Source organism: Ambystoma mexicanum, chromosome 7q, assembly GCF_040938575.1.
Source record: "Ambystoma mexicanum isolate Mex_15411 chromosome 7q, UKY_AmexF1_1, whole genome shotgun sequence".
In the NCBI taxonomy this organism is placed as follows: Eukaryota; Metazoa; Chordata; class Amphibia; order Caudata; family Ambystomatidae; genus Ambystoma; species Ambystoma mexicanum.
Genome location: NC_090941.1, coordinates 1,103,866,542 through 1,104,990,966, shown reverse-complemented (window position 1 = coordinate 1,104,990,966; position 1,124,425 = coordinate 1,103,866,542). Strand labels below are relative to the sequence as shown.

At 48.2% G+C, this 1,124,425-nt stretch overlaps 1 protein-coding gene and 1 pseudogene across 2 annotated transcripts; one reads left to right on the top strand and one right to left on the bottom strand.

Annotated features, from left to right (window-relative positions):
- Positions 1-203,258: 203,258 nt before the first annotated feature.
- LOC138528653 (F-box/WD repeat-containing protein 7-like) lies at positions 203,259-1,068,471 on the bottom strand. Of its 2 annotated transcripts, XM_069640473.1 has the most exons (13): positions 1,068,183-1,068,471; positions 988,809-989,012; positions 879,827-880,072; positions 660,551-660,633; positions 609,102-609,243; positions 513,955-514,089; positions 472,015-472,138; positions 369,457-369,593; positions 334,323-334,436; positions 311,039-311,220; positions 247,094-247,319; positions 205,337-205,547; positions 203,259-204,679 (listed from the first exon to the last, which is right to left on the bottom strand). In XM_069640473.1, exons 1-13 carry the CDS (start codon positions 1,068,306-1,068,308, stop codon positions 204,411-204,413), a joined length of 2,199 nt encoding a protein of 732 aa, XP_069496574.1. In that variant the 5' UTR covers positions 1,068,309-1,068,471; the 3' UTR covers positions 203,259-204,410. The 2 variants fall into 2 exon arrangements, with proteins under 2 accessions (XP_069496574.1, XP_069496575.1); XM_069640474.1 differs by lacking the exons at positions 879,827-880,072; positions 988,809-989,012; positions 1,068,183-1,068,471 and adding an exon at positions 769,836-770,142.
- Positions 1,030,489-1,031,947, top strand: LOC138528253 (rRNA methyltransferase 3, mitochondrial pseudogene; annotated as a pseudogene).
- Positions 1,068,472-1,124,425: the final 55,954 nt, after the last annotated feature.

Genomic DNA, 1,124,425 nt, shown 5'->3' with positions numbered 1-1,124,425 from the left:
GCAGAGGGGGCTTGTCTGCCTCGACCTCGCAGATGAGGATGTGGCAGACTGTCCTGGTGGTGGTGGTGGTGGGAATTGGCGGTCCAATGCGTCCGCTATCCGTGTGAGGAACTCCCTGACTCGGATGATCTCCCCACACAGTCTGTCTGTACATGCCTCCATCCCCTCCCTGGAGTGCCTTGCTGCCTCCGTGATGTCTGCCCTGAGACGGGCAGCCTCCTCAACATGCTGCCCAACCAGCACAGTTATTTCTTGTTGCCGCTGGCTGATGCTGGCCAGGTCGAGGGCAGTGTTGGGTCCTGGTGGTGTGGCTGCTGTGGCCTGTGATGGGACCAGGTCAACAGATGAAGCCACCGGGGAGCTACTAAAAGCTCCCATGTTCTCATCGCCAGTGACATTGGACCCAGGTGTGTGCTGAGGTGATGGCTCGGGGGTTCCAGGGGGGTTGGGGTGTGCATCTCCATGTGGAAGTCGGTGGGGTCCTCCACATCTGATAGTGGGGCAGTGGCTGCCGCCTCTCCTGCTGAACTAGCTGGAGCTGAGGGTGGGCCCTCTGTGGCCGGGATCGGTGGTGGTGGGTTAACCACCGGAGGTGGGGCAGTTGGTGGTGGTGTGGCAACTTGTGGCTTGGAAGTGGCGCTCCAACGATGTTTCGCACTCTGCTTCTGGACCCTTCTGCCTTTGCCACTTGAGGTTGTGGGGTTGTCCTCTGTGTCCAAAGCCCTTTGTTCCTTATGCGCAGGGGGTGCTAGTGATGCATTACCAGCATCCTCACTGTCTGTATGTGAGCCTGTCGGGGACAAGAAGGGGGATGTTATTGGTTACGGTTCAATGTACTTAATGCAGTATACATCAATGATGGAGTTGTGGGCATTTGGACTACATTGTAAAGGATGCAGGTGATGTGTCAGTGCAGTGGCTCATCCATGCATGGTTGTGTGTGGCACTTGTCTCTGGTGATGTGTGCATGTGTGGGTCTGACACTGACATGGGCAGGGTGTGATGCATGTGTGGATGTTTGCCCATCCATGAGGTGATTCTGGGCTCACATTTGAGGGGACCAGTAGATTCACATTGCATGCTTTCATGTGTACACTCACCTCCATCTGAAGTGGTTGCCACGCCATGCTCCATCGTGCCGACTCCCTCTTTGCATTCCACGCCAATGAGGTTGGCGCATGTCTCCTCCCATTCTTTAAGTTTTATGGGCGACCCAGATCCACCTGCTGTGGCAATTTGGTGGTTTTCAGCAAGGATGCTTCTCACCCGGAGTCTCAGGTCATCCCACCTCTTTCGGCACTCACGCACATTGCGGGTGGTGGTGCCCACAGCACTGACTTTTAATGCAACCTCAGCCCAGATTGCCTTTTTTTTCATGAGAGTCTCCCGCCGCATGTCGCAGGCAAAAACCACGGCGGCATTGTCAGCTAGGGTCTGGGTCAGCATGATTAGCTCCTCTGAGGAGAATTCTTCTTTCCGCTGCTGGTCGGTGGTTTATTTCAATGCCTTGGGCATGTTGAGGGTGTCCCTGATGATTTCCAACTGCAAGCTACTCCAAACAGGTCCAGGGGGCAGAGGATGGCAATGGATTGTGTTTTCAAAGATGGCCGCCGTGCTCTTTCCCATTCCTGTGCGATGGCGCTATTTCCGGTTCCGCAATTTAACGGTCACCGCTAATAGCGGTGACCGCTATTAGCATGCAGCGTGAGGGCGGAGGTGCTATCTGCACTTTCGTCGAAGGCGGTAAGAGACTTCTTGGGGTCTTTAGCGGCATGGCGGTAGGGTCATTACCGGCATGGCGCTATGCTCGTGTCCGCAAGCTCTTGCGAGGGCGGACACGTTAAGAGCGCCATGCCGGTAATTTGAGATTTTTAGCGCACAACGTGTATTGAGGCCCAAAGTCTGCAGAGAAAAGGGTGATGATGACCCGGCCTGGGAACTGGATATTCATCATGCTACTCATAGTGGGCGTATCAGGAGTTAAAGTCACAGGAGCACAGGTCGTCATAGAACCCGGACCGGCATCTGGAATTGCAGTGGAAGAGGCACCTGGATTCATACTGGGAAATAGAAGACTAGTATATCAAAATATCTATAGTAACTTAAATCCTGATCTTATAGTTGAGAAGTTTATAAATGAGACCATAATTGCATCAGATCAAGTAAGAGAGTGGATAGAGCTGCGAAAAGAGGATGCTCGGAAATCAACCAGAGATATTGCTATGCAGTTGGAAAAAACATGTGGCAGGTTTGCTCGTGGCCTCTGTGGTGATGACCATTATTGGGGCTGTGGTGGGCACAACAATGTCTACAGCCAATGCTATTTCTGTGGGAACATTAAGTGCCAAGGCACAGCAGTTGACTTATGATTTGGACATGATACAGTGAACCTTAGATGGAATTAGCGCCGGACTGAATACACAAGTAAAATATGTTAATGAAACAGTTATCATATTAAATGAGCAGGCTGAGATATTACAGCACAGCACAAATGTTGTGGTTAAACATGATAAAGCATTAAGTGACATTATAAATGTGATCAATCCCATTGATAGTTTACTGGGGAAATACCTGGTAGGAGTTTAAAATGCAATATCGCAATTCATTTAGGGGCATATACCGTTGTACTCTGTGTCATCTGATATCTTCCATCAAATGAAAGCAATTATCACACAAAGAGAAGTGGAAATGGTACAAGTTAAAATTGCATTTGAAATGGGGAGTGCTATGCCTTTATACATAAACATAGAAAGGATGGATATTGGTTCTTTGTTATACATCCCATATATTGCTCCCGAGTTGATATATGAGACCAAATTGGTACACAATGTGGGATTTTGGTAAAATGATAAGTATGTCAAGATTAAAACCCCAGAGGTGGTGGCGTTTCAATCCTGGGAACCTGATGTTTATTTGATCCCAAATTTGGATACATTTGTAAAATCTAAGGAGCAGAACTATATGTGCCCGGGCAAGCCATTTGTTCCTGATGTGGCAGATGCTATTTGTGGGTTGAAACCTGATCCACGGGTGTCTGGGGGATGTGAAGTGGTCATTAGTAATCCTGGGATTGAGGAACTATCCCAGGCCAGGTTGATTAAAAATAGGGGGTTGGTGAGCACTTCTTTGAAAAACTATATAATCACTCATCTGAATCATGGGTCTTTCATTGTGAAACAGTTAAAACATAGTGGGGGTAATTCATGGAATCAAGCGCAGAAGTGGCGCACGCGGCTGGCGCACAGAGGGGGCATGCACAGACTATTCATGGATACTTACATCCATAACCAGCCGTGGCGCAGCGACCCTATAGCAGCAGCAGTTGTTACGCCCCCAACCCCGCCCGTGTACCAAAAACATCAGCTAAAATCCCCTACATGGCTGGCGCAAAGACCAGTGCCCTCACGCAAGAACGCAATCGCGTGTAAAAACCCCCACGCACCCCTCAGAATAGGCATACCCCGCTCGCGCCAGGCCAATAGCATGGAAAAAGTCCCCTCTCTGGTGTGTGCTGGCTGCGGGGCATGTGCAGGGGAGATGGGCTGCCTGCTGGGCATGTGCAGGGGTGATGGGCTGCCTGCGGGGCATGTGGAGGGGTGTAGGGTGGACCCCTGCGGTGTGGTCTGGCTCCAGGGGGTGCATGTGGCTCCTCACCACACTGCTGAGTGAATCTGGGGGTAAGGGAGTGAGAATTACACGCGATTTCGCTTGCTGGAGTGGGGTACATGTATTCCGGGGTACGCAAGTGAGAATAACACGCGATTTCGCTGGCACGAGCGGGGTACGTGTATTCCGGGGCACTCGAGTGAGAATAACACACAATTTCCTTGCGCAAGCAGGGTACGTGTATTCCGGGGTACGCAAGTGAGAATTACACGCGATTTGGCAGTGTGTGCCCACCTGGGTGTGCTCTCCCCCATCCCCATGCCCTGCAGGCAGCCCATCACCACTGCACATGCCCCGCAGGTAGCCCACATGGCACCATGCACTTGTGAGCCCCAATACAAGTCCCCCCCACCAGTGACGGGCACCTGCCAGCAGGCCCCGACTCATGGCCCCCTGCACCAGTGATGGGCACCTGCCAGCAGGCCCCGACATATGTCCCTCCACCCCACCCCCATGGATGGCAACCTGCCAGCAGGCCCCAACTCATGTCCCCCCCACCAGTGACGGGCAATTGCCAGCAGGCCCCAACACATGTCCCCCCACCAGTGATGGGCACCTGCCAGCAGGCCCCGACACATGTCCCTCCACCCCACCCCCATTGATACTAACCTGCCAGCAGGCCCCGACTCATGTCCCTCCACCAGTGACGGGCACCTGCCAGCAGGCCCAGACACATGTCCCTCCACCCAACCCCCACTGATGGCAACCTGCCAGCAGGCCCCGACTCATGTCCCCCCCACCAGTGACGGGCACCTGCCAGCAGGCCCTGACTCATGTCCCCCCAAACACCACATCATAACTATACAGACCCATGGCCCTAATTCCAACCCAAATCCCACCCCACCCACCCCCAATACAAACACCCAACGATCCACTGCACCCACTCCCTAGTAAATGACCCATGCCATGAGAGTCTGAAAAGAACCAGCATGCCCATCAACAAATGTCCTACAGAGCCACACAGTGGCAACACATGACCTAGCCAATGCTCATGGAGACATGCCCAAATTAATCATAGTAGACCACACCAATAATGAAGAATAATTAAATGTATTAAAAAGAAAACCAAATCACAAAATGAAAACCACACATCCAAATGAAGAAATAATGACTGCAATATGAAAAAGAAAGTGAAATCCAAGGAAAAATAAAAATCCAAAAAATGAAAAAAGAAAAGTGGTCCATCCCCAAAGTCCATACAAAGAAATCCTAAGTTGAAAAGCATAAAAAGACATTACTCATACATACTTGTGAACATCAAAAAAAGAAAGTATGTACATGTCCAGAAATATTGAAACGAAAGTCTGAAGGGTCCATTATCCCAAAACAAAAGCAAAGCTACCAAAAACCCTATCTAAAATACAACTATATACAAAAAGTGGTGCAAAGTCCAAACCAAATGAAACCTAAACCTAAATAACTATAAACAAAGGCGGCGGGCTAGTCCGACAGCTCACTTATTGATGTCCCGGGCCAGAACATCATTGAACTCCATGTCGATGTTGCGGAGGAGGGCCTGTTCCCTGGCCTCGAGGTCTCGCAGGGATGCAACCATGGCCTCTTCCAACTCCCTGCGAGTTGCCTTGAGGCACTCAGCCTGCCTCAAAGCCCGGTGCATGGAGTTCTCCACCCTGACCATTGTGAGCCGTGCCCTCTCCCCCCACCGCCGCTCTGCATCTATTCGCTGGCCCAAACGCTGCCACACGGAAGACACTCCCAATCCTGGGTCCTCCTGCCCACCGGCCGATGCTTGCCCCCGGGAAGTTGATTGCCCGAGCCATGATGGCTCCCACGCTGAGCCTGCTGCTGCCACCAATGCAACTGCCTCTGGCACCACAACGGCTTCCAGGCTGATGGAATCCTCTGGTGCTGCCGTGCACATGCATTGCTTGATGATGCCTGCACGTCCTCCATCTGCTGGGGTCCAGTTGGTGGGGTGGCCACCCCTGCTGGACCTCCAACTCTCGACTGTGGCAGGGATGTGTCCTCCACCAGCCTGGCCACTGGCTAAGGGGCAGCTCCACAGAGGGCCAGGTGACACTTGGGCGGGAAGATGGCAAGAGGATGACTGGCACATAGGGGGTTCAGTTGAGGAGGGGGGCTCAAGAAGATCCAGCACACGGAGGAACCCAGTGCGGACGACCTGTCCTAGTAGTGCGACGCGGCCAAACAGGTATTCTAAATGACGTGCATTGTCCTCACGAGAACCCTGCACGTCATCCTGAATACCACGTTGGTGCAACGCCACACCAGCTAGGACAGGCTCAATCCGGTCACGGATTGCCACGTCTGCAGGGAGAGGAAGGCCAGTTGTTGTATGCACATCCCCTCCCTGAAAACGGGTCTGGACGGCGGCATCCCTGCTGGTGCCGGATGATGCAGTCACAGGATCGGGGACAGGATTACACACAGGCACCTCCGCTGCGGCCTATGCTGCCTCCTGTCCCTGCCCCTGGACTGCACCACTAACACCAGTGGAATTCCCCCTTCCAGGCCCTGTGCGTGGGACCTCCACACCCTCCTCCTCAACCAAACCCCTCACCAACCTGGATGACTCTGTGCCATCTTGCTCCGTAGGCCCCTGTGGGGGCTCAGCTGCCCCTTCTGCTGCAGAGAAGTCCACCTCCAACCTCCGACTCTTGGACTTTCTGTCGGCAGCTGCAGTCATGGACACAGCACTAGACTCCTCACTCCCGGAAGATATCAGTACCTCGGAGGGGAGCTGGCCCTTGCGTCTCCGGCTGGTGGGATCCCTGTCACTGTGCTCCACAGCACCTTCTCCGCCCTCTTCATCAGTCGACGCTGCAGAGAGGGAGAGATAGAACACAGGCATCATGGCACTGTACAATGGTCTGATACACACATGACAGTTGCACGTGAGTGGCAGTGTCAAACTTCACAGATGGCATCACACTCCCCAACACTCATATCATTTGAACCCACACACATGCACAAATAAACTGGTATCATGCAACAGGCATCAGCATCCATACACATGTAACTGCATGAACAACCAAAGGTTGGCATAACAGCACAAGCAGCATGGGGAGTGCCGATCACATGCACACACGCCACCAGACAGACATGCATCTGTACATCTGCAACACCTGTCACAGTACAATCATCGGCAACTAAGTCACATCTTGCAATCAGGTACCCACATGTCCGGGTCACAAGCATCCATGGCGTATCACAGTCGCACACATGTCTAACACACACGCACATGTACGCCATGCACGTACATGAAGGTGGAACCAGCATCCATGTGTCACACCTCAACCATGGCATAACACATACACAGAAATGCAAACATGTGTGCATCTCCACATGCAGTTGGGCATCATGCATTGGAACACATACATCATTGATGTGCATCACACATGACTGCACTCACATGCAGCAAAGGCATTTCCCTGAACACACACACATCCATACATGACCCATGTCAGAGATATGTCCAAGCTGCACACTCCTGCCACACCTGAACATGCACTGTGTGTAATGGGATAGCCCACACACTCACTGCTCGACTCCAGACAGGTCTGCCTCTCCAGGTCCTGGTGGTGAAGCACTGGGTCGATGCGTTCCAGGACCCTCCTCTCGTCTTCGGAAAGTTGGACCCAGCGCCCCTCTCCATCCGCTGCACGCAAGAGGCGCCAGGCCTTCCTGTGGGTCCCGGATCTGTAGTCCTGCCAGCGCTTCTGGACGTGTTTCAAGTCGCGGGTTGCCACCCCCTCCGCGTTGATGGCGACCACGATGTCCGACTAGGTCCTCTTCCGTCTATCCTTGTCGGCGCACGGACGTCTGAAGAGGACATCATAATGCCCCAGGACTTGCTCCACCAGGATGCCAACTTCTCTGGCTGAGAAGCTAACAGCCCTCTGCTTCTCTGGCTGGGGGTTGCCAGTGGTCTCCGATGGGATTTGCCCCGACATGACAACCCCCGAGGCAGATGTGGGTGGGCAACTGGGTCCTGGGGCTGGGCTGTGGAGCGATGGAACAACAGTCGGGAGTCTTCTGTTCCAGCAGGGGTGGTCACAGCAACTGGACCCCTGCAGATGGCTGATGTGCAGGCACCAAATAGCAGGGCACGTGGCCAGCAGGTAGCAGCAGATGGCTCGTGGGAGGCGGCTCGGGCTCTTGGGGGCAGGAGAATGGCCTTCTGGGCAGGAGCATGGTCTTCTGTGTGTTGTCGTGTGGCCAGCTTGATGCAGAGTGGATCCGCACGTGAAAAAACAGCACGTCAGCGTGTAATTTGAGGAAAGGCCCTTAGCGCGTAAGCATGTAAGTGACATAACGGCACGGGCGTTTCCCTCGGCACGGGTGCATAGTGAATCTGCATGTGCAAAAACAGCACATCTGCGTATAATCACAGGAAAGGCCTTTAGCGCATAAGTGCTCCAGTGACGTTACGCACACGTGCGTTGCCTTCAGCACGGGTTAAAGGTGAGCGCAGGCCAGCAGTTCGTTGTACGTGCTTTTCGTGGAGACCGTCGCGTCGGTTTACTCTTCTGCATTCACACGCGATTACTTCACAGCGTTTGAAGTTCGTACCTCTGCCTATGCGCACTAGCGCATGTGTTTTTCTTTTTCATTTCCACGCAAGGCAGACGGTGAGTCGCGCATGCTATTTTTCCCACTGTGGTTCCCCCTGTGCATTGCGTACTGTTTTCAAGGTCATAGTAGCCTGCATGTTCCACGCGTACGTGTTTTTTGTGTCCTTGGGTGCCACAACAACTTACTGCTGGAGGTTCATTCCACGCACGTGGGTTACCGGTGTCGCGTGCACATTTTTCTTTAATATTTAATTCTTTTTTTTATTCATTTCTTTTTTTAGGGGTGCCTGAGTGTTGTGTGACCTGTCATTTTTACCCAGGGGTCACAGACAGCCTTGCAGGAGCACAGGGGTACCTATTCCATCCAGTACCCTGCCCCCTTCAACCTAATTGCCCAGGACAATTGTTGAGTGCACCTCCCATCGGCTATTTACCATCTGTGCCATGGTTGGGAGGCCACCAAAGGCTAGGGGCGGCAAAGTTGTGCATCCTCCCAGGAGTGTGCATGGTCGGGCACGTGGGCGCGGAGACCAGGGTGGACAGGGAATCCAGGGTGGCCACAGAGGGGGAAGAGGCAGGGGTGCCCCAGTGGGGCAGGATTCCCAGCCACATGCTGGTGCAGATATGCTACCAACCCCTGTGGCTCCTGGAGATGCAGCTGTTGCATCACAACCTGGCACCCATATGACCCAACAGCAACTTACATCTGCTGTCACGGGCCCACCAGTGGTGGTAGCTGCAGGTGCAGCTGTGGGGACCACCACCTGGGCTCGGGGTCGGGCAGCATATGTTGCGTTGCATGATGAGGACTCCCTGGACGATTTCCATCTTGTCAGGAGGTGCGGGTCACATGTGTCCAGTGTAGCTGTGACCGGGGCACACGTATCAGGGGATTTTATGACATCTGCTGCCCCAAGCAGCCGTGTGGTGGTAACTGCATGGGCAGACCTTATGTCCTCATTGCAACACCCACTCCCTTGGTCCAGTCCACCAGCACCACTACCCCCACTGATCAGGGCCACATTGGCCACTCAGGGTCAGTACCGCCGCCCAAAAGGAGGAAGCGTGCTCCTGCGCAAGAGGCAGAGACCCCAGACGCGGCTCCGGCCTCAGGCACGTCGAGGAAGAAGCCTTTCGGCAAACAGGAACTGGACTTCCTTGTGGACTACGTGTCGGCACACAAACGCGATATGCTTGTGGGCCCACAGTGCCATACAATGCCTCCCCAGCGTTGGGTCCACTGGCAGCATATTTCGGATGGTGTGACAGCCATGGGATTCCAGGTGCACAGGGCACAGGACTGCTACAAGCATTTGAATGACATCAGACGCTGTGCAAAACAAAAGCGTGCCTCCAATTATTCCATGTCTCAGGTGACTGGTGGTGGGCCAGCACCAGAGGAGGATGAACTCACACAGCACGAGGAGATCACTGCAGAGTTCATCCAGGAAGAACAAATCCGTGGGGTGGGAGAGAGGATGGATTATGATGCATCGTCCGGTGAGTGTTACTCAATGACATGTGTGTTTGGTGTGTGTGACTCTCCCAGCTACAACTTGGGTCCTTCCTTTCATAAAACTCCCTCTCTACCTGTGGTGTTCCCCAGGGGTCTGACCTCTCGGCCTGGCTTTTCAAACAGCACCTGGCAGCTCTCGCCTACTGCATTTAAATTTTCTGCTCAAACTTCCAGTGCTATGCTGATGACACTCAACTCATTTTCAGGCTGCCCTCGGCCACCTCTTCTTCCTCCCTCATTTCTGATTGCCTCATTGACATTTTAAATTGGTGTACTGCCAACGATCTCTGTTTAAATGCCAGCAAGACTGACATCCTCCTCATCGGTACACCTTCACCATCCTTTCCCCTCACTCTCTGGCCAGCCTCCCTTGGCCCTCCTCCTACCCCCACCTGCAAGGCCAACAAACTCGGGGTCACCTTTGACTCCACACATTCCTTCTCCGCACACATTTCTGACGTCTCTTGAGATTGTAACTTCTTGCTTAACCTCCTCAGGGGTTCTCTTGCTTTCCTTTTGTTCACCTACAAGCTCACTGTCTCTCAAGCTCTGGTTGTCTCAAGGTTGGACTACTGTGACAGCCTCTTTCATAATTCTACCTGCCTCCACTCTACACCCTCTTTCACTAATCCAATACAGGACTGCAAGACTTGTCCTTGGCCTCAAGCCCTGGCATCCTATCTCTCCAGCTCTGAAATTCCTTCATTGTCTACCAGTGGATACAAGGATTGAATTATAGACACTCTGCTTTGTGCACAAGGATTTCTGGGGCCTGGGTCCAAAATACCTTCAACTATCCCTCTGCCAATACCTCCCCTCTCGAGTCCTTTGCTCCTCTACCTCAAACTCCCTCCGGGTCAGTCATTTATCGGAGAAAGAAGCCGGGGGAAGGTCTGTGTCTATGGCTGGGACCTCCCTTTGGAACAGCCTACCTGTCACATTGAAACTTGAGGTTAAACATCTCTGCTTGCGGAAGCACCTCAAGACCTTCCTATTTGATCCTGCATTAGCCCCTCTTCTCCCCAGCTTAACTGTTTTCTCTCTTGGCACTGTGCACTTGGACACCCTCTGTCCTTCGGGCCCAGGTACCTGCTCACCCTGCCTCCCATTGCAATGGGTCCTGTACGTGTACACATAGAGTCCCCCACTCTTCTTCTGAACTTATCAGATTTACCCTATCCAAATGATCTTGCACTTGCCACTTGCTGGCTGCACTAGCACCTTTTCAATGCCTATTCTATCATTAGACTTCATTTTCATTATTTAGTCTCCTCTGTTTGGCACTTTCCACTTCTCCCCCTTCCAGGGACTTTACCCCTTTTTCCCTTCTCCATGCACTTGCGTGTTCTCAATGTCACTGTGCCCAGTAAGATAGCTGTTTTCATTTTCTTTTCACCCTTGTTCCCCTCCCTTTGCTTGGTTGCGCTCTGAGCTACTTGTGTACGAGGACGATCTTGATGCGATGTCATATCATGTCATGTACATCCTTTGTCCTTGGTGCAGTGTGCCTCACTCTGATTGTGCTGATGGCAGTGGCTCCCCGTGCACATGTGTGCACAATCATGCTCCTTGTACATTCCATGTATGCCCCTAGGTGTCCTTGGCCGCCTGCTCATTGTAGTACATCTCCAGGATGATCCAAGTGTCATGTTATTTGGACAGCCATTTCATGCTCACTGTGGGTCTGTGTGTCATCACGCAGAACTTTACGGTGTCCACATCTGTGTCGTGCACATGGCTCCCCCTGTTACAGGCCCCCTGCCTCTGTTCAACTGGTGTAGTGTCTTCTGCATGCATGGGTGTACTACTGATGGTCCCTCATCTGTCCTGCATCATGTCCACTTTTCATCGGCTGTAGTGACATTTGACTGATGAGATGTATGCCAACACTGTCTGCCAATGCACAGTTCTGTGGTGAACCTTCCATTGCCATGCAGTGCTTCCCTGCTATTCTTTCACGCTAGCCATGCTACATTTGCACATGATTGCTACAATTGCCCATACACTGCCATCATGTTTTGAGATTGGCATCACTACGTACGTGTTGATGTTTGAATTTGAGGGGGTATACTTGCACTGCACCGCACACACCCACTCCTGTGCCAAGTTCAGCCCTTCAACATGCCAACAAAATGCTGCTGTGTGATAGTGACCTGCCATGTATGTACCCATGTCCCTCCTTTCACTGTATAGAAACGCACTAGCGTAGGTGCCTCCTGTGACACATGTACTCTGCATAGCCAATGGTTGTTGAGTGCTGCACGTGAACATACATGTTACATGTTTCATGGTGTGTTTTGTTTGAATGCCAGCTGTGGCTATTTGTGTGTTCCCCCATGCTTATGCTATGTGCCATCTCTTTGTTGCCATCTCTCATTTTGCCTTGGATATGTGCCTGCTAGAGGTTGTGTGTGATGCAGGTGATGTGCAACATGCAATACATGTCTTGGCTTCACATTTTGCACACGTCCTTTTCTGCTTTCGTGATACCCTTGCATTGCAATGCCACTGGATGCATGTTGGGGTTTGAGTTGTGTGTGACATGTCTGCTTCATGTGTTGGCTGTCAATGTTGTGCTCGGTATGTGCTACTGACATGCTTGTTTATATTTCTTTTGTTTATGTTGCAGGTGATGACGCACTGGGGGCAGAGGATGAAGATGTCATCCCAGACACGGTGGTCAGTTCACATGACCAACCAGGCACCAGTGGTGCTCGTGGGGTGGCAGCCCACGAGAACCCACTGGTGCTCCAGGCCATCGTGTCCAGAGCTGACTCTGAGTCAGGCTCTGGACCCTCTGACCACTATGTGGATCCTCTGACCACTATGTTGAGCCGGATCTGCATCATGACGTGTCGTCGCCGGTAAGTGATCCTGCGTTGGATGATCTGTCCGTGACACTTGCAGTAGGGGGCCAGGCGGGGTTGTAATGTCCGCCTGTGGTGGTTACGGGTCCAGGGTCACACTACACACCAGTTGGCCATGTTCCTGCGGCATCAGGTCGACGGAGGGATGCAGTCCTGCAGCCGCGGGCCGCACCAACCCAGCAAGGACCAAGGCTCCTTGGGCCCAGCAGGTGTTGTGTCCGGCAACAGGGGGGAGCAATTGAGATGATGGCTCAAGGTACGGAATGTGTGGCCCGTTCCATCCTCCCCCCTGAAAGGCAGATGGAGCTCCATCAGCAGGCTACGCGGTCCACGTGCCACTCACTCAGGCTGGGCATGGTGGCCTCTGACAGGGCACACCAGGCTGAAATGGTAGCTCTGTGTCAAGCACTTGCTGCTCAGGCAGAGGCACACTGTGAGGCCCTGAGGGAGGAACACTGATCCCTCCGATCTACTCTGGGTGTGCTCATGATGGGCGAGAGTAGGCGGGCAGAAGACAGGATGGAGCAGCTTGAAAGAACCATCTCAGCTGAACTCCATGCAAGCCGGGAGGTGCTCCGTTTGTCATGTGAGGCCATGCAGGCAGAACTCCGTCTTACATGTGAGTCCTTACAGGAGGAAGCACGTGAGATAATGCATGCAGACCTACGTGTCATTGCCATGCAGGAACTGGCTTACCAGACCCGCATGCTTGCTGCCGATGAGGGGCAAGCCGTTGATAGGCGTGTTCAGGCAACTGTGCCGCATCCACCTTCTGATTTCCATCCAGAGGGCGACGACGACAACATAGGTCGGGCCGTGCAGGCACTGAGCCCATTGAGTTTTTTTTTATCTCAACATCTACACATGTGGTTGTTGAGTTGCACCCTGTACCTCCACCCTCCTGGGTGCCCCCTCACTCCCTGGGTCATATGTGGCCATTTTTGATTATTTCTTATTTTATTTCCTGCAAATAATTGTTTTTCTTTTTTTTTCTATTGTGCATTCATGTGACAGTGTGCTGTTTGTGGCATTTGAAGGCATCCACTGTGTGTTCCAGCACGGCCTATTCAGGCTTGTCTCGTGTATGTGTTTTGCTTGGGGTTCTGACACATATGCTACTCCTGATTCCCCTTTCCAATGGCTCGCAAGGATGGCTCGGTGTGTGACACCATCTTACACAGGGGCATTGGGCTTCCGTCATATCTGTGGCCAGCATGCAGTCCTATTTGTGTGTACACCCCTAGTGGGTATTCCGGATGGCTTCTCCAATGCATGTCTGCACTTCATTTTGTTGAGTATTCTGTTGACTGTGCATTTCATCATGTTGCTTATGAATTTTTTTATGTCTTGACTGTCTATGTTCATGCACTTCCTGCTGTAGGAGGTACCATGCACCCTTTGGCTGTGTAACACACACTGATGTTGGGAGGGGTCCGTGTGCTGACAATGTTGCATTGGGACAATTGGCCCACAGTGATTTTAATATGCCACATGAACGCTTCACACTGAGTTATCCTTGTGACCATGTGTTTCATCGACCCCAAATTCCTTGCTTCCCCTGCTTTGGCCATCTTGCAGCCCTGCCTGGTGTTTTGTTGTGCCATTTGAAATATGTCCGCATTGCTTTTGACTTGACTGTCCTGTTTGTGGCCTGGCCCTGCTCCCCCTTCACCTTGGTTGCACTTGGCCCCTGTGACAATCCGGGGAGGCTGGAGCCAGCCACCACTACCAAAAGCCCACAATGGAGGCCCTGTCTACCCCTGTCCACTACCCTTCAGGGTCCCTTGATTGTCCCCCTGTCTCCACCTGCCCCTGCCAGTCCCCGCCTGTCTCCACCTGCCCCCACCTGTCTCCCTTGCCCCTGCCAGTCTCCACCTACCCCCGCCAGTCCCCACCTGTCTCTCTTGCCCCCGGCCATTCTCCACCTGCCCCCTGCCATTCCCCATCTGTCTCCCTTGCCCCCCGCCAGTCTCCCTCTGTCTCCCCCTTCACTGTCACACCCCCTCCTGCACCCTTTTGATTCCCTCTGCCCCCTGTGTGTGCTTTCTTTCCCCCTCTCCCCTTCCTGCCTTTACACATTGGCTCCCTCCTCCCTTCTCTCCTCCCTCGCCACTACCCTTTCCCCTCCTTCTTGTCCTCTGTCTTTTTCCATCAATACCCCAATTGCCGTAAGGCATGGTGATATGTAGCCGCTTGTTCTTTGCAGACACTTCCCCCTCTGCCTCCATACATCCACCCCCCACCTTCACCTTTTTGAGTTTTATTTTGGTACTTACTTTTGTCGTCAGTCCCTCCACCACTGATTATAGCTTGTCTGTTCCCCCTTTCCCTTCTGTGTTTCTTCCCCCCCCCAGCACTATCTTGATAATTCATCAACCTTTCATTGTCTGTCACTTGTTTTGTTACTCTCCTCACCTCTTCCCTCACCCACCCCCTCCTTACTCTTGCACTGCAACTATTGCAATGTTGCTGCTACTTTTGTTTTCCCACATTCGCTCCCTAGACTCTCCCTTATTGTTACAACCACTTGTACTATGTACTTTAATTTGGTTGTTATTTGAAGGACTTGTAGGTATGTGCTGTTATTCTCCCTTGTTCCCTCCCTCCTTGAGGCGCTTTGATGCACTTTGTGTGTAGGCTGTATACAGATTTACAATCAATCAGTGAGTTGCTGCTCACTGTCTGACATTGTCGATGTGGGGTACTCTGTACATGATATGTTCTGCTGGTCAATGGCTGATCCTATGTTGGGTTTGATTTTGAGGTGTCAGGGGAATGGTGTGGTTTAACACACAGGGGGGCCCTTAGGTGGAATGTTCACATGTGCTGTTTACGGGACACTGAGGCTCACTTAATTTCACATGCATGTATTCAATGTAGTATGTCCCTACTGACACAAACACTTAGCCAACGCACCCCCCCATACCAACTACGGCGACACCATGCACACACGTGCGCCCAGATTGCCTTCTCAGGCATGCTGTGTCCCTACAATCCATGTTCACTTCCAATTCATTGATCGTGTACATGCATCACAGGGTACTTTTGGTTCATTGTACTTATTTTTCATGATGCTCAAGGGGTTTCCCCAACGCAATGCACACTCACTGTGCTGTCCGGTGAGCGGTCTGTTGCAGGGGACACACACGCAGCACACACAGTGTTTGTTATGCCAATTTGCTGTTGTCCAATGTGCATGGCAACAGGTATTCTGACTTTTGTTACTTGTACCACTGGCGGCATGCATTTGTGCCACAGTTTTCAGGGTGTGAGGGTTTGGTCAGTCATTTCTTCAGATTCCATGTCAGGTGTGAGATTGTCTGGTGTCTATTTACATTTCTCACGTGGCAGCTCATGACGATTGTGTCATGTGTTGTGCATTTGGTTTGCTGTGTTGCCGTTGCATACCATACCATGGTGTGGCAGACAGGGGTCATGGGGGTTGGGAGGGTTTGGGTGGCATACCAGTACTTTCATGGCCTGTTTTGCAGGGGGATGGGTGGGATATGCACCTTGTATGTGTTCCTTTTGGTCACACAGGATTGGTTGTGTTTATGTAGCTAGGGATGCACACAATGTGGCACTTCCATGGACACATCCTCAGGGTGATAAGGTTGTGACAGTTAACTGTCCCTTTCTCCTCATCGAGTGTCACCTGGTATGTGCCAGGCCTGTATGCACTCTGCAGGGGTTTTAGTTTAGGTGAAAAATGTGGCCACAAGCTGGGTACGGCTACCTCACCACATGCTCTTTCCCCTCCCATGCGCAATGCCTGTGCATGTGGTTGGGGATGTGGGGGCACCACCATGTCCACCGATATGCCCCGCTGTGTTGCAACGTTGTGCACGACACATGCTGCCACAATGGTCTTGCACACTACTGGGGGTGCATATAGTAGCTGTCTGCCAGAGCAGTCAAGGGAGCGGAACCATGACTTGAGCACTCCAAATGTGCACTCCACTATGACCCTGGTTGCAATATGGGCTGCGTTGTATCTTACCTGGGGTGGTGTGGTGGGGTTCTGTATTGGCATCATCATGTAGGTGCTCAGAGGGTAGGCACTGTCCCCTAGTAAGGTGATAATAGTTGTTATTAGTTGGGCTTGTGCATTTGTCTGTGTGTGACATGCATGCATGTGCACAGGCATTTGTACTCGCCTATGAGCCCTGTGTTGCCATGCTTCCCAGCTTCCAGGGCCCGGCTGGGGGCGGACATTCTGTATATGAGACGGTCATGGGTGGACCATGACCAGTTTGCAAAGACAGAGGGGATGAATCTCTTGACATCGCATACAACCTGCACGTTCATGGAATGCCAGTTCTTGCGGTTGAGGTAGATGTTTTCAGTGGCCCTAGATGGACGAAGGGCTACATGGGTGCAATCTATGGCAACGAGCCCTTTGGGGAAGTGTGCCACCCTGTAGAAGTCCTGGACCACGGACTGCCTTTCTGTAGGTGTTCTGGGCATGTATATGTGCCTGCGGACTGAGGGGCGCGCAGTGATGATTGCCAACACCTGGTATAGGCAACGTGACTGCGTGGGCTGTGAGACGCCACCCACTATGGCAGTTGTCCGCTGAAATGACCCAGTGGCCAAAAAAATGCAGTACATTGAGCACCTTCTCCAATGCTGGGGAGCACAGGGTGGGTGATGTCAGTTCATCCTCCCACTCAGTGACCAGGTCTAGGATGATATGAGGTGGAAATCTATACCTGCCATAGACCTCGTCATCAGGCATCCCAAAAAGGCTGGTTCTGGGCAAAACAAATGCAGGGCCTGGCTATTCTCCTCCTCCTGCGGTATCCCACGATCACTGATGCAAGGAGTGGGACATTCATCATAGCTGTATATGCTTGTTTGTTGTTTGCACGCACTTTTATGCTGTGCAGGGGCATTTCCACCTGCTTTCGTGTGGCGGATGTATTTGTGCGTGTATTTTGACGTGCGCGGGTTTTCCCTATTCGATTCCATGAATACATGTTGTTCATTTGCGTGTGGGCATTGTGTGTGTTTCTCAGCGGTACTTCCCACGCTACACCTTCATTTTCACACATTGTTCCCCATTCCCTGTGTTCTGCCCCCTTTTTAGGCGTGTGCACAAGTAGTTGTGCGCTTTCCCCGTTCCTGTCGCGCACACGTTTGGAAAGTCGCAGTGACGTGTAAGGTAAGCGCAGATTTGGCACACATCCCGGGAAAAACACACCCAGGGCCTTCCATGAATCGCACGCATGCGATTTGCACTCGTGTGATAGCTTTTTCACGCTTGTGCCACTAATTTCGGCGCACATTTATTCCATGAATTACCCCCAGTGTGTTTTATATATCTGTTCCAAAGGATACAATTGTGTCAATAGTGGGGATTGACTCTGTTACATGCTGATGATTTGTGGTAGGGGAAAGTGGAAAATATTGCATTTTTCTGTAGAAATTAATTGCCTATTGATCCGAATATAGAATTCTTATTGAGCCACAAAAAGATACGTACTGTCAGAATGAAATTAAAAAAGGCACTATTACTGTGAGTAGCCTGGGCGTCGTAGAAGGAAACGCATTCAACTGCGGGACCTGGGTAGAAAGAGGGATGGTGATTTTGGCAGTTACAATTGTTTTAATGGTGGGATGGCTACTGGTTCTTAGCATTAAAATAAGGATGTTGATCATACTTCTGGGGACAATGGGAAAGGAGGGGTGCCCTGTGGTGCACGCAGTCTAGTAAGATTGTTTTTTGGTTTACTGGACTGGACTTTCAATGGAGGCAGTGGAATGAATGCAAATATGGCAAGTATTGCACGTGTAAAAATGTTCCATGTTTTAGTGAATTCACCAGCTGTCATTTTACGCTGAATAAAAGAATCCCTAATATAATTAACTAACGATTTCCCATTAAATAACCTTTCCCCAGTAATTAATTAATGCACCCTTTAACATTGCAGTGCAAAATGGTGCAGACAGCAGATTCTGTTTGTTTTTCAGTGGAAATTTAAACATGCAAGAAAATGCATGGGCTGTCTTTTCCATTCAGAAAGGCATTGTGTGCTGCAGGAAGTGAAGTCGATACAAGTAGGCTCAAAAGCTGGGTGTTGGGAGAGAGAAATGCCATGATTCTAGAAGGGAGATGGGTTGACAGGAGATGTCAGGAAAAAAGGCAGGATAAGTAAAGATTGACAGCCCCATGGTATAAATCTAGCTAGAAGACGGGGTTGAGATTGTCATCATTTTGAGGACAGAAGAGATTAAGTGCAGGAGGGCATAGTTAAACTGTACAGAGAGAGAGAGGAAGACACCAAGCAGCAGTCTGAAGGTTCGAAGCAAGGTCGCTGGCTTTTCAATGTACTGCCAAAAGCTGTGACATTTGCAACATTACGCTTACAGATAAGACGATCCAGAGAGGGGCTCCTTCAGCAGAGAAATTCTACACATTAGGAGTAAGTATGATGAAACTTTGAGGAGCGTGCAGAGTATTTACCTTTCCCGTCAGTTAGGTAGTCAGGTTAAATGTTTTTTTTTTAACAAAGTTGTTGTCTTTCTTTCGCATGTGTAATGGGGAATCTCTGAAGTGTGATGAAGGGAAAAGTTTACATGTTTTGTGCTGGGTGCATCATATCTTTTCTCTTATACAAGTACACTAAGAGCTGCTAAGAGTGAGACTCTTTTTCCCCACTCAGACATGTTGCTGATATGTGTTTTAGGCTATTTTGTGTGCTTATGGTCTATGTTTTTTTTTTCACCCTCATAGGTATCATCTTTTTACATGTGTGTTAAATAGCACCCTCAGTGCGGTAACACAGGGGGGTCATAGTGACCCCCAAACAGACTCCATATCCTGGGACTGACTACTGTCTCCCAGGGTCTGTAAAGTCCCCATTGACTTTACTAGTCATAAATTATGAACAAAACCAGGACAACCCATCTTACTATGGAAGTACTGGAAAGGGTTAATAGTTTTTCCCTGATGTTAATTTTCGAGAGGGTACCGTCCAGTCACTCTCTCCAAAGTGTTTGGCCGGTGGCAGTGGTTACTACCGTAAATATTCGACCGCAAATATTTCCGGGTGGGATTTTCCCATTGTTCGAGGCTACCACTTTTACTGAAAGCCTCTAACATACCGCCGGTTTATTTTAATATTAACTTTACTCCGGTAGGTTTTTATTGCCAGATCTTTGATAATATTTCTTTCTCGTGTCTTTCTCTGAAATCCTAAACCAGGTCGGGGATCCTTTGTTCGTCCTTTTGGCGGGCTTCTGCACAGAAGCCCTCCTTTCGGCGCCACTGAGTATAGGGTAGACAGGATGTGTGGGAGGGCGAATAGGCCCCCTGGACAGGATTACCTAGGCAACCCAAGTCACACTCGGTCCTGATAGGCTGGGGGGTTATCCCACCAGGATAGCCACCCCACTGTGTGAGTGACACCTAGGCTGTATGAATGGGGATTTTTCTGCATAAAAGTAGGGCTCTGAGGACTGGAGGACAAGACGTCGCCACTGGAACTAAGTAACCCGAAGAGGAGAGAAGCTGAAGACATCTGCAACGACTGAACCACCGGTGAAGCCCTGCTGCAGATCCTCACCACATTTCTCCAACGACTCGAGAAGATCTTCACCTGCAAGAGTCTTCTTCCCATGAGCTGGTGGGGCCAACCAGTTCGCCAATCGCCTTCCAGGACCTGCCTTGGTTGAATCGCCAGTGCCCAGCACTAGGAGACCGGATAGCCAGGCACCCGTCCACCACGACCGTGATTTAAAGGAGCATACCTTTTATTTTCGTTTTGGCATCACCGCGGCTGGCTTCATCCCTGGGCAGTGCAGTAACTCGAACCTTCCTCCACAACGAGAGCCTCTCTTCCTCTGCTGGATCTCCCGAACTGCAGGAACTGCCAGGAACTACCGCCACCGCAGGAGCCTCTTCCACTTTCAAGGTACATTGTCCCGCCAGGCCTCCCGTTTCGTTGGGTACTGCTAAAGGTGTTTTAAATCCTTTACTTACCTTCTGGGCTGGCCGCCCCTTTTGTCTAACATTATCGTTTCACCTTCTGAAACCGCCTTTTCAAATCGTTAAACAAAGACTTGACTGCAGCTACTAGAACTGGTTGATCCTGGGCACTTTGCCTTGTACCACTAACTCTGGTACAGGCCTATTGACTCTGGCTAAATCTGTTACAACTGCCTTCTCTAAATTGCTTTTCACTAAGAAATGTGTTGGTGCACCTAAACTCTTATAATCACCTTTCTATATTGTTGAAGCGCCATTTTGCTCGGTTTTCACCTAAGTATTGCTAATGCTAAAGTACTACCTTGCCTAACTTGTTCACAATCCAATTGGGAAGTTTTGCTGGTGTGTTTAAGAGTCTAAACCTGTATGACTTGTCCTTTCCCTACCTCTGAAGAAATTGTTAGAGTGCCATTTCTGCTTGGTTTATACTGTGCAGTTTTGCTCAGTTTTCACTCTTGCTCAAACTTGTCTACAATTTAAATAGGGAGTTGTGTATACTTTTCTTGACTGTTTTAACTCACTTTAATGATAGTGATTTGTGTGTGAATTTAAGAGTGTGTAAAATTAATTTATATATTCTTTTTGATACAAAGCTTTGGTCCGTGTTTCCTTGTTCCATAGTATTGTAGTCCTATTGTGTAAACCCTGAATACTGCTCATCTCCCTCTTGAGATAAGTCTAACTGCTTAGCCACAGCTACCAACTAAATCTTTGTGGTACAGACTGATACCAAAGGGGATTTATTGCATATGCCTGTAGTCTTAATCTTCTGTAGTGCTCCCTAAGGGAACAGCATAGGATTCTGCCTAACACTGGTTTTAACATGTGCATTGCAAAATCTATTTTTACATTACAACACGTACATAAAAATTGCAAAAACTGAATTAGTGGGATTGCATTCTTGTGTCTATGTGAATTATTTTAAAAGATGTCATAGTGCACCCAAAAGCGGTAACATATGTACCTCATGTGGTAAAGTGGGAGGTAAAGGTTGGAGAACCAGCCAGCAAGCTAGAAAACATGTAATGCATGTGTGTGTGTGTGTGTGTGTGTGTGTCTCAGCTGTGCATGCTGGTAGCTGAGCAGACCTGTCCGAGACGGTAGTCCGATTTCGTAAATATGTCATGGAAAAAACAGCTGGTGCTGTTCTGTCCCTATAAGTGCGAGGTCAAATAGTCAGTACTTACAGTCAACCCTAAACAGAATATAAATATGAGGGAGGGGAGACATGTCTCATTATATAGGGCATTACCATAAATAAGCTCACCACTATTTTTATCATGATACTAAAATACCACCCAAATTATGTAATAGCCCTTAGAGGACACTTCAATGGATCTTGCAGCACCAGTCGAGTTGAGGAATGTCCAGCAAAGGGTCTTTGTGGATCTGTGATTTGGGTGCCCTTTCCAAAGAATCAGTGAAGAACAGTTACTGCCTGGTCAATTTGCCGCACTCTCTCTGTGCAGCACCCTGGTGAGGGAACTTCCTGACCTCCAGTAGCCTCTGGAGGTCAGGAAGGAGTCCACCAAAGTTTCTTTCAGGAGAATTCGATCTTCCGAAAATGATGCATCACAAAATGGTGGCAGGTCCCAGGGTATTGGCAAATTGCAGCCGGAGAAGGTGACAGCTCATCATGGAATGGCTCAAAATGCAGCGTGCCTTGAGACTGATTGATCCCACCAATCCAAGTGAAGGAGCCGTCCTCTTCGGAGCTCCTCTATCGCATGAAAGACAGTGTCAGGACAGCAGCAGTCACTTAGGCTCTGGTGGTCGTGCGAAGTTGCTGCAGGCATCTTGGGCCATCTTCTTCCTCAGGATTCTTCGTTCCAGTGGTAGTCTCTAATCCACAGGATCCATGCCTCTTATGCAGGAACCCAGCCAATTAGCACCCATACATCATTCCTACTATGGGTGGTGGCTGTCCTTTCAGGACAGCCAGCCTCCCAGTTGGAAATTGTTCCAGTCAGACACTGCAGAAGACAAAGAACAGCAGAGTTTCAGAGTCCTACTCTGTTTACTGTCCTCACAGACACACTGGTGCCTTGGCAAACGTTCCCTTGGAAACCTGACAAAGACAAAATTCAAACAAATGCCGCCCCCACCCTGCACGGCAGGAGGAGGAACAAGAAAAGACAAGCCATCTTGAATTGGCAAAAAAAGAACCCCGTCATTACTTTGGGTTAATGGAGACCCTTCTGTGTATAAGTACGGCTGTGAGCACAGCCTGTGAGTAAAAATGACACACGTCAGTAGGATGTAACCACTGCCACCAGCCACTCAGATTAGCTGGTCACTGTAACCAATATGTTACAGGAGCAGTGAGAAAGGGGATACAGTGTAACTCCTCAGCACTCCACATAAGGTCGAGTATGCTGATCTCACAATAGAAAAGATGGGAAGGAAATATCCACCTGCCCTTGGGAACATGTGTTCTCACAAGGAAAATAAAAAGGGAACCCCAATGGCATCCATCATTGACTTTTGCAATAGTTAATGACAGATGCCACAAAACATGGAGGAAAGTATGACTCCAAGAAAAATGTATAAAAAGAAATAAACGGTTCCCATAGAGTAAAAGAATGAGTGAGTGTGGAAAACGTTTCCCACTCAATTAGAAGAATTGACAAAAATCCAGTAGTCCATTTAAAAGTGCTGGTGAACTCAGCTGTGAAGGGGATTTCACATAAAAAAGAAAATCTACCCAACAGCTTGTAGTGCTTTGAACACTGCTAGCAACTCTAGGATGTTGAAATGTTTCTCGGTCAGTGTCCACATGGAGTGTGCTGTTTGATGGAGGTAATGAGTTCCTGAGCCTGAGAGCAATGCATCCGTTACTGTGGATTGCGTTGGAGGGGTGACAAAAGGTTTACCCTTTTGTAGGTTGTCTTTTGTCCACCACTGAAGTGTTGACACCAAAGTTTGTGAAACTACCACTACATCGTCCCACTCTCATTGCGATTGAGACCATGGTTTTGCTATCCATTCCTGTATTGGTCACATTTGCAAACTTGCATGTGGCACAATGAAGATGCATGTAGCCATCATACCAAGCACGCATCACCTTCCTGACAGTTACGTGTCTGCTGGCTGTATAAGGGATCTGATTCAGCATATTTTGTACACTCTTGTTAGAGGGGAAGACTATGGTGTCTTCTGTCAGAATAATTGCCACTAGAAATTGTGTGATTTGGCAGGGGATAGGCTTGATTTCTTCTTGTTGATGGACAACCTTAGTTGAAACTAACAAATTACTTAACCCTGGTAACGTTATTTTGACTGATGTTCCTCCAACGTATTCCTCATCTTTGACATGTAGAGTCCAGCTTCGGTTGCTTCCGAGGTTTTTCCGCAGAGGGCGCCCTGCGTCGATGGCATCGAGTCGATGTCCCTCGAAGGCCTCAGTCGAGAGTGAGGTCATCAGATGTTATAAGTAGCACGCACGGCGCCCGTTGCCTAAGTTCTGTTTTTCCCTCCTCGTGTTTCAGATATGCCCATAAAGTGGGCCTGACCGTACTCAGCCTTGTTGGAACGAACGCTGTAATAGCATGGGAAATTCTACAGAGGGGTAGGTTGGGAGGGCGATGAGGAATATGTTGGAGGAACATCCAGTCGAAAGAACGTTACCAGTGTTAAGTAACTTGTGCTTCGAATGGATTGTGTCCTCCAACGTATTCCTCATCTTTGACAGACTCCCAAAGCAGTATCCATGAGTGGAGGAGGGTGAAGAAGACATTTGTTTAAGGGGCAGAGTAAAGTACTGCCTTACCTGAGCATGGGAAGTAGCCAGGGAATAATGCTTAGTAAACGTGTATATTGATAGCCACGTTGCAGCATCATAGATGTTTTTAATAGGGATACCCCTTTGCAGGGCAGTCGATGTGGCCATGCCTCTGGTGGAATGAGCATGCAAGCCCTCATGAGGGTCCTTTCCGGCCAATCTATAGCATTCAGAAATAGTGAGGATGATCCACCTAGACAAGGTCTGTTTAGAAGCAGCCTGGCCCAGTTTGTATCCTGTATACCCCACAAAGAGCTGGTCGTACACTTTTATTTTGACATTCTGGAAATATAAAAGCTTAATGCCCTCTTAGGGTCCAACCTATGGAGCCTTTCCTCTTCCTTACGAGGATGCGAAGGAGGATAGAAGGCTGGTAGAACAATTTTCTGACTTAAGTGAAAGTCTGCAGCTACCTTAGGTAGAGGAAGGAGGGTCTTACCCTCAACACAACCCTGTCCTTGTGGAATATAGTAAAGGGTGGCTTGGAAGAAAGTGCCTGCAACTCGCTCACTCTACGTGCAGATGTTACAGCAACTAATGGTAGTCTTAAGGATCAAAAACCTCAGTGGACACATGTGCAAGGGTTCAAATGGAGAACAAATCAGAAACTTTTAGACCAAGTTAAGGTCCCAAACAGGAATCTCAAATGAGTAACCAGTGGTATATTGAAATAGGAGCATTCCTTTGAGGAGAGCTTAAAAATGGAGAGTGCTGCAAGGTACCCTTTAATGGTTCCAACCTGAAAACCCTTAGGTGCTAATGAAAGCAAAAAGGATAGAACATCCAGAGTCAAACACTGAAAAGGATTAACATTATTTTCTCTGCACCAGTAGCAAAACGTATTCCAACAGCAACGGTACAGAGACTTTGTTGCTGGCCGTCTGGCCTAAAGCAACACCTCCATCACGTCATCCCGGAGGTCCCAATCCTTATATCTCAACATTTCAAAACCATGTGTGAAGGTTGAGAGTTTTGACCTCTGGATGGAGACCCTGACCTTCCTCTCGCGAGAGAAGAGCCTCTGTTTGTGGAAGATGTATCGGAGGACAGATGGACATGTCCAGAAGGTCCGGGTACCACAGTCTCCTGCCCCAATCCGGTGCAATGAGGATCATGTGGGTCCCGAATCGTCTTAACCTCCTGAGAACTGGAGGAAAGGCATACAGTAGTGGAAATTCCCAATCCACCATGAACGCGTCTCCTAGTGCTCCTCCTTGAGCAGTACCGCTCACACTTCCAGTTGGTACCGGTCACGAAAAGATCCATTTGATGGGTTCCCCAAAGGGCAAAGATCTCTTGAAGGACTTCCTGAGCTAATTCACACTTGTGGAAGGCTGCACTCTGCCTGCTCAGAGCGTCCGCCACTGTGTTCTCCTCTCCAGCCAGGTGAACAGTCGCTAAGGAGATTCCTTCTTGAATTGCCTAGTACCAGAGCCACATTGCCTCTCCGCACAGTGGTAGTGACCCTACTCCTCCTCCCTTATTGAGGTAATGCATGGCCACCATGTTGTCCGTCATTATCAGGAAACATTCTCCCCATACAGATGGCAGTAAAGCCTTCAGTGCTAGCCCGATTGCTCTCAGCTCCAAAGGATTGATGTGTAGTTTGGACTCCGATGGAGACCAGCGACTGCTGATAGTCAGATCGTTGGCGTGAGCTCTCCACACTGTGAGGGAGGCATCCGTCACTAGTTATCTCCAGCCATGGTTCCCAAAAGTGTTGTCCCTTCATAAGATTTTCCTCACAGACCCACCACAGAAGATCCTGTGAGAATGACCAGAATCCGAAGGTGATCCAACATCCTCCCTGAGAATTGTGATCATTGAATTCTGAGAACTCATTGAAGGGATCTCATTCTCAGGCGTGTGTCTAGCACAAGAAAAATGCAGGATGCCATGAGGCCGAACAACCTCAAGAATTTGAAGGCCGGAAGACTCTGGGCACTCTGGAATGTGGTTACCACCTGGAGAATGTCTTGAGCCCTCATCGTGGGTGGCAAGCACTTTCCCAAGGATGTGTCTAATACAGTCCCAAAGTACTGGAGCTGTTGTGAAGGTGTCATATGGGACTTCTTGAAATTGAGGGAAAAGCCCAGTCTGTGAAGGGTGTGGCAGGTAACGTTGAGATGATCCACGGCTTGTTCAGGAGAACTCGCCCTGATCAGTCAATCGTCCAGATAAGGGTAGACATGAATCCCCCCTCTCCTGAGATGCGCTGCCACCACCACCAGTATGGTGAATACCCTCGGGCGAAGGTCAACCCAACGGCAGGACTCGAAACTGATAATGCGAGCTGCCAACGGTGAACCTCAGGTGTTTCCTGTGCTTTAGATGGATTGGCACATGAAAATTTGCATCCTGAAGGTCCAATGACACCAACCAATCCTGAAGTTGGAGGGCCTGGAGGATCTGAGAAAGAGTGACCATCTTTCGTTTGTCCCTCGTAAGGAACTTGTTCAAGTATCTCAAGTCCAAGATGGGTCTCAATCCCCTGTCCTTTTAGGGAATCAAAAAATATGGGGAATACCAACCCTTGTTCCTCTCCGCTACAGGCATTGGTTCTATAACGCCTTTCTCTAGCAGGGTCAATATTTCCAGCACAAGGAGCGGATTCAGAATCCTCAAAGAGTGATTCCCCAGTGGATTGTTCTGAGGCTTCTGTATAAAAGGAAGGCAGTAACCGTGGGCTATTGTTTCCAGGGCCCAAGCATCTGAAGTAATGTCTTGCCACTCTTCTAGATGCTGAGACAGTCTGCCCCCCCCCCCCACTGGTGAGCTGTGTGACAAGGCCTCAGAGAAGTTTTGAAGCAGCTGCTGCAGAGGGCGATGGTAAAGAGGCTACTGCTTGAGCTAGCTTAGCATCTCTTCCTTGTCCACCACGAGGAGACTTTTGTTGGCCTCTTTGACTGGCCATTCCTCTTGCCCTTCGAATTGAGGAGTAGTAGCGAAAAGATCTACCCCTTCAAGTTTGTCCGATAGGACGAGAAGGATGAGGTTGCCGAATAGCGGCACCTAAAGACTTGCTAGCTGTTTTGGAGGTCTGCAACTTCTCAAGGCTCTCGTCAGCCTCAAAGCCAAAAAGATGAGACCCGTTAAATGGCATGTTCAGAAGCCTAACCTGCACATCAGGTGCAAACACAGAGTTCCGCAACCATGCAAACCTGCGAATCACGGTGCTCGTAGCCATGGACCTGCTTATGCTATCTGCAGAATCCAACCCAAACTGAAGGGACTCGCACATGGCTTCCTTGCTGTCCTTAACAATAGCCAGGAAGCCATCCCTTTTTCCCCTTCAGAAATATGCTCTGCTGCCATAGATATGCACTCCCACAGAGAGTGCGAAAATTTAGCCAAAGCACAAGTGTAGTTGGGCGACTTCTACGCCATACTCCCCGCCGAAAACACCTTACGCGCCCCTCCATCCACGCGCTTATCATCCCTATCAGGAGAGATGGTAGGTACGCTGCCTGTTTTGAGGTAGCCGTGGCTGCCTGGACTACCAGACTTTCAGGAGTGGGTTAGTTGACAGGTAGCCCAGGTCGCTACTGGAGGGGCAGTATTTTCTTGTAAGAGACTTGTTCACAGCCGGATTAGTCTCTGGCGTTTCCCAATTCCTGGCCACCCTTTTTTGCAGAGGAATCTCCTTACACGTCCTCCTTGGAATTCGGTGAATCCATTTGAAGGAGTGTAGGGGCCATAGAATGTAGTTAACACTTTTATAAGGTAATCATCCTTTGGGACTTCCCATTACTTTGGTAGACCGGTTTGAACCAGGTTGGCTCTGTGTGAAAACGTGGGATCACGATTTTGCAACCTCTTTATTCTTCAATTTTCTGCATGTATAGCCATGGAGTGAGGTTCGCCGTTGCATAAGCCTATTCTTTAGATTGAGCCGTGGATGGTTATAGCACACATGTTGAGGAGATTACATCTGCAACCTTAGAATTGTCTTAGAGGAAGACACTTATTGCAATATGTCTCAGTAGATAAGTATTGAAAGACTGTAGTTTGCATCAATGTGCGATTGCCAGCAATAAACATAGGAGTACAGGATGCACGTTGACTAGATGGTAGTTTAGACAACTTAGCTGATTGAGAATGTGGTTGCCTATTGAAAAATGATTCTACTCACGAATACTGGAGCACTGTAGTCCAATCTTATGAGCTGTTACCAACATTAAGAAATCTTGTGTAGGTAGCAAAATGCAATATACGCAGAGATTATGATGTTTGTTTGAATTTCCATTTGTCAGTATGAATCTTGATGCTATTTTTCTGTATAACGTTTACTTTGTATATTAACTTTTTTGTCTGTATATCAAACAATGTACATTTTTTTACAAATAGAACTGGATTGTCATGAAATTCTTTTGCTTAACGGCCTCAGTGAAATATTCATAATTTCCTAAAATACATTAGCTCTTCTTATCAGCATGTGACAGTGTGCAGGGGACGGGAGGATTCAAATTTTGAATCGTCTTTTCGTTTTTGTATTGTTTGGTGTTTTTGTGCCAAGATCACAGTTCCTCCCCCGCACCTTTAACCTTTATTTGAAGAATTTTCGAGAATTTAAAGTGCATTGTTTAAAGTTTGGTGTGCACCATTACTCCTTTCTCCTATTAGCTGCCTGCTTGCCCTCAGACAAAGTTTTAAGAATCTTTGAGTGCAAAGACTCTGGTGCCTCATTATCCTGCACTTCCATCTGAACCCATTGTGCCCTGTTGAAGCCTGCCATAAGGGTTTTGTTATTTGCTATCCGTATCTGGTGTGCTGTGGAAGTAGCAACTTATTCCCCCAGCGCATGGACCCTATTGCTCTCTATCAGGTGGCGCTTCAGAGGTAGCCAGGGGAGTGCCTGCTCTTTTGCGTGTAGTTGTTGCTACAAGAGAATCAGGTGTAAGGTGGCCCTTGATGAAGACAGGGTCTGTAGGGGCAGGTTTAAAGCGCCTCTCAGTGAACGGGTCGACAGCTTTAGTAAGAGTAGGAGTAGACAAAGAGCAAAGAAGCCGCCTCGTAACAGATTATAACAGGGGGATGTTTCTATCTCATTTAGGATATTGTCTACAAAGTCAGAGTCCTCCTTTCACTCTTGTGTATCTATTTTGAAGTGATAAACCGTTCTCTTTAAAAGATCGTTATAAAGTCGTCAATGCGAGAGTTAGAAACAGGCTCATGCGTGACGTCTGGGGACTGTACAAGACGTCATCCCCATCGTCTTCATCCAGCTCAACTACAGACTCCTCATAGGGGCCAGTTTTGACTCCTCATAGGGGCCAGTTGATGAAATCTACGAATTTTATATGGCGGTTCCCCCTCCGCTGGAAGATGGGTTTGTTCGATAGGGTGTTTTATTTAAGAAGTCTATGAAAGATGCCATTTACCCATGGTACTTTCAAACCTATCCCTAGTCCAAGGGCCACTAGACGGGGTATCTTGTGGGGAAAAGATTGTTCCTCCTGTTGCGTTAAAGTAGGATTCACCCGAGGTAGCTCTTGTGTACCCTGAGCCCTGTGTGCCTGTAATCGTTTAAACAATCTGTTTCGGTGGCTGTTTTTACAGCTGTGTAGGCAGCTGTGCCTGAATGGGTGTATGTGTAGGAAAAGCATGCACGGAACCACTGGTCTAAGTAGATTTGTCCTTTGGAACGTGCAAAGGGTATTTGGGAATGCAAGCCGCCTGAAGGGCTAGGCTCTGCTGCCAATTCCCCACTTTATGATGCATGCGATGAAAAGTGAGCAGAGAGTATATGGCGTTTATGTTTATACTTGTGTGTTGGTGCCTTGTGGAGCGCGATCCCCTCTGTGTGTTTAATGTAGGTGCCCTTGTCGCCAGAAGAACACTCCATAGCAGTGCGGGACTGCCTGCCTTCCGGAGCTGGGGACGAGCATTTACAAGTCTTCAGTCTCCCATTCAGATGTCTCTTTGGTGTCAGTTATGCACCAGGGGTTTCTTGGTCAGCGTCGGATTCCTCTGCACCGGCGTGGTATTCCAAAGATGCTTCAACCTGCATCGCATAGGCTGCCCAGCACTTCGACCGTCGGTCCCTTAAGCATTTTTGGATGAAACATTTGACAAGCCTTTCACTGAACCGCCTGATGATCTTGATGGATATAATGTTTACACATATTGTGTGCGTCCTTCCAGGGAAACTTTCAGTTGCAAGGAGAAGAAAATTGAAAAGGAGTCTTCTCCATTATGTGTGTGTCACGACCCTCAGCCCTGATCCCCACTGGCAAGCCCATTGGCCAGGTGGAATCAGGGCACGGATCACTAATAAGGACTGGCATCCACTTCTCAGGCCCTCTTGGCGCCAGGCTCATCAGTAGGGAAAGACATCTGCTTGAGGAACTACTTTATTTAGGCTTTCAGCCAACATGGATGCATCCACATAGCTTGATTCCTAGAACCAAGCTATGTGGTCTAGAGTTTTGGGTGTGGTGGCCTAGGGACTACTTTACCTGGACTATTTTACAGTGGCTATTGAAACCACACCCGAACAAGAACACACGCTTCGCGCTACTTTGCTTCTAGCAACGGGACGCTCACCGTGTCCAGCTTTCTGACAAGCCTGGTGAATTCCGGACCTGCAGAAAAACCAAGAACATCGTTAGCAGCAGAATCTTACCTGCATTCATCATCCTTCAATGCTCGCAGCTCCTGGGCAGCACTGTTGGTGGAGTTCACCGCCCGGATCGAAGGACCTGAGAAAAGGAGAAAGACATCATTAAAGGAGGTAGTGGAGACATTACAACCACAAAGCGCTTAAAGACTTACCTGGTTGGTTGCTTTTCGGCCGGCATAGCTCCGGAACTCCATCTGCGCTGGGAACTCACTGCGACCTACGAAAAGAGAAAAGCACAGGTCAGCGAGGACAAGACATTGCTGCGCTATGCAAAGCGCCTCCTTACCGCATCATAGCGCTATAGCGCGCCATCCTCCACCGGTGAGAACCAGCAGATCCAGTTATCCAAGCGGACACTCCGCGCTCCTAGGGAGATAAAAAAAGAGACATTTAGAACAGAGAAAAGGCATGCAAGAATTACGACGCCATCAATCGCAATAAGACCTACCTGAAAGACACTACAAGGGCAGCAGTCAGTGAAGTAACTGGACGGCCCCACAAAAGACAACGCGCCCCTGCCCAGGGAGCAGGATGGAGAGCCCACCGATTCCCACAACCAGGTGAGAAGAGAACCTGGGGGGGCTGGAAACACAAGGGAGGTGGGGGAAAACTTATCTTGGTCGCCCAGCCTTAATATAGTCTTCATTTCCAGGCGGAATCCCATCGACACCGAGACCACACCAGGGAATCATGGGGAAGGGCACCAACGACCAACTGGCTGGGTGGCGTCCCCGTGGATACCAGGTGAGCGTAACAGAACGCGAAGCCACACATAAATAATCCACCTGGGTGCCATGGAAACATCAGAAATCGACCAATTGGCCCAATTGTTGGGGAACCTTCGTGCTGAGGTTCATTCAGCCCGACAAGAGACTAATGCACTCCGGAGAGACCTGATAGTGACCAAGGAGCGCTCCGACGAAATCAGCAGACCATTCTTGCAATCACAGGCAGGGCAGACTCCTCTGCCTGGAGGAAATCCACCGATGCAAAATCCTATCCCACCATTTTATACCCCCACACCAGTACAAATCACGCTGCCTGGAACAGTTCCCCTGGCACCACCAGAAAGGTTTTCGGGTGACCCACGGAAGTATGCAGCATTCATAAATCAGTGTCGCCTTCACTTCCTTTGTCGCCCTGGGGCATTTCCAAATGACCAAGCTCGGGTAGCTTTCATCCTATCATACTTGAGTGGAAGTGCAGCGGATTGGTCGGTGCCGTTGGTGACCCATAATGATCCGTTGTTACAGGACTATGGGGGGTTCCAGAGAGAAATGGAAAAACTGTTTGCACGCCATACCCAGGAACAAGCAGTGGATAACAAACTTTTATCCCTTCGGCAGGGGAACCAAGACTTGTTAACATACATTGCGACTTTCAATAGACTGGTTGTTGAAGCCAGGTGGCCAGAAAACAAAAGAACCACGTTATTCCATCGAGGCTTACGAGGCGAATTAAAGGGCGTCTTGGCCCAGGTAGTTGATCCCCCCAGAGACTGTACCGAATCCATAAATCTGGTCGTGCAGCTAGACCATCGGTTGCAGGACCAAAAAGCAGACAGCTCCAAAGCAGACTCTCGAGTAGTATATGTTCGGCCTAAAGACAATGCGCCACGGGGGCCAGACAACGCCGTAGAACCCATGCAGATCGGAGGGATACTACCTCCATTAACAAAACAAGAGCGGGATAAAAGAAGACAACAGCACCTTTGTTTGTATTGTGGAAAACCAGGACATTTTCTGAAAGACTGCCCAATAAAACCCCCAAGGAGGACAGTTGGGGCTACAGAAAAAGATGAAGTTAAGGAATCGGAAAACTACCAAGCTCGGCAACCGTAGAGGTCAGTTTGTCGAGTGATGAGAAAGAGCCACTGACCTCACACTTTGCGATACCCGTGATCTTAATAAATCACCAACAATGGTCAAAGATGCATGCCGTAGAAGCGTACATCGACAGCGGAGCAGTTGGGAACTATATAGATCAAGAGTTGGCAGGCAGAGATGGGGCTCCCTTTGTGTTCTAAGTCTACCAGGGACAAGGTGACTACCATGGATGGGACAGAAATCTCCTCTGGACCAGTAACCCAGTGAACAGCAGTAGTAACCTTGCTGTGCCAGGATGGACATCGGGAGTGTATTTCATTCGATCTTATGAAGGCACCTCAGTTCCGGTTGATACTATGGATGCCATGGTTGGTTGGGTTGCTCACAACCCTTTAATAGACTGGTGGGCACGGAAATTAACCTTCTCCAGCAACTGCTCCCTAACTTGCTACTCTCTTGACCCGGAACCCGACTCCTGTGTCTCCAAGACTTTCAATACTAGAGCCTCTACTCTGGGAGTAACTAATTCTTTGCCAGATGAATATCGTGACTTTCAGGAGGTATTCCAAAAAGACCAGGCTAACACATTGCCGCTGCATAGGCCTTATGATTGTCAAATTGACTTTATTCCTGGGGCACAAATCCCTTGAGGCAGGATCTACGCTCTTACCGAACCAGAAAACCTTCACCTGAAATCCTATTTGGACCAGTACCTTGCAAACGGATTTATCCGCCCATCTAAGTCCCCAGCAGCCAGTCCTTTGTTATTCGTACCGAAAAAGGAAGGGGACTTGAGGACCTGTATTGATTACTGTGCAATAAACCAGATAACCATGAAGAACCGCTACCCTTGCCTCTTATCCCGGAAATGCTAGACCAAGTCAAAGATGCCCAGATCTATACCAAATAAGACCTTCGGGGAGCATACCACCTGGTCCGGGTCAGAAGCGGAGATGAGTGGAAAACCGCTTTCCGTACCAAATATGGCTTGTTTGAATATCAAGTCATGCCTTTTGGCTTATGTAACGCTCCTGCAGCGTTTCAATATTTCATGAACAATGTCTTGAGAGAACTGACTGATGTTTGCTCCTTAGTGTACATTGATGACATCTTGGTCTACTCAGCCTCAAAACAAGATCATATCAGGCATGTTCTCTCAGTCCTCACCTAGCTCCGCCAACATCGTTTTTATGCAAAACTGGAGAAATATTTTTTTCACGTCACCAAAGTAGAATTCCTTGGTTTCATCCTTTCACCGAAAGGCATCAGAATGGACGTACATAAGGTTGACGCTATTCTGAAATGGCCATCACAAACATCTCTGAAGGGGATACAGAGCATGCTAGGCTTTGCGAAATTTTACCGCTGGTTTATCCCAGACTTCTCTCAGGTTGTGCACCCGATCACAGTACTGCTACGAAAAAGCAATAAAAAGTTTGCTTGGACTGAGGAAGCAGAAAGAGCCTTTCAGGAACTGAAACAAAGGTTCACCTCCGCTCCAATCCTGCGGCACCCGCGTCCAGAACTCCCTTATGTCGTAGAAACTGATGCTTCCAGTATGGCAATGGGAGCTGTCCTTTCACAGAGGGACCCAGAAACTGGCCAGCTGCATCCTATGGCCTTCTGGTCAAAAAAATTCTCACCCCTGGAAATTAATTAAGCTATCACGGATAAAGAACTCCTAGCCATCAAGTCCGCTTTCAAGGCGTGGCAACACTATCTTCTGGAAGCTAGATACACCATTACAGTGATCATAGACCACCGGAACCTGCAATATCTCAAAACAGCCCAAGCCAAGTCTTTTCGCCAGTTACGGTGGGCCCTCTTCTTTGCCAAATATGACTACGGATCACCTTTCGACCAGGGGTAAAGAATGGGAAAGCTGACGCCTTATCTCGAATGGGCATCGATGAAACGGTGTATACAGCTCCAGACCCGGTACCCATCATACCTGAAGACAAACTCTTGGGTATCACAACAGCGTTATCACAAGCCAAATTACGAAACAAAATTTGACAGTCAATGAACTCGGATGCTTTCCTCGCATGGCAAACTCAAGGAGAACAATATTGCATCAAGGATCAGTTACCTTATTTTAGGGACCGGCTATATGTACCCGAGAAGAAGTTACAACAGCATATCATTTCAGGTTATCATGATTCTCTGATAGGACACCCTGGAATTGCTAAAACTTTAGCCAAGGTAAAAAAGAACTTTTGGTGGCCTACCTGGCGTAAGGACATTGTCCAGTATGTTCAGTCCTGCGGTGTCTGTGCACAAAATAAATCACAGAAACAGAAACCATCGGGTCTCCTACAATCACTGGACATCCCTCCCGCTCCATGGCACACTCTTTCCCTCCTCTTTATCACTGATCTGCCACCGAGTCAAGGCTTTAACACCATTCTTGTAATTGTGGATTTGTTCTCAAAGATGGGACATTTTATTCCTCTCAAGGGCCTCCCGGACGCATCCACCCTAGCAGAAGTATTCCTGGAAAACATTGTTGAGCTGCATGGCTTTCCATCAGTTCTGTTCTCCGATCGAGGCAGCCAATTTGTATCCAATGTTTGGAGAAAATGGTGCGCAATGGCACAGATTGACATCCGGCTATCCACCAGTCACCACCCCCAGACAGACGGCCAAACCGAGAGGACCAACCAGACCCTCAAGCAGTATTTACGGTGCATGCTGCACCATGAATTGAGAGATTGGAAGGACTTACTGTGGATATCCGAGTATGCATATAACAACTCTGTACATTCTAGCACGGGCCAAACACCTTTTTACACCTTGTATGGCAGACATCCACGTACATCAGAACTTGACCTTCCTGCCAGCTTGGAAATGCCTGCAGTAAAGACTCTTCATACAACCATCACTCAGGTGTTGAGAAAGGCGAAGGAACATCTTATTCATGCTAAAGAAAAACAAAAGCACTTCACCGATCAGCTTCAGAAAAATGCCCCAGACTATCAAGTAGGAGACCAGGTTTGGTTAGCCGCCAAATACGTACCCATCAAAGGGACCTGGACCTTCCATCCTTGATATTTGGGACCCTATACCATCAAGGCAATTATCAACCCAGCAGCCGTCAAATTGGATTTACCACCTAATCTACAAATCCATCCGCTATTCCATGTGTCCCTCTTAAAACCAATGCAACCCGGTACATGAATCAAGGCACCACCTCAACCTATACTAATAGATGGAGAACCAGAATTCGAAGTCAAGGGCATCCTGGACTCTAAGTACTCTAGAGCCAAGTTGTACTATCTCGTCGACTGGAAGGGGTTTGGGCCTCAAGATAGATCCTGGGAACCCAGTGAGAACATCCATGCACCACGTCTGATCAAGAAGTTTCATCAGAACTTCCCAACTAAACCTGGACCAGGCAGGAGACACACCTTGGGAGGGACCTTGGGGGGGGGGGGGGGGGGGGGAGTCACGACCCTCAGCCTTGATCCGCACTGGCAAGCCCATTGGCCAGGTGGAATCAGGGCTCGGATCACTAATAAGGCCTGGCATCCACTTCTCAGGCCCTCTTGGGGCCAGTCCTGGTGCCTTTGGTGCCAGGCTCATCAGTAAGGAAAGACATCTGCTTGAGGAACTACTTTATTTAGGCTTTCAGCCAACATGGAGGCATCCACATAGCTTGATTCCTAGAACCAAGCTATGCAGGCTAGTGTTTTGGGTGTGGTGGCCTAGGGACTACTTTACCTGGACTACTTTACAGTGGCTATTTAAACCACACCCGAACAAGAAAACACGCTTCGCGTTACTTTGCTTCTAGCAACGTGACGCTCACCGTTTCCAGCTTTCTCACGAGCCTGGTGAATTCCGGACCTGCAGAAAAACCAAGAACATCGTTAGCAGCAGAATCTTACCTGCATTCATCCTTCACTGCTCGCAGCTCCTGGGCAGCTCTGTTGGTGGAGTTCACCGCCCGGATCGAAGGACCTGAGAAAAGGAGAAAGACATCATTAAAGGAGGTAGTGGAGACATTACAACCACAAAGCGCTTAAAGACTTACCCGGTTGGTAGCTTTTCGGCCGGCATAGCTCTGGAACTCCATCTGCGCTGGGAACTCACTGCGACCTACGAAAAGAGAAAAGCACAGGTCAGTGAGGACAAGACATTGCTGCGCTACGCAAAGCGCCTCCTTACCGCATCATAGCGCTATAGCGTGCCATCATCTCCCGGTGGGAACCAGCATATCCAGTTCTCCAAGCGGACACTCCGCGCTCCTAGGGAGATAAAAAAAGAGACATTTAGAACAGAGAAAAGGCATGCAAGAATTACGACGCCATCAATCGCAATAAGACCTACATGAAAGACACTACAAGGGCAGCAGTCAGTGAAGTAACTGGACCGTCCACGCCCATAAAAGACAACAGGCCCCTGCCCAGAGAGCAGGACAGAGAGGCCACCGATTCGACAACCAGGTGAGAAGAGAACCTGGAGGGGCTGGAAACACAAGGGATGCGGAGGAAAACTTACCTTGGTCGCCCAATATAGTCTTCATTTCCAGGCGGAATCCCATCGACACCGAGACCACACCAGGGAATCATTGGGAAGGGCACCAACGACCAACTGGCTGGGTGGCGTCCCCGTGCATACCAGGTGAGCATAACAGTGTGCCAGAAGACAGCGAGACAGAAAGGTTAAAGGGAAATGTGAATGGAGGCATTCTCTGAATAGAAATGTGAGATGTTATTCGCCCACTCTCCCCAAGCCTAAAAGAAGGCCGCAGAGAAATTAGTGGGAGTCTGCATGGCTGGAAAACTTGGTCGAGTCCCGCTGGACCTGTCAGGTTCACCTTAAGAGAAAGATGTGAGCTGTAGGTAAGTACACTGAACCTAGTTAGCACTGTAACTTCAAAGAAACACTTACACATACATGTTTATTAAACTATATGGGATATATTACTTACAGTAATCATATTTCCGATTTTTGTATCTGCTTAGATTCACATGCTATGCATAGGCCGGCATCTAGTGAAAGCTGCAGAATATACAGTTGTTGGTTTCAAAACTCGAAAGGGATGTTAACAGGGCGTTCCAGTAATACTATCCCTAGTGTGACGTCTACTGTAGCCATGGTGCTTCACGTGTCGAGGTCCCTCAGATTGTTTGATTCCGACAGGAGGTTGCATAAAGGGTAGCATGAGTACAGGTATAGTAAAGCAGATTATGTATCAGATAAAGCCCAGAAAACATCTATGCACCTTCTACTCTAATGGGAGGAAGGGTGTGCGCATGTGAATCTAAGCAGATACAAGCGGTAAGTAATGTATCCCTTCTGAGGCTTGTGGAATCTGCTTAGACCACATGCTATGCATAGATTAGCGGGCAGTGTTTGGAGAAGGTGGTGGGTTGTGTGAAGGTTCAGCGGCAAATAGATGTTTTAAAGATGTGGAGAGTGCTCCATGGAGCTGCTTAGCAAATGGCGTCCAGCGGGACATTTGGGATAAAAGCCAAGGTAGCTCCTGTACCTTTTACGCTCACCTGATATCCCCGGGGGCATCTGGAAGGCTCTGAGATCTGGAACCTGGATGCGTAATTGCCCAGTGCTGAATAATGAATCTTAGTTATTTGTAGGGTAAGCTATCCGTCCTGCGTTTCTTGTGCAGGGGCACTTGCCGTTTGTTGGCAAGCTGCCCGAGTTGCTTCACTGGTGCAGTACACCTTCCTTGGGCCCAGGCCTGCTGTGACCCCGAATCTGCTGGTAGGCAGGTAGGTTTATTAATTGTAAGTCTTTGTTTTGTTTATGGTGGGAATTCCTTTTCAGGTGCGAAGGTCTTGATGCTGGCGTGCCGGATGGAAAGGCACATTTTCTAGGTAAGAGTAAGCGCGAAGCGCAGCGCTTTTATTGTCTTCTAAAGCTAACCTGTGTTTTCTTCTTCTTCTCCTCCTCAGAGGCCGCTGTGGTGCTGTGAGTGGATGAGAGCGCGATGAAAAACAGGCCCCCGGAATCTGTTAAGGTAAGTACAGCGCTGTGCGGTTGTTTAATATTGAAAGCGAACCTGAATATGTCTTTTCCTTTGCAGATATTGCTGTGGTGCTCCGGATGGAAGCGTGGCGCAGCACGATGGAATTCAGGTAAGACTGATGGAATTCGATGTTTATAGTTCGTCAACGTCCAACTCTTCAATAGCGTGTCTGGGACGTGTTTCTTAAGAGCTCACTCATTTTCGAGCTCTATGTTGTAATCGCAGGTGCCTTCACCAGTCATTTTTTGGTATGCGTGGGGGACGTCAATGCATCTTTTTCGATTCTCAGTCGTCGGTGTGCGAGGACTACGTGATTTTTGACACTGCGTCACAAACTGACTTGCATGTCAGTTTCGAGGACCTGTCATAAGGCGTCCGCCAGCGCGAAGGCCCAGATAACAGGGAACTGTCGGACCCACCTTTTGACGACATATGTGGCTTTCTGGTCGGCGTTGAGTTTGACTTTCGGCCATGGGAGGTGTGTTTTGTGTGGTGTGCTTTGGTTGTGCTAGAGCCGCTGGGTGTCGTGCCTGTAGCAGAACCACCGCCCTGCCTGTTGGGGTCAGGCGCTTGCAGGTGGGCATTCAACAGATCCCGTTTGGCCTTAACGTCACTGTAGATGTCGATGCTGCCATCACTGGATGCTCCATTAACGTCCATGGCAGCCTTGGCCTGTATGGTGTGGTGGGCTTAGCGCTTTGTTTTGTGGTCCTTCAGTGTTTTGGGCTTTAACAGCTTCCACAAATTGCACTGTCCCTCGTTATGATCTCTTGGGAGACAAAGATTTCACACCTGGTGCAAGTCTTTCCAAGGGAATTTACAGTTACAGGATGGGCAAAACTTAAAAGGTGTGTTCTCCATTGTGTATGGGGAAGGCAGCCTGCTGAAATACGTGGGTAAAGAAGGGAATATGCATTCTCTTAGGAAGACTAAAGAATGAACCACCCCACACTCTCCCTACTGTGAGGGTCAAGGCCCGTTGAGGCCTTCCGAGGCCATATGAAAGGTTTGTTGCGACAAGTTGGTGTAGTCGATGAAGTAGTTTGTCCTTGATGCCGTTGCCAAAGATCTTGCGGGAGAAAGGGTAACAAATTACAGAAAGAATATACTAGATTTAATTTTTATAATCAAAGGTGATAACCAGAAGGAACTACTCGATATGCGACCAACAATGATGGTGGAAAAAAACAATCTGAGGGACCTCAACGCGTGAAGCACCATGGGTACAGTAGATGTCACACTAGGGATAGTATTACAGGCACCCCTGGCAACGCCCCTTTTCGAGTTTCAAAAACAACAATTGTAATACTCTGCAGCTTCCACTAGATGTCAGCGTATGCACAGCATGTGATCTAAGTACAGTAGATGTCACACTAGGGATAGTGTTACTGGCACCCCTGTCAATGCCCCTTTTCGAGTTTCGAAAACAACAACTGTAATACTCTGCAGCTTCCACTAGATGTCAGCGTATGCACAGCATGTGATCTTAGCAGATTCCACAAGCCTCAGAAATTATATTTACACAAGAATCCCTTAAGTACACAGAACCAAAACACTTATGAATACTTTAGGATACTTTTCAAAGATCACTACTTAATTTGTAATTGCTCGCAGTTACATTTATATCAGGTTTGATAGTAAAGATAGTTTTATCGTATTATCCGTAATAACGCGCACTCGTGAAGTTTCTTTTTCAATCACATTTTATTGGCATTTAGGTTATAACAACACAGAATAGTCGTTATGCAGTCTTCATTAATACCAACAATAGAACACCCTCTCCCCTCTCCCCCTTCCCCCAGCCATGGCTCTCTCAAATTAGGCTGCACTCAAAGTTGGACACACATTAATATTCTTCCTCTAAATCATGGTACTCTTTTTGGGTACACTAGAAGACTGGATGTTCTAATCCCCCCTCGCCTGGTTCCTTAATTTGGCAACATGTCCGTCAGACACACCCTCTTGTATTGAAGCTTTACCGGTCCATTCCCCCTCCAACTATTTCTCAGCCCCCTTACGCCAATCGTCCATATTTTTCAAAAAGAAACGGGAGCCACATTCCCTCGATGGTAAATCTGGACTCATTTAAGAGGTGGGTCAGATATTCCATGTCCTATATCTCACAGACTTTAGTGGTCCACTCCTCTTCCTGTGGCATCCATGGGCTTTTCCACCATTGGGCCAAACAACACCTCACTGCCACCAACCTAATGTGAAACATGTGACTGTGTACTGCCTCGGGCTCCCCCTCTGCATTCACAAGAGGACCAGCCATGGGGAGAGGTCTCTCTGGATCCCATCCACCCCTTTTATCCAAGATAGAACCTCCTCTAATATGCCTGTACCCTGGGGCAGTTCCACCACATGTGTATATAATCCACCTTCTCACAGTGACACTTCCAGCAATGGGGGTCCTCAGCACTATCCTTACTGGGGGGGTTGGGGGGGGGGTAATGCCATCTGTACAAAAGTTTCAAGGCTTGGTATCTGTATTGAATACATGTATTGAAGCGAAGTAGTGGAGCTATTAGCCTGCCTACACATGTGGGTCCACATTGTAGCCTCGATATCCCTATCCAGATCTTGTCCCCATCTCACTATCGCAAGTGGGGGGGGTTCTCTTAGGGCCGCCAAGAGGAGCAATCTGTACAATATAGCTATTGATCCCTTCTGTGTGGGAATTGAAACGCTGACAGCTTATCCAGACCCAGGGCTTCCTCCAGTCGCCTCAGAGATATGAAGGGTTCCCCTTCCGATAGCTGTCCTGCCCTATTAAGCCCAGCTTCATACCAAGATTGGAATGCCAATGGCTCCTCAATCCCGACCCTAAGTGGGGGAGGGAGGGGGACCAGCTAAAGCTCAATGGGGATTGTCGCATCGTGAGCCACCTGTTTTCACTTCCCTCCTTCCAGATGGACCACAGAATCTCCAGCACTGGGTGCACCAGGACTCTCCTCGAGATTCTGGCTTTGGGAACCCACAACCACTCATCTAACCCGGGGCCAATACCTCATTGCCCATAGCCACCCATTGCTTCTCCGATCCTGGAGAGAAATGATCCACCAGGATTCTCAGCTGGTATGCCCTATAATACGTTGTTAAATCCGGGAAACCCACTACCCCCTCTTCCTTTGGACTTATTAGTATTTCATAAGAAATCCTATGATTCTTCCCCGCCCAGAGAAACCGCAGCATAGCACGCGTCACTTCCATCAAGAATGTCCTAGGAACTGTTATCGGTAGCATCTGAAACACGAGTAAGAACTTGGGGAGAACCACCATCTTTATGGAATTCAGACATGCATTTCACGAGAACCCCGACCCTGCCCACCTCTCCGTGTCATGCTTCACTGATGACCAGAGGGGGAGAGATCCCTTGGGCTTTGTGTCACCTGAATCCCCAGTTAGCGGAACATACCCCATTGCACCTTGAAGGGGAGCCCCTCCAAAAATGTCCCCTCTCTATCCGATAGCCCCCCTGCTATAAACGCCAAAGATTTCCCTAGGTGGACGCTGAAGCCCAACAGTTTCCCATAACGCTCCAAACTACGTAATACATGGAGGACTGATTGGGATGGCCTGGCGATATAAAGCAGTGCATCATCTGCAAATAGACTTATCTTACATTGTGTCTCACCCACCATGACACCACTAATTTCCTCCTCTGCCCAGATCGATGCCACCCATGGTTCCATCACCAGGGCGTATATGAGCGGTGATAGGGGACATCCCTGACGTGCACCTCTCTCTAGTGGAAAAGGCACTGATTAATTCCCGTTGACTACAACTCTGGCCATGGCTCCTGAGTACAAAGCCGATATCCACCCCATCCACCTCTGTCCCACACCGAGGGACGAGAAGACCTCCTCCATGAAGGCCCAACTCACCCGGTCAAACGCCTTCTCAGCGTCTAGGGATAGCAGAAGCGCCCCCTCCTCCCGGTCTGCCCCTGTGCTCAGCAAGTGGAGGGTTTTCCGCATGCTGTCCGCCCCTTGCCTGTTTAACACAAATCCCACCTGGTCTGGGTGAATCAGTCGAGGAAGGTATTTCTCTAATCGCGTTGCCAGGATCCTGGCAAAGACCTTTGCATCCACATTTCGAAAGTGAACGTCGGAGGTATTGTTTCCTGCCCAACTATTAGATTAAACAGCTTGGCCAGAAGCTTCACCAGCAAGGTTTGGTATTGCTTATAGAAGTCGGCTGTGAAGCCGTCTCCTCCCAGGGCCTTTCCTGATTTCAACCTTTTAATGGCTTCTACGACTTCCTCACCCATTATTTCCCCCTCCAAGGCCTCTCTTTCTCCATCTGTGAGTTTGGTGAGATTTTGCCCAGCCAAGTAATGCTGCATGTCCTCCACCGATTCCTCCTTCTGCCTAGCATAGAACTCTGTGTAGAAACTAGCAAAATGTTCCGTTAGGTCCACCCCGCCTTTCCACAATCGCGCCCCTTTGTCTCGGATACCTTCTATTCTCCTACTACCCTACAACCTCTTGTCCTGTTTGCAAGGAGCGTCCCACCGTATCTCCCCTCTCATAGTATCTCTGCCGGGTGTATCGCATCTTCTTGATAACCTCTCCAATTAGGACTGTGTGAAGTGCTTGTCTCTTGTCCCTCATCTCGCCCAGAAGAGCCTCCCTGTTTACGTCATCCTGATTCAACTGTACCCGCATAGCTTTCAGTTCCTCTCGAAGCTTGCCCTCAATCAGTGCCCTTTCACGCTTCCTGCGGGGGAGGAGCGGGAGAAGAAAAAAAAAGTGTAACCCTTTGGTCCCGGTCATGATCTACGCCACACACCCACCCAATAATGCTCCTGTAAAAGATCTCCCTCGTCTCCCTGCCCCTTTCGTTGACCAGCAGCCCAACTTAGGGTCCACTATCAAGTTGAAGACCCCACCCAACATCATGGCTCTCTCCGCCCATGCATCCATCCATCACTCCAAACACTGGATGTAGAAACCCCACCTGCCCCACGTTGGGCGCATAAAGGGTGGCCAGTGTGATCCGCATTCCATCGCACGTGCCCTTTATCCCCAAGAACCTGCCCCCAAAGCCCCTCTTAGTCTCAATCTCTGTCAGATGGAACGATTTGCCCAGGAGTATTCCCACCCCTTCCTTTTTTGAGGATTTATGGGAAGCCCAGAAGTTCCTTCCTATCACTTTGCCCTTTATCGGTGACTCCGCACCTTGACGGTAGTGTGTCTCTTGCAGGAAGAGGACCACTAATTTCTGTTTGCAGAACATATTACTGGTTAGGGATCGTTTATTTTGAGAGTTCAGACCCTTGACTTTCAGCGTACCAACCAGTCTTTCAACCATACTCCCTCTTCACCCTTCACCCAGAGCACATCTTGTGTCCCACCAGGCCTGAGGCCTTCCCTATATTGAGAGTCCATAGCACCCCTTTCTTTCTCCACCCTTCCCTTTCCCCCGAACCTTCCCACCATCCACCTCCCGTCTCCCCCATCCATCCCTCCTCCTTTCCCTAGATTGAGGCATCTGTCTACATCCCCCAGTATTGTTTGGCACGGTCAGCGAACCACCAGGGACTTGTCCCCTGCCCCGGGCAGCCTGTCCCATGGGTCTGCTACTCCTGTGTCTTCAAGCCGATTTTAAGGGCCAATTGGACCGCAATAATACGGAGCTGAGGCTCCAGCCCCCTTCCCCTAACATCCCATTTCCCTCTGTTCAACCTCACATGAACAACCCTCCGAACATTATGCAAACTTAAACATGTGGAACCACACAAACGATGTATCACTGGTCCCCTCAGCACTAGCGGAACAAAAAACAACCAAACAGTGGCCACTTCATGGTCAACGTCTTCCCACCGGGCCTCCAAGCTCCCCAAAAGCGGCCCTCAGGATGTATGGGCAAGCAGCATGATGCCAGCACCTCCCCACTTTATTTCAGATGTCCCCCCCATCTTCGGGGGTGGGTGGGGGTTAGGGGGGTGAAGTATTCAGCTTCTGAAACTTTCGGGATCCTCTTGCCCTTTGGTTTCCTCTGGCTGAGTCCAGGCCTAAGGGGCCCGTGCAGGGCCTAGCCCCCTCCTGCCATGCTCTGCTGGGGGGCCCTCCCGGCTGCCAACCAGGTCCTCTGTGATCCTCTGTATGTCTTCCTCGGTCACCAGATGGTGCCTCTCTGTATCCCAACTATACTGGACCCCCTTCTCCTGCAGCCACTTTGTGAGGGCCCCACACTTTTTCCTTCTCAGCGATGTGTGGGCCGAGAGCTGGAAAATGGCCACTTTGGCATCCACATATTGAATTTCCCTTAACCTTTTTGCTTTCTCCAGGATCCTCGCCTTGTCCCCAAAATAATGCATGCATGCTAGGACAGTTGGAGGGCCCCACGCTCCTCTGCCTGTCCGATGGAGACTATCAATCATGACCCCCTCTCTGGCTTCCACTCCCAGGACTATCTTTATTATGTCCTGCATCTTATGTTCCAGGCTGAAGGGGGTCTTACCCTCCACCTCCACCAGGCCAAAGAAGCAAAGGTTATTTCTCCGCTCACGATTCTCAATATCGTCTACCTTAAGGTGTAACTCCTCTTCTCGGCGTTCCATTTCCATGAAGCGAGCCTCTGTGTCTCCAGGAGCTCAGTGGACGTCTGGTTGGCCTCGACCCCGTCCATTCTGTCTTCCAACGTGGTCACCTTAGCCCCCATGTCTGTTCTCAACCCCTGCATTTCCTCGAGGATGGTCTAGATGAATGTCTTTATCGAGCCGAGCTCCGCCGGGGCACTCCCGGGTTCCATCATGGTGTCTTCAACTTGGTATTGAAAACTCACCAAAGCCCTCATCCAGCTCACGGTTCGTCTGCTCTCCGCCCCTCTCTAACTCCCCAACAGTCCTCAGTGTGGTTCCACCAGTCCAGTAATGCTTCCCCTCATCGTTAGGTTCTCTGTCCGTGGGTGGTGCAACTCCCCTTACAAGGGGGCAAAGGGATACCAGTGCAGCCAGGGATGTCTCCCAGTGTGAAAGGCTTCTCACCTGTGCCTCTAGCACCACAGGGGCATCCCCCACTTATGCCCCCCGCTCAGGGTTACACTACTGCGCCTCCCTTGTTGGTCAGTGGGGAGGTTGGTGTCTTCTCCACAGTACGTGCGTTTCGGGGGCTTTGTCCAAACCCCTTCTGATCAGTTCCACTAGGTAGGCGTCATCTCCTGGGTTTGGGGGGTAACCCCCTCTGTGGTTACTGGCCCCCTACTGCAGCAGGGCCTGATCCTGCCTTCAGTACGCTCCTCAGATTGTCTGTTCAGCGTTGCTGGGTGCTGTGTTACAATGCCCCCACAAGTCAGTCACTGCTCTTGGCTCAGAGGCGGTGTCTCAGGGATCCAGTTCAGCTCTGCAGGGTCACCCCGTGCCTCTCTCCCCCAGCCAGGCTTCCAGAGGGAGTCAGGGAGCAGCGGGGAGCATGGCTCCTCCCTCGTCCCCCGGGCACCGACGGCCCACAACTGCCTGTGCCAGCTACCCCTCAAATGTCACTTGGGGCCACGGATCCACTCTATGGCCGCGCGTGGGGGGCCAAGGTCTTCTCAGCTCTCTCACCTGCTTGTCGCAGAGTCCTGTGTCCAGTTTCCTGACCAGCAGCAGGGAGGGCACACTCCTGCGATGGCCAGTGTAGAGGAGCTCACAATGAAGGTGGGGTTACCTCGCCTCTCCCACAGGTAGTATGGAGCTCCCTCAGGGCAAACGGAGCGTGGTCCCCCCCGCATCCAGAGGGCCAACCGCTCCACTGCACGGGTCTCTGCTATTTCGTCCCTCGGGGTCACGGGCAGGATGTTATTGCCCTCTCTGCACGGATCTCTGCTTCCTTGTCTCTCAGGGCCGGTGTCCGGGCGGTTACAGGGATGGGCGCTAGCAGATGACAGCCTAGTCACGGGGAACCCGGGTCGTCTCCTCACTTCGTTTTATGGCCCTTCAGTCGCCTCCAGGTTCCAACAGAATATTTTTCAATTTAGACGCAGGCATGAGCACGTTCAGCACAGTAACACCGCAAAGATCCAAGGGCAGTTGACAGCTCAAAGCTCAGGCAGCCATCTTGCCTGTGCCCCCTGGTGGCCTCCACTCATGAAGTTTAACAGAAATACAGTCTAGACATTTACTCTGCATACACAGGTAGGATAGTGACTTTTAGGAAGGAAAATAGTTGGTTAGTGTTATAGTAGCAAGGCTTACGGTTCTAGAGACGATTTCTTCGCACGGCAAGACTTTTAAGTCCAAAAACTCAACCCTAGTTAAAGGCTGTTCGGAGAGGGCTCAAAGTCTTGACAAGCAGCAGAATACATAAAGTTCCTCTGGATACCTTGAAGTCTCGAGTCTTTACGATGTAGCAAGATTCAACCAATGTTGGAGATCCTGTTAAAGACTCAATGAAAGGGACCAACGCAGCAGCTTGAGTCTGAGGTAAGAGGGGGGAACCCAGGACACCTATGGGTTCACTCCAACACTCTGGAGCAACTTCACAGATCAATGTTAGCAATACCTTTTCCCCACAGTACCTTAGGTTTGAAGAAGACGTCATGGCTGGATCCTTCTCGAAGTGGCAGCACTGGACCCGACCTCCAGATTCCTTTGGTCTGATGACGAAAGGCAGGACAATGGACAGGATCTCTCAGCAGCAGTCTTGAGGAAGGACCTCTGACATGGCTTTCATCAACTTCTTGGGTCACTGTGGATGCTGCTTCTTTTCTGCAGCACCAATAAAGGACACTAAGTGCCCGGTCAATTGTCTTCGCTTATCACAGTCCAAAACTCTGCTGAGGGGGACTGGGTAAGTTGGATCGGATCTCTGGAGTGTCCTTGAGGACTCAGCAAAGATTTGGACGAGTTCAGCCTTTGCACGATGATGCACTTTGAATGGGCAGCAGTTCTGCTGGCATTGGTGTATCTCAGCTCTGGAAACTCACAGGATCTTGGGAGATGGCTCAAAACAAAGTTTGTCTTGGGCTGGTTGTTCCCACCAGTCAAAGGGAAGCATCCACCCTCTGTCACACAGAAAATGGGTTCAGGACAATAGTGGTCACTTCACAGTGTTGCAAAGGGTCTCTCTGGTTTCTTCAGCTTTCAGTGGTCGACTGAAGCCTCACGTTTTATACAATTCCAGCACTCACTCCTCTGCAATTTACAGAGAGGAGTCTAGGAGTCAGTGTCTGTCAGTCTCTCTCTCTCTCTCTCTCTCTCTCTCGACCCCCCCCCCTCCGGCACTCTGTGGGGCCGACCGCCACCCCGTCCCTCAGAGACCATCAAGTGCTGAGAGGTTTAAATGTTAAGGCAGGGAATCGTTGGTCGTACTCCAGCACTATGGCCCACAGGTTCTGGAAGCGATGTAAAACACCCGCCCTTGCAGCAGTCACTTTCTCTGCGATCAGGATGTCCCAAAGTTTACCCCACCAGTGTATGGGCCGTTCGGGGACTTCCAGAAGCAGGCTAGCACGATTTTGCCAGTCAACAGGCATTGTTTCACTAGTTTCGCTCTGTTCCTGGAGCGGGGGTAGACCCCAGGGGTCAGCACCCCCAGCAGGACCGTTTCAGGCTCAAGGGGGAGTGACATCCCCGTAATTTGTTCGATCGTCACCAGGCACCGTTCCCAGAATTGTTGGATCTTTGGGCAAGCCCACCACATGTGGAAAAAGGAGCCAGGCTGGGAGCACCCCCTCCAGCAAGAAGGGTCTACCTGAGGGTTCATGTGATGTAATCTGAGGGGGGGGGGGGTAGTACCATTGTAGCATTAGTTTATATGCGCATTATTGGTTACACAAGTAGATGAGGAGTGGGTGCGAGTCCAGATGTCTACCCAGGATTGATCATTGATCGGGTGACCCAGGTCGGCCTCCCATTGGGCCATGCATCGCGTTCTTGCGCTTAGGAAGTCCCCCAAGAAGCGTCTATACAGGGTTGAGATCCTACTCCGGGATGGCAGGTCCTTCAGCGTTAGTTCCAGGGAGGTGAGGGGCCTGAAGGCCGCCCGGGGGGTCTGGGGGTGTGAGCACCAGTGGCGGAGTTGACAGTGCGTAAATCTGTCCGTCTCCTGTAGCTGAAACATCGCCTTACATTGTTCAAAGGTGCGTGGCATGTTTCCGGCGTATAGCTGCTCCAGGGTCTCGAGGCCGCCGTCGATCCAGTTCTGGAAGTTTCGGGGGTTCAATCCCAGTGAAAAGTTCGGGTTGTGAAAAACAGGGGAGAGTGGGCTTTGTCCCCTTGGGATTCCTTTTTGTTTTAGGGCCCAGTCCCATGAGCTGACCGTATGTTTGGTAGTTAGCAGCAACGTCTTCTAATGTTCTCTCGGGGGGGCTGGATGTGTGGGAAGAATCGTAGGGGGAGCGGCAGCTGGGCTTGTTCTAGTTCCACCCATCTAGGGCAGTCCGTAGTGATCTGCCAGGCATGGATGTGTGCCAGCTGTGCTGCTACCCTATAGGCTCGAAGGTCAGGGACCCCCAGACCCCCAAGTCTAGCGTTGCCAAGCAGGGTTTTGTGGGGAATCCTGGCTTTTTTGCCTCTCCAAATGAACTTCAGCATTTTCTCCTGCAGATCCTGGAGCGCCAGCCTTGGGATAGCCACCGCCAGGGAGGAGCAGGCATAGAGAATTCGCGGGAGCAGGTTCATTTTTGCGGCAGTGATCCGCCCCATCAAGGAGATTTCCTGGGTGGACTAGCGTTTCAAGTCTCCCTCCAATTCACTGAATAATCTGGGGAAATTCGCCAGATATGTGTCCTTTGGGTCTGCTGGAATGTGGACTCCCAAGTAGGGGATAGCTTGTTTCTTCCATCTGATCGGGCATAGCCTGGTTAATGCCTCTTGTTCCTCCCAGTGGAGGCCAATGCCCAGGCCCACTGATTTAGAGAGATTAACCACAAAGCCGGTGACCCTTCCGAATTTTGCTATTTCCGCCAGGGCGTGGTTGGCTGAGGAGTTGGGATCTGAGAGCATCAGAAGAACATCGTCGGCGTACAGTGCAATTTTGTGTTGGGATGAACCTACTTGAAGACCCTTGATGAGTTCATTCCGTCTAATTCTTGACCAAATACTTATTATTTTTGCTCCGGTCAGGTTTAGTCGCCATTTATTTTTGTTAAAGTCCTTCTTGTGTTTTACTTTTCACGCCAAACCAGGTTTGCCTTCTTTGTTCGCTGACCTTTGGCGCGCTTCTGTCCAGAAGCCCTCCTTTGGCGTCTGGGTGTCTAGGTGGGCTGAATGTGAGGGAGGGGTTTAATCACCCCCTGCACAGGGTCTCCTTGGAGACCCAAGTCGCACTTTGTGTCGACTCGCTGAGGTGGTTGCCCGGGCCGGACAACACCCCCTGCTGAGTTATTGACAGCTAGGCTGTGTGAATGGGGGATTTTGGTATAAAAGGCAGGACTCTTGGGCTGGAAGTCAGAGTCGCCACTGGAACTGCAAGAACTGAAGAGAAGCAGAGAAGGGGACGGCTGCTGCAACTCCTGAGTCCCGGTGAAGCCCTGCTGCAGTCCTGAGCTATCTACCCTTCAACGGCAGAGAAGATCCAGTCCGGAGTCTTCTTCCCTTGAGCCTTTGAGCCTGATCGGATCAACCAGCTCACCTTCCACAGCCAGAGGACCCTCTTCTTGGTCGAAATCGCTGCACACAGCTGTAGTGGTCCAGATAGCCATCTGAAGAGCCTCTCCTGTTTTAAAGGAGCGCACTTTTTATTCTCTGTTGCTTCGCTGCTGCTGGCCTCATCCCTGGGTAGTGCAGATCGCTCCAGACGTCGTCCTCCCACGACTGAAGCTACAGGCACCGTGAGTCTGCAGGAACTACCAGGAACAAATGCCGTGGCACCAGCTTTCTTCAAACGAATAAGGTACTGTGTCCGACTTCGAGGAATTAGGGTGAACCCTTCTTCCTCATCAAAGGCTTGTCCTTTTCTTCCTTCCCTCTAATAACTTTTGCTTCCCTTTTGACAATATCTAAGTACTCCTGGCAATCTCGAATCGTGAACTGTTCTAACCTTGTGATCCTCGAAAACAGGACTCCTGTTTCATTTGACACTAGCGCAGGCCTATTGAGACTTATCTACTTTTTAGAAAGTGTCCTCTGATTCTATCTGCCTTGACAAAAGTATTGCCTATGATTTTTATCCCCTATTCTCTTGTGCTAATTCATGTGCTAAGTGTGTTTGACTTCGGTTGCATTTCTTCCCGCGGGTACGCTTTTCTTTCGTAAGACCGAACTGTCATTACAATCAAAAAGTGATTGCGTATTAACCCACGGTAACGTCTTTTGTTTCACAACACCGGTCTGTCAAAACCCAATGTATTTACCTTGAATTGATCTGCACAAGGGGAATCGGTTGTGTGTAGTATATATAGAGTGTGGTTTTATTTTAATAGAAGTGAAGTGTTTTGTGAACAGATGGTTTAAAAATAAATGTACTTATATTTTTTAACCAGAAACCTTGAGTCAGTGTTTGCTTGAGTCACAGTAATTGGAGTCCATTGTGTAATCTCTACTACTGCTCATTTGCTCTTGATATAAGGCTGGCTGCTCAGCCATTGCTATGACTCTTTCTGTGTAGTACAGGCTTGTACCAAAGGAGAAATTGTACTACCACTTGTAGTCTTAATTGTGTGCAGTGGTCCCTAAGGGCACTTCATAGGATTCTGCCTAACAGTAGGACACGAACATCTGTAACCTCTGCAACACTCTAGGAATGAAGGGGACTGGAGGAAACGCATACAGCAGTGGGAATGACCAATCCACCACGAACGCGTCTCCTAAGGCTCCTCTTGGAAGAGATCGACTTGCAGGGTTCCCCAAAGGGCGAAGATCTCCTGCAGGACTTCCTGAGCCAACTCCCACTCGTGAGAGATCGAGCTCTGCCTGCTCAGAGCGTCCGCCGCCACATTTTCATCTCTGGCCAGATGAACTGCCGAGATCAAAATTTCTCACTGGATGGCGCAGAACCAGAGCTGCATTGCCTCTCTGTACAACGGAACTGACCTTATCCCCCCACCCCTGTTTTGTTGAGGTAATGCATGGCCACTGTGTTGTTCGTCATGATCATGGCACTCTTCCCCCGTACAGAGGGCAGAACGCGTTCAGGGCTAGCCTGATGGCCCTCAGCTCTAACAGATTGATGTGGAGTCTGGAGTGCGACGGAGACCAACGACCGCTGGCGGTTAAGTCGTTGGCATGAGCGCCCCATCCTGTGAGGGAAGCATCCGTCACCACAGTCACCTCCGGCCATGGTTGCCAAAACGCTTCCCCCTTCATCAGGTTCCCTTCGTTGGCCCACCACAGAAGATCCTGGGAGACCGAGAGTGGAATCTGAAAGGGATCCGACATCTTGCCGGAGAAATGTGACCACTGCATCTTGAGGACCCATTGAAGGGGTATCATCCTCAGCCTGGCCTCTGGTACCAGATAAATGCAGGATGCCATGAAGCCGAGCAACCTTAAGAATTCAAAAGCTGGGAGACTCTGGGCATGTTGAAACTTGTCCACCATCTGCACAATGTGATGAACCCTTACCTTGGGAGGCGAACAATTCCCGAAGGACGTGTCTAACACAGCCCCGATCTACTGGAGCTGTTGGGAAGGTGTCAGATGCGACTTCTCGAAATTCAGGGAGAAGCCCAGCCTGTGGAGGGTGCGGCAAATGAGACCGAGATGATCCAGCGCTTGCTCGGGAGAGCGTGCACGGATCAACCAATCGTCCAGGTAGGGTAGACTTGAATTCCCCCCTCACCTGAGGTATGCTGCCGTTGCCGCTACCACCACCATTAGCTTGGTGAAGACTCTCGGGGCGGAGGTCACTCCAAATGGCAGGACCTGAAACTAGAAGTGCGAGTCGCCAGCCGCAAACCTCAGGTATTTTCTGTGCACGGGATGAATCGGCACATGAAAGTAAGCATATTTGAGGTCCAGAGACACCATCCAATCCTGAAGTTGAAGGGCCTGGAGGACTTGAGAAAGAGTAACCATCTTGAACTTGTCCTTCCTGAGAAGTTTGTTCAACCAACGCAAGTCCATGATGGGTCTCCATCCCCCGTCTTTCTTTGGGATCATAAAATAAGGGGAATACCATCCCTTGTTCCTCTCCGCTACAGGGACCAGTTCTATAGCACCTTTCACCAGCAGGCTCAAGAATTCCTGCACAAGGAGCGGATCCGGAAGCTTCAAAGAGTTTCCCCAAAGAATTGTTGTGAGGCCGCGGAAGGAAGGGAAGGCAGTAGCTGTGGGCTATGATATCCAGAACCAACTCATCTGAAGTTATGGCACACCATTCTCCGAGATGCTGAGACAGTCTGCCCCTAACCGCCGAACCATGGGACATGGCCTCATGACTGTTTGGAAGCGGCTGCGGCAGTGCCTGAAGGCAAAGAGGCAGCTGCCTGAGCGGCTTTGGCACCACGATTTCCCCCACCACCACGGGTACTTTTTCGCTGGCCCCTTTCACTGGCGGCCCCTCTTTTTGTACCAAAGGAGGAGTAGAAATGAAGAGCGACTCCCCTCCACTGCTGTGCACTAGGACGAAAAGGCGGAGGTTGATGCACTGCAGCACTTAAAGATGTTGTTGCAGCTTTTGAGGTCTGCAACCTCTCAAGGATCTCATCAGCCTTTCTGCCAAACAAATGTACGCCATCAAAGGGCATGTTCAGAAGACGGGCCTGCACATCCAGAGCAAACCCCTACTTCAGCAACCACACAAATCTGCGTATAACTGTGCTCGCAGCCATGGACCGGCTAACACTGTCGGCCGTATCCAAACCCGACTGAAGGATTCACACATGGCATCCTTGCCGTCCTGCACGAGAGCAAGGAGCCCATCCCTTTTTCCCCCTTGGGTATATACTCAGCCGCTAAAGAAACAATTCCACAGTGTGTGAGAAAACCTTGCCAAGGCACACGTGGAGTAGGACGATTTCAAGGTCATGCTCCCAGCAGAAAATACCTTCCTGGCCCAACTGTCGAAGCGCTTGTCGTCCCTATCCGGAGGGATGGTAGGGTATGCTGCCTGCCTTGAGGTGGTCGTAGCCGCCTGTACCACCAAACTCTAGGGAGTGGGGCGAGTAGATAAATAGCTGGGGTCGCTAACGGAAGGGAAGTATTTCTTGGTCAAAGACTTATTCCGGGGACTGCCAAGCAGCTGCAACCCTTTTCTGTAAGATAAGATGAAATGGCAAAACCGAGTCAGAGGACAGACCTCGATCTAAGATGTCAGTTAGATCATCCTGCACAAAGTCTTCAGGAGGACTGGACCAGCCCAGATACTCTGAGTGTCAGGAGTGGCACTCTATTAAGAGTGGCACAGGACACCCAGAAAGGGTTTGGGTGGTTGTGCCAAATAAGTGGACAGATAAGAACACACACAGCGGAAAGGAAAGAGAACGAAGAGTAAGCAAGAGTAGCAAGGGAAAAGATACAGAATGAATACCCTCTTGGGGTGTATGCAGATATAGGAAAAGAGTATTCCATGAACCTTGGAAATACTCTAGCCTTCTGCACAGTTTGCTATAACAGAGGCCCACGCTGATTGCTCATGACTTGGAACAGCAGCTCTGGGTGTCTGTAATGTAGAAACAGGACAAGGGAAGGGGCAGAGGTTGACTGATGGGAACCAACAGACAAGCTCTGTACAAAAGGGTCTACAAACAGTACAAGAGAAGATACTACAGACAAATCCAGTAAATGAGGTGATAGCAAACTAGCAGAAGGAAATGAAAGGAAAGTCGTGTAACAGGATAGGATAGCAGAGGACAGTAAGGAACAAGGTTGAGAGCTCAGAGGAGCAGGAAAGCAATGAGTAAGCCCACAGGGGTAGGACTGTAAGGTAGAACGCCCAGAGGAAAAGGGCTTAGGGCAGCAGAGTAAAGCAGACTGCACGGCAAGCATCCCGTAAGGGCCGGGCAGTAAGAAGTGAACCCTGAGGGACAGGGCCGATGAACGTAGAAGGTAGCAGAGGACTGTAGAGAGCTGCTAGGCCGAGAACCCAGCGGAAAAGGTAGGTAGTAGGCAGCGAAGCGGGATAAGCTGCAAAGTAGGAAGGCCCAGAGGACAAGGGCTGTAGGTAGCCAGAGAGAGGTAGGCTGCAGAGCAGGGAGCCCCAGAGGACAAGGGCTGAAGGCAGCCGGAGTGAGGCAGGCTGCAGGGCAGGGAGCCCAGAGGACAAGGGCTCAGGCAGGAAAGCAGCAGGGCGTGATCAGCTGCAATGTAGAGGGTACGCAGGGCAAGGGCGGAGGCTGGAAGGCAGCAGAGCGTGATCGGCTGCAATGTGGAGAGCCCGGTTGGACAAGGGCGGAGGCTGGAAGGCAGCAGAGCGTGATCGGCTGCAATGTGGAAAGCCCGGCAGGGCAAGGGCGAAGGCTGGAAGGCAGCAGAGCGTGATCGGCTGCAATGTGGAGAGCCCGGCAGGGCAAGGGCGAAGGCTGGAAGGCAGCAGAGCGTGATCGGCTGCAATGTGGAGAGCCCAGTAGGACAAGGGCGAAGGCTGGAAGGCAGCAGAGCGTGATCGGCTGCAGTGTGGAGAGGCCGGCAGGGCAAGGGCGAAGGCTGGAAGGCAGCAGGGCGTGATCCGCTGCAATGTGGAGAGCCCGGCAGGGCAAGGGCGAAGGCTGGAAGGCAGCAGAGCGTGATCGGCTGCAATGTGGAGAGCCCAGTAGGACAAGGGCGAAGGCTGGAAGGCAGCAGAGCGTGATCAGCTGCAGTGTGGAGAGCCCAGAGGAGCAAGGCTGTGAGGCAGGGAGACTGGAAGGCTATGGCTGGAGGCAGCAGGGTGGAGCAAGCAACAAGGCAGGGTCCAAGCAGGAGTGAAGGTAGGCAGCATACAAGATCCGTAGGAAGATGCAAAAGGTGGAGGAAGGACTCTCAGATGCAAGAGGCTGAGCCACTGCAGGCAGCAGCCTTCATACTGCCTAGCCCAGCACAGAGGCAGGCTAATTGGTTGCACCTGGATAAACACACCTGCAGGCAATTGGCCACCTCCCTTTCTGTTCCTGGGCTGGTGGAAGCAGGGCAAGTCTCTAGGGCTTCTGGGGGGTGTAGTTCCATTGATAACCAATAGGAACAGCCAGGAATCAATGCTTGTAGCCAGGTGCATTATGGTATGCGTAGTTTGTTGGAAATAATAATTAAGCAGCAAAGTCTCGCAAAAGGGAAATAAAGTTTCCAAAGTAAATATAGATAGATCCAAGAGTCTGTTGTAAATAAATGATAAACATATAGTCCAAATTGAGCGTAAATGGATGCGCCCATGGCGCAGGCATGACAGTATGCCCCTCTCCAGGCCCCTCTCCAGGCCCCTCTCCAGGTTCCCAGAAGACCGACCTATAGGAAGAATGTCTGTCACACCGTACAAGAGTCTTACTCCAAAAAGGCAAAACATGAAGCACCAGAAACGGGTTGCAAAGTGAGAGTCTTGAATGGCTGTAGAGAGTATCAAGGCGGTAGCAACTTGGTGTGTGGGTGTCATGAGAGAGCCAGCGGGCTGGAACGCACCTGAGACTGGTAGAGTAGAGTCTGGCAGTCTTAGTGCTATAGATACACCAGCAGAAACAACTGGAGCAGTAGTCTTAACAGGAAAACCCTTCGCTGACCCTGCAACAGTTAGCATGGCGGATGTAGGATCAGGAAGAGAAGGTGCTGAGGGATCAGGTTGTGTAGCAGAGGATTCTGCTGCAGCGAGCACAGCTGCGAAGGAAGTAGAAATCTGGGCATCGGGAGCATCAGAATTAGCAGTAGCTTCAGGAATCACAGTAGCTATAGCAACCTCAACATTTGCAGCAGAGACTTGAGGAGCCTCAAATGTGGCAGGGAGTTTAGGAACCACAGCAGCAGGAAGATCATGGATTGCAGTTGGAAGTTCGGGTGCTGTAGCAGCTACAGATAGTTCAGGTGTTGCAACTACTGGTAGATCGGGTACCACAACCACTGGCGATTCAGGGGGTATCGAAGAAACTGAAGATGTTGATTGCTCAAGAGTGTTGTCTGATAGCACAGCCACACTTTGGCAAGCCCCGCTTGCCAACTCAGCATGCTCGGTGTGAACTGCGCCAGTCTCTTCAGCTGCCATTGTCATTTCAGAAGAGGTTGTGTGAGTACTGGACAATAGGCAAGGGTGAGGGCGGAACCATCCTTTGACTCAGAGGGATTTCCAATCAGAAGACCACCCTTGTTTTGTGGTGTAATGGCTGTGTGCGTGATTTGACCCACCGGAGGAGTTAATTCTTTTCTGTCAGTACAACAACCTGAGTTTCTGTGGCTGGAAGGTGAAAGAGCTGTGTCAGTCTTTAGAAGGGATACATATGCTATATTTAGGTCTTCCATCTGCTTGGTATAAGTCTGTATACTTTTCTGTATGGCAATTCCAGGCCTTATCATGTCGATCTCTAAAGATAAGATGTCAGGTGTTGGACATAGTGTCAGATGGTCTGGTGACTTGTGTCCCTTCATAAGATTCTTATAATTCAAATAAACAAAGTCATCATAGAGGTCTTCGGTCTTTCTTTTAAGGCGTAGGAGTTGTTCGTGTAGCAGGTAAGTATCATTAGTTTGATCTAAAGCTTCAGAAGCTGGTGTGGCAGAAAATTCGGTTGTAGCAATGGGAAGACTGACCTTAGGGTTATTGTGGTTAGTAGATACTGTGGAAGCATTAAGACAACCGATGGTTAGTATAGGTCTTTTGTACCCAGGACCAGATGCACAAACCTCAGGATAATGACTGCCTTGTCCTGTCAAATAAGGGTTTCCAGCATTCTGGGGAGCTTGCCAAGCTGATCTTGCGCATATCACTCTGGCAACAGCGTATTCTGGTTTAGAGTCTCCCACAATGAGTGCTATATCCTTGGCTGTTGCGGTGTTAGAAGGCTTGTCAGAAGACGCAGGAGTGTTTTTCACTGTTTGGTTTAACAAGATCTGTAAGAATTCATTATCTTGCTGTAGCTCTGCAACAGATAAGGACTGTGGGTCATAGTCGCAGATGTCATAATAATTGTACATGGAAGAAGGGTCAGCTAGCCAGTAAGTATAGTACCGTGTTTGTAAATCTTTGTTTACTGAGGCGAGACTGTCCTTTAGACTAAGGTTCTTGTTTGCTGTCTTTAGGGAAACCATAGGTTTATGCAAAGGTTTCTTTACCCGAAAGGAAAGCATCTTTGTTCTGTGTGTGCCTTTCCGGCCTATGGAACAAGAAATCTTTGGCTCTTGCATTCTGTCAGGAGTGGCACTCTATTAAGAGTGGCACAGGACACCCAGAAAGGGTTTGGGTGGTTGTGCCAAATAAGTGGACAGATAAGAACACACACAGCGGAAAGGAAAGAGAACGAAGAGTAAGCAAGAGTAGCAAGGGAAAAGATACAGAATGAATACCCTCTTGGGGTGTATGCAGATATAGGAAAAGAGTATTCCACGAACCTTGGAAATACTCTAGCCTTCTGCACAGTTTGCTATAACAGAGGCCCACGCTGATTGCTCATGACTTGGAACAGCAGCTCTGGGTGTCTGTAATGTAGAAACAGGACAAGGGAAGGGGCAGAGGTTGACTGATGGGAACCAACAGACAAGCTCTGTACAAAAGGGTCTACAAACAGTACAAGAGAAGATACTACAGACAAATCCAGTAAATGAGGTGATAGCAAACTAGCAGAAGGAAATGAAAGGAAAGTCGTGTAACAGGATAGGATAGCAGAGGACAGTAAGGAACAAGGTTGAGAGCTCAGAGGAGCAGGAAAGCAATGAGTAAGCCCACAGGGGTAGGACTGTAAGGTAGAACGCCCAGAGGAAAAGGGCTTAGGGCAGCAGAGTAAAGCAGACTGCACGGCAAGGATCCCGTAAGGGCCGGGCAGTAAGGAGTGAACCCTGAGGGACAGGGTCGATTAACGTAGAAGGTAGCAGAGGACTGTAGAGAGCTGCTAGGCCGAGAACCCAGCGGAAAAGGTAGGTAGTAGGCAGTGAAGCGGGATAAGCTGCAAAGTAGGAAGGCCCAGAGGACAAGGGCTGTAGGTAGCCAGAGAGAGGTAGGCTGCAGGGCAGGGAGCCCCAGAGGACAAGGGCTGAAGGCAGCCGGAGTGAGGCAGGCTGCAGGGCAGGGAGCCCAGAGGACAAGGGCTGAGGCAGGAAAGCAGCAGAGCGTGATCAACTGCAATGTAGAGGGTACGCAGGGCAAGGGCGGAGGCTGGAAGGCAGCAGAGCGTGATCGGCTGCAATGTGGAGAGCCCGGCAGGGCAAGGGCGGAGGCTGGAAGACAGCAGAGCGTGATCCGCTGCAATGTGGAGAGCGCGGCAGGGCAAGGGCGAAGGCTGGAAGGCAGCAGAGCGTGATCGGCTGCAATGTAGAGAGCCCGGCAGGGCAAGGGCGAAGGCTGGAAGGCAGCAGAGCGTGATCCGCTGTAATGTGGAGAGCCCGGCAGGGCAAGGGCGAAGGCTGGAAGGCAGCAGAGCGTGATCAGCTGCAATGTGGAGAGCCTGGTAGGACAAGGGCGAAGGCTGGAAGGCAGCAGAGCGTGATCAGCTGCAGTGTGGAGAGCCCAGAGGAGCAAGGCTGTGAGGCAGGGAGACTGGAAGGCTATGGCTGGAGGCAGCAGGGTGGAGCAAGCAACAAGGCAGGGTCCAAGCAGGAGTGAAGGTAAGCAGCATACAAGATCCGTAGGAAGATGCAAAAGGTGGAGGAAGGACTCTCAGATGCAAGAGGCTGAGCCACTGCAGGCAGCAGCCTTTATACTGCCTAGCCCAGCACAGAGGCAGGCTAATTGGTTGCACCTGGCTAAACACACCTGCAGGCAATCGGCCACCTCCCTTTCTGTTCCTGGGCTGGTGGAAGCAGGGCAAGTCTCTAGGGCTTCTGGGGGGTGTAGTTCCATTGATAACCAATAGGAACAGCCAGGAATCAATGCTTGTAGCCAGGTGCATTATGGTATGCGTAGTTTGTTGGAAATAATAATTAAGCAGCAAAGTCTCGCAAAAGGGAAATAAAGTTTCCAAAGTAAATATAGATAGATCCAAGAGTCTGTTGTAAATAAATGATAAACATATAGTCCAAATTGAGCGTAAATGGAAGCGCCCATGGCGCAGGCATGACACTGAGACCCACGCCATGAGCCTCCTGTATGAAGACTCTGCATGAGCCCCAGGCTCAGGTCTACCAAATTCCACTTCCGGGGAAGTGTCCAACCCACTGGCATCATGGAGGGTCTGCCTCAACTCGTCCAACTGACTGTCTCCAGAAAAATTAGGCGCTTCATTAATTTCACAAGGGTCCTCAAACTCAGACCTTTCCTCCCCTTCATAAATGTCAGCCAGAGGGAGTTGAAACCCAGGTCTGGCGACAGAAGAGGGCCCGGAGTCCAAAACTGGCCTCACAGACTTCGCTGTTGTCTTTCTCGGAGGATCCACGATATCCAGGTACTCCAAAGGCAAATTTCGCAGAAAAACGCCAAAGGCTTTGACGCCGAGAGCATAGACAACCTCGACGTCATGATCGCCGAATGCGTCGACATTCAGACAAGTGCCGACGGCACCATGGGCTGATACGATGGTAAAGCGTTGATGTCTGAGTCTGACGGACACAGCACTGACCGAGTCAACGCTGGCATCGAGCCCTCAGTAGGTACCTGCGGTCTCGCTGGGGACAAGGACCGAGACCTAGAGACCTAGAGACGGGTCTCTTGCGACTCTTTGAATCCTTGTCCGTACGGGACCTGAAAGCCGCGTCGTGGTCCCGAGCCGTAAGGCATGCGAGCCAAGGTACGAGACCGATCCTGGCCGGCTTTGTGAGAAGGCGCGACCGGCTGATGCCCTGCAATTGGAAAATCGTCAACATAGATTCTTTAAATGCCACCCATTCCTCCGGAGTCGAGGACATCGTCGGGCACGAAACCTTCCTCGAGGCACCATCCTCAGAGGACGGCGACCAGTGACAGCGCTTCCTAGAGTGCCGGGACGAGGAAGGCGAACGGCGGTAACCACTCTGGGACCAAGATCCCCGGGACTCCTTTGGACGCTGAGAGTCGCCCCTCGAGTCGTCGGTGGAAACCCCCTTAGACTTAGATTTGGATTTTTGGGACCTAACAGGCTTAGAGCCCCTACCTACCTGGAGCTTCCCCTTCCACTCCCGCAAGGCCTTGGCAGTCAGCGACTGGCATTTCGAACAGTCGTCTGTGTCATGCGACTCGCCCAGGCACCACAAACAAACCCGGTGGGGGTCAGTCACCGACATTTTTGACTTGCAGTCCCGGCAGGTCTTGAAGCCAGACCGCCGAGTCAGAGGGGTTGAAGAGAAAGACATTGTAATCGATGAACACACGAGGCGCGCCAAGTTCTACCAAGTAACACGTTCATGTAAAAAAAAGGAACTGAGGCTACGGGCACTGTGCGTCCTGTTTATAACATCCGGTGACGTCACCCTCGACGGAGGCCTTCGAGGGACATCGACCCAACGTCATCGACGCAGGACGCCCTCTGCCAAAAAAGTTTCCAAAGTGCACAGCTGTGGACATTACATGTCAAAGATGTGGAATAAATTGAAGGACAAAAACCATTCGAACTGTAGTGACTCTAGGACATAGAAAAGAATCTCAAATGAGGATCCCAAGCGTCCCCAGCAACACTGCCGTTAGGGAGCTGTGTGCTGCAATAGTAAAATACAGATGCCTTCAACAGTTATGGAGTAAAAGTACCAAAAGACAAAGCCCATAATAATGAATGAGTGGAAAAAGGCTCCACTCATTCTGTATTAAAGAAAAACGCCCAGAGGCACCTCAAAAAGGACTGGGGGTCTCACTAGGTGAAGGGATAAAACATAAAAATGATAAATCACCCTAACAATAACTAAGTTTCGGTGACTATAATAACCATAGTGAGGAACTCTGCGAAATGCGGCCAACAACGAAGGCAGAAAAAAACAATTGGAGGCCCTTGATGCATGAAGGACGAAGGGTACAGTGTACGTCACATTAGGGATAGTATTACAAACACGCCCTGTTGACGTCCCTTTTTGATTTAAAGAAATAGTCATGCAAACATCTCAGATGAATCAAAACAAATCTATATATTTCAAAAGAAAACACCTAATCACAAACCAACATATCAAAAAATGTAACACAAAACAGTAAAAAAAAAATAAAAAAAAACAAAGACATCACATAGACTACACAAAACAAAAACAGAACAGGGGAATCCTCAACTAATGCACACATAAATCATCAGATAATCGGATCCAGTACGAGCATCTAATCCTCAGATACACAGTCACCATATAAATCAACAAACGGTTTCCAAAGTGATTGATATTTAACTTCCCTTCCTTGTCTCACAAACATCACCCGCTCAAAGTTAGACAATACCAATGTAACGCTTACCTGACTCCCACGGAGACGCTGACCAGGTCTGGACTGCTGCGGCCTCTTCTAAGGTGATGCGCAGAACTCGGAAGACCGACTGGAAGGACCCCCAAATCTTGCTTGTCTGACTCGCAGGAGAATCCTTCTGCAGATGGAGAAAGGGGATTAACTACCTGCGGAGTAGCGCGTCGGCCTCCCACTTCCCTCTTTCACTCTCCTCAGACCACCTCCGAAATTCCCCGTTAACTCTCACCTTAAGGTTTGAAAGGACGAGCTCTCCATCCTGCTTCTGGTGCAGGGGTGCGATTATATCCAGTTACGTGACTGGTGTTCGGATTGGTGAGGATCCAAGCTTACTTGACTTTCCTGGCAAGGTGCCATAAGTATACTGTTGTAAAAGTTCAAGAGTTGGCCTCCTTTTCTATTTGCCTTTATATTCAGTAGTCTGTCTCTTATCCCTTTTATCACAGGTGCTGAGTGAAGATTTCGCGTAGAGGAAACAATTCGCCGAAGGTAAACTCAGGTGAGTTTATGATGGGTGGTTCCTTTAATGTCCTTAAATTCACCCACTAATGTGTGTGTCTTTTTTTCCCCATAGGGGCCGGGGTACGGTACTGCCGAAGAAGCGGCGCCGACCCGAGATGAGGAAAAATTCTCCCAACAATAATCAGGTAAGTCTTATGGCGAAAATCTGGCTTTCCTCAATATGTTCCTTTTGCTCACCTTTTGTTCTTCTCTTCCCCCTTAGGCGCAGGTATGCGGCGGATCGTGCAGATGGTCGCTAAGGAGCACGGAGATGTCTCGTGAACAGGTGAGTGGAACGCAGCGCTGCAGCGAGCAACGCGATGCGTCTTTAAAATAAATGTCTTCCCTTAGGATCGCCGGCGTGATGACTCCGGACTCCGGGTAGAAGCAGGTAATGTTCTTCCGTTTACCTTTTCCCTTCTCTTCTTTCCTTTCAGGTGTTCCAGGATGGAGGCGGGCGTGGCTGGAGTCAGGATGCAGGAGCAGACACGGTGAGCGTCCAGCTGCTAGGTGCAGAACAACGCGACGCGTGAGCTGCTGTTTGGGCGTGGCTTAAATAGCCCCCGAAGTAGTTCCAGGTACGTATTCTTCCCCGGCCACGCCCGAGTGGCAAAATAGTCCCACAGGTAAAATAGTCCCTTTCAGGCCTCAAAGAGGTCTGGATCTGGCAGCACGGTCTGCATCAGGTATGTTCACATAAACACTCCCTTTATGAGCCTGGCGCCTATGGCGCCAGGACTGAGGTCCAAAATGAGCCTGGCGCCGACAGTGTCCAAAGGGCCCCTACTAGGGGTTGCTGGCCTTTTCCCCGGGAACATGTCTGCTTCCGGGGACGCTGGTCCTGGACTGGTTCTCCGGGAGTAGGCATCATGACAACCAACAAATCATCAATCCAATTTTCCACTCTGGGCTTTTTCCTCGTCTTCCACACCATCAGTATTTGCTTCACTGCAACCACAAGTGCTTTATCTATCCATTGTCCATATCGACGAGCAACCGCACAACGCCCCTCACCCGACAAAAGCCACACCTGCATAGGCTTCCTGGGAAAACGTATACACAGGATCGCCTCCAGCCTATTCAACATTCCTACCCAAAATTCTAATACCAGAGAACAAAACCAGAACATATGAAGCAACGTTCCCTTCTCTTTCCCACACCCCCAACACAAGTCATCATCAGACAATCCCAACTTATACATACGCAACGGAGTCCGATGTAGACATCCCAACACTTTCAAATGAATCAATCTCAACCTGAGAGCCAACCTACTTCTATATCCTCCACCCCACATAGATTCCCACTCCTTATCCGTAATATCACAACCCAACTCCTGTTTCCACCTCTCCAATGTTCTCCTGTCAGCATCAACATCCTTAGAACAGACCGGCATCAACCTAGTATAAGTGCATACCATTTGCGGTGATGACATAGGAATCTGACCACCCGTCGATACCACCTCCAACGGTCCTGCCAACATTGCCAATCACTCACACAATAGAGCTTTCAACTGCACAAGCCTATTCAACTCCCTCCCTGAATTTTCTGTTCTGTGCTAATTCACTTTAACCTTAGAGACTGCCAGCTCTTTTGCTGGACTCTGGACTTTAGGAATGTTCAACTCCTGAGTGAGTGGGACATTTTACCACTCACTCAATGTATTTTCTTTGACTAGGATTTTTCTGATTCTACTGTTTTATGGAGTCTGTTCAACTCCATGGGCATCTGCTTTTTGCTTAGCGACACACAACACCCTCTGTGCAGTGCCACTGAGGAGCCCTTTCTGAGGACTTTCTTACGGTTTAAATACATTTTCTTGTGAGAACTAGAGTTCCCAAGAAGAGTAGGATGACTTTTGTCTTACTTAGCTTTTCTTTTTGTGGGTCCAGCACACACCACCCTATATAGGGCGGCTGGGGGGTTACATAGTAACTCCTTATCCCACTTCTCCTGTAACTTTGTGTTACACTTATTGACATAAATGACTGGTGGCAGTGGTAATTTTTACTACCTTTTGTGCAGGGTACTAGCAGGTTAATTTCTCAGCTGCAGTACAGCACCCATGAGTGACCCTTTTTCCAAAAATGGCCCCAGTCTTCTTTTGCCATTTTTTTGTTTGTCAGTTCCTTCTGGGATTTTACTTTATAGTTTAGACTATGGGCTCATCACGAGTTGGCCAGTAACGCCGGCGCTATTAGCACTGGCGCTAATAGCCCTACCGCCAAACCCCCCGGCGCTCTTAGCGCCGGATCACGTGTTTGGCGGAAGGGTTATTGCCCATTCCCCATTGGGCCCATTCGGGAATTCCTCATTCTCGAATTCCAGCTCAGAGCTGGGGGGAAATCCGCCAAAGCCATGATCTGGTGGACCCTTAAATGCAGCGGTAATAGCGTTACCGCCACATTTAAGGGTTACCGCCACACTCGTGATGAGGCCCTATGTTTGAGTCCTCTGTGTGTTTTGCCTTTGGCGGGCATCAGCCCTGAAACCTGCCCAGGCTCCAGCATGTCTGGGAAAGCAGCAATTGAGGGAGGAGCCCGAAACTTCACTGCCCTTTGTCTGTAGGAATGTCTGGCTGAAAGCAGTTCTAACTGGGCAGCTGGCTGTCCTGAAGGACACCCACCCCCTACGTGGTTCACAGCTGTACGACTGAAATTCCACAAAAAAGATGAGGATTTTGGGACTACAGTCAAACAGTGGAACAAGACATCTGACGAAGAGGACGAGCAGAGACGCCAGTAGCACCTTCCAGGAACGCAAAAGCACTGTTGAAGCCTTGCAGTTGTGCGGACCCCATTTTCACGTCGACAAGAACGATCCACCAAGGATGACTTTCTCCCTTAGGCTGGTGGGACCAACTAGCCTCGAGAACTGCTTCATTTTGGCTCAAACCTGAACTTGCTGCGACTTTCCTGGGCAGCAATATCCCAATACCCGGGGGTACCTGGACCATCATTGAGTGCATCGTCTCCCGAAGAACGAATCTGGTTGAAACTTCGCAGGCATCCATGGGGGTCCAAATGAAACAGGAATTCCTCATCAAAAGTCCCCTCACCAGAGTTCAGGATCGAGTGACTGAGGAAAATTCAACCGGGGATATTTGTTTCTCCTTGGTGCCGATAAAAAGGCACCAAAACCACAGAGGACTGCTGAAGTGAGTGGAATCCATTGCTGCCGAGCCCCTCTCCAGAGTGGTGCCGCAGAAGCCTACCAAAGGTCCCCCCTCTCGTCACCACAGCCAAGTAGCAGGAATCAGGGTCTGCGTCACTGCATCAGGAAAGAAGCCAGCTGGAAAATCTTCATCTTTAAGGTACTGTGGGGCTTAGGGTGTAACTACCTTGTGCCATTTCCAGTGCTTCCTGGCTTGGGAAGTGCTGTTTCCACAGCTCCAGTAAGGGCACCCATGGGTGCTCATTTTACCAAAATTGCCCCAGTTTTCTCGTTTCGCCATTTCAGTGTTCCTTTTCCTTTCTTGTTCCTTCCACTGACATCCAAGACGGGAAAATCCTTTGTGTTAACTTTAACTTAGTCAGGAATCCTGTCGATTGTTAGGTAAGAATTTGTGCAGTTCAACTGCTGAGGGACTACACAAGACTTTACTTCTTGCTATAAGGTAACCTACCTTTTAATATAGGCCTGTACTACACAAGTTGGTAGAGTGACTGAGTAGCCAGGCTTATCTTAAGAGGGGTAACGTGAACTGTACAATGAAATTAATAAATACAGGTATCCAAGTAAAGACTTGCACACTTATGGTTATATTTTATATATATGTATATACACACACACACAAGGATATTTAGACAATCTTTAAAAAGCAGCAATAGTAACATTAATCCCAAAGTTAGGATTCAATTCCACAAGAGCAATAAAGCAGGTGAGTAAACTTTTCATATGCTATACATATTCCAGCACATTGAGTGAAGTCATTTGATATCGTTAATAACACTTATTTGTGATCACCATTGCAATATTGAGTTATAAGGAGGGAAAGTTCTAGTCCGATAAGAACATATATATTTTTTTAAACATTTATTAATTTTATTCAAACCAGACAACAATACAAACCAAATATGCAGTGCAATTTACAACAGTTCCATTGTTCATCAATTAGTCTTGACCACTGCTTCCCCAATCCCACCCCCCTTTATGAGCCTACTCGTTCATCACATTCCGTATCTGCTGCATGTGGCAGAGTCTCGCTTCCCTCAGATTTAGTTGGATCCGATATTGCTCCAAACAATTCTGCTATTAATGATTGCCACTCCATCAGGGTACCCACTTCTTCTTCCCCTCTCCTGCCGCTAGCCTCTTGCCATACCATCGTTTCGGCCTCCGCCCCTTTCTGCAACTCCCTCCACCATACCTCTACCCGTGGCTTGTGACACTTCTTCCATCCCATGACAATCCTTCGTTTTGGGAGTACATATGTGTAACGCTCACCTGATTCCCGTAGAGGCGCCGGTCTTGACTGGGCGTATACCGTATCTTCAAAGGTGATGTGTAACACACGGCTGGCTCTTTGGGCTGGACCTCTGTGCACTGTATGTCTAACTTGAAGGGTAAGATGTCTGCAGATAGAAAATATGGGATTAAGGAACTGGGTTATTGAATGTCTCTCTCTTCTTCCCTTTCTCTTCTCCTGTAGAACCCCAAAGGTTAACGCTCTCACCTTAGGTAAGTGAACGCCGTGCTCTCCATCTGCCTCGGGGCAGGGTGCTGTAACCAGCTTCTTCACTGGATAAGGGGAGCAGGCCTCTTGACTTCAGAGGACTGCTGTCCGTCGTTTACTGCACGAACGGTAAGTTTCGAGTAATTCTAATGTCTTTAAAGTCTTTAATAATGATGTTTCTTGTTTTGCAGGGTTCCGGCGATGGCGGATGACGGGCTGAAGTGAGTTGAAGATGGAGCCCATGTGATGAATAGAAGCGCCTGGAAGCACGTAAGTAAGCGCTTGTTGCCTGCTTCAAGATGCGCTCTAACTGTCTCTTTATTTTGCAGGTACAAGTTCGGAGCGGCTGCAGGGTGCCGGAATACCCACTGGGTTAGATGTGGAAAGGAGTAATGGCACGTGAGTATTAAAGTTCCCCAATGTCTTTAAACGCACCTTGTTTTGTCTTTCAGATGCGGGATGCAGCGCCGAAGGCCTCCGGAGCGTGCGAAGAGTTGGTAAGCTTTTGTCTTTCAGATGCTGGAATGCAGTGTGAAGACCTCCGGAGCGCACGAAGAGTAGGTAAGCCTTTGTCTTTCAGATGCCGGAATGCAGCGCGAGGCGTTGGTGACAGCCGATGGACCAGGTAAGTGAAGAGCTGTCACTGAAGACCGTAATGCTAACCTGTTCTTACTTGTCTTTATAGGTGTTGCTGAAGACTGGATTCAGGATGGTAAGCCTTTTTCCTTAGGCCCAGGATCAGATGCAGAAGACACGATGAGCGTTCTGCTGCAGAGGATGCAGAATAACGCAAAGCAAGATTCATCCATCGGGTGTGGTTTAAATAGCCTCCTGTAGTGCTTAGGTGTCTCCTTCCACAGCCACGCCTAGGTAAGAAAAGAGTTCCTGCTTTCCAGAAGAGTTCCAGTGTTCTGAATCTAGGGAGTGGCTCCTGCCCCACCCAACAGGAAAAGTAGTTCCAAACAGAAGAGGATCAGAGGCTCAACTGGCAGGCAAGTAAGCAGCATGGTCTGCTGCAGGTAAGTCCACCCAAGCATTATGAGCCCGGCGCTTCCAGCGCTGGGACTGGGCATATTTATGAGCCTGGTGCCACTGGCGCCAGGACTGGGTCCAAAAGGTCCCAATTGGGACTGGTTGGCACTCGGAACCTGAGTTATGGGTCTGCTTCCAAGGGAGTTGGGTGAGTCCTGACCTTTTGGAAGCAGAGATCATGACAGTACCCCCCCTCAAGGCCCCTCCCAAACCGGGCTCCTCCGGGGGTTTTGGCTTGTCAGGAAATGTTCGGTGAAATCTTTTGATTAGGCGAGGAGCGTGGACATATTCAGCAGGTTCCCAGGATCTCTCTTGGGGGCCGCAGCCTTTCCAGTCAATTAGGTAAAATAGTTTAGATTTGGAGATCTTGGAGTCCAGAATGCTTTTGACTTCAAACTCGAGTTCTCCATCAACTAGGATAGGTTTTGGAGATTTAGTTAGTCGGGTTTGAGGTTGCACGGGTTTTAATAGAGAGACGTGGAAGACCGGATGTATCTTAATGTGCGGGGGCAAGTCCAACTTGACCGCTACTGGGTTTACTATGGTAGTGATGGAATAGGGACCAAGGTATCTTGGGTTGAATGTGCGTGGCCCTTTTAGAGGTAGATATTTGGTGGATAACCAGACTTGATCCCCTACTTGATATTGAGGGGCTTCCTTCCGATGTTGATCTGCTCCTTTCTTGTATTGTTCTTTAGCCCTTTGAAGGTGAGAAACAGCTTCCTTAAAGGCTTGGGTGATTGTAGAATGCAGGTAGTCTACTGCTGGTGTTTCAAGATCTTGGAGGGGATCCAACTCCGAGGTTCGAGGGTGACTGCCGTACAAAAGAAAAAACGGGGTTTTCCCAGTTCCCGAATGGACAGAGTTATTGTAGGCATATTCGGCTATCCAAAGGATGTCTTTCCAAGTTTTTTCAGTTTGTTGCAGCATGCAGCGTAAATACTGTTCGAGAGTTTGCTTGGTCCTCTCGGTTTGTCCGTCGGTCTGAGGGTGGTGACTGGTCGATAGTCTCACATCAATTTGAGCCGACCGACAGCAACTTCGCCAAAAATGAGAAATAAATTGACTACCTCGATCCGAAATTAGAACCGAAGGAAAACCGTGCAGTCGGACGATGTTTTCGAGAAATTCTCGGGCCAGAGTTGCTGCTGTTGGCAAGCCTTTGAGCGGAATGAAATGCGCCATCTTGGAGAATAAGTCCACGATTACTAGAATCATATTGTATCCGGAGCATGGAGGTAGATCGGTGATGAAGTCCATAGAAAGCGTATGCCAAGGGCGAGGTGGGATGTCAATAGGGCGTAAGAGGCCTGCTGGTCTTTCCTTTTGACTCTTGTTTTGGGCGCATACTCCACAGGACATTATAAAGTCTCTGATATCTTTTTTCCAAGACGGCCACCAGTAGTAGCGCTTGATCTTTTCTGAGGTCTTGGCCATACCGGGATGTCCTTCCATTAAAGAATCGTGATAACAAGAGATTACTTTTTTCTGTAAATCTGTGCTGGGTAGGTATAATCGTTCTTGGAAATACAATAAGTTGTCCTTTACTGCAAAGTCCTTTCCCTGCAGATGCCAATTCTGTATGTCTGCTGGAGTTACAAGTTGCCTGGCTTTATCCTTAACTTCCTCTATGGATTCTGTGGCGATTACACCCAGAATTCTTTGTTCGGGAATGATTGGTACAGGTTTAGGGTTGATCAAGTGTTCTTCCACTCCCATCCGAGAAAGGGCATCAGCTTTACCGTTCTTTGTACCAGGTCGATAGGTAATTATGAAGTCAAACTCGGCAAAGAATAATGCCCTACGGAGTTGTTTAGAGGATTGGGCTTTTGCGGTTTTCAAATATTGCAGGTTTCGGTGATCCGTAATCACAGTAACGGTGTGTCGGGCCCCCAGCAGATAATGCCGCCAAGCCTTAAAGGCAGACTTGATAGCCAGAAGTTCCTTGTCAGTAATCGGGTAATTGATTTCAGGAGGCGAGAATTTGCGGGACCAAAATGCCACGGGATGCAACTGATTGGTTACCGGGTCCTTTTGTGATAGAACTGCCCCCATGGCAAGGCTTGAAGCATCAGTTTCCACGATGTAGGGGAGTTCCGGGCGAGGGTGTTTTAAGATTGGTGCAGAGATAAATTTAGTCTTCAAATCCTGGAAAGCTTGTTCCGCCTCGGTAGACCATTCAAAACGTTTGTTTTTCTTTAACAAGGCAGTGATGGGCTGGACTATTCGAGAGTATTCGGGGATAAACCTGCGGTAAAAGTTAGCGAAGCCTAACATGCTTTGCACACCTTTTACGGAGGATGGTGATGGCCATTTGAGAACTGCATCGACCTTCTTTGAATCCATACGCACTCCGCCAGGTGATAATATGAATCCCAAGAATTCAACTTCAGTCACGTTGAAAACACATTTTTCCAACTTAGCGAAAAGTTTGTGTTGACGCAATCTTTCGAGGACCATTTTCACGTGTTTCCGATGTTCAGATTCCGATGAAGAATAAACGAGGATGTCGTCAATGTAAACAACAACACACACATCTATGAGCTCTCTGAGGACATCGTTCATAAAAAATTGAAAGGCGGCCGGGGCATTGCAAAGTCCGAAGGGCATGACCTGATATTCAAATAGCCCATACTTGGTGCGGAAGGCCGTCTTCCATTCATCGCCCTCTTTTACTCGTACCAAGTGGTAAGCTCCTCTAAGATCCAGCTTTGTATATATGCATGCTTTTCTGACTTGGTCCAGGAGTTCAGGGATCAAAGGTAACGGATATCTATTCTTAACGGTGATCTGGTTCAGGGAGCGATAATCTATACAAGTTCTAAGGTCTCCTTCCTTTTTTGGAACGAAGAACAAAGCTGAAGAAGCAGGGGACTTGGAAGGACGAATAAACCCATTTGCCAGGTATTGATCCAGGTATTGTCGAAGGTGAAGGTTCTCAGGCTCGGTGAGGGCATAAATTCTACTACAAGGAGGGGTAGATCCAGGTATCAGGTCTATCTGGCAGTCATAAGACCTATGAGGAGGTAGAGAGTTAGCCTGATCCTTCCGGAAAACATCTTGGTATTCTAGGTATTCGGGAGGTAACTGGGGAGTCTCTGAAGAAATTGCTGCCAGTGCAACACCAGGTGGAGGGTGACAGAGACACATTCTGGAAACTGGACCGTTCTTGCTCGCCAATCGATCAGAGGATTGTGTTTCTCTAACCAAGGTATTCCTAGAATAATCTGAAACTGAGGGGCCTTGATCACATCGAACACGATCTTCTCATGGTGTCCATCTTGACTTACTAGCGTCACTTCTTGAGTGGTATGCGTTACTGGCCCGGAGGCTATCTCCGTACCATCCACCGTAGTAATGACGTCCTTTACAGCCTTGGGACAAAGAGTTAGATTCATCCTCAAAACCATTTCATGATCCACATAATTGCCGATGGCACCGCTGTCGACGTAAGCTTCAACTGCATGTAATCGATCCGGATTATCAGGGCTAATGAGGACCATAGGTATCACGAAATGCGAGGTCACGGAACTGGTTTTCACGCTCGGCAAGAGGACCTCTATTCTTGTCGGGCGAGGTCGTTTCCCTGCTCAGAGTTTGTAACTTTGGTAACTGCAGCTCCTACTGCCTTCTTGGCAGGTTTCACCGGACAGTCTCGAAGAAAGTGCCCTGGGTTTCCGCAATAGAGGCATAATTGCAACTGTTTTCTCCTTTCCTGCTCCTTTTGTGTTAGAGGACCTTTCAGGCCCCCTATTTGCATGGGTTCCCCGGAGTCTACTCCTTTGGAAGGAGTTGGCGGTTTGGAAAATACTCGAGCATCAAACTTGGAACGATCGGCCTTCCTGTTCTGCAGTCTGTGATCTATTTGAACGACTAAGTCTATATAGTCCGAACAATCTTGTGGGGGATTCACTACTTGGGCTAACACATCTTTGAGCTCTCCACGTAGACCTCTATAAAACAGCGTAATCCTTTTGTCCTCAGGCCATTGAGTTTCCACTATCAGTCTGTTGAAAGACGCAATATAAGCCAAAAGGTCTTGATTACCTTGTCGCAACGAAAGAAGCTCATTGTCCAAGGCCTGCCCCTGTGAATGTCTTGCGAACAGTTTTTCCATACTGAGCTGAAAAGCTTGAAAATCATGGAGGACCGGATCATCTTGATTTACTAGAGGGATCGACCAGTCTGCCGCATTGCCACTAAGGTACGAAAGCACGAAAGCTACTTTAGCTTGATCAGTTGGAAAGGCTGCTGGCCGGCATAAGAAATGCAACCGGCACTGATTGATAAATACTGCAAACCTCTTTGGGTCACCATAAAATCGTTCGGGCGGAGCCAGAGGTACATTCCCAGGTAGGTTGATCTGCACTGGATTCATAGAGGATGTAGAAGGAAGATTTCCCCCAGATGCGGGTAACGGGGTCTGTCCGGCTTGTGACTGTAGCAATTGTCTAGCGAGATCATCTGTTCGCTCCTTGGAAATAATCAGTTCCCTTCTTAGAGCATTCGTTTCCTGACGGGCTGCATGCACTTCTGCCCTTAGTTCCCCAAATAAATGGGCTAGCTGGTCGGTATCCAAGGTTTCCATAGCGCCTGGACGGGAGTTTTGTGGTAGGCTTTGCGTTCTGTAACGCTCACCTGATTCCCGTAGAGGCACCGGTCTTGACTGGGCGTATACCCTATCTTCAAAGGTGATGTGTAACACACGTCTGGCTCTTTGGGCTGGACCTCTGTGCACTGTATGTCTGACTTGAAGGGTAAGATGTCTGCAGATAGAAAATATGGGGTTAAGGAACTGGGTTATTGAATGTCTCTCTCTTCTTCCCTTTCTCTTCTCCTGTAGAACCCCAAAGGTTAACGCTCTCACCTTAGGTAAGTGAATGCCGAGAACTCCATCTGCCTCGGGGCAGGGTGCTGTAACCAGTTTCTTCACTGGATAAGGGGAGCAGGCCTCTTGACTTCAGAGGGCTGCTGTCCGTCGTTTACTGCACGAACGGTAAGTTTCGAGTAATTCTAATGTCTTTAAAGTCTTTAATAATGATGTTTCTTGTTTTGCAGGGTTCCGGCGATGGCGGATGACGGGCTGAAGTGAGTTGAAGATGGAGCCCGTGTGATGAATAGAAGCGCCTGGAAGCACGTAAGTAAGCGCTTGTTGCCTGCTTCAAGATGCGCTCTAACTGTCTCTTTATTTTGCAGGTACAAGTTCGGAGCGGCTGCAGGGTGCCGGAATACCCACTGGGTTAGATGCGGAAAGGAGTAATGGCACGTGAGTATTAAAGTTCCCCAATGTCTTTAAACGCACCTTGTTTTGTCTTTCAGATGCGGGATGCAGCGCCGAAGGCCTCCGGAGCGTGCGAAGAGTTGGTAAGCTTTTGTCTTTCAGATGCCGGAATGCAGTGTGAAGACCTCCGGAGCGCACGAAGAGTAGGTAAGCCTTTGTCTTTCAGATGCCGGAATGCAGCGCGAGGCGTTGGTGACAGCCGATGGACCAGGTAAGTGAAGAGCTGTCACTGAAGACCGTAATGCTAACCTGTTCTTACTTGTCTTTATAGGTGTTGCTGAAGACTGGATTCAGGATGGTAAGCCTTTTTCCTTAGGCCCAGGATCAGATGCAGAAGACACGATGAGCGTTCTGCTGCAGAGGATGCAGAATAACGCAAAGCAAGATTCATCCATCGGGTGTGGTTTAAATAGCCTCCTGTAGTGCTTAGGTGTCTCCTTCCACAGCCACGCCTAGGTAAGAAAAGAGTTCCTGCTTTCCAGAAGAGTTCCAGTGTTCTGAATCTAGGGAGTGGCTCCTGCCCCACCCAACAGGAAAAGTAGTTCCAAACAGAAGAGGATCAGAGGCTCAACTGGCAGGCAAGTAAGCAGCATGGTCTGCTGCAGGTAAATCCACCCAAGCATTATGAGCCCGGCGCTTCCAGCGCTGGGACTGGGCATATTTATGAGCCTGGTGCCACTGGCGCCAGGACTGGGTCCAAAAGGTCCCAATTGGGACTGGTTGGCACTCGGAACCTGGGTTATGGATCTGCTTCCAAGGGAGTTGGGAAAACCCTGACCTTTTGGAAGCAGAGATCATGACAATATGCCAAATCTTTAAGTTTCCCAACATGTTTAAGTTCCCGTGATCTGGGGAACCCTCCCAGCAAGCAGGCCCAAGCCGTGTTTATAATAAGCGTGACCCCCTTCTCCGCTAACTTTTGTGCCACTTCTCCCCAGAACATGTGAGTCATGTCTGCATTTTCCTTATCACATTTGGAACACGCCTGTCGCCCAGCATTTTCGAACTTAGATATCCTCAGAGGAGTCATATATGCTCTATGCATTATATACAACTGTATTTGTTTTAATCTAGCATTTCTTGACACCTTCTTATGGTATCCCAGGGCACGTTCCCACATCCCATCCTCTATCGGGGCTCCTACGTCCAATTCCCAGTCTAGTCTCAATTGTGTCAACTCTTTTCCGACCTCAGTCATCACCATCTCATACAATCTAGAAATATCATGTCCCCCTTCCGCTATGTCATATATTGCCCCCATGATAGCATCTGGTTCTTCTGCCAATACTGTTTCAGGCCATGTTTTCCAAATCTTCTGCACCACCCTATGATACGTAACATAATGACCCGTATGTAACCCCGCCTCTTCTCCTAGTCCTTCAAATTCCTTAATGGTCCCCTCTTGCCAAATGTCTCCTAGCGTTACCAGCCCCACCGATTCCCAGTAGGTCCTGATAATCATCCTCAGCTGTTTATCATTCCCTGCCAATGCAACCAGTGGTACCTGCGGGGAGCACGGGAATGGGTCCTCCATCATTCGGCATGCTCGACGCCACATTTTCCACCCAAGCCTCATCATTCCAGGGCGTTCACTTATTTGTGACTCAGGCAGCCAGATCATTTCTCTTAAGTAAAACGGGGCACTATCCTGTCCGAAAAACCTTAGTTCAGGGGTCGTTTCATCGGAGAGCCACTTAGCCACATATTGTAGCTGACTCGCTACATAATATACCTCAAAATTAGGCAGTTTGATCCCCCCTTTCTCATAGCAGTTCTGCAACTTCCATAGTGCCACTCTGTTTCGAGTACCGTGCCAGAGGAGGTCCCTACACATACTATTCAGTTTAGCAAAAAATGTCTTGGGTATCATATGTGGAATATTACTAAAATAATGTAGAAGCCTAGGTAAGACCACCATCTTAAGCATTGCTCCTCATCCCATCATTGCTAGGGGCAACTTCTCCCAGAACTTCATGCATTTTCCGATTTTCTTAATGGCTATCTCGGTGTTGTGCCAAGTTCCTCTTCTGCCGTGTGGTACACATCTATACCAAGGTAACGGAAGGAGCTAGCCGCCCATGGTATCTGCAGCACAGCTAACTTTTCCACAGGGGTTCGTTTATAGCTACCTAGAGGGAATATGCTGGATTTCTGAGGATTTACCGCTATTCCGGACAGTCCTGCATACCTCTCCATCACTTTCAGGATATACTGGAGATTTTCCTCTGGGTATTTCAGGTATAATAAAAAAATCGTCCGCATACAAGGATATTAGGTGTCGTTCTCCTCCTACCTCTATACCTATTGTGTCATATTGTTGCCTGAGGTATATTGCTAGGGGCTCCAGGGCCAGAATGTAAAGCATCGGGGACCAGGGGCACCCCTGCCTGGTGCCTCTGCTGAGTTCCCATCTCTCAGATATCACTGATCCTGTTCGCACTCTGGCTAGCGGCTCACTGTATAGCATCGTTGCCCACCTGATGTAACCGGGCCCCACTCTGTATCCTCCCAAGGCCGCCAGCAACCATGGCCACCTGACCGAGTCGAAAGCTTTTACTGCGTCTAACTGCGTCTAACGGTGGAGTCGCCTGTGGTTGTGAGTTATGTTCCTATTCGGGACATAGCCCGTTTGGTCTGGGTGTATTAACTTGCTAATTACTCTTCGCAATCTGTTTGCCAGGACAGCCGTCAATATCTTGCTGTCCTGGTTCAGCATCGATAAAGGTCTGTACGAGCCGCATCTATGTCCCGGTTTGTTGGGCTTAGGGAGCGGCATTATGATCGCTTCTCTGAGTGACTCCGGCAACCGCCCCACCTCAAATGCTTCATTAAGCATTTCCAGCATCGGGGGGAGCACTTCCTCTCTGTATACTTTATAAAATTCATTAGGGAACCCATCTGCCCCTGGGCTCTTGCTTGTAGGCAACTGCCTCACCACTTCTTCTAGCTCCTCCAAAGTAATTGGTTACCTTGGGCAGTCCTATATCTTCTAGTGTTTCAGATATATCCTCTTGGCTGCCTCCCCCCTCGTCCCTGTATAGAGGACCCTGTAGTAATCTGCAAACTCCTTATTAACTCCTTCTTGGGTGTCCGCTACCCCCCCCCCCCATCTTCTCTAGTTATCGCTCTAATCGGGGGCCTAGGGGTTTCGCTCTTATATAGCCATGCTAAAAGCCGTCCCGTTTTATCCCCTCCCGCATGCTGTCTCTCTATATACTTCCTATAATTAAGGTTGCAGAGCCTTTCCCAGTGTTCCGCACACTGCTGCTGTAGCTTAAGTATTAGCTCCATGTCCACGCTTCCACTTTTTAATGCTCTCTCTAGTTCTTCCTCTACTCTTTTTGAGTCAGCCAGGACCCCGCCCTGTAGGCCCTTTGACTTAGCTATGGCTACCCCCTGTATCACTACCTTAAAGGCTTCCCACAATGTACCTGCTGAATCAACGCTACCAGTATTCGCCTCGAAGTAATTAGTAATCTCGTCTCTTATATCTTCTTGAAAGACTGGATCTTTGAGCGCTTCCGCTCGGACGCGCCATGTAGGAATTCTCGCCCTCGGGGGGCAGTATTGCCATCTGAGGACCAGGGGCGAGTGATCCGAGAGGACCCTCGCTTTGTATTCTATCTGAATAGTCTCTGTCATTACATCTGGCGTGGCAAAGATATAATCAAGTTTTGTATGCAGCTGCTGCGGGGCTGAGTAGTGCGAATATTGTTTCCCCTTCGTTCTCCACACATCTACTAAGCCAAAATCATCTAGCAGCTTCTCCAATGCTTTAGCCGCTGGGGCGGGCCTATCAATCCTACCATCAGATTTATCTTGGGGTTAATTACGCAATTAAAATCCCCGCCCCAGATCACCGTACTACCCCCACATACCAAGGTTGGTGCACAGAGTTCTGAAATATACCGCCGTGTTTTGGTTGGGGGTATACTTATTTACAATGCATATTTCTTTATTTTCCACCAGCCCCTTCAATATGACCATTCTCCCATCCACCATTACCACTTCTTGCAATAGCTGGAACAGAACGTGCGGCGCCACCCACACAAGCACTCCTCTAGCATACGCAGAGTATGACGAGCCCACTACAATCCCTTTCCTTCCTATCAACTCCATCTTCTCCCGCGTTAGATGCGTCTCCTGCAACAATGCAATATCTATCTTTTGCCTTCTCAGATATAGCATGACCTTATTAATTTTCAAATAACTTAAGTCCCCTGACATTCCACGTAATTATCTTAAGGTCTCCCATGACTCGTTAGTGCTCCTCTCCTTTGCCTCCAGTCGATCCCTCCCACCCGCGCAATACAGATACAACCATCTAGCTCTTCTATGTAGGCCCGCATTTAAACTTAAACTCCCCTTAACTATATAAACGCCCCGCTTCCCGCCTCCCTCCACTCCCTCCTCCCAACCCTTCCCCAACAACACCCTCCCCTCTCCAACTTCAAACCACTGCACACCCCTTTCGCCCTCCCCCTCCTACGGCCCCAACCCCAACAAGTACCCAGCTCCCTCCCTGGGTCTCAGGCCCACCCGCATTTGGTTCTGCCCAACAGATTATAACAGCTGTCTATGAGCATCTGCAGTGCCCTTTTCTATCTCTCTTGCACCTCGTTAAAGGAGACGGATCTGCTTGGTGCACAGCGCGCCGGGCAGCTGCCCGCGTCTACATACACGCACGAATTGGCGTCATTTTGAGTGCGCTGTCCATGCCCCGCGCTGCAGCCCACCCGAAGAATTGCTTGGGAACGTGACAGTTTGTTTAAAGTAGGTCAAAAATGCTCAAGCCGTCACCGGATCCTTCTGATTACTGGTTGGACATTTCAACCTGGCAATAGTTTCATGTTGCAGGGTGGGCGCCGTGCATAGCCTCGCCCTGTGCTGCAATCACTACATCTGCTCTCCTTATACACGTTATAAAGGTAATATGATTCAACTGTCTTCCTTTCAGCACGGTGCAGCTATCATTTCCAATCAGGGTCCCCCTGTGTGCCTCCGTTAGATCCCAAGCAGCCCCTAGGCTATGCTCGGTTTTTAATTAATAACGCTTTGCATCCTTTTCAGGGTCTTCCCATGTGGCACCCCGTATGTCAAGCCGTCTCTGTGCCCCAATATTCATATGCTACGCAAGATCTGGATGATCGTAGCATGGAGCGTGCAGCTGGGGCTACCCTGCACAACCCGCAGGGCCGCCTCACAGCATGCCGGTATGATAGCCGGGTTCACACTGCAGCCGTGAGCGAACCTCCTCGTAATGCTTGGCCAGTTCTTACGCCGTCATTCAGCACAACTACTTGCGGGCACGCCGGTACCTCATGTGCATTACGCTTACACTACCCAACCACCTAAGGATTTGGCAGTAATGTCCCACCCTGGTAGGCAAACAGCTCCGTGGTTTAATGCGGACACCAAGCGGCCCGCTCTGGGCCTCAGTCCTTATCCTACGCACACCGAATATGGGCTCGTCAGTGACGGCACCGTTCGTCCGACGGCGGGCCTCTCACTCGGGCCCTTCGCTATGGCCACAGGGAGTCCTGACGGCACCGCTCCACCCCCGGCTCCTTCTGATTGTCCCAATCCGAGCACAGCTCGCTCATCCGCACAGGGCTGCTCACGAGTCAGCCCTCCTCCTCATCTCTTATTGTTGGCCGATCGCCATTTTGGTTTTCCCTCGAACTCTCCACCACAAAGTTCTTCCAGCTATTTTCGCCAGTTTCACTGCGCCGATCCTCACCACCTTCCGCTCCGATTGGGCAGCAATAGTTCATAAACCCGGGCAAGTGAGGTATTCAGAACAGGATGATTACAATGTGTCACTTTCTCCGGATCATTTCAGGATCAGCAGGAGCTTCCTAGGAAATACATCCTCCTACATGGCTCTGTAGCCACGCCCCCGATAAGAACATACTTTGTACTTAGAAAAACAGTTAGATTCTCCCAGAGAGATGTAGGCAGTCTTTTATCCCAGCAATAATAATGTTCAACAATTAAAGCATGTAAGGGAACAAGCACTGCCAAAGCCAATAGGCTCAGAAAGGGGCCTTTAGGGACACAGAACAGCCAAAGTCAATGGACTAGTTCAGAGTTCTGATGCTCTCTTCTTAGAAAATACTTTAGAAATAGTAGTTCAGTAGAAAATAACAGAAGCTCAAGAGGTGCCACTTTGAAGAAGCACAAGCTGGAAGGCCAGTGTAAGTGAGTTGAGGTCAACTCAAAAGGGGTTAAAATAGTACTCCCCAAGCTAGGAAGCACCACAATTGGCAAATGATTGATGTACGCCAAGCCCCGCAGTTCCCCTGAACTGAAGAATTTGTTCCAGCTGCATGCCTTCCTGTTGCAGTGTAGCAGACCCTTGTTCCTGGTCCTTGGTCGTGGTGACAAAATGGAGGACGTCTGGCGGCAGCACTCGAGAGAGAGGGGGGTTCTGCAGCAATAAATTCTCCTTCATTCAGCTGCCTTTTGTGATTTTGGTGCCTTTTTTTGAGCACCAAAGAAGAATGAACAGCTCTGGTTAGAAGTTATTTGATCCCTCGCTCCTGGACTCTTGATGAAGATTTCCTGCTTCTGTAGGTTCTTCTGGATGCCTACAATGTTTTGGCCAGATTTGCACTTCCGAAGACAATGCAATCGATGAAGGTCCGGTGTCCCTGGGCATTGGAATTCTGTAGCCTTGGAAAGCCGCAGCAAGTCAGGGGTTGCACCAAATTGAAGCTTGTCTCAAGGCCAGTTGGTCCCACCAGCACAAAGGAGGAAGTCGTCCCATACGTGTCTTCCCAGTCGAAATGAAAACTGGGTCAGTACAGCTGCAGGACTTCACCGGGCACTTTGTGGTCCAGGAGGGTGCTGCTGGCATCTCTTCACATCTTCGTTGGATGTTTGTCCTACAGTGGTCGACTCTACCTCTAGTCCCAAAAATCTCACCTTTTAAACAAGTTCCCATTCATTCACAGCCATAGGCTGGCTGTCACTGGTTTCACTCAGGCACACCTAGAGACAAAGGACCCTCCCTCACTTCATGCCTTTCAAGACACACTGGGAGCTGGGTGGGCTTCAGGGTTGAAGCCGCCAAAGGCAGAACACACAAAGGACTCAAACCTGATGCAAACAACAGAGTAAAAACCCAGAAGTAACTTACAAGAAATGGCAAAGAAGGAAGACCGAGGCCATTTTGGGAAAATGGTCACTCTTGGGTGCTGTACTGCAGCAGAGAAATCAGCCTGCACATACATGGCAGAAGGTAGTAAAAATGAAACCACTGCCACCAGCCCTTCAAGCTATTTAGGGTAACAGAATGATACATGAGAAGTGAGAAAAAGGAGTTACTATGTAACCCACCAGCACTCCACATAGGGTGGTGTGTACTGGACACACACATGAAAAAGACAAGTCATCTTACTGTTCTTGGGAACAGTAGTTCATACAAGAAAATGTATTTAAACATTAAGAAAGGTCCAAGTGACTACTCAGTAGCACTGCATAAAAGGTGCTGTGTGTGACAATGCAAAAAAAAAAATGCCTATAGAGTTTACTAGTATAAACACAAAAATCCTAGTCAGAAACACACGAGAGAGTGAGACAAAAGATCCACTCATTCAGGATTTACAATTACAATGCCCCAAGTCTAGCAAAAGAGTGTAGGGTCCCCAAGGTTAAAGGGAATTGGCACAGAAATGAACCTGTCCTTAACATGGCTCCCCCACCCAGGCTCCAGAGTGTCTGAAGGCAGGAAGCGAGGGAGGAGTCCAAAACTCTGCAGCCCTTTGTTTTCCAGCCAGACTGCGAGAATCCAGTTCAAACTGGGATTCTGGCTGCCCTGAAAGGACTGACAAACCCCATAAGCCCCCAAACTTGAATGTTGCATTGCTGTTTGATTGGCTGGGTTCCTGCATAAAAGTCTGATCATGGAAGCTGAAGAAGTAGTCTACCACTGCAACCAAAACCGAAGAGGATGAAGACAACGTGGCCGAAACTATATCTAGCGACCAGAGAACCTGCTGTATAAGAGGAGCCTGCTGTTGCCCTTCCTTCCAATCGAAAACAACTAGACTTAAGAACACCTGCATTTTGAGCCATCCCAATTTGTACTGCAACCTTGCAGGGCTGCAATACCCTGTTGAAACTTTGTGGGCAACCTGCTGGACCTACAAGGATGTGATTCGAGTCTGTAAAGTCCCCTCACCAGAGTGCTGGACCTCGCAAACGACGAGAATCCGTCCAGCAATTTTCAGTCTTCTTCTGGCTCCTGAAAAGGGTTTCAAAACCACAGAACCACATCCAGCCACAAAGAAACTCTTGCCTGGAGTCTTCCCAGGTGATACTAGCTTCAAAAGTCCTCTAGGGTCCTGTCTTCATAACAAGGAATCCAGTGACTGGGTTTTGGCTGCAGATCCTGAAGTCCTCCTGCTGCAAACTCTTCTTCTGTGCTGAGGTACTGTGTTGGCTCGGGTATTACTTACCTTAAGTCTCTTATGGTTCCTGTGTAGTGTTGGGGTGTTTTCTGTGATTGGGAGCACTCTCGTCCAGTTCACCTAGGTCCCTGCTGGAATCCTCCTAGGGTGTCTTCTCTGAGGTCCCTGGACTATCAACTAGCTTTGAAAGTAGAATACTTACTTGTTTGAACAGTGTTCCTCAGGAACTTCGACTTTGCCTGCAACTGGACCCAGTGAAGTAACTTTGCTGAAAATGTTGGGGGGGGGGGACAGGGGTGGGGTGGGCAGGTGGTAGCTCTTAGGGATCGTTTCGGCCAAATTGTTCCATAATATTTGCTGGAATGGTAGATTTGACTGAATTTGGTCACCACCATTAGTTTGAAGACAAAGATACCGAACATGAAGAGCTGGGGTTGCGGGAGCATCCCCTACTTCCTCAGCATTGGTGGCAGGGGACCCAACAAAAAAAAGAAGAAAAGGTGACCCTGCAGCATCAGATCCGACCCGCGTAAGATGGATGGATCTGACACTGCAAGGTACAGGAGAGGCGGCGGATGGAGAAAAGGTAAGCGGAGGGGGGTTATGGGTGTACTAACGGTTTGGGGGGACATGGGTTTGGTTTTTTGTACCGAGGTAAAAACATATTTGCAGCAAAAATGTTGCTGTGTTTTTGTACCAAGGTCAGTAAAACCTAAATCCATGAGGGATAACACTTGACTACTACACCACAAGAGTCCATTGCTGATGCTCTGTTATAACTCTCATAAGACTGGTGGCCTATCTTTAAAATTCAATTGGGCCCCCACACATCTCTAGCCGGCCTGCCATGCACCCAGTGACAAAACATAACGTTCACAAACTTAATTCCAATAGAACATACAAACAATGCATTATTTATCATTCATTCAGACACAAAAGTCAACACACGTATGCTTTCATACACTCTTACAAATGCACCCAGCACCTCCATTGAAATACACTGTGTGCACACAACATTTATATGTACATATACAAAAACAAATGGGAACAGTGGCACAATGTCCATTGAGCAGACCAGACTTCATCACCCCCGATCCCTATAATTTTGGGCTAAATTGACTTGATCTAGCTGAACTGTAAAGCCATGGCCCAAAGGAACAGATTCACCGGAATGTCAGCAATTCCATTAATTTTTCCTTTCATTCAAAGGCAGAAGCTGTCGGTCAATACAGTGCAGTGGGTGACCAAGTATACTTGGTATCAATTTTTAAATGCCATATATCTCCAAACCTGGGTTGTGCACAGCACCTTATATGTGTACATGCTGATAGATATTTTCTACAAGATTCTGGCTGATTAAAATTAAGGTATGTTTTCCTGTGTTCAAATGGCTCCAAGCAGTGGTGTACCAAGCAGGAGAGACAGTGGGGTGGGGGGGCAAGCTGCCCCCCGTGGCTCTTTTAAGAGCCAGACCGGGACATTTGTCATTGGGACACCTCTCCCGTTCAGCACATCAAAGAGGGCGCCCAACGGCAAAGGTGTCCCGCTGGCAGGACAATGTGTGCTGAGCAATTCCTGATCAGCATGCTCATTGTCCTGGCAGCAGGACACCTTACCTGTTCCAAATGGTAGAGATGTCCCGCTGCCAGGACAATGTACAAGGAGCTCCGGGCAGCAGAGGGTCCTCATGTTGCTCTGTATCAACAGAGCATTACAGTGTGAGTGATTAGGCACTGACGGGTGGGAGGGGGGGTACTATTAGCAGGAACTTTTGTCCCTTTAGAAATGTGAATGGGAGGGAGTGAGAAGGCTGCATAATGTTGCATGCTTTATGAAATAATGACTATGGCTTTAAAACCCAAGGGGGATTTGTTAGGCTCACATTAATCTACATGATGCTATTGTGACTTTGCATGCAGAATGGGGAGAATAAAACTAAAGCCATACTCCCATTGCTCAACATATTTCTATGACAATGTATATAGTGTATGGTTAGTTTACTATGAAAGGCTAGTTTATTATGTAATGTGGTTTGCTTCCAAGGCATTGCTATAAATAATTTAAGCACATGAAATTTAAAGCAAAACCTTAATATCTATATCAACTAAACCTGTAAAGATGGGCGCGGTCGCCTAAGTTGTCCACATCCCAGTTTCACCATTTAACCAAGTGTGTGTGATCCTGAGCAAATCATTTAATCACGTGCCTTATCTGCAGCTCTGCAAGTGCCTCGGATTCACTTCAAAGCTTATGTTAATGTATCATGGTATTATAATGCAAGAGCCTAATGACTATAGAGTTGCTCCACATATAATAAAAGTGCAATTTAGGCATTTTGCACCAAAAAGTTATTTGTCACTTGGCTTATTTATGGCAACTTATTCAAAAGTCACTTCCATGGTGCCTCCAAGTATCAAGGACTGATGATGCGCCTGGCAATGTCCTTTTCTGTGAAGTCACTTCTGTTGGTGCAGTCCATATAATAATTAGGAAGTTTGCATGTATTTTACCTAAGAGGGCTTGGTCAGAGCTCGAATAGATGAGTTGCCTGCACCTGGAATGATCCTGCAGTTTTATTTTTGTTGTTGTGTGTTAAAATGCCATCTTGCACTAATGTTACTAAAAAAGTAGATTGGATCAAGGGTTGGTGGTTTGGGGGCACTAATGAGACCATGTGGAACTCCACACACTGCATTTCGTTGCTCACTCCTCCCCATCCCCCCATTCTTACAATGCTGGATACTCCCCTGCTTAGTTTGGTAAGTGAAGCAGTTTTTTTGTGGCATGTAACCTGAACCATAACACCCATTTACTGATTTGCACCAAACCGTCCTGAAAAAGTGTCTGCAAAACTGGAAATACTTGTTTGCCAGTTTGGTGAAGATGATTTAGGCAGCAGGGGGAAAAGTTAAACAGGGCTCCTAAAAGTGTGCTTTTAACACAAAATCCCATACGGTTCCTTCTGCGCACCTGGAGCAAAAACTGCTCAACAAAAGTTCACCATGTTTGGAAGGCGTATAGCACTCAAATTAATTTCACAGAATTTGTAGAGTACGACTGTTGTGTCACACGTTTTCTCAGCTTGACATTTTCCACTTTACTTGGGGAGGGCGCACCTTCCGCCAACTTCATTTTGAAATTAGGATGGTGCTGCTTTAGTAGCATCTGAAAAGTGGCAAGACTAATTTTAGAGGCATGGCAGAGGTGTGCCTTGCCACAGCGAAAGCATAATTTTTTATTCTTAGTGGGTCTTCATACTTGGGGTCTTAATGTGTACTGTGAGCTCTGCTCACATTGTCCAAATGTGACACACACCCTCACTAGCGTCAGCCCGCATCCCAGCCCCCCAACAAACAAACACAATTAAAAATGATATAAAAGTACCTCTGCTCTGCTTTCAAACGCCGGTCTCATGTTACATCGACCTAACCTCTTTGCACTCACGCACCTCCAGACAGAAACCAGCAAGCTGAAAGAGCTTCCTAGTTCCTGTCTGTGTGTCGCATGAACACAAAGCCGGAAAGCCATTCTCTGCGCCGCAGTCCCTGGAAGTGCTGCAGCTAGTGTGGAAGCACAGGTGCCAGGCCCTGCAACACCCAGTACAGCACTCTGGCTGCTGACTGAGTCAGACCAGCCAGGGTGAGCGACTGAGCCATGCAGAGCATCCCGGCCCTAAATGTGTTGCAGTGCGGCTGCCAGGCTCTCAGCATTATGTAATGAGACAGCGCAAGCCTTGCTGGGCACCCCAGCCGGGCTTGCACTGTCCAATTACATAATTGATGATTGTGGCCCCTCTGCCCTCCCTCCAAAAGTCGGGGGGGGGGACAAAAAGGCATGCCACAGAAGTTGGGGGGGGGGGACAAAACCCTCTGTCCCCCCTATAATTACGCCCATGACTGAGCCCCAACTCACTGCAGCTACAGCTGGCTCCTAGACCACTAGGGTCACTCTTCTGCCTCAGAGAACTCACGTCATGGAAAAGGGAAGGGCTGTATGAGAAAAAGGGTCTGCCTTGAAAAGTAAAACAAGTGTTGAAATGTTTACTTACTTGTAACAGAGTTAGTGGATAACTGCCCTCAGAGTGAGCAGTTACAGAAGTTCTTACCTTGAAAGTGTTCTGTCACTTGTAAAGTATATGTAAGGTTATTTTACTTACCTTGGAAAGGTTTTGCCATTCTGAAAAGTATAAAGTCTCACTTTCCTTAGAAACTGTCTTGCCATTCTAACAGTTAATTTACTCACATGTGAATTGGGTCCCACGATTCCCAAAAGTAATGCCTGTGGTTCCACTGTACTATTCCTGTTAGGCTATAAATGTATGAGTGTCCCCAATTTGGTCTTGCTTCCCCCGACTTGATGTTAGCATATCCAGAAAATGTCTGCCATAGGTTATATTGATCCTTATGTTGCTGATAGCTCCTTTTAAAAGTATATAGGTTTTACCTGCTTAGAATAACTGTGTGCCATTCTTCTAAAGTGTTCTTTAGGTGCAGCTGACCTTGGCATACATGGTGCAATCCTCAATTGGTGTAAAAAGATCTTATTGAGCTTAAACTGTGCTCCACTGTGGGGTTTCTATGTCGGGTGATGGATGGATGGGCAGTGGGAGCCATGATGCTGGGTGGGGACTTCAACTTGATAGCGGACCCCAAGTTGGACTGCTGGTCAGCAAAAAGGACAGGGACGAGGGAGGCGACAAAGTACAACCTAGCCCTGAGCGATCTTTTACAACAAAATTACTGGGTGGATGTATGGCGTAGATCATGGCCTGGACCGGGGGTGTTAAACCGTTTTTTCTCCCCCCTGCCATTTGTATACAAGACTTGACCTCCTGCTGACGCTGGGGAAGGGGAGATTGGGGTGCCAAGGGTAGAGGCCATTACGTGGTCAGACCACAAGCTTGTGGTAGTAGACTGGCTGTTACTGCAAGCTCAGCAGATCTATAGCTGGCAGTGCAACGACACCCTGCTGAGAGACCAAGTGTTTAGGGAGTTCCTGTGAAAGGAGATACGGGCCTAATTTGAAATTAATGACAAAGGGGCGAATGGCATGGCAACTGTATGGGAGGCAGCCAAAGCCACCTTTTGGGGTCTGCTCATTGCGGAGGATTCCCGGAGGAAACGTGAAAGGGCACTGTTTGAGGGTAAGCTTCTAGATGAACTGAAAGGTATGCGGGTACAGTTGAATCAGAATGGCGTAGACAGGGAGGCTGTTCTGGGTGAGATGACGGACAAGAGACAAGCACTCCACACAGTCCTAATTGGAGAGGTTGTCAAGAAGATGAGATACAACCGGTAGAGATACTATGAGAGGGGAGACACGGTTGGGACCCTACTTGCAAACAGGAGCAAACAGGATGAGAGGTTGTAGGGTAGATAGGAGAGTAGAAGGTATCTGAGACATGGGGGGATGATTGTGGAAAACCATCCACGTGCTGAGCACATGGACAGTCCGGGAAGAGGGGATGCTTCTGCCATCCCTAAACGTTGAGAAGGAATTTGACCGGGTAAGTTGGGCCTTCATGGGGGAGGTCTTCTCGTCCCTGGGAATGGGACCGGTTGGATATCGGCTTTGTACTCAGGACCCATGGCCAGAGTTGTAGTCAACGGAATGAATCAGGGCCTTTTCCACTAGAGAGGGTACGAGCCAGGGATGCCCACTATCCCCGCTCATATAGGCCCTAGTGATGGAACCATGGGAGGCATCGATCCGGGCAGAGGAGGAGATTAGCAGTGTCACAGTGGGTGGGACACAGTGTAACATAAGCCTATTTGCAGATGATGCACTACTTTATATCACCAGGCCATTCCCAATCAGTCCCCCATGTGTTACGTAGTTTGGACCGTTATGGGAATCTGTCCGGCTTCAAGGTCAACCTGGGCGTATCTGTGGCGTTTATAGCAGGGGGGCTATCGGATAGAGAGGGGCAATTTGAGGAAGGGCTCCCTTTTAAGGTGCAAAGGGATATGTTCCGCTACTTGGGGATTCAGATGACAATGCCCAAGGGATCTCTTCGCTAGCAACTTTCACCCCCTCTGGTCGGCAGTGAAGCTTGACATGGAGAGGTGGGCAAGGTTGGGGTTCTCACGGATGGCAAGTCTGAATTCCATTAAGATGGTGGTTCTACCCAAGTTCTTATTCCTGTTTCAGATGCTACCGATAACAGTGTCTAGGGCATTCTTGATGGAGGTGAAGCGTGCTATGCTGCAGTTTCTCTGGGCGGGGAAGAAACCTACGATTTCTTATGAAATACTAAATAATAATAATAGTAAGAACTATTGGTTTTTACTCCCAAAGAATAGGCGTGACCTATACTGAATGGGTATGAAAAGGTTTGATTTACCTAGACTGCTGTTCGTTTTCTAAATAAGGTCTATGCTTTGGTTTGTGTACTTTAAAGCATAGTGTTGTGTTTTTATAATGTGTTTATATGATCTGTGATTGTACTTATTTCCCGCGGTATTTATCTGGGCTTACTTGTATTTAAATAAACCATTTAATTTTTACAATGCATAGCGTTTCAGTGTTTCTTTGGACCATATCTGTATTACAGTTTATTTGCAGTGATTCTACAGCCCTCTCCCCCTTCTAAGGTAAGCCTGACTGCACTGTCTATGCTACCATGAACTCAGGTGGTACAGACTTATAGAGTGGAGTCTTGTACTGCCTCAGTTGAATGGTTTTACTAAGCCCTTAGTTGAACTTCATAAAAACTGTCCTAACAAAATCCAACTTCCATTGAAGGTTAATGATAATTACTTGCATTTTTAGTTTGATTGAATTGCCTTGCGTATATAAAAATACATTTTTATTTTATTTGTTTTACTTGGATCCGAGTGTTTACTGATTTCAGTGTACTGCTCTACAGCTCAAAGTACCCCTCCTAAGATAAGCCTGGCTGCTCAGCCACTCTACCAACTTGTGTTGTACAGGCCTGTTAGGACAGTTTTTATGAAGGCCAACTAAGGGCTTAGTAAAACCATTCAACTGAGGCAGTACAAGACTCAACTCTTAGGATAAAGCTGTACCACCTGAGTTTATGGTAGCATAGATAGAGCAGCCAGGCTTATCTAAGGAGGGAGACAGTGCTGCTGAATCAGTACAAATGAAATTGTAATACAAACTGTCCAAAGAAACACTGAAACACTATGTATTATACAAATAAAATGGTTTATTTAAATACAAGTAGGCCCAGATAAATCTTGGGGGAAATAAATACTATCACATTATATATAACCACAATTATAAAAACACAACACTATGCTTTAAAGTTCACAAACCAACGCATAGACCTTAGAGAACGAACAGTAGTCTAGGTAAATTGAACCTTTTCATACACATTCAGCAAGAAATCACATAGCAAGTCAACTGGACAATATACTTTTCTGATCTAGTGAAACATAGATTCTAGGAACAGCATAAACCTGTAACCTGTCTTTCTTCAAGGATACCCAACATTCTATGTGCCCGCCACAAAAGGGCCAATGGGTAGACTTAGTGGCCGCATTATAATCTGGGTGGAGGTTAACCTGGGTTGGTGGGTGGAGAATCAGAAATTGAATTCATTGGACCCACAATGGCTTTCCATCACTATATAGGAGAAGGACCCATTATATCTGTTCAATGCCTATAATAGACCAACTTCTAAAATAGGAATAGAGATGCTGTATCGATTGAACGATATATTGAGCTTGATTCAAGTGGGCGAAAGGGCAAGCAGTATGATACTAGTAGCGGGTGACTTTAACCTCCAATTGGAACCAGTGGGATTATTGGAAGGCCTTTGGGAGGACCAAGATACAGCATGGGATATCCCTAATGTAATACTTCCACCCCAGTGAGATTACATTGATTGGCAACCGAATCAGCTTGTGTGCTATATAATTCGAATTTAAGAGTGTGTAACAGGCAATTTCCTAAAGATCAGCCCGCTACAGCAACCTTTAAGGGCCAAAGCGGATCCTCCCTCATTGATTATATATGTTTGTCAGGTGCTGCCTGATCACGGGTATTGTATGATATTTTATTTATATCGCACTCGTACACAAGTGTTTCAGAGCGCGACCAAGCAAAGGGAGGGGAACAAGGGAGAACGAAAAATAAAAACAACGATCATACTAGGCCCAGTGACATTAAGAACGTGCAAGTGTATGGAGAAGGGACAAAGGGGGAAAGTGCATGGAAGGGGGAGAAGTGGAAAGTGCAGAACAGAGGAGAGAAGAAAAATAAAGAATAAGTTTAATAAATAAATAAATATAGGCAATGAAAAGGTGGTAGTGCAGCCAGCAAGTGCATGATTAGTCAGATAGGATATATCTGATAAGTGCAGAAGAAGAGTGGGGGACTGTATGGGTACAGATACAGAACCCAGTGCAATGGGAGGCCCAGAGGCAGTGCAGGAGGGAGGCAGGGTGGACAGGTACCTGGGCCCGAAGGACAGAGGGTGTCCAGGTGCACAGTGCCAAGAGAGAAAACAGGTCAGCAGGGGAGAAGAGGGGCAAAGGTGGAAGCGAAGAGGAAGGCCTTGAGGTGCTTCCGGAACCAGAGATGGTTCTCCTCAAGTTTTAAGGTGGCCGGTAGGCTGTTCCAAAGGGAGGCCCCAGCCGAAGACAGATCTGCCCCCTGCTCGTTTCTTTGAAAAACAAATGACCCTGAGTGAGTTAGAGGAGTGAAGGGCTCAAAAGGGGAGGTATTTGCAGAGGTATAGTTGAAGGAATTGTGGACCCAAGCCCCAGAAAGCCTCGTGGACAATGCAGAGGGTTTTAAATTTAATCCTTGCATCCACTGGGAGCCATTGAAGGGATTTCAGAGCTGGAGAGATACGATCCCAGGGCTTGAGGCCAAGGACAAGTCTTGCAGTCCTGTTCTGGATTAGTTGTAGAGGGCGGAGAGTGGAGGCAGGTAGATTTAGAAAGAGGCTGTTACAGTAGTCCAACCTGGAGAGAACCAGAGCTTGAGAAACAGTGAGCTTCTAAGGGAAGGAGAGGAAAGGCAGAGCACCTCTGAGGAGGTGAAGTAAGAAGTTTGACTTTTTAGAGATGTCAGAAATGTGTGCGGAGAAGGAAAGCGTGAAGTCAAAGATGACCCTGAGGTTCTTGGCTTCACAGGTGGGGGTACGAGGAGGGCCAAGGGAGGCCCGCCAGAGAGTGAGGGGAAAGGATGGTGAAGGTGTACCAATGAGGAGGATCCCAGTCTTGTTGGCATTTAGACAAAGATCGTTGGCAGTACACCAATTTTGAATGGCAATTAGGCAATCAGAAATGAGGGAGGGAGAGGAGGTGGCTGAGGGCAGCCTGAAAATTAGTTGAGTGTCATCAGCATAGCACTGGAGGTTTGAGCAGAAAATGGAAATGCAGTAGGTAAGAGCTGCCAGTTATTGGTTGAAAAGCCAGGGTGAGAGTTTAGACCTCTGGGGAACAGGTTGAGAGGGAGATTGATGAAAGGAAGGAACCAATTTGAACCTGGGAGGGTCGATCAGAGAGGAAAGAGGTCAGCCTGATCAGTGATATCAAGGTTGTCACAGAGACGGTTGAGCAGGGTGGTATGGTTGACTGTCGAAGGCAGAGGAGAGATCAAGTAGGATGAGGACAGAGGGAATGTTAGAGTAAAGGTTGGAGAGCAGATCTTCACGGATGTTCAGGAGAGCAGTTTCCGTGCTTCTGGCAGCTCTGAAGCCAGATTGATGGTCTGTAACGCTCACCTGATTCCCGTAGAGGCGCCGGTCTTGACTGGGCGTATACCGTATCTTCAAAGGTGATGTGCAACACACGGCTGGCTCTTTGGGCTGGACCTCTGCGCACTGTATGTCTGACTTGAAGGGTGAGATGTCTTAGGTAAGTGAACGCCGTGCTCTCCATCTGCCTCGGGGCAGGGTGCTGTAACCAGTTTCTTCACTGGATAAGGGGAGCAGGCCTCTTGACTTCAGAGGACTGCTGTCCGTCGTTTACTGCACGAACGGTAAGTTTCGAGTAACTCTAATGTCTTTAAAGTCTTTAGTAATGATGTTTCTTGTTTTGCAGGGTTCCGGCGATGGCGGATGACGGGCTGAAGTGAGTTGAAGATGGAGCCCGTGTGATGAATAGAAGCGCCTGGAAGCACGTAAGTAAGCGCTTGTTGCCTGCTTCACGATGCGCTCCAACTGTCTTTTTATTTTGCAGGTACAAGTTCGGAGCGGCTGCCGGGTGCCGGAAAACCCACTGGGTTAGATGTGGAAAGGAGTAATGGCACGTGAGTATTAAAGTTCCCCAATGTCTTTAAACGCACCTTGTTTTGTCTTTCAGATGCGGGATGCAGCGCCGAAGGCCTCCGGAGCGTGCGAAGAGTTGGTAAGCTTTTGTCTTTCAGATGCCGGAATGCAGTGTGAAGACCTCCGGAGCGCACGAAGAGTAGGTAAGCCTTTGTCCTTCAGATGCCGGAATGCACCGCGAGGCGTTGGTGACAGCCGATGGACCAGGTAAGTGAAGAGCTGTCACTGAAGACGGTAATGCTAACCTGTTCTTTCTTGTCTTTATAGGTATTGCTGAAGACTGGATTCAGGATGGTAAGCCTTTTTCCTTAGGCCCAGGATCAGATGCAGAAGACACGATGAGCGCTCCGCCGCAGATGATGCAGAACAACGCAAAGCAAGATTCATCCATCGGGTGTGGTTTAAATAGCCTCCTGTAGTGCTTAGGTGTCTCCTTCCACAGCCACGCCTAGTAAGAAAAGAGTTCCTGCTTTCCAGAAGAGTTTCAGTGTTCTGAATCTAGGGAGTGGCTCCTGCCCCACCCAACAGGAAAAGTAATTCCAAACAGAAGAGGATCAGAGGCTCAACTGGCAGGCAAGTAAGCAGCATGGTCTGCTGCAGGTAAGTCCACCCAAGCATTATGAGCCCGGCGCTTCCAGCGCTGGGACTGGGCATATTTATGAGCCTGGTGCCACTGGCGCCAGGACTGGGTCCAAAAGGTCCCAATTGGAACTGGTTGGCACTCGGAACCTGGGTTATGGATCTGCTTCCAAGGGAGTTGGGAAAACCCTGACCTTTTGGAAGCAGAGATCATGACAGTACCCCCCCTCAAGGCCCCTCCCAAACCGGGCTCCTCCGGGGGTTTTGGCTTGTCAGGAAATGTTCGGTGAAATCTTTTGATTAGGCGAGGAGCGTGGACATATTCAGCAGGTTCCCAGGATCTCTCTTGGGGGCCGTAGCCTTTCCAGTCAATTAGGTAAAATAGTTTAGATTTGGAGATCTTGGAGTCCAGAATGCTTTTGACTTCAAACTCGAGTTCTCCATCAACTAGGATAGGTTTTGGAGATTTAGTTAGTCGGGTTTGAGGTTGCACGGGTTTTAATAGAGAGACGTGGAAGACCGGATGTATCTTCATGTGCGGGGGCAAGTCCAACTTGACCGCTACTGGGTTTACTATGGTAGTGATGGAATAGGGACCAAGGTATCTTGGGTTGAATGTGCGTGGCCCTTTTAGAGGTAGATGTTTGGTGGATAACCAGACTTGATCCCCTACTTGATATTGAGGGGCTTCCTTCCGATGTTGATCTGCTCCTTTCTTGTATTGTTCTTTAGCCCTTTGAAGGTGAGAAACAGCTTCCTTAAAGGCTTGGGTGATTGTAGAATGCAGGTAGTCTACTGCTGGTGTTTCAAGATCTTGGAGGGGATCCAACTCCGAGGTTCGAGGGTGACTGCCGTACAAAAGAAAAAACGGGGTTTTTACCAGTTCCCGAATGGACAGAGTTATTGTAGGCATATTCGGCTATCCAAAGGATGTCTTTCCAAGTTTTTTCAGTTTGTTGCAGCATGCAGCGTAAATACTGTTCCAGAGTTTGATTGGTCCTCTCGGTTTGTCCGTCGGTCTGAGGGTGGTGACTGGTCGATAGTCTCACATCAATTTGAGCCGACCGACAGCAACTTCGCCAAAAATGAGAAATAAATTGACTACCTCGATCCGAAATTAGAACCGAAGGAAAACCGTGCAGTCGGACGATGTTTTCGAGAAATTCTCGGGCCATAGTTGCTGCTGTTGGCAAGCCTTTGAGCGGAATGAAATGCGCCATCTTGGAGAATAAGTCCACGATTACTAGAATCGTATTGTATCCGGAGCATGGAGGTAGATCGGTGATGAAGTCCATAGAAAGCGTATGCCAAGGGCGAGGTGGGATGTCAATAGGGCGTAAGAGGCCTGCTGGTCTTTCCTTTTGACTCTTGTTTTGGGCGCATACTCCACAGGACATTATAAAGTCTCTGATATCTTTTTTCCAAGACGGCCACCAGAAGTAGCGCTTGATCTTTTTCTGAGGTCTTGGCCATACCGGGATGTCCTTCCATTAAAGAATCGTGATAACAAGCGATTACTTTTTTCTGTAAATCTGTGTTGGGTAGGTATAATGGTTCTTGGAAATACAATAAGTTGTCCTTTACTGCAAAGTCCTTTCCCTGCAGATGCCAATTCTGTATGTCTGCTGGAGTTACAAGTTGCCTGGCTTTATCCTTAACTTCCTCTATGGATTCTGTGGCGATTACACCCAGAATTCTTTGTTCGGGAATGATTGGTACAGGTTTAGGGTTGATCAAGTGTTCTTCCACTCCCATCCGAGAAAGGGCATCAGCTTTACCGTTCTTTGTACCAGGTCGATAGGTAATTATGAAGTCAAACTCGGCAAAGAATAATGCCCAACGGAGTTGTCTAGAGGATTGGGCTTTTGCGGTTTTCAAATATTGCAGGTTTCGGTGATCCGTAATCACAGTAACAGTGTGTCGGGCCCCCAGCAGATAATGCCGCCAAGCCTTAAAGGCAGACTTGATAGCCAGAAGTTCCTTGTCAGTAATCGTGTAATTGATTTCAGGAGGCGAGAATTTGCGGGACCAAAATGCCACGGGATGCAACTGATTGGTTACCGGGTCCTTTTGTGATAGAACTGCCCCCATGGCAAGGCTTGAAGCATCAGTTTCCACGATGTAGGGGAGTTCGGGGCGAGGGTGTTTTAAGATTGGTGCAGAGATAAATTTAGTCTTCAAATCCTGGAAAGCTTGTTCCGCCTCGGTAGACCATTCAAAACGTTTGTTTTTCTTTAACAAGGCAGTGATGGGCTGGACTATTCGAGAGAATTCGGGGATAAACCTGCGGTAAAAGTTAGCGAAGCCTAACATGCTTTGCACACCTTTTACGGAGGATGGTGATGGCCATTTGAGAACTGCATCGACCTTCTTTGAATCCATACGCACTCCGCCAGGTGATAATATGAATCCCAAGAATTCAACTTCAGTCACGTTGAAAACACATTTTTCCAACTTAGCGAAAAGTTTGTGTTGACGCAATCTTTCGAGGACCATTTTCACGTGTTTCCGATGTTCAGATTCCGATGAAGAATAAACGAGGATGTCGTCAATGTAAACAACAACACACACATCTATGAGCTCTCTGAGGACATCGTTCATAAAATATTGAAAGGCGGCCGGGGCATTGCAAAGTCCGAAGGGCATGACCTGATATTCAAATAGCCCATACTTGGTGCGGAAGGCCGTCTTCCATTCATCGCCCTCTTTTACTCGTACCAAGTGGTAAGCTCCTCTAAGATCCAGCTTTGTATATATGCATGCTTTTCTGACTTGGTCCAGGAGTTCAGGGATCAAAGGTAACGGATATCTATTCTTAACGGTGATCTGGTTCAGGGAGCGATAATCTATACAAGTTCTAAGGTCTCCTTCCTTTTTTGGAACGAAGAACAAAGCTGAAGAAGCAGGGGACTTGGAAGGACGAATAAACCCATTTGCCAGGTATTGATCCAGGTATTGTCGAAGGTGAAGGTTCTCAGGCTCGGTGAGGGCATAAATTCTACTACAAGGAGGAGTAGATCCAGGTATCAGGTCTATCTGGCAGTCATAAGACCTATGAGGAGGTAGAGAGTTAGCCTGATCCTTCCGGAAAACATCTTGGTATTCTAGGTATTCGGGAGGTAACTGGGGAGTCTCTGAAGAAATTGCTGCCAGTGCCACACCAGGTGGAGGGTGACAAGTAGAGACACATTCTGGAAACTGGACCGTTCTTGCTCGCCAATCGATCAGAGGATTGTGTTTCTCTAACCAAGGTATTCCTAGAATAATCTGAAACTGAGGGGCCTTGATCACATCGAACACGATCTTCTCATGGTGTCCATCTTGACTTACTAGCGTCACCTCTTGAGTGGTATGCGTTACTGGCCCAGAGGCTATCTCCGTACCATCCACCGTAGTAATGACGTCCTTTACAGCCTTGGGACAAAGAGTTAGATTCATCCTCAAAACTATTTCGTGATCCACATAATTGCCGATGGCACCGCTGTCGACGTAAGCTTCAATTGCATGTAATTGATCCGGATTATCAGGGCTAATGAGGACCATAGGTATCACGAAATGCGAGGTCACGGAACTGGTTTTCACGCTCGGCAAGAGGACCTCTATTCTTGTCGGGCGAGGTCGTTTCCCTGCTCAGAGTTTGTAACTTTGGTAACTGCAGCTCCTACTGCCTTCTTGGCAGGTTTCACCGGACAGTCTCGAAGAAAGTGCCCTGAGTTTCCGCAATAGAGGCATAATTGCAACTGTTTTCTCCTTTCCCGCTCCTTTTGTGTTAGAGGACCTTTCAGACCCCCTATTTGCATGGGTTCCCCGGAGTCTACTCCTTTGGAAGGAGTTGGCGGTTTGGAAAATACTCGAGCATCAAACTTGGAACGATCGGCCTTCCTGTTCTGCAGTCTGTGATCTATTTGAACGACTAAGTCTATATAGTCCGAACAATCTTGTGGGGGATTCACTACTTGGGCTAACACATCTTTGAGCTCTCCACGTAGACCTCTATAAAACAGCGTAATCCTTTTGTCCTTAGGCCATTGAGTTTCCACTATCAGTCTGTTGAAAGACGCAATATAAGCCAAAAGGTCTTGATTACCTTGTCGCAACGAAAGAAGCTCATTGTCCAAGGCCTGCCCCTGTGAATGTCTTGCGAACAGTTTTTCCATACTGAGCTGAAAAGCTTGAAAATCATGGAGGACCGGATCATCTTGATTTACTAGAGGGATCGACCAGTCTGCCGCATTGCCACTAAGGTACGAAAGCACGAAAGCTACTTTAGCTTGATCAGTTGGAAAGGCTGCTGGCCGGCATAAGAAATGCAACCGGCACTGATTGATAAATACTGCAAACCTCTTAGGGTCACCAGAAAATCGTTCGGGCGGAGCCAGAGGTACATTCCCAGGTAGGTTGATCTGCACTGAATTCATAGAGGATGTAGAAGGAAGATTTCCCCCAGAGCGGGTAACGGGGTCTGTCCGGCTTGTGACTGTAGCAATTGTCTAGCGAGATCATCTGTTAGCTCCTTGGAAATAATCAGTTCCCTTCTTAGAGCGTTCGTTTCCTGACGGGCTGCATGCACTTCTGCCCTTAGTTCCCCAAGTAACTGGGCTAGCTGGTCGGTATCCGAGGTTTCCATAGCGCCTGGACGGGAGTTTTGTGGTAGGCTTTGCGTTCTGTAACGCTCACCTGATTCCCGTAGAGGCGCCGGTCTTGACTGGGCGTATACCGTATCTTCAAAGGTGATGTGCAACACACGGCTGGCTCTTTGGGCTGGACCTCTGTGAACTGTATGTCTGACTTGAAGGGTGAGATGTCTTAGGTAAGTGAACGCTGTGCTCTCCATCTGCCTCGGGGCAGGGTTCTGTAACCAGTTTCTTCACTGGATAAGGGGAGCAGGCCTCTTGACTTCAGAGGACTGCTGTCCGTCGTTTACTGCACGAACGGTAAGTTTCGAGTAACTCTAATGTCTTTAAAGTCTTTAGTAATGATGTTTCTTGTTTTGCAGGGTTCCGGCGATGGCGGATGACGGGCTGAAGTGAGTTGAAGATGGAGCCCGTGTGATGAATAGAAGCGCCTGGAAGCACGTAAGTAAGCGCTTGTTGCCTGCTTCACGATGCGCTCTAACTGTCTTTTTATTTTGCAGGTACAAGTTCGGAGCGGCTGCCGGGTGCCGGAAAACCCACTGGGTTAGATGTGGAAAGGAGTAATGGCACGTGAGTATTAAAGTTCCCCAATGTCTTTAAACGCACCTTGTTTTGTCTTTCAGATGCGGGATGCAGCGCCGAAGGCCTCCGGAGCGTGCGAAGAGTTGGTAAGCTTTTGTCTTTCAGATGCCGGAATGCAGTGTGAAGACCTCCGGAGCGCACAAAGAGTAGGTAAGCCTTTGTCCTTCAGATGCCGGAATGCACCGCGAGGCGTTGGTGACAGCCGATGGACCAGGTAAGTGAAGAGCTGTCACTGAAGACGGTAATGCTAACCTGTTCTTTCTTGTCTTTATAGGTGTTGCTGAAGACTGGATTCAGGATGGTAAGCCTTTTTCCTTAGGCCCAGGATCAGATGCAGAAGACACGATGAGCGCTCCGCCGCAGAGGATGCAGAACAACGCAAAGCAAGATTCATCCATCGGGTGTGGTTTAAATAGCCTCCTGTAGTGCTTAGGTGTCTCCTTCCACAGCCACGCCTAGTAAGAAAAGAGTTCCTGCTTTCCAGAAGAGTTTGTGTTCTGAATCTAGGGAGTGGCTCCTGCCCCACCCAACAGGAAAAGTAATTCCAAACAGAAGAGGATCAGAGGCTCAACTGGCAGGCAAGTAAGCAGCATGGTCTGCTGCAGGTAAGTCCACCCAAGCATTATGAGCCTGGCGCTTCCAGCGCTGGGACTGGGCATATTTATGAGCCTGGTGCCACTGGCGCCAGGACTGGGTCCAAAGGGTCCCAATTGGGACTGGTTGGCACTCGGAACCTGGGTTATGGATCTGCTTCCAATGGAGTTGGGAAAACCCTGACCTTTTGGAAGCAGAGATCATGACATGGTCATGGAGAGAGCCAACAGAATTGGAATGAAGGTTTAGCTGCGAGATGGCCAGCTTTTCCAGGAGTTTACCCCAAAGGGAGTAATGGAAATTGGGCGATAGTTAGCCGGACAAGAAGGATCGGCTGTGGGTTTCTTGAGCAGAGGATGCACAATGGAGTGCTTCAGGCGGGAGGGGAAAGATCCAGAGGCAAAGGAGAGGTTGCAGAAATTGGCAAGGGCCGGATCAAGGGTATCAATGTGGTCCTTAATGGTTTTAGAGGAGCAGGAATGGACTTTTTGATGAGGCTTTCATAGATCAGACATGTCTAGCGACCTCATTAGGGGAGAAAAGAGGAAAGGAGGAGAAAGAGGGTGGAGGGGTAGCTGGAGGAGGGACAGCAAGCAGAGAGGGGAGAGGAGGGCGAGATGAGAGGGTGGACAAGACGTCCTGGGTTTTAGACAAAGTGAGAGGCAAGGGCATTGCAAAGAGCCTGGGAGGTGAGGGGGGGTGGGGGGTGCAGACTGCAGCAGGGTTGGCCAGCTCCTTGCAGATTGTAAAGAGGTCGGCCGAGTTGTTTGATGCTGCAGAGACACAGGCTTGAATGTGGACTCTCTTCTTGGTGCAGACAGAGTCTGTATTGCCTTTGGAGTTGGAGCAGGCAGCAGGCAAGTTTGTCAGAGGATGAACAAAAAGCCCTCCATTTCCTCTCAGCTGCGCTACACTTACATTTAAGTGTAGCTAGGTCAGAGTCATACCAGGAATTGCACTTGGCTTTGGACTTCAAACAGATCCTCATGACAGGGGCAGGAGCATCAAGAGTAGCAGTGTTGGGGTAGGCTTGGCTTGGGGGGGAAGAGAATGAGAGATGAGAAGAGAGGCGGCAGTGGTCACTCCAGGAGAGAGGAGTGGTCAGAGGGATGGAAGGGGGGGTAACGAGGAGACCAAGACTTCAAGTGTGTGACCAGCAGAGTGAGTGGGGCCGGAGGGGAGGAGGGAGAGGGAGAGTGAATTGCAGAGGTTGCGGAAGAGCACAGATGAAGAGCAGGGAGAATCCAGATGGATACTGAGGTTACCAATGAGGAGGAGTTGAGTGGTTGAGGCCAGGAGGGAGGAGGGAGGAGGAAGAGAGGTCTGCCCACTCAGAGAAAAGAGGTAATTTGACCAGGGGGTCGGTAGAGAGTAGCAACAGTGAGAGTGGCTAGGAGAGAGAGCCTGCAGGCAAGGCTTTCGAAAAAATAGTAAGTCTGAGTAGGGATGAAAGAGGCTGAAATCCACTCAGGGTAGATCAGGGCTATGACCCCTCCAGGCCGGTTGGATCTGGGAGTGGAGAGGATTTTGTAGCCGTCAGGGAGGAGAGTGTCAAAACTCGTGACAATGCTGGCCGTGAACCAGATCTCAGTAAAACTGAGGACATCAAGGTCATGCGTATTTGACAGCCGAGCGAGAGTTGAGAGTGGCAATATGAAGAAGGTTGCCAGCCTTAAAAACCTTCCAGGGAGGGGTATAACTCAGGGGTAAGCCCTGCAGAGGTATGGAAGGAGCTAGAGATGGGGCAGAGCCTGACAGAAAGGAGGGCAGGGTAGTCAAGGGAGGAGAGTAGGGGACAGCAGGAGATGAGAGGAAGTTGATGAGGCAAGGGAACCGTCTATCAAAGAGGAGGAGATTAGCCTGAGGGCCTTGCACCATGACAGTACCCCTTAGGTAGACATTAATGATGACTCTGGAGGAGTCAAAGAAAGCCATGAGGACTTCCCAGCGGCTGCCACCATTAATGGGAGAGGAGGAGACAGGACAAAGCACAGAGATCATCCAAGGGGTCCATAGATCAGGTGAAGGAACGAAAAAGAGAATGTCAGTGAGGGTTTGTCTGGCAGAGGCACTAGAATAGGTATCGGCGATGGGGAGACCTGGGTTTGAAGCCAAGATATCCTTTTTGGAATTTCTTCTTACCATACTTAGTGAGAAGTGAAGGATAGTTGATGGAGAATCAGTTGGAGCAGATAGGAGAGATAGATAACGCCATGAGTGAGTAGAGCGAGGAGGCAGTAGGAGAAATAAGCAAGAGAAGCAGTAAGGAACAGTCACCGGGCTAGCCGGTTACAATTTAGGACCAAAAGTGATGTGGAAAACGCACCCAAATTTGTCTTTCAGAACAACCCAAATTGTAATGTTAGGCTACATTGGTGAAAGAAATGAGGTAAGAGTTAGAGGCAGGCGCTGAGCCTAGAGCATTTGATAGCATACAGGGAGACCAGTTGAAGCTAGTAGAGGGAAGAGTGAAAGTCAATGAGGGGAATAGAAAGGGTAAGCAGAAGGATGGAAACTAACCCATGGGGCGGGAGGTAGAAGAGTTTTAGTAGTCCAGAATCATGTCTGTGAACTGACAGCACCTGGGAGGGTCAATGTGTGGTATTGGCTTCATTTAGCAACCTGGCAGCGGACAGGGGCCTTAGAAGTGGTCCTTAGAACAACAGGCCGGCTAAAGCCTGCCGGTCCCCAGTTGGCCATTAAGGCTGGCCAAGTGGCCAATCACAGGACAGTTGAGGGTGGAAGGGCCCAGAGAGGAAGCCACTGTTAGTGGGAAAATGCGGCTGCTATTTTGAAAAGACGCCGCGAAAAACGGCAAACAAATTCAGATTGCACTAACAGGGATTTAAAAGACAGCAAAGTGCACAGTCCAAGGAAGGTAATGAGTCACCAGATGATTCACACAATCAATAAAAGCCATTGTTTTTCTTTTATATTTTTAATCTATTGGCAATATCGGGTTGGAAAGCAAGTGTTTGCTTTATTTAATTTATTTTTTTTATTGGTTTATACAAACCTTTAAAAAACAGACATCAATGAATCAGAAGAATAAATTTCCCTATTTCCATCTCTTCATCATATAGTCACTCTTTCTCTAAAATACAGCAGAAAACATTTCAGATTTGTCGTGCAAAAGAAGGGGTATGAGCCCACTCTTTAACTGGGCTTTAGGTGTGCTTTCTCAACGTCCAAGCCCTCCTTTAGGACACGGAGGAAGGCAACCAAAGCATATAGCACAGGTCTGTTAGATCCATCAAACAGGGCTCTCCACCAATCATCAAAAGACAGTGTTTGATGTTTGCTAGTTACTGTGCCAAAAATGTTTGCTCTTTTGTTCAAACCCAGCACACGACATTGTCAAGTGTTTTAGAGTCTCGTTATTTGTTCTACAAAAGCGACACATCAGGTCTGAATCTGCATACTGGGACTAAAAACTTAGTGGCCAGTGCATTAAGCCTATAATGCAGGTATAGTGCTCTCGTATGTTGGTCTGGAAAGCAAGTTAAATAGTCTTGTAGCTGACCATATGCTCTGGCTTCTCCAGGGGCCTCTCATCGTTTTTGATTCAGATCTTAAATTACATGTGTTGATCCAGTCTGTTCTCCACATCTTTTTCTTGGCCAAGTCTGGGTTTTCAATTAAGGTCTGTACTGTGATATCATATGTTTCTAGTACCTCGAGACATAGCGCATTCCATTGAGAAAGAATGGTGTGTGCTTTTTCTGTGTCAGGTTTGTGTAGTATACGGATTTGAGGCGGCGGATCCGTTTGCATCGTTTTTCTAAACAGGCTTAGTAGATTCCAGGAGATTTGAGCTTGGATTGCGATGTAGCCGAGTTTGAACCTTATGCAGGCTGTTGGGGTCCCCTTTGGTAAGTGTAAGACTCTTGACCAAAAGGTGTTTGCAAGTGAATTCCACAGATGGTGTCCACATCCAAAGGCATTTTCACCACCATATATCAGGGCAGGCACCACTTTTTGTTGAAATAAGATAACGGTTGGTTTTAAAGAAAATTTGCCAAATTTTTTGTTGATCAAGGAAGCCTGGCAAGCCATCTGGCGGCATTTGCTTTTTGTCACCTCGACCCAGGATGCATCGTTTCTACTTGCACTAATTATCATGCCTAAGTAGGTGGTGTTTTTCACTATCTTCATCGGTTCCTTGTCGAGGTACCAAATGAACTTCTTGTTCCCACTGTTTCCAGCAGTTTTTCAAGGACCGAAATTTCGCATTTTTGCTTATTTATGTAGAGTCCATTCGCTGTTAGGTACTTTTCAAGAGTGGTAAGTTTACGTTGAAGACCTATGGGTGTCAAATCCATAAGGATAAGGGGTGTTATGAATTTTCTGTGGAAAGGCGGCTAGTTCATTAAAGATCTCCTTAATGTCCGATATGAACAAATTGAAGATAATGGCTGCTAAAGGGCAGCCTTGTTTAACACCCCTATGTGTGCCAATAGGGGCTGATAGTGTGCCTTTGAGATCAAGTTGAATCTTGATAGAAGGGTTTGTGTGTAACTCCCGGATGGTAGCCAGCAAGCTGGGCGAACAATTCCACACACTCAGTTTTTTCCATAGCAGGTCCCTGTTTATGCTATCAAAAGCATATGATAGGTCTATTAAGGCCAGGAACACCTTAGAATTGGACCGATGGGCTTCCATCTTCAATAGGTTTCACAGCAGAAGGTTCACATCGCACCCCACTCCCTTGACAAATCCTGCTTGTCTTGGGTCTACCCGGTTTGATTCAGTAGCCCACTTTAGGAGTTTCTGTTGCAGGAGGGTGACGTACATTTTCCCCAGCACGTCAAGCAACGCAATTGGTCTATAGTTTTTTGGGTTCCTCTGTCGCCTTTTTTAAAGATTGGTACAATCACAGCAGACTTCCACGATTTTGGGGTGCTACAACACTTAACAATTCTGTTGAACAAAGTTGTGCAGAAGTCTGTCCATTGGTCCGCATGACGTTTGATGGAATAATTAGTTAAACCATCCGGGCCAGGGGCTCTGGAAGCGTGCACATTCTTAATTGTTTGTAGGATGTCCTCTCTGCCGAAAACAATCTCCCAATGGGTCAAGGCGGGGTCTTCCCACTCCTTGGTTGTAACATCTTTGCAGAAGAGATCGGTGTAAAAGGACGTCCACTCTGCCTCCAAGACCAAGTTTGCTTGGAGGGCATGTTGTGGGGCTTGATTGGTGTTTATCAGTCTCCAGTAGTCGGCAGAATTTTTACTAGCTATTTTAGACAGCATTAGCTCCGCGTCGTTTTGTGCCATGATGACCTTAGGTGACGTGAGCCAGTTCTTGTATGTTTGCTTGAGCGATCTTATCTGGTCGTAGACGTTAGCGTTGGAGGCTCTTTGCAAGTTTCTTAGGTCACATCGCAATGTTCTTTTCCGTTGGAGAATTTCTAAGTCAAATTTAGGTTTTGGTGTGAAATCAGCATGTTTAGTTTGTATTTACGTTCCTCGATTTGTGACAACAGATGTTGGTATTCCAGTGAATCTGAGTGCAATTGAAATTCAGATGTATTCGTAAGTTAATTCCTCAGCTTCGAGGTGTAAGCGAATTCTACAAGGTCTTGTTCTCACCGCATGAAACCACAGCTCTTGGTCGCGCTGAGTGCTGTTATTGAAACTTAGTGACACACCATGTTGTGGTCACTATGAGTCATTTTAGTGATCTCTAAACGAGTGGTCCTCATGTGGATGTTTTCAGACACGAATATATAGTCGAGGGTCGAGCTTTGATCGCATCTTCTCCAAGTCGGTTGAGCTGGAATATCACCAGCTGTTTGACCATTTAGCATCATTAGCCCACGGAGCTCCATTTCCAAACACCGTTGACTTATTAACCGCTCCTGGGAATTGTTGGTTTTCTTATTACCACTAGGTAAATTTTGGTATGTAATACAATCACTGTTTCGATCTCCGCAGATAATTAGGTTGATCGAATTTCCCTTTTCTGTTAGGTCATCAATGACAGTTGTAACTTGATCAACAAAGGACTCCGAGCCAGCTGCCAAGTGGTTCCAGTATAGATTAATGATGTACAACCTAGGTGTTTGAGACCTTTCTTTCCCCGAAGAACTGACAACGACCACCTGAATAAATGGAGATGGGTTAAAGTATTTTTCAATCCTAAAGCCAGAGTCTTTCTTTACCGCCACTAATAGACCAGCCATTGGTCTACTCTTAGACTGCTTGATGGGTGGATAAAGTGCTATTTCAAATCCTTCAAGGATGGGAATTTCATTTAACCAAGTTTACTGTAAGCAAATGAGATCGAGGCCAGTAGCCCAGATGGCTTTCGCGGGCTTCTACATGTCGTTTGTGTGCCTCCAGGGTGTGGGCTGGGATGTCTGGTCCCAATACACATCCTGGGTGCCAGAGAGTCTGGGGTGGTGTGAATGCCTGGGACCACCGTGGTCCGTGATTGGTCCACGTATGGTATGTGTGTTGATGAGCGGATCTCCCATTGGCTCCCCTCCGTTTTGGCGCGAAGGGAACCGTGGATAAGAGGGAGCTGGAAACACCACTGCCATGTCGATCTCCTGAGTTCTCACGAACGAAGGAATACAGGAGCCAAGTATCCTGCAACCAAGAGGCTGGACCGAGGAATCGCTGGTGACCCGCTGAAGGAATCCTCCTTTGCACTGCTGTCGTCCTGTGAAGCCCTTTCCTCCTTTGATCGAACCAGAAGGCCTGTACTGGTGCTTCGACCTTTGGAATAGCAGGAACAGCTATTCCCGGCGACTTCATCATCTCCTGCCAAGTAAGCCTTCGGAAGTGTCTCTGGGCCATCCAGTTGACTGACCAGCTTACAAGGGAGTCCTGCTCTGTAACTGCCGCCAGGTTGTGCTGTATTACGAGTCCTTGTCACTCTCCCACGCTTCGTACGCTTGGCGTCCCCAGGTCTGAAGGGAGGAGTGTACATTTGGCTTGAATACACACAGCCGCTCCGTTGTCCTGCTGCGGCAACAAAACTGTGCTGGTTTCGTCGATTGGGACGTCTTTTTGCTCTACACGACTACGAGGCGTTCCCTGCTCTTCTGAACCTGCCAGCTGCTGAAACTAACGTGGAGAAGCCTGGGTCTGCTTGCTTCGGGGACCGGTGAGTAGTTTAGCTAGGATCTGGTCGCCCTCCTGCAGTATCCCATTGCTTTTCCCTGCTGTGTAAAAACAGCACCCTTTTTGCCGTACTCGCGCTCTGCTTCTGCTCGCTGTGGAGGCTGCGCTTGAGTTGCGGAACCTGTTCTCCTTCTGCTGTGCACTAACCCGAACTGCCTGACTTCCTCCGAAGAGCTTCCCCTTTTGCCCGTTGGCACCGGCGTGGCAGGTACTTTGAGCACAAGGCTCCACTCTTCGCAGGGCTCGGACTTCCATCTAGTTAGGTGCTTCTGAAGGCGAACTGAGTCTAAAGCGTTATCGCACTGCCTGTTTTCCTTTCCTTTCAGGTGGACTACATATTTCGTGCTTTAAACGCTTGCGACTGTGTATTTGTATATATATTGTGTTGATATGGTATGTATTGGTTTAATATTGTGATATTGTGATTTTCTCGCTACGGTCATTATTTTAAAGGCCTTAAAATAAATGTGTATCTATTTTTGATATAACAACTGTTTGGAGTAGTTTGTAAGCGCTCTTGCTTTGTGTGCTCATTGCGGGCTTTCAGTCACCCTCACCCCTCTTGAGACCTAGTCTTGACCGCCGCGATCGCTACCTTGATTGGTCTGGCTTGTCCAGAGGTTACCCTGTTCCAAGTAATTGGGTTGGCCTTCTGAACTTCTGCGCCACCAGGACAGAGTTCAGAAGTCCGTCTTAACAAATTGGTGTACAGCGGTGGGATACGACTGAAGGTATCCGGTGTTGCGCTCGAACTAGGGCATTTCAGGTTATTCCAAACAGTACACGTAGTGAATTGTTGTAATATAACTTTAAAAAGGCCATAGTCCTATCAAACAGTATGGAAACAAATACCTTGTTAACTTTAAATGCTTCCAAATCAGAAACATTGAAGAAGATGTGTGCGGAGAGAGGTGTTTCCTCTCAAGGCACTAAATTGGAAATGATCCAAAGAATCGTGGCGTGGCAAGAAGCGCAGCTTGACGCTATAACTTCTGAGGACAGTGCGGAAGGTGGTGGGGCTGCTCTCACTGGTAGAACCGACGGTTCTGCCGCCGCACTGATCCATCGCGACCACGAGGACAGGGAGGACGAGATGTCTAATGTTTCCTCTGCCAGTGCTGATGGGGAGGCTATGCTTGAGTTCAAGAAGCAAGAGCTGCGGTTTAGGCAGCAGGAGCTTGAATTCAGCATAGCCAAACTAAAAATCGAACAGGCAGAAAAACAGAAAGACAGGGATCACCAGTTGGAACTGGCCAAGCTTCAGGTTGCAAATGGGTCCAAGGGTCCTGGACATGGGTCTGGGGCTTCCTCTCATCCACGGTTTCCGAAAGATCTGCTCAGTGTGTATGAAGAAAGGAATGACATTATGGACTGGCTGAATGCGTTTGAGTATGCATGCGAAGTTCAAGAAGTTGACAATGCTGATAAGATTGCGTGGTTGCTCAGTAGACTGCCCCATTCTGGATGTAGTGCCATTATGGAAATGTCGAAGGCTGAGCGAGCTGATTTCGCAATGTTAAAGCAAACTCTCATTTTAAAGTTTGGGAAGACTCCGGCCCAATATTTAAAGCGTTTTCGAGAGTATAAGAAAAAGGAAGGTGGTACTTGGGTATCTTATGTCGCTGAATCTTTGAAAAACTTAACTGGCTGGGTTGAAGGTTATAAGGTTTCTACCTTCGAAGGCATGATAAATCTTGTCATGCTGGAACATATTTTTGCTTCTTCTTCCCCGGAGCTTAAGTAGCATTTGGCCGATTCAAAGGAGATAGATCCTAAGAAGCTGGCCATTGCAGCAGACTTATGGGTGTCACATCGAGTGTCCCATAAGGACAAAACTCATCCTGGTAAGCAGGAGGAAGGGAAAAAGTCCAAAGATATGGAGGGTGGGGAATCTGCTAAATCTTCTTCCCATAAGGGCCACAAAAAGAAAAACAAGGGTAAGACACAAGAGAACTCACAGGGTAGTGGAGGTTCGCCTCCGAAACAGAACTCTGGTTACAATAAGCCTCCCTACGTAAACAGACCCACTGGGGCTTGTTTTTCTTGTGGAGCAACTGACCATGTGAAGGGGGATCCCCGTTGTAAGGTTAGACCTTTGGGGGTCCACTCCGCTAATCTGGCCTTCTCCTCCTACGAGGAAGAAGAGATTACAGGAGCATCCTTCTCCTCAGACTCATTTCCCAGCGGAATAGAGGCTGAGGTAGTTTTAGTGTCCCTGGGTTCCTGGGAGCCTAAAGTCGCAGAGGCTTATGCTAGGATTCCGGATAATACCAAGCACTACTTTAAAGACAGTGTGCTGATCAATGGAGTGGATACTCCAGCTCTTAGGGATAGTGGGTGCAGTCGCACTGTAGTGGATTCTACCTTGGTAGACTCAGAGGAAGTTGCCAGAGCTACTCTGATGCCCACTAAGTTGGCTGACGGCCCCTCCGTATGTTTCCCGTGATCCCTGTAAATCTTACTTTAAATGGTACAGCAGTCAGGATTCCAGTGAGCATTCAGAGAAACGTCCCGGGAAAGGTCTTGTTGGGTAATGATCTCAGAGCTTTAGGGCTCGTAGGAGACACTGCCGACAGACCCTACACACGGTCTCAAGCACGGGCAGCATTGGCCAAGTCCAATACGCCGCCCCAGCCGAAGGGGAAACCCAAGGCGAAAGGAGTCTACAAGTCAAAACGAGGGAAAGAGAATATTCCCCCGAGCTCGCCTACCACTGCGGTGGAGGAAGTTGGTCAATCGCCCGGGCCTGACGAGGAGGTGGCGATGCCTGAAGTATTCGACCCCAACGATCATCCTGAACTAAACGACTTGTTAGTTGAAGGAGGTCCTGATAGGGACGAATTCAGTAAAGGCCAACGTGAGTGCCCATCTCTGGAAGGCCTAAGGAGACAGGCCTGCTCCCAGCTTGAGGGTGAACCTCCTGGGATGCATAGGATTTACCAGGAAGGTGGACTCCTGTATAGTGAGCCCACAGAGTCTACAGAAGGAGACCATAGGAGGTTGGTGGTTCCCCTTGCTGTTAGGCCCCTCCTCCTGCAGTTGGCGCATGAAGTTCCCCTTGCTGGTCACCTCGGTATGAGGAAGACCAAGCAAAGGTTATCCATGCACTTTTACTGGCCCAAGATGGGGGAGCAAGTAGAAAGTCACTGCAGGAGTTGTGCCGCCTGCCAGTTGTCTGGTAAGGTTGACGCGACAATCCAAGCTCCGTTGGTACCGCTCCCAGTTGTGGGGGTACCATTTGAAAGGGTAGGGATCGACATGGTTGGTCCCCTTGACCCGCAAACATCCTCAGGCAATAGGTTTATCCTGGTGCTGGTCGACCATGCAACCAGGTATCCTGAGGCCATCCCATTGAAAACTGTAACTGCCAAGTCAGTTGCAGAAGCTTTACTCGGCAGATTTCCTAGGGTTGGCTTCCCTAAAGAAGTTGTGTCGGATCATGGCAGCAACTTTATGTCGAAGTATAGGCAGGCTATGTGGAAAGAATGTGGGGTCACCTACAGGTTCTCCTCTGCATACCGCCCCCAGACCGATGGTCTGGGGGGGCGTTTCAACAGGACGTTAACGAGCATGATTGGGGCTCTGGAGGAGCCTCAGAGAAGAGAATGGGATCTTCTTGTTTCATGCTTACTGGTTGCCTACCGAGAGGTACCACAGGAGGGTGTTGGCTTCAGCCCCTTCGAACTTCTGTTCGGTCATCCCGTACGGGGACCCTTAGCCATCGTCAAAGAGGGATGGGAGATGCCCACTCCCCCTGTTACTACCAATGTAGTTGATTATGTGCTAGGGCTCAGAAAACGGATGGTACTTCTGATGGGCTTGACTAGTGATAAATTGAAGGCCGGGCAAGCGCTGGTGAAACATTGGTACGACCAGAAAGCTTCCCTCATCAACTTTACACTTGGTCAGCAAGTCCTGATCATGAATCTCATAAGGCCTCGAGCTTTACAGGATAAATGGTCAGGTCCTTGCCCAGTGGTGGAGCCCCTGGGTGAGGTTAACTATTCAGTGGACCTTGGAAGGCCTGGACAGGCTCCAAAAGTGTTTCACGTGAATAGGCTGAAGGCTTTCGGCCCAAGCGTCGAAATCGCAGCACTGCTACTGGCTTCAGACGTTGCGGGAGAGGAGTCTGAACCTCTCCCCGACCTGTTCCCAAGCAGTCCTTCAGATAGCTCTTTTGAGGGTGTCCGAGTGGCCCCTCACCAAAATGGACAAGGCTCAGTGGTTTACCTTGGACATGAAGTAGGTGGAGGGAGGAGACAGCCTCTACTCAGTCAGGTACAAGCAGTACAAGACTGGCCTACCCACACTACGCAAACCCAAGTGAGAGCCTTTTTAGGACTCACGGGGTATTACCGCAATTTTGTGGCAGACTATGGTACCATAGCTGCTCCTCTGACTGCCCTCACAACTCCGAAGAAACCCAAGAAGGTAACTTGGACCGACGAGTGTGAGAAGGCCTTCAATGGCTTAAAAGACTCCTTGTGCCAGGCCCTGTGCTCAGGGCCCCTGATTATCAAAGACCTTTTATCGTGCAGACGGATGCCTCTGACACTGGGATAGGAGCTGTACTATCACAAGTAGATGAGAAGGGTAAGGAACACCCTATCGGTTTTATTAGTCGCCGGCTTAAGGACAGAGAGCTCAGATGGTCCACGGTAGAGAAAGAATGTTTCTCTGTTGTGTGGGCCCTAAGGAAGCTGAGGCCCTACCTCTATGGGACCCACTTCACTGTGCAGACTGACCATAAGCCGTTAAAGTGGCTAATGAACATGAAGGGGGAGAATCCAAAGTTGCTTAGGTGGTCCATAAGTCTACAAGGCTTCGACTTCACTATTGAGCATAGGCCAGGTGTCCAACATAGCAATGCTGATGGGTTGTCCAGAATGTTTAACTGACCTGAACAAGAGACTCATCCAGGGGTGGATTATTTCCCCCTGTCCATAGTCTGGGAGGGGCGAGTGTTAGGAAAGATTTCGTAATTGTAGGTAATTTTCCTTCCATGTGGCAACCCCTAAACTTTTTGCTATTGTTTTTAACCTTGTTCTTGACTTTGCCAGAGAAGTACAGCCTTCTGCCGCACTTCTCTGGGCTTTCGCTCCTTTCTTACGGGGAAACTGACATGCCCTTAAGACAGTCAGTACCGGGGAACGCTGTTTCCCGTAGTTTCTTTTATCGTGTTGCGGCTTTAGTGCAACATGACACAAGAGGGCACTGTAAGCTAAGTTACAGCTCTCTTGGGTCTCTAGCCTTCTACAGGCCCTAGATACTCTTTTAGGATGGTATTTGATCGGTGCAAGTCATTCAGGGACTCGAATGGTGGCAGCGATCGTTTTGTTTATTTTGAGCTCCTTTTAGCGTTCTGAGCATGTTTTTCGCACTGAACCCAAAATGGTGGCCTGGCTCCCAAAATGGCCAGACCACGAGGCTCCTTTGTCTTGTCCACTGACCGTCTTGCTCCCTTCACCTTCCCCAGGTCGAGAGACCCGGGGCCTTCCTTATTTGGGCATGTACTTTCCCGCGAAACGTGGTTGCTTTCGCGGGCTTCTACATGTCGTTTGTGTGCCTCCAGGGTGTGGGCTGGGATGTCTGGTCCCAATACACATCCTGGGTGCCAGAGAGTCTGGGGTGGTGTGAATGCCTGGGACCACCGTGGTCCGTGATTGGTCCACGTATGGTATGTGTGTTGATGAGCGGATCTCCCATTGGCTCCCCTCCGTTTTGGCGCGAAGGGAACCGTGGATAAGAGGGAGCTGGAAACACCACTGCCATGTCGATCTCCTGAGTTCTCACGAACGAAGGAATACAGGAGCCAAGTATCCTGCAACCAAGAGGCTGGACCGAGGAATCGCTGGTGACCCGCTGAAGGAATCCTCCTTTGCACTGCTGTCGTCCTGTGAAGCCCTTTCCTCCTTTGATCGAACCAGAAGGCCTGTACTGGTGCTTCGACCTTTGGAATAGCAGGAACAGCTATTCCCGGCGACTTCATCATCTCCTGCCAAGTAAGCCTTCGCAAGTGTCTCTGGGCCATCCAGTTGACTGACCAGCTTACAAGGGAGTCCTGCTCTGTAACTGCCGCCAGGTTGTGCTGTATTTCGAGTCCTTGTCACTCTCCCACGCTTCGTACGCTTGGCGTCCCCAGGTCTGAAGGGAGGAGTGTACATTTGGCTTGAATACACACAGCCGCTCCGTTGTCCTGCTGCGGCAACAAAACTGTGCTGGTTTCGTCGATTGGGACGTCTTTTTGCTCTACACGACTACGAGGCGTTCCCTGCTCTTCTGAACCTGCCAGCTGCTGAAACTAACGTGGAGAAGCCTGGGTCTGCTTGCTTCGGGGACCGGTGAGTAGTTTAGCTAGAATCTGGTCGCCCTCCTGCAGTATCCCATTGCTTTTCCCTGCTGTGTAAAAACAGCACCCTTTTTGCCGTACTCGCGCTCTGCTTCTGCTCGCTGTGGAGGCTGCGCTTGAGTTGCGGAACCTGTTCTCCTTCTGCTGTGCACTAACCCGAACTGCCTGACTTCCTCCGAAGAGCTTCCCCTTTTGCCCGTTGGCACCGGCGTGGCAGGTACTTTGAGCACAAGGCTCCACTCTTCGCAGGGCTCGGACTTCCATCTAGTTAGGTGCTTCTGAAGGCGAACTGAGTCTAAAGCGTTATCGCACTGCCTGTTTTCCTTTCCTTTCAGGTGGACTACATATTTCGTGCTTTAAACGCTTGCGACTGTGTATTTGTATATATATTGTGTTGATATGGTATGTATTGGTTTAATATTGTGATATTGTGATTTTCTCGCTACGGTCATTATTTTAAAGGCCTTAAAATAAATGTGTATCTATTTTTGATATAACAACTGTTTGGAGTAGTTTGTAAGCGCTCTTGCTTTGTGTGCTCATTGCGGGCTTTCAGTCACCCTCACCCCTCTTGAGACCTAGTCTTGACCGCCGCGATCGCTACCTTGATTGGTCTGGCTTGTCCAGAGGTTACCCTGTTCCAAGTAATTGGGTTGGCCTTCTGAACTTCTGCGCCACCAGGACAGAGTTCAGAAGTCCGTCTTAACACAGGGTTCCGGCGATGGCGGATGACGGGCTGAAGTGAGTTGAAGATGGAGCCCGTGTGATGAATAGAAGCGCCTGGAAGCACGTAAGTAAGCGCTTGTTGCCTGCTTCACGATGCGCTCTAACTGTCTTTTTATTTTGCAGGTACAAGTTCGGAGCGGCTGCAGGGTGCCGGAATACCCACTGGGTTAGATGTGGAAAGGAGTAATGGCACGTGAGTATTAAAGTTCCCCAATGTCTTTAAACACACCTTGTTTTGTCTTTCAGATGCGGGATGCAGCGCCAAAGGCCTCCGGAGCGTGCGAAGAGTTGGTAAGCTTTTGTCTTTCAGATGCCGGAATGCAGTGTGAAGACCTCCGGAGCGCACGAAGAGTAGGTAAGCCTTTGTCTTTCAGATGCCGGAATGCAGCGCGAGGCGTTGGTGACAGCCGATGGACCAGGTAAGTGAAGAGCTGTCACTGAAGACCGTAATGCTAACCTGTTCTTTCTTGTCTTTATAGGTGTTGCTGAAGACTGGATTCAGGATGGTAAGCCTTTTTCCTTAGGCCCAGGATCAGATGCAGAAGACACGATGAGCGTTCTGCTGCAGAGGATGCAGAATAACGCAAAGCAAGATTCATCCATCGGGTGTGGTTTAAATAGCCTCCTGTAGTGCTTAGGTGTCTCCTTCCACAGCCACGCCTAGGTAAGAAAAGAGTTCCTGCTTTCCAGAAGAGTTCCAGTGTTCTGAATCTAGGGAGTGGCTCCTGCCCCACCCAACAGGAAAAGTAGTTCCAAACAGAAGAGGATCAGAGGCTCAACTGGCAGGCAAGTAAGCAGCATGGTCTGCTGCAGGTAAGTCCACCCAAGCATTATGAGCCCGGCGCTTCCAGCGCTGGGACTGGGCATATTTATGAGCCTGGTGCCACTGGCGCCAGGACTGGGTCCAAAAGGTCCCAATTGGGACTGGTTGGCACTCGGAACCTGGGTTATGGATCTGCTTCCAAGGGAGTTGGGAAAACCCTGACCTTTTGGAAGCAGAGATCATGACAGGCTTGTGGAAGGCTTTTACTGTTTTCTGGCGTAACTCGCTTGTGTTTTGTTGTAGCACCGGTGGTGAAAAGCGGCTGCAAGTCAGATTTACGCTCGGTTTGTGTGTCCTTCTGGACGTAAGATGTAGAAGGGCGAACTGGTTGCAGCCCATTGCAGCTGAAAGCTTTCGATAAAGAGTGTCATTCTTGGATAGACATCTGGTATGTGAGACATTGCAGCCAGTTTGGTGCTTTTTTCATCCAGTGTCATAAAAGTAAGCTTGGGTTTGAAAAGACCATCTTGGAGGAGGGGGGGGGGGGGGGTTGCTGAAACACTTGACAAAGTCTTGGTACTTTGTTTAGTTGGAATGGAATTGTTCCTTCACACAGAACATCTCTACTGGACGTTTCAGGGACCATGGTTGCTTTTACCTCAGACTCTGTTGAAACTGGCGGTTGAGGTAAATGAGACGGTTTTAAGACTGTTTGAGTTGGGTGCCTCTTACGCTTGACCTGCGGTGTCGCGATTGGGCGTAGTGTGTAAGGTTTTGCACACTGCTTGCACAGTTGCATTGTGCTCACTCTGTTCCTTGTCGTCGTCGTTCTCCTAAGTTGACATATTCATCAGGTCTGCCGATACATCACTGATGCATGTAACAGGCGCTAAATCCTCATCCATCAGAGTTGTTACTTCTTTTAGGCCAACTTTTGGATCACAGCTTTTCTCTTTGACAATGGTTCTGTTTACCGTCACATTGACTGTTTTGATGTTACGTAGAAACTTGCGTCAATCATTTCCTCGTTTCATTTTCTTAGGTTGATTTTTGGACTTTTTCACATTGGCACCTCTCAGTTTCTTTTCCACAGGACCTGATCTTTGATTGTTTGTAGGATTCTTGAATATTTCAAAAAGGTCTGGAGCGTTAGTGTGAGCTGCGGATTTTGCCGGTGTGGCATCCACACTTGCCGGTGGACACTGAGGGGCCAGGTTGGAAGTAGATGCCAGTTGGGGGTCTAAGATTTCTTGTGGATTGACTTTCTGTGAGGATGTCGGCGAACTGCGTGGACGACACCTTGTCTTTGGGGTGCATGCTTTCTGCTTGTGGAGGCCCGCTGGCTCTTTCTTCACTTTCGTCACATGCAACAGCAGGAACCGCGGCCAACCATATGCCCCCAACAGGAGGCAGCTTACTTGGAACAACTGTGACCTCGTTCCCTGGCGCAACCTCTGATCGTGTGGCCTTTTTTGTTATTTCTACATTAGGCACAATATTTTCGATTGTGGTACCCAGCACACTCAAGTCAGGTTCAGTTGTCATTGGACCCCTAGGGCTACTGGAGAAAGTCGCGCAATTGTTTGGGGCCCAGTGGTGCACCTTTCACAGTTTTGTTTCAATACCGGATATGTGCCTTTTTTTGCTGGAAAAGATTTAGTGCTTCTTTCGCCACTTCTGCCAAAAGTTTCTTGTCTAAATTGGCATTTTTAGTGTAGTCCATTAAGGTGTCCAACGCCCACTCCGTCCTCTTTTGTGTACCAATCAGTGTCTCTTTATATGAGCTGTGTACATTTTCAATGTTCGAAAGCTTAATGTTAATAGAAGAGACCAGACAGGAAAGGTCTTTCATATTATCATTCAGGTGTTCGTACATTTTAAGAAAAGGGGAAATTGTTAGTGCCATGGACGACATAATTGTTGCTTGAAGATCTTTCATTGTTTGTTCGTGTCTCACTACAGTGTCGTCACCAACCTCTTGCCGTACGCGGCAACTTTGACGATATGGGAGCCGTCTGATGTTCGGAAATGGACGTTCCATTAAAGAGGAATTGGAGGAAGAAAAGTCCGATGAGGATTCAATTGACGAACAGCGAGCATTTAACACCTCCACCCCCTAAGGGCAATGCGTCACTTAAAGAATTCGACTGGATTTTTGTTGTGGTATTTGTCATTTTGGGTTTCTTCATATGTGAGCATCTGATACTCGGTGAAGTGCTCGAGTCAACTCTCTTTCGTTTGGAGAGACTCGTTGTACGAGCAACTTGGGCCATTTGTTTTTTTGTAAAAGAGGGGCTTGGAGTAACAAGTGGCTCAGTAGTTAACCCCAACCCCTCTGGCATCGCATTGGTTGTAGGTTTATGAGTTCTTTCTTTATTTAGACGGGTGAGGTCTGTTAAGAGTTTGTTGATGACGTCCAATGCATTTCGTCGATTGTCATACCGATATGACTCCTTCGGATCAACTAATGTGCAGAGAGACTGATTTCGCGGCACATCTTGCGTTTGCGCCCTACGCGACTCTTTGTTACCATGTGAGGGATAAAATACATTATCTTCTTCGCCAGTGACTGGCGCCGCTTCTAGGCTGTGCAGTGGTGAGGGATCCAACTTTTCAAGGGTGCTGTAAAATCGGAGACAGGGGGACCCTGGACTTCTGCCGCGGCTTCCACTCGTACACCCATTGGTGCGGCTTAGCTTTTTTCACAGTCGCGTTCCTCTTCCACACATTCCGAGGACACACTCAAACAGTCACTGTTTGCAGCAGTGGGCATACACTCGCTCAGCAAGCGCCAGACCAGTTTGCACAGGGGGACAACCATTCCGGGCGTGGAGCCAATGACTACAGAGTGGGTCTCCGAGTCATCAACTCGAGCCCTGTTGCTCGTCACGGGAGCCACGGTCACACACACTCCACCGGTCGTATCCAGTGGAAGCATCTGTTTTGCTGGGGCGTGTATTTCAACAAATTGGATTCTCAGAAAGCTCAGTGTCAATGCAGTTGAAGTGTTACTTGAAGCCGTGGCGACTGTGGAGGCGCAGGCACAGTCCAAGCAGGCGATGCAAGCGATGCCGGCAAGGTCACTGGAGGCATGGGGAACACTTCCAGAGAGCTGGACGTTGCTGATTCCAGCTTCCGTTGGGCACATGTTTGGATTTCGTTGTGTCGTGCATGGCGCCACAGCAAACAGCAACAGTACTCTGGGGAGGCGAGCAGAGGTTGGTCCAGGATTCCACAGACTTCCTCCGACTCCTCAGACTCTGCCAGACGCCGCGCCCGCTCCACGGGGGGAAACAGTTTTTAAAGGTAGACACTCCCAGTAGTGTAGACACGGTAGAGCTACTCACAGAAGCAGCAGGGAAAGCAAACTCCAATCCTTCACTCCTCAGACTGCCAGACTCTGGTGGTTGCTTTTTGCAGACATCAATTTGTATTTTCCCCCAAAGTACCTTCAGTTGGTGAGGCTCTGGCAAGTGAAGAAAGCAGCCAGACTCAGGTGGAATGGAGCAGCTGCAGAGGTTTGAGGTCCGAGTTGAGGTCCAGATAAGACCTGAGAGCGACCATTACCCCCTGAGTGTACGATTCAGAGGTCTTGGGCCAAGGATTGTTAAACCCAACGGTGTATTAATGGTCCAAATTGTAGCTATTGGTGGACGTGCGCACAAAACGGTTAAGCAGGGAAAAGTGTTGTATCAGAAGGGTAAGCCATTTCTATAATGCTCAATAATCCAAAACGTACAATCTATTTGCAACATAGAGTCCCATGACGTGTGTATTGGAAGCGTTTGAGGGTTTAAAAGAACATTTGCTTCCCCATATCTCAGTTCCCGAACAGCAGAATTAAAAAGAAAACCCTTTGTAAGAACGAGTGGTATGATGAGTATGGGAGGCGAAAAAGAAAATACTAGCATATATTGAGTCAAACAGGAATATAGATAAAAGCAGGTTACAGAGGACCAGTCGATAATACCAAAAAATGGTAACCTCTAAGAAAAATGATTTTCTTAAGGCCAAATGGGAAAGTATGGCTGAGGCTTTACAAAATAAGAACAATGTACTCTTCTGGCAATTAGTAACTGAATAGGAACTAAAAGTTGACCACATATTAGACTGTTGTATAGGCCTCGAAGAGTGATGGATGCATTTTGAAAGTTTGTACTCGAAAGAGGAAGAAGGTGCGCCTACAGGTCCAGACTTCTATGAGACTTCCCTGGAGACCAGTGCTAGGCTGTGTATAACTATAGGAGAAGTGGTAAAAGCAATTGCTTCTCAAAAAGACGGTAAGGCGGCAGGGCCCGACCTCATCAAGGCAGATTTGTTTAAAGACGAGGTGGCTATTTGATCCCAGGTTTCGTGCAGGATATTTAATGCTGTGATAAGAGTTGGCAAAATCCACGCATCCTGGCGCAAAGCCACAATAATACTTTTGTACAGGGGGAAGGGATAACCCGGCTAATTGCCGCCTAATATCCCTTTCGGATAGCACAGGTAAACTTTTTGGAAAGACCATCCTGAGATACTTACCAGAGTGGGTTGACAGTAATAATAGAAGTGCGCTACTAGGTTGCTTTAGAAGGAGTAGAGAAACCATAGATCATTGTTTTTACTTTTTATGTTGATCCAGAAATGTACAGTACTGAACCAACTTAAATTGTGTGCTGCTTTCCTCGATCTGAGGACAGCATTTGATTCGGTATCCAGGGAAATGTTATGGAATGTATTATCCACACGCGAAGTACCAGTACAATTGATCAGGATCATCAGGCTCCTCTATACCGGATATAGTGCCTCAGTTCGCTATCGTTTAGGAGGCGAGAACACCACAGCCTTTGAAGTATTAAAGGTTGTGAGGCAAGGTTGTTCACTGACCCCCCCCCCCCTTCTGTTCAATCTTTACATTCAAGAAATAAACTAGTAAAAGATTGCCAGGGTTGCCCTAAACCGGCCACGGACAAGTATCCTGCTTTATTCTACGCAGATGACGCAGTTTTATTGCCAACAACCCAGCAAGGTCTGGAAACATCCCTTGCCATTTTTATGAATAAAAGTAAAGATTTTGATTAGAAGTGACATATCTGGAAATCAAAAGCAATGGTGTTCAAGCCTTGATTTTCAAAATCTATTCCCCTGGTGCTGAAAGTGAATGTAAAGGGAATGGAAAGCAAATTGAGCAAGTAAAAAACGTTGACTACCTTGGGGTAAGATACCAAGAATCAGAATGGTGGGTAACCCAGGTAAAACGGTCTGTCTCTACACAAGAAAAATATGGGGTTCCATCGAGGTGTTTCATGCTAGTCTTGGCCAAGGGGCAATTCTGCCAGCATTAGACCTATACGCAAAGAAGGCAGGACCGGCAGCATTATATGGGACAGAACTGTGGGGCTATGCCAACCTGGGAAAACTCTCCTCTGCTGAACTACAATTCATTAAAAAAAAATGGTTTCACTGCCTAAGAGCACTCCATCTGCATTGTTACTTCTGGAGTTAGAAGTAACACCAGTGTTAACCAAAGTGTTAATTAGCGCCTGCCCTTTTCTGGCTAAAACTATGGATTCAGGCTGGGTTAGAGAAACAGACAATTTAAAGCACTTAATGGCATTAAATGGAGGGAAATCAATAGAATGGGTCTGCATGTAAAAAAGACACTTTTGGAAATAAGGGGCAGTAACCTTTGGGAAAACCTTCAAAACCAGCTGTTGGGAACCAGGAAAGCCCAAAGGGTCTCAGGGGCACAAAGAGCAAGGGGCTGTTTGGTTGTGGATGCTCTTAAGCTCAAACTGGGCCCTGCCTACCTTGATGTTATGATTCAAGGCAGAAGACCATTCAAAGATTGTATGTCCTCTCAATATGAAAAATCGCTATACATGAGAGTGTGATTGGGCACTTTACTAGTGGCTGCTTTCACAAGCTCCTGCAAAGAGACGAATACTGATAAATGCTAGTTGTGCACGGAGTCTGTTGAATCAATTACGCATTTTATGCGGCTATGTGAAAAACCAAACAACTGAGGTACCTATACATAAGGCCGATCCTCTGGGAATAGGGGTAAGAGATCCAAGACAAGCAATGTTGTTTCTGCTGCAACGTTCCATACCACATGTAGTCTTTGTGGTTGCTAAATACGGCCACAGATCATGGCTGCTAAAAATGAAGCTGTTAAACCATAGTGTTATGGAAATTGAGTAGCTAAAAACAGGGTCAGAGGCTGCAAGCTGAGCTCGCCTCTGAGCTATGATCCTAAACGTGGCTTGATCATTGGAGATTAATTTTATATTGCCAAATGGGCCACTTTTATGAGATGAGAAACGCCTAATGATCAAGATCTGATAATTTTAGTATTTCTTAATCGTTACATTTTTTATCCCCTTATTTTTATTGTTTATTATTATATGTTGACTTGAAGATTTTATGTCAAATAAAATGTTATTGACTAACTGATTGAGGATCAAAGTTATTCTAGGAGAGTTGGAGCTTGGGGTGTAATATTCAATTACAGTTTCTTTTCAGTTCACAGACTAAGGGAAGCAATAACTAACTTATTTTAGGATAACAGTTATACTCAAGGTAAGTAAAACCTATGCACTTTTTACAGGAGCTATCAACAACTTAAAGGCAGGTATAAACCTAACACGGTTTTTGTGTCTGTCTAAAACAGACCATGGAAAGCAAAACCCAGTGTAACACTTTATGAATGACTCAAAGCTAATCTAGGTAGGTAAAACTTAATGCAGACTTATTCTGAAGAGGCTAACAGCAAGTCAGGGGAAGCAAGACCCAGTTGGGAAACCTACACACTAATTTTCTAAAATAAATAGTTAAGTGAAGCCAACAGCATTACTTTTGGAGAAGAGGCACAGCCAATTCACAGGTGAGTAAAATAACCTTATATCTACTTTTCAGAATGGCAGAACATTTCTAAGGCAAGTAAAACAACCAGATATACTTTTCCGAATGGCAGGACATTTCTAAGGTAAGTAATAACGTTTGTAACTGTTCAATCTCACGTATTCTCTTTTCTAGGCAAAAGGCCCAACCCTTTAAAAGTCTCTCTCTTATTCTTGGACCACGAGTGTGCTCAGTGGCAGACGGGGAGGGGGTCGCTAGGGTCTAGTGTCAACAGGCAGTGTCGGGATAGATTCTTAAGTAGTAAAAAAAGTCAGAGTTCTTAAAGGGATAGTGCGCTCAAAAATGTTATTGACCCGATCATTCGGGCATGTGTTTTTCAGCATACTGTTATCGATCATAAAAAACGTTCCTATGCATCTTACCTTAGTTTTCCACACTTTTACACATGCGAAAATAAGGGGTTGGGCATGGCCATCTTGTGCTAATTTTATCAGTTGATCCATCGCCCTAAATTAGAGTGCCCTTGTGGCAGTAAATCGCATCACCCGCCCCTGAAGTTGACATCACTAGACGCTTACGCCCCTTTTCACAAAGCCAATACACGTCTCGTGTCAAGGCTCTCTGTGCACAAGCTATTGACGTGTCTCCATGGAAATGGCTGGACGCATCTTTCCTCAATAAGTATAAACAGACCCCTTATCAGACAACATCAGAGTTGCTTTTTCAATCATTTCACTGTCTTTTTTGATCGCCTGTGACTCGTTACTGCTATGTTCAGCTACTTTCTTAACACAAAGCTCATGCAAACCGATACTTACACTAGCATTACTATTGATTTAAATCGTTACTTGCGTTTGATTTAGAAATGTCGTATAATGGTCGCAATACAACCGTACTAGTACTAGCCTGAGTATTCCGAGGAGGAAGTAATTGAAAGAGAAAGATGCAGAAACAATGGGGAATCGAACGATAGTTGGGAAGATGAATCACCGGAGCATGAGCCTGAGCCTAGTCGCATGGAAGACGTTTCCACCTGTTGTACCTGCAATTGCTGCGAGGTCATGCCAACCGAGGTAGAGAACTGCTGCTGCAAAGAAAACTCTGGATGCTTGGCCTACATATCAGAAGAAGACACGCCTCCGCTATACGTTACCAAGCTGCATGACTTCTGGTCTGCCTGCCTCACAAGGTCCGTGTTGAGGATTATGATGGCAATCCAAGTAACAAGTAAGTTTACTCTAGATGTGATGTCATTTTTACCACTGAGGCAAATATTTTGTGTTTGTCTCCTACATTGTCGTAACTTTGATTGATCGCTGACAAATCAATTTAATCTTCAAATTGGATATATTTCTATCGTTTTTTGCAAACCGGGGTGTTCATCACATGCGTGTGTTTCACTATCAACTAATAAACAATATTTCTCTGTGGCCCAAACCATTATGGATTGAATGGGTGTTCACTTTTGTAATTTGTCTAGACTCCAAAGCCCAAGTTCATTTATCAATGAAGTAACGTTTCTAAGGGCAACTGACATAGAATTCAGGATGCATTTTAAAGTAAGGGTGGAACACTTATATGGTTAATTCAATTACAGTATTATGTTTCTCTTCCACATGTGGAACAGGCTGGTGGCCTACCGTTCATTTATACAGTGGCTTTATGGGAAGCTTGGATTCCGCATTCAACGAGTAATACCCGCCTGTGTCGTTGGAGCCATTTGTGCCAAATTCCCCAGTGACAGCGGACAGTACAGGGAATTTTCACACACTGTGCTGCAACCTCAAGTATACAATGTGTAGTTTGAGCAATCAACATCACCAAACTAAATAAAAATTCAAATGAGCATATACGAATAGTAGTTTCAATTTTTCAGTGAATCATGAACACGCTCACTCGTTTATGAGGGACATGTAAGAATGGTTGGTGCCCTTTTGCGCTCACCTCGTCTGCAACAATCCACCCCCCACCCCTCCATTATACCAAACTCCAGTACTGAGTGGGTGGGAACGCTCAAGGTGCCAAACACCATGTACACTTCAAGGGATCTTCTGCACCGAGACCATTGTTCTCATGGCCTCCCCAGAACCAGCATCTCCAGACTCTCCTCTGCAATACCCCACCACGGCAATCCACATAAGTGTCTCCCTTCAGCAGTGTTCCGGGCCTTTTGAGCTTGCCTCATGCCCATCCATCCCCCCCTCCAATATCAATGTACCAGCATCACTGATGACATCATGAACAGGGTGCACATTCTAGCATTGCATTGGTGAGGGGCCTACAGAACAGTTGATAGTTGATACTATATGGGAAACAAGATAATTGGCCTCCGTCTCTATTCGCACACATGGGTCACCTGGGCTCATCTCCACAGAGTGAAGGTCAGGCTAAGGGAGCACACATCTTTCGAACTAAACTAAACAGGATCTGATAATGCAGAAATAATGGTGTACATCAAATCTTGCTTGAATAGGGGTAATCAAGTCGCATTAGCTAATATATTGGCGTTCTAACCTTTACCCTTTTGGATGCTCTTTGATACTGAAAACTCTGCACCCAGGTGCCAACCCCAAAAGTTTGATCTGCCATCTGGCCCGCTTGGGTCCTCATAAAATAGGTAGACGTTTGTTGTTTTTTGGGAAAATATATTGCCACACAGGATTAGGGCTGTGGTAGGGGTCCTGGACTGATTGGGTGCTGGAGGGTCAGAGGGGTATCACCAGGAAAGGAACTAGGGGGGATGGGGCAGAGCTGGTGGGCTCTGGAATGGCGGGTGGTGGTTGAGAGGGCACAGGCAGTTCAGTGGAAGTGAATAGGCACTTCGCTTATGACTTCTCACTGTCTCACACTCTTTGCAGAGCACATTCATTCAGAAATCATACTACAGGATTGTAACAAGTCATGGCTGGCTTTCGTGAGAATAGGGCTCGTGCAGAGCTGGTAAGGGGGAGGCGATGGTGTGGGCTGGCTTTGCGAGGCAATGGGGATAATAATAATTGGATGATGGATGAGAGCTGCATTTCTACATATGGCTGGATTTTCGGGCCTGGTAGAAACAATGGCGTTGGGACTAGTTCAAAATGGTTTCTTACGGCTGAGCTGGGGGCTATAAAGTACGGGTTATTTTCTATGGGCTGTGGTGTAACTGAATTTTGCAGGGGTGGCTACGCCTCCACCTTTGGTTATTACATATGGTATGTTTCTAGAGTGACTCAAGGGTGGGGGGGCAAGGATCATCTCCTTACAGACAACAGTGACCATTGTTCTCATGGCCTTCCCAGACCCAGTGTCTCCAGACTCCCCTCTTCAAGACCCCGCCCCGGCAATCTAGATAAGTGTGTCTCCCTTCTGCGGGGTTGTGGGCCTTTTGCACTTGCCTTATGCCCATCCATCCCCCCTCCAGTATCAATGGCATTTCGCGCCTGTGGCCATGCGCTTGCAAGGGGGCTGGGTGGGTGTGAACGGCCAAGGTGCCAAACAGCATATACACTTCAAAAGGGTTCTTCTGCACGGTGACCATTGTTCTCATGGCCTCCCCAGACCCAGTGTCTCCAGGCTCCCCTCTGCCGGACCCCGCAATAAACACGTCACACATTCACATACACACCCACTTTTCTAATCCTTTATAAACACCTTGACATTTTCCAGGAGAACATCTCTGTGCTCTGTAAGGCATCTGTTTATGGTGCAACTTGTTCCCCGGATACTTGCTCACCTGCTTGCTCAATTGGCTTGTTTATTCGTCCAGGTAAGGGTGGTAGGTCACTGATTTAATTCTCTATATTGATTGACAGCTGATCTCAATTTTCTTTTCTATTTCCACCTATTGTACCGAGCATTGTAATGTTCATTTCGCACAATGATTTCACCATTGACTAATGTTTCAAGTATTTTGATCTCGAAAAATAGCACATTGCATCAATGTTCATTGTAATAGAATGGCATCTTTCATGGTTCATGTTTGTAAGCATGCTCCCTTTTGAAGCCCGAAAGTACATTCAACGCACGAGAAACATGTTACGATTTACGGTATAACTATCATTTCTGTAAAATGGTTTTCGCAGTGTTCATTTGACAAGGTTACACACGTTTTACTTCTTTGACTAAAACAAATATTGCACAGAGAGCTGTAATATAATTACATCAATCACATGCATAGAGTATTATTTTTAATTATTTATATATTTGTATACAGATCTTACAGACTTGTCAAGAATGCCTGCTTGTATGGTTCCCGGTTGACCTTCTATGAGCCATGCAAAAAGTCTGGGCATGGTCCTACATACATTCCCTAAGGATATAGATTTAATAAGAAAATGGGTTAACCATTGTGGTTTTCCGGTAGACAAGATTGAAAGTAGAGACAAGGATGTCTTGAAGGATGTGAGGGCCAATCGATTTCGCATCTGCAGCCTGCACTTTAGCAACGATATGTAAGAACAATCCAAGTACACAAAAAAACATTGAATTCCAAATGAAATTCCAACCAAATCTATGCACATGCTGCCTCCGGTGAGTCCTGCATGATGAATTAGCGGTGTTTGTTCTTATGCAGGACAATGGACTGCATAAATAAGTACTATCTATAAGCTCTCGATCTAAATCTGGTAGGGTGCTGAAATGGTAACTTTATGAACGGATTTGAGCTTTCGGTGTATATTTACTTCAAAAGTGTGTTACTAAAGTTTCCATAGATATCAGATTGTATTGAATATTTGCTATACTAGATTTCTCTATACTACATCAGTCCCCGCTTTCATGAGCCTCTAATAAATCAAGAAATTATGACCATTATAAAAATTCCACAGTGCCCTTTAACCCCTTAAGTGCCAAGGGAGAGGTATCTCGTACTTGGAATTGCATACGCAGTGCCAAGGACGAGATAGCTCGTCCTTTTTGGCACCTTGTTTTGTGTGATCCCTGCAAAGCAGGGATCACACAAAACTGTAATCCAACCCCCGCGCTATGTGAGGGGGAGGTCCCCCCTCACTGCCAGGGGGCTGGATTACCTTCAGTTTCACGTCGGCATGCGTAATGTACGTCGGCGTGAAACTGAAAGTAATTTTCACCGCAGCAGCCATTTTGGGCTGCTGCGGTAAAAATGCAAGGTGAGTGTTCACATTTCTCCCCCTCGATCTCCGGCTGTATTTCAAGCCGGAGATCGAGGGAGGTGTCGTTGGAAAGGGGAGATTCTTCCCTTTCCAAGGACACCCTGTGTGACAGCATTGCTGCCCGCAGATCGGGCGCAGGGTGCTCGATGCGTGGGCAGCAATGCCCACTGGACCACCAGGGAAACGTTTGTGACACGGGGGGGGCTGCTTACAGTAAGCAGCCCTCTCCCCTCCCCAGCCACCAAAGCATGGGGGCCCATACATAAAGACCCCTGGGGGCAGACAGGAGACCATCTGCCCCCAGGGGTGGGGGTATAAAAAAAACAAAAAAAAAAAGGGGAAAAAAATGATGGGGAGGGAGTTTGGGGGCTCTGGCCACCAGGGATTTTTTTCAGAAAGGGTGTCGTTGGAAAGGGGAGTTTCTCCCCTTTCCAAGGACACCCTGTGTGACAGCATTGCTGCCCGCGGATTGGGCGCAGGGGGCTCGATGCGCGGGCAGCAATGGCTACTAGACACCAGGGATGTCTTTGAATGCAGGGGGGAGGTGGGGGCTGCTTACAGTAAGCAGCCCACACCCCCCCCGGAACCCAAAGCATGGGGGCACATGTGTGTACAACCCTGGGGGCCAATGGCTGATCATCTGCCCCCATGGAAGGGGGTAAAAAAATAAAAAAAATAAACAGAAAGCCACGGGGATGGGGGTGGGTGTGGGGGGGGTCTGGGATTTTTTTGCCCCCTAAAATGGGGGTGGCCCTCCCCCTCCCACACCAAGTGGGCAGATTTATGTCTCCAGGCAGGCGTACATGAGGTGGCCCCCCCATCCATTTGGGGGTTGGGGGGGAGGGCCACCAGGACGAAGTGTGCAGGCCCTCCAAAGGATGGGGGGCCTGCAGGTTAAGGCCCCCCTGGTGGCAGATGACTGATCAGGGGGCAAAATAAAAAAATAAACAAAATAAATTAAAAAAAAGGAATTTTGGGTGGGAGTGGTTGGGGCACTAGCCACCAGGGATATATTTTACAGAAAAGGGGGGTGGCCCACTCCCCCTCACCCCAAGGGGAAATGGGGGCACCCCTTGTAGCCCTCCCTGGGGGTAGATATCTGCTCCTAGGAAGGGGCATCAGACCCCAGGGAAGGCTGAATGAGATGCCCCCCTGCATTTGGTTTGTGGGGGGCAGAGGGTCACCCCCCATTACATTAGAAAATTACGTGGTGGTTTAGGGTGCCACTCAGTCCGCCCTAAAGTGTAGTGTACCATTTTCCATTTTCTTCTTTGTTCACAAAACTTGCCTTGGTGCAGAGGGGCACATTGGTGTGCCAATCTGGCCCCAGGGTCCCCAAACCTTACTGCCCCACCCACAGAGGGGGCTGTCTCAAACATTTTTGGTGGCCCTCTCCCCCACACCCCAAATGGAGGGGGGGGTGTACCTCACACAGCCGTTTGTAGGAGGCCCAGGGAGGCCTGCATGTGGTGCTCCCGCCACCCATTTGGGGTGAGGGGGGAGAGGGCCATCAAAAATTGTGGGACAGGCCCCCCCCAGTGGGGGGGGGGCAGTAAGGGTTGGGCACCCTGGGGCCAGATTGGCACACCAATGTGCCCCTCTGCGCCAAGGCAAGTTTAGTAAACAAAGAAAAAAATGGAAAATTGTGTAACGCATTTTAGGGGGGGCGGGTCTGTGGGGCACCCCAAAGGGACGGGGAATTTTCTAATCGGATGGGGTAGTGACCCCGTCTCCCCCAACCGCAACGGAGTGGATGCCATGTCATGCAGCCCTCCCTGGGACCAGAAATCTGCTCCTAGGAAGGGACGCCTGATCCCAGGGAGGAGTGCAGGGCAGCCCCCCTTATCTGCCCCTGTGGAGGGCTACATGTGATGCGCCGCCCCTCCAATTGGGGTGAGGGTGGAGAGGTGCACCCCCCCTTCACATTAAAAAATTCCACAGCGGTGTAGGGGGCCACTCAGCCCCCGCTAAAGGGCAGTCTGCCATTTTGAATTATTTTCTTTGTTTACTATACCTGCCTTGGCGGAGAGGGGCACATTGGTCTGCCAATCTGGCGCAAGGGTGCCCAAACCTTACTGCCCCACCCACTGGGGGGCCTGTCCCACCATTTTTGGGGGCCCTCTGCCCCCCCACCCCAAATGGAGGGGGGTGTACCTCACACAGCCGTTTGTAGGAGGCCCAGGGAGGCCTGCATGAGGTGCCCCCACCACCCATTTGGGCTGCGGGGGGGAGAGGGCCCCCATAAATGGTGGGAGGGGCCCCTCAGTGGGCAGGGCAGTAAGGTCTGGGCACCCCGGGGCCAGATTGGCACACCAATGTGCCCATCTGTGCCAAGAGGAGTTGGGTTACCAAAGGAAAAAAAGGGAAATGGTAGAACACATTTTAGGGGGGGCTGTGGGGCACCCCAAAGGGACAGAATTTTCTAATGGGATGGGGCGTTGACCCCCCACCCGGAATGGAGTGGGTGCCATGTCATGCAGCCCTCCCTGGGACCAGATATCTGCTCCTAGGAAGGGACGCCTGAGGCCAGGGAGGCGGGCAGGACAGCCCCTTCCCCCAGGGAGGGCTACATTTTGCTGGTGTGACCGTAGGCAACACATGTTTTTTGTTTTGTTTACAGCTTTTTCTACGCGAGCAGCTGCAACATTATGTGGGTACTGTTTTTTATTATTCTATGGTTAGGGCCCACTGTCAGTGGGGTGGGTGAGACTGGGGCTGGATTGTTGGCGGTGTGGGTGGGAATCGCCCGGCTGGGCAGTTATGTTGGTGTATGTTGGTGGGTTGGGACACAATTGCAGGGGCAGGCCACAAATTTCCCCCAGATCATTGGTGTTTCCCTGGGAGCGTATCCCTCCCTCCCATGTGGGTTGTCCGTCTGAAAGCCCAGGCTCCACCTCTGGTTGTGCTACGTTACAGATGTCACCTCCGGGGAGGAATTGGGATCCTGCTGGGGCTTCCTGGAGCTGCTGCTGTGCTTAGGGGACGGTACACCCACATGGTACATGGATGTCCAAGGCCAGGGACATCACCTCCAACTGTCCTGGAGTTGCGGCTGGGCTGCATTACAGCTTTTCCCTTCGGGGAGGTATTGGCACACTGCCGAGACTCCTTGGTGGCGAGAAGCTGTAACGCAGGGCAGCCAGAGCTCCAGCAAAGTCGGCGGTAATATCCCTGGCCTTGGGCACCCTTCTCCCATGTGGGTCTTTGCCAGGAGTTCTGGGTAATAAATTCTGGGCCATTTTGCGTAAGTCAGACCTCTGTGGATTCCCACGGGTGTCCTCTTTTGGGAAATACATGGGGTTCCCTGTTTTCCTTGCTGGCTTCGACACCCTAGGCCCAAATCTGTAGGTTGCCCACATGAACAAAATGTGCTGTGGCGAAAGGCTTGGGGTTACCAGCGGGTTACCCTTTTGCACCCCCGGTAGGTGCACCCACACTTGTGAGGTACCGTTTTCGTCGAGACACCAGTGGGAACACGAGAAGGTATGACATCTGTTGTTGGCGACGTGTTTCGGTGAGTGGACATAGGGAAATGTCTCTGAGATTGGCTGGAAATGAAGACAATCCTCAGACATTTCGCTCTGGCCACCCACCGAAACACACCGCCAACAACAAATGGCCTATCTTCCCGCGTCCCAACACATGTCCCGATAAAAATGGTACCTCACTAGTGTGGGTGCACCTACCGGGGGCGCAAAAGGAAAAGGGTATCCAGCAGGCACGGGACCCACGTCTGGGCATACCAGTCCCACTCAGGGTGACAAAGCAAAAACAAAGAGGTGATGGCTGGCGAAGAACGATGGTCTGGAAGTTTGCCTAGAGCAATGCCAGTGGTTAAGATTCAGTCTAAACCTTCCAAGCCATCACCTCTGTTTTTGCTTTGTCACCCCGAGTGGGAAGGGTATGCCCAGACGTGGGTCCCGTGCCTGCTGGGCCTAGAGACCCAAGCTACTCCTCACTGATGAGGCCCAACAAGGCAGAAACATGTTTGGGGATGCTTGTTTTCTCGTGCAGAAGGGATGTGACCTAGCAGTTCGGGCTGGGCTGCCCCGTTTCGGGTGGGACCAAGCCTGATTTGCATATGGTCTTTCCCCTTCTGTAATGGCTTGGCAGGTGAAGAACGATGGTCTGGAAGTTTGCCCAGAGCAATGCCAGTGGTTAAGATTCATTCTAAACCTTCCAGCCATCACCTCTTTGTTTTTCCATTGTTCCAACGTACACTCATGGACAGAAAACCAACATTTTCACGAATGCATACATGGACCTGCAAAAACGCAAAAAGCGGTTGGTGCCATGTTCACCTCCACACAAAGCTCTTGAGAAGATAGTGTACGATAAAATGCTTTCAAGAGACATGTAGGGACTCACAGAATTCTGTCATACCGGAGATTTGGAGGTGTTCCACAATATGTGCCTAAAGTACAGACCCAAAAGGTTGCATTTTCGGCATAAAAGGTATGGAGGCCAGAACAAGACTAGCTGTACTTCCGCACAACGAGAAAGTTGGGAGGGAACAAGCGAAAACTGCAGGACATTTCAGGATGCTTTGTTACCTCAAGGCCTTCACAAAACGAAGGAAACAAAGGATGGCTATGCCAATATACTAGGAAATGGAATTCAAATTTGTGAAAGATTCGACACTGAATGTGTTGGCCATGCATACTCATGAAATCGATCCAGATTTTGTTCCTAGGACACATACAGTGCCACAAAACATTGCAAACAAGCCATGTCCACCTAACGAGGTACTTGTGGAACAGTTGACTTCCCAATATAATAATTAGTAGCTGTCTTCACAATCTGCTCACAATAACTTTTTCGATATATTCCCCAATGTTTGTACATTGTGCATCAACAATTGAATGCGATTACACTCAATTTCAATGCTACAAAAAGTATGAAAAAGTATTCAATCAAGTAGATTAAATTTAGTGTATGATTCATTAATGTATTTCTTTCACCTTTCCTTCATTGATATTCATTTTCCTTGAACGACAAGACCCATGTCTGCGATTGCTATTTGTGATATATTTAAAAATGGAATTGCCCTAGCACATCGTTGTTGCACTGCCCATTTCGGTTGCTGAACCAACAATGATGGGCAAATGGATATTTGCCATCAGTCAACGGGACACTGAGACTTGGTGTATGTCAAACCCTAATTCTAGACCCAAACCACATACACATAGGCAGTGCTTGGCACTGGCAATGAAAGCCTATGGTGGGTAAGATTTACATAGCAATGATCAATCGACTGACCTGCGTCAATCCCATAACTTCCAAAATGCTCTGCCTTAGCATTTTTTTAAAAACATGTTCATTTTAAACCAGCACACAGTTGATAGTGATAAAAATAAATGATAAACCTATCATAATCCCTGTGTCCAGGTGGAGTGAACGAGAACAAGAAGTAGGTATGTTACCCCTCCCCTTACCCTCCCGCCCTTTCGCTCGCGGCTTATTCCTCTCCCTGGTCCTGCCCCGTGGGAGGCGCCGCATGCTGTTCGTCCCCCTGGTGAAGGATCCATGTGACTTGGCGGGATTTGTTTGTTAGCGCCGGGAAGTTTTGGTTATAGTCTAGAAGAACAAGTTACTTACCAACTGGTAACGTTCTTTCGATTGGATGTTCCTCCAACGTATTCCTCATCTTAGATGTATTCCATCCAGCTTTAGCTGCTTCGGAAATTTTTTCGGCAGAGGCTGACATGCATCAGTGTCGAGTCGATAGTCCCTCGAAAGCCTCCGTCGAGGGCGACGTCTTCCGGTATATAAGTAGCACGCGTGGCGCCCGTTGGCCTCAGTTCTGTTTTTCCCCCTTCACCTTTGATATACTGTGTAGATTGTGCCGGTAGTCAGGTATCAGCCTTGCGAGAGTTGAAGTGGCAATTACCCGGAAAAATCTACAGAGGGGTAGGCCGGGAGGGAGATGAGGAATACGTTGAAGGAACATCCAATCGAAAGAACGTTACCAGTTGGTAAGTAACTTGTTCTTCGAGTGGATTGTGTCCTCTAATGTATTCCTCATTTTAGATAGACTCCCACAGTAGAATGGACAATTTCCTTGGAGGAGGGAGTCGATTTTTTGATACCCTTAAATGGCTGAATATAGTACTGCTTTACCAAAATTTAACTCCTTAGACTGGGAAGCATCCTATAGAATTTTGAGAAAGTATGCAGCAAAGACCAAGTTGCTGCTTCACAAATGGATCTTATGGTAACACCTCTTTGGAGGGCTGTCGAAGAGGCGATGCCTCGGGTGGAATGAGCCCTTAAACCTTCTGGTGGGTCTTTCTCTGCTAATCTGTAGAATTCTGAAATGCAAAGCACAATCCAACGTGGTATGGTTTGTTTTGACACTGATTGACCAAATTGCCTTCCGGTGCAGCCAATGAACAGTTGATCATCCACTCTAAGCTTGGAAAGCCTAGAGATGTAAAAGCTTAGAGCTCTTCTCGGGTCCAACCTGTGCAATCTTTCCTCCTCCTTACTAGGATGAGGTGGAGGGTAGAATGAGGGTAGAACAAGATTCTGATTTAAATGAAAATCAGACAACTTTAGGTAAACATGAGGGTTCGACCCTGAATACAACTCTGCACCTATGGAACACAGTATAGGGTGGCCCTGAAGACAGTGCCTGCAATTCGCTCACTCTTCTTGCAGATGCTAAAGCCACTAGGAAAGCAGTTTTCCATGTCAGTAATCTGAATGGACAAGTGTGCAAGGGTTCAAAAGGGGCCTGTAACCGCTTACCTAAGCACCCTCTTACATCCGGGTCTGGAGCGCTATATAAATAAAATAAACTAACAATCACACACGTTAAGAATTTTAGAACCAGATGAAGATCCCAAATTGGCACTTGGAATGGGTAAGGAGGAAACACATTACTGAGTCCTTTTAAGAATTGTACTACTAATGGGATTTTGAAATAGGAGCATTCTTCCGACGAGCGCTTGAAGATGGAAAGTGCTGCAAGATAACCCTTAATGGTCCCAACATTTAGACCTCCATGTGGTAGGGACAAGAGGAAGGACAGTATTTCTGGAATAGAACATAAAAAAGGATCAACATTTGCAAAATATTGCAAAACATTTTCCCTACCGCAACGGTATAGAGATTTTGTTGCTGGTCTTCTTGCCGAAAGCAGCACCTGCATGATGTCATCTGGAAGGTCCCAATCCTTGTATCTCAGCCTTTCAGATACCAAGCGTGAAGGTTGAGAATTTTGACCTCTGGATGGAGAACCTGACCCTCCATTTGAGAGAGAAGGTCCTCTCTCTGAGGAAGACGTACCGGGGACAGATGGACATGTCTAGAAGGTCCGGATACCACGTTCTCTTGGCCCAATCCGGGGCAATTAGGATCATGTGGTTTCCGAACCGCCTCAGTCTCCTGATGACCTGAGGAATGATGGGAATCTGAGGGAACGCGTATAATAGTGGGAAATTCCACTCCACCACAAATGCGTCCCCTAGGGCTCCACTCGGTGGAAATTCCCTTGAGCAATACCTTTCGCACTTCTGGTTGATTCCAGTCGCAAACCTGTCCACTTCAGGGGTTCCCCAAAGGGCGAAGATCTCCTGAATGACTTCCTGAGCCAGTTCCCATTCGTAGGACAACGTGCTCTGCCTGCTCAGAGCATCTGCCGTCATATTCTCCTCCCCGGCTAGATGAACTGCCGTTAAGGAGATTCCTTCTTGAATTGCCCAATACCAGAGCTGCATCGCCTCTCTGCACAGAGGTAGTGACCCTACACCTCCTCTTTTGTTTAGATAATGCATGGCCACTGTGTTGTCTGTCATTATCAAGACATTTTTTCCTCTGACAGATGGTAGAAAAGCCTTCAGCGCTAGTCTGATTGCTCTCAGCTCTAACAGGTTCATGTGTAGTTTGGACTGATGGAGACCAGCGACCGTTGATTGTCAGATCGTTGGCATGTGCTCCCCACCCCATTAGTGAGGCATCCATCACTACTGTAATCTCCGACCATGGTTGCCAAAATTGTTCTCCTTTTAGGATATTCTCTGTGCAAATCCACCACAGAAGATCCAGCCGAACCTTGTTCGGAATCTGAAGAAAATCCGTCATTTGAACTGAGAACTGGTACCATTGAGTCTTTAGAGCCCATTGAAGGGATCTCATCATCAGGCGTGCCTCTGGCACTAGGAAGATGCAGGATGCCATGAGGCCGAGTAACCTTAAGAAGTCGTAGGCCTGGAGATTTTGGGCATTTTGGAATTTGGAAACCATCTGAAGAATGTCTTGAGCCCATCGACTTGGGAGGCAAGCTCTTTCCTACGGATGTGTCTAATACAGCCCCTATGTACTGGAGCTGTTGGGAAAGTGTAATTTGTGACTTCTTGAAATTGAGGGAGAAGCCCAGTTTGTAGAGGAAGTGGCAGGTGACTTTCAGATGATCCAGTGCTCGTTTGGCAGAACGTGCCCTGATCAACCGAAAGTCCAGGTAGGGGTAGACGTGAATCCCCCCTCTCCTGAGGTGCGCTGCCACCACTACCATTAACTTGGTGAAGACCCTTGGGACGCAGGTCAATCCGAATGGCAGGACTCAAAACTGATAGTGTGAGTCGCCAACTACGAACCTCAGGTATTTTGTGTGCTTGAGATGAATTGGCACATGAAAAGAAGCATCCTGGAGGTCCAATGACAACAACCAATCCTGGAGTTGAAGGGCCTGAAGGATCTGGGAAAGAGTGACCATCTTGAACTTGCCCTTCCTGAGGAACTTGTTCAAGTTTCTTAAATCCAAGATAGGTCTCAGTCCTCTGCAATTTTTGGGAATAAAAAAATACGGGGAGTAGCATCCCTTGTTTCTCTCAGCTACAGGTACTGGCTCTATAGCACCTTTCTCCATCAGGGTTAGAACTTTCTGCTGTAGCAGCGGGTCTGAAAACTCAAAAGGGTGTCTCCCTGGTGGATTGTTTTGAGGTTGCGTTAGAAAAGGAAGGCAGTAACCTTGTGCTATTATTTCTAGAGCCCAAACATCTGAAGTAATGGCTCGCCATTCTTGCAGATGCTGCGACAGCCTGCCTCCCACAGGTGTCTTGTGATGCAAGTCCTCAAAGCGGTTTTGTGGCGGTTGTTGTGGCCGCTGATGGCAAAGAGGCTGCAGCTGGAGTTGGCTTTGCACGTTTTCCTCGTCCACCATGAGTGGCCTTTCTATGACCCCTTTGACTGGCCAATCCTCTCGCCTTTCCATATGAGGAGAAGTAACGATAGGATCGTCCCCTCCAAGATTGTCCTGACGCACCAAAAGCTGAGGAACCTCTCAAGGCTATCGTCAGCCTTGCTGTCAAAAAGGTGAGACCCGTCAAAGGGCATGTTCAGAAGGCGGTTCTGTACATCTGGTGCGAAAATCGACTTCCCTAACCACACAAATCTGTGCAAAACCGTGCTGGTGCCCATGGACCTGCTCACACTATCTGCAGTGTCCAGTCCAGATTTAAGGGATTCCTGAATGGCCTCCTTTCCATCTCTAATGATGGCTAGGAATCCTTCCCTTTCATCCCCTTCTGGTATGTGCTCTGCCGCCATTGCAATGCCCTCCCACAGAGTGTTCGAAAACTTTGCCAAGGCACATGTGGAGTTGGCTGATTTTAATGCCATACTCCCAGCTGAAAATACCTTTCGTGCCCAGCCATCCACACGCTTATCGTCCCTGTCCGGAGGGATAGAAGGGTACGCCATTTTGTTTTAAGCTGTGGCTGCCTGTATCACCAGACTCTCGGGAGAGGGATGTTTAGACAGATAGCCGGGGTCGCTACTGGCAGGGCGGTATTTTGAGGTGAAGGATTTATTCACTGGAGGAATAGAATCCGGAGTCTCCAATTCTTGGCCACCCTATTTTGCAAGGCTACGTGAAAGGGAAGTATTGGGTCTTCGGTGGGACCATGGTCCAATATATCTGTCAAATCATCCTAGATGAATTGCGTTGGTGCTCTAGTCCATCCTAAATAATCTACCACCTTTGTCATTAATTGATGGTATGATGGACTGGCATGCTCTCCTGGTTCTGGCCTGCCAAAGTCAGTTTCAGGGGATGTGTCAATGCCATTTTCATTGTGTAAGGATTCCACCAGGTCCCTCATCCTGCTTTCTTCTGAAATCAGGCCTTCTGGGACATTTGGGGTGCCATATTCCAGCCCAAAGGGTACACTCTCCTCATCAGATCTCTCCTGTTCCTCAAAAATTGAGGTCAGAGACTTGAAAAATTCCTTCCTAGGAAGAGGTTTTTCTAGAGGAGGTGTGTTAATGGGCCCTGAAGGTATTACAGGCTTTGTAGCCTTCTCTTTCCCTTTCCCTGGCTGACTTGGCTGAACTGGAGCCTTTGGCGCTGAGGGTTTCGGGGTCGACAAAGGCATTGATGGCGTCGACATTGACAAAGGCGTCGATGTAATAGTTGTCATCGACAGAGCCGGCGTTCGAGGGCGTTGAGGTGCTCTTCGAAGATTTGCCCTTTGAGGTGTGTTGGGTTTCGGACAGTGTCGGTGACCTTGAGCAGTCGACTCGACTGGTCTTTCTTGCTCGGCGTCATGGAAGGTTCTCTATTTTCCTTTTTCGATCACCCGGGCTCGAGGGCGCGCGAGTGTCGGAGCGATGACGCTCCCGGCCAGCTTCCGAAGAAGGTGCGGACCGAGGCTTCGCTTTTTCAAACACCTCCATCATTTTGACTCTGAATGCTTCCCACTCTTCGGTGGACAAATGTGTTGTGGGGCATTTCATCCTTTTTGGTGATTCGTCCGAGGACGAGGTGGAGGGGGACTTGTGGCGTCTTTTCTTCAATTTTATTGTCGAAGACGCCGAGCGATGTGAATCACTTCGGGAACTGGACCGATGCCTTTCGCGGCGAGGAGACTTCTCCTCACGGGACCTGGACTCGACGGTAGAGGCTTTGCGGTCGGATTTATGACCTACCTGTAGTTTCCCCTCCTCTCTCGCAAGGCCTTCCCTGTCATCGCCGGACACTTCGTACAGGCCTCCATGTCGTGGCCTTCCCCGAGACACCACAAAAATTCTCAGTGCAGGTCTGTGATAGACATTTTCGAACCGCACGATTTTCACTTTTTGAAACCAGATTTCGGGGTTGTAGACGGCGTCGATGATGAGGACATAGTGTATATTGTAGTAATATTCTCACTGCATCACAGAACTCGAGGTGTGCCACATCTCCGAAGCAACATATACCGCGGAAAAACGGAACTGAGGCCGACGGGTGCCGCACGTGCTACTTATATACCCGATGATGTCACCCTCGACAGTGGCCTTCGAGGGACCATCGACTCAACGACATCGACGCACGGCGCCCTCTGACGAAAATTATTCCGAAGCAGCTAAAGCTGGATGGAATACATCTAAGATGAGGAATACGTTGGAGGACACAATCCACTCGAAATGGTGCCCAAATATTCATAAAGAGATGTAGGATGCCTGCTTTAGCTGCTGTCACTTCTTCCGCAATCAATATGTCCCACATTTTTGACCACCAAAGGGTCATAGAGGTGCCCTCCACCGTTTTCCAAGTGGGGGCAATCGTAATTTTCCCGGCCAAGCAGAATTGGGTCAGTAGTTTAGCCATTTTTAGAGGCCACGTAGGCAGCCAATTAACCAACCCACTAACAACTTCACCCTCTCCATACACCTCTCAAATTCTAACCAAACACAACCACAAACTTACAACACAACAATCTGCACAAACTTCACTACACTGCAGCAACAAAACAAAGCACACAGACCCGCACAACAGCACACAACGTCTTCCGACAGTATAACACCCCAAGCCCAGCAAACGTAGTTCCGGGCTGAGGCCGCCAACAGCATATCACTGCTCTCTTGCACTTCTCAAGTTCATCCCCACTAACACTGCCCCCACCCTTCCCTTTTTTTTTCCAGAACCGGCAGAGTGCCAGGGGACCACTCCGGTGGTGATAGTGCGTGGTACAAATATCCTTTAACATTAACATTTTTCCACATCTTGGGTAGACCCCTGGTATTGGGGCCATAGTAGGATGGGTTCTGGTTCCATGGGAATCGTCACCTGGGTGATGTCTTTTATTGTGGCGATACATTGTACCCAGAAGGCTTTTGCAATTGGGCAGGGCCACCACATGAGGAAGTACGATCCCACCTGTCCGCATTGGCGTCAGCAATTAGGATTTAGTGCCTGGTTGTGGTACAGTCAGAGCGGAGGGTAGTACCAGCAAAGGAGTCATTTGTTGGCACACTCCTGGTTAGTGATGCAAACGGATGAGGTGTGTGTCCTCGACCAAACGTCCACCCAAGTTCGGTCCTCCAGGTCTGCCTCCCACTGTGCCATGTAAGTGGCCCTTGTGGTAAAGGTGTCTTCCTGTAATAGTTTATAGAGGGTCGAGATTTTCCTATGCGGTGCGAGATCTTTTAAAGTAAGTTCCAGAGGGCTGAGGGTGCGCAACGCCATCTGACGGGTTTGAGGGTGAGCGCACCAATGTTGCAATTGTAGGTAGGGGAAATTGTCCACTTCTGTCAACTGAAATGCGGATTTGCATTGTTCAAAGCAGCGGGGCTGGTTCCCTTGAAAGAGTTATCCCAGAGATTCAAGACCCCCCCCCCCCCTCCCCCGCCAACCAAGTTTTTAAAGTTCAGTGGGCAGGACCCTGGAGAGAAGGATGGATTATGAAATATCAGGGAGGATGGCTCAGCCCCCTCAGGATACCCTTATGTTTCAAGGCCTAGTCCTGCATCTTAAGGGTGTGTCTAGCAGAAGACAGCATTCCCTTCCAAGTCTGGCGCAGCAGAGTTGGGATGTGCGGGAGGAAGCGCAGGGGAAGAGGCACGCGAGACTGTTCCACCTCCACCCATCTCAGACGCTAAGAGGACACAGTCCATGCCTGTGCGTGTGCCAGCTGTGCTGCCACCTGATATTTTGGGGGGGGGGGGAAATCAGGGACGCCCAACCTGCCCAATTTGGCACTGCCCATCATCAACCTTTGGGAAATCCTCGCCTTTATACATTTTCAGATAAACTGGAACATTTTGTTCTGCAAGCGGCGGGAGGGGGGGTAAAGGGATCGTAGTGTGTAGGGAGGAGCAGGCGAATAAGAATCTCAAGAGGAGATTCATTTTACAAGCAGTGATCCGCCCAATGAGTGAGATTTCTTTTGCCCGCCATCGGTCGAGGTAATTCTCCAGTTCTTTAAAAAGCGAGGGGAAATTCGACCGGAATACATCCCCCGGTCGAGCGGGGAGCTGAACCCACAGGTAAGGAATTATTTTTCGCTCCATTGGACTGGGCATATCGCTTCAAAGGTCTCCCGTTCCCCCAGCTCCAGGCCGATCCCCAGGGCCGTGGATTTCCCAAAGTTAATGGTGAAACCCGCCACCCTCCCAAATCTGTGGATCTCGGTAAGCGCAGGTCCCAGCAAGGAGCTAATGTCAGTGATGGCTAGCATCACGTCATCTGCGTAAAGTGCGATCTTGTGCTGTGAGGCGCCAACCTGTAAGCCCTTGATCTCTGGGTTTAGCCGGATCCTGGTTTACTGTTTTTAAAAAAGTTTTTTCAAACACCTCCGTGAGTGGGCCCCTTTCTACTCTCTTATATAATATTTCAGTCTTTTGATGTGTGTGTTTTTTGGGTTTCTCCATAGCAAACCATTGCGTCCAAAATGACATTTTCCAATGTATCCTCTTTATCAACATTTTTGCAATAAGTACCTGTTGTTGATAGGTTTCCATACAGCGTGACTGTGTTTTGCTTTGCATGCGCCCCTCCTTGTCTACTTCTCTTGTGTTTTTCCCAGCCCACTCCAAGACCATTCCTCTTCTTCCCTCTGCCTGCCAACTCCATGGTGCTCTCTGTCTCTCCTATCTTTTTTAACGGTTTCTCTATAGACTACCCTGCTCTCCTCACTAAATCTGGTAGGAAGAAGTTTGCGAAGGACATCCTGGTCTCCAACCCAGGCCTCCCTATCGCTGACACCTATACATGTGCTACTTCCAGACAAACTCTCACTGACATCCTCTTTGATGTTACCTCACCAAACCTATGGACTCTACATATGGTCTCTGATCTCGCCTTTCTCTTCTTCTCCCACTAATGGTGGCACCCGGTGGGATGCCCTCTTGGCCTCCTTCCACTCTGTCCAAGGTCCTCATTGATGTTTACTTAATGCCTCTTAATTAACAAGTCGCTTTGTTAAAGTCTCCTTCTTGGAGACTTAAACATCTAACTGGATGCTTTGTGTACTTTCTCAGGACTCACAGAAAACGGCTCTCCTGAACATCCCTGAGGACGTGCTCTCCAACCTTCATTCCTTCACCTCCAGTGTCGTCCTCTTACAAGATTGCTACTCTGCCTTTGACAATGGTGAACCCTACCACCCTTTTCAACCGTCTCTGTGATAACCGGGGTATCACCCATCATGCCCTGGCTTGCCTGACTTCTTTGCTCTCCGATCGACCCTCCCTGTTCCAACTTGGGTCCTTCCGCTACTCTTACCTCTATCTGCTTTTTCTCCTCCTATACCCTGCTGATCTGCTGACTGAAACTGTGCTGGTTGCCAGCATACAGCCTAACCTGCGTACCCTTTGATCTCAGGCCCAGGTCCCCTCGCCCCAGTGCCTACCTGCACTGCGCTCCTGGCAACATTCGCACTCGGGAACCGTTTCTGTATCCCTACAGCCCCCTACCAGCAATTGACACCCGCTGTCTGCAGTTACTCTTGCACTTTCTGGCTGCTGGCCGCGCTTTTTATTTATTGTCTTCCTTTATTTCAACTGTTTATCTTATGCACTCCACTGCCCCACCCCCTTTCCCACAACACTTTTACCCTCCCCCAGATTAATGATGTTTTCTTTAAAATTATTGGTAGCAAATTCTATTTGGGACGCGCTGTGAGAGGATGTGTGTTGATCTTCCGGGTTCTGCGTTAGCTGACGTTATTACGTGGGTGATGACTGGATGTGTTTGGCTACGCTGCCCTCTAACCTCATGAAAATGGTGGAGCCTATCGTTTGGAATAGTGATGTCAGCTTCAGGGGTGGGGGATACGATTTAGTTCCGCTGGGGGACTCGATCGTAGAGCGATGCAGCAACGGATAAAATTAGCACTAGATGGCCGCGCCCAACCCCTTGTTTTTGTCTGTGTAAAAGTGAGGAAAACTAAGGTAAGATGCATAGGAAAGTGTTTTACGATCGATCACAGTATGCTGAAAAACAGATGCCTGAATGGAGCACACTATCCCTTTAACACATCCTCCGAGGGCAGCCCAACTGCCCGCGCAGGCCTTCGGCTAAGGGCCCAAGGCAAAGGGCAGCTCCTACAGTGGTGGCCCCAAACCGTGTCACCAGGGGGAGGTCCACCCACTAACATAAACCAAGCCCAATCTACCATCTAACCCTCAATCGCTCATTGACACATACAACCAAACAGGCGCTGCCCTGTGCCCAACAACCTAGCTTCACTCAATGCACTGAGATCAAGAGAAAGGCCAAGCAGTGCCCCCACCAGAGTCCTGCGGGCAGACTCTCACACTCCGACCACCCCCAAACAGCCAACAACAAGGTGGTTGCAAAGGCATAATCCCACCTGCAAACCAGCAGTAGCAGCTGGCTGCAGTGCCCAGACGTGCCAAAATGGGAACAGGCTGCAGTCAACCAGCATCACTGGATAAGGAAGGAACATTTTCACAGATATTAATAACCACCCAACATTTCAATCCACCACACAGCAGCACCACCAGTAAAGAAATACACCACCAAGTCACATCCATCATACTCACTAGGAAATCCATCAACACAAAATGTTTTAAAAATCTAGAAGCATCACCCATATCTGCCTATTATATTGTGAAACCTGTTATTGTGAAACCTAGGCCATATTTGCCTATTATATTGTGAAACCTACTGTATTGCGAAACCTAGGCCTCTCTCCCACTATACATGAATCTCAAATCTAGGTGCGTTTCCCTGTACCCATATTGTATTGTGAAACCTAGACCTCTCTCCCAATATACAGGACTCTCAAATCTAGGTTTATCTCCCATCTCTGCCTATTATATTGTGAAACCTACTGTATTGTGAAACCAAAGCCTCTCTCCCACTATACAAGGCTATGAAATCCAGGTCTACCCCCCCCCTCCACCCATATCTGTCTATTAGATTGTGTAGCCTACTGCACTGTGAAACCTAGGCCATACCTGCCTACTATATTGTGAAACATACTGTATTGTGAAACCTAGGCCTCTCTCCCACTATACAGGACTCTCAAAGCTAGATGTGTTCTCCCGTACCCACTCCTTACTGCGAAACCTAGGCCCTCTCCCACTATACAGGACTCTAAAAATTAGGTGTGTTCTCCCATACCCAAATTGTATTGTGAAACCTAGGCCTCTCTGCCACTTTACAGGGTCCTCAAATTTAAGCATATACCCTGTATCCCCCTTGCCTATTATACTGTGAAACCTACTTTATTTGAAACCTATGCCTCTCTCTCACTGTACAGGACTCAAAATCGAGGTCCATTCTCCCATTCCCAAATTGTACCGCTCTGTCAAACTTAGCTGTTCCTGCAAAACTCGCCTGACTGCTCGACCAAGTGCCATAGACCAGACAGACACCACGCCACACACTGGTCAAAGAAGAGCAGCACGCTGGTGCACCCGTAGGCCAGAGGAGACCCACCGCAGCCAAACTCTACCACCACCAACTCACAACCCACTACCCCACCACTGCACACACTCAACTGGCAATCCTCACACTTTACCTATCCTTCTCCCTCGCCAGTCTAACTCACCTCACCCCGACCCGCTTCCCCCACCCACGTAGATCCCGCTCCACGCAATTAAGAACGGCAAGATGGTGAGAGGGAGTAGACAACATTGTTCCACGGAACATACAGGATGGCACACCGAGCCATATAAAACACCCATCACACACAACCCCCACCACCAACCACTCACCCACACCATTTGCTCACACAATCTCCAAACATAGCACCTCCCACTTCGCCAGCCTTAGCGCAGCAAGAGCACCTCTGGCCAAACCCCAAAGCTCCACAGATCCTTCCACTCTCCCACACCCCTTGGACTGTCCAAATGTCAAGGAAAGGCTGAGACCAAAGGCACCTTATGCCACACCTAGCATCACCAATCATCGAACCCAGCTCGCAAATGCTGCCACCACATTATAGGACCCAATCCTCCCAACACGCACCGAACCCAGTCTTATTCCCCGCTTCTCCCTTCCCCCCCTTCGCACACTCCCGTTGTTCCATTGTCTCCACACTGCACCACCACACCTCACCGTGCCCCACCTCCCTCGTTGCCTGCCCGCCCTCACTCCGGCCCCTGCTATCCCCGACAACCCTATCCACCAACTATCCTGCATCCTCATCAACGCCAGGTCAGTTTAATTTCCATATCTCTGACCTCATCACAGAAGAAAACCCAGACATCCTCTTCATTTCTGAGACCTGGTTCTCTGACTACTACGTGCCCATCGCGCACAAGACCTTCCCATCTGGCTACAACCTTACCATCTGGAACAGATCACGGGGGGGTGAGGGGCCTTGCGGTCCTACACATTACCAATTCCTGCTAATAATTAAGGACACCAACACCACAGACTACGAATCCCTCTTGGTAAAGCTGCAACTCTCACCCTCCACCTCCCACAGTATCCTACTCACCTACAGACCCCTCCGGCTACAACATAAACTTTGCGGACACTTGGTGAAGCACTGGCCACCAACCTCATCCTACATCCAACACTTACCATCTTGGGGGATTTCAACATATGGTTTGACTCATCCTCAAACCGTATGACCTGATCACTCATAATCTAGAATTGGTCTCTACACACCCACAGGATTCATGAACTGGTTCAGAACTAGAAAAAGTTAACTCTGAGGCAAAAGGATTGAAAATACCTCCTTACCAGATAATAGACTGGATCTCTGTGGGTGGTTAATTCACTTTCTTCCATTTGATATACATAGTCTAGACAAAATTATGCTGTCCCGTTGATCATGTTCACGGAACAAAAAATGTTGCTTTATAACTGTTAATGCACACCTGAAAAAGTGTTCATAAATATACTCTTTACTCATGTTTGGGGCATTTATTATTTGCATATGTCTTCTTATTTGTTTTGCTCTCATTAATGACTGCATGAATTTGTATGTATGTATGTCATGCACTGTATAACTTGACATCCAAATGTTCTTTCTAAATTAAATAGTGGCCACTAAATGAAAAACAGTGGCTTGCTAAAGATGTAGTTGCTCTTTTTTCATTGGTTCCTTTGTCTCCAATCGGGTCAGCCAAGGGTATAGATTTCTTTGTGTATCCAGAGCTCTCTTAGGGTTCTACATTTACTGCTCTCTTTCAGTTAAAAATAATCACACCAGAATTAGGAGTGTTTTTAAATAACACACTTGGGTAAGTCAGTCTTCATTGTGTTTATCTGTTACTGATGCCCTTTTTTGACCTTCCCAATATATAGGGATGTCCATTGTGTGCACCACTCACAATCTAGAATCACTCAACCTGATACAATACATCTCCACACCCACCAACCCACATGGGAGGTCACACCCTATGATTTTCAAAACCACAAACATAACTACCAAGCCCCCTCTGGCCCCCCCTATCACGGTCTGATCCCTCAGCAATATACTTCTCATACCACTGAGCACAGCAGTGGGCGTTCAAGGCCATACACCACCACTAACCCCCCCCCACCATGCCACTATGGAGCAAAGTAATCACCCCAGACCTAGCACAATCACTCCTCAACTCTATCTATACACTGACTCCAAGAAGGACCTCCAGTGGTCAAATCCTTCAACCTGTGGCTTACAAATGGCCTCACAACCCTCACCCCAACAGAACAGACCTCTCAGAGTTCAGGACAAACACCCAGGTGGTTCACCGCCAATCTCAAATCACTAAAAACTCTAACGCCATTAGTGTTTTTTTGAATTGGAGTACTTTCCTTCTGTTGAATTACTTGCTGCTTAGCCAACAACGGGAAAGTAAATTTTAGTAAAGTGGAGTCCAGTGCCTTATTTGGTATTTCTAACGCCAGAAGTTCATTGTCTGTTACGTCAAAGGGAGATTGAAATGCTTATGCATTTATTTCGATCACCTCTGGTTCCAAATCGCCCCTTTTTGAACTGACAGACCATTGATTTGCCTCATTGGCCACGCTTGCTTTTGATTCAGCATTATTTTTTACAATATTCGCTGTCATTTTGCACAACCTCATGGTGTTAGAATAGATCGTAGATGCATCTTTTTCCTTACTGTCTATTTCTCTCTTTTCATCCTCATTCCTTTCACCAATCACACATATATTTCCAGTTTCTGCCTCGGCATGCCGATGTGTTCGCGGCAGAATATGCTGTGGTCTAACATCAGTGATTTCTGTGGACATTTCAGCACTGCCTTCGTCTGGCGCGTGGACTTGAACTTGAACTTTAGTTTGTACGAGTAATCGCTCATCCACGCTCTGCTCTTGTACCGGCTCCTCCTCTATCGGCTTAACGACATCCTTGTGTCTTGATTCCGTGTCTTCAGTAGATCTACTGAACACCTCTTCTCGCGTGTCCAGATTTTTGTCATACAAACAGTTACCATAGGGGACTGCAGACATATTAATCTTTGTCCCTTCTCGCGCACCACTTTCACCCGATGTTTGTACTGCGTCCACAGAAACACAATGGTTTATGTCGTTCTCGATTTCATAAGTACTTTTACTGGCGCTCTCTAAAATCGGATCATTAATCATCGTATCAGTATGCATCAAGGTCGATGACTTCTGTACTTGTTTTAACTTAAAGCGCGTTAGAGGCCCAATATCTCCCATGTGAATTCCTTACCTTGAGATTTTCTTCTTCACGGGACCTCTTCGTAAGCTAATTCAGACCCCACCGAACAAGGGTCAACTTTAAACTGCTCTCACAGTAGCAGCAGATTTCTTGTGTAATGAGTCTTAAACACCTTGAATACGTGTGGTCCTCTCGGCTCCTCACAGCTCCCAACAGTCTCCAAACAGTCAGCACGGTGCCCTTTTCACCACGCCGGGCTTCTCGCCACAAGGGTGGAGATACGCTGGTTTTGTAGCACTTCCTCCACACGTGATGCGTCACGTGACACGCCTTCGGCAGGCAGCCTCAGGGGAGGAGGAAGTGAGTTGCACACGCCCCTTGTCTCCTTGTGTCTTTCGCTTCACACGATCGCCGGGAAAGTCTGGACATAAACTCTGGTGGTTTTTTGTAAAAACAACAGAGTACACACAGCTCCAACAGTCTCCAAACAGTCAGCACGGCGCCCTTTTCTCCACGCTTTATTGTTCACTTTTTGAATTGAATCATAACTTGGGATTAATGTTACAGGTAATTACTGCTTTTTAAATAATGCTTTAAATATCAGTGTATAAATAAATAAATGATATAACTAAGTGTGTTGTTAAGGAGAATTCTCAGAAATGTGCTAATTCCCGTCTACCTTAAAGACCCCCAGCTGGACCTTAGGACTTAATTTCTAACCTGGAGAGAGTGAGACACTTTCCCCACTCTCTCATGTATTTGTCTGTGATTTGGACTCTGTTTTTCTTTTGATTTTGCGGTCTGACCAACTCCATAGGCATCATCCTTACATTGTGACACACAGCACCTTCAGTGCAGTGGCACAGGGAAATCTCTTAGAGATTACCTTCTCTTGGTGAAACAACTGTTTCCAAGAGCAGTGAAGTGAAATTGACTTTACTTATATTTTGTCATTTTCTATACCCAGCACACACTATCTTACAATAGTGTTCTGGAGGGATTTGTCTAGTTTCTCATTTAACATTTTTATGTTACCCTTCCTACAATTAATGGCTGGTGGCAGTGGTTTACTTTTTCTTACCATTGTGTGTTTATACTGCAGGCTGCAAATTCGTCAAAATGGCACTGGTCTTTTTTTCGCCATTTCTTGTTGGAAAGGACGTTCTTGAGATTTACTCTGCGCGACAAACCCGGTTTGGTCCCTTTCTTAGTTTTGTCTTTTGGCAGGAATTACTAGTGAAGCCCACCTCTGGCTCCAGCGTGTCTAGCAGGGCAGGAAGCGAGGAAAGTGCCCAAAACTCCCTGTGCTTAGAGGAATGCACCCAATGGTGAAGATGAGTGTCCGAGGAGGTCAGCCACCCTGCTGTGTGATTGACAGCAATGTCAATCTGGAAAAGTGAATACCCTTCATTTGAATGACAGACGTAACTTGATGGCCGAAGGCCAACCGTCTTATGCACCGAATTATAGATATACAGACTGCTATGCTTGACCAACAAGCAGCCATTTTAAACGTAGCAAGAATCGCCTTTTTGCTTGTTAACCATTCCTCATTGCTTTCTGTCTAAACTGCTTTGCAGCTTGCAATTCTTGCGAATTCTGCTTACTCTGCTCAACTGTTAACATTGTTGTCTGAATATGAAAGGGCAAGGTCGAGGGACTGAGGAGTTCGTTGAAACTCCTCATGAGTAGCCCAGAAAGGATGCCCACGCACCCTCTCTGTAGCCTTGAGGGAGAGCTGCAGGGCATTTAATCAGTTCACAGCTGCCAGCCAGTCTCGTACTGTGGTAGAATATGTTAGAATAAAGCAGCTAAAGGCTTGAATCTCTTCTTACGGCCCCCCTTCGCGAAACCCTTTAGAGGGTGTCGGCTCCCAGGACACGAATAGCACCTCATAGATAGCAAAGCTTGGAATGTGACTCTACCCCCGTGTGCAGCTTGCTTCCAAGAACAGCAGCACTGTGTTCTGTTCAACAACTAGAAGATGCCGCTGCACTTTCTAAATTGCACATCGTTACTAGAATAGACATTGAAAGTGTCATAATTGTCATACTCGTCGGAAATGTCCATCATCATCCCGAGTTCAAAGAAACTTAATAAAAGGGGGGTGTTAAACATGACATAGCTGATTGTATGATATGCATTTTGTATATATGTAACTGATGTACGTAATTCGCTCTCTTGCGTCCCTCGAGGTCTAGAAAACTCACGTCGCGGGGCGCGAGACCACAGTTGGCCAATTGGGACTATTTTTGCTTGCAATAAACCCTAGCATTGGGAATTTGAACCTCGTGTCTGGCGCATCCTTTCGTGTATGGTTATTGCCTTGTTTCCATATCGCGAGGGACCCCTAGGTGCCCCTTTCAGCAAGGCTGCAAATGAATGGGAGAAACCTGCATAAAAGGTGCAGCTTTTTGCTTGGAAGGCCGAGTCGACCACTGGATGAAGGAATCCGAAGAACTTTTAAGAGACGCATGCTGCAACTCCTGGACCGTTGCTCCAGGAAGATCCTCCGGACTCCCAGGAAGCAGGACTGACCAAGCCTGAACCACCTCAACAGACTGCTGGACCCCAGATGCGAGGAAAGTCCATAGTGCTAACTGAGAATGAGTGGTGCCATTTGTGAAAGCCGTGAGGAGCTGAAACCGCAAAGTGCCGCTGATATGAAGTTTGCCCATTGCTGGCGCCGACCTTCAATTCGTAGTGCAGGAGTCCCCAGACATCCTCCCTCTTGTCCCCAGGACTGAGGCCCAGGAACACCAGGATCTGCAGACCTGCAAAGGAACAGAAGCCAACTGGAACTAATTTCTTCTAACCAAAGCTACTGTACAACTAAGGGGACTTACCTCTTGTTGTGTAGCATTGCTATTTCTCCCTTGATACTTCTCTTGGTTGCTATTGCAGAGTTGCTTGCAGCTTTGCCCCTCACAAGCCTGTGGCCATATAGTGATTTCATTTTATACAAAAACATCAAAAACATGCAATACTTTTTACCTTCCTGCAAGACGTGTTTCAGCTCACCTGAACTTTTGCTCAACTAATCTTGGCAGTCCTGGCTCCCTGAAAGACTGTTCTTACCTCTGACTTTGTGCTTTGCAGGAAAGGGTTCATTTACGTAGCATTGGAAGGTTAAAAAAGTACTTACCTGCTTAAGAATATTTGTTAACCATTGTTTTATTCCCAAGTGACCTCAGGGTGTAGGAAGAATCGGTGTGCCATCCCAAATGGGTATTTGCTGATTTAAAGAAAATGATTGGGTGTATTTTGAGGTATATTGAATACTTGTCACTGTGAATCTCGGTAAAAACCCTACTGCTCACACTGACCCCCTCTTGAGATAAGCCTGGCTGCTCAGCCACACTACCAACCAGTGTAGTACAGACTTATACCAAAGGTTGGGTTACCTATTACTAGGAGGACTAGGTTGGTGTAGTCTCCCACAGGGTAATGCATACAATCTTGCCTAAAATGCGCGTTTACTTGCATACCTGTAATCACTGATTTCATTGTACAGCTCTACGTCTCACATTACCCCTCTTAAGACAAGCCTGGCTGCTCAGTCACAATACATACCAACTTGTGTAGTACATACCTATATTAAAAGGTGGGTTGCCTAATACCAAGAGATAAGTCTTGTGAAGTCCCACACCAGTTGGACTGCACTAATTCTTTATTTTGCAAAGTTACGAAACCGGCACGATTGGGCAAGAAAGCTAGACAAATTCCAATGCAAAATGGCCAGGAACATGATGACGCCATCACATGTACGTACGCGTCATCACACAAGTATAAATCCCAGCCATTTTAGTTGTCCCGCGGCAATCGTACCGCGAGGACAAATAGGATCTGAGTGAGCATGCCAAAGAAAGCATTCAGGTAAGAGAGAAAGAAATAATGGCAATACAACTTGCAACTGGCATAAACAATTATCAAGATTTACAGTTTAGATTAACTTTGACATGCAAAAGAAAAACAGTAATTGACTTAACAGTTAAACCATTTATATTGTAGGTAACTGGGAAAAAATGTAGGAAGTGTAAACAAAGTGACTTTTTTTAGAAGACAATCTATAAATACAGCACCTTTACTATATGCTCTAAGAGGGTACACATAATCAGAATATTAACCTTTAAGACATATATGTCTAAATAATAGTAGAGCCTTTCTATTTGCAAAATGGTAGAACACCAAAGAATGTGACATACAATTTTTTTCTAATTCAGGCAATCCTGATAAACCTGATCTAATGATTGACATATAGAATTGAAAATAAGTAATACATGCCGTTACCTACAAGCAAGGCAAACAGACAACAGATCAGTGAGAAACTACTTAGCTAATAATTACATGCAATTCAAACTATTGGCTATAACAATTATTGATACAAACCATTTTCTTGTAGGTTACTTGCACCAATTCGTTTGCAAACACAATGCATAAGTGAAAAACTACAAACAATATATCAGATACCTGTAATGCACTATAACTGAAGTACTAAAAACCTCCTGTTGAACCGCCTAACTTGGAGACAGGGAAACACGTGTTGAGGTTAAAAGTAAGGACAGAAACCTAAACAAATCAGTATATTTCAAATGAATAAAATTTGACGTATCGAAAAGAAAACAAACGCAGGATCAAGAAAATCATTCTACACAGTACTAGAAAAACTTGGAAGGAAAAATGTGCGTTACCAAACGCAGAAACAAACCAACTTTCAATGAATGCAGGTCACTAACTTGAAAACAAGGTATATATTGAATGAATGTAATTCAATATAACTATAAAATAAGATATTTGCAAGCAAAAGAATGTCGATATAAATAAAATGTACTTTGATTAAGAAGCACAACTATGTCATTATCATTGAAGAATTTAGGATTTTTGGCGCAACACAGGGACGTCATTTAGGGGTTCGTAGTGTACTTGGGAATGCCACGTGATGCCACGTCTTGTTTTGTCAAGGAGTGAAAGGTCGTGTTCCATCGCTTCCCCCGATATCACTTCAGTGTGGGGTCAAATGATATCACTTCCTGTGGTGTCAAGGGTCGTGTGATGCCACTTCTGCTACCACTGGCATTTTGGTGAAATGACGTCCCTGGCGCAACAAAGATCCATTTGAGCATTGTTGTATTGTAATTAGGGTTCTGGACAGCTTCAGGACAAATTGGATCAAAGTTTGCAGCCAAAAGCATTAACAGCACCAACACAACAAACATTAGGGACTTGCCAGTTGCTGTCTAAGGCTGTAACAATCCACAATCTCTGCACTAATTCTTACCTAACAGCAGTCCTTTCAGGACAGCCAGCCTCTCAGTTTTAACTGGATTCTCGGGCAAGCTGGAAGACAAAGGGCTGCAGAGGTTTGGACTCCTCCCTTGCTTACGGCCTTCACAGACACTCTGGAGCCTGGGCGGGGACGCAATTGACACAAAGGACTTTCCTGCCCTGGAGGTCAGGGGAAGGAACAAGAAAGGACAATGAACACAAATGGCAAAAGAAGAAGACAGGAGCTATTTTAAAATGGTAAAATGAGCACCAATCCGTGCCTTTACCGCGGTCAAGGTGCACCAAATTAGTTAAAAGGTTCACTGCCACCAGCCATTAAAGGTAAGCTTGTCCCTATAACAGAAATGCTGCAGTTAAAATGATAAAGGGGATACATTTTACCTCTCCAGCACTCCACATAAGGTGCTGGTTTCACCTACCAAAATGTAGAAGGGATATAAATATCCTTTCTACCCTTGGGAACTGTAGTTCTAAGAAGGTTAGCCAGAGAAAGTTAAAAGGGGAGCCCCAAGGACAACCCTGCAACAATAGGCAGTATGTGCCAAAAGTTGTGTCAGAGGATAAAATTAAAAAGACACTATGGAGTCTTGAAAATGACACCCATAAAAAGAGTTTCCCCTTCACTGAGGTATAGGGAAAATTAATCCAGTCCAGCAAAAAGTTCTGGGGTTGACACAGGTCAGGAAGATTTATTATTGATATGAAGTGACCACAACTTGCTGGAAATGAGATGCGAGGGGGACCTGGCGAGGAACACCCACTTTGCCCCCACCCAAGTATAACTTTCAAACAAGGGACAGACTGAAGATGACCAAGAAAGATGTGGAGACACTGAGCTCTACACTTGCCGTTGTTGGCACCACAACTGTTCCAGACATCCCACAGTGCCACATTAAGAACTGGGCATTATCACGAGTGAGGAGGTACAGAAACTAAAGAGATCATAATAGCTGGATTAGGGGCCACAAGAAGGAAATGACCCCAGACAGATGCTCAAAGGACACAGAGCATTCGAACAAAAAAAACATATTGGAATCTCAGGCTATCATCAACTCAACAGGAACAACCAGACACTTAACCTTGATAAACGGAGCTGCATAAAATGTCTGGATTTTTTTCTTCTCATCCCTGTTTGCAGAAAGGCTCAAAGTAACAGAGATAATCTATGACCAACCTACCTGGACTATAACCAGAACGGCTTGGTTGACTTAAAAGGTTCCAGATCTTCTAGAGCTTGCGGCCCAGATGGTCTTTCCAACATGACCCATAAAGAAAACCCGGAAACAGTGGGCCTACGTACTGGAACAAATTCAGAAAAAAATTCTGGATTCCAGACTGCTACCAAATTTATGGAAGGAGGTGAACGTAATCCCGATTTTAAGAGCGGTGACCGGGCAAATCGAACAACTATCGCCCAATTGCGTTACTGGACGTTATGGGGAAACGTTACACCACATTGCTCTTACGAAGATTGACCAAATGGTCACAAGACAGGGAACGTCAAGATCCGTTGATCTGTTCCAGTCTGGCTTTACAAAGGGACTGGGGACTTCTCTGTCAATATTTCTACTCTCGCTATTAACGCCCAGAGCCCAACAAACAGGCCGGAAGGTCTATATAGCCTTTGTCGATCTGTCTAAAGCTTTTGACGGAATTTGTAGGAAAAGACTTTGGAACATGCTGCTATCATGGAACTGTCCTACAGATCTAGTCGACCAATTAAAAGCTCTGCACATAGACACCTCCTGCATAATCAGACTGAACGCCTCGAGAATTAAGATCCCGATAGGCTGTGGCGTAAAACAAGGAAGCCCTCTAGCATCGACTCTTTTTAATCTTTATATCTCTGACCTGGCAGACACGATGGCTAACGTTCGGTGCTTCCCTCCAAAATCGAAGATGTCACAGTCAGTCAACATCTTTACGCAGATGACTTGGTTCTTTTAGACACCACCCCCAAAGGCTTAGAGAGACAATTGAACCAACTGGAAGAATATACAGCTGCAAAAAATCTACAGGTAAACATAGGTAAAACAAATAATCTAGTCCTACAAAAGAGCCAAGGGAAACAGAAGGAACAATTTACCTCAGGACTGGTGTCTGAGAAAATAGAGGTGATTTATGCCTTTAAATACATAGGTGTCCAGATCTGCAAAAACTCGGCATAAACGGCCCCAACTTAAAACTATTATCACTATTGAGCCAGGCTCGGATTTTGACACGTAGATTGTGTTTTTTCGCTCCAACCTCTAATTGACTTCTACAAAGCCAAAGTAACTCCCGCAGTGACCTATGGTGCCGACGCTCTGATCTCCATTTAAAGAAACAGTGGCTCCCTACTTAGTGTAACGCTCACCTGATTCTCGCAGAGGCGCCGGTCTTGACTGGGCGACTACCGTATCTTCAAAGGTGATGTGTAGCACCCGGTTGGCTCTTTGGGCTGGACCTCTGTGCACTGTATGCCTGACGTGCAGAGTAAGATGTCTTAGGTAAGTGAATGCCGAGCTCTCCATCTGCCTCGGGGCAGGGTGCTGTAACCAGTTTCTTCACTGGATAGGTAGCGCAGGCCTCTTGACTTCAGGGGACTGCTGTCCGTCGTTTACTGCACGAACGGTAAGTTTCGAGTCATTCAAATGTCTTTAAAGTCTTTAGTAATGATGTCTCTTGTTTTGCAGGGTTCCGGCGATGGCGAATGACGGGCTGAAGTGAGTTGAAGATGGAGCCCGTGTGATGAATAGAAGCGCCTGGAAGCACGTAAGTAAGCGCTTGTTGCCTGCTTCACTATGCGCTCTAACTGTCTTTTTATTTTGCAGGTACGAGTTCGGAGCGGCTGCAGGGTGCCGGAATACCCACTGGATTAGATGTGGAAAGGAGTAATGGCACGTGAGTATTAAAGTTCCCCAATGTCTTTAAACGCACCTTGTTTTGTCTTTCAGATGCGGGATGCAGCGCCGAAGGCCTCCGGAGCGTGCGAAGAGTTGGTAAACTTTTGTCTTTCAGATGCCGGAATGCAGTGTGAAGACCTCCGGAGCACACGAAGAGTAGGTAAGCCTTTGCCTTTCAGATGCCGGAATGCTAACCTGTTCTTTCTTGTCTTTATAGGTGTTGCTGAAGACTGGATTCAGGATGGTAAGCCTTTTTCCTTAGGCCCAGGACCGGATGCAGAAGACACGATGAGCGTTCTGCTGCAGAGGTTGCAGAATAACGCAAAGCAAGATTCATCCACCGGGTGTGGTTTAAATAGCCTCCTGTAGTGCTTAGGTGTCTCCTTCCACAGCCACGCCTAAGTAAGAAAAGAGTTCCTGGTAAGAAAAGAGTTCCTGCCTTCCAGAAGAGTTCCAGTGTTCTGAATCTAGGGAGTGGCTCCAGCCCCACCCAACAGGAAAAGTAGTTCCAAACAGAAGAGGATCAGAGGCTCAACTGGCAGGCAAGTAAGCAGCATGGTCTGCTGAAGGTAAGTCCACCCAAGCATTATGAGCCCGGCGCTTCCAGCGCTGGGACTGGGCATATTTATGAGCCTGGTGCCACTGGCGCCAGGACTGGGTCCAAAAGGTCCCAATTGGGACTGGTTGGCACTCGGAACCTGGGTTATGGATCTGCTTCCAAGGGAGTTGGGAAAACCCTGACCTTTTGGAAGCAGAGATCATGACAGTACCCCCCCTCAAGGCCCCTCCCAAACCGGGCTTCTCCGGGGGTTTTGGCTTGTCAGGAAATGTTCGGTGAAATCTTTTGATTAGGCGAGGAGCGTGGACATATTCAGCAGGTTCCCAGGATCTCTCTTGGGGGCCGTAGCCTTTCCAGTCAATTAGGTAGAATAGTTTAGATTTGGAGATCTTGGAGTCCAGAATGCTTTTGACTTCAAACTCGAGTTCTCCATCCACTAGGATAGGTTTTGGAGATTTGGTTAGTCGGGTTTGAGGTTGCACGGGTTTTAATAGAGAGACGTGGAAGACCGGATGTATCTTCATGCGCGGGGGCAAGTCCAACTTGACCGCTACTGGGTTTACTATGGTAGTGATGGAATAGGGACCAAGGTATCTTGGGTTGAATGTGCGTGGCCCTTTTAGAGATAGATATTTGGTGGATAACCAGACTTGATCCCCTACTTGATAGTGAGGGGCTTCCTTCCGATGTTGATCTGCTCCTTTCTTGTATTGTTCTTTAGCCCTTTGAAGGTGAGAAACAGCTTCCTTAAAGGCTTGGGTGATTGTAGAATGCAGGTAGTCTACTGCTGGTGTTTCAAGATCTTGGAGGGGATCCAACTCCGAGGTTCGAGGGTGACTGCCGTACAAAAGAAAAAACGGGGTTTTCCCAGTTCCCGAATGGACAGAGTTATTGTAGGCATACTCGGCTATCCAAAGGATATCTTTCCAAGTTTTTTCAGTTTGTTGCAGCATGCAGCGTAAATACTGTTCCAGAGTTTGATTGGTCCTCTCGGTTTGTCCGTCGGTCTGAGGGTGGTGACTGGTCGATAGTCTCACATCAATTTGAGCCGACCGACAGCAACTTCGCCAAAAATGAGAAATAAATTGACTACCTCGATCCGAAATTAGAACCGAAGGAAAACCGTGCAGTCGGACGATGTTTTCGAGAAAATCTCGGGCCAGAGTTGCTGCTGTTGGCAAGCCTTTGAGCGGAATGAAATGCGCCATCTTGGAGAATAAGTCCACGATTACTAGAATCGTATTGTATCCGGAGCATGGAGGTAGATCGGTGATGAAGTCCATAGAAAGCGTATGCCAAGGGCGAGGTGGGATGTCAATAGGGCGTAAGAGGCCTGCTGGTCTTTCCTTTTGACTCTTGTTTTGGGCGCATACTCCACAGGACATTATAAAGTCTCTGATATCTTTTTTCCAAGACGGCCACCAGAAGTAGCGCTTGATCTTTTCTGAGGTCTTGGCTATACCGGGATGACCTTCCATTAAAGAGTCGTGATAACAAGAGATTACTTTTTTCTGTAAATCTGTGCTGGGTAGGTATAATCGTTCTTGGAAATACAATAAGTTGTCCTTTACTGCAAAGTCCTTTCCCTGCAGATGCCAATTCTGTATGTCTGCTGGAGTTACAAGTTGCCTGGCTTTATCCTTAACTTCCTCTATGGATTCTGTGGCGATTACACCCAGAATTCTTTGTTCGGGAATGATTGGTACAGGTTTAGGGTTGACCAAGTATTCTTCCACTCCCATCCGAGAAAGGGCATCGGCTTTACCGTTCTTTGTACCAGGTCGATAGGTAATTATGAAGTCAAACTCGGCAAAGAATAATGCCCAACGGAGTTGTCTAGAGGATTGGGCTTTTGTGGTCTTCAAATATTGCAGGTTTCGGTGATCCGTAATCACAGTAACGGTGTGTCGGGCCCCCAGCAGATAATGCCGCCAAGCCTTAAAGGCAGACTTGATAGCCAGAAGTTCCTTGTCAGTAATCGTGTAATTGATTTCAGGAGGCGAGAATTTGCGGGACCAAAATGCCACGGGATGCAACTGATTGGTTACCGGGTCCTTTTGTGATAGAACTGCCCCCATGGCAAGGCTTGAAGCATCAGTTTCCACGATGTAGGGGAGTTCGGGGCGAGGGTGTTTTAAGATTGGTGCAGAGATAAATTTAGTCTTCAAATCCTGGAAAGCTTGTTCCGCCTCGGTAGACCATTCAAAACGTTTGTTTTTCTTTAACAAGGCAGTGATGGGCTGGACTATTTGAGAGAATTCGGGGATAAACCTGCGGTAAAAGTTAGCGAAGCCTAACATGCTTTGCACACCTTTTACGGAGGATGGTGATGGCCATTTGAGAACTGCATCGACCTTCTTTGAATCCATACGCACTCCGCCAGGTGATAATATGAATCCCAAGAATTCAACTTCAGTCACGTTGAAAACACATTTTTCCAACTTAGCGAAAAGTTTGTGTTGACGCAATCTTTCGAGGACCATTTTCACGTGTTTCCGATGTTCAGATTCCGATGAAGAATAAACGAGGATGTCGTCAATGTAAACAACAACACATACATCTATGAGCTCTCTGAGGACATCGTTCATAAAATATTGAAAGGCGGCCGGGGCATTGCAAAGTCCGAAGGGCATGACCTGATATTCAAATAGCCCATACTTGGTGCGGAAGGCCGTCTTCCATTCATCGCCCTCTTTTACTCGTACCAAGTGGTAAGCTCCTCTAAGATCCAGCTTTGTATATATGCATGCTTTTCTGACTTGGTCCAGGAGTTCAGGGATCAAAGGTAACGGATATCTATTCTTAACGGTGATCTGGTTCAGGGAGCGATAATCGATACAAGTTCTAAGGTCTCCTTCCTTTTTTGGAACGAAGAACAAAGCTGAAGAAGCAGGGGACTTGGAAGGACGAATAAACCCATTTGCCAGGTATTGATCCAGGTATTGTCGAAGGTGAAGGTTTTCAGGCTCGGTGAGGACATAAATTCTACTACAAGGAGGAGTAGATCCAGGTATCAGGTCTATCTGGCAGTCATAAGACCTATGAGGAGGTAGAGAGTTAGCCTGATCCTTCCGGAAAACATCTTGGTATTCTAGGTATTCGGGAGGTAACTGGGGAGTCTCTGAAGAAATTGCAGCCAGTGCAACACCAGGTGGAGGGTGACAAGTAGAGACACATTCTGGAAACTGGACCGTTCTTGCTCGCCAATCGATCAGAGGATTGTGTTTCTCTAACCAAGGTATTCCTAGAATAATCTGAAACTGAGGGGCCTTGATCACATCGAACACGATCTTCTCATGGTGTCCATCTTGACTTACTAGCGTCACCTCTTGAGTGGTATGCGTTACTGGCCCGGAGGCTATCTCCGTACCATCCACCGTAGTAATGACGTCCTTTACAGCCTTGGGACAAAGAGTTAGATTCATCCTCAAAACCATTTCATGATCCACATAATTGCCGATGGCACCGCTGTCGACGTAAGCTTCAATTGCATGTAATCGATCCGGATTATCAGGGCTAATGAGGACCATAGGTATCACGAAATGTGAGGTCACGGAACTGGTTTTCACGCTCGGCAAGAGGACCTCTATTCTTGTCGGGCGAGGTCGTTTCCCTGCTCAGAGTTTGTAACTTTGGTAACTGCAGCTCCTACTGCCTTCTTGGCAGGTTTCACCGGACAGTCTCGAAGAAAGTGCCCTGAGTTTCCGCAATATAGGCATAATTGCAACTGTTTCCTCCTTTCCCGCTCCCTTTGTGTTAGAGGACCTTTCAGACCCCCTATTTGCATGGGTTCCCCGGAGTCTACTCCTTTGGAAGGAGTTGGCGGTTTGGAAAATACTCGAGCATCAAACTTGGAACGATCGGCCTTCCTGTTCTGCAGCCTGTGATCTATTTGAACGACCAAGTCTATATAATCCGAACAGTCTTGTGGGGGATTCACTACTTGGGCTAAAACGTCTTTGAGCTCTCCACGTAGACCTCTATAAAACAGCGTAATCCTTTTGTCCTCAGGCCATTGAGTTTCCACTATTAGTCTATTGAAAGATGCAATATAAGCCAAAAGGTCTTGATTACCCTGTCGCAACGAAAGAAGCTCATTGTCCAAGGCCTGCCCCTGTGAATGTCTTGCGAACAGTTTTTCCATACTAAGCTGAAAGGCTTGAAAATCATGGAGAACCGGATCATCTTGATTAACTAGAGGGATCGACCAGTCTGCCGCATTGCCACTAAGGTACGAAAGTACAAAAGCTACTTTTGCTTGATCAGTTGGAAAGGCTGCTGGCCGGCATAAGAAGTGCAACCGGCACTGATTGATAAATACTGCAAACCTCTTTGGGTCACCAGAAAATCGTTCGGGCGGAGCCAGAGGTACATTCCCAGGTAGGTTGATCTGCACTGGATTCATAGAGGATGTTGAAGGAAGATTTGCCCCTGATGCGGGTAACGGGGTCTGTCCGGCTTGTGACTGTAGCACTTGTCTAGCAAGATTGTCTGTTCTCTCCTTGGAAATAATTAGTTCCCTTCTTAGAGCATTCGTTTCCTGACGAGCTGCATGCACTTCTGCCCTTAGTTCCCCAAGTAACCGGGCTAGGGGGTCAGTATCCGAGGTTTCCATAGCGCCTGGGCGAGAGTTTTGCGGTAGGCTTTGCGTTCTGTAACGCTCACCTGATTCTCGCAGAGGCGCCGGTCTTGACTGGGCGACTACCGTATCTTCAAAGGTGATGTGTAGCACCCGGTTGGCTCTTTGGGCTGGACCTCTGTGCACTGTATGCCTGACGTGCAGAGTAAGATGTCTTAGGTAAGTGAATGCCGAGCTCTCCATCTGCCTCGGGGCAGGGTGCTGTAACCAGTTTCTTCACTGGATAGGTAGCGCAGGCCTCTTGACTTCAGGGGACTGCTGTCCGTCGTTTACTGCACGAACGGTAAGTTTCGAGTCATTCAAATGTCTTTAAAGTCTTTAGTAATGATGTCTCTTGTTTTGCAGGGTTCCGGCGATGGCGAATGACGGGCTGAAGTGAGTTGAAGATGGAGCCCGTGTGATGAATAGAAGCGCCTGGAAGCACGTAAGTAAGCGCTTGTTGCCTGCTTCACTATGCGCTCTAACTGTCTTTTTATTTTGCAGGTACGAGTTCGGAGCGGCTGCAGGGTGCCGGAATACCCACTGGATTAGATGTGGAAAGGAGTAATGGCACGTGAGTATTAAAGTTCCCCAATGTCTTTAAACGCACCTTGTTTTGTCTTTCAGATGCGGGATGCAGCGCCGAAGGCCTCCGGAGCGTGCGAAGAGTTGGTAAACTTTTGTCTTTCAGATGCCGGAATGCAGTGTGAAGACCTCCGGAGCACACGAAGAGTAGGTAAGCCTTTGCCTTTCAGATGCCGGAATGCTAACCTGTTCTTTCTTGTCTTTATAGGTGTTGCTGAAGACTGGATTCAGGATGGTAAGCCTTTTTCCTTAGGCCCAGGACCGGATGCAGAAGACACGATGAGCGTTCTGCTGCAGAGGTTGCAGAATAACGCAAAGCAAGATTCATCCACCGGGTGTGGTTTAAATAGCCTCCTGTAGTGCTTAGGTGTCTCCTTCCACAGCCACGCCTAAGTAAGAAAAGAGTTCCTGGTAAGAAAAGAGTTCCTGCCTTCCAGAAGAGTTCCAGTGTTCTGAATCTAGGGAGTGGCTCCAGCCCCACCCAACAGGAAAAGTAGTTCCAAACAGAAGAGGATCAGAGGCTCAACTGGCAGGCAAGTAAGCAGCATGGTCTGCTGAAGGTAAGTCCACCCAAGCATTATGAGCCCGGCGCTTCCAGCGCTGGGACTGGGCATATTTATGAGCCTGGTGCCACTGGCGCCAGGACTGGGTCCAAAAGGTCCCAATTGGGACTGGTTGGCACTCGGAACCTGGGTTATGGATCTGCTTCCAAGGGAGTTGGGAAAACCCTGACCTTTTGGAAGCAGAGATCATGACACTTAGGGCCTGTTTTGGACAAGTGTGCTCTGTCTCCCTAAATCTACTCCAATACTTCAAATCTTCAGAAGGGAGCTGGGGCTAATCTCCTTGAAGGGAGCTGTGGAATGGAAATCCCTGGCATCTTTTGGTAAATACTCATAGGTCTCTACTCCAACAATGTTTGCATTTATAAAAGCGGATGTGGATTCTGGGAACAGCAGGTCAGAGAGCCTGTGGGACCAGATTTGTAGACTACTTATGTAGGAACTGGGGTCAGCTCTGCAGGAACGGTCGACCAACCCGGCCAAAGTTACACAAAGGTTATGGGAAAGGGATTGGATTGTGACCTGTGAGGCAGCAAATACATTTAAATAGTTTAATCATCTGGCAAAAGAAGTAAGACCATTTGGAGAGACGCCAGGTTACATCAACACATTTCCAGATGGCTACCTTAGGTCCCAATTCATGCTCATCAGATTTAATTTGCATTCTACAATGGAGATTGTCACGGCAACGGGGGTAAGACCTCAGGAACGGCTTTGGAGGAAGGTAAGAGTTTTGGAAAACCTATTCCACCTCTGCACTCGATGCCCAGCCTTAACCAAACTCTGATCAAACTACTTGGCAAGATGTGTCGAAAATGTTCCTTCCCTCTCAGAGAGAGACTGGTGGGAAATATTGCTGAGAGGGAAAGAAAAAGTATGTTTTAAAAAAAAAATTTAAAACAAAAAAAATTTAAAACAAAAAAGAAAATTGCACTGACCATTGCAGTAGTTCCATTCCTGGAAAATTGTCTAGGGAAGACGTTGGTCGAAGTTAACTAATTTTTAAGGCCTAGAGGGCAACAACTGACATTTTGTTTTATCATGGATGTGTGTCTCTGAGATGGAGTTCCTTTTGCTAAAAGTGTTTGCATTAAACTAACAACAAAAAAAAGATAAAAATGAAAATCTTATCCAACATGTATGACAAATCAAGGCAATTATTGCAAAGGAGAAGAATGCAATCACAATCTTAGTTATTGCTGCAAACAGCATAATTACGTGCAGAGTTGTTCATCAACCCACCTAAACGTTTAGCTTAAATTAGACCCTCTTCTACGGGCCAAACTACAAGCTAGATAATGGCTTCAGTAACAGCTGATGGACTGAGCGTTTCATTCATTGGACTGCCATTGGGTTGTAAATGTGATTAACTCTGGTGGAGGGCGGGGTGAGGTTGATGTTGGGGAGAATTCTCATTTCTGTGCTAATTCCCTTCACCCTTAGAGACCCCAGCTCTTTTGCTGGATATAGGACTTTTTAATTTTAACCCTGGAGTGAGCCAGACCTTGTTCTCACTCATGTGTTCTTACCGGATTTGGATGTTTGTGTTGTCACTGTTTTTGGAGTCTGACAAACTCCATAGGCATCTACTTTTTGTATGGTGACACACAGCACCTTCAGTACAGTGTCACAGAGAAATCCCTTTAGATTTCTCATAAGGTTAAAATATCTTTTCTTGAGTGAACTATAGTTCCCAAGAATAGTAAAGTGAAATTGACTTTACTTACCTTTTCCCTTTGTAGGTCCAGCACACACCATTTTATGTGGATTGCTGGGGGGTTACCTAGTAGCCCCTTATCCTACATTCTCATGTAACATGTTTATGATACCCTCACTACTTTAAATGGACTGTGGCAGTGGTTTCATTTTTCCTACCATTGTGTTTTTTTACCGCAGGCTGAATCCTCAGATGCAGTACAGCACCCATGGGTGACCATTTTGTCAAAATGGCCCCCCGTCTTCTTTTTTTGCCATTTTCTGTTTGTGAGGTCATTCTTGGTTTTTGCGCGCTGAGACAGATTTGAGACCTTTGTCTTTCTTTGGCAGGCTTCAGCTCTGAAACCCACATCTGGCTCCAGTGTGTCTGGAAGGACAAGATGTAAGCGAGAGTCCCAAAGCCCCCCTTGTCCTTTGTCTCTAGGAATACCTGAATGCAACTAGTCCTGATTGGCTGGCTGTCCTTTCAGGACAGCCACCCCTGCTGTGTGGTTGACAGCCTAGGCTGTGCATGAATGGAAGAAACCTGCTTAGAAGGAGAGGGTTTTGGGACTACAGGCAGAGTCGACAACTGGGAGGAACACCAGACGAAGAAACCACGAACGAAGCTTGCTGCAACCTCCTGGACCTTTGAATTGCCCGGTGAAGCCCTGCTGCTGTGCTGTACTCCTTTATCACCTCAACAGAGAAACTCCTACGGAACAACTTCTCCCAGTTAGTGGGACCAACTAACCCTGAGACGAAATCCAATGGACCACCATCCCCAGACTGGCTGTGCTTCTTCATTGCTGTAAGAACCCAATACCAGGGGTCGAGTGTCCGTAGTCCAGTGCAACGTCTGCTGCAGAACAAAGCCGACTGGAAGCTCCAGGAGACTCCTAAGGGCCATCCAAAAGCAGGACCTTCAGATCCAGCGTCCCCTCACCAGAGTGCAAGGCCAAGGGAGCGAAGAGAGTCCAACCGCTGTCCAAGATCCACAACGGTGCTGTTTGCTAAGTGCTGAAACCGCGAAGTGCAGCTGAACTGAAAAGAGCCCATAGCTGCCGACGTCCTCCCAAGTACCGCCACAGGAGCCCTCCAGACGTCCTCCCTCTAGTCCCCATGACAGGCTCAGGAACAAGGGTCTGCACCGTTGTAGCTGCATCACTTTTCTTCAAACCAGACGTACTGTTTAGGCTTGGGGTACTTACCTTATTGTCTTTACGCTATGCTCTTCTCAGTTGGGGATTGCATTGGCTTACCTTTTAGAGTTGGTTCCAACTCTCTTTTCACAGGCTTAACAGCTTGTGACCCTACAAGTAATTCTTCTAACAAACCCTAACTTTGTGCAAGACTTTGATCTAAGATCCAATATCTTGGCAAAGGCCGGCTCCATAACGTGTTTGCAGGTGTCAGCAGGGGAAGCAGCCGCCCACTAACATTAAACAAGCCTAAACTTCCAACTAACCCTCAATCCTTCAGTGACACATAGAATGAAAATGACTCACTGTGCCCCATCACAAAACTTATTTTCCACACTGAGCTCAAGGGAAAGGACCAGCGGTTCTCCCACCTGAGTCCCAGGGTGCAGTGTCAAACTCCTACCGTTCCCTGTAACAGCTAACACATCCCTACTGCAACTGCATTCAAAAAGGTGGTTGCAAATGTTTAATTCCACCTTCGAACAAGCAGCAGCAACCGGCTGCAGTACCCAGAGGCGTCAAATGAAGAACAGACTGCCGTCAACCAGCACCAACGGATAAGGTAGGTGCTATTTCTCGCACAACCACACTAGTACCAATAACCACTTTAGAATTTACCACACAACATTACCACGGAAAGAAGTACACCCACCACTCACACCCATCGCACTAGGTAATCAACTGTGAAGACAAACTATTTAAAAACCGATCGTATCGTGACACTTGGACCTCTCTTCCACTTTACAGGATCCTCTAATCTAGGTGCTGCTTACTGCCTATTCTGTGAACCCTAAACATTCCTCCCATAATGAAGGTGTCTCAAATTATTGTGTAATTATCCTGTTATCTTGGTGTCTCTAATCTAGGAATATTTAATTTAGTACCTGCCATTCTGTGAAACCTAGGCCTTTCTCCCGTTAACCAGGTGTCTCTAATGTAGGTATATTTAATTTACTGCCTGCCATTCTGTGAAATTTGGGCCTTTACCCAGTCATCCAGCTGTCCCATATCTAGGTTCTGCAATTACTGCCTACCATTCTGTGAAGCCTACGCCTTTCTCCCGTTATCTAGGTGTCTTGTATATTTTATTTACTTCCTGCCATTCTGTGAAATCTAGGCCTTTCTCCCATCATCTTGGTGTCTCTAATCTAGGTATATTTAATTTACTGCCTGCCATTCTGTGAAATTTGGGCCTTTACCCAGTCATCCAGCTGTCCCATATCTAGATGCTGCAATTACTGCCTACCATTCTGTGAAACCTACGCCTTTCTCCCATCATCTAGGTGTATCTAATCTAGGTATATTTCATTTACTGCCTGTCTTTCCTCCAGTTATCTAGGTGCTGCTATTACTGCCTACCATTCTGTGAAACCCAGGCCAGGCCTCTAAGCTAGGTATATATAATTCACTAGAATTATTCAAATATGTGGGATCAAACCGATTCGTGTGCGCTAATGACCACTCTCACATTAGTGATTATCGGATAGCTAAAAACAGAAAGGTGGCAGCGAGCAAACTATTCCCTCAAACCTCCCACAAGGTTTGCAATAAGTGAACAACAAATTATGAATTTGGGAAAGTAACTTGCGCTTAAACTCCAACGATTGTAGATATACACACTGATATTGCAATATATAACTAACAAATCAGATGGTAAAGAGTTCAAAGTTTAATTTTCAAGAATGAACAGCCGCATTAGACATACTCTTAATCTCTTTTCACTAAATGAATCTGTGAAATTACCCTCTTGTGTCCGCGAGTAGCACGTGAAATGAGTAGTTCTAACATGGTTTTAGAGCTCTGATTAAGATTACTTTCTCACTTCTCTGCCAGATCAGCATCCTCTTCATTCTCAAAGTTAAGAAAAGGAACAAGTTACTTACCTGTAACTGTTCTCCAGCATGGGTCTGGCATGGATTCACATGCTCATGAATATTCCCCGTCGTCAGGCTGGGAATCCTCGGTAAAGAAAAAATCAGTATCAGTTTCGTTTCTGATCTGTCTTTCTTAGTAGTAACCAATCACTGATCTCTGGGTCGTACCATACTGCCCCCAGCCAATGACTGCCCTCTCCCTAAGCCCCGCCTCTGGCAGCCATCCTCAGATTTGGTAGCATGCAAAGTAGCAGTATGACCAAGTGAAGAGCCGCAGAGGGGTAGGTGGGAGGGTTCGCATGTGAATCCATGCCAGACCCATGCTGGAGAACAACAGTTACAGGTAAGTAACTTGTTCCTTCTCCAGCATGGGGTCTGGCATGGATTCACATGCTCATGAATAAAATAATACATAGCAGTATACACATGCTCAACCACGGGAGGTGGCAAAGGCTCAACATTAAGCATTACATCCAAAACTCAACATTAAGCAATTCTTACCTCCTCACCAGGCTCACCTTAGGCGAACAGGTTGCGCAGCACTGCTTGGCCGACCCTGGACTCCTCCCTGGAGTCCCGATCGACGCAGTAGAATCTTGTGAAAGTGTGCGTCGACCTCCACTTAACAGCCCTTCAGATGTCCAGCAGGGGCACACCAGACAGGAACGCCGTGGTAGCAGCGATCGCTCTGGTCGAATGGGCTCTCGGACGGCCGGGCAGCCGTCGGTTTGCCAACCGGTGACAGTGCATGATGCAGCCGGAGAGCCATCTGGAAATGGAAGTCTTCGAGAGAGCCTTCCCTTGATTCACAGACCCAAAGTTCACAAACAGTTGTGACGTCTTCCGAAAACTCTTCGTGCGGTCCACATAGAACTTCAGCGCTCTAGCTACATCCAGCGAGTGCAAAGTCCTCTTGGCCGGCATCGAAGAAGACGGGAAGAAAACTGGTAACACCAAGGGCCCGTTGAGGTGGAAGTCCGACGGCACCTTGGGCATGAAGGAGGGGTGCGTCCTCAGCACCACCCTCATGTCATGAAAAGTCAAGTATGCAGGCTTGCAAGATAGGGCCTGGATCTCTCCCACTCATCGTGTGAAGGTGATGGCCACGAGGAACGCTGTCTTCCATGACAGGAACTTCAAAGGCGCCGAATGCATAGGCTCGAATGGGGCCCCCATGAGCCTGGTCAGCACCACATTAAGTTCCCACGCCGGGGCAGGAGCCTTCACCGGCGGGGATGATCGGAATAGTCCCTTCATAAATTACTTCACCAGGCAATGAGACCACAAGGACGCCCGTCCCATAGTCCTGGTATATCGGGAGATGGCAGCCAGATGTATTTTGATGGAGGCGTGAGCCAGTCCAGCTTTGGCCAGCAACAGTAGGTACGGCTGTACTTGAGGGGCCGTAATCCGCAGAGAGTTAATCTTCTGTGCACGGCACCAGACAGAGAACCTCTTCCATTTATCACCGTAACACTTGAGAGTTGAGGACGCCCTGGCTTTTGCAAGAACCTCTCTGCAATCAGCCGGTATTTCGTACCCTCCAAACTCTAGCGCTGCAGGAGCCAGGCTTGCAAGTTCAGCGACTGCAGGTCGTGATGAAGAATGGCGCCTCCTTCTCTGGAGAGAAGATCCGCGTCCGCCGGCAGCTTGACTGGCGGGGACGTTGACAAGTCCAGAAGGTCCAGGAACCAGATCTGCCTCGGCCACGCCGGTGCGACGAGGATCATTCTGCACCTGGACTTCTTGAGCTGGTTGATGAGGCGGAGCAGCAACGGCAACGGAGGGCATGCGTATATAAACAGGCCGTCCCAGGGGAAAGCATCGCCCATGCTCCTCGGCTCTGGGAACCTGCTGGCGAACCTCTGGCACTTGGAGTTAGTCGCCGTCGCGAACAGGTCGATCTGGGGTTTGCCCCATCGTTGGAAGAGCCGATCCACCTGGTCCTGGCGTAGTTCCCACTCGTGGCACTAGCGCAGCTCCCTGCTGAGTGAGTCGGCGATGGTGTTTTTTATTCCTGCCAAGTGGAAGGGAACCAGAAACATTCCCTGGGCGACGGCCCAGTGCCACAGATCGTGGGCCTCCTTGGATAGAGCTGGGGATCTGGTGCCCCCTTGCTTCCGTATGTAGAACATTGTGGTGGTGTTGTTGGTGAAGATCCTCACCACTTTGTCCTTGAGGGACGGAAGGAACGACTTGAGCGCCCAGAACACTGCTCGGAGCTCCAGAATGTTGATGTGGAGGGACCTCTCCTCCGGGAGCCAAAGGCCTCTTGTGTGGAGATCTCCGGTGTGGGCCCCCCAACCCTCCAGAGAGGCGTCCGTCGTCACCGTCTCCTGAAACGCTGGGATTTGAAAGTCCGTGCCTGTAGTGAGGTGAGCACGGGTGCCCCACCATAGGATTGCCCGACGGAACTTCTCGTCGAGTGGGATCCTGTCCTCGAAGCAGCCCGTCGCCTGAAACCAGCGGGCGTCGAGGAACTTCTGTAGCGGACGCATCCAAAGTCTGCAAAGGGGTACAAGATAGATGCATGAGCACATCATCCCGAGAAGGGACTTGATGGACCTCACCCTGGCCACGTCCGTGGCTAACAGGCGCCGCACCTTGCCCAGGATGGTCCTTGGTCCTCTCCTCTGACGGGGATGCCAGTTGCCCCACTGTATCGAGCTTGGCTCCCAGAAACAGTGCTACATGCGATGGAACCAGGTGGGATTTGGGGTAGTTGATGGCGAACCCCAGTTCTGTGAGCAACCGGACGGTCCTCGCCGTGTGTTCGACAGCAAGTTCCCTTGTCCTTGCCCGGATTAGCCAGTCCAGGTAGGGGTAGAAGTGGATCCCCTGCAGGCACAGCCGCGCCGCCACTGGTGCCAGGCACTTGGTGAATACCCTGGGTGCCGACTTTAATCCGAACGGTAGGGCTCTGAATTGGTAGTGGCGTCCCTGAACCACAAACCTGAGAAACTTCCTGTGTCCTTTTAGAATGGGGATGTGGAAGCAAGCATCCTCCAGGTCCAACGACGATAGGAAGTTTCCTTCTTCCAGCTGTCCCAGCATGTGCTGGAGGGTGACCATCCTGAATTTCTGCACCTTGATGTATTTGTTTAACCGACGCAGGTCCAGGACGGGGCGCCAACCGCCTGTCTTCTTTTTGATGAGGAAGTACCTGGAGTACACTCCGGAGCCCCGGAGCCTCCTGGGGACGAGCTCGATGGCACCTTTCTTGAGCATCGCCCTTACCTCCAACAGCAGTTGAGGGACGTGATTCTCCTTCCTGGCCACGGGAGGAATGCGAGGGCACTTCTTTTGGAATTCCAGCGAGTGCCCGTTGGCCAGGGTGTCCAACACCCAACGGTCGGTGGAGATGGACTCCCACACGCTGACGAACTTCGTCAGCCGGCCTCCCACCGGGGTGCCTCGGTGGGGGCCCGACAACACGGCCGGGTCAGTCTTGCTTGGAGGCGGCCTTGCCGCCTTGGCCTCCTTGGCGACGACGGAGGGATCCCCCTTGCTTGCCGCAACCTATGTAGGCCTCCTGGGAAGAGGAGCGGGCCACCTGGCGGTAAGTGGAGGAGCCACCGCTGGATCCTTTGGAGACACCCTGTCGCCCCCGGAGCTCCGAAAGGGCCGTCGCTGTTGAAGCACCCCTAGGGCCCGGGCTGTCTCCGAGTCGGTCTTGATGGCCTGTAGAGACTCGTCCACCGCCTTACCAAAAAGGTTGTTGCCGCCGAACGGCATATCCAACACTCTGGTCTGGACGTCCTGGCGAAAGTCCGTCGGCTTGAGCCATCCTCGTCGTCAGAGGCAAACTCTGTTGCCCAGTTGGCGAAATCCGGTATCGGCAATGTCCGTTGCCACCGTTATGGCGTGATCTGACGCCACCTCGCCTTCCTGCAGAATTTCTAGGGCCTCCGCCCTCTTGTCGTCAGGCACGAAGTCTAGCACGGGAGCTATCTTGAACCAGAGCTCCCTGTCGTAGCGGGCCATGATCGCTAAGGCATTGGCCGCCTTAATCGTCGTTGCCGCCGACGAGATGACTCGTCGTCCCATGGAGTCCAACTTCTTGCCCTCGCTGTCCGGCGTGGAAGTGGAAGTTGAAGCCGCCGCACCCGCCGCTTTCTTCTTAGCCGCTGCCGAGACAGAGTCCGGCGTGGGCTGGGCCCTGAGGCACAAGGGGGCGGCATCGGGGACACTGTACTTCTTCTCGTACCTGTCCCTCTTGGCGGGCGTCGTGGAAGGGTTCTTGAGGACAGCAAGCCCCTCGTCCCAGATGTAGTCGCGCAAAGGCACCGCGAGGACCGTCTTCCTCTTGGCCTCTCGTTGCTGGTAAAGAAACCCTTCCTTTTTTTGTTCTTCAGGGCAGAGCTGGAAGAGCTCGGATGCCCTGGTTATCATGGCATGGAAGGAGCCAATTTCATCGGCAGGAGCAGCCCGCGTGGGGGGGGGGGGATGACGGGATGTCCGCTGTGTCATCGCCGCCGTCGTCCGTCCCCGTCTCTGTATCCGTCGCCGTATCCTCTTTAGGGTCCGGCGAGGGGGATGAGGGGTCCACATGCCTCGCGGCACGAAGGGCGGGGAGGGGTGGACTCTCCTCCGCTGGTTCTGGATCCTCCGTCGGGGTCTGTGGTAATCTCGTTCTTATCTCGGTACATAAGGATTGGATCGCCAACAAAATGGCAGCCAAGCTATCCTGGGGCTCGGGTAATGGCTGCGACGGACGGGATGGCCGCTCCACTGGGCCCTCTTCATCGCCATAGTCGCTATCTTTGATCACGTCAGCGGGGCCCGCCCCCTGGGATCGAACCTTCTCGAACCTCTCGTTGAGGCCTATGAACCTCTCGTTGAGGCCCTTCTCGGTTTCCACCAGCTCCTCCTCAGAGGCTGATTCCGAGTCTGTAATGGCCACCGCCCCCCCCTCTTTTTCTGCCGGGGACTTCACCGGGGTCTTAATGATGGTCTGCAAAGAGGATTCCCTCTGCGGTGGCAGGGATACTCTGGGCCCAGAGACCGTTTACACTGGCGTAGTCTCAGCCGGCTTCGCCAGGGTCGCAGCGACCACTTCGATAGAGGCCTTTGCCGGCTGGATCAAAGCCATCACCACCTTAGGTGCGTCCTGGGCCTTCGCCTTGGGGGGAGGGTCAGCGCCTCGCTCCCCCTTCGAGATCGACCGGGGCCGCTCCAGCAGTTTACCTGGGTTCTCTGACTTTCTCTTCCCCGAACCAGAGCGCTGGCTCGTGGTTGAACGTGCCAGGGAAGTCGCGCCCTGCCTGGCAGCCAAAGAGCCCGACCTTTTGGCGCTCCCGGTGCCCACGGACTCGCGGTGCTTGACCTTCTGTTGGGCCCCCGTCGCTGGGGTGCCCTCACAGGACTTAGAAGCCCTCTCAGACGTTCTTCGCCTTCTCACCTGCTGTGCTCTTCTCCAGCCAGGCGGCGAGGCGGGAACGACAATCTTGTTTGGTCCGTTCCAAAAGGTTCTTGCAGAACGCACAGTCCTTCTCCACGTGCGTCTTGTCCTCATGAAGGCAGTAGAGACATTGCGAATGCTCGTCCTCCTTGAAAACGTTTTGTAATCCGCATCCAGGGCAGCACCTGAACAGCTTGGATCCGTGCGTCGAGCTTCCCTTGTCCTGGGCCATGTCCGTTGAGGTAGGCCGCAGATCTTCCGGAATCCTCCAAGAAGCGTAAACTCGACGAAAACTTCACCCTTGAGGGGCGTAGAAGAATTCCGAAATGGGTCCCCGATATCGGAAGTAGAAACGGTGGAGATTGAGGCTCGATTAAACCAAAAAATTGAGAAAATCTCCTGAAAAAGCGCAAAAACGCAGCAAAAACTCGAGACCTAAAGCACGAGGACTCCCAACACTTGAGCGTGCGGTAAAGATCTGAGGATGGCTGCCAGAGGTGGGGCTTAGGGAGAGGGCAGTCATTGGCTGGGGGCAGTATGACCCAGAGATCAGTGATTGGTTACTACTAAGAAAGAGAGATCAGAAACGAAACTGATACTGATTTTTTCTTTACCGAGGATTCCCAGCCTGACGACGGGGAATATTCATGAGCTTGTGAATCCATGCCAGACCCCATGCTGGAGAAATAAACACGCATAAACCTCTGGGAATAATGTTATTCTCTAAATAGTTAGCGAGGGAAGCATGTTGCCAAAACTTATTGATTTCCCGTTTCGATAATCGTTCTAACTTAATACGTTTCTGTTTTAGAATTTCCACTGTATTGTAACTGATTCTGAAGGGTTTGGCGGTACTGCCCATCAAATACCTATACACTGTGACCCCCCCCTCATACTTCCCCAAATCACCACACCCCCTCTAACTCTATCAGAGGAGCGCTCTGGCGTGCCAAATACCCTACCCACCTCCCCCCCACCCCTCTCTCGTCCCCCGGGCATCCACTGAGAATAACCCTCTACCCCCTATTCCTACACCCCATCCAATTTCCAACTCACAAGACATAGGAGCTGTTGGGCGCTCCAAACAGGTGCCCCCCGCCAACACCCCCCCACTACCACTACCACCCCATTGGTGGGGTTACGCAAGAACTAACTCCCAAGACTTGCCCCCAACCTCAGTCCTTCCCAACCATGCCAAAACCCCCTTTACCCCTGCACTACCATTCACCCACTCGTCCAGAGCTCCACGTCGCACCATCATCTCCAACACGCATCCCATCCATCCCCCCACCTCAATCCCACACCTCACCACCACCATTCCTTCACAAAACCACTGTCTCCTTGACAGCACAGACCCACTAAGACCTCTGCACCCCCAACTATGCACAGCTCAGCGACTACCCCCGCTTCACCTGCAAAACCCTCTCGCCCTACCCCTCACCCCCTCCCCTTCGTCCCAGCTCCTCCTCGAACCCCACCCACAGACCTCCCCCTTCAAACCATTTCCCTTCTCTCAAAGTCGCACGTCTTGTCCTTTCTAAAACTGTTGATTCATCACTTTCACCCTCCAACACTCTCAGACTCCTCTTGCAGCCATGCGCACAAAAATGTGGAAAGGGTGACCAGCCCCCTTCCCTAGAGTCTCCATACCTCACCATTTCTTCACGAGTCCAACCGTCCATGCTTCTACTTTTTGTATGGTGACACAGCACCTTTAGTGCAGTGTCACAGAGAAATTCTTTAGATTTCTCATAAGGTTTAAATACCTTTTCTTGTGTAAACTACAGTTCCTAAGAATAGTAAAGTGAAATTGACTTTAATAACCTTTTCTCTTTGTGGTTCCAGCACACACCATCTTATGTGGAGGGCTAGGGGGTTACCTAGTAGCCCCTTATCCTAAATGGCTGGTGGCAGTGGTTTAATTTTCCAACCATTGTGCTTTTCGACTACAGGCTGAATACACAGCTGCAGTATAGCAACCATGGATGACCATTTTGTCAAAATGCCCCTGGTCGTCTTTTTCACCATTTTCTGTTTCTCAGGTCTTTCTTGGATTTTACTCAGCGTGCTGAGCCTGGTATGAGCCCTTTGTGTTCATTTTGTCTTTGGCAGCTTCGTCCCAGAAGCTCGCCTCTGGCTCCAGTGTCTGTAAAGGCAGGATGTGAGGGAGGCTCCATAAACTCCCCTGTCCTTTGTCTCTAGGAGTGCCTGAATGCAATCAGTCCAGATTGGCTGGCTGGCTGTGTGATTGACAGTCTAGGCTGTTCATGAATGGGAGAAACCTGCTTAAAAAGGCAAGAGTTTCGGGACTAGAGGCAGAGTCGACCATTGGGAGAAACACCCGACGAAGAAATCGTGAACAAAGCTTGCTGCATCCTCCCGGACCTTTGAATTGCCTTGTGAAGCCCTGCTATTGTGCTCAAACTCTTTTCTAATAAACAAGAGAAGCTCTGGAAGGGACAACCTCTTCCCTTGGGTTAGTGGGACCAAATAACATTGGACCATCTTCCCCGATTGTTCTTGCAGCAGCGAAAAAGTACAGCCAGAGTTCCACGGGTCGAGAAATCCATAGTCGAGTGTGTCTGCAATCCAGCCAGAAGCTCCAGGAGTCTCCCAAGGACCTTCCAGAAGCAGGACAACCAGAGCTAGAGTCCCCCTCACCAGAGTGCAGTACTCAAGGAGTGAAGGAAGCCCAACAGAGATCCGCAGTGGGGCCGAGAACCTGTTTAACCGTTTTCCTTCCTTTAACCTTTCCTTTCTGCAACCTCAGAATCTGCAAAGTGTACTAGTGATATATAAATGCCATTACTCTCCTGAATGAAGTCACCTCTGGGTGTAGGAAGTGTGTAAAAAGCATCTTAAAGGAATATCTACTAACCTATGCTGATTCTGGAAAAGTATTTTAAAGTATATTTGATTGTTACACATATTGCCCTTTTTAAAGAATGCTCATTTAAAAAACGGAGGTTAAATAAATAACTATAACTAATACCTTGAGTCTAAGTGTTACCTGGCTACATGTATTTGTGAATTTCATTTCTACAGCTCACATTTACCCCTCTTGAGATAGGTCTGGCTGCTCAGCAACACTACCAACTTGTGAAGTAATAATAAAGTTACTCACTGTAGTGACTACCTTACTCCTAGTCCATAGTCCCCTTTCCTCCATACTTGTGGGACATTCCGTCCTGTGGGACGGGACCGGAGCACTTTTGTAAAAAAGCATCAAATTGAAAACGTGTCCTATTTCTACGCGGGGTACCACACGCGGTCATAACCCCGCCCTCATCTCCTCCCAGCGCACCGCCCGTCTGAGACCATTTAAGCAATAATAGAGGATTATTAGAGGGGATGGCAGGCGGGCGTATGGAGGAAAGGGGACTATGGAATAGGAGTAAGGTAGTCACTAACATGATTAACTTTATTATACTGCTACGTCCCGTCCCCTTTCCTCCATACTTGTGTGGGATATTACCAAGCACTCCTTACAGAATAACAGGTGGATTGAACTCCTTTATTGAATGAGGTTTTTAAGAACAGCTTGCTCAAACTGAGCATCAGCCCTGGAGCTCAGATTTAAGCAGTAATGTTTCGCAAAAGCTGATGGGGAAGCCCATGTAGCTGCTTTGGCAATGGTTTCCCAGGGAACATATTTTTGGAAGGCACTGGCGGCTGCCTTGCCCCGCACAAGATGGGCATGAATTCCCTTCGGAGACTGAAGGCCCTGAACGGCATAAGCTTCAGAGATAAAGCAATCCATCGGGAGATAGTTGCTTTCAAAGCCGGCCTTCCTTTCGGGTCTCCGAAGGTCACTAAGAGTTGGGAAGAGCTTTGAAGATTAGATGTTCTGTCCAAATAAAACCTAAGAGCTCACCTTACATCCAGATTATACAGAACCCTCTCGGCATCTGAAGCCGGTTCTGGAAAGAAGGCTGGTAAGGAAATAGACTGTTTCAGATGAAAATCAGATACCACCTTTGGAAGGAACGAAGGATTGGTCCGGAGGACAACCTTATCCTTGTGAAAGGTGAGAAATGGATGCTCTACCGACAAGGCCTGAAGCTCGCTTACATGCCTTGCTGAAGTTACCACAATCAGAAGAACAAGTTACTCTCTTACCTGGTAACGTTCTTTCGATGGGATGGTCCGACGACGTATTCCATATCTACGACAGTAATCACCACAGCTGTTCTGCTTCGGAAAATCGTCTGCGTCGATGACGTCGATACGCCGCCCTCGAGGACCTCCTCCGACGGCACTGGATGTTATAAGTTGGACGCATAAGCCTGTAGACTCAGTTGTAGTTTTTTCCCCCAGAACGTGTGGCACTAGTCTTCTGCCAGTCTGACACACAAAGCCTTGCGGAAACGTAAGCTGCAATCGCATAAGAAATTCTGTAGCAGGGAAGGTAGGGAGGGAGCGTTATGGAATACGTCGGACCATCCCATCGAAAGAACGTTACCAGGTAAGAGTAACCTGTTCTTCGAGGGGATTGGGTCCTCCGACGAATACCATATCTATGACAGACTCCCAAAACAGCACCAATGCAAGGAGGTGGGAAACGAACTTAGAAAACAGAAATTTAGAATGCCCTATCAAATTGCGGAGTAAAGGACCGCCTTGCCAAAGGCCAAATCCTGCCCACGGATGGAATTGAGGGAGTAGTGACGTACAAAAGTATGTACTGAAGCCCAGGTGGCTGCATCACAGATGTTACGAATAGGAACCCCCCTGTGTAGGGCAATAGAGGCAGCCATACCCCTGGTAGAATGGACCCGTAAGCCGACCGCTGGGTCCTTACCCGCCAAGCGGTAACACTCAGATAGCCAAAATAATCCAGCGAGACAAAGTCTGTTTCATCACAGCTTGTCCCAAACGCTTTCCAGCGTAACCAATGAAGAGTTGATCGTCCACTCTGACCCGGGACATGCGTGAAATATAAAAGCTTAACGTTCTCCTAGGATCAAGCATTTGGAGCCTCTCCTCTTCCTTATCAGGATGTGGAGAAGGATAAAACGCCGGAAGAACAACCTTCTGGCTTAAATGAATTTCCGGCACCACCTTCGGAAGAAAGGAAGGACGAACTCTAAGGACAACCCTGTCCTTATGAAACACAGTGAAGGGTGGCTTAACTGAAAGTGCCTGTAACTTACTCACTCTGCGAGCGGAAGTGACCACAACCAAAATTACAGTTTTAAGAGTTAACAGTCTCAAAGGGCATGAATGCAAAGGCTCAAAAGGAGCACCCATCAAAAACTCGAGAACACTCCACCACGAACGCATCTCCTAAGGCTCCTTTTGGAGGAAATTCCCACGAACAGAACCTCTCGCACTTCCGGTTGACACTGGAGGCGAAGAGATCCACTTGAGGGGTCCCCCAAATGGCAAAGATCTCCGGGAGAATCTCCTGAGCCAACTCCCACTCGTGAGAGATCGCGCTCTGCTTCTCAGAGCGTCCGCCGTCTCGTTTTCGTCTCCGGCCAGATGAACTGCCGAGATCGAAACTTCCTGCTGGATTGCCCAGAACAAGAGCTGCATCGCCTCCCTGCACAGAGGAAGTGACCCTGCCCCCCACCCCCCCCTTTTTGTTGAGGTAGTGCATGGCCACCGTGTTGTCTGTCAGGATATTCTTCCCTCGCACAGTCGGCAGAAAAGCCTTCAACAGCTTGATATGGAGTCTGGACTCCGACGGAGACCAACGACCGCTGACTGTCAACTCGTTGGCATGAGCTCCCCACCCCGTGAGGGATGCGTCCGTCACGATCGTCCTCTCCGGCCAGGGTAGCCAAAAAGGAGCCCCCTTCATCGGATTGTCTTTGACGGCCCACCACAGAAGGTCTTGGGCGACCGAGGACGGCACCTGAACAGGATCCGACATCCTGCTGGAGGGCTGAGACCACTGGAGCTTGAGTGCCCATTGCAAAGGTCACATCCGCTACCTGGCCTCTGGCACCAGAAGAATGCAGGATGCCATGAGGCCGAGCAATCTCAAGAACTCGAACGCTGGGAGACTCTGGGCAAGCTGAAACTTGTGCACCATCTGCTAAATGTGATGAGCCCTCACCTGGGGAGGAAAACACTGCCCCAGGGACGTGTCAAGCACTGGTCCGATATACTGAAGCCTCTGAGTTGGCGTCAGATGGGACTTCTTTAAGTTGAGGGAGAAGCCCAGCTTGTGGAGGGAGTGGCAGGTGACTGACAGATGATCCAGGACTTGCTCGGGAGAGCGCGCCCTGATCAATCGTCCAGGTAAGGGTAGACGTGAATCCCCCTTTCCTGAGGTGCGCTGCCACCACTACCATGAGCTTGTTGAAGACCCTCGGGCAGAGGTCAATCCGAACGGCAGGACCCGAAACTGAAAGTGCGAGTCGCCAACCGCGAACCTCAGGTACTTCTTGTGCTTTGGATGTATCGGCACATGAAAATAAGCGTCCTTGAGGTCGAGAGACACCAACCAGTCCTGAAGTTGAAGGGCCTGGAGGACTTGAGAGAGAGTAACCATCTTGAACTTGTCCATCCTGAGGAGTTTGTTCAAACCACGCAAGTCCATGATGGGTCTCAATCCCCCATCTTTCTTGGAAATCAAAAAATAAGGGGAATACCATCCCTTGTTCCTCTCCGCTACAGGCACCAGTTCTATGGTGCCTTTCTAAAGCAGAGATTGAATTTCCTGCGCAAGGCGCGGATCCGGACTCTTCAAAGAGAGATTCCCTGGTGGATTGTCTTGAGGCCTCTGCCGGAAAGGAAGACAGTAGTCGTGGGTTATGATCTCCAGAACCCACACATCTGAAGTAATGGCTCGCCACTCTGCAAGATGCTGCACCAGCCTTCCCCCAACCGGCGAACCATGGGACATGGCCTCATGACTGAGCTGAAGAGGCTACGGCGTTGCCTGAGGGCAAAAAGGCACCAGCCCAAGCGGCCTTGGCACCTCGAGTACCTTGTTTTCCACCTCTGGCACTCCTATGGTGGCCCCTTTGACTGGCAGCTCCTCTCGCTTTACCAAAGGATGAGTAGTAATAACGAAAGGAACCTCTCCTCCATTGCTGTCCCCTAGGACGAAAAGGCAGAGGTTGGCGAACTGCAGCGCCCAACAACTTTGTTGCAGCTTTGGAGGTCTGCAACCTCTCAAGGCTCTCGTCAGCCTTGCTGCCAAAAAGATGTTCCCCGTCAAAGGGCATGTTGAGGAGCCGGGCCTGCACATCAGGAGCAAACCCCGACTTCCGCAACCACGCAAACCTGCGTATCACGATGCTCGCCGCCCGCAATCTGCCATGTCCAAACCCGACATACCCCCTGAAGAAAACACTTTCTTCACCCAGCTGTCAAACGCTTGTTGTCCCTATCAGGAGGGATGGTAGGATACGACGCCTGCTTTGCCGGGGCCATAGCCGCCTGCACCACCAAACTCTCCGGAGTGGGGTGCTTAGTCAAGTAGCAGGGGTCGCTACTGGTTGGGCGGTATTTTCGCGGCAAAGACTTGCCCACTGCCGGGAGACTCTCCGGAGCAGTCCAGGCCGCCACCATCCTCCTCTGTAGAGCCATATGGAACGGCAGTACCGGATCAGTTGGTGGACCTTGGTCGAGGATATCCGTAAGGTCACCCTGAAGCAAATCCCCTGGGGGAGCAGACCATCCCAAGTACTCGGTGACCCTGGACATAAGGCGCCAGTACGAGGAGTCGGCATTAGAGCCAGGTTCAGGCCTACAAAACTCCACCTCCGGAGAGGTGTCCAGCTCACTGGCATCGTGCAGGGATTGCCACAGGTCTTCAATTTGGCTATGGCCCGAGAAAATCTCGTCCAGTACCGTATCCGGAACCATGGCATCATCAGAGCCCTCATCCACCTCTGAAATAAACTCAAGCTGGCAGTCGACGTCTTCCTTGAAGACACCACATGTTCACACGGTCTCGAGCGCATCGAGGACCGGGACCTGGAACGGGCATGCCGAGAACCATTCCCCTTGTCTGAGTGGGATCTCTCCCGCTAATCGTGATGACCACCAGAGCCCGAAGGCGTGCGAGCGGTGTCTATCGACCGATCACGACCGACCCCACTCGGAGGCGCGGACTGACCAGTGCCCTGCGATGGAAAATCGCCAACATTTTCTTCCCGAAGGAAGCCCATTCCTCCGGCGTCGCATGCTTGGTGGGGTAAGCGACCCGCCGACAGGCAAAGTCCTCGGAAGAGGACCGGGAAGGCGACCGATGACGGCACTTCCGGGAGTGCCTCGAAGAGGCAGAGGAGTGGCGGGACCGACTCTGGGACTGAGACCCACTGGACTTCAGACGACGACGCGGACAGTCGCCTCTCGAATCGTCTGTCGAAAGCCCCGCAGACCTTGACTTCTGTGGCTTAGACACCATACCTACTGATAACTTCATCTTGCGCTCCCGCAAGGCTTTTGACGTGAGCGACTGGCAGTCGACACAGTCATCCGTGTCATGGGCCTCCTCGAGGCACCAGAGGCAGGCGTTGTGCGAGTCCGTAACCGACATCTTGGACCCACAGTCCCCCCACTTCTTAAAGCCTGGACGCGGTGTGGAAGACGAGGCAGACATCTACACGAAGAAAGACTTCACAATAAGAAACAGGCTCGAAGAACCAAGAAAGAACAGGAACTCCAAAGAGTCAAGGCGCGCAGAGATCTCCGAAGTGAACACGTTAGCGGAAAAAATGGAACTGAGGCTACGGGCGTCGTGCGTCCTACTTATAACATCCAGTGATATCAGCCGTCGGAGCAGGTCCTCGAGGGCGGCGTATCAACGTCATCGACGCAGGACGCCGAAGATTTTCCGAAGCAGCACAGCTGTGGTGATTACTGTCAGATATGGAATACGTCAGAGGACCCAATCACCTCGAAAGGCCATTTTAGATTAAATTAATTTTAAGTCTGCCGTAGCTATGGGCTCGAAGGGTTTATGCCATAAAGCAGTAAGGACCACATTAAGATCCAACTAGGGATGTGGGTTGAGTACAGGTGGATATAGATGCAACAGACCTGCAAAGTGCCTTTTAATGACAGGGTTTGTCAAAGAAAAAGAGCAAGAGTCCGTAGACAGGTAAGCGGCAATAGCCGAAAAATAAGTCCTACAAGACAGGACATGCATGCTCGAAGCTGCCAGATGAGAAATGAAAGCCAGGACCGTATGGATGACAGCTTCTCTGGGGTCCAGCTTTTTCGCTAAACACCAGTGACAGAACCGGAGCAATCTGCTCGTATACTGAGACCTCGTCGAAGGCTTTCTTGCCACCTGGATGATACGCATATTATCCACGGACAAACTGAAGCTTTCTAAAGATTTGAACTCAGGCACCAGACCGCCAAGCTGAACGATTGTGGTGAGGGGTGCCACATCTGCTGATAGCTCTGGTGAAGCAGGTCGGGAATCAGCAGAAGCTTGATCGGTGAGCATACTGACAGATGCTGAAGCTCCAAAAACCCGAATATGGCTGGCCACCACGGGGCTATGAACAGGAGAGTGCAATTCGATGTGTCCCTGAGTTTGCATAACGCCTAGTGAATCAGAGGAAGAGGAGGGAAGGCATATGCCCTCATGTTATGCCACAGAATCTCAAGAGCATCCCCCAGGGAAGAATCTTTGAGCGTGTTCCTTGAAGAATAAAAAGGAAGTTTCCTGTTTTTCTTTTTTCAACTTTGTTTTTATTATTAAAAAACTTTACATACATAAGCGCCAGGAGGGAACTGGCAACAATTATAAAGAACAAGACTAAGAAAAACATGATGAACAATTTTTACCAAACCCAACTTCCCTCCCTCACCACCCCACCCACCTGCTCAAAACTGTATCGGACCCAGACAACAGTCAGATAGAACTAGCTTGGAGAGAAGAAAAAAAACGAATAAAAACAACTCATGAGGCAGGCCTGTCAATAACAGCTGAGACAGTGAGGGTACAAACCAAGATTGAGAACAAGGCAAAAAACATTAGACAAGCATTACAAGTCCGGCTGCCATGGCTCAGACAACTCCTGCTTTCTACAGCTTCAAGGCACCACATTCATCACTGAGGAGAACAGACCAGTTTAGGAGGAAAGAGTCCATTTTGTTGTTAGTTATTGCAGAAACTTTATCATATGTGAAAATGGCACCTAACTTACCAAGCCACTCTGCTTTGGAAGGGGTGGTGGGGCTTTTCCACTTCTGGGCAAGGGCAAGTCTTCCAGCTCTCAGCATAGCTTCAATCACCTTCGGGAAAGCGCCAATACCAGAGTCCGGGCTTGGAGTCCCTAGGAGCAGCTCCAGGGGGTGTAAGGAAGTTGCAGACCCCACGATACCCTTAATCCAACTGAGTAACCTGGCCCAGTAGATCCGGACTTCTGGACACTTCCACCACATATGGAACCAAGTTCCCTGTTGCATACACTTCCTAGGGCACACAGGTGAAGTATCCTTTAACATTTGGGAGAGGGTAGCTGGAGGACGGTGCCAAGAGTGCAGAATTTTAAAGCCATGCTCCATAGCTGACGTGTAAAGGGACCCCGTGAATATAGACCTGAAAATAGCACTCCACATTTGCTCCTCAAGAGGCATCTCCAGCCTCTCCTCCCAAAGCCGCTTAAAAGGTTGCCTACCATCCAGATTCGCCGTAATTAATGTTTTGTATATCTTAGAGAGGGAGCCCTTCCTAGTCGTAAATTCCATTATAATCCTCTCAAAAGGTGTAAGCGGGCGTACCAAGTCTGGGGCGGGTGAGGATCCCTTTGAGCCACAAGTATTCAAACACAGTGAGCGGATCGTCCCCCATTGCAGCGGCAAGCTGACCATATTCAATAAAGGCACCCTGGTGGAAGAGCTGGGCAGCCCTCTCCAGACCCGGGTCCGACCACCACTGAGATTTACAGAACCCTTTTGCTCCCAGATTAAAGGGAGGACCCCACAGGGAGGTCAGGGGGGAAGGCCAAGAGGACAGTAACTGATCTCTCCCACCCCTCTAGGTCGGCCACAACACATCCAGGGTCGGATGCGTTCTGAGATGAAAAGGGAGGGGTCTGGGGAGGGTCCACAGGAGGTCCCTAACTTCTTAGGGTGAGACTGACTGTCCTCAATATAGGTCCAGTAGGTACCCATGTCGTCCCTCATGTTCTCCAACAACCCTCGAAGCTGAGCAGCCTTGTGATACAACCTAAAGTCAAGAAGCCCAAACCACCCGCAGGATTTCGGAAAGGTCAAGATAGCATGTCTAACCCTTGCCCTTTTACCACCCCAAATATATCGGAGAACCCGAGCGTGAAGGGTTGAGAAGGATGTTGGAATAGAAATAGGAAGGGCAGAGAAAAGATAGAGAAGGCGGGGGAGGACGTTCATTTTGACCGTGACCATACGACTAAACCACAAGAGAGTTAACGGCACCCACCATAAAAGATCTTTACTAATCTTAGACAAGATTGGGGTGAAGTTGACCTCAAATAGCTTCCCCAGGTCTCTAGGGATAGATACACCCAGGAAGGAAATTGCTTTGTCTTCGATCCTCATTCCCAAGAGCTCACGCTTCCCTCTGGTTTCATGGTCATTGTCCCCCATAGGAATACCTGACTTGGCTAAATTGATCTTAAGACCCGAGAAGACCCCAAAGGAACTAATTAGATCGAGTAACCTTGGGAGGGAGATGCCGATGTTGGTAAGGTACGCTAAAATGTCATCGGCTAAGAGCAACAATTTAAAGTCATGTTCTCCACATTGAACTCCAGAGATTTGAGCGTTGGACCTAATCGCAGTGGCCACGGGCTCCATCACCAAGGCATACAAGAGGCGACATGGGGCACCCCTGCCGGGTACCTCGGGAGAGGTGGAGGGAAGCCGAAATTGTGTTAACAACAGACCCTTGCCGAGGGACCATTTTACAAGCCTGCAATCCAACCGCAAAATCTGTCTCTCAGGCCCATTCTCTGAAGGACTTTACACATGTAACGCCATTCGACCCGGTCGAAGGCCTTTTCCGAGTCTAACGTGAGGAGATAGGCCTCAAGATTACAGGACACAACCTCATGCATAAGGTCTAGGGTTTTTCTTATATTATCTGCACCTTGCCTCCCAGAGACAAAACCAACCTGGTCTCCATGCACCAAAGATGCAAGGTTCTTAGCCATCCAGTGTTAGCAAGAAGCTTGGCTAGGATCTTAACATCCGTGTTAAGGAGAGAAATGGGGCGGTAAGAATGACACTGGGTGGGATCCTTTCCTTCTTTGGGGATCACTACATTGAGGGCCGATATCACTGACTGGGGGAGGGATCCTATTTCGAGGGCTGCATTGATTAGTTTAGACATGAACGGGGCCAGGGCAGAGCGGAAACCTTTATAAAAACGGACTGTAAAGCCATCACCCGGAGTGGTACCACCCTTCAAGATAGAAATATCTATCACTTCTGGAGGCGTAATGTGGAGTTCGAGAGAATCAGCTATTTCGCCAGAGAGACAGGGGAGCGAAAGAGAACCCCACAAAACGGTGAATATCGGTACCATCCCCAGAGTATTCTGACGTATCCAAATCCTCATAATATAGACAAAACTTTTCCACTCTGGCAGGATCACTTGTAAGCTTCTCCCCCTCCGCAGAGCGGACAGAATCTACCCTTCTGCTATTCTGGAGTTCCCTCAACATCCAGGCCAGAATCAAATCCGCCTTTTCCCCGTTTCCCATATATTTCTGCTTCAGGAAGGCCAGTTTCCTTTCCATCCGACCCACAAGGAGGGCTGACAGCTTTGCCCTAAGCTGTTGAAGTTCCGGCCACTTCCCTGGGAACATTTGAGATCTCAATCTCCCCCTGGCTGAATTGCTCTTTTTTCCCCTTAACTTTCTCTCCTCATTGTCCCTCTCTTTTTCCTCAAGCCCATTTCTATGAGAGCCCCTGATTGTAGCTTTGAACGCGTCCCAGACAACCATGACTCCTACTTCCCCATTATCATTGATAGTGAAGAACTCCTTTATAGCTCAGAGGAGGGATTGGGCCAGTTCCTTATCTTGCAACAAGAGGTTGCTGCATGTCCAATGTGATTCACTGGGCAAATGGGGGGGGGGGGGGGGGGGGAGGGGCACCCAAACGAATCTTGACCAAGTCATGATCTGACCACGGGACTACCTCAATCGTGAAATCAGACACATGCTCCCGGAGTGAGGAGTCAATTAAGATATGGTCTATCCTAGAAAAGGTGGCATGAGGACTCGATAAGAAGGTGAAGTAAGGTTCCCGGCCCTGGGCAGGTGTGTAAGAGTCTGACAATCCCAACTCCTCATTAACCCTTTGGAATGCGGCTGCTAGCTCCCGGATTAGCTGAATTTCTATCTCTCTTCGGGTCAAGAACCATATTAAAGTCCCCACCCACCAGTAAGGTACCCTCTGTGAATGCTATAATTTTCACCTTCATTTCCTCCCAGAAAAGGTCTTGGGCCTCATTCGTGGCATATATGCATACTACCGTAAACAGTCTCCCTCTCACCTCACCCTTAACAATAATGTATCGCCCCTGCGGATCTGAGCGCTGGGCCTTTGGTGAAAAATGAGCTTTTGGAGATACCAGGAGTGACACCCCCCCGTTTCGTTGGCACATATGAAGAGTGAAATGTGTGTTGTATGCTCCGAGCTTGAGTTGCGGCTCTTTCCCCTTAACCCAATGAGTTTCCTGTAAGAAGAGAAAATGGAGCTGCAGTCTGTTGAACTCTTTCACTACCATCGACCTTTTGGCAGGAGAATTTAACCCACGCACATTTAGAGACCCCACTGTCAGCACATGAACTGAATCATCCATCGAAGGGATGAACGCCTCCAAATACTCCAACCAGGAGGCGTGAAATAACCATCTCCCGTCCTGCCTCCCTGTACAATAGTAGCGTCCAAGCAGCCCTAGATTCGCATAACACCCTTTACAGCTTGGCAGGTGGAAGACCCTAAAAAACGGAATAAACCAGAACGGAACACAATACCTCAACCCCTCCCCACCCTGAGCGCCTGAGCTACAAGCGACGCAACCATTGTCGCTAGGCCAGGCCACCTGTCTCTCCCCCACCCCTTAGGCTCCGATCACAACATTACCACACTCAAGAGTCTCCCCAGAACCAAACATCCCCGAGATCTTCAGACCCCGCCCTAAACTCACACCGGCCCAAGCCCATACCAGAGGTGAATAATGAAAGATTACAAGCCATTGTTGCCACAACCACCAGAACTTGCATAAACAAAAGGACATAGGATCCACAGAGCGTATCGTGTTGGACAAAAAAATATCACTATTCTGGACTGAATCGGAATGGATCCATTCAGCAAAGTAGGTCGAGGCACAGCCGGGGCCACATCAGTCGTTAGAAGGTCTCGGAGATGCCGGAGCAACCTTTCTGAATTTTCTGTGACCACACACCTTGCATCTCTCCATGGAAACGCCAGACTTACGAAGGCCTGATACTGCTCTCTCCGTCACAGCCTCGGTAGGCACCGATCCTGGATCAGCCAAGAGTTCCCGAGAGACACTGCGTATATCGCCCTCTGTAACCCAAGCATATTTATATCCCTCCAGCTCAAAAGAAAGTGAAAAAGGGTACCCCCATCTGTACAGCACCCCCTTGGATTGGAGCAACTTCGTCAGGGGAGAGCAGAGCCGGCGCCTTGCCAGGGTGAGGGCACAGGTCCTGATGGATCGTGATTTGCGTGTTCTCCCAGCTGATCGGACCTCTTTTCCGGGCCAAGTCCAAAATCTTACTCTTCTCAGAGAAATAGTGGAATCTCACCAAGACCGACCTGGGACCCCTTGTGGAGACACCCGCTCTGTGAGCCATGTCAATAGTGGGCTTGTTGGTATTGGCCCCATCAAAAAGTTAATGGCAGCATTGACAGCTTTAATTATGCCGGACTGAGTCTCGCCTTCCCGTTCTGGAAAGCCAAGGTAACGCAAATTACACTGGCGTTCCCTATTTTCTAAGCCATCAAGTTTTAAGGAGCATTTCTCCTACCTTCTCTCCAACTCCGCAATCGCACATCAAATTGGGTCTCCAAAAGATCGATGGATGTTGAATTAGCTTCCAGCGCTTGGACCCGGTCTTCGATTGTATCAACTCTCTTATCTAGGGTATCTAACCTGACTGCAATATCCGCTCTAAAACCTTGGATTTCCTCGAACAGGGCGGCCATGCCTTTGGCAAGAGAATTGGCGTCTGTTGGTTCTGGCTGCGATGGCTCCTCCATGACAAGGGGTGGAGGGGGAGCCTGATTGCGACGGAACCCCTGGAGAGAGTCAGCCCAGCTCATGGGTGTACCAGCAGCACCGGGACTAGAAGTGGAGACCTTAAAGACTAACAGGAACGTAATGGATTAGAAGCTCTGACTCAAGTAGCGGAGGCAAAGCAAGGACAGAAAAGCAAGACCAAACCAGAGGCGGGCACAGAGCCAAAGACACCACTAGAAGTCCCCAATGTGAGGAAAACGGAGTTCCCGGCACACTCCCTCCTTCCGGGCCCACTGACTAGAAAAAACTCTACCGGGGATAAGGCTGTTATGGGGTGGAACAAGCTTGCGGTGGACAGCCTGGGGAGGCAGATAGTCAGAGCAGTGGGAAGAATAACAAAGACTCAGGCTCTGTGTGCAGCAGCCAAATGGTCAAGATATGTCAGGTCTGGACTCCAAGACGATGTAAGGTGCTGCATGGACTCTGGGTGAGCAGCGTGGAGCACCTGCGGTGGCCAACCGATGAAATCCTAGGCCCCAGGACCCACTCGCCCCACCAGCCAGAGGAGGAAAAAGAATGGGATGCGGGGGGGGTGTTCGGGGTAGGGCGTCTCAGCATCTGGCAGTCAGTCTACTGCCCTTTATCGAGGTAAGCCAGTGGGCTGTCCATCTCAGACAGCATCACCTGCCTGAAGCTATTTTTAACGCGACCCGCGTTCGAATCATTTGTGCTCCATGACGCTTTGAACAAGTGTTTTATTGCCCATTATTCTTCCCGTGTGCCCACCTCCACCACTGCACACCACGACAAACCTTCCCTTCTAAAATGGCCGCTTCGTGAATCGTCGTTGCCGCATCTGCAGCCCAGCATTAGTATACTTGCTGAGGATTGGATGGAGCAGTGTACTACTGCACCAATCCACAGCCGGTAGGCGTGAGCCGGCCCACTTCCAGGAAGGCCCACGTTTGCAAGGCCCTTGCCTGTCTAGAGCATGTCACAAGCCAAACAGAGCCAGACCCTATGCCGAAGACAGACCATCTGGGAACTATACCGTGCTATTCCTATCACCCTGCCAGGGACCTGGTAAGCCTGTAATTCTGAACTGCAGTCTCTCTTTGCCAACATACTTCGTGATTGAACTTAACTACCACACAAGCTGTACTGACTCCCATACTTACCGTGCCCACAAACCAATCACAAGTATCACCTGGTGCACCCTACGGTACAGTCTAATCACTACTAAATGTACTAGATTCCCTAAAATATATGAAATTCTACTGTCTATAGAATGTTGTTGTCTGATGCATATACTGTGCTGTTGTAAATTATGCCTACTGTGCCTATTTGGAATTTAGCCACTGCAATCCATTGTGCCCATGCTGATTTCTGCCCACTAGGCCTATCAATAGTGAACTGAACTAGCCTATTGCCTGTATTGCCTACGCTGCCTATCAATAGTGAACTGAACTAGCCTATTGCCTATATTGCCTACTCTTCCTATCAATAGTGATTTGAACTAGCCTGGTGCCCAGGTGCCCACACTACCCATCGTCGTGCTATCCTACATGAATCGCTAGCGTCCATTGTTAGGATAGTGAAACAGTTCTATTCATTACGGAAAGTATTTAACCTCATTTCTAAAACCTGAGACAATCAGACAAGATAACTGGCTCACAGTGAGCACCAAGCCATCTGGATTTTATAAATGTGGCTCATGTAATTTTTGCCAGTGTGCCTCATCACCCACTTAGGAGTTTATCTGCCACGGAGGACTTAAAGTTACAATACGGGACTTTATTAATTGCCGATCCAAATATGTTATTTACAGCATTCAATGTGTGTGTAAGAAAATGTACATTGGTAGAACAATCCGAAAAGTACGTTTTCGGATACGTGAACATTTGAACAATCTCAGCAGCCAAGATATCAGACTACCGTTAGCCTCCGATTGGCAAAAATATCATCAGCTGGACAACGCCAAAGACATCAAATTCATTGGCCTCCAACAGATCCAACCACATTTGAGAGGCGGTGACAGTTGATGCTACGATAAGAAGCTAGACTAATATGCGCTCAATGTTTTCTTATAAGCACCAAGAATGTTTCTCTGCATGTTGGAATACAAAAGCAAGTTACCTGATGCATAAGATTTTGTTTACTTTGGAATGCACTGAGTGCTTATGGTATACACCTTAACCTTTAATAGCCCAGGAACTCCAAACATAGCATTTTGGATAGATCTTTTCCTCTCAATAACTATTGTATTTTCTCTTCAAATATTTTACAATGATAAGAAAGGAGGAGGATTTTGTCTGATATATATATGCACATCAGTATTTAAATTCAAATACATAAAAAATAGTAGTGTTCGTGATTTAACGATAATGAACAACAGTTTTGAGTAACATGGTTATTACACGAATAAGCATGGTTATAGTAGCGCTCTGGTTATAGTAGGAAAGGCTCTGCCATTTTTTGGCACTTCATTTACTGTATCTACACTGTATGAAGTTAACTAACAACTCTCAGAAACAAACATGTCCAAACTTGTTCCTTTACACAAGATCAGAAACCTATCCGTATGGATCACGCACAGTCATCCATGTAAACAGAACTGGTTTTAAAAGTACTTAGCAATGGGGGCCACGTGCCAAGTCACCTGGCCGGACACTTTTTGCTTAGTTCCGTATCTTGCCTGCCGATGCAGATCCACTGCCCGACGGCGTTCGCCATTGTGTGCGCTACCATTAGACACTTGCCGGTGAGTGCACAGTATTTTCTCACGTGGATAATGTGATTTTAAGGAAATAAATATGCTTGTCCTTTGAAACACTAGACCTGGGCATTGATTAGGACTTTATCTGTCCTTTCACCTAACCTTTACAGATCACGGCCATATATAAAATTGTAAGAGGGAAACCGGCTCTCAATTACTGCATAAGCAAAGCGGTCGACTATTAAAGATAGCGAAACACTGCTCAGGTAAATGCTCATTCGCTTACTAACCAATGAAATATAACTATTGGAATAGCCAATACAAACTTAGTTGCAACTCATGTGCCAAATATGTTTTTTTCTAATTTCAGTTGCTTAAAACAAACCGTTACGCCGATCTGATATTTAAGAGTTATCCAATTGCTCATGCTCTAAATGAACAGCTACAGGATAGAATTTTTACAGCCCCACGCATAGGTAATTATAATCAGTTTTTACCGTCCTACTTGTACCAAAACCTGCTGTGCTCCTAGGGATAAACCGACATACTGAAATTGAATCTGTGGAATAATGTTTTAACAACCATATGTTGTTTAAATAATGTTACTTTTGGAAATTTTAATGCTGTAAATTCACAAGTTTGAGGAATTAGTGGTCTAAAAAGGTCACTCATTTAATGATTCTCTCTTTTGTGTTTGTTTTCCCACCCGCCTCTCCGGTTTTTGTCTCCTCATCCATTACCTTAAGAAAAAGAATTGATAAAATGTTTGAACAATAATTGTCAGATTAACAATTGAGATATAATTTGACTTATCACTAATTAGATATACGCCCTGAGGACGACCTGTTTTTTGGGTTGAAACATGTGTTGGCGTGTCGTGTTCTTCATATCTTCTAACTTGGCGTGTCGTTGTGTTCTTCATATCTTTTAACTTGAGATGTGTTGTGCTCTTTACAGTCTTTAAATTTGAATGTAAATCAATTTTTGGAAGCTAATACCACTCTGTATGAACAATACTACAGAAAGTAGTACACGTTAATCTGTATGCATAATAATACAGAGGCACTGATACCTATCCTGACTCAAGTGTTCATTTAATTTTTTCATTATCATTTTGAGTTATGATTCCATGAATCACATGAATGACTAAAAGCATATGACAGGAAAGTGCGCAGTCTGTGAGGTCAGTATTTTCCCTTACCTGTAATTGTCATAGGCGGTAGTGGAAAATCGCCTAACTCACCACATGGCTGCAGCCAGTTTACAACTCACATGTACACAATACTTTGCTGTAGTACAGATGTGCGCATGCCCTCTAAGGGGATCCACAGTTTCCACAGACTAATACTAAACATTACAGAAAGTAGCTGCCACCGCCAGCCTTATAGCGGCCATTGCTACTCACATACTACTGCTAGCCTTGTAGCTTCTATAGCACTGCCTACTGAATGCTCTGAATGCAATACGAACACATTTGCTCAACTAGATTCTGCTCAAATTACTCTACAAAATGTGTACCTCACAAATGCATTCCCTAGGAACACAGTCAAAAGGGTTTACACCGCATCTCTCCCCCTACTCCATCATTGCTAATCTCCACAGATTACAGGTCACGCAAAACGATGCCCTCAGAGCGGTGCTAAGCATCCCCAAAGGAGAACCTCTTTCTCACAGAATAGAAGGGATGCTCATTGGCTGCATGTGAAAGATCAAATTCTATTCCAAACCATGGCCTTCCCACACAAGTGCCTCTCCCCATCAGATCAGCCTCCCGTTAACCATCAGAATAAAATCTACCTGCCACCTCATCTAGACCCACACATACGCAACACACTAACCTTATCTCTGTCCCCCGCCTTCAAAAGATCCAAGGAGGGGGTGCTAGTTTCCAATACCTAGTGCCTAAAAACTGGAATGCTCTTCCCACTGCTCTCAGGAATGAAACCTCATACGCAGTCTTTTGCAAAGCGCTTAAGACTCAACTCTTCAACTAGATTAGAATGCTTTCCGTCCACCCTTGCCCTTCTGCTCCATCACTCAGCGAAAGAATCGTAATTGTACAAATAAATGTCCTAGCCTACAATACCCAGTTCCCCTGAAACAGTGGAGCCCTTAAACCATACATCCCTTACTTTCATTGTAATTATAAAGGTACTGTTTCACTGTGCTCCAAGCTGTCCATGTTGTGTCCCTACAGCTAAGTCACATGACCCGTAACCACTGAACCAACATGCTTAGGTCACCATGCATCTGTTTTCATGTAATATATGGTAAATGTGTTTAACTTTTCCTGTTCTGCTTTACTCATGTAACTAAGTAAACCAAATGTAACAGCGCCACAAGGCAGTTTGTACGCTTTATAAATACAAATAAATAATGGCATTTATATATCACTAGTAAGTTTTGCAGAAAGGAAAGGCTAAAGGAAGGAAAAGGGTTAAACAGGTTCTCGGGGTATGTGAGTGTACTTAGATCTTCCAACTAAGTCTAGACAAAACCTTTCCCAGCAGTATCACCTCAGAGGGACAGAAAATATCAGTCAATGGACTAGAAGACTCTGCAGAGAGCCAGGACAGCAAAGGTCAATTGGAGCACAGTCTATGGAGCTAAGGCTCTTCGTAGTTAATAAGTATTTCACAAATTTAGAGTTTTTGTAAAACACTTTATGTTCACAAGCTGTTACACTTGTGGGGGGTAGAGCTGAAATCAACTATAATAAAAGTAGCCACTGCAAGTCTCAACTGAGACAAGCACAGCTAAAGGCACCAAGGTAAGTACCCCAAGTCTAAACCGTACCTCTGGTTTGAAGAAGTGGTCGTGCTGGTTTCTGTCCAGTTGCAGCGATGCAGATCCTGGGTTACCGAGCCTCAGTCACGGGGACAGGAGGGAGGATGTTTAGAGGACTCCTGCAGTAGCAATTTGGCGGTCGCCGTCCGCTACGGGCACTTTCCCGGGAACTTCAGAAGTCGCCACAGGACCTGAGAATCCAAAAAGGGAGAAGCTGAGCTGACCTACCACCACCACGACACCACCGGTGGAGGCCTTTGGAACCGACTCACCACTTCCCGACGACAGAGAAGATCTCCCGGCTGGAGAGGCTTATTCCCCCTGACTGGTGGGCACAACCAGTTTACCTTCTTTTCTTCGCATCCCAGACCGGTTTGTGGTCGAACAGCCCGTGCCAAGCACCCCGGCAGCTGGATAGCCACTTACAACTGAACCGCGAATCAACGGACCGCTCCTTGTACCTGAGAAACTCTGCAGCTGGTTTCTTCCTTGGCAGTGCAACGGACTCCTGTCTTCCTCCCCGACGAGATCGTCTCTTCCCCCGGACAAAGCACCGACTTGCATGCGCTGCCAGGAACAACTGCCCCCGCTGGAGTGTTCTCACCACTTTAAGGTACCGTTTCCGCCAGGCCTCCCTTTCTAAAGATTGCTACAAGGTAATAATAACCCCTTAACCTTCTGGACTGGGCTGGCTGCCTTGACCCTCTAACTGGTCCCTTTCTTTTTTCCAACTCCTTTTTGAACCGTTACAAGACTTTTGTGCACTGCAATCGTGTGACCTTAGACACCTCGGATCCGGCCTACTGACTCTGAATTCACGGCGTTACTTTGCCTTCCTCTCTTGTTGTGTTCGTGAAAAAGTGTTGGGATCCGTTTCAATTTATTCTCTGCTTTTCTCTCCCTTTTTAAAAGAATTATTAGAGTGCCATCTACGTTAAGCGCTCACCGCTGTCTGAAAATAAGTGGGGCTTTACTTAAGACTTGTCTAATATTCTTTTAAGGGAGTGTATATCTTTTAGTGACCGTGTTTTTGAATTGCTTACTATTCGTGCCTGTGTGTTTTTCAAGATGTGGTTTTAAATAAATAATTATCTCTTTTACACCAAGCCCTGGTCAGTGTTTACTTGTTCTATTGTGTTCTCTTGACCTATTGTGAATACTCTGTATACTGCCTAACTCTTCTTGAGGGAAGTCTGACTGCTCAGCCACAGCTACCAAGTGAATCTGTGTGGTACAGACTGCTACCAAGTGGGTTTACTGCCAAACACCTGTAGTTGTAAATCTTTTGCAGTGGTCCCAGAGGGAACTGCACAGGTTTCTGCCTAACAGATGGGTCAATAGTTATTGGGGGAGGAGGTCTCGAGGGAGGGTTTTTTTCAAAACGGGCAAACCCATGCTTCTTTAAGACATTGTGGTACGAATCCAGATGAGAATGAGGCATTGATAAATGCTGATGATGGGGGTGAGTGATTCAGCGAATTCTTTGATAATGGTAGGTGGGCAGATATCCCCTTTGCAGGTGGAAGGTTTGATGTTTTTAAGAATGTCGAAGATTTCCAGCTCTGTGACTTCTCTGAAGGCGAAAAGGGGTGTTTGTGGGTGAGGGTTGTGAGTGGAGGGTGTGGGAGGAGTGTTTTGGGTATGGAGAGCTTTACGCTGTGATACTATTTTGTTTTGGAGTGTTTCAACTTTGTTGAGGAGGGCAGTCTGGATGCCTGTGCACCAAGCTTCATCCTTGATGATTTCACCAGGGCTGGAAGCGGGAGTTGTAAGTTCTTTGAATATAGAGAATATTTCTGTCCTTGCAATTATGGGAATACATCTAGGTGCGGCACATGCTGACCTTCACATTTCTATCTAGATGCAGTGCAAGCTAAACTTCAGAATCCTGAGTGTGGCACATGCTAATCACATTTCCATCTAGATGTGGCGCAAGCTAAAGTTCAGAATTCGAAGTTTGGTGTATGTTGACAATCGCATTTCTATCTAGATGCGGCGCAAGCCAAGGTTCAGAATTCTAAGTTTGGTGTATGTTGGCATTCACATTTCTATCTAGATGCGACGCAAGCTAAGGTTCAGAATTCCAAGTTTGGTGTATGTTGGCATTCACATTTCTATCTAGATGCGGCGTAAGCTAAAGTTCAGAATTCTAAGTGTGGCACATGCCAACAACCGCACTTCCATCTAGATGCGACGCAAGCGAAGGTTAAGAATCCTGAGTGTGGCACATGCTAATCACATTTCTATCTAGATGCGGCGCAAGCTAAGGTTAAGAATACTGAGGGCGGATTCCGTTCCGTGGCCCGGGCGGAAACCAGACTGCCTCTCCCCCAGTATGCTGTTTGCTTCTACGAACTGCTGGATTTGTGCATAGGCATCGTTATCCAGAATTTTTAGGAGGAATGGGACCGAAGTAATGGGTCTATAGTTGTTGGGGATTTAGGGATAGTTTTTTTTTTTTTTTTTTTTAGAAGTTGGCAGACTCAAGCTTCCTTCAGGCAGTCGGGGACCCTATTTGACCTGAAGTAAGCATTAATGAATGCTGTCAGGAGTGGGGCTAACGAGTCAGCACACTCTTTAATGAGGTTGGCTGGGCAGGAATCACCCTTGTAGTTGGAGGGTTTAATTTTCCAAATGATGTCCAGCACTTCTCGCTCTGATATTTCTCTGAAAGAGAAGAGTATTTCCTTTTTGCTTTCTAAACTGGTTGCTAGTGGCGCAGGTGCCCTCGCTATGGTCAATGCCTTGTGGTGGGCATTGATCTTGTCCTGCAAGAGCTCGATTTTATGAATCATGGCGGGTTGGACCTTTTTGCACAGGATTTGTGTGATTTTTCCGTCATGGAAGTCAGCGACGGAAAAGTTCACATGAGAAATGTGCGAACCACAAAAGGTTTGCACATTTCCCATGCAAACACACAGTCAAAACCCCTACATACCAACACCCCCACCCACACCATAAGGTGTCGCACGCAACCCCAGCTCACTATACCACACAGTATACTGAGCTCGGTGTTGAGGAGGACATCCCCGCAGCCCCCGTTTTCTTTTCAGGTGTTTTGCGGGGGTGTCCCTTGCAACACCCCGCAGCCCTTTTTTTTTTCTGGTGTGCTGCGGTGGTGTCCCCCGCAACGCCCCACTCACTATTCCACTGAGTATAGTGGGCGGGGTGTTGCGGGGGACACCCCTGCAGTCTTTTTTTTCTACTTACCTTCAATGCTACCACCAAAGGTTCAAACTTTTGGTGTTCGAACCTTTGGTGGTAGCATTTTTCAGTCTTTTTGTATGGTCGGACCCTTTTTCCCTGTCCGATCATACAATTCCCTTTGCACTACATTTCATCTTTCATAAAACGTGTACTTGTGACTGGTTCTTTAAAGATGGCAAAGAGTTCTTTAGATTCAGAAGTTGCATTGGAAATCCTGGTGTTGTAGACTGTTGGATTTGCTAGAATTAATTCTTTATATTGTGCGGCAAGTGCTTTGTAGGCATTTAGGGTGGTGCAGCTTGCCATTTGCTGAGCGCGTTGTGCGCAAGTGTGCGTAGTTCCTTGAGCTTATCTGAGAACCATGAGTTAGCATGTTTCCTCTTTTTTTCTTTCTTATTCTCAAGAGGGGTAATGGATTCCCACAACAGTTTTCATTGTAGAGTTGTATATCTCAGCCAATACATCGGGGTCTGGTGAAAACGGAGGCTTGAGAGCGGGGGAATCCAGGAAAGGGAGGATCTTCTCAGTGAGGTTACGAGAGCATCTGACTGGAGCCGAGGGTGTGGGGGCATTGAAGCCCAGGTTGAAGTCCCCAAGGGGAACGGATTTCAAGGTTTTCTTTAGGTTTTCCCCTAGCAGGTGGATTCAATTATCATGGAAGTCTAATAGTGGGCCCGTAGGTCGGTATGCAATGTGAATGGCAATCGTAGTATTCAGTGAGATTGCCAGTTTGATAGCAAGGGAGTCTACATTGCCACCTAGACCAGAAGCGGTTTGTCTAATGGCTAATGTTTCTTCGACTTTGAGGGCAACAACCCCACCTTTCGCCATAGGCCAGTCTTGACGAAGGATTGTGTACCATGAAGGGAGGGCTAGTGAAATGGCTGCACCGGATGCCTCATAAAGCCATGTTTCAGTAACGGCTAACGCATCCAGGTCCAGGTTAGAGAAAAGATCATGGATTTCTACTGCATGTGCTGAAATAGATCTAGCATTAATTAGGGCAAATTGCAGAGGACTGTTTTCTGGCTTAGTTTTGGTAATTTTCGCTGGCAGATGGCGGGTGTTAGAGAGAATGCTAATGCCACCTTAGAGACCCCCAGCAGTTTTTCTGGATTTTGAGGACTTTATTTTTTTTACCTGGAGAGAGCGAGACCCTTTTTCCCCCACTCTCTCATGTAATTTAATGTGATTTTATACACTTTTTGGTTATGAAGTCTAACCAACTCCACAGGCATCATCTTTTACAATTGTATCACAAAGCACCTTCAGGGCAGTGCCACAGGGAAGTCTTCCAGATTTCCGAAGGTTTAAATACCTTCTCTGGGATCAACTACAGTTTCCCAGAGCAGTAAAGTGAATTTGAGGTTACTTAGCATTGTACTTGCTAGACCCAACACACCCTATCTTACAATAGACTGCTGGAGGTGTTACTTAGTATCCCCGTGTCTAAATGCTCATGTAACATTTTTTATGTTACCCTTTCCTCAACTGACTGGCTAGTGGCAGTGGTTTCGTTTTGAACTACCTTGGTTTGCATTTACCGCAAACGTTTGCAGCTCCGGTAAAGTAACCGCGGGAGCCGCCATCTTCAAAGACCTTCTAGAGTGTTTCTCTGCGCACCAAACCAGGTTTGGTCTCTTTGTTCATTTCGCTTTGGTGGGGTTTCTGAGAGAAACCCGCCTCTGGCTCCAGAGTGTCTGGGGTAGGCAGGAAGTGAGGGAGGTGCCCGAAACACCCTGTGCTTAGTCTCCTAGGAGACCCAAAAGCATTCTGTGGTGATTGGCTGGCTGACTGTCCGGCAAGGACAGCCACCCTGCTTGGTGAGTGACAGCTAGGCTGGAATGAATGGGAGAGAACTGAATAAAAGGAGTCTTTTGGCTTGGAAGGCAGAGTCATCCACTGGACAAAGAAAACGAAGAAGAGCTTGAAGAGGACGCCTGGTGCAACTCTGGACCGTTCGTTTGCCCGGTGAAGCCCTGCTGCAGTGACTACTTGCCAAGTTTGCGTCGACAGAGAAGCCCTTGCAAGGACGACTTCTCCCTTTGAGTTGGTGGGACCAATCAACTCCAAAGTAAGCTACATGGACACCCATCTCGTAGCTGGTTGAATTTCCTCAGAGTTGCTGCAGGAATCCTATAGCGAGGGAGAGGGACACCAGATTGTGTGCATTACTTTTAAGCTGGTCTAAAAGCATTTGGAAGATCCTCCGGACTCCTATGAAGCAGGACTGACCAAGCCTGAGCCCCCACAGCAGAGTGCGGGACTCCAGAAGTAAGGACAGTCCACCTTGACAGCCAGGAACCACACTTATTGCTGAAACGCGAAACAGCCACTGAAAGTAAAGTTTGCTGGTTGCCAGTTTTGACAGTGCCAGTGCAGTGCACGAGTCGCCCCCCCCCCCCCCCCCCCTGACGTCCTCCCTCTTGTCCCCAACACTGAGGCCCAGGAACAGTGAGATCTGCAGAGCTGCACAGGAACAGAAGTCACCAGCTGCATATTTTCTTCTTTACCAAGGTACTGTAAAACAAGTCCAAGAGAACTTACCATTTACTGTGGAAGTGCTTGTAACTTCTGAAATCCACAAGTCTAATCAGCTTGTGGCCCTACATTTGATTCTTCTTTTTATCAAAGACTCCTAAGAACTTGTGCATAGACTTTTCAATTTACTTACCTGAAGTGCTGCATCCTATACAAATGCTTTTGCCCATTGACTTTGGCTTAGCCTATTTGAATTGAATGACTCTTCTAAGTGCTATCTGAAAGTATTTGCCCTGAATCTTTGTTGTTTGTATCCTAATAACCTTTGCCTTTTACCAACTTTTTAAGAGTGTTCTGAATGCCAACAGTAAGATACTAATGTCCCCAGCACCCTTGTTACTGAAGTCAGCTATGGGTGTAGGTTGTGTCTGGGGGCCATCGCAAAATGGTCTTGTCGGATTGAGAAACTCTTGAGTGTACAGTACTGAAGTGTATTTGTATGTTACTAGTATATTGCTCCCTTCTAAATAAGGCTTTATAACTGACTGATAAATAAAATAAGTATTTATGCAAGAAACCGTGAGTGTAGGAGTTTTTGAATACCTGTTATTGTGAATCTTTGTGTAACTCCACTACAGCTCTCATTTCCCCTCTTGAGATAAGCCTGGCTGCTCAACACGCTACCAAAACTGTGTAGTACAAGCTTATACCAAAGGTTGGGTTGCCTATACCTGTAGGCATAGTTGTTTGTAGTGTTCCCAGAGGGTACTGCATTCAAACTATGCCTAACAGCGGGCGATCTTAGAGTTCATCCTAGGGCTGGGAGTCACATGTAGTGAGGGCACCCAGTGGAGCGCGTGACCTATTGTTCGCTTAGAGTTGAAAGCTGCTGAGATAGGGTGAGTGTGCGATAGATGCAGTAGGTGCGGCTCCTTAACCAGTTCAGTCTGCTCACCAATGTGTTGGAAGCGAGAGGGAGGGTGCAAGGAGAGGGATGAAGTGGAACAGGCGCTTTGCAGAAGAAAGAGGGCAGGAAGTGAGTGGGGGCAATGTCCTCAGAGTTCGGTGGATTACTAGCCATTATGGGTGATTGCTGGCGATGAGATGGCAGTATTGCTTCTAGTCTCAGGTGATGTGACTAGCACTAGTGACTCATGGGGATACTATGATGCCAACACTGAAGTGCCTGTGGGAGGGCTGCTAGACAAAGCGGGGGCACTTGCAGAGTTAGATGGACAGTGAAGAAAGGATGTAGGGGCGCAGACACCCACATCGGACCAAACGTTGCCAGAGAACATAAGCCTGGGGCTGCTCAGTTCGGGTGAGCTAATGTAGCCATGTAATGTTGCATAACTACAGCAGGTGCTCTCCAATACTAATACTGAGAGTAAGGCCAGTTAGTGGTACAGATAAAAAATGCGTATGACATCAGGTAAAATACGAGAGCTAATTTTGCTTCTATTAAGGCGAAGATGCTAGCGGTATATACCGCGTGAAAGGCTGGGCTTTACGTCAGGTATCATCGTGACAGAGATTTACATGCGCATTGTGAGACTAGATGTCTAAGTGCTGGCCGCAGCAACAAGCTAGAGCAGTGCTAGAAAACGTTAACACTGCATCGGAGTACAGAGATCATGGGAACGTGTAGGAAACATGCGGGCAAGTATGGCAAGGTGTGATAGGCGGCATGCAAATCAAAATATACCACATATGCAAGGCTGTGATGGAGTACTATATTTTGTTACGGCCTGCGCACTAGTAAGACCCAAGTGGGTCAAAGCAGCAACAGTCAAAACAGTCATGTACTCACTTACGGCAGATGCAAAGTAGGCTATTTTTCCAGATCTGATGGCGAACAGACTGGGCAGAGAAGGTGGCCCAAGGCACATAAGGCCCAGACAGGCACCGACAGGCACTTAAGAGCGGCCCTTTAGAGGCATGTCCCGGCTTCTGCCTGCCGGTTAGCCTCATAAGCTAATAAAGCAGAGCTTGGCCAATCAGAATAGGCCCAATGAATGCTGGTTTCAGCTTCAGGCAAGACAAGTAGTCGTGTTAGCCATCTTGCAAATGGCCTGCGAAATTCAAAAAACTAAAGAGCTCAGTGCTCCGTGAAGGCAACTCAGTCCGCTGAACGCCAGAAACTCGTTCGGAGCTGTTCTCTTCTTTCAGATGGAAGGCTGGAAGATCCCAGGTGCTTCCTCAGCGGGGCACAAAGTAAGTAGGCTTTGCTGTTGATGTCCTCCTGTGGTATCCTAAGCTCAATAGCACAGCTGATCCTGGTGATGACTGCGTAAGAGGGTTCCAGCCCTCATGTGTTCGCTGAGCACGTGAAGGTGTCCTTGTGAATGAAGTCACCTCTGGGTGTAGGAGGTGTGCAAAAAGCATCTCAAAAGAACCGTGAGTATAAGTGTTACTTGGCTACTTGTATTTGTGAATTTCATTGCTACAGCTCACATTTATCCCTCTTGAGATAGGCCTGGCCACTCAGTCACACTACCAATGAGTGTAGTACAGGCCTATACCAAAAGGTGGGCTACCTAATACCAAGAAGACAAGTGTTGTGTAGTCTCACACAGTGTTACTACATCAATTCTTGCCTAACAAGCACGGCCCTCTTACTATTGATTCCAGCCTCCAATTGAACCAGGATTGGAGGGTCTGCCTACTCATCCCTGGCTCCAACTCTATGGAACTCAGACCCTCCTCACATTCAAAACACCCAAGACAAGACTACATGGCGTTCCGTCAAGCTCTAAAAGCCTGCCCTTTTCCGTAAACCATGGCCAAGGCCGCCAAAATTCACCGTTATTATAGAGTCATGAGTTCAATGACATTAGATTGGAAAGTAATCACAGTTGGACAACAAGTGTTCCTAGGGATACCGAGGGAAGGGACCACAGAAACAGAGCAATAAGACATCAAGGATGATTTAGGAACTGTGAAACCACAGTTCGCACCCTTACTGTCCTGTAGACTCTAAAATATGCATCTACCAAACTCTACGCTTGCCCATAGTACTAGACAATCCGAGCAGCCTCTCGTGCCATCAGGTTTATCATACCCATTCACGCACTACCTTGCCCGGCTGCATACCAAAGATGGGACCCCCCCAAGGCATCAAATAACCGGGCTCTACAATGTCTTTGTCCTGCCTGTCATTTCGCACCACTGCCTTGGTAGGACTACATTGCAGCAAGATATATCCTGACCTATAACCAGTATCCTGCCAAGACCTACCCTGTAACCCACCATAAACCACATCCAGCCACCCGGAAAATGGGCTCTCTGACACATAGCGCTGAGCCTAAGAATAATGACCCGCTGATCGTGCAAATCATAACTTACTCCGGTCCAACCTGTGAATCTACCTCAGAGTCCCAATACCGCGAAACATGAGGACGATCACTGCCAGCTCATCCAGACCCAGAAGGTAATCAGGAAAAGTAAGCTCCTAAGAGTACACCATACACTCCAGACAGTCACCTCTCCTACAACTATGCTGACTCTTCACTTTACACCAATGAACAATAGAGCGCAGCTATTCCCCACTATCGATTTCGGCCTAGCTGCACACGTACCAACACTTCTCCATGAACACCTCAACAACCCGTTCGAACAGAGTTCTACACCACAAACAAAATCGCCTAGCTGCACACACAATTCCCACACAGGCCTAATGCAGCCACAGTGCTGTCTCGGAGACCAGCTACTTGACTGCATGTTAGGAAGAATTCTCATAAATGTGATAATTCCCTTCACCTTAAAGACCCCAAGCAACTTTGCTGGATTTTGAGGACTTTTTATCCTGGAGAGTGTGTGAACCTTTTCCCCCACTCATGTATTTTGATGTGTGTTTTACCTTTGTGTTCTTCGATTATGGAGTTTTAGATAACTCCTTATGCATCACCTTTTCATTTGTGTCACAAAGCACCCTCAGTGCAGTGACACAGGGGAAGCCGTTTCAGGTTCTCCCAAGGTTTAAATACCTTCTCTGGGATAAACTACTGTTTCCCAGCGAAAGTAAAGAGAAATTGACTGTATTAGTCTTTTCATAATTCCTAGACCCAGCACACACTATCTTACAATAGAGTGCTGGAGGGGTTACCTAGTATCCCATATGACTAGAAACTCATGTAGCAGTCAATTGCTACCCTTTCCTCTCGAAATGGCTGGTGGCAGTGGTTTTACAACAAACTACCATGATTTTTCCCGACCGCGAACACCGGTAGCGTTAAGTTGCGGGAGCCATGTTTTTCAAGATGGCATCTGAGCCTCCTTTGTTTAAACGGGTACCGGTCGTCTTTTTTTCACCATTTCTTTTTGGAAAGGTCCTTCTAGAGTTTGTCTCTGCGTGCCAAACCAGGTTTGGTCCCTTTGTTCCTACGCCTTTGGTGGGCTTCAGGACTGAAGACCGCCTCTGCCGCCCGATTGTCTGGGGTGGGCGTGAAGTGCCTGAAACTCCCTGTGCTTGGTCTCCTAGGATACCCAAAGGCACTCTGGCGTGATTGGCTGGCTGATTGTACAGCAAGGACAGCCACCCTGCTGGGTGAGTGACAGCTAGGCTGGAATGAATGGGAGGAAACTGTTTAAAAGGAGAGTCTCTTGGCTTGGAAGGCAGAGTCGACCACTGGAATGAAAGAAACAAAGACTAGCTGAAGAGGACGGCTGCTGCAACTCCTCGTTGGTTTGCCTGGTGAAGCCCTGCTGCAGGACCGAATCACCAAGTTCATTGACAGAGAAACCCTTCAAGGATGACTTCTCCCTTTGAGTTGGTGGGACCAATCAACTCATAAGCCCCACCTTGATACCATTCTCGGAGCTGGTTGTATTTTCCTCAGAGTGCTGCAGGAAACCGAATAGCCAGGGAGAAGGACACCAGTTTGTGTGCTTAACTACAGCTACCAGAATCGAAGATTTGCCTTTGCCAGCTTTTTGACCAGTCCCAGTGCAGGAGTCCCCCAACGTCCTCTCTCTTGTCCCCACGACTGAGGCTCAGGAACAGCGAGATCTGCAGGAACTGCCAGGAACAGACGTCTTCAGCTGCATCTTTTTCTTCATTTTAAGGTACTGTGAAAACCCGACCGAGAGAACTTACCTCTCACTGCGAAAGTGTGTGAAACTTAGGCAACTTGCAGGCCTAGTCAGCTTGTGACTCGACATATGAATCAATCTTTTACGAACTACTCCTGAGAACTTTGGCAAAGACTTTTCCGCTTAACTCCCAGAACTGCTTTATCCTATACAAGACATTAGCCCATTGACTTTGGCCTAAACTATTGCATTGAATCAACACCTCTGGAGAACACACTATTTGCACTGTTTTAGAGTAACTAATATTTGTTTTATTAACTTATGCCTTTTTGCTCCTAGTCAAATGCTCTGAATGCCATTTTGCTCCTCCAAAGAAGTTTAAATGTTTCAGAACCTGATCTTGTGAAGAACTGAAGTATATTTTTGTGTGATCTCGATTGCCTCCTTCTAGCGAAAGTTTTATAAATGACCGTGGAATAAATAAAAATGTGTTTTACCAAGAAACCTTGAGTATAAGAGTCTATTTGAATACTTGTAATTATAGACCTCTGTGTAACACCCTTCCAGCTCACATTCCCCCTTGAGATAAGCCTGACTGCTCAACCGCGCTACCACAAAACTGTGTAGTACAGTCTTATACCAAAGGTTGGTTTTGCTTACACCTGTACTCCTAGTTGTGTGTAGTGGTCCCAAAGGGTACTGCATAAAAACATTGCCCAACACTGCACACATTTGACTGATCTCTCGCTACCACTGCACCTAGTGTCAGGATGCAACCACCATCACGCAAATCACACTGGCTGCACACATATTGAGTGCACCCAAGCACTGTATTCTACCAGACTCTCTCAACTGACCTCTACTACTGTCCAAGAGTAGTTCAACCTACAAGGGTTTATAGGTCATACCAATGATATATGGGGCGCTATATGAATACCAAACAACACTAAGAAGTGCAACAGATCCGTCAACTGCGTTTCAATTGACTTTGGCGTTCTTGGCTCCCTGAAGACTCTTCTAGTCCATTGATTTGATACGGTTTGTCCCTCATCAGGTGGTAGCGTGGTGTATACGGTTACTGCTGGGAAAGGATTATCTAGATTTCACTGGAAGATTTAGTTGTCCTCACATCTTCTGGAAGATTTAGTTGTCCTCACATTTTCCTTCCCTAACCTTTCCTTTCTGCAACCTCAGAATCTGCAAACTATAAAAAGTGTGATACATAAATGCCATTACTGTCCTTGCGATTGAAGTCACCTCAGGGTGTAGGAATGAAAAGTCATTTTAAAGTGTATTTGCACTGTTACAATGAATTGCTTTTTTAAAGAATGCCCATTAAAAAAGCTGATAAATAAAAAATGATTTATAACTGAAACCTTAAGTGTAGGTGTTACTTGTATTTACGGATTTCATTTGTACAGCTCACATTTAACCCTCTTGAGATAGGCCTGGCAGTTCAGTCACACTACCAACCTGTGTATTACAGACGTATAACGAAAGGTGGGTTACCTAATACCAAGCAGATAGGTGTTGTGTAGTCTCACACAGTGTGACTGCAGCAATTCTTACTTAACAGTTGCACATCAAAAACTCATTAAGTCGCCAAGGCTGGCGAGGCTGACCCTTCCAGCTTTCAGTGCTAAGGTGGGGTACACAGTTGCCAAGTCACATCTAGTCTGCATCTGTACTTGTGATCTTTCACAAGCCTAATAAAAGAAGGCTTCAAATCAAGGCACTTATAGCACTGCTCATCATCACTCATGCGCAACGACTACGGTATCGGGTGGCGTACAGAAATATATTATTTTATTTCATATTATATATATATATATATATATATACATACACATATTTATGTATAAAACATGCTTTACATTATTTTACACATATCTCCCTCAAAGTGCAGGGAGACATCCAGCTATGGCTCTCACATATACAATCTGTTTAAAAGAGGTGTTAAATTAACACAATAGTGTCTCCAGCTGAATACTTCATGACAATGGCGGGTAGTCGTCTCTTCCGTCCAATAAGACCCAAGTTTATTGTGGGGAAGGGACAGATGCCATAACTGCACACAGACTTTCTGACTTGAAGCATTGGTTAAATGTCTAGATCAGGAAATCCAACTGGGGCTGTATCAGGTGTGTCAATGTAGTCTCCATGCAGCCACGTTTGGTGTTAGATCTAAGGTCAATGGCTCCAAACACAATGTCCCCCGGAACCTACGCCCACTTGCCCACTCCCTTTGCCACCAACCCGGCTCTGCCAGCAAAGCCCATGTACAATTAGAAGTTGTGGCAAAAACAGGATAAAGCTTCGTACTTCAGAGACATGACTGGTAAGCTACTGTCTGGAAACAACAGCTAAACACTGTCTGCTTGGGAGGTTTCTGAACACGATTTCCAATGACCGGCTCCAAGAGTGCCATCTGGGGCACAGATCTAAGGGCTCTGCTGAGCAGTGGTGGTGCCTTGTGTGGGCTGCTTTATTTAGAGCAGCACCATCTCCAACACAACTTATGTGTTTCCTCAGTAAGATCGATCGGTATCCTAAAGGAAGTAACCTAAGACACCTTAGTTCAGAGCAGGAATTTTGTTATTCCTCCTAGACCATAGAAGAAAGATGGGAGACAGTTGAAGAAATCATCATCTTGTGCAGTATCGCTCTTTCTTTTAGGGAGGGTTAGGTGCGTGCTGACTTGATGTTTTGATGGGAGGACTGGATACCTCTTGTTTCCGCAGTCAGTACCACTGCTGGGAAAAGCTCTCCATGCGTTGACCATGTGGGTTAACACATCTCTGTGAATGAGGACTGCTTTCCTTACGCAGGAGGACCCTCTACTAAAGACCCTGACACTCCGATCCCCCAGGGCTCAGCCACTCATCACAATGTGAGCACTCGGGTAAATACATTCCCAAAGGTTGCATATTGTCATTTCATGTCCACATCAAAGTCCAGCACTAGCAGTTTGGTTTCTTCTGTGCCATTTCGACTCCCGACAGCACACACTAGCTTAGTATTGGAAGCCCGAATTCGCCAAACCACTCCTCCACTGCCGCCGCTTTCCAGAGCAACCAGGTTACGTATGAAATCACCAGTCTTCAGGTCCCAGAGTTTAACCGTGCCATCATCTGAACTTGTCACAACAAACTTGGAGCTGAACTGTAGGCAAGTGACGGCACTCTGGTGCTTTTGGGGGCCTGAAATAAAGAAAATGTGATCAGACTATCATAGTATTGCAATGTACATAAATATCTACTTTCAACATGTTTTACCAACACAAAGTCATGCCACCTCATGTTCCAGATGTGTGCTTTCTTGTGCAAATGCATTTAAATTCAAACAAGATAAATTCAGGGACATTTAGGAAGAGCAATGTAACACCAAGAAAATGCTAGGAACTGGCACCTTCAAGACACTTACTCCATTAACTACATACACCATTTCAGTGCTCTCATTCAGATGGTTTTAAAAAATATGCCAGATCTATAGTGTGGCAAAATATCAATACAGCCCGCCCCCCACACCCGATACTCTCCCCACACTTTCCCAGACATCTCCAGTGCTTTATAATGCAGTTCATAAGCAAACACAAAGTGTAATTCGAACACAACTAGAACAGAGCTGGAGAGTCTAATTTTGATTGCAGTGAGTGTAGGACTGAAGTTTGTCTTAAAGATCTCACAGATGAGATGTCAAAACAGTACTCCCTGCATATATTAAATAAAAATATCCGTCAATAAAATAATATTGACAAGCCTGATCACTGACTGCGGCCCATGAACCTCCTTGCTCCCAAATCTATGCAGTCAACTGCCAGTTTCACAAGTACCCTTCAACGTCCAAAGGTTACTGACCCTGCAATGTCTGCAAGCACTGCCCCGTCTTGATGTCCCAGATCTTCACAGTGGAGTCGGCATTTCCTGACACCAGGGTGTTGTCCCGCAACTCCATTCCACTAGTCAATGACTGGTGTCCCATAAGGGTGTGCAGACAGTTCCCGCTCTCAACATCCCAAACACGAATCGATGTGTCCAAGGAACCACTCACAATGTGCTCCCCGTCAAACTGCAAAAAGAGAAGGAGAGTACAGTTGACCATGAGCAGGAATACTGACATTGGAAAAATGCAAAAGAGACAGAAGTAAAACCTAGAGATAAAGGATGCATTAACCCCAGGGAGAAGGGCGGGATAACAGCCAAGAAAGTGAAATGGGAGCAAAATAGGGCACTGGTTAAATAATACATTATGATATATGATATGATAGGTTATTTATAACGCGCTTAATACCCAGAGGTTTCTAAGCGCGGACCCGGGGATCGAACCCATGTTGCTCCGTGTCATCTTGCTTCCAAGGCAAGCACGTTGCCGTTGAGCTATCCTCCCGAGTGCACATTGATCCAATCTGATGTTATCAGTAACAAAGAGGGTGGAACTTCCATAAAGGCTATTCCTGTTAGACTGTTTTCTTCTTTAAACCATATCCCAACATTACTGAATGCACGTAGTGGATTAGATTGTCCAGCACGGTGTGCCTATTGTTCAGCTGTGTCTCCATTTACGACTTCAACTACTTGCACGTGTAATTATCCCATGCCAGCTGTATCCAGGAGTGTTACATCAGCTGGCTGTGCAGTTTCTTATTTTTTACTTTCTATGTTTACTGCTGCCCTTTGCCTACGGGATCAACTTGAATACTGCACCTAGCCGCACACAGTCCGTCGCATATATTGATTCCACACTTTGCTGACCATTGTATTCTGCATGAATTGACCTTTACATCTAGTGGCACCACCCAATGCCACATACTTCGATTACTTTGTCTGACCTTGTATTGTGCAGCATCACAACTCTCCCTCGAGTCACGCCAAGAAAACTACTCACATCCACCAATGTCCCGCTCACCCAGGGTCCCATCTGAACAAGTTAACACAGCAATGCTATATCACCTTCTTTTGCCTTGCTTACTATATCCCATATCATTACACTCGAGTTGTCATATCATCCCCACCCTGCAGTCCCAGATGATCATGTCCCATACACAAGACAGCAGTCCAACCCACATTATACCTTGTTCCAAAGGAGCCTACATTTTTTATGTTGTATGTATGACACGGCTAATGAAATGTCAGAGAAAATCCTGATTGAGCTTTCGACTCTGGAAGAAGAGATTAAAAAAACAATCCCTCTCGATCTGTATAAAAAACAAGCAGAGTCCCTTCTAGCAGAAATGAATGCTTTCAAGGAGGATACACTTAGAGATCGAGTAAGGAGATTGAATAAAGACATTCAGAATTTCACACATGAAAAAGCGTTTTATTACACAGCTGATGACTACAAACCAAACGACCCTTCCAATCCACCAGGAATGGGTAACAAAAAACGGGTTACCTTTCGAAATACCTCGTTTAGCTCTAGCGATGGAAGTAATTATGGTGACCTTAGCACTAATCGAGGTGGCCAGAAACGAGGACAGAGCAACAGGCGAAATAACTATCGTGGGAGAAATACTGGAAATCGCGGGACTCGCGGTAACAGAGGCAGTAACATCCCGCGAGGTCCTGGCTCTGCCTCTTCGTCGTCTTCTTTTTTAGATCTGGACCAAATGGGCTGGGAACCAGAGGCACGAGTGACAAGAAGTATGCAGGCCTTGTGGTGAACCGCTCCTCCCATCAACTCACAAATGATGAAACGTCAGTGTTAGAGAAAGGTATGGGGTTCGTGTTTACGAACCTGCACAACGAGTTTCTTTTTCGACAAGAATTCTTTTCATTTATGCGGAAAGTTCATTTAAAACAGTACTTTCAAGACAAGCAATTTGAAAGTGATAGTGGAACCACAGGACTTCACATGAAATCTCATTTTTGTGTACCCACTAGCGAGAGAACAGCAGAGGCATTGGTCTTCGAGAGAAGAGTAATGCGTGATTTGAAGAATCTTGAGTCACAAGCAAAGAAGAGATCCACTTTTCACAACATTAGTAATCGTGAAAAGAAAGCTACGAGGGATCTATTTGAGAATAAAGCCATCATTATCCGCAAAGCAGATAAGGGGGGCGCAATAGTACTCCAGAATCGTGAGTCTTATCTAACAGAATGCTATAGACAACTTCTCGACCTGCAGTGCTATACACCGTTACCAGGTGACCCCACGCTAGAACTACAACAACGGATCCGTCTGAAAGTTATGAAGGCCAAAGAACGTGGGTGGATTACAACGAATGAGTCTGATTTCTTGTGTGCTGTGAAACCGCAGACTCCGCAATTTTACACACTGCCGAAGATCCACAAAAATGTATCACCCCCACCAGGAAGACCGATTGTGTCGGGGGTGAATTCAGTTTTAGAACCTCTTTCTAGGTTCACTGATTTTTTCCTTCAACCCCTTGTACGTAAAATGCAATCTTACGTACAGGACACGATACAAATGATTAACGAGGTGGAAAATCTAGCTTTCGATCCAAGTTGTGAACTATTAGTGGGTCTAGATGTTGAGGCACTGTATACGAGTATACCTCAACAAGCCTCATTAGAAATGCTGGAAGAACGCCTTCTGTCTGAATACCCTGAATCTGCAGTACCTATGTCATTTGTATTATGGTGCGCTGAAATGGCCCTCACTGAGAGCTATTTCCATTTCAATGGTGAGTACTTCAGGCAGATACAAGGCACGGCAATGGGGGCCACCCTAGCACCGAGTGTGGCAAACCTCTATATGGAGCAGTTTGAAACCCATAAAATCTTATCATCAGCCAACACCTTTAGACATAAGATCAGAACTTGGAAAAGGTATATAGACGACATTTTCGTCATATGGCATGGGACTAGAGAAGAACTAGATGAGTTTTACAAGTGGCTTAATGTACAAGACCGGTTTTTGAAGTTTACTATGAGTCAAAGTAATGAGGAACTCAACTTTTTAGACATTACGATAATATCTAATGCTAATACCAAGTTGCTTAGTGTTAAACCGTTCCATAAGCAAACTGATAAAAACTCCCTTTTACACTATGAGAGTTTTCATCCTAAACATGTCAAAGATAACCTACCGCTAGGCCAGTTTCTGCGTTTGAAAAGGAATAGTTCCTCAACATCTAACTTTAAAAAAGAAGCAGAGGGCCTAAGCAAAAGACTAATTGCAAGAGGGTATCCAGCCAAATTGACACATTTGGCAAAAAAGCGAGCCTTTAACAACAATAGGCAAGCGCTCTTGGAATACCAAAACAAAGCTAAGACTAAAGATGATGAAAAACTGGTATTCGTCAATACCTTTAGCCATCTCTCCAACCAGATTAAAAAGATCCTGTTGAAAAATTGGAATATTTTGGAGTCTGGGGAAAAACCACTTGAAAAACCTATAGTTGCGTTTAAAAGAAGTCGAAACCTAAAGGAACTAATCACACGTAATGATGTGAGTTTGAGGACTATAAAACAAAGTACACTCCCTGAAAAATGGGGTTTTCCTAAACTAGCCGGCCATTCAGCTTGCGGTCACTGTGCTTGTTGTAGCTCTACCTTTAGAAGTACAGAAGTGAATCTGGGACTCAAAACTCCGTGGCGGCAAACACATTTCAGTAATTGTAATTCCATGATGCTCATTTATGCAATTTGGTGTCCGTGTAACCGATTGTATATTGGAAAAACAGAACGGAAAATCAAAACAAGAATAGGGGAACATAAGAGCTGCATCAGGAATAGGACTCAAAATGCCCCTTTGGTAGACCATTGGGTAGAGTTTATCCATAAAATAGAGGACTTACGGTGGAGTGTTCTTTGGAAAATCAATCCGTCTGGCGATACCAATCGCGATAAATTAAGATTACTACAAAAGGAACAACGCATGATTTTCCTCACAAATAGTTCCCTTACAGGCCTAAACGATAGACTTGATTGGTTAAGTTAGGTTGGTTGATAGCACCTGTCTTAATGCAACGATTCAGTGCTTGATGTGTCCACATATGTCCGCTTTATTCCGTTACAGGATACGTTTAAAGGCCCATATTTACAACATTGGGTAAAGGGTTCAAACCCGTCATTTCCTTGGGACTATCCTGATGAGTTACCTTGCGCCCTTTTGTCAGTATACTTACATTTTGAATCTTTTCAGTTTAAAAGAACAGTGCAATATCATGTAATTCTTGTGCCTCTTCTTTTAGGGGCTTTTGTGCCTTGCTCGTGGCCGCGTGCCAGTTGTTGTTTGGTGGTTTAAGTTTCTTCAGTAAAGTTTTTTTCAGTAGAGCTTAGTGTCGGTGAAGGCAATCATGCGTAGTTGTCATTAAATATTTATAATTCAAGGTAGGACGGCGTTTGGGTTAATACCTGTTTAAACTAATCACAATTTTCAACAGACGATTGATTATGTGAACATTACTGTTTCCATTCGTTTAAGCTGATACAGGGAAGGTTTGATTTTGAACGTAATTTAACCTCCAGCGCGAAATTGGGACCACAAGTCCCATCATCCCTCGGAATGAAGATGTCCTTGGGAGCGATAGCCATCACAGCTGCCCATAATTAAGTGAGACCTTTTGACACGCCTATTTAAACGACAGAGTGGAGCACAGATCCTTCGCCTGCCTGAACTTTATAAACGCGACGAGACCCACAAGAAACTGGGCTGCATTTCACCTGATGACACGCCAGTAATTTATTGGCCGCGCTGAAGAGATGTCGACCTTACAACGGTAATTACTAGAGCAGCTTGTGCTTTGAACCTGACAACTACATCAGTCCCATGGCCGGTTTGCTGATACGTTAGCCAGCCATAACGGGAGAGAGCTTTATATTACATGCCCCCCTCTACTTAGAGGGTGTTTATGTTAGTTACTTGACAATTTGCTTAATAGGCTGCTTATGCCTGTGTGAAAGACCCTGCCGATGATTACACCTTAAGCTGTTTACCACGAGCACGAGTGCTCATTCTCGGTGCTAAAGACTGAAGCAATTTAGACTCTGTGACTGCTACCGTGATTCAGTTTTAAGCTCGGTACTGATGGTGCCTCTAAAGTCAGGTCGTAGGTGTCACGACATGCTATATACTACTAATGCTCAATTAATAAGCATGTTTAGGTTCACTGAATTTGATTCGGATCACACATATTTATTTATTTTTATTTTCTTTACCCATGTAGATATATGTGACTAAGTGATGAAACATGGCAACTTTTTCGCTATGTGCAGTAGCGTATTAGAGCTACACATAACGCCATCAACTTAAGGTAAGGCAGAGTGATTTTTCGAATCCATTACTCTTTAGAGTAGAAACGGATTTCGATAGTTTGTTAACAGCACTTTTCATTTTTTTCATTTTTTCTTTTGTCTTCTTTCTTCCTCTCCCTCAATACACGGTCTAATAGATGACTGGAAGCGCTTTTCAGTGGAACCTGTGTAGAGATTTGATAGAGGGCACTTGAACTCGTTCAGCCATCCACCATATACCTTCTCGTGTTGAAGTACTGTGTTAACTATTATATGGTGAGCTTTGCGATGATCCGACTGTACCCAACTTGGGAAGAACTGTTTTTCTGGCTATTTCTCTCTTCTTTGGTTTCTGTATTCCCGTCTTTGCACTATCTATTGCATTTTCCAACATCAAATAATGATGTGTTGGTTTATGATTAATTTGGCCCTTTAGAGAGGGTGTCACTCTTTGAGGTTTCTTATAATGAAGTTTTTGATATTTCTTAACACAAGGAGTCCGGTCCCAGTTTGATCAGCCCTATAATTTGACAAGGTTGGAGCACTTGCTAGCTCCTGAGACTGCGTAATTTAACAGCCTCAAGAATGAGGGATTATAGTGATTGGTTTTCTCTCTCCTTGTCTCTTCACAGGTGTCATGTGTCCGTTCCTCGTGAGAGGGCAGCCCGAACTCTACCACAACCACAAGAATCTCACTGTTTTTGTATCGGACGCTACAACAGTTAACCTTTGAAATAATTGCAAACTGTTTAGGTCTAGGTGCCTGTGCGAAAGCCAGTGTTCGCGTGGTTCTTAAACACGGTAGTTAGCAGAATAGCAGTGGAACATTAAAAGTTCACTTTGAACTATTCAAGGTTGAGAGGCGGTAACTCTAGTTCCGCCGTGCTAAACGACCTATTGAGACATATCGTGCTTTTAAGTATACCCCCCTGATGAATTTCCCTTGACTGTGTGTGTATGAAATGAGTGAGGAATGAAACATGTCGGGTTAAATGGGAGTGAAGTAGTGTGGAAGTTAGTAGTTATTTGAGTTGTATTATTTGTTTTTTCTTTAACCCCATTATTGTGGTTAGACTTAGGAGTAATAAGTTGATTTAATTAAAATTTTTGTATGTTTATGTCGTAATCCCTGATTTTGGAGTTCCCTAGGATTAGATGTGCACTATTTTTCTTCCGGTGTACTCAAATTGTCACTGATGCGATTTGGTCGTCTTTGTGTGTTTTTTTGCTTTCTCTTTATTGACTTTTTTACCTTTTTTTATGTACTAAAGTTTTTAAGGATTGTGTTATGATGAATTATGCCCTGTTGGCATTTATATGATGTATATTTACCATTGAAGGTTAAATAAAATGTATATTTACCATTGAAGGTTAAATAAAATTGATAATTGTATAACTGGTCCAATTCCTACTGTGTAAAGCTTAAAATATCAAAGCACTAATGTTTTTAGAGATATGTATACTGTGTTTTCTCTACCCCTATTTCTGCCTTCTAATCAGTGAGGTTGGACATATGACACCGTGATACAACACTGTGGACCATTCTTTAGTTTATATTTTTTAGGGTGTTCCTAAAGATAGGGGGTGCTTTGGTCCACAGTCTAATCCCCCCACCTCTTTTGTGTACTTTGTGGTATGTATATATGCTGTCATTTTAAAGGTTTGAAAAAACCAATTAAAAAAAAAAGAAAGCCTATCTAAATTCAGGTTTGGCTCGTATCCACTGCCCAAGACATCACCACCCCCACTCCCGACACATGCCATTTCTGCCTAAAACAGCAGCTTTCTCCCCCTTACTAATCATATCCACCATCACAGTAAACAAAACAACTGTATCCCCAGATTCCCTTACAGGCGCAGCGGGTATAGAAACCCTCTGCGCCTGAAGCCTAGGAATCACTGCCTACCACTCTCACCACCGCCAACTGCTCTACCCCATGTCTAGGTTCAACACGTCATACTCGCTTAAGATCTAGAACCTATGTTCACACCCCGGTATGCACAAGGCCTAAACGGGGAGCCAACAGGAGACTGACTCTCCTCTCGTGCTAACCAGCGCCCCACCACCTCCAGCGCCCCACCACCAAATCACCCTCAGACCTCTTGCATCAACCCACACTGGATAATATTATCCCCAACCCAGATGTCAACCACCCTGGCCACCTTAGGTCAACCAAAACACCAGCATTCCCATTCCTATGTCCAACCTACTAACTCAGTACATGTGGTTTCACCCCCCATACTCTGCAAACACAACTCCACAACCACTCCACCTCTAAAAGGAACATTGATGAATGTCCGATCCATAAGGGCACATGCTACTGATATTCACTACCTTATTTCGGAACACCAACTAGACTTGCTAGTTATGACTGAAACCTGGCTCCATACAGCCTCCGGACCACTTCTGACACTAGTCATCCCACCGAACTACACCATTTTCAGGTCTGACCGCCAAGATGGCACCCCGCGGAGGAGTAGCCATTATTGCTAAAACCTCATAACAGTTTAGAGCCAACACAGAGAAATAAGACGGCAACAAGCTTCTAGCCCTCAAACTAATGACCGACCCCAAGACAACCCTCAATTTCCTCTTAGTTTACAGAGCTCCCAGTTCTTCTAATCCGCCAGATATAGACACCCCCCTATTTGTGACTCCTCTCCTGAAACCGTAGACCACATTTTTACTACTAGGGGACTTTAACCTGGTTTTCAAAGACACCCGAGATCATAAAGCTAGAGCCTTCCTCACTGCTTTACATGAAATGCAGTTCTCCCAAATCGTTAATGCCTCCAACGTACAGTAAAGGTAGAACGTTAGACACTATAGTATCCCTTGAAGACATCCTAAAAATCACCTGGTCAGACCACTCAATTCGTTTGGTCTCAACAACAACGCTCCAAGATTCACCACCACCACTGCCTATCCTAATACAAGTGAGAAATGTACAAAAACTCACCCCAGAAATTTTTAAGCCTATCCTCAAACTACTTGAGTCACAGCCCATTACTAACTCCAACCCTGACAGTATATCACAATTCTACCATTCCAGTTTAATAACTGTCATCGATGAAGCAGCCCCACTTAAGTCCAAAACTCCCAGACCCAAATGGAGCAATTCCTGGTTCAATCAAGAGCTTATTAACTCAGAAGAACAAAAAGAGCCTTAGAACACTTAACTAGGAAAAAATACCTCCAATGAGTCCAAAAATGAGCTCTAGTTACTCTCTCAAAAATACAAACTTGCAGATATTACACAGAAAGCTAGTACCCGGAACCTACGCATCACCAACGCTGCATCTAATAGCAAAGAATTGTTTGCAATTATTAGAGAATTGCACCCATCCCACCTCCAAATCCAGCCTTAGCTAGTAAAGCATGGTGCACCACTATACAGAATGCCCTAGCTTCCAAAATGAAATCCCTTCAAGACAAAATCATTTTGAAAAGAAACACTGGTCCTCAGTGCCGACACTGGCCCAAGCATTTTGACTAATACAACACTCACTACCCAGTTCAACCTCACCCCAGTTACCCAAGACCAAGTTTAAACTATCGCCTAGCTCAAACCTTCTTACTGCAAAGGAGACAGCTTTCCAGCCAAACTAGTTAAGGACTGCATGCCAACACTAGCCCCCCATCATGACTAACTTTATTAATGCATCGTTTAGCACCAATTCTATCCCGTCTGACATCAAAGACGCTTGGGTCACGCCCTTACTGAAAAAACCCATCCTAGATCCCATGATTCCCACCAATTACATACCCATTACTACAGTTCCCTGCCTCCTTAAAATTGACAAAATCGCATATACCCAAGTACAAAGACACCTAGAAAACAACCACCTACTAGGCGATGGCCAATCTGGCTTTTGCCCCAAACAGTACGGAGACTGCATTACTGGACATAAAAAACTAGATGGAGGATATCAGAGACTCAGGCAACCTTTGCATCCTCTTACTACTTGACTTGACCACTGCGTTTGACTTAGTGGACCACGACAAACTATGCGTAACTATCTCACAACTTTCAATTCTCACATAACGCAACCATTTGGATCAAATAATTTTTATCCAAACGCACCTCCAGAGTAGTCATAGGGGAGGAGGCGGCGGATCCCTTAACAGTCCCCATAGGCGTACCACAAGGATCATGCCTCTCCCCCACCCTCTACAATGCGTACACAAAACCTCTCTTCTCAGCATTAGATGCTATGGGAGTAATCTATACCAACTTTGTGGATGATACACAGATTCTCACTCCAATCTCTGGTAATAAGGAACAGGACGATACTAAAACAATATCTACTTCCTCATCCAGAACTGGGTGGCAACCAATAGTCTGTCTTAATGGAGAAAAGACAGATTCTTATCGTAGGCTCTCCAACCCTATTGAAAAAATTACCTTCAGACTACACCTCTATTGTTATAGATGGTACTTTCATTCCCAACCCCAACCCAGTCAAAACCTTAGGGGTTTACCTAGACTCTAGCCTTACCATGAGTAAACAATTCAACTCACTCGCCTCTTCCAAAGCCTACACAACCAAACGCATTTCCCTCAGTCGACAATTTCTTTCCATACACAACTTCATCACCCTAGCAAGTTAGACTAGTGTAAAATAGTCTTGCTCGGCACCACCAAGAAAAACCTAGCCAAATTACAATTATCACAAAATAAAGCGCTTAGAGCAGCACTGGCCATCAAAAAAAGGGACCACATATCGCACTCCAGAAGAGAGGCACATTGGCTTCCCATCCAAGCAAAATTAATTCACAAAAGTCTCATCATCACACATAATTGCATCACCCAAAATGCCCCAACCTATCTGAACGATTGTCTCCACCGGAAAACCTCAACCAGAGTCCTTAGATCGAACACGAGCACTCACTCATTCATTAATTCATTCCCCGCTTCAAGAAATCTAGAACAGGACAGTCCAGCTTCCCTGTAGCAGCCCCTAGAATATGGAATTAATTTCCCAATAACAAAAGTAATGAGCCATCCTACACCCATTTTAAGACACTCCTAAAAACCTGGCTATTTAACAAATTCTAAACGACTTTGCGCACCATCATATAGACAATGAAACTGACTAACTGCTACTGTTAATGTACCACGTTGTCAACCTAGCTGTTATAACCACAATGTCATTGTTTGTGCCCAATTCACTTGATTTTATTGCCCTGTAACCAGTAAGCTTTACTACAACACTAACTTACGCCGTGATACCTACGGGTTGGGCGTATAATGAAATGTAATAAATAAATAAACTTGTTGACAGAATGCATGCGTTAGGGAGGTTTTTCTAAAGTTCAACCAAGGGACTTTATAAGACTACTTGGCAATACAGAGCTCCAGCTTCTAGTATAAAACTGTACTGCTCAATGTAGAGGTAGCTATGGCACAACAGCATGGCTTTTCTTTGGAGAGAGTGCAGAAGGAAGGTACAAAGAACTTGAAGCATACCAATGGTTCAAAGGAACACTTACACCCTTAGTTATGTAAAAAAATAATGGTTTATTAAATATACAAAATATTATTTAGAATGTTAAGTACTATCATAAGCAAAACACAATATAAAACCAATTCAATACTTCTGGTAAGTAAATCAGTGTACATGAATCAATGGCAGTATCCCAGGCAAGGTAAGTAAAAACAACTTTGTAGTAAACTGGTTACACTTTCTATAATGGCAGTAGGCAATTCAAAGGTGAGTAAGAACTTTGTAATACTTTCTAGAATAGTAAACACAATCCTAAGGTAAATAACCTGGCAATTACTTTTCAGAGCGGCAGTATGCAACTCGGGCTAAGTAAAACACACGCTGTAGTAAACTATGCCCCTTAGGGGAGGAATAATACACGTATACACTTATACTACTAACATTTGCAAGTAAATACTTGGCCAGTTATGCATCTTCTTCTGTTTCAGGAATCATTCAGTTATACTACCAACCTTAATAAGTACTTTGCAACACGTTAATTTGGGTATACCTATTAAAAGGACAGTATGTCATTCGTGGCTAAGAACGGACCTGGTTTCAGATCCTTCTGATAGAAACCATATTGAAGCAAAGTAAGTTACTTAGCAATCATTTCACAGAGCCTAGGCTTTTACAGTTCTTCCCTATCTAGTTTTGAGTCTTTTTCAGGGTCAGATTTGAGGTAAAGAAGGCAGGCGTGGAAATCTTCTGTAGCAGTTCAACAATTATTGATAATAGAAGGGTCCATGCATGCGTTCCAGCGTTAGGCCTGGGCTGAAAACATTGATGAGCGAAATTCTAACTACACTAATTTCCCCTCCCTCCCCTCCCCCCAGCCACGCAGGAGCAACAGCATGACCCTAGGTAAGTATTACCTGGAGTCCCATTGTACCAAGGGAGGAATTAAGAAGATGAAGCTGGATGCCTTCACACGGTAGCCACTGTAGACGGGTCATCTGACCCTTGGTCATGGTGACGAAAGGAGGGCATCTGGATGGGATTTCACAGCAGCAGTCGACAGAGTGGACTCCCAAACTATTCTTCATGCTCCAACACGGACCTGCGGTTTTGGCACCTTTTCCGAGAAACCAGTGAAGAATGGTTCTCTTCCGATCGATTTGCCTTTCTTGCTCGGCCCTGCACTCTGGTGAGGGGACTTTGAGGAGTGAAGGAACAAGTTACTTACCTGTAACTGTGCTCCAGCATGGGTCTGGCATGGATTCACATGCTCATGAATATTCCCCGTCGTCAGGCCGGGAATCCTCGGTATAGAAAAAAAAAATCAGTATCAGTTTCGTTTCTGATCTGTCTTTCTTAGTAGTACCCAATCACTGGTCTCTGGGTCATACTGCCCCCAGCCAATGACTGCCCTCTCCCTAAGCCCCGCCTCTGGCAGCCATCCTCAGATTTGGTAGCACGTAAAGTGGCAGTATGACCAAGTGAAGAGCCGCAGAGGGGTAGGGGGGAGGGTTTGCATGTGAATCCATGCCAGACCTATGCTGGAGAACAACAGTTACAGGTAAGTAACTTGTTCCTTCTACAGCATGGGGTCTGGCATGGATTCACATGCTCATGAATAAGAGAATACATAGCAGTACACACATGCACAACCACGGGAGGTGGCAACAGGCTTAACATTAAGCAATACAACAACTCAACATTAAGCATCTCTTACCTCCTCACCAGGCTCACCTTAGGCGGACAGGTTGCGCAGCACTGCTTGGCTGACCCTGGACTCCTCCCTGGAGTCCCGATCGACGCAGTAGAATCTTGTGAAGGTGTGTGTCGCCATCCACGTCGCAGCCCTGCAGATGTCCAGCAGGGGCACACCAGACAGGAAGGCTGTGGTAGCAGCGATCACTCTGGTCGAATGGGCTCTGACGGCCGGGCAGCGGTCGGTTCGCCAACCGGTGACAGTGCATGATGCAGCCGGAGAGCCATCTGGAAATGGAAGTCTTCGAGAGAGCCTTCCCTTGATTCACAGTCCCAAAGTTCACAAACAGCTGTGACGTCTTCCGGAAACTCTTCGTGCGGTTCACGTAGAACTTCATCGCTCTAGCTACATCCAGCGAGTGCAAAGTCCTCTCGGCAGCGAACGAAGGAGATGGGAAGAAAACTGGCAACACCAAGGGCTCGTTGAGGTGGAAGTCCGACGGCAAGTTGGGCATAAAGGAGGGGTGCGTCCTCAGCACCACCCTTGTGTCATGAAAAGTCAAGTATGGAGGCTTGCAAGATAGGGCCTGGATCACTCCCACTCATCGTGCAGAGGTGATGGCCACGAGGAAAGCTGTCTTCCATGACAGGAACTTCAGAGGCGCCGAATGCATAGGCTCGAATGGGGCCCCCATGAGCCTGGTCAGTACCACATTAAGCTCCCACGCCGGGGCAGAAGCCTTCACCGGCGGAAATGATCGGAATAGTCCCTTCATTAATTCTTTCACCAGGCGATGAGACCACAAGGACGTCCGTCCCGCAGTCCTGGTATATCGGGAGATTGCAGCCAGATGTATTTTGATGGAGGCGTGAGCCAGTCCAGCTTTGGCCAGCGACAGTAGGTACGGCAGTACTTGAGGGGCCGTAATCCGCAGAGGGTTAATCTTCTGTGCACGGCACCAGACAGAGAACCTCTTCCATTTATGTCCGTAGCACTTGAGAGTTGAGGACGCCCTGGCCTTTGTAAGAACCTCTCTGCAGTCGGCCGGGATGTCGTACCCTCCAAACTCTAGTGCTGCAGGAGCCAGGCCTGCAAGTTCCCGTGTGCGTCTTGTCCTCATGGAGACAGTAGAGGCATAACGAATGCTCGTCGTCCTTGAAAACATTCTGAAGCTGGCATCCAGGGCAGGTCCTGAACAGCTTCCCGAGCGTCGAGCTTCCTTTCTCCTGGGCCATGTCCGGGGTAGGCCTCGGAACTTCTGAAATCCTCCAAAAGCGTAACTCGACGTAAACTTCACCCTTGAGGGGCGTAGAAAACTCCGAAACGGATCCCCGTTGATCGGATGTAGAAACGGTGGAGCTTGAGGCTCTATTTAACCGGAAAATGAGAAAAAACTCCTGAAAAAGCGCGAAAACGCAGCAAAAGCTCGAGAGCTATAGCACGAGGACTCCCAACACTTGAACGTGCGGTAAAAATCTTTAGGATGGCTGCCAGAGGCGGGGCGCAGGGGTAGGGCAGTCATTGGCTGGGGGCAGTATGACCCAGAGACCAGTGATTGGTTACTACTAAGAAAGACAGATCAGAAACGAAACTGATACTGATTGTTTTCTATACCAAGGATTCCCGGCCTGACGGGGAATATTCATGAGCATGTGAATCCATGCCAGACCCCATGCTGGAGAAATCTTGCTTCTGGAGATCTAGCAGAAGTCCACCAATGTTTCAGGAGAGTTTGTTCACAGGAAGACTATGCACTGCAGGATGGTCGCAGATCCCAGGGTGTTGGCGGTTTGCAGCCCAGGCTAGTCGCAGGATGTCGTGGGATCGCTCAAACTGCAGGTTGTTTTGGGACTGGTTATGCCCACCAGTCCATGGGAGGAAGTGGTCTTCGGAGCATCACATTCAATTCGAAAATGGGGTCAGGACAGCAGCAGGCTTCACCGGTTTCTGGAAGAGGCTGAAGATGTCTCTGGTCATCTTCAGTTCTTCTGTTCCAGTGGTCGACTTGTCTTCAGCTTCAGGATCCAGGCCATTTAGCCAGGAACCCAACTAATCAGCACTCATGCTACATTCAAACTTTGGTGGGTGGCCGTCCTTTGAGGACATCCAGCCTCCCAGTTGGAAAAGGGTTCCAGGCAGGCATGCCAGAAGTCAAAGGACTGCATAGTTTCAGACTTATCCTTCATTTCGGTCTTCACAGACACTCTGGAGCCTTGGCGGGCTTCCCGAGGGATTCCCACAGAAGACAAATGTCAAACCAGGCCTTCCGCCACCCAGGACGGCAGGAGGACCACCAAGAAAGGACAAGCACAAGAAATGGCGAAAAAAGAAAGTAACGCTTAAACAGGGACTAGAGTAATTTTAGAACACACTCTGGGTATAGACTCCATTAGATCTCTGACATTTTATAAACGCACAAAAAAGGTATGGAGCATACATAAGTGCATGTGTAATTTGCATAAAATCAATACATAATCCACTAACTCTGTCCCTAAAGAGACGCGCACCCTAGCCCTGTCAGGGGCTGCTATCCCTGGGTCAACGGTGGTGTGCCGCCTGTCTAACAGAATACAGGGTGAAAACTGTCCCCATCTATACAATCTAATTCTACAAAATACATTTTAAAGTAATCTACCGTAGCCGACCAAAAGCCGAGAAAGAATGGCCCAGTCTCGTCTCATGGCACCAAAAACCATTTTTATTCACCCACAAAGAGTTATGTGCAATCAATGCGTGGTCAGGGCCAACGGGTAACTGAAAGTGCTGTTTCAAGTTATAGCTTCAGCATTCTATTTTAGTTCCTTTTTTTTTAATATACATTTTAAACTAATTAGTCCAGCCCACAGGCTGGTGTTGGATGCCAATTAAAGCAAATCTGATCTGTGTCACTCTATGGATATCGACACTGGAAAAAGGGTTGACCGGTTTCGATAACTCAATTTGTTGGGGTCATCTTCAGGACCAGTTATTTTTCTAGCGTAAACAATCAATGTCGTCCATCGGTAATGGCCAAAATTGTCACCCTCACAATTACGACGGCCAAAAATGCCAACTTTTATTTTAGACCCCCCCCCCCCTTACACCACATATGTGGGGGGGTATAGGATATAATAATATGGGGGTGGTGGGTTGCGGGGGTCTCCCCCCTATTATACATGTGGTGTAAAGGTTTTTTTTTAAAAAAAAAAAGTATTTTCGGCCGTCGCAATCGTCAGGGTCACAGTGATCACAGATCCTCGTCCATCATACGGGATCGTTCAGCCATTCCTTGACCTTGTTGCCCAAGTCTTGTGTCCAAGGGCACAAAAATAACAGGCTGGCACGATCTGTTTCTCCCTTTAAGCACGTCTAGCTTGGCGTAGCTAATCTCCTTGTTCCGGATGGGTTTCTCGCTTACGCGTTCCACTGGTGTGGCCTTTGAGTGTTGTTGCAGCGAGAAAACTATTGGGAGCAAGGATATTCACTGGTGAAGCCTGCCTCTGGGCTCCAGCGTATCTTTCAGGGCAGGAAGCGAGGCAGGTGCCCGAAACTCCCTGTGCTTAGTCTCCTTGGTTACAGGAATGCAACCAATGGTGATTGGCTGGAGGGCTGTCCTGGGAGATTGCACCAGCCTTGACCTCTTGGCAATAGTTAACCCAACCATTGGTATAAGCATGTGTTAGGCTGATTTGCATGCAGTACCCTCTGGGACCACCACATACAATTAGGACTACAGGTGTAAGCAAAACCAACCTTTGGTATAAGTCTGTACTACACAGTTTGTGGTAGCGAGCTGAGCAGCCAGGCTTATCTCAAGAAGGAATGTGAGCAGTACAAGGATGTTACATAGAGGTCTTACAATCACAGTGGTTCAAGTAGATACTTATACTCAAGGTTTCTTGGTAAAAAACGTATTAATTTATTAGAGTCATTTAGAAAACATTCACTAGAATGAGGAAACTTATTATACACAAATATACTTCAATACAAAATCAATACGTTTCTGAGTAAATTAGGCTCCCATGAAATAGGAGGAAAATGGCAGTTAATTTAAACGGGAGTAAAAAGGCACAAATTAATAGAATAGATCACAAATACTTTCTTAGGCAGTGCAAATAGTTTCACTTCACTAGAGGACTCGATTCAATTCAATTCAATAGACATAGGCCAAAGTCAATGGGCTAGTGTCTTGGATAGGAAACAGCAGTTATTGTAGTAAATGTTAAAGTCTTTGCCAATGTTCTCAGAAGTAGTTTGTACGAATAAGAATCATATGTTGGGTCACAAGCTGATTAGGCCAGCAATTTGGGAAAGTTCCATGAACTTTCACTGCGAGGGGCGTTCTCAATCGGGTCGGCACAGTACCTTAGTATGAAGCAAAAGATGCAGCTGAAGACGTTGGTTCCTGGCAGTTCCTGCAGATCTCACTGTTCCTGAGCCTCAGTCGTGGGGTCAAGAGGGAGGACGTCGGGGGACTTCTGCACTGCACAGGATCGCCAGATAATGCTGACAAAATGAAGTCACTTCAGTTCAAGTAGCTGTAGTCAAGCACACAAGCTGGTGTCCTTCTCCCTGGTTAAACCTAACCAGCTCAGAGAATGGTATCCAGGTGGCTTACGAGTTGATTGGTCCCACCAACACAAAGGAAGAAGTCGTCTTTGAAGGGCTTCACTGTTGAGGTGAGCTTGGCAATTCGGACCTGCAGCAGGCCTTCATCGGGCATCCAACGGTCCAGGAGTCCAGGAGTTGCAGCAGCTGTCCTCTTCCAGCTCGTCTTCGGTTCTTCCGTTGCAGTGCCGACTCCGCTTTCCAGTCCCGGAGACTCTCCTTTTAAACATCATTCCAGCCTAGCTGTCACTCACACAATAGCGTGGCTGTCCTTGCCGGACAGCCAGCCAATTACATCAGAGTGCACTTGGGTCTCCTAAGAGACTAAGCACAGGGAGTTTCGGGCAACTCCCTCACTTCCTGCCCAGCCAGACACTCAGACACCAGAGGCATAGAAACAAAGGGAGCAAACCTGGTTTGGCGCGCAGAGACAAACTCTAAAAGGACCTTTCCAAAAAGAAACGGCGAAAAAAGAAGACCGGGACCTGTTTAAATGAAGGGGCTTAAGCCGCCATCTTGAAAAACATGACTCCCGCGATTTTTAGCTACCAGTGTTCGTGGTCGGGAAAAATCATGTTAGTTCGTTGTAAAACCGCTGCCACCAGCCATTTCGATAGGAAAGGATAGCATTTGAATGCTACATGAGTAACTTTTTTTTTAACTTCTTTTTACTAATTTCATCGAAATAAAAAAAGAAAAAAAATGTTCAAAACAGCAAACTGAAACCCCCCCCCCACCCTCCAACCATTGCCACAGCGCCAATGGTCCTTCCCACCCAATCGTTTCCCTTCCAACCTTTTAACCATTGTTCCTTAAATACCCCTTTCAGATAATACCCCTTTCAGATCGGCCAGTGTCTCTCTCCAGTCCGCAGAGAAGTTCTCCAACTTATTGTTGGCTGCATACGTTGCCCATTCCATCAAAACTATATCCCACATTTTCCTTAACCAGTCTTGCTCTGTCGGAATCGTAGGACTCTTCCACCTCCGTGCAATAAGGGCCATTGGAGCCAAAGTGAAAATCACTTTTGCCTTAGTACTTCCTCGCCTCTCCTCTTCGCACCCCCCTCTCCCCCCTTCCCTCTCTTCCCAAGTAGAATCTCCCGAGAATCCTGGCTGGCTCCCTCCCCCAGTGCCTGAGAAAGGGCCTGTGCGATATCGCACCAAAAAGGCCGGATAATGGGGCAGTCCCACCATATATGAGTTGCTGTACCTTCTCCCCCCCACAGCCCCTCCAGCACTTCCCCCGAGGTTTCATACATCGCATGTAGGCGGGCCGGAGTGTAATGCCAGCCGTACATATACTTACACCAAGCCTCCTGCAACTGGATCGCTTTTGCCACCTCAACCTCTCCCAGTCCTCTTGTTCCATTCTGACCCCCGGTTGCTGTTCCCAACTCCTCATGTACGCCCAGGTGATTTTCGGGCCGGCGTACTCCAACTGCCTATATAGGTCCGAGATTAACCCTCTGGACCCCTCGTGCGTTAGTAGAAACCGTTCAAATTGCGTTAGGTCATGAGTCGTGGCCTTCCTTACCTCCACAGAAATTACCCAGTGCTTAATCTGGAAGTATCGGTGCCTCTCCCGTTCTCCCACCCCGAACTCCTGCTTGTATTCCTCAAACGTTTTCCACGCAGAACATGTCCCTCAGAGTTCTGCAGCCCCCACTCTTCCACTTCAGAAACGCCCCCCTATCCAACCCCGGTGTGAAGTCCCGATTATTGAAGATGGGGGTGAACGGCGATGGGAAGGTCGTAATCCCCCGCTTCTCCACCGCCCTGTCCCAGCTGTCCACCACTCCCTTCGTAATAGCACTTAAGTAAAGGTGGGGCGGTCTCAGCCTTCATGGGAGCCACAGTACTTCCCCCAAATGGTGCCGAGCTACAGCTCTATCCATTTTTGCCCAATGCTTAAGATAGTCCTCCGATAACAATTCCCTGATTACCATAAGCTGTGCTGCTTCATGGTAGCAGCGAAAAACGGGGAAAGCCTGGCCCCCTTCTCCCCCCTAGATGCCATTAGTAGTCGCCTGGACAAGCACGGCCTCTTGCCCTCGCAGACAAATTCCTTGACCGCCTGATCTAATTTCTTAAAAAAGCTTTCCAGGACAGGCAAGGGAATGGCCTGAAATAGATAAGAGTACACGGGGGAGAACCATCATTTTGAAAACAGCTCCTCTTCTCAACCAGGATATCCTTAGAGCGCCCCATTTCCTTAGGTCTTTTTTGATTGCCAATAGCATGGGATCATAGTTCGCCCCATACCAGCCCGCCAGCGAGGGGGTTATGCTGACCCCCAAATATTGCAGCCCAGTCGGACTCCATTTAAACAGGGAAATTGCCCTTGTCTCCCTTGCTTCATGCTCCCCCAAGGATAGATTCATTAACTCTAATTTCTGGAAGTTAACCCGCAAACCCGAGAGCTCCCCAAATTTGGTTAGTAATTTTATGCTCGACTTGATGGACTCCTTTGGGTTCTTCAACGTGAGCAACAGGTCATCGGCAAAAGCTGCTACCTTATGTTGGCCCCTCCAGCACCCCGGAATGGTGTACCCTGAATATCTTCCGCCTCTCGTATTGCCAGGAGAAGTGGCTCCATGTATATTGCATAAAGCAACAGGGAGAGGGGGGGTACCCCCTGCTTCGTCCCCCGCTTCAATCTGAATGGTTGAGACATTTTCCCATTCACTAAAATACACGACTTGGGATTCTTATAATTAGCAGTGGCCATATTTATATACCCCGTCCCCAGGCCCATTCTTTCCCTCACCTGGAATAAGAACGACCACTCCACCCGATCGAACGCCTTTTCAGCATCAAGCACTAAAAGGATCGCCGGAGTGGTCGTCTTATGGGACTTCTCCACCAAATGAGTCACCCTCCTGATATTATCGGTGGTTTTCCTTCCCAGCACAAAACCTGCCTGGTCTTGGTGGATCAGTGAGGGTAGGTGCTTTTCCAGGTGCTTCACCAATATTTTGGTAAAAATGTTTGCCTCTGTGTTTATAAGGGCAATAGGATAAGGATAACCACACTTTATGGATAAGGGTAATTTTGGCCTCCTCCATCGTAGGGGTCTTTCCACCCCAAGCGCTGAACGTGTTGAATAATTGTGTTAAATGCGGGACCAATAGATGGTAGTATGTTTTATAGAAGGAGGCTGGGTAGCCATCGGGTCCAGGAGCTTTGTTATGGGGGAGCGACACTATGGTGGCTCTCACCTCATCCTCCGTGATAGGTCGGCCATGATCTTCGCCTTCCTCCCGAGATAGTCGCGGGAGAGGCAAGGTCCCCAAGACCTCTCTCTGCGGCTGAAGGTGTGGGCACTGTGAAGAGTACAGCGCTTCATAGAATTCAGCTAATCTCCCCTTTATCTCTTCGGCCCGGGTGAGTCTCTTACACCCCCCTCATCCTTGATGGCTGTTATAACCTTCTGCTCCCTTTGTCCCCTCAGAAGGCGAGCCAGGAGTGAGTCTGCCTTATTGGCCTTTGCGTAGAATTTTTGCCTCCGCCTTTTTGGTCCTCAAAATACCCAGCTGGCCTTCCGCCAACCTATATTCCCTGTATGCCTTTCTTGTAGGGGTCTCCCGTACCCTGACGGCCTCGACCTCTTTTCCAGCTGAGTTTCTAGACCTCTCAGTAGCCTATTTCTCTCCGCCTTCATAGCAATGAGTTCCCCCCTCAAAGTTGCCTTGAAGGCGTCCCACCTTGTGCTCTGACTCATGTCCGAGCTATTGTTCCTCTCAAAGAAGTCTCGGATCTTGACTCCTATCTCCTCCCGTATCACTTGATCCCTCAGGAGTTCCCCTGGGTATTTCCAGCTCCACACCCCCGGCCTTCTCCTCCCCAGCCGCATTTTCATCTGCACTACCTTGTGGTCGGCTATCCCCAGAGGGCCCACCTCAACAGACTCAACCTCCCCCATCAGGCTGGTGGATATCCAGATGTAATCAATTTGGGACTGGGTTCTGTGGACATCAGAGAGAACGGTGAACCCCTCTTCTTAGTGCACTCCATACATCTCGTAGCCCGGCCTCCTCCCATCTCTCCCTCAGCTGGGGAGAAGCCAACACACCGCCCTCTCCTCTCTCATGCCGGGACCGGTCCCGCCTCCTATCCAAGGCAAGATTGAAATCTCCCATTAGTATCACTTGTCCCCTCGCAAAGTTCTCTAAAATGCCCAGGGTTTCATGCAAGAACTGGTCTTGACCCACATTAGGGCCATACACTGATGTGATGGTATAGCACGAGCCCATTATCTCCCCCCTCACCATAATATATCTCCCATTACTGTCTCTAAGAATATCTTGGGGTCTAAAGTTAACCCCCCCGCCGAAGGCCAGGGCTACCCCCCCCCTTTCTTCGTAGGACCCGATGCGAATAATATCTGTCGGAAGCCCTTCGGGCGCAATTGGCCCTGGTCCTGACGTAGTGAGTCTCTTACAACGCCAGCACATCCGGCTTATGAGAACTGGTAAATTGCCCCCTCACATTATGTGTTAACCGGCTGCACAAAAGCACGGTGCACTTTCCCTAGCCGACTCGCCAACCCTACCTCGGGTTTGCCCTCGACATAACCCCCCCCTCCTGAGGGGAGCGCAGAGCTCCTCCCCCCTCCTGCCCCTCCTATCCCCATCCTCCCATCCCCCCCAGAGTCCATCTTACTCCATTGACAGCTATGGCTCCCCCTAAGCCCTCCTTCCTCCCTCCTCCTCCTCCCCCCCCCGAAACTCCAACTTAGGGTGAGACCGCCCACTCCCCCCACCCCCTTGCCCATCTCCCCACCCCCTCAGACTCTCCTGCCCTTTCACGTTCCAGGATGTTTTCAACTCTATCCTCCCAGGCCCACATAGAAAGCCCCTGTTCCCATCACCCCAACACAAGCTGCCAACCGAGAGTCTGTGCCCCGTCTAACCAGCGCAATCTCCCCCATTCCCCTCGTTGACTCCGCCAGAGTCCCCCACAGCTGGCCCCCGCAACGCCATCTTCCTCCTGCCTCGAGACCCCTCCTCCACCATGGACCATTCCCATGGTCTGCCTCTCCCCCTTTGTTTGCCCCGGCTGAAGGGACCCCCCCCGGCCACCATCCCCGTTTTCTAGATCTAGTCGGATTATACCAGCTGCCTCCTGAAGGGAAGTAGCTCGCCTCTGGCTCCCTTCCCACTCGAACACCAACCCGAATGGGAAGGACCATTTGGACTTTATCCCCTTCTTGACCAACTCCCTTACAACCGCGCCCATTTACCTTCTCTTCACCAGCGTATTGGCGGGCAGGTCCTGGAACAAAGATTTGTCCTTTATAAAGCACCGGTTCACTCTGCCTCGCCGCTCTCAATACCGCCTTCTTTTGGCTATACCGGGCAAAAGCCGCCAAAACATCCCGTGGCCTGGTGTTTAGTCCTCCCGGGGTCCGGCCCACCATGTGGGCCCTAATTCAATCGCCCCCGGGGATTCCTCCCCCAGGAGCCTCGCAAAGACCCTCTGGACCTCCCCCCTTCAGTTGTTGATCAGTGACGCCCTCTGGCAGCGATTTGATATTGATGTTGACCCTTCGGGATCTGTTCTCCAAGTCTTTGATCGTTACCTCCAAGTTCCTTATTGCAATGTTCAACCGATCAATGGCCTCACCGTTTGCTTTTGTGTCCCTTTCGCACTCTTGGAGGCCCCTTTCCAATAGGTCTGTCCTCTGCCCCAGCTGAGCCGTCTCCTGTCGCAGTTCTCCCAAAGCTGGGTTTAGGTCGCTCCTCGTCAATTGAAATTGCTCTCGAAAGGTTTTGGCCAGGGAGTCCCTCAAGTTCTGCATTTCCCCTCTGAGGTCTTGTCTCGTCATCTGCATCGATGCCTCAGGTCCTTCCTTATCCCATGCCTCCCTCGACTGTTCGCCCCCTTCTTTGCTCCGACCTCTGCTCTCCATTGCTGGCCAGAGCGCAGTCTAAGTACCCTTGGGTTCACTCACAGGATGACCAGCTTTCCCTGCCCTCCCTTTGGACCTGGAAGGCATTTATGGTAGGTCGCCTCCGCGACTTAGCAGCGTTGTACACCGGCAGTCGAGCTCCCCAGTGTCACCTCTATTGCTTGGAGGGCCTTTCTTCCCTCTGCCACCGTGGGGACCAGGGTGGACCAACACCACTATAGCCCCTCGAGCCCGGGGCCCGTTCCCCCCCTATAATCTTGTGTGCTGTCACCCTCTCCCTCGTTGGGGGGGGGGGGGGGTCTCACTGTCCTCCAGGTCCTTGGTCAATCCGGCTGCATGGGGGTCTTCTGCCCAGCGAGGACTTCGCCCTTGCCAATGCCCCCTCTTCACCTCAGTGGTGGCTGATGCACCCTCCTTCCCAGCCGCTCCTCTGGGCAACCCCTGCACCCCACACTCCTTCCCTGTATAGGGGCGTGCTCGCTTCACTTGGTGGGTGTACTCAGTCCTCCACTCTACCCTGCTTTCCCACTGCCCAACTCCTCACCTCTGCCCCGGCGTTGGCTTGACGGAGGTAGGGGGGCGCCAGGCGGCCAAGAGTCTGTTCTTCTATCACCTTGTCCCTGCCTGAGACTCAGTCTGTTGGTAGACCATGTCCGCCCCTCCTCCTGGGCCTACTTGCTGCCCGCCTCTCAATGGGGTCCCTGGCAGGATCTAGCGGCTACTTGTATAGGTGCCTTTCCAGAGGGGAGGTGCCAGACGTCCCAGCGCCCGCTCTTCGGCTGCCTAGTCCCTGCCAGCAGCTCCGTCGGCTATTTGACTCCGTCCGCCCCTCCTCTGGGGCCGCCTCAGGCCACCCGCCTCTCAAAGGGGTCCCCGGCGGGCCGCCGCGGCCACTTATCTGGGAGCATCTCTGAGGGGGGGGGGGGGGGGCAGTAGTCAGAGCAGTCATCCTGCTCACTCTCTGCAGGGTGGGGGCAGGGATCACCCGCTCCCCCCCCCTCTACACGACTCCAGTGCGATGCCAGGGTCCCGGCTCCTCCTCGCGGGTCCACACACCAGCCTGCAGCACCTGTCCTGCCTTCTGGAGGGGAGGGTGGGAGGGGCGGACGAGGGGCGTTTGGGGGGGGAAACCCGCCCCTCTGAGCAGTGTCTCCCCGACGGCTCTTCGGGTGCTGCCGAGCGCCGCAGCGGCTGCACCACTGTGATCCCGGTGCTTTCTGACCTCCAAATACTGTGCCGGGGGAGGAAGGGGGGGGCGCGGGGGCTGCCCGAACCAGGCCTTAGGTTCGGGAGCTGCTGTTGGTACGTCTACACAGTGCCGGTGGCCATGTTGGAATCCGCTACATGAGTTTCTAAACACAGGATACTAGGTAACCCCTCCAGCACTCTATAGGAAGATAGTGTGTGCTGGGTCTAGGAATTTAAAAAGACTAGTATAGTTAATTTAACCTTACATTCTCTGGGAAACAGTAGTTTATCCCAGAGAAGATATTTTAACCTTGGGATAGCCTAAAAGGCTTCCCTGTGTCACTGCACTGAGGGTACTCTGACACAAATAAAAAAAGATGATGCCTATGGAGTTGTTTAAAACTCCATAACCAAAGAAAATAAACATAGAAAGGAAGAGGTAGAGAGGAATTAGCACATTTTGAGAATTCTCCCTAACATGTACTACACAAGTTGGTAGCCTGACTGAGCAGGCAGGCTTATCTCAAGAGGGGTCAATGTGAGCTGTAAATTATCACACAGAGATTGACAGTGACAAGTATCCAAATAAAAACGTATACTCAAGGTTTCTTGATTAAACAAATATTAATGTATTCAAGTCGGTAGAACAAGCATTCTTTAGAAGGGAGCAATATACATGTAACAAAATAATATGGAAGGACGGTCACCCTGCTATGTGATTGACAGCTAGGCTGCAAATGAATAGGAGAAACCTGCATAAAAGGCGAGGCTTTCTCATTGGAAGGCAGAGTCGACCACTGGACGAAGGAAGCCGAAGAAGAACTTGGAAGAGATGCCTGCTACAACTCCTGGACCATTGGTTTGCCTGGTGAAGCCTTGCTGCAGTGCTAAAGCTCCGAATTCGCCTCAACCAATCGACCCCAAGGCAAGCTCATCTGGAAATCTTCTCGGAGCTGGCTGAACTTCCACTGCTGCTGCAGGAACGGACTGCCAGGGAGAGGAACACCAGAATCGAGTAAGTGTCATTTAGTTGGACCCGAGCTCCAGAACGACCAGGAAGCAGGACTGACCAAGCCTGAGCCACCTCAGAGTGCTGGACCCCAGATGCGAGGAAAGTCCATAGTGGTACCCGGGAAACACGGTGGTGCTATTTGCGAGAGTCGCGAGGAGCAGGAACCGTGAAGTGCTGCTGATCTGAAGTTTGCCCCTTACTGCCGCCGACCTTCAATTCGTAGTGCAGGAGTCCCCAGACGTCCTCCCTCTTGTCCCCACAACTGTGGCCCAGGAACATCAGGACCTGCAGACCTACACAAGAACAGAAGCCAGCTGGAACCAATTTCTACTAACCAAAGGTACTGTCAAACTAAGGGGACTTACCTCTTGTCGTGCAGCCTCGCTATTTCTCAGTTTAAGACTTATATTGGTTGGTTTTGCAGAGTTGCTTGCAGCTTTGCCCCTCAGAGGCCTTCCAGCTTGTGGCCCTACAGTGATTTATTTTTATACAAAAACTTCTAAAACATTATGCAAGACTTTTTTACCTACATACAAGAAGTGCTTTGCTCACCTAGACTTTTGCTCAACTAACATTGGCTGTCTTGACTCCCTGAAAGACTTCTTAACTCTGACTTTGTGCTTTGCCTTTCCATTGGAGGGTTTAATACCGGCTTAAGAATATTTGTTAACCATTATTTTATTCCCTCCACTACTTCTTTTGACACAATCTTCAGTATTGCTCTAAATGTACCAGTGATATATGTCCACAGTGTCTTAAGTATTTAAAGTCACCTCAGGGTGTTGGAAGAATCGGTGTAACATCCCAAATGGGTATTTGCTGATTTAGAGAAAATGAGTGCATGTATTATGAAGTATATTATTTTGTGTTACATATATATTGCTCCCTTTTAAAGAAGGCTCATTTTACTGACTTAAATAAATTAATTGTGGTTTAATCAAGAAACCTTGAGTAAGTTTTTATCTGGATGTCAATCTCTGTGTGATAACCGGTTAGGCAAGATTGTATGCAGAACCCTTTGGGTGCACTGCAACAACCCTGACCTTCTGGCAATAGGAATAGACTTATACCAAAGGCAAAGGATACCTAGCCTTTGGTATAAGTCTGTACTACACAGGTTGTAGCGTGATTGAGCAGCCAGGCTCATCAAGCGGGGTCAATGTGAGCTGAAGGTTTCTTGAATAAACAATTATTCATTTATCAGTCAGTTAGAATAAGCCTTCTGCAGAAGGGAGCAAAATCACAGTAGCACTCAACTATACTTCACAAAATACACAGTTTTAATATTTCTAGATCAGTAAGTACCCTATTGGGATGGCCCACAGACACAACCTATACCCTCAGGTGACTTCAATACCTAGGGTGCTGGGGACATTAATATATCACTGTTGTATTTAGAATCATTTAGAAGTATGTCCAAGGAAATGTTTATTAAAACGTACAAGAGACAACAAATATTCTTAAGCAGGCAAATACTTTCACATCCCCCAATAAGTGTCATTCAGTGGAACAGGCTACGCCAAAGTCAATGGGCAAAATTCTATATGAGCTGAAGCACTTCTTTGCAGGTAAGTAAGAAAGGTCTTTGCACAATGTTTTTTTTAAGTATTTGACGAAAAAGAAGAATCAATGTAGGCCCGCAAGCTTGTTAGATTTGTGAGTAGTAGAAGATGCGAGTAACTAACGCTACAATAAAATCTCAGACTTTTACAGTACCTTTGTATTGAAGAAAAAGTGCAGCAGATGATTCTGTTCCTGAGCAGCTCTGCAGATCTCACTGTTCCGGGCTTCAGTCAGGACAAGAGGGGAGACTTCTGGGGACTCCTGCAATGTGACAGTCGCCGCTCGCAACTGACCATCTTCAAACAAGTGGCTGTTCAGTGTTTCAGCTCCTCGCATCTACCGCAAATCGTAACACTGCGGTTCCTGGCTGTTGAGATGGGCTTTCCTTGCTTCTGTGGTCCCGCACTCTGAGGGGGCTCAGGCTCCGTCAGTCCTGGTTCCTGCCAGTCCAGAGGGTCTTCATGGAGCTCTTGGCCAGCTTAAAAGCAACGCAGACAATCTGGTGTTCCTCTCCCTGGCGTTTCGGTTTCCAGCAGCAACTTTGTGGAGATTCAACCAGCTGCGAGAGAACGTCCAGGTGGCTTACTTTGGAGTTGATTGGTCCCACCAACTCAAGGGGAGAAGCTGTCCTTGCAGGGGCTTCTCTGTCGATACACATTTGGAGTTTCAGCACAGCAGCAGGGCTTCACTAGGCAAACCAACAGTCCAGGAGTTGCAGCAGGCGTCCTCTTCTAGTTCTTCTTCGGTTCCTTCGTCCAGTGGTCGACTGCCTTCCAAGCCAAAAGCCTTGCCTTTTATTCAGTTCTCTCCTATTCATTCCAGCATAGCGGTCACTCACCCAGCAGGGTGGCTGTCCTTGCCCGACAGTCAGCCTGCCAATCACTACAGAGTGCATTTGGGTCTCCTAGGAGACTAAGCACAGGGAGTTTTGGGCACCTCCCTCACTTCCTGCCCACCCCAGACCCCCTGGAGCAAGAGGCGGGCTTCACTCGTGAATCCCACCAAAGGCAAATTGGACAAAGAGACAACAACTGGTTTGGTGCACATAGTAAATCTCAAGAAGGACCTTTTCACAAAGAAATGACGAAAAAAAAGACTGGGGCCATTTTGACAAATATTGCACCCTTGGGTGCTTTACTGCAGCTGTGAACGCAGCACGCGGTAAATGCACACAGTAGTAAAAAGTAAACCACGGCCACCAGCCATTCAGTGAGGGAAGGGCAACATTAAAATGTTACATGGGAAGCTAGATAAAGGGGATACCAAGTAGCCCTCCAGCACCCGATTGTAAGATAGTGTTGGCTGGGTCTATAAAGTTACAAATATAAGTAAAGTCAATTTCACTTTACTGCTCTAGGAAACTGTAGTTTATCACAGAGAAGGTATTTAAACCTTTGGGAAATCTGGAAGACTTCCTTGTGCCACTGCACTGAAGGTGCAGTGTGACACAATGTAAAAGATGATACCTATGGAGTTTGCCAGGCTCCATAACCAAAAGTAACAGTGTACAAAATCACATTCAAAATGAGAGAGTGGGAAGAAGGGTCTCACTCTCTCCAGGTTAAAAAAAAAAACAAGTCCTCAAAATCCAGCAAAGTTACTGGGGCTCTCTAAGGTAGAGGAAATTAGCATATTTCTGAGAATTCTCCCCAACATAACCCTCCAGCTCACATTGACCCCCCTTGAGATAAGCCTGGCTGCTCAGTCACTCTACCAACTTGTGTAGTACATGCTTATACCAAAGGTCGGGTTAACTAATGCCAAGAGGTCAAGGCTGGTGCAGTCTCCCACAGGGTACTGCATTCAATCTTGCCTGACATTTAGACTAGGTTTTCTTTGTTTTTAGAGTCTGACAAACTCCATAGGCATCTACCTTTTGTATTGTGGCACACATCTTCAGTGCAGTGTCAGAAATCCTCTGGATTTCTCATATGGTTTAAGTACCTTTTCTTGGGTGAACTACTGTTCAAGGGCAGTAAAGTGAAATTGACTTTACTTACCTGTTTTTCTAGGTCCAGCACAACCCATCTTATGTGGAGTGCTAGGGGGCTACTTAGTAGCCCCTGTTCCTAGCCTCAAGTAAAAAATGGTATGCTACCCTCACTACTTTAAACGGATGGTGGCAGTGGTTTAATTTTCCTACCATTGTTCTTTTGTACTGCAGGCTGAATCCTAAACTGTAGTAAAGCACCCATGGGTGACCATTGTGTCAAAATGGCCCTGGTGGTCTTTTTTTCGCCATTTCTTGTTTGCGAGGTCTTTCTTGGGTTTTATTCTGTGCGCCAAACCAGGTTTAAGTATTTTGTTCACTTTGCCTTTGACAGGCTTCAGTACTGAAACCCCGCCTCTGGCTCCAGTTTGTCTGGCAGAGCAGGAAGTGAGGGAGGTGCCTGAAACTCCCTGTCCTTAGTCTCCTTGGTTACCTGAATGCACCCAGTCCTAATTGGCTGGCTGACTGTCCTTGCAGGACAGCCACCCTGCTGTGTGAGTGAAAGCTAAGCTGTGCATGAATGGGAGAAACCTGCATAAAATTCGACGCTTCTTGAACTAAAGACCGAGTCGACCACTGGACGAAACATCTGATGAAGTAACCGTGAAGAGAAGCTTGCTGCATCCTCCTGGACCGTTGCTGCCCGGTGAAGCCCTGCTGCTGTGCTGAAACTGCTTTTCCGAATCGACTAGATAAGTTCCAGAGAGGACGACTTCTTCCCATAGACTTTGTTTCAAATTGACTTTGGCTGTCCTGGCTCCCTGCAGTTTCTTCTAACCCATTGACTTTGACGGCAACTGTCCCTCATAGGTGGTACATTGGTTTTTAACTAGTATTGCTGGGAAAGGTTTTATCTAGACTTCATTGGGGGATTATAAAAGTGCTCACATGCTCTGAAAACCTGTTAACCTTTTTCCTTCCTTTAACCTTTCCTCTTTTACCAATCTCAGAAAGTTACAAAGTATGTAAGTGACATAAATGCCAATACTGGCCTAGTCATTGAAGTCACCCCGGGGTGTAGGGAGTGTATGAAGCATCTCTAAAGAGTACTTGCTTTGCCTTGCTTCTGAGAAAGTATCTGGAAGTGTATTTTTATTGTTGCACATACCCCTTTTTAAAGAATGCTTATTTAAAACTGACAGTTAAATAATTAGTTTACTAGGAAACCTCGAATATAAGTGTTATTTGTATACTTGGATGTGTGGATTGCAATGGTACAGCTCTCCAGCTCACAGTTACGCCTCTTGAGACAAGTTGGGCTGCTCAGTCACTCTAACAACTTATGTAGTGCAGACCTATACCAATAGGTGGGTTACCTAATACCAAGAGGAGAGGACTGGTGTAGTCTCCCACAGGGTTACTGCATCAAATCTTGCCGAACATCAAGACTTTATCGAAGAAGTGCATCAGAACTATTGACATTATCCATTGGCTTTGGCTGTGCTGGCTCCCTAAAGGCACCCTTATAACCCTACTGGCTTTGGCAGTACTTGTTCCCTCATAGGTTATAATTGTGGATACTATTATTGCTGGGATAAAAGTTTAACTGCCTCCCTTTGGGAGATTGTAATTGTTTTACAAACTCTGTTCCAAATCTTATTCCAAACTTTCCTTCCAAAACTCAATAACTGAATTGGTAACTGGAATAAGTGCAAAACTGACCTTTACTGAAGTCACTCTATGTGCTGGAATATGTGTTAGCATAAGAAAAGGACTTACCAACTTTTATTGCGTTTTAAAAACTAAATACAAACTTTGACTGTTACTAGTAGATGCAGTAGATGCAACTATTTAACCCCTTAAGTGCCAAGTGCGAGGTATCTCAAAGCAGGGATCGCACAAAACTGTAATCCAACCCCCAGGTTATGTGAGGGGGAGGTCCCTCCTCACTGCCTGTGAGCTGGATTACCTTTAGTTTCACATCGGCGCGCGTAACGCACGCCGACATGAAAAAGTATTTCCATTGCGGCAGCCATTTTCGGCTTCCGCAGTGAAAACACAAGGCGAGTGTTCACCTTGCTCTGCCTTGATTGGCTGTATTTCAAGCCGGAGAGCGAGGCAGGTGTTCGAAAGGGAAGATTCTCCCCTTTCCATCAACACCTTGTGTGACAGCATTGCTGGTCACGGATCGGGTGCAGAGCACTCGATCCGTGGCTAGCAATACACAAGACCACCAAGGATTTGTTTTCAAAGCGGGGGGGTGGGGGGTGTTTACTAAGTAAGAAAGGGTGGTAGCCTTTCGTAGGAACCCCAGGGAGGCCTGGTGCCCCCTCCATCCGTTTGGGGCGGGGGGTGAGAGGACCACCACAAAATGTCAGACAGGCCCCCCAATGGGTGGGGCAGTAGGTTTTGGGCACCCTGGGGGCAGAAGGGCACACTGTTGTGCCCATCGGTGCCAAAGGGAGTTGAGTAAACAAAGCAAAAACGTGAAAATGGTAGACAGCATTTTAGGGGGGGCTGTGGGGCACCCCAAACCGCCGGGGAATTTTCTAATGGGAAGGGGTGGTGGCCCTACAATGAGTGGGGCCATGTCATGCAGCCCTCGCTGGGGGCAGATATGTGTTCCTAGGAAGGGACACCTGACCCCAGGGAGAAGTGTATGACAGCCCCCTCCCTTATCTGCCCCCAGGGAGGGCTACATGAGATGCCCTGCCCCTCCATTTGGGGGGGGTGGAGAGGTGCACCCCCCCTCACATTACAAAATTGCCCGGCAGTTTAGGGTGCCCCTCATCCCCCCCCTCAAGTGCAGCCTGCCATTTTCAATTTTGTCTTTGTTTACAAAACTTGCCTTGGCGCAGATGGGCACATTGGTGTGTCAATCTGCCCCCAGGGTGCCCAAACCTTACTTCCCCACCCACTGGGTGGCCTGTCTGATGTTTTGGGGTGGGCCTTTCCCCCACCCCAAATGGTGTGGAGGGGCACCCCATGCAGCCCTCCCTGGGGGCAGATTTCTGGGGTCCGGGATTAAGAAAATGGTAAAAAAAAAAAAAAATAAAAAAAGGGGGGTTGGGGGAACCCCCCCATTTCGAATAAAAAACGTCAAAAAAAATATTTTCGGTATTATGACCATAAACCGCTTTTTCTACGTGAGCAGCTGCAATGTTATGCGAGTACTGTTTATTATTCTATGGTTAGGGCCCATTGTCAGTGGGGTGGGTGAGACTAGGGCTGGATTGTTGGTGGTGTGGGTGGGAATGGGCCGTTTGGGCAGATATGTTGGTGGGCTGGGACACAATTGCAGGGGCAGGCCACAAATTGCCCCCATGCCAGCAGAATATTGGCGCTTCCCTGGGAGCGGAGGTCTCCCATGTGGGTTGCCCATCTGCAAGGCCAGGCTGCACCTCTGGTTGTGCTACGTTACAGAGGCCACCTCCGGGGAGGAATGGGTATCCTGCCAGGGCTCCCTGGAGCTGCCGCTGTGCTTAGGGGATGGTACAACCACATGGTACATGGATGTCCAAGGCCGGGGACATCACCTCCAACCGTCCGGGAGTTGTGGCTGGGCTGCATTACAGCTTTTCCCTTCGGGGAGGTATTGGCACCCTACCGGGACTCCCTGGTGGGGAAAAGCTGTAACGCAGGCCAGCCAGAGCTCCAGCAAAGTCGGCGGTAATGTCCCTGGCCTTGGGCACTCTTCTCCCATGTGGGTCTTTGGCGGGGCTTGTGGGTAATACATTCTGGGGAGATTTGCGCAAATCTTCTTTTCAGAAATGCATGGGGTTCCTAGTTTTCCTTGGTGGCTTGGACACCCTAGTCCCAAATATGTATGGTGTGCACAGGAGTCAAAATCCTGCAATTCTGCTGTGTGAAAGGACCTGGGGTTACCTGTGTTTTCGGCTTCTGCCTTTGTGCCCAGGTAGGTGCACCCAAACATGTGAGGTACCGTATTCGTCGGGACACTTGTGGGAATGCAGGACGGGACGCCATGTTGTGTTGGTGGCGTGTTTCGGTGTGTGATCTGAGTGAAATGTGCAGAAATTGTGTTTTTCCCCCCAAATTTGGACTTTTCTGGGGGTTCTGGGTAATAAATTTGTGGCCGATTTGCACAAGTCAGACCTCTGCGGATTCCCACGGGTTTTTTTTTTTGTTTCCGGAAATGCACGGGGATCTCTTTTCCTTGGTGGCTTGGACACCCTAGGCCCATATCTGTATGGTGCGCGCTTGAGCAGAATTTCACAAATTCTGCTGTCCGAAAAGACTTGGGGTTAGCCGCGTTTTCGGCTTTCCCATGGCACCCAGGGAGCTGAACCCACAAATGTGAGGTACCGTTTTGGTCGGGAAACGTGTGGGAACGTGGAAAGGTATGACATTTGTTGTGTTTGCCTGGTTTTCATAACGGTTCGACCCATTTGCTGGTACCCTTTGTCACACAACCCTTTCATTTCCCAAATGTGCCCTACATTTAGTCGCTGCTTTAGGCACCATACACTTTTGTAACCTGCACAAGTCACCTACCCTTGAAAAGGTCTGCCTGTGCTCTTTCAAAAAATGTATGCTTGCCATTCCTTACCACATTGGTTTTCCTGATTTACACATGCTAAATCTGTTCAAACCGTAAGCATAAAACTCCTGTGTACCTGTTACGCTCACCCGATTCCCACGGGGACGTCGATCTGGACTGGCCTGGTGCCACGTAGAGCCGAGATGACTGACTGGACAGACCCACTTAACTTCGTTTGTCGGCTCGTATGAATATCTTTCTGCAAAGGAGAAAGGGAATTAACCTCCCGTAATTTGAGCGTTAACCCACCTTCCACTCCCGTTGTCTGCCCACTGACCACTCCTGATGTTCCCTCTTAATCTCACCTGATGGTTTGGAAAGATGAGCTCTCCATCCTGCATCGAGCGCAGGGGCGCATAGACGACCAGTTACTTCACTGGCGTGGAGGAATTGGTGAGTTCCAGTATTGACTCTAGAATCCAATAGTTTGTAAGAGTTCAAATGTCTGATCTTCACTCTTTCCGATTCCTTGTAGGTTGCCGGTTTAACCACCACGAAGAGTCCAAATGGCAGTTGGTGAGAGTCAGGTACGTCTACAGTGGTTTTCCCCTTAGGGGCCGGGGTGCGGCGGTGATGCAGAGTTAACTGCGCCAACCCGAGATTAGGTGAGTACCCCCCTGTGGTAATCCAGTAAATCTTTGGGGGTAGCTTGTATTGCCCTTTTGTATTCCCTTGCTCACCTGGCTTTTCTTGTCCCCTTAGATTTCGGAGAGCGGTCTGGAAATGCAGAGTTCGCGATGGAGTGAGGAAAAGCTGCACTGGATGGTGAGTTCAGCGCTGCGCTGCGAGGTGCGTGGCGGCGCGCGTGGGATGACTCCTTCAAGATCGCCGGCGCGATGGATCAAGAATTCAGGTAAGGTTTCAAGTTTAAACCTCTTCTTCTTTCACTTCGTTTCCAGGTGGTCCAGGACTGAAGCGGGCGTGGCTGAAGACTGGAAGCTGCTGAAGGCACGGTGAGCGTTACGCTGCTGAATGCAGAATAACGCGAAGCACGTGCGGCTGTCTGGGCGTGGTTTAAATGCCCTTGGAAGAAGTCCCAGGTAAGTATTCTTCCACAGCCCCCACCCGAGTAGAAAGTAGTCCCTTAGGTAAAATAGTCCCTCCTAAGCCCCATTTGGCTTGTGGCTTCGTGCAGCATGGTCTGCATTAGGTAGGTTGTCTGTAATGAGCCTGGCACCATAGACGCCAGGACTGCACCCAAACAGCCCCTAACTGGGGTTTTTGGGCATGCTCCAAATGGCATGATGCCTGCTTCCGGGGTTGCTGGGCCTGGTCTGGCTTCCCGGGGACAGGCATCATGACAGTACCATGGCTCCGTTTTTGGCTTGTGGTAATGCTGGTTTGTGAAACACTACAAAAAAAATGTGTGATTTCCTAACTGCAAGAGTTGGGGGAATGTAGCGGAGCATTGTTTTTCTCAAAATTCATAGAAGCCATTGCCGTACCAGGCCAACCATGTCCACCAAATACCTTTTTTTCCAGTCATTTTCGCGCAAAACCCTCCCCCACGCCCAAACTATGGATTTTTTCCCTACCTAGTTGTTGCCTGACCTGCACAAATCACCTCTTCCTAAACTTGGAATTTTGCCTACTTTTCGGAAATGTATGCCTTGCTGTCCTCCAATTCGACTTTCCTACCCCTTTCTTCCATTCCGTCCACGCATGTCCAATTGACAAGAATGGGCAAAATCGCCTACCTCTCAAAACGGTTGATAGCCACATCAAATTATTTTGTTTTCGTTTCCACTCATCCTGTTCTTGAAATGCAGGGAATTGGGGAATTCAGCACAGCAAACCATTTGTTCTTAGCTCTAACAAGGAAAAAACCACAGGCTTCTTTGTACATCATTTTATTGGAATTTATTTTAAAAACCCAAACTTTTGCCCTTTTTGGTTATTTTCTCTCACCCCCCTAGGGCAACCTAGGATTGCTGGTTGGCGTTATGACCTCCTACATGTTGGAGAAAAAAGGGGCCAAATTTGGCCGAGATACCTCATATATAAAAAAATGTACAAGGCATTGAATGGCGAAATACCGAAATCACCAAAAAAGTCCTTGGCACGGCGGGGGGATGGGTTCTGGGGGAACCCATGGCAGTTAAAGGGTTAAAGAATGCTTGTTTAAACATTGTGTATATTATAAATAAATATTTATATATAACTCAGTGTGTAAGTGTTACTAGGCTACTTTTACTTACTGATTTCAATTGTACAACTCGACAGCTCACATTACCCCTCTTAAGGTAAGCCAGGCTGCTCAGTCACACAACCCCCCTGTAGTACAGGCCTATATTAAAAGGTGGGTTACCTAATACCAGGCAGAAAAGTCTTGTGTAGTCCCCACCAGTTGCACTGCACCAATTCTTACCTAACAAATGAGTGGTGGAAAAAGGTTCCCACTTACTCAGGAGAACCGACCAAAAAGAGCCATGAGCCCAGAAAAAAGTGCTGCGAGTCTCACAGGTGAAGGGGATCTGGCATAGCTAGGTAAGATCTACTTTACAGGATGCATAAGGTACAGAAATAGCAACATAGGATACATGCAAGGAGTATTTCTATGACAAGACTGGAGGCGAGCATTATGCTTCATCTTCATTTATTACTACTCTTCAGCAGTTCAACAAAACACTATAAAAAATCGTGAAAAGCGTAAACTTTGCTTTCCTCTTTTCCTTTCCTTCTTTCTTTTTTTTTTTTTTTTTAACTACAATGTCCATGAGTCTCTGTAGTCCATGCCCTTTCCACCAGTCATAACCCACTTCCTGTGCTCGGGCTCCTCCTCTTCTTTTACTGCTCTCCAAGCAGATAAGTACAATTTCTTCCCTCTCCGCATGAATGTATTGACGGGGGTTGAGTGGGAGATTAATCTTTATGAATTCTTTAGATATGAGTGTGTAAGAGAGGAACGCCGAGAGAGCGTGTTAAAAAAAAAAAAAAAAAAGAATATCTTGGTATTTTAGTCACTATAATGGTTTCATAGTGTATTCTGCGTAAAAGCGCGTTGACATAGATTTTCGAGCGCTCGCGTCGGCGCGAGTTTGCGTGGGAGTAGCCCAAGGGGTATCTCAGGCAGGGGCTTATTCGCGAGGCGGGCGGCCCCGTGTCGCAATTTCGGCACACTTGGGGTTAGTCAGCCTCGCGAACGACGCAGCATAGGCCGCGCCGACATCCGAGAGCAGGCCCCATCTCCGCGGAGGCGGGCCGGCTCCCGCGAAGTTCGGTGCGCGGCCAAATGCTCCGCAAGCAGCCCCCACCCTTGTGTGGGAGGAGTTAGGCGCATAAGCGCACGTGCCGACAGGTCGCTCCATGGCGCCACTGTCTTCAGAGTTCACCGACTACAGTACACTCGTGTACAATCATTTCTGATGATTTTCAGTCGTGCGACTTGTTTCTCTGATTTAGCGGTTATAGCGACCGCAAGCGCCGTGTTTCCTATGAAGCACATTGAGTGACGATAAAGTCACGGATTGGGAGCTGCAGAAGGTAGAAACCGACGGAGCTCTTACACTGCCAAGAGCAGAGGATTGGCGCAGCAGAAGTGAAGGCTTCTCGGAGCCACGAGTGATCGCGTCTAGGTGCAGCCACTGAAAAAAAAAAAAAAAAAGAAAAGGGGGAGCGCAAGAGTAAAGACGACTTTACGAACCCCAAATCATCAAGAGGAGCTGTGGGCGTGCTAAGACACCTGACTCAGGTATTTTAGGCACAAGCACGAGAATGTCAGAATTTGAGTGGAGCGAGGAGGAGCAGTCCCAGGACCTCGCGGCCAGCTTCAAAAAAGTGCTAGGAAGCTCCCTCATTGATGCAGTGGCAGAGGGCGTCAGACCCCTACAGGAGAGGCTGGAGACGTTGGAGGCCATGCTTTCACAGCCTAGCAGCAGCACCGAAGACTGGAGACGCACGCCCACGGATCCCGCGATAGAGGGACGTAAGGGGAGTAAGCTAGCCCTCAAGAGGAAAGCCTCTGACGACCCCCGGGGCTCTTTGGAAGGGGCAGATGATAAGGCCCCGGAGGTGCCTGACGCGTTCGCGAAGCTGAAAGAAGCTTATCTGCAACGCCAGACAGTGCCACACCTCATGACCCCCACTCCAGGGGAGGACAATACAGGGGAAGACCCTGACTCGGAAGACGAGAAGGATGGATTCCAAGCCTCACTAGAGGACGAGGAGATAGAGCAGGAGGACTGGGCCAAACCCAGCGGGGGCAAAAGACTTCGTAAAGAGAAGCACCTCCTCGAGCCACAAGAGGATATGTTTGACCCCGATAGCATACGGAACCCGAAATCCTCGGAGTGGCAACCATCCCCCCGGGTAGCACAATACATGGCAGCTAGGTTGCGCAAGCCTCTCGACAAGGAGGTGAGGCAGCGCCTGCGAGCGGAATGCCCGCGCCCAGATCTCCCTGGAAAAGTAGCGGAGGCCCCTGAGCTCGACCCGAAGATGCTGACATTCGTATCAAAAACAAATAAAGACCCGCGCAAGGGTATCGATAGGTCCTGGAAAAGCTGCCAGGAGAAAGTTCTGGACTTAGCAGGCCCTCTCGCTAAAATCATGGACCTGGCGGAGAGAGCAAGGGACACGGGAGAGGAAGTTGACCCCGAAGCTCTCGCAGGATGGGCGCAGAGAGCAGTCTGCCTTCTGGGGAACGCGAACTGCGCCATCGCTTCGGAGAGAAGGAAAGGCCTCCTGCTCAAGATTGATTCTAAGCTCAGCGACCTCTCATCGTATGAGGCAGGAGAAGGGGCCCAGGGCCTCCTGTTCGGTGAGACCTTCGGTAAGGAGATGGGCCGATTCGTAGGGACATACGCTTCGCTCGAGAAAGCCCAAGCATCGATTCGCAAGATATTCCCGAATAGAGTTTTTGGAGGGACCGGACGCTACAGAGGCCGGGCGGCCGGTCGGACCCAAGGCGGAAGAAGGCCTCAAAACCCCAGAGCTCAATACTGGGAGAACAAGAGTCAGGATACTTTCTTCCCATCCAGAGGGAGATTCCCAAGAGGCCGCAGGTCCAGAGGATCAGGACGAGGTCAAGGGTTTACACCAGGTGAGAGCGATTCAGTATCCTCCGGTAGGGGGGAGGACGCGCATGTTTTTAGAGAATTGGCGCAAGCTTTCCAGCGATTCCTGGATACTGCAAACCGTCAGAGGTATGAGGTTAGATTTCATAGAGAGGCCAGTGCAAAAGGACAGGCCGCGGAGCCAGAGGCTAGCGCTAGCGGAACAGGCGCTTTTAGACAGCGAGATAGAGCAGCTACTGCGCAAGCGAGCGATAGAGAGATGCGAAACGCCACCCAAGTTTGTCAGCAATATGTTCCTAGTACACAGGAAGGAGAAGGTACGCCCAGTTATCAATCTCAAAGAGCTGAACGGTTGGATCATATATCGCCACTTCAAGATGGAGGGCATACATCAGCTCAGGGACTCCCTAAGGGAGGCAGACTGGCTGACGCGCCTAGATCTAAAGGACGCGTACCTCACAGTACCCGTGCTCGAAGAGTACAGACCATTTCTAGCGTTCCGATGGCACGGACAGTTTTGGCACTTCAAGACGATGCCGTTCGGGCTGGCCTCGGCGCCCTGGGCGTTTACGAAGCTGATGAAACCAGTAGCGGCAGCGATCAGGGAGAAAGGCGTCAGACTGATAATTTATCTGGACGACCTTTTGCTCCTAGCAGAAGACCGAGAAGTGCTAGTATATCAAACAGGATGGGTACAAGACCTCCTACTATCTCTAGGATTCCTAGTGAATACAGAGAAGTCAGATACCGTACCAGCTCAGAGGCTAGATTTCTTAGGGTTCGTACTAGACACGAAGAAAGCGACCCTGGAGCTGCCAGCTCGGAAAATGAAGGACATAAAGAGGGAGATCAGATTATGTCTGGAGAAGAAGCAGATATCTATCAGGACGCTAGCGAGAGTAGTGGGGCTACTAGCAGCATCCATTCAGGCCATATTTCCAGGGCCTCTGCACTACCGAGCGCTACAGAGATTAAAGATAAGACACCTACAACAGGGTCTGAAGTATCACCAGAAAGTACCCCTAGATCAGGACTCCATTACCGAACTAGAGTGGTGGTTGAAGAATATGGACGCCTGGAATGGGCGAGCCATATTCGGGGACAAACCAGATCTGGTAATAGAATCGGACGCCAGCCGGAAGGGCTGGGGGGCCAGATGTGGGACCCTACAGACCGGGGGCAAATGGAGCGAAGAGGAGCTCCGGCTACATATAAACTGCCTGGAGCTACTGGCAGGATCGTTCGCGATCAAGGCATTCACAAGAGGAAGAGTGAAATCTTGTGTGCTGCTGAAGATGGACAACATCTCCGCAGTACGTTACATAAATCACCTAGGCGGTACGAGGTCCAAGATGCTAGCGGAACTAGCAAAGGACTTCTGGCATTTCTGTCTACAGTCAGAGACGTCAGTGATAGCGGAATACCTGCCAGGCGAGCAGAACATAGTAGCGGACTGGAACTCGCGTTACCTGATAGACTCCAGCGATTGGAAGCTGGACCCAGTCGTGTTTCAGAGACTGGACAGGAGATGGGGTCCACTGAAGGTAGATCTGTTCGCATCCCGGCTCAATGCACAGACGAGCCTATATTACAGCTGGAGGCTAGATCCGGAAGCGCAGGGAACGGATGCGTTCCTGCAAGAGTGGACAGGAGGACCGCATTACGCTTTTCCCCCCTTCGCAATGTTGAACAGAGTTCTAGCGAAGTGTCGGAGGGAGAGAGCGGAACTGGTGTTGGTCGCACCGTTGTGGAAGTCACAAGTGTGGTTTCCAACGCTAATGGAGCTACTAGCAGACTTACCCAGAGTGCTTCCCGAAGGAGAGCGATTGATCACGGACCCAGCTGGGTTGTGTCATCCTCTGAGAGTGAGAGGGACACTCCCCTTAGTCGCGTGCAGGATATCAGGAGACGTTGGGCCCTGCCAGGAATTTCGGAGCAAGCAGCTCAGCTTATCGCAGAATCCTGGGCTCCCTCCACTAGGAGGAGCTATGACGCAGCTTGGGCAAAATGGACAAGCTGGTGCAAGGACAGAGGTGTTCATCCCGTTTCAGCACCTGTAGTGGTAATTCTAAATTTCTTAGCGAACTTACTGCAGGACGGGAAAGCTTTTCGTACGATAGGGGTGTACAGATCAGCTATATCAGCGGGACACATTCCAATAGAAGGAGGGCCAGCAGGAGAACACCCCGCGGTAGTCAGGCTCGTTAGAGGAGCAAAGTTCAGAGTGCCACCAGTGCCCAGATATAATTCGACATGGGATGTGGCGACAGTATTAAGACTATTATCGGATTGGCCGACGGATAAATGTCTTACCCGTAAACAACTATCCGGTAAGCTAGCTATGTTATTATGTCTAATCTCATGCAAACGAGTGTCAGACGTTAAAGCTCTGGAGATTAACAGACGAGCTTTCGGACCGGAAGGAGTCACGTTCTCTATTGCTAGGAGAACCAAGACAGGTACCTCCACAGTGCATTATCCGTATTTTCCGGGCAATTCGAAGTGGTGCGTTGCACGGTGTATTAAAGAATACGAGAGTAGAACAGCAGAGAACAGAGCAGCGCAGGTTACCCAGTTGCTAATAGCGCGCAGGAAACCCTATCACGCCGTAACATCAGCTACTATAGCTAGATGGGTAAAGGAGATCATGCATGCAGCGGGTGTGAATGTGGACATGTATGGAGCGCATTCAGTGAGGGGTGCGATGGCATCGTCAGCAGCGAGAGCGGGAGTGCCCTTGAATGTAATAATGCTAACAGCGGACTGGTCAAACGACCGTACCTTTAAAGAATTTTACTTTAAGCCAACAGAGGGTCTGGCTAGTACAGTGTTGGGCAGCTTTGAACAAGCATAATGCTCGCCTCCAGTCTTGTCATAGAATATAGATTACCCCTGCTATCTGCGCAGGGAGTATTAATTCTATTAAAGACTAGGAGGCGAGCATTAAATTCCCTCCCGAAGTAATGTACTGTACTAAATGTCGTTGCATTATATGAGTGAAGTACACTACAGACGCACCACCCTAAGACTTTCTATTTCTGTTTCATAGGGGAAGATCAGAAGAATAACTGATGGCCGTGCCGTAGCTGAGAGTAGCAGACCGGGAGGACACCGGCGGTGGAGTTTTAAAGTTCAGAAGAACCTTCGCTCTGTTGGCGAGGATCAGTTAATGGACTTGTGCAGTTTCAGAGCGAGTAAAAGCAGAGGAGGAGCCCGAGCACAGGAAGTGGGTTATGACTGGTGGAAAGGGCATGGACTACAGAGACTCATGGACATTGTAGTTAAAAAAAAAAAAAAAAAGAAAGAAGGAAAGGAAAAGAGGAAAGCAAAGTTTACGCTTTTCACGATTTTTTATAGTGTTTTGTTGAACTGCTGAAGAGTAGTAATAAATGAAGATGAAGCATAATGCTCGCCTCCTAGTCTTTAATAGAATTAATACTCCCTGCGCAGATAGCAGGGGTAATCTATATTCACAATCGAGTCCTGAGGGCTACAGGGTAGAGCTACCTGTAAGGAGTAGACTCTGTTGGTGTGTCCTTGCAGTGTGTGGATGCAGGTTTCTGTCTCTGGGTCCCAGACCTTCACAGTGTAGTCGTATGCTCCACTAACCACCTTCTTGCCATCATACTGCACACATCGAACTGCAGCCACATGCCCCATCAGCACATGCAGACATTGCCCTGTTTCAATGTCCCAGAGCCGCAAGGTAGCATCACGTGAGCCGCTCACAACCCTACAGGAAAACAGAACACAATTCAGCTTAGAAATCAGTAGACAGAAATTAGTATTTATTTATATACAGGAGGAACCCTGCTCTTTTGATCACAAAAGAACGTACAATAGATAAGAAATCAGATTTGACGAGAAGCAATGAGCTTCTTACAATGGCATGAGTTTGATTGACATTCTGGCCAGGTTGTGGAGTTGTGGAAAAGTCTCGGGGGACAATACATATGTGGACATACATAGATTGTGGTGTTAGGGGAGTTTACCTAAAGTCCACTATGAGGTAAGACCAATAAAACCATCCCAACTGTTTTTAGATCCCCCCCCCCCCAACTCTTAGTATCAGTCTGTACTACTCATGGAACCTTTGTAGAGTGGCAGAGCAGTGAGGCTGATTATAAGCGACAGATGTGAGCTGTAGGTACGTACACCCAACCTAGTTAGTAAAGCAATTTAAAGAAACACTTAATAAATGTATAGTTAAATATAGATGTATTATCTATACACAAATTACTTTTTAAATACTCAGCACATTGAACCAAATCACTTTAGAATACTTTTAAAAGGCCAATGCTTAGTTTGTAGTTGCTTGCGGTTACAATTGTTACAGCGTTTGACACTGACAGTTCCACCGTATAATCCGTTCTACTGCGCACTCCCATAAGACAAGAGAAAAACGGTAGTCACATTTAGTTAGCAAAACCCTATAATATATTGTCTGTTTGGAAGGAAAACAGTTGGTTAGAGAAATACTAGCAGAGCTTAAAGTTAGAGGCAGTATCTTTGCACAGCGTTAGCACAGGCTTAGTAAAACCATTCAACTGAGGCATTACAAGACTCCACTCTTAGTACAAGGCTGTACCACCTGGGTTCAGGGTAGCGTGGACAGAGCACTCAGGCGTATCGTAAGAGGGCGAGAGGGCTGTAGAATCAGAACAAGTGAAATTGTAATACAAATGGTCCAAAGAAACACAAACACTATGTATTGTAAAAAATAAAGGATTTATTTAAATACAGGTAGGCCTAGATAAATTGAGGAATAACATTATATGAAATCACAATTACAAAAACACAACACTATACTTGAAGGTACACAGACCACCAAAGTATAAACCTTTTTGGAATACCCAATAGTAGTTCTAGGGAAGTCGAAACCTTTTCATACACATTCAGTATAGGTCACACCTATTCTTGGGGAGTAAAAAAAAAAAAAAAAAATGGTTACTTTCACAATTCCATTCAGTAATGGAAGGGCAGTAGACCCTACCAGTTGTACAGTGACAATCTACTTTTTGTGAATAATGAAACATTTATTCCAGGTACAGTGAAAACCTATAACTACTTTTGTAATAACACACTAAGGATGTTACATTCAATTACAGGTGCTTTTGAGATCAGTGAAACACAAGTAGAGATGAGCAGTAACTCTGGTAACTTATTTTTGGGTGCCACACAGCTAACTCAAGGTAAGTAAAACCCATATACTTTTTAAATCTAACACAGAGTCAAGGTTAGATCTTTCTCAGCTCTACAAGTAACTGATGTATGACTTATAAGGGACAGTTAGAATTACAGACTATGAGTTTTGGGTTAGATAGCAGTGGGAAAGTAAAACCCAATGTTACACTTAACTGAATGACTCCAATTTATTCTAGGTAAGGAACAGCTGTTGGGCAGAATCCTGTGCAGTTCCCTTGGGGAACACTGCAAGAAGATTAAGACTACAGGCGTAAGCAGTAAACCCAATTGGTAGCAGTCTGCACCACCCAGATTTACCTGGTAGCTGTGGCCGAGCAGTCAGACCTCCCTCAAGAAGAGTTAGGCAGTATCCAGAGGATACACAATAGGACCACAATCACAGTAGAGCAAGCAAACACTGACCAGAGCTTTGTATCAAAAGTATATATTTATTTATTAAAAACACACTTTAGAAAATACACTAGCACTATTAATCAAAGCAAGTTCCAAACAATCAGAAAAGTATACACACCTCCCTTTATTATTAGACAAGTCTAAGTCAAAACACCACTTTTTGTCAAAACAGAGGTGAGCGCGTAACTTAGATGGCACTCCAATAATTAAGTAAAAGGGAGAGAAAAAGGCAGGTCTCAAAAATAAAACCGTTCCCAACACTTTTAAAAGACCAAAACAAGTTAAAGAAGGCCGAGTCTACTGTAGAGCCAAAGTTCATAGGCCAGGCCCACTTTAAATGGAGCAAGGTGAAATGTGCCCAAGATCACACAGTTGAAAAATGCATTCAAGTCTTTGTAAAAATGTTCAAAAGAGGTTGGGGTGGTTCAAAAGGTAAAGGTAGAAGGTCTGGGGACCAACCCAGTTGGAAAGCAAAGGATTTAAGGGTCACCTTTAGCAAACCGTAGAAAGGGAGGCCAGGTGTACCTTTAAAGTTGAGGAAGCTCCAGCGGTGGTAGTTGTTCCTGGCAGCGGGTGCAGTTCGTGGTTTCGACCAGGGGAAGAGGATATCGTCGAGGAGGAAACTTGGAGACGTTGCACTGCCCAGGGAAGAAACCAGCCACGGAGTTCGTCGGTTAAAAGGTGCATTCCTGGTATTCGCGGTCACAGTGGTGAAGCTTGGCTATCCGGCCGCCGGGGTGCTTGGCACGGCTGATTCGACCAAGAGATGTCCTGGAAGGCGAAATGGCGAACTGGTTGATCCCACCAGCTCAGAGGAAGAAGACTTTCAGCAGAAGATCTTCTCTTGTCGTCGGGAAAGTGGTGAGGTCGTTACAGCAGTGTTCCACCGGTGGCGTCGTCGTTGCAGATGGCTCAGCTTCTCCCCTCTTCGGATTTCTTAGGTCCTGTGGCGAGTTCTGAAGTTCCAGTCCCAAAAGCCCTGCTTTTATGCAGACAAATAAATCCCCATTCAACAGCCTAGCTGTCACTCATACATGCTAAGTGGTGAGCCGGGCAGCTCACCACTGGGCCAATCAGAACAGAGTGGATTTGAGTTGCTAAGGCAACGCAGTTCAGGGTGCCAATTCCCCCACCCACCCATCCTGTGGAACCCAGAGTGGCACCAGTTGGAGGGCTTCTGTGGAGAAGCCCGCCAGAAAGTGGAACAAAGGGCCCGACCTTGGTTGGAGTTAGAGAAGGACACAAACACCATTTTAGAAAAGAGTTCTGGCAAAAAGACCCAACCGGTGATTAATATTAAATAAACCGGCAGTATCTTTAACATTGCACCAAAAAAGTGGTGCGTTTAAAATCAATGCGAAAATCCCATAGGAAATATTCCGGTGGAATATTTGGCGTGGTAACCACTGCCACCAGCCAGAAACACCACAAGGGGGACTGGACAGTGCCCCCTTGGAAACAGACCCAGGGGCAATCGAATTAACCCCGTCCAGTACTTCCACAATATGATGGTTTGTACTGGTTCTGTTCACAATTTTGGACTACGAAAGTCAATGCTGGCTTTACATGCCCTGGGAGACAGTCAGTCCCAGGGTATGGAGTCTATGTTTGGGGGTCACTATGACACCCCTGTGTTAATGCACTGAGGGTGCAGTGTAACATACACAAAAACAGATGATACCCTATGGAGTAAAAGACCCCATAGCCCATAAGCACACAAAACGTCAAAGACATACCTCAAATCATGCCTAAGAGTGGGAGGAAGAGAGTCTCACTCCTAGCACGAGAAGAAAACAAACCCCAAAAATCCAGCAAAGCTGCTGGGGGACTCACTAGGTTTGGGAAATTAGCCTTATAAGAGAATTCTCCCTAACAACAGCCTCATACAGACTTATTCTGGACAGGATATCAGCAAGTCAGGGGAAGCAAGACCCAGTTTGGAGACAAACAATTATCCTAACAGCACTAATCTGGTGATACCAACAGTTGGAGGACACTCATACAATTATCCTGCAGGAATAATCTGGTGAAACCAACACGTTACTTTTGGGAAGAGGCCCAACTTAATCACAGGAGAGTAATATACCTTCACATCTACTTTCTGTTAGAATGGGAAAACAGTTTCTAAGGAAAGAAAAGATGTTAACCATACTTCTAAGAACAGTGCATCACACATCCAAGTTAAGAACTTTTGTAACTGTTCACTCAGAGTTACAGTTACCAACAAACTATTTACAAGCAAGTAACTTTTAAACACTTATTTTCTTTTCTAGGCAAAAGGCCAAATCCCTTAAAAGTCTTTCCCTGGTTCTTGGAGCATGAGTGTTCTCAGTGGCAGGAGGGTGGGGGAGGTCACTAGGATCTAGTGTCCAACAGGTAGTGTCAGGATAGGTTCTTAAGTAGTAAAAGTCAGAGTTCCTTAGGAAGACTGGGCAAACGGGTGAGTATTTTACTTTAGAGTTAGAAGAGGGTCCAGGGCTTCACCCTAGCAGGATTCTAGCAGTGGGACTGGGTGCACTGGATGAGAGGCCTCCCCATCACAGAAAACACCCCACAGCTACACAGAAACCCTAAGAGACTTAAGGTAAGTACATACCCAAGCCAACACAGTACCTCAGCATTGAAGATCATGTAGCAAGAGCACTTCAGGATCTGCAGCCAAATACCCTGTCAGTGGATTCCTTGTTGTGGTGACTGAAAACAAGACCGCAGATGGACCTTTGCAGCAGGGATCGATGAAGGCTCTGAGCAAGGATTTCCTCACGGCTGAATGTGATTCTGCCGAGTTGGTGCCTTTTCAAGGAGCACAGAAAAAGTTGCGGTTGAATTCTCGTTGTTACAAAGATTCAGGACTCTGATGAGGGGACTTTTCAAGCTCGATTTGTGTCTCTGGAGATCCACCACGATGCCCACGAAGTTTCAGCGAGATTCGGAAGACAATGCACCGCACTGTGGCTCGAGGTCCCAGGGTATTGGGGTAGGAACAAGTTACATGCTCATGCTCATGAATATTCCCCGTCATCAGGCTGGGAATCCTCGGTAAAGAAAAATCAGTATCAGTTTCGTTTCTGATCTGTCTTTCGTAGTAGTAACCAATCACTGATCTCTGCGTCATACTGACCACAGCCAATGACTGCCCTCTACCTTTTTTTTAAAACGTATTTTATTGGTTTTGATAGAAAAAAGAAAAAGAAAACGTGCAATACAACAAGAAATCAACATTGGTTTGAACTGGGGAGGAGACGGTGAGGGGGAAACAAGGGGGGGGGAACAAACAAATCAACAACAGTCTTCATGTTGTAGCAAACTTACAGTGGACGGGTGGGTTAGGGGCAATGACCCAAAGTTTCAGGAAGCAAGAGGGGTCAAACACAGGGGTGGTTCCACCAATGCCGGCATCCGAGCAGTGTCAATGCAGTGGTGTGGGACTTCAGGGGGGTTTGTAGTCAGCGCTGAAGCGTATGTCTCTGAGGAGGGCCTTCCATGATTCCAAAGTGCCACCTTCGGTTTCGCCACTGTTCGTGATTCCTTCCTGCCAGGCCCTGGTTTCAGCTGTTGTCCATCTCTCGAGTTCTTTGAGCCATCTCTCTTGCCTGGGGCCCGACGGCGTCTTCCAGGCCATCGCTATTGTTCTTTTAGCCAGGATACATGAGATGTCCATTAATTTAACAGCGTGCTTGGATTTGCTAGGTCTGGGGTAGGTCCCCAGGAGGCACTCGCCAGGAGTCCATTCGTATCTTGTCATTCCGGCGTCCATGCAGGTCTGTTTGGCCTTGGACCACAGTGCCATCGCCTTGGTGCAGGTCCAGAACATGTGAATCACATCTGCTTTATCATTCCCGCACCAGGGGCATGCAGGGGAGGATGTCTTATTGAAGGAGGCAACCCTATGTGGGGTCATGTATGTCCTGTAAAGAACGTTCAATTGGATCTGGCCAAACCTGGTGTTCCTGGATACTTTTTTGGGAAATATCAGCGCTCTTTCCCATTCTTTATCTGAAATCGGGGTCTCAAGGTCCGCCTCCCATTTTGTCCTCAGATCTTCGCATTTAGGGTTGGTTTTATCACATAGTCTGCTGTAAAGCCTGGAGACAGGTCTCCAGCCGTCCGAGAGGTCATGCATCTCTTGTAGCAGAGGGTCAGGGGAGGGCTCCTCCGGCCATCCGGTCCATTGTTTCTTAGCAGTTTGTTTGAGGCGATGGTACCAGAGGAACTGGCCCGGGGGAATTCCATCGGCAGCCTTAAGAGATTCGAAATCCCTGAATTCTCCCTCCTCATACATGTCGCTCCATGTGTAAATGCCGGCCTCTTCCCACCTCCTTGCCGTAGAGATGTCTGCAGCCGTTCGACAGGTGTCTGCTAGGATGGGATTGTCCGGAGAGTATGGGTGTCGTATTCGCCTGATGCAGCAGGACCTGGCCCATATCTTTCTTCCCAGGTCAATCACCATGGAGGGGACCGGGGGTTGCCATGTAGGGTGCCATAGGATCTCCTTGGGGATCACATTGTCCGAGGGTTGCCTCAGCAGTTCGGTCTCTGCTGAAGGCTCATCCGAGAGCCATCTCGTTATGTGACTCAGCTGGGCAGCCAGGTAGTACAACTGGAGATCCGGTAACTTTATTCCGCCTTCTTTGTGTGGAAGAGAGAGGACGGACAGCGACAGTTTATGCCTGTGTGGGCCCCAAAGGAAGTCCCTGATGATGGCCTCCAGCTTCTTGAAGAAGGACGGTCTAATGTAATGGCAAATGTTTACGAAGAAATACAGGAATCGGGGGAGTACGATCATCTTGACAATCGCTGCCCTGCCCACCATGGCCAATGGGAGCTTGGACCAAAACTTTATAGAACTTCGGAGACTCGTGATGGCGGCCTCGGTGTTGTGTTCATGCATGAGTAGCGGGGTGTGGCTTATGTTGATCCCCAAATAACGGAACTGGACCAGTTGCCAGCTTATTCCTATCTCTGGGAGATTGTTTTCCGGAATGTTGCGTAAGCCCGCCAAGGGGAAGGCAGAGGACTTATTCCTACTAAAGCGGATCCCTGAGTACTTCGCATAGTTGTCCAGTATCTCCAACGCGGTTGGCGCGTTAACTTCGGGGGAGCTTAGGTAAAGAAGGACGTCGTCTGCATACAAGGATATTATGTGGTGTGCATTGCCCACCTTAATGCCAGCATCGAAAAGCTGCTGCCTGAAGTATAATGCAATCGGTTCCAGGCCCAGTATGTACAGCATGGGTGATAACGGGCAGCCCTGCCTTGTTCCCCTTTGTATATCCCAAGCCGCTGAAACCACTCTTCCCGTTCTTACTCTCGCCGTCGGGGAATTGTAGAGGACCTCAACCCACCTGATGAAGCCCCCTCCAAAGCCAAATCTTCTCAGGACCTCCCTGATCCACTCCCAGTATATGGAGTCGAAGGCCTTGATGGCGTCGAGCGACAACACCGCCAGGTCCTCGTCCCTGTCATATGTTTCGGCCATTACATGCTGCAACCTCCGGAGGTTAGCAGTGGTGTTGCGCCCAGGAACGAATCCGTTCTGATCTTCGTGAACGATGGAACCCACCACCCTGGCTAGCTTGCGGGCCAATATGGATGTGAGGATCTTGGCATCGTAGTTTAGCATAGCCAGAGGGCGATAGGACTCACAGTCGGTGGGCGATTTGTGTGGCTTGAGCATGGGGACTATTATGGTTTCCTTCATGGTGTTGGGGAGAATCCCATCCGTGTGTGCCTCCTGGTAGACCTCGTGGAGAACTGGGGCAAGGATGGACTCATACGCTTTATAGAACTCAGGTGGGAGGCCGTCACTGCCAGGGGCTTTGTTGTTGGAGAGGGACCTGATTGCCCCTAGAACGTCCTCAAGAGTGATCTCGGTTTCCAGCTCCTCTCTCTGCTCGAGCGAAATGTGGGGAAGTTCTATCTCCTCGAGTGTGTCTATGATGTCTGCAGCAGGAATCTGGGTCTTGTGGGTATACAGTTCTGTGTAGAATTTAGCAAAGGCTTCATTGATCCCTAGCTGAGTCGAGTGGGATGACCCATTAGCGTCCCGTATCTCCACTGGGAGATGTTTGGGGTGTTCCCGTTTGCAGAGCCATGCTAGTAGTCTTCCCGGTTTGTCCGATTCTTTATGAGATCTGGCGGTGTGCGTGGCGAAATCAAATTTTTCCAGTCTTTCCCATGCCTGCTGACATTCTGTGCGGGCTTCCTTCAGCTTGGTCTCTGTCTCCATAGAGTTGTCGCATGTGGACTCCAGTCGGGAGATCTCAGCTTCCTGTGCTTCCAGGGTTCTCCGCAACTGCCTGCGAGTTCCGCCGGCTCTCGATATGATTTCGCCTCTGGTCACCACCTTCATTGCTTCCCATAATGTGCCCCAGGAGGGGACCGAACCGATGTTGTTCTCCAAGTATTCTTCCAATTTTTCGGCAAGGGTTTCCCTGAACTCGAGGTCCGCAAGTGCCGCGGTCGGCATCCTCCACATGGGGATCGGGGGTCTGGGGCCTCTCATTTGCCATAACATGGTCAGTGGGGAGTGGTCGGAGATCGTCCGCCCCAGGTATTCTGTGGTTGCTATGTGTGGGGTAAGTTCCTTATTGATGAACAGATAGTCAATTCTTGTGTGAACTCCGTGTGGAGCTGAGTAGTGGGAGTAGGACCTGTCGGTCGGATGGTGTTCCCTCCAGATGTCCACTAAGTTGAGTTGCTCCAGAGTTTCCCTCAAGGCACCGGATGTGAGGCTGCTCGGGCGTGGGGGGGGCAGCGATCTGTCTGCACTCGTGTCAGCAACACAGTTGAAGTCCCCTCCCCATATGAAGGTGCGGTCCCGGTACCGAGTCAGCTTCGTTATCAATGTGGCGAGGTACGCCGATATCCCGTGATGAGGGAAGTAAGAGTTGATGAAGCAGACTGGGGTTTGTTCCAATGTGCCCCAAATCGCTGTGAATCTCCCTTCTTTATCTTGTTCACTTCCCTCCATCTGGAAGGGGACGTCCGGGCTTATCCATATTAGCACCCCTCTGGCGTATTTAGAGTAGGGGGACCCTCTAACAGTCCCAGCCCATCGGTCTGCAATTTTAGACATGGCCTCCGTCGTGAGGTGAGTCTCTTGAAGGAGTGCAATGGAGATTTTCTTCCTCCTGAGGTAGGACTGTATACGATTGCGCCTGAGGTATGAGCCCATGCCCCGCACATTCCAGGTCATTACAGTAAGCTGTGCCGCCATCCGGTTCGAGTTTCAGATTTGGTGTGGGACTCTGGGGTCCGACTCCACTTTAGTCTTGTTCGGGTGGGCTGCAGGGGGGATACCACTGCATTTCGTTCATCGGTGTCATGTCCCAGACCCATCTCGGTCTGCGTTGGCAAAAGAGGCATGAAGACTGTACAACTAATAAAACTAACAACAAAACTTAAACTGGTGCGCCCAGCAACTACAACATTGTCGCGGTGCTCAGGCGCTCTCGAGCCGTCGGAGCCCATCCGGGAGTCGGGCGCGAGCTGGGTCAGGCGGGTGCCCAGACCGGGTAAATACTACGCTGGGGGTGGGGCAAGGGCCTGGCGGCAGAGCCGAACGAGGCCGTTTCCAAATGAAAAAACTGTAGTTGGATTACCTTCTGTATTCCGGTCTCACGTGCGATGTTTCTTACATGGGGGTCGCTGGGGGGTTAGGTCTCAGTCTGTGAGTTGTCCTTGCCATCCGCCAGGTTATTATCCTCAAGCCACATGTTGGCCGCATCTGGGTTCTCGAGAAATACCACTCTCTCCCTGTAGACAACCCTTAGGCGCGATGGATAAAGTAGTCTATATTTTAGGTTCAGTTGTCGGAGCCGGGCTTTTATCGGGACAAATGAGTTCCGCTCTCTTTGTACCTTCTGCGTGTAGTCCGGATAAATGGAGATTTTGGAGTCTCCTCGCTCGATGGGGCCCCCCTCCCTGGATCGCCGTAAGATAGTTTCTCTGTCCTGAAAGTTCAGTATCTTAGCGATTATGGGTCTGGGGTGCGATCCGGGGGGAGGGCGCCTCTGAAGGGATCTGTGGGCCCTTTCGACAGAGAATCCCTGGGTCAATTTGCCGGCCCCTATTTCTTGTAGCAGAAGGGTTTCGACGAAGGATGTGGTATTTACTCCCTCGTTCCCCTCCGGGACCCCCAGGATCCTGATATTGCTCCGTCTGGCCCGACCTTCGGCCTCCTCCGCCTTTTCCTCCAAAAAGGTGACTTTCCTCTTCAGGAGGACAACTTCGGACTTTATGGCTGTGATGGCCGTGGAGGCTTCCTCTGCCGACTGTTCAACGGTCGCGACCCTCTCCGTTAAGTTGCGAGCGTCCTGGCGGATCAGTTGAATATCGACTTTGAATTCGTCGATCTTGGAGTCTATATGCGTCTTTAGCGAGGCTATAGCATCAAGTATCTGAGAGTGGTTATCGGCCGCCACCTCTTCGCTCGACTGGGCAACTTCAGAGGAGCTGGCCTTGGATTGAGTGGGGGTCTTCGCCCTGGTGGAAACAAAGGAGTCCATGGTGGCGGCTCTGGTCTTGTTCTTGGCGGCCATCTTGGAGCGATGGTTGCGGGTGTTTTTAGGCCTCAAAAGTTAGTTCACTTGTGAGATCACTGGTGGGGCCCTTCACCTGGCCAAATATCGGGCCGTGAGCTGTGGTCTGCCCCCGTGTGTGATGGTGTGGTCCGTAGAGGTGGTCTCTAGAAGAGCGGAGCCTCTCTTTTGCTGCTGCCTCTCCCCGCCGGGCCCTGGAATCCGTTGGGGGAGGGGGTACCCCTCGCAGGCACCGCTATGCTGTGCGGGGCGCCATCTTGGATCCAGTAAGAACGGGAGGGGGGGAGAACCGATTCAGGGCCACCGGAGTCTCAGGGGGGTCCAATTTGGTGGGCCCAACAACTATTCAGGTGCAGGGCTGCTTCGCCCAACCGCTCGTTCCTTCTCAGAAGTCGGGGTCGCACGCGAGCCGGAGAAAAAGGATCAGGAAACGGCGTCTCGGCCGGAGCTCGGCGGATCAGCTACCGCTCGCCATCGGCGCCAAGCCACGCCCCCATGACTGCCCTCTACCTAAGCCCCGCCTCTGGCAGCCATCTTCAGATTTGGTAGCACGTGAAGTGGCAGTATGACCAAGTGAAGAGCCGCAGAGGGGTAGGCTGGAGGGTTCGCATGTGAATCCATGCCAGACCCATGCTGGAGAACAACAGTTGCAGGTAAGTAACTTGTTCCTTCTCCAGCATGGGGTCTGGCATGGATTCACATGCTCATGAATAAAATAATACATAGCAGTACACACATGCACAACCACGGGGGGTGGCAAAAGGCTCAACATTAAGCAATACAAAAAACTCAACATTAAGCACCTCTTACCTCCTCACCAGGCTCACCTTAAGCGAACAGGTTGCGCAGCACTGCTTGGCCGACCCTGGACTCCTCTCTGGAATCCCGATCGACGCAGTAGAATCTCGTGAAGGTCTGCGTCGACCTCCACGTAGCAGCCCTGCAGATGTCCAGCAGGGGCACACCAGATCGGAACGCCGTAGTAGCAGCGATCGTTCTGGTCGAATGGGCTCTCGGACGGCCTGGCAGCGGTCGGTTAGCCAACCGGTGGCAGTGCATGATGCAGCCGGAGAGCCATCTGGAAATAGAAGACTTCGAGAGAGCCTTCCCTTGATTCACAGGTCGAAAGTTCACGAATAGCTGTGATGTCCTCCGAAAACTCTTCATGCGGTCCACGTAGAACTTCAGCGCTCTAGCCACATCCACCGAGTGCAAAGTCCTCTCGGCCGGGGACGAAGGAGACGGGAAGAAAACAGGTAACACCAAGGGCTCGTTAAGATGGAAGTCCGACGGCACCTTGGGCATAAAGGAGGGGTGCGTCCTAAACACCACCCTTGAGGCATGGAAAGTTAAGTACGGTGCTTTGCAGGACAGGGCCTGGATCTCTCCCACTCGTCGTGCGGAGGTAATGGCCACCAGGAATGCAGTCTTCCATGACACAAACTTCATCGGTGCGGAGTGCATCGGTTCGAATGGGGGCCCCCATGAGCCTGGTCAGCACCACGTTAAGTTCCCACGCCGGGGCCTTCACCGGCAGGAACGACCGGAACAGTCCTTTCATAAACTCTTTCATAAACTCGGAGACGTCCGTCCTGTGGTTCTGGTATATCTGGAGATCGCCGCCAGATGAATCTTAATGGAGGCATGGGCTAGCCCAGCCTTTGCCAGCGATAGCAGGTACGGCAGCACTTGAGGGGCCTTAATCCGTAGGGGGTTGATCTTCTGTGCTCGGCACCAGATAGAGAACCTCTTCCACTTATGACTGTAGCATTTGAGAGTCGAGGACGCCCTGGCCTTTGCAAGAACCTCTCTGCAATCAGCCAGTATATCGTAGCCTCCAAACTCTAGCGCTGCAGGAGCCAAGCCTGCAGGTTCAGCGACGCCGGGTCATGGTGGAAGATGGCGCCTCCTTCTCTGGAGAGAAGGTCCACGTCGCCGACAGCTTGATGGGAGGGGATGTTGACAAGTCCAGAAGGTCCGGGAACCAGATCTGCCTCGGCCACGCCGGTGCGACGAGGATCATCCTGCACCGGGACCTCTTGAGCTGGTTGATGAGTCGAAGCAGCAACGGAGGGAATGCATACAGGTATAGGCTGTCCCAGGGGAACGAGAACGCATCGCCCATGCTTCTCGGCTGGGGAAACCTGCTGGCGAACCTCTTGCACTTAGAGTTCGTCGCTGTTGCGAACAGGTCGATTTGGGGTTTGCCCCATCGTCGGAAGAGTTGATCCACCTGATCCTGGCGCAGTTCCCACTCGTGACACGCGCGCAGCTCCCTGCTGAGCGAGTCGGCGATGGTGTTTCTTTCTCCTGCCAGGTGGAAGGGAACCAGGAACATCCCCTGGGCGACCGCCCAGTGCCACAGATCCTGTGCCTCCTTGGATAGGGCTGGGGATCTGGTGCCTCCGTGCTTCCGTATGTAAAACATTGTCGTGGTGTTGTCCGTGAAGATCCGCACCACCTTGCCCTTGAGCGACGGGAGGAACGATTTGAGAGCCCAGAACATGGCTCGGAGTTCCAGGACGTTGATGTGCAGGAGCCTCTCCTCCGGGAGCCAGAGGCCTCTTGCGTGGAGATCTCCGGTGTGGGCGCCCCAACCTTCCAGGGAGGCATCCGTCGTCACCGTCTCCTGGTACGCTGGCGTCTGAAAGTCCTTGCCCGCCGTGAGGTGCGCTCGAACGCCCCACCACTGAATCGCCCGCCGGAACACCTCGTTGAGGGGGACCCTTTCTTCGAAGGTGCCCGTCGCCTGCATCCAACGGGCGTCGAGAAATTCCTGAAGAGGGCGCATCTGTAGTCTGCAGAGGCGCAACAGGTAGATGCAAGAGGACATCATCCCCAGGAGGGACTTGATGGGCCTCACCCTGGCCACGTCCGTGGCTAACCGGCGCTGCACCTTGCCTAGAATGGTCTTCGTCTGTTCTTCCGACGGTGCCGCCAGGCGCCTCACTGTATCGAGCTTCGCTGCCAGAAACAGGGCCACCTGCGACGGCACCAGGTGGGACTTTGGGTAATTTATGGCGAATCCCAGGCCTGTGAGTAGCTGGACGGTCCTCGCAGAGTGTTCGACGGCGAGTTCCCTCGTCCTTGAGCGGATGAGCCAGTCGTCCAGGTAGTGGTAGACGTGGATCCCCTACAGGCGCAGCCGCGCTGCCACAGGTGCTAGGCACTTGGTAAAGACCCTGGGGGCTGACTTCAATCCGAACGGCAGTGCTCTGAATTGGTAGTGGCGTCCCTGGACGACGAACCTGAAGAACTTTTGGTGACTTTTGAGGATGGGAACATGGAAGTATGCATCCTCCAGGTCCAACGACCATAGAAAGTCGCCTTCCTCCAGCTGTCCCAGTACGTGCTGGAGGGTAACCATCCTGAACTTTTGTGACCAGATGCATTTGTTCAAACGACGAAGATCCAGGATGGGGCGCCAGCCGCCCATCTTCTTCCTGACGAGGAAGTACCTTGAGTACACCCCGGAGTCTCTTCGGGACAAGCTCGATGGCGCCTTTCCTGAGCATCGCCCGTACTTCCAACAGCAGTTGCGGGACGTGACTATCCTTCCTGGTCACAGGTGGAACGTGAGGGCACTTCTTCAGGAATTCGATAGAGTGTCCTCTTGCCAGGGTATCCAGCACCCAACGGTCGGTGGAGATGGACTTCCACACGGCGACGAACTTCGTCAGCCGGCCTCCCACCGGGGTGCATCGGTGGGGACCCGAGACCACGGCCGGTTCAGTCCTGCTTGGAAGCGGTGACCTTGCCGCCCTGGCCACCTTGCCGACGGCGGCGAGGCGCTCCCTGCTTGCCGCGACCCCTGTAGGCCTCCTGAGACGAGGAGCGTGCCGCCTGGCGGTAGGACGAGCCACCGCTGGATCCCTTGGAGGTACCCTGTCTGCCTCCGGAGCTCCAAAAGGGCCGTCGTTGCTGAAGGGCTCCTAGGGCGCGGGCCGTCTCCGTCTTTATGGCTTGGAGGGATTCGTCCACCGCCTTCCCGAGCAAGTTGTTGCCGTCGAACGGCATGTCCAACACCCTGGTCTGGACGTCCTGACGGAAGGTGGTCGCCCGGAGCCAACCCCGTCGTCGTAGGAAAACACCGTTGCCCAGCTGGCGGAACCCGGTATCGGCAATATCGGTTGCCACCGTTATGGCGTGGTCCGACGCCACCTCGCCTTCCTGAAGTATTTCCAGGGCCTCGGACCTCTTGTCGTCCGGTAGGAAGTCCAATGTGGGGGCCAGCTTAAACCAGAGCTCCCTGTCGTAACGGGCCACGATCACCAGGGCGTTGGCCGCTTTGATCGTGGTCGCCGCCGACGAAATGACCCGCCGCCCCATGGCGTCCAACTTCTTTCCCTCGCCGTCCGGCGGGGAATTCGACGTCGAGGCTCCCGACCCCGCCGCTTTCTTCTTCGCCGCCGCCGAGATGACCGAGTCTGGCGTTGGCTGGGCCCTGAGGCACAGGGGAGCGGTTTCGGGGACCCGGTACTTCTTCTCGTACCGGTCCCGTTTGGCTGGTGCCGTGGAGGGGTTCTTGAGAACAGACAGGCCCTCCTCCCAGATGTCATCGATTAGAGGCACCGCGATGACAGTCTTCCTCTTGGCCTCCCGGCACTGATATAGAAATCATTCCTTTTTCTGCTCCTCCGGGCAGAGCTGGAACAATTCGGACGCCCTGGCGATCATGGCGTGGAATGAGCCAATCTCGTCGGGCGGCGAGGCCCGTGCGACGGGAGACCCGTTCCGTCGTCGTCGCCCTCAGAACCCGTCATCGAGCCCATCGCACCGTCATCTCCCGACTCGTGGGAGGATGAGGAGGGAACTGTAGGCCTTACGGGGGCGAGTGGAGGAGAGGGTTGGGTCCTCCGTCGTTTGTTCTGAGGACTTCCCGACGGGCCAGGTTGCGGGTCCTCTGGCCTGGGCCGTGGTAATCTCGTCCTCATCTCAGAGCATAAGGACTGGATCGCAGACATTCCTCACGGCCTCGGTCAGTTCCTCCTCCGAGGCCGACTCCGAGCTCGAGGAGGCTACCGTGCCCCCCTCGCTTCTTCCATCATGGTGGCCATGACGATGGGCTGAAAAGAGGATTCCCTCCTTGGCGGCAGGGAAACTCTAGTCCCGGAGGCAGTCTCCGTTGGCGGGGTCTCTGCCGGCTTGGCCAGAGTCGCCACAATCGCCTCGATAGAGGCCTTTGCCTGCTGGGTAGGGGCCTTCACCACCTTAGGTGCGTCCCAGGCCTTCTCCTTAGGGGGAGGGGCGACGCCTCGCTCCCCCTCTTCCGAGATCGGACGGGGCTTCTCCCGAAGCTTACCCGGGGTCTCGGACTTACTCTTCCCTGAACCGGAGCGCTGGCTCGTGGTTGACGTTGCCGGGGAAGGCGCGCTCTGCCTGGCGACCGAAGAGCCCAACCTTTCGGCGCTTGGCCTGGTGTTGGGCCCCCGTCGCCGGGGCACCCGCACAGGACTTAGAAGCCCGCTCGGACCCTTTCTTCTTCTTCTCACCCGTTGAGCCCTTCTCCAACCAGCTGGCGAGACGGGATCGACGGTCCCTCATGGTCCGCTCCGACAAGTTCTTGCAGAACTGGCAGTCCTTCTCTACATGAGTCTTGTCCCCATGAAGACAGTAGAGGCATCGCAAATGTTCGTCTTCCTTAAACACATTCTGCAGCCGGCATCCAGGGCAGCTGCGAAATAGCTTGGGTCCGGGTGACGAACTCGCGTCCTGGGCCATCTCGAAGTAGGCCGCGAATCTTCTGGAATCCTCCAAGAAGTTGATTCGACGAAATCTTCACCCTTGAGGGGCGTAGGAAAATCCTGTAACGGGTAGCCGTTAACGGGAATAGAAACGGTGGAGCTTGAGGCTCGATTAACCGAAAAAATGTGAAAATTCACCTGAAAAAGAGCAAAACACGCAGTAAAATCTCGAGAGCTAAGCACGAGGACTCCCAACACTTGAACGTGCAGTAAAAATCTGAAGATGGCTGCCAGAGGCGGGGCTTAGGTAGAGGGCAGTCATTGGCTGTGGTCAGTATGACGGCGAGATCAGTGATTGGTTACTACTACGAAAGACAGATCAGAAACAAAACTGATACTGATTTTTCTTTACCGAGGATTCCCAGCCTGACGACGGGGAATATTCATGAGCAGGAGCATGTGAATCCATGCCAGACCCCATGCTGGAGAATTGCAGCAACACAAGGTCGCAGCAACGGTTGGTATGGCTCAAAATACAGGTGTTGAGTCTAGTGGGTCTCACCATGCTGTGGGTCAGAGTCGTCGTTTCTGGAGTACCCAGGTCGAATGGAAGGAGGGGCTACAGAGGCTCCAGTTATACAGCAGGCTCTCCGGTCACCGGAAATCGTTCCAGCCGATTTTCCATCATCCTCTTCAGGTTCAGCTTCCAGGTTCGCAGTATTTATCAGGAACTACAACATAACTTCTGCATTCTCTCCCTGCATTTTACAAGAAGGGGCGGTCTGGTTGTCCAATCAGGACAGCCACCCACTCCCCCATTCCCCCTCCCCACTGGGATTTGTCCCCACTCGGGCAAGGAGGAAGACAAAAGGCTGTGGAGTTTATTTTTTTATTGTTGGGTGTTTAGCTTACAAAAAACCTTAGACAACATGTAGAAAAACCTCTCATAGAATACATAACCCTTAAAATCCATAATACATCACATTTGCCCATCACATCAAACTCATCACAGAGTATAACAATATAATTGAATCAAATTAATAGAGCTCATTAAAAACTGAGGCTCTAGCGTCCATGATTAACATTAAATGACAAATCCATTTTTTCCAGTTCTTTAGTTACACCTTGCAGGAACGCATTCAAAGCCACAATTAGGGAAATATGTAGCCCCCCACATACATCTACTCCAAAAAAGGTTCACTGACAGCTCTGAATCTTTATCAAACCTATCTTTGAAAATCAAGACACGCGTAGGCTCAAAATACGGACAAGTGAGCACCAAGTGCTTGGGAGTTGATATCTCCACAAAACCGACACCGAAAGTAAAGAGGACTAGAGCCCGATGCATCTTTATTACCCCAGTGCCATGTCCTCTCGAGAGTCGGTACCTGGTTGAGCCTAAAACGCATAGAACTTGTTCTTCCCCTATCACACGGAAACCTCTGAAGATCAGGAACAAGTTACTTACCTGTAACTGTTGTTCTCCAGCATGGGTCTGGCATGGATTCACATGCTCATGAATATAATATTCCCCGTCGTCAGGCTGGGAATCCTCGGTAAAGAAAAAATCAGTATCAGTTTCGTTTCTGATCTGTCTTTCGTAGTAGTAACCAATCACTGATCTCTGCATCATACTGACCACAGCCAATGACTGCCCTCTACCTAAGCCCCGCCTCTGGCAGCCATCTTCAGATTTGGTAGCACGTGAAGTGGCAGTATGACCAAGTGAAGAGCCGCAGAGGGGTAGGCGGGAGGGTTCGCATGTGAATCCATGCCAGACCCATGCTGGAGAACAACAGTTACAGGTAAGTAACTTGTTCCTTCTCCAGCATGGGGTCTGGCATGGATTCACATGCTCATGAATAAAGAATACATAGCAGTACACACATGCACAACCACGGGAGGTGGCAAAGGCTCAACATTAAGCATTACATCAAACTCAATATTAAGCAATTCTTACCTCCTCACCAGGCTCACCTTAGGTGAACAGGTTGCACAGCACTGCTTGGCCGACCCTGGACTCCTCCCTGGAATCCCGATCGACGCAGTAGAATTTCGTGAAGGTGTGCGTCGACCTCCACGTAGCAGCCCTGCAGATGTCCAGCAAGGGCACACCAGATAGGAACGCCGTGGTAGCTGCGATCGCTCTGGTGGAATGGGCTCTCGGACGGCCAGGCAGCGGTCGGTTTGCCAACCGATGACAGTACATGATACAGCCGGAGAGCCATCTGGAAATGGAAGCCTTCGAGAGAGCCTTCCCCTGATTGACAGGTCCAAAGTTCACAAAGAGTTGTGACGTCTTCCGAAAATACTTCGTGCGGTCCACGTAGAACTTCAGCGCTCTAGCCACATCCAGCGAGTGCAAAGTCCTTTCAGCCGGCGACGAAGGCGACGGGAAGAAAACAGGCAACACCAAGGGTTCGTTGAGGTGGAAGTGCGACGGCACCTTGGGCATGAAGGAGGGGTGCGTCCTGAGCACTACCCTCGTGTCGTGAAAAGTCAAGTACGGGGCCTTGCAGGAAAGGGCCTGGATCTCTCCCACCCGTTGTGTGAAGGTGATGGCCACAAGAAACGCTGTTTTCCACGACAAGAACTTCAACGGAGCCGAGTGCAGAGGCTCGAACGGAGGTCCCATGAGCTTGGTCAGCACCACGTTGAGCTCCCACCCCGGGGCCGGAGCCTTCACTGGCGGGAACGATCTGAACAGTCCCTTCATGAACTCTTTCACCAGACGATGAGACCACAAAGACGTCCGCCCCGTGGTTCTGGTGTATCGGGAGATCGCAGCAAGATGAATCTTGATGGACGCGTGCGCCAGTCCAGCTTTGGCCAGCGTCAGTAGGTACGGCAGTACTTGGGGAACCGTAATCCGTAGAGGGTTAATCTTCTGTGCGTGGCACCAGACAGAGAACCTCTTCCATTTGTGTCCGTAGCATTTAAGAGTTGAGGACGCCCTGGCCTTTGCAAGAACCTCTCTGCAGTCGGCCGGTATGTCGTATCCTCCAAACTCTAACGCTGCAGGAGCCAGGCCTGCAAGCTCAGCGACTTCGGGTCGTGATGGAGGATGGCGCCTCCTTCCCTGGAGAGAAGATCCGCGTCCACTGGCAGCTTGATTGACGGGGACGCTGACAAGTCCAGAAGGTCCGGGAACCATATCTGCCTCGGCCACTGTCATGACCACTGCTTTCAAGGAGTCAGGACCTACCCAACATCCTTGGAAGCAGGCTCATAACATGTCTTATCGGCACCAGCAAGTCCCAATAGGGACCTTTTGGACCTTGTCCTGGCACCAGTGGTGCCAGGCTCATAGTAAGGATCCGTCCCGGCACAGGAAGCGCCGGGCTCATATCAAGTGTAAAGGTGCTTGGGTGAACCTACCTGGAGCAGACCATGCTGCTTACTTACCAGCAAGATGAGGCTTTACTCTCTTCTGGCAGGGACTACTTTTCCTTCTGGGTGGGGCAGGCACCACTCCCTGGATCATTGCTGCTGGAACCCTTCTGGAAGCAGGAACTCTTTTACCTGGGCGAGGCTGCTGTGGAAGAAGACACCTAAGCACTCCTATGGGCTATTTAAACCACACCCGATTGGTACCACATGCTTCGCGTTATTCTGCATCTGCAGCAGGACGCTCACCGTGTCAGCTCCAGCGAATCTTCAGCTCCGGATCCTGTAATTATGAAAATTACCTGCTGGGAACCAATCTTCAATCTTCAGCGGCTCCTGCGAAACAAAAGGCACAGGTTAGACAAAGGCAAAGTTAGCGCTTCAACTCACCCGATCCATCGGCAGCATCCAAGACGTTTTTTCTGCATTTCTCGTCCGGCATCGGGCCTGCAAAGACAAAGAACATTGGTTAGTAACGCTTGGTTACAATACTGCTTACCTGTGTTGCGCTTGCTCCAACCTTGCTCGCACTGCATTCCGGCACCTGTAGAGACAAAAGGGGACATTAAGGTGCATTCTATGGCAAAACAGCCTTCCTACTTACGTGCCTTCGAATTCATCATCTTCTTGTTACGCTCTCTGCCACGAATCGGGGAGAGCATCTTCTTTGGCATCGACAGCATCTGAAAAGTAAAAGACATAGACATTAGGGAAAAAGACATTTGAAGAGAGCAATCTAAAGAGAACTTTAATACTTACAAGTCACGCTCGTGCAGCAAACGGCGGCTTCGCTCTCAACTACCCTCTGCAATCAAGAGGCGGAACTCACATCCAGTGAAGTAACTGGATCCAGCGCCCCTGCACAAGACGCAGGATGGAGAGCTCAGCATTCACTTACTTAAGGTGAGCACAACAATCACCCGAGTACCACGGGAAGAGAGGGAGAGAGGGGCTAAGAACTTCTCCCAACCTTCCAGCCACTAATACCTTGATTTTCCACTTGTAGACACCTCACTCTGCAGGTCAAGCTTTCGGTGAGGAAGGGGTCAAATCCGGGAGCCAAACGAATCCTACGCCTAACGTTGAAGACGTTTTCACCGCCCAGTCAAGACCAGCGCCTCCGAGGGAACCAGGTGAGCGTTACAGCCACGCAGGTGCGACGAGGATCATCCTGCACCGTGACCTCTTGAGCTGGTTGATGAGCCGGATCAGCAATGGCAATGGAGGGAACGCGTATAGAAACAGGCCCTCCCAGGGGAACGAGAAAGCATCGCCCATGCTCCTCGGCTGGGTAAACCTGCTGGCGAACCTCCTTGGAGTTTGTCGCCGTCGCGAACACATCGATCTGGGGTGTGCCCCACCGTCGGAAGAGGCGGTCCACTAGATCCTGTCGTAGTTCCCACTCGTGGCACGAGCGCAGCTCAGTGAGTCGGCGATGGTGTTTTTTATCCCTGCCAGATGAAACGGCACCAGAAACATCCCTTGGGCGACGTCCCAATGCCACAGATCCTGCGCCTCCATGGACAGGGCTGGGGACCTGGTTCCGCCCCGTTTCCTGATGTAGAACATGGTGGTGGTGTTGTCGGTGAAGATCCTCACCACCTTGCCCTTGAGGGACGGAAGAAAGGACCTGAGGGCCCAAAACACTGCATGGAGCTCCAGGACGTTGATATGGAGGGACTTCTCCGTCGGGAGCCAAAGGCCTCTTGCGTGCAGATTTTCGGTGTGTGGTCCCCACCCTTCCAGGGAGGCATCCGTGGTCACTGTCTCCTGGTGGCCGAGGGTCTGGAAGTCCATGCCCGCCGTCAGATGCACGCGGGTGCCCCACCACCGGATCGCTCGTCGGAAACTCTCGTAGAGTGTGATCCTCTCCTCGAAGCTGCCCGTCTGGATCGAGCGCGCGTCCAGGAACTCCTGCAACGGGCGCATCCGGAGCCTGCACAGGCGGATGAGGTAAATGCAAGAAGACATCATTCCGAGGAGGGACTTGATGGACCTCACTCTGGCCGTGTCCGCAACCAGCATCCGCTGCACCTTGCCAAAGATGGCCCTCGTCCTTTCCTCCGACGGAGAGGCCAGAAGCGACACTGTGTCGAGCTTCGCTCCCAGAAACAGTGCGTCTTGCGCGGGCACCAGGTGGGACTTGGCGTAGTTTATGGAGAATCCCAGGTCTGTGAGAAGTTGGACGGTCCTTGCCGTGTGCTCCACGGCGAGCTCCTCCGTCTTCGCTCGGATGAGCCAGTCGTCCAGGTAGGGGTAGACGTGGATCCCCTCTCGGCGCAGCTGCGCCGCCACCGGTGCGAGGCACTTGGTGAACACCCTGGGTGCCGACCTCAGTCAGAAGGGAAGGGCTCTGAACTGGTAGTGACGCCCTTGGACCACGAACCTGAGAAACATTCGGTGTCCCTTTAGGATGGGAATATGGAAGTAGGCATCCTCCAAATCCAACGACGACAGGAAATCGCCCTCCTCCAGCTGACCCAGGACGTGTTGGAGGGTGACCATCCGGAACTTCTGTGCCTTGATGTATTTGTTCAGCCGTCGTAGGTCCAGGATGGGACGCCATCCTCCCGTCTTCTTCACGAGGAAGTATCTTGAGTAAACTCCAGAGCCCTGAAGCCTCTTTGGGACGAGCTCGATGGCGCCCTTCTTGAGCATCGCCTTTACCTCCAAGAGAAGTTGAGGGATGTGATGTACTTTCCTGGCCACAGGGGGGACGCGCGGATACCTCTTTAGAAACTCGAGCGCGTGACCCCGAGCTAGGGCGTCCAGCACCCAACGGTCGGTGGAGATGGACTCCCACACGCTGATGAAGCTCGCCAGCGGCCTCCCACCGGGGTGCTTCGGTGGGGGCCCGACCCCACAGCCGGTTCAGTCCTGCTTCGACGAGGATTTGCCGCCTTGTCCTCCTTGGCAACGACGGCGGGGTCCGCCCGACTTGCCTCGTCCCCTGTAAGCTTCCTGCGACGACGAATGGCCGCTTGACGGTAGGTGGAAAATCCGCCGCCGGAACCTTTGGAGGCACCCTGTTTGCCTCCGCCGCTCTGAAAGGGCGGCCGCCGTTGCTGGAGAACCCCAAGAGCCCGGGCCGTCTCCGTGTCTGCCTTGATGGCTTGAAGGGAATCGTCCACTGTTTTCCCAAACAGATCGTTTCCGTCGAACGGCATGTCCAAGACTCTGGTCTGCACGTCCTGACGGAAGTCAGTAGCCTTGAGCCATCCACGCCGCCTAAGGCACACGCCGTTGCCCAACTGGCGAAATCCAGTGTCAGCGATGTCCGTCACAATCATAATGGCGTGGTCTGACGCCACCTCTCCTTCCTGCAAGATCTCTAGGGCTTCCGCCCTCTTGTCGTCCGGTAGGAAGTCCAGCAGGGGGGCCAGTTTGTACCACAACTCCCTGTCGTAGCGGGCTACGATAGCCAAGGCGTTGGCCGCCTTAATCGTCGTCGCTGCAGACGAGATGACTCTGCGTCCCATCGTATCTAATTTCTTTCCCTCGCCGTCCGGCGGGGAGGTCGCCGTAGAGGCCGCGCCCCCCCGCTTTCTTCCTGCCCAAAGGCACAAGGGGGCCGCGTCCGGTACCCGGTACTTCTTCTCGTACCGATCCCTTCTAGCCGGCGTCGTGGATGGGTTCTTGAGGAGGGCGAGGCCCTCATCCCAAATATCGTCCAGTAGAGGTACAGAGAGGACCGTCTTCCTCTTGGCCTCGTGCCGTTGATAAAGGAAACCTTCCTTCTTCTCTTCCGGGCAGAGCTGGAAACGCTCGGATGCCCTGGCGATCATGGAGTGAAACAATCCAATTTCGTCGGGCGGGGAAGCCCGGGTGGGAGGGGACGACGGCAGATCCTCGTCGTAAACCTAGTCGTCTGTACCCGTCGCGGCCGTGTCAGTCCCCGTATCATCCCCACGAGTCGTGGACGGGGAGGAGGGCTGAACAGGGCGCGATGGCTGAAAAGGAGGTGGAGGATGAATCCTTCTCTTAGGGGGAGGGCTCCCAGAAGGGCCTGGCTCCGGGTCCCCCGTCGGGAGCGGTTCCTCCGCTGGTGGTAACGGCAGTCTCGTCCTTATCTCCGAGCATAAGGACTGTATAGCCAACAAAATGGCCGCCGAGTTCTTGCGGCACTGGTTGAGGGGAGTCCGACGGGTTGTCAGGGGCCCCGTCGGCACCCTCGACGTTATCGTCGTCTCCTACGTCGGGGTCCCTCCCGACGGGCTGGTCTTCTTCCACGCCAACGCCGTGGCTTAAGACTTCGATCAGCTCTTCCTCAGAGGTTGAGGCCGAATCCACGACGACCTCCTGCCCCCCCTTTTTCTTCTCCGTCAGAGGTTTCACGGGGGTCCTGTCGATGGGCATAAAAGAGGACTCCATCCGCGGTGGCAGGGAGACTCTGAGCCCCCGAGGTCGCCACCACTGGTGTAGCCTCCACAGGCTGAGCCAGGGCCGCCGCAACTGTCTCGATAGAGGCCTTGGCCGGATGGATTAAGGCTTTCACTACCTTAGGTGCGCTCACCGCCTTCTCCTTGCCTCGCTCCCCCTCCGATGGGGCCTTCGAGCTCGACCGGGGTCTCTCCAGGAGCTTCGCCGGGTGCTCGGCCTTCCTCTTACCCGAGCCAGAGCGTTGGCTCGTGGTTAATGGCGCCGGGGAGGGTGCGCCCTGCCTGGCGCCCGTGGAGCCCGACCGTTCGGCGTTCCCGGTGCCAGCGGACTCGCGGTGCTTGGCCTTGTGTTGGACCCCTGTCGCTGGGGCGTCCTCAAAGGTCTTAGAAGACCGCTCGGACTTCTTCTCGCCCGACGGGCTCTTAGCTTCCAGCTAGTTGGCGAGACATTGATGGCAGTCCTTCATGGTCCGCTCCGACATATTGCCGCAAAACGCAGTCCTTCTCCACGTGCGTCTTGTCCTCATGTAGGCAGTAAAGACAAAGGGAGTGTTCGTCCTCAAAGACATTCTGAAGCTGGCATCCAGGGCAGACCCTGAACAGCTTTCCGGGCGTCGCGCTTCCCTTCTCCTGGGCCATGTCCGAGATGGGCCTGAGAAACTTTTGGAGTCCTCCAAAAGCGTGGCTCGAGGAAATCTTCACCCTTGAGGGGCGTAGACGAATCCGACACGGGTCCCCGTTGATCGGATGAAGAAACGGTGGAGCTTGAGGCTCTGTTGACCGGAAAATAGAATTTTTTTGAGAAAAAACGTGAAAAAATAGCACTAACGCTCGAGAGCAATAGCACGAGGATCCCAACACTTGAACGTGCGGTAAAAATCTGAAGATGGCTGCCAGAGGCGGGGCTTAGGTAGAGGGCAGTCATTGGCTGTGGTCAGTATGACGCAGAGATCAGTGATTGGTTACTACTACGAAAGATAGATCAGAAACGAAACTGATACTGATTTTTTCTTTACCGAGGATTCCCAGCCTGACGACGGGGAATATTATATTCATGAGCATGTGAATCCATGCCAGAGCCCATGCTGGAGAAAGAGGCTTTATAGGTGGAGTAAGAATTGACAGTCCACCGTTTCCACCCAATCTTCCCTAAAGAGAAACCTCTTCACTATTCCTGGGCGTTGCACAAGATCTTCTATAGTTACGCCAAGGGAAAGTAGAATTAAGTTCATTTTAGCACAAAACTTTCCCATGGATACATCCGATTCAGATCTTGCAACCTCTCTTAAAGTTTATATAGAGTGTTTATCGGAGGGTCACTTATTTTCCTAAACAGGGAAAGTTGTTTCCAAAGGTACCTAGCTCAGAGATATAAGGCAGAGCTCATGGCGAATAACTGCATTGGGCACTGCCATAGATAAACACAGTAGCTCTTTCCACAACTTTCCCTGAATGCTGTTAAGAATCAGACTCATATCATGGGTGCAAATATCAAGGCCATAAAGTAAGATGGCAAGATAGTATCGCCTTATCGGGATTAGAGAAAATCTGCAGACCTTTACTCTCAAGAATTTTATTCGGGATTTAAGTTTGCAGGCCTTCTGGTCAAGGCTCTGTTTCCATAATTTCACATTAACCCCATTTGTAAGATTGTACCCCAAATATATAATGGCCTGAACCTGGTCCACTGATTCATCACCCATGAACCACTTTTAAGTCTGAATCTTTCTTCTTTTGGAAAAGCCCAATATTCGAGATTTAGATGCCTTAGGCAAAAGATAGTTAGCAACTGCATAAAGGTAAAAAAGATAAATGTTTCTCCTAAGGCCACAAGGGGTACGGTCCAAGAGAATGAAGTCGTCTGCATATGCCATCCATTGGACCGCCATCCTCCCCAACCTGGCCGGTACAACAGAAGGTCCCTGCCACACTCCCTCCACATCGCACACGTACAGGTTGAAGAGAATTGGTGCCAGTGAGCAGCGCTGCTTGACCCCCACCTAAGTAGCAATTTCCTTGGACAAAGCATCCTCCTTTGTCAAGCGAACCCTTATGGTTGTGTTCGTATGAAGTAAAGCAAGATGCTGGACAATCTTACGCAAGATCTTCATAGCTAGCATCTTGGACCACAGTCTCGATCTTATTACTCCATCAAATGCGTTTGGAGAGGTCCAATGATGCTATAAACACATCTCCTATGTTGGATTGATGGACCGAATCTCTTAAGTGTGCCAGAACCGTCGCATTTAAGTTGGTTCCCAGCTCTTCCCTGCGGCCAACTTGAAATTTACTAAGATGCGAATTGTGCCAGACTCTTAAGAGCAGGATGGCAAAAACCTTACTAGCCGCGTCAATGAGCGTTATGGGTCTAAAATTGCTAGGGTTTAAGATATTGCCCTTCTTATATATGGGTACGATGATAGATTGAACCCAAGATTCCTGACAGTGTGGGTCTCAAAGATGTAGTTAAATACTGATTTCAGGAGGTTGGCCCATAGCTCAGGGGAGGCCTTGATAACAAAGGGTGGAATACCATCTGGGCCAGGGGCTCTGGTCAATTTAGGTTTATGTATGGCCCATATAATGTCCTTGTGGTCCCACGTACAGCCTCCAGGAACAGGGGATCCCAGGGTAATACCTGGCCCTATAACAAATTTAGAGGGTAGTGCAAATGTGTTAGTGTAATAGGTGATCCAAGCTGCAGCTTGGATTGGACAGTCTAAACTGCCCTTAGAAGGAACTAAAGTCCTATTGACAGTGACCCAGAATGTGTCATCCATACCCTTACAGAGAAGTTCCATCATATTCTGGTGGGAATTCAGATAATGATCCATCCTAAGTGATTTGACTACATTTTTATGTCTGAGAATTAACTTTTTCTTTAGAACCAAGAACTCCCTTAATGGTAAGGATTTTTTTATTATTATTTTTTTTTTTAAGAGCCACCAGGTCCCTACCTTTGTTAATTGTAGAATTATAAATTCTAGTATCCCATCTAAATCTCTGATTTCTTAAAGATGTTACCTCCCACTTTACTAATTTTAAAGGCACAGGTCAGCATAACGTTATACAGATTCCCCCCTCGTAAGTGCGAACTATCCCCCAAATCCAGTTGGCCGACTTTCATTAAGTGTTCTGTGAGAAGGGTATTCAATCCCCCAATGGTATTAGTATTCCAATTGACCGATCTCCCTTGTTTCACCACTGGAAGAACCATAAGCTCGGGTCTTACATGGATAGCCGGGAGGGCCAAAGTCAGAAAGAAGACTAAAGGGGAATGATCCCCAAGGTCAGTGTCTATGTGAGCCATGTTCCCACATGCTTGTTTCCATCCATTAGCCACGCAGAAGAAATCAATCCTGTAGCAGTTAGAGCCCCTCTTCCACGTATGCTTGGGTAATTCCGAATTACATGGGTGGTCCAACATCCCCCACTTCCCAACCCTCCAAAAAAGTATCCTACCGTATATCCCCCTGACAAGATTGGGGTAGAGAATCTTAGGAATAACCCCCCCCCCCTTATTCCACTGGTTACCCTCGGGGCATAGAGAATTAAAGTCTCCTCCCATCACAATGCATTTCCCCAAGACCCTTCTCACACCATTCCCCCAGCATCTCACTGAGGGTCTCCTCCACATTCTCGAATGGCACTTTCAAGCGATTCCAATAAAGGTTCAACAGCAATATAGGCTCCAGCACTTTCTCTATATCCAATGCAATACCCAAGAGCCAATCCCTACTACAGACCACTCTGCAATTGAATCCCAAATTACAATCTACGGGAATAGTCATGCCCCCACTTGGTCTTCCCGCCATACCCTTTGAGGCAGGATGTGAGAAAGTGTGGAAGCCCTCTATATTCAGGTGATCGACAATCATGGTTTCCTGGAATAAATATATGCATGGGAGGGTATTGATGGAATACTTACGTAAAAATGTGTTCGAATTTACACTCCTACACGTATTGCATGAAATAACTTATATGATAGTCATGTCATGCACATCGTGAACCCTGTTTTAGGGTCTCCAGTGTTTTGAGGGCTGGCTGTAGCCAGGACCAGGCCTGTCCATTGTTTAACAAGCTAGAAATCAAAGACAGAACTGGTGCAGAATTTATAGATCTGTTAGAGTCAGAATGTACCAATTGCCCCACTGGAATAGTCGTGGGTTCCTTATATGCAAAGAAGATATCAGCCTCTGTGGCACTAGATAGTGTCACCAGATTAAATCCCAACGACTCAAGATTTTCTTTCTTGGACTCTAATTATATCTGCTTCCATCTCCGAATGGAAATTACATACCATTCGGACGTTGTTGTCAGCTGGCAGAGAAATGGCATCGATGTCAGTGGTTATAGATCGGAGTAGAGGGAACCTTCTTAAAGATATTTAACAAATTAGTTCTATTAAGATTGGACACTTGATCTGTCTTATTGTTATTTATCCAGCCAATGATTTTACCTATTTTATTCAAAGCAACAGGCTTTTCGGGAACTAACAGCTCCTTATTCCTATTAATGACCACTTCCTCATGCTTAGCTATAGGTATCCCTAGAATGCTGCCACCCAATGAGGTCGTCGAGCCTGTGGACACTACACCCTTACTCATATTAGAGACCGGCCCACTTTCTTTGTTAACAGTGGACTGTGCCCCAATTGTCTGTGAGCCCAATGAAGGGGAAACCCCCAAATGCTGTGAGCCAATAGAGACCCTAGCGTGCCGACTATTTTTCCAAAGGCCATCATCTTAGTTTGTTTTGTCTGTGGGCGGTCATGCACAGGTTCTGCCCCAAGTTTTTATTTATCACTATCATATATAGTTTGCATCTCTATGTCATTGATTGCTTCCCTTCCAACTGGGAATCCCCCTCCCCCCCAGACAACTCCCCACAATGGGCCATATCGCCACTAGGAGGGTTATTACCAGTAGTAGGCAGTTTAGGTTGATCTTCTTGAACTGGTATGTTTCTAATTGCTCTAAGATTAGAGTTCCTTCCCTTAATTTTGGTACCTGCCATATTTTTAGTTTTCCTAGGCATCCTTGCCCCTCTTTTCCCTTTTTTCCTCCTACGGATGGGCAACTGGGGAACTTCATTAATATCGTAGTTAGATACATTAAGTGGTCCCTCCCCTCCCCCTGGTTTTGCAATGTTTGGATTTTTCTTTACACTTGGTCCCTTTTGCCAGCGGAGTCTGGTGTACTTCACCTGGATTTTCTCTACTAATACTCATTAGTAAACCTCTCTAAGGTGGTTCTATGGCTTGCTCGTGATTGACCTTCTCCATTTGTACCATCACATCCAACAAAGGTGATGGACTATCTGGAGTGTTTGATCTCCCACCTTCTTGTAAATTCTCTGCAAGATTGAGACAGAGACATAAAGTTCCTTCAACTCTTTCCCCCCTGTAAGAGGGAGATGGCCGTTCCCCTAAAATCATACATTCTAGTAATGTGGTGAGTTTGGCGTCCATAGTGGCCAACCTGATGTTTTGTTCAACCCTCAATCTGTCAGCCCCTTTCAAATTTGAATCGTTCTTAGTTTTACCCTCTACTAGACCCTCCAAAAAGGCGAGTCGTAGACTTAGTTTATTAAAGGCAGATTGTTGCCCAGCCAAAACACCTCCTAAAGTTTCCTGTGTCTCACCCAGGGTTTTTAGAGCCAAATTCAAACTTATGTAAGTTTGAAAGCAGGGGAAAAGTAAAATCGCTGCTTCCCAAATTAACTGTAGGTTGTTGCTCCGTTCTACCAGGAGTTGGGGGTAGGCTTTCATGAAAATTGTGAATAGAAAGGCAGATAGGGGTGGAGCTATAGTATTGCTTAATCGGGGAGACTACGTAAGAGAATGTAATCGTCCACTATTGGACTTAGTTTGCTATCAACCACTAACAGAAGACCCGACAACAAGACTACCGAACCTTATCTCAAATAAAGTCGCCAAAGCAGAAGAAAGAGGGTGGATGACACAGAAGGAAGCAGATTTCCTGGTTAAAGACAAACCACAAATCCCTCAATTCTATGTACTCCCGAAAATTCACAAATCCCTGAGTTCTCCACCAGGCAGACCCATAGTTTCGGGAGTGAACACTGTTCTGCAACCCTTGTTGCGGTTTTCAGACACATTCTTACAACCACTGGTGAGACAGATGGTGTCACATGTCCTAGACACAACCCAGATAATCACAGAAGTGGAAGGACTAGATTTTGACCCACAGACCGAAATTCTTCGAGGCTTGCATGAGGTAGCACTTTATACCAGCATACCCCAACAGGCATCACTGGACATGTTAGAAGAAAAATGGAACAAGGACTATATTGTTATAAAAACACCCGTATCATTTATCCTACGGTGTGCCGAAATGACGCTTATGGAAAGCCATTTCCGTTTTGATGGACTTTTTTTAAACAGATACAGGGCACAGCAATGGGAGGTACGCAAGCTCCCAGCGTAGCTAACCTATACATGGAGAACTTTGAAACTAGCAGATTCAGGACCATGACAAACCCCTTTCGGAACAGCATTAGAATGTGGTGAAACTACATTGACGACATTTTTGTTGTTTGGAAAGGGACAGCTTTAGAAGTAGAAGAGTTTCTGCGATGGATCTACAAACAAAACAGATTTCTTCAATTCACCTCCAAACATAGTGTCAGCTCAGTCGATTTCCTGGACATTTCCATCATCGTTGATGTAGAATTGAAAAGCCTATACGTAAAACCTGTTAATGAACCAAAACAAAAGGGGGGTCTGGGAATCTCTCTACCAGCTCTACCAGGTACTCTTATTCAGAGGAGAATTGCCTAGTATTTCGGTGCTGGACTACCTCGGGGCAGGACAAAGACTGGTATGCAGGGAAATGTCTTCTCTGTGAAAGGGACAGTGAGCTAAAGACTTGGTAGAGTCTCTCCCAGGGTTTATTCGCCCAACAACAGGCCATTGGGCTGTGTTTGGGCTGGCTGAGATTTTCCCAGACCCCACCCTCCCGTTTTCCTTTAATAAACCAAAAAATTTGGTACTACACTACTCAAGTTTTTATCCCCGACATGTACGGGATAACCTCCCACTGGGACAATTCCTCAGGTTGAAAAGGAATAGCACCAGAAGATCCGATTTCAATATCGAGGCAAAGCTAATGCAGGAACGGTTATTAAAGAGAGTATCCCACGAAACATCATAGACGCTGCATGGAAAAGGGCAGAGAACAACAACAGGGATGCACTCCTGGAATACAAAGAACAGAGAATTGAAAATGAAAAAACGGTTTTGATTGTCTTCGTGAACACATACAGCCACATGTCTAACACAATCAAAAAGATTGTAGGCAAAAACTGGAACATCTCAGAAAACAGCTCACAACCGATTCAAACGGAAGCCGCAATATCAAGGAACAGATCACACGGAATGATGTGACTCTCAGACCTGAAAAAACTCAAACATTAACACAGCAATGGGGAATACCGGAAGTAGTCGGCCACCACCCATGTGGACACTGTACATGCTGCCCCTTTACAAAGAAAAGCTAATCAATCAACATCGGGCTACGAACCCCTTGGTTACAAAAGACACATACCAATTGCAACTCAAGTTGGGTAGTATACGCGCTATGGTGCACATGCAATAAAATATATATTGGGAAAACCGAAAGGAAAATAAAGTTACGAATAAGCGAACACTGTAGTTGCATAAAGAACCGCACCAGGAATGCTCCCCTAGTAGACCACTGGATAGAACACATCCACAGTATACAAGATCTGAGATGGTCTATCATATACAAACGCAAACAGGGGACAGACGCTAATAAAGACAAGACTTTGTTATGGAGAAAAGAACAGCAGTTCATTTTCCTAACTAAAAGCATGACCACGGGCCTTAACGAAAAAATGGATTGGATGATCTAAGACTTTTTAAACTCACAGCATTATACTCATATGTTCACAAAAAAGAAAACTCCACCTGGATTTTAAGATCGATGTTCCCGTCGCACCAATTTGAGCTTGTGGTATTTAAGGTTAACTCCTTTTTTTGCATATGGTTAAATCAACAGTCATGGTGTTATTTGCCACGCTGTGATAATCAGCCCACACAATCCAAACTGACTAATGTTAAATAAATATGACTGGCACTGTAGACAGCTAGCGCCAATTCTGATCTTTATTGAAAGAACTAGTGATTGGTCATTTTTACTCATGGACCTTGGTTTCTGCTTAAAGTGTCCTGCGGCTGCCACCTGGGTGTGGAAACCGCTACCGTTGTTAGACGAGTAGTATAAACATCGCTGGGTTGTGAGCGATATACACCGCCATTGGAGGTAAACACGTTGTTTCATGATGACGCGGCACGTCAGGGTATGAAAACCCACATAAAACTACTGGTGATTGGACAACAGAAAGCCCGGTTGCATGCAAACGGACCAATAAGCAACTGATTTACTGACACGGTGTAGAGTTGATAAACAGATGCATTGAGCACACCACAGTGAGACGCTGGGACTCAGGAGCAGGTTGCCACCCAACGTGATCACCAGAAGCCGGGATTTCAAACTCTCTAGTAAGTACATACCGCTCGTGTTTGTTAGCAGAAACAATGGCCCGCGTAGGGCACCCCAGATAGCGATATTAAACCCGGTATCTTCTCTCTCCAATCTTCCAGCCTTTTTAGCTGGTCCCTTGCTTCAGCGGAGAGCAGAGGTGGGATATACTCTCTAGCTACAGGAAGAGGGGACCCGCTGCAATTCTTACACTTATGCAAACTGATGACTACGCCCAACATCGCATGGAGACTCCACGTAGCTCCAATACGAGACAGACATTTCGCCCGACACCGTTCGATGCTTGATGAAGTATCCGTTAAACTTTAACATACGGATAAGCATTCCCAAATGTCCCGCTGTAACCGACTCAGGTTTGATGTGTCCCGATTTGCATTAACATTTCAGGTAGCTAATTGTATTCGCAAATATATTTCTGTTTCCTTGGACGGATATGGTGACGCTAGGATCCTGAATTTTTCTGTCAAAAAATCATGATTCCAAACAGTCTGATTATTTGTTTCCTCTCTTGTTCTTGATAGTAATTGACACCAATTCGGGACACCACACTTTGATGGAGCTGTACTGGGACCTCAGAGCATAATCTCTCATAAGGGACGACATGACGACTGCAAACTAGAATACCAACCAACCAGACCCGGACCGGACCATTTCGGGATAGGTTCTAGATATAAACCAACTAGATAAATGGATCCCATATGACCCATGTCCTGTTAATTTAATACAAAGAGGAGAGTGATCACAACCCGACATCAGTCAACTCTGTTTTCTGTGTTCTCTTCCCTTCAGGTATTAAATGGTGAATGCTCTGCCTTAACCTTGAAGACTCTTTGGCATAACAAAACCCCTGCGCTGTAAATTCAGCGACTGACTCTACGGATACTGTTAGGGAGAATTCTCATTCTATGGCTAATTTCCCTTACCTATAGAGTCACCCAGCAGCTTGGCTGGATTTGAACGTTTTTTTTCCCTGCTAAGAGCGAGACTCTTTTTCCCACTCTTAGACATTTTTGCTATGTGTGTTCTAGGCTATTTTTGTGTTTAATGTCTATGGTGTTTCTCTCACCTCCATAGGAACCATCTTTATTCACATGTGTTATACAGCACCTTCCGTGCAGTGACACAGGGGTGTTGTATCGACCCCCAAACAAAGACTCCATACCCTGGGATGGACTTCTGTCCCCCAGGACAGGTAAAGTCCCCATTGACTTTACTAGTCAATTTTTATGAACTAAACCAGTACAACCCATCTTACTATGGAGGTACTGGAAAGGGTTAATAGTTTTTCCCTTATGTTCATTTTCGAGAGGTCCCCCTCTCAAAGGTTTCTGGCTGGTGGCAGTGGTTACTACCAAAAATATTTTCCTATGGGATTTTCCCATTGTTCGAGGCTACCACTTTTTCTGACAGCCTCCAACATACCGCCGGTGCATTTTAATATTAACTTTACGCCGGTAGGTTTTATTTGCCAGAACTTTAATATAACTTCTTTCTTGTGTCTTTCTCTAAACTCCTAACCCAGGTCGGGGATCCTTTGTTCGTCTTTTTGGCGGGCTTCTGCAAAGAAGCCCTCCTTTTGGCGCCACTGAGTCTGGGGTGGGTCCATTGTGTGGGAGGGGGGAGTAGGACCCCTGGACAGGGTTGCCTCAGCAACCCATGTTACACTCTATCCTGATAGGCTGGAGGGTCTCCCGCCAAGGATGACCACTCCACTGTGTGAGTGATAGCTAGGCTGTATGAATGGGGCTCTTTCTGCATAAAAGCAGAGGACTGGAAGAGCAAGACGTAGTCACTGGAACTAAGAAGCCGAAGAGGAGAGAAGCCAAAGACCGCTGCAACGACAACCACCGGTGAAGCCCTGCTGCAGCGTCTCACCACTTTTCTCTACACGACGAGAGAAGATCTTCATCTGAAAGAAGCCTTCTTCCCTTGAGCTGGTGGGGCCAACCAGTTTGCCAATCGCCTTCCTGAACCTACCCTGGTCGAATCGCCAGTACCCTGTACTCTGAGACCGGATAGCCAGGCACCCGTCCATCCGGACCGCGATTTAAAGGAGCGTACCTTTTATTCATCGGGCAGCACTGCGGCTGGTTTCATTCCTGGGTAGTGCAGTAACTCTAACCTTCCTCCACGACGAGAGCCTCTCTTCCTCTGCTGGATCCCCCAAACTGCAGGAACTACTAGGAACAACCGTCACTGCAGGAGCCACTTCTTCATTTTAAAGGTACATTGTTCTGCCAGGTCGCTCTTTCTTCGCGGTAGCTCTAAAGGTGTTTTAACTCCTTTACCTACCTGCTGGGTTAGACGCCCCTCTCTCTCTCAACATTGTCTTTTCACCTTCTGCATCCACCTTTTTCAAATCGTTAACCAAAGACCTGACTGCAGCTACAAAAACATGTTGCTCCTGGGCCCTTGCCCTGTACCACCGACTCTGGCACAGGCCTATTGACTCTGCCTACATTTGTTAGAACTGCCTTCTTTAGATTGCTTCTCAACTAGAACTGTGTTGGTGCACCTACCCTTTTCTTCCCCTTTTTAGAACCTGTGAAATGCCATTTTGCTCAGTTTTCATTTAAGTATTTCCTATACTGATGCACTGTCTTGCTTAAACTGGTTCACAAACTTATGGGAAGTGTTGCTAGGGTGTGTAAGAAGATATTTCTAAATAACGTATGCTTTCCCTCCCTTGTGAGAAATTGATAAGAGCATCCCTTGCGTGTGGTTTTTACTGTGCCGTTTTGCTCAGTTTTCACTCTGGTTCACTTGGTCTACAATTTAACTAGGGAGTGTGTATATTTTTCAATGACTTATTTTAACTTGCTTGATGACCATGATAAATGTGTTTTACTAGAAGTGTATAAACTAAATATATATCTAATTTTTAATACAAAGCTTTGGTCAGTGTTTCCTTGTGCCATAGTACTGTAGGCCTATTGTGTAAACCCTGAATACTGCTCATCTCCCTCTTGAGATAAATCTGACTGCTCAGCCACAGCTACCAACTAAATCTTTGTGGTACAGACTGATACCAAAGGGGATTTATTGCTCTCACCTGATGTCCTAATCTTCTGTAGTGCTCCCTAAGGGAACTGCACAGGATTCTGCCTAACAGATGCTAACTCAATTGCTTAGACCGGCAAGATTCCCAAACTATAAGGTGAGCAATTAACACACTGGTGGGTGAATTGTAATGTTATCTGGTATCATCAGGGCCTGAATGGCTGCATACTTTAATCTGATAGGAGGCAGTTGAAACAGGTTACGTCAGCTGCTCGACAGACAAACTCTACAGCAATCCACTAACACTGGAATGGCAGTGTCCAATTGGAGCTAGTGATTAGGGGCACCAGACCTCCAGTCCTGGTCCATGATATATCCAATGATACCAGTCAGAGAACTGGTTTGAGCAAGAGATTTCCAAGCAATGATGATTGGACAAGAGGTGGGAGGGACTCCATCTTTTCTGTAATTTGTGACATTAGGAGTGTGACTCGATGGAATTTGGATTTGTTCAATGCTACTGATAAGCATGACTATTATACTGGATCTATTGCAAAGGATAGTCTGACTGGAGCATAGTCTTAGATGGATATACATTCTCCATATTTTTGCTGTTTTTATTGTAGGGGAAGACACCCAGTGTAGCTCCAGCTACATCTCTTCAGGATCTGAAGACTTGAAAGTCCAAACCATGATATAACATTAGATGTCAGCTGGTTGAGTTATTAGATGCGGTTTTAAATCTGCTTTCTGTACAAACACTACAGTTGCTTTTTCCCCTGATAAATTTCCGTGGAATGAAACCCAGATACGATTAGGAAAGAAACATGTTGGGCCTTTAACTTTTTGGTTTTATGTATGTATGTTTTGTGTATGGACACACATAATTGAGAATGAGAATGGTATGAATGTGTCAGAAGTGGATGAGTGGAGAATATGGTATGCCCAGTGTGAAATTGCACAGCACAAGCCAATTTAAAGATTAAGTTATGAAAGGAGCTTATTCTTAATTGAAGGTGTTTTGTACTATGCGGCTCAGACTCCAGTGTGCTCACTGAGATGAGATGCCGGTTAGATTTCTAACCCTTTTGGATTTTTGCCATTGTGTTATTTTATTAATTGTGAAATGATTAAAATATGTATTTTTCTACTTGTTAAACTGATACCTCGTGCAATAATGTTTTGAAATGTGACCGCTGTATGAAGTGTCTTCCCCACATATAAAAAAAAACTGTCCGAAATCACAAGTTCGTTGTTGTTTAATAGTTAAAGAGTTAGCCCCCTTTTATTGAGGGTTCACTTGGGATTTCATGTAATTACCCTCAACCTCCAAGTGTAGTTATTTGGTGTAGGCTTTCATGTGCCTCAAGCTTGCTATCTGAGGGCTTTTGGTTCGTCCCAAAACTCTGTGTGCCACCATCTTGTAAATTAATGGACAAAGAAACTTTCTCTTGATCATAGTTTTTCTCTATACATGGGATGTCCTTTCATTTCCCTACCCCATACCACTGGGAGATATGTAACCGTTTTATTTTTTATGATTTTGGGGAATTCTAAAAAGGCCGCCCCCTCCAAAAGGTTCCTTAAACCCTTCCAATTAGTTTCCGGAAATCTTATTGCCATCTCCAAGTCAATAATTTCTTTTAATAGATCCCCAGTTGCATCAGCCATTTGCAAGAATGAATCATCCATGTCCTCCCCACCCACTCTGGACTGAAGTCTTTGCTGACCCAGAGTAGAGGCATCTTTCAAATGGCTCGCCGAACCTCCAGCGTTAGGTAAGTTGAACCTCTCAGAGATTGGCCTATATCATTATTGGAGTTCTGAATACGAACACAGTAGAGGAGTGCGGGGCAATTAAGGTCTTACCAGCACTATGCCGCCCATTAATGCCGTCGGCCTCCCGACCACTAAAGGAGTCAAAGAATGGGAGGCATTTCCCCATCATTTTTCCCCTTAAATTTGCCTCCTGTAGTGGCAACACCAGATGATGAGACCTGCTGCATATCCAGCCCCTTAGTCGCATGCTCCTCCGTGGAGCCAAACCCACTTCCAAGAGCCGGCATATTTCAGCAATTAAGGCCTCCAAAATACAGAATAAATTAAACGATAAGAGGAAAGGAGGGGTAAGGAGAAAATACCAAGAGCGGTAACCCAAGTCAAAGTGCCAAATGACACTGTGTCGAGGATATTTGGCAGGGAATAAGTACAGTCACCCCCCTGGTAAGTTTGATTATACCATAAAGTGTAAAACTCTTTAAAAACTCTGCAAGACCTATAAAGAGTATGAAGGGAATAAAATACCCTAGATTCCCATGCAAGAAACAGGCAAATGCAAGGTTTAAAATGTGAATAAATATATAAAATACAAGTTCATCAGTTCCATATAAGGCTCTGACGGATCGCAGCACAAATAGTGTAATGGTATCCAACCGGGGAGAGGGAAACCACGCAGCCCCCTTGTAGGGATCTTTAGAGTATTAATATTGAACACGTAGCATTGTAGGTCACAGAACTGAATACACAACACAGTATAAATGACTTGCTGTCCTGGGAACGCCCGATGGGTTGGGGAGCTGCCTTAGTCCGCCTCTCCCCCACTGGCCAGCAAGTGACTTAGTTCTTCTTGTAAAGGACCAATCCAGTCCAGTCCAGGCGATGCAAGCGGCTATGGGCACAGACTGACTTCGAGGTAGTACATGTAGAGCCTAACAGTGAAGTCGCGCCCTTTACACCGAGCGGGCTGAATGGCACAAGGGTGCTGCCACCGCGTACAAGTAGGTTCACTTCTGGGGTGGGCGTGGCCTCCTGGTGCCGCACTGCAAGTGTTGGTAAACTGGAGAAATTCCCAATCTCCTCATCAAAAGTTCTGCATGCGGCTTAGACACAGTGTTTTCCCCGCGTATTACTGTCTTGGGACAGGACCTCTGGCACAGATTTCTTCAGCTCTTCTGGTACGTGTGCGGTTTTGGTGCCTTTTCTTCAGCACCAACAAAAGACACGATTTGTCAGGTGAATCTTCTTCGATTCCTGGAGTCCAACACTCTGCGGAGGGAACTTGGATGAGTTGGATTGTGTCTCTGGAGGTTCACCTTGAGTTTAGCAAAGACTTGGATGGATTAGGCCTTTAAACACTATGCACTTCTATTGGGTCGGACGGCTCCTGGTATTCGGTTCTGCAGCTCTGGAGAAACACAGCACCTCGGGGGGATGGATCAGATTGGAGTTAGCCTAGGGACTGTTTGTTCCCACCAGTGTCAGGGAATGCGCTGGTCTCTTCGGAGTTCCTCTGTTGCACAGAAAACTGGGTCAGGACACCAGTGATCAATTCACAGTGTTGCAAACTGTCTGAAGGCGTCTCTGGTGGTTTTCTTCGTTTACTTCAGTTTTCAGTGGTTGACTTTCACCTCACAAATGTCACCTTTTATTCAGTTTCAGCACACACTCCCTGTAATCGCTCACAGCAGTTTTCAGAAAGGGGCGTTTGGCTGTCCAATTAGGACAGCCAGAACCCCACAGTGGGAGCTGGCTTCATCAGGCACTCAGGTAGACAAAGAGCAGGGGAGTGAATAACTCCTCCCCCACTTCCTGCCTGCCCAGACAATTGGAGCCTAGGCAGGGACACCAAGGGGCTCCCGCCAATGACAAAACACTGATACAGACCCTCCCCTCTCAGGACGGTAGAAGGAGGACTAACAAAGAACAACCACGCTAGAAATGGCAGAACTTTGGTAGCCGTAATGTGCACAACAGGGGGCTATGAACATAACCTGCATAAAAAATAATAGTTGGTAGAACACGTACACTGTCACCAGCCATAACTAGAAGGTTGCCTATTTGACTAAAAAGTGCCAGGAGCATAGAGAAGGGGGGTACTAAGTATCCCCTTAGCACTCCACATAAGGTTGTGTGTGCCAATGTCTCAAAATATAAAATTTTATGAGAGATACTATCCTTAAGTGGGCTACACTGCACGAGTTCTCTGAGAACACAAGAGGATGTAACGTGTCGGGGCACACCATTGGCTTTTCACCAGTCTTCCCCTCCTTGCTCATTTGACCAGGTGAGATTGCGGAGGGGGCTCCACCATAATGTATGCTGTATGACATTAATCACTCTTGCAGATATACCCCTTTCATTTGGAAGCGATTGATTCAACCGAGCCAAGTTATGACCACAGCTGATATTGAGCTTTTGTTTTAATGATCCAACTAGTCCTCCCTGCATCGTCTCCCCACAGTGTTCCCCCTAGCAGCTACGGATTCTGCTTTCCAAACACATCTGTATCCACCAAGTCTTCATCTCCGTCCAAAAGGAAGATAATTCCCTTTAAGAAGAAACTGCCTGTGCCCCATCCTCTCTTACACCTTCAGGTGCCACCAACCCTAGTTCTTATACCCCTCTAAAGAGGCTTATTGCCTTATCAGTGAGATTCAGTAATTTCTTGGCCCAACTGGTATTCATGTTAGTCTGGACCCTTGGAGGAATATAGATGCCAAACAGATTACCAATGTTTGCAATGGAGCCTTTGGCACAGGCATCAGTGCTGGTGAATGTTAGGGAGAATTCTCTTATACAGCTAATTTCCCAAACCTAGTGAGTCCCCCAGCAGCTTTGCTGGATTGTTGTGGTTTGTTTTCTTCTGCTAAGAGTGAGACCCTTTTCCTCCCACTCTTAGGCATGATTTGAGGTATGTCTGACTTTTTGTGTGCTTATGGGCTGTTTTTTTTACTCCATAGGTTATCATCTGTTTTTGTGTATGTGTTACACAGCACCCTCAGTGCAGTAACACAGGGGTGTCATAGCGACCCCCAAACAGACTCCATACCCTGGGACTGACTGTCTCCCAGGGCATGTAAAGTCACCATTGACTTTACTAGTTCAAAATTGTTTCCAAGGGGGCACTATCCAGTCCCCCCTTGTCGAGTTTCTGGCTGGTGGCAGTGGTTACCACGCAAAATATTCCACTGGAATATTTCCTATGGGATTTTCCCATTGATTTTAAACGCACCTCTTTTTGGTGCAATGTTAAAGATACAGCCGGTTTATTTAATATTAAATCCCCGGTTGGGTCTTTTTGCCAGAACTCTCTTCTAAAATGGCGTTCGTGTCAGTCTCTGTAACTCCAACCAAGGTCCGGCCCTTTGTTCCACTTTTTGGCGGGCTTCTCCAACTGGTGCCACTCTGTCTGGGTTCCACAGGATGTGTGGGTGGGGGAATTGGCACCCTGGACTGCGTTGCCTTAGCAACTCAAGTCACACTCTGTTCTGATTGGCCCAGTGGTGAGGCACCCCGCTCACCACTTAGCATGTATGAGTGACAGCAAGGCTGTTGAATGGGGTGTTTTCTGCATAAAAACAGGGCTTTTGGGACTGGAACTTCAGAAGTCACCACAGGACCTAAGCAATCCGAAGAGGGGAGAAGCTGAGCCATCTGCAACGACAACACCACGGGAGGAGCCCTGCTGCAACGACTCACCACTTTCCCGACGACAAGAGAAGATCTTCTGCTGAATGAGTCTTCTTCCTCTGAGCTGGTGGGATCAACCAGTTCGCCATTTCGCCTTCTAGGACGTCTCTTGGTCGAATCGCCCGTGCCAAGCACCCCAGCGGCTGGATAGCCAAGCTTCACCACTGTGACCGCGAATACCAGGAACGCACCTTTTAACCGACAAACTCTGCGGCTGGTTTCTTCCCTGGGCAGTGCAACGACTCCATGTTTCCTCCTCGACGAGATCCTCTCTTCCCCTGGTCGAAACCACAAACTGCACCCGCTGCCAGGAACAACTGCCACCGCTGGAGCTTCCTCAACTTTAAAGGTACTGTGTTCCACCTGGCTTCCCTTTCTACGGTTTGCTAAAGGTGACCCTTAAATCCTTTGCTCTCCAGCTGGGTTGGCCCCAGACCTTCTAACTTTACCTTTTGAAACAACCCGGCTTCTTTTGAACATTTCTACAAAGACTTGAATGCATTTCTCAACTGTGTGATCTTGGGCACATTTCACCTTGCTCCATTTAAAGTGAGCCTGGCCTATGAACTTGGGCTCTACAGTAGACTCTGCCTTCACTAACTTGTTTTGCTCTCTTAAAAGTTTTGGGAACTGTTTTATTTTTATGACCTGCCTTTTTCTCTCCCTTTTATTTAATTATTGGAGTGCCATCTAGGTTACACGCTCACCTCTGTTTTGACAAAAAGTGGTGTTTTGACTTAGACCTGTCTAATAATTCTTAAGGGAGGTGTGTATACTTTTCTGATTGTGTTTGGAACTTGCTTTCATTAATAGTGCTAGTGTATTTTCTAAAGTGTGTGTTTAATAAATAATTATATACTTTTGATACAAAGCTCTGGTCAGTGTTTGCTTGCTCTGTGTTTTTGGCCCTATCGTGTGTCCTGTGTATACTGCCTAACTCGTATTGAGAGAAGTCTGACTGCTCAGCCACAGCTACCAGGTAAATCTGGGTGGTACAGACTGCTACCAATTGGGTTTACTGCTTACTCCTGTGGTCTTAATCTTTTTGCAGTGTTCCCCAAGGGAACTGCACATGATTCTGCCTAACAGTGAAGATTCATTGAAGGGATTTATTAAGCCTGGAGTCAGTCAATCACAGTTCGGCAAACAGAAAAGTAAAATACGGATGGCTCTGGCCCGCAACAGTCTCTTCACACAAGCGACCACAGAGAAGTTTACTGTCAATGGCACCCCAGGGGCTACAACGGACCTGCCCATGGACATTTTTACAACTGTTAAACCCCCCTGCCAGTTTGACTGCCCACCAGCCCCAGAGGATAACTGTCACCAGTGGTACTGCTGGCACTGCGGTCACCACAGATCTTGCTGCACTTAGTTGGGGGGAGGTCTGCCAACAATGACGATGGAAGTATGTAGGGACTGATACTCTGCAATTGGTTCGCATGATGCTGCACTTGAGGGGGTAGGTGAAGAAGAGGGTGGGGGGGCTCACCTGGTTTGATCCCCTGCGCCAACCTTGGGGGATCCTGCAGGGCCAAGGAGCCCTTTGTGTCCATGATTCTACCCAGTCCTGCTCCCCTCCTAGTTCCCTGGCTTCCCCTCATCCTGGAATGGTATCTACGATTAGCAGCGCCCAGGTGGCGGGGGAGATGACTTAGAGACCCATGCATGCAAATGCGACCTTGTCCCGCGTTAGGGAGAATTCTCAGAAATGCGCTAATTCCTCTCTACCTTAGAGAGCCCCCCAGCAACTTTGCAAGATTTTGAGGACTTTATTTTTTTACCTGGAGAGAGTGAGACCCTTTTTTCCCCACTCTCTCGTGTATTTTAATGTGATTTTAGAATTCTGTTTCGTTTGGTTGTGGAGTCTGAAACTCCATAGGCATCTTTTACATTGTGTCACACAGCACCTTCAGTGCAGTGGCACAGGGAAGTCTTCCAGGTTTCCCAAAGGTTTAAGTACCTTCTCTTGGATAAACTACTGTTTCCAAGAGCAGTAAAGTGACTTTACTACAATTGTAACTTTCTAGACCCAGCACACACTATCTTACAATAGGGTGCCGGAGGGGTTACCTAGTATCACCTTTGTCTAGCTTCTCATGTAACATTTTTATGTTACCCTTTCCTCGATGAATGGATGATGGCAGTGGTTTACTTTTAAATACCGTGTGCATTTACCGTGGGCTGCGTTCGCAGCTGCAGTAAAGCACCCAAGGGTGCCATTTTTGTCAAAATGGACTCGTTGTCTTTTTTCGCCATTTCTTTGTGGAAAGGTTCTTCTTGAGATTTACTCTGCATGCCAAACCAGGTTTGGTCCCTTTGTTTAATTTGCCTTTGGCGGAATTCACGAGTGAAGCCCGTCACTGGGTCCAGGGTGTCTGGGGTGGGTAGGAAGTGAGGGAGGTGACCGAAACTCCCTGTGCTTAGTCTCCTGGGAGACCCGAATGTACTCTGTAGTGATTGGACTGGATGACTGTCCGACAGCTACGATGGAATGAATAGGCGAGAATTGAATAAAAGGTGGGGCTTTTGGCTTGGAAGGTAGAGTCGACCACTGGACGAAGGAACCGAAGAACAACTTGAAGATGAGGCCTTCTGCAACTCCTGGACCGATGGTTTGCCCGGTGAAGCCCTGCCGCTGTGCTGAAACTCCAAATTCGAATCGACAGAGAAGCCCCTGCAAGGACGACTTCTCCCCTTCGAGTTGGTGGGACCAATAAACTCCAAAGTAAGCCACCTGGACATTCTCTCGGAGCTGGTTGACTTTCCACAGAGTTTGTGCTGGGAACCGAAACGCCAGGGAGAGGAACACCAAATTGTGTGCGTTGCTTTTAAGCTGGCCAAGAGCTCCAGGAAGATCCTCCAGACTCCCAGGAAGCAGGACTGACCGAGGCTAAGCCCCCTCAACAGAGTGCGGGACCCCAGAAGGAACAAGTTACTTACCTGTAACTGTTGTTCTCCAGCATGGGTCTGGCATGGATTCACATGCTCATGAATATTCCCCGTCAGGCTGGGAATCCTCGGTAAAGAAAAAAAAAACAGTATCAGTTTCGTTTCTGATCTGTCTTTCGTAGTAATAACCAATCACTGGTCTCTGCGTCATACTGACCACAGCCAATGACTGCCCTCTACCTAAGCACCGCCTCTGGCAGCCATCTTCAGATTTGGAAGCACGTGAAGTGGCAGTATGACCAAGTGAAGAGCCGCAGAGGGGTAGGCGGGAGGGTTCGCATGTGAATCCATGCCAGACCCATGCTGGAGAACAACAGTTACAGGTAAGTAACTTGTTCCTTCTCCAGCATGGGGTCTGGCATGGATTCACATGCTCATGAATAAAGAATACATAGCAGTACACACATGCACAACCACGGGAGGTGGCAAAGGCTCAACATTAAGCATTACATCAAACTCAACATTAAGCATCTTACCTCCTCACCAGGCTCACCTCAGGCGAACAGGTTGCGCAGCACTGCTTGGCCGACCCTGGACTCCTCCCTGGAATCCCGATCGACGCAGTAGAATTTCGTGAAGGTGTGCGTCGACCTCCACGTAGCAGCCCTGCATATGTCCAGCAGGGGCACACCAGAAAGGAACGCTGTGGTAGCTGCGATCGCTCTGGTGGAATGGGCTCTCGGACGGCCAGGCAGCGGTCGGTTTGCCAACCGATGACAGTACATGATACAGCCGGAGAGCCATCTGGAAATGGAAGCCTTCGAGAGAGCCTTCCCCTGATTGACAGGTCCAAAGTTCACAAAGAGTTGTGACGTCTTCCGAAAATACTTTGTGCGGTCCACGTAGAACTTCAGCGCTCTAGCCACATCCAGCGAGTGCAAAGTCCTTTCAGCCGGCGACGGGAAGAACACAGGCAACACCAAGGGTTAGTTGAGGTGGAAGTCCGACGGCACCTTGGGCATGAAGGAGGGGTGCGTCCTGAGCACTACCCTCGTGTCGTGAAAAGTGAAGTACGGGGCCTTGCAGGAAAGGGCCTGGATCTCTCCCACCCGTCGTGCGGAGGTGATGGCCACAAGAAACGCTGTTTTCCACGACAGAAACTTCAACGGGGCCGAGTGCAGAGGCTCGAACGGAGGTCCCATGAGCTTGGTCAGCACCGCGTTGAGCTCCCACGCCGGGGCCGGCGCCTTCACCGGCGGGAACGATCTGAACAGTCCCTTCATGAACTCTTTCACCAGACGATGAGACCACATGGACGTCCGGCCCGTGGTTCTGGTGTATCGGGAGATCGCAGCAAGATGAATCTTGATGGACGCGTGTGCCAGTCCAGCTTTGGCCAGCGTCAGCAGGTACGGCAGTACCTGGGGAGCCGTAATCCGTAGAGGGTTAATCTTCTGTGCGTGGCACCAGACAGAGAACCTCTTCCATTTGTGTCCGTAGCATTTAAGAGTCGAGGACGCCCTGGCCTTTGCAAGAACCTCTCTGCAGTCGGCCGGTATGTCGTATCCTCCAAACTCTAGCGCTGCAGGAGCCAGGCCTGCAAGTTCAGCGATTTCGGGTCGTGGTGGAGGATGGCGCCTCCTTCCCTGGAGAGTAGGTCCGCGTCCACCGGCAGCTTGATTGGCGGGGACGCTGACAAGTCAAGAAGGTCCGGGAACCATATCTGCCTCGGCCACGCAGGTGCGACGAGGATCATCCTGCACCGTGACCTCTTGAGCTGGTTGACGAGCCGGATTAGCAGTGGCAAAGGAGGGAACGCGTAGAGGAACAGGCCCTCCCAGGGGAACGAGAAAGCATCGCCCATGCTCCTCGCCTGGGGAAACCTGCTGGCGAACCTCCGGCACTTGGAGTTCGTCGCCGTCGCAAACAGATCGATCTGGGGTGTGCCCCACCGTCGGAAGAGGCGATCCACTAGATCCTGCCGTAGTTCACACTCGTGGCACGAGCGCAGCTCCCTGCTGAGTGAGTCGGCGATGGTGTTTTTTATCCCTGCCAGATGAAACGGCACCAGAAACATCCTTTGGGCGACTGCCCAATGCCACAGGTCCTGCGCCTCCTTGGACAGTGCTGGGGACCTGGTTCCGCCCTGTTTCCTGATGTAAAACATGGTGGTGGTGTTGTCGGTGAAGATCCTCACCACCTTGCCCTTGAGGGACGGAAGGAAGGACCAGAGGGCCCAGAACACTGCACGGAGCACCAGGACGTTGATATGGAGGGACTTCTCCGTCCGGAAGCCAGAGGCCTCTCGCGTGCAGATTCTCGGTGTGCGCTCCCCACCCTTCCAGGGAGGCATCCGTGGTCACTGTCTCCTGGTGGTCTGGGGTCTGGAAGTCCATGCCCGCCGTCAGATGCGCGCGGGTGCCCCACCACCGGACCGCTCGGCGGAAACTCTCGTCGAGGTTGATCCTCTCCTCGAAGCCGCCCGTCGTTTGGATCCAGCGCGCGTCCAGGAACTCCTGCAACGGGCGCATCCGGAGCCTGCACATGGGAATGAGGTAGATGCAAGAGGACATCATTCCGAGGAGGGACTTGATGGACCTCACCTTGGCCGCGTCGGAAACCAACATCCGTTGTACCTTGCCCAGGATGGACCTGGTCCTTTCCTCCGACGGGGGGGCCAGAAGGGACACTGTGTCGAGCTTCGCTCCCAGAAACAGTGCGTTTTGCGCGGGTACCAGTTGGGACTTGGCGTAGTTCACGGAGAATCCCAGGTCCGTGAGAAGTTGGATGGTCCTTGCCGTGTGCTCCACGGCGAGCTCCCTCGTCTTGGCTCGGATGAGCCAGTCGTCCAGGTAGGGGTAGACGTGGATCCACTCGCGGCGCAGCTGCGCCGCCACCGGTGCAAGGCACTTGGTAAATACCCTGGGTGCCGACCGTAGTCCGAAGGGGAGGGCTTTGAACTGGTAGTGACGCCCTTGGACCACAAACCTGAGGAATTTTCGGTGCCCCTTTAGGATGGGAATATGGAAGTAGGCATCCTCCAAATCCAACGACGATACGAAGTCTCCTTCCTCCAGCTGACCCAGGACGTGCTGGAGGGTGACCATCCGGAACTTCTGTGCCTTGATGAACTTGTTCAGACGTCGCAGGTCTAGGATGGGGCGCCATCCTCCCGTCTTCTTCTTCACGAGGAAGTATCTCGAGTAAACTCCGGAGCCCCGAAGCCTCTTTGGGACGAGTTCGATGGCGCCCTTCCTGAGCAACGCCTTTACCTCCAGGAGAAGCTGAAGGACGTGAAGCTCTCTCCTGGCCACGGGGGGGGGGGGGGAAGCGCGGGCGTCCAGCACCCAACGGTCGGTGGAGATGGACTCCCACACGCTGACGAAGCTCGCCAGCCGGCCTCCCACCGGGGTGCTTCGGTGGGGGCCCGACCCCACGGCCGGTTCAATCCTGTTTCGACGAGGCTTTGCCGCCTTGACCTCCTTGGCGACGACGGCGGGGTCCTCCAGACTTGCCTCGTCCTCTGTAGGCCTCTTGAGACGACGAGCGGGCCGCTTGACGGCAGGTAGAGAAACCGCCGCCGGAACCTTTGGAGGCGCCCTTGCCTCCGCTGCTCCGAAAGGGCGTCCGTCGTTGCTGTAGAACCCCAAGGGCCCGGGCCGTCTCAGTGTACGCTTTAATGGCCTGAAGGGAATCGTCCACTGTTTTCCCAAACAGGTTGTTCCCATCGAACGGCATGTCCAGGACTCTGGTCTGTACGTCCTGACGGAAGTCCGTAGCCTTGAGCCATCCACGCCGCCTAAGGCACACGCCGTTGCCCAACTTGCGAAACCCAGTGTCGGCGATGTCCGTCGCAATAGTGATGGCGTGGTCCGACGCCACCTCACCTTCCTGTAGGATCTCCAGGGCATCCGCGCCCTCTTGTCGTCCGGTAGGAAGTCCAGCAGGGGAGCCAGTTTGTACCATAGCTCCCTGTCGTAGCGGGCCACGATAGCCAAGGCGTTGGCCGCTTTAATCGTCGTCGCTGCAGACGAGATGACCCTGCGTCCCATAGCGTTCCCGCTTTCTTCCTGGCCGCCGCGGAGACGACGGAGTCCGGGGTAGGCTGCGCCCGGAGGCACAGGGGGGCCGCATCCGGGACCCGGTACTTCTTTTCGTACCGGTCTCTTCTAGCCGGCGTCGTGGAAGGGTTCTTGAGGAGGGCGAGGCCCTCATCCCAAATGTCGTCCAGTAGAGGCACCGCGAGGACCGTCTTCCTCTCGGCCTCGCGCCGTTGATAAAGGAATCCTTCCTTTTTCTTCTCCTCAGGGCAGAGTTGGAAAAGCTCGGATGCCCTGGCGATCATGGAGTGGAACGATCCAATCTCGTCGGGCGGAGAGGCCCTGGTGGGAGGTGACGACGGGAGATCCTCGTCGTATACCTCGTCGTCCGTACCCGTCGCTGCCGTGTCAGTCCCCGTATCATCCCCTCGGGTGGACGGGGAGGAGGGCTGGATGGGTCGCGACGGCTGAAAAGGAGGTGGAGGGTGAATCCTTCTTTTCTTGGGAGGGGGAACACCCGAAGGTCCCGGTTCAGGATCCCCCGACGGGAGAGGCTCCTCCGTCGGTAACGGTAGTCTCGTCCTTATCTCTGAGCATAAGGACTGTATAGCCAACAAAATGGCCGCCGAGTTGTCTTGCGGCGCTGGCAGAGGGGAATCTGAAGGGCGATCAGGGGCCCCGTCGGCACCCTCGACGCTGTCGTCGTCACCTGCGTCGGGCTCCATCCAGACGGGCCGGTCTTCATCCACGCCAAGGCCGTGGCTTAAGACCTATCAGCTCTTCCTCTGAAGCCGAATCTACGACGCCCTGCCCCCCCTTTTTCTTCCCCGCCGGGGATTTCACAGAGGTCCTATCGATGGGCACAAAAGAGGACTCCCTCCGAGGTGGCAGGGAGACTCTGAGCCCCGAGGTCGCCACCACTGGTGTAGCCTCCACAGGCTGAGCCAGGGCCGCCGCGACAGTATCGATAGAGGGCTTGGCCGGATGGATTAAGGCCTTCACCACCTTATCCTTGAGGGGGGGGACACTGCCTCGCTCCCCCTCCGATGGGGCCTTCGAGCTCGACCGGGGCCTCTCCAGGAGCTTCGCCGGGTGCTCGCCCTTCCTCTTACCCGACCCAGAGCATTGGCTCGTGGCTGAAGGTGCCGGGGAGGATGCGCCCTGCCTGGCGCCCGTAGAGCCCGACCGTTCGGCGCTCCCGGTGCCAGCGGACTCGCTGTGCTTGGCCTTGTGTTGGACCCCCGTCGCCGGGGCGTCCTCAAAGGTCTTAGAAGACCGCTCGGATTTCTTCCTCTTCTTCTCGCCTGACGGGCTCTTCCCTTCCAGCCAGTTGGCGAGGCGTTGGTGGCGGTCCTTCATGGTCCGCTCCGACATATTGCCGCAAAACGCACAGTCCTTCTCCATGTGCGTCTTGTCCTCATGTAAGCAGTAGAGACAAAAGGAGTGCTCGTCCTCCTTAAAGACGTTCTGCAGCTGGCATCCAGGGCAGACCCTGAACAGCTTTCCGGGCGTCGAGCTTCCCTTCTCCTGGGCCATGTCCGGGCCTGAGAAGCTTCTGGAGTCCTCCAAAACGTAGCTCGACGAAATCTTCACCCTTGAGGGGCGCAGACGAATCTGACACGGGTCCCCGTTGATCGGATGGAGAGTCTGTGGAGCTTGAGGCTCTTTTGACCGAAAAAACGAAGTTTTTGAGCAAAAAACGTGAAAAAATAGCACTAACGCTCGAGAGCAATAGCACGAGGATCCCAACACATGAACGTGCGGTAAAAATCTGAAGATGGCTGCCAGAGGCGGTGCTTAGGTAGAGGGCAGTCATTGGCTGTGGTCAGTATGACGCAGAGACCAGTGATTGGTTATTACTACGAAAGACAGATCAGAAACGAAACTGATACTGTTTTTTTTTCTTTACCGAGGATTCCCAGCCTGACGACGGGGAATATTCATGAGCATGTGAATCCATGCCAGACCCCATGCTGGAGAAGCAAGGAAAGCCCATCTTGACAGCCAGAACTGCAGTGTTGCTATTTGCGGTAGACGCGAGGTGCTGAAACACCGAACAGCCACTTGTTTGAAGATTGCCGGTTGCGAGCGGTGACCGTCCCATTGCAGTGCATGAGTCACCAGAAGTCCCCCCCTCTTGTCCCCATGACTGAGGCCCAGGAACAGTGAGATCTGCAGAGCTGCTCAGGAACAGAGGTCACCTGCTGCACTTCTTCAATACAAAAAGGTACTGTAAAAAGTCAGAGAACTTACCTCTTGCTTACATCTTCTACGACTCACAACTCTAACATCTTGTGGCCCTACATTAATTAGTCTTTTTCTTCAAAGACTTCTGTAATTCAAAAGAGAAGCTTGTTGCACCCTCCTGGACCGTGGTTAGCCTGGTGAAACCCTGCTGCAGTGCTGAAGCTCAGAAATTCTAATTGACTAGAGAAGCCTGGAAAGGACGACTTCTCCCCTTGGGTTGGTGGGACCAATCAGCCCCAAAACGAACTTGACTGGAACCCCTCTCGCTGTTGGCTGTACTTCTTTGCTGCTGCAGGAACCGAGTGCCAGGGGATAGGACCAACAGAATCTAGTGAACCACCTTTAAGCCGGACCCAAGCTCCAGGAAGATCTTCAAGACTCTCTCGAGACAGGACTAACCTCAACAGAGTGCTGTACCCTAGAAGCAAGGAACGTCTACAGGGTGTCCAAGAACTGTGGTGGTGCTATTTGTGAGTAGCTGAAACCGTGCAGTGCTGCTGATCTGAAGCGTTCCCATTACTACCGCCAACCTTCAATTCGTAGTGCAGGAGTCCCCAGACGTCCTCCCTCTTGTCCCCACGACTGAGGCCCAGGAACAACAGGATCTGCAGGACTGCAACAGGAACAGAAGCCAGCTGGAACCTTTTCTTCAGACTCCAGGTACTGTGTAACTAGGGGTACTTACCTCTTGTGTGTAGCTTGCCTGCTCTCACTGGAGACTTGCATTTGCTGCCCTTTGCAGAGTTACTTGCAGCTTTGCCTTTCACAAGCCTGCCGGCTTTTGGCCTAACAGTGATTCTTTTTACAACAAAACTCTTTAACATTGTGCAAGACGTTTGTGCTATCTTCAAGAAGTGCCTCAGCTCCCCTAAACTTTGCTCAATTGACATTGGCTGTCCTGGCTCCCTGCAGACTCTTCTTGCCCTCTGACTTTGTGTTTAACCGTCCCACAAAAAGTCATACATACCTTACTTGTACAGCTGGGAAAGGGTTATCCTATATTTCATTGGGGGGATTCTAAAGTGCTTACCTGTTTGAGAAACTTGTTAACCATTGTTTCCTAACTGTTTCGCCATAAACCCAGTATGACCTTTTAAGTGTGAAAAGTGATATATGAATGTCCACAGTATCCTAACTATTGAAGTCACCTCTGGGTGTAGGAAGTATCTGTGTCATCCCAAAAGGGCATCTATTTACTTAACTGTACTGAAGGAGTATTGTTGAACTGTATTTAAGTGTCGCATATTGCTCCCTTCTAAAGAAGGCTTTTTTAAAAATAAAAACTGACTTTAATAAATAATTATTTCAATCAAGAAACCTTGAGCAAAAGCGTTATTTGAATACATGTCACTGTGAATCTCTATGTTACAAACCTACAGCTCACATTGACCCCGCTTGAGGTAAGCCTGGCTGCTCAGTCACTCTACCAACTTGTGTAGTACAGGCCTATACCAAAGGTTGGGTTACCTATTGCCAAGAGGACAAATCTGGTGTAGTCTCCCACAGGGTTACTACATACAATCTTGCCTAACAGAATCCACTAGCTTTGTGCTGATTCTGAAAAAGTATTTTTTAAAGTATATTTGATTGTTACCTATAATGCCATTTTTAACGAAAGTTTATTTAAAAACGGATATGAAATAAATAAAAAGCTATTTATAACTAAAACCTTGAGTGCAAGTGTTACTTGTATTTGTGAATGTCATTGCTACAGCTCTACAGCTCACACTTGCCCCTCTTGAGATGGGCCTGGCTGCTCACACTACCAACTTGTGTAATGCAGGCCTATACCAAAAGGTGGGTTACCTAATGCCAAAAGACAAGTGTTGTGTAGTCTCCTACAGGGTTCCTACATCAATTCTTGCCTAACACATTATACTAAGAGTGGAGTTTTGTACTGTCTCGGGTATGATTTTATGAAGGCCCTCGAATGGCTTTAAAAAAAAAAAACTGTCCTGAACAATATGTTGCAAAGAAACACTGATACACTGATGTATTGTAAACATAAAGGTTTATTTTATATATACATAGGTAAAGAAAATTCTTTAGAAAGGTAAGTATTATTAGAAGTCAAATTCAATCATAAAACCCAAAACATTGCTGATAGTAAGTAAAACAAAGTATAACGCTTAGTTAGAATAGCAGTATGCAGTTCAAAGCGAGTAAAACCTGGTTTTACACATTTAGAATGGCAGTATGCTAGTCAAGGTGGAGACGGGGGGAGGGGGGCGTGGGGGCCGACCACATTATTAGACTTTTAGAATGACAGTATGTAATTCAAAGTAAACAGACCCTATTTGTAGTAAACTCTGTTGCTTATTCAGTTTCAGGAATAATATAGTTACATCAACAATGCAATGTTACAAGTAAGTACCTGGCCACTTCTATAAGTTATCCTGTTTCAGGAATGTTAATGTTAAAGGATATTTGTACCGCACACTATCACCACCGGAGTGGTCCCCTAGCGCTCTGAGAGAGGAAGGGAGGGTGAGTTAGTTAGGGGAAGCTGGAAAAGTGCAAGAAAGCAGTAATGAGCTGTTGGCAGCCTCAGCCCGGTGGTTCGGTTGGCTGGGCCTGGGGTGTTCTCTGCCGCTAGTCGTCGTGTACTGTTGTGCGAGTCTGTGTGTGTTTTTTGTTTTGTTGTTGCAATGTAGTGAAGTTTGTGCGGTTTGTTGTGCTGTAGGTTTGTGGTTGTGTTTGGCTTGGAGTTTTAGAGGTGTATGCAGAGGGGGAAATTGTTAGTGAAATCAATTAGCTGACATTTCTCGCTTGGATTGAGGTGCTGGATTTGCGTAATCTTCCCACATGGGATGTGGGAGCATTTCTGCACCTTTGCCCCGATCTGGGCTTCTCTGGTATTCACGCCCCCTTTCACATCAGGCCTCCACTTCCATCAACTTCCTTCATATTCTTATCCGTCTCCCTTTCCCACTCATGTGGCCAGTGTATCTGCTAATGACCACTAATCAAGTGGTGTGGTGATTGCTAATATTTGACAATTCTATAACATTGTGGTACCTGGTAGCAGCTAAGGGGCGAGTGAGGAAGTTGGCCGGGATAAGCTGGGATTGTTGATTTTGTCTTTATGGGTGTCGCTTGTGTTCTATTTTCCTTGGCATCACCTGTCTAGGTGTTGTGGGAGTTTCTTAGTCCATTCTGGGATTTGTCAGTTTCCTCTTAAGTTTAGTTGTCCTTTTTCCTTTCGGTTTTCAGTTTGGGTCTGTGGTGTTGAAGAGCCAGGTTTTTAGTAATTTCCTGAATTTTAGGTGATCTTTGGTGTTTTATTTCTTTTGGGAGTTTGTTCCAGGTTTTTGTGGCTAGGTGGTAGAAGGAGGTGCCTCCAAGTTTTTTCTTAAGGTATGGTTTTAGTTCCAGGCGGATTTTGTTGCTTGACCCGAGGAGCCTCGTTGGCTTGTAGATTGTTATTTTCTTTCATAGGAATTCTGCTCCTTGTCCACTGATTGCCCTGTGCGTTATGCACATGGTTTTGAAGGTGATGCAATGTTTTACTGGGAGCCAGTGTAGTGTTTTTAAGGCAGCAGTGATGTGGTCTCTTCTGGATAGTTTGAGAAGTAGTCTGGCTGCTGTATTTTAAATCTGTTGTAGTTTCTTCAGGAGGTATTCTCGTATCCAGAGGTAGAGGCTGTTAGCATAGTCGATGCTTGACATGATGAGGGCGACTATAGTGAGTTTTGTGCGTGAATGAGAGGAAAGATAGGATTCTTCTTGCCATGTAGGAGGAGGAAGAAACATTTGACTGTTGCATTTATTTGTGGTTCCAAGGTTAGGGTTTTGTCCATCAGGACTCCTAGATTTTTTACCACCTTAGATGGTGATGGTGCGGTTCCCATTTCCATTGGCCACGGGATGGGGGTTTCGTTCTCTTGGTCTTTGGATATGATCATGATTTCTGTCTTTCCTGGGTTGATTTTCAGGTTGTTCGCATTCATCCAGTTGAAGACTTCTTGTAGACATTCGATTAGGGTTGAATGATCAGCTTGGGTGTCTTTGATTTTGTAGATTGTTTGGGTATCACCTGCGTAGTTGTAGCATGTAATGTTGTATTTTTTGAAGATTCTGATCACTGGGGTCTGGTAGATGTTGGAATACAGTGGTGATAGTGAGGATCCTTGTGGTACTCTACAGTCAACTCGTGGAGTGGATTTGAAGGGTTTAATCCATACAGTTTCTGATCTGTCTGCTAGGAAAGATTTAGTCCAGAGTAGTGCTTTGTCTGTTATCCCTATGTCTTCCAGTCTTTTGGTTAGGGTGTCATGTCTAACTGTGTTGAAGGCTGCGGAGAGGTTGAGCAGAATAAGGGCTGAGGTTGTATTTGAGTCTGCATTAGTTTTTAGGTCGTCCCAGATGGACAGTAGTGCTGTTTCTGTTCCTCTTGGGGGTCTGAAACCGACTTGAGCTTGGTCTAGCAGGTGGTGTTTTTCTACATGTTCTTGGGTTAGTTTATATACGTAGGTTTACAGAAGTTTTGCCGGAGAGGGGATGTTTGAAATCGGCCTGTAGTTGGGGAGGTCTTCTACATTGCCACTTGTGTTTTTAATAATACAATTACACAACTAGCCTAATAGATGAGCACTTTGCAATATAAGCAACATATTAATCTTTCAGGAATGATAGTTACACCCATATTACATTTTAGAGTACTGGAACACAGTTAATAGGCAAGCAAAAACCTATGAATTGCTTTTCATAATGGCAGTATGCACTTCAAAGATGAGCATGAACACAGTATTATACATTTAGCATATCAGTATGCTATTTAATGTTAGGGAGAATTCTCAAAATGTGCTAATTATAAGACGAGCTGGAAGAGGATGACTGCTGCAACTCCGGGAACGTTGGTTTGCAAGGTGAAGCCCTGCTGCAGGCCCGAATCACCAAAGCTCCTTTCGACAGAGAAGCCCCTTCAGGGACTACTTCTTCCTTTGAGTTGGTGGGACCAATCAACTCGTAAGCTACCTGGATAAAATTCTCGAAAAGTTAGGATTAACTAGGCAGAAGGACACCAGCTTGTGTGCTTGATCAACAGCTACTCTAACTGAAGTGACTCCATTTTGTCAGCGTTTTTTTCCGACGATCCCGTGCAGTGCAGGAGTCCCCCGACATCCTCTCTCTTGTCCCCACGACTGAGGCTCAGGAACAGCGACATCTGCAGGAACTGCCAGGAACCAACGTCTTCAGCTGCATCTTTTGCTTCATACCAAGGTACTGTGGCAACCAGATTGAGAGAACGCTTCTCTCTCAATGAAAGTTTGTGGAACTTTCCCAACTTACAGGCCTAATCAGCTTGTGACCCAACATATGATTCTTTTTCATATAAACGACTTCTGCAAACTTTGGCAAAGACTTTACTGTTTACTTCAAGAACTGCTCTTTCCTATCCAAGACACTAATCCATTGACTTTGGCCTACGGCTATTGAACTGAATCGGGTCCTTTAGTGAACTATAACTATTTGCACTGCCTAAGATAGTGTTTGATCTATTGTGCTAATTTGTGCCTTTTTACTCCCATTGAAAGGGACTGAAATGTCATTTTGCTCCTATTTCAGGGGAGCCTAATTTGTTCAGAAACTTATTGGTTTGCTATTGAAGTGAGTTTGTGTATAATAAGTTGCCTCCTTCTAGTGAATGTTTTCTAAATGATTGTGTAATAAATTAATAAGTCTTTTACCAAGAAACCTTGAGAGTAAGTGTCTACTTGAACCACTGTGATTGTAAGACCTCAGTGTACCTCTTGTACTGCTCACATTCCCTCTTGAGATACGCCTGGCAGCTCAGCTCGCTACCACAAAACTGTGGAGTACAGACTTATACCAAAGGTTGTTTTTTGCTTACACATGTAGTCCTAATTGTATGTGGTGGTCCCAGAGGGTACTGCATGCAATTCTGCCTAACATTCTAGATGAGTAAAACCCCCATTGGTAATAAACTCTTAAACTTATTCTGTTTCAGGAATATGTAGTTATACACCTGTTACTTTTCAGAATAGTGGAACACAATTAAGCAAGACATCTTAAGACTTTTCAGAAAGGCACCAAGCAGCTCAAGGTAAGCAAAACCTAAAAGGGTACACATTTAGAATGCAGTATGCTATTCAAGGAGTGTAAAACCCTATTGGTAATACACTGTTAGACTTTTTCAGTTCAGGAATAATACAGTAATACCAACTCTGTTACTTTCTAGAATTGGGGAACACAACCGAAAGATAATTAAATAACTATGTATACTTTTCAGAATAGATAGTCAGCAATTCACAGGTAAGAACTTTATAACACTTTGTAACTTTATTTAAGAGAGAAACTGTTACGGCACTAACACATAGCGATTAGTTACTTTGCAACACTTGTTCTATTTTCTAGTCAGAGGCCTTATACTTTAGAAGTCCCCTATTCTAAGGCATGAGTGATTGTTAGGGAAAATGTTCTTTTCTGTTCCAATTACCTTTAACCTTAGAGACCCCTTGCTCTTTTTCTGTACTCGGGGCTTTTTAATTTTTACTCCAGAGTGAGTAGGACCTTTTTCTCACTCACTCATGTGTTTTCCTGACTATGATTTTTTATGCTCCTTAACTTCAGAGGCATCTGGAAGGAAGACAACACATACGCAGAGGAGAGAAGAGTCATTCAGGGAGCCAGGCCAGCCAATGTTAAGTTAGCAAAAGTCAAGGTGAACTGAAGCACTTCTTGCAGGTATGTAGAAAGTCTTGAACAACGTTTTAGAAGTCTTTGTAGAAAAGAAGACATCAAAGCAGGGCCACAGGCCGATTAGGCTTGTGAGGTAAAGAAGCTGTTGGCAACTCTACATTTGCAACCAAGACAAGTCTCCAACAAGGACAAGTGAGGTTACACAACAAGAGGTAAGTTCTCTTAGACTGTACAGTACCTTTAGGTTGAAGGAAAGTGCTGCAGATGGCTTCTGTTCCTGTGCAGCTCGACAGCTCATGGTGTTCCTGGGCCTCAGTCGTGGGGACAAGAGGGAGGGCTTCTGGGGACTCCTGCACTGCAATGGGACGGTCACCGACCGCAACCGGCAATCTTCAAACAAGTGGCGCTTCAGTGTTTCAGCTCCTCACGTCTACCGCAAATAGCAACACTACAGTTCCTGACTGTCAAGATGGGCTTTCCTTGCATCTGGGGTTCAGCACTCAGTTGAGGTGGCTCTGGCTCAGGTTCAGTCAGTTCTGCTTCATGAGAGTCCAGATCTTCCTGGAGCTCTTGGCCAGCTTAAAAGCAATGCACACGATCTGGTGTTCTTCTCCCTGGCTATTCGGTTCCAGCAGCGACTGCAATGGAAATTCAACAGTTCTGAGAGGATGTGCAGGTGGCTTACTTTGGAGTTGATTGCACCCACCAACTCAAGGGAGAAGTCCTTGCAGGGCTTCTCTAGTCGAAACTAAATTGGAGTTTCAGCACAGCAGCATGGCTTCACCGGGCAAACCAACGGTCCAGGAGTTGCAGCAGGCGTCCTCCAGTTTTTCTTTGGATTCCTTCATCCAGTGGTCGACTCTGCCTTCCAAGCCAAAAAGCCTGGCCTTTTAGCAGGTTTCTCCCATTCATTCCAGCCCAGCTGTCAGTCACCCAGCAGGGTGGCTGTGCTTGTCGGACAGCCAGTCTGCCAATCACCTAAGAGTGCATTCCTGTCTCCTAGGAGACTAAGCACTGGGAGTTTCGGGCACCTCCCTCGCTTCCTGCCACCGCCAGACACCCTGGAGCCAGAGGCAGGCTTCACTTGTGAATCCCGCCAAAGACAAAGCGAACAAAGGGACCAAACATGGTTTGGCGTGCAGAGTAAATCTCAAGAAGGACCTTCCCACAAAGAAATGGCGAATACAGACGACCAGGGCCATTTTGACAAAAATGGCACCCGTGGGTGCTTTACTGCAGCTGCGAACGCAGCCCGTGGTAAATGCACACCACAGTAGTTAAAAGTAAACTACTGCCAATAGAAGTTTTTTTTTTTTTTTATAAAGGAAACCGCTGTCACCAGCCATTCATTGAGGAAAGGGTAACAATGTTACATGAGCAGCTAGACAAAGAGGATACTAAGTAACCCCTCCAGCACTCTATTATAAGATAGTGTGCGTTGGGTCTAGAAAGTTACAAGTGTAAGTAAAGTCAATTTCACTTCACTGCTCTTGGAAACAGTAGTTTCACCAAGAGAAGGTATTTAAACCTTTTGGGAAATCTAAGACTTCCCTGTGCCACAGCACTATAAATGCTGTGTATCACAAAGTAAAGATTATGCCTATGGAGTTTGTCAGACTCCAAAGTCAAACGAAACAGTACAAATAACAGAAAGAATACATGAGTGTGAAACATTTCTCTTTCTCTCCAGGTTAGAAATTAAAAGTCCTAAAATCGAGCAAAGTTGCTGGGGGTCTTTAAGGTAGAGAGGAATTAGCACATTTCTGAGAATTCTCCCTAACAGGGGCTTATGATCATGTCTCGCAAATGCACATCTAACATTCATACACAAGCCAAAACCTCTAGCTTTGACAGTGCTAGTTTTTGACAGACCTAATTACACAAGGTTTATGTCAGGTGAACACATTAGATTGACAAATTAAACAGTATAATCAGAAAAAACAAATGTCTTTGTATCCTCAACAATTCAACACTTCCCCCAAATGCAAAAAACTTCATACATGTGTAATACAATGCATACAAACAATATTGGTCACAAAAAAACAAGGACAATTTGTAAATGCCAGGTGATTTGCTAAACCCAACACTGGGAAATCACAACGCAATAGCCTAGAAAAACTGAAAATAAACTATCTGGTTCTCATTTGGTCCAGAAACACAATGGCAACTTAGTAATATATACAGTCGTTAGTACACAATTTAAGTGCACCGATAAGATATATTTAAAATCTAGCAATTTAGAATAAACGGTCTACTAGATGAGACAAATTCAATGTTTGTCTTCAATTAAGAGCTCCGTCAGGGTCCTTGATGTGGTAAACCCTGCACTAGTTTCAACCTGGTCCCTAGAGCGGGCTGGTTTTCATCAGGACTGGATGTGTGGTGTTAAATGAGGTTCAAGAAAAAGATTTATGTCCTATATAGAACTCCTAATGGTCTAATACAAGGCTTTGCACATAGCATCTTGCCTTGAATGAAAATTGGAGAAACAATGAGACGGTGTGGTAACTGCTGGCGTTCCTAACCCCGGGAAGGGCGAGTGCCGTCTGTGTTAGGGGAGTTTTTCTTAAGTCCAATTAAGGGCTTAGTAAAACCATTCAACTGAGACAGTACAATACTCCACTCTTGGTATAAGGCTGTACCACCTCAGTTTATTGTAGCGTAGACCGAGCAGCCAGACTTATCTTAGGAGGGAGAGAGGGCAGCAGAATTAGTACAATGGAATTGTAGTACATATATGGTCCAGAGAAACACTGACACTATGTAGTGTAAAAAATAAAGGCTTCATTTAAATACAATCAGACCAAGGTAAATCTTGGGAAATGATGTACCATCACATTATGTTATGTTACTTGGCATTTATATAGCGCTCTATATATCATTGGTATGACCTCAAAGCGCTGGTTGGTTGAACGCCCTAGGGAACTGTAGTTCTGGTCAGTAGAGAGAGTGTCGTAGGGTGCACCAGAATGTGGGTGCAGCTAACTTAATTGCTGAGTGGGAGCTGCATCCTAGCGTTAGGTGTGGTGCTGGAGATATCAGTTGGATGTGTGCAGTATGGTGGGTGGACACCCAGACTGTGCTCTGGCTTGGAAGGCCTATGTGAGCGACTAGGCCGGAATGTGCTCAGCTAGCTGCATTTTATTAGGGTGATGGAGTGTTCATGGGGTAATATTCGTATGTGAACAGCTAGGCCGAATTATCAGGGGGAAAAGCTGTGTTCTAGAGGAATGATGGTGAATAACAGAGTAAGCGTAGTTGTGTGATATGATGGTTATCTTTAAGCGCCCGAGACAGGCACGTGAACAGGATGGCAGGGAACATTGCAACACACGGTCACAGAGACAGGGGGCTGGGCTTCTACCGGCAGGAGGGGCATACAGATAAAGCAACAGCATGGGGAACAGGAACGCATGGTACACAGTGGCAAACAAGTGGGAAATTATGTACCATCACATTATCTTAACGTGATGGTACATAATGTTAACATTTACATTCGCGTTTCTATCTAGATGAAATTCAGGCTAATGTTCACTACTCCACCCAAGTGTGGGACATGCCGACATTTGCATTTCCATCCAGATGTGGCTCTGGCTAATGTTTGTGACTTTGTGTAAGTGACGCACATGCTTCATCCATAAATCCATCCAAATGTGGGACATGCCGACAATCACATTTCCGTCTAGGTGTGGGACATGCTAACCTCTACATTATAAAAACAACACTATACTTGCAGGTACACAGACCAATTAATATGACCTAATTTCCAACACCCAACAGTAGATCTAGGGAAGTCAAAACCAATAGTTACTTTTGGATTACTTACAGTAATACAGGGTAGTAGACCCTAGCAGTTGTACCGTGACACTTTGCAAAAAATCACATAGTAATTCAACTGGACAATATACTTTTCTGATCTAGTGAAACACAGATTCTAGGAACAGTATCAACCTTTAACTAAGTTTTGGATGACACAGTTATACCAGGTTAGTAAAACCCTTTTTGAGTAATATTCAACTACAGTTGCTTTTCAGTTCAAAGACTAAGGGAAGCAATAACTGGTTAACTTATTTTTGGATTGCACACTGCTATGCAAGGTAACCAAAATCTATATATTTTTGTAAGGATCTACAAGTAACCTAAGTAACACCTAGATAGACTTATTCAGGACAGGCTAACAGCAAGTTAGGGGAAGCAAGACCGAACTGGCCACACTCGTACAATAATCCTAGCAGGAATAATAAAGTAAAACCAACAGCATTACTTTTGGGAAGAAGGGAACCCAATTCACAGGTAAGTTAACCTATCTACTTTCTGTTAGAATGGTGAGACAGTTTCTAAGGAAAGTAAGACTTTGAGAAAACTTATTTAAGAATGCACACAACATATTCAAGCTAAGTAAATCCTAGTTATACTTTTCAAAATGGCAGAAACTATCGAAGGTAAGTAATAACTTTTTTTAACTATTCACTCAGAGTTTACAGTTACCAACTAATTTACAAGTAAGTAACCCTTTCAACACTTGTTTTCATTTTAAAGGCAGACCTTTTAAAGTATCCAGCCTTTCCCAATTCTAGTACATGAGTTCTCTCAGAGGCAGAAGAGGGACCTTAGTTGTTTAAGAGCCAGCTGGAGACAGGGTTAGATCGGGCTCAGTTGCAGGCAAAGTCAGAGTTACTGAGGAAGACTGGGCCAACAAGTAAGTAATGCACTTTGAAAGTTAGTTAGGGTTCAGGGACTGGAGAAGACACCCTAGGAGGATTCCAGCAATGGGCCTGGGTGAACTGGAACAGAGACCTCCCAATCACAGTAGCATCCCAAGGATACACAGAAATCACAAGAGACTGAAGTTAATACCCCAGCCAACACAGTACCTCAGCACAGAAGCGGTGCGGCAGGAAGATTTCAGGATAAGCAGCAAAGAACGCAGTTGATCGATTCTTTTCTCGAGAAGACAGGACTTTGGAAGGACTTTTGCAACATGCATCACTTAAGAAGGCTCCAGGCAAGATTTTCCTCATGGCTGGGTGCGGCTCTGTGGATTTGGCGCCTTTTTCATTAACACAGAAGATGGAATATCGCTAGTCGGATTCTTGTCGTATGCAAGTTCCAGCACTCTGGTGAGGGGACTTTTTGGACTCGATTCACATCTCTGGAGGTCCTGCACTATGCCCCCAAAGTTTCAGCAAGATTTTGAATTCGGAAGACCGTGCACAACACAATGGCTCGAGGTCCTAGGGTATTGCAGCCCCGCAAGGTCGCAGCACGCTGTGATATGGCTCAAAATTCAGGTCTCGAGTCTAGTGGGTCTCACAATGTTCTGGGTCAGGGTCGTCTGTTTCAGGATCCAAAGGCCGATTGGAAGGGTAACGGCAAGCTCCAGTTACACAGCAGGCTCTCCGGTCACTGGGAGTCGCTACAGCCTTCGTTTCTTCATCATCCTCTTCTGTTTCAGCGCCACTTGTTATCTTGTGAGCAGCTTCCAGGTTCAGTGTTTTTAATCAGGAACTTCAGCACAACCTCTGCATTCTCGCCCCACATTTTACAGAACAGGGTGTTCTGGCGGTCCAATCAGGACAGCCATCCCCGCAACCCCACTGGGAGTTGTTCCCTTTCAGGCAAGGTGGAAGACCAAGGGCTGTGGAGTTTTGACTCTTACCTTGCTTCCTGCCTTTTCAGACTCTCTGGAACCTGGGCAGGGAATCCACATGATGGCCGCCGATGGAACTTCAGCACAACCTCTGCATTCTCGCCCCACATTTTACAGAACAGGGTGTTCTGGCGGTCCAATCAGGACAGCCATCCCCGCAACCCCACTGGGAGTTGTTCCCTTTCAGGCAAGGTGGAAGACCAAGGGCTGTGGAGTTTTGACTCTTACCTTGCTTCCTGCCTTTTCAGACTCTCTGGAACCTGGGCAGGGAATCCACATGATGGCCGCCGAAGACAAAACAGTCACTGAGGTCGTTCCCACCTAGAATGGCAGGGGAGGGAACACCTCAGAAACAGCAAGCACACACGAAATGGCGAAAAAAGGAGCCCTCCTTTTTGGAAAAATGGTAGTCCTTCTGTGCATTACTGAGGCTGTATGAACAACCTGCGAGTAATAAAGACAATGTCAAAGGTAAAACCACTGCCAACAGCCTTTCATGTAAAACGCGCAATTGTAACAAAAAATTTACCAGGCAAGTAAGAAAAGGCATACATTGTATCCCCCAGCACTCCACATAAGGTGGCATGTGCTGGCTCACTGTATCAAATATAAAGGGGGATGAAAATCCCTCTTTACTACTTGGGAACTGTAGTTAACCCAAGTACATGAAAGAGAAATAACAGGGGAGCCCATAGAGGCAACCCAGCCGAAGCCCAAAAGTTGTAGGAAGCTATAACTTCAAACATACACTATGGAGAGACATAAAAAGGTCACCCATACAAAGAGTAAAAGACTAGGGGAGAGGGGAAAAAGATTCACCCTCGCCTAGGGAAAAGGTAAAATAGTTACCTAGTCAAAGCAAACATTTCTGGGGTTGACACAGGTCAGGAAGATTGTATCATTGATATGAAAATCTTACCCAACATCAGCCTTCTACAATAATTAGAGCTGACACCAGGCAGTAATTAACAAGGATCTGAGCAGGGTGACTTGTGTAGGTGAATAGGACCATAGGGTCCCTTTGAAGCACTCTGACCTGCGAGTTTAAGGGACTTACAGGGGCACATGCAGAGTCACTTTACCAGTAAGGCCTTGGATGGGGAGCCCTGGGAACCAGCAGGGAAAGGAAAAATGGGAAGGTACTCACTGTGAATCATAGATTAGGACTTTGTTCCAAACACCCCGCTCAAACACTGAACCCAGGGACACAGGAATAAAGAGATGGGTTTTACATGGCCATGATGAGTGCAGTAACAAGTCAAAATAAGATTGGACATACAACAGTCTATCAGAAGAGGGTACATGTGACACTCATGCGAATTACCCATTTACGGTGATAGTAAAATCTATGTACCTGCTAGCATGAAGGTGCATGCAGCGCACTGTTGAGGTATGGCCATACAGGGTGTGGATGCACTCGCCAGAGTCCGCATTCCATACTTTTAGCGTCCTGTCTGTGGAACCGCTGATGACAATGTTATCTCTCATCTGAGAAGACCAGACACCGCCTGTGTGACCCACCAACGTCTGGACACACTGTAGAGGAAAAGCAAATTAAAGTGAAAATTACAGACAAAAAGGCAGAAGATCTAGATTCAGTATTTTTGTGTTATGTAAATTTTATTTTTTCAAATTAGCTTTATTGGTGGACAATCGTGGTTAAATTACAACAATACTCAAATGCGCATTTACTTAATAAATTGCTCACCATGACAGAATTTTAAGTTTTCGTTACCCCTTTAATAAAAGAACAAAATCAACCCAACCATCCCCCTTATAACAATCCCCTACCGACCCCCGTTATGTACATTTTTATACTCATTTTTCCATTTTATTTGTGAAGCTGGGATCACATTTCAGCAGCCAGGTTTGTATTTGCTAAAGCTTACGAGACAGTAGAAGATCCAATGTGAGGATTGAACAGGCTAAAGTAAGTTTGGATCATATGATTGGAGTTCAAGAAAGGATCTGCCACAACAGTGTATAATGACAGGCAAGGGATACAGCACACACTTTAGATTTAAAAGAAACTTGTCAATACATGATCAATGTCTCCGCTGGGCGATTACATAAACAAGCGGTGAAGATCCACTGCTGTATTGGAGACTACAAAAGAAAACGTATGAGGTATACTGCCAGACAGGTAATCCGCACCAGGAAGGATAATGTGAGTAGTATCAATCATGTGAAAATGGGTGTTAATCTTAAAAATATAAAAGAGGAACAATTGTACAATTCATACAGCATGAGAACTCTACAATCAATCTAATGCCCAATGGAGGAAATGTGCCTTGCAAAGTTCACATACACAATCGTCACTCAAGGTGTGTCCATGTTAAGAGAGTTTTTCAGAACATACTATGGGGTGTGGGTGTTATGGAGATTTATAAAGTTTATGCTTCATGTGCTCTACTAGTGAGACCCCAGCCCTTTGCTGGACTTCTGGACCTTTTTCTTTAATCCTGAATGAGTGGAGCCTTTTTCCACATTCCTTCTTATGGGCTCTGTCTTTTGGAACTCTATTCTTTGTATTCTACCTGTCATATGGAGACTGTTTCCTCCATATATCTTAAAGGCATCTGTATTTTACTGTTGCAGCTAGGGGTGTTGCTAGGTTTGGAAAAGATCTGGGGCTTCACTAATGTCGGGATTGTCGGGACTAGCTAGCCTTTTGGTTGTAGACCCTGAGATTCTATCCGGGGCTACAACCAAAAGACCCGGGGCTATAACCCCCTAAGCCCCCATCCCCCCTAGCAATGCCTCTGGTTGCAGCACACAACTCCTTAAGGGCAGTGTTGCTGGGGACCCTTGGGGTCTCCTTTGAGATTCTTTTCAGGGAAATGACATTTTCTCTAGGTTCTAACTGAACTATCATTCATACGCAGATGACACGTAAATCTACGTCAGGTAATACTCTGCACTTGAAGCGAGAGGATGTGTAAATGCTATTAAAAACTGGATGGTAGAGCGTAAGCTTCAGCTTAACCCTACTAAAACTTAGGTTATAATATTTGGTCCAAAGCATCTTTACTTATATGCCTCTAACCCCTGTCCTGCCATTTTGTGACTGAGCCACATCCTTCTCTTCTAAGGTAAAAAACTTAGGTTGCATCTGGCAAGCATCTTTGGGAGGTTTCACAGGTGGTTAAATATGTCTATTTCCAACTTAGGCTTTTGAAATCCATTCTGCCATTGGTTTCTGAATCAGACCGCACGTGGTTGTGGGAGCTATGGTAAGTTCTAGACTGGATTATTGAGACAAGTTGCTTCTGGGAGCCCCAGATTGTCAACTGCACGACTCCAGGTAGCCCAGAACGCTGCCCTCAGATTGGTGCACAATCTACTAAAAAGGGCCCCCCTCTCCAGGTATACACGAAAACTGTACTAGCTGACAGTTTGGAAAATAATAGAATTCAGGCTATTCCCTAGATCCTCCCCTACCCCCACCCCAAAACCAAGGGCATTCATCACAGGGAGTTGCAGGCACCTCCCTCGCTTCCTGCCCTGCCAGACATGCTGGAGCCGGAGGCGGGCTTCACAAGTGAATCCCACGAAAGACAAAACAAACAAAAAGGGACCAAACCTGGTTTGGTGCTCAGAGTAAATCTCAAGACAAGAAATGGTGAAAAAAGAAGACCGGGCCATTTTGACAAAATGGGCACCCATGGATGCTTTACTGCAGCTGCAATTGCAGCCCGCGGTAGAAACACTCACTGGTAAAAAGTAAACCACTGCCACCATAAAAATGTTACATGATAAGCTAGACAAAGGGGATACTTAGTAACCCCTCCAGCACCCTGTTGTAGGATATTGTGTGCTGGGTCTAGAAGGTTACAACATGTACGTAAGGTCAATTTCACTTCACTGCTCCTGGAAACAGTAGTTTAACCAAGAGAAGGTATTTAAACCTTTGGAAAATGTAAAGACATCCATGTGCCACTGCACTGAAGGTGCAGTGTGTCACAATGTAAAAAGATGATGCCTATGGAGTTTGTCAGACTCCAAAACCAAAAGAAACACTGAGTTCAAATTAAACAAAAATACATTAAACAAAAATATGGAGTAAAAAGGTCTCCAAGATTGAAATTAAAAGTTCTAAAGTCTAGCAAAAAGAGTTGGGGGTCTCTAAGGTAGAAGGGAATTAGCACAGTTCTGAGAATTCTCCCTAACAGACACAGTCTATAGTTCTGATGTACTTTTTGGATAAAAGTCTTGCACAAATTTAGAGTTCAGAAAAATCACTTGTAGGAACACAAGCTGTTAAACCTGTGCAAAGGGAGTTGAAATCAACTTAGAAAGTAAGCAGGTGCAAGTCTCAAGGGAGACAGCCCAACTTAAGGCAAGAAGGTTGGAGAGGGGTAGTTGAATCCTACCCCTGCTCCCCCTCCCATAAGACACATGAGTCTGAAGAATAACCTGAGATACCATGATCGCCCATACCAGTTCCGACCGATTCCCAGTGCTCCTATAATAGACAAGTAAGTTGAGCGGTACCCACTCGGCCAACTTTACAACCCAGGAGCAGTGCACGCATTACCCAAAGCTGACGAGGAACCTCAGGATGCAACTAAGGACGCTTCCATTGACAGTCTCGACTAAAGCGACAAGAAGCCATGCATGACATCGTTACAGACACCACGACTTAGCAGCGTTAGACATGAAGCACAAATGCCAACCGCACATCGGGACACAATCACACAACTACAAACAAACACATGCGTACAGTTCTATAAGTTAGAGGACAGACAAATCCACATACTGTCTTACCTTTATTATTTGCCATTAGCTCGACCGCAGCAACACAAACTGCAAGAAGCAACAGATCCTGGAGAAGCTTGCAGATGCTTACATGCACTTTACCCTATGGACCTGCAGGAGGTGCTATGGGACCTGACAGAGCCACGTTCGACTATTATATGGTCGATATAGTACAGCAAGCCATTTTAGGGGTTAGGAAAATTACAACAGACCACAGACCCTCGGCAGGAGCTGAGCCAAGCGAATTCAGGCTGCACAAAGAAATGAACATGTGGGACAGGGCCTGCTGCCAAGGTCACCAAGATATGAGTGACATTGCATTCCCTGAAATACAGCAACACCAGCCACAGTAAACGTGAATTCTTCACAAATTCAGACCAATTCAGAGCTGTAGAACTCAAACACATGGTCTCTGGACACGTGACCCCGGCCAAGCAGATGACAAACTGAAACTAGCAGTTGGGAAAGAGGAGCCATCTTATGCCGCCAGTCAATGGCTTGCAACAAAGTTGTTACAGGAGAAGCTGGGTGTTGCATGATATGAGCAGGCACTCTCAGTCTTTGGTGCTGCACCCACTTTACAATGCAGGCACATAGTTCTTATTACCTTGAGAAGGTGCACCTCGGGTTGAGAACCATTTTGGATCCCAGGCCTGGGGACGTAGGCTCTATCCAATCACAGCTCAGGAGCCTAGGGGTGGGTAGCAACGGGCAAGTACCAATGATCAGACCCTCACACTAAAACATTGTTTAGTAATATTGGGATGGGCCAGGCCTGACATCTGACATGGGAGAGCCAGTAAATAATTAGATATAGGGTCTACTATAGGTAGACTACTAAATACCCAATCCAGAGTGTAGATCGGTTTTCTGGAGGGGGCCCAGGTTGCGACCGTCTCATGATGCAAGGTCCCGTTAAAACTGGCCTGCGAGCCAGAGCTCACTGTGAAGTTTTTCTCTACCTGTGTACTGATGCCTGTTGGTTTTGGCTGTAATAAACTGCAGTTTGAACTTGCTATCTGTCCGGGCCTGCGTTCCTTTTGGGAAGAGAAGGAGTTGAGCTTTCCATGAGTTCTGTGTCCGCAAACTCCTAGTAGCCCCTAACCTAGCTGGGAGTTTTATCTCAACAATGCAAGTACCCCCAAGTCCGAAAAGTACCTTTGGTTAGAAGAAAGGGGTCCATCTGGATTCTGTCTTGCTACAGCCAAGCAGACCCTGGTTCCTGAGCCTGAGTCGTGGGGACAAGAGGGAGGTCGTCTGGAGGACTCCTGCGGCAGTACTCTGGAAGGTCGAAGGCAGCTACGGGTTTTCTTTGTTTCAGTGGCAGTTCGCGATTTCAGCGCTTCGCTAACAGCACTGATGCAGAACGGTGGACACCGGTTGGGATTTCCTTGCTCCCTCAGTCCAGCACTCTGGATCAGAGACTCTGGATTAGGATTTCCTGCTTCTGGAGTGTCCTTAGGAGGCTGCTGGAGCTTTTGGCCGGACATGTTCTGCAGCAGACTGTTAGAACAGTTTTTCTGAAGTCCAACTAAGGGCATAGTAAAACCATTCAACTGAGGCAGTGTTAGGTAAGATTTTCACAGAACTGGTAAATCCTCCTGACCTGCGTCGACCCCATAACCTTTGCTTTATTAGTGGGATATTTTTCCTAAATACCTCTGAGTGGGAACCTCTTTCCAAACTCACATAATCTTTTACTCTTTTTATAGGTGTCATTTTTCTTTTGACTCTCCATAGTGTCTTTTTAAAGGTATCCTCTTTAATAAGTGCCTGTTGTTGGGTTGCCCTAGGGGCTCCTGTTTAACTTTCTTTTGCTACCCTTGAGTGAACTACAGTTCCCAAGGGTAGAAAGGATCTTTGGATCCTTTTACATTTTATTCTGTGAAGCCAGCACATCTCACCTTATATGGAGTGCTGGGGAGATACAATGTATGCCCTTTCACACTAAAACTGTAACAATTCTGTTACATGGACAAGCTTACCTTCAATGGCTGGTGTATTAATTTGGTGCACCTTTACTGCGGGCTGTGTTCACAGCTGCAGTACAGGCACCTAAGGCTTCTCATTTTACCAAAATGGCCCGGTCTTTTTTTCGCCATTTTAGTGTTTCAGCTTTTTTTGTTCCTTCCCAGGACATCCATGGCGGGAAATTCCTTTGTGTGATATTTTTTCTTCGGCAGGAGTCCCCTGGACTGCCCCGCCCAGGCTCCAGTCTGTCTGTGAGAGCAGGCAGCGAGGGAGGAGTCCAAAACTCCCCAGCCCTTTGCCCCCTTATACAGCAGCAATGACAACACCAATTTTACAATCTTGGGGAAGTACCCTGCAATAATCCATGCCACTAGGATTGGAGAGTTACCCTTCTCTCTGCTCCCACAGCCAGCCTCCAAGTCAGGATTGGTTTAGGGGTCTGGAGCAACATATGGCAATTCCCATTCGACATCATCCTTTGTTCCCCTTTCAACTTTTTGGCAAAAAAGAGTTATGTATCAAAACTTCATAATTTTACTAGTAACTGCCATATTAAACCTTTTCTGTCCCCGCTAATCATGGGGAATTAGATAAGCCGACCACCAAATCTGTATCATGTAGCATGGCCATGTGGCACCTTTCTGCCGTTTCCATAAAAACGGCAACTGTTATGAGTATTTAAGTTATTAAGCATATCCCCAATTTCAATTTTCACCCGCTCACCAACTCTTACATTTGGAACAAGTTCAGATCAGCCAGAAACCTAGTTTAACTGGCCCTTACAGTTCCCAGAGTCATAGGAAAATGTATTTCATATACCCAAAATCACCTGGAAATCACATACAAAATAGTACATCGATTAAATCAATCTGCCTTATGATAGCTGAGAAAAAGGTCTAAATGATCTTAGTCCTTTTTAAAAAATCGTTAATCTTCATGTGGGACAAATACTCCTGCTCCTGGCCATGTGTTTTCACTGTGTCAGCCTGTGCCTTTATCAGTCTGTGTTGGAAGCTTGCTCTTTGAAGTGGGTGCCCCCCTTTTCACACATTAGTTGTGCTCCAGCCAAGGGAAACATTTCTTGAAGTCCATGCTTTCACAGCCAGCCGGTCTGGAGAACACTGAATTTCGACGCCTTTAGCGTGACATTGTTATTGCGGTTGGTCATCAAATGTCACTGGAGTTTTGGTAGGTGAAACATAATATAAATTCCGTTTGGTCAACCCACAGACCATGTTTTGTTTTTTAACATTAAGTGAGCAGTGCTATTTCTTTCACTTGTATTTTTTTAAAACCGCTTTTATTTGCAAACATGTGTAGGCCGTTTTAGTTTTCAATGTTTAAAAATCCTGTTTACCATGTGACTGGGATCTTTGATTTCTCCTTTTGAAATTAAAATGCTGCTTAGTCGTTGGTATTGACAGGTAGGCCCCTTTCCACAAGGCTCTTTAATGTTACTTGAAAAACAAAAACAAAGGCCAGGCCGTTTTGGTTTCAGTGTTTAAAGTCCTGCCATTCATGTGCAAGGGACTTTTGTTTGATCCTTTTAAATGCACCCCACAAACTATGTAGGGCCAGATAAATCTTGGGGAAAATAAGTACTATCACATTAAATATAACCACAATTATAAAAACACATCACTGTGCTTGTATGTACACAGACCAAAGCATATACCCTTATTTGGAACACCTAACAGTTCTAGGGAAGTTAATCCCTTTCATACACATTCAGTATAGGTCACATCTATTCTTGGGGAGTAAAAACCAATGCTTACTTTGAGATTAAATTCGGTAGTTCAAGGTTAGTAGACCCTACCTGTTTTACTGTTCTGCTCAGCAACAAATCACCTAGTCACATGCACTGGACAATATACTTTTCTGATCTAGTGAAACACACATACTAGGAACAGAACAAAACCTATAACTCTGATTCAGGATAACAGTTATTCTAGGGGAGTTGGACCTTGGGGTGTAATATTCAATTACAGTTGCTTTTCAGTTCACAGACTAATAGAAGCAATACCTAACTTATTTTAGGATAACTGTTATACTCAAGCTAAGTAAAACCTATACACTTTTTTACAGGAGCTATAAGCAACTTAAAGGCAGGTGTAAACCTAGGACTCTTTGTGTGTCTGTTTTAAACAGACCAAGGAAAGCAAAACCCAATATTACACTTTATGAATGACTCAAATTTATTCTAGGTAGGTAAAACCTATTACAGACTTACTCTGGACAGGCTAACAGCAAGACAGGGGAAGCAAGACCCAGTTGGGGAACACTCCTACAATTATCCTCACAGGAATAATAAAGTGAAACCAAAGGCATTACATTTGAGTAGAGGCACAACTAAATCAGAGGTGAACAAGTTACTTAACTGTAATTGTTGTTTTCCATCATGGGTCTGGCATGGATTCACATGCTCATGAATATTACCTGTCAGGCTGGACATCCTCGTTAAAGAAATAAATCAGTTTCAGTTTCTGAACTGTCGTTCTACTAATAACCAATCACTAGTCTCTGGGTCATACTGCCCCTGCCAATAACTGCCCTCTACTTAAGCCCCTCCTCTGGCGGCCATCTTCAGATTTGGTAGCACGTAAAGTGGCAGTAGGAGCAAGAGAAGAGCCGCAGAGGGGTTGGAGGGAGGGTTCACATTTAAATCCATGCCAGACCCATGCAGGAGAACAAAAGTTACAGTAAGTAACTTGTTCCTTCTCAAGGCTCAACATCAAGCATTTGAACAACTCAACATTAAGCATCTCTTACCTCCTCATCAAGCTCACCTTCAAGCGAACAGGTTGCGCAGCACTGCTTAGGCGACTCTGGACTCCTCCCTGGAATACCGGTCGACGCAGAAGAATTTTGTGAAGGTGTGCGTCAACCTCAACGTAGCAGGCCTGCCGATGTCCAGCAGGGGCACACCAGACAGGAAAGCCGTAGTAGCAGCAGTCGCTCTGGTCGAATGGGCTCTCCAACGGCCTGGCAACCGTCGGTTTGCCAACCGGTGACAGTGCATGATGCAGCCGGAGAGCCATCTGAAAAATGGAAGCCTTGGAGAGGGCCTTCCCTTGGTTCACAGGGCCAAAGTTCACAAACAGCTGTGATGTCTTCCGAAAACTCTTTGTGCGGTCCACGTAGAACTTCAGTGCTCTAGCCACATCCAGCGAGTAAGGAGTCCTATCAGCCGGCGACGGGAAGAAAACAGGCAACACCAAGGGCTCGTTGAGATGGCAGTGCGACGGCACCTTGGGCATGAAGGAGGGGTGCGTCCTCAGCACTACCCTCGTCTGGTGGAATGTCAGGTACGGAGGCTTACAGGAGAGGGCCTGGATCTCTCCCACTCGTCGTGCGGAGTTGATGGCCACAAGAAACGCTGTCTTCCACTATAGGAATTTCAGTGGCGCCAAATGCAAAGGCTTGAATGGCGGGCCCATGAGCCTGGTCAGCACCCCAGACTTCACTGGCGGGAACGAGCGGAACAGTCCTTTCATGAACCCCTTCACCAGGCGGTGAGACCAGAGCGATGACCGCCCTGGAGTTCTAGTGTAGTGGGAGATAGCCGCCACATTAATTTTGATGGAGGCATCCACCAGCCCCGCCTTGGCCAGCGGTAGCAAGTATGGCAGCACTTGGGGGGCCGTAATCCATACAGGGTTGATCTTCTGTGCACGGCACCAGACAGATAACCTCTTCCATTTATGTCCATAGCACTTAAGAGTCGAGGAAGCCCTGGTCTTGGGAAGTATCTCCTTGCAGTGTGTCGGGATGTCGTAGCCTCCGAACTCTAGTGCTGCAGGAGCCAGGCCTGCAGGTTCAGAGATCCTGGGTCATGATGCAGGATCACGCCTCCTTCCCTGGCGAGAAGATCCGCGTCCGTCGGTAGCTTGATTGGTGGGGATGCTGACATGTCCAGAAGGTCCAGGAACCATATCTGCCTCGGCCATGCCAGTGCAATGAGGATCATCCTGCACCGGGACCGTCCGAGTTGACTGATGAGTCGCAGAAGAAACGGCGGGAACGCATAGAGGAACAGGTCGTCCCAGGTGAAGGAGAATGCATCCGCCATGCTCGCCGGCTGGGGAAACCTGCTGGCGAGCCTCTGGCACTTGGTGTTCGTCGCTGTCGCGAACAGATCGATCTGGGGATTGCCCATCGTTGGAATAGGAGATCTACTTGATCTTGCCGGAGCTCCCATTCATGGCAGGAGTGCAGCTCCCTGCTGAGTGAGTCGGCGACAGTGTTCTTTACTCCTGCCAGGTTAAAGGGTACCAGGAACATCCCCTGGGCGACGGCCCAGTGCCACAGATCCTGTGCTTCCTTGGATAGAGCTGGGGATCTGGTGCCCCCCTGCTTCCAGATGTAGAACATCGTGGTGGTGTGGTCGGTGAAGACCCTTACCACTTTGCCCTTGAGGGACGGAAGGAAGGACCCGAGTGCCCAGAACACAGCCCAAAGCTCCAGTACATTGATGTGCAGTGACCTCTCCTCCAGGAGCCAAAGGCCTTTTGCGTGGAGATCTCCGGTGTGCGCGCCCCATCCCTCCAGGGAGGCGTCAGTTGTCACAGTCTCCTGATGCGCTGGGAGTCTGGAAGTCCATGCCCGCCATGAGATGTGCGATGGTGCCCCACCACTGGATCGTTTGACGTAAAGTCCCGTTGAGGGAGATCTCGTCTTCAAAGCTTCCCGGCACTTGTATCCAACAGGCGTCGAGGAACTCTTGCAGCGGCCGCATCCGCAACCTGCACAGTCGCATGAGGTAGACACATGACTACATCATGCCGAGCAAGGACATGATGGACCACACCCTGGCTACTTCCATGGTCAACAGCCATTGTACCTTGCCCAAGATGGCATATATCTTTCCCTCCGACGGTGAAGCCAGCCGTGCCACCACGTTGAGCCTGGCTCCCAGGACCAGGGCGTCCTGCGATGGCACCAAGTAGGACTTCGCAAAGTTTATCGAGAACCCCAGTTCTGTGAGCAGGTGGACGGTCCTCGCTGTGTGGTCAATGGAGTTCCCTCGAATTCGCTCGGATGAGCCAATCATGTAGATAGGGGTAGACGTGGATCCCCTGCAGGTGCAGCTGCACCGCCACCGGTGCCAGGCACTTGGTGAAGACCCTCAAACCGAAGGGCAGTGCCTTGAACTGATAGTGCTGCTCCTGGAAGATGTGAAACTTTCAATGTCCTTTGTGTATTGGGATGTGGAAGTATGCATCCTCCAGGTCCAGCGACGACAGGAAGTCCCCTTCTTCCAGTTGTCCCAGCACATGCTGAAGGGTGACCATCCAGAATTTTTGGGATCTTATGTATTTGTTGAGGCGGCGGAGGTCCAGGATAGGCCGCCAGTCTTCTTTCGGACGAGGAAGTACCACAAGTATACTCCGGAGCCCCGGATCCTCTTTGGGACGAGTTCTATCACGACCTTTGCCAGCATCGCTCGTACCTCCAGAATTAGTTATGGGACGTGGTCTTTTCTGGCCACCAGTGGAAAGTTTGGCCACTTCCATTGGAACTCGAGTGTGTTCCCATGGGGCAGGGCATCCAGCACCCAGCGGTAGATGGAGATTGATTCCCACATGCTGATGAATTTCACCAGCCGGCCTCCCACCGGGGTGCTTGGGTGGGGCCCCGACGTCACGGCCGGTTCAGTCCTGCTTCGTCGAGGCCTTGCCTCCTTGGGCCCCTTGGCGACAGTGTCCACTGGCCTTGTGGCCGCCTCTGTAGGCTTCCTGCGCCGAAGAGCGGGCCGCCTGGCGGTACAATGAAGAGCTGCCGCCGAATCATTTGGAGGCACCTTGGGACTTGCTTCAGGTCGTCTGAAAGGACGGCCGTCGCTGATGTAGCGTGCCCAGGGCACGGGCTGTCTGTGTCTGCCTTGATGGCCTGCAGTGACTCGTCCACTGCCTTGCCGAACAGGTTGTTCCCGTCTAAGGGAATGTCCAGTACCCTGGTCTGTAGGTCCTGACGGAGATCCGTGGCCCTGAGCCAACCACGCTGGCGAAGGCAAATGCCTTTGCCCATCTGGCGAAAACCGGTGTTAGCAATATCCGTGGTTACTGTGATGGCGTGGTCCGAAGCCACTTCGCCCTCCTGCAAGATTTCAAGGGCTTGCGCCCTCTTGTCATCTAGAAGGAAGTCCAGGAGGATGGTGATTTTGAAACACTGCTCCCTATCGTAGCAGGCCACGATAGCGAGAGCGTTGCCCGCCTTAATGATCGTCGCTGCCAACGAGATGACTCGACATCCCATGGCGCCTAGCTTCTTTCCCTCGCTGTCTGGCGGAGAAGTGGAAGTTGATGCCGTTGCCCCTGCCGATTTCGTCTTGGCCGCCGCGGAGACCACTGAGTCCGGGGACAGCTGCGCCCTGAGGCACATGCGAGCTGAGTCTGGGACCCGGTACTACTTCTTGTACCGGTCTGGCTTGGCAGGGGCCGTGGAAAGGTTGTTCAGAAGGGACAGCCCTTCGTCCCAGATGTCGTCCAACAGCGGGACTGAGAGGACGGTCTTCCTCATGGCCTCTCGTCGTTGATAAAGGAACCCCTCCTCCTTCTGCTCTTAGGGGCATAGCTGGAAAAGCTCTGATGCCCTGGCTATTATGGCGTGAAAGGAGCCAATTTCGTCGTGAGGGAAAGCCCGGGGAGGGGGTGATGTGAGATCTGTTCAGTCGTCACCACCGTCATCCGTCCCAGTCGTCTCCATCTCATCCCTCGGCGGAGGGGATGTAGGTGAAGGATGGAAGGGTGGGGGAGGATGGACTCGCCTCCACTTGAGTGGAGGACTCCCCGGCGGTCCAGGCGCTGATGGATTGTCCGCCGGAGATAAGGGCAACCTTGTCCTCATCTGTGCACAAGGTGTGCAGTGCCAGCAAAATGTCATCTGACCTGTCAGTCGGCGGTGTCATCGGTTGCGACAGGAGCGTCAGCAGAGGCGTGGTGTCCGGTTCGTCAATCTGCCGTTCATCGGCTCCACCATCGCTCTCCAAATCCGCCTCGTCGGGATCCTTCCCGTAGGCCTTGACCTCGACAAACTTCTTGTCGAGGACTGTCTTGAGGCCAGACAGCTCGTCCTCGGAGGCGGTAACTGAGTCCGTTAGGTCTATCGCGCCCCCCCTCCTTCTCAGCCCAGGGTTTCACAGGGATCTTTTAGATAGGCTGGTAAGACGATTCCCTCCGGGATGGCAGGGAATCTCTAAGCCTGGAGGTCCTCTCCACTGGGGTCACCTCTGTAGGCTTCGGCAGGGCCGTCACGACTCCCTCAATCGAGGCCTTAGCTGGGTGAATCTGGACCTTCACGACCTTAGGCGCTTCCGAGGCCTTCACCGTGTGGGGGAGGGTCACCACCTCGCTACCCCTTGGCTTTCTCTGTCGTGGCTGGCCGGGGTTTCTCCCGACACTTACCCGGGTTGTCCGACTTCCTCTTCGAGCGGAGCATTGGCTCATGGTTGATGGTGCTGGCGATGTTGCAGCTGCCCTGGCAGCCAAGGAGCCCGAACCAAAGGCGCTCCCGGTTCCCGCAGACTTGCAGTGCTTTGCCTTTAGTTGGGCAGTAGAGGCACCGGGAGTGCTCATCCTCCTTGACGACGTTCTATAGTCCACATCCTGGGAAGATCCTGAACAGCTTGGATCCAACGGGCGTCTCGTTTCCTTTGTCTTGGGCCATGTCCACGCGGAGTAGGCCTCAAAGATCAAGTGAAATTCGACGATCTACCGTTGAGGGGTGGAAAGAAATCCGAAACGGGTCCCCGATAATCGGAAGATGAATTGGTGGAGCTTGAGGCTCGATTTGACCGAAAAAATAAGAGTAAACTTTTTGAAAAATAAAAACGCAATACGCAGTAAAAGCTCGAGAGCCAAGCATGAGACTCCCAACACTTGAACGTGCGGTCAAAATCTGAAGATGGCTACCAGAGGAGGGGCTTAGGTAGAGGGCAGTGATTGGCTGGGGGCAGTATGACCCAGAGACCAGTGATTGGTTATTAGTAGAAAGACGGTTAAGAAACAAAACTGAAACAGATTTTTTCTTTATCGAGAATTCCCAGCCTGACGACGGGGAATATTTATGAGCATGTGAATTCATGCTAGACCCCATGCTGGAGAATATAACCTTACATCTACCTTCTTTTAGAATGGCAAAACACTTTATAAAGAAAATAAGATGTTACATATACTTTGCAGAACAGTGCAACACACAGAGCTACTGATACTAACCAACTCTTTTTCCAGTAAGTAACTGTTAAACACTTATTCTGTTTTCTAGGCAAAAGGCCCAATCCATTAACAGTCTTTCATTTATTCTTGGAGCATGAGTGTTCTCAGTTCTGAAACGGGGCAATGGAGTTATTAGGGTCTATTGTCTAACATGCAGTGTCAGGATAGGTTCTTAAGTAGCAAATGTCAGATTTACTAAGGAAGACGGTTCAAACCAGTGAGTATTTTACTTAAGAGTTAGTTGAGGGTCCAGGGGCTTCACAGAAGGCACCTATTGAACAAGTTACTCTCTTACCTGGTAAAGTTATTTCGGTGGGATGGTCCGACGACGTATTCCATATCTTTGACAGTAATCACCACAGCTGTGCTACTTCGGAAAATTTTCGGCGTCTGCGTCCTGCGTCGATGAGCCATCCCCGAGGACCTCCTCCGATGGCCGACGTCACCCGATGTGATAAGTAGGACGCACAACACCCGTAGCCTCAGTTGTAGTTTTTTCCCCCCAGAACGTGTGACACCAGTCTTCTGCCAGACACACACAAGGCCTTGCGGAAACGTAAGCTGCAATCGCATAAATTCTGCAGCGGGGAAGGTAGGGAGGGAGCGATATGGAATACGTCGTCGGACCATCCCATCGAAAGAAAGTTACCAGGTAAGGGAGTAACTTGTTCTTCGAGGGGATTGGGTCCTCCGACGTATTTCATATCTTTGACAGACTCCCAAAGCAGTACCAAAGAAAGGAGGTGGGAAAAGAATTTAGAACACAAATTTAGCATGCCCAATCAAATTGAGGAATAAAGGACTGCCTTGCCCAAGGCCAGATCCTGTCCTCGGATGGAATCAAGGGAGTAGTGACGTACAAAAGTATGTACAGAAGCCCAGGTGGCTGCATCACAGATGTTACAAATAGGATCACCCCTCTGTAGGGCAGTAGATGCAGCCATACCCCTGGTAGAATGGTCCCGCAAGCCAGCCGGTGGGTCCTTACCCGCCAAGCGGTAACACTCGGAGATAGCCAAAATAATCTAACGAGACAGTCTGTTTCGTCACAGCTTGTCCCAAGCGCTTTCCAGCGTAACCAATGAAGAGTTGATCGTCCACTCTGACCCGGGACATGCATGAAATATAAAGCTCAACGCTATCCTAGGATCAAGCCTATGGAGCCTCTCCTCTTCCTTACCAGGATGCGGAGGAGGATAGAATGCCGGAAGAACAACCTTCTGGCCTAAATGAAATTCCAAAACCACCTTCGGAAGAAAGGAAGGACGAACTCGAAGGACAACCCTGTCCTTATGAAACACAGTGAAGGGTGGCTTAACTGAAAGTGCCTGTAACTCACTCACTCTGCGAGCAGAAGTGACCACAACCAAAAACAGTTTTAAGAGTTAACAGTCTCAAAGGGCAAGAATGCAAAGGCTCAAACGGAGCCCCCATAAGGTTCAAATCCCAACCGGGCACCAGAAAAGGTGACGGAGGGAACACATTAGTGAGCCCTTTCAAAAACTGAGAAATTAAAGGAATCTTAAAATAGGAACATTCTTCAGACGAGCGCTTAAATATGGACAGCGCCGCCAGGTAACCTTTAATGGTACCCACTTGGCAAGCCCCTGTGGGCCAAGGAAAGCAAAAAAGACAGAACCATGGGAATTTCACACTCCAAAGAATCCACATTCTTAACTCTGCACCAGTCGCAGAATTTACGCCAACGGCACAGAAACTTTGTTGCCGGCCGTCTGGCCGAGAGCAACACCTCCAACACGTGTTGAGGGAGGTTCCAATCCTTATACCTCAACCTTTCAGAAGCCAAGCGTGAAGGTTGAGGGATCAAACCTCTGGATGGAGAACCTGACCCCCCCCCCTCCCGTGAGAGCAGATCGTCTCGGTAGGGAAGACGATGTGGATGGCAGATGGACAAGTCGAGAAGGTCCGGGTACCACGTCCTTCGAGCCCACGCCGGAGCAATGAGGATCATCCGGGAACCGAACCTCCGTAACCTCTGCAGTACTTGCGGGATGACGGGGACTAGAGGAAAAGCGTACAGCAGTGGGAATGACCACTCCACCACGAACGCGTCTCCCATGGCTCCTTTTGGAGGAAATTCCCACGAGCAGAACCTTTCGCACTTCCGGTTGACACTGGAGGCGAACAGATCCACTTGAGGGGTCCCCAAAGGGCGAAGATCTCCAGGAGAATCTCCTGAGCCAGCTCCCACTCGTGAGAGATCGTGCTCTGCCTGCTCAGAGCATCCGCCGTCTCGTTGTCGTCTCCGGACAGGTGAACAGCCGAGATCGAAACTTCCTGTTGGGTGGTCCAGAACTCGAGCTGCATCGCCTCCCTGCACAGAGGAAGTGACCCTGCCCCCCCCCCCTTTTTGTTGAGGTAGTGCATGGCCACTGTGTTGTCAGTTAGAATCAGGACACTCTTTCCTTGCACAGTCGGCAGAAAAGTCTTCAGGGCTAGCCTGATGGCCCTCAGCTCCAACAGATTGATATGGAGTCTGGACTCCGACAGAGACCAACGACCGCTGTCAACTTGTTGGCATGAGCGCCCCATCCCGTGAGGGATGCGTCCATCATGATCGTCACCTCCGGCCAGGGCAGCCAAAATGGGGCCCCCTTCATCAGATTGCCTTCGACGGCCCACCACAGAAGGTCCTGGGCGACCGAGGGTGGCACCTGAACAGGGTCCGACATCCTGCCGGAAGAGTGCGACCATTGCATCTTGAGTGCCCACTGTAAAGATCTCATCCGCAGACGAGCCTCTGGCACCAGAAGAATGCAGGATGCAATGAGGCCGAGCAACCTCAAAAACTCGAACGCCAGCAGCGTCTGGGCAAGTTGAAACTTGTGCACCATCTGCTGAATGTGAAGAGCCCTCACCTGGGGAGGAAAACACAGCCCCAGGGATGTGTCGAGCACTGCTCCGATGTACTGGAGCCGCTGTGTTGGCGTCAAATGGGACTTCTTTAAATTGAGGGAGAAGCCCAGCTTGTGAAGGGTAACCGACAGATGATCCAGGACTTGCTCGGGAGAGCTCCCCCTGATCAACCAATCGCCCAGGTAGGGGTAGACGTGAATCCCCCCTTTCCTGACATGCGCTACCACCACCATGAGCATGGTGAAAACCCTCGGGCGGAGGTCAATCCGAACGGCAGGACCCGAAACTGAAAGTGCGAGTCGCCAACCGCGAACCTCAGGTACTTCTTGTGATTGGGATGGATCGGCACATGGAAGAAAGCGTCCTTGAGGTCGAGAGGCACCAACCAGTCCTGAAGTTGAAGGGCCTGGAGAACTTGAAAGTAACCATCTTGAACTTGTCCTTCCTGAGGAGTTTGTTCAAACCGCGCAAGTCCATGATAGGTCTCAATCCCCCGTCTTTCTTCGAAATCAAAAAATAAGGGGAATACCATCCCTTGTTCCTCTCCGCTACAGGCACCAGTTCTATGGCGCCTTTCTCCAGCAGGGCTTGAATTTCCTGCGCAAGGAGCGGTTCCGGACTCTTCAAAGAGAGATTCCCAGGTGCATTGTCATGAAGCCTCTGCCGAAAGGGAAGACAGTAACCGTGGGTTATGATCTCCAGAACCCACACATCTGAAGTAATGGCAAGCCACTCTACAAGATGCTGCGCCAGCCTTCCCCCAACCGGTGAACCATGGGACCTGGCCTCATGACTGAGTGGTAGCGGCTGCGGCGCTGCCTGAGGGCAAAGAGGCAACTGCCTGAGCAGCCTTGGCACCTCAAGTACCCTGTTTTCCACCTCTGGCACTCTTACGGTGGCCTTTTTGACTGACAGCTCCTCTTGCTTTACTGAAGGACGAGTAATGGCGAAAGGAACCACCCCTCCATTGTTGTCCCCTAGGACGAAAAGGCGGAGGTTGTCGAACTGCAGCGCCCAACGACTTTGCTGCAGGTTTGGAGGCCTGCAACCTCTCACGGCTCTCGTCAGCCTTGCTGCCAAAAAGATGTTCACCGTCAAAGGGCATGTTGAAGAGCCGGGACTGCACATCAGGAGCGAACCCCGACTTCCGCAACCACGCAAACCTTAGTATTACGGTGCTAGCCGCCATGGACCGGCTGACACAATCTGCCATGTCCAAACCCGACTGAACGGCCTCACACATGGCATCTTTGCCATCCTGAACCATAGCAAGGAAACCATCCCGTTCGTCCCCTTCGGGAATACGTTCAGCCGCTAATGCAACACAGTTCCACAGAGTGTGTGAAACGAGACAAGGCACATACGGAGTTGGCCGCCTGAAGCGCCATACCCCCTGAAGAAAACACTTTCTTCGCCCAGCCATCAAAACGTTTGTCGTCCCTATCCGGAGGGATGGTAGGATATGACGCCTGCTTTGCTGGGGCCGTAGCCACCTGCACCGCCAAACTCTCCGGAGTGGGATGCCTGGACAAGTAGCAGGGGTCGCTACTGGCTGGACGGTATTTTCACAACAAAGACTTGCCCACTGCCGGGAGACTCTCCGGAGCAGTCCAAGCCGCCGCCACCCTTCTCTGCAGAGCCATATGAAACGGCAGTACCGGGTCAGTGGGGGGACAAAGATCGAGGATGTCCATGAGATCATCCTGAACAAACTCCCCTGGGGGAGCCGACCATCCCAAGTACTCGGTGACCCGAGACATAAGGCGCTGGTACGAAGAATCGACATGAGTGCCAGGCTCAGGCCTACAAAACTCCACCTCCGGAGGTGTGTCCAGTCCACTGGCATCATGCAGTGACTGCCTCAGGTCATCAAATTGGCTATGGCCCGAAAGAAGCTCATCTGGCACCGTAACCGGAACCAAGCCCTCATCAGGCCCTCATCATCCTCTGAAATGTACTCAGAGGAGGACACCTGGGGACCAAAGCTATGCCTGACCTTAGCCAGAGCCTTTCTAGGGGCTACCCCCGTGCCACGGGGCCCCTCTGACACCACTGCCTCGAAAGGCTTCGAGGGCGCTGAACGAGTCGGCGCCAGGAGAATCGGCGTTGAGCGAATTGGCGTCGACGTCAGCCGCCGCGCCGCCAGCATCAGCGGCGTCGACACAGGCCTCGAAGCCAGAGCTACGAGCGTGTCCTTCGACGACCTAGGCGCCGACAGCGTCGACGACCCCCTCGGAGGCGGAGCCGCGAGAGAGGTTGTCGATGACCTCGGCGCCACAGGCGTCGACGTCTTCCTCAAAGACTGCACAGGATCACGCGACTCGAGCGCGTCGAGGACCGGGACCTGGAACGGGCATGGCGAGAACGGTTACCCTTGTCCGAGCGGGACCTCTCCCGCGCACCGTGCCGACCACCCGAGCCCGAAGGCGTACGAGCGGTGTCTCTCGACCGATCACGACTGATCCCACTCGGAGGCGCGGACGGACCGGTGCCCTGCGATTCGAGAAACGCTAACATCTTCTTCCCGAAGGAAGCCCATTCCTCCGGTGTCGCTTGCATGGTGGGATAAGCGACCCGCCGACGGGTGGAGTCCTCGGAAGAGGACGGGGAAGGCGACCAATGCCGGCGCTTCTGGGAATGCCTCGAAGAGGCAGAGGAGTGGCGAGACCGACTCCTGGAAGGAGACCCACTGGACCTCCGACGATGACACGGAGAGTCGCCTCTCGAATCATCTGTCGAAATCCCTGCAGACCTCGACTTCCGGGGCTTAGACACCCTACCTACCGCCAACTTCTTGCCCTCCCGCAAGGCCTTGGCCATGAGCGACTGACAGTCGTCCGTGTCGTGGGCCTCCCCGAGGCACCAGAGGCAGGCATCGTGCGAGTCCGTTACCGACATCTTGGACCCACAGTCCCCGCATTTCTTGAAGCCCGGACGCGGGGTTGAAGACGAGGTAGACATCGTCACGAACAGACTTTTTACAAAAACCGAACAGGTTCAAAGAACCGAGAAGAATACAACAAACGCCAAAGAGTCGAGGCGTACCGAGATTCACGAAGCGAACACGTTTGCGGAAAAAACAGAACTGAGGCTACGGGCGTCCTACTTATCATATCGGGTGACGTCGGCCGTCGGAGGTCGTCTTCGGGGACGGCGCATCGACGCAGGAAATTTTCCAAAGCAGCACAGCTGTGGTGATTACTGTCAAAGATATGGAATATGTCGGAGGACCCAATCCCCCCCGAAAGAGAGAATTCTCAGAAATGTGCCAATTCCCCTCTACCTTCGAGACCCCCAGCAACTTTGCTGGATTTTAGGACTTAATTTTCAACCTGGAGAGCGAGACCCTTTCTCCACACTCTCGCATGTATTTTTAATGTGAATTTTACCTGTTTCTTTTGGTTGTGGAGTCAGACAAACTCCATAGGTATCATCTTTACATGGTGTCACACATCACCTTCAGTTCAGTGGCACAGGGAAGTCTTTCAGATTTCCCAAAGGTTTAAATACCTTCTCTTGGATAGACTGTTTCCAAGAGCAGTGAAGTGAAATTGACGTTATTTACCATGCAGTGCCCTTTGGGTGCACTACAACAACCCTGAACTCCTAGCAATAGGAATCCAACCTTTGGTATACGTCTGTACTACACAGGTTTGTAGTGTGTTGAGCAGACAGGCTTATCTCAAGAGGGCCGTGGCACAGGGTCAATGTGAGCTGTAGGGGAGTTAGATTCACAGTACAGCGACAAGTATTCAAATAAACACACACAAGATTCTTGAATAAACAATTATTAATGCATCAGTCAGAGTAAGCCTTCTTCAGAAGGGGGTAATATAACAGTAACACTCAAAAGCACTACAAAAATGCACACACTTATTTCTAAATCAGTAAGTACCCTTTTGGGATGGACCGCAGACACTACCTACACCTTCAGCTGACTTCAATAGTTAGGGTGCTGGAGACATTAATATATCACTGTTGCATTTAGAATCAGATTTAAGAGTTCGTCAAAGAGAAAGGTTGTTAAGACACAAAAAGAGATCGCACAATTTCTCAGCGCAGGTAAGTACTTTTGTAAACCCTTTCCTGAAAGGAAGATCAATAACATTCCCAGGAGGAAGAAGTGTCATTCAGGGAGCCAGGCAAAGTCAATTTGAGCCATAGTCTAGGTGAAACTGAAGCACTTCTCAGAAATAAAAGTCTTGCACAATGTTCTAAAATTATTTGAAGATAGAAGAATTCAAAGTAGGGACACAAGTTCTTTAGTCTTGTGGGGTAAAGAAGCTGTCAGCAAATCTACAGAGCAACCACAACAAGTCTCACCAACAGAGAACAAGTGCAGTAACACGACAAGAGGTAAATTTTCTTACACTTTACAGTACTTTTACGTTGAAGAAAAGTGCAGCAGGTGACTTCTGTTCCTGTGCAGCTCTGCAGATCCTGGTGTTCCTGGACCTCAGTTGTGGGGACAAGAGGGAGGACTTCTGGGGACTCCTGCACTGCAATGGGACGGTCATCGACCACAACCAGCAATCTTCAAACAAGTGGCACATCGGTGTTTCAGCTCCTCGCGTCTACCGCAAATAGCAACACAGCGGTTTCTGGCTAACGAGATGGACTTTCCTTGCATCTGGGGTCCACCACTCTGTTGAGGTGGCTCAGGTTTGGTCAGTCCTGCTTCCTGGGAGTCCGGAGGATCTTCCGGGAGCTCTTGGCCAGCTTAAAATGAACGCACACAATCTGGTGTTCATCTTCCTGGCGTTTCGGTTTTTCAGCAGCAACTCTGGAAATTCAACCAGCTTCGAGAAGGTTGTCCGAGTGGCTTACTTTGGAGTTGATTGGTCCCACCAACTCAAGGGGAGAAGTCTTCTCTAGTCGAGACTAATTCAGAGCTTAGGTACAGCAGCAGGGCTTCACCGGGCAAACCAACGGTCCATGAGTTGCAGCAGGTTTCTCTTCCAAGTTCTTCTTCGGCTCCTTCGTCCAGTGGTCGATTCTGCCTTGCAAGCCAAAAAGTCTCGCCTTTTATGCAGGTTTCTCCCATTCATTGCAGCCTAGCTGCATTCATTGCAGCCTAGCTGTCAGTCACCCAGTGTTTGGGAGAATGCTCATAAATGTGCCGATTCATCCCACCCTCCAGCTCTTTTGCTAAACTGTGAGACTTTGAACTTTTCAAATCAAAGTGTTTTCTTTGTGTGTTTTCTTAGGTTATGGCGTTTTAGGCAATCATGGTAGTTTGTTGTAAGACCACTGTCACTAGCCATTTTGAGAGGAAAGGGTAGTAACACAAATATACTTCAATACTGTACACTGAGTTTCTGAATCAGACAAGGTCCTTTTGGGATGGCCCAAAGACACAACCTACACCCCACAGGTAACTTCAGTAACAAGGGTGCCTGGGACATTAATTACTTACTGTTGGCATTCAGAACACTCTAAAAAGGCCAAGGTGATTAGAACACAAGAAATTACAAATATTCATAACCAGGGCAAATACTTTCGGATAGCATTTAGAAGAGCCATTCAATTCAAATAAGCTAAGCCAAAGTCGAATTGCCAAAATTATTTGTATAGGATGCAGCACTTCAGGTAAGCAAATGGAAAAGTCTTTCCACAAGTTCTTAGGAGTCTATGATAAAAAGAAGAATCAAATGTAGGGCCACAAGCTGATTAGATTTCTGAGTTGTAGAAGTTACAAGCACTTCCACAGTAAGAGATAAGTTCTCTCAGACTTGTTTTACAGTACCTTGGTAAAGAAGAAAAGATGCAGCTGACGACGCATGTTCCTGTGCAGCTCTGCAAACAAGAAATGTTGAAAAAAAGAAGGCAGGGGCCAATTTGGAAAAATTGTCACTTATGAGTGCTGTACTGCAGATGAGAAATCAGCCTGCAAGTACACCGCACAAAAGGTAGTAAAAAGTAACACCCCCCCAAACATCGCCCCCCCCCCCCCCCCCGTCTCCATCATCACTCCACATAGGGTGATAAAAGCCATCTCACTATTCTTGGGAACTGTAGTTCACACAAGAAAATGTTTAACATTAAGAGAAATCCAAGGGACATGTCAGTGGCACTGCACAGAGGGTGCTGAATGTCACTATGCAAAAAGCAGATACCTATGGAGTTTACAAGACTCCATTAAACAGTTAAAATCCTAGTCAGCGAAAAATACGAGTGAATGGGAAAAAGTACAGCTCACTCAGGAGGTTAAAAATCAAAGATCCCAGATTCTAGCAAAAGAGCCGAGGGTCTCTAAGGTTAAAGGGAATTAGTACAGAAACTGAACATTATCCCTAACTGTAAGTAATGCAGTAGAGGCTGATGTGCAAATAGCCTAGGCATGCCGAAACAGGTTCTCTAACTGGGGTCATTTTTGACCCATTACTTCAGGTAACTAAAAAGGAGGTTGTCTGTACTCAAAGTTCTGAAGGGTCACATGACCGTATCTTTCCTATGTACATCAAAGGGTAGGTTCCAATTACTCAGTGGATGTCTAAAGGAGTCTGATCAGACCCCAGAGGTCAACTAGAGGTAGCACATATATTGAATTACTGTAAATGCAATTGTCTTCTTATTGAAAAGGTACAACGGAAATACATCAGCAAGTGCTCCAGAAACAAAAGGGTGTTTCACACCTGCGGGTTCAGAAATTGCACTTCATATGTACACAACAAATTAGGCACTGTCTCGACAAGTGCCTGGTAGTAACGCAAATCATTAAGTGGTAGGGAATTTCTCTTCAGCAAATGCTTCCCACCAGGATCTCGAGGTGCAGACTGGGAGAACTGTGAATGGTTTGTGGATAGAAAGGACTCTTACCTCACCAGTTATCGCGGACCACACCTTCAACGTGTTGTCATCAGATCCGCTGACTATTCGGTTCCCACAGAACTGAAGGCAAGTTATAACGTGGTCATCATGTCCCTTTAGAACCTGTAACAGAGGAATTGGTGTGAACGCGAGTCAAAATGCCTGTAAATGAAGGTACGAAAACACTCTTGCTGGACACAAAAGGTGAAAATAGCATTAACAGGCTAGCAGTGAAGAGTGCTGGGTATGAGTTTTTAGGAACAAGAGAAACATTCAGTTTGAGAAAAGCAGACTGTTGGGAGATTTTTCCACAGCACTCTGGTGAGCGATGTAGAACCATTTAACTGTGCAGCAAAACAGCACTACAACTAAAAGATAGACCACACCTCACTGTAAAGATAGTTATAGAAGAGTTGGTAGGTTTCAATAAGAGGGAGGAAGGCTGGCAGTGAATTACAGTTAAGCCCAACAGTTTTTCCCAACGAACACACTGCACTGTACAGTAAGTACCTGCGCCTAATCTCCAATATTAACGTATCCTACATAATGTTGGGCTGCTATGTGTATAGAACCAAGACATCAAACCCTCATGTCTGTCAAGGAACAAGAGCTATTGGCCTAATATCCTTACGACCATAGAAGAAGTGTGTGAAGCACAAAATATATATGTTGAAAATAACTCCTCTTTTCAAGAAGAAAGGAAACGTGATTATAATTAGGCAATCTTTAGCCATAAATGCAAACCTAGTATTCAAGCCTGTTAGGACAGTTTTTCTTAATATAACCATTCAACTGAGGAAGTACAAAACTCCACTCTTAGCATAAGGCTGTACCACCCGAGTTCAGGGTAGCGTAAACGGAGCAGCCAGGCTTATCTTAGGATGGCTGTAGAATCAGTACAAATGAAATTTTAATACAAATGGTCCAAAGAAACACTGAAACCTTATGTATTGTAAAAATAAAGGATTTAAATACAAGTAGGCCCAGATAAATCTAAATCTTGGAGGAAATAAGTACCATCACATTTTATATAACCACAATTATACAAACAACACTATGCTTTAAGGTACACAGACCAAAGCATATAACCTTTTCTGGAACACCTAACAGGAGTTCTAGGGAAGTCAAAAGCAATAGTTACTTTTAGATAACTTTCAGTAATATCAGGGTAGTAGACCCTATCAGTTGTACTGTGATGCTCAGCAACAAACCAAATAGTAAATCAACTGGACAGTATACTTTTCTGATCTAGTGAAACACAGATTCTAGCTACGCGAGACGTGACGGTGGAAAGACGCTGCATTTGTGTTCAATGTGGCATGCTAAGAGACATTCTGGATGACATGGCTATGTATGGCTTGAGCAATTTGAAGATGGAAAACACTGCCGGCTTGCTGTTTCCACTTAGAAGTGGGTGCTGGTGTGGGTCATCTTGAGACCTTTTGAAGCTTGGAGATGCCCTATTGATGAGGTGCTAGTGTGCATTTTGACACAAGAAGTGATTTATTGAGCAGTGAAGCAGTCCCACCCACTTGCTCCACCCGCCCACAAACTGCCTGCCTACTTCAACGGTCCTCACGCACACCGTGGAAGTGCGAGGCCGTTTGGCAGCAATCGCTGTGTATTGGACTATCTACCTCACCGTCTGTAAGGAGAAGCACCAGACACGCCTTACCCTCCTCCTCTTTGTACCCATTGGACACCGCTTTGAATCCCGCCCACTTGCTCCTCCCGCCCACCAACTGCCTGACTACTTCAATGACCCTCACGCACACCGCGTGTGGGCACCCGAAAGTGCCCCGGAAGTGCGGGGCTGTTTGGCTGCAATCGCTGTGTTTTGGACTATCTACCTCGCCATCTGCAAGGAGAAGCACCAGACACGCTGTAAAAACCCTCCACTTTGTGCCCATTGGACACCTCTTTGAAGTAATTATTCATGGCTTAAGTTCGTAGTATCAGCATTGACTTGTGTTACTTACATGGTTGCTCTTTTCTTGTCCATAGTCCCACCCACTTGCTCCTCTGGCCCATCAACTGCCTTCCTACTTCAACGGCCTTCACACGCACTGGGCGCACGCACCAGGAAGTGCCCCGTAAGTGTAAGGCTGTTTGGGTGTGCAGCGTGTGGAGCGTGAGGACCAAGGCAGGTAATTATAAAAAGAGAAAAAAAAAATAACTTTCTGAATGCAAATATATATCTGTATTTTCTTCTTTCATCCCATGGGGACAGTGTAATTGAATCCAATCACAGAGGCATAGGAACACCTAGCATTAGCGTTGCTGTGGATCACACGGGAATCATCCGTCCTTATTCGCAACCAAACTCAGCAGCTACAAATAACTGCCAGCTTTGATAAATAAGCGACAGTACTTTCGCTTATCACAATGGATAAGAGCTTGAGGAGTACAAAACTACTTCAAGAAGCATCTGAAAAACGACTCCCTCCCCTTTCCGCGCTGAACTGCATTTCGTTCAAACCCGATGAAAACATTAAGTCAACAGGCAAAGATCCCCACGCCTTGGTTTCCGAGTCCGGCGAGGAGCCTAAGGTCATGTCCAACATGTACCCAAACTCTCTAACTGCCATTGAATCTGCACCAAAAGTGCTCCACTCGGAAATGGGCACTGGTTTCTCAGTTAACAATACCCAAAACTCAGGAGGAACAATTGCAATCACCATGCCTTATATGGAAACCCTCTCCAATATACCCATTAATGACAATTCCATCCTGGGTGCTTCAATTGAGGAGAGTTTTAACCCCACTTGTGATACATCGTTGGTGGCGCCTGCTGTCATGACAGAACTCCACAAGCGTGTACGTTTATCGCTTGGACCCTCGACTCCAGTAACTGGCTACATGAGCCATCGCAAACAGGTACACGTTTATAAAGCAAACTCTGGTCAACATGACAAATCTAACTACAATAAAAGTGAGGTACCAGTAAGTGCAAAGGGTGCACCACAGATGAAGGCTAGCTCACAAACCTTGGACGCCGCAACATCCATTCTAGAGCCACTTCAAGCCCAAACTCCTGTACTTGCTCACCATCCTACTCATCAAAGCATACCTAGAGAGGAAATATGTCAGCCCCATTCATCTTTTCCGTTTTATCCACTTGAAGAATCCCTGATTGACCTAAATTAGCAGGTATTACAGAACTTTCCTGTACTCATACGGATACCTAACTTATTGGATAAGGGACACAAGTATACACATCATGCTATTATTGCACTCAAAATGTCTACATCTGATATCCTTGCCAAATTAAGTAAAATAGAAGGATTCATGCTAGCCCAAGAAAATTGTCATTCCTTCTGGGCAATGCATGCTGCCAAGGTATCCAAGCCTAATCACATTGAGCATGTGACTGCACCTAAAATCTTTCACAGCACACCCAAACCCACGAGTGTACAGATCTCCCTCCCCCCACCCCTGTTATACCTTTTAAAACCTTTGTTCAGGTACATCAGCCTCAAAACTTCCAGCTCTCAGGTTCCATTGATACTCCGCAACCCGACTACATGGAAGAGGCCAAGCCACAACATGAAAGAATCTTAGCTAATGGAAATATTCTGCTGAATGCAAACACGGTCCATCAGGACCTGTTGAATTCTGCTTATGTCACAAATGTGTCAATTCAATCTAAAGTTCCAGCGGTCTCTCCCGACAGTCCATCAGCATTAACTGATTTCTTAGACCAAAATGCTGATAAGGAGAACCCTCTGCTTCTACCATGGAAGCCGATTTGCAACCAAACACACAGTTCCAAAAAAGACATCCCTTATCTAAATCTGCCACTCTGACTATGACCACTACATTGGCCTCAACCCATGTCAAAAAATATGGCATCCCAAAAAAATCAAAGGCCATAATTCGACCATTAAATAAATGTGCAATATCTCACAAGATGATGCCACTATAGATCTCAATCAGCTTGATTCTGAAAGCCAAAGCCCTGCAAGTGAAGAATCATAAGCCAGTGATGCATCCGAGTGAATCCTCATTGTCCTCTTATACAGGCTTGCATCAGCCGAAAGGGCCAGCAAATGTTTCAAATCCAAATATGACTGGTATTGTGGACATACTGAAAAGAAGTGTGGATTAAAGCTCTACACTCATACAAACCCAAATGTCTAATTTCTTTCAAAAAACAGAAAACAAAAAGACCTCGGTCGTGGCACAAGCTAGTCATACTAGTAATGTCTTGCAACGAAGAGCATGGCCCCAAATGCCATCCATGACCAAATCTCTATCACTAAGGCAGTCTCTACCTCACTTGGGTTTATGTCTTCCAATCTTTTGAAGTCACCTCTTTCAGAAGTGGCAGAGTCATTATCTCCTTTACCTGAACAAGACATACCAACTTCACACACCATAGGGAAATCGCCAAAGCAGATAGCAAGTAAAGCAGCCACTCCTCCTGGCCTAGCCAGTAGTCCTCACACCGCTACAACAAAATTTGCGAATGTTTCTCCTGACATGAAACTCTTGTTAGGGTGGTGCACCAACACTTAAAAAAAATGACTAGCCACTTTAAATCGTTCTGCGCTTATGTAATTATTCCATCAAATTCCTAGGCTGCGTTACGTGATATCTGATGACGTGGAATGGATTAAACTTCCATGCCATCAAAATAATCGAATGCTTTGTAAACTTCACTCACCTATGGGATCACCAAATAGACCTTGCTCACCTCGGATTTGAATTGTATGCCTTTCGGTCCATGACCAAAACTGCTGAGTTTATTGAGCTCAAGCCTCAGTCTGCGATTGCAATGCCTTTGTTAAGCACATCTGAACAACAATCCCATGAGCTGAATAATATCATGAAGGACCAATTTGAATCTTTAAAGAGTCTTGCTTGGCTAGAACAGCTCATCAAATCTCTATCCAATGCAAACATGCAGGTGGCCAAGACATAAATTACTTCCTGGTCCATCTGCTTGTGGAATTGTTGTGGCTTTTAAAACTTGTTTGCTTGGCACAAATCGTTCGTTGCATTGGAACCACCTTCGATTTTACTTTTACAAGAACCAATGTTGCTGGTTGACATTGTTCTAGGTGGCTTTACCTCCTACCGAGCAAAAAGAGGTATTTGAGGTTGTCCTTCTGGAGGTTTGGCAATATTAATTAAAAATAATTTCATATTCACCTCTCAACATATCTATTCCTCCCCAGAGTGTCTAGTCTTTTTTTTTTATTTATTGATACGGTTGAGAAACTCAACCTTTCAATATAAAAAAATATGAACATTTTACATTTGTCATTTAAATACAATTATACAAATCAAACAATTATTCGCATCATATACAGATAAAACAAGGTAAAATTGATAAAATAAAACATTCTCAAAATTCAACAAAATTATCACAGCAAAATTTAAATAAAATTCTTGGATCAAAATAGGTCTAGGCATATCCATATGACCACTAGGATTTTTTTGTATCCGTACTATCCTTATCAAGACTTAATTCATTCAAGAAATGTATTGTTGCATAACCAACTGTTCTTGAGTACACATGGAATATGCATTTCCAAAGATCTTTCGCCCCCATGTGTAACTTATACTCAAAGTTTTAAAATATTTAATTCTCATTTCCTTCAACTTGTCGCATTTCGTAATAATGTGCTCTAGGGATTCTTCTTCAATATTGCAGAAGCGGCATATACTAGTGAACTCAGTATCCTTAGCCCATTTTGCTGTTACCGCTCTGGTATGCCATAAATTCAGTCTTAGGCGCAGAAGTCCTGCACGATGCACGACACTAGGAGATTTCAGAAGATATGCCTCTGTAATACCATATGCTTTGAGGCCAAATGGGTTTTGATTGAAATGTTTGTACTTGTTACATAACTCCCTGGTTTCTATCCAATCCAACTCCCACATTTTACACTTAGCTTTATTCAGAGTTATCTGTTATGTCTGCTTCTTGCATAAACTTCTGCGCCTGCACTTTCCATTGCAGAATATAGGCTTCCTTAGATGTTCGGATATAGTTTGCCAATTGTGTAACTAGACCGTTCCGGTGCTCTTCCAAGACACATTTCCTGTAGAGCATACACACCCTCCATTTATAAGACACGTATATAGACGTTATTCCCAATTCGTGCCTTATCAGGGCTATGGGTGTGGATGACGGTAAATTTAACAGAGCTCTCCAGAAGAGCCCTTCTTTCTTATTCCAAAAACAACTAGGTTGGATCGATTTAGTTTCAGCACCATATAGCAGAATTGGCAAATCTGTCTGTAATCGATTAATAGAGGCGCAAAAGTAAACTTACAATATTTGCCACTAATACTTTTTGACTGAGATATCAAGCTCTTCCATCTGGAATTTAGACAACTCATAAGGAGAGTCATTTGGATTATTGCTGATGTTTATGCCTAAGTATATATATTCAGATACTGATTCCACTTCCTCTCCATATACCTTCCATCCCAACCTTTTATTTCGTTGATTGCAATTGCCAAATTGGATCACCTGCGTTTTTTAAAATATATTTATGGTCATATTATGGATTGCGTAGTTCTCCAAAGCACATAGCATATTTCGAAGACCCATGGGCGTTTTAGATAACAAAAGGTCGTCAGCAAATAGAAGCCATTTAACCTCAAAGGAGCCCAACCTCGGAGAGTCGGTCATAATGTTATCAAATTCTTTACCGATGTCAAGGATAAAGAAGTTGAAGATAGATGACGCAAGAATAGACCCTTGCTTGAGACCGCTAGCGCTGCAAATCAGGTCTAATAGAATTCCCTCATTATTCAGTCTAATTTGTAAGGAGGTTTGGGAGTGGAGATCGATAATCCACTTGAGTATGTTCCACGGGCAGTCGACCAGATTTCAGGATTCTCTTTGAGCATTTTGTTGTTGAGACCATCGAGTCCAGCAGCCTGTGAGCTACAGAGTTTGAAATATACAACAATATATCGTCCTGATCAAAAGTAATTTGATGGTCCCAGTTTTCGCTCTGATGGCAATCTGGCTGTCTATCAAGGGAGTTTGATATATATGCAGGAAGTACGCACACCAAGTTTCAGCTGAAATAGTTTATCTGAACCGAATTTTGATCTTTATAAGTTGCCTCATTTAACACGCCCCATATTATAGCAGTCGACTTGGAGGAAATGTTCCTTAGCATAAGTTCACTATCTCTCTGAAAGCACAAGGCCTTCCTTCCTTCCTTTTTGCCAGTTTTTGTATCTCATACAAAGTTGTTTAGTTTTCAATATCCTTTCTTCAATTGGGAGATGTTTTATCATACGTATCTGATGTCGTAGCTCTGATTTTTTTTGATTTTCACCTCTATGTTAAATGTATAGATATGCTTATAGCCATGGCCTTGTACAGAATCATTAACTGTGGCATATTGTTGCATAGAAGACGCAATCCATCCCTGAGTTATAAGACAATTTTTTATCAAAGCTCATCAATAAAGAGTCGGACCATTTCAATCGATTTCTCGCATTATTGGCAATTACATTGCCTTTATATATCCCCCAGCATTTTGCCGACAACTTAATCTCCAACTCCCACTCTAGGCAAAGTTGTGCCAAGTACTTGCAGGCGGGATGTCACCTTCCACTGCACCATTAACCATAACCAATTGCATATTTTCCATATATTGATTCCATCTTAATCCTTCAACTGATACTTTTTTATTTTTGGGGGCCAGGTGAAGATTAATGTCTCCCATAACTAACACAAAACCTATATGTTTTCCTAATGCAATTCTCAAACAGATTTTCTCCAAATGGTCAAAAAAACAGTCTATTGACAAGTGAGCTTTCCCCCAATAGATAATGACCATTATGAAGGTATGGGCTTCACTAGACAATTTAATGAATTGAATAACGGGAGTGCCAGAATTAAAAATTGTAACTTTAAACCCTTTTGATTTTCTTATAGCTATCAGAAGGCCGGCGATAGGTCTCCCCCTAGGAATGGAGATGGTTGGTTCTATCACTATCTCATAGCCATTCCAAATAGGGGCTTCAACCAACCAAGTTTCCTGCAATACTACAAAGTCGAAATCATCGCGCTCTGAACTGCGAGTATTGATAAAGTGTTTGAAACCCTGGGTATTCCAGCATACAAGGTTGGTTTTTTCTTTTGTGATGGATTGTTATGCATGGTCAGACCTTTTCTTTCCATAGTTGTTTTGATCCCTGGTATTAGAGCCATAGATGCGAGGTACCCATTTTTTAACTCCCAGTCTTTCACCTCCTATTTCCTGACACTCCTCTCTATAGATATTGAAAACCATATGGAGAAGAGAATTTCTGGCCTCTCACACAATATCAGCCAGAACAGTTGACCAAAACATAATCCTTGACCTTGATAGATCCTTGTCACTCAAGAACTCAACCCTATCGATATCGGAAGATGTTATATTTCTCAACTCCGGTATTTCTTTGCAGATATTAAAGACACAGGATCGATTAAGGTCATATCGAGCATGTGGGTATTCTCTACATTCTAAAATGAAGCAGTGGTAATTACTTTGCCTCATTGTTATCACCTTTGGGGTATACGCTCGGGCTGAACTTGCACTTGCTTTCCACTGATCCCCCACTGAGCCGTCCTCCCTGTCTCCGACAGGGTTTATCGATGGCGGCACGGAGGTACAAGAGTCAGTCTTAGTTTTCCTTGTAATTGGATTTACCTGATCATTATCCCTTTTGGATTTCTCCATCTGCCTTTCCATAATGTATTGTTCAATTGTCTTATTTATTTCCTCACGCATCTGTGCATCGCTCCGACCACCCCCATCAGCCTCAGATTGTATAATAAGAGGAGAATCACCAGAAGGAATCTGTAATTGAACTCTTTCCTTCTCAATTGCCGCCTCACTTGCAGCCACTAAATCATCTAAAGGTTTATAACATCCCAAAGGAAAGTTTCCCCTTATTCTTCACCAATTGCTGATTCAGTTGATCCCTGCAATCAATGTTCTCCTTTTGTTTAGAGGCCTCATCTTGTATAGCATTTGTTATTTTTAAAAATCATCTAGGCTTTGCCCGTGTTTTGTTAGCTTTTTTCTTTTTAAGGGGTTCAGCTCTTTTATTGACGGAGAACTCACCTGGGGCTTTTTTTACTGGAGCAATGATTGTATCAGATTGGCATCCCTCTTTGCCTAGAACATCTTCGTTTCTCACTATAACAGGACGAGGCAACAATTTCTCAATGCGCTCTCTAGTTAGATCAATCCGAGTTTTAGACTCGGACTCTATGCCCCCACCTTTTGCATCATTACTGCCACTAAAAATAAAATGTTTGGACTGAGGCAGCCCTTTACTTCCAATACCTTGCAGACTATCAATGTGTGACTGAGTCTTTTACACTACAGTGTCTGAAAATCTGAAACTGGGGATCACCTACTATAGATTCCCCCACCCCACTTCCTTCATTCATTTTGCTTGTTAGCTTTGTCAGCAATATCGTTTGATTGTTCATTTTTTGGTCCATAGCTTCGTATAGTTTGGCCAAGGATAGCAAGGCTGAATTCATAGTCAGAAAGGTTGTGCTCATATCCCCCTGTGCTACTATTTCCTCCATATGATTATTGTCCGATTCCACTGACCCGTGTCTCCCCCCCCCCCCCCCCGGGGTATCTTTACCTGCCTTGGAGTTGGAAGAACAAATGATAGCGAGCTTATAGATGCTTCTTTATCAGATATTGTTGATGTGTTGGAGGATGTTTTAGTTTCCTTATTTGTTGGAATTTGAGGATCACTGGTCTCCTTTATCACCTCTGGCAGGACCTGATCACTTAAATTTTGAATTCTGATTGGCGACAAAACTTCAAGCTGCATGAATAAGGTCACCCGTGTTAGAATGAACAAACACCACTTCTTCCTCACTAGTTGACACCCCAGACAAATCCATAAAATTGAGAGCCTCCTCATCCACTTGACCAGTTATGCGTACATTGCGATAAGCTTCCCTCAATCTATGTTGGGCTTCAACGGAGCATGCTCTAGGTGGGCTCTCACTGATTATACTAAGTGTTTTACATGTTCCTGGTATATCATTCTCACAACGTTTACACACTTTTCATTGTTTTGTCTGATATTATGCTCCCACACTTTGTACTCTCAATCGTCTGTACATTGTTTTTGATAGCAGCCACTTCCAAGTCGAGTGTTTAGTTCATGAAGATTGTCAAGTTTACCATGGCTAACTTTGTTTAAAACAATTTCATTTTTCCCCGCACCCATAACCGCCCCCAGATTGTAATATTGGAGAATGTCGCATCCTTTAGTAATGGAAAGGTTTCTAGCTTTATTTACCACTTTCCTGTCACCCATGCGAATCATGGCATTCTTCTTTTGCTGTTTTATTGGTGTTACCGGAACAGGAACTACATTTAGTGGAATCACTTTTGCCCCCTCTTTAACTAACATCATATTTATTACTGGCATACCTGTTTTCAAGGTGAATGAAATTGTTTTTTTCCTTTATAGGCAATGCAGTCAGTGGTAATCAATAAGGACCCCTCGTGCACTAACCTTTTTGGTAGGGCAGTAAAAAATATGTTTGATAAATTACTCAAGCGCCGCTCTGAATACCCAGAAATAGTACACTTGTTACTACTTTTCCAGAATTAATCAGCAACAGAATTTTACCTTCCTTGCATGTTTTGTATGTTTAAACACAAAATAAACAAATTAAAATAAATATAACGAGGTGCACAGCAACACAATAACAAGATAAACAACTTAAAAGGCACACATCATACAAAAAAAGGGAAAAAAAATAAATTAAATAAATCAAACCTCGCCACTCTCGCTACTCCCGCTAGACAGCGAGACAGCAATCGCTCAAAAACACTTGAGCGAAATGCACTTCTGCGAAATGCGCGCGCGCAAATGCGCATGCACTAAACTTAAATAGGATTCTGGGAAATGAGGCACGTTAGAATCTGGATGGTGGGACAAAAAAGAAAAACAAGGAAAAATGAAAATAAAGAATGGCTGCCAAGTAACAGTTAAAAGGTTCAAAATCCTATTGGAAGCCGAATCGCACAGTCAGCGTCACGTGGGTCATTTGTTTGAAGCTTCAAGGATATCCACGGCAGGAGGCTTGGCAAAATAGAACAGCGCAACCCAGCAAGACAGCAGCGAGAAAGCACACGCTCAAAAACACTTGCGCGAAATGCACTTCTGCAAAATGTCTTTGAAGTATTGTTTGAAGCATCTCCCTCTCATAGTATTCTGGTGGTTTCCCTATATTGGAATCCTACTGCAATACCCATTGAAACTAATACAAAATCTAAACTCCGTATTTACAGTTGCATTTATTAGCAATCCATATTATGAAATCATAATTGGAGGTGACTTTTAGGGAGAATTTTCATATAGGTGCTAATGCCCTTCACCTTATAGACCCATCAACTTTGCTGGTTTTTGAGGACTTGATTTTTTTTTACCTGGAGAGAGTGTGACTCTTTTTCCCCACTCTCGTTTTGAAATGTGTTTTACTCTTGTGTTTCTTTGGTTATGGAGTCTAACCCACTCCATAGGCATCATCTCTTCATTTGTGTCACACAGCACCCTCAGTGCAGTGGCACAGGGAAACCTTTCCAGGCTTTCCCAAGGTTTAAATACCTGGTCTGGGATAAACTACTGTTTCCCAGAGTAAGTGAAGTGAAATTGACTTTACTAGTCTTTTTAAATTCCTAGACCCAGCACACCCGATCTCTCAATAGAGTGCTGGAGGGGTTACTTAGTATCCCCTTTGTCTAGATAATCGTGTAGCAGTCAAATGCTACCCTTTCCTCTCAGAATGGCTGGTGGTAGTGGTTTTACAACGAACTACCATGATTTTTCCCGACCGCAAGCGCCGGTAGCGTTAAATTGTGGGAGCCATGTTTTTCAAGATGGCGTCTGAGCCTCCTTTGTTTAAACAGGTCCCGGTCTTCTTTTATCGCCATTTCTTTTTGGAAAGGTCCTTCTAGAGTTTGTCTCAGCGTGCCAAAGGTTTGGTCCCTTTGTTCCTTCGCCTTTGGCGGGCTTCAGGAGTGAAGACGGCCACTGGCACCCGAGTGTCTGGGGTGGGCAGGAAGTGAGGGAGGTGCCCAAAACTCCCTGTGCTTAGTCTCCTAGGAGACCCAAATGCACTCTGTGGTCATTGGCTGGATGACTGTCCGACAAGGACAGCCACCCTGCTGGGTGAGTGACAGCTAGGCTGGAATGAATGGGAGAGAACTGCATAAAAGGCGAGTCTCTTGGCTTGGAAGGCAGTCTTGACCACTGGAACGAAATAACCGAAGATGACCTTGAAGAGAACAGCTGCTGCAACTCCTGGACAGTTGGTTTGCCCGGTGAAGCCCTGCCACAGGGCCGAATCGCCAAGTTCACCTCGACAGAGAAGCCCCTACAAGGACTTCTCCCTTTGAGTTGGTGGGACCAATCAACTCGACAGTAAGCCACCGAGATACCAATCTCGGAGCTGGTTGCATTTTCCTCGGAGTGCTGCAGGAAACCTTATAACTAGGGAGGGGGACACCAATTTGTGTGCTTTACTCACAACCACCGGAAATAAAGATTTTGCCAAGTGCCAGCTTTTGGACCAGTCCCAGTGCAGGAGTTCCGAAGGCCTCCCTTTGTCCCCACAACTGCGGCACAGGAACAGCAGGAACTGAAGTCATCAGCTTCATTGAAAGGTACTGTGGAAATAAGAGTACTTACCTCTTGCAGTAAAAGCGCTTGAAACTTTCCCAACTCACAGGCCTAATCAGCTTGTGATCCAACATATGATTCTTCTTGCTACAAACTATTCCTAAGAATTTTTGCACAGACTTTTCAGTTTTACTACCAGAACTGCTTTATCCTATCCAAGACTTTAGCCCATTGACTTTGTCCTAGCCTATTGAATTGACTTCAGGTGAACTCTAAATATTTGCACTGTAAGAATCATTGTAACCTTTCATGTTCTAATAATCTTTGCCTTTACGCCTCTTGAAAAGTATTTCTGAAATAGTGTTGAAGTGTATTTGTGTGTGATTTATAATTGCCTCCTTCTTATGAATGTTTTATAACTGACAGATAAATACATTAATAAGTATTTATCAAAGAAACCTTGAGTGAAAGAGTTTACTTGAACACTTGCGATTGTAGACCTCGGTGTAACATTACTGCTCACATTCCCCTCTTGAGATAAGCCTGGCTGCTCAGCTCCGCTAGCAAAACTGTGTTGTACAGACTTATACCAAAGGTTGGTTTTGCTTACACCTGTAGACCAAAGGGTACTGCATACAAACTTTGCCTAACAGCTACTTCAACTCGACTGTCAACTTGCTCTAGTACAACTCGCGACTCGCATCTTAAACCATATACAGCTTTCTCTCATGAACAGGGGCTTTTATGGACTTTTTTTTATGAATGGGACATCCATATAGTTTTGTCTGAACATCCTATCGCACAAGCCAATCTGCATCGTGGCAACAGCAGCTGCTCGTGCATAGACTACATTGCATTCTCTCATGCATTGATTGGCAGGCAAATCCGGTCCTCTCACTTTACATAACACGAGCGATCGTAACATTTTAAAATGCACCACATCCATCCAAACGTCATGTCATACTATTAGCCCGATATTAGCACTTCCATCAATGGATAGACACATGCTTTCCATTCGTTGGAACCCGTCCCTCTGTAGACATTTGAACAATCTCGTAAATCGGGACCTTTGGACAGCAAAGGAGCCGTGCTTATTGGGAAATGGTGAGATTGATGTGGATGCATGGAACGTGCAGAGAATATACACAATCATCTCATTACTCTAGTCTCTCAGGAGCAATACAGGATGGTATCCTCACATCCCAATACCTTCAATCCACCAATTAATACACTTAATGTAAAAATTGTGCAATTAGACGTCTACAAAAGTCAGTAGTATACAATGCTGTATATACTCTCTTAAAAAAAAATCATTGAGGTACAAAACTGACTTGAAAAACTTCAAATTTGTCCATCATATGAAAGATAACCAAGACATAATTAACCTATGCAAAAGAAATGCTAGGGAAATTTGGGCAACACTAAAGGAACCCTCCCTCTGGGCCGACATCCTACTGTGTTCCATGCTGCGATTTCTGGTAACACATGGACACAATATTATCAGAGCAAATATCGCTTACCTCAGGGTTTCACTCAAGTGGATGTACAAGCATTAACTAATTATATGCCCCCTAATTACCCATGGAAAAGGGGCTCAAGAACCTCAAATACTTAGAACACAGGATGGCCTGCCAGCCTGTGTTCTAAAAGAATACCCTCACTTCTGGGCACCTGTCCTCAAGCGTTGTTACAATTCTATATTTCAAACAAGGGTGATTCAGCCATCATGGCTTACATCAATAATTATTCCTATGCATAAGAAAGGCTCACTCGAAATCCCGCCAACTTTCAACCGATTGCGTTGATAGATGTTGTAAAGGTATTTGCTGCATTAATACTTGACAATTTAAATAAATTTATTTCTACTAATCATACACTATCTCTATTTCAAACTGGCCTCAGAAAATCTATGGGCACTCAGTTAAATGCTACCATCTTGTCTCATTCTGGCATCCATCCAACAGTCCAAAAAAGGGCCTATTTACATGGCCTTACTTGACCGGTCATCTGCGTTTGACAGTGTTATTAGAGGCCTCTTGTGGAAAACATGCAACTACTTAACAGTGTTAAATGTTCAAAAAAGCAGGGGTGAGGCAACTCAGCCTCCCGGATGAGTATTGCAGATACGAAAGCGCTTGGAGGAGTACAACAGTTCGAGAAGGGTATTAACCCTATGAACTTTATTGGGATTTAACCCTGTGAATATTTTGGACACTGGGATTTAACCCTGTGATTGTTTTTGGATACTTGTTGAGGTAATATATTGGCCAGGAATTGGAGGGCCGCTACGCCCCTGCTTTTTTGAATACTTAAGTGTTAGGCATAGTTTTAATGCAGTACCCTCTGGGAACACTACAAACAACTATGACTACAGGTATAGGCAACCCAATCTTTGGTATAAGCTTGTACTACACAGTTTTGGTAGCGTGTTAAGCAGCCAGGCTTATCTCAAGAGGGGAAATGTGAGCTGTAGTGGAGTTGCACAAAGATCCACAGTTACAGGTATTCAAATTAATTCTTACACTCAAGGTTTCTTGCATAAACAATGTATTCATCAGTCAGTTATAAAGCCTTCTTTAGAATATACTAGTAACATACACTTCAATACTGTACACTGAGTTTCTGAATCAGACAATACCCTTTTGGGATGGCCCACAGACACAACCTACACACACAGGAGGCTTCAATGACAAAGCTGCTGGGGACATTAATATCTTACTGTTGGCATTCAGAACACTCTTAAAAAGTTGGTAAGAGAGGCCACTAGGGGCGCGGGACAAGATGGCTGCATGAGAGTGCAGCTCCCGCTCCCTCCAGCATATTAGAGAAGAAATTGTGCATCCAGACCCAAGGAGGCTCTTGGAGGTGAAAGCCGCCTGTATCTAAACGACGGAGACACCCGCCGGTGTGGTCGCTGCCCCATATGCTGTAGGAAAGAGTGGTAATACGAAGAAGCATTATTCCGAATGTCTTGGCGGGACCGGGCCCGTGTGGAATCGGCGCTGCGGCCTGGATTGGTGTGCTATGGTAGCGGTTTGAGACACGGCCGCAGAGCGTGAAGGCAGGCTGTGGCGTGCTACAGGCATCCCAGGTCACAGAGCGCTGGGAGGCAAACGAAGTCCCTGATCTGCCGCCCGAACCCAGCAGCCCGCCTGGCTACTGAACCTCGGCAGACCTCAGCTAAACCAACGGCCGGCACCGGCCCATATAGGAAGCGACGGAAGGCACCGGAGGTGGAGCTGCGACACCCAGGGGCTTCCCGACAGCGGACCCACGCAAGAGCAAAGCTCCTGAAGGGGCACAGCAGACAGTGGAACGAAACTAGCCACCCCACCGCCTAAACTGCGTAAAGTGTGGGAGACCGGTGACAGTAGGGAAGCCATCAGAGACAAGACACCTGTGAGGGAGTGAGAAACAAGTAAGAGTAAAAGATGCCCCATACAGCGCGCCCGGTCCCGAGAAGTGTGTGGAGTTCCAAGCGAGTAACCCAGGGATCTGCGATAGAGGCCCCAGGAACACTGGAGCAACGCACAGTGCCTTGCCTGTCAACAATGGGGAGGTTGGCCCCTCCAACTGAAGTAGGTGCGCCGTGCAACAGCCTGAAAGGAAGCGGTCTTAACAACCTTGAGAGGGGAGAATCACCTCGGGAGGAGCAGCGTGTGTGAACAGGAAGGAGCAAGCACCCACACACTGCCCCCCTCCCTTCCTTGTGAGCAAGACCGGGAGAAGCTGGACCTAGGTGAGGAAAGGTGGCCTGGGGAAAACAGCACAGGGTTGGAGGACTCATAAGCAAAAGCAGTGTTCTGGTCCCACGCTACCCTGAGATGCTGGTACGGCCAGGGTACACAACTGGATCCCCATTCCTACGCTCAGAAGTGGAGAGCTTGCAGAAACCCCATAGCCTGGATAAACACCACCCTATGCTGGCATGCTCGACAGCACTACCTTGTAGGTGCCTAAAAGCACCTGTGGTGCAGTACCGCCCAGAGAAAAGTGTTGGTGGAAAGCTACAGGGAGGACACACCCAGAGCGGTCTGGCGTCGGTGTGGGAGAAGGGACACGGGGGGGAAGAGAAGCCCAGGACAAAGCGGATACGGAGGAGGCTGTTGTGCAATCTCAGAGGAAAGACAGAAGAGAGGACAAGAGCGTGCACTGAGAGGGTGAAAATAGGGAAAGCACCAAAGACTGCACCCAGTGGCGCGGAACAAACTTATAAGAAGCCAGAGCACAATGGCCTCAGGAATTGACCCATTACAATTCTCTACTAAAGAGGATACAGGACATAGTCTAGCGGAAATAAAGGCCCCCCAAGAGGGGACATTCAGGACTCGCTGACCGAACTGACGGGGAGAGTGACTGCAGTTGAAGGCAAAGTAGAGGCACTGGAACATAACCAGCTCAACGCTGATAAGGTGGAGATGCGTATGGACACTAGAATGACGGAACTGAATCTAAGGGAAGAGGAAATGAGACTTAAAATTGACGACCCCAAAAATAGGGAAAGAAACAAACAATGTGAGAATACTGGGCCTGGGAGTCTGACAGAGAAGCTGAGGCAAGTCGAAGAAAAGGTTCAAGCGCTGGTTCACCAGCTCTTTGCAGCGGAAGGGGGCAGGACAGTGCAGCTGGAAAGGGCACACAGGGGTGGAAAACCGTATGGGGAATAGCCCCTGCTCCATCGTAGTCAGGTTCCTAAGTTACTGAGACAGACAAGAGGTCTTAAATAGAGCCAAGCAGCAGCAAGAATTGGAATTCAAGGGCTCTAGAGTCTCCATATATCAAGATCTCTCGATCTTCACACTAGCAAGGAGAAGAGGCTGCAGACCACTTACGTCTTGGCTATGCGAACGGGTGATCCGCTACAGATGGGGCTATCCGTTCGCACTGGAATTTGAGGCTAAAGGGGTAGAATACAGGCTGAACAAGCCCTGCAACACCTTACATCGGACACAGGAAACCAGATGAGGGGCCCTTCGGACCCGCAGGATTCGACCTCTGGTGAAACACGCACTCGATCAGCATCAGGTCCACAGAGAAGGAGAGCCCAGACAGGGCGGACATTTATGTGGCTCAACGGCCCCTCACCGAGAAAGGACCTAGCGCACCAAGAAAAGAAAGGGGACTGAAATGAAGCAAAGAAAATGCAGCCTGCTATGCAACAAGGAATGACGCTTGGGTGGGTGTACAGGTAAACGAATGACGGCTGGAGGGAGGTCATTCTAACCTCTCCAGAGTGGCCCTCAGTGACAGAGGGGGGAGTCTTGCACCTTATCGTTCACACCTCTACGTTGGAGGGATTTATTAGTTATGATGTTAAATGGTGAAGCATCATGTTTAAAGGGGTATCCGGCACCAACAGGGCTAATCCACAAAATCCCAGACAGTAACTCCGAAGGTGACAGACACAACTCTTGAGGCGACACAATGCCCAGGTAATGAGATGGGAATGATGAATGATGTAATCAACTATGGGAGAGGGGGCGGCTAAGAAGGGCCTGAAGGTGGGCACCTTGAATGTAAAGGGGTTGAACTCTCCCACCAAACGATCGCTGGTAACAAGGGAGTTTCGGAAGGCTTCCCTGGAGATCTTAATTCCTGGCAGAGACCAGACTAGTGTAGGGAGAAGAGCGGGCACAGAGGAGGAGGAATAGGTCAGTCCACTGGGCTTCTGGGCATTCGAAAAAGGGAGGGGTAGGAATAATCCTCCATAAGCAATGTCGGATTCAAGACTGTGTGGCCACCACTCTGCTTGCGGGGACGTTGCTGATATTAGAGGGAACAATAGAAGGCGCAAAAGTGCTTCTGGCTGCAATATATGCCCCCAATCAGGGCGGAGAACCTTTCATAAGGGAAGCACTAGACAAAATACACGGGTGGGAGGCTGACCTATATATCATTGGTGGAGATTTTAATGCCTGGGCGAAGGAAACATGGGACAGAAAGAGCAGGGAGGACAATGTGGGTAAAGGAGGTGACAAGTTGGGCCACCTGGGACGCACAATAGAACGCTATGCACTTGTAGATATGTGGAGGCAGAAACATCCGCGGGAGGAGGGTTCTACGTTCTACTCCCCCCATCCCCTCAACCCACACAAAACTTATACAAGAATTGATTATCTCCTTAACAAGGAGCAGATCTTGAGACTACTGGAAAGCACTATAAGACCTGTGGGCTGGTCAGACCATGATGTGGTGACAGGTACCCTTGAAATTTCCGGATTACATAGACCAAGGGGCAGGTGGCAATGCAATGGCTCTGTCTGGAGAGACCCCCTCTTCTCTGACCACCTAGCCGAGGGGATAAAGGAATAATTTGTGCTAAATGATACAGGGGAGGTGAGCACAGAAACAGTATGGGATGCAGGGAAGGCTACATGGAGGGGCATACTAATAAAGGACGGCGCAAGGAAGAAGAGGGAGAGGGGCCTGGTAGAAGAGAAGCTCCATAAGGAAATAACAGAAGGGGAAGAGGAGATGCATGCCAGGACAGGCGACACGGAGGAACTTAGAGAGAAGGTATGGCTAAAAGGGCAGAGTTGAGGGCTCTGGACATGGGCGAAACGTTCTGGAAGCTGAGATATTAGAAGCAAAAATACTACGAAAATGGGGACAAGGCAGAGCGCTCTTGGCGTCTAGACTCTGAGCCCAGAGAGGAGAGCGGTGGGTCACGCAACTAGGGGACACGGTGATGGGAGAGGGAGGTAGGCACATGCCGAGCGCTATAGTGGAAGGATTTGCACAATACTATGAAACACTGTATGCTACCGAGGCAGGGGAGGGGGCAGGAGGAGGCCCGGACATACTTGAGCGATGTACATATGAGCAGACTCACACGCCTGGAGATAGAGCACTTACGGAGGAAGAGGTCCAAAATGCAATATCCCGGCTCCCCAACGGGAAAGCCCCGGGAGAGGATGGATATACGATAGGATTTTACAAGAAATTCTCAAGAACCCTAACAACATCTGGTGAAATTATATAATCGCATCCTGGAGACAGGAAGGCTCTGGCGTTAGTGAAGCCCTGATCTCAGTCATTCCCAAGGAGGGAAGATATCCATCGCACTGTTGGTCATACCGCCCAATCTCCCCTCTAAATGTGGATGAAAAGAGCTTCACCCGCATCCTGGAGACGAGATTTGAAGAGAAATTACCACGTATAATACATCCTGATCAAATGGGGTTCATAGCGGACAGGCAGGGGCCGGACACAATCAGAAAGACCACTGACCTAATGGAGCATGTGGGGGAATATCCTGGGAAACAAGCACTTCTAAGTTTAGACGTAGAGAAGGCATTTGATGGAGTGGGCCGCCTTCTTTGTGGTTCTGCGGCACATAGGGGTGGCGGAGAGAATGTGCAGAGCAATTAGAGCAGTCTATATGGGACCAACAGCTAGAGTCATGGTTAATGGGGTCACATGGGGCAAATTCCATCTGACTAGAGGCACAAGGCAGGGTTGTCCTCTCTCGCCCCTACCGTTTTCTCTGGCCATGGAGCTCTTGGGTGAGAAGATAAGGCAGGAAGATGGGATAATGGGGATTGCAGAGGGGCAACAGACGCACAAAATCAGCATGTACGCAGATGATATCCTTATGTACCTGGCTTATACGGGTAACTCGCTACAGACTGCTCTTCGGGTCCTAGAATATGGAATGGTGTCAGGATTTAAGATAAATATAGATAAATCAATCATCCTCCCCATGGGTGAGGGTACGTCAGAGCAACAGCTTAGATGGTCAGGCCTGGGGATACCAACTGAAAGGAACTGCATAAAATATCTAAGGGTGCAAATACCATGGAAGCTGGAGAGAATTTACGAATGCAACTTCCCCCCGCTTCTGCATATACTAGCTGGTGAAATGGAAAAATGGGAGAAGCTAACCATCTCATGGTTTGGGCGATTAAATGCACTCAAAATGGTGATTCTCCCCCGAAAATTATACTTATACCAAGCACTCCCAATAGACATACCTGGGATCCACTTCAAGGAGTTGAAGAAACTACTTTCTGTGGCAAGGGGGAAAGCAAAGGGTAGCGAACAACCTATTGATTCAGCTGAAGGAAAAGGGAGGGGTGGGACTACCTCAGATGAGAACGTACTACAGAGCAGCCCAATTCAGGGCCCTGGTCCGACACCTGTGTGCGGACAGGGACAAGCAATGGGTAGGGATAGAAAACTACCACTTCCGCCCGGTCACCTTGGGCGAGTGGTTGTGGGCACCTATAAAGACTATGCCGAAGGGGATTCACTTGCACAGAACTCTGGGCCCGCTACTGACACTATGGAGGTACAGAAAAAAGATGAAAGGGGTTACGACCTGGCCCTCTCCGTTGAGCCATATATGGGTGCCACCCATATGGGATTACATACTAGACCATGAGCGCTTCCAGGACCGGTTCGAGGCAGGACTTGAGGGTGGGACAGGTTCTTAAGAGGGACGGTTTTGTGAGGATAGGAGATCTAGAAACGGCCTTGGGCATGGGGAGCCTGCCTGTCTTTAAATACCTGCAACTGAAGGGCGCACTAATGTCAGATAGATGGGAGCAAAAATTGCAGAGGGATCTGACACTCACGGAGCAGGTGTTAGACACGGCAAGGGGCACTAGTTGTCTCATCTCAAAGTTGTATCAGGCACTATTGGAGGCAAGAGGGGATGAGGTAAATATACTCGAGAAGATGGGAGAGTGTCATGGGAAAGGAGATGGACACGAACCTATCGAGGTTTCTCTGCCTGAATGCCCATCGAACATCAGTAGCCTGCCAGTACAAGCAACACAGGCTCAAACTGTTATGCAGGTGGCAATGGTAGTTGGTTGGTAAGTGGGGAGAAAATATACAAATTTGATTGGTATTTAGGAATACGAGGAGGTCTGCAGGAACCCTGCATTTCTCTGTTGATGTGTCGAAGCCAATAAAAATTTAATTTGGAAAAAAAGTTGGTAAAAGGCAAAGGTTATTAGAACACAAGAAATTACAAATATTCATAATCATGGCATATACTATTGCAATCTAAAAGAAGAGTCATTCAATTCAATAGGTGTCACCTTGTGAGAATAAGAGATTGCAAACACGGTTATACGTAGTATAACTTTAATATCTTAAAGTCAGTTCTCAACAATCTTTCCAAGAAAAAGGATACTTGTAGCAGTAGACTCTTCGTGAAGGGATGGCGCTTTCTCCAATTCTTAGATTTAAATGCCAATCTGTTAAACTTTGGATGTGTGCACAGTCTTGGTCAAAGATATAAGGACGGATGTAAGGCTTCCCCTCGTATATACAAAACTATGTCAGCAGGTTGATGAGGGGAACAGGTTTACCATTCTGTTATTGTCAGATAGCTCTGCAGAATATGCAATGTTCCCCTTTAACTGGACCTTGACAACAATTGTTCCCACTTTGCTTTTCAGAACCTTTTCGTCAGCTCTCCTGTTGGATTAGTTCAAACGTGACAAGGTACTTATCTTGAAGCTTTGTGAAATTAACTACCCTACGAACGTTCCTCACCCTGTGGTAAACTCCTTCAGTCTTTATTGTCCCTCCCCTCTTTTCTCTTCTCACACATAGGAAGGAACAGTCACCAGTTATAGCTCTGATTTGGCCCAGACAGCGCTTCACTTCACCTCCTTTTCCCCTCCAGCTTCTCAGCGTGCTGTCCTTCGAGCCTTGTCAGCGTAAGCCGCAGTCGTTCAACGCTTAGCCTGCCGTTCATCCTCTTTGCTACGATACTTGACTCCTCCCCTTTTCTTCTTTCGGGGATCCGATTAGTCTCTTCCGACGAGCCTCTTCTCGTTGGACTCGCCTGCTGCTGCACTCCTGCAAACTAAAAAACAACAAAAAAACAGCCGATCCTCACACGATAAGTCGGGAAAGGCAATGCTCGGCCCCCTGCACTCTCTTCATTACTCTCAGTGAGTTCTCCAGCGGGTTAGCAATCTTCTCTCAACTCGCAGAAGAAACAAATCTGCAGCCTCCGGTCAGCCATTCAAAACATAATCCAACTCAGTTAGCGCAACGGCGCTTCTTAACAGAAAAAACAATTATTCTGCGTTTCAGCTTAATAGGCCCATTCATAACGGCCAGCTTCCTCCTCGCTCAGCTGGGCAGTCTCCTGGCAACAAGAAAAAAAAAAAAAAAGAGCATTCCACCCCAGGTTAGAAAAAGGTACCTGAATGTATGTGACACTACACAATAGGAAATGTCTCCACGGAAACCACAGGTTCTACCCTCCATCTCTAATTAGGCTTTCTTACTCCCTGCCTGCAATTCATCACATAAGGCTAAGCCAAAGTCAATAGGTAAAAGGCTTTGTTTAAGAGGTAGCACTTCAGGTAAGTAAATGAAAAAGTATTTGCACAAGTTCTTAGGAGTCTTTGATGAAGAGAAGAATCAAATGCAGGGCCACAAGCGAATTAGGCCTGTGAGTTGTGGAAGTCACAAGCACTTCTACAGTAAGAGGCAAGTTCTTGGACTTATTTTACAGTACCTTGGTAAAGAAGAAAAGATGCTGCTGATGACCTCGGTTCCTGGGCAGCTCTGCAGATCTCACTGCTCCTGGGCCTCAGTCGTGGGGCAAGAGGAAGGACGTCGGAGGACTCCTGCACTGGGACTGTCGAAAACTGGCAACCAGCAAACTTCACTTTCAGTGGCTGTTTCGCATTTCAGCTCCTTGTGGTAAAGCCAATAGCAATAAGCGCAGTTCCTGGCTGTCAAGGTGGACTGTCCTTGCTTCTGTGGTCCCACTCTGCAGAGGGGGCTCAGGCTTGGTCAGTCCTGCTTCGTGGGAGTCCGGAGGATCTTCCAAAAGATTTAGGCCAGCTTAAAGGTAACGCACACAATCTGAGAGGATGTCCAGGTGGCTTACTTTGGAGTTGATTGGTCCCACCAACTCAAAAGGGAGAAGAAGTCCTTGCAGGGGCCTCTGTCGATGCAAACTCAGCAAGTGTGCAGCGGGGCTTCACCAGGCAAACTAATGGTCCAAGAGCTGCAGCAGGCATCCTCTTCAAGCTCTTCTTCGGTTCCTTCGTCCAATGGCCGACTCTGCCTTCCAAGCCAAAAAAACTTGCCTTTTATTCAGTTCTCTCCCATTCATTCCAGCCTAGCTGTCACTCACCCAGCAGGATGTCAGTCCTTGCAGGACAGTCAGCCAGCCAATCACCATAGAGTGCATTTGGGTCTCCTAGGAGACTAAGCACAGGGAGTTTCGGGCAACTCCCTCACTTCCTGTCTACCCCAGACACTCGGGCGCCAGAGGCGGGTTTCTCTCAGAAACCCTGCCAAAGGAAAAATGAACAAAGATCAAACCTGGTTTGGCACGCAGAGAAACTCTAGAAGGACCTTCCCACAAAGACCTGGCGAAAAAAGAAGCCTGGCACTATTTTACTTTTTTTACTTTACCGGTAAAGTAAAGCCGCGAATGGTTGAATCAGATAAGACCCTTTTGGGGTGGCCCACAGACAACCTACAATCACAGTTAACTTTAGTAATAAGTGTGCTGGGGACATGAATGGTAGTCAGTCAAAATCTCGAAACCAAAATATCGAATACAAAAAGACCGAAAAAAAAAATATCGAAAAAAAAAATATCGAATTTTTTATTTATTTATTTATATATGTTTTTGGGGTCAGGTAAGTAAAAAAAAAGGGGTAAAATAAAAAAAAAAAATGAAAAAAAAGGGGGGTTGGGGGGGGAACCCCCCCATTTAAAAAAAAAACACATTGAAAAAAAAATTCGATATTTTATTTTTCGGCCTTTTGTATTCGAGATTTTGGTTTTCGAGATTTTGGTTTTCGATATTATCACTATGAACCATGAATGGTAGTCAGTCAAAATCTCGAAACCAAAATATTGAATACAAAAAGACCGAAAAAAAAATATCGAAAAAAAAATATCGAATTTTTTATTTATTTATTTATATATGTTTTTGGGGTCAGGTAAGTAAAAAAAAGGGGTAAAATAAAAAAAAAATGAAAAAAAAGGGGGGTTGGGGGGGGAACCCCCCCCATTTAAAAAAAAAACACATTGAAAAAAAAATTAGATATTTTATTTTTCGGCCTTTTGTATTCGAGATTTTGGTTTTCGATATTATCACTATGAACCGACATGAATATCTTGCTGTTGGCATTCAGAATACTTTTTCAGGGGGAATGAAAGGCAAGGGCTATTAGAACATAAAAAGGTTACAAATATTCTTAGACAGTGTAGATATTTTGAGTTCACCAGAAGGGGCAGTTCAATTCAATAGGCTAGGCCGAATTCAATGGACTAAAGTCTTGGATAGGACAAAGCAGTTCTGGTAAGTAGACGGAAAAGTCTCTGCACAAGTTCTTAGGAGAAGTTTGTAGCAAGAAGAATCATATGTTGTGTCACAAGCGGATTAGGCCTGTGAGTTGCAAAAGTTTCAAGCACTTTCACCGCGAGAGGCAAGTACTCTAGTCTTATTTTACAGTATCTTACAAATGAAGAAAAAGCAACCAGCTCTGAGATAGGTGTCCAGGTGGCTTATTGTTGAGGTGAATGGTCCCACCAACTCAAAGGGAGACGTCGTCCTTGAAGGGGCTTCTCTGTCGAAGTGAACTTGGCGATTCGGACCTGCAGCAGGGCTTCACCAGGCAAACCAACGGTCCAGGAGTTGCAGCAGCCGTCTTCTTCGAGCTGGTCTTCGGTTCTTTCGTTCCAGTGGTCGACTCTGCCTTCCAAGCCAAGAGACTTGCCTTTTATTCAGTTCTCTCCCATTCATTCTAGCCTAGCTGTCACTCACCCAGCAGGGTGGCTGTCCTTGCCAGACAGTCAGCCAGCCAATCACCACATAGCACATTTGGGTCTCCTAGGAGACTAAGCACAGGGAGTTTCGGGCACCTCCCTCACTTCCTGCCCACCCCAGAGACTCGGGTGCCAGAGGCAGTCTTCACACCTGAAGCCCACTAAAGGTGATTGAAAAAAGACCAAACTAGGTTTGGCACACAGAGGTAAACTCTAGAAGGACCTTTCCACAAAGAAATGCTACCCTTTTCTCTCAGAATGGCTGGTGGCAGTGGTTTTACAACAAACTAGCATGATTTTGAACTATTCGTAGCTCTGGTAAAGTTAAATCGCGGGAGCCATGTTTTACAAGATGCCGTCTGAACCCCCTTTATTTAAACCGGTCCTGGTCCTTTTTTCGCCATTTCTTTGTGGAAAGGTCCTTCTAGCGTTTACCTCTGCGTGCCAAACCTAGTTTGGTCTTTTTTCAATCACCTTTAGTGGGCTTCAGGTGTGAAGACTGCCTCTGGCACATGTTGCACATATGGTCCGACATCCAGTGGTAACCGCGGAGTATTGCATCTCGTCTTTTGGGGACCGAAAGGGGACGTCGGCATGAGCGTGTCTGTAACACTACCCCTATTGTGACGCGTGTAGTACCCAAAAACCCTCACACGCCGAGGTCCCTCCGATTGTATTTTTTCTGCCATGAGGGAGCCCAAGGCTATAGTGAGTGAGTACATAAAGAGAGAAAGTAGTAAGACGTCCATGTTCCTTCCACCCTGAGAGGGGCGGTAGGGAGGACGCATGGGAAACTAAGCAAATACAATCATCAGAAATGCTATTACGGTAAGTAATGCATGTCTTCTGATGCCTGTTAATCTGCTTAGAATCACATGCTGTGCATAGACTAGCGAGCAGTACCCGGACTTGGAGGTGGGTTGTGAGAAGGAACAGTAGAGAAAAGATGTCTTGGTACTGCTTGTCCCATCTGAGAATCAGACCTAGAATGAGTGTATAGGCAATAGTGTTTTGTAAAGGTGTGTACAGAACTCCAGGTTGCAGCTTTGCAAATGGAATCAAGAGGAACATTTGCAATGAATGTTATGGATGCCCCAGTGCCTCAAGTAGAATGTGCTCTAGGCTTGAAGGGCAGTTCTCTCTTAGCAAGAGTGTAACATAGTGTGATGCATTTGACAATCCACCTTCAGATAGCGGATTTAGAGACAGGATCCCCTTCTCTACCAGCTGCCACTGAAACAAATAATTGTTTAGTCTTTCTTAGTGGTTTAGTTCTTTCCAGGTAAAACATGACTGCCCTGCGCACGTCTAATGTGTGAAGGCTTCTTTTGGCCATGTTAGCAGGGTTCTGGAAGAAAGTGGGTAGTTCGATTAATTGGTTCACATGGAACTTTGAGATGAATTTAGGCGCAAACCTAGGATGTGTGCGCAGAACTACCTTATCTTTGTGGACTGTAACAAAGGGGTCTAGAACAGAAAAAGCCTGTACTTCGCTAACCTTTCTGATAGAAGTGATAGCCACTAGGAAGGTGGTCTTATAAGTCAGGTCTTTCAGTCTTGCTGTATGCATAGGCTCAAAGGGAGCTCCCATGAGCCTGGTCAAAACCACATTCAGATCCCATTCAGGGGCTGGGTGAAAGATGGGAGGATAAATCCTCTTAACCCCTTCCATAAAGGCTTTAATCACCGGTATTTTCCACAATACCTTTTGTTGTGATGTGGTGTAGGCTGACAGAGCAGCCAGATGAACCTTTAGGGAATTGAAGACTAACCCAGTGTCCAACAGGTGGGTTAGATACAGCACAATGTGTGAGGGTGAGCAATCGATGGGATTGACGCCCTTGGAATTGCAACAGATGACAAAACGTTTCCATTTGCTGGCATAGCAATAACACGTATTAGGTTTTCTCGCTTCCCTGAGTAAGTCCCTGCATCTCTGAGGGAGATGCAGGTGTCCAAAGTCTATGATCTCATGAGCCAGGCTGCTAAGTTCAGAGTTTGTGGGCATGGGTGTAGGGTTTCACCCCCTGTCCTGAGACATGTTGTACGGGCAGGGAAGCTTGACTGGTGGGGAGAGGGACATTTCCATCAGGTGAGCGAACCAGGGTTGGCGGGCCCACATGGAGGCCATCAGTATCATGGTAACTGGTTCCTGGTGCATCTTGTGCACTTTCATGTTGCGAAGGGGAGTAGGGTGGGGCTGGGGGGCGGGGGGGGTTTGGGGAGCGTAGACAAATTTCCCCGACCATGTTATCCAGAGACTGTTCCCCTTGGATCGGTTCTGGGGGTTCCTGGAGGCGTAGTTCTAGCATTGGGCGTTCTCCTGAGTAGCGAACAGGTCGATCTCTGGGAAACCCCATTCTGCTATGTCTTCGTGCAGTCACCATTCGTATTCTACGGTCATAGGGAAATCTCTGCTGAGTACGTCTGCTAGAAGATTGAGTTCACCTGGAATATGTTGGGACAACAAAAACATCTTGTGTTTGAGAGCCCATATCCAAATGTTTTGGGACTGCTTGCATAGCCCTGGAGAGTGAGTGCCCCCCTGTTTGTTAAGGTAATACATAGCAGTAGTGCTGTCCGTTAGAATCAGCACTGTCTTCCCTTGCAGTTGCATCTGAAAGGCCTTCAATGCTTTGAACACCCCTAAAACCTCCAGTAAGTTTATATGGTTGGACGCTACTTGAGAGGACCACACTCCGTGTGCTGTCTGCTGAAGCAGGTGAGCCCCCCACCCTGTGAGAGATGTGTCATGGGAGTGGCTTCAACTGCAGGAGTGGTGAAGGTCTTCCCCTTCAAGAGGTTCTCTTGATCACCACTGCAGAGAGAGAACCAGGGCTGGCGAGACAACTACCCGATCTTCCCATTGTTACCAGATCTTCCCATTGAGAATTTGAGGCTTCAGCACAGCAGCAGGGCTTCACCGGGCAAACCAAAGGTCCAGGAGTTGCAGCAGGTGTCTCTTCCAAGTTCTTCTAGGATTCCTTCGTCCAGTTGTCTACTCTGCCTTCCAAGCCAAAAAGCCTTGCCTTTTATGCAGGTTTCTCCCATTCATTCCAGCCTAGCTGCCACTCACCCAGCAGGGTGGCTGTCCTTGCCAGACAGTCAGCCAGCCAGCCAATCACGGCAGAGTGCATTTGGGTCTCCTAGGAGGCTAAGCACGGAGTTTCAGGCACCTCCCTCACTTCCTGCCCACCCCCCAGACACTCAGGCACCAGAGGCGGTATTCAGTCCTGAAGCCCTCCAAAGGCGTAGGAAACAAAGGGACAAAACCTGGTTTGGTGTGCAGAGAAACTCTATAAGGACCTTTCCAAAAAGAAATGGCAAAAAAAGAAGACCGGGACCTGTTTAAACAAAGGGCTCAGACACCATCTTGAAAAACATGGCTCCTGTGATTTAACACTACCGGTGTTCGCGGTCGGGAAAAATCATGGTAGTTTGTTGTAAAACCACTGCCACCAGCCATTTCGAGAGGAAAGGGTAGCATTTGACTGCTACATGACTTTCTAGACATAGGGGATACTAAGTAACCCCTCCAGCACTCTATGGTAAGATAAGGTGTGCTGGGTCTAGGAATTTGGAAAGACTAGTAAAGTCAATTTCACTTTACTTTCTCTGGGAAACAGTAGTTTATCACAGAGAAGGTATTTAAACCTTAGGACGGCCTAAAAGGCTTCCCTGCGTCACTGCACTGTGGCATGAAAAGATCATGCCTATGGAGTTGTCTAAAACTCCACAATGAAAGAACACAAGAGTAAAACACATTAAAATACATGAGAGAGTGGGAAAAAAAAGGCTTGCACTCTCTCCAGGTAATAAATCAAGTCCTAAAAATCCAGCAACGTTGCTGAGGGTCTCTAAGGTGAGGGGAATTAGCATATTTATGTCATAAATAACCAAAGTATCAACTGAAAAGGATACAGTAACCAAAAAAGGATACAATTTAGTAGGGCTTTCCTGGATCCTATCTTCACACGACTTGATTGAAGGCAGGTCAAATTAGACCTTCCAAATGATACAACTCTCTGACTGAATAAAACAGGCAGAGAGATGGATCACTGGAAAGGGCATGGTAATTGTACAGGAAGTATGCCTAAAATAGATAAGTATCATAAGACACTGTCCCAAGTTAAATACTAAGAAACACAGAATTGGGATTAATTCAGACACTGACCTTAAGGCTAAACTGAAGAATTCCAGGACAATATCTTGAAGAGTCCCAAGAGTTGAACAAACGACAAAGGAAGGGAAGATTAGTAAGGGAGACTTATCCCGAACAGCACGAGGCTCTCGCTAGATACCGGGTTGGTGCACCACAGGATAGCGTCCAAAGTACTGTGCACAATCACCTTCCAATAGTTCATGAAATACTTCCTTTCCCACAAAGAACAAAATAAGAATCTCACCTGTTAACTGTCACAGGTACCAAAAGTTCGAAGTAGTTCAGAAAAACACGTGCAGGATTGCACGCGACAGCATACACGCAGCCAAGCCAGCCGCGTCTGTAGACAGCGTTTCCGCGTGAAGAATTAGACACGCGAACAGGATTCACACAGCCCTGGACAGCCGCGCTAGCAGACAGCGTCCGCGTGGAGATTTGGCACGTGAACTGGATTCACGCAGCCCAGGACAGCTGCGCTTGCAGACAGCGTCCGCGTGGAGATTTGGCATGCGAACAAGATTCACGCAGCTCAGGACAGCCGCGCTTGCAGACAGTGTCCGCGTGGAGATTTGACACGCGAACAGGATTCACGCAGCTCAGGACAGCCGCGCTTGCAGACAGCGCCCGCATGGAGATTTGGCACGCGAACTGGATTCACGCAGCACAGGACAGCCGCGCTTGCAGACAGCGTCTGCGTGGAGATTTGGCACGCGAACAGGATACACGCAACCCAGGAATTAGCGTGTGGAGGAAAACAAGCTCAAATTAGGCCAAAGAAGTTTGCTGAAAGGAATGCGAGAACGCAGGTCCGGAGTTCAGCTACAAACGCCAAAATTGACTTAATCAGAAGCAGCGAATGGAGTTTCCACGCTGCTTATGTACGCACTGCCGTGATACATGTGACGGACCTAAGTCACGTGAAAATTAACGACGTGAAAAATGCAGACGTCGTTTTCCGGGCAATGTATTGAACAACCTCCATTTTGAATAAAAAAGGTCTACTGGTTCTATGGGCGTAACTCATCTTGTATGGAGAAGTTGTTCCTGGTCCAGGGGTATGTCCGGCAGGCATGACAATTTATGAGAATTCTCCCTAACAGGCTTCTCTAGTCAAAACGAATTTGGAGCTTCAGCACAGCAGCAGGGCTTCACCGTGCAAACCAATGGTCCAAGAGTTTCAGAGGGCATCTCTTCCAAGTTCTTCTTTGGATTCATTCGTCCAGTGGTCGACTCTGCCTTCCAAGCCAAAAAGCCTTGACTTTTATGCAGGTTTCTCCCATTCATTCCAGCCTAGCTGTCAGTCACCCAGCAGGGTGGCTGTCATTGCCGGACAGCCAGCCGGCCAATCACCTAGGAGTGCATTCCTGTCTCCTAGGATACTAAGCAAAGGGAGTTTCGGGCACCTCCCTCACTTCCTGCCCCCGCCAGACACCGTGGAACCAGAGGCGGGCTTCACTCGTGAATCCCGCCAAAGACTAAGCGAACAAAGGGATCAAACCTGGTTTGATGCGCAGAGTAAATCTCAAGAAGGACCTTCCCACACAGAAATGGCGAAAAAAAGAAGACCGGGCCATTTTGACAAAAGTGGCACCCTTTGGTGCTTTACTGCAGCTGCGAATGCAGCCCGTGGTAAAAACACACCACAGTAGTTAAAAGTAAACCACTGCCATCAGCCATTCATCGAGGAAAGGTAACACAAAAATGTTACATGAGAAGCTAGACAAAAGGGGATACTAAGTAACCCCGCCAGCACCCTATTGTAAGATAGTGTGTGCTGGGTCTAGAAAATTACAAAAGTAAGTAAAGTCAATTTCACTTCACTGCTCTTGGAAACAGTAGTCTATCCAAGAGAAGGTATTTAAACCTTTGAGAAGTCTCAGAGACTTCCCCGTGTCACTGCGCTGAGGGTGCTGTGTGACAATGTAAAAGATGATGCCTATGGAGTTTGTCAGACTCCACAACCAAAAAAAAGTGTTCAAATCACATTAAAAATACACGAGAGAGTGGAAAAAAGGGCATCACTCTGTCCAGGTTAAAAATTCAAGTCCTCAAAATCCAGCAGGGTTGCTGAGGGTCTCTAAGGTAGAGAGGAATTAGCAAATGTCTGAGAATTCTTCCTAACACTTCCACTGCTTCTGCTGTAGGAACCGAAGTGCCAGGGAGAGGAACACCAGATTGTGTGTGTTGCTTTTAAGTCAGACCCGAGCGCTAGGAAGATCCTCCGGACTTTCCTGATGCAGGACTGACCGAGCCTGAGCCACCTCAAAGTGCTGGAACCTAGAAGCAAGGACAGTTTGAAGTGGTATCCGAGAACCGCAGTGTTGCCATTTGCTGTCAGACGCGAGCGGCTGAAACACTGAAGAACTGCTGAATTGCAGTTTGCCCATTGCTGCCGCTGACCTTCCCATTGCAGAACAGGAGTCCCCAGAAGTCCTCCCTCTTGTCCCCACGACTGAGGCTCAACAACAGCAGGATCTGCAGAGCTGTACAGGAACAGCTGGAACCATTTCTTCTAACAAGAAGTACTGTAAAGTCTAAGAGAACTTACCTCTTGTTGTGTAGCCTTACTTGCTCTCATTTGAGACCTGTCTTGGTTACCTTGCAGAGTTGCTAAAGCTTTGCCCCTCACAAACCAACCCAGCTTGTGGCCCTTCAAGTGTTCCATTTTCTACAAATATTTCTAAAAACATTGTGCAAGACCTTTTACCTACCTGCAAAGAAGATCTTCAGCTCCCCTTGACATTGTGCAACTAACATTGGCTGTCCTGGCTCCCTGAGAGACTCTTCTTACATCCGACTCTGTGCTTTATCTTTTCCCCAGGAAAGGGTTAAACTGATTTGACATTGGAAGGTTCTTAAAAGTACTTACCCGTTTGTGAATTATTTGTTAACCTTTGTTTTATTCCTCTATTCTATCTTTTACACCAAACTCAGTATTTCCGTAGTGTACCAGTGATAAATCAATGTCCACAGTTTCCTAGCTATTTAAGTCACCTGAGGGTATAGGAAGTGTGTGCGCCGTCCCCTATTGGGTATCATCTGATTTAGAGAAACAGTGTGTTTTTAAGTGCATATAAGTGTTATATATATTGCTCCCTTCTGAAGAAGGCTTATACAACTGACTGAGAAATAATTTAATAACTGTTTTATCAAGAAACCTCGAGTATAAGTGTTTATTTGGATACCTGCTACTGTGAAACTGTGTCACAACATTACAGCTCACATTGGCCCCTCCGGAGATAAACCTGGCTGCTCAGCCACACTACCAACCTGTGTAGTTCAGACTTCAAAGGTTGGGTCCCCAGTTGCCAGGTGGTCAAGGTCATTGTAGTGCACCCAAGGGGTACTGCATACAATCTTGCCCAACAGTTGAGCAGTTAGCTTGCCTTCCCCAGGCTTTCAGCATATGGGACAGAGCGGGCCGAGTAGCCAAAGAGCGCACAAGCGAGAGCGTGCATGGGCCAAGTAGCCAAAGAGCGCACAAGAGGGAGGGAGAGAGAGAGAGGGAGAGAGGGAAAGAGAGAGAGAGAGAGAGAGAGAAGGAAAGAGAGAGAGAGAGAGAGAAGGAAAGAGAGAGAGAGAGAGAAAGAAGGAGAGAGAGAGAGAGAGAGAGAAGGAAAGAGAGAGAGAGAGAGAGAGAGAAGGAAAGAGAGAGAGAAAGAGAGAGAAGGAAAGAGAGAGAGAGAGAGAGAGAGAAGGAAAGAGAGAGAGAGAGAAGGAAAGAGAGAGAGCGGGCCGAGTAGCCAAAGAGCGCACAAGAGAGAGAGCGGGCCGAGTAGCCAAAGAGCGCACAAGAGAGAGAGCGGGCCGAGTAGCCAAAGAGCGCACAAGAGAGAGAGCGGGCCAAAGAGCGCACAAGAGAGAGAGCGGGCCAAAGAGCGCACAAGAGAGAGAGCGGGCCAAAGAGCGCACAAGAGAGAGAGCGGGCCGAGTAGCCAAAGAGCGCACAAGAGAGAGAGCGGGCCAAAGAGCGCACAAGAGAGAGAGCGGGCCAAAGAGCGCACAAGAGAGAGAGCGGGCCAAAGAGCGCACAAGAGAGAGAGCGGGCCAAAGAGCGCACAAGAGAGAGAGCACACGAGCCAAAGAGCGCACAAGAGAGAGAGCACACGAGCCAAAGAGCGAGAGAGAGCACACGAGCCAAAGAGCGAGAGAGAGCACACGAGCCAAAGAGCGAGAGAGAGCACACGAGCCAAAGAGCGAGAGAGAGCACACGAGCCAAAGAGCGAGAGAGAGCACACGAGCCAAAGAGCGAGAGAGAGCACACGAGCCAAAGAGCGAGTGAGAGCACACGAGCCAAAGAGCGAGAGAGAGCACACGAGCCAAAGAGCGAGAGAGAGCACACGAGCCAAAGAGCGAGAGAGAGCACACGAGCCAAAGAGCGAGAGGGAGCACACGAGCCAAAGAGCGAGAGAGAGCACACGAGCCAAAGAGCGAGAGAGAGCACACGAGCCAAAGAGCGAGAGAGAGCACACGAGCCAAAGAGCGAGAGAGAGCACACGAGCCAAAGAGCGAGAGAGCACACGAGCCAAAGAGCGAGAGAGAGCACACGAGCCAAAGAGCGAGAGAGAGCACACGAGCCAAAGAGCGAGAGAGAGCACACGAGCCAAAGAGCGAGAGAGAGCACACGAGCCAAAGAGCGAGAGAGAGCACACGAGCCAAAGAGCGAGAGAGAGCACACGAGCCAAAGAGCAAGAGAGAGCACACGAGCCAAAGAGCAAGAGAGAGCACACGAGCCAAAGAGCAAGAGAGAGCACACGAGCCAAAGAGCAAGAGAGAGCACACGAGCCAAAGAGCAAGAGAGAGCACACGAGCCAAAGAGCAAGAGAGAGCACACGAGCCAAAGAGCAAGAGAGAGCACACGAGCCAAAGAGCAAGAGAGAGCACACGAGCCAAAGAGCAAGAGAGAGCACACGAGCCAAAGAGCAAGAGAGAGCACACGAGCCAAAGAGCAAGAGAGAGCACACGAGCCAAAGAGCAAGAGGGAGCACACGAGCCAAAAAGCAAGAGAGAGCACACGAGCCAAAAAGGGTGCGCGCATAAGCCAAAAAGCGCAAGAGTCTATTGCAAAGGCATTTTGATGGAAATTCGAAATACACCAGTGCAGGGCAAGAAGTAAGCGGAGTCAAAGTGCCTTAAACCACACAAGAGCCTGTGAGGATCAGCATCCGGGAACTGCTTTCCCAACAGCTACAGGTTTCTTGAATGCGGGTACAAATATTATGCACTGGGATGCCAAAAAAGCTCAAAGAGAAAAAGAACACAATGTAAACAGGAGTGGAAACTTCTGTGGAAGTTGTTTCTGGAAAAAGAAACTAGGCCCAAACCTTTGCAGTAACCTGCTAATAGAAAAAGAAGGCCAGACGTGCAGTGGTACTTATGGAATCATGGAGCCAGGGTCCCCTTTTGAGAAAGTTTTACAAAACTATACATGGCTTACACCAAATAATATTGTATTTCTAACAAGGATAAAAAGTGCTTGTGAAGGCGTCCACACATGAAAGAAGGCAGGTGTCCCCCATATGGATTAAAGCCTTAAGGCAAGCAAGGGTTGTTCAAAAGAAAAGGGAAGGAGAGCAGAGCACACCTACCAACCTTTGGGGGCCTGATGTCACCGCTTCGCCAGTTCATGTCAATCTTGTGCTGTCGCATGAAGCCAAACTTCCATGGGCTGTACATGAAGCCAGGTGTCAACATTCGCCTCCGTCGCAAGTTGAGAGGCTCATCAATGCCTGAGTGAGAAAAAGCCATTACTAATTATTAAAGACCACATGGATGGCGGGAGAGCAATGAGGGTGAGAAAACAGGCAGGTCAAACCAGAAGAATTAAGATAAGACATGGTTGATGCTGATGACAAGGCAGCAAAGCAAACTGAGAAGAGGCATGGCAGGTGAGAAGAATATGTGGCACCAAAGTGCAAAACAAAAACAATGTAAAATTTCCCACAGCATAATATGGACATTGGTTTTAGAGCAGACCACATCACACAAACACGCAAGGAAAATGATTTAAAATTATAACACATGATGGTTAAACCCTACAGATCTACGGTTATATCAGACAGTAAATCCTTTACATTGTACACATGTGCGCGGTGTGTACGTCTCAATCCTTTTCCTTTCTTCTCCTGCTGTCCCTTCTCTCCCTTCCTCTGCTTCCTTGCCTACCCCCCCCCCCGCCTCCTCGGCTACCTTGCCCTCTCCTCCTTCCTCTCTTGCCCCCCCCCCCCTTGGGCTCGATCTACACCTCCTTCTACACCTCCGCAGGGCGTACCTCTGATCCGTACCCCTTCCCGGAAGTACTTCAATGATGGCAACCTTCTCCATATTTCCACTCTCAACACTCACTCAGCCGTCAAACACTCCTCAGACATCTGCCGCCTGCTTGAAGAACTTGACCTTGATGTCCTCTGTCTTACCGAGACATGGTTCACGGCCAGCTCTGTCACAAACTTTGACACTCTCCTACCTGACGGCTACAAGATCCTCTCCACACCCAGAAAGGAGGGGGTTTGGGGTGTAGCCCTGATCTTCCCGGACTGGATTCCTGCCTCTGTCATTCCTATGCAGACCGACTCCTCCTTCGAATGCTTTGTCTGCAGGCTCTCTCTCGCTCTCCTGGCCACTGTCTTAGCGTGGCTACTATCTACCGGCCACCTGGTCAGATCACCTCCTTCCTCTCCGAGTGGGCAGACTTCTCCTCCCTCCTGGCCTCAACCACTCAAATCCTCCTTCTTGGGGACTTTAACATCTATCTGGATGCTCCCTGTTCCTCCTCTGGACTCTTTCACAACCTCTGCGATCCTCTTTCTATTCTCCCCTCTGGCCCGACTCACTCTAGAGGGTATACGCTGCATGTTCTAATCTCCTTGGACCTCCCCCTCTGCATCCCTCTGACCACTCCTCTCTCCTGGACCGATCTCTCTCTCCTCCCATCTCTCCCTCTCTTCCCCTCAGGCCAAGCCAACTGCAATACTTCCACCTGCCTTCTCGTCATCCAACCCATGAAGTGTGCGTCAATTAAGGCTTTCGCCGCCACTTTCTCTCCTCCTCCTCTGGCTGACTCATATCCTGACGCAGCCCTTTCCACGCTCTATTCTTCTATCTCAGATACTCTTGATGTTCTTGCCCCTATCATGAGAATATGCTTGAAGCCCAAAGCCAAGTGAAATGGCAGGCTTCTTGTATACTCCGACAAACTAGCCTGCAACCTGCTCAAAAGGCGGTATCGTCTCCTTGACCGAACTAAGAAGATGGCCCACATCCAAGCCCATGTCTCTGAGGCATTTAACAATTCGGCTCAACTTTTTAAAATCTGCAAGGAGCAGGCCAACCCTGCTGCAGTCTGTACCTCGCCTGTCGCCTCCCAGGCCCTTTGCAAGGCCTTTGCCTCATTTCATCTTTAAAAAAAAAAATATTAAAAAAAAACAAAACATCCTGTGCACCATCTTGCCCATTCCTCCTCTTCCCCCTTCTGTATACTTTACCTCTGGCACTACTGCAGCCGCCCTCCTCCTCCTTCCTTTCCTCGGTTCTTCCCCGGACGAGATTTCCAGACAAATTCCTAGAAAAGCTGGCCATCTCCCATCTTACTCTCCATGCCGATTCTGTTGGCTGCCTCCACGACCATTAGTCTGGCTTCAGAGCTGCCAGAAGCATGGAAACTGCTCTCCCGAATATCCATGAAGACCTTCTCTCCAACCTCGACTCTAACATCACTTCTGTCCTCATCCTACTCGATCTTTCTTCTGCCTTTGATATGGTCAACCATGCCATTGTGCTCAACCGTCTGTTAAAACCTTGGTATCACTTATCAGGCCCTGGCCTGACTGACCTCTTTCTGCTCTTATCGACCCTCCCAGGTCCAACTTGGGTGCTTCCTTTCATCCATTTCACTCTCTACCTGTGGTGTTCCCCAGGGGTCTAACCTCTTTTACTGGCTTTTCAACCAATACCTGGCACCCCTTGCCCACCGCATTGCTGTTCTCTGCTCCAACATTCAGTGCTATGCGGATGACAACTCGTTTTCAGGCTTCGCTCTGCCACCTCTTCTCATCTCCGACTGTCTGCTATCCAGGAGTGGTGTGCCGCCAATGATCTCTGTCTTAATGCCAGAAAGACTGAGATTCTCCTCATCAGCACACCTGCACCATTTTTTACTGTCACTCTTTCGCCGGCCTCCCTTGGCACTCTTCCTGCTCCCACCTTTGAAGCTAAGAATCTCGGGGTCATCTTCGACTCCACTCTCTCCTTTTCTCCTCACATCTCTAAGAAGTCAATGTACCAACTGCACCTCCTCAGGGGTATTCTTCCTTTTCTTCCCACAGAAGCTTCCAGTCTCTAGAGCTCAGGTTCTCTCTAGGCTGGACTACTGCAACAGCCTCTTTCTAAATCTGCCTGCTTCTACTCTCCACCCTCGCCATCTCATCAGAACAGGACTGCAAATTCAAGACCCTCTGCATTGTCCACAAGCCCTTCTGGGGCCTGGGTCCACAATACTTTCAACTCTCCCTCAGTAAATCCCTTCCTACTCGAGCTCTTCGCTCTTGCACCTCCAACTCCCTCAAGGTCAGTCGCTTCTCCAAGCAACGAGTTGGGGGTAGATCTATTTCCTTGGTTGGGGCCTGTGATGTTTGAAATGCATCAGAGAGACAGGGCCGCTGAATCCTTGTCCTTTATTGCTTTATCATGTATGTTCTGATTTGGTTTTTTTCAGCGCAGGAGTATATGTGGGACTCCTGGCGGTGCAGCTCTTCCTGTATTTGGTTTGGTGTACAGACCTTTGGGATACCCCTATGGCACCCATGGGTGGGAGTACGACCCCGTACTCCTAGTGTATGTTTTTGGGCACCTGTGTGTGGTCCACAGAGCAGGGTAAGGGCTGGTGGCAGCTCTGTGCTGAATTGACAGGTGCCCCGTGCATCCTCCATTTTGGGGTGCCTAGGCCCCATCATTGGAATCAGTGGATTCCTGATAGAAAGCAAGAGGCCACAAAGCCATCTTGTTTCCCATCGCCTGTTACCTTCTTTTCCCGAAGTCCCGGGAAGCCCTGCTTCCGTCCCTTCCACCTGACTGGCTGTTGGGTGGAAGATCCATATATGGTAGTGTGGGGAAGTCCTGGCCAGACTGGCTGGAGCCTTCCCAATGACTGTATGTTGTGGGTACGCCCGTGGGGTGGGACCTGGGTGAAGTGTGACGAATACGCATTCTGTGTTATGGGTGTCCAGTATCTGGTATTTGATACAATGACTGAGACAGGCCTGCCCGAAACGGGTATGAATGCAGTGTGTAGTGCTGAATAGCAGAGTGCTTGTCCGAATCCACATTATCTGTTGAGTGTCTGGATGGAGAAGAATGGCCTGAATGCAACGTGCACCTGATTGGCTGCCTGACTGCCTAAATGCCCTTCTGAATGAATGGTTGCCTGAGTGTAACCCAGAAGAGTGAATGGGAGATAAACAGTATATCTGGGGGCCTCTCACTGCTAGAAATCGTTCAGAAGCTGAAGTTGATACTTGATGCTTACTCTCGAAGCCGAGCCGGAAGAAGGTGAACCGCTGTTCTGTTCCTTTCAATCTGAAAGCTGCTGTGCCTTCAAGAACTGATCCAAGAGAGGACCTGGCTAGGAGACCTCTTCCCGAGCTACGAGGGACCATCGTGCACCAGCTGATCTTTGCCAAAGCTCCGTGGTAGACAGACCTACGAAAGGCTGCCGACTGGAGAAGGGGACCACCGAGGATAGCGAAGAGAAGCACAGGGACAGCCATCCACCGTCGGCAACCGGAGCTGCAGTACTCCTTTTGCCTAAGAACATTTGATCCAAGCACTCCCTTGAGCATCATCGTTGACTGCTTTCATCCTGCCAGAAGTCAAGGCCGTCCACGACCGAGGAGAACCCGCCAGTGGGTTTACCCGCCACCCGAAAACCTCAGACGCCGAAGCTACTTAAGTCAGCCGTGGTCACATCCCGTTCGCCGATGACTCGATGCCCTTGCTGGGCCAAAGTTCTTCACTAACTCTTTGCAGCAACAAAACATTGTCAAGGTGCGCTGCACGCCTCCCCTGTTGCAGGACATTTTCGATCACTCGTCAACAAGCACCGCAAGGACCGAAGCTGCCGCCTCAATGACAATGTTCACCTTTTCTTCATCTCGGAAGTTCGACGACCCATGGCTCCTGCCTGAAAGGGAGCGCACTCAAGAAGGGCCCGTCGATTCCCAGATGAAGAACTATACAACACAAGGTACATTTGGGTTGCAGAACTATAGAAGATTAGACTCTAGATGGATTGGGCTTGTAGTGCATCTTCATTTACAGGTTGCCCAGGTGGGGAGGATCCTCACACGGAACTGTGTCTAGGTAATGAGGCCAGTATTCTGCCAATTACCTAACCAACGTATCTCCCTCCTAAATCTATAGTTGATATCGTTTTACTGTGTTGATTCATATGCTATTTGAATGGAGTACAGTTGATGCTTCTTAATAGAATCAGCGTAATCATGGTACCACCTAGAACTGTATATATTTACCATTTTAGAATTGTTGGAGCACAAAGTGTATTATCGTGAGTGTATATAACGTGAACCTTAATTATATAAAGACTGTTTTAACTAATACAGTGTGTGGACATTCCTTTGTGGGTGCTTGGGGACTACACTAAAGAACCAGCCCGCATCACCTCCTGAGAAGCTAGGCCTTGATTGCTCGTCCATTGCTACCAATAAGAGAATCTTGGCTGGGGGGTCCTCAGTGCCTCTCCTCTACCCTATAGAGAGTAGGGGTACAGACACCGCCCCTCCATTTGCTTTACAGGGCCCCCCCTGTAACAGCCTTCCCTGCCTCTCTGAAACTTGAGAACCATCTTTGGTTGAGAAGCACCTCAAGACCTTCCTCTTTGCTTCTGCCTTTGCTCTTCCTCTCACCTGCTGATCTGTCTGCTTCAGCACAGGGCACCTGGTTACCCTCTGTTTTTTCAGCCCAGGTCCATGCCCTCCCAGACCTGTACTGCCTCCTGGCAACCCTTGCATTTGAGTCTGTATCTGTAGCCCTACAGTCCCCTTACCTGCATTTATCAGACGCCCCCTGTCTGCGCTTTAACCTTGCACTTGCCACTGTGCTGGCTGCACTATCAGTTTTATCCCTTGCTCAGCACTTTCCACTCCTCCCCTCTCCCTTGCACTTTCCCCTTTCCCTATCCCCTCTCCCCTGCACTTGCACGCTCCCAATGTCACTGGGCCTAGTAAGATTGTTCTGTTCCTCCCTTGTTCCCGCCCCTTGCCTCGTCATGCTCTGAAACACTTGTGTATGAGTGTGACACAAATAAAATTTCATATCAAACCCTTATACCTAATCCTCATTGTGTATAATATCACATGGAATCAAGGCTGGACTGACTGTAGGACATTTTCACCTAATGCACCTGCACTTTCCTTGGTTGAAAAAATGAATAAACTGCTTCAGTTACCTAGCTCAGGCCCTCTTAAGTCTAAATATAGAGCTGCCCCATCAGCCAATGCAATTATCTTTATTAACCCTTTAAGTGCCATTGTTGTCCCCCCCAGTGCCGCAGGTTTTTTTTTTAAAATCGCGGTACCCACCGCAAAACCCGCCAAACATTTCCCCCGTCATTAACCCTTTAAGTGCCACCGACGAGCCGGCTCGTCGGTGGCAACCTGGAGCGGTTTTTACCGACGAGCCGGCTCGTCGGTGGCATTTAAGAGGTTAAGAAAAATGAAGACTTGCGGAATAAGTTGAGTGAGATGTATGCAATTTAATAATCAAAGGATGGCTCCATTTCAACAGCTTAATGAGAACGCTCCAAAAATGTATTGGAACGACCATCAAGCGGAGAATCCTGCCCCTTGAAGGAACGAAACGAACACCATAGGATAGCACTTTAGCTTTGTAGGCATGCCAAACCAATACACTGCAATGCACCCAATCTAGCTGAGCAGTCCTGTACATCCTGAGGGAAGCGAAGACTGAGTTGTAGGCACTTAGGACGTAATTCAGATCCACGCCATAATAGGCAACAATTACATAAAAGTCCCACACAGGTTACATCTAACAGGACTTTCTCATGTGCAAATTTCATATGAAATGTTAACATTTTCTGGTGCAGTTTGATTAATGGGTGTTGTAATCACACTATGTACTGAAACAATTTCACCAGTGGATGGCATAAATATACAGGAGCAATTGAGCGCACAAGGCCGCCCAAACCACCAAAGGGGCATTCAGGAGAGCTTGCAAGCTGAGACAATTGTTTAATGGGTTAAACAATGCGTTTTACAGCACACTGAAAAAATGGGTAAAAAGCCACAGTTTGCAATCGGTTATTTTAGGTCAACAGATGAAATAATCCATTATTTGCGAAGTCACCAACAGTGCAAAGAAGCATTTTCCATAGAATATTCATCATGCCTTTTGGCCACCATGTGCCAACATTCAGCAATGTTCAATATGTCCATGCTGACTGTGTCCATACATGCTAGCTGCACCAATATATGGGCATTATTCAAACAGTGTGAAAGGGCCAGCACCCTGTCCTGATCTAGAAGGGAGGGAGAACCCCTCACAGCCTAAGGTGGGATGCCTACCAGGGAGAAATATTTAGTCATTTTTATCCCAGAGGACAACAATGGGAGTTGAGAGGGCCCCAATTCCTGCCCCCCTTTTGCCAGTTTATGTGGGGTACCACTTTGTCTCACAACATACCTCCTAAGCAAAATGCTAGACAGAATCTTTTTATTTTTCCTACAGCCAACATACCAAACCTGTGTAACATCAAGAACAAGCAGAGGAAGAACAGCCCTGCAGCCCCCTACCCTGCCTTGCTTTATGACACCACAGACCTGGAACCAGCCAAGTGAGAGCAACCCTCCAGGGTCCCACCCTGATAGTATTCCGAAGCCCATGGCTGAATGCCAGTGGGAAAGGATCTCTTTTGCCTGCACATCTGCAAGTCAGACATGTGCACTGCTCCCAGCATCGCCAGCAAAAACACTTGGGCAGTGGCAAGCTCCCTAGAACACCAGGGACTAAAAGGGATGCAGACGCCGCACAGACTGTGTTTAACTTAGGGGGACACAAAACAAGCACCCCAACACGAACTAGGACATTGTACTATGCAGGCCACCACAAGTCCACAATGGGCTCACAGAAAAGGGGCATGGATTAGCACGCTATTTTACATCTTTGATTATTAGAACACTTGGCCATAATGGTCAAGACAAGTGAACTAATGGCAGGAGGAAGGGGGGAGCATAAAGAGCAACAGGAAGCATGAAGATACGGGTTGTTCCGATGAGGTCAGAAGAGACGATGGCACACCAAGAGACTAGTGAAAGGAAGAAGTTGTGTGGAGGCAAGGTATGTTGGTCAGAGTGTAAACAGTTCTACGCTGTGAGTGCGCCCGAGAGGGTAGGAACAAGTTACTTACCTGTAACTGTTGTTCTCCAGCATGGGTCTGGCATGGATTCACATGCTCATGAATATTCCCCGTCGTCAGGCTGGGAATCCTCGGTAAAGAAAAATCAGTATCAGTTTCGTTTCGTTTCTGATCTGTCTTTCGTAGTAGTAACCAATCACTGATCTCTGCATCATACTGACCACAGCCAATGACTGCCCTCTCCCTAAGCCCCGCCTCTGGCAGCCATCTTCAGATTTGGTAGCACGTGAAGTGGCAGTATGACCAAGTGAAGATCCGCAGAGGGGTAGGCGGGAGGGTTCGCATCTGAATCCACGCCAAACTCATGCTGGAGAACAACAGTTACAGCTAAGTAACTTGTTCCTTCTCCAGCATGGGGTCTGACATGGATTCACATGCTCATGAATAAAATAATGCATAGCAGTACACACATGCACAACCACGGGAGGTGGCAAAGGCTCAATATTAAGCATTATATCCAAAACTCAACATTAAGCTATTCTTACCTCCTCACCAGGCTCACCTTAGGCGAACAGTTGCGCAGCACTGCTTGCGCGACCCTGGACTCCTCCCTGGAATCCTGATCGACGCAGTAGAATTTCGTGAAGGTGTGCGTCGACCTCCACGTAGCAGCCCTGCAGATGTCCAGCAAGGGCACACCAGATAGGAACGCTGTGGTAGCTGCAATCGCTCTGGTCGAATGGGCTCTCCAACGGCCAGGCAGCGGTCGGTTTGCCAACCGATGACAGTACATGATACAGCCAGAGAGCCATCTGGAAATGGAGGCCTTCGATGGAGCTTTCCCCTGATTGACAGGTCCAAAGTTCACAAAAAGTTGTGACGTCTTCCGAAAATACTTCGTGCGGTCCACGTAGAACTTCAGCGCTCTAGCCACATCCAGCGAGTGCAAAGTCCTTTCAGCCGGCGACGAAGGCGAGGGGAAGAAAACAGGCAACACCAAGGGTTCGTTGAGGTGGAAGTGCGACGGCACCTTGGGCATGAAGGAGGGGTGCGTCCTGAGCACTACCCTCGTGTCGTGAAAAGTCAAGTACGGGGGCTTGCAGGAAAGGGCCTGGATCTCTCCCACCCGTCGTGCGGAGGTGATGGCCACAAGAAACGCTGTTTTCCACGACAAGAACTTCAACGGAGCCGAGTGCAGAGGCTCGAACGGAGGTCCCATGAGCTTGGTCAGCACCACGTTGAGCTCCCACGCCGGGGCCGGAGCCTTCACCGGCGGGAACGATCTGAACAGTCCCTTCATGAATTCTTTCACCAGACGATGAGACCACAAAGACGTCCGCCCCGTGGCTCTGGTGTATCGGGAGATCGCAGCAAGATGAATCTTGATGGACGCGTGCGCCAGTCCAGCCTTGGCCAGCGTCAGTAGGTACGGCAGTATCTGGGGAGCCGTATCCGTAGAGGGTTAATCTTCTGTGCGTGGCACCAGACAGACAACCTCTTCCATTTGTGTCCATAGCATTTAAGAGTTGAGGACGCCCTGGCCTTTGCAAGAACCTCTCTGCAGTCGGCTGGTATGTTGTAGCCTCCAAACTCTAACGCTGCAGGAGCCAGGCCTGCAAGTTCAGCGACTTCGGGTCGTGATGGAGGATGGCGCCTCCTTCCCTGGAGAGAAGATCCGCGTCCACTGGCAGCTTGATTGACGGGGACGCTGACAAGTCCAGACGGTCCGGGAACCATATCTGCCTCGGCCACGCAGGTGCGACGAGGATCATCCTGCACCGTGACCTCTTGAGCTGGTTGATGAGCCGGATCAGCAACGGCAATGGAGGGAACGCGTATAGAAACAGGCCCTCCCAGGGGAACGAGAAAGCATCGCCCATGCTCCTCGGCTGGGGAAACCTGCTGGCGAACCTCCGGCACTTGGAGTTCGTCGCCGTCACAAACAGATCGATCTGGGGTGTGCCACACCGTCGGAAGAGGCGGTCCACTAGATCCTGTCGTAATTCCCCACTCGTGGCACGAGCGCAGCTCTCTGCTGAGCGAGTCGGCGATGGTGTTTTTTATTCCTGCCAGATGAAACGGCACCAGAAACATCCTTTGGGCGACGGCCCAATGCCACAGATCCTGCGCCTCCTTGGACAGGGCTGGGGATCTGGTACCGCCCTGCTTCCTGATGTAGAACATGGTGGTGGTGTTGTCGGTGAAGATCCTCACCACCTTGCCCTTGAGGGACGGAAGAAAGGACCCGAGGGCCCAAAACACTGCACAGAGCTCCAGGACGTTGATTTGGAGGGACTTCTCAGTTGGAAGCCAAAGGCCTCTAGCGTGCAGATTTTCGGTGTGCGCTCCCCACCTTTCCAGGGAGGCATCCGTGGTCACTGTCTCCTGGTGGCCGGGGGTCTGGAAGTCCATGCCCGCCGTCAGATGCACGTGGGTGCCCCACCACCGGATCGCTCGTCAGAAACTCTTGTCGAGTGTGATCCTCTCCTCGAAGCTGCCCGTCGTCTGGATCCAGCGCGCGTCCAGGAACTCCTGCAACGGGCGCATCCAGAGCCTGCACAGGCGGATGAGATAAATGCAAGAAGACATCATTCCGCGGAGGGACTTGATGGACCTCACCCTGGCCGCGTCCGCAACCAGCATCCGCTGCACCTTGCCCAAGATGGCCCTCGTCCTTTCCTCCGACGGAAAGGCCAGAAGCGACACTGTGTCGAGCTTCGCTCCCAGAAACAGTGCGTCTTGCGCTGGCACCAGGTGGGACTTGGCGTAGTTTATGGAGAATCCCAGGTCCGTGAGTAGTTGGACGGTCCTTGCCGTGTGCTCCACGGCGAGCTCCTTCGTCTTTGCTCGGATGAGCCAGTCGTCCAGGTAGGGGGTAGACGTGGATCCCCTCTAGGCGCAGCCGCGCCGCCACCGGTGCGAGGCACTTGGTGAACACCCTGGGTGCCGACCTCAACCCGAAGGGAAGGGCTCTGAACTGGTAGTGACGCCCTTGGACCACGAACCTGAGAAACTTTCGGTGTCCCTTTAGGATGGGGATATGGAAGTAGGCATCCTCCAAATCCAACGACGACAGGAAATCGCCCTCCTCCAGTTGATCCAGGACGGGTTGGAGGGTGACCATCCGGAACTTCTGTGCCTTGATGAATTTGTTCAGTCGTCGTAGGTCCAGGATGGGACGCCATCCTCCCGTCTTCTTCTTCACGAGGAAGTATCTTGAGTAAACTCCGGAGCCCCGAAGCCTCTTTGGGACGAGCTCGATGGCGCCCTTCCTGAGCATCGCCCTTACCTCCAATAGAAGTTGAGGGACGTGATGTTCCTTCCTGGCCACCTCTTTAGAAACTCGAGCGCGTGACCCTGAGCCAGGGCGTCCAGCACCCAACGGTCGGTGGAGATGGACTCCCACACGCTGACGAAGCTCGCCAGCCGGCCTCCCACCGGGGTGCTTCGGTGGGGGCCCGACCCCACGGCCGGTTCAGTCCTGCTTCGACGAGGCTTTGCCGCCTTGTCCTCCTTGGCAACGACGGCGGGGTCCGCCCGACTTGCCTCGTCCCCTGTAGGCTTCCTGTGACGACGAACGGGCCGCTTGACGATAGGTGGAAAATCCGCCGCTGGAACCTTTGGAGGCACCATGTTTGCCTCCGCCGCTCCAAAGGAGCGGCTGTCGTTGCTGGAGAACACCAAGAGCCCGGGTCGTCTGTGTCCGCCTTGATGGCTTGTAGGGAATCGTCCACTGTTTTCCCAAACAGGTTGCTCCGGTCGAACGGCATGTCCAAGACTCTGGTCTGCACGTCCTGACGGAAGTCAGTAGCATTGAGCCATCCACACCGCCTAAGGCACAAGCCGTTGCCCAACTGGCGAAATCCAGTGTCAGCGATGTCCGTCGCTATAGTAATGGCGTGGTCCGACGCCACTTCTCCTTCCTGCAAGATCTCTAGGGAGTCCGCCCTCTTGTCGTCTGGTAGGAAGTCCAGAAGGGGGGCGAGTTTGTACCACAACTCCCTGTCGTAGCGGGCTACGATAGCCAAGGCGTTGGCAGCCTTAATCGTCGTCGCTGCCGATGAGATGACTCTGCGTCCCATCGTGTCCCATTTCTTTCCCTCGCCGTCCGGCGGGGAGGTTGACGTAGAGGCTGCGCCCCCCCCCCGCTTTCTTCCTGGCTGCCGCGGAGACGACCGAGTCCGGGGTCGGCTGTGCCCGAAGGCACAAGGGGGCCGCGTCCAGGACCCGGTACTTCTTCTCGTACCGATCCCTTCTAGCCAGTGTTGTGGATGGGTTCTTGAGGAGGGAGAGACCCTCATCCCAGATATCGTCCAGTAGAGGTACAGCGAGGACCGTCTTCCTCTTGGTCTCGTGCCGTTGATAAAGGAAACCTTCCTTCTTCTCTTCCGGGCAGAGCTGGAAAAGCTTGGATGCCCTGGCGATCATGGCGTGAAACGATCCAATCTCGTCGGGCGGGGAAGCCCGGGTGGGAGGTGACGACAGCAGATCCTCGTCGTAAACCTAGTCGTCCGTACCCGTCGCGGCCGTGTCAGTCCCCGTATCATCCCCACGAGTTGTGGACGGGGAGGAGGGCTGAACAGGGCGCGATGGCTGAAAAGGAGGTGGAGGATGAATCCTTCTTCTCTTAGGGGGAGGGCTCCCAGAAGGGCCTGGCTCCGGGTCCCCCGTCGGGAGCGGTTCCTCCGCTGGTGGTAACGGCAGTCTCATCCTTATCTCCGAGCATAAGGACTGTATAGCCAACAAAATGGCAGCCGAGTTGTCTTGGGGCACTGGTTGAGGGGAGTCCGACGGGTGGTCAGGGACAGGATGGTCTTCTTCCACGCCAGCGCCGTGGCCTAAGACTTCAATCAGCTCCTCCTCAGAGGTTGAGGCCGAATCCACGACGACCTCCTGCCCCCCCTTTTCTTCTCCGTCGGAGGTTTCAGGGGGGTCCTGTCGATGGGCATGAAAGAGGACTCCCTCCGCGGTGGCAGGGAGATTCTGGGCCCCGAGGTCACCACCACTGGTGTAGCCTCCACAGGCTGAGCGAGGGCCGCCGCGACTGTCTCGATAGAGGCCTTGGCCGGATGGATCAAGGCTTTCACCACCTTAGGTGCGCTCACCGCCTTCTCCTTGGGGGGAGGGTCACCACCTCGCTCCCCCACCGATGGGGCCTTCGAGCACGACCGGGGTCTCTCCAGGAGCTTCGCCGGGTGCTTGGCCTTCCTCTTGTAATGCTCACCTGATTCCCGCAGAGGCGCCGGTCTTGACTGGGTGAATGCCGTGTCTTCAAAGGTGATGTGTAACACACGGTTGGTTCCTCGGGCTGGACCTCTGTGCACTGTGTGTCTGACTCGGAGAGTAAGATGTCTGCAGATAGAAAATATGGGATTAATGAACTGGGGTTATTGGGTGCCTCTCTCCTCTTCCCTTTCTCTTCTCCTGTAGGACCCCAAAGGTTAACGATCTCACCTTAGGTAGGTGAACGCGGGGGCAGGGTGCCGTAACCAGTTTCTTCACTGGATAAGGGTGCAGGCCTCTTGACCTCAGAGGACTGCTGTCCGTCGTTTACTGCACGAACGGTAAGTTCTGGGCACTTCAAATGTCTTAAAAGTCTTTAAGTGCGTAAGGCGTAGCTGCTGTGGAGCGGTGCCGAGGAGAACGTGAGTATGGCTTTTGACTTATGTAAAGTTCTTTTGTAATGATACCTCTTGTTTTGCAGGGTTCCGGCGATGGCGGATGGCGGGCTGAAGAGAGTTGAGGATCGAACCCGCGTGAGGAATAGAAGCGCTTGGAAGCACGTAAGTGAGCGCTTGTTGCCTGCTTCACGATGCGCACTAACTGTTTCTTTTACCTTGCAGGTACAAGTTCGGAGCTTTAGAGAAGCTGAAGGGTGCTGGGATACCCGCTGATTTCGGCGTGGGAAGGAGTAATGGCACGCGAGTAGTAAAGTTGCCCAATGTCTCTAAATGCACCTTCTTTTGCCTTTCAGATGCGGGATGCAGCGTTGAAGGCCTCCGGAGCGCGCGAAGAGCCGGTAAGCTTTTGTCTTTCAGATGCCGGAATGCAGCGCGAAGACCTCCGGAGCGTGCGAAGAGTCGGTAAGCCTTTGTCTTTCAGATGCAGGTATGCAGCGCGAGGCGTTGGTGACAGCCGCTGGACCAGGTAAGAGATGCGCTGCCACTGAAGACCGTAGTGCTAACCTGTTCTTTCTTTGTCTTTATAGGTGCTGCTGAAGACTGGATTCCAGGATGGTAAGCCTTTGTTCCCTTAGGCATAGGATCAGAAGACACGGTGAGCGTTCTGCTGCAGAGAATGCAGAATAACGCAAAGCAAGTTTCATTCATCGGGTGTGGTTTAAATAGCCTCCTGTAGTGCTTAGGTGTCTCCTTCCACGGCCTCGCCTAGGTAAGAAAAGAGTTCCTGCTTTCCAGAAGAGTTCCAGTGTTCTGAACCTAGGGAGTGGCTCCTGCCCCACCCAACAGGAAAAGTAGTCCCAAACAGAAGAGGATCAGGGGCTCAACTGGCAGGTAAGTAAGCAGCATGGTCTGCTGCAGGTAAGTCCACCCAAGCATTATGAGCCCGGCGCTTCCAGCGCTGGGACTGGCCATATTTATGAGCCTGGTGCCACTGGCGCCAGGACAGGGTCCAAAAGGTCCCAATTGGGACTGGCCGGTATCCGGAACCGGGGTTATGGGTCTGCTTCCAAGGGAGTTGGGTAAGTCCTGACCCTTTGGAAGCAGAGATCATGACACCTCTTACCCGAGCCAGAGCGTTGGCTCGTGGTTGATGGCGTCGGGGAGGATGCGCCCTGCCTGGCGCCCGTAGAGCCCGACCGTTCGGCGCTCCCGGTGCCAGCGGACTCGCGGTGCTTGGCCTTCTGTTGGACCCCCGTCGCCGGGGCGCCCTCAAAGGTCTTAGAAAACCGCTCGGACTTCTTCTTCTTCTCGCCTGACGGGCTCTTTCCTTCCAGCCAGTTGGCGAGATGCTGATGGCGGTCCTTCATGGTCCGCTCCGACATATTGCCGCAAAACGCACAGTCCTTCTCCACGTGCATCTTGTCTTCATGCAGGCAGTAAAGGCAAAGGGAGTGTTCGTCCTCCTTAAAGACATTCTGAAGCTGGCATCCAGGGCAGACCCTGAACAGCTTTCCGGGCGTCGAGCTTCCCTTCTCCTGGGCCATGCTCGAGAAGGGCCTGAGAAACTTCTGGAGTCCTCCAAATGCGTGGCTCGACGAAATCTTCACCCTTGAGGGGCGTAGAAGAATCCGACCCGGGTCCCCGTTGATCAGATAAAGATACGGTGGAGCTTGAGGCTCTTTTGACCGAAAAAGAGAAAATGTTCCTAAGAAAAAGCGTGAAAAAAAGCACTAACGCTCGAGAGCAATAGCACGAGGATCCCAACACTTGAACGTGCGGTAAAAATCTGAAGATGCCTGTCAGAGGCGGGGCTTAGGGAGAGGGCAGTCATTGGCTGTGGTCAGTATGACGCAGAGATCAGTGATTGGTTACTACTACGAAAGACAGATCAGAAACGAAATTGATACTGACTCGAGAGAGCCTTCCCGTGATTCACAGGTCCAAAGTTCACGAACAGCTGTGATGTCCTCCGGAAACTCATTGTGCGGTCCACTTAGAACTTCAGCGCTCTAGCCACATCCAGCGAGTGCAAAGTCCTCTCGGCCGGCGACGAAGAAGACGGGAAGAAAACAGGTAACACCAAGGGCTCGTTAAGATGGAAGTCCGACGGCACCTTGGGCATAAAGGAGGGGTGCATCCTAAGCACCACCCTCGAGGCATGGAAAGTCAAGTACGGTGCTTTGCAGGATAGGGCCTGGATCTCTCCCACTCGTCGTGCGGAGGTAATGGCCACCAGGAATGCAGTCTTCCACGACACAAACTTCATCGGTGCGGAGTGCATCGGCTCGAATGGGGGCCCCATGAGCCTGGTCAGCACCACGTTAAGTTCCCACGCCGGGGCCTTCACCGGCGGGAACGACCGGAACAGTCCTTTCATAAACTTTTACCAGTCGATGGGACCACAGGGACATCCGTCCTGTGGTTCAGGTATATCTGGAGATCGCCGCCAGATGAATCTTAATGGAGGCATGTGCTAGCCCAGCCTTCGCCAGCGATAGCAAGTACTGCAGCACTTGAGGGGCCATAATCCGTAGGGTGTTGATCTTCTGTGCTCGGCACCAGATAGAGAACCTCTTCCACTTATGACCGTAGCATTTGAGAGTCGAGGACGCCCTGGCCTTTGCAAGAACTTCTCTGCAATCGGCCGGTATATCATAGCCTCCAAACTCTAGCGCTGCAGGAGCCAAGCCTGCAGGTTCAGCGACGCCGGGTTGTGGTGGAAGATGGCGCCTCCTTCTCTGGAGAGAAGGTCCGCGTCCGCTGACAGCTTGATGGGAGGGGACGTTGACAAGTCCAGAAGGTCCGGGAACCAGATCTGCCTCGGCCACGCCGGTGCGACGAGGATCATCCTGCACCGGGACCTCTTGAGCTGGCTGATGAGTCGAAGCAGCAACGGCAACGGAGGGAACGCATACAGGTATAGGCCGTCCCAGGGGAACGAGAACGCATCGCCCATGCTTCTCGGCTGGGGAAACCTGCTGGCGAACCTCTTGCACTTCGAGTTCGTCGCTGTTGCGAACAGGTCGATTTGGGGTTTGCCCCATCGTTGGAAGAGTTGATCCATCTGATCCTGGCGCAGTTCCCACTCGTGACACGCGCAGAGCTCCCTGCTGAGCGAGTCGGCGATGGTGTTGCTTTCTCCTGCCAGGTGGAAGGGAACCAGGAACATCCCCTGGGCGACTGCCCAGTGCCACAGATCCTGTGCCTCCTTGGATAGGGCTGGGGATCTGGTGCCTCCCTGCTTCCGTATGTAAAACATTGTTGTGGTGTTGTCCGTGAAGATCCGCACCACCTTGCCCTTGAGCGACGGGAGGAACGATTTGAGAGCCCAGCACACGGCTCAGAGTTCCAGGACGTTGATGTGCAGGAGCCTCTCCTCCGGGAGCCAGAGGCCTCTTGCATGGAGATCTCCGGTGTGGGCGCCCCAAACTTCCAGGGAGGCGTCCGTCGTCACCGTCTCCTGGTACGCCGGCGTCTGAAAGTCCTTGCCCGCCGTGAGGTGCGCTCGAACGCCCCACCACTGAATCGCCCGCCGGAACACCTCGTTGAGGGGGACCCTGTCTTCGAAGGTGCCCGTCGCCTGCATCCAACGGGCGTCGAGAAATTCTTGAAGAGGGCGCATCCGTAGTCTGCAGAGGCGCACCAGGTAGATGCAAGAGGACATCATCCCCAGGAGGGACTTGATGGACCTCACCCTGGCCACATCCGTGGCTAGCAGGCGCTGCACTTTGCCTAGAATGGTCTTCGTCCGTTCTTCCGACGGGGCCCCCAGGCGCTTCACTGTATCGAGCTTCGCTCCCAGAAACGGGGCCACCTGCGACGGCACCAGGTGGGACTTCGGGTAGTTTATGGCGAATCCCAGCTCTGTGAGTAGCTGGACGGTCCTCGCGGTGTGTTTGACAGCGAGTTCCCTCGTCCTTGAGCGGATGAGCCAGTCGTCCAGGTAGGGGTAGACTTGAATCCCCTGTAGGCGCAGCCGCGCTGCCACTGGTGCTAGGCACTTGGTAAAGACCCTGGGGGCCGACTTCAATCCGAACGGCAGTGCTCTGAATTGGTAGTGGCGTCCCTGGACGACGAACCTGAAGAACTTTCGGTGACTTTTGAGGATGGGAACGTGGAAGTAAGCATCCTCCAGGTCCAACGACGATAGAAAGTCGCCTTCCTCCAGCTGTCCCAGTACGTGCTGGAGGGTGACCATCCTGAACTTTTGTGACCTGATGTATTTGTTCAAACGACGAAGGTCCAGGATGGAGCGCCAGCCGCCCGTCTTCTTCCTGACGAGGAAGTACCTTGAGTACACCCCGGAGCCCCGGAGCCTCTTCGGGACAAGCTCGATGGCCCCTTTCCTGAGCATCGCCCGTACTTCCAACAGCAGTTGCGGGACGTGATTTTCCTTCCTGGGCACAGATGGAACGTGAGGGCACTTCTTCAGGAATTCGATAGAGTGTCCTCTTGCCAGGGTATCCAGCACCCAACGGTCGGTGGAGATGGACTTCCACACGCCGACGAAATTCGTCAGCCGGCCTCCCACCGGGGTGCTTCGGTGGGGGCCCGAGACCACGGCCGGTTTAGTCCTGCTTGGAGGTGGAGGCCTTGCCGCCCAGGCCACCTTGCCGACGGCGGCGGGGCACTCCCTGCTTGCCGTGACCCCTGTAGGCCTCCTGAGACTAGGAGCGTGCCGCCTGGCGGTAGGACGACGAGCCACCGCTGGTTCCCTTGGAGGCACCCTGTCTGTCTCCGGAGCTCCGAAAGGGCCGTCGTTGCTGAAGGGCTCCTAGGGCGCGGGCCATATCCGTTCCGTTTTTATGGCTTGGAGGGATTCATCCACCGCCTTCCCGAACAAGTTGCTGCAGTCGAACGGCTTGTCCAACACCCTGGTCTGGACGTCCTGACGGAAGTCGGTCGCCCGGAGCCAACCCCGTCGTCGTAGGCAAACACCGTTGCCCAGCTGGCGGAACCCGGTATCGGCAATATCGGTTGCCACCGCTATGGCGTGGTCCGACGCCACCTCGCCCTCTTGCAGTATTTCCAGGGCCTCGGACCGCTTGTCGTCCGGCAGGAAGTCCAATATGGGGGCCAGCTTAAACCAGAGCTCCCTGTCGTAACGGGCCACGATCGCCAGGGCGTTGGCCGCTTTGATCGTCGTCGCCGCCGACGAAATGACCCGTTGCCCCATGGCGTCCAACTTCTTTCCCTTGCCGTCCGGCAGGGAATTCGACGTTGAGGCTCCTTACCCCGCCGCTTTCTTCTTCGCCACCGAGACGACCGAGTCTGGCGTTGGCTGGGCCCTGAGGCACAGGGGAGCGGTTTCGGGGACCCGGTACTTCTTCTCATACCGGTCCCGTTTGGCTGGTGCCGTGGAGGGGGTTTTGAGAACCGACAGGCCCTCCTCCCAGATGTCATCGATTAGGGGCACCGCGATGATCATCTTCCTCTTGGCCTCCCGGTGCTGATAGAGGAAACCTTCCTTTTTCTGCTCCTCCGGGCAGAGCTGGAACAATTCGGACGCCCTGGCGATCATGGCGTGGAATGTGCCAATCCCGCGGGCGGCGAGGCCCGGGAGACGGGAGACCCGTTCCGTCGTTGTCGTCGCCCTCAGAAACCGTCGTCGAGCCCAACGCACCGTCATCTCCCGACTCGTGGGAGGACGAGGAGGGAACTGTAGGCCTTACGGGGGCGAACGGAGGAGAGGGTTGGGTCCTCCGTCGTTTGTTCTGAGGACTTCCCGACGGGCCAGGTTGCGGGTCCTCCGGCCTGGGCTGCAGAAATCTCGTCCTTATCTCAGAGCATAAGGACTGGATGGCAGACAAAATGGCCGCCGAGCCATCCTGAGGCCTAGGATCCAGCTGCGCCGGAAGGGAAGGCCGCTCTTCCTCACCATCATCGTCTTCCTCGGTTATCTCCCGAGGATCTTCCTGACGGGATCGAACCTTCTCGAAAGTCGCCCGTTGGACTTCGAGGTTCCTCACGGCCTCAGTCAGTTCTTCCTCCGAGGCTGACTCCTAGCTCGAGGAGGGCACCGTGCCCCCCCTCGCTTCTTCCATCATGGCGGCCACGACGATGGGCTGAAAAGAGGATTCCCTCCTTGGCGGCAGGGAAACTCTAGTCCCGGAGGCAGTCTCCGCCGGCGGTGTCTCTGCCGGCTTGGCAAGAGTCACCGCGATAGCCTCGATAGAGGCCTTCACCTGCTGGGTAGGGGCCTTCACCACCTTAGGTGCGTCCCGGGCCTTCTCCTTCGGGGGAGGGGCGACGCCTCGCTCCCCCTTTTCCGAGATCGGACGGGGCTTCTCCCGAAGCTTACCCGGGGTCTCGGACTTTCTCTTCCCCGAACCGGAGCGTTGGCTCATGGTTGACGGCGCCGGGGAAGGTGCGCCCGGCCTGGCGACCGAAGAGCCCGAACTTTCGGCGCTCCCGGAGCCAGAGGACTCGCGGCGCTTGGCCTGGTGTTGGGCCCCCGTCGCCGGGGCACCCGCACAGGACTTAGAAGCCCGCTCAGACCCTTTCTTCTTCTCACCCATCGAGCCCTTCTCCAACCAGCTTGCGAGACGGGATCGACGGTCCCTCATGGTCCGCTCCGACAAGTTCTTGCAGAACTGGCAGTCCTTCTCTACATGAGTCTTGTCCCCATGAAGACAGTAGAGGCATCGCGAATGTTCGTCTTCCTTAAACACATTCTGCAGCCCGCATCCAGGGCAGCTGCGAAACAGCTTGGGTCCGGGCGACGAACTCGCATCCTGGGCCATCTCGAAGTAGGCCGCGAATCTTCTGGAATCCTCCAAGAAGTTGATTCGACGAAATCTTCACCCTTGAGGGGCGTAGGAAACTCCCGCAACGGGTAGCCGTTAACGGGAGTAGAAACGGTGGAGCTTGAGGCTCGATTAACCGAAAAAAAGTGAAAATTCACCTGAAAAAGCGCGAAACACGCAGTAAAAGCGCGAGAGCTAAGCACGAGGACTCCCAACACTTGAACGTGCGGTAAAAATCTGAAGATGGCTGCCAGAGGCGGGGCTTAGGTAGAGGGCAGTCATTGGCTGTGGTCAGTATGACGCAGAGATCAGTGATTGGTTACTACTACGAAAGACAGATCAGAAACGAAACTGGTACTGATTTTTTCTTTACCGAGGATTCCCAGCCTGACGACGGGGAATATTCATGAGCATGTGAATCCATGCCATACCCCATGCTGGAGAATTGCCTTAACAAGAGCTTGTGAAATTTCAGAGAACTTGAGTGCAAATATCTATACTGATAGCCAGTACGCTTTTGGCGTAGTCCATAACTTTGGCCGATTATGGGCCGAGAGACGTTTCCTAACATCCATGGGGCTAGAATACAACATGGCCCTCTGATTGTGCGATTACTGTCTGCACTTACGTGTCCAAAGCACCTGGCAATAATGAAATGCGAGGCGCATAAAAAAGTGACATGTAACGTGGGAAAAGGAAACGCATTTGCAGACAAAATTGCGAAACAGACTGCGACTGACTTGAATACAAAAATGTTGACACTACAATCGGAGGAAGTGCCCTGCATGATAGACAATGGAATTTTAACTGTTCGAGAAATGCAGGCGGAAGCTACCACTGACGAAATACAGGGATGGGCCAAGGGCTCTGCAGAATTGGATTTGGAGGGATGTTGGGTAGACAAGAAAAACGGGAATTGGATGTTACCAAATGCTTACGTAAATACAATGGTTACAATAGCTCACAGTCCCACACACATCTGTGCGAAGAAAATAGTCCAACATTTAGCCACAGTTTGGGAAAATCCCCTTATAAAAAAGAATGCCGAGAGGTTGGTCCAAAACTGCATTACGTGCTTACAGCACAACGTGGGAAAAGGAACAGTGACTCCAACAGGAAGTTTCAGACCTCCCTCTATGCCATTCGAAGTAATTCACTTTGACTTTATAGAAACGGAAAGGTGCCAAAATCTGAAGTACATTCTAGTGATCATGTGTGCATTTAGCAAATGGGTGGAAGCGTATCCTTTGAAAGATTGCACAGCAATGAGCATGGCGAAAGTAATGCTAAAAGAGTATTTCTCTCGCTTTGGTCTGCCCCGTTGTCATATGGTCGGACAATGGTCCGCACTTTGTGGCTGCAGTGATATTACAGATTTGTGCAGGATTACAGATCGATAAGAGATTCCACAGTTGAAGACATCCGAGTTCGGCCGGTCTTATTGAACGCCATAACGGAATTCTAAAGTCCAAGATCAGTAAGATCTGTGCGGGCAGCAAATTGAGTTGGGTAGATGCAATGCCAAAAGCGTTACTATGCATGCGAACATCAGTGCAGGCCAGAACTGGGCTCTCCCCTTATGAGCTCATAATGGGGAGACCAGCGAATGTGTGGTGCGCACCCCAGCCGAGGAAAATGAGTGAAATCGAATACCCAGTACTCAGCATTTAATGTAATTTGTTAGTAAAAGAAATGCGTTCGATTCATCAGCAGGTGCAGGAGGCATTACCGGTGCGGTATACTGGCCCATGACATGCATTGGAGCCAGGCACCTGGGTGTTGATAAGGAACTTCGAACGGAATACATTGCTAGCACCCAGGTGGCGTGGGCCGTATGAGGTACTATTAACCACACAGACGGCACTACGCGTGGATGGACGCAAGGCGTGGATTCATGCCACACACGCCAATAAAGTCCCATCGCTATTCGACACGTCAACTGATCGGGACAAAGACCAGAAGGAGACAACAGCAGTTCCAGAAACGAAAAATGCCATTGCCAGTCCCTTGCCACAGAAACTGCCTGATTCTGAAACAAAGCCTGATGAGATTTCCATAAAAACGGAAGAGCAAAGAGTGCCTCAACGTTGTCCAGCAGATTCTGCATCACTGCTGGCCGACTTCAAACGCATACCTCTGTGGTGCCCACCATCTTCTGTTGCACCACAGCCTGCATTGTCGCCTGGGCACCCATCATCATCTGCCATTGTGCCCCAGGCTGACCCCAAACTCGAGACCGGAAGTGCACCCGCACTATTTGTTGATCACACGGTACCAGGAGCAAATCGGTACAACCTGCGGAGCAGAAAGAAGGAGTAATCACAATTTTCATCTCTTGGTGAATTTCTTGCTTCTGTTTCCTATTTTCGGATGAAGTGGGAACCGGAGGCCTAGAGGAGGGTGGCGTAAGTTGTGCAAATTAGACAGCTCACCAAACGCAACTCCTCGGTGCTAAATCCATGTGTCAGGAACCCGAGTGAACAAGCGGGGCGCACGTTGTACGAAGGAAGCTGCTCTGAAATTCTAGAGCAATGTGCAAAATGCACAGAGGCCTTGCCAGATGACTAGGTCACGACCTCTCCGTAATATTGAAGACGGGTTGATTGTAGAGGACATAGCAAAATCATTCATACCACTTGGGGGCCAGGCGATAAACACTTATAAGACGACTGTCTAGGATATTAGAAGAAACAATAAATGTAACCACTGATATATTATATAATATGACTCTTGAAGAAAAAGGAATTAGATTAATGTCACTACAAAATAGAATGGCCCTTGATATAATCTTAGTTGATCGCGGCAGTGTTTGCAAAATCGTGGGATCAGCGTGCTGCGTATTTGTAAGTGACTCCTCTCCCACGATTTTTGAGGCGATAAGAAAAATGCATGTGTTAAGTTCCGATCTTCATCCCCCTGAAGGCGGTTGGCAATTGAACATAAGCTCCTGGTTCTGGGAAGTGTTGCGATCCTGGGGATGGAAACTATTTGCAATCCTAGTAGCAATTATAGGAATATTCCTGACATGATGTGGTTGCATACATTGTCTCCCCATAATATGTGCTGAAATTAGCGAAGAGTGTGTACAAATGATGAAACAAAAGAACATTACTAAACTAAGCACTCGCCATAGTAACGAATCTGAAACCATTAAAGAATTCATGGCAATTGATAATAATAACGAGGAGACAAGTGTACATGAGTCCGAAGTTGAATCAGATTCCGAAATCTAATCCAAATTCTTGGTGGGAGGAGGATGGAATGTATGGATGAGACGTTTGGCTTACGGCCAAGAGGAGGGTTTGTAAGTCCAGAAAAACTAAGCACCCCTTGAAGGTCCGGAAATGAATGATAATTGGTTGGCCGAAGACCAACCGCCTCATTTACAGTGTAAGAATATATTCATTAGTCATTAGTTATTACGTGGCTATTAGGTTAACTAGAGTGAAGCCATTTTAAGATGACTAGAATCGCCATTTTGTTTTCTCTCTCTGCTCTCTCTAACGTTGCCACTTGGCCTCATGTAAAACTGCTTTGCTGTAGGTATTTTGCTTCAATGGTCCAAGGCTAAGGAACATGTTGAAACATTAGTGGCGAGCCAGACAGGAATGCCTGACTCCCTCCCTCATGTATCCTTGAAGACAGGGAGCAAGGCATATAATCAGTAAACGAATGCCAGCGAGTCTCCTGAAAGAATAGCAATGTACGAAACTAGCATTTAAAGAGTTGAATTATGATCTTCTTTACGGCCCCCCTTTGAGCCCAGTGAGGCCCCGGAGAGCGGGCCGACTACTAGAGCGTGAATCGAAACTTAGAGATAGGGAGGCCTGGTATGTGCCAGTCTCCTACGCACAGCTTGCCTATGAAAAACAAACGCTGTGTTCTCGCAAACAAAGAATGGTGTCTGTAAAAATGGAGATTGCAACCTGTTACTAAATATGGTGGTCTGAAGTGTCATGTTTGTCATGATGGTCAATCATCGCCTCTAATTCAAAGGGAAATGAATTGGGGGCGGCACCAATTGTGTCATTTCTGATTGCTGATTGTAAGGTGATCCTTTTGTATATATGTAACTGATGTATGATTCTTTTTTGCTTACGTCCCCCGAGGTCTGTTAGAGACACGTCGCGGGGCGTGGGACCACTTGGCCAATTGGAACCATTTGTATTGCAATAAACGCTAGATTATGGGGAAAAGAACCTCGTGTTTGGCGTATCTATTTGTGTGTGGTGACTGTGCCTTGGTTCCACATTCGAGGGTCCCTCATGGGCCCCTTCATTACAATAAGTTAGTTATTGCTTCCCTTGGTCTGTGAACTGAAAAGCAACTGTAATTGAATATTACACCCCAAGATCCAACTCCAGAGTTCAGAGTCATGGGTGTTATACTGTTCCTAGAATAAGTGTTCCACCATTCACAAAAGGTATATTGTCCAGTTGTTTAATATGTGATACCTTGCTGAGCGTCACGGTACAACTGCTAGGGTCTACTAGCCCTATATTACTGTAAGTAATCTAAAAATTAACTATTGGTTTGACTTCCCTAGAACTCCTGTTGGGTATTCCAAATTATCTTATATGCTGTGGTCTGCGTTCCTTCTAGCATAGTGTTCTGTTTTTATAATTGTGGTTACACATAATGCAATAGAATTCATTTTCCTCAAGATTTATGGGGGCCTACTTGTATTTAAATAACATTTATTTTTTACAATACATAGTGTTTCAGTGTTTCTTTGGACCATTATATAGATTACCAATATGAATGGATGCTGGCCAACAATTGCTCCTAGGAGATCCAAATGCACTCTGTGGTGATTGGCTGGCTGACTGTCCGCAAGGACAGCAACCCTGCTGGGTGAGTGACAGCTAGGCTGGAATGAATGGGAGGGAACTGAATAAAAAGACAAGTCTTTTGGCTTGGAAGGCAGAGTCTACCACTGGACGAAGGAACCGAAGAAGAGCTTGAAGAGGACGCCTGCTGCAGTGCTGAAATGCCAAATTCGTATCGACAGAGAAGCCCCTGCAAGGACGACTTCTCCCTTTGAGTTGGTGGGAACAATGAACTCCAAAGTAAGCCACCTAGACATCCATCTCAGAGCTGGTTGAATTTCCACAGAGTTGCTGCAGGATACTTTATAGCCAGGGAGAGGGACACCAGATTGCGTGCGTTATTTTTAAGCTGGCCTAAAGCTTTTGGAAGATCCTCCAGACTCCCACGAAGCAGGACTGCCCAAGCCTGAGCCCCCTCAGCAGAGTGCGGGACCCCAGAAGTAAGGCCAGTCCACCTTGACAGCCAGGAACCGCGCTTATTGCCATTTGCAGTACCACAAGGAGCTGAAACTCGAAACAACCACTGAAAGTAAAGTTTGCCGGTTGCCCGTTTTGACAGTGCCAGTGCAGTGGAGGAGTCCCCTGACGTCCTCCCTCTTGTCCCCACGACTGAGGGCCAGGAACATTGAGATCTGCAGAGCTGCACAGGAACAGAAGTCACCAGCTGCATCTTTTTTTCTTTACCAAGGTACTGTAAAACAAGTCTAAGAACTTACCTCTTACTGTAGAAGTGTTGTAACTTCCACAACTCACAAGTCTAATCAGCTTGTGGCCCTACATTTGATTCTTCTTTTCGTCAGACTCCTAAGAACTTGTGCAAAGACTTTTCCATTACTTACCAGAAGTGCTTTATCCTATCTAAGACCTTTGTCCATTGACTTTGGCTTAGCCTATTGAATTCAATGACGTTGTGAACTGCAAAATTATCTGCACTGCTTAAGAATGGTTACCAGTCATTTGGTCGAAAATAAATGGTCGAATGACCATTTGATCGATATAAAATGGTTGAAAAAAAGGTCACTTTTTAAATTTTTTTTATTTATGGGGGTTCCCCCCAAACCCTGTTTTACATTATTATCAAATATTTTTTAAGCAACCAAACTAAAAAAAATATATAAATAAATAAATTCGACCTTTTTTTTTTCCAGACCATTTTGATTCGATCAAATGGTCATTCGACCATTTATTTTCGACCAAATGACCGGACACCCTCAAAAGAATATTTGTGATCTCTTGTGTTCTAATAACCTTTGCCTTTTACCACCTTTTAAAGAGTATTCTGAATGCCAACAGTAAAGTATTAATGTCCCCAGCCCTTATTACTGAAGTCAGCTATGGGTGTAGGTTGTGTCTGTGGGCCGTCCCAAAAGGACCTTGTCTGATTCAGAAACTCAAAATGTACAGTACGGAAGTATATTTGTGTGTTACTATTCTATTGCTCCCTTCTAAAGAAGGGTTTATAACCGACTGATAAATTGTCTATGCAAGAAACCTTGAGTGCAAGAGTTTATTTGAATACCTGTAACTGTGAATCTTTTTTTAACTCCACTACAGCTCACATTTCCCCTCTTGAGAGAAGCCTGGCTGCTCAACACGCTACCAACACTGTGTAGTTCAAGCTTACACCAAAGGTTGGGTTGCCTATACCTGTAGTTATAGTTGTTTGTAGTGTTCTCAGAGGGTACTGCATTCAAACTTTGCCTAATACCCATGGGTGCTCTACTGCAGCTGGGGATTCAGCGTGAGGTAGAAAAGCACAATGGTAGGAAAATTAAACCACTGCCAGTAGTGAGGGTAACATCAAAAATATGTTAAATGAGTAAGTAGGAAAAGGGGCTACCAAGTAACCCCCCCAGCACTCCACATATGACCAACAAAGGAAAAACAGATAATTATAGTCCATTTCACTTTACTATTCTTGGAAACAGTAGTTCACCCAAGAAAAGGTATTTAAACCGTATGAGAAATCCAAAGGGCTTCTCTGTGACACTGCACTGAAGGATGCATATGCAGCTTGTCAGACTCTCAAAACAAAGACACAGAGTCCAAATCAGATCAAAAATACATGAGTGAGAAAAGGGTCTCACTCACTCCAGGGTAGTCCTAAATTCCAGCAAGAGAGATGGGGGTCTCGAAGGTTGAAGGGAATTAGCACAGAAATGAGAATGCTCATAACACCTCACCAGGTAGTAGGACTCAAGGAGTGAAGGAAGTCAAACCGGTGTCCAGGATTCGCTGTGGTGCCATTTACTGAGCGCTGATACCGCGACATGCCGCTGATCTGAAAAGAGCCTGTATCTGCTGCCGAACTCCAAATTGCTGCTGCAGGAGTCCTCCAGGCAACCTCATTCTTGTCCCTACGACTGAGGCCCAAGAACCCAGGATCCGCATCGCTGCAACCAGACAGAAGCCAGCTGGACCGCTCTTCTAACAAAAGGTACTGTTTCTGACTTCGGGTAGTCTAAGAAACAAATTATTAGAATAAAACAAGTGACCTCACAAATATTCTGAAGCAGGCAAGTACTTTTGGTAACCCCCAATGCAAAGCAAGTTAACCCCTTCCTGGAAGGAGGGCTAAACAGAGTCAGAGGGAAGAAGAGTTATTCAGGGAACCAGGCCAGGCCAAAGTCAATTGGACAAAACTCAAGGTGAGCTGAAGCAATTCTGGCAGGTAGGTAAAAGTCTTGCACAATGTTTTAGCAGTCTTTGTAGAAAAGAAGAAATCAAAGTAGGGCCACAAGCTGATGAGGCAGCAATAGCATCATGGCGGACTCTTGGCTGTTGAGATTGGCTTTCCTTGCATCTCGGGTCCAGCACTCATGTGAGGTGGCTCAGGCTCGGTCAGTCCTGCTTCCTGGGAGTCCGGAGGATCTTCCTGGAGCTCTTGGCCAACTTAAAAGCAACACACACGATCTGGTGTTCCTCTCCCTGCCTCTACGGTTTCCAGTTGCGACTGCAGTGGAAATTCAATCACCTCTCAGAGGATGTCCAGGTGGCTTACTTTGGAGTTGATTGGTCCCACCAACTGAAGGGGTGAAGTCGACCTTACAAGGCTTCTCTAGTCAAAACAAATTCTGAGTTTCAGCACACCAGCAGGGCTTCACCAGGCAAACCAACGGTCCACGAGTTGCAGCAGGCGTATGTTCCAAGTTCTTCTTCGGATTCCTTCATCCAGTGACCAATCATGCCTTCCAAGCCAAAAAGCCTCGCCTTTTAGGCGGGTTTCTACCATTCATTCGAGCCTAGCTGTCAGTCACCAAGCAAGCTGGCTGTCCTTGGCGGACAGCCAGCTGGCCAATCATCTAGAGTGCATTTCTGTCTCCTAGGAGACAGAGCACATGGAGTTGCGGGCACTTCGCTCACTTCCCGCCCGACACCCCGGAGCCAGAGGCAGGCTTCACTTGTGAATCCTGCCAAAAAACAAAAAACAAACAAAGGGACCAAACCTGGTTTAGCATGCAGAGTAAATCTCAAGATGGACCTTTCCACAAAGAAATGGCGAAAAAGACCAGCCATTTTAACAAAAATTGCACCCTTGGTCGCTTCACTGCAGCTGCGATCGCAGCACGCGGTAAAAGCACACCACTGCAGTTAAAAGTAAACCATTGCCACATTCATCAAGGAAAGGGTAAAAAAATAGTTATATGAGAAGCTAGACAAAAGGGGATACTAAGTAACCCCTCCAGCACCCTATTGAAAGATAGTGTGAGCCGATTCTAGAAAGTTACAAATGTAAGTAAAGTCAATTTCACTTCGCTGCTCTTAGAAAAAGTAGTTTATCCAAGAGAAGGTATTTAAACCTTTGGGAAATCTGAGAGACTTCCCTGTGTCACTGCACTGAGGGTGATGTAAAAGATGATGCAGATGGAGTTTGTCAGACTTCACAAACAAAAAGAAACAGGGTTCAAATCACATACAAAATACATGAGAGAGTGGGAAAAAGGGTCTCACTCTCTCCAGGTTAAAAATTCAAGTCCTAAAAATCCATCAAAGTTGCTGGGGGTCTCCAAGGTAGAGAGGAATTCACACATTTCTGAGAATTCACCCCAATACTTGACTACTTGTATTTGTGAATTTCATTGTTACAGCTCACATTTACTCCTCTTGAGATAAGTCTGGCTGCTCAGTCACACTACCAACTTGTGTATTACAGGCCTATACCAAAAGGTGGGTTACCTAATACCAAGAGGACTAGTGTTGTAGAGTCTCCCACAGCGTTATGACATCAATTATTGCGTAACAGTAGCCAAACCAGTTCAAGGTAGCAGTGACGAGAGGTCTAGGCTAAATCTCAAAAGGTGGTGATCTGGTAAAGGGTCCACAATGTGTACACACAATGTGAGTCACAAATTACACTTAGAAAGTAAGTATAAAAATACAGTTATTTATTTATGGCCAAATATCACTATGAAAAATGACTACGTACAGGTAGATGTATCACACAACACTAATAATAGTATGCATATATACAGTCACTGGAGTAGGGCATATTCCAGGTCAAACCCCTGCAAAGGAAAATACAGATTAGATTATGCACTACATTTCCACAGAGAATTAACCCTAGCGTCAAAAGTCCTTCCCCAGTTGTCTGGGACCTTATGCCCAAAGTTCAGGAAAAGTTCTGACACAGTTTGTAACGCTGGGATGAATGAAGGTAGTGTGTTTGGGGTCCAGTGAACCATTCCACGGGTTAGAGGAGAAGTTATTCTAACTAACAAAAAAGCCCCCAACCTTCGGAAGGCTTGCATGAGCAAGCAACGGCAAAGCCAAAGTATTGTAAAAGATTTTAGAAAAGTTAGTAAAACTTTTAAAGGGTGTTTGGGGGCAGGTAAGAATCGCTGTAACTCACCGCGTACTCCGATTCTTCACAGTACTTGGCAAGGTCAATGGAAGGTCAGAGGTTGCTTTTCCCACTGTCAGCCTCAATCCTTGATTAGCAGGGGTGGCAGGTTCTAACAGTTCTCCAGTCGGTGTCTTTGGCTGGTGCAAGGACACTTGGTGGCAGAATGCAGAAAAAAAACAATGCAGGACCCCTCTCAGGACTGGACTTGACTCAGGTAAGCTGTTTCAGACAATGGTAAGTGCAGCATGGCGACGAAAAGACTCACTTGTCGTGGTCAGACTTTCCCTCCTATCTCGGGTCCCCTTGATGCTAGGACTCCGGGATTTTGCATAGGTAAGTCTTGTAGAACACAATGAGGATCCCCAAGTTCCAGGCCTCAACGTGGAACGGCAGCATGGTAGCCCAAACTCCAAGCTTGTCAGCCACAGGGCAGTCCCAGGACACTTCCGAAGGCTCTTCTTTGCAGGATACCGAGCAGAAGTCAGGAATGGATGTTCTCTCCACTCCACGGGTCGCAGCTCCCTCGCAGGATTGCTGAAGATCGACAGCAAGACGACTCTTCCAGGACAGCTGCAGAAGTTGATCGCCAGGCCCCCTTCAGCCGGGTCTCACAGCTGGACAGGAGTCTTGGCTCCTTCAGGTTACTCAAGGATCTCTCCAGAGTAGGTGCAGGGGACCTCTTAATTATTTTAAAATAACATTTTTATTACATTTTCAACCAAATTTGGTACAGAGCAATCGAGACCCCCACCCCCATTCCACTTGAACCTCCCTGTTGTGAGCTGCCTTCCCCCAATTCATCCGTTCAGCACCAGCCATTTCCCCAAGATTTGCGTGTTTGCTGGGATAAACCTGTTGCTCCATCGCACAGCAGTGGTCCATGTCCTCCAGCCACGTTGAAAACCTCTGGGCTGTCACACTTGCCCAGCTTGCTGCCATGTCCCTTTCAGCCACCATCATTGCATATCATCAGTTCCTGCTCTTTGCCACCAAAGTCCATCCTGTAACCTCTCCCAAAAGCATTGTAGTCTGAGGCATGACCACAGAGTGTGAACAAAGGTGCCCTCTCCATCTTCAAACTAAGACAATTGGGATCCCTGCTCTCCCCATCCTGTAGAGCCTGATCATGGTGAAGAAAACCCTATGGATGCACTTGAGCTGAACCAGTCTCAACCTGCAAGAGACCTCCGCCTTCCTCGCCGAACCCAACACATCCACCCAGTGCTCTTCCTCAATTGCTCCCAAGTCCTCTTCCCATTTCTGCTTCAGTTTTCTCATAGGAGTGGTAGCAAAGTTGTTGATCACTTGACAGTGTAGTCAAGTGACCACCTTCCCTGCCAGTTTCCCGTCCAATAAGTTGGTCTCCAGCAGAGATCTCTCTGATAAGGTCCCACTGCGCTCTGCACTCGTTACTCAAGGCGTGGTGCAATCCCATGCAAGTGAATTGCTTGTTGGCATCCAACCATCGATCTCCTGCAGTCGCTCTGCACTCGTTACTCAAGGCGTGGTGCAATCCCATGCAAGTGAATTGCTTGTTGGCATCCAACCATCGATCTCCTGCAGTCGGGCATCAGGGACCGACCGTTTATGTTCGATATGTTTCATTGGATGCACAAAGGCTGCAGCCCATCTAGGTGGAAGACCTAATTTTAGATCCTCAGGGAGGTCTTCATTTCCACAGATATATACTTCCCTCGTCACCACCTGTTAGGACAGTTTTTCTGAAGTTCAACTAAGAGCTTCGTAAAACCATTCAACTGAGACAGTACAAGACTCCACTCTCAGTATAAGTCTGTACCACCAGAGTTCAGGGTAGCGTAGACAGAGCAGCCAGGCTTATCTTAGGAGGGAGAGCGGGCTGTAGAATCAGTACAATGAAATTGTAATACAAACGATGCAAATAAAAACACACTATATATTGTAAAAATAAATGGTTATTTAAATACAAGTAGGTCCAGATAAATCTTGGGGCTAATAAGTACTCTCATATTATGTATAACCACAATTATAAAAACACTATGCTTGCAGGTTCAAAGCCCAAAGCATATAACCTTTTTTGGAACAGCAGTTCTAGGGATGTCAAAACCAATAGATCCTTTTAGATTACTTTCAGTAACACGAGGGTAGTAGACCTCATCAGATGTACCATGACGCTCATCTAGGAACAGTAAAAACCTATAACTCAGATTCGGGATAACAATTATTCTAGTTGGATCTTGGGGTGTAATATTCAATTACAGTTGCTTTTCCGTTCACTGACTAAGGGAAACAATAACTTATTTTTGAATGACAAAGCTATGCAAGTTAAGTAAAACCTCTATATACTTCTGTAAGGAGCTACTAGCAACCGAAAAGGTAAGTTAGACCTAGACAGACATATTCTGGACAGGCTAACAGCAAGTCAGGGGAAGCTATACCCGGTTGGTGACACTTATACAATTACCCGGACAGGAATAATAAAGTGAAACCAACAGCATTACTTTTGGGATGAGGCGGACCCAATTCACAGGTGAGTAAGTTAACCCATCTACTTTGTTACAATGGCGAGACAGTTTCTAAAGAAAGTAAGACTGAGAATAACAAGTTACTCTCTTACCTGGTAACGTTCTTTCGATGGGATGGTCCGACGACGTATTCCATATCTTTGACAGTAATCACCACAGCTGTGCTGCTTCGGAAAATCTTTCGCGCCTGCGTCCTGCGGCGATGACGTCAATACGCTGTCCTCGAGGGCCTCCGTCCAGCCAACGTCACTGGATGTTATAAGTAGGACGCACTACGCCCGTAGCCTCAGTTATAGTTTTTTCCCGAGAACGTGTGGCACCAATCTACTGCCAGTATGACCACAGAAAGCCTTGCGGAAACGTAAGCTGCAAACGCATACGAAATTCTGTAGCGGGGTAGGCAGGGAGGGAGGGATATGGAATATGTCGTCGGACCACCCCATCGAAAGAACGTAACCAGGTAAGAGAGCAACTTGTGGATTGAGTCCTCCGACGTATTCCATATCTATGACAGACTCCCAAAGCAGTACCAACATAAGGAAGTGGGAAAAGAAATTAGAATATACAAATTTAGAATGCCCAATCAAATTGCAGAGTAAAGGACCGCCTTGCCAAAGGCCAGATCCTGCCCACGGATAGAATCTAGGGAGTCGTGACGTAAAAAAGTATGGACCGAAGCCCAGGTGGCTGCATCACAGATGTTACGAATAGGAACACCCCTCTGCAGGGCAGTAGAGGTAGCCATATCCCTAGTAAAATGGTCCCGTAAGCCTACCGAAGGGTCCTTACCCGCCAAGCGGTAACATTCAGAAATTGGCAATATAATCCATCGAGACAAAGTCTGCTTAGTAACAGCCTGTCCCAAACGCCTTCCAGCGTAACCAATAAAGAGCTGATCGTCCACTGTGACCCGGGACATGCGTGAAATGTAGAGGTTTAAAGCTCTCCTAGGATCCAGCCTATGGAGCCTCTCCTCTTCCTTACCAGGATTTGGAGGATAAAATGCCGGAAGAATACATTTCTGGCTTAAATGAAATTCCAACACCACCTTCGGAAGAAAGGAAGGACGAACTCTAAGGACAACCCTGTCGTTATGAAACACAGTGAAGGCTAGCTTAATTGAAAGTGCCTGTAACTCACTCACTCTGCGAGCGGAAGTGACCGCAACTAAAAATACAGTTTTAAGGGTTACCAGTCTCAAAGGACAAGAATGTAAAGGCTCAAATGGAGCACCCATTAGAAACTTGAGAACAAGGTTCAAATCCCAACCGGGCACCTGGAAAGGTGACGGAGGGAACACATTAGTGAGCCCTTTCAGAAACTGAGAAATCAAAGGAATTTAAAAAAAATAACACTCCTCAGACGAGCACTTAAATATAGATAGCGCCACCAGGTAACCTTTAATGGTACCCACTTGCAAGCCCCTGTGGGCTAAAGAAAGCAATAAAGACAATCACAGGAATGTCACATGAAAAAGGATCCACATTCTGAACCCTGCACCAGTCGCAGAACGTTTTCCAACGGCAACGGTACAGGGGCTTTGTTGCCAGCCGTCAGGCCGAAAGCAACACCACCATCACGTCTTCATGGAGGTCCCAATCCTTATACCTCAACCTTTCAGAAGCCAAGCTTGAAGGTTGAGGGATCTGACCTTTGGATGGAGAACCTGACCCCCCCTCCCGTGAGAGCAGATCGTCTCAGTAGGGAAGACGTGGAGGGCAGATGGAGAAGTCGAGAAGGTCCGGGTACCACGTCCTCCGGGCCCATGCTGGAGCAATGAGGATCATCCGGGAACCGAACCTCCGTAACCTCCGCAGCACTTGCGGGATGACGGGGACTGGAGGAAACGCGTACAGCAGTGGGAAGGACCACTCCTCCACGAACGCGTATCCCATGACTCCTGTCATGATCTCTGCTTCCAAAAGGTCAGGGTTTCCCAACTCCCTTGGAAGCAGATCCATAACCCAGGTTCCGAGTGCCAACCAGTCCCAATTGGGACCTTTTGGACCCAGTCCTGGCGCCAGTGGCACCAGGCTCATAAATATGCCCAGTCCCAGCGCTGGAAGCGCCGGGCTCATAATGCTTGGGTGGACTTACCTGCAGCAGACCATGCTGCTTACTTGCCTGCCAGTTGAGCCTCTGATCCTCTTCTGTTTGGAACTACTTTTCCTGTTGGGTGGGGCTGGAGCCACTCCCTAGATTCAGAACACTGGAACTCTTCTGGAAGGCAGGAACTCTTTTTTTACCAGGAACTCTTTTCTTACTTAGGCGTGGCTGTGGAAAGAGACACCTAAGCACTACAGGAGGCTATTTAAACCACACCCGGTGAATGAATCTTGCTTTGCGTTATTCTGCACCCTCTGCAGCAGAACGCTCATCGTGTCTTCTGCATCCGGTCCTGGGCCTAAGGAAAAAGGCTTACCATCCTGAATCCAGTCTTCAGCAACACCTATAAAGACAAGAAAGAACAGGTTAGCATTCCGGCATCTGAAAGGCAAAGGCTTACCTACTCTTCGTGCGCTCCGGAGGTCTTCACACTGCATTCCGGCATCTGAAAGACAAAAGCTTACCAACTCTTCGCACGCTCCGGAGGCCGTCGGCGCTGCATCTCGCATCTGAAAGACAAAACAAGGTGCATTTAAAGACATTGGGGAACTTTAATACTCACGTGCCATTACTCCTTTCCACATCTAACCCAGTGGGTATCCCGGCACCCTGCAGCCGCTCCGAACTTGTACCTGCAAAATAAAAAGACAGTTAGAGCGCTTTGTGAAGCTGGCAACAAGCGCTTACTTACGTGCTTCCAGGCGCTTCTATTCATCACACGGGCTCCATCTTCAACTCACTTCAGCCCGTCATCCGCCATCGCCGGACCCCTGCAAAACAAGAGACATCATTATTAAAGACTTTAAAGACATTTGAGTTACTCGAAACTTACCGTTCGTGCAGTAAACGACGGACAGCAGTCCTCTGAAGTCAAGAAGACTGCGCTACCTATCCAGTGAAGAAACTGGCTACAGCACCCTGCCCCGAGGCAGATGGAGAGCTCGGCATTCACTTACCTAAGGTGAGAGCGTTAACCTGTGGGGGTCTACAGGAGAGGAGAAGAGGAAAGGGATAGGGACACCCCAATAACCCCAGGTCATTAACCCCGTATTTTCTATCTGCAGACATCTTACTCTGCACGTCAGGCATACAGGGCACAGAGGTCCAGCCCAAAGAGCCAATCGGGTGCTGCACATCACCTTTGAAGATACGGTAGTCGCCCAGTCAAGACCGGCGCCTCTGCGAGAATCAGGTGAGCGTTACAGAACGCAAAGCCTACCGCAAAACTCTCGCCCAGGCGCTATGGAAACCTCGGATACTGACCACCTAGCCCGGTTACTTGGAGAACTAAGGGCAGAAGTGCATGCAGCTCGTCAGGAAACAAACGCTCTAAGAAGGGAACTAATTATTTCCAAGGAGAGAACAGATGATCTTGCTAGACAATTGCTACAGTCACAAGCCGGACAGACCCCGCTACCCGCATCAGGGGCAAATCTTCCTTCAACATCCTCTATGAATCCAGTGCAGATCAACCTACCTGGGAATGTACCTCTGGCTCCGCCCGAACGATTTTCTGGTGACACAAAGAGGTTTGCGGTATTTATCAATCAGTGCCGGTTGCACTTCTTATGCCGGCCAGCAGCCTTTCCAACTGATCAAGCTAAAGTAGCTTTTGTACTTTCGTACCTTAGTGGCAATGCGGCAGACTGGTCGATCCCTCTAGTTAATCAAGATGATCCGGTTCTCCATGATTTTCAAGCCTTTCAGCTTAGTATGGAAAAACTGTTCGCAAGACATGCACAGGGGCAGGCCTTGGACAATGAGCTTCTTTCGTTGCGACAGGGTAATCAAGTCCTTTTGGCTTATATTGCATCTTTCAATAGACTAATAGTGGAAACTCAATGGCCTGAGGACAAAAGGATTACGCTGTTTTATAGAGGTCTACGTGGAGAGCTCAAAGACGTTTTACCCCAAGTAGTGAATCCCCCACAAGACTGTTCGGATTATATAGACTTGGTCGTTCAAATAGATCACAGACTGCAGAACAGGAAGGCCGATCGTTCCAAGTTTGATGCTCGAGTATTTTCCAAACCGCCAACTCCTTCCAAAGGAGTAGACTCCGGGGAACCCATGCAAATAGGGGGTCTGAAAGGTCCTCTAACACAAAGGGAGTGGGAAAGGAGAAAACAGTTGCAATTATGCCTATATTGCGGAAACTCAGGGCACTTTCTTCGAGACTGTCTGGTGAAACCTGCCAAGAAGGCAGTAGGAGCTGCAGTTACCACAGTTACAAACTCTGAGCAGGGAAACGACCTCGCCCGACAAGAATAGAGGTCCTCTTGCCGAGCGTGAAAACCAGTTCCGTGACCTCGCATTTCGTGATACCCATGGTCCTCATTAGCCCTGATAATCCGGGTCGATTACATGCAATTGAAGCTTACGTCGACAGCGGTGCCATCGGCAATTATGTGGATCATGAAATGGTTTTGAGGATGAATCTAACTCTTTGTCCCAAGGCTGTAAAGGACGTCATTACTACGGTGGATGGTACGGAGATAGCCTCCGGGCCAGTAACGCACACCACTCAAGAGGTGACGCTAGTAAGTCAAGATGGACACCATGAGAAGATCGTGTTCGATGTGATCAAGGCCCCTCAGTTCCAGATTATTCTAGGAATACCTTGGTTAGAGAAACACAATCCTCTGATCGATTGGCAAGCAAGAACAGTCCAGTTTCCAGAATGTGTCTCTACGTGTCACCCTCCACCTGGTGTTGCACTGGCAGCAATTTCTTCAGAGACTCCCCAGTTACCTCCCGAATACCTAGAATACCAAGATGTTTTCCGGAAGGAGCAGGCTAACTCTCTACCTCCTCATAGGTCTTATGACTGCCAGATAGACCTGATACCTGGATCTACTCCTCCTTGTAGTAGAATTTATGCCCTCACCGAGCCTGAGAACCTTCACCTTCGACAATACCTGGATCAATACCTGGCAAATGGGTTTATTCGTCCCTCCAAGTCCCCTGCCTCTTCAGCTTTGTTCTTCGTTCCAAAAAAGGAAGGAGACCTTAGAACTTGTATCGATTATCGCTCCCTGAACCAGATCACCGTTAAGAATAGATATCCGTTACCTTTGATCCCTGAACTCCTGGACCAAGTCAGAAAAGCATGCATATATACAAAGCTGGACCTTAGAGGAGCTTACCACTTGGTACGAGTAAAAGAGGGCGATGAATGGAAGACGGCCTTCCGCACCAAGTATGGGCTATTTGAATATCAGGTCATGCCCTTCGGACTTTGTAATGCCCCGGCCGCCTTTCAATATTTTATGAACGATGTCCTCAGAGAGCTCATAGATGTGTGTGTTGTTGTTTACATCGACGACATTCTCGTTTATTCTTCATCGGAATCTGAACATCGGAAACACGTGAAAATGGTCCTCGAAAGATTGCGTCAACACAAACTTTTCGCTAAGTTGGAAAAATGTGTTTTCAACGTGACTGAAGTTGAATTCTTGGGATTCATATTATCACCTGGCGGAGTGCGTATGGATTCAAAGAAGGTCGATGCAGTTCTCAAATGGCCATCACCATCCTCCGTAAAAGGTGTGCAAAGCATGTTAGGCTTCGCTAACTTTTACCGCAGGTTTATCCCCGAGTTCTCTCGAATAGTCCAGCCCATCACTGCCTTGTTAAAGAAAAACAAACGTTTTGAATGGTCTACCGAGGCGGAACAAGCTTTCCAGGATTTGAAGACTAAATTTATCTCTGCACCAATCTTAAAACACCCTCGCCCCGAACTCCCCTATATCGTGGAAACTGATGCTTCAAGCCTTGCCATGGGGGCAGTTCTATCACAAAAGGACCCGGTAACCAATCAGTTGCATCCCGTGGCATTTTGGTCCCGCATATTCTCGCCTCCTGAAGTCAATTACACGATTACTGACAAGGAACTTCTGGCTATCAAGTCTGCCTTTAAGGCTTGGCGGCATTATCTGCTGGGGGCCCGACACACCGTTACTGTGATTACGGATCACCGAAACCTGCAATATTTGAAAACCGCAAAAGCCCAATCCTCTAGACAACTCCGTTGGGCATTATTCTTTGCCGAGTTTGACTTCATAATTACCTATCGACCTGGTACCAAGAACGGTAAAGCCGATGCCCTTTCTCGGATGGGAGTGGAAGAACACTTGATCAACCCTAAACCTGTACCAATCATTCCCGAACAAAGAATTCTGGGTGTAATCACCACAGAATCCATAGAGGAAGTTAAGGATAAAGCCAGGCAACTTGTAACTCCAGCAGACATACAGAATTGGCATCTGCAGGGAAAGGACTTTGCAGTAAAGGACAACTTATTGTATTTCCAAGAACGATTATACCTACCCAGCACAGATTTACAGAAAAAAGTAATCTCTTGTTATCACGACTCTTTAATGGAAGGTCATCCCGGTATAGCCAAGACCTCAGAAAAGATCAAGCGCTACTTCTGGTGGCCGTCTTGGAAAAAAGATATCAGAGACTTTATAATGTCCTGTGGAGTATGCGCCCAAAACAAGAGTCAAAAGGAAAGACCAGCAGGCCTCTTACGCCCTATTGACATCCCACCTCGCCCTTGGCATACACTTTCTATGGACTTCATCACCGATCTACCTCCATGCTCCGGATACAATACGATTCTAGTAATCGTGGACTTATTCTCCAAGATGGCGCATTTCATTCCGCTCAAAGGCTTGCCAACAGCAGCAACTCTGGCCCGAGAATTTCTCGAAAACATCGTCTGACTGCACGGTTTTCCTTCGGTTCTAATTTCGGATCGAGGTAGTCAATTTATTTCTCATTTTTGGCGAAGTTGCTGTCGGTCGGCTCAAATTGATGTGAGACTATCGACCAGTCACCACCCTCAGACCGACGGACAAACCGAGAGGACCAATCAAACTCTGGAACAGTATTTACGCTGCATGCTGCAACAAACTGAAAAAACTTGGAAAGATATCCTTTGGATAGCCGAGTATGCCTACAATAACTCTGTCCATTCGGGAACTGGGAAAACCCCGTTTTTTCTTTTCTATGGCAGTCACCCTCGAACCTCGGAGTTGGATCCCCTCCAAGATCTTGAAACACCAGCAGTAGACTACCTGCATTCTACAATCACCCAAGCCTTTAAGGAAGCTGTTTCTCACCTTCAAAGGGCTAAAGAACAATACAAGAAAGGAGCAGATCAACATCGGAAGGAAGCCCCTCACTATCAAGTAGGGGATCAAGTCTGGTTATCCACCAGATATCTATCTCTAAAAGGGCCACGCACATTCAACTCAAGATACCTTGGTCCCTATTCCATCACTACCATAGTAAACCCAGTAGCGGTCAAGTTGGACTTGCCCCCGCACATGAAGATACATCCGGTCTTCCACGTCTCTCTATTAAAACCCGTGCAACCTCAAACCCGACTAACCAAATCTCCAAAACCTATCCTAGTTGATGGAGAACTCGAGTTTGAAGTCAAAAGCATTCTGGACTCCAAGATCTCCAAATCTAAACTATTCTACCTAATTGACTGGAAAGGCTACGGCCCCCAAGAGAGATCCTGGGAACCTGCTGAATATGTCCACGCTCCTCGCCTCATCAAAAGATTTCACCGAACATTTCCTGACAAGCCAAAACCCCCGGAGAAGCCCGGTTTGGGAGGGGCCTTGAGGGGGGGGGTACTGTCATGATCTCTGCTTCCAAAAGGTCAGGGTTTTCCCAACTCCCTTGGAAGCAGATCCATAACCCAGGTTCCGAGTGCCAACCAGTCCCAATTGGGACCTTTTGGACCCAGTCCTGGCGCCAGTGGCACCAGGCTCATAAATATGCCCAGTCCCAGCGCTGGAAGCGCCGGGCACATAATGCTTGGGTGGACTTACCTGCAGCAGACCATGCTGCTTACTTGCCTGCCAGTTGAGCCTCTGATCCTCTTCTGTTTGGAACTACTTTTCCTGTTGGGTGGGGCTGGAGCCACTCCCTAGATTCAGAACACTGGAACTCTTCTGGAAGGCAGGAACTCTTTTTTTACCAGGAACTCTTTTCTTACTTAGGCGTGGCTGTGGAAGGAGACACCTAAGCACTACAGGAGGCTATTTAAACCACACCCGGTGGATGAATCTTGCTTTGCGTTATTCTGCACCCTCTGCAGCAGAACGCTCATCGTGTCTTCTGCATCCGGTCCTGGGCCTAAGGAAAAAGGCTTACCATCCTGAATCCAGTCTTCAGCAACACCTATAAAGACAAGAAAGAACAGGTTAGCATTCCGGCATCTGAAAGGCAAAGGCTTACCTACTCTTCGTGCGCTCCGGAGGTCTTCACACTGCATTCCGGCATCTGAAAGACAAAAGCTTACCAACTCTTCGCACGCTCCGGAGGCCGTCGGCGCTGCATCTCGCATCTGAAAGACAAAACAAGGTGCGTTTAAAGACATTGGGGAACTTTAATACTCACGTGCCATTACTCCTTTCCACATCTAACCCAGTGGGTATCCCGGCACCCTGCAGCCGCTCCGATTTGTACCTGCAAAATAAAAAGACAGTTAGAGCGCTTTGTGAAGCTGGCAACAAGCGCTTACTTACGTGCTTCCAGGCGCTTCTATTCATCACACGGGCTCCATCTTCAACTCGCTTCAGCCCGTCATCCGCCATCGCGGAACCCTGCAAAACAAGAGACATCATTATTAAAGACTTTAAAGACATTTGAGTTACTCGAAACTTACCGTTCGTGCAGTAAACGACGGACAGCAGTCCTCTGCGCTACCTATCCAGTGAAGAAACTGGCTACAGCACCCTGCCCCGAGGCAGATGGAGAGCTCGGCATTCACTTACCTAAGGTGAGAGCGTTAACCTGTGGGGGTCTACAGGAGAGGAGGAAAGGGATAGGGACACCCCAATAACCCCAGTTCATTAACCCCGTATTTTCTATCTGCAGACATCTTACTCTGCACGTCAGGCATACAGGGCACAGAGGTCCAGCCCAAAGAGCCAATCGGGTGCTGCACATCACCTTTGAAGATACGGTAGTCGCCCAGTCAAGACCGGCGCCTCTGCGAGAATCAGGTGAGCGGTTCAACTCCTCTAGGAGGAAATTCCCGCAAGCAGAAACTTTCGCACCTCCGGTTGAAACTAGAGGCGAAGAGATCCACTTGAGGGGTCCCCCAAAGAGCAAAGACCTCCAGGAGAATCTCCTGAGCCAACTCCCACTTGTGAGAGATAGCGCTCTGCCTGCTCAGAGCGTCTGCCGTCTCGTTTTAGTCTCCGACCAGATGAACTGCCGAGATCGAAATTTCCTGCTGGATGGCCCAGAACCATAGCTGCATCGCCTCCCTGCACAGACGAAGTGACCCTGCCCCCCCCTTTTGTTGAGGTAGTGCATGGCCACTGTGTTGTCTGTCAGAATAAGGACATTCTTTCCTCACACAGTCGGCAGAAAAGCCTTCAGGGCAAGCCTGACGGCCATCAGCTCCAACAGATTGATATGCAGTCTGGACTCCGACGGAGACCAACAACAGCTGACTGTCCGCTGGTTGGTATGAGCTCCCCATCCCGCGAGGGATGCGTCTGTCACGATCGTCACCTCCGGCCAGGGAAGCCAAAATGGAGCCCCCCCTCATCAGATTGCCTTCCACGGCCCACCACAGAAGGTCCTGGGTGACCGAGGGCGGCACCTGAACGGGGTCAGACATCCTGACGGAGGACAGACCACTGGAGCTCGAGAGCCCATTCAAGAGATCTCATCCGCAATCTGGCCTATGGCACCAGAAGAATGCAGGATGCCATGAGGTCGAGCAACCTCAAGAACTCGAACGCTGGGAGACTCTGGGCATGTTGAAACTTGTGCACCATCTGCTGAATGTGGTGAGCCCTCACCTGGGGAAGAAAACACTGTCCCAGGGACGTGTCGAGCACTGCTCCGATATACTGTAGCCGCTGAGTTGGCGTCAAGTGGGACTTCTTTAAGTTGAGGGAGAAAACCAGCTTGTGAAGGGAGTGGCAGGTGATGGACAGATGATCCAGAACATGCTCGGGAGAGCGCGCCCTAATCAACGAATCGTCCAGGTCGGGGTAGACGTGAATCCACCCCTTTCCTGAGATACACTGCCACTACTACCATGAGCTTGGTAAATACCCTCGGGGCGGAGGTCAATCCGAACGGCAGGACCTGAAACTGAAAGTGTGAGTCACCAACCACAAACCTCAGGTACTTCTTGTGCTTGGGATGGATCGGCACATGAAAATAAGCGTCCTTGAGGTCGAGAGACACCAACCAGACCTGAAGTTGAAGGGCCTGGAGGACTTGAGAAAGAGTAACCATCTTGAACTTGTCCTTCCTGAGGAGCTTGTTCAAACCGCGCAAGTCCATGATGGGTCTCAATCCCCGTCTTTCTTCGAAATAAAAAAATAAGGGGGGAATACCATCCCTTGTTCCTCTCTGCTACAGGCACCAGTTCTATGGCGCCTTTCTCCAACAGGGATTGAATTTCCTGTGCAAGGAGCGGATCCGGACTCTTCAAAGAGAGATTCCCTGGTGGATTGTAGTGAGGCCTCTGCCGGAAAGGAAGACATTAGCCCTGGGCAATGATCTCCAGAACCCACACATCTGAAGTAATGGCACGCCATTCTACAAGATGCTGTGCCAGCCTTCCCCCAACCGGAGAAGCATGGGCCTCATGACTGGGCTGAAGCAGCTGCGGCAGTGCCTGAGGGCAAAGAGGCAACTGCTCGAGCAGCCTTGGCACCTCGAGTACCTTGTTTTCCACCTGTGGCACTCCTAGACTTGCAGCTCCTCTCTATTTACTAAAGGACGAGTAATATCGAAAGGAACCTCCCCTCCATTGCTGTTCCCTAGGACGAAAAGGCAGAGTTTGGCGAACTGCAGCGCCCAACGACTTTGCTGCAGCCCCGACTTCCGCAATCACGCAAACCTGCGTATTACGGTGCTCGCCGGCCATGGACCGGCTGACGCAGTCAACCATGTCCAGACCTGACTGAACTGATTCACACATGGCATCCTTGCCATCCTGCACGATAGCAAGGAAACTATCCTGTTCCTCCCCTTCGGAAATATGATCAGCCGCTAAGGGAATACAGTTCCACAGAGTGTGCGTGAAACGAGGCAAGGCACAAATGGAGTCGGCAGCCTGAAGCACCATACCCCCAGAAGAAAACACCTTTGCCCAACCGTCAAAACGTTTGTAGTCCCTATCAGGCGGGATGGTAGGGTACGATGCCTGCTTTGCGGGGGCCGTAGCCGCCTGCACCACCAAACTTTCCACAGTGGGGTGCGTGGTCAAGTAGCAAGGACTTGCTCACTGCCGGGAGACTCTCCGGAGAAGTCCAAGCCGCAGCCACCCTTCTCTGCAAGGCCATATGGAATGGCAGCACTGGGTCAGTTGGTGGACCTTGGTCCAGGATATCAGTCGGGTCATCCTGCTGAAAAACCCCAGGGGGGGGGGAGCAGAAAACCCCAGATAATCTGTGACCCTCGACATGAGGAGTCGGCATGTGTGCCAGGCTCCGGCCTACCAAACTCCACCTCTGGAGAGGTGTGTAGACCATTGGCGTCGCGCAACGACTGACGCAGTTCCTCAAGTTGACTATGACTAGAAACAATGTCATCTGGAACCTCTGCAGGAACCTTACCTTCCTCAGACCTCTCATCCACCTCAGAAATATAATCCAGAGGCTGGAAGGAGGTACAGAAAAAGGAACAAAGACATGTTTAGCCTTGGCCAGAGCCTTTCTGGGGGGTTCCACCGTGCCACGTGGTACCACCGACAACGCTGCCTCGAAAGGCGTTGACGGAATCGGTGTCGAGCGCGGCACCGACAGCATCAACAGCTTTGACACAGGCCTCGAGGGCGGAGCCCCGAGCAGGTCTCTCGACAGCCTAGGCGCCGATGGCGTCGACGACTTCCTCGGACGCGGAGCCTCGAGAGAGTCCATCGACGACCCCGGCGCCACAGGCGTCGATGTCTTCTTCGAAGATTTCACAGGTTCTTGCGGTCTTGAGGGCATGTCTAGAGCGACCATCCTTGTTCGACCGGGACCTCGAAGGCGCCCGGTGGTCGCAACAACCGCTCGAGCCCAAAGGCGTACGAGCAGCGTCTCCAGAATGGTCACGGTCGGCGTATTTCGACGGCACGGACGGACCAGAGCCCTGTGATTGGAAAATCGCCAACATCCCCTTTCGGAAGGAATCCCATTCCCCAGGAGTGGAATGCTTGTTGGGACAAGCAACCCGCCGACGGGCGGAGTCCTCGGAGGAGGACGGGGAATGCGACCTGTGACAGCGCTTCCTGGAGTGCCTCAAAGAGGCAGAGGAATGGCGGGACCGACTCCCAAACCGTGAACCCCCGCACTCACGACGACGATGCGGAGAGTCGCCCCTCGAATCAACCGTCGAAAGACCAGTGGAACGCGTTTTCCGGGGCTTGGCCACCTTACCCGCCGACAGCTTCTTCTTACGCTCCCGCAAGGCCTTCGATGTGAGCGATTGGCAGTCGACACAGTCATCCGTATCGTGGTCCTCCACGAGGCACCAGAGGCAAGCGTTGTGCGTGTCCGTCAGCGAAATCTTGGACCCGCACAGCTGACACGTCAAACCCGGACCGCGGGGTGGAAGAAGCCGAAGACATCATACAATTAGCAAGGAAGAAAACAGGTTCGAAGAATCGAAAGAACAGGATTCAGTAGAATCGAGGCGCGCCGAGATCTCTGAAGCGAACACGTTCGCAGAAAAAAACGGAACTGAGGCTACGGGCATCGTGCATCCTACTTGTAACATCCAGTGACGTCAGCTCGCCAGAGGCCCTCGAGGACAGCGTATCAACATCATCGACGCAGGACGCAGAAAGATTTTCCGAAGCAGCACAGCTGTGGTGATTACTGTCAGATATGGAATACGTCAGAGGACCCAATCCCCTCGAATACTCGTTTAAGAAGGCACACAGCTTATTCAAATTAAGTAAATCTTATATATATTTTTCAGAATGGCAGAACACATCTAAGGTAAGGAACAAGTAACTTACATGTAACTGTTGTTCTCCAGCACGGGTCTGGCATGGATTCACATGCTCAGGAATATTCCCAGTCGTCAGGCTGGGAATCCTCGGTAAAGAAAAAATCAGTATCAGTTTCGTTTCTGATCTGTCTTTCTTAGTAGTAACCAATCACTGGTCTCTGGGTCATACTGTCCCCAGCCAATGACTGCCCTCTCCCTACGCCCCGCCCCTGGCAGCCATCCTCAGATTTGGTAGCACATAAAGTGGCAGTATGACCAAGTGAAGAGCCGCAGAGGGGAAGGAGTGAGGGTTTGCATGTGAATCCATGCTGGAGAACAACAGTTACAGGTAAGTAACTTGTTCCTTCTCCAGCATGGGGTCTGGCATGGATTCACACGCTCATGAATATAAGAATACATAGCAGTAAACACATACACAACCACGGGAGGTGGCAAGGCTCAACATTAAGCATTACATAAAACTCTGCATTAAGCATCTCTTACCTCCTCACCAGGCTCACCTTACGCGAAAAGATTGCACAGCACTGCCTGGCCGACTCTGGACTCCTCCCTGGAATCCCGGTCAACGCAGTAGAATCTCGTGAAGGTGTGCGTTGACCTCCAGGTAGCAGCCCTGCAGATGTCCAGCAGGGGCACACCAGACAAGAACGCAGTGGTAGCAGCGATCACTCTGGTCGAATGGGCTCTTGGACGGCTGAGCAACGGTCGGTTTGCCAACCGATGACAGTGCATGATGCAGCCGGAGAGCCATCTGGAAATGGAAGCCTTCGAGAGAGCCTTCCCTTGGTTCACAGGTCCAAAGTTCACAAACAACTGTGATGTCCTCCTAAAAGTCTTTGTTTGGTCCACGTAGAACTTCAGCTCTCTAGCTACATCCAGCGAGTGCAAAGTCCTCTCGGCCAGCGACGAAGGAGACGGAAAAAATACTCGTAACACCAAGGGCGCGTTGGGATGGAAGTACAACGGCACCTTGGGCATGAAGGAGGGGTGCGTCCTCAGCACTACCCTCGTCTTGTGCAGAGGTGATGGCCACAAAGAACGCTGTCTTCCACGACAAGAACTTCACCTGAGCCGAATGCAAGGGCTCGAATGGCGGGCCCATGAGCCTGGTCAGCACCACGTTGAGCTCCCACGCCAGGGCTGGAGCCTTCACCAGCGGGAACGATTGAAACAGTCCTTTCATAAACTCCTTCACCTGGCGATGAGACCACAGGGACGACCGACCTGCAGTTCTGGTGAATCAGAAAATCATTGCCAGATGTATCTTGATGAAAGCATGAGCTAGTCCAGCTTTGGCCAGCGACAGTAAGTATGGTAGCACTTGAGGGGCTGTAATCCGTAGAGGGTTAATCTTCTGTGCACGGCACTAGACAGAGAACCTCTTCCACTTGTGTCCGTAGCACTTGAGAGTGGAGGACGCCCTGGCCTTTGCAAGAACCTCTCTGCAGTCAGCCGGGATATCGTACCCTCCAAACTCTAGTGCTGCAGGAGCCAGGCCTGCAGGTTCAGCGACTCTGGGTCGTGATGAAGAATGGCACCTCCTTCTCTGGAGAGAAGAAGATCTGCGTTCATCGGCAGTTTGACTGGTGGGGACGCTGACAAGTCCGGAAGGTCTGGGAACCAGATCTGTCTCGGCCACCTCGGTGCGACAAGGATCATCCTGCACCGCGACCTCTTGAGTTGGTTGATGAGCCTGAGCGGCAACGGAGGGAACGCATACAGGAACAGGCCGTCCCAGGGGAACGAGAAAGCATCGCCCATGCTCCTCGGCTGGGGGAACCTGCTGGCGAACCTCTGGCACTTGGAGTTCATTGCCGTCGCAAACAGGTCGATTTGGGGCTTGCCCCATCGCCGGAAGAGTTGATCCTCTTGATCCTGGCATAGTTCCCACTCGTGGCACGAGCGCAGCTCCCTGCTGAGTGAGTCGGCGAAAGTGTTTATCCCTGCTAGATGAAAAGGTACCAGAAATATCCCCTGGACAGCGGCCCAGTGCCACAGATCCTGGGCTTCCTTGGACAGGGCTGAGAATCTGGTTCCTCCCTGCTTCCGGATGTAGAACATTGTGGTGGTGTTGTATGTGAAGATCCTCACCACCTTGCCCTTGAGGGATGGAAGGAATGACTTGAAGGCCCAGAACACTGCTCGGAGCTCGAGTATGTTGATGTGGAGTGGCCTCTCCTCCGGGAGCCACAGGCATCTCACGTGAAGATCTCCAGTGTGCGCTCCCCACCACTCCAGGGGAGGCATCCGTCGTCACCGTCACCTGGTATGCTGGGGTCTGAATGTCCGTGCCCACCGCGAGATGGGCGCGGGTGCCCCACCATCGAATTGCTAGAATACTTTGTTCAGCGAGATCTTGTCCTCAAAGCTGCCCGTGGCTTGCATCCAACGGGTGTCGAGGAACTCCTGCAGAGGGCGCATCCGAAGCCTGTATAGGCGCACCAGATATATGCAAGAGAACATCATCCCGAGAAGGGACTTGATGGACCTCACTCTGGCCACGTCCGTGGCCAGCAGACGCTATACCTTGTCCAGGATGGCCTGTGTTCTTTCCTCCGACGGCGAGGCCAATCGCGCCACTGTATCGAGCGTGGCTCCCAGAAACAGCGCGACCTGAGATGGAACCAGGTGGGATTTGGGGAAGTTGGAGAATCCCAGGTCCGTGAGCAGCCGAACAGTCTTTGCTGTGCGTTTCGACTGCGAGTTCCCTTGTCCCTGCTCGGATGAGCCAGTCGTCCAGGTAGGGGTAGATGTGGATCCCCTGCAGGCGCCGCCGTGCCGCCACCGGTGCCAGGCATTTGGTGGACACCCTGGGTGCCGACTTCAATCCGAACAGGAGGGCCTTGAACTGGTAGTGCTGCCCTTGGACCACGAACCTGAGAAACTTTCGGTGTCCTTTTAGGATGGGGATGTGAAAGTACGCATCCTCCAAATCCAACGACGATAGGAAGTCGCCTTCCTCCAGCTGGCCCAGCACGTGCTGGAGGGTGACAATCCGGAACTTCTGTGACTTGAAGTATTTGTTTAGCCGACGCAAGTCCAGGATGGGACGCCAACCTCCTGTCTTCTTCCTTATGAGGAAGTATCTTGAGAATACTGAGTCCCGGAGCTTCATAGGGACGAGCTCGATGGCTCCTTTCTTGAGCATTGCCCTTACCTCTAACAGCAGTTGAGGGACGTGGTTTTCCTTCCTGGCCACTGGAGGAATTCGGGGGCACTTCAGAAATTTCAGAGTGTGCACGTGGGCCAGGGCATCCAGCACCCAACGGTCGGTGGAGATGGACTCCCACACGCTGACTAACTAACTTCGCCAGCCGGCCTCCCACAGGGGTGCTTCGGTGGGGGCCTGACGCAACGGCCGGTTCAGTCTTGCTTGGAAGCAGCCTTGCCTCCTTGGCCTCCCTGGCGATGACGGCGAGATCCACCTGACTTGCCTCGTCCCCTGTAGGCGTCTTGCGACGAGGAGCGGGCCGCCTGACGGTAGGTCGAGGAGCCACTGTCAAATCCTTTGGGGGCACCTTGCTTGCCTCCGGAGTGCCGAAAGGGCGGCAGCCGTTGCTGCAGAACTCCCAAGGCCCGAGCCGTGTCTGTGTCGGTCTTGATGGCCTGCAGCGACTCATCCACTGTCTTTCCAAACAGATTATTCCCGTCGAAGTGCATGTCCAAAACCTTGACTTGCACATCCTGGCGGAAATCCGTCGCCTTGAGCCACCCCCGCCGCCGAAGGCAAACACCTTTGCCCAACTGGCAGAAACCAGTATCAGCAATGTCCCCGGCCACAGTTATGGCGTGGTCCGACGCCACCTCACCCTCATGTAGGATCGCCAGGGCCTCTGCCCTCTTGTCGTCCGGGAGGAAGTCCAACAGGGGGGCGATCTTGTACCACAATTCCCTGTCGTAGCAGGCCACAATCGCTAGGGCGTTGGCCGCCTTAATCGTCGTCGCCGACGAGAGGACTCTTAGTCCCATGGTGTTCAGCTTCTTTCCCTCGCCGTCGGGTGGGGAAGTTGAAGATGAAGCCTATGCCCTCCCCATCCCCCGCTTTCTTCTTGGCCGCTGCTGAGATGACCGAATCCGGGGTCGTCTGTGCCCTAAGGCACAACGGGGTGGTGTCGGGGACCCAGTACTTATTCTCGTAGCGGTCCCTCTTGGCAGGTGTCGTGGACGGGTTCTTGAGGAGGGCAAGTCCGTTGTCCCAGATGTCATCCAGCAACGTCACCACGAGGACCGTCTTCCTCTTGGCCTTGCCGCGCCGTTGGTAGACAAAGCCTTCCTTCTCTTCGGGGCAGAGCTGAAAAAGCTTGGATGCCTTGGCAATCATGGCGTGGAAGGAGCCAATCTCATCGGGCGGGGACGCCTGAGGAATCCGAGACGGGAGGCCAGTCCCGTCGTCACCGCTGTCCATCATCTGTCCCGTCGTGGCCGTGTCTGTTCCCGTGTCGTCCCTCGGGACCGGGGAAGGCGCCAAAGGCTGAGAAGGCCGTGAGGGCTGAAGGGGCACTGGATGAATTCTCCTCCTCTTGTTTGGAAGGCTTTCCGACGGACCCGGTACAGCTGTGTCGTCTGTCAGGGGTGGGGGCAGTCTCGTCCTTATCTCCGTGCAGAAGGCTTGGATTGCCATCAAAATGGCCGCCGAGTTGTCCTGCGGCTCGGGTTGTGACGGGCGTGCCGGGAGCGACAGTTGCTCCTCCTCCACGGGAACCTCATCATCGTTGCCACCCTCACTCTCGTCGTTCCCTCTCGCCAGGATTCCTCATGTGGGACTGGGCCTCTTCCAAATTCTCGGTCAGTTCCTCCTCAGAGGTTGTGTCCGTAACGGCCACCGCCCCTCCCCCTCTTTTTCCATCGGGGTCTTCACAGGGGTCTTCTCGATGGGCTTAAAAGAGGATTCCCTCCGCAGAGGCAGGGAAACTCTGGGCCCCGAGGTTGCCTCCACTGGGATAGCCTCCACAGGCTTCGCCAGAGCCACAGCGACTCCCTCGATAGAGGCCTTAGCCGGGTGAATCAAGGCCTACACCACCTTGGGCACGCTTGAGGCCTTCACCTTACGGGGAGAGTCACCGCCTCGCTCCCCTTCGGCCTGATCTTTGAGATCGACCGGGGCCTCTCCATAAGCTTAGCCGGGTTCTCTGATTTTCTCTTCCCTGAGCCAGAGCATTGGCTTACGGTTGATGGCGTCGGTGAAGGTGCGCCCTGCTTGGCAGCCGAGGAGCCCGACCGTTTTGCGCTCCCCAGGTGCCCGAAGACTCACGATGCTTTGCCTTTTGTTGGTCCCCCGTCACCGGGGCGCCCTCACAGGACTTAAAAGACCGCTCAGACTTCTTCTCACCTGCTGTGCTCTTGCCTTCCAGCCATTTGGAGAGACGGGTCAGACGATCCCTCATAGTCCGATCCGACATGTTCATGGAAAACGCAGTCCTTCTCCTCGTGCATTTTGTCCTCGTGGAGGCAGTAAAGGCATTTCAAATGCTCTTCCTCCTTGAACATATTTTGTAGGTTGCATCCAGGGCAGATCCTGAACAGTTTGCCGGGAGTCGAGCTTCCCTTCTCCTGGGCTATGTTCTTCTCGTCCGTGAGGTAGGCCTCAGAAACTTATGGAATCCTCCAAGAAGCGTAACTCGACAAAAACTTCACCCTTGAGGGGCGTAGCTAAATCCGAAACGGGTCCCCGTTGATCGGAAGTAGAAACGGTGGAGCTTGAGGCTGGATTAAACCGAAAAATGAGATAAATCTCTTTGAAAAAGCGCAAAACGCAGTAAAAGCTCGAGAGCTATAGACCGAGGACTCCCAACACTTGAACGTGCGGTAAAAATCTGAGGATGGCTGCCAGGGGCGGGGCGTAGGGAGAGGGCAGTCATTGGCTGGGGACAGTATGACCCAGAGACCAGTGATTGGTTACTACTAAGAAAGACAGATCAGAAACGAAACTGATAATGATTTTTTCTTTACCGAGGATTCCCAGCCGGACGACGGGGAATATTCCTGAGCATGTGAATCCATGCCAGACCCCATGCTGGAGAAGTAATAACGTTTTGCAACTATACACTCAGTTTAAAGTTACCAATCAACTCATTCACAAGTAAGAAAACATTTCAACACTTGTTTTGCTTTTCAAGGCAGGCCTCTTAAAGTATCCATCCCTTCCCAATTCTAGTAGATTAGTTCACTCATAGTCTGAAGAGGGACCCCAGTGGTCTAGGAGCCAGCTGTAGGCGAAGTGAGATCGGGCTCATTTGCAGGAAAGGTTCAAAGTTCCAGAAGAGGACTGTTCAAACCATTAAGTATATTACTTTACCTTTTATGCACCTAGGATTACAAAAGGCACCTTGTGCCTCCAGAGAACTGTTCCGGGGGTGCTAAGGAGCTATCTGCCTGCCCATTCGGTATTTCGGTTGAACATCCTGATGCTCAGAGATGTGATAAGATCAGGACTCTTACAGGAAAAGATTGTAGACATTCATAAGGCAATTGCAGCTCGTCAATATGGGGAATCAGCGGCAGTGACCATGGAGGAAACTGGCGCTGGCCCTCTATTTGAGAAATAACTTTGAACTGAAACTTATTACGGACGAAATTATAGGCAATGCCCTTTTTAGCCTTAAATTTGGCCTCCCAGCTAGACACAGTTCCTCAGTGAAAAGTCGGAGTTAAAAATCTAACCAATGGGTCACGCGAGGCTCAGAATTCTGCCATTTGCTACGGGTTTGGAAGACTAAAAACATTGAGGAAAATTCTCCCTTTGCTTCCACCCCAATAACTGGACACCTTTGGTAACATCCACTATAATTAGCTTGCTGGATTACTGCAATAGCATCTATCTGGGTCAGCCTAAAAATCAGATTCAGCTAATGCAAGTTTTGCAGAATGCTGCAGCCCGATTGGCGCCTCGGCTGACTCCTTCCTTAGCCCTACTATATCGGCTGCACTGGCTCCCTGTGGCAGCGCGCACCAAGTTTAAGATCTTGTGTGTTGTCTGTTGGGCCCTGCACAATGCGGGTCCTCACTTTCTGAAAAATAAATTTGAAAGATACTACCCTATGAGAAATCTACGATCAGACTCCCGCCAGCTTCCCCATATCCCTAAATTTGGCCGGGAACGTCTGGGTGGTTGTTCCTTCTCTGTTCTGGTGCCCAGCCTGTGGAATGACCTTCCTCTGGGCTTAAGAATGTTAGACTTTTTTCCCCCTTCAGGAGGGCCCTGAAGACGCATCCACCAGCGCCTAGACGCCCATGGGCCTTAGTTGCACTTTATACATTTTAAAATAATAACAGTTGACGGTCCATGAAATCCAGAGAAGACACTTTAGGATTCCAGCAGGGGCTTGGGTGCACTGGACGAGAGGACTCCCAATTACAGAGAACACCCCAAAACTACACTGGAATCACAGGAGACGTAAGGTAAGTATATACCCAAGCCAGCCCAGTACCTCAGCACAGAAGATTATTTTGCAGCAGGACTACTTTAGGATCTTCACCCCAAAAACCCAGTTGTTTAATTCCTTCTGCAAGAAGACAGGACACTAAGGACCTTTGTAGCAAGGATCACAGGGAAGGCTCTAGGCAAGAATTTCCTCGCGCTGGATGCGGCTGTGTGGATTTGCCGCCTTTTTCAGGAGTACAGAAGACAGTATATGCAGAGTTGGGCGAGTTGGTTCAAGAAAGCAGTCCGTGCAGTCTGCATGTGTATTTTTTTGTGTCCATGAACAGGGGGAGGAACTGCACTATATAATGGGCCAGGGGCACAGAGCAGAGTTGGCCGAGTTGGCTAAAGAAGCAGTCCGTGCACGTCGGGCACTTCCAGCTCTCAGCTTCACTATCTCAGGCTAATCCTCGACTACATGGTTGCAGGGTGCAGTGAGTGTGCCCTTTGCTCCTTTACATATAATTATGTTTCTTTCTCTATTGCCTCTCGTTATCTGCCATGCTTTTACTTAAGGACTACACTCTTGGTTTATGCTTGTACACGTTCAATCTGGACCGCTTAATTCCGAACCTACGTCACAGATGAACTGCCTCTGTTAGGGATAATTCTCAGAAATGTGCTAATTCTCTTTTCATTTCTAACCTGGAGAGAGGAGACCTTTTTCCCACTCTCACATGTAGTTTTCTGTGATTTGGACTCTGTTTCTTTTAACTTTGGAGTCTGACAAACTCCATAGGCATCATCTTTACATTGCGTCTCTCAGCACCGTCAGTGCAGTGGCACAGGGAAGTCTCTTATATTTCCCAAAGGTTTAAATACCTTCGCTTGGTGGAAGACATGCATTACTCACCGTAATAGCATATCTGATGATTGTATCTGCTTAGATTCACATGCTGTGCATATAGTCCGACATCCAGTGGTAACTGCAAAGTATTGCATCTTGACTTTCGAGAATCGAAAGGGGATCGAAAGGGGACGTCGACATGGGCGTGCATGTGACACTATCCACAACGTGACGTGTAGTGTACCCAAAATCCCTCACGCGTCGAGGTCCCACCGATTGTATTTTTTCTGCCACGAGGGAGCCTAATGACTATTGTGAGTGAGTACATAAAGAGAGAAAATAGTAAGACGTCCATGTTCCTTCCACCCGAACGGGGAGGAAGGGTAGGCGCATGTGAATCTAAGCAGATACAATCATCAGAAATGCTATTACGGAGTATAATGCATGTCTTCTGATGTTTGTTAATCTTCTTAGAATCACATGCTGTGCATAGAGTAGCAAGCAGTACCAGGTGTTGGAGGTGGGTTGTGAGAAGGAACAGTAGTGAAAAGATGTCTTAGTACTGCTTGTCCCACCTGAGAATCAGACCTAGAATGAGCGTCTAGGCAATAGTGTTTTGTAAAGGTGTTTACTGAACGCCAGGTTGCTGCTTTGCAAATGGACTCTAGGTGAGTATTTGCAATGAATGCTATGGAAGCCCCAGTGCCTCGAGTAGAATGTGCTCTAGGTTTGAAGAGCAGTTCTTTTATGTTCAAATAACCACCAATAGTCTGGTAAAAATACCAACCAATGGTTTATGATCAGTACAGATTTCAAATTCCCTTCCCCACAGGAACCTTTTGAACTTTTCAACTCCCCAGATGCAAGCAAGAGCTTCCTTCTCAACCACCGAATATCTAATTTCAGGATCTTTAAGTGACCTTGAGGCAAATGCTATAGTGTGCAGACCCTCTGAATCTTCTTGCATAAGAACCGCACCTATGCCATAATCACTAGCATCTACAAATATTAATGTGCGTTTCCCTTCTTCAAATGCCTTTAGAATGGGAGCATTGATTATGGACCTTTTTATCATTTCAAACTCCTTCTTACATTCATCACTCCATTTAAATATCACACCTTTACGAGTAAGTCTTCTCATATGTCTTGACATGTCTGACAAATTCTTAATGAACTTGCCATAGAATTCAACTAGTCCCAAAAACGACAACACTTCTGCTTTTGATTTGGGATCTTCCATCTTCCTTATGGCTTCAATAGCCTCCTCTTTGGGTTTGACTCCCTCAGCTGTGATCTCGTGACCTAAATAAACAACTTTACTTGCTTTAAATGTACACTTCTCTGATGCTATCGTTAGACCAGCCTCTCCTAGTATGTCTAACACCCTTTTTAATCGTCTATCATGCTCCACCTCATCATTGCCACATACCAGGACATCATCTTGGTAGTACATCACCCCTTTTTCTCCACCTAGCAACCTGTACATGATACTCTGAAATACACTCGCAGCAGACACCAAGCCAAACGGCATGCGTACACATCAAAATAGACCGTTGGGAGTGATAAATGCTGTGAAATCTCTAGAATCCGGATGTAACTCAATCTGGTGATAAGCAGACTTAAGGTCTAAAATTGAAAATATTTTGGATCCCGAGACACCCGCAAGTAGGTCATCTATCCTGGGTAGTGGAAATCTATCTGCTACCACCATACTATTAAGATGTCTTAAGGCAATACATATCCTCGAAGATCCAGAGGGTTTTCTGACTACCACAATAGGACTCACCCATTCCGAGGAGTCTATACTCTCAATAACTCCTTCATTCTCCATTCTCTTTAATTCATTTTCTACACCCTCCTTGAGTGCCAGAGGAATGGTAAGCAATTTCGCGATCTTAGGGACCGCCCCCTTTTTTAATCGTATTTTATGAACAAACCCTTTCATGCATCCAAGCTTATGTTCCTCTTCAATCAATCTCTCACCACTCACTGCTAAGACCTGTTCAGGATGACCTGCTTCAAGTCTGATTTTTAGCTCAGCTTGATCACTCCACGACAGTAACTCTCCCCCTTTGTTGGCAACATAAATAGTAGTGGTGGCTTTCCTATCTTTAAACTGCAGATTAGCGTCAAAATATCCTATTATCTCTATGGGCTTGTCACCATATGCATTCGCCCTAATTTTGTTTTCCCGTAATGTACAGCAATTGAATCTCTCTTTCCACATCTGCACTCCTATTAGTGTATAATCCGCCCCACTATCCATAAGCATCGATATTTGTATCCCATTGACCAATACTATGGCATAAGGCTTTTTCTTCTTCACTTTCCCATCAATGGCATTCACCATAAACACCACTTCTCTACCACTTTCACTATAATCCTCATCCTCATTACTCACACTAACATCAAAAACTTGACCTGAATTGGAATTAAAGTTTTTACAACATCTGGCAATGTGGCCACGTATGCCACAATTATTGCATATAATGTGCACTGCAAAACAATCCTTGTCAGATGCCACATGTGAGAAACTCCCACACCGGAAGCACCTTCTTGTCATGGACTCTCTATTTGTCACCGCTTCTCTAAATCCTCTGGAGAAATTAGACTCTCTGGAAAAGTTCCTGTTGTCTTTAACTAAACCTTGACGATTCCAACTTTTCCCCACTGGAGGTCTACTCTCCTGTCGATCTTCACCTTTTTTTCCAAACTGCAACTGTCTCTTTGGAAAACCTGAACCCATCCTCGGGTTAACTTTTGATACTTTCTGAACTGCCCCCTCATTTTCCTCCAACTTGGGTTTCTCAATGTCTGCTTGAAGTAACTTTATACATTTATCAGTGTGTTCCACCATCTTTGCAATCTCTATAGCTCTATCCAAAGTGGGGTCTTTCTCCTTCCATAGCTCTTTTCTAATGTTGTCATTGTTGCATTTAATCATTAATTGATCACGTACTGACAGTGATTGAATCTACATTTCACTGCCAATCCCCTCAGAGCCGTAATGAAATCTTCTATGCTCTCTCCATTCTTTTGCCCCCTGGTGGCAAATTTGTACCTCTCGAGAATAATATTTTCCTCTACTTTATAATGCTTATCCAATTTGGCTAATGCCTTCTCATATGGGCCTGCATCTGGTGTGTCTATAGGTTCTGGTAATTTTCTCAGAACTTCCTGACCTGCTATCCCAAGGCAATGAAACAACAAGGCTTCTTTATGTTCATTAGAATAGTTGGGGCCAAAGACTGCTAACGCATACTTGTGGAAGCCTTCTTTCCAATCTATCCATCGCACTCTGGGTTCCCCCGGTGTAGGTAGAAAAAACACTGGAGCTGGAACATTTGCCACTATCTGGTGTGATGTCAGTGGCTGCAGTTACTAAGCTGTGGTACGATTGATTTATTTAATATATATATCCTTCAATCACTCACGTATACAAGCTGTATTATTCGTAACTCACCATCAAAGTTATGGCATGTGATGTTGTTTGCAGTCGGCCTGTTCTGCGAGCCTCCCAAAGTCCATTGGAGCGTGTGAGTTCGCTGTTAGCCGACTCGCAAAGCGGCGATGGGCGTTCCGCTGTGCCGAATTATCCTTGGTTTGTTTACATGTGTCTAACACGCCATGTGTGCACTCTCCTGTGCTGCGTGTAGACGTCCGACACGGCGCTCCTCACGCCGTTAGGTCCGCTTTTCAAATGCTGGCACTGAGCTCGTAGCAGCGATCCTGCTGAATCGGTCACGTCACTTTGGAACGTTAACAGTGGCAGAGTCGCGTTGGAATACGCGCGCAGGTATTCCAGCTTCAATTGTAAACACTGCGTGTGCTGGCTTCTACTGCTCCTCCGAAAATATCATTCACTGTACGAATACAATTATCGCCGGTACCTGTATTCAATTAGTTCTCTTCTTGTGGCTTCCGAGCGTATGTCCATGCGTGGCCGCTCACTCTTAATTTGTGATCTGTAGCCTTTCTTTCTGGGATCGTGCCGGGGGTCGTCTGAAAAATCTTTTATCCTCGTCGCCAGTTGTTATGTTCAAATAACCACCAATAGTCTGTCGTATGCCACAAAGAAGACGTTTATTTTAAGTATGCAGGACGACCCCCGGGAGGGACTCAACAACCGTCCACAGCAGCCTTGTCTTCCTTCCTCTGTCCTTGGAACCCGGAACCTCTTGAGTTGAGGATCCGCATTCCAAGCGCACAAACGAACGATGACCTATTAACATTATGATTATACAATGAATCTGGCAACATGTTTCCATATCTGTGTGACCATGCTAATTGAATCTCATTTTAACGTATCTTATACATCTCCTAACAGTTCTCTCTTAGCAAGAGTGTAACAGAGTGTGATGCAATTGACAATCCACCTTGAGATGACTGATTTAGAGACAGGATCCCCTTCTCTACCAGCTGTCACTGAAACGAAAAACTGATTTGTCTTTCTCAGTGGTCTAGTTCTTTCCAGGTAAAACATGACTGCCCTGCACACATCTAATGTGTGGAGACTTCTTTCGGCCACATTAGTGGGGTTCTGGAAGAAAGTAGGCAGCTCTATTGATTGGCTCACATGGAACTCAGCCTCAATTTGCGCCAAAATGTATTTCTGAGTGCGCAGAACCAACTTATCTCTATGGACTGTAACAAAAGGGTCTAGGACTGAAAGGGCTTGCAGTTCGCTAACTTCTTAGAGAAGTGATGGCCACTAGGAAGGTAGTTTTATATGTAAGATCCTTGAGACTTGCTTTATGCATAGGCTCAAAGGGAGACCCCATAAGTCTAGTCAATACCACATTTAGGTCCCATCCAGGAGCCGGGTTAGAAATGGGTGGATGAATTCTCTTAACACCTTCCACAAAACCCTTTATAAATGGTACTTTCTACCACGACACCTTCCGTTGTGGTATGGTGTAGGCTGAGAGGGCAGCTAGATGCACTTTCAGGAATTAAAAACCGGACCGGAGTCCAGTGAGTGAGTCAGGTACAACACAATGCGTGTAAAAGAGCAGTCAATGGGATTGATGCCCTTGGAGTTGCACCAGATAAAGCGCATCCATTTCCTGGAGCAGCAATATCGGGTGTTCTGTTTCCTCGCCTCCCCAAGTATGTCCATGCATCTCTGAAGGAGTTGTAGGTGCCCAAACTCTATGACCCCAGGAGCCAGGCCGCTAACTTCAGGGTTTGCGGGCATGGTTGAAGTGCTTTTCCCTTGTCCTGAGATAACATGTTGTACGGACAAGGCAGTTTCATTGGAGGAGATCGGGACATCTCCATCAGATGAGATCCATGGTTGGCGGGCCCACATGGAGGCCACCAATATCATGGTAACTGGTTCCTGGTGCATCTTGTCGTTACGCTCACCTGGTTTCTGGGGCACGGTTGCAGCCCTCCCAGGGATGCGATTGGTTTGCCTTCTGTGTCGATGGCTGCGATGACGAGAAGCTGCTTCTTAGGGCCGCACCTGGTGTATAAGGTCTGTGGGCTCACCGCCCTGCTACTTCTAACAGGGGCGCTTGATTGTCGAGGACCAAGTTCCTTCCCTTGTCCTATGCCCGCTGGCTCTCCGTCTACTTCTGGCAGGAGATGGATTGTTGAGGACCGAGTTCCTTCACTGGTCCTTTGCGGGTGGATTAACCACTCCTCTTTAGGTAAGTAGCAATGTTCTGGTTTGTCTTCCGTATTGTTCATCCCATTGTGACTTCCCAAGCAGCAGCTCGCAGGTAAGACCCCATGAAAGCAGCATCTCGCGCTTGCCTTGTTCACATCTTGGCCCCTTATATAAAAAAGCATCAGGTGCACTCGGCACCTTCAGTCTCCAACCAGGAAAGCAGCGTCTCGTGATGTTTTTCCCCATTTAAGCCAAATATTAGGGAAATCAGGTGCACTCTGCACCTTCCCACTCCCAAACCCGACCCTCCAGCTCTCCCCCCCCCCGTCCTCCCTCCCACCACCCGTGATTGGCCTGTGCATATGTGCACAGAAAAACGATGGCAAGAGAGTAGCTCTTACCTCATGGGCCTCGAGCACTTCCCAAGCAGAAGCTCGCAGGTAAGACCCCATGAAAGCAGCGTCTCGCGCTGGCCTTCTTCACATCTTGGCCCCTTATATAAAAAAGCATCAGGTGCACTCGGTACCTTCCTTCTCCAACCAGGAAAGCAGCGTCTCGTGCTGTTTTTTCCCCCATCTAAGCCCAATATTAGTGAAACTAGGTGCACTCGGCACCTTCCCTTTCCAACCAGGAAAGCAGCGTCTCGTGCTGTTTTTCCCCCCCATCTAAGCCCAATATTAGTGAAAAAAGGTCGACTCAGCACCTTCCCTTTCCAACAAGGAAAGCAGCGTCTGGTGCTGTTTTTTCGCCATCTTGGCCCAATATTAGTGAAATCAGGTGCACTCGGCACCTTCCCCTCCCAAACCCGACCCTCCAGCAAAACCCCCCCTCCCTCCCACCACCTGTGATTGGCCTGTGCATTTGTGCACAGAAACACGACGGCAAGAGAGCAGCTCTTACCTCATGGGCCTCAAGCACACCCCCACGCACCTATCCCGCCCCACCCCCTGATTGGGTGGCTGCAGTACTTAATAGTCCCTGCCAGGGCAGCCCCCGTGGCGAAGGACCACGAGGCAAAGGGCAGCTCCTACATTGGCGGCTCCAAGATGTGTCTGCAGGTGTCAGCAAGGGAAGCCAATGAAGCCACCAGACACCGACAAAACTAAGTGCTGGCATGGGTGGGGGGGTAGAGAAACTACTCCACTCCAGAAAGCTCCTGCCACTCTAACTTACCTTTCAATGGCCTAGACTGCTACAGACCTACACCATGGATTATTAGAGCGATATGTGACCACCAGCCTAAACCTATTCATGGCTGAACAGCAAACACTGCCTGCAATATATCAACTAGTCCCATACCGCGAGAGAACCACAAAGATTAGCCTGCGCCAAATCTAGACAGAAATGTGATTGTTAGCATATGTGATTCTTAGCATGCACCTCACTTAGAATTATGAACCTTGCTTGCGTCGCATCTAGACAGAAATGTGACTTAGCATGTACCGCACCTAGATGGAATCCCACAATTGCAAGGACAGCAATGCCAACTAACCAACCAACCATTCCATCCCTCTGCATACAACTCTCAAACTATAACCAAACACAACCACAAGCCTTAAACGCAGCAATCCGCACAAACTTCACAACAATGCAACAACAAAACTAACCACACAGACTTGAACAGCACACGACGACTACGGACCATAAAACACCCCAAGCCCAGCCAACGGACCCACCGGTCTGAGGCTGACAACAGTACATCACTGCTCTCTTGCACTTGTCCAGCTTATTCCCACTAACTCACCCCCTCTCCTCCCCTTTTTTTTTAGTTTGTGTGTATATTGTCTGTTCTGTTCTTAACCCTGTTCTTTTGTCTTCTTCCGTGCAGGTAGGGGTGCAGACCCGTATGGCTGCTGAGTCCGATGGCGGTAGTCAGTGATGAAGAACGAGCCCAGCGACTGCTGATAACAGGTAGGTTGACTCGTAGGAATGCACGTGTGTTGTAAATGCAGCGCGATTTCCCACTAGCAAAATGTTCTAACCTTGTCTTTTGTCTCCTTTGCAGCGTGCAAGTTCATGAGAAAGAACACCGCCGTGGAGCAATGTCAGAAGCTGGATCGTCGGATTCCGGAAGATGAGCTGTAGTAAGAAGACTGCTGTGGCGCGAGATCAAGATCGCTGGATTCAGGAGGTGAGTATCTGGTGGTTGACGTGGCAGTGAGCGTCACGTTGCATCAGAGTGCAAAGTAACGCGAAGCACAGGCCTCGAGATCAGAGCAGCTTATATAGCTGGGCTTCTGGGCCACGCCCATTAGCCTGGCCTACTTCCCACACCCAGCAGCTTGCACGTGGAACTGGCCACAGAAAAAAGCAGCCCAAATAGAAAAGAAGTCCCTCATTACTTCTGCATATGAGCCTGGCGGCAGAGGCGCCAGGACAGAGTCCAGCCGGGCCCCCTGTGTTTGTTTGTCCTGAAAAGGACTTAAATGGGTCAGTCTTGGGTAGCCACACATGGCACCCACTACTAGGGGGCGTCGCATCTGTGTCCTTGGGCCAATGGTGGTGACACTTGTGCACGATCTTGTTGAGTAAGGGAGTCGGGGGAAAAAGCCTAAACAAAATTCCCCTGACCATGCAATCCAGAGACCTTCCCCCTTGGATCGGTTCGGGGGGTACCTTGAGGAGTAATCTTGGCATTGAGCATTCTCCAGAGCTGCGGACAGGTCGATGTCTAGGAAGCCCCATAGAACGAAAACATTGGGAGACTATGTCTTCATGTAGTCATCATTCGTACTCTATGGGCAGTGGGAAGTCTCTGCTGAGCACGTGAGCCAGAAGATCGAGTTCCCCAGGAACATGTTGGGACAACAGGAACACCCTGTGTTTGACAGCCCATTTCCAAATGTTCTGGGACAGCTTGGATAGCCCTGGGGAGTGTGTGCCCCCTTGCTTGTTCAGGTAGTACATGGCCGTGGTGCTGTCAGGATCTGGACTGTCTTCCCCTGTAACTGTCTGAAAGGCTTTCAGTGCTTTGAATACAGCTAATCGCTCCAACAGATTTATGTGGTTGGATGCCACTTCTGGGGACCACATGCCGTGCGCAGTCTGCTGAAGCAGGTGAACCACCCCCCCCCCGACCCGGTGAGAGATGCGTCTATCGTGAGAGTGGCTTTTACTGCAGGGGTGGTGAAGGTTTTCCCTCGACCACCACTGCAGAGAAAGAATGAGGACTGGTGAGACAACTACCAGATATTCCCACTGTCTGCTGGCTTGACACCACTGGCTGTTGAGCTACACTTGCATGGGACGCATGCGCAGGCGCGCTTGAGGAACCAAGTAAATGCAGGACGCCATAACAGTCGCATGGCCTTGCGTACCGTCACCTCTCGACTGGCTACATATTGAGGGATCTGAAACAGCATGTTCCGTCTTCCGTCTTGGAGGGGAAGACAAGGCCGTCTTCTGTCCGAATTAGAGCCCCTAGAAACTGTTTGACTTGACTAGGGGGTCTAGGCTGGATTTCTTCTCGTTGAGTGAGAATCCCAGGGTGAATAAGAGGTCTATCTCCTTGAGTGTCCAATAGGCATGTTCCGTAGGACTCCCCTGTTATGAGCCATTCGTCGAGGTAAGGGTATACCGGGACGGGTTTTCTGCGCAGGTGTGCTGCTGCCACTGCCAGTACCTACGTAAACACCCTTGGCGCCGAGGCGATGCCGAAGGGGAGTACTTTCAACTCATAGTGCTTGTCCTCGATCATGAACCTTAGGAATTTTCTGTGCGTCGGCAACATTGAACTATGAAAGTATGCATCTTTCATATCCAATGTTGCCATGTAATCCCCCTGTTTCAGCAGCGAGATTACCTCCTGCAATGTAGCCATTCGAAACCTTTGAGATTTGACAAATTTGTTCACTGGGCTCAAGTCTAGCACAGGGCGCATGGTGAGATCCATTTTGGGTACACGGAAGAACACTGAATAAATACCCTTGTTTACCTGTAGAATAAGGACAACTTCTATGGAGCCATTTTCCTGCAGGATCTCGACCTCTTGCAGTCGGATGTGTAGGTGTTCCGGAGTCAGGCGTCCTGATTTTGGCAGTCTGAATTGAGGTGGTTGGCAAAATTCTGTGCAGTACCCATCGGCAATGGTCTTGAGTACCCACTGGTCTGTTGTTCCCTCCCATGCATGAAGGAATGATGTTAGACGCCCCCGACCGGGGTGGCATGGGAGGGGACCCGGATCTGAGGGTCATTTCTGACCTGAAGCCAGGGAGCCTTGGGGATGGAACTCCGGTCTCTACCCTTTCCACACCGCTGTCTAGGTGGATACGTGGTGGTGTTCTATCCGTGTCCTGAATTCCAGTGGTTTCCCGAACCATACTGGTTTTGAGGGGGAGCGAGATTGCCCACGAAAGGAACGAGAGCCGCCCCTTCTCGGTTTTGAAGGCTTTTGGGTAATCTGTTGTACAAGGATAGGGTTGTACGGAGGGTACGTCCTTCCTTTCTAGGTAGTGTCTGAGTTTCATTTAAGCCAGAACGTGTTACTTCCTGCTTTCTATCCACCTCATCCTGTTAAGTAAGGGGAGCGGCTCCATAGGTTGGATCCTAGGAGAGCTCTGAGCTTTTATATTTCTAGGATGTCCAGGGTCAGAGTGGACGATTAACTCTTTGTAGGGTATGCTGGACACTGTTTGGGGCAGGCTAAATAGACCTTGGCCAGGTGGATTATCCTCACCATTAATGAACGTTACAGATTGGCAGGCAAGGACCCTCCTGAAGGGTTGCAAGCTCACTCCACCAGGGGCGTGGCTACTTCCACAGCCCTGCAGCGGGGATTTCCTATTAGGAATAATTGTGACACAGCGACATGGGCTTCTATCCATACCTTTGTCAAACATTACTCCCTGGATATGCTCCATGGTCAAGATATGGCCTTTGGTAAACCGGTTCTGTATTCTGCCATCTGATTGGGTATTCTAAATTCTTCTCCCTCCTCCAGTTTCTGGTACTGCTTTGGGAGCCTGTCAAAGATGTGGAATACGTTGGAGGACACAACCCATTCGAAGAACCAGGTTACTTACCAACTGGTAACGTGCTTTCGACTGGTTGTTCTGCCAACATATTCCACATCGCCCTCCCAGCCTGCCCCTCTGGAGAATTTCCTATGCTATTGCAGCTTGCGTTCCGTCAAGGCTATGTGCAGTCAAGCAGGCATTGTGTATGAGCGTGTCACACGCTATGGAGGAAAAAACAAACAGGCTACGGGCGCTGTGCGTCCTACATCCGGTGATGTCGCCCACGATGGAGGCCTTCGAGGGACATCAACCCGATGCCATCGACGCAGGACGTCCTCTGCTGAAAAGTTTCCGAGGTAGCACAGCTGTGGACATTACATGTCAAAGATGTGGAATACGTTGGAGGAACATCCAGTCGAAAGAAAGTTACCAGTTGGTAAGTAACTTGTTCTTCTGAGGGGTTTGCTCCCAAGAGGCCTCGTGAGGACCTTCCTTTTACACCTATGCCCATGTTTCAGAGGACCTTTCACGATCCACATGACAAATATACTTATGACCTTACGGATGATGAAGTCCCTGTGGACACCTATGTACAGGAAGATGCTGCCTTCGGTGACAATATTGATGATCTTGCAGATCCAATGGAGAATTGGGATGATGGCCACCAGGTTGATTGTCAACCTTGGGTGTCCCTTCATCCTACCCCAGACCCAGATTTCCTGGGTATGGATTCCGCCCCCCCCCCCCACTCCACTCGGCCTAAATGTGGGACTTTGCCAGAGCTTGTGGGTAATACATTCTGGGGAGATTAGCGAGAGTCAGACCTCTGGATTCCCACGGGTATCATTTCGGAAATGCATGGGGGTTCCCAGTTTTCCTTGGTGGCTGCGACACCGCAGGTCCAAATCTGTAGGTTGACTCTCCAAACCCTTTGGGGGATAGCAGTGGTTTACCCTTTTCCCTTTGCATCCAGGTAGGGGCACCCACACATCTGTTGCGTTTACGTGGTTTTCATATTGTTTTTGAACATTTGCTGCTGCACTTTCGACTGGATGTTCCTCCAACGCATTCCACATCTTTGACATGTAATGTCCACAGCTGTGCACTTCGGGAACATTTTCGGCAGAGGGCGTCCTGCGTCAATGGCGTCGGGTCCATGTCCGTCGAGGGCCTCCATCGAGGACGATGTCACAGGATGTTATAATTAGGACGCCCGGCGCCCGTAGCCTCAGTTTAAGTTTTTTCCCCCCAGAACATGGGACACCATTCGGATGCCTGCTGGATTTCACTTAGCGTTGCGGAAACGGAAGCTGCAATCGCATAGAAAATTCTCCTGAGGGGCAGGCTGGGAGGGCGATGTGGAATGCATTGGAGGAACATCCACAATGCTATGATGTGGTGCACTATGCTACGGTATGGCTACCATGCACTGCTATGTTCAAACCCCCTTTTGTTCTCGTCTTATATGACAGAGTACTGACTCACACCAGATGAACATCAGAGTCTCACACCTCTTACTGTCAGAGTCTGCCTCCGGTGGAATTCAAGCCCCATTTTCCCTACATACTCCCCCACGTGTTTCTGTTGAGACCTGGCCTACCTATGGGCTCCTACAGAAACAAACAAACTCGACTATCGTTTCATCTAAGTGTGTGATCTTGTGCATGTCATAAGAAAATAAATAATTCTAATGCTTTGACTTTAGGATACCATACACCAAATCATTCATGACGTTTCATGTCATCAAATAACACGCACTTTGTACTCAAAACCTTCAAATAGCAAAATTATGGATTTTTTTTTTTTAGATTCATCTTCTGGTCTTTTCTTTTGATCACCTTCTTGTTTTGGTCTTATTTTTGTGATCTTTGATTTCTTTTAAATCTATATTTAACCTTGTAAGCGCACGTTACCTTGACAACTCTAACCAATATCAATTTTGGTAAACCAATGCTCTGCCGACAGCCCTCTAGTAATTAATTCAAGACACAGTTACCAAGCAACTTTCCAACCTAGCGGCAGTTTGAACACGCGCTGAGTAAGATTCTCGGCACCAGAGAGTACCTGTATGAATCCTAAGAGTCAGCACCCACACACTCACCGCCCAGCCAAACAAACAGCCACACTTGTGATAGCACTTCAAAATACTTGGAGCAATACTTGTGTTGGTAGTGCTGGGATCCTGTCTTATAAGGATCATCTTGGGATAGTGTCAGAAGACAGCCAGGAAAGCTATTGGGATAAAGATCATGATTGATATAGACTCTTGAATTGGTAAGCAGATGCAAAATAAGGAAAGTAGCTGTGAGAATATAAAGAAAAGTACCCTTGCAGGTCCAGGAACGAGGTTCTACTTTCCCAAGGATCATACAAAATATGTAGGATGTTGGATATTTCTGTCCACCATCAGGAGACTGCTGCCACATGACCTGGAGTGTGGATCAACAAATAAAGAATGCAGGACACCTGAGGGGGGTGACAAAGACATGGGTCTCACAGAAGCAACTCGGGTCTGTAGTTCCCTTTTTGTAAACCTTTTGTTTGGTGGCAAGGGTGTAAATTTTACTGTGTATGCCTGGAAGGTGCTCCTTATCGTGCATAGCGCGAGATGAATGAAATACTGGGCCTCATTACGTGTTTGGCGATAGCCATGCCTATTTTACCGCCAAACTCGCTAACGGCACCGCCACCCGTAATTGGGCAAAAACAGGCCCATTATGAAGGAAAAGCCTCTTGCCAGCCAAGGCATTCCCTTGCTGAATTCGATCAAGAGGAGAATGGGGCCCTCTTTGTTGACACCAGCTCAGACCAGAGCTGTTAACCCCAGAGTAGAGAGATTGTTTCACCATTCTCCTCCCGACCCCGCTTACATCAAAGGCCATGCCACTCCAGTTTCACTGTTAGTCATCACTGCCTGATAAAGAATCCAAGAGGTTGTATGCACTGGGGAAGAGGGTCACTACTGCTGCTGCGTTCTCCACCCGAATAGCCAATAACACCACTCTGTTGGGGTCAGGTTTTCCCAGGTTTCCTTTTCTCTTTTAGTCTGATTCTTTATTTTATGCTCTATTTTTGTCATGTTCTGTTCTATCCTTAACTACCTTCGTTTTAACAGGAGAGTGTCCCAATCCAGCATGGTGGGAATGAAGCAGGGAATTGATTGGCTTGCAAGGTGCTGCAAGGTGATTGGGAGACAATGAGACGAGGGAGCTGCTGCAGGATTCTAAACTGCCTTTCATTGTCCTACCTTATACAGGAAGGTCCTGTTTGTATTGAGTTCAGAGTTAAGGCTCTATGTTTCCCCTTGTAACTGAGTTTAGGTGGATTAAGGAGCTGGATTGGTGAACGGACTTTGTCGGACAAGACAAGCGGACAATTTGGTGGGAGCGCTGCACTCTAGATCCACTAGGAAGGAGAGACTTTCTATAAATCTGCTAATTTCCAGAACAAGTCAAGGAACACCTTTTACATGAGTGCTTTCAGTGACTTTAAATTAGTTTAGGTATCTTGTTAGGTCGTAAGAGACTAATCTGAGAAAGACTTTGAATTCATCTTTGCCCTATTTCAGGAACTTCAGTTCAAATATCCAATAGGTGTTTTCTTTGAGAACCGTTTCATACTCGTTTGTATTTTGGTAGCGCTCTGTTTGTGTGCAGACTGGGGTTTTTCTTCTGAGCCCGTAGAGGTGTAACCTGAAGTGAAATATTTCATTGTACATGCGCGGCCGCAAGCTGAGATCAGGTTTTCCAACCGCTGTTCACTTGCGCATGTCACGTAGGTAAATACAATCTGAGCATGCGCGCGGCGGTAGTGTTCATCTTCGTATTCCGCTGGCGCGCATGCTCTTAAATGACTGTAATCTGAGCTCCTGCTTGTGAGAGTATTTAATGTATTATTTCTCCTTAAATAATTGAGAAGAATCGTAGTTACATGGGCGGCGGTGAGAACATTCTTTCTGGCACTCGCCGCACGCACATCTATGAAAAGCTAGTGTCTTTTTCGGGTGCTCGGGGAGACTGGGTTAGTGTCTTAGCGACGTATGCACGCACATAAAAGGTGTTTATAGATTAGTTACCTGCTCAATTGCAAACCGATGTGCGCATGTATGAAAGGCTAGTGTTTTTAAGCTGAAGATTGCTGATGCACAAGAAGTTTTAAAATTAACTGTTTAACAGAAATGTATCCCTATCCAAGGGGAGCAGCAACTACAGTAAATCAACTTCGCTTGTGAGGATGAGTTTAAACTTCTTTAAGGAACTTGTAAAGTTAGCTAAACCTTTGTTTCATGAGAAGTTAAAGTACATTATGGAAAGCAGAGAACTCAACTTTCTTGGAAAGTGAACACTTGGAAGCAGTGGAAATTTTAGAAGTACTTCCTAATTTCCTAGGTTGAGACTCTGTCTTCTGGTGACAATAAATGAATTTAACTTTACAGACAAGAGCACTGCTACCAGAGTACAACTCAGGAATTTCATGAACTTCCTTTTACAAATGTCACTGAACAATGTTCTTCCAAGCTAATTGATAACCAGGAGTTTCTTCTGATCAATTTTGAAAGTCAAGTAAAGGAAACTCCTGACCAGGCCTTCCAGCTCTTCGGGGAGGCTACACAGGTATACAACATTTCAAGGAGAGTTGTTGGGAAAACTCAGTTTAAGAGGGAATAACATTTATTTCTATCCTCTGCAGGTGCTCTGATATTTGAGGAGTGTCGTGACCTATGTTTTTTTCTCCACTTCCCCTTTCCCTCCGAGTTGTTGAGACGTCTGCTGTTTCATCCAGTAGTTGACTACACATCTCGGGGGGACTGTGGGGCTCAGCAGCTTCTGAAGACAAGGATTCAGGAGCGGACAGATGGCTAGCTATGGAGATGTCCAGTGGAACCTGCTGCATGAAGGTCTTCAAGAAGTACCTGAACCAATGCGGGCTAAGTTGCTCGCAATTGTATCAGAAGGCAAGCAAGTGAATCAGAATGTGCTTAAGAATTCTTCAGACGCTGCTGAAACAGCAGGAACAACCTTGGCACAGGGTACCTTGCTTAAACACACTTGGCTGAGGAACTCCGGGTTTAAGCCCGAGACCCAGGCAGCCTTAATAAACAAACCTGTGAAGAAACCAACTTGTTCGGCAAGGCAATGGACGAAGCACTTGAGACAGCCGAAAAAGAACATGAGACTCAAGCCCCTGCAACAGATTACAGGGTGGCTTAGATAAAAGTGCCTGCAATTCACTCACTCTGCACGCGGATGTAATCTCAACCAAGAAAAACCGTCTTGAAAGACAACAGTCTCAAAGGACAAGAGTGCAAAGGTTCAAATGGAGCACCCATCAGGAATTTCAAGACCAAATTTAGATCCCATACCGGCACCTGGAACGGGGACGGCGAGAACACATTAGTGAGCCCTTTCAAAATTAAGGAATCTTAAAATAAGAAGATTCTTCAGATGAGCGCTTGAAGATAGACAGCACAGCCAGGTAACCTTTAATGGTACCTACCACCTGAAGGCCCCTGTGGGCAAAAGAAAGCAAGAAAGACAGAACCATGGGAATGGAACACTGAAAAGGATCTAAATGGTGTCCTCTGCACCCATCGCAAAACTTGCGCCAAAAAGGTACAGGGATTTGGTTTACAGCCGCCTGGCCGAATGCAACACCTCCATAACGTCATCCGGGAGGTCCCAATCTTTATATCTCAACCCTTAAGATACCAAGCAGGAAGGATGAGAGTCTTGACCTCTGGATGAAGACACACACACACACCCCCCCCCCCTCGCCCCCTTCCCCACCCGCTCTCCCTCACGAGAGAGAAGATCCTCTTGAAAGGGAAGCCGGCGTGGAGGGCAGATGGATATTTCTAGAAGGTCTGGGTACTGCGCTCTCCTGGCCCAATCCGGAGCAATGAGGATCATGTGGGATCCGAACCTCCGCAACCTCCTTAACACTTGAGGAATGACGGAGACCGGAGGAAACGCGTACAGAAGTGGGAATGACCAATCCACGATGAATGCATCTAAGGCTCCTCAGAGGAAATTCCCTTGAGCAGAATCTCTCGCACTTCTGGTTGGCACTGGTCGCGAACAGATCCACTTGTGGCATTCGCCAAAGGGCAAAGATCTCCAGAAGGACTTCCTGAGCCAACTCCCACTCGTGACAGACCCTGCTCTGCCTGCTCAGAGCCTCCGCCACTGCATTCTCTTCTCTGGCCAGATGTACTGCTGAGAATGAGATTCCTTGCTGGATTGCCCAGAACCAGAGCTGCATGGCCCCTCTGTGACTCTACCCCCGCCCCCTTTTTGTTGAGGTAATGCATGGCCACAGTGTTGTCCGTCATGATCAGGACACTCTTCCCCCGCATAGACGGCAGCAAAGCCTTCAAGGCCAGCCTGATGGCCCTCCGCTCTAACAGGTTGATGTGGAGTTGCGACTCCAACGGAGAATAAAGACCGCTGGCGGTAAGATCGTCAGCATGAGCTCCCCATCCTGTGAGGGAAGCGTCCGTCACCTCTGGCCATGGTTGTCAAAACGGCTCCCCCTTCATCAGATTCCCATCGATGGCCCATCACAGAAGATCCTGCGAGACTGAGAATGGAATCTGAACGGGATCCGACATCTTGCCTGAGAATTGTGACCACTGCATCTTGAGGACCCATTGCAGGGCTCTCTTCCTCAGCCTGGCCTCTGGCACCAGAAAAATGCAGGATGCCATGAAGCTGAGCAAGAATTTGAAAGCCGGAAGACGCTGGGCATGTTGAAATGTGTCCACCATCTACACAATTTGAAGAGCCCTCACCTTGGGGGGCGAGCACTTCCCCAAGGACGTGACCAACACAGCCCCCATGTACTGGAGCTGTTATGAAGGGGTCCAGTTGCGACTTCTTGAAATTGAGGGAGAAGCCCAGCTTGTGGGGGGAGCGGCAGAGTGAGATGATCCATCGTTTGCTCGGGAGAACGTGCACAGATCAGCCAGACGTCCAGGTAGGGGTAGACGTGAATCCCCCCCCCCCTCGCCTGAGATACGCTGCCACCACCACCATTAGCATGGTGAAGACCCTTGGGGCAGATGTCAATCTCAATGGCAGGACTGAAACTGAAAGTGCGTGCTGCAAGCCGCAAACCTGACGTACTTTGTGCTCTGGATTAATAGGCACATGAAAGTAAGCATCCTGTAGGTCCAACAACACCAACCAATCCTGAAGTTGAAGGGCTTGGAGGATCTGAGAAAGAGTGACCATCTTGAACTTGTCCTTCCTGAGGTTGTTTATTCAACCAATTCAAGTCCAAGATGGTTCTCAAGCCCCGTCTTTCTTTGGAATAAAAAAATATGGGGAATACCATTGCTTGTTCCTCTCCACTACAGGCATCAGTTCTACAGCGCCTTCCTCCAGCACGGTCAAGATTTCCTGCACAAGGAGCGGATCCGGAAGCTTCAAAGAGACAGTCCCTGGTGGATTGTCGCGAGGCCGCTTTAGGAAGGGAAGGCAGTAGCCATGGGCATTTGTACCCAGAACACACGCATCCGAAGTAATAGCTCGCCCTTCTTCGAGATGCTGAGACAGTCTGCCCCCAAACGGCGAACAATGGAACATGGCCTCAGTTGTTTTGGAGCGGCAGCGAAGGCAAAGAGGCAGCTGCCTGAGCGGCTTTGGCACCTTTAATTCCCTGACCAAAATGGATACTTTTATGTTGACTCCTTTAACTGGTGGCTCTTCGCGTCCTACCAAAAGCGGAGTAGTAAAGAAAGCATAAGAAAAACAGGTTTGGCAGAAAAAGTCACAAAACCACAGCGCTTGTATGAATAAACATTAAGAGTGCACATAGGCTGCAGGTGCCTTAGAGGTGTGGGAGTACTGCCAAGTACAACCCACTGTTGTGGAAACAATTAGAGCACGGGCAATTCTCAGTCGCACTGCGCCCAAGAGTGCGATAAAGGCATGTGTTGCAAGTAATTGAAGAGAGATGTGGTTATAAGTCCGATGGATTCATTTGCAAAGTAGCCTGACACGTGTTTCGAGTCTAAACCGACTCTTCATCCGAGGCTGTAAAAAGAAAACTCACGGCTTCGCAATTGCGGTAATTTCTGTAAATGGGAGATGGCACCTAAGATAAACTGAATGAAGGACAGTGCCAGAATACACTCTCACAGCTACATCGACAGCTACTCGAACCGAAGATCGTCCATTTTGCTAGCTTGTTTGACCAGTCCCCGTGCAGTGCAGGAGTCCTCCAACGTCCTCCCTCTTGTCCCCATGACTGAGGCTCAGGAACAGCGAGATCTGCAAGAACTGCCAGGAAGCAACGTCTTCAGCTGCATCTTTTCTTCATATTAAGGTACTGTGCCAACCTGATTCAGAGAACTTACCTCTCGAGGTGAAAGTTCGTGAAACTTTCCCAACTTGCAGGCCTAATGAGCTTGTGGCCCAACATGATTCTTTTTCATACAAACTACTTCGTAGAACTTTGGCAAAGACTTTACTGTTTACTACAAGAACTGCTCTTTCCTATCCAAGACACTAGCCCATTGACTTTGGCTTAGGCCTTTTGAACTGAATGGAGTCCTCTAGTGAACTAAAACTATTTGCGCTGCCTAAGGAAAGTATTTGTGATTTATTTTATTAACTTGTGCCTTTGTAAAGTGACAAATGCCATTTTGCTCCTATTTTAGGGGAGCCTAATTTACTCAGAAACGTATTGGTTTGATACTGAAGTGTATTTGTGTATGATATTAAGTTGCCTCCTTCCAGTGAATGTTTTCTAAATGACTGTGTAATAAATTAATAAGTGTTTTACCAAGAAACCTTGAGAGTGAGTGTCTACTTGAGCCACTGTGATTATAAAACCTCTGTGTAACATTGTTTACTGCTCACATTCCCTCTTCAGATAAGCCTGGCTGCTCAGCTCGCTACCAAAAACTGCTTAGTACCGACTTATACCAAAGGTTGGTTTTGCTTACACCTGTAGCCCTAATTGTATGTGGTGGTCCCAGAGGCTACTGCATGCAATTCTGCCTAACAGGTATTTTTTAGTTAATGACTTGTTAACTGCCGGAAGAGATTTCGGGGTCTGCCAAGTTAAATGAAAAAGTAACACTGGGTCAGAGGACGGACCTTGATCCAAAATATCAGTCAAGTGATCCTGAAGAAATGTCTCTGGAGGACTAGACCAACCAACATACTCAGTAACCCTAGCCATCTGTCTTCTATAAGAGGTCTCAGCATGAGCCCCAGGCTCAGGACTGCCAAACTCCACCTCATGAGATGTGTCCAAGCCACTGGCATCATGGAGTGATTGACGTAACTCTTCCACTGACTGTCCCCAGAAAAGACAGGAGCCACATCAGGCTCAACAGGGTCAAATTCCACATCTGACCTCTCCTCATGGATATCATCCAGAGGAGGAAAGAACTCGTGCCCAGGGACAGAAGTGGGTCTTGAATCCCTAACAGACTTCACAGACTTGGATGTAGCCTTCCTTGGAGGATCCACAGTACCAGGGATCTTCATCGGCAAATTCCGGCCAAAAGGCCCCAAAGGCTATGAGGGCGCCGCCGACGTCCACAACGGCACAGAGGGCTGGTGTGAAGGCAAAGCCTCGACATCCATATACAACGGACACCGCGCCGACGGATTCTACGCCAACCTCGAGCCCATACCAGATTTTTGCGGTTTCACCGGGGACGAAGACCGAGACCTGGATCTGGAACGTTTCTGCGATCAACCTGAAACTCATCCAAACGGGACCTCAATGGTTCCCGATGAGTATCGCGCCGAGGACTCGGGCCTGAAGGTGCGCGAGCATTGGACCGAGACCGTTACCTAGCGGCTTCTTCTGAAGGCACGGAGTGAACTGTGCCCTGGGATTGAAAAGTTGACAGCATCTGCTCCCTGAAGGCTGCCCATTCCTCTGGAGTTGAGGGCTTGGTGGGACAAGCCACTCTGCTTGCGGCACCATCCTCTGATGAGGACGGGGAAGGTGACCGGTGACGGTTCTTCTGGGAATGCCTAGATCAAGACGAATGGCGGGACCCAACGGTACCTCCCTCACTTCCTGCCCACCCCAGATACTCAAGACGCCTGGGGCAGACTTCAGTCCTGAAGCCCGCCAAAGGTTTATGAACAAAGGAAGAAAACCTGGTTTGACAGAGTTAAACACCAGAAGGACCTTTCTACAAAGAAACAGTGAAAAAAGATGACCAGAGCCTGTTTTTACAGAGGGGTCTTGGGCGCCATATTGAAAAACATGGCGGCCCCGCAATTTAGCTACCGGTGTTCGTGGTCGGGAAAATCATGGTAGTTAGTTGTAAAGCCACTACCACCAGCCATTTCAATAGAAAATACTGACTTTTGATAGCTACAAGAGAGTTTAGACATAGGGGATACCAAGTAACCCCTCCAGCACTCTATAGGAAGATAGTGTGTGCTGGGTCTATGAACTTAAAAAGACTAGTGAAGTCAATTTAACTTTACATTCTCTGGTGAACAGTAGCTCATCCCAGAGAAGGTATTTAAACCTTGGCAAGTCCAAAGGACATCCCTGTGCCACTGCATTAAAGGTGCTGTGTGACAGAAAAATGAAAAGATGATGCCTATTAAGTTCTCTAAAACTCGATAATTAAAGAACACAAGAGTAAAACACAAATCAAAATACATGGGCGTGGGAAAAAAAGGCTCACACTCTCCAGGTAAAATAAAATCAAGTCCTCAAAATCAAGCAAAGTTGCTGGAGGTAAAGGGAATAAGCACATTTATGAGAATTCTTCCAAACACATGGTTTTCCTGCCTGGCCGCTGGTATGTGAGGACACTTTCATTGGAATTCCAGGGTGTGTCCGTGGGCCAGAGCATCCAGCACCCAGCGGTTGGTGGAGATGGTCTTTCACACGCTGAGAATGTTCACCAGCCCGACTCCCACCTGGGTGCGCGGGTGGGAGCCCGACGTCACGGCCGGTTCAATCTTGCTTCAACGTGGAGGCACCGCCTTGGTGACGATGGCGACCTCCTCCAGACTTGCTGCGGCCCCTGTAGGCCTCATGGGCAGAAGAGTGGGATGGTTGATGGTAGGACGAAGAGCCTCTGTCGAAGCATTAGAAGGAACCTAGGAATTTGCCTCCGGAGGTCCGAAAGGGTGGCCGTCGCTGTTGAAGCGTGCCCAAAGCACGAGCCGTCCTGGTGACCGTTTTGATGGCCTGAAGGTCTTACCAAACAAATATTTCCCGTCGAAGGACATGTCCAAAACCCTCAACTGCACCTCCTGGTGGAAGTTAGTGGTCCTAAACCATTTGTCGCTGACGAAGGCAAACGCAGTTGCCAATTTGGCGGAATCCTGTGTCGGCAATGTCTGTGGCCACTGTAATGGCATGGTCCGATGCCACCTCACCCTCCTGCAGGATCTCGAACGCTTCTGCTCTCTTGTCACCGGAAAGGAAGTCCAGGAGCGGAGCGATCTTAAACCAGAGCTCCCTGTTGTAGCGCGCCACGATTGCGAGGGTGTTGGCCACCTTGATGGTCGTCGCTGCCAACTTGATGACCCACCGCCCCAGGGTATTGTTAGGCAGAATCCTGTGCAGTGCCCTTAGGGACCACTACACACAATTAAGAGCGCAGGTGGCAATACAAGTTTACCTTTGGTACAAGCCACTAAGTTATAGTGGTAGCAGTAGCAGAGCAGCCAGGCTTATTTCAAGAGTATATGAGCAGTAGCAGAGATTACGCAAAGGGACTACAATTACTTTGACTCAAGCAAACACTGACTCAAGGTTTCAGGTAAGACCAACAATATAAGTACATTTATTTTTACACCATCAGTTATAAACACAACACCTCTATTAAACTTTAAACAAACCCACACATTAAATATACTACAACTAACCAATTCACTTTGTACGGTATGTCTCAAGGTAAGTACCCTGTGTTTGAATTAACCGGTGTTATAAACAAAACACGATACCGCTGATACGGATGCGATCACTTTTTGACAGTTCGGTCTACTTAATAAACGCATATCCGTGACATGAAATGCTACCGGGGCAAAAGCACACTTAGCACCTGAGATACCCAGAGGGAGATGAGGCAAAAATCACAGGCAATATTTAGGTTAGGCAGGCATTATGGAAAAACACTCAGAAACAGGAGTTCAAAAGTCAAAGGGTCGGAGCCAGGTTTAGGTGACACCGGAAACCTGTGCCGAAGATCACACCGTTAGACAGTTCACGATTCAGAGTAGCCCAAAAGTACTTGGATATTGTAAAATGTTCAGAAGCAAAAGTTAGTAGGGAAGACAAGGACGAGCCTTGAAGATGAAGAAAAGGGGTTCACCCTATTTCCTCGAGTAGGACACAGTACCTTATTCCAACGATGCAGCTGGTGCCCTGGCAGTTGTTCCTGTTGGTTTCCCGCAGACCCACGATTCCTGGAGCTTTGTTGTGAAGGACGACGTCCGAAGGGGGTCTGCACCACGCAGGGATGAAGCCGGCAGCAGCGACAACGAAAAGGTGTGCTCCTTAAAAAACAGTAGAGACTCAGCAGGTGGCTATCCGGACCACTACAGCAGTGTGCAGCGATTTCGACCACGGCGGAGATCTCTGGCTGAAGACGACGAGCTGGTTATCTCCACCAGGCTCAAGGGAAGAAGACTCCGGACTGGATCTCCTCTCAGTCGTTGAAGGGAAGATAGCTCAGGACTGCAGCAGGGCTTCACCGGGATGGGGAAGTTGCAGCAGCCGTCGTTCTCTCCGCTTCTCTTCTGTTCCTTGTAGTTCCAGAGACAACTGACTTCTAGCTCAAGAGACCTGCCTTTTATGCGAAAAACCCCCATTCACGCAGCCTGGTTGTCAATCACCCAGCAGGGGGCTTGTCCAGCCCGGACAACTATCCTGGCCAATCATGACAAAGTGCAACTTGTGTTTCCTAGGATACCCTGTGCAGGGGGTGACTACACCCCTCCCTCACATTCAGCCCACCTAGACACCCAGGCGCCTTGAGGAGGCCTTCTGGGCAGAAGCCCGCCAAAAAGACAGTGAACAAAGAAGGCGAACCTAGTTTGCCGTGCAAAGTAAAACACAAGAAGGACTTTAACAAAAAGAAATGGCAAATAAACCCAACCGGAGCCAAGAGAAAGACTATTTGGTCAAGCGGGTTTATGTTCGAGGCTAATATAATAGCCAAGAACAGTACCACCTTTATCGAATATAATCACGGTAGAAAAGTTAGGGTAGATAACACTGCCAACAGCCAAGTCTAAATGTTAAAAGAGCAAAACAATGCTCCAGGAGGTACAGATACAAGTTAACCCTTTCCAGTACTCCATGGAGGATGGGGTGTACTGGATCTGTGGTAGATTGACTAAAGTTAATGGTAACTTTACCCTTGCTGGGGGACAGTAGTCGCCTCAGAAATGGAGTCGAGGGAAGTCTCAAAGACACCCCTGTGCCACGGCACCGAAGGTGCTGTGTGACACACAAAAAGAAGGGTCTACTGAAGTGGTGTACTTCAGAGTCCACAATCACAAAAACAGGTAGAAACACATAGCAAAACCCAGGTAAGAGTGGAGATAAGCTCTCACTCTTACCAAGTGGAAAAAAATAAACTGCAGAAGTCCAGCAAAGCTGCTGGGGGATTCACTAGGTGAGGGAAATTAGCCATAGAAGGAGAATTCTCCCCAACAGGTATCTAACTTCTTCCCTTCCTTGTCCGGAGGTGAGGAGGTTGACGATGTGGAAGAGCTATAAGGTTTTTCTCGGCGCCGCCGAGACCACCGAATCTGGAGAAGGCTGGAATCTCAAGCACTTGGGTGCAGAGTCCGGCACCCTGTACTTTTTCTCATATCGGTCCCTCTTCTCCGGGGCCGAGGATGGATTCTTCATCAGGGAGAGTCCCTCGTCCCAAATGTCGTCCAGGAGTGGAATGGAAAGTACAGTCTTCCTCTTAGCCTTGCGGCGTTGGTACAAGAAACCTCCTTTCTTCTTCTCCTCAGGGACAAGTTGAAACAGTTCCGAGGCCCTGGTGATCATGGAGTGGAACGAGCCGATCTCGTCGGGCGGTGAGGCCCTGGGCAGCAGAGACGGGAGGTCACCTAACCCACCGTCGTCGCCCATGCAAGTCGGGGCTGTCGTCTCTGGGTCCGTCTCATCCCTCGGTAAACAGGAGGGAGGCGAAGGGTGACAAGGCGGTGGAGGGTGAACTCTCCTATTCTTGACCAGGGGCTCGCCTGATGGCCCAGGAGCCGCGGAGTCTCCCACCGGCAGAGGGGGTATCCTCGTCCGGATCTCTGAGCACAAGGTGTGCAGTGCCTGGAGAATGTCAACCGAAATGTCCGCTGGGGGTTGAGCCTCCTGGCTGGTAGGGAAACTTTCGCCTTGGGGGGTCGCACCCTACAAATCTGAATCCGCGGCCTTCGCTAGGGATGCCACCACTCCTTCGAAAGAAGGCTTCGCTGGGTGAATCAGGGCCTTCACGACCTTGGTCGAGCTTGAGGCCTTCCCCTTGGGGGGGAGGGGAGTGGGGTGACAGCACCCTGTTCCCCCTTGGCTTTCTCCATCTGGTCCGTCCAGGGCTTCAACTTCCTATTTCACCGAACCGGAGCATTGGCTCGTGGCCGAAGGTACTGTAGACGCTTTGCTCGTCCTGGCTGCCGGGGAGCCCATCGCAACAGTGCTCCCGGTGACAGCGGACTCACAGTGCTTGGCCTTACGTTGGGCCCCCGTCGCCGGAGCGCCCTCAAAGGTCTTAGAAGGCCGCTCAGATTTCCTCTTGTGGCTGGGGGAGGCATGCTGCCAGGACTCGCCCATAGCATAGCAGGGGCCTTGGCCTGGAGCCACTGCGAGACACCTGCGCCGATCCTTCACGGTGCGGGGGAACCATCTCCTTGCAAAACGCACAGTCATCCACAACGTGCGTTTGGTCTGAATGCAGGCAATAGAGGCATTTTCCCATCGTTCAAGTAGATGTTCTGTATACGGCATCCTGGGCACATCCTGAACATAGGCGTCAAGTCTTCCTTCTCTGCCATGTCCATGCGGAGTAGGCCTCTAAGAATCTCCTGGAATCTTAACTCGATGAAATTTTACCCTTGAGGGGCACTGGAGGATCCGAAAACGGGCCTCCGTTAATCAGATGATCGATTGATGGAGCTTGAGGCTCGATTGACCGAAACAGTAAACTCTGGAAAAAAAAAAGCACAAAAAGCAGTAAAAAGCCCAAGAGCTAATCACAAGGACTACCACCACTCTAACGTGCATGAAAAATCTGAAGATGCCTGCCAGAGGTGAGACTCAGGTAGAGGGCAGTCATTGGCTGGGGGGAGTGTGACCCAGAGACCAATGATTGGTTGTTAGGACAAAGACAGTTCAGAAGTGAAATTGAAACTGATTTTTTCTTTACCGAGGATTCCCAGCCTGACTACGGGGAATATTCATGAGCATGTGAATCCATGCCAGACCCATGCTGGAGAACCATCGGAATGGAACACTGAAAAGGATCAAGATTGTTACCTCTGCACCAGTCGCAAAAATTACGCCAATGATACAGGGATTTGGTCGCCGGCCGCCTGGCCGCTTCATCACGTCATCTGGGAGGTCTCAACCTTTCAGAAACCAAGCGTGAAGGTACCACGTTCTCCTGGCCCAATCCAGAGCAGAGAAGGATCAAGTGGGACCCGAACGTCCTCAACCTCCTTCGCACTTGAGTAATGACGGGGCCTGGAGGAAACAAGTACAAACGACCAATCTACGACAAACGCATCCTCTAAGGCTCCTCTGAGGAAATTGCCTTGAACAAAATCTCTCACACTTCCGGTTGGCACTGGTCGCAAACAGATCCACTCGAGGGGTTCCCCAAAGGGCGAATATCTCCTGAAGGACTTCCTGGGCCAACTCCCACTCGTGGGAGACCGTGCTCTGCCTGCTCAGAGCGTCCGCCGCCGCATTCTCCTCTCCGGCCAGATGAACTGCAGAGAGTGAGGCTCCTTGCTTTATCGGCCAGAATCGGAGTTGCATCGCCTCTCTGCACAGCGGGAGTGACCCTACCACCTCTTTTTTGTGGAGGTAATGCATTGCCATTGAGTTGTCCATCATGATCAGGACACTCTTCCCCCGCACAGACGGCAGAAAAGCCTTCAGGGCCAGCCTGATGGCCCTCAGTTCCAAATGGTTTATGTGGAGTTTGGACTCAGACCGAGACGAACGACCACTGGCAGTCAGCTCCTTGGTGCGAGCTCCCCATCCTGTGAGGGAAGCATCCGTCACCACCGTCACCTCCAGCCACGGTTGCCAAAAAGGCTTCCCCTTCATCAGATTCCCTACGCTGGCCCACCACAGAAGATCCTGCGAGATCGAAAGTGGAATCTGAATGGATTCCGACATCTTGCCTGACAATTGCGACCACTGTGTCTTGAAAGCCCATTGAAGGGATCTCATTCTCAGTCTGGCCTCTGGCACCAGAAAAATGAAGGATGCCATGAGGCCAAAAAACCTTAAGAATTCGAAAGCCGGAAGACTCTGGGCATGTTGGAATTTGTAGACCATCTGTACAATGTGATGAGCCCTCACCTTGGGAGGTGAGCACTTCCCCAAGGACGTGTCCAACACAGCCCTGATGTGCTGGAACTGCTGTGAAGGTGTCATATGGGACTTCTTGAAATGGAGGGAGAAGCCCAGCTTGTGAAGGTAGTGGCAGGTGAGGCTGAGATGATCCAAAGCTAGTCTGGGAGAACGCGTCCGGATTACCCAGTCATCCAGGTATGGGTAGATGTGAACCCCCCACAACCCTCTTCTGAGATACGCTGTCGCCACCACCATTAGCTTGGTGAAGACCCTCGGAGCGGAGGTCAATCAGATTGGCAGGACCTGAAACTGAAAGTGCGAGTCGCCAGCAGCAAACCTCAGGTATTTTCTGTGATTTGGATGGATGGGCACATGAAAATATGCAATCTGTAGGTCAAGAGACGCCAACCAATCCTGAAGTTGAAGGGCCTGAAGGACCTGAGAAAGAGTCACCATCTTGAACTTGTCCTATCTGAGGAACTTGTTCAAGCGACGCAAGTCCAAGATGGGTCTCAGTCCTCAGTCTTTCTTGGGAATCAAAAAATATGGGACATACCAGTCCTTGTTCTGCTCCGCCACAGGCACTAGTTCTATAGCGCCTTTATCCAGCAGGGTCAAGATTTCCTGCACAAGGAGCAGATCTGGAAACTAAAAAGATTCCCCGGTGGATTGTCGTGAGGCCGCTTTAGGAAGGGAAGGCAGTAGCCGTGGGCTATTGTTTCCAGAACCCACCCATCTGGAGTAATGGCTCGCCAGTCTTCTAGATGCTGAGACAGTCTGCCCCCAACAGGCGAACAATGAGACCTGGCCTCATAGCTGTTTTGGAGCGGCTGAGGCTGAAGGCAAAGAGGCAGCTGCCTGAGCGGCATTGGCACCTCTTCCTAGTCCACCACCACAGTTACTTTTATGTTAGCCCCTTTCGCTCTACCAAACGAGTAGAAACGAAAGGAACCCCTCCACAGCTGTCCTCTAGGACGAAAAGGCAGAGGTTGACGCAGAGCAGTGCCCAAAGACTTAGCAGCTGCTTTGGAGGTCTGCAACCTCTCAAGGCTATCGTCAGCCTTGCTGCCAAACAAATGCGAACCATCAAAGGGCATGTTGAGAAGATGGGCTTTCACATCTGGAGCAAAAACCGGCTTCCGCAACCATGCAAACCTGCGCATCAGGGTGCTCGCAGCCATGGACCGGCTAACACTATCAGCCGTGTCCAGACTGAAGGGATTCACACATGGCATCCTTGCCATCCTGCACAAGAGCAAGGAACCCATCCCTTTCTTCCCCCTCGGGAATATGCTCAGCCGCTAGCTAGACAATTCCACAGAGTTTGTGAAAACCTTGCCAAGGCACAGGTCCAGTTGGCCGACTTCAGTGCCATACTCCCAGCTGAAAATACCTTGCGTGCCCAACCATCGAATCCCTTGTCATCCCCATCAGGAGGGATGGTAGGGTACGCCACCTGCCTCTAGGTGCCTGTGGCCGCCTGACCCACCAAACTCTCAGGAGTTGGGTGAGTGGATAGGTAGCCGGGGTCGCTACTGGATGGGGGGTATTTCTGAGTTAACGACTTGTTGACCGCCGGAAGAGAGTCTGGGGTCTGCCAAGTAGCCGCCACCCTTTTCTGTAATGCCAAATGAAAAGGCAACACTGGGTCATTGGACGGACCCCGATCTAAAATATCAGTCAGGTCATCCTGATCGAATGCAACTTGAGGGCCGGACCACCCTCGGTACTCCGTAGCCCTCGCCATCAACCTCCTATAGGAGGATTCAGCATGAGCCCCAGGCTCTGGCCTACCAAACTCCATCTCTGGAGAAGTGTCAAGGCCACTGAAATCATGTAGAGACTGACAGATCTTCCAACTGACTGACCTCAGAAAAGACCATGTCAGGAGCCTCAGCTGCTACACCAAGATTTTCAAAAGGGCTCCAACTCCACCTTAGCCTCATAAATATCCTGCAGAGAATGAAAAAACTCTTTCCTAGTGACAGGAGTGGTCTTGGAGACAAGAACAGGCCTCACCGTCTTAGACTGAGCCTTTCTTGGAGGATCTACAGTCACAGGGGCTTCCAATGGCAAATTCTGGCCATTTTGCCCTGATGGCGTCGGGGTGCCGACATTGTTGGCATCATCAAGGACGCCGACGGCTCTGAGGGCCGGCAAGAAGGCAAAACCCTGACAAACTCACTGGACAGACAGCGCCGACGGGGTCGACGTCCTTGAGCCTTTTCCAGACTTCTGCAGTTTCGTTGGGGACGAAGACCGCAATCTAGATCTGGCAAGTCTCTGGCGAACCACTGGAGCCTTGTCCAAACGGGACCTCGAAGGTTCCCGATGCTTACCGCGCCGACTGCTCGGACCCGAGGGCGTGCAAGCATCGGACCGAGACCATTCCCTGCCGGCTTCCATCGAAGGCACGGACGGAACTGTGCCCTGGGATTGAAAAAAAAATTAAAAACAATCACCAGCATTTGCTCCCTGAATGCCTCCCATTCCTCTGGAGTAGGGGTTTTAGTGTGACAAGCCACTTTCCCCGCGGGGCCATCATCCGACGAGGACGGGGAAGGCGAGCAGTGATGCCGCTTCCGGGAGTGCCTCGATGAGGGAGACGAGTGTCGGGAACCACTCCGGGACCGAGAGCCCCTGGATTCCTTCTGACGGGGAGGGTCACCCATCGAATCATCGGTGCAAACACCTGTAGATTTTTTGGTTTTACGAGGTTTGGAAACCCGACCTACCTGCACCTTCCCCTTACGCTCCTGCAAGGCCTTGGCAGTCAACGACTGGCACTTCGAGCAGTCGTCAGTCTCATGACTTTCGCCCAGACACTACAAGCATATGCAGTGCGGGTCCATAATACACATTTTGGACCTACAGTCCCAGCATGTCTTCAACCGAGACTGCAGAGTCGGAGGGGTAGAAGATGAAGACATTTTATTCGAAGAAGATAACACGAGGTGCACCAAATTCTCGAAACAAACATACCATCCAGTGACGTCACCCTCGACGTAGGACTTAGAGGGACATCGACTCACCGCCATCGACGCAGGACGCCCTCTGCCAAAAAATTTCCGAAGCAGCACAGCTGTGGATATTACATGTCAAAGATGTGGAATACGTTGGAGGACACAATCCATTCGAAATCATTATTTCCACAGTAAGCTTGTATTTGCAGCGAAATCGCAATTGTTTACAGCAAGCTACACAAGGTTTACCAGTGGACAGTTTAAGGCATAACTCTGTTCAGTATTAATCTGTTTCAAAGATTCCCAATATGCCGAATAATATTCTTTGAAGGGTAACCAGTCTATATTAGGGAAGTAACGGTATTACGGTATACCGTTAAAGATACCGTGAAACAATTAATTGAACAATAATAACCGTCACATTGTTTATACCGGTATACCGTTCATACCGTTAAGTGTGCTTTTCAATCTGATTTGGAAAGGCTGCAGTAAGCAAGTGCTGCACAATCTTGGTCTTGCACTGTTGGATGTGCCGTCTGCCAAGTCGTTTCAGTTTGAGCAGTTTTTAATGCCATTCCAGAAACCACACGTGCCTGACACAAAATCAATATGTTAGCAATAGGAAGAATAAATACAGTGCCAAGAAGGAAAAGGGTTTGCTTTTTTTTTAATTTACATTTATTTTTAAAGCGCTCACACAGCCCGCAGGCATCGAGGCGCTGTTAAAGAAATTGTTTTTGTTTATTTAGTTGCGTAATTGTTTTTGTCTTAGTTGCGTATTTATAGCGTGCTTAAACACCCAGAGGATTCTAAGCACGGACCCGGGGATCGAACCTGTGTTTCTTCGTGTCATCTTGCTTCCAAGGCGCACATGTTGCGGCTGAGCTATCCTCCCGGGACTTTGGGTTGGCGGCTTTGGGGTTTATATATCTATAATGGATAATGTTTTCTAAACATATGACAATGGGGGCTTTCGCTGGTTCTATCATTGAATTTACATATAATAAGTCACACTGCGAAATGTACTCATCTCTGTGGGTATTCCCTGCTGCCATGCCAAAGGGTAACATGTCCGTGATTACTGAACACCTTTTGGCCCGGAAGTAAACTAAAGGCTGTAACGTAAGGAGAGAGTGCGTGTGCATGTGTGTGTGTGTGTATGCGCACAAGCGTATACTACCATCAGACTCCATTGATCTGTGGCATGCAGGTTATCAAGATGGCAACATGTTCATCTTCACCAGTAGCCAGTGGGGGAGCTAAAAGCCAAAATGACCACTTAAGAAAAGCTATTCAGTTTGCTTTGCCAGTCGCAGCAGGCCCGCCCCCCCCCCTCCTCCTCCTCCTCCTCCTCCTCTCCACACGTGTGTTTGTGTTTGGTGGAAGCAAGGGGTGGCATTTCAATGGAAAGTATGTTGCAAAGCCCAATTCTGGACCTGGGTGCCTGGTTTTGTTTGTAATGATAAATCTGACAATTTATGACCTTTTAGAAAATATTTAAGATTAGTTAGCTCCACCTGCTATACCGCGATAACCATGATATACCGTCATTTGGCAAGAAGGTTATGGTACCGTCATAAAACTAATACCGTGACAGCCCTAGTCTATATGTGTACGGGTTCCCAGTAGGGCGGCCGTAAGGCTTTCCATCTCAGATTGAGTGAGCTTTCGTGAGCCAATCACTTTTTGTAGGCAGGGTGCCACTTTTACACTTAATTGTCAGGCACGCTCTTGCTGCCAATAGTAAATTCTGGGGCGTGTGCGATAGCAGTACATGTGAATCCTCTGTCTGATTCAAAGCCAAACAATACTAGTAACTGGGTGAATATTCTGGAAATACCATCTATAAGCTTGAATCCATCCCAATACTTCTTTCCAGTATGTCTAGAACCTCCCAAACTTCCGTCACTGGTGCCAGTAATCACAGATCTCCCCACAACCCCTCCAACAATAAGGGGGAGTCCCTGGAAACATTTTAGATAGCCGTTTGGGGGGGGGGGGGGGTGTAATGCCATATCATCAGAAGTCGTGCATTATGCATTTTATACTACACAGCCACTGATGAGCTACACACGGCTTTGTGGATGGCTTTCCATGTATCTGGCTGGTTAAGCAACTCTAGGTCAGTTTCCCATTTGATTTCAGATGCAGGGCGTGCTAAGAATTTGTTCGAATGGCATGAGGGGTCGTTGGAGAAAGGCCCCAGCATGGATCTCGGACAACACTTCTTAGTTGCAAGTAGAGTAGGGGTGCTATTGAGATAACATGCAGAGTTTCCTCCAGTTCATCCTTGGAAAGATAGAACCCCTTTTTCCACATCTGTCCAACCCTTACTGGACCTGCTTCTCACCAAGGTTGGATGCGAAGAACCTTGCTGAGATGATTGAGTATGGGGGAGACCAGATACAACAGCGGGGACGGACATGTGATGCCGTTCATGGAGCGGGAGGGGCGCCACAGTGACTATAATACAGCTAGGACTGGATGTTCTTGTATTCTTTGGGGCATGGCGGCGGAGGCCAGCCCAGTCACATGCCAGCACTAAGGGAGTGGAGGCAATGCCGTTGATTGCGACTTTCGCCGTGGTGTTGCGGTATAACACTCGCACCCCTTCGGTCCACGCTTCGCCCAGGCATGACCACTGCATGACTGCTTTTAAAAAGGGCCATTCGACACGGTCGAACGCCTTTTCGGCATCAACTGATGGCAGAATGTGTCAGTCTCTTGTATCGCAGGGGCTGGCCTTAAGGTCCAGAGTCTTGCAGATATTATCCGCACCCTGCCTACCTTTTACGTAGCTGACTTGGTAAGTGTGGACCTGTTGGGGGTGGACCAGGGCTAAGCGGGCAGCTAAAACGCTGGCATAGATCTTTGCGTCTACGTTAATAAGGAACATTGGGTGCTATGGTGCACACTGCAAGGCATCTTTCCCATCTTTGGTGATTACAATAATTACAGATTCGGTGAATGATAGGGGGGGCCTGGCCAGTTGTTAAAATTGAGTTAAAAAGCTTATTAAGGAAGGGGGCAAGGGAATTGCTGTTTGCTTTATAGAAGGCCGGCGTGTAGCCATCTTGCCCCGGGTCGAACCTGCTTTTAGGTTAGAAATGGCAGTCTGGACCCCTATGGTAGTAATCAGGCCGTTCAGCATTTCCAGATGGACTTGCGCTATTGGGGGAAGGGGCACTTTTGCTAGATATCTTTCAATTTCTGGGTTTGAGTCTCCTCCCTCTGTTGAGTATAAATAGTGTAAAATCACAAGAAGCATTCCGTGATCTTGTGCGGATCAGTCAGCCCTTTTCCCTGTTCGTTGTTGACTTTGTGTACCGCCCTGTATGATTTGTCTACGTAAACGATTGGCTAGCATTGTGTGGGCTTTATCGCCTTTGTCATAAAATTATTTTTGCTCGATATACCTTAATTGTGAGAGTGCTTTGCCTTGCCAAATGTCATTTAGCTCTTCCCAAAACCCCTTGATCTGATCTAATACAGTGTCTGAGTCTGCTGGTCGCCTGCGAAGATCCTGCTCTCATAGCGAGATCTTCAGTTGGAGTTCCTCTTCCCGTTTTGGCCTAAGTCTTTTTTTTGTATGTCCCTTCAGCTATGAGGATTCCCCTTATTGTAGCTTTCTCCGCTTCCCAGACTGTATTCAGTGATAGTTCCTCCATATCGTTTGCCGTGAAGTAATCTTTTATTTAATCTGTGAGGGTGTCTAAACACTGGGTCTCTGCAGAGGTAGTCGTTACAGACCCATCTTCGTTCTACATCGTGGGGGGGGGGGGGGGTGTCAAGGTCTAATTTGCAAAGCTTGTGGTCAGACTAGGGAATTATCTCTATAGAATCCGGAAGCATAGAATGTTAGCATTCAACTCCTATCAGGAGGTAATCTATTCGAGAGTATGTGTAGTGAGGGGAGGTGGAGAAAAAGTGAAAGCTCTTTCCCAGGGGTGTGCTGTGCGCCAGGAATCTATCAGGTGATGCTCTCTTAGTTGACTAAGGAATCTTTCCCCATTGAGTCTATTTGGTGGGTGGGCGTCTTGCCTTAATGAGTCCTCGTCCCAGTTGGGGTCAGCCACCACGTTGAAATCCCCCCCACACAGAAATGTGCCCCCTCACCATCCTCCCAGAAATTCAACTAGGGAGTTGAAAAATTGTGATTGATTTTGATTCGGTGCATAAGCAGAGCAAAGCGTGACTGTGCATGATTTTATTTTTCCCTTTAGGGCTACGTACCTGCCCTGGCTTTCCCTGTGGACGTGCTCTATTTGGCAGCCTGGTGATTTCCTACATAGAATGCCAACCCCCCCCCCCCCCTCTTTTCCCAGATCCAGAGGACCATATCGTGTCTCCGATCTCCCTGCTGATGATTTTGCGTTCCCCACCTTGGACATAGTCTCCTGTACAAATAGTTGATCTAATTTCGAAAGTTTAAATTGACGTGCTAGCATTGAGCGTTTTTGTTTTGAATCAAGGGTCCCAAAAGTTATGCCATTATGTGTTGCCATGTAGATGCGTGTTTTTCAAACGTCGAACCATAGTGACTTGTGTTTTCCAATGGTGACTGTTAAGTGTGTATTTGAAAGATAGATGCTTGCTCGACTTGAGGAAGCATAGTTGTGGAGTTTTAAAGGTGTGAAGATGAGATTTCCTTTTCCGTAGATAAGTTTGTCCCTTTCCCTCCCACATCCCCTGCCATTGGAAAGCGCTGCATTTGGCATTTTACGACTTTGGATACGCCCTTGAAAATAAATAAGGCTCACTCCGTATTATAAGGATTTCAAAACGCAAACATTCATTTTTCTTAAATTTTTTGTAAAGACCACAGTAGTCTGCCCTGACGGAGTGCTAGGAACTTCTGTAGTCCCATAGCGGTGTGGGTATGTGGGTATGCTTCTTGCTTAACGCTTTGGTAGACCTGCTTCTTATGTGCGGGTAAAGGTCAGGGTGTGTTGAGCTGCTCCAGTTTGAGCTCTATGTCCTGTTCTTCCTGCTCTAGGTCCTGGAACCTAGCCTCGTAGTACATTGCAGTTATATCCCCCGACTGATTGTTATTTTCTACAGCCTCCATCCGGTCTTCAACCTTGGTCATTTTAGTTTGAAGGTCTGAAACAATCTCAGATAGACTGGTTTTGATTGAGCAGATCTCGCCAAGTAAGAGACGAATGTCAGATTCGGTGGCACGGTCGAGATCGTTCCCGGGCATTTTACCTCGTTTAGTTCCATATTGCTTGAAACAAGACTGAAGATTTTTAGTTTTGCGAAAGTGCACAGATCCAGTTTTCCCCCCGGGGGAGAGGGTCCACGAAGAAGCAGTGTTCAGGTTTTGTGCGGAGAAACTGTTTTTTTTGTTGAGATGAGGTAGCTGTGAGTGCCTTTAGAGAGAAGTCGTCCTCTTCGCTTCCGCAGTAGTATTCAGTGGAGGCTTACTGCCGTTGACAAGTTTTCGCTTAGGGTTCCTTGTGATGTATTTTGTGTGATTAACTATATTTCATCAGTACTTGCCCAAGTGGCAATGAGAAATTCTACACTGCCTGTCCGGCTGTGCTTGTGCAGACTTCCTGCTTGATCCCCACGGGGGTGTATGGCTCTAGTTTGGGCCTTTCACCCACACGTGGTGCCGTGTGTTCAGATGCAAGTATCTGGCGTGGAGTCTTGCTTGGTACTATCTGGCATTTCCCCACTGTATAAAAAGCTACTGCTTTAGCCCCTGAAGTTTCATTTCCTGGACTATGTCGATGGAGGGGTAGAGGAAGGTGATTTCCCGGGCTGTTTCTATGTTGGGGGTGTGTCTGGAGTTATTTTCCTTTTTGCCTTCTTTGGTGATTCTATGTCCAGAATTGTGAGCATGTTGCAGAGGGGGTGAGGGAAATGCCAGGCTGTCTGAATCTGCTTGTGTCGATGCCGCTGCACGCTTACCAACCATGTCCCTGGGAAAGCTTAGGGTGTGCCGTCTAGTAACCGCTTGAATGCAAGTTTGGAATATTTCAGGCCACCTCTGGTTGTGAAGTGCGGATGCGGTATGGCAGTTGGTGCCGGCACTCTGCCTGGTACACTAGGGTGAGGAGGTATGTTAACTCGCCCCCCAGGAGTGGCGGACATTTGCTTTTCCGTTGCCACTTATGACCGGGGGGGGGGCGGGGGTTTGGGAGGGCAGGGGTTGGCTGGAATAGCTTGTGAGAGGCCACGGATGGGGGCCGTGAGCTTAGGACGAGACGGTCAGTCTGTGGTCTCACTTTAAGTGCATGTTGTATGCCACTGGATACGGGGGCTTTTGTTGCGGAAAGCTCTGCGGTTGGAACAAAGCTCTGAGCAGGCAGGGGGGGGGGGGATCAGCTTTCTCCGTTACAACAACGATTCGCAATGTGTGCGCGTCCCTCCACTCTCCTTACCGGACAAGCTTGTATGACTGTCGAGGAGCCGTACGTCAGGAAGGGGGGTTTGATTCGTCTGCATCGCCCAATGAATCTGTTGCCGGAGTGGGTGATCTGCTTCTCTGTCGCCTGCCATCTTGGCGCTGATGCCTTGGGGAGCGGTGCTTATCCCACTAAGCTTTGTTCGCCTGGGTATTTGCTGCGGTTCTTTTCCAAACTTCACTGCGAGGTGCCCGATGGAACAAGTTACTTACCTGTAACTGTTGTTCTCCAGCATGGGTCTGGCATGGATTCACATGCTCATGAATATTACCCGTCGTCAGGCTAGGAATCCTCGGTAAAGAAAAATCAGTATCAGTTTCGTTTTTTGATCTGTCTTTCGTAGTAGTAACCAATCACTGATCTCTGCGTCATACTGACCACAGCCAATGGCTACCCTCTCCCTAAGCCCCGCCTCTGGCAGCCATCTTCAGATTTGGTAGCACGTGAAGTGGAAGTATGACCAAGTGAAGAGCCACTGAGGGGTAGGCGGGAGGGTTCGCATGTGAATCCATGCCAGACCCATGCTGGAGAACAACAGTTACAGGTAAGTAACTTGTTCCTTCTCCAGCATGGGGTCTGGCATGGATTCACATGCTCATGAATATAAGAATACATAGCAGTACACACATGCACAACCACGGGAGGTGGCAAAAGGCTCAACTTTAAGCAATACAAAAAAACTCAACATTAAGCATCTCTTACCTCCTCACCAGGCTCACCTTAAGAACAGGTTGCGCAGCACAGGTTGCGCAGCACTGCTTGGCCGACCCTGGACTCCTCCCTGGAATCCCAATCGACGCAGTAGAATCTCGTGAAGGTGTGCCTCGACCTCCACGTAGCAGCCCTGCAGATGTCCAGCAGGGGCACACCAGATGGGAACGCCGTAGTAGCAGCGTTCGCTCTGGTCGAATGGGCTCTCGGACGGCCTGGCAGCGGTCGGTTAGCCAACCGGTGGCAGTGCATGATGCAGCCGGAGAGCCATCTGGAAATAGAAGACTTCGAGAGAGCCTTCCCTTGATTCACAGGTCCAAAGTTCACAAATAGCTGTGATGTCCTCCGAAAACTCTTTGTGCGGTCCACATAGAACTTCAGCACTCTAGCCACATCCAGCAAGTGCAAAGTCCTCTCGGCCGGCGACAAAGGAGACGGGAAGTAAACGGGTAACACCAGGGGCTCGTTAAGATGGAAGTCCGACGGCACATTGGGCATAAAGGAGGGGTGCGTCCTAAGCACCACCCTCGAAGCATGGAAAGTCAAGTACGGTGCTTTGCAGGATAGGGCCTGGATCTCTCCCACTTGTCGTGCGGAGGTAATGGCCACCTGGAATGCAGTCTTCCACGACACAAACTTCATCGGTGCGGAGTGCATCGGCTCGAATGGGGGCCCCATGAGCCTGCTCAGCACCACGTTAAGTTCCCACGCCGGGGCCGGGGCCTTCACCGGCGGGAACGACCGGAACAGTCCTTTCATAAACTCTTTTACCAGTCGATGGGACCACAGGGACGTCCGTCCTGTGGTTCTGGTATATCTGGAGATCGCCGCCAGATGAAACTTAATGGAGGCATGGGCTAACCCAGCCTTTGCCAGCGATAGCAGGTACGGCAGCACTTGCGGGGCCGTAATCCATAGGGGGTTCATCTTCTGTGCTCGGCACCAGATGGAGAACCTCTTCCACTTGTGACCGTAGCATTTGAGAGTCGAGGGCGCCCTGGTCTTTGCAAGAACCTCTCTGCAGTCGGCCGGTATATCGTACCCTCCAAACTCTAGCGCTGCAGGAGCCAAGCCTGCAGGTTCAGCGACGCCGGGTTGTGGTGGAAGATGGCGCCTCCTTCTCTGGAGAGAAGGTCCGCGTCCGCTGACAGCTTGATGGGAGGGGACGTTGACAAGTCCAGAAGGTCCGGGAACCAGATCTGCCTCGGCCACGCCGGTGCGACGAGGATCATCCTGCACCGGGACCTCTTGAGCTGGTTGATGAGTCGAAGCAGCAACGGCAACGGAGGGAACGCATACAGGTATAGGCCGCCCCAGGGGAACGAGAACGCATCGCCCATGCTTCTCGGCTGGGGAAACCTGCTGGCGAACCTCTGGCACTTCAAGTTCGTCGCTGTTGCAAACAGGTCGATTTGGGGTTTGCCCCATCGTCGGAAGAGTTGATCCACCTGATCCTGGCGCAGTTCCCACTCGTGACACGCGCGCAGCTCCCTGCTGAGCAAGTCAGTGATGGTGTTTCTTTCTCCTGCCAGGTGGAAGGGAACCAGGAACATCCCCTGGGCGACCGCCCAGTGCCACAGATCCTGTGCCTCCTTGGATAGGGCTGGGGATCTGGTGCCTCCCTGCTTCCGTATGTAAAACATTGTCGTGGTGTTGTCCGTGAAGATCCGCACCACCTTGCCCTTGAGGGACAGGAGGAACAATTTGAGAGCCCAGAACACGACTCGGAGTTCCAGGATGTTGATGTGCAGGAGCTTCTCCTCTGGGAGCCAGAGGCCTCTTGCGTGGAAATCTCCGGTGTGGGCGCCCCAACCTTCCAGGGAGGCGTCTGTCGTCACCGTCTCCTGGTACGCCAGCGTCTGAAAGTCCTTGCCCGCCGTGAGGTGCGCTCGAACGCCCCACCACTGAATCGCCCGCCGGAACACCTCGTTGAGGGGGACCCTGTCTTGGAAGGTTCCCGTCGCCTGCATCCAACGGGCATCGAGAAATTCTTGAAGAGGGCGCATCCGTAGTCTGCAGAGGCGCATCAGGTAGATGCAAGAGGACATCATCCCCAGGAGGGACTTGATGGACCTCACCCTGGCCACGTCCGTGGCTAGCAGGCGCTGCACTTTGCCCAGAATGGTCTTCGTCTGTTCTTCCGACGGTGCCGCCAGGCGCCTCACTGTATCAAGCTTCGCTCCCAGAAACAGGGCCACCTGCGACGGCACCAGGTGGGACTTTGGTTAATTTATGGCGAATCCCAGGTCTGTGAGTAGTGTGACGGTCCTCGCAGTGTGTTCGACGGTGAGTTCCCTCGTCCTTGAGCGGATGAGCCAGTCGTCCAGGTAGGGGTAGACGTGAATCCCCTGCAGGCGCAGCCGCGCCACCACAGGTGCTAGGCACTTGGTAAAGACACTGGGGGCCGACTTCAATCCGAACGGCAGTGCTCTGGATTGGTAGTGGCGGCCCTGGACAACGAACCTGAGGAACTTTCGGTGACTTTTGAGGATGGGAACGTGGAAGTATGCATCCTCCAGGTCCAACGACGATAGAAAGTCGCCTTCCTCCAGCTGTCCCAGCACGTGCTGCAGGGTGACCATCCTGAACTTTTGTGACCTGATGTATTTGTTCAAACGACGAAGGTCCAGGATGGGGCGCCAGCCGCCCGTCTTCTTCCTGACGAGGAAGTACCTTGAGTACATCCCGGAGTCCCGGAGCCTCTTCGGGACGAGCTCGATGGCGCCTTTTCTGAGCATCGCCCGTACTTCCAATAGCAGTTGCGGGACGTGATTTTCCTTCCTGGCCACAGGTGGAACGTGAGGGCACTTCTTCAGGAATTCGATAGAGTGTCCTCTTGCCAGGGTATCCAGCACCCAACGGTCGGTGGAGATGGACTTCCACACGCCGACGAAATTCGTCAGCCGGCCTCCCACCGGGGTGCTACGGTGGGGGCCCGAGGCCACGGCCGGTTCAGTCCTGCTTGGAGGTGGTGGCCTTGCCGACGAGGCGCTCCCTGCTTGCCGCGACCCCTGTAGGCCTCCTGAGACGAGGAGCGTGCCGCCTGGCGGTAGGACGACGAGCCACCGCTGGATCCCTTGGAGGCCCCTGTCTGCCTCCGGAGCTCCGAAAGGGCCGTCGTTGCTGAAGGGCTCCTAGGGCACGGGCCGTCTCCGTGTCCGTCTTTATGGCTTGGAGGGATTCGTCCACCGCCTTCCCGAACAAGTTGCTGCCGTCAAACGGCATGTCCAACACCCTGGTCTGGACGTCCTGACGGAAGTCAGTCGCCCGGAGCCATCCCCGTCGTCGTAGGCAAACTCCGTTGCCCAGCTGGCGGAACCCGGTATCGGCAATATCGGTTGCCACTGTTATGGCGTGGTCCGACGCCACCTTGCCTTCTTGAAGTATTTCCAGGTCCTCGGACCTCTTGTCGTCCGGTAGGAAGTCCAATGTGGGGGCCAGCTTAAACCAGAGCTCCCTGTCGTAACAGGCCACGATCGCCAGGGCGTTGGCCGCTTTGATCGTCGTCGCCGCCGACGAAATGACCCGTAGCCCCATGGCGTCCAACTTCCTACCCTCGCCGTCCGGAGGGGAATTCGACGTTGAGGCTCCTGACCCCGCCGCTTTCTTCTTCGCCGCCGCCGAGACGACAGAGTCTGGCGTTGGCTGGGCCCCGAGGCACAGGGGAACAGTCTCGGGGACCCGGTACTTCTTCTCGTACCGGTCCCGTTTGGCTGGCCCCGTGGAGGGGTTCTTGAGCACCGACAGGCCCTCCTCCCAGATGTCATCGATTAGAGGCACCGCAATGACAGTTTTCCTCTTGGCCTCCCGGCGCTGATAGCGCAAACCTTCATTTTTCTGCTCCTCCGGGCAGAGCTGGAACAATTCGGACGCCCTGGCGATCATGGCGTGGAATGAGCCAATCTCGTCGGGCGGAGAGGCCCGTGCGACGGGAGACACGTTCTGTCGCCCTCAGAACCCATCATCGAGCCTACCGCACCGTCATCTCCCGACTCGTGGGAGGATGAGGAGGGAACTGTAGGCCTTACGGGGGCGAGTGGAGGAAAGGGTTGGGTCCTCCATCGTTTGTTCTGAGGACTTCCCGACGGGCCAGGTTGCGGGTCCTCCGGCCTGGGCCGTGGTAACCTCGTCCTTATCTCAGAGAATAAGGACTGGATCGCCGACAAAATGGGCGCCGAGCTATCCTGAGGCCTAGGTTCCGGCTGCGCCGGAAGGGAAGGCTGCTCTTCCTCGTCATCGTCGTCGTCGTCTTCCTCGGTTATCTCCCGAGGATCTTCCTCACGGGATCAAACCTTCTCGAATTGGACTTCGAGATTCCTCACGGCCTCGGTCAGTTCCTCCTCCGAGGCTGACTCCGAGCTCGAGGAGGCTACCGTGCCCCCCCTCGCTTCTTCCATCATGGTGGCCATGACGATGGGCTGAAAAGAGGATTCTCTCCTTGGCGGCAGGGAAACTCTAGTCCCGGAGGCAGTCTCCGCTGGCGGGGTCTCTGCCAGCTTGGCCAGAGTCACCGCGATCGCCTCGATAGAGGCCTTTGCCTGCTGGGTAGGGGCCTTCACCACCTTATGTGCGTCCCGGGCCTTCTCCTTAGGGGGAGGGGCGACGCCTCGCTACCCCTCTCCCGAGATCGGACGGGGCTTCTCCCGAAGCTTACCCGGGGTCTCGGACTTCCTCTTCCCCGAACCGCTGGCTCGTGGTTGACGGTGCCAGGGAAGGTGCGCCCTGCCTGGCGACCGAAGAGCCCAACCTTTCGGCGCTCCCGGAGCCAGCGGACTCGCTGCGCTTGGCCTGGTGTTGGGCCCCCGTCGCCGGGGTGCTCGCACAGGACTTAGAAGCCGCTTGGACCCTTTCTTCTTCTTCTCACCCGTTGAGCCCTTCTCCAACCAGCTTGCGAGATGGGATCGACGGTCCCTCATGGTCCGCTCCGACAAGTTCTTGCAGAACTGGCAGTCCTTCTCTACATGATCCTTGTCCCCATGATGACAGTAGAGGCATCGCGAATGGTCGTCCTCCTTAAACACATTCTGCAGCCCGCATCCAGGGCAGCTGCGAAATAGCTTGGGTCCTGGTGACGAACTTGCGTCCTGGGCCATCTCGAAGTAGGCCACAAATCTTCTGGAATCCTCCAAAAGGTTGATTCGACTAAATCTTCACCCTTGAGGGGCGTAGGAAAATCGTGCAACGGGTACCCGTTAACGGGAGTAGAAACGGTGGAGCTCGAGGCTCGATTAACCGAAAAAGTGTGAAAATTCACCTGAAAAAGTGCAAAAACGCAGCAAAAGCTCGAGAGCTAAGCACGAGGACTCCCAACACTTGAACGTGCAGTAAAAATCTGAAGCTGGCTGCCAAAGGCGGGGCTTAGGGAGAGGGCAGTCATTGGCTGTGGTCAGTATGACGCAGAGATCAGTGATTATTTACTACTACGAAAGAGATCAGAAACGAAACCGATACTGATTTTTCTTTACCGAGGATTCCCAGCCTGACGACGGGGAATATTCATGAGCATGTGAATCCATGCCAGACCCCATGCTGGAGAAGAGTTCTTTAGCAGGAAAGTGTGGTTAGATTGTTATATATTAATTTGATATTTGTTTTGCCTTGTCTTTGGGCCCAGAGAGGGAGACAAAGGCTTAGGCTGCCATCACGTCTACGCCCATTTGGTGGTCTCCCCAAGGAAGTAACTTTGAAACACTTATTTTCTTTTCTAGTCAAAAGGCCAAATCACTTTAAAGTCTTTCCGTTATTCTTGGAGCATGAGTGTTCTCAGTGGCAGAAGGCGGGTCACTAGTATCTAGTGTCCAACAGACAGTGTCAGAATAGGTTCTTAAGTATCAAAAGTCAGAGTTCCTCAGGAAGACTGGTCAAACAGGTGAGTATTTTACTTTAGAGTTATAAGAGGGTTCAGGAGCTTCACAGAAGACATCCTATTAGGATTCTAGCAGTGGGACTGGGTGCACTGGATGAGAGGTCTCCGCCTCACAGGAAACACCCCACAGCTACACAGGAATCCTGAGAGACTTAAGGTAAGTACATACCCAAGACAACACAGTACCTCAGCATTGAAGAAGAATTTGCAGCAGGATGACTTCAGGATCTGCAGCCAAAAATCTGGCCAGTGGATTCCTTGTTGTGGTGACTGAAAACAGGACCTTGGAAGCGACCTTGCAGCAGGGATCACCGGAGAAGGCTATAGGCAAGGTTTTCCTCGCGGCTGGATGCAGTTTTCTGGATTTGGCGCCTTTTACAGGAGCACAGAAGACGACCGAATAGGATTCATGTTACAAAGGTCCAACACTCTGGTGAGAGGACTTTTCAGACTCTATTCGTGTCTCTGTAGATACACCAGGATGCCCACGAAGTTTCAGAAGACTGCACTGCACACTGGCTCAAGGACTCGGGGTAAAAGGGTATTGCAGCCCTGCAAGGTCGCAGCAACCTGTGGGATGGCTGAAAATGCAGGTCTGCTGGAGTCTAGTGGGTCTCACCAGGCTCTGGGTCAGGGTCGTCTATTTCGGAGACCTCAGTTCGATTAGAAGGAAGGGCTACAACAGGCTTCGGTTACACAGCAGGCTCTCCGGTCGCTGCAAATAATTTCAGCCGCTTTTCCTTTATCACTTGTCTTCAGCTTCCAGTATTTAACAGGAACTACAGCACAACCTCTGCATTCAATGCCTGAATTTTACAACAAGGGGCAGTCTGGTTGTCCAATCAGGACAGCCACCCTCCTGCCAACCCTCACTGGGATTTGTCCCCATTCAGGCAAGGAGGAAGACAAAGGGTTGTGGAGTTTGGGACTTCATCACTTCCTGCCTTCACAGACCGACAGACCGACAGACTGGAGCCTGGGCGGGGAGTCCAGCCGAAATTGAAAAAAGAAATAAATAAATTAAATTTAAAAAAAAATAATAATAAAAATCACACAAAGGAATTTCCCTCACTGGATGTCAGGCAAACGAACAAGGACAGACAAGAACAGCTAAAATGGCAAAAAAAGAAGACTGGGCCATTTTGTAAAATGAGCACCCTTATGTCGTGGTAAAGGTGCACCAAATTAATCCAAGGTACCACTGCTACCAGCCATTGAAAGTCAGCTTGTCCCTGCAACAGAATTGATACAGTTTTAGTGTGAAGGGGGATACATTGCATCTCCCCAGCACTCCACATTTGGTGGGGCGTGCTGTCTTCAAAGAATAAAATGTAAAAAGGGATCCAAAGATCCTTTCTACCCTTGGGAACTGTATTTCTCTCATGGTTAGCCAGAGAAAGTTAAAAGGGGAGCCCCTAGGGCAACCCAGCAACAACAGACACTTATTCCCAAAAAGTTGTTTAAGAGGATAACTTGAAAAAGACACTATGGAGTTTCAAAACAATGATACCCATAAAGAGTAATGATTCTGAGTGTGGAAAAAGGTTCCCACTCAGAGGCATAAAAGCAAAAAGTTCTGAGGTTGACCCAGGTCAGGAAGATTTATCTTTTCTATGAAAATCTTACCTAACATGGGCAAGGTGCTGAAACAAAAATCTCTTAGGCTAATCCTACTTGCGTACTCATCAGTCCACACAAATATTTCTGCAATGGCACGGACCACACATTTTGGTCTATTAACCGGACCTTGGGTCTGAAGGACAAGAGTATGGATTGCCCGATACAGGAATCGGCTTGGTTTGAACACTACAAGAAGACATTCTCTCTGCCAGAATCCTTTGAGGACTCTGGTGCCGCTGACCTAGGGACTGTTGTCGAGGGTATTTGTACCTGGGACAGAGAAGACAATATTTGGGCTATTGGTAAACTAAAGCCAGCTCGTGTCCCAGGCCGTGACGACATACCATTTGTTCCTGAAGAAAGCGCTGCTGCTCTGGTCTGAGCTTTTGAAACCTAAGTTAGACCAAATTTTCTTGACCCATGTTATTCCAGCCTCTTGGGTTCAGTCTATCATTTGGATTTTTACAAAGGGAGAGGCACAAAACCCCAATAACTATAGGTCAATTGCCCTAATAGAGGCTACCAGCAAAGATTTTGCTAGTCGATTCTAGGTGGGGTTCAGGCAGGACCTTGGTACCACAATTAATGCTACGGTCATGGCTCATTTAAGACATCATGTACAACATTCCCAAGTTGGGGTAGTATTTATTGCATCGCTGTATGTGTCAAGCGCTTTTGATCGGGTACTTAGATTAGGCTTTGGCATACACGTCTTGGAATGAAAGTTACAAGAAAGCTGGTTCAGCTTCTTACTCTCCTGCATACCAATACAACTCTACGAATACGTTTGACTAAAGAAGGGTCACTGTCAAGAATAATGTAATCCTAAGTAGGGTTGAAACAGGGATACACCTTGGCTCCAATGCTATTTAATATTTGTACATGAGTGATGTGGAGGGGTTGTGCCAGGGGCCCTTGTTAAGCAAGAATGTATGCAGTACCCTTTGGGTGCACTACAACAACCCTGACCTCCTGGCAATAGGAACCCAACCTTTGCTATGTACTACACAGGTTGGTAGCGTGTTGAGCAGCCAGGTTTACCTCAAGAGGGGTCAATGGGAGCTGTTGGGGAGTTACACAGATTCAAGTATTCAAATAAACTCTTAATTTATTTAACAGTCAGTTTGAGTAAGCCTTCTTCAGAAGGCGCAATATCATAGTAACACAAATGCACTCCAGAAATACACATTCAGTTTCTCTACATTAGCAAGTACCATTTGGGATGGCACAGCCACTTCCTACACCCTAAGGTGACAAATAGCTAGGACACTGTCGACATTAATATATAACTGTGGCATATAGAGCAATACTTAGGAGTATGTCAAAGAAAAAGATTATTAGAACAAAACAAGAAATAAAACAAATATTCTGAAGCAGGTAAGCACTTTTGATAACCCACCCAATGCAGTAAGTTAACCCCTTCTTGGAAGGAAGACAAACCACAATGTAAGAAGGATGAAGTATCATTCAGGGAGCCAGGCCAATGTCAATTGGGCAAAAGTCTAGGTGAGCTGAAGCAATTCTTGCAGGTAGGTAAAAGTCTTGTACAATGTTTAAGAAGTCTTTGTAGAAAAGAACTAATCAAAGCAGGGCCCCAAGCTGATCAGGCTTGTAAGGTAAAGAAGCTGATAGCAACTCTACAGAAGCAACCACGACAAGTGCCAACTGAGAACAAGTGAGGTTACACAACAAGAGGTAAGTTCTCTTCGACTTTACAGTACCTTTGGTTACATCTGCAGATCTCACTGTTCTTGGGCCTCAGTCGTGGGGACAAGGGACAGTACTTCTGGGGACTCCTGGATTGCAATGGGATGGTCACCGCTCACAACTGGCAATCTTCAAATCAGTGGCTGTTCAGTGTTTCAGCTCCTCGCGTCTACCGCAAAAAGCAACACAGCGGTTCCTGGCTGTCGAGAGGGACTTTCCTTGCATCTGGGGTCCAGCACTCTGTTGAGGTGGCTCGGGCTTGGTCAGTCATGCTTCCTGGGAGTCCAGAAGAACTTCCTGGAGCTCTTGGCCAACTTAAAAGCAACGCGCAAAAACTTGTGTTCCTCTCCCTGGCTCTTCGATTTCCAGCAGCAACTGCAGTGGAAATTCAACCAGCTTCGAGAGTATGTCCAGGTGGCTTACTTTGGAATTGATTGGGCCCACCAACTCAAAAGGAAAAGTCTTCCTTGCAGGGCTTCTCTACTCAAGGCGAATTCAGAGCTTCAGCACAGCAGCAGGGCTTCACCAGGCAAACCAACGGTCAAGGAGTTGCAGCAGGCGTCTCTTCCAAGTTCTTCAGATTCCTTCATGCAGTGGTCGACTTAGCCTTCCAAGCCAAAAAGCCTTGCCTTTTATGTAGGTTTCTCCCATTCATTCCAGCTCACTTGTCAGTCACCCAGCAGGGTGTCTATCCTTGCCGGACAGCCAGTCAGCCAATCACTGAGGAGCGCATTCCTGTCTACTAGGATACTAAGCACAGGGAGTTTCGGGCACCTCCCTCGCTTCCTGCCCCCGCCAGACACCCTGGAGCCAGAGGCAGACTTCACTCGAGAATCCCGCCAAAGAAAAATCAAAGGGACCAAACCTAGTTTGGCGCACAGAGTAAATCTCAAGAAGGACCTTTTGTCACTGCACTGAGGTTGCTGTGTAACACACATGAAAAGATGATGCCTATGGAGTTCTCTAAAACTCCATAATCAGAGAACCCCAATGTAAAACACACATCAAAACACACAACAAAGTGGGGGGAAAAAAGGGTCACAGTCTTTCCAGGTAAAAAAATCAAGTCCTCAAAATCCAGCAAAGTTGCTGGGGGTCTCTAAGGTGAAGGGAATTAGCACATTTCTGAGAATTCTCCCTAACACACTTGCCTTTTATGCAGGTTTCTCCCATTCATTCCAGCCTAGCGGTCAGTCCCCAAACAAAATTGTAACAACTAGATGAACAACATTCCGAAATTGCACCCTTTTCTACACTTTGCATTGCTACACCATAAGTTGTAAAATGATTGTGCATTTAAATTATTAGTGAAATGGGACCCATTTACAAGACGCCAGTGGTAGGAGTGCAGGGTTGCAGGTTGTTTTGCCTTGTAAGGCCAACTCAAACCCTTCCCCCCAATGAAGCACCATCTCTAACATCTCCTAACATACACAACGCACACAAACAAAACTTTGCCTCCCCTCCACAGAATGCCCCCCACATGACTAGCCATTAGCACTAACCGAACCATGTCTTTTACACCTTATTTTGAAAAATAGCAGACGTCAATAACAATACATCTCAATTGCATACATTTCAAGCATATTGTAGTACTATTACTTGCAAATTACGCAATGGAAATACACCATGTCTAAGCTCTGCTCTTGAGTAACATCACACTCCCAAATCAGTGGCTAGCCAAAGCACTATTACATCAGATTTTGGGTTCTTTCCTATGGATAACATAATCCCACGTTTCTCCGCCAAATCCAAAGAAAACAGACTGATACTCAGACACCAGGTACTTCCATCAACACCACAGGTTTGCTTCTGCCTGTCCTAACGACACCCCACCTTTCTGTCTTACAAAAGCATGTTCAGCTAGGACACGAACAGTGGTAGAAGTGTGATATACAAGACCATTTACACCATATTACTATTGTTTAGAGTCTTTCCATTCTGCTGTGCACAGACATCCCAGTTTTGTCCTCCTATCCTCTTCTAATGTTTGAATGGCGAGTACAGGGAGATTCTCCAGTAAACCTGACTCTTCCCTCGTCCTCAGCTCAAAACTATGTCATTCAGTCCTTCCTTTTAATATGAAAACAGTACACCTCCATCGCCCTAGTATGTTTCTACCCGACCACTTCTGACTGATTTGTTTTACTGGTTGCTTTCTTTTTCACACAATAGCTTGTACTTTTAAACTTTTTCCCATTCTTATATTTTGGAATTTACCAACCGATATAAAGTTAATACCCGCCTGTGCCACTCACTACAACCACCTTACACTCCCCCCACCCCCAAAACTAGTTTTACTGTTTAATTTCTCACTTTTGTTCAAACTCGTGCATTTAATCTTTCAAACGTTTAAGTTTCGATGCCACACCAGATACCTGCAAAACTGCTTCTACCATGTACTTTCTTAACCTGGGCACCTTCCAAGTATTTACTCATGGTGCTTTCTTAGGAGTCACAGAGATGTTCATAGTACCTTTTAATAACACATTTTTACTTTTTCTCACAGAGCGTTTCTCATATCACTGCTTACCTTCGTCTCTGCACTTTTCCCGCCACAACAAATTATCCTCAGCTAGGATCCTCCAGTAGCGGCAGGTCTGAGCTGCTCGCAGAAGGTCTCGTGGCTCAAGGAAGGACAGAACATACAGGGCAAGCTGGGGAGAAACGCAATAGGGTAAGAACCCGTACATGGAAAACTGGGGTGAGCACAATTGGAAAATAATGTGCAGGGAAGAGGACTCACTTCAGATAACAGACTAGGACAACAGTGTATAGAACTGTAGATATGTAGGTTGCAACAGAGATGTTTTCCATCAAGAGGTTCTGAATGACTAAGACATATTAAGCCCCTAGCTAATAAATAGCAAGCAACAACTTAACATTCTGTATGTTAGGACAGATTACAGGGACAACTCTTGGGAGCTGTAGCTAAACCAGTTCACGTAGCAGTGACAGGCGGTCTAGGCTAAGTTCTTCAGAGGTGGTGTGTTAGGCAGAGTTTGCATGCAGTATACCCTTTGGGACCAATACACACAACTAGGACTACAGGTCTAAGCAAAACCAACCTTTGATATAAGTCTGTACCACACAGTTTTTTGTAGCGATCTGAGGAGCCAGGCTCATCTCAAGAGGGAATGTGAGCTTGTAAGGGTGTTACACAAAGGTCTACAATGACAATTATTCAGATAAACACTTATACTAAAAGTTGTGTGGTAAAAACACTTATTAATGTAGTTCACAGAACAAAGTTTCATATGTCGGGTCACAAGCTGACTAGGCCTGCAAGTTGCCAAAGTTATAGAAACCTTCGCTGTATTCTTACGGCCGGGTTTTCACAGTACCTTAATGTTAGGCGATCCTCTGCACACCAGTCCACTCAACATCAGAAAACTGCGCACATTCCCCCAACATCTCCTCCCACGGTTCGAGGCTCAGGTGATTCGGTGAACCCAAAGGACCGAAAACACCGTACCAGCTTTGGTGTACGGGCTCGATTGCAACCCTTTCTGCATTGGCAATTGCCTTGGAGAACGTATAGCAGAAGGGGCGGCGTTACGTCTTCACGTCGGTCACGTGATCCAGTATGGCGTTCCTCACGTGACCTTGGTGGACGTCACATGACCCAGAGACACACAGTATAAAGGTCTGAGAGACAGAATGCTCATTGCTTCTCAGCTGTCTTCAGACCCTGTTTGGCGTTACGAATTGCTCCTTGTTACTGTGATCACGGAACTCTACCTCGGACTCCTTCGGACACCCCTTTGTACCTTTGCTTGGAACTGTTTACCTGTTGCCGGATTTCTGGACTTCACCTCGACTTGTCTTTGGATCATCCCTTGATACCTTGCTAAGCTTCTACGCCATTTCCCTTCTTGGGATTCAAGTCAAGCCCTCTCTCCTACAGGTGGTTAACCCTCCATCCACGCTCACCTGCGGTTCTACTATTCCTGGGACCGCCGCATCATCTGAGTCTCGAACCTCTCTACTAGGTTACCTGGGTTTCCCCAACACCAGATAGGTAAGACTCTTTAGATCCTATCGTTTGCTTGATTGTATTGTAATTGCCAGGTACTTAACCTCGTTCCCTTTTGATAGCAGCATCGGTGTTCCAGAGATTCCGTGGATCTGGGAAGACATCTCTCACCTGTGGCCTCAAAGGTCGCACAGCGTGTTTCTATTAGTTCCCCTGTGCGTCACTTGGGGACGGAGGTCTCATCGGTCTACACGACTCAAGTCAGAACACTTATATTGCAGAAAAAGATGCAGCTGAAGACTTCTGTTCCTGGAAGTTCCTGCAGATCTTGCTGTTCCTGAGCCTCAGTCGTGGGGCCAGGAGGGAGGACATCGGGGGACTCCTGAACTGCACAGGGACAAGTCACAAAGTAGGCAAATTGGCAAATCTTCGATTCCGGTTGCTGTTCAAGCACACAAGCTGGTGTCCTTCCCCTCTGGTTAATCCTAACCAGCTCCGAGAATGGTATTCAGGTGGTTTACGAGTTGATTGGTCCTACCAACTCCAGGTGAGGTCATCGTCTTTGAATGGCTTCTCTGTTGCTGTCCTTGTGCATCCGGGTCTCCTAAGCACAGGGAGTTTCGGGCACCTCCCTCACTTCCTGCCCACCCCACAGACTCGGTCGCCAGAGGCAGTCTTCAGTCCTGAAGCTCGCCAAAGGCATAGAACAAAGGGCCCAAACCTAGTTTGGCACAGCGATACAAACTCTAGAAGGACCTTTCCAAAAAGAAATGGCGAACAAAAGAAGACCGGGACCCGTTTATACAAAGGGGCTTAGGTGCCATCTTGAAAGCATATCCCCCGCGATTTTTAGCTACCAGTGTTCGCCGTCGGGAAAAATCATGTTAGTTCGTTGTAAACCAATGCCACCTGCCATTTCAATAGGAAAGGGTAGCATTTGACTGCTACATGAGTTTCTTTGACATAAGGGATACTAGGTAACCCCTCCAGCCCTCTATTGTAAGGTCGTGTGTGCTGAGTCTAGGAATTTAAAAAAAGACTAGTAAAGTAAATTTAACTTTTTTTTATTTATTTATTTATTTAATGTGATACAGTCTATTTAATAAACTTTACACATATTAATGAGTAAACATCATATATAGATTAAACTTCCGAGAACAGAATAGTAACAATATAACAATAATATAACAATATAATGATAAACTATTTACACATATAAAATCAATCTCAAAGCTCAGATAGCATATAAAATAACAAATAGAGAAGGTGCTGAGAAGAAGAGGAACAAAGGGCCGGGGCAGTGACAGTTATAGGTTACGAGTACTGATTTCAGATCTGAATATTCAATGTTTCTTCTATCTTAATCCAGATATTGAAGAGAGCTATCATTTCTCGCATGCTCTCAGAGTTCATGCAGTGATGCCAGAATAATGACGTTCCAATTGATGCTGGATTATGGGAAAACTTTCCCAGATGACAATGGATTACGTCAATCATAGTGCCACATTCTGTCAAAACATGCCTTGCTGACTCTAATACTTTGTTTCCTTCACGCAGCCGACAGGTGCGTTGTTCCAGTGGTAACTGCTGTCTTCTGCCCGTAACCAAGAGAATAGGCAGTTGGTCCATCCTTAACAAAAGGATAAATCGTCGCAGTTTTTTTGAGGGACATAGATTGAGATACCCTTGGGGTTGCAAGAATGAATACAGCCTATACTGAACAAATGCGTAGCTTTTCAACGCGCTAAGGTGAGCGAAATTCTCTAGCCAATCCCACATTTCTACCCTCTTATCAAGTGCATTTTGAACTTGCTTGGTATATGGGCCAGCTCGCCAGGTCCATCCAATGGTAGCAAGAAGTTTTATCATCGTCGCAGATGGAGACTGAGGTTTTTGTTTCTTGCACAATTCTTGGAAGATGGTAAGCAGCAGAGGGTTAGCTGTTGTACTGCGCATTTTCAAAAAGTGCCCCAATCTCCTTTTCATGACGATGGCCTTCATAGAGGGTAGCCCTAGTTCTAATCGAATAATTGCCATCGGGACTCCCGGGCCCAGGCCAAGTATGCGACGCCAGAATTTCCCCTCGATGATTTGAAGCCAGCTAAGATCTAAGTCAAGAAGTGAATCTAGACCATAAGTCATCATAGGGATAAATACCTGCATGTATAATTGGCGCATTCCCCAGAGTGAAAATCCTCCTTGCTGATTGGTAAAGTTGGCTATTAAAGATGTTACTTGTGCTGCTCGCATTGTACGTGAGAGCTTAAGAGCCACATAGTCCCCATTGGGCTCAAAATCAATACCTAAATAACGGTAGAGTGGGGCGTATGAAATCAAGTTGTTATTCACCCTGAGGTTCACGCGGGACACTTTTTTGCTAGTAAATCTCAGTACCTTAGTTTTGTCTAGGTTAATAATGAGACCATTAGATTCGGCATACTCCCATAATGCAATGGCTGATCTACGTAAGCCACTAATAGTGTGGTCAAAGATGACCAAATCATCAGCATATGCCATGACGGTACAGGCAGAGTCCCCGATTTTGGGGGGGCAATTATGAGTAGAAGTTAGAGCAAGCGGGATATCATGCACATACAGATTGTACACTAGGGGGGCAGTCACACAGCCCTGTTTGACCCCCCTATTTTGATATACCTTGCCGGTCAGATGTCCCTCCTGGTCCAATTTTAACCTGACTGAGGTATTCTGATGTAACAATCTGAGAAAATATAGTACGCCAGCAGGGCAGCCTAGAGCAGCCAGTTTAGACCATAGGCGTTCTCTAGGTACCAGATCAAAAGCTGCTTTAAAGTCGATGTATAGTGCATACAACGGTGGTTCATCTCTTTTACGGGCTCTTGCTCTTAGTAGATTCATTACCATCAAATTGTACCCGGTAGAGTAGCCTTTTCTGAAACCACATTGGAATTTGGATAATATATGGGCCTCATCTACCCATGTCTGAAGGTCCTTGAGCAACAGAGCGGCAAACAATTTGCCTGTCGTGTCCAGCATAGAGAGGAGTCTGTAATTATTCGGGTCTAGCCGGTTTCCCTTTTTAAATACCGGGATCAACACGGCTGTTTGCCACGATTTAGGTATCACCCCTTGGTTCAGAATTTTCTCAAACATAATTGTCAACAATCCTGCCCAAAACTCAGGTTGGGCTTTGATAACTATGTTGGCTAGGCCATTAGGGCCGGGAGGTCTAGAGGATTTTAGAGTTTTTATCTTACAGAGTATCGCTGTGTATGGCATATCAAATGATATACTAGATCTTGGAGGAAGCGATGGAAAACTCTCCTCTGGCTGTACGATGGCGTTACGATTCAACAGGAAATCCTCCCATTCCTTTGCACCAATAGGGTTTGCAAGTTGCCCCTTGGTAGTTTCTCTAGCTTCACGCAGCAGTGCCCAGATGCTACGAGTGTTTTTCGAGCAAATGGTGTGAATCAATTTCTGATATGCCAGAGTTCTTTCGGTAAGCCGTAGCTTTTTGATATTGGTTCTATATTTATTCTTGCATTTCCTAAGAGCCACCCTGAGATTTTCTAAAGGTTCGCTCCTTTGTTTGATCGTGCGCAGCTCCCTTCTAAATTCCCTCTTAGTGTCTCTGATCTTTTTGTTAAACGGGGGTATACCACCCTCTGGTTTAATCATACTCCGATTAGGGGTTGAGGCATGAGTATTAGAAAAACGACTAATCCAAGTTTCTATGGCTTCTATAGACATATCGTTGAAGTTGGGTAATAGGGGCCAGTTCTCAATGTTTAATGCTTTTGAAGCCAAGTGTATGTTCTGGGCAGTCCACCTGATACTAGAGCCCGCTTTGTTTACCTGAATTGTACCCAGATTACTCTTTTCTGATTTAGTGTGGACAATGTTTAATACACACTGAAGTGCAGCGTGGTCACTCCATTCATTTAAAGATACCATTAGGTCAACAACACATAGCAACATTTTAGGGCACATAAATATATAGTCAATTGTACTGGAAGAAGAACCGTTAGCCCACGTTGGTTTTCCTGGATGGTCACTAACAGTGTAACCATTCACCATCTCAAGATCCCAGTCATCAAACAAGAGACGCCATTGCGGGCCTTCAGTATCTTTTTTGCTATGCGTAAGTAACCGCATGTTTCTTAGCCTAGAGTTTTGTGGGTGTAGCCCTCCCTCCCCCGGTATTCGGCAATTGAAATCGCCAACTACCATAACCGCACCGTTTCCCCGAGTTGCTGACCAGGATGCCAACAATTCTTGAAGGGCTGCTTGAAGTGGTTCACTTATACGAGCATAAGGAGGATTATGAGAATGCATTACTTACCGTAAAAGCATTTCTGATGATTGTATCTGCTTAGATTCACATGCTGTGCATAGGTCCGACATCCAGTGGTCACTGCGGAGTATTGCATTTTGTTTTTCGTAGTCGAAAAGGGGACGTCGACAAGGCGTGTCTGAAACACTATCCCTATAGTGACGTGCGTTGTACCCACAATCCCTCACGCGTCGAGGTCCCTCTGTTTGTATTTTTTCTGCCCTGAGGGAGCCTTCTAGACGTGAGTGAGTACAGAAAAGAGAGAGATATATAAAGGAAGTCTATGTTCCTTCCATCCGAGCGGGGAGGAAGGGCGGGCGCATGTGAATCTAAGCAGATACAATCATCAGAAATGCTTTTACGGTAAGTAATGCATTCTCTTCTGATGTTTGTTAATCTGCTTAGAATCACATGCTGTGCATAGACTAGCGAGCAGTACCCGGAGTTGGCGGTGGGTTATGAGAAGGAACAGTAGAGAAAAGGTGTCGTAATACTGCCTGTCCCACCTGGGAGTCAGATCTAGAGTGTGTATCTAGACAGTAGTGTTTTGTAAAGGTGTGCACAGAACTCCAGGTAGCCGCTTTGCAGATGGACTCAAGGGGAACATTTTCAATGAATGCTATGGATGCCCCCGTGCCTCGAGTAGAGTGTGCTCTTGGCCTAAAGGGCAGTTCTCTCTTAGCAAGAGTATAGCAGAGAGTGATGCATTGAACAATCCATCTAGAAATAGTGGATTTTGAAACTGCATCTCCTTCTCTTCCTGCTGCCACCGAGACGAAGAACTGATTAGTCTTCCTCAGTGGTCTGGTTCTTTCCATGTAGAACATGACCGCTCTGCGTACATCTAGTGTGTGCAGAGTCCTTTCTCCCAAATTGGAAGGATTTTGAAAGAACGTTGGTAGTTCTATAGATTGGTTTACGTGGAATTTAGAAATAAATTTCGGAGCAAACCTAGGGTGAGTGCGTAGAACCACTTTATCTTTGTGAACTGTAACGAAGGGGTCTAGAATAGAAAGAGCCTGAAGTTCACTTACTCTCCTGATGGAGGTGATAGCTATTAAAAAAGCAGTCTTAAGCGTGAGGTGTTTAAGAGATGCTTTGTGCATGGGTTCGAATGGAGAGCCCATGAGTCTGGTAAGTACCACATTAAGGTCCCATCCGGGAGCTGGGTCAGCTATCGGGGGGTGTATTCTCTTTACTCCCTCCATGAAGGCCTTTATAACAGGGATCCTCCACCACGACACTTTGAGTTGGGAAGTGGTGTATGCAGAAAGTGCAGCTAGGTGGACTTTAATGGAGTTAAACACTAGACCTGAATCCAATAGGTGGGTCAGGTATAGGACCACATGTGTGGGAGAGCAGTCAATAGGGTTGATGCTTTTACTCCTGCACCAGATGACAAATCTTTTCCACTTGCTAGAATAGCAGTGGCGAGTGTTCAGTTTCCGGGCTTCCCTGAGGATGTCCATGCATCTTTGCGGGAGTTGTAGATGTCCGAACTCTATGATCTCAGGAGCCAAGCTGCTAAGTTCATGTTCTGGGGGCATGGATGCAGAGTCCTGCCTTTGTCCTGAGACAGAATGTTGTACGGGCAGGGGAGTTTTACTGGGGGGGATAGAGACATTTCCATCAAGTGAGCGAACCATGGTTGTCGTGCCCACATTGGGGCCACTAGTATCATGGTCACTTGTTCCTGGTGCATCTTGTGCACCACTTTGTTGAGAAGGGGAGTCGGGGGGGAAAAGCGTAAACAAATTTCCCTGACCATTGCATCGACAGACCGTTCCCCTTGGATTGGTTCTGGGGGTACCTGGAGGCGTAACTTAGGCATTGTGAGTTTTCCAGGGTTGCGAACAGGTCTATTTCTGGGAATCCCCATTGTGTGAAGACGTCGAAGACGATGTCTTCGTGCAGGCGCCATTCGTACTCTTTGGGCAGGGGGAAATCTCTGCTGAGACTGTCTGCTAGCAGATTGAGTTCCCCGGGTACATGTAGTGATAGTAGGAACATGTCCTGTTTGAGAGCCCACTTCCATATATTCTGGGCCAGCTTGGACAGGCCTGGAGAGTGGGTGCCCCCTTGCTTGTTGATGTAGTACATGGCTGTGGTGCTGTCTGTAAGGACCATTACTGTTTTGCCTTGTAGGTGTTCCTGGAAGGCTCTTAGCGCCTTGAACACAGCTAGTAGCTCCAGTAGATTTATGTGTTTGGATGCTACGTTCGGAGTCCACACTCCGTGAGCAGTCTGATGGGATAGGTGCGCCCCCCATCCTGTGAGGGATGCGTCTGTGGTTAGAGTGGCTTCCGCCGCGGGTGTGGCAAAGGGTTTCCCTTTTTCCATGTTTTCCTTTGTCCACCACCGTAGCGAGAGAACTAAGGCCTGCAAGACCACAACTAGATCCTCCCATAGTCCGCTGGCCTGACACCACTGGCTGTTGAGCCACTCTTGCATTGGGCGCAGGCGCGCGTGAGGTACCAAATAAATACACGACGCCATCATTCCTAGCAAGCGCATTGCTTTGCGTACCGTCACCTCTCGACCGGTTACATATTGAGGGATTTGAAACAGCATGTTTTGGACCCTCTCTCTGGAGGGGAAGACGAGGCCGTCCTTTGTTTGAATTAGAGCCCCTAGGAATTGCTTGATTTGACTGGGGTCTAAACTGGACTTCTTTTCGTTGATGGAGAAGCCCAACTGAAACAAAAGGTCTACTGTCTTTTGGGTATTGGAGAAGCATGTTTCGTAGGAATCCCCTGTTATGAGCCAGTCGTCGAGGTAAGGGTAAACTGGGATGGACAACCTGCGCAGGTGGGCCGCTGCCACTGCCAGCACCTTCGTGAATACCCTTGGTGCTGATGCTATGCCGAAGGGTAGCACTTTGAACTGGTAGTGTTTGCCCTCTATCATGAACCTGAGGTATTTTCTGTGCGCTGGCAACATTGAAATATGAAAGTATGCATCTTTCATGTCCAATGTTGTCATGTAATCTCCCTGAGAAAGCAGTGGGATTACTTCCTGTAAGGTTACCATACGAAACTTTTGGGGTTTGATAAACTTGTTCGCTGGGCGCAGATCTAATACAGGGCGCATGGTTAGATCCTTTTTGGGTACAAGGAAGTACACTGAATAAATACCTTCTGTTACCTGAGATAGAGGCACGACCTCTATGGCTCCTTTTTCCAGCAGTTGTAGTACTTCTTGGAGAAGGATGGCAAGATGTTCCGGTGTCATGCGACGTCCCCTCGGGGGTTTGTAGGATGGGGAACTGTTGAATTCGATACAGTATCCGTGGGCTACGGTGGAAAGTACCCAACGGTCTGAAGTTATCTCCTCCCATGCAGGAAGAAAGGATGTTATCCGGCCCCCGACCGGTGTTGCATGGGAGGGGACGCGAATCTTCGCGTCACTTGGAGTTGTTGGGGGCTTGGGAGCCTCTGGGGGTGGATCCCCGACCCCTCCCTTTGCCCCGGCGTTGGCCTCTTTGGCTGTACTGCCCACTATTGGTTTGGTAATTGGTGGCAGGGTATTGCTGATGTTGATTTTGTTGTTGGTGTTGGCGTTGGCCACGAAAAAAGCGTTTGTTGCCATAGCCGCGCCTGGTAGTGGGCTTAGAGATTTGGTCAAGAGTCTTGATAGTGTCGAACTCTTTTTTAGCCATCTCTAGGGCTTCATCTACCGCTTTTCCGAAGAGGTTAGCGTCCTCGACAGGTTTATTTATCAAAGACGCCTGTGTCTCTGGTTTAAAGCCTGAGTTGCGCAGCCATACATGGCGCTTTAGGAGTATTCCTTGTACCAAGGAACGTCCTGCTGTTTCTGCCGCGTCCAGAGAGTTTTTAACAATGCTCTGGTTCACTTGGGTTCCTTCGCCAATAGTTGACAGTAGGCGCGTACGTAAAGGCTCCGGTGCTTCCTCTGCGTCTTTTCGCAGTTTGGCCCACTGCGCGTCTGCGTAGCTTGCAAGCAAGGAATTGTTGTTGGCAATTCTTGCTGAGAAGGCAGCCGAGGAAGTAACTCTTTTTGCAAGGGCATATAGCCTCTTGCCCTCCTTGTCAGGGGGTGCCTCACTGGTGGAAAGTGGTACCCCTGCCCTCTTTCTAGTATTAGATACCACTAGGGAATCCGGAATGGAATGTCCCCTAATGTAGAGGGGGTCTGAGGGTGAAGGAGTGAAAAGTTTTTCAATCCGTGGATTGACCCCTCTGATCATTGCGGGAGTGGACAGCGAAGGTATGATCCTTCTCTTCACTGAAGCGAGGAGTGGAATGGTCTGGCTGACCGGGGGTTTTTCTTTAATCACTCTTTCTACAAAGTCCAATTCTGGAGAGAGTTCCCCGGTGTCGAGTTCGAAATGCGCTGCTGCTCTGCGCAACAGTGCATTGAACGTGGGCTGATCGTCAATTGGAGACGTGTTCCTAACTGGAGAATTGTCCGGAGGAGTTAGGTTTAGGACATCAGTGTCGGAATACACTGATGGTGATTGCCAGGGGTGTGAAGGTCCCTCTTCTGGGTTAACCCCGAAGCCTTCTTCTTCTTCTATAATGTCTGTTCTGTCTTCCAGACATTCCTCCTGGTTCTGTTCTTCATTGTCCATGAAATCATCTTCCTCCCCGAAGTATTGTTCCTCCCCAGTGAGGTCATATACATCTTGGAAGTCTGAGGCTGTGTCCTGCTGGGGATCGACTAGCCTCGGATTTTTGGCCCTGGGGTCCTCCTGAGGCCCTTCTCTGGTCCTCTTGTGAGTTTGAGAGGCCTGGGTGCTCATGAACCTTTCCATCCTCTCCATACAGAGGTGGAGTCTTTCCATTGTTTCATGGGGTACCCCAGAGCGGTCTGGCGGGGGAAACATAGGGTTATCTAACTCGAAATGGCTCGACCTCTCCCAAAGCGTCGAGGAAAGTGTCCCGTCGCCCTCCGAAAAACCTTCAGGTGTGTCGGGAGACTCCCTGACTGAAGGGGGTAGTCCCTGCTTCCCTTCGGGCTTTTTCGGCGTATCCTTTAACTTATGCGTAACGCTCGACGTAATCTTCGGCGTACGCTTTTGGGCGTCGGCTACAGCGATCCTTGCTAAGCTATCGGCGACTCGCTTGTCGGCGACTCGTTTGTCGGCGGAAGCTTGAGTTTTCGACGCTATGGGTATCGAACGCTCTACGGCGGTCTGCGCTTTCTGTTGATGCGCACCGGCCGATGGTTTGGTGGCAGCGCCCTTGTTTGCCGAAAGCCCAGTCGCAGGTCGCGGCTGCGGTTGCGAGAGGGGCTTCGAACCCGAACGGTCCGAGGAGGCCGCCGGTGGAACCTGCGTCTCCTTGGGCGCCGAAGGTCTTTTCGACTTCGTCGAAGAAGAGCCGTGGGTTGTGTGTTTATGTGGATCTTTGTGTGCGTCTGTGTCGCCGGGGTGTTCATCCCCATAAGCAGGGCGTGAGCCGAGCCCGTCGGGGCCGGGGACAGACGACGAAGCGCGTAAGCGCTCCTTAGAGGGGGTTTCGACTTCCGTAGCAGAGGTCGTGTTATCGCGTTCCTCGTCACTGTCGGTGGTAGCAGCGGCGGGTGAACCTTCGGCCTTCGACATCGCGTAGGCCGCCCACCTTTTAACCCTTCGGTCTTTTAGAGTTTTAGGCTTAAGAAGCCGACAAGCCGCGCACCCTTCCTCCCTGTGATCGAGGGGCAAGCAGCGGTTACACCGTGAGTGCTTGTCCTTCCAAGTGAATTTGCCTTTACAAAGTGGGCAAAACCTAAACGGTGTCCTCTCCATAGCCGAGGCAATAAATCGCGATAAACACCCCAAGGGAAAGGAAGGGGAAAGGGAAAGGCATTCTCAGAAAAGACCCAGAGATGTCCCACGACCCCACTCTCCCTACTGTATATGGCCTGCGAGGCCAGGCCACGTGTTCGGCAGCGCCGAAGGATTTCTTCCGCTCGACCCTCCGTCGAAGATTCTTTTCGGCGGAGAACAGCTTACAACTGCGTCGAGGGAGGGATTATTAATATTAGAGAAAAAAACGACCAAAGGTCGAGGAGTTGCAATGTCTCTCGAGGAGCTCCGCGTGAAGGCGACCAGAAGCTGGGCGGAAAAAAACAATCTGAGGGACCTCGACGCGTGAGGGATTGTGGGTACAACGCACGTCACTATAGGGATAGTGTTTCAGACACGCCTTGTCGACGTCCCCTTTTCGACTACGAAAAACAAAATGCAATACTCCGCAGTGACCACTGGATGTCGGACCTATGCACAGCATGTGATTCTAAGCAGATTAACAAACATCAGAAATATATTTATCAGCAGTACCTTTTCTCCTTTACCCTTAGGCCCGAATTTAACTTCCACTGCCAACAGATTATTGTCTAGGCTACAGGGTATCTGTTTCGAGATCAAACGGCTTGCCACCCCAGTAAGCAACCCGCCGAATGGTCTACCCTTCTCTCCCCTTTTCGCAAAAGACTGATAAGTCACAAAACCATCCAGTAATAAAGGGTCCATCGCCCAGGTCTCTTGTAAACATATTAGCTCATGTTTGGCGACAAAGTTTGCTGACCCCTCAGAGGACAGCAGATGCGCAAAGCCTCTGCAATTCCACGAAAGTAATGACCAGGTTCAATGATTGGATAGAGCTTCGGTAAGTGCTTCAGCCAACCATTTTAACACGTGTTGTATTTCTGCCACTTCTACTTTCTTTCCCTTAGGTACAATCGGGCATACATCTAAATCAGCTGAACCACTTGTTTCGCCGTTATCGACACAGGGATCAGGTTCATCCAAGTCAGCATCTATCTCCACGTCAACTGCCCAAAGTTCATCTCGATACTTCCTGATCAGCTGTGCGGTTGAAAGAAACCTGCAATGAAGGGCAGATACACACGAATTCCGCCCCTTCAATGGCTCCACAAACTGGAAGTCATCAGATTGCAATACTCGCAATTCCGGAACGGAGTATAATCGGGTTAAGAGTTCTGACCGAGACAGCCATCTGCGCCCGCCGTTATTATAAAGGTTCTTGATCCGACATATCCTACTGAACGGAGAACTCAAACCCTCCTCCGTTGGTTTGCTAGGAGGATGGATGATTTTAGCCTGAGGCAGCAGAGGATGGGATGGTTTCTCCGGGGACCTACATAACCTTTCCTCTGGCAGCTGAGCATCGACTTCAAGTTGTTCCCACTCTTCGTCCAGTGCTTCTAGGTCATCCAAAGTCAATGTACCTTTAGCCTCAGTATCCTCATCCTCCCTTGCAGGCATTGGCGGCTTCTTCGACTGTTCCTTGTTCTGATCTTGGTCTGTAATCAGCCAGCTAGTCAGGCAACCACCTCCATTGTTATTCATTTTCTTAGCTCGGGCAGCCCTTTTCTTTGCTTTTTTTGAGCGGCCCCCGGTTTTCACAAGTTCTTCTACTGAGGGGCACTCTGACAGTTTTTTCCTGTTTTGTTGAGCCTTCTTAGCCAGTTTGCGCTGTTTGCGAGAGTAAAAAACCATCTCGCTCTGGTCCATATTTGCAGATGCTTCTTTAATGGGCATGGCATTTATCTCTTCAGCTATATCAATGGCCTCCGCTAAGTTGATTTCTGCCTCATCTTCCACAGGATTTTCATAAGTCCGGGGAGTGATCAGTGCGGTGGTATTGGCTAAGATGCGTCTGGTCATTTGGAGCAGAATTTTTAGGGCAAACTGGATAGAAGTTACAGAGGATTGTATCTCTGCTATTTCATTTGCTCCAGGAAACGGGATAGAAGGGTCCACATCCTCATTGTCCGGGACGTCCTCCATTGATACCATTACTAGGTTGGGGGAGGCTGATAATCTGCCCCCCTGCTCAGAGTAGCCCGAGATAATGACAGGAGAAGCCGCAGGATGCGTTCCCTGTGTCAGATCTTTATCGTCCTGCCTCTTGGGTATCAGGGGGGTCATCCCACGTTGTATGTTCAGGCATAGATCAAGTAGAGAATTATTATCGATGTCGTCGAAGTTAGTGGTACTCATACAGTCCCCCCCACCCCCTCCAATGTATGTTGGTTCCTCTATGATTGTTGAATTAGTTTCAGGTATAGAATTTGTAGGGAAGAAACCAGTAATCTTCCCTTGACCTGGGAGGGTGGACTTTTTGAGCTTCTTCATGGAAATTTCCTTAGTACTACCCTTCTCCTCACTCCGCAATGCCTCTGCTTCTCGGGCTTTCGGTGTCTTTCGTAAATTATATTTGTTTTGTGCTGTCTTTTGTCCAGGAGGCATTTTAAGTTATTCAAATGTACAAATAATTAGAGGGAGGGTAGTAGTACTGTTTTTTAAGTTTTTTAACTTCCTTAAGTTCAGCGGTCCCGGCCAGGACACCCGCACCTTCCTCCCGCGCTTCTGCCTCTTCGGGGGGGAGCACGGGTTCGCAACACGCGCGGGCCGACCACCAATCGCCAGTAGTGGCCCCCCGCGGCTCCTTACTCGTAGCGTGTACTTGCCTCTCTGACCAGGTTCCCCCGTCCCCCGGCAGCATGCAGGTCGCTCCGACGGCGATCCGGCGCCCAGGGCTCAGCGCCCAGCGCCTGGCTTCCCCACAACCCTCTGGGAGCTGGTGGATGCGAGTGTTAGAGGACTAGAGGAAAGAACCTCTCTCAACGGCAGGCAGACAGTCAAGCCGCACCGCAATAGCAATCTCTCACTCAGTCAGTTAGAGAATTGGGCGGCCGCTTCCGACTGTTTCCTCTTTTCTATATAGATTATAGTTGGATTGAAACGGCATATGGTTAGCCCAGTTAATCAGGCGCAATCCATTGGAAACTCCGGGAGGTTGCCGTAGATGTGGTTTTAACAGAGGTGTTAACTCTTCTTCACCTTATCCAGGGGTACTGGGATCTGTGGAGTCCCTCGCCTTAAGGTAGCAGTTTAACAAGATACTCTATAGTAGCCTTGGTCTCACAGGGGCAGCCGTGATCAAAGGGAAAACCCCACAGTCTCACGGCTGTACCCAAGTGTTAATCGGAGACCAGTAGATGAATAACTCAGCAAAGGTTATTCCAGATGAACGGCACAGCTCGTGGTCTGAGCCAGCCAGCTGCTCTCACAAACAGCAAACTGCTCCCTTGTCGCTTCCTGCGCAGTCCGCTTCACGGGGGAGAGTAATTTTAAAGAGAGCACAAGCCTCTAAATAAGTTATCAATGGCACACCCGAACATTAAACACCCAATAAGATGGCTGTATGCTCATTGACTAACTTAGCCTATTCTAACAAAGCACAGTCAACCAGATTACCACTGGAAACTGCGCCACCGCTAGTGATAAAGGCGGTTGTGGCGTATCAAAGGAAAAAATATCAGGTCCAGGAGCAAAACGGACCGCTAGCGATAAAGGAGATTATGGCGTGTCATAAACAAGAATATCAGGAGCAAAAGCAAACGGTAAGGCGCCTTTGCACCAATGCGCTCTATTAGTTCTGTTGGCAGCCTTAGTGAGGCATTACTGCTTACCGCCTCGTAGCTGCCTCTTTGCAGGGGGGCCTCTCCATTGGTCTCTTGGCCAGCTGACCGCCGCAACACACCCCGCACACACCGCCTCAACGGGACGCTACTCCTCAACTCTGCAGCTCCGCGGGCTCCGCCGCTCCCGTTCTGCCGCTCTGCCGGGTGCCTCAGTAAGCTACCTGCTTCGCTTCACGCCGCGTCGCACCGCGTCGGCCACTTCCGCACTCCTCGCAGGGAAACGTTTAGAGGAAGGGACCCTCCCACACTCAGACGAGCAGACGAGTCAAGCCGCACTGTGAGACACTCCTCACTCTCCCAGCCGCTTCCAACTCGTAACACTCACAATAGAAGTGCAAGTAAACTCATAATACTTACTCTTCAAGTGCCAAAATTTAACTTTACATTCTCTGGGAAACAGTAGTTTATTCCAGAGAAGGTTTTTAAGCCTTGGGATAGCCTAGAAGAACAAGTTATTTACCAACTGGTAACGTTCTTTCAACTGGATGTTCCTCCAACGCATTCCACATCTTTGACATGTAATGTCCACAGCTGTGGACTTCGGAAACTTTTTCGGCAGAGGACGTCCTGCGTCAATGGCGTCGGGTCTGTGTCCCTCGAAGGCCTCCATCAAGGGTGACGACACAGGATGTTATAAATAGGATGCATGGCGCCTGTAGCCTCAGTTTAAGTTTTTCCCCCAGATGGTGTGGCAACAGTGTGATGCCTGCTGGACTGCACTTAGCCTTGTGGAAAACGGAAGCTGAAATCGCATAGGAAATTCTCCTGAGGGGCAGGCTGGGAGGGAGATGTGGAATGCGTTGGAGGAACATCCAGTCGAAAGAACGTTACCAGTTGGTAAGTAACTTGTTCTTCGAATGCATTGTGTCCTCCCAATGCATTCCACATCTTTGACAGACTACCAAAGCAGTACCAGTAAATGAGGGAGGGAAAAGAATTTAGAGTACCCAATCAGATTGCAGAATAAAGAACCGCCTTCCCAAAGGCCATATCCTGACCATGGATTGTATCCAGGGAATAACGTTTTACAAAGATGTGGATGGAAGCCCATGTAGCGGCATCACAAATATTCCTAATAGTAACGCCCCGCTGGAGGGCTGTGGAAGTAGCCACGCCCCTAGTGGAATGAGCTCTCAAGCCATCAGGAGGGTCCTTACCCGCCAATTGATAGTATTCCGTAATGGTGAGGATAATCCACCTGGACAAGGTCTGTTTGGTAACAGCCTGGCCCAATCGGTGTCCAGCATATCCTACAAAGAGTTGATCGTCCACTCTGACCCTGGACATCCTAGAAATATAAAATCTCAGAGCTCTCCTAGGATCCAACCGATGGAGTCGCTCCTCTTCCTTACCAGGATGAGGAGGAGGGTAGAAAGACAGAAGAACCACCTTTTGACTCAAAAGGTATTCAGAAACTACCTTCGGTCGAAAAGGATGGACGTACCCTCAGTACAAAACTATCCTTGTGGAACACAGTAAAGGGTGGCTTGGGTGGAGCAACCTCGTCTGTCTCCTCTCCCCCCCCCTTACTGTTCTTTTCCTCTCCACACCCCCTCCAGCACTATCTGAAATGTCATCAGGCCTAGTATGATAGTCGCTTGTTTTGCTCCTCCCCTCCCTTTCGGCACCCCTCTCCCTCACCTTTTGTTTTTCTCTGGCTCTACCAGAAATGTCATCAGGCCTAGTACGGTAGTCGCCTGTCTGTTTCCATTTCCTTCCCACTCTCCCCCTCCCTTCCTTATCTATGTCTTAGCTCTTGCACTATCGGAAAGATCGTCAGGCCGAGTATGATAGTTAATTTCACATCCTTACTGTTCATGGCCTATAAGAATGTCATTGTATTTTCCCTTGTTCCATCCCTTGCCTTGAAGCGCTTTGAAACACATTGTGTATAGGCGCTATATAAATAAACTATCCATTCATATCAAAGTGCCTGCAATTCACTCACTCTGCGAGCAGATGTAACTGCAATCAAGAAAACCATCTTGAAAGACAACAGTCTCAAAGGAAAAGAGTGGATAGGCTCAAACGGAGCACCGATCGGGAGTTTCAAGACTAAATTCAGACCCCAAATGGACACCTGAAAGGGGGACGGCGAGAACGCATTCGTGGGTCCTTTTAGAAATTGGGAAATGAAAAGGAATCTTAAAATAAGAACATTCCTCAGACGAGTGCTTGAAAATAGACAGCGCCGCCAGGTAACCTTTAATGAGGTACCCACTTGAAGACCCCTGTGGGCTAAAAAAAGCAAGTAAGAACCATTGGGATGGAACACGGAAAAGGTTAACTTTGTGTCCTCTGCATCAGTCGCAAAACTTACGGCAACGGTACAGGGATTTGGTCGCTGGCCACCTAGCTGAAAGCAACACCTACAGCACGTCATCCAGGAGGTCCTAATCCTTACATCCCAACCTTTCAGAAACTAAGTGTGAAGGTTGAGAGTCCTGACCTCTGGATGGAGAACCCACCCCCGCCCCTGATGTACTGGAGCTGCTGGGAAGGGGTCAAATGTGACTTCTTGAAATTGAGGGAGAAGCCTAGCTTATGAAGGGAGCGGCAGGTGAGACAGATGATCTAAAGCTTGTTCGGGAGACTGCGATCAGCCAGTCGTCAAGGTAGGGGTAGACGTGAACTCCCCCCCACCCCCCACCCTCCTGAGATACGTTAAGTTGTCAGCCGCAAACCTCAGGAATTTTCTGTCTTGTGCTATGGATGGGCACATGAAAATAAGCATCCTGTAGGTCGAGAGACACCAACCAATCCTGAATTCGAAGGGCCTGAAGGACCTGAGAAAGTGTCCATCTTCAACTTGTCCTTCCTGAGGAACTTGTTCAAGCGACGCAAAACCAAGATGGGTCTCGGTCCTCAGTCTTTCTTGGGAATCGAATAAAAAAATATGGAGAATACCAGCCCTTGTTCCTCTCCGCCATAGGCACTAGTTCTATAGAGCCTTTCTCCAACAGGGTCAAGATTTCCTGCACAAGGAGCGGGTCCAGAAACTTCAAAGAGACTCAGCGGTGAATTGTCGTGAGGCTGCTTTAGGAAGGGAAGGCATTAGCCGTGGGCTATTGTTTCCAGAACACACACATCTAAAGTAACGGTTCGCCATTCTTCTAGATGCCGAGACAGTCCGTCCCCAACCGGCGAACAATGGGACCTGGCCTCATAGCTGTTTTGGAGTGGCTGTGGCAGTGCCCGAAGGCAAAGAGGCAGCTGCCTGAGCAGATTTGGCACCTCTTCCCCGTCCACCACAGTCACTTTTACGGTAGCCCCTTTGATTAGTGGCTCCTTTCACTCTACCAAACGAGGAATAGTAACGAAAGGAACCCCACCCCTCCCCTCCATTGCTGTATGAAAAGGCGGCCGTTGATGCACAGCAGGGCCCAAAGATTTAGCAGCTGCTTTTGAGGTCAGCAACCTCTCAAGGCTCTCATCAGCCTTGCTGCCAAACAAATGAGAACCATCAAAGGGCATGTTGAGAAGATGGGCTTTCACATCTGGAGCAAACCTCTGACTGCCGCAACCACGAAAACCTGCGTATTACGGTGATCACAGCCATGGATCGGCTCACACTATCATTCGTGTCCAACCCAGACTGAAGGGATTCCCACATGACATCCTTGCCATCCTGCACAAGAACAAGGAACCCAACCCTTTCTTCCCCCCTCGGGAATATGCTCAGCCGCTAGAGAGACATTTCCACAGGCGGAGTTGGCAGATATCAGCGCAATACTCCCAGCTGAAAATACCTTTTGTTCCCAGCCATCGAAGCGCCTGTCGTCCCTATCAGGAGGGATGTTAGGGTATGCCACCTGCCTCGAGGTGGCCGTGGGTGCCTGAACCACCAAACTATCAGGAGGGGGTGAGTGGAAAGGTAGCCGGGGTCACTACCGGCTAGGTGGTATTTCTTAGTTAACGACTTGTTGACCGCCGGAAGAGACTCCGAGGTCTGCCAAGTAGCCGCCACCCTTTTCTTTAATGCCAAATGAAAAGGCAACACTGGGTCAGTGGACAGACCATGATCTAAAATATCATTCAGGTCATCCTGATTGAACTCAACCAGAAGGCCGGACCACCCGAAGTACTCCGTAACCCCTCAACATCAACCACCTAATAAGATTCAGCGTGAGCCCCAGGCTCTGGCCTACCAAACTCCATCTCTGGAGAAGTGTCAAGGCCACTGGCATCATGTAGAGACTGACGCAGATCTTCCAACTGACTGTCCTGAGAAACGACCATGTCATGAGCCCCAGATGTTACATCATCACACGGTTCAAACTCCACCTCCGACCTCTCCTCATAAATGTCCTGCCGATAAGGAAAGAACTCCCTCCTAGGGGCAGGAGTGGTCTTGGAGTCGAGAACAGGCCTCACCGTCTTAGACAGAGCCTTTCTCAGATTGTCCACAGTCACAGGGACTTCCAATGGCAAATTCCAGCCATTCTGCCCCGATGGTGTCAACGTTCTCAGCATTGACAAAGGCGCCAATGGCTCTAAGGGTTGGCTCGAAGGCAAAACCCTGACAGCCTCACTCTACAGACACGGAGTCGACGCTGACCTCAAGCCCTTTCCAGACTTCTGCGGTTTTGCTGGGGACGAAGACCGTGATCTAGATCTGGCATGTCTCTGGTGATCCACCGGATACTTGATCGAACTTGACTGACGGTTCCCGATGCTTATCGCGCTGACTGCCCAGGCCCGAAGGCACGCGAGCATCGGTCCGAGACCGTTCCCTGATTACTTCCAACTAAGGAGCAGATGGAACGGTGCCCTGGGATTGAAAAAAAGAAAAATCGCCAGCAGTTGCTCCCCGATTGCCTCCCATTGCTCTGGAGTAGAGGATTTTGTGGGACAAGCCACTTTCCTTGTGGAGCCATCATCCAACGAAGACGGGGAAGGAGAGCGGTGACGTCGCTGCCGCTTCCGGGAGTGCTTTGACGAGGACGAGTGGCGGGAACCACTCCGGGACTGAGAGCCCCTGGATTCCTTCCAACGGGGAGTCACCCCTTGAATAGTCGGTGGAAAATACCCATAAATGTAATGGTTTTACGAGGTTTGGAACCCGACCTACCTGCAACTTCCCCTTACACTCCTGCAACGCCTTGGCAGTCAACGACTGGCACTTCGAGCAGTCGTCGGTGTCATGACTCTTGCCCAGACACCACAAGCAGATGCGGTGCGGGTCAGTAATAGACATTTTGGACTTACAGTCCCGGCATGTCTTTAACCCAGACCGCGGAGTCGGAGGGGTAGACTATGAAGACATTTTCTTTGAAGAAGATACACGAGGCGCGCAGAGTTCTTGAAGAAAACACGTTTGGGGAAAAAACAGAACTGAGGCTACAGGCGCTGCACGTCCTATTTCTAACATCCGGTGATGTCACCCTCGACGGAGGCCTTTCGAGGGACATTGACCTGACGCCTTCGACACAGGACGCCCTCTGCCGAAAAATTGCCCAAGCAGCACAGCCAAAGATGTGGAATACATAGGAGGACACAATCCATTTGCAACATATTCTTTGGGCTTAACCTCTTGCGATTTCTCCCTTATGAGGGGTCTTACAGGACTTTTTCTTGGATTCCCCCTCTTTAACCTGGCCCACTGTAGCAGGTTTCCCCGACTGTAAGGGGTCTTGTATCCGACTCGACTTTTCGGACGTCGATTTTCGGGAGCAGGCTGAACCGAAGCCTCGTCCGTGGACCATCCGCCTCCGTGGGAGTTTTTCGCGCGACGTCTGTACCGTCCTTCGACAGTCGGACCTTTCATGTGCGATCGAGAGTGCCCAGAGGACAGAGATTCCACGGACTTCTCCCTAAATGTCGTGCGTTGCCGTCCGCTCAACGCGTGTGTCGAGTCTCGGCCCTGGGTTGTGTGTTTAGTGGAGGATGAAGTGATAGCGCTTCCGCCGCCGGGTGTTGTCCCCATAAGGCCGCCGGCCTGTCTTCCGGGGTCGGGGGCCTGCGCTTGGGTAACCGGAGTAATCCTCTCACCTTCGCGGTCGGATACCGTGGCATTGCTGCTGTCGCTAAAGGCACCCTCTACTTCAATGGCCTCTAGCTGCCTGGCATAGTGGGCCCAGCGTTTAGTAGATCGGTCAAAGTCTTGGCCTTGAAGTGGTCCAATCAGGACAAATGGCGGGAACACTGATTAATATAACTCAGACACACTGAAACCAGTTGTGGATTGGGACCAGACAGTCCCAGGCCCAGATCCGGTCAGCAGACACACACAGCCCTCCAGTAGCCCTCCAGTAGCCCGCCAAAAGCTTCTGCTTCCTTCTAAGGATTTTCCTTGCCTCACAGGCTAAAGAACAAGATGGCAAAAGTGTTGGGTAAGAATTGGTGCAGTTACACTGTTGTGAGACTACACAAAACTTATCTGCTTGGTATTGGGTAACCCAGCTTTTGGGTATAGGTCTGTACTACACAAGATGGTAGCGTGACTGAGCATCCAGGCCTATATCAAGAGGGATAAATGTGAGCTGGAGTGCTTTACAAATGAAATCCGTCAATACAAGTAACACTTAAAACTCAAGGTTTTTGTTATAAATATTTAACTTCAGTTTTAATAAAGCATTCTTTGAAAAGGCAATTATTTCTAACAGTCAAGCAATTTTGGAATTACTTTTCAAAATCAATAAAGCTGGTGAATACACTTTGGAGATGCAAATACCTTGCTCATACACCCTGAAGTGACTTCAATAACCAGGATAGTATTGCATTAATATATAACACCAGTATACTTTATAGACTCAGTTTTAGGAAGGAAGGGTTAAGGAAAAATAGGAAGGTTAGAACATTTACTTAAAATGTGAGGACATTTTGAATTTTCCAATTAATTCTAGGTAAGCCTTTCCCAGCAGAAAAAGTTCCCAACAAATTTCAATCTATGAGGACAAGCAATGCCAAAGTCAGGATTCAGAAAGGTGCCTTTAGGGAGCCAGGACAGCAAAGTCAATAGTTCTGGTGCACTTAGATACAAGTCTTTCACAAAAGTCAGATAGTACAGAAAATCACTGTAGGCACACAGGCTGTTAAGCCTGTGTAAAGGGAGTTGAAACCAACTCAAAGTTAAGCAAATGCAAATCTCAAGTGAGACAGCACGACGTAAGGCAAGAAGGTAAGTACCCCAAGCCCGAACAGTAGCTCTGATTAGAAGAAAAGTGGGCCAGCTGAAATTCTGTCTTGCTACAGCCAAGCAGACCATGGTTCCTGAGCCTCAGTCGTGGGGACGAGAAGGTGTACGACTGGAGGGCTCCTGCGGCGGTACTCAGGGCGGTCGTTGGCAACAACAGGCTCTCTTGGATACAGCGGCAGTTTGCAGTTTCAGCACTTCGCAAACAGCACTGATGTAGAACGGTTCGCTCTGGTTGGACCTTCCATGCTCCCTCGGTTCTGAACTCTGGATCGGGATCTCCTACTTCTGAAGAGCCCTTAGGAGGTTCCTGGAGCTTTTGCCAGATTCGTTCAGCGGCAGAAGTTGCACTCCGTTATGGACACCCGATGCTTGGCATTGGACTTCTGCAGCAACGGAGAGGCACAGCAAGTCAGGGATTGCGCCAAAGTTGAGTTCGTCTCGAGGTTAGTTGGTCCCACTAACCCAAGGGAAGAAGTCGTCCCTTCTGGAGCTTCTCTGTCGATTTGAAAAAGGAGGTCAGCACAGCAGCAGGGCTTCACCAGCACTTCGAGGTCCAGGAGGTTGCAGCAGGCTTCTCGTCACGATTTCTGCTTCGGATGTCGTCCAGTGATCGTCTCTGCCTCTAGTCGTAAAACCCTTGCCTTTTAAGCAAGTTTTCCCATTCATGCACAGCCTAGGCCGTCAATCACACAACAGGGTGATCTGGAGTGGTTTCATTCAGGCACACCTAGAGACAACGAACAGGGGAGTTTTGGGACTGTCCTTCCAGACACAGTGGAGCCAGGGGCAGGCTTCAGGGCTGAAGGCCGCCAAAGACAAAACACACAAAGGGCTCAAACCTGTCTCAACGCACAAAGCAAGCCAAGAAAGACCTCAAACAGAAAATGGCTGTTGTATTGCAGCGGAGGATTCAGCCTAAGGTAGAAATGTACACTGGTAGTAAACATTAAACCACTGCCAACAGCCATTTAAAGTGGTGAGGGTAACAAAAAAAAAGGTTACATGAGAAAATAGGATAATGGGCTACTAAGTAAACCCCTGCCACTCCACATAAGATGGTGGGTGCTGGACCTACAAAGGGAAAACATAAGTAAGGTCAATTTCACCTTACTATTCTTCGGAACAGTAGTTCACCCAAGAAAAGGTATTTAAACATTAAGAGAAATCCAAAGGACTTCTCAGTGACACTGCACTGAAGGTGCTGTGTGTCTTTATACAAAAGGCAGATGCCTATGGAGTTCGACAGACTCCAAAAAACAGTGAAAACATAAAATACAAATCAGGGAAAAACATGAGAGAGTGAGAAAAAGGTTCCACTCACTCAGGAGTTAAAATGAAAATGTTTTAAGTCCAGAAAAAGAGCTGGGGATCTTTAAGTTGGGAGGATTTTAGCACAGAAATGAAAATTCTCCCCAACAGAAAGGACAAGCGAAAAAAACCATGTGGCATGGCCATGTTTGGACACTAGCCAGTTAGTATCCAAATGCGATAAGGCTAAAACAAAAAGTCCCAAAAAGTGTTTATCTAGGGCAAAACAAAATGTGTACTCCATTGTACTGCAGCGCAGGCTGCTTTGTACAATGATAGTAAAACAAAAAAAGTGACTTTCTATCTGGCGATGCAGTTGTGCGTTTTGCCTCCTCCGAGCCCTCCAACCCCAGTGTAGTTGTATTAAAAAAAATTAAAAAAAGAACTCTGAAACGCTGACCACACTCCTTGTCCCAGCTCCCTTTCTGTCCCACTTGCCTCGCTACCTCCCACCACCAGTTATTGGTTCCTAGTTAGGCCAAGGCCTAGCCCCCTCGCTCCTCCCTCTTTGGTGGACAAAAAGCCCTTTAAGGCAACCAACCAGGGCAGCCCCTTGCACGGGCAGCCCTTGCGACGAAGGACCCCCAGGCAAACTACAGCAGCACCCGATGAAGGAGCTCCAGATAGTGTTGGCCCGTGTAAACCTGTGAAGCCTGCAAACGAAGGCAAGTGCTGATTGCATGCAAGTGGCACAACCACCACCATATCCCTTATCGAGTTACTCTCCCTATCTCGCATTTGCCATAGTAGGCTAGGAAATCCACAGCCTGCATACGAGAACTGTCCACTGCTGAGAATTTTACTCCTTTTAGTCATCTCTCCCTCTATCCAGGTGTCCCAAACCTAGGTGCTGTGTTTCATATTTACTGTTACTGCTTTTTCTGCTGTAGCCCCACACTCCGCCTTTTCCCCTCCATCCATGTGTCCCAGTTCTAGAGGCTGTTTTATATCTTACTTTAACTGCGTTTTATGTTGTGCCCCATACTGGGCCGTTCTTCCTCTATCCAGGTGTCCCAAATCCAAATCCGTGTTTTTATATTTACTGTTACTGATGTGGCCAGACCGCAGAAAGTGCAATAACGTCTCCAGTGTCTTAGACTCAAGTGCCCCAACCCAAGCACCTTTCTGACATAGGCGCTCTCTACCAGCAAGTACTCCCTTAGATCAGTCACTTGCTCCACTGCGCCCTCACACAACCATGTTAGGTTAGTGGTATTTCTAAAGCGCACATTCCCGAGGGTAACTTGGTGCTGCGTGATAGAAACAGCCAGACTCAACGCGGCTCAGCCTAAAAATAGGTACGTTTTAACTGCCTTTCTAAAGGCTAGGTAATTGGGTGTGGTTAGGGAGAATTCTCCAAAATGGCTAATTTCCGTTACCTACTGAGTCCCTCAGCAGCTTTGCTGGATTTCTAGGATTTTTTTTTCCACCTGGTAAGAGAGTGAGCCTTTTTTCCCACTCTTACCTGTGTTTTGCTGTGTGTGTTTAACATTTGTGTGTTCATAGACTGGAGCCTCACCTACTCCATAGGCATCATCGTTTTACTGTGTGTTACACAGCACCTTCAGTGCAGTAACCCAGGGTTGTCTTTTTAGACTTCCCAACTCCATTTTCTGGGACTGACTACTGTCTCCCAGAAAATGTAAAGTTGCCATTGACTTTATTAGTCTTTTTAAAACCACAGACCCAGTACAAACTATCTTAAATGATAGCGGTCCGATAGCACAGCAAGTAGAGTGCTTCCTTTGACATCTGTGCAGAGCCTGCCATTGCAGGTTCGAATCCCAGCAGTGCCAAACTCAGCCTTTCATCCTTCCGAAGTCGATAAATGAGCACCACACACCGTGGGTAATAATAAGCAGCGCTCAGATACCTGAGGGTTCGTAGCGCTATATAAATGTTAAATTATTATTACTACTACATGGAGTACTGGAAAGGGTTAATAGCTATCCCTTTTTGCCTGTCTCTCATGGAACATCGTTTCGTTCCCTTTTCATTAAGACTTGGCTGGTGGCAATGTTATCGACCCTATTTTTTGTACCGTGGTTATTTTATATAGCTTTGGTATTGTTTTAGACTATTTTGGTAGCCTCGAGCAAAGCCAATGGACCATATATGTTTATTTTGTTCCGGCTGGGTTTATTCACCATTTCTTTTTGTAAAGGTCTTTCTCATGGTGTGCGCCAAACCAGATGTGGTCCCTTTGTTCGCCGACCTTTGGCGGGCTTCTGCACAGAAACCCTCCTTGGGCGCCTGAATGTCTGGGTAGGCAGGATGTGAGGGAGGGATTTTAGGTTCCCTTGGTAACCTAAGTCGCACTCCTGTTTGATTGGCTAGGTGACTGCCCCACCAGGACAGCCACCCTGCTGTGTGATTGACAGTAAGGCTGTGTGAATGGGGGAAAACTGCATAAAAAGCAGGTCTCTGGGACAGAGAAGGCAGAGTCGCCACTGGATCAAGAGAACTGAAGAGAAGCTGACAGAAGAGGGCCTCTACCATGACTGAACCTCCCGGTGAAGCCCTGCTGCGGGTCCGAATCTCAAAACTTCGACGACAGGGAAGCTCTGCAAGGAATCTTCTCCCCTTGAGCTGGTGGGAACAACGAGTTCGCTAAACTGCAAGCCAGGCCTCCTCCCTCTGGTCGAATTTGCTGTGCACAGCTACAGTGAACCAGATAGTCAGGAGGATTGGACCCTGCTTGGGTTTTAAGGAGCGCACCTTTTATTAGTCGCTTTGCTCCACTGCTGGTTTCTTCCCAGGGCAGTGCAGGACACTCCAGTCTTCCTTCTTCTCGTCAGTCCGACAGTCGCTTCAGGGACCGTGAGCCTGCAGGACCTGCCAAGAACGTCTGCAGCAGCTACAGCATTCTGCTGCTCTAAAGGTACTGTGCTAACCCGGTTGTTCGTTTCGTTCAGCCGAGGTGAAAGTGTGTGAAATCTTTTGCCAATCCGAGGGCTTGTCATATATTCTTTAAAGTAACTTTTCGTCTGACCAACTTCGTTCTGAACTCTTGGCAAAGGCTTAACCGTGAACTACCCTGAAGTGTGTGATCCTCTGCAAAGACTTTGGGTCCATTGACTTTGGGCCAAGCCAATTGATTTGATTTCCTCACTGTAGTTCCTTTTTCTAGATTGCCCTGCTTACTTACTTCATGGTGCTGCTCAACTTCTGTCTAACTTTGTATTTATTTCTCTCCCTTTTAAATTACTGGAGAACCATTTTGCTCACACTTCACTTTGAGCCTAACTTGTCCAGAATCTATTGAGTCTGATGTAGTGTATTAAGATTGTGATTGTTCAACTGCTTGATAGTGAAATGTTTTATAACTGATGTGTAAATAAATGTATTTTATTTTACTCAGAAACTTTGAGTTAGTGTTTGTTTGAATCATAGTAATTGCTGTCCTTTGTGTAGCTATCGATACTGCTCAGTTTACTCTTGAGATAAGTCAGGCTGCTCAGCCATCGCTACCACTTTACTGTGTAGTACAGGCTTGTACCAAAGGTGAATTTGTACTGTCACTTGTAGTCCAAATTTTGTGTGGTGTTCCCAAAGGGTACTGCATATAATTCTGCCTAACAGAGGTTTTCTTAATGAAAAACAGGATGTCGTTCCATAGAGCTGCAGCGGCAACGGAGAGTGCACGGCCATCCATAAATCAGGACCACCAGTCAATCAGCCGAAGCAGAATGTAGGTTACGGCTAGGATGCTAACGAGTGAATTTCGCTTGGAGGTATTCAGCACCCTGATCATGGAGGGTGCGATGGACTATGCATTGTGCCTTAAAATTAACGCGCTGGGTCACCGGGAGCCAGTGGAGGGCTCGAAGCACAGGAGAGATGTGTGATCCAAAAGGTGTGTCAGTTGCCACACGTGCAGCTAGATTCTGCAATCGTTGCAACCGCTGAATCAGGCCGTTCGGTTGTGCAAGATACAGGAAGTTGCAGTAGTCTAGCCATGGTATCAACATGGCTTCCACCACTGGAGGACGCAGTGGGGCAAGAATCATGGGAAGCACCGTAAGAATTTCTAGCTGGAAATGACCAGCTTGACAGACCGCAGTGACTGGTTTGTTCATAGATCGTGATGCTGAAAGGATAACCCCCAGATTTTTCACCATGCTGACCAGCACCAGAAGAGGACCCAGAGATGAGGGCCAGAAAGAGGACACCCAAAGTATGGGATCAGGAGGACTACCCACCACCATCACCTCAGTTTTGTTTCCGTTCAATTGAGCCAATTGTAGTTCATCCACTCTCCCATGGCTGCCAGACACTCCCGCAAGCACGACAATACCCAAGCCTGATCAACATTGTTAGGCAGAATTGCATGCAGTACCCTGTGGGGCCACCACATATAATTAGGACTACAGGTGTAAGTAAAACCAACCTTTGGTAGATGTCTTTACTCCACAGTTTTGTGGTAGCGAGCTGAGCAGCTAGGCGTATCTCAAGAGGGAATGTGAGCAGTACAAGAGGTACACAGAGGTCTTACAATCACAGTGGTTCAAGTAGACACTTCTACTCAAGGTTTCTTGGTAAAACACTTATTAATTTATTACATAATCATTTAGAAAACATTCACTAGAAGGAGGCAACTTAATATGAAACACAAATAAACTTCAACACCAAACTAATACGTTTCTGAGCAAATATGGCTCCCTTGAAATAGGAGCAAAATAGCATTTCAGTCACTTTAAAAAGGAGGGTAAAGGCACAAGTTAATAGAATAGATCACAAATACTTTCTTAGGCAGTGCAAATAGTTTCAGTTCACTAGAGGACTCGATTCAGTTCAATAGGCTTAGGCCAAAGTCAATGGGCTAGTGTCTTGGATAGGAAAGAGCGGTTCTTGTAGTAAACGTTAAAGTCTTTGCCAAAGTTCTCAAAAGTAGTTTGTACTAAAAAGAAACATATGTTGGGTCACAAGCTGATTAGGCCTGCAAGTTGGGAAAGTTCCACCAACTTTTACCACGAGAGATGTGGTCTCTCAATCGGGTTGGCATAGTACCTTAATATCAAGCAAAAGATGCAGCTGAGGACGTTGGTTCCTGGCAGTTCCTGCAGATCTCACTGTTCCTGAACCTCAGTCGTGGGGACAAGAGGGAGGATGTCGGGGACTGCACGGGATAGTAGGAAAACGCTGACAAAATGGAGTCACTTCAGTTTGGGTAGCTGTAGTCAAGCAAACCTTGCATAAATTCAGAAGCGACACGAAACTCTGGCTGATCTCCAAAAATACACCAGTCTAGAGACTACCCCCTCTTACACCCATTTGTATATACTCTCCCTTGCAGCCACTTCACCGGAGCTTGTTGCGACAACATGTATATTCCTTACCTCTTGCTTAAGTGTGGTATTGTACCTTCACCTCACGCCCTGTATGCAATGTGACGATGTAATGCCGTGGAGGCACAAACTGCATACTTTACGTGTAAATTACTCTATCTTGTGTATATAAACTTTGCCTTTTCCATCTGTAGTGTATGTACTATATACTCTGTAACCATGAAAATGCATATTCTTGTAATGCGCCCAGATACCTTAGGGTGGGGTGCGCAATATAAATAATAAACAATACAATACACAAGTGGTGCATTTCCCCCTGGTTAATCCTAAACAGCTCCGAGAAGCATCTGTTGGAAGCATCTGTTTGCACAATGAATGTTTGGCCATAGTCGGGAGCTCTTAAGACTGGAGCTTGACAAAGGGCTTTCTTAAGTCCTTCAAATGCCTTAGTGCACTCATTTCACCTGACCTTCTTGGGTAATTTGAGTGAGGAGACTACATTCAAGGGAGAAGCTATGGACCCATAGTTCTCTATGAAGTTTATGTAATAACCAGCAAGACCTAAAAAGGCTCTCACTTGGGTTTGAGTAGTAGTGGTGGTGGCCCATTCTTGTACAGCTTGTGCTTTACAAGGCAGTGGCCTTATTTCACCTCCACCTACCACATGTCCAAGGTAGACCACTTTGCTCTGACCAATTTGACATTTACTTGCCTTTATGGTCAGGTGGGTCTGCTCAAGAGCCTGCAACACATATCCTAAGTGGTCAACATGTTCTTTCCAAGTAGGTCTGAACACTTCAATGCCATCCAAGTATGCCATGCAGAAGTCATCCATACCATTCAGAACTTGTTTAACCATCCTTTGGAATGTCACAGGTGCATTCTTTAATCAAAAAGGCATTACCTCAAACTGGTAGAGGCCTGCTGGGGTTGAAAATGCAGTTTTCTCCTTGGCATGGTCTGTCAGGGCTATTTGCCAAAAGCCTGACGTTAGGTCAAATGTACTGAGGTACGTGGCTGAACCAAGTTTGTCCACCAGCTCATCTGTCCTAGGTAAAGGATGGGCATCAGACTTTGTGACTGCATTTAGAGCTTTATAGTCCACATAGAATCTCAACTCCTTTGATCCTGCCGTTGGCACTAGTACAACTGGACTAGACCATGAACTTGTAGATGGCTCTATTACCCCAAGATCACCTCTTCCTTTATGTGGGTTCTTACTTGGTCTGACACCCTGTAACCTCTGCTTTTAACAGGTTAACAGTCACCAGTCAGAATATCCTGCTGGCCCCAAAGGGTCAAGCCTGGTGATAGTGAAAACAATGAGGCAAACTGATTTAACAGAAACTTGCACTCCTTCTGTTGTTCCATTGTCAGATTAGAAGAGAGGTTAACTATCTTTCCATCTAATGGTCGTCCCCTGAGGAGATCAGGTAGAGGTTCACTCTCCTCCTCCCAAGCAGAAGCTAGAAGCAAAGCTCCCACTTCTTTTCTTGAGACATAGAGACACGGTTGGTGTGAAAGACCCTGGGAGCCTCCTTAGGATTGCCTAAATCCACCAAATAATTGACCTCACCAAGTTTTCCCACAACCTTGAAGGGTTCAACCCATTTGTCCTGTAAGGCCCTCAGACTTGTAGGTACCATACCAAGAACTTGCTGGTCTTGAGTAAACTCAACCATGTTGACCTTCTGGTCATGCCAATGCTTCACCAGAGCCTGACCTGCTTTCAAGTTATGCTTCACCAGTGCCTGACCTGCTTTCAAGTTATCAGATGCTTCCGTCATCATGTGTGTCATTCTCCTCCGGAGACCAAGCACAGTCAGTGACTCACTGGCCTGGAAGAAGGAGCACTCTCCAACCACTCCTTAATTAGGGCCAATGGACCTTTCACTGCATGACCATAGAGAAGCTCAAAAGGACTAAATCCAACTCCCTCCTGAGGGACTTCTCTATAAGCAAAGAGAAAGCATGGCAGTATAAGGTCCAACTTTCTTCTAAGGGGTTCTTCTAAAGCACCCATCATGCTCTTCATAGTACGTTTAAACCTCTCTACCAACCCATTTGTCTGGGGATGGTAGGCAGATGAGAACTTTTAAGTCACTCCACAGTTTTCCCACATGGCCTACATGAAGTGGGACAAAGTTTGATCCCTGTCAGAGATGACTTCCTTAGGCAAACCTACCCTGGTAAAAATACCAAGTAAGGCCTTAGCAACAGCCTGAGCTGCAACAGTCATCATAAGTATGGCTTCAGGATACCTAGTAGCATGGTCTACTACAACCAATATAAATCGATTGCCTGAAGAGGTTGGAGGGTTTAAGGGACCAACAATGTCGATTCCTACCCTCTCAAAAGGGACTCCCTCCACTGGGAGAGGCACTAAATGAGCCCCATTATTGGCTCCACTCTTGCTAGATGTCTGACAAGTGTGACAGCTGTTACATAATTCATCTACATCAGACCCCAACTTAAGCCCAGTAGAAATACAGATAAAGCCTTTCCTTGGTCTACTTAAAGCTTAAGTGACCAGCCAAAGGGATCTCATTGGCTAACTGTAGGAACTGTTGTCATATCTCTAGAGGTACTGCAAGTCTACTGTAGTACCCTGGGATAGACTGTTGGTTCACTGTAGAAGAGGCCATCTTCCCAGTACAACCTGTGCTTCCCTGGCTCTTGCCCATCCAGCTGGGAAGCTGCCTTTTGGCGAAGTCCTTCAAGAGTAGGACACTCTTTGACCTCTGCTGATGTCTGCCCTACAGGGGCCATCTTATGCCAGTAAAGACTGCAGCTCAGGCTGGTCTTTAGGATCCAGATCTCCAACAGGGGGAAGGTCTTCCAGCTCTGAATCTTCAGCAGCTGATTAACATTTCCTGGTTGTTCCTCTCACTCAACCTCAGCTAGTGGCGCAGTCACGGGTGTGACTTTGGACAGTCCTCTCAGGGATGTCCTTGTTGGAAGCACAGGAGTGCTTTCTTGCTTTTTTCTTTGAGACCTTGGGTTTTCCCTTTGCCACCTTCTTAGAAATAGCAGTTAGAAGTTCCTGTGGGCTGGGTGTTGTAGTTTCCTCTGCAACATCCTCTTGAGAGTCAGTTAAGGTACTGTTAGAGAGAATTCTCCTAAATGTGGCAATTCCTCCCACCTTAGAGCCCTCCAGCTCTTTTGCTAAACTTTGGGACTTTGAACATTTAATTTTGTGCGTTTTACTTGTGTTTTCTTTGGTTATGGAGTTTTAGACAACTCGATAGGCATCATCTTTTCATTTGTGTCACAGCACCCTCAGTGCAGTGACACAGGGAAGCCTTTCAGGCTGTCCTAAGGTTTAAATACCTTCTCTGGGATAAACTACTGTTTCCTAGAGAAAGTAAAGTTAAATTGACTTTACTAGTCTTTTTAAATTCCTAGACCCAGCACGCACTATCTTACAATAGTGTGCTTGAGGGGTTCCCTAGTTCTCCTGCTGCAAGATCTTTTGTGCTGAGGGAAAATACACCAAAAGGTCACCCTCAGAATGCTGACTCCCGAAATTCCCCAATTTTTTCCACCCCCCCTTACACCACATATATGTGTGTAGGGAAGTTGGGCATGGTTTATAACAGTATGGGGTGGTGCGGGGGAGGGGGAATATCCCCCCGCATATGTATGTGGTGTAGAGGGGGTTAAAAGGCAGCCTTTTCAGCTGTCGGAATTCTGCGGGTCATAGTGATCACACAGATCCTGCTGGGTTACTGTGCTGGCTTGGTTATTTACTTACCTTAAGTCTCTTGTGAGATGGGAGGGTGGGTAAGCCTAGCCCAGCGGCAAGAGCGTTGCAGATGTTGCTAACTGATTTTGGCTTTACAGATGCGTGGAGGATGAAACATCCCACTGAGAGGCAATACTCGCACTATTCAGCCCCGCACCAACTGCACACTAGGCTCGATTACGTCTTTGCTACAGCAGATATGTCGTCTGAGATTACTCAAATCGAATATAAGGCCAGGGTCCTCTCCGATCATTCGCCCCTGATCCTCGGATGGCAATATAGCCTCCCCCCGAGGGCAAAGATCCCTACATGGCGCCTCCGAGCGGAGGCGCTCAAAGATCCAGTCTTTAGAGAAGATATAAGGGAAGAGATTACTAACTTCTTTGAAGAGAATACTGGGAGTGTTGATTCTGCAGGCACATTATGGGAAGCTTTTAAGGTGGAGATGCGGGGGGTGGCCATTGCTAAGTCAAAAGGGTTACAGGGTGGGGTCTTGCTGACCTGCAGAGGGCGGAAACTGAGCTAGAAACAGCATTGAAGAGCGGTGACGTAGACACGGAGCTGGTACTCCAACTACAGCAACAATGTGCAGGGCATTGGGAAAGACTCTGCAATCTCAATTATAGGAAATATGTTGAGGCAGCACGCGGGGGGAGACCAGACAGGCCGCCTTCTGGCCTGGCTTTACAAAGGCGAGACCCCTAGGCCTCCGATTAGGACCATTGTTAGGGAGGACGGAGATGACGTGGCCACGCAAGAGGGGGTTAACAAAGAATTTGTGGATTATTACAGAGTGCTGTACGGAGATGATGAGTTGGGTGACCAGCACAAGATAATCGAAACGTTAGAAGACATAGGGCTGCTCAAGATAAGTGAAGAAGAGATGGAGGCGTTAGATGAGCCAATCACGTTGGAGGAGTTAAAAGAGGTTGTGAAGCAGTTGCCTACCTGTAAGACCCCAGGAGAAGATGGGTTCCCCAGCAAATTCTATAAATTATAGAGAGGAAATCCTCCCCCCAATGCTGGACATGCTTAATGAAGCGTTTGAGATAGGACGGTTGCCTGAGTCACTCAGAGAGGCGATCATAATACCGCTGTCCAAGCCCAATAAACCGGAGCATAGATGTGGTTCCTATAGGCCTCTTGTCGATGCTAAATCAAGACAGCAAGATTCTCACGGCTGTCCTAGCAAATCGATTGCAGAAAGTGATTGGTAGTCTCATACATCCTGATGTAACGGGTTATGTCCCGAGCAGAAACATAACAACCATAGGCGACTTCACCGGGTGGTCGAATGGGGTAGTAAGAACGAGGGTGAGATGGCCATAGTGTCTCTAGAAGCAGTAGTCATGGCTATTGGCTGCTTTGGAAGGGTATGGAATGGGGCCGTGCTATATCAGGTGGGCCAAGATGTTGTATAGTGAGCCGCTTGCCAGGGTCCGAACTGGAGCGGTGATATCCAAAAGATGGCAACTTGGCAGAGGCACCAGACAAGGGTGCCCCTGGTCCCCGATGCTTTACATCTTGGCCCTGGAGCCTCTGGCAATATGCCTTAGGGCACAGTATGATGCGATTGGCATTGAGGTAGGAGGGGAACGACACTTGATATCCCTGTACGCGGACGATTTGTTGCTGTACTTGCAATACCCAGAAGAAAATCTCTTATACATACTTGAAGTGATGGAAGGGTATGCAGAGTTGTCGGGCATCTCGGTGAACCCCCAAACGTCTGTCATGGACTACCGGTGCTACAGGTACCATGGGCAACTAGCTCTTTTCGCTATTTGGGCGTAGATGTATATCACACGGTGCAAGAAGAACACAGACACAATACGGAAGTAGCCGTCGAGAAAATTAGGAACAGCATGCAGTTCTGGGCAAGATTGCCCTTGGCGATGATGGGGCGGGGGGCCATGCTTAAGATAGTAGTTCTGCCCAGGCTCCTGCATTACTTTAGTAATATCCCATACATAATACCCAGGAAGTTTTTCAGTAAATTGAACAGCATGTGTAGGGATTTCCTGTGGCACGGTACCCGAAATAGAGTGACGTTTTGGAAACTGCAGAACTTTTATGAAAAAGGAGGTAGACTGCCTCATTTTGAGGTTTATTATTTGGCGGGACAGTTACAGTATGTGGCCAAGTGGCTTTCTGATGAGGTGACCCCTGAGCACAGGCTGCTTGGACAGGACTGTGCCCCGTTTTATTTGAAAGAAATGATTTGGCTGTCCGAAACTGAAATGAGGGGGCGTCCTGCGATGTTGAGACTTCGATGGAAAATTTGGCGTAGGGCTTGCCGTTTGATGGAAGTCCCGTGCCTCCCGCAGATACCGCTGGTTGCTTTGACAGGAGGGGATGATCAGCTGAGGGCGATTGTTAGGACCTACTGGGAATCAGTGGGGCTGGCAACGCTAGGCGATGTTTGGCAAGAGGGATCCATTAAGGAGTTTATAGAACTCAACGAGAGGGCGGGGCTACACACGGGCCAATATGTCACGTACATTAGATTGGTGCAGATGATTAAGAACACCTGGCCAGAGACAGTTTTGATAGAAGAACCAGATGCAGTTTTGGAAACAATATATGATATATCCGAAGGAGGTCATGAGATCTCGAGACTGTATGAGATGGTGATGGCTAAGGCGGGGAAAGATTTGACACATCTGAGACTGGACTGGGAGGTGGAAGTGGGGGCCCCGATGGAGGACTGGGTATGGGAGCGTGCCCTGGGTTACCACAAAGAAGTGTCTAGAAATGCCAGATTAAAACAAATACAGCTGTATGTAACGCATAGGGCATACATGACCCCTTTGAGGATATCCAAGTTCCGAAACGCTGGAATACAAGTGTGTCCTAAATGTAACCTGGAAAACGCTGACATGACATGACATGTTTTGGTCGTGCCCGATTATTAGGTGCTACTGGGGAGAAGTGGCGCAGAAACTGGCTGATAAAGGGGTTACTCTTGTCACAGACACGGCCTGGGCCTGCTTACTGGGCGGGTTCCCTAGATGTATGGTGGAAGGACTTGCAGAAATGGGCGGAGGCTGAAACAGTGGCATGGCAAGAAGCGAGTAGCCGGGCTGATGAAGGGGAGCCGGGCACCTTGTTGCCTTGGAAAAGGCTAATAACAGAATTGTTTGGAGTAATATCAGATCCAATAGACTCCGAAGAGAACGAAACCCGGCCGCATGTGCCAAACATTGAAAGGGATTGACAAATAGGCTCACGGGGGAAGGGAAGGATAATGGGAGCAGTGATTACGACAACTTGATGTGTAATTGAACTATTATGGTTATGCTGCTTGTTTGGTTTTTGTTGTTTTGCATAAAATCAATAAAAGAAATTTTTTTTAAAAAAAAAGTCTCTTGTGATTCCTGTGTAGTTGTGGTGTGTTTTCTGTGAATGGGAGGCCTCCCGTCCAGTTCACCGAGTCCCACTATTGGAATCCTCCTAGGGTGTCTTCAGTGAAGCTCCTGGACCCTCAACTAACTCTAAAGTAAAACTCACCTGTTTAAACAGACCTCCTAAGGAACTCTAACTTTCCCACCTTCTGCCAAGGAGAACACTCAAGTTCCAAGGAATTGGGCCTTTTGCCTAGAAAAGAGAATACGTGTTTAAAAGTTACTTGTAAAAGAGCAGGTTGGTAACTAACTCAGAGTGCACAGTTACCAACATTCTTAACTTGAATGTGTGTTGCACTATTTTATAAAGTATATAACATCTTTCTTTCCTTAGAAACTGTTTGGCCTTTCTAACAGAAAGTAGATGTAAGGGTATATTACTTACCTGTGATTTGGTTGTGCATCTTCCCAAAGTAATGCTGTTTTAACTTTATTATTCCTGTTAGGATAATTGTAGGAGTGTCCCCAACTCGGTGTTGCTTCCCCTGACCTGCTGTTAGCCTATCCAGAATAAGTCTGCATTAGGTTTTACCTACCTAGAATAACTCAAAGTGTAACATTGGGTTTTGCTTTCCCTGGTCTGTTTTAGACTGACACAAAAAAGAGTTGTAGGTGTCTACGTGCCCCAAGTTGCTGATGGCTCCTTGAAAAAGTATATGGGGTTTACTTTCCTTGAGTTAGTTGTGTGCCATCCAAAAACAAGCTATAAGAGTTACTGCTTATCTCAATAGCATTTGGAATTGAATATTACATCCTTAGGTTTACTCACCTAGTATAACTGTTATAACAAAAGCAGTTCTAGGTCGTTACTGTACCTAGAATAAGTGTTACACTATTCACAAAACTTATATTGACCAGTTGACTTATGTGATTTGTTGCTGAGTGTCACAGTACAGCGGATAGGGTCTACTACCCTTGAATTACTGAATGTAATCTGAAAGTAACCATTGGTTTTTACTCCCCAAGAATAGGTGTGACCTATACTGAATGTGTATGAAAAGGATCGACTTCCCTAGAAATACTGTTAGGTGTTCCAACTAAGGTTATATACTTTGGTCTGTGTACCTTCCAGCATAGTGTTGTGTTTTTATAATTGTGGTTATATATAATGCAATACTACTTATTTCCCCCAAGGTTTATCCGGGCCTACTTGTATTTAAATAAACCATTTATTTGTACAGTACACAGTGTTTCTTGGGCCATTTGTTTTACAATTTAATTTGTACTGATTCTACAGCCCACTCTCCCTCCTAAAATAAGCCTGGCTGGTCTGTCTACGCTACCAACAAACTCAGGTGATACAGCCTCATACTAAGAGTCTAGTCTTCTATGGTCTCCGTTGAATGTCTTTGATGGAAGTTGGGTAGAACGTCAGAAAAAGTCTTCTAAAAGGCAGTCCACCGCCGACCTCCAACATATTAAACCTTGACTGCACAATGGACTCGGACCTAACCCTGTCCTGCCAGATCAATAATGTATCCAAATCCTGTCACTACAACCTCAGACTCCTGAGACGCAACTTCCCCCACCTCTCATACCCCAACAGATTAACTGCTATTCTGTCCATTGTCATGTTCAGACTAGACTATGCCAACTCCATTTATCAGGATGCACTGGCCTACCAACAAACTCCGTTGAGTGCAAAAATGCTGCCGCTAGATTCCTCCTTGCACTTGGACGAAGGGACCACATCTCACCTGCTCTCAGCACCCTTCACCGGCTCCCTATCGGTCAAAGGGGCACTTTCAAAACCCTTTGCATCACCCACCGAGCAGTACACAAGACCGGGCAGACATACCTACAAGAAAAGATTATGCCCTGCACCCAACACGCACCCTAACATGTAGCACCGCCCTCCTACTAGTGATTCCTCCCTCCAACTAAGCCAGGATTGGAGGGTCAGCATTCTCTACCTTGGCACCAACACTATGGAACTCCCTGCCTCCCCACAATCGACACAATCAGGATCACATGGCTATCCGTCAAGCATTAAAAACCTGGCCTTTTCCCCAATCATTGAAAGCGACCACCTAGAACCGCCAAAACATTCCACCAATGACTGTAACTCTGTTCTTTCGGCAGTACCCCGAACCACCACCGCTGGCCTCAGAACCTGGCCAATAATAACACCATTACAGAAATAGGAACATTCTAGACTCGAAAGCCAACCATAGCGACTGACAGACTCTAGGACATGAAGCTGCTGACCCTCAGCATCGTATTCTGACTACAAAGGCCACTATTAATTGTATACTTTGCCCTGGCTTGCTCATCACATCGAGACCCGACATACCCAAGCTCCGAGACTAGAAGATGACTGACTGTATATATCATCCTTGGGACCATAGCTCAGCTGCGCCATAACCAAGCCTAATCACTATCTTCCCACAAGGAAGCATAGCACCCTTGCCCCAGGAGATACAAACCTCTGCCTTTCCGCCAAATCCGCAGTCCCAAGCTCAATCTGCCCCTCTTACAGAAAATGCGACAGGACTTGCTCTTACCAACTCTACCGCCGCTGATACTAATCCACATTCCACCATTGCATACCGGAAATCTACCCGAGAGCCACTACTGCAGAACCTATAGTTCAAACATAGCCTTATCATGTCATTCACCTGATATAAAAAGCAGTAAATGCTGAAGTCAGGCAAGCAACAAGGCTACCAACTATCCTCCTGACGCTGAATACAATCTATGCTGTACTGCCCCTGCCCAGTGCGCTCTCTGGCACCCCTGCTTCGATGAGACCACATTGCAGTGATATGACTTCACATCTATTTTTTTTAAAGAATTTTATTACATTTATACAAAACAAAAAAAAAAATACAACCAAATACGCAGTGCAATTCTCAACCAACACATGATCAGTCAGTCTTTGACCACTGCCCCCGCAATCCCACCCCCCCATTATGAGCCTGTTTGTCCTCCACACTCCGTATCCGCTGCATGAGGCAGGGTATCGCTTTCCTCGGATTCCGCTGGATCCAATGTTGTTCCAAATAGTTCAGCTATTAATGATTTCCATGCCATCAGGGTACCCACTTCTTCCTCCCCATACATGCTACTTGCCTCCTGCCATACCACAGTTTCAGCGTCCGCCCATTTCTGCAATTCCCTCCACCACACCTCCACCCGTGGTTCGTGACACTTTTTCCATCCCATAGCAATCCTCCGCTTTGCAAGCACATATACCAAGTCTTTCAACTTCCCAACATGTTTAAGCTTCCGTGACCTGGGAAACCCTCCCAGCAGGCAGGCCCAGGCCGTGTCTATGACGAGTGTGACCCCTTTTCCAGCTCGTTTTTGTGCCACTCCTCTCCAGAAACACTCGATTACTGGGCATGACCAAAACATATGTGTCATGTCAGCGTTCTCCACATCGCACTTAGGGCTTGCCTGTCTCCCAGCATTTCTAAACTTAGATATCCTCAGAGGGGTCATATATGCTCTATGCGTTACATACAGTTGAATTTGCTTCAATCGGGTATTCCTTGATACTTTATGGTATCCTAGGGCACGCTCCCACATCCCATCATCCATCTGAGCTCCCACCTCCGCTTCCCAATCCAATCTCAAATGCGTCAATTCTTTCCCAACCTTAGTCATTACCATTTCATACAATCTCGAAATCTCATGCCCTCCCTCCGCTATGTCATATATCGTTCCCATAATGGCATCTGGTTCTTCCGCCAATACTGTCTCAGGCCACATTTTCCGAATTTTCTGCACCAACCTGTGATACGTAACATATTGGCCCCCATGCAATCCCGCCTCTTCCCCTAGTCCTTCAAAATCCTTGATGGTCCCCTCTTGCCAGATATCCCCTAACGTTACCAGCCCGACCGACTCCCAGTAGGATCTGTCAATCGCCCTTAGTTGCTTGCCACCCCCTGCCAAAGCAACCAGCGGTACTTGCGGGGAACACGGAAGCGGGTCCCCCATCATCCGGCATGCTCAGCGCCACATTTTCCACCCTAGCATCATCATCTCCGGGCGCTCCTTCATTTCTGACTCGGGAAAACAGATAATTTCCTTCAAGTAGAACGGGGTACAGTCTCGCCCAAACAACCTAAATTCAGGGGTCGTTTCATCGGAGAGCCATGTGGCCACATATTGTAATTGACCCGCTACATAATAAGCCTCAAAATTAGGCAGTTTGATCCCCCCTTTGATGGAAATTCTGCAACTTCCATAGCGCCACTGTTCCGGGTCCCATGCCACAGGAAGTCTCTACACAGTCCGTTCAGTTTTACAAAAAACCTCTTGGGAATTATATATGGAATATTACTGAAATAATGCAGAAGCCTAGGCAGGACCACCATCTTAAGCATCGCCCCTTGCCCCATCATTGCTAAGGGCAGCTTCTCCCAAAACTTCATAGATTTACGGACTTTTTCAATAGCTATCTCAGTATTATGTCTATGTTCCTCTTCCGCCTTATTATACACATCTATTCCATTTAGCAGAAGGAACTAACCGTCCATGGTATTGACAACACTGGTAATCTTTCTACAGGGGTTCCCTTATAACTACCCAATGGGAATATGCTAGATTTTTGGGGATTTACCGCTATGCCGGACAGCCCCGCATACCTCTCCATCACCTCCAGAATATACTGAAGATTTTCTTCTGGGTATCTCAAATATAATAACAAATCGTCCGCATATAGGGATACCAGGTGTCTTTCCCCCCCCACCTCAATACCTATCGTTTCATATTGTTGCCTGAGGTATATCGACAGAGGCTCCAGAGCAAAAATGTACAACATCGGGGACCAGGGGCACCCCTGTCTAGTGCCCCTACTAAGTTGCCATCTCTCAGATATCACCGCTCCCGTTCGAACCCTGGCTAGCGGCTCACTATACAGCATCTTCGCCCACCTGATATAGCCCAGCCCCACCCCATACTCCTTCAGGGCCGCCAACAGCCACGGCCACCTAACCGAGTCGAAAGCTTTTACAGCGTCTAAAGACACAACCGCCATTTCCCCTCCATTGTTACACCCCCATTCTACCACCCGGTGGTTGTGAGTTATATTCCAGTTCGGGACATAGCCCGTTTGGTCTGGATGTATTAATTTACCAATTACTTTCCGCAATCTGTTTGCCAGGACAGCCGTCAATATCTTGCCGTCCTGGTTCAGCATCGATAATGGCCTGTATGAGCCACAGCTATGCCCTGGTTTTATTAGGTTTGGGGAGCGGTATTATGATCGCTTCTCTGAGCGACTCAGGCAACCGTCTGAAGGTGCTGTGTGTCACAATACAAAAGGGAGATGCCTATGGAGTTTGTCAGACTCCAAAAACAAAGAAAACACAGAGTCCAAATCAGACCAAAAATACATGAGTGAGAAAAAGGTCTCACTCACTCCAGGGCAGAAATTAAAAGTCCTAAAATCCAGCAAAAGAGCAGGGGTTCTCCAAGGTTTAAGGGAATTAGCAAAGAAATGAGAATTCTCCCAACACTCTCTCCCCAAAACCAACCCCAAACAAAATAATTGGCCTCCCTCCACCCGGTCAGGGCAGGACATATTAATGCACGGTCTGTACAGTAAGGCAGATGATTACCAGTGCAAGCACCAGCATGGTATCCAACCCTGCCTATTATATGACGAGATGTACAAGAGGCTGTGCAAGGCACTGATGCATCAGTTCTTCCCTACGCCCCGCCAGTCTTCACAGACCCCGGGAGTTAGGGGGGCCTCTTACCTTTGAATATCGGACTGAGCACAATCATTACACACTGGTGTGACATCACCTGGTGAAGAACCTGGTTTGGATTAAGCGCTCCTGTCAAACTGCTTTCAAAGGAGGCCATACACAACAATAACATGCACTCACCTCTTTGGGTAATAAGGAGATGAAGTCCCTTTGGAACTGTGGCTCAATGACTTGCATCATATACTTGATCTGAGATGGCTCGCATCGGTCAATGAGCTCGTCCAAAGCCAGCAACCTCTCTGGACCAGACCACCTCTGAGAAGTGAAAGCAGATATGTCAAGAATACATTTTTACTAATAATTCTATGGACAATCACTTATTTTACATTGCTGTATGCTGCCGTTACCTTTTCTCCTGCCTCTCCCCCCCACCCAACTTCCCTGTGCCATACTGTTAATCCCTTAGAGAATCAGGAGATATACAGAGAAGCCCTGAAAGCAAGGTTTCTATTGACCCTGAACCCGAACAACTAGGAAAATCCTTCTATTAGTCTCTTTTTTACACCCTTAGTCATGTAGGAGACAACAGAACCAAAGAACAAAAACCAAAGAACAAACATAACAGGAATGATTAATTATACAGTTCACATTCAGCAGAGTGGAACATTAGACCAATACTACATAAAGCTTGTATTCAAATAACATAAGCCTATAGTTGATGTAGAAATATGGTGTCACCCCTGTACATCCTGTCCATCGCTTGCACTCAGACGGGCTCCAAGATCAGTCCAAATAACCTTTGGTTGAAAGCATAAGGGTACCAGTGAGATGAAGAAGTTACTTACCAAACTGGTAACGTTCTTTCGACTGGATGTTCCTTCAACGTATTCCTCATCTATTACAAGTAATGTCCACAGCTGTGCACTTCAGAAACTTTTCAGCAGAGGGCGTCCTGCATCGATGGTGTTGATCGATGTCCCTCGAGGGCCTCCGTCGAGGGTCATCACCGGATGTTATATACAGGACGCACGGCACCCGTTGCCTTAGTTTAGTTTTTTCCCCCCGAACGTGTAACACCAGTGTCCTGCCAGTATAACTGCCTACAGCCTTGCGGAAATGGAAGCTGTAATCACAGAGGAAATTCTTCAGAGGGGCAGGCTGGGAGGGCAATGTGGAATATGTCGGAGGAACATCCCATCAAAAGAACGTTACCAGTTCGATAAGTAACTTGTTCTTTGAAGGGATTGTGTCCTCTGACATATTACACATCTATGACAGACTCCCAAAGCAGTACTACACTATGGAGAAGGGAAAGAATTTAGAATGTGAAATTTAGAGTTCTCAATTAAATGGCTGAATAGAGGACTGCCTTACCAAAGGCCAAATCCTGCCCATGGATGGAGTCCAGGGAATAGTGTTTCACAAAAGTATGGACAAAGGCCCAAGTGGCTGCTTCACAAATATTTTGAATAGGAACACCCCATTGTAGAGCAGTGGAGGCAGCCACACCCCTAGTAGAGTGAGCCCATAAGCCTATTGGAGGGTCCTTCCCCGCCAGACGGTAGCAGTCAGTATTAGTCAAGAAATCCATCGGGACAAGGTCTGTTTGGAAATAGCCTGACCCAAGCAGTGTCCAGCATAACCTACAAAGAGCTGATCCACTCTGACCCGGGACATCCGTAAAAGATAAAAGCTCAAAGCTCTCCTAGGAGCCACCCTATGGAGCCTCTCCTCTTCCTTACCAGGATGCGGAGGAGGATAAAAAGCCGGAAGAATCACCTTCTGGATCAAATGAAATTCAGACAACATTCGGAAGAAAAGAAGGTTGCACCTGCAGGACAACCCTGTCCTTATGGAAAACAGTAAAGGGTGGCTTGGCAGAAAGTGCCTGCAATTCACTCACTCTGCGTGCGGAAGTAACCACAAATAAAAACAGTTTCAAAAGAGAACAGTCGCAGTGTGTTAGGCAGAATCCTGTGCAGTTCCCTTAGGGAGCACTACAGAAGATTAAGACTACAGGTATGAGCAATAAATCCCCTTTGGTATCAATCTGTACCACAAAGATTAAGTTGGTAGCTGTGGCTAAGCATTCAGACTTATCTCAAGAGGGAGATGAGCAGTATTCAGGGTTTACACAATAGGCCTTCAGTACTAGGGCACAAGGAAACACTGACTAAAGCTTGGTATTGAAATAAATATATATATTTATTTTACACACTTCTAGTTAAACACATGTATCTCAGTTATTAAGCAAGTAAAATTCGGTCAAAGAAAGTATACACAACTCCCTAGTTAAATTGTAGACAAGTTTGAGCCAGAGTGAAAACTGAGCAAAACGGCAGTGAAAACCAAACACAAATGGCACTCTAGCAATTTCTCACAAAGGAGGGAAAGCACATGCTATACAGAAATATCTTCTTACACACCCTAGCAACACTTCCCATAAGTTTGTGAATCAGTTTAGGCAAGGCAGTATTTTAGCATAAGGAATACTTAAATGAAAACCAAGCAAAACGGCACTTCACAGGTTATAAAAGCGTGAAGGAAAAGGTGGTTATAAGACGTTTGTGCACCAACACAGTTCTAGTTGAGAAGCAATCTAGAGGAGGCAGTTCTAACAAATGTAGCTAGAGTCAATAGGCCTGTGCCGGAGTCAGTGGTACAGGGCAAGGGCCCAGGAGCAAAATGTTCTTGTAGCTGCAGTCAAGTCTTTGGTTAACGATTCGAAAAGGTGGATGCAGAAGGTGAAAGACAATGTTAAAAGAGAGGGGCGGCCAACCCAACAGGTAGGAAAAGGATTTAAAAACACCTTTAGCTCTACCACGCAGACAGGGCGGCCTGGCGGAACAATGTACCTTTAAAATGAAGAAGTGGGAGGGGCGTGGCTTGGAGCGCCATCGATGTGGTCGCTCCTCTGAGGCCGCCCGTGGGATGCCTGCTGCCGCCGTCGAATTCCGGCGGTTCTAAGCGGGTTTCTGCGTCGCCAATGCCATCTAAGGCGACCGGAACCGACATGGCACAACCTGGCCAAACATAGCCTTCGACCGAGGTAGCGTTCTACCAGAATTCAGCGGCTGAACTTCTCCCCTGTCTTCAACCGAAGAAACCAAGATGGCCGCCTGGACGGAACCCAGCAGCACACTCCGCACCCGGCGGTAGCGGGTCCCTAGAACACTGAGGAGCTGGAGAGGGGGAGCGGAGTCTAACAGAATCATCCGATTCATACCAAGATGACCCAGAACACACCGGCGTGTAGCCTGTGGGTCTCACCGTGGCGGCATACCCCCCCCCCCCTCATGCAACAATCGGCCATCCTGCACTCTCCCTGACTGAGACCCTCCCCCACACCAACGCTTCCTGGGGCGCCCTTGCCCACTCGCCCAGATCTAGCCCAGAGCGGGGGTCGAGGGCGAGATACACCCAGTGTGCAGTCTCCCACCGCCCTAGGCCTCGCTGCTACTCTCTCAATCAAGACCACCTGATACGAACAGCATGTCGAGGCAAACGAAGGTGAGCAAGGGCACAGATATCTCCGCCATGTTTACTGCACCGGAGAAACCCAAGAAACAGGATCCTCCTAAACTGACCCCACAGAAGCCACAAGAAGACAGGGGTGCCCTCGCCACCAAAGGAGACCTGATAGCCTTCATGGCGGACATCAAAACGGAGTTTCGCGCCTGCCTTTCGGAACTCACCGCTAAAGTTGATCAAACGGATCAGAGGGTTACAGAACTCGAACAGAGGCTCGGAGAGATCGAGGACCATTCTCAGGAACACGCTACCACACTGGGGGAAGTGCAAAAATCCATCGATTCCCTGCATCACAAATACGAGATCCTGGAGTTCAAACATGAAGACCTTGAAAATAGGGCACGCTGCAATAACCTCCGCATTCGGGGCGTCCCATCCTCTATCCCCGACAACAAGCTAGCGGACTACGTGGGAAACTTCTTTGAGGCCCTACTCCCGGACCTGGACAAATCCCAACTCCTGCTGGACCGGACCCACAGACTCCGTCCGCGCCGTGGGACAGATTCAGACCCCATCCCAGATGTTATTACCAGGGTCCACTTCTTCACGACGAAAGAGGCAATATCAGCGATCAGTCCCCAAGGAGATGAGATCACTTTTCAGAGCACTTCACTTCAAATATACCAGGACCTCTCACCACTTACTCTCCAAAAAAGAAGAGCACTTCGGCCTCTGACAGTGTTCCTTCAGGAGCAACAGATCCGTTACAGGTGGCTATTTCCGACAGCTCTCCAATTTACATATAATGGCACCCTACGCCGAATCAGCCACTTGGAAGACGCTGAGAAAATCTTACACCCAACCTTACCCCGAGATCCTTCCACGCCAATCCCAGAAGGGACCGAAGACTCTGGACCGCTTCTCTCTCCGAAGCGCAAACGCACGCCATGGTCGTCAACCCAGCGGAGCACCAGAAAGAGATGAACGGGGACGCTTCCACGGCCCCAGGTTCCGTCAGCAAGTAAGCCTGGACACAGATGCCCCTGCCTAAAGTAGGACCCGCCACCTAGATTTCGAGCTAAGCAACCTTGAACACGGTGGCAGCGGGCCGTACCCATGGTTCATACCCACTCCAAGGACACTTTTCATCTCTTGTTCCTTGGAAACCCACAGTACACGATACGTGATGGGACAGTTGGCCCTGTTGGCCGTAGGTACGACCGTACTTACAATGTCGGCCTACCTCCCTGTTAAAGTTGCGGCCCCCCGTTGGGGCTTCTCGTTAAAACCTCAAGTGCAGGATGATATCAAGAGATTCCCTAACAGACATGGCAGTTGAACCACCACCCCATGACCCCCCCCCCCTAACCCAAGGAACGGAGAGTGAGTCTTCAGTGGACCTTCAGACGCTTCGGATCCTCTCCCTGAATGTTAATGGCCTGAATTCCCCAACAAGCGAAAGGCAATTCTACTGAAACTTCGGGACAAAGACGCAGCGATAGCCATGCTTCAAGAGACTCACCTGCTGCCGGCAGATGTATCCCGTCTCCGATCCCGGTTATTCCCGCTCCAATTCTTCGCCTCTGGCGCAAACAAATAAGGAGGTACGGCGATTCTCTTCAGGAAAGACCTGAACCCACAGATTCTGGAAACGAAAATATGCCCAGAAGGCCGATTTACAGCGGTCAAATGCCTCCTGATGGGAGACCTATATACCCTTATCTCAGTATACGCCCCCAACACTGGACAGTCACACTTCTATGACTCCTTGGGCACATCTCTCGCTAGCTTTGTGGAGGGCCAAACAATTGTCGGTGGGGATTTCAATGGGGTTCCCGACCACACCAAAGACCGATCACACCCCCCGACTCCAGGCGACTTTGCCCAAGCCCTTAGCCTCCTTCGATTCTTCAGAACCCTAGAGATAATAAGACTCATGGCGGGTGTTCCACCCTGACGAAAAAGATTTCTCCTTTTACTCTTTCGTCCATCGCACCTTTTCAAGGATCGACCTGTTCCTGATCTCCCCGCAAACGTTCCCCTCAGTCAAAGAAGTCACCATCGGCACAAGGGCGATATCCGACCACGCCCCAGTGCTCCTGGAACTCCGGGTTCATAACCCTAACCCCAACAACCCACGTAAATGGATGCTGTACGACCCGATCCTTAACGACATGGCCACCAGAGACAAGATTGCAACAGAAATAAGAAACTTCTTTAACGAAAACCCAGCCTCAGATACCCCATTAGCGAACAACTGGGACGCCATGAAGGCAGTAATCAGGGGCTCCCCGATAACCCAAGGCGCGGCCTACCACCGAGACAGGCGTCAGACCCGGACGGCCCTAGAGAACGAACTAAGAGAGGCCGAGGCACTCCATAAGGAGAAAGGCTGGTCCCCCAAAACACAACGGATCATTCGTACGGCACGGAAAAAACTGGAAGCCCACTATGCGGAACAAACCGCCCAACTAATGGCGAAGGCCAAACAGTCATACTACGCGAAGGGTAACAAGGCAAACAAGTTCCTAGTGGCCAAACTAGCCAAGCAGAGACGCATCAACGCAATCACGGCCTGCGTGATTCCAACGGGGTAACGCTATACTCAGAACCCGAGAAGCAACGCCTCGCAATAGATTATTTGACCCAAATCATGAAGGCAACCCCACAAAACCTACAACAGAAGGAATACCTGCAGCAGGCAGCAGTGCCCCGGCTCTCCGACGCAACGAGAGACGAACTGGAGGAGCCCATTACAGGGGAGGAAATTGAGGAGGCCATCAAATCACTTAAAACACGGGCCCCCGGCCCAGATGGCTTCTCAACCAGGTTTTACAAACTATTCAGAGCACAATTGACCCCCCACCTGGCTACCCTATTCAATTCCTTCAGGGAAACGGGAGCGGTGACCCCATCGATGCAGGAATCAACCACCATCCTCCTGCCTAAACCTGGAAAAGACCCAAGAAGCATAACGTCCTACAGACCGATCGCACTTTTAAACATCGATGCGAACATATACTCAAAAATTCTAGCAACCCGCTTAAATCGCATCTTGCCGAAGATCATCCACCCCGACCAGGCAGGTTTTATCCTACACCGGACAGCAGGTGACAACATCCGGAGAACCCTGAACCTGGTGGACCTTGCCTCCCGGAACTCCCAAAAACTAGTCTTGGTGGCTCTCGACGCAGCTAAGGCGTTTGATAGGGTGGATTGGACGTTTATGAAACTCACCCTAGGGGCCTTCGGCTTCGGACCAGCTTTCCAGACGATGGCTCTAGCCAACTATGATAGCCCTAAGACAAGCCTGAGGATTAACGGTCATTACTCGGCCCCAATCCCCTTATCATGCGGAACCCGGCAAGGCTGTCCACTGTCGCCCGTGCCCTTTGCACTCACCATGGAGCCCTTCGCACAAAAGATCAGGCGTATCGGCCTCATCCCAGCAGAACGAGAACCATTGACTAAGATGTGCCCGATTACATGGGAAAAGAGCACCATCCCCTATCTAGGGGTCCACATCCCGGCTGACCCAAGGGACACGTACAAAGCCAATTTCCCCCGACTCTTTAAAGAACTGGAAGGCGACTTGAAGCGCTGGGAGACCCAAGAGATCTCACTACTCGGGCGCATCACTGCATGCAAGATGAACCTCCTTCCGAGATTCCTATACGCCTGTGCCTCCCTACCAGTGGCAATCCCCACGCCAAATCTTCGAGGGAACCAGAGAAAAATGCTGAACTTTATCTGGAGAGGTAAAAAAGCGAGAATCCCTCTCAGAGCTATGCTGGGGAGTTCCAAATTGGGAGGGCTGGGGGTCCCAGATTTACAGGCTTACAGAGTGGCAGCCCAACTGGCCCAGGTCCAGGCCTGGCAAAATACAACAAACCGCCCCAGATGGGTAGAGCTGGAACAGTCACGGGCGCCCCTACCCCTACGATTTCTACCACACATCCCGCACCCCTCAGGACCCAATGGGGAGAGCTCCTGCTATCGACTAAACACACCCTTAGCACTTGGGACTGGGCGCTAAAACGAAAGGGAGTGCCAAGAGGACTGAGCCCACGTTCCCCGGTCTTCCATAATCCAACGTTCGCACCGGGTACGAATCCTCGCAATTTTCGTAACTGGATCAAAGGTGGGCTGGAGACCATAGACCAGCTGTATACGGGGGGGGGGGGAGACCTCTCACATTCGCCCAATGCAAGGAGAAGTTCCAACTCCAGGAACGGGATAGATTCACATACATTCAACTATGCCACTGGTGCTCGCATCCCCAAACTTTGCAAGCAGCGACACGCCCTTCTACTGCCCTAGAACTCACTCTGGGAGACCTTCCAACCCGCGGCAGAGTATCCACCCTGTACAGACGCTTCCTAAGCGACTTCCTGACCACAAGAACCCGCTGCATGGCCCAATGGGAGGCGGACCTGGGTCACCCGATAGAGGATCAAACCTGGGTTGACATATGGACCAGAACTCACACCTCGTCCACCTGCATCACCAATAGGGAATGTGCGTACAAGATCACGCTACGGTGGTACTATCCGCCCCTCAGACTTCACCATATGAACCCCCAGGTGGATCATTCTTGCTGATGAGGATGCGGCCACCCAAGCCCCTTCTTCCACATGTGGTGGGCCTGCCCGAAGATCAAACCATTCTGGAAAGCTTGCCTAGGGTCCATCTCACAAATTACCGGAACAACGATTCCCTTGGAACCAGAACCAGTTTTGCTGGGAGCTCCAATTCCCGGGACCTACCCGCGCTCCGGACCCAGAGCGAAACTACTAACCCACTGCCTACTAGCAGGGAAAACTGTGGTGGCCCGAGCCTGGAAAACCCCAGAGGGCCCTCACATAGCCTAATGGTGAACCAAACTTTGGGACATTTTGATAGCTGAGAAGGTGACGGCAGCGCAAGCGGGAACTCTTTATCGTTTCCAGAATATCTGGGCCCCAGTGCTGGAATTCGACCAGCGCTTCCCCGCCCTGACCTACAAACCTACCGGGGCCCGCTGGATCTTAAAAAAATCAGGAGATCCCGGAGGAAGATACATAGACGCTGAGACCCAACCTGAACTGCCCGGGAGGGAAGAGCCCGCCTACAAGGCCTAAGGGACAGATGGACCAAGGGGAGGGAGGAGGGAGAAAACGCAAGGGGGGGATAAAGGACTGGGGAGCAACATGCGTAAATAACCACTGCTTATAATGTCTGTACTTGTCATCCTGCCTTGATTTAAAATAAACAAAGTTAAAAAAAACAACAAAAAAAAATTAAGAAGTGGCTCCTGCAGTGGCAGTGTTCTTGGTAGTTCCTGCAGTTCGGGGGATCCAGCAGAGGAAGAGAGGCTCTCGTCGTGGAGGAAGGTTCAAGTTACTGCACTACCCAGGGATGAAACCAGCCGTGGTGCTGCCCGACGAATAAAAGGTACGCTCCTTTAAATCGCGGTCCGGGTAGACTGGTGCCTGCCTATCCGCCCTCCGAGTACAGGGTATTGGTGATTCGACCAAGGCAGGTCCTGGAAGGCGATGGGCAAACTGGTTGGACCCACCAGCTCAAGGGAAGAAGGCTCTTGCAGATGAAGATCTTCTCTCGTCGTGTGGAGAAAAGTGGTGAGACGCTGCAGCAGGGCTTCAACCAGTGGTTCAGTCGTTGCATATGCCTTTGGGTTCTCTCCTCTTCGGCCTCTTAGTTCCAGTGGCAACGTCTTGCTCTTCCAGTCCTCAGGACCCTGCTTTTATGCAAAAAGATCCCCATTCATGCAGCCTAGCTGTCACTCACACAGTGGAGTGGTCACCTTGGTGGGAGACCCTCCGGCCTATCAGGATAGAGTGCGACATGGGTTGCTGAAGCAACCCTGTCAAGGGGTCCTACTCCCCCCCTCCCACACAATGGATCCACTCCAGACTCAGTGGCGCTGAAAGGAGGGTTTCTTGGCAGAAGCCCGCCAAAAGGACGACCAAAGGATCCCCGAACTGGGTTAGGAGTTTAGAGAAAGACAAGAGAAAGAAGTTATATTAAAGTTCTGGCAAATAAAACCTACCGGAGTAAAGTTAATATTGCAAATACACCGGCGGTATGTTAGAGGCTGTCAGAAAATGTTGTAGCCTTGAACAATGGGAAAATCCCATAGGAAACTATTTGCGGTTGAATATTTACAGTAGTAAACACTGCCACCAGCCAGAAACTTGAGAGAGGGACTGTACCCCTCTCGAAAATAAACATAAGGGAAAAACTATTAACCCTTCCCAGTACCTCCATTGTAAAATGGGTTGTACTGGTTTAGTTCATAGAGATTGACTAGTAAAGTCAATGGGGACTTTGCATGCCCTGGGAGACAGTCAGTCCCAGGGTATGGAGTCTATGTTTCGGGGTCGCTACGACACCCGTGTCACTGCACGGAGGGTGCTGTATAAAACATGTGAATAAAAATGGTTCCTATGAGGGTGAGAAAAACCCAATAGACAAACACAAAAATAGCCTATAACACATAGCAAAAATGCCTAAGAGTGGTAAAAAGAGTCTCACTCTTAGCAGCAGAAAAAAAACAAACCCTTCAAATCGAGCAAAGCTGCTGGGGGACTCTACAGGTAAGGGAAATTATCCATAGAATGAGAATTCACCCTAACACAGTGGACAAGAGTGCAAGGGCTCAAACTGAGCTCCCATCAAAAACTTTAAAATCAAAATTCAAATCCCAACCCGGCACCTGGAAAGGGAATGATGGAAACGCATTAGACAGTCCTTTCAGAAACTGCGAAATCAAAGGAATCTTAAAGAACACTCTTCAGACGAGCGCTTAAATATAGACAGCGCCGCCAGATAACCCTTAATGGTACCCACTTGAAGGCCCTTGTGGGCTAAAGAAAGCAGAAAAGACAACACCATAGGAATGGAACATTGGAAAAGATCCACATGCTGACCCCTGCACCAGTCGCAGAACATGCAGCAACGGTACAGGGATTTTGTTGCGGGCTGCCTGGCCGAAAGAAAACACCTCCATCACGTCATCCGGGAGGTCCCAATCCTTGTATCTCAACCTTTCAGATACCAAGCATGAAGGTTGAGAGACCTGACCTCTGGATGGAGAACCTGACCCCCCCCCACACCCCCCTCCAGTGAGAGAAGATCGTCTCGGTAGGGAAGACGGCGTGGAGGGCAGATGGACATGTCAAGAAGGTCTGGGTACCACGCTCTCCTAGCCCAATCTGGAGCAATGAGGATTATTCGGGAACAGAACCTCAGTAACACTTGAGGAATGACGGGGACTGGAGGAAACGCATACAGCAGTGGGAAGCACCACTCCACTACGAACGCGTCCCCCAAGGCTCCTCTTGGGGAAATTCCCGCGAGCAGAATACCTCGCACTTCCGGTTGACACTGGTGGCAAAGATCCACTTGTGGGGTTCCCCAAATGGCAACGATCTCAAGAAGGACTTCCTGAGCCAGCTCCCACTCGTGAGAGACCACAATCTGCCTGCTCAGAGCATCCGCCGCCACGGTTTCGTCTCCGGCCAGATGAACTGCAGAGATCGAGATTTCCTGTTGTATGGCTCAGAACTAGAGCTGCATTGCCTCCCTGCACAACGGGAGTGACCCTGCCCCTCCCTTTTTGTTGAGGTAATGCTTGGCCACAGTGTTGTCCGTCATAACCAGGACAGTCTTCCCCTGCACAGATGGCAGAAAAGTCTTCAGGGCCAGCCTATTGGCTCTCAGCTCTAACAGATTGATGTGGAGTCTGGACTCCACAGGAGACCAATGGCCGCTGGCTGTCAACTCGTTGGCATGAGCGCCCATCCTGTGAGGGAGGCATCCGTCACAATCGTCACCTCCGGCCATGGTTGCCAAAACGGTGTCCCTTCATCAGATTGCCTTCGTCGGCCCACCATAGAAGATCCTGGCCGACAGAGTGGAATCTGAACAGGATCCGATATCTTGCCAGAGAACTGTGACCATTGCATCTTGAGAGCCCACTGCAGAGATCTCATCCGCAGTCTGGCCTCTGGCATCAGAAAAATGCAGGATGCTATGAGGCCGAGCAACCTTAAGAATTCGAAAGCCAGGAGACTGTAGGCACATTGAAACTTGTCCACCATCTGCAGAATGTGATGAGCCCTCACCTGGGTAGGCAAGCAATGCCCCAGGGACGTATCGAGCACTGCTCTGATGTATTGGAGCCGCTGGGAAGGTGCCAAATGTGACTTCTTTAAATTTAGGGAGAAGCCCAGCTTTTGAAGGGAATGGCAGGTGACGGATAGATTATCCAGGGCTTGATCCGGAGAGCGCGCCCTGATCTGCCAATCGTCCAGGTAGGGGTAGACGTGAATCCCCGTTCACCTGAGGTACGCTGCCACAACCATCATCAGCTTGTTGAAGACCCTGGGGCAGAGATCGATCCGAATGGCAGGACCCGAAACTGAAAGTGCGAGTCGCCAGCCGCAAGCCTCAGAGTGACCATCTTGAACTTGTCCTTCCTGAGAAGCTTGTTCAACCAACCCAAGTCCATGAAGGGTCTCAATCCCCAGTCTTTCTTTGGGATCAAAAAATAAGAGGAATACCATTCCTTGTTCCTCTCCGCTACAGGCACCAGTTCTATGGCGCATTTCTCCAGCAGGGAAAGGATTCCCTGCGCAAGGAGCAGATCCGGATGCTTCAAAGAGCGCTTCCCCGGTGGATTGTCTTTCGGCCGCTGAAGGAAGGGAAAGCAGTAGCCGTGGGCTATGATATCCAGAACCCAAGCATCTGAAGGAACAAGTTACTTACCTGTAACTGTTATTCTCCAGCATGGGTCTGGCATGGATTCACATGCTCATGAATATTTCCCGTCGTCAGGCTGGGAATCCTCGGTAAAGAAAAAAAATCAGTTTCGTTTCTGAACTGTCTTTCTCCTAATAACCAATCAATGGTGTTTGGGTCATACTGTCCCCAGCCAATGACTGCCCTCTACCTAAGCCACTCCTCTGGCAGCCATGTTCAGATTTGGTAGCACGTAAAGTGGCAGTAGGACCAAGTGAAGAGCTGCAGAGGGGAAGGAGGGAGTGTTCGCATGTGAATCCATGCCAAACCCATGCTGGAGAACAACAGTTACAGGTAAGTAACTTGTTCCTTCACCAGCATGGGGTCTGGCATGGATTCACATGCTCATGAATACAAGAATACATAGTAGTACACATATGCACAACCACGGGAGGTGGCAAGGCTCAACATTAAGCATTTAATCAACTCAACATTAAGCATCTTACCTCCTCACCAGGCCCACCTTCAGGCGAACAGGTTACGCAGCACTGCCTGGCCAACTCTGGACACCCTGGAATCCTGGTCGATGCAGTAGAATCTCGTGAAGGTGTGCGTCGACCTCCACGTAGCAGCCCTGCAGATGTCCAGCAGGGGCACACCAGATAGGAACGCCGTGGTAGCAGCGATCGCTCTGGTCGAATGGGCTCTCGGACGGCCGGGCAACGGTGGGTTTGCCAACTGGTGACAGTGCATGATGCAGCCGGAGAGCCATCTGGAAATGGAAGCCTTTGAGAGGGGCTTCCCTTGGTTCACAGGTCCAAAGTTCACAAACAGCTGTGATGTCTTCCGAAAACTCTTCGTATGGTCCACGTAGAACTTCAGCGCTCTAGCTACATCCAGCGAGTGCAAAATCCTCTCGGCTGGCGATGAAGGCGATGGGAAGAAAACGGGTAACACCAAGGGCTTGCTGAGATGGAAGTCCGACGGCACCTTAGGCATGAAGGAGGGGTGTGTCCTCAGCACCACCCTTGTCTCGTGGAAAGTCAGGTATGGGGGGCTTGCAGGAGAGGGCCTGGATCTCTCCCACTCATCGTGGGGAGGTGATGGCTACAAGAATCGCTGCTTTCCACGACAGGAACTTCAACGGTGCCGAATGCAGAGGCTCGAATGGCGGGCCCATGAGCCTGGTCAGCACCACGTTGAGCTCCCACGCCGGGGCCAGAGCCTTCACCGGCAGGAACTATCGGAACAGTCCCTTCATGAACTCCTTCACCAGGCGATGGGACCACAGGGATGAGCGTCCCGGAGTTCTGGTCTAGCGGGAGATAGCCGCCAGATGGATCTTGATGAAGGCATGGGCCAGCCCCGCCTTGGCCAGCGATAGCAAGTACGGCAGCACTTGAGGGGCCGTAATCCGTAGAGGGTTAATCTTCTGTGCCCAGCACCAGACAGAAAACCTCTTCCATTTGTGTCCATAGCACTTGAGAGTTGAGGACGCCCTGGCCTTTGCAAGCACCTCCTTGCAGACCGCCGGGATATCGTACCCTCCAAACTCTAGTGCTGCAGGATCCAGGCCTGCAAGTTCAGCGACGCTGGGTCGTGGTGGAGGATGGCGCCTCCTTCTCTGGAGAGGAGATCCGCGTCCATCGGCAGTTTGACTGGGGGGGACGCCGACATGTTCAGAAGATCCGGGAATCAGATCTGTCTCGGCCACGCCGGTGCAACGAGGATCATCCTGCACCGGGACCGTCTGAGTTGGTTGATGAGTCGGAGCAGCAACGGCGGGAACGCATAGAGGAGCAGGCCGTCCCAGGGGAATGAGAAGGCATAGCCCATGCTCCCCGACTGGGGAAACCTGCTGGCGAACCTCCGCCATTTGGTGTTTGTCGCCGTCGCGAATAAGTCGATCTGGGAAATGCCCCATCGTTGGAATAGCAGATCCATTTGATCTTGTCGTAGCTCCCACTTGTGGCACGGGCGCAGCTCCCTGTTGAGTGAGTTGGCAATGGTGTTCTTTATTCCGGCCAGGTGGAAGGGTACCAGAAACATCCCTTGGGCGACGGCCCAGTGCCACAGATCCTGGGCCTCCTTGGATAGGGCTGGGGATCTGGTGCCTCCCTGCTTCCGGATTTAGAACATCGTGGTGGTGTTGTCAGTGAAGATCCTCATCACTTACTCTTGAGGGATGGAAGGAATGACCTGAGGGCCCAGAACACGGCTCGGAGCTCCAGGAAGTTGATGTGTAGTGACCTCTCCTCTGGGAGCCAAAGGCCTCTTGCGTGGAGATCTCCGGTGTGCGCTCCCCATCCCTCCAGGGAGGCATCCGTCGTCACCGTCTCCTGATGTGCCGGGGTCTGGACGTCCATACCCGTCGCGAGGTGCGCGCAGGTGCCCACCCACCGGATCGTTGAGCAAGATCCCGTCTTCGAAGCTGCCTGCCGCTTGCATCCAACGGGCGTCGAGGAACTCTTGCAGTGGACGCATCCGCAGCCTGCACAGGCGCACAAGGTAGATGCACGAGGACATCATGCCGAGAAGGGACTTGATGGACCTCACCCTGGCCACGTCCATGGTCGACAGCCACTGCACCTTGCCCAAGATGGCCTTCATCCTTTCCTCCGACATAGAGGCCAATCGCGCCACTGTGTCGAGCCTGGCTCCCAGGAACAGTGCGACTTGCAACGGGACCAGGTGGGATTTCGCAAAGTTGATGGAAAATCCCAGATCCGTGAGCAGCTGGACGGCCTTCGCTGTGTGCTCGACAGCGAGTTCTCTTGTCTTTGCTCGGATGAGCCAATCGTCCAGGTAGGGGTAGACGTGGATCCCCTGCAGGCGTAGCCGCGCCGCCACTGGTGCTAGGCACTTGGTGAATACCCTGAGCGCTGACATCAATCCGAAGGGGAGGGCCTTGAACTGGTAGTGCCGCCCTTGAACTACGAATCAAACTTTCGATGTCCTTTTAGAATGGGGATGTGAAAGTAGGCATCCTCCAGGTCCAGCGAAGATAGGAAGTCGCCCTCCTCCAACTGCCCTAACACGTGCTGGAGAGTGACGATCCGGAACTTCTGAGACTTGATATACTTGTTTAAACAACAAAGGTCCAGGATGGGTCGCCAGCCGCCGGTCTTCTTTCTTACTAGGAAGTAACGCGAGTACACTCCAGAGCCCCGGAGTCTCTGGGACGAGCTGAATGGCTCCTTTTTGCAGCATCACCCTTCCTTCCAGCAGCAGTTGAGGGACGTGGTTTTCCTTCCTGGCCACGGGTGGAATGCGGGGGAACTTCTTTAGAAACTCGAGTGTGCCCGCGGGCCAGGGCATCCAGCACCCATCAGTCGGTGTTAGGGAGAATTCTCTGTTTAGGCTGAATTTCCTAACCTAGTGAGTCCCCCAGCAGCTTTGCTGGATTTTTGGGGTTTATTTTTTTCTCCTGCCAAGAGTGAGACTCTTTTACCCTCACTCTTGGGCATGATTTGAGTGGGTTTCTTTGACTCTCGATGTGCTTAATGGGCTATGGGGTCTTTTACTCCATAGGTCTTCATGTGTTTTTGTGATGTGTGTTACACAGCACCCTCAGTGCAGTAACACAAGGGTGTCATAGCGACCCCCCCAATATAGACTCCAAACCCTGGGACGGACTAGTGTCTCCCAGGTCATGTAAAGTCACCATTGACTTTACTAGTCTCAATTTCTGAACAGAACCAGTACAAACCATCATATTGTGGACGTACTGGCCGGGGCAATTCGATTGCCCCGGGGTCTGTTAGTCGAGGGGGCACGTCTCCGTCCCCCGTGATCGAGTTTTGGCTGGTGGCAGTGGATACAACTTTTTATATTCTACTGCAAATATATCTCTATGGGATTTCCCATTGTTCGAGGCTACCAACTTTAATTATTTAATTCCTATAGCCTCTAACATACCGCCGGTTTATTTATTTAATATTAATTCTGCGGTTGGTATTTTTTGCCAGAACTCGGTTCTAAAATGGCATTTGTGTTCGCTTCTGTGACTCCAACCCAAGTTGAGCCCTTTGTTCCACTTTTTGGCAGGCTTCTCCACAGAAGCCCTCCAAAGTGGTGCCTGTCTGGGGTACTTAGGAGGGGTGTAGGGGGATTTAGGCACCCTGGACTGAGTTGCCTAGGCAACTCAAGTCGCTCTCCGTCCTGATTGGCCCAAGTGGTGAGCCGGCCGGCTCACCACTTGGCATGTTTGAGTGACAGCTAGGCTCAGTGAATGGGGGTTTTCTGCATAAAAGCAGGGCTTTGGGGACTGGAACTTTAGAAGTCGCCACAGGACCCAAGAATCCGACGAGGGAGAAGCTGAGCCGACCTGCTACGACGACACCACCGGTGGAGCCCTGCTGAACCGTCTCACCACTTTTCCCAACTACAGACGAGTTCTCCAGCTCGGAGAGTCTTCTTCCTTCGACTGGTGGGGATAGCCAGTCTGCTTCCTTTTTCGCTTCCTGGAGCATCTCGTGGCCGCCTTGCCTGTGCCAAGCACCCCGGCAACCGGGATACCACGTTTTACCACAACCGCGATTCAAAGGGTAGTACCTTTTACCGGAAAACTCAGTGGCTGCTTTCTTCCCTGGCAGTGCAACGACCTTCATCTTTCCTCCACGTCGAGATCTTCTCTTCCTCTGGATGACGCTGCGACTTGCACCCGCTGCCAGGAACAACTGCCCCCGCTGGAGGATCCTTTCCACATAAGGTACCGTGTTCCACCTGGCTTCCCTTGCAACCGACTGTACGGGGTAGATTTAGCCCCCGGCTTTTGAACCTGGGTTAGCCTGGGACACCCTGGCTAAACTTTTCTGAGCCTAACTAAAACCTTTCTGAACTCCCTGCAAGACTCTTTAAGCCTGTTGTCATTGTGCGATCTTGGGTGCATTTGTGCCCTGCTATCTCCAAGAGTGAGCCCGGCCTATGGACTTTGGCTCACAAGTAACTTTTGACTTTCCTGCCTTGTTTAAGAGTTCCTAAATATTAGTGTGGTGTATTTTCCTACATTCTGCCTTTTTCCCTCCCTTTTTTGTTAACTTATTGGAGTGCCATCTATAGTTAAGCGCTCACCTCTGTCTGGAAATAAGTGGTGTTAACTAAGACTTGTCTGATAAGGAATAAGGGATGTATATATAACAATAGTAACTGTTGAGAGTGATTTACAATAATAGTGCTGGAGTGTTTCAATCAGTGTGTGTTTAAATAAATAATTATATACCTTGATACCAAAGCTCCGGTCAGTGTTTGCTTGTGCTATGGTATCTGAGTGCCTATTGTGTATACTTTGCATACTGCCTAACTCTTCTTGAGGGAAGTCTGACTGCTCAGCCACAGCTACCAGGTAAATCTGGGTGGTGCAGACTGCTACCAAGTGGGTTTACTGCCAACACCTGTAGTCCTAAATCTTTTGCAGTGGTCCCCAAGGGAACTGCACAGGTTTCTGCCTAACAGTCGGTGGAGATGGACTCCCACACGCTGACGAACTTGGCCAGCCGGCCTCCCACCGGGGTGCTCAGGTGGGGGCCCGACGCAACGGCCGGTTCAGTCCTGCTTGGTAGCGGCCTTGCCACCTTGGCCTCCTTGATGACCACGAGATCCTCCTGACTTGCCGAGTCCTCTGTAGGCCTCCTGCGACAAGGAGCGGGCTGCCTGACGGTATGTCAAGGAGCCTCCGCCAAATCCTTTGGCGGCACCGTGCTTGCCTCCGGAGTTCCGAAAGGGCGGCTGTCATTGCTGCAAAACTCCCAAGGCCCGCGCTGTCTCTGTGTCGGCCTTGATGGCCTGCAGTGACTCGTCCACTGTCTTGCCAAACAGGTTGTTCCCATCGAAAGGCATGTCCAAAACTCTGGTTTGCACGTCCTGGCGGAAATCGGTTGCCTTGAGCCAACCACACCGGCGAAGGCAAACACCGTTGCCCATCTAGCAGAAGCCGGTGTCAGCAATGTCCGTGGCCACAGTTATGGCGTGGTCCGACGCCACCTCGCCTTCCTGCAGGATCTCCAGGGCCTCAGCCGTCTTGTCGTCCGGGATGAAGTCCAGCAGAGGAGCGATCTTAAACCACAGCTCCCTGTCGTAGCGGGCCACAATCGCGAGGGCATTGGCCGCTTTAATCGTCATTGCTGCCGACGAGATAATCCGTCCCATGGCGTCCAATTTCTTCCCTTCGTCGTCCGGCGGGGAGGTCGAAGCCGTTACCCCCGCCGCTTTCTTCTTGGCCGCCGCTGAGACGACCCAATTCGGGGTCAGCTGCGCCCTAAGGCACATGGGGATGGAATCCGGGACCCGGTATTACTTCTCGTACCGGTCTCTCTTGGCAGGCATTGTGGACGGGTTCTTCTCGTCCCAGATGTCGTCAAGTAACGGGACCGAGAGGACCGTCTTCCTCTTGGCCTCACGCCGTTGATGGAGGAAACCTTCCTTCTGTTCTACGGGGCAGAGCTGGAAGAGCTCGAATGCCCTGGCGATCATGGCATGGAAGGAGCCAATTTCGTCGGGTGGAGAGGCCTGAGGAGGTGGTGATGGAAGACCCATCCCGTCGTCACCACTGTTGTCATCCGTCCCCGTCATGGCCATCTCTGTTCCCGTGTCATCCCTTGGATCCGGGGAAGATGATGAAGGCTGTGAGGGCTGCGCCGGCTGGAAGGGCAGTAGGGGATGAGTTCTCTGCTTGCTTGGAGGGCTTCCCGAAGGTCCAGGCTCCGCTGGGTCGTCCGTTGGTGGTGAGGGCAACCTTGTCCTCATCTCTGTACACAAGGCCTGGATCGCCATCAGGATTGCTCCAGAGTTGTCCTGTGGCCCAGCTACCGGCTGCGACGGTCGGTGAGTGGAATCCTCCGCCTCCACGGGAACCTCGTCGGCGCCGTCGCTTTCTTCGTCCGCCTCGTCTGGATCCCTCCCGTAGGACCGGACTTCCTCGAACCTCTTGTCCAGGATCTTCACGACTTCAGCCAGCTCCTCTTCAGTGGCTGTGTCTGTGATGGCCACCGCGTGCCCCCACCCCCTTTTTTCCACAGGGGTTTTCACTGGGGTCTTATCGATGGGTTGAAAAGAGGATTCCCTCTGCAGTGGCAGGGGAAACTCTGGGCCCTGAGGTCACCTCCACAGGCGTAGCCTCCAGAGGCTTCGCCAGGGCCGCCATGACTCCCTCGATCGAGGCCTTAGCCGGGTGAATCAAGGCCTTCACGACTTTAGACGCGCTTGAGGCCTTCACCTTGGGGGGAGGGTCACCACCTCGCTCCCCCTTGGCTGTCTCCGTCGGGATCGACCGGGACTTATCCCGGCTTACCCGGGTTCTCCGATTTCCTTTTCCCCCCCGAGCCAGAGCGTTGGCCTGTGGTTGATGGCGTCGGTGAAAGTGTGCCCTGCCTGGCAGCAGAGGAACTCGACCGTTCGGCACTCCCGGTGCCCGCAGACTCGCGGTGTTTTGCCTTTTGTTGGGCCCCCATCGCCGGAGCGCCCTCAAAGGTCTTAAAAGACCGCTCAGACCTCTTCTTCTCACCTGCTGCTGGGCTCTTCCCCTCCAGCCAGTTGGTGAGTTGGATACACTGATCCCTCATGGTCCGCTCCGACATGTTCTTGCAAAACACACAGTCCTTCTCCACGTTAGTTTTGTCTTCGTGAAGGCAGTAGAGGCAACTAGAATGCTGGTCCTCGAAGACATTCTGCAATCCGCATCCAGGGCAGCTCCTGAACAGCTTGGATCCCGGCGTCGTGCTCCCTTTGTCCTGGGGCCATGTCCACACGGGGTAGGCCTCAAAGATCTTCTGGAATCCTCCAAAAAGCGAAACTCGACGAAAACTTCGCCCTTGAGGGACGTAGAAAATTCCGAAACGGGTCCCGTTGATTGGAAGTACAAACGGTGGAGCTTGAGGCTCGATTGTCAGGAAAAATTTGATCATACTCCTTGAAAAATTGCAAAACGCAGCAAAAGCTCGAGAGCTATAGCAAGAGGACTCCCAAAACTTGAATGTGCGGTACAAATCTGAAGATGGCTGCCAGGGGAGGGGCTTAGGCAGAGGGCAGACATTGGCTGGGGCAGTATGACCCAGAGACCAGTGATTGGTTATTAAGAGGAAGACAGTTCAGAAACGAAACTGATTTTTTTTCTTTACTGAGGATTCCCAGCCTGACGACGGGGAATATTCATGAGCATGTGAATCCATGCCAGACCCATGCTGGAGAAGTAATGGCACGCCATTCTCCAAGATGCTGCACAAGTCTGACCCCCAACCGGCGAACCATGGGACATGGCCTCATGACTGAGTACCCCGTCCACCACGGGTACTCTTACATTGGCCCCTTTGACTGGTAGCTCCTCTCGATCTACCAAAAGAGGAGTAGAAACGAAAGGAACCTCCCTTCCATTGCTGTCCCCTAGGACGAAAAGGCAGAGGTTGAGGTAATGCAGCACTCAAAGACTTTGCTGCAGCTTTGGAGGTCTGCAACCTCTAAAGGCTCTCGTCAGCCTTGCTGCCAAATAAATGAACGCCATCAAAGGGCATGTTCAGAAGATGGCTTTGCAATTCAGGAGCAAACCCAGACTTCTGCAACCACGCAAACCTGCGTAGGATGGTGCTCGCAGCCATAGAACGGCTGAGACAGTCTGCCGTGTCCAACGGGACTGAAGGGATTCACACATCACATCATTGTAGTTGCGCACGATGGCTAGGAAGCCATCCCTTGCCTCTCCCTCAGGAATATTCTCAGCTGCGTAGGAAATACAGCTCCATAGAGTGTGTGTAAATCTTACCAAGGCACATGGGGAGTTGACAGCTTTCAGTGCCATGCTCCCTGAAGAAAAGACCTTCTGAGCCCATCCTTCAAAGCGCTTGTCGTCCCTATCCGGAGGATTGGTAGGGTACGCCTGCTGCCTTGAGGTGGCCGTAGTCGCCTGAACCACCAAACTCAGGAGTGGGGTGAGTAGACAAATAGCTGGAGTCACTAACAGATGGGCGGTACTTTTGTCAAATTCTTATTGACCGCCGGAAGCGATTCCGGGGCCTGCCAAGCCAATGACACCCTTTTTTGCAATGTAAGATGGAAGGGCAATACCGGGTCAGAGGGGGGACCTTGGTCCAAGATGTCAGTAAGGTCATCCTGAAAAAACCCTCAGGAGGACTGGACCACCCCAGATATTCGCAGAACGGAGACATGAGCCGCCTTTAGGAAGAATCTGCATGAGCTCCCGGCTCAGGCCCACCAAACTCAACTTCCGGAGAAGTAGCCAGGCCACTGGCGTCATGTAGGGACTGTCGCAACTCCACCAATGGACTGTCACCCAACAATCCCGGAGTCTCATCCTGAGAAACAGGATCTTCAATGACTGACCTTTCCTTCTCTTCAAAAATGTCAGGCAAAGGCTTGGAAAACCCAGTCAAAGCGACAGAAGAGGGCTCCCAGACATAGAGGAAGCCCCAGGAAACTCCTCAGACACATTGCACCCAAGGTCAAAGAGAACATCGAGGTTGAGACCGTCGAGGGCTTCAACGCAGGAATCTGCCCCGATGGTATCTACGCCGAGACCTTTGGCTTCGAAGCCGCTACAGGCGTGGGCTGATAGGACGCAACAGCATCGCCGGCAACTCCATAGGCTGCAACGGTCTTGCTGGGGACGAGGACTGAGACCTAGACGCACAGCTCTTGCAACTGCACTTGTCCGCACGGGACCTCGAGGGCTCCTGGTGCGAGTCGCGGCGCAAGCCCGAACGCATGCAAGCCATGGATCGAGCGCGTTCTCTGCCGGCTTCGTGAGAAGGCGTGACAGGAACCGTGCCTTGTGACTGGAAAATCGCCATTATTTGCTCCTTAAACGCTGCCCACTCCTGCGGAGTCGAGGACTTTGTGGGACACCTTCCACACGGCACCAACATTGTGTTGTGCCCCACCTATATCACCAATGCCCCCTACCCGCCACTCCTCTGTACATCACCCTAGCCCCAGCATGCTACTTTGCCTGACTGCGATCATGTTCCCCTTCTGTGTCATGCAAAGCAACATACCATGCACTAGCAATAGTTACTTAGCCTATAACAATGGTCTAGTCAGACCTGCCTGCCCAAGACATCACCCAATCACCTGCCCCACACCATTCCTGCCCACCACACCAGCCTTCCTCCCGGAACCTAAATCCGCCCATCCTACCCATAGCCATGCACACTCTCCGGACGTCCCAGCTAATACGCACTCAGCTGTCTACAAGCGGAACCCCATCAACACGAGAGCATCATGCCCCACTCTCGACTACAGCACCTCCACAATGGCTAACCCAACTATCTCTCGAACCACTACCTTCATCCCTTCCGATCGGAACATTAGACTTGGCGCCAGAACCCACCACAGATCTAGCAAAGGCCCAGCCAAATCACCTAATAAGACCAACCACAGATTTAGCAAAAGCCCAGCCAAATCACCTAATAAGACCAATCCTCACACTGTAACACCTATCAACACTATCCCTCCCATTCCTAAAGGAGCTCTCCTAAATGTCAGATCATTAGTCGCCCATTCCATAGAAGTCGCAGACATTATTCTAACAAACAACCAGGACTTCCTTGCTGTAACCGAAACCTGGCTGCACGATGCTGCAGGACCATCTCTTACTCTAGCCATACCTGATCACTACACCATCCTTAGAGCAGATAGACCGAACGCTCGCGGAGGCGGTGTAGCCATTATTTTTAAGTCCACGCTTGACATCAGACTAGCCTCCTCTCCTCCACTTAAATCCTGTGAGCATCTCACAGTCAATTTACAAACTTCCCCTAAAAGTACTATCACGCTGCATTTAATTTACCGACCCCAGGGCCCACCTGGCTCATTTGAGGAAGACATCACCTCACTAGTTGCTGAAAGCTCCAAACCATCAGCACAAATGATTATACTTGGAGACTTTAATCTTGGGTTTAACAACCCTCTCGACACCCCAGCCATCGCCCTGGCCTTGGCATTAGAGGAGCATGGCCTCCAACAACTCTGCTCCAAACCCACCCACTCGAAGGGCAGAATCCTTGACTGGATAACTGCCCTTAACTGCAACATCACTGTGAAAGATCCCACACAACTTATCTGGACTGACCATTACCTCCTCCCATTTGACATTCATACCAGCAATTTAGTGCATAAAAGGCCCATTATTGCACCTGCCTGCCCAACCAGGAAAAAGAGCAACATCACAGCGGAAGCCTTAATACCTTTGGTGATCCCTACTTTGAACGCACTACCTGCTACTACGGACTTGAACCAATTGGTCAACGTCTACAACGATTCCATGGCCAAAGCCATCGACATCATTGCCCCACTGAAACTGCGTAAAGGGAAACCTAAAGCGCACCTGAACACATGGTACACCCCGGAGCTCAAAACTCTCCGTCAACAAAAAAATAAACTCGAAGCACTATGGAAATCAGTGCCTTCTGTAACTAACAGAACTAATCTCACCAACATTTCCACTCACTACAAAAATGAGATTACACGTGCCAAGAAAGAATCTCTCAACACTAGGATCTCCCAGGCAAGCTCCAGTACAAAGGAGCTTTTTAACATACTAAAGGAATTAGAAACCCCATTACTCCCACTGACTCTTGCACTAAGGATAAACCGTGGTGCACAGGGATCCAGAATGCCCTAGCTAACAAAATCTCAGGGCTCCAAACCAAAATTAACAACAAACGACAACAACCCACTCTTGATCCCACCTCCAGTCCCATTCCTCCTCCGCTTACTGCCACTAGCTCAGGCTTCACCTTCAAAAAGGTATCCATATCGGAGGTTCAGAAAATTATAGCATCCTTGAAACCGTCGAACTGCAAGGGGGACAGCTGCCCCGCACAGATCATAAAAGATGCAGCTAGGGATCTCTCCCCATTCATCACTAAACTAATAAACCTGTCTTTCGCCAATAACCTGGTCCCCAGCAATCTGAAACAATCCTTGGTCCTACCTTTACTAAAAAAAACTACTCTCGACCCTGACATTCCCACGAATTATAGACCCATTACCACCGTCCCATTCTTACTAAAAATTTTGGATAGAGTGGCCTATTTACAAATCCAGGACTACCTCGAGGCAAATCATTTACTAGGAACTCGCTAATCTGGCTTTCGACCACAACACGGGACAGAAACGGCCCTTGTTGATCTCAAGTGCCAGATAGACGAACTCAAAGACAAAGGTAAGGCTGCCATCCTTCTTCTCCTCGACCTTTCCGCTGCCTTTGACCTGGTCGACCATAAAATCCTGTGCAACCATTTGTCTTTGGCAGCACACTTCTCCCACTCTGCGGTCACATGGATCCAATCTTTCCTGAATAGGACCATGCGGGTCTTCTCTCCCCTTGCAGCGGCTGACCCCATCACCTGCGGTGTCCCACAAGGATCCTGTGTCTCACCCACCCTATACAATATATTCACAAAGCCCCTATTCGATAAGCTGGACAATCTGGGCGTCACCTACACGAACGACGCAGATGACACCCAGATACTCCTCACTTTATCAGGTAATTACAACGTGGACGCCAAATGGATCAATGAAGTCTTTTCCATCATTCAGGCATGGATGGCCACACATGGCCTGTGCCTGAATGATGATAAGACCGAACTGCTCCTTGTCGGCTCACCTAACACCATCCGAAAACTCTGTCCCGGCTACACTAGCTTTACTATTGACGGTAACACCATACCCATCGCCAAGAGCGTAAAAACCCTCGGTTTCTACCTAGACACGAATACCAATCTAGCTAAACAAATCAATATGACTGCCTCAGCCACTGCCTACACTGGTAAATTAATTAGGGCCTGCAGACCATTGATCTCCCATAACAACTGCCTCATTCTAGCCAGAGCACTCATTCAATCCAAACTGGACTACTGTAATAGCCTCTATGTAGGTGCCAACAAAACAGTATTCAATAAATTGCAAGTCCTACAAAACAATGCACTCCGTGCCGCCCTAAATCTTACCAGAAGAGACCACATCTCCGCCACCAGAATTGCTTGCAAATGGCTGTCCATCCAACAAAAAATAGACCTGAAAACTATATGCCTTACATACAAAGCTCTTAACCATCTTGCCCCGCCCTATCTCTCTAACAAATTTACATTAAGACAGAATACTAGAACCACCAGATCGTCTAACACACTACAACTAACAGTGCCCAAATACTCCCTCAAAAGAGCCGGTGGATCCAGCTTCCCAGCTCTAGCATCACAACTTTGGAACACTATCCCACTGGATATCAAATCCACACCCACTTTCCAACCCTTCAGAACTAAGGTCATCTCCTGGTTACTCAACAAATAACCGACCAACCATGTATGTATGTATACCTAATGCTCAAATGTTTCCTATGTTGCTTGCCTATTATTATCTATGCACTAACTGCCTTCCTGTCAACCTTCCTATGCCTTATTACTACTGTACTATTGTCCCCTTCTGTTACCTGTAACCTGATGTTCAAAGCGCACATATACCCCTGGGTCAGGAGCGCTATACAAATAAATAAACCAACAAACAAACCATCCTCCAAAGAGGACGGGGAAGGCGACCGGTGTCTATGCTTCTGAGAGTGCTGCGAAGACTAGGAATGGCGGGAACCACTCCAGGACCGAGAACCTCGAGCTTCCACCCAACGCGGAGAGTCGCCCCTCGAATCGTTGGTGGATACCCTAGACTTCGATCCGGACTTGCGGGACTCCGAGGGCTTACCTGCACGAAGCTTCCCCTACCTTTCATGCAAGGCTTTGGCTGTTAGAGACTGGCATTTGGAGCAGTCGGTGTCGTGCAACTCACCCAGGCACCATAAGCAAATATGGTGCGGGTCGGTCAACAACATCTTGGACTTGGAGTCCCGGCAAGTCTTGAACCCAGATCTTTGAGTCGGAGGGGGGGGGGGGCAAGGGGGGCAGAAAAAATAGACATCATAAGAGATTAGAAGAATCCATGAGGCACGCAGAGTTTTACGAAGCTATACATGTTCACTGTTGTAAAAAAACAGAACTGAGGCAACGGGTGCCGTGTGTCCTATATATAGCATCCAGTGACGTCTACCCTTGACGGAGGCCCTCAAGGGACATCGTCTCGATGCCATCGATGCAGGACGCCCTCTGTTTCCGAAGTACACAGCTGTGGGACACTACTGTCATAGATGTGGAATACGTCGGAGGACACAATCCCTTCGAAAACTGTTTATATGTCAACAATTGTAACGGACAAGAGTGCAAAGGTTCAAACAGAGCACCCATCAGAAATTTCAGAACCAAATTAAGGTCTCAAACCGGCACCTCAAACTGCGACAGCGGGAACACATTCGTGAGCCCTTACACGGAGTGATCAGTGGAATTTTAAAATTAGAGCATTCCTCTGAAGAGCACTTAAAGATAGACAGCGCTGCCAAATAACCTTTAATGAAGACCCCTGTGAGCCAAAGAAAGCAAGGAGAGAACCTCTGGAATCGTGCACTGAAAAGATCAACTGTCTTTCCTCTGCACCAGTCGCAAAACTTATGGCAACGGTACAGGGACTTTGTTGCCAATCGTCTAGCCGAAAGCAACACCTCCATCACGTCATCCCAATGACGAGGTCCCAATCCCTATATATCAACCTCTCAGAAACCATGCGTGAAGGTTGAGTCTTGACCTCCGCGTTGAGAACCGACCTCCCTCTCGGAAGAGTAGATCCACTCCACTCTTAGAGGCAGACGCATTGGAGGACAGATGGACATGTCTAGAAAGTCCGGGTACCACGCTCTCCTGGCACAATCTGGAGCAATGAGGATCATGCGAGTCCCAAACCAGCGTAACCGCCTGAGAACTATAGGAATGACAGGGATCGGAGGAAACGCGTGCAGTAGCGGGAAGTGCCACTCCACGACAAACGCGTCTCCTAGAGCAGCTCTCAAAGGAAATTCCCGCAAGCAGAAACCTTTGTACTTCTGGTTGGCACTGGTTGCGAACAGGTCCACTTGCAGGGGTACCCCAAAAGGGCAAAGATCTCCTTCCTGAAGGACTTCCTGAGCTAGCTCCTACTCGTGGAAGACTGCGCTCTGCCTGCTCAGAGCATCCGTGCCATGTTCTCCTTTCCGGCTAGATGAACCGCTGAAAGATTCTCTCGTGAATAGCCAAGAACCAGAGCTGTACTGCCTCCTTGCACAGAGATAGCGACCCTACAGCCCCTCTCTTGTTGAGGTAATGCAACGCCACTGTGTTGTCCGTCATTATCAGGACATTCTTCTCCCGTACTGACAGCAGGAAAGCCTTCAGCGCTAGTCTGATGGCTCTGAGCTCCAAAAGATTGATGTGAAGTCTGGACTCCGATGGAGACCAAGGACCGCTGATTGACGGATCATTGGCATGGACTCCCCACCCTGTCAGGGAAGTGTCCGTCACTACGGTGACATCCGGCCATGGCTGCCAATAATAAAGTAACTCACCGTAGTGACTACCTTACTCATAGTCCATAGTCCCCTTTCCTCCATCCTGTTGGAGGGGACCAGAGCACTTTTGTAAAAAAGTATCAAATTGAAAACGTGTCCTACTCTTTTTAAGTGGGGTACTGCATGCGGCCGTAACCCCGCCTTCCTAAGCTCCACCCCGTACATCGCCCTTCAGTCCTTGTCTATCGCCAGGTCAGAGACCATTTAAGCAATAATAGAGGATACTTATTAGAGGGGACGGCATGCGTATGGAGAAAAGGGGACTATGGTCTAGGAGTACGGTAGTCACTACAGTGAGTAACTTTATTATACTCCTACGTCCCGGCCCCTTTACTTCATACTTGTGGGAGATGACCAGATGGATGGAACTCCTTTATTGGAAGAGGTTTTTAAGAACAGCTTGCCCAAACTGAGCATCAGCCCTGGAGCTCAGATCTAAGCAGTATTTGTTTCACAAAAGCTGATGGGGAAGCCCATGCTTTGGCAATGGTTTCCCTGGGACCATTTTTGGAAAGCAATGGCAAATGCCTTGCCCCGCACAAGATGGGCATGAATTCCCTTCAGAGACTGATACAGGAAGCAATCCATCGGGAGATAGTTGTTTTCAAAGCCAGCTTTCCTTTTGGGTCTCCAAAGGTCACCAAGAGTTGGGAAGAGCTCCAAAGATTAGATGTTCTGTCCAAATAAACCTAAGAGCTCGCCTTACATCCAGATTATGCAGAACCCTCTTGGCATATGAAGCTGGTTCTGGAAAGAAGACTGGTAAGGCAATAGACTGGTTCAGATGAAAATCGTATACCACGTTTGGAAGGAAAGAAGGATTGGTCCGGAGGACAACCTTATCCTTGTAAAAGGTGAGAAATGGATGCTCTACCGACAAGGCCTGAAGCTCGCTTACACGCCTTGCCAAAGTTACTGCAATCAGAAAAGCCATTTCCCATGAAATGAATTTCAAGTCTGCCGCAGCCATGGGCTCGAAGGGTTTATGGCATAAAGCATCAATGACCACATTAAGATCCCACTTGGCACGTGGGTTGTGTAGAGGTGGATATAGATGCAATAGACCTCCAAAGTGCCTTTTCATGACAGATTTTTTTGTCAAAGAAAAAAAGTAAGTGTCCGTGGACAGTTAAGCGGCAATGGCCGACAAATAAGTCCTACAAGACAAGACATGCATGCCCGAAGCTGCCAGATGAGAAATGAAAGCCAGGACTTTATCTATGAAAGCCTCTCTGGTGTCCAGCGTTTTCCCTAAACACGAGTGACAAACAGAGCCATTTGCTCCTATATTGAGACCTCAAAGGCTTTCTTGCCACCTGGATGATACGCATATTATCCGCGGACAAATGGAAGCTTTCTAAAGATTTGAACTCGGGGAGGGGTGCCACATCTGCTGATCGATCCGGTGAAGCAGGCCGGGATTTCAGCAGAAGCCTGATCGGTGAGCAGACCGACAGATGCTGAAGCTCCGAAAAACAGAATCTGGCTGGCCACCACGGGGCTACGAACAGGAGAGTGCTATTCGACGTGTTCCTGAGCTTGCACAACACCCGGTGAAACAGAGGAAGAAGCGGTAAGGCGTAGGCCCTCATTGTGCCACGGAATCTTGAGAACATCCCCAGGGAAGAGGCTCAAAGTCCGTTTCTGGAAGCATAAAGAGGAAGTTTCCTGTCTGATGTCGTCACAAAGAGGTCCACTTCTGGATCACCCCAATGGCTAAAAAGGTCCGAGAGGATCCCTGTGTTCAGTTCCCACTCGTAGCTGACCACCGCTCGCTGGCTGAGAGAGTCTGCAGTCACATTCAGCTGGCCCAGAATGTGTACCGCCAACAGCCAAACATCGTGCTGAATGGCCCATTCACAAATCTGAATGGCTAGATCTACAAAGGAAGGTGACCTGGTACCCCCCTGCTTGTTGCCGTAAAACATGGATATCGCATTGACCGTGCGGATGCGGATGACCTTGTTCACAATCCCGGTCTTGAAAGCTTTGAGCGCCAGGAAAATCGCCAGAAGTTCCAGATAATTTATGTGAAATTGTCCGTCTTGCAGCAACCACAGGTCAAAAACCTGAAGATGATCCATCATCGCGCCCCACCCAATAAGGGAGGTCACATGAGGGGTTGGGGGGCTCCTGAAAAGGCACACCCACCGACAGATTGCTGGAAGAAGACCACCAAAGGAGATCTGACATGTAGGGTAGACCCGGGATCATTTTGGTTTCCGGGTCCACCGCCTGGCGCCAGGAGCTCCGAAGAGCCAACTGCATAAGTCACATCTTGAGACGCGCCAGGGGAAGAGACAACCCACAAGAGCCAGGCGATAGGGCGAAGGGAACAGAGCCAGCCGAACGCTTGCTAACCTCATTAAAGCAGAGCAAGGAATGAGACACAACCAGCATTATGGATGTGGATGGGAATGTACGGACCAAAGCTGCTGATATGAACGAGGTATTCCAGTAGTTTTACAACAAACTCTACTCTAATAAAGACCAGGCAGGCCAGACACAGGGCCTGCAAGCCCCCAAGGGGACATCCAAGACCCCCCCTCTCTCCCCCCCCAACAGTGCCCCAGGGACTCACCCCCCCCAGGTGCTCTGCTGCACCACCGAAGAACTAACCTCACGAGCATCCACAGCCAAGCCTTAGGGGCTGATTCAGCTCCTGGGGTCACAGGACTAGCCCTCCGTAATCTCAACCTTACATCTCCAGTGCTCGCCCCCACCAAACACCTGCTAAACGCCCGTCCTGCTATGGAACAAAGACCTCCTCCTTTTGAATTTAACCCAGGTGAGGCGGGAGCCACAGGGGCACAAGCGGACCCTCCTCCGAGGCGCCACAGGAACGCTCATCATGGCCAAGACATTGAAAGCCACAAAACAGACATCTCGGCCCTGTTGTCAAACCGGAGCACAAAGTCAAGAAAGGGGACTGCCCCGAGGTGACGGCGGCAAACACACACGCAGAGGCAGACCCGGTCCCAATGGAGCAGGCAGTGACCAAAGCGGATCTGCAGGAGCTGCTACAGGCCTTCACAAAGGAATACCAGAAGGGCACAGAGGAGGTCTTTAAAAAGATCACGGTCCTGGACAAACGGATGGGGGGAAATGGAGGCAAGAACTGAAGAGGTGGAGACGACCCTGTGGGAACATAGCCACGAGATCAGAGAAGGCGCGGACAGGATCACAGCACTCAAGGCCAGATGCAAGGCCCTTGAGCTTCGACAGGAAGATGCTGAAAACAGCTCACATTGGAACAACAGCCACCTGAGAGGGATTCCAACGGCGGTCTCGGATGCAGAACTGGGCTCCTAGGTCAATTACCTGTTTCGATTCATCCTGACCCTCCTGGGTGAGGCCTCACTCGAACTGGACAGAGTGCACCGAACAAGAACCAGAGCAAATACAGCCACTCCACCCAATTTGTTTTACAATTTTTTTTGCATTTTTAAAGCGCTCCCACAGCCCGCGGGCATCGAAGCGCTGTTACAGGAATTGTTTATTAGTTGCGTAATTGTTTTTTTTTGTTGTCTTAGTTGCGTATAAGGCACTTAAATATCCAGAGGTTTCTAAGCGCGGACCCGGAGATCGAACCTGTGTTGCTTTGTGTCGTCTTGCTTCCGCCAAACCCTCTGATAAACGGGCTGACGGCTATTTTGTAAGCTTCCCCCATAACCCTTTACGCTGATGACGTCCTACTGACCCTCACTAATCCCCAAACCTCCCTGAGGCCTTGTGGAGTGAATTGGCCAACTTCGGGGCAGCCTCGGGGTTCTCTGTCAATCTTCAATAATCAACAGCCCTTGTGATCAATACTTCGAGTCTTGGTAGAGACACTAGCTGCCAGCCACCCCATCCAGTGGGCCAGCTCACACTTCAGCTACCTGCGGGTCCAGACCCCATGCAAAATAGAGAAAGTGTACAAGTTAAACCTCCCCCCACTACTCAAGGAGCTGCAGTCAGACCTGAAGGGATGGCAAAAGCAAGAGGTATCATGGCTGGGAAGAATCACAGCAGTAAAAATGAATCTGGTGCCAAGATTACTCTACCACTGCCAGGCCCTCCCAATCTCCATCCCCAGGAAAGACCTGCAGAAACTCCAAACAAATAACCTGTCATTCATTGGGGGATCGGGGGGGTGCCGCTTAATAGCCAGGCGGTTGATGCTCCGGAGTAGGGGACCAGGAGGCCTGCGGGCCCCAGCGGTGGACAGGTACTGCCTTGCGGCCCAGCTCACACCGGCCTTCACCTGGAAGCTAAACACCAACAGACCTCGCTGGATGAAGCTCAAGGACTGGTGCGGCGGCCCCCTTGAATCACCCCTGCACATCCGGCCAATCGACCCCCCCAAAGCGGGACCCCCAACTGCGACCAAGAATACTGTGGAAAACTGGAGGAAGGCAGCTAGACGATGGAACTGCAGGGACACAATAGGCCCCCTATCTCCGATCTGGGGGAACCCGGACTTCAACCCGGGAATTGCGCCTAACAATTTCGACAGCTGGAAGGTGGGAGGGCTGAAACATGTGGGGGACTTCTATGCAGAGGGAAATCCGCTAACATTCGAAGAATGCAAGGGCAAATTTGGGGTGCCAGAAACAGAAAGATTTCGCTACGTGCAGCTTCGACATTGGCTCTCACGAGTTGATAAAATCGCATGGCAGCAGAGAACTGACAGCACTGGAACAAACGCTTACAATGCTTATCCCCGCTGGGAAAATATCGACCTTGTATAGACTACTGCACAGAGGAGATCCCAACAAATAGGAGGCCTATATGGAAAAATGGGAAAGGCACATTGGCAGAGCAATCTAAATAGAAGAATGGGGTCACATCTGGACCAGAGTACAGAAGAGCTTGAAATGCGTCACCAATAAGGAGGGGGCAATCCAAACCTGCTACAGGTGCTACTTAACTCTGGAGACCCTGAACAAGAGCAACCCAGCGATCTCCCCATTGTGCTGGAGAGGCTGCACAGATACAGGCACATTGTTCCACTTGCTATGGTCATGCCCGATGGCCACGAAATACTGGAAAGAGACTCTGGACCTCATCAAACAGATCACTGGCCCGACTATTCTGTGGGAACCAGGGATAATTCTATTAGGCAGCACAGGAGACGGACAATTCCCATTGACAGGCAGCTTGGCAAACCTATGCACCCAACTCCTCACAGCGGCAAAGAAGCCCTTTCCGATTCGCCTGAGCATTTCTTTTAGCTTTACGTAAATTACATAAAAGCGGTGTAAACCATGAGTTGAGGTGCGCTTGGTACTTAGGTTTGCATAATTTGAGCAGGGCGATGGCATCCAGTGCTTTTAGTATAGAGTGGTTGTAAATGTCTACTAGGACTGTGGGGTCAGAGCAAGATGTCAAGGTGTTATTGAGAAGGAGGAGGAGAGGGAGCAATTTTTCCTTAGTTATGTCCTTCTTACGGGTATGTATAGCTGGTGCAATATTAGGATTGAGGCTAGAGGTGTTGGTTTGAATAGCAAAGGTAATCTTATGGTGGTCAGACCAGATGCAAGGTGACAGTCACATGATCGATAGTACAGTTTAGCTCGTTAAGCCATCAAGGGTTCTCCCTTTGTTGTGTGTGAGTTCTTGGATATGGTGGGAGAAGCCTAGGTCTGTTAATGAGTTAGCAAACTCAGAAGGTTTGTGGTCATTTGGGTCAAGGTATCCTAGGTTAAGGTCTCCAAGTAATATGATTTGAGACTTAGGTTTAGTGTTGGCAGCTAGGAGAGATGATATATCTAAAAATGTGGAGATCCTGGTGGTCTATAAATAAGGTGCACTGCTGCAGTTTGGTTAGGTGATAATGGCAGTTTGGCTGGGAGTAGCTCAGCAGAGGGGACCTGTGAGTTAGGGGTAGTTGTAAATTCAAGGGATTTATTTAAAGATAAATGCGATGCCTCCACCCTTGGAGTGGTTAGCGTCTCTATCACATCTGATAATGTCATAATTGTCAGGTATTGCTAGTGACACTGTGGGACCTGCTGTTGCGTGTAACCAGGTTTCCGTAATAGCTAGGAAGTTCAGGTCTTCAGTTATGATAAAGGCAGCAATGTCAAGGGCGTGTGCTGGAATAGATCTGGCATTAATCAAGGCGCCTTTAATCTGTGTGGCTTTAGTGGTGGGGCAGCTGATAGCCTGGGTGGTGGAGAACAAAGTGCTGTGTCACCGCTGTGTTCTAGCAAGTATTTTGGGACGAATGTGGTTTGGTCTCAGGAAGAGGGCGAGTGTGTAGAGTTGTGTGGCTTGACTTAGAGCCTAATCTTGAGTTCCTCATTGAGAGTGTACATGGTTAGTTGGGTGTGGGTTTAGTGGCAAAGTGTTTGAGCCACAAGGCTGGGTTGTTTAGATAGGTGTTAATGCAAGGCATGGTAGGACCAAATTCAGTGGCGTGGGAGTACACTGTGTGAGACAGTAGGACGGTGTGGCGCTGGTACAGAGGAGCTGGTAGTGGATGAGAGGGCGTCTGGGTTGAGTGTAAAGTAAGTGTTTGCCTAATGTTAATACATGTGATAGTGGTGGTGGGATGTCTGGTTGATATGGAGATGATAACTAGGAGACGTAAAAGGTACACCTGGTGGAGCCAGTGCATAGTAAGATAATAGTCAAATTAATACGTGGGTTGATAGTAATGACCGAGGTACGCAAAGATAGGAGATGGTAGCAATGCTGACAGTATTATAGATTAATGCGGATCTATACAAGATACTTTATCATAAAAACCATGCGAGTGCACTAGAGTAGTGCAGATTAGATCTTACCAAATAGTAAACATCTACAATTTGATAGATCAGACGTACAGTGGGTAACAGCAGTCGATCAAGGTAGCAGCGTTAACACAACGAAGATGCAATAGGGTAAAAGCAAATCAGGACAAAGTACTTGCTCACAAGGCCGTGCTAACACAATGTGAATACCCGAATATAATGCATGGGGTACTTAATTTTTTAAAAGATGTTGAACAGTCACAGATTGGTAGATCAAATGTACAATGAGCAACAATGAAGGGTGGTAATAGTAATGCTAATACAGTGAGGATGCAGTAGTGGGATGCCGTTAATAAGGAATACATTACTCACCGTAATCGTATTTCTGGTGCTTGTATCTGCTTAGATCACATGCTATGCATAGGCCTACATATAGTGGAAGCTGCGGAGTATTCAAATACAATTGAATAATACTGCAGTCCCTGGAGTATAGAGTATATAGCGTGTACAAAGGTTATTGAGGATAACGCAGACAAACAGTGGTAATAAACAATTCGTTATACGGCAGAAAGTGTGATTGGCCCGTAGTTAAGCTCCATTGTTAGTTTGGTGTGATCACGTTAGCAGTTAGCTGACTGGCAGTATATGCGAGCGGATCGCGAAAACCTCAAGAATGAGGCGACAGTCAAAGCAATGTCTAAGATGTGAGGATGATGTAGCAGATTAGGATTAGGACCACACGAATAGTATGGCCGTAGCAGTTGGAGCCTTTACCAGGACAGCCTGAACTACCGTTTCAATCTGCCAAGGGACTCGGCGTATCATCCGTGGAGCCGGGGAGCACAGCGTGAGAACAACGATATAGTACAGGATAGGGGCATGTTTCTTACCTTCCTGAATTCAACATCTGTATAGACAATACAGGCGCTACGGCACGACAGGGGGCAAACAGGGGCAAACAGGGCCTTGCCTCTCGTGGGTCTTGCCACGAGGGGCAAACAGGGCCTTGCCTCTCGTGGGTCTTGCCACGAGAGAGCCGGCTTCCGCCTGCCGGTGGATGTCTTCGATTCAAAAGGTCTTTGGTTGCTTAGTAACCAACCTCTGCCTCACGCCCGCCATTGTAAGAACAGGCAGAAAAAGCGGACAAAAGGGAGCAATGCGAGCTCAGTAATGCTCGTGTGGGCTGGAGGCGTCTGGAGTGGATTTAGCAATTACGGTGCAGCGTTTTTGAAGCTCCTCACCGTCTTTCAATGTAGATCAGTTGCTGTAAGAACATTCTTCAGAAGAGCGCTTGAAAATAGACAGCGCCGCCAGATAACCCTTAATGGTACCCACTTGACAGTCTCTGTGGGCCATAGAAACCAAGAACGACAACACTACAGGAATGGAACACTGAAAAGGATCAACATTTTGTCCTCGGCACCAGTCGCGAAACTTACAGCAACGGTACAGGGACTTTGTTGCTGGCCTCCTGGCCGAAAGCAACACCTCCATCACGTCATCCGGGAGGTCCGAATCCTTATACCTCAACCTTTCAGTGTTCATACCAAGTGTGAAGGTTGAGAGTCCTGAACTCTGAATGGAGAACCCGACACCGACACCGACACCCACACACACACACACACACACACACACACACACCCCCCCCCCCCCCCAACCCAGCGCACAAGAGAGCTGATCCTATCGGGAGGGAAGACGACGAGGAGGGCAGATTGAGATTTTTAGAAGGTCCGGGTACCACGCTCTCCTGGCCCAATCCGGAGCATGAGGATCATGTGGGATCCGAACCTCCTTAACACTTGAGGAATAACGGGGACTGGAGGAAACTCGTACAGCAGTGGGAATGACCAATCCTCTACGAATGCGTCTACTAAAGGCTCCTCTCAGAGGAAATTCCCTTGAGCAGAATCTCTCGCACTTCCGGTTGGCACTGATCACTGTTGGCAAAGAGATCCACTTGTGGCGCTCCCCAAAGGGCGAAGATCTCCAGAAGGACTTCCTAAGCCAACTCCCACTCTTGAGAGATTGTGCTCTGCCTGCAGAGCGTCCGCCGCCGCATTGTCCTCTCTGGGCAGATGAACTGCCGAGAGCAAAATCCCCTGCTGGATTGCCCAGAACCAGAGCTGCATGGCCTCTCTGCACAATGGGAGTGACCCTACACCCCCCCTTTTTTGTTTAGAAAATGCATGGCCGCTGTGTTGTCCAAATATTTCAAAACTGGGTATATTCTCTCTTTTATGTTCATGGGGGACCGGTTTTTAAAGGGAAAACAACTTACACACACAAGGAAAAACCTATTAACCCTCTCTAGGTCCATGCAATGTTAACTGGTTAGCTCCATATAGTGCTTCTACCTTTCTCGGTCATGAAATATGAGTGAGACGCTATACAATGTTACAAAAGCAATTACAATGTATTTAAACATACAAAAACAATATCTTAATTTTAGTGATAAATTACTGATCATCATCACATACACTCTGATGATACACTGCTTAAGAAGAGCATAGAAATTCTAAAAAATAATACCTGTTGTGGGGTGAGCTGAAGCAATGTCTATATCCATGCTAGGAAAGAATGGCAATACAAAGTTTGATCTCTGTGCAATCACTTTACAAACGCTTCTCAAAGAGCATCACTCCAATATTGTGTCAATTTCATTTTTTCACACAACGCACTATAGCAGTCGAACTCAAGTGCAAAAATACAACAAAGACTTATTGTTATTTCAATCTTCTAGGATTGTCAACGTGTTTCGGCCATGGTTCTTAATGAGACACCATCACTGGTGTCCTTTGCAGTTGTTATGCTGGCCTTCGTCAGGACGCGTAAGAACTGTTAGATGTTGTATTACATACATCTTCTATACCCACAAGGTATGGCAATGGTCACTTCATAAAAGTGAAATGATTGTTCACAGGAAGACAGATTCAATAAGGTAAGATGCCTTATACTCTTGTGTCTGGGTAATCAAGACCCGAAATTGGGACCTATTTCCGTGATCCGGTGCAACCGAAACTTTGTGTGGAATCACTCTTTCTCCCGGAATTTCAAAAAGAAGAGACGGGACACTGGCTTCAAAACGAGACAAAAGTGGAGAAGACACTACTTTTTTGCTCCTCCGTACTAGAAGGTAGTGGAGGTGATGTATGTTAAAAAAAAAGAAAAAAACCCACTCTTAGCGGCGGCAGCGATTGTATATCGCGTTTTTCGAGGTAGAAACAGTGTTATTAAGCTGTACTATGTGGAGACGAACAAATTGATGTTCATTAGACGTTTAAAAATGTGTTTTATGAGTAACGTTTTAAGCTGGTCTTAAACTGTGCATCACCAGAGTATGTAATGATGATCAGTAATTAATCACTAAAATTTTAAATATTGTTTTTGTATATATTTAAATAAATTCAAATTGCTTTTGTAACATTGTATAGCGTCTCACTCATATTTCATGGCGGATACTACAGTCACCTCCAGCCATGGTTACCAAAACGGTTTCTCCTTCATCAGGTTCCCCTCTTTTTCCCACCACAGAAGATCCTGGGAGATCGAGAGTGGAATCTGAACGGGATCCGACATCTTGCCTGAGAACTGCGACCACTGCATTTTGAGGACCAATTTCTGAGATCTCAGCCTGGCCTCTGGCACCAGAAAAATGCAGGCTGCCTAGAGGCCGAGCAACCTTAAGAATTCGAAAGCCAGGCGAGACTGGGCATGTTGAAACCTGTCCACCATCTGCACAATGTTATGAGCCTTTACCTTGGGAGGCGAGCATTCCCCCAAGGACTTGTCCAACACAGTCCCGATTTACTGGAGCTGTTGGGAAGGTGTCAATTGCGACTTCTTGAAATTGAAGGTAAAGCCCAGCCTGTGGAGGGAGCGGCAAGTGAGACCGAGGTGATCCAATGCTTGCTCGGGAGAATGCGCACAAATCAGCCAGTCGTCCAGGTAGGGGTAGACCTGAATCCTCCCTCGCCCGACATACGCTGCCACCACCACCATTAGCTTGGTGAAAACCCTCGGGCAGAGGTCAATCCGAATGGCAGGACCCGAAACAAAGTGCGAGTCCCCAGCAGCAAACCTCTGGTACTTTCTGTGCTTGGGATGAATCGGCACATGGAAGTAAGCATCCTGTAGGTCCAGACACACCAACCAATCCTGAAGTTAAAGGGTCTGGAGGACTTGAGAAAGAGTGACCATCTTGAACTTTTCCTTCCTGAGAAGTTTGTTCAATCAACGAAAGTCCAGCATGGGTCTGAATCGCCCAGTCTTTCTTTTAATTAAAAAAAATAAGGGGAATACCATCCATTGTTCCTCTCCGCTACAGGCACGACTTCTATAGCACCTTTCTCCAGCAGGGTCAAGATTTCCTGCACAAGGAGCGGATCTGGAAGCTTCAAAAAGATTCCCCGGTGGATTGTCGTGGGGCCGCTTTAGGAAGGGAAGGCAGTAGCCATACGCTATTGTATCCAGAACCCAGACATCCGAAGTAATAGCTTGCCACTGTCCAAGATGCTGAGACAGTCTGCCCCCAACCAGCGAACCATGGGAAATGGCTTCAGTTTTTTAGCGGCTGTGGCAGCACCTGAAGGCAAAGAGGCAGCTGCCTGAGTGGCTTTGGCACCCATATTTCCCTGACCACCACGGGTACTTTTAGCGCTGATCCCTTTGACTGGTGGTTCCTCGCGTTCTGCCAGAGGAGGAGTAGTAACGAGACGAACCTCCCCTCCACTGCTATCCCTTAGGACGAAAAGGCGGAGGTTGAAGTTTGACGCAGCTTTTGAAGTCTGCAACCTCTCAAGGCTCTTGTCAGCCTTGCTGCCAAACAAATGTGCGCCATCAAAGGGCATATTCAGAAGACGGGCTTGCACATCTGGGGCAACACCCGACTTCCTCAACCATGTAAATCTGCATATAACGGTGCTCGCAGCCATGGATCGGCTGACACTGTGGGCCATGTCCAAACCCGACTGAAGGGATTCACACATGGCATCCTTAGCATCTTGCATGAGAGCAAGGAACCCATCCCTTTCTTCCCCCTCGGGAATATGCTCAGATGAAAGAGAAACAAAATTCCACAGTGTGTGAGGTCCCTCTGCCAAAAAAAAAAAAGTTTGCCGAAGTACACAGCTCTGGACATTACATATGTAATACTTTGGAGGACACAATCCATTTCAAAATGACTTGTTAACCGCTGGAATAGACTCCAGTGCATTCCAAGTAGCAGCCATCCCCTTCTGCAATGCAACATGAAAAGGCAGCACCGGGTCAGTGGCCGGACCCCCATCCAGGATGTCAGTAAGGTCATGCTGATCAAATTCTACCGGAGGCATGGACCAAATTCTACCATAGGCCCTGGATCAATCTCCGACAAGAAGATTCGGCATGATAACCAGGCTCTGGCTTGCCAAACTCCTCTTAGGAGAATCTCAGGAGAAGTGTCCAGGCCGCTGGCATCATGCAAGGACTGATGCACTGGCATCATGCAAGGACTGACGCAGATCCTCAATCCGACTCTCCTCGGAAATGAAACATTCCGGAACATTGGGGAGTCCCATATGGAAGGCCAAAAGGACCCACATTCTCATCGAATCTCTCCTCATCTTCAAAAATATTCTGAAGAGACTGAAAAAACTCCTTCCTAGGGAGAGGAGTATACCTCTTAGCGCGGACAGACTTAGAAGGAGCCTTCCTCGGAAGATCCACACCCACCAGGGCATCCATCGACAAATTCTGCACCGACAGCGTCAGCGTCGACAATGGCGCTAACGGCTTCGAGGGTTTGACCGGGGGCACAGACCCGATAGGCTCACTCGACAGGCACAGCTCCGATGGCGCCGACACCTTCGACAACTTCACAGCCTTCGATGGTTTCGCTGGGGACGAAGACCGCGACCTGGACCTGGCACATCTCTGGCGATCCCCCGATGCCTTGTCCGAATGGGACCTCGACGGCTCCCGATGTTTATCGTGCCGGCTACCCAGGCCCAAGGGCGCAAGAGTGCCGGTCCAAGACAGTTCCATGCCGGCTCCCAACAAACGTGCAGACGGAACTGTGCCTTGAGATTGAAAAATCTGTAACCTTTGCTCCCGAAAAGACTCCCATTCCTCGAGGGGTAGAGGATTTAGTGGGGCAGGCCACCGTTTTTGGGTAGTCATCATCCGACGAGGACAGGGAAAGCGAACAGTGACGCCGCTTACTGGACCACCTCGACGAAGAGTGGTGGGAACCACTCCAGGACCTAGATCTCTTGGACTTCTTCCGAATCGCCCCTTGACTAGTCAGTCGATAGACCAGTAGACTGACTTACGGGGCTTGCAAACATGGCCTACCTTCAATTTACCCTTACGCTCCACCAAGAAGCAACAAGGCAGCAGGGTGGGCTGGAGCCCAGCCCATGAATCCTGCTCACGACAAAAGCAGCAACGCAGAGACGAAGCTCCAAGCCGTGATGAGCCTTCCATTGCAGATGCCCCCGCAATAATCTTTGGCAAGCAGGCTTTAACCCCCTGTAGCCAGCCGCACAGCTGATTGTGCGCATTATCCTTCCTGAAGCTGTGATTGCAGCCATTCCCCACCACGAGGATTATCACGAAATGGCCGCCGGCCCGAATGCGAATACGGTTGCCTAGCAACCCCGACGCCGCGCAGAGCGAACGTCTGATTCGCTCACGGAAGCGAATATCTCCCACAACACACCACGGCAGAAAGCGCAAGCCGGCACCCACCCTAAGGCACACATCTCAAGGCACAACCCTGTCAGTACCTGTCCGTGCTTGACCATGCATGACCAGTATGCTGTATGCCATATGCCAGAAAAACTGCCATCTTTCGTCACAGCACGTAAGTACCCTCCAGGGTCTACCGCTATAGTTCCCAATAACTGATTGCTGCACTAAAACTTAACTGTACATAATTGCCCTACGAACCACACAACGAAGATCTTGTTCGCCTTATTACCATCTGCAGAGGTACACGTACATCAAACTCTTAGCACACTCACGTGCACTACCACAGCCCATATTCTCACTGAGGTGAGGTGACCACCCTGCGAGACGAACACTAAGCGAAATGAACTAATTTTATCCAAAGACTGCAACAACTGCTACTGCCCAACACCAAGTGTAAATTCCATGATAGCGATAGGACTATCTCCACAATAGTCTAAACTTCGCCCTTCCAGTTAGCTCCCTATTCACGTTCACTATAGTCAGTAGCTCCTGCTCGCGTATGGACCTTTTGAACTCAAGCGCTTTGACAAACCTGCTACCTACTGGCAATGAGCATTCAGTTGCAATGCAAGTCTTTCTTGCTCATTTGTGGATTTTCGAATTTAGGTGCTGCTACTAATCTGTCACCTTTGAGTAATTAGTACTAAGTTCAATGCAAGTCTTTCTGCTAATGTGTGGATTTTCGAATTTAAGTGCTGCTACTAGTCTGTTACCCTTAATAGTCAGGGCAAAGTGTTACTATCAGTACCCTAGTGCCAGCAAAGAATGCTAACCAATTCTAATGCTGAGATTGCATGAAAAGGCCCTCTACTGATAGCCACACAACCCTATTACACTTCTACCTAGTTCCTAATCTACAAATAATCTATAGCAAGAATGTCACCCCAACTACTACTACTTTTAAGCCTCTATAATGCCGCTTAAGGATCCACCCCACTTAACTCAGTGGACAGCACAACTATTGTCCAATATCCAAATATGGATCACCAACAGTATCCCAACACACCGATCATTAAGTTAACAATGACATCCAACCTACCATCGTCAGATATCCCACCAACTACTTTCTTAAAACCCAGTGTTGACACAACACCATATGTCCACTCTACTCACCCTCCACCCAATACCAACTACAAACATTGCAATATTCCTCCTCAGTAAAAAACTACTCATAAGGCTCACCCCTTCAAAGATATCAGCAGACCCAACTACCCAATACCGTATTGTCCAACTATAAAAAAGCTTACTAAACCTTGCAACACACCACTAAGAAGCTGGAGATTGGGCTCTAGAACTCAACTGCACCTATCTCCCAAAATCTATGAGATCAACAAAATAGACCACGCTCACAAGGCAACCTTAGATATACCTACAGCTAAACTGTTAAAAGTAATTGTCCTACCCATCCCAACATCAAACCTAATGTATTCAAAGTAGGACTCAAATACTAGGTCCCTCCAAGCCCATGTCCTGGACATATTTGACATTTTGACCGATAATGATCTAGATATCACCGCCTTAACTGAAACTTGGTTGAACCCTACATCTGGCCCAGCCATAGCACTATCCTTACCTGACAACTACTCTATCCTTCGAGCTGATAGAGACTCGAAACAAAGTAAAGGAGGTGGTGAAGCGGTAATCTACAAAACAATGCTAGAGCTAAGAATAACTAATAACGGCCACCTTCCTTCAGCAGAACTATTGACTGTTAAATTCTCCACTTCTGCCACAGCCACTATTATCATGCACTTGATCTACCGACTGCCAGGTGGCGCTACCACTTTCGAAAATGACATATCACAACTATCTGACAACACCAAATGTAAATCCCAAGTTATAATCCTAGCTGATTTCAACTTGGGTCTTAACGATCCTAGAGATGGTAAAGCTTCCACACTCAAAGACACTATGTCAGAGCTGGGGTTTACACATCGTATAAATAGCCCAACACACAACAAGGGCCGCACTCTTGACTGGCTAGCAGATTTTAACTGCTCCATCAAGATGTTGGGCAACGCACCTTGCGCTTGGACAGACCATCATTTAATTACCTTCGCTATTGATCAAGTGGTAACTCTCACCACTCCTCCAAAGGCACCAGCATTAATGGCAAGAAGTAAACGGAACCTCACCTTAGAAAAACTGATACCACTACTGCATCCTCTTACTCAGACCAACTCTCGACACTCTTCTGATCTAGTGAAGCTATATAATGAAACTATGACCAAAGCTATCAACACGCTTGCCCCATTAAAACTACAGAAGGCTAAGCCTCACGCCCACAAACAAATGGTACACCTCACCTAAAACTCCATAGAAAAGAGAAAAGGGTAGCAGAGTCAAACTGGAAAAAACACCCGTCCGCACAGAAGATACATTCAGTGCAGTATCATTTAACTACAAAACAGCCATTATCCAAGCAAAGAGAAATAATTACAACGACCGCATAGCAAAAGCAAACTCAAATATGAAGGAATTGTTCAATGTACTAAAAGAACTTGAGTCTCCTGCCCCCATACCGGACCCCTGCATCAAAGACACCCAATGGTGTACTAATATTCAAAATTTACTCCAAAACAAAATTACAATGCTACTCAACAGAATCAACACGAAAAAAAACTCATCAACACCACCCTACCTCCTAAACTGCCTACTCCACTGCTGGCAGTACTGCCACAATTCAACTTTCAACATCTTTCCAGTAAAGAAGTTGAACAGATCATACTTAAACCATCTAACTGCAAGGGCGATATCTGCCCAGCTACTTTAATCAAAGAAGCAGTCTCTGTGCTCTCCCCGCTCATTACTAAGTTTATCAATGCTTCATTTGCTACAAGCTCTGTACCTACTAGTCTAAAAGATGCCTGGGTACTCCCACTGCTAAAAAAGCCTACGCTAGACCTGACCACCACATCTAACTACCGGCCGATCACTACAGTCCCTTTTCTGTTGAAAATACTGGATCGAGCTGCCTATCTCCAAATCCAGCACTATCTGGAACTTAACAATTTACTAGGCCTAAAACAATCTGGCTTCAGACCTAGACATGGGACAGAGACAGCACTTTTCGATTTAAAGAACCAAATTCAGGCTTTATTTATTTATTTATTTGCATTTGTTAAGCGCACATACAGCCCATAGGGCATCGTGGCGCTTGTTACAGAGATGACTTGTTATACATACAAAGAAGTCATTACTTAGTTACAAGAGAGTAGTAAGGAGAAGATAGGAAAGGAAGAGGAGATGGTGTTGTACGACGAGCTAGTTGAACAAGGTGGTTTTCAGTTTTTTTCGGAAGGCAATGAGAGATGTTTCTGCTCTGAGTGTGCTAGGAAGTGCGTTCCATAGCTTCGGTGCAATGTAAGGGAAGCTTATTCCACCTGCTCTGGCTCGTTTGATGCGTGGGACCCTAAGCTGGTTGGTGTGGCATTGTCTGGTTGGTCTAGTGGAGTGCGATCTGACTAGCGTGTCAGACAGGTAGGAAGGTGCAGATAGGTGAATACATTTATGTGCAGTGGTAAGTATTTTGAATGTGATGCGCTCTTTGACAGGTAGCCAGTGTGCTGCCTTTCTGGCTTGCGCGATGTGGTCCCGTTTAGGTATATTGAGGGCTGCTCTTAGTGCATTATTTTGTGTTGTTTGGAGTTTATTGAGATTAGTGATGGAGGTACCAGCCAGTAGTACATTACAATAATCTATCTTGGCTCCTATGGTGGCTCTTGCAATAGATAAGCAATTATCTTTGGTTAGGAATGGTTTAATGGCATTAATGAGCTTAGTGCTCAGAGCGGAGGCAGAGACAATGGAGTTGACTTGCTTGTCCATGGATAGTGATGCGTCAATGTGGACTCCTAGTGTTTTTACAGAAGGTAGAACTGGGATGACACAATTGTCTATGCAGAAGTTTGTGTAGAGAGGGTCGAGATTCTTGAGAGTGGATTTTTGGCCAAGGATGAGAATTTCGGTCTTGTCACCGTTAAGACATAGGCCATTCGTGGCCATCCATGCTTGGATGGTGGCGTATATATTCTGGAGGGTGGTTGCGTCCTGGAGGTAGTGTCCTGTGAGCGGGAGGAGTACTTGGGTATCGTCAGCGTAGTTGGTGTATGTGATCCCAAGTGCGTCCAATTTGTCAAAGAGAGGTTTGGTGAAAAGATTATAGAGAGTGGGAGCTGTACATGAACCCTGAGGGACTCCATACCTGATGGTGGTGGGCGCTGCGTTGGCTATATTGGAGAACACTTTCATCACTCTGCCTTTGAGGAAAGAGGTAATCCAATTTGTGGCTTGTTTGGAGAAATGAGCGGCCTGAGTTAGGTGGTTCGTGAGAATGGCATGATCGACTAAATCAAAAGCCGCTGAAAGGTCTAGGAGGAGCAGGAGGGCCGGCTTACCTTTATCTAGGATTAGGGTGATTTGATTCTTCAGATCTAGTAACGCAGTTTCAGTTCCATGACCTTTACGGAATCCGGACTGCCTTTTGCCTAGGACAGAGTTGTTTTCCAGGTAGGCCTGTATCTGCATATGTGCAGCTTTATCTAGGATTTTTAAGAGAAATGGAACCGTTGTAATGGGCCGGTAATTGTTAGGTTGGGCGGGGTCCAAGGTTGGTTTCTTTAAGAGCGGGCGTACCCACGCCTCTTTAAGGCTGTCCGGGACTTTACCTGTCTTGAATGAGGCATTAATGAAAGCTGTGATGATCGGTGCGAGGGGTGCAGCACACTCTTTGATTATGTTGGGGGGGGGGGCAAATGTCGCCTTTGCATTGAGATGGTTTGAGCTGTTTAAGGATGTGGAGAGTGTCCGACTCGGTGATTGGCGAAAAATTGAATTTTGAGGTGTGCTTATCTTTGGCGGTATTGACGGAGAGGGTCTGTTGGGGGTGTAGAGTCCTATAGTGTTCTGCTATTTTAGTTTGGAGAAGGTCTATTTTATTTAACATCGCTGTTTGGATGCTATTGCACCAGGCTTCATCCTTAACAATCTCATCTGTGCAGATAGGGGGGATAGTGAGCTCTTTAAAGATGGTGAAGAGCTCTTTTGAGTGGGAGTTGGCTTCCAGGATACGTTTATTGTAGGTTTCTGACTTTGCCTTGAATATGGCATTTTTGTATTTTTTAGAGATACAAAGGAAGTCTACTTTGGTGGCCTCACAGGGATTTGCCTGCCATGTTTTGAGGGCTTGGCGCTTACGTTGGCGCAGATTTAGTAAGTCATCCGTGAACCATGAGTTCGAATGAAACGATTTTTTTTCTTTTTTGTTTTCAAGAGGGGCTGCGTTATTGATGGCCATGGTGAGCGTGTTTTTGAAGATCTCTGCTAGAGTGTTGGGGTTGGAGGAAAACGGGGGTGCTAGGCATGGGGTGTTAAGGAAGGGACGTATATTGTCTGCTGTGAGTTTTTTGGCACTTCTGGTTAGCGTGGCCGGTGCAGGTTTTAGAGGTTTGGAGTAAGATGATATGGGGATGCAGAACTGGAGGCAGTTGTGATCAGACCATGGGAGGGCTGTGTTAGAGTTGAGAGTGGATCCACAGTTGTGATCTGCCACCCAGTCTAAGATGCGGCCTTTATTATGGGTCGGGGCAGTGATTATTTGTGTGAATCCTAAATCTATGAGGTTTCTTGCGAGGGTGGCAGCTTCTTTGTCGAGTTTATCATTAAATCCAAGATTGAGGTCTCCTAGAAACAGTGTTTTGGAAGTTTGTTTGAGGTTTTTTCCAAGAAGATGGTTGACTATGCTTTTGAAGTTATTAGCCGGGCCTGGGGGTCTATATATGACGTGAATGTTTACCGTATTTTTGGGAGAGAGGGTAAGTTTGGCTGAGAGGATGTCAGTGGTGTCTTCCTCGGGGGTGGGAGTCTGTCTTAAGGCTAAGGTGTCTTTAAAAATCAGTGCAACTCCGCCTCCTATTTTAGTTAATCTATCCTGTCTTAGGATCGAATATCCTAATGGTACAGCTAAGCTGATGGTCGGTCCAGCGGCAGAGTGCAGCCAAGTTTCTGTTATGGCTAACATATCTAGGTCCTGATTGGTAATAATGTCATTAACTTCTATAGCGTGGGCGTTGAGTGAGCGAACATTTAATAACGCACATCTGAGGTGTTGGATCTTTTTTGGTTGTGGTGGCTTGAGGAGTGTGCTAGTGATGGACTTTTTGGTAATGTGTGTAGGCTTGCAAGTCAAGTGGTGTCCGACTTTACGCTGGTCATGTGGGGTTTGATCGAACGTTGGAGCACTGTTAGGGCGTTGGGTCGCTGTGCTGGTGTGTGGTGGCCAGGTCTTGGTGTGGGTGCGAGAGCTTATGCGTAGGTTCCTGTCTGTTGCCTGCATTGGTGTAGAGGGGAGTGCTAAAGGGAATGTCCATGTTCTGAGTCTGTACTGTCCGAGTATGATATCGGAGGGAGTAGCATGCGTGGTGGTGTGTCTAGGTTCCATGATATGGTTGTCAGGTTGCCCTGCGGGCATGGAGAAGTCAGTACTACTGGTCAGTAAGGTGTGGACTAGGCCTATGAGGAGGTACAGTGTATGTGTGGCGTACATATTGAGGTGGGTAAGCAAGAGTGGGATAGAATTATCATTTGGGCAAAACAGTATCCCCGTAGTCTCTGGTGACCATGGGGCACAACACTATGTCACAGTGGTCTCTAAGCGACCATAAGGCACAACACAATGTCACAGTGGTCTCTAAGCGACCATAAGGCATAGCACACTGTCACAGTGGTCTCTAAGCGACCATAAGGCACAACACAATGTCACAGTGGTCTCTAAGCGACCATAAAGCATTGCACACTGTCACAGTGGTCTCTAAGCGACCATAAGGCACAACACAATGTCACAGTGGTCTCTAAGCGACCATAAGGCATAGCACACTGTCACAGTGGTCTCTAAGCGACCATAAGGCACAACATAATGTCACAGTGGTCTCTAAGCCACCATAAGGCACAACACAGTGTAATAGTAGTCTATGTTAGACCGTACTGCAAAAACAGTTGTCAGGGGCAGCATACGGTAGGGCATGGCAAAAGCAGAATGCAGGTGATACATGTAACTAGTATGAAGCCGGGGAGGCTTGGATCAAAATGCTAATGCAGTGCTAAGACGATTACTAATGGCTACACAGGACTGTTGGTCTGTAATTGGTTGAGTGTGTACAAGTAGGGCAGAGAAGCATTTTGTGGCAGTTCAAGTGCACCATTGTGATGAGGAAACCTTGGAGGTAGCAATGATGAGAGGTTCTTGTATACTGGGTCAGCGAAGACTTGAAACAGTTCAGGTCGCTGGGTAATGCAGTGGGGAAAAAGGTTGCTGTAAAGGGCAATATGCTTACCCCAGAGGAGGTGGGCAGGGGTTCTAGCCCTATGCTCGACGGCGTAGACGGGCTAGAGACAGGCACAGTGCCTTCGTGGTGGGCTGGCTCGAAGCCTGCTGGCTTGTGGTTGGCTCCCAAGTAGAGGAGAGGGGCCAATCACGATGTTTGCAGGGCAGCGGGGCCGAGTGGAGGGCTGAAGATGCGACGGTCGGCCATTTTAGAATGGTGCAGACCTCGTGGGTTCAAATGGTGGCTGGATGCAGTCTGAGTGCAATAAGGGGGCAAATCCTGGCTGGAAAAGGCCACTGGGCAGCGCTGGAGCGGCGCGGATATTATTAAATAATCCGCCGAGTGTTGTCTCAAAAACGCACGCTTGTGCTGCAAGCTTCCAATATGCAGCTAAGGGCTCATGACATACCTGGAGTCAGGCAGGGCTCGGGGGCGTCGATGCAGGGCTGGCTACTGCTCCTGCAGTAGATGGAAGGAGCTCCTGCTCCTCTTGGCTCTGGAGCGGTAGGGGCAGAGTTCCTGGTCCCTGGCTCCTAAGGCTCCGAACAGGCACCCAACAGGCCTTAGTGTGGCCTTCGTGAGGGCCGGCGTATCCGCCTGCCGGCGGATGCTCGTCCGAAGAAAGAGGCGGTCTCAGCCTCGTTTTGGCGCCGCGCTGCGCCCGGCATGAAGAGGTCAGGCAGGCCTCGAAGACCTAATCAGGCAGGTCTCTAGGGACCTCGTCGATGCTGCTGGCGGCTTCAGGGAGGGGGAGAGAGCTCCTGCCCTCTTCCCTGGGCAGATGATGAGAAGTGGGGAGACACGGGCACCCAACAGGCCTTAGTGTGGCCTCTTTAAAAGATAAAAGGTAAAGGTAAATCTGCCTTGCTATTATTACTTGACTTATCGGCGGCATTCGATCTAGTGAACTATGATATATTATGTAAGCACTTGTCATCTGCTGCACACTTCTCAGACCAAGCCAACATGTGGATTAGATCATTCCTTAATAATAGATCCATGCACGTCTTTGCTCCATCTGCCTCATCCGTACCATCACCGGTATCCTGTGGAGTCCCCCAAAGATCCTGTGCATCACCAACACACTAACGTTTTCACTAAGCCTCTATTCGATATCCTGGACCATTTGGGTGTCACGTATACAAACTATGCTGATGATAACCAGATCCTTATCCCCATTACTGGTGACTACACTGCAGACAGCAAAACTTTGAATGAGATCTACAGCATAATACAAATTTGGATGGCCAACCACAGTTTATGTCTAAACGACGACAAAACAGAACTTCTCCTAGTTGGATCCGCTATCAAATTGAGCAAACTAAACACTGCCTTCAAAACTTTCATCATCGACGGTAATACCATTAATGTAGGACACAGTGTGAAAACACTGGGTATACACATTGACTCATCAGAATCCTTTAAGAAACAAACTAATGCACTTGCATCAGCCACAGCTTATACCTGCAAGCTTATTGCAGCCTAATGCCCGTACCTATCCACAAATAACTATCAGTTGCAAGAGCATTAGTGCTATCCAAACTAGACTACTGTAACGCGCTTTACTTGGGTACCCCTCAACAAAACAAATAAAATGCCAGTAATGCAGTTAGATCAGCCTGTAAGATCCCAAGGAAACAGCACATCTCTACTACTAGACAAAACCTCAAATGGCTAAACATCAATCCAAGAATTGACCTTAAAGTTTTATCATTAACACAAGTCCCAACACAACCAAGCACCATCTTACCTCTGCGACTCCTTTACTCGGCATACTTCAGCAAGACCTATTAGAACAGCCCAAACTCACTGCGTAAATATACCCCGTGTCAACCAACAAAGTGCGGGTGGAGTTCGTTTCCCTGTTCTTGCTGCAAAAAAATTGAATGCACTCTCCCTCACCACCAGAGTTGAGCCTTCATTCATGATCTTTAGGAATAAGGTCAAATCAGGTCTTTGGAACCAAAACCACATCTAGCTATCCCACTGCTTTTATGGCGTTTATATTCACACCTGTATATATGTAACTGTTTACTATGTAATTATCGCCTCTCCTGCTATATGATATTGTAAAATGTGAATATCCATTGATGCACAATGTAAATGTAGGTCCAACATGTAAGATATGCGCTCAGCTGCCCCAGGGTCCCGACGTGCAATACAAATAAAATACAAATACACTCCTGCAAGGCCTTGGCAGTCAACGACTGGCACTTCGAGCAGTGATCCGTAGCGTGGTCCGCGCCCAGGCACCACAAGCAAATACGATGCGGGTCCGTATTGGACCCACAGTCCCGACACTTCTTAAAGCTAGACCTTGAGGTCATCAGGGTGGAAGAAGACATAATACCGATATTGTAACAGAAGGCTAGACTTGACTACTGTAATGCCCTCTACAGTGGTGCCAGTAAGGCTAATATCCAGAGACTTCAAACACTTCAAAATATTGCCCTAAGAGCCACGCTTCGTATTAATAAAAGAGTTCACATCTCCACTAGACGCCAACACAAATGGCTCTCCACTGACGATAAAATTCAGCTAAAAATGATCTCCCTGACTCACAAAGCTCTTAATAATGCTGCCCCAGGAACAAATTCACCAAAAGAACATTCACTAGACCGACAAGATCGGCTAACACCAATTGCCTTGTAGTTCCAAGATACAGACTAACTAAGGCTGGAGGCAACAGCTTCCCGGTGAAGGCTGCTAAACTGTGGAATGCCATGCCTCATAAGCTAAGAGTAGACCAACCGTCCCTACTCCTCAGAGAGAACTACATTAACTACCTCAAGGCCAAAGATCCCTAGAAACTTTCCTCTACACTTATACCAACACTGTTTTAGTCCGCTAGTCTAAGATTCAACTGTATAATTCCTGCATAAACTGTATATTTCCTGTATAGTTTGAAAGATTCAGGTATATTTCCCTGGCGCAGATTTTCTGCGTATAGATATACATGTACATATATGTCCTGTATAGTCTGAACTAGCATCCTAGTACTGCTATAATGCCACGTATTATCATAATACCTATGTTGATTGTAAATGTATGTGCCTTATTTGTAAATATGTAAAATTTGTAACTTGTAAGCTTTGCATCTTCTTGCTGCTGCGCCCTTCTACCTCCGGGTCTCGGTGCGCATTAAAAATAAACAAAACAAACAAACTAACATAAAGAGAGCCACAGCGGGAGGTCTAGGCTTCTCCTATATTGCACCAAAACTCTGGGACTCACTCCCTGCCACCCTTAGAGCTGAAACTTCCATCTCTGTCTTCCGCAAAAAACCTCAAGGCCTCTCCTCAACTAGCAAGTGGACTGCCTCCTCCACTTCTGCCAAGTATATTGTAATATAACACAAATGTAATATAAATATATTGTAACCTGTATATATACTGCTAATGACTATGTAACTATATTGCAACCTGTATATACATTGCTAATGACCATGTAACTAAGTAACTAAGCTTTGTACTGTAACAAGTGCCACAATGTACTCTGGCTGTTGTGCGCTATATAAATACGAATAAAACAAAAACAAAACAAACTCAATTTACTTTTTATATTGTACATAGGTCTATATCGTGAAATATGAATTGTTACATTTAATACTATTGTATGTAATTCTGATAAGTTTTATATTTTGTAAATAAAAAAAATATTGAAAAGTTGCTTTTCAACTATATCAATGAAGAAAAAAGAAAAGTCCACTTTCCTCCATACTTATGGGACATTCCTCCATCCTGTGGGATGGGACCGGAGCACTTTGAAAAAGCATCAAAATGTTGCAAAAATGTTGTCCTTCCTCTTTTTACGTGGGGTACCGAACGCGGCCGTAACTCTGCCCACCTTAGCTCCGCCAATGCATCACCCATCAGTCCTTTTCTATCGCCAGGTCAGAGACCTTTGACCAATAATACAGGAACCTTATTAGAGCAGACGGCGGGCGGGCCGCGGGTTTGGAGGAAAGGCGACTATGGACTAGGAGTAAGGTGGTCACTACGGTGAGTAACCTGGTTATACTCCTACGTCCCGTCCCCTTTCCTCCATACTTATGGGAGATTCCCAAGCACTCCTCACAGGAACTACGGGCGGATGGAAACCCCCTACTGAAAAAGGGTTCTTCAGCACAGCTTGGCCAAACTGAGCATCGGATTTGGAGCTCAGGTCCAAACAGTAGTGTTTACAAAAGGCCGATGGGGAGGCCCAAGTACCGCTTTAGCGATGGTCTCCCAGGAAATCGCAGCTGCCTTGCCCCGTTCCATGTGTGTATGAATCCCTTTGTAAGACTCCATAATACAGGCAGCGATCCATCTGGAGATAGTCGCTTTAGAGGCCTGTTTACCTTGTGGATTACCAAAGGTCACCAAAAGTTGAGAACTCCTAAATTCAGATGTTCTGTCCAGATAGAATTTAAGAGCTCTTCTAACGTCCAAGCAATGCAAAACCCACTCTGCTTCTGAAGCTAGGTTTGGAAAGAAGACAGGCAGGGAGATTGACCGATTCAGATGGAAATCAGAAACCACTTTTGGTAGGAAAGAAGGATTTGTCCTTAGGACCACCTTATCCTTGTGGAAAACCAAGAAGGGATGATCCACCGACAGAGTTTGGCACTCCCTCACACGCCTTGCCGAAGTAACGGCGATCAAAAAAAAGACACCTTCCACAAAAGGTGCTTAAGATCTACCGTGGCCATTGGTTCGAACGGTTTATGGCACAACGCCGCAATAACCACATTCTGATCCCACGTCAGGTGCGGCTTGCGAACCGGAGGGTAGAGGCGCGTTAGACCCGCAGAGTGTCTCCTAACCATTGGATTCAACAGTGAATAAGAGCACAGGTCCGTGGAACGATAGGCGGCCACAGCCGAAAGATAAGTTCTGCATGACAGAACATGAATTTTTGACTCTGCTAGGTGAGAAACGAAAGACAGCACAGTGTCAATCGTAGCCACCCTGGGGTCCAGCTATTCAGCTGAGCACCAGTGACAGAACCAAAGCCATTTGCTTCTGTACTGAGACCTTGTCATGGGCTGCCTGGATAATGTGCATGTTGTCAGCAGACAGATTGAGATGCTCTAAAGATCTGAGCTCAGGCACCACACCGCCAAGCTGAAGGATTGTGGGGAGGGGTGCCACAGCTGCCGATCCCTCTGGTGAAGCAGATCTAGAAACAACGGGAGCCTGATCCGTGCACACACCGACAGGTGTTGAAGCTCTGAAAACCAGAACCTGGCCGGCCACCAAGGAGCTATGAGCAGAAGAGAACAGTTCACCGTGTTCCTCAGCTTGCAAATCGTGCGATGAACAAAAGGCAGAGGCGGGAAAGCATAGGCCCTCATGTTGTGCCAAGGAATCTCGAGAGCATCCCCCAGAGAGGAGGCTCCCAGCCCATTTCTGGAGGCATACAGAGGAAGTTTGTTTGCCGATGTTGCGAAGAGGTCCACTTCCGGAGTGCCCCAACACAGGAATATCTGTGAGAGGACCTCCACTTTCAATTCCCAATCGTAGCTGACCATTGTCCGTTGACGGAGGGCATCTGCCTTGACATTCAGCTGGCCCGGGATGTGTACTGCTACCAGCCAGATGCCATGCTGAACCACCCATTCCCAAATCTGAATGGCCAGATCCACAAGAGGAGGAGACTTGGTGCCCCCCTGCTTGTTGATTTAAAACATTGACACCACATTGTCCGTGCGGACAAGGACCATTTTGTTGGCAATGACTGGCCTGAATGCCTTGAGCGCCAGGAAAATCGCCAGAAGCTCCAGATTTATGTGAAGGAACTTGTCTTGGGGCGACCAGAGGTCCGAGACCTGAATAAGATCCAACGTCGCACCCCACCCCAGAAGGGAGGAGTCCATCGTGATCGTCACCATCGGAACGGGGTCTTGAAACCCGCACCCACTGACAGGTTGCTGAGAGACGACCACCACACCAGGTCCACTCTCATGAAAGCCGGAATCTATATCATCTTGGAGTCCGGATCCACAGCCTGACGCCAAGAATTTCGAAGAGCCATTTGTGTCCGCCTCATTTTGAGCGGAGCAAGAGGAAGAGCCAATACGCATGAGGCCATGAGCCCCAGAAGCCTCTGGAACTACCAGGCCGGCATGCTCTCCGACTGCGCAAACATCTGACATGTGGCCAAAAGATATGCCATTCTGTCCCCGGTCAGGTAAACTCTGCAGTTGATCGTGTTCCAACGAAAACCCAGGAAAGTCAAGTCCTGAGAGACCGTCATGGAAGATTTCCGCCAGTTCACCGACAGCCCAAGGTGGAACAGGAGCTGGAGGAAAGAATTAAGATTGCTGAAGGCTTGCAGCGGGCAAGGACTGCGCAACAGCCAATCATCCAAATACGGATACACATGGATACCCTGAAGCCGAAGATAAGCTGCGATAACCAACATCTTCGTAAAGACACGCTGTGCCAAGCTGAGGCCAAAAGGGAGCACTTGGAACTGGAAGTGCTCCTCCCCCACAGAAAAATGTAGGTATCTCCGGTGTGGATTCCAGATCAGGATATGTATATACGCATCCTGAAGGACCACCACGCTGAGACAATCGCCCGTCTGTAAAGAGGACTTTATTTCATCAGGCGTGATCATCTTGAATTTCTCTTGGGGTAGAAAAAGATTGAACTGGGAAAGGTCTAGGATCGTGCGCAAGCTAGCCTGGTTGGATTTGGGCATCGTAAACAGCCGGGACTAGAAGCCCTCCCCTCGTTCCCCAAGGGGAATGGGTTCCACCGCTCTGAGAGCCAGCAACTTCTGAATCTCGGCTCTGAAGGAGGGCGACCCAGACTGCTGGAAGGGAGGATTGATGGGTGGGGTAGGGGGAAGGGGTAAGCAGAACCCCGCCCGAGCGACAAGACCCACCGGTCCTCTGTGATGGTCTGCCACGCCTCCCAATGAGACGCAATGCGTCCTCCCACCAGGGCCTTGTGCGAGCGCAGAAAACCCTCATTTAGCTGGTTTCTAGGTGGCGGAACCACCTGAACCTGAGAAGGAGGAGGAGCGGGAGAAAAAACTCTGTTGCTGCCTTCGGTGGGAATTTTCTGAAGGGGTGTCAACCCTGCGGGATTTTCGATCTAGAAAGTCCCTGAAGCCAGAGGAAGGCCAAGGCTGCAACAACGATCTTTGTGCACTATAAGGTGGTTTTACCAGGACAGACAAGGACTTGGCGGTCTGAGTGCTATCCTTTGTTTTGGCCAACTCCACGTCTGTGGTAGAATGAAAGAGCTCCTTGCCATAAAAGGGCAGGTACAAACCTTATCCTGCACCTCCTCAGAGAACTTGGTGGCGTGCAACCAAGCCTGACGAGAGGTAGCCACGCTGAGCATAAGGCCCTGAGCAAAAGTGTCAACATGATGCGCCGCAGCCTCCAGCAGATCCTTTGCCACGACCCTGGCATCCGACAATCCCGCCCTGAAATCCTCAAGGTTTTTAGCGGGAATAAACTCCTCAAACTCCGACAGAACTTTCCACATCTTCATATTCGCCCCCCGCTAACACCAATTCTGCATTGGCTTGACGCAGTTGCAGGGCTGAATTAGCGAAAATATTCCTCCCAAGGGAGTCAATAAGCTTATCCTCCTTGCCCAGGACCTGTGTAGCCGTCACTACTGTGGAGGAGGAGGAGGAGGAGGAGGAGGAGGAGGAGGAGGAGGGGGGGGGGGGGTTTGCGGACATGACGCTAAGGCCACCTCTTCCAAAGAATGTAGCCTGTAGCCCGCGTCCGTTTTCTTGTTGACAAACAGTCCAGAGTGTGGTTTCTCCCAGACTCTACGGACCTTGGCCAAAACTACTTTCTGCAAGAACAAGCTGGAACGCTCGAAGAAGACAAGGTGAACGCCTCCCAAAGCACGCCCTGCTGCGGAGCGGGTGCCTCGAGTTCTGGGACATCCAACAGACATGTCCAGCACCCAGTCGTGAAAGGCTATCATACAGCGGGGCTGGTCTTCGCCGTCCTGATCTCCCTGTGCGTCGTCCGACAGGTCCGGATCAGGCTGAGTCGCATCAGGCACCACAATGGCCTTGTCCACTGGGGACAACGGAGGCAGGGGTGGAAGAGTCGGGGGAGGCCCAGCAGGCAAAGGTGGCGTCGACGGAACCACAGCTGGAACAGACGGCGCAGAAGGGCATATCTCCCTAAACAAGCCTTGAAAGCACTCCTTCATGGAGTCGGAACGCATATGTTTTTGAAACTTGCCGGAAAAAAGGCATCCTCCGCCGACGATTTAGGCACGACCGGAGGAGGCCTCTCATGAGGGGAGTAATTCCAGGGACACAAGGGAGAGGGTTGCCAAGAAAGCCCTTCCCCAGTTGTGTCCACATAAATCAAGGGCGCTGATGCAGCAGGAAGCGAGACATTGTGCGGTAGGGGCATCCAAGCGTTCCAGTCATAAACTGGACGAAAAGAACGTGCACAAGGAAACCGTTCACCCACAGAACCACCTCCTACACCTAGGGCCGATGGCGTAGTCATAAGGGATGTATCCCAAATGGCCACCGTGGACTTCGCAGGAACGGCTGTAATTTGGCAGCACCTGAGGAGAACTGCGACACGTGTGGAAGTGAGGCTGGGGTCCCCACAGATGGGTCAGGGGTCTTCATTTTAGCCTTAACACAAGGAACCTCAGGCGAGCTGGTACTGTGTGGCCTAAGATGTTTCTGTGACATGCTAATAGCCAAACTAGCCTTCACAGGAAGGACCTCGGCACAGCCGGTAAAGGAGGAATTACGGTTCAAAACCTCACTCCTTACCCCCTCAAAAGATCTGGAGTCACCACAAGAGCAGGAACGATGAGGAACACGCCTCACCGACAAGACCTCAACAGGCCTCTCAGAACTGTTGGTCACCTTAGCCTCTAAAAGAGGGACCTCAGACCAGAGTCCGGTAAAAGCCTCTTCACGTCAGGCCTCCAACTTCCGTTCGGTATCAATAACCTCAACCGAGGCCTCGGGGCGCTCCCCAGTGTTTTTATGGGAAGCAATCAAGGAGGCCTCAGAGGAAGCTCCGATACCCAACGCCTCAGTAGAACTGGGCCCACAAACATCCCTCACAGGAGGGGCCCTCGGAATGTAATCCAGTGTCAATAGGCCCATTACGGAGACCCTCTGAGAAAACTCTGGTACACTTTTTAGGCCTAGACGGCACCTCAGGGCAAGCCCCGGTAAAAGAGCTTTTGACGCTCCTCCCAGACCAGGAAGACCAAGTAAATAACTCACCGGCCGTTGTTTCTTGTCGGAGGATTGAAAATGCGTAGGGGGAGTGCGCCAAAACACCTCCTCCCAACGCTCTAAACGACGTTGAAGCGCCCGGACCGAAAGGGAATTGCAATAAAAACATGAGTCCCACCAGTGGTCAGGACCCAAACACTAAACAAAGAGGATGGGGATCCACCCTAGGAAAGCGTCGCTGACAGGAAGAACAATTCGGAAAGTCTAGCTGAAACAGCATAGACGGACTACTGCTCAATCGCTAGCGAGATCCAGAGAGGAGGAAACTGGAAGAAAGTCTTCCACAGATGCAAGTGCTTTCAGTCTCGAACGAGCGGAGAAAAGGACTGATGGGCGATGTGCTGGGCGGAGCTAAGGTGGGCGGGGTTACAGCCTTGTGCGGTACCCCGCGTAAAAAGAGAGGCAGGACAACATTTTTGCAAAATTTTGATGCTTTTTCAAAGTGCTCCGGTCCCGTCCCACAGGACGGAGGAATGTTCCATAAGTATGGAGGAAAGGGGACGAGACGTACGAGTACGCGCCCTGATCAGCCAATCGTCCAGGTAGGGGTAGATGTGAATTCCCCCCCCCCCCCTCTCCTGAGACTCGCTGCCACTACCGCCATCAGTTTGGTGAAAACCCTCGGACGGAGGTCAGCCCAAATGGCAGAACCCGAAACTGATCATGAGAACCTCCAACCGCGAACCTCAGGTACTTTCTGTGCTTGAGATGGATTGGCACATCAAAGTAAGCATCCTGAAGGTCCAATGATACCAACCAATCTTGGAGTTGGAGAGACTGAAGGATCTGAGAAATGGTGACCATCTTGAACTTGTCCTTCCTGAGGAATTTGTTCAAATTTCTCAAGACCAAGATGGGTCTCAATCCTCAGTTCTTCTTGGGAATGAGAAAATAAGGGGAATACCAACCTTCGCTCCTCTCCGCTACAGGTAAATGTTCTATTGCACCTTTCTCTAGCAGGGTTAAAATTTCCTGCACAAAGAACGCATCTGGATTTTAACTGTCAGTGTCAAGGTCCATGACCCTGACCCCCTCAGGTACAACAGCACCCTGGCAGCAGTGGGGCTAAAGCCCTTCACACTAGCCCCAAGGGCCTTAAAACTCCATCAAAAACATACATGGAGTCAGTCCTGGCACCTTTGGCGCCAGGCTCATTATCAGGAATAAAGCAATACCAATTTTGGACCTTAATCCAACATGGAGGCCTATTATACAGCTCAGTTCTTTAGAACCAAGCCATGCGGTCTAGTGTTTTGGGTGTGGCTGGGCCTGGAACTACTTGGCCTGGAATTACTTTACCTGAGCTATTTAAACCACACCCAAACAGCAGAACATGCTTTGCGTTATTCTGCACTCCTGCAGCGTATCGCTCACCGTGTCCAGCTCCTGCTCACCTGCTTCTCCAGCGGCCCGATCCTGAAGCCCTATATCCGGATTCCATTAATAACCAGGAAGAACAAGAACAGCATTAGTGAGCAAAAACACTTACCTGTGAAGTAACCAGTCTTGAATCCATCCTGCGCTTCGCTTACCTCGCCCATCTCCAGAGTTCGCCGCAACCTGCAAAGGTAAAGAAACAAGGACAGCATTAATAACAATTCTTACCTGGGGAAGCAGCAAGTCCTGGCAGCACCCTGCGCTTCTCTTACCTCGGCCATCTCCGGGTTTCCCCACAACCTGCAAGGGAGAAGGAACAAGATCAGCATTAACAAAGCACTTACCTGGGCAAGCAGCGCTTCGATCGCACATCATTCTGGAACATCAACTGCAACCTGTACAAAGAGAAGAGAACACATGTTAGCAATTAACACCAATAAACAGCACAGCGCTTCGCGCATCAATAACTCACCGTGGTCTTAGCCATTGGCCCGGCAACTCTGAGATCACAAACATCCCTGTGAAAACAAAACGACACTTTGTTAGGGAACAGCATAGTGGAGCAAGACGCCGAGAAGACAGGGAAAACGGAGGGAAACAAAGACAGAATAAAGTCTGAATAAGACATTATAACTCACCTGGAACGCAGCAAGCAGAGTCGGAGTCACAACCGGTCTGGACCCGACATAAGGGCACGCGGACCAGTGAAGAAACTAGGTCCAAGGAACGCCCACACCAACAACGCGCCCTGCACAGAGACGCAGGACAGAGTTCAATGCACAAAAACCTAAGGTGAGCAATAACCCCAAGGGAGGGGATTTAGACCAGAGGGAGGTGGGAGTCAACCCATCACAGAACCAGTATCTTAACACTCCTTTCTCCTGTTATAGGCGCTACCCAACTTCTGGCACATAAACAAGCAGGGAGGGGTCCAGGATAGCGCTTGGACCTCCATCTAGTATTGTGGATACCAGGTGAGCGCAACAGTCGGTCCCTGGTGGATGATCCAGAGGCCTTTTGAGAAAAGGAAGGCAGTAACCTTGAGCTACTGTTTCCAGTGCCCAAGCATCTGACGTAATGCCCCACCATTCGTTCAGATGCTGAGAAATTCTGCCCCTACTGGTGTCATGTGTGTCAAGGCCTCAGAGTGGCTTAGAGGCGGCTGAAGCAGTTGCTGAGGGCAAAGATGCCGCTGCTGGGGCCGATTTAGCACTCTTTCCTCGTTCACCACGAGGGAATTTTCTTTGTCCTTTTCGTGCGGCCTGTCCTCTTCCTCTAACAAATGAGGAATATTAACGAAAAGGACGACCTCTCCAGGAAGATGTGCCCGAGTAAGGTTGTTGAGGTTGCCGAATGGTGGCGCTAAGGTACTTAGCCTCTGCCTTGGAGGGCTGTAGCTTCTCCAGGCTTTGATCCGCCTTGCTGCCCGACAACCTCAAGCCGTTGACAGGCACGTTGAGAAGCTTGGCCTGCACCTCCGGTGCAAACCCCGACTTTCTCAACCACGCAAATCTGTGCAGTACCGTGCTTGCAGCCATGGATCAGCTGATGAGGTCAGTAGTATCCAGCCCTACTTGGAGAGACACTCCCATCACCTCCTTGCCATCCTCAACTATATTCAGAAAGCCTTCCCATTCCTCGCCTTCTGAAATATGTTCAACCGCCATCTTGACAGTACCACAGGTTATAAGTAAATCTGGCTAGGGTACAGGTGACATTAGTGGACGTTGGGCCCATACTGCCCGAGGTAAACACCTTGCGAGCCCAAAGCGTCCACTTTTGTATCCTCTATCTGGGGGAATAGATGGATAGGCCGACTGTCTGGTGGCAGTTGCGGCCTGGACCACCAAACTCCGGAGTAGGGTGTTTCCTGAGATAATCAGGGACACTGGTTGATGGACTATACTTTTCGGAAAAATTCCTATTGACAGCTAACCCAGATTCTGGAGTGCCCCGGTTAGCTTCTACTTTCCTTTGGAGGGCCCTATGGAAAGGTAGAACTGGGTCTTTTTTGGGACCCTGATCCAGGATGTCCGTCAGGTCATCCTGCTCGAAGGTTGGTGAGGCCCTACTTCAACCTATGTAGTCAGTGACCCTGTTTATGAGTTTCCGGTACCGTGAATCTGCATATTCTGAAGGGTCAGGTTTAGAAAAATCCAAATCTGGTGATGTATCCAGACCACTGGCAGAGTGGCGGGAGTTGCAAAGACTCAGTATCAATTAATCCTTCAGGTACTTCTCCAGAGCCATATCTGACTCCTAATGGAGAAATATCCTTCTCTGAGGCCCTTTCCTCTTCAAAAATAGACGACATTGACTTAAGAAAAGTCAGACTTCGTCACTGGTTTGTATATTTTTTCCCCCGCACCGGAATTTGCCTCAACGGAATCGAAGATACCATCGAGGACGTCGACAATTTCTTCCATACAGGACTAACTGTGCCCTTTGACTTCGTTGTCGAAGCGATTGGCAGCGATGGAATTGTTAGGGAGAATTCTCATTCTATGGCTAATTTCCCTTACCTATAGAGTCCCCCAGCAGCTTTGCTGGATTTGAAGGGTTTGTTCTTTTCTCCTGCTAAGAGCGAGACTCTTTTTCCCACTCTTAGGCATTTTTTGCTATGTGTGTTCTAGGCTATTCTTGTGTTTAATGTCTATGGGCTTTTTCTCACCCTCATAGGGACCATCTTTATATATATATACATGTGTTACAAAGGGGTGTCATAGTGAACCCCAAACCGACTCCATACCCTGGGACTGACTACTGTCTACCAGGGCATGTAAAGTCCCCATTGACTTCACTAGTCAATTATTATGAACTAAACCAGTACAACCCATCTTACTATGAGGTACTGGGAAGGGTTAATAGTTTTTCCCTGGTGTTCATTTTCGAGAGGGTACCGTACAGTCCCTCTCTCCAAAGTTTCTGGATGGTGGCAGTGGTTACTACCATAAATATTCGATCGCAAATATTTCCCTATGGGATTTTCCCATTGTTCGAGGCTACCACATTTTCCGACAGCCTCTAACATACCACTGGTGTATTTTAATATTAACTTTACTCCTGTAGGCTTTATTTGCCAGAACTTAAACTTCTTGCTCTTGTCTTTCTCTAACTCCTAACCCAGGCCGGGGATCCTTTGTTCGTCCTTTTGGCGGGCTTCTGCCAAGAAGCACTCCTTTTCCGCGCCACTGAGTCTGGGGTGGGTCCATGGTGTGGGAGGGGGGAGTAGGACCCCTGGACAGGGTTGCCTCAGCAACCCATGTCGCACTCTGTCCTGATAGGCTGGAGGGTCTCCTGCCAAGATGACCACTCCACTGTGTGAGTGACAGCTAGGCTGTATGAATGGGGATCTTTTTGCATAAAAGCAGGGTTCTGAGGACTGGAAGAGCAAGACGTCGCCACTGGAACTAAGAAGCCGAAGCGGAGAGAAGCCAAAGACACCTGCAACAACTGAACCACTGGTGAAGCCCTGCTGCAGCGTCTCACCACTTTTCTCCACACGACGAGAGAAGATCTTCATCTGCAAGAGCCTTCTTCCCTTGACCTGGTGGGGCCAACCAGTTTGCCAATCGCCTTCCTGGACCTGCCTTGGTCGAATCGCCAGTACCCTGTACTCGTAGACCTGATAGCCAGGCACCTGTCCACCCGGACCGCGATTTAAAGGAGTGTACCTTTTATTCGTCGGGCAGCACCACGGCTGGTTTCATCCCTGGGTAGTGCAGTAACTCGAACCTTCCTCCACGACGAGAGCCTCTCTTCCTCTGCTGGATACCCCGAACTGCAGGAACTACCAAGAACAACTGCCACCGCAGGAGCCACTTCTTCATATTAAGGTACATTGTTCAGCCAAGCCGCCCTTTTCGCGTGGTAATGCTAAAGTTGTATTAAATCCTTTACCTACGTGTTCGGTTGGCCGCCCCTATCTTCTAAACGTTGTCTTTCACCTTCTGCATCCACCTTTTGGAAATCGTTAAACAAAGACTTGACTGCAGCTACAAGAACATTTTGCTCCTGGGCCCTTTGCCCTGTACGACTGACTTTGGCACAGGCTTATTGACTCTGGCTAAATTTGTTAACTGTGTTGGTGCACCTACTTCTTATAACCACCCTTTCCTTCCCACTTTTTAAACTGTGAAGTGCCATTTTGCTCGGTTTTCATTTAAGTATTCTCTATGCTAAAGTACTGCCTTGCCTAAACTTGTTCACAAACTTATGGGAAGTGTTGCTAGGGTGTTTAAGAAGATATTCCTGTATAACTTGTGCTTTCCCTCCCTTGTGAGAAATTGATAGAGTGCAATTTGTGTTTGGTTGTCACTGTGCCATTTTGCTCAGTTTTCACTCTTGCTCAAACTTGTCTACAATTTACCTAGGGAGTTGTGTATACTTTTCCTGACTGATTTTAACTTGCTTTATTAATTGTGATTAATGTGTTGAACTAGAAGTGTGTAAAATATATATATTCATTTTAATACAAAGCCTTGGTCAGTGTTTCCTTGTGCCATAAGTGCTGTAGCCCTATTGTGTAAACCCTGAATACTGCTCATCTCCCTCTTGAGATAAGTCTGACTGCTTAGCCCCAGCTACCAACTAAATCTTTGTGGTACAGACTGATACCAAGGGGGATTTATTGCTCATACCTGTAGTCTTAATCTTCTGTAGTGCTCCCTAAGGGAACTGCACAGGATTCTGCCTAACAGGAATCGATGGAATCTTCATGTGTTTCGACGTTTTAGGCTTCTTTGCCGGAATAGGGGACCGACTTGATTCTAGGGTCGAAACCTTTGATGCCTTAGAGTCCGGTCGAGAATGACGAGTCACCGATTTACTACTTGCCGAAGTAATTTGACCTTCCTGCGTCGTCCAGGGGAGCCACTGAGGTCTGACTCTTTCTAGGCTCTTGAGGGGGTCAGGGTCGCGTTCTCAAAGATTCGCATAATTTCCACCCTAAAAGCATTCCACTTGCTGGGGGAATCCGGCCTAGTCGGGCATCGTATCTCAGTGGAGGTGTCCGAGGATGAAGAGGGAAACCTGCGTCATCTCTTCTTCGCCTTCTTAGTAGAAGACGAAGATTGTTTCGATCAACTCCTCGATAGAGACCTCCGAGTGTTTATGGCGAGTACAGTCTTTGGGCTCACCAGATTTTTTTATATTTCTTCAAAGCTTCCCGCCCCACCGCCAATTTACCTATGTGTTCCCAAAGAGCTTTTTCAATCATAAAGTGACAGGAGCCTCAGTCGTCAGTCCGATGGCCGGAGCCCAAACACCAAAGGCAGTCGCAGTGAGGGTCTGCGATGGACATTTTTGCCCCACAGTTGACATTTCTTAAACCCCGACTTAGGGGTACACTGGGTCGAAGATGAAGACATTTGTCTTGAGGAAAAACGAAGCACGCCGTTATCTCGAAGCAAAGCTATCAGAAAAACAGAACTGAAGCCAACAGACGTAGCACAAGCTATTTGTACTACTGGCGACGGCGGCCCTCGAGGGACATCAACGCCACAACTTCGTGCACAGCATCCTCTGCCGTGAAAAATGTTTGCCGAAGCTGGCGAGATACGAATATCATAGATGAGGAATACATGGGAGGACACAATCGATTCGAAAACAAACTGCTGAATCATCGTGCAATTATTTTAAAAGCAACATTTTGGGTGAAATTGCCATATACATTTGCACAAATTTGTAAAACTAAACTGCTAGCCTTTTAAGCAGGCAGGAAAAGCGAAATTGCTCAACATAGCATACGTAATTGTTTTCTTTTTGTGTGTTGATTAGCTTAACTAGTTCTTGAAGTGAAATTTGAAGAAACAAAAGTATTGTAATTTCTGTTTTTGGTGTGATTTACTTGTGTAACAAGAAGTAAATGGTGGGCCACAAAGAAGTTGGTGTGTGGAGTTTAGTGTGATTTCTATGACTTACAATTAAAATAAATACAAATACATTTCCTATACCCAGTCTGGTTCTTGGCTCACTACGGGCACATGGGGACGAGGGGCGATTTGTAAGACTCTTTACGGGGATTCAGTAAGGCCAGTGCTAAATCTTAATCTTGGTCTCAAATATAAAATGCGACAGTGCACCTCGGCTTCTCCACATGCTCCAGGCTTTCCCCCTGGCTGGGGTTCCGGCTTCTGTGCCTCTCAGGTGTTAGTCTGCGATGGATGCCTCAGGAATGCTTCTACCAGCAGATACGCATCCCAATCCTGGTACCATCAGCGTCCATTCTCCTGTACTGCTGACAAGATTTGAATCTCTCACTTCCTCCTGGGAGGGCCTCTCTCTTCAGCAAGACATTCTTCTCTTTTTATGTTCTGATTTGCTTGACACAAATTGACTAGTGTGCTTGTACTGGTTCAGTGGATTATCACGTCCCAGTACTATAGTCATCGATGTACTCCATGTTCTGCCTCGTCTCAGAATTTCTTGGGGAAGTGACATTGTCTATTCTACACACTTAGCTGGAAGTGTATGGGGTTATGTCCTGTGCAGGGTAACGTGGGGAATGAAGTTGGGGTGTAAAGATATTATAGCACGTTTCTCCCAAGGTGTCATCCCTCTTTATCACACGACCTATCCCAGGAGTCTACCTGGGGTAGATTAGGATCTTCTTCCTCTTAGTACTTTTAAAGGGGACTGAGTTCTCAACCCTAATGACGTACAAAGGAGAGTCTGGTACTGGGTAGAAGGGAATTAACATTTCTGAGGTATGCAAACACAGCCCCATCAGACCCACCAGAACCTCCAATGCTAATCTGCTCACCGTCCCCAGGTTTAAACGCACTAAAATGGGTGGCAACAGCTTCCAGGTGAAAGCACCCCAACACTGGAACTCCCTACCACCATCGCTCAGAACTCCCCAACCTTACTCACTTTTTAGACGCAACTACATCCATTGGTTAAAGATCACGAACCACTAACACCTCTAACACCACACGGCTGCTCTCCGCGTTGCATGCTTTAAGAGAATCTGTAAATTTGTAATACTAAACTTGTATATACTTGTAATTCTTTAAATACATCTACTGCATTCTCTCCTGCCAAACTGTACACATGTTCCTTCATCGTCACACTGTAATTATGTAATGTAATGTATAATTATGTAATGTAAAGTATAAGCATCCTGTAACCAAGCTTTGAATCACCTTGCTGCTCATGCGCCCTCATACCCTCGGGTCTGGTGCGCAATACAAATGAATAAACTAAACTAAACTAAACTGAGAATTCTCCCCAACAGGGAGTCTTGAAGATCTTCCTGGAGCTGGGGTCTTGCTTAAAGGTGATGCACTCTATTCTGGTGTTCCTGTCCCCTGGCACTCGGTACCAGCAGCAGCAAAGTAGCACAGACGACAGGGAGAGGAGTTCCAGTCGATTTAGTCTTGGGGCCGATTGGTCCCACCAACCCAGGGGAGACCTTTCCGGGCTTCTCTAGTCGATTAGAAATTCAGAGCTTCAGCACTGCAGCAGGGCTTCACCGGGCAACGACCGGTCTAGGAGGGTGCAGCAAGCTTCTATTCCAGTTTCTTCTTTGGTTCCTTTGTCCAGTGGTCGGCACTGCCTTCCTTGCAAAAGACCGCCTTTTATGCAAGTCTCTCCCATTCGTTCACAGCCTAGCTGACACTCACACAGCAGGGTGGCTGTCCTGCCAGGACAGCCAGCCGGCCAATCACTTTTGGGTGCATTCTTGTAACCAAGGAGACTAAGCACAACCAGAGAATTCTCCCCAACACCCCCCTTTAGCTGCTGCTAAGGTGACTGAGCCTCTTGAAAATCCATGAACTGTGGAAGTGGTTCAACTAGTTCCCAGAAACGTACGGTCATAGAACCAATATGGTGCAATGCCATTAACCAGGCCCCACCTTCAGTTAACACTGAGGTGAAAAAACCTCTTGAAAACCCACCTAGAGTGGAAGTGGTTCACCCTCTGGATAAGAAGGTAAGTGTTCCTGTCCAATCTATAACACGGTGTAAAAACTTTACGACTCTGCTTTCAACTGTGCCTGAGGTAGAAAGTCCCTCTCTGAAAGCTCACAGACAATGGGGTCTCAACCCACTGCTGTGGAGGCAATTCCTAGGGCTGACAAGAACCTGGGTGTTCATGTCATACACCCTGTGTGGTTTATGGCCTTTAAAATAAAGGCCCCTTCAGTTGAACCTGTAGTGGCTGAACCACTTGAAAACCCACCTACAGTGGAAGTGGTGTCGAACTCGCATTCTGGGCCATCTCGAAGTAGGCCGCGAATCTTCTGGAATCCTCCAAGAAGTTGATTCGACGAAATCTTCACCCTTGAGGGGCGTAGGAAAATCCTGCAACGGGTAGACGTTAACGGGAGTAGAAACGGTGGAGCTTGAGGCTCGATTAACCGAAAAAATGTGAAAATTCACCTGAAAAAGCGCGAAACACGCAATAAAAGCTCGAGAGCTAAGCTCGAGGACTCCCAACACTTGAACGTGCGGTAAAAATCTGAAGATGGCTGCCAGAGGCGGGGCTTAGGTAGAGGGCAGTCAGTGGCTGTGGTCAGTATGACACAGAGATCAGTGATTGGTTACTACTACGAAAGACAGATCAGAAACGAAACCGATACTGATTTTTTTTCTTTACCGAGGATTCCCAGCCTGACAACGGGGAATATTCATGAGCATGTGAATCCATGCCAGACCCCCATGCTGGAGAATGGAGGTATCTCCTTTAGTTCAGAGTAGCCCTAATGAAACTTCAAGGCCTGAAAAACTGAAAATGAAAAAGAGTTATAAGAAACCTAAGAATATCTTTCTTACTAGGCCTTCTAATAAAAAGCCTGTGACTCCAACTACTCCTACGGGAGCGAGGGATAGGTGTCCTGACAAGGCCAGGGTCTCGGTTTCAAGAGACCACTCTAAACCTGTGGGAACCTCTACAGAAAATCCTACTGCAAGTCCTAATGGTAGCAGGGAAACCTCCAACAAAGGCAAATCTACAACTAAAATGCGTGACCATTTCAGTTCCAATTCTAAAGTCTTTGACCCACACTGCTTCTGGGGAAGGGGTGGATAGACTAGTAGAAAAGGGACTGGTAAACCTCAAAGCTGGTGGCAATACAGGAAAGATCAGTCAAAGGCTAAACACCATGACGCTGTGGGATCTTCTGCTGAAGACCACCTTGTAAATCCTAGTGTTAGAAGGGATACCCCTAATGAAGGTAAAAACAAGATCTAAGAGGAAGGGGAAGCTTGTACAATGCTTTGCCAATACCACTCCAACTAGGATACCCGAGACCCAACCTGCTTCCATGAGAGGTGGTGATGAATCATGGAGGCCCCTCTAGGTCTAAGGGATATCTTTATAAGGATCCCTTTAAAAAGCCTATTGTAGATTCAGAAGTTGTCACAACTTCTGAGGGACTGTTAAATCAGATCCTGTATATATTAGACAAGAGCACAGTGCCCAACAATACGGACTTCTCTAGAACTACTGTTAGTATTCCAAATAAGATGTATGCTTTGTCTGTGCACCTTCAAGCACAGTGCTGTGTTTTTATAATTGTGATTACATCTAATGTGTGATAGTACTTATTAACCCCTAGATTTATCCGGGCCTACCTGTGTTTAAATAAATCCTTCATTTTTACATACATAGTGTTTCTTTGGACCATTGCATTACAATTTCATTTCTACTGATTCCACAGCTCTCTCTCCCTCCTAAAATAAGCCTGGCTGCTCGGTCTACGCTACCCTGAACTCGAGTGGTACAGCCTTATACTAGGAGTGGAGTCTTGTACTGCCTCAGTTGAATGGTTTTACTGAACTAGTTGGACTTCAGAAAAACTGTCCTAACAGGTATCCAGTCCCTTGTTTGCCCACACCAATTTATCATAGCTTAAACATTGTTTTGTTTATTCACATTCTCTCTCTGCTGGCAACCTCGACCCAGAATGAGACATTACAGTCATGTAGCTTCACTGTCATCTAGTGGTCACTATTTGATTACTATATGGGCTCAGTAAAAAGAGGTTTTAGGGCCAACTACTGTGTTTAATTAAATGCAGCTGTTGGGGGTTGGCTTAGTGGGGGCATGTCCCATTTTTATTGCTTCACTTGTATATCTTGGCTGAGGTTTAGATCGTAGTGCCGATATTTGGGGGTTGATGTTCTATACGAGGTCAAGATTTAGGTAGGTGTTCATTTCCTGACCACTTTAGGCAATGAGATCTTTTAGTAGGTGATTAAACGGCATATCTGTGAGACCAACCCAATCTCCACCCTCCGCCCACCACGAAGTGTCTATGCAGGATAGGATCTAGCCACAGGTTCCAGTCTAGCAACATCCCACCAAAGGCTCCAGTTTTGTGGCTGTCCAAGCCCACATACAGACTGTGACCTTCTCTAAACCATGGCAGAGTTCCTCCCTTACCGAATTCAAGGTTGAACTGTACACGTCTGTCTGTCTCTCTCTCTCTCTCTCTCTCTCTAAACCTTACCACCAGCAACACTTCCCATCATTGTTTTGTCTTTCTCTCCCAACTTTCACAAGGGCCAGAACTCTGATAGTTGCGGGTAGTGGTGCTCTGGCCAACACCAGGCCAGTGTGATGCTTACAAGTCCGGGTCTGATCCTGCCTCTGCATTTACATGTTATCATAAATAACATTCTTTTCTCCTTTTTCAGATTTCCTTTCTTCAATTCCAGCCTCCCCCCACCCCCAACCTTCCTTCCTCCCTGACCCTCTTCTCGAACACCAACCATTCCCTTGTTTTTCGGCTGTGGGAGAAAGTGTTCCCATCTCACCCTGTACAGGGGATGGTGCTCTGGTCTCCAATCTAACCTGCAACATAACCTCTTGACAGCTAGGCCTGTCAATAGGTTACCTTTAATAATCTGCTTGGCAGTGAGGATTTGTAGTTCTGAACTTAGGGGGGTGGCTGGGGTGGGCTCAAAGGCTGGTGGCAGTTGTTGGGAAAGATTCTCTTTTGTACCTTTCCCTCCATTGTTTTGAATGGGACACCTTTCTTTCTGATTTTTGTCAGACAAACTTTGTTTCTCTTTGCAATTACAGTATTTTGGCAATTGCACACAGCACCTTGCAGTGCAGTGCAATGGGGATACTTTGTATCCCCATAACGTTTAATCTTTTGGTCACATTTTATAAGTGCAAGACAAGCTGGTGGTAGCAGTAACATCTGAACCATTTTACGTGTGCACTTTTGCATTTAGTGAGAGCGGCTACTAAAGGTGGCTAGCACCCTAAAATGGTCATTCAACAACATTTTATGCGTCTTCTTTGGTGATATCGTAGTTCGGCCTTCTTCCTACACTCAGCTTAGGAAATTCCATATAAGATGTTAGGTAAGAATTGGTGCAGTCACACTGTGTGAGACTACACAAGACGTATTTGATTGGTATTCGGTAACCCACCTTTTGGGAATAGGTCTGTATTACAGAAGTTGGTAATGTGCCCGAGCAGCCAGACCCATCTCAAAAGGGGTAAATTTGAGTTCTAGAAATCAAATCTGTCAATACAAGTAACCCTTACACTCAAGGTTTCAGTTATTTAACACCAGCTTTAGAAAACCTTCTTTAAAAAGGCAATTGTTTGTAAATGTCAAGCAAACCTTTGAATTACTTTTCAAAATCAAGAAAGTTTGTCAATACTCTTTGGAGATGCTAATCCATTTCTCCTACACCCAGAAGTGACTTCAATAACAAGGAAAGAGAGACACAGGGCGTGCCAGTAATACTATCCCTAGTGTGACGTCCACTGTACCCAATATCCCTCACGCGTCTAGGATCCTCAGATTGTATTTTTTCTGACATGAGGAGTAGCGTGAGTACAGATAATCCAAGCAGATAGACAGAAAGGTAAGACTACAAGCAATCATGCGCCTTCTCTCGGAGGGGAGGAGGGTGGGTCACATGTGAATCTAAGCAGATACAAGCTTCATAAATACGATTACGGTGAGTAATGTATCCCTTCTGAGGCTTATGGAATCTGCTTAGATCACATGATATGCATAGATTAGCGAGCAGTACCAGAAGAAGGAGGTGGGATGTGAGAAGGGTCATGAGCAAATAAGTGTCTTAGAACCGCTTGTCCCACTTGTGTATCTGCCTTGGAATGGGTGTCAATGCAGTAATGCTGAGTAAAAGTGTGAATAGAGCTCCAAGTAGCTGCTTTGCAAATGGTGTCAAGGGGAACATTTGCAATGAAAGCCATAGTGGCCCCAATGCCTCAAGTAGAGTGGGCCCTTGGCGTAAAAGGCAGAGTCTTTTCAGAGAGTGAGTAACACAGCTGGATACAGTTAATAATCCACTTCGAGATGGCAACTTTAGAGACGCGATCCCCCTCTCTGCCTGTAGCTACGGAGACAAACAGTTGATCTGTTTTCCTTAGCGGTCTTGTTTTATTTACATAGTAGAGGACCGCCCTACGCACATCTAGGGTGTGTAGTTTCACCTCAGCCAAGCTTTGCGGGTTCTGGAAGAAAGCCGGAAGCTTGATGGACTGGTTTACATGGAATTTTGATATAAATTTAGGTGAGAACCTAGGGTGTGTGCGTAAAACCAGTTTGTCTTTATGGATAGTAAAGAAGGGATCCTGCACTGACAGAGCCTGAATTTCACTGACCCTTCTTATAGAAGTAATAGCTACTAAGAAAGCCGTTTTATAAGTCAGGTGTTTGAGACTGCTTTTATGCATGGGTTCGAAAGGGGGGCCCATGAGCTTGGCTAGCACCACATTAAGGTCCCACCCTGGCGGTGGGTTTGAAATAGGAGGGTGAAGTCTCTTTACTCCTTCCATGAAGGCTTTAACTACTGGTACTTTCCACCACAACACCTTGCTATGGGAAGTGGTGTAAGCCGAGAGGGCTGCCAGGTGTACTTTCAGTGAGTTAAAAACCAATCCTGCATCTAGCAGGTGGAGCATGTATGTAGCAATAGTGGAAGGAGTACAATCAACTGGGTTGATTTGTCTACTCTGGCACCAGATAACGAACCTCTTGCACTTGTCAAAGTAACAGTGCCTTGTGTTTGGTTTCCTAGATTCCTTTAGGATGTCCATACACCTCTGTGGCAAATGGAGGTGTCCAAACTCTATGACCTCAGGAGCCATGCTGCCAGGTTCATTGAGTTGGGTTGCTGGTGCACTGTTTGACCTTGGTGCTGGGACAGTAGGTTGTACCAGGCTGGAAGTTTGATGGGCTCGCACACCGCCATCCTGCGTAGGTGTGGGAACCAGGGTTGTCTTGCCCACATGGGAGCAACTAGGACGAGCTTCATCGATTCCCTGTTCATCTTGTTCACCACTTTCCTGATGAGGAGTTGGTGGAAAAGCGTACGCAAACATCCCTGACCAGTTCATCCACAGGGCGTGCCCCTGGGAGTTTGGTTGGGGGAACCTGGATGCAAATCCTGGGCATTGTCTGTTTTCGCTTGTGGCGAATAAGTCTATAGTGGGGAAACCCCACTGAGAGAAGAGATCTTCTACGACCTCTCTGTGAAGAACCCATTTGTGTTCCTCTGGGAGGGAGTCTCTGCTCAGAGCATCCGCTAGGGAATTGAGCTCCCCTGGAACATGTTGTGATGACAGGAAGATGTTCCGTCTGAGTGCCCATATCCAGATTTTCTGGGCAAGCTTGGACAGATTTGGCGAGCGAGTCCCTCCTTGCTTGTTCAGGTAGAACATGGCTGTAGTGCTGTCCGTCCGGATTTGCACTGACAGGTTTAGTAGGTGGGGCTCGAACGCCTGAAGCGCTCTGAATACTGCCAGAAGCTCTAGCAGGTTGATGTGGTTCTTGGCCACTGAGTGAGACCAGAGACCCTGAGCTGTGTGGTGGAGATGGTGAGCTCCCCACCACGTCAGACATGCATCTGTAGTGACTACTGCCTATACTTTGGGATCGTAAAAGGGTTTCCCCTGTGCGAGATTTTCTCTTGTCCACCAGTGAAGGCTTTGTACCAGTGTTGGCGAAACGACCACTAGATCGTCCCACTGACCACTTGCCTGAGACCACTGTTTCGCCAACCATTCCTGCATGGGACGCATGCGCAGGCGCGCGTGGGGGACCAGATAAATGCATGACGCCATCATGCCCAGTAAACGCATTGCTTTGCGTACCGTTATTTGTTGACCGGACTGATAATGCGGAATTTGCAGTAGTATATTCCGAATTCTTTCTTCTGAAGGAAAGGTCAACCCCTCCTGGGTATCCAGGATTGCTCCTAGGAATTGTTTTGAGGTGCTTGGCACCAGGCTTGACTTCTTCTCGTTGATTGAGAAGCCTAACTCGTGGAGGAGGTCGATAGTCCATTGAATGTTTGTCCTGCAAATTCCTGGGGTTTCCCCCGTTATGAGCCAGTCGTCCAGATAAGGGTACACTGGGATTGCCTCCCTGTGTAGGTGTGCAGCCGCCACCGCCAGTACCTTGGTGAATACCCTTGGTGCTGAAGCTATCCCGAAGGGCAGTACCTTGAACTGGTAGTGCCGACTGTCCACCCTGAAGCGCAAGTACTTTCTGTGCGCTGGGAACATGGAAATATGAAAATAAGCATCTTTCATATCCAAGGTTGCCATGTAATCCCCCTTTTTTAGGAGGGGGATTACCTCTTGTAGCATGGTCATACGAAATTTTTGGGGCTTGACATACTTGTTGGCAGGCCGTAAGTCCAATGCTGGGCGCATTGTTAAATCTTTCTTTGGCACAAGGAAGTAAGTTGAATAGATACCCTTGTTTACCTGGTGTCCTGGGACGAGTTCTATCGCGTCCTTTAGGAGCAGATTGTAGACTTCCTTGAGGAGGATCTTTTGATGTTCCAAAGAGTGGACTTTTTGTCTTGGAGGGTGGTTTTGGGGACGTTGCAGTAGTTCTATACAGTACCCCTTGGATACTGTCGACAGCACCCATCTGTCGGATGTTATCCCTTCCCATGCCTGGGTGAAGCTGGATATTCGTCCCCCTACTGGGGTTGCATGGGAAGGGACCCTGAAATGAGCGTCACTGCTTCGGTGGAGGCGTGCCGCCTCCTTTACTGGGGCTGCCTCTGCCTCTACCACGTCCTCTTCTACTAGCCCTACCATACCCCTGGGTAGACTGTTGTGAGTTGGTGTTCCACTGTGTACCCTGGGTGTGGGAATAGATATTTCCTCTATTGGAATTTTGGCCGCGGGGGCGACGAAAATTGCCGTTCCCTCTTTGGTTAGGTGGTTTTGTAGTTAACTGGCCAAGGGATTTGAGGGTGTCGAATTCCTCCTTAGCGTTTTTTAGTGCGTCCTCGACTGCCTTTCCAAACAGGAGATCACTTTCCACTGGTTTGTCTAAGAGTGCAGCTTGTGTTTCTGCTCTGAATCCCGACTGCCTCAACCAAGCATGTCTTTTGATGACAGTCCCCTCTGCTATAATTCTACCCGCATTGTCTGCGGCGTCTAAAGTTGCTTTTAAAATGCAGCCTGAGACGTTTCTTCCCTCTGCACAAATGCGAGATAGCTGGCTCTTAAGGGGTTCGGGAGCGGAATCTATTAGTGCTGCCACTTCTTCCCACTGATGGCAGTTGTAGCTGGCCAACAGTGTGGTGGAATTGGCGATTCTGGTTTGGTAGGCTGCCGTGGAAGCTACTTTTCTACCAAAACCATAGAGTTTCTTACTTTCCTTGTCGGGGGGAGCCTCCGAGGAAGATAATGGGGTTCCAGCTCTCTTGCGGGTGTTAGTTACGACTAGAGAGTCTGGCTTAAGTTGGCCTCTAATATATAGAGGGTCCGACTGGGCTGCTTTAAACAGCTTCTCTACTCTCGGGTTTACAGGTCTTGTCAAGTTTGGGTTGACAAGGGATGGTGCTATTCTGCGTTGAATAGATTTCAGGATGGGAATGGTCTGGGCTACTGTCTTCCTTTCCCCTATTAGTTCCTCCGCGAAATCCCTCTCTTCTTGGACACCTTGTGTGTCTATGTGGAAGTGGTTAGCTGCCCGAGAGAGCAGTTCATTTAGGAGGGGCTGATTATCTATTGGGGAATCAGACACTGGGGCTTCCCTTTCGACTGGTGAGTCCATTCTGAAAATATCTGGGCTATTTTCTGGCTCATCCTCGTCTTCGTCCTCCCCGTAATAGTCTGACACTGCGAGATCTTCTGGTGTCTCAAAATCCTGGCCCTCTATAAGGGAAGAGTCTCCTTGGCCTGTAGGGAAAAGGCAAGAATAGGGTTGGACCTCGAAGGGTTCTGAAGCCTTTACTGGTGTCTCGACCCGGGGCCTTTTATTTGAAGGGATAGGGTCCCTTGAACCTGAGGGAGAAGATTCCTGAGGGTTTAAAGCTAGTAGTTGGTCAGGGTGTCTTTCGAAGAAATTTGCTAAGGAGGACATCCTTGACATTACTCTGTCAATGTCCTCGCATGACCAGAGTTTTGAGCTTGGGGTGACCCTGCTGGAACTCTCTATGGACTGTCCCTGAGAAGACTTGGACGGGGAAGTCAGTTCTATTGTTGTGGGGGATTGCAAGGGTTGTTTCCTTTGTTGCTTACCCCCTTCCCCGTGGGTGGAAGTGTGTTTACCCTTTCCCTTATCTTTCGACGCCTGGCGTCGAGGATCGGATGTGGAATCCCTGTGTTTCGAACTAGGCTTCGAAACTGGGCCCTCCTCACTCCCAAGTGATGTACCCTTTCCCTGGGGTGCAGGCTGGGGATGGAAGCCGTGTTCGTCTCCGGACGAGTGATCTTCCGTGTTAATGGGCGAGGCACTATGTGCAAGTGTGGAGGCTTGCCTGACGTCGTGCGGCGACCTCGACCGGGACCGCCCAGAGGACGTCCTTTCGGACCGCTCCTTTTGTGCCTCTTTCCGAGGTTTCGACGACGTCGAATCTCGGGTGGGTTTTTTGTGTTTAGCGTGTGTATGTGTAACGCTCTTGTCGCCGGGGGACTTCCCCATATTCGCCGGGACGGACGACCTTCCGAGGCCGGGGACGTGCGTTAGGCTGTATTTCGACGCCTTGGTGCCCTCGCCGTCCGAAAGTCCGGCGTCGCTGCCGTCGCTGAAGGTACCCTCCGCCTCCATAGCTGCTAGCTTGGCGTGGTGGGCCCAACGCTTGGTGGAGCGGTCCTTAAGAGTTTTTGTCTTAAACCTGCTACAGGCCCTGCAACCCGCCTCGGGGTGGTCTCTGGGCAGGCAAAGGTTGCACGTAGCGTGCTTATCTACCCAAGGGTATTTTTTATTACACTTGGGGCAAAACTGAAAGGGCGTACCCTCCATACGCGCCTGTGGGCAGCGGGCAAGTGTGTGTAGGTAAGAAGGTGTTTCTAACCGAGTGTGGAAGTGTGCCACCCCCCACTCTCCCTACTGTAGGGCCGAGGCCAGCGGCCCAGGCCCGAGCCGAGGCGGAAGCCTCAAGGCCCAATCCGTCGGGTTTCGACGTTGATCTCCTCCCCGGTTCGGCGTCGAGATGCTGGTCGACGTAGGGGTGAGAAAATGGGGCAAATTAGAATTAGTTTTAAGTGTAAATATGGCAAAGCCAGGGAACTCCGATGAAGTGCTTCCGACCAGAATGGCGGAAAAAAACAATCTGGGGATCCTAGACGCGTGAGGGATCATGGGTACAGTGGACGTCACACTAGGGATAGTATTACTGGCACGCCCTGTGTCGACGCCCTTTTTCGACTTTCGAAAAACAAACTGTAATACTCCGCAGCTTCCACTAGATGTCGGCCTATGCACAGCATGTGATCTAAGCAGATTCCACAAGCCTCAGAAATATATATATATAAAACACAGATATACTTTTCAGATTCTGAGTTGGGTTACGGTAAAATAGGAAGGTTAGTACAGGTTCTTATAATGTGAAATTAAATCTAGGTAAGTATTCAACAAGCTACCACCTCTTGCATTTGGCAAACAATGCCAAAGTCAATGGATTCAGAAGAGTGCCTTTAGGGAACCAGAACAGCCAAAGTCATTTGGATAAAGTCTATAGTTCTGATGCACTTCTTGGATAAAGTCTTTCACAAAGTTAGATTGTTCACAGAAAATCACTGAAGACACACAAGTTTTTAGGCCTCTGCAAAGGGGAGTTGAAATCAACTCAGAAAGTTAAGCAAGTGCAAATCTCAAGTGAGAGCACAACTTAAGGCAAGAAGGTAAGTACCCCCAAGCCCAAACAGTACCTCTGGTTAGTATAAAAGTGGTCCAGCTGGATGTCATCTTGCTATAGCTATGCAGACCCTGGTTCCTGAACCTCAGTCGTGGGGACAAGAGGGAGTACGTCTGAAGGGCACCTGCGGTGGTACTCAGGAAGGACTTCAGCAGCCATGGGCTCCCTTTGATTAAGTTGCTTCAGCGCCTCGCAAACATCACAGATGCAGATCGAATATCTCTGGTTGAACTTTCCTTGCTCCCTCGGCCCTGGACTCTGGTGAGGGGACTCTGGATCGAGATTTCCTGCTTCTGGAGTGGCCTTAGGAGGCTCCAGGAGCTTTTGCCTGGAATCGTTCCGTGGCAGAAGTTGCACTCGATTAAGGACACTCGACCCCTAGCATTGGGCTTCAGCAGCAATGAAGAGGCACAGCAAGTCAGGGATTGCGCCAAAGTGGAGTTTGTCCCGGGGTTAAGTTGGTCCCACTAACTCAAGAAGGGGAGAAGTTGCTCCACCCGGAGCTTCTCTGTCGAGGTGAAAAATGAGGTCAGCATAGCAGCAGGCCTTCACCGGGCAATTCAAGGTCCAGGAGGTTGCAATGGGTTTCTCTTCACAAAGCGCTCCCATCTGTCTCAACGCACAGAGTAAACGCCAACAAAGACATCTCAAACAGAAAATTGTGTAAAAAGACGATGGGGGCCAGTTTGACAAAATGGACACCCATGGCTGTAGTACTGCAGCTGAGGGATCAGTCTGTGGTAGGAAAGCACAATAGTAGGAAACATTAAACCACTGCCAGCAGCCATTTAAAAGTAGTGACGGTAACAGAAAATGGTACATGAGAAAGTAGGATAACAGGTTACTAAGTAACCCCCCAGCACTCCACATAAGATGGTGTGTGCTGGACCTAAAAAAATCAATTTCACCTTACTATTATTGGAAACTGCAGTTCACCCAAGAAAAAGGTATTGAAACCTTAGTAGGAATCCAAAGGATTTCTCAGTGACACTGAGCTGAAGGTGCTGTGCGTCACCATATAAAAAGCTGATGCCTATGTAGTTCGTCAGACTCCAAAAACTGTGAAAACATAACATTTAAATCAGGGAAAAACACATGAGTGAGAAAAACGTCAAACTCGGGAGGTAAAATTAAAAAGTCCCAAGTCCAGCAAAAGAGCTGGGGGGTCTTTAAGGTGGAAGGAAATTAGCAAAGAAGAACAAGTTACTTCTTACCTGGTAACGTTCTTTCGATGGGATGTTCCTCTGACGTATTCCTTATCTTGATAGATCACTTCCAGCTTGCTGGCCTCGGAATCATTTTTCAGTAGAGGGCGCTGCGCGTCGACGTCCCTCTAGTCGGTGTCCCTCGACAGCCTCCGTATCGGCGCCGACGTCATCCTGCGTATAAATAGACTCGCGCAGCGTCCGTTGCTCAGTTCCGTTTTGTAGCTTGGAATTATCTGTTCATGAATTGGTTAGTGAGAAGTTTTACTGAGGGGATAGATGGGAGGGAGGGGCGATGAGGAATACGTCGGAGGAACATCCCATCGAAAGAACGTTACCAGGTAAGAAGTAACTTGTTCTTCGAAGGGATTGTGTCCTCCGACGTATTCCTTATCTTGATAGACTCCCATAGCAGGTGTGTGTAAATGGAGGTGGGAGTAAAATTGTCATATTCCCTTTTAAGGGTGAACAGAGTGTAAGACAGCTTTGCCAAATCTAGTCTCTTGACTAGAGGAGGAATCCAGATTGTAGAATTTTGTAAACGTATGTGCGAACGACCATGTGGCAGCCGCACATATGTCTCGAATAGGTACCCCTTTCTGGAGGGCCGAAGAGGCTGCGATACCCCTGGTTGAATGAGCCCTAAGATTTTGAGGGGGCTCTTTCCCTGCCAATTTATAACATTCTAGAATGGCTAAAATAATCCATCTGGAGATGGTCTGTTTTGTGATTGGCAATCCTAATTTGTGCCCTGTGTAACCTATGAACAGTTGGTCTGCTTGCCTGATCCTAGCCAGTCTGCGGATATAAAAACTCAAGGCTTGCCTTGGATCCAGCCTTTGTATCTCTCTTCCTTTTTCCTGGATGGGGAGGAGGATAAAATGAGGGTAAGGTTATTTTCTGAGTGATGTGGTATTCAGAAACCACCTTCGGGAGGAAATTAGGCTTCACTTGGCAGGACAAATTTGTCCTTGTGAAAAATTGTATGAGGGGGTCTGCAAAATAGGGCTTGTAATTCGCTCACCCTCCTGGCAGATGTCAAAGCCACTAATAAGAGTTTTAAGGGTGAGAAATCTTAACTAACAAGAGTGGAGTGGTTCGAAAGGAGTACCCATTAAGAAATTCAAGACTAAATTTAAGTCCCATAAGCGAACTTGGAACGGTCTCGGGGGATAGACATTAGTTAATCCCTTCAGAAATTGTATTACTAATGGTAATTTGAAATATGATGGTTCCTCTGCAGTGCGCTTGAAGATCGATAGCGCTGCAAGGTAGCCCTTGATTGTACCAACTTGAAGACGAATTCACCAAATAGAGTAGAAAGGATAGCACTGTTGGTGTACCACATGAAAAGGGGTCAATACTCTTGTCTACATCAGCTGCAGAATTTGTTCCAACGGCAGCGGTATAAAGTCTTTGTTGCTGGCCTTCTGGCTGAAAGCAACACCACCATGACGTCATCTGGGAGGTCCCAATCCTTGTATCTCAACCTTTCAGAAACCAAGCGTGAAGGTTGAGGGTTCTGATGTCTGGATGGAGAACCTGACCTCCCTTCTGTGAGAGAAGATCCTGCCTGTGTTGAAGACGAATTGGAAGGCAGATGGCCATGTCCAGAAGGTCCGGGTACCACGTTCTCCTGGCCCAGTCTGGGGCAATTAGGATCATAGTCTTCCGGAATCTTCTCAACCTCCTGATCATCTGAGGAATGACAGGGACTGGAGGAAAGGCGTACATAAGTGGAAACTCCCAGTCCACTACGAACGCGTCCCCTAGAGCTCCTCTCAGAGGAAATTCCCTTGAACAAAAAACTGATCGCACTTCCTGTTGATACAGGTGGTGAACAGATCCACTTGAGGGGTTCCCCTAAAGGGCGGAGATCTCTTGAAGGACTTCTAGAGTTATCTCCCACTCGTGAGAGACTGTGCTCTGCCTGCTCAGAGCGTCCGCTGTCAAGTTCTTCTCTCCAGCTAAGTGAACTGCTGATAGAAAGATTCCTTCTTGGATTGCTCAAAACCAGAGATGCATCGCCTCTCTGCACAGTGGCAGTGATCCTACGCCTCCTCTTGTTGAGGTAGTGCATGGCCACTGTTTTGTCCGTCATCATCAGGACATTTTTCCCTTGCACAGATGGCAGAAAAGCCTTCAGCGCGAGTCTGATTGCTCTCAGCTATAACAGGTTGATATGTAGTCTGGACTCCTATGGAGACCAACGAACGCTGATGGTCAAGACGTTGGCATGGGCTCCCCACCCTGTGAGTGAGGCATCCGTGACTACTCTCATCTCCGGCCATGGTTGCCAAAACAGTTCTCCTTTCAGAACGTTCTCCTGACAGGCCCACCACTGAAGGTCTCGAGCCACCTTGTCCGGAACCTGAAAGAGAACTGTCATTCTCCCTGAGAGTTACGACCACTGAGTTCTTAGTGCCCACTGGAGAGATCTCATGCTCAGGTGAGACTCTGGCACAAGGAAAATGCAGGATGCCATGAGGCCTAGCAACCACAAAAAGTCGAAGGCTGGGAGACGTTGGGCATTTTGAAACTTGGTGACCATCTGCAGAATATCTTGAGCCCTCACCTCTGGTGGCGAGGCTTTCCACAGGGAAGTGTCCAGGACCGCTCCAATGAACTGGAGTCTCTGTGATGGTATCATCTGTGACTTCTTTAAACTGAGGGAGAAGCCCAGTTTGTGAAGGAAGTGGCAGACATAATCTAGTTGGATCTGAGCTTGTTCCGAAGATACTGCTCTGATCAACCAATCGTCTAGGTAGGGGTAGACGTGAATCCCTTCCCTCCTTAGACTTGCAGCCACTACCGACAGCTTGGTGAAGACCCTCGGGGCGGAGGTCAGCCCAAACGGCAGTAGTCGAAATTGATAGTGAGAGTTGCCAATTGCGAACCTCGGGTATTTCCTGTGTTTGAGATGGATTGTCACATGGAAATAAGCATCCTGAAGGTCTAGAGATACCAGCCAGTCCTGAAGCTGGAGGGCCTGAAGGATCTGAGAGTGTTACCATCTTGAACTTGTCCTTTCTGAGGAATTTGTCCAATATGTGTCTCAGTCCTCCGTCCTTCGATATCAAGAAGTAGGGGGAATACCAACCTTGTTCCTCTCCGCTACAGGTACCGGTTCTATGGCACCTTTCTCCAGCAGGTCTAGAATCTCCTGCAAAAGGAGCGGGTCTGGAAACTTCAAAGATTTGTTCCCCGGTGGATGACTGAGGGGTGCGTAGAAAAGGCAGGCAGTAACCTTGGGCAACTGTCTCCAATGCCCAAGCATCTGACGTAATAGCCTGCCATTCCTTTAGATGTTGAGTTAACCTGCCCCCTACTGGTGTTTTTTGAGGACAGTCCTCAAAGCGGTTTAGAAGCGGCTGATGCAGATGCCGAGGGTAAAGAGGCACCTGCTGCTGCTGCGGCTTTTGTACTTTTAACCCATCCACCTAGGGTAAATTTCCTTTGGCCGCTTTGAGCCGGCTGTCCCCTGCCTCTTCTGAATGCGGAATAGAAACGAAAGGACCTACCTCTAAAGAGGTTCCTGAGGGGCGATAGGGAGTTTGACAGATTGCAGCTCCAAGGGATTTTGCTGCTGCCTTAGATGTTTGTAACTTCTCTAGACTGTCATCAGCCTTTTTACCAAATAAAGAAGAGCCGTCAAAGGGCATATTCAAAAGCCTGGCCTGTACATCTGGAGCAAAACCAGACTTTCGCAACCATGCAAATCTGCGAATTGTAGTACTTGCCGCCATGGCCCTGCTGATACTGTCAGCAGAATCAATGCCAGTTTGAAGGGATTCGCGCATTGCGTGTTTCCCATTTTTAATGATGTTCAGAAAAGCTTCCCTTTCTTCTCCTTCCGGGAGGCTCAGCCGCTGATGAAGCACACTCCCAAAGTGTATGGCTGAATCTTGCGAACGTCCAAGTAGCATTAATGGATTTAAGTGCCATGCTACACGCAGAAAAGAGCTTTTTTGACATAGCGTCAAATCTCTTATCATCCCTGTCTTGTGGAACAGTAGGGTATGCAGATCTACTGTTAGTTGAAGTTTCTGCTTGAACAACCAGACTCTCTGACGTTGATGTTTTGACAAATATTCAGGGGTCAGAAGCAGATACCCTATATTTGGCAGATAGTTTGTTAACTGCTGGGATAACCTCAGGAGTTTCCCAGTTGGTCGATATTTTCCTCTGCAATGCAGTATCGAATGGAAGCACAGGATCCTCCTGTGGGCCTTTAATCAAGATGTCTGTAAGATCATCTTGTTGAAAAGTAGGTAAAGGTGTAGACCAACCCATGAATCCTATTCTTCTGGCCATTAATGGTCTAGAAGGGGTCTCAGCATGTTCCCCTGGGTCTGGTTTGGCAAATTCTAGTTCTGGGGAAGTATCCAACCCACTTGCATCATGCAAGGAATCTGGCAGGTCCTTCAACCTATTTTCTTCAGAGATAGATTCCTCTGGTACAGGTGTTGTAGTTCTCTGCAACCCAAAAGGTCTTTCTTGATCAGAATCCTCACCTTCATAAATCGAGGACAAGGCATTGAAATAATCTGACCTTGGAAAAGGCTTAAAACCCATTTCTAAAGCAGAAGGGGCTAAGTTTGTGGTAACCGGTTGAGAAAACATCTACACGTTAGTCAAAGGCTTCGAATAAACCGAAAAGGGCGTCGAAAAGGTATGAAGCAACCTCGAAGAACTCGAGAGGATCGGAATCCTACTCTGAGTCGTCGAGGTTATCGATGACATTCTCAAGGTCATGATAGGGGCCCTCGGTATGACTATTGACTGCAAGGTAGTGACAGTCGTAGGTTTCTCCTTTATCGGAGTCGACATCGGCGTTGAGGACGGCGTAGATGCGATTGATCTATGTGTCGATGGGCCCTTCGATAATGGCGCCGATGACGCAGATTTATGAGTCGTAGGGGCCTTCGACGAAGAAGTTGACGCAGTCTGTCTTTTCTCGAGGGTTCTGGACGCTCTAGAGTAGTTTCTTTCGCCGGGTGCAACGACTCGCGGCGTTTTGACTTTTCGGGTCTTTCACCCAGGGTATCACCTTTAGCAGTCTCCGAGGGGGTCGAGGCCGCTTTCTCGAAGACGCTAAGCATCTTTTTACGGAATTCTTCCCACTTGGCTGGAGAGCTATGTTTTGTGGGGCAGGTGACCCTTTCAGGGGAAACAGAAGACGAAGAAGAGGGAGATCTTCGACGCCTCTTTTTCGAATGTTTGGATCTCGAAGAGTGATGGGAACTGCTTCGAGACCTCGAACGAGAATGTTTACCGTAACGGCGAGGAGACGAATGTCTCGACTCTGCCGAGGAAACTCTCGAAGGAGTAGAAGTTTTAAGAGTCTTACATCTTTCCAGCTTCCACTTACGCTCCTTCAAGGCTTTCGCCGCCATGGACATGCAGTCCTCGCATTCTGAACAATGGTGCTCCGATCCCAGGCACCACACACAGATCCTGTGAGGATCCGTCAACGACATTTTCTTTCCACATTCTCGACACTTTTTGAAGCCGGACCGTGGGTCGACGGTTCAGATGAGGAAGCCATCGAAACAAGTAAGATATACTCGAGGAATAAGTAATATACTTTGACTAACGAACTGAGCAACACGATTCCGAGGCCCACGAAGCGCGGAAAAACGGAACTGAGCAACGGAGGCTGCGTGAGTATTTATATGAAGGATGATGTCGGCGCCGATACGGAAGCTGTTGAGGGACACCGACTCGAAGGACGTCGACACGCAGCGCCCTCTACTGAAAAAATTTGCAGAGGCCAGCATGCTGGAAGTGATCTATCAAGATAAGGAATACGTCGGAGGACACAATCCCTTCGAAATGAAAATTCTTCCCAACATAAGGTCCTGCAAATCCCCAGGAAAGCTGCTGCTTTTGCAGGCTAGTGAGCATGTGTGTGAGCCCAAGGAGGGGTCTAGGACTGTCTGGTCACAGTCCACATCTCTTGATGCCACAGACTCTGCTAATAGAAGATGTGAAACCAGCAGTTGTCCCAGAGTGGACAACTACTGGCTTTTTGAATGTGGCAGATCCTTTCCATTGGCGTGCTTGGACTTCCATCCAGCTCTAATTCTGGATAAGATGAGAACTCCTGCAGACATTCAACAGATCTACGTTCGTTAGGGCCAAGACTCCTACAACAAAGACTCCTACAACAAAGGGCTGCCTGCTTCTGCCGTAAGCTAGCATCCTTTCCAGTCACTGGCCCGGTGGAAGCCCTGCTCCTTTGTACGACCTCAGAAGACCCTCGTTGGTGCTTCAGCCATTGGACTAGTGGGACAAACTAGTCTTGATGCTTACTTTAAGTTACATGCCCCAAGAGCCTTCGGAAGTGTCACTGGAATGCCTGTTGTACTGACCAGCTCTCTTGTGGGCTATCTCAGAAACGTTGCGTTTCACATTCGAGAAATTTGGTGGTCGCCAGACTGTGCCGTAAATCTCCTTCACCCGAAATTTCAGCTTCCTAGCATCAAGGGAACCCTTACTGGAGCCGCTTCTGTGACTGACCGGAAGAACGCCTATCATCGCCTGAAAAGGGGGACCATTGCTGAAACTCGCCTTCTTCCATCCTGTGAAGTGTCCTGACGGGGTCTGCACCATGAATGTCTGCATTCTTCATCCTCTAGTGTCGCATCTTGAAGTTGCACCTGACCGGAAGAAGCACTCAAACCTGCAACCCTTGGGCACCCCTTACCTGAACAAAGGACGGAAGATTGTGTCCCCGAGACGGACAATCGCGTGACCTCAAAAAATCTGAGTCAGGGGGAAAAAGGGATGGGGCCCATTGCATCTTTTTAGAGAATATCTTCCCTGGAAAAAATTGTCTTGGAGCTTGTGACCTTTGGGCACTAGGCTCCATATATCTTAGGGTTGGCCATCTAAGGTGAAAGGGAATTGTTATTGTGTTGCTTCTATTAATTTTAACTGCATTTGAATACTTACATGGTAAATTATTGACTGATCAAGTGGCCAGCTTTTCCAGGAGTTTGGCAAGGAAAGGAGCAATGGAGATGGGGTGATAGTTGGCCGAACAGGAAGGATCAGCAGGTTTCTTAAGAAGGGGGTGCACAATGGAGTGCCTCAGTGGGGAGGCGAATGTTCCAGTGGTGAAAGTGATTGTAGAAAATGGCCAAGGCTAGCGCAAGGGTGTCAATGTGGTCCTTGATGGTTTTGGAAGAATAGGGAAGAAGCATTTTTGACGAGACTTTCATAGATCGGACCGTTCTAGAAACGTCGTCAGGGGTGAAGAAAGGATGGGAGGAGGAGAGACGGCTGCAGGATGTCCAGGAAAGGAGGAGGATGATGAGAGGAGAGGCTGGAGGGGAAGTCTTGGTTTTAGTGATGTCATTTCAGCTGAAACCCATGGCAAGGCGAGTTCCAGCTAGCCCCCACCTCCATAGCCTGCTCGGCTTCATTTTAGTTCGTGCTTCGAAAAGTATGCAGAGCAAATCTTTCACTTGGGCCCCCCCTCCTCCGGCTTCTGGCTTCCCGGTGCCCTTTTCCCCACCTCCCAGACCTCCCCCGAGTCCTGATTGGTGCGTAGCTCAAAAGGACAGCACAAGCCTAAAGACCTGGCTGCCCTTCCCAAATCCTGGTTTCCTCCTCCCAGCCTGTCCACTGCCGTGATTTGATTGGCTCTCCACCGGAATCATAAGTGAATTCCTTAGGGCAGCCCTCGGTGGCTAAGGGCCCAAGGCAAAGGGCGGCTACAGAAAGTGTCAGCAGGTGTCCACAGGGGAAGCCAGTGATCAGCCGTCAACCAGGAGCAACCAAAAAGTAAGTGTGGCATAGGTGGGGAGTAGAGAAATGACTACTCCAGAAAACCCTGCCTCTCAACATTACCTTACCTCAGAACTGTGAATGTAAGCAATGCCGTACTTGGTTAGAATTGTGAACATTAGCCTGTGCCAGATAGGATCTAGATGTGTCATGAATGTTAATTGCCACACTTACATACTTGTGTCGAATATTTACAAATACCACATTTAGATGGAACTACGAACAACAGCCTGCGCCAGACCCAGACAGGATTGTGAATGTTAGCAAATGCCACACTCAGCTAGAGTTGTGAACATTAGCCTGCGTCAGATCTGACAGCATTGTGAATGTTAAGCAGTCCAACATTTAGAGAGAATTGTGAACATTAGCCTGCATCACATCTTGACAGGATTGTAATGCTAGCAATGCCACACTTAGTCAGAATTGTGAACATCGGCCTGACCCGGACAGAATTGTACATGATAGGCAAGTGCCACATTTGGTCAGAAGGAACAAGTTACTTACCTGTAACTGTTGTTCTCCAGCATGGGTCTGGCATGGATTCACATGCTCATGAATATTCCCCGTCTTCAGGCTGGGAATCCTCGGTAAAGAAAAAACCAGTATCAGTTTCGTTTCTGATCTGTCTTTCGTAGTAGTAACCAATCACTGGTCTCTGCGTCATACTGACCACAGCCAATGACTGCCCTCTACCTAAGCACCGCCTCTGGCAGCCATCTTCAGATTTCGAAGCACGTGAAGTGGCAGTATGACCAAGTGAAGAGCCGCAGAGGGGTAGGCGGGAGGGTTCGCATGTGAATCCATGCCAGACCCATGCTGGAGAACAACAGTTACAGGTAAGTAACTTGTTCCTTCTCCAGCATGGGGTCTGGCATGGATTCACATGCTCATGAATAAAGAATACATAGCAGTACACACATGCACAACCACGGGAGGTGGCAAAGGCTCAACATTAAGCATTACATCAAACTCAACATTAAGCATCTTACCTCCTCACCAGGCTCACCTCAGGCGAACAGGTTGCGCAGCACTGCTTGGCCGACCCTGGACTCCTCCCTGGAATCCCGATCGACGCAGTAGAATTTCGTGAAGGTGTGCGTCGACCTCCACGTAGCAGCCCTGCAGATGTCCAGCAGGGGTACACCAGAAAGGAACGCCGTGGTAGCTGCGATCCCTCTGGTGGAATGGGCTCTCGGACGGCAAGGCAGCGGTCGGTTTGCCAACCGATGACTGTACATGATACAGCCGGAGAGCCATCTGGAAATGGAAGCCTTCGAGAGAGCCTTCCCCTGATTGACAGGTCCAAAGTTCACAAAGAGTTGTGACGTCTTCCGAAAACACTTCGTGCGGTCCACGTAGAACTTCAGCGCTCTAGCCACATCCAGCGAGTGCAAAGTCCTCTCAGCCGGCGACAAAGGCGACGGGAAGAACACAGGCAACACCAAGGGTTCGTTGAGATGGAAGTCCGACGGTACCTTGGGCATGTAGGAGGGGTGCGTCCTGAGCACTACCCTCGTGTCGTGAAAAGTCAAGTACGGGGCCTTGCAGGAAAGGGCCTGGATCTCTCCCACCCGTCGTGCGGAGGTGATGGCCACAAGAAACGCTGTTTTCCACGACAGAAACTTCAACGGGTCCGAGTGCAGAGGCTCGAACGGAGGTCCCATGAGCTTGGTCAGCACCACGTTGAGCTCCCACGCCGGGGCCGGAGCCTTCACCGGCAGGAACGATCTGAACAGTCCCTTCATGAACTCTTTCACCAGACGATGAGACCACAAGGACGTCCGCCCCGTGGTTCTGGTGTATCGGGAGATCGCAGCAAGATGAATCTTGATGGACGCGTGTGCCAGTCCAGCTTTGGCCAGCGTCAGCAGGTACAGCAGTACCTGGGGAGCCGTAATCCGTAGAGGGTTAATCTTCTGTGCGTGGCACCAGACAGAGAACCTCTTCCATTTGTGTCCGTAGCATTTAAGAGTCGAGGACGCCCTGGCCTTTGCAAGAACCTCTCTGCAGTCGGCCTGTATGTCGTATCCTCCAAACTCTAGCGCTGCAGGAGCCAGGCCTGCGAGTTCAGCGATTTCGGGTCGTGGTGGAGGATGGCGCCTCCTTCCCTGGAGAGTAGATCCGCGTCCACCGGCAGCTTGATTGGCGGGGACGCTAACAAGTCCAGGAGGTCCGGGAACCATATCTGCCTCGGCCACGCAGGTGCGACGAGGATCATCCTGCACCGTGACCTCTTGAGCTGGTTGACGAGCCGGATTAGCAGTGGCAAAGGAGGGAATGCGTAGAGGAACAGGCCCTCCCAGGGGAACGAGAAAGCATCGCCCATGCTCCTCGCCTGGGGAAACCTGCTGGCGAACCTCCGGCACTTGGAGTTCGTCGCCGTCGCGAACAGGTCGATCTGGGGTGTGCCCCACCGTCGGAAGAGGCGATCCACTAGATCCTGCCGTAGTTCCCATTCGTGGCACGAGCGCAGCTCCCTGCTGAGTGAGTCGGCGATGGCGTTTTTTATCCCTGCCAGATGAAACAGCACCAGAAACATCCTTTGGGCGATGGCCCAATGCCACAGGTCCTGCGCCTCCTTGGACAGTGCTGGGGACCTGGTTCCGCCCTGTTTCCTGATGTAAAACATGGTGGTAGTGTTGTCGGTGAAGATCCTCACCACCTTGCCCTTGAGGGACGGAAGGAAGGACCTGAGGGCCCAGAACACTGCACGGAGCTCCAGGACGTTGATATGGAGGGACTTCTCCGTCGGGAGCCAAAGGCCTCTCGCGTGCAGATTTTCGGAGTGCGCTCCCCACCCTTCCAGGGAGGCATCCGTGGTCACTGTCTCCTGGTGGTCTGGGGTCTGAAAGTCCATGCCCGCCGTCAGATGCGCGCGGGTGTCCCACCACCGGACCGCTCGGCGGAAACTCTCGTCGAGTGTGATCCTCTCCTCGAAGCCGCCCGTCGTTTGGATCCAGCGCGCGTCCAGGAACTCCTGCAACGGGCGTATCCGGAGCCTGCACATGGGAATGAGGTAGATGCAAGAAGACATCATTCCGAGGAGGGACTTGATGGACCTCACCTTGGCCGCGTCGGAAACCAACATCCGCTGTACCTTGCCCAGGATGGACCTGGTCCTTTCCTCCGACGGCGAGGCCAGAAGGGACACTGTGTCGAGCTTCGCTCCCAGAAACAGTGCGTTTTGCGCGGGTACCAGGTGGGACTTGGCGTAGTTCACGGAGAATCCCAGGTCCGTGAGAAGTTGGACGGTTCTTGCCGTGTGCTCCACGGCGAGCTCCCTCGTCTTGGCTCGGATGAGCCAGTCGTCCAGGTAGGGGTAGACGTGGATCCCCTCGCAGCGCAGCTGCGCCGCCACCGGTGCAAGGCACTTGGTAAATACCCTGGGTGCCGACCGTAGTCCGAAGGGGAGGGCTTTGAACTGGTAGTGACGCCCTTGGACCACAAACCTGAGGAATTTTCGGTGCCCCTTTAGGATGGGAATATGGAAGTAGGCATCCTCCAAATCCAACGACGACAGGAAGTCTCCTTCCTCCATCTGACCCAGGACGTGCTGGAGGGTGACCATCCGGAACTTCTGCGCCTTGATGAACTTGTTCAGACGTCGCAGGTCTAGGATGGGGCGCCATCCTCCCGTCTTCTTCTTCACGAGGAAGTATCTCGAGTAAACTCCGGAGCCCCGAAGCCTCTTTGGGACGAGTTCGATGGCGCCCTTCCTGAGCATCGCCCTTACCTCCAGGAGAAGCTGAGGGACGTGAAGCTCTTTCCTGGCCACGGGGGGGACGCGCGGGCACCTTCTTTGAAACTCGAGCGCGTGGCCCCGGGCTAAGGCGTCCAGCACCCAACGGTCGGTGGAGATGGACTCCCACACGCTGACGAAGCTCGCCAGCCGGCCTCCCACCGGGGTGCATCGGTGGGGGCCCGACCCCACGGCCGGTTCAATCCTGTTTCGACAAGGCTTTGCCGCCTTGACCTCCTTGGCGACGACGGCGGGGTCCGCCAGACTTGCCTCGTCCTCTGTAGGCCTCCTGAGACGACGAGCGGGCCGCTTGACGGTAGGTGGAGAAACCGCCGCCGGACCCTTTGGAGGCGCCCTTGCCTCCGCTGCTCCGAAAGGGCATCCGTCGTTGCTGCAGAACCCCAAGGGCCCGGGCCGTCTCAGTGTCCGCTTTAATGGCCTGAAGGGAATCGTCCACTGTTTTCCCAAACAGGTTGTTCCCATCGAACGGCATGTCCAGGACTCTGGTCTGTACGTCTTGACGGAAGTCCGTAGCCTTCAGCCATCCACGCCGCCTAAGGCACACGCCATTGCCCAACTGGCGAAACCCAGTGTCGGCGATGTCCGTCGCAATAGTGATGGCGTGGTCCGACGCCACCTCACCTTCCTGTAGGATCTCCAGGGCATCCGCCCTCTTGTCGTCCGGTAGGAAGTCCAGCAAGGGAGCCAGTTTGTACCATAGCTCCCTGTCATAGCGGGCCACGATAGCCAAGGCGTTGGCCGCTTTAATCGTCGTCGCTGCAGACGAGATGACCCTGCGTCTCATAGCGTCCAATTTCTTTCCCTCGCCGTCCGGTGGGGAAGTCCATGTGGAGGCCGCACCCCCCCCCCGCTTTCTTCCTGGCCGCCGCGGAGACGACGGAGTCCGGGGTAGGCTGCGCCCGGAGGCACAGGGGGGCCGCGTCCGGGACCCGGTACTTCTTCTCGTACCGGTCTCTTCTAGCTGCCGTCGTGGAAGGGTTCTTGAGGAGGGCGAGGCCCTCATCCCAAATGTCGTCCAGTAGAGGCACCGCGAGGACCGTCTTCCTCTTGGCCTCGCGCCGTTGATAAAGGAATCCTTCCTTTTTCTTCTCCTCAGGGCAGAGTTGAAAAAGCTTGGATGCCCTGGCGATCATGGAGTGGAACGATCCAATCTCGTCGGGCGGAGAAGCCCTGGTGGGGGGTGACGACGGTAGATCCTCGTCGTATACCTCGTCCGTACCCGTCGCTGCCGTGTCAGTCCCCGTATCATCCCCTCGGGTGGATGGGGAGGAGGGCTGGACGGGGCGCGACCGCTGAAAAGGAGGTGGAGGGTGAATCCTTCTTTTCTTGGGTGGGGGAACACCAGAAGGTCCCGGTTCAGGATCCCCCGACGGGAGAGGTTCCTCCATCGGCAACGGTAGTCTCGTCCTTATCTCTGAGCATAAGGACTCTATAGCCAACAAAATGGCCGCCGAGTTGTCTTTCGGCGCTGGCAGAGGGGAATCCGACGGGCGATCAGGGGCCCCACCTCACCTGCGTCGGGATCCATCCCGATGGGCCGGTCTTCTTCCACGCCAAGGCCGTGGCTTAAGACCTCGATCAGCTCTTCCTCCGAGGTTGAAGCCGAATCTACGACGACGCCCTGCCCCCCCTTTTTCTTCCCCGCCGGGGATTTCACAGGGGTCCTATCGATGGGCACAAAAGAGGACTCCCACCGAGGTGGCAGGGAGACTGAGCCCCGAGGTCGCCACCACTGGTGTAGCCGCCACAGGCTGAGCCAGGGCCGCCGCGACAGTATCGATAGAGGGCTTGGCCGGATGGATTAAGGCCTTCACCACTTTAGGTGCGCTCACCGCCTTATCCTTGAGGGGGGGGACACTGTCTTGCTCCCCCTCCGATGGGGCCTTCGAGCTCGACCGGGGCCTCTCCAGGAGCTTCGCCGGGTGCTCGCCCTTCCTCTTACCCGACCCAGAGCGTTGGCTCGTGGCTGAAGGTGCCGGGGAGGGTGCACCCTGCCTGGCGCCCGTAAAGCCCGACCGTTCGGTGCTCCCGGTGCCAGCGGACTCGCGGTACTTTGCCTTGTGATGGACCCCCGTCGCCGGGGCGTCCTCAAAGGTCTTAGAAGACCGCTCGGATTTCTTCCTCTTCTTCTCGCCTGACGGGCTCTTCCCTTCCAGCCAGTTGGCGAGACGATGATGGCGGTCCTTCATGGTCCGCTCCGACATATTGCCGCAAAACGCACAGTCCTTCTCCACGTGCGTCTTGTCCTCATGTAAGCAATAGAGACAAAAGGAGTGTTCGTCCTCCTTAAAGACGTTCTGCAGCTGGCATCCAGGGCAGACCCTGAACAGCTTTCCGGGCGTCTAGCTTCCCTTCTCCTGGGCCATGTCCGGGCCTGAGAAGCTTCTGGAGTCCTCCAAAAGCGTAGCTCGACGAAATCTTCACCCTTGAGGGGCGCAGACGAATCCGACACGGGTCACCGTTGATCGGATGGAGAGTCGGTGGAGCTTGAGGCTCTTTTTACCGAAAAAACGAAGTTTTTGAGAAAAAACGTGAAAAAAATAGCACTAACGCTCGAGAGCAATAGCACGAGGATCCCAACACATGAACGTGCGGTAAAAATCTGAAGATGGCTGCCAGAGGCGGTGCTTAGGTAGAGGGCAGTCATTGGCTGTGGTCAGTATGACGCAGAGACCAGTGATTGGTTACTACTACGAAAGACAGATCAGAAACGAAACTGATACTGTTTTTTTCTTTACCGAGGATTCCCAGCCTGACGACGGGGAATATTCATGAGCATGTGAATCCATGCCAGACCCCATGCTGGAGAATTGTGAACATTAGCCCACGCCAGACCCAACAGAATTTTGATTGCTAGCAATTGCCACACCTAGCTAAAATTGTGAACATTAGCCTGCGCCAGATAGGATCTAGATGTAACATGGTCAACAATTCCCACACTTAGTTGCATTTGTCGAATATTAAAAAATACCACATTTAGATAGAACTATGAACGTTAGCTTGCGCCAGACCCAGATGGAATTGTGAATGTTATCAAATGCCGCACTTAGCTAGAGTTGTGAACATTAGCCTGCATCACATCTAAACATGATAGCAAAATGTTGGCGAGAGCCACATTTAGATAGAAGAACTAATATTAGTAACTCCAACCTAGAAATAGCTCCTGCAGCATTGGCTCATAATCCCACGCAAACGCCATCATCCCATATCATTACGCTTACTCTCTACTGTACACCATCACAATTAGAATGCAGCTATACCCCTGATCAATTTGGCCTAGCTGTTCACATACGAACATTACCCCATGAACAACTCTAAAGAAAATGTGGCTATCCCATGACATTCCGGCCTAGCTGCTCACATAAGCGTCCTACAGGCCTAACGCAGCCAGAACCCAGTCGGGGTGTCCACCCACCAGACTGCACATTTGACATCTTCTCCACCTAACGCTAGGATGCAGCTACCATCTGGCAATTACATCAGCTGCACACAACTGGTGCACCCACGCACCCTTCAACACTTTCTCTCTCCACTGACCTGGACTGCGGTCCCCCAGGGCGTTCAACCAACCAACCAACGCTTTGAGATCATACCAAAGATCTATAGAGCGCTATATAAATGCAAAATAACATAACATGAAATGAGAAAACAGGGCCGTGCTATGGGCCTGGGAGGGGACAGGAAAGTAGAGAATGCAGCAGGACGGGCCAGCTCCTTGCAGATTTTAAAGAGTACGGCTGAGTTGTTAGATGCCGCAGAGGCTTGGACGTGAGCTCTCTTCTTAGCAATGACAGAGTCTATTACCTTTGGAGAAGGCGGCAGGCCAGTTTGTCAGAGGGTGCCTGTTTGTCCTCCACTTCCTCTCAGCCACCCTACACTTGCATTTAAGGGCGACGAGGTCTGAGTCATACCAAGAGTTCCACTTGGATTTGGGCTTCAAGCGGATCCTCATGACAGGGGCAAGTACATCAAGAGTGTCAGATAGAACAGTGAAGGTTGGAAAGGGCGGTATCAGGGAGAGAGTCAGCCAAAGGGTACAGAAGGAGAAGAGAAAGTGGCGGCAAAAGCCTCAACTGAGACACGCTTCATGGGTCGGATGACTGAGAAGGTGGGTGGAAGAGCTGGAATTGGCTTGCCTGAGAGGTAGAGAGAGAGAGATGAGAGGAAAGGATGAAGTGATCACTGCATGATAAGGAAGTGGTGAGAGATTTAGAGGGGGTGGCCCGAGGAGATCAGAACATACAAGATGTGCCCTGCAGAGCGAGTTGGGTCAGAGGGGTGAATAGAGAACGAGAGAAAAAACATTTTAAAAGAAAATTGCAGAGGTTGCATAAGAGTCCCGAAGAAGGACAGAAAGCATTCAGGTGGATGTTGAGGTCTCGGAGGAGGAGTTGAGAGGTAGAGGCAAGGAGGGAGGAGGCGATGTACGCTCACTCCGAGGAAGGAGGTTACCTGGCCAGGCAGCCGCTAGATAGTGGCCACAGTGAGAGAGAGAGGCCAGGAGAGTGAGCCTGCAGACCAGGCATTCAAAGGAGGAGTAGTCCTGCATAGCAATGATAGAGGCAGGAATCCACTCTGGGAAGATCCAGGCTAGACCCCCACCGTGACAGTTGGTTCTGGCCGCAGAGAGGATCTTGTAGCCATCAGGGATGAGAGTTTCAAAACTCATGACAGATCTGTCCGTGATCCACATGTCGGTCAGCCCGAGAACATCCAGGTCGAGTTTTTCAAGGAGACAGCAGATGTCAAAGGAGTGTTTGACAGCTGAGTGAGAGTGGCAATGTGGAGCAGGTTGCCATCTTTGAAAGACTTCCTTGGGGTGGAGGGGGGCGGTACAGGTCTGGGGTACGCCCAGAGGAAGTGTAGAAAGAGCCAGAGGATGAAGGAGGAGAGGGCAAGGTAGCCAAGGAGGAGGATGCCAGAGAGGTAGCGGAGGAGGCAGGCACCAGGGAGGCTTGAGAAGCAGTATAGGGTGCCGAAGAGGTGGTGGATGATGGAGGAGGCAGAAGAGCCAAAGAAGGTAAAGAAGGGACAGCAGGAGAAGACTCTGATCCTGTTCAAGTTTAAAAGTCAGGAATGGTTTGTAATTAGGATTAGCAACACTACATAAAGATTGCTGGGGCAGTGATGGGTAAAGTGGTGTGCTTTAGTTCTAGTCTCGAGTGATGGCTTTTGACTTGCTATCTGCACCTTGCGTAAACCCATTGCTTTGGGTAATGTTTTGATAAGCGCTACATTGCCTATTTGGACCCAGCAAGCTCTAGAAAATTGAGAAATGGTCAACAGTCATGCACGCAACTTCCTGGCATGTGCAACCTTTGTGTACTGAACACATGCTGTAGGTTTATCAGAACTCAAGTGCAAGTTACACAACATTGATGCAAAGTCATCATGAATCTTTGCAATTCTGTACATGTTTAAGACCCGTCGTACCTGAAATGTCCGCAACCAATCATGCAGCTCTGCTGGTGGGGTGATAGAGGGGATTCGTCGGCGCTGATGTCCATGGTGATTGGCGTTCCGCAGGTCCCCAAACGTTGTAGCTGTGTTTATACATTGGGTCAATGACCTGAAACTGAAACCGTCAGACAGGAAAAGGTGAAAAATGATGTATGGAACATTTTCTAAGACTTTGCATGAGCACAGAGTACAAGGATGGTGTGGGGGTGGGGAGGAGACACACACCTGCAATGCCAGGACTTGCAACACACAAATCAACTTTTTTTCTTTTACTCCCTTCCATTAAGAGAATGTTGCTTAGGCACAGTTTCTAGCCACCTCACTTAGACCACAGGGTTTCCTATAAGTCTAGCAGGCTCCCGAGCAGGGAGTGTGGCAACGCAGCCAACACTTTGATAGACTGTTAGTCTGTGGTCAGGGTCCTCAGGTTTATCTTTGTGACTCGGGTACTACTAGTGATGCCTTCAAGTTCACTAGGCTCTCCACATGGTGGTCAAGGCAGAGTGGCCCAGGCATAACTCTAAGAGGACAAAGTCGGGTGGTTCACAAGTACAGTACACACTTTCCGTGTTTACTGAAAAAGAGTGGTTACACACACAGTGTGCTATCAAGATATTTTTATTTTGACAACAGGCAACAATAAGAAAACACCACAAGTAAGCACAACTTTGTAGAACTTTGTAGAACAGAAAGAACACAATGAAACAAACCTGCATCTTTTTGAAATACGTTTTCTTTCAGAGTCAATAGACAAGTGTTTCTGGAAAGTCAAATCATTATAACCGGCAAGTAAATTCTTTTAAAATCGGGCAGGTATGTTGTCAGGAACTAAGACTGGAACAGTAGTGCGAATAGGGGCAGTCTTTGGCAGTGCGACAGTGCCCCCCAAGAGAGTTCCTGGATGTCCGTTGGAGGGTGAGCCTCAAGAGGCAATGTAGATTAAGAGGACCACAGAGGAACAAGGAAAATGTATGCCAGCAGTGCCGCAGGATCAGGAGAGCAATACACTGGGAAAGGGTAGAGAGTGCTGCAGGATGATGGCAGTTTCTAGAGGTGGTTGTTGTGCACGTTCAGCAAGCACTTATGGCGCCTCCAGCACATTGATGCAGGTGGGACTCCATAGACCTTGGAAAAGACTATTATCTGCGGTTTAAAGACTGCCACGTCAGAGGTCATGCCAGAGGAACAAACAGAAAAGATGGCTGTAGTTGTTGGTGAAGCAGAGCTAGCACTTCGACCTCAAGCACATGATCTGGCTTCTTAGTATCGGGTCAGCTTGGCAAGACTCCCAGTGAAAAGCAGATGATGAAGAAGAACAAGTTACTTACCAACTGGTAATGTTTTTTCAACTGGATGTTCCTCCAACGTATTCCACATCTTTGACATGCAATGTCCACAGCGTCGATGACATCGGGTCGATTTCCCTCGAAAACCTCCGTCGTCGGTGAAAACCCCCTTGCACTTAGATTTGGATTTTTGGAATGTAACAGGCTTAGAGACCCTACATACCTACCCGGAGCTTCCCCTCCCGCAGAGCCTTTGCATTCAGCATTTCGATCAGTCATCAGTGTCGTGCGACTCGCCCACGCACCACAAACAAATGTGGCGTGGGGTGGGGGGGGAGGGGTCGGTGAACGGCATTTTCGACTTGCAGTCCCGGCAGGTCTTGAAGCCAGACCGCCGAGTTGGAGGTGTCGAAGAGAAAGACATTGTAATCTATGAACACAGGAGGCGCGCCGAGTTCTACGAAGTGACACGTTTGTGGAAAAAACAGAACTGAGGCTACGGGCGCCGTTTATAACGACGGAGGCCTTCGAGGGACATCAACCAGACGTCATTGATGCAGGATGTGCACAGCTGTGGACAATTACATGGGCATTACATGTCAGATGTGGAATACGTTGGAGGACACAATCCATTCGAAAAGCTGAAGGAAATGCCAGAGGGGCCAGCCATGGAAGGCGATTTAAGCGGTATTGTCACAGGAATGGAGGCAGCATGGCCTCGAGCTTCTGATCTTAGGTGATTGAACTAGACTGCTTGCCTAGGGCGTTAGGGAGAATTCTCACTTCTGTGCCAATTCCCTTACACCTTAGAGACCCCTCTAGCTCTTTTGCTGGACTTTATGACTTTACATTTTTATCCTGGAGTTCGAGACCTTTTTCTCACTCATGTAATTTTGATCTGACTTGGACTCCGTTTCTTTGTTTTTGGAGTCCGACAAACTCCATAGGCATCTACCTCTTGTACTGTGACACAGAGCATCTTCAGTGCAGTGTCACAGAGAAGTCCTTGGGATTGCTCCTAAGGTTTAACTACATTCACTTGGGTGAACTACTGTTCCCAAGAGTAGTAAAGTGAAATTGACTTTACTTACCTTTTTTCCTATGTAGGTCAGCACACCCCATCTAATGTGGACGTGCTGGGGGGTTACTTAGTCACCTCTTTTCCTACTTACTCATGTAACATTGTTTATGTTACCCGCACTACTTTAAATGGCTGGTGGCAGAGGTTTAATTTTCCTACCATTGTGCTTTTTTACTGCAGGCTGAATCCTCAGTGACCATTGTGTCGAATGGCCCTGGTCGTCTTTTGTCACCATTTCTTGTTTGTGAGGTCTTTCCTGGGTTTTACTCTGTGCACCAAACCAGTTTTAACCCTTTTGTTAGTTTTGCCTTTGGCAGGCTTCAGTACTGAAACCCGCATCGACTCCAGTGTGTCTGGGCAGGGCAGGAAGCGAAGGACGTGCCCTAAACTCCCTGTCCTTCGTCTCCTTGGTTACCCGAATGTACCCAGTCCCAGCTAGGCTGTGCATAAATGGAAGAAACCTGCATAAAAGGCGAGGCTTCTTGAACTGAAGAGAGTCGACCACTGGATGAAACATCGACTAAAGAATCGTGAATCGAAGCTTGCTGCATCCTCGTGGACCGTTGAACATCCCAGTGAAGCCCTGCTGCTGTGCTGAAGCTCCAATTCCGAATCTACTAGAGAAGCCCGGAACTGACTACCTCTTCCCTTGGGTTGGTGGTACCAACTAACCCCAAGACAAACTTGTTCTAACCATGTGCCATGAGTATAGAAATCCATAGTCTACTGCAATGTCTAAGCCAGATCGAAGCTCCAGGAATATCCCGAGGACACTCCCGAAGCAGGATGACCCAAGCTCGAGTCACATCACCAGAGTGCTGGACACAAGGAGTGAAGGAAGCCCATCACTTGTGCAAGATCTGCGGTGGTGCTATTTGCAGGTATCCTTATACCGCGAAGAGCCGCTGAACTGAAAACAGCCCAAAGCCACCGATAACCTTCGAATGGCAGTGCAGGAGTCCTCCAGACATCCTCCCTCTTATCCTCACGGCTGAGGCCCATTAACCCAGGATCTGCAACACTGCAGCTAGAACAGAAGCCAGCTGGTTCCTCTTATTCTAACCTAAGGTACTGTGCTGAATAGCACAGGTTATCACTTGCATTTGGCTGATGCTTCAGATGCTTTCTTTCCTTTGTTGCATATACATTTAACCGCAACAGTAGAAATGGATCTCAGTGATATTGCGACTGAAACATTTCCAAGTACTTTGGAAAGAAATTCAATGCTCTGGGCTTCTCTGCCAACGTTTAGAGCGGTCACAAATTCTCTTTTCTTTGTGTTGCTATCCAGTCGTAAGCTAGCTGTTTTTCTTAGCTGCACATGGATTCATTAGCAGGATTTCAGTTTAGATATTCAGGTGGACTAGCTGCTCTTGTATTTTCTTGGTCCATCCCTCTAGTAGCCCTCTATAACGTTTTCCGGGTTGTGGATCTAATATCTGATACAGCCTTACTGTTGGTATTAGCTGCATTTTTCGCCACATGGCGATTGATTTCCACAAGACTATGGAGTATAGTGACTGCAGGCCGAGTTTGTATCTAATGAGTGTGATAAGGACCCCTCTTGGCAGATGCAACACTTTCCGGCAAAATTGGCCTTCAAGAACTTCCCAAAAGGCTTTCCTGATGTTTAACCCAGTCTCGCAATCAAAGGTCGTTGTCGCCATTACCTTTTGGTAATAGAACATAATCGGTTTCAAGGTGAATTTACCACATGTGGCGTCTATCTGCATACCTCGAAGGGCAGTATTTTTCATCTAGATTTTTAGGTCTGCTCGCACCTTGATTTATTAAGTAGGACACCCAAATACCAGATTGATTTGATTCTCTCGAGGTGTTCTCTGACTACATACCACCTAAATTGCCCACCCTTGTTTACCCAACTTCTTGCCAAAGGCCATGATTTTAGATTTGGCCACGTTTATTTGTAAGTTGTTGTGTTGCAAGTAGATCTCTAGGTCACTTAATAGCCTTTGAAGGCAAATTTGCATGGTGTCCATTAGGACAAGATCATCTGCATAGATGGCCAACACAATTTGTTGACTGTTTAGCCTTGGTGTAAATGGGTTTGCTTGTTCAAAGGCTGTGTGAAGGTCTGCCAAGTGCAGCAAGTGGCAACCTTGTTTAACCCCTTCTCCGTTTTAATGCCCGCAGATAACTCCTGCAGCGTTTAAACGCACTTTTACATAAGAGTTGGTATGAAGGGCTGTGATTGCTTGTAGACTTGTAGGTCTTGTGGACAATCCCAGCTTTCCAATTTGCTCCACACCCTGTTTCTGTTTACGTTATCAAAGGCTTGACGTAGTTCAATAAAGGATAGGAAAAGCTTGACATCCCTCAATGCTTCAAGCTTTAACAGATTTAATATTGCGTGGTTGAGCTCAACCCCCACTCCTCTAGTGAAGCCTGTTTGCCTGGAATCAGCTATTCCGGCCTATTTGGCTAGTCGTGTCTGTAAAAAGTTAGGAAATACTTCGCCAATCACATCCAGCAGGGCAATCCAATGGTGGTAGTTCGGACTTGTACGATCTCCTTTTTTGAATATAGGAACAACTACTGCCAATTGCCATGATGGAGGGACCATCGCAGAGGCATTGATTTGTTCAACAGAATTTGTGTAAAGGTTGCCCATTGTTCTTTATTCTTTTCTAATGTTGTATTGCTTAACCCATCAGGGCCCACCACACCAGAATTATTTTAACTTGCTTATCACTTCTAGGATCTATGATATTCTTGTTTCGATAGACCATGGAATTTTCACTTCAGGAATATTGTGTGCCTTCATCGTGTTGGGAGTGCTAAAGACCGCCAAGATACGCCTTTCCCATTCATCTGCATTTATACACATTGTCAGATGTCATTTCTGTGAAAAAGATCCTTTAAGGATTGTCAAGGTGTGTCTACTATGTTTTGCGAAGATCGTTTTTAGCATGGTCTCTCCTGCTCACAAAGCAATTTGAATGCAATAAGCCAGTTCCGATAACGTTGCCGCCGTTTTTTTAATAGCAGTTCCAGCATTCAAATTTTAGCTAGCTTTTAGCATATGATGTCTCGTCTCATTTTTTTCTTTTCATCTGCCACTTGTGTGCTAAATGGATGTCCTACAGTAGTCTGCATAATTAGCAACAATTTTTGTATTTAGAAACTGCAGTAGCAAGGATGTATAATTCACTACTCCACCCGCAGTATCGTTCAATGCCGAGAGAGTTTTACATAGGTCTTCTGTGTCGCTTCGATTGAATCGTAATCAATTTAACCCTAGGTTTATTGAAAGGGTACATTCGAAACAGCTTCGGGCTGCTCGACTTTCGAAAACCCAAGACAATTTGAGGGAATCATGGTCACTATTTACCATCCCTACTACTACTTCAAGAGTTTTTATAAAGGGAATCTGATTTTTTTTAGACCTATATATAGTCAATTGTTTTGAAGTTACCGTCCCTATGCCAAGTTGGATGGGCTGGCAGATCACCTATGGTATTACCATTTAACACCTCACAGTATCTAGCCATTAGTTCTTGTACCCAGCGTCGTCCTCGCTCGGCATCTTTACTGATTGATTTAGAATCTACTGGTTTTTGTAATCCATTCTGATCAAACCAGCAGAAATTCAAATCTCTACTACAATCTAGATCTGCATAAGAACAGATACATATGTCGATTAGCAACGTGATAGATGAAATGTAATCTTTTGTTGTAATCATTGCCGGGTTCCAGTACGTATTGATAATTAAATGTTTTCATTTGTCAATCGTGGGGGTATCCGATTCAATTATCGTAACTTGGACAAATATTAGGATTTAATTTTGTTCTTAAGCAACGTCAAGAGTCCCAAGAAGGGGCAGCCCTGTTGGCCTTTTCCTGCTGGATTGCGGAGGGTTATGTAACCAGCACACATAGGGGCGTCACGTAACCAGGTCTCTTGGAGAGATGACAGAATGGCAATTTTTGCCCAATCCTCCTTCCTGGAACAAACGCATGAAACCTCTTGTGTTCCAGGATATTACTGAGCAGTGCTTGGTCGCAGGCAATTGTGAATGCTATTGATGGAATGGGCAGGTTTTTTTTTTTTTTTTTACAGACAGGGAACTATTTGCTGGTGCTGCTGCTGCTGCTGCCGCCAGCGATATCCACTTCACTATTTATTCGTTTGCCTGCTTCATGTTTCCCTTGTAGATTTTATCTTCTCAATTTGTTTGTGGACAGTCCTATCTCTGGCGAGATTTGGACGGTTTGACTTCTCCCCTCCAGAGGCCCAGTTTCATCAGAATAGGTTGACATCTCGTAGCTGAAAGATAAAAGCACCTCACTGGCAGCTAGTAAGGTGTTTTCGATCAACGATGAGAGTATGAAGGATGACCCAGTCCAATCGACTTGCGGACACATACTCAACAATGTCAATGTCTTCAGACGTGATTGCTCGCAACGACTGGACTGAATGAAGCAGTTTTAGTATATTGTGTCTGTTCAAGTTTACTTAATTTCTTGGTCCAGCAATATTCTCAACTTGCAGTTTGCACATTGTTCTTATAGATTTTTGTTTCTGGAGGATTGACGCTCCCTTCAGGACCCCTTTCTCTCGTGCCTGGGTTGTAGTGTGCTTAGGATTAAGTTTAGAAGCTTTCACGTCAGCTGTACTTTGATTTATATAGCAAACTTTTCTCTGTTTTTCCGGTGAAGAGCATCCTTGAGAGCTCGATGTAAGAAGCACAACACGAGCTGTTGATTGGCTGTCTTGAAGCATGCATATTTGATTCATCTCCTGATTGCTGGTGGTGGGATCCCAATTTCTGCGCTGTTACCGAACTCAATCCGTAGGTAGAATCATCCATACTGTTCTCTAGGTCTTCATCAGCGCTTGAATAAGTGGACAAGTTCATCAAGTCATCCAATGTAACCGAATGTGTGTCACCGTGATCATCTTCATCCATTTTCGGCCCTTTTTTTGGGGCTGCCACTCATCTGCGCAGTTTGTTTGGCAAGAACTATTCGCCTTTGGTTGAATGGTAGTAGATTTTACCCGACAAGGCTTACGGTGGAATAGTGCCATTGATGGCAGAGTGGTTAAGTTACGGATGAAAACTCTATGAGCCATTTGATTTTCTTTTCTTAATCACCGCTGTGATGACATTTTGTAGTTTCCTTGAATTGAATGCCACCTGTGTTTCCTTTTGACCGACTTCTTTTGCAAATGTTACTTTAGGTATTTTTGCAAATCTGTCGACTCTGGAAGTTTGCTTAAGCTTCTCAATAAACGCGGGTGGTGGTGGCAACTGTAATCTTCCAGAACCTTTATCGCTTGTTTCACTCTGACTTGCAGGATCCTCATCTTCGATTTGTATGGGCTGTGTCATTATTTCCACCTCCTGAAGTTTCTGTAGTGGCATAATCTCTGCAGATTGTTCAGTATTTGGCTGTTGTGTGGACTGAGCTTCAACAGACTTTTGTATCACAGGTTTGGGGATTCCGGGTCGAGAATTGCCCAATATTTTTCCTTGTTTCATTTTCTTCGATCGAGTTTGGCAAGGAATCTCAGTAATGTCAATAGAGTCCGTGTTCGAAGGGGCACCTTCCTCTTGTTCCCCCATTTTACCCCGTGCACACTGGCAATTAATTTTCATGCAAGTCATCAAGGGTTATGGCGTATCCCTTTGGTACATTCTAGTACTGCCTCCATGATCTCAGTTTTCCCCTCAATTTCGCAACGTGTTAGGCCACAATCCGGTTTGTCACCTAAGCGGCAACTCGGCTTCAAAGTTAAGCCTTTGTTGTATTTGCATTGTGAAAGCTTCGGGAGCAGATATTTTTGAATTCATCGAACCTATTACAGAAATTTGGTCGTGAAGGGTGTCATTGAAGGTTTCATACAACTTAAACGGCAGCATAGCAGTTGAGGTCGCAGCCATCACATTATTGTATATTTGCGTACCATATTCCACTGATAAATGCCTCTGCTTCTCAGGCTGCTGTGTATCGTCATTTGTGGTTTGCTTTTCATGGTTTGAAGCCAAGTTCTGTCATTTCATTTGAAAAGATCATCTTTTCAGAAGTTGTTACAGGATTAACCGTCTTGTGTTCCAAACTTGGATGCTTACTCAATCTAGACTGTGGAGCTGAAGGGCTTCCTTGTGGGCAACGTGGTTGTGCACTTTATTTAGAGCTTGGCTTACTGGCCCATCAGTACTGTCTAAGCCTTCCTGTGCACGGTCACCCGATAACAAGGCTTCAGGATTATTTAAAATAAATTGTCCTAAATGCACGCCCAAAAAATCACCATGTGATGTCCCCAAGCTCATCATATCAAAGCTAGTGTCGAGCTTTGCTCTTAAACAAGCAAAGTCAGACGTTCAACATCTTGCTAGCTGAGCCTCTCTAAAATCCCGGTCGTCAATTTCCAGAGGGCGTAGAGCATAACATGGCAGGCTGGCTAAACCTGGATGGGTACGTCTCTGTATTATCTGATGGCTGTCTATTTTAACATTGCTACTTGCTGCCATTTATAGCGACGTGGTGCAGCCAGCCAGGGGCACAGTTCCAATACCTTACTATTTTGTGTCACAACAGGACATGCACTTTGCCCTAGCCAGGTTGAGGACAACACATGACTGACTTTAGTTTGGCCTTCTGTAAACCGGCAACTCTCCTATCGCCGGTAGTAGGTTCTGCTGATCGGTGCTCACCGCTGATGACCGACCCTCTTAGTAAACGAGGGGAATCCCATACAACCTGTCTGTCAGTGATTGCATTTTTTGATGGCATTAATTTTCCTTTACGTTCAGTGTCTGTCTGAGTGAGTTCGATATTTACATCTGTAGTCTATATCAGACCGCTCCCACTGCACCCACTTTCCATCACTTGGTCATCAACCCCATTTTGCCTTTCGTCAGTTCGCATGCTGATTTCAATGAGTTCCGCATCTGTAACGTTGCCAATTACACTCGTCTGTTCCGTATGTGAGTCCAGAGAATTTGCAAAATCAGACGGCCAAGCCTGTTTCTACTAAGGCTGAATCAGTTGGTTCAATGAGTGCAATAGTGACATGATGCATACTAGCAAGTGCTCCGTTTGTAGCCTCATAACTTTACAGAAGCTTCAACAGGGAAACGCGGATTGCTAGCCATTTCAGGCATTTCTATTTCATCAGTTTCTGTAGTATTGACATTGATATTAACATTGACGTTTGAAAGTTATTTTGCCACATTTTCTTCAGTGGGGTCAGGCGAGCATCCCGCCGTTGCCCGCACCATTGGATTTACATACTTCAGTGTAATTTCCAAGTCGCAATTTTTGGTGCGTTAAAGGGTCTGAGTTTAGCATTGCTATAATTTGTCAAATTTCTTTTTCTGGATTGAAACACGGATGGCGATTTTTTCTACTGACCAAAGTGGCAAATGGCAATTGGCAAGATGGCACAATTCACACGGTAGAGCAAAATATAAAGTCTGCTATATAGTTCTCACCTTGTGAATGCCTTGTGAGTGTCGGTAATCTTCCAGGGCAGTCACTTGCAGGGGTAACAAGCACGACTCCACTGTACTCAGTAGCAAGCGGTGATGGCAGCTTTAGAGCGTTACTTCTTCTGCATCTGCTACTGATCTTCCGCTGGGCACAGCGGTCTTGACAATACTCGCTATCAGTCTGCAAGAGAGTCTGCTCCCCCCCACCTCCCACAGCCTCACAAGACTCTGCCCGCGTCCGCTCCACGGTAACACAGTCTTTGAATGGAGGGTTCCACTTCTCAACAATACTGGAAAACATACTCAAATCACTAGAGTCCACTGCAGGCTTTGCTTCTAGTATCTGTTCAAGAGGAGGGAGAGAGTGAGCCTCTCCCTGATCGCCTCAGGGGACAACATTCAGATGAGAAAATTGAAGATCGGACTCAGCAACAGCAGGAGGAGGAGGAGTGCAAGGCTCTGTTAAATCAGTTTGCCTCCATGTTTTCATTGATACCAGGCTTGACCCCCTTGTAGCCAGGATGATATGCTCACTTGTGATAGTCGTCGTGGCAAAATAAGTTACTCTCTTACCTGGTAACCTTCTTTCGATGGGATGGTCTGACGACTTATTCCATATCTATGACAGGTAATCACTGCAGCACAACACAGCTGCAGTGATTACCTGTCATAGATATGGAATACTTCTGAGGACCCAATCCCCTCGAAGTAGGGGTTACAGGAAGTCAGACCACGTAAAATCCCACATAAAGGAAGAGGTGAGGAAGATGCTTGATCTTGGGGTTGAGCCATCTACCGGTCCATGGGCTAGTCCAGTTGTACTAGTGCCAAAAGCAGGAACCAAGGAATTGAGATTCTATGTGGACTATAGAGCTCTTAATGCAGTCACCACGACTGATGCCAATCCTTTACCCAGGACAGATGAGCTGGTGGACAATCTTGGTACAACCAAGTTCCTCCGTATATTTGACCTGACCTCAGGGTATTGGCAAATAGCGCCGACATACCATGCCAAGGAGAAAACTGCACTTTCTACCCCAGGAGGAATCTACCAGTTTAAGGTTTGGACTCAAAAAGGCACCTGCTACATTCCAGAGGATGGTGAATCAAGTTCTGAATGGGAGGGAGGACTTCTGCACGGCATATTTGGATGACATTGCAGTGTTCAGCCCCACTTGGGAAGAGCATCTTCACCACCTTGGATATGTTTTGCAGGCCCAAATGACCATAAAGGCTAGTAAACGTCAAATTGATCAGAGCAAAGTGGTCTACCTTGACATGAGGTAGGAGGTGGTGAAATAAGGCCATTGCCGAGCAAAGTACAAGCTGTACAAGACTGGGCCACCCCATCTACTCAGACCCAAGTGAGAGCCTTTCTAGGTCTCATTGGGTACTACAGGAACTTCATAGAGAACTATGGGAATATAGTTTCTCCCTTGAATGTGATCTCAGCCAAACTCCCCAAGGAGGTCAGGTTCAATGAGGAGTGCACTAAGGCTTTTGAAGGACTAAAGAAAGCCCTTTGTTAAGCTCGTCTTGAGAGCTCCTGACTACAACCAATCCTTCATTGTACAGATGGCTCTAAAACAGGGATAGGTGGAGTTTTCAGTCAACTGGATGAGAAAGGCAGGGAGCACCCTATCTGCTTCATCAGTAGGAAACTGAAGGACTGTGAGACAAGGTGGGCAACTATTGAACGCAAGTGTTTTGCCATTGTGTGGTCTCTGAAGAAGTTTAGACCATACTTGTATGGTTCTACGTTTGTTATTCAGACAGACCACCAAACCTTGAGATTGTTAATGTAGATGAAGGGGGAAAAAATCCTAAATTGTAAAGGGGGTCCATCAGCCTTCAAGGGTTTGATTTCACCATAGAACACAGGTATGGGTGTAATCACCAAAATGCTGATGGTCTCTCCAGGAAGTATAACCGACTGGATTAGGAGATTCATCCAGGAGTGGATTCAAGCCTCCTGTCCCTTAGTCTGGGGAGGACGAGTGTTAGGGAAAATTCTAATTTCCGTGCCAATTCCCTTCAACCTTAGAGACCACCAGCTCTTTCGCTGGACTTTAGTACTTTTTAATTTTAACCCTGGAGTGAGTGAGACCTTTTTCCCCACTCTCACATAATTTTGATCAGCCTTGGAATCTGATTTTGTTTTTAGAAGTCCTTTGGATTTCTCCGAAGATTTAATTACCTTCTCTTGGTTGAACTACTGTTCCCAAGAGTAGTAAAATGAAATTGACTTTACTTACCTTTTTTCCTATGTGGAAATTCTGGTGGAGTTACTTAGTAGCCCTGTTTCCTACTTACTCGTGTAGCATTTATTTATGTTACCCGCACTACTTTAAATGGCTTGTGGCAGTGGTTTAATGTTCCTACCATTGTACGTTTTGTGCCACAGGCTGAATCCTCAGCTGCAGTAGGCACCCATGGGTGACCATTGTGTCAAAATGGCATTGGTCTTTTGTCGCCATTTCTCGTTTGTGAGGTCTTTCTTGGGTTTTAGTCTGCGCGCCAAACCAGGATTAACCTTTCTGTTCATTTTGCCTTTGGCAGGCGTCAGTACTGAAACCCGCCTCTGGCTCCAGTGTGTCTGGCAGGGCAGGAAGCGAGGGAGGTGCCCGAAACTCCCGGTCCTTAGTCTCCTTGGTTATCTGAATGCACCCAGTGCCGATTGGCTGGCTGGCTGTCCTAGTAGGCTGTGCATGAATGGGAGAAACCTACATAAAAGGTGAGGCTTCTTGAACTGAAGGCAGAGTCGACCACTGGACGAAACAGACAAAGGAATCATGAAGAGAACCTTGCTGCATCCTCATGGACCGTTAGGTGAAGCCCTGCTGCTGTGCTGAAGCTCCAATTCCGAATCGATTAGAGAAGCCCAGAACAGACGACTTCTTCCCTTGGGTTGGTGAGGCCAACTAACCCCAGGATGAACTTTGCTTGAGGACCTTTCCCAACTGGCTGTACTTCTTCGCTTCTTCGCTGCTGCTGGAACCGAGTGCCAGGGGGTTGAGAAATCCGTAGTCTAGTGCAACATCTTTAAGCCGGACCGTAGCTCCAAGAAGATCCTGAGGACGCTACCGAAGCAAGACGACCCAAGCTCGAGTCAACTCACCACAGTGCTGGACTCAAGGAGTGAAGTAAGGAACAAGTTATTACCTATAACTGTTCTCCAGCATGGGTTTGGCATGGATTCACATGCTCATGAATATTCCCTGTCGTCAGGCTGGGAATCCACGGTAAAGGAAAAATCAGTTTGTTTCGTTTCTGAACTGTTTTTCTACTAATAACCAATCACTGGTCTCTGGGTCATACTGCCCCCAGCCAATGACTGCCCTCAACCTAAGCCCCTCTGGCAGCCATCTTCAGATTTGCAGGCACGTAAAGTGGCAGTAGGTCCAAGAGAAGAGCCGCAGAGGGGTTGGAGGAAGGGTTTTTGCATGTGATTCCATGCCAGACCCATGCTGGAGAACAACAGTTACAGGTAAGTAACTTGTTCCTTCTCCGGCATGGAGTCTGGCATGGATTCACATGCTCATGAATACAAGAATACATAGCAGGACACACATGCACATCCACGGAAGGTGCCAAGGCTCAACATTAAGCATCTCTTACCTCCTCACCAGACTCACCTTCGAGCGAACAGGTTGCGCAGCACTGCCTGGCCGACCCTGGACTCCTCCCTGGAATCCCGGTCGATGCAGTAGAATCTCGTGAAGGTGTGTGTCGACCTCCACGTCGCAGCCCTGCAGATGTCCAGCAGGGGCACACCAGACAGGAACGATGTGGTAGCAGAGATTGCTCTGGTTGAATGGGCTCTGGGACGGCCGGGTTTGCCAACCGGTAACAGCGCATGATGCAGCTGGAGAGCCATCTGGAAATAGCCTTCAAGAAGGCCTTCCCTTGGTTCACAGGGCTAAAGTTCACCAACAGCTGTGATGTCTTCCGAAAACTCATCGGCCGATCCACGTAGAACTTCAGCACTCTAGCTACATCCAGCGAGTGCAAAGACCTCTCAGCCGGCGACGAAGGCGACGGGAAGAAAACGGGTAACACCAAGGGCGCGTTGAGATGGAAATCCGACGGCACCTTGGGCATGAAGGAAAGGTGCATCCTCAGCACTACCCTCATCTCGTGGAATGTCAGGTATGGAGGTTTACAGGAGAGAGCCTAGATCCCTCCCACTCGTCGTGCGGAGGTGATGGCCACAAGAAACGCTGTCTTCCACGATAGGAACTTCAGATGTGCCAAATGCAAGGGCTCAAATGGGGCACCCATGAGCCTGGTCAGCACCACGTTGAGCTCCCACGCCAGGACCGGAGCCTTCACCGGCAGGAACGAGCTGAACAGTCCTTTCATGAACTCCTTAACCAGGCGGTGAGACCACAGCGACGACCGACTCGGAGTTCTGGTGTAGCAGGATATAGCCGCCAGGTGGATCTTGATGGAGGCATGTGCCAGCCCCGCCTTACCCATCGACAACAAGTATTTGGTCAACTAATGCGGTCTGTTCTGACGTATAACGTTTTTTGGGGGACTACTTATTGACTATAGTAGGCCTAGGTTATTTCTATTATGTCAAAGAGATACAAAAACACTAAATGTGAAAATGCACACGAAGGAGTTCAGACACAGATATCAATCTGGCAGCTTTTAAATTTATTTTGCTGCTAGATGCATTTAGTAGTCATGCATCAATGTTTTTTTTTTTTAATTAGAGGTATTTGTTGAAAAAACAATCAGAAATGCAAAGGATTCATTCGCAAATACAGAGTGTACAGGGAGGTTAATTCTTAGTCTTAACCTTTTCCCTCATACAGCTGTTATGGCAAGATAAGATAAATTGCAGAAATCCAACGGTAAAACAAGATAGTGCTTAAAGAAACACTGTGTAACCACCACCTATAGTGACAAGTGATTAACATGTATTCAATACAAAACAACCAAAATACAGGCAGTAAATGAGGAAACTCGTGGTTGTATGTAGCCAGGCTGGAGGGTGACCTAACACGTGGACAACAAGTATGGCAGCACTTGAGGGGCCATAATCCTTAGAGGGTTGATTTTCTGTGCACAGCACCAGACAGAGAACCTCTTCCATTTATGTCCATAACATTTAAGAGTCGAGGACGCCTTGCCTTTGCAAGTACCTCCTTGCAGTCCACCGGGATAACATAGCCTACGAACTCTAGTGCTGCAGAAGCCAGGCCTGCAGTTTCAGCGATCCTGGGTTGTGATGTAGGACGGTGCCTCCTTCCCTGGCAAGGAGATCCGCATCCATCAGCAGTTTGAATGTTGGGGGGGGGGGGGGGGCGCTGACATGTCTGGGAACCAGATTTGCCTCGGCCACGCCAGTGCGATGACGATCATCCTGCACCAGGAACGTCTGAGTTGACTGATGAGTCACAGAAGCAAAGGCAACGGTGGGAACGCATACAGGAACAGGCCGTCCCAGAGAAAGGAGAATGCATCGCCCATGCTCTCCAGCTGGGGAAACCCACTGACGAACCTCTGGCACTTAGTGTTCGCCGCCGTCGCGAACAGGTCGATCTGGGGACTGCCCCATCATCGGAATAGGAGATCCACTTGATCCTGCTGAAGCTCCCACTCGTGGCAAGAGCGCAGCTCCCTGCTGAGTGAGTCGGAGACAGTGTTTCACTCCTGCCAGATGAAAAGGTACCAGGAACATCCCCTGGGCGACGGCCCAGTGCCACAGATCCTGCGCTTCCTTGGATAGGGCTGGGGATCTGGTGGCCCCCTGCTTCCTGATGTAGAGCATTGTGGTGGTTTTGTCGGTGAAGATCCGTACCACTTTGCCCTTGAGGGACGGAAGGAAAGACCTGAGGGCCCAGAACAAGGCTCAGAGCTCCAGGACATTGATATGTAGTGACCTCTCCTCCAGGAGCCAAAGGCCTCTTGCGTGGAGATCTCTGGTGTGCGCTTCCCATCCCTCCAGGGAGGCGTCCGTCGTCACTGTTTCCTGATGTTCCGGGGTCTGAAAGTACATGCCCGCTGCAAGATGCGCGCGTTTGCCCAACCACCGGATCGCTTGGCGGAAAGTCTCATTGAGGGAGATCTGGTCTTCGAAGCTACCCGCCGCGTGCATCCAACGGGCATCGAGGAACTCCTATAGTGGGCGTATCCGCAACCTGTAGAGATGTACTAGGTAGATGCACAATGATATCATGCCGAGCAGGGACTTGATGGACCTCACCCTGGCCGCTTCCATGGTCAACAGCCGTTGTACCTTGCCCAGGATGGCTTTCGTCCTCTCCTCCAATGGTGAAGCCAACCATGCCACTGTGTCGAGTCTGGCTCCCAGGAACAGGGCGTCCTGCGACGGTACCAAGTGGGACTTTGCGAAGTTGATCGAGAATCCCAGTTCCGTGAGCAGGCAGACAGTCTTTGCTGTGTGAACGGCGGCGAGTTCTCTTGACTTTGCTCAGATGAGCCAATCGTCCAGATAGGGGTATACCTGGATCCCCTTGCAGGCGCAGCCACCGATGCCAGGCACTTGGTGAAGACCCTTGGCGCCGACTTCAACCCGAAGGGCAGGGCCTTGAACTGGTAGTTCTGCCCTTGGACTACGAACAGCAGGAACTTTCGATGTCCTTTGCGTATGGGGATGTGGAAGTAAGCATCCTCCAGGTCCAGCGACCACATGAAGTCGCCTTCCTCCAATTGTCCCAGCACGTGCTGAAGGGTGACCATCCAGAACTTCTGGGACTTGATGTATCTGTTGAGGCGGTCTAGGATGGGCCGCCAGCCGCCGATCTTCTTTCGGACGAGGAAGTACCAAGTATATACTCCGGAGCCCCAGAGCCTCTTTGGGACGATTTCTATCACACCCTTTTTCAACATTGCTCGTACCTCCAGAAGCAGCAGTGGCACCTGGTTTTCTTTCCTGGCCACAGGTGGTAAACGGGGACACTTTCTTTGGAACTTCAGGGAGTGCCCGTGGGCCAGGGCATCCAGCACCCAACGGTCGGTGGAGATGGACTCCCACACGCTGACATATTTTGCCAGCCGGCCTCCCACCGGGGTGCTCTGGTGGGGACCGGATGTCACGGCCGGTTCAGTCTTATTTCGCCAATGCTTTCCCACCTTGGCGACGACAACGGTATCCTCCTGTCTTTTTGCGACCTCTGTAGGCTTCTTGCGACGAGGAGCGGGCTGCCTGGTGGTACGACAAGGAATTGCCACTGAATCCTTTGGAGGCACCTTGAGACTTGCCTCCGGAAGTCGAAAAGGTAGTCCGTTGCTGATGGAGAGAAGCCAGAGCCCGGGCTGCCTCGGTGTCCGCCTTGATGGCCTGCAGCGACTCGTCCACTGCCTTGCCCAACAGGTTGTCCCCTCGGAAGGCCATGTCCAGTACCCTGGTCTGCACGTCCTGACAGAAAACCGTGGCCTTGAGCCAACCGCACCAGCGAAGGCAAACGCTGTTGCCCATCTGGCGAAAGCCGGTGTCGGCGATGTCCGTAGCCATCATGATGGCGTGGTCCGAAGCCACCTCACCTTCCTGCAGGATTTCAAGGGCTTCTGCCCTCTTGTCATCTGGAGGGGTGGTCGTGGTGGGGGGGGGGGGGGAATCCAGGATGGGAGCGATCTTGAACCACAGCTCCCTGACATAGCACGCCAAGATTGCGAGGGCGTTGGCCGCCTTGATGACCAGCCTCTAGCCACATGACTAACCGAGGGAACTTTATCTTGAAGACAATGGGATGCCTCTCCCTAAGGACTACAATGTAGAAATGCAAAGCACTTAAATGTGAGCCACACACTTAGTCAAACTTGTGATTTATGTTATGTTACTTGGCATTTATATAGCGCTTTATAGATCATTGGTATGACCTCAAAGCGCTGGTAGGTTGAACGCCCTCAGGAACCGTAGTTCAAGTCAGTAGAGAGCGACAGTCGTATGGTGCGTGGGTGCATCGTATATGTGTGCAGCTGGTGTAGTTGTTGGATATGAGCTGCTTTCTAGTGATAGGTGTGGTGTTGAGGAAATCAGTTGGATCATACTGGTGGGTGGACACCCAGAGTGGGTTCTAGCTGCGTTACGCCTGAGGAACGCCTATGAACAGCTATGCTGGAATGTGCTCAGCTATCTGCGTTTTATTAGTGTGATGAGGTGTTCATGGGGTCGTATTCATAAGTGAACAGCCAGGATGAACTATCAAGGGTATAGCTGTGTTCTAGTTGAATGATGGATGTATAGTAGAGACTAAGCATAGTGGTGCAATATGGTGGTTATCTGTAGAGGCATCTGATACAAGGCACGAGGTCAGGACGGTGCGGCCATACATAGCGGCATATGGATAAATACCATTGGCACAATCGGCGTTCCATCCACCCCATCTGTTCCATCCACCCCATACGTTCCATGCACTTCATTTACTCCTTTATCCCCTTCACCCATAACTTTGTCATTCTGTCTACTCTGCCCACCCACTCAGTTTACTCCATCCATCAACTCTATCCGTTCCCGTCTATCCTATCATGTGGGTAGGATCGGAGATTTTGAACACCAGGTAGGACAGCTTTGTGCGTTTCGTCATTGGGTTGCTAGGGGATTCATTGTGTGCTCAGTCGTTAGGTTGGTGGCGGGTTTAGATACATCTTTTAGGTGGTCAACAGTGTTATGGGAAGAGCCACATTTTTCGTAGTTTGAGGAATGACAAGTAGTCTCCGTTGTGTCGGATGTGGGGTGGAAGCGAGTTCCATAGAGTGGGGGACAAGACTGAGAATGAGGATCCTCCTATTCTGACAGAGTTGGTGGGAGGGATCACTAAGAGGAGAGCAGAGCAGAGCTTGATCTTAGGGTGCGGTGTGGGAGGTAGGGTTTTAGCTTGTCTTGCAGGTAAAGAGGGCCGGTCTTCTGCACTGCACGGTTGGTGATGCACAGGGTTTTGAAAGTGGCTTTTTGCCCAACTGGGAGCCAGTGGAGTGTTCCAAGAGCTGGAGAGGTGTGGTCTCTCTGGCCCAGTGCTAGTAGCATTTTGGCGGCAACATTTTGTGCTCTTTACAATTTAATGAGGTGTTATGCCCAGACTCCAAGATAGAGGGAGTTAGCCTAGTCCAATCTTGACATTACAATAAACATAACAGCGTCAAGTCGGTTAGGAAAGCAGAGGTACGGGAAAATGCCTCTAAGAATTTTGAGGTGGCAGTGACAAGACTTCGATACGTTGTTGATTTCACGAGAGAGAGTTAGGTCAGAGTCCAGAGTGCATCCAAGGTTTTTCTTACAGTGGCAGAGGTGGTGGGTGGTTCAACTCAGTAAAAGGTTTTAGGGCGCACTCAATGTTGTTGGGCACACTACCTAGATGCAAGAATCAACACAGTGAAACTATTGGGGCACACTCAATATCGCTTGACCATAATATGTAGCTGCAAACTTCAGTACAGTGAAACTAATGGGACTTGCTCAATGTTGACTTTCTAGATTGAAATTTAACACAGAAGACTTTATTTTAATAATTAAGAGTGGCAGGGCTTTCCGGAGTGAAGTGATTGCTTCAGTCCCCACCCGTGCTTTTATTGTCGGTGCTGGTTGACGGCAGGCTACTGGATTCTCCTGCATATACGATCTGGAGACGCCCCTGTAGGAGCCGCCCCTGTAGGAGCCGCCCTTTGCCTCGGGCCCTTCATCGCAGGGCAGCACGGGCAGAGGGCTGTCCTAGGAGGGTCTGTTAGGACCAAAGGTCTGACCAATCAGGGCAGGGTGGGGGGGAGTCAGGAGGCGGGAGGCAGGGAAATCAGGAAGTGAGTGTGGGGAGTTAACATAGGCTGCAGGAGAGGATTCAGGGGCCTGGGGCCGGAGTAAATTCAGAATCAAGGCCACAGGACTGCAAATAGTGCAAAATTAAGGGCACACAACAAAGATGTTCCTCATCGTACTTCCACGCAGTGATTGGAGCCGGTATGTTTCACTAGTCGGTAGACCCAGCAAACATGGTCCAGAGGACCAATCAGGGCAGGGGGGCGGGAGGCAGGGGAATCAGGAAGCGGATGTGGGGAGGGACCATGGGCCGCAGGAGAGGATGCAGGGGCATGGGGGCCGGAGTAAATTCAGAATCAAGGCCACAGTACCAAAAACAGTGCAAAATTAAGGGCACACAACAAAGATGTTCCTCACTGTGCTTCCACGCAGTTAGCTTGGCTCGAAGGAAAATCAAGTAAAACCCTAAAAGCCAACAAAATGCAAAGGGGGCTAGTATAGGCAGTAAAACGTTGGATTTACACCTTACAGAGAAACAATAAGATTGTCTACACAATATCTAGTATTAGAAAAATAAAATTCCAATAGATAAAGCAAAATCAATACAGTTAAATAGAACTAAGATAAGTGACAGTTTCAAGTCTCTACAAGTTCTTTTCAGCTCTGGAAAGTCTTTCAGAGGGTAAAGGCACCTTTAAAGTGGTATGTTTCTTTTCTAGCATTTCAGAAAGCGAGGGAAACGAAGTTCAATGGAAGACAGTTCGGGAGAAATGTGCTAATTCCCTTCTACCCTAGCGACCCCCAGCTCTTTTGCTGGACTTTGGGACTTTTTATCTCATGTAATATTAGGGTGATTTAATTGGTGTTCTTTTTAACTTTTGAGTCTGACGAACTCCATAGGCATCATCTTTACATTGCGTCACACCGCACCTTCAGTGCAGCGGCACAGGGAAGTCTCTTGGATTTCCCAAAGGTTTAAATAACTTCTCTTGGTGAAACTACTGTTTCCAAGAGCAGTGAAGTGAAACTGACTTCACTTAAAATGTGTACCTTTCTAAACCCAGCACACACTATCTTACCATATGGTGCTGCAGGGGTTAGTTAGTTAGTATCCCCTTTGTCTAGTTTCTCATGTAAGATTGTTGTTACCCTTTCTACAGTTAATGGCTGGTGGCAGTGGTTTACTTTTTACTACCATTGTGTGTTTTTACCGCAGGCTCCGTTCGCAGCCACGGTAATGCACCCATGGGTGCCCATTTCGTCAAAATGGCCCTGGTCGTCTGTTTTCGCCATTTTCTGTTGGAAAGGTCCTTCTTGAGATTTACTCCGCGCGCCAAACCAGGTTTGGTCTCCGTTTTGTCTTTGGAGGGATTCACCAGTGAAGCCCGCCTCTGGCACCAGTATGTCTGGCAGGGGCACGAAGTGAGGGAGGTGCCCGAAAAAACTCCCTGTGCTTAGTCTCCTATGAGACCGAAATGCACTCCTAGGTGATTGGCAGGTTGGCTGTCCGGCAAGGACAGCCACCCTGCTGGGTGACTAGGCTGGAATGAATGGGAGAAACCTGCATAAAAGGCAATGCTTTTTGGCTTGGAAGGCAGAGTTTACCACTGGACGAAGGAATCCAAAGAAGCACTTGAGACACCTGCTGCAACTCCTGGGCCATTTGTTTGCCCGGTGAAGCCCTGCTGCTGGGCTGAAGCTCTGAATTAGTTTTTACTAGAGAAGCCCTGTAAGGACGACTTCTCCCCTTGAGTCAACTCCAATGTAGGCCACCTGGACATACTATCGAAGCTGGTTGAATTTCCACTGCTGGAAACCGTAGAGCCAGGGAGAGCAACACCAGTTTGTGTGCGTTGCTTTTAAGCTGGCCAAGAGCTCCAGGAAGATCCTCCTCCGGACTCCCAGGAAGCAGGACTGACCAAGCCTGAGCCACTGCAACATAGTGCTGGACCCCAGATGCAAGGAAAGCCCATCTCGACAGCCAAAAGTCTGTGGTGTTGCTATTTGTTTAGACGCGAGGAGCTGAAACCGCGAATAGCCACTGAATAGATGTTGGTCCTTTTCGGTCGCCGACCCACTTGTGCAGGAGTCCTCCACACGTCCTCCCTCTTATCCGATATATTATTCACCGTAATCTTATTTCTGATGCTTGTATCTGCTTAGATTCACATGCTGTGCATAGGCCGACATCTAGTGGAAGCTGCAGAGTGATCCACCGCCAAGAGTCACAGGCAGCACCTTCAATTGCTAGTGCTTGTTCGCTATCTTGAAACGCAAGATTCTTCTATGCGCTGGAAACATTGAAATGTGAAAATAGGCAAAAATAGGCGCATTGTTAGATCTCTCTTTGGCACAAGGAAGTAAGTTGAATAAATACCCTTGTTTACCTGGTTGGCCAGGACCAATTCTATTGCGTCAAGTGTAGTTATCTCTTCTAGAAGGATCAGCTGATGTTCTTCTGAGTGGATTTTCTGTCGTGGGGGGTGGTTTTGAGGATGTGTAAGTAGTTCTATACAGTTGCCTCCTGCTACCGTGGACAGCACCCATCTGTCTGAGGTGATTCCCTCCCATGCGTGGGTGAAGTTGGAAATTCTTACTCCTACTGGAGAAGCATGGGAGGGCAACTGGAGTGGAATGTCACTTGCTCTGAGGTGGAGTGCCACCTCGAGCCCGGCCTCTTGCCTGACCACGACCTCTGCATTGTCCTCTGGGATAGCCTTGGAAGGCTTGTCCTTGATTACTTCCCCAGGAGCAGCCTTGGCCCCCGATTGTAGCTGGATCTTCAGAATGTTGGCCCCGAAAATTGTGAAAATTACCGTTACCTCTGTGACCAGTAGGCTTGTTAGTGAGTTACCTAAAGATTTTAGAGTGTTATACTCGTCCTTTGCTATTTTAAGTGCGTCTTCCATGGCTTTACCGAAGAGCACGTTAGGTTCCACTGGCATGTTTATTAGAGTGTCCTGTGTTTCTGGCCTAAAGCCTGACTGGCACAGTCATGCATGCCTCTTTATAACAGTCCCCTCTGCAATGACTCTTCCGGCATTGTCCGCCGCATCGAAATTTGATTTAAGGAGACAGGTAGATACGGCCCTTCCATCTGCTGCCACCTGTGCTAGTTGTTATCTGAGTGGCTCCAGTGCAAATCAAAGTAAAGCAGAAAGGTCTTCCCACTTATGGCAATTATAACGAGCCGAGGGTTGCGTTGTTGACTATACTGGTTTGATAGGCCGCAGAGAAGGTGACCTTCCTGCCCATGTCATAGATCTTTTTGCTTTCTTTATCCGGTGGAGCCGCGGAGGCAGCAAGGGGTGTGCCTGCTCTATTTCTAGTTGTGGTGACAACTAAAGAGTCTGGTTTTAGTTGGCCTCTAATATATAAAGGGTCTGAGGGTGCAGGCCTGAATAATTTCTCCACACGCAGGTTAACGGCCCGTGTGAGATTGAGTGCTTCCAAGGATGGCTGTATCCTGCGTTGCACTGATTTTAGTAGCGGGGTAAAGGCCTACTGTCTTTTTGTCCCCAATGATTTGTTCTGCGAAGTCTATCTTCCTGCACCTCCTGTGTGTGTCAATTTCGATGTGTTCTGCTGCCTTGGCTAATACTTCACTGAAGAGGGGTTCATTAACCACAGGGGAATCAACAAGCTGAGTGTCTTGATTAAGAGGGGAGTCTATGGAGTACATGTTAGCCTCTTGGTCTGCCTCTGGGTCATCATCATCCCCATAATAAGGTTCACCTGTTCCTCCTCAATAAGTTGAGGGTCAGATACCTCCACAAAGGAGAGGTCTTCTTGGTCTAATTCAGGGTCATATAAATCTATAACCGTACTTTGTAAGGGGACATTAGAGCGAGGCCTCTTAGCAGGGGGTTGAGTAGGTGAGGCAGAGGCTTGAGAGCGGAAGGGCTGTCGTGGGAGGAGTGGAAACTCTGAAAGTAATCTGGGTTTCTCTCGTAAAAATTGGTCATAAAGGTCATTCTTCACATTACTCTATCAATATCTTCGGAAGACCATTCTTTAGAAATTGGGATCACCATAGATTGAGGGGTAAGACCCAAGTCCTCATTAGTGGGAGTTATTACTTTCGGCCTAGGATAATATAGACTTTCCCCTTCCGCAGTGTCTTCTCCCTACAAGGGCTCTTGTCCCCGTTAGGGGTCTTGGAGGTCTTTTTGTGATGTTTTCCTACACCCTAGGTCCCAGAGGAGAGTTTTACAGACTTTTTGGGGTTTGACATTTTATCCGATGTTGAGCATCGAATTTCGGATGTGGGAGCCGAGGCGTCGTCCGGCGACGATCGACCTTCGGAGGGAGTCTTTCGAGCAACACCCTTGCCGTACTTCGATGGCTGAGCCCTGTCATGCAGCGATCTTGATTGAGATTGCCCAGAGGACCAGGACTCGGTGAACCTTTCTCTGGGTGTCGAACGTTGTCGAGTACTCTACTCATGGGTCGAATCTCGACTAGAGTTTATGTGCTTGGTGGTGTGTGCTTTTGTGGCGCTGCCGCGCCGGGTGTAGTCCCCACAACATTGCCCCCCCCCCGGCCTGTCCTACGGGGTCGGGGGTCTGGGCTTGAGTAGCTGAAGCTACTCAGTCGCCCTCGCCATCCAAAGGTATGGCATTGCTGCCATCACTTAAGGTTCTCTTAAGCGATGTAACTAATACTCCGCAGCTTCCACTAGATGTCGGCCTATGCACAGCATGTTAATGTTAAAGGAAATTTGAACCGCGCACTATCACCACCGAAGTGGTCACCTGGCACTCTGGCGGCTCTGAAAAAGGGAGAAGGGGATGGGGGGTTAGTTAGTGGAATAAGCTGGAAAAGTGCAAGAGAGTAGTGATGTGCTGTTGGCAGCCTCAGCCCGATGGGTCCGTTGGCTAGGCTTGGGGTGTTTTACGGTCGTAGGCGTGTGCTGTTGTGCAGGTCTATGTGTGGTTTGTTTTGTTGTTGCAATGTAGTGAAGTTTGTGCAGATTGCTGTGTTTAGGCTTGTGGTTGTGTTTGGTTAGAGTTTGAGAGGTGTATGCAGAGGGCTGAAGTTGTTAGTGGATTGTTTGTTAGTGAATCTCACGTGGTGTCCGGCGTAATCTCAACACTGGAGACGAGAAACCCGGAAAGGAAGGAGACTCATGGTGGACCGTGCTCGCTGTAACAAACCCAGCGCTGCGGGTCTGAAGACAGGAGGGGCACCAGCCATGTGGGCATGAGCAGACAGAGAGGAGGAGGCGACAACAGGCGCTGTGGTATCTTGTCTCAGCTCTGCTGCTTCAGAAATTTATTTTCACCAAAGGGCGCTGTGTTCGAGGCCGCAGAGTCGTAGTTCCTCGAGGTTTGACGTCGAGCATCGACGTTAACTGCTGTATAAAGGGCTCAAGCCGCACCAGTTACCTCAGTTCTGTTTTTACGGTGTTCACGGTTGCATCAGTTGATCAGGCTTAAAAATCCTCAGGCTCCCCAATTTGTGTCCAGTATACCTAACAAATAGTTGGTTACATTGTCGGAAATTTGACAGTCTAGAAATATAGAAACAGAGCCCTTTTCGGGTCCAGTCTGTGCAATCTTTCCTCTTCCTTACTAGCGTGTGGAGGAGGGTCAAAAGAAGGTAAGGTGATTTTCTGTGACAGATGGAAATCAGAGACTATCATAGGCAAGAAGGATGGTTTAACTTTTCTTATAAATTTGTCCCTATGGAAAATGGTGTGAGGAGGCTTACAAGAGAGTGCCTGCAACTCACTCACCCTGTGGGCTGATGTTATAGCCACTAACAAAATTGTTTTTAGAGTGAGAAGTCTTAACGGGCAAGAATGTAAAGGTTCGAAAGGGGCACACAAGACATTTTAAGACTAAATTCAAATCCCAGATGGGCACCTGAAAAGGTGTCGGAGGGTACACATTTGTCAACCCTTTCAAGAATTGAATGACCAAGGGCATTTTAAAATAGGACACCTCTTCCGAGGAGTGCTTAAAGATCGATAGCGCTGCCAAATATCCTTTTATAGTACCAACTTGGCCAAGAGAAAGAGGAAAGAAAGTACTGTAGAAGTAGTACATAAAAATGGATCCACATACTTATCCCTGCACCAGTTACTGAATTTGTTCCAACGTCACACAAGGATTTTGTTGCTGGCCGCCTGGCCGAAAGCAAGATCTCCATTACGTCATCAAGGAGGTCCCAATTCTTACATCTCAGCCGCTCAGAAACCATGCGTGAAGGCCGAGTGTCATGACCCCTGGATTGAGAACCCAACCTTCCTCTTGCGATTTGTGGAAGATGTATTGGAGGGCAGAAGCACATGTCCAGAAGGTCTGGGCACGTCATCCTGACCCAATCCGGGGCAATTCGGATCATGGTTTTCCTGAACTTTCTCAACCTCCTGATTACATGAGAAATCACAGGACTGTAAGAAACGTGTATAGGAGCGGAAATACCCAGTCCACCACAAATGCGTCCCCTAGAGCTCCTTGGGGGGCGGGGGGGTGAATTCCCTTGAGCAGTACAGTTCGTATTTCCTGTTGACATCAGTCGCAAACAGATCCACTTGAGGGATTCCCCAAAGGGTGAAGATCTCTTGAACTTCCTGAGCTAGTTCCCACTCGTGAGAGACTGTGCTCTGCCTGCACAGAGCGTCCGATGCAGTGTTCTGCTCTCCGGCTAGGTGAACTGCCGATAGAGAGATTACTTCTTGCATTGCCCAGAACCAGAGCTGCATTGCCTCTCTGCACAGTGGTAGTGATCCTACGCCTCCTCTCTTGTTGAGGTAGTACATGGCCACTGTGTTGTCGGTTATTATCAGGACATTCCTTCCCTGTATAGAGGGCAGAAAGGCCTTCAGCGCCAGTCTGATTGCCCTCAGCTCCAAACCATTGATGTGTAGTTTGGACTCCGATGGAGACCAACGACCGCCGATTGTCAGATCATTGGTGTGGGCTCCCCACCCCGTGAGTGAGGCGTCCGTCACTACTGTTATCTCTGGCCATGGTTGCAATAAAGGTTCTCCCTTGAGGATATTTTCCTTGCAAACCCACCATAGGGGATCCTCAGCCACTTTGGCCGGGACTTCCAGAAGATCTGACATTTACCCCAAAAATTGGGACCATTGAGTCCTAAGGGCCCATTGAAGGGATCTCATCCTCAATCTGGCCTCTGGCACCAGAAAAATGCAGGATGCCATGAGGCCTAGCAACCTTAGAAAATCGAATGCTGGCAGATGTTGGGCATTTTGAAACTTTGTTACCATCTGCAGAATGTGGTGAGCTCACTCCACAGGAGGCGAAGCTTTCCATGAGGAAGTATCCAGGACTGCTCTGATGAATTGGAGTCTTTGGCTTGGAATCATTTGTGACTTCTTGTAATTGAGGAAGATGTCCAGTCTGTAAGAAGTGGCAGGTCATAGCCAGATGTTCCTGGGCTCGTTTGGGTGAACTTGCCCTGATTAGCCAATCGTCCTGGTAAGGGTAGACGTGAATCCCCCCCCTCTGCTGAGACTTGCTGCCACTACCGCCATCAGCTTGGTGATAACCCGCGGGCCGAGGTCAGCCCAAGTGACAGAACCCGAAACGGATAGTGTGAACCGCCAACCACGAACCTAAGGTACTTTCTGTGCTTGAGATGGATTGGCACAAAGTAAGCATACTGAAGGTCCAATGAAACCAGCCAGTTCTGAAGCTGAAGAGCCTGAAGGATCTGACAAAGGGTCACCAACTTGAACTTGTCCTTCCTGAATTTGTTTAAATTTCTTAAATCCAAGATGGGCCTCAATCCACGGTCCTTTTTGGGGGATGAGAAACTAAAGGGAGTACCAACCCTTGTTCCTTTCCGCTATAGGTACATGTTCTATTGCACCTTTCTCTAGCAGGGTTGAAATCTCCTGCACAAGGAGCAGGTCTGGAATTTTGACAGAGTTGGCTCCCGGTGGATGATCTTGGAGGTCTTTGATGAAAAGGAAGGCAGTAACCATGGGTCACTATTTCTAGCGCCCAGGCATCTGACATAATGCCCAGTCATTCGTTCAGATACCGAGTGATTCTGCCTACCACCAGGGTCTTGTGGGTGAAGACCTCAAAGTGGCTTTGCAGCGGCTGCAGCAGTGACTGAGAAGGTAGTAGCCGCTGCTGGGGCTGATATAGCAACTTTCCCCTTTCCACCACAAAAGGGTTTTCTCTGTTGGCCTCTTAGACTGGCCTGCCTCTACCTCTTCCAAAAGAGGCGTAGAAACGAAAGGGGCGACGACTCTCCAGGAAGATGACCCTGCGTAGGAGTGTTGTTGAGGCCGTCATAGCGGCGCTGAGTGATATCGCTGCCGCTTTCGAGGTCTGCAGCTTCTACCAAACAACCTTAAACCGTCAAAGGGCATATTGAGTAATCTGGACTGCACATTAGGTGCAAAGCCAGATTTTCAAAGCCATGCAAATCCACGTAGGACCGTGCTAGATGCCATGAACCCGCTTACACTATCAGCAGTGTACAGTCCTGACTGGAGGCATACCTCCATAGCCCCTTTCACTATCGCCAGGAAACCATCCCGTTCCTCACTCTCCGGGATGTGTTCAGCTGCTGATGTCATACAGTCCCATTGGATGTATGTAAATCTTGCCAAAGTGAAAGTTACATTAGTCGATTTCAGGGCCATGCTGCCCGAAGAAAAGACTTTCCGGGCCCAAGCATCAACTTTCTTATCATCCCTATCTGGTGGTATAGAAGGCTAAGCTGACTGCCTAGTGGAGGTTGCAGCTTGTACCACTAAACTTTCAGGAGAGGGATGTTTAGATAGGTATTCAGGATCTGATGAAGATGGTCTGTACTTTGTCACAAATGTTTTCTTTACTGCCGAACCCGAATCAGGGTTATCCCAATTTGTCATCACCCTTCTTGTAGTTCCTATACCCAGGATCTGCATGATCTGCAGGGTCTGGTTTCCCAAATTCCACTTCAAGGGAAGTGTCTAGGCCACTGGCATTTTGAAGACAATCCTAAAGATCTGTCATTTTGGTACTCCGGTCTACTAACTCTTCAGGAACCTCTCTGGCTCCAAACCTAACCCCAGCTGAAGTTATATCCTCTTCAGAGGACTGCTCTTCAAAAATAGATGTCACAGATCTGAAAGATTCCTGCCTGAGTTGAAGCTGGAAAACCTTTTCTGGTAAAGGGGGTGGCTCTGACTTTTGCATCGGTATTAAGGAATGCTGCGATAAAGGCGTCAAAGGCGTTGATGGTATGGACTCTGGCTTCGATGTCTTCGAAGGAGGTTTCGACTCCGAAGTAGGCTTTGACACTGTCAAAGGTATCAACGTCACTTTTGGAGTGGGCACGGGCATGATCTCCACGTGGCTTTTTCGAAGGTGTTTGGGCCGCTTTCTCAAAGATTTTAATCATCGAAGCCCTAAAGCCTCCCATCTTTCAGGGGAATCGTGCTTGGAAGGATAAGTCGCCCTTCTCTCAGACGAGGAGGAGGAGGAAGGAAGAAGACCTGTGGCGTCTCTTTTTTGACCTCTTGGACAAAGACGATGAGGATTTCCTCGAGCGACTCTTGGACCTCGACCTTCTCGGCCCAGGTCGAGATTTTCCTGAATCTTTGTCTTTTCGAAGACCTAGAAGATTCCTCCCCAACCGCCTGCTTACCCTTTCTGTTCCCTAAGTTCCCTAAGAGCCTTACTGGACATGCCAGACAGGAACCACATTCTTCAACCCGATGGTTAGGGCCGAGACAAAGGCAATTCCGATGGGGATCGGTAATTGACATTTTCCTACCAGACTGCAGACATTTTTTAAAACCTGTCTTGGGTGTGGTTGGAGTATATGACGAGAACATAGTCGAGAAAAAACCTGATGCACCGTTCTGTGACACGAAGCAGTGCTCAGAAAAACAGAACTAAGGTAACTGGCGCGCACGGGCCCTTTATACAGCAGATGACGTTGACCCTCAAGGGACTACGACTCTGCGGCCTCGAACACAGAACCCTCAGGTGACTTTTTTTTCCAAAGCAGCAGAGTTGGGAGACAAGATTTCTAAGATGAGGAATACGAGGGAGGACACAATCCATTCCAAATATAAATGGGATGCATTACTCACCGTATCAGATGCATGTAACACCCGACCCCCTCAGAAAAACTATGCAACAACCTAGCAGACCACTTCATACAAAACATCAATTCCATCCGACAAACCATACAAAAGCGACCTAACCAACCTAACACGGAAACACAACACAAACTCCAAAGCTTTCCTGAAATATCAGCAGAGGCATTCGCAATGCTGGTAAAACGTAACAAGAAAGCGGGATAACCCGTGGACCCCTTTCCCCCAGACATCTACAAATCAATCCTCGCGCAAGGATCGCTAGCAGAACACTACAGAAACCTTCTAAATCTATCACTATCAACAGGGACTGTACTGAAGATCTTCAAATCAGCATACATCAAGCCACTCTTAAAAAACCCAAGTGGTGACGTAGATGACCTTTTCCAACTACAGGCCGATCTCCAACATCCCCTACCCAGCAAAACTTCTAGAAACCTACGTATGTAAACTAACCCAAGAACACGTTGAAAAACACCACATGCTGGACCAAGCTCAAATCGGTTTCAGACCAGCGAGAGGAACGGAAACAGCGCTATCCATCTGGGACGACCTAAAAACTAACGCAGCCTCAAACACTACCTCAGCCCTTATTCTGCTCGACCTCTCCACAGCCTTTGACACCGTTAGCCACAACACCCTGACCGAAAGACTAGAAGACATAGGCATAACAGACACAGCACTACGCTGGACCAAATCATTCCTAGCAGACAGAACAGAAACCGTTAGGATCAAACCTTTCAAATCCACTCCACGAGTTAATGACTGTGGAGTGCCACAAGGATCCTCACTATCTCCACTGTATTTCAACATCTATCAGACTCCAGTCATCAGAATCTTCACAAAATACAACATTACATGTTACAGCTACGCAGATGGCACTCAGATCATCTACAAAATCAAAGACACTGGTGCCGACCACTCAACCCTAACCGACTGTCTAAAAGAAGTCTTCAACTGGATGGATGCCAACAACCTGAAACTCAAACCAGGAAAGACAGAAATCATGATCGTATCCAAAGACCAAGAGAACGAAAACACCATCCCGTGGCCTATGGAAATGGTAAACGCACCAACACCATCGAAGGTAGTACAAAATCTGAGAGTCCTAATGGACAACACCCTAACCCTGGAACCACAAATAAATGCAACAGTGAAGAAATGCTTTTTCCTCCTCCACACGGCAAGAAGAATTCTACCTTTCCACTCCTTCACGCACAAAACACTCCCTATCGCCGCCCTAATCAGGTCAAAAATCGACTATGCCAACAGCCTTTACCACGGAATACCAGAATACCTCCTGAAGAAACTGCAACAGATCCAAAATGCAGCAGCAAGACTACTCCTCAAACTTTCCAGAAGAGACCACATCACTCCAGCCCTAACAATACTACACTGGCTCCCAGTGAAACATTGCATCACCTTCAAAACAATGTGCATAACGCACAGGGCAATCAGCGGACAAGGAGCAGAATTCCTACGAAAGAAAATAACAGTCTACAAAGCAACAAGACCCCTCCAATCAAGCAACGAAATCCGCCTGGAACTCAAACCATATCTTAAGAAAAAACTTGGAGGCACCTCCTATCACTTAACCGCAAAAACCTGGAACAACATCCCAAAAGAAATAAACACTGAAGATCACCTAAAATTCAGGAAAAACCTGGCTCTTCAACACCAGACTAAATCTGGAAACCAAAACCGGAAAATGGATGACTAAAGGAAACCGGAAAGGACACGGACATCCCCGACCCGGGAGGGTAGCTCCCACGGCACCTGGACGGGTGACACCGGATAGACTGGAACACACGCGGCACGCACGGAGACGGAGTCAACTACCCCAGACAATCCCACCAACACTTTCGCACACCCCTTAGTTATCACCAGGTACCACAGTGGTGTGAAATTGTCGAGATACTGGAAATCACCACACTACCTGAGAGGTTGACATTGGCAGATGCACTAGCCACAGGAGTATGAAGGGAGGACAAGGGGAGCTATGAGAGAGCATGTTAGAGGTGGGAGCCAGAGGAGTAAGGAATCTTGTATGCCAGTCGGACCCAGATCAGGGCAGAGCCGCATCAGGGGAGACTACGCAAGCCGAGCACCTCAACTAGGATAGAGACGCAAACTAACCAACCCTACTAACAATTTCCCTTTCTACATACACCTCTCAAACCTCAAACGCAACCAAAACCTACAGCACAACAAACCGCACAAACTTCACTACATTGCAACAACAAAACAAAAACACACCGTCTTGCACAACAGTACACGACGACTACCGGCCGCAAACACCCCAGGCCCAGCTATTGGACCCACCGGACTGAGGCCGCCAATAGCACATCACTGCTCTCTTGCACTTTTCCTGCTTCATCCCACTAACTCAACCTCCCCTCCTCTTTCAGAGCCGCCAGAGCGCCAGGGGACCACTCTGGTGGTGATAGCGCGGTACAAATGTCCTTTAACATTAACATATCTGCTTAGATTCACATGCTGTGCATAGGCCATCTAGTAGAAGCTGCGGAGTAATACAGTTGTGTTCGAAACTCAAAAAGGGACGTCGACAGGGCGTGCCAGTAATACTATTCCTAGTGTGACGTCCACTGTACCCATGATCCCACGCCCGTGACATGAGGTAGCATGAGGTGGAGCGCGAGTACAGTTGTATCCAAGCAGATACGTATCAGACAAGCTCATAGGCATCCATGCGCCTTCTCTCCAAGGGGAGGAAGGTCGGGTCGCATGTGAATCTAAGCAGTACTAGCAACAGAAATACGATTACGATGAGTAATGTATCCCTTCTGAGGCTTGTGGAATCTGCTTAGATCACATGCTGTGCATAGATTAGCAAGCGGTGGAAGGAGGAGGTGGGATGTGAGAAGGTTCATGAGCAAATAAATGTCTTAGAACCGCTTGTCCCACTTGTGTATCTGACTTGGAATGAGTGTCAGTGCAGTAGTGCTGAGTGAAAGTATGTAAAGAGCTCCATGTAGCTGCTTTGCAAATACTGTCTAAGGGGACATTTGCAATGAAAGCCAGAGTGGCTCCAGTACTTCTTGTGGAGTGGGCCCTCGGCGTAAAAGGCAGTGTCTTATTTGATAGGGAATAGCACAGTTGGATACATCTGACTATAAACCTAGAGATGCCATTTTTAGAGATGTGATCTCCTTCTCTGCCTGCCACTATGGAGACAGTTGATCTGGTTTTCTTAGCAGTCTGGTCTTCTCTACGTAAAGAGGACCGCCCTCCTCACATCTAGTGTGTGGAGTTTTACCTCAGCAGAGCTTTTGGGTGCCTGGAAGAAAGCCGGTAACTCAATAGACTGGTTTACATGGAATTTGGAAATTAATTTATTTGAGAACCTAGGTTGAGTGCGTAAAACCAGTTTGTCCTCATCAGGTTGAATGGGGTTTGAGAGAATATGCGTTTCCTATGCTTTTGGTTTGGCCCTTAACTTTCAGATATAGTGTGTGGAGAGTTTCCTCAAGACAAGATGGAGATTCCAAGTAGCTCTCTGATTGGTCTGGAGTTTAAGAAAGGCATTGACTGAACATTCTAAACGGCCTTTCATTGTCAGCAGCCCAGCAAGAACCTATGTAAGAGGCTTTGGTAACTTTATGACTTTAGCTGGGCCTCTAGTCTATATATGTGGAGATTTGGATCAGGAGAGAGTCAGAAGAACCAGAAAGTCATTCCAGAAATCATCCAAAGAAAGAAGCAAGCTAAGTGATCTGTAAAATATTGAATTACCTTTGTTTAGTTCAATTTCCCAGTTTATCCATTTCCTTCTTAAAAGAAGATCAATTCAGTAAAGTGTTTTCTTGATTGAATTGGGCTTGAAGACTATGAACGTCAAATTGAACTGCTAGTTATACTGTTTCATTACGCTTTGTGCGCAAGCCAGGAAAACGTGTTTTTCCTTCAGTAACTGTTGTTCTTTAACCAAGTCCCTCTGTTCCTAAGCAACCTGTTAACCCCCTCCGTGATCACCTATAGACTAGCCAGCAGAGTAAAGGATCTTTGATGCATTTGCACACTCAAACAGGAAATCTTGATCCTGCAAATTTCAACCTCTCTGAAGCAATATTGCAAATGTGCCAGCCCAAGCATTGTGAAGCACTGAACTAGGAGGTGGTTAGTAGGTCACTTGGGTGTGATCTTTGTTTGTCCACATTAGCAGTTAGTGCAACTTCCAAAGCAGCTGCTGCTACGTATAAAGCCACGGCACCGGTACTGCGGGTGGTATGGGGAAGCAGAACGCACAGTATGCATCTCCCGTACTAGACTAAAACTGGGTCTGTCTGTTCTAGACACAAAGCTGGATTTGTTTGGCATTACAATACTACATCTCTCGACACTGTATGACCACCAAACATTCCCGCGGCCATGCAACGTGATGCTGGCTCCGAAGGATGAAATGTCAGCACGCCTTGGCAACCGCAAAAAGAAGACATATGGTCCATATCTCAGCCATCCTCATACATGCCACCCCTCCCCCATGAATACACTTGTATCTTCTATTGAAACAAAAATATGGTCATTCAACTTTTACATATTACATCTTAGAAAGGTTATTCCTCCTAGCTTAGTCGAGTTGTTTCATACTGCCAGATGTTTTATTTTCTATTAATCGTGAGCATTGAATAGGCACTCTACAGCTGTAGATGACACCCCCCTGCCACCTTCCCATCACTGTTTTCATGCACCTACTCTCCTGCGGTGAACAGATGTGCTAGGGTCTGCTCGCTACATTCTTACTTGATCAGAGAGCTTACGGCAGAAGTGACCTCAACATGGACACAATACTTAAATGCAGCAAGCGTTTTATGCACCTAATGTAATTAAAAAGAAATGGTCAACCAATCAATCTGCTGGACCTCAAGCCCGAAAGTCCTTATGTATAGTAAAGAAAGGATCCTGCACTGAAAATGCTTGGATTTCACTAACCCTTCTTCTGGAAGTGATAGCCACTAAGAAGGCAGTCTTATAAGTCAATTGTTTGAGACTAGACTTGTGCATAGACTTAAAGGGTGGTCCCATGAACGTGGCGAGTACCACATTAAGGTCCCAACCTGACGATGGGTTAGAAATTGGAGGGTGGAGTCTCTTTACCCCTTCCATAAATACGTTGATGACTGGTACCTTCCACCATGTTATGGGAAGTGGTGTAGGCTGACAAAGTCGCCTGGTGTACTTTTAGTGAGTTAAACACTAACCCTGCATCCAGCAAGTGGAGCATATAGGCTAGAATGTTTGTACTCCTTCAATCAATGGGCTTGATTTACTTATTCTGGCACCAAATGATGAATCATTTCCATTCATCATAATAACAGTGCCTAGTGTTCAGGATTCTTGATTCTTTCAAGATATCCATACATCTCTGCGGTAGATTGAGATGTCCGAACTCTGACTTCAGGAGCCATGCTGCCAAGTTCATAGACTGTGGTTATGGGTGCACTGTTAGTCCTCCCTGCTGGGTGAGTAGGTTGTACTGGCACGGGAGTTTGATGGGCTCGCAAATCGCCAGTCTGGCCAGATGTGGATACCACGGTTGTCTTGCCTACATAGGAACAAAAAGGATCAGCGTCCTCGGTTCTTTGTGCAACTTGTTCACCACTTTCCTCATGAGAGGAGTCAGGGGAAAAGCGTAAGCAAACTTCCCTAACCAGTTCATCCATAGGGTGTTCCGCGTGGAGCCTGGCTGGGGGAACCTAGACGCAAAGTCTGGGCATTGACGATTTTCGCTTGTGGCGAATAAGTCTATAGTTGGAAAACCCCAAAGAGAAGAGGTGTTCTATGACCTCTTCATGTAGACGCCACTCGTGTTCCTCTGGTAGGGGATCTATGCTCAATGATTCTGCTAGAGCGTTGAGTTCCCCTGGAACATGTTGTGATTACAGGAACATTTTCCGTCTGAGTGCCCATTTCCAGATTTTCTGTGCAAGACTGGATAGATTTGGAGAGCGTGTACCCCCGTTTGTTGATCTAAAACATCGCTGTGGTGCTGCCCGTCAGGATATGCAGCGAAAGGTTTGTTCAATGGGTTTCGAACACCTAGAGGGCTTTCAATACTGCCAGAAGTTCCACCACATTGATGTGGTTCTGAGCTGCAGTGTGAGACCACAGACCCGGGGCTGTGTGGTGAAGGTAGTGGTGAGGCTTCTGTTGTGACCACTGCTTGTGTCTGTGGGTCGTAGTATGGTTAGCCCTTCGTCAGGTTTTCTCCCGTCCTCCAGCGAAGATTTTGTACCAGTGTTGGCGAAACGATCACTAGATCGTCCCACTGACCACTTGCCTGAGACCATTGTTTCGCCAACCACTCCTGCATGGGACGCATGCGCAGGCGCGCATAGGGAACCAGGTATATGCAAGATGCCATCATGCCTATTAAACGCATCGCTTTGCGCACCCTTATCTGGCGGCCGGCCTGATAATGTGGTAATTGCAGTAACAAATTCCTTATTCTCTCCTCTGAGGTAAAGACAAATCCTTCCTCTATACTTAGGATAGATCCTAGGAACTGTTTGGAAGTGCTTGGCACTAGACTTGATTTTTTCTCGTTGATTGAGAAACCCAATTGAAAGAGGAGGTTGATAGTAGTTTGGATGTTATATCTGCAAATCAGGCGATTCCCCTGTTATTAGCCAGTCGTCCAAGTAAGGGTACACGGATTGCCACCACAGCCAGTACCTTGGTGACTACCCTTGGAGCTGAGGCTATTCCGAAGGGCAGCACCTTGAATTGGTAGTGCTGGTTCGCCATCTTGAAACGCAAGAATCTTCTGTGCGCTGGGAACATGGAAATATGAAAATAGGGATCTTTCTTGTCCAATGTTGCCATGTAATATCCTTTTCTTAGTAGGTGAATTACTTCTTGGAGGGTAGCCATGCGAAATTTGAGGCTTGACATACTTGTTTGCAGGGTGTAAGTCTAATACTGGGCGCATTGTTAGATCTTTTTTGGCACAAGGAAGTAAGTTAAATAAATACCCTTGTTGGCCTGGTTGCCCAGGACATTTTTCTATCACGTCCTTTGCTAGAAGAATGACTATCTCCTCGAGGAGGATTCTTTGGTGCTCCAAGGAGAGTATTTTCTGTCTTGGCGGAGGGTTGCAGGGGTGCTCCAACAGTTCGATACAGTATCCCGCGGACACTGTGGACACTGTGGACAGCACCCATCTGTCCGATGTGATCCCTTCCCATGCGTGGGTGAAGCTGGAAATGTGCCCCCCTGCTGGGGATGCATGGGAAGGGACCCTGAGCGGAGCGTCACTGTTTGTTGGGCGGCGTACCGCCTATACCTGTGCTGCCTTTCCCTCTACCACGGCCCCTTTTCTGACCTCTGGCGAAATTCTGCGTAGCCTGTTGGTTGCCACACCATGATGTTCCTTGCCCTTGAGAGTAATTTGACCCTCTCTGGGAATTTTGGTCGTGCGAGCGACGAAAATTATTATTCCCTCGTTGGATCGTGGGTTTATTGGTTAGCTGTCCAAGGGACTTAAGCGTCTCATATTCGTCTTTGGCTGTTTTGAGAGCCTCTTCCAGCGCTTTCCCAAAGAAGTCATTTGGTTCAACCGGCATGTCGATTAGAGTGGCTTGTGTCTCGGGTTTGAACCGCGACTGCCTTAGCCAAGCGTGTCTCTTGATGACTGTGCTCTCTGTGATGAGCCGGCCTGCATTGTCCGCCGTGTCAAAAGTCACCTTGAGAATGCATCCGGACACTAATCTCCCTTCTGACGCAATCTGGGCCAACTGGCCCTTTAGAGGTTCAGGTGCGAAGGCAATGAGGGCAGCTGCCTGCTCCCTATGGTGACAATTGTAACTTGCCAGCAGAGTGGTGGTATTAACTATTCTTGCCTGGTAAGCGGAGCTGGGAGCCACTTTCCTTCCTAGTCCATATATCCTTTTGTTCTCCTTGTCTGGGGGAGCTTCCGAGGATGCTAGAGGTGTACTCGCCCTTTTTCTGGTGGTTGTGACCACCAATGAGTCGGGTTTAAGCTGACACCTTATATAAAGTGGGACGGAGGGGGCGGCCCTGAATAATTTCTCTATTCTTGGGTTGACTGCCCGGGTAAGGTTAGGGGAGAGGAGGGAGCGGTCAATTTTGTGTTGTATGGATTTCAGAATTGGTATGGCTTGGGCAACGGATTTCCTATCTGAAAGTGCTCTGCAGATTTAGCCAAGACCTCATTCAATAATGGCTGATTATCCACAGGCGAGTCATTCACCAGTGGGTCCTTGGGAATAGGGGAGTCGAGACTATAGACATCTGCCTCGTCTTCCTCCTCTTCATTCTGGTCCTCATCGTCCCCATAATATTTGACCCATGCCTGGTCGTCCAGTATCTCTATGTCTGGATCTTCATTATACTGAAGATGAGGTTGAATAGTGAATGGGTCTGAAATCAGGCCCTGAGCTGGAGCCTCAGTGTGAGGTCTCTTACTAGGAGGCTGAGGGTCTTTGGATCCAGAAGGAGTAGAGGTAGTAGGGGTATTCTGATAGCTTAAAAAGTGATCAGGATTTTTCTTGTAAAAGTTTGCCAAAAAAGACATTCTCCTCATCACTCTGTCGATGTCTTCAGAGCTCCACTCCTTGGAACTAGGAATGACCACCTCTTGTTGAGGTTCATCTTCCATTCCCATATCCTCTGGAGTGGGAGGGACAACCTTAGGCCTAGTGACAGGGTCAGGGGTCTTGATTTTTTCAGAATATCTATGTTTGTCCTTCTGAACCTGATGTTCAGGTGTTTTTTTCTGTTGTTTGTCCCCCTTACCATGTGTGGAGGCATGTTTCCCTGACTCCTTGGTCTTCCCTGAATCTTTCAATGCCTGGCGTCGAGATTCAGAGGTGTATTCCGTAGGGTTTAGAGATTTAGAGGGGGGGCGTCGAGACTCAGAGGCAGACATGCAACGAATTGCCGGAGTCTACTTTGAACATGCTGCTTGAGGGTGGAGGTCGGATTAGTCTTCCGACGACCATGCCTCCGTGACTTTAGGATGCGTGGCACCCTTAGCAATAGTAGACTGTTGCTGTGTGTCATGAGGCAATCGAGACCTGGAACGCCCAGGGGACACCGATTCTGCGGACTGCTCTTCCTTTTACTGCCAATCGCTCGACACACGTGTCGAGTCTCGGGAGGGGGTTAGTGTGTTTAGATGTAGGTGTAAGGGTAGCACTCATTCCGCCGGGTGTGGTCCCCATAACTTCTCCGCCGGACAGTCCTCTGAGGTCAGGGACTCGGGCTTGGGTGTCTAACAACACTCCGTTGCCTTAGTCGTCCGAAACAGCGGTGTTGCTGCCATCACTGAAGGAACCCACAGCGTCCATGGCCTCGAGTTGCCTGGCGTAATGGGCCCAACGTTTGGTGGAGCGGTGCTTAGCTTTAAAGAGCTTACACGCTCTGCAATTGGCTTTGGGGTAGTCCCTAGGCAAACAGATTACAGGTGTTATGCTTATCCACCCAAGGGAATTTACGGTTGCACTTGAGGCAGAATTTAAATGGAGTACTCTCCATATGTTAATATATGGCAGCGGGCGAGTGTATGTAGGAAATAAACGAGTGAGCAGATCCACCCCCCACTCTCCCTACTTGCAGGGCCGAGGCCAGAGGCCTTCCGAGGCCCGGGCCGAGGCCCAAAATCCGTCGTGCAGTCTCGACGGCTGTTCGTTCATCAGTACCAGTGTCGATCTTCAGAGTCTCAACGTGGGATAAGAGAAACGGGGACATTTTGAATAATTAATGACAAATGGCTGAAAGCCAGGAAACTCTGCAACTATGCTTCCGACAAGTATGGCGGAAAAAAACAATCTGAGGGTCCTACATGCGTGAGGGATCATGGTACAGTGGACGTCACTAGGGATAGTATTACTGGCACGCCCTAGGTCGACGCCCATTTTCAAGTTTCGAAAAAGAAACTAATACTTCCACTAGATGTCGGCCTATGCACAGCATGTGATCTAAGCAGATTCCACAAGCCTCAAAGATATGACAATTACTTACCGCAAAAGCATTTCTGATGGTTGTATCTACTTAGATTCACATGCTGTGCATAGTCCGACATCCAGTGGTCACTGCAGAGTATTGCATTTTGTTTTTCGTAGTCGAAAAGGGGACGTCGACAAGGCGTGTCTGTAACACTATGCCTATAGTGACGTGCAGTGTACCCACAATCCCTCACGCGTCGAGGTCCCTCTGTATTTTTTCTGCCCTGAGGGAGCCTTCTATACGTGAGTGAGTACAGAAAAGAGAGATGTAGAAAGATGTCTATGTTCCTTCCATCCGAGCGGGGAGGAAGGGTGGGCGCATGTGAATCTAAGCAGATACAACCATCAGAAATGCTTTTACGGTAAGTAATGCATTGTCTTCTGAGGTTTGTTAATCTGCTTAGAATCACATGCTGTGCATGGACTAGCGAAAGTACCCGGAGTTGGCGGTGGGTTATGAGAAGGAACAGTAGAGAAAAGATGTCTTAATACTGCCTGTCCCACCTGGGAGTCAGATCTAGAGTGTGCATCTAGACAGTAGTGTTTTGTAAAGGTGTGCACAGAACTCCAGGTAGCCGCTTTGCAGATGGACTCAAGGGGAACATTTGCAAAGAATGCTATGGATGCCCCAGTGCCTCGAGTAGAATGTGCTCTTGGCTTGAAGGGTAGTTCTCTCTTAGCAAGAGTGTAACAGAGTGATGCATTGAACAATCCATCTAGATATAGTGAACTTTGAGACTGCATCTCCTTCTCTTCCTGCTGCCAACGAGACAAAGAACTGATTAGTCTTTCTCAGTGGCCTGGTTCTTTCCATGTAGAACATGACAGCTCTGCGTACATCTAGTGTATGCAGACTTTTTTCGCCCAAGTTGGAAGGGTTTTGAAAGAACGTTGGTAGTTCTATTGACTGGTTTACATGGAATTTCGAGATGAATTTCAGTGCAAACCTTGGGTGTGTGCGTAGAACCACCTTATCTTTGTGAACTGTTACGAAGGGGTTTAGAACAGAAAGAGCCTGTAGTTCACTTACTCTCCTAATGGAGGTGATAGCTATTAGAAAAGCAGTCTTAAGAGTGAGGTCCTTAAGAGTTGCCTTGTGCATGGGTTCAAATGGCCAGCCCATGAGTCTGGTAAGTACCACATTTAAGTCCCATCCGGGAGCTGGGTTAGCTATCGGAGGGTGTATTCTTTACCCCCTCCATGAAGGCCTTGATAACTGGGATATTCCACCACAACACTTTAAGTTGGGAAGTGGTGTATGCAGAAAGTGCCGCCAGGTGGACTTTAATAGAATTGAACACTAGACCTGAATCCAATAAATGGGTCAGGTACAGGACAATGTGTGTGGGAGAGCAGTGAACCGGGTTGATGCTCTTTCCTCTACACCAGATGACAAATCTTCTCCACTTGCTAGAATAGCAGTGGCGAGTATTAGGTTTTCTGGCTTCCCTGAGGATGTCCATACATCTCTGCGGGAGTTGTAGATGTCCAAATTCTATGATCTCAGGAGCTAGGCTGCTAAATTCATGGTCTGAGGGCATGGATGCAGTGTCCTGCCCTTGTCCTGTGACAGCATGTGTGGGCAGGGAAGTTTCACTGGGGGAGATAGAGACATCTCCATCAAGTGAGCGAACCATGGCTGCCGGGGCCACTAGTATCATGGTGACTTGTTCCTGGTGCATCTTGTGCACAACTTTGTTGAGAAGGGGAGTCGGTGGAAAAGCGTAAACAAATTTCCCTGACCATTGAATCGACAGACCCTTCCCCTTGGACTGGTTCTGGGGGTACCTGGAGGCGTAACTTTGGCATTGTGAGTTCTCCAGAGTTGCGAACAGGTCTATTTCGGGGATTCCTCATTGCGTGAAGACGCCTAAGACGATGTCTTCGTGCAATCGCCATTCGTACTCTTCGGGCAGGGGGAAGTCTCAGCTGAGTTCGTCTGCTAGCAGATTGAGTTCCCCTGGTACGTGTTGTGAAAGTAGGAACATGCTGTGTCTGAGAGCCCACTTCCATATATTCTGGGACAGCTTGGACAGTCCTGGAGAGTGCGTGCCCTCCTGTTTGTTGATGAAGTACATGGCTGTGGTGCTGCCTGTAAGGACCATCACTGTCTTCCCTTGTAGGTGTTCTTGGAAGGCTTTTAGTGCTTTGAACACCGCAAGTAGCTCCAGTAGGTTTATGTGCTTGGATGCTACGCTCGGAGTCCACACTCCGTGAGCAGTCTAATGGGATAGGTGAGCCCCCCATCCTGTGAGGGATGCGTCCGTGGTTAGAGTGGCCTCCAACGCGGGTGTGGCAAAAGGTTTCCCTATTATCAGGTTTTCCTTTGTCCACCACCGTAGCGAGAGAACCAAGGCCTGCGAGACCACCACTAGATCGTCCCATTGTCCGCTGGCCTGACACCACTGGCTGTTGAGCCACTCTTGCATTGGGCGCAGGCGCGCGTGAGGTACCAAATAAATACACAACGCCATCATTCCTAGCAAGCGCATCGCTTTGCGCACCGTCACCTCTCGACCTGCCACATATTGGGGGATCTGAAACAGCATGTTTTGGACCCTCTCGTTGGAGGGGAAGACGAGGCCGTCCTTTGTTCGAATTAGAGCCCCTAGGAATTGTTTGACTTGGGTGGTATTTAAGCTGGACTTCTTCTCGTTGATGGAGAAGCCCAGCTGGAACAAAAGGTCTACAGTCTTTTGGGTGTTTGAGAAGCATGTCTCGTAAGAGTCCCCTGTTATGAGCCAGTCGTCAAGGTAAGGGTATACTGGGATGGATAACCTGCGCAGGTGGGCCACTGCCAGTACCTTTGTGAATACCATATGCCGAAGGGTAGCACTCTGAACTGGTAGTGTTTGCCCTCTATCATGAACCTGAGGTATTTTCTGTGCGCTGGCAACTTTAAAATATGAAAGTATGCATCTTTCATGTCCAGTGTCGCCATGTAATCTCCCTGTGATAGCAGTGGGATCCCCTCCTGCGTTGCATGGGAGGGGACGCAAATCTTCGCGTCACTTGGTGGTGTTGGTGGCTTGGGAGCCTCTGGGGGTGGAACCCGGGCCTCTCCCTTTGTCACGGCGTTGACCCCTCTGATTGTACTGGCCACTATTTTCCTTGGTAGTTGCTGGCAGAATACTGCTGTTGGTTTTGTTGCTGGCGTTGGCCACGAAAAAAGCGCTTATTACCAAATCCCCGCCTGTTAGGGGGTTTTGAAATTTGGTCTAAGGTCTTTATTGTGTCAAATTCTTTCTTCGCATTCTCCAGCGCGTCATCAACTGCTTTCCCAAAGAGGTAGGACTCCTCTATGGGCTTATTAATAAGGGACGCTTGTGTTTCTGCCTTAAACCCGGAATTGCGAAGCCAGACGTGACGCTTCAGCAAAATTCCTTGTACCAAAGTGCGGCCAGCCGTCTCTGCTGCATCGACGGTATTCTTGACAATGCTTTGGTTGACCAGAGAGCCCTCGTTAACTGTAGTCAGCAAACTAGTTCTTAGGGGTTCGGGAGCTTCTTCAATGTCCTGTTTAAGCTTTTCTCATTGAGCATCAGCGTAGCTTGCCAATAGTGTGTTATTATTGGCAATTCTGGTAGAGAATGCTGCAGAGGTGGTGATTCTCTTGGCTAGGGCATAACGCTTCTTCCCCTCTTTATCTGGGGGTGCCTCGCTGGTAGATAGTGGGCCCTTTTCCTGGTGTTGGTCACGACCAAGGAGTCCGGGATTGAGTGACCCTTAATATATAATGGGTCTGATTGAGAGGGAGAGAACAGTTTCTCAATCCTCGGATTGACCCCTCTCACCAGCGCAGGAGTTGACAGAGAAGGGGTAATACGTCTCTTAACTGAGGCAAGGATGGGGATAGTTTGGCTAGTGGGGGGGGTTTCTTTGATAATCCTCTCCACAAAATCGGTGTCTGTTTCAAGTTCAAAATGTGCTGCTGCCTTCTTCAGCAGTGCATTGAAGGTGGGTTGATCATCAACAGGCGAAGGGTTCCTGACTGGTGTAGTTTCAGTAGACCTGATGACTATACTGCTACTGCCTGCGTCTGTAGACCTAGCTGGTGACTGCCAGGGATTTGGGTCGCCCTCGCCTATGTCCTCCTGGAATCCCTCCTCACCTAAGTTAGTGTCCTCGTGAAAACCTTCCTCTTCTTGTTGGTCTTCAACATAGGTGAACTCATCTTCCTCCTGGAAGTGGGTGTCTTCCTCAGTGAGGTCGTAAGAGTTTATGTCCTCCTGTATGGGGTTATAAAACTTCTGGTATTTAGCCCTTGGACTCTCCAGGGGTGCGCCTCCCTTGGTCTCTGGGGTGCCCTGTCTTCTGGGATGCACATGAACTTGTCTAGTTTATCCATACAGGTCTGGAACCTTTCAAAGGTCCACTGAGGTCGGCCAGGACGGACTGGGAATGAAAAAGGAGTTTCTTCCTCCTGTAGTTGTCTGGTTCTGTCCCATAACGTCGAAGAAAGAGCCTTCGCCTTCTGAGAAGCCTTCTCGCTGGCTATGGCCTTCCGTCGGCGGCGGGAACTGGCCTGATCTGTTTTCCGGCACTTTCGGCGTATCTTTGGCCTTGTGCGCGGTTTTCGGCGTCTCACTCGCCGTACGTCTCTGGCCGTCCTTAGATGATATGCACGCAAGGCTTTCGGCGATCATTCTCACTTCCGAGGGATCGGTCGCTGTCGCGCTATGTAACGTCGAGTCCTTGCTCGTGGGGTCCTTGCTGGCAACGTGAGCGCTCTTGCGATGCGCGTCGGCGGAGGTTTTGGTGTTAGCGCCCTTATCTTTAGAATGACCAGTCGCCTGTCGCGGAGGCGGTGGCGGGGAGGGCTGGCGACCCTTACGGTCGGCGGAAGACGCCGGTGGGCCCGGCGCCCCCGTTGGCGTTATGGCTGCCTTCGTCTTCGACGAATGCGTGCCGGGGGTATGTGCTTTGGTATTTTTCTGTGTGCGTCCTTGTCGCCGGGGTGTTCATCCCCATAAGCTGGGCGTGAGCCGGGCTTGTCGGGGCCGGGGATGGACGACGAGGAGCGTGAACGCTCCTTTGAGAGCTCTACAACCTCTGTTACGGGGGCCGTGTAGTCACTGTCCTTGTCACATTCGGCGGCGGCAGCGGGCGAGGAGTCAGGCCTAGACATGGCGTTAGGCGCCCACCTTTTGACTGCGGTCTTTTAGAGTTTTGGGCTTTAGTAATTTACAGGCCGCACAGCCGTCCTCCTGGTGATCGAGGGGTAAGCAACGGTTGCACCGTTTGTGCTTATCCTTCCAGGTATATTTACCCTTGCAAAGTGGGCAAAACCTAAATGGCGTCCTCTCCATAGCTGAGGGCAAGAAGTGTGACTACGACCTCGAAAGAGAGGGAGGGGAAAGAGAAAGGCATTCTTAAAGAGAAAGAAAGACCACACAACCCCACTCTCCCTACTGTGTATGGCCGGCGAGGCCAGGCCACGTGTTCGGCAGCGCCGAAGGATCCCCTACGCTCGTCCTTCCGTCGAAGATCTTGCTCGGCGGAGAAACAGCTCTTCGTCGAGGGAGGGATCTACATTATTGATATTAATAACAAACGACCAAAGGTCGAAGAAACTATTTGGCAATGTCTATCGAGGAGCTCCGAATAAAGGCGACCAGTAGCTGGGCGGAAAAAAACAATCTGAGGGACCTCGACGCGTGAGGGATTGTGGGTACAACGCACGTCACTATAGGGATAGTGTTACAGACACGCCTTGTCGACGTCCCCTTTTCGACTACGAAAAACAAAATGCAGTGACCACTGGATGTCGGACCTATGCACAGCATGTGATTCTAAGCAGATTAACAAACATCAGAAATATAGTTACAATTGGCTTAAAGGAATGGCACACGGGGTCCACAGCCTGTAAGGGAAAGGAGCAAACAGTGTGAATATGCTTTTGGCAGTCCTTCACTATCAACCCTATCTGAGAGGCAGACCAATCCCTAAGAGTGGAGCCTTATGCTCAATTGTACTTTCGAATGCAGATGCACGTGATCGTGCCGTTGGGCATAAACGTGGTCTCTTGCAGGGGCTGTAGCAGCTCAAGAAAGCAGGTGAGGCAGTGAAGAATAAGTTCACACTATTTGAGGAGGGTCTCCCAAAGAGGGCAGAACAGGTTCCAAGAGTTGGGAATAGGACAGTAGGACAGGCTAACTGGAGAAAGGTGAGTGGCCCTCAGGGGTGTTAGGCAAGATTGTATTCAGTACCCTTTGGGTGCAATACAACAACCCTGACCTCCTGGCAATAGGAACCCAACTTTTGGTATAAGTCTGTACTACACAGGTTAGTAGAGTGTTGAGCAGCCAGGCTTATCACAAGAGGGGTCAGTGTGAGCAGTAGGTGAGTTACAGAGATTCACAGTGACAGGTATTCAAATAAACTCTTACACACAAGGTTTCTTGATTAAACAAAAACAAATGTATCAGTCAGTTAGAATAACCCTCCTTCAGAAGGGCAATATAACAGTAACACTCAAATACACTTCAAAAATACACACTGTTAATATTTCTAAATAAGTAAGTAATCATTTGGGATGGCCCACAGACACTACCTACACCCTCAGGTGACTTCAATAGTTAGGGTGATGGGGACATTAATATATCACTGTTGCATTTAGATTACTTCTTAGTAATATGTCAAAGGAAAAAGACTTGGAACAAAACAAGAGATTACACAAATATTCTGAAGCAGGTAAGTACTTTTGGTAACCCCCTAATGCAAAGTTAGTTAACCCCTTCCTGGAAGGAAGACAACACCTAATCAGAGGAGAGAAGAGTCATTAAGGGAGCCAGGCCAGCCAATGTTAAGTTAGCAAAAGTCAAGTGAACTGAAGCACTTCTTGCAGGCAAGTAAAAGTCTTGCACAATGTTTTAGAAGTCTCTGATGAATAAGAAGAAATTCAAAGTAGGGCCACACGCTGATTAGACTTGTGAGGTAAAGAAGCTGTTGGACACACTACAGGGGCAACCGAGACAAGTCTCCAACAAGGACAAGCAAGGTGGCACAACAAGAGGCAAGTTCTCTCAGACTTTACATTACCTTTAGGTTGCAGAAAAATGCAGACACTGACTTCTGTTCCTGGGCAGCTCTGCAGATCCTGGTGTCCCTGGGCCTCAGTTGTTGGGACAAGAGGTAGGACCTCTGGGGACTCCTGCACTACAATGGGACGGTCACCGCTCACAACCGGCAATCTTCAAACAAGTGGCTGTTTGGCGTTTCTGCTCCTCGCGTCTACTGCAAATAGTGACACCACGGTTCCTGGCTGTCGAGATGGGCTTTCCTGGCATCTGGGGTCCCGCACTGTGTTGAGGGGGCTCAGGCTTGGTCAGCCCTGCTTCCTGGAAGTCCGAAGGATCTTCCTGGAGCTCTTGGCTAGCTTAAAACCAACACACACACAATCTGGTGTTCCTCTCCCTGGTTATCCGGTTCCAGTAACGACTGCAGTGGAATTTCAACCAGCTCCGAGAGGATGTCCAGGTGAAGTTGATTGGTCCCACCAACTCAAAAAGGGAGAAGTCGTCCTTGCAGGGGCTTCTCTGTCTATACAAATTTGGAGCTTCAGCACAGCAACAGGGCTTCACCAGGCAAACCAACGGTCCAGGAGTTGCAGGAGGCGTACTCTTCCAAGTTCTTCTTCGGATTCCTTAGTCCAGTGGTCGACTCTGCCTTCCAAACCAAAAAGCCTTGCCTTTTATGGAGGTTTCACCCATTCATTCTAGCCTAGCTGTCAGCCACCCAGCAGGGTGGCTTTCCTCGCCATACAGCCAGCCGGCCAATCACCTAAGAGTGCATTCTGGTCTCCTAGGAAACTAGGCATTGGAAGTTTCAGGCACCTCGCTCACTTCCTGCCCCCGCCAGACACCCTGGAGCCAGAGGCATGCTTCACTCATGAATCCTGCCGAAGGCAAAAAGAACAAAGGGACCAAACCTGGTTTGGCGCGCAGAGTAAATCTCACGAAGGACCATTTTTCCACAAAGAAATTGGGAAATAAGACGACTGGGGCCATTTTGACAAAAACGGCACTGTTGGGTGCATTACTGCAGCTGCAAACGCAGCCTGCGGCAAAATGCACACCACGGTAGTTAAAAGTAAACCACTGCCACCAGCCATTCAGTGAGGAATGGGTAACAAAATTATTACATGAAAAGCTAGACAAAGGGCTTAATAAGTAACCCCTCCAGCACCCTATTGTAAGATAGTGTGTGCTGGGTCAAGAAGGTTGTAAGTGTAAGCATAGTCAATTTCCCTTCACTGCTCTTGGAAACAGTAGTTTATCCAAGAGAAGGTGTTTAAACCTTTGGGAAATCTGAAAGACTTCCCTGTGGCACTGCACTGAAGGAGCTGTGTGACACTATGTAAAAGTTTGTCAGACTCCATAACCAAAAGAGAAAAAGAGTTAAAAATCACATTAAAATACATGAGTGGGAAAAAATCTCTCTCCGGGTTAAAAATTCAAGTCCTCAAAATCCAGCAAAGTTGTTGGGGGTCTCTAAGGTAGAGATGAATTAGCACATTTCTGAGAATTCTCCCTTACAAGGGGACACTTGTGTGTAAAAATGTATGGATGTGCCAGGGGCCACCGGTAAGGGTTGCAAGTACTCAAACCCAAGGCACACTTCGGACCAAACTTCGGTAGTCGAGTCGACTTTGGTTGCTGGTTCAAATGCTGCAATTGTGCGGCTCTGCAGCTTTCAGCGGCTGAGTTCCAGGGATGATTCTGTGGCGGGACAGTAACTATTTCTCCTCTCCTGGTGAAGGGATCAGCTCGATTTCACTGCTGCATGTCTCAGGGCAAAGGGGGGCACAGCAGCAGCGCATCCTCGAAGTTAGTCACCACAGCTGGGCGACACAGTGACTTTGTGCACTATGGTTCAGGCATACTCTCCTAATTCCAGACCTAGGGCACCTAGGTTTACGAAACTCGGCAGGAGTGCGCCTTGGACCCAGTGCTTACCCAAGTCTCAAGGGTTAACTCAAGACGGTGGTGGTTCCAGAGCAAATGTCCTGTGCAAGCTGGTCAGTTCGCTCACATACAGGCACACCAGATGTGGACCAATCACAGACCACAGTGGTCCCAGTCATTCCCAGCACACCAGACTCTCTGGCACCCAGGATGTGTATTGAAGTAGACCGTCCAGCCCACATCCTGGAGGCACACACACAAGGCATGCAGAAGCCAGCGAAAACTTGGCGTGTTGTGGGAAAATGCATGACCAAATAAGAACTGTCCCGCGTCTGCTCGACCTGGGGAAGGCAAGGGAACAAGATGGCCAAAGGACAGGACAAAACCTTGTGGCACGGCCATTTTGGAGCCGGGCCATGTTCCTGTACCAACCGCGGTAAACGCGGTTTGCATGGCAAGAAAGGGTTAAAAATATGCATAAGCTGCCACGAGCCCTGTCCAAGGCACATCTGTACTTCTATCAAAAAATCTTTTGAGGGAGTCTATGGCCTTTGGAAACGAAAGGAAGACCCCAGTGCACTTTTGTGCACTGTTAACATGTCGCAGAAAAGTTGGACCAAGGAAAACAAAGTCTCCTATTACCGACTGTCTTTAAGGGCATGTCAGTTTCCGCATAACAAAGTGAGCGAAAACTCAGTGGAGTGCAGCAGAAGGCTGTGCTCCACTAGCAAAAGTCAGGCTAGGCTTGTCCGACAACAGCAAGAAGGAGGGAAAATTACACATAAATTGGAATCTTTCCTAACAAGCGTAGACGCTTTTGTCTAGGAAGGCCTAGGCAGGGTAAAGTTCTGGGGGTGGCATAAGGACATACGTGGGAGAGCTGGGTGGGTGGAAGGGTGAGCAACAAGCAGCATGGAGCCGTGTGGTGGCTTGTCATGCATGATCTTCAGTCATTTATCGGTGTCTTGTGGCATGTGGGTGATGGGAGCAGCAGTGGGCGAGGAAGGTGGCACGTATGGGGATAATGATGGAGGTAAATAGGGTGATATTGTGTAGCATAGGGGCAGCAGAGTTGTGCAGGGGAGGTGTGGGCCTGGAAAGTGAGTGTGATTCTCTGCTAGTATATTGGCTGGAGTTGGTGGTCTCTCCAAAGTGAGTGGGGAGTTTGTGACGCAATTTACTCTAAACCCTGGTAAGGAGGATGTGGCCAGAGTATTTGGAGCGTGGGCTACAGATGGTTGAGGGTTGCAGGTCAATAAAGTGGCAATGCATCGAAGGGCTGCTAGAGGTGAGTGGCAGTGACATGCTTGTGCAGTAATGGTGTGCAGGTGGGAAGGGCCATAAAGCTGATGACACATGTTGGTTAACTGTGTGTCTGGGAGTCAGTAGTATTGTGTGAATGAGTGAGCATGACACATGGATGGGCGTGTGAATGGGTTATGTGCATGCATATGTGTTTGTGCTGGTCCAGGGAGCGGGTGTCCAGGGTGGGGAGCATTCAACCATTTTTCAGTCCACATCTATCTTAGATGCCAAGTAAAAAAATCATCATCCTTTCTTTTATCAACCAGCGGTTTATACAAGAAAGGATATTGCGTTATTACGTGGCTAGACTGGCATCTAATGGCAGGCAGTCTAACCATTTCTTACTGTGGCATGACTTTTTTACTGGGCATGAAGGTTAAAGCCAGCATGATGTGTGTTAATACATGTCTAGACTGGAATACAGTGTGCAGCCAGTTTGTACTTATTTTCTTACTGGACATGGTATTTTTTAAAGGCAAGCTTACGGAATAAGTTCCTTTGTTGGGATACTGCCATACTCTGGCAGAGCCAGTTTGGACATGTATTCATTAATGGCATGATGTACAAAGGAAACAGGATTATGTTCTTATATAAGGAATTCTGGAAAATATTGGTGCATCCAGCATGGAACTGTATTGACACAGCCAGTGTGAAAATGTGTTTAAGCTGGCACAGGGATCGGAATTATGATTGGATAAGTAGGCACTAAAAGAAGCTCTTCGGTATCCAGCATTAATCCCTGCCCTCCAATCCTCCCTTAATTATTCAGGGTTTGTTCAAGCTAATTTGAGGTAACATTTGGTTCCCTTCACAGCAAACATTCTCCACCGTGGTGAGAGCTCAGTCATGAATAGTTTAGAATCCTGGTGCCCCTTCAGGAGGTACCCTTTGCTCCTGGGCCGCCCGCCCAGCACCAAAAGCTGCCTCTGCCACGTAATTAGAGCGAGCATGTATTTAGCATTGTTTCACATCTAGTCACTGACATTTTCTATTTCTACCAAACACGACAGTTTAGACCTGGACAATGAACATAAATGTGCCCAAAAAAATAAAAATATAAATATATATAATTTTTTTTTTTAATCAAACCTGCAGCACCTGCACACTGATCCTGCATTGTAGACTAGGGCTAAAGTAGGAACTGCATACTCTTGCAGGCAGCCCAGCCTTATTAAAATGTTCTGTATAGCTCTAAAGCATTTAAATGTTTTCTCACTTTACAGAATGCACATTCTTAAAGTGACTTTATCTTGGTCTTAATCTGAAATCTTGCCTTATCAGATCGCAGAGTGGTACACCCACACACATTTCCAATGATCAAACAAGGAGTTACAGGTGTAGGCGTATCTATGCTCCAACCGCAGTACCCTTAGATAAGTGAGCCTGTCCACAGTGACCTATTAGTTTCTCTAGCCACTCCACTAACATTCATGCAGTGGGTGCAGACGTTTCTATGTTTTGACCTTCGGCAAGGCTGCTATGCAGCACATAAATATACCCATGTATTTGTTGAGAAGCTCATCTCAGAGTCCTTGCATTATTGTGATCAGGGGATTGGACCCCATTATGCCATGTACCTCATATAAAGACATGCGTCTTTACCTGGTGTACTCCGAGCCTTTGCAGAGTTTCTTTCCTGGAGAAAGGGCTCTCACATCCACGCCATTCTCAGACTTTCGTTTCATCTAAAAACAAGATAAGGGAAAATTACTATTATTGAACGTTATCATAGCCTTAAAAATGTTGTGGATTACACAAACGAGTGCAAACACAAGCACATGTGGATGCTGACAGGATAGTTCTGAACGGCTCCAACACTGAATGGCTTAAATTCACTTTAGCTACACAGCAAAGGCATTTAAATAATCAGTCAACCATTATGGATGGTTGTGTCAAAATCCTTTCAGAGCATTGCAAGTTTAGAGTGAGATCACAGTCGTCAAGGTTCCCCCATTGCATGAAACTGTACATCATTCAGTCCCCATTGTATTCTTTGCATCCTGCAACTTCTAGCTTTTTCATTTTAAATTAGGTTACCCAGCTCTGTAGTCCTCATTCACACATGGAATAGGGAAACCTGGAATCTCTGGCCCAGTCATAGCAAACCTACACAATGTATTGCGGTAACTTTTATATTAAGATTGCTAACCACGTTAACCTAATTTGTAGAGCGCAACTACCACCAGCAATCATGGTGCTAGGGAAATGAGGGCAGCAGAAAGAAATTAACAAGTTTTCAGAAGGCAGTTAAATGATCGATTTACAGTTGTGCAAAGAGAATGAGAGAGCTTTTTCCACAGCACAGTGGCTGCCACAGAGAAGGTGCAGCCCACTCCCCTCCATTCTGGTGCGGTTAAAGGGCGGAACCTGAATTAAAAGCACTTCTGAAGATCAGAGGGCACGAGATGGAATGGAAGGGTGAAACATAGCCTGCAGAAATTCACGGCCAGTGCCATAAAAAAATGCAGTGTGCTTTAAATTCTATGGCCTTGGCGACCGGTAGCCAGTGAAGGGAATGAATAATCCGAGAAATAGAAACAAGAGGAGTAAGGGCAACAGCTCGAGCAGCAGAATTTTTAAAGATTTGGAGACTATGTAAAAGGTAGGCATGTTGAGCATGGAAAAGAGTTACAGTAGTCCAAAGTTCCAAAGATTGAATAGGACACCACAGGCGAACAAAGCTGCCCAGGGAGGAAGGGCAAACTTTTACACAAAACCCTGAGTTTAAAATGGCCACTCTGACAAAGTGCACTCACTTGAACCTCTGCTGATCGAGAGGAGGAGATTTTCTACCCAAAGTCTTTGACTGCTGCAGCCGGCTTGGGTAAGGGGCCAAAACGCTGGTGTGCAAAAAGCAGCAGCTGAGCGCGGACCAACGACCAGCACCTCCATTTTGTCAACATTAAGGCACAGCCAGTTATTGCTCATCCAGGTGTTAACTGTTTACAGACATGAGCAGAAGCGCTCTCAATCATTTTGTTGAGCAAGGACGAGGCGCACTATATGCTGCATGCCATCCGCATAAGAATAGCAATGAAAGCCAAAGGACTGTATAAGTTTAGGCAAAGGTTGGATATAAACATTAAACAATAGTGGGAAAAGATCGGAGCATTGGGGGAGCAGAAAGGTTGGGATTGGGCGGGAGATCAAGTGTGTGAGCGATCAGATAACGGGTGAAACCATTGAGACCTAGATGGGAAAAGGGATTTGCTCTGAATGTATGCGCATTCTGTGTCCTTCCATCCTGCAGCCGAGGCCGGCCTAACAAAACTTGCCTCAAAATCCTAGTTACTTAGAAGGTACACCATCAGGCAGGGCGCATCGCTCTTCAATGAGGACGTTCGTTAGGAGGAATCTCGCGAGCGCCATCTGTAGGCCGGAGGAAGGTGAATCCACACCAAGGGTGCCGATGCAGACCAGTCAAAACTGCATTCTCATATTAATGAATGGTTTTCGAAGGTGTGGAACTTTGTAGCTTTGGAATCGATTACGTATTCTATACAAGGAGATAATGGCAACTTTGCCAAGGACTGGAATGTTGTGCTGAACTTCTTGCAAAAAGATTACACTGCTGTTTTATTGCCCTCGGAGCTTGCGACATTGGGACTAGCTCAAAATGATGCTTAAAAGCTTGGAAATTGACAGTAGTACGATTGAGGTTCTGCTCAAATATGGGGGTTTGTTATGGGCACAGCTGGAAAGTGGGGGATTGGTTGCGGGGGGGGGGGCGTTAGGCGTGGAGGGAGGGGAATGTGTCATTTATTCAAAATGTCAATAAAAACATGTTAAAAAAACGACACAGATTGGCCACCAGGGGGCGCACGGATGAGCACAGCCTTCGTGTGAGCTCCACTGCCCCAGGTCCCCGAGACGACTTGAGCCCCCATCTCATGACCCCCCCCGCGAGTTATAAAATGAGGTACTGATATGTAAGGACCTAGCCCCCCGACCTGCAAGAGAAAAAACAGCCCAATTCGGCCACAGGAAAGCCGAGAAATCGACGTCTGAAGAACCGCGCCACCTGTCACCCGCGAAACAAAACCGAAACTTGGGCTGAACTACGCAGCCGCCCGGCGGTGGTGTTTACGGGAGACCGAGGCCTGGACGAGCAGCCTGTGAGGTCCCTCCCCTGTCCCCCCTAGTTCCTTTTTCTCCTCGCCTGCTTGCCCGAGTTCCCCCGCGAGGACCCGGAGGGAAGTGGGGGCCGCGAGGAGAACTACCTTGCTTCCGACACTCCATGCCTCCGGTGACCAATACCGCACTGTAGCAGACCCAGGTGAGGAGCCTCCCCGCAAGCCCACGGGGCGGGGTACACCGCTGTACAGCGCTCCCCCCCAAGCCCCTTGGAAGTGAGGCACTGCGCGGGCGAGCGCCTGCGCCCCATCCGCTTGCGGCCCCCCTGCGAGTGATCTGTCCCTCCCAGGGACCGTTGATACGGTGAGCCCGTGGAGGGCAGATTTACGGTACCCACCTGCCATTGTGCCCCGAACTTCTGGACCCCGGAGCCCATTAGAATCCTCATCGAATATGCGCTCTGAGCGCCCCACGCATGAGTCAACAGCCCCAGTCTAAAGAAAAGGGACCACAGCCTCGCGGCTCGCACGACCCAGCCCTGCGAAGGCCAACACCGTCCTGGTGGGCCCAACTGGCTTAATGTATGGCTTCCCCAAAATGACATGTCAACTCAGCCCGTGCTCTACCATCATGACTAATTGGGAAACGAGCGGCACCCTGTACTGGAGATCACCACGACCTTTGCACTGAGTGGCACCAGATAACACACTGTCCTGCGAAGACTGGTATAAAAAGTGCGCCCTAATCGTTAACGTGCTGTACGAGGCGAAACCTCTTCAACTCATTTATTGCCTCTTCTGTGCACTGCATACCACTAATACCATGTTGCCACGTGTGCCTCCCCTACAGGAACCCGGCAGCCCCCGGAGCTGTCGGTTCCTGGCAATTCAACACAAACTATGTACCAAAGCGGAATATACCTGGCCCTTCCCTCCCACAGGGTGCTTTTTGTAGGTACTCCCGCCAGAAGACTGACTCCCCGGCTCTACGGAATCTTCACTGAAGGCCTCACTGGCTCCACATCAAGTCGTGTCTCAAGCTAAGTTCTCTAGTTTGCACTGTTCCTAGAGCCCCACGCGACTCTGCAGAGGGTAAGGCCCCGATCCAGGGGCGTGTGCCTCCTCGGACCTTGGGTCCATTCTATGAACGTGCGACAGACTTGCCAGATTTGCTTACGCCCCACCTTCCCTGACCGCTCGACAGTCTCCCACCATGTCGCTGGAGGCCTCGGAAGCGGGGGCCGCTGCCACTAGGGGAGACATCACCGCATTGCTAAGTGAGATCAAAAACATGGGTGCCAATCTCAGTGGCAAAATCGATGAAATCACCCTGAGAATAGACAGCTTTGAGGAACGACTGGAAGGTGTCGAAAACAACCAGGCTTAGATTGACACTCTTGATACTCAAATGGACATGAGAATACGAAATATTGAGAAAAGGGAAGAGGAGATGCGTCTCAAAATGGACAATTTAGAAAACAGGGAAAGAAGGAATAAACTACGCTTTTTTGGAATCCCGGAACGCGAAGGTGAAACCGAGAAGGACCTCAAAGATACGATCCACAATATCATAAAGATCCTAACGGCTGATGAAGAAATTGATGAACCCAAAACTGAAAGGATACACAGAGCCGGTGGACCGCCTGGTGGTCCCCGCTCGGTCCTGGCCAAATTCCACCGATACCAGGACAGAACCAGGATTCTTGAGAAGGCCAGATCCGGTGGTCCACTCCCGATGGGAGGGGCCCAAATTACGATTTTCCAGAACCTATCCTCGCTCACGCTAGCACTAAGACGCCTCTGCAGCCCTTTGACAAAATGGCTCAAGGACCAGGGCACACGATACAGATGGGGATACCCTTTTTCGCTCACCTTTGAGCATGGGAGCAGGAAAATCGTCCTTCGATCAGAGGAAGACATTAGGGAATGCATTGCCGACCTTCTGGGTACAGGCCCGAAAGACAATGAAAGTGGCGACAATGAGCGTGCTGGAATGCAATGGGATCACCAGGGCCCTAGGCGGAAAAGAGTGAAAGGATCTAGAAAGTACAGACGCCCCAACAACACACCTGATAATGGAAAATGAGGACGTGCTTCCCGCATGCTACGAACCTACGCACTGACGTCTATGGATGAAACACAGGACGCTGAACCTATGGAGACCGGAATTCTGGAGGTCAAGTGCCATGGGGATGTCGGATGATGAGCACCCCTCTGAAGCAAGAGGGAGCACGAACTCTCGCATGACGGCCCTGGGAACGCACGTAACGTTATGTTTTTGTACGATTATTGCTGTTACTGTTGTAATATATGATGTTGGGGGAGGGAAATGGGATAGGGGGTCACCCTTATGTTGAGATGGAATACTTGATTGGGACCTTGAGGTAACGGTCCCCAATGATGGTCCGAAAATGGACGGAACAATGTCACCAAGTCCGTCTGGACGCCGTCAAAAGCTGCCAATGCAGCACCCTCAGTTCCTGAGCTTGCTTGAGCCTCAGCAACTCCTGAGGGAAAGGGATTTTGAAATTATGAAGGCACCATTTGAATTTATCTGTACCACCAACGTTGATGTGGGCCTTGAGGATCAAACAACTGTCTGGTCACCAATAGTCAAAGGCACTCTAGAGACATTTGAAGATGGCATCCCTTGATAACCAAAAAGTGAGAGATGTACTCAGAGTAGCGTCCATCAATGTGAAAGGGCTTAACTCCCCGACTAAGTGGTTGTTAGTACTAAGGGAAGTCCGCAGATTCAACATTGACATAATGCTCCTTCAAGAGACTAAGTTCGCCAAAGGGGAAGAATGAAGCATCGTTGGGGAGGACTGGAGTTTTGGGGCTCGGGCCCGCTGAGAAAGGGAGGGGTTGGTATCTTGCTCAAGAAGGGCATCCAATTCGAGGTGGAAAAGACATGGTCTGACGTGGCAGGTCGGACCTTCCTGATTACGGGGAAAATAGCCAAAGTGAAAGTGACTATTGCCACTGTATATGCACCTAACACTGGTCAGACTGCATTCCTCCAGAAAGTGATCCCAAAAATAATGTTGGAGGCCATGGGGCACGTCATTCTGGGGGGTGATTTCAACCAATGGGCTGATCCAGATATCGTTTGGAAACCTGGAAATCCAGAAACAAGAAATCAGACTAAAGGGGGATGAACCAACCTTGCAGAGATAATGGATCTGCACAACATGAAGGATGTATGGAGAATAATGCACCCCGGTGCAGCTGGATACACCTTCTATTCAAACCCCCACCAAACATTTACACGCATTGACTATATATACATAACGAACAACCTCACAACCACTGTACAACATTCAGATATCATTACGATAACCTGGTCGGATCACAACATGGTTTTGGGAGACATTTCCTGGGCTGATCTACCCATCATGAGAGGGAAATGGTGGTACAATGAGACTCTCTGGAATGACCCGGTCTTCAAGACGAACATGGAGACCGAAATTGAAGAATACTTTAAAACAAATAACGATGGGGAGGTTTCCAGACAAGTAGTCTGGGAGGCAGGGAAGGCCACATGGCGAGGGGTCCTAATACAGGAAGGGTCCGCTAAGAAGAGAGAGCGGAAGATCATAGAGCAAAGGCTAAGGGCCGATATAGGTCAATTAGAGGGGGAGATGAGAAAAGAACCTAAAGTGGACCCCGAAAAAATGAAAACCGCTCAGCAAAAAAGGGAAGAACTGCGGCTCTTAGAACACAACCAAGTGGTGCGCAAACTGCAGTTCCTAAAACAGAAATTTTACGAGAGGAGATAAAGCATATGCTTTATTAGCTGCTAGACTTGGGGAACAAAGCTGACCGTAGGGTGAACGAAATCATCGAAGCTACTCTGCCCCCGCCCCTCCATACCCCCTGCAATCTCCCAGAATCCTTCACCAATTTTTATGAGACGCTTTACACCTCTGAAATAACTCCTGGCCAACTGGACCTATCAGCCTACCTATCATCAACCACTATGCCCACGATATTGAACGCAGAAACTGAGCTTCTGGACTCCCCAATTACTGAAGAGGAGGTTCAGGATGCAATTAAAAGCCTAACACTGGGTAAATCCCCGGGAATAGATGGCTATACTGCTGGTTTCTACAAGACGTTCGCCAAACAATTAGCCCCCTTCCTCTCGGATCTATTCAACGAAATACTAGAAACCGGACAGGCCCCAGACTCCTTTAAAAAAAGCCTTGATAATAGCGATTCCCAAAGAGGGTAGGGACCCCAAAAACTGCGAATCTTATCGTCCGATCTCCCTTCTTAACTTTGATGCAAAAATGTACTCCAGGGTGCTAGCGGCTAGATTAGAAACGCTTGCCCCTCCTGGTTCATCCAGATCAAGTCGGGTTTATACTAGGGAGACAGGGGGGCTGACTCCATGCGCAAAACATTGCACCTCATCCACGTGGCCCGCGATCTCCCCGGGGACCCCGTCCTGTTGTCAATCGATGTGGAAAAGGCCTTCGATGGAGTGGGAATTTCTGGGAACCGTCTTGCAGAAGGTTGGAATAGCCCCTAAAGCTAAGAGGGGTATACAGGCAATATATACATCTCCCACAGCTTCGGTAGCCGTGAACGAGGAATATTCCCGTTGGTTTGAATTGCAACGAGGAACTAGACAGGGATGTCCCCTCTCTGCGATCCTATTTGCCCTTTCGTTAGAACCCCTTGCACAAAGGATAAGAGCTGACCCCGCGATAGAAGGGATCCGATTAGGCCCAACAGAATATAAAATAGCGCTCTACGCGGATGACATTCTCCTCCACATAACCAATCCCACAACGTCCATGCCCTTAGATTGATGGACGAATATGGTCAATTCTCTGGCTTTAAAGTACATAAGGCAAAATCCATCCTATTCCCCCTTCAGGGAACCACGGTATAAAATGACCTCAAGTTTCTCCCACTAGGCCTTAAGCTGGAACACCTCACACTACAGTATCTAGGCATACGGATTACTAGAACCCTGAATGACCTATTTGAAGCCAACTTTCCTCCGCTCCTTCAGCGGTTTACAGCAGACCTTAGGAAATGGGGTAAACTTACGATATCCTGGCTTGGCCGTATCAACGCGGTTAAGATGACGTGCCTCCCCCGCTTCCTGTACCCCTTCCAAATGTTGCCAATCGAAATACCCAAATGGTTCTTTAGTGAAGCTAAAAAAATGATCGAGTTTTATATGGCAGGGAAAGAAACCAAGAATTGCATACACCACGCTGATACTCCCCAAGGACAAGGGAGGGGTTGGGCTCCCGGACTTGAGATCATATTACAATGCTTCCCAGTTACGAGTCTTGATCCCACACCTCAGAGAACATCATGACCTTCAATGGGTCCAAATGGACAACCACTACTTTGCCTCGGCCACAGTGTCAGAATGGCTATGGACCCCACACAAAAGGGTACTACGGAAAATCAAAGGCCATCCCATACTGAGCACGATATGGAGTATATGGAGTGCAAACAAGGAGATCCGCAAGATCACCACCTGGCCATCCCTGCTCAGTCACTTATGGTCCCCCGGCATAAACAATCACATACCTGATGTGGGCAGATACCAATCTTGGCACGAGGTGGGTTTGGAGAGAGTAGGCCAGCTCCAGAGGAATGACTCCTATATCACTCTACCGGAACTGACTGAAGCATTGGGCATAGGCACCCTATTCACACTCCAGTACATTCAACTGAAAGGGGTTCTAACGAAGGCGGAATGGAAGGACAAACTGAACAGAGCCTTGAGCCCATTCGAGAAGATTTTAGACTCTAAAGCGGGGAGGAAAGGTCTCATATCAATAATGTACCAGGAACCAATAGCAGCGGGAGACGGATCCACAGAGCACTTGAGGTCCAGGTGGGAAAAAGACTTTGGGGAAAAAATACACCTCAAGCAATGGGATATAACGTGCAGAGCCGCCTCCAGAACATAGTTATCCTGTCAATACAAACAACATGCCATCAAACTCCTGCATAGGTGGCAACATGACCCCCCCTCAGACTATCCAGAATGTCCCAGGCAATGAGCCCGACTTGCTGGAGGAAATGTGGCCAAACGGCTAATTACTGGCACATGTGGTGGGGTTGCTGGCGCATCAAAGTATTCTGGAACGAGGTCCTAGGGTGGATCAAGGATGGCATCCAAAGAGACCCTGACCCGTACCTTGTGCTTTTTGGCTTAGAAAGGGACGCAGACGATGGGACCAGAGTGAAGGGCTTGACACCCCCCCTTCCCCATCTACTCCTTACCGCCAGGGCTCACCTGGTGATCAAATGGAAATCCGTAGTGGTGCCTGGAAAAAACGAATGGCTTGCCCTAGCCACAAATATCTACCAAATGGAAACCATAACGGCCGCCCTGCACGGAAGGGCCGCCCAATGTGAAGCCCTATGGATGGACTTAAAGTCACCACCTAACAGATAATGAGTCCCAATCGGATGTGCCTGAGGAGTCCTAATGGAAATCTAATGCCCATGCAGCAGTAATTGAATAACTCTCGAAACAAGTGATCACTGTGCGACCAGACACCGGAGACATAAATATTGCCCTATCAACGTCTTTACGCTTCAGCAACGATCAATGGATTAGTGCTAAAACACGGGAGGGGATGGGGGAAGGGGAAGTTTTTCTTTTTTAGTTTCTAGAAATACACCTCAACTGAGAACTGAGATAAATGTTTAACACTGCAAACTGACATTAAGCCTGCTGTTTTTGTTATGTAATTGAATCTTACGAATGGTGTATCACCTGATATGTACCTTGGTTTTGTGTTCCTTTTCAAAATCAATAAAATTAAATAAAATAAAAAAAAAGACACAGTAGGGGATGGATGGTAAAAAGACAGTGTAATATACCATGAGAAAACATAAGGGAATATCCACATAATATAGCTGTACAACTATATCCTTGACACTGACTTTATGTAGAAGAGAAAGTGCAGTATTTAATAGGCAAATGTTTCACGTATAAACTCCTTAGAGCAGCGACATCCACAGAAATAACCAAATGTTCAGGGGTTCAGATGCAAGTCCAAAATCCAATATTATAGGGTTTTAAGTACAGAAGAAAATGTATTCCGTTGCTGCAGAGTTGACAAATGTTCTAGCCTTAGAACAAATCTAGATTGTGAACAGTTTGCAGCCAATGCAATCATATAGAAAATGGAATAGCAAGTTGAATCCCTCACAGTTATGGAAACGAGTTGTCCAAATCATGGTACAACAAGGAACTTGCAAGGATTGCAGGCGATGACCCTTGCCAAGCACAAGTGAAAGAGCGTGGACGACACACTTGAGATGGAGAACACCACACTGAATGCTATGGTAGTCTGGCAAGCTTGAAAGCAGGGATGGCAGTTTCTGCAACAACTGTTTAAGATGGTGGTCTAAAGATTCTATGAAAGCCAGTTGTGGTCTAGAAAGTTAAGTAGTGGATCCTACCCACTGCTGGCCCTTTCATGTGGTTCAGTGCCCCAGACACAAAGGTGAATCGAACCAGGCACAACATATGCCTTTTCAGATCACAAGGTATCCTGGAAGGTGCGCAACACTCCCAGCTGGTCCTAAAGAATCAAGTGAAGGGGAAGCAGATTCTCTGGTCCTGTGGAGAGCTATGGATTGTGCAGGGTACAGCAGTTTCACTGTTTGTTGCTGGTTCAGAACAGAGCCTTCGTCCTGCTGGGCAACCTCCTCTTCTTTCCTCCGTACTTTTAGGATATCCGTCCCTTCGGGATGTGACCGGAGCACTTTTTGGTAGCATCCAAAAACAGTACATTTTTTATTGTCATGCAAGGTCAGTGCGCGTTTGGCTCTAGCCCTTCTTTACTGAGCCCCGCCCTGTGCATCGTCCTTTTCTCTGCCTGGTCAGGAGCGAACAAGCTTAGCATCTGCAGGGGATTTTTCTTTTTTCACCCTGCTCTTGTCTTCGGTTTGTCTTTGTGCCCCGTTTCCGCAGTAGGTTTCTTTTCCCCACCTATCCCGGGGCATAAGGGCTTTATGTGTCTCATGTGGACGTCAATACTCTGCAGCGGTCTCTCAAACTCTTTGCCAAAACTGTCTAGGCCCAGATCATCAGTGGCGCTCCGGCTTCTATTGAGATTCCCCATCAGTCAGGGCACTTGAAAAAGGCTTGTCAGGAGGTCTTCCATAGCGTTCCTCCACCCAACATACCACCCTTCAGTCCTTTTCGATCGCCAAGGTCGGTAGACAGATTAGCAACTAACATGTATGTTTTTAGAGGGTACAGCGGGTGTATGGTGGAAAGGGGACGATGGACTAGAAGAACAGGTTACTTCTTACCTTGTTACGTTCTTTCGACGGGATGTTCCTCCGACATATTCCTTATCTTTGATAATACGTTTCCAGCTTGCTGGCCTTTGAAACTTTTTCTGTAGAGGGCGCTGCGTGTCGACGTCCGCCGAGTCGATGTCCCTCGACGGCCACCGTATCAGCGCCGACGTCACCATGCCCATAAATAGCCACGCGCTTGCTTGGAAGAAAGGGCCTGCATCTCGCTCACTCTACTGGTAGATGTTATAGCAACCAATAGTACAGTCTTAAAGGTAAACAACTTCAGCGGACACACGTGCAAGGGTTCAAATGGAGCACACATCAGAAACTTCAAGACCAAGTTAAGATCCCAAACCGGAACCTGAAAAGGCAAAAAGGCGGGAACACATTTGTGAGCCCATTTAGAAACGGAGTAACCATTCGTATCTTGAAATGGGAAAATTCCTCTGAGGAGCGCTTAAAAATTTAAAGCACTGCAAGGTAACCTTTAATGGTTTCAACCTGAAAACCCTTATGTGCTAATGAAAGCAAAAAAGGACAGACCATGCGGAGTCGAACACTGAAAAGGATTAACATACTTGGAATAAGTTTTGTGAGTGGTGCAGAGACTTTTCTTGCTGGCCGCCTGGCCGAAAGCAACACCTCCATCACGTCATCCAATCCTTATATCTCAACCTTTCAGAAACCAATGCGTGAAGGATGAGAGTCTTGACCTCTGGATGGAGAACAAGATCTCCCTCTCGCCAGAGAAGATCCTCTCTTTGTGGAAGACGTATCGGAGGACAGGTGGACAGCTCTAGAATGTCCGGGTAACACGGTCTAATGGCCCAATCTGGTGCAATGAAGATCATGTGGGTGCTGAACCGTCTTAACCTCCTGAGAAATTGAGGAATGACGGGGACTGAAGGAAACGCATACAGGAGTGTAAATTCCCAGTCCACCATGAACGCGTCTCCTAGAGCTCCTCCCGGGGGAAATTCCCTTGAGCCTGCCGCTCGCACTTCTGGTTGGTACCAGCCGCGAACAGATCCACCTGAGGGGTTCCCCAAAAGTCGAAGATCTCTTGAAGGACTTCCTGAGCTAGTTCACACTCGTGGGAGACCGCTCTCTGCCTGCTCAGAGCATTCACCGCTGTGTTCTCCTCTATGGCCAGGTGAACAGCTGCTAGGGAGATTCCTTCTTGAATTGCCAAGTACCAGAGCTGCATTGCCTTTCTGCACAGTGGTAGTGACACTACGCCTCCTCTCTTGAGGTAATGCCACCGTGTTGTCCGTCATGATCAGGACATTTTCCCCCCCCGTACAGACAGTAGAAAAGCCTTCAGTGCTAGCCTGATTGCTCGCTGCTCCAAAAAATATATGTGTAGTTTGGACTCCAATGGTGACCAGCGACTGCTGGTAGTCAGATCGATGGCGTGAGCTCCCCACCCTGTGAGTGAGGCGTCCGTCACTACAGTTATCTCTGCAGATGGTTGCCAAACGTGTTCTCCCTTCATAAGATTTTCCTTGCAGGCCCACCACAGAAGATCCGGTGAGACTGACCGGAATATGACGGTGGTCCGACGTCCTCCCTGAGAATTGGGACCACTGCATTCTGAAAGCCCATTGAAGCGATAGCATTCTCAGGCGCGCCTCTGGCACCAATAAAGTACAAGAATTCCAAGGCCAGAAGACTCTGGAATTTGGTTACCATCTGGAGAAAATCTTGAGCCCTCACCCTGGGTGGCGAGTACTTTCGCAAGGATGTGTCTAAGACAGCCCCAATGTACTGGAGCTGTTGGGACGGTGTCATACGGGACTTGTTGAAATTGAGGGAGAAGATCAGTCTGTAAAGGGTGTGGCAGGTAACGTTGAGATGATCCACGGCATGTTCTTGAGAATGCACCCTGATCAGCCAATCATTTAGATAGAGTTAGACGTGAATCCCCCTTCTCCCGAGATGCGCTGCCACCACCACCATCAATTTGGTGAATAACTTTGGGGCGGAGGTCAACCCGACTCGAAACTGATAATGCAAGCTGCCAACGGCGAACCTCAGTTTATTTCCTGTGCTTCAGATGGATCGGCACATGAAAATAAGCATCCTGAAGGTCCAATGACACCAACCAATCCTGAAGTTGGAGGGCCTTGAGGATCTGGGAAAGAGTGACCACCTTGAATTTGTCCTTCCTGAAGAACTTGTTCAAGTATCTCAAGTCCAAGGTGGGTCTCAGTCCCCCGTCCTTTTTGGGAATCAAAAGATATGGGGAATACCAACCCTTGTTCCTCTCCGCTACAGGCACTGGTTCTATGGCGCCTTTCTCTAGCAAGGCCAATATTTACTGCACAAGGAGCGGATCCGGAATCCTCAAAGAGTGATTCCCCAGTGGAATGGTCTGAGGCTTCTGTATAAAAGGAAGGCAGTAACCGTGGGCTATTGTTTCCAGAGCCCAAGCATCTGAAGTAATGTCTCGCCACTCTTCTAGATATTTAGACAGTCTTCCCCTCACCCTTCACTGGTGAGCTGTGACGCAAGGCCTCAGAATGGTTTTGAAGCGGCTGCTGCAGAGGCTAATGGCAAAGAGGCTGCTGCTTGAGCTGGCTTGGCACCTCTACCTCGTCCGCCACAAGGAAACTTAGGTTGGCTTTGTTGACTGGCCATTCCTCTCACCCTTCCAAATGAGGAGTAGCAGCGAAAAGATCTACCCCTCCACTGCTGTCAGCTAGGATGAAAAGGCTCAGGTTGCCGAACCGATGTGGCTAAAGACTTAGCGGCTGCTTTAGAGGTCTGCAACTTCTCAAGGCTCTCGTCAGCCTTGCTTCCAAAAAGATGAGACCCGTCAAATGGCATGTTCAGAAGCCTAGCCTGCACATCAGATGCAAACCCCAACTTGCGCAACCACACAAACCTGCGCATAACTGCCCTCGTAGCCATGTATCTGCTTACGCCATCTGCAGAATCCAACCCAGATTGAAGGGACTCACACATGGCTTCCTTGCCGTCCTCAACAATAGCCAGGAAGCAGTCCCTTTCTTCCCCTTCGGGAATATGCCCTGCTGCCATAGATATGCACTCCCACAGAGTGTACGATAATTCAGCCAAGGCACAAGTGGAGTTGGCCGACTTCAATGCCATACTCCCCGCTGAAAATACCTTACATGCCCATCCATCCACGTGCTTATCATCCATATCAGGAAGGATGGTAGGGTAGGCTGCCTGTTTCGAGGTAGCCGTGGCTGCCTGGACCACCAGACTCTCGGAAGTGGCGTGAGTTGACAGGTAGCCGGGGTCACTACTGGAGGGGCAGTATTTTCTTTTAAGAGACTTGTGTACTGTCGGATTAGTCTCCGGGGTTGCCCCAGTTCCTGGCCACCCTTTTTTGCATAGCCACATGGAATGGTAATACAGGATCTGTAGGCAGACCTTCTCCAAAATGTCAGCAAGATCATCCTGATCATAAGGCACAGATGGCCTAGACCAGCCCAAATACTCAACCACTCTCGACATTAGTTGCCTGTAAGTGGAGTCAGCATGCTCCCCCGGGTCGGGTTTGCTGAACTCCAGCTCAGGAGAAGTGTTGTTACCAATAGCATTATGCAAGGAATCCAGAGATCCTGCATCCGACTTCCCTCCGAAATGAGGCATTCAGGCACAGTAGGTGTCCCCAAACTGGAGACCAAACGGGGCATCATCCTCATCCAAACGTTCCTCCTCCTCAAAAATGGAAGGGACTTAAAAAATCCTTTTTAGGTAGAAGGGGGGCCCTTTCTCTGGTATAGTACCCAAAGGCTTCAAAGTCGTTGACATAGACGTAGCAACCGCCTTTTTCGAAGGTGCAACTGTCACAGGTATCTGCGGTGGTAAAATTGGCACAGACTGCGCCGATGGTGTCGAGGTCTTCATCGACGGTCTGAACGGGGTGGAGGACCCGACAGGCACTATTGACTGGCGTGGCATCGATGGTGTCGACGACTTCAAGGGCTTCGAAGGTTTGGAAGGTTTCGATGATGTCGAACACCTTGACCGCTCCATGTTTCAAACAAACCTTCGAACCCTTGTCCGAGCAAGACCAGAGGGCTCGCGATGTGGATCATGGTGTTTACCCAGGCTCGTGGGCGCTTGAGTATCCGGCCGAGACCGCTCCCTGCCGGCTTCCACAGAAGGCGCGGACGGCGTCTTGCCCTGTTTATCAAAAATCTTAAGCATCTCCACACGGAAAGCTTCCTGTTTTGCCAGTGTCGATTTCTTGGGCGCGCATCTCACCCTCACTGGGGTATCACCTGAGGAAGACGAGGAAGGCGACCGGCAGTGCCTTCTCCTCGAACACCCCTCTGAGGAAGAGTGACGGGAACCACTCCTGGACCTTGAGCGATTGAGCTTCTTCCGGAGAGGAGAGTCGCCTCTCGACTCATCGGACGAAGGCAAAGCAGATCGGGACTTATGGGGCTTGCTTGCCTACCTTGAGTTTCGCCTTTCGCCCCCTCAAGACCTTTCCAGTCATAGCACAACACTTGGAGCAGGTATCCGTGTCATGGCCCTTGCCGAGGCATCACAGGCAGACTCGATGTGGGTCCGTGATGGACAACTTGGAGCCACAGTCCCGACATTTCTTGAATCCAGACCGAGGTGTTGTCTGTGTAGAAGACGAAGACACAACGAAAACTTCAACAGCAAGTACTTCAGAAGTACGAAGTACGTACGAGGCACACCGAGTTTTATGAAGCAAACCGGTTTGCGAAACTGATCTGAGGCAACGTGTGTGCTACTTATAACATCCGATGATGTCACCCTCGATGGAGGCCTTCGAGAGACTGACGCAGAGCGCCCTCTGCCGAAAAATGTCCAAAGCAGCCGAAGCTGGACACTACTTGTCAAAGATGAGGAATACGTTGGAGGACACAATCCACTCGAAAGAGGCTGTTGCAGTAGTTCAGCCTAGAGCGTACCAGGGCTCTGGAGACAAAGAGCTTCTGGGGGAGAAGGTGGAAGAATACCTTTTAAGGAGGTAACATTGGAAATGGGGCTTCTTGAAAAGGTCTTTGATGTGAGAGGAGAGTGGAGTCGAAGATTACCCCAAGGTTTTTTGCCTCATAAGAGGGTGAGGGCAGAGGGCCCAAGGAGGGCAGCCAGAGAGAGGAAAAGCGGGAGCAGGGGTCCCAATGCGAAGGATCACAGTTTTGCTGGTGTTAAGGCAGAGATTGTTAAAGTCACACTAAGACTAAATAGCAGAGAGACAGGGAAGAGGGGGCAGAGGGTAGTGTGAAAGACATTCGCATTACGCTGAAAGCTAGAAGTGAAGGTAGAGATCAGGAAGGCCAAAGGGGCCAGGTAGATGCTGAAAAACCAGGGGCAGAGCATACAGCCCTGGGAACACCACATGTGGAGAGAGAGGTGGTGGAGATAAAGTAAACAAGCTGGATCTAGGAGAGTTGGTCCAGGAGGAAGGAGGACAGCCAAGACAGAGCCTGATCCAAGATCCCATGGGTCTTGCGGAGACGAGTAATCAGGATGCTGTGGTTGACTGTCAAAAGCAGAGGAAAGGTTGAGGAGAATGGGGACAGAGGAAGAGATATAGTCGAGATTTGAGAGATCTTCACGGGTGCTCAGGAGTGCAGTTGCCATGCTTCTGGATGCTCTGAATCCAGACTGATGGTCATGGAGACAACAAACAAATTATTGAGAGTGGAGGCTTACATGGGAGATAGTCAATTTCTCCAGGAGTTTGCCCAGGAAAGGAGTGATAGAATTTGGGCAATAGTTTGCCGGAATGGCGGGGTCGGCAGAAGGCTTTTTTAGTATGGGGTGCACAAGGAAGTACTTGAGAAGAGAGGGGAACAACTAGTGGCGAAGGAGAGACTACAGAAATCAGCCATGGCTAGTGCTTGAGAACCAATGTTGTCCTTGATGGTTCTGGAGGAGCAGGGGGTCACCTGTCTAGATGACTCATCAACTGGACTTGTCTGGAAACATCTTCAGGTATTACAGGAGAGAAGGAAAAAAGAAGGATGAGAGGGGGGGTGGGGCGGTGAGCAGCCAAGGCAGCCCTGAGAGGAGAAGTGGTGGAGAGTGCGGACAGGAAATACTGGGTTTTAGAGGTGAAATGAGAAGCCAGAGACGTGCAGAGGGCCTGGGTGGGTATAGGGGAGGAGGGGGATAATGCAGTGGGATTGGCCAGCTCCTTGCAGACTTTGAAAAGTCTGGTTGATTTTTGATTCTGCAGAGATGCAGGCTTGAATGTGGACCCTCTTCTTAGAGAAGATGCAGCATCTGTATTGCCTTTGGAGCAGGCAACAGGCCAGTTTGTCAGAGGGTGTGCTCGAAGCTACCTAATTCCGGAAGATCCTCATAACAGGGGCAAGGATATCCAGAGTGTTAGTGTTACACCTTGGTGAATGCGCTCCTCACAGCATGGGCATACCACGGGCGAACGGCATCACTACCTTTACCAACGCCTGGCTTCCCCAGTTTGGTTTCATTGAAAGTGGTCTAGGAGATGGGTGCTCTTTACGTGAACCGCAGCGCAAGAGCGGAACTGTAGTCATGTGCTAGTCAGCTGATCTCGCCCGAAACGCGGGTACACAGACAAAAAGGAAGCTAATACGCTACAGCGCTGCTTCTAATTACAGCGTTATTCATAACCTTGTTTACCTATTTTCTGACCTCAGGTCTTTGATTTCGACCTTCCTTCGCCTGCTCCCGTGGTACCCTTCAGATCGGTTGTTGACGAACCGGACTGCCTACTGGACTCCCCTGCTTCACGTTATCTGTGCCTCGCATTAAGTTGCTTAACTTGCGTGTCTCCCGTTACGCGGCTTCAGGCAACACTGCTTCCTGAGTGGCTTGCTGCGGACACCAGGCATCTCGCCGCACCATTCAGCAATACCGTTTGACTCCCTAGCTTGTGGCCATTCTCGGACATCCAGCTGTGGGTATCGCTCCAGGTGAAACTTACCTTTGCTCATATCAAAACAAAACTGGTGTGCTCTCCTATTCATAAAAGGCAATCTTGTGTCATTCACCAAGAGTACCTCCGAACACTTTGATGTACCGGTGTACCTACCCAAACCTAGCGCGGCCCTCCTTCCACATGGGAAGTATCCTATATTAACCTTCCCATTTATTATTTTATCCTTCCATTGTTGATCTTGTTCTTGGGTTACTCACTGTCGCAGCACACTACATGTGTAAGCCTTCTAGTCATTAGTTCATTCACCAAACATAATTTGGGTTCAGAGTGCTTATACTTTTTGTTTTGGGTTTGTCATAGGTTCATCCACCCTAGACTCAAAAGCTACAGCACCAGGAATTACTCAAACGCTGTGGTCATATTCTGTGCTTGTTTTTGCTCGCCTTGAACTAACCTGTTTGCATTTCATTACAGAACTGGTGTGGCGGTGTGGATATTCCCCGCTCAATTATGTAATCAACACCTCTGTCTACTCAAACAGCAGAGCGGTATCTTGCAAAGAAGAGCTCCCTCAGGTTGAGAAGGCCAGGTTTTGAGTACACCTTAGGTCGAGAAGAGGTTGCTCAGAACTCCGGCTGGCGAGCAGTGGTCCAACGGATGTCTTCCTTTCTCCTGGTCTGTTGATTTGGGGTCTTCTATTCAACGCCCCAGCCCCAACGGTGGTGGTGGTGGTAAGTAACAGTTAGAGATGGAGAGGTGAGGGTTGGAAAAAGCTGTGTCAGGATGGGAGTCAGCCGTAGGAGTCGGAGGAGGGGTGAAAGTGGAGGCAAAAGCAGCCACTGACAGTCGCTTCATGGGATGAATGACATCGAAGGAAGGTGGCAGTGTTGGGTGGGCCTTTAACATAGGGAATGTAAGTACATCTTTTTCTTCCTGTCAAGCCTCAGGCAAAATGATGCCCGTCTCACAATTGGCATAAACGTTGAAGGTTTTTAGCTCCGAAAACCAGAACCTGGCTGGCCACCAAGGTGCAATAAACACCACTGTGCAGTCTTTGGCTTCAAGCTATTTCAGCAAAGCATGAAGAATCAAAGGGAGAGTTGAGAAAGCCAACACCGACACTCTGTCCCAGGAGATCTCTAGGGTATCTACCAAGTAGCCCAGACCCTCGCTAAAGGCATATAGCGGAAGTTTCTTGTTGCTTTTGGTCACAAACAGGTCTATCCACTGGGTCTCTCCCACAATGAAGAGATGAGTACTTGATGGTTTAATTCCCATTCGTGGTTTGCCGAAGACCGGCAGCTGTGTTCTCTTGGCCAGGGAGGTGCATTGCTTGAAGCAATTTTCCTTTCTGTGCAGCCCATTCCCATATGTCTAGAGATAGCTTGAACAGGGAAAGGGACCTGGCCCAACTCCCACCCCGCCCCCCCATGTAGGTTTACATAAAACATTGAAACTTAATTGTATGTCCTGCTGCTAACTACTATGTTGGTGATGCTGAACTGGAAAGCTTTTAGGTTGAGTAATTCAAGGTAATTGACATGGTGTTCCCTGTCCAAGGGAGACAATGTGTTAGACACCTCCAGGTAGCTCTCCAATCCAGAAGAGAGGGATCCATCGATAGATAACGTGGCATGAGAAGACGGCTCAGAAAAATGGTGTCCCCTCTAAAATGGTTTGATTAGACCACCACTTGATGTCACGTATCATCTCTGTAGTCACTAGAATCAATTGAGAGTCTGGCTCAGTTGCCTGAGACCAGTTCTGTCTCAGGGCTAACTGTGTGCCTAATTTTTAACCTTGCTAGGGGAGCTAAGATATGAACCACCATGCCGAAATGTGAGTGCAATTTAGAAAAAGGCTACATGTTTGAATCATATCCCTTATCCTTTCTTCCATTAGAAAAACCTTGGCCATCATTGTGTTTCAGAAAAGAATTCTCAAAGCTTAGTTACTGTGCCAGTCTCAGACACGGTAACTAAGCTCAGATCTCGAGAGACCATCATGGAAGACTTCCTCAAGTTTACCAATAATCCACAAGTTTACTGATAATCCCAGGTTGAACAGAAGATGTAATAACTTTTACATTTGGAAAGCCGCTTTCTGGGGACAGCGACATCTGGGGAGCCAGGCATCCAAAGGATAGACGACTGAGAAAAGCTGCTATTACCGCCATCATTTTGGTAAAGACTCTTGGCGACTTGGTACTTGAAATATTCGCTCCCTACCAAAATCCAAAAGGTATTTCCGGTGCTAGGACGATATTGAGATCTGAAGGTACACATCCGGAAGATCCATTATACAGAGCCAATAGTCATTTCTGTGCAGGCGTGATCATCTTGACTTTTTCCTGGGGAATTAGAAGATTGAATTCGGACTGGTCTAAAATAGTGTGCAGGTCAGCCTGGTTGGATTTCGGCACTGTAAATATTCAGGAGTAGAAGCCCCTGCCTGCTTCTGCCAGAAGGACTGGTTTTATTGCTCTCCGGTCCAACAGTTTCTGAACTTCTGAACAGAGAGAAGGAGATCCTGTCTGTGTTAGAGGAGGAAGTGAAGGGGGAACTTGCAGGAGAGGAGGCGGTAACCCGAACGGGTTACCAACAGGACCCAAGGATTCTTTGAAATGGTCCGACAAGCCTCCAGATGTAGGGAAATGTGTCCCAATATCAAAGTCATATGGGACCATTTCAAACCATCATTTGGGTTTTTTTAATCCGAAGACTATGTATTGGCCCCTGAGGTGGAGGCGGAGTGAGAAAAACACACAGCCAATCATTCTCTGCTTTTTGTGTTGAGGGCCAATAAGGAAGCGGTCTGGCTGCAGCGACTTCTGGTCCTGAAATCCATGAAAACCTGAAATGGATCTGGAAAGAAAGTCTGAATTAGGGGCCAAGATGATTTTGTTGCCGGTGCTTTTGTGAGGAAAGATAGCAATTTTGTCGTCAAGGTACTCACCTTGGTATTGGAGAGCTCTTCAGTAGAGCTGTGGAAGAGCTCTTCACCATCAAAGGGAAGATCCAGAATCTCCTCTTGGACTTCTTTTGTGAACTTGGTCACATGGAGACAAGCTTGTCGGGTGACATTAACGTCAATCATATAGCCACAAGTATCCATATGATGGGCTGCGGCTTTTAATACAACTTGAGCCAAAACCCTGCCATCTGATAGACCGGTCTTCAAATTGTCACATTTGTCCTTGGGAATGAACTGTTCCACCTCAGAAAGTACCTTGGTTGGCCACCACCAGGACTGCTTCTGTATTTGCCCGACTGAGTTGGAGGTCTGCGTTTGCAAACACTTCTTCCCAAGGCCCCCAAAAATCTTGTCTTTGACAAGACTTATGATGCTGAATTGGAAGATGCCAAAGCCTTAGAGTGGATGGTAACAGCTGCCAACACCGTAGAAGAAGGAAGGGGGGACCTCTGCCCCTCACTGCCTACCCCCACTCTAAACATAGGCAATGTTTAGCCTTGGTCCTTGATTTGCATCTTTGATCAGCTTTGATCAGCTAGACCTTGTATTATACACTGTATTATATGTTGTACTCACATGTATAAACCCATCCTAAACATAGGCAATGCTTAGCCTGTATTATATTGTGTTGTATTGTACTCACATGTATATACCTACCGGAGACTGGCACAGTAACTAAGCTTCAAGAATTCTTGTACTGCTGCACCCAGCTACCTAAGGGTTTGGCACGCATTATCAAATTAATAAACAAACATGTGGTTACAGGAATTTCTACAGACGTGTAAAGCATGTAGCAAGAGTATTTGTTGTTTATGTGTAGGCCTGTGTGTGGTTTTCACCACACATTTCTTGCCTCTGCCAAGATATCTTTCTGAAGGAACGATCCTGCGTTTTCAGAATAAGTGCCCCTGACAAAAAAAACGTGTGAGGAAGGAGATTCTGGTGTGGGGGTGTCCAAATAAAACATTAATCACCCGGTCTTCAAATGCCCTGATTGACTAAGGTGGCTCCTCCTTCCTTATGCGCATCCACAACTTACTGGCAGGACTTTCAGAAGAAGGTGCCAAGCACGGCGCATGTGGCGTAAGCTCGGGCTCGTTTGGCTCAGTGGGTGACTCCACCAGTGGCTGAGGAGGAGATAGAGGCGGTACTTCCACTGGTCTTAGAGGTTCCTGTGACCTGGGGAACACATCCCGAAAGAGGTATTTGAATTAGGTCTTCATCAGTTTTGGAAACTGCTGAAAAATGCATCCTCTGAGGATTGCCTTGGCTGTGGTGTTGGTATCAGTCTGCCGAACGGATTCTGCCTCCATGATTCGGTTAAAACTGGCTGTCAAGAGGGCCCCCTCCCAACCGCAGATTTACGTAGTGTAATGGTGCCAACGTAGGAGGAAGAGACAGTGGTAATGGCATTCTCGTATGCAGAATCCAATACACTCTTGGCCTGTAACAGTTTCTCCCCAAAGATGCAGACGGTAAAAACGTGGGCCTGACATCAGAACTAGTCACAGCTGAAGGCGCTGTCAAAACAGTCAATGCCGTCGACGCCCGAGGGGCAGCCATTTTGAAACTTTGTGGTAATGTGTGTCCCAGATTTGTCAGACGCCATGGTGGTTTGGGCTGTTATTTCAGGAACTTTCAATGGTTCTTTAGCTGTTATTGAGGGATCTTCGGCTGAGCCAGTAGATGTGGACTTTGGACGAGCATCTTTCCGTTTTGCTCCCTCAGCATGGCTGGTACAAAGCCCCTTTGAGTGGAACCTCGGTTAATCTATTTTAATCTATTAGCCCCAGAACAGAGTTCCTCGATCTTGCTGGTAGATGTCCTCACCCCTTTCTATGGTGACCCCGGTACATTTGTCCAACAAGGTGGTAACCTCAGAGGGGACTCCAGTTTAGTCTTCAAGTGGGGAACCTCCAGGAGAGCCCAGGTGACACTCCGTCAGTACAACACCTCCTTGAACCGGATGAAACTGGCAAGGGGTCACCCGGCCAGGGAACTCAGAAAAGAAGGGTACTCTAAGGGTGTCTAAGAAGGAAGTTGAAACACAGGTGCCATGATCTAGGTTATAAACATTTATTTCTTAAATAAAATACCTCAATATCACCATCTCTACGAGGCGCTTTCCTGCCTTGAACTAAAACAAAAGAAATGGTCAGAATGTCCTTTAAATCGAAGTTCCAACATCCTGTGTCAAATCCTACACTAACCCTCCCACCATAACTAAATAATAAACAAAATAAAAGTTCTTCTTTCAGAAGAATGGCTCCCTTCTCCTGCATCTAACATTTTCCTTTTAACAGTGTCCCACAATTGGTATATTTCATCAGATAATACCATGGGAATTATTCCCTTCCCCTGGTGTATGGACTTCACCCAGTCTTTCTTCAATGTCTGGGAGAATGACTCCTTTCCCCTGGCGTCTATCACAGCTCTTTGTCCCGTACCATGAGAATGACTTGCTTCTCCTGGTATTGTTTGGTACAGTTTTTTCCTCCCTGTTGTGATTCCAAACTCTTCTCTAGAGGCCAGTGGTTTCCTCACTACCACTTTGCCAAGGAAGATTCTCTTTCCTTTTCACTCGAGGTCCCAGACCCTTCTTTGGTGGCCAGCGGTTTCCTCATTACCACTGCGATGAGGAATATTGCACCTGTATGTGTTAGCTTTAAACAGAGAGCTACCAGGAGCTACTTACGACTACCCAGGCAAGTGCTGCCCTACAAAATATAGCTATACAATATGAACTGGGTAGATTTGGGAATGTGTATAAAAGAATAAATGACACCTTAAAGATTTAAAGCATATTGGATAATATATAAATGGACAAAAAGTTAGAGCTAGCATTTTACGCACCAGTTAGATTTGCAGTGCACTATGTGTTAGCTCCTGGTCTCCTCTCTCCCCCCTGCCCCGAGACATAGTTCCTGCCTAACGGGGATGCTCGATTCCAAGGTGCTGCTTTCTGCTCCTGGTCAAAAAAAGCCTAATTTCGAACCATGCTTTCTGTACGGAAAATATTTACTGCGCCTATATGTTCTTCCAAAGCGTGGCCCAGTCTCTGAAATTCATGTTCTGCTCAGAAGTCCAGGGGCTGGCCATTTCTGAAGCACTGAATTACTAGATTGAAGTATAACTGCAAACTGTCCTGTGAGTGGCATCCACATGGTACCGCTTTGGTAGTCTATGCAAGAGACAGAATCGCTCTGATCAGGGCCATTGTACGCAGATCATTTTGGCCGTTCTGTTCTCTTTCAGTTATGTCCAGCATAGCTGGGTCTGTAAGGAGCTTTTGTGAGGCCATTCTGGCCCTGAATTGATTTGTTTGTGCTCCATCTGCACACTATAATGCAGATAACCTTATTACAATGTCTGCCCAATGGAACCAATAACCGCCAAGCGAGAAGTAGCAGCTCCCTCCAGACCAGGTCTGTGCTTGATAATTCAATCAAAAGACTACAGCTGATACACCAGCAATCGGCAACATTCCTACCATCTCCGCCCCCTCAAGCACAATGCCGGCAACTAGGTACCGAGCATCTTTCCGCTCAGATGAAAACAGTAGACGCATAGGCATCCCAAAAGAGCAAGCGCGAGTGAGAAATACCTTAAACTAGGGCTTCATATAAATGTAAAGCGGAGACAAGCTTCTCCACTTAGTCTGTAGAGTGCGGAACTATCCCTCACTGCCCCTGAATGTGTCAATGTAACCGTACATGCATGATTGCAGCCAGTTGCCTGTATTCTCCCAATGAGCCCTTCCTACACTGGTTGCTCATTGAACCTCACCTCACCTTCCAATCACTCCGAAACAGCCTCATTGGCAAAAGACTTACTTTTTCTGTTGCATCTAGGCATATATATTATCCCCTCCCCTTCATCTACAGTAGGGGACTTTATGTAGCTCTCGCTCATTTCACCTACACCTTCCCTCTAAGCAGATAAATGTCCAATATGGTACCGTAGTCTGCGCATCCCCCAGAGTTGCAATAAGAATGTTCGATTAATAATGGACGGTGTTATGTGATCTATTATTCATCCAATGGATACACCGTAAATCAGACAAATGGAGTGCTCCTTTTCGGAAAGAGGAAGGCTGCAGAGAACCGGTTAGTAAAGTTCATTCCACTGGAATGCATACAGCTGCTGTCCAGAGAGAAGAATTAAACAGCAGAGAAGGGAGGCAGAAAGTCCAAGGACACGCTCTGACTTAAGCCTCCTAAATACAAGACTTGGGATCGGACAGTTAACAATGTACAGCCCAGTCCTGGAAAGTGGGGCAAGCAGCTCTTGGTCTAGAGTCCAGAGCTTACAATGGAGAAGTGTGTCATTTATAAGCAGAATGCAACAAATTATTCACATGAAAAACATGCATTCAAAATTAACAGGAAAGAAGGTGTTCATTAAAGTAAACTCTCCCAGATATGAAAGAGATAAATGGTTAAGCAACTAACATGTGAGCGCACAAGCGCTGTAATCCTACTAATGCTGTGGGGCTTGCAACAAGAAAAATCAAACATAGCTAGAGCCTTGTCCCATGGGGTGGTGGGGGATAAACCGTAACTTTACTTCAGTATGTCAAGCTATGTGGGAGACTAATGTCATAGGCCACCAGTAAATAAATCAAGGCACAAAAAGACGGGGCAGCTAGGTCCCTTTCAGTTTGAAAGTGAATTTAGAACGTGGGAGTAAAGGAGCTGGTTTAAGTTACTTACCTGTAACTATTGTTCTCCAGCATGGGTCTGGCATGGATTCACATGCCCATGAATATTCCGTGTCAGGCTGGGAATCCTCAGTAAAAGAAATAACAGTTTCACTTTAATAGTGTATTTCTCGTCTAAACCAATCACTGTCCTCTGGGTCATACTGCCCCCATGCGATGACAGTCCGCTCCTTAAGCTCCGCCTCTGGCAGCCCTCTTCAGATTTGGTAGCACGTAAAGTGGCAGTATGACCAAGAAGAGTCGCAGAGGGTCCAGCGGGAGGGTTTGCATGTGAATCCATGCCAGACCCATGCTGGAGAACAATAGTTACAGGTAAGTAACTTAAAACTTCTCCAGCATGGGATCTGGCATAGATTCCCCTGCTCATGAATAACAAATACACAGCAGTACACCATCCCACAACCACAGGAGGTGGTAAGGCTCAAAAGAAGCAATGAACTCTTAGCTCTGGAAAAGACTCACCCCGTTTTCCACACCTGATGCATGGCGTCAAAGGCACCCCCAATCAGCCTACTCATAACCACATTGAGTTCTCACACTGGGGCAGGAGCCCTCACCGGTTAGATGGATCGGAAAAGCCCTTTGAAAAACTCCTTGACGAGTCTGTGACCATAGCACTTCAAGTCAACAACACCCTGGCCTTGGCGAGCACCTCCCTGCAGTCCGCAGGCAACTCATATCCTCCAAAGTCTAGGGCTGCAGGAGCCAGGCCCTCAGAGCATGGGGAGAAGATCCGGAACCACTGGCAGCTTGGCCAGAGGGGCCGCCGACAGGCTGAGAAGGTCCGGATACCAAACCTGCCTCGGGGCGATGAGTATCATCTTGCATGGACACAGTGTGTTGATGACTGATAGCAGGAGAGGAAAGGAGGAAACGAGTACAGAAACCGGCCTTCCCGCAAACAGGAGAACACGTCCGCCAGGCTCCTCAGCTGATGGAATCTGATGGCATTTGCCACCGTCACAGACAGACATAGATCGAGGATCTGCCCCATTTTAAGAACGGGCGGTCCACCTGATCCCGACAAAGCTCTCACTCGTTGCAGGAGTGCAGTTCCCTGCTGAGGGAGTCTGCAATGGTGTTCTTGACTCCCACCAAGTGGAGAGGGACGAGGAACATCCCTTATCCCACGGCACAGTGCCACAAGTCCTGCGCCTCCTTGGAGAGCACCAGGGGTCAAGTGCGCCCCCTGCTTCCAGATGTAGAATGTGGTGGTGGTGGTAGTGTTGTCAGTGAAGATCCTCACAACCTTGCCTTTCAGAGACAGAAGGAACGGCTTGAGGGCCCAGAACACTACTTGTGGCTCCAGGATAGTGGTATGAAGATCCTTCTCCTTCAGCAGCCACAGGCCTCTGGCAGGTAGACGTCCAGTGTGCACTCCCCATCCTTCCAGGGAAGCGTCCGGGGTGATAGCCTACTGGTATGGTGGGGATTTTGAAAGCCTGTGCCTTGGGCGATGTCGGAGCAGACGCCACAACATCCTATCAGAGCGGACACCCCACCATCATATCGCCCAACAGAACTTGTTGAGGGATCTGGTCCATGAATTTTCCAGACACCTGTATCCACCAAGTGTCAAGGAATTCCTCAACGGGTCGCATTTGCAACCTGCAGAGCCGGATGAGGTAGATGCAGGATGACATCATGCCCAGAAAGAACTTGATGGCCCGCACTGTGGCTGACTTAGTCGACGACAGTCGTTGCACCTTTCCTTGAATGGCTGCTACCCTCTCCTCCGAGGGCAACGTCAAGCAAGACACTATTGGGTCTGGCGCCTAGGAACAGCACATTCTGTGATGGCGTTACGCAGGACTTTGGATAGTTGGTGGAAAATCCCAGCTCCATCAGTAGCTGGACGGTCGTCTCTGTGTCCGTCGGCCAACTCCCGCAAGCGGACGCCAATAAGGTATATGTGTATGCCCTGTAGACGCAGATGGGACGTCACTGGTGCCAGGCATTTCGTGAACACTGTGGGGGGCCGACATCAACCCGAAAGGTAGAGCCTTGAACTGGTAGTGCTGCCCCTGCACCACAGTGTAGAAACTTTCAATGCTTCCTGTGAATGGGGATGAGGAAGTAGGCATCCTCCAGGTCCAACGATGTCCGGAAGTCTCCTTTTCCAGTTTGCCGAGCACATGTTGCAACGTGACCATCCTGAACTTTTGGGACTTTTGGTATTTGTTCCAACGTCGTAAGTCTAGGATGGGCCTCCAGCCTCCTGTCTTCTTTCGGACAAGAAAGTATCTGGAATGTAATCCGGAGCCCCGGAGGCGTTGGGGGGCGAGGGGGACACTACCTCAATCGCCCCTTTTCGCAGAATGGCCCCTACCTCTTCCAGGAGCGGAGGATGTGCTGCTCCTGACTGGTAACGGGAGGGATCTGTGGACACCTGCGTTGAAACACGCACAAGGACACACCCTGGAGAGCGTCCAGCACCCACCTGTCGGTGGTGATCTTTTCCCACTCGCCGACTGTTAGCTGGCCTCCCACGCCTCCCACCAGGGTGTACAAGTAGGGGCCCGACGTCCCAGTCTGTTCAGGCTGCTTCAACGCCGGAGTCCTGAACTGCGGCCGATGCCGTCCTCCGCTACTGTAGGCCTGAGAACGGCCTCTGAAGGCTTCCCGAGTTGTGTATCTGGAAGGATGACGGTATGATGTGGAGAAACCTTTTGACCACCTGCTCGACTTTCCCCTAGAGGAGCAACAAGAAGAGCGGTACTGCTAGAGAGTGCCCAAGGAACTGGCCGTCTCTGTATCCGCTTTTATGGCCTAGAGGAATTCATTGACATTTTCAAATAGATTATCTCCATTGAAGGGCATGGCCAGCACCTTCGCTTGCACCTTCTGGTGGAAATTTGTGGCCTTCATCCAGCCATGGTGACTAAGGCAGAGACCGGTCCCCATTTGTCAGAACTCTGTCGCTGACGTCCAATGCCACTGATGGCGTGATTGGACTCTACCTCCCCTTCCCAGAAGAGAGAGATTGCCTCAATCATCTTATTGTCGGGGAGGAACTCCAGAATAGGCCCCAGCTTGTACCACAACTCCCCGTTGTACCTGGCTAGTGCATTGGTCACCTTCATTGTGGATGCCGCGGTGTAAATCACCTTGCCTACCATGGCGTCCATTCTCTTCCCCTCGCTGTCCACAGGGACCAAGAGCAGTTCGGCCGACCGTTTACTTGCGGCCGCCGATACCACTGAATTCCGGGATGGCTGCGACCTCACGCACTTGGGAGCAGAGTCCCGCACCAGATACTCCTTCTCCAGCCTATCCCGTTTGACTGGAGCCGTGCAAGGGTTCTTCAGCAGGTCCAGCCCTCTGCCCAAACATTGTCCAGAAGGGGCATCTCCATGATAGTCTTCCTCTTGGCCTTGTGCCTCTGGTACAAGAAGCCCTCCGTCTTGGTTTCCTCTGGCACTGGCTGGAATAGCTTGTAGGCTCTGGAGTTCATGGAGTGGTACGATCCCACCTCATCCGGTGGGGAGACCCTATGTGGAGCATCTAAATGTGGAGATTCGCTGTCAGCTGCGACAATATCCTAGCCCCTCGTCGGGGCTGTACCCGTGTCTGGGTCTGCTGGGGGAGAAGAGACCCAATGTGGTGGCAGAGGTTGAAATGGGGGCATTGGATGACGCTTCCTCTTCTTCGCTGGAGGCTGATCAGGGACCCGAGGACCACAGGTGCCGGAGCCGGAGGCATCCGCATCTGAAACTGACACCAAAGTGTACAGCGTACACAGAATATCCAAGGACATGTCCCTCGGCTGAGATGGCAGAACAGGAAAATTAGGCCCTGCACTGTCATCGTCCTCTTCAACGTCCTTCTGGGCCGTGTGTAAGGCCTCCTGGTCTTAGTCATCTGTGGACTTGACCTCCATGGCTTGGACGCCGGCCTGGGAGGGCTGTTTTGGGGCCTCCTCGTCCCTGCTTTTATTCCCCCCCTGAAGGTCTCGAACCGGGGCCTGAGCCAGTTTCCCCCCATTCTGGCGTGCTGGCAGACGCTGCGAAAGTCACGGTGGCGCTGTTGCCCCTTGAAAATAGGGATACTTTCTGAGCTGTGGGGGCTACCTTCTCAGCATCAGCACCCCTAGCTGTCATGGTAGTAGCAGTCACCGACAAGGTCTTAGCCTGTGCTGGTTGAGCCTACTTGGGCAGTTCGGCCTCTTCTCCATCCATGGCTTCTCGGATTTCTAACAGTTTAGCCAAGGTAGAGGACTTCCTCTTCGAAGAAGAGCACAATTGCCAGCTGGCAATGGACGCGGAAAGGTAAAGTCGATTGCGCCCGATCCACCATGGGACTTCGAAGATCGCTCCTCGGACCGGCCAGACCTGGGTGAGGCATGACCCTGCTTGGGCGCACGGGTCAGTGGCCTTGGCATTAAGCCACGCCGCCAGTCTACTGTGCCTGTCCGTAGTCCTCTTGGAGAACCTGAGGCACATCTCGCCTACCACCTCCTTGTGTTTTAGGTGCAGGCAGTAGAAGCATTGCAGGTGCTTGTCATCCACCATAGCCCGCATTTGGTGCAGGGCCCGAAGAGGGACCTTCCCTCCTTCTCCTCAGTCATAGTCGGAGTGCGCAAATTAGGTCTGATGGCCTTCTAGAATCTTTGACGATCTTCGCCCTTGAGGGGCGCGGAACTTCACCGACAACGGGTCCCTGCTGTCGGTAGGAGAAGCAAAGAGCACACAGGCTTCTTTGATACCAAAATAGAACTTTTTCAGTTGAAAAAAAAGGTACAAATCGCTCTGTGAGCAAACTCGAGGACTCCCAACACTGAAGCATGCGGTAAAAATCAGAAGATACGGGGCTAGAGTTGGTTGTTGCTACATCGCTCTCCACTACAGCGCCATCCTCACTTTGCTAGCCAACCTGCAGACGAACAGACCTCGAAAATTGAAGGGGTGAATTTAGATCAGGGATGAGTGGAACTAAGAAATGGTGTTTGGCATGAACTATTCCTGCAGGCTTCCAATCCTGTCCCTCTTAATTCATATTTAGGCAATCCTGTTCTGCTACGTTACGTTATGTGTTGTTATACCACTCTATGCAATCTTTAGCTACGGTTCTGATGTGTGGTTCTGTCACAATACGGTAAGATAAATTTATAATGTGCTACCTTGTTTTGAACTGCTATGCTATGTTAGACTTGGTATTCTATGCTGTGTTATGGCATGCAACATTAAGTTAATGCATCATGCCATGTTAGGCAGGTTTCTTATACTAATTCGTAAACATGTGCTTCAAGTAATGCTATTCTACTAGGTTTAATCTCTCCTAGTTTTTGTAAGCAACTAAACCAAAGCACAGCTTTTGAACCCAAAGAAATCTGACAGGGAGAACCCTCTCAGCCAGTGGACTGGGTCCCACACACCAGATAACACTACCTTCATACCTCAGTCTAATTAGCCCATCAGCCAATAAAAGAAATCTATGCCAATTTATCCACTCGAATGCCAACTCTCTGTTGACAAAATCCACAAGTTAGACAAATATAAAACAGCTGTGAGGTAAGGTTGCATGTATGCGCGGCCATTAAAACCCAAAAGCAGATCTCCAAACATTGACCCCAGCACCACAGCAGGGTATTACGATCGAGAAAACTGCACACACATCTGGCACCCATTAACTTTTTGTTAATTGCATTTTTGGTCACCTAGGAACCCTGCGACTTTAATGTATCATTAAGCCCTAACACTGGGACAAGCTTAAGCGATAGAGACCCACTAAGTTGAGCCAGGCCTGCTGTAGAACACTGGACTGAATGGCATTAGCATAGGCTCGGTGCTAAACGTTTTTCTTATTTAAAAATAAATTAAAAAATCATGTTCCCTTTGATGAATCTGAGGGTGCTGCAGTGCACCAATTATCAAACGGGAAGATCAAACTGACACAAGATAGCTGAATGGATGATGCAAGAGGAGATCCTGGGAGCAAGTCCTTGCTCAGTCTCCATGGCATCCTTTTGTGGCAATGGAAGGACAAGTGCAGGACCAGCCAGATGTTAAGTATTATTCTTGTATAGCATGAACCTAGCTCAGGAGCAACAGAATCCTGTACAGGTCAGAGCAAAACACTAAGCAAGATTTTAACTTGTTATCAAGGAAACATTAGTAATATTAATACAATTACAGATGAGGCGTTCACAAGATAGCTAGAATCAAAACTACGAAAAGGTCTTTCCTAAACTGAATACTTCGAGCAATCCGGATTGTCACAGAGATGGAGTTCCAGAGGAACACAGCATGAGAATGATTGTTTCCTAGCTTTCTCCTTGTGAGTCAGTCTAGTTTCCAGTCTGGTGAGATGAATGTGTGCCACCCAATGTTTTTTGCTTAGACGCCAGGCGCACTGGCGCACCACTGGTGTTTGCCTTGTAATTGAGGCACATGTTTTTGAACCAGATCCATGATGGGATGGGGAACCAGTGTAATTTGTGGCGTGATTGTGGTCACGTTTCCTAGAGCCGGTAATGAGGCGAACCGCAGCGTGGTACACAGCTTTTTGGGTGATCAGGTCAGCATCTATGAGAATGCAAGAAGGTGGTTACAACCGCTGATATGCAATTTCACTAGGGCTTGCACCACCACTCAAATGTCCTGTGGCGACAGGCGAGGGGTATACATTCAGCCCCAGAATGATATGAACTGAGAGGCCAAGCAAGGCCACTACTACGAGATTAAAGCGGGCTGATGGTTAAGACCCACTGGAATATGCAGCCCAGCCCAAAACACTTACTTTCCAACATGAGGACTAGTGAATGCGAAAAGTAGGCCTCACTCAACAGTACCAAAATAGGAAGGCACCCAAGTAAAGAAAGGTGTGCCTTAGAATTTAATAATGCTGAATGTGCCCAAAGGATTCCAAAACACATGTGTTCGTGCCTATGCAGACTTCATTTAAAAAGGGAAAAGGAACATTTTGACTGAGAAAAACAAACAGCAGCATGATAGATGAGACTGTCCTACATTAAAATGCTGTGCATTTGGAAAATAAAAAGGAATAGTGACTTACATATAAGTGAAGCCAAATGACATTTCATTTGACACGAACGGAAACACTGAACTTTCCAACATACAAACGGACATTATTGAAAAGGAAAGGTCTACTTGGTTTTAAAGTGGACACCAGTTTTCCTTGTTAAACTGTGGCCCATATGTGGACAATTCAGAATAAACACTTGTGTCTTTTCAAATGTTAGATTAAGGAAATATATTTACCCATGGAAAGAAGGTCCAAATGCAATGTATGGAAATAAAATGAATGACATGTAAAACACATTTTATTTAATAAGACGCTGCTTTCAGCTTCCAAATGTGATTCTAGTTTGTTTTTGCAGTATTCCCAATGAACTGCTGGACATTATCTGGATCTCTGACCCCCAGACACATTTGGGACCATGCATACCAAGAATGTAGGTCTGTTGCAGCAAAATGCTAAGAAATACACTTTCGGAGATCGAATACACGGAAGGGGTCAGATAAGGGAATACTGGCCTGACCTTTCAATTACTTTTACAATCCCGATAAACATGGCTTCAGCTTCAAACAGGCCTAATGGACTAAATTGCCTGGAATAACATGGAGCCAAGTAGATGTCCAGGTCATAGGGGAGAAACGAAAATGCTTGGGTTATGAATGTGAAACTGAAGACTTCTATATTAATGTATAGCTATGGAATAACATGGGACTCAGAGAACCGTGCATCACAGCAAGCGCATCCAGGAACCGTATTAGAGCGCACAAAGAGCCAGTCAGTTCTATGTAGCTTATCAACATCATGCAATGTGTGTAATTTGAGCTAGAGATGCAAATGGGACTGTGACACTCCTATAAATGACAGCAATCCAAAACTTGGTTAGCTCATAGAAAGTAGAATTAATGTGCGTTTGGTGTAGTTTGATGTTCATAACTGTATGAATATACTGAAAAACAATAGCTCACTCCAGGAAGGTCATGCCGTCATCAAAGTAGTGTCTCCAGACCCGGCATAAACCTATGAATCGGAAAACATTTTATAGTGGTTATCCGTAAAAATAAGAAAGCTGTCATGTTGTGATTGAGAAAGAAAAATGCAACTTTAAAAGTCATTTTAAAAAGATGCATCTCTCTCCTCCCCTCATTATCCATAATCTGGACCTCCTAAAACCTTTACCATATCAGGCTGATCGAGGCCAGACGAGAGAGGTGGGGGAGAAAATGAATGTCCAATCCAATGAGTCAGAATATGCATAATGTGGATGTGTCATAAGTACTAGATAATAGCATTAACCTATGACCCAGGCGAGAGAAAAGAGGAAGAGAAAAGGGGCTAGAGAGAAAGAACAAAGGGAGGGAAAAGAAGAGACAGGAGAAAGAAAGAAAGAGACAAAAGAGGAGACAAAAGCTTTTGCTGCAGACTTTTTCTTGGAAAACTGGGAGCCCTATCCGAGGGAGAGAGCCTACAAACCTGACTGGGCCCTGCTTAGAATAGATGAGCTGTCCATACCTGTGGTGTGAGCCGACTCCTACTGGTTTCCAAAAGAGGGTCCTAAAACCTGGCTGGCCGGCCTGAGCCAATAACAGATCTCCCATGCAAGTGGACATATCCCAATGCTATTAAATGTGTGGTTAAACTACCTGTCTTAATCCTGTCCCTTAATTGTTGAGGGGTTGGGGGGGGGGCTAGACCCTTAGCCCATTTGATTAAAATTAATTCAATGAATTCACCTATAGAAAGATCACGGATTGATTCTTGTTCAAATTCGAAATTAACAAATCTCCTTCCCAATGTACTTTAAAAAGGACTGTACTCTATAAAGGTAATTGGGCAACTATTTTTCCATTCAACCCCAGACGTCCTTTAAGGAAAGGGGTCCCTTTCCCTAAAAACGAAATTCTGAACTGTTACTCCTTTCTCCAGACTGTCTAAAGGGGTCCCCGGGCCCAAAGCAAAAATCCGAACACCCTGCATTGCCCCTTCGAATGTGAATTGTCCCCAAGATGAATTTTCCCATTCATTCCAAAACCCCAAAACTCTGCCTTTCATTGGAATATGCTGTGTTCCCAAAGGAATTTTCCCACTGATTTCCCAAACCCTGCCTTTCAAATAAGAAGCCAAACGAAATTCCCAAGATATTCCCACTCCCCGAACCTTGCCTTTAAACCAAGGGGTGTCACATAACTGATGCCTGGGTGGGGTGCTGGGAGAGAAGAGCACTTTTGATTAATAAATTAAGCAAACTGATTCTCCAATTAAATTATATACACTCTCCTGACAGCGGACCAGTAATAAGAAACAAAATAAGTTCCCTGCACACTTTCTAATATCTGGAAAACCAGACCAACAGTTCGATTGTTATTTAGACAATGTTTCTAATCGAATTAATGGGAACCTTTGTATTAAATACATTTAAAAAAAAGGCCAACTATTAAAGAAATAAACATTCAATCAAATTAGGTCACAAGAACCAATCTTCATTTTTATTCTTGATGTTGAAGCTGTGGATGGCACCAACGCATTTCGAGTGGTACAACACTCATCAGGGTCAAATCAATATTTCTAGAGAAAGATATGTACACTATTTACATTAGAGTAATGCTTCCATCCAAATCATTGTGGAATAGTCATTTAAACAGTCTACTTGTAGGAGCATTATTTAAGCTGGATATCCATAGTTAAAGGTACAGAGTCAAAAGGTGAAAAACATCCTGTCAGCTGTTAAAGTAAAATTATATTTCGATTGAAGTAAAGATCTAAGACAGTATCGTGGAATTCCTTTATAAATGGTGCTGAGCACAACATCAACTGTATGATCATGAGACAGATGTGGGAACTGTAGACTACAAAAAGAACAGTAATAGCTCTAACCTTGTGCTTTTCAATAACATTTCTTCAAGAGAAAATGGGCCAAGTCCGTGTCGGGGATCCCGGGCAATCACGGAATCCGGTCTAGACGTTTAGAGGGCAAACTCTTATCTGCAAAAAGGGAGTAGATATAAGAAGCAGCTAGTAAGTGAATTTTCTATGCATAGTGTCGAAAAGGGGGCTGTAAGAGGAAAATGACTTACAGCTAATAGCAGTCTTCCTGGACAATGGTTTAACGTCTTAACCATAGTGTGGTTCCAACATCCTGTGGTAGAGAGAGGATGATCGAAAAATCTTGGAAGGTAGCCAGAGCTTGACCAGTGAAATGGCTTGTGAGCAGGTTCTGCAGGTTGCCAATGAGACTAGGGGAAAATAACATGGGGAGGAATTAAAAAAATAGCCCTGTGGGGAGAGGGTTCTACACAATGAGAACTCCTGTGAATATCATATAGACCAAAGAGGTAGGGAGGTTCCTTACCTATTAACCAACAGCGCTGCCAAGTGGAGACCGGAGTCCAAAAGGTTATCCAACGCCATTTGTAACGCCGTATGTGTTTATATTGTAATTGATGGCGTGATGTCATCACGCGCATGCGCGTGCCACGTCATCATCGTCACACTCTAGTATACTAAATAAAATGTGCCCAAGGCAGTATCTAATACGGGACATCACGATTGTGAGACTATGAAGGATGTGCCTAGGTAAGTATTTATAAAACTTGTATGTAGTTAAAAAAGAACTAGTGGCCCGGGTTGTTTAATGTGTAAACAAACCAAACTAGCGTGATTGCTACCAGAAAGGTTGTTTTCATAGTGAGCATTCTCAGAGGACACGAATGTAAGGGCTTAAATGGAGCTCCCATAAGACTTAATACAGGATTTAAATCCCATGAAGGGAGTGGATGGAAACAGATTTGTTAAGCCCTTCGGATATTGCACTACAATTAGCACTTTGAAGTATGACCCCTCATCTGGAGATATTTTAAAGATTGATAGTGCTGCTAAGTAACCCTTCACCGTAGCCACTTAAAACCCAGAATCAGTCAGGTGGAGCAAGAAAGACAGAACATGGGGAAGTTCACATGTGAAAGGCTCTAGTCTCTTTTCCCTGCATCAGCTGCAAAACATATTCCAATGGCAGTGGTTATAGGGATTTAGTTGCTGGACTTCTTGCCAAAAGCAACTCTTCCATTACGTCTTCCGAGAGGTCCCAATCTATGTACCTCACATTTTCAGACACCAGGCGTGAAGACTGAGTCCTGATCTCTGGGTGAAGAATGCGACCTCGCTCTTGCGAGAGAAGGTCCTCTCTTTGGGGAAGACTGATTGGGGGGCCGATGGCCATTTTCTGAAGGTCCGGGTATCACGTTCTCCTGAACTTCCTCAACCTCCTGACGACATCAGGAATGACGGGACTGACGGAAACGCATACAGCAGTGGAAACTCCCGTGCACCACAAACATATCTCCTAGATCTCCTCATCGGGGAAATTCCTTGGGGCAGAACATCTCAGGGTTGATACAGGTCGCAAACAGAGCCACTTGAGGGGTTCCATAAAGGGCAAAGGTCTTTAGAAGGGCTTCCTGAGCTAGTTCCCACTCTTGGGAGATCGTGCTCTGCCTGCTCAGAGTGCCGGCCGCTGTGTTCTTTTCTCCAGCTAGATGAACTGCCAGAAGAGGGATTCCTTCTCTGTGCCCAGAATCAGAGCTGCATTGCCTCTCTGCACAGGGGCAGTGACAGTATACCCTCTCTTGTTGAGGTAGTGCATGCCCACTGTGCTGTCTTTCATTAACAGGACACCCCCCGCCTCCCCCACTCTCCAGCCCCTCCTGTATAAGGGCAGGAAGGCCATCAGCGCTAGCCTGATTGCATCAGCTCCAAAAGGTTGAAATGGAGTCTGTACTCCGACTGAGACCAGTGTCCACTTATTGAAAGATCGCATGTGCGCTGCCCATCCTGTGAGGGAGGTGTCTGTCACAACGGTCGTCTCCAGCCATGGCTGCCAAAAGTGTTCTCCTCTCATCACATTCTCTCGGCTGGCCCACCAACGGAGATCCTGGGCGACCATTGTTGGGACCTGTAGAAGGTCCGTCATTCTGCCGGAGAATTGAGACCACTGGAATCTGAGAACTCACTGAAGGGATCTCATTTTCAGATAGGCTTCTGGCACCAGAAAAATGCAGGATGTCATGAGGCCGAGCAACCGTAAGAAGTTGTAGGCTGGAAGACATTGGGCACTCTGGAATTTTTGGACCATCTGCAAGAGATATTGAGCCCTTAACTCAGGTGGCAAAACTTTTCCCAAGGCTGAATCCAGGACTGCTGAAATTAATTGAAGCTTCTGTGAAGGTGTCAAGTGGGACTTAAAGTTCATGGAGAAGCCTAGCTCGTGGAGGAAGTGGCAGGTGCAACTGATAATTCAGAGACTGTTCCGAAGAAACAGCCCTGATCAACCAGCCGTCTGGGTAGGGGTAGATGTGAATCCCCTCCCTTCATAGACTTGCTGCAACCACTGCCATAAGTTTGGTGAAGACCCTCGGGCTGAGGTTAGCCCAAATGGCAGAACCCGAAACTGATGAGAACCGCCAACTGCAAACCTCTAGGACTTTCGGTGCTTCCGATTTATTTCTACATGAAAGTAGGCATCCTGAAGGTCCAATGACACCAACCAATCCTGGAGTTGAAGGGCCTGAAGGATCTTTGAAAGAGTTATCTTGAACTTGTCCTTCCTGGGGCACTTGTTCAAGCATCGCAGGTCTAAAATGGGTCGCAGTCCTCTGTCCTTCTTGGGTAACAAAAAGTAGGGAGAGTACCAACCATGTTTTCTCTCTGCTGCAGGTTCCAATTCTATTGCACCTTTCTCCAACAGGATGAGAATTTCCTGTTGGAGGAGCTGGTCTGGAATCAAGGCTGGATTTTGGGGGGCAATCCAGAGTTGGTTTTAGAAATAGAAGACAGTAACGGTCTGCTACGGTTTGTAGCACCCATGCATCCGAAGTTATGCTTCGCCAACTCCAGAAATGACATAACAGTCTGCCTCCTACCATAGATGTGTGGTGAGAGTCATTTTGCTGTACCACCTGCAGCTGAGGGTAACTCTGTAGGTGTCGAGAGGGGATATCTTTCTCCTCTACCTCCACAAGGGGCTCCTCTTTGGCACCTTTGTGAGAATGTAACTCTTCCTCTGGCGACAGAGAAATAAAAACAAAAAGGGTGTCCTCTCCCATCCTTTATTTGAAGGTTGAGGTTGTCCGATTGCCGCCCCAATGGTTTAGCTGCAGCTCGAGACGCTTGCAACTTTTCCAGGCTATCAGCCTTCTCACCAAACAGGGAAGTCACGTCAAATGGCAAGTCAAGCAAACATGCCTGGGGTCTGCAGAAAGTCCTGATTTTCTCAGCCAAGACATGTGCTAAAGAACTGTACTGGTAGCCATGGACTTGCTTACTGTATACACTGTATCCAAGCTGAACTGGAACGACTACCTCATGGTGTCTTTTCCATCTTGTATTAGGCTTAAGAAACCTTCTCTTTCTTCTGCCTCCGGAATGTGTTCTGCTGCAAGAGCAGCTAAACCCCAAAGGGTGGGAGTGTACTTTGCTAAGGCACTGGTAGAATTAGCTGAATTTAAGGTCCTGCTCCCTGCACTAAATACTCTTTTTGCTAAAGAGGCAATTATTCTAACCTCCTTATCTGCGGTGTCCAGTCAAAGTAACAAATACATAGTTTCGAAATGCCATATTTTCGAAATAAAAGGATAGAAAAAAAAATTCAGATGACTGTTTTAAATGCATTTTTTTTGTTTTCGTATAGAAAAAATAGTGGTATTTCCCCAAAAAACAGGGGTTTGGGGGACCCTACCCCCACCAAAAAAACAAAAACGTGCATTCATATTTTTTTTTTTAGATCCTTTTGGTTCTAAAGTATTGCATTCGATCCTTTTGTATTCAACCCTTTGACTATAAACCCTTATCTGCAGGAGCAGAAGGGTAAGTGGCAGTTTTTGATGAAACTATTGATACTTGAACCACCAGGCTCTCTGGTGTAGGGTAACTGTTCAAAAAAGGAGGGTCCACAGAAGCAGGTCTGCATTTCTTTACAATTCGTTAACCGGTGGAACAGAATCTGGTTTTAGCCCGTTTTCCAAAACCCTTACTCTCAAGGCTACGTCGAATGGTAACAACCCCCCTAACTGGACCACTGTAAAATATCAGTGAGGACATCAGCCTCCATAGTAGCTGCGTGTTTGGACCATGCCAGATACTTACCCACTTTACAAATTACAGCTCTCTAGGACGGGACAGCCTTACCAGCCATATCTGGGTTACCAAACTCTGTCTCTGGGGATGTTTCCCAGCTACCGTCTCCTTTAGAGTATCCACCAGATTTTGCATCTTGGATTCTTCAGAGATCAACTCCTCTGGGACATTTGGTGTCCCATATTCATACCCATAGGAGGCTGATCTTTCTCTTAATCTTCCTCAAAGAGTGATCCAATTTGCCTGAAGAAATCAGGTCGAAGAATGGGCCTAAAACACTTACAGCCATAGGTTTGGCAGTGAGAGCACTGAATGCTCAGACGTGGTTGAAGGCGTCAAAGATGTCAATGACTTCCTCAAAGCAGTCGGAGAATGGGCAAACAATTTAGTATGCTTCGACAGATTGCATGCCTCGAAGGTTCAGGCAATAAACATACCGGTGTCGATACCTTCGAAGAAGGCTTCGATACTGAAGATGAATGCTCCAAGGAGCTAGACAGAGGCTCTTTGTGTGTCGAGGAATACTTCGACTTGTGTCGAAAAGTCCCTCTTCCCGGGTCTTGAGGCACGGAAGAAAGGCACACAAGACTCCCTAATGGTCATAACAGATGCCGAAGGGTGGCTTTTTTTCCCTCACACTCCTTCCGAGGAGCACTCTGAGGAACTTGCCTATGGAAAACTTCAAGCATTTTCAAATCAGAGGTTTTCTAACTCCACCAGAGTCTAGTTCTTTTCTGGAAAAGATTTTTTTCTGGAGAGGAAGACCACGAAGACTAGGATCTACACAGTTTTTTACTTTTCTTATGAGAAGTGGACAATGAGTGTCGTGAAATAGACCTCGAACGTTTTCAGTGTTGGACGCTTTCCAACGGGAGAAGCATCTCTTGATTTTGAGGACGATTTTCTTTTTGATGGGTAATGGCCAGGGGATTTGGGAGAGGGCAAGGACTTGACAGTCATGGATTGACATGAGCCACAGTTGTTGACTTTGTTGCTTGACCCCAAGCACCACAGATGGATGCGGTGAGGGTCTGTGATAGATATTTTCGCACCAGTGTCTGAACATTGCTTGAAGCCCATCTTCAGTGTAGAGGACATTATCGAAGAATATGTAGACAAATGTATGGAAATTTCACTGAGGCGAGTAGCGGCGAAGCACGCAGCAATGCAGAAAAAAAGAGAACAGGTAACGGACACTGGGCGTGCTTCACATACCAGCGTCAACATCACGAGGGATGCTACAGAGGCCATCGAGGACCAAGACTCGACGCTCGACCCTATGAAAAAGAAAATCCGGAGCAAGCAGACTTGAATGTCAAAGATGGAGTACGTGGGAGGACACAATCCATTTGAATAAGTATTTGTCAGTTTGCATCCCACGGGCGTTGGCAGGAATCAGGGCACAGAAGAAGAAACATGAAGCCAGAGTGATAGCGCCAGAACAGTTTATTTAACAAGAATAGTTTTCAGGAGTTTTCTGAAGTTTAACAAATGTGTCTGTGTGTATGTCCTTCAGCAGTTTGTTCCATGTCGTGGATAGCTGCACTGGGAAAGTTCTCCCAGCTCCTCTGACACGCTTACTATATGGCACAATCATACGTATTTTCATTTGGTTTTTCAAATATCTAGGCGCTTGTCCATAACAGCACCTGTGTACAGTAGTCAGGACCTCAAAAAGGACCCTGCCTTTACAGGGAGCCAATGAAGACTTCTCTTATGCTCCGAGATATAAACTGCATCATTTTGCAGAACTTGAAGAAAACCCAGACTACCTTTATTTGTGCCTAGATGAAGAGAGCTAAACGAGTCTGTTCTGGGCATAATCATAGCTCTGACAAGAGTTTTGCAATTTGGTTCTTTAACTTATGAAACGTTACTGAGATGGTACTGAGTTTTATTCACAGTGTGTTGAATGTGGTCCTCTGAGCTAAGGGCAGCTTCAGAAATACCCCCCTGGGTTTTCATATTGGGGGAACAAGTATGATGATGATTATCAATGGAGAAGCCGGCATACAAAGTCTCAAGCTTTTCTCTAGCTTGAGATGATCCAAAGATCAGGAGCTCTGTAGTTGCAGCATTTAAACACATGTCATTATGTGTCATCCAATTTTGGATTTCCCCATAAATTTGTGTCACTCATGTCAATTTCATAAATGCCACTTAAGTCTATGACCAGCTGAGTATCATCAGCATAGTTCGAAAAGTAGACACCAAGTCTTTCAAGTAGAGCACATAGAGGTTGACAATAGACATTAAAGAGTGATGGCGACAGACAGGTACCCTGCGGGCCCGCACACCTCAGAATTTCATATGGAGAACAAGTGTCACCCCAGAACACTATAGAAGTTCTTATACCAAGAAAGGGTGCAAACCAAGTGGTTGCCTCCTCTGTACATCCTCTGACTGATTTTAGCCTCTTCACAAGTTGTTCGTGGTCCACTTAGTCGAAGGCTGCTGAAAGGTCTAATAGCAGCCCTGCCTGGTTTGCCCGTATCCATCAAGAGGAGCATCTGTTAGGCAGAGTTTGTATGCAGGACCCTTTGGGACCACTACACACAAAAGACTACAGGTGTAAGCAAAACCAATCTTTGGTATAAATCTGTACCACACAGTTTTTGGTAGCGAGTTGAGCAGCCAGGCTTATCTCAAGAGGGAATGTGAGCTTGTAAGGGTGTTACACACAGCTCTACAATGACAAGTATTCAGATAGACACTTATACTCAAGGTTTCTTGGTAAAAACACTTAATTTATTACACAATCATTTATAAAGCACTCACTAAATGAGGCAACCAATATCACGAAAATTATACTACAATACTGATTACTAAACAGTTGAGCTCCCTTGAAGTAGGAGCAAAATAGCATAAGTGAATAAAACAAATATTACAGTTACTCTAAAACAGTGCAAATAGTTAGAGTTCACCAGAGGAGATAGATTCAATGCAAAAGGTAGGCCAAAGTCAATGGGCTAGTGTCTTGTATAAGTAAAAACGGTTCTGGTATTTAAAACAGAAAGGTTTTTGCCACGGTTCTTGGAAGTAGTTCACGGAAGAAAGGCTTATATGTCGGGTCACAAGCTGACTATGCTGCAAGTTGCCAAAGTTCCACGAAAGTTCACAGCGAGAGGCAAGTTCTCTCGGTCGGGTTTTCACAGTACCTTATATTGAAGAAAAAGATGCAGCTGAAGGCTTCTGTTCCTGGCAGTTCCTGCAGCTCTCGCTGTTCCTGAGCCTCAGTGGTCGGGCTAGAAGGGAGTACGTCGGGGGACTCCTGCACTTCACGGGGACCGGTCACAACGCTGGCAAATTGGCAAATCTTAATTTCCGGTTGCTGTTCTTCAAGCGCACACAAGCTGGTGTCCTTCCCCCTAGTTAATCCCAACCAGCTTCGAGAATGGTATCCAGGTGGCTTACGAGTGGATTGGTCCTACCAACTCAAAGGAGTCCTTGAAGGGCTTCTCGGTCGAGATGAACTTGGTGATTGGGACCTGCAGCACGGCTCCACCAGGCAAACCAACGGTCCAGGAGTTGCAGCAGCCATCCTCTTCCAGCTCGCCTTCTTTTCTTTCGTTCCAGTGGTCGACTCTGCCTTCCAAGCCAAGAGACTCGCCTTTTAAACAGTTTTCTCCCATTCTTTCCAGCCTAGCTGCCACTCACCCAGCAGGGTGGCTGTCCTTGCTGGCCAGCCAGCCAGCCAATCACGGCAGAGTGCATTTGGGTCTCCTAGGAGACTAAGAGCAGGGTGTTTCGGGCACCTCTCTCACGTCCTGCCCACACCAGACACTCGGGCGCCAAAGGCGGTCTTCAGTCCTGAAGCCCGCCAAAGGCATAGAAACAAAGGGACCAAACCTAGTTGTGCGCGCAGAGAAACTCTAGAAGGACCTTTCCAAAAAGAAATAGTGAAAAAAGAAGACTGGGACTTGTTTGAACAAGGAGGGCTTAGGCGCCATCTTGAAAAACATGGCTCCCACGATTTAACGCTACCGGTGTTCGCAGTCGGGAAAATCATGGTAGTTCATTGTAAAACCACTGCCACCAGCCATTTTGATAGGAAAGGGTAGCATTTGACTGCTACATGTGTTTCTAGACACAGGGGATACTAGGTAACCCCCCCCCCAGCACTCTATTGTAAGATAGTGCGGGCTGGGTCTAGGAATTTAAATAGACTAGTAAAGTCAATTTAACTTTACATTCTCTGGGAAAAAGTCTATCCCAGAGAAGTTATTTAAACCTTGGGATAGCCTAGAAAGGCTTCCCTGTGTACTGCACCGAGGGTGCTGTTTAACACACATAAAAAGATGATGCCTATGGAGTGGTCTAAAACTCCATAATCAAAGAACACGAGTAAAAAACACATCAAAATACATGAGACAGTGGAATAAAAGGCTCACACTCTCTAGGTAAAAATAATCAAGTTCTCAAAATCCAGCAAAGTTGCTGGGGGCCTCGAAGGTGAAGAGAAGTAGCACATTTATGAGAATTCCCCCTAACAGCATCTCTGTCTGTAGGTCCAGGAGAGCACTTTCAGTGCCACGATGGGCTCTGAACCCGGATTGTCTCCAATGCAGACCCTGTGCTTTTTCCAAATGTTCTTGAAATTGGGCCGAGGCAAGCTTATCAATAACTTAAGTAAATAACAAATAAATTACCTATGTGCTGAAGTTGTGTTGTGCCACGGAGTTGGTGGCTTGTGTTATTGTCGTGTAGCTATTATTAATTCTGTAATTTAAATAAAATATATATTTTTATATGCACAGGCCTTGTTCTGTCTTATTGGTGCCACAGGGGGAGGAAGCCGAGTGGTATTATACAGGTCGGGAATTGACCCAAATAAGAATCCGTTCAGCGGCTTGTTGAGCGACACCTGGAATAGGGAGGGAAGAAACTCCCCAAGTTGAGTGGCCGTCCAATAAATCGTTGCAGAAGGAAGGGCTTGATCTTGCGACGTAGAGAGCCGAGAACAAGCAGTTGGAGCATTTGTTGCAATCTGCTGCATAGATCAAAAGCAATCAACATTGAAGTCTCAGCAGAAGTGGACAGAGAAGTGGTGGTCCGCAGTAGTCCATGGGGAGACACGTGCCGTGTGGATTATTGACCATGTTTATGGCTATTACATAACTGGGGCTGTGCAGTATAAACCATTATATCTCCATTCATCCAAGAGAAAGGAAGCAAGCATAAAGCAAAGGAACTGGGAAAGCACACAAACTGAGTGGTGAGGGGAGGAGGGAGACAAAGCACGTTCCTCAAGCTGTCGGGCATGCCTTCACTACCTGGACTTTCCTGGTATGTGTGTGCACTGCTACTCCCAGGCTATTAGGCGGCTGACTTTTACTTGGTTTCGGAAGAACCTCTGTGAATTGAATAAACTGGCTCCTTATATTGTGAGCCTGGGTTGGCTTTGGACTCTTGAAGTTTTATATAGAATGTGTATTTTAATGTACTTATATTTTAAATAGTTTAGACTGGTATTTTGATTGATTGCAAATGTTTGGAGTTAAGACTCCACTCTAAGCTCACCACTTATTTCGTGCTGATTCTTGGCTCTCGCAGTCAAGGTATACTAAGGTATTCCCAAACCTTATTTAATAGTGTATATGATTCATTTTAAGACACAAACAGTGCCAACACCTCCAATGTCGTTGAAGATACACTTAGAATAATAGTAGTGTGAAAGTGATCTTATTTATTGAATCACCCCTTTGTGACATGTGTCCGGTGCCATTAAAGTTCATAACCAGAAACATTAAGCAAAACTGCCCCTTTAAGATGTTACTAGTGATGCAATAGTTAATGTTCTACTCCATGCTTCTATTCAAATTCAATCAAGCCGTATTGTTCCTTGGATCAGTTAAAAACTAGATTACGTTGCACCCTTCGGTGATCCCGTTTAACAAACACGTGCAGCTCTAGTATCTCTAGCTAACACATACCTTAAATCTGATGTTCACGGTTATAACCCTCCAATGGGTATTGCTTGTCCACGACTAATTCTCTGAATCCAATTCCACTGTTAGCCATATCATTAAATAGGGATAATAACAATCAGTCCCATTCCCCTTGTGCAATCAGTCTGAACTAATACAAAATCAATATATTCCTTCTGCCAAAAATTCAATCAACCTTTGATGGCTCTAAACCATCTAATTGAATATTCATATTGCAATGACAAACTCCATTAGCGCGACTGCTAATTCTTACATAACAGTTCTTCGTTCTTATAATTACTCTTAACAGACAGTCCAATAGAATAAGATTGATGTCCTATGATTGGCCAGACAACGGAAGAATAGTACCCGAGTACGCCAGGCTGGAACCTGCAGTTCGAATTGGGCCATCTCACTAAAGTGCCGAGCGGAAATTAGTTTCACTCTACAGAGAGATAATAACCCCCAAGTTCGGATCGTTGTATGAAGATATTAGAGCTCACCTAGTCAAGTATCTTGAGAGGGCTGGAATTGAGGGTAAAAAAAATCTGGATAGAACAGCTGTTGATCTTGAGACCCTGATCATTAACCTTCTCAAGGTAAAACGCGATCTAGAACGTATGGACTGGATCAAAACCATATCTACGGTGAGCAGCTCCGAGCCACGTAATGCGTTTTTGACAGCAGAAAAAAAAATAGGGCATCTTCCGCGCTATTTAGTAAAGTACCCTGACCCTAGAATAAGATCTAACTTCTTGCGGGTGAGATTGAATCTTCTCTCCACCGGTGAAGTCTTGGCTATAAGAAAACAGGAGGAGCACGCAATTAAATTATGTAAAATCTGCACTAACCCAAGATCTCAGTCACACCGTCATATTCTACTGCTGTGCGAAGGTACTTGGGCTTTGAGGCTAGCCAAGCTAAGAAGATTCACCCAAAGGGATGAGCGTCTTGTATCTGAACATCTTTGGGAAAGAATGAGTGCAGGCCAAGAGGTACAGCTAACTGCAACGGCGGTAGAAATACTGGAAAAACTGAACTTGCTAAACTATATCTGAAGGGAAGCGTACACTAGCTTGACAAGATGGTGTGGGGTTGCATTGGTGAATTATCACACGGGAAAATAGAGTACAAGAGCACACCCCGACATGAGGCGGGCAAGGGGGAAAGGTGAGCCCACACCTACATAGTTTTAAAGACACAATACTGGACAGAGGAAATGGGAATAACTGTCCACAGCAATATTAAGAAGTGGGGAGAATGGATTTATTTTATTGAAGTTATTATGTGTAAAAGGCTATTTTTTTTTATTTTGGTTCATTTTCTCCACTTCTGTGAATGTTTAATTGTTTTGATTAAGAATTGTAAAGGTTCTAATGAAATGCTTTTTTGAACCAAACACAAATATAAAAAAAAGAATAGTACTTGACAGTTGGAACCTTCTTGATTGGAGAAGGAAGACTGCCACAGTGATCCGCATGTGGTGAGTTTCAACCAGCCTCCATTTTAAAGATCCTATTTGTAATTGTTAACATGATTGATGTCACATGCCGTACGTGCAATGTCACACGCTCTGTTCTGATCATTTTTGATTGGGATTAGTAACGAACGCCATACTCGCATAGACACGCAACAACTTAAAGGTGGCACCATCATGTAACACATCGCTACTCCCGCTATACATGGCCATGGTAGTTTTCACTCAACTAATCTCCATGCAGCATATCATTTTTTGAAAATGTACCATTGTTCTTGGTTAGTATTTCTACATTCCAAGGAAATTTATATAATTGTTATCGATTGGTATTCCCACTCATTGAGGGTACCTAATCATGCCAGGTACCTAATCATGTAGAAATGTATAGCAACTCGATGACAATAGTCCTGGCACACAATACCCATATCCCACATTTAATCATTGCAACATTGATGACAATTCTTGTACTGAATCCATAAAATAAAATTAGCCAATCAGTCTTATTTTACAATTCATTCTTTCACTTCATAGAAAACAACCCATCTCATGGTCTCTTTTAGGCCCATTTCCGTTGTCCTCATAAGAGAAATCAGCCTTGTTTCAAGTTTGTCTCAATTCAAGTTCACAATCACATCCTCTCTTCCCAAGTGTGATATTACTCAGTCCAATAAACCTCAGGTACTTTGTCATCAGGTTGATGCATAGTTTGCCAATGAGTGGCAATCAGATATTTCATATTTTGACTTCCAATGGTGGCAAAATGTTCACGAATCCAAGTCTGTAGCACCATAATGGTACTGCCAATATATGTTTTGTCACATTTACACATAATGCCATAAACCATATATTTAGATCTACAGTTGATCATGCCTTCAATCTTAATCGTGCCACCTTTCTGACTCCTAAATGTCTCTGTGGTCCCATGTGCATATCAGCACATTGTACAGGTAGCACATCTTGAAAATCCATGTATCATTGGCTGTGCCAGCTCTTGTGCATCTCTTTATACATTCCACTCAAATGATGGACTGAATTTGTTTGAGAGTTTGGGCTCTGGTATAGGTGATCCTAGGACCCTCATCCAAGTATTTCGCTATGTCTTTGTCCAGTTGTAGGATGTGCCAATGTTTATTCAGGATCCTCAAAATCCCATCCTTGTTCTGGCTATATTTAGTCACAAATGTAATAGTTCCCTGATGATGTTGGCATTCAGATAGCTTAGGTGCTAGGATCGATTCTCTACTTGTAGACAGTAATCTGTGCTCTGCTTGCATAATAATCATCTCGGGATATCGTCTTGTCAAAATTCTATTCTGGAGTAGATTGCACTCCTTTCGAAACATGCCATAATCCTCACAATTGTGTCTGGCCCTAATAAATTCTCCAGTCGGTATGTTGTTGATAACCAATCTGCTGTGACAAATAATGGCATGGAATGTCGGATTAACTTCTGTCTCTTTACAGTAAGTGCAAGTTCTCAGACACCCATTGTCCACATAAATTGTCAAGTCAAGAAAGTTGATACGCTCAACACTGCTTTCATGTATGAAACTAAGACCATGACTATTAGCATTAAGACTATTCACAAATTCCGGAATTCTGTCAGAATCTCCTTTCCAGATGACTAGCGCATTGTCAATGCACCTTTCCACAAAATTACATGTTCTTGAAAACCAATATCTGTATTGTCCTCAAATTGCCCCATAAAGAGGTTGGCCAAGGCTAGCGCATATTTAGCTCCCATGGCCACCCCTTTTGTCTGTTGATAGAATTGATCATTGAAGATAAATGTATTGTGTTATAGTGTTGCCTGTAACATTTCCTTAAGCATTGTCAAATATAGATAATGAGAAGCAGATGCATTTCACAATGTATATTCCATTGTCTCAATAGCCAAGCCATGACTTATTGACGTGTATAAAGCTTTCACATCCCTCATGGCTAGTCGGTAGCCAGATACCCACTTAACCTCCTTCAATGATATAAATGTTTGGGTCGTGTCCAGCAGATATGGTTTAAAATTAGAAACATACAGGCATATGATGCCGAGATACTCTGAAATCCCTTCAGTTGCCCATCCTATCCCACTCATTATGGGCCTTCCCTCTGTAATGCGCTGAAAAGGCTCATGAATCTTTGAAAGAAAATATAGTGTGGGTAATAGCGGTTCTCTCACCGTTATATATTTTCTCGGTCTGTCAATGAACCATATCCATACCATTTGTCTACCAGAATTTGCAATTTTTCCACCACTTCTTGTCTAGGATTACTCCTTAAGACTTGATAACATCCAGGAGTTAGCAAGTGATTATCGGCCATTGCAATATAGTCTGTACCATCTATATTAACAATATTTCCGCCCTTGTCGGCCTCTATGATAACAATTGTCAGACCATTCTTAAATGTTCTAATAGCTTAAATTCCTCTATTAAGACAGCTCCATGTTTGGCTCTTGGCCCGATTAGGACTGTATCCATTTATGAATGTCAAGAGTGACCACTTTATGAAATGTATTCATTACATTGTCAATTGGTACAGGAGATATGAATCTGGACTTTGGTTTCAATTCAATCATTTCAAAATTTGGTGATCTAATATTTAATTCCTGAAGAGAATACAATATGGTATTGTCTGTTCCTTCTCCCAATTTGGTAAATGGGTGTTCTCAATATCTCCAATTGTGAGATACTAATTACTAAGAGATGGTAATTCCTCATTTTCGTGCCTTTGTTTAGCTTGTAATGCAAATAATTTCTCAACCTCATGTGCCCATGTTTCTAATCTTATAAAGTAGAAGTTACTCACCGTAGTGACCAGCTTACTCTTAGTCCCCTTTCCTCCATACTGCACGGGCGTCCCTTCCAAGGGACGGGAGACGGAACCTTTTTCACCAGAAAAAACCTTCCCCTTTAAATCTGGAGGCACGCGGGGCTGCGGCCCAGGGAGCATGTGCTGCCCTGACTCCACCCTCCGGCGCCACACCTCAGTCCCGATTGTCGCGTCGACAATAGATTTAACACTGCCTAATGACACCGTATTATTAGGGGGGAGGGTGGTAGGATGTATGGAGGAAAGGGGACAAAGGACTAAGAGTATGTTAGTCACTACGGTGAGTAACTTATAATTACACTTACGTCCCCTTTCCTCCATACTGCATGGATGATTACAATTGAATGTAGCCCCAGGGTGGAGAGGAGACCCTCCTTAAGCAAATAGGTTCCTGAGAACCGCATCAGATCTAGAGCCGACATCCAAACAGTAATGCTTGCAGAAAGCCGAGGGAGTGGCCCAAGTGGTCGCTTTGCTTATGACTTGCCAAGGGACATGTTGCTGGAATGTGATGGTTGTTGCCTTGGCCCTGACTGCGTTGGCATGCATGTCGGCCGGAAGCGGCTTGTGCTGGCCCTCGTATTCTTCTTTGATGGCCAAGACCATCCAGCGGGATAAGGAGGGCCTGGAGGTCCGATAGCCTGGTCTTGAGCCTCCGAAGGTGACAAACAGGGCATCCAATTTGCGGAAGTCCTTGGTCCTGTCCAAGAAGAACTTCAGAGCATGCCTAACATTCAGGCAGTGCAGCACTCTGTGCTTCGTTGTAGGAAGAACTATTTCCTTGTTCAAGTGGAAAGCAGACGACACCTACGGCAGAAATGCTGGGTGTGTCCATAGGACAACTTTGTCCCTGTGAAAGGTAGTAGATGGTTCTGATGCGACCAGCGCCTGGATTTTGCTGACTTTACGAGCCGAGGCGAGACCAATTAGTAAGGCCGTCTTGATGGTGACCAGCCTGATGTCCGCAGACGCCATTGGCTCAAACGGTTTATGAGCCAGGACGCCCAAGACTAGGTTAAAGTCCCACATGGGGTGCAGTCTCCTGATGGGCGGGTAGAGCCTTGCGAGCCCCGTAAAAATGTTTTTTTTTGACGATAATATTGGAGGATGAGAAGATCCCCCCCCTCCTCAGAGTTTCTGTAAGCCCCTATGGCTGCGAGGTATGTACGGCAGGTGTCCACCTGGACCCGCAAGTGGGCGAGGTGCGTCGAGAAGCAGAGCACGTCGTCCAAAGTACACACCAGGGATTCGATTTGCTTGGAGTCTGCCCAGTGGAAGAACCAGGTCCATTTACTGGTAGCCTTGCTCCTTGTGCCCTGTATGATTTCCAGATTAGCCTAGGAGAGGCTGAGGTGCTGCAGTGTTACCTGCTCAGGCACCACGCTGTGAGGGCTAGTTTCTGAGGTGCTGGGTGGATGACCCTGGCCCCCTGCTGTGCCAGAAGATGTGTTGAGCCTGTAGGGAGGTGAATCGGAGGCTGAGCAGCTCCGAAAACCATGGCCTGGCCAACCATCATGGAGCTATTAGAATGATGTTGAGTTGGCGAGACTCCTTGATCTTGCAAATCACTCTGATCGGAGTGGGCGGGAAAGCGTAAGCCGTCATGACATTCCACTGAAGCCGAAATGTGTCACCCAGGGAGCCGGGACCCTGTCCCTGCCAGGAGGCAAACTAAGGGCACTTCTTGTTGTGCCAGGTGGCAAAGATATCCACCTGGGGATGACCCCACCTGTTGAAGATCTCCTGAATAATGAGATCGTTTAGCTGCCACTCGTAATTGTCCGCTCCCAACCTGCTGAGCCTGTCCGCCTCCAGGTTGGATTCCGCCGGGAGATGGACTGCCATGAGGTAGATGCTGTTTTCCAGGGCCCACTCGCCGATTACCAGTCTGCACAGAGGAGGGGATCTGGCGCCTCCCTGCTTGTTGACGTATTACATGCTTGTCGAGTTGTCTGTCTGGATGAGGACAACCTTGCCCCTGAGAAGTGGTAGGAATGCTCTGAGCCCTAGCCAGATGGCGTTCAGCTCTAACCAAATGATGTGGTATTCCTGCTCCTGTCGAGTCCAGGTGCCGTGGACCAAGAGATCGTCCAGAGTGGCTACCCAGCCTTAGAGCAAGGAGTCTGGTGATGGTGGCCTGCGGGGTGGGCGGCCGAATGGTCTTGCCAGTCCGCAGGTTGCAGTCCTTGGACCACCAATTCTAGGTCCGGGTGGAGAGATGGAGGAACGCTGATCATCTTACATTGGGAGCCCTGCTCCTGGTTCCATGACGCCACGAAGTGCAGCTGAATCCTCCTCATCCTCAATCTCGTGTGTGGAACAGCTAATAGGACTGCCGCCAAGAGACCCAGGAGATGCCAGTCTCACCATGCTGAAGTCCCCTCTCTGCTGAGGAAGTGGGTAATGGCCTTCTTGATGGCTGAGATCTTGTCCTCCGACGGAAATACCTTCTCAGAGTGTGTGTCCCAGATGAGACCCAAGAATGTCAAAGTCTGCGTGGGTTGCAGCTGCGACTTCTTGAAAATGAGCGAGAAGCCCAAATCGTGCAGTGTGTTCATAAGGGCATGGCAAGAGTAGTGAACCACTTCCAGAGATGTAGCCCTGACGAGCCAGTCGTCGAGGTATGGGTAGATGTGGAGGCCCTGCGTTCTGAGGAGGGCAGCAACCATAATCATGAGCCTGGTAAAGACCCTGGGGGCCTGAATTGAGGCCAAAAGGTAGGACCTTATATTGAAAATGGTAGCCCATGGACCGTGTGTAAGGACTCAAGAGTCCTTGTCGTCTGTGGATGAAACTTCCATGGTTTCAGCCACGGCTTGGGACTGATCCGAGGCCTCCTTGCATGCCCCCTACCCTGTTTCCACCGTGAGGGGCTGGAACCGGGTTCTGAGACTGTGCCCCCTTTCTGCCAGCGTGCCAGCAGATTTTGCCAAAGTCACTGCAACAGTTTCGCACCTCAGGGGCAGGGATACCTTCTGCGCTGCGGGGGCTACCTTTGCAGGGTCAGCCCCCTCAGCCTTAGTGAGAGCAGCCGCCACCAACTCTTATTGTCAAAAAAGACTTATCCTGTGCTGATTGGGCCTTCTTGGGAAGTTCAGCCTTCAGTCCACGGCTTCTCTGGCTTCTACAGCAGTTTAGCCGGGTTGGATGATTTCCTTTTCGAGGAGGCGCTCGATTGCCGACTGGCAACAGAGGCGGAGGGTGATGTCGATCGCGCCCTGTCTTCCATGGGACCTGCTTCCACGGCGACCCCGGTGGACACAGACTTGCGGTTCTTGGTGTTGTCTTGGACCCCCACGGATGCGGCGCCCTCAAAGGATTAGAAGACCACTCCTCAGACCAGCCGGTCCTGGGTGAGGCATTAGCCTGCTCAGAGCACGGGGAAGAGACCTTGGCATTTAGCCACACCACCAGTCGACTGTGTCCATCTGTCGTCTTCTTGGAGAAACTGAGGCATATCTCACACTCCTTCCTTGTGGTCCGGATTCAGGCAGTAGAGGCATTGTAGGTGCTTGTCTTCAACAAACACATTCCACAGCACGCACTTGGTGCAGGGACTTTAAGAGGGATCTCGTCGTCGTCGTCATCATCATCATCATCGTCGTCGTCGTCGTCGTCGTCGAAGGGCGCGAAGCAGGCCTGATAGCCTTCTGGAACCTTAGCCCTTGAGGGGCACTGAAATTCACCAACAGATCCCAGCTGTCGGCAGATGGAGAAGAGAGCACACAGGCTCTTTCATAACAAAAATAGAACCTTTTTCCATCGAAAACACGAAAAAACGCAAGGACTCCCAGCACTGAAGCGTGTGGTAAAAATCTGAAGATGACTGCCAGAGGGGCTTATGAAGAGGTCTGTCATTGGATGGGGGCAATATGACCCAGACGACAGTTATTGGTTTAAAGGAGAAATACTGTTAAGTATTTGTATTTATAAAATTTTAAACTTTTTTCTTTTTACTGACGATTCCCAGCCCGACGACTGGGAATATTCATGAGCATGTGAATCCATGACAGACCCCATGCTGGAGAACCAACATTATTACCGAACATAAGCAGACGGCATAAGTAGCAAAAAGACACTGTGGACACCGATGAGATCGAGAAGTTTGAAGGAGAAGAGGGGGGACGCAATAATGCCCAACAGAGGCAATGGGGTTCTGATTATTGAATTGCACCCAAAAGCAGGGGACCTCTTAAAATTGGATAGCCCTATTACAACACCTGATCTCAAAATTAGCCAAAGAATGCAGAAGGAGATATGGGGAGAACCACCCCCCCTCACTGGCCCCAGTTGAGTGTGAGGGACCCATAGAAATTCTGGTGCCAACAGGTACCAGATTTTGAGGGACGAGTCACTCGGTGGCGTTAATGTTCAAAAGGGGATAGGTGCACTTGCGGGGATTTCCGGGGAAACTAAAATTACAGCCCAAGGCCAAACCCCAACATATGAGGAGGATGGGGGGGGGGAGATGAGGGGAGGGCAGAACAGGACAGTGAAGGTAATCAAATTGACGCAGCATGTGAATCGAGTAACCCCCAGATGGGGATAAGGAGGGGACACCTTGGAGACACTTTGGGGCGATCTCCAGTCCCTGACAACTATGTGATGGAAAAAGTAATTAGGGTTAATTTTCACCATTTCGGAAACTAATTTGCATCTATGAAGTATGAAGGAGAGGTTGACGAGGGTGCTTCCAAACACAGATTTGTAGCACCCAAGGTAATAGAACAAATAGCAGCATATTGTCTGAAGTAATAGTTGCTCCACCACCAGTAAACATTATTACGGATAAGCTAGGTTCTTGCCCACAGATTAAGCATGCCCAATCACGTGAATAGAGGGAAGAGTGAGCAAAGATCCTCTTCCAATTTCTTTTGTAGAAATTGGCATATACAGAATTTGCACTCATCAAAAACCATTTTGTGTTGGATCAGCTTACCCAATTTAATCCCCTTGGGGCATAGGAGCAGCAGAGGTTGGGAGAGAGCTCCCCATATGGGTAACCGAAATCAACCAAATGATAAAAATGGGGTAGGGCAGAATAACCCCTCTGTGAGACCACACAATGTAGCAGAAGTAAGAAATGGATATTAAGAAACACAGGAGTGTCTGACTAACAAGTGCATCTTTTCATTTTAGGTATATAAGACGGTGCAAATCCATCATTAGGAGTGATCTAATAAACTGTGATATAGTGCATGCCCAATACCAGTGATGATATGGTTGTAGCTTTTTTGAAAAGTGACTACCTGATGGAAGGTCTGTTCTCTATTGAGCTTCGGATGTAGACCCCCTACTCCCAAGGCTAAAGAATAACTATTAGGCCAAATAACAACCAAACAATGGGCATGCCGAATGCAAAATATGCACCACGTGGAATTGCAAATAGGAGGCTCATATTTACCAAGCATGAGGCAAGCACCAGCCAGGCAGGTATTAGCTTGGATGGAGTGAATTAACAATTCCCTACCCCTGTAGTGGAGCAGCGACCAAACGGGAGAGAAATTAGATTAATTTCATGGAACATAGCTGGCCTAAGGAAACATTTGGCAGGTCCCAACTGGTGCAGCTTCATTCAGGGATACAATGTAGTGTCCTTCTATGAAACAAGGAAATTTGGGAGTACAAGGTGTTCCAAGTCCTGGCAACTAAGGGGACAAAGGGACGACCTTCTGGTGGCCTGGCAATATGGATCAACTCTACTCTTTAATGGCAAATGTTAAATATTGAATCAGGTTCCCCAGCTGTCCAGTATTTGGTGTGTGACGCACAGGGTGTTCAATCGATCTTCATGTTCAATGTATATAATAGAGTTACCTTTGATCCTGTTTTACTGACCTTCCGCATTTTTTTCCTTCTTTTTTCAATTTTTTCTATGCTTTGTTCCATGTTTGAGTATGTGAACTCATTAAATACATTGAGTTACTGGCATAATTCTGACACCATTTCTTACAGGGGAATATTACCCACGAAACTACTACCATGACGTCATCCCCTTTCGTTGCATGATTGAACATCTATCCTCTTCAATTCTATCCGCTAACCTGCGAACAAAGCAACAAGGTACTGTGGACCAGTTTTCTCGTGCTTCACATTCATTGATTTCTTCTTTTATTTTTCCATAGTCCAACCTTATTGCACCACCAACTGCAAATAACAATTCTAGCATCACAACCCATTTTACCACTAGTTCTGCGATGGCCTATGTTTTTGTATACTCAGCGCATAATACTGGGCCCAATTTTCTCCTGTCCACGGAGTGTGTGTGTTTTTCTGTGCACGTCCCCGCCAGGTTGAAGCTGCACTACTGAGGATCACTCCGGCTTATTTCTCTTCGTGCTCTGCCCTTAGATTTTTTGGATAAGCATCACCTCAGTCTAAATGTTTGGCAGTTGCCATTATGGTTACATATAGTCTGAAAGCAATCTTGAAACTATCAATCCAGAAGTCAAATTCTTGTTCTTTTTCATCCTTTTATATTTTTCTAAATTTGACTTGTTTGCAATCGCTCCCATATAGGGTCCAGTTGTGTCTTTTTCGCTCTGAGAAAGGCAATTGTTCGACTTTTTATGCCAAGCAGGTGGCTCTATTGCCAAAACGTGTTCCAGATTTCCATTTTGTCTAGTAATCTCATGGAATCAATAACTGAGTGGCAATTACACGTAAGGTGCTCTAACAATATATGTTGTTTAAGTGCACCGTAGCTAGGTGCTCATGTTTTTGTACTTTTCCTTGTAATTATGTATGATTTATTGACCTAATATTTAATTTCTCTATTGCTTCACACACTAGATTGAACTATGATTTCCGTTTAGTTCTCTCTTCTCTTACTTGTGTTATTACTTTTGCTTGGGCATTGTGTTTTGCATCACAAGATTCACGACAATAAAATGTCGATTTCCACAATAAGAGCTTCTTGACTGCTTTCAGAACTCAATGTAGCCAGAATTTCAGCAGTGATATCGATAATGATATGCTCTACATCTAAATCATAAAGAATTGTTTTACAAAATAATTAAAACGAACTCTACAGCAGCTTGGACCACATATGTTAGGTTTAGTTTGATGTCCCACTCCATTGCTGCGCCTGGGACACTCACCCTTTTCTCTGTGTTTAAATATAACAGTTATAAAACCACCATCAGACTAATGTAACAAAACTTGCAAGGAGACTCACAGAAAACAGGTAAGTAAAAGAGGGCATGGACCCCCGGATTATACTGGTTGGTGATCTGAACCTGCAAATTGAACCATTGTTTGAGGTGATTATGTCTCGTCTGCGAGGGTGTGGACACATGCAAAAGCCTTTGAGGTTTTAGATACGCAGGGAGGCGAACAGAGGCCATTGCCCCTAACGTTAATACATATGGGCAGCGAGAGAAGACCTACCAGAGTAATTCCAGCAATATAGTCTAAATCCAAGGACAATCTATGCAATGGATTAAGTGGTCCGACCTTGACCAGACATCTTTGAGACCGGGTATTTATGTGTCAATCCTGCCTAATTTGGAGTGGCTATTGTCTAAGGAACCTTCTGATGCCGAAGTGTAATTTTGGGCATACAACACGTTGTTACAAAGACTCGTAAGAGTGTAAAAAGAAATTGCCATCAAAAGTGTCTGCTGGTACGATGAGTATTTTAAGACCACAAAGCTTCAGATCCTAGTCTGCCTAAGAGCGGCTTGGGCATTGACAAGGCTGAGCTGAGGCATCTAAGCGCACAGTATAGACGGTTAATTAAGTCCAAAAAAGACAGTCACGTATACAGCAAGAATGGGAAAGTTTACAAGAAGCCTCCAAATCTGAGGATACCAGATCATTTTGGGAAATGGTCAGTGGCAATAAAGAAGGTGGTGGTAATGACCTGGTTGATAATATCACCCAGAGTATATGGAGGGAACACTTCCAGAATCTATGGATCAGCAGTCCCACCCGAGTCCCATGGAATTATACCATGGAAGGCAGGAAGTGGGAACCAAGATAGAAGGGGAAAACAGACCCCATTCAGCTCGAGTTATCAGAAGTTACTAATTCTAGTACATCTCAGAGGTGGGGCAAAGCGCCTGGACCGGACCTTCACCCCACAGACCTAATCAAGGATGAACAGAGTATGGGCACCGGTACTGGGGCAATAGTTTAATGTAATTTTCAGGCTTAATGAAGTGACCCCATCCTGTCAGAATGCTAACATCATCCCAATCTATAAAAAAGGATGCAGGGAGGAGCCAGGATATTTAGGCCAATATCATTGCTGGATGGGGTGTGGAAAGTATTTGCCAGAATCATATAGGAGCATCTTCAGTCATGGGTTGTGCAGGAGGAAATACTTGATCATATCCAAGTAGGGGTTCATCCAAAAATAAGTACCTCGGTCCAGGTGCTCTGCCTACTATCATACAGAAATATACGGTCCTGAGAAACATGAAACTATATTCAGTGTTCGTGGATCTCAGGACCACTTTTGACGGTGTATCGCGGGAACTACTGTGTTCTACATTCGGGGGGGGGGGGGGGGTTACCTGCAAGCCTCCTGCAGATTATGGTGACCAGAGGTGTGAGGCAGGGATGCGGCCTTGCCACTGTTTTTAATTTATATTGATGAAGTCACGCGCCACATAAGCTCAAAATGCCTAGACCAGCCAAAACTTGGAGCAGAAGTAATACCAATGCACCTTTTCACGGATGATGCAGTGTTGCTATCAGTAAAGTGCCTGGAGACCACACTTGGTGCCTTTGTCAAAAAATGCACCAAGATCCAACTTGAGGTAAACACTGGGAAGTCAAAATCCCTTCTCTACGGGACAAAGTTTTAAAAGTTTATTAAGATCAAATTAAACATCAATGGTATTGACCTAGAACAAGTTTGAGGTTTCGATTACCTTGGGGTACGATTCAATGACCAAGGTAGTTGGACATCCCAACTAGCTAAATCTAGCTCACTCCTAGAAAAATATGGTGGGGCAATTTGAGATTTTTCCTCATGGTCGGGGGCCATTTTGCCTGCCCTTACAATGTTTTTTGCTCAGACTACCACAGCGTTGTATGGTGCAGAGATATGGGGACATGTAGCAAGCAGCAAATTGGGTCTGGCAAAAAGATGTTTCCTTAAGCAGTTGCTCGGTATCCAGTCTGCGTGTCCTGGTAGCCCCCATTTATTTAAAACTGGGCTTTAAGCCGATTAAGGGTGATGCTCTTAGGCCGGTTCAGAGTTTGGACCAACCCTTAGCTTAAAAGGCATCTCAAGGCAATCATATACATGCTGGGATTTTAGGGTGGTACATCGTTACCATGCTTCGTCCACGTAAAAAAATACCTGACAAAACTAAATCTAGACGGATATTGGCACAAACCCCTGGGCATTACAAAAGGTTTTGCAGAAAAGGTAAAGTGTGCCTCACGGGAGGTAGCTGAAGAGGATTTGATAAATGCATGTAGTAGGGTGGCACTGGGGTATTCCTACTGTGCTTGGGATTTGAAAATTAGGTGGGTGTGGTTAATCCTCCTTATGTATGTAACCTGTACATGAAATTCAGGTTAGGCCAACTGAACCTAGCATATCGTACAAGTAAATAGGACCCAATTGGAAATGACGTGTGCCCAGTCTGTGGTTCAGCCAGGGAATCCTTACACAACTTTGTTTTTTTGCCGGGGATGTCGCATGGCTAGGAACAAGTACCTAAAGACAATTTACAAGGCACATGGTATACGTTAGACACGTGAAGCCCTATTGTTATTCAGGCAGTGTAATGGCAAACAGTTAACTATGTGGCAAATTACACTCAGCGGGCATCGTGTATAAGAGCGAGAATACTGTATATTTGATCTAGAGCTGCGTTTTAAATTGGTAAGCCTATCACCCCATACTGCAATGTGGTTTTTTTTTTCTAGAAATGCAACCCTTCCCCACTCCTGTTAATTCATAAATGCACTTAATTGCCTTTTGCACATCTGTGTGGGCAAGGGGAAATGTATTTTTCTTGCAATGATGCGATTACCAAACTTACAAATGCACTTTCCTGCTTTTTGTACACTTTTGATAACATTGAAAGCTAGGGAATTAGGAGTTGAAGCTGTGTTTGAATCTGGTGAACTCATAACCCTGCATTGTAATATGGTTTCCATATCTGGAATGTAACCCTCCTTTATTGATGCTGCTAATCCACATATGCGCCTTATTGCTATTTTGACACCTCCATGGTTCAAGAAAAGGCACTCTGCGTGCAATGATGTTGCTGTCAAACTCACAAGTGCACTTTCCTGACTATCCAATTACTGATACTTGCCCAGGTGGATTATAAATTGCATGGACTTAAATTGATTAGTGGTGTGATATTGCGATGATTTGGCCCAATTGTATTTCATAATGTTTTATACACATTTTTATTAATGTGATGTGTTTTATAATTATTGTAAATTGTCGAGACTTGTGCTTTGTGAAAAATGACTAATTGTCGAATAAAAGCCGTATGATGATTAAGTCTAGGAATTTAGTGCAGTGGGTGAGGAGAGTGTTGAAACTGTCCAAGCGCATTTCGAAAAGTCACATTTGAGTGAACTTCCGCTTTCAGGCACGGCCCATGGATACCAATTCTGTCTTGGTGGAGTTAAGCTTATAGTAGGCCCTTTTTACAACTGCATATCAACTCCATATTGGTGTATCATCTTGTTCAGGTCATCTAGAAATGAGCCCAACAGTTCCATAAAGAGGTTTAAGATGGCCGGGGGAGAGAATGGAGGTAGCCAATCTGGCTCTCAACCATTTCAGTGTGTGCCAGAGAAACCAATCCTGTGTGCAAACATCCAAATCAATGGTGTTCAAATATCCAAAAGGCCATGTTCGACAAATTAGACCTACTGCACAATAAAATCAGAAATAACCAGAAGGCCCAAATCGTACCACAACATGCTGCCCCATGCGTAGCCTCAGCTAACCTCTCTGTCGAGGACTCCCCAAGCTTCTCCTTCAAGGATATCACCGAACTTAAGTCCTTTCCAACCTACAAAACCTAGTAGACCATAACACTTTGTCATCACCTCGCCACACAGGCTCATTTCTCAGCCACTGCCATAGTATGGATCACTTCCTTCCTTGAAGGAAGAGTCAGGGCAGTAGCCTCAGATCAGGCAGCGCGACCACTGCTACTATCCATTGCGGAGTTCTACAGGGCTCCTGCATCTCTCCTACTCTTTAAATGTTCACCAGGCCCCTCTTTGACATACTGGACTCCATCAGTGTAGCCTACACCAACTATGCTGATGACACTCAAATTCTCCTCCCCCTCCCAGGAATCTATGAAACCGATGCCAAAGCTCTCAATACAGTCCATGCCACCATTCAAGCTTGGATGGCAACTAACTGGCTCTGCCTCCATGCAGACAAAACCGAGATCCTTCTAGTAGGGCCCCAGGAAACCTTGAACAAACTCAGTCAATACAAAATCTTTACCATTGACAATATACAGATCCCAGTATCCGAGTCAGTAAAAGCTCTAGAAGTCTACCTAGACGCTACTCTCTCTGTCCCGACAAGTCAGCACCATCTCCTCTTACAAAACCAAGCTACTCAACGCAGCTGAACCTTTTCTATCCACAGAGAATTGCCTCTTCATTGTCTGGAGCGCTAGTTGGATCTAGACTAGATTACTACAACACCCTCTTCGCCGGCACTTCGTTAAAAATAATGTACTCAAACTACAAATAATTGCAGAATTTCCTTGTTAGGCAAGATTGTGTGCAATATCCTTTGGACGATTACATCAACCCAACCTTTGGTATAAGTCTGTACTACACAGGTTAGTAGTGTGGCTGAGCAGCCAGGCTCATCTCAAGAGGGGTCAATGTGAGCAGTAGGGCTGTAACACAGTTTTCACAGTGTCAGTCAAATAAACACTTTCTTGATTAAACAATTATTAATTTAACAGTCAGTTGTATACGCCTTCTTCAGAAGGGAGCAAGATATGTAACAATTATACTACACTTCAAAGCACACACTCTAAATTGGATGATACCCAGTGAGGATGGCATACAGACACTTCCTACACCGTTAGGTCCTCAGGTGACTTACATAGCTAGGACACTGGACATTTGTCTGTCACTGGTACATTTAGAGCATTACTGAGTTTGGTGCAACGGGTTGGATAGGGGAATAAAACAAAGGTTAACAAATAATTCATAAACTAAGTACTTTTTTTTAACTGTAGTTTTTATTGGCATTTTCATATTAAACAACCAAACATATTACATGAGTGATCATCATTATTGCAGAGAGCTTCCGGCCCGCCTTGCTCTTAATTACTGCTAGCAACCCCCAACCCCAGCATCGTCAAGCCTTTGTTACTCCCAGGCTCCAGCCCCAACACCTGGTTGAGCGCCTCTCGAATCCCAGCCCAGTACTTCTCGATTGACGGGCACTGCCACCATGTATGCTGCCAAGAGCCCACTGCGCCACATTCTCTCCAGCATAGGGGAGAGGCCCCGGGGTAGATTCTATGAAGCTTAGAAGGGGTCAAGTGCCACTCGGTAAGGAGCTTCAGCCACATCTCCCTTATTTGGAGAGACCTTGTCAGCTTGGGCATCTGTCTCCACAACCAACACCACTCATCCTCTATGACGGTTCCGGTGGCGGACTCCCACGCCTTCATGTAGGCTCGGGTCAGTGGATCCTCACCGGCCTTCATAAGCCTATACCAAGCTGTGATCAGGTGCTTGTAACCCAGATTCCCTACTGAGAAACTTTTCAAAGGGGTCGAGTTGTCGGGTCGCTGCTAGCTTTACAGAGGGGTGACTGAGCCAATGCCTTAGTTGGCAATAACGGAACCTTCCCCCTCCCCCAGAGTGACGTCTGCTTTACACTGATCAAAGGGCTTGACCTGGTGCCAAGCTTGAAACACGGACTAGTTATGACCCGGGGTAAACTGCGGATTGGAAAAAAAAAGGTGTGTAAGGGGATAGGTGCGTCGTTAGATTGGCCTGCCGCACCCCGTTGTCCCAGTTACGACCCACCTGGGCCAGGAACGCGCTACAGTACATCCTAATTAGCCTATCCTGTTTCGGCTTCCACAGGACCCCTTCGAGATCCTCCCCCAATACCGCCCTATCCATAGCTCTCCATAATTTACCCCAATCATCCTTCTGCCAATCACGAAGTACCTTCAACTGGGCTGCCCTATAGTATACCCTGAAATCAGGTAGACCCCAAACCCCCCCCCCCCCCCCCCGCATCACCTTAAGCGATATCTTTTGGGGTTTCTTAGCCCACACAAACCTGCTAGTGATTTTGTTCCGAGATCTGAAAAAGGAAGGGGGTACATGCACTGGCAGAACAGCAAAATTATACAAGCGCTTTGGGAGAACAGTCATTTTTAGGGTGTTGATGCGTCCTACCCATGAAACCGCTAGAGGCCCCCAGTCTATTAACTTATTCTTAAATATCTCCAGTAAGAGCGGATAATTTGTGTAATAAAGTTGTTCCAATTTTGAAGTCAATTTTATTCCCAGGCAAGTGATGGCGTGGTCCACCCATCTATAGGGAGAGATGACCTTCAAGGTGCCGAGTGCTAGGATCTGAACAGTGAGATTAAGTATTTCAGTTTTGGAGGGATTGACTTTCAGACCCGCCACGCTCCCAAAATGAGCCAGTTCTGCTTCAAGTGGCGGTATGGCATTGCTCGGGCAGGTAAGAGTATCACATCGTCAGTGAAGGCTGCGATTTTATGCGATTCCCCTGCAAAGGGGATTCCCATTATTAGGTGGTTAGAACAAACCTCTTTGAGGAATGGTTTCAGATGAAGAGCATACAAGATCGGGGAAAGTGAGCATCCCCGTTTAGTACCCCTTGCGACATGTATCTGCTCCGATAGTTGTCCATTCACCACCAGTCTGAGGGTTGGGCTTCTGTAATTAGCTCTGATTCTGTCCACGAATTTAGGGCCAAAGCCCATCCTCAGCATAGTTGCTAAGAGGAATGCCCAATCAACCCGATCAAACACTTTCTCTGCGTCTATTGCCATAAGGACAAGGTGAGCAAGGTGAGCCAGCCTCCAAACGTTATCATTGGTTGGTCTGCCTCTAACAAATCCTGATTGGTCCGGGTGGACCAACTTCGGTACTAGATGGGCTAGCCTCTTAGCTAAAATCTTGGCATTGATTTTGGAATCAACATTGATTAAAGCCATGGGACGAAAGGAAGCGCATTCAGTTGAATCCTTGCCCTTTTTTGTGAACCAGGACAACTTTCGCCTCTTCCATCGATCGCGCAATTGCGCTGTCGCTACCCATTTGATTGATTAGGTTGGTTAGTATGGGAGTAAGTACTTCCCTATGGCGCTTATAATATTCCGCCACGTAGCCATCCGGACCCGGGGACGAGAGTGGGCAGATCTCTTAGCGCCTACCTTACCTCGTCCTCTGAGATGTCCTTTTACAAAGCTTCGCTCTCTTCCTGCATTATGGAGGGTAAGTGTACCTTATCTAAGTACTTTAGTTGATCCCCCTGCGCCGGGGCTTCAGACGAATACAGGGCGGAATAGAAACGGGAGAATTCCCTCAGGATATCTTCAGTATTAGTAGTGCTCCCAGCCCCCACCTTGATCTTTGTTATCTTCTCTGCCTGCTCCTTTCGAAGCATTCTCAAGAGCAGCCGGTCGGCCTTATTGGCTTTGATATAATATTTCTGCCGGAGGTACAGCAGGCTCCGCTCTGCTGCCAGAGTCTGGATCCAGTCTAGTTGGCCACGCACTACCCTATACTCCCTTTTTGTAGCCCGAGTCTGATTTGGCCCCATTTTGGCAATTATCCCTCTTAGTGCTTAGTGCTTCCTCTAGGCGCGTCTCCTCCAATCTCAGCTACCTGTCCCGCCTCGCCTTGATGCCTATAATAGAGCCCCGCAGGGTGGCCTTAAAGGCGTCCCACCTGACTTGTGGCGAAGTGTCCCCCTCGGGGTTCTCAACAAAGAAGCGTTCTATTTCCTCCTCAATCTCACTGGCCAGTACTGTGTCTTTGAATAGGGAGACGGGGTTGCAGCATTTCCACAAGCCCGGAGGGCCGGCCCCCGCCTTCAAAGATATGTACAGGGGAGTATGATCCGACAACGTTGTAGAGCCCATCGAAATGTCCAGCACCCTCCCGAGAAGGATGACTGATAACCAGATATAGTCTACTCTTGAGTGGGACGATGGACGCGAGAGTAAAAGGTGTGCCCCCAGCTTCTCCCCGTACCTCCCGACCAACGTCTACTAGGGCCAGATTGGTGATTTTCTCCTTCAGGGCCTGTGATGGTCTCCCCTGTGGACCCGCCCCTCCCAGAGATCGATCCTTCGCTGGGTCCCATGCAATATTGAAATCGCTAGTAACAACAATAGGGGACTTAGCAAACTTCTATAGCTTCCCCAAGGCCTCTTGCAGGAAGCCATCCTGTGCAGTATTAGGAGCATATAACGTTGTCACCGTAACATGGGACTCATTGCCCTCAAGAGAAACCGCTAAAAACCTCCCTTGGTCATCTGCCATTTTTCCAACTATACGTTGCTCCAGCCCATCCCCGAGTGCCACTAGGACTCCTGCTTCTTTACCGATTGCGTCACCTGTATCGCCCTGGCATAGCCCCAGAACCTGATCCTTCCCCTGCCAGCCGTTCTAATATAGGTCTCTTAAAGCGTAACAATGTCCGGCCTTTCTCGCCTGATGAGATGCTCCACTTTCTTACGCTTAATCTGCGAATTTAGGCGGTTGACTTTAAGAGAAAAGATCTTCAACGCACGCTGGGTAGGCATAGTGGTTGAACAAAAAACAAAAAAAAATGTCCTCCACTAAATTCAGTAGAGTAACTGGTGCTCCCAAGATGGGCTTCAGATTTTTCTAAAGCGCTGCAGAGCCTCTGTATGCCTTCTAGACCTGTGACTCACCCAAACCCCCCCCCCCCCGGCAGTATGAGACAATTGGCCTCAGCCCCCCTCGAATCAGAACCTCGAGAGCCATCCCATCTAATGCCCCCTCCCCCCCCCCCCCCAAGAGTCCCAACACGGATATTACAATCCCATTCCAAAATGTGAGACCCTGCCCCCCCCCCCTCCCCCAAGACCCTAGCTGAAATAGGTGAATGAACCGACCTAGACAATTCAACTTCTCTACTGTCGTGCCCACTCCAGGCATCTTATTTCTGATTCTTCGGTATTAGCACATACACAATAATCATTTCTGCACCCCCTGACCACTCCCCGATTGCGGACTACTCGGGAGCGATTGGTTGTCATTTTTCTTCGATTTCTTGGTGCGGGCCGTGGACCATTCCCAATCCTTCCAGGCAACCTTTTGAGATGACGACTGGGGCGATGACGGTGGAGCTTCGTCTTCAAGACCCAGCAGGGCTAGACCCTGGTCACATGTGGTGATCTTCTGAGCGATCCCTCGCCATTCGAACGCCAGACCAAAGGGGTGCAGCCATCTGTAACGAACACCTTGTGCTCTTAGATGAGAAAGAACCAGGCCCATTCTCTGTTTGTTTAATGTTACTTGCGGCAGGTCCTGGTATAGCGCAATCTCTGTGCCATTATAAGTGATACGCCCAGCCTTCCGTGCAGCTGCTAGCGTTCGCTCCTTCACCGTGAAGCTGTGCATCGCTACCAGGAAATTGCGGGGCCTGGCACCTGGATCCGCACGTTTGGAGCCCACTATGTATCCTGTCGAAGACAATGTCCTCTGACCCCGGCTCATCCAGGAGGTCCGCAAAAATACCCTTCACTGCTTGGGGGAGATCTTGATCCAATATGTTCTCTGGAAGGGCCTTGATGCGAATGTTCAAGCGCCTGGACCTGTTTTCCAGGTCCTCGACCTGGAGCTCCAGATTATGAGTGGCGGTCGCCAGTTTATCCAGGAGAGAATCAGCTTTCCTTGAGTCTTCGGCAAGGTCCTGGACCTCCCTCTCGTTTGTGTCCACCCTTTCCTCCATCTTGTCCCTTTTGATCTCCTGGAGGCCTTCCGCCAGATCTTCCGTGCGAGCATCCATTTGCTTTTGCCCCGCTGTGGTGATCTTCTCCACTAAATCGGCCAGCAGGAGTTTCAGCGCGGACGGTGACCGGTTGTTCCAGCGCGTTTGTGTCCGCCAGAGGGTCCCCTGAGGGCCATTCACTGGGGCATGGTGATTGGGAGTCCTCCATGTATTTGGCCCATAACTTAGTGAGAGCATTCTCCTGCGGTCTCCTCAGGGGTCTTTCAGGCGCTTGGGGATCCTTGGCTTTGTTCTTAGACATGGTGTCTAATGCTCAGGATGGCATGGTCAAAAGCTGGAGGTCCGGGATCCTTGCAGGACCAGATGGATGTACTGGATGCCGATCTGAGGGATCAAGGGTCCAATGGTCGCCACAGTCCTCAGTGTGCCGTCGCGACCCCCCAATCCCTGGCGGGCCCCGACTGAGTGGAGGTCTGCTAAGTGTCCTAATATGGTGAGGGGGTACCGCAGTCCTACGCCTTCCCTTGCCAGGCCGTATAGTCTCCTGCGCCAACAAGTTCAACCTCAAGGTGTGGTGGGGCCTTCTGTTCCGATGGTGCCGCGTCCAAGGCGAGCATCAGTCGTGGATCGCCGGACACTGCTGGGTCTGCCTCTGCAGTCGCGGGCTGCCAGTGTTCAGTGCCTGCCCCCTGACGTGCAACGGGGCCCGGTTCAATCTGCTCAGGTGCCGCTCCTCTGCTTCCGGGAGTCCCCCGCCACCGTAGTCAGTCGCCTGGGGTGGGCTGTGCCAGTGGGATGGACAAGAAACAGCGTCTGGGGGGCCGGAGCTTGGTGGCTGCATTGTTCAGAGCATCACGGCCATCTTGGAATTACTGCTAAGTACTTTTAAGACCCTCCAATGGCAAGTAAATTAACCCTTTCCTGGAGGGTGGTGGGGAAGCACATAGAGGTAGAAGAGTCTCTCAGGGAGCCAGGACAGTCAATGTTAGTTGAACAAAGTCAACTGGAGCTGAAGACTTGTGGGGCTTTCCATGCGATCGCCATTTGTACCTCTCCCCCCTCACCCCTCTTGGAAGCTTGCCCCACAAGCAGATTTCCGGACAGAGTTCCAAATGAATCCCCAACAACTCATTCACTCCCTTGATGACCTCATTCCAGTACTCCATCACCCCCCCACTCATATTCATACTTGAAGCACTGGACACTAGTCCGGCTCCTCTGGAATTCCCGCCCATACCTCCGCTAACCTATGAACTACCGCCCCATATGCTAGGAAAAACCCCTGTGGTAGTGCAAACTTACGGCACCATTCTTTACAGGTAAGCAGCTTCCCATCTTCAAAAATGTCCCCCGCCTTCTCACATCCCTTCCCCCGAATGTATTCCAATACTCCCAATGCCCTGGCGAAGCTTCTGATCCACACCCCATGGGAGCCTCGCTTTTAATGCCCTCCAATCACCTTTCCACCCATATATTTCTTCCACGTCTCCCTCACCGCCTCAAACACTACTGTTCTATCCCTCTCACCCAGTGGATGTCAGAGCAATTCCACCGGTCTGCAGTGCAATGGTAGATCTATCAGTCCCCTGAGGTTCTTCCCCCCACCTCCCTTGCTGGTCCCATGTCAGGACCAACTGCAATTGTGCCGCCACAAAGTATTTCTCATAGTCCGGGAGGCCCAGTCCACCTTCCTCTCTAGGTCTCTGCAATATATATAGGGACACCCTCCGTCTCCCCATATCCCAGAGTAGCTCCCTAATCGTGATGTCCAACATCTTAAAGAAAACTCTTTTGGCCACATACGGTATATTGACAAAAAAGTACAACAACCGTGGTAAAATCACCATTTTGCATAGTGCCACCCTACCCATCAAAGAGAGGGGAAGAACCTTCCAAAACTGAACAGAATCTTCTATCATAGCCAGAGCCCTCCCTGTGTTATGTACAAACGTGTCCTCCATCATATGGAATAACCGGATCCCCAAATAATTAAATGATTCAATATCCCATCCTATGCCCAGTCCCGGTAACTCCCCCCGCGGGGGGGTCCCTTAATCCCCCCCCCCTTACTGGAAATAGCACCGACTTTTCTGAATTAATACGGAAACCCGACATAGATCGGAAGTTTCGCAATATCTCCAGAAACTCTGGGAGGTACACCTTGGGATCCACCATATATAAAACAAGTCATCCGCATAAAGGGACACTATGCGTTTCTGACCCCCCACCTCGATACCAGCCTCCGACATTTCCTGCCTTAGGAACAACGCCAGGGGCTCTAAGGCCAGGGCGAATAATATCAGGGGAAGCCGCACACCCTTGCCGCGCCCCCCTCCCCAACTCCCATGTTGCCGACACCCAATCGTTCATCCTCACCATTGCCAACGGTTTCTTATAGAGGAGCGCCAACCACCTACATATGTTCTCCCCAAACCCGAACTCCCGCAACACCCGGAACAGCCACCTCCACTCCAGGGAGTCGAAAGCCTTCATAGCGTCAAACGAGGCTATTGCCATGTCGCGCCTCTGTGACTTCACTAGGTCCATAATATGGTGTAGACTAGAAAGATTGCCTGATGTGTTCCATCCGGATCAGTGCGGGTTTGTTGGGGGAAGGATCAAGCTCGGCACCACCCCAGCCAGTCTGGCCGCTAGGATCTTTCCCAAGATTTTCCCATCAACATTCAGCAGGGAAATGGGGCTGTACGCCGCGCACTCCCTCGGGTCCTTCCCCTCCTTCAGGATCACTGTAATGACTGCCTCCCTCATTGACTCCGGGAGACAGCCATTCTGGTATGCCTCCTCATATACCCTCTGGAGCTGCGGCACCAGTAGGTCCACAAACATTGAATAAAACTCTACCGGAAGCCCGTCACTACCCGGCGCAGTGCCTCTCCATTGCACAGATCGCCCATCTAATATCCCCCTCCCCTATCGGAGCCTACAATCCCTCACTCATGTCCTCCCCCAGTTTCGGAAACCTCAACGACTCCATGAGGTCCTCAACTTCAACCTCCACATACCCTTCCTCGCTCATATATAGCTCCCTGTAGAATGCCACGAAAGTGTTGTTAAGGTCTTTCTGGGTCCCAACTAGCTCCCCCGCACTCGTCTTAAACTTAGTTATAACCCGGTTCGGGTGTTCCCTACCCCATGCAATCTAACATCCCGCCGACTATTATCAAAACTCGACAATTCTACCAGGGTTATCTGATAATGCTCCAGCTTCCGCGCCAGTACTTCCCCCACCTATGCCACACACACCCCCGCTGCTTCCCCCTCTAATTCCGCCACCTTGGCCTCTAAACGTTGTAGCACATCTTGGAGACGCATCCCTACCATCATAGACAGGCACTTCCCTCTTATAGTCGCCTTAAAGGCTTCCCACAACACACCCTTAGAATCCACCGAACCCTTATTGAATTCGACGAAGTACCCCCTAATCCCTTCCCTAAATTTGCCAACAAAGGCCCAATCCCGAAGTGCCTCCCGATGAAGGCGCCATAGCCGACGCTGGGGCCTCTCATGAGCCCCAAATAAAGTAGCCACCAAGGGGAAGTGGTCCGACAAAACTCGGCCCAAGTACATCACCTCCCCAAAATGTCGGCAATGCTCCCTTCCGGTTACAATGTAATCCAGGCACGAATATGAGCCATGTACCCCGCAATAAGAATAGCCCCGCTCCTCCCCATGCTTCTCCCTCCAGACTTCCACCAGATACATCTCCTGCATTATCCTGTGAAGTGACCACCATATGCTTGTTAGGCCCCCCCTACCCACAGACCCATCTAGCCGTTCATCCAGAAGACAATTAAAGTCTCCGCCCCATATTATCATTTCTCCCCTATATGCCCCCATCGTGCGAAGCACTGAGGGGAAATAGTCATCATCCACGTTTGGCGCGTAAGAATTAACCAAACAAATGATCTTGCCCTCCCAGGAAGCCTGCACTAGCACCTTTCTGCATACCTCATCTTTTAGTACCGCGTCCACCTTCAAAGGTGTCCCCCCTCACCACCCAGATGAGCACTCCACTGGCTTGGGTCGAATACGGTGTACCGATTACTTGCCCTCCCCACATTTTCTACAGCTTCCCCAGCACTTCGGCACTCGCATGTGTCTCCTGTATCAGCGCCACTTGTATCCTCTGCCTCTCTAAGAACTCGCCCACTTTCCGCCTCTTCTGGTAGCTCCCCAGACCCCGAACATTCCACGTCCCAATTTTAAAACTACTCAGCCTACCCATCTAGGCATGTGGTATCTTCTACAGGTTATCCCTTCTCCTCTTCCAGCACCTCCAATACCCATAACCCGTTCCGGCCCCCTCCATCTTCTGTATCTTATTGCTGCTGTGCTATACCTTCCTTCCACTCCCCCTGCCCTACCCCTCACTTCTCGCGCCTGTCCCCAACCTGGGCTCTACCCCACAGCTCCCCCTCCTGACTCCCCTTCACCCCACCACTAGTCCCCCCCCTCCCCATGCACCCCCACCTCAAACCCCTCGCCTCCACCCTCCCCCCAACTCCCGGTCATAAACCAACCCTCCTGAACTCCAATCCTCCACTCCTCTCTCCTGAACTGTAGACCCATTGGCTCACCTAACCCCCATGTGCTCCTCTCCCCCGGGGTTAGTAGCCAATAGCGTTGTGTAAGCAGGGGGGGGGGGGTTCCATCAACCCTCCCGTGCCACCCCACCAGCACTATAGCCCCTCATCTCACTTCCCCTACACTCCCAAGTAGATTGCTTCTGCAACACCAGCTTAGGTGATCCCCCATTTCACCTTATTTGTGGTCCACTGTGACTGGGTGCACCACCTGTCCAGAACCCTCCACCTGGGAGGTCTGTATTTTGCGGGCCCGCGTCCAACCAGTCCCAAACCTCCTTTGGGGATGTAAAGAACCACGCCTTCCCTCCAGACAGCACCTTCACATTCGTCAGGAAGATCATCATATACTTAAAGTTGAGTTCCCACAGGCAGCCCCTCACCGCGTCAAATTACCTCCTTTGACGTTGCACCTCCAAAGTAAAGTCCGGAAAAATCAGCAACCTTGCACTCCCTATTTCGTAGACCCCCACTCTACGGGCATCCTGGAGGATGGCATCTCGATCCCGGAAATTCATAATCTTGGCCACCATCACCCTTGGTGGGGGCCCCGGCGGCGGGTGTCGCCCAGAGACCCTATGGGCCCTCTCCACGGTGAAGAGATTGGATAGTCCTTTGATCCCGACCACTTTCAGGATCAGGTTCTCCACAAACAACTCCACTCTAGGCCCCTCCTCCCTCTCCGGTATTCCGACCAAGCGGATGTTACAACGCCTGGAGCGACCCTCCGCATCCTCCGCCCTGGCCTCCAACACTCGGGTCGCCCCCACCAGGCCCGCCACTTGATTCTTAAGCGTCTGAATGTCGTCCTCCACCGTGCTGACCATTTGATCCACTTCTGTAACCCTCTGACATACTTTGCGGAGGTCCGCCCTCACCAAGGAGACATCCACCCCCACCTCCTTGATGCTTTCCTGGAGAGAAGTTCTAGAGGCCTGTATCGCCTCCATAAGGGAGTCCAGTGTCACTACTCTCATCCCGCCCGAGGGTCTCTCTCCCGCTTGCCGGTCCGGGCCACCCTGTCCATGCGCCCCATCCTTCAGATTCGTTTATTTGTCCATCCGCTGCCGACTTTTACCCATGTCAGGCGGGGCTTATAGGGCCCACTCCTCAGATACAACTCACCACTTGTGCTTCAGGTGTCCATACGATTAGCTTTCCCAATTTCAGTTCCACCCACTTCCTGCCTAGCCCTGTGTCCGCTCGCAAGAATCTACCCCGAGCAGGGCCCATCACTCCAGGTCCCCTTAGTCCTATAGGGGGGTCCTCCTGCCCCACAGGTACCCGGGCCACTACTTAAGGCCACTTAAGGCTCCAGGCAATTCCTCACCTCAGCCCACCACACTGAAGGCACCCCACAGTCCCCTTTCTCCTCCTCCTGCCTTCTGAGCCTCTCCAGATTCCGGAGCGTCAGCAGCCCCTGCCCCCGCTTCCCCTTCACAGTCTTCTGCCGCCCGTTACCTCTCTACTCAGGGGGGGGGGGGGGGTCTGCTCTCCCGGGCCATCAATTGGGGTCTCCTCGCAAAGCCGGACCCAACAACCACTCTCCGCGCCGTGGTTCTCCCTTACCCGGTCCTTCCAGGAGCGGCTCCTCACCGTCCTCCAAGCCCCAGGCTACGATCAATGTCCCAGCGGGGGAGGGGGAGAAGGGCGCACCTAAATGCCGCTTCAGCTCCAAAGCCCAGCGGCAGCTCCCATTGCACATGGCGCCATCCAGGCACAGCTCCGACCCGTCCCTGCACTGAGGCTCTGCCGCATGCCTCCCTGCCCGGCTCCCCTCCCCGCTCTGCCTCCGGCACACCTGCGGTGCTCGCGCTCCACCGTCAGACACCAGTTTCTACCCCCGGGCCGGGGGGGGGGGGGGGGGAGCCCATCCGCCCTTCCACTTCCAGCAGCCCCTCCTCGCCGCGGCCTCTCTCCTCCCGCCTGGGTGCGCGACAGTTCCCCAGGCAAGGAGGCTCTGCTGTGCTTGCTGCCACACTCCCGTACTCCAACACCGTGGCAGCCCCCACTCAAAAAAGAACCTTGCAGCATCCTCATTCACCTCCGAGGGTTACTATGAGACCTCTCTGCATTCAAGCATCCAGCGGTCTGCCCTCTCGCCTGTTAGTGCACCACGGGGGCCATCTTGGGCACACGTCTTCCCGCCGGAACTTTTCGATCACACTCAAAGCGGTTTCTCTTTCAATTCAGCTTTGTAAAATGAACCATTCGGTTCCCAGGTGCATTTGCGATCCGATTAACTCTCGCCTCTGGGGGCAACAGCAGGATTTTGTCAGGATTCACACGGTGGCACAGGAGCTCACAGGACCTACATGCTCCTCATTCGGACGTTGCCAACGCCCCCCCACTGCTTACACAACTTAAGCTGGTTTAGTAGAACTATAACTCTGCAGGACCACATACATACAGGAGAGCAGTTTTTCCTTACTCTTATATAATACATGGCAGCCTGCAATAGCTGTATAAAACACTTTCCCAGCATTTAATTACAGGCCACTTGTGTAACCGTCTCAACACTAAAAGGAGGGGTTAAACACAGCGCAGGTAGTCTTCGCACTTTGAGGCTAGCACACCACACTGCTTTCAAGGGCTGTAGAAGTAGGCCTTATGCCCTGGGTCTTCAACTTGCTGCTCTGTTTTTTACCCAACTCCCATGAACTCTCCCACTGGCTATTGTGATGGCAGTTGTAGTGAACGGAGGATAGCACAGGGGCAACGTGCTGGTCTTGGAAGCAAGACCACGCAGAGCAACAGAGGTGTAATCCTGAATCTGCACTTAAAAACCGAACTCTGCTAATAAGCACATTATAAAAAAATAAAAAATAGTCCACAAAAACCAGAGATGGAAGGCGCTGTCTTAAGCAAATGCCACTAGGTACTGCAGAAATACCTGCATGTATGATCTGGTGGGAAACCCTTGCAGCTCGTTTTGGCGTTCATACTCTCTCTGAAGCATCCTTCATCGCTCCCCCAGTGTCCTGCCAATAGCTAGAGCCTGTTTCCAGATAGAATTAACGTCTCATACAATCTCACTAAATGGGACTCACTCACATGGCATAGGGAGTTTCTCAGGGACCCCTTAACAGTTCATCTACAGAACTTGTGAGGTCCACCTATTGAGTGCAGCCTTTCACAAAAGCAGTTCTTAAAGATCAGAGTGCATCAGAATGTTAGTTGCACAGAGGTTGGTCTAAAACACATGGAAAATCAACTTTCTGAAAAAAAAACTGCATAGGTTCCAGCACAGCCAGGTCACTGGCAACCGGAGGCGGCATGCAGGCGAGGAGACACATAGTGAACCCCTTAACTGCTGAAGCATTGTTTCAGGTCCGGCACCAGGTGGTGGTCCATGAACAAGAAAGAAAATCGAGGGCACTAGAGAGTAAGACTAGAAGACTTAATAAATAGTTATTGAGGTCAAAGCCTGTCGGCTGGATCTGCAGAACCAGCCCCTAAAATAACTTTATACTTAAAATTCCTGGTCATTTAAGCTGACCAGCTGTGTGAGCTCTAGGACACCATGCATGTGCTGGGCTGGGCAAAGCCACTTTATACTTTTTCCATCCTATGCACACCATTCTGTGTCATCTTTATGCACAGGAGAGGTATCCCACTAGAATGGTGCAGTCGCAATACCAGCACAAACGTTTCAACAAAGAGAACAGAGAGCATTGCTTGACACCAAGCTGTTTAGTAACCTTCCCAACCCCCATACGCATGCAGCCTACTATGCCCTCCCAACATTCTCCTTGCCAAACGCCTCTGGGGCGACCACAGAGGTAACACGACTCTCCTACTGCCCTACAACTAGGTACTCCCAAATGCAGCCATGGCGATACTGTGGGGTTTCCCGTTTGCTGTGTTGCCTTGGCCAGTCCGGTCACCCTCTGTCCCCCAGAATACAGTGCGTTGTACAACCAAGTAATAATATACATCACCCTAATAATGCATACTAGTGGGCTGCTCACCAATGTTACTACCGGGAGTCTTCACTAATTCTTGCTTAAAGGTGCTCTCTTCCCCATTCCCTACTGATGCAGCACCTAGGTTTTTAAGCACTGCAGCTTTTCACTTGGGTGTGCACAACATGATCACTGCCCCACCTGCATACTCCCCCGCCCCCCATTCTACTCGTGTGTCTATCATCATTTTCCCCTGGGCATCTATAACTCCTAGACACCCCCGATTTGGTTACTGCCTCAAAGTCTCACAGTGTTTTACACACGCCAACAGCTTCACAGCTTTGCTACAGACCTATACCACAGGACTGATTCTAGAAACCCAGGCATCCTACACAAACCCAACTTTGAAAACCACCCCCTTCGGTTTGGTTGCCTAACATGTGGGGCGCGTCATATACCCTAAAGATTGAGAACATGCAAGAGTGGTAATCGCAGCAAGCACTGGAAAACTGGCATCCCATTTAAGAGAACCATAGACAAGCGAGTGAAACTCAGTCACTGACACCAAAACCCAAGCAGTCCATGGGATGCAACCGAAACAAACTCTGCAGTTGGGCCAGATGGGTTGGAGCCCCCGCTGACTATGCCACAACGGGAGGGGGGGGGAAGGGTTTTTCAACAAAGTTCGAATACCACTGGTCTAAGGTGTGTAGTGCAGGAATTGGGCAGAGCGCGTTTAGGAGGTGAAAGTGAGAGGAAGGTAGAAGATGGTGTGGGCGATTGCAGTAAAGTAGTGAGGGTAGTTTCTGTGAGAGGCAGCGTTAGGAATGAGTGGGATGAGAAGTAGCAGGGCATAGTACAGAAGTGGGGAGTGTATGAGAACAGTGAGAGCGGGTGTGGAGAAAGGGCGTGCAGGCACATTATCCCTGAGTTTCATAGACAGGAAAGAAGCAGTGGTGGTGATAGTACTAGTAGTGAAAAGAGCAGAGTAATAGAAAAAAAGTATGAGTAGAGAAAGACTAGTAGAGATAGAGTAGAAGAAGATAGCCGTCAGAGAGGGGCAAAAGTAGTACAGGGATTGTTAGTAGCTGTAGAGTAGGAAGAGGTTATCCGGTCATTGCATCGAATCCAAAGCATAGACAGACCATACCAATGAAAAAAATGCATTAAAAAACCATCTAATGCATTTTTTTTTTAATGGTAAAGGGTTTAGTTTAGTAAAAATGTGTTTTAATGTTTTAAAAAAGGGGGCTTGGGGAGAACCCAACCCCACTTAAATTTTTTTTTTTTTTTTTAATGCATTCAATGGGTTTTTTTTTTAGATGCTTTTTTGTCAATGGTATGGTTGTCAATGGAATCACTAGGAACCTAGGAAGAGTGGTAGTAGCATGGAAAAGGAAGAATAAAAGTAGTGTGGAGAAGTTACGGAGGGGCAGGAAAAAAGGTAATAACATTGGTGAGACATGGGGAGGAGAGAATGTGGTCTGAGTCAATCGGGTAGAGGAACGTAGGAGAAGCAACAGAGTAGTGTGACAAATCGAGGGAATTTGTCCCTTGTCCCCAATGGGGAGGCCCCTCCAATAGGGATAGGGAGGTGAGCCCCCTCTGCAACACTCTTCCTAGCTGTCGAGGCAAGTGGGACCTCACCTGGTGAGACTCCCCCTTTGGGTACAAGGACTTCCGTTCCTGTGAGGCACTCCCTGATGCCCTCTGTGTGATGGCCTATATGGAACCATCTCATACCAAATCATTACAAGTTCCATTACTGGTACGAAGATAAAGTAAATGTATACCATTATCAAAGAGAAACGGAAGCCGTCTCTTTAAATCACAATCCCCAATGGACTGTGCCGAGATTGTTGGAGAGCAGACGCCAAGGGAAGGCGGAGAAAGAGGAATGCAGAGAGATGGGGGAAGCTGCCTGTACAGAGAACTCTTGAAGGAGTGAGAGCGGACACGGACGACAAAGCCAGGAAAGCTCAGAACTGCTTCGAGCTGAACTAGGACGTGCTAGAAAGCCAATGCATCGCGCAAACAGAGCCAAGACGGTGTTGGACCGGAGAGCTCAGTGGTGGCGTGACCACAAAGCAATTGTGGTGGGCAGGCTGCCCTCTCACTGTCACAGACAGCACCACAGAGAGGAAGCACCAAACGAACAGATTACCAAAAGTAGTATGGAGAAGCCAAACAGGAGACAGAAATGCACACAAAGCAGACATCGCAGAAAGCAAACAGATAAGCAAATCCAAGAAAGGACAGGATCCATGTACCTACAGGCACCAGAGACGTTCACCTACAAGACTGAAGTTAACTGAGAACAGGAATACCGGGAAGCCAAAAGAGACTAAAGAAAAAAAACAGAAATCGTCCCAGTACAAATAATTAAAGTGTGGAAAATAAGTTGATAACGTAAACTATATTAATATGGTAACATGAAATACAGAAAGCACCAATAGTGAAAGGAATATCATCGGAGTGTTGATACCTTGGGAAAAGGGGAAGATCGGCCAATATCCAAAATAGTTTAACAATAACGTTACACACTTGGGAACTAAAGACCAGAGAGGTCCCTAAAATGAACCTTATACAAGAAAGACAGAGCAAGGAAGAACCCTCACAAAGATAATTAAACCCCTAAGGGAGTTGAAGGAACTAATACAGAGACTAACAAACGACTATTTAATGATTGGATGTTGATCAGATCTCTGGAAAGAAGTGAAAATAAGTGCAAAAGCACAACCATCAGGAGAAGGAAGTCATTCTCCTGATTTTAGTTGATTAAAATAGTGGTAGGGTCAGTAATGTTAGCTTTGCACAGCAGACTGATTCTTTTGGACATTTATTCATGATTGGCGAGCACCTTAGTAAAGTAAGCAGGAAACAGCCCATAATGATGGGGAAAGATAGGCCTTCTTTTTATTCTTTAATAAATACATGCCACAAAGGCACTGTGCCTGTCTTCAGCCTGTTCGTGTGCTGAGCCTGGAGGAGCAGGAGCTCCCTCCTTCTACTGCTGGAGCAGTAGGCAGCCCTGCACTGATGCCCTGGAGCCCTGCCTAACTCCAGGTATGCTACAAGCCACCAGATGATTCTCGCAACTCGGAGCGCGAGCGTGCCGTTTTTCTGTAATTCGAGGCGGATTATTGATTAATATATCCGCGCCGCTCCTGATTGCCCAGGGGACCACATCCACGTAGGTCTTGCCCCATTACTGCACTTGGAGTGCATCTAGCCACCATTGGGAGACACGAGGTCTGCCCCACTTCAAGATGGCCGACCGCTACTGCCACAACACTCCTCTCGGCCCCACAGCCCTACAAGCATCGTGATTGGCTCCTCTCCCCTACTTGGGAGCCAACCACAAGCCGGCAGGCTTGGAGCCGGCCCACCACGAAGGCACCCACAAAGGCACTGTGCCTGTCTTCAGCCTGTCTACACCGTCGAGCCTAGAGCCAGGACCCCTTGCCGTCCACCTACAGGGTAAGCATACTGCCCCCCTCCTCCACAATCCACTCCCTACCTTCGAGCTAGAGCCCTGATCTAGCACCTCCCAACATTGCTACGTCCAAGGTCCCACATGCACCGTTGTGCTCTTGAACTGCAACAAAAAAATATTCCAATGCACAATCCATAGCCAACCAACCATGCTCTTGCCCTGCTTTGCAATATGCTGTCATCTGATAATAGCACCGGCACCACGGTCACCTAGCGACCATTGTATTACTGTGAAGTGCCTTATGGTCACCCAGAGACCACTGTGATACTGTGTAGTGCCTTATGGTCACCCAGAGACCACTGTGATATTGTGTAGTGCCTTATGGTCACCCAGAGACCACTGTGATACTGTGTAGTGCCCTATGGTCGCCCAGAGACCACTGTAGTGCCTTATGGTCGCCTAGAGACCACTGTGACATTGTGTAGTGCCTTATGGTCGCCCAGAGACCACTGTGATACTGTGTAGTGCCTTATGGTCACCCAGAGACCACTGTGATATTGTGTAGTGCCTTATGGTCACCCAGAGACCACTGTGACATTGTGTAGTGCCTTATGGTCGCCCAGAGACCATTGTATTACTGTGTAGTGCCTTATGGTCACCCAGAGACTACTGTGATACTGTATAGTGCCTTATGGTCACCCAGAGACCACTGTGACATTGTGTAGTGCCTTATGGTCGCCCAGAGACCATTGTATTACTGTGTAGTGCCTTATGGTCACCCAGAGACTACTGTGATATTGTGTAGTGCCTTATGGTCGCCCAGAGACCATTGTATTGTAAACCACTTACCCACCAAACTAAGTACTAGTTACGCACAATGTCCAGCCTACTAAGCTTCTACTGCATCATGGCTATTGCTACACTTCCTGCTACTAGCAAGCTGGGCAGCTACACAGAGACCCCACTATATTCACATGCACCTCTATCACATATATCACCAGATATTATTACTAACACTCATGCATACACTGACTCTAAACACCAAGCTCTGTCAGAACCTCTAGCTTACACTTCCAAGCCTAGCTCCACCCACGATAGAAATAGCAAACTACGCGCTAGACTTAACAAACTCCATGAGACACCCAGACGACTCCTCCTTCCCACAAAATCTGTAATGAAACATCAAATTGGCAATACAGGCTACGCTTCCAACCACACCCGAGCTTCAACGCTCACCCAAATATCTATGCCCAAGACAAAATCCAGCGCTAAAAACACTCCTAATCCTACACATACCAAAGAGGAAACTAAGGATCATTCCTATAAAGGAGCACTTCTCAATGCCAGGTCACTAGTTGCACATGCCCTTGAGATAGCTGATCTAATCACTGAGAATAACCTGGACTTCATTGCTATAACTGAAACTTGGCTACACCAGGCAGCAGGCCCTTCACTCATGTTAGCCATACCTGACGGCTACACTATATGTAGACAAGACCGAGAGGGCACCCGCGGAGGCGGAATTGCCATTATCTCTAAATCAAGCCTCTCACTAAGACTAGCCCCTGCACTAACGCTACAATCCTGTGAAGCCCTCACTGCTAAACTCCTTATAAATAATAATCAATCCCTAACCATTCACCTAATCTATAGACCTCCAGGCCCGCTTGGGACCTTCGAAGAGGATCTACACAAGTTACTAACCCTCAATGCTAAAACCACCTCTCAATTGCTGGTATTAGGGGATTTTAACTTAGGATTTAATGACAAAACAGATGTGCATGCCGCGACCATCGCCCAAGCTATTAACTCCCTCGGCTTCTCCCAAAAAGTTAACAACCCTACCCATACGAAAGGTAGAATATTAGACTGGGTCGCTGACTCTAACTGTACTACAGTCATCTCCTCCATCTCGGCGTTATCATGGTCTGACCACTCATTAGTGTCCTTTGACCTCCTAACCTCCCAACCATCCTCTACAGTCGTCCCCATGGCACTCTCATGCCCCACAAGAAACAAAAAGAATATGACAATAGATAATGTCATACCCGCTATTCTTCCAACCTTAAACGCCTTGCCTGACAATTTAGACCCCGGCACTTTAGTTCACGAGTATAACAAAATTATGACTGATACTTTGGACAAAATTGCCCCACTTAAAATGCGCACAAGTAAACCCAAAGCCCATCTAAATAAATGGTTCACGCCAGAACTCAAGGCTTTACGCCTCATCAAGAGAAAATATGAATCCAACTGGAAATTATGTGCAACTGCTGAGAACAAGGCTAACCTAATATCTATCTCCCGTCAATACAAAAACGCAGTCTGTCTGGCTAAGAAAAACTCATACAACAATCGTATCGCTAACTCCAAATCAAGTATGAAGGAACTCTTCTCCATCCTAAAGGAACTTGAGTCACCTATTGCCATACCAGACACTTGCACTAAAGATCAGACCTGGTGTTCTGACATCCAATATGCTCTAACTAATAAAATTACTACCCTCCAAAACAAAATTCAACTGAAAAAAGACTCGCTTAAACTCCCTACACTGTCACCACCTAAGGCGATCCACATGCCTCAACATACCAAATTTTCCTTCACTAAAACTTCCACACTTGAGATTGAAAAAATCATCCTCACCCTCAAACCATCCAACTGCAAAGGTGACATCTGCCCAGCACAGCTAATAAAAGACGCTGCCAGAGACCTATCACCATTTATCTCCAAACTTGTCAATGCATCCTTCTCCACAGGCATCATCCCAGCTAACCTAAAACAATCCTGGGTGCTCCCGTTGCTTAAAAAGCAAACTTTAGATCCTCTCATCCCCACCAATTACCGCCCAATCACCACAGTTCCGTTTCTGCTAAAGATCCTGGACAAAGTGGCCTATATACAGATTCAAAACTACCTTGAACAGCACAAACTACTAGGATCTAGACAATCTGGCTTCCGCCCACTACACGGAACGGAAACAGCCCTGATTGACTTAAAGGCCCAAATAGACGAACTGAGAGATCAGGGTAAGACAGCCCTCCTCCTCCTACTAGATCTCTCAGCTGCGTTTGATCTTGTGGACCACAAAGTCCTCTGCAAACACCTGGACGTTGCCGCTCACTTCTCCACCCAAGCTATCAGTTGGATAGAATCCTTTCTGAGTGAGAGAACTATGAGAGTCTTTTCCCCTTCGGCAGCAGCTGACCCTATACCCATTACTTGTGGAGTCCCTCAGGGATCCTGCGTCCCTCCGACCCTTTACAATATATTCACCAAACCTCTGTTCGATGATCTGGACAATCTCGGTATCACCTACACTAACTATGCAGATGATACACAGATTCTCTTCCCACTTTCTGGGGATCACAGCGAGGATGAGGAGTTGGTGAATAGAGTGTATCTCATCATTCAGGCATGGATGGCCACTCACGGTCTTTGCCTGAATGATGATAAGACAGAGTTGATCATTCTGGGCACACAAGCCAATATTAACAAATTGGGCCCGGATTACTCAGCCTTCAGCATAGACGGAAATGCCATTAAAGTCTCGAGGGAAGTAAAAACACTTGGTTTTTATCTCGACTCTACCCTGTCCTTCACTAAACAGGTAAACTCCCTAGCCGCCACCACTGCTTACACCTGTAAATTGATCAGAGCAGGCAAGCCCTTCCTGTCCAATACCAGCTGCCTAATCCTGGCTAGAGCCTTAATTCTTTCCCGACTCGACTACTGTAATGCCCTATACAGTAGCGCCAATAAAGCTACTACCCTAAGACTTCAAACTCTACAAAATAATGCTCTCAGAGCTGCATTAGGAATAAAAAAGAGGGAGCATATCTCCTCGACTAGGCGGCAACATAAATGGCTCTCTACTGAGAATAAAATCCAGCTAAAAATGATCTCATTAACCCATAAGGCCTTAAATAATGCTGCTCCCAGCTACTTGATGGACAAAATAAAAAGAAAAACTTCTAATAGACCCATGAGACTCGCCAACTCCAATTGTTTGGCAGTACCTAGATTCAGACTTGCCAAAATTGGTGGCGTCTGCTTCCCTGTGAAAGCTGCTAACCTGTGGAACGCCCTGCCACCTAACCTAAGAGCTGACCAACCCTTCCCCCATTTCAGAAGGAACCTTATCAAACACATTATCGCCAACAACGACTTAACACCCGAACACTCACAAGTGTAGTCCTACCTAATGCACCCTGACGTGACATCAACCATTATGTTTATTACTGCTAATCCTGTATATTGTTAACTGTACATTCATGTAAATACGGCAACTCTTTATCTGTACATTCTTGTAATTTGTGAAATATGGTGTAATATTGTAAATTCATTTATATAACATTGTAAGCTTCGCATATACTTGTTGCTGCGCCCGGTAACCTAAGGGTCTGGTGCGCAATATAAATAAAATAAACAAACAAACAAACATGCCAAAAATGTCCTCCGAGTCTGTATCATCCTACTGGCTCCCCACAGTAGTGAAAGAAGACTAGAATATCAGTAAGCATCCATGCACCGCCCATTACGAAAAGAGGTCTGAGGCTCAGGGACTCCCACTTAGACCAAGGCAGAGATCATGCAGTAGGGGTTACTGCGCTCTAGAAACTACCTGGGGGTTACAGATGCCTTGGCTATGGTGGGAATCCCAAGGTAGGTCAAAGAGGGACCGGCCCTGCGCCACTTCACAAACCTCTTTAAGCCAGTGCACCGTATTAAACTGCCTGTTTTATGTGGAAACACAAAACCTGTAAAACTTTCAGTGCGACTCATTCAAGCCATCTGATACAAGGAACAGATATTACAACCTACTACCCCAAAGGCAACACCAACCTACCCTGTTATGGAAATATGGATGTCAAATGACTACAAGGTGCTAGCACGCAAAGCCATCCCAATCAATTTCAAACTAATCCACCAAGGCTCCATCCTCACACCAATCCTCTTTAAACTTTAAATGTAGACTCCGGGTACCCTTCCTCAAAGATCCCGCTATAGCCACCAATTTACAGATATTCAGTTATACATGAGTCTCCAAGAATACCTAGCCATTATCCAGTCTTGGATGTCGGCTGCCTACCTGAAACCTAACCCCTCCAAAACCAAATTAGCAAGGGACCAGTGAGGACTAAACAAATTGCCCAAAAAAAAAAAAAATTTTAAAAAAATAAAAAATTAAAAAAAAAAAAAAAAAAATCGCTCAATGATATGCACCTAGAAAGATTTGATACGCAACTCTTGAGTTCAGAAGAATCCTTAGGTTTCCCTATCAACAGCCTGTCTTTCCAGAAGCACAGCCAAGAAGGCTCAAACAGCCTGGATCCAAATTGCCACCAAACTCAAAATCAAACCCTTCCATCCCACCACAGAACTGTCAGATCGGAGTTCAATCCCTTGTGGCATTCCATATCGATGGGGGAAACTACGTCTGGACAGGACTCCCAGCTCCACTAAAAGCAGTCCACTATGCAGCAGCATGCCTCATTACAGGTACGTGGGAATTGGACTGAATCCACCCTGTAGTAGGCAAACACTGGCTTTCTCTTCGGGCCAGGATACTGTTACAGGCACTATGTATTATCTACAAAGCAGTCACTAGTAGCCCACAGTTTACCGAGCAGCCAAGGCTCCACATATCTGGCAGCACAGGTGCCTCATGCTGCAAATCGATCAACTGGCTCGAATGACAACTTGCCCGGTAAGAGGACCGGTAAACAATCCTATTTCTTTATCAGCACAGAATCCTCCAACTATTATCCAATTATGCAAAGCTCTCAAAAAGATGCTTTTACAACAATACCCGACTAAGGACTAATCCAGTTGGAAGCACAGACTGCAACAAAGTACTGTGCTACTGTTAAGTCAGTCCAAATGCTGGCTACCCACATTATCTACAGCGCTCCGCTGCTCTCGAGAAGTCAGCACTTGAAACAAAATTAAATCCATACAACTCAGCAAAGAAAGAAAGGAGGAGGGAATGCTGAAATGAACAGTAAGTGCACCAACTAACATTCCAGGCAGTGAAACACTTGTTGTCCACCTCAACCTCTAGCAATCATTCTTGCTACTAAATCAACATCTATCTTACAACCCCACCTTCGGAGAGATTCACAGACATTGCCATAGGACGAGCACCTAATTGTTCTAGGAGATTTCAAAGTTTGGTTTGAAGGAGAAAATTAAACTTCAACCACATAACTGAGCTCCAAACGTGGGAACCTACACCTCAAACAAATGGTAAAAGATTAATAACTCTTCAGACAGCCACCATAAATGCAACATTCAGTATAGAGTGCCTAAAAACAAGAGCTCGCCCCATACACATACTGTGGAGCAACCATTTCAGAGCACCTTTCAAGACTTACCTGCTACCTTGCACCTTCCCAACACAAGCACCTAGAAAAATCAACTTAGAGGATCTTGACTAACTAAGAATCCCCAAACCTAGACTAGAACACTTGTCTACCAGAGGCAACAGCATAGGCCCTTCACAAATGAATCCTAACAATGGACTCCACGCCCTTCAAACAATTGACCCCATAAGTAAAAACAAAAGAACAAGTTACTTACCAACTGGTAACGTTCTTTCGATTGGATGTTCCTCCAATGTATTCCACATCATTGACATGTAATGTCCACAGCTGCGTACTTCGGAAACTTTTTCGGCAAAGGGCGTCCTGCATGTCGGGTCGATGTCCCTCGAAGGCCTCAGTCGAGGACGAGGTCACCGGATGTTATAAACAGGACGCTTCAGTTTATGTTTCTTCCTCCATAACGTGTGGCACCTATCTGATGCCGGCTGGACTGCACATAGCCTTGCGGAAACGAAAGCTGCAATCACACAGGAAATTCCCCAGAGGGGCAGGCTGGGTGGGTGATGTGGAATATGTTGGAGAAACATCCAATCAAAAGAACGTTAACAGTTGGTAAGTAACTTTTTCTTTGAATGGATGGTGTCCTCCAACATATTCCACATCTTTGACACTCCCAAAGCAGTACCAGAAAATGGATGAGGGGAAAGAATTTAGAGTACCTAATCAGATGGCGGAATAAAGAACCGCCTTACCAAAGGCCATATCTTGACCATGGATCGTATCCAGTGAATAATGTTTAACAAAGTTGTGGATAGAAGCCCATGTGGCTGCATCACAAATATTCCTAATACGAACTCCCCGTTGTAGGGGTGTGGAAGTAGCCACGCTGCTAGTGGAATGAACTTGCAACTCTTAAGAAAGGTCCTTACCCGCCAATCAGTAACATTCAGTAATGGTGATGATAATCCACCTGGACAAGGTCTGTTTGGTAACAGCCTGGCCCAATAAGTGTCCAGTATATCCCACAAAGAGTTGATCGAACACGCCGACCCTGGACATCCTAGAAATATAAAATCTCAGAGCTCTTCTAGGAACCAACCTATGGAGTCACTCCTCTTCCTTACCGGGATGAGGAGGAAGAGGATAGAAAGACTGAAGAACCACTTTCTGGCTCAAATGAAAATCAGACACTAACTTCAGTACAACCCTATCCTTGTGAAATACAGTAAGGGGTGGCTTAGATGAAAGTGCCTGCAATTCATTCACTCTGCGAGCGGAAGTAACCGCAACCAAGAACACCGTCTTGAAAGACAATAGTCTCAAAGGACAAGAGTGCTAAGGTTCAAACAGAGAACCCATCAGGAATTTCAAAACCAAATTCAGATCCCAAACCGGCACCTGGAAAGGGGACCGTGGGAACACATTAGTGATTCCTTTAAGAAATTGGGAAATCAAAGGAATCTTACAGTAAGAACATTCTTCAGACGAGCGCTTAAAGATAGACAGAGCCACCAGGTAACATTTAATGGTACCCACTTGAAGGCCTCTGTGGGCCAGAGAAAGCAAGAAAGACAAAACAGGAATGGAACACTGAAAAGGATCAACATTTTGTCCTCTATACCAGTCGCACAACTTATCCAACGGTACAGTGATTTTGTTGCTGGCCTCCTAGCCGAAAGAAACACCTCCATCACGTCATCCGGGAGGTCGCAATCCTTAAACCTTAACCTTTCAGATACACACCGCCCAACTCTAACAGGTTGATGTGGAGTTTGAACTCCGACTGAGACCAACAACCGCCGGTGGTCAAGTCTGCAGCATGAGCTCCCCATCCTGTGAGAGAAGCGTCCGTCACTACAGTCGCCTCTGGCCACGGTTTCCAAAACGGCTCATCAGGTTCCCCTCGTTGGCCCACCGCAAAAGATCCTGGGAGACAGAGGGGAATCTGAATGGGATCCGACATCTTGCCTGAGAACTGCAACCACTGCATTTTGAGAACCCATTGCAGGGATCTCATCCTCAGCCTGGCCTCTGGCATTAAAAAAAAATGTAGGATGCCATGAGGCCGAGCAACCTTAAGAATTCGAAAGCCGGGAGACTCTGGGCATGTTGAAACTTGTCCACCATCTGCACAATGTGATGAGCCCTCACCTTGGGAGGCGAGCACTTCCCCAAGCACGTGTCCAACACAGCCCCGATGTACTGGAGCTTTTGGGAAGGTGTCAGATGTGACTTCTTGAAAAGGAGGAAGAGGCCCAGCCTGTGGAGGGAGCGGCAGGTGAGATAGAGGTGATCCAATGCTTGCTCAGGAGAACACGCACGGATCAGCTAGTCGTCCAGGTTTGGGTAGACTTGAATCCCCCCTCCCCCTCGCCTGAGATACGCTGCCGCCACCACAACCTTTAGCTTGGAGAAGACCCTCTGGCGGAGGTCAATCCGAAACTGAAAATGCGAGTCGCCAGCCGCAAACCTCAGGTACTTTGTGCTTGGGATGAACCGGCATATGAAAGTAAGCATCCTGAAGGTCCAGAGACACCAACCAATCCTGAAGTTGAAGGGCCTGGAGGACTTCAGAAAGAGGGACCATCTTGAACTTGTCCTTCCTGAGAAGTTTGTTCAACCAACTCAAGTCCAGGATGGGTCTCAATCCCCCATCTTTCTTTGGAATAAAAAAATAAGGGGGAATACCATCCCTTGTTCCTCTCCGCTACAGGCACCAGTTCTATAGCGCCTTTCTCTAGCAGGGTCAAGATTTCCTGCACAAGGAGCTGATCTGGAAGCTTCAAAGAGATTCCCCGGCGGATTGTCGGGAGGCCACTTTAGGCAGGGAAGGCAGTAGTCGTGGGCTATGGTATCCAGAACCCACGCATCCAAAGTAATAGCTCGCCATTCTTCGAGATGCTGAGATAGTCTGTCCCCAACCAGCGAATCATGGGACATGGCCTCATGACTGTTTTGGAGCGGCTGTGGCAGCGCCTGAAGGCAAAGAGGCAACTGCTGAGCGGCTTTGGCACCACAATTTCCCCAACCACCACAGGTACTTTTACACTGACCCCTTTGACTGGCGGCTCCTCACGTTCTACCAAAGGAGGAGTAGTAACGAAAAGAAACTCCCCTCCCTTGCCAAGGCATAAAATAAGCAGTGTTGCATAGCAATTTGCTATGTAATTCTGTAGGTTTGCTAATCTAATGGACACTTGTATAGCAAATGTAGCTAATTAAGTTGCCCTCTTCAATGAACGCACAGCTTGCCCTACATTCCTCTTGCTCATGGTGCTCTCTTCGCCCTCTTTCCTCTGTTCACTTCAAGTGCTAATGGAGAGAAAGTGCAGCAGTAATCATCTCCTCCACTCTTTAGTGCCAAAGGCATGTGTGGGAGCGCTAGGCAAGAATTGTTTTCTTTTTCAAATAATTACAAACCAGAAGGAATCAGGATGATACTTTTATTAAGCTTTCTATATTCTGTCTGGCAAAGACCAGTATGTCTCAACTATATTTTTATATAGAGTCATGCAATTCCATTCCTAAAATGTAAGTTAAAGGGCATAATGCATAATTACATTATTGATAATGTAACACTGCATCATCTCCATGCGTTACAGTAATGTTTAGGTTAGTGTATAAAAATTTAATTATGTCCACTGTATTTCATTTTGTTGGGAAAGATGGACCATGTTGACAAGTGAACACGTTTGAAAATGTACATGATCAAATTCTTTTGATGGCAAACCTGGCTCTGTAACCTGCAGGTTGCATACATCTTTTAACTGGAGTTAACCCGTGAGCAAGCCCATATTCCTTAAAATTCTGTATGATCACTCTGTTGCTTTATACTAAGTACCCTGATAGTGAGATGACGACAAACTACAATATTCCACCTAGTTTGCCCAGTTCTCGGCCTGCCACGCAATCCACTCTTAGTCTTTCTTACCTCTTACATAATGAATAAATAAAGCAAACTAGATGCTTACGCAAAATAGTGATCAATAGTTCCATCCAGTCTGAGCCTCTACAGATCTACTGCAATACCAAACACTGCAGTTGGTTTCCATAGAACGCTTCGCTTTATAAGTATATTATATATTACCACCTGCAGGAGACAGCTGGCCAAACTGTTTTCAGAGCCTTTTATCACATCTATTGATTTGCGTCCATTCATGCAGCTAACCTTTTAGATTTTACAGACACCATCTATGGCTCGCAAAGTCTTTTCGCCCACTGCATAGTCGAGCAGATTTTTTAAAGGGCAAGTAGCATTTGCAAGAGATGTTTGAAACTTTTATTTAACACTAACTTTGCAGAAAAAGGTCAAAGGTTTCACTGTGCATGGATGGCCTCGGGGTGGCAGCAGTGTGCCAAACAAAGTGGGTTTGTAGGGACATTTTAAAGAAATCACATTTTAAATGTGTTGTCCTGCGTTGCTATGGGTCGAGTGCATTTGTCTTACGTTGAATAGGTAAACTAAGTTACCCGACCTGCAGGTCTAGTTGAAGTTTAAAGAATTTCCAAGATCCGACTCCTCTCACTAATGTCTTAATTCGGCGGTACGCAAAACTGCTATATTGTTGCTCATTTCATGTCTTGGGTACAAATAACTTATGGTGACTAACAATATTAGTCAAAAATTGCTAATCAAATGAGCATGTTAGCTAATCAAAAATAATTTTATAAGCAATTTTTTCAAACTAATTTATGCCTCCCTTGCTGTCTCCTGGGACAAAAAGGCAGAGGTTGACGCACAGCTGCGCTTAAAGATTTTGCTGCAGCTTTTGAGGTCTGCAACCTCTCAAGGCTCTAGTCAGCCTTGCTGCCAAACAAATGCACGCCATCAAAGGGCATGTTCAAAAGACAGGCTTGCACATCCGGGGCAATACCAGACTTCCGCAACCACACAGATCTGTGTATAACAATGCTTGCAGCCATGGACCGGCTAACACTGTCTACCGTGTCCAAACCCAACTGAAGGGATTCACACATGGCGTCCATGCTATCTTGCACGAGAGCAAGCAACCCATCCCCCTCTCTTCCCCTTCGGCAATATGCTCAGCCACAAGAAAAAAAGTTCCACAGAGTGTGTGAAAATCTTGCCAAGGCACAAGTGGAGTTGGCTGATTTTAGCACCATACTCCCCGCAGAAAACACCTTGCATGTCCAACTATCGAAGCGTTTGTCGTCCCTATCAGGAGGGATGGTAGGGTACGCCGCCTGCCTCAAGGTGTCCGTAGCCGCCTCAACCACCAAACTCTCGGGAGAGGGGTGAGTGGATAGGTAGCTGTGGTCACCACCTGAAGGTCAGTATTTTCTGGTTAATGATTTGGTAACAGCCGGAAGAGATTCTGGTGACTGCCAAGGCCTCGAAGGCGACAATGGCTTCGGAGTCGAGAGCACTGAGGGCTTCAGAGTCGACGTTGACACAGGTGCCGTGGTCTGATACGAAGGCAAAGCTTCGACATCCGTATCCGACGGACATGGCGCAGACAGTCGATGCCGACCTCGAGCCCTTAGCCGGTTTCTGCTGTCTCGCTGGGGACGAGGACCGAGACCTGGAAGCCTGTCTCTTGCGACCATCCTGAGCCTTGTCCCAACGGGACCTCGAAGGTTCCCAATGAGGATCGCACGGAGGATCTGAGCCCGAAGGTGTGCGAGCCACGGATCGAGACCGTTCCTTGCCGGCTTCGCCAATTTCCTCGCAGCGCCATCCTCCAAGGAGGACGGGGAAGGCGACCGGTGACGGCGCTTCCTAGAATGCCAGGACAAGGATGACTAGTGGGTTTCGAACCCCTGCCTGCCTGAAGCTTTTCCCTTACGCTCCCGCAAAGCCTTAACAGTCAGTGACTGGCATTTGGAACAGTTGTCGGTGTCGTGACTCTCACCCAAGCACCATAAACAAATGCGATGCAGGACGGTAATCGACATTTTCAACTTGCAGTCCCGGCAAGTCTGTAGGATTCTAATTAAATTGGCACTTGTGAAGCACACCTGGTGATTTAAATTACACTTCTTAATGAAAACGCAACTCAACCTACCTTTTAGTCTTGCCCTCAGGGCTCTCCCCAACTCCTTTTTTCTTTGCACTGTAGGTACAAAGGGGCTATTGAGAGGGAATGCAGCAGTAATCATCTCCACAATCTTAAGACGCCAACAGCTGTTTTGGGGTGCTAGCCAAGCAATGTTTTTTTAAAATAATTGCAAACCAGAATTATCGGGATGATACTTTTATTAAGCCAACTATAATCTGTTTGGCGAAGACCAACATGTGTTAACTTTATGGTTATTAAAAAGACAGCCCTGCAATTCTATTCCTAAAAATTTAAGCTGCCACATAAAGCATAAATACAGTATTTCTACTGTAAAACACAGCTTCTTATCCATGTTTTTAATAAAAGTTCAGTGTTCTTATCCATGTTTTTAATAAAAGTTCAGTGTATCTGAATTTTATATTTCATTTTGTTGGGGAAGGTGAATCATATTGACAAGAACACTTTTGAACATGTACATCATCCCATGGCAAACAGTTTTGATGGGAAACAGTTTGTGACTGGCAGGTTGCATTGATCTGTGCAACTGGTGCTGCACCCGAAGGTCTGACATTCTCCCTCATCACCTTGTTGCTTCATACCAGCTAACAAGAAAGTGAGATGTCCACAAACTACAATATTGCCCCTAAAGTGTCCAGTTCCCTGCCTGCTGTGCCATCCACTCTGCTTAGTCTTACTTTCTTTCCTCTTACATAACCAACACACACACCCAACAAGATGTTTACGCAAAGAAGCAATCAATAGTGTTATGAAGAGGCTGGCGCAGACAGGTAAGTGATTCTTAAGTTTTATTAGTACATGACAACAGAAGACCCCCAACATTTAGAGCCTCCTCTCCCTCAGCTCTTTCTCCAACTGAAAACATTAGAACATCTAGATTACCACAACAAAGAAGAATGTCATCAACATTCCATGACATCATACCTGGGATACAGCACACAGAAGAGAAACACTGTGGAGGGCACTCTCCACCTACATCTCATAAGTCACTACAACAAATAGTTCCATCCAGTCTGTACAGTTACAGGCCTACTGCAATGCCATACACTGTAGTTAGTCTCCAGCGTTCACGTTGCTCTACGATTATGATTGCATTATAGATTAACACCTGGAAGAGAACTGGTAATCAGGAGGCCAGGAACACGAGCGGAATCTGGAAGTAGCCACCCGCAATTAATGCCGGCCTGATCTGCAACTACTCAGCCTTCATCTTATCCTTGGAGGTGGTGCCCCAGGCCAAGTATCAGCATCCCAGATCCTTAAGAGAGGTGTTAATGTTCTACTACTTCACACCTAGAAAGTGCCACTTGGTGACAGGACCGCGAATACTAGCATGCATCGCCCTCTTAATGAACTGTGAATATGGACCTGTGTTGCATGCCTTGAGAATGTCACATACTGCATTATGTCACATCTATAGGGTGCCACTATAGAGTTCACCCCATCCATTGGGCCCTTTCTCCCTCTATCCAGGTGTCCCAAATCTAGACGCTATTATAACTACTGTTTTTGCATTTACTGTTATTTTACTGCTGCTCTCTGTGCTAGGCCTTTCTCCCTCTATCCAGGTGTCCCCTCTATCCAGTTGTCCCAATTCTACATGCAGTTAATCACACCTACTGGACGGAATTACCCCTGTAGCCAGATTCTGCTTCTAATTAGCTAGTACCCCATGGTTTTGCACACTATTTGATACTACATTTACTAGTGTCCCTGTGTTAGGCCATTCTCCCCCAAGTCTAAACACTGCTGTTTCATCTAGGGTTATTGCATATGAACTGTTACTGCATTTAATAATGTTCCTGTGTTAGTCCTCTCTCCCCCCCTTCCTGGTGTCCCAAGTCTAGGTGCTGCTATTGCATCCAGGGTTATTACGTCTTATGCTACTGCAGTTACTGTTGTCCCCATGTTAGGGCTTCTCCCTCTATCTGGGTATCCTGACTCTAGGCGCTCCTGTTACATTTAAGGCGATTGTATATTATCTGCTACTGAATTTGCTGTCGTCTCTGTGTTGGGCCTTCTCCCTCTAGCCAGGTATCCAGAATCTAGGCGCTGCTCTTACAGCCAGAACTAATACGTTCTCCGTTAATGCATTTACTAGTGTCCCTGTGTTGGGCCTTTCCCCCCCCCCTATCCAAGTGTCCCCAGTCTAGGCGCTGCTATTGCATCTAGGGTTATTACGTCCTCTGTTACTGCAACTACTTTTGTCCCCATTTTAGGCCCGCTCCCACCATCCAGGTGCCCAAAGGTCAAGGCGCTGCGGTTTACCTCTGTTAATTCTCTGTTATTACATTTACTGTTGTGCCCGTGTTAGGCCCGTCTCCCTCTATCCAGGTATCCAGAGTCTAGGTGCTGCTATTACATCTAGAGTTGCTGCATTTACTGTTGTCCCCTATTGACCCTCACCCACTGTACTGGTGTCCAATGTAAAGTGTGCCTTAGTGCAGTATTGCAATAAATGAGTTATTTTGATAACTAACCTGTGTGGGTGTTTTCCTGATCAGTCCTGCTTATCGTCAACTGTACTACATAACAGTGCCTCTGTTCCCCGTTGTTAATGGCCCGCTGCCCATGTTAAGGGTCTGAGCTCGGCAATGGTCCTTTAACACGGGTGAAGTGCCATTGCTGGCAGGATCGGCCCTCCCACCGAATTTAATATCGTCATTAGCACCCATTTAGCTCCCTTACACCAGTGCTCCCGTGTCTTTTTTTGTAAAAAAATACTTTTTTAAAACTTTCCTTGGCTGCACGGCTCAGCGCCTCACAGTGCTGGTGTCCTTGAAGTCCCTTGTGCCACCTCTTCTCTCTTCTCCGACTGTCCGCTATCCAGGAGTGGAGTGTCGCCAACAATCTCGGCTTTAATGCCAGCAAGACTGACATTCTCCTCATCGGCACATCTGCTCCCTCCTTCCCCGTCACTCTCTGGCTGGCCTCTCTTGGCCCTCTTCCTTCTCCCAAGTGTGAAGCTAAAAAACAGCTTTCTCGCCTTCTCCTCTCCCCTGCTGAACTACTGACTGAATCTGCACTGGTCACCTGGCTACCCTCTTGATCTCGGGCCCATGTCCCCCGTCACGGTTTTAGAACGTGGCACACTCCCGCCAGGGACTCTTTCCCCTGACAATGAATGTGGCGCACAGTAAAAACGTGTTTTATCTTTAATAAACCACTGGTTCTTTATTTGAGTAGACCCCCAACCTGTCTCACACCCACCTTTTACAAACACCCTGTGTCACAATGGACTAGGAACTAGGCCGGTGTGTATCAATAAGATATGTATTAATTTATTATTTAATGGAAAAAAAAAACAAAATCAAACTATTTGACAACAGCCACCAATATTGGTGGCAACACAAATACAGTGCTGCCTTCAGAACAATTGGTTCAAACTCCCAACACAAATCACATGGATCTTTAATGCCAAAACAGGAAAAACTGTTTGAGCACCCAAAGTTAAGCACTCACCCTGCAACACTCACCCCCAAACACCACCTAACTTAATTCCCTTTGGATAGAAGGCAGTGGCAAGGAGTAAGGATAAAGAGAAAAATCAGATTTGGAATACAGCCCACCACCCCAAGATGGGAAGTCAGAAAAGAAAATGAAAACCCAATTTTAGAGCAAACCAGCAGAATCTGATTTACTTATTACTCGCACAGCAGCTCACAACCGTGGTGGGACAGCTAGAAAGGAAATTCATGTTGCTACACTTGAGGAGGTAAGGAAGCCTAAAGACTACTATTCCGCACACCAGGGAAAGTGAAAACAAGGTAGGAAAAAAATACACATGGCAAAATGGAAATTTCGCTTTACACGGGATTTGTGAGGAGAGGTAGCTAAGAAAAGGGATAAGCTGTCAACATCGGAAATCGGTTTTAAGGACAAGGACAGAGGCAAACAGATTGGATTCCTCTCAAGGGGAATACGGTTTGGGTTTTTCAATGGGACAGATGCAAATTAGAATTGTTGGACGGCACAATACACAGACAAATTGGGTTTCAGTGACAAGGACTAATTCTGTTGAGGGTATACTTTAATGACTATAGTTCGTAAAAACACTCGACAAAATTGTTGATTTCGAATGGCAACAATATTGAACGTGAATTTCAATGGGGGAATTCATTGATATACTTCCAAATAATGCTAAGGATTTATACAGAGATTTATCAAAGGAATGCGCCAACATATACAGGCTAATACCGATTCTTCTATGGAAAGGTGAACAAATTATACTGGCATTTTGGACTTTCAAAGGGATTTTCAATAAGATTTTTTATGGGGTTTTCAATGGAATTAAGGTTACTTAAGAGAGGGGTGTGCTGTTTGGGACTGGGGTTATTTGCTACTTACAACGTACGCCTCGATTTAGGATTCTGGAAGTCAGCGGGATCTCAGGACCCTCTTGACAGCTAGGCAATGGGTCTGGTCTCTGCACTCTTGGTTGGGATCAGCTGCCTCCGCCCTCTTTCTCCAGTCTCCCTGGATTCTTGTGCGTCAGACTCATCCTGTGTCTAGTACAGTCCCCTCTTATATAGCCCAAATGACTCATTTTACAATCTAGGGGGGTATGGGGAGGGGGGAGTACTCTAAAATTACCCCTAACCCCAGGATTGGACAGTATCATTCCCCTCTCTGCCCCCTGGCCTTATTGGTTCTGGGGAGAGTGCATCATTTGTCTGTTTGGTCATTTATGACAGTTCTTTGTTTCTCAGGTCCACTTTTTAGCAAAACTGAGTTATGCATCATAACTTCAATTTTATACTAGCCACCGCCGCCGTAAGAATTAGATAGGTGGTTTCAGTGGGCCACAGGGAATTAGACAGTCAGATCGCCAACTCTGTGCGAGGTAGCATAGCCTTTTGGCAGCAGTTACAATTCTGCAAAGAATTAGACTGGTTCATAATCTCATTTCCCATCTGTCCACCAATTTTCCTTTGTCCCATTTATATATCAGCCAGAAACAAGTCTTCACTGGCCATTTCAGTCCACAAAGTGCTAGGAAAATATACTTAGTCTCTTAACATCTGCCTGGAAAATTGCATTGAAAATAGCATTAAACTACATTTTGTGATTATTCTGAGTGCTGGAAAAAGTGCCTAAAATGAATCACTATTTTAATGTCAATATGGATGATCTGTCACAGATGGGAGGGCGGTGCTTCATCCCCCACAGCAAACTGTCTTCCCATGGCTCTGCTTGCAACAAAAGATGTTTATTGCCCCTTTGAAGTTTGTCCTTCAGAGTGGGTGCTGGAGGAACTCACTTCTTGGTCAAATATTAGCCCCAATGGCTTCCTTTTTTCCCCCAATGCTAGTACTGCCTTTTAATCTGGCAGGGCAGGTAATTATCACGTCCTCAGCCACCTCATATGTTATTGCGGAATAAGTGACTTCCAAGGTGATGCCAAGCATTCAATTTAGAAGTATCCTGCCTGAGCCAAACTGGTTTTACTGGTATTCCTGAGCCTCTGCCAAGTTGATTGTGGGGGAACAACATAATATACATGGCTTCGTCACCCCCTCACCCCCAACACATTCACTGACAATTTTGTGCAAGCAAAGCTACCCTTCCACGATAACTTTTAAAAAAGTGATTTTCCTTTATTTATTTTTAATACGTATGCAAGCCATATTTGATCCAATCTTTGAAATGAGATTCAGTAAGTCAGGGGATTCTTTTGATTTATCCTTGTTGTATGGGTTTGCATTTGTAGTTGATCCATAGAGACGGAGGGGTAAACCCTCTGCACAAGGTTCATTTGATTTGACACGGAAGAAAAAGCCAAGCCATTTTTCATTCATTTGCAGTGTTTCAGAGTACTATCGTTCACATGAAAGGGAAAACAAAAGCCATGTCGGGTTTTCAATGGTTGCAATGTGAAATCCTTGCCCCTCATGTGAATGAACAGTAAGACAAGGCTGTTTCCGAATACATTGCCTAACTTCTTGGCATTCAGATGGAATAAAGCATGCAGGGCTGTTTTTCCAATACAGCGCATACCTTTGTGGTATTTCAGATGAAAGAAAAAACAAACGCAGGGCCATCTTGAACGCAGTGCACTACTTTGGTATTCAGATGACAGAACAGCAAATGTAGAGCCATTCTTGTTTGTTTGTTTGTTTATTTGGTATAGCGCAGAACCAAACCCGAAGGGGTAGCTGGGCGCAAACAGTACAAGATTACTTAAGAACTTAGTTACAGGAGAAATACAATTTATGCAGTTCGCAGTTAAATCAAGAAAAGTGCAGTTTATACAGTTCACGTTAGATCAAAGGTAAGTATAGAAGGAAAGCAGAAGGAAAAGAAGAAAAAATGCGGAACTACGGTTCAGTCTAGTTGATCGGATGTCATTCAGCTGGTTGCAGACGTCTAGTGTCTATGTGGGAGGGGAAGGTCAAGCTAAGTGTCATTGGCATGGATCCAAGTGAGGACTTTTCGCCTGAAACTAGAGTAAGGTTGGTCCATTCTGAGATCCAAAGGGAGTTTGTTCCAAGTTTGCGCAGCTATGATTGGGAACCTAGAGCCGCTGGCTGTACTCTTTTTGTATCTAGGCATCACTAAGGTGCAGGCGTTGGTCAGTCTAGTGGGACGGTTTGAGGTTCTCCTGTGGATTCTATTGGCCAGATAAGGGGGGGCAATGTTGTTAAGACATTTGGATGTGAGGGAGAGTATTTTGAGGGTGATCCTGTCTTTGATTTTTAGCCAATGGATATTTTTCCTAAAGGTGGAGATGTGGGCTCCGTTAGGAATATTTAAAGCTACTCTGATAGCGTTATTTTGGAGAGTTTGTAGTTTGTCAAGGATATACTTGTTAGAGCCTGCATAGAGGGCATTGCAGTAATCCAGCTTGGATATGATGAGAGCATTGGCTAATGTGATGCAGCTAGTCTCAGTTAGAAAAGGTCTGCATGCTCGGATCAATTTGCAAGTATATGCTGTGGAGGATGCTAGAGAGTTCGTTTGTTTTTTGAAGGTGAGCGTTGAGTCAAGATAAACCCCGAGGGTTTTGACTGCAGGCATCACTTTGATGACGTTATTGTCGATGTTAAATGAGGCATAGTTAGGGTCAAGTTTTTTGATAGCCAACGCTGAGCCAATGATCAGTAGCTCAGTCTTGTCGTCGTTCAGGCAGAGGCCATGGGATGCCATCCAAGCCTGAATGAGGAGATATATCTTATTTACTAAGTCCGTGTCTTCCAAGAAGTTACCCGAAAGGGGGATTAGAATCTGAGTGTCATCTGCGTAATTAGTGTAGACAACACCCAGTCTGTCCAGCTTGTCAAACAGGGGCTTAGTAAAGATGTTATACATCGTCGGAGAAACACATGATCCTTGGGGGACACCGCATGAAACTTGTATGGGATCAGCGGCTGCTGAGGGGGAGAAGACTCTCATTGTCCGGTTTGCAAGGAAGGATTGTACCCAGGTTATGGCATCACTTGAGAAATGAGCGGCCGAGCTTAGGTGATTGCATAAGACTGCATGATCTACCAAGTCGAAGGCCGCAGATAGGTCAAGGAGGAGTAGCATCGCCGTTTTACCATTGTCCTTCAACTCGTCAATTTGGGTCTTGAGGTCAATCAAGGCTGTTTCAGTGCCATGAAGGGGACGGAAGCCAGATTGCCGTGATCCTAGTAAATTGTTAGTTTCTAGGTAGTCCTGGATTTGCAGGTATGCTACTCTGTCTATGATTTTAAGTAAGAAAGGGACAGTAGTGATGGGTCTGTAGTTAGTTGGTATAGCAGGGTCAAGTGTTTGTTTTTGTTTGTTTTTTTAGCAAGGGAAGCACCCAGGATTGTTTGAGGTTGTTAGGTACTAGATTAGACTTAAAGGATGCATTAATGAGTTTCGAAATGAAGGGTGCTAGGTCTCGAGCTGCATCTTTTATAATTTGGGCCGGACAGTTGTCACCTTTACAGTTGGAGGGTTTTAGAGATAGTATGATTTTTTCTGTCTCCAATATGGATATTTTTCTGAAGCTAAATGGGTGAGGGGTGTTAGATTGGTTTGGGAGGAGCTGAGGTTGCAATATGGGTTCTGTAGGCAGGAGCAAGGAAGCTTTTTTGTTAGCAATTTTAGATTGGAGCAAGCTGATTTTACCCGCCAGGGCATTTTGTATATTAGTGCACCAGGGCTTGTTTTTAGGAATGTTGTCAGGTGGGGTTATGGGTGTTTCCATTTCACGGAGGATGGAAAATAGCTCCTTAGTGTCTGATTTGGCTTTGGAGATTCTGTCATTGAAGGTGTTTCTTTTAGTACTTATGATTTCCTTTTTATACTGTTTGGCGAGGGTGGCTAATTTGGTTTTGTTCTCCTCAGTGGGTGAGTGTTGCCAGATAGACTGCAACTTTCTTTTTTGGATTCTAAGGTCTTTCAGGTATGGCGTGAACCAGTTGTTAAGGTGACAGAGTTGTTTGCTTTTGCGCAGCTTGGTAGGGGCAATCGAGTCAAGTGCCTTGATCATAGAGCTGTTGTAAGCTTCTACAAGCGACGTAGGGTCTGTGATGTTGTCTAAGTTATTGAGAGTAGGGAGAAGGTGGGGTAGGAGTTGTTCTGATGTGATGTCTTTTTTACTTCTGGTGGGAAGTGGCGGGCCATGAGTATAGGTTTGGGCCGGATAAGGTCTAGTGAGGCATTGAATACAATTAAGTGGTGGTCAGTCCAGGATTGTGGTATTATGTTGGTAATGCTGATGTTACAGTTCCGATCAGCAACCCAGTCTAGGGTTCTACCTTTGGCATGAGTAGGAGAGGAGACTTTTTGAGATAGGGCGTAGTCATTCAGGAGGGAGGCGACAGATAGGGCATGTTTGTCGTTGCTGTCATTAAAGCCCAGGTTAAAGTCTCCCAGTAATAGTATTTGAGCATGGTCTTTAGTATTGTTGGTTATGATACTGGTTATGTCGTCTTCAAAGGTTCCCAATGGTCCAGGAGGTCTGTAGATAACATGCAAGGTGAGAGTCCGGTTGCAAGAGAGGTGCAATTTGGCAGTAAGGAGTTCACAAGATGAGAATATCAGGGTAGTAGCTAGTTTGATAGGTAAGGTATCTTTATGAATGATGGCTAGGCCGCCACCTTTAGTGTTAGGTCTATCGACTCTTAGTAGTTGGTAGCCGTCAGGTATAGCTAGCATGATGGCAGGGCCAGCCGCGTCATGGAGCCATGTTTCGGTTATGACTAATAGGTCTAAGTTTTCATTAGTTAGGGTGTCCGAGATCTCAGTAGCATGGGCGACCATGGATCTTGCATTAATGAGAGATCCAATTATTGATAAGGTACTAGTTGGTTGAGTCGAGGGGGGTTGTTTATTTTTAGTGGGAGCATCTCTTTGTGACGGTGGCTGGTTAGTAGTTATAGGAACAGGGCGAGGGGTGGTAGGTTTGGGGTATTGCGAACGTTTGTTTGCTAGATTGATATATCCTCTGTGATTGTGGTAGGAAGATGGTTCATGAAGACAGGACAGTCTTGCCCTCAGTCTCATGTTTGTCTTTAGCAGGGTGTGAGTCCGCGGTTGCAAATGCCATGGTGGTAAGGAGGCTCAGAGCAATGTGTAGAGATTGGTAATGGGTGATTTTCATTCTGGTAGTGGGCAGGGATGAGAGGGTGGGCAAGTCCAGGTTCAAACTATGGGCGTGGGCTAGGTTGCATGCAAGGGCGTGTAGCTAGTGGTTCTTCAATGCAGCGCATAACTTTGTCGTTCAGATTAAAGAAAGCAAACGCAGGGCCATTCTTCAATGCAATGGTCAACTGCTTGCAACACATGTGCCTGGGAGCACACGGCGCAGCCGTTTTCTGTGGTGATGTTTAAATGCAGTCTTTAAGTGAAGAGATTTCTGTTAGGGCCTGTAAATACACCCCACACACCAGCTGCACACCTGCACTTGGGGGCTGTTTCTGTATCCCTACAGTCCCCACCAGCTCTTGACACTTGATGTCTGCACTTACACCTGCACTTGCCACTAGCTGGCTACACTTCAGCCTATTGGTTTATTTATTCTTTACTGTTGATCCTTTGTATTGCACTGCCCCCTCCCTTTTGCCCCCACATTTACCCACTCCCCTTGCGCGATCTCAATGTAACCTGGCCTATTAAGATTGTTTTCTTTGTCTTCCCTCTGTTCCCCCTCCCTTGCCTCGTCGCACCTTGAAACACTTGTGTATAGGCGCGTTATAAATGCCATATGTCAAGTGCACTTTCACGGTTGATGACTGACAACAACATGAAAACAGGCTCAGGGAAGTCCTGCGCAGCACCGGGACGCACAGCCATGGTAAATTTTTTTTTATTTACACAAAAAAACATCCGTGTAGGGAGCTACATGTGTACTAAGGTGAAGGGTAAGCAGGGAAGGGAAGGAAAGCGCCCTAGACATCAATGAAAATGCTCGGCGCACAGGCTTTCCTTAGCGAATACAGCCTGCATTCTGAGCATTTTCATTGGTGGATGGCGCTGCACAGGGTGCTAATGCGGCATAGAGCACTGTACAAGCAACAAACATGGCATAGCCTTATGTAGTACAGTCATGTAAACCTAGAGGCCAGGACAAGAAACCCGCGCTGTCCAGTGACTGTCCTCTCATACCATTTTTTATCAGAGTACCACAATAATCCCTGCCTCATCTTCGAGTGCCTGGTATGTAACCACCTAGAATGTATCCACAGTCCCATAGCTGCCCTTCCTGCCCTTTGGATCAACTACATTAACCTTGTGCATAGGGCCACCCCAGGCCTCTGGCTTAACAGTTGCGAATAAAACTATTTGTCAGATTGACCCATGGAAAAATCTGAAAGGTACCCACGGGTCAAATAGCCACAATGATTTAACTAGACGGCTGGAGAACACCTCGAGGCTCTCACACAGCCAAACATGTGTCTAACTACTGATTGCTCCTCTAAACTGCTTCACATAGACAGTCGATCTGATGCCTAACCTGTGTAGAACATACCATCCTTTGCACAACACAGATCTATGGTCCATACAGACCTAACATTCCTTTCCCTCCTTTTTACATCACACCATACAAAGGGTATGTGGCTTTCACCAATTTTCCGGTCCCCTTACTCATTTTACTTCGCAGAGTAGGTTACCACAGTATAAATGCCTGCACACACATCACTCTGCGATTAAGAGAATCGGCCACTGGACCATGTGCTTGTTTAGTGCAGGATAATAGCGCGGCTGAATCTAAATTTAATTGACTAAGAAACAAACTATGAGCACCAAGATGTTTTTAAGTCAGGCACTGGCATAGCTGTCGATTACTGATTTCTCAAATGCTGTTGATCCGAAAGCAAAGCCTCTACGTTTCATACAACCTTCGACCTACAGCTACTTTAATGTATTTTTTCGGATTAGACATTCCATCTTTAACAAATATTACTAACGCTACGCCCCGATCTCTCCTCACATTCCCCACACTGGTAGCAGATTCTGTAAATAATCTAGACAGGAAAACGCACACCAAAACACAAATTGGGTGAGATGAAGTGTTCACGAATGAGCACACCTAATACACACCTGTTAAAACGGTTATGTGTAGAAAGCGCTTAAGCCAAATGAAACGGGCATGTGAAACCAAGAACACCGGCTTAAAGAAGGGTGCACGTGTACACGTGTAGGGAGAGCAAAAGAGCAAGAGCCCAGATGCGGAGTAGAAAGTACCCGGGTTCAGAAGTGCTTCACATAACCCAGGAAGGGAGGAGGGTCATTGCTTTAAACACCGGGACGCGGAAAACGCTGCCCCAAGTAGAGAGGCGAGGGTACATCAGTCCCTTAAAAGGATTCATTCAAGCAAGCCAGTCAACAGCGAGAAAGAAACCTTTACCTAGGCAGGGGAGTAGAAACCCAGTGAGAATGAGCAGAAACCAGACGTCCAGTGTCCGTTTTAGGAACAGGCTGTGTAGCCATTGCCAAGACCCTCCTCCAGCATCACCGATTGGCTGGCGGCGGTCCTGTTCATTGTTACCACTGGATGTCCAGACTATTACTCAGATGGACACAGACCGATACACGCAGTAATAGTAAACCAGAGAGCAACAGTAGGGGCCACAAGTTACACAGCACCAGTGCTTAAAGTGGGCCGGGGTCGGGCCCTGGCAGTCGCCAAAAAGTGAGACTGAGCCGGGGCCCTGCCGGGGACCCCCGATCCCACCAAGCCATGGCGGGTGCATCTCCCGCCACAGACGCGACGGGAGATGAGCCTGCCGGCCGCCCATCAAGAGGTCAGGCAGGGCAGAGTCAGGCAAGCCTGTGACTGACAGACTTGCCAGCCAGTCACAGCTTGAGTGACGCTGTGACTGGCTGACACTTCTGCCAGTCACAGCTACCTGCTGCAGTGCTGCCGGAAGAGCACCTTGGAAACTAACTTCCTCTGGCAACCCCTCGCGAGGTCCCCAGTCACAGTGGCATTTTGGGTAATGAGTTGGTGGATTTGGCGGCGGGTGCGGGTATGAGGAGAGGAGCGGTTGATGTGCGGATACCTTTGTGTGGATGAGGTAAAGGCTGTGGTGGTGAAGCGGGTTATGGATGAGTGGCAGGAGAGGTTGGAGAGTGGGGTGAAGGGCAGGTGGATGTTTGGTGTTCGTGAGAAAGTGTCTGAAGGTGGATGTAGAGAAACTGGAACGGAGGAGGAGGGAGGAGGAGGAGGAGGAGGTGATGTTGGACCGGTTGAGGATAGGGCATGTGGGGCTGAATGACAGTCTGTTTCGAGTGGGGAAGCGTGAGTCGAGGGCCTGTGCGGTGTGTGTGGTGCCTGAGACTGTGGGACATTTTTTGCTTGCGTGTGAGAGGCATATTGAGGAGAGAGAGTTGATGAGGGTTCGGTTGTCTGCGCTGGGAGTGGCTGAACTGAGTGGGAAGGCATTGCTGGGAGGAGTCGGGTGAGAGGCAGGGAGAGGAGCAGTGTGCTGCTAGATTTTGTGGGGCATACAGGGCGGTGGGAGGAGTTATGAGAATGTGAGGGCTGTGTGTAAGATTGGTGGGGTAGGTGCACATCATCCTTTTGGACGGGGAAGCGCCTGCGTGGGTCCGCCCACACATTCGATAATTAGAAAGAAAGAACCCCTTGCGAGGGTTACCAGAGGAAGTTAGAGTCCCGGGAGGGTTCGACATATCTTACCTGCTTTGCCACTGGATTCTGCGACAACGACCACCATCCGACCAGAAGGAGAAAGAGAAGCAGAAGCTACAAAATCACGGTAAGTGACTGCTGGCACGCACGCATTTTCTTTCATTTATTTTCCTTGTTCCAAACTTTCCGCTGTTTGTTCCCTCGCATGCGAGGAGGATCGCATACTTGCCAACATTCTGTGACCAAAAAGATGTGTAGGATTTTTCAAGTTTCAAAAATAATAATTCCCATAACAATGACATCACAGGAAAATACAAAACATGTAAACAGCACAACATGGAAAGATGTTGAAATGTAAAAATTGAATAATTGTGAATGGTAACTTAACACCAAATTGTCAGCAGATGCTGTGTGATGATGTTACACTCTGGCACTTGCTTTCACTGGTGTTTCACCTAAGAGTTGTCCTGGCAAGAGTGCTGGACAGAGTCAAGTAGCAGTCAGTTCAGTGGATTGGTCTGAGTCCAATTAAAGTAATCACCTGTCCAATTAAAGTAGTCCACTGTATAGACAGACTAATGTGTTGCATGCTTTGTCCTGAAGCCTGCCTTAGAGTCACAAAAATTGCATGCCGCCACTGTAAAAAGCAGTAGGATCCTTCACTGAAATCTGTAGGTGGTAGGTCCAGCCCACCAATTAGGCCACGCCCGTCATGTCTTAGGCCACGCCCCCAAATGAGGGCCCCTCCCCCTCAATTTCTTACTCCACTTAAAGCACTGCACAGCACTGTAAACTCACCAACAGGTGCGAAGGTCGAGGCGAGTCAGGACCATGGTTATTAGGCAGTGCACAGCAGAGTATTAACAGCTGGAGTGTTCTGCGTAGCCAAGCTGAACTGGAATGTGGCTGGAGAAGGCCATAATACGGCCCCTTTCAGGAAAGGTGCCTGATAAGGCTATCAGACACTTGGGGACCATCTGATAATGTCGGCACAGATATTGGCCATCACAGCTGCGGCTCTCAGCAGGGAGTGCCCAAGTGGAAAGCAGACATCTTGGAAACACCTGACTGTATGTCAGAAAGATCAAGGCCGACATCCTCTGCCACAATTAAATTGGTCTCTCCTTCAGACCTTTCTTGTCCTCAGTAGCGCGGGGGCGCCTGTAAGCCACCACACTCATACCATGAGTAGCTACGATTCCCAGGAGGCTGTCAACACATGTGAATCAATATCTGTGAGAAGATGGCAACCAGGTCGCTTCTCAGAAGCACCATGGATCTCTGACGCGGGCCAGAGGAAGCCCCGGCGACACCATGCTGATACATGGGAGAGTAGTACACCTATAGCTGCACGACCCGTCTCATCCGGAGCTCTGTGCACACAGGCTGCCCAATACTTATGCTCCGAGCATTTCCTAGCCAACTTTGGGCCCAGGGCGAAACACTAGACTGCACCCCCCACCCCCAACTGGCACACATCACTCCCAAATTACACCTGTGTCGTGCGACAAAATCCCTGAATATCAATAAATAATTGCTATATAACTGAAGCAGGATTCATTACATTGTAATTCGAGTACTTTACAGAGCAATCTAATGTGAAAAAAGAGCTGTTTCTGCCCAAAGAAATGTTTTTTCTGTCATCTGCTCTTAGGGAAGGCCTTGACTGAATGCAGTTTCAAACTGTTTGTACTGGCACACTGTGCTGTGACCAGCCTGTCGGGGTCTCAGGGCCCACTTACCTCTGGCCCTGTGTGTTGCAGGTGTTCTGTTCGTACCTCCGCACTTTTATTTTGCAAGGAGCAATACTAAAATAAACATATTAATTATTTTCTGATAGAAGGTTATCATTCCAAGATGGACAGTCTAGTACACTCTTATTGTACGCTTTCAAAATCTCTATGACAGTGGGAAAAGGGACAAATAGCACAAATGAGGGCCTCTGTGTGTTTTGCATTAAATCAGAGCATTTCAGGAACATTACAGTGATTAGAGCTCTATATATCTTATAAACAAGTCTGATAAAATGATTATATGTGTGAATCTCTAAATTCATAACAGACACATGGCTTGGTGCTCACATCACGGTTCACAACACTCACCCCCAACATTAAAATGTTGATATCCATGAACCATACATACTTATTCAGTTCAAGTTTTTGGATGAGTATAAAGCTGCAGGAATCTCAGCCACTGAAATGGGGTACAAAGGATATTTTGCTTCTTGTTTCCAGAGAATTTTAGATGAAGGGCTGGGTCTCAGTGTGAGCATGCCCAACCTCCAACACAGAAACATCTTTCTGGAATTATATATCTATTGACAGGAAAGGATACCCTACAAGAGACATACTACACAGAAAGGATTGCACCCCTTACAAACTTTAGCCGGACCAGTAATAAGCTGATGAAGCGTTTTAAAGAAAACCCACCGCTAATGCATGGTAAAGGGTCCACAGTTCCTCAGCCACTACCTCCTCACCATTTTGCAGGCCTCAGGGGTTATTTCTGCAAAAAGGAGCATGCCTATGCTTTATCTAACAGAACTGGCATGAACATCTCTCATTAATGCTGGCCAGCAGCTAGTGAAAATTATGCTGTGGCAGTGTAGAAAGGGCGTATGTCCTAGTGGATATAACATTTGAGTCAACTTCTTTGATAGCTTTATGTGTGGGCATAGTATGGCATACCAGTCAGCGCCACATACACAACGTTCCAGGCAAGTGTGCCGTTACATACGGGAGTGCAACATCGATGACAATAACCAACATGGTGGTGACTTGTGCTGCACACATCACTGCATTGATTTGCCATGGACTACTGTGTGCATGGTGACACAATGAACCCTGCTTTCCTTATCAAGGTGCAAAGTCACATTGAGGTGCCATCTGGTGTGCGCGCTAGGCAATGGTTAGCTTGTTAAAAAAAATTAAAGACCTTTGATGTTAAACCGATGGATTGAGTCCATGTCCCAAAGCAGCCACTGAATACTTAAGCAAGAAAATGCCAGTTAACCCGCCCAGGGATGTGCCATATTTAACTAAAAATAAATATACACAAAAAAAAGTTTGGGTGTCTCAAATAGAGAAATGAAAATAAAGAAAATAGTTTACAACAGTTTGTGTGGCACGTTAATTCTCTTTGCAGAATGCAAAGGTTTGGTCTGCTAACACTGGCTCTGTCCTTCTGTTAAAAATGCCCCATGTTCTTAACACCGAAATGGTGAGCGCATACTGTGTAAAGACAATGGCTGGTTAAATGAGCCATCACTTAGTCTTTCAAGTGGGGCAATTATCTATCAACACAAAGAATGAGGGGCACAGGGTGTGTGACTTCAGAGCATCTCACACGCTGCGTTTGCAACATGCATTGTTTTGTTTGTTTATTCCGAACGCATCACAGTCATCTTCAAGTTAACAGAGCAGCAAGCAGGGTGGGCCCCTTACTGTGACCTCCTTCTGAGCCATTAACCTCTGTGCCCCGGGCAGTCCACTGCTCCTCCAGGCCATGAAATGGACCTGCTTATGCTTCGCTTTTTCCTACAGCCTCAACTCTTCACCAGTGCTTTAATTGGGAAAGGGCGCTGCAGTGTGTGCAGTACTGTAAGGGCTTTAAGTAGGCCGGGGCTAGCAGCAGGATCAGAATTATAGTTCTGAGATGGGCCCTGCCAGGGCTCCCTAATGTCCTCTGGCAGCCCCAGCCGCTAGAAGCCAAGGTCTGAAAGTCTCGCTTATGGGCGAGAGCTTCAGGCTTCAGAAACAAAGGCATTTTATCCATAATGGTGACACCGACACAGGGCCGGTCTTAGTGGCTGCAGCGCCCTGATCAAATTGGCACCCCCCCTCCCTGCGCACCCCTTGTCAACAGTGGGCGGGGGGGGGGGGGGGTGCGCCACATTTTTTTAATACCTCTTCGCTCCGACGCCTGGCAGGGTTTAATCCCTGGAATAGGGCGTCGGAGCGAGGAGGTAATCATGTGAATAGGGTGATGAATCCGCAAGCGCATTTAACAATATGGTGCCTGCCACGCCTTCTCCAACTACGCAAGCTCAGGGGAGCCATTGAAACCCCCACCCCGAGCTGGCATGGCAGGGGGCTAATGGTGCCCTGGCGTCCTGGGCGGTCAGTCAGCCCACCCTGCACCGTCACTTGCAAGGCATCCCTTTAATCAAGAGATGCCCATGGGCCGTGCCAACATTATAGAAGAAATGTGAGGACGCTGGAAGCAGAGGCCTTTTTTTGTATGAAGCTCCAGCTCATTCACAGAAGCTTCAGGCTTTAGGAAAAAAGGCCTTGGCTTCCCACAGTCTCACTTTTTCTGCCTTGATGTGCTGCTGCCCTTCGCCAGGCATCTCTTAGCTAAAAGGAATGCCTGGCAAGGGGAAGTTCCACTATTAAGGCTGAAAACATGTGGCGCCTTCCACCACCAGGCATCTTTTAGTTACCAGTTTCACAGATCAGGGTGCTGATCTCTACAAAGGGCTGCCTGCCGGGACTAATGAGCAGCAGTGGCGCCCCCCACCCCCTCCCAATTAAGTCACGCCCCCGTAATGAGCCAGGGTTCATTTACAGTGTCAGCAGCCAAGTTGAGCAAACCAGTGTGGCAGGAGATTCAGGAAAAAAAAGGTGGCAGGCGAGGGATTTCTATAGTTGGAAAACTGGAGAGAGCGGGTGGGGGGGGGGGGGTGTTCGGTGAGGGGGGTTGCCCCTAGCCGACCATAAAGTCACTCGAGACACACACAACATTCTCATTAGCCAGTGGATAGTGCACATTTTGAGCCCCAGGAGGACTGCGACCCTGACAGCCAATCTATAAGAACACACCCGAAGATTAAGCAATACATCAGTGATAACAGTGACCCCCCAGAGAATAATAATATGCCACACATATTCTACACCTGGTGCTTGGAAATACATTTGCCATCATCCTCCCCAGTGGCCAAGGGCACCAACCACGGCACTCGCTCGCCCACCCCTTCCCTACACACGGTTACTGCTCCCAATCTAGACAGTTCAGGGCCGTGCTCTTCGTGAAGCATGCCCACAGCCCCCCGAGAGCAGATCACAGCAACCCCCTACACATAATAAATCCCCCGATCCCCTCCCCTCGCCACTCTCCAGGACTGATCCGCCTCCGGTTCCTTTGCAGTGGTGATTTCCCCCCCCCCCCCCCCCTCGCCCAGGTCCAACGTGCTCTCCCCTGCTCATGCGATGCCGCCCTCCCGGATACAGGTGCCATCCCCACCAGAGAGGGGAAAAATTATGGTAGATGGAGCAGTACCTACCCTAAACAAGAAGAATTTGAATGTGCTGTAGAAACCCATTCTCAGCCAGTGCGCTTCGCTTCCCTCGCCCGTCTCATTGAAGGCAACTCCTCTCTCGGCTGTCTCTCATCACAGGGAGTCCGCTGGTGGTCTCTAGCGGTCTACGCACAGGCCTCATAGGCAGAGCGCACCCTGTTTTCTTCACACCTCCCCAGTACCCTCTGCACCCCTGCAGGAAGGCTTATTTTCTGAAGCGAGGTACCAATTCCAAGGGAGCGGTTTCAAGCACACAGTTCATCCCGAAGAGAGAAGCCGTGAACACAGATGGAGAGAGAAGGGAGGGGGGGCAGGGAGGGGAGGTGGCGGGATGCTGCAGCTCTGCAAGGCTCCTGTGCTGCCGCCTCCTCAGAGTCCCTGTACTACGCTTCTAAAAGGAGCACGCTGAAGAAAGGCCGTCTGATCTACAATTAAAGGAGAAGCCGGGGGTGGAAGTAAACGACAGACATGGATGAAACCAGTGCAGAAACGGTGGGCTTCTGAAATATACGCCGAGGTGAGGAGTGCAGGGACACCCATGAGTGATACTAAAGGACATGCACAGAGCTGAGACGTGCATGGGAACCTAGGAGTGATACTAAAGGACGCATACTGAGATGAGAAGTGCAGGGAAACCCATGAGTGATACTAAAGGACATGCACAGAGCTGAGGCGTGCATGGGAACCTAGGAGTGATACTAAAGGACGCATACTGAGGTGAGAAGTGCAGGGAAACCTACGAGTGATACTTAAAGTCAGATTACTGCAAGCGGTGTAAGCAACATTCTTCCAGCCGCATGTAAACCCATTTCACATTAGAAAAGTTCAGTGTAAAACAGATTATTATTGCACTGGCAGCAATATCTCAGTCATTAATGTTAACTAAGTTTCATTGGGTAGGTCAGTTGGAAGTGCCGATTGTGTGACGAGTGTGAGGGGTTGAACTAGCTTTAAAGACGGATCAATAGTAACAGTGCTGCATTTAAGTTATTTGGCTTGGGTTTCCATCTAGACCTGTGAACAGAGCCGTTTATGTTTATTTGGTGTGTTTAATAAGCGCGGAGAAGGCAAAGCAATGTACACATATGGAGAGAGTGAAAGAGAAGCGTGGGTGTAACTTAACTGACCCTAATACAAGAGCTGCTGGGGAATTACAAACGAAGGCCAAACATTGATGCAAGAAGTACATGAGAAGCCGGGGTGTGCCTAAAGATCAGAGCAATATACGAGCAGGAGAAGCCGGGGTGTGCCTAAAGATCATAGAGCAATATACGAGCAGGAGAAGCCGGGGTGTGCCTAAAGATCATAGAGCAATATACGAGCAGGAGAAACCACGGTGTGCCTAAAGATCATAGAGCAATATACGAGCAGGAGAAGCCAGGGTGTGCCTAAAGATCATAGAGCAATATACGAGCAGGAGAAGCCGGGGTGTGCCTAAAGATCATAGAGCAATATACGAGCAGGAGAAGCCAGGGTGTGCCTAAAGATCATAGAGCAATATACGAGCAGGAGAAGCCAGGGTGTGCCTAAAGATCATAGAGCAATATACGAGCAGGAGAAGCCGGGGTGTGCCTAAAAGATGAATTATCTTCAGACACATCCCGGCTCCTCATTGTTCAATGAGCAATCTAAGAGTGCAGGGGAGGTTGGGGTCTGACTAAAGGTCAGAAAATGATGCAAGAGGGCTAGAGAAGTCGGGGTGGTCGAAAATAACCATGCCAGGTAATATTCCTAAAGTTGGGAAGCGCATGCAAGGCCTGTTGGCATCCTCATTCGAAGGAGCACTTTTCTTCCTCCACCCTGGCATGGCAGGAGGCGAGAGGACAGGCGGAAAATCCCCTGATCTCGGGAATAACAAATTCTCAAGGAGGACCCATATCAAGTACCAAGCAAGGTGAGCTTCCATTCCTGCAGACATCCACAGAGACAAAGGGAAGTTTCTGTATCATTGGAAGGATAAAGCTTGACCACTAAATGTTGAGGTACTGACAGTCAGGGAAAGTCTACCAAGGTGATCGGGTGCTAATGGTTATGCTAAAAAGGCATTCACTTTAATTTATAGGATACATTTCCTGAGATCTGTCTCAGGAAATGTATCGCATAAATAAAACTGAGCCGACTTCTTTCCTCTCCGACCGACCCTCCCATGTCCAACTTGGGTCCTTGCTCTGTCCATTTTTTTCTCTACCTGTGGTGTCCCCCCAGGGGTCTAATCTCTATCCCTGGTTGTTCAACCAATACCTGGCACTTCTTGCCCACCACATTGCCGCCTTCTGCCCCAACTTTCAGTGCTATGCCGGTGACACTCTGCTCATTTTCAGGCTTCCTTCGGCCACCTCTTCTCCGTCTCTCATCACTGACTGTCTGCTATCCAGGAGTGGTGTGCCGCCAACGACCTCTGCCTTAATGCCAGTAAAACTGAGATTCTCCTAATTGGCACACCCGCACCCATCTTTACCGTCGTTCTCTGGCCGGCCTCTCTTGACCCTCTTCCTGCTCCCACCTGCGAGGCTAAAAACCTCGGTGTCATCTTCGACTCCACACTCTCCTCACATCTCCGACGTCTCCGACATCTCTAAAAAGTCTCACTACCAGTTGCACCTCCTCAGAGGTATTCTTCCTTTCCTCGCCTTCCCCCAGAAGCTCACCGTCTCCAGAGCTCTGGTTCTCTCTAGGCTGGACTATTGCAACAGCCTCTTTCTAAATCTGCCTGCCTCTACCCGCCGCCACATGCAACTCATCCAGAACAGGACTGCGAGACTTGTCCTTGGCCTCAAGCCCAGGGATCGTATCTCTCCAGGACTGACCTCGGCACTGGTTCCCAGTGGCTGCGAGGATTAATTTAAAATCCCTTTGCATTGTCCACAAGGCCTTCTGGGGCCTGAGTCCTGGGCCCTCAATATCTTGAACTCTCTCTTCCTAAATATCTTCCTTCTCGAGCTCTTCGCACATCCGCCTCCAACTCTCTCAGGGTCAGTCGCTGCTCCAAGCAACGAGTTGGTGGTAGATCCTCATCTTCAACTGGGGCCTCCCTCTGGAACAGCCTCCCTGAAACTTGAGAACCATCTCTGGTTCCGGCAGCACCTCAAAACCTTTCTCTTTGCTTCTGCTTTATCTCCTGCTGACCTCCTGGCTGAAACTACAACTGCACTGGTTACCTGGCCATCCTTTGATCTCGGGCCCAGGTCCTCCCCCGCCAGTCACACACACCTGCACTGCCTGCCTTGCAACCCCCTGCACTTGGCCTGTTTTTGCATCCCTACAGTGCCACTACCAGCACTTGACACTTGATGTCTGGACTTACCTTTGCACTTGCCACCTGCTGGCCGTTACTTTTACTTATTGTTAATATTCTATTCCCATGTACTGAACTGTGCCTTCCCCTCCCGCCCCTGCACTTCCCCCCCTTGCCTTGCACTTGCGCAATCTGAATGATAACTGGCCTAGTAGGATCATTGTCTGTCCTCCTTTAGTTACTCTCCCTTGCCTCGTCGTGCCTTGAAACACTTGTGTATAGGCACGTTATAAATGCCACATCATGCAGAGGGATAATCTTCCGAGTCCCGCACCACACAGAGAAACATTTTCATTTATGTCTGTAGAACTTATCAACAAGGCTCTGACCCTGGCCAGGATATCCTTACATAACGCGGGCAAAGCATAACCTCCAAACTCTAGGGCTGCAGGAACCATGCCCTCAGCATCAGACTCTGGGTCGTGATACAGAATCACATCCCTCATTCCCCCACTTCTCTGATGAGAAGTTCTGGGGACAAGCCGGATGGATGGGGCCACTGACAAACGTAGCCAGTCCAGATTCCATTGCCTCGGTCACACAGGACCGAAAAGTATTATCCTGCAATGGCACTGTCTGAGTGTGTTGATCACACTTAAGCGGAGTGGAAACGGCAGGAAGGCGTACATGAGCCGCCCCTCCACAGGAACGAGAACGCGCCCCCCCCCCCCCCATGCTCCTCGGGCGAGGGAACCTGCTGGTAAACCTCTCACACTAGGTGTTTGCCGCCATTGCAAAGAGGTCAATCTGGGGCTGGCCCCACTTGCCGAACTCAAAATCCACCTGGTCCTGGCAAGTTCCTACTCATGGCAAGAACGCAGTTACCTGCTGAGCAAGTCCGCAATGGTGTTCTTGACTCCCGCTAGGTGAAACAGAACGAGGAACATGTCTTGACGAACGGCCCAGCGCCACAGGTCCACCATGTTTCCTTATGTCAAACATGGTGGTGGTGTTGTCTGAAGATCCTCGCCACCTTGCCTTTCAACAACGTGAGAAAAGACTTGAGGGCCCAAAATACGGCTCGAAATTCCAGGACGACGATGTGTAGGTCTTTCTCCTCCAGGTTGCCAGAAGCCTCTGCCGTGCAACTGTCCAGTGTGGGCTCCCCATCCCTCTAGAGAGGGGTCTGTGGTGACAGTGTCCTGTAAGGAGGAACCTGAAAGCAGGCACCCAGGACGAAATGTGGCCGTACGCTCCACCACTGAATCGCCTGACGGAACTAACCGTTGAGCGCGATCTTGTCAGCGAAGTTCCCCAACACCTGCATCCAACTCGCATCCAGGAACTCCTGGAGAGGTCTCATGTGAAGCCTGCAAAGGCAAACAAGGCTGAAGCAGGAGGACATCATACCCAGCAGTGACTTGGAGGACCGAACTGTTGCCGTCTGCATGGATGACAAGCGCAGTACTTTGCTGTGTATGGCTCTCACCATCTCCTCCGAGGGTGACGCCACATACGCCACCATGTTGACTTGGGCACCTAGAAACAACACGTCCTGAGATGGCATCAAGCAAGACAGTTTAAGGAGAACCCCAACTCAGTCAACAGATGTACGGTCTACAATGTGTGCTCGCCCGCCAGAGCGCGTGAGCGGGAACGCACCGGCCAGTCGTCTAGGTAGGGGTATACCTTGTAGACGAAGATGTACCGCCGCTGGGGTTAGGCACTTTGCAAACACCCCCAGGCCGAAAGGCAGAGCCTTGAACTGGTAATGCTGACCTTAAACTACAAACCCTCCAGATCAAACGAAGTCAGAAAATCTCCTTGCTGCAGCTGGCTGAGCACGTGTTGCAATGCGACCATCTGGAACTTTTTGGACTTCCAAGTACTTGTTGAGGCAATTAAGATCTAGGATTGGCCTCCACCCCCCCACCCAGTTTTCATTCAAACCAGAAAATATCTGGAGTATACTCCAGAGCCCCGGAGACATTGGGGGACGGGTTCCATCTCCCTCTTCTGTAACATAGCCTACACCTCCTGCAGAAGACGCGGTGCATGTTGTTCTGGTCACTGTATCCGCCGGATTATGAGGACACCTGTGTTGGAACTCCAAGGTGCGTCCCTGTCCGAGAGCATCCAGCACCCATCTGTCTGTGGTGCTCTCCCATGTCCTGACGAACTTTGCCAGCCGGCCTCCAACCGGGGTGTCTAGCAGGGACACGCCGTTCCCCATCTGGCGGAAACCTGTGTCCGCGATGTCCACAGCCACTGTGATGGTCGAGGCCACTTCCCCCCTTCCTGAAAGTGTTCCAGTGCCTCAACCTTCTTGTCTGCGGGCAGGAATTCCAGAATAGGACCCAACTTGAACCATAGTTCCTGGTCATATGGGGTCCAGATGGCTAGGGCGTTAGCTGCCTTGATGGTAGAGGCTGCCGTATACATTATCTTGCCCATTGCATCCAGCTTCTTCCCCTCCTGGTCCGGAGATACCATGGCTGCCGACAACTGGTTTGCCGAGCGCTTCCTGGCTGCTGCCGAGACCACCGAATCGGGCAAGGGGTGAGAGCTTAACCACCTAGGGGCTGAATCTGGAACCCTGTACTACTTCTCCAGCCTATCCCGCTTGGTCAGGACCGTAACTTGGATATTTAATTCGCGCCAGACCTGCCACCCAGATGTCGTCCAAGAAGTGGAAAAAGGTGATCGTCTTTCTCCTCGACTTGCGCCGTTGGTATAGAAAGCCTTCTTCCTTGGTCTCCTCGGGGGCTAACTGTAACAGTACACATACTTAATATTTTGGATAAAAATCAGAAAAAACACGAAAATATCTCTGAGAGCTACTTGAGGACTCCCAACACTGAAGCGTGCAGTAAAAACCAGAAGATTGACACCAGGGGTGTAGCTAAGGGAGAGGACTCATTGGATGGGGCAGTGTGACCCAGACAACAGCGATTGGTTTAGAGGAGATATACAGTTTTACAGAGCAAGTGAAACTTTTTTTCTTTTACCAATGATTCCCAGCCTGCCGACGGGGAATAAACGGAGGGTTCCCAGCCCGACAACGGGGAATATTCATGAGCATGTGAATCTATACCAGAACCACCCATGCTGGAGCACCACAGAAAGGATGTTCTCTTTAGCGCCAGTGTACCCTTGTTAAGTTGTTCTAATCTAAGTTATGAAGGGTGAGGCGATGGCTGCCAAACTCTAGTAAGAGACCAAAAGTCCTAATGTGTCAATGTGGTTTTCAGTGGGTACTTTCCGGACCGTTCGGTGATGAATCCTGTTCCAATGACTCCTCAAACGCAAAGTCACTCATGATCAAGATACAGCACCATCCCCCTTATCTTATATATAGTGACACCATCATCAGAAATCTAGCTTCAGAGAAATTTGTAAAGGGTGTTGCTTCTTACCATCATTATTACACACAATTCGGTACTCAGTTTATCACATGTGGGGTTGGGAGAGTGAAGGGCTGAGACAGTTGGTCTGACCGGGATATGGAACCCATACATCAGTTTAGTGATTGCACTCCTGCGAACAGGGACCACCTATGTAAATTCCAGTGTAGAGTCCTACAGCCAGACATAGTTTCCATGTCGGAGTGAAACAGACATGAAAGTAGACATTTATTGACCAGGTTCTCCCGACCTGAAATTTACAGAGAAGTAGTAGTGTGCATGACTAGATCAAGCTGGCTTGTCAATGGTGTCCTAATTCAAGGTCATACCCTCAGCTAATGAATTTGCCCACTAACAAGCTCGCAAATGTTGAATGTGACAGTCCACAAAATATGCGACTGAAGCTTGTGTTCCCACCTCCCTGCCCCACATCCTAACCCCAATTTTGCCAGCAAAAGTGGAGTTTCTGCTCCAGTTACTTGTACAACTTGGGAGGTGAATCTATGGACTTGGAAGGTGCTGTGCTGAAGATTGGATTTAAGGAAGTCTGTCAACCTTACAGTAAAGCTCAACCCAGTGACTACGGTACCAGACTTTCCTCTACTTGGGCAATACAAAAAGGTCTGAGTTCAATCACTAAAATCAGTGAGACCAGCCTTGTATAAAGTGTCAAATCGTCTGCCCTCAAAAAGCCTCATCTGCCTGCTCCCTATGCAGAACACACAAGGAGGCAAGGGCAACAGGATGGAGGCAGACAGGCAGCTCTACAACTGCCTAAGAGCACACTACAAACTGAATACACAACCCAATGTGTTGGTCTCTTGGGAGGGTATGTTGTTTCGACAATCTTTTTTTCGACTAGTGTTTTTACGAAAACACTTTGGTGAAAAAACTTAGACTTTTTGAGGGATGGGAAAGGGCAGATAAAGGGGTAGGGGATGAGGAACATTAAACAAAAAAAAAATCGGTGGGGAGGTTTGGTGAGGGAACCCCCCAAATAAAAAAAACAAAAAAAAAACAAATTAATGACTTTTCAGAAAAATGTATTTGTAAAAACGGTCGAAAAAACGACTGTTGATGAGATATAGAACCCTTAGGAAGTACACTATATCTGTAGTACCATCTCGGGAATTCACATTCAACTGTCACCACAGTTGCCACCAAGAAACCGCATCGATCTGTACCAGAAGGTTGCAGCAAACGCTTTTCAGAAACTACTCCCAAAGCCACCGAGCAGGAAAACAAATGTTGTAACCCTGGAACCTAAATTGAGCAGAGCAACGTGCAGTTAGGGAATAGTTTCTTACCTGTAACTCCATTTCTCCAGCATTGGTATCTTTCATGGATTCACATGCTTAGAATATTCCCCGTCGTCAGACTGGGACCCTCGGTACACATATATAGCCTTTTCCTATAGGAAAAACTTCCGACACTTTTGTGTTCTATCTACGTCCTTTTAGGACCCGCCTACGCATGCTCCGTAGGCCATCCTAGTATAAGAGGGCCGCCCCCCCCCTGCTCCCCTTCAGATTTCGGCCCCTCCAAAGTAGGAAGGGTTAAACTTATCAAGCAAATACATTGCATTCCGGGGAGGCTGGCGGGCGCATGTGAATCCATGAAAGATACCAATGCTGGAGAAATGGAGTTACAGGTAAGAAACTATTCCCTTCTCCAGCATTGGATCTTTCATGGATTCACATGCTTAGAATAGATTGTATAGCAGTAACACCTGAAACGGCGGTGAGAATGTAATGTAATATACCCTCACCATAATACAGAATGCATATGTACAGCAGGAATAAGTTTACTCATATAACCTTACCCACATAAAGTATACTGTCATCAAAAGGTAGAAAACAGACTCTCCACAGCGTGGAGCTTACCTTACTGAAACAGATGGCGCAGGACAGCTCTTCCCATCTGCACCTCGTCCGCATGCTGCCTGGCAAGGCAGTAGTGGCGGGTAAACGTGTGGGGCACTGACCATGGCGCAGCCTGGCATATGTCTGTTAGAGGAATTCCTGCCCATAATGCTGCTGAGGACGTTGATCTTGTAGAATGGGCTCTAGGATGCCCTTGCAGCGGCCTTCCGGCCTTGGAGTGGCAAAACGCAATCGTCGATGAGACCCATCGAGCCAATCCTTGTTTAGAGATTGCTTTTCCCCTCGTCGACGGACCATATGCGATGAACATTTGTCGAGTAGACCCGAGTTCCTGTGTACGATGTAGGTAAAATTTCAGAGCCCTCTTAACGTCCAAGGTATGAAGAGCTTTTTCTGCTGCCGATGATGGGGTCGCGAACAAAGTAGGGAGAACCATGAACAAGTGTTTGTGATACACTGTCGGAACTTTTGGGACGAACGTAGGATTAGTTGCTAGGACCACCTTGTCCTTAAAGAATCTTAAGTATGGCGGGTCTACGACCAGCGCTTGCAGTTCCGAGATTCTCCTAGCTGATGTGATAGCAATTAAGAATGCCAACTTCCACGATATGAATTTCATGTCCGACGTGGCCATAGGCTCAAAGGGCGGTTTCATTAAGCCTGCCAACACTGTGTTGAGACTCCAAGTTGGAGGGAAACGTTTTACCGGGGGAAAAGTTCGAAATAAACCCCTCATGAAGTGTTTCACAAGTCTGTCGCTGAATAGAGGAGAAGACTGTCTCTTCCTCGTGAACCTCGAGATGGCCGCCAGGTGCACCTTTATCGATGTGAAGGATAAACCCCTCTCCACCAAGAGAAGCAGGTAAGGTAGAACTTGTTCCGGCGTCACAGTCAACGGTTGTAGGCCTTGCTGTCCTCGACACCATTCACAGAACCTCCGCCACTTATAGGTGTAAGATTTGTTGGTAGAAGGGGCTCGAGCCGCCTGCAGAATTTGACAATCCTCCGAAACGTCTAAAGCACTGAACTCCAAAAAGTCAGGAGCCAGGCTGCAAGGTTGAGACTGTCCGGGTCGTGATGCCACACCGTGCCTTTGTCCCGGGATAGTAGGTTCGGGACTCTGGGAAACGCTATTGGATGTTCCAGCGACAGGTGAAGCAGGTCGGAGAACCATGGTTGCCGCGGCCAGTACGGTGCCACTAGAATTACCCGGCAACTGTATCTGCGTATCCACAGTACTGTCCTCCGTATGAGGGGGAACGGAGGAAAAGCATAAAGGAACATGTCCGTCCATGGGAAGGAGAATGCCTCCCCCATGGAACCCTCCTGAGGCCATCTGCTTGCGAATTGCTCGCATTTCTTGTTGTCCTTGGTTGCGAAAGCGTCCAGAGGGGGGTGACCCCATTTCTCGAACACTTTCATCAGCTGAACTGTGTCCATTTCCCATTCGTGTATCTGGGCCATGCTTCTGCTGAGGGAATCTGCTTGCAAATTCCTCACTCCCGGGAGATGGTGAGCCACGATGGAAATCTCGTGCTTTAATGCCCAATGCCATGTTTTCTGGGCCTCTATGGAAAGAGTTCTTGCTCGTCGATGGTTATCTTGTCTGACCACGATCCTTGGGCCTGCGTCCATCGGTCCGCGAGGAATTCCTGGACTGGCCTCATGAATAGGCGACAGTTTGCCACCAGATGGATGTAGGATGCCATGGCCCCTAGGACCGAAACGTATTTCCTCACTGAGAGCCTGGTGGTTTGTCGTAGTCGGCTCGCCAGCTGATTGAGTTTTGAGGTTCTGTCGAGAGAAGGCTTCACTAGCCCTAACTGGGTCTCGAACTGTGCCCCCAGGAACACCAACGTTCTCGATGGCCGCAATGAGGATTTTTCGAAGTTTATGGCAAATCCCAGCTGTTGTAGAAGCTGCATGGTGGCTTGCAAACTTGTGTTGGTGGACGCTGGGGAGGATCCCCTTACCAGCCAGTCGTCAAGGTATGGGTATACGTGGTGGCCTTGCTTCCTTAGCCAGGCCGCTACTGGGGCCAGGCATTTTGTGAAAGTTCTGGGGGAGGTCTTGAGCCCAAAGGGAAGATCCGTGAACTGGTAGTGAGTCCGCCCTATTACAAATCTCAGGAATTTCCTGTGTTTCCGACACATTGGAATATGGAAGTACGCGTCCTGTAAATCCAGGGACGCTAGAAAATCCCCTTCTTGAACGGCACGGATCACTTCCTGCAGCGTGAGCATTTTGAATTTTAGGCTCTTTAAAGACTTGTTGAGATCGCGTAAGTCTAAAATGGGACGCCATTTGCCGTTCGGCTTTTTTACGACAAAGTATCTTGAGTAGACTCCTTGACCTCTCCGTGATGTTGGAACTAATTCTATCACGCCGTTTGCTAACATGAGTGTTACCTCTTGTTGCAGTATCCTCAGATGGGAATGAGCGGTGAACGCAGGTGGAATGTGCGGAGGGCTGTGCTTGAATTGTAGCGAGTGCCCGTTCCTTATAGTGTCCAGCACCCATTGATCTGTCGTTATTCGTTCCCATTCGTCGACATATGCTGACACTCTTCCCCCCCAGAACGGTGTGTTGTCTGTCACTGCTGATCTTTATTTTGCTCATCTCTCGACGACGGATAGGATGGTCTCTTCCTGGACGTCTGGAAGTTCCGGTGTCGGTTTGCCGTTTGGGAAGCACGCCTGTATCCCTGGGAGGGGTAAGCCGACCTGCCAAAGGATCTGTCTCCAGACGCAGAGAATCTAGAATTACCTGAAGCCCCTCTAAAGGGACGAAAAGACTTGTAGCTTCGGCCACTCTGGAGGGCACCCAATGAACATGCCGTGTCCGAGTCCCCTTTCATTCCCTTTAGGGCTTGTCTACCTTCTCTCCGAATAGAAGGTCTCCCTCAAAAGGCATATCTAATACTTTGTATTGTACCTCTGGTCTGAAGTAGGTACACTTAAGCCAGGACTGTCGTCGTAATACGACCCCATTATTGACTTGCTTGAAGCCTGACTCAGCGAGGTCCACTGCGATGTTTATTGCGTGATTGGAGGCTTCCTCACCCTCTCGGACAAGTAACATCGCTGCCTTCCTATGCTCTTCCGGAGGATGATCCAGCAACGGCGCTAGCCTGTGCCACATCTCTGTCGTATCTGGCTACAATAGCCAGAGAGTTTGCGGCCTTTACTGTGGTTGCTCCCACGGATAGCACTTTTTTGCCAAAGGCATCCTGGCGTCCTGCTTCGTTTTCAGGCGGAGTCGTGTACTTGTGCTGGGCCTTCGCCTTCCTCGCCGCTGCTGCCGACACCACCGATTCTGGCGTTGGTTGGGAGGATAAACACTTGGGGGTAGACTCTGGAGCCTTAAACATTTTCTCGAGGCGTCCTTTCACTGCCGGCTCCGAAAAGGGGCGACGCATTGTCTGCAACCCCTCCTTCCACACGTGGTCTAGTATTGGTATTGAGAACACAGACCTCCTTCTCTTACCCATGCGGTCGAACAAAAAACAGTCCTTTTTCTGTTCTTCCTGGGACAAACCAAATTCCTTACACGCCTTCTCCATCATAGAATGGAATGATGCAATGTCGTCCGGAGGGGACGGGTGAGCTGGGCTTCTTGGGGTTTCTAACGCCACCTCTGACTCCCAGGTTGGATCCCTGAAGGGGGATGATGAGATATCTGACATGGCTCCCCTGTCAGACTCCGAATCTGGCAGCTCACCTTCCTCTTGGGGTGCCAGTGCTGAGATTGGCGTGCGTAAATGCGTCGGTGGACGGGACGGGCCCGGCTCGTCGACGGGTGACTGTGGCAGGTTTGCCTGAGGTAGTCTCTGGTCCAACGACTGTACCAAAGACTGAAGCGTGGACAGAATTTCCAACGACAAAACAGATTGAGGATTGAGAAGAGGGGCAGATACCGGTATACCGGATCCCCTCGTCGACGACTTGTCAACCACTCGTAGCCCTAGGTCTGCCGGGCCAGCTATTCTCCCGCTCTCGTCCTCCCCTCCCCGAGGACAGCGACACAGCCTGTTCTTGCAGTAAAGTATCCGGGGGGATCGGATCAAAAACTTCAGGCCTCCAGGCTTCCTGTAGAACCCCCATTGACGAGGCCGCAGTCGTTGTCAGTGGGACGGTGGATACCACATGCGTCAGTGGCAGGGTGGAGGCCGATGACTGGACCGCCGTCGACGACTGTGACTTAGCAGGTGGTTTAGGCGGTCCCGCCTTTTCCACACTTGGCCTGCCTTTACTCTAACTCGACTCGAAGTCGATCTATGGTGATCGCCTGAGGAGGATTTCGGCCTTTCCTTGTCATGCTTTTTTGATGAAGATGACGATCTTTTCGACGAGGACTCTAGCTGAATGACTCTGAGATGACTCTTTTTCCGTCGGTCGAGATTTCTTCGCCGGTGGTTCCGACGAGGCAGCGCGGTGTGATGTTTTCGCCGATTGTGTGGAGCCTACCTCCGAAGGGGGGTATGCCTCCGCTCAATCATTCAGCCATGCCACCAGCCGTCGATTTCAGTCTGAGGGTCTTTTGAGAAAACCCTTTGCATATGTCGCAGTTATCAGCCGAATGATGAGGGTGGAGGCAGTATATACAATCCATATGTCCGCCCCCCTCGTAAACTTTTTTCAAGCCGCACGTCGCGCATGGACGGAACAGCGCTTTTCCTGACATGGAGGAAAAATGTCCTCGAACTCCAACTCCAGGTACACAACCTTGTACAAAATAGTAAGACGACGCGAGGAGATCCCACTACTTTGGAGAGGGTTGAAATCTGAAGGGGAGCCGCGGGGGCGGGCCTCTTATACTGGGACGGCCTACGGAGCATTCGTAGGCGGGTCCTAAAAGGACGTAGATAGGACACAAAAGTGTCGGGAAGTTTTTCCTAGAGGAAAAGGCTATATATGTGTACCGAGGGTCCCAGTCTGACGACGGGGAATATTCTAAGCATGTGAATCCATGAAAGATCCAATGCTGGAGAATGGTGGAAACACCCAAGGATAAAATCAGAATGCACCCGAGCATTTGACAACCCCTTGCAGGAAGTCTGAAGGACCTTCCCCAATGCTAAGAGAACAAGAGACAAAATGTTCTTCCGGAAGCATGAAAGTGGTTCTGAATGCAAGTCCAATTCACCCTTTCAAACCATGCAGCATCAGGACTACATCCCACTCAACCAATCAAAACACTGCCAATCCTCCACTGCCTTACTCTCAATGGTAGGGCTGGCCCATGCTTGAACAGAGAACAGGTCCAGCGGTCCCACCTCGGGGCAACCCTTCTCAGTCACTAACTTGTGCTAGTGAACTGAAACCAACTGTGACCCAGTATTTGACCCTAACCTATACAATTCAGTGCTGATGGACGCTTCCACCTAAGAACTCACAACTTTGCACATTGCCTAGAACTTATGCTACATTATAACGCTTTTATATTGTGCCAATTGCCACTTAGAGACGGTGGTCTGTAGCGGAAAAGGGAGAAAATTGGCAAAATACCTAGCAGTGAATGTGAAATTGTAGACAGTGGATCAGATAGAACGTGGATATAGTAAGAGGGAAAACCAGGTATATTGACGTAGCAAACACTTTCCTTTTTTGTTATAAAAGTGTGACAATGATTTAAAATGTAAACTTTACACATTTTCAATAAACATACAATATATCAAAGGATCAAGTAGTGGTTGCCGTCCCCTGGCTGCAAGGGAGGTCACCGCCAGGAAATGAGAGGACTTTATCAAATTCATGACGGTAGAGAAGCTGAGCACCATCTCAAACCTCAACGACTTCCTCTTTGCACATTGGGCAATGAATGGCTTTTGTCAGGTGTAAGTCGATTGGGGGAGAAGCAGAATCCATCTTTCTCAGAAGTCTACCCCAAATGTGTCCCACAATCCTCATACTACTCGCAAACAGCCAAAGGCAAGAATAAAATTAAGTTTCTCCCCCACGCCTACTCACCTAATGTTGCAGAAGGTCCGAAACTTTGGTTTCAGAATTATGCTAAACCCTGCAGGGGTCTTTACGATGAGAAGCAGAAAAGATAAAAGGTAGTGTCTATATTTTTGAAAGTGAACCATAAAACTGGGTACACCATCGCTAAGCCTAAATAGGGTTCTGCAGCTGCAGGAGGATGAAATGAAGCATGGTGATAAAGAAAAGAGGTTAAGGCGAGGGAATGAAATGGCTGCCCATGAAAACTGCAATCTCAAATTTGCAACATCTGGCACATTACTAGAAAAGCTTAGTGCAAAAGCTAAATAACGAAAAATACAGAAGGGCAGTAGAGGATTTAATGTCCCAGGAAGGAACCATGATTCTGCCATGGTCTCATTTTCAAAGAATGAATTTCAAGTACTTGGGGGCTCACTGACTATTTGTCCGATTTGAATACTATAGCGATTCGAAGGCTGCTGTCCAAACGTGCCACTATGGCTACAAGGGATGGCGAAATCAGAACGAAATTGTTGATTTTGACTCAGTTCCAAAGAATTATTTAAATTGTATTTATTAATATTGATCACAAAAGAACATACAATAGATAAGAAATCAGATTTGACTGAAAGCAGCAAGCTTCTTACAATGGGTTGAGTTTGCTATGGGGACAATACATAAGTGGACATACATAGAGGACAACCAACATTGAACATTTTTAAGTGCAAGTAGGCAGTTTTTTATTTTGTATTTGTAGAGCGCACTACAGCCCGCGGGCATCCAGGGGCTATGAGGAGGCGTAAGAAGGCTTGATTCAGGGTTACACTAATGCGGCCCCAGCAGAAATACTTGATACATTAAGCTAGTAGCAGTTATCAGTGAACATTATCATGATCAGGTAGATGGCAGTGAACATTATCATAACGGGTTACACAGCACACAGGACAGTACATTGTTAGACAAATAGTCTAGTTTTGATGGCCTTCCTGAAAGTCTCATGGGAATCAATACCCCTAATGGAGTGGGAAGGGAGTTCCAGTAAGTGGCCGTCATGCTGGGGAAGCTGGTACCACCCGCCCACACTCTGTGGGTAATTGGTACAGTGATTCTGCTAGTATAGGCCTCTCTGGGGGGCCAGGAAGGGGTGTGGATGCAGATTATTTGAGCTAGGTAAGGCAGAGCAAGACCGTGCATGCACTTGTGCGTCATGCCAAGTGTCTTGAAAGTAATTCTTTCCTTGATGGGGAGCGAATGGACCTTCCTCCTTACCTCGGGAGATGACAGTTGCAGCTCTGAGGGCATTGTTCTGTGCTAGTTGAAGTTTGGCCAGGTTCTTTTAGGAGGTGCGTACAACAAGAGCATTGCAGTAGTCCAGCCTTGACCCAATTATCGCCCTAGCAATGGTGAGGCAGTTTGGTTGGGTTAGGAAGGGTCTAGCTGCATTGAGTTTGGAGTGGTACGCAGAAGAGAAGGCTATTGCGTTAACCTGTCTATTCATGGATAGGTCAGGTTCAATGTAAACGCCCAGAGTCTTAATGACTTTGGAGACAGCAATAGGAATGTTATCAACTATAAAGGGGCTGTATTGTTAATCTAGTTTACACAGGGTGGATGGGGCCCCAATTAGCAGGAGTTCAGTCTTCTCACTGTTAAGGCATAACCAGTTTTCTGCCATCCAAGATTGGATCGTAGAATAGATGGAGTTGAGGGTATTGAGGTCCGATAGCTAATCACCAGAAAAGGGGATGAGCACCTGGGTGTCATCAGCATAGTTAGTGTCTGAGATGCCCAGTGCATCGAGAATTTTGAACAGGGGCCTAGTGAAGAGATTATAGAGGGTGGGAGCTATGCACGAACCCTGTGGGACCCCACACTTGATGAGACTAGGGTTAGCACATGAGGATTCCGAGAAACCCTTCATCACTCTTTCCTGTAGAAAGGAAGTTATCCGTGCACAGGTCATCAAGGAGAAATTAGCTGCAGTGGAGCGATGATGGCAGAGGGTCTTGTGATCCACCAGATCAAAGGCAGCGCAGGGGTCGTGGAGCAGAAGCAGTGCAGGTTTGCCTGCGTCTCTTAGGTCGTCCATTTGATTTTGTAAGTCAAGCAGAGCGGTTTCCGTGCCATGCCTGGCCCGGAAACCAGACTGCCGGAGACCTAGAAGGTGGTTGTGCTCGATTAATCTTTGGACTTGCAGGTATGCTGCTTAGTCCAAAATGTTTAGCAGAAAAGGTACAGTGGTGATGGGCCTGTAGTTCCCTGGGAATCGATGGGTCGAGAGAAGGTTTTTTCAGGAGCGGTCCAACCCAAGCTTCCTTGAGTCCTGTTGGAACATGTCCAGAGAGGAAGGAGGAGTTAATGAAGGCAGTGATGAGGGGCCAGGGAGGAGGTACAGTCCTTAATGACCCGAGCTGGGCAAGCATCCCCTTTGCAATTGGAGGTTTTAATGGATTTTAGGATGGCAGTGGCTTAGAGTTCACTCATGTCCTTGCAATCAAACACCGGCGAGAGGCTAGAGAAGGTTCCCACCATGGCGGTGCTGTTGCAGTGGTCAAGAAGGTTAGAGAGGGCCTTTTGGTGAGCTAGGATTTCCAATTTATCTAGCATGGTAGTTTGAATTTTATTGCATCAGGTCTCATCTTTCAAGAGGATACGAGGCGGAGGTGTAGGAGACTCAAGCTCTCGGAAGATAGCAAATATTTCCTTAGTCCCAGATTTGGCGTTTTCAATCCTGGTGTTATATGAGGCGGCTTTGGCATGAATGATGGCCCTTTTATAGTCTTTGGAGACAGCCTTGAAGGAAGCTTTGGTGTTGTCATTTGGGAGGTTTTTCCAGGTAGCCAGGGCAGCCTTTTTTTTGGTGTGAACCAGTCATTAGAGTGCTTAGCTTTCTTTGCCTTTTTTAGGGTAAGCGGGGCAACTTTGTCAACTGCTTGGGTGATGCCCTGATTGAAAGTGTACGGCCAGCTGTGCTTGGGATGTGACCATGATGGGTTTAGTGCTAGAATGGAAGCAGAGGAAGTGAGGGACAGGTATGTTAGATGCAAGGGAACATTTTTCGCTAAGAGGCAGAGAGATAGGTTAAGAGGGTTACTCAGGAGGTGGGCTTTAGTTTGGTTTTGAACAACTCCGTGTGGACTGTTTCTCGAATGTCCAGGGGAAGAAAATTCGATGCAAGTGGAGCAAGATGAGAGAAACACCTGAAGTGAGAGTAATCACAGGGAGTACGAGGAGCCACAAGGGCAGCCGAAGAAGCAGAGCGGCGATTACGAGAACGCAGATAGGAGGATGATCGATACAGTGGTGGCTTACCGTGGATAGATGTGAGACCCAAAAGAAGTAATGTAAATCTTGCCCCGTTTTCATCATCAGCCATCCGGCCTGGTGACAGTATGAGGAAGTAGGTGTCAAGTAAGGGAGTTCAACGAGTCCTGGTAGCGAAGTTAATGATCTTGTCAAGAGGACACAAAGCATAGTTGGGGTGAAAGAGGATGCTGACACAGTAGTCCAGTTTAGAGAAGACAAGAGTGATTAAGAGATGCTCGACTATGTTGAAATGAAAGATATTGGGTCCTTGAAGCAGATTAAGGGGTACGAAGACTACCTGGGCCAAATGCACCCAAAGCAGATGAGATACCTTTTCACCAAAGCTCAATTGGGCATACTCTCCTCTGGCTGCTGTAAGGTGTCGGTGGAACCCCAATGCTAGCTTGGCCCGTCCCTTTTCCTCTGACACAATAAAATATATGGCCCATTTTGTATTGCTTTGCCCCAAATACAGTGATTGAGACCTCTCCATCTCACGCTCAGTTAATACCACTGCTGAGGCATAAAATCGTGCCTAGCAGCCAAAGATCAACTTGCAACCTTTGCAATGGGGTGGTTTTTAATGAGGGCCTGGTGAAGATCTAAATTTGTGAAATTGTCACTGGGTGCTACGGTGGGCTGTACTGTACTTGTGTCAACCATTTCTCCATTGTCAGTGAATATAAAGGGTGTGCTGATTAAAAACAAAGTTCTTTCACTGCATCAATTGGTTTGGCATATGGGTCCTTTATTGGGTCCCATATTATAGAATGCACATTTGCACGTTCTACTAAGGATTGTTTTTTTAAGCAGAGTCATACAATCCATTGGGTGATGGCTATATGAAATTTAAGCATTGTTGCACATTCCTGTGACTATTTGATTTTATCATTTTAATGTTGTGTTTTGATGCAGTTTGTATGTGTTGACTTTTATAGTGAATGTACCGAAATAAAGCACGGTCGAACAAAACCATTAGTCAGACAGATGTATTTATATGCACCAAGGTAAAGTACAGCAATTTGCAGGTGTGTTGACATCCCTTATTCAAAGTAATATATATTGCCTAATTCTTGATCAAGCTGCTCCCGTACTGAGAATTCGGTCTAAAATGTACGACCACTGCTACCAACATGTGAGCCAAATGTAAGCCAATGTAATCCTGTTCCTACTTCAACATTTAGCCTACTGTATACTTAAGCACCATGGAAAAGTCCTAACTAGTCTCTAAAAGTAGCCATTCTCCAGAATGTAAATTCTGAGAAAATGACCATATAGCGATTATACACAGTTTCTAGCAGAGTTGAGGACTGTTATTGTTCTGACAAGGAACTTTAGTCCATTAAGTTTAATCATTTGTTCTAAACAACGGTGTCTCCTCCTTGATGGAACAGAGTTTACATAGAAACAGACCATCTCTCCTTTTATCACCGTAGAAGCTTCCTCCATTCCTCCAACTCTGAGGCAACACTGCAAGAGTTTTCTAAAATCCTTTTCATAGAACGGGTGCTTGCTCTACAAAAGAAGACTATAAATGTTGTGTTTCACTTTAAGCAATCATTCTTTCTCAATCAGGTGCTGTTTCTTAGCTCATTGATGGAAGAGTTCAACTACACAGTGTTCCGATATGCTTCGACCATTGCAAGGTTATTTTAGGATTCACTATGAATTATGGTTTTGTCCCAGAAGAGCAGAAATTACTGTAATACCCAATATGACCGAATGAAATTGTTCGAATGGGACATGTAATCGAATACGAACATTAATATCAAATCTCCTGTTAAGACAGTTTTTCTGAAGTCCAACTAAGGGCTTAGTAAAACCATTCAACTGAGGCAGTATAGGACTCCACTCTTAGTATAAGGCTGTACCACCGGAGTACAGGGTAGCATAGACAGAGCAGCCAGGCTTATCTTAGGAGGGAGAGAGGTCTGTATAATCAGTACAAATGTAATTATAATACAAATGGTCCAAAGAAACACTGTAAAACTACGTATTGCAAAAACAAATTATTTAAATACAGGTAGGCCCGGATACATCTAGGGGTAAATAAGTACTATCACACCTTACATGTAATCACAATTTTAAAAACACAACACTATACTTAAAAGGTACACAGACCAAAGTATAAACATTATTTGGAACACCCAACAGTAGTAGCAGTAATGCAAGGGCAGTCGACCCAACCAGTTGTACAGTGACTCAGTACAAATCACAATCATTAACTGCACAATATACTTTGTGAATACTGGAACACTTATTCCAGTCATAGTAAAAACTATAACAACTTTTGTGATAACAGTTGTACTACGCGAGTTAAACCTAAGGATGCAATATTCAATTACAGGTGCTTTTGAGATCAGTAAAAACAGATTGAGATAGCAGTAACTCTCTTAACTTAATTTTGGATGGCACACCGCTAACTCAAGGCAAGTAAAACCCATATACTTTTTTAATCTCACAAGGAGTCCAGGTTAGATCTTTCCCAGCTATACAAGTAACTGAATATGACTTATAAGGGAAAGTTAGAACCACAGACTCTGGGTTAGATAGCACAGGGAAAGTAAAACCCAATGTTACACTTACTGAATGACTCAAAGGTATTCTAGGTAGGCAACAACCGAATGCAGACTTATTCTGGACAGGCTAACAGCAGCTCAGGGGAAGCAAGACCCAGATGGGGGACACTCATACAATTATCCTAAAAGGAATAATCTGATAAAACCAACACATTACTTTTGGGAAGAGGCACAACCGAATCATAGGTGAGTAATATACCTTCACATCTACTTTCTATTAGAATGGCAAAACGGTTTCTAAAGGAAAGAAAATATGTTAACCCAACATTTAAGAATAGTGCATCACACATCCAAGGTAAGTAAGAACTTGTGTAACTGTTCACTCTTCACTCTTAGAGTTACAGTTACCAACCGACTGATTTACAAGTAACTTTTAAACACTTATTTTCTTTTCTAGGCAAAAGTCCCAATCCCTTAAAAGTCTTTCCCTTATTCTAGGAGCATGAGTGTTCTCAGTGGCAGAAAGGGGGGGGGGGGGGGGGCACCAGGATCTAGTGTCCAACAGGCAGTGTCAGGATAGGTTCTCAAGTAGCAAAAGTCACAGTTCCTTTGGAAGATTGGGCAAATAGGTGAGTATTTTACTTTAGAGATAGAAGAGGGCCCAGGGACTTCACAGAAGACACCATAGCCAGATTCTAGCAGTGGGACTGGGTGCATTGGATGAGAGCCCCACCCCAACACAGAAATCCCAAGAGACTTAAGGTGAGTACATACCCAAGCCAGCACAGTACCTCCGCAATGAAGATTTTGCAGCAGGAGGACTTCAGCGAAATACCCGGTCAGTGGATTCCTTGTCGTGGTGACAAAGCAAGACCTCAGAAGGAACTTTGCAGCAGGGATCGATTAAGGTTCTAGGCAAGGTTTTCCTCACGGCTGAATGCAGTTTTGTGGATTTGGAACCTTTTCAAGGAGCACAGAAGAAGACATAAAATCGCAGTTGAATTCTCGTGGTTACAAAGTTCCAGCACTTTGTTGAGGGGACTTTTCGGACGCGATGTGTGTCTCTGGACATACACAAGGATGCCCACGAAGTTTCAGCGTGATTCAGAATTCGGAAGACCATGCACCGTACAGGGGCTCGAGGCAGCAACGCATGGGGTGGCTCAAAATGCAGGTCGTCTCGAGTCTAGTGAATCTCACCAGGCTCTGGGTCAGGGTCGTCTTTTCGGAGCACATAGGTCGATTGAAAGGGAGGGCTACAGCAGGCTCCGGTTACACAGCAGGCTCTTCGGACACTAGAAATAGTTTCAGCCACTTTTCCTTCATCATCCTCTTCGGTTTCAGTGGTAGACTGGTCTTCAGCTTCCAGGTTCGCAGTAGTTAACAGGAACTATAGCACAACTTCTGCATTCTCTCCCTGCATTTTACAACAAGGGGCAGTCTGGTTGTCCAATAGGGACAGCCAGCCCCCCCCCCAACTGGGATTTGTCCCCATTCAGGCAAGGAGGAAGACAAGGGCTGCACAGTTTTGGACTCCTCCCTCGCTTCCTGTCCTCACAGACAGACTGGAGCCTGGGCGGGGAGTCTAGGGGACTCTCACCAAAAATAAAAATCACACATGGGAATTTCCCACCCTGCATGTCAGGGGAAGGAAGAAAGGACAAGAAACACTAAATTGGAGAAAAAAGTAGACAGGGGTCATTTTGGTAAAATGAGACGCAACAAGATAATTGAAACACCTCCCCTGGTCTAAGGTGATCAATGTAATTTGCATATTTCAACTCCTCACCAATAGTATGAAACTCACATGTGGGGGTGCTGATGGAAGAATCATTCTCTGCCTCTCTCGTTGGAGGGACAAGCTCCTTCATGAAGTTTCCACCTTTTCCTCCTTCACTGGGGGAGGTGCAGATCACTGAAGCTGTTGACTGGGTGCACTCAAAGCTGGGCTGTAGCATTCTGCTAACTGTGGCAGGAAGGGCAATGTCCCATCATTCAGGCTTTCAGGAAATATGGGGTGGATCAACACTGGCAACTATATATTTAATGGGACTGTTTGTTTTACACGTAATTATCTATTGAATTTCCTTTGTAGTCTGAACACTTGGAGAAAAACACATTCAGAAAAGAAATGCCACATTTCTGGAGCACTCTGTATCAGAAGACTTTGCTGGCCCTACTTGCTTCCACAGAATGACGTGGGTGACAGCGCAGGCACCGCCAACTCCACCCTCGCAGAAGGGAAGAAAGCAGCTCAAATGCTGGCATGATCGCAAGCACGCAGAGACCCACAGTCATGGTCGCAAATAAACAGTGACTCAAGAAAAACTAACATTCATGTGAGACCAATATGGACTTGGGAAACATGGCTTTTGAGCGGAAAGAAGTGGGTTCAATACGCTTCTTGGATAGAAAGGCTATGTGGTCATATGACAAACACCTCTCAGAGACAAACTGGGAACACACTCCGAAACACAAGTTTACATCGACCAAATGGCCAAAACAAGCTTATATTCAACCCATTAACAGCAACAGAAAATGGGACCACTTAATCTTTCGAGCTAAGGAGGACACTGGGACTTCCAATAAAGGGCACAACTAATAACAGGTAGTCGGAAATCTATGAAGATATAGAACAAGACAGAGCTAAACCAACATGTGCAAGGGAGACACAGCAAAGTCTCAATGCAGTGTCTAAATCCCTCTGTAGGGGAGAAAAAAGGGTGGGCAAGAGGAGGGGTGAGCCAGAGAGAGAGGCGTGTTGTCCTTAGGCACCATTTCCAGGACTCCGGTAAAGCATGTGCAATTGGCTCTCAGAGTTTCCTTCTAGGGTGGCAGAACCCAGGCCCAGCTCTTATGAGGTGAGCAGGGTGGTCGGAAAATGCAGCAAACGCTGACCAATACACAAAAGATTGACCACAAATATTTTTTAAAAAATAGAATATTAATACAAAGCAAAATGAAAATCACTACATTCACACAAAGTGCAACTTTGTAAGATGCATGCGCACAAGGTTAAAGTCACTAACATTTCTTGGCAGATCTATTTCCTGGGGCAGAGAGACGTTTAAGAGGTAAATAAAGCATGCGTTATATCTTTTAGAAAAGAAAGCAAAAAAGTAGTTAAAAGTAAGTCAGTGGGACACGGGCTTGCAGAAGTCGGTACTTTTTGCAAAGGTCTGGCCTTTCTCTGCAAATACGACGAGTTGCATTCCCATTGTTACGATGCGATAGAGGATGGCAGACCCTTGGGTATGAATAAGGGAGCCCACAAATGAGGGTTGGACAATTAAGAAGCCAACAAGAAACAGAAAATAAAGGAACCCCAGAGTCCCGGGGCTCACCCCAGTGCAGGTGCAGTAGACGATTTCAGGGGTGGTCCAGAAGCAAGGTTCTCCAGAGACCCATGACGGCTTCAGCAACAGTTCATGGGGTCCAGCAGATAGTTTAATCAAGATACTCTACCAACTGACCCACAGTGTGGGAAGCAGGTGTCAGTTCTTCCGAGACGCAGCTGGCACTCAGATGCTCTGTTCTTACGACATCCACAGGCAAGAGACCTCAAGGATGGATGATCTGGGATTTGTCCTCAGGACAACACTGGCGACATTGGAATCTTTGGGTTTCAGGTTCAGGAGTGCGATGCAGCAACAGTGGGCAGCACAAAACTCGGAAGCTTCCCAAATTGAGGCAGATGGATCCAGGTCGCTCGCTAGGTAGGCGTGTATGGGGCACAGGAAGCGCGTGGATGCGATAACAGGTTATGAGACACAACTGCTTATATGCTTTGCTTGGAGGGTTGACATCACTCTGGTGCAGGGCAGGGAATTATAGAAAAATGCTGTGGGAGAGCTGCATCTCAACCCAATCTGTAATACAAACAATTACTTTTTGCAGGAATATTCTGTGTGGATTGGCTCACAATATTCCCGGCTGACTATCTATATTCCTGAGACCTACAACAATCTGACAGCACCAGGAAGCTAGCTGCAAGATTTTCTCTTAGTTCGTTAGAGTGATATTAGACCGTTTCTGCGATAAATGTCTCTGCAACATGAAATTGTGGGCCAGGAAACCGTTTAGCATAACAAGCAATCCAATGGGAAAAAACCTAGAAGGCATCGGGTGCGAGTGAACTTCACTGTGAGAATGTCACAGAAAGAAGATTTTCACTTTCAGGTAACCAGGTCTCCTGGCTCAAATATGAAGCCTCATCAATTAAACTTTGGTTTGAGGTGAGGTAATGGAGGGTTATAGGTCGAATGCATAGGATCGAATGCCAAAAGGGTCGAATCAAAAGGACCTAAAACCAAAGGGTCACTTTTTTTTTTTTAAATTCTTTTAAACCCCCTTTTTTGTGGTAAAACCACTTTTTTTCAAAAACGGAAACCCAAAAAAATATATATTTAAAAAAAAAAATTCGACCCTTTGGTTTTAGGTCAAATTGAGTCGACCCTTTGGCATTCGATCCTTTTGCATTAGGTACTTTAACTGGTCACCGTAATGGAGTGGTTGATCCGAGATTAGAAACATACTATCTCCTCTAGCAGAGTGGGATCAGAAATTGATAAAAAATTAACACAGTACCATAAAAACAGAGGAGTTTCATGCTATAAAGCCCTTTTTATCTCCACCTGGGCTCAGCTCACCCTGCGTGCCATATAAATGCCTAATGTGATTATTGCATGTTCTGCGCACAGAATTTCGCATCTTCTTCGTGTGTTCTTAATACCTAAATCGAGCCAAGTAACCAAGCATTCATATTCTAGGTGTGATGCGTGCACCTGATACAATCCTGCAATAAATATATGCCAAAAGCCAAGTGAAAACGCTAACTAGACTATGTATATAATTAGCAACAACACGCCCGACAAATGACACATTCCCTCCCACAGTTAACTCCCAGTGATGCTGATCGCTCGCAATGCGCAGCCAATGAAAATCTGCCATCGTAGCGCTGACAATCTCATCCGAGAGCTCCCTGGCAACCGACACTATGAAGCTCCACTACTAGCACTAGGATGTGCAAAGGGTGCCTGAGGCCGCAAGCACAGGAGACCAAGGCGCCGCAGCGGCGACTAATCAGAATAGGAGCCACGGCTCTGGCGAAGCTAAAAGGCACACCCGAGCCGCGTCGGCTCAGTCATTATGATGCCTAGTACTCAGGGACACCTGGGAAGACACTCCTTTACTTAGTCCAAAGAAAGCAACGCAGTGTAGGCTCATCCATGAGATCAAAGCTGGCCAAAGGCTGACCCAACTAAAGAAAATACAGGAATCTAATCACACTTCCCAGAATCAAAGTTCAGCCAAATCGCCCAAACAAAATCATCCCCTGTTCCTAAACACTTTCAAAGAACAATGCTCTCTCAATAACTAGATAACAGCTAATAACTCAGGCAAAGAGAAAGTCGATGCTCAGGGAGCAATGATGAAGATTCGGCTTCAAGGGGCACCACACACTCCAGCATTGCTCACTGTGGATCAGATGCAGACAGAAAATCAAACCGCCAAATAGACAACAACCAAGAGAAGCGGCCTAAGCCTTACACAATAGGGGACGGAGACACAGAGACACACACAGACACACACAGACACACACACCTTTTACAGTCTCAATAGCTCCTCATCGTGTAAGAGGCAATGCTGCCATTAGCCAGTAAGACTGCTCTTTCCAAGTCTGTCTCTAAAAACTAAGGGTATCGCCAGAGACCACTTGGCACTTTTGTGGGGCTTCAGAAAGGACTGGAATAAAATATATGAAGGTGAGAGAGAAGAGACACTTGAAAGAGCAGAGGTAGGTTTGTGCATTTCAACTATGCAAAAGGCTTTATACCTCAGTGTGCGTCAGCCATGACGCCATCCTAAATGGCAAACAGTAAAAACCTATCAAGGCATGGGGATTGGATAAGGGAACATATATGCCTATAGTTCATATACGTGTTAGCATCATCATTGGCTGCTCCCTTACCCAGTAGGCAAACCTTGACCAACCTCTTAACTATGTGAAATACTGATAGCAGCAGAGGATAGGCTTGTGCAACAATGTATGGGCTGCAATTACACAGGCCCTCATGATTGGTTGGTGAGTGTTCTCTTCCTCTGTACTTTAAAGGGAGTGAAGGTACATTACTATCTTCGTCTGAAGCTTTATGAATAGGCATGGTCTTCTGGTCTTTTAACACGTGTGAGGAGACCACGATTTTGTCCCTTCCGTCCTTTTATTTAGTGCCATTTGATTCAATTATATTGGGTGCTATTGACTCTCCTCGCCCATTGGAGACTTGGTTGCTTTGTCTTACATGTGCTTTCTGCATCTTTGATTGTTCAATACTTGGCACTCACAAATATTCACTCCTTTACTTAATCTAAGAGAAATGTACTGCGTATGTAGCTTATCCTCTTCGACTCCCTTTGTGATTTGCAGTTGCTTCTTGGAGTTTGAGGCAAGCAAATATCCTTTGTTCTTACACAAATCTGTATTCCAGTGCCTATCAGCTCTGCAACCTTGGTCTTTCTCCTCTCGGGGCTTCTCGCTTACCGATGACCATTTTCTCAACATGGTGGCTTTACTCACGTTCCGTTTCCTATCTTAGCAAGCTTCTACATCGTCTTATCTACCTTGCGTTTCTGTGTATATACATCTACTGCATCTCTTGTTACTCATCTTCTAAGTGTATATGTGTCACGCATTCCACTCCCTCTGGGGATCCCATTCCTCATCCCAGTGCCCCGAACACCCCTCGCCCTCTTGCCCGGTTCCGGGACTCACAGGTTCTCTCTTCGCCCCAGTTGCCACGGCGCCGACTGCCACAAAGCTTGGGTCGGCATGCTCTTTGCCCGCGGAGACGTCTGCCCCCTTGGCGTCTTCCGTGGCGGCTGCTAGACAGACTACTTCCGCGTCACATGACCGCCGCCTTTCGCTCACGTGTTTCTGGACTACACTCACCTGATGCGCTCGCGGGTCATGTGACCGGGAGGAAATAGCAGCGCCAGTATTTAAACGGCTCTGTTGCGGTGCTTCGGTGCTTCACAGCTGTTTCTTCGCATTCCTGTATAGCGCTACTCACCTTTTGTTTCACCCCTTTTTGGATCTTGACCTCGGATTTGTTTCACGGACTGGCAACGGATAACCCTTGGCTTTGGTACTTGCTTTTGGATCATTGTTACAAACACGGACTGCTTCACGGACTCCTACTACGTTCCGCCCTTCTTGTGCAGATTCTGGCATCAGGTGGGCCTGGCACTTGCAACCTTGCTGGGATACTTACATACTGAAAGAACTGCCTTGCTGGGTCTCGGAACCTCCCCCATAGGTAAAACCACCACTCCACAGACACCTTTTGGTAAGACCGTTCCACTTACTTGTTGATTGGTTGTTGATTCTGTTTTGGCTTGACACTTAACCGGCGTTTCCTTTACAGTGTTTCGGGGTTCCACGAGTACCGCAGTTCTGGAAAGAACATCTCCCACCTGTGGCCTCAAAGGCGGCACAGAGAGTGACTTTGATTCTCTCTGTGCGGCACTTGTGGACAGAGGACTCTTCGGCTACACGGCAGTCAAGACACAACAGACTGTGAAGCCATCCTGTCGTGTAGCTATGGAGGGAGCTGCGGATGACCCCTTGACCACTATGGTTCAGGCCATAACCGTGTTACGTGCGGACATGGCCGCAGCAAATACAGCCATTCACCAACGCTTGGATACTATCCAGAGTGTTAGACATCCTCTACCCTCAGATACTGAATTTGGGGATACCCCACCAGGCCCCCCCCCGGTCCGTCCAACCTCCCGTTCCACCCATTCCTAATCCCATCCCTCTAGTACTCTAGTACTGCCCTCTCCTTTTCCTTTGGCTGCCCCTGAGAGGTATCATGGGGATCCCGGCAAGTTCAGAACCTTCTTGAATCAATGCAAATTGAATTTTTTGTGTAGACCCATGGCTTTTCCAGACTCCACCTCTAAGGCAGCCTTTACTCTTTCTCATTTAGCAGGCACTGCTGCTGCCTGGGCCAATCCACTCCTGGAAAACAACCACCCAGCCCTTTACGACTTTGATTTGTTGGTCACTGAGATGTCCCGAGTGTTCGATACACAACATAAAGTCCAGTCCCGAGACCTGGAACTCCTGGACCTGGGGCAGGGTAGGGGGTCTTTGACCGAATACATTACTAAGTTCAATCAGCTTGCAGCCGAGACTTCCTGGCCTGAATCCAAAAAAGCCGTTGTGTATTATCGCGGCTTAAATAACGCCATGAAGGATGCCCTTGCGGTTGTTCCCTCCTTACCGACCTCTTACCATGATCTAGTCGATTTAACTCTGCAATTGGACGCCAGACGTTCTGAACGTAGGCCCGAGGCCGGTTTCCTGCACACCACCGCCCCATCTCCTTCCACCTCGGCCCCCTCAAACACCAGTTCCGAACCCATGCAAATCGGGGGCATCAGGAGCCCGATCACACCCATAGAAAGGGAACGTAGGAGGGTGGACAATGCTTGTTATTATTGTGGTCTACCTGGCCATTACGTGAAGGAGTATCCCCATCGCCCCAAGCTAAAACCATCGGGTTTTCGGAGTGCTCGACCCTAAACTCGGGGACCGGGTTGAGCGCTCCTTGTCCTACCCCGAACCCTGTGTTTGCTTTCGGCCGCATCAGACCCATATATGTGCAGGCCATTCTGCAACCCACACCTGACATCTCACACCCAGTTACGATTATCATAGATTCCGGGGCTACAGGTAATTATATGGACATCACACTGGCCCAAACCCTGAACCTACCTCTTCTAGCCAAAACCCGGCCGGAACCAATACAGGCAGTGGATGGGACTGCTCTGGTTTCCGGACCAATTAAACAGCAGACCGTCCCGATGCTCTTGACCATACAGGCTATACACAGGGAGACCATGAGTTTCGATCTCATCTCAATGTCCCAGTTCGGCGTAATATTGGGACTACATTGGCTAGGGGAGCACAACCCCTTAATTGACTGGAAAGAGGGTTCGGTGCATTTCGAATCCGATCTCTGTCAACATTTCTGTCTAACAGCAGCCACCACTATTGAGACACCCGCTTAAGCATTGGGGGTCATGGCTCAATTATCTCTAGAGGATCCCGTTGTCCCCTCCACAGAACACCACACGGTTGGACTGGTCTCCAGACTCATTCCGGCCAAATACCAAGACTATCTAGAAGTGTTTGACCATGGTTCATCAGAAGTTTTACCGCCACATCGCCCGTACGACTGCCCGATAGATCTGGTTCCAGACAGCACTATCCCCACAGGTCGTATCTACTACTTGTCTCCTAGTGAAGATCTAGCCCTCAAGGAGTACATTCACAAGTCGCTCCGTCTGGGCCAGATACATCCTTCTACATCCCCGGCAGCGAGTCCCATTTTCTTTGTCCCCAAGAAGGAGGGCGATTTACGGCCTTGTGTGGACTACCGCAGACTCAATGCCATCACCAAGAAAGACCGCTACCCCATTCCACTAATCACGCCCCTCTTGGACCGTCTCACACATGCCACGGTCTTTACCAAATAAGACCTCCGCGATGCCTACAATCTGGTTCATGTGCGTTCCGGGGACGAATGGAAGACCGCTTTTTGTACTCGCTATGGCTTGTATGAGTATACGGTCATGCCGTTCGGTCTGTGCAACGCTCCGGCCACGTTCCAGAGGTTCATGAACGATATCTTCTCTGACGTCTTGGACGTCTTTGTGGTGGTCTACTTGGATGACATCCTAATATTCTCCCAGACCATGAAGGACCACGTACAGCACGTCAGAGAAGTGTTGTCTCGTCTACGGACGCACTCCTTGTTTGCCAAACCCGGGAAGGAACAAGTTACTTACCTGTAACTGTTGTTCTCCAGCATGGGTCTGGCATGGATTCACATGCTCATGAATATTCCCCGTCGTCAGGCTGGGAATCCTCGGTAAAGAAAAAAACCAGTATCAGTTTCGTTTCTGATCTGTCTTTCGTAGTAATAACCAATCACTGGTCTCTGCGTCATACTGACCACAGCCAATGACTGCCCTCTACCTAAGCACCAAGTGAAGAGCCGCAGAGGGATAGGCGGGAGGGTTCGCATGTGAATCCATGCCAGACCCATGCTGGAGAACAACAGTTACAGGTAAGTAACTTGTTCCGTCTCCAGCATGGGGTCTGGCATGGATTCACATGCTCATGAATAAAGAATACATAGCAGTACACACATGCACAACCACGGGAGGTGGCAAAGGCTCAACATTAAGCATTACATCAAACTCAACATCAAGCAATCTTACCTCCTCACCAGGCTCACCTCAGGCGAACAGGTTGCGCAGCACTGCTTGGCCGACCCTGGACTCCTCCCTGAAATCCCGATCGACGCAGTAGAATTTCGTGAAGGTGTGCATCGACCTCCACGTAGCAGCCCTGCATATGTCCAGCAGGGGCACACCAGAAAGGGACGCCGTGGTAGCTGCGATCGCTCTGGTGGAATGGGCTCTCGGACGGCCAGGCAGCAGTCGGTTTGCCAACCGATGACAGTACATGATACAGCCGGAGAGCCATCTGGAAATGGAAGCCTTCGAGAGCCTTTCCCTGATTGACAGGTCCAAAGTTCACAAAGAGTTGTGACGTCTTCCGAAAACACTTCGTGCGGTCCACGTAGAACTTCAGCGCTCTAGCCACATCCAGCGAGTGCAAAGTCCTCTCAGCCGGCGACAAAGGCGACGGGAAGAACACAGGCAACACCAAGGGTTCGTTGAGATGGAAGTCCGACGGTACCTTGGGCATGAAAGAGGGGTGCGTCCTGAGCACTACCCTCGTGTCGTGAAAAGTCAAGTACGGGGCCTTGCAGGAAAGGGCCTGGATCTCTCCCACCCGTCGTGCGGAGGTGATGGCCACAAGAAACGCTGTTTTCCACGACAGAAACTTCAACGGGGCCGAGTGCAGAGGCTCGAACGGAGGTCCCATGAGCTTGGTCAGCACCACGTTGAGCTCCCACGCCGGGGCCGGCGCCTTCACCGGCGGGAACGATCTGAACAGTCCCTTCATGAACTCTTTCACCAGACGATGAGACCACAAGGACGTCCGCCCCGTGGTTCTGGTGTATCGGGAGATCGCAGCAAGATGAATCTTGATGGACGCGTGTGCCAGTCCAGCTTTGGCAAGCGTCAGCAGGTACGGCAGTACCTGGGGAGCCGTAATCCGTAGAGGGTTAATCTTCTGTGCGTGGCACCAGACAGAGAACCTCTTCCATTTGTGTCCGTAGCATTTAAGAGTCGAGGACGCCCTGGCCTTTGCAAGAACCTCTCTGCAGTCGGCCGGTATGTCGTATCCTCCAAACTCTAGCGCTGCAGGAGCCAGGCCTGCAAGTTCAGCGATTTCGGGTCGTGGTGGAGGATGGCGCCTCCTTCCCTGGAGAGTAGATCCGCGTCCACCGGCAGCTTGATTGGCGGGGACGCTGACAAGTCCAGAAGGTCCGGGAACCATATCTGCCTCGGCCACGCAGGTGCGACGAGGATCATCCTGCACCGTGACCTCTTGAGCTGGTTGACGAGCCGGATTAGCAGTGGCAAAGGAGGGAACGCGTAGAGGAACAGGCCCTCCCAGGGGAACGAGAAGGCATCGGCCATGCTCCTCGCCTGGGGAAACCTGCTGGCGAACCTCTGGCACTTGGAGTTCGTCGCCGTCGCGAACAGGTCGATCTGTGGTGTGCCCCACCGTCGGAAGAGGCGATCCACTAGATTCTGCGGTAGTTCCCACTCGTGGCACGAGCGCAGCTCCCTGCTGAGTGAGTCGGCGATGGTGTTTTTTATCCCTGCCAGATGAAACGGCACCAGAAACATCCTTTGGGCGACGGCCCAATGCCACAGGTCCTGCGCCTCCTTGGACAGCGCTGGAGACCCTGTTTCCTGATGTAAAACATGGTGGTGGTGGTGTTGTCGGTGAAGATCCTCACCACCTTGCCCTTGAGGGACGGAAGGAAAGACCTGAGGGCCCAGAACACTGCACGGAGCTCCAGGACGTTGATATGGAGGAACTTCTCAGTCGGGAGCCAAAGGCCTCTCGCATGCAGATTTTCGGTGTGCGCTCCCCACCCTTCCAGGGAGGCATCCGTGGTCACTGTCTCCTGGTGGTCTGGGGTCTGGAAGTCCATGCCCGCCGTCAGAAGCGCGCGGTTGCCCCAACACCGGACCGCTCGGCGGAAACTCTTGTCGAGTGTGAACCTCTCCTCGAAGCCGCCCGTCGTTTGGATCCAGCGCGCGTCCAGGAACTCCTGCAACGGGCGCATCCGGAGCCTGCACATGGGAATGAGGTAGATGCAAGAAGACATCATTCCGAGGAGGGACTTGATGGACCTCACCTTGGCCGCGTCGGAAACCAACATCCGCTGTACCTTGCCCAGGATGGACCTGGTCCTTTCCTCCGACGGGGAGGCCAGAAGGGACACTGTGTCGAGCTTCGCTCCCAGAAACAGTGCGTTTTGCGCGGGTACCAGGTGGGACTTGGCGTAGTTCACGGAGAATCCCAGGTCCGTGAGAAGTTGGACGGTCCTTGCCGTGTGCTCCACGGCGAGCTTCCTCGTCTTGGCTCGAATGAGCCAGTCGTCCAGATAGGGGTAGACGTGGATCCCCTCGCGGCGCAGCTGCGCCGCCACCGGTGCAAGGCACTTGGTGAATACCCTGGGTGCCGACCGTAGTCCGAAGGGGAGGGCTTTGAACTGGTAGTGACGCCCTTGGACCACAAACCTGAGGAATTTTCGGTGCCCCTTTAGGATGGGAATATGGAAGTAGGCATCCTCCAAATCCAACGACGACAGGAAGTCTCCTTCCTCCAGCTGCCCCAGGACGTGCTGGAGGGTGACCATCCGGAACTTCTGCGCCTTGATGAACTTGTTCAGACGTCGCAGGTCTAGGATGGGGCGCCATCCTCCCGTCTTCTTCTTCACGAGGAAGTATCTCGAGTAAACTCCGGAGCCCCGAAGCCTCTTTGGGACGAGTTCGATGACGCCCTTCCTGAGCATCGCCTTTACCTCCAGGAGAAGCTGAGGGACGTAAAGCTCTTTCCTGGCCACGGGGGGGGGGACGCGCGGGCACCTTCTTTGAAACTCGAGCGCGTGGCCCCGGGCTAAGGCGTCCAGCACCCAACGGTCGGTGGAGATGGACTCCCACACGCTGACGAAGCTCGCCAGCCGGCCTCCCACCGGGGTGCTTCGGTGGGGGCCCGACCCCACGGCCAGTTCAATCCTGTTTCGAAGAGGCTTTGCCGCCTTGACCTCCTTGGCGACGACGGCTGGGTCTGCCAGACTTGCCTCGTCCTCTGTAGGCCTCCTGAGACGACGAGCGGGCCGCTTGACGGTAGGTGGAGAAACCGCCGCCGGAACCTTTGGAGGCGCCCTTGCCTCCGCTGCTCCGAAAGGGCGTCCGTCGTTGCTGCAGAACCCCAAGGGCCCGGGCCATCTCAGTGTCCGCTTTAATGGCCTGGAGGGAATCTTCCACTGTTTTCCCAAACAGGTTGTTCCCATCGAACGGCATGTCCAGGACTCTGGTCTGTACGTCTTGACGGAAGTCCGTAGCCTTGAGCCATCCACGCCGCCTAAGGCACACGCCGTTGCCCAACTGGCGAAACCCAGTGTCGGCGATGTCCGTCGCAATAGTGATGGCGTGGTCCGACGCCACCTTGCCTTCCTGTAGGATCTCCAGGGCATCCGCCCTCTTGTCGTCCGGTAGGAAGTCCAGCAGGGGAGCCAGTTTGTACCATAACTCCCTGTCGTAGCGGGCCACGATAGCCAAGGCGTTGGCCGCTTTAATCGTCGTCGCTGCCAACGAGATGACCCTGCGTCCCATAGCGTCCAATTTCTTTCCCTCGCCGTCCGGTGGGGAAGTCGATGTGGAGGCCGCACCCCCCCCCCGCTTTCTTCCTGGCCGCCGCGGAGACGACGGAGTCCGGGGTAGGCTGCGCCCGGAGGCACAGGGGGGCCGCGTCCGGGACCCGGTACTTCTTCTCGTACCGGTCTCTTCTAGCTGGCGTCGTGGAAGGGTTCTTGAGGAGGGCGAGGCCCTCATCCCAAATGTCGTCCAGTAGAGGCACCGCGAGGACCGTCTTCCTCTTGGCCTCGCGCCGTTGATAAAGGAATCCTTCCTTTTTCTTCTCCTCAGGGCAGAGTTGGAAAAGCTCGGATGCCCTGGCGATCATGGAGTGGAACGATCCAATCTCATCGGGCGGAGAAGCCCTGGTGGGAGGTGACGACGGTAGATCCTCGTCGTATACCTCGTCGTCCGTACCCGTCGCTGCCGTGTCAGTCCCCGTATCATCCCCTCGGGTGGACGGGGAGGAGGGCTGGACGGGGCGCGACGGCTGAAAAGGAGGTGGAGGGTGAATCCTTCTTTTCTTGGGCGGGGGAGCACCAGAAGGTCCCGGTTCAGGATCCCCCGACGGGAGAGGTTCCTCCGTCGGCAACGGTAGTCTCGTCCTTATCTCTGAACATAAGGACTGTATAGCCAACAAAATGGCCGCCGAGTTGTCTTGCGGCACTGGCAGAGGGGAATCCGACGGGCGATCAGGGGCCCCGTCGGCACCCTCGACGATGTCGTCGTCACCTGTGTCGGGATCCATCCCGACGGGCCGGTCTTCTTCCACGCCAAGGCCGTGGCTTAAGACCTCAATCAGCTCTTCCTCTGAGGTTGAGGCTGAATCTACTTCCCCGCCGGGGGTTTCACGGGGGTCCTATCGATGGGCACAAAAGAGGACTCCCTCCGAGGTGGCAGGGAGACTGAGCCCCGAGGTCGCCACCACTGGTGTAGCCTCCACAGGCTGAGCCAGGGCCGCCGCGACAGTATCGATAGAGGGCTTGGCCGGATGGATTAAGGCCTTCACCACCTTAGGTGCGCTCACCGCCTTATCCTTGAGGGGGGGACACTGCCTCGCTCCCCCTCCGATGGGGCCTTCGAGCTCGACCGGGGCCTCTCCAGGAGCTTCGCCGGGTGCTCGCCCTTCCTCTTACCCGACCCAGAGCGTAGGCTCGTGGCTGAAGGTGCCGGGGAGGGTGCGCCCTGCCTGGCGCCCGTAGAGCCCGACCGTTCGGCGCTCCCGGTGCCAGCGGACTCGCGGTGCTTGGCCTTGTGTTGGACCCCCGTCGCCGGGGCGTCCTCAAAGGTCTTAGAAGACCGCTCGGATTTCTTCCTCTTCTTCTCGCCTGACGGGCTCTTCCCTTCCAGCCAGTTGGCGAGACGTTGATGGCGGTCCTTCATGGTCCGCTCCGACATGTTGCCGCAAAATGCACAGTCCTTCTCCACGTGCGTCTTGTCCTCATGTAAGCAGTAGAGACAAAAGGAGTGTTCGTCCTCCTTAAAGACGTTCTGCAGCTGGCATCCAGGGCAGATCCTGAACAGCTTTCCGGGCGTCGAGCTTCCCTTCTCCTGGGCCATGTCCGGGCCTGAGAAACTTCTGGAGTCCTCCAAAAGCGTAGCTCGACGAAATCTTCACCCTTGAGGGGCGCAGACGAATCCGACACGGGTCCCCGTTGATTGGATGGAGAGTCGGTGGAGCTTGAGGCTCTTTTGACCGAAAAAAACGAAGTTTTTGAGAAAAACGTGAAAAAATAGAACGCTCGAGAGCAATAGCACGAGGATCCCAACACATGAACGTGCGGTAAAAATCTGAAGATGGCTGCCAGAGGCGGTGCTTAGGTAGAGGGCAGTCATTGGCTGTGGTCAGTATGACGCAGAGACCAGTGATTGGTTATTACTACGAAAGACAGATCAGAAACGAAACTGATACTGGTTTTTTTCTTTACCGAGGATTCCCAGCCTGACGACGGGGAATATTCATGAGCATGTGAATCCATGCCAGACCCCATGCTGGAGAAGTGCCAGTTCCATGCAGACTCCGTAGAGTTCCCTGGTTTTCACATCTCGTCTGGAGGGCTAGCCATGAACAATTCCAAAGTTCGCGCAGTGCTGGATTGGCCAGTCCCCGATTCATTGAAGGCGCTCCAGTCTTTCCTTGGTTTCGCTAACTTTTACAGGCGATTTATCTCTCGGTTTTCTTCTTTGGTGGCTCCCCTTACTTCCCTGACTAGTCCTAGCACACCTTTTCTATGGACGGACACACATCAACAGGCCTTCGAGGCTTTAAAGACAGCATTCACTACTGCTCCCATCTTGCAGCACCCAGACCCAGACCAGCCATTCATAGTGGAAGCTGATGCTTCATCCTTTGCCCTAGGTGCTGTATTGTCACAGACTTTCCCTACCTCTGGTCGCCTTCACCCTGTGGCCCTCCATTCCCGTAAATTCACAGATGCCGAATCCCACTATGCCGTGACTGAAAAGGAACTACTGGCGGTCATGGACGCCTTCCGCGTTTGGAGGCATCACCTCTCGGGTGCTAAGCACCGTGTCACGGTTTATTCTGATCACCAGAATTTACAAGACCTGGCATCTCTGAAGTGTATCAACAGCATGAAGGTCAGGTGGCATCTCTTCTTTGCGACCTTCGACTTTGTGATCAAACATCGTCCAGGTAATACCCATGGCAAAGCCGATGCCTTATCGCGTTCCCCTGGGGGAGTGGCCTTGCCGACGTTTCCAGACACCCTTCTGGACGTCAGCAAGGTGGTTTGTTTGTGTACTCCAACCCTGCCCTTACTTGACGCGATACGGGATTGGGTTTCTTCACACCCAGGCCAGTTGTCCGATTGGGATTTGGTGGTTCACGATGGTCTCCCCTTTGTTTCTGATCGTCTATTCATGCCCACGGTAGACACCCGCAACATGGCCTTGGAATGGTCTCACGACGCCCTGGTTCATGGTCATCCTGGTCAGAAACGCACTTTGGCGCTACTGAGAAGGTGGTGCTGGTGGCCGTCTATGAGAAAGGATGTTGAATGTTACATTAACGCATGTGCGGTTTGCGCACAGTGTAAGCACCATAGGGGTCGCCCTGTGGGTCTCTTGCTTCCTTTACCTATCCCTCCTAAACCGTGGCACACCTTGACCATGGATTTTGTCACTGACCTAACCCGGATCCAGGGCTTCGATACCTTGTGGGTAGTCATCGATTCCTTTTCTAAGATGTCTCGTTTTATCCCTTGTAAGGGCATCCCCTCGGCGCCTACACTGGCCCGGTTGTTCTTCGAGAATGTGTCTTGTCTTTTCGGGCTTCCCTCGGTTCTCGTCTCGGACAGGGGTTCACAGTTCACCTCGCGTTTCTGGCGGGCCCTGACTAGGTTGCTCGGAATGGACGTCCGTTTCTCCTCAGCATATCACCCTGAGACGGACGGTCAGACCGAGCGACTGAACCAAACGCTGGAGCAGTACTTGCGTTGTCTGACCCTACAGCTGCAGTCTTCCTGGTTGAGCGTACTGCATCTTGTGGAATTCACGTACAACAACGCTGTCCATTCGTCCACTGGTTTCTCCCCGTTCTACGTACTTTATGGTCAGCACCCTCGTGTTCTGCCCTTCACGGATTTGCCTACTTCTGCCAATCCAGCTTCCCTTGCATGTGTTAGGGACCTGGCCACCGTCCAGGCTAGGGTTTCGACTCATCTTGTCGAGGTCCAGGCGTCCATGAAGGCACAGGCGGACAGGAAACGGGTGATGGCCCTGTTGTATACTGTGGGATCCCGCCTTTGGTTATCCACCCGACATCTGCACTTGGTGGGTTGTCGCAAGCTTCTACCTCGCTTTGTGGGCCCCTATACGATTACTCGTGTTATCAACCCTGTGTCTTATCGACTTGCCCTCCTGGGTTCCTGGCGGCTTCACCCTGTTTTCCACGTTTCTCTGCTCAAGCCCTGTCCCGTTCCCACACGGCTTCGCTCTCCTGGGGCCCCGGTGTCTCTATCCACTCCGGATGTGTTTGAGGTCTCTGCCATTCTGGGTTCCTGTATCTCTAGGGGGTGTCTCCAGTACCTTGTAGATTGGTCCGGGTATGGCCCCGAGGAGCGGTCCTGGGTCCCGGCTACTGATGTCCAGGCTCCCGGTTTGGTGGCACGCTTCCATAGGGACCATCCCTCGTGCCCACGGGGTCGTGGGCCTTTGGGGGGGGGGCTCTGTCACGCATTCCACTCCCTCTGGGGATCCCATTCCTCATCCCCGTGCCCCGAACACCCCTCGCCCTCTTTCCCGGTTCCGGGTCTCACAGGTTCTCTCTTCGCCCCAGTTGCCACGGCGCCGACTGCCACAAAGCTTGGGTCGGCATGCTCTTTGCCCGCGGAGACGTCTGCCCCCTTTGCGTCTTCCGTGGTGGCTGGTAGACCGACTTCTTCCGTGTCACATAACCGCCGCCTTTCGCTCAAGTGTTTCTGGACTACACTCAAGTGATGCGCTTGCGGGTCATGTGACCGGGAGGAAATAGCAGCGCCAGTATTTAAACGGCTCTGTTGCGGTGCTTCGGTGCTTCACAGCTGTTTCTTCGGATTCCTGTACGGCGCTACTCACCTTTTGTTTCACCCCTTTTTGGATCTTGACCTCGGATTTGTTTCACGGACTGGCAACGGATTACCCTTGGCTTTGGTACTTGCTTTTGGATCATTGTTACAACCACGGACTGCTTCACGGACTCCTACTACATTCCGCCCTTCTTGTGCAGACTCTGGCATCAGGTGGGCCTGGCACTTGAAACCTTGCTGGATACTTACATACTGAAAGACCTGCCTTGCCGGGTCTCAGACCCTCCCCCATAGGTACAACCACCACTCCACAGACACCTTTTGGTAAGACCGTTCCACTTACTTGTTGATTGGTTGTTGATTATGTTTTGGCTTGACACTTAACCAGTGTTTCCTTTACAGTGGTTCGGGGTTCCACGAGTACCGCAGTTCCGGAAAGAACATCTCCCACCTGTGGCCTCAAAGGAGGCACAGAGAGTGACTTTGATTCTCTCTGTGCGGCACTTGTGGACAGAGGACTCTTCGGCTATACGACAGTCAAGACACAACAATATGGTTTTCTTCATCTTCGCATGCATGTGTGCTTCATCACTTTAGTCACATCTTCATTCTTTAGATATTCATACATAAGGTTAAGTGCGGCCACACATCGTCCCTTCGTCATGTCGTCACTTCACACCTATCAGACTTCACTTCTAGTTCTTCCATGTCCAGTGGTGTCTGCAGGCTCACGTTTACCGCATCAGTTCAAGGGTACATTTGATACGGTTGTCTAAGTCCATAATGTCTCTCATACCTTCGATGTGGTATTGGGATGATAGCAGGTGTCACGCTCGGTGTTCTCTTGCTGGTCTTCCAATATGACAGAGGCGAGGGGATGGGCTCCATGTACATCTGCCTCTCTATACATCCACTACTGGATGTAAAAATTGTGTCTCTGCCATAACAGGATGAATTCACAATGACTATTCACAATTGTGGTTCCAAGGCATGCCCTCCAAGTTTCCAATCCACTAGTCACTTACCCACAAATGAACAAGGTCATAAAAAGCACCATCTGCATTCCCCACTCCCTTCACAAAAGGCCACAGTCACTGCAAACATCTCATTCTTGTAATACCCTACCACTGGCACTCTATTCAAAAAGAAAAGAAGCACTTCAGCTTACTGACTGCCCATTAAATAAATCCAATCCACTCCCTGGTGTTCCTCCACAGATGGTCTTCATGACACAGACTACAATTCTGTCTTCCGGTTCCCTCAGATTATACCCAATACCAAAAGTAGAGCAAACAACATCTAGCCGACTCAGTGGCCCTACTTGAGAAAACCTATCTGCTAAATCTCCAGCATAGCCAATCCTTCCTCCAGGTAGGAGCCCTTCTGCCGAGCCATGCATCCTTCTCACTAAATTCACTATTATAGGATCACAGCCTGCTCCTACACTCTTGCTTGACCGCAGCATCCTGAAGGCCTCTCTGTGATATGCTGGTATCCTATAAAACCCAACATAACATAAAAGAATGGGGTGACTGGTAAACTTTGCTTTGCCACACCTGTGAATGGATTCGTATGGTAGCACCATGAGCGCTGCTAGGACCGTGTTCAGGCTCAATGTAGGAACTGGTGAAGGAGTTGGCGGGAAAGTACGCATCAATCCTTTCAAGAATATTTTGACAGCCGGTTTAGTGAGTTAAGATTGTTGACCTGGGTTAGTTGTGTATGCCGATATGGCAGACAATTGCACCGTGATGGATGAAAGGGAAAGCCCTGCTTTAGCTAGGTGCAATAGGTACGGTAGTATAGGTTCGATGGAAACAGAGCGGGTTCACTGAAGATGTTTCGCACCACTTGGTAAAACAAGTCCATTTCCAAATGTAGGTTGTTCGTGTAGAAGGGGTCCTAGAGGCCTTGATTACGTCCCAGCATTCTTCAGGAAGATGATTAGGAACCATGCATGCAGTGACAGGCTCGCTGGGTCGTGGTGGAGCGCCTATCAACCTTGTTGGGTTAAGAGGCTCTGAAACTTTGAGGCGAATCGGAAGGGCATAGACACAGGTGATGCAGGGTTGGATACCAAACCTGGCGAGCCCAATCCGGTGCTATCAGGATCATCAAGCAGGCCTGTTCTTTCAGTCTGCGTAGCACGCTCGCTATGAGTAGGATCGGAGGCAAGGCATAAAGGAATTTGCCCGTCCAGTCCACTAAGGTGTCCCCCATCGAGAGGTTTTCCGGATGCCTGGAGGCAAACCTGTGACATTTTTTGTTGGCCTTGGTGGCAAAAAAAGTCGATGGGTGGAGATCCCCACATGTGGAACATCCACCGGATTTATGCTTCGTCCAGCTCCCATTCGTGGGATGACGATTAATACCTGCTTAACTTGACTGCCAGGACATTTTCCACTCCCGGTAGGTGTTCTGCCTTGATGTGGACCTTGTGATGTAAAGCCCAGGTCCATAGCTTTTGAGCCTCTTGCGATAGCAATTTCCGACCTTGTTCCCCCTTGTTTGTTCGTGTAGTGCATCGATGTCGTGTTGTCTGTTTGAACGGTCACTGCTAGCCATGCCAGTACCGGCACGAAGGCTTTCAGCACCCATCCAATTGCCCTGAGCTCTAACACATTGATGTGCAGTTGAGATTCTTGGGTGGGCCAAGTGCCTTTGGTTTGCAGATCTGCTAAGTGCGCTCCCCAGCCCGATAGCGTGGCATCCGTCCTGAGGAGAAGGGTTGATGTTGGAGCCGGGAAAGGCATGCCCCGTAGCAGGTTCTGAGGTAAGTTCCACCATCGGAGGGCTATGTGAAAGGCTGCTGGTAGGTGTATGGTATCGTCCCATGAGCCTATTGCCTGCTTCCATTGGTGGTCCAGGGTCTCTTGGATTGGCTCGATGTGTAGCCTGCAATTTGGTATGAGGAATATGCACGAGGACATCATGCCCAGAAGAGATTAAGGGAGCGGACCGTGGTCGCCCAGTTGCTTTGAAACCATGAAGACCGATGAGTTAGTGCAAATATTCTTTCCGCTGACTGTCTTAATCTGGGTATGCCGGTGTTGATTTCTGGCCCCAGTAACAGCACTGTCTTTTTGGGCACGGGGCAGGGTTTCTCCTTATTTATCAAAAACCCTAACTCATTCAAGAGTTTTATTGTTCTCTCCACTGCGGCACACGTCAGTTTGAGTGAGCTGTCCCTTATGAGCCAATCGTCTGAATACGGGAAGACTTCCGTTCCTGACCTTCTGAGGCATGCTGCCACCGGTTTCAGGCACTTGGTAAACACTCTTGGTGCTGATTTCAGTCCGAACGGGAGGACACAGAACTGAAAATGTGACTCCCCTACGGCGAACCTGAGGAATTGCCTGTGGGCAGGATGAATGGGAAAGTGGAAATACGCTTCCTCTAAGTCGAGGGTGGCCAGGAAGTCGTGTTGGTTGAGCCACGGGAGGAGACATCTTGAATTTGATGTGCTTGATAAACTTGAGAGCTCTTAAATCATGAATCAGTCTCCACTGACCTTTCTTCTTCACCAGAAAGAACCGGCAGTAGAAGCCTCTTCCCCTTTGTCAGTATGGTGCCAGCTCTATAACTGCTTTTACGAGTAGCTTATGAACCTCTAGCATGACCTGCTTCTGATGATGCACTTTGCGTGGAACGGGGGCAAGGGACGGAGGTTGGTCCATGAAAACGATGGTGTGACCTTTGCGGACCAGCTGTAGCACCCACTTGTCTGATGTTATTTTTAGCCAACATTGATAAAAACGGCTTACTCTCCCTCCCACTGGGGTGTGTCATGAGAGAGGAGGAAGAAGACAGTCAGTTTTGCTTGTTTGCTTGATCTGGGCCTTGGCGTGGTTGGTGCTATGCTTGCCCCTATGGGTGTACCTGTTTGATGACTGCTGGTATCTGTCTTGAAAGGTGTTACTCTGGTTTTTTTTTTATTGTACGAGGGGCGGCAGAAACCCCTTATATTTTGAGGATGCACCTCGAAAGGACAGAAAGGATCTACGATCTTTGTCCTTAAGGGAACTGATAGCTCGTGCTGGTTCAGTATCAGCTTTTTATACCCTTGAGATGGTCTTCAATCTTTTTACCAAAGAGGTCTTGCCCATAAAAGGGCAGATCTAATATCTGAGCCTGAACATCTGGTCTAAAGTTCGTAGCTTTCATCCAGGCTTGCCTCCTTAAGACTGTACCATGGGCCATTTGTCTGAAACCCGACTCTGCTATGTCAACAGCCGTGTCGATCATATGGTCGGAGGGGGCCTCGCTTGCTTTGGCCTCTTCTTGCAGGTCTACAGGCAAATGCTTGGTCAGTTTGGACAAAAGGGGCCACAGGTCCAGCCGTGCAGTGATGGCCAGGGCTTTTCCAGCCCTGATGGTGAGAGGCCGAAGAGGATACCTTCCAGCCCATGGCCTCATATTTACGTCCTTTGTCCGGTGGAGCTGAAAGAGGTAAGGATGGATTAGCCAACCTTTTCCTGGCTGCGACTGTTATGACCGAATCCGATTTAATATGATGTATGATAAGGCATTTATAACGCACCCATACACAAGTGTTTGAGGGCACGACGAGGCAAGGGAGGGGAAACAGTGGGAAACAGACAACGATCCTACTAGGCCAGGTGTCATTCAGATCGCGCAAGTGCATGGGTAGGGAGAAAGGGAAAAGTGCCTGGGGGAAGGGAGAGGGGGAAGTGCAATGCAAGGGATAGAAAGAATAAATAAGATAATAAAAGCAGCCACATGGTGGCAAGTGCAGGGTAAGAGCAGAATAAGTGCTGGTAGGGGACTGTAGGGATACAGAAAACAGTCCCCAGGTGCGATGGGTTGCCAGGCGGGGGGGGGGGGGGGGGGGGGCAGGGCAAGTGTGCAAAAAGTAGGGCCTGGCCTGGCACCAAGTTCAGAAAGGGTGGCCAGGTGACCAGTGCAGTTTCAGCCAGGTGTTTCAGCAGGGGAGAGAGGCAGAGAAAGCAGAAGCAAAGAGGAAGGTTTTGAGGCCCCTGCTGAAGAGAGAGCTCGACTACCCACTCATTGCTTGGAGAAGCGACTGACCCTGAGGGAGTTGGAGGCAGATGAGCGAAGAGCCCGAGAAGGAAGGTATTTGGGAAGAGAGAGTTCAAGGTATTCCAGCCCCAGGCCCCAGGCCCCAGGCCCCAGAAGGCCTTGTGGACAATGCAGAGGGTTTTGAACTTAATCCTTGCAGCCACTGGGAGCCAGTGCAGAGATTTCAGTCCTGGAGAGATACGATCCCTGGGCTTGAGGCCAAGGACAAGTCTCGCAGTCTCATTTTGGATAAGTTGCAGAGGGCGGAGAGTAGAGGCAGGCAGATTAAGATAGAGACTGTTGCAGTAGTCCAGCTTAGAGAGAACCAAGGCTCTGAAGACAGAGCTTCTGGGGGAAGAGAGGAAAGGAAGAATACCTCTGAGGAGGTGCAGCTGGTAGTGGGACTTCTTAGAGACATCTGGGATGTGAGGGGAGATGGAGAGTGTGAAGTCGAAGATGACCCTAATGTTTTTAGCCTTGCAGGTGGGAGCAGGAAGAGGGCCAAGAAAGGCCGGCCAGAGAGCTGCAGGGAAGGAGGGAGTGGCTGTGCCGATGAGTAGGCTCTCAGTCTTACTGGCATGAAGGCAGAGGTCATTGGCGGTACACCACTCCTGGATAACAGACAGAGATGAGGGAAGAAGAGGAGGCCGAGGGTAGCCTGAAAATGAGCTGGGTATCATCCGCATAGCACTGATAGTTGGGGCAGAGAGCGGTGATGCGATGGGCAAGGAGTGCCAAGTATTGGTTGAACAGCCAGGTTGAGAGGTTAGACCCCTGGAGGACAACACAGGTAGAGAAAAAGATACCTGAGAGGAAGGACCCGAGATGGACCTGGGAGGGTCGGTTGGGGAGGAAAGAAGTCAGCCACGCCAGAGCCTGTCCAGTGATTCCCAGGTTGTCACGGAGACGGTTGAGCAGGATGGCATGATTGACAGTGTTAAAGGCAGAAGCGAGATGAAGTAAGATGAGGACACAAGGGGTGTTGGAGACAAGGTTGGAGAGCAGGTCTTCACGGATGTTCAGGAGAGCAGTTTCCATGCTTCTGGCAGCCCTGAAGCCAGACTGATGGTCATGAAGACAACCAACAGATTCGGTATGGAGATTAAGCTGGGAGATGGCAAGTTTCTCCAGGAGTTTGCCCAGGAATGCACCCGTAGGCATAATGGTGCCGTGACCAGTGCCTTATACTTCTTCTCCAGCCTTGAAACGAGGGCCGGTGTGGACAATGGTGTAGCCAACATTTCTTTTCTAGTGTCGCATATCGTGTCCAAAAGAGGGATCGTAGTAACTGGTCTTCTACGTTTGTCTCTATGTTCATAGAGCACCGATTTTTTCTCTTCTGAATCAACTTGTAAATTAAAGAGGTACACTGCTTTACCAATTATGGTATGAAAAGACACTAGATCAGGTGGTGAAGCATCTCCTGGGGAGTCCTCCTTACGAGGGTTCTCTACAATGTAATCGTCCCACTCGCTCTGCACGTCTGGCTCCTTCTTCATCTTCCCTTCTTCAGGGTCTGAAAAATCCCTAAAAGGATCTTCTTGCTAGTCAGAAACAGATGCAGTGGATGGGACTATCATGGGGTCCCTTGTGGGTGGTCTCATAGGATCCCTTGTAGGTAGTCTTGGCGTAGGAGACTATCTAGAAGGGGAGACCCTGGTCGGCAAAGAGCTGAGCGGCCTGCTCCTGGATTTGTAGAGCGGTTCCGGCGAGCGTGCGCTCTTCTGAGGTCCGCTCCTGGTAGAAGAGGTTCTTGGAGAATTATGAGGCAGTGAAAACTGCCTTCGAGGAGATCTTTCCATCGGTGTAGAGGAACAATGCCTCTGTCACCTATTGAATTTGTCAATGATCCTCTTCATCGAATACATGAGTTCTGGACCATATATGTGTGAAGGTTCCTATGGAGTGGGATGCCATGGAGGACTGTTCTCCTTGAAGTGATGTTCTGTTGCTGAGGAATGAGTTCGGAATCCTAGAAATCCTCCTGTAGGATGTCAGGAAGTTCTGCCATTTTGAAGTTATGAGACAAAACTAGTTTTTGCCAAAAAGTGGTAATGAGAACAAAGAATTGTAATAAATGCAAACAGACAGATGGTGCTCTCTTCCCTTTAACCAATCATGCCAGGAGGCGGAGAGAGAGAGATGGTTAACTGTCTTATCCGAGCGGCAGGGATAATTACAGGGGACTGTACTAGGACTAGAGACAGACAGACATACAAAAACCAGGAAACAGGAGAACGGGGACGGAGAGAAGGCTGCGGAACCTTACCATCTTTCAGAGTACAGTGAGCAGACCCCTTGCCCTAGCTGTCCAGAGTGCCCCGAGATCCAGCTGGCTTTCCTTAACCCTAAACCAAGGCTTGCTTTGTAAGTGGCATATCACCCCACCCCTAAATTGCATAAACCCTTCATTTTTTTTTTATTAGTACATCTAATCCAATACCCCACTGAAAACCCCAAATTGCCAGTATAATCTAGTCATCTCCCCTAGAAGAATCTCATATTTGCTTGTGTATGTTAGCACATCTCCTTTGAAAAACCTGCCGGTGTCTGTGTAAATCTTTAGAATATTTTTAAGTAAATCAATTAATTCCCCCATTGAAATTCACGGCACAAGATTGCGGAAATTCAAAATCAACCATCTTGTCTCGGGTGTTTGTCTTTAATTGTTACAGTTATTAAAGTATTGCCTCAACATAATTAGTCTCCTTGTAACTGAAAACCAAATTTGTCCATGTACTGTGTGCATTACCCAACAAATTCCTAGTTGCCTCTGTCCTATTAAACCCAAAACCCTTTTGCCTAGAAGTCTACCTATTATGTGCCTCTGTCCTTGAAAACCGATTTTCCTATTGTACGCTAAACCCCTTCCCTGAGCTGCCCGTCATTGTAAACCCTGTAAAACTAATTTCCATTTGCCACTTTATTTTCCCTTTTGCATTTGCTTTCTTCCAAAACAGATTTTCCCATTTCATTTCTACTTTGCCCTGGTGTGCTGATTAGTATTCTCAAAACGTTCCCCATCTCCTAAAGTGTAATCAATACGAATTTCCTTTCATTCTGTCCCCCTAGCAGTTGTGAGTAATAATCAAAATCCCATTCTTCCATTTTTCTCCAAAAACGGGTTTTCACTTTCTTTGCTGGCTTCCCATTTTGGGGTGGTGGGCTTTACCCCAAATCCGATTGTCTCTCTATTCCTACTCCTTGACATCCAGTCAAAGGAATCAAGTTTAGCTGATGTTTGGGGGGCAAGTGTTGCAGGGGGAGGCCTAAACCGTTGGTGCTATCACTTTATTAAAATTGTTCTTTCTGTTTTGCCATTAAAAGAACTGTGTGAATTGGAATAGGATATCTTAACCTAATTGTTCTGTACAGATCATTGCATTTGTGTGGCCACAACATTAGCGGCCGCTGTATTTTGATTATTTTCCTTTTTCATTAAATAATAAATGTTTTTTTGATACGCACCTGCCTGGTTCCTAGTCCATTGTGACAGTGTTTGTGGAAGGTTGGGTGCAAAACAGGTTGGAGATCTACTGAAAAGAATCCGTAGTACATTTAAAAATAAAAAGCGTTTTATTGTGTGCCACATCCACTGTAGGGGAAGGAGTTCCCTAGCTGTCGTGTGCCGCGTTATAAACTGTGACAAAGTGGAGGCTCGCCATGGGTTTAGAAATGAGTTTTGACCCGTGACAGACTAACCCATTGAAGGTAGTGTTACGTTTAGTGGCTAGAAAGGTGTGTTGAATTGTAAAGGCGCCATACAAAAACCTTTACCCTAGGTATCAGGGTTGTGTCTCATAACAAAATATTGTAACCATAACTAGGCAGGAGCAGGGTGGAGATTTTGGCCTTGCACAAATAACCCACCAGCAGTAAACCACTTCACAATGAGCACTGTGGAAATTAACTTGGCTAGACAGGACCTCCTATCCAAATTGTTCATTAGAGGGGAATGGGCAGAACAAAAACATGAAGCTTGGCTATCTAGTATGATGCAACAGGTGACCTTATCAAAGATGAGCAAATTAAGATGGTCCAACTGACTACATACATGTAATTCCATATGATAATCATGGAAGAAAGGTACCAGAAGAGTGTAACCGCTTGGCAGAATCAAGCAAAGTTATTGGAGCAAGTAAAAGGGGAGTTAAGTAGGTAGAGGAGAAAATAAGAGCCAAAATTCTGAGTTAGAATTAGGAAACATCAATCAGCGGCTCAAGGAGGAGTTGGCAGTTCAGCAACAAACTAATTCAGAACAGGAGGCCCAATTGTTTGCACTGAAAGAGGAGTGCCAAGAAAGGGTTTACTCTCTGGGAGAGAGTCAACTAAAATTGAACCAACAAGTGACATAATAGAAACTGCTTAGGGGATATGATTGCATATCAAAATCAGATTAAGAAATTGGAAGAGGAAGTTAATCAGAGATCCATTCCCAAGCAGAGTTTGACCAGGAATGCCAGAAGTTGGGCGCTATGAAACAGCAGAGAGATCACCTCAGTGAACAGAATAGTAGGCTGGGAAAACGGTTGTCTTCCCGATTAAAGCAGTCCCATTGTGTAATGGACTAGCTGATTGGTATTGTCAGTGGGCAAGGCCAAATGTAAATTACTCCATGGCTCCCATCCAGAAAATGGCTGGATGTGGCACGTGGAAGCGTGAAAGTACAGCGTAATCCGCTGAGTTTGTGCTAGGGAGGGGGCTAAATGTAAAACAGGGTAGGGGTTTGGGTCTGTAGTACTGTCTCAGAAAACAAAAGGTTTTCATTTTATTTTTTGTCCTGTTTTTGTTATGTACGTGCTTACATACAATTTTTTTTTTAATCTCTTTCGATGACTGTTTGCTTCTCTCATTTGTAACAGACGGAACGTCAATGCTTCTCTTACAGTTCTACAGGATTGTCTGCAGAGCTGCATGCAGACTGGCAAACAAAACAGCATTGCCAATGGAGGCAAAAAAAAAATTGCCATTTCCTTGGAACCACTGCAAATTTTGCTTGTTAATGCCGTCATAGTCGGTGTAGAACATCCCAGCACTGCACATAAAGTCACAGATGCTTCTGTTTATGAAACATCTCCCGACCTCTGGCTGTTGGCAAATTACACCGGCATGGTCCCATGCACCTCTTGGTGGTATGGAAAAGAAAACCCCCCGGCAGTGGGAAAAATATGCAACACGGCTGTCATCAACTTCTTGAGGTGACGGAGCAAACGTGAGCACTACATGTACCCCAAATGTAGTGCTCCATAATGCACAACCACAACATCCACACTGCCGACACAGGCCACACATGTACAAAGGAGAACCATGGCTCCTTCCAACTGAACGTTCATATCAAAGCCTCTTTCCATGGCATACCTGTGCAGATCCTGCACAAAGATATCACCCACAATGAGCACTCTGCATCTGTCCACCTCACTGCATCGAGGTTTGGGGAAATATTTCACTGCCCCTTCCTCCGACTCACACCCTCGACAACTGATTGGATAATCCCCACAGGTCCATTTGCAAAGGCACCATGCTGAATTGTATACAACACTCCCGCATTAGGTAATATGCAATAGTCACACACGCATGTAGCATTCACATCCAAGAACTCTGCATTGAACACTTACATTTCTGCACTGCAGATTGTACCTAGATTGTAGGCAATGGCGAACACCATATGCTAATTTACGCATAGCAGCTCACCTCTGCTGTTGTACCAAGTGTACAATGTCCTCTGCAACCATTGTGTGCTACTCACAAACTTCAAATGCATGCAGTGTGACAACTGCATTATGTTGTGGTTGCTGTGATAAAGGCCTAGGCTGTTGGGGCAGGCCTCGGGCACACTCACCACAACATAACAGAGCCATGTAGGCATGTGCCAGAAATCACAGACAACATATGCACCAGCACTTCCACCCAACTGCCGCACCATAAAGCAGGGAGGCAAGGACACATGTTCCACTTACCGTAGGCCTAGGCTGTTGGGGCAGGCCTCGGGCACACTCACCACAACATAACAAAGCCATGTAGGCATGTGCCAGAAATCACAGACAACATATGCACCAGCACTTCCACCCAACTGCCGCACCATAAAGCAGGGAGGCAAGGACACATGTTCCACTTACCGTAATGCAGAAACATATCGCTGTGTTTGGCACCACTACCCACTTCCAATCACAAAGCATTATAAGCATGCCAACCAAACAAGACAATCTTCACAACATTGGGCCTGCTCGAACACTCTAGTACGTGCCTAGAACCAATGGTGGGTAGTTCACTTCAACACTTACTAATCTGCGCAATGCACACTACGCAAGCACATAAGAACCAGTTGCACCGTGACCTCTTCCATTTGTACACTATTCTGTTAGTGCACCCAGTGGACACACTGCACGACTGGTCACTGCAGCATCACCTCCTATACACCTACAACTGTAGGTTGTTCTACCAATCAACACTCATGTATCCAACACTGTATGCACTGCAGCCGAACCACACACAAAAAGCAACAATGTGGCACCTACTTTCAACCAGTGGACATACTTTTCTGTGTAAGGGCTGCAGCCATGCATCAATGGGGCTACGGACTTGCCTCACAGCACACCATAGTACACGCTATAGTTTAAATCCTCATGTCTTGTGCAATGCACTCCCCTAATGCAAATGTGCCTGCCACCACTCATCACAAACAAATCACCGCTGCATCTGGCATGCCATAACAAAGGCTACCTGCAATGACCACACAAGATTGTTGCCTGTTGAGGTATTCGCACATTGGCGGAGCATGCACGGATAGCGCCGGCACACCGTCTTCTTCTAATGAGCCATCACATGAAGCACTTCTCACTCCTGCACCCTTTCCATCCCTTCTTCCCACCTCCAGATGCCGTACACTATGTTTTGCAGCCCCTTTCGCCGCCGCATTGTCCTCCGATACAACATGCCGCCGTCATGGACCACTGTTGACATATCCCGTCACTGCACACTGCATTGCAATCAACCTTTTGACGGCACAGGGAAATGGGATGCCGGAGCGGAGCCAGGTATGACTAATTGTACTGCGCACACTGCTACGTACAAGAGGCCCAGCCATGCACAAAATGGCTTAGAGCCTTGACAAGCACACCACAACACTATCCGCTGATAAACCATGGTGGCATTTCACAAAACCTTTAGCACACAGCACACTTCCCTTCAGCCAACCACCGGCAGCGTCCAATGTTTGCCGACAGCACAGCATACCGCAGGCCAATGAGACTTCTGTCCGCAGAGCGCACCAGGAAATGGGTCCGTGTGGAGGACCCGGATATCACATTTTTTGGGACGTACATTTCAGTTCTCCTCAACAAAAGTACTGGTCAGATTTCCACCAAAAACACAAAAGCATGCTTTCTGACCCAAGCCCCTGCAAAAAAGCGTGAAAATTACAAAAAGGTATGTGGCGGACATGGGTGGCTTGCTACGGCAATGGCTTCTATGAATTTTGAGAAAAACAATGCTCCGCTACATTTCCCCCCCCCGACCTTTGCAGTTAGGAAATCACACATTTTTTGTAGTGTTTCACAAAAGGAACAATTACTTACATGTAACTGTTGTTCTCCAGCATGGGTCTGGCATGGATTCACATGCTCACAAATATTCCCTGTCGTCAGGCTGGGAATCTTCGGTAAAGAACAAGTTACTTTCTTACCTGGTAACGTTCTTTCGATGGGATGTTCCAACGATGTATTCCACATCTATGACAGGTAATCACCACAGCAGTGCTGCTTCGGTAAAGGAAAACGCCTGTAGATTCAGTTGTAGTTTTTTTCTGAGAACGTGCGGCACTAATCTTCTGCCAGTATGACTACAGAAAGCCTTGCGAAAACGGAAGCTGCAATCGCACAAGAAATTCTGTAGAGCGGCAGGCTGGGAGGGTACGATGTGGAAAAAGTCATCGGAACATCCCATCGAAAGAACGTTACCAGGTAAGAAAGTAACTTGTTCTTCAAAGGGATTGGTTCCTCCAACGTATTCCACATCTATGACAGACTCCCAAAACAGTACCAATGTAAGGAGGTGGGAAAAGAATTTAGAATTTTAGAATGCCCAATTAAATTGCAGAATAGAAGACCGCCTTGCCAAAGGCCAAATCTTGCCCATGGATAGATGGGTGTTTTGTATGGACAGAGGACATGTGGTTGCTTCACAAATGTTACGAATGGGAACACCTCTCTGCAGGGCAGTAGAGGCAGCCACACCCCTACAGAATGGGCCCGTAATCCTACCGGAGGGTCCTTACCTGCCAAGCGGTAACATTCAGAAATTGTCAAGATAATCCATCTAGACAAAGTCTGTTCAGTAACAGCTTGTTACTAACGCCTTCCAGCGTATCCTACAAAGAGCTGATCGTCCACTCTGACCCGGGACATGCGCGAGATGTAGAAACGTAAAGCTCTCCTAGGATCCAACCTACGGAGCCTCTCCTCTTCCATACCAGGATGCGGAGGATAGAACGCCGTAAGAATGACCTTCTGACAACTTTCAGAAAAAAAGAAGGCCGAACCCTAAGGAAAACCCTGTCCTTAAGAAACACTGAAGGGTGGCTTAACGGACAGTGCCTGCAACTCACTCACTCTGCGAGCGGAAGTGTCCGCAACTAAAAATACAGTTTTCAAGGTCAACAGTCTCAAAGGACAAGAATGTAAAGGCTCAAACGAAGCTCCCATTAGGAAGTTTAGAACCAGGTTCAAATCAACTGGAAAGGTGACGGTGGGAACACATTAGTGAGCCCTTTCAGAAAATGAGAAATCAAAGGAATTTTAAAATAAGAACACTCCTCAGACGAGCGCTTAAATATGGACAGCGCCGCCAGGTAACCTTTAATGGTACCCACTTTAAGGCCTTGTGGGCTAACGAAGGCAAAAAAAGACAACCACAGGAATGGCACATGAAAAAGGATCCACATTCTTAACCCTGCACCAGTCGCAGAACTTCCTCCAACGGCAACAGTACAGGGACTTTGTTGCAGGCCTTATGGCAGAAAGCAACACCTCCATCACTTCTTCAGGGAGGTCCCAATCCTTATACATCAACCTTTCAGAAGCCAAGCATGAAGGTTGAGGGACTTGACCTCTGGGTGGAGAACCTGACCTCCCTCCCATGAGAGCAGATCGTCTCGGTAGGGAAGACGGCGTGGAGGGTAGATGGACATGTCGAGAAGAACCAGGTACCACGCTCTCCTGGCCCATGCCGGAACAATGAGGATCATTCGGGAACCGAACCTCCGTAACCTCCGCACCACTTGCGGAATGACGGGGACTGGAGGAAACAGGTACAGCAGTGGGAAGGACCACTCCACTATGAACTCATCCCCCAAGGCTCCTCTTGGAGGAAATTCCGTGAGCATAATCTTTCGCACTTCTGGTTGACACTGGTGGCAAAGAGATACACTTGTGGGGTCCCCCAAAGGGAGAAGACCTCCAGGAGAATCTCCCGGGTCTGCTCCCACTCGTGAGAGACTGTGCTCTGCCTACTCGGAGCGTCCGCCGCCGCGTTTTCGTCTCCGGCCAGATGAACGACCGAGATCGAAATTTCCTGCTGGATGGCCCAGAACCAGAGCGGCATCGCCTCTCTGCACAGAGGGCGAGACCCTGCCCCCCCCCACCCTTTTTTGTTGAGGTAGTCCATGGCCACTGTATTGTCCGTCAGAATCAGAACAGTCTACCCCCGCACAGATGGCAGAAAAGCCTCCAGGGCTAGCCTGACGGACCTCAGCTCGAACAGATTGATATGGAGACTGGACTCCAACGGAGACCAACGACCGCTGACTGCCAACTCGTTGGCATGAGCTCCCCATCCTGTGAGGGATGCGTCCATCACGACAGTCACCTCCGGCAAGGGTAGCCAAATGGAGCCCCCTTCATCAGATCGCCTTCGACAGCCCACCACAGAAGATCCTGGGCGACCGAGGGGGGCACCTGAACAGGATCCGACATCCTGCCAGAGGACTGACCACTGCACCCTGAGAGCCCACTGCAGTGATCTCATCCGCAGCCTGGCTTCAGGCACCAGGAGAATGCAGGCTGCCATGAGGCCGAGCAACCTCAAGAACTCGAACGCCGGAAGACTCTGGGCATGTTGAAACTTGTTCACCATCTGCAGAATGTGATGAGCCCTCACCTGGGGAGAAAAACACAGCCTCGGGGATGCGTCGAGCACTGCTCGAATGTACTGGAGCCGCTGGGTAGGTGTCAAGTGGGACTTCAAGTTGAGGGAGAAGCCCAGTCTGTGAAGGGAGTGGCAGGTGACTGACAGATGATCTAGGACTAGCTCGGGAGAGCGCGCCCTGATCAACCAAGCATCCAGGTAGGGGTAGACGTGAATCCCCCTTTTCAGAGATATGCTGCCACCATCACCATCATCTTGGTGAAGACCCTTAGGCGGAGGTCAATCCGAATGGCAAGACCCGAAACTGAAAATGCGAGTCGCCAACCGCGAACCTCAGGTACCTCTTGTGCTTGGGATGAATCAGCACATGAAAGTAAGCGTCCTTGAGGTCTAGAGACACCAATCAGTCCTGGAGTTGAAGGGCCTGGAGGACCTGAGAGAGAGTAACCATCTTGAACTTGTCCTTCCTGAGGAGCTTGTTCAAACCACGCAAGTTCATGATGGATCTAAATCCCCCGTCTTTTTTCGGGATGAAAAAATATGGGGAATACCATCCCTTTTTCCTCTCCGCTACAGGCACCAGTTCTATGGCTCCTTTCTCCAGCAGGGATTTGATTTCCTGGTGTGGAGGTGTGGAGTGGAGGTTTGGTAGTAGTGGCGGTGGCACGCAAGCATATGATGGTGTGCATGCCTGCATTATGTTGCGGTGGGTGTGGGCAAAGGCCGTAGGCCATGCACCCAATAGTCTAGGCCTTGCCCAGATCCACCGCAACATAATGCAGTTTACATTGCATGCGTCACAGACTCCTCACCTTTACAGAATGGTTGTGGAGTACATTGTACACTTGATAGAGCACAAGAAGTCAGCAGACATGCAGATACTATTGGATGGTTGGGTTGGCAGAAACACTATTGTATGTGACTGCAAGTGGGTAGCGGCGTCGGAGGCTGTGGTATGTGTGTGGATTGTGGTACTTGACATGTTGCCATGCATGGCTGCATTACGTTGTGGTGGGTGTGGCTAAGGCCTAGACTATTGGGTGCATGGCAAAATGCCATGCACCCGAAGACCAAGGCCTTCACCACAGCCGCAATGCAGTTTTAATTGCATCTCTCAGATGGTGGTCACCTTTACAGAATGGTTGCGGAACACATTTTACTCTTCATAGAGCACCACAAGTGCCCTGATTTGCATACATTGTTGGTTGCATGGGTGCAGTGATGTTTGGAACCTCTTACTGTTTTCGGTGAATGGCTGGAGATTGTTCAGTGAAACGTCTTGCAGTGTTGGAACACTGTCAGTAGACAAGATGGTAGGGTTGAAGTGAATGCTTAATTTGCTGGGACATTCTGGTTCGTGTAGCTTCCTGGGAGTAGGCCCGATGTTGTGATGATTGTGCGGTTTGGTTGCCAGAATACTTTGTGCATGGAAGTGGGTAGGGGTAGCAGAGGCAGTGCTATGTTTGTGGAATCTGCCGACATGTTTCCATGCATCGCTTTGTCATGGTGCTGGGGTTGGGTAGAAGTGCCGCTGGCTATGTTATGCTTGCGGATTGTGGTTTATGGCCACATGTTCTCATGCATGGCTCCATTATGTTGTGATGGGTGTCAGCAAGCAGTAGACTTCTGTGCATAGTCAAAGGCGTGATGGGTGCCGCTGTGGACGATTTTGAATGCCGACTTTTTTTTCCCCACACCTTTGTAAGGAAGTTGCTTTGGAAGCACACGCGACGTATACTCAGTGTTGAACAGTAAATATGGAGTGCTGTACAGAAATGACAGTGTTGAATTCTGACTTCTCGGCTGTGATTGGTGCATGCATGCGTGCATATTTCACAATCCTCAATGAGGGAGTGCTGGAAGAACAGTGGGGGGGGGGTGGGACTGCCCCTGCTACACTGGGGTGCAGTCCTCGCTGTAGCTGGGAAAGTGCACGTGCCACATCCTGCCATTCTCAGCATGGTGGGCATGTGACTGGAACTGTGGGTATTATGGAATCATGTGTCAAAGGTGTGTTTCACAAGAAGGGGTGGTACTTCTTTCCCCCAATACTCTGTGTAATGAGGTTGGTGGACATGGAGAGATGCACAGTGCTGATCGTAGGTGTACATGTGTACAAAATCTGTACAGGTAGGATTGCCATGCAAATAGACGTTGCTACTAATTTCGGGTTGGAAGGAGTGGACACTTTATGGGGCAGTCTCGATGGGCACAGTTTTGGTGGGATGATTCACCTTTGTAGATATATGGCCTCCATCGTTACTGGTGAAGTTGTGGTGATGCATTGTGGAGGTCTACATTTGGGTTACATGTTGTATGGACGTTTGCCCCGTCACCTGAAAAAGTTGAAGGCTGCAGTGATGCAGATTCTTCCCACTGCCAAGGTCGTTTTCTCACACATTCCCCCAAAAGGAGTATGGGATCATGCCGGTGTAATTTGTCCCCAGCCACAGCTCAGAAGGTGTCTTATGACCAGAACCATGTTTGCATTTAGATGCACTGATGGCATGTTGTCCACCAACTATAACAGCATGAATTTCCAAAACATACACTACTTTCATGCAAATGCCATTTCTTTGCCCGCATTTGGCAGTACCATTTTCTTGTACACGAAGTGTTGCCCTTAATTCGATAACACAGGAAGGAGGAGAAGCAAACAAATTCATACAAAGAAAAAAAAATAAAAATAAAGTGGTTTGCAAGCATGTAAAAACAAAAAAACGTAAATACAAAAACAAAGAAAATTAAAAAAGAAATTAAAAAAGAAAAAAAAAAAAAATCAAACCTTTCCAGAGGGACCACTACAAACCCAATCGCCTACCATGTTTCCCAATTCCCCCCCTCCTTTCCTAGCGCAAACACTCCGCGGATTACGCTGTACTTTCAGGATTACACGTGGCACATCCTGCTATTTTCAGGATGGGAGCCATGGAAATGGGACGGTGGAGAGAAATACACTCAATGAGTTTTGTGGTTGTGGTGTGTACGGAAAAAGTGTAGTCGAAGGTCTTCTTACAAAGAAGTGCAGAAGGCTATGGTGGAAGTGGGCAAGGTAATGGCCAGGCATCCTGGGTGTATGCATGAACAGTATGTACTTGTTTGAAGTGCGTAACATGAATGCAGTGTCGTTTGTGAGCTATCATTTTTGAAAAGTGTGCAATAAGTGGGGTACTGGGGGGGGAAAGAAAACCTGTGCAGTTTAAAAGGTAAATGACTGGCAGCCTACTGTTATGAATGCATTCTGTGCATGCTATTATATGATGTGCACTTGAATGCTATGGCATGCGTAATGCGCCTATACACACATTTAGCAAAGCGCACGAGACAAGGGATGGGGGATCAGAGGGGAGACAGACAACGAACCTACTAGGCCAGGTGTGACTTGCATCGCCCAAGTGCATGGGTGGGGCGAGGGGGGAGGTGCAGAACATGGCAGAAGAAATTCCAATAAGTAGAAAATATGGGTCACTTGTGCCAAGTGCAAGGATAAGTGCACACATCAGGAACTGCAGGAACTGTTGGGGATACAGAAAACAGTCCCCAAGTCAGGGGTTTGCTAGAAAGGCAGTGTAGAGGTTCGCGTGGCGTGGGGGGGGGGGGCAGGGGCGGATTGGGGGCGGTTTGCAATGGGCCAGACATCACTGAGTCGCCAGGTACCCAGTGCACAATCAGTTTACGCCAGGCAGTCAGCCGGGGAGAGGAGGAGGAGAAGAAGAAGCAGACGCAAAAAGAAAGGCTTTGAGGTGCTTCCGGAACCGGCGATGTTCTCCTCAAGTTTCAGGGAGGCTGTTGCAGAGGGTGGGCCCAGCCAAAAAAAAATAAAAAAATCTACCACCAACTGGTTGCTTGCAGAATCGATTGACCCCGAGGGGGTTGGAGGTGGATGTGGGAAGAGCTTGAGCGCAGAGATAGATAGTAAGTGAGAGATGGAGGTATTGAGGTCCCAGGGCCCAGAAGGCCTTTACATTATGATCGAATAACAGCGCTTTCCCAAAGACTCGAGGACTTTGTCCTCCTTGGAGAGGTAACAGGAGGTGGCTTCGGTGGAGGAAGACATTGAAGACAATGGTTTAGAATAAATGAGGTCGCAGCGACTGAGGAATATGCCCGCGGGTGGGAGGCGAGGATTGGCTCCCCGTCCATCAGCATAAACCTAATGTCTTATTGTTCATCTGGGCGTTGGCCCTGTGCTTCTCCCAGACCTTTCGCACCACCTGCAGAACATCCTGCTGGAGAGGGATGCCAGATCGGATCGTGGTGCGCTTCCCCAAGACCTCTGCTAGCACCCCCAACTCATGGGGTGCTTCTCAGGCAGAGGGACCCCTTATAACTCGGCCAGGCCCTGAAGGCGGTCATGAAAGGCATTAACGGATGACAAGGGTTCATCGTCCTGGGCATCATCGTCCTCAACCCCCCCCCCACCCCCAAACCCCTTTTCACAGACCGAGGGGAATCCAGGCCCTGGAACAAAGGTGACAGTGTGGTCCCCTTTAAGTCCAGAGCCGCAGATAGGTCCAACGGCTGTTGAGGGAGAGGCGATGGTGGTACAGGAGGAGGTGGAGGTATCAGAACAGACAGTGGGGCCTGGACCGGGGGAGGAACGGGGGTACCACCCAGAGGAGGCGGCCGGGGCAAAGCCACCTGCAGGATGACATTCACAATGTCCTTCAAGAGCCCCTTCATCAGAGGGGAATGCATAAGGAAGACGAAGCTCTCTAAGAAGCGGTCCTCGCAAGCCGCTGGGTACCTAGGGGCCTGGGCTTCCACTCCCGGTCAAACCGCTGGGGAACCCGGTGCGTGTAGCCATAAGGCTGTTATGGGTAGATGTATTTGCAAGGAGACCAGACGCCTGCACCACAGCATCCGCTGCCGCTTCCAGAGGAAGGGGGCTGGAATCATCCTGCAAATCCCATTTGATGGGCGAAAGCACTGGCCGGCCCCGAGCTGGATCCAAAATGCCCACCGGCCTGGCAGGCTCGGCCACATGCCTCTCCACCATTTTGAAGCCTTGCACCATGCCCTGGGCGGGAGAGCGCAGAGGCCAAGAGAGGTCGCAGACACAGGAGGATATATATTGGGTCTTGCAACTGAAGCAGAGGTGTCGACCTCAGAGATCAGTGTGATCTGAGGTGATCGTAAATTGGACTTTCCCTGCCTCTCTCCTATGGTTAATTGCATTTATTGTTTTGTCTCGTTCTGTTTTTTGTGGGCATTGAGGCCTACGAGCAAATAGCACGTTATAAGAACTAAAAATAAATAGATCAGGCTAATTGGAGTGCAATATCATAGCTGAAAAAGGAATACTGGTGGGCTCCACGGTGCAGTCCAAAACCAAGAGTTTGAGATCTAGTCACCCACCAATTACCACTAGCTTTTCTAAATCCAATTACCACTAGTTTTTCTTAATCCTATTTTAAGCAGTGCCCTTACAAACATGACTTATCCGAATCTATGGTTTCCAGACCACATTCACAGCGAAGAGTAAGGTAGTCTGTTCCTAAATTCCAACTTGTGGACCTGGACAGCAATAGGTCCTTCAGATTGCAAGAGCCAAACACTTACAAATGTTACCATACAAGCTCAGATATCAGCATGCACGTGAATAATGCAGCCTTGAATATCAATGAATAAAATGGGTACATTGCAAAGACTCATGTGCACTGCACTGGGACAGATTGAAGATTCAAATGGAGTAGTCTGAAATAGCTACATGCAGACAGGAGGGGCCACATGAGCGGATGTGACTGTTGGGAGCATGTTTACATGATAGGGTTTAGGAGGACCACTTCCCTACCTTCCCAGACATCTGCAATTAGCAAGAGGCAGAGCGCGGCAAGATTCCGAGCTTGGCCACCTCTGCTGCAGGACATTCACGCCAAGGTCCTGTTCGAGGATCATTGCTTAATATTGATGCCAGCGCCTTCCTGTGATTCGGCACGGATGCTTTCGGAATTACAAATTGGCTACAGGTTGACCTCTTCTTCCCTGAAGCGCTCACGCATGTTTATGCTTTATTTAACATCTGCAGAGGAAGGTCATGTGTGAACCTACCAATGGAAATGCAGGATTCCCGAGCTCCAGCCCCCACCCCGACCAGGCACAGTCATTGGACAGTGGATGCAAGGAGCTGCTTCTACTGTGATAGAGCAGATGGGGGCACTTGCTGTAGACATGGCCTCCAAATCGGCTCAACGCCCTCAGCTGTTAATTACTCTCGATTAAACGCCAATAAAAATGAGAACACACGTAAAAAGCGACAGACATCTACAAGTGTGAACACAGTGATTTATAAATGTAGGCTTAGCAGACTGCAGCCCAAATTGCAGCACGGTTGTGTCCAATCAACTTCTCACACAAGCCCACCAGACTAAAAAATATGCAGCCCTCACGGGAACCTTGGTTGGGGGAGTTCTGATGTACATTACTGGTTCTAGACTACCGCAAAAAGAAACGAGCACAGGGAACTCATAGGCTGGACCATCCATGGTAGGGTGACCAGACATACCGGTTTTTCCGGGACAGTACCAGAATTGGGCCCTCCTATCCAGTGACCCAACATTTGTTTTTTTAAATTTAAAAACACTGTCTTGGTTTTGGTGTAAAGGGAAGGTCGGCAACAATTATGAAGTATTCACACACTATTGTGCCATGACAGGCTGGGCTCAAACCCCCAACCTTAAAAAGGTACCAGGCACACGCATTAACTGATTGTGCCACAGAGACCAGTTGGCAAATAGATGAAAAGTAAGGCTTGTAACATGTTTCAAAGCAAAAAGCTTGTTTTATTATCAATACGCTTCGATCCACAGTCAAAAGAAGCGCAGGAGCAGTGCTGGAAATACGGTGGGATGGAGGGGGGTGAGGGTGGGGTTACCCTAATTCATGGGAACAGGTTACATAAGGAAATAGTGCAGGCTTATTAGGGAACAGTCATGAGTGGTGTTTGTTAGGGAGAATTCTCATTGCATGGCTAATTTCCCTTACCTATAGAGTCCCCCCAGCAGCTTTGCTGGATTTGAAGGGTTTATTCCTTTTTACCTGCTAAGAGTAAGACTCTTTTTCCCACTCTTAGGCATTTTTGCTATGTGTGTTCTAGGCTATTTTTGTGTTTAATGCCTATGGGATCTTTTCTCTCACCCATAGGAACCATCTTTATGCACATGTGTCACATAGCACCCTCCGTGCCGTGACACAGGGGTGTCGTAGCGACCCCCAAACAGACTCCATACCCTTGGACTGACTACTGTCTCCCAGGGCATGTAAAGTCCCCATTGACTTTACTAGTCGATTTTTATGAACTTAACCAGTACACCCCATCTTCATATGGAAGTACTGGAAGGGGTTAATAGTTTCCCCCCCCCCCCCCCCATGTCAATTTTCGAGAGGGTACCTTAAAGTCCCCCTCTACAAAGATTCTGGCTGGTGGCAGTGGTTACTACCTTTTATATTTCAACCGCGAATATTTCTCTATGGGATTTTCCCATTGTTCGACGCTACCACGTTTACTGACAGCCTCTAACATACCGCCGGTCTATTTTTTTTATGAACTTTACTCCGGTAGGTTTTATTTGCCAGAACTTTGCTAAAACTTCTTTCTCGAGTCTTACTCCATTTTCCTAACCCAGGTTGGGGGATCCTTTGTTCGTCCTTTTGGCGGGCTTCTGCCAAGAAGCCATCCTTTCGGCGCCACTGAGTCTGGGGTGGGTCTGTTTGGGAGGGGGAGTAGAACCCCCGGACAGAGTTGCCACTGCAACTCAGGTCGCACTCTAACCTGATAGGCTGGAGGGTCTCCCGCCAAGATGACCACTCCACTGTGTGACAGTGAGGCTGTATGAATGGGCCTCTTTCTGCATAAAAGCAGGGTCCTGAGGACTGGAAGAGCAAGACATCGCCACTGGAACTACGGAACTGAAGGGAGGAGAAGCCAGAGACATCCTCAGCATCTACACCACCGGTTAAGCCCTGCCGGATCGTCTCACCACTTTTCTTCCGCACGACGAGAGGAGATCTTCAGCAGAGGAGCCTCCTTCCCTTGAGCTGGAGGGGTCAACCAGTTTACCTATCGCATCCTCTGACCTGCCTTGGTCGACTCGACAGTGCCCCACACTTGAAGACCGGATAGCCAGGCAGCTATCAACCCGGACCGCGATTAAAACGAGCGTACCTTTTAAACTTCATTTGGCAGCACTGTGGCCGGTTTCATCCCTGGGTAGTGCAGCATCTCGAACCTTCCTCCACGACGAGAGCCTCTCTTCCTCTGTTGGACCCCTCGACCTGCAGGAACTACCAGGAACAATCGCCACCGCAGGAGCCATCTCTCTACGTTTAAGGTACATTGTTCCGCCAGGCCGCCCTTTCTCTGTGGTAGCCCTAAAGGTGTTTTAAATCCTTTAACCACTTGTGGGGTCGGCCGCCCTCTCTTAACATTGCCGTTCGCCTTGCATCTACCGCTTCAAAAGTTTTCTACTAAAGACTTGACTGCAGCTACAAGAACATTTTTGCTCCTAAGCTCTTGGTCCTGTACCACTGACTCTGGCTCAGTCCTATTGACTCTGGCTGATTTGTTAGATCTGCTCTCACTAGATTAGTTTTCAATGAGAAATGTGTTGATGCACCTAAATCTTCTAAACCCCTCTTCCTTCCTACTGTTAACTTGTGGAGTGCCATTTTGCTCAGTTTTCATTCACTTGTCTTTTGGTTAAGGTGTTACTGTGCATTACCTGTTCACAAAACTTCAGGGAAGTGTTGCTAGGGGGTGTCTGAAGATATTTCGGTTTAACTTGTACTTTCCCTCCCTTTCGTTGAATTGGTAGAGTGCCATTTGTAGTAAGCTTTCATTGTGCAGTTTTCACTATACTGCAAACTTGTCTACAATTGAATAGGGTGTTGTATATGCTTTTCTTTTTGACTAAACTTAACTTACTTTATTAACTGTGATCTATGTGTTGACTTAGAAGTGTATAAAATAAATATATATTCTCTTTTTAATACAAAACTTTGGTCAGTGTTTCCTTGCTCCATAGTACTGTACTACCTATTGTGTCAACCCTGAATACTGCTCATCTCCCTCTTGAGATAAGTCTGACTGCTCAGCCACAGCTACCAACTAAATCTTTGTGGTACAGACTGTTACCAATGGGAATTTTTTGCTCTCTCCTGTAGTCCTAATCTGGGGTAGTGCTCCCTAAGGGAACTGCCCTGGATTCTGCCTAACAGTGTTCATGCTAGGCAGTGCCAGGCAACAACATTCTGTAAACTATATGGGTCTGTCTGCTAGTTCTAAACAGAAAAAGGGTTCTAGGTCAATATTTTCCAATAAACTTTTAAGGTTCTTTATAGTAGATAAAACAGGAATATTAATTCAAAAAACACAGCGCAAAATCCAATGAGCAAACCATTAGCACAGAGAAATAGAAAACGCAAGCAACATTTCTATTTTCAAAATGTATAAATCATATACTCAATCACACCATTAACACAATCTTACACAAAATTACACAAAACAAGATCAATGTAAGTTCTCATGAATCAATTTATTTTGGTTCAGGGGCGAGGGTGACCAAATGAAGTTTTTAAGGGACCCTGTGGTTAACCAGACACTACAGGGTCAGATAAAACCATTGTCTAGTTCATAGTGTACCTCGGTTTCGCCCATCCACACACCATTCAGACATGGGGGACTACCATCCTCACATAACTTTAAATGGCTGAAATGCACACACTCCTAATAGCACCTCCCAAATTTGAACTCTAACACTTCCGAGGGCGCTCACCCAACAGCGCTTTGGGACCATAATTAAGGTGAAAAGCGCTATACAAATGACAAAATTAATGACTGTAGCCTCTATGGGCTTCACAAAGGATTCCTGCCAAAGACAGGTTAAACCAGAACCACTCCAACCCAGGTGGGCAGAATGACCAAGAAAGAACAAGCACACATGAAATGGTGAAGAAAGAATACAGTCACCATTTTGGGTCAATGGTGACCCTCCTGTGCATTACTAGGCCTGTGAACACAGTCTGCGGGTACAAATAACAAACGTCGGTAGAACACATCCACTCCACCAGCCATTCAGGTATGCTTGACACTAACAGAAATGTGTCAGGAGCAGTGAGAAAAGGGAAAGTGTGCTACCCCCTCAGCACTCGGGTGGGGTAAGCTGATCTCATAATTGTGATTTTAGTAAGGATAAGTATTCCTCTACCAATGGGAGCATTAGCTCACACAAGCAAAATAAGAAAATAAAAAGGGAAGCCCAAGGGGCTGCCCAGCAACACTGCACAGAAATTGCTTTGTGCTGCAACAGTAAAATGTAAATGCCAACAACTATTTTTGGAATCGTACTTCCCTATAAAGTATGGAGAGGGACAAAAATGACTCCCATAGATCGAGCAAAAGAAAGGGTGAGTGGGGGGGGGGTAAAGGTTCCCACTCCCTCAGAACATAGAAAAGAAATCCACAAGTCCAGGAAAAAGTGCAGGGGGTTTCACAGGTGAAGGTGATTTGGCATAAATATGAACATCTAATCTAACAGTCCCCTAAGGTTTCTTCATCGGTGTTTCTCCCAATGGACGACTGACTAGGCCCAAAACCTTCGCCTTTTAAGCAGGTTTCTTCCATTCATGCACAGTCTAGACTGTCAATCACACAGCAGGGTGGCTGTCCTAAAAGGACAGCCAGCCAGCCAATCAGGATTGGTTGCATTTAGGCATTCCTAGAGACAAGGGAGTTTCACGAACCTCCCTCACATCCTGCCTTTACAGACACACTGGAGTCAGAGGCAGGGTTTCAGGGCTGAAGCCCGCCAAAGGCAAAACGAACAAAGGGCTCAAATCGGCCTCGACGCACAGAGTAAAACCCAAGAAAGACCTCACAAATAGAAAATGGGGAAAAAAGACCAGGGCCATTTTTGACAAAAATGGTCACCCATGGGTGCAGCTGAGGACTTCGTCTGCGGGAGAAAAGCACAATGGTAGGAAAATTAAACCACTGCCACTAGCCATTTAAAGTAGCGAGGGTAATAAACAAAATACATGAGAATGTACAATGAGGGGCTATTAAGTAACCCCACAGCCTCCACTCCACATAAAATGGTGTGTGCTGGACCCCCAAAGAGAAAAAGATAGTCATTTTCACTTTACTATTCTTGGGAATAGCATTTCACACAAGAAAAAAGGTATTTAAACCTTATGAGACATTTAAAGGATTTTTCAGTGACGCTGCACTGAAGGTGCTGTGCATCACCATACAAAAAGTAGATGCTTATGGAGTTTGACAAGACTCCAAAAATAGAAGAAGCATAATACAAATCCAGTCAAAATACATATGAGAGAGAAAACGGTCACTCACTGCAGGGATAACATTAAAAATCCTAAAGTCCAGCAAAAGAGCTGGGGGTCTCTAAGTTGAAGGGAGTTAACACAGAAATGAGAATTCGCCCTAACAAGGAGGTTGGTGGGTAGCTGGCCAAGAACTGGCTGAAGTTGAACAGGGAGAAGATTCAGGCGATGGTAGTTGGTTCCTGCTGTCCTCGAACTTCCTGGACCCCTGACTTCTGGCCCTCCATTCTTGTCCCCTTTCCTTCTCCTGTTGTCTCTGTCAGAGACCTGGAGATCAAACTATCATCCTCCCAGTTGATGCACAACCAGGTCTCTTCAGTTTGCCAAGTTGGACATTTTAAGCTTACAATCCTTCAGAATGTCCTACCTTTTATCCCTTTTACACTTCATGCTCCTGTGGTGGCTGCTCTGGTGCTAAGCAGTATGGATTACCGCAACAATCTTTATCTTGCTCAACCTGCATACCTCTCACCGTTGGCAGTTACTGCAAAATGCAGCAGCCCAAGCAGTAATCACACCGTCTTTCGATGCCCATATGTCACCCCTTCGTCAGCTTCACTGGCTCCCTGTTGAGAACCAAGTCCTGTTTAAGTCACTGTGCATCAGCCACAGAGCCTTTCACAAAGTTGGTGCTGATTATCTACAAGCCAAGTTCCCTCTGTATGCATCATCAGCTTCCTCTGGGTCCAAGACAATGACTTAACCCAGAGCGCAGTGCAGTGTTACTAATAGCCCACACCCGAGCAGGACTTTTGAAGATAAAAGACCCCCTCAGGTGCAGGCCATGAGAAGTAGGTGGTGGAGTGGCTGCATGGATTCCACATTGCAGCGGCAGCAGAAGGAGGAGGAAAACAGAGGCCGGGCCGCCGCTGGCATCTACAAAGTGGATGACGGTCCTAAGAGGGTCTCTGACTTTGATAGCCGTGAATGCAGAAGATGCACGGCGGGAATCATTGTGGTGAAAAGTTTACCCCCCCCCTTTGATGGCCGTGAATTCAGCGGTTGTACGGCAGGAAGCGTTATTGTGAAAAGCTTTCCCCATAAGTTGTACTCCGGTGGCGGGCGAGCACCGTAGTGTTCCTAGAGCAAGGAACACTTCTTTCCTGACCGGAGTGGGCCGCGGGTAATTAAATAGAAGCTTTTTTCCGTACAGAAAGAAGCAGAGAAAACAGAAGGCACTATGGCAGCAAAGTGAGCAGACGGGTATGCAGCAGCTGGTGAGTTCATCATTGTTGGGTAACCCCGGCACGCTCCATAATCACACGCTGGTCATCAAGATTAATTTTGACTACCAAACTGATGAAAAGAAGATAAAGTGGCAGAATAAGAACTTGTGAATAGAAAAACAAGTTACTTTCCACTGGTAACGTTCTTTTGACTGAATGTTCCTCATCTTTGACATGTAATGTCCAGCTTCTGAGGTTTTTGCGACAGGGCGCCCTGCGTCGAGTAGATGTCCCTCGAAGTACTCCATCAGGGTGACGCCATCGGATGTTGTAAGTAGCACGCATGGAGCCCGTTGACCTCCATTCTGTTTTTGCCTCCTTGTGTATCAGAAGCATCCATAAATACGGGCAGGACAGTACTCAGCCTTGCGGGAACGAAAGCTGCAATATCATGGGAAATTCTACAAAGGGGTAGGTTGGGAGAGCGATGAGGAATACGGTGGAGGAGCAACCAGTCGAAAGAACGTTACCAGGGGTAAGTAACCTGTTCTTCGAATGGATTGTGTCCTCCAACGTATTCCTCATCTTTGATAGACTCCCAAAGCAGTATCCATGATAGGAGGAGGGAGAAGAATTTAAACATGCAGAATTCTCAGACTGCAGAATAAAGGACTGCCTTACCAAACGCAACATCCTGAGTGTGTGAAGTATCCAGAGAGTAATGCTTAGGTGAAGCCCACGGTGGAGTCAAGGGCGCGGCTGTTTATTGCCGTTTGCGGCGGTAAGTACTGGCTATTCCATCATAACTGTACACTTTAACTATACATTCTTTAGTGCTAGTACTCCTCTTTGCCTAAACAAATACTCAATGGAACCTACAAAACCACGAATCCGACTTTAAGGGAAATTAGAAGAAACAGTAGCGTTGGTCGACAAAGGCTTGATTCCAACAGAGATAAAAAGAAAGCAAACACCCAAATCAAATTCTAATCCCCAGGTGATTATGACGGCAGAACTACATCAATCAGAAGACCAGGTAGTGTAACCATTTGAAATCTTGCTACAACCTGAACACATACTACCAACAGTGTCTATATCGCAAAATATTGAGCCTGAGGTCCATCCACTGTCAGCTCAATGAAATCATGTCCTTCCTCTCCACCTCTGCCCTACCTCCACTTTTAAATTGCCTAAAATTGCAACCCCCATGGATCTTTCGCAAACAGAAATGAAATTGAATATCCAAAGCAATGTGCATAGACCAACATCTGATGTTCACCCGGAATCTATATCAGACTCCTCCAAACAATCCTGTACCGCTACAATGCATCCTCGCCAACCTATTAAAACAATTTGTAAATCCAACCTTGAGGACGCTTCTTATACACCATCACTTCGAGAATGAGCCAAAGCAGCCAAACAACAATGGCAATCGACATACCAACCGACAGACTCGACTAACTCTGAAAATTCTAAACCATTGTCAGTTCGCATTGCACGTCTCTCGCTTGACATAACCGAGATTGATGCGATTATGGATTCTCGGGATAAAAGGGAGGAAGTATTTGGGGAGCTCCTCAATAAGATTCCAATCCAAAAGATCAACACATCGACACCTATTGCACCTAAAGGATCTCAGGTGCCCTTAAAAAGCTCCCCAAAAGTCCACCCAAGATCTAGTAGAGGGTGAATCATTTTCTTCATATAAGATCTCTGAAGCATCGAATAACTCCCCAGAGGTACCAGAAAGATTACCAACTACGATGCTCGACCTCCAAAACTCGTTAGTAGCTGTACTATCAGTAGCTATGATACCTTTTATTAAAATACAAGAAGCGATGGTCGACTCGACTAAGGATCAAGCTACTCTCCTAGCCATGATCATGACTAAGCAAACCCATTTGGAAAGCTTCATTGGAACCATCCAGGAGCGTTTGAAATATGAAGCAGAAGCTTCAAGATCATGGCAAAGTCGACTGGCGGAGGTTGCGAGAGTTGACCACGCGGACAAAAAAAATTTGATGGACAGTATCTACAATCACTAAGAAAATGATGGATGAAAAAGTCAAAAAACATTCTCAGGTGTCGTCACAGCCGTCTTGGAAAACAAAACAAACCCAAACTCCAATCACTACACAATCAGATGTCCTCAAAATAGATCAGTGGACTCAATATGAAATTCAACCACACAACAGTGGAAAATTGGAACCTGTTCAAATACTGAGCAAGACTAATGCTGAACCGGCAATATGTACCCCGTTTGATATTTTTGATCTTACCAAACGAGGCCTTGTGGGAAAGGAACTTCAGACCAAAATAAAAGAAAAAACCTCAAACAGGCTCACGGGCATTTCTGAGAAAAATGCAATCTGTGCAAAAATCTTTGACAGAGAACATAAATAAAAATGCAACAAAAACGTCTGTAAAGAGCTTAAATCCGGTAGCGGTTGTTGCAACTATTCCAACTGTGAAAGTATTGAGCACGACAACTGAATACGATGAGCAGACACAGCATGAACCATTAGATGCTTTGCTGGCAGTAATTAAGCAAGACATCTCCCCTAAAGCGACTAAAGCCTCGCTAGTGATTGATAGTGGCACTGAGGACGATTCAATGAATGATGACTCCATCTCTACAGACCCCAAGGACGGTGTTTTAATTGTCCTTGATGAATGTAACAAATCATTCTCTGAATCTTCATATACGAGTTCTTCCACTCAGGATTCAATAAACAACTTTTCTCTGGCATATTCAGAGGTGTCAAATGAGGAATTATGGTCAACTCCAGAAGTGGAAAAGAGTTCTAATAGTAATGAGATCCAACCTGCGCAAATAGATCCACCCTTGGTAAGACCAACTTTTCTCAATCCAACAAAAACATCCTTTGCTTTCAGAATATCTCGAACTCCAATTGCGACAAATCCTGATGAGCCTGTAATATTGAACAGAGCCAATGTTCTGCGTCTACTAAATGCAATTCCACAATTGGCTCAGATTGGTTCCCGAGACATTGAGGTGATCCTTTTCCCCAACAAACAACAAATGGAAATATCACAGATTGACTTCTATACTGAAGATATAATGCATCTTGTACTCTCTACCAAGCAACAATTAGCGACGTTGGGTTTTGTAGCTGACAAAATCCTTGTATCAAGTTTAATGGCTCGGGAAAAATGCAGCACTAAACTTGTGACGTTTGATTCTCAACAGAATAATAAAACGAACAAACAACAATTGATACAAAATACACAGAAGAATTCCAACGATTCGGCTTCAAAGTGGCGATATACTGACGGAGAAAATTATTCAGCACACACAAATGATGCCTTGAAGAGACAAGATATATGGCGTGACCAATATTGGAATCCTGAAAATAAAATAAGATCCAACATGAGAGATAAACAATGGAGTCAAAATAGGAAAGCCTATCTATAACAATCTGAGTATAGCGTCTCTATGCTCCTGGAACACCAGAGGCCACAAACACCTCTTTAATGAAGGCTCACTAGCTCTTGCAGAAACCGACATAATTTGCTTGCAGGAAACCTGGTTAAATGAAGATGTGGCTTGCAAAGGATTTAGAACCTTGATGAATCCTGCAATCACTGCACAACAAGGCAGACCAGCATCAGGAATGTTGATCCTCATGAAAATCACTCCTTTGTGGTCAATATCAAGGAAGAACATTCACTCTTGGGCACAATTTATGACCATTCTCATAACTACCCCCAACAAAGGTCCGGACCAATGTTCAAAATACACCTACGTAACCATCTTCAATATCTACTGGAATCCGACTGCAATGAGTGATAACCTATTCTTAGATTCCATATGTGATGAAATCGATAATATAGCTTCCTCCAACAACCGAGCTGAATTTATCATTGCAGGTGATTTTAATATGCACTTATTCACTAGAGAAGGCCAAAAACTAGATTCCCAAGCATTGTTAGACAGAGCTAGAAAATGGGTTAAAGAACTATCCATGCGTAACGTATCATTGATTGCGCCTGCAGTGAATAATAAAGGTGTGCCTCTTCCAAAATGGTCTCGAGAAAAATCGACATCAATCATCGATTACATTTTCACATCGGAAGGTATACGGAACCTAATTATCTCCACTGCTAACGTGCCACAACCTACTAGTGACCATCACCAAATATCAATCACATGGGACACAGTAAGATCAAAGTATTCACGATTAACTTTACCAGCCCTGGAGATCAATAATGGTCTCACTAAACTCTGTATCAAAAGACATCAAATACCTGGTTTAATATCAGCATTTGAGGAGTCTTTGCTTCAGGATCAATTAAAATTGAATTACGGATGGATACTGTAGAAATACCATCAACCATGCCCCAAAAGCATTAAAACAAAAACAGACAGACCAGTTTAATTCAGAAATTATGCTGAAGAAAAAATGTCTCCAAAAATGAATATGGCAGTTAAAAAAAAAAAGAAAGAACCTGAATTTGAAATTGAAATACAAAAAGAAAAACAAAAATATTCAAATGCAATTAAAGCAATTAAAGCTCTAATACAACAATCCAATGCAGGAGCAATTCTAGCTGCGCTCAAACAGAAAAATACGAGTTAACTATGGTGATTGCTAAATGATTCACCAAAAGCATCTCTTATGATTCAAGAAGTTGAAGCTCAGGAAAGGATTAATCATTTTACAACTCTTTATAATCCAAATCCCAATGCCCCTGTAATTGATTTAGTACAAGAAGATGGTGCTTGGAATTTCAACTGGGACATATTAGACCTAAGAAACACCATCATGGCCCTAAATCCGTCTCGGGCCCCCGGACCCGATGGATTATCAAACGCTGACCTCAAAGCAGCTCCAAATGAATGGGCGGCCGCCTTCATCCTTCTTCAGTTTATTGAAAACTGAAAGAAAATACCTCACAGTTGGACGTTGGCTGTGCTGATTCCAATTTACATAGCTGGTGATCGTAAAAATCTGGTAAATTACAGACCTATAGCATTACTGGATCCCTTAGGGAAACTATTCGCTGGCTATCTTGTAAAAAAGCTTAACACCTGGGCAGAGGAGAATGCAAGACAAGAAAAAAGACAAACTGGTTTTGTCAAGAAAATAGGAACGAATGTCAACCTCCTGTTATTGAACTTGATAAAATGTGAAGTGATAAGTAAGAAACACCAAGTATACGCCGTCTTTATAGATTTAAAGATGGCATTTGACTCGGTTAACAGGCAAAAGCTTTGGTCTAAACTCACAGCCTGGGGATGTCCACCTTCTATTCTGAACCCGATCAAACAACTTTATTCAAATACCTCCGTCAGAGTCCGGTTAACCAACGATGGGATGGTGACAAACCCCATTGCTACCTGTAACGGCTTCAAGCAAGGATGCCCCTTGGCAGCCTGCTTATACAATCTGTATACTTATGACTTTGGTGAAAAAATCCAAAACATAGCGGCTAATCCTCCAAAGATTAACAACAAGCCTATTCAAACGCCGATGACATTTTAGACAAAACTGTATCAGGCCTACAAAAATCTTTAGACAAAGCTCAAAATGACATGCTGGAAAATGACCTGCTGATAAACAGCAACAAAACTAAGGTAATGAAACTGACCTCTCAAAAAAATAACAAAACGCGACATACCTTAAAGATTTTTCTAGAAAGAGAAGAGATCGTGATACCAAGGCAATTAAATATCTGGGTGTAATGATTAATCCGTCCTTAAATGAACAAGAATGGAAGAACCATATTGAGGGAAAAGCTAGATCTCTGGCCAGACAGGGTTGTTTCTTACATAGAAAATACGGAACATACTCAACAAAAGCTACAATTGCTTTGTATAAGCAAAAAGTAATCCCGATTTTGACGTATGCCACCGAATCACTGATCAATCAACAAACAATGAATTGGCCCGGTATGAAGCGTTATTTTGGAGGAAAACACCATCTCTTCCAAGGTCATTTCCAATGCCAAGAATCTGCTATGAATTAGCTATCCAATCCATCAAATCCACAGTGCTTTGGAAGCAAATGGATCTCTTCAGGAAAATAATTTCCGAGGACAAAATACCATTGTTGGAAATCCTGAGAGAAAAGAATTCAGCATTTAATATCACAGCCCTGACTAAATGGACTTCTGAAATCAAGCTGAAAATGCAAGCTGAAGATATCTGAGGAAATGCTGATCAACAGGCCACGGTATGCAAAGCGTAAAAAAATACAGACCAATGACTGGATTAAAACCATTGCTGAACAAAGTAAATACAAACGATATTTAAAATGTGAAACTGAAACGAGCGCACAATGAGTTGCCAGGTTACTTAAATTAATTCCCAGATCGTAACATACGTGATCTGTTTTTACGTTTCCGGCTTAACATCTTACCGACCCGGGAATATCAAGCAATGACGGACAAATCAAACAAAGTAACTTCTGATTGTCGCTTTTGTAAAGCTATAAACATCACGGAAACTATTTCATCTGATCATGATCTGCCCGGCACTGGAGGATCAAAGATCCTTGTACAGAGACTACTTTGGGATATCGCATAAACAATTGACAACTCAAGAAAGATGGGACAATTTATTAAGAGGACAAGATAAACGTCTAATTTTGACAATAATCAAATTCTGGCTGGAAATCAACAAAGAAAACAAGCTGAACGAGTGAAATGCAATCGAATTATGTTTTCTGAATAATGTTCTCCTTTTGTTTTCTTTTTAATAATGTAATATATCTGGAAAACAAAAGAAAATGAAAAGTTTGTAAAATTCAAACAAAACATTTTAATAAAAAAAAAAGTAATGCTTAGTAAAAGTGTGTATAGATTACCGCTTCGCCCGCATCACAAATGTTAATAGGCACCCCTCTCTGCATGGCAGTCAAGGTGGCCATGCCCCTGGTGGAATGGGCAGCGAACCCTCAGGAGGGTCCTTGCCTGCCAGCCTGTAGCATTCAAAAATAGTGAAGATGATCCACCTAGACAAGGTCTGTTTGTAACAGCCTGTCCAAGTCTGCGTCTGGTGTACCCCACGAAGAGCTGGTCGTCCACTCTCAATTTGGACATCCTGGAAATATAAAAGCTCAGCTCTCTCCTAGGGTCCAACCAATGTAGCCTCTTCTCCTCCTTACTAGGATGCTGGAAGAAGGTAGAATGCTGGTAGCACCATTATCTGCCGTAGGTGAAAGTCCGAAACCACTTTTGGCAAGGAGGGTTTCACCCTACAAACAACCCTGTCCTTGTGGAATATAGTAAAGGGTGGCTTGGAAGAAAGCTCTTGCAACTCGCTCACTCTTCTTGCAGATGTTAAAAGAACTAACAATATAGCCTTAAAGGTCAACAACCTCAATGGACATGAGTGCAAGGGTTCAAAAGGAGCACCAATCAGAAATATTAAAACCAGATTGAGGTCCCACGTCGGAACCTGAAATGTAGAAGATGAAAAATATTTGTGAGCCCTTTTAGAAACTGAGTGACCAGAGGGATCTTAAAATAGGAACATTCCCTCTGAAGAGCACTTAAAAATCGAAAGCGCTGCCTGGTAACCCTTAACGGTACCAACCTGAAGAACTTTGTGTGCCAATGAGAGCAGAAAGGATAGAATATCCGGTGTCTTACACTGAAAACCATCAACATTCTTGTCTCTGCACCAGTCACAAAACTTAATCCAACAGCAACAGTACAGAGACTTTGTTGCTGGTTATCTGGCCGAAAGCAACACCTCCATCACGTCATCCAGGAGGTCCCGATACTTGTACCGCAATCTTTCAGAAATCAAGCGTGAAGGTTGAGAGTATTGACCTCTGGATGGAGAACCCGACCCTCCTCATGAGAGAAGATTCTCCCATTATGGAAGACGTATCAGAGGACAGATGGACATATACAGAAGGTCCAGGTACCGCATTCTATTGGCCCAATCCGGGGCAAGGAGGATCATGCAGTTCCCGAACCTCCTTAACCTCCTGATTACTTGAGCAATGACGGGGACTAGAGGAAACGGATACAGCAGTAGGAATTCACAATCCACCACAAACGCATCTCCTAGAGCTCCTCTCAGAGGAAATTCCCTTGAGCAGCACAGTTTGCGCTTCCAGTTGACACTAGTCGCAAACCGATCCACTTCAGGGGTTCCCCAAAGGGCAAAGATCCCTTGAAGGACTTCCTGAGCTAGTTCCCACTCGTGGGAGACTGCTCTGCCTGCTCAGAGCGCCCACCGCCGTGTTTTCCTCCCCGGCCAGGTGAACCACTGAGCTGGAGATTCCTTCTTGAATAGCCCAATACCAGAGCTACATTGCCTCTCTGCACAATGGTAGTTACCCTACGTCTTCTCTCTTGTTGAGGTAGTGCATGGCCACTATATTGTCCGTCATCAGGACATTCTTTCGCCGTACAGACAGCAGAAAAGCCTTCTGCGCTAGTCTGATTGCTCTCAGCTCCAAAAGATTGATGTGTAGCTTGGACTCCGACGGAGACCAATGACCGCTGACAGTCTACTCATTGGTGCGAGCTCCCCACCCTGTGAGTGAGGCATTCGTCACTACCGTGATCAGTGGGCGTGGTTGACCAAAGTGTTTGCCTTTCAGAACATTGTCCTCGCAGGCCCACCAGAGAAGATCTTGTGAGACTCTTGACAAAATCTGAAGGCGGGCCGACATTTGTCCTGAGAACTCTGACCATTGCGATCGGAGAGCTCATTGAAGGTATCGCATTTACAAGTGGGCCTCTGGCACCAGGAAAATGCAGGATGCCATGAGGTTGAGCAACCTCAAGAACTTGACGGCCAGAAAATGTGTTACCATCTGGAGAATGTCTTCAGACCTCACCTTGGGAGGCGAACACTTTCCCAAAGAAGTATCCAAAACAGCCCTGATGTACAGGAGCTGTTGGGAAGGGGTCATCTGGGACTTCTTGAAATTGAGGGAGAAGCCCAGCCCAGGGAGTGGCAGGTAACGTTGAGACAAACCTGGGCTTGTTCGGGAGAACTCGCCCTGATCAGCCAATCATCCTGATAGAGGTAGACTTGAATCCCCCTTCTCCTAAAATGTGCTGCCAACACCACCATCTGTTTGGTGAATACCCTTGGGGCGGAGGTCAACTCAAATGGCAGGACTCGAAACTGATAATGTGAGCCACCAACGGCGAACCCCAGGTATTTCCTGCGCTCGTTATGGATCAGCACATGAAAATAAGCATCCTGAAGGTGAAGTGACACCAACCAATCCTGAAAATGGAGGGTCTGAAGGATCTGAGAAAGAGTGACCATCTTGAATTTGTCTTTCCTGAGGAACTTGTTCAAATATCTCAAGGCCAAGATGGGTCTCAGTCCCCCATCCTTTTTGGGAATAAAAAAATATAGAGAATACCAACCCTTGTTCCTCTCTGCCACAGGCACTGGTTCTATAGCGCCTTTCTCTAGCAGGGTTAAAATCTCCTGCACAAGGAGCGGATCCGGAATCCTCAGCGTTTCCTCTGTGGATTGGTCTGAGGCTTCCTTAGAAAGGGAAGGCAGTAGCCGTGGGCTATGGTTTCCAGAGCGCACACATCAGAAGTAATGGCTCGCTATTCTTAGAGATGCTTAGACAGTCTGCCCACCACGGTAGAACAGTGACTGAAGCCTTCAGAGTGGTTTTGAAGCAGCTGTTGCACCGGCCGATGGTAAAGAGGCTGCTGCTGGAGCGGACTTGGCACCTCTACCTCGTCCGCCACAAGGGAACTTTCGCTTGCCCCTTTGACTGGCCATTCCTCTCGCCCTTCCAAATAAGGAGCAGTAGCGAAAAGATCTACCCCTCCATGGTCGTCTGCCAGAACTAAAATGCTGAGGTTGCCCAACATCAGTGCCTAAAGATTTGGTAGCCGCCTTAGAGGTCTGCAACTTCTCAAGGCTCTCGTCAGCCTTGCTGCCAAAAAGATGAGACCCGTCAAATTATCAGGCAGAGACCACTCCTTGCCAGCTTCCACAGAAGGGGCAGACGCTGCCTTGCCCAGTTTCTCAATAATCTTAAGCATCGCCAACCGGGAAGCTTCCCACTCTGCCAGAGTCAACGTTTTGGACGGGCATGTCACCCTCTCCAGGATAGCTCCGGACGAAGACGAGGAAGGCGACCGGCGGTGCTTCCACTTCGAACACTTTAACAAGGAGGAAGAGTGGCGGCAACCACTATGGGGCCGTGAGCGCTCGGCTTTCTTTTGACGAGGAGTCTCTCCCCTCGACTCATCGGTCGAAAGCCCAGCCGGTCGGGATTAACGGGGCTTGGACACCTTGCCTACCTTTAACTTCCCCAGTCGTTCCTGTAAGGCCTTCCCTGTCATGCTCTGACATTTTGACCAGGTATCCGTCATGTGGCCCTCGTCCAGGTACCACAGATGGACAGACCTGATGAGGGTCCGTAATGGACATCTTGGAGCCACACTCCTTAAATTTCTTAAACCCGGAACGATGAATCGTCAGGGTAGAAGATGCAGACATCGTCAATAATGATGGATAACAGAAGTATGAGGCGCGCAGAGTTTCACGAAGCAAACTTGTTTGCGAAAAACAAAACTGAGGCCAAGTCACCCTCGACGGAGGCCTTCGAGGGACATCGACCAACGCCAACGACACAAGGCGCCCTCTGCCAAAAACATTTCCGAAGCTGGACATTACATGTCAAAGATGAGGAACATGGAGGACACAAACCATTCGAAAAAAAGGTTATAATTGTAGAAGGGGAAGGGGAAGGGGAAGGAGAATCTGCCATCTAGCTGCTGACTTGACCCTTCGCCTGCCTGCGTTTCAACAGACAGCTACTGAAGAACCACATCACATTGTTGGACCTCTTCCACCTATTTGAGAAGCAAACTCAACCCATCGCCTGCCGGTTTTCTTCACCCGATTTATGACAATCACTGATACAGGACAAAACGCATTGCTGTACTCTCTCAGCAGACTGTCTTAACGTTTGTGGTCCATTGGAACAACCAACGCGAAATGGCTCGACCCACTGCAAAGTGCCTCAAAACATGGCACACTGCTGTTGAGCCCCAAGGACAAGTATAAAGCATTAAGCCTCAGCCATTTGCAGATTGGGAGCTGTGACACTGCAATAAACTGGCAGAGATCTCTTTCAAATTCTGCCTTCTAGAAGAAAATATGGGGGTATGGTGGAGAAGGGACTACTGGGGCGCCAAAGCAGATGCTTCAAAAAATGTTCCCTTTGGGCAGCGGCAACATTTTGGACATGTGGGGAAATCCAGGAATTTTCACAGTGACAGGGGTAAGAATGATGAAACAGATCTAATAAAGCAGGCAGGATTTATGCCCCCTTTACACGAGAACATAAGCAAGCTCTCCTGATCCTTTAAATATTTATTCTTGTGCGGCATGATTCAAGCCAATACTAGTCTCCATGGGGACAGCCCTCAGCCCACGCTGATTCTGCCACAGCAAAGGCTTGAGTGATCTACACACAGTTCCCTGCACTGTTCTCCATCAGAGAGGTTGAGTGCATAGACTGCTCACACTTGCACAACACACAAAAACAATCTCACTGTAGCCCAACAGTAAGAGACTGAAGGCAGAGGCTGCTCAGACGCATCAAACCACAAAGACAGATGTTAACACAAATATAATCTTTTCACTGCAATACAGCAGAGAGGTTAAAAGCAGCGACTGTGCATTAGGTCATTCTGGACAATGGTGACACTTGGCTGGTGTTTTCCTGAGGTAAGAGCAAGCCTACTGAGGCTCTGCTAATTTTACCCAGTTTGTAGGGACATTTACTTAAAAGCACACCAGTTTTGGGAGGGGGGTATTTATTTAAAAGCGCACCTGTGCACGTTTGTTTTTCCCGCCTTTCCCTTCTCCCGCGTCCTAGCCTGGCCCTGTGCCCTCCAAACACCCCCACCCCCCCCTCTCTCTCTCTCTTAACACACCCTCCTCCAGGATAGCCCTCTGCCCGGACAGCCCCAGCGGCTAAGGGCCCCAAGCCAAAGAGTGGCTCATGCAGCAGCGGCTTCAGACCATGTCTGCAGGTGTCAGCAGGGGAGGTTAGGGGCCAGCCACTAACCTATATCCAGCACATACCAACTACAATCACCCCCCACCCTTCCTCCTTTAGCACATGACGAAACAAGCACTCTGTGTCCTTTCAACTTTTAGATCAACGTACTGAGCTCAAGAGAAGGACCAGCAGTGCCCCCACCCGAGTCCCCGGACACACTATCATACCCCAAGAACTCCCACCCCAAAAATGAGGGGGCTGCAAAGGTATAACCCCAAACCAGAAGTAGCAGCCGTCCACAGTACCCTGACATGACACACGAGGAACAGACTGCTGTCAATGGATAAGGTAGGAACAATCTACAACTGACACAGATATTATATGAAATCAAGACCTCTCCCACTATACAGGACTCTCAAATCTGGGTGTGTCTTCCATCTCTGCCTATGGTATTGTTGAAACATACTGTACTGTTAAGCTAGGCCTCCTTCACTATACAGGACTCTCAAATCTAGGTGTAGCCTCCATCTCTGCCCATTATATTGTAAATAAAAAAGGTAGCAGGCGCCCCTCTCTCGAAAGAACAAGGCATGATAACCTGTTCAGTGGTTATTAACCACATTGAGAGTTCGCAGCCATTGCCTTTTGCTCACTGTACCTTCACAGATGGGAAATATCCATTTGCATATCAGTCTTTGTCCCACCCACAAGGGCAGTCCAGCACCGAAATGCTATGGCAATTCCTCTCTGAACAAGAGTACCATCAGCAACCCCATACACGTGTTTGAGCCTTGTTGGGCATCATCAGTGAGGTGAAGCTGAGCCTCTCTAAGCACAGTGAGCAGGGAGTCCACGTCTGGTTGCCCCCAGGTAACCTAGGGTGACCAACCCCAAGTTCCTTTCAAAAATACAAAAAAGGTAGCAGGCGCCCCTCTCTCGAAAGAACAAGGCATGATAACCTGTTCAGTGGTTATTAACCACTGAGAGTTCGCAGCCATTGCCTTTTGCTCACTGTACCTTCACAGATGGGAAATATCCATTTGCATATCAGTCTTTGTCCCACCCACAAGGGCAGTCCAGCACCGAAATGCTATGGCAATTCCTCTCTGAACAAGAGTACCATCAGCAACCCCATACACATGTTTCAGCCTTGTTGGGCATCATCAGTGAGGTGAAGCTGAGCCTCTCTAAGCACAGTGAGCAGGGAGTCCACGTCTGGTTGCCCCCAGGTAACCTAGGGTGACCAACCCCAAGTTCCTTTCAAAAATACAAAAAAGGTAGCAGGCGCCCCTCTCTCGAAAGAACAAGGCATGATAACCTGTTCAGTGGTTATTAACCACATTGAGAGTTTGCAGCCATTGCTGGTGGTACTCTCGTTCAGGTTGGAATTGCCATTGCATTTCGGTGCTGGACTGCCCCTGGGCAGGACAAAGACTGATATGCAAATGGATATTTCCCATCTGTGAAAGGCACAGTGAGAAAAAGCAGTGGTGCAAACTCTCAAGCGGTTAATAACCACTGAACAGGTTATCAAGCCTTGTTCTATCGAGAGAGGGGCGCCCGCTACCTTTGCAAAACTACTATATTGTGAAACCTACTATTGTGAAACCTAGGCCTCTCCCCCACTATACAGGACTCCCAAATCTAGGTGTGTTTTCTCCCGTGCCCACACTGCATTGTGAAATCTAGCCCTCTCCCCCACTATACAGGACTCTCAAATCTAGGTGCGTCTCTCCCGTACCCAAAATGGAACGTGAAACCCAATATACAGGATCCCCAAATCTAATCAACCAATGCCTTTATACTGTAAACCCCAATTTATTCCAAACCTATTCCTCTCTCCCACGGTGCAGAACTCTCAAATCTAGGCCCGTTTCCTCCCATACCCAAACTGTACCACCCTGTGGAACCTAGCCTTTCCTGAGTATTTCCTCAGACTGCCCGACCCAGCATCATAGACCAGACACACACCATGCCACAAACTGGTCAAAGCAGAGCAGCACGCTGGCCCACCAGCAGACCCATTGAGATCCACTGCAGCCGATGTCTAGCTCCGCAAATACTCAGCCCACTACCCCCACCACGGCACTCCAACTTGCAACCCCCCCCACACCTCTTTTCTTCCCCCTCGTCACCAGACAAACACGCTCCACGCAATTAAGTTCGGCAAGATGGAGAGAGGGAGCAGTAACCATTTAGTTTAGTTTGTTTATTTATAGAGCGCGTCCGAACCCTCAGGTAGCTGGGCGCATAATCATGTGGACAACATAGTTACATATCGTTGCGCGCAGCATAAAGAAAGAGTACATACATTCAATGGTACAGTATGTGGCATGAGATAAATACAGTAGATAATATAGGACCTGGTTACATGGCGGTCCGTTACAGGTTAGTTAAGGCATACAGTTGAGATTGGTAGAGTGAAGCGGCCTGGGGTGAGTAAGTAGCAGAGTGTTAGGCAGAGAGCAAGGATTTCACCATGGCTCTGAATAGCCAGAAGGAAGCTTCTGATCTGATTGCAAGCGGGAGTGTGTTCCAGCATTGTGCTGCGAGAACTGGGAAGCTGGAACCTCCTGCTGTTTTTAGATTGAAGTGGGGGACCTTGAGTTGGTGCAAATATGGAGTTCTGGTGGGTCTGGTAGTGCTGTGTCTAGAGAATTTGTCAGATAGGTAGCGCGGGGCAGTCAGTGACAGGCACTTGTATGTAATGACAAGAGTTCTTAGCTTGATTCTGTCTCGGATTGGGAGCCAGTGGACATCTTTGCTGGCAGTGGAGATGTGAGCCTTACGCAGGAGGTTAAGAGCGCATCTTAAGGCATTATTTTGAAGAATCTGGAGTCTGTTCAGATTTTTAGTGGTGGTGCCTAGTAAGAGTGTGTTACAATAGTCTAATTTAGACAGTATCAGTGCTCTGGATAAGGTGAGGCAGCTGGTTGAAGATAGAAAAGGTCTACAGGCATTGATAAGTTTGTTGGTGTATGTGGTAGATGAGATGGTAGCATTTATTTGTTTTTTCAGTGATAGGGTGGAGTCAAGTTACACACCTAGAGTTTTGACCTCTTTGGAGACTTATGATGTTGCCATCGATGGAGAAAGATTGGTACCTAGAGTTCAATTTATTGAGGTGGGCCTGGGAGCCTACGATAAGCAGTTCCGTCTTATCGTCATTGAGGCAGAGACTCTGTGTAGCCATCCAGGCTTGGATTTCTAGGTAGATTTCGTTAAGCTTTGCAGCATCTTCTTCATAGCAACCAGAGAGTGACGAGGACCTGGGTGTCGTCTGCGTAATTAGTGTAGCCGACACCCAGATCGTCAAGACGGTCGAAGAGAAGCTTAGTGAAGATGTTGTAAAGTGTGGGAGAAAAGCAGGAACCTTGGGGGACTCCACATTGGATTGGGATAGGGTCGGCAGCCGCTGAGGGGCCGAAGAGCCTAGTCGACCTGTCAGACAAAAATGACTGAATCCAATTGGTGGCATTCTGTGACAATGCGGCAGCCGATGAGAGGTGTTGTGTAAGGATCTGGTGGTCAACCAGGTCGAAGGCAGCGGATAGATCCAACAGGAGCAAAATGGCCAGTTTGCCCTTGTCTTTGGCTTCATCCATTTGGATTTTTAGATCCACGAGGGCGGTTTCGGTCCCATGCCTGGGTCTAAAGCCGGATTGTCGCAAGCCTAAGAGGTTATGGTCTTCCAAATGTTGTATTTGGAGGTAGGCTATCTGTCTAATATTTGGAGGAGGAAAGGGACCGTAGTGATGGGTCTGTAATTCGTGGGAATATTAGGGTCTAGGTTGGGTTTTTTGAGAAGGGGGGGAACCCACGCTTCTTTGAGGTTGTTAGGGACTACTGAGTTCTTGAAGGAAGAATTGATCAATGAGGTGATGAGGGGGGCTAGATCTTTGGCTCCATCTTTGATGACAGAGGCGGGGCATAGGTCACCTTTACAGTTGGAGGGTTTAAGGCTAGCGATTATCTCGACTACTTCCTCTTCGGTGACTGGGGAAAGTGGAAAGGTGGGCAGTTGGGAATGGTGGGGTCTTTTTTGCTGTTGAGAGTATCTTTGGCGGCAAGGTTGTCTTTTTGGCTTCTATCTTTGCTTGTAGAAGGGCAATTTTGTTGGAGGGCTAGTTGGATATTGTTGCACTATGCCTTATCCTTCGTGCAGTCCTCTGTGGGTGGCAGTGGAGATTCAAGTTCTCTTAGTATAGAGAATAATTCTTTCGTACCAGATTTGGCGTTGTGTATTCTTGTGTTATAAGTCTCTTTTTTGGCGTTTAAGATAGCGGATTTGTAGTTGGAGGCAGCTGTAGTGAATTTGTCTTTAGTGGAGAGAGATGGGGCTTTTCTCCAGCAAGTTTCCGCTGCTCTTTTGATGTTGCGGAGGGCTTTTAGTTCTGCTGAGAACCATTTGTTGGTGTGGGCGATGGGTTTGGCTTTACGTTGTTTGAGTGGAGCTATCTGGTTGAGGGCTAGTTCCAAAGTGTTGTTGTATAGGTTTACCAGGGTAGATGGGTTGTCATTCTGCATGGGAAGGTTGGTTTTAGTAATGGGCATGAGAAGTGGTCATTGCTCCCCCGAACATACTGGACGGCTCAGCTAGCCTCATAATATTACCAACATGCACCAACCCCGCCACCAGTCAGTCCCTCACCCACACCACAGTTCACTCCATCCCCAAACAAGCACCTCCAATTTGCATTTCCCCAGCCTTAGCGCAGCAGCAGCAGTTCTGGCCGAAACCCCAAGCTCCACAGCACCGCCGGCCCCCCAATTTCCGTCCAAAAGTCAAGGAAAGGCCAGGACAGTGGGCACCCTATGTCCCTGCTTGCATTACCCCCACCTAACCCAGTCTTAGCCCTTTTTCCCCCCTCTTCTCCCACTCCACCTGTCCCATTCTCTCCCCACTCCACCACCACCCCCATCACCTTGCCCTTTTCTCCTCATTGCCCACCCTCACTTCGACCCCTGCTATCCCCTATAACCCTACCCGCCCAACCCCCACAAGGGCAACCCACCAATTACCCTGCACCCTCATCAACGCCAAGTCAGTTTCCAAAAATAAATTCCACATCTCTGACCTCATCATAGATGAAAACCCAGACATCCTTTTCATTACTGAGACCTGGTTTTCAGACAACTATGAGCCCATCACGCACAAGACCTTCCCACCTGGCTACAACCTCATTGTCGGGAACAGATCATGAAGGGGAGGGGGGATTGCAATACTACACAAACACCAATTCAGCTAATCAAGGACACCCCCACCAACACCACAGACTGTGAATCTCTCCTGGTAAAACAAACTCAACCCCCCACCTCCCACAGTTTCCTACTCATCTATAGACCCCCTCCCCCCGGCTACAACAATGTTCGCAGACTCTAAGCACTGGCCACCGACGACCTCATACATCCAGCACTTAACATCTTAGGCAATTTCAACATATGGTTCAACTCACCCTCAAACTCCATGACAAAGTTAGTAGATACTCTTTACCGATGCTGCTTACACTTCCTACACCCCGAGGTGACTTCATTAACTAGGACAGTAATGGCAGTCATATAGCACTAGTACGCTTTGTAGATTGAGGTTTTGCAGCAAGGAAAGGTTAAGGGATGGAAAAAGGTTAAACAGGTTCTCAGAGCATGTGAGCACTTAAGTCTAGATAACCTTTCCCAGCAATAATAGTTAAAATCCAAGACATCTATGAAGTACAGTAAGTATCAGTCAAACGGACTAGAAGAGTCTGCAGGGAGCCAGGATAGCCAGTCAATTGGAGCACAGTCAATGGAGCGGACACACTTCTTAGATAAAGTCTTGCACAAAGTTAGAGTTTGTTGATCACTGTAGGGTCACAAGCTGTTAAACTTGTGAAGGGTGGAGCTGAAATCAACTCTAGAAGGTAGCTACTGCAAGTCTCAACTGAGAATAGCAAAGCTAAAAGACACTGAGGTAAGTACCCCAAGTAGGAACAGTACCTTTGGTTCGAAGATTGGTCCAGCTGGCTTCTGTGTTCCAGGTGGCTTCTGTCTGGTTCAACGCTCTGTAAACAGCACCACTGCAGATCTTGGATACTGGTTGGGCTTCCTTCACTCCTTGAGTCCTGCACTCTGGTGAGGGGGAAACTAGCTCTGGTCATTCTGCTTCTGGAGGGTCATGGGAGACTCCTGGGGCTTCTAGTCAGATCACAGACGTTTCACTCGACAACGGATTTCTTGACCCCTGACACTCGGTTCCTGCGGAAGCAAAGAAGTACAGACAGTTGGGGAAGATGGTCCAGTGGAGTTCGTCTCGGGGTTAGTTGGTCCCACTAACCCAAGGGAAGAAGTCATCCCTTCCGCAGCTTCTCTTGTCGATCAGAAAAAGGAGTTTCAGCACAGCAGCATGGCTTCACCAGGAAATTCAAAGGTCCAGGAAGATGCAGCAAGCTTCATTCACGGTTTCTTCATCGGGTTGTTCTTCTCAGTGGTCGACTCGGTCTTCAGTCCCAAAACCCTTGCCTTTTAAGCAGGTTTCTCCGATTCATGCACAGCCTAGCTGTCACTCAAACAGCAGGGTGGCTGTCCTGAAATGACAGCCAGCTAGCCAATCAGTACTGGTTGCATTCAGGCATTCCTAAAGACAAAGGACAGGGGAGTTTCAAGAACCTCTCTCACTTCCTGCCCTTCGACACACTGGAACCAGAGACTGGTTTTAGTACTGAAGCCTTCCAAAACGAGCAAAGGGTTTAACCCTGGCTTGGCACGCAGAGTAAAACCCAAGAAAGACCTCACAAACAGAAAATGGAGAAAAGAAGACCGAGACCATTTTGACAAAATCGTCACCCATCGGTGCTATACTGCAGCTGAGGATTCAGCCTGCGGTAGAAAAGCACAATGGTAGGAACATTAAACCATTGTCACCAGCCATTCAAAGTAGTGAGGGGTAATATAAAAAATAACCCCCAGCACTCTGCATAGGATGGTGTGTGCTGGACCTACTAAAAGAAAAAGGTAAGTAAAGTCAATTTCACTTTACTTTTTTTTGGGAACAGTAGTTCACACAAGAAAAGTTATTTAAACCTTATGAGAAAAATAAATCTGGTCAAAACACACCAGAGAGTGAGAAAATGGGCTCACTCACTCCAGGGTTAAAATTAAAAGTCCAGCAAAAGAGCCGAGCGTCTCTAAGGTTGAAGTGAATTAGCACAGACATGAGAATTCTCCCTAACAGGTCATAAGGAAAAGCCCAGGGAGGACGCCTAGCAGCCCTAAGAAGAAACTTGGGAACAAATTTAACAGTCCTCAGATGCAGCAGCGCATCTTCACAGCAGTCTTCCAACAATTCAAGCTGAGACATGTACATCGTCTCCCCAAGATAAGCACATTCATGGACGGTCTGGCCTAGGCGAGCCCTCCAGTCATACCAGACACCGGTTTTGGCAGCCACCCAATCAGGCTGGCCCCAAGACTCAGGTTCACTCACACATAATGTGTATTGACACAAAACAAGGCTCACCCAACTTAAATCACAACATGGTGCAGGGCTGCACTCGGGCTGAGCCCACCTCAGCATAACCACAGATTTTGGCTTGTGCATTGGTCCACACAGACAAAAGGGATGGTCCAAAAGACTAAATATGGTAGTACATCAATGGCTACCATACTGGTGCAGTAAAAATGACTGCACCCCTGGTTAAGCCAGAACTAAATTACAACGGGCAGCATCCATCTCCAACACATCTGATGGGTGATCAAATCACTCTGGAAACATAATGGGGAGCTTAAAAAGTGACTACTAGGGCAGCACATCACAAAATCAGTTCCCTCTGGCCACAAAAGTAAAAAGAAAGGTAAGTCAGTAAAACGAAAGCAAAGAGTAGATGCAAAGAATCCGAAACCTGTAATTCTATCCCAACTGTATGTCCCTTTTAAAAAAAAAAAATACTGAACTTTACATTTAGTCTAAAATTGTGCAATATGTCACAAAACATAACACAATTGGGGTATCAGTTTCCCTTAAAAGCTTCCAGTAACACTGGAGTTTACCCTTGAACCAACCTCCGAGTAGTTTCATTGAAGGTTACCAATCCCCGAGGAAATGCCCAAAGACAACAGTTTCCTCCACAGTTTTGGATCATCTACCTTAACAAAAGCAAATTCAATAAAGGTAACATAGGTCTGCTACAGCGCTCTACTCAAGCAGAACCAACACTGAGGTCTCATATGTTCTAATTAAAGCAGTTTGGGTGACTGGAATTCATTAATTTTACATTGCCTAATTAATCACTAGTTGACCAGATCTTCCACACATTATCAATAAGAGTAATCGCCTGATAATTTCCTAGATGAGCACTACCACTTTTCTGGATTATAGTCATCAAAATACTGCTTCTCCCAGACTTGATATTCAAACATACACTGTATTTTCAAGCTGACCGGTTTGAAGACGAGTGACAATCTGAGGATGCTTTCATAATTCTGTTAGTTATGCTATCTTGTACCTATGTTCAAGAAGGCTTTAAAGGTCATAGGAAACCCATCAAGATGCTCTTTATACCCACATTCTGTCCAATAGAGGAATTTATCTCTGTGCAGACCAGCAGCATGCATACCGCCAACTAATATTTCCACTGTCAGCCAAACAGCCATACGGCCATACGGCAACTACAAAGCTGCAAAAATGACTTCTGGTCTTTCGTTCATTTACCAATAACATTTTAGAGCACTTTTCCATTTTATTCTTACCAACAATATATTTCGTATTCTAAGCTTTAGCCCTGCTCAACAAGAGGGCCATCTTGGCCTACAGAGGTCACTAGTCAAATGGGAGATTAGGATTGGTTTCTATAATTGATGTAAACAAAGTAATGCAAATTAGTCAAGAGGTATTCATGAAGGTAATTCTCAGGGATCAAAATAAAGATCTGTTGACTAAGAGCTAAAGAGCTCTTGGACGTCTGCCATCACCCGGTAAGCATGCGCCATTCCTAGCAAACGTGGAGCCACTACGAACTATGCAGAAATCTAATTTCCAGAGTCGATACCAATAATCTTTCCATGATCCGTTATGCTCTGGATATTGATTAGATCCACATGCTATGCATAGGCCGACATCTAATGGAAGCTGCAGAGCATTACAGTTGTTTTCGAAACACGAAAATGGACGTCGAATAGGACGTGCCAGTAATACTATCCCTATTGTGACGTCCCCTGTACCCATGATCCCTCACGCGTGTAGGTCCCTCAGATTGTATTTTTTCTGACATGAGGTAGCATGAGTAGCAGCTGGAGTAGAGTTCCCAAGCAGATATATGTATATAGTAGCTCATTCTATGCACCTTCTCCAGGGGAGGAAGGGTGGGCGCATGTGAAGCTAAGCAGATACAAGCACCAGAAATACGATTACAGTGAGTAATGTATTCCTTCTGAAGCTTGTGAAATCTGCTTAGATCACCTGCTATGCATAGATTAGCAAGCAGTGTTACGAGAAGCTGGTGGGTTGTGAGAAGGAGTAGCTGCAAATAGATGTTTTAGAACCGCTTGTCCCAACTGTGTATCTGTCTTGGAATGTGTGTCAGTGCAGTAATGCTGAGTGAAGGTGTGAACAGAGCTCCATGTAGCTGCTTTACAAATGAGGTCTAAGGGGACATTTGCAATAAAGGCTGGAGTGGCGCCAGCACCCCGTATGGAGTGGGCTCTTGGTGTAAAAGCCAGTGTCTTGTCTGAGTGAATAGCATAACTGTATACATTTGACTATCCATTTGGAGATGGCTCTCTTGGAAACACGATCTCCTTGTCCACCTGTAGCCATGGAGAGAAGCAGTTGATCAGTCTTCCTAAGCGGTGTGGTCTACATAGTAGACAACTGCCCTCCTTACATCTAATGTGTGGGGTTTGACCTCAGCTGAGCTAGTTGGTTTCTGAAAGAAAGCCGGAAGCTCAATTGACTAGTTTACGTGGAACTTGGAAACAAATTTAGGTGAGAACCTAGGGTGAGTCCGTAAAACCAATTTGTCTTTATGTATGATCAAGAAAGGGCCCTGCACTGACAAGGCTTGGAGTTCGTCGACTCTTCTTAAGGAGGTAATAGCCACTAAGGCGGCCGTCTTGTAGGTAATGTGTCTAAGGGTAGCTTGATGCAAAGGCTCGAAAGGAGGTCCCATGAGTTTTGCTAGTACCACATTTAGGTCCCAACCAGGTGGGGGATTAGAGATTGGGAGGGGTGTAGTCTTTTTACTCCCTCCATGAATGCTTTAATGACTGGCACTTTCCACCATTAGACTTTACTTTGAGAGGTGGTATAGGCTGATAAAGCTGCTAGGTGGCATTTTAAAGAATTAAAGACCAACCCTGAATCCAACAAGTGGAACATATAGGTTAGAATGTGTGATTGAGTACATTCTATGGGGTTGATCTGCTTAGATTGGCACCAAATGACGAATCTCTTCCACTTGTGGAAATAACAGTGTCTGGTATTTGGTTTCCGTGCTTCTGTCAGGATCTCCATACACTGTTGTGGAAGATTAAGGTGACCGAACTCTGACTTCAGGAGCCATGATGCTAGGTTCAAAGAGTGAGGTTGTGGGTGTATCGTCGTTCACCCGTGCTGAGTCAATAGGTCGACCTGGTAAGGGAGTTTGATGGGAATTGCACATCGCCAGCTTGCACAGATGTGGAAACCACCGTTGTCTCGCCCACATAGGAGCAACTAGGATGAATGTCATCTGATCCTTGTGTAGCTTGTTCACTATTCTGCTGATTAATGGAGTCGGGGAATGAGGGGTAAAGCATAAACAAATTTCCCTGACCAACTCCTCCATAGGGCATTCCCCTCCCCCCCTCCACCTCCTTGGAGTCTGGTTGGTGGAACCTGGACGCAAAGTCTGGGCATACCCTTTCTTCTCTTGTAGCAAACAAGTCTAGAGAGGGGTAGCCCCAAAGAGAGAAGATGTGGTCTACCACATCTGTGTGCAATTGCCACTCGTGTTCTTCTGGAAGAGGATCTCTGCTGAGAGAGCCCGCTAGAGTGTCAAGTACTCCTGGAACATGTTGGGAGGACAGGGACATCCCTCGTCTGAGTGCCCACTTCCATAATTTCTGAGCCAGTTTGGACAGATTTGGAGAGTGTGCCTCCCTGCTTGTTGATATAGAACATTGCAGTGGTGCGGTCTTTCAGGACTTGTACTGACTGGTTTGTCAGGTGGTTTTCGAAGGCTTGTAGTGCCTCGAAAACTGCCAATAATTCCAGTAGATTGATGTGTTTCTGTGCAGTCACTTGTGACCACAGGCCGTGTGCTGAAGGTAGTGGGGGCCCCGCCACCCGGAAAGTGACGCGTCTGTTGTGACGACTGCATGTGCTTCCGGTTCGTGGAAGGGCTTCACTTTGAGCAGATTTTCCCTTGACCACCAGCATAAGTTCTGAACTAGTGTAGGCAAAACAATCACTAGATCGTCCCACATACCACATTGTTTTGCCAACCATTCCTGCATTGGTCGCATGTGCAGGCGAACGTGGGAGAGCAGGTAAATTCATGATGCCATCATACATACAGAAATTGCTTTGCGTACGCTTATCCCGAGACCAGCTTGATACTAGGGTATTTGCCGAAGAATGTTTTGTAATCTTTCCATGGATGGGAACGTTAAGCCTATATTTGTATCTAATACAGCTCCTAGGAACTGTTTCGATCTGTCTTGTACAAGACTTGACTTTCTTGTTTATTGAGAAGCCCAATTTGAAAAGGTCTATTTTTCTTTGCGTGTTTAGCTTGCAAAGTTAGAAGGTTTCTCCCATGATGAGCCAGTCATCCAGGTAAGGGTACAATTGCCACCCCTTTGGTTGGGTTGTTTGTCAGTTGGCCAAGGGATTTGAGTATCTCGTATTCGTCCTTGGCGGACTTTAGAGCGTCATCAAGCGCCATACCAAACACATTAGGCTCAACGGGCATGTTAAGTGAGGTGGCTTGTGTTTCTAGTTTAAACCCTGACTGCCTAAGCCAGGCGTGGCGTTTCAGGATGGTGGCTTCAGCGAGAACACGTCCAGCGTTATCCGCTGCATCAAAGTTGTTGTTTAGGAGGACTCCGGCTGTTGCTCTGCCTTCGGCTGCCAGAAGGGAGAGTTTAACCTTAAGTGGTTCTGGTGCTGACTCAGCAAGGACCAAAACCTCATCCCACTTTGTGCAGTCCAGCTAGCTAGTAAGGGGGAGTTATCAGCTATTCGTTCCTGGTACGCTGCGGAAGATGCCATCTTCCTTCCCAGTGTATACAGTTTTTTGCTCTCTTTATCCGGAGGAGCTTCGGATGAGGCCAAAGGGGTACCTGCTCTCTACGGTGTAGCGGTTATTACCAGACAGTCTGGTCGAAGCTGGCCCCGCGTATGTACAAAGGGTCGGAAGGTGCTGGGCGAGAAAGCTTTTCAATTCTTGGGTTTACCGCCCTGGTCTGATTCAGCATCTCTAAAGAGGGCTGAATCCTTCTTTGGACTGACTTGAGTAGTGAGGATAAACTGGGTAGCCGGTCTCTTGTCGCCCAAGATATGTTCGGTGAAATCCTTATCCTGTTGGATTTCCAGAGTTTCAATCCCAAAATGTTCAGCAGCCCTTAGTAGTATGTCATTGAATAGGGGCTGGTTGTCAATCGGAGACAGCTGCTCGGGGCACTCAGAGGACCGTGCATCCGAAGATTTGCCCTTCGCCGTCGACTCTCGGCGTGCGATTTCAGACGCATCGCCGTGGGGAGTGTGTTTAGTGTGTGGGAGTGTGGTGCTCTTGCCGCCGGGTGTCTTCCCCATAACAGGACCACCGGCCTGTCTATCAGGGTCGGGGGCTGGCACTAGGGAACAGAGAGGTTCCCCGTCGCCCTCGCTGTCTGAAAGGATGGCGTCGCTGGGTGCCCCTTCATCCATGGCGGCCTCGGCCTGCATGGCGTGATGGACCCCGCGTTTTGTCAGTCTGTCCTTGAGGGTCTTGGGTCGGAGCATCTTACAGGCCCGACAATGAGCCTCGACATGGTCTCTATATGTAAGCAAAGGTAGCACACCCTGTGTTCATCGACCCACGTGTATTTTCTATTACAAGAGGGGAAGAATTTAAACGGTGTAAGCTCCATATTTGGGGCAGGCAGCGGGGCGAACCAGGGAAGGGGTTGGAAGGGCCTTCCAAAGCCGGGTGTCGCCGTTGAATTCTCCGTCCGAAGGTCAGTCTCGTAGTCTTCCTGAAGTCTTCACTGCGTCGAGGCATGGCGTCGGTAACGGACAGAAAGATATACTACCTTATAATATTTATAAAGTTCAATGGCGTAAGGCGAAATTGCACTCTGCTTATATAAGACCACTCACGATGGTGGAAAAAAAACAATCTGAGGGACCTACATGTGTGATATGTAAGTAAATTACACTAAACACCTTAATTGGCACATACAATATTTACACCGGCAAGCGACATTTATGACACTGGAAAGGATTACAGGGGACGTCACAATAGGGATAGTATTACTGCCACGCCCTATTCGACGTCCATTTTCGAGTTTAGAAAACTCGAACTGTAATACTCCGCAGCTTCCGCTAGAGGAACCCTCGCTTCTCGCACCACTGCCCACAAATGCAGCCAGTAAGAAGGCACGAAAACCAAACACTAGACACTGCTATTTCGACAAGTGGAGAAGATTTGTAATGTGGTGCCAGTCAAAACAAATAAACCCCGCAGAATGTACTCCTTCACACATTCTAAATTATTTACTCCACTTGGTAGATTTGGGGTTAGTATTCAACTCTGTAAAGGTCCACCTGGCAGCTTTATCAGCCTATACCACCTCTCAAAGTAAAGTCTTGTGGTGGAAAGTGCGGGTCATTTAGGCATTTATGGAGGGAGTAAAAAGGCTCCCCCGTCCAATTTCTAATCCCCCGCCAGGATGGGATCGTAACATAATACTAGCAAAGCTCATAGAACCCCACCTCCCTCGAGCCATAAGAAGAGTCAGTGAATTACAAGCCTTGTCAGTGCAGGACCCTTTCTTTATTGTCCATAAAGATAAATTGGTTTTACATACTCATCCTAGGTTTTCCCCTAAAATTTCTAAATTCCACGTAACCCAGTCCATTGAGCTCCCAGCTTTCTTTCAGAAACCATCTAGCTCAGCTGAGGTTAAACTCCACACACTAGATGTGAGGAGAGCTGTCCTCTACTACGTAGACAAGACAAGACTGCTTAGAAAGACAGATAAACTGTTTGTGTCCATAGCAACAGGCAGAGAGGGGGACCGCATTTCCAAGAATGCCATCTCCAGATGGATAGCCAGATGTATACAACTATGCTATTCATTATCAAATAAAACACTGCCTTTCACGCCAAGAGCTCATTCCACACAGAGCACAGGAGCCACTCTGGCTTTTATTGCTAATCTAGCCTTAAACAGAATTTGCAACGCAGCTACATGGAGCTCAGTACATACTTTCACTCAGCATTACTGCACTGACACACATTCCAAAGCAGATACACAGGTGGGACCAGCAGTTCAGGTGGGACAAGCAGTTCTAAAACATCCATTTGCTGCTGCTCCTTCTCACAACCCACCACTTTCTCATAAAACTGCTCACTAATCTATGCATAGCATGTGATCTAAGCAGATTCCACAAGCCTCAGAAGAGATCCATTACTCACCGTAATCGTAATTCTGATGCTTGTATCTGCTTACATTCAGATGCGCCCATCCTTCCTCCCCTGGGATAAGGTGCATAGATGCTATATGAGCTTTCACTCTATATCTGCTTGGATACAACTGTACTCGCATTACACTTCATGCAACCTCATATCAGAACAAAACGATCTGAGGGACCCCGATGCGTGAAGGACCATGGGATAGTATTACTGGCACGCCCTGTCGATGTCCCTTTTCAAATTTCGAAAACAACTGTAGTACTACGCAGCTTCCACTAGATGTCGGCCTATGCATAGCATGTGATCTAAGCAGATTCCACAAGCCTCAGAAATATAGATCATGCATTACTCACCTTAGCAGCATTTCTGATGGTTGTATCTGCTTAGATTCACATGCTGTGCATATAGTCCGACATCTAGTGGTAATCGCAGAGTACTAAATCTGGTCTTTCGAGGATCAAAAGGGGACGTCGACACGGGCGTGCCTGTAACACTATCCCTAGCGTGAAGTGTAGTGTACCCAAAATCCCTCACGCGTCGAGGTCCCTCAGATTGTATTTTCTTTGCCATGAGGGAGCCTTATGATTATTGTGAGTGAGTACAGAAAGAGAAGTAGTATTAAGATGTCTATGTTCCTTCCATCTAAGCGGGGAGGAAAGGTGGATGCATGTTAATCTAAGCAGATGCAATCATCAGAAATGCTAATACCGTGAGTAATGCATGTCTTCTGATGCTTGTGAATCTGCTTAGAATCGCATGCTGTGCATAGACTAGCGAGCAGTACCTGGAGTTGGAGGAGGTTGGTGAGAAGGAACAGTAGTGAAGAGATGTCTTCGTACTGCTTGCCCCACCTGAGAATCAGACCTAGAGTATCTAGGCAGTACTGTTTTGTAAAGGTGTGCACAAAACTCCAGGTTGCCGCCTTGCAAATGGACTCAAGAGGAACATTTTAAATGAATGCTATGGAGGCCCCAGTGCCCGAGTAGTGTGCTCTAGGCTTGAAGGGCAGATCTCTCTTGGCAAGAGTGCGATGCCACTAACAATCCACTTGGAGATGGCTGATTCAGAGACAGGGTCCCCTTCTCTACCAGCTGCCACAGACGAAAAACTGGTTGGTCTTTCTTGGTGGTCTCTTCTTTTCCAGGTAATATATGACTGCGCTGCGCACATTCAGTGTGTGTAGGCTTCTTTCAGCCATGTTAGTGGAGTTGTTGAAAAAAGTGCGTAGTTCTATTGATTGGTTCACATGGAACTTTGAAATGAATTTGGGCGCAAACCGTGGGCGAGTGCGCAGAACCACCTTGTCTTTGTGGATAGTGACAAATGGGTCCAGAACTGAAAGGGCCTGTAGTACACTAACTTCTTATAGAAGTGACTGCCACCAGGAAGGCGGTCTTGTAGGGGAGTGCTTTAACACTAGCCTTATGCATTGGTTCAAAGGGAGATCCCATAAGTCTGGTTAATACCACATTTAGGTCCCATCCGGGAGCTGGGTTTGAAATTAAGTCTCTTAACTCCTTCCATGAAAGCTTTGATGACTGGGATCTACCACCACAACACTTTCTGCTGGGACGTGGTATAGGCTGAAAGTGCAGCTAAGTGGACTTTATGGGAATTAAAAACCAGACCGGAGTCAAGAAGGTGAGTAAGGTATGAGTAGGAGAGCAGTGTATGGGATTGATGCCCTTGGAATGACACCAGATGACAAAGCGTTTCCACTTATTGGAGTAGCAATATCTGGTGTTAGGCTTGCTTCCCTAAGTATGTCCATGCATCTCTGCAGAAGGTGGTGGTGCCCGAACTTTATGACCTCAGGAACCAGGCCGCCGAGTTTGCGGGCATGGATGAAGTGTTTCCCCTTTGTCCTGCATGTTGTATGAGCAAGGCAGTTTCATTGGAGAGAACCAGGGCTGGCAGGCCCACTTTGGGGCCACCAATATCATGGTAACTGGTTCCTGTGAGTAGGGGAGTTGTGGGGGGGGGGGGACAGGGGGAGAAGCGTAAAAAATTTCCCTGACCATGTTATCCAGAGACCGTTCCCTTGGAGCGGTTCTGAGGGTATCTGGAGGCATAATTTGGGCATTGTGAGATGTCCAGAATTGCAAACAAGTAAAGCTCTGGGAAGTCCCATTCTGCGGAAACGTTGGAGGTCTTTGTGTAGTGCCCATTCGTACTCTGTGGGTAGAGGGAGCAGTAGATCGAGTTCCCCTGGAAGGTGTCGAGACAGGAAGAACATCTTGTGTTTGAGAGCCCACTTTCAAACTGTCACAGAACATTTGGGTAGCCCTGGAGAGTGTGTGCCCCCTTCTTTGTTCAGGTGATACATGGCCGTGGTGCTGTCCGTGAGAACCAGTACTGTCTTTCCCTGCAACTGTGTCTGGAAAGCCTTCAGAGTCTTTAACACCGCTAACAGCTCCAACAAGTTTATGTGGTTGGATGCTTCTGCTTGGGCCAAACGATGTGCGCCGTCTGCTGAAGGAGGTGAGTCCCACCCCGTGAGAGATGAGTCTGTAGTTAGAGTGGCTTCTACTGCGGGTGTGGTGAAGGTCTTCCCCATCAAAAGGCTTTCTATCGACCACCACTGCAGAGAGGGAACAAGGCTGCTGAGACAATCACTAGATCGTCCCATTGTCTGCTGGCCTGACACTATTGGCTGTTGAGCCACTCTTGCATGGGGCGCATGCGGAAACGTGCGTGAAGGACCAAATAAATGCAGGATGCCATCATTCCTAACAGTGGAATGGCTTTAGATACAGTCACCTCTCGACTGGCTTCTTATCAAGAGATTTGAAACAGCATGTTTTGAACCCTCTCGTTGGAGGGGAAGACAAGGCCGTCTTCTGTCCGAATTAGGGCCCCTAGAAATTGCTCGACTTGGCTGGAGTCTAGGCTTGACGACTTCTTTTTTATGGAGAATCCCTGACTGAAGAGTAGGTCTGTCCTCCTTTGGGTGTTTGACAGGCATGTTCCATATGAATCCCCTGTTATGAGCCAGTCGTTGAGGGAAGGATAAACTGGGATGGATTGCCTGCCCAGGTAAACTGCTGCTACTGCCAGCACCTTTGTAATTACCCTTGGGGCTGAGGCAATGCCAAAGGGAAGGAACTTGAACTGATACTGTGTATTCTCCATCATGAACCTTCAGTATTTTCACTGTGCCAGCAACATTGAAATATGAAAGTACGCATCTTTCATGTCCAATGTTGCCATGTAATCCCGTGTTAGTAGAGGGATTAACTCTTGCAGCATTATTCAAAACTTTTGTGGTTTGAGAAATTTGTTTGCTGGGTGGAAGTCTAGCACAGGGCGCATGGTGAAATCCTTTTTGGTTACAAGGAAGTACACTGAATAAATAACCTTGTTTACCTGACGGGAACAACTTTGATTGTGCCCTTTTCCTACAGGATCTCGACCTCTAGCAGCAGGATCTTCAGGTGTTCTGGTGTCAGACGCCTGGACTTTGGTGGTCTGAATCGAGGTGGCCGGCTGAACTCGATGCGATAACCGTGGGCGACAGTCTTGAGCACCCACTGGTCTGTGGTAACACCCTCCCATGCGTGTAAGAATTAGGTTATCTCTCCCCCGACCAGGGAGGTATGGGAGGGGACCCGGATCTCAGTCATTTCTGATTTGAGGCCGGGGAGCCTATAGGGGTGGCACTGCAACCCCTTCATTTGCCACGGCGCTGTCCTCTAGGCGGATGCTGGTTTGAGGCAGCTGACCCCTGCCCTAAGGGCCATATGTTACCGGTTCCGTATTGGTTATGTGGGGAACGTGGGCAGGATTGTCCGCGAAAGGAACGGCGAGAACTCCCACCTCGCTGCTGAAACGCCCTTGGCGTTATCTCATTTAAAGATTTCAAAGTCTCATGTTCTTTTTTCGCCGTTTCTAGCGCCTCATCTACAGATTTACCAAACAGGTTACATACCTCCACTGGTTTGTTAATGAGACGCTTCTGTTTCTGGCTTGAACCCGGTTTGTTTTTTTTTTTTTTAACCATACATGCCTCTTCAAAAGGGTACCTTGGGCCAGAGTTCTCCCTGCTGTCTCCGCAGCATCTAGGGTGTTAAGGATATTATGATTTACCTGCCTCCCCTCTGACACAACCGCAAACAAACGTGAACATACTGGTTCGGGGACCTCCTGCAGGCCAACCTAGAGCAGGTTCCACTGAGCATCGCAATAGCTGGCCAACAGTGTGGTATTGTTGGCAATTCTTTTGGAATATGCTGCCGCAGTAGTGACACGCTTTCCCATTGCGTACAGTTTCTTGCAGTCCTTGTCTGGCAGTGCCTCACCCATGGACAAGGGTACCCCCGCTCTTTCTAGTGGTAGTGACTGATGCTGGAAATGCATTGGAGGGACAGGGCCTCCATATCCTTGTCCTTGTCCTTTATTGCTTTATCATGTATGTTCGGTCTCGTTTTCCGCGCAGGAGTTCATGTGGGACTCCTGGCGGTGCGGCCCTTCCTCCTTTTGGTTGTGGTGAACAGACCCTGGGGATACCCTTATGGCACTCATGGGTGGGAGTACGACCCCAGTAATCCTAGTGTATGTTTTTGGGCACCTGTGTGTGGCCCACAGAGCAGGGTATGGGCTGGTGGCAGCTCAATGCGGAATTTGACAGGAGCTCAGAGTATCCTCCGTTTGGGGATACCCAGACCCTCTCATTGGAATCTGTTGATTCCTGATAGGAAACGAGATGGCCCATGTGGCCTCTTGCTTACTATCGCATGTTACCTTATTTTTCCCGAAGTCCCAGGAAGCCCCGGTTCTGTCCCTTCCCCCTGACTGGCTGTTGGGTGGAAGTGCCATATATGGTATTGTGGGGGAAGTCCAGGCCAGACTGGCTGGAGCCTTCCCAATGACTATGTAGTGGGTACGCTAGTGGGGTGGGACCTGGGTGAATGGAGTGTGTGTCGAATACACATTTCATGTTATGGGTGTCTAGTATCTGGTGGTTGACTCAATGACTGAAACAGCCCTGCCTGAAACTGGTATGAAAGCAGTGTGGAGTGCTGAATGGCAGAGTGCTTGACCGAATCCACATTCTGTGTTGTGAATGTCTGGATGGAGAAGAATGGCCTGAATGCACTGAAAGTCTGATTGGCTGCCTGACTGCCCGAATGCCGTCCGAATGATTGGTTACCTGAGTGTGACCAGGCAGAGCAAATGAGAAACGAAACAGTATATCTGGGAACCTCTCACTGATGGAAATTGTTGAGAAGCTGAAGTTGATACTTGATGCTTAACCTTAAAGCCTGCTGCTGCTGTCCTTTAATAATCTGAAATCTGCGTGACGGTCACAGAACTGATCCAAGAGAGTACCTGGCTAGGGGACCTCTTCCGAGCTACGAAGGACCACCGTGCACCAGCTGATCTTTGCCAAATGTCCCTGGATGTCAGACCCTCGCAAAGCTGCCAACCGGAGACGGGGACTGCCACGGAATCACAAAGTGAAGCGCCCAGACATTGAAGTCCATCACTGTTGACGACCGCCGTACCCGACCGGAGCAGCAGTGCTCCTTTGCCTAAGACATTTGATCCAAGGACTCCCTTGCTCATCTCCGTCGACCGTTTTCGTCCTGCCTGAGAAAGTCGAGGCTGCCGATGACTGAGGAGAATCCGCCGGTGGGTTTCCCGTCACCCGAAGACCACAGCAACTGACTATCCAATGCCCTTGCTGGACCGAAGTTCGACTCTTTGCAGCAACAAACGCTCGTCGTCAATGTGCACCGCACGCCTCAGCTTGCAGGACGTTTTTGACTGATCGTCAACGAGCACCGCAAGAGCCTAAACTGCTGTTGCAATGACAGTGTTCACCCTTTTTCTTCACTGACTCTCGACGACCCATGGCTCCTGCCTTAAAGGAGTGCACTCAAGAAGGGCTCGTCGACAACTCACCAAAACTCTACAAAACCAGGTACTTTGGGGTTGTAGAACCTTTAGAAGGAAACAAGACTATATTAAGCATAATTGGACTGGGCTTGTCAATACATTTTATTTACAGGTTGCCCAGGCATCTCCTCGAACAGAACTGTCTCTAGGTAGAGAGGAGACAGTTATGTCATTGTTTGATTTAACTTGCATTCTTTCTGTGGTCTATCGTTGATTCACCTTACAATCTGATTCGTATGTTATGCGGCTGGTAGCCGTGGGCACATTTTAAAGGAATCGATAGTTAAGAGCCGTACCACGTAGATCTGTGTATATTTGCCATTATAGTATTGCCAGAGTACAAAGTGTGTTAAATTGATTGTGTACATAACGTGAACCTATTTATATAAAGGCTGTTTTCACTAACAGTGTGTGGACATTCCTTTGTGGGTGCATGGGGACTACACTGTACTTAAAACCAGCCCGCATCCATGCCTGAGAGCTTAAGCCTTGATTGCTCGACCATAGCTACCGCATAGAGAATCTTGGCTGGGGTGCTCTGTGCCTCTCTTCTGCCATGTAGAGAGCTGGAGTACAGATACCACCCACCTCCCACCTTCAGTGCTTTACAGTGACGACGAGGGAATCTGGGGTGGCATGTATCCGAATGTAGAGGGTCTGTAGGAGAGGGGCGAAAAAGTTTCTCCACCCTTGGGTTCACAGCCCTTTTTTGTTATGGTGTCAGTAAAGAAGGGGCGATATGCCTTTTAATGGAGTTCAGTAAAGGTATGGCCTGACTTGCAGGTAGCTTCTGCTTCAGAATATCCTCCACGAAATCAGAGTCTTGCACTGCTTCTTGCATGGCAATCTGAAATGGTTGTCTGCTTTTTTCAGTATGGCATTAAATGCCATCTGGTCATCTTTGGGAGATTCTGGTCTAAGAGGTGGCGATGCAGCGAGGATCCATGCATATTGTGTCTGGATCTGGGGTATTGGTAGGTGACATCCATGGTTGGTTATCCACTGGTGGCTCACCCCCACCCCATCCCCCAATCTGGGGCCTGGTCAGTGGGGTCCTCAAAGGGATCATCTTCCTGTAAAAAAGGGGTCCTGAGGAACCTCTTCCTGATCTGTCAAGTCAAACACCTCCTCGTGAAGAGGGCAGGAGGTCCTCTGGAATTTAGACACAGTGGGTAAAGGTCCTCCTCACTAGGCCTTTTCGGCGTGGTAAACCTTTCTAAAAAGTCCAGGAATTTTGCAAGCCTATTCATACACCCCCTCAAACCTATCCCTGGTCCATAAGGTGGAGCCAGAGAAGTATTTGGGGGGGGGGAGGGGGAGGGGTTCCTCTTGGAGATCTACAATACAGACAGGGGACACTTTTTGTCCTACTTGACTTTTTATTTTGGGAGATCAGCATCTCCCCCCCCCCCCTTTTATGTGGCGTTTGGGACACAATGTATCCCATTTCTCACTTCTCCTGTAACTTTCGATTTACAGTGATAAATTCATCCGAGTGGTTGGTGGCAGTGGATATTTTCTACCGACTTTTGGTGTCCTTTCCTTGCAGGCTGTTGCAGCGGGTTAAAGGGCACAGGGGTTGCCATTGAGCCAAAATGGGGGCTGTACTTTTCTCTCACCAACTCACAATGACTTATCCTTTCTTGAGCCTTCTTCTGCCTACCTGGATGGATGAGGTCCTGCCAGGTCTTTGTATTTGGCGGGCTTCCTTGCGAAAGCCAGCCAAGGATCCGAGTGCCTGAAAGGACAGGTGGTAGGGGAGAGGGGGGGCACAAACTCCCTATGTCTTTTCCCTGCTGTGCATCTGCCTGGAACACGTTCTTACAGGGAGGTTGGCTATCCTTTTGGACAAGCCACCACCCTTTGCCGGACTGAATGACTGGTGATGGGTGGATCCAGCCAGTTTCCTGCATAAAAGGTGAGGGTCCTGGGACTGAACCTCAGACGACCACTGGAAAGAAGAACCGGAATAAGGCAGTCGGCATTCACCTCCAGCGAACAACAGTGCCAGCTGAGTAACCGTTGCTGCTACAACCTCCTCTTTTGATAGACAGGGAAGATCCTGACCGAAAGACCTCCTGCCTTGGACTCCTGGGCCGAACCAGTACTATGTCCAACTGCATTTTGAGCCATCCCACAGACAACCACAACTGTCCTGGACTGCAATCTCCCAATAACCTGGGACCTAGGTCAACTTGCTGTGCATAGTCTCAAAGTGCGGTTTTGGCTGAAACCTTGTGTGCATCCATGCATGCCAACAGTGACTCTTTCCCGCTCCTAGATGTCCCCACAGCCGAGTCAGAGACCAAGAAGCAGAGGGAAGTCTGCCGTGTGACAACCATCACTGACCCTGAGCAAATGTAGAGTCCCAACAAGCCAGTATCGTGTAGATCTGCTGGGCGCCCCATCGCAAGAAGGTGACCATCTGCACCCACCAAACGTTTTTCAGTCGTCAAGGCCAAGAAATCCCAAGTGGAGCTGGTTGTCACTTCAGCTTGAGGACCTCCAGTGAGATTGCTGCTTCTTCACAAAAAGGTACTGTTCCGCTCCTGGGTACCTACCTTGGTGCTTGCTGTGTTGATTCTTGCTCCGCCTGAGCTTTCTTAGACATATTGGGGGGACAACCTAATTGTGTTCGGACATCATTTCTTAGGGCATCTACCCAACCTCCCTGAACCCTTCTTTTACCATCAATTCTACTTATCTGCAACGTAGAAGAATTTTCTGAACACTTATTTTGACATTGGCTGCCTTCCTTTCTTCGCCCGCCCACGGGGCCTGGTTCCCCAGTGCTCCATCTGAATCTAGACTTCTTTCCAGATAGGGTTGGACTCCCAAAGCATAGGCAGCTTAAAATGTTACCAGTGTTTATATTTTATTTATAAAGCGCACAACAGCCCTTAGACATTGCAGCGCCGTAACAGATATTTGACAGTTTGCTTGGTTACAGATGAGTACAATAGTGACAGAAGACTTAGATATGGAAGAAGGGAAAATATTGGACAAATTGGCACATTTTTAGGACTTTGTGGAAGGCGAGGTGAGAGGGTTCGGCCCTTAGTGTGTGTGGTGAGGAGTTCCATTGCCTGGAGGCAATGAACGGGAAGCTGGAGCCACCTGCTTTGGTGCGTTTGATTCTGGAAACTACAAGTCTGGCGTATGGTGTTCTGTAAGGTCTTGAAGACTCTGCCTTGATTTTGTGTGAGAGATAGGGGGGCTGTGTGTTTGAGACACTTGCGGGTGATAGCAAGGGTTTTGAATAGGATCCATTCTTTGATGGGGAGCCAGTGGGCTTCCCGTCTTGCTATGGAAAGGTGTTCTCTCGGGTATGTTGAGGGCTGCTCGGAGGGCGCTCTGGATTATTTCCAGTTTGAGTATGTTTTTTACTGACGTGCTGGCGAAGAGGGCGTTGAAGTAATGTAGCTTAGATCCAACTAGCGCTCTGGCAATGGAGAGGCAGTTCTCTGTGGATAGAAGGGTTTAGCTGCGTTGAGTAGCTTGGTGGCTTAAACTGCAGATGAGGAGATGGCGCTGACTTGTGTGAGAGAGAGAGAGAGAGAGAGAGAGAGAGAGAGAGAGAGAGAGAGAGAGAGAGAGAGAGAGAGAGAGAGAGAGAGAGAGAGAGAGAGAGAGAGAAAAAGAGAGAGAGAGAGAGAGAGAGAGAGAGAGAGAGAGAGATTAGTGTATAGGTAGACTCCTAGAGTTTTCACCGATGCCGATATTGGGATCGGTACATTGTCAATGGTGACATTTTTGTTGTACTGACTGTTGAAGTGGGTCAAGGCTTCCTGGGGCCCTACCAGAAGGATCTTGGTTTTGCCTCCATTGAGGCAGAGCCAGTTAGTTGCCATCCAAGCCTGAATGGTGACAGACTGTTGAGTGCTTTGGCATCCGTTTCAGATTCCTGAGAGGGGGTGGAGAATTGGAGTGTCATCAGCATAGTTGGTGTAGGCTATACTGATGGAGTTCAGGATGTCAAAGAGGGGTCTGGTGATGATGTAAAGAGTGGGGGGAGACCCAGGAGCCCTGTGGGACTCCGTAATAGTTGCAACAGTGCAATGTCAGGCATAGGTGCCATTACATTCGCATCAGGCAAGGCGGCATATTGCAAGATAGGAGCAAGTGGGCACTGCTACGTGACGTGTGGAGTAAGAGCAGTCCGGGATGGGAAGGGCATAGTGTTAGTGATTAGGGTGGCCATAGAAGGGAAAAGGGCAGGGGGTTGCCAAGGTTAAAGTGGGCAGTGGATCTTTGAGCTTTTCTTAATGACGGCAAAGCCACAATGGGAGTATGGTGCAAATGTGCAGCAGGGACAGAAACTGGGCAGTGGCTGTGCATGAGTGTGTTAGAGATGCACTCTGCTGTAGCCAAATTTCATGGTTCAGGGCTTTCGGATTAGAGTGCTATGGAATGCCCGACATGTAGCATGGTGGTCGTTCCGGCTAGCTTGGCACGTGGCGCAACCTCATGGGCTAGTGGAGGGGTTGAAGGAAGATGGTTTGAAGTCACGAGCCGTAGCCTGTGTATGCGGCATGTGTTGCATTGGTGTGTGGCTACTGTCTTGAGGGTGCGTGGAGCTAGATGCTGAATACAGAGTTCTTAGGCCAGGAAGGTTGTTTCTCGTAGAAGTGCCTCTGGGTGCATCGATGGTTTGGTGTGCGCACATAGTGCGGCAAGCCTGCGGTGTACTTATCGCAGTACGAGGTCGGGATGGTAATAGTCATGGTGCAAGGAGATGTGGTGTGTGCCAATACAGACACTGCAGAGTTGGCATGGGGGGTGAGAGGGATAAGGGGGGTTGCGGGGCTTGGGAGACCTTGTGTCGGAGTGGGAGGATTTTGCGTAGGGCATGTTGCGTTACAGGTGGCTTAGCATGCAATGGTGAGGCTTTGTGGAGGATGGCGGGAAAGACCAGGTGGGGTGTGGGGTGGTAGGGGACGCAGACCAGCGGAGGGTACCAATGCTCTTCTGTCCAGTACAAGTGGTGCCGGTGCTGCGCACGGTCGCAAGCAGCTTACCTTTACCGGAAGGCAGCAAGTTTGGTTTGGGGGCATGGGAATGCATCAGCGAGCTGCAGAGAGCTCCATTTGGGACCTTTTGTCCTGGCCTTCGGTTCGGTGTTGATCTGCTATTGAATGTTAATTGATACGATTTTCTAACCTTAAGCTACTCTGACTACTTACCCGTGTTCCACCTAAGGTCTACTACTGAAACTGAGGATTGATAGATTTGATATTTATAATGCGCCTATATACAAGTGTTTCAAGGCGCAACCAGGCAAGTGAGGTGGAACAAAGGAGGACAAGACAAACGATTTTACGAGGTCTAGTATCATTTAAATTGTGCAAGTACCCAGACAAGAAGTACAGGGGAGAGGGTACAGGGTGAAGTGTACCCAGAGCAGCAGGGCCCTGAGTTAAGTGCAAGGAAGGCTGGGACTCCAAGGGGAAAATCACACAGTAAGTGCACGAGAGGCCTGACGGTAGTGCAGGGAGGCCAGCCGGCAAGTTAATGGTTGGGGGGATGGGGGTCCTGTTGTCCTGTAAGACTCTGGGGAACACCAAGCAGCCAGTCAGCAGAAGTTGCAGGAGGAAGGGAAGGTTAGCAGGGGAGAGGATGAGAGAAAGAAGAGAAGAAAAGTAAGGTCTCGAGGAGCTTCCAGAACTTAAGGACACCCGGCTCAAGGCAGAGAGAGAGGCAGGGAGGCTGTTCCAGAGGGAAGCACCTACAGAAGAGATCTTTCCCCACCCCAGCTCCCCCAGTCTCTGCTTGGAGAAGCGACTCACCTGGGGAGAATTAGAAGTAGACGAGCGGAGGGATCTAGTAGGAAGGTACTTGGAAAAAGAGATGGATAGCGAGGGCCCCAGCCCCAGAAACCCTTGTGTACAATGTATTGAATGCAAACATCCTACTGTATACATGTATAACTGTTACTTACCTAAAGCCTAGGCCTAGTATCATTTAAATTGTGCAAGTACCCAGAACTATGTTCAGTGTTGCCTTAGTGTAAATAGTAAATAATAATCATTATAGAACTACAGTGCGTTTCCTTCATTGTGAGTATGCTTGGAGTCCTTTGTACACACCTACAGCTCTTCTCCATCCTAGACTAAGCCAGGCTGTTCGACCATAGCTACCAAACCTTTTGTATAGTTCAGGCCAAACCCAAGAGTTGGAACCCTTGAAACCTAAGAGTAAGTCTTCTTAAATTCAACTACAGGTGGACATTTGTTAAAACTTCCCAACTTACTCACTGTATACATCACTAGGCAATAAACACTGCAGGTCAACAGAACACCTCAATGCACAATACTAAACAGCCTGGACTATCCAAAGTGATTAGAAGATGCTATGCATATGCTCCGAGCAATAGCCAAGAGACAGCAGAGAGCAGCAATGGACAGATCGTCAGCAATGCTAGAACAAAGTAGGAAGCCCTCAATTGTTGGATCCTAGACTGTTGACCAAGGAAAAGAGAAATACATCAAACTGAAAAACAAGTAAAATAAAAACTTTGATGAACTTGGAACTCTTGGAATACATTGCCACACATGACAGACAATTTACAGTCAGTTCAGCAAACTATAACTTCATAACTCTGAACCAAAAAGTAGTTCTGTTCTGCAGAATAATAATACAGCCTGGCATCTACCTACCTGAAATACTGAATTATAGACAGAGGTAATTAATAATAAATCAAAATTGCACACCAAAAGAGACGAGCCTGAAACACTACTCAGTAACAGAACATACCATTCAGCAAAACGTGCACTCTCCACGAGCCACTGGCAAGTGATTAACTCGTGGTGAGTACGAAATGAGGGGCTGTGTGCAGGCGACCACTGCAGTAGGCAAGTGATGTGTACCTGGCAAGTAGCGTTCAACTTGAAATATGTACTCCTGACTTGATAAAACCATTACAACAGCCAGGGTGCAAAACGGTTCAGACACGAATGTTAGGCACGATTGTGTGCAGTACCCTTTGGAAGACTACAGCAACCTTGACCTCCTGGCAATAGGAACCCAACCTTTGGTACAAGTCTGTACTACACAGGTTGGTAGTGTGGCTGAGCAGCCAGGCTCATCTCAAGAGGGGTCAATGTGAGCAGTAGGGTTTTTACATGGAGATTCACAGTGACAAGTATTCAAATAATCTCTTGCACTCAAGGTTTCTTGATTAAACAATTATTAATTTAACAGTCAGTTGAATAAGCCTTCTTCAGAAGGGAGCAATATATAGCAACACAAAATATACTTCAAAATACACACTCTTAGTTTCTCTAAATCAGCAAGTACCCAGTTGGGATGTTATGTTAAGTGAACTTGTTAAGCGCACATACGTACGCACAAAAAGGCATCATGGCGCTGAAGCACGAGTAGGATATTTTAAGGTATTTGTATTTTATTTATGTGTAAGGTGTATCTGACTTTAGAATAGAGTGGTTTTCAATAGCCGGCAGAAAGTGAAATGATCCACAGTCCCCCGTAAGGCCAGGAGGAGATCATTCCAGGCTTTAGCGGCAGCCAGAGAAGGATCCCCCTCCTTCAATGACAGTCGGTACCAAGGGACAACAAGAAGAGCAGAGTGGGATTGCAAAGAGCGAGTCCACACATAGTATGAGAATTTAGCCTGCAAATACTCAGCCCCCAAGCCGTAGAAAACACGGTGCACAATGCACATGGATTTAAAAAAGATCCGGTTTGCAACAAGGGGCCTGTGGAGTTGCCTTAGCAGTGGAGACATGTGGGCTCCAAAAGTGGTACGAAGAATGGATCTGGTGGCCGCGTTCTGCAGTAGTTGGAGCCGATTAATCAGATAGCGAGGCTGCGCCAAATAAAGTGAGTTGCAGTAATCCAGTATTCTCAAAACCAGAGCTGCAACCACCGGGGCCTGACACTCTGCAGGGATAAAAGGCAAGACCTTCCACAGAATGCAAAGCTTAAAATGGCCGGCCTTACAAACCGCTGCTACCTGCTCGTCCAAGGCAAGTGAGGCGGAGATTTTAACCCCCAAATTCCTGAATGACTGGACAGGCATGGGGAGAGGGCCGAGATATATCGGGATAGCACACAGATGGTTCCTACACCCTGAGGTGACAAATTACTAGGACACTGGACATTAATGTACCACTGGTACATTGAGAGCAATACTGAGTTGGTGTCAAAGACAAGGGTTTGGGAATAAAACAAAGGTTAAACAAATATTCTGAAGCAGTAAGTACTTTTGAACCCCCAATGCAAAGTAAATTCACTCTTTCCAGGGGGAAAGGTATAGCACAAAGTCAGAGGTAAGAAGAGACTCTCAGGAAGCCAGGCCAGCCAATCTTAATTGAGCAAAAGTCTAAGTGAGCCGAAGCACTTCTTGCAAAAGTAAAAGTCTTGCACAATGTTTTAGAAGTCTTTGTAGCAAAATAAAATCACGGTATGGCCACGAGCTGGGAGGCTTGTGAGGGGCAAAGCTGCAAGCAACTCTGCAAAAGCAACCAAGACAAGTCCCAACTGAGAACAAGCAAGGCTACACAACAAGGAGGTAAATCCCCTTAGTTTTACAGTTAGAAGAAATGGTTCCAGCTGGCTTCTGTTCCTGTGTAGGCCTGTATTATCCTGTTCCTGGGCCTCAGTCCTGGGGACAAGAGTGAGGACGTCTTGGGACTCCTGCACTACAATGGGAAGGTCGGCGGCAGCAATGGGCAAACTTCAATTCAGCAGCACTTTGCGGTTTCAGCTCCTCGTGTCCATAGCAAATATCACCAGCGCGGTCTCTCTGATACCGCTCTGGACTTTCCTCGAATCTGTGGTCCAGCACTCTGTGGCGGTGGCTCAGGCTTGGTCAGCCCCGCTTCCTGGGAGTCCAGAGGATCTTCCTGGAGCTCGGGTCCGACTTAAAGACACTCGCTCGATTCTGGCGTTCCTCTCCCTGGCACGTCGGTTCCTGCAGCAGCAATGGAAGTACCGCCAGCTCCGAGTGGATTTCCAGATGAGCTTGTCTTGGGGTCGAATGGACCCACCAACCCAAGTGGAGAAGTCGTCCTTTGCAGGTCGTCTTTAGTCGAGGCAATTTCGGAGCTTCAGCACAGCAGCAGGGCTTCACCGGGCAAACCAACGGTCCAGGAGTTGCAGCAGGCGTCTCTTCCAGGTCCTTCTTCAGATTCCTTCGTCCAATGGTCGATTCTGCCCTCCAAGCCAAAAAGCCTCACCTTGTATGCAGGTTTCTCCCATTTATTTGCAGTCTAGTTGTGAAACACATAGCAAGGCAGCTGTCCTCCGCGGACAGTCCTCTAGCCAAACACCCTTGGGTGCATTCTTGTAACAGGGAGTTTCGGTCACCTCCCTCACTTCCTGCCCCTGCCAAACATGCTGGAGCCAGAGGATGGCTGCACTCGTGAATTCTGCCAAAGACAAAATGAACAAAGGGACCAAATCTGGTTTGGCGCACAGAGTAAATCTCAAGAAGAACTGTTCCAACAAGAAATGGCAAAAAAACAAGATCAGGGCCATTTTGACAAGATGGGCACCCATGAGTGCCTTACTGCAGCTGCGATTGCATCCCGCAGTTAAAACACACAATGGTGGTAAAAAGTAAACCACTGCCACCAGCCATTAATTGTAGAAAGGGTAACATAAAAATGTTACATGAGAAACTAGACAAAGGGGATACTAGGTAACCCCTCTGGCACCCTATTGTAAAATAGTGTGTAGGATGTCTAGAATGTTACAAAATGTAAGTAAAGTAAATTTCACCTTACTGCTCTTGGAAACAGTAGTTTCACCAAGAGAATGTATTTAAACCTTTGGGAAATCTAAGACTTCCCTGTGTCACTGCACTGAAGGTGCTTGAAGTCACAATGTAAAGATTATGCCTATGGAGTTTGTCAGAATCCAAAGTCAAAAGAAAGTCCAAATCATAGAAAAATACAAGAGTCGGAAAAAAAGGTCTCTTTCTCTAGGTTAGAAATTAAAAGTCCTAAAGTCCAGCAGAAAGAGCTGGGAGTCTAAGGTAGAAGGGACTTAACACATTTCTGAGAATTATCCCCAACAATGAACATATACTTTTCCTAGGTAAATATATGTGTAATATTATGTAGTTCCATTGCACCAATATCACCTAGCCAGTCAATTCAGAGAGTCCTAGATCCCTCCTTCCAACCGCGAATACCATGCCTCATCAATGGCAGCCCTGATCTGTCAAGAGGACGGAGCACCACATATTCCCCCTTCACAAGGGAGGCTTGCCTCAATGGCTGAAGCACTTGCCAGGTTTTCCCAAATACATATACATAAGCAGGCAGCAATCAGTAATCAGTAATAATTTGGCACTTTCATCTTTTTCCTTTTTTGGACAATGTTCTGCATCCATTAGGTAACTGCATCACAGATTATCAATGGCTTTTAATCAACTGATGTGATGCAGTTTTCCCATTTGTGTTTAAGATCTGAAATAAAAACAAACCAGGCTCATTATGAAGGCTGCCCTTATCTACAATATACATGCACATGGTCAAGGTTCTACAGTCAGTTTACTTTGGCATTCACTAGCCTATAAAAAGTACCATGGAGCCACAACTATCTTCCTCAGCACAAGTCTCATATCTCCTGACAGAGGGCATGGCAAGCACTGCCAGGGGAAACCACCACCCACAAGAATTAGTACTGACCGTTATTGTAATGTCCTGCTGAGCTTTGACATTCATAATTCACTTAGCTGTAAATCAGATTGATAGAGTTGTAAAACTCCCTTGCAAATGGAAAGTAGATGAATGCAACTGAGAGCAGTCTTTGCTCCAGTGGATGTATCCCCATGACAATAGCAGAATGAAAAAGCAAATGACAACCCCTTATAATGGCACTGATGGACACAAACACCTATGCACTCCAAGAGTCTACAAAGTGATTCAAGTCCCTGCCAGCTGCATCATGCAATCTTAAGATTTGAACAGATTTATCAGTTATAAAGACATTGCTTTAATAGAATCAGTCACATCATGATCGATGGAACAGTGGAATCTCCAAGGAAGGATTAGAAAAAGACGACCGATGGAGAAGGACCCTGAAGCCCAAGTGCTAAGCTTGCAAAAGGCTATTAATTAATAGCTCTCTTACCTTGGGCCGCACATGACGGATTAGATTCCCTTCTTCGGTTCTCTCCAGGTAGTCGATCCAGCGCTCATCCATAGTGTAGTAGAAATACACATCACTACCATCCTCTCCTTCCTCGCTCTCTTCTCCTTCATCCTCTCCTCTCACCCCAGAGCGGTCAGACTCCTCAGAGTCATCCTCTTCCTCACCCCAGACAGCCTGGATCTCAGACTCGTCTTCTTCCTCTCTGCCCGTTTCTCTGCCATGTTCCTGAAGGACAAAAAAGGGACCAACATTAGATATAAATCGGTGTGAAATGCAGACCCTAAACACAATCCAAACAAATGTCCTGTGTAAAGAAATATGTCAAGAACTAGATTCAGACAGGATAATGGAAAATATCACCTTTTCACAAAGCTATACAAATATAGACAAACAAAGAAAAGCAATCTGACAACAGTTCAACCTATATAGAACTGTGGAAATAAAGCAATAAAAAGTAAGCAATAAAGAGTAAACATAAAGAGCATTGGCAATTTCCCCCCAAGACAATCTAGGCTACTACGGTGACAATGACAGCAGAAACGAATTTAGGACTCCTGCTGTCCTCTGTTAAGAACGCTCATTGGCACAAACAGTCGCAGGAAGTGGCACCTTGTGATATGGACCGTGATGTGAACGTCAAACAGCTGGCTGATCTGGCGAAGGGATGGGCAAGATGTCAAACTCCATAAACATAATTGAGATAACAGGTGGATCCCTTATGAGGAAGGAGGGAGTATATATATATTACATGGACGCGGTAGCGTCCATGTAGTTATGGTTAAGGTGGTGTTTCCATAGGAAGAGCACTTTTTGGGTGGCTTATAACTTTGCTCCCTCTGGACGAATCCTCACCAAACTTTGCAAAAAAAGTATATGGCCCACTCTGAATTGAATGCAAAGTTTGGAGAGGTTTGGTCCAGGGGGGGGCAAAGTTACAGGGGGGTCCCAAAACTTGTGTTTTTTCCCGTAGACATAATGGGAAAAAACTTTGCGCATGCCTACAGCCCAAACCGCTGGACGGATTTACACCAAATTTGCAGCAGGAGCGGGAGCTTGGTCCCGAAAGTGTGCTTTTGCAAATTTGGTGTAAATATGTCCAATATTTGTTTTCAAAATGACCAAAACGTAAGGCAAAAAAATTAGTGATATCTCCGTTCGCTCCGCGGACGGACTTCCTGGTTCGCTCCGCGGACAGCGCCCCGATTGGCCGAGCGGCTTGCATGTCGTCCACGGACATGCGACGTGTTCGCTGATTGGAAGGCGTGGGGCGTGGAGCGCGTCAGATTTTCTGTGGCGCCCGCCATCTTGCATTCGCCGTCGACCGCGGACAGCGCACTGAAACTTGGATTAAAAATTGTATTTAGTGGAGTGTTTTGGTGTGTAAGTGTTTGGGGAGGGTGGGGGGAGTATGAGATCGGTTCAATGTTCTGTTTTTTTTATGTGCTAGACGCTTTTGTTGTGTTCAATTTGTCTGCGGACAACACGGCTGTTCTGAAATTTTGTAAATAAACTAAATGGTGGGGTGTTCTGAGGACGGAGTATGTGTCTGTTTTGTTCGCAAGCAAGCTAAAAGTGAGCTAAGAACACTTGCGGTGTCCTTAAATGTTCGTACATAAACAAAATGGGGGTGTCCTGAGGACGCTGTCCGTATTGTACTCTGGCAAGTTGAATGTGCTCTAAGAACACTTGCGGTGTCCTTAAATGTTCGTACATAAACAAAATGGGGGTGTTCTCAGAACGCTGTTCGTATTGTTCGTTGTCAGGTTGAAAGTGTTTTAAGAACCCTCCTCATGTCCGCTGATAGTACAATTTCCTATGGGCCTTACCCGACTTTTTGTCCACTAAAGAAACGATAAATCAGGCTGCTGTGCGCCGACATTATGTGATAATCCTATCACTTGCGCCATCGACCTGGTTGACCTGCTTTTGCGACACTAAATCATATGTCCCGCCCCTAAGCCTGACATTATCAAAGCATTCATATTCCCCGCCTCTTTATTTATTTTACATTTATAAAGCGCTCACACAGCCCGCAGGCATCGAGGCGCTGTTACAGGAATTGTTAGTTTTTTTTTTTCTTAGTTGTGCAATTGTGTTTTTTTTTTTTTTTCCCTTCTTTGTCTTAGTTACGTATTTATAACGCGCTTAAACACTCAGAGGTTAAGCGCGGACCCGGGGATCGAACCTGTTGTTGCTTTGTGTCGTCTTGCTTCCAAGACGCGCACGCTGCCGCTGTGCTATCCTCCCGGGACGTTACAGGGTGCGTAACCAAACGCGCTCAGTCGTCTCCAGTCCTACGCGACTGGACACAGAACCCGGAAAACACACATCTCACAACACAGCGCACCACAATTCGGAATATGAAACTGTGATTTAAAAGCAAACAGCAAGATTGTACAGTTTGTAAAGTACATTTATTTGACATCAAATTTTTAGAGAATATTCAGCGATTTGCATTTGTCTTTGCTGTCGATCAGCAAAAGTTCATCTTGAGCCACGCGCTGTTCCTTTGCGGTACACAGGCCGTTGGTTTATGATAAAAGGAGCAAATGGTCGCACTGATAATCGGAAGGTTGCTCCAACGAGGCATTAGACCACCATAATGGTTGGTATGTTGCTTCTAGCCGCTAGTACTGCGTAAGGGCATATTGGTCCTTGGCGATTGTCCCATAAAATGGTGATGGTCATGAAGTTGCTTACATGGAGCTACACATGACAGTTAAAGAAACCAGTGGCTGGGGTCTGAAAATCGTGGCATTGACAATACGGAAGGACGTACCCGTTTTAAAAAACATAAATTAGTCTCACCAGCCGATCTTCATTAAAAATATTCATTTTATTTATTAGGGCGTGAAACTATTTGCTAGCGAGGATAGTGCAACGGAGTATGTTAACTTATTCCCATTAACCCACCCTCTGTCCTCTACCTTTTTCAGAGCCCTCTAAGCGACAGGGGACCAATTCGGCGGTGATAGTGCGCGGTAGAAAACACTATGCCACATTGAACGAACAAGTACAACTTAACCGGGCTTTAAAGCCACTCTATTGTTATTATATTCCGTATAAAATAATCTAAAGGGTTACTTACATTATATAGGCATTTTCCATTGTCTAAGCGTAGTGCAGTCCCAAATTACGACTCCGTCTGTGCCAACGATCTTTCTCATAGTGATATAATATATAAAAGTGCTTTCGTTTCAGAAATTTCATCCTTATCGTGTCTTACGTTTTTGCAACACTCCTTCAAAAGAAGTCTTTTAGCACGATCCCTGTCTGTCAAGGTAAAAAAAACAATAGAACCTTATACTGTGGGTCGTGGGCCTCTCCGGCACGCGAGCAAAAAATGGAAGCAGCTGACCTTCACTGTAAACAACCATAAATTCTTAGTTTGCAACATTCTGTGCACAGCCATCTCTGAGAAATTGCTTTTTAAACTCCAACTTTGTATATTGTTTGCGTGCTAATAAAAAAACTTTGTTAACGGGACGTTATGGTTCAAAGTAAAACCGAAAAACCCCTGAAATTCGCCAGTTATGGTAAGCTAAGCAACCACAACTCGCACCACCACCGTGCACTGCTAAGACTAACACCCACGACATCAAAGTTGACATCACAAATGTCATTGATGACATCACATGTGTATGTACTTTTCATGAAATATGTGTACAAGGGATTCTTATTATAATGTTGCGAAAAAAGTGTCAAGGATCATTGCAATAAATATCATACCCTAATTAGTGCTTTGAACGATGCATTGATACAAATAGCATTCTATTATGGGGTTATCTAGTATACTAAGCTACTAATGCAGAAACAGCATTGTGTGCAGCGTACAAGATGAAGGTATAATATTCGTAATGTTAATATGTTGAAATGAAATGATAATTGTTTTCTTAATAGATTTTTGTGTACTGTGAAATATGTAATAAGTAGCTAATAAAACCCATGTATTACATAATTGCATTACTATAGAGAATACACAGAGAAAATAACACATACCAATATACATAGGGTAAATAGCAGCTTTGAAACAGAGAAATCATCATTTATTTGCATGAAAATAAAGCTTGTGTCTTCCCCTATGTATATGTTTCATATGATGTGACTGGACTCTAAGGGAATTACTATAAGAACCTACTTGTAGGATACGTCTACAAATAAAATACAATTTTTAGTTTGACTGTTACTGAAGAAAACCATGTGGCCTAGATATGTCAGCAAAAGAAAAAAGAGTGAGCCAGAAGAACACTCGCGGTGTCCTGAAATGTTCAAAAATAAACAAAATGGGGGTGTTCTGAGGACGGTCTCCGTTTTGTGTGACTGCTTAGCTGTATGCAATGAGGGAACGGCACAGAGAGTGAAGTGGAAATGGTAGAAGGGCTGTCCAAGAGTTACGTGGTCCACGGACACCGCGGCTGTCCGTGGACAGGGCGTGCTACATCCGGGGTTTTCCAGCAAATCCAGCATGGAAAGAAGACTGTAGGGATCAGCCAATCAGATGTTGAGGTTGTGGATTTGTGTTGAACGAGACTGTGTAGTGAAGATGGCAGAAGTGGAGAAAGTCAGGGTGTTGGTGCTTGGAGATTGTTTGTGCATGGTTTACAACAGTATGCTCAATGCAGGCATGTTGCAAAGAATTTTGATGTTAAAGGAGTGGAGGTGGTGTGGAGCACTGTGCCTGATTGCAATGTACTGGGAAATGTACAAGTTTGTGAAGATATGGGCAGGATGAACAGTCCCCATGTGGTAGTTTTGCACTATGGTGCTTTCCATTTGGGCTATGTCAGTGTTCCTACTTTGTTGGCAGATTTGGAACACTTGGTTCAAGCAGTAATGAACATCCTTCCAAATGCCAAAGTAATTTTCTCTGGATTACTACCTAGGGCAATATGGGACAATAGTTCAGTTTTTTGTCCTCAGCAAAACAATGCTAGGTGTGTAATCAACCGAGGCATGTGTGCTTTCATGCTTAGAGCTGGTATGTTCTTCTGTAATAATGAGAATATGGATTCCAGTAATGCTGTTTATTTTAAAGAAGATGGCATTTCCTTATCTTTTATGGGAAATGCCATGCTGTTTTGGAATGTAAGGGTTGCTTTGGAGAAGGTTACGGGAAGATTTTAGGAGTAAAGTAAGAAAAAAAAGACTAAATAACAGGTGTCTGTCAAGCATCTGCAAAAAAAACGGCTCTTTTCAGAGCCAACCTCAAAGGGGAAATGGGGCACACCATTTAAATTTACATTCACCACGCTCAGATTTTCGATATGTCCACGGACATGGCGGTAGTCCGCGAACATCGAAATCACTTGCTAAGGGTTCAGAATGTTCTATGTTACATGTATTTAAAGTCAGGGATATTATGGTTAAGTTGTGCTGCTAAAAACCTATGAAATTCAGTGAAAAAAAAACTGTTAAAGGGACGTTATGGTTCAAAGTAAAACCGAAAAACCCCTGAAATTCGGCAGTTCTAGTAAGATAAGCAACCATAACTTGCGCCACCGTGCACTGCTAACACTAACACCCAGGACATCAAAGATGATATCACAAATGTCATTGCTTTTGTAAATTTGGTGAAAATCCGTCCAGTAGTTTTTTTAAAATGATCAAAAAGTAGGTCACAAAAAATGAGTGATATCTATGTACGCTCCGTGGACACACATCCCTGTTCGCTCCGCGGATAGGACACTCATTGGTTAATCGGCTCGTGTCATATCCGCGGACATGCAACGTGTTCACTGATTGAATGGTGAAGAGCGTGAAGTGTCACATTTTTGGAAACGCCCACCATCTTGGGTTCGCGGACAGCGGACGGTGTCTGTGGAAATCGCGGTAAAAACATAAAATACACAACATTGCACTTATCAAATAATCTCTGGAGAGGTGAGGGGTGATGAGGATGGGATGCAATATGGCTGCAAGAAGCAAAAAAAAAAAAACTTTTTTGCTGCGAAAGTCTGCAAACAGTTTGGATGTTCGCGAACATTCCTGTAAAGTTCGGACACCTCAGGATTATAGGGTTGGTGAAATGCAGTTCTTGGATTGCTTATAACTTTGGCGCCACTTAATGAAACTGCATGAAATATTGCATGTATATTTCTGACCTGATTCTGAGTGAGTATGCAGTTTGGTTGGATTCTGTCAAGAGGGAACAAAATTAGAGGGTGGTCCCAAAATATTTGAAAGGCTTATAAATGTGGTGTCATTTGACAATCTACACAAAGGTTTGCAAAAAGATTATAGATCTAGATATAGATGTTTTCGTAAAGTCTGAATGGATTTTGTCAAGTGGGGGCTAGGTTATATGGCGATTGTATGTGCATACGTTTGACACTTTTGAAAAAACAAAACATGGGATGATTTCCAGCAAACTTGCGTAAGGAGCATTGGCAAAGACCTACAAGCATGGGTTTATAAAATGTGCCAGTGTTTTATTATTTGACAAGTGTCATAATGTAGCTACAAAAAATAGCGGTATACCTTTACTGATTTAGGGGTAGCCTGTGGCCATGGGCAATGGCCACATTGTCCGGGTCATGGAATGAGGTCATGATCCGGACAATCTTGCTACTGGCCATGACCATAAGGGACAAAACATAGGATTAAAGTGGCCATGTCCACCTGGGACTGGCTTTGTGGTAAAGGTATTCGAAATTAGGATAGATCTGAAAGGGAAGAAAAATGTGCTTGTGGCAATATGGTCATAGGGTTCTCTTTTTGCCTTCTGCAGGCTGCGATGGAAAGCGAAGAGGGGCCCTGTATGGAACCCTCGCCTTCCCTTTCCATGGTGGCCATCTTGGAAAAAGATTTTCTTTCCTACACTGGAATCCCGCAGACGTCCCGGTGTAGGAAGAAAAATCCTCTTTTTTAGCACCCCGGGTTCCCGCTTTGGGAGCCTATGGTGCTAATGGTCCAGAGACCTCGTTATACACCCTCGCTTCACTTGGGCTGCTGGGCCGGTATCCACCGTTCCAGTCCCGGGAACGGAGGATGAACGCCACAATATTCCCATTAGCATAACACAAAATGCAAATGGAAATGCTGGGGACAATCTAATTGAGTCTTTGTACTTTACTGAGAAATATAAAGTATATGGAGTCTATACTTTTTTTTAGTTCTATATTTTAACTGTGAAAGGTGGTTCCTAAAGGAATATGTCTTTTGTTGTTTTAGGATATTTATTTTTTTTTGGCAGGAGTGCTGAGACCGGAAGGTGGGGAGGGAAATGAGGGAAGAGGAACCAAACACTAATATGGAGGGGTACCTGGACAAGGGAAAATGTTGCACGTGTGTTATTTCTAAGGTAGGGGGCAGTGTTTCTCATGCTCCTTGATTACAGTAGTGGTGGCTCTTGGAGAGGAGGGATGGCATTAGCTGATGCCATTTTAAGATAAATAGCAGTTTTGCTAAAAATATGTACTGTGTAGTAGATTGTTAATGGATAATGAGTAGGAATAGGTGTTGGAGCGGTGCAAGGGAAATGTTGAAGTTGAAAGTTCCTAGATCAGTAGAAAATGCAGTTCTGAACTGTCTGCGAAGCCGAGATCTTATCGTGAAGTGCGGATGGGTTTTCGGACACGTCATGCGGCGCACCAGGGTATGGTCATGTGGCACTGTCCGGAAGGTCCACTATCAAGTCAGATGTTCGTAGACAACTACGGATGCAAAACTAGTTGAAATAGTTGCAAAAAGTGTATGGAAGTGTTAAAAATGATTCCAGAAGGTGGGAAATGGCAGAGCTTTAAGGTGACACTTTGTACATTGGGCACAAACATTGCTATATTGGGCAAGTATGATATTAGTAAGTTGTAGTAGTAAGTTGTAGGAAAATAGCATGCACTGGTAAAAACCTATGAAATTCAAAGAAAAAAAAAATGGTTTCAAGTAAAATCGAAAAACCCCAGAAATTTGCCAGTTATGGTGAGCTAAACAACCATAACTTGCACTACCACCGTGCACTGCTAAGACTAACACCCAGGACATCAAAGATGACATCACAAATGTCTTTGTGCAGACGCCATTCGTATTGTATTGGCAGTGGAAAATCTCTGCTAAGCACGTCTGCCAGAATATTGAGTTCCCCGGGAACGTGTTGGGACAACAGAAACTTCTGGTGTTTGAGAGCCCCATCCAAATGTTTTGGGACAGCTTGGATAGCCCTGGAGTGTGTGTGCCCCCTTGTTCGTTCAGGTAATACACGGCTGTGGTGCGGTCTTTCAGAACCAGCACTGTCTTCCCCTGTAGTTGCGTTTGAAAGGCTTTCAGTGCCTTGAACACCGCTAATAGCTCCAGGGACCACACTCCATGCACTGTCGGCTGAAGCAGGTGAGCCAACCACCCCGTGAGTGATGTGTCTGTCGTGAGAGTGGCTTCCACTGCAGGGGTGGCGAAGGTTTTCCCCTTCAAGAGGTTTTCCCTGGACCACCACTGCAGAGAGAGAATGAGGGCTGGCGAGACAACTACCAGATCTTCCCATTGTACGCTGGCCTGACACCACTGGCTGCTGAGCCACTCTTGGGACGCAGTCGCGCGTGGGGCACCAAGTAAATGCATGACGCCATCATACATAGCAAGCGCATGGCTTGCATACCGTCATCTCCCGACTGGCTACATATTGAGTGATCTGAAAAAGCATGTTCTGAACCCTCGCGTTGGAGGGGAAGACGAGGCCGTCCTTTGTCCAGATTAGAGCCCCCCAAAATTGTTTTACTTGACTGGGGACTAGACTGGATTTCTTCTCGTTGGAGAATCCCAGACTGGAGAGAAGGTCTACGGTCTTCTGTGTGTTCAAAAAGCATGTGTCGTAAGAGTCCCCTGTTATGAGCCAGTCTTTGAGGTAAGGGTAAACCAGGACGGACAGTCTGCACCACTACTGCCAGGACCTTCGCAAACAACCTTGGTGCTGAGGCGATGCCGAAGGGGAGCACTTTGAATTGGTAATACATGTCCTCTATCGTAAACCTTAGATATTTCATGTGAGCTGGCAACATTGAAATATGAAAGTATGCATCTTTCATTTCCAATGTTGCCATGTGTTCCCCCTGTTTCAACAGTTGGATCACATCCTGTAGCGTTACCATACGAAACTTTTGAGGTTTTATGAACTTGTTCGCTGGGCGCAAGTCTAGAACAGGGCACATGGTGAGGTCCTTTTTGGGTACAAGGAAGTACACTGAATAAATACCCTTGTTTACCTGAATAGGGACGGCTTCTATGACGTCCTTTCCCAGCAGCGCTTCCACCACCGATTCAGGATCTGCTGATGGTCCGGTGAGAGGTGCCGTGAGCGTGGCGGTCAGGTGCATTCCACGCAGTACCTGTGGGCGACTGTCTTTATAACCCATTGGTCTGAAGTTATCCTCTCCCATTAGGAAAGATGTTAAACGGCCCCCGACCGGGGTGACATGGGAGGGGACGTGGATCTGTTGGTCATTTCGGACCAGAGGCTGCGGCTCCTTTGGGGATGGAGCCTCTACCTCTGCCCTTCCCGAGTTGCTGAACCCTAGGTGGGTAGTAGGCGGGGCTTCCTGATGTTTGTCCAGAGTTATAGTTTCCCGTGCTATAGTTGTTCTGACTTGCACAGGACTGCCCTCGAAAGGACCGAGGAGAACCAGTGGGAGGTTTCTGAGTTATTTGTTGCAATGACTTAAGAGTATTATGATCTTTCTTGGCCGTCTCCAGGGCATCGTCGACCGCTTTCCCGAAGAGATTGGTCTCTTCTATGGGTTTGTTGATGAGCTGCCTGTGTTTCAAGCTTCAACCCTGAGCTACGAAGCCAAGTGTGCCGCTTGAGTAGGGCACCCTGGGCCAGAGACCTGCCTGCTGTCTCAGCAATGTCCAAAGTGTTCTTGATTATATTCTGATTTACCTGCCTGCCCTCAGCCACGAGGGTGAGAAGCCTGGACCTAACGGTTCAGGAACCTCTTGGAGACCTTCTTGTACAAGGTTATATTGTGCGTCTGCATAACTGGCCAGCAGCGTGGTGTTATTCGCTATGCGTGTGGTGTATGCAGCTGCTGAGGTAACATGCTTACCTAGGGTGTACAACCTCTTCGATTCCTTATCAGGGAAGGGGACTCCCCTATAGCAAGGGGTACTCCTGCCCGTTTCCGGGTGGTAGTGACTACCAAGGAGTCGGGGGTGGCGTGGCCTTTAATATACTGAGGGGCCGAAGGAGCTGGCCGAAATAATTTTTCCACTCTTTTCACTGCATTGGTCTGAGCTAGTGTCACCAGGGAGAGGGACAATCTTCTTTTAACAGAATTTAGGAAGGGAATGGCTTGGCTTGAGGGGGGTTTCTCCTTGAGAATGTCCTCCAAAAAATCTTGTTCAGGTACCGCCTCCTGAGTAGTGATCTGAAAGTGATCTGCTGCCTTCCTTAAGATGGCATTGAAGGCCATTTGGTAGTCTACAGGCGAGGCCCGGTGAGCCGGGGTGGATGGAGGCATAGAACATCAGTGTCCTGATCTTCTGTGAGGAGTGTCCATTGCTCCAATTCCACTTACTGGGTTTCCTCCCAGTTGTCCATGGCATCCACCTAGTCCTCAGGTGTAGTCTTGCAGGAAGGAAGGGTCTTCTTAGCTGTAGATCTCCTGGTAAGTGTCCATCTGGACCACATCTTCATGGAGGACAGGAACCGAGGGCTGAGAGTCAAGATTCTCTTGGAAACGTGAAGCTGATCTTAAAAGAGGGTCCTCACGAGATCTCTTAGGGGGAAGGATGCTCAGAAAGCGAGACAATCCTTTCAAGACGATCCATGCACCCTTCAAATTTCTCCCTTGTCCACTTAGAGGAACCAGAAGGGCCTAAAATGTGGAAAAACGTCATTTTCCGCCCTTTGGCGTCAACATTTGTCTCCAAGGGTGTTGGACAGAGGCTCCTGACTGTCCTTGTAGGTTTCGCGAGTATCAGGACACCATGGCGTGTCTTTAGACTAGTAGGTGGGCTGCCACATTCGTTTCGATGGTGTAGGTACAAGCCCAACTGCCAAAATAATTCTAGCAATACTGTCTTCAATCTCAGCCAAATCAACGCGAGTTAACGGGTTCGTAGGCCTATCAGTAGAATTACCGCCTACTGCAGTATCAGAGAGCCTAGCAGTAGAGGCCTGCTAGTAGTTTTTGGGCCTACCGGGCCTTTAGGGACAGTCGAATGACAGCGCTTCGACGTGTAAACCCGATTTAGGGGTAGCACCCTTGTTTTGGAGTGTCCAGTCGCAAGATGCTGCTGCGGATGCGGGAAAGTCTGCTGATCTACCCGATCAGAGGAATCCGCCAAAACTTTCGACGGCCCTGTTGGCGCTTCCACCTTTTTCGGCGGAACCGTCGAAATCAGTGGTGGGGTTGTGTGCTTAGTGTGTTGTGGTTTTTGTATGCCCCTGCCGCCGGGTGTTGTCCCATGTTTTGAACCCTCTCGTTGGAGAGGAAGCTGAGGCCGTCTTCTGTCCGAATTAGGGCCTCTAGAAAGTGTTTAACTTGACTGTGGTCTAGGCTGGATTTCTTCTTGTTGATGGAGAATCCCAGGCTGAATAAGAGGTCTATCGTCTTTTGAGTTCAACAGGCATATGCCGGTGGAGTCCCCTGATCTAAGCCAGTCGTCGAGGTAAGGGTAAACAAAAATGGATTCTCTGCGCAGGTGTGCGCTGCTGCCACTACCTTCGTAAACACCCTTGGCGCTGAGGCAATGCCGAAGGGGAGTACTTTGAACTGATAGTGCTTGTCTTCTATCATGAACCTTAGGTATTTTCTGTGCGCCAGCAACATTGAAATACTTTCATATCCAATGTTGCCATGTAATTCCCCCTGTTTTAGCAGAGGGATTACCTCCTGCAACGTGACCATACGAAACTTTTGAGCTGTGACAAATTTGTCCACTGGGCGTAAGTCTAGCACAGGGCGCATGCAAGATCCTTTTTGGGTACAAGGAAGTACACTGAATAAATACCCTTGATTACCTGTAGAAGAGGGACGACTTCTATGGCGCCCTTTCCTGCCCGATCTCGACCTCTTGCAGCAGGATGCGTATGTGTTCCGGCATAAGGAGTCTTGTTTTTGGCTGTCTGAATAGAGGTGGTCAGCAAAACTCTATGCAGTACCCATGGGAAACGGACTCGAGTACCCACTGGTCTGTTATCCCCTGCCATGCATGAAGGAAGGAAGGAATGATGTTGGGCGACCCCTGAACGGGGAGGCATGGGAGGGGACCCGGATCAGAGGGTAATTTCTGACCTGAGGCTGGGGAGCTTCTGGGGGTGGAAATCCGGCCCATACCCTTTCCACGTTGTGGTCCTCTAGGTGGATACGTGGTGGTGGTGTTAGATCACTGTCCTGGGGACCAGTTGTTTCCTGAACCATACTGGTTGTGAGGGGAGCAAGATTGCCCATAAACGCGAGAATCTGGTTCAAGGACTGGAGACTCATGTTCCTTCTTGTTCCTCATCAACGGCCTTGCCGAACAAGTTGGCTTCCTCAATCGGCTGGTTTATCAAGGATGCCTAGGTTTCAAGCTTAAACCCAGAGTTCCTCAACCAGGCGTGCCATTTTAGTAGGGTGCCCTGCGCTAAAGTCCTGCCTGCTGTTTCAGCAGCATCTAAAGTATTTTTATGAATATTGTGGTTCACCTACTAGCCCTCAGAGACGATCGCAAGCAGACGAGCCCGCAGCAGTTCAGGGACCTCTTGAAGGCCCTCTTGCAGCAGGTTCCATTAAACGTCCACATAGTTGGCCAACAGTGTGGCGTTGTTGGCTATGTGTGTGGAGACTGCTGCTGCAGTCGTAACCCACCCCCCCACCCTCCAGTACATCTTTTTGCATACTTGATCAGGCAGTGTTTCACCTGTAGACAGGGGGACATCCACCCTCTTCCTCTGTCGTAACAGGGAAACCGGAGTGGCATGCCCCTTAATGTAAAGGGGGTCTGTAGGATAAGGGCGAAACAGCTCCTCCAACCTGGGATTAACTGCCCTGCTCTGCTCTGAGCTGGTGTTAACAATGAAGGAGCCAGGGGTCTCAGTAGAGTTCAGTAAAGGAATGGCCCGACTAGCAGGAGGCTTTTCCTGTAGTAGGTCTTCAACAAAATCTAAATTCGGAACAGCCTCCTGTGTGGCAATTTGGAAATGTTCTGCCGCCTTCTTTAAGATGGCGTTGAACGCCATTTGATCGTAATCAGCCGAGGCCTGATGAACTGGTGTGGTAGGAGGGGAATCCATACACAAGGCGTCAGGGTCCGAGGTAGGGGAAGACCAAGGTTGATTATCAACCGGATGGTTGTCTTCCCCCAACCCCACCATGGGATCAGCAGGGTCATCATTAGAGTCCCCAAAAGGATCATCCTGTACGTATGTTTCCACAGGAACATCAGTAAGGTCAAAAACATTTTCTTCATGAGGAGCATCAAAGGTACTCTGAAACGTAACCATAGGCGTATAAGGCAACTCCTCACAAGGCCTCTTTGGAGCAAACAGTTGAGAATTCAACAAACTTCTCCAGTCTGTTCATGCACCCCTCGAACTTCTCTCTGGTCCATGATGAACCAGGAGTCCAGGGGAGGAAAGGGGTCTTCCTGACAATTTCCCTCTCTAGAGCATCAAGATTTTTCCCCTAAAGTCTTAGTTAAAGACAAGGGGCTCTCAGAGCAATCCTATTGAGGCTCTGGGCGCCACGACGCATCTTTAAACCTTCTTTCCGTTTAGACGCCTCTTTCGACTGTTCCTTATGTTTCACTGCCGAGGCGATCCTTGCAATAAGATTGCTGATGCTCAGGGTTACAGGGCGGTGTAACGGTTGAGCTGGAGGCTGCGCGGTGGATTTCGGCATCACTGGAGCCTTAAGCGGTGTCAGCGCTTTCTTTGGAGGCGTCTCGACGGCCATTTGAATTTTGGTGCTAGCGCCCTTACTTCTGGACTACCTGGACGCATGCCGCTGTCGTGGTTGCGGGGAGGGCTGCCGATCATAAAAGATCAGCGGGCACCGCCGAAGAATCCGATGTGCCCGTTGGCACTTTGGAGCGCTTCGACTGGACCACCGAAGCAGAACCATGGATTGTGGGTTTTGCATGGGAATCGGGTGCGTCCCTGTGGTCGGGATGTATTGCCCCCATAGCAGGACTCTCGGTGTGCCTGTCGGGGACGGACGCTGCGGATCGAGAACTCTCTGGTCAATGGCCTCCGAAGTGGAGCCTTGGTCATCGCTAACCTCTTCGTCACACTCAGCGGCTGTGGAAATTACTTTCGACCTGCGACATACCGAAGGCTGCCCACCATTTCAAACGGCGATCCTTAATAGTCTTGGGACGTAGGAGGTTACAGGCGGCACAGGAAACCTCGTGATCGAGGGGGAGACACTTATTGCACCGACTGTGCTCGTCTTTCCACAGAAATTTTGACTTACAGGAAGGACAAAAATCTAAATGGAGTCCTGTCCATGGCGCAGGATTGTGATAGTGACGACAAACCCAAGTGAACAAAAATGGGAAAAGGAAAGGCATTCTTGAAAAGATTAGGACCACCCCAACCCCACTCTCGCTACTGTACAGGCCGGCCAGATGGCCCGGCCACGTGGTCAGCAGCGCCAACCGTATCAACAGCTGTCGAAATTCTATCGTCAGCAGTCTTCGGCGGTGGCACAGGAATCAACCGTCGAAAGGAGTGACAATGAGAATAAATGACCAAAGGTCGAGAAATATAACATTAACGCTATGTTTTATGAAGAGCTCTGCATTAAGGCGACCAGATAGCTGGGCGGAAAAAAAACTATCTGAGGGACCTCGACGCGTGAGGGAGTTTGGGTACACTACACATCACGTTAGGGATAGTGTTACAGGCACGCCCATGTCGACGTACCCTTTAGATTCTCGAAAGACAAGACGCAATACTCCACAGTTACCACTGAATGTCATACTATATGCATAGCATGTGATTCTAAGCAGATTAACAAGCATCAGAAATACCATTACGGTGAGTAAAGTATCCCTTCTGAGGCTTGTGGATCTGCTTAGATCACATGCTATGCATAGACTAGCGAGCAGTGTCTGGAGAAGGTGGTGGGTTGTGCGCAGGTACAGCGGCAAATAGATTTTCAGCACTGCTTGTCCCACCAGTGAATCTGCTTTCAAACCTCTGGACCCCTGCGCTCCTCTGGCACCAATTCCTTGTAAAGCGGTCCGAGGGCAGGTGGTTGATCGCTTTCCTCAGCTAGCTCCCTTCTTTGGAACATCCTCCCCCCTCCTTCAGCGTCTTCAGCACGACCTTCTAAATCTACGGAAGAGCCACTCCAAATCATCCCAACTGCTGTCTAGCCTCAGCACTTGCCTCGGCTCACCCTCCACCCTTGGAGGCTTGCACTTACCTGCATTAACCAGGTTACTTACCTTAGTGACCACCTTACTCCTAGTCCATAGTCCCCTTTCCTCCATACTTGTGGTACGGGACCAGAGCACTTTGTAAAAGCATGGAAAAATTTGGCAACATATTTAGTCCTTCCTCTCTTTCTACACGGGGCCCGGCACGCGGCCGTAGCCCCGCCCATCAGCCCTTTTCTATCGCCAGGTCAGAGACCTTTTAGCAATAACAGAGGAACCTTATTAGAGGGGATGGAGGGCGGGCGTATGGAGGAAAGGGGACTATGGACTAGGAGTAAGGTGGTCACTACGGTGAGTAACCTGGTTATACTCCTACGTCCCATCCCCTTTCCTCCATACTTATGGGAGATTCCCAAGCACTCCTTACAGGAAAACAGGTGGATGGAAAATCCCTTACTGAAAAAGGTTCTTCAGCACAGCCTGACAAAACTGAGCATCAGACCTGGAGCTCAGATCTAGACAATGTTTACAAAAAGCCGATGGGGAGGCCCAAGTAGCCGCTTTTGCAATGGTCTCCCAGGGGACATATTTCTGACAGGCAACCGCGGCTGCCTTGCCCCGCACCAGGTGTGCAGTCCTTGGACAGTGTTATACAGGCAGCGATCCATCTGGAGATGGTCGCCTTAGAGGCCTGCTTACCTTGTGGATTACCAAAGGTCACCAACGGTTGAGAAGAGCTGCTAAATTCGGAAGTTCTGTCCAGATAGAACTTAGGCGCTCTTCTAACATCCAAGCAGTGCAGAACCGTTTCCGCTTCTGAAGCAGGGTTCGGGAAAAAGACCGGCAGGGAGATTGATTTAGATGGAAATCAGAGACCACCTTCGGCAGGAAAGAAGGGTTTGTCCGTAGGACCACCTTATCCTTGTGAAAAACCAAGAAGGGATGCTCCACAGACAAAGCCTGGAGCTCACTCACACGCCATGTTGAGGTAACGGCAACCAAAAAGGACACCTTCCACGACAGGTGCTCAAGGTCCACCGTGGCCATTGGTTCGAAAGGTTTATGGCACAACGTCGTAAGGATCCCACGATGGGTGCGGACTACGAACCGGGGGATAACGGCGCGTCAAGCCTGCGAAATGTCTCTTAACCACTGGATTAGACAGAGAGTAAGAGCACGTGTCTGTAGATAGATAGGCAGATACCGCCGAAAGATAAGTTCTGCATGACATAATGTGAATTCCTGACTCTGCTAAGTGGGATACAAAAGACAGTACCGTGTCAATCGTAGCCGCACTTGGGTCCAGTTCTTTTTGTAGACACCAATGACAGAACCTGAGCCATTTGCTTCTGTACTGGGACCTAGTCGAGGGTTTCCTGGCTGAATAATATGCATGTTATCCGCAGACAGATGAAGATGTTCTAAAGACCTGAACTCAGGCACCATGCCGCCAAGCTGAGCGATTGTGGGGAGGGTGTCACAGCTGTTGCTCCCCCTAGTGAAGATCGGGGCTCACCGGTAACCTGATCGGAGGATACACCGACAGGTGTTGAAGTTCTGAGAATCAAAACCTGGCCGGCCACCACAGGTCTATGAGTAGAAGGGAACAGTTCACCGTGTTCTTCAGTTTGCAAATCGTCCAATGAACCAGAGGCGGGAAAGCATAAGCCCTCATGTTGTGCCATGGAATCTCGAGAGCATCCCCCAGAGAGGAGGCTCTGAGCCCATTTCTGAAGGGATACAGAGGAAGTTTGTTTGCCGCTGTTGCGAAGAGGTCGACTTCCAGAGTGCCCCAACGCAGGAAAATCCATGAGAAGATCTCCGCCTTCAATTCCCACTCGTAGCTGAACATCGTCCACCGACTGAGGGCATCTGCTGTGACATTCAGCTGACCCGGAATGTGTACTGCAACTAGCCAGACACCATGACGAACCACCCACTCCCAAATCTGGATGGACAGGTGCACGAGAGGGGGAGACTTGGTGCCCCCTTGCTTGTTGATGTAATACATTGACACCACATTGTCCGTGCAGATACAGACCACTTTGTTGGCAATGATCGGTCTGAACGCCTTGAGCGCTAGGAAGACCGCCAGAAGCTCCAGATTTATGTTGAGGAACTTTTCCTGAGACGACCAAAGATCCGAGACCTGAAGATCATCCAACGTCGCACCCCACCCTAGAAGGGAGGAGTCCGTTGTGAACATCACCATAGGGGCTGGGTCCTGAAAACCTGCCCCCACCGACAGGTTGCTGAGAGATGACCACCACTCTAGGTCCGCTCTCATGGAAGCCGGAATCATTATCAACTTGGAGTCCGGATCCACAGCCTGACGCCAGGAACTATGAAGAGCCATCTGAGTCCGCCTCATCTTGAGACAAGCAAGAGGAAGCGCCAATACGCACAAGGCCATGAGGCCCAGAAGCCTCTGGAACCACCAGGCCGACATGCTCTCTGACTGCGCAAACATCTGACACGTGACCAACAGAGCCGCCATTCTGTCCCCGGTCAGGTACACTCTGCAGTCGATCGTGTTCCAGCGAAAACCCAGGAAAGTCAAGCCCTGAGAGACTGTCATGGAACATTTCCGCCAGTTCACCGACAGCCTGAGGTGGAACATGAGCTGGAGGAGAGATTGCAGGTGGCTTTCAACAGGCAAGGGCTGCGTAAAAGCCAGTCGTCCAAATATGGATACACATGGATACCCTGCAGACGAAGACAGGCCGCGACCACCAAAATCTTCGTGAACACACGCGGCGCCGAGCTGAGGCCAAAAGGAAGCACTCGAAACTAGAAGTGTTCCTCTCGCACAGAGAAACGGAGATATCTCCTGTGTGGATTCCAGATCAGAATATGCATGTATGCATTCTGAAGGGCCACCACGCTGAGCCAATCGCCCATCTGCAAGGAGGACTGTATCTGGCCGGGCGTGATCATCTTGAATTTCTCTTGGGGTAGGAAAAGATTGAACTGGGAAAGGTCTAGGATGGTGCGCGGGCCAGCCTGGTTGGGTTTGGCCACCGTAAACAGCCGGGAGTAGAAGCCCTCCCCTCATTCCCCAAGGGGAACAGGTTCTACAGCTCTGAGGTCCAGAAGTATCTGAACCTCGGCTTTTAGGGAGGACGACCCAGACTACTGGAAAGGAGGGTTGAAGGGTGGGGTAAGGGTACGCAGAAGCCCGCCCGAGCGACTGACAAGACCCACCTGTTCTCAGTGATGGTCTGCCACACCTCCCAATGAGACGCATGCGTCCTCCCACCGGGGTTTCGGGCGAGCGCAGAGAACCCTCATTTGGCAGGCTTTTCGGTGGTGTTACCACCTGAACCTGAGGAGGAGGCTGAGGAGCGGGAGAAAAACTGAGTTAGTTGCTGCCTCCGGCGGGAATTACCGAAGGGGCATCCACTCTGCGGGATTTCCGGTCTAGAAACCCCCTGAAACCAGAGGAGGGCTGGCTTTGTGACAACGGTCTCTGAGTCCTAAAAGGAGTTTTAACCAGGACGGACAAGGACTTAGCTGTCTGGGTGCTGTCCTTTGTTTTGGCTGGCTCCACCTCTGTTGTGGAATGGAAAAGCTACTTACCGTCAAACGGCAGGTCCAACACCTTGTCCTGCACCTCCTTTGAGAACTTGGTAGCATGCAACCACCCCTGTCGAGAGGTATCAACTCCCAGCATAAGGCCCCGAGCCGAAGTGTCGATCTGATGAGCCACGGCCTCCAGCAGATCCTGGGTCAAGACTCTGGCATCTGATAATCCCCACCTTAAAGTCTTCCAGCTTCTCGACCGGAATGAACTCCTCAAACTCAGACAGACCTTTCCACATCTTCATATTCGCCCCCGCCAACACCAGTTCTGAATTGGCCTGCCGGAGCTGCAAAACCAAGTCAGCGAAAATTTTTCTCCCAAGGGAGTCGAGGAGCTTGTCCTCTTTCCCCATGACCTGAGTAGCCGTCGTAGAAGAGGATGCTGCCACCACCGTGGAGAAGAGGGGGGGTGGGGGGGCAGACAAGATGATAGGGCCACCTCTTCCAAAGAATGCAGCCTGTTTCGCACGTCAATTTTCTTATTGATGAAAAGTCCAGAGTGTGGCTTTTCCCAGACCCTACGGACCTTGACCAAAACATCCTTCGGCAAGAACAGGCTGGTACGCTCCGAAGGAGACAGGGTGAACACCCGCGAAAGCACACCCTCCTGCGGAGCCCAACCAAGGCCTCGGGGCGCACCCCGGTACTTTTGAGGGAAGCCGATAGAGGCCTCAGAGCGAGCTCTGGTACCCCACGACTCAGTAGAACTGGGTCTACAAGCAGCTCCCCCACAGGAGGGGCCTCTGAGCGTACTCCTGTATCCACAGTCCCCTTACGGAGACCCTCAGAGAAAACTCTGGTACAATTATTAGGCCCACAACGCAACTCGGGGGAATCCCCGGTGATAAGCGTGGTCGACGCTCCTCCTTTCCGGGCTCTTCCCGGGCTGGGTGTGTCCCGGCCGGGGTGCTCTGAAAAGTAAAGAACTTACCGGGCATTTCTTCTTTTATTCGATAAAAGATTGAAAATGCGAAGGAGGAGTACATCGAAACACCTCCTCCCACCACTCCAATCAACGCTGAAGTGCCCGGACGGGAATCGCAATAAAAACAGGAGTCCCAACGGTGGTCCAGACTCAAACACTCTAAACAAAGAGGATGAGGATCCGCCCTCTCGAAGCGTCAATGACACGATGAACAATCTGGAAAGTCTAGTTTGAACGACAGAGACTAGTATACGATCGCTAGCAAGAGCCAGAGAGAAGGAAAAAGGAAGAAATCTTCCGCGGATGCATGTGCGTCCAGTCCCGAACAAGGGGAGAAAAGGACTGATGGGCGATGCGCGGGGCCGAGCCGAGATGGGCGGGGCTACGGCCGCGTGCCGACCCCCGCGTAGAAAGAGGAAAGACAAAAATGTTGGCAATATTTTTGGATGCTTTTACAAAGTGCTCCGGTCCCGTCCCACAGGACGGAGGAATGTCCCATAAGTATGGAGGAAAGGGGGCGGGACGTAGGAGTATGCACTTTACCGGCTGGTCACCCTTGAGAACCCTGAACTGAGGGAGTCGCCCCAGCCCTTTAAGACAAGATAGCAGTACTAGGAGATGAATGGGGATGCAGCAGTTACTCAAACATCAATAATCGAAACGACTCGGGTAGTTGGCAAAAAGGTTAACTGTTTTAATATCAATTATCTAAAACAGGGAGTACAACAGACATCTACGGACATCTGATAGCAAACAGGTCACTATGAACGTCACTAAATACACAACGTCCCACTGGCTACACAAACTATAGGGCCCTTAATTAAGCCGCCACCCTACAACTGGTTGGCACTCTTGATCCGTCACTACTTTTCCCACCTACTTTTAGCAGCGCGCAGGCTGGACTTCAAAGTGCTGGTGAGCTGGTCATACCAAAGCTTCCCACCAATTAGCATATCATCTATCATCACCTCAGTGGTCTGCTGTCAATTAAGGCTTTGAACTAGTCCTTGGAAATATTCTTTGCTGTAGAGAATTCAATGGAGTGAAGGCACGCACTGCCTTCATGCATAGGTGTGGTTCGTCATGTTTGTCCAATTTCATCCTTCCACATGACTGAAGCCCACAAAATTGAGCTCTGGTACATTTAAAATATTTTTTTTTAATAGACCTCCGACGTCATCCTTGTTCCGTTCTTTCACACGATTTGAAAGTACTTTTTGCTCATCCAAGTCTGATAAGACCTTGGCTCCTTAGGGCTGATCCAGTCTCGCCTTTCTGAGATCTGCTTTTTTAATTTAATTGCTTTTTCAACTGCGTCACACTGGAAAAGAGGCCTTCCTTCTCTGGTCCAGTTCTGCTATAACACGTAGTGGAAACACCCATTCTTTATTTATTCCTGTATATGTATACGTTGGTGCTTGCAGCAATCTATTCACTACTTAGCTAGCCTGAAGAATACTTCGTCTGCTTGTGTTTCTTAGCATATCTACATGTGTGAAATGACTTGATATCTTCATTGTTTCTGTAGCATAAGTTTCTTCATCTTGAGCCCAAGATGTCACTTATCTTTGATACTTTCTTGATGCCTTATAGAATATCTTTGTTAGGCAAGATTGTATGCAGTACCCTTAGGGTGCACTACAACAACCCTGACCTCCTGGCACTAGTAACCCAACCTTTGGTACAAGTCTGTACTACACAGGTTGGTAGTGTGGACGAGTAGCCAGGCTAATCTCAAGATGGGTCAATGTGAGCTGTAGGGGAGTTACACAAAGGTTCACAGTGACAAGTATTCAAGCAGACACTTACACACAGGGTCTCTTGATAAAACAATTATTAATTTATTTACCAGTCAGTTAATATAATCCTCCTTCAGAAGGGAGAACTGTAAGACACCACACACAAACTTCAAAACTACACAATCTCTTAGTACAGAATCAGTAAATACCCATTTGGGATGACATACAGCAGAGACCTAAACCCTCAGGTGACTTCAATTGCAAGGGTGCTGTTGACATGAATGTATTACTGATGGCATTCAGAATTAGTTAAGAGCTAGTCAAAGGAAAAGGTTATTAGAGCAAACAAGATACCACAAATATTTCTTCAGCAGGAAAACACTTTCAGACCCCCCAATAAGAGTCATTCAGTTAAAACAGGCTAAGCCAAAGTCAATAAGCAAGAGTCTATATGGGCTAAAGTACTTCTTTGAAGATGGGTAGAAAAGTCTTTGCACAATGTTTCAGAAGTCTTTGAAGAAAAAGATGAATCAATGTAGGGCCACAAGCTGTTGAACTTGTGAGTGGTAGAAGATGCAAGCAACTCAACAGCAAGAGTTACGTACTCAGACTTTGTACAGTACTTTTTAAATGAAGAAAAGATGCAGCAGATGTGTTACGCTCACCTGGTCTCCACGGGGGCGCCACACGATACTGGATGGAGGTCTAAGTGCTATCCCGGACCCCTCTCGGCTTGTGCCAGATGTTGGGTAGCGCCTATAACAGGAGAATGGAGGGTTAAGATTGGTTCTGTGTTCTGGTTCTGTGATGGGTGGACTCGTACCTCCCTCTGGTCCAAAATCCCCTCCCATGGGGTTATTGCTCACCTTAGGTTTTTATGTGTTGAACTCTCCGTCCAGCATCTCTGTGCAGGGGTGCGTGGTTGGTGTGGGCGTTCCGTGGGCCTAGTTGCTTCACTGGTCAGTGTGCCCTTATGTCGGGTCCAGACCGGCTGTGACTGACTCTGCTTGCTGTCTTCCAGGGGAGTTATAATGTCTTTTCCGTCTTTATTCAGTCTCTTTCTTTCCCTCCGTTTTCTGTCTTCTCGGCGTCTTGCTCCACTATTCTGTTCCCTAACAATGTCTTTTTGTTTTCACATGGATGGTTGCGTTCTCGGAGTTGCCGCGCCGATGGTGAAGACCACGGTGAGTTATTCATGCGGAGCGCTGCGCTGTTTCTTGGTGTTAATTGCTAACCTGTGTTCTCTCTTCTTTGTACAGGGTGCAGTGATGTTCCGGAGTGATGAGCGATCGAAGCGCTGCTTGCCCACGTAAGTGCTTTGTTAATGCTGACCTTGTTCCTTCTCCCTTGCAGGTTGCGGTGAAACCCAGAGATGGACGATGTAAGAGAAGCGCAGGGTGCTGCCAGGACTCGCTGCTTGCCCACCGTCCTGCGTCTCTGAAGGGCGTGTGGTTGGTGCAGGCGTTTCATGGCCCTAGTTGCTTCACTGGCCCATGTGCCCTTATGTCGGGTCCAGACCGGCTGTGACTCCGACTCCGCTTGCTGTCTTGCAGGGGAGTTATAATGTCTTTTCCATCTCTATTCTGTCTCTTTCTTTCCCTCCATTTTCTCTGTCTTCTCAGCGTCTTGCTCCACTACGCTGTTCTTGTTCTTCCAGGTTATTGATGGAATCCGGATATAGGGCTTCAGGATCGGGTGCCCAGAGAAGCAGATGAGCAGGAGCTGGACACTGAGCGTTATGCTGCAGGAGTGCAGAATAACGTGAAGCGTGTTCTGCTGTTTGGGTGTGGTTTTGAATAGCCCAGTTAAAGTAGTTCCAGGCCCAGCCACACCCAAGACACTAGACCGCATGGCTTGGTTCTAATGAAATGAGCTGTGTAATAGGCCTCCATGTTGGATTAAGGTCCAAAACTGGTATTGCTTTATTCCCGATAATGGCCTGGCACCAAAGGCGCCAGGATTGACTCCATGTATGTTTTTGATGGAGTTTTAAGGCCATTGGGGCCAGTGTGAAGCGCTTTACCCCCACTGCTGCCAGGGGGCTGTTCTACCTGAGGGGGTCAGGGTCATGGATCGTGACAAGATGACTCCTGCTCCTGTGCAGCTCTGCAGATCTCACTGTTCCTGGCCCTCAGTCATGGGGTCAAGAGGGAGGACGTCGGGGGACTCATGCACTGCACTGGGACGGTCAAAACTCGCAACCGTTAAAAACTTCACTTTCAGTGGCTGTTCAGTGTTTCAGCTTCTCGCGTCTACCGCAAATAGCAACATTGCGGTTCCTGGCTCTGTATATGGACTTTCCTGGCTTCTGGGGTTCCACACTCTGTTGAAGGGGCCCAGGCTCGGTCAGTCCTGCTTCCTGGCAGTCCGGAGGATCTTCCTAGAGCTCTTGGCCAGCTTAAAAGCAACGCATGCAAACTGGTATTTCTCTCCCTGGCTCTATGGTTTCCAGCAGCAACTCTGGAAATTCAACCAGCTCTGAGATGGATGTCCAGGTGGCTTATTTTGGAGTGGATTGGTCCCACCAACTCAAGGGGAGAAGTTGTACTTGCAGGGGCTTCTCGGTCGATGCAAACTTGGTGTTTCGGCACTGCAGCAAGGCTTCACCAGCAAACCAACGGTCCAGGAGTTGCAGCAGGCTTCCTCTTCGGTTCCTTCGTCCAGTGGTCGACTCTGCCTTCCAAGCCAAAAGACTCGCCTTTTATACAGTTCTCTCCCTTTCATTCCAGCCTAGCGGTCAATCACCCAGCAGGGTGGCTTGTCCTTGCCGGACAGTCAGCTAGCCAATCACCACAGAGTGCATTTGGGTCTCCCAGGAGACTAAGCACAGAGTTTCAGGCACCTCCCTCACTTCCTGCCTACCCCAGACACCCTAGAGCCAGAGGTGGGCTTCACTCGTGAATCCCGCCAAAGGTAAAACGAACAAAGGGACTAAACCTGGTTTGGTGTGCAGAGTAAATCTCAAGGACCTTTCCACAAAGAAATGGAGAAAAAAAAAAAAACGACCAGGGCCATTTTGACAAAAATGGCACCCTTGGGTGCTTTACTGCAGCTGCGAACGCAGCCCGTGGTAAATGCCCTCCATGGAAGTAAAAGAGTAACCACTACCACCAGCCATTCAGTGAGGAAAGGGTAATAAAAAAATGTTACATGAGAAGCTAGACAAAGGGGATACCAGGTAACCCCTCCAGCACCATACTGTAAGATGGTGTGCACTGGGTCTAGAAAGTTACAAATGTAAGTAAAGTCAATTTCACTTTACTGCTCTGGAAATGTAGTTTATCCCAGAGAAGGTATTTAAACCTTGGGACATCTAAGAGACTTCCCTGTGTCACTGCACTACAGGTGCTGTGTGACACAATGTAAAAGATGATGCCTTTGGAGTTTGTCAGACTCCATAACGAAAAGAAGCAGTACAAAAAAAATGAAAAATCACATTAAAATATGGGGGAAGGTGGTAATAAGGGCCTCACTTTCCAGGTTAAAAAATCAAGTCCTCAAAATCCAGGAAAGGTGCTGGGGTCTCTAAGGTAGACTGAATTGGGATATTTCTGAGAATTCTCCATAACAATCTTCACTTCTCTTGTGTCGGCATCTCTTCCATTGTAAGTCAGGCTTTCTTTGTGCAACGTCTCCATTCCTCTCTTTCATTGGTCCCGTTTCTTCCGGTATTTCATTCAAATGGCCATCATACTGTCATGTATGCAGGTTTGCTTTCTCAATGGGAACCTTACTTCCAGAAGTCTCCTTGGTATCGGTATTTTCAGTGGTACTGCACGTGTCTCACACTCTGGTTCCCAACATATAGACAATGTGGGCGAGCTGGTTGAGGTAGGGGTACTTCGCTCCTTCTCTACAACCCCAGAACCTATCCCATTCCCTCTCCCATCTGCACCTACACATTCTGAACACTCACAAGGCATACTAGGTTTGTCTTCCCTTCCCCATTGTACTTTTTAATTATTATTATTTATGTATTAAAAATTGAAATTTTACTTTCCTTGTCCCCTTCCCTGTTGCCATGTGGGAGCTTTGAAACATGTTTTACTTCCTTTATAAGCGCCTAACAAACAAACAATAAATAAACTAGTTTGTCAATGCAGAAATTCTGAGTAAAAGTATCTATGGAACGCCAAGTAGCTGCTTTGCAAATGGCATCCAGAGAGACATTTGCAATAAAGGCAAAGGTAGCTCCTGTACCCCTGGTAGAGTGAGTTATTGGTGTAAAAGGCAGCGCTGTGTTTGATAGGGAGTAGCAGAGCTGTATGCATTTCACTATCCATCTGGAGGTGGCGTTTTTAGAAACTTGATCACGTTCCCTGCCAGGTGCTATGGAGACAAACAGTTGGTCTGTTTTTCTTAGCGGTTTTGTCTTGTTTACATAGTAAAGAATCACCCTCCTTACATCTAGTGTAGAGAGGTTATTCTCAGCTGTGCTTGAAAGATTTTGAAAGAAAGGGGATAGTTCAATATATTGGTTAACATGGAACTTGGATATGAACTTAAGTGAAAACCTAAAATGTGTTCTTATTAACAACTTGTCTCTGTGGATAACAAAGAAAGGGTCTTGCACTGACAAAGCTTGAAGTTCACAGACTCTTCCTATGGAGGAAGGGGCTACCCAAAAAGCCGTTTTGTATGTTAGATGTTGAAGGCTGGATTTGTGCATAAGCTCAAAGGGTGCACCTATGAGCTTTGAGAGATACCACATTGAGATCCAATCCTGGAGGAGGGTTGGAAATGGGGGAGGGGAGTCTCTTCACTCCCGCCATGAAAACCTTAACCACATGGACTTTCCACCAGAACACCTTATTTTGAGAAGTGGTGTACGCGGAAAGAGATGCTAGGTGAACCTTGGAATTGAATACTAGGCAGGAGTCTAGTAAGTGGAGAATGTAGTGAAGAATTTGTGATGGAGTACATTCAATCGGGCTTATGACTGCCACCATATTGCAAATCTTTTCCATTTGTTAAAGTAACAGAGTGTGGTGTTAGGTTTACATGTCTCCTTGAGGATTTCCATACACCTTTGAGGTAGTTTTAAATGAACAAACTGACTTCAAGAGTCAAGTTCACAAGTTCAAAGACTGAGAATGTGGGTGTAGCGTTGTCCCCCCATGTTGGGTGAGCATGTTGACTGGGCATGGGAGCTTGACTGGGTGGCACATCGCCAGTTTGAGCAGATGCAGAAACTAGGGTTGTCTTGCCCACATTGGAGCAACGAGGATTAGAGTTGCTTGATCCTGGTGCATTTTGTGCACTATTCTGCTCATGAGCGGTGCCGTAGAAAAGCGTAAGCAAATTTCCCTGACCAGCTCATCCATAGGGCCTTCCCCTTGATCTGGGTTGGAGAAACCTGGATGCGAAGTCTGGGCATTGTGCATTTTGGCTTGTGGCAAACAAGTCTAAAGGAGGATAGCCACAGAAGGAAAAGATAACGTCTAAAATGACTCAGGAGTTGCCACTCGTGTTCTTCGGATAGGGGATCTCTGCTTAAAGAGTCTGCTAGAGAATTGAGTTCCCCTGGAACATGTTGGGATACTAGGAACATCTTCCGCTTAAGTGTCCACTGCCAAACCTTCGGGGCTAGCCTGGACAGACTTGGAGTGTGTGCCTCCCTGCTTGTTTATGTAAAACATGGCAGTGGTGCTGTCCGAGGACCTGCACTGTTTGACCTGTTAGATGCACCCGAAAGGCTTGTAGGGCCTCGAGTACTGCTAGTAGCTCCAAAAGGTAAACGTGATTTTGGAGTGATCTGTGTCCATAGGCCATGCGCTGTGTGGTGTAGGTAATGGATACCCTATATGGAGACTGAGGCGTCTGTTTGAATTATTGCTTGCACTGCAGGATTGAGAAAGGAGTTCTGTGCCAATTCCCTTCAACGTTAGAGAACCCCAGCTCTTTTGCTGGACTTTTTAATTCTTTTCCTGGAGTGAGATCTTTTTCTCACTCTCTCGTGTATTTTGCACGGATTTGGATGATCTGTTTCCTTTGTTTTTAGAGGCTGACAAACTCCATAGGCATTTACTTTTTGTATGGTGAAAGCACCTTCAGTGCAGTGTCACAGGGAAATCCTTTAGATTTCTCTGAAGGTTTAAATACTTTTTCTTGTGAGAACTACTGTTACCAATAATAGTAAAGTGAAATTGACTTTACTTACCTTTCCTCTATGTAGATCCAGCACTCCCTACATTATGTGGAGTGCTGGGAGGTTACTTAGTAGCTCCTTTTTCTACTTACTCATGTAACAGTTCTTATGTTACCCCTCACGATTTTAAAATGGCTGGTGGCAGTGGTTTAAATTTTCCTATCATTGTGCTTTTCTACTGCAGGCTGAATCCTCAGCTGCAGTATAGGACCCATGGGAGGCCATTGTGTCAAAATGGCCCGATCTTCTTTCGCCATTTCTTGTTTGGGAGGTCTTTCTTGGCTTTTACTCTGCGTGCCAAACCAGGTTTAACCCTTTTGTTCGATTTGCCTTTGGCGGGCTTCAGTACTGAAACCCGCCACTGGCTCCAGTGTGTCTGGCAGGGCAGGAAGAGAGGGAGGTGCCCGAAACGTCCCTGCCCTTAGTCTCCTTGGTCAACCGAATGCACCGAGTCCAGATTGGCTGGCTGTCCTTGAAGGACAGCCACCCTGCTGTGTGAGTGACAGCCAGGCTGTGCATGAATGGGAGAATCCTGCATGAAAAGGCGAGGCTTCTTGAACTGAAGACAGAGTCAACCACTAGACAAAACATCTAACAAGGGAATCATGGAGAGAAGCTTGCTGCATCCTCCTGGACCGTTGAACTGCCCGGTGAAGCCCTGCTGCTTTGCTGAAACTCCTTTTCCAAATCTACAAGAGAATCTCCAGAGAGGACTTCTTCCCTTTGGTTAGTGGGACCAACTAACCGTGAGACGAACTTTGCTGGAAGACCTTCCCCAACTGGCTGTACTTCTTTGCTGCTGCTGGAACCAAGTGCCAGGGGTCGAGAAATCTGTTGTCGAGTGCAACGTCTGAAAGCCGGCCAAAAGCTACGAGTCTCCTGAGAACCCTCCCAAAGCAGGCCAACCCAAGCTAGAGTCACCTCGCCAGAGTGCTCGACTCAAGGAGTCCAAGATCCACAGTGGTGCTGTTTACCGCATGCTGAAACCTTGAAGTGCCGCTTAATTGAAAAGAACCCATAGCTGCCGCCGACCTCCGTCCTCCCTCTTGTCCCCACGTCTGAGGCAGAGGAACATAGGATCTCTAACACTGCAACCGAGACAGACGCCACCTGGATCCTCTTCTAACCAAAGGTACAGTTCTGACTAAGAGGTTGTCTGTAGCTTGCTTTTCTCAGTTGAGATTTGCAGTAGCTGCTTTTCTAGATCTCTGCTCTAACTTTCACAAATGTAACAGCTTGTGGCCCAACAGTGATTTTCTGCAACAAACTCTAACTTTGTCCAATACTTTTTGCTATCTAAGAAGTGCCTCGACTCCATAGACTTTGCTCCCATTGACTTTGGCTGTCCTGGCTCCCTGCAGACTCTAGTCCATTGACTTTCATTCTAACTGTCCCTCATTAGGTGATGCATTGTTTTTTAACTAATATTGCTGGGAAATGTTTTATCTAGACTTCATTGGGAGAGTGCTCAAAAGCTCTGAGAAACGGTTAACCTTTTTAACGTCCTTTAGCGTTTCCTTTCTACAAACCTCAGAATTACACCAAGTACAAAAGTGATATATAAATACCAATACTGTCCCAGTTAGTGAAGTCACCTCAGGGGTGTAGGAAGTGTGTATGAAGCATCTCTAAAGATTATCTCCTTGCTTTGCCTCAATTCTGAGAAAGTAATTTGAAGTGTTTTTATTGCACATTGCCCTTTTTAAAGAATGCTCATCTAAAAACGACTTAAATAAATAATTATTTTAACTACAAACCTTAAGTGTAAGTGTTATTTGAATACTTGCATTTGTGGATTTCGATGCAACAGCTCTACAGCTCACGTTTGCCCCTCTTGACAGATCAAAACACAAAGTCAGAGGTTATAAGTCTTTCAGGGAGCCAGGACAGCCAATGTCAATTGAGCAAAGTATAGGCAAGCTGAAGCCCTTCTTGAAGGGGAGTAAAAAGTCTTGCACAATGTTAGAGGGTTTGTGTAGAAAAAGAAATCACTGTTGGGCCACAACCTGGGAGGCTTGTGAAAGGCAGAGCTGCAAGCAACTCTACAAAAAGGCAGTAAATGCAAGTCTCAACTGAGAGCAAGCAAACTACACAGCAAGAGTTAAGTACCTCTTAGTTTTATAGTACCTTCGGTCTGAAGAAATTGGTTCCAGCTGGCTTCTGTTCCTGTTGTAGTATGGCAGATCCTGTTCCTGGGCCTCAGTCATGGGGACAAGAGGGAGGACGTCTGGGTACTCCTGCATTACGGTTTGAAGGTCGGCGGCAGTAATCGGCAAACTTCAGCTCAGCGGCACTTCACAGTTTCAGCTTCTCGCGAATAGCACGACTGTGGTTCTCGGATACCTTGTGGGCTTTCCTTGCTTCTGTGGTCCAGTACTCTGTTGAGGTGGCTCAGGCTTGGTTAGTCCTGCTTTGAGGGAGTCCGGAGGATCTTCCTGGAGCTCAGGTCCAACTTAAAAACTATGCACTCGATTCTGGTGTTCCTCTCCCTGGCACTCGGTTCCTGCAGCAGCAATGGATGTACAGCCAGCTCTGAAAAGATTTCCAGATGAGTTTGTTTTTGGGGTCAAATGGACCCACCAACCCAAGGGGAGAAGTCGTCCTTGGCAGGGCTTCTCTAGTCGAGGCGCATTCGGAGCTTCAGCACTGCAGCAGGGCTTCATCGGGCAAACCAATGGTCCAGGAGTTGCAGCAAGCTTCTCTTCCAAGTTCTTTTCAAGTTCCTTCATCTAGTGGTCGACTCTGGCTTCGGTCTAAAAGACCTTGCCTTTTATGCAGTTTTCTCCCATTCATTCACAGCATAGCTGTCAATCACACCACAGCAGGGTGGATGTCCTCCAAGGACAGGCAGCCAGCCAATCGCCTTTGGGTGCATTCTTGTAACCAAGGAGACTAAGCACAGGGAGTTTCAGGAACCTCCCTCGCTCACTCTCTGCCAGACACGCTAGAGGCAGAATTCACCAGTGAATCCTGCCAAAGACAAAACCAACAAAGGGACCAAACCTGGTTTGGAGCGCAGAGTAAATCTCAAGAAGGATCATTCCCACAAGAAATGGTGAGGGAAAATAACCCACTGCCACCAGCCATTAATTGTAGAAAGGGGATACAAGTAACCACCTCCACCCATGGTGTTCTGCAAACGACCGCTTCCTCAACAGCAGTAAGACCCCCGGCTCCCACTTTCACTCTGGCCAGCCTCCCTTGGACCTGCGCACGCACACACATTGGCAAAGCAAGAAACCTTGGGTCATTTTTGACTCCACTCATTCTCCTCTCACATTTCAGACATCTCTAAAAAGAGACATCTCTAAAAAGACTATCAGCTACACCTCCTCGGAGGTACTGTACCTTTCCTCACTTTCCCCCAGTGGCTCACTGTCTCCAGAGTCTTGGTTCTCTCTAGGCTGGACTATTGCAACTGCCTCTTCCTCAACCTCCCTTCTGCCTGCGCCCTCTGCAACTCATCCAGAACAGATCCGCAAGACTAATCTTTGGCCTCAAGCCCACGGACTGCATCTCTCTGGCGCTGAAATCCCTCCACTGACTTTCCGTGGCTGCAAAGATCACATTCAAGACCCTCTGTATTGTTCACAAGGCTTTCTGGGCCTGGGACCTACCTATCTGCAACGCTGCCTTCCTAAACGCGGTCCCTCACAAGCTCTCTGCTCATCTACCTCCAACCTTCAGCAAGTGAGCCGGTTCTCCAAGCAGAGATTTGGAGGCAGATCCTAATCCTCAGCAGGCACCTCCCTCTGGAATAGCCTCCCTGCCGCCCTCCGTCAGGAGCTTGATGATCTTAAGTTCCAGAAACTCTTAAGGCCTTCCTCTTCTCGTCCTTCTCTCCCCCCTACCCTGCTAACCTAGTTCTCTGCTCTGTCCCCCTCTATCTCTTCCTACAGCTTGCTGACTGGCCACCTGGTGTACCTCAGTCGCACAGCTCCCTGGCACTCCCACCAGCCCTCTTTCACACTTGCCCCAAGCCCCTACACACAACCCACACTCACTGCATTTGAGAAATAACACGAGAGGTTCTCTCTGCACTTAACCCAGTCTCCACCGACCGAGTGCACCTGTACCTCCCAGTCCCTTTGACCATCTAAGCACTTGCACGATCTGCACTCAACAAGAATGAAGATTGTCTGTTCTCCCTTGTCTTCACCCTCAATTGCATTGGTAAAACCGCAGAATCACCGTCAGGCCCATTTGCTGCGTCTCAAAGTGTTTGTATTCTACGCACTTCCTCTGCCTGTGCAGAATATCATCATCTCAGAAATTCAAGGGCTATGAGCAACTGTTCCCGTTCCCCCCCCCCCATGTTTCCTACCCTTCTTGAGCACTTTGAAACCCTTGCCTGTGTATAGGAGCTACATAAATAAACAATACCATACCTATGTTTCTTCGACTCCATGAGGGGAAGAAGGGTGGGCGCATGTGAATCTAAGCAGATACAATCATCAGAAATGCTATAACGATAAGTAATGCATGTCTTCTAATGCTTGTTAATCTGATTAGAATCACATGCTGTGCATAGACTAGCGAGAAGTACCCAGACATGGGGGCGGGATGTGTGAAGGAACAGTAGCAAAGAGATGCCTTAGCACAGTTTGTCCCACCTGAGAATCAAACCTAGAGTGTATATCTAGGCAGTAGTGTTGTGGAAAGGTGTGTACAGAACTTTGATTTAAATGTAGGGGCACATCTTGGGTAAGTGCACAGGACCACCTTCTCTTTGTGGATTTGTGACAAAAATATCCAAAATTGAAAGGGCCTGCAGTTCACCAACCCTCCTTATTGAGGTGATCGCCACCAGTAAGGCGGTCTTGTAGTTGAGTGCTTTAAGGCTAGCCTTGTGCATTGGTTCAAAGGGAGGCCTTGTTAATCTGGTAAGCACGACGTTCAGGTCCCACCTGGGAGCTGGGTTTGAAATGGGGGGGGGGTGGATCCACCTTACTCGCTCCATAAATGCCTTAATCACTGGAATTTTCCACCACAAATCCTTGTTTTGGGACGTGGTGTACGCTGAAAGCGCAGCTAAGTGGACCTTTAGGGAATTGAAAATCAGACCCGATTCCAACAGGTACGCTAGGTACAGGATAATGTGCGTTGGTGTGCAATCAACAGGACTGATGCCCTTGTTTTGACACCAGATGACAAAGCGTTTTCATTTGCTGGAATAGCAGTGTCTAGTGTTAGGTTTCCGTACTTCCCCGAGTATGTCCATACATCTTTGAGAGAGTTGGAGGTGCCCGAACTCTATGACCTCAGGAGCCAGACTGCTGAGTTGAGAGTTTGAGGGCATGGATGTACCGTCTCTCCCCCGTCTTGAGATAACATGTTGTAAGGACATGGCAGCTTCCTGGGAGGGTAGACTGACATTGCCCTGAGAGGGGAGGACCAAGGTTGCGGGCCCACATCAGGGCCACCAGAATCATCCTGACTGGCTCTTGGTGCATCTTGTGCACTATTCTGTTGAGCAGGGGAATTGGGGGGAAAGCGTAGACAAATTTCACTGACCATGTTATCCAGAGACCGTTCCCCTTGGAGCGGTTCTGCAGGTACCTGGAGGCGTAATCTAGGCATTGTGCGTTGTCCAGAGTTGCGAACAAGTCGATCTCTGGGAAGCCCCAGTCTACGAAGACATTGAGTACAATGTACTTGTGTAGTTGGCATTCGTACTCTACAGGAAGGGGGCAGTCTTTGCAGAGTATGTCCGCCAGAAGATTGGGCTCCCCTGGAACGTGTTGTAACAGGAGGAACATCTTCTGTTTGAGAGCCCATTTCCATATGTTCTGTGACAGTTTGGACAGCCCTAGAGAGGGAGTGCCTCCCTGTTTGTTCAGGTAATAGATGGCTGTAGTACTGTCCATGAGGACTAGGACTGTCTTCCCCTGGAGGTGTGTTTGAAAAGCCTTTAGGGTCTTGAACACTGCTATTAATGCCAACAGGTTTATGTGATTGGATGCTACCGCTGGGGCGCACATGCCCTGCACAGTCTGTTGAAGGACGCGAGCCCACCACCCCGTCAGAGATGCGTCTGCGGTAAGAGTGGCTTCTACTGCTGGAGTGGTGAATGTTTTCCCTTGCAGAAGATTTTCTTTTGAACACCACTGCAGAGACTGAACAAGGGTTGCCGAGACAACCACTAGATCGTCCCATTGTCTGCTGGCCTGACACCAGGGGTTCGAGAGACACTTTTGCATGGGGCGCATGCGCAAGCGAGCGTGTGGAACTAGCTAAACGCAGACTGCCATAATTCCTAACAGTCACATGGCTTTGCGTACGGTTACCTCGTGACTGGCTACATAGTGAGGGATCTTAAATCCTCTCATTGGAGGGAAAGACAAGACAGTCTTTGGTCCAAATTAGAGCCCCAAAAACTTTTTTTTACTTGGCTGGGCTCTAGACTGGACTTTTCTCGTTGATCAAGAAGCCTAGGCTGAAGGAGGTACACTGTCTCCTGGGTATTTGTTAGGTATGTTCGTACGAATCCTTTGTTATGAGCCAGTCGTCGAGGTAAGGATAGACTGGAATGGACTGCCTGTGCAGATGAGCCGCAACTACTGCTAGTACCTTCGTGAACAGCCTTGGATCCAAGACAATGCTGAAGGGAAGAAACTTGAACTGATAGCGTGTGTCCTCTATCATGAATCTTAGTTACTCTGTGTGCCAGCAACATTGAAATATTAAAGTATGCATCTTGCATATCCAATGTGGCCATGAAATCCCCCTGCACCAACAGTGGGACCACTTCCTGCAATGTTGTAATTCAGAACTTTTGCGGTTGGACATATTGGTTCGCCGGGCGCAGATCTAACACAGGGCGCATGGTGTGATCCTTTTTTGGGTACAAGGAAGTAACTGAATAAATACTCTTGTTAACCTGGTGAATGGAGAAGACTTCTACAGCGCCCTTTTCCAGAAGGATCTGCACCGCTTCCAGCAGGATTTGCAGGTGTGCTGGCGATGGATGTCTGCTCTTTGGCGGGTGGTATCTCGGTGGTTGGTGGAATTCGATGCAATAACCGTGGGTGCCGGTCTTCTACACCCACTGTTCTGAAGTGTTCCCCTCCCATGCGTGAATGAATTACAAACATCCCCCGACCGGGGAAGCATGGGGGCGGGGGGTTGGGTTGACCCTGGACTAGGGAGTCATTTCATGTGGAGGCCGAAGAGCCTGTTGCGGTAGAGCGCCTGCCTCTAGCTTTGCTACTGCGCTGTCATCTTTGTGAATACTGGCTGTTGCCAGATGAGCCTTACCCGGATGACCATGGGGTGCCTCCAGCGCCATAGTGACCGTGGGGAGTTCGGGAGAAGGACTGACCCTCGGAAAGGAACGAGTTTGAGCCTTCCCGCTGTTAGAAAGGCTTGGCCGTAATCTGGTTGAGCGATTTCAGCGTCTCATGTGCTTTTTTTTGCCGTCTCCAAAGCGTCATCGACAGCCTTACCAAATAAGTTTGATTCCTCTACGGGTGTATTGATCAAGGAGGCCAGAGTCTCTGGTTAGAAGCCTGCACAAGAAATGGCGAAAAAAAGATGACCAGGGCCATTTTGACAAAATGGACACCAATGGGTGCAATAGTGCAGCTGCGAACGCAGCCTGCGGTAAAAATGCACAACGGTAGGAAAATGTAAACCATTGCCACCACCCATTCATTGTCGAAAGGGTTTCCTAAAACTATGAAAGATAGTGTGTGCTGGGTCTACAAAGAGAGGGTAAGTACAGTCATTTTCACTTTACTACTCTTGGAAACAGTCGTTTATCCAAGAGAAGGTTTGCTGTGACACTGCACTGAGGGTGCTGTGCATCACAATACAAATAGATGATGCCTATGGAGTTTGTCAGACCTCAAAACCAAAAGAAACACGGTTCAAATCAAAGAAAAATACATGAGTGGGAAAAAGGTCTAATTCTCTCCAGGATAAAAATGAAGAGTCCTTTAGTCCAGCAAAAGAGCTGGGGAGTCTCGAAGGTAGAAGGGAACTAACAGAATTGAGAATTCTCTGTAACAGTAATCCACAAAGCAGTCGTCTAAGAGAAGTAGTCCAAGACTAGACGGCCATTGGTCGTGCAACAAAGTAGTAATTAATTAGCAATATTAACTCTTGCAAGCTCCACATAAGGCGACCAACTCGTTGAGCGGAAAAAAACAATCTGAGGGAGCTCGATGAGAGGGATTTTGGGTACGTCACGTTAGGGAGTGTTACAGTCGTGCCCATGTCGACGTCCCCTTTCGATCTTCGAAAGAAAGATGCAATACTTTGCGATTACCACTAGGTAAGATTTTCATAGTAATGTTAAATCTTCCTGACCTGTGCCACCCCCAGAACATTTTGCTTTACTGGTGGATTATTTTTCCTTATACATCTGAGAGTGGGAACCTTTTTCCACACTCACAGAATCTTACTCTTTTCATGGTTGCTATTTTTTTTAGATTCTCCATAGGGTCTTTTTAAAGTTATGCTCTTTTGACAACTTCTTGGCTTTAAGTGCCTGTTGTTGCTGGGTTGCCCTAGGGGCTCCCCTTTTAAAACTTTCTCTGGCAAACCTTGAGAGACCTACAGTTACCAAGGGTAGAAAGGATCTTGGGATCCCTTTTACATTTTATTTGGTGAAACCAGCCCACCCGACCTTATGTGGAGTGCTGGGGAGATCCAATGTATCCCCTTTCACACTACTATAACAATTCTGTTACAGGGACAAGCTTACCTTTAATGGCTGGTGGCAGTGATACTTGTTACTAATTCGGTGCACCTTTACCGCAGGCTGTGTTCACAGCTGCAGTAAAGGCACCCAATGGTGCTCATTTTACCAAAATGGCCAGTCTTGTTTTTTCGCTATTTCAGTGTTTGTCCTTCCTTCACCTGACATCCAGGGCAGGAAATTCCTTGTGTGATTTTTATCCTCAGTGGGAGTTCCCTGGACACCACCGCCCAGGCTCCAGTCTGCCTAGAAGGCAGGAAGTGAGTTCAAACTCCACAGCCCTTTGTCTTCCTCCTTGTTTGAATCAGGACAAATCCCAGTTGGGGTCTGGCTGTCCTTATTGGACAAGGAGACCGTCCCTTTTTGTAAAATTCAGAGGGTGTGCTGTAGTTCCTGTTAAACACTCCGAACCTGGAAGCTGAAGAGAATTCGATAACTGGAACCAAAGCCATAGAGGATGATTAAGGAAAAGCGGCCGAGATGTATTCCAGCCACCTGAGAGCTTGCTGTGTGACCCGAGCCTGCTGTAGCCCTTCCTTCCAATCGACCTGGGTGGGGGCTCCAAAAACAACGACCCTGACCCAGAGCCTGGTGAACACCACTAGACTCAGTAAGAACTGCATTTTAAACCATCCCACGCCGTGCTGCGACCTTGCGGAGCTGCATACCCCAATACCCTGGGACCATAAGCCATTGTGGAGTGCACAGTCTTCCAAATGCTGAATCTCGCTGAAACATTGTGCCCATCCCATCTCCATAGACACGAATCAGAAAAGTCCCCTCAGCAGAGTGCTGGACCTTTATAATGAGAATCCGACCGGCAATATTCTGTCTTCTTCTGTGCTCCTGTAATTGGCACCAAATCCACAGAGCCGCATCCGAGGAAACCCTTGCCTAGAGCCTTCCCTGGCGATTCCTGCTCCAGAGTCCCTTCCATGTTCCCGTTTTCAGTCACCATGACAAGGAATCCACCGACCAGGTTTTTGACAGAAAATCACCACGTTCTCCTGCTGCAAAATCTTCTGTGCTGCAGTACTGTGCTGGCTTGGGTATGTACTTACCTTAAGTCGCTTGCGATTCCTGTGTAGTTGCGGGGTGTTTTCTGTGATTGGGAGGCCTCTTGTCCAGTTCAACCAGTCTCACTGCTGGTATCATACTATGGTGTACTGGGAAGCCCCTGGACCCTCAATTAACGCTAAAGTAAAATATTCACCTGTTTGAACAGTCTTCCTTAGGAACTCTGACTTTTGCTACTTAACCTATCCTGACACCGCTTGTTGGACACTAGACCCTACTAACCGCCCTGACACAGAACACTCATGCTCCAAAACTTTTAAAGGATTGTGCCTTTTGCCTAGAAAAGAGAATACATGTTTAAAAGTTACTTATTTGCAAAAGAAGTTGGTTGGTAACTAACCCTTTAACTAACTGGTCCGATAGCACAGCAAGTAGAGCGCTCACTTTGACATCTGTGCAGAGCCTGCTGACGTGCAGTTTCAAATCCTGGCAGGGCCAAACTCAGCCTTTCATCCTTCCGAGGTCGATAAATGAGCACCACACACCGTGGGTAATAACCAGCACTCAGATACCCGAGGGTTCATAGCGCTATATAAATGCTAAAAAAAATTTTTAAAAAATAAACTTGAAGTGAACAGTTACAAAAGTTCTTACTTTACTTAAATGTGTGTTGCACTATTCTGAAAAGTATATAGAACATCTTTCTTTCCTTAGAAACTGTTTCGCCATTCTAACTGAAAGTAGAAGTAAGGGTATATTATTCACCTGTGATTTGGCTGTGCCTCTTCCCAAAAGTAATGCTGTTCATTTCACTTTATAATTCCTGTTAGGATAATTGTAGGAGTGTTCCCCAACTGGGTCATGCTTCCCCTAACTTGCTGTAGGCCTTTCCAGAATAAGCCTGCATGGGGTTTTATCTACCTAGAATAACTGAGTCATTCATAAAGTGAAAATTGGGTTTTGCTTTCCCTAGTCCGTTTTAGACAAACGCACAGAGTCTCAGGTTTATACCTGCCCCAAGTTGCCGATAGCTCCTTGAAAAAGTATATGGGTTTTACTTACCTTGAGTTAGCTGTGTGCCATGCAAAAATAAGTTACAAGAGTTACTGCTTATTTCAATCTGTGTTTCACTGATCTCAAAAGCACCTGCAATTGAACATTACATCCTTAAGTTTTACTATAACTGTGTTCTCACAAAAGTAGTTATAGGTTTTTACTGTACCTAGAAGGGAATAGTTTCTTACCTGTAACTCCATTTCTCCAGCATTGGTATCTTTCATGGATTCACATGCTTAGAATATTCCCCGTCGACAGACTGGGAACCCTCGGTAAGCTTATAAAGCCGTTTCCCATAGGAAAACGTTCAACACTTTCGTGTCCTATCTGTCGTTTAGGGCCGCGCACACATGCCCCGCCCCCGCGGCTCCCTTCAGATTTCAACCCCTCCAAAGCAGAATGGGGTGAAAAGATTGCATTTAGGGGAGGCCGGCGGGCGCATGTGAATCCATGAAAGATACCAATGCTGGAGAAATGGAGTTACAGGTAAGAAACTATTCCCTTCTCCAGTATTGGATCTTTCATGGATTCACGTGCTTAGAATAGAATGCACAGCAGTGATCCTGAAAAAAGGAGGAGGTGTGAATGCAATCCGGCACCCACTCAATCCTGCATATAGCGAATCACACTTACACAAGATTCGAATTTAAAGTGTGCCATAGTAACTGCACAGAGCAATATCCATATAAATCTATAACAGTATACATAAACACATATATATATATATATATACACACATGCATACATATATATATATATACATACATATCCATGACCAAATCAGCATAGACCCTTCTTGAAAAAAGGGCTTACCTTATTGAAATAGATGTTGCAAGACTGCTCTTCCCTTTTGTATTTCGCCTGCATGCTGTCGTTCGAGGCAGTAGTGGCGGGTAAATGTGTGAGGCACTGACCATGCTGCCGCCTGGCAAATGTCATTCAGTGGTACCCGTGCCCACAACGCCGTCGACGACGAAGTCGCCCTGGTTGAATGAGCTCTCGGACGTCCTTGTAGCGGTTTTCCCATTTTCGAATGACAGAAGGCAATCATCGACGAGACCCATCGGGCCAGTCCCCGTTTAGAAATTGCCTTCCCTTTTGCCGAAGGGCCATATGCAATGAAGAGTTGCTGCGTAGATTGAAAGTTGTGGAGTTCGATGAAGGTAAAATTTTAGAGCTCTCTTGACATCCAAGGTATGTAGGACCTTTTCCGCAGCCGATGAGGGGGTCACGAAGAAGGTGGGCAGGACAATGGATGAGTGCTTATGATAAGTTGTAGGAACTTTTGGGATGAAACGAGGACTTGTTGACAGAATCACTTTGTCCTTGAAAAATCTTAGTACGGAGGGTCTATGACCAACGCTTGCAACTCCGAGATCCGTCTGGCTGATGTTATAGCTATTCCATGACAAGAACTTCCATTGACGATGTGGCCATTGGCTCAAAAGGTGGTTTAATTAACCCTGCCAGCACTATATTCAGGCTCCACGTAGGTGGAAAACGTTTAACCGGAGGGAATGTCCGGAACAAACCTCTCATGAAGTGTTTCACTAACCTGTCGCTAAACAAGGGATAGGACTTCCTTCTTCTTGTGAACCTAGAGATGGCCGCCAGGTGAACCTTTAGTGATGAAAAGGACAATCCGCTTTTTGCTAGGTGTAGTAGATATGGAAGAAGCTGTTCCGGAGTAACCCTCAGAGGTTGCACTCCCGTCTGTCCTTGACACCACACACAGAATCTTTTTCACTTACACCTGTAGGACTTGTTGGTGGAAGGGGCTCGCGCAACTTGTAAGATCCTCCGACAGTCCGAGGAAATGTTCAAGGCACCAAATTCTGAAAAGTCAGGAGCCAAGCTGTGAGATTGAGACTGTCTGGATTGTGATGCCAAACTGTTCCCTCGTCCCGGGACAGGAGGTTGGGAATCTTCGGGAACGTAATCGGATGATCCGCCGACAGGTGAAGCAGGTTCGAAAACCACAGCTGCCTCGGCCAACACTGTGCCACCAGGATGACCCGGCACCTGTACCTGCGTATCCCACTGCAGAGTTGTCCGTATCAGAGGAAACTGAGGGAAGGCGTAGAGGAACTTGTCCATCCACGGGAAGGAGAACGCTTCCCCCAGCGAACCCTCCTGTGGCCACCTGCTGGCATACATCTTGCACTTCTTGTTCCTCTTCGTGGAGAAGAGATCCAGCGGAGGCCGCCCCCATTTCTCGAAGACCTTCCACAATTGACCGGTGTCTATTTCTCACTCATGAATCTGGTCCATATTTCTGCTGAGCGAGTCCGCCTGTGCGTTCCTTACTTCTGGAAGGTGATGAGCTACGATGGATATATCGTGTTTCAGAGCCCAGTGCCACACCTTCTGAGCCTCGATGGAAAGGGTTCTGGATTGTGTGCCGCCTTGCTTCCTCAAGTAAAACATCGCCGTGGTGTTGTCCGTCAAAACTCTCACCGTGTACCCTCTGATGTGAGGCAGGAACGTCCGCAGGGCCCAGCGCACTGCTCTCAGTTCCAGAACGTTGATGTGCAGGAGAGATTCCCTCTGTGACCAACGGCCTTGTATTTGCAGAGTGCCCATGTGTGCCCCCCAGCCAGTTAGGGAAACTCCTGCTCCCATAGGGGTACTCCTTTGGATAGATTCTGGATGCTTTTCCACCACTGAAGAGCTAGGAGCTCGTCGTCGACAGTCAGTTTGTCTGACCAGAGGCCTTGAGCCTGCGTCCATCGGTCCGCCAGAAACTGTTGCACTGGCCTCCTGAACAGGCGGCAGTTGCCCACCAGAGGAATGCAGGACGCCATAGCGCCCAGGATCGACGTATATTTTCTCACTGACAGTCTTGTACTATTTTCAACTGACCTGCCAATCGACCGAGTTTGGTAATCCTGTCGAGGGATGGCCTCACTAACCCTGACTGGGTCTCGAACTGTGCGCCCAGGAACACCAAGCTTTCTCGAAGTTCATCGCAAACCCCAGCTGTTTTAAGAGGTTCATGGTGGCCTGCAGACTTCTGTGCGTCGACATAGGGGAGGACCCCCTCACCAACCAGTCGTCGAGATACGGGTATACATGATGGTCTTGCCATCTCAGCCAGGCTGCCACCGGGGCCAAACATTTTGTGAACGTTCTGGGAGAAGATTTCAGTCCAAAGGGAAGTACTGTGTACTGGTAGTGAGTCCGCCCTACCACAGACCTTAGGAACTTCTTGTGTCGACGACACATCGGTATGTGGAAGTACGCGTCCTGCAGGTCCAGAGATGCTAGAAAATCCCCTTCTTGAACTGACCGGATCACTTCTTGGAGCGTGAGTATCTTGAACCTCATGCTTTTCAACGATTTGTTCAGTTTGCGCAGGTCTAGGATGGGACGCCACTTTCCGTTTGGCTTTTTCACCACAAAGTATCGGGAATAAACCCCTTGACCCCTTTGTGACGACGGAACCAATTCTATAGCACCTTTTTGTAGCATAAGTGCTACTTCCTGCTGCAACACGCTCAGATAGGATTGAGCTACAAACGCCAGTGGAATGTGCAGAGGGTTGCTTTTGAATTGCAGGGAATGTCCGTATCTTACGGTGCCCAACATCCACTGATCCGTTATTTGCTCTCATTCGTTGATGTAACATGATACTCTGCCCCCCAGAACGTTCCGATGCCCGTCATTGCTGGTCCTTGGTCTGCTTATCCCTCGTCGACGACGAGTAACCTGCTCTCTTCTTGGGGGCATGGTAGTCCTGGCGACGTTTAGCCACTTGCGAAACCCGTCTGTATCCCTGGGAGGGGTATGCTGGCCTACTGAAGGATCTGTCCCTCGATGCAGAGAATCTTGAATTTCCCGATGCTCCCCTGAAGGGATGAAAAGACCGGAAACGCCAACCACTCTGGAGGGCCCCCAAGGAACGCGCAGTGTCAGAGTCCTCTTTCATGCCCTTCAGGGCTTCGTCCACCTTCTAGCCGAAGAGGAGGTCTCCTTCAAAAGGCATGTCCAGTACATTCTACTGCACCTCCGGTCGGAAGTTGGTGCATTTTAGCCATGCCTGCCGTCGGAGAACCACACCGTTGTTCACCTGCTTAAACCCCGACTCGGCGAGGTCCACTGCGATGTTTATGGCATGATTGGAAGCCTCTTCACCTTCCCTGACCATAAGCATAGCCGCCTTGCGATGTTCATCCGGAAGGTGTTCCAGTATAGGAGCCAGCCGGTGCCACATCTCCCTGTCGTATCTGGCAACTATGGCTAGAGAATTGGCCGCTTTGACTGTGGTAGCACCTACAGACAGCACTTTTTTCCCAAAAGCATCCTGCCGTCTGGCATCACTTTCCGGTGGGGTCGTGCACTTGTGCTGGGCCCTCGCCTTCCTCGCAGCCGCCGCTGATACCACAGAGTCGGGAGTTGGTTGGGAAGAAAGGCACTTGGGAGTAGAGTCCAGGGCCTTACATTTTTTCTCTAGACGAACCTTTATCGCTGGTTCCGAGAAAGGGTGGAGCATGGTCTGCAACCCTTCCTTCCACACATGATCCAGAATGGGAACTGAAAACACCAACCTCCTTTTCCCCATGTGGTCGAAAAGCAAACAGTCCTTTTTCTCTTCTTCCTGGGCCATCCCGAATTCTGTACAAGCCCTTGCCATCATGGTGTGAAAAGACCCAATATCGTCTGGGGGAGACGGCTGAGCCGGGCTTCTTAGGGTTTCCAATTCTGCTTCGGACTCCCAGGTTGGATCCCTGGAGGGGGGAGAGGGAGACAACTGACTAGGCTTTGCTGTCCGAGTCCGAATCCATCAGCTCCCCTTCCTCGCGGCGGGGAGCCGAGAGGTTTGCATCCGGCGGCACAGCCGCGGGGGTTGACTGCGGTGGTTGACGAGACGGGCCCGGGTCGTCGATGACCGACCTAGCCGGAGTTGTTCGAGGTAGTCTGTCATCCAGTGTCTTCAGCAACGTTTCCAACGTGGATAAGACTTCCAATGACAAAAGTGACTAGATTGAGCAGAGGGGTAGAACCCGGAATGCTCCCGGAGGGAGGCCTGGTAATCCCTTGTAACCCTAGGTCTGCAGGGCCAGCAATTCTCACATCCTCGTCTCCCGAGGACACCGACAAGGCCTCTTGCTGCAGAAGTGTTTCCGGCAAAAGTGGGTCGTATACCTCTGGATGCCAGACCTCTTGCGGGATCTCCGTCGACGAAGCGATAGTCGGCTCCGTCATCGACGTCATCGTCTGCGGTCCAGAAATGGTTGAGGCCAACTGCGTCAGCGGCCGAAGTAGTCGACGACTGCCCAACCGTTGATGACGGTGGTGGTCGTGCAGGCCTACGAGGCGTTCCCGCCTTTTCCGAACTCTACCTGCGTTTTTCTGCATCTCGACCCGAGGCCGATCTAGGACGATCGCTCGAGGAGGATTTAGATTTCTCATTTCTGTTTTTCCTCGTTGAAGATGAGGATGACGAGGCCTTCTTCGACGAAGAGTCCTTGGAATGGCCTTCCGATGATTCTTTCTCCGCCGGTTGCGATTTCTTCACCGGGGGTTCCGACGAGGTTGACCCCTGAAGATTTTGACACTGAGGCCGCGCTGCGTGTGGAGCCCACCTCCGAAGGTGGGTATGCCCCCGCTCCGTCGTTCACCAAAGCCACAAGTCTTCGACTCCGATCCTTAAGAGTCTTCTGGGAGAAACCCTTACATATGTCGCATTCGTCTGCCGAATGATGAGGGTGGAGACAGTATATGCAGTCCATATGTCCGTCCCCCTTGTACACATTCAACCCGCACGTAGCGCACAGGCGGAACAGCGCTTTTCCCGACATCAGAAGAAAAACTGCGAAAGCACAACCTAAAAAAATAGACTACACGAGGTGCTCCCACTACTTTGGAGACGGTTGAAATCTGAAGAGAGCCGCGGGGGCGGGGCATTTATACCGCTACGTCCTAGTGGGGCATGCATGCGCGGCCCAAAACGACGTAGATAGGACACGAAAGTGTCGAACACTTTCCTATGGGAAACGGCTTTATAAGCTTACCGAGGGTTCCCAGTCTGTCGACAAGGAATATTCTAAGCATGTGAATCCATGAAAGATCCAAATGCTGGAGAATCTGTGTTCCACTATTTACAAAACGTTTATTGTCCAGTTTATATGACTAAGTGATGTGTTGTCGAGTGTTACGGTACAACTGGTAGGGTCTCCGACCCTTGAATTACTGAATGTAATCTGAAAGTAACCATTGGTTTTCTGGTCCAAGAATAGGTGTGACCTATGCTGAAGGTGTATGAAAAGGAGTGACTTCCCTAGAACTACTGTTAGGTGTTCCAAATAATAGCTTTGGTCTGTGTACCTTCAGGCATATTCTTGTGGTTATATATAATGTGATAGTACTTATTTCCCCCCCAAGATTCATCTGGCCTACTTGTATTTAAATAAACATTTTTTTTTTACAATATATAGTGTTTCTTTGGACCATTTGTATTACAATTTCACTTGTACTGGGTCTACTGCCCTCTATCCCTCCTAAGATAAGCCTGGCTGCTCTGTCTACGCTACCATGAACTCAGATGGTAGAGCCTAATACTAAGAGTGGAGGAAACCACCAGGGGGCGCAAGCAATATGGCTGCCTGAATGTCAGCCTCCTAGGAGAACAGCAATTAACAGCGGAGAATCTACAGCTTGCCTAGCCCACAAGCTGTTTTGGTGCATAAAGATTTTGGCAGCGGGGGCGTGGCTACGAGGGCCATGTAGGAGGACGTGATCTGGAGGAGCTCCCGAGATCCTGTAATGATCCGGGCAAAAAAGTGCGTGATGGGCCGACGATCGCTGAAAATACACATGTCGGTGTGTGAATGATTGGGCCATGCGTGGTGAACTTCTGGATGGTGCAGGAGGAACGGCGGCAGAGATCGGTGCGAAAAAGATAGGGAGCGCCGGAGACGAAAGACGACACAAAATGGCCAACTAATGTCCGGAACAAAGGAAGAAGCAGGCCGCACGGTGACCTAGCGAAAGGGGCGTACTGAGTGCACATTTGTCACTTGTGCAAAATACAGGTCCTCTGGGTCATGTCGAATAGAACGGTGCGGCCGAAGGCGAAACAGCCCACCTTAGACGACTTCGCTAAGACGTCCCCGGGTCGAGACAATACCAAGAGCAGGGACAAGCCGCCTGCAAGCGGCATGACGACTTTGGGCGCTAACCAAGAAGTCCTAGCTGCGATTGCGGACCTAAGGGCGGCCTGGGAATCTAAACTCGCACTAGCCGTCACTGAACTGAAAATGGCATTGGACCTCAAGGTCGGAGAGGTGCAGGAGGACGTTAATCTACTCCGACAGGATGTCAGGGCCCTGGCGGAGCGCACGGAGTCCCTTGAGAAGGAAGTTAGCCCGAATACCGCGGATTGCGCCTCCCATAAGGCTGAATTGCATGCCCTGATACAAAGAGTGGGCAACTTGGAGAGCAGAGCGGAGGCGGAAGGACGAGCCCGACGGAACAACATCCGTATCGTGGGCCTGCCGCAGGGATTGGAGGGCCACGATCCCACGGAATTCATTGAATCCATGCTTCTGCAAGAGATACCCGGAGGAGCCCTATCCCAAGGATTTGCAGTGGAAAGGGCACATAGAGCTCTAACAAGGAGGCCGCCGCCGGGGAACTCGCCTAGGCCGGTGATAGCCAAAATTCTTAACTACCGAGATCGGGAGAGGATATTGGAACACTTTAGTAAGGGAGGAACGATCACACGAGGAGCGGCAAACATCACAGCCTACCCGGACTACACCCTGTCTGTGCAGCGTAGCCGCATGAACTTTGGGACGGTAAAGCGGAGATTGAGAGAGGAGGGCCACAAATATATGTTACTGTATCCGGCAAAATTGAAAGTCATTCATAAACACAAAACTTTGTTTTTTGAGACCCCGGAGGATGCCATGGGATGGCTCGACGCACAAGGATGTCCCCAGGAGTAGAAGTTCGGACGGAGAAAGAGCACGGAAGAGACAAGTGATGCACGAAGAAGATGGCGCGGCACGTGGGACTTGAATATAGTCGCTTGCGCAACCTTCAGTAGAGAAGGTCAGACTATTGCACTAGATATGTTATAAGCACTATAGTTAATGTTGAATTAAAGGGACCCTTACAGAGCGGTTCTCTCTACCCCACAACAGTTTTAGTTAAGTGGCCATTAGGGCGACTTCACCCTACTGAGCTCTGTGCATTGTTTGGTGCTTGCAGGGCTAGATGTGGGGGTGCCTGAGTTCCGAGAATGGAGCTGGGCAGCAGTTGGGGTGTGTGATGTTGGGGAAGGAACGGGTGGGGGGAGGGGAGGGAAGTTGGTGATTTGCCGTGTACATAGTTATGGGGAGTTTGAGCTGGTACGAGAAGCTACAAGCAAAGATGGAGGGCTGTATCTGTATCACGTGGGAAAAGGGGAGTCGCTACGTGGGAGGCAAGAAGACACTCATGAGCCATGGGAGACCTTAAGATCGTAACATGGAATGTCAGGGGACTTAACAGTTACTTAAAAAGAAACAAAGTCATGATGTACTTAAAAAGACAGAAGATTGATATTGCGTTGTTGCAGGAAACACATTTGACCCAGCAAAAATTGGAACTGGTGGGGAAGAAGTGGAGAGGTACTGTAGTGGGCTCTCCGTACTCTGCCTACGCTAGGGGAGTGCTGGTCTGGGTGGCACCGCACGTTCCGCTCCAACTTACACAAGAGGTGGTGGACACGGAGGGGAGGTTGGTCATATTAAAGGCTTTGGTAGAGAATAGAGAGGTGTGCATTATAAATACGTATGCCCCCAACCAAATCAATGCGACATATTTTAGAACCCTATGTACTCATCTGGGCGCGTGTATGGGAGGAGCGGTTATCTGGGGAGGAGATTTCAACTGTGTGCTCAACCCAAAGGCTGACAGATCTGATGGGAAGATTGATAGGCCCACCCCAGCGGCCAGGGTTCTGCAGACATTACTAGATGACTTTGGGCTGGCGGATGTTTGGAGACTGAAACACCCTAATGAAACAGTACTCACACTACTCGGCTCCGCAGCACCTGCTCACGAGGCTGGATTCTTTTTTGCCACGCCAGATGTGATGATAGAGACCACCCAAATAGAATATAGAGCGAGGGTCTTGTCGGACCACTCGCCTCTGGTGCTGACCTGGCAGCACTGCCGCCCCAGGGCGCGGATACCGACATGGCGCCTCTGGGCGGAGGCGCTCCGAGACCCAGTCTTCAGGGAAGATATCAGGGATGCAATCTCACAGTACTTTGAGGTAAACACAGGCAGCGTAGATTCAGCGTGTACACTCTGGGAAGCCTTTAAGGTGGTATTGCGGGGTGCTGCTATTGCTAAGTCAAAAGGCCTACAGGGTGGGGTCCTAACAGAACTAGAGGAAGTGGAAGAGAAACTGGAGCGTGAAAGCAACAGGGCGGGAGGGGACGCGGAACTTGTACTCGAGTTGCAGCAGAGGTGCGCAGAGCTTTGGGAAAGGCTCTGCAACCTTAACTACAAGAAGTATGTCGAGAGGCAACATGCAGGTGGGGATAAAACTGTCCGCTTGTTGGCGTGGTTATATAAGAGCGAAACCCCCAGGCCCCCGATTAGGACAATAACTAGAGAAGACGGGGAGGTGGTTGACACCCAGGAAGGAGTCAACGAGGCATTCTTGGACTATTATAGAACATTATATGAGGACAGAGGAGGGGGCAATCGGGAGGAGATTAGAGAAACACTAAAAGACATGGAATTACCTAAGATTAGTGATGAAGAAAGGGAGGAGCTGGACGCACCGATTACCTTAGAGGAATTAGAGGAGGTGGTGAAGCAGCTGCCCACCTGCAAGACCCCGGGCACAGACGGATTCCCTGGTGAGTTTTACAAAATATATAAAGTGGAAGTACCCCCCTCCCCCTATGCTAGAGATGCTCAATGAGTCCTTTGAGAAGGGTCGGCTACCGGAATCGCTCAGAGAAGCGCTAATTGTGCCGCTCCCTAAGCCCAACAAGCCAGGGCATAGCTGTGGCTCCTATAGGCCGTTGTCAATGTTAAACCAGGATAGCAAGATCTTGATGGCAGTCCTGGCCAATAGGCTGCCAAGGGTCATCAGCAAACTGATACACCCGGATCAGACAGGTTATGTCCCCAACAGAAATATAACCTACAACCACAGGCGACTCCACCGGGTGATTGAAGAGGGAAACAGGAGCGATGGGGAAATGGCTGTGGTGTCCCTAGAAGCAGTCAAAGCTTTTGATTCAGTGAGGTGGCCATGGTTGCTGGCGGCCCTGGAAGAATACGGGATGGGGCCGGGTTATGTTAGGTGGGCAAAATTATTGTACAGTGAACCACTGGCCAGAGTACGCACAGGATCGGTGATATCTGAGAGGTGGCAACTCAGTAGAGGCACCAGACAAGGGTGCCCCTGGTCCCCGATGTTATACATTCTAGCCCTAGAGCGCCTGGCAGTGTACCTCAGACAACAATATGACATGGTCGGTATTGAGGCGGGGGGAGAGAAACACCTAATATCCTTGTATGCTGACGATTTACTACTGTATTTGAAATATCCGGAGGAAAATCTTCAGTATATTCTAGAGGTCATGGAAAAGTATGCATAACTGTCCGGCATAGCGGTAAAACCCAAAAATAGAGCATGTTCCCATTGGGGAGCTACATAGGAGCCCCTCTTGAACGGTTGCCAGTGTTGTCCGTACCGTGGGCGGCTGATTCCTTCTGCTACCTCGGAATAGATGTATATCATACGGTGGAGAGGGAACACTTGCATAACACCGAGGTGGCTGTGAAAAAAATTCAAACAAATATGAAGTTTTGGGAGAAGCTGCCACTGGCGATGATGGGACGGGGGGGGGATATTCAAAATGGTGGTCCTGCCTAGGCTGTTACATTTCTTCAGTAATATACCATACTTGATACCCAAAAAGTTTTTTGTCAAACTGAACAGCATGTGCAGGGACTTCGTATGGCACGGCACTCGCAACAGAGTGCCGCTATGGAAGCTACAGAACTTCCATGATAGAGGGGGCATTAAGCTGCCGAATTTTGAGGCCTATTATGTAGCTAGTCAGTTGAAATGTGCAACCAAATGCCTCTCTGATGAAGAAACTCCTGAATCTAGGCTGTTTGGGCAGGACTGCACCCCGTTTTACCTAAAGGAGATTATCTGGGTGCCTAGACTCGAAATGAAAGAACGCCCGGGTATGCTGTTGCTTGGGTGGAAGATGTGGCACAGAGTATGCCAACTGATGGAGAACCCGTGCTCGTGTTCCCCACAGGTGCCACTAGTCGCCTTAGCTAGGGGAGACAACCAACTCAGGATGATAATCAGGACCTATTGGGAATCGGTTGGGCTGGTCACATTGGGAGACATATGGCAAGAAGGGATTATTAAAGATTTCGAAGAACTGGGAGAAGAGACAGGTTTGCATGGAGGCCAATATGTCACATATCTTAGGCTAGTGCAGACTATTCGCAAAACCTGGCCAGAGACTGTACTGACGGAAGAGCCAGACGTCCTAATGGGACCAATATATGATATATCAGAAGGAGGGCACGAGATCTCTAGACTGTATGAGATGTTGATGACCCGGGTGGGGAAGGATTTGACTCTTTTGAGGCTGGACTGGGAAGCGGAGGTGGGGGCACAGATAACCGATGGAATGTGGGAACGTGCTATAGGATACCACAAGAACGTGTCCAGAAATGCTAGATTGCAGCAGATACAGTTATACATAACGCATAGAGCCTATATGACCCCGAAGAGAATATCTAAGTTTGCAAACGCAGGAAGACAAGCATGCCCAAAATGCGATGAAGATGCTGATATGACACACATGTTCTGGTCTTGCCCAGTGATTGAAGCTTTTTGGTGGGAAGTGGCACGGAAACTAGCGGATAAAGGGGTCACGCTCAACATAGATACGGCCTGGGCCTGCCTGTTGGGAGGGTTTCCCAGACCACGGAATACTAAACACCTTGGGAAACTGAGGGACCTGGCATATGTGCTTGCTAAAAGAAGGATTGCCATGGGCTGGAAGCAATGCCACAAGCCACGGGTAGAGGTATGGTGGCGGGACTTGCAAAAATGGGCAGAGGCTGAAACGGTGGTGTGGCAGGAGGCATGTAGCAAGTGCGGGGAAGAAGATGTGGGTAACCTGATGGCCTGGAGAATGTTAATAACAGGACTGTTTGGCACAGTAGTGGATTCTGCAGCTTCGGAAGGAAGCGATACCCAGCAACACGCAGCGGATACAGAACGAGAAATGCAAATAAGCTCTTGGGGGGGGGGGGGGGATTTGGGGAGCAGTAATGAGCGTTAATTGATGTTCACGAATCTGTTGTAAATAATGCTGCAAGTTTGGTTTGTATTGTTTATTGGTTTTCAAAATAAAAGTCCCGAGGGAAATCGGTGCGGGTAACGCAGAGTACAGGTCCTGAGCCGGAGGGCCCCGCCAGAGAAAAAGTAGGAGGAAGAGCGCACCAGCAGCAGGAACACGTGGAAGCGGTCCGGGAGGCACGGAGCACAATAAAAGTGCCACCTGAGAAGAAGAGGGAGAATGCCCTGGCATTGAGGACACAGTATAAAAGCGCAGGAAACAATTTAACTTTGTTTTTTTTTTAGCATTTCAACATACAAAGAAAAGGACCAGGTAGCCCCTGGTGACAACAAAAGGAACGTCAGTCGAAGAATGCTAGACTTCACTCCCATTGAGACACCCCCCCACCCCCCACACAAAAACCATACCAAGCTCAGACAATGGCAACAGAAAACATTTGGGCGACACAAAGCACAATGTAAATCTACTAAAGGTGACTGACAAAGTGAGGTCAAGACTTGTACCCATAACATGGGGCAAAATAAGGATGACAAACAGATCAAATAAAAGTGCAATGGTTCCAGTAGCACAACATAGTTACAATCTCAAAGCTTCACCTTCACAATCTTCATTTAGGAGAACAACTGTCCAATCCTGCACAAAAGAGGACATTGCATTGTTGGTAATAGCCGACAATTTCTCATACGTAAAGATGGACCACAGTTTAGCGAGCTATTCAGCTTTGGAAATGGTGGAGGAGCTGTTGCATTTTTGAGCAAGAGCAAGTCTCCCCGCTCTCAACATTACCACAACCACTTTTGGAAAGGCGTACCCCTCAGAGTCGGGCATTGGCATACCCAGGAGGACCTCCAGGGGGAGTAGGGACGGACACATGCCCACAATTTCCTTGATGCAGCCAAGCAACTCTGACCAATACACTTGGACAGCCGGGCACCCCCACCACATGTGGTACCAGGTACCACGTTGTGAGCACATCCTAAGGCATAGTGGAGAAACACCCTTGAACATCTTGGACAAGGTAGCGGGGGGGGGGAGGGGCGATGCCAAGAATGAAGCACTCTGAAACCATGCTCCATGGCCGAGGTATACAATGACCCCGAAAAAAAATGGATCTAAAGATCGCCCTCCACGTTGTCTCCTCAAGGGTCCACCCCAACCTTTCCTCCCATGCCCGTTTAAACGGCTGTCGACCCTCTAAATTAGCCGTGATTCAAGTTTTATAAATCCTAGAAAGGGAACCCTTCCTAGCGTGAACTCCACCATAATTCTCTCAAAGAGGGAAAGGGGGCGAGTCAAGGCAGAAAAACATCTAGGATGAGGGAGGATCCCCTTAAGGCGTAGATATTCAAAGACAGTCGGCGTGCTGTCCCCCATTGCCTCGGGCAACTGGTCATACTCAATGAAGACACCCTGGCAGAAGAGCTGAGCTGCCCTCTCCAAACCCTTGTCCGACCATGACTGAGTATCACGAAAACCCTTGGATCCTAAATCAAAGGGAGAACCCCAAAGGGATATCATGGTGAACGGCCAAGGGGACAGCAGCTCGTTATCCTTGTCTGGTTTCCACAGCGCCCATAGGGCGGCCAGGGTAGGATGGGTTTTGAGATGCGCTGGAAGGGAGTTGGGAGAGGCCCACAAGAAATCCTTCACTTTCTTCGGATGGGAATGAATGTCCTCAACATAGGTCCAATAAGTCCCCATGTCATCCCTCATGTGCTATAACATCACACGCAGCTGGCCTGCCTTGTAACCTAAAGTCGGGAAGGCCAAAACCCCCACAATTTAATTTGTGCCATCTTCCCATTCCAAATAAAACGATGAACCCGGGCCTGTAATAGCTTGAAGAAAGCTTCCGGGATAACAATAGGAATGGCCGAAAAGAGATAGAGAACCCGAGGCATAACATTAATTTTAACCGTGACCATGCGCCCAAACCACAAGAAGGTAAGGGGTCCCCAGCGCGCAAGATTGTTACTTATCTTCGTCAAAATTGGGGGGAAAAGTAAATTCAAATAGGTTACCATGGTCCCTACGGATGGAAATACCTAAATAAGAGGTGCCCCCCATTCTATTCTCATTCCCTGCACCTCTGATTTACCATTGGTTTTGAGATCTCTAGCGCCCATAGGCATTATACATGACTTAGATATATTGACCTTGAGCCCCGAGAAGGACCCAAACGCACCAATAAGGTCAAGCAGACGAGGAGAGAGTCCTGAATATTAGTCAGGTAGGCCAGGATATCGTCAACGAACAAGGACAGCTTGAATTTGTACTTGCCACACTGAACCCCAGAGATCCCCTGGTCTCTTAAATCGCAATGGCCAAAGGCTCCATAGCCAAGGCATATAAAAGAGGAGAAGGGGACACCCTTGGCGGGTGCCTCTAGAGAGGTGGAGGGATGCCGAGGTGGTACCATTAACCAACACCCTAGCCAAGGGGCCGTTATACAGTGGCCCAACCTATCTCCCAAGCCCATTTTCTGGAGCACCTTACCCAAATAAGGCCATTCGACACGGCCGAAGGCCTTTTCTGAGTCCTACAAGAGAAGGTAGGCCTCAGGATTGCGATGCAAGACCTCATATAGGTGGTCCAAAGTCTTTCTAACATTTTCAGACCCCTGCCTCCCGGGAATAAAGCCTACTTGGTCCCCATGCACCAAGGCCGAAAGGTGTTTAGCCAACCTATTGGCAAGGAGTTCGGCCAGGATTTTGACAACAGTATTCAGGAGCAAAATAAGGCGATAGGAATGACATTGGGAGGGGTCTTTCCCTTCTTTGGGGAGAACCACAATGAAGGCGACATTGAGAGGGGAAGGGCTCCTGTTTCAAGGGCGGAATTGAACATTTTAGCCATAAATGGGGCCAGGGCAGAGGGAAATGATTTATAAAAGCGAACCGTAAATCCATGATCCCCCGGCGAGATGGCGCCTTTCAGAGAGGAGATATTATCTATTACTTCCTGCGGTGTAATGGGGAGCTCCAGGGGCTCTGCCCTTTCGGGTGGGAGGCGGGCAATGGGCAAGGACCCCATAAAACAATCAATGTCTGAGCCATCCCCCGTGTATTCTGAGGTATACAGCCACTCGTAGTACTGCCTAAATGGCTCCGCAATCGATCCATCTCTTATGACCTTCTGCCCCTCGGGGGAACAGATGGAATCCACTCTCCTACTGTTTCCAAGTTCCCTCAGCCTCCAAGCTAACATCCAGTCAGCCTTTTCCCCCTTCTCCATATATTTGCGTTTTAAAAAGGCTAGCTTCCTTTCCGTCTGGCCAACAAGAAGGGCCGCAAGTTTCGACTCGAGCTGTTGTAATTTCGCCACTTGCCTGGGAACATCTGCGTCTTCAATTTTCCCTCTGGCTGGATAGTGGCCATCTTCTCTCTTAGCTTCTCCTCTCCCTTTCCATCCCCGCTCCCATCTCCATGAGGGTAACCCTGATGGTAGCCTTAAACGTATCCCACAACCCCATGATCCCCACTTCCCCGTTATCATCGATCGGGAAGTACTCCTCTCTAGCAGCCAAGAGGGTCTGACACAGATCTTTATCGTGCAACAGAAAATCATTACACATCTACCGGGACCCAGCTAAGTGGGGTGGAGGGGGAGATACACCTATGTGGATCCTAACCAAGTCATGGTTAGACCACGGGATGGAATCTACGCCACAGTCAGTGATGTGCTCCTGGAGCGAAGAGTATCAGGATATAGTCTATTCTGGAAAAAGTTGCATGAGGCTTAGAGAAAAATGTAAATCATGGGTCGTGTCCCTGTTTCAGAGTATGCGTGTCCACCACACCCAATTCCCCCATTGACCCTATAGAAGGCACCTGCTAGCCTCCTCTAGAGACGCATTTCAGTACATGGACTAGCTGACTTCCTATCCCTGTGCCTCATTTGGGGCGTATATGCTCACCAAAGTAAACAACCTATCTCTCACCTCCCCCTTGACCATAATGAAATGACCCTCCAGGTTAGAGCGCTGGGCTTTGGGAGAAAAACAAGCCTTGGGAGATACCAATACCACAACCCCGCATTTCTTTGCTACATAAGGTGAGGAAAGCATATGCTGTATGGTACAAGCGCGAAGCTTCGGCTCTTTCCCTTTAATCCAGTGGGTCTCCTGTAAAAACAAAAAGGTGTAGCTGCAGCCTATTAAATTCTCTAAATCACCATCGATCTTTTAGTAGGCGAATTTAGCCCATGCAAATTTAAGGATCCCGCAGTCAGTGAGTGAGACGAGTCATCCATCGTATAAAGGGAAATCCCCCACAGCTCGAGAGGGGGACCGCTTTGAATCCCACTCCCCATGATGTTTCTGTGCACCATGATTGCACACTGGAGTACACGTAGAACCGTTATGTGGAACAGCACCTGGTAATCATAAAAACCCACTCCAATAAACTATCCCGAATAGAAGACGCCACCCAACCGTGAGCACTTGGACTCTGAGCGACGCAGACATTGTCGCCAGGCCAGACCACCAGCGCCCCCCCCCCCTCCAAGCTCCCATACTCAATAACAACAAAACTAAGAGCCCGCCCTCAGAACGGAGCACGAACAAAGAGCAAACCTATCCCCTTTGCAAGAAGCACAGACCCCCCCCCCCCCCCCAGGGCTAAACATACACAAAATCATCCGACCAAAACCACACCCACCCCACCTCCCCCCCCCCCCGCGTCTCCCACCGACCAATCCCCATAGCCGAGTGACCGGTTAAGATCAGCATTTCTCCAACACCAAGAGCTTGAAAGCATTAAGAAGCCCTAAAACCACTGAATATCACACCAGTCCGGACCGGATCGGCATGCACCAGCCCAGCAAAGTCAATCAGGTTTCAGCCAGAGCCTCCTCAGTAGTTGGGAGCCCTCAGAGAGGCCAGGGCAACAATTCTAAATTTTCTATGGCCCAGAACTTTAGGTCTCTTAGTGGCAACATTAGCCTCACGAGAGCCAACCAAACCTCGCAGCCTCGCCAATTTCCACACCTGAGTCACCCAAGAGTTCCTGAGACACTGCGTATGTCGTCCTCCGTGACCAAGGAATACTTGAAGCCCTCCAGCGCAAACAAGAGCGAGAAAGGGTATCCCCACCTATACCGCACCCCTGTGGATTGGAGCATCCTAGTAAAGGGGGCACAGAGACAGCGCCTCGCCACGTTAAGGGCAGACAAGTCCTGGTAAATCGAGACTTTTTGTTCTCTCAGCCAATTGGCCCCCTCTTCCTGCCAGCTCCAAAACTTTAGTTTTTCCGGAAAAGTAATGAAACTTCACCAGAACAGCTCTGGGACCTCCAGCAGAAACACCCACCCTGTGCGCCCTGTCAATAGTCGGTTCGCTGGTGTTGGCACCATCAAAAAGTGAACTGACAACAGCGTTGACAGCTTTGATTAGGTCAGATTGGGTCCCGCCTTCTTGCTCCAGAAAGCCCAGGAATCTTAGTTTGCACCGACGTTCTCGATTTTCAAGGCACACTTCTCCTTTCTTTCCAGCTCTGCCAAACCCACATCAAACTGGGTCGCCAGCAGATCGATAGAAGCCATGTTCGCCTGAACCCGGTAGTCAATAGTGTCAACCCTCTTGTCCAGGGTGTCCAACCTAACCGCTATGTCCGCTCTAAAGCCTCGAATCTCCTCCAACCAAGCAGCCATGTCTTTGGTGATTGAATTGGAGTCCGTCGGTTCAGGCTGTGACGGGGCTGCCATAACAAGGGGTATGGGGGGGGGGGGGGTGAACGACGGAACTTCGGAACTTCTGCAGAGATTCAGACCAGTTCATGAAGGCTCCAGAGGCGCAGATACTTGAAACGGGCTTCAGAAGGGGTGCAGATGGGAATGGACGGGCTAGAGACCCTCCCCGGAGCGAAGGGAGAAAGGCCAGAGCCCACAAAAGGGAAAACAGCAGTGGGTACCCAGCCGGGGGGGGGCCAATTGGGAAGGCACCAGGAGACCAATCCAAGGGACGGAAGAACAAGGGCTCAGAATCTGTGAGGAAAAGGACAGATGCTCATGGTGCGCCAAGAATGCAGTCCAAAAAGTCAATGGGCTGTGGGCAGTCCCAAGGCACACATTAGGAGATGTCCTCGATAGAGCAAGCAAAAGAATCCAGACTGGAGTGCACCGTGGCCCCCACCACGGACCTTCGAAAGAGCTCCAGACAAAACATGAGGGGAGACACCCACCCCGCCCCGACTGGTGGTATTCAAGTACTCTGACCACCGCCTGGCGTTTCCCCCCCCCACCTTTTTTCACAGCTGCTGGGGGGGGAATACCAGGGGACACTCTCCAGGTGCTGGGGGAGGGGGGGGGTGGGTGAGGTAGGGGCTTGGTGCACCAACCTTGACTGATGGGGGTCCGAAACCCCCCCTGCGCCGAGGCACTCCTCTGTGGGTAGAGCAGCCCACAAAGACCAAAACACCCCTCCGGGGGCACAGCAGCAGGAGCGAGCAGGTTCCACAAAGGGCAGGGCAGCCAGGTGCCTCCCAGCCCCGCAGCAGTCTCCACCGGCTTCAGAAGAGGAGCAACAATGTCAGCTGGAGCCGGAGCTGAAACGTGAATGCGGGAACCTGTGTCCTGGGCCCACCTTAAGAGGCAGAGCACAAAGGAAGTCTGGTGTGGGATAGATAACTCCAGGGCTTGCGGATCGTTGAGAGTCCACCCCCCCCCCCCCCCAAGGGTTGCCCCAGGCAAGGGTTATGTTCCAATGGAGCGCTTGCCCCATGTGCCTCCTCGCGGCCCCCTCGCTGCAGCCACTTATCTGTTTGGCTCATGCCGGTTCTTTTGTGTTCTCTCCACGTTCTGCAGCGGGGAAGGGGGAGGACTGAGGTCCAGCAGGAGGCAGCGGGCTTGGAGGTGAGGGGGCACCAGAGCACCGCTCTCCACAGCAGGTAGTTCCTCCCTGCTTGACAGTTGCTGCACCCCTCTTGGCGGTAAGGCCTGCAGGCCGGAAAGGTCCCAGAGACTGATGGTGGGGAGGCTGGGCAGGGGAACAGAAGAGCAGCAGGACAGTTGATTGCTTCTCCGCTTCACTCCCAAGGCTCGTGGAGGAGGGTGGAGCATAGAAAGCTGCAGGCGGCATGGGGCAGGGCGGCCTCTCCGTCCCTGCAATGTTCAGTCAGGTCGTCACAGAGGCGCGGAGTGGCCAAAGAGACAAGAGCTCTGCCTCCTCTTTCAACGGCTCGAACTCTGGCTCTATGGGACGTAGAGGAGCCGGGGATCTATCCTTCGGTGCTCTGGGGGTTCAGATGGCCCATGGGGGGTGGGGGGGGGGGGATCAGGTCTAGCCTCATAGGGGGTTGGGGAGGGGCTCAATTCCCTTCAAACAGCCCCAGAGGAGGAGACCGACGTAGGTGTGCTAGCACATCTCAGCACCCCTTGGTGGCTCCTGCAGGAAAATTTAAAAGCTGCAACCCTGTGCAGCATACAGCACCGACCAGCCTGAACAGAGTTGAGCCACGGCGCCAGTCGGAGATAAAGCACTGCATAGAGGGGATTAGAGAGGACTGACGTGCCGCCCCAGAAAGTGAGCAGAGAAGGAACATCTGCAGAGACAGCTGGAGCGGACCAGTGAGGCTGCTCACCCCACGCAGCAACGCAGGCACCATATAGACGGTCCCTCCAGCAAGAAACCCGCCTACTGCCACAACTGGAAGGAGAGAGGGAGGGGGCGTAGGGAAGTGGCCGGAGACAGCCCGCTCCGGCGGGAAGTCACCCCCCTCAATACGTACGCGAAGCAAGGACTCCAGAGCGGACATTGCAGAGCCCCCTCCCCCTGGCAGGTCTTAGGTGCCCCCACCAACCTTATAAGCATCTAAGTACGACACATGGGGGCCAATGGATAAAGAGGCAGGGAGGGGAATCAAGCAGTGCTACGCGCCCACCCCACAAGGAAACCAAAACCACAGGGAGAGGGTGCAGGACATTGTAGACACCCAGATGCACACGAGGGGCAGGGAGTGATCCACTACTTTTGCCCCAAAGCTGCACAGAATGTTTTCATTTTTTTGACCCACATGTACCGGAGGGCAACGTTGAATAAGTCAATCCCTCCTGAAAGCACCCCCTTCGGTTACGGTTCACCTCCCCCTCCCACTTCCTCACTCAACAGAAGATCTAGAGCGCAACCACATAAGCGCCAAGAGAGTCACCCCATAGTGGGGTGGACAAACCTCAAGCAGGGTTAGCGAATGGACCGCAGAGAAGCTCCCCCCAGAGCGCACATGACAGTACAGCGCCCAACATCTCAGTGAGCCTCAAGCGGGGAGGTGGAGCCCATAGCAGAGAGAAACGAGGACAACAAGAGCTGGAACCACCCATCACAAGAAATTGTTTTTTTTGTTTTTTTTGTTTTTTTTAAAGTGGGCACGTGGTGGGCAGCAAGACCTTACCTTGCGGCGCTACTGCCCATCATTCATCGCTTCTTCTGTTCTGCGGGCATCTTCGGCGGTGTCATTCCCATCCCGACATGCCGCTTCCTAAGGAAAAGGAAAAAGAACAGAAAAAAGGCATTAGTAAGCATTCAGCAAATCTTCGCTTATTTTTAAAGACTGTACGAGCTTCAAACGCTTACCTGAATCCCAGCCGCTCTGGGGGAACTCTGTCTCCGGAACTTCTCATCCATCTGCAAGAGGGAAAAGACACTCCAGGTTAGCGTGGACACATCTAGAGGCGCCGCATACCGCGCTTACTCACCGCATTTCTTCTTCATAACCGGCATCCACGCTGAAAACGTCGCGGCACCTAAAAGACACAGAAAAAAAACTCAGTTCAATACAAATACGAAAGGGTTGCATCGCGCTCTCACTCACCTTCAGCGCTACTCATCTCAGCAGCACGTCGCCAACCCCGGACGCCGGCCGTCATCTAAGGAAGGAAAGGAACGAAGTTAGAGAACTGTTCAAAAGACTCATACTTACCTGTAGGACTCTTGCCAGTGAATTAACTAGACAGCAACGAGCCCGCATCAATCAACCCGCCCCTGCGCTGAAAGCAGGACGGAGAGCACTCTTTCCAAGAAAACAAGGTGAGCTGTGGATCAAAGGGAAGGGTTGGACCCCGAGGAAGAAGGGGTTCAAGCACACAGAGACAATAGGGAGTTAAACTCTACCAATCCTGTGTTTCGGGCCCAGTCTCCAGTCGAGTGGACTCCAGGGAAGGGTTTGAGGTCGTAAGAGGTCACAACAGGCTGAGTGACGTCCCCGTGGACACCAGGTGAGCGTTACACAATGCTAGTGAAAACTTACCAACAGGCCAAACTAGACATTTTATTTGTGCAAGAAGCTAAATATAAAAATGAAGAATATACTCCAAGGTGTAGGCATATAGGAAGAGCCATATGGGCATCAGTACCAGAAAATAAAGGGTGGGGTGGGGATCCTATACCACATTTCACTAGGGCTCCAGATTTTGCAAACACGAAGAGACCCAGGTGGAAGATATTTAATTGTGCAAGGGACCATGATCAAGGAAGGTTACCCGAAGGACCTGCAGAAATGGGCGGAGGCAGAAACTATGGTATGGCAGGAGGTAAGCAATGTTGGGGGATTGGAGGGGAAGGAGTCCCTGATGGCCTGGAAATCACTAATAGCGGAACTGTTTGGGTCAATTCCGGACCCAGATGAATCCACGGAGAAGGAGCATCTGCCACAGGATGCAGATACGGAAAGTGAAGATGGTTAGGCTCGGACCGGGGGGAGGGGCGGGGGAAGCAGTGCATCGATGTAAAATGTACAATGGTTACCCAGTGCTCGGTTTATTCCCCAAACACCCATCAACTACCATTCTGTGGGGATCTCTCTGCAATACTGGATAGTGGGAGTACAGGAACAGAAGCACTGATTTGTGGGGGAGACTTCAATCTGGTCATGAACCCAGCATGGGACTGGAAATCATACAGAGACTGAGCAGTCTTCTCCCCCCCTGCACCCTCTGGGATAGAGGTTCCTTCCTGAGCTTGATAAGGGAACAATTTTTGGTTCCCGCTACCCAAGGCATACACCCCTTACTCCCCACCACATAAAACATTCTCCCGGATAGACTGTCTTTCTGAAAGGGGAACTCGAACACCAACTAATAAGCACAACAATTGAGTTAGTTGGGTGGTCACACCATGACATGGTAGTGGTCGATGCTGGATCTGGGCCCCAGCAGGATAGTGGATATGCAATGATATGCTGTTTAAAGATAAGCTATTTAAGGAATCCTCAGAGAGGTACGAGAATTCTTTAAACTCAATGACACAGGCAAGATACCACACACAACAGTATGGAAAGCAGCGAAAGTTACAATAAGGGGCCCGTTAAAGGTGTAGGGGGCAGCGGTGAAGAGAACCAAATTGCTCAGGGAAACCCAAATGAAAAAATAATTAAGGAAACTGCCCTTTTGAGGCAGGGAGCTTTGGCGTGAATTCAAAGAAATCTAGCAGGGAAAGGTGCTAGCTCACCTTAGATATGTTAAACAGAAATATTACGGATAGGGGGACAAAGCCCATACCCTTCTTGCAGCAAAACTGCAGAAGCAGAGGGTGGAGAGAGCAGTGAACAAGATCAAATCTCAGTCAGGTGGTGCAATAGATGACCCAAGGGAACTTACAATTTGCGTTGCTCAATTCTCTGAGCAGCTCTATACTTTGGACTGCGATTCCTCCCAGGAGAGCATATCGAGATTCATGGCCAATGTCGCTTTTCCACCCCTGCAGCCCTCCGACAGTGAAGGGTTGAACTCTCCCATAATAGAGGAGGTAGATTTCTCCATCTCGAGCCTAAAAGCAGGATCGGCACCGGGTCAAGATGGCTTCACCCCGGCCTATTATAAAAAGGTTTAAAAGGCGCCTTGACGCTCTTGTGCAATTTCATTGTGGCCACTGGATGAGCCCTGCCCTCCTTCAGGGAGTCTAGAATTATAGTGATACCTTAGCAGGGGAGAGAAAGACAGGCTGGAATGAGGCTCGTACAGGCCGATTTCATTATTGAACGTGGACACATAGGTATACGCGAGCTTTCTAGCCAACAGGTTGAGCAGGGTCCTCCTGCTTCCGGTGCACAGCGACCAGGTGTGATACGTGAAGGGGAGACAGGGTACAGACAATGTTCGTAAGACTAGATTTAATGGCAACGGTCGAGGTGAGTGACATGGACCCCATACTGAACTCAGTCGACGCGGGAAAAGCTTTCAACCATTTGGAGTGGCGGTTTATGCTCCATGTCTTGGAAAAAAAAAAAATAATAAAAAAATTAAAAAAAATCGAACTTATGACCGGGCTGGAGTCAGGGGGCGCAAGCACTTTACAACAGCACAAGGGCAGGAGTTGTGGTCAACAGTGTGGCATCCCCTGTGTTTGCCCTGACCAGAGGTACCAGATAGGGGTGTCCCCTCTCGCCGCTTGTCTTCACCCTGGTAATGGAGCCCCTGGCCAGATCGTCCGAAACAATGACTCGATAATGGCATTCAAAAAGTTCAAAGAACACACACTAGCCTAGTTTGCAGACAATGTTCTGGTATAAATAACTCACCCGTCGCAGTCAATCCCGGCACTCCTGGCCAGGATCGAATAATATGGGGCACACTAAGGGTTCAGCATGAACCGTAATAAGACCACAGCCTTACCACTGAAGAACGAAGGCACGCACGGGCTCCAGCCCAGAGAGGCGGGGCTTTAAAATAGCCAGCGACAGTAATCGCTACCTAGGGATCACGATAAAGCGACTGAAAGATCTGTACCAGGCAAACTACAAGTCGCTCTGGACCACCATAAAGAAAGACACAAAGGCAAAACTGCAGCTCTCACGGGAGGGCATTTTTACAACCTTAAAAATGAATGTGCTACCAAGGCTTCTTATCGCACTCCCAGGCACCTTTCTGAGATCAAGAGCACACTGTTGGCCAGGGGTTTTGCCAGGTCTGGAAAAGGCCCGGGGCTACGCTAATGTTGGAACTGTCAGGACTTGGGGTTAGTTAGCCTTTTGGTTGTAGCTCCTGGGATTCTATCCGGGGCTACAACCAAAAGACATGGGACTATAGCCGCCTTAGCCCCCTCCCCCCACCCCAGCAACGCCTCTGCTGTTGGAATTCATATGGGAACGGAAAAGGGCTTGGATCGCATACAGCACTATGATCCTCCTCAAGGAAAAGGGAAGCATGGCATACCCCGATGGCCAAGACTACTACAGAGCAGCACAGTTCAGAGTGCTTGTGGATCATATTTGAGAGTCCAACAGTAAACAGTGGGTTCACTTGAAAGAGGGCCACTTCGCCCCGGTCACTCTGGGAGAATGGCTCTGGGCCCCCCTGAATTCCGTCCCACACAAAGTGCGAGAGCACCCAGTCCTAGGTGTATTATGGACGATCTGGAATAAAAACGCGACCATGAGCGGAGTTACGACCTGGCCCTCCCCTCTGAGTTGTATCTGGGACCCCCCCCCCCCAATCAGAGACTACTTCATAGATCCGAATCACTTCCAGCCCCAGAACGAGCAGGGGTTAGTCCGAGCAGGCCAGATGTGGAGGGCGCAGGTCTTCCTGTCTAGGGAGGAATTAGAAGATGCACAACAAGCCCTCTTCCTAATTTACAGCTGAAGGGAGTCCTCACAGACCAACCGTGGAAGAAGTAGCTGCAACACCCCCTCACCACTTTCGAGAACATCTTAAACATGCAGGCAGGGACCAAAGGGCTAATTGCTAAAATGTATCTGGCGCTTATAGAAAGAGGTCACTTGTAAACCCTGCGCACTCAGTTGAAATGGGAAAAAGTGATGGGGTGGGAAGACCATCGGGAGGGATGGGCAGCAATTTTCAAAGCGGTCTGGAGGTCATCAATAGCTGTCCAGTATCCGATGCATAACTGCCGGTTTCTCACTCAGTGGCACCCAACACCACAGCGCCTAGTGAAAATGTATGCAGCCATCAGCCCCTGCTGTTGGCGCGGGTGTACACAGATCAGCACATACTGGCATCAGAAGTGGGATTGTCCCAGCATACAAACCCACTGGAAGGAAATCTTGGGTTGGATCCAGGAGATGTGGGAATATAGAGAACTCACCCCCTCCTCGTGCTGTTTGGTGTTGAACTAGTGAAGGGGCAATATCTGGTACAACCCCACTTACCCAGGAATCTGCTCCTAGTGACGCATGTTTATTAAGAGAAGGTGGAAAGGAAGTGCCCTACCAGCAAAGAGACTGGCTGCGCAAAGCAAAGGAAATATATGTGATAGAAAGCCTCACAACAGCATTATTGGAGTCCCATACACACATTGAGGATCAAACAATATTCCCCTGTGAAACCTTGGCCCAATGGACACTGCAGACCAATAGAGAAAACCCCTGCACTCGGGGGTGGCCCAAAAATAAACACCCAGACATCAATACCCTAATAGGTGGTCTAACAAGGAAAGTGTATTGTGAAGGAACAGAGGCAACGCGCGCCTGGCCAGAAACCAATCAGGTATTGTCTCAACGCAGATGTGAGAATGAAAGCATACCACCGACTCTCTTCACATCCCAATTAACTTTAAGTGACAAGACAGGGAGGGGCAGCGGGGAGGTTAAGTTGGAATTTTGAAATTAAAATTGAACTATTGGTCATGTATTTTCCACATATTGCAAAGGTTGCTGTAATGTACTTGCTGTGCAATCGTTGATCATGATAAAAATATATATATATATATATATATTTTTTTAAAGTGGAGTCTTTTACTGCCTCAGTTGAATGGTTTCACTAAGCCCTTAGTTGGACTTCAGAAAAACTGCCCTAACAACCACTAGATGTCAGAGTATATACACAGCATGTCATTCTAAGCAGATTCACAAGCATCAGAAATATATATCATATGGCATTTATTACTCAACGAAATCATATGTCTTATGCTTGTATCTGCTTCGATTCACATGCTATACATAGGCCGTCATCTTGTGGTAATCGTACATACTTAGTTTTCAAACCTCAAAAAAGGACTTTGACTGGGCGCATCAGTAATACTATCCCTAGTGTGAAGTCTACTGGACCCATGGATTCTTCCCGCGTTGAGGTCCCTCAGATAGTTTTGTTTCTGACATGAGGTTGCATGAAGTGTAGCGCGAGTACAGATGTAATAATGCTGAAAAGAAGCATAACAGCAAGGAACATCTATGCATCATCAACTCCAGGAGGGGAGGAAGAGTGGGCGCATGTGAATGTAAGCAGATACAAGCATCCGAAATACTATTACGGTGAGTAATGTATACCTTCTGATGCTTGTGTATCTGCTTAGATAACATGCTATGCATAGATTAGCTAGCAGTATCTGGAGAAGGAGGTGGGTTGTGAGAAGGTACAGCAGCAAATAGATGTTTTAGCACCACTTGTCCCACCTGTAAATCTGCTTTAGAATGTGCGTCAATGCAGTAGTGCTCAGTAAAGGTATGTAGGGAACTTCAAGTAGCTGCTTTGCAAATAGAATCCAAGGGGACGTTTGCAATAAATGCTAATGTAGCTCCTGTAACCCTGGTAGTGTGAGCTCTCCGTGTGAAAAGTAGGGTCATCTTTGATGGTGAATAGCACAACTGTATGCACTTGACAATTCATCTGGAGATGGTGTTTTTTTTTTTTAAATGTGATCACCTTCCCGATCAGGTGCTATGGAAACAAAGAACTGGTCTGTTAACCTAAGAGGTTTTGTTCACGTAGTACATGACTGCCCTCGCATATAATTTACAGAGGCTTCTTTCAGCAGAGTTATATGGATTTTGGCAAAAAGTAGATAGTTCAATGGATTGGTTGACACTGAACTATCGGGGCCTCTCTCAGGACAGGAATGGATGCAGGTAAGCAGTTTCAGGTGGCGAGCAACACAAAGGGATTCACTTGCAGCGGTCAAACTTTCCTCATATATCGGGTCCTCTAGATGCTAGGACAACGAAATTTTGCAGAGGAAGTCTTGCTGCACAAGTTGAGGACAGCCTCCCAACCCCCGCCCCACAGGTTCAGGGCCTCAACTCGTAACTGACGCTTGCAGCAGGGTAGCTCAAACTCAGAGCTGGTCAGTCACAGGGCCAATCACTTCAGATAGCTCAGCGGCAGCGTGCGCGTCTTGGAAGCAAGACGACACGAAGCAACAACAGGTTCGATCCCCGGGTCCGCGCTTAGAAACCTCTGGGTGTTTAAGCGCGTTATAAATACGTAACTAAGACAAAAAAAAATACGCAACTAAGAAAAACAAACAATTCCTGTAACAGCGCCTCGATGCCTTCGGGCTGTGTGAGCGCTTTATAAATGTAAAATAAAAAAAAAGTGTATTTGGGTCTCCTAGGAGACTAAAGCACAGGGAGTTTTGGGCACCTCCTTCACTTCCTGCGCACCCCAGACACCCTGGAGCCAGAGGCGGGCTTCATTTGTGAATCCCGCCAAAGGCAAAGTGAACAATGGGACCAAACCTGGTTTGGCGCGCAGAATAAATCTCAAGAAGGACCTTTCCACAAAGAAATGGCGAAAAGACGACCGGGGCCATCTTGACAAAAATTGCACCATTGGGTGCTTTACTGCAGCAGCATTTATTTTTACTCTTCCATTTCCTTTACCCATCATATCTCCCCCACCTCTCAGGCATGTCGCCATCATCGCTTTAACATCCGCAAAGTTCATTCCTCTCTTACCTTCCATGCTACCAAACCTTTAATCTCCTCCCTGATCTTTTCTCGTCTTTTCTATTGTTCTCCTCTCTTCTTTGGTCTTCCCGATTCTCACCTTGCTTCCCTCAAATCCCTTTATCACTCTGCCATCCGCACCCTCTGTCTTCTCTCTACTCATGACTTCATTCCCAACTCACTTTCTCAGCTAGGATGGCTTCCTTTCCATTCCCTACTTAAATATTGCTTCCTTTGTCTGGTTTTTAAATCTCTTCCCGACCTTGCTCCTCCTCACCTCTCCTCTCCTCTCCTCTCTCATTTTACACCCCCTCTCGCTCACTTCGTTCTGCCGATCTCTTCTTACTCTCAGTCCCCCCCCCCCCCGTGTCTCTTCTCGTTTCCATTCCTTTCAGCTCCTTGCCCCCTTAAACTGGAACTCCCTACCTTTCTCTATCCGTTCCTCCCCTTCCTATTCTTCCTTCCGCTCCTCATTGAAATCTTTTTTCATTCCCCTCCCTGATCCCCTTCCCCCCTCTTCCCCTTCTTTCCCTCTTTCTTCTACCCTTCTCTTTGTTCTTTATCTTCCCTTTCTTTTCTAAATCTCCCTTCTTCCTACTATTCACCTTACTCACTACTCTCTCTCCCCCTTTTCTCCACCCCCCCTCTCCTCTTCTTTCTCATATGCAAATTGTTCTACATGCTGATTTTATGGTTTGATCCATGTTATAGCTTCTATTGTTCCATATTTAATGTATATTTTGTTGTTCATTGTAAAGCGCCTTGGATTAAGGCGCTATATAAAACAAATACAAATGCAGCCTGCGGTAAATGCACACCACGGTAGTTACAACGAAACCACTGCCACCAACTATTCAGTGAGAAAAGGGTAACAAAAATGTTACATGTGAAGCTAGGCAAAAGAGGATTCTAGGTAACCCATCCAGGACCCTATTGTAAGATAGTGTGTGCTGGATCTAGAAAGTTACAAATGTAAGTCAAGTCAATTTCACTTTACTGCTCTGGGAAAAGTAGTTTATCCTGGAGAAGATATTTAAACCTTTGGGAAATCTGAAAGACTGCTGTGTACCACTGCACTGAAGGTGCAATGTGACACAATGTAAAAGATGACTACTATGGAGTTTGTCAGGCTCCATAACCAAAAGAAACACAAAGCTCAGAAATCACATTAAAATACATGCGAGAGAAGGGAAAAAGGGTCTCACTCTCTCCAGGTTAAAAAAAAAATAAGAAAATAAAAATAAGAAATCAAGCCGTCAAAATCCATCAAAGTTGCTTGGGGTCTCTAAGTTAGAGGGAATTCTCCCTAACAGTGGATCCATAGAAATGGAAGGAAAGGTACAGTAAAGGGGAATATTTCCTAACACTTAATACTCAAGCACATGTTTTAATCACAAACAATTCATGAAAGTTGTTGGATTCAAAGATCTGAGCAAAACTTGAAAGTTGTCCAAGTTGAAAAGCCAAGCGATGCCTGAACAGTTGTCTAATTTCAAAACTTTGAATAATGCATGAAACGTTGTCTACATTGAAATGGGAGCAGTGCTTGCACTTAATCTAAAAATTCAAGGCTGCGCAAAGCCTGAAAAGTGAAAGCATGAGCAATGCCTGAAAATTGTCCAAATTAAATTAAGAACAGGTGTTTGCACAAAATTTAAATTCAAAGCTGTGTAAGTGTGAGGTTGTCCAAATTCAATAAACATTAACGTGTGATGAATCTGATGATGTCACCACTCCTTTCCCGGGGGTACCTCTCCTCATGTGGCCAGGGGACAGCAGGCGCTACCCGATCCGGACCCAGAGCATGGCTATTTAAAAGAGGATCACATTAGAGGAGGCGACCCTCTGGGGAAGGACAGATTTCATCCAATGAGACATGGTATCCCTTTTCCGTTTTAGGGATATCCCCTCCATTCCCCTTGCCTTAATGGCATACTGTGTGTTATTGAGAATTCTGAAATGGGCTAATTCACTTTTACCTTAGCGACCCCCGCTCTTTTGCTGGACTTTAGGGATGCATGTTTATCCTGGAGAGAGCAAAACCTTTTTCCCCACTCTCTCATGCATTTTTCTTTGATTTGAACACCGTTTCTTTTTGTTTTGGAGTCTGACAAACTTCATAGGCATCATCATTTTACATTGCGACACACAGCACCTTCAGTGCATACAAAATTGGATGCAGTACCCTGTGTGAAGACTGCACCAGCCTTGTCCTCTTGGCAATAGTTAACCCAACCTTTGGTGTAATCATTGTTAGGGAGAATTCTCATAGAAGTGCTAATTCCCTTCACCTTAGAGAGCCCCAACAACTTTGCTGGATTTTGAAGACTTGATTTTTTTACCTGGAGAGCGTGTGAGCCTTTTTTTCCCACTCTCTCGTGTATTTTGATGTGTGTTTTACTCTTGTGTTCTTTGATTATTGCGTTTTAGACAACTCCATAGGCATCATCTTTTCATGTGCGTCACACAGCACCCTCAGTGCAGTGACACAGGGAAGCCTTTTAGGCTGTCCCATGGTTTAAATACCTTCTCTGTGATAAACTACTGTTTCCCAGAGAATGTAAAGTTAAATTGACTTTACTTGTCTTTAAATTCCTGGAACCAGCGCACACTATCTGACAATAGAGTGCTGGCGGGGTTATCCAATATCCCCTATGTCTCGAAACTTATGCAGCAGTCAAATTCTACCCTTTACTATCGAAATGGCTGGTGGCAGTGGTTTTACAACTACCATGATGTTTTCCGACTGCGAACACTGGTAACTAAAAATCGCGGGAGCCATGTTTTTCAAGATGGAGCCTAAGCCCCCTTTGTTTAAACCGGTCCTAATCGTCTTTTTTCACCATTTCTTTTTGGAAAGGTCCTTCTAGAGTTTGTCTCTTCGTGCCAAAACTATGCCTTTGGCGGGCTTCAGGACTGAAGACCGCCTCTGGCGCCCGAGTGTCTGGGGCGGGCAGAAAGTGAGGGAGGTGCCGAAACTCCCTGTGCTTAGTCTCCTAGGAGACCCAAATGCACTCTGGCGTGATTGGCTGGCTGACTGGCAAGGACAGCCACCCTGCTGGGTGAGTGGCAGATAGGCTGGAATGAATGGGAGAAACTGTTTAAAAGGAGAGTCTCTTGGCTTGGAAGGCAGAGGCGACCACTGGAACAAAATAACTGAAGACTAGCTGGAAGAGGACGACAGCTGTTGCAACCACTGGACCGTTGGTTTGCCCGGTGAAGCCCTGCTGCATGTCCGAATTGCCATACTCCATTCGACAGAGAAGCTCCTTCAAGGACGGCTTCTTCCTTTGAGTTGGTGGGACCAATCAACTCGTAAGCCACCTGGATACCATTCTCAAGGCTGGTTAGGATTAACTAGGGAGTGGGACACCAGTTTGTGTTCTTGAATCTAAAGCTACTGGAAACTGAAGTGACTCCATTTTGTTTGCCGTCTTCAACAATCCCGTGCAGTGCAGAAGTTCCCCCGACGTCCTCCCTCTGGTCCCCACGACTGAGGCTCAGGACAGCGAGATCTGCAGGAACTGCCAGGAACCACGACTTCAGCAACATTTGTTTTCTTCATACAAAAGGTACTGTGCTAACCCGATTGGGAGAATGCCACTCCTGCGGTGAAAGTTTGTGAATCTTTCCCCACTTGCAGGCCTAATCAGCTTGTAAACCCACAAATGATTCTTTTTTGCCTAAACTACTTCTGAGAACCTTTGCAAAGACTTTACTGTTTGATACCAGAACTGCGCTTTGCTATCCAGAACACTAGCCCATTGACTTTGGCCTGGCCTATTGACTTGAATTGAACTATTCTGGAGAACTGAAACTATTTGCACTGCCTAGAAAGTATATATATAATCTATTCTACTTACTTTTGTCCTTTTTGCTCACTGCTAAGTAACTGAACTGCCATTTGGCTCCCTTTTCAAGGGAGCTCAAACTGTCTCAAACCTATTTTGTATCGAAGTGTATTGGTCTATAATATTAAGTTGCCTTCTTCTAGTGAAATGTTTTATAAATGATTGTGTAAATAAATTAATCAGTATTTTACCAAGAAACCTTAAGTATAAGTGTCTACTTGAACCACTGTGATTGAAAGTCCTTTGTGTAAATACTTGTACTGCTCACATTCACTCTTGAGATAAGCCTGGATGCTCAGCTCGCTACCAACAAACTGTGTGGTACAGACTTATACCAAAGGTTGGCCTTGCTTAAACGTGTATTCTTAATTGTGTGTGGTTGTCCCAGAGGGTACTGCATGCAATTCTGCCTAACACAGGACAGGCCCTAAAGTTTTGGTTGAGGTAGGGCAACACCTCCTATATTAGGGTCAGTGAGGCATTTTCCAACCCCCTTTATTATTCAATAAATGTTTATGCCAATCATCACAAGCCCTCTGTGTCCGCGTCTCATTCCTGGTTGATTACAAATACCCGAAAAGTTGTACCGTTTATACAATGGCGGAAAAGTTGTTCAAAGTTCAAACAAGAGCAGATCCAAAGAGTGGTCTAATAAAGAGGTTTGAGTAGAGTCTGAGAGGAGAAAGTAACTAAGGAGGAAGGTCTGAGTTTGATGTGGAAAGCAACTCGAATGGAGTCCCTAGAGTCTGTCAGGAGAGAAGAAAAATGATCTTTAAGGGAGGGGTACATTATGTGGATATATGGGTGTTAAGGGAGTTTGCATAAGTCTGTACTACCAAAAGGATTGGTATAATGGCAGAGTAGCCAGGTTTATCCGATTTATCTGATGAGGAGGATGTGAGCTGTATGTAAGTATACTGAACCTAGTCAATACAATAGTCCAAAGAAACTCTTTCACACTGAAAGTTATAAATACACATCTATTCCTATATAAACAGTAAGGTAGGTAAATACCCATTTAGACCAACCAACACACATAGGAATTATCAACAATACTTTTCAAAGGTGACTCCTTCAATAGTAGTTGCTCGCGCTTACAATTTGTTAGGTGAGATTTTTATATTTATGATACATTTTCCTGACCCGTCAACCCCAGAACTTTTTTGCTTGGGCTTGGTAACTATTTTACCCTTGCCCCTGCATGAAGGGGAATTCCCCTCTCACCTAGTCTTTTACTCTTTTATGGGGCACCTTTTTATTTCTCTCCATAGTGTATGGTTGAAGTTATAGTTTCATACAACTTTTGGGTTTAGGCTGTGTTGCCGCTTTGGTCCTCCCTGTTAATTTCCCTTTCCTATACTTGGATGAACTACGGTTCTCAAGCAGTAAAGAGGGATTGCCATCCCCCTTTACATTTTATATAGTGAGCCAGCATACCATACCTTATGCGGAGTGCTGGGGATACAATGTATCCCCCCTTTCTTACATACCTGGTAACATTGTGTTACAATTGCAAGTTAACTTGAATGGCTGGTGGCAGTGTAACTACTTTAATGACTTTTAGTCACTATTATTTGCAGGCTGTTAATTCAGGCCCGGTAATGCACAGAAGGGCCACCATTTTGCTAAAATGGTGGGCGTTAGGGAGAATTCTCATTTCTGGGGTAATTCCTTTCAACCTTCCAGACCCCCAACTCTTTTGCTGGACTTCAGATTTTAACCCTGAAGTGAGTGAACCCTTTTTTTCACTCTCGTGTTTTGACCCAGATTTAGATTATATGTATCCTTTGTTTTTGGAGTCTGACAAACCTTTTTGTATGGCGACACACAGCACCTTCAGCAATTCATTAGATTTCTCATAAGGATTCAATACCTTTTCTTCAATGAACTCCAGTTTCCAAGAATAGTAAAGTGAAATTGACTTTACTTACCTTTTCCCTTTGTAGGTCCAGCACACACCATCTTATGTGGAGTGTTGGGGGGTTACTTAGTATCCCCTTATCCTACCTACTCATGTAAACAATTTTGTGTAACCTAACTACTTTAAATGACTGGTGGCAGTGGTTTAATTTTCCTACCTTTGTGCTTTTCTACCGCAGGCTGAATCCTCAGCTGCAGTATAGCACCCATGGGTGACCATTTTGTCAAAATAGCCTGGTCTTTCTTTTGCCAATTTCTGTTTGTGAGGCATTTCCTGGATTTTACTCTGCGTGCCATGCGTGCCAAACCAGGTTTGAGCCCTTTGTTCGTTTTGCCTTTGGCAGGCTTCAATACTGAAACCTGCCTCTGGCTCCAGTGTGTCTGGAAGGGCAGGAAGTCAGGGAGGTTCCCGAAAATCCCCTGTCCTTTGTCTTTAGGAATGCCTGAATACACACAGTCCTGATTGTCTGTCTGGCTCTGGCAGTGCGGACCCGTCGTCATGCCTCTCGAATATTGACCACTGGATAACAAACAACTCATCCTCAACCCGGGGAAAACAAATCCTAGTCTGGAGGAAAATTGCCCTCCTCCCCCAACCGATTCCGTGTACTCAAGCCCTAGGACAAGCACTGGCAATTTCCAACGTGGTAAAAAACTACGGATTCTCAGACGTACCTTCCCTTACCTCCCCTATCCCCACCGCTTCTCGCCCATCAACTCCAATCTCCTATCCCACCTAAATTACACAAACACCCTCTGCCTAGGCACCCAAACAACTCAACTAAGGAAACTCCAAAGAATACAAAACGCGCCAGCACATTAACCTACCAGCCAGAGAACACATCAGCCCCACACTGGCTCCGGATTGGTCATCGCACTATCTTTAAAGACATATTCATCACCCACCGAGCCGTCCACAAGTCCGGAACGGATTACCTTCGAGACAAAATCATGGCCTAGCAGCCAACAAGGAATCTCAGATCTCGCAGAGTATTTCACCTAGTGGTCCCAACTCAGAGGCTGGGCGGATCCTCCTTCTCCATCCAAGTGCCAATCATCTGGAACTCCCTACCCCTACACATTTGTAACACTGAAAACCAACTGAAATTCCGAATGGCCCAAAAATGCTGGCTCTTCCCATATTACCCCCCTGAATGACCCCCCATCCCCCAAATGTCTCTTTATCCCCTCCAATTTCCCCCCACCCTCTGAAACCACACCACCAAACCCAGTCAGGTCTGCCAATCGGGACAGGACACCCTTACAACAATTTGAACACAAAGGCCAGCAGCTTTTGCAGCAGGTGATCCGACATACCGTCCCCATTGCACAACATTCATTACCTAACAAATACACCAGGGAATCCAGCAGCCTTCGCTGTGGGACAACGCAATAAACCTACCCGCGCAAACCACCCCCCAACCCCAGACCTTCGTACAAGAGAGACCTTACAAATGAAGAAAAAGATGCAGCTGAAGACTTCTGTTCCTGGCAGTTCCTGCAGATCTCGCTGTTCCTGAGCCTCAGTCGTGGAGACAAGAGGGAGGAGGTCAGGGGGACACCTGCACTGCACTAGTCAAAAAGCTGGCACTCGGCAAATCTTCAATTCCGGTAGCTGTAGTAAAGCACACAAACTGGTGTCCTTTTCCCTGGTTATACGGTTTCCTGCAACACTCTGAGGAAATTCAACCAGCTCCGACATAAGGTGTCCAGGTGGCTTACTGTCGAGTTAATTGGTCCTACCAACTCAAAGGGAGAAGTCATCCTTGAAGGGGCTTCTCTGTCGATGTGAACCTGGTGATTCGGACCTGCAGCAGGGCTTCACCAGGCAAACCAACGGTCCAGGAGTTGCAGCAGCTGTCCCCTTCCAGCTCGTCTTCAGTGCTTTCGTTCCAGTGATTGACTGCCTTCCAAGCCAAGAGACATGCCTTTTATTCAGTTCTCTCCCATTCATTCCAGCCTAGTGGTCACTCACCAAGCAGGGTGGCTGTCCTTGCCAGACAGTCAGCCAGCCAATCCCGCCAGAGTGCATTTGGGTCTCCTAGAAGACTAAGCACAAGGAGTTTCGGGCACCTCCCTCACTTCCTGCCCACCACAGACACTCTGGCGCCGGAGGCGGTCTTCGGTCCTGAAGCCCCCCAAAAGGCGAATGAACAAAGGAACCAAACCTGGTTTGGCGCGCAGAGCAAAACTCTAGAAGGACCTTTCCACAAAGAAATGGTCAAAAAAGAAGCCCCGGGACCTGTTTAAACAAAGGGGGCTCAGACGCCATCTTGAAAAACATGGCTCCTACGATTTAATGCTACTGGTGTTCGCAGTTGGGAAAAATAATGGTAGTTTGTTGTAAAACCACTGCCACCAGCCATTTTGAGGGGAAAGGGTAGCATTTTACTGCTACATGAGTATCTAGACAAAGGAGATACTAAGTAACCCCTCCAGCACTCTATTGTAAGATAGGGTGTGCTGAGTCTAGGAATTTAAAGAGAACAGTAAAGTCAATTTCACTTTACTTACTCTGGGAAACAGTAGTTTATCCCAGAGAAGGTATTTGAATCTTGGGAAAGCCTAAATAGGTTTCCCTGTGACACTGCACTGAGGGTGCTGTGTGACACAAATGAAAATAGGATGCCTGTGGAGTTAGACTCCATAACCAAAGGAAACATAAGAGTAAAACATTTCAAAACACATGAGTGGGAAAAGTGTCACACTCTCCATTTTAGAAAAATCAAGTCCTCAAAATCCAGCAATGTTGCTGGGGGTACCTTCTTTTAAGGTGAAGGAAATTATCACATTTTTGAGAATTCTCCCTAACAGCCATCCACACTGGACCAAGATGGCGCCAGCTGAACAACTCGAAGACTATGGTACGTATACCTTACACCTGCTGCAGGCACAGCCAACCATCCATGCACCATAGAATGCAGCTGTGGCTAGGCTTTCCGGTTTAGCAGTACACTAAGCCGTTCACACTGAAACCTGCGATGTACCTCAACACCACTGCCTCAAGCATACAGCAACTACCAACTAAAGAAATTTGGTATAGCTGGCCACACATCGACTCTCCCAACAATAGCACTCTATCACAAACCACCGACAACACCCACCCATGTGCCTGACCTCTTTTGGGCTGCTTAGACGACCCTAGACAACCACCAAAGTCCTAGACCGGCAAAAATGCACGGATGCATCTCCTAATCTAAACTTCTTAGAATTTTTCCAGCAAACTGACTGCGGTCACACCAACCACAAAGCGCATTGAGGCCATACAAATGGGGAAATACAATACAAACATTATGGAAAAACACTATGCTTGTAGGTACAAAGACCAAAGCAGATTACCTTATTTGGAACACGCAAAGTTCTAGGGAAGTCAAAACCAATAGTTACTTTTAGATTACTTTCAGTAATACCAGGGTAGTAGACCATATTTCAGAATTCCCAACTGTAGCTTGCATCGCATCTAGATAGAAATGTGAATGTTAGCATGTGGCACACTTAGATGAAACTGTGAATGATGACTAGTGCAACACCTGAACAGAATCATGATCACTAGCCTTCCTCGCATCTAGACGGAATATTGAAATTGGCAAGCGCCACACTCCGATGGAATGGTGAATGATTGCAAGCATCACACCTAGACATAATTTCAAGGACAGCAAGGCCAACTAACCAATCCACTAACAATTTCATCCCTCTGCATACACCTCAAATTCTAACCAAACAACCACAAGCCTAAACGCAGCAATCCGCATAAACTTCACTACACTGCAACAAAACAAACCGCACTGAGACTTGCAAAACAGTATATGACGACAAACGACCGTAAAACACCCCAAGCCCAACCAACGAACCCACCGGGCTGAGGCTGCCAACAGCACATCACTGCTCTCTTGCACTTTTCCAGCTTATTCCCACTAACTCACCCCCCTGCTCTCCCTTTTTCAGAGCCGCCAGAGCGCCCGGGGATCACTCCGGTGGCGATAGTGTGCAGTCCAAATATACTGAACATTAACATATCAGTTGTACCGTGATGCTCAGCAGGAAATCACATAGTAATATCAACTGGACGATAAAATTTTCTGATCAAATATTCAATTACAGTTGCTTTCCAGTTCACAGACTAAGGGAAGCAATAACTCACTTATTTTAGGATAAAACAGTTCTACTCAAGGTAGGTAAAACCTGTACACTTTTTACAGGAGCTATAAACAACTAAAGGCAGCTATGACCCTCGCTGTTTTTGAGTCTTGTCTACAACACACCAGGGAAAGCAAAACCTATTGTTACACTTTATGAATGACTCAGTTATTCAAGGTAGGTAAAACCTAAGACAGACTTATGATGGACAGGCGAACAGAAAGTCGGGGACGCAAGAACCAGTTGGGGGCACTCATACATTTATCATAACGGACTACTGAAGTCAAACCAACAGCATTACTTTTGGGAAGAGGCACAGCCAAATCACACCAGAATAATATAACCTTACATCTACTTTCTGTTAGAATGGTGAAACACTCTAAGGAAAGAAAGATGTTAAGTATACTTTTCAGAATGGCAGAACATTTCTAAGGTAAGTAATCACGTTTGTAACTGTTCACTCTCAGAGTTACAGTTACCAACCAACTTCTGTTGCAATTAAGTAACATTTAAAACACGCATTCTCTTTTCTAGGCAGAAGGCCCAATCCTTTAAAGTCTTTCCCTTATTCTTGGAGCATGAGTGTTCTCAGTGGCAGAAGGGGTGGGTCACTAGGGTCTAGTGTCCAACATGCAGGTCAGGATAGGTTCTTAAGTAGCAAAGGTCAGAGTTCCTAAGTAACTACTATACCCTAGAGTCAGTTGTGGGTCGAGGAGCTTCACAGAAGACACCCTAGAAGAATTCCAGTAGAGGCCTGGGTGCACTGGACGAGAGGACTCCCAATCATAAAAAAAAAAACACCCCAAAACTACACAGGAATCACAAGAGACTTAAAGTAAGTAAATACCAAAGCCAGCACAGAAGATTTTGTAGTAGGAGGGCTTCAGGATCTGAAGCCAAAAACCCAGTCGTTTAATTCCTACATCAAGAAGACAGAAGAGCGGACACTGGTAGGACTTTTGCAGCAAGGATCACGGGGAAGGCTCTATGCAAAGTTTTCCTCGTGGCTGAATGCGGCTCTGAATTTGGCACCTTTTTCGCGAGCACAGAAGACAACAGAATATAGCTGGTTGGATTCTCGTCGTTTGCAGGGTCCAGCACTCTAGTGAGGGGACTTTTTGGACTGGAATCATGCCTCTGGAGATCCAGCAGAATTCGGAACATCCCGACACCAGGAGGGAGCAACTGACACCTATTGGTAGGTGCCTCTATGATTCCAATTTTTAGGGTTCTGAAACAGCTATATTGTTTAACATTACTTTTCATGTTTATCCTTACAGTCACCCAGGACCAGGAGCCTGCTGTTCCTGCCACCTGTGGCCTCGATAACTGGTCAGCGAGTCTGTTGGGAGATAGAGAGAGGAGAGGGAGATCTAACATACCTCTGCTTGGAGTGTTTTGATCTCGAAGACTGATGGGAACCGCTTCAAGACCTTGAACGGGAATGTTTCTTGTGACGACGAGGAGACGAATGTCTCAACTCTGCCGAAGAAACTTCGAGGGAGTAGAAGTTTTAAGAGTCTTACCTCTTTCTAGCTTCCCCTTACGCTCCTTCAAGGCTTTCGCAGTGATGCTCCGATCCCAGGCACCACAAACAGATCCTGTGAGGATCCGTCAACGACATTTTCTTCCCACAGTCACGACACCTTTTGAAAGCGGACCATGGGGTTGATGGTTCGGATGAAGAAGCCATCGAATTTAGATGATACCTTCGAAGAATAAGCAGAATCTTCCTGAAGAAAAGAACCGAGCGACACGTTTCCGAGGCCCACGAAGCGCGGAAAAATGGAACTGAGCAATGGACGCTGCGCCAGTCTATTTATACGTATGATGACGTCGGCGCCGATACGGGGGCTGTCGAGGGACACCAACCCGAGGGACGTTGGTGCACAGCGCCCTCAACAGAAAACATTTCTGAGGCCAGCAAGCTGAAATGGATAACATCAAAGATAAGGAATACGTCGGAAGACACAATCCCTTCGAAACTTAGTTTCAGGATAAGGCACATGTGAATGTGAAGCAGATCATTACATTAAATCAAGACTGGTGGGAGGAAATATACACACACAGTTAATGACATTGCAGTGGGGCAGTTAGAAGTGTGGATAAATACAGTCAGATTGACGTGGTTCAGTCAGGGGAATCATTGGATCGTAGCCAGGAGAGAATGTTTCGCCTAAAGCTATAGTAGGATTGGTCTGTTCTGAGGCTGAGTGGGAGAGCGTTCCAATGTTGAGCAGCCATGACTGGGAAGCTGCTGCCGCCAGTTCTTTCTTGTCTGAATTTGGATAACTGAAGGCAGTGACAATTGATCATTCTGGTGGGGCGGATAGAATTTTTTTTTAGCTATTCAGGCTGCGAGGTAAGGGGGTGCTGCATTGTTTAGGCATTTGAAGGTGATTGATGCGGTTTTGAGTGAGATGCGGTCACAGATTTTGAGCCATTTGTGTTCTCTTTTATTGGAGAGATGTTCCTTGGAGGGTAGGATAAGGGCTGTTCGGAGTGCGTCGTTTTGCAGTGTTTGAAGTTTGTTGGTTATGCTTTTGTTGGCTCCTAGGTACATAGCATTACAAGTCTGGATAATATTAGGGCATTGGCGATGATGATGCAGATAGCTTGGGAGAGGAATGCTCTGCTTGCCCTGATTAACTTGCATGTGTAGGCGGTAGATGCAGAGTCGAGGTGAAAGCCTAGAGTTTTTACTGTTTTGGCGACTGATGGTGTTGCCATCGATGTTAAATTGGTCTGCAGTTGGCAAGGGTCTTCGGTTCTTCCTGTCTCGGTTTTATAAATGGTGATTTGTATGCTTTTTGGCCTCTGCCTGCATGGCGTGATGGGCCCAGGGTTTCATCCTTCTATCCTCGAGGGTCTTGGGTCGGAGCAGTTTACAGGCCCTACAATGAGCCTCGTCGTGGTCCCGATGCAAGCAAAGGTTACACACCTTGTGCTTGTCGACCCACGTGTATTTTTTATTGCAGGACGGGCAGAATTTAAATGGTGTACGTTCCATATTGGGGTAGGCAGCAGGGCGACCCAGGGAAGGGGTGGGAAAATACATGTTATGACCACCCCCCACTCTACCTACTGTAAGGCCTATGCCCGGTGGGCCTTCGGAGGCAGGATGGTTCCCTTGAGATCTCAGTTCGACGGTCAGTTCTGTCCTTTCTTGAAGTTTTTGTCGCGTCGTAGGCATAGCTTCGAAAAGGGCAGAAAGATGAACTAATATTAAACTTCTTGTAAGTCAATGGCATAAGCCGGAAATGTACTCTGCTTATATACGGCCGCTCACGATGGCGGAAAAAAAACTATCTGCGGGAGCCCGACGCGTTGAGGGCTCAGGAGTACAGCGGTCGTCACACTAGGGATAGTATTACTGGCACGCCCTGTCAACATCCCTTTTCGAATTTCGATAACAACTAATACTCTGCAGCTTCCACTAGATGTCGGCCTAAGCATAGCATGTGATCTAAGCAGATTACACAAGCATCAGAAACAGATTTATGCTCCAAAATGTTATGTTACAACATCGTGGACCATTCCAGAACAAAGATGCTCAATCCAACAGACCATAGAGGCATCCACCAGGATTACAAATGGACACCCTAACAGAAAACAGAACCACACTAACCAGCTCAGCTGTCAACAAATTCTAACCAAGGAAACTGTCAGCAAACTAAAAGGAACCAACAAGCCTGGATTGCCCAGCAACTCAAGCACACCAGATCTCTACGAACAGCAAACACTAGCCCCCTACACCAGATTATTAATAAACCCAGGATCACCGACTACTGGAATTGTGCCAAAAAGCATACAAATCACCATTTATAAAACCGAGGCAGGAAGAACCGAAGACCCTTGCCAACTGCAGACCAATTTCAAACCTACCATACCTCGTGAAAACCTTGAGAGCCACGTTAAGAAATAATTGCTCAACCATGTGGAATCCAAAACCAAACATCTGCTGGACAATGCCACAATGGCTTTAGATCCATGAGAGGAACCGAATCAGCGCTCCTTTCCATATGGGAGGACCTTTACGCCAACTCATTGTCTATTGATCCAAGATGACTGGGATGGACAAAGCAGGATTTAATGTCCACAGATAACACCAGGAAGACCACTGATCTAACAGAGCACAGAAATGTAAACCAACTGTTCTGGATGCCCTAAACACCAAAACAGTGTTTGACTGGGTCAAATGACCTTACATTAGGGTGGTCATTGAGACTTTTTGTTATAGAAACTATCAAAAGGGTGTTCGTCCTGAATTCCAACTTCACGGTTAGGGAATCCTTGAGTAGATTTAACTCTTATCCTTTTTCATCGTTTTTGTTGTATTAGACAGGGCTGCCCCTCCACCCATGCGGCTGTCTGTGCTGACAGTTGATGTCAATGGGTAAGACCATTAGGGAATCAGAGCTAGTTCAGACGCCATGTGTGGTGGTGTCACACCACCGTCATCACTGTTTGCTGACATTTTATTAACATTAAAAGATTTCCTTGCATCAATGCCAGAACGCTTGTATTCCAGCATCCTTTGGAGTTACTCAACTCCAAAGTATTCTAGATTTATACCAAGCTAATTACATGCCCATCATTAAACCTCAAAAGACCTATGAGGTTGGCGAAATCAGACAACTTCTTGGTTTGGTAGAGTGGCTAATGTTAAAAAAAAAAATGTCCACCTTGCCATGTGCATTTGATGTTTAAGACATTGCCCTTTTAAGTCCCGCTTTCTGCCCATAAACAACTACAAGGTGTGAGGAACCCGGGGGCGTCCTCACTTCTTTTCCCCATGGATCCTCCTCTCAGGTGGCCAGGGAAAGGCCATCGCTTATGGATCCTGACCTTGGGGGTGGCTATGCAAGGGAGTATCACCTGGGTAGAGGGAGAGGGGGAGCAGGAGTAGGGAAGAGGACATCCTTTAGGCGAGACATGGTATCCCCTTTCTCTTTCCAAAATGAACCCTCTGTCGAGACTTTGTAGGCTACTGCCAGTCTTTCTCCCTTCCTTCCTTCCTGTTAAGAAAGATTTCCCTTTCACTCATCTTTTCTTGCATTTTTATGGACCAGCAAACATTTTGCTTTTAATTTTGGATCTGACCTGCTCTTTTTACAGTGCAGTGAAGCCTGAAACTTCACTACACTGTCTTTTGTTCATCTGTTATGGGAAAACTGACATGTCGTTCAGGCTGTCAGTACTGGAAAACATTGTTTCCCTTCGTCTTGCGACATTGTTACTACTTTTAGTAACATATCACTTGTGGCAACTTTATCACTGAACAATGCATCTTACAATGCTGTACAATGGGGTACACATTTTGTTTTGTCCTAGACTTACAGTCAACGGATTTTGGGTTACTTTTGCTAAATGGACATGCTGGTGGCGGCAGTGAAAACCTTTTTGGTGCTTTTAGCGTGAACCGTGTTTGGCTAGTATCAAAACATGGCCATGCCACATGGTTTGCGCTTGTCCTTTCGCCATCTTGTTCTTTAGCCTTCTTCCTAGCCTATGAGGCCAGGAAAATCCCTATAAGGACTTCCAGTGCCCAAGAATGTGAGAGCTTTTGGCAGGCTACTGGAGGGCTGTGTGTGTTTGCTGGCAGGATGTGGGCTGGGACTGTCTGGTCCCAATTCACAAACTGGTTTCAGTGCGTCCAAGTGGTATGCATGAATGTTCCCGCCAGTGGTCCTAATTGGAGCCCGACTTGTCTTGCTCGTGATCTTTAGCAGTCCTGCGAGGGAGCTGCGACCCTTGGAGTGGAGGTAACATCCATTCCTGACGTCTGCTTGGTACCCTGTGAAGAGCTTGACTAACTCTGGGCTACCGTGCTGCTGACATCGCTGTTTCAAGTTTTCGACCTGGAAAGTTGGCAGATCCCCAGTGTTGCCTACAAGAATCACTTGAGCTAAATGTTGGCGACCTAATAAGGGGACCTGGGATATGAAAGTCTGACCACGACGAGTGAGGCCCTTTGCGCCACCATGCTGCGGTGACCACCGTCCGAAATCGCTTACCTGACCAGAGTCCAGTCCCAAGAGGGGTCCTGCATCGAGTTTTGCTGCATTCTTCATCCGAGAATCCTTGCACCAGCGAAAGACACCAACCAGAGATCAACTCGAACCTGCAACCCCTGCGAATGGACGACTGTGACTGACAGCGGGAAAAGCAACTTTGGACACTCTTCCAACGACCTAACAAGTCTGGGGAAGAATCGGAGTATGCGGCTTAAGTCACAGTGGTTCTTACCTGCCCATATACTTGTTTCAAAAGTTTTCAAAACTTTTACTACACTTTGCTTTCACCATAGTTTGCTGGTGCAAGCCTTCTGAAAGTTGGGGACAATTCTATTAGGTTGAATACATTGTCCCGAACCCTCTTCACTGGACCCCAGAGACTCTACCTTTTTTCCAGCTTCACAATCTTTGTCAGAGCTTTTCTGAACTTTTGGGTTTATGGCCCCCAGACAACTTGGGGAAGGACAATTGAAGTTAGGGTTAATTCTCAGTTAGTGAGAATTTTCATTTTAGTACTTAATTCATCCCACCTTAGAGACCCCCAGCTCTTTTGCGGGACTTTAGGACTTTTCATTTTAAACCTGCAGTGAGACCGTTTTCTCACTCCCTCATGCGTTCTGACCTCATTTGTATTATGTGTTTGCTTTGTTTTTGGAGTCTGACAAAACAGCACCTTCAGTGCAGTATCAGAGAAATCCTTCAGATTTCTCATAAGGTTTCAATACATTTTCTTGTGTGAACTACTGTTCCCAGGAATACTAAAGTGAAATGGACGTTACTTAACTTTTCTCTTTGTGGGTCCAGCACATACCATCATAGGTGGAGTTCTGGGGGGTTACTTTGTAGCCCATTTTTCCTACTTACTCATGTAAACATTTTTATGTTACCCTCACTACCTTAAATGGCTGGTGGCAGTTGTGCTTTTCTACCGCAGGCTGAATCCTCAGCTGCGGTATAGCTTCTGTACGGATTTTAGAAGGTGCACTAGACTACGGCTATCTCGACCCCTGGCACTCGGTTGTTGTAGCAGCAAAGAAGTACAGCCAGTCGAGGAAGATAGACCAGTGGTGTTCGTCTTGGGGTTAGTTGGTCCCACTAAACCAAGGGAAGAAGTCGTCCCTTCCGGAGCTTCGCTATCAAATTAAAAAAGAGTTTCAGCACAGCAGTAGGGGTTCAACAGGCAACTCAAAGTTTCAGGAGGATGCAGCAAGCTTCATTCACGGTTTCTTCGTCAGATATTTCGGCTCTGTCTCTAGTCCCAAAACACTCGCCTTTTAAGCAGGTTTCTCCCATTCATGCACAGCCTAGGCTTCCAATCACACAGCAGGGTGGCTGTTCTAAAAGGAGAGCCAGCTAGCCAATCAGGACTGGCATTCAGGCATTCCTAGAGACAAAGGACAGGCAAGTTTCTGGAACCTCCCTCAAATCCTGCCTTTCCAGACGCATTGGAGCCAGAGGCGGGCTGAAGACTGCCAAAGGCAAAACGAACAAAGGGCTCAAACCGGCTCAACGCACAGAGTAAAACCCAAGAAAGACCTCACAAAGAGAAAATTATGAAAGTCGACCAGGGCCATTTTGACAAAATGGGCACCCATGGGTGCTGTACTGCAGCGGAGGATTCGGCCTGCTGTAAAAAAAAAAAATGCAAAAAAAAGGGGGCACAATGGCAGGAAAATTAAACCACTGCCATCAGCCATTTAAAGTAGTGAGGGTAACACAAATGTTACATTCAAATGTAGTATAAGGGGCTGACCCCCATCACTCCACGTAAGATGGGGTGGTGCTGGACCTACAAAGAGAAAAGGTAAGTAAAGTCAATTTCACTTTCCTGTTCTTGGGAACTGTAGTTCACACAAGAAAAGTTAGTTAATTCTTATGAGGTCGGTCTCACTCCAGGGTTCAAATTAAAAAGTCCTCAAGTTCAAGAGCTGGGGGTCTCTAAGGTTGAAGGGAATTAGCACAGAAATTAGAATTATCCTTAACACAAATTACACTTAGGCAGTATGTATACAAATAGTTGGTTGAGGGCATAGTACAAATCAAACCCCTGTAAAAGAAAGTACAGATTATATTATGCACCAATAGTCCACAGAGAGTATTAGGCAAGAATTGATGTTGTAACCCTGTGGGAGACTACACAACCCTTGTCATCTTGGTATTATGTAACCCACCTTTTGGTATAGGCCTGTACTACACAAGTGTGTAGTATGACAAGAGCCGCAACAATGAAATTCACAAATACAAGTAATACTTTTCCAGAATCGACACACCAAACTAGTAGAAACTCTTTAGAGATGCGTCTTACACACTTCCTACACCCTGAGGTGACTTCACTAACTAGGATAGTAATTGCATTTATATATCACTTGGTAAATTGAGGTTCACAGAAAGGAAAGGTTAGAGGAAGGAACAAAGGTTAAACTGGTTCTCAGAGCACTTTAATTCCAATGAAGTCAAGATAAAAACCTTTCCCAGCAATATTAGTTAAAAACCAATGCCTCACCTATGAGGGACAGTGAGAATCAAAGTCAAATGGAAGTGTCTGCAGGGAGCCAGGACAACAAAGTCAATCGGAGCATGGTCTATGGAGCAGAGGGACTTCTTCGATACCAAAAGGTCTTGCACAAAGTTAGAGTTTGTTGTAGAAAATCACTGTTGGCCCACAACCGGTTACACTTGTGAAAGTTAGAGGTGAATCAACTCTAGAAAAGCAGCTACTGCAAGCCTCAACTGAGAACAGCAGAACTACAGACAGAGTTAACTACCCGAAGTCAGAACAGTACCTTTGGTTAGAAGAGGATCCAGCTGGCTTCTTTCTGGTTGCGGTGATGCATAGGACATGCATTACTTACCGTAAACCCATTTATGATGATTGCATCTGCTTAGATTCACATGCTGTGCATATGGTCCGACATCCAGTGGTAACCGCAGAGTATTGCATCTTGTCTTTCGGGGGACCGAAAGGGGACGTCGGCATAGGCGTGTCTGAAACACTATCCCTATCGTGACGTGTGTATTACCCAAAATCCCTCACGCACCGCGGTCTCTCCGATTGTATTTTTTCTGCCATGAGGGAGCCCAAGGCTATAGTGAGTGAGTACATGAAGAGAGAAAGTAGTAAGAAGTCTATGTTCCTTCCACCCCGAGCGGGGAGGCAGGGAGAGCGCATGTGAATCTAAGCAGATACAATCATCAGAAATGCTATTACGGTAAGTAATGCATGTTATCTGATGCCTGTTAATCTGCTTAGAATCACATGCTGTGCATAGACTAGCGAGCAGTACCCGGAGTTGGAGGTGGGTTGTGAGAAGGAACAGTAGAAAAAAAGATGTCTTAGTACTGCTTGTCCCACCTGAGAATCAGACCTAGAATGAGTGTCTAGGCAATAGTGTTTTGTAAAGGTGTGTACAGAACTCTAGGTTGCCGCTTTGCAAATGGACTCTAGGGGAACATTTTCAATGAATGCTATTGATGCCCCAGTGCCTCGAGTAGAATGTGCTCTAGGCTTGAAGGGCAGTTCTCTCTTTGCAAGTGTAAAACACAGTGCGATGCATTTGACAATCCACCTTGATATTGCTGATTTAGAGACAGGGTCCCCCTTCTCTACCAGCTGCCACTGAAACAAAGAATTGTTTAGTTTTCCTCAGTAGTTTAGTTCTATCCATGTAGAACATGACTGCCCTGCGCACATCTAGTGTGTGAAGGCTTCTTTCGGCCATGTTAGTAGGTCTCTGGAAGAATGTGGGTAGTTCGATTGACTGGTTCACATGGAACTTTGAAATAAATTTCGGCGCTAATCTGGGATGAGTGCGCAGAACTACTTTATCTTTGTGGACTGTAACAAAGGGGTCCAAGATCGAGAGGGCCTGTAGTTCGCCAACTCTTCTGATAGAAGTGATAGCTACTAGAAAGGCTGTCTTGTAAGTCAGGTCTTTCAGACTAGCTTTATGCATAGGCTCAAAAGGGGGTCCCATGAGCCTAGTTAAAACCAGGTTTAGATCCCACCCAGGGGCTGGGTGAGTGATGGGGGATACATTCTTTTAACCCCTTACAAGAAGGCTTTAATCACAGGTATTTTCCACCACGACACCTTTTGCTGTGACGTGGTGTAGGCTGACAACGCCGCTAGGTGATCCTTTAAGGAATTTAAGAATAACCCAGAGTCCAACAGATGGGTTAGATATAACACAATGTGTGAAGGCGAGCAATCGGTGGGATTGACGCCCTTTGAACTGCACCAAATGACAAAACCTTTCCATTTGCTGGCATAGCAATAACGTGTATTAGGCTTTCAGTATGTCCATGCATCTCTGAGGGAGTTGCAGATGTCCAAACTCTAGGACTTCAGGAGCCAGGCTGCTAAGTTCAGAGTTTGTGGGCATGGGTGCAGAGTCTCCCCCCTGTCCTGAGACAACATGTGGTACGGGCAGGGCAGCTTGACTGGTGGGGAGAGGGACAATTCCATCAGGTGCGCGAACCAGGGTTGGCGGCCCCACATGGGAGCCACCAGAATCATGGTGACTGGTTCCTGGTACATCTTGTGCACTATCTTGTTCAGAAGGGGAGTTGGGGGGAAAAGCGTAAACAAATTTCCCCAACCAAGTTATCCAGAGACCGTTCCCCTTTGATCGGTTCTGGGGGTACCTGGAGGCGTAATCTGGGCATTGGGCGTTCTCCTGAGTAGCGAATAGGTCGATCTCTGTAAACCCCCATTCTGCAAAGACGTTGGATACAATGTCTTCGTGCAGACGCCATTCGTATTCTTCTGGCAGAGGAAAATCTCTGCTGAGTACGTCTGCCAGAAGATTGAGTTCCTCTGAAACATGTTGGGATATCAGGAATATCTTGTGTTTGAGAGCCCATATCCAGATGTTTTGGGACAGCTTGGATAGCCCTGGATAGTGAGTGGCCCCCTGCTTGTTCAGATAATACATTGCTGTTGTGCTGTCGGTTAGGACCAGCACTGTCTTCCCTTGCAGTTGCTTCTGAAAGGCTTTCAATGCTTTGAACACTGCTAGTAGCTCCAGTAGGTTTATATGGTTTATATGGTTGGACGCTACCTGAGGGGACAACACTCTGTGCGCTGTCTGTTGTAGCAGGTGAGGGGGGGGGCCCCCTCACCCCCACCCTGTGAGAGATGCGTCTGTCGTAAGAGTGGCTTCCACTGCAGGGGTGGTGAAGGTTTTCCCCTTCAAGAGGTTCTCCCTCGACCACCACTGCAGAGAGAGAACGAGGGCTGCGAGACAACTAACGGATCTTCCCATTGTCCGCTGGCCTGACACCACTGGCTGTTGAGCCACTCTTGCATGGGACGCAGCCGCGCGTGGGTGACTAAGTATATGCATGACGCCATCATCCCTAGCAAACGCATAGCTTTGCGTACTGTCACCTCTCGACTGGCTACATACTGAGGAAGGAACAAGTTACTTACCTGTAACTGTTGTTCTCCAGCATGGGTCTGGCATGGATTCATATGCTCATGAATATTCCCCGTCGTAAGAAATCCTCGGTATAGAAAAAAATCAGTATCAGTTTCGTTTCTGATCTGCCTTTCTTAGTAGTAACCAATCACTGGTCTCTGGGTCATACTGCCCCCAGCCAATGACTGCCCTCTCCCTAAGCCCCGACTCTGGCAGCCATCCTCAGATTTGGTAGCACATAAAGTGGCAGTATGACCAAGTGAAGAGCCGCAGAGGGGTAGGCGGGAGGGTTCGCATGTGAATCCATGCCAGACCCATGCTGGAGAACAACAGTTACAGGTAAGTAACTTGTTCCTTCTCCAGCATGGGGTCTGGCATGGATTCACATGCTCATGAATAAGAATACATAGCAGTACACACATGCACAACCACGGGAGGTGGCAACAGGCTCAACATTAAGCAATACAACAACTCAACATTAAGAGTTTCTTACCTCCTCACCAGGCTCACCTTAAGCGAACAGGTTGCGCAGCAATGCTTGGGCGACCCCGGGCTCTTCCCTGGAGCCCCGATCGACGCAGTAGAATCTTGTGAAGGTGTGCGTCGACCTCCACATCGCAGCCCTGCAGATGTCCAGCAGGGGCACACCAGAAAGGAACGCCGTGGTAGCAGTGATCGCTCTGGTCGAATGTATGTATGTATGTATGTATTTCATTTTGTATAGCGCCGGTAGCCCGTGGGCATCAGGGCGCTTGCACTTACACTACATCAACATCAGACAAACATAAGATACGGAAGTTGCTGCCTAATAGTGACCCCGAAACAATCCTTTCCCCAGGCTCTTCATCTGAAGAGGTAAGTCTTCAGGTGCTTCCTGAAAGTGAGGTGGTTTACCTCTAGCCTCAGCACTTCGGGAAGGCTGTTCCATAGTTTGGGGGCCATCACCAAGAATGATCTGCCCAATCCAGATTTCAGCTTGAAATTAGGGACTGTCAGCAGACATTTACCCTCCGAGCGTAGGCTTCTCCTCGGTAAGTAAGGTACTAGGCTCTTTTTCATATAGACCGGCGCAGAGCCGTAGAAGCACTTGTGCACCAAGCAAAGGGCCTTGAACTTAATACGCTCTTCTACCCGGAGCCAGTGCAGTGATAGTCTATCTGCTGTGGTGTGATCTTTCTTCTTTAAGTTCTTAACAAGCCTGACCGCATTATTCTGGATCACTTGGCAGCTGGATAAGTCCTTGGAAGAAGCCCCCAACAACAGAGCATTCCCATAGTCAAGCCGTGATAGAATAATGGCTCTGGCTATCGTGGCCATATTACCTTCGTTAAGGAACGGTTTGATAGCTTTCATTAATCTTAGGTAATACGCTGTGTTCTTTTGCAGGTAGCTGGTCTGGGCATGGGAGTCGACCGCGGAGTTAACCATCATACCCAGTGTTTTCACTGTGGGGGCCACCAAAATGGTGGCATTTTTAATTAGAAAAGAATTGTACTCAGGCCCCAAGCTTGCCAACTGGCGGCTTGAACCGAACAGCAACAATTCGGTTTTCGAGTCATTCAGGCACATCCAGTTTGCCTGCATCCAGTCGTCTATTGTCATGTAAATCCTGGCAATCAGTTCACTGTCGATAGCGTGGTTTCTGCCCCCCAGTTCTAATATGAGTTGAGTATCGTCCGCGTAGTTCGTGAACGACACACCTGCTTCCACCAGTAAGCTGCACAAAGTGAGCATATATATATTAAATAACATGGGAGATAAACTAGCACCCTGGGGAACTCCAAAAAGGATGTCACAGGGATCAGAGAAACTGTTACCCCAGTGGACTCTAGCTTGGCGGTTTGATAGAAAAGACAAAAGCCAGTCCAGGGCTCTTTCAGAGCACCCCACGTTTTCTCTAAGTGCCTTGACGAGTAGATGATGGTCCACTAGGTCGAAAGCGGCACTTAGCTCAAGGAGCATTAACAACCCTATCTTGTTCTTGTCAATCAAACTCAGCATCCGATTCTGCAGGTCCAGCATGGCTGTCTCGGTGCTGTGAGACGCCCTAAAGCCAGACTGTTGCTGATGCAGAACTTCCTGGTTCTCTACAAAATGTTGGAGTTGCTGTGTTGCAGCCTTGTCTAGGAGTTTGAGTATGAAGTTCGAATTAGTTATCGGACGAAGGTTAGCTGGATCCTTAGGATCCAAGCCCGCTTTCTTTACAAGCGGTGTGATGGTGACCTTCTTCAGATCTCTAGGAATTGTGCCCTCTTTGAAAGATGCATTCACTATTCTCCGAAAGACCGGAGCAAAGATGTCATTATGTGGGCTAGCGGACGGCCGGGCAGCGGTCGGTTTGCCAACCGGTGACAGTGCATGATGCAGCCGGAGAACCACCTGGAAATGGAAGTCTTCGAGAAGTTCACAAACAGCTGTGATGTCTTCCGAAAACTCTTCGTGCGGTCCACGTAGAACTTCAGCGTACTAGCTATGTCCAGCGAGTGCAGAGTCCTTTCAGCCGGCGACGAAGGAGACGGGAAGAAAACTGGCAACACCAAGGGTTCGTTGAGGTGGAAGTCTGACGGCACCTTGGGCATGAAGGAGGGGTGCGTCCTCAGCACCACCCTCGTGTCGTGAAACGTCAAGTATGGCGGCTTGCAAGATAGGGCCTGGATCTCTCCCACTCGTCGTGCGGAGGTCATGGCCACGAGAAACACTGTCTTCCACGACAGAAACTTCAATGGTGCCGAATGCATAGGCTCAAATGGGGGCCCCCATGAGCCTGGTCAGCACCAAGTTGAGCTCCCATGCCGGGGTAGGGGCCTTCACCGGCGGGAATGATCGACTGGTGAAGGAATTTATGAAAGGACTGCTCCGATGAGACCACAAGGACGCCCGTCCCATAGTTCTGGTGTATCGTGAGATGGCGGCCAGATGCATCTTGATGGAAGCGTGAGCTAGTCCAGCCTTGGCCAATGACAGTAGGTACGGCAATACTTGAGGGGCGGTAATCCGCAGAGGGTTAATCTTCTGTGCACGGCACCAGACAGAACCTCTTCCATTTATGTCCGTAGCACTTGAGAGTTGAGAACGCCCTGGCCTTTGCAAGAACCTCTCTGCAGTCGGCCGGGATGTCGAACCCTCCAAACTCTAGTGCTGCAGGAGCCAGGCCTGCAAGTTCAGCGACTCCGGGCTGTGGTGAAGAATGGCGCCTCCTTCTCTGGAGAGAAGATCTGCGTCCGTCGGCAGCTTGACTGGTGTGGACGTTGACAAGTCCAGAAGGTCCAGGAACCAGATCTGTCTCGGCCACGCCAGTGCGACGAGGATCATCCTGCACCGGGACCTCTTGAGCTAGTTGATGAGCCGGAGCAGCAACAGCAGCGGAGGGAACGCATAAAGAAATTGGCCGTACCAGGGGAACGAGAAAGCATCGCCCATGCTCCTCGGCTGGGGGAACCTGCTGGCGTACCTCCGGCACTTGGAATTTGTCGCCGTCGCGAAGAGATCGATTTGGGGTTCGCCCCATCGTCGGAAGAGTCGATCCACTTGATCCTGGCGTAGTTCCCACTCGTGGCACGAGCGCAGCTCTCTGCTGAGCGAGTCGGCGATCGTGTTTTTTATTCCTGCCAGATGAAGAGGCACCAGAAATATCCCTTGGGTGACGGACCAATGCCACAGATCCTGGGCTTCCTTGGAGAGGGCAGGGGATCTGGTTCCGCCCCGCTTCTGGATGTAGAACATCGTGGTGGTGTTGTATGTGAAGATCCTCACCACCTTGCCCTTGAGGGACGGAAGAAAAGACCTGAGGGCCCAGAACACTGCGCGGAGCTCCAAGATGTTGATGTGGAGTGACTTCTCCTCCGGGAGCCAAAGGCCTCTCGCTTGAAGATCTCCGGAGTGCGCTCCCCAACCTTCCAGGGAGGCATCCGTCGTCACCGTCACCTGGTGAGCTGGGGTCTGAAAGTCCGTGCCTGCCGACAGATGAGAGCGGGTACCCCACCACCGGATCGCCCGACAGAACATCTCGTTGAGCGGGATCCTGTCCTCGAAGATGCCAGTCGACTGGACCCAGCGGGCGTCGAGGAACTCTTGGAAGGGGCGCATCCGAAGCCTGCAAAGGCGCACCAGATAAATGCAGGAGGACATCATCCCGAGGAGGGACTTGATAGATCTTACCCTGGCCATGTCCGTGGCCCGCAGACGCTGCACCTTGCCCAGAATGGTCCTGGTCCTTTCCTCCGACGGCGAGGCCAGCCGCGCCAGTGTGTCGAGCTTGGCTCCCAGAAACAGGGCGACTTGCGACGGAACCAGGTGGGATTTTGGAAAGTTGGAGAATCCCAGGTCAGTGAGCAGCTGGACAGTCTTCGCAGTGTGCTCCACGGCGAGCTCCCTTGTCCTTGTCTGGATGAGCCAGTCGTCCAGGTAGGGGTAGACGTGGATCCCCTGTAGGCGCAGCCGCGCCGCCACCGGTGCGAGGCACTTGGTGAACACCCTGGGTGCCGACTTCAATCCGAACGGGAGGGCTTTGAACTGGTAGTGCCGCCCTTGGACCACGAACCTGAGGAACTTTCGGTGTCTTTTTAGAATGGGGATGTGGAAGTACGCATCCTCCAAGTCCAACGACGACAGGAAATCGCCCTCCTCCAGCTGTCCCAGCACGTGCTGGAGGGTGACCATCTGGAACTTCTGTGCCTTGATGTACTTGTTCAGTCGTCGCAGGTCCAGGATGGGGCGCCATCCTCCCGTCTTCTTTTTTACGAGGAAGTACCTTGAGTAAACTCCGGAGCCCCGAAGCCTCTTTGGGACGAGCTCGATGGCACCCTTCTTGAGCATCGCCCTTACTTCCAACAGTAGTTGAGGGACCTGATTTTCCTTCCTGGCCACGGGTGGAACGCGAGGGCACTTCTTCTGAAACTCGAGGGCGTGCCCTTGGGCCAGGGCGTCCAGCACCTAACGGTCGGAGATGAACTCCCACACGCTGACGAACCTCGCCTGCCGGCCTCCCATCGGGTTGCTTCGGCGGGGGCCCGACCCCACGGTCGGTTCAATCTTGTTTGGAGGCCGCCTTGCCTCCTTGACCTCCCTGTCAAAGACGGGCACCACCTGACTTGCAGCGTCCCCTGTAAGCTTCCTGGGACGAAGATCTTGCCGCTTGGCGGTACGTGGAGGAGCCACTGCCGGATCCCTTGGAGCTCCGAAAGGACGGCCGTCGTCGTTGGAGCACTCCCAGTGCCCAGGCAGTCTCCGTGTCTGTCTTGATGGCCTGAAGGGACTCATCAACCGCCTTCCCAAACAGGTTGTTCCCGTCGAAGGGCATGTTCAAAACCTTGGTTTGTACATCCTGGCGGAAATCCATCGCCTTGAGCCATCCTCGTCGTCTCAGGCAAACGCTGTTGCCCAACTGACGGAAACCGGTGTCGGCGATGTCAGTTGCCACCGTGATGGCGTGGTCCGAAGCAATCTCACCTTCCTGTAGGATTTCAAGAGCCTCAGCCCTTTTGGCGTCCGGAAGGAAGTTAAACAGAGGGGCGATTTTGAACCACAACTCCCTGTCGTACGGGCTACGATAGCCAGGGCGTTGGCCGCCTTGATAGTCGTCGCTGGGGATGAGATGACCCCGTCGTCCCATCGTGTCCAGCTTCCTGCCCTCGCCGTCCGGCGGCGAAGTTGATGTCGAGGCCGATGCCCCCCCAGCTTTCTTCTTTGCCGCCGCCGAGACGACCGAATCCGGGGTAGGTTGCGCCCGAAGGCACAAGGGGGCAGCGTCGGGGACCCGGTACTTCTTCTCGTACCATGTCCCTCTTTGCCGGCGCCGTGGCTGGGTTCTTGAGGAGGGCGAGCCCCTCATCCCAGATGTCATCAAGAAGTGGTACGGCGAGGACCTTCTTCCTTTTAGCCTCGCGACGTTGGTAAAGGAACCCTTCCTTCTTCTCTTCTGGGCAGAGCTGGAAGAGCTTGGATGCCCTGGAAATCATGGCATGAAAGGATCCAATCTCGTCGGGCGGGGACGCCCGAGCAGGGGGGCGACGGGGGACACGTCCCGTCGTCGCCTCAGTCGTAATCTGTACGTGTGGTAGCCGTGTCCGTGCCTGTATCATCCCCGTGGGTAGTAGACCGGGGGGAAAGCAGAGCAGGCCGCAGAGGTGGGAGAGGTGGCGTAGGATGAGTCGTCGTCCTCTTATGCGGTGGACTTTCCAAAGGTCCTGGCTCCGGTTCCCCAGTCGTGTCTGGCTCGGGTACCTCTGTCGGGGGGAGGGGCAACCTTGTCCTTATCTCCGAGCATAAGGACTGAATCGCTGAAAAAATGGCTGCCGAAGTGTACTGCAGTGCCGGAAAGGAAGGGCGCGAGGGCTCTCGAGGAACCTCACCGGCGACACAGTCGCTCTCGTCGCCCTTCTCGGGATCCCTCCCGATGGGCTGGGCCTCTTCCACTACTTCGATGAGCTTCTTCAGAGGTCGTGTCCGTATCCACGATGGCCACCTGCCCGTCCCCCACCTTTTCCAAAGAGGACTTCGTGGGGGTCTTCTCAATGGGCCTGAAAGACGACTCCCTCCGCGGTGGCAGGGAGACTCTGGGTCCTGAGGTCGCCTGCAAAGGCTGAGCCAGGGCCGCTGCGACATCCTCAATCGAGGTTTTAGCAGGGTGAATTAAGGCCATCATCACCTTCTGTACGCCTGGGGCCTTCACCTTGGGGGTGAGGGGGGGGGGGGGGGGGGGTAAATCCGGCCTTGCTCCCCCTCTGCCGGAATCTTCGAGATCGACCGGGGCCTCTCCAGAAGCATCGCCGGGTTCTCGGACTTCCTCTTACCCAAGCCAGAGCGTTGGCTCGTGGTTGATGGCGCCGGGGAGGATGCGCCCTGCCTGGCAGCCAAGGAGCCCGACCGTTCAGCGCTCCCGGTGCCCGCGGACTCGCGGTGCTTGGCCTTTTGTTGGGCCCCCGTCGCCGATGCGCCCTCACAGGACTTATAAGACCGCTCGGACTTCTTTTTCTTCTTCTCGCCTGACGGGCTCTTCCCTTCCAGCCAGTTGGCGAGACTGAGGTGGCGAACCTTCATGGTCCGCTCTGACATGTTCCCACAAAACGCAGTCCTTCTCTGTGTGCGTCTTGTCCTCATGGAGACAGAGGCATAACGAATGCTCGTCCTCCTTGAAAACATTCTGAAGCTGGCATCCAGGGCAGGTCCTGAACAGCTTCCCGGGCGTCGAGCTTCCTTTCTCCTGGGCCATGTCCGGGGTAGGCCTCGGAACTTCTGGAATCCTCCAAAAGTGTACCTCGATGAAATCTTCACCCTTGAGGGGTGTAGAAAACTCCGAAACGGATCCCCGTTGATCGGATGTAGAAAGGGTGGAGCTTGAGGCTCTATTTAACCGAAAAATTTGAAAAATCTCCTGAAAAAGCGTGAAAACGCAGCAAAAGCTCGAGAGCTACAGCACGAGGACTCCCAACACTTGAACGTGCGGTAAAAATCTGGGGATGGCTGCCAGAGGCGAAGCTTAGGGAGAGGGCAGTCATTGGCTGGGGGCAGTATGACCCAGAGACCAGTGATTGGTTACTACTAAGAAAGACAGATCAGAAACGAAACTGATACTGATTTTTTTCTATACCGAGGATTCCCGGCCTTACGACGGGGAATATTCATGAGCATGTGAATCCATTCCAGACCCCATGCTGGAGAACGAGAGAGCATGTTCTGAACCCTCTCACTGGAAGGGAAGACTAGACTGTCTTCCGTGCGAATTAGAGCCCCCAGGAACTGTTTTACCTGGCTGGGGACTAAGCTGGATTTCTTTTCGTTGATAGAAAATCCCAGGCTGAACAGTAGGTCTACTGTCTTTTGGGTTTTCGAAAAACAAATGTCGAACGAGTCCCCCGTGATGAGCCAATCGTCGAGGTAAGGGTAAACTGGAACTGAAAGTCTGCGCAGTTGTGCGGCTGCCACTGCCAGGACCTTGGTAAACACCCGTGGCGTCGAGGCTATGCCGAAGGGGAGTACCTTGAACTGGTAGAGTTTGTCCTGAATCACGAACCTTAGAAATTTTCTGTGCGCTGGCAGCATTGAAATATGAAAGTATGCATCTTTCATATCCAATGTCATGAAGTCCCCTTGTTTTAGCAATGGGATCACCTCTTGAAGTGTTACCATGCAAAACTTCTGGGGATTTATGAACTTGTTCGCCGGGCGTAGGTCTAGAACAGGACGCATGGTGAGATCCTTTTTGGGTACAAGGAAGTATATTGAATAAATACCCTTGTTTACCTGAAGAATCGGGACGGCTTCTATGGCGTCCTTTCGCAGCAGCGCCTCCACCTCTTGGACCAGGATCTGCAGATGTTCCGGTGAAAGGCGGGGGGGGGGGGGTCGGGCGAATTCCACGCAATAACCGTGGGCGACCGTCTTTAATACCCACTGGTCTGAAGTTATCCCCTCCCATGCTTTGAGGAAAGATGTTAATCGCCCCCCGACCGGGGAGACATGGGAGGGGACCTGAACTTGGTGGTCACTTCTGACCCGAGGTTGACGCACCTCTGGAATTGGAGCCTCTGCCTCTATTGTTTCCGCGCTTCTGACCCCTCTGGGGGTAGTAAGTGGGGCTTGCAGCCGGTTGACTTGCATTGAAGTTGCCCGTGCTGAAATTATTTTGAGCGGCGCGGGCTTGTCCTCGAAAGGACTGTAGAGAATTGCTGCCCCTCTGTGAAGAGGGTTTTTGGGAAATCTGGTGCAGCGACTTAATAGTCGCATGCTCCTTCTTGGTTGTCTCCAACGCATCGTCTCCCGCCTTCCCGAAGAGGTTGGCCTCTTCAATGGGTTTATTGATGGATGCCTGGGTCTCAGGCCTGAAATCCGACGTGCGTAGCCACGTGTCTCTCTTTAGGAGAGTACCCTGTGCAAGAGACCTACCTGCTGTCTCTGCGGAGTCCAGGGTATTCTTTACAACATTTTGATCGGCAAGTTTGCCCTCGGAGACAATGGCGAGAAGCTTGGCTCTGGTTGGTTCCGGATCCTCCTGGAGGCCTTCCTGGAGTAGGTTCAATTGGGCGTCGACGTAGCTTGCCAGTAACATCGCGTTATTGGCAATCCGGTCGGTATAAGCAGCCGCCGACGTGACCCGTTTGCCTAGGGCATACAACCTTTTGGACTCCTTGTCCAGGGGTGACTCTCCCGTGGCAAGGGGAACCCCTGCTCTCTTGCGAGTGTAGGTCACCACCAGCGAGTCTGGGATTGCGTGTCCTTTGATATAAAGCGGGTCGGTGGGGGAGGGCCGAACCCCTTGGATTCACAGCCCTAGTCTGAGCGGGTGTGAGTAAAGAAGGGGCCAGCCGTCTCTTTACAGAGCCAAAGAGAGGAATAGAATGGCTTGCCGGAGGCTTGTCAATGTTTTCCGCGAAATCCTGTTCAGGCAATGCCTCAAGAGTGGCAATTTCAAAGAGTTCCGCTGCTTTTTTCAACGTGTTGTTGAAAGCCATTTGATCATCCACCGGAGGAGCTTGCCGCACCGGTGTGGATGGGGAAGAGTCGAGGCAAACGATATTAGAATTGTGATCGTCCTGCTGGGATCGTCCAGTTGTCCGTTGCGCCTTGATCTTCTCCATAATTGTCCAGAAAAGAAGTCTCCTCTTCTTCTGTATAGATGTCTCTATACGTGTCCTTCTTGATAATCAACATAGTGTTGAGCATCTAGGTGTTGGGCAACTCGTGTGTGAGGGTTAGGGTCTACCTGAGCTTTTTTTGGCAGAGGTTGATCAGAAGCCCCGAAAACCTGCTCCAGCCGATCCATATAGCCCTCAAATTGTTCCGTAGTCCACTTGGATGACCCAAATGGACCCAGCGAGCAGGGACAGGGTCCTCCATCCTAAGGCGTTCAGAGGATCTCCTCAGGGTGCTTGAGAGGGGTACCTGGCTCTCTTCGTAAGAGTCCTCAGGATCGCCTTCCAAAACCGTGGAAAACTTTTTGGCGGATTGGCCCATAACAGTGAAACCGGTACTAGGCCCACCGCCGTGGCAATCCTATTGATCCTCTTACTGATGGTTACTGAATCTTCGGGGGACAAAGCCTCCGATGATGGTTTCTCGGGTAGAGGCCTACTGTTAGAGGCCTACTTGTAGTTAGAGGTCTACTCGTAGTTTTCGGGCCTGCACGGGCCTTGGAAACCTTGAAACTCGTCAAAGTTTCTTGTTCAGAAACTTCGGCGTGTGTAGTTTGGGGAGTAGCGCCTTTGTTATGTTTATTAAGCCCAGTCGTCAGATCAAATCGATCCGATGGCGCTTGCGCCTTCTTCGACAAGGTCGTCGAGGAGGGCGCTTGGGTTGTGCGTTTTGTGCGGTGCGATTGTATGCCCCTGTCAACGGTTGTGGTCCCTGTAGCAAGACCGGAGTCGAGCCTGGAAGGGTCGGGGACGGGCGTGGCAGCTCTTGAATTGTCCGCCTCAAGGTCTACAACGTCCGTGTTGGACGTTTGGTCATCCGATGTACCCCCGCCACTCTCGGCTGGTGTCGCAGCATGGGAGGGAGGCTCTGTCACGCCGCGCGCTCGCTCGCGGGCGCCGGCGCCACTTACCTGGGTCCACGGCCACAGTGGTCTCCTCCTTCATGGAGGCTGTACCCGCGGTGGCGACTCTCTTCACGCCGACCCGCGGTTCGGATGGGCGCCATGGACGCCACCATCTTGCGAGGATCTGCGCATGCGCGGATCGTCAGTATTCGACGTCCCGCGCATGCGCAGCATCGGAACATGCGTTCCAAGCCTCGTTTTGACCCCGGACCATAAATAGGCACCGCATACACAGGGACAGCGCGTCTCAACGCGGTTGTTACTGTGTATGCGCTGCTGGAGCCCTGGTGCTCGGTTTTCAGTCCTCCAGTTTCCAGGTCTACCTTTTCCTGCTCAGTCCTGCCTCTTCTCTTTACTTCTTCTTGCTTCCTGGTCCTCCTACCCTTTCTTCCCTTATTTCGTTACTAGCCAGTCCCTGGTTCAGGGTGGAGGAGGTTTGTCTGGGTTCCTAGTTGTAGGGGGGACCCCCTGTCAGTACTGCTTCTTCTTGCAGTTTGCTTTCCTTTGCCTGTCTTGTGCCCTGCCGGTACCTGTGCCTTACTGCCTTGGAAGTTCCTGAGTTCCTCCCCGTTTTCATCGGTGATTTCATCAAGCCTTCTCAGCCAGTGGAAACACTGTCCCGACGTCACGCTAATTCTGAGAAGTGCCATCCGTGGCGTTGGGAGTTGGTTCAGTGCCGTCCTGTCATATACCGTCAGGAAGGGATTGGGCTAATTTCTCGCGTTACTCTTTCATCGGCTATCAAGACTTCGACAGACTGGCAACCTCAACTCCACGGTCTACAGGAAAAAGAGGTAAACCACGATCCCGTGAAGATTCGTTTAACAGATTGAGACGCCTTAACCCCAGTTCCGACATGGACGACATACAGGAACTACGTGAAGAAATGCGTGCCATGCGTCTTGAAATGACCACTCTCCGCCAGGAGAACAACACCCTCAGACAGGCATTGGATCGGTGTTTGGCTAGTCCCGCACAACCTGTCACACCGCCAGAGAACTCCATGGCTTACACTACTCCGATGAAGTATGATGGTGATCCGCGTCGAGTGGCTGAGTTCTGTACTCATTGTCGGATCCATTTCCAGTTCAGGTCGACTCATTTTGCTCAAGACAAGGCCAAGATCGGGTACATCCTTGGCAATCTGACCGGCAATGCACTCGCCTGGGCCGCACCTCTAGTCTCTACTAACAGTCCTCTGTTGGGTGATTTCACTGCCTTTGAGAAAGCCTTTTTGGACGTCTTTAAACCACCCAATTTGGCAGCCATGGCTCAGAATCAATTAATGGAGATCAAGCAAGGGTCAGGTGACATAATCCACTACATCAGTCGGTTTCGACAATTAGCAACTGATTCACAATGGCCTGAAATTACTCAAAAAACCTTGTTTCGTCGGGGATTACGAGAGGAGTACAAGGATGAACTACTGCACATTCCGGAGCCAGAAACATTGCCTGCTTTGGTGGAACAAGTCTTACGCATTGACCACAGGTTGACCGAACGACGGAGTGAACGCCGCAGGTCTGACAGGTATCAACCGATTCCTCTTGCACAGAACCCCGGACCAGCTGTTTCTACTGAAGTAGGTCCAGAACCCATGCAGTTGGGTGCCGTCCGAGGTCCGTTGTCCGAGACCGAAAAGAAAAGAAGACGACAGAAGAATTTGTGCCTGTATTGCGGTGGTTCTGACCACTTTTTAGGCACCTGTCCGCTGCGCCCGCTGAAGAAACAGGAAAACTAACAGGCCCGTTGTTTGAGGCGAAGGCAGCAACGGGCCGCCCTTCTGATTCCGTCCTTCCTCCCATGAACTCAGTATCTTTGTTGATCCTGAAAATCGGTGTTGCCTGGCTTGGAAAATGTGTGCAGACCTGGGCCCTTTTGGATTGCGGAGCATCCGGCAACTACATCGATGCCTCATTCGCGATTGCCAATGGGATCCGTTTACATAACAAGGAACGACCTACAGTGGTCGAGGTGATCGATGGTTCTACTTTGTCTTCGGGTCCTGTTTGCCAACACTCTGATCCCTTGTGGCTCTCTGTAGAAGGGCATCTCGAACGTATCTCCTTGGACGTCATCAAATCCCCCTCATTTCCGGTGGTTCTGGGGTTACCATGGTTGTTGTATCACAATCCCCAGGTCGACTGGACCGCTCGCTCTTTGATGTTTACTTCGACACGTTGTCCTAGTGATTGCGTAATCCATGAAACCTTTCCTGCAGTTATGGAGTCCCTCAATCCTGCTGACGTATCTACTCGTCTATGTGCCACACAATCGGTACCTCATGAATATGCTGACTACCACAAGGCGTTCTCCAAGCCTGAAGACATACCACTACCACCTCATCGGTACTTTGATTGTTCCATTGACATTCTGCCTGGTGCGATCATTCCCCACGGCAAGATTTATTCGTTGACTCAACTCGAGAAAGGCATCCTACAGGAGTACATTACGGATTGCCTGAACAAAGGCTACATTATACCCTCCAAATCCCCTGCGGGATTCCCGTTATTCTTCGTCAAGAAGAAAGAGGGCACTTTGCGCCCTTGTATCGACTATCGTCAATTAAACGAAATCACGAGGAAAGACAGGTACCCGTTACCACTCATCCGGGACATCATCGAATCTCTGAAATCAGCACAGATCTTCACCAAACTGGATCTAAGAGGGGCCTATCACTTGGTGCGGATTAGGAATGGAGATGAGTGGAAGACGGCCTTCAAAACGCCTATTGGTCACTTCGAATATAGGGTGATGCCGTTTGGACTCTGCAATGCCCCGGCAGTCTTCCAACGGTTCATGGACGATGTCTTTTCTGACCTTATTGGGATTTCTGTCTGGGTTTACCTTGACGACATATTGGTTTTTTCTGACTCTCGTACTGCACACGTAGCGCATGTTCAGGAAGTCCTCCCGAGATTAATACACAACGGCCTGTATGCCAAAATCGAAAAATGTCAATTTCATCGTTGACCTGCCCTTGTCCGGTGGATTTACCTGTATAATGGTGGTGGTGAATTGTTTCACCAAGACGGCTCATTTCTTGCCCTTTCCTAAGCTGCCCACTGCATCTCAGATGGCACGATGTTTTCTACATGAGGTGTATCGCCTTCATGGTCTTCCGGAGAAGATCTTGTCAGACCGGGGGTCTCAATACATCTCTTCCTTTTGGGGCCAACTGTGTCGGCATTTGGACATTCAGCGAGCCCTGAGTTCCGGCTATCATCCGCAGACTAATGGACAGACAGAACGTACCAATCAGACCCTTGAGCAATACCTGCGTTGTTATGCCAATGCTACCCAAGACAACTGGTCGGAATGGTTGGAGACCGCGGAAGCAGCTTACAACAACGCTGTTCATTCCGCTACTGGACTCAGCCCCTTTTTTTGCTCTACTGGTCTTCATCCTCGCCTGCTGCCTGTTCATCCAACGTATTCCAGCACCGTTCCTTCTGCAGATGCCCTGGTGTCCCTGATCCGCGATCAACATCGTCTGGCGGCCAGTACCTTGGCAGCGGCACAAGCACATATGAAGGAGCAGGCTGACAAGAGACGGAGCCCGGAGCCTGTCCTTCATGTTGGGGACATGGTTTGGCTATCCTCCAAGAATCTACCAGTACGCAACTTACCTGTGAAACTAGCCCCCCGCTTTTTTGGTCCCTTCCGCGTCTCTGAGCGGATTTCCTCTGTTGCCTTTCGTTTGTCTTTGCCTCGCTCTTGGAGGATCCATCCTGTCTTTCATGTTTCCCTTTTAAAGCCCTATGTGCCCGATGTTATGGGTCGTACCTGTTCCCGTCCTGCTCCGATATTGGTTCGGGGGGTCCCTGAATTTGAGGTGCAGGAGATTTGTGATTCACGAATTTGGCGCGGTGTTCTGCAGTTCCTGGTCAGCTGGAAGGGTTATCCAGCTTGTGACCGCACTTGGGAACCGCGCTCCTTCGTGCATGCACCGCGCCTGGTTCGGGATTTCTATCTCCGCTTTCCTTGGAAAACCGGTGCTCCGGGGTTGTCCGGGAGGGGGTATGGTGTCACGCCGCGCGCTCGCTCGCGGGCGCCGGCGCCACTTACCTGGGTCCCTGGTCCACGGCCACAGCGGTCTCCTCCTTCATGGAGGCTGTACCCGCGGTGGCGACTCTTCACGCCGACCCGCGGTTCGGATGGGCGCCATGGACGCCACCATCTTGCGAGGATCTGCGCATGCGCGGATCGTCAGTATTCGACGTCCCGCGCATGCGCAGCATCGGAACATGCGTTCCAAGCCTCGTTTTGACCCCGGACCATAAATAGGCACCGCATACACAGGGACAGCGCGTCTCAACGCGGTTGTTACTGTGTATGCGCTGCTGGAGCCCTGGTGCTCGGTTTTCAGTCCTCCAGTTTCCAGGTCTACCTTTTCCTGCTCAGTCCTGCCTCTTCTCTTTACTTCTTCTTGCTTCCTGGTCCTCCTACCCTTTCTTCCCTTATTTCGTTACTAGCCAGTCCCTGGTTCAGGGTGGAGGAGGTTTGTCTGGGTTCCTAGTTGTAGGGGGGACCCCCTGTCAGTACTGCTTCTTCTTGCAGTTTGCTTTCCTTTGCCTGTCTTGTGCCCTGCCGGTACCTGTGCCTTACTGCCTTGGAAGTTCCTGAGTTCCTCCCCGTTTTCATCGGTGATTTCATCAAGCCTTCTCAGCCAGTGGAAACACTGTCCCGACGTCACGCTAATTCTGAGAAGTGCCATCCGTGGCGTTGGGAGTTGGTTCAGTGCCGTCCTGTCATATACCGTCAGGAAGGGATTGGGCTAATTTCTCGCGTTACTCTTTCATCGGCTATCAAGACTTCGACAGACTGGCAACCTCAACTCCACGGTCTACAGGAAAAAGAGGTAAACCACGATCCCGTGAAGATTCGTTTAACAGGCTCCACGCGTGACATACCGTACACGGCCCACCGCTTCAACCGGCGCTCCTTGAGGGATTAGGTTTAGGAGTTTAACGCTGAACACCGCTTTAGTATTCTAGGGGGAGACAAGCATACACGAAGTGTGCTCGTCTTTCCATGGATATCGGACCCTTCACAGAGGGCAGAATCTAAATGGAGTCCTTTCTATAGCAGAAGGGAAGGGTGACCAGACCAAAAAAGGAAAGAAGTGGAAAAGAGGAAAGACATAGCAGTATGGCAAACCCCGAACCCACTCTCCCTACTGTGTAGGCCGGCCAGAAGGCCCGACCACATGGAGGTCCAAACGCCGGATCTTAGGTACAGGAATCCACAGCCATAGACGGTACCCCGTAGTCTTGGTCGAAAATGTTCTTGACAGGCGAAGTGACTTAACGGGATTAAACAGACAATTCGGTAAGATAAACAATGTCTCATGAAGAGCTCTGCCATAGGGCGACCAGTTATCTGGGCGGAAAAAAACAATCTGAGGGACCTCCGCGCGTGAGGGATTTTGGGTACTACACACGTCACGATAGGGATAGTGTTTCAGACACGCCTATGCCGACGTCCCCTTTCAGTCCCCCGAAAGACAAGATGCAATACTCTGCGGTTACCACTGGATGTCGGCCATATGCACAGCATGTGATTCTAAGCAGATTAACAAGCATCAGAACCTGTATTCCTGGGCCTCAGTCATAGGGACAAGAGGGAGGGCGTCCTACAGGGACAGCCATCCAATCTGGACTGTGTGCATTCAGGTAACCATGGAGACAAAGGGCAGGAGAGTTTCAGGCACCTCCCTCGCTTCCTGCTCTTCGACACACTGGAGCCAGAGGTGGGTGAGCCAGAGGCGGGTTTCAGTATACTGAAGTCTGCCAAAGGCAAAACGAACAAAGGGCTCAAACCTGGTTTGGCACGCAGAGTAAAGCCCAAGACCGACCTCACAAACAAGAAGTGGCGAAAAAAGACGACCGGGTCCATTTTGCCACAATGGTCTCCCATGGGTGCTATATTTCAGCTGAGGATTCAGCCTGCGGTAGAAAAGCACAATGGTAGGAAAATTAAACCACTGCCACGAACCATTTAAAGTAGTGTGGGTAACATAAAAAAATGTTACATGAGTAAGTAGGAAAAGGGGCTACCAAGTAACCCGCAGCACTCCACATAAGAGGGGGTTGTGCTGGACCTACAAAGAAAAGGAAAGTAAAGTCAATTTCACTTTACTATTCTTGGGAACTGTAGATCACCTAAGGAAAGGTATTGAAACCTTATGAGAAATCTAAATGATTTCTCTGTGAAACTGCTCTCAAGATGCTTTGTGTCACCATACAAAAAGTAGATGCCTATGGAGTTGGTCAGACTCCAAAAACAAAGGAAACACAAAATCCAAATCAGATCAAAATGCATGAGCATGACACGAAAGGCTCACTCGCTCCAGAGTTAGCCTTTCATGTCAAGCAAAAAAGCAGGGGTCTCTAAGGTTGAAGGGAATTAGCAGAGACATGAGAATTCTCCCCAACAGCGTAGTTGAATTCCAAACAGAACAAAAACAAGTCATGAACACTTATGAATGAAGTAGATAGAAGCAAGGTGGTGCCAATAACATACCACAGAATGGATTGTGTGAGAGACAGGTGGTGGCAAAGCCAAAAGAATACCAAGAAAGGTATGGAATGAGAAACTGTATATAACCAAGTGTACGGTGGCCAACAAGCCACGGTCAAGTGTTTCAGGTTAAGAAGAAACCTGTGTTGGCAAGAGTCAAAGGAAAACAAAGTGTAACGAAGTGCATAGGGGTATCGGTTGCGTGACCTGTAATGGGTGGACCGTGTGGTCTAACTGCGCCTAGACGGAGTGCCTCCTTTTTGGAAAGAGCCAAGGAAAATAAAAGAACGAAGCAGAGTGATTTTGAACTGTAGAAACAGAACTATGTGAGCCAGTGAAATGTATTGATTTCAAAGTATATAGGAATTGTCCCATAAAAACAGGTTTTTTTTTAAAAGCTGGAAGATTTGAATGGATATTGTTTTTGAAAGCTGAAAGATTTGTACTGATGTTAAAAGCTAGAGGATTTGAACTCTTGGGGGAAGGTAATCCCCAAGAGTGTAGGAACTGTGTTTAACTTGGGGAAGGGGAAGTAGAGTACAAGTCACAAGCTGGAAGAAGCTTGGAACTCTATTTTGATAACTTAATTTTGCTGCTTACATCCCTACACATTATATACAGTTAGTTGTGAGGGAAAGTATCGGTTTTGGACACCGACAGACTTCATTCCGACTATCCTTAGTTTTCTTTAGTTAGGCCTTACTCCATGCAGACTGTTCAGTTAAAAACAACTTTTGAATGCAAATTTGAATCTGTTGTCTGCGTCTTACTTCATGGTGCCTTCACAAAGGTGATACAATCCAACATCTGGAAGGGAACCAGTCATAGAATTTCTAATTGTGCATTATTCCGCACCCAGGAAGAGGGAGGCCCATCACGCCCGCACGTACTACAATGCTACCAGGAAGGGCAGCTCAGTTTCAAATGAACGGGTGATTCTGTCGTTTAAACTTTGGAAAGGTATTAAAGATTGGTTTGCTGGACACCCTGTAGACAGTATAATTTGGCTGCATATGTTCAAGCAATGGGTGAGGTTACTCTAACAGAGGGCAATTCATACACCACAGATCTGGGATTTGTTAGGGAGAATTCTCATTTCTGTGCTAATTCCCCTTCTACCTTACAGACCCCCCCAGCTCTTTTGCTGGAATTTTAATTTTTATCCTGGAGAGTGTGAGATCTTTTTCCCAATCATGTATTGTTCTCGGATTTGAACCCTGTGATTCTTTTAAGTTTCGGAGTCTGACAAACTCTATAGGCATTATCTTTTTGTATGGTGACAAACAACACCCTCAGTGCAGTGTCACAGAGAAGTCCTTTGGATTTCTGCCAAGGTTTAAATACTGTCTCTTGGATAAACTACTGTTTCCAAGAAGTAGTTAAGTCAAATTGACTTTAATTAACTGTTTCTCTTTGTAGACCCAGCACACACCATCTTACATAGAGTGCTCGAGGGTATCCCCTTTGTCTACCTTCTCAGGTAACATTGTTCGCTAACCTTTACTACAGTTAATGTCTGGTGGCAGTGGTTTAATTTTCCTATCATTGTGCGTTCTTAACGCACGCCGAATCCTCAGCTGCAGTATTGCACCCACGGGTGCCCATTTTGTCAAAATTACCCGGTCGTCTTTTTTTTTGCCATTTCTTGTTTGTAAGATCCTTCTTGAGATTTACTCTGCGCGCCAAACCAGGTTTGGTCCCTTTTTTCGTTTGGTCGGGTTTCACTGGTGAAGCCCGCCTCTGGCTCCAGCGTGTCTGGCAGGGCAGGAAGCGAGGGAGGTTACCAAAACCCACTGTGCTTAGTCTCCTTGGTTACAGGAATGCACACAAAGGTGATTGGCTGGCTGTCCTTGGAGGACAGCCACCCTGCTGTGTGAGTGATGGCTAGGCTGCAAATGAATGGGAGGAACTTGCATAGAAAGGCGAGGTCTTTTGCAAGGAAGGCAGAGTGGACAAATGGACGAAGGAACCGAGGAAGAAACTGGAAGAGAAGCTTTCTGCACCCTCCAGGACCATTGGTTTGCTCGGTAAAGCCCTGCTCTAGTGCCGAAGCTCCATATTTAAAATCGACTAGAGAAGCCCGGAACAGACGACTTCTCCCCTTGGGTTGGGGACCAACTGACCCCAAGAAAGTGGAACCCCTCTCCCTGCTGGCTGTAGTTCTTTGCTGCTGCTGCTGGAATCGAGTCCCAGGGGACAGGAACACCAGAATTGAGTGCATCGTTTTTAAGCCAGACCAGGATCTTTAAGCCGGACTCCCTCGAAGCAGGACCGACCAAGCCCGAGCCACCTCAACAGAGTCCACAAGGTGTCCAAGAACCGCGGTGGTGCCATTTGCAAGTAGCTGAAACTGCAAAGTGCTGCTTATCTGAATTGTGCCCATTGCTGCCGCCGACCTTCAAACTGTAGTGCACGAATCCCCGGGGGTCCTCCCTCTTGTCCCCACGACGGACGATATAAGCCAGCTGGATCCCTTTGTTCAGACTTGCGTTACTGTGTAACTAGGGGTACTTACCTCTAGTTGTGTGTAGCTTGCTTGTTCTCACTGGAGACTTGCAGTAGCTGCCTTTTGCAGAGTTGATTGCATCTTTGCTTCTCACAAGCCTCCCAGCTTGTGGCCCAACAGTGATTCTTTTTGCTACATAACTTTTTGTTAACATTTTCCACACTTTTGTGCCATCCTCAAGCAGTGCCTCAGCTCTCCTAGACTTTGCTCAACTGACATTGGCTGTCCTGGCTCCCTGTAGACTCTTCTTTCCCTCTGACTTTGTATGAATCTGTCTCTCAATAAGGCATACATAACTTACTTGTATAGCTAGGAAAGGGTTAAACTATATTGCATTGGGGGCTTTTAAAAGCAAGTTTAAAAGCCCCCAAGTTTGAAGAAACTTGTTAACCATGGTTTCCTTCCCGAGTGGGGGGGAGGGGGGGGTGGAGAGAAAGAGCGCGATAGAGAGCGCGATAGAGAGCGAAAGAGCGATAGAGAGCGTGTGAGAGAGAGAGCGCAAGAGAGAGCGCAAGAGAGAGCGCGAGAGAGAGAGAGACACTCCCCCCCCATAAGAGTATCTACTTATTTAACTGAAACCAAGTGTATTGTTGAAGTGTATTTTATTGTTGCCAATTGCCCCCTTCTAAAGAAGGCTCATTTTAAAACGGACTTAAATTACGAATAATTATTTTAATTAAGAAACCTTGAGGACAAGTGTTATTTGAATGCACATCACTGTGAATCTCTATGTTTCACCACTACAGTTCACATTGACCACTCCGATAAGCCTGGCTGCTCAGTCACTACCAACTTGTGTAGTACAGGCCTATACCAAAGGTTGGGTTACCTATTGCCAAGAGGAGAAGGCTGGTGTAATATCTCCCACAGAGTTACTACACACAATCTTGCCTAACAGAATTTGTTTGCCTCAACCTTACTGCCTTCCCAGGACTTAGCACTAGCGTTCTTGCTACGGGCTAGAAGGTGGCATTATTTCCACATGCTGCACATGGATGCACCTGGAAGAAGGAACAATCAACTCATAAGGTTTTTATATGGAGAAATGGCACATGTGATCATCAATCTGTCTACTCTGCGAACGTACCCCTTTATACAGGGGTAATGTTTCAAAAGATTTAAATTAAAAAAGGCTAGATAATGCTGTGTACCGATCATACACACCAAATAGTCATCACAGACTTGATCAGTGGAGGTTATGCTGCAGCTGTAGCTTATGGTCCGTCATAACAAACCACAATCCTCTAGCCTATTTGAGGGAGGTCTATTTAAGTTACACTGTAAGAACAGGGCTCTCCCCACTAGCCAATGGCAATTGATATTCTTGGCGAATAAAACCCGATCTGCTGTGCACATGTAGAATTATGGGGCGAAGAGCTTGGCTAGTAGCTCTCAACCTGACATTTTTACCCTTGGTAAGAATATGTTTAAGGACACTTTGGGGTGGCTTTGCAGCACATCAGAGGGAAGGGTAGACTCGCAAGAACTACAAGACGGGAGGAGTGACGGATATGGGGACACTTGCCTGCCATACATGAGTAGTCCTGCAAAAAAATATCTATTTTTATAGATTTCGGCAGGTTTCCCCAGCATCCCACTTTAGCAGCAAAATTGCCATCTCCCATTCCACATACCTGAGACACATTGGCATTTAAGGCGTCCCCTGTGGAGCTGGAAGGCCTCTGCTGCATGTTGCTGTGTGAGCAGCTCACCCGGCTAGTGTCGCCACTGCACTGCCTCTTTCTGCAGGTAAGGCGGTCGCTATTCATCTCCAGGATACGAGTGGTAATCCCCTTCACGTGCAGGAGATCCTCCAGAGAGTTGAACCCCTTCAGTTCCTGCGTTTAGAAAAATAAATATGCATCACCCAGACCGCACATCTTGACAGTTCTGAACTGACAAACAGCACAATCGATTTAAAAGCATGGCTATGTAGACGGGGTACAATAATGCTGCAGCATCAAACCAGAGAGTTAAAAAGAAAAAAGGAGAGAGGTACCCCAAAGGGAAATTATGACCATCACCACTACAATGAACCACACCTACACAGGACTTCTTCCTCTTGAGCGTAAAGAAAATGTTCATTGTGTACCATGTTGAACACAGGATAAACAATGTCACACTTTGCTTAATGTAGCAGTTGTCTCCAGTAGGAGTGACGTTAGGCTGCTAAAATGAACCAGAGTGGCGTTTACTACAGGGTAAGGTTTAACAAGCACTATACTCCATGAGAGGGCTTTATAGAGAATACATTGGATCTACAGGGATAGAACTAGAAGGGCATACCTCCCTGATCATAGGGGAATGTCCTACACAGTTACTCAGCAGCAAAGGCAAGAGATAACACTTCAGAAAGTGCAGAGTGATAAAGAGGGAGCCCATCAGATACTGCGGACCAGGCAGTTAAGCATGTTCGATCAGAGTACAAAGTATGGTTGCATTGCTCAGATTCTCGCAAGGCTCTCATCCGGACTTCAGCACATGTATTTTCCCATGTGTGACTATCGCCTGGTGAAATAAATGAATCTAATCCAAATTAAGTGACAAATGCAAAATTAACCTTTTCTTTCAGCAAAACAATACTGATTGGACAATACTGATTTGACCATTCGTTTTCCACATCATTGGGGTTTTCATTGTATATTTTAGAATATGTTGTGTGATAGGGACGTGTAACTGCTGAAATTGCACTATTTTCTGAAAGGACCTCATTGATTGTCACGTGATGTGAACTGCTAGCGAATGAGAATCTTGGAATAGAAAGGGAGAAAAGACTAGCAGAAGGTTGCGTAACTGGATTCCATTCAGCTGGAGCTTTCCAAAGGTTTTCTTTCAGGTGACTGATGGAAGAACATCTGCATGGATGACAGACTATATCAAGCGGTTGTCCATCCTATTGTGCGGCACTAGGAGTTGGTTTACCAAAGGTGTTTCTTATTTTTGTATTTTATTGTTCTATTGGTTGCTCATACTCAACCTTACACAAACAGTAAAAATAGAAAAACATTGAAAGAAAGAACAAAGGATAAGATAAAACGCACAATTTCATAATTTTGTATCATACATAATCATCATACTTGCTTCTAATTAAACCCCAAAGCTACTTCACACTCTCCTCTTTAGCAACATAACACCAAAGTGATAAAAAAGATTCACCACCTGATGCAAATCAGTCCAACATGGAGTAACTTAATCACAGAGATAATAAGTGTAGGTTCATCCCCCCATGACACACGACAAAAAAATCCCCTCCCCCCCAGAATGCAAATGAGCAATATTATGGCCAAAGTGACAAAATACCAATTATCTATACTTTTCTAAAGCAGGACAGTCCACCAGGATATGCGCTCATCTGCATCACTGCCTTGTTCTTACAAAAGTCAGTCTTTAGAGCATTCCTCTCTTGAAGCTCTAACAGCACGGATGCATCCAGTTAGCAGCAGATTTAACCTATCCTAAAAATAGGAGGCTCCAATACAGATTGGAGAACTTTTTTAAAGTATCTAGGAACAGGCCTACAGTCATGAATTGACACGCTCTTATAGAATTTAAATAATCTCATCATTGCAATGGTCGCCAGCCAATCTTGTCTGAATAGTTTTTTTTTTTTTACCCAGTCATGATTCCCAACCAGGCCACTGGGTGTTACTTCAAATCTATCGAGCAACCCCTCTGCGATGTTCTTTTAATTGGACAATGGTCGCCGAGATCCTCTTACAAGGAGCCAGCAGTAGGATCCAACAACTTCCTAGACAAAGACAGTATCTGCCAATCCAGCTGTCACCGCAATGATGTTAATCCTAATTCGAATCTAAGTGCTGAGATTGGCAAACAATCCGGCAGATCTAGAGCTAGTTTCCATACCCTAGACTCCACCTTGTCATACTTCAAGACTTTCGTTTTATACCCAATTTCCATTCCGTATAGTACTTTTGGAACTACTTTCATCTTATAGTACACCACCAATGGACAGAGTGAAAAATCGACAGAATCTAGACCCAATTTTCCTCATTTGGTCACCAAGTTGCGTTCCTTAAGCATAATACGTGACAATCAAGTGTCCTTGCTCCCATTTGGAAACCCAAATATGTGCAACTTTTGGCAGGCACAATTTTCTGCGACCCAACTACCCATGTAAAGCCCATTTTCTTTTTTGGAGCCCTAGTGAGGAAAAAAAAAATGTGAAAATTCGTTAATCAGTGAATATTCCTTAATGACAATTGCTTTTGCAGGCACACCTGCGTCCTGTCAAGAAGCAGCACGTCATCAGCGTACATAAGGTACGGGACGAGCAACATTGAAATCGTCGGGGAGCAAGCTAAGTTTTAACCCAGAAAACTCTAAGATCCAACAAGTAAAGGTTGAACTGGAAGGGGGTCAATACACAGCCATGACAGAAACTCCTCTTTGACTGGAAGCTCTGTCAGCCCACCCTGCCCATTCAACCTAACCTTGCGAAGATGTATTATCATGCAGGTGGACCAGGATGGAAAGTAGACTCCCTGGAATTTGCCAGTCCCTTGATTTACACCACAGGAGATTTCAATTAATATAATCAACAGCTGCCATATATGGAGGCAGACTGGCGGCCCTCAAGGAGTACTCTTCCAGAGAGCTAACCACTAGGCCATTCAATCAATTGCCAGCCCCTTTCAGAACCCAGTTTAATACTTCTTTAACCTGCCAGGTGAAGTAGCCTAATCTACAAAATCTTTCAGCACTAAAGCTGCAAATATTTTGCTCTCACTGTTTGGAAGGGAGTCAGGTCTGTAGTTTCCTAGACAATACCTAGCCCCCTTCTTATATATTGGGACAATGATAGTGAGGCACCAGAAAGTTGAAATATTGTGTATTTAGAATATCCCTAAAAAGGAGATCTAAGATTTTGGACCATAAAAGCGGGTCATTTTTCAGCACTGAATTGCACAGCCCATTAGGGCCAGTTGCCCTCGAAGTGGATGCCCGCCATATCAGAGCTTCAATGGATTCTATTGAATGCTGCAAATGTCAAAGGGGATCTTCAAGTTCAAAAGGTTATGGAGGAAATGCTTTACCCATGCACCCTTTGAGTAGAGTCCATACCATTAATCACCTCCCCAACATTTCAGGAGTCTTTTGGGTTACATTTGTAGCATTTTTGAGCCCTCATTATGTAACAAGACGCACCTATACCTCTTGATCCAGTTTTTTAATGTTTGATTCCGATTTTTCAAAAAGGTCTAGCGACGTTGGTGTTACCACTACGTAATCTAAAAATGAAGATTTCTGGCCAGATCTCCAGGTTGGTCTTGGAGTAAAGTCCTGTTAGGGAGATTTATCATTTTTGTGCTTCATTCCATCTCCTAGGGAGACCCCCAGCACTTTTTACTTGACTTATGGACATTTTTCTTTAATCCTGAATGAGTTGAGCCTTTTTCCACGCATCCATTCTAATGGGCTCTGTCTTTTGGAACTCTGTTCTTTGTATTTTACTGGCCTATAGAGTCTACTTTCCTATTTTATTTTTTAAGGCATCTGTATTTTACTTTTGCAGCACACAGCTCCTTATGGGCAGTGTTGCTGTGAACGCTTTGCGTTCTCCATTGAGATTTTCTATATCCTACAGTAACCACAGTTCTTAAGGATATTAGTATCTCTCAAAGCGGAATAGTCCAAGGGATTAGCACACTACCTTATGTGGAGTACCTAGGGGATACTTTGTATCCCAAGTCCCTCGGATCCTGTGATTTTTTTTTTTTTTAATCAGAGAACCTTCTAGTTTTGGCTGGTGGCAGTGAACATGTTCTACCAACTATTGCGTGAATGTTCTACCACCAACTACGTTCATAACTCTGGTTAAGAAAAATGGGATCACACAAATACGAACTTGGTGGCTCGTAGCGTGGTTGTTCTTGGTCAGCCCTTTGTCTACTGTGCTGGGAGGCCTGTGTGAGTGTTTTGCCTTCGGCAGGAACCCTTGGATGTCCCTGCCTAGGCTCCAGTGTGCCAGGGCAAGCAGGACTTGGGGAGGAGTGTTTTGTACTCCCATGCTCTTTGTCTGCCAGAGTGCCTGATTGGAACCAGCTCCCACTGGGGGTCTGGCTGTCCCAATTGGACAGTCACCCATCCCTTTCCGTAAATTGCTGAGAGTGATTGCAGAGGAGTGTCCTGAAACTGTAAGAGGTGAGGTTCCTGAGGTGAAAGGCAAGTCGATCACTGGAAACTGAAGTAACCGAAGAAGATTACCAGGGACGCCGGCAGACCCTTTGCCACACTGAAGGGACCACGGTTGTCCTGACCCCGTTTTCTGTGCAACAGAGGAACGCCAAAGAGGACTTCTTCACTTTGACTGGTAGGAACAACCAGTCCCAAGACAAACTTTATTTAACAGAAGAGTAGTCCTATAGTTTAACGACTGTGGGCAGAGATAGTGGTATAACAAAAGGAGAGTCCTAACACAAAGTTCAAACATGCACCATTTTTTCCATGTTATAACATTAATTCATTTGTGGTGTTAAGTACCTCTCTACCTCCAGAGCCAATTTCGTAGGTGGTTGCAGTACTGAGAAAGAAATTAGTGGCTATTAATTCTTTCGGTAGGGTGTTCCTTGTTGCCCTATTTTATTACTTCATAAGTTGAAATATCACAATTTATCAGTGTGGTGTATGAAATGAAGATTTTTTTTTTAAAGAGGCTCATTGGATTAACATCATATAGTTCAATTAATATTCAAGGAACTAAAATGACTGTTCCCTGGTGTGCTGGTGTGATACAATTACATACATTTTTAAACAAACATACAAAGCAAAACATTGTCTTTTGGTTTCTGTCTACATGTATTTTTGTACTGTGCTGTTTGTAGTAAGCCAATTACATAGACATTTTTCTGCAGATATTTTATGCTTTTTTTGCTTTCTTCTTCATTGAGCAACCTTAGCATTCTGCTGCTCATATTGAAACAGTTATATCGTTTTTTGAAAAATAAAAATACATAAACCGAACATTCTATTTTACTTTGTCTGTAGATATATGCTTATGTCTTTTTTTCTTCCAAGGAATCTTAGTATCCCAACGTCTCTAGTAATTAGATGTTGTAATGGACAGGGACAAAAGGGGTGTGTCCTGTCCTTCTCAAATGAAGATTTGGCAGAGTGTGGTGTCGTGCTGCCTTCTTCTGGACCATAGATGGTCTGTCCCTGTAGTGGGGGAGAACGAAATACCTACATAAGTATATGGTGGAGTCTGTATGGCCTTCTCTACAACAAGGGCTAATAGGTGGAGGTTAATTTAAAAACCTAGTGCTATCTAGGCAGGGTAATGAAGGTTTAAAAATCGGGTCTACTTTTAGACCTTCTGGTGAACTAAACTGGGGGACATTGCCTTCCTTCAGGGCAGATCAAAGCACGAACTTGGACCGCTGTGGCAGGACTTCAAATTTAGACATCGAATGGAATTCTAGGCCAGATGATATGATAGGTTATATATAACGCGCTTAATACCCAAAGGTTTCTAAGCGGGGATCAAACCTGTGTTGCTCCGTGTCTTCTTGCTTCCAAGGAGAACACGTTGCCCCTGAACTATCCTCCCGAGACGAGGTGGGCCAGATGTGAGGGGGCCAGACCCCTTGAATTTCTTAGGCTTGGTGTAGAGAAGTGTTGGGCAAGATGTATGCAGTACACTTTGGGTGCTCTAAAATAACCTTGCCCTCCTGGCAATAGGGACCCAACCTTTGGTACAAGTCTGAACTACACAGGTTGGTAGTGTGGCTGAGCAGCCAGGCTTATCTCAAGAGGGGTCAATGAGAGCAGTAATGTTGTGGCACAGTTTCACAATACAGTTATTCAAATAAACACTTACACTCAAGGTGGCTTGATAAAACAATTATTAATTTATTTCACATTCAGTTATATAAGCCTTCTCCAGAAGGGATATATCACTTATAATACACTTCAAAACAGTTTCTCTAGATCCGATATTACCCATTGGGGATGACACACAGACACTTCCCACACCCTCAGGTGACTTAAATAGCTAGGACACTGTGGACAATGATTTATCAATGGTACATTTACAGCAATACTGAGTTTGTTGTAAAAGATAGAAGAGAGGAATAAAACAAAGGTTAATTAATAATTCACAAAAACTTCCAATGCAGAATACATTAACCCTTTCCTGTGGGAAAGGCCAAAGCTCAATGTCAGAGGTAAATAGGAGTTTCTCAGGGAGCCAGGACAGCCAATATTAAATCGCAAAATGTCTAGGGGAGCTGAAGATCTTCTTTGCAGGTAGGTAAAAAGTATTGCACAATGTTTTTAGAAATGTTTGCAGAAAATAGAACACTTGAAGGGCAACAAGCTGGGAAGCTTGACAAGGGCAAAGCTTTAGCAACTCTGCAAGGTAACCAAGACAGGTCTCAAATGAGAGCAAGTAAGGCTACACAACAAGAGGTAAGTTCTTAGACTTTACAGTACCTCTGGTTAGAAGCCATGGTTCCAGCTGTTCCTGTACAGCTCTGCAGATCCAGTTGTTCCTGATCCTTAGGCGTGGGGACAAGAGGGAGGACGTCTGGAGCCTACTGCTCTGCAATGGGAAGGTCAGCGGCAGCAATGGTCTTCTATTCAGCAGTCCTTCAGTGTTTCAGTTCGTCACGTCTGACAGCAAATAGCAACACCGCGGTTCTCGGATACCACTTACGACTTTCCTTGCTTCTGGGATCGGACACTCCGTTGAGGTAGCTCAGGCTTGGTCAGTCCTGCATAAGGGAACTCCTGAGATCTTCCTAGAGCTCGGGTCCGACTTAAAAGCAACACACACAATCTGGTGTTCCTCTCCCTGGCACTTCGGTTCCAGCAGCAGTGGAAATACAGCCAGCTGCGAGAGGATGTCCAGAAGGGCTTACTTTGGAGTGCATTGGTCCCACCAACTCAAAGGGAGAAGTCCTTGCAGGGCTTCACTGGGCAACCCAATGGTGGTCCTTCGGATTCCTTCGTCCAGTGGCCGACTCTGCCTTCCAAGCCAAAAAGCCTTGCCTTTTTGTGTTGTATTTATTTGGTTTATATAGCGCTTTACGCCAAAGCGCTTCACATTATAATAGGGTACATTTAACGATAACAAATTAACAAAAACAGTTGAAGCAAATAATTATGACATTTTTTAATCAGACCAACAAAACAGTATTTAGAGCAAAAGAGGGTGAGGGGAGAGTAGTGGAATAGTTCTAGGAGGAAGAGGGAGGGAAGCGAGGAGGAGGAGAAGGGGAACAGGAGGAGGAGAAGGGGGACGGGAGGAGAAGGGAGTGGGAGGGGGGAGTGGAGGGAGGTGAATAAGGGGGAGAGGGAGGGAGGGCAGTTGATAAGGAGAGGGAAATCATGGCGGAGAGTGGAGGAGAGATTTGAGGGAGGTGCGGAATGAGGAAAAGGTAGGAATAGAGCAGATTGAGAGAGGTAAGGAGTTCCAGTGGACGGGAGCTAGGAGTTGGAAGGAGCGGAATCGAGAGGCAGCACAAGGGGAAGGAGGAACTGTGAGAAGAAAGTGGTCAGCAGAGCGAAGAGGGTAAGAGGGAGAGTAGAAAGAGAGAATGTAAGAGATAAGGGGGAGCGAGATCATGAAGAGATTTGAAGACTAGACAGAGGAAATGGAATTTAAGTTGGGAGTGAAAGGGAAGCCCACCAAGGGAGGATAGGGAAGCAGAGATAGAGTCTCGAAGGGGTGAGGAGGCAGAGGGTACGTATGGCAGAATAGTAAATAGATTTGAGGGGGGTGAGATGCGAAGAGGGTAGACCAAAGAGTACGGAGGAGCAGTAGAAGAGGCGAGAGAAGATAAGGGAGGAGATTCAGAGTTTAGTGGCATGGAAAGTAAGAGGGGTGGACCTTGCGAATATTATAGAGGTGGTAGCGACAGGTGCGAGAGGCGAGAGAGATATGGTGGGAAAAGTGAGAGGAATCAAAGTGAATGTCTAAGTTGCGGGCGTGGGGGAGAAAATAAGGTTAGTGGGGGGAAAATGAATAGAGTGAGGAGTGGGGGGGGGGGGGAGTTGGAGGGAGGAAAACTACTTCAGTTTTGTCGGAGTTAAGGGAAAGGAAGCAAGAAGACATCCAGTTTTTAATTGCAGTAAGACAGGAGGAGAGTTTAAGGTGGAGGTCGGAAGAGAAGGAAGAGATTTTTATGCAGGTTCCTCCCATTAATTCCAGCATAGCTGTCAATCACACAGCAGGGTGGCTGTCCTTGCCGGACAGCCAGCCGGCCAATCACCTTTGGGTGCATTCCTGTAACCAATGGGATTAAGCACAGGGAGTTTCGGGCACCTCCCTCGCTTCCTGCCCCCGCCAGACATACTGGAGCCAGAGGCAGGCTACACTTGTGCATCCCGCTGAAGACAAAACGAACAAAGGGACCAAACCTGATTTGGCACACAGAGTAAATCTCAAGAAGGACCTTTCCAACAAGAAATGGCGAAAAAAAGACGACCAGGGCCATTTTGACAAAATGGGCACCCATGAGTCCCTTACTGTAGCTGCGTACACATCCCGCGGTAAAAACACAATAGTAAAAAGTAAAGCACTGCCACCAGCCATTAATAGTAGAAAGGGTAACATAAAATTTAACCTGACAAACTAGACAAAGGGGATACTAAGTAACCCCTCCAGCACACTATGGTAAGATAGTGTGTGCTAAGTCTAGAAGTTACAAAATGTAAGTAAAGTCAATTTCACTTCACTGCTCTTGGAAACAGTTTATCCAAGAGAAGGTATTTAAACCTTTGGGAAGTCTCAGAGACTTCCCTGTGCCACTGCACTGAAGATGCTGTGTGTCGATGTAAAGATGATGCCTATGGAGTTTGTCAGACTCCAAAATCAAAAGAAACACAGGGGAATAAAATCACAATAAAAATACAGGAGAGATAACAAGACCCAAAGTCCAGCAAAAAGAGCTGGGGGGTCTCCAAGGTAGACGGGAATTAGCAAATTTTTTGAGAATTCTCCCTAACAAGAAGGAGGCAGCAGATAAACACAAAAGGCACTGTTGGTTGGCTAATTGTTTTGGACTTGGCTAGCCGGCACTGTTCTCAAGCGCATGCACCTTTGTTGTTAGGTACGAATGGGTGCAGTAACACTGAGACAACACTTATCTGCTTGGTATCAGGTAACCCACCTTTTGGTATAGGTCTGTACTACACAAGTTGGTAGTGTGACTGAGCAGCCAGGTCTGTCTCAAGAGGGGTAAATGTGAGCTGTACAAATGAAATCCGTAAATACAAGTAGCCAAGTAACACTTAGGTTTCAGTTGATATTGATTTTTTATTTCTATTGCGCTTGTACACAAGTGTTTCAGAGCGCGGCAAGGGAGGGGAACAGGGGAGAACAAAACAGCAATTTTACTAGGCCCAGTGACATTGAGAACACCCAAGTGCATGGTAGAGGGGGAGGGGAAAAGTGTATGGAAGGGGGGAGAAGTGGAAAGTGTGAAGCAGAGGAGAAACAGATAAATAACAATAAATAATAAAGGCAACAAACAGTGGTAGTGCAGCCAGCAATTTGCAAGTGCGAGGTTTAAGGCAGCAGACAGGGTATGCCTTATAAGTGCAGGAAGAAAAAGGGAAGGGCTGCATGGGTACAGATACAGACCACAGTGCAAGGGGTGGCTCGGAGGCAGTGCGGGTGGGTGGCAGGGTGAGCAGGTACCTGGGCCCGGAGGACAGGGTGTCCAGGTGCACGGTGCCAAGAGAGAACAGATCAGCAGGGGAGAGGGGGAGCGAAGGCAGAAGAAAAGAGGAAGGTCTTGAGGTGCTTCCGGAAACGGAGATGGTTCAAGTTTTAGAGTGGCAGAATGGCAGGGAGACTGTTCCAGAGGGAGGCCCCAGCTGAAGACAGATCTACCCCCAGCTCGTTTCTTTGAAAAAGGACCGACCCTGAGCGAGTTGGAGGTAGAGGAGCGAAGAGCTCGAGGGGGGAGGTATTTTGCGGAGGGATAGCTGAAGGTATTTTGGACCCAGGCCCCAGAAAGCCTTGTGGACAATGCAGAGGGGTTTTGGTATAGTTATTCATTTAACATCCATTTTTAAATAAGCATTAAAAAAAAAGGCGATTTGTTATAACAATGTAAATATATTTTAAAATCACTTTTCAGAATCAAAACAAGTCGGTGGATAATCTGTGGATATGCTTCTTAGACAATTCCTACACCCAAGTTAACTTCATTCACATGGACAGTAATGTATCTTGATTTTATATTGTTCTTTATATAGCGCCTTTATCCAAAGCGCTTTACATAGGAGATCAACGGTACATAAAAACAGTGGTACAAATTATGGTTCAGCAACAGCCGGTAACAATCAGGGTACTGAAGCAGGTGAGTTTTTAAGGAGGAACGGCATAAGGAGAAGTAATAGAGCGAAGGGACTGGGGGAGCATGTTCCAGTGAAGAGGGGCAAGGAGCTGAAAAGAACAAAAGCGGGATGGAGCACAAGGAGGACGGCGAACAGTCAGTCTAAAAAGATCAGAGGAACTGAGAGAACGGGAAGGAGAGTAGCATGAAAGAAGAGATGCAAGATAGTCAGGGGCAAGTCCATAGAGAGATTTAAAGACTAGGCAAAGGTAAAGCTGAGAGCAGAAAGACAGCCAACCAAGTGAGGTGAGATAAGAAGAGATAGTCACGATATGAGAGAAGGCAGAATGAGCGAATAGATGAGTGATAGATTTAAGGGGAGCAAGACGTGAGTGAGGAAGACCAAAGAAGGTGAACAGTAGGAAAGTCGAGAAAAGATTGACGAGATAAGAGGTTTTGAGGCGTGGAAAGTGAGAAAAGGGCGGACTCTGCAAATGTTGTAGAGATGAAATCGACATCGACAATGTGAGAGATATGAGCAAAGGAAATGTGAGAATCGAAGTTAAGACCAAGATTACGGGCAGTAGAAGAGATGGATAGACTGAAGGGAGGGAAAGAGATGGGGGAGGAGACTGGTAAGAGTATTAGCGGGAAAGAATAAGACAGAAAATGGGAGGTCTTCCAGGATTTAATAGCAGACAGCCAAGTTGAGAGAGTAGAATGAATGTCAGGCGTAAAAGAGGAAAAAGCAGAGTGTCATCAGCATAAAAGTGGTGAGATATACCAAAAGGAGAGTATAGGGGCAAGGAAAGAAGTGTATAAAAGAGAATAGAAAAGGACCAAGAACTGACCCTTGAGGAACACCATGATCCAGGGGAAAAAGCGAGGAGGTGTTACCACCCCAAGAGACAGTGAAAGTGCGGTTGGATAAGAAGAAACCAATGACAGCACAGCCACGAAAGCCAAATGAGGAGAGAGTTCAGAAGCAAAGACTGATCCACGGTGTCGAAGGCAGCAGATAAGTCAAGAGGAATAAGAACAGAGGAGTGTTTAGAATAACAAGTTGTGAGAAGAGAAGAGAATTAAGCACGCAGGTCAGAGCAGTTTCAGTGGAGAGACAGGGACAAAAGAAAGACTGAACGGGAGGAAGAAGATAGACCAGACACGAATGTGGAGATTTGTGAATATACAAGATGTTCAAGAAGTTTAGATAATAAAAAAAGTTAAGAGATATAGGACGATAGTTTGAGACAAGAAAGGTATTAGCTGTAGGTTTTTTAAAGATAGGAATTATGATAGCATGTTTGAAAACAGAGGGGAAGGTAGAAGTGGAGACACTTTGGAAAAGGAGTTAAGGGTATCATCAGCGGATAGATTTTGGGAATGAGTGAAGGAATAGTCAGTAGGGGCAGCAGTGGGGTGAGCTTTAGCCAAGAGGACAGTCACCTCAGAGTCAGAAACCGGGGTGAAGTTAGAGATAATGTATGAGGGGGTGGGGAGTGGTGAAGGAGAGGAGTTAGAGGGTGACAATAGAATATCTTGACGTAAAGAGTGAACTTTAGAGGAAAAGAAATTAGCAAGATCAGTTGCTGATAAGGATACATTAATAGAAGGATCAGGTAAAGGAGGAGAAAGAAGCAGAGTTAATGTTTGAAAGAGATGCCGAGGGTGAGTAGATTTGAGTATGGAGGGGGTCAGAGAAATAAGAGCTTTTAGCAGAGTTGATATAGTATTATAAGAAAAGTAAGTGGTGTGAGTAACAGGAGAACAGAGTTTGAGCCAGCGCCTTTCAAGGCGACGAAGAAAGTGGCTGACAGCACAGAGATGGGGAGACAGCCAGGGTTGGGCAGGTTTGCGAGTGGGCTGAAAAGGAGAAAGAGGATAAAGTTCATCGAGACTAGAAGCAAGAGATGAAGAAAGTGTATGTTGCTTTGTCCGCAGAGAGGGCAGAAAGGTTTGAGAGAAACGGAAGGGAGTTAATAAAGGTATTATAGAAGAGGGAGAAGTTGAAGTTGCGCAAGTCACAACTAAAGAATGTATTGGATGAGGAAGAACTAGAGATGGCAGAAGAAGTGAGTGGGAGCAATGAAGCAGAAAGTAATGCATGGTCGGATAAGTGGACAGGTAGAGCAGATAAAGAGGAAACTGTAAATGAGGAAATAAAAATCCAAGTCGAGAGTGAAACCAGAGGAATAAGAGGGAGGAGTAGGAAGTGGAGAGAGCAGATGAGAATCAAGTATGGCTAGAAAAGGAGATGTGGAATGAATAGGAGAGATGAAGATTAAAGCCTTCAAGTAAGATAACTGGAGTAGGAATAGGTAGGAAGTAACCAAGAAGGTGGGCGGTAAGCAATGAGAAAGGAAACGGCATGGGGAACAGAGAAAAACGTATACTTTAACTCAAATGATGAGTATTCCGGTAAGGGGATAGGTGAAGAGATAAGCAGTTAGAGCAATACAGTACACCAACACCGCGTCCATTGGCACAAGGTACATGGGCGAAGGAGGAAATGAGAGGCGGCTACAGTTGATTTATGGGAAAGAATCCAAGTTTCAGCGATACAGAGCATGTGAAGATGTAAACGTAGAAAAGGGTCCAGTACTGCTGTGGTCTTATTGCAGAGTGACCTAGAATTCCATAGGCCCAGGTCAATAGTGGCGGAGGTATAAACAAGTTGTGGGTAAAAGAGATTAGGATTTGAACGGGTAGCTGTAGAGCAACAATTTGATTGAAGGGGACCGGGGGGTGAACTGGTAGGTATTGAAACAGTCATGGAAAGGATGAACAGTACCTTTGTGATAGCCCAGACAGCGGGTAATGCTATCCACAAAGGTGCTGGAAGGAGCCAGCAGGTGGGGAGGACCACGACTATAGGGTCATTGGCCGCAGTTCCGCCACTGACAGCTGCAGACAGCTATGTCTCACTTAGCACCACTTTGCTGCGGCTTCGTCTGGAGGCGGGTTTTCCAAGCCGCGATGAGTGAGGCAGGTGGGTGTGGCCTCATGTTCGTATTAGTAGTTGCCCAGTAACAACTAGCGTTGTCCTTGTGGAAGTTCAGGCAGGGGGTGGGGGCAGATGGAACAGGCCAAGGCAGTCCAGCAAGGAGCAGGCATAACTCCCACAGCGGCGGGCCGATCACTGCACACTTGTCCCACTTTGTCACGCTTTGCCTGGAGGCAGGTAATGGCATTTATACATCTCACTAGTATACTTTGCAGATTTTGAGGTTGCAGAAAGGAAAGGTTAGTGAAGGAAAAGAGGCTTAGACAGTTTCTCAGTATATGTGAGGACAACTAACTATTCCAATGAAATCTAGATAAGCCTTTCCCAGAAGTAACAGAATACACTAAGATACCACCTATGAGGGGCAAACAGTATCAAAGTCAATGGACTAGAAGAGTCTTCATGGAGCCAGGAAAGCTAAAGTCAATTGAGACACAGTCTATCAAGCCTAAACACTACCTCTGGTTTGCAAAAGAGTGGTCCAGCTGGATTCTCTGTTGCCACAGCAGTGCAGACCCTGGTTCCTGAGCCTCAGTTGTGGGAACAAGAGGGAGGATGTCTGGAGGGCTCCTGCAGCAGTACTTGGGAGGTCGCCAACAGCTACGGGCTCTTTTTGGTTCAGCTGCACTTTGGGGTTTCAGTGCTTAGCACTTTGGGGTTTCAGCACCGTTGCAGATCTTGGACACAGGTTGGACTCTCTTCGCTCTCTCGGTCCTGCACTATGGTGAGGGGACTATGGATCTTGATATCCTGCTTCAGGAGGAGACTCCTGGAGATTCTAGCCAGATTCGTTACGCAGCAGACATTGCACACAAGTACAGACACTCGACCCCAGGTATGTGCTCGAGCAGAAACAAAGAAGCACAGCCAGTCGGGGATGGTGGTGGTCCAATGGAGTTCGTCTCGGGGTTAGTTGGTCCCACTGACCCAAGGGGAGGAGTCGTTCCGTCCAGAGCTTCTCGGTCTAGGTCTAAAAGGCGGTCAGCACAGCAGCAGGGCTTCACTGGGCAATTCAAAGGTCCAGGGAGGTTGCAGCAAGCTTCGTTCACGGGTTCGTCGTGCGTTTCTCCAAGTGGTCGACTGCCTGTAGTCCCAAAACCCTCGCCTTTTAAGTAGGTTTCTTCCATTCATGCACAGCCTAGGCTGTCAATCACACAGCCAGCCAGGACTAGTTGCATTCAGGTATTCCTAGACACAAAGGACAGGGGAGTTTCGGTCCCTCCCTCACATCTGGTCCTTCCAGACACACTGGAGCTAGTGGCGGGATTCAGGGCTGAAGCCCGCCAAAGGCAAGACAAACAAAGGGGACAAACAAAGGGCTCAAACCAGTCTCAACGCACAGATCAAAGAGTTAAGAGTAAACCCCAAGAAAGACCTCACAAACAGAAAATGGTGAAAAAAGAAGATGGGGGCCATTTTGACAAAATGATCACCCATGGGTGTGGTACTGCAGCTGAGGGTTCAGCCTGCGGTAGAAAAGCACAATGGTAGGAAAAAATAAACCACTGCCACGAGCCATTTAAAGTAGTGAGGGCAACATAAAAAGGTTACATGATGATGTAGGATAAGGGGCTTCTAGGTAACCCCCCGCAGCACTCTATATACGATGGTGTGAGCAGGACTTACAAAGAGAAAAAGTAAAGTAAATTTCACTTAGTTCACACAAGAAAAAGCTATTTAAACCTTATGAGAAATTTAAATGATTTCTCTGACACTGCACTAATGGTGCAGTGTCAACATGCAAAACGCAGATGCCTATGGAGTTAGTCAGACTCCAAAAACAGTGAAAATACAAAATCCAAATCAGATGCAAACACATGAGTGAGAAAAAGGTCTCACTTACTCCAGGGTTAAAATGAAAAAGTCCTAAGTCCAGCAAAAGAGCTGGGTGTCTCCAAGGTTGAAAGGAATTAGTAAAGAAATTGAGAAGTGGGAACGCTTTGATCTCTCGCTTGGAATTATTGTGGCCACTTGGCTCGTCATAATCACAACATATTTGAATCCCCAGACTATTACAGACAAGAAGTTTTCTAAGCATCATAGAAATGGAAATTGATGGAATCTATGCGGGCTCAGAAGCTGCACTTCTAATATGTGGAGACTTAAATGCCAAATGCCCGAGATCTCAACAAACCCTTGAATAAAAACAAACACAAACCTTGGTGGACTCCCGTGGGCAACAATGTCAAAAATTAATGGACTCCAGAAATGTCCACAATATTGAGCAGTCATTCCCTAAAGCTGACCAAATTCCAACATGGGAAAGAGGTGCCCAAAAGGCTACAATTGATTACATCTTCGCCTTGGAGGCCATGCTCAACTTGGTCACATCATTTGAGATTATATGATCTGAAGCTAGCAACCACAACATCCTCAAAATAACATGACTCACAGAGTCGCCTCATGAAATCTAAGATGGCCGAAGAAGTGGAACCCACAAACCAAGGCAACCGCCTGAGATTAACAGTCGAAAGAATCGAAGAACTTACAGTAAACTACACAAGTCAACTCGCCCCAAAAGATCAGTGGGGTCCGCCACAAATGGACTATCAACCGCTATTAATACCGTATCACCAGCTTTCCTAAAATGTTGCGTTCAAAACAAACATCTTTCCACCAGTATGACAAATTGATGGTGGTTAAACGTCGAATTATCAGGAAACTAAAGAGACAAGTAGCAAAATCTAACTCAGATCTTCTGCAGAGAAAACTTCAAGAGGAACTAAAGAAGTACAAATCCTGGCCGAGATTCTACCCAGGAACCCTCTACCAGCAAGACTCTGAGGAGATGCAGAGGAAACTGTCAGGGAGGAATTCCTGAGCATTTTGGTCAAGGGTTAAATCAGCTGATCGAACACCGGAGCTCATGTTGGCAAACAGTGTGACTGAGGAGAGATGGAAGTCCCATTTTACTGCCTTATATCAAGTTCCTCCTCATACAATTAGGCCTCCAGCAAAATCTCGGAAAACAGACTGGGAAGACTTTTGAAACAAAGACCACATCAAAGTGACCATAAGGAAACTCAAACCTTCCAGAACTCGGGCCCTGATGGGGTTACCAACGTTGACTTAAGGAATCACCCCGCGGAATGGGCATCTTTCATCAGCCTGGTATTTAAAGAATGCTGCCAGTCACGGTCCATTCCTAGGTCATGGACCTCCTCCGTGGTAGTTCCGATCTTCAAAAAGGGAGATTGTTGCGAGGATCGGACCTATCGCCCAATAGCCCTGCTGGACACAATTGGAAAGATATATGTATCTCTTCTCTTGAGAAGTTTTCAACAATGGGCAAAAACCTCTGAGTGCCGACCCTTTCCATGCAGGCTTCATGAAAAACTCAGGCACCACGGTAAACATCATAATGTTAAGCATCATAGAGAGGGTGTTCCTAGCCTTTATAGATCTCAGTCAGGCTTTCGACCAGATCGACAGAGCGACGCTGTGATCAAAACTGGCAAATTGGAACTGCCCAAATCAAATCTTAGAGCCAATTAAAGCTCTCCATTCTTTGACCTCAATGAGAGTGAAGCTAAAGCAAAAAGGCCTCTTGTCCGACTATATTCTAGCAAACAGAGGGGTAAAACAGCATTGTTCATCTTTATTGGATGACTACAAAGAGAGCAGTACCACCAGAGCCTTTTCACCCAAAATTGGGGAGATAGTGGTTACCCGTTTATTGTACGCTGATGACATCCTCTTAGACCAGACCTCGATTGGTCTGCAGAGGCAACTGAACAACTTGGCCTGCTACATATCTAAGAACAACCTCAAGATAAATAAAGAAAAAACTAAGATAATGATTCTAGAACAACCATCCAAACAAAAGAAGAAAAAAATAAAATGAAAAAAAGACCCCCACTGGAATCTCAATAACATCAAAATCGAAGTGGTGCAGGACTTCAACAGCTCTAAATGCGAAGCAAAAATGCAGATTCATCTATGGCAGAAAACATGAAAACTAACTATGCAAGCTTGCATAATGGACAGAAAATATGGTTGCTTAAGTTTCACAAGGCAAAAGTTGTCCAATCTTTGGCATATGAGGTGAAGCTATGGGCATATGTCAAAAATTGGAAGGCCACTTCTGGCGCAAGGTCTTGCAACTTCTGAACTCTACCTCTGTTCCAGCAATCAGGAGAGAATTAGGTCTACTGTCCCTGAAAGCAACAATTGAAGCAAGTGAAATGGCCTTGTTCAGGAGAGTGATAATCCCGGAATCATCACCTCTTTATAACATGAACAATGACATGAAGGGTGGCGGATGCAAGATGTTAACATGCTCAGAAAAGAAAAGATCTCAACTAGACCAAATTGCCTGCTCAGAAGACCTGGTGCAGAATCCAACAAAAGTAAAGAGAAAAATGGATCAGGCAGACTGGATTGAAACACGAACTGGCTAGGAATAACAGGCTACTTGGCCATCTTCCTATGCATATCAAAAAACTACAAAAACAGCAAATTGTCAAGAGGTTTCAGACAAATTGCTGAAGCACGTCTTCTTAAGGGCTTGCTTAAATTTACTTCCCACCAACAAAATTTGCGCCCGGAGAGGCATAACACCAATCAGATCATGTCGACTTCGCAAGTATGTGTCCACAATAGAATCAGTTAGCCACCTTCTGATGACTTGGCCTTGAGACACAGAAATTTAGAAAAACATACTAGAGCCATGCATTCTCCGAGAAGAAGTATGGTGGAGTCTCCTTGTAAATGGTGAAAAAAACATCTTGGTCAATTGCCACGGCAAAGATCATGCAAGCAGCTCTGGCTGAATGCACTGAAAGTGGACCAATTCCAGACAAAACAAGAAAGGAGGAACAAGTAGAAATAAACAAGAAATGAATAAGAAACTAGAAATAAGAAAGTTGTCGCGTAAACAACCAAATCTTCAATTTTGTAAAATCAATACATTTGATAAAATACAAAAAAATAATAAGCACAGAAATTCGAATTCTCCCCAACCTTCTGTTCACACAGAAAATTTGCAGTAAGAAAAGTTATTTGAAGAAATTAATTTCAATGTAAAACAGTTTGCCTCTGATCGCGTAATCTCATGTAGGCAAGCGTTATCACACTCTGTTTTGTGTTACAGGCGGCATACTGCTTTGCGTTGGACTCGAATAAAGGTCTTTGGGGTCGCCATGGTAACCCGGGCACGCTCGTGCGTTCAGCACACGTGCGCAGGGTGGACTATGGATGCTATAGTGGTGAAATCCTGGGGTCGCCGTCATAGGTTCTCATGGATTCAGGCTAGGATATGGGAGCTTAAAGATGGGGCTAGAACTACAGTATTGTAAACCTTAATCTGATTCTCTAATGGTGAGCTGTGTGGTGGTCTGGGTGATCGGGACTCGCATATGTGTTGCTCCTGCACGAAAGGAGGGCTATGTTTTTCGCTAGGGCGGGCAAGGTGTGTTGCTAACCACCATATAATTCAATTATATGGTGCTGTAAAGGGTACGCTTAGAACTAGACATGCATAAATGGTAAGGCGCTGTAAATGTTTGTTGCAAGCACCAAGCAATGCCACTTGTTGGGTTGTGTAGGCTAGGGTATCCCAGTTAGTGGCTTTCAAAGTGGGTGGCATTGCTTCTTTGAGACCATTGGTGGTGGTGCAAAGCCTGTGGATCCAGCAGGCTTCTTTGTGTAGTAATGCATTACTAAAATTGGTATTGCTTTTTACTTTATCAAATGCCCACCAAGATATTTCATCAGGGCAATGTTGAAATTCCAAGATGTGGGACACCAGGGGTGCTGCATGAGTTTTGCATCTAATTCTGGATCTATGTTCTCAGATTCTCTTGTTCACAGGGCGTGCTGTTTGCCCAACATAACATAGTCCACAGGGGCATTCCATCACATACACTACTTGGCATGATTTGCAGTTGGAGAAGTGTCTTAACGTCCATTGTTTTCCTACTATATTGAATGGCTTTATTTTTCTCGTGAATCTGCACACTGTGTTAGTGGGCATTTATTTTATGCAGATTCCACACGGTGCTTCTTGTTTCCTTCTTCTCTAGGCGAGCATGGGCAAGATATTATTTTAAAGTTCTTTTGGGAGCCATCCGTGGTAGTACTTCATCTGGCATACTCAGTTGGACTAGTGGCCACAATTTCTTATTTGTTGTTCGTAATTGGCCAGTGTGTGGGCTGGATGTTACACATGTACGCACTTCATCATTGTTAGTTCAGATCTTGGAAGTCAGTAAAGTTTCCCATGGTGTACTTTAATCAGAGCCATCTCCCGAGGTGCTGTGCCTCTCCAGAGCTGCAGAACCCCAATACCAGGAGACCTCTGACCCAATTGAAGTGCAGTGTTGTGAAAAGGCTGAATACGTCCAAGTCTTGGCTGAGCACCAGGTCAACCTCCAGAGACACAATCCAGCACTTCCAAGTACCCTCACTAGAGTGCTGAACTTCAGGAATCGAAGAAGATTGACCAGGCAAATCGAGTCCTATGTTGGTGCTGTAGAAAAGGCGCAAAAACGCAGAGAGACCAGAGAAGTTGCTGAAAGCCGTACCAGAGATCCTCCCTCAGGACTGCTGCCACTGTCCTGCCTTCCGTCATCAGACCAAGGAATCCCGAGGTCGGGTCCAGCGCTGCCACATTGAGGAGAATCCAGCCACAATCTTTCCTTCAAACATAAGGTACTGTGGGTAAAAAGGTATTGCTTACCTTGATCCGAAAAGTCGCTCCAGGGCGTTGGTGTGCACGTAAAGGTGTCTAGGGCAACCCCCCCATAAGTCTGCTCGAGTCCCTTTAGCAAGCACTTTAACAGGGTCTCCAATGTTTGTTGTGTCCGCTTGCATCGTAAATACTAGAAAATATCCACAGGAGTTTGTTGTTCTGTTGCTTGTCAAGACTTTGAGCCCTCGCTGAACTGCCTTTAGCTAGGGTTGCGTTTTGGACCTTAAAATACTTGCTTTGTGAAGAAACTGCCTGTAGAACCTTAAGCCTTGCTAGTAGAACACTAACCAATTATTTCCCTTCCCAAAAGTCACTATCTTATATGTGTATGCAGAGTAAATGTCAATACCATATTTCTACTAAATTTCGCAAGTGCGCGTCATTAACGATAATACGATAGAACGGTGTTACTGCCAAAAGTTGTAACAATTGCGAACGAGAGCAACTTCAAACTAAGCAGTGGCCTTTGAAAAGTATCCCAAAGTAATCCTGTGTTTTCATTCAATTATAATTGTTTATTTATAAAGGCGCTTAATATCAGGAGTGGTTTAGAAGCGTCGGATGGGGATTCAAACCTGTGTGGTGCTGCCTTGTCTTGCTTCCAAGACAAACGTTTTGCCCCTGAGCTATCCTTCCTCCCCAATGTGTTAAGTATATAAAAGTGATTCTTGTGTAAAGCATTTCTGATGCCTGTATCTGCTTAGATTCACATGCGCACACCCTTCATCCCCTGTGGAGTAGAAGGTAATGAGCTCCCCACACGGTGAGTGATGTGTCTGTTGTGACAATCGCTGGCACTATAGGGTTGTGAAAGGGTTTCTCCCCCCCCCCATTCAACAGATTTTCCTTTGTCCACCAGTGTTGCGCTTGAACTAGGGTTAGCGAAACCACTAGATTGTCCCACTGACCGCTTGCCTGAGACCACTGTTTGCTAGCCACTCTTGCATTGGGCGCATGTGCAAAGGTAAATGCATGAAGCCATCACCCAGAGCAACCGTGTTGCTTTGCGTACGGTTATTTGACAACCGGCTAGAAACCGAGGTATTTGCAGCAGTATGTTTTGCACTCTTTCGTTTGACCGGAAGACTAGTCCCTCTTCTGTCTTTATGATTGCTCCTAAGAAATATTTTGTTTTGCTTGGAACGAGAATTTCTCGTTGATTGAGAATCCCAATTGAACAGGAGATTGATTGTTCTTTGGGTATTTTGCTTGCAAATTTGTGGGGGCGGGGGGGAAGGATTCCCGTTATTCGCCAGTCATCCAGATAAGGGTACACTGGGATTGATTCTCGGCGTAGGTGCGCTGCCACTACCACTAGTACCTTGGTGAATGTCCTTGGAGCGGAGGCTATGCCGAAGGGTAGCACGGATTCGCTATTTTGAAACGCAGGAATCTTCAGTGCGCTGGCAACACAAATATTTAAGTAAGCATATTTCATGTCGAAGGTTGCCATGTAGTCCCCCTGTTTTAACAGCGGGATTACTTCCTGTAGCGCTGTCGTGCAGAATTTTTGTGGCTTGACATGCGTTTGCAGGTTACAGGTCTGGGACAGGGAACTGTTAGGTATTTCCTGTGTAGTTTGTCTTTGCGAGTGGTTGGCTGGTGTTTGTATTAGCTCTAGGAAATAGCCCTCCGCCACGGTGTAAAGTACCTACTTATCAGATGTGATCCCCTCCCATTTGTGGGTAAAGTGAGAAATACAACCTCCTACTGGAGAGGCATGGGAGGGAACCTGTAGAGGATGGTCAATGCTTAGGAGGGATGGAACCCCCTCTTGAGGAGGGGCATCTGCACCTACCTCTGGACCTTCTGTAGCCCCTTTGAAAGTTCTGTTGGAAGGACTGCCCCTGGGAAAAAACCCAGAACAAACTCTGCCCACCCTGGCTGTAATTGGAGGACCGCTGGGAGTTCTGTCCTCTAAACCAGCATGTATTTGAACCTCTCTGCACAAAGGGTTTGTGAGATGCCCCAGGGATTTGAGGGTGACATATTCCTCCTTCATGCTCTTAAGTCTTCGACCGTTTTGCCGAATAACGCGCTGGGCTTGATGGGCATGTTTAAAAGGGTAGCCTGGGTCTCCAATTTGAAATCCTACTGACAAAGCCATGCATGGTGTTTGATGAGGGTACATTCTGCCACAATTCGCCCTGCATGGTCTGCTGCGTCCAAGTTATTTTTAAGAATGCTGCTTGCTTCTTGTCTCCCTTCAGCAATAGTTTGTAAGAGCTATATCTTTAAGGGTTCTGGGTCCAGGTCTATTTGTTGTGCGGCCTTGTCCCACTTGTAGCAATTATAGCTGGACCTTGTGGTGGGGACTACTAGAGAGTCGGGTTTCAGCTGCCTCCTAATGTACAATTGGGCTGGTCTAAACATTTTCTCAATCCGTGAGTCGACTGCCCTTGTCAGATATGGGGTAAGTAGAGAAGGCTGAATACGCCCCTGGACAGATTGAAGCAGTGGGTTGAGAACGGTGCTGCAGATCTCTTATCCCCAAGGATGTCCTCTACGAAGTTTTTATCAATTCCTGGGCACCCATTTTAAGTGTTCTGCAGCCTTTAAGAGCAGGTCATTGATGGCAGTTGGTTGAATTAGCCATTGGTTGGTCGGTATGGTCTGGGGATTGGATGATGTATACCTCGTCGTCGTCACAGTATTGATCTATGTCCCCTATGTCTTCTGGGTCTGCAAATGAGCCAGGGTCTTGGGAGCCTTGAGTGGCGTAATAATGTGTTGCGAGCCACGTCTTGATACGACTAGGTATTAGTTTGTGTTGCGCCCAGGCGGGCTCTTTTGCCGTCGGTCTGCTTGCTAGCTACTTTGCCTTGAGGGGCCCTTGAAGGTTGGGAAGTTGATCTGGGTGTTGTTGAAAGAAATTAACAAAACTAGACATCCTCCTCATGACCCTATCAAACTGTTCCGGGGTCCATTGGGAGGAGCTTAGCAATAGTAAGGGTACAGGTGTAGGCAGAGGCTCTGGACCAGGGGGCCGTTTGTGATGCATTGCCCCTGTAAGGGTGTGTTTAGGGGGTAGAATAATCCCTGTTTGAACCTTGTGATTTTGCGGCTTGGGGCATCAAGGATTTCGATTTTTCGAGGTTTGCCCTGAGCAGGATGTCAAATACGCGTTTTAATTAAATCACATTTTTTAGATTTTTATAGGGGCTGTTGACGCATCTTTCGACGCATGGTCGCAGGAACCCGAGAATTTTCCTGATTTGGTTGTTGTGTCGGAAACAGACTTGGCGTCTGTCGGGGGCCCGTCATGTGGTGATTGTGACCACGATGGGCCAGAGAACAGGGATTTTTCAGACCTTCCCTTTGACCCCCACCTGCGGCTTATCGGTCAACGATGTGGTCGACTGTCGGCCACAGGGGGGAGGGGATGTGCTTGGTGTGGCGGCTAATGGAGGTGCTCGAGCCACTGGGCATCGCCTCCACAGCAGAATCGCTAGGCTGCCTATTGGAGTCAGGGCTCACATGCGGGAATCCATCGGGTCACGATCGGCCTCTGCATCACTTAGGATGCCAACGCTGCCATCGCTGGTGGCTCCCTCAACGTCCATAGTGGCCTCGGCCTGCATTGCGTGGTGGGCCCAGCGTTTAGTTTTTTAGTCCTTTAAAGTGTTTGGCCTAAACAGTTTGAAGGACTTGCACTGTTTTACAGTGTGGTCCCTAAGGAGGCAAAGGTTACACACACAGTGTGAATCCTTCCAGGGAAACCTCCCGTTACAGGAAGGACAGAATTTAAAAAGGAGAATTTTCCATAGAGTGTAAAGATGGCAGGCTGGCGGAAAGAAGTATAGAGGAATACAAGTGGCATGGGATGTGAACCTCCCCCACTCTCCCTACTGTACAGGGCCTAGTTAGGTCATTGAGTTTGTTGAGGCAGGAGCCGTCGTTGACGAGCGGTCTTGTCCTCGAAAGCTGTTGCCGGCAATCAGTGTAAGGTCGTCGAAAGAACAAAAAGAAAGTCTAACTTTAAACTTTATATAAGTAATGGTATCAGCCAGAAGAAGGAACTCTACGATATGCACCCAAAACAATCTAAGGGACCTCGTCGCATGAAGAACCATGGGTACAGTGGACGTCACACTAGTGACAGTATTACTGGCACGCCTTGTCGACATCCCTTTGAGTTTCGAAAACAAAAAATGTAATATGCTACGGCTAGCACTAGATGTCAGCCTATGCATAGCATGCGATCTAAGCAGATCTACAAGCCTCCGAAATGTTAATATACATTTATGGAGTACATGTTTTTGATGTGTATTAATAACTAGGTTCAGTGTACTTCCCTACAGCTCACATCTTCATCTTATGAGAAGCCCGACTGCTCTGCCACTCTACCAAGGATCCATGAGTAGTAGACTGATACTAAGAGTTTGGGGGGTACAAACCACTGGGATAGTTTTGTGAAGTCCTACCTTCCAGAGGACTTGGAAAAACTCCCCCAACACCTCCCCATAAATCGAACCATTGACCATCAGGGGCCAGCACCTAAAGAATTCACCTAAAGAATTCTACCCACCATTTACCATCCAGCCATGTTCTAGATGCAATCTTTAGGTTATCCCCGAGTAATGGTGAATCATTCTGCACTATGGAAGTGCAATCAGCATTCAAATCTCTTGCCAGCAGCATATGGGTACCGTTCTTGTTACGCATAAAAGTTTCAGATATCCGACAAAAGTTCCACAAATTGCTGCATGGCTATAAATGTTCACTAGGAGCAGGGCAATCAAGTGAAAAAGGACCTTTCAATACTACTTTTAATGTTAATAGGCCGTAGGGACGGCTAGCCAAACCCCTCACCATCTGCTGAAGGACAGTAACACCCACCCTGAACCAATTTCTTCCTGTAAGAAGTTACGGTCCCTCAAGATCTACAATCTATCCATGGAACCCAAGAAGCTATTAAAACCATGCAAGTTCCAACTAAGTAGGCTATGTTTTTTTTGGGGCGGCCAGCTGGACTAAAGCCCCGGTCTCCCAACATTTTAAATAGGGCAGCCAGGGATTCAGGCCACCAATTGCAATCTCAGTGAGCTTCACTCCGCTGGACCATCACTGGTTGAATGAAGCAATTCCACCACCCTCTTAACCTGACCACCAGCTGAACATATCACCCTCACTGGGGGGCCAGTGCCCAACCGAAAAGGCCCAATGCTTATTTATACTTTGGGTTAAGAGGTGTGACCAATAAAAAGGCGTTGCTCTAGTGGGCAGGTCAGGTTGTTGCACTTTTGTTTGCCTACAGTGAGCAGGTCTCTCTGATAACTTGTTTTGAAAGGCAATAAAGCTGCCCGTCTTTGCTTTCATCCTAAAATTGAAACCAGGCTTCAGCCTGGTTTCTCCAACAATTCAGGGTACCAAATTGCTGGGAGCTATTTAACTCCTGCCTACAGCCTAGGACTAGTAGAGTGGAAAAGGAGGATTGGCGTTCGTGATGGACTGTCTGTGACTGCTGCCATTTTGAGGATGTAAGACCATGCGGCACAATTAGAGGACTCAGAGGTTGGCTGGCTGAGTGGGTGTGAGCCTCCGACGGCCCAGTTAGGCAAGATTGTGTGCAGTATCCTTTGGAAGACTAGAGCAACCTTGACCTCCTGGCAATAGGAACCCAACCTTTGGTATAAGTCTGTACTACCGAGGTTGGTAGTGTGGCTTAGCAGCCAGGCTTATCTCAAGTGGGGGGGGGTGGGGGGGTTGATGTGAGCAGTAGGATTCCAACACAGAGTCAGAGGTAAGAAGTCTCTCTCAGGGAGCCAGAACAGCCAAGGTTAGTTGAGCAAAATCTAGGGGAGCTGAAGATCTTCTTTGCAGGTAAGTAAAAGTCTTGCATAATGTTTTCAGAAAGGTTTGTAGAAAACACTTGAAGGGCCACAAGCTGGGAGGCTTGTGAGGGGCAAAGTTTTAAGCAACTCTGAAAGGGCAAACAAGGCAAGTCTCAACTTAGAACAAGTAAGGCTACACCACAAGAGGCAAGTCCTCTTAACTTTACAGTATTGTTGGTTAGAAGAAAAGGTTCCAGCTGGTTTTTGTTCCTGTGTGGCTCTGCAGATCCTGTTGTTCCTGGGCCTCTATCAGGGGGGGAACAAGAGGGAGGACGTCTGGGGACTCCTGCAACACAATGGGAAGGTCAGCGGCAGCAAAGGGCAAACTTCAATTCATCAGCACTTTGCAGGTTCAACTCCTCGCGTCTATAGCAAATGACAACGCGGTTCTTGGATACCACTTCAGACTTTCCTCGCATTTGCGGTCCAGCCCTCTGTTGAGGTGGCTCAGGCTTGGTCAGTCCTGCTTCAGGGTAGTCTGGAGGATCTTCCTGGCACTCCAGTCCACTTAAAAGTTCCTCTCCCTGGCACTTTGGTTCCAGCAGCAGCAGAAGTACAGCCAGCTCCAAGAGGACGTTCAAACAAGTTCACTTTGGGGTTGATTGGTCCCAGGAACCGAAAGGGGAAGAAGTCTTCCTTGCAGGGCTACTACAGTCGAAACAAATTCAGAGCTTCAGCACAGCAGCAGGGCTACAGCGGGCAAATCAACGGTCCAAGAGTTGCAGCAGGCGTCTGTTTCAAGTTCTCCTTCGGATTCCTTCGTCCAGTGGTCGACTGCCTTCCAAGCCAAAAGTCTCACCTTTTATGCAGGTTTCTCCCATTCATTCCAGTCTAGCTGTTAATCACACAGCAGAGTGGACAGCCACCCAGGGACAGCCAGCCAGCAACCTTTGGGTGCATTTCACTAACAAAGGGTATTAAGCACAGGGAGTTTCAAGCACCTCCCTCACTTCCTGCCCCTGCCAGACGTACTGGAGCCATAGGCAGGCTTCACTCGTGAATCCTGCCAAAGACCAAATAAACAAACAAACAAACAAACAAACAAACAAACAAACAAACAAACAAAGGGACCAAACCTGGTTTGACGCGCATAGTAAATCTCAAGAAGGACCTTTCCACAAAGAAATGACAAAAAACGAAGACTGGGGCCATTTTGACAAAATGGGCATCCATGGGTGCCTTACTGCAACTGCAAACGCAGCCCGCAGTAAAAACAGACAACGGTAGTAAATAGTAAACCACTGCCACCAGCCATTCCTTGTAGAAAGGGCAACAAAAATGTTACATGAAAAACTAGACAAAGGGGATACTAAGTAACCCCTCCAGCACCCTATGGTAAGATAGGGTGTGCTGGGTCTAGAAAGTTACAAAATGTAAGACAAAGTCAATTTTATTTCACTGCTCTTGGAAACAGTTTCACCAAGAGAAGGTATTTAAACCTTTGGGAAGTCTAAGACTTCCTTGTGCCACTGCACTGAAGGTGCTGTGTGTCACAATGTAAAGATGCCTATGGAGTTTGTCAGACTCCAAAGTCAAAAGAAACAGAGTATAAATCACAGAAAAATACATGAGAGAGTGGGAAAAAGGCCTCACTCTCTCCAGGTTATAAAGTCCAGCGAAAGAGCTGAGGGTCTCTAAGGTAGAGAGACATTAGCACAGTTCTAAGAATACTCTCTAACAGCCCCCCTCCAGAATGATACAAGGCGAGGAGTCGCCGCAACACCGGAATAGTGGGGGAGAGGCCACTTCCTTTACCTTGCCAACACCTGGAGGAGAGCAGGCAGAGGCTGCCACCTAAAAGGGAAGCTCTGCGCTTGACAGGCGGAGGCAGTTGGGCACAGAGGTCGGCTGAGAGGCGAAGGGACCCTAAAAAGTCCACGGCGCTAGGCTCCAGTGCACAGAGCCATCATTATACTGGCAGGGCGGGGGCCCGTGTACAGGCGGCATCAGTGAGCAGGTGAGCAGAGACCAGCAGCAATGTCAATGCAGTGGACGGAGTAGACAGCATGGCGTTAGCAGAGGTGAAGAGGGGTGATTGAGTGAAAACTGGAACGTCCTGGCTCCTTCTTAAGTCTAACAAGAGTGAATGGGGACACCATCACATTGAAGAGGAGGTGGAGAGGCAAGATATTGCACAGTACATTTTGGAGGGATGCAACTGCAGTAGCAGTCCAGAGTGGTTCGACCTTAGAGAAGAGTGCTGTATGGGATGACGCTGGCGGCATGGATTGTGAAGCTGGGGTGAGTCCGACTGACCTGCTGGTACTAGAAGATTTGAGGCTGTCTGGAGGCGACTTTCCCCGACAGCTGCATGAATCAGATCTGCAAACTGGGAGGGGCAGAACTGGATTGCCTGCAACTCACAAACAGCATGGTGAAGGGACAACAGCAGAGCTTAGATCGCTTCATGAGTGGCAAAGGTAAAAAAGGACTGGGACACACCAGCTGCTGCAAGGCAGACCTGTGGCTGGTGTGCTCGATGTGGCCTCCATGATGCTGGAGCAGATTATGCCAGCCATACAAGACTCCCACTCTTCGCTGGAGAACAAAATTAAATCCGTGGGGATTGAGATGTCCTTAGTGTAGGCAAACCTAAAAAATGTAAATGAAAGTCACCGAAGTTGAACACCGGGTGGGCGATGCAGAAGACGCCATGGTGTCATCCAAGTTAGAGTGAACGCACTGGCAGCAGCAACCCACACCCTGGAGGCAAGAGCGGAGGATGCAGAGGACCGCTGCACAAGATTAACATACGCATTCTTGGAATCGCTGAAGAGTCACGAAGGGTACAGCATGGAACTAGATCTCAAAAAGCTCACCGCAAAAACGATGGGTGTAAAAGGACTGTCAAAATGGTTTACGATTGAGAGGGCACATCGGTTATTGCCAAGCTTCATATTTTCCGTGACCGTGATGCAGTGCTCCAGGATGCCCTGAGGCGGGCTATGTATGAGGTTGGCAGCGCCAGGATACTTGTATTCCCAGATTTAACCCAAGAAGTACAACGGCAAAGGTAGTCCTGCAATGGGGTTAAAAGAAAATGGAGATATGAACCTTAAATATATGAGATTTTATCCAGCCTGACTCAAGGTACTGACTAACTACAAATCCTTTTTTTTTTTTTTTTTTTAATAGTGTCTAACTGGCTGGAAACTATCAGTCACCCACGCATGGATAGCGAAAGAAGAAACAATGTGGAGAATTTACCCAAGAGAGGGTTCAACGGAGGAAGGCCTGCTGGGGCTCCAGGGAAGGACTGCACCGGCAAAGTCCTTGTGCAACCGAACAAACCTTGGTGGTACAGGGAGGCTGTCAGTGGCTTGCGTGTTGACGATACACAGGAAGTTGTGGAGGTGGACATAGCGGATTGATCCAGTGGGACACAAACATATTGCACTGAGAAAGAGGCCCGTACTTGTACTATGGAAGGTTGTGTCTGTAGCGGGGGGCATCTGATTGTATGACCTACATTGGGCCCCCCACCCCACTTAGAGCAAAGGCGGCTAAAACAGAGGGCGAGGGGGGAAAATAGATCTGGGGTTGGTTAGTTGAGTGGAAGGGGAAAAGGCCTAGACAGGGGTGGGATGTTGGGGTTGGAGGGGATTTGCGTTCATAATCGGTGCCCCTGACTTTGGTATTGAGGGGGTGATGGGGAGGATTCGAAAACAAGCACAGTTTATTGTATCTTCAGTGGTTTGAGACACTGGAGGGATGCATGTAATAGGTTCACTCAAGGGAGAAACTCTTGAGGTTACTTTGTGTGTACGCCCCGCTGAGCTTCAAAGGCTGTTTGTGCAAGTGAATGGATGCCATCCACCTGTGTGGTCCCTCGACTTGAGCCCTGCCCCTGCCGGAGATGCCCACATGGTGGGCCGTTGACTCTAGAAGATCCTAGACTATGTCCCTTGCTTCCAACAGGCTGCCTTTGTATTGGCGCAGGCGATATGAGGGAACCTATTGCTCGAAGTCGGAAAATTCTCTGCAGAGCTTTTGGTTGGCTACCACTAGAAGGACCTCCACATTATCCTGCCTGAGCTCAAAAGCTGTAGTAGTAAAAACCCTTTTTCACACAGCTTCCAGAGCCCCTTATTACGTAGTTAGTGACCACAGACCTAGCTTTGAGAAGCAACATAGCGCTTTACAGAGGTATACAACAGTACAGATATACAGCAGGGGTAGGATACAGAGGGGCAGACAGCGCCTAGCGAGTCATGTGGCACAGGGTCGGCGTGATGGCCTAGGTGTTGAGGAGGAGAGACTCCCTGAAGCAGTGGGTCTGGAGTGCTTTTCTGAACTGTGGGGGTGAGGCTGATGCTGACAGGGCGGATGCATTGGTATGTGGATGATGGAGGAGGTAGGGCAAGAATACACTGTCACAGCCCCCACCATGGATAAAAACACTTGTGGACAAGAGCCCAGAGAGAACTACTCCTATAAAATAAATCTGTAGTGCACACCCAAAGTTTCCATGTCTTGGCCAGCAAATCCGCAGCAAACCTAAAGCCCACCTCAACTCCTGGTACACCCCCCATCTAAAAACTCTTCGTACCATAAAAAGACAATGCGAGGTAGCATGGAAATTACAACCATCGGAAGAAAATAAAAGCACCCTGAGTGATATATCTACCCTCTACAAAAAAGAAATAATATCAGCCAAACGGGAAACCTACAACAATAGAATAGCCCAAGCCAACTCTAGCATGAAAGAACTCATTATCCTAAAGGAAATAGAATCCCCCATCCCAGTGCCTGACAACTGTGTCAAAGATAAAACATGGTGCACCAACATTCAGCAAGCCCTAGCTAATAAAGTAACATCTCTCCAATCTAAAATTGCCACAAAAAAATCCTCGCTCAGTCTCGACACTAAACCCAAAACAGATATCACCCCTCCTAAAAATAGCACCAACTACCCTCGCTTCAAATTCTCAAAAGTATCTACTATTGAGACTGAAAAAATCATACTGTCACTCAAACCATGTAATTGCCAGGGGGATCAATGTCCTCCTCAACTGAGAAAGGACGCAGCTAGAGACCTGGCTCCCTTTATCTCAAAACTCATTAACGCCTCATTCGCTACAGGGTCCATACCAAGCAACAAAAGAATCTTGGGTACTCCCTTTGCTCAAATAACAGACACTAGACCCTGCCATACCCACAAACTACCGCCCAATCACCACTGTGCCATTCCTCCTAAAAATCATAGACAAAGTGGCGTACTCACAAATACAGAAACACCTTGAAAAAAACAATTTACTAGGAGTACGGCAGTCTGGCTTCCGTCCCCAGCATGGAACCGAAACTGCCCTCTTAGACCTAAATGCGCAAATTGACAAGCTAAGGGATCAAGGCAAACCAGCCTTACTCCTCCTCCTCCTGGATTTATCTGCCGCATTTGACCTTGTTGACCACAAGGTCCTCTGCAGGCACCTGGATACAGCCGCGCACTTCTCAGAAGAAGCCACAAAATGGATCCAATCCTTCCTCAATAACAGGACAATGAGAGTCTTCACCACTGCGGCAGCAGACTCCATCCCCATTACATGTGGTGTGCCCCAAGGATCCTGTTTCGCCTACACTCTATAACATCTTCTCTAAGCCCCTTTTCGATAATCTGGACCTTCTGGGTATCACCTACACTAATTATGCGGATGATACCCAGATTCTCCTACCACTTACCGGTGATTACGACAAGGATTTGGCCTTGGTGAACAGAGTATCTCATCATCCAGGCATGGATGGCCACACACACGGTCTATGCCTGAATGATGACAAAACTGAAATCATCATCCTGGGCACACCACCCACCCTCAAAAAACTGGGCCCCAACTACTCCTCCTTCAATATCGACAACAACCAAATCACAACCGCCCACGCGGTTAAAACTCTGGGTTTCTACCTGGACTCCACCCTTTCTTTCAACAAGCAGGTCAATGTGATGGCTTCAGCAACCGCCTATACCTGCAAATTGATAAGAGCAGGCAAACCCTTCCTATCAAACGATAGCTGCATCACACTCGCTAGAGCGCTCGTGTTATCAAAACTGGACTACTGCAACTCGCTCTATATTGGGGCTAACAAGGAAGTCATCAAAAGAATTCAAATTCTGCAAAACAACGCGCTTAGAGCAGCACTTTGCATTCCCAGGAGAGCCCACATCTCCGCACTCAGACGAGCCAACAACTGGCTCTCTACTCAGGAGAGAATCTAACTAAAAGTTGCCTCTTTGGTCCACAAATGCCTTAACAACGCCGCACCGCAGTACCTCTCTGCCAGATTCACCAAACTAAAACTAACACGACTTACTAGATCTGCTAACTCCAATAACCTATCCATACCTAGAGTCAAACTGACTACTGCGATGTGAGATTGTGTGAATGGCTGGCAAGTGTGATTAGGAGTGGGAGTGTGGGGAATGATTTATTTTTACATCACCTTTCCCTCCATTTTTATGGGCCCGCAAACTTGCTTTTATTTTTTAATCTGACCTGCTCTTTGCAGTACAGTGAAGTCTTCAGCTTTACTACACTGGCTTTTGCTCATCTGTTATGGGTAAACTGACATGTAAAGGAAATGGTGGGAAGTCCCTGGAACAGTCTTATTTTACCCACACAGAAGCGAAGTGAAGTGAAGGAAAGCCAGATTCTCCTAATCAGCTTTGACTTAGAATTGACCTCCGTGCCATTAACAGGATCATAGTTCCTCAGTTCCATGTGGTCCCTGACCTGCCTCTTTACTATGATTCCGCCCTCTGCAGAATATTTTACTGTCACTGATCTTAAAAATACATTTTTTAGCATTCCAATCCACAAAGACAGTCAGTACCCATTTGCTTTTAATTTTGACGGATGATAGTATACTTTTTGTGGAGCACTACAGGGATACACAAAGTCAGAGTATATATAAATAGCCCAGCTTTAAAGACACAATTGGACATGTTCACTGCAACCACTCATACAGTGCTTTTACAATATGTTGATGATCTTTTGATAGCACCTGACACCCAAGAACAATGTGCAGATTGCACAGTGTGATTATTGAAGTTCCTTGCACCCCTTGAGCATAAACTATCTCCCAGTAAGTTGCAGTTTTTTTAAGACACAGGTCACTTATTTGGGACATCTATTTTCAAAGGGGGAGAGACTCCAGCATCCACAGTGCTTGGAAACCATTATGAAAATAGCTGTCCCAACCATGCAGCAAAATGTCAGAGGGTTTCTAGGGTTGACATTCTGTAGGCAGTGGACCCCTAATTTGTCCATCCTGGCTAAACCATTGCTAGAACGTACCTCGAGCACCACTCCTATTCCTTTGCCTTGGACTGTTGCTCACCAGGAGAAAGCTTTATCATACTAAAATCAGCACTTTGTAACTCACCTGCTTTAGGAACTCCATACTATACAAAACCCTTTACCTGTTTGGGCTTGCGTGCGTTGTCTGTACCAACGCAACCGCAAAAGGGTAAAAAATAGGCAGTGTGCATATTTTTCCTCCACTATGGATCCAGTAGCAAAGGCTAGGGGCGTTGCGGTATGGATTTTCTGATGGTATGAAAACCTGTTTTGCCAAATGACGATATACTGTGGGTATCACGGTATTGCACATGTATTTAACTGCACTGATGAATATTATTTTGGTAAAAAAAGTTTACTGATCAGAAAGACGTTCAACAATAAAAAGATAGCATCGAAAAGTTATATTTTATATCAATTTAATCTAATTTAACTTTGCTCAGCCAAGTTTGGACGGAATCTCGTGGTACCATTTGACTTTGTCAAACGAAATACAATGTTTGTCCTAACAGTTACGAAAAGTTATATATTAGCAGGAAAGTTGAAGTCCGACTTAAGTTAGCCCCTGTAAAGGTGGATTTGGTCAAAAAGCATGCGTTTTGTTTGTAGTACCAAGAAAAAGAGAAAAGCTGAAAAACTGCCACACGTTTGGGGCTCCGGTGGCGTTACAAAAAACATGCTCCTGCCTTGATAATCTGCAAGCTACCGACTGAAGGAGGTTAAGGGTGAATAAATCTACACATATTCTACCCTTTGGTGCAGGGGTTTGGGGGGGCAATGAACAACAACCAGAGATTAGTGGCATTCATGCACAATGTGGCTCATATTAAGCAAATAGAACGCTGAACCAGAGAAATAACCCATTGCAGTATGCACTAGGAAACATTTTTATCTATAAACTACAGAGGCCTTCCCTAGCGGAAGACTTTTTCCTATGTTGCACTGAATTCATTTTTCGTATTCCTTATAATGAATGGATTGCGTGATCATGTGTGGTTCAGAGAATGGGCGTACAAAACTACTGCAACTGAAAACAACTTGTACAACATAAAATACTGTTTTTCCACTGGCCTTTTACATTTCAAAACCTTTAAACTACACCACCATCACATCAATGCATTTTCGCTGGTCGCATGTGCTTATGGAGTCAGGTTTTCCTGCTGTAAGCAAGGGGCCTTTTTACAATGGACCCGCAAAAATCTGTAATAATGCTGCAAAATGGATTTTTGCAGGCCAAAACTCCCTTATCTCCAGTTGAAGAGTGGCTAATGAGTGTGAACAGGAACAGCGTTTTGTGCATGCTGCTCAGTCACAGAACATTTTCATCCTGGGCTGGTTTTGAAAAAGATTAACTAAAATGTTATGGGACCCCGGAACAGAAACTGCTTGCCCTACAGCACCCCACTTGTGACGATTCAGAAAGGCTTTCGTTTTAGTAGCGCTTCATCTCATCAGATTTATGTCACTGACAGTTTTTCACATGCCTTATTAACAATGTCTGGAACTGTTTGCAAAAGCAAGCTCTTTGTCACGCGTTTTTATTTTTTAGACATCTTTTATTATGTTTGTAAACAACTGAAATTGCAAGGTCAAGGGTAACATTAAATGTAAAAATGTGAGGATTTTATATAAAACAGAAATTAGTCAAGCAATATATAAGTTTAATGAGGTAAAACCTTAAATACATGCTAAGCATTTTTGAGAGTGCAGTTGACAAACGAAACCCTAAGCATGCAGGCAATAGGCGTGTATACAGATTTTGAAGTTAAATTAAAAAGGTAGTTGATTAGCATAAAATATTCAGCAGTGACTGCTATTTCAGCAGCATGATGCAGTTTGGTACGGGAACATCGACCCACAACAAAAACGGATTCAAATATGCCTGAAAACAAAATCACTGACATGTGAAACACGTGCTTGCTTTGCAACAAATGAAACCCATTAAGTAAATGGATACTATTTATTTTAAGCACTTTTACCTAAACATGCCCCCACAACCAACTGTTGTGCTTTATACCGACAAGCATTATAATTTGACAAATATGCACGCCACTGAGACTTGCCACTTGTGTGGTGGGTTCCTCTTGCCAACTTTCTTGGGCTAGCAACCAATCTGGCAGCCTGGTTGTTATGGCCACACACGGTTTGACCCACAGTACAGGGTACCCATTACAGCCTCACCATTGCCAAGGCCGGTTAATACACTACAGATACCCCGATGAAAGGAACACACTCACAAGTTTCATGAATTCTCACATCAATTCTGTGCTCATGACTTTTTCACTGAAGCAGTTTTATTGACACCAGTACTTTTTTAATTAAATCCGTACGCTCCCTTCACATATATGCACTCCCCACCGTGTAAAATGACAATATGGGTTCAAGCCTCAGCCCAGCAATATCGGATGAATTCTTACATGAGATGACCCAAAAAAAAAAATTGTAATTTTAACAAAAAATACAACTCTTCACAAACCCCAGCAATTAAGAGGCAATATTTTTAGCAATTCCTAAACTCACTCTATTCTGCTTCATAATGAAGCAGATGGGAGTGAGTGGGTGAACATAAAGGACATTCAATTTACATTTAACCAAGTAATAAATAAAACAATTTCCAGAGTGTACCAAACACAGATTAAAAGCAAAAATACAATTTTATGTAATCAAAAGTATGCAGATTTTAGCTTGTGCCAGTGGACTTGGAGGTGCCACACAAATTACAATAGCCCAGAGCAAGACCCTCTAACCCCACCCAGGATACCTAGCGAGTCCAGCCTTTTTTACTGTCCAATTGACAGGAGTCCAGAGAGGACCCAGTTGCACTTTGCAAATACTCATGCAGAGCATGCCAGGGGGCAGTTTACTTACCACTGACAGGTATGCTCTAGATTGGACACCACAGGAGACTGCACTGGCCACTTTTCCTAGCACCTCAGCCTTGCATGTGTCCCTCGAGGAGAACCCTTATAAAGTGTGCTCACTGCCCAGTGCTGCAGCACCTTAACTAATGTTGTGCATTAACAGCACGTCCAACGTGCCTGGGCAAAAATCAATACATTTGGGCACCTGCTGGTTGGAGATTGTTAGCAATAGGCTTGCTGGTTCCTGACCTCTGTCTCTCGCAACTCTTTTCTACACTTCATGCGAAGAAAAGGGAAAAAGAATTGCAACGCCCTGCCCTGAACAAGTGTGAGCCCCACTCTCCCCCCCCCTCGTAAAAGAGAAGGCCTTGCCAAATGCACATTATAAAACGGGCTGAAAAGACGATCAGATAAGTGTCGGAAAGATTAAGAGTGTTTATGCTTTCAAATGAAGGAGCTAAATTCAAAATAACTTTCTGGTAGATTTCCCATTTAAGCCCAGTGTGTGACGCAAGACATCCCTGCACTGGAGTCTTGTGCATTCAAGCCGAGCCCCCTCCACCAACAGGTTGCCAACTTTGTTCCGTTTGTTGCCCTAGGTAGGGCGCTCATTATAATGTAGTGGAAGCACAATTTGTGCAAAGCGGACTGATCTTTATCCAAGTCTGAAGTGGAGGGACTCGACCCTGTCAGAAGCTGCTTTGGTCACTGGCTGCACACACCTTTGCCAAGCAAGGCAGCCCAGGTACGCTGCTCCCAGAGTGTGAGAAAGTGAAGCTGCTCCTACTCTCTGCAGCCCCCACTCAAATAAAAAAATAACAAAAAACAACAAAAAAAAAAACACAAGTTCAACAGCCGCTGGCAGCAGTACAATAACCCAGTTTTTAAACAAAGTGACGGTTATAATGGTTAAATGAGAAAGCTCACGATATTTACACTGGTATATCAGTGTACCGTTACAACCATGGCATTACCAAACTATCTGCAGCATTATCCATGAAACAAGTAAATGCCATATTAGGACATCCGGTCACTCTTTCAGTCCCTCATGCAATAGACATATTGATGAATAAAAACAAGACCCAACATTTATCCAATGCCAGGCTTATTGGGCATGAATTGACTTTATTGGCACCTCCCATTGTGATTCAGTGTTGAACTATCCCTAATCCAGCCACCCTGCTACCAATGCATGATTGTGTACTAAACACTGATAAAGGGACAAAAAGGGACATGTGGATGTGGGGGACATCCCTGAACAGCCGGACGATACTTTGTGTATAGATGGGTCTTGTTTTAAATTACAAGATGGCACCTCTACAGCAACATATGCCATTACAACCTTAAAAACAATATATTATTATTCGAACAACAAACAAGTCCAACAGTGCATGTCATGGTTATCAAACGCATTTTCATATAATGGTCACTGTATTCGCTTTGCCCTCCACCTTAACACGAGCTTACTCTCCTTCGCTTCATTGGACATTGGCCTGCGCCGCATCTAGATAGGACTGTGAAAGGCCAACAAGTACCACACTTAGAGAAAACTGTGAATATTAGCATGCTAAAGGTCAGGTAACCCACTAACCAAAATAAACTCAAACCCTCTGCATACTTATCTCACTCAAAATTTCACACAACCATCTCTCGCACCACAAGCCGCACGCACTTCACAACACTGCAACAACACATAAGCTGGAGCAACAGCACACGCGGACTGACACCGATCCAATACCTGCACCAAAACTCAGTATCTGGTGTATACCGAGCTGAAGCTGCCAACAGAACACCACCACTCTCACTATCCTACTCCCTCTTCACCTTACTAACCCATCCCACCTTATCGTTTACAGATCCGCCAGAGCGCCTGGGGACCAATTCCGTTGGTGATGGAGCGCGGTACAAATACCTTTAACATTCAACATTTAACATTCCCACCAGTTCCTTCTAGAGGTTCATCCTCATCTGTGTTTCCAGAGGAGTCCTGATCATCTGGGAGACCTTGGGTGGATCCATACAGTGTGGCTACTAAGTGTCTCCAAGCCATTAGTTTCCGTCTCTTCCTCCCCTCCCCTGTTAGCCGCCTCATACCATACCACTGTTTCAGCAGCTGCCCATTTCAGGAGATCGTGCCACCACACCTCTATTTTGGGTCTATGGCTCGCTTTCCAACCTATAGCAATTCTATGCTTAGCCAGTATATAGGCCAGGTCCTTCAGTTTGCTCACATGTCTCAAGTTGTGGGGGTCTTACAAAGCCCCCCACCATACATGCCCATACGGATTCCACATCCAACCGTATCCCTTTCTCGGTTAGCCGGTGGGTGACTTCGCCCCAGAATTTCTCAATCTCTGGGCATGCCCAGAACATATGTACCATCCCAGCGTTCACCTCCCTGCATTTAGGACATGCCTGTGTTTCTGTACTCTTAAATCTGACAACCCTCTGAGGGGTCATGTACGCTCTATGAGTTATACATAGTTGGATCTACTGCAACCTTGCATTTCTGGACACATTTGTGTGATATTTCTGGGCCCTTTCCCATAGCCCATCATGCATAGGCACCCCCACTTCCTCCTCCCAATCCAGTCTCAACTGGGTCACCACCTTTCCCACCCTGGACATCAAGAGTTCATAGATTCAGGAGACTATGTCCTCCCTCCGAGATGTCATAGAATTTTCTACAGTTTCATCGGGTTGATCCGTAAGCACTGATTCAGACCATGACTCTCTCACCCTCCGCGCCACTCTGGTATAGGTAATATATTGTCCCGGTGTAGTCCAGTTTCATCTACTAGCTCTTCTAATTCCATTACTTTCCCATCTTTCCATAGGTCACCCAATGTTGCTATACTCACAGGTTCCCAGTGGCTACGAATCATCTACCTTAGTTGCTCGTCCACACCCCCGCAATGCCACTGGCGGCATCTGCAGGGAACATGGGGTCGGGTTCTCCATAACCCGGCAAGTTTTGAGCCATACCCCCCATCCCAGTTCCAACAGCCTTGATCGCCTCCTCAAATCTGGTTTGGTCACCCATATCATCTCTTTAAGAAAGAACGGGACACATTCAGATCTTAACAGTCTGGACTCCACTGTGGGGTCTTCTGTCAGCCATTTCGCCACATACTGTAGTTGACTGGTCAAGTGGTAGATCTCGAAATTGGGCAGTTTTATACCCTCCTTATCATAAATGTTTTGCAATTTCCACAAGGCTATCCTATTCCTGGTGTTGTGCCAGATAAAGCCTCTGCATATGCTTTGTAATTTACCAAAGAAACGTCTGGATATCATAAAGGGGTGTATTGCTCTCCTCTGAAAAGTGCACGGAACTACCATAAATCACCAGTGCAATTATAGAGCAAATACTTCAACCCAAAAACAGACACAATAATTAACAGCCACGCACACTTTAGAAGATAATCAGCTCTTTACGGCTATTTATTCAAAGCTTACAGGTACATAGAAATAACTCATACAACTCACATTGACAGATCACAGAAAACAAAGAAGTCAAAGAAAGAAATACATCACCGTGGGCGTAACTTAACAAAACTTCATCTCGCCAGAAGCGGATGAAATACCCCGATAACAGCCAGGCCGAGAGCACAACAGCCCACAGGAGTGGCGCACCGAAGCGTCCCCCCTCCGACTAAGGTCTTTGTGCTTATCCTGTCTGACCGTTGAGGGTTTCCGAATATATGCCCTCCTCAACAAGGGGTGGCAACTTCTCGAACCTTCTGGCAATGCGCTTGCGCATTGATGGGTGACCGTTGGTTGCCAGCTGGGTCAACTGACAGTAACCTCAAGGGGCAAAGCGCTTCCCTCTCCTAAACGCCCCGGAAAACAATTCCATAACTCATCTCAAAACCTTGGCGCAGGCATAGCAAACCAAAACAAACTTTACTATCAGGTACCAGCCGGCTCCTGCAGATCTTAGCTTTCCCAGCGCCGTGTCCTTGGCTGAGAAGGCCTGCATTCCAAGCCCAGCAGCGAATAACGTGGAAAACATGTTGTTTCGCAAAGCAAGTGTAGCTTTCCACTGAGGCATGGATAAATATCCATTATGGCTCTGAGTTCCCCCAGAATGCACTGCGCACCAGCGCCATGTTTTAGATCAACCATCACAATGGGATATTTACAAAGAAAGGTAATAGCCAGGGCAATGGGACCATCTTCAACAGCGCTACCCTCCCTACCATGGCCAGGGGGAGCTTTGCCCAGAAGCTCATGCTATTCTCCAAGTTTGCTACGGCCCTCTCTGTGTTATCTGCAAGTTCATCTTCCACTTTGTGGTATATGTCTACACCCAAGTACCTAAAAGTTCTAGTCTCCCAGGATATCTGCAATATTGGTAGGTTCTCTTGCGGGATCTCCGTATATATCTACCCAGAGGGAACAGTCTCGATTTCATGGGATTGACTGCAATCCCAGAGAGCGACGCAAATCGCTCCATTACTTCCAAGATATATTGCAGGTTCTCCTCTGGATATCTCAGGTATAACAGTATATCATCGGTGTACAGTGATATGAGATGTGGTCTCCCCTTTGCATGAATTCCCACCGTTTCGTATTGTTGTCTCAAATCTATCGCTTGGGGTTCTAATGCGAGGATGTACAGCATTGGGTACCAGGGGCAACCCTGTCTGGTGCCCCTACTGAGCTGCCATTTATCCAAGATAGTCGCCCCCGTCTTAGCCCTGGCTACTGGGGAGCTGTACATCAATTTAGATACCCGGGCCCTATTCCGTATTCCTTCAGGGCTACCATCAGCCAAGGCTATCTGACTGAGTCAAAGGCCTTCACTGCATCTAGTGAGGCAATTGCTATTTCTTGCGTATCCCCTTCTGATTGTTCTATGACGCGGTGGAGCCTTCTAAGATTGTCAGATATGCTTCTATGTGGCACATATCCAGTATGGTCCGGATGTATGAGTTTATCCATGACCTGTCTCAATCTGTTTGCCAACACCGCCGTGAGAATCTTGCTATCTTGGTTTAGCATGGATAGCGGTCTGTATGACCCGCAGTCCGTGCTAGGTTTGTTGGGCTTGAGGAGCAGGACAATGATTGCCTCTGAGGGATTCCGTCAATCTCCCTGTCTCCCATGCCTCGTTCAGCATATCCAGTAAAGGGGGGGTGGGGGGGGGGGGAGCACCTCCGTCCTATACATTATGTAAAACTCATTAGGGAGGACACTAGAGCGTCCGCTATTACTTCTTGAGTCGGGAGTCCTTTTGCTTGGGCACCCCAAAAAGGGTTGTGGAAACAGTCAACCTTCTGTCCATTGCAGCTCAAAGGCTATGCAGTTGTGAGAGATGGATTGGATTTCGGGTCATCACTGAGCGGTGCATGCACATGATCTGCATTTCCTACAACACTGGCCAGTGCATGAAAGACTTCCAATATGGCAGCGCTCACAAGAAACATGTCGGCGGTGCTTCTTGGCCACCTGTGGAATTGTGGTATTGTGCAGGCACGCCGTCCAGTGAGGGCGCTTCGGAGACGTCCTGTACATGTCTTGTTCGCAGGGGAAGGAGTCACCACTAGGCAGAATCTGAAGGCACCTTGCCCACCCGTGACTTCTATGAGGGACCAGGAAAATAAGCGCACTCGTGGGACAGAGACTATCAACTCTGCAGGGAGGGGTCATCGGGGTCCCCAGGAGCCAGAAGGCACAGGAACCCATATTGACAGGATCAGCAGTGAAACGGAGCCCACCCTGGAAGGACTGTGTTACGAGAGGGCATTTGCGGATGACAAGAGATTGGCGAAGGTCGTTACGATTGCAAAATCGATGAAGTTTCGGGACAAGCATGGGAAAATTCTCCTGGAGGGTCGAAGGCTGATAGCCGATGCCCTGGAATCCAGTGCAGTGCTGCAAACCTTCTTCAGCACAATGAACCACCTGAAGGAGCTGCCACTGGCAAAGCTGAAACACGTACATCTCATCAAAGTGAAGTTTGAAGACATAAAAACGTGGTCGGAACTTGTAACTCTGCAAGGTGTGATCAGAATTTTTGCAAGGCCCGATCACTCCAAAATGAGCTATCCAGCAATACAGCTAGAGTGTTCCCTCCCGCTGATCCTCATCTGCGACAACGTTCGCGACCCTGGAATCCTTGGTACAGTTCTGAGATCTGCTGCTGGGGCCGGTTGCAGCAAGGTGCTACTCACTAAAGGTTGTGTCAATGCATGGGAGCCCAATGTTCTCCGTGCTGGTATGGGCGCTCACTTCCGCATACCTGTCATCACCAACCTTGAGTGGGAAGTCCTTCCGAATTACCTTCCGGGAAGCACTCGAGTCTATGTGGCTGACAATTGCAGAAAAAACACTGCTTCCAGGCAGGATAGCACATCTGAACATGGGGATTTCAGCAGTGCTCGCACAGGGAATATTGCCTCTGGGAAGGCTAGGGACCTATGAATGGGTATCCACCCACCGAAAGAGAAAAGAGACAACCCATCTTGATGATTATTCCTCTTCTGGCGATGAAAGCAGCGAGAGTGAGGACAAAGAGTCTGCGGGCAAAGTCTCTCTACCAGAGCTTGCTGTCCAGAGGTATGATGAGCAGTGGGCACAGAATCCCACCGCTATCATCATTGGAGGGGAGACGCAGGGCTTCAGCCTGGAGTCCTTTCTATTGGCAGAAAGGATGGGTGGATCAATACTTACAATTCCTATTGTGCCTGGAGTAGAGAGCTTAAATTCGGCCATGGCGGCAAGTATCCTATTATTTGAAGGAAAAAGGCAACTGCAGTTAAAGGTTAAACCAGAAAACAGAAGGAAAAGACCATCTATAATACTGAAATGCTTGTCTGAATTCTGCTGTATTGGACTGGTATGTGTGCAGGCAAGTGAAGCTCTCTATTTTTGGCGGCATGGATGAATGACCTGTCCATTGTCTGGCGGTACAAATAAGCCAGTTTGGTGTGCCTTAAATTAGGGAAAGTAGTGGACATGTCCCATTTGAGTCGAAGAAAGAGAAGCCTATTTCCTCAAACCTCGGATTCTCAAAAACGTTTATACCTCCTGACAGCCAGGAACACAAAAGAAATGGGATCCTCATATGGGGTCGTTTTAGCGGAAAGGTCAAAAGAAAAGACTCTGGAACCTAGAGATAAAGGAACTGGGTGGGGGGGTGAGGTAGAAACTTAGAAATTTCCCAGTTTTAATCGATTAATTCTTGTTCTATAGCAGCAGACAACGAAGTTATGACGCAGACTCATATTGGCAAACGTTATACTCTTGTACATTTGTTGAAAGTAAAATGTCCTTACCTTTGCAAGGAAATAAAATAGTTTTTTAAAAATTTAAAAAAAAGGGCAGTGGGGAGGGTGGTGGAATAATAATTTATAGTTTGAAAATCGGAGGCAACTTACACAACAACGGATGACATTAACCCTGAATGAAAATTTGGTTTTATGCATTGTGTTAACAAAAGTTTAACGATTATATGCTGTTATTGATTATGCCTCTATTGAAAAATAAAAATGGTTAAAAAAAAAAACTCATTAGGGAGTCTGTCGGCTCCCTGGGCCTTGCAGGAGGGTAGCTGCTCAACTACTGCTCCAAGTTCTTCCAATGTGATTGGGGCATCTAGGTTCCCTCTCTTCTGCATGCCTATATCCTCTAGTGTTTCCACTATCTCACTCAATTTCCCCCCCCCACCTTCCCCGTCTCCATACAATTGCTGGTAGAATGCAAGGAACCCGTTATTCACTCCCTTTTGGGTGTCTAGTATTTGACCATTCTTCCCGTTTATTGCTCTGATGGCTAGTCTGGGCGACTCCTTTCTATATAACCATGCCAGCAATCTTCCTGGCTTTTCCCCAACCGCATGTTGCCTTTCCGTATACTTCTTATAGTTTAAGTTACACAGCCTCTCCCAGTGCCCCCCACACCCCTGCTATAATTTATGTATAGCTTCGGCGGGGTCTGGGGAGCTATCTCCCTTATTCATGATGATCGCTTCTAGTTCCGCTTCGGCTTTTTGTAGTTCCTAGATTATTCCACCCTGGAGCCCTTTGGATTTTGCTATAGCGGACCCCCTCGTCACCACCTTAAAAGCCTCCCACAGAGTGCCTGCCGAGTCTACGCTTCCGGTGTTCTTTTCTAAAGATTCTATAAGGTCCTACCTTGGGTCCTCTATGAACACGGTCTTTCAGTGCCTCAGCTATAAGCCGCCATGTGGGGATCTTTGCTCTGGGGGGGCAGATGTTGCCATGATATGATCAATGGGGACCCTCGCTTTGTATTCTGACAGCACCATCTCTACAGTCATCTCAGCAGAAACAAACATGTAATCTAGCCTTGTGTACAAGTTTTGTGGTGCCGCATAGCGCAAGTAATGTGTCTTGTGGGTGGAGCAATCTCCACATATCTTCTAGTTGAAATTCACCCATCAGGTGTCTCAAGGTTTTGGCAGCTGGGTGGGTTTGCTTTGCTTCTCATCCGATCTATCCATCCTGGAGTCCAACGTACAGCTAAAGTTACCTCTCCATAGGACTACTCCTCCCAGGTACGGGCAGACTTTGCCATACAGGGTCTTTAAATAGGCCACAGTATCTTGGTTGGGGGCATATGTATTGATAATGCACACCTCTTTATTTTCGATCAACCCCCTAATCGCCACTATCCTCCCGTCTGAGTCCGCTGTGGACTGTATTAGCTGAAAAGGTACATGCGGGGCAATCCAGGTAGTTCCCGCCCTAGCGAATGCCGAATATGTTGCCCCAATTGTGGTCCCCTTCCATTTTCCCTGTATCACCTCCTGTTTGTCCTTTGTGGGGTGGGTTTCTTGTAGCAGAGCTGTATCTACCTTCTGCCTCCTCAAGTACATCATAATCATGTTCCTCTTTAAAATAACTATTAATACTCCTGCTGGTTCCCCCTCAGTAGAGGGACAAGACAAGGTTGTCCCCTCTTGGCAAATACTCTTCGCGCTATCGCTGGAACCGCTTGCCCAAATGCTTCGAGCAGACGCCGGTGTAGAGGGGATGCGAGTAAACAGCAGAGAGTATAAGCTGGCCCTGTACACAGACGACATCCTGCTCCATGTAATAAACCCGATGTCAACAATCCCCCCCAAGCGATCCGCCCGATAGAAGAATATAGCGCACTCTCAGGCTTCAAAATAAGCAGAACCAAATCTATCCTCTTCCCGCTCCACGAACCCTCCCCAGACCAGCAAATAGAAATCGAGCACCTAGGGCTAATCATTGGAGACACAACACTGAGATACTTGGGGATCTAACAAGAGATCTCGAATACCTGTACGAAGCAAACTTTCCCCAACTCCGACATCCTTAAAGCAGATCTCACAAAATGGAAATCACTTAAAATCTCCTGGATGGGACGTCTAAATGCTATTAAGATGGTGAGCCCCCCACGCTTCCTATACCCCTTCCAGGTCCTGCCCATCACAATCCCGGACCAATTATTCAAACAAGTTAAGAAGGTCATATCAGAATTCCTATGGAAAGGAAAGAAACCCAGGATACCCTATGAAACCCTGATACTACCGAAGGAGCAGGGAGGAGTGGGCCTTCCGGATATAGAGCGATATTACCAGACGACAACTCAGAATCCTGATCCCACACCTGCGTGACAGAAAGGACCTGCAATGGGTTCAGTTGGACAATGATAATCTCACCCCCGCTACTCTCGCAAAATGGCCATGGGTCCCCAGACCCAAACTTATAAGAAGACTGCGCAACCACCCAATACTGGGGACATTGTGCAACATATGGAAGGAAGGGAAAGGAATGTCTGGAGTTACCACATGGCCGCCTCCTCTGAGCCATCTCTGGTCCCAGGGGATCACAGAGGAAATCCCTGAACACGCCAGATATCAAGCCTGGTTCGATGCTGGACTTGAGAGTCGGCCAGTTGTGGAGAAACAGAAAATTCATATCAGTTACAGAACTAGAGGAAGTTCTTCAACTACACCCGATTCCGATTCTCCTGTACCTGCGATTGAAAGGTGTATTATCCAAGAGGGAGTGGAAGGCCAAAACGCAGAGAGGGCTCACGCCTTTCGAGACAATTCTGGACACGACCAACACAGAGTTCTGATAGCACGCATGTACAGCGCTCTGATATGTAAGGAACAAACCTCAAGTCCCCGCCTTAAAGAGAGATGGAAAAAAGATTTCGGCAGAGAATTTGATCAGCAGGCTTGGGACAGAATTTGCAAAACACCATCCAGAATATCAATTGCAGCCCAGTACAAGCTGCATGCAATAAAGCTACTCCACAGATGACAGTATGACCCATGCAGGCTTTCCAAAATGTTCCATACCTCCAGCAGGGGTGCTGGCGACAATGCGGCATGGAAGCCGACTACTGGCACATGTGGTGGGACTGCCCAAAGGTTTACATCTACTGGCAAGAAGTCCTGGGATGGATCAAGCAGTTAGATGGCATAGAAAGGGTACCATCCCCCCCTTCTCATCCACTTTGGTCTCAAAGAGGAGGACGATGAACTGACTAGAGTTAAACGATTGGCATCCCCCCTGCTATTGGCGGCGAGAGCGGGCCTGGTCATCAAATGGAAATCTCCACACCTTCCAGTTAAAAAAGACTGGATACAGATCGCAACAAACATCTACACAATGGAAAGAATTACGGCAGCCCTCCACGACAAGGCTGCACGACACGAAGAGGCCTGGTGCGACTTCGCCAGTCACTACATTGCTGGTTCAGCTGCAAACAACCCGACGCACCAAGGGAGTTAGAAAATACTCTGCCTTAGCACGAACTGAGCATCCCATGACACGCCGCCAGTTCAACATGCCTGTCACAAACTTAAACTCAATAATCCTCAACTCAAATGACGATCAGTGATTAACGTCACGTCGCCCACTACAAATTGCCACAACAAACGCCAAGGAACTGGAAGACTAATGAGCACTGTTAAGGGGGATAGGGGGACATAAGGGTTTGAAACGTCCTGCCATTAGGTTGAGACAAGTATTTGATGTTAAAATGTTGTTCAGGTGGAACAAATTTGTTTCTTAACGTAACCATGCGAGTATAACATGCACCCACCTGTATGCTCAGTCCTGATGTTTAAAAAACAATAACATTTCAATTAAAAAAAAATTAATAACTATTGAGCCCTCTAACATTCCAGGTCATTATCTTGAGGTCTCCCATTTTCAGCCGTACCTTATCACACCTCTATCCCTTCTCATCATTCGTGTCACGCGCAATAGCGCATGGTGTGTAAGCTCGTTCCCCAACTAATTCCATTGCAAACTCCCCTCCCTCCCGCCTCCCATCCCGTCCCAGCTGTTGCCCAGCTACATCCCTGGATCTCGGGCATCTCCTGGCTACACCGGTGCTAGGAGCCCAGCAGGGGGTTACCGCACCATCGGTAACCCGACTAACCTATCTAATGGGGTATGAATTCGGGTTCTCTTTATCTCCCACTTTTTGCTGTTACAACTCTGCCCGTCGTTGCCTTGCATTCTAACTCTATAATCAAGTCCCAATGTCACAGTTTATACAGCGCCTCAGCTTCTGGAACCATTTTCACATTACTCCATACTGCTCTCCTTCTGATCATCTGCTCCCGTCGGACAGTTCCGTGCGTCCAGCCACTCCGTCGCTTCTTCTGGGGTCTCAAAATAAAATGCTTGGTTCCTAAGGACCACCTTCAGCTTTGCCGGGTACATCACAAGGCTGGCCCCATTTCCATTACCTGCGGCGTCTCTCAGGGTTCCTGTGTCTCTCCCACCCTGTACACCATCTTCACGAAGCCCCTTTGACGATCTCGACGGTCTGGATATCACCTACACTAACTATGCAGATGATACCCAGATCCTCATACCGCTGACGGGAGATTACAAGGATTTGTCCTTGGTGAACAGGGTGTACCTCATCATTCAGGCATGGATGGCCTCACATGGTCTATGCCTGAATGATGACAAGACTGAGCTCATCATCCTTGGCACTACCCCTAACATTAACAAGTTTGGCCACATTTACTCTAGCTTCTCTAGCGACAGAAATACCATTGAGGTAGCCAAGGAAGTAAAAATGCTAGGCTTCTACTTAGATTCCACCCTCTCCTTCAAAAAACAGGTTGGCTCCCTGGCCTCTTCTACTTCCTACACGTGTAAACTAGTCAGAGCAGCTAAACCCTTCCTCTCTTCCAACAGCTGTACGACCCTTGCCAGAGCCCTGATCTTATCCAAGTTAGATTATTCTAACGCCCTCATATCCAACTTAAGAAGAGCTCACAACTGGCTTTCAACCAAAGACAAAAAAAATAAATAAATAAATAAATAATCGCTCTAAAAGTTGCATCACTTACCCACAAATGCCTCAATAACAGTGCTCCATGCTACCTCACCGACAGATTCATCAGATTTTCCTCCAACCAACTCACTAGAACATCCAATTCCAACACCCTTGTAGTGCCCAGATACAAACACTCTAAAACCAGAGGCACAAGCTTTCAAGTACAAGCTGCACAACACTGGAACTACCTCCCGTCCTCCTTAAGAGCCACCCAACCTTAACCTACTCTTCAGGCGCAACTACATCCAATGGATGAAGGAAAGTGACATCTAACTTTCCAAACCCACCATGCCTCTCACCAGTTAACTCACAGCACATTACCTAGCCTTGATTACACGTGTTACATTAACATTCCACCCTGAACCCTGTACATATGACCCTCACGCTCTGTATATATTATATAATTAACAGTATATATGTCCCTCTGTACGTATATGTAAACTCCTCATTGTATATTAAGCCGCCTTACTTTATTTCCTGTATTTTCTTATTGTATATTATTGTTAATGTATAGCAATGTAACCAAGCTGGGAATATTTGTTTTGCCTTTCTGCGCCCCGATACCCCTGGGTCTGGTGCGCACTACAAATATTAAAACAAACATGTATTTGGAGCCCGCATCGCGCAGTCTCCTCTTCACTGCTCCAAAGTTCAGTCGCTGTCTCTGCACCTGGAGTGTGTAGTCCGGGTATGCGGTGATAGACGCGGAAGCCCTTTGTATTGTACCTCCTTTGCGGAAGCGTTCCAGAATCTTTTCTCTGTCGCGATAGTTTAGTATCTTGGCAATGATCGGTCTTGGGAGGGTGTGCCGGGGGGGGGCCCTTCTTGTCAGAGCCCTATGCGCCCTTTCCACCGCAAATCATTGGGTGAGTGCCCCTCCTATAACTTGCAACAGCATGGCCTCAATATACTCCGTGGGGTTCAATCCTTCCTGCCCCTCCGGGAGTCCCACCATACGTACACTGTTTCTCTGTGCGCGTCCTTCGGCTTCCTCAGCTCTGTTCTCCAGGTTGGTCACTTGTCGCAATGCGTGGATCTTCGAGGCATGCGATGCGCTGGTAGCTGTGTTCGGTTTCACTTTTCTCCAGCTCGCTTGTTCGTTCCACAATTGTCCTTACATCCGGCCTTAGTAGGTTAATGTCCACTTGTACTGCATATTTTTAAAGACGCTTTCAGTGTGGTCATTGCAGCCTCCAGTTTTGTTTCCCATGTCTTTTTCAAATCTGCGATGGCCTCTAGTATCTGCTGATCAACACGTGCTGGGGATGTCTCTGCCTGAGCACTCCTCTCTTTGTTCCTGGCCTCCTCCACTGTTTGTGGTGTGTTGGTTGAAGTCCTCGATTGTGAATTGCTTAACCTTTAAGCGTGTGAGCTGTGACTTGTTCATTATTTGCTTGTCTTTTGGAGCAGGTTCTGCCTGCTTTCTCTGGTCCTTTCCATGTGAGGTGAGGAGGTGTGCGCTTATGTGCCTTTCATTGATGTCCAACCTGACCAGGTTTAGCACTGGCACCCGCGTTTGCTCACAGGGTGATTTTTACTGATGCTATGGCTCTTAATCCGCTTTTCTTGACAAAACAACTCCCTGTTGTGAAACCTTTCACTTGATACTCGGGGTGGGTTCTAGAGCCATTTGATTTTTTGGTCATGTGTTTAGTAGTTTTCCCTGGATGGAGGCGTGTTAGCCTCTTGGTGTAATCTTTGTAGATGAATCTGACATTTTCTACTCGCATGATCCACCTGCAGCCAACTTGATTCGTCAGAGGTGGGTTCTTGTGTTTACACCTGCGGCCAACCTGATTCCACAGAGGTGGGTTCTTGTGTTTCCACCTGCGACCAACCTGATTCCTCCGAGGTGGGTTATTGCGTTGCAGTTCGAAATGGTCGTGCCAAGGTGACCAATGTTTGTGCTTACGCCCTCCTGCCCAGTGCTAGGTTCTGATTGGGGGCTACTCACTGTATTGTCCTGGGTCCGGGGTGTTACAGCTGCCTTAACAGGTCCAGCTGACATCCATTTCGCTCGGAATAGTCCTCCTCGATGAGGGTCTCCGCAGGGGCAATGCGATCACGCCATGTAATGGGTGCCAGTCCGCGCGTGCACAGCCTCTAACGTTGTCAGATAGTTCGTGCTGCGCATCCATGCGCCGGGGCCCAAGGCCGCTTCTGTGTGTGTACGCTCTTGATTCCACCCTGTGTGCAAACCGGGACCGGCGCATGTTCACGTCTAGCAAGTGCTTGCTTCAGTGTGCGTCTGGGCTCTTTTTGTAACGCTCACCTGATTCCCACAGAGACGCTGACCCGAACTGGACTGCTACCGTTTCTTCTATCGTGAGGCGCAGGGCCCGGAAGATGCTCTGGACGGGGCCTCCGAATTTGGATTGCCTGGCTTGTAGAGTAAGTTTTCTGCAGGTGGAAGAAAGGGGATTGATTACCAGCTGGGGTGGATATGTGTTCCCACCAATCTCCCGTTTCTCACTCTTCTTGACCCCCAACTTGGTTTCTGCGAGCTCTCACCTTAGGTATTGTAAAGATGAGCTCTCCATCCTGCTTCAGGTGCAGGGGTGCGTAGAATCCAGTTACGTCACTAGATGGGAAATAGTTGCGGACACTGTCCTTCGTTTCTCCTACGGTAGCCGTAAGTATGAGTGTCTTTTCTCCACAGGAGCCGGGGCCCAGAAACCTAAAGCTGGTAAGTCTCTTGGTGAGTATTTGTTCTCCGTGCTTAGTTAGTGCTCACCATGTATTCCTCTTATGCAGGTGCTGGGATGTAGCTGGCGTTGTAGCCGCGGTGGAGGAAGGTTAGTGAAAGAAAAGCGACTGCTTACTTCTAATGACTGTCTTTTTCTGTTTTTTCAGGTGCCGAGATGCTGCCGGCGTCGTGGCCGCGGTGGAGTTCGGCGAGGCCACGCGGCTGCGAGCGTTTGAGAGCGCTGCTAATCTTGTACCTTTCCTTTGCAGGATCGTCAGAGGTAGGATTGCTGAGGCCGGATTCCGTTAAGTAATTTCTAATGCTCGCCTTCTCTTTTTTTGTCTGTTTGCAGGTGTTCCTGGTGCTGGCGGGCGTGTCAGGAGCCAGGATGCAGGAGCCGACTCGGTGAGCGTCCTGCTGCTGATGCAGAATAACGCGAAGCACGTGTATTCCATCGGGCGTGGTGTAAATAGCAGAGAAGTGCTTCAGGTGTGTGTTCTTCCACCGGCCCCACCCAGGTAAGAAAAGAGTTCCTGAATAGAGGAAATAGTTCCTCCCAGCCCTGATGGCTGGGGACTTCAGCCAGACTGGATTGTTCTGGGTAAGTATGCAGCATGGTCTGCCTCAGGTAAGTCCACCCAAGCATTATTACACTGTTTATCAATATGAGCCCGGCGCCTATGGCGTCGGGACTGAAGTCCTTTATGAGCCTGGCGCCAAAGGCGCCAGGACACGGTCCAAAGGGCCCCTGTAGGGGTCTGCTGGGTCCGGAGATGTGGAAGAAGGGTCTGCTTCCGGGGGCGCTGGGCCAGTCGTGGCTCCTCGGGAGTAGTGCTCATGACACTTCTGCTGGGCCCTTTCCAGTGTCGGATTTCCTGGTTACCTACCAGGGGCTTCGCCGCTTCTCACTAGCAGTGTACGGTCATCCGAGCCCTTGGTTAGCCAGGGCTGCCATTTTGTCCAGGCGTCCTCTGAAGTTGCACACTTCAGTTTTCAGCAGATATCTTCCTTTGCTTTACACGTTTAAGGTTCCAGCCTCGACCATCACGTGCTGCCTGCTTTCCCAGTGTTCCTTCTTTTGGGATGAATAAAACTTGGCTTTGACAGCGGGCTGTCTCAGGATGAGTATCAGATTTGCGGGAGCTCCGGAGCAGCCCAGCCTCTCACATGGCTAGTTAACCACGCCCCCACAGATTGCCCTGTATGGTTGTTATGCATCTCCTCAACCGCATATGCAGTGCTTCCGTCGATGACACTCATGGAACGCTACCTTTGCGTCGGCCACTCATGCACTGGGCGGTCTCGTCCGTTTCATACAGCTGTGTATTCACCCATACACCGGCCACCATTAAAGACTCGCACTTACATCCTCTGGAGCCTCAAGTCAGCCGGGTCTGCTCTGCATTCAGTTTGCAGCCCTCCTTAGACACCGTATATCGGGTCTGCTCTTCGTTCCTATGCACCTTCAATAGTGTTCCGTATGCGGCCGAACCCAGGATTACTCCCTGCAGGGTGGGGGCAGCACTGGTGGACTCCGGAGCTCAGCTGGACGTGTTCACGGGTCGGGGCACCCAGTTTTGCCCGCTCCGTACACGCTTCTAGTCAACCCTTCACCGTCTGTGTAGTCCCTTGCTGGTATTCATCCAGTGGTCCACGACATGCTTCACTCTGCCGATGCCCATTGCAGGGATCCTGTCTGTCTCGAGGTCATAACCACTCCAGTAACGTCATTGCAAATTGCCTGTCCCACGGCCATCATCGATCCAGTGGCAACAGTCAGGTCCTGAATCAGTATCAAATCGGTCCTTGATGGACTGTTGGCATCACCTCTCCGTGCCACCAGGGAATCGCCAAGAGTATCCCCCAGATCCTTTGTTCTCATATGGCGGCCATTTTGCTGCGACTGTTTTCAGGACCTCGATTACTCTCTTTTGAACATAACTTTTTCCATAGTTGTCGGAATTTCCTCTGAAGTTGTGCGTTGCATACAGCATCCATTCATACAGGTTTGTGTCCCATTAAGTGTTCTGCATGCATCTCTCAAATGGTGAGCATCTCAGGATTGTGTCCGGATCAGCAGGAGCTACAGAGATTCCCAATTTATCTGGAATGGGGAATGGGTTGGTAAATGGGGCCTTACCGGTCCCTCCAAGGTCGGAATGGACCGGTAAGTCCCCATTGAACCAAACCGGAGTCAGTACCGCTATGGGAGGCAGTCATGGCACAAACTACCACCATACCCGGAATGAGGGCCGATGTGTTAGTGATAGTATGCGTGTTAGTAAATGTGTAGAAACATTCCCCTTAAAAGACAACACTGTATTGAGTACTGCTAAAATACACGTAAAGGGGCATTTACCCCGATTTGGACTGCCTCACGCTGTCTGGAGCGACAATGGTGTCTATTTTGGTAATACCACAATGAATTAGTGAGTAAAGCATTAGGCACACGGCACAAATTCCATGCAATTTATCATCCTCAAGCAATACGATTGGTAGAGAGAACCAACTGCACTTTGAAGAATAAGCGGTCCAAGATATGTGCTAGAAGTGCCCTCGGATGGGTAGACACACTCAGTAGCATTATACTCCATGAGAACTGTTATGCACTCAGGTGTTGCATTGTCTCCTTACAAAGTAGGGATGGACCGCCCAACAAATGTATGGGGCGTGCCAAATCCAAAGATACTAAAACATGTGCCATATTCGCTGTTAAAGGACTACTGTAAAGAGTTGCACCTGTCCATTCCCTGCAAAACGGTTGCAGATTGTCTACGAACACCATCTGGGCAGTTGACTGGGTCTTTACAAAATAACTTTTAGGGAGCATCAGGACTGCAGCACAGGTGTAAAGAGCTGGTGCAGGTATTGCTCACCACTCAGCTGGCTGTGAAATGTCATGGCCGCGAGTATTGGGTCCACGCTTCACATATAAAGCAAGCACCATCTTCTCTGTTACCCATACCATTGCCTGCCATGCCTGGTGCTGAAAGCACCCCTTCTGCTGAGACATTTGACACTAACATTGTTGCCCCTAGCCCCAAAGACATTGCGAGAATAGTAGAGGGGCCAAGGTACAATCTACGACCAAGGAAACTATAAGGAATCCCTTTCCGCAATGGACAACTGCCAGGCGGTAAAGACTGCCTACTTTAATGGACTATTTATGGGTGCAGTAGCACAAAGAAACACACCACGGAGCAATTAAGCCCAGTGAGACATGTTAGAATTTCTTTTTGCCGTTTTGTTTTGCTCCATACACAAGGTATGCCAACCCATGAGCGTATGGCCATTTCACTCCAGAGAGGATCTGTGCAGCTCTATGCTTCCGTCAGAGAAACAAAATAGAAAATCATATTGTTCTAAGGGGGTTGTATATTCAGTACTGTTAGGATTAATTATTTGTGTGTTACAGGGCTCGAAATTAAGAATGGATAAGCAGGAGCTAAAAGCAGCTCCTGGTTATTCAGCATTAACTAGGGACCAGGAGCTACCATTGGGGAACGAGGAGCTAGTAAACAGCGTTCCACAAGTCTAACCTGCCCACGAGATATTTATATGGCCATTATATATGACCATGTGTGCTGTAACTGTATTGATGCGTCCAAATGTTTATGTATTGATTATCCCAAATGCACAGTTAAATTCACATAGGGGTGTTGGTTTGCCATCAGTTGGTCAGGGGAGCCAAAAGTAGCTCCTGGTAGTGGTTACATTCAAGCTAACAGGCTCTTGTAGGCTACAAGCAAGAGCTCCCTGCTCCCTTCAATTTAGAACCCTCGGTTAGGTCCAGAGCTAATTTAAACAGTTTTAGTGGGATGGGATCAAGGGGCAAAGCGGAGAGGGCGCTAGAGAGCCAGCCAAGATGGCCGCTTCCTGAGAGAGCTCCGTAGGGCTCTAATGAATCCTGTAACATCGATGCTCCTGTGATGGTTGGAATGACCCATCCTACGGCTGTGCACCTTCACGAAGCTCCACTGATCATTTTGACATAAATCTCGATTCAGACGCCTGCCTACAGCCCGAGACACTCGCTCGCAAATCTGAGGCCTGCCGGCTGACGGATTGGGCGGTGCGGCCCCTGCGTGTGTGCGGAGCGGTGGAGGCGGGCACTTGGCGGAGGTCTCGGCGGCGGGACCAGGAGCAGCGCTGCACAGGCCGAGCGGACGTGTGCGTGCTGGCACCCGCGAGATGAGGAGGTCTCCGTCCCACACGGCGGCCTGTCGTGAGGACGGTGGAGCGACGAGCCGAGGTGCCAGAGTCCCGAGACAACCCAGGTAGGAGCGGACTGCAACGCGGGCGGGCTCGACGCGGCCGCTGGGTGGGCCCGCCTGTCCCGCCGCGGCTTAATCTGCGCGGCCCCCGCCAACGGCTGGCCGCGCTGTGGCGCAGGCCTGATGTGCAGCACGGAGGAGCTAACCACATGCTTTCTAGAGGTCTGAGGCGTGGCGCCCGTCCCAGCGGAGCCTCCCACGACACCCATCCGTTCAGCCGCGGATGCGGAGGGGTCTGGTCCGGTTGACCGGATATCTGAAAGCGAGTAAACCCCAGCGGCATTGATCCTGGGCATAAGAAGATGTAACCCGTGATAGCTGGGCCCGACGCTCTGATACAAGCCGCTGACTGCACCGTGTGCCGCAGCCCCTCGACGCAGCTCGTATAGAAGGCCTGTGGCAAACTTTGGCGGCGCGCCGTGCAGGCCCCACGCTCGGTGCACGAACTCTCCACATCAGGCACCAAAGGCACCGTGCTAACATCCGGACTAAGACAGCCACAACCCAGCGCGGACACTCTCCCCGAGCTACCATGGGGAAGGTAGATAGGAATCAGAAGAAACTGACTTTCGAAGCCAGCTCACAGGCCAAGCCCACGACCAGCAGCGGACCCAACTCCCCGCCACCTGACATGATGTCAACCGAGGGCCAGGGCCCACATTTTGATATAAGGGAGATTTTGATGGACCTGAAGGCCGGTATCAGCGGCCTAGGATGCAAGTTGGACACCCTATCGTCGAAGGTCGACCAGCTTCAACACAGGCTAGATAAACAAGCCGATCGACTCGACAATGTTGAACAACGCGTGTCCGACCTGGATGATGGATCAGCGGCACTGACATCTCATGTCTCTGTGCTCAAAACCCAGATGAAGGTGGTGTGCGCCAAGAATGAGGATTTGGAGGGTCGCTCCCGCAGGAACAACATCAGGATGATAGGGGTGAGGGAGCGACAAATCCCAGGTAAAATGGAAGACTTTGTGGAACAGATCTGCATAGCTCTCTTCGGCAGAGAAACGCTGTCTCAGCCTTTTGTGGTAGAAAGAGCACACAGAATCCCGAACACTAGGCCGGCGCCCGGCGCGCACCCCAGACCAATCATTGCAAGACTTTTAAACTACAAGGATCGCGACGCCATGCTCAGGGCTGCCAGAGATAAGGGGAAACTGCAATACGACGGCGACTCCATTCAAGTCTTCCCAGACTTCTCACAGGCAGTGCAAACGCAGAGAAGATCCTTTACGGCAGTCAAGCGACGCCTGCAGGACAATCAGATCCTTTATTCCATGCTATACTCAGCGAAACTGCAGATCCAACATGAGGGGAAGGCCCAATTCTTCAATTCCCCCGAAGAAGCCAATGACTACCTAGACCAGAATGGCTGCAGACATGGCGGGAACAATCCGAGACCCCGTCGAGAAGAGCGAGCGAGGGGGGACCCTCCGTAACCTACAATCACAGCAATTGGAAGTCGTGACCTGCGCACCGTCTGCTTCTATGATCAATATACATCGCAGGAACGAAATTACGTCGCCATAGGAAGCCCGGCACCCTCTTGGTGGGCTACCAGTGCCCCTAGCGCGGCTATGCTTGCAACTCTGTTCTACATGGGGGGGATTACTGTGGACCAGTTGGGGGTTGCCCACACATGGGAGGGACTCGGGCCGGACGTGGCCGCTTTACTCACCCCGCTCTCGTCTCACAACGTTGTTATATAACTTTGATAACCTGGAAGCCAAACACTCTAGCCACTCCACTACCTCAAGGCACCACTCTCGCTCTCTCGCCTTGACAGGCGTGAATTCACCCAGCTTTCGAAATGCCAGCCATAACATTTAAAATAGCCACCTGGAACATCCGCGGCGGCAACCAGCCGGCAAAGAACAGGAAAATCCTTCAGTGTCTCCGTAGACACAAGGTTAACATCGCCATTCTTCAGGAAACCCATCTCCTGCCGGCATCGGAATCACAGTGGGCCAAGTCCTGGGGTTGTCACAGGTACTTTTCATCGTACTCGTCCTTTGCCAGAGGGGTCGCCATCCTGATTGATAGGAGAACTAACTTCAGTCTCATTGAATCGGTGAAGGACACTGTAGGCAGGGGCCTGCTGGTGAGGGGAATAATTGCAGGAAAGGAAGTGGTGATTGTAAATTCCTACGCTCCCAACACTGATGGACCCGACAACTTTAACTGGGTGATGTCCCAACTAGGGAAGTCCAACGCAGAAACAATCATATGGGGTGCAGACCTTAACACACCGATTAACCCTATCCTAGACAGATTGCATAACACCACTGGACATCGATCCAAAGCCAGTGGTCAAGTTTGTGAGATATGTCAAGCGTTCGACCTATCTGACACATGGCGGCATCACAATCGTGATGCGAGGGACTTTACATTCTACTCGCCCGTTCACAACACCAGCTCCAGGATAGATTACATCATGGCCTCTACCCACTGTCCGTTTGCCTGGGGATCTAGCCAAATTCTACCGCGCACGCTATCCGACCACTCAATGGTCACACTTGACGTCTCCATGGTAGGCGCATCAGTCCCCGGATTGAACTGGAGATTCAAGCCGGGTGCGCTTTCAGACAAAGTTTTTGCTGATGAACTGCGCGAGGAAATAATATCCTTCATTGAGAGGAATCAAGGCTCAGTCAAGGCGACCAGCATCATTTGGGAAACGCTGAAATGCTTTGTGCGCGGTATTTGTTTGGGTAAGGAAAATGGTGTACTGAAGCTGATCCGTAGTGAACTCTCAGACAGCGAAACCCGTCTGAAGGATCTTGAGAGGAAGGCCATCTCAGCTCCAAGCCCGCAAATCCAAGCAGAGCTGAAGGAGGAGCTCCAGAAGTTCAGGGAAACAGCCGAAAGAGAGCTAAAATTCCTAGGGCGAAAACACCAGATTCGACAATATGGAGAGGGTCAGAAGCCAGGAGCCCTGCTTGCCCGATTACTATTAGTGGACAAAACCCCGACCCGGGTGGAATGTGTGAAAGACGCACAAGGCCAGCGTGTCTGCGCAGAAGTGGACATCGCCAAGGCATTTCGAGACTTCCATCAGGACCTGTACAGCTCTAGAGGCAATTCGGACTCTGAATCTTTGCAAGCATACCTAGACGACACCGAGCTGTACTGGGTGGAGGCAGACCTACGAGAACCTCTCAACGCCCCGATAACAACAGAAGAAATACTGGAAGCAATAAAGTCCCTCCTGAGTTCCAAGGCACCAGGTCCGGACGGTCTTACCGGAGAGTTTTACAAGGCCTACGCAACTTCCCTCGCCCCTCTCTTGTTACGCGTATATGAAGAATCCATTGAAAGCGGATGCCTTCCCCCAACACTACGGGAAGCCAATATTATTCTCCTACACAAAGCCGGCAGACCCGCTGACGAATGTGCATCCTATAGAGCAATCTCTTTGATCAACCTAGACAATAAAATCCTGGCCAAAATTCTTGCCTCCAGGCTCCTCCCCCTTATGCCAGCTCTAGTGATTGGTGACCAAGCTGGATTTGTCCCAGGGCGCAGCACCACCTATGGCATCAGGCGTCTGTTTGGCGTCATGGAGGCCCTGGACCCATCGCACCAGGCAATAGCGGTGCTTCTTGACGCCGAGAAGGCGTTTGACTCTGTGGAATGGCCATTCATGCTAGCAACGCTCAGACAAATGGGTTTTGGCAACTTCTTTATTAAATTGGTGTCATTATTGTACAACAGCCCCAAATCCTATATTACACTAGGGAACACCAGATCCACATGCATCTCACTTGAACGCGGAACGAGGCAAGGATGCCCACTTTCGGCTCTGATCTTTGCTCTTATCATGGAACCCCTGGCTTCCAGACTACGCGAATTCCAAATACACAGAGGCCTCAAATTAGGTCCACACAAATTGATTGTCTCTCTCTATGCTGACGATGTTATATTATTTGTCGGCAATCCCCAGGAGAACCTTAACCCAGTTATGCGGGAGGTATTAAGATTTGGGCAAATGTCGGGACTGAAAATCAACCACTCTAAATCTGTGATATTCGCCCTGACCCCTCACACGGTGCACTTCGTTGACGACCATGGCTTTAAATGGGAGAATTCAGGGGTACGCTACCTAGGTATACTCATGTCTCGTAACCATCACGAGATATATAAAGACAACTATGTCTCCACGCTCACCTCCATTCAGGAACGGGTGCACAGGTGGAAAACGCTCCCACTAACACTGTGGGGTATGACCTCCCTTACGAAGATGGTTATACTCCCCAAACTTCTATACCTGTTTACCAATATCCCGCTATCCTTCCTCCTGAAAATCAAGACTGCAGTCCTGGAACTGCTATGGGCCGGTAAACCGGCGCGCGTGGCCTACGACACCCTGGTTCTGCCGACGTCAAAAGGAGGCCTTGCGCTCCCGGACATCGAGAACTACTATTGGGCATCCCAGGCACAGTTTCTAAGCCACTGGTACACGATCCACTTTGTGTGCCCTCATGTGCAGGTGGAGCGTGCTCTAGCCTCTCCCACTCTGCTCAGTGCCGTTATCATTAGTCAAATCCCAGTTCCGTACAACACTCTAAATACAGTCCTCTCTACGTACGCGGTCTGGAAGAAAATGGCTGCCAAGTATGGGGTGACCGTGAGATATTCCTCTCTGCTACCGATCAGGTTCATCCCGGGTGTTCCCCTCACGAATGAGAAAGTATTTTTAATATGGGCCGACAAGCTTAACATCCACTCCTTCGGTGATGTCTTCCCGGGCGGCACCTTCCTAACGCCTCAGATGGCCAAAGATAGGGGCGGTGCCACCTCTTTAGACATTTTTCTTTATTTCAGACTGCGCTACACCCTACAAAAAATACTGCCCTCCTTTCCTGCACAACCTCCCACATGGGAGTTGCTGCACAATACCACCCAGGCTGGGGGAGAGGGGAGGTTGGTCTCGGCACTTTACCGATCCCTGGTAGCAGACACCGGATTACCCAATGCCAGAACTCAACAAAGATGGGAATCGGACCTCCAGATGACGATAGAGTCTGGAGATTGGTCCTACATTCTATACCAAACCCAGAAAGTCGCGGTGAACACACAATATAAATTGATACACTTTAACTAAGTGCACCAGACATATTACACCCCTGCCAAGAAACACCGTCATCACCCTGAAGTATCGGCCCAATGTGACCGTTGCACAGCGACACATGCCGACTTTTTCCACTTGGCATGGGAATGCCCCAGAATCCAGCGGTTCTGGACCTCAGTCCTACAGATCGTCGCCGAGATTATTGGATAACAAGTAGCCCCATTACCGTTGGCGGCCCTCCTCGGCCTCACAAAATACCTGCGCCCTGCATCCCGCAGACTGGCAGCGCTCCTCCTGGTGTTGGCCCGTAGGCGGATAGCTATGGCCTGGAGTCGGGGCCCCCTACCCAAAATTGAAGATTGGAAAAAAGACATTACCTACTGCCAGGATGTAGAGAGTGAATTTATAAGAACCCTACCACTGCATGCTCGACCCCCCCGACATCTGGGGGCCGTATATTACATATCTGCTAAACAGTGCAGCTCCTTCCACTACTGAGAGCTCCTGATTCCGAAACAGAACTGTGAAGTTGAGAGACACTTTAGATGTGTGCCTAAATGATGATTGACAATTAACCAGGAAAGTCCTGATGCTTGTTGTTGTGGCCATGAGTGGGGTGGGGCAGCTCCGCGGTCGTAACCGGGAGCGGGAAATGTTATGTTTTCTTTTCGCTTTGCTCTATTCCCTTCTATTCCCTACCCTCTCTTCAATTCGTCCCCTTTTCTCCTTTGTTCCGCTTTGCGGCGTTAGTGCACCCTGATGGTGCACATGTGTTTTCTGTTGTTCTGTAAAATTTCAAAAATAAAGTTTTAAAAAAAAAAACAAAAAATGGGGCAAAACGGATTTAAGTTTTGCTACTATCTTGGTCACTTCCTCCCCATTTGTTAGGGTGAAAACAGAAAAACACCCCTCTACCTTTTCTTCCGATACCAGCATCGGGGTGTGCTGCTTTCGACACTTGCACTGTTTTCAAACGGTGTGATCCTGGGCAAAATCATTTGACCCAACCCAGCCATATCCTTAGGCAGTGTTGGTGGCCTGATGGGCATTACATTGCACAATTTGCTGCTACCTTGCCACCCGGTACTTCCCACAATGCTGTGGAGTCACAAAATGTGGTGCCTGTGTTCCATAGGTCTAGAGAAGAGATTTCCGACCTCTTGGGCACCCTGATGATTTTTCTGTTGGCTTTTAGGTGTCTGGGACGGCAATCATCTCAGTTTTTGCTGACTTGCAATAAGCCAGTCCACAAATGGAGGACTACATGTTAACTTGCTGGGCTCATTTGTCTCACAGATGAGACCTTACGGCACTAGTAACTGGTAGGTGCTGCATCAGGGCCTCATTGACCTGGGCAGTCCAAGAGACTGGCATCTGGGTATTTGGTTCTGCAGAATAAGATAACTAATGTTCCCAATTTGTCACAAACTCCTTGTAGCTGCTGTCTTCATCTTGGGCAGTTGCTTGTGACTGTTTTATGCCAGACACAAGCTAAATGAAACTTGATAAAAATAAAAATGACACGCACAATTGCGTCTTTATTGATGTCTTGTTGACAATATGATGGACACTGCACTATGCACCACAGACTGCTGCATGACACAGCTGCAGAGAGCCTTGAACTGAAAAAAGATTTCAGAGCTTTTTTTATGAGCTCCATTTATGCGGTACATTCATGCAGTGAACCTTTACATTTTAAAGACACGTATTACTTCAGAGGTACATAGAAATGCTGTATTCTTGCTAATTGTATGTCTTGGGGTAAAACCAACTTCTGGTGACATTTAATATAGGAGTACAAAATTGCTAATCAAATAAGTATTTGCTAATCAAATAAATCTTAATTAGCAAATTTTGCTAATTAATTTTTGAAAGCTAATGCATGCCTTGTATTTTATGTATGAACTGCCTTCCTGCAATGTGACAGACAAAACTGCGTGCCTTAAAATGTCAGCCACTTCTGTTGCAACCACAAATGCTTTCATGATGCAGAAAAATGCCATTAAGGACATTATGGCCATGGATATTAGTGACTACTGTTTCGCCACCAATTTATGTGCATATTTGAGGGTTCCTCTGTGCCAAAAGGTGGTGAAAGAACAGATGTTCAAAGGCCATTTGTGAATCTAGCAGTCACATGTGTGCGATTACTTAAATGAACAAACAGTTCTTTCAGGGCGTCGCAGGGAAAACAGGAATATGCTCAATGGGCTAATTATGTTGGCCTAGCTTGCCGATGCACATTCCAAACTGTGAAGCGACAAACCAGGTGGCTGACTGACAACCGTGTGCTAAGAATATGCCTTGTGCGCATTATGTTCACTGTGCTCCTTTTTATGGGAACCATGTGTCATGTAATCCTAATGGTCAATATGTATAAATACGAAGACTTTGTGGCAAAGCTACAGGCAAAGCGTTTGATGTCGATTATCTCTCTGTTTAAATGCATTCTGAATGAATAAACCTTTGACTGCCAAAATAGCACTGTGCCGGAATCTCATTCTTGGTTTGTGCCCACGAGTGGGCATTATAAATGGATTATTTTCCACATGGTCTGCGGGTGGAATTTTATAAGTAATACATAACCGAGATCACACCCAGGCTTGTAAAGATGTTTCAAGCAGCCTATGAACAGGGTACACTCCCACAAAGAAGGAGGTAATCTTTTTATAGTAACCAAACAAACCTCAGCCAGAGTGCGTTTCGTATAGATCCCCCCTCCCCCATCTATGGTGAACCAAGACTAAGATTGTCCCGACACTCCTGGTGAGAGACATAAAAAAGAGTGAGAGACTATAATCTTAAACCCGAATCAGACTGGGTATGCTCCGGGCAGGAACATTTCCTTGAACCATGTCATTGATAGGACTAACTCTAGGAAAGCTACATGGTGGTTTCCCATGACTCCTTTAAAGCATTCAACTCTATATGGTGGTACTGGCTATATCCTGTCTTGGAGCACTTTGGCGTGCGGGCTGGATTCCTGCTTTGGGTGAAGTTAATATACACAGCACACAAAGCCAGAGTAAGAATGGGTAAACAGCTATCAGACTAGTAGGAACTAAGAAAAACAGAACAAGCAAGGTTGCCCGCTGTCCCAATACTATGTGTCCTTGCTTTGGAACCTCTTGCAGAATTTCTGAGGAAGGAATTTGAGGTGACGAGTGTGACAGTTGATGGGACTTATCATGTTATTGCATTATGCGTGCTATATGTACAAAATGTAGAAAGTAATCTAAGCTTGTACTAGAAGTCAGGGACAATTTCACGATATGAAAACAACCCTACATCGCGATAAATCACATCTCCCGCTGAAGAGCCTAGCGAGAAGAGAGCACTTGCCAAATTTCAGGCTGATGTGCGCCATAGACACATTTTGCTATCTGGGGATCAATATATTGCACGAATTGGGGTCCTAACATGACAAGAACACACTATAGGCTTTGAAAAGCATAAAAATTTCCATGGACTTTCAAAAGAAGTTGCCCTTGTCAGTGATGTGCAGGGTGGTGTTACCCAAGATGGTTGTCCTCCCTCATCTGCTGTACCATTTTATGAAAAGTTCCTTTTGACATCCCCAGGTCATTCTTCTGCACACTAAACTCTAGGGTGGGTAAATTCATATGGGGGGGGGGGGGTGGAGGTTGGGAGAAGCAGGATTGCGTTGAAAAATTTGTGCAAGGATTACGCGGATGGCGGGGTCAAGCTGCCGCATTTTGAATTGTATTACCTGGCAGGGCAGCTGCCATTTGTAGATAGGTGTCTATCCGGTGAGGCCTCGCTGGACACAACGCTACTGCAGGCGTCAGTGAGGCTGCATCTCTTGAAGAAGGTATAGTGGCTGGATTAGAGGGTGCTGATTAATAAACCGCACATACTAAGGTTTGGCAAAAGGATCTGGCATAGGGCCTGGAAGCTGCTGGGTATACCAGAACCCCAACTCCCCGAATATACCCCTAGCCTCAGTCTACGGGAAAGAGACAAGTGACCTCCACATTTTAAGATCTCACTGGAAAAATAGAAAAGTCACAACGCTAGGTGATTTTTTTTTTTTAAAGAAGGGCCATTGATGGAGTTCCCGGAGCTAGTAGAGTAATAGGACAAACATCGTCCAATTCTTGACTTATAGAAGTATGATAAAGGCGGTAAGGGCTAGATGGCAAGGATTCCCGGAGAAATAAATGGGGCAAGTCATGCTGGAACTTGTGTATGATTTGTCTAAGGGAAGACATGGGGTGAAGACATGGAAGATTACAAAGAAACTCAAAAGTGAAATCAAAGTGGGAGGCAGACAATGTATGGAGGCCAAGTGGGCCAACGTGATGCTATACAGTAGAAGAGTGTCTAGAAATGCCAGGCTCATGCTTACACAAGTGTACATTCGCCACAGAACATATGACACCAGACAGGATATCAAGGTTCACATGCATGGGCCGCAAGTTTACCCCATTTGTGTAGATAAGGCTGAAATAATACATGTTTTGGAGCTGCCTAATGAAAAAACTGTTTTGGTCTGAGATTGCAGACAGAGTGGGATAGGGAATGGACAAGTATGCATGGAACCCAGAGTCTTTTTCATTGGGAATGTTCCCCCTTCGGCGCACATCCACACACCTCACTAGGATGATACACCTGGTCACATACTAGCAAAGGACAGGATAGCAATGGCGTGGAAGTCGGCAACTGATAGAATCCTGGTGGAGAAATCTGAAAAGATGGGGTGTGGCATCTGTATGGCACAGGGAAGTGTGCATGAAAGGTCAGCAATAATGTTACAGCCTGGAATGTGTGGATGCAAACAATGTTCGCCCCTTTGGACGAGATGCCCCTATGAGGGGTCGAAACAGGGATAAAAGATAGCAATTTTTAGAGACTTGGACACCATTAATTGGGGCTATGGGGCTCAGGCAGTGTAAGGCGTGGCACAGAAGATGGTTGGCTTTATGTTACAAAAGGTTATTTATTTATAACTACCCAGAGGTTTCTAAGCGCGGACACGGGGATCAAACATGTGATGCTCTGCGTCGTCTTCCTTCCAAGGCAAGCACGTTGTCCCGGAGCTATCCTCCCGAGCCTTTAGGAGACAGGGACAATTGCTTATTAAGCTAAGTGGAACAAGCAAGCATTGTTAGCATGTTGGGTTTTGTTTATTGTATATACTAGTAATGACAATTTTATCTTTGGCTATTATGTAATGACATCCTGCAGACTATGTACTGAACACTTGTCAAAAAGATAAAAATAAACAGATTTAAAAATAAATAAATGTGATAAAGGATGCAAGATGCAGCAGGAGCGAGAAAGAATGATAGAATGTAGACTGCAGGAGGAACCGGGAAGCGCAAGGTGCAAGTTGGGAGCATGGCTGGGAGAGTGGCACGGACTGGGAAGTGCGAGTTGTGATATGGCAGTGTGAGATCACGTGAGCATGCACATGACTGGCAGAGTGAGAGGTTTGGGAGTGTATGTTTTGATGTGAAATTTGTGAGTGAGAGGTATGCTGGAGGGTGGGATCAGGTGGGTGGATGCTTCTGGGATTGTGGAACCGATGGAGAATCACCATTACAAATGATAAATACATTTTATATTAAATTGGCATGCACATTCAGCCAAAAATGTAGAGCAAAACTAACACTGTTCTGTCAAGACAGGGACATCTGTGACTCTTCCTATTAAATTCATGCAAATGGTGAAAATAATGACAACCTGGTTCTCTTGTAACCTCACAAACTGGCTCTTTCGTGCAAACTGTCAAACGTGCACCTTCCAGTCAATAAAATTAAAAAGAAAGTGCAGCAATAATGCTGCAATACATACAATTATGTGCTGCCTAATTTGCTTTTTAATGCCACAAAATATTTCAATTTCACGCTGCAATATCCTGGAGGGTCTGAAAAGTCACCAGTTGCAAAGTAGACACTTTACAGGTCGTTTTATACAGAGATCTGCAGTGTCAGAGATTATCTAACTTTTGAACTCTTATTAATCATAAAGTTCAGGTAAGTACTACACTTAATCCCAACACACCAAGTGAGGACAAGAGAGGGATCCCTGATCCAGGTCCCACTGCCAAAAGGTAAGGTAAGAGCGACTTCATGCCCATGTGATCCTATGGAAACACGGGGGGACCACAAGAGGTATGTAGACTTACCGCATGTGGATGTTCCAGAATCTGATGCCGGCTTGTTCTTCTGCCTTGGTTCCTTTAGAGAGGGTCACTGCAAAGGGTACTTCGGTCACAGGATTTTGTTGTGGTCAGTCGCAGTGCTTAGGAATCGGTTCCAGACAGTTTCCAATGCGTAAACTAGGAGAGTTGAAGACTACTGCGGAACAGACGGCCACAGCACACAAATACAAGTTTCCACGTAGGTCAGGCATCGACAGGCAATCTTACAGCTGCAAAAAGAGGAACAGGTAAACAGTGCTTCCCTTTATACGAGACGGCTGAAAAATTGGCGTGTGGCAGACGCTGAAGATCTGCAAAGTTGCAGGGCTTTGTTCGGAACAGCGACTGCTGCAGCAGGGTAGCCCACGGGAGTGTTGGTCAGTCCAGAGGTTGGTCCAGGGACACTTCCCTTTGAGGATCCGTGCCTGCTGAACCTGTGGGTCATGACTGGTTGACCCCACCCATCCAGGGGCCGAAGCACCAACAAAGGCCTTCTTGAGATGAGGACCAAGAAGCAGGCCTTCAGCAGGACAACACTGTATTTGATGCTTGTCAGTTGCAGGGGTCATCCTTGGGTCGTCAGTGGGCTGCACTTTGTAGAGGTCTTTGCTCCAACGATGATCCGATGAACATTTGAAGCTGGGAGCAAGCCCAACCCCACCAATGGTAAGGATCTGCACCATTCAAACTGGGAGTTGCTAACCAATCACGGGTCGCCACCACATCTGCCTAGCAACAGACATTCAGGCACCAGGGATGTGGATTGAGATTAAACAGTTGCAGCCCCTTTCTCTGGCCACACACAGTAACCAACCCTTAATCAGCGACAGACACAGCTTTCCCAGGGAAAGGGATTTTCATATACCTAAGAAGTCAGGAAAAAGGCCAAAGAGCAATCAAAATATTTTGTGACAGCCATTTTAGGGTGCTAGCACCTTTAGACTGACCCTCTTGTTCCCTCACTCAAGGCTTGCATTCTTGGGGTCCTCTTTGATAATGACCCAACACTACAACAATTCATCAGACTGGGGCCTCTCTCTGGACAGTCTCCCTGCCTCTCTGCAACTTGAGAACAACCTCTGGTTCCGGAAGTACCTCCCCCATCTACCCTCCGATTTCAGGCCCAGGTCCCTGCCTGCCCAGTTGCACACCCGCACTGCCTCCCGGCAACCCTTGCGCTTGGGTACGTATCTGTAACCCTACAGTCGCCACACTTGCACTTTTGAACACATGCTGTCTACACTTACCCTTGCACCTGCCACCTGCACTTCTTGTTATTGTTTTGATCCCATGTACAGCACTTCCCCTCCCACCCCCCTGCCCTCCCCTGCCCCATGGCACTTGCAGAATTTCATGTCACTTGGCCTAGTAAGATCGGCGTGTCTATCCTCCCTCTGTACCCCTTCCTTGCCTCGTCGCGCCTTAAAACACTTGTGTATAGGCGCGTTACAAATGCCATATCATATCAATAACACTGCCTCTGCTGCTCTTATTAACATCCTCAACATTAATTTCTTACTGACCACTACAAGACCTCGAATGCTCTACTCTTGTGCTCATCAAACAGGGCTACTGCTCAAGCCCCATCCTTGGCCTGCCTCGCTTCTCCTTCCTCCATCTAAACGAAGTCCTCACCTTTGAGACCCGCACTCTGCAGCCTACCCAGATTATCCCCCACTTCTACCCACCAACAAAATGCTGGCTGGCTCTCAGCGCACAATAGTTCTCCTTTCAAGCTCCTTCTCCTAGTCTATTGACTTGCTCCTCAGTACCTCTCTGATTGTATCTCAGTTTACACACCATCTCGTTCCCTCCGATCCTACTCTGCATTCATCCTCTCCATTTCATATCCTCCCAGTGCCTCCTCGCGCTTCCGCTTTCTCCTTGCTCTACTGAAACCCACTGCCCATAACAATCGAAGCTAGCCCAACTTTGATCTCTTCAAATCTCAGCTTAAACTTCACTAACTTGTTAAATAGGTAGACCTCCATGCCCTCAAACCCCAACCATCTTCCCTACCCAACACCACCACTATGCCAGCTATGTAATTTTGTATATAGTTAATGAGTGTTCCTCTTAAGTTTGAAGCACTTGCCCCACCCCTTAGGTTGTTACCTTTGTAAATCACTGGTTTTCTTATGTATCTTATATACATTTTGTTTCTTTGTTTTGTCCCTGGTATATGTCCTAATGCATACGCCCTCATCTTTGGACATCAGAAGAAGGGATCCACGAGATACTTATTGGGGTATCAGTCTGCCAAAAGCCCTCAGCCATTGATGGGGAACCTAAGGCTATCCAAAGAAGAGGCAAGATATTCACCCTCACCCATCCAGAGGCCCATTTGGGGTGAACTGCTAGGGGGACAAAGTCTGCCTGATGCTGAGCGCACTTGTGCGCAGGACTCTGCTAAATGGAGGTGGCAATCCATGCAAGTGCTCTGGCAACCTTTCTTGTGGAGGACAGATAAAAGTAAATGTTACTCACTGCAGTGACTACTTTACTCCTAGTCCCCTTCCTCCATACTTAGAAGCACTTATGCAGCCACTCCCCCTCGATTCCCAACCCCCAGCCTTGAGAATTATTTTTCCATCACCTGGATCATAACCGAGTGACTCATTTAGCAGGGAATGTGGGAGGACCTGTGAAGGGAGGGGACTATGAATTGTGAGTATAGTAGTTGCTATGGCAAGTAACTTTTTCCTTACGCCCACGTACAATCCCCCTTCTTCCATACTTGTGGGAGACAAACCAGCATAAAACACACAGTCGTCTTCAGACTATCTTAACAAGATTTGCAGAACTGCTCGACGGAACAGAGCATCTGCTCTAACATGACCTCCCAGAGCCCGGTTCTCTGAAAAGCCACAAGGCTGCAAACCGCAGGGAGACCCTTAGGCATATGCAGCCCTTGAGATTTGTATCTTTCTTCAATGCATAAAACAATCCAGCAGGCAATGGTGACTTTAGAAGTTGCAGACCCACATAACCTACCCAATAATGCACCAAAAGCCTGTCTGAAGATCTGGGCTCCATAGACCTATCCAGGGAGATTACGCAGGGGTTGACGAATATCAAGAATGTGAAGGATCCTTTCCCCTTTGTGGTAGGATTTAAAACAAACACTAGTAAGCACATTTCATGAATTATGTGTAGGATGAATACGCACCACCACCTTGTCTTTATGAATTGTCGTGAATGGCTTGCTAGCAAAAATCCTGAGATTCAGCTTTACACTCAAAGCTTTGAGTAAGTCTAAGTTGCAAGGGGTATGCAACAAGGATGCCCGCCCTCCCCACTGATCCACACGGTTCAGGCAGGATGCGGAAATCAGGGGAATGAAGTTCGACCAGCCGACCCATAAAAAAAAAAATTAAAAAAAAAAAATAAAAAAAAAAAAAATCGCACTATATGCCGATATGAGACATATGAGAGACCCAGAAGTAACGATGCCCCGAGCAATGTCTCAACTACAGGAATTCCGAGAGGTCTACGGGTTCGCCATTAACTTCTCCAAATCTAAGGCAATGAATATCACAGCGAAGAGGGAAGTGATTAAGAAACTGGAGAAGACCTTCTCAGTGCCCTAACGTGCGATCCAAACAAACTATACAAGATGAACATAACACCCTATGGAAACAGTTGCAGGAAGATATGCGCAAATGGGAAACCCAAGAACTGTTGTGGTTCGCCCGAATCACAGCAGTAAAAATGACTATCCTCCCCAGACCCCTCTACGTGGTGGGAGCCATCCCCGATGACCAGTGCTCCAGATAAGATTTTGAGGTGGGAGTATTTTACGCATGATTTTTGAAATTAGAGAGTAAATGCAATTTCAAGAGAGTAAAAAGGAGTTTTCTCCTCTGCAAGAGAGTAAAACGTATCCAACATTTACACCCGGTGCATATGTAAAATCAGACCCGTAGACAAAAGGAGTTGTAGCTCAAAGTCGTCTGGCTTGCCTTTAACCATTTTATTACACTTGCGGAAAATATTCTGCCATGAAATAACTTGTAAGTACAAGTGCACACATCCAGGGGTGCACCTGGGGTACAATTTAGACAGGGCTAACCCTTCAAATGTTGGGAGAAGCACTAACTTCAGAGACGGTGGAGGGGTGGCAAACTTACTTGTGTAAGGGCATTTAACTTCTTACTTGTAATCAGACTATTCTAGTGCAGCTTCAATGTTACAATCAGTTAACACTCTCTTTTAAGTCTGAAACACCCATTTCTTGCAGATCCTGAAGGTCCTAGAAAGTGTCCAAATGGCAGATGGTGTGCAATGAAAGACTCAATATCATAGCATAACGTGGACATTGCAGAATGGGGAGGGGGCAGTACTCTTGGCGGCCCAAACCACTTCAGTTGCTTGGAGCAACAGGGGAGAAAATGTAATGTTGGTTCTACCAGTCTGCTATACTAGAATTTCTGGTGCACTGACTGGCTGGTGGGACTGTCTGCCTGTCAAATCCAGGGTTACGAGATTGGAGGCGGGCCAGTGCAGCAATAATGCATTTCTTTTTTTTTCTTAGCTTATAAAAACCTTTAAAATAATGCATTTCCATGCAGCAGTATTGGAGCTACTAGCAGAGGAGCACCCGCGTACACCAATGTGGCCCTACACTTATTAAAACTGTCCTATTGTAGTAAGGGTGTACACGTAATCATTCATAAGCACTCAATTTTTTGCAGTTGAAGTTAGGGTGAGATTGCAATATTTGCCCAGGATCACACACTTACGCTAAACAGCGAAGCAGGGATTTTAACCCACTCTTTCAATTTGGGCATGGCCACTTTCTTCCATTCCATACATACAAATATTTACGTTTTGGTGTCAAGACCTACAAAAATACTGTCCTATAGAGTTTACTTGCAAAATACCCAAATTGCATAGTAAAGCATCATGACAACATGTAAATCCTTATAGCAGCATGTTGGGGCAAAATAATATCACTGTACCTTTATTTTCCACATCCTGAATGGAAAACGATATGATGCAAAAGAAAAATATCCTGATTTAGCCACTTTATTTTCAGCACTATAAAAACACACCAAAAAAATAAGTTGTGCGCATGATACAAGGTAACGGGGGGCATGGGGACACAAGAGACAGTCAAGGGGGGGCGGGGGGACATGACACGGTAACGAGGGCATGGGGGCAGAGACAGTCGCAGGGGAGGGCAGGCATGACACGTAACGGGGGAGGGCAAGAGGGCACAGAGACAGTCACGGGGGTCGGGGGAGGGCAGGCATGACACATAATGGGGCATGGGGGCACAGGGACAGTCACAGGGGAGGGAGGGGAGCATGACATGTAACGGAGGCAAGGGGGCAGAGACAGTCACGGGAGGTGAGGGAGGGGAGGCATGACACGTAACGAGGGCATGGGGGCACAGACAGTCACGGAGGGTGGGGGAGGGAGGGCAGGCATGACACGTAACGGGGGGCAAGGGGGCACAGAGACAGTCACGGGGGGAGGGAGGGCAGGCATGACACGTAACAGGGAGGGCAAGAGGGCACAGAGACAGTCACAGGGGTCGTGGGATGCATGACACGGTAACGGGGGGATAGGGGCAGAGTCACGGGGGAGGACAGGCATGACACGTAATGGGGAGTAAGGGGGCACAGAGAGTCACGGGGGGCGGGGGAGGGAGTGGAGGCATGACACGTAACTGGGGGGCATGGGGGCACAGAGAGTCACAGGGGAGGGAGGGGAGCATGACACGGTAACGGGGGCATGGGGCAGAGACAGTCACGGGAGGCGGGGGAGGGAGGGGAGGCATGACACGTAACGAGGGCATGGGGCATAGACAGTCAGGGGAGGGAGGGCAGGCATGACACGTAATGGGGCAAGGGGGCACAGAGACAGTCACGGGGGCGGGGGGAGGGAGGGCAGGCATGACACGTAACGGGGGGCAAGGGGGCACAGGGACAGTCACAGGGAGGGGAGCATGACACGTAACTGGGGGCAAGGAGGCACAGAGAGTCACGGGGGTGGGGGGAGGGAGGGGCGGCATGACACGTAACGGGGCAAGGAGGCACAGAGACAGTCACGGGGGGGTGGGGGGAGGGAGGGGAGGCATGACACGGTAACTGGGGCAGGGGGGCACAGAGAGTCACAGGGGTGGGGGGAGGGAAGGCAGGCATGACACGTAACGGGGGCAAGGGGACACAGACAGTCACGGGGGCGGGAGGGAGGGCAGGCATGACACGTAACAGGGGGGCAAGGGAGCACAGAGACAGTCGCGGGGGGATGGAGGGGAGGCATGACACCTAACAGGGGGCAAGGGGGCACAGAAAGTCATGGGGGGTGGGAGGGAGGGGAGGCATGACACGTAACAGGGGGCAAGGGAGCAGAGAGAGTCACGGGGTTTGGGGGGAGGGAGGGGAGGCATGACACGGTAACAGGGGCATGGGGGCACAGAGACAGTCACGGGGGAGGGAGAGGAGGCATGACACGGTAATGGGGGGCATGGGGGCAACAGTCACAGGGCGGGGGCGGGCTATGCTGATGACAAAGGAAACGTGTTTCCCAGAGTCACAGCCCCCCCGAGACACAGGCTGCGTCGACAACACTGTGGTGGAGTTCATCAGGGACACAGCCTGTGTCTCAGGGGGACTGTGACTCTGGGAAACGGGCAGTTGGTTTATCATCCGACCCGAGCAGATGGATTTGCTTTGGAAGAAACAAAATACGTTGAACTGGTTTCAATTGCGGTTTTATTTCTCTGACAGCCCGGACCATGCGAGATTCGATCAGATAGCGGTCCGGGCTGTCAAACAGAAAATAAAAATGCAATTGAAAAGCGCCTGCAGCAGAAGGGCGGGTTGCTTACCTGGCTGGTGTCACCGTGTTTGTGGCCTCCTCTCTCAGTTTACTCTACAAATGAAAAAACGTAGCAGAAGGACACGTGCGTTTCTGGAAAGGTCTTCCAGGGCCGAGGTGGTGGGTTGAGCCCTGGATTAGGATACATGTCTCAGAGAGACTGGCAAGGGAAGGGCCTGCCTGCCTCAAGGCAGGAGCTTGCTACAGTGCCATCTAGTGGTGGAAAGTATGCTCTTTTTAATTAATAAACACAGCGTACATGGTACGCAGTAGAAACAAAAATCATCCGTATTTCCCATAATTAGATGTGTAAATAAGCACGATACGCACCTTATCTAGAGAGCTGCCGATGACCATTACCCCGGCCAAGATCAAAGAGCTACAAAACGTGATATTCAAGTTCATTTGCCAAGGGAAGAAACACATCATGACGCACCCACCACTTCTCGGAGGCCTGGGAGTACCAGACGTGAACTGATATATACCCCAACACTCCACTCATGGACAATCCGGACTCCTCACTGGGCCTACCAAAAAAAAAAAGTTCTGGGAAGGATGGGCAGGAGCCGACACACTGACCCTGCAAGACCTATATAATAATGGCACCCCATGCTCTTCACAGAATGCCAGCAGAAATTCGGCCTGGAAGTAAAAGGACGTTATAGATACACACAGATTAGGCATTGGATAACTGACCCGACAGTGAAGCAGGCGGGCACAAGGACACCATCAGGCCTGGAACTGACCCTACAGGAGGATCAGACGTCAAAGGGAGTGACCAGACTTTACAGATTACTCACCATTGAACAACCGGAAGACGTGCTCCCATATAAAGAGAGCTGGGAAAAGGACGTGGACGAACCCATAACCGAGCAGGAATGGAATCAAATCTGGGCAAGAGCACATGGTACCTCCAGATGCACCACAATTAAAGAATCAGCATATAAATTATGCCTCAGATGGTATTTGTCCCCCCACCGGATACATAAAATCAACAAGTCCAACTCACCCAATTGCTGGAGGAAATGCGGAAAGAGAGGCGACCTATTCCACATGTGGTGGGCGTGCCCCAAAGCGAACACGTTCTGGAAAGAAATATTAAGCCACATCAAAGACATTACAGGAGTGGAACTACCAATGTCCCCAAAAATAATTCTGCTGGGAGTGCCCATAGAAGGGATATACGCAATGTCAGGGTGCAGGGCCTCCTTAATCACCCATCTGCTATCAGCGGCGAGAATGACCCTAGCAAAGAACTGGAAGAACGAGTCAGGTCTACAAACTGCCTGGTGGTGGGCCAAGATCTGCAGTGTAATGGCCATGGAGAAGGTATGCGCCCTTAACTCTGGAAAATACCTAAGGTTCCTAACAATATGGTCGCCCTTTCTTGACCTAGTGAAGGACAGAGAAGCCCAATATTTCAAGCCACGCCTACTCAGGAGCATGCACGTCATATGAACTTCTACTTAGTAAAAACCAAGACTCAATTGCCTACGAAAGACTTCACTCAGTTTGATCTCTACATCCCAAAAGTTTGATTTTGAACGTTGGGGGAATAGAGGGTGGGGAGGTGTGAGGGGACGGGGGGGGGGGTAAAACCAGAAAACACACGAGGGCTTGCAAACGTCTGTCACCCTGAAGAGCAAATGTGCAGGTGATACACAACTTCCAGCCAGACAATAAGGATCCATCTTCGGGTAATGTACCAATGCATTGTTCTTGTATGCCTTCGATTAATAAATAAAGATGTTTAAAAAACAAAATCCTGCGGTTCACCAACTAGGAGAGTTGACTTGATATCTAGCAGGCGGGTCATTTTCCAGGCCATCCAGCAACAGCCTAGCTTGGCCTCAGACTCAAAAGTAAAGTATCCTCAATGGTGGAAATAGGTGCTTGAGTCCCTCAAAGTGGCGCTTAATTACCACACTCAAAAGAGAGAAGGAATCCAGTTATACATTCTTGTACAACGCAATTGCGTGAGGTATGTGCAGCACAACTCGGAGACCCCCAGAGCCGCAAAATTGGAAAGGAAGGACAAGGCACCAGTGATAAGACCAGGTCCATTTGCCTTTGTATTGGGCCCTCGTGGAAGGGTTCCAAGCAGCCATGACAACCTCCATGTTTTCTCAACAGTCCTTCAGGTGCCATGCTGACCACTACAGCGATAGGAGGGGGAAAAGGCCAAATCTCCTCCCACCCTTCTGAGCAAGCAGGTCCAGTCTCGGCAAGAGTCGGATTGGAGCAATCCGGTATAGGCTTTTCAGATCCAAAAACAGAACCTGGCCAGGTGGACTGAAACCACTCATCTGCTGAGGGCATCCGCCTCCAACTTCCACTATGCAGAACGGTGTGGATTCCAAAATATGAAGGCCCTGTTGATAACCCACTCCCACAACAGCACTGCGAGTGAGCATCTGCGTAGACCCGATTCCACTCTGCTTGTCTATACATAACAATGAAGTGGTGTGTCCATTAGGATTTCAAAACAAAAATTCTCAATTAATGCACACATGGTGTTCAATATGGCTTGGAGCTCCAGGACATGTGCAGCTGACTCTGCTCTGAATCACAGTGTGCACCCAAGGGCCGTCCTGGGTGGCACTGCATTGCACTGGAGACAAGTCGGTGGTAACGGTGCAGATGTTTGGGGAGGTTGAATTCGAAACACACCGCTCAAGATTGGTGGGGGTCACTACCGCCCCAGATGCAGAAAAAGAAATCCAGAGCACAGGCGATTGTGGGACAGTTGCTGGAGACCCGAGTGGGGTCAAAAAGAGCTGTACCCTCCTAATCTTGAGCACGGCACGGATACGACGTCATAAGGCCCAGCCATCACTGACATGGTTCACAATTTTTTATTGAAGTAAAACAAGGCCTACATTTCCCTATCTCTATGAGTGATAACTAAGGTGCTTGTCCGTCAGTCATGAAGGTCCAAAAGGAACACAATCCGCTTAACCTATAAGAGGAGAGAGTGACTCCCTTCTCCTGAGGATATTTATTAATACCAGTTTGTAAGATTCTTCAATAGTAGGTCATCTTTAAACAGTATCTGGAAATGTCTCATAATAGTCTTTGTAACTCTTCAAGAGCGGATTGTAAACTTCCTGTCTCCTTGATAACCCCTTCTGGTTTTTTTATGTCAGAATAACATTTCTATCGTGGCCAACTGTGACTAGACTTGCCTTGGTAGGTTTGCTTTTTATTTAGTTTCCCCGATCTGCTTTTTTTAAACCGGGATTCATTGTGCTCTCTGCATTTTATTTTCTCTTGGTCTTGCATGGATTGATTGGTGACTCTTCTCCCTTTCCCAGGATATTATTGTCCACATTTCTTTCCTCTTTGTATTAACCTTTTCCCTTACAGCTCCATAGCGCATTTCCTCGAAGGGGAACTTTTTCCTCATGCTTTTATACTGACACTAATTATTAGTTTAATATAGTGATCCTCTCTGGGCAGCCCATTATCCCCCAGCAGTCGCAACGTATGCTTCGCATTATACTGGTCTTTCAGCTCTTTTTCCTCTCTACTCGATATCCTTGTCCGTTAACAAAGTTGCGGTCACGCTGTGTCCTTACTTGCATGGTGCCATTGGCGATGTTGGAAGAACCTACGGTCCACTACAGGATTTCCCTGGTCTTGGCCACCACCTTCGTTCGGACTCCTGGCTCACAGACTTCTTGATCTGTGTTGGCGCTTTCCCTTTGGCGTCTCTGCCTCTCTTTCACAATTCCCCTTCCTCTGGTTTCTAGTGTCTAGATGTCACAGTGGCTCCGGCATTCCTGTCGGGTTGATGCCATATGTCTAGGTTTCCGAACTCTCTGTTCCCCTTCTTCTGGATTCTCGTGTCTGTCTGACACTGCGACTCGTAGCGTCCCGGAGCTTCTATCACGGTTTCCCTGCTTAGGGCTTCTCATGTCATGCTGATACTGTAGCTCTAGCGTCCAGAGCTCCCTCCCTCTTTCTCGGCCTCATCTCTCTCACTCCTCAGGGCAGTGTCAAACTCAAGGGCTTTTGTCGGCTTGTGCCGACTCTGCCTCTCTCTCAGGCACGTAGAGTGTCCATTATTTAACCTTCTCGTCAAAGTAAGTGAGACACTGGGGCTTAAAGGTACATGCTTGTTTCCAGCAATATTCTAGACTCTATTCAGGATTTCCTCGTCCCAGTCATGGTTTTTGCATGTCTCTGATGTTGAAGAACAAACCATAAAGGTAGATGTCTCTAGGGAGTGCCTCATGGAACCGGGAGTCCTTGTCCCCAAAGGGGGAGTTCTCCCGGCCAGGTCCCACTTGCCTCTACCCCTAGGGAAGGTATTGCGGAGGGGGCTTGCGTCAGGGAGAAGGGACAAATTCCCTCGATTCATCACAGCTTCCTCATCAAATTCATAATGCCCCCTCACACCCTTCTCTTTTGTGATAGTGTCAGATTTCTAGGAGAAGCTTGGATATCAACAGGACGATTGTAGGAAAATAAGGCCATTCAAGCCCTAGTAAGTGAGAGGAGTGGAAATTAGACTCCCTTTTTTCCTTAAAGTGGAAAAGTATTCATGCAATACTTACATATGTCAGACATGGTTGCTGACTGCCACCATCTAGTTATGAATGTGGCGAGGAATTATACGACTATTGTGATTTCTAGTACAAGTGTTTACAACACAGCACAACCCATTGATTATTCTCCTCATCCCTTTCCATCCCATTGATCTTACCCACCTCTCCTCTCTCCAAAACTTTCTTCACCTCTCTAGCCCTCCAAAACTTTCTTCACCTCTCTAGCCCTCCAAAACTTTCTTCACCTCTCTAGCCCTCCAAAACTTTCTTCACCTCTCTAGCCCTCCATCCTTGGCTCGCCTCACAGCTGGCTTTACTTCCTTCATAAGCTTTCCAGTCATGTCTGGTGTTTCACTTCTCTCCCAGTCCCCCACTGTCTTAACATTTCTCCTACTCTTCTCAGGCATTTACTGTCCAATGCCCTTTCCTTATGAATGCTCGGTTTCCCTACCAAATTTAATGGTCCCACATCACTCCCACTGCACTCACTACTCTGCTCCCCATCTGCTATGTTCACCTTGCCCAAAACTAATTTCTCTCAACCTATAACTCCACTCAATTCCCTCGGCACTCGCCACAGCCTCCATATTTGTCATCATGCCCAGGGATGCCACTCGCGCTACACAATGCACCCTCCCAAACGTCCCCAGCTTTGATATCCTTGATCTACAGTCCTCCCCCATCAGGAATCACCTCCACCTGTGTGTCACAACATCCTCCTCACTCTGTATTCTTTATTCTCAGAGAAAGTCTGAGAGGGCCAAAGATGCTTTAAAAGGGGGGACAGTGAGTGACGAGAAGCCACAATGATTATACTCGCCCTTAGGAGGTTTGATCTAGAAAGTAGTTCTGGAATAGTACGAGAAGAAGTGGGAGGGGGGGGATAACTGCACACACTATTTTACTCATGAAGCTCAGCATTCAAAATAAGTGTTTAAACCACTACTCTGACCTCAACTCCCCATAAGGTCCAACAGCCCCTCCCCCTATCCACATCCCCTCCCCACAGGCCCGTCTCCCTCTCCAACAGACCCACACGAAACCTTGTGTGTGGACTCCCCAGTCTACCTGGACCTCCAGAACCCGTCTTCAACCTCAGAGTGTCCCTCTCCCCGTGCCCTCTTACCTCTCTCTTCCTCACGATGCCCCGGGCTCTCCTCCGTCCTATCCCCCTCAGCGCCCCCTCCAGCTCATTGACCCCCGCCCGGTTGATGTCCACTGCGGTCCTGTGCTGTGGCTCTGGGTCCTCCATACTCTGCCCTGAACTCGGTTCCGTCTACACAATCAGGAAACTCCGAGGATCTGCAGGCCTTCTCGCGCAGGCGCAGTGAGCATCCGCGGAGTGCGGCCTAACGCACGGCGAAACAAGTCCAAGAGACAGCAAGCCCAAGCAACGCAGGGGATGGGATAAACAATTACCACGAACCTCCCCAGTACATGTTGGGCCTTTGTGCGCAGACTCAATGTGCGCCGAACCACACGATAAAACACGGCCGAAACAGGGCCCGCCCATAAAACGGCATTGCGTAGAAAGAAAAGTGGTACTAGCACAGTAAGAGAAGAAAGGCATGATTGTACGAAAACGAACTGAGTGGAAGGTACAGACGCACAAAGCAGGCATTAGTCTACAGGCTGTGATGGATGAGTATATGTAATTAGCAAGGAAAGGCCATAATGTGATCTTTTGCTACCTCCCCTACAGTGGCAAACTTTATAAAATGGTTTTGAAGGACACGGGACTTGCCCCCTGTTGCGTAGTGCATGGCATAAATTAGTTTTCAGAAATTGATTAGCAGAGTTTGCTAATTAAAATGTTCTTGATTAGCAAACAAACCAATTCGATTAGCAATGTTGTACTAATATGTTGAATGTCATCAGAAGTTATTTGTACCCAAGACATAAAATGAGCAATACATCATTTGTGTGCACCCATGAAGACATTGGTGAGAGGAGTCGGGCTTTCCAAATTCTTTCAAATTCCGCTAGACCTGCAGATTGAGTAACTTTGTTTACCTACTCGACCTAAGAGAAATGCAATTGACCCATTGCAACTGATGAAAATACATGTAAAGGCGCTTTCTGTAAAATGGTGCATGTCACCACAAACCCTCTTTGATGTTAACATCCCCTGCAAATGTACTCACCCTACATACAATCTACTGGACTATGAGAGTGGGCAAGTAAACTTTGCGAGCCCTGGTTGAGTGTCTGAAAAATGTAAAAGGTTAGCTGCATGAATGGGGAACACTAACATACATGCCAACCCTCCCGATTTAGGCGGGAGACTCCAGATTCTTCAGAAAAAAATACTGCTATTTTTCACGTTCTCCCGCCTAAAATGATAGTTTCCCCAATGCATTCCTACGGGGAAATTGTCGGTTCCCGATTTCTTTGAAAAAATCTCCCTCCCAGGTTCCTCGGAATGTTGGCATGTATGCACTAATAGATATGATAAAAAAAAGGCTCTGAAAGTTTGAGCAGCTCTCTCCTGCAGGTGCAAATATATAATGCAATCATAATCATACAGCAAAGTGAGCTCTGTAGGCTAACTACAGTGTATGGTATTGCAGTAAGAGGAAAGAAAGTAAGAGACTAAGGAGAGTGGATGGCATAGCAGACAGTGAACTGGGCAAACTAGGTGGAATATGGTAGTTTGTGTCCCATCTCACTTTCAGGGTAGTGGATATAAAGCAACAGGGTGATGAGATACAATGGGTTGATCACCAGTTTCAGAGATGTATGTACCAATAGGTCACAGAACGAGGTTTGTCATGAAAAGCATTTGGCTGTGTGATCATGTACATTTTAAAAGTGTTACCTCGTCAATAGGATGCATCTTCCCCAGCAAAATGAAATATAGTTGACACTATTTGTACACCAACCTAACTTTTACTGTAAAACATGGAGACAATGTAGTGTTTTACAGTAGCAATACTGAAATTATGAATTATGTAACAACTTACTTTTTAAGAATGGAATTGCGTGACTGTCTATTAAAAATTAGGCAAAGTTAACACATACTGGTCAGAGAGGATACAGTTAGCTTGATAAAAGCATTCTCAATTTTCTTCTGGTTTACAATTCTTTGACAAAATAAATTATTGCTAACACTCTTGAGAGTTGAGGTGATAATTACTGCTGCACTCGCTCCATTAGCCCCTTTGACCTTGCAGTGAACAGAGCAAACATTGGGAAGAGAGCCAAGAGGTAGGAGAGGAATGCAAGATGCACTGTGCTTTCATTTAACAAGGTAAATTAAATAGCTAGGTTTCCTACACAAGTTTCGATTTGATTAGCAAACTGAGAGAATTGCATAGCAAATTGCTCTGCAACACTGCTTATTTTATGCCTTGTAGTGTATATGCACTGTTTACGCATGCACAAGCGGCAACGAGGCTCGCGCATGCGCATTACAAATAAAGACGGTCCTGCAGGAAGTTCGCGCTGGGGACCCGAGCAACACACACGTGTCCCTTGTGGTCCCTGGCGAGTGAGTGTGTGTCTGCGTGTGCATGCGGGTGGGGTCCCTGGCCAGCCCCCACCATACAACACTGGCGACGATGACGACTACGGAGCTTCACATCTCCGCTCCGACGGCATCGGAGCTCAAGGCTTTTTCTCTGTGTCGGCACGGACTCGCGCGCACGGCCGGCGCCATCTTGTTTTCACATGCGGATCGCAGCGGTTGCGGCCCAGGAGGGTCCTCGTGCGCTGGCTGCGATCCCCAGTGCCTGGACATTCATTTTTGGAACTTTCCACAGCCCTAGCCTGCAGCAGGGCTGTGGTGAGAAAAAAAGTGTGGTGCCATATCATACCAGAAGCAGTGGACTTCAACCGTCACATCTAGTGTTTGAGCCATCTCCACACCTTCGTGGTGCAACGGTCTGTGAGTACTCTGTTCAGCCACCACTATGGGTGAGGAAAGGGAAGATGAGGGTGCCCCTGCGCCCATCCCACGCAGGATGCACAGCATTTTAAGCCCCATGCCTGAATTTGACACCACTGGCCCACCATCTAAATTGGGGCCGAAATAGCTCTTATGGGTCAAGAAACTAGAAATGTTCTTCAGGGCCTCTGGGGAGACGGATGACAAAGCAAAGATTGCCATCAGGGTGTACTCTGCAGGGACGGAGGTCCACAGAATTTATGACTCTCTCAACATCCAAGTAGTCACGTATGACGCGGTAAAACAGGCTCTTCGAGACCACTTTCTGCCCATGGCAAATGTAGACTTTTACAGGTTTGTCATGGGTCCGGAGAAGCAGCTAGAAGAAGAGTCGCTAGACCAGTTCTGTGCGCGGCTGAGGCACCTGGCAAGCTCCTGCAGGTGGGTGAATGAGGAGGAGATGGTCCGAAACCAGCTGCTGCAAGGGTGCAGTTCGGGGAAGTTGAGGAGGCAGGTGTTGAGAGAGCCTGGGCTGACCCTACAGCAGATCCTGGACACAGGGAGAGCTTACAAACTGGCAGAGGCCAGGGGGGCGAAGATGGATGCAGCCACGCACCCTAGCAAGGACGAAGAGGCATTTGCCATTGGACGCTCTGCTCCAGGGAGGGCGAGATGGACACCGAGGAGAGGGGATGGCCCTCCAGTGCCTGGCAATGCTCAGTCGTGTCCCTATTGCGGTTATGACCTGCCGCATGTGGGAGAGTGCCCAGCAAAATCGAGGGTCTGTGGCCGGTGCGGCACACCGGAGCAGTACACGAGGGTGTGCAGGGCATCCACCCCGGTGGCAGCCTCAAAAGGGCCAGCGAGAGTCGGCAGAAGTAATACCTGGAGGGTGAGAGGGGTATCGTCAGTCGAGCAAGGCCTGCAAGACCTGAAAATAGCAGAGGAGGAGGAAGAGGATGAGGACATTTTCTTCATCTCAAGCATTGCCACTGGTCCCAGAGGAAGCCGACAACCGACATGCACGGTAGACATCGGAGAGGTTCCCACCCCGGTTCTCATAGATACGGGAGCGTCGGTTTGTGTATTAGCGACTGAACATTATGAAGCCCTCCCAGGCCCTCCCGAGTTGACAGAATCCAATGCGCGGATATACACCTTCGGGGGAGACACGCCACTTCCCATCCAGGGAATGTTCGTGGCGCCAGTATCCCATGGACAGTGCAAGATAAAAGCAAGATTCTTCGTAACCAGCGTGAGCCCGCACTCCCTCTTAAGCTGTGCCGCCTCCGAAGCGCTAAACATAGTGCACTTCACGTTTGCTGTTTATCACACAGACCTAGAACGCCTGCTGCAGCGTTTCGACATGATCTTCCAAGGAATAGGGAAGCTAAAAGGGGACCCCATCCGGCTTCACATCGATGGGTCGGTGAGACCAATAGCACTCAAGCATCGCCGAATCCCGTTCCACCTAAGGGCACAGGTGGAGAAGGAGTTACAAACAGTAGTTGACCTAGACATTATTGAGAGAGTAGAAGGCCCAACCCCTTGGGTTTCTCCGATTGTGGTCGCCCCAAAGCCCAAACAGCCAGGTGCAGTCTGCATCTGCGTGGACATGAGGTTGCCGAACATGGCGATCAAAAGGGAACGTCACCTCACGCCCACCCTAGATGACACTGTCGGCGAGCTACAAGGGGCGAGAGTCTTCTCTAAACTGGATCTGAGGTCCGGCTACCATCAACTGGAGCTCCACCCCGAGTCAAGATACATTACCACCTTTACGACTCAAGAGGGGCTGTACCAGTTTAAAAGGCTCAGTTTCGGGGTCTCGTCGGCTGCGGACGTTTTCCAAAATGCCATCAGGGGGGCCCTGTCGGGGCTCAAGGGAGTAATAAACATGTAGGATGACATCCTGGTGTTCGCAAAATTGGAAGCGGAGCACCTGAAGCGCCTAGCGAACACCATGGAAAGACTCCGCGGCCTAGGGCTGACCCTACACAGAAAAAAATGTGAATTCTTGAAAGACCGGATAGAATTCTTTGGGTTTGTCTTTCACGCCGGGGGCATCTCCCCAGACCCGGAGAAGGTGAAGGACATCCAAGAGGCAGCCCCACCGGAGTCTCCCATAGAAATAAGGAGCTTCCTGGGAATGGTCAATTACTGTAGACGATTTATTCACGACTTGGCCTCCCTGTCGGATCCCTTGCGAGCTCTGACTAGAACTGATGTGGCCTGGACCTGGACCGGGAAGGAAGAGAGGGCGTTCACAGCATATCAAGAACGCCCTGTCGGGGCAAGAGACTATGGCTTACTTTAATCCAGACCGGGAGTCGGAAATCGTGGTAGACGTCAGCCCGGTGGGACTTGGGGCGGTCCTCATGCAGGCGGATCCACAGGTGGCTATGCGACCCATTGCTAATGCCAGCAAGGCGCTCAACGAGACTGAGAAGCGATATTCGCAGATTGAGCGTGAAGCCCTGGCTATCTTGTGGGGTTGCAAGCATTTTCAGATCTATGTCTTAGGAAAGCCTGGGGTCGTTGTGACGGACCACAGGCCCCTGATCCCAATCATGCCCGGGGCATCGTCCAAGCCGCCGCCTCGCATCGAGAGATGGATGCTCTCGCTCATGGAGTACGGGGTCAAGTTGCTGTATCGTCCCGGCACGCACAACCCCGCAGACTATCTGTCTCGCCACCCGGGGGCTGGGCCGCCCAGAGACTCTGCGGAGGTGACGGACTGTGTGGAAGCGGTGCACCTGGTGGTGGAATCGGCTCTACCCGTCACCCTGGCGCGCCATGAGATTGCGGAGGAATCGAATGCAGACAAGGTGTTCGTGAGAATCAAGGAGGCGGTGGCCAGTGGTGAGTGGCGCGAAGTGCTCATGAACACTGCCAGAAGGGACGATGGCGCAAAACGGGACTTGCAGGCTCTCTGGAGGGCACGCCATGAGCTGTCGGTAGCCGAGGACGGTCTACTGCTGAGAGGACACCAAATAGTTATCCCACGTGCACTGGTGGACAAAGTGCTGCAGCTCGCCCACAAAGGGGACCAGGGGAGAGACGCGAATGAGCCAGAGTGCGATGCAGGAGATCCACCAAGGAACGATGGACCGCCAGAGGCCCCAAGGATACCAGAGGCACCCCCTGAAGAGGAACGCAGGTACCCGAGCCGGTCGGGGTGCAAGCCGCCGCAGAGGTTCCAATACTTTATTATGGACCCTGCCTCGTAACAGGTGGAAGACTGCTAGTTTAAGTTTGAACTGTTAATGTTGAGTGCACCTGTTATACTGTGTTCTTGTTTGGGGGAAAAGGAGGGATGTTGCGTTTACTGTTTACGCATGCGCGAGCGGCAACGAGGCTCGCGCATGCGCGTTACAAATAAAGACTATCCTGCTGGCAGTTCGCGCCGGGGACCCGAGAAACACACACGTGTCCCGTGTGGTCCCTGGCGAGTGAGTGTGTGTCTCCGTGTGCATGCGGGTAGGGGCCCTGGCCAGCCCCCACCATACAACACCCCCCACGCTGAGGGCTTTAATTGGGTTGGGGCTTGACGGGGCAGAGCCCCAGCAGGCTCAAAAATAAGAGTTCTGAGGTGGGTGAAGCCGGGGCTCACTAATGCTCACTAATGCCCTGCCAGCACCGGCTGCTTGAAAACAAGGCCTTTTATCTAAAGCCGGAAGCTCCCGCTCAAGTGGGAGAGCTGCAAGTTTCTGAAAAAAATGTCTTTTCTCCATAATGGTAGCGCCAGCACCTGGGAGGTATCCCTTCGCTATTATAGAAGAAAAAGTGAGGCCGATGGAAGCCGAGGCCTTGTTTTTCTAAAGTCTGAAGCTCCAGCTCATTCACGGGAGCTTTAGGAAAAAAGGTCTCAGCTTCTTGCAAGGTCACCTTTTCAGCCTTAATGGTGCTGCTGCCTCTTGGCAAATGCCTGGCGAGGGGCAGCGCCACCATTAAGGCTGAAAACATGGTGCTGCTGTCCCCATCGGGCATCTCTTTAAGTAATAAATGCAAAGATCAGCACCCTCTGTTTTACAGCCTGGGTTGCGGCGGTCGGCGACCCATGCTGTTTCTTTTTGCGGGGTCAAATCTAAAGGTATTTTGCCAGCCTGTGCCGACTGTGACCGTAGCTAGATTAGGAGCAAATATGACAAAACTTCACTACGAAAGGGATTTCTTGCGAAGTATGAATAATAATAAGGGGGCTCTCACCCTTCGTACACTGTCTAAAATCCGTGGATCAAGAATAGAATTAAAGAAAGCTGGTAATGCTTTTTCTGAGGTACATTTAGATCTCTCTACCTCAGCTAAAGCTGCATTGCTAAACACTAGGTCAGCAGTAGCCCATTTTACTGAGATTAATGTATTAATTGAGTTCTACAAGTTGGATATTTTATTTATGACTGAAGCCTGGTTACAGACACTTCACATGCCATGTTTCATTGTTTAATTCCTGAGGGCTACTCGATTCAAAATATTAACAGAAAGGAAGGTGGGAGGAGGAATTGCAGTCATTTACCAATGTCATCTAAAGATTGACTACTTTAAGTGGGACAGTGTTTCTGAGATCGGGATAATGACTCACCATCACCCCTGGAAAGACTGGAGGGGGGTATCTGTACTCCTGCTCTCAATATGGCAGAGTCAAAGCACAGAACACCCCAGCCAAGATTCTCAAAGTGGTAAAACGTGGCGAGCAATCAAGGCTTAGCTCTCAGGAGGTGATGCGGGCTGGTTCTTAAGTACACTGTAGTCCCCAACCACCCACAAAGGAATGTCCACACACTATGTTAGTGAAAACACAGTCTTTATATAAATAACGTTCACGTTATATACACAAACACAATAACACACTTTGTACTCCGGTAATACTTTAATGACAAATATATACAAGTCTATGTGCAACCACTCTTTCTATCGATTCCTGTGAAATGCGACCACGGGTTTCAGCCCCAAATAGCATACAAATCAGATTGTAAAATACATCAACGATAGACACAGGAAGAAAGCAAGTTACACCAAGCAATGGCAGAACAGTCCCTATCTACCTAGAGACAGTTCTGTGCGAGGATCTTCCCACCTGAGCAACCTGTAAATAAAGCGTATTGACAAGCCCAGTGCAATTATGCTTAATATAGTCTCGATTCCTTCTAAAGGTTCTATGACCCCAAAGTACCTGGTTTCGTAGAGTTCTTCGGTGAGTCGTCGACGGGCCCTTCTTGAGTGCACTCCCTTTAAGGCAGGAGCCACGGGTCATCGAGAGTCAGGAAAGAAAGGGGTGAGCACTGTTGTTGCAGCAGCAGCTTCTGTTCTTCACATACCAGAAACCAGACACCCATAACAAGAAGTGCATATTGGTCACACACTCTATTCACCCAGGTCCCACCCCAAGGGTGTACCCACAACATACAGTCACTGGGAAGTCTCCAGCCAGTTTGGCCTGGACTTCCCCACAACACCATGTATGGAACATCCACCCAACAGCCAGTCAAGGGGAAGGGACAGAGTCAGGGCTTCCCAGGACTTCGGGAGTACAAGGTAACAGGCAATAGAAAGCAAGAGGCCGCAGGGGCCATCTTGTTTCCTATCAGTAATCAACTGATTCCAATGGCAGGGCCTGGGTATCCCAAAATGGAGAATACTCAGAGAACCTGTCACATTCAGCATGTAGCTGCCATCAGCCCCTATCCTGCTCTGTGAGCCACACACAGGTGCCCAGAAACATACACTAGGGGTACAGGGTTGTAACCCCACCCATGGGTGCCATAAGGGTATCCCAAGGGTCTGTACACCAAACCAAAAAGAGGAAGAGCTGCACCGCCAGGAGTCCTACATGAACTCCCGCGCAGAAAACAAGACAGAACATACATGATAAAGCAATAAAGGGCAAGGTTATGGAGGCCCTGTCCCTCCAATGCATTTCCAGCATCACAACCCCAAATTACTCTATAAGGATCCTGCTGGTCTATATGTCCCGGGATCCGGCGGCGCCATTTCTAAAGGGTCTGGTTGATTCCCTTGCTATACTGGGAATCAAATACAATGAATTATTGTGTATAGGTGATCTAAATATCTGGCTGTAGGATCCCACTAAGCCAGATTCTAAACAAATCCAGGAATTATTATTTCACACGATTCAACAATATTAACTCAAACACACTCACAGAAACTGGGTCATTGCTTTGACGCAGTTTTGACTAGAGAGAAGGGGATTGACATGATTGATACAGTTCCTATGTTGTAGACAGACCACTATTTTAGGCTTTTCTCTATCAAGGCAGCTAATCACGAAATTCGTGCCACTGTATTTAATGGTGCTTAACCTGTTCGTAAAAAAAGGAACTGGATAGCATACTTGGTATTAAGTTAGGGGAGGCACTGAGTCAATGTACCTTATCTCAAGGGTGCAACGCCTTTTTTGAACAGGGGACTCAAATAATGAGCAGTATTTGTACTTAATATGCCCCCTTGAGGACAAGTGCTTCCAGAAGAGCCTCGAAGGTCTGATATCCCTGGAGGATAGCTCAGCGGCAACGTGTTCGCCTTGGAAGCGACACAAAGCAACATAGGTTCAATCCCCGTGTCCACGCTTAGAAACCCCTGGATGTTTAAGCGCGTTATAAATATGAAACAAAGACAAAAAAAACAATTAGGTAACTAAAAAACAATTCCCGTAACAGCGCCTCGATGCCTGCGGGCTGTGTGAGCACTTTAAAAATGCAAATAAATAAATGGAACATAAATACCATGAGAATAGATGGTACTTTTCAAAGTTACCGGAACATGTTCTGTCAGCACAAATAGCATTGACTAATTATGAAAAGGCTATTTTTAGAGCTAAATCTAACTTTTTAGCTGGAAAAATCACAGCTGCACCGAATCATCCCCAAGAGTTTTTTAGAACAATTGCAAATTTTGTCAATTCTAATATGAATACCCCAGTGAAGACTTCATCTGCAGACCATGTAAATGGGCTGAACACTTTTTGCAGTGAATAAATTCTGAACATTGAGAATACAAGACAAGGGTCTTCATCATCCTTTACAAACCGGTTTCGCCCCAAACTTGTGACAGAAACGACATTGGTGGTGGTGTAGAGGAGGTCCCAAGCACGACCCTCACTCTAACCATCCAATTTGAAATACCAGGAACGTTCACGCCGAAGTATGTGATGTATGATGAGCAAATAAACCAGCAGAGAGTTGCAGCGGGGCTCTGTCCCGTACCTATCAGAAGAACAGTATCTATTGAAGTACTGACACCAAAGAAAACATGGACAGTAAGGTATCCATTGAGAAAACCATATCAATAAATGAAACGAAATGAAGATTGTCTGAGTACAGTTCCTGAAGAAGCCAAAAAGGTCTTAATGGAAGACGAATGGTGAATTCACAAGAACCCAGACTGACTCACATATAGGAGATATGATGACCTGATAATGGCGTAAAGAGACGAAACGCCATGGACAAGGGACATCGTGAACCTAAAGTGAAAGGACGATGTCAAATGTAAGAAGCTTATGCGATGAGCATGACGAAGATATTCGACTAGTTTACGCATGTACATATGCTTGGAACCGCAAGAAAGCTAAGAAAATCGTGCAGCTTGTTATGCTTAGTAGTGAGATAGATTGCGGCAAGCGCCACCTATACATAGCTACCCCACAAGAAGCACGTTATATGAGACTACTTCCACTATGCACAAGAAGCAGAAACAACCAAAAGTTTACTAAAGGCCACACGAGGAGAGCTTCATATTTTACAAATCAAGAATAAAAGGCAGAAACGAAACTCAGCAAAGACAAATCACGCCAAAAAGCCAATGTCATATCAGCTAAAATAGATGAACAGTAGCTACAATTAATGAAGCAAGGAACAGAATATCCTGCTCAGAAAGGTCAACATAAGAAACCGAAGGCAGGTGGTGGGCAAAATGAAAATCAAATACACGAATTACATGGAGAAGAAGGCGAGTTCACGGTGTCTGAATCACGCGACCAGCTGAGCGAGAAGAAGTGAGACTTTCACACATACGCATGGCAAAGATATCAGAACTTTTCCAGACAGAGATGCAGTCTCGAGGCCAACCACAGTTAAATAATTGATACATGACCACTAAAATGATGATTGATTGTAACAATAATTGGAGGAAGGCCGAGGGAGCTGGTGGGCACCCTGCACCTGGCCGACCATTCAGCGTGCTGCTACGCAAAGTGGAAAAGTATGAGTGGGGTCGGTGCCAACCCAATCATAATGGACCAAGTAATCTAGGGTCCTATAGTTAGTAGAACAAATGGGACGTCGTACTTTTAGTGACATCAACTGTAGCCATTTTTGAAGGAAGGGCTTAGATGCCCCACCTGACAGTGTTTTCCCGAACCCCTTAGTCCATTACCATATACAGATATAGTACCTATATTAAAGTTACCTTCCTAGAACCAATAGAATGCATGCCAACTTTTAAGTGTTACACGTCAGTGATGACACATTTTTTGTATAAATGATGTGTTTCTTATGAAGTTCGTGGAGTTGTGAAGCGAGAAGGAAGATCACGCATCCGCTGATATTCATGAAACTCCCCATTTTTTGTACTTGTCATTAAACAGACTCCCTTTGCCAAACCATTGAGTTGTCATTATTGATTTGATGCTTGAGTATTAATCTGCATCCCCATCCATCTCACGGGTGCTGCTATTCCATCTTAAAGTGCCATTGGGCAACCCCCAGTCCTCTGGGCCGGGTGAGGTCATGGTGCACAGCGGTATGGGACGAGTTGTTGCAGGCGGGGGACGTAGGTCAACTTTCCCTGCTTGTAATGCTCGACCTATCCGTCGCATTTGATACAGTGGATCACGGCATCTTGCTAGATCGTATTAAGAATCTAGTATATGCGGATGCCCATGCCCTGGCCTGGTTCGCCTCATTTCCTATGGGCCGTAAACAATGTGTACAGGTGGGAGGTTTTATTTCTGAAATCCTCTCCCAATGTTGCAGTGCGCCACAGGGCTCTGCACTTTGCCCTCTTTTATTCAATATCGATCTGCGCCCATTAATGGTTATCTTGGAGAAACACCATCTTAGGTTCCACTCCTATGCTGATGATAAGCAACTGTATATCAGACTTGATGATTTGGAAAAGGCCCTTGCTAAGGTAGGCAGATGTTTGGAGGAAATAAGGGTTTGGATGGGACAAAACTGGCTGCAATTTAACCCCCAAAAAACAGAGGTTATTCTCTTTTGACCAAAACATCTATTGAAGGGGAAAAATAGCCCGCTCTCACCCCTGTTCCTGGGGTCCAGACTTAAATATGCCACTAAGGTAAAAAAATCTTGGATGTGTTTGGCAGAGTGACTTGGACTGCAACAGTCATGTTTTAGCCAAAGTATAATCAGCTTTTTATAACATCCGTCTGCTGCGGCAAGCACTTCCTTTTGTTCCCGATACCGACTGTGTCCTGGTTGTGGGAGCCTTAGACAATTCCTAATTAGACTATTGTAATGGACTCCTAGCTGGAGTCCCGGCCAAACAGATCTACCACCTACAAAAGCAACAAAATGCAGGAGTAAGCTTGGTATTTGGTGCATCTAAAAACACCTCAACCTCAGGCCTCCACCGCTCCCTTCATTGGCTAGCGCTAGAGGACCGCATCAAATGTAAGATTGGTTGTTTGGTGTACAAATGCATTAATGGCTTGGCACCAAGTTACTTAGTGAACACATTGAATCTGTACTATCCTGCTCGGGGCTTAATGGCGGAAGACAAACTTCTACTTACCATCCCAAGGACAAACTGTGTTTCAAGAGGAGATTGCAGATTCTCAGTTGCAGGTCCTAGACTGTGGAATAGCCTCCCGCTAACTTACAGAGGGCAAATTCACTCCTGACTTTTCAGGCAGGCTAAAAGACCTACCTTTTTAAATAGAAGCTTCATCTTTCTTATCTGTGAATTCAATGGCACTAATGTCTGCATGACAACATTTCCATCTAGTCTATTGTTTCCATCTGCGCCAGAATTTGATTTAGTTAGTTGTGTGCATGCTTATAAATAACTCAAATCAAACCCTCTCCCCATGTAGCCCATTAAGCTGGTGCTTGTCAAGGGGGCCTGGCCTAACGAGCCAGAAGATGACCCCCACCGTTAGGCCACACCCCCTTGATGAGCCCAGCTCATTTTCCCCTGCCACTAAAGGCACTGCCCACACTCCATCAGTTTTGTTGGTAACATTAGTGGCAACGAGGCTCGCGCATGCGCGTTACAAATAAAGACTATCCTGCTGGCAGTTCGCGCCGGGGACCCGAGAAACACACACGTGTCCCGTGTGGTCCCTGGCGAGTGAGTGTGTGTCTCCGTGTGCATGCGGGTAGGGGCCCTGGCCAGCCCCCACCATACAACACCCCCCACGCTGAGGGCTTTAATTGGGTTGGGGCTTGACGGGGCAGAGCCCCAGCAGGCTCAAAAATAAGAGTTCTGAGGTGGGTGAAGCCGGGGCTCACTAATGCTCACTAATGCCCTGCCAGCACCGGCTGCTTGAAAACAAGGCCTTTTATCTAAAGCCGGAAGCTCCCGCTCAAGTGGGAGAGCTGCAAGTTTCTGAAAAAAATGTCTTTTCTCCATAATGGTAGCGCCAGCACCTGGGAGGTATCCCTTCGCTATTATAGAAGAAAAAGTGAGGCCGATGGAAGCCGAGGCCTTGTTTTTCTAAAGTCTGAAGCTCCAGCTCATTCACGGGAGCTTTAGGAAAAAAGGTCTCAGCTTCTTGCAAGGTCACCTTTTCAGCCTTAATGGTGCTGCTGCCTCTTGGCAAATGCCTGGCGAGGGGCAGCGCCACCATTAAGGCTGAAAACATGGTGCTGCTGTCCCCATCGGGCATCTCTTTAAGTAATAAATGCAAAGATCAGCACCCTCTGTTTTACAGCCTGGGTTGCGGCGGTCGGCGACCCATGCTGTTTCTTTTTGCGGGGTCAAATCTAAAGGTATTTTGCCAGCCTGTGCCGACTGTGACCGTAGCTAGATTAGGAGCAAATATGACAAAACTTCACTACGAAAGGGATTTCTTGCGAAGTATGAATAATAATAAGGGGGCTCTCACCCTTCGTACACTGTCTAAAATCCGTGGATCAAGAATAGAATTAAAGAAAGCTGGTAATGCTTTTTCTGAGGTACATTTAGATCTCTCTACCTCAGCTAAAGCTGCATTGCTAAACACTAGGTCAGCAGTAGCCCATTTTACTGAGATTAATGTATTAATTGAGTTCTACAAGTTGGATATTTTATTTATGACTGAAGCCTGGTTACAGACACTTCACATGCCATGTTTCATTGTTTAATTCCTGAGGGCTACTCGATTCAAAATATTAACAGAAAGGAAGGTGGGAGGAGGAATTGCAGTCATTTACCGATGTCATCTAAAGATTGACTACTTTAAGTGGGACAGTGTTTCTGAGATCGGGATAATGACTCACCATCACCCCTGGAAAGACTGGAGGCGGGTATCTGTACTCCTGCTCTCAATATGGCAGAGTCAAAGCACAGGACACCCCAGCCAAGATTCTCAAAGTGGTAAAACGTGGCGAGCAATCAAGGCTTAGCTCTCAGGAGGTGATGCGGGCTGGTTCTTAAGTACACTGTAGTCCCCAACCACCCACAAAGGAATGTCCACACACTATGTTAGTGAAAACACAGTCTTTATATAAATAACGTTCACGTTATATACACAAACACAATAACACACTTTGTACTCCGGTAATACTTTAATGACAAATATATACAAGTCTATGTGCAACCACTCTTTCTATCGATTCCTGTGAAATGCGACCACGGGTTTCAGCCCCAAATAGCATACAAATCAGATTGTAAAATACATCAACGATAGACACAGGAAGAAAGCAAGTTACACCAAGCAATGGCAGAACAGTCCCTATCTACCTAGAGACAGTTCTGTGCGAGGATCTTCCCACCTGAGCAACCTGTAAATAAAGCGTATTGACAAGCCCAGTGCAATTATGCTTAATATAGTCTCGATTCCTTCTAAAGGTTCTATGACCCCAAAGTACCTGGTTTCGTAGAGTTCTTCGGTGAGTCGTCGACGGGCCCTTCTTGATTGCACTCCCTTTAAGGCAGGAGCCACGGGTCATCGAGAGTCAGGAAAGAAAGGGGTGAGCACTGTTGTTGCAGCAGCAGCTTCTGTTCTTCACATACCAGAAACCAGACACCCATAACAAGAAGTGCATATTGGTCACACACTCTATTCACCCAGGTCCCACCCCAAGGGTGTACCCACAACATACAGTCACTGGGAAGTCTCCAGCCAGTTTGGCCTGGACTTCCCCACAACACCATGTATGGAACATCCACCCAACAGCCAGTCAAGGGGAAGGGACAGAGTCAGGGCTTCCCAGGACTTCCGGAGTACAAGGTAACAGGCAATAGAAAGCAAGAGGCCACAGGGGCCATCTTGTTTCCTATCAGTAATCAACTGATTCCAATGGCAGGGCCTGGGTATCCCAAAATGGAGAATACTCAGAGAACCTGTCACATTCAGCATGTAGCTGCCATCAGCCCCTATCCTGCTCTGTGAGCCACACACAGGTGCCCAGAAACATACACTAGGGGTACAGGGTTGTAACCCCACCCATGGGTGCCATAAGGGTATCCCAAGGGTCTGTAGACCAAACCAAAAAGAGGAAGAGCTGCACCGCCAGGAGTCCTACATGAACTCCCGCGCAGAAAACAAGACAGAACATACATGATAAAGCAATAAAGGGCAAGGTTATGGAGGCCCTGTCCCTCCAATGCATTTCCAGCATCACAACCCCAAATTACTCTATAAGGATCCTGCTGGTCTATATGTCCCGGGATCCGGCGGCGCCATTTCTAAAGGGTCTGGTTGATTCCCTTGCTATACTGGGAATCAAATACAATGAATTATTGTGTATAGGTGATCTAAATATCTGGCTGTAGGATCCCACTAAGCCAGATTCTAAACAAATCCAGGAATTATTATTTCACACGATTCAACAATATTAACTCAAACACACTCACAGAAACTGGGTGATTGCTTTGACGCAGTTTTGACTAGAGAGAAGGGGATTGACATGATTGATACAGTTCCTATGTTGTAGACAGACCACTATCTTAGGCTTTTCTCTATCAAGGTAGCTAATCACGAAATTCGTGCCACTGTATTTAATGGTGCTTAACCTGTTCGTAAAAAAAGGAACTGGATAGCATACTTGGTATTAAGTTAGGGGAGGCACTGAGTCAATGTACCTTATCTCAAGGGTGCAACGCCTTTTTTGAACAGGGGACTCAAATAATGAGCAGTATTTGTACTTAATATGCCCCCTTGAGGACAAGTGCTTCCAGAAGAGCCTCGAAGGTCTGATATCCCTGGAGGATAGCTCAGCGGCAACGTGTTCGCCTTGGAAGCGACACAAAGCAACATAGGTTCAATCCCCGTGTCCACGCTTAGAAACCCCTGGATGTTTAAGCGCGTTATAAATATGAAACGAAGACAAAAAAAACAATTAGGTAACTAAAAAACAATTCCCGTAACAGCGCCTCGATGCCTGCGGGCTGTGTGAGCACTTTAAAAATGCAAATAAATAAATGGAACATAAATACTATGAGAATAGATGGTACTTTTCAAAGTTACCGGAACATGTTCTGTCAGCACAAATAGCATTGACTAATTATGAAAAGGCTATTTTTAGAGCTAAATCTAACTTTTTAGCTGGAAAAATCACAGCTGCACCGAATCATCCCCAAGAGTTTTTTAGAACAATTGCAAATTTTGTCAATTCTAATATGAATACCCCAGTGAAGACTTCATCTGCAGACCATGTAAATGGGCTGAACACTTTTTGCAGTGAAAAAATTCTGAACATTGAGAATACAGGACAAGGGTCTTCATCATCCTTTACAAACCGGTTTCGCCCCAAACTTGTGACAGAAACGACATTGGTGGTGGTGTAGAGGAGGTCCCAAGCACGACCATCACTCCAACCGTCCAATTTGAAATACCAGGAACGTTCACGCCGAAGTATGTGATGTATGATGAGCAAATAAACCAGCAGAGAGTTGCAGCGGGGCTCTGTCCCGTACCTATCAGAAGAACAGTATCTATTGAAGTACTGACACCAAAGAAAACATGGACAGTAAGGTATCCATTGAGAAAACCATATCAATAAATGAAACGAAATGAAGATTGTCTGAGTACAGTTCCTGAAGAAGCCAAAAAGGTCTTAATGGAAGACGAATGGTGAATTCACAAGAACCCAGACTGACTCACATATAGGAGATATGATGACCTGATAATGGCGTAAAGAGACGAAACGCCATGGACAAGGGACATCGTGAACCTAAAGTGAAAGGACGATGTCAAATGTAAGAAGCTTATGCGATGAGCATGACGAAGATATTCGACTAGTTTACGCATGTACATATGCTTGGAACCGCAAGAAAGCTAAGAAAATCGTGCAGCTTGTTGTGCTTAGTAGTGAGATAGATTGCGGCACGCGCCACCTATACATAGCTACCCCACAAGAAGCACGTTATATGAGACTACTTCCACTATGCACAAGAAGCAGAAACAACCAAAAGTTTACTAAAGGCCACACGAGGAGAGCTTCATATTTTACAAATCAAGAATAAAAGGCAGAAACGAAACTCAGCAAAGACAAATCACGCCAAAAAGCCAATGTCATATCAGCTAAAATAGATGAACAGTAGCTACAATTAATGAAGCAAGGAACAGAATATCCTGCTCAGAAAGGTCAAGATAAGAAACCAAAGGCAGGTGGTGGGCAAAATGAAAATCAAATACACGAATTACATGGAGAAGAAGGCGAGTTCACGGTGTCTGAATCACGCGACCAGCTGAGCGAGAAGAAGTGAGACTTTCACACATACGCATGGCAAAGATATCAGAACTTTTCCAGACAGAGATGCAGTCTCGAGGCCAACCACAGTTAAATAATTGATACATGACCACTAAAATGATGATTGATTGTAACAATAATAATTGGAGGAAGGCCGAGGGAGCTGGTGGGCACCCTGCACCTGGCCGACCATTCAGCGTGCTGCTACGCAAAGTGGAAAAGTATGAGTGGGGTCGGTGCCAACCCAATCATAATGGACCAAGTAATCTAGGGTCCTATAGTTAGTAGAACAAATGGGACGTCGTACTTTTAGTGACATCAACTGTAGCCATTTTTGAAGGAAGGGCTTAGATGCCCCACCTGACAGTGTTTTCCCGAACCCCTTAGTCCATTACCATATACAGATATAGTACCTATATTAAAGTTACCTTCCTAGAACCAATAGAATTGCATGCCAACTTTTAAGTGTTACACGTCAGTGATGACACATTTTTTGTATAAATGATGTGTTTCTTATGAAGTTCGTGGAGTTGTGAAGCGAGAAGGAAGATCACGCATCCGCTGATATTCATGAAACTCCCCATTTTTTGTACTTGTCATTAAACAGACTCCCTTTGCCAAACCATTGAGTTGTCATTATTGATTTGATGCTTGAGTATTAATCTGCATCCCCATCCATCTCACGGGTGCTGCTATTCCATCTTAAAGTGCCATTGGGCAACCCCCAGTCCTATGGGCCGGGTGAGGTCATGGTGCACAGCGGTATGGGACGAGTTGTTGCAGGCGGGGGACGTAGGTCAACTTTCCCTGCTTGTAATGCTCGACCTATCCGTCGCATTTGATACAGTGGATCACGGCATCTTGCTAGATCGTATTAAGAATCTAGTATATGCGGATGCCCATGCCCTGGCCTGGTTCGCCTCATTTCCTATGGGCCGTAAACAATGTGTACAGGTGGGAGGTTTTATTTCTGAAATCCTCTCCCAATGTTGCAGTGCGCCACAGGGCTCTGCACTTTGCCCTCTTTTATTCAATATCGATCTGCGCCCATTAATGGTTATCTTGGAGAAACACCATCTTAGGTTCCACTCCTATGCTGATGATAAGCAACTGTATATCAGACTTGATGATTTGGAAAAGGCCCTTGCTAAGGTAGGCAGATGTTTGGAGGAAATAAGGGTTTGGATGGGACAAAACTGGCTGCAATTTAACCCCCAAAAAACAGAGGTTATTCTCTTTTGACCAAAACATCTATTGAAGGGGAAAAATAGCCCGCTCTCACCCCTGTTCCTGGGGTCCAGACTTAAATATGCCACTAAGGTAAAAAATCTTGGATGTGTTTGGCAGAGTGACTTGGACTGCAACAGTCATGTTTTAGCCAAAGTATAATCAGCTTTTTATAACATCCGTCTGCTGCGGCAAGCACTTCCTTTTGTTCCCGATACCGACTGTGTCCTGGTTGTGGGAGCCTTAGACAATTCCTAATTAGACTATTGTAATGGACTCCTAGCTGGAGTCCCGGCCAAACAGATCTACCACCTACAAAAGCAACAAAATGCAGGAGTAAGCTTGGTATTTGGTGCATCTAAAAACACCTCAACCTCAGGCCTCCACCGCTCCCTTCATTGGCTAGCGCTAGAGGACCGCATCAAATGTAAGATTGGTTGTTTGGTGTACAAATGCATTAATGGCTTGGCACCAAGTTACTTAGTGAACACATTGAATCTGTACTATCCTGCTCGGGGTTTAATGGCGGAAGACAAACTTCTACTTACCATCCCAAGGACAAACTGTGTTTCAAGAGGAGATTGCAGATTCTCAGTTGCAGGTCCTAGACTGTGGAATAGCCTCCCGCTAACTTACAGAGGGCAAATTCACTCCTGACTTTTCAGGCAGGCTAAAAGACCTACCTTTTTAAATAGAAGCTTCATCTTTCTTATCTGTGAATTCAATGGCACTAATGTCTGCATGACAACATTTCCATCTAGTCTATTGTTTCCATCTGCGCCAGAATTTGATTTAGTTAGTTGTGTGCATGCTTATAAATAACTCAAATCAAACCCTCTCCCCATGTAGCCCATTAAGCTGGTGCTTGTCAAGGGGGCCTGGCCTAACGAGCCAGAAGATGACCCCCACCGTTAGGCCACACCCCCTTGATGAGCCCAGCTCATTTTCCCCTGCCACTAAAGGCACTGCCCACACTCCATCAGTTTTGTTGGTAACATTAGTGGCAGATGATATTTTAACACATGCACATAAAAAAGAAATAATACAATTATAGGACTATCACAGATGCAGAAAAGTAATGCATTAGAACTCTGTCCAGGCCCTGTGGGGCAAAATATATGAAAACCTCCTAAATTGCATATGCTTTGATATCAGCAGAAGTGACTGAACAGAAAAGGGCATTGCAAGGAGCATTATCAGTCTTTGATACTTTGAAGCAACATAAGAAATTATATTACCAGAAGTTGCCGAGTGCTGAATAACTTTGTGGCGTGAAACACATTACCTCCCTCTTCCTCATCCCAGTACTTACTTGTAAGGTTCCCAACCTCCATCTCAGGAATACATTCCATCTTTTAACTAACACCCATACCTGCCCCACCCCTCCAGAGAGTACAATACACCCCCACCCTTCACATGTCAATTTTTATTTTCCTGCCTGCTTGCGAGGATCTTCTGTGGGTGGCTGGGACCCCTGCTGCTCCATCAATTCATCTCCCTGCTGGGCTTGGAGGGGCACTTATGTTCCTCTGCCACCTGCAATTGCTGCTGGGCTTTGGGGTTCATGGGGCTTAGGACGTTAGTCTCGCAGGCCCTTTTGGTGAGCAAGGGGCCTGGTTGAGCGTGCTCCTGTCCTGGTGGGTCTGCTGGGCTGTCCAGCCAGGATGGCCTCTGTTTCATCTTACCCGGGACTGAGTCACTCTGAGCACGGGTGGGGTTGAGTGGGGGATGGGGCTGGGCCCTCAGCTTTCCTTGCACTTCTGACCAAACAAGTGTGCATGTCCACATGCAGCCAGTGGGTCACAGGCACATTACTTTCATGGTCCCTGCGTTTCAAAAGTATTTGTCAATTAGTGCTTGGCGTACAGCATGGCCATCCCATGCATCACGTACTGGCAGGGGGGCTCCTTCGCCTCCGTCTCCATCCCCTTCATCCTCACCCGGCCCATGCATGTCAATGTCAGGTGGCAGTGGTACATTCCTTTGGACGCACATGTTGTGCAGCATGGCATAGGCCATGGTGATCTTTGCCACCTTCTCAGGCCTATATAGGAGTGCCCCACCAGACCTGCTTAGGCACGGAACCGCGCCTTCAACAGGCCAAAGGTCTGCTCATTCACAGCACGGGTATGAGTGTACACACGATTGTACTCCTCTTCATGGCTGTTCTGCGGCTTCCGCACAGGGGTAAGTAGCCACGGCCTCAAGGGATATCCTCCATCACCTGCAAGCAGATACAAATAGGTGTGTGTCACTCTGAACTGCCACCTTCAGGGAGCACAGTCATGGCAGCAGCTATTTGGTGTGGGCATGCACATGTCCCAGTACATGTACAAAATAGTCACCTATATGCAATGTATACTGTAAAGAGGTGCGGTACACTGGAAGGGGTTCAATAGATGATGCAGGGTGTAACCATGCATGCTCTGGCAGATGTGCAGTGGTAGTGCAACAATGTTTAGCCTCCAATTCATGATGTGTATTCTTTACTATGCATGGTCACACTAGCCGCATTGCCACAGTTGCCATCCTATTCAGTCACGCATTGCTTGCCATCACCATGGTGCCCTGGTTGTGCCACTTACTTGTAGTCATCCATATGCATTATTTGGGATATGCGGCCCAGTAATGTGTCATGTTCCGTTTGGCTAGTTCAGGTGAGGTGTGTTTAGATCTGCATGCATTCTCCAATCACTGGCTATTGCCACCCAGGTGCACTATTCCCCCCTTTCCCACCCTGGTGAACTATCCCCCCCTTTCCCACCCGGGTACAGTAGCCCCCCCCTCTGCATCCGCACACATCATTACCCCACAGCATGGCCATGGGCCTGTTGTGCAACTCACCGAGCAGCCAGGCACGTGGTCCAGCATGCGTGAGAATGGTGGTTGTGAAATGCCATGCAGCTGGCTCACTGTGTGTTAGTAGGTGCCTGTGGCCGGGAAGTGTAGCACAGACACCACCTTAAGTAGTGGGGGGATGGCAGTGCGTATTTCTATGTGGCTGGCAATGTCGTTCTGTATCATGTCCACTATGGTGGTGATGGTGTCATGGTCCAACCGATACAGGGTGTGGATCTGCTCAGGGGTTAGGTTGAATGGGCTGGGTCTGGTGCGAGGGATTGTTGGATGCGCTGGTGGTAATTGCTGGGCCTGTCTCACCCTCCTTCTCCTCCTGCGTCTCATCTGTGCTGCCTGTTGTTGCTGCTGTAGTTGTTGTTGTTGTTGTTGTTGTTGCTGTTGTTGCTGTTGCTGTAGGTGTAGCAGTATAGGCATGTCCTCCAGCGCCATGATTGCAACTGCTAGTGGTAGCATTTTGGTGTAGGAAGGGGGGTGGTGTGTAGGTGTGCTCCTTTTGTTCTGGACCACTCAACATTGCCTACACCAGTGGGGGGGGGGTTGTGGTGTGTGGGTGTGCTCAGTTTATACTGGCACAGCCTCCATTGACTCCACCTGTGGGGATTGTGTGCACCTGTGGCAGCTGCCTTGTATCCTGCTTGCTGTTTGCGGGTGGTCCGCGATGCCTGTATGGCCGGCATCGTGCAGCCCGTGATTACCGGCTTCGCGATGCCGGTATTTGCATGTATGCGTGGGGTGGAATTACCCCCTATTACCGGCATGCCGGTATTTGCTCTCTGAAGGTGCGCGTGTACGCGCCTATGCCGCTATTACCGGCACCGTTGTTTAGTGTGCCGCTAATACCGGGTTTGCTGGTCGGAATGCGACGGGACGGTAAACGATGCCAGTATTACCATACCGGCATCGTTTTTGCCTTACCGGCATACCTCGTAATGAGGCCCTTTGTCTCTGTTATAGGTTTGGTGAAAGTGTTCAAATACAAATAGATGATTTCAACAAAGTACTCCTTAGATCCAAAAAGTGGGGTTTCTGCTTCCCCTGCATGTTTCAGGTAGGATGGTAAAAAGTGTTCCTTTCAAATAAGGGCTCCTTAAGATGGCAATGTGTCTCTTTCACACAACCACTTCTCACGGATAGCAAACATTTATTTTCCCAGCACCCGTTTCCTAACAATAACAAAATGGTCTTTTCTCAAGCAATTACTTTTTGGGATGGCAAAAGTGTTCCTTTCAAGCATCCATCTTGTAATGATCCTAAAAGATCTCTTTTCTTTTTCTTCCCAAATTTTATTTATTAAGGTTCACATCTCATTCAGGTACAATCATGAACAGCACAGCCACATTGGGCCATGCAACTTACAGGGATGCCCCATTGATCAGTACCTTTCCACCCTAAACACATCAGCACTATACAGCCAGCTTGGACATACATAGCAAGGCAGCGCCTCGAACGTCCCACCAACAATACAGCATTCCCCCAACACAAAGTAGGCACAAAATATCTGATATGAGGGCCAGAAAGGGCCAAATTGCCCTCTAACCGGCATTTGTCAAAAAAGAGACAACAAAGAGTATGCTGAATGCAAAGTAACCTGCAATATACTGGGGGAAAATCAAGATTAAAAGCCAAGCTCTCACTCCAGAATTCTCCAATGTTTGAACAGACAACAGGAGTTTATATAGTACAAAAGGGTCAGTGTGATGTCACAGTTGTGGAAACCTATTGCTCCTGCTCATTGGCTCCCTCTACTAAGCTACATATGGAACCTATATGAGCACAACTAGGGATTGGACAATCGCTATCTAAGATCCCACCTTTCGACCTTCCCCTAAAAAAGTGTTACCTCATCATATCTGGAAATTAATTGGTAGGCCCTGAATTACTTATGCAGTGAAAAAAGACATGTGCTAATCGGTTACAATGCGGTCACACTATGCATGAACTGGCTGCATGATGACACATTTATGAGAGAGCGAGAGACAAGTGTGTCGCCTTATTTTAATGAAATCAAATAGCCCATGTTTACCTCCCATGAACGAGTGCCAAGGCTCAAGGCCTTGTTCGTAATCCGTAATCGCCATCCTGCTCTTGACATATTTATGAATAATTATTTTGCGAGTCATCCTGTTAAGATTTCATCGCAGCATTTTTGTTGTTTTTTTCTTTAGCTGCTTCTTGCGTCTTCCCTTCACGCCTAGCTGGGTGCAGAATACATTAATCTGTCACCTCCTTCTGATTTCCTGGGATGTTATAAACTTGAAACGGTTAGCCGTGTCTTTGCAACTTGATTTATCTGACAGCTGACTGAACACAATAATATCTAATTCCGCCATGTACACTTCCTGCATAGGTGTGGCCTCGACATTCCTTTGGCTAGTCACTATTCAGTCGGCTACAGCATTTTCCCTGATTTGTTCACCCGTGCTTGACTGAGCTTTTCTTAAAGCAGCAAGCTGAATTCTCTGCTGGTGCAATTTTAACATGGCACTTTTATATTTCTTCTGCAGGACATATTTGCTATGTATTTATTTGCTGCCTACCGAGAACCTGGTGCATGCCTGGCACATCTCAGTTCTACATATAGGTACACTGCAACCTCACTCCTACATATAGAAATACTGCGCTACTAGTGTCGTGAGTCCCTATCTTGGTACACACTTTCCTGCCACCTAGTCTATTCTATTTAAAAAGACACACTAATTGTGCAAGCTGATGCCTACTAAGCGCCTACTTGTGTAGCAAAACTAAATATTCTTTGTACCAGCTGCATTTCCAGGAGGATTTAAAGTGCAGTTTCAAATGTGTTCTTTCTGATTTTATAATTCCATGTTTTCTGGTTGAAAGCAGGGGGGGCACCTGCTTTCTAGCCAACAATTGCTCCACTACATTCCCCCCTCTGGTCGAGTCATCGACCACACCTTTATTTTCGCTCATCATATTATAACCATCCTTGGGTAGCCACACTCTGGTGACCCCACTCATGTTACTCCTTGTGCTACGTATTCTGCTGAATTGTATGTCATAAGCCAGTACTCACCACTGTCGTCACATTTCATCCAGTGCTCATTGTAGTTATGGATATCTTTCGGGCATGTAAACAATGCTTCAGGTTGTCTAGTTGGCGGCACAAATGGGTGCATGGGACAGTAAACTTCATCATCAGTTTGAGTCTACTGATGTACGGTGTCAGACATATTAAAACTTTATTTAACATGTGACAGAGGTAAGCAGCATTGCATACAATACATGGTACAGGGGTATCGCATCTTCATTGTAATAATGTTATATACTTGTCGCCTAATAGCGTCTCTGTAGTATAGTCACTGTGGTGAAGTTGAATCTAGAAAGTGTGCCCAAAAGCATCACTGTGCTAAAGTTGAATCTAGAAAATGTGCCTAATAGCGTAACTGTGGTATTGATGAACTTAGAAAAAGTGCCTAAATGTACGCCCTCTGTCCTGCTCTCGTGCTTCATCACAGGCGCTTTACTCATAATCATCATATCAAACTACTATGCTTACTCTCCCCTATACACCATCATTCAACTAGAACACAGCTGTACTATGACACATTTGGTCTAGCTGTTCTCGTAATTAACATGACACCACAAACTCCATATCATCCTAATAAAACAAAGCTAGCTGAGCACATTGCGGCTAGCTTAAGCGTCTCTTCAGGCCTAACGCAGCCAGAACTCAGTCTGGGTGTCCACCCTCCAGACTGAACACATCCAACACCTACCACTAAGAAGCAGCTTTCATGCAACAACCACACCAGCTGCACTCATATCGGGTGCGCCCACGCACCACACCACACTCTCTCTCTCTACTGACTGAACTGCGGTTCCCGTTCAACATACCAGCGCTTTGAGATCATACCAATGATACATAAGGTGATATATAAATGCCAAGTAACATAACATAACATAACATTTATGGATACTTGTTTCTATTTCTGGTTGCAGTTACAGTGGTGTTCACAGGTTAACTGTTCTGCTTGGTGATTCTTTCTCCATCTGTGAGTGGTATGGAGACCATATGTCCTTGGGCCGAGCAGATGCTGAGACAGTTTCTATAAAGTTCACCTAATTGTCGTTCACAATCGCCATTGCGTGATACCGGTGGTTCAGTGTTGGTGCTTCCTTGGCCTTCCACTTCTATAATATGTATTTCTTGGCTTTGATACATCCTACACTGAACAAACTTCTGATTTTGATGCCTGCTTTGCCTATGTCCCCTAGCAGGTATTTTAGAGGAAGGAGCATCGGGGGGATGCCACGCATTTCATGCAGTGTCGCAGCGACTTGGTGACAGAATTCAGCTATGTGAGGTCAGCAGCAAACATGTGTATGGTGTCTGCATCTGGGGAGTTGCATGTTTGTGGTTTGGATGGATCGAACCTGGCTGCACAATTGCCTCTAGATAGGTGTTTGGCTCTGGTTCGGTAGGGAATGTCTGCCATTTTCTGCGCACTGCCGCCCTCATACGGTAATACTGTAGAGTTTCAGTGAGAGTGAACTCGAAGATAGGAATCCAGCACATCACGTACAACTGGCCAAAGATAGTCAAATCACAAGCAAGGAAACAAAAACCACTAAAAAAGGCTCCTCTTTTTTAGAGGAGTTTCAACAACAAAAATTAATGAGAAACTACCAAAGAACATCAAATACCAGAAACCCTACCTTGATATCTCCTCCAGGACAAAACGAGGCAAGAGAGGAGGGAGGGAGATCTAAACCATCAAGGAAAAACAAGAGTGCAACGTCGCTCCCAAAATCCACTACCTCGACGCAAAACCTAGTCATTAATCTATCAGGAGCAGAACTTTCAACACCACTCATTCAAGCACTAAACATGGGACTAAACTTTTGTCCCGCCAACAACTATGAAACTTAGGACATTTTTTGCCAATATTGATACACTGAAAAAACATTCTGAAATTGAAATTGTACCATCAGAACACTCTGTCAAACATGTAGCGAACACAGTAGATCTTCTCAACATCGCGAAAGAAAATGATCAATTCACCATTGAAAGATTCACAGATGAACAGAATATCGAAATGGGTCTAGCAACCAAAACTAAATTGGAGGATAAATCTACATTTACACCGTTACTACTACTACCAGAAAATGTAATTGACACATTCTTTAAAGTAGTACAAAAATAATTGAGAGACGATTATCTGAATACCAACAAAGGGAACAGGAAAAACAGTTATCCATCTAACCTAACAAGTAAACACATCAAGGCGCTCAAAGAACTAAGAAACAATGACGACATAACCATAAAATCATCCGATAAAGGAGGCAACAATGTGCTCCTTAAAACTAGTGACTACATCAAAATGGCACTACAACATCTCAACGACACAGAGTGCTACGAACCGCTTACTGTAAATCCATTGATCCAACTAGGCGAGAAATGGAGAACCATGAGCAGCTATTGGAGAGACCAGTCACTCCTCACAGAAGAGGAATATCAGTATATGAGTATACCACATCCCATCATCCGGACCATCTACTTCCTACCAAAAATTCACAAAAAAATCATCAATTTACCATCTAGCAGGCCCATCATCAATGGAATTGGATCCATAACAGAACAAATCTCAGAGTATATCGACCATCAGTTACAACCGTTGGCTACATTATTATCCTCATACATCAGAGATACTACGCACATCATCCAGCAAACAGAAGCTATACCATGGGACAAAAACTATTGGCTGATCACAATGGACGTCACTGCACTATATACCAGTATACTTCATGATAAAGGACTCACCACCACTGAATACTTTCTAAAAACCCGATCTGTTTCATTTAATGACCACAATAATATGATTCTTGAAATGTTACAATTTACGCTACAAAATAATGTCTTCATGTTCAACCAATCACTATACCAACAAATCCAGGGGATGGCCATGGGCGCGAAATATGCCCCATCGTTTGCTAATTTGTACATGGGCCACTATGAACTTGAATATGCGTGGCAACATCCATCTTTCACCCATTTCAATAACATCGTATTTTGGGCCCGCTATATTGATGACATCTTCCTAATATGGAACGGCACAATCCAATAATTTCAGGAATACTTCAGATACCTCAACAACACCTATAACCTAAAACTCACGAGGGAATACAGTCAAACCAGCATCAACTTTGTGGATGTTACGCTTTATATCGACAATAGTATGATACACACAATACTTTACACTAAACCAACTTCAGTCAATAGCATATTACATGCATCAAGCAAACCTTCACAGCATGTTATTCGCAATATTCCATTTGGTGAAATGTTGAGGGTAAAGAAGATCTGCACAAAGGAGGAGGAGTTCTCTAAACACATAACTCGAACAATTGAAAACTTTAAGTCAAGAGGTTACCCCACAGAACTGGTTAACAAAAGCTATCTTGAAGGGGCCCCTGAGGGACCCTGGAATGTGGAAACAAGGCACAATCACCACGCACGAACTGATACGCCAGACACGAGGTAGTATTCCCAAAATCTAGGGTTTATTGAAAAGTAAATAGTCTCAGTTGGCCAAATGGTCCCACGCCCCACGACGTGTGTCTAACAGACCTCGGGAACGCAAGAGAGCGAGGATCGTACATCAGTTACATATATACAAAATGAGCATCTTACAATCAGTAATGACACATTCAATGCTGCCCCTAATTCATTCCCTTTGAATTGGAGGCGATGATTGACAATGGTGACGAGTATGACACCTTAGACCATTATATTTAGCAACAGTTTGCAATCTCGGATTTACAGGCACCATTTTTTATTTTTAATAACACACTGCTTCTGTTTTCATGCACAAGCTGCGCATAGGGGAATGGCACATTCCAGGCCTTGCTATCTCCTAGTTTCTATTCATGCTCCGGAGGTCAGCTTGCTCTCTGGGGCCTCACAGTTCTCAAGTAGGGGGGCTGAAAAAGAGAACATAATTCAAACCTTTTAATATTAGTTTCGTACATTGTTATTCTTTTAGGGAGACTCGCTGGCATCTGTGTACTGATTAGAATGCCTTGCTCGTTGCCTCCAAGGATATGTGAGGGAGGGAACTGGGCATTTCCGTCTGGATTACGGCGTTATGTTTCAACATGTCTTTTAGCAACATTGGACCATTGAAGCAGAATAATATTTCAGCAAAGCAGTTTTACATGAGGCAAAGAGGCAGCGTTAGAGAAAACAGAGAGAAAACAAAATGTCAATTTTTTGATCATCTTAAAATGGCCTCACTTTAGTTAGGCTAATGACTATATATTGTTAACACTAGAATGAGGCGGTTGGTCTTCGGCCAACCAATTATCCGACATTGACTTCCGTTTGAGGGGCATCTAATTTTTCTGGACTGACAAACCCTCCTCTTGGCCGTATGCCAAACGCCTCATCCATACATTGCATCCTTCTCTGACCAGGTGTTTAGATCAGATTCGGAATCTGATTCGAACTCTGTCTCGCCTACACTCGTTGACTCCTCCTCATTGTCATCAATATCGATTGCCATGAATTCTTTAATGGTTTTGGATTCATTGCTATTGTGAGTGTTTGATCTAGTAGTGTTTTTTCTTTTTACCATTTGTACACATTCTTCACTAATTTCAGTGCATGCTATTGTGAGACAGTGTATGCAACAACAACATGTCACGAATATACCTAGAATTGCTACTAAGATTGCAAATAGCTTCCATCCCCAGGATCGTAACACTTCCCAAAACCAGGAGCTTATGTTCAATTCCCATCCTCCCTCAGGGGGGTGAAGATCGGAGCTCAAAACATGTAGCTTTCTTATCGCTTTGAAAATCATGGGGGAGGAGTCGCTTACAAATACGCAACACGCTGATCCCACGATTTTGCAAACACTGCCGCGATCAACTAAGATTATATCGAGAGCCATTCTATTTTGTAGTGACATTAATCTAATTCCTTTTTCCTCAAGAGTCATATTATATAATATGTCGGTTGTTCCATTTATTGTTTCTTATAATATTCTGGACAGTCGTCTTATATTATAAGAGTTTATTGCTTGGCCCCAAAATGGTATAAATGATTATGCTATGTCCTCTACAATCAACCCTTCTTCAATATTTCGGCGAGGTCGTGACCTGGTCAATTTGGCTATGTCTGCTGTTTTCGAAAGGAACGCCCCAGGGAACAGGAAGCCCAAATAACAAGTACCTCCCCAGTTTCTAGGTAACCAAGGATATGCTTTTTCTCCACATATAAAATACACAGGATCCCCCACATATATTGGCTCTACTTCTTTATCAAGGAAGCTATATTCCTGTATCTAGTGAATGTCCCTACCTGGAAAGTGCCCTTCTTTCTTAAACAGAAGGGGACAGAACGTGGATTATAATTTGATGTATAGGAAGGAGGTTCCGCATCCTCATTTCCCTCTGGGGAAATATGAAACGTGATCACTGATGATTTATAGGGCACAAACAATCTATCTTGTGGCATAATTGCTGGTGTAATCAGTCGCGCTTTATGGAATATGGAGCAGCCTACGGGTTTCATAATCACTTCCTCAAATTCATTCATGTTTGTCTTGTCTAACTGACCAGTTTCACTCTCGTTACATTTGCCATAATATAAGGCACGCATAGAGGCATAGCATGCAGAGGTCATTGCCAGGGGCTGTACATACCATCCGATTCCCTTACCACCAAGTGGGCACAAACCCAACAATTGTTTTTTCTTAATATTGAGTGTGTCATGTTCATTATTAATAGTAGTGTGTTGTTCCCATACCCTTCCCTACGTCTCTCTTCCATTGGGGACAAGGTATAGGAAATCACATGAACTGGGCTTTCCGTCGTGGAAATGTTCATAACAGGCAACAGTACTTCTAGAGGGTGCATTTCTTCCAAGTACCATAATGCTGATACAGTCAACATTGGAGCGAGTATACTCATTATACACATTATTATTGTTATGCCCAGCATACAATTCTTCCGGCCATTCCCTTTTTGTACCCTTCTATGCGTTATGTTTAACGCATTATTAGCATTGGTGCAGGAGGGGACGTGAGCTGGTTCCGGCATCTTTCCTCGTCGTTCTTCTTCTTCCGCCGTGTTCGTTGTAAATGTCTCTTGTTGATGCGATTGCTGGGCTCTCAGTTAGTTTCGATAAGTGTCTGCAGTTTATTTATGCCAGCTCTTAGCAGCCTGGGTTGCTCTTACATTAGGCAAGATCTCCGTGCATCTGCACATCGCTCTACAGCTCCAGAGCAGTTATCAATTGCCTTTTGTACCATTGTGCGTCCCGTTTGTCTGCACGGGTTCAGGAGACATGGATTTTTATATTAGCACTGAGGAGTCACGCTTATTGGGCTGTCTGTTTTGCACAACCCTCACGTCGCTTTCCTCTAGGCCTCCGGTTCCTACTTCATCCGAGAATAGGAAACAGAGGCAACAAAACTCACAAAAAGATGAAAATGTGATCACTCCTTTTTTCTGCTCCGCAAGTTATACCGATTTGCTCCCGGTATCGTGTGATCAATGAATAGCGCGGATGCACTTCCGGACTCAAGCTTGGAGTCGGCCTGAGGCGCAATGGCAGATGATGATGGGCGCCTAGGCAGCAATGATCCAGGTTGTGGCACACCAGAAGATGGTGGGCGCCACAAAGGTATACGCTTGGTGTCGGCCCGCAGTGATGCAGAATCTGCTGGACAACGTTGGGGCACTCTTTGCCCTTCCTCTTTTATGGCAATGTCATCAGGCTTGGTTTCAAGATCAGACGATTTCTGTGTCAGAGAGCTGGCAATTGCTTCTTTTGTTTCTGGATCCGCTGTTTCTTTCTGGTTCTCGTCCCGATCAGTCAAAGTGTCAAGTGGCGGCGGGACTTTCTTGGCATGCGTGGCATAAATCCACGCCTTTCTTCCATCCACCTGTATTGCCGTCTGCGTAGTCAGGAGGATCTGGTAGGGCCCCACGCCACCTGAGTACTAACGATGTTTTTCGCTCAAAGTTTTTTATTAGCACCCAGTTTCCTGGCTCCAATGCGTGTCCTGGCCCGGTGTATCTTATGGGCAACGCTTCCTGCAACTGCTGATGAATCAAACAAAATTTCTGCATTAACAGATTACAATAAATGCTGAGTACAGGGTGTTCCACTTCCCTCAACCTTTTCGGCTGAGGTGCACACCAAACATTCGCCAGTCTCGCCATGATGATTTCGTACGGGGAGAGCCCAGTTCTCGCCTGCACAGATGTTCGCATACACAGTAGTGCTATTGGCAATGCATCCACCCAACTTAGTTTGCTTCCTGCACAGATCTTGCTTATTTTGGATTTGAGTATGCCGTTGTGACGCTCAATAAGTCCGTCACTCATGGGATGTCTGGAGCAATGGAATCGCTTATCGATTTGGAGACCTGCATAAATCTGCAATATTACTGCACCCACAAAATGCGGGCCGTTGTCTGACCATATGACACGGGGCGGACTGAAACGGGAAAAGTACTCCTTCAACATTACTTTTGCGGTACTTATAGCAGTACAGTCCTTCAAGGGATACGCTTCTACCCATTTACTGAAAGCACATATAACCACCAGAACATACTTCAAGTTTTGACATCTCCCCATTTCTATGAAATCAAAATGGATCACCTCAAATGACACAGAAGGAGGGCCAAAACTGCCTGTTAAAGTCAGTGTCCCTTTCTCCACATTGTGTTGTAGGCACGTGATACAATTCTGTACCAGCCTCTCAGCATTCTTTTTTATGAGTGGATTTTCCAAGACTGTGGCTAAATGTTGGATTATTTTCTTCGCACAGATATGAGTGGGGCTGTGGGCCATTGTGACCATTGCATTTTCATAGGCATTGGGCAACATGCAATTCCCGCTCTTCTTGTCCACCAAACAACCCTCCGGATCCAATTCTGCAGAGCCCTCAGACCAACCTGGGATTTCATCAACAGTGGCTTCCGCCTGCATCTCTTTGACAGTGACAATTCCATTCTCTATCATACAGGGCACTTCCTCCGACTGTACTGTTAACATTTTTGTATTCAAATCAGTGGCAGTTTGTTTCACAATTCTGTCTGCAAATGCGTTTCCCTCTCCCACCTTGCATGTCACCTTTTTTTTTTTTTCACTATTGCCAAGTGCTTTGGACACGTAAGTGCAGACAACAATCGTACAATCAAAGGGCCATGTTGGATTCTAGCCCCGTGTGATGTTAGAAACCCTTTCTCGGCCCACAGTTGGCCAAAGTTATGAACCACGCCAAAGGCGTATTGGCTGTCAGTATATATGTTTTCACTTAGATTTTCAGAAATTTCACAGGCTCTTGTTAAAGCAATTATTTCCCTGCTTGGGCAGAGTTGTAAGGAATTATTTTACTCTCTACAATGCTCTATAACGTGGTGATGGCGTATGCAGCAGTTGAGGTGCCGTCAGGTAATTTAAAGCAGGAACCATCACAGAACAGTTCTCCATCTGGTTCTTTTAGTGGGGTATCACTTAAATCAATTCTCCCTTTTGTTTCTTCTTCAGTAACCATTAAGCAATCATGAGGGGGTGATTCATTTCCACCAAGGTTTTCCCCGGGCATTGGCATGAATTCTGCTGGATTCAAAGCGCTACACCTCATAATTTGGATGTGGGGTGCAAACAGCACAATTTCATATCTAGTCAATCTAGCAGAGGTGAGGTGTTGCGTCTGCGTTCTATTAAGTAGAACGTCTAGGCATGTGGCACCATCAAAATTAAGGTGTGCCCCAATACCATCCCTTCTGTTTGTTTCACTGACGCAGCAGCAGCTGCAACAGCTCGCAAACATTGTGGTAATGCGCGCTACAGGGTCCAGCGCGGAAGAAAAGTAACCGCACAGCCTATTTCTTCCACCTTGTTCCTGCGTCAAAACAGATAACGCGCAGCCTTCACTCTCATGCACAAACAACCTAAAAACCTTTTCATAATTTGGCGTGCCCAGAACTGGAGCAGAACACAGTACAGTTTTGAGAGAATCAAATGCTTTCTGACATTCTTCATTCCACTGCAAAGGCATCACAACATCCTTCTTTGTCAACTCCACCATTGGTTTCACAATTAAAGCAAAATTCACAATCCACTGACGGCAATAAGAAGCCATGCCTACTATAGCTCTGACTCCTTTCTGTGTCTTTGGAATAAGCATACCAGAAATGCTCTCTAGTCTCTCCTGCGTTAGTCTTCTCCCTTCTTTTGAAAGTAGGTAACCCAAATAAGCTACTTCTTTCTGACAATACTGGAATTTCTTTAAGCTTGCTTTATGGCCATGCGCAGCTAGATGAGTCAATAACAAGACAGTACTTATTTTACAAATCTCTTCTGTGTCAGCAGCGATCAATAGGTCATCAATATATTGTAACAATACACAACCTGGCGGTAGTTCTAGCATATCTAGCTGTTCTTTTAATGCTCTACTGTATATACTCTGACTTTCTGTGTAGCCCTGTGGAATGCATGTGAATGTGAATGATCGTCCTCCTATAGTGAAGGCGAACAAATATCTGCTTTCTTTGTGTACCGGAATGCTGAAGAAAGCATTCTTCAGGTCGATAACACTAAAGTATTCTGCCAAGGCAGGAATCATTGTCAGAATTGTGGTAACATCTGGAACCAACGGGAATTGGGGATTTACTACTTTGTTTAATGCACGCAAATCAATTATAAAACGGTATGGTACCTCATTACCCCCTTTCTTATACACTGGAAGAATGGGACTGTTACATGTACTGCCTGTAATCGCTTCAATCACTCCCAATTTCACCAAATCGGAAACAATACTTTTCAATCCTTTCTCTCCTTCTGCTGAAATTTTATACTGCGGAATGCGCGGTAGCGTTACTCCTTCTTTTAAAACAATTTTCACTGGCTCTATTTTCAAACATCCCACATCATTGTCATTCATAGCCCAAATGCAAGTTGGCACCTCACTCAATTCCCCTGTTAAAGGTTTAGACACAAATTCAGATATTGGCACATTCTGGGGAGAAATGGTCAAGAATACCCCATCTGGTGTACAGTGGATAACTGCACTTAGTTTTTTCGATAGATTCAATCCCAAGAGATTTTCCCCACAATCCTCTGTTAGAAGGAATGGACAATGTTCAGTAAAAGGGCCTATTGTTACCGCTACTGGCTTGGACTAGGGATTTATTACCGGGGTACCTGCGAACCCTACTGAAATATTCTTTCGCCCCGACAGTGGTATATCTGGAACCAAGTGATGGTCTATTGAGCACTTCTGTGCCCCCGTATCTACGAGGAATCTATGCTCTTCATTCCCGACTTTCATTTCTACGTAGGGTCCTTTCTGATTCACGGGAATAGATACTGGTTCTGACCCCTGTCTTGGGCTGTCCTATTGGGGTAATAACACATCATCCGTAGTGTAGTCACTGCTATTATTGTAGTATGCACCCGATTGAGTATCAAAAATGTTCCCGCCACTTCCTCCATTTCCATTTTGCATACCCTGATGATTTTGATTCTGGGTAAAAGTAGTTTGATTCGGAGCCTGGCCTTGATTCTGTGCACCATTCCCTTGACTATTCTGGTGCTGCTGCATATGGTTTCTGTTGTGGCCATTTGTTCCTGGGTGCCCTCTGTGCTGTCTTCTCTGACCGTACCCACCTCTATTTTGCAAGTGAGGACATTGTGCTCGCCAGTGTCCTTCCTCTCTGCAATACGCACACTGATTTAATCCCAAGGGCCCTCCATGCATATTCAAATTACTCCTGCCTTGTGCATTTCCCCTTCCCCTGTTGTGTCCTAATACTTGCTGGAGTAACACCATCGTTTTCAAATTTGTTCTTTCCTTCACTTCCCTCTCCTTCTCTGTATTCACTCGATTCTCATACTATTGGGCCATGTGCAATACCTCACTTAATGATTTTGCTTGCCATGCACTTTCTGATGTCATTATTAGATTTTCAATCGGAAGTATTGATCCTCTTACATATTTATCAACAAATAACATTTTTCCCGCTTCCGTGCTTACATCCTGCCCACTGAAGTCTGTAAATACTTCTTCAAATCTGTTAAAATAATCTGTAGCCAGCTCGTCCTTACCTTGAACGCACGCAGTCAATTTATCCCATTGCATCCTTTTCTCTGGGACGAATTCTTTCAATTTTTGTACTATTCGTCCCGGCAATGCTATCATATTCGGCCCTGGTTTTGTACCTACTTCTTTATTTCTATCCTCCTGCATTAAATTTGCCCAAGTAGCGCCGTAGGCCGTCTCATCATCTACCTTCTTTATTCGTTTCCATATTTCCGCTGGCAGGATTAATGGGAATATTAGATCTATATCACTCATAGTGAACACTGATGATTGCAATAAAGACTCTACTTCTTTATAGAAGCCCGCTGGATTCTTCCGTATGTCAGGGATCGTTTGTTTTATGTTATTCACTTCCTGTCTAGAGAAGGGGACGTGCACATATTGGGCTGTATAATGTGCTGGAGTTACCTGAGCTGGGGTGGTGCCTACCGCAGGAGTCTCTACCTTCGGTACAAAGGTAGGGGGCACTTCCCTCATAGAAAATGCCACACTCACTGTTCCTCCCCCTTCTCTCATATGCGACAATATTCCCAGATCGAGGGATAAGGCTGTTTCTCCCGTCCCTCGTTCCATTGCCCTCTTATATACTGCCATTGTCTCGGGGGGGCTGGCTTTCTCCTCGCTTATATCCCTGTTTATCAGATATTCAACCATTGTCTGTAGTGCTTTCCTTTTCATCGGCAAAGAATATTCATCAAATTGCGGAAATACTAGGATCTGAAATCCATCTTAGCGCTTGTCGTATGCATACTTTTGGCCCTGCACCAGTCTGTCCTGCTGGCGACAAGAATTGCTGCTGTCTATTGGGTACCGCTTCTTTTCTACCCCTCTCAACATCCTTCCTCCTATACCCCGGTGTGGCAAGTATTTCAGAATATTCTTCATGAAGTTCATTCTTAAATTCAAAAAGTCGGTTCACATGCTCTTTTATTTCTTCATCTCTCCCTCTACAACGGGCCAATGCATTAAAATCCAACAATCGTTGTGGCGGTAACCTCCCAATTAACTTTTTCCATTGTGCTGACAAATATTCCCTCATGCATTCCAGCAATACCTGTCTTTCATTGCTCCTCCTGAAATCATACATCGACGCTAGCGTGGCCGCCCCGTCATTCTCGTCTATATACATTTCCGCCTGCTCTTGCAGCTCTCGCTTTCTCTCCTTGCTGATCGCACTGCGGGTCACTCTCACACATTCACTTTGTTCAAGTTCGCTTATCGGGGAGCAGTCGGGACAGAGACACCCTCATGGGCGGGAGGTGCGGAGAGGGCAGTGAAAGCGGGAGATGTCTGTTGGGGCTGTGGTAATTGCGAAACACTCGGGGCTGGCTGACTAATGGGCAGCGCGGTTACTGGGGTTGGGTGCTGGGGTTGGGTTGGGAGGGGGTGAGCAACGGGAGGGGGCTGAGTGGCAGCTACTGAAGTAGTCTTCTTAGTCTCTCCCCTCGGGCCTTGTTTTGTTTCAGTTAATATTTTATTTATCAATTCGTCTGATGAGTGTAGCTCTCTTTGTGGATATATTTTTTCAATATTCAACTGGTTGCGTCTCTCTTCCTTCCTCAAACTATTACTCCACTCCTCCTCCTCTTTTTCCTCCGCTTTTTCCGCTTTCGACTTATACGTGCGCGCATGTTTCTCTCTACTTCTAAATCGGAGCATTGCTTCCCTTTGCCAGTCCATAAGGATATCAAGTGCCACAGGGAGTGTTTTCTTACTTATAACCTTTTCCAGTTGATCTATTCGGTCCATCTCAAAACTCCCATTCCTCCACCACTGCAGATCTTCCTGCTTTCTGGTTTGCTCATGCCAAATTTCACAAAACATTATCGCTCCCACACCATACTTCACATACATATCATAAGCCGGCGTTCCCCCCGGAGGTGCGACCTGACCAGTTTCCAAAGATTGTCCGCCACAGCGGAAAAATCCGGCTAGGTTGGACAATACCCCAGGCATGTTTTAACCTTACCCTTGGCTAATCAAACTTACTCTGGGTGTTTGATTTTACAAAATCAACTCTCATCCAATATCAGGATTACTTACGAATCGGGGCACGACTCACCTGATTAGTCAATTTGTCTTTTCAAGACACAATTTGTCCGTATACTGACGCAACCAATGACGTCGTGTCTGCGTATCTTGGCTCTGCCTCGTTTCGGGACCCTCGCCTCCTTGTTCACTGACCGTGCACGTCGATCAGGGATCAGCTGTGTGCAGATCTGCAAAGGAGTCTCATCGCTTACGCAGGGGCGCCCCGAACACCTCTTGATCCCGGCTCAATCGTTCCCGTCCTCGCCGTTCTTCCCGCCTTCCTTATTTTGCAACGTACACGATGGAACAAGTGGGGGAGGGTCCCTATTCAGGCACCATCTTGAAGGGGCCCCTGAGGGACCCTCGAATGTGGAAACAAGACACAATCACCACACACAAACTGATACGCCAGACACAAGGTTGTATTCCCAAAATCTAGGGTTTATTGCAAAGCAAATAGTCTCAGTTGGCCAAATGGTCCCACGCCGCGCGACATGTGTCTAACAGACCTCGGGGGATGCAAGAGAGTGAGAATCGTACATCAGTTACATATATACAAAATGAGCATCTTACAATCAGTAATGACACATTCGATGCCACCCCTAATTCATTCCCTTTGAATTGGAGGCGATGATTGACCATGGTGACGAGTATGACACATTAGACCCTTATATTTAGCAATAGTTTGCAATCTCGAATTTACAGACACCATTCTTTATTTGAGAGAACACAGCGCTTCTGTTTTCATGGGCAAGCTGCGCGTAGGGGACTGGCACATTCCAGGCCTTACTATCTCCTGGTTTCGATTCACGCTCTAGAGATCAGCTTCCTCTCTGGGGCCTCACACTGCAAAGAAGAACATAATTCAAACCTTTTAATATTAGTTTCGTACATTGCTATTATTTTAGGGAGATTCGCTGGCATCTGTGTAATGATTAGAATGCCTTGCTCCTTGCCTCCAAGGATATGTGAGGGAGGGAACCGGGCATTTCCGTCTGGCTTACGGCGTTATGTTTCAACATGTCTTTTAGCAACCTTGGACCATTGAAGCAGAATAATATTTCAGCAAAGCAGTTTTACATGAGGCAAAGAGGCAGCCTTAGAGAAAACAGAGAGAAAACAAAATGGCAATTTTTTGATCATCTTAAAATGGCCTCACTTTAGTTAAGCTAATGACTATATATTCTTAACACTAGAATGAGGTGGTTGGTCTTCGGCCAACCAATTATCCGACATTGCCTTCCGTTCGAGGGGCATCTAATTTTTCTAGACTGACAATCGAAAATCATGAACAAGACCCAGACAGGCATTACTACAAGTGAAAATGAAAAAGGACAAAAACATTTCGGATATGGAACATAAAACCAACTTTGTTACTACATACAGCTCCAACAACACACTAATTAGAAAAATCCTCAACAGGAACTGGAATATTCTAAGATCAGACTCAGATTTACTCCTAGTATTAGGAACGCGCACTACTCGGACATTCAGAAAAGCAAGAAACTTGAAACAACAACTGAGTCCTTCACACTACTTGCAAACTAAAACACCTACATCAAGTAAAGATCTGAACACTATGTGGCTACAGAAACCACTTCAAGGGAACTATAAATGTGGACAATGCTCTGTCTGCCAATATTCAGACAACGCAAAGACTATCATCACAAAATCTAATGGCTCCAAGTATACCATTCAACAACTAATCAACTTCAATAGCAAACTTGTTATATATGGCATCAATTGCCCATGTAACCGACTTTACATAGGAAGCACCATGCGTCATCTAAAAACAAGGGTAAGCGAACACATCAGAGCCATCAAGAACCAGGACATGAAATCACCTATAGCTACTAATTTCCACGAATTCCACAAATTGGACTAAATCAAGGATCTTAGATTCTTTGGAATCATGAAAATCAAACCACCACCAAGAGGAGGCAACACCGAACTCCTCTTGAGAAGACAAGAAGCTCCTTCGATCTGCCTTATGGATACGTGCAACACTGGATTAAACACAGACCAAGAGCTATTCCACTTTCTATAGACATATCCAAAGTTCACTACCCACGTACACCTTACACAAGAATACATTGCAACAACCAGATTCTCCATCCCTTGACCGTTTTTCTCCCCTTTTTTCTCTTTCTATTTCTCTTTTCCTGTTTCTTTGTCACATAAAGGAATCCAGTCCATCACTTTAGACCTATTGCATACAACTAAATACTAGATACACCATCCAGTAGCACTTCCTCATCTCTGCTACAATGTCATTCATTTACAATCATTTAGGTAATAGAGTCTCACCATTCGTAGTATTCAAGCCAGATGGAAACCTAGAACAATGTATTAAACTTTTGCAACACTCCAATCACAGAGATTGATCATCTATATAATTAGAACTCTATTCTAAGTTAAAATTGATGTCCATCTATATGTTAGCTCATATAGATATAAACCCTTGCAATACTCCAATTACAGAGATCAATTATCTATACAATTGCCCATCTATATGTCAGCTCATACAGCAACACATCAGCATTGTACAAGTAGCAGTACCAATAAAATATCAAACCCAATAACAGAACGATCTCCACTTTAGCATTGATTTTGAGCAGTTGACACATTTCCCACTGATACTGTCAGGTCTGAGGGTAGGTTGATTGATCAGGAGATTGGGTTTAGGTAAATTGTTAATGAAATTTAAATAATATGTTGTTTAAATGTGTCTTTGGGTTGTTGATCTTAACTTCTATTCATCAGAGTGCTAATTCCCCAAACTAACATGGTGGAAGTAGTGCTGATTCCTGATTGGAGGTTTCATGAACTTCAGACCTTTCATACAATTCTAAACTGCCTTTCATTGTTCACCTTCAAGAAGAAAGGTCCTGTCTTGTTTGAGTTCCAGTTTCAAGGCCTTTTATGATATTCTGGTGGAGATTACAGTGATTAATATTATTCCTGAGATCCTGGTCTGCGTAGGACCAGCTCAGCTGTTTATTTGGTGGGAGCGCAGCGATTTCTCAAGCAGGAGAAAAGTTATTCAACTCTTATCATTTTATTTCTGTTAGGTATTTATTTAGCTTAGGTAATTAGATTTGTTTTTTTTAAAGACAAGGAAATATTGTGTTCCTGATCTTCAATTGTTATATCCTTTAAAAAAAAAACGGAACTTCAAGAAACTGTTTCAATATTAGTTTTAAAAATACTCTTAAGACTCTGATGCTTCAGAATACTGTTTGTTTTACTGACGCTTAGCGAGATTACAGTCTTGTGGTTATGATTGATAATCCAATGCCGTGCTTGAAGGAAGAAGCGTCTTTTTATTTACTGCTCAGTTTCATTTGATCAGTGTTGCTTTGTTTTCATCTATTTCATTTCGCGCATGCGCAAAGGAGCAGTGTCGGTGTGTTGTCTTCCGCGTTTCGTGACTGATCTGATTTGAGGTGGTATTCAGATTCAGTACGAGTGCGCGAGGAAAGACAACTTGAGGAAAGTCTTTCGTTTGAACTTTAACAAAATATTGTTCTAGTCCGGAAGAGTTTAGAGAAGCAACTTATCATTGATCTCTGCGCATGCGCAGCTCATTACGTTATGAAGGCTGAGTGCAGGAAACTTTTGTGAATTAACTCAACTACAATGCGCATGAGCACAGTCAACATCTGAACGCACTAACAATGCGCATGAGCAAAGAAAGCAAAGTCTGTATTTGAACGCTATAACGATGCGCATGAGCAAAGAAAGCAAAGTCAGTAATTGAACGCTATAACAATACGCATAAGCACAGGAAGTAAAGACAGCATTTGAATTCAATAGCAGTGCGCTTGAACAGAAAGCACAAACTTCATAAATATCTACGTATCTGAATAAATGAGCACTCAAAGGTTATTTATGAAATGTGAATGCAAATGAAATCCTGATTAACAAAAGAAGGTTTGGCTTGGTTGTATTCGTTACTTTGAGCAAAAAACTGTTAAGGAACAAAGCAGGTCATCCTTTCTTTTCAACTTCTGTTTCTTTAAAGATTTATTTATTATTATCCATAGACAAATTGGAAAAGAACCTAGACTGTGCAAGATACTTCTTCTTTAAAACTCTGGTCTTTTAATAAATATTTCAATTGTTTATTTTGGAACCAGAATTTACAATCTCCAAGTTATAAACGGAGGTTAGAAAGGTATGGGTTTTGGTCTTGAAGTTTTGATATTTGCACAAAGTGATTTAAATGAATGTTTTAATTAACAAGCATGAATGTTTCCTTCTACAGATTGCAGTCCACGAGAAGTAGGCGTCTGTCGTTTTTTACTTTCTCCACTTCCCACTTCCCCTTTCCCTTGGGAGCGTTGGTTCTTCAACTGGGTTAAAGTCAGTTGTTGATCAAACGTTCTTGAGGGATCTGTGGGGCTCAGCATCTCCTGCAGACTTGGAAGATCGGACCGGACAGATACAAGTAGATCAGCAATTTTTATAAACATACTTTAAGGCTTGACCGCACATCACGCTATAAATGAACACATCCAAGATGGCCGACAATCGCAGACGCATGGCATCATGACGTCATCACGAGGCATAAAACGCATGACGTCATCGCGCCGACGTAACCATATGTAATCACACGCTATTTAATGCGGCCATTTTAGCCATCACAGTATGGCAATCGGACCATCAACATGGATCAAGGAACCATACCGGAACACTTTTTAGGTAGGAGCCTCTTCAAAATAGGAGCCTATCTTGAAATCCTGTCCAGTAAATCATTTATTGTTCATTTGACAGCAAGCTTGCCCAAACCAGGGAGCTATCCTACAGCCCTCCTTTTCTTTTTTTGCCAATTATGCTCTATTGCAACTTAACTTGCTTATGTACCACTGCAACAATATTAGAATGACACACTAATGTATACACATTGAATAATTTAGATGAATGTGAACCACAGAGCAACTTCACATATTAACTGCTCTCCTTAAGTTCAGGAACACAACGCCAGTTTCATTTGAAACACACCAATGGAGACCACCTTGAACCACCATGTGCAACCTAAAGGATGCACACTAACGTGAGTACTCACACTGCGAGTCTTGAACAACCTTACCTGTAACTGAGAGTGTGCAAGTGTACATAACATTGTTACTTTATCTTTCATGCAATTAGCACATATAAAACTCGCCATTCTCCTAATGGAAATCCAATTTGGAATCATCATCAATGAAACATTATTAAAACAATTAGAACAATGTTTTCACAAACACCAATTTACCTCCTGAAGAATCACCCAAAACCTTTAGTGGGCAAACACGTGTCTTTCAAAAGTGCATACTCAAACTAATCATTTAACCCAACAGAGAAGCACAATTTTGGGATTAAAGATTCTAGGTAATACTGTAGAGTTTTTACCAGGTTGTTTCTCAACTTACTTTGGAATTCAGATAACGTGACAAACCTCCTGGCTGGGAAGAGGTCCCGTAGTGTCATCTCGTTCGGGTCCCAGGAATTATGGATGTCGGGGTCCATAGTGGGGGGAAGACTAGGATTACCCCAAAGTGGAATATGTTTTGTGTAAGATTCTGTGATTTTCAGTTTGTTTTGTATTCGTCTCCAGGCATTGTCATGATTCCTGCCCCTCATGTCCCCAGCCCTCCAAGATGTCAGGCTGGAGCCAGGCTGCGATCACCTACATGGCCCTCAAGGGCCGCTCCATCCCTCCAAAGACCCACTTGGAGTCAGACTTGGCGCTTGTGGCACCAGACTCACTCACTCCCATAGGATAACATTGGGGATTGGACTTGTAGTGCATTGATGGGGACAAGATGGATGCCCCCACATATTTTGGTTCCCAGAACTGCATGTGCGGTCTAGTTTTTTGGGTGTGGTTCAGCCCAGAGACACCTGGGATACCCAGAGACTATTTAAGCCACACCCAGGCTGAGAAACATACTTTGCGTTTTCTGCACCTGCAGCGTGACACTCACTGTGTTCGGATCGGTCTCCAGTAGGCCTGCATCTTTCTTCTGCGCTCAGCTCCTGCAAGAACAAGAACGCCGTTACGAACAGCCTTACCTTGCGGCGCTTCTGCCCATCATTCATCGCTCCTTCTGTTCTGCGGGCATCTTCGGCAGTGTCATTCCCATCTCGGCACGCCGCTTCCTAAGAAAAGGGAAAAGAACAGAAAAAAGGCATTAGTAAGCATTCTGCAAATCTTCGCTTATTTTTAAATACTGTACGAGCTTCAAACGCTTACCTGAATCCCAGCCGCTCTGGGGGAACTCTGTCTCCGGAACTTCTCATCCATCTGCAAGAGGGAAAAGACACTCCAGGTTAGTGTGTAAACATCTAGAGGCGCCACATACCACCGCTCTTACCCACCGCATTTGTTCTTCATAACCGGCATCCACGCTGAAAACGTCACGACACCTAAAAGACACAGAAAAATAACTCAGTTCAATGCAAATACGAAAGGGGTGCATCGCGCATCGCGCTCTAACTCACCTTCAGCACTACTCATCTCAGCAGCACGCAGCCATCCCTGGACGCCGGCCATCATCTAAGGAAGGAAAGGAACAAAGTTAGAGAACTGTTCAAAAGACTCATTATACTTACCTGTCGGACTTTTGCCAGTGAAGTAACTAGGCAGCAACGAGCCCGCATCAATCAATGCGCCCCTGCGCTGAAAGCAGGACGGAGAGCACACTATCCAACAAAACAAGGTGAGCTGTGGATCAAAGGGAAGGGTTGGACCCCGGGGAAGAAGGGGTTCAAGCACACAGAGACAATAGGGAGTTAAACTCTACCAATCCTGTGTTTCAGGCCCAGTCTCCAGTCGAATAGCCTCCAGGGAAGGGTTTGAGGTTGTAAGAGGTCAGAACAGGCTGAGTGACGTCTCCGTGGATACATGTGAGCCTCACATCAAAATCCAACTGGGCGTCATGGAAATGTCAGAAATCGACCAGTTAGCCCACATGTTGGGGCAGCTACGTTCCAAAGTACATGCAGCCAGGCAGGAGTTCAACACCCTGAGGAGAGAGCTGATAGTAGCCAAAGAACGCACTGATGATTTAAGCCGGCAACTTCTCCAGTCACAAGCAGGGCATGCGCCATTGCCGGGAAGCGTGCCCTCGATGCCAGCGCCATCAGCCAATCCCATTCAGATAACCCTTCCTGGGGCAGTTCCCCTGGCCAAGTCTGAATGATTTACGGGGGATCCCAAGAGGTTTGCAACGTTCATGAACCAGTGCCGCCTGCACTTCCTTTGTAGGCCAGGGGCCTTTCCGAATGACCAATCACGGGTCGCTTTTGTGCTATCCTACCTGAGTGGTAGCGCCGCGGACTGGTCTGTACCCTTTGTGGCCCAAGATGATCCTTTGCTGCATGACTTCAGGGGCTTTCAGCAGGAGATGGAAAAGCTGTTCGCTCGTCGTATTGATGGGCAGGCATTAGACAACAAACTTCTGTCCCTACGCCAAGGGAATCAAGACCTATTAACATACATAGCCATGTTCAATAGACTCGTAGTTGAATCAGAATGGCCAGTGGAGAAGAGAACCACGTTATTTCATCGGGGGTTGAGGGGGGAGCTCAAGGATGTTCTCGCACAAGTAGTGAACCCCCCGAAAGACTGCTCAGAATTCATTGACCTTGTTGTTCAACTGGATCATAGGTTGCAGGACCGAAGAGCAGATTGAACCAGACCGGACCCTCGCCCTATGTATGTGTGTTCAAAGGACAATACTGCCCGAACAACGGAAGGTCCAGGAGAACCAATGCAAATCGGGGGGGCCAGATCCCCCTCAACTAAAGCGGAAAGGGATAAAAGGAGACAGCAGCAGTTATGTCTGTACTGTGGAAGGTCAGGTCATTTCCTTAAAGAGTGCCCTGTGAAGCCACCGAGGAGGACGGTAGGGGCCACGGACAAGGAAGATACCATCAAGGAATCGGAAAACTCCCCAGCCCGGCAAGTGTAGGGGTCCACTTGTCGAGCGAAGAAAGTGAACTACAGACCTCCCATTTTGCACTACCTGTGGTCTTGATCAATCACCAACAACCATCTCGGATTCACACAGTAAGAGCGTACATAGACAGTGGAGCCATTGGGAATTACATTGGCCAGAATCTTGCGGCAAAGATGGGGCTTCCGTTACGCCCTAAATCAACCACTGACACTGTTACCACTGTCGACGGCTCGGAAATAGTTTCTGGTCCAGTATGCCAATGCACTGCAGCTTTAACCCTTCTGTGCCAGGATGGACATCAAGAATCTATCGTTTTCGACCTCATTAAGGCACCACAGTTCCAGTTGATTTTGGGAATGCCATGATTGGTAGCTCACAATCCTCGAATCGATTGGCGAGCAAAAGAATTGGCCTTTCCCGAGACTTGTGCCCACACATGTTATCGGCAAGAGATTCAACCAATAGACACCAGAACCTCCACGTTTGCGACTGTGGCAATCGGCACCCTACCAAGTGAATACCAGGACTTTCAAGATGTCTTTCAGAAAGAACAGGCTAATACCCTGCCACCGCATAGACCATACGATTGCCAAATCGACCTTATACCCGGCGCACAAATCCCTTGTGGGTTAATTTACTCACGGAACCAGAAAACCAGCACCTGAAGGCCTATCTTGACCAATACCTGGCCAACGGGTTCATCCGTCCCTTGAAGTCTCCAGCAGCCAGTCCTCTATTCTACGTACCGAAAAAGGAGGGGGACTTGAGAACATGCATCGACAATCACGCACTAAACCAGATTACTGTACAAAATCGCTACCCCCTGAATTGCTTGATCAAGTCAAAGATGCCCAAATCTACACAAAACTAGACCTGAGGGGGGCATATCACCTTGTTCGCGTAAAACAGGGGGATGAATGGAAAACCGCTTTTCGCACCAAATTACGGCTTGTACGAATATCAAGTAATGCCCTTTGGCCTTTGCAACGCGCCTGCTGCATTTCAATACTTCATGAACGATGTCATACGGGAATTGATTGATGTCTATGCTCTAGTGTACATTGACAATATCCTAGTATATTCCGCATCAAAGCAGGACCACGTTAAACACGTCCGATCCATATTGGAGAAACTCTGTCAACACCAGCTTTACGCCAAGCTCGAAAAGTGCTCATTCCACGTCTGCGAGGTGGAATTCCTGGGCTTTATTCTCAGCCCGAATGGAATCCGAATGGATGTACACAAGGTAGATGCTATCCTGAACTGGCCATCCGCAAATTCATTAAAGGGGGTTCAAAGTATGCTGGGTTTTGCAAACTTCTACCGCCGGTTCATCCCAGGATTTTCGCAAATCGTGCATCCCATCACGTCATTACTAAGGAAACGCAACAAAAAGTTCCAGTGGACAACAGAAGCCGAGGAGGCTTTCCAGGAAATCAAAGCAAGATTCACATCTGCCCCAATCTTACGCCACCCTCGCTCTGATCTCCCATACCTGGTGAACACGGACACCTCAAGCATGGCTATGGGAGCCGTCCTCTCACAAAAGGACCCCGAAACGGTCCAGTTACACCCTGTTGCCTTCTGGTCGCGTAAATTCACACCCCGTGAACTCAATTACGCTATCACAGACAAAGAACTCCTGGCCATTAATGCAGCCTTTAAGGCATGGCGGCACTTCCTCTTGGGTGCCAGACACACAATCACCGTAATAACTGATCACCGGAACCTCCAGTACCTAACAACGGCATAGGCCCAATCCTCACGACAACTACGTTGGGCTCTTTTTTTTGCTGAACATGACTACGTGATTACATTTGGACCATGGGTGAAAAACGGGATGGCGGATGTCCTTTCCCGTATGGGGGTGGAAGAGCAAGGGTATCAGACCCCTGACCCAATAGCAATCATTCCGAGTGACAAGCTCCTAGGAATCACAGCAACCATAACTTAGAAAGAATTATATGAAGAAATCCAAAACCTGATGAGTCCGGAGCAATTACAAGCGTGGAGTGCACAAGGAGAACATTACATGATAAAAGATCAGTTGCCCTACTTCAGGAATCGTTTATTCTTACCAAACCAAGAACTACGAGAACAAGTCATGTCCGGTTATCATGATTCCTTGATCGAGGGCCACCCCGGAATCGCTAAAAACCCTAGCCAAGGTAAAACTAAATTATTGGTGGCCCACGTGGCGTAAAGACATTATCCAATTCATCCTATCTTGTGGAGTGTGTGCTCAAAACAAGTCATCCAAGCAGAAACCGGCTGGGCTATTACAACCATTGGAAATCCCACCAGCACCCTGGCACACGTCGTCCCTCGATTATATTACTGACTTACCACCCAGTCAAGAGTTTAACACTATTCTTGTGGTTGTGGACCTATTTTCAAAAATGGCACATTTCATTCCTCTTAAGGGGCTCCCAAATGCTTCCACTCTGGCAAAGGTATTTCTGAAGGCATCGTACAGCTCCATGGGTTTCCTTCAGTTTTGGTCTCAGACCGAGGTACTCAATTCATATCTAACTTCTGGAGAAAATGCTGCTCTATGGCCCAGATCGACATCCGGCTATCCACCAGTCACCATCCCCAAACGGATGGTCAAACTGAGAGGACAAATCAGACGCATGAGCAGTATCTGCGTTGCATGTTACACCAAGCTGAAGGAAGCTGGTTCGACCTATTATGGATAGCTGAATATGCTTATAATAATTCCCTACAGACCAGCACTGGGCAGACACCCTTTTATACCATGTATGGCAGGCACCCACGTACTTCTGAGTTGGAAGTTCCTACAACCCTGGAAATGCCAGCAGTCAAAACCTTGCACACGACCATTTCTCAAACCTTTAAAAGGGCAGCTGAACACCTACTTCAAGCTAAGAATCGCCAAAAGAAGTTTGCTGATCAACACCGAGCAAAGGCCCCCAACTACCAAGTGGGAGACAAAGTCTGGCTGGCGTCTAAACACGTGTCCATTAAAGGAGCCCAAACTTTCTGTCCAAGATACCTGGGTCCATTCACCGTCACCTCCGTGATAAATCCTGTGGCGGTCAGACTAGCTTTTCAGTCGAACATGCAGATTCATCCTGTGTTCCACGTGTCTCTCCTTAAACCTGTTCAACCTGGGACCCGGGTAGCAATGCCACCGCAGCCAGTAGTAGTCGCAGAGGAGCCAGAATTTGAAGTCAAGGACATCCTAGATTCAAAGTACGTCAGATCCAAATTATACTACTTAGTAGACTGGAAGGGGTATGGTCCACAAGACAGGACATTGGAGCGTTGTGAGTACATCCATGCACCTCGCTTGCTTAGACGATTTCATCAAAACCATCCAACCAAACCAAAACCAGACAGAAGAGCCACCTTGAGAGGGGCCTTGGGGGGGAGTGCTGTCATGATTCCTGCCCCTCATGTCCCCAGCCCTCCAAGCTGTCAGGCTGGAGCCAGGCCACGATCACCTACATGGCCCTCAAGGGCCTCTCCATCCCTCCAAAGACCCACTTGGAGTCAGACTTAGCGCTTGTGGCAACAGACTCACTCACTCCCATAGGATAACATTGGGGATTGGACTTGTAGTGCATTGATGGGGACAAGATGGATGCCCCCACATATTTCGGTTCCCAGAACTGCATGTGCGGTCTAGTCTTTTGGGTGTGGTTCAGCCCAGAGACACCTGGGATACCCAGAGACTATTTAAGCCACACCCAGGCTGAGAAACATGCTTTGCGTTTTCTGCACCTGCAGCGTGACACTCACCGTGTTCGGATCGGTCTCCAGTAGGCCTGCGTCTTTCTTCTGCGCTCAGCTCCTGCAAGAACACCGTTAGGAACAACCTTACTTTGCGGCGCTTCTGCCCATCATTCTTCGCTCCTTCTGTTCTGCGGGTATCTTCGGCGGTATCATTTCCATCCCGGCACGCTGCTTCCTAAGGAAAAGAGAAAAGAACAGAAAAAAGGCATTAGTAAGCATTCTGCAAATCCTCACTTATTTTTAAATACTGTACGAGCTTCAAACGCTTACCTGAATCCCAGCCGCTCTGGCGTAACTCTGTCTCCGGAACTTCTCATCCATCTGCAAAAGGGAAAAGACACTCCAGGTAAGAGTGGAAACATCTAGAGGCGCCACATACCGCGCTTACCCACCGCATTTGTTCTTCATAACCGGCATCCGCGCTGAAAACGTCGGGGCACCTAAAAGACACAGAAAAATAACTCTGTTCAATGCAAATACGAAAGGGGTGCATCGCGTATCGCGCTCTCGCTCACCTTCAGCGCTACTCATCTCAGCAGCACGCCGCCATCCCCGGACGCCGGCAATCATCTAAGGAAGGAAAGGAACGAAGTTAGAGAACTGTTCAAAAGATTCATTATACTTACCTGTCGGACTCATGCCAGTGAAGTAACTAGGCAGCAACGAGCACGCATCAATCAACGAGCCCCTGCGCTGAAAGCAGGGCGGAGAGCACACTATCCAAGAAAACAAGGTGAGCTGTGTATCAAAGGGAAGGGTTGGACCCCGTGGAAGAAGGGGTTCAAGCACACAGAGACAATAGGGAGTTAAACTCTACCAATCCTGTGTTTCAGGCCCAGTCTCCAGTCGAATAGCCTCCAGGGAAGGGTTCGAGGTCGTAAGAGGTCAGAACAGGCTGAGTGATGTCCCCGTGGATACCAGGTGAGCGTTACAGGCATCAAGTGTGGCTCATAACGGGTGGAAGGACACATGTCTAGTTCGTGTTTGCTTATGAGCGTGATTTCTATCTCAGTTGGTGCCACTGACTGTTTCTCTATGTTAATATGGGGGTGTTTGTTACTGGTGTCATACATCATGCCTGCATATTGGACCTGGGCTGGTAGGTAATATAGCTCGTAGTCTGGGGCCGCTAGCCCTGCCATGTCGTAAGGTTTAGTGAGGGAGCACCACTTAGACCTCACATTCTTCCCACCCCATACGAATCCCGTCGATAACTTCTTGAGGGTGTCGAAGAACTGTTTACTTGGCCACATAGGAATGGTAGTGAAATAATAAAGGAGTTTAGGCACCACTACCGATCAGGGATAGCAGAAATTTCCCCCACAGGTTGAGTTTGTGCTCAAGTTTACTGAGATAATCATGATGGTTGTTATCATACAGGGATTTCTTAGATCTTGTCACCTTGACCCCCAGATACTGCACTGTGTCTTCGGTCCATTTCATTTCATAAGTTTGGGAGGGTTTCACGGTGTTGTTAGTCAATGGGAATAACTCAGATTTCTGGGTGTTCATTTTTGAAGGTTTCAACTTCCGCCACTACTGGACCTATGTTTCTTTCGGGGTGTTTTAGGTAAATTAGGTTGTCGGCATATTACGGTTTCAGACATATTACATTAACCATTACTGTCATTTGGAGTGCCTTCTTGCCAGTCTTTTTAAATTGGCTTATTGCTATTCTCAAGATTCAAAAAGCCATTAGGACCAGTACCAAAATTGCCAACAGAAATTTGAATGCATCTGTCAGCCATTTAGGCATCTAGGAGAATAGATAACTGAACCAGCTATCGTCCTCAATATCATTTACTTCCGCCTCCATTTGATCATGCAGCTCGTTCAGGGAGTATATGGCCTCTATCAAGGTCCCATTCTCCTCATCATGGGCAGTTACATATGCCACCCCAATTGGGTGGAAGCTGCATATGCGCTCTTATGTACCGCAAGCCCAGTAATGGTCCATTAGTACAGCTGTGCCAACTTTCAGACCAGGTAAAACCATAACGCGTTTGAAACGTCCATTGTCAGCAAGCTTTACTGAACCATTATTTCTAAAGCATAATGTTGGTGCTTGTGGTTTGCTTATGGGTAGTGGTCCTGCTTCATTATCCACCCATACTAAACATTTTTCAGTTTCTTTCCATTCCTCATGGGACACGTTGTCTGTGTTTTTTTTATCACTTCAATGGCGCAGTCCATTCTGTCTCTGATTTGCATCCCATTATTCTATCAACCCATTCTCTTGAGGAATATACTTTCCCTTTTAATTGTAATTGCTGTCTGCTGTCTGTCGGAACAATGAGGTATCAAATTATATAGGGCATCTCTACACCTTAATATTTCGTGATCCACTACGTCAACATCTCCTCCTTTTGGACTTGATAGTATGTACTTACTTTTCATTCTCATATTCTCAATCATATGTGCTTCTTTTACATAGTTGTCTATGTATGGGAATTCTGATCCTGTGACATACTTTATCATGGCCTATCGTCCCTGAAATTGTCCTCTTGTCTGGCATACTGCGAGATGTACCAAGCAGTGTGTTCTGCCCTGAGGTACTTCTTGAAGTATGAATACTCGAGAAGCTGTCATGGCAAAGGGAATAAGTGAGCAAACAGAACAGCTTTCCCTTGATCTCTCTCTCTCTCTCTCTCTCTCTCTCTCTCGCTCTCTCTCTCTGTCTCTCTCTCTCTCTCTCTCTTCCACCTCCTCCATTGACCTATACCATGAGTTTTGTTCAATAATTATCTAATTATCAAAATACCTTCTCATGAAATGCTCATCTGTAATACTTCTCCTCGTATCCCGGAAGTGCATTGGAAGTGCACAGACTGTTGGACTGCCAGCCCGCTTTCTTCTTACTCCCATTGGAACGTTGTGCTGTTTGCTTTGTGGACTGCTCGCCTTCCGTGTGACCATCGGCAAGAGGAAGCTACGCGTGCAGGGAAATGCGGCTTGTGCTAAACTGGTGTTTAGCATTTGGACTACAAGTAATTATTTTGGACTTGTGTTGGGTTGTGTAGGGCTGCGCACTGCCCTCTGGTGCTGTTGTGTTGGGCTGTTGTTGTGTTGGGCGGGGGAGTGTGTTACCGAGACCCACTGATACTTGAATAAGGTCTCTTTTTGTTATAGGCTTTGTGATTGGTCCGGACCTGCCCATGCCCACTGACGTGTCCAAACAGTCCTCATAGACCGGGTGCACGCGCATCTGTGCGCGCATCTGCGCGCGCATCCCGGAAGTGCATTGGAAGTGCACAGACTGTTGGACTGTTAGACGGGACACGGGCTGGGCTGATATTGAGGTATTATTCATTGAGTTTGTATCTTATTTCATATCTAGGTATTGTTCCCACTCTAAGGTTCATATACGGTTCCTAATTTTATTATTAGTGAAGCCAATTTGATCCATTAAGGTATGGTTAACGGCCTGCGTAGCGGGTGGATATCTTGTGATTCCCCCTTGGAACCTTGTAATAATCCAGTTAGTCCCACACACGACTGTAATGGAGGGGCTACACCATCTGTTAGCATGAGCATGGGGCTGCCCTTGGCTAGGAGATCCTTATGTGAAGTGTTGCCCCGCTCTCCATAATTCTGTTTTGTCAGAAAGTGTCCCTATTGTCCTCCCGTTGATTAGGGCGGGGAGGCAGGGCTCTTCTGAGGTCCAGGAAAGTATTGCTACATTTAAAATGGAAGATTTGAACAAAAGTGAGGGGACTGCGGTGAGCGATCTCCCAATTATGTCACAGTCACCTTACGATGAGGTGAGATTACCAGATACCTTAGGTTGCCCCGTGATTAGGCCCAAGTTTGCTGATGTATATATGATAGCCCCTAGTATAAAGGCTGTCTTGGGGAAATGCATGAGGTTTTCCATGGGTCCTTCCACGCCTGTTACACAATCAAGATATGGCATGGAGAACGTCCATCTTTTTCACACAATGGATGGTAAACTGCCAATGGGGAGGGAGAGGTCCTCTATTCCACATAAAACTCTCTTCCCTGGTAAAGACTATGGCAATGTCAAATCCAGTTCTCCCACTGAGAATAAATCTAACTCTGTCCAGATGGGGGCGCTATCTCTATCTGACCATGAAATTGCAATGTTTTCATCATCCCACAATCCGGAGGTCAGACACTCCGAAATTGCTGATGTTGAGTCCATGGTTGCAGACTTCCCGGTAATGACCAGATTGTTAAATCTGTTAGACAAGGGGCACAAACAGACTCATGATGGAATAGGTATTCTAAAAGGCGTTCTAGTCGAAGTTTTGTCGAAAATCAGTAAAATTGAAGGCTTCTTATTTGCCTGTGATGCTGTTGCCACTTTGACTTGTCAAAAAAGGAAATTGGAAGTCCTTAATATAAATCAATCCACCCAAACGTCGTTATCAGTCCCTAAAGCAGAGTCTGTAATACCTCTGGCAATAGGAGTTCATCAGGCTACACAAACACTAGCTAACCCTAGAATGGTTGGGGCAGATAAACCGTCCTTTGCTGCTATGACAGCCGTACCCAAAAACAATGGTATATCAAGTTCTGACCCATTGGTACATCAGTTGATGCAGGCGATCTCAGAGAATGCTCTGGCTATTCAGCTGTTGACTAAGGGTCCTAGAGAAATCTCGTTAGCAGTGGAGGTTGCTGACCCCATCCCTGGTGATATGGGATGTATTGATCTGGATGGCATTGAATCGACTACTAGTCCGTCTGATCTAACCAATACTTCTCCTAGCTCTTATTGTCTCCACAACTGGGCGGAATACCATTTCCTGCTCTAACTTGAAATCTACTTGTTTTCTAACTTCTTCACTAACATTATGCCAATGGGACACATTCACCCTATCATAATCAATTTAAATGTAATTGTGACATAAAATAAGCAATAAAACAACAAAAGAGAAAGGAAAATAGAAGTACTGCAATAGCCATGATGTCAATTGTTTGTAGATGTGTCCTACGGTCTACTGATTGCGGTGTTATGAAGATATAAGAAATATGAGCATATGAAAACATTCGTACAGATTGCTTAGTACGGGGCATTAGTCAATTAGTATTTCTTCAAGTGAGTGAGGCGAGCTGTATAAACGTTTTCAAAACATTTTGCATCCGACCATAATAAAATATTTGATTGATTGATGATTTTCAAACCACATTCACTATTATGTGGTTCATTGAAAAATATAAAAATATATAAAAATATAAAAAAATGCCGATAAGAAATAGTCCCAATAAAAATAATTTGAAGATAAAAAGTAGGAAAAACAGTCTGTTGTAGATGTATGCTCTTGTGTAACATAGTATAAAAAATAGTCCCAATACAATGTAGAGATAGGAAATTAGAGAACATTGAACATTAAAGATGATTGTCGTTGTGAAAAATAGTATATCAAATAGTCCCAATACAATGTTGAGATAAGAAGGTAGAGAACATTCTCTGTTATAGATGATTGTCCTTGTGAACAATTGTCCTCAGCAGCAGCAGAAATACTAAGTTGGTGATGTATTCAAAAAGTCCTCGGCATACTGTAATTTAACTCTGCGCCTAGATGTGGCTTGCTGCTTTGTTGCTTTGGGATATGAGCATTAGAAACTTTTAATCAATTTTAATCAAGTAAAGTCAAAGCACCAACTCCTTTCTTATTGTTCCAGTAAACGTTCATCCTCAAAGTTCAGCATGAGTGTTCCTCAAGTGGTGCAATGCAATCTCTTTTACTCTCAAGTTCCTTAGTCCTTTTATCTTTTTTGTCAGCATGCACTTGAGCTCTTGTCCTGGGTCTGGTTCTCCCTCTGGATCCTGGTAGCTGGGCAGGGAGGCGGCACTCTTTTATTGTCTTTATGTTGGCTATGTTGACCCATTGAAAAAAAAGGAAAATGTAGACAACTGCAGCAGCTTTTAATTTGATCTCGTCTTTTTCTGTGCCTTTGAGATACATCTCAGCCGTTCCTTTCCTGTCAAGAACCGAAAAAGAGAGGTATGTCATGGACATCAAATTGTCATGTAACATGTTTACAAACACAGTCGCAGTGCTTTTTGGGCATCTGTCTGCATGTAGCATGGGCGAGGGAAAGGGCACATGCTTCCTACACCCTGTCGCCAACTCATAAGGAATCAGGTGCAACCTTGCGAATCTTGCTAACCCGTGATGCTCGAGAGCTTTTATAAGTGTAAAATAAATAAATAAGTAAATCTCCATGACCCTCACTGAGATCTGTTCACTATATATACAGCAGTGTTGCAAGGGGGTTCCGATGGCACTATCACTCCCTGCTTAATGAGCAAATGTATTGTTGTATACAATACCCTGATCTGCTTCTTTGAACATTTGAGTACAGTTTTACTGAGAGGAAATTGCTCCTTTCTTTAATTTTATTTTTACTGCTTCAATTCCTTTTAACAACCCCACAGCATATGTACTGGTTACCAATAGTGTGCCGGGTACACTTGCAAAATCTTTTCCCATAATTGATGGTACCTTTTTAGCTAGCATTATTTGTTGTAGCATCCCTGTATTCTCTATTTTCAATTTAAGGCTTGTACGTATTATTTTTCTATCTGGACGTATAGGCCTGGTCTACAGCTTATTATGCTGTTCTCTGTTAATGATATTGGCATATTGAGTTTGGCCATAACATCTCTTCCCAATACGTTAACAAGTATCTTCCTGGAATATAGGCATGGGATAGCGACCATCTATTCTCCTACTG

Bases quoted from the DNA above. Each gene is read 5' to 3' on its own strand.
- LOC138528653 (XM_069640473.1), bottom strand. From the start codon at position 1,068,308: ATGGAGGACCCAGAGCCACAGCACAGGACCGCAGTGGACATCAACCGG. The intron at 247,320-311,038 runs GTACATAGATTT...GTTTTCCTGTAG, and splicing joins ATGCACCTTCATGCTAGCAG to GGTTGTGAGCGGCTCACGTG. The intron at 204,680-205,336 runs GTCAGTAACCTT...TCTTTATTTCAG, and splicing joins GTGCTTGCAGACATTGCAGG to GCCCCCAAAAGCACCAGAGT.